The sequence below is a fragment of the Lissotriton vulgaris genome, chromosome 5 (assembly GCF_964263255.1).
Source record: "Lissotriton vulgaris chromosome 5, aLisVul1.2, whole genome shotgun sequence".
Classification (NCBI taxonomy): Eukaryota; Metazoa; Chordata; class Amphibia; order Caudata; family Salamandridae; genus Lissotriton; species Lissotriton vulgaris.
The window spans coordinates 1,177,317,989-1,178,384,646 of NC_141693.1; the positions used below are offsets into that span (position 1 = coordinate 1,177,317,989).

General features: G+C 46.1%; 2 protein-coding genes across 12 annotated transcripts; both read right to left on the reverse strand.

Moving 5' to 3' along the window:
• Window positions 1-53,423: 53,423 nt before the first annotated feature.
• Window positions 53,424-152,542, reverse strand: FGFR2 (fibroblast growth factor receptor 2). 7 transcript variants are annotated; one of them, XM_086922943.1, is made up of 18 exons: window positions 152,063-152,542; window positions 114,262-114,509; window positions 98,515-98,784; window positions 92,738-92,812; window positions 90,228-90,397; window positions 89,485-89,608; window positions 80,284-80,474; window positions 78,896-79,046; window positions 72,858-73,051; window positions 67,881-68,032; window positions 64,629-64,750; window positions 63,249-63,359; window positions 62,581-62,771; window positions 60,454-60,576; window positions 58,961-59,031; window positions 57,316-57,453; window positions 54,481-54,586; window positions 53,424-53,740 (listed from the first exon to the last, which is right to left on the reverse strand). In XM_086922943.1, exons 2-18 carry the CDS (start codon window positions 114,425-114,427, stop codon window positions 53,576-53,578), a joined length of 2,520 nt encoding a protein of 839 aa, XP_086779069.1. In that variant the 5' UTR covers window positions 114,428-114,509; window positions 152,063-152,542; the 3' UTR covers window positions 53,424-53,575. The 7 variants fall into 7 exon arrangements, with proteins under 7 accessions (XP_086779069.1, XP_086779068.1, XP_086779071.1 ...); XM_086922942.1 differs by having other exon boundaries at window positions 67,881-68,031; window positions 72,851-73,051; XM_086922945.1 differs by lacking the exon at window positions 78,896-79,046 and adding an exon at window positions 76,951-77,095 and having other exon boundaries at window positions 152,063-152,525.
• A 272,232-nt stretch (window positions 152,543-424,774) lies between these two features.
• On the reverse strand, window positions 424,775-938,634 carry ATE1 (arginyltransferase 1). 5 transcript variants are annotated; one of them, XM_086922954.1, is made up of 13 exons: window positions 910,633-910,785; window positions 894,143-894,206; window positions 891,121-891,183; window positions 868,607-868,710; window positions 763,263-763,523; window positions 740,748-740,995; window positions 670,945-671,073; window positions 669,672-669,800; window positions 602,269-602,301; window positions 561,567-561,748; window positions 527,693-527,792; window positions 443,230-443,350; window positions 424,775-425,194 (listed from the first exon to the last, which is right to left on the reverse strand). In XM_086922954.1, exons 1-13 carry the CDS (start codon window positions 910,736-910,738, stop codon window positions 425,016-425,018), a joined length of 1,719 nt encoding a protein of 572 aa, XP_086779080.1. In that variant the 5' UTR covers window positions 910,739-910,785; the 3' UTR covers window positions 424,775-425,015. The 5 variants fall into 5 exon arrangements, with proteins under 5 accessions (XP_086779080.1, XP_086779078.1, XP_086779079.1 ...); XM_086922952.1 differs by lacking the exons at window positions 669,672-669,800; window positions 910,633-910,785 and adding an exon at window positions 938,517-938,634; XM_086922953.1 differs by lacking the exons at window positions 670,945-671,073; window positions 910,633-910,785 and adding an exon at window positions 938,517-938,619.
• Between the last annotated feature and the right edge of the window lie 128,024 nt (window positions 938,635-1,066,658).

Below are 1,066,658 nucleotides of genomic sequence, written 5' to 3' on the forward strand. Positions count from 1 at the left end.
CAGAAGTTAGGAGTCCTAACTTTAGGACTCATAAATGCCTTCTGTGAATATCGAAAGTCTTAAAATTAGGATTTTTCTCAGTTTACTAGTAGTAAAGTTAGGAGTCCTAACTTTAGGACTCCTAAAGGCCTACTGTGAATACCGAAAGTCTTAAAATTAGGATTTTTTTCAGTTTAGGAGTAGTAAAGTTAGGACTCCTAGCTTTAGGACTCCTAAATGCCTTCTGTGAATTCCTAAAGTCGTTAAGTTAGGATTTTTCTCAGTTTAGGAGTCCTAAAGTTAGGACTTCAAACTTTACTACTACTAAATGGAGAAAAATCCAAATTTTAAGACTTTCGGTATTCCCAGAAGGCATTTAGGAGTCCTAAAGTTAGGAGTCCTAACTTTACTACTCCTTAATGGAAAAAATCCTAAATGTAAGACTTTCTGTATTCACAGATGGCATTTAGGGGTCCTAAAGTTAGGAGTCCTAACTTTACTACTGCTAAACGGAGAAAAATCCTAATTTTAAGACTTTCGGTATTACTAAACTGAGAAAAATCCTAATATTAGGACTTTCGGTATTCACAGAAGGCATTTAGGAGTCCTAAAGTTAGGACTCCTAGCTTAAGGACTCCTAAATGCCTTCTGTGAATTCCTAAAGTCGCAAAGTTAGGACTTTTCTCAGTTTAGGAGTCCTAAAGTTAGGACTCCTAACTTTACTACTACTAAACGAACAAAAATCCTAATTTTAAGACTTTTGGTATTCCCAGAAGGCATTTAGGAGTCCTAAAGTTAGGAGTCCTAACTTTACTACTCCTAAACGGAGAAAAATCCTAATTTTAAGACTTTCGGTATTCACAGATGGCATTTAGGGGTCCTAAAGTTAGGAGTCCTAACTTTACTACTACTAAACTGAGAAAAATCCTAATTTTAGGACTTTCGGTGTTCACAGAAGGCATTTAGGAGTCCTAAAATTAGGACTCCTAACTTCTGTGAATACCAAAATGAGTAAGTGTCTTCTGTGAATACCAAAATGAGTAAGTGCCTTCTGTGAATACTAACATGGTAGTAAGTTTAGGATTTTGTCTCAAGTTAGTTCTGTGAATTGGGCCCTAAGTTCATATCTCTCTCATAAAATAGTGACCATTCCAGTCGACCAGTAACACGCTTCATTGCTGATCCAACTGGTAGCAAATACATTTTGGACATACAATGAAATGCTATGAAGACAATTCCTGTTAATTCTCGAAGTTTCTTAAATCAGTCAAGGTTGTACAGCATACTCACTCAGCCCAAGCATACACAGACGCCTCAAAGTACTACATCGGTTTCATACCCATCTTTTACCAGTTGGGTTTCCCCTGTTTCTTCTGTTGTATACATGTAGACCAGTCTCTATTCAGTGATCCTCATATAGCGCAGATCTATCCGAAAGGCAGCAGAGAGATCTGCACAGTTAACAGAAGTCGACTGCTACTGCATCGTGCTGTGTGCTTCAAAGGGCCCATTCACTGAGAGATGTCACAACAATAGATCTCAAAACCCAAGCAGACGTCATCCAACAAAGCAACGCCCAGGGATGCCTATTGTCAGTGACTGTTAGAGATGCAAGACTGAGTAAAGAAAATTTCTTTTTAGGTCGAGCCTGTGCAGCGCATTCTCTGCTCTGCGCGGCATGCTGTATTCAGGTAGGAACTTGAAGCTCCGCCCACTCTCTGCCCACATTTTTCATTGGCTTGTGTCATTGTCCACTGTAAACTGTGGCTGTTCATTGGTCAATGGGCTTAGTAGTCCCTCCTTAGTACTGCTTTGCCTTATATTGTAACCTACCATGGCGACACCCGCTGTTACGTATGTTACTCAAATAATCTTTGCCGGGCCTGCTATTGCAGGCAGGACACGCTCTCTCCTAACGCTTTTTAAAATAAATTGTAGCACGGGCACCAAACGTACTTGCAATGCAATAGGTCTCGCATTTGCAAGAGTTTAAGCTATTGGCACTGTAAACAACAATGCCTTTTATTTATCTGTTTTAAAAATAAAACACAAATAAAAGGCATTGTCATTTACAATGCCAATAGCTCAAACTCTAGTAAATGCAAAACCTATTGCCTTGCAAATGCTTGTTTTCTTTTCATCTGGATTGCCCCTTTGAGCATGTGTCTTTTGAGCTCTCTTCTAAAATTTAGCAGATTTGGGGCTGTTCAGATGAGCAGGATTTTGTGTTCCCTTCATGTTCAGAGACAAATGTTCAGGTGTCTAGTCAAATTATTCAGAGTTAGTCTGGTATAATGCTGGAGCGCAGGAGTTGTATAAGTGGCCCTTATTGCCCTGAATGCACACTCCTCCTTAAGATCCTGCACTCAATGTTGTTGCAAAATGGTATTAAACATTCAATATTGTGGTAGAACACTTTCCTTTCCAAAGTCTTCCTCCATCTCCACCCTCTGCCCGGTCTCCCAGGAAGTCTTGTTTTTTTCATGCCTCCTGTCCTACAAGGTACAAAAATAGCATATTGACAGGGCCCTTGGAATTAGGCCATTTTGCAACTGTAGCATTTGCTGCATACTTATGGATTTACCACATTTGCCACATATTCTGCCATCTGCTGCATGATTTTCAGTTTCTACACAAAACAATTCTATCTAAAATGTATCAAAGGCTACTTAAAACTGCAGTAGATGATGCTGCACATCAGCAGACCATTTTCCAAGGTTAACTGTCACCTTAAAGTTCCTGGTTGCTGCTTTTAGGTGTTCAATTTGTAGTGAAATTAAACCTTTGCTCAGACAATATTAATGGGTGTTAAAAAGGACAAAATCATAAAATATTGTTGCCATAGAATGTGCCGCATCAGGCTGCATTATGCTGCATAATTTATATTTTCTTGATGCATAAGTTAGCTCATCCTGCTGCATAATTTGGTATTCCGTTGCTGCCTGATGGCAGTGGTACTACCTATGAGTGAATGAGGTACACATACTTGGAGTGTGCACACATTCTGGGGCAGATTTACAAGCCCCTTGCGCCCCTTTTACGCCACCGTTGCATCACTTTTGTGACGCAGCGCAGGCGCAAAAGATGCACCATGGTGCGGGGTTCTTACAACGTGATGCATCTGGGAGATGCATCACGTTGTAAAGCCCTGCGCCAGAAGGAGGCGTTCCTGCGCGGGGGGGGGGGCGTTCCGGCGCAGGAACGCCTCCTAAAAGAGCCTGAGTGAAATCTACAAGATTTCACTCAGTCACTTTGGGACCCATGCTGCGTCAAAACCCTGAGCCTGCTTGAAGCAGGCGTAAGGACTGACGCAGCATTAACAAGATAGGGCCCCCAGAGCCTTGCTGAAGCTGCGTCGCGCTTGCGACGCAACTCCAGAAATGCGCCGCCTTTACGGCACAGATGCGTCACGCATATGTGCTGTTTTTGCCCATTGGTGTGCCGCATTGTAAATGCGGCGCATCAATGGTGGCGGAGGCATGGCGCACAATAAGTGGCGCATCCCTGCTAATATGGAGGGATGCGCCACTTATTGTAAATCTGCCCCTCTCTGTTTAAGTGAGGGCTCAACTTCTGTGGTCTAGCTCATTGTTAATATTGTATCTGAACTGTGATGGTCTTTCACTTGTGGGAGACCTCTTCACATAGAATGCATATTTATGAAGAATTTACAAATAATTGAAACACATGAAAGTGCACGTTCCCTATATTAGCATTTTCCTAACCTTAATTTTCAACCTTTTATTTCAACACTGTTATTTTCAGAATTATTTCTAAATGTTCACCTTCACACCTGATTTTTCACAGCTATTGCTTTCTATTTACAACTCTTTAAACAATTGTCATTTGACTTAATATCCCTATGGTAATTATTCCCCTATTTTTACACAGGCTGCACCAACAATGGTGAAAACTAAAGACTTTCAACTATAGTGAGCGTTTTATGCACTGCATTTACCGCAATCTATTAGGGTAACCTGTGTGCTGGTATGCCAGGCAGGGTGCTCCTGCCCTGTTTTGTGAAAGGGTGACATGAACACCATAGCTGGAAGCAATCGTCATAGGGAAATAGGCCGACAGTCCTTCAAACAGGCAGGTAATACGAGTGGTACAGTGAGATATGAACAGTTGAACATGCAAACACAATCACAGATAACAGAGTTAGAGAAGAACCAGACATTGGAAAGAGAAGACGCCAACACTAGAAGACAAACACTGAGGGCTTCATTTGCAAGCCCATTGCACTGCAGGTGAGTCCGTCTTTTAGACGCACCGGCGGCGCAGTGTGCCTGCCCATATTTAGAAGGCCACGTAAAGTCACCCTGAGCTACTTTTCATGGCCTTGTAAATATCAGCCCCTTTCACTGATTACTCTACATGAAAGGAGCGCTCCATGGGTGTTGCTGTGGGTGTTCCCCTGCATCATCCATGGAACCAAACACATTCCAGATTTACAAGGTTTTGTAAAGCTAGGAAAGCGTCAGAATCCTACGCCTACTGAGGAGAGGCACAGGAGTGGCGCAATGAGGAGAAATACCTTTATTTCTCCTTGTTTTTTGCTCTTTTTCTGTGTGCTGCATTGTGCAGCACACATAGAAGGACCAAATCACCTTTAATGATTGTTTATGTGCAGGAAGGTGTCCCTTCCTGCACATAAACAACTACCTCTGCAACGCAGGCACCCATGCACCATGGCGCAAGGGTGTCTGCGTTGGCGCATGGCTGCTGTTTGTGCGCCGGAACAGGGGAGAAGGACAGGAATGCGCTGTATCTTGTAGATGCAGTGCATTCCTGCCTTTTTATTCTGACGCAAGCCAGCGCAGAATGAAGGCTTGCTGCCCTGCCGTGCGTTAAAATATTGTGAATGAGGCCCCGTGTGTATGAGTGTAAGTACAGCCATTGATGCAGGGAGACAGAGACACTGGGGCAGGGAGACACATACACAAGGACAGGGAGCAAAGTGCAACACAACAAGAAGGCTCTGACAGGAGGACAAAGAGACATAGGCACGGAAACTAGGACCAGGAGACACATGGACACTGAGAGAGGGAGAGACTGACATGCACAGCTAGACAGGTGCACAGAGCAGTCCACACTGGGACAAGGAGACACTGCTAAGCACAAAGTGACACTCACAGTAGGAGAGCAAAACACTGAAAGGCATACTTGGACAGGGATGCACCGGCCTGCACAAGTGGACTGGAAGACACTCTGACATGCATAGGGACAAAGACACTTTTATAGGGAGATACAGACATCATGACTAGAACCTCTTCCCGCTTCCAATGAAAATTACTATTCTGCCTGACATCACCAGGCCCCTGCCATCTCCAGTTGAGCCAGACTCGAATGTATGAGTGTTGCGATATGGTGTGTCTATCCCAAGCGCTATGTGGTAATACCAATGGAAGAAATGGTCAATATGTGCTGTCCAAAAAACATATAACATAGCTTTATATAACCACATACCAATGCTGGATGGGAAGACATCATTTGCCACCCATCGACGCAATTGCCACCCATTTAGGTAAAGCTCTACAGTATAAAAGGTATGGCAGAGAATGGTAGGTCATTTGCACTACAGCAGAGTTGTATTGGCTACCAGTCGTCAACTTTGGACTTCTTTCCGGTTTACAGAAAATAATAACCATAGAGAACCTCGAGCTGTGATTTTCCATGTTCATTCTCTTCTCTGCCACACACCACGCACACTCTTCCATCTCTACACCTCTCTGCTCACACCCTCATGTATACTTGACTGCACATGCGGTCTTTTTCCACCCATTGTATGCTCATGCATAGTTAACAATTCTGTACACTGGTTTTCCGTCATATTTAAAGAAAAGCGCATGCAAACTAAAAGATGTGGGGGCATATTAGCCAGGGCGATATCGCCGCTTTAGCAGGACTTTTTCCGGCTAAAGCGGTGATAAATTTATCGCCCTATTAGCAAGCTGTCGCTAACAGCAGTTACCGACAGCTTTTAGGCGATAGCTACATGTTTGGGACCCGCTTTGCATGTCAGCGATATTTATCACTAATGACATGCAAAGTGGGCTTACACAAACTGTTAGCAACTGAAAACAGTCGCTAACACAGCTATCGCCTGGGGAACAACCATAATAACGCAACTTTTACGACGCAGTACCATCACAACACAACCATTACAACGCAGGTGCCATTACAACGCATGCCATTACAACGCAGGTGCTATTACAACGCATGCCATTACAACGTAAGTATAGATAAGTATTTAATTTTATTAATATTAATTTAATTTTAATTTCTTTTAATTTTAATATTTTATAATACAAATTTTTACCCCTACACTATCCAACACTTACCCTCCTATTACCCCCCCCCCCTTTGAGTTAGAATAGTAATTTTTACCCCTACACTATCCGACACTTACCCTACTATTACACCTCCCTGGAGATAGAATAGTAATTTTAACTCCTACACTATCCAACACGTACCCTACTATTACACCCCCTGGAGTTAGAATAGTAATGTTAACCCCTGCACTATCCAACACTTACCCTACTATTACAGCCCCCTGGAGTTAGAATAGTAATTTTATCCCCTATACTATCCAACACTTACCCTACTATTACACCCCCTAGAGTTAGAATAGTAAATTTAACCCCTACACTATCCAACACTTACCCTAATATTACACCCGCCTGGAGTTATAATAGTAATTTTAACCCCTACACTATCCAACAATTACCCTACTATTACACCACCCTGGAGTTAGAATAGTAATTTTAATCCCTACACTATCCAACATTAACCCTACTATTATACACCCAAGGAGATAGAATTGTAAATTTAAATATATTTTAAAAAATTAAAAATTAATTAAGATAATTTAATAAACAATTTTTGTAATTTAATTTAAATTAAAAAAATATTAATAAAATGTAATACTTACCTATACTTACGTTGTAATGGCATGCGTTGTAATAGCACCTGCATTGTAATGGCATGCGTTGTAATGGCATGCGTTGTAATGGCACCTGCGTTGTAATGGTTGCGTTGTGATGGCATGCGTTGTGAATGTTTGCATTGTAACGTCATACATCCCTATCGCCTATTAGCAAGGCAGGCGAAGCGATAAAAAAAATTGTGCTAAGCGCGATTATCGCTAGAATCTAACACCTGCTAAAAAGTTGACTTACCTGTATAGTCAATGGGGGTGGATTATCAGATTAAGCCCCCATTGGCTTTAATGCGAAATATCGCTGGATTTCCAGCGATATTCTCGCATTTCGCCGATATAGCTGGATATTTTAGCACAATGGAGAAAAACATTGCTAATAGCATGTTTCCTCCGCTAAAATATCTAGCGATAGGCAGCGATAAAAATAATTTGCTAAGTGCATTTGGCGATAAATATCGCTATTTGTTGCTAATATGCCCCATGCTTTTCTTTTGATTTTCTCCTCCACACATTATTATTATTATTATTGCATTTATTGAGCGCACAGCTACCCGGAGGTTTCCCGGCGCTTGCATTGGGAACCCGTCCTGGCTTTTCCCTGTGAGATAGCCCCTACAGGGCATCCCCAAGGTGAAAGCCAGGCATCCCGCCGCAGGGGGGCCGTTGTGGAGATTAAGCAAGCTTAATGCCCAGAGTTGCAGAGTGAGAACCCATGATTAGAGCAGGCACCGAAGCGAGAATTATCGAGTCCTTGGACATTTGAGCTCAAGACCCTGCCGCGTCGGGAATTGAACCCTGGTCCCGGGTCTGACCTCAGCTTCCGGGTCTGCCTGCTCTACACCATGAGCCACACTTCTCCACACCATGAGCCACACTTCTCCACTAGTAAGTTGAGTTGGCGGATGATCACCGCAACTCACCTTATTGGAAGTGCACATAAATGTGCGCATGTGTTTCACTTGTAGTTACTTTTGTTGTCTTTCATATCCCTGAGAGGATGTGGTGTTATGGCCAAAGCTGCCGAATTTAGGGCTGGGGAACCAGGTTTGAGTTTCAGCATCGATACAACATTTTCTCAGATTTTTGGCAAAACACAAATTTTCCCTTGCCTAAAAAAAATGATCACGGAAGTGTCCCCTGGAATATTAAAGGTTCATGCTTGGATTACTCACCGGTAATCTTCTGTACTCCGAGATGTAGTTTTTCTCATCCAGTCCTTACTAAGGAGGATTGCGTCTCCAAAGTAGACCATCTGAAACAATAGAAAAGAAAAATACAACCTTACTCCCTTCACAGAGAGACCTTCCCCTTTAATGATATTAACATAAAAGAAGGACAAGCCCTTCCTCATATCTTTTTATATCAAGCACAACTCAATTAGAACTGTATCAAAATATGGGAAGGAGCGAATGTAGGACTCTGACAAGGAAGACTACGATTCGGAGTAATGAAGATTTATTTGCGGGTTTGTAAAGCGCTTGAATCACTCCTACCGGAGTATCTCTACGCCCATAACACCAGAAGCAAATTCAAGCAGTCAGTGGATAGTAGGTTAGTTTTGAAAAAGGAAAGTTTTAAGCTTCTTTCTGAAGCTTAGATGTTCAGGGCATTGCCTCAGTTCAAGGGGAAGCTTATTCCATAGAGTAGGACCAACTACAGATAAAGCTTTTCCTCCTTGTCTGGCCTTTCTAGCAACAGGCACTCTCAGAAGAAGTTTATTGCTGGACCTGAGGGACCACACCGGGTTGTAGGGAATGAATTTATCTCTCCAGTGCGATGTCCCTAGTCCGTTTAGGCTCTTATGTATTAAACAATAGATCTTACATTTTACCCTATTGCGGACTGAGAGCATATGCAGTTTGTCCAAGAGAGGTTTAGACGGTGTTCTAGGTGGGGCATTTAATACCAGCCTGGCAGCAGTATTTTGAAGCATCTGCAATTTGGCTAGCACTCCATCATTGGTTGACAGCAAAAGGCTGTTACAATAGTCAAAACGACTAAGTATCAGAGCTTGCACCAAGGTCTTCCTGGTGAAGTCTGGTAGCAAAGGAAAGACCTTTCGCAACAGTCCAATGACATGGAAGCAAGAACCCACCGTGATATTACAATGCTGTTTGAAAGAAAGTTTGCGATCTAAACGCACTCCTAGATTCTTCACAACCAATTTAGGGTCTGGGATCGGGCCAAGATCTTGCGGCCACCAGTCCGGTGTCCATAAAAACTTTGCTTCCCCAAAAAGTAAAACCTCCGTTTTACCTACGTTGCACTGTAGGCAATTAGAGGACATCCAATTTGCTGCAGCTTTCATATCACTGCAAAAAGAATTTTTCACTTTGTCGGTAAGGGTTTTAAAAGGAAACAGGAGCAGGGTGTCATCCGCGTATGACACGTATGATTACCGGTAAGTAATCCACACATTTACTCCTCAACTGTCTTCCTCATCCAAGTCCTTACTAATGAGGATATACCAAAGCCATCCTCCCTTATACGGTCAAACCAAGAAGAAATACTACTAGAGCCATATCATATGCCACACTCAGTGTATTTATTCAAGTTACATGTCAATCCAACACTTTAAAAAAAAAACGGACCCAAAAGCAGTGGAACTAAACCCCCCCTAACTGGAGACTATAGTGTGATGCAAATGTATTTGGAGAGGCCCAAACAGCTGAATTGCAAATATCCTTAAGTGACACACCTGTGTGTGCTTCCCATGCTGTTGCCATGGACTTGTAGGTTTTCGCTTAACAGGCCCTAAAGGGGCGGTACCAAAGGAATGATAAGCCAGCAACACTGTTTGCTTAACCCACCTATTCAAAGTGAAAGAGTATGGGTGAAGGCCCCTGTTACCAGTTATAAAAGTTACCAAAAGAAATTGAACCTTTCTATATTTAGCTGAACAAACCTTGTAAATAGATGAAGCCCTATGAACATCTAACAGATGCAAATCTCTTCGTCTGAACAAAAAAGGCAAAACAATATCGTTGTTTAAATAGAAAGATGAAGCCACTTTCAAAGAAAAACTGGTCAGTTCTGAGCACTACCCTGTCTGGAAAGAACTTGAAGTATGATTCATCTACCAGAAAAATCCCAATCTCACCCGGCTGTCTACCATATATTATATATAATAGCCACTAGAAAAAATACTTTAAGAGTCAAAATGTTCGAAGGAACCAAGTGCAGTGGCTCAAAAGTGGAACCCTTAAGAACTCTGAGGAATTCCCAGCCTGGAATGGGAAAGTGAATTAACAGCCTCTAATTTGCAAAACATTTGAGTAATCTACACAACCAGGCTTTCAATCTCCAGAACCTCCAGGCCCCTAAAAGCCCTATGGCAGCCCATTGACTATGTAAGATGGACACACCAAATGGGGAGGAGACAGAAGACAATCCCTTTGAATTACACCATACTCCACAATTCTTCCAGCTCCTGGAATAACTTGTGAGCATAGAAGACTTTCTGGACTGCTGAATTGCAGAAACCTTTTTTACTGAACAACCCAAACTAGTTGGTTTCGACCTTTCAAGTTCCAGGCCGCTAGTCTGAGGTTGACCAGCAATGCTTCTGGAAGTAGTAGAACCCGTAATGGAGAAGTATAGTTGGAAATATCCAAGGATCCTCCACTGCTCGCTTAAGGAGGATGGGCAACCACGGCCATTAAGGCCAATGAGATGCAACAAAAAGAACATGAGCCCTCGCCAGAATGATCTTCCTGAGAACCTCGGAAATTAAAGGACAGGAGGGAAGGCATACATCAGGGAATTCGGCCACTGGACTGAGAGAGCATCTTGACCCCAAGCTTTCTGTGAAGAACTCAAGGTGCAGAATCTGGGAAGCTGAGAATTCTATCCTGTGACAAACATGTCAATCCAAGGGACACTGTCAATATTAAAACCACCAGCTAAAAGAAGGCGGATTAAAAATGCATTCTCTGGGCTTCGCAGAAGGCTTTGCTTCTTCAAAAAACAGGCAGGTCAAGGATAATGTGAGGAAATACTGCGGAGACAGTGTCCGTTGTTTCTCTGCACATTATCCCCACCTTTTACTCCAAAACACCTCAAATTTTGGAGCACTAAAATCACATCTTCGGCTTGACTGAAATTATAAGGAAAAAATGTGAACCCAAACTGTATTTTTTCCTCATTCTTCATTGAGCTTACTGCAAAAAAATGAAAGTATAAATTAGAGTGTCGGTGTTATCAAAATCTTCAAGCATGATGAAGCCTGCCTTCCTCTCCCATCAAGGCTCTACCCCTGCCTTCTCAGTGCATAAAGTACTCCAAATCACCCCACCCACCCTTTTTAATTAATGAAAAAGTCTTCCAACACACCCGTTCATGCTTGCAGCACAATAGAAAGTGTGTATTTGGCATAGTAAATCAGACGGATATTGCCAAAGTAAATACCTCCGCCTTATAGAAATACAGTAATTAAAACTGTACACTTCAGCGAAACCCTTATTGTTAAGAATTCCATATGAGTGAGGCAGACGTTGCCTCCCTTTTAGATCTTGCCTACAGACAGCTTTAGCTGTCCGCGGATGAAGATCAGGGCACAGATTTACCAAAGGCTTGTGTCAGCATGCATCACGCAAGGCGACGCAAAGCAATGCAAGTCCTCAAGTCAGATTTACTAACCACTCACAGCCACCTTGCGTGGTTTTATTAATCCGGTGTAACGCAAGGTAGAGCAAGATGGGCAGGCATTCCATGGGTGGAGCACGGGTGTTCCCACACATAGACCCATGGTTTTTGGCACATTCCCAGATGTACTAAGACTATAAAACCTGGGAATGTGTCAAAATGGAATGCCATCCCAACAGAGGCATAACAAGGAGAAATATCTTTATTTCCCCTCATTATTTCCTCTTTCTATGTGGGCAACATTCTGCAACACACATAGAAAGAGGAAAACGCCTCTGAGAATTGTTTTTGTGCAGACAATTCTGCCTGTCACGCAGGCACCCTTGCATCATGGCGCACGGTACTCCTGTGTTGGCGCTACAAGTAAATATGATGCATTTCTGCTCTCTCCATTTGACACAACACAGCAAATTGTCTTGCTGCGTTGCTCCAACTCTTAGTAAATCTGGGCCTTATTGTCTACAATAGAATATACATGTAATAGGCTTTGGGTCAGCCACTTGCTCATGATTGCATGGCTTTATTGTCTACCCCCAGCTCCCTGATCCTCATTGAAAGGCTTTCCTCCCTGTTCTTGTGTTTGCGCGTCACCTAGAGCATTGATATCTTTACGTTGTTACTGATTGGATGACTTGCATCCTTTCACTCCAAATGAAAGGATCGTCTTTCAGCACTTCATTGGAGTTCCTCAATTTTTTTTCTCCCTCCCGGTCCATTCACTATCACTCCCCATTGCCTCCCAGCTCATCTGTTGCTCTTCCACCCCTCCTGCTCCCACACCTGCCTCAATATTTTATATTTGTTTCACCATTTCCTTAATGAGGTCCTGGCAGCTGCACACTGCTTATGGCCCACTGGTTTCCCTACTCACTTCCAAATTCAGAGCTTCCCACATCTGCCCTTCCTGTCCCACGTAATGTATATTATTATTGTTATTATTTGTTTTTGTAATACATGCACGCTGCTTCACAACCACTTTCTTTTAGTTCTCAGACACATACGTTTTTGGTTTTTAATTTACCAACTGAAAATACGCTCAGCCACTTGGAACAATGCAATACCAAAAGGAGGTTATCTTAAAATATTTTTTCATTAAGAAAAGCATGCAAAGATGGCTACCAGTGTGTGAGCATATATGGTGATCAATGTTCCCTTTAATTTTATTTTCACGTGTGCAACATAACACTGTCTATGTGCGTACATCCCTTGTCTATCAGGGCACAAGTCGTAAAAAAAGAAGTGGGGGGACGCTGTCACCGGAAGTGACGTCATGACAGGAAGTTACGTCACGAAAGGAGCCGAGCTCCTCGTCCCAGAGAGGCCAAAGAGTTAAGTCCAGCTGTTTGGCAGGGGGGGGCGGTGTCCCCCCCCCCTAAAATAAGTGGGGAACGCCGCCCACCCGCATGGTAGCCCTGTTTTCTATGTACAAAACAGAGACGCAGCTTGTGTCTCTACGTCAGCAACTTACTCCATTCTGGAGAGGCTAAGTGTGGGGTTTGGAGCAAGATAAGAGGGGCAACTTGGAGCTGTTTTTCTACTTTGCACAAAGCTGCAATTTTGAAGTATTTTTACTTTGTCAAACCAGTCCATTTTTTAAACAAATAGCCTAACATATCATTAAAGAGCACTCAATTCCAAATGGTATGCCTTTTTGATTCTCGAACATTTTTTGAGGGCCTCACGTCCAAAATACAATTATGGTTTCTTTTTTAAAGTGCTTCAGCACTGTTCCCATCTACCATTTCCATGTGTGGTTTGCAGCTTGTCAGCAACCTACAATAATTACAGTGCTCTGACAATGCACCTGAGCCAGGGGATGCCTTCACTCTTCCTTCATGCTCCCCTGAGACTGCACATCAGTCACAGACCCGCCCTGGTCTGCATCCACACAGCTCTGCAGTTGCTCCTCATTACAGACCTGCCCCCTGTCGGGAGTCATACAACTTTAATCATGCAGCTGCCCTTGATCTGCATTCACACACTCAAGATCATGTACCTCAGTCACAGAAATGCCTCAGTCTGTGCTCAGATGATGCGCCTTCCTCATAGAACTGCCATCGGACTAGCCTCACTTCCTGCCACTTTGACACAGGACAATGGGGTTCGTTTATGAGCTTTGAGACTCAGTGCAAGGGCAGGAATGCCTTGTATTTAATGGAATACAGCGCAGTCCTGTCCTTTCCCATGCGCTGGCGTACAATGGTCTACCTAGCAGCAAAGCAGGCTCCCTTGCACCATGGTGCAAGGGTTCCTGTGTTGCATGCAGGATTGTTTTTGTGCAGGAAGGGACACCTTGACGCAATGCCAGGTTTACAAGTGCTTGTAAAACTGGGGATGCATCGAAATCTATTGGCATTGCATGGTAACACCCACGCAACACCCATGGGATGCTTTCCCAGGTCAAAGTAATGCAACACAGTGATTTGCGCTCCGTTGCGTTACTCCGGATTTTTGAACCCAATCGGAGTAACGCAAAGTGGCTTTAAAAATCTGATTTAAGGTTTGCGTCGCTCTTGCACCACAGGCGTAAATTAGCCCCGATGTACCGTGGTATATACCGTATACAAGGCTGGATTAGCTTCATTTGTGTGTGGGCCTTCACATCAGTACGTTTTAGGGGTTCGGGGTGCCTGTAGCCAGAGCATGCCTGGGGGTAGTCCTACGGTCACTCCTGGGTCACATTTCAAATCACTGCATTCATCGTGTGCATGGCTGCGGGTCGGCCCTCTAGCTCTCCTGAGTGCACTCTTTAGATGATGTACACAGGCGGCCTGTAACCAGAGCATGACTGCAGGTTTAGTCTTTGACGCTCCTGGATAAGCTCTAAAGAGCTATCCCATGATGTGTTCTTCCTATGCATGTCTGATGGTTGCACCTCTATCATGAAATATTTCAATCAATCAATCGGATTGGTAGAGCGCGGCTGCATCACTTGTGAGGGTCTCGAGGATGTGGAGAAAAAGTGGCCAGTTCTCTTATTGGTTGAACTAGCTGAATCAGCTAGTCTATTCTGATTGCCTGTAAACAGTGCATGAATATGGATTTATTTTGTCTTTCCTAGGTGGACTCCAAAGAGGCGGCTTTAAACAAGCACAACCATCAAATTAATGTAAACCACATGCGTTCTGTTACTCTTCCGCCTTCCACTATATATTTAGGTGCAGCGACCAGTGCAACTATCAGAGACCCACTGGGGTCAATCGTGCACAACGCCAAACCGCCTCACAAAAAACTCGCACTACAATTCAACACTCCACCAGCCTAGCGCTTTCTCAAGGTGTGGCATGCTAGCTGTCTGCTAATGCACCCCAGCTCCTACTAAGGGACATGAAACATATCATACATTCCATTATAGTATAAAGCACGTGACTGCTGACTTCTCCAAACTCTGAGATAAAGAATAGTGCTTTGCCAGTCTGGAGATCTGCATTGTGTGTTACATTCGTTCATTCCTCGGGTGCTGTCGTGGGGTAAATATACACGTTCTAAAGAAAGGGACATAAAGAGCACAAAGGAAGAGCATATGTTGTATGGTTTCCTCAGAGTTGGCTGAGCTGCCAGTGCTCTAACAAAGAATGGCTTGTAGTGTTGTTTCTATGGCACAGGCTTCTTCATGTGCATAATATAAGGCATGCACACTTATGCAATTGACTTGAAACATAATGACAACTTGAACTGGCCTGACTTGTAAAGTTTATAGAAGGTGAGAACATTCTAGGAGGACTGGCCTGGGCATGAATGTAAAGTCTGCAAAAGGAGATGGGATAGAAGAGCATTGACCTTTGCCCTTCCCCTCTTCCCTTCTGCCTTTATTAGTCATTCTACATCATAAAACCATGGGCCTCATTTATGAAAAGTGACGCATCGCTGCGTGAAAACAGCGATGCGTCACTTTTCACTGCGCACTCCTTGCGACACCAATGATGCGTCATATTTAATGTATGACGCATCATGTCGCAAGGACTTACAGATACTTCAGTGTTTCTGACGTATCTGTAAGCGCAAAAGTGACGCATTGCTGGAGTGTGTCACAAAAGTGACGCAACTCCAGCAATGTGTCCTTTCACATGGGGAAAGCCCCATGTGAAAGGGCTTGCGTCAGTCTTACGCCTGCTGTGAGGCAGGCGCAAGATTTTGACGCAACAGCATCCTAAAAGTGACGCAGTGAAATCCCATAGATTTCACTGCGTCACTATTACGAGGCTTTTTGCGGGGGAACGCCCCCTCTGCATACATTATACCTGACGCAGGTATAATGTGGCGCAGGGGTTTAAAAAGTGACGCATCTACCTAGATGCGTCACTTTTTAAATATGGCGCAACAGGGCGCATGTTTTACGCCGCTGATGCGTCACAAAAAGTGACGCACCGGCGGCGCAAAACTGACGCAAGGCCTCATAAATAAGGGCCCATGTATTTTATGTAGTGCTATATACCTCACTTTTGGCATTTCTAAACACCGTAATTAATATAAATTAACCGTACCCTTCTTATGGTACTTGTTTTGCTTATATGGGGCTGTTCCCGTCTTTAAAGGCACTGTTCTCAGCTTTATTACCAGCGCTGAATGCTGTTTTTGTCTTGTTTCTGGGCATAATACTAGTTGGAAAGGAAGGTATGCAATGTGAAAGGTGGAAAAATAGATTTTTTTATATTGTCCTTTCATCTGAGTGGATTCCTTCTGAAGAAAGTGAACTAAAGGACACCCCGATGTGTAAAAAGAAGGCATTGCCCACAAATTAAAGAGCAACATTTACTTTTCCACCCTTCTTCTCCCGCCTATTGGAAACTCCCTTCTCTCTTACTCTGTGCCCTCAATCTGGCCCACTCTTTTGTGTACTTGTTTGGGACTTCATTGACTCTGTCACTTACTGATGCACTGTCGTTGTCCACCAACACCTCAGGTGAACAGGAGCTGAGTAAAATTAAGAGCGCTTTGGGAAGAAAGGGTTCTTGCTGCCTGCCAGGACTCTGGCACGCTTGGGTTCTTGTATCCGGATGTCAAACTACACTCCTCTACCTCCCTCCCAGATAAGAGGAAAGGATTGCTAAATAAGAGAAAACTGATGTTTCCGCTGCTCCCCGCCTTCCCAAAACAGCAAGAATACTTTGTATGGTGTGGCTATGAGCTGTGTAGGGAGCACCTTGATTTGGAGTAGAAAAGATGAAAAGCACTATTTCAATTTGAAAGGTATCCCTGCAATTGATGATTACAGTGCCATTAGGCTAAATGTGTGTTAAAAAGGTCCTTTATCTTTCCCTGTCCTAGCGCTGCCACGGTGATTGGAAGGAGAAGGAGAGCCTGGGACACTTCAAAGGGAAACCAGACGCAGGACACTGAGCATTAATTAAACAGTCCTTCTTTTCACCTGAAGCAGTACATGGCCCAGTAACCAGTGAAACGAAGTCTATGCTGTTGTTTCACACTGACTTCATTAAATTAAGCATATGCATTTCTAGAGCTAAAATGCATGGAAGTGTTAAGGGAGCTGCACGGCAGCACAGGCACGCACATTAAAGGAAACATAAATGATGATGATCAACCAGCGGCCATTTTGGAATGGCTTCTCCGAAAAAGAATTGCAGAATGGCCTTGGGTGCATCTGCAAGTGGGGGCCATTTTGAAATTCTTTTAAAACTGAAGGTGATGCTAAGTCGAGCAAGCATTGGCAATTCCAAAAGCTCTGTGTCTGGTGCTAAATATATGACCCATCAGCTTTGCCAATGCTTGTTAAATCAGAAGTTAGCTGAAAAAAAGTTTGAAGTGACTTTATAGTTAGGTGAAAATGTCAGATAAAACATAACGTCTTAAATTTTGTTTTAAACATTGACATTCACCAGTGATAGTGAACTGAAGTTACTGTAACTCGTGCCCTGTCATGCACATTGATGTCATCAATTATATAATTTCTGGTGTAATTAGTGATGTTATAAACAATGCTATACAATGAGTGCTGTAATAGTTAAGGTCATAAGCACTGCATGGCGTCCCCAGCAAGAGCAGTGGTATAAAATGAGCGGTTACTCTGTTTAGTTCATCGCTTCTTTCTTTTAAAAAAAAATGTATGTTTATATTTGAGTATCCTGGTCACACCAGGGGGACACAACAACTTTAAAATGCTGGAGTCTGTAGGGTAAGCCCATCTCCCCTGTGGCCCCCCCAGCTCCAATGCCAACACACATGTTTGAGTGCCAGAGAGAACTAGCAATTTTCTTGGACTTTTTTTGGGTGGGTCCACAGGTTCCACCCGTGGTACCCACACCGCTTCCCAGGCAGCACCCTTCAAGGGTGCCGGTGGGAGCCGACTTTACTATTTTGCTCTTGTCTAGCTAGGAGCTGGTGTTTTGTCTTCGCCAGTGTGCAGTGGGGGTTGAACACAGGGCTGGACATCTGGTCAAGCCTTGCACCCAACCCCCTCTGGGCAGGGCCTTTGGCTGTGCGCAGCTGGGGTTGTTTGCAGACCCTGTGCCCACCTTTCCTGCATACAGCCAACCCCCTGCTGCGCATGCAGGGGTTGGCCTCCCGGCCAGACCACTAGCCAGGCACTGTACCCAACCACCCCCAGAGCTGTGCCTGGGGGGTTGGTGGCAGAGCCTAGGGTTCAGATTGCTAGTAATTTGCTTGAAAAAGACGCTCCAGGTTCACCCACCTGTCTAATTACGCAACACATTGAAGACAAACCATGAAGTTCATGATCTTTTTGATTGCAATTTTCAGTCAGTCTGTGCCTGTCTGCAATGGGCACAGTTCACATAGCAGCGTAATGTGTACAGCCTGTAAGCATTGGCTACACAATGGATATGACACAAGTGATGCAGTTTTACAAACTGTTCGCATCAGTGCAATACTTGCACCAAGCATGTGGTGCGAATAGTGCAGTGCTTCTAGGGGACGTGAAACGTGGCTGCATGAGAGATGTGGGACGAGTCCACTCGGACTGCACCAAGCACAGAGCACACATGGATGGTTTTTCGGCATCTCTTCTTGGGCGCTGCTCCTAGCTAAAGCCTCTTGATCTTCTGAGCGTCCCCTACTTGATGTCACCCATTTGGGTTCCTCCTACATCACTGCCTCTGTTCCAGGAGTCTTATATTGCAAAGCTGTTAAGACTTTGTTCTCTAAAGCCTTAATTTGCACCCCCGCCTTCGAATCTATAATGGGGGTTGCTCGATTCGTGCTGAACTCAGTCAGTCAAGCTCGGTTGCCCTGAAGTGAGGTGCAGGGCCCCTGTGTACTAACCCTTTCAGCTGAGAAATGTCAGCCTGGGCTTCTGGCTCAGGCAGATCCTATTCCCAGGTGGTTGCACCGGTTGGGGACAGGATGCTCTTTGTCTGCCGCCTTATGCAATATGCTCTCTTGCAAGTGCAGCACACTCCTCCTGACAGCGATCTTGAGGAGGCGGGGCATTGGGCGGGCGCTAGTCGGAGGCGGATTTCAGGATAGGATGGAGCGCACGTGTGTGGGCAAGGATCTGCAGGGCTGTTGGCAGCGAGCAGTTAAGCCGGAGATGTTGCTCATTTTTCACTGCAAAGCATTTAGGGCCTCATTTACAAGTTTTTGACGCAAGGCAGCGCAATAAGTCACTTTGCTTTGCTAGCCTGCGTCAAAAGGAAAGGCAGGAATGTGTTGTATTTATAATACAAGACGCAGTCCTGTGCTTTCTCACTGCGCAGGTGCTGTTTTGGTTGGTTTTTGCCAATGCAGGCACCAGTGCAAGGGTGTCTGCGTTGTAGAAATTATTGTTTTTGTGCAGGAAAGCAATCATTGGAGACATTTACCGCCTTCTATGTGTGCTACAAATGCAGCACACAAAGAAAGAGGAAAAAACGAGGAGAAATAAAGTTATTTCTCCTCGTTGCGCGTAGGCTTTCGACCTATTCCCAGGTTTACAGGTGCTTGTGAGTATGGGAATGAGTCAAAATCCATTGGTGTTGTGTAGGAACATCCACTGCAATGCCCACGGAACGCCTCTTTGACGCACAGTAAGGCAAGGCAGTAACTTGCGCGGCTTTGCCTTACTCCATATGTTCGAGGCCATGAAAAGCCACACAGGGTGGCCTTCCGTGACCTCGTAGATATGGGTCTGCAATTTGCGCAGCAGTGCTTTAAAAAAAAATGACGCACTGACGACATAATGGGCTTGTCAATAAGCCCCATAGTATTAAGCCTTTTTTAATGCACATATGTCACCAGTGGGCCTCAGGCTGCTAGAGCAGGCTGTGCTGAAGTTCCAACCTCTTGTGTATGTATACTCTCTGTACAACACAGCGCCTCGAAGTGTCACTTTCTTAGGTGACTGGCTATTGGTTTAGCATTTTTACGATGTGAAAGTGCTGAAAGTGTTAATAGTGAGCGTGTGCTGTGTATCAACAGCCTGTTTAGAATGCTGCTCTTTGTTTGTCCCACCAACGGTAATAATAACATGGATCATTCATAGAATGCCCAGCACAAAGTTGTCTTGTGGTGCCATATCAGGTGAACAGATTTTTGTCAGCAGCATGCACATTTTCAGGGTTATCATGTCCTGAATACAGGGAAATAGAGAAACGGACAGAGTTGCAGGGCATAGCTATTATTTAATTAAGTGCATGATGAATACCAATTGGGAACAGTGAGATGTCTACACACAGTGTAAGCACTGCACTATTTTTGTAGTAAAAGTCTATTGCGCACACGCGCAATATGAAAACACAGCATTACTCGAATCATATACTTACTAGTGAAGGTAGAACAACAGGAGACTGTACACATATCATTGTTCTCCTTAGGCACTTACTGTAGGCTTTTACAAATACTAGAAACACTGCATTGTTTGTAAAGTGGGATTAGTGTAGCAAGGAGCACAAACTGTAAACACCGCATGCTTTGTATTATGCACTTAGTATAAACGATCACACATAAAGAAATGCACATTGTGTATGCAGACAGAAAAGACTGCAAACAATACTCTATTCACATAGTAAACACAGCGTTCGCCTACACACTGCCAGACTGCAAAACCCATACTGTTTATATCATGCTTAATATATAGGAATTTGTGGATGATTTGTAAAAATTGTGTGCCATCACAAACTGCATTTTATAGTATGTTAAGTAGTACTACAATAGCAGTACTCACGTACTACAAAATACTATTCACAAACCCACAGGTGGAGGTTTCTGACTCCACCTCTCATCTTTTCGGTGTAGAGATCTCTGTGAACCAACACATAAGTTTTAGTAGCAAATGCGGGCAGGACGGGGGAGTGGCTGAAAAGTGGGAAATACTTATTACTAAATGGGTGGGGTTTAGGTAAGCTTTAGGAGGGGTTAAGGAAGGCCTAGGAGGTGTTTAGGGAGGTACATGCATCCACCGAAAAAAGAATACTCCCATTGCTATTCACAAACCCTACTACTATAGTTATGACAGTAAAAAAGAACCCAAAACATAAGTAAATGTACTCTAGTTCTGACCTGGAGTACATCCAGTCACATACATTTCCAACCAATGGTACTGCAACACCCTCCAATACAAAACAAATGGAGGGCAAGAATTAAAATAGAACCCCATAGGAACTAATGTCAAAATTAATAAATTTATTTAGACTTCTTGAAAAACGATATACATTTAAGTAAATGTTATGAAATGATATATAAACTAAAAATCATTATTTAATTTTCAATCATTTGAATAACCTTTTTTCAATTTAAAAATTAAGGTAACTTTATGTTTGTAATTAATTTAAATTAATTCTATACATAACATAACAATTCTGAAGATTATCCTTACATTTTTCATCACCTGCGGAATCTAGGGAAACATACCCATTACCTTCTTTCAATTCACTGGTTTGGCAGATGAAATCTATCATTTAGAAATATACGATGGGCTGTACGCATGCTCTAGATATTTATGAGTTTGAGGAGAGTTCTACTCAGCAATAAGTGCAAGAGTTGGAGACGTGTGAAGTAGCTCCCGGGACATGTACAAAAGGCCTTGAATGTGGGAGGTGTTGTGCACCCATGACAGGATGGTGTGTGGACTGGGACCAGGAACATGATTAAATTTAATGTGGCCTACCCTGTCACAGGCAGATGTAGCTAACACACATGCCTGAACCTTTCTTTTGCCTCCCCAGCCAGGCACGTCCCAATCACAGTGGACCTCTTCTTTTACATTACTGCCATATTCCTGCCAGAGTGTCAAAATCTGCTTGACTGGTCTGCTAGGATTTTACATTTTTTACATTTGCCTCACGTGGCACACTTCAAAGAGCGAGGACGGGATGTCAGAACTATTCTTGTGTATCCACTGTCTGGTTTCTGGAAAACTTAGCTTTGTTCCACCAGCCTGCTATCTCTGAGTTTCTTAGGGGTAGAGGGACTACCTCAAACTGGATTATGGTTTTAGATGACACTAGGATTACCATAGTACACACACCACTAGTGCTCAAAGCCCAGGTTTATTGTGGCTGAAGACTTTAATAATCTGGAAAAAAACAAAGTAGGTAGGGTTAGCCCTAGGAACCTTTACCCCATTGGTTAGAGCTTGTACAAGGGTCATTCCTATTCACAAGCACAATGTGTCATTTCCAGGGAACAACTTCAAAACACTCCTAGATCTGTGGAAGATCGGAAGAGGACTTGACCTGCTGTCTGAGAACCAAGAAGAGCCTAGAAGACTGCACCTGCTCTTCCTCTTGTACCAAAGACACCGGAGTGGACTCCAGGATCATAAGGCTGACCCCTTTTAAAGCTACAGAAACACAGCAAGCTACAATAGGTGTTTTCCAGCAACTGCCCAGTTAAGCAGTGGCAGCTGACCTGGACTGGACCCTCCTGTTGGACTCTTCCTGACACCTTGTGAGTCTCTAATTGCCTTCCCAGAGGACCTAGGGGATTTAGAAGTGTACGCCTGTGGTGGACTGGGACTTTAAAGACTAACTCAAAAGGTAAAATACTTTCCTGAAGATGAACATGATTGGTGTAACTAACCCACGCTCCATTGCAGTCAGCATCAACCTGCGCCTAGGTCCTGTTCTTCTGCGAACATTACCTATCATTGACACTTTGTGCATCTTGGTGCTATTTTTACTTAAAACCTTCAAAATTCATATCTCTGCTTCTCATTATTGGAGTTTTGTTATTTTGGTGACATTTTGTTTATTACATGTCTCTCTATTGTTCTAATTCCTTTTGGTATTTTAATTGCTTTGCGTTTTGACTTTCTGTTTTAGCGCTGCATAAATACTTTACACATTTCCTTTAAGGGATGCCTGTCTGCTCTGTGCCACAGCTACCAAGGGGTTGAGCTCAGGTTTATTTAGTGACTTTAGTGGTTCACACTGACAAAGAGTGTGATTATTGCATGAGATGTGCACTTATCCCCTCACCCAATAAACGAATTTGTTAAACAATCAACATGATACATTCTGATAAAACCATAGCCCCTGCTTAAACTCTACCCTTACTTTTTAATTTTCTTGTTGTCTGCCCTATATTTTACACAACAAAACCTCTGCCTCTAAGGGGGAAAAATGAACCAACTCGGCTGGCACAACTTTGGCTGTCTCTTGCAAGTAAGCGTGGCATCTAAAGCTTTAAACATATCAATATACTACTGCTGTGCCCTTTCATGCACCCCAGACTCTTTAGAAACATCCCTGCAGAAGAAAACAGTGGCCAGGCTTGACAAAACTATCGCACAATGTAACGCAGCACCCAAAGTTGCTGCGCTGCGTTGTGTGGTGAGAAGAGAGCAGGAAAGCACCATATATACTAAGATATGGCACAATCCAGCTCTCTTCTTAGCGTTGGCACCCAATTAGACTGCTGAATGCCATGCATACACCTTTGCCCCACAGTGGAACTGTCTTTGCATGAGTCTAACATAGGTTTTTGTACTCAAAGGATCAGTGCTTAATTTGAGCCTGTGGTTTCCGGTGCTGGGCGCCGGCACTTAATTCTCAACACTGGCACTTGTGACAGCTACCACAAGGTGACGCTGTCTGGCTAATTTGGAGATTACCGCAACAACAGGTAATTCATCTTTCAATAAACATTAGAAATCACTATTACCAACCGTCCAAGCCATTCTTATAGCTTTGGAGGCCTGAAATAGTCTTAATTGTCACACTTGTAGGAGTGTGATGACTAGTACTTGTGTTGTTATTATCGTTGGCAGCATGGCAGGGGCAATGTGCCGTGCAAACTGCAGTGACCTCCTGACGAGAGCCCTGGCACCTATTTTGTAACAAATTAAACACTGTAGGATACCCTTCCACTGCAAAATACTATGCCTAGACAAACTTAACACTGTCCTCACATTGAATGTGTTGCTCAATGCGGTACACATTCAAAGTGTGAAAGGTTAGGAGAAATATGATCATTCTTCTTTTTCACGCCTGCTTTCATGGTGTGTTATTTTTTGGTGCAAACTCCTGTCTACTCGTGTTGATAGATAGGGTTTTGCATCAAAAACTATGAGTGGTTGCATGGGAACACTCATATATCACCCACGAAACACCCCCTTAACGTAGAGTAATGCAAAGGGTGCTACTTTGCGATACTTTCAGGCAACATTCCAGCATGAAAGTACATTTTACACAGGTTGAAAATAAATCAAATGGCACATTAAATCACCCAGGCATGACAATGCATCCTAAAATAACCTCACCAGAAAACGTAGAGCATCAGAACCCTCGGAGGCTTCTTTGAAACCATTAACTTTCTAATTATTACACCACATACCTTTACCTGGACTCACTCACTTGGTCGTGGCTGTCGGCAAAGCTGCTACTGATCCCCTTTACATTGATATTCATTATACTGATCTCCTTTACTTTGATCTCTGTAGACTCATCTCCTTCATACTGATCTCTTGTATTCTCTTGCCTCTGTGCCGGGTGTTTGCACTGAAGATAAGGGAGAAATCTCGCACCCCTGTTTTGGTTTCAAAGGCTACATAAAAACGATTCTTTTGGATGGAGACAACATCATTTTCCCAACGTCAAATGTTGGCTTTCTAGAGCTAAGCCTAGGTAGATTTTCTGAAATATTGGTTTGAGGATAAGATCACCTTAAAGAGGTTGAAGTGACTCAGTAGAGACCAATGAAGTTCCATTTTTTTAAATTAATGACGAGTTGATTAAAGCTAATTACAATACATTCCTGCCAGATATTGGTAAAAAGAACCTATTGGCCATTACTATATATGGCCATGGCAGTCGATCTCACTGGATCTGTCCGCTGCTTTTGATGGGTTTTAAAATGATCTTTTGATTGACTTATGAAGATGCCATCAGGGACATCTGGCCCATTGTGAGGACACCAATGTACCACTTGTGAAATTTACTTGGTGCATTCCCTATGGCTTCCTGTGGTCACTGTTGTTTTTCAAAACATATGTCATGCGTCAGTCTAACAGGAGTAGGTGAAATATAGGCTCTTAAAGCCTGTTTAGTTTCTACTCAGGTTGCCAACTTTGGCTGAATTTCCACGCCTGCAGGACTCTCTGTCTTTGAAAAGGTGCTTGGACACTGCTCAAGTGGCAAGCTTTCATTCTTGCCAATTTGGCATCATTCTCATTTGATGGTATCTCTGCCTTGTTCATGTTGTCAAATACTTTACTGGGCTTTCTCTTATTACGCACCTGTTTGTGGACATGCACACAGGACCCGGCTGCCCCTTTCACTTTGTTGATGCTATGTACCTGCCTTTATATCCCCGTGTCCACACCCCCCAAACTGAAATACCAATACATCTAACAGAGACCATCTCATAGATTTGTGCCTCGTTCTGCTGTCGCTATCCCCCTTCGCCCTCTCACGTCTGTCCTCCTCTCAGACGTACAACACTGCACAGAGTGGTTGGCCAAATTGCTGCAGTCAGCATGGGACATCAACTTTAAGCATCCTAGAAACCATGAAACATAACCCAGGATCTGCTGAGTAAAAAAATATATAATTACAATTATAATGTACATACCTATCTCTCACACCTCTTTCGCCATTATACTTCTAGACACTCATCCCAAGTCCCAAGACAAGCACCGAAAATACCACGGGGCAGATTTGCAAGCCCCTTGCGCCTCTTTTACGCCGCCGTTGCGTCACTTATGTGGCGCAGCGGTTGCGCAAAAGACACACCATGGTGCAGGGTATTTACAACGTGACGCATCTGGGAGATGCGTCATGTTGTAAAGCCCTGGCCCGGAAATAGGCGCTCCGGCGCGAGGGGGGGGGCATTCCGGCGCAGGAACGCTTCCTAAAAGTGGCTGCAAGATTTCACTCAGTCACTTTTGAGCCCATGCTGCGTCAAAACCCTGCGCCTGCTTGAAGCAGGTGTAAGATTTGACGCAGCATGGCAAAGATAGGGCCCCCCAGAGCATTGCTGGAGCTGCGTCGCAACTCCAGTAATGCGCCGCCTTTACGGCACAGATGCGTCACGCATCTGTGCCATTTTTGCCCCATGGTGCGCCGCATTGTAAATGCTGCCCTTCCACGGTTGCGGAGCCCTGACGCACAATGCCAGGCGCATTCCTGCTGATATGCAGGGATGCGCCAGTTATTGTAAATCTGCCCCCACATATTTATGGCAGCTGAACTCTTCCTACATAGTTTCACAACAAGTAGCACTTTCCCAGCCGCCAACTCCCCCACTGTGTAAAGTGCTGCCCATCTGGTAATTTGCTTTAGAGCCCCACACAGGGACAACAGGGTATGATGCGCTATATAAATGCCATAATACAGCACAATATTGTAATATATTGTTTTTTACCTCATGAAAGAATGTTATTTGATAGCTGCAGTCAAATATTCACTAATAGTACTTGTTCTTACTGTTGTTTTCTTATGTATACATAAATAAAATTAAAAAAAATTGGACATAAAATCTGGGCACTATTCTTAATTTCTTTACTGACTTCAAGTGCATCTCTTGACCCTCGCTCCTACCAAACGGACTGTAAGTGTTTCTTTTGGAGCTGAATTTGTATATATGATTTCATCAGGCATTACATCACTCAACTTTGGCTGGAGACACTCCCATGTTATTACTAAAACCATATTATCCCTGTAAGGAAATGCCTCATTTTGCATGTTCACTGCCACATTTTTGGACAGATGCTGCTGGTTTATTGATTCTGAGAGTGCACCGAGGCGGGCTAACCAGACCTCAGTGCCAATGTTCTAAGCCATTACACAATGTATGTTGAATTGGCTACCCCCAATCGGCACAGACTGGCTTACTTATAAGTCCCTCGTATATGGCACACAGAATGTCCACTCAGGACTGCAGCACTGATTGTGCCACCATGTGTGAGACAAAGTCCAAAATGGCTTCCAGCCTGCCACTGCAGGCTGGAAGGGCAGAGGCAAAACTGCTAGTTCGACTTTGCAGTTCAAACTAAGTGCAAAGCCCCCACTTCCCTTAAAACTCTATGTAAGTCCCCCGTAAGGTAGGCCTATTGAGCCCTAAGGCAGGGAGCTGTTTATTATTAAGAAGGGCATGTATTTTTACATATGTCTTAACAGCAACACTCCTAAATTGTCATTTTGATGTGGAAGAGTTAGTAGCCCAACTGGTTAGCACATGGTTACTAGCTGACCCCTCAGCCCAGCTAACATGTAAATGGGGCTACCTAGCTGGGTACGATAAGGTATCAAATTAATTGTGGCATTAAATCCACATTGATGCCCAAGTCAAATTTAATGTCACTATCAAAAGAAATTAAACTTTTTGAAAGTTGCCACTCTCTGACCCAGTTTGTCCAGTGGCCTCACACGGTTTATATCTACCAGACACTTTCAGCTCTCTTGGGGAGTAGTGTGACTGTCCCCAGCTTAGGAACATTATCAGCCTGCTACAGGGCAAGGTTTCACCTCCCCTTTCCCAGGCAACTACTCTTTTCAAAGGTGAAGCCCTGTTTGGTGGTCAAATGTCGTTCACACTCCTGAGGGGCTAACCTTCGTTCAGGTAGATGGGCTGGCGATGGGGACAGAGAGGGGAGACCAGTGCCATAACCGCTTTTCTTGTGGGCGTGTAGCCCACAGGTAGCCACACCACTAGAATAGGCTAACATTCTCCTAACATCCGAGGAAGGGTCCTGACATCAAGAAAGTGGGCAGAATAGTTCACTCTGGGATTGCTAGATGCCACACATAGCCAGAAAGTCATCACCGATACGGAGGGGACCTGGTAGCTCATTGGCTAGTGACACATTATCCCTCAAGGGCACTTTCTGGGAATATAGCACCCCTGGCACCTTGCACCTCATATCACATCGGAGGTAAAACACCTTCACAACGCAACTTTCATTCCGCATACCTTCACTCCGCATACCATTACTCCGCAAAATATTACAACGCATGCCATTACATCTTATATGCTTTTACCACGCATGCTTTTACAACGAAATTCGTTGTAAAAGCATGAATGGTAAAAGCTTATGTTTTTAATATTTAAGTGTAAGGTAAGTATATGGTTTTAGTTTGGGGGTGTTGGGGTATATGTTTTAGGGGTTCAGGAGTATATTAAGGGTGTGTTTGGGGGTGTTGGGGTATATGTTTTAGGGGTTCAGGAGTATTTTAAGGGTTTTGGGGTACAGGGGTATTTTTAGGGTTCAGGGATAGGTTTGGGTTTTGGGGTACGGGTTTTTTTTAGGGTTCAGGGCTAGGTTTGGGTTTTGGGGTACAGGGGTATTTTTAGGGTTCAGGGATAGGTTTGGGTTTTGGGGTACAGGGGTATTTTTAGGGTTCAGGGATGGGTTTGGGTTTTGGGGTACAGGGTTTTTTTAAGGGTTCAGGGGTAGGTTTGGGTTTTGGGGTGCCGGGGTAATTTTAGGGTTCAGGGATAGGTTTGTGTTTTGGGGTACAGGGGTATTTTTAGGGTTCAGGGATAGGTTTGGGTTTTGGGGTACATGGTTGTTTTAAGGGTTCAGGGCTGGGTTTGGGTTTTAGGGTACAGGGGTATTTTTGGGTTCTGGGCTAGGTTTGGGTTTTGGGGTACAGGGGTATTTTTAGGGTTCAGGGATAGGTTTGGGTTTTGGGGTACAAGGGGTATTTTTAGGGTTCAGGGATAGGTTTGGGTTTTGGGGTACAGGGGTATTTTTAGCGTTCAGGGATAGGTTTGGGTTTTGGGGTACAGGGGTATTTTTAGGGTTCAGGGCTAGGTTTTGGTTTTGGGGTACAGGGGTATTTCTAGGGTCAGGAAGGGTTAGTGTTGAAGGGTGGTCGGGTATTTTAAGGGATCAGGGTGGAATTAGTTTTTAGGGTGAAAAGAGTGATTTAAAAAAATATATTATATATATATAAAAAATATTTCTTAAAAAAATAAATTAATAATATATATATATTTATATGCATATGCATTATTAAGGATATATATGTGTATGTATATATATATATATATATATATATATATGCTCCAAGTTTCCCAACCGGTAGAAGAGCACTCGAACTGCAGTTTAAGCAAACAGCTTTTTATTAGGTTTGAATTCGCCATAGTCCATTATTTTGTCACGCCCCCGTATATCAACGCAGCTCTAACAGTGGAAATTGCAGGTCAAAGGATGTGAACTAGCCCCGCTTGCCGAGGCCCATTTGAGGGCTTTGAACTTTTGCCGACACTTCTAAATAAACAGTGCACCCATAGAGGGAAGGTAACTCACCTGCCACTACATCACCCAGGATGCCTCACGAAGATTTCACCTCCATACTGGGGGCGTGACAAAATAATGGACTATTTTACATCCTGGTGAGTGTCAGGTCACGCACTACAGACTGACATCGCCTCTGAAGAGAAGGTTACTTCGAAACACGTCAGGCGTATTAATGAAGGTCACTTGTGAATGGATTCGGCAAGCATGGCGAATTCAAACCTAACAAAAAGCTGTTTGCTTAAACTGCAGTTCGAGTGCTCTTCTACCGGTTGGGAAACTTGGAGCAGATATATATATATTTATATATGGTAAGTACATTTAGTTAGTTTATAACTTCACCACACATGCCTTTACGTTGTAAAGGCATGCGTGGTAAAGTTATATGCGGGTAAAAGAATGTGGAGTGATGCTACTGAGGAGTAATGGCTCATGCGTTGTAATAAATGCGGAGTCATGGCATGCGGGAATAAAGTTTGCGGAATAACGTCATATATTCCACATCGGAACTGGAAAAAGAGCTGAAGACTGCCCTGCTCACTGCTGGACTGCACAAAGAGAGGCTCCACCGCCTGCTGGACTGCACCTGTTGCACCTTGGGCTAGCGGAGAGAGAACAGTGCCTGTGGCTCCTGTTAGTCCAGCTGCAGCTCACCTTCTACTGTCTCAAAGAGGACTTCGAGTGACCACGACCTCTGTAGCAAAAGTCACCCACCAGACGTGTAGACAGAGAAACAACCAGAAATGCACCCTCAACGACAGCACAGGACCCAGAGCATCACCCCAACACCCCCTCACCCTCACACACACCCTCACCCTCACACCCCCTCACCCTCACACCCCCTCACACCCTCACACACCCCCTCACCCTCACACCCTCACATCCCCTCACACCCCTTTACCCTCACACCCCCTCACCTTCACACCCCCTCACCTTCACACACCCTCACACACCCTCACCCTCACAACCCTCTCACCCTCACACACCCTCACCCTCACACACCCTCACTCACCACTCACCCTCACACCCTCACTCACCCTCACACCCTCACTCACCCTCACCCACCCTCACACCCCCTCACTCACCCTCACACCCCTCACCCTCACACCCTCACCCCTTCACCCTCACACACCCTCCCTCACCCTCACAGCCTCACAACCCACTCACCCTCAAACACTCACGCTCACACACCTTCACCCTCACACACCCTCACACACTCCAACCCTCACAAACCCTCACCCTATCTCACCCGCATCCCCTCACCCTCACACACCCACACCCTCAACCCTCACACCCCCTCACCCTCACACAACCCCTCACCCTCACACACCCTCACCCTGACACCCCCTCACCCTCACACCCCCTCACACACCCTCACCCTCACTCACCCTCACACACCCTCTCACCCTCACACACCATCTCACTCTCACACCCCCTCATCCTCACACCCCTCACCCTCACAACCCCTCACCCTCACACCCTCACCCTCACACCCCCTCACCCTCACACCTCTGCACACCCTCACCCTCACACACACCCTCACACACACTCTCGCCCTCAAACCCCCTCACCCTCACACCCCCTCACCCTCACCCTCACACCCCCTCACCCTCACCACACACCCTCACCCTCACCCTGTCACCCTCACCCCCATCACCCTCACCCTCACACCCCATCACCCTCACCCTCACACCCCTTCACTGTCACATCCTCACCCTCACACCCCCTCACCCTCACAACCCCACACCTTCACCCTCACACGCCCTCACCCTCACACCCACTCACCCTCACACACCCTCACACACCCTCACTCACCCTCACACCCTCACACCCCCTCACCCTCACACCCCCTCACCCTCACACCCTCACCATCACACCCCCTCACCCTCACCCACCCTCACACACCCTCACTGACCCTCACACCCTCACCCCCCCCAACCCTCTCACACACCCTCACCCTCACACCCCCACCCTCACACACCCCCTCACCCTCACACCCCCACACCCTCACTCACCCTCACACACCCTCACCAGCATAGCATAACAAAACATAGCATAGCATAACAAAACAACGCATAGCATAGCATATAAAAAAAGCATAGGATAGCAAAACATAGCATAGCATAACAAAACAAAGCATAGGATAGTAAAACAAAACATGGCATAACAAAACATAGCATAGCAAAACACAACAAAGCATAGCATAACAAAACACAACAAAACATAGCATAACAAAACAAAGCACAACAAAACATAACGAAGCATATCAAAACAAAACATAGCATAGTATAACAAAACATAGCATAGCATAACAAAACATAGCATAACAAAACAGCAAAACACAACAAAACATAGCATAGCATAACAAAACACAACAAAACATAGCATACATATAATAGCATAGCAAAGCTTAGCAAAACATAGCATAGCATAACAAAACAAAGCATAGGATAGCAAAACAAAACATGGCATAACAAAACATAGCATAGCAAAACACAACAAAGCATAGCATAACAAAACACAACAAAACATGGCATAGCATAACAAAACATAGCATAACAAAACAAAGCACAACAAAACATAACAAAGCATAGCAAAACAAAACATAGCATAGTATAACAAAACATAGCATAGCATAACAAAACATAGCATAACAAAACAGCAAAACACAACAAAACATAGCATAGCATAACAAAACACAACAAAACATAGCATACATATAATAGCATAGCAAAGCTTAGCAAAACATAGCATAGCATAACAAAACACAACAAAACATAGCATAGCATAACAAAACACAACATAGCATAGCATAACAAAACAAAGCTTAGCATAGCATAATAAAACACAACAAAACGTAGCATAGCATAACAAAACATAGCATAGCATAGCAAAACACAACAAAACATAGCATAGCATAACAAAACAAAACAAAACATAGCATAGCATAACAAAACAAAGGATAGGATAGCAAAACTAAACATAGCATAGCATACCAAAACAAAGCATAGGATAAAAAACATAGCATAGCATAACAAAACATAGCATAACATAACAAAACATAGCATAACAAAACACAACAACACATAGCATAACAAAACATAGCAAAACACAACATAACATAGCATAGCTTAACAAAACACAACAAAACATAGCATAGCAAAACAAAACATATAATAGCATAGCAAAACATAACATAGCATACCAAACACAACAAAACATAGCATAGCATAGCATAACATAACAAAACACAGCATAGCAAAACAAAGCATAGCATAATAAAACACAACAAAACATAGCTTATCATAACAAAACATAGTATAGCATAACAAAGCATAGCATAGCAAAATATAGCATAGCATAACAAAACATAGCATAGCATAACAAAACACAGCATAGCATAGCATAACAAATCAAAACATAGGATAGCAAAACACAACATAGCATAGCATACAGCATCACTCAGCACCACCACAGCATCACTCAGGGGCACCAGAACATCACTATGCGCTACCACAGCATCACTGAACGCCACAGCATCACTCGTTCGCCATTACAACATCACTTAGCGCCACCACAGCATCAATCTGTGCAACCATTCAACAACAACTGGTTCAAATATGTTCTCTCAATGTTTCAAGCTTTATTACAAATGTAACAAAAATATGTTCATATTTCACTTCTGTTCTTGGATTTTCGTCACAATAAAATACTTCTGAACAAAATCTTCACAAGTTATTTACAAAAGTTTAAGCTATTGCCATTATAAATTACAATAACTTTTATTTAAGTATTATTTATTTAAAAAAATAAAAGCCATTGTTATTTGTAATATCAATACATGTAAGTCATGTAAATACAACACATATTGCATTACAAATGCTGTAGGGGTCACATTTGTGAAAGTTATAACTATTGGCATTGTAAATGACAAAGCTATTCATTTTGCTATTTTCAAGAACAAAACATAAATAAAAAATGTGTCATTTACAATACCAATAGCTCAAACTTTCCCAATGCGAGACCTATTGCATTGCAAATGCTTGTTATATATTGGTGAGGATCCGGCATCTCCCACCAGTGTAATGTTAAGGATTTTCCTGGGGAAGATATAATTGGGGGACCCTTGGAAGGTTCAAAAACAATTCAGATGTATTTCCTGGGACCCCAAAAATTCTTAAGATGCAACGGACGAGAGAGACAGAGGCAAAGGTAGAGATAGACAGATAGGGAGAGAAGTTTAGATATAGAAATAGAAAAGACAGAAGTCAAAGAGAGCAAGTGCACTTTTCCAGGGGGCCCTTGCAAGGTGGGGAGCCTGGACAATTGCCCACCTTGCCCATGCCTTAAAAGTCTCTGCCTCACCTATAAAGTTTTACAAAAACTATTACAAACAAGCATTGACAAAGCTAAAAGATTTGCAGCTCACGTCACATCTATTAGTTTTGCCAACGGGTGCTTCTTTCTTTGCAGGACTGATGGGGCAACCGTGCTGTCTGCTGCGACGGCCCCCTACATTTAGATCACATAAGGCATCTTTTGTCTTTGCCATGAATATTTTAACTCTCATTATGTAGATGTGTGTCAGTATGAGTTCAGAAGCCCAGACCGTACACAATGTTTCAGGGCTTTTTTTCAGTTTTTAAAAATCCAATGCTCTAAAATGGAGTTTGGCAGAGCGGAAACTCTGCCGAGAATCAGCAGGGTGCTCATCCCACCATACTCACGCAGACCTCCATCTCAATTAGAGGTGGGGAACCACTAGGTTTCCAGTGTCAGAGCTGCAGCTTGCTTCATAATCAGAAACTCATGACCCAGTGGCCCATCCACTGTAGGACTGCTCTGTCAGTGATTGGGAAATCTACTGTATTGAGGGCGAGGCTTCCAGCACATCTTTCTCCTGCCCGGGGCTACCATGCGAGGCATTGCAGACCTGAGCGACAATGAACACCACACACACTTGTGCGTCTCTGGGCCATTAATTCGTTTGTATTTTCAAATCAAACCGCTGCTTTGTGGATTTGTTTGTGAAATTCCGAAATGTGCCAACCAGCTGCCAAGACAAGGTGGCGACTGGCATGTGTGGGCCCGATAAAAGTGCTCCCTCCACGTCTGTGGATTCACTACCACCAAAACAATCTCAGACAGGCCAGAGGGGATCTCTAGATCGGGGTGTGGTGGTCTGCTTGTCAGGAGGATGCAAGGGTCTTCAAGGCACTGGCGGACTGGCAGGTCATCAGCCAGTCAGTAAATGACTTAAGTAGGTACCATGTATATAATGCAAACTAAATCCCTCATACTGCGGATCTATAGTCACAAGGCAAGCCAAGAGATTTACGTTTCATCGAGAATATACAACTAGCAAAAGTGGAAGATATTTTTAAGTGACAGGTGGGAAGTAGAAAAATGATGGAAACTGTAAAAATGACAGGCAAAATGGATGAAGTGCTTCATCTTTTCCACGATGACTGCAGTGCTGGCCCAGACATAGGGTGAGTTATGCCCACCGTGCCCATCGCTGTGGCAACCCTATTTTCAAAGAGAAAACATGGTCTGGCTAGAAGTCCTCACTGAGCAAACAGAATGGCAGGTAATATGCACCCTGGAGAGTGAGGCTTCCAAATAGCCAGTTGTCTCTGGCTCTCAGTTCAGAGGCAGTAGCTTTCCAAATAATCCTGTCCCAAACTCCGCATAGCCGCTTTTGTAACTGGCTTTGCACCAGCCCTTCTGATCTTTCAGGGGGACATGTTTGTGTGGAAATCTCACAAGTTTTTTGTACCCCGACTAAGTCTAACCCTGCACTTCTGGAATTTTAATATCAGCACATTACATGGGCGTAGTTTCCGTTGGCGCACATGTGCAGTGGCACCGGGGACAAGTGGCCTGAGCTTCCCACTGAACACTGGTTATTTCTATATGTCACACTTCAAACAGCGGCCACTGGGACAATGTTCTTCCTTGCACTAGAGCCCATGACAAACTGGCTACTTTACTGGCTACCTTGTCTGTAAATGTTCTGAATTCCCTACATATCAGTCCAAAAATGCCCCCTTTCGTTCCTATTCTTCATTCGCATTGACACCTTTTTTCCTCAGAGACAGTATTTTCTGCGTCTCTTTGGCTGTCATCTATCACTCGCAGTTGTTAGAAGTTTTTTAGCTGCATATCAACATGGTCATTGTCAGACTGGGACAAAAAATAGGCCTGGGCACCAAAATAGGAGTGGTCCACATGAACAAAACATATAGTTTAGTGGTAAAAGTTGCGAAATCAACAGTAAACAACGGCCTACCTGGCAATAAAACTGTCCCAAAGCTTCTAAAAAACCAGCCCACACACTGATCTGTCATACCAGCCCATCGGGCACTGCCTGATTGCCCTTTAGGTCAATCTGACCCTGAATATGGCACATTGACTATACCCATATTGGTGTAACTTTGTCAGGTCACTATAGACTACACGTGTCAGTGTTGTGTTCTCTAAAGGCATATTTCAAGACTTGTTAGCATCTAATGGACGCACATGCAGATTTGGGATTACAGTCTTTTGTTGCTTGGAGGTTTGGTGTAGGTATGTCCATTCCACTCACTTCCTTTTTGGAATTTATTTATTTATAAAGTTTTGTATAGCGCGAACATGACCCCGAAGGGTATCAGAGCGCCTCACATTTTGGCAGAGAAGGAAATAGTACAGGGAAAATGGCAAAGGGGGTAACAGTGAATATCATATTTAGCTAATACCATAGTGTACTAGGAGGAGAACAAACATTACTTAAAAGGTCAGACAACCCTGAGCTTTACTGTTGTTAGACCAAAAAGAATCTAATCAGAGGGACATTGAGAAAACAGATGAGCCGTGACCATTTACTTCAAAAACTTGTTAATTAGGATTATTTTTACTTCATGTTTGAAGGCAGCCGTGGAGGGGATTCTGCGGACTTCCGGTTGGAGAGAGTTCCAGATCTTCAGGCTGAGCCAGAGAAAGCTCTGTGCCACGTTCTCATTTTGCAAAAAGTCAGAGGTTTCAAGAGGAGAGAATTTGCACTTCTTGGTGGTCTACCCCCTCCAGATAATTCTAGCTTTTGGCCCAGGTAATCCGTGGGTTTGAAATGGAGGGCTTTAAGAATCAAACAGGCAGTCTTTAGCTGTATTCTTGCTTCGTGGGGTAGCCAGTTTAGAGATCTTAGGGCTGGGGATATATGAGCATTTCTTTTTGCACCCGTAATCAATCTGGCATACCTTGGGGTATGTAGAGAATGCAAGTGCATTGTGAAAAAAGAGCATCACTTTTCTTTCAAACACGAGTGCCGTGTTCCTCTTGTCGATTCAGTGTTTTTTCACCCGCACACCAATCCTACTCTACCTGAAGCTCCCTGGACTCCAGGTGGTGTCTGTCATTGCTTGTACGTTGGACACACACCTCTCCCTGCATGGATAATGCTAGTCCAGGACCCTCAGGAAATTACTAAAACAGTACAAACCTTTCACTGAATTTTGGAAAAGATGTGCTGGAGCTCTCTAAAATACAATATCCGTGAGGCTACATTACCACATAAATGTGGCAAATCTTCCCATAACATCAGTATAAGCAGTGTCAAGGGATTACCGAGTCTGTGAGGTGCACATTATTTTTCATATAAATAAAAGGCAACGAAATGCACCAAAAATTCTTCAGAACGGTTGAAGCATGCCGCTCTTTGATCAAATGCAAAATTTCCACATACATGGCACTGAGAAGTTGATGTTCTTTTGTTCACATCCTCTCATAAATGTATCAGAGCACTTCCAGATCTCCCAGGAAATTGACCGAAATCTCCGTGAAACTGACACCTTGGTTGGCAATGGCAACTTCCTCTTGAGATGAATGAACAGTGCGGTTCAGTGACTAGCTCAAAGTTACCATAATTATGGCGAAACCAGGCCCTGGTCTCGAGATGCGCAAGGATCTGCCCACCCTACCCCCTGCCCTGCTGCATTCAACTTTCAGAACTCAACATTTACTCAATTTGACTTAAAATGTTCCGATTTCCTGCTCCCGCTCGCGCACAGGACGGATCTTTCGGAATATTTCCCCCATGTGGTTTCCATTTCCAGCACTGTAACAGGAGCCTGTGTGTGAGACCCCCTCCACCCCGCGCTGTCTGCCCCCACTGCGCGCTCAAGGAGAGGGCATACTTTCTCCCAAACTGAGCGGTTTTCTGTGATCCTTTGAAGTCGTGCAACAGGAAGGGTGCGTTGCCCGGGATAACGCGGGCACTGCTCGGCCCCTTCGCCGCCTTTCAGTACAGCCCCTTGAGCAGGAGATTTCACCCGGAAACAAAACTCAAGGAGGAGCGCGCGTGCAGGAGAACGCACACGAACTTCCTTTTCTGTTTACATTTTAATCAAGTATTGGTCATTCCTTAGATGATGCGCGCCTCTTAGTGGCACCTATGATTAACAGCAAAGTCTTGAACTGGAGCTTTGATTTAAAGAAGTTCAACAATCACAGACATGGTTTGCCCTGTTTAAGACTTATAAGCTCGAGACTACAGTACAGGCAGCAAAAAGTTGGAATCAGCTGCCCGATTACCTGCGGCTTGAGCCTAATCATTTACAGTTTAGAAAGCGGCTGAAGACCTTCCTGTTCTGCTGAGTGATTTGTCTGAGATGGGTCTAAAGCGCTGGGATGTCCACGGGTAGCCAGCGCCAGGCGCGCAACACCCATTGGGCTCACGGGGCTTCAGCCCCCCCCGTCGTGTGTGTCAGCCCGGGCTGACAAAGCTTCGCGGGCAGGGGCTGGCGAGCATCTAATTGCAGCCGCACCCGAGTAGTTAACAGGTCTTTAAAAGACCATTTACTTGCAAATGAGGCTTTTGAGAAAGAAAACCCGCCGCAGACCTGCTTACACATTGCAGCTCTCTGACAATTAGGAAATGACGTGGGCTAGGCACGCTCTGCCATAAAAGTGGACTTGTACATTTGGTGAGCTAAACGCACAGTGACGATTTCCTCCTTGAATATGCAGCACATCTTGGTAAATATTTGATGGCGCTTTGGTTTAACTATAGTAAAAGGGCTGACATAGTTTCCTTCGGTAACTGTTTTGTCTTTGGGGCATTTTAATTGGAAGACGTGGGGATAAGGTGTAAATAAATGACAGTTTAATCTGTGCTGTGCCTGCCAAAACATCACAGGAGCGCAGGAATGTAAAACTTGCAATCTTAGTAGCTGTACTAGATGAGGCAAAGCCTTTGCATTCATATTACATGTGAAGTGTTTGAAGTGTTAACCGTGACATAATATTGGGAGTAAGAAGAGCCTCTTGTTTGCAGACAGAGTGCTGCCACATGGGAATTATGGAATGTATTTCTGTATTTATTTTTCAATTTACTGAAGCATGAACCAGGCCCTGTTAGGCATCAGAGCTCTACTACCATTTACACAAGATGACATCATTGTGCCTTGGGGGCCTGTTTCTTGCTGTTGTTGTGCCCAGGCAGTTAAGTGTTCGAAAATAAAACTGCAACATCAAGGCCGCTTTTAGATGTCTGGGTCTAGATAGAACGTCACAGGCAGAAGCCGGTGAATTGCCATCAGCGTCACCATAAGTGACGCAACATATCTGAGGAGTGTCTGTAGCAGTGAGACATAATTCACTGAGATGATGGGAGTCCATGTCCTGTACCTCAGTCATGCACATCCAAGTTCATGAGGAGTGGACACAGTAGTAGTGGATAGTAACATTTCTGAGTCTTCCACGCAGTGCTCAAACATTTCCCGCTCTGACAAGACTGAGGGAATTCTCTTCTATAGCACACACTGCATATTAAGTCACATCCCGGCCATTCTTATTTGTATAATAAAATATTTAAGAAAACATTGGCTGAGAGAAGCAACGTATTGATCGGTTAAAGGTTTTCTAGTGCGCCCTGATGGGTTCGGCCTGGCTCGCTGACTGGTATGTGTGATGTATTAACAAGGCCCCGTGGCAGCAGAAGGAGCCTCGTATGCCACCTGAACATAATATAAGGACATTGGCATTGAAAGAGACCTCTCCCTGTAGGAGAAATTGACAAGTTAGCAGGGCTCATACATTGCCCTGCTTCTTCTCCCTATTGCTACGACTATCTACAGCACTCCAATGCCTTACTAAATCAATGCACAAAACAGAAGAGCTTTAAAATGAACTAAACAAGGATTTCATGATATGATGTTCTCCTTTCTCATAAGGGGTCAGGTCATTTCATATTGTGATTGAATGTGGTATCTCTCGCTGCTTGAATCCTGCCTACCTATCAGGCCACTCCTCACACATGCACTTCTACAAAGGGGACTCTTTGTGCGGGTCTTATGTGGGTCCGTAACACCAAAATATGTGTTTTTAGTGCCTTCTTAAAGCAAGTCAAGTTGGACGGATATCTCAGCAATTCGCGGAGAGAGTCCAGATCTTACTGACCGAGTTGATTGGCACTGTCACTCTCCTCAGAGCATCGCAACACTTCTTACTGAAGTAACTGTGAGCGCTTTATATATGGTCTCAATCAATCAATCAGATGGATGGGACTGGGGCAGAAAAAGCTCAGAAGCCTTAATTTTAAAGTTGACTTTTGGGACTTTCAAAAACAATTCATCCTGAGTTCTTAGATTTTTCATGTTACAGTAGAGTGAGATTCTGCTGGATAGATAGAGGAGGACCAAGTACATATATTCTTCTTACAGCAGTGTATACATGTATACATCCAGCAGTCAAGTTTGAATAGGATTCCATCTTCTAACTGGTAACCAGTGAAGGGATTTAGAGCTGCTACTGTACCATAATCGCTTCTACCCAACGCTGAGACAGGTGAGACATTCTGGGCCATCTGCAACCGATTGAGCCGTGAAGCTGGAGGGCCATTGTAGATGCAGTTATATTAATACAGTCTCAAGTTAATAACAGCCCGCCACTTCAGGCAGAAGAGAGTGAGTGCATGACATGTGTCACCTTTGCTTGTTGGTAGCAGCAACTCTTAATTACAAGCCCTTGCTTACCTAGAGGCATGATCTGCGTCACATTTTGTTCTTAGATACTGTCTCGGTCTTTTGCACACTGACTGTTTGGGGAAGTTGCGCGGAGGGTGGATCTCTCCTTGATTCCAATTAGGATTATAAATGTCTTGGGATAGATGGAGTTCACAAAGAATTCACAGCTTTAATGTTCCTTAGTACTAATATACTACATATTTAGGTGCTTTTATTACACATAATGCAGTAGTATACAAACCCATATTTCACAGGGATTGCCATTGAATATAGATTTCATCATCAAAATGATATCCCCCAAACCACTCTGCGGAGCTTTACATTGTGAAGAATATTGAGAGTATGTGGCTTGGAGGACCACATTATGCAGCAAGGTTATCTAATTTGTGTCTAAAAAATTGCCATTTAGGTGGCACATTATATATATATATATTTTTTTTTTAATTTTTAGAGTTTTATATAGCATAAACTAGACCCGAGACATCGAGTATCAGAGCGCTTTACATGAGCACCAGTTTTATTACAGATGTACACATTCATTTTTGTTAGGCACTGGGAGATTAAGTGATTTGCCCAGAATCACAGGATGTTGACCATCGTTGCTGAGACTTGAACCCGGTTCCCCAGGTCCAAGGTCCACCGCTCTAGCCGCAAGGCTACATCATCATTAGCTAGAAGCAATATTCTTTGTTAATTCTAAAGAATAGGTAGTAAAATGATATGGCAACTGTGGTAAATCTATAATTATGTGGTAAACCCTGCAGCCATTGTATTACATAAATCCGAGGTCCCTCACCATTGCCCACTGTTATATCAACAATTTATTCATGCAAGTATATAAAACCTAAACATTTTAAACAGGGTTTTCAAGCTAACTACCCAACACAAAGATGTAATATAAAACTACATAACACTAATGTGTAATATGTAGCCATCTCTGGGCTCTCTCCAGGCGTGCAACGCCCATTGGTCTCAAAGGGCTTCAGCTAGGGTGACCAACCGTCCGTAAATTTCACGGACAGTCCGTAATTTCGGCCGTCTGTCCGTTGTCCGTGAAGGAATCTTTAACGGACGCCATTTGTCCGTCATTTTAACAGGGCACCGGTTGCCTCCCCCTAAAGCCGGCACAGCTTGCACCCACCTCTTTTCTTCACTGCGATGCTGCACCAAAGCTCCTCAGATGCCCCGCAGCAGTGGAGAGGCACAGCGGGATGGCTACCCTCACACCTCCAGCCCTTGATGACCTGTTAAGATGTGCTTCGAAGGTGACTGAGAGGGAGGGGCTGCCGGTTCAGGAGCAGCGTCATCTATTCACATGCAAACAGCCCTGAATGTGTCATGTCTCTGCTATTTAGAGGGGGGCTCACACGTTCCATTTCTACCCAGGGCCCCAAACATCCGAGACTCAGCCAGATTACACCCCTGATTAGACGAGGCAGCACGTGGTTCTCTTCACAGAGCTTAATTACCGTCACTAAATTGTAAGCAAACTTCGGTTCTTCAAACATGCAGTCTATAATGTAAGAAAATAAAGAAATGGCACAATCGCACACACACTGATTAACAATGGATGGATGGATGGATGGATGGATGGATGGATGAGGGGAAGGATAAATGGATGGATGGATGGGTGAGGGGAAGGATGGATGAAAGGAAGAATGGATGAGGGGAAGGATGGATGGATGAGGGGAAGGATGGATTGATGAGGGGAAGGATGAATGGATGAGGGGGATGGAGGGATGAGGGGATGGATGGATGGATGGGTGAGGGGATGGATGGATGGATGAGGGGATGGATAGAGGGGAAGGATGGGTGGGTGAAAGGATGGATGATGAGGGGAAGGATGGATGATGAGGGGAAGGATGGATGATGAGGGGAAGGATGGATGGATGGATGATGAGGGGAAGGATGGATGGATGGATGGATGATGAGGGGATGGATGGATGATGAGGGGGTGGGCGAAAGGATGGATGATGAGGGGAAGGATGGATGGATGATGACGGGAAGGGTGAATGGATGGATGATGAGGGGGTGCGTGAAAGGATGGATGGATGGATGATTAGGGAATGGATGGATGATGAGGGGGGTGGGTAAAAGGATGGATGGATGATGAGGGGAAGGATGGATGGATGGATGATGAGGGGAAGTATGGATGGATGATGAGTGGGTGGGTAGAAGGATGGATGGATGATGAGGGAAAAGGATGGATGGATGATGAGGGAAAAGGATGGATGGATGATGAGGGGAAGGATGGATGGATGATGGGTGGGTGAAAGGATGGATGGAGAGTCGGTGGGTGAAAGGATGGATTGATGATGGGTGGGTGAAAGGATGGATGGATGATGAGTGGGTGGGTGAAAGGATGGATGGATGGATGGATGAGTGGGTGGGTGGGTGAAAGGATGGATGGATGAGTGGGTGGGTGGGTGGATAGTGGGTGGGTGAAAGGATGGATCAGTGGATTGGATGGTGGGTGGGTGAAAGGATGGATGAGTGGGTGGGTGGGTGGGTGGATGGTTGGGTGGATGATGGGGGGGTAGGTGGATGAGTGAAATGATGGATGGATGGATTGATGGATTGATAAGTGCATGGGTGAATGAATGGACGTATGAGTGAAAGGGTGGATGTAAGGATGGATGAGTGAGTGAAAGGGAGGGTAGATGGACAAAAGGATGAATAGATGTGTGAAGGAGTGAAATGATAGATGGATGAGTGATAGGATCAATGGATGGATTCATGAGTGGTTGAGTAGATGGATGGATGGATAGGTGGGTGGATGGATGGAAGGAAGGATGGCTAAGTGAAAGGGTCGATGGAGAGAGAAAGGGAGGATGGTTGGATGACTAAAATAGTGGATGGGTGGAAGGATTAGTAAGTGAAAGGATGGCTGGATTGGTGAAAGGGTAAATGGCTGAATGGATGAGTGAATGGATGGATGGGATAAAAAGTGGATGGATAAGTGTACAGATGGATAGAGTGAAATGGTGGATGGATGGATGGATAATGGAGATGAGTGAAAGGATGGATGAGGGGATGGATGAAGGGATGGATGAGTGAAATGATAGATGGAAGGATACATGATGGATAGGTTTGCAAACGGTTGAATATGTTTGGAAATGGCTGGGTTTACTTATATACTATTGCGCGACCTCTGATGTGTCTGTAAAACGTACCTATTGTCCTGAAGTTTTGTCCTGAATTTTGACCTCCTGTCCTGAATTTGTGTCCTGAATTTTGACCCTTTGTCCTGAATTTTAACACTCACCGTCCTGAATTTTCACCAATGCCAGTTGGTCACCCTAGCTTCAGCACCTCCCCCCTGTCGTGTGTGTCAGCCCCGCTGAGACAGCGTCCCGGGCACCAACACAGCCACACCTGAGTACTTCACAGGTCTTTAAAAGACCATTTGCTTGTTAATGAGGCTTTGTTGTTTTTTCACCCCTTTTTAGAGAGCCCCCGCAACTCCACTCTGCATACTGTTGGAAGAATTAGCCCCACCCGAAATTTTTTCTTAGCCCCCCCCGAAATTTGTCTCTAGTTGCGCCTCTGGCCAGCGCTATACAAATCTGTACTCATTCACTCATTCACTACTGGTGACAAGTGTTTAAAGGATGTTCCAGGTATGAACATTTTACTCCGGTTCTCCGATCACTTCTCTGGCTACCTATCCGCAGTCGAGACATCTTCAAGGCTATAACTATTTTACATAAAGCTATTTATTCCTGCAAGGCTTGTCTTTACATTTTCATGTTACGCCCTCACTCCCAGATATGTACGCTCAACAGATAATACTTTGCACATATTCACAAGTCTAAATGGGTCTCTTATGGAGACAGAGCCGTCTTAATCGCCGCAACCAGAATTTGGAACACGATGGCTTAGCATTTGTGTGCTAACTTTTGTCTTACCTCCTTTAAGAAAGATACGAGAAGAGAACCAGATTTTTATACCATAGTTATTTTATTTCATTGCTGCTCTAGGTACCTGCTGCTCTTTCTTACCCTAAGTTAAGAAATGTTACTCTACAGCGCCAAGAGGTGTATGTGTACATCATGCACTTATAAATACACTTAAAGAAAGACATTCTTTGAGCTGACCATTTAATAGGGAAAAGGTGCAGGTATACTCCATACTGGCTGGGGGTGGTCTGATGAAGGTGGGTTTTCATAAGCTTGAAGCTTGGAACAAAGTTACAGATTTTCTACTTGTACAGGCTGGCTAATAAATTATATTTCTACTGCAGGCACACTTGGAATCTTTGCAAAATAAAGAATCCACCTGCCCAGAAAGCATTTCCACCATGGGGTTGTGATGTTTGTCAGCCTTGCTGCCATTCATTTTGTTGAGAGTTTGGATTTTTTGACTAAGGGGTAGAGATTTTCACTCAACGGTGTGCACATGGAGTTATTTTTCACTTGCTTGTGCAGAAAGTACCTATTAAATATTCTCTTTGCTCTGCCCGGCAGAGACCACCCCTGCCCACCATTTCCTCAAGGGAGGAAGAAACGGGGCATTATATTAGTCTTTAAATTTTTCCACCCTTTGACTGGGTAGATCCATTTCATCATGTGCCCATCAAATGTTAGCATATGCTTGTTTTGTTAGACAGGATACTGGCTGCAGCCATTTTCCAGTGCTCACGAGTGTGGGTCCTAAATCAGGGCATTTGGAGTGTCTCCTCAGATTGCACTCTGTTCTGCAGGCATTCCTATTTAGGTCCTGGTTATGGTTGGCCCGATTAATTAGGATATGTGTGGTAACTCCCATTTCCGCACCTAGCACAATTACAAGTTGTGAGATATGCACCTCCACATTAATCTCGGAAGTCGCCCATGACGACATTTCCTGGGAGAAAAATGCATGATGAATAATGGAACCCGTGTTTTTTGGTGCAGTAAGCACCTAAATCCACATTTTATGCCCCCATTTTGAGGTCAATATTTGTAATCGGGTGCTAATTTTTGCACCAGAATCATCGTGATCCCTTCGATGTGGGGATGTATCTTTCAGGTGGGATAATAAGGAGTTTGTCACTTACTTTGTAAACATCTGTTTGAGCGTGAAATGCTATGCATACTCCTGTTATGCAGTGTTGGGCTTGTGCGCTGCAACTTGTTTTTCTAGATGAAGTCTTTTAATGATGACGTAACTTTAAGTCTCCTTCTCTTCGAGAGAATGCACTTGTTCAACGGCTCCATTGTTGGATTGTTCAGTTTTTCCTGCATATGGCAAGTGAGGATGGTGCTCGTGAAGATATTATAAAAGAATGAACATGTGTTCAATAAATGGAAAATATGTACATGTTTGTATATATGATGTATATAACACATGTAAATCTGACACCAGAAAATGTCAGGGAGGCTGGAGAAGGCATGTAAATCTGCATCACTACACGTTACGAATAGTTGCTTATACGGTAATACTCGTAGCATGTGTTGAGTGCAGATACACATGCTATGCATAGACTGTAAAGCAGTACTCCTCTTGCGGTGGCTCTAGGCATCAGATGGTGCAGATGTTTGAACTAGAGTCTATAGGACTGGTTGTCCCACAAGAGAATGCTGTCTTGCCTGAACATCCACCCAAACGTGTTTAGTGAGCATGTGTGAATTTGGTCCAAGTAGCTGCTTTACAAATATCAGGTAAAGGGATTTTGCCTATGAAAGCAATTTAAGCACATTTCTTAGTAGTAGAATGTGCGCTGGAACTGTTGGTAAAGTTAGTTTGGATTTAATATAACAAATTTGAATACATTTCATAATCCACCGTGCAATACCTGCTTTAGAAATAGTCTTTCATTTTCTTGGATTTGAGAAAACCACAAAAAGCAGTTGTGTTTATGTAGAACATGAATGACCTTTTAAGATCAAGTGCATGAAGAGATCTCTCTGACACAATTTCTGGCTTAAAAAAGAAAACAGATAAACCAATTGTTTGGTTTAAATGGAAAGGAGAGAGAGGACCTTCTGAAGAAATGTGGGGTTTGTCCATAGAAGGACTTTATCGTGAAAAACCTGAAAATAAGGTTCTATTGTAAGAGCATGAATTTTGCTATCTCTTCTTAGGGAAGAGATAGGAACTGTAGTGGGCATACATACAGTGGTGGGCATGGACATCAACCTGTAAGAGCAACATTTAAATTCCACGGAGGTACCGTTGGTGTACCTGGTGGAATTATTCTTTTCAACCCTTCCATGAAAGCCTTAATGACTAGTATACGAAAAAGTGACTGATGCTTGCGGTTCTTCAAGTAAGCTGCAATCGCCGCAGGGTGCAGCTGTATGGAAATATATGCTAGATGTGACTTTTATAGGTGTAACAAGTAGCATACTATCTGTTGTACAGTAGGAGTACAGGGTCTATGAGCTTGGCTATACAGTAATGTACTAAATGTTTCCACTTAACTGTATAACAAGCTCTTGTAGTTGGGAATATTGCCTCAATTACAATGTCCATACACTCTGGAGGCAAATAACAGTATCCAAACTCTACGACTTCAGGAGCCGAATTGCCAGGTTGAATTTCTTTGGGGTGTGGATGCCTGACCCTGCCCTTGATGTAAGTGAAAAGGTTTGTTATGTTGGGGAGCCTCTCGTGAGGTACTAGAGACAACTCTAAGGATGTCTTGTATCTGGGTTGCTGCAGCCAGGTGGGAACTACTAGAATTATCTAGAGAGATGTCTGTCAGAGTTTCCTGTCAAATTAGGGAATGAGTGGAAGAGGTGGAAAAGCGTATACAAATATCCCATACAAATTCTTCCAAAGAGCATTACCCATTGATAGTGGACGGTGGCACCTAGAGGAAAAATGTTTGGATTTTCTACGATGGTGATCAAATCCATGTTTGGTGTGCCCACCACTGGGAGTAGCAGTGGAGGATTCAGGAGTGGACATCCCACTCGTGGACTTTTTGCTGCGTCTTGCTTAGCAGGTGTGCCACCAAATTGTCCACTACCGGGAGATACTCTGCCAAGAGGTGATTTTGATGGCGATAGCCCAGTCCCAAATGTCTTGTGCCAGCTGGGACATCTGTATCGAGTGTGTTCCTCCTTGTTTTTGGTTGTTCTGAGAAGAATGGTCTTCCCGATTATATTGGGAAGGATGGCTTTTAGAGCCATCCGAATCGCTATGAGCTCCAGCACATTCATGTGTAGCACCAGCTGATGACCGTCCAAGAACCCTGACCCATCATGTCCTCCATAATCCCATTCCACCCTATGAGTGATGCATCTGTGGTGATCTTCACTTGCGGGATCAGGTCCAAAAAAGGTCTGCCCTGGAGCAGATTCTCTGTCCCCACCAGTGCAATGATTGATGGAACATGGGCAGAACCAACACCAGATCCTCTAACCTGTCCCCTGCTTGTGACAACTGAGATGCTAGACCCTCCTGTAAAGGCCCCATGTAGAGCCTGGCATGAGGAACTGTTGCTATACAGGAAGCGCATCGCTGTTGTGACTGGCACGTGACGATGTGGCTGAAAAAGAGACAGTTGGTTCCAGAGATTGAGAACTCTCTAGGCATTGGGGTATGGTGTGGCTCAGACAGAATTAAGGATTGCTCCCAGATAGGTCTTTATCTGAAGAGGCTGTAAATGTCATTTGATCGTATTATTCTTAACCCCAATTTGTGTAACATATTGATGGTGGCCTGTGTATCCGGCAGGCAGCTCTGTCTCCATAAACTCTTGATCAACCAAACATCGAGATACGAGAAGACATGAATATTGTGTCTTCTCAGATGGGCTGCCAATACTCCTAGGCATTTGGTAAACAATCTTGGGGATGTCATCACCCTAAATGGCAGAACTTAAAACTGGTACTGACGTCCACTTACCACAAATTTGTGGTACCCTTCAGGTCAAACTCTGTCATGAAGTCTCCTTCTTGCAGTAGTGGTTTTACATCCTGTAGTGTCACCATGTGAAAGTGTTCTGACAGAATGTAATAATTGAGAGGGCATAGATCCAGTATCGGCCTGAATGCCCCATCTTTCTTGGGTAATAAAAGCATAGGGAGTATAGCACCTAGTCATAATGACTGTGTGGTATGGTCTGTATGACACTTTTAACAAGAGATTTGCCTTCCTTCTGTAACTATCTCTTTTCCTCTCTCTCCTTTTGTCTTGCCCAGAGATGTTGTAGCAACTCTTCCAAGTTATCCCAAGTGGCCCTGTTATAGTGTGATAGCAAACCCACCTAGTTGGCTATGCGCCAAACATTTGTATGTCTCAATCAGACAAATTTCCTGCTGCATATATGCGTTTTCTCATGTATCGGGAGGAGGTGTGTCTCCAGTACTCTGGGAGGCTGCTCTCTTCCTTGCAGTTGTTACAAGCAGGCAGTCAGCTGTTGGATGTCCCCTGATATAAAGTGGATACGTAGGGGAAGATTTGCATTTCTGTTCAATGCATGGTGTTAGTACCTTAAATTTGATTGGGTGTTTGAATATCTCTGTTGAGACGTTCCGCATTGACCCTATCATTGGTAAGTATTGAACGAAGTGGTGCTCTGTCTTGGCGAATGTCCCGACTAAGAAGTTGGGTTTGTTCCTCTGTAGTATGCATCTGCACTTTATGGTATTCAGCAGCACACTGAATGACACCCGATAGGATGAAGTATCGTCAGGCGTTGAGACTGGCACCTCAATGTCTGGGTCTGGCGGCACAACATCATTCCTAAGGGTCTGGGCTTTGGGGAGGGCCTCCCTGTAAGTCTGTGTCATGAGTCTAATGACCAGGGCTCCCTGTGTCTGCATCGTCTGAATGGTGACATAGATTATGGAGGTGGTGTAATGTCAAGTGGCATAGGAGTAGTGGCCTTATGCTCCATACTCTTTCTTTGGAAGAGACTGTGATAGATCAGTGTCCAGCCTTTTCCGTTTGTGAGTCCCCTCAGGCAAATGTTCCTCTTCCAGAGAAAGTTTTTTAACCATTAGTACTTGAAGGTTTTCCAAAACATTTAACTCCATATCCGTTGTGGTTTTATTTTTGTAGGTTGTCACAACCTTATCAGCTTTCTTCATCCTGTGCTCTACTAGCATGTGGGATGTCGATGCTATCAATGCTGATGGTTTCTTCGGAGACAACGTATGGCTCGTCTGGGATGGTTTCTTCAGAGTCGACGTATGGCTCAGCTCCACTGGGGAATGCTATATCAATCCAGTACATTTGGTCAGCTCCAATGGCTTTTTTGATGCCAGAGGAGGGCAGGCGCCCAAGACTTTGTCGATGCCATAGACTGATCAAGCATTGATGGCTTTGTCGGTAGCGAGTGCTGCTGTGGTTGCAAGCGCTGTGTTTCCCCTACATGTCTGTCCTTGTGGCCTAGAGCTCTATTGGGGTTGAGCGCAGATTAGTCCTGTCTTAGCTCCAACGCACACTCAGAACCCAAAGGCTGTGGCGCATCAAGGCGATGGTGGAAGGGCGGTGAGGGTAGATTTTTAGTATATGTGAGGGTCTGGAGACCTTGGGTACTCACAGCCCTTGGCATTGTCTTCATCCTGGGCCTGATCCTGATGCCTTGTGGCCTTCCATAAGTTCCACAAGATATCAATGCCTTGTCCCAGTCTTCCCCATCATGTTGGCGGCAGTCATTGGAAGCAACATGGCACCACCCTCTACGGAAACGTCCTCTTCCTCCTTGTCATTGATCTCGAGCTGCTGCTATTCAGCTGCAGAGAATTCAGCCTCCGCCACAATCTCCATGGTATGAGCTAGGTGTCAGCCATATCATTTTCGTATTCTTGAACACAACACAGGCAGTGCAGACCTGCTCATTCTGCTCCTTTGACAAGAAGAGGTTGCAGACGTCATGTTGGTTAGAGTAGGTGTATTTTGGCTCGCATCAAGGGCACTTTCTGAAAAGTTTCTCTTTCTTACCTTCCATAACCCGAAGTCGGACATTCTCAGTGGATCTTGAAAGGAGCCTCTGGTGTTGAAGCCATCCCAAAAGGTACAAAGAATGGTCGCTGCAGTCAGTCTCCCTTGCATGCCTTGGCATTATTGTGATGGAAAGGGCTTTGGTTACTAATCAGATTAAATCCTAGCTACACTGGTGCCACACTCCACACATTCAGAGTACAATCCCTCACTGCCCACATATGCCACTTGTGCTGAACCAGCGGAGGCGATAAGCGGGACGTGATGTCAAAAAGTAAACAGACTGAGGCGAGAATATTCTTTCCATAGAAACAATTTTATTGCCAGTACAAAAGTTAACAGATTTTAATACTTTGTTGTTTTCATTTCCATAAAGCTGTCCTGAGCAGGGAGAAAGAGGGATACACGAGGGAGAAGGGGAGTTATATGGACCCGGGTAGGAGTGAGCTCCCTTTGGAATGCACGAGACAAACTAAGAATAGGAATGAGGGATACTCCATGGAAGTGCATAAGATCTGTGTAGGTGTAAGATGGGGGAGTGCAAGGGACCAATGATGAGGGAGGAGCTAAACTTTATGGAAGTGCATGGGAGTGGTGATGTGGGGGTGAGGCTTCATACGGGACAGTGATGATGGGGGAGCGAGGCTTCATGGGTGCACACAGAACCAGTGATGAGGGGGAGTGAGATGTCAAGGGAGTGCCTGGGAACAATGGTGAGAGTGAAAGAAGACTTCATCGGAGTGCACAAGACCAGAGCTTATGGGTAGGGGATGAGACTCAATCTGAGGGCACCAAACCAACGACCAGGGAGGAGTGAGACCACAGACCAGCAAAGAACGACCAAGCGACAGTCCTTGGAAGTAAAAGTGCTTCAATGGCCAAAGACTGCGTCAACCTTCATGGTCCTCTAAGAGGTTCCACTGAAGTGCGCATGGCGAGCGATGGGGACAGGGTCACTGGCTGTGGGATCAGCTGGCAGGTATGACCGCGTGCATCAGAGGCCGAACAGCCTATGTGTGAAATCAGATTCTGAGGGTGTAGTGCCTATTAAAGTTTAGCAGAGACAGCAAAGGCTGCCACATATAAAGCATAGCCTATTTCGAGACTGCCGCCCTGAACCACCAGCTAACCGTCCCTGATACACGGATACTAGCAAAGAGATGCTGAGGTGCCTGGGTGAAAAGTGGGTCACTCACAATCAACCGCAACTCTGTTACACAATGCTGCAGTTCATACTGATGTGTGGAAAATGACTTTTTTGGCAGTGATCGCGCTAGGCCAGCTTTTCATTACATTTGATTCCAGAGGTGTTGCAGCACTACACTAATTGCCGTATGGGTGAGTGAAATTGCTGGAATGGTCGCACTGGGATGAAACCTGTATAGGGGATTCCACACCCGGAAACGAAAAGGGCAGTCCCACCCAAGAAGGCGAATTCCCAATTCTTGCAAAAATCCCTCCCGAATGAAGTTACACTTATTTCAGAGATACAGCTCGCCTTGCTTACTAAAGAGGCATACATAGCTCTTTTATCAAGAAGTTCAACAATAGGAAGTTATTTTTTTCAACTTTAACAAATAATGCCAACATTTTTAAAATTTACAAATATCTTTCCCAAAATGTCGAGAAACAAGTGTTTTTGCAGTTAGAAAAGTAACATATAGCTTCAGCACAGACAATGCCAAGTTTTTCAAAAGATGCAAAAAACTATGTATAACTTTTAACAAACCAACCCCATGGATTTGAAGTTTGTAAATAACGTTTAAGCAAACAATTTCGACTTTTAAAAATCTCCTAAAAATTCTTTGAGAACTTTAAAAATAAGTCAGTAGGGGTTAGTTAAAAAGTACAACATTTGTTTTATAAACCTTTCCCATGATATATCAATCCTGCAGGAGACATGTAGTCTATGGATAATCACATTTTGTTGAACATGGATGGTCAACATTTCCCCTTCTCGCTTTTGGGTGGGAAATTCACCCCCCAGGCTGGTGCATACACTAAGTCATTCTTCACAGCTGCCACTGGCTTCCTAAAACCATGAGATGTGGCTCACATCACCTCCTGACTTCACAAGGAACAGGGCACATACATCTCTTAAAACAGTCAACAATGGCAGACCCTATCAGCCGGCGGTCCAACATTCTTATATGGTATGGGACATCATTCACTACATGAAGTACCCATGTACCATCAGTCAGAGCGATCTGTCAATCAGCGCAAGATGACATTTGTTAGACCATAGAGATGCCACTCCCCCAGAAGCATTTAAACTCTAGCCAACACAAGTCTAACAGAATAGGAGTTGTCAGCCCCCACCTACCACTATAGCACATGGAGTTGTTGATCACAATGAACATAGGCCTGTACTCCCTCTATACTCACTTATGATTTAAGCATTCCCTGTACCTAAAAAATGCCTTTCGGTTTTACCAGTTTTTGGTAGCTGAGTGTGTGTGCAAAATATCAACCACTGATTATTAACATCGAGTTTTCAAGTAAAGTGCCTCCTCCTAGTGTTGGGGTCAAAGGGCATCCGATGTCGTCTCTGCTACCCCTCTGATGAAATGACACTTCTTGCTTTATGTGCAACATGACAGTTTGAACACATTAGCAGGTTTCTTGGAAAGCAAAACAGTAAGTTAGGTTCACTGTCACCAGATATGCAGAAAATGTCTTTTCGAAAAACAAAAAAGTCACTGTTAATTGTACCATAATAAATTAATTTGATACCGTTTTCCCTGAAAGTAAAAGCTGCCATCTTTCCTTTCTTTCCAGAGGGGATGGGGGTAGGGGGGAAGGATGGTTTGGGTGTGCGTGGGGACATTTGCAGGGGTTTGAGGAAGAAAGGGCCTAAATATGCCCCTTCCACCCCATATGTACAATTTACACACTGGCTGTACTCCTCAAATGACTGTTAAAAAAAGAACAATCTCCGAGATGCATTTTCAAATATCACTTTCTTTTAAATCAATACAAAAAATAATTCATTGTAAATATATAATATATATATTTATACATATCTTGAGTATATTTACATACATCCAGCACCATACTGCGCCTGTGCTCTGTGAGTGTGTGCTGGTATAGAATATCTCCCAAATCTTACATAATTCACAAGAAAGTCCCAGTCCACGTCTGCCTCCAGTGCAGCAGGCCTGGGCGGGCGCCCCTCTGACCAAGCCTTAGGCCTTGGGGGCCAAGGCTGGAGCAGTCCATCCGCCTCTGAAGGGCATCAGTCACCACCTTTTGGTGACGTTTAAGAGCTTGAAACAGTGGGGAACAGCCCACCAGTGGACTCCGTCCTCGTCCCCCATCTGTACAATCCAAGTTGGGGGTCCGTGGCAGAGACTCCCACACTCCCCAGCTGCTGGAGGCACCGCCAGGAAGTAAGAAGTGCCATGTTAGTTTTCTGCTGTTTTATATTTTTTCCGTAAAAAAAATATATATGGTTCTTGGTGGGACGGGGCAGTCTATGCTGGTTGTGTGGCCTCATGTTTTAATGGTGCCATTTGTGTGTTGGGTTTTGGGAAGGCAGGGGTCATAGGGCATTGCATCCGGAGAGAAGACAGAGTCGTCCCCAGAAGAGCAGGAACTTCTGGTGTCCGGATAGCTGGGCGAGTACTGCTCCAGGGGGTTGTTGAGGTCCAAGTATTCCTGTTGAGGAGATAGAAAGAATGGGGACAAATTAATGATAATTGAAACTCCAATGAGATCAGTTTCTGCTTGCATAGTCTGTGCTTCAGTAGTGTGTGATGACCACAGAGAGGCAGGGAGATACAAAACAGAGGCCTAGTTACCTTTCAGTGATCTACTGAAACCTGTTGAACAAAGAAAGTTTCAGAAAACATTGAAAAGAAAGCAAGTCAGAGATTCATGGAATGGAGGCCGGAAGAGAGGTGCTGAGATCACAGAAAGTACTTGGGACTGGCCAATAGTGGTGTTCACCACTCTTGTTCCAGGAATGGCGTAGGACATGCATGTCATAGAGAATAGTATGTTCAACCTGTCACACACGAAAGGATGGTGTGTGTCACTCGGGGTTGAATAATTATGTGCTACTCATGTTAGGGTGTTGCTTTCGGGCAAGTGTGAATGCAAGGATGATGCATATGTCAACTGTGTCCACAGCATAATGTGCATCACTCGTGGATCACTAGTATCTCAGTGGCAGTGGATTTCACTCATGTTTTAGCTCAGACATGTGTATGCTATTGTCCAGTCATAGTTTATGTCTATCAAGGACCACGGATGCTCTGTGTCACTTTTGCCCCTTGTATTGAGAGTGTAACTTGAGTCTCACAAATTGTGTGTGTAGCTCTTGTCCCATAGATGATGTGTCCTTTACTGTTACTTCAGGGAGTGAGTCACTGGTGTCCCAAGGAATGAACTCTCACCTCATTGGTCGTTTGCGTGAGGATTCGGTCTAGATTCTCAACAAGCTGCTTGAAAGTGGGTCTTTGTGAGGGCACAGCACGCCAGCAGTCCGTCATCATCGTGTACCTGGAAGAGAAGAAGAGCACAGAGTGACCCTTGGCTTCCACTTAGAGTCAGCCTTCCTATGTTCTTCCCCGTGCACCCAGTAGTCTATCACTATAACATGGAAACGACACCTTTCTCCACATTGTTATCACATCGTCGGACAAAAACCCTCCTCATCTCAAACCTCTTCTTAACCAGCTACTTCCCCTTTCAAACTCCTGTCTGTCCATCCAATCCTTTCTTTCTGCCTCATTTTTCACATATAAAATCGATCACTTTTATCCTCACATTCTCCCACCCCTGCCCCCACCAATATCTGTAATCCAGTCCCCTGAAGCTGCCACCTCAGAAGTAGAGCTCTCTTCCTTCCTGAAAGAGACCGCCACCTCTACAACACCTATAGACTCCCTACTGCCTCTGTGATCTCCCGGGTATGTCATCTCTTTCTAACCCGTCTATGTCCATGATCCAGAATTTCCTGGTCCGCCTCCTCTGAGCAGCGCATACATGCTATTAATCTGCCTCCCCTCAAAAATGCTTCGTTCGGTCTCTCTGTCCCAGCTGAGTCTGACCTCCTTATCCTTTTTACCCCCTGACTAATCAACTATCATTGAGGCCAGGTTCTAAATCATGTCCTTTCCTCACTTTCCGATCTGCATTCCGTCGCACAGTCCATTATAAGTGCCTTCCTATTTATACCCAGTCCCTTGTCAAACTCGCCTCTTCCTGCACACCCCTATCAGCTGGACTTGACACTTATCCGAAGGTTATTCTCATAGAAACACAACTCTCAGGATGTCTCCATCTCTGCTCCCTGATAGCGAACCCCTTTAATCACTTCTACTCTGTGTCTTGGTCCGGTCAAACCTACCCATTGCTTCCCTTACTATTTGGTGTCCCTAGTACTTTGTTTCGAGTCCTTCGACTTTTCCTGGTACACCTCTTCTTGAGCTACCGTTGCCACAGCTTTGGGATCCCCCGCCACTTCTTGGCTGATGATTAACAGCTCTGTTTTTCCAGCTTTTCATGATTCATCTCGAGGTGTGTCTGATAAAATCCTAGATGTCTGCTTACTTCGTAGATCTAAACCCACATAAACCAGACAAGCTGTTCTTAAGCGCAAACATCTGCGACTTTCTGTCACTCTCTCACTGATCCATCCATCCACGACCAGAGATTGTAATGAGTTTTCATACATTCCTGGTCAACCACAGCCAACACCATCAATTTTGCACACTATTATAAAAATCCATCTCCTCTTTCCCTTTCATGCTACAAGACCCTCTTCTGCTTTGATTACTGCCCCTCCTCTCTCACTGGGACTTCCTACCAACTCCATGAATCCCCTCAGATCTAGTCTGCAATACAGACTTCTTTTTCTTCTCAAGCTCCCATTCCCTCCTGTATCTTAGTTTCTCTGATGTCATTTCATTTGCTCCACTTTCCCTATCAACAGCACTATTTCACCTGTATAATATAAAATTGTACTCAGGGCTTGGCTCTAACCTGACATTTCTGATAACCTTTGATGTCCACTCTCACCCAATTGGCTATGCATTCTAAATGCTGCCTGTAGACCCTCCAACACCATATGCCCTATTTCGGGTCCGTCACTGCTCCGGGAGCATGTACAAGCATGATGCCATCTATTGGCCTTTCTTCCCGCTAAGTCACTGTCACATGGCATCCTTCTTCCTCTCAGGGTAACAGATACCTGGAGGTCTACTTCCTTCTGCTTCACTTGCCTCTGGTGGCCTCCTTCCCTTTAGCACATCCGTAAAATGTGGCCCGTCCTCTCACAGGGCCACAGGGCCATAGAGAAGATGTATTGTTCATTCCTCTGTGCTACTAGTCTTATACTCTAAGGGTCAATGACACCTGACAGTCTTTCTAGCCACTCGACCATTGCTGACCTTCGCTCTCAGTCAAGGATATCTGGTCTCCCCTCCAAATCGGGGGCATCTTTTAGTCTTCCATACTTCTGGGTTACTACTTTTGGTCAGTGGCATCTGTTGTGAGGCATCAGGGTTCATCTCTGGGCCATAGCTTCGTATTTCACTTATTGCACCTCTGGATCAGTGATAACTTGGAGGCTTTCACCACCTTTGGTCACTGGCCTCGGGTTTCCTCTTCTTGTTGAGAGACAGGTTCCTCCTGGATCAGCACCACCTGATGGCCCTCTCCTCCCCAATTTGTCACCTACATTGGAATTCTGCCATTGGATCAGTAGCGGATGCCCCCCTCCCTGGTCTCCCTCAGTGAATCCTAGACTTCCCGAGTCAGAACAGTCTGGTCCCCCCTTAGGTCAGAGGCTCCTGATCTTCCCCACCCCTCACTCTTATTGGCAGCGACTTCCCCCAAAAGACAGTGGAAATTGTCCCTCCATTCACCCAGGTTAGAAGTATTTAGACTTCCTCCTCCCTTTGGGGATCACTGTTCATCTGGTTCTCCCCCTGAGTTAGTGGCACTGGGTCTCTCCAAGTGAGGGCCCCCTGGTCTCTCTGAGTCAGTAGCACCTGGTCTCTCTGAGTCTGTGGTTCCAGTCTGTCCGAGTCTGTAGCAACTGATCTCACACTGAGATAGTCTCTTGCAACTAGCCCACCACCACGGCAGCGCCAATGGCACCAGTCGCTCCTTGAGTGAATTACGGATGGTCTCTCTTAACTAAGAAAAACCAGGTCTCCCCAGACACTCTAGCAATGCCTGAGTAATGTACACCAGTTCAGCAAGCGCACAGCATGGATCCTTACAGCTCATTGGTGCAGTTGCCAGGTTTGTCCATTCGGTGGCCTTCCTTAAGGAGCTTGAAAAGTTCTTCAACAGGAATTCCAGGGTATGGGGACCCCCCCAGTGTGAAGATCTCCCACATGAGCACGCCGAAAGACCAGCTGCAGAGAGACAGAGAGGAAAGATACTGACATTAGATGCAGGCCTGTCGAGCACAGTGCGACCCTAGAGAACCAGACAAAACAAGCAAAAGGCACACAGCATCAAAAAGGCAGCTCTGGCTGAAAAAAACTGCCACACTCCAAAGCCTGAAAGGTACAAACCCCTTACCCCCCACTGCTAGAAACAAGGACATGTTGGTGAAAGGTGTTCACTCATCTATCAAAGCCGTCTGTGCTGCTATCACCTCCTCCAGTTCCAGGCCCAACTCTGCCGACCACGCCTTGCAACAGTGGCCACTCTCACCTCGCCATGGTCTTTCAGTGCAGTTCCTTGAACAATAAGATTTCTCCCAAATCTCACATCATTCATTAGAAAGTCCTATTCCAAACAACAAGGCCCCCATAATGTGCCACTACTCTTCTGAATAAGAAGCCAAAATATTGCCTTCAAGTGCCTGTGCTGAAGCTACTACCACTCGGCGGCACTTACACAGAGGAGGCGTCAGGGCCCATCTTGGTCCTCAATTAGGCCCACCCAAGCCCTGTTAGTTTGCTGTAATCGCTCTCTAAAGCATTGAAATAGTGTTTCATCCCCCCACCCAAATCTCCTTCCAAGGACATTCAGGGATGAGGCACATCTCTGCATAGACAGACTGAAATGAGTGAATAATGCTATGCATTCCCCCAAAACCCAAGCACAGGGTTCCCATTGCTAAAAGAGAACTCTAAAAAAGTTTGAAGCGTGAGGCTTCACTTCTTCCTTCACCTCACAGTCGCAGCACAAACAAGTACATTCAGAGATGCTTTCAGAGCTCAAACAGGTGATCAAATCACCCAATGCTTCAGAAGCTACCACCAACAGCTTTACTCTACAAGGACTTAAGCCTTAAGAGCCCCATTGCATACCTATCCCGCACCCAAGAGACGCTCAGCAAGGATGTAACAAAGCGCCATGACTTCTTCTTTTCTATGCGCCCCAGGAATCCCCCTCCCCAGCTATGCTGCTGCTCTCCAATGGTTCCCAGAGCAATGAAGAAAACTTCATCACCTCGTGGTTTCGTGACATGTAGTGGTTTCGAGCTTGCCAACAAAACCAAAACTGAGAGCACTCACGCACACAGACAACCCCCAGACAACCCCGTCCGTTAAAAATAGGCCCAGACACAGGAGAGCGCGCCCAGGGATTAGGTCTGCCGACCAGGAAGAAGGCCACAATCTGTCTGCGTAAGGCCTTTGGGAAGAGCGGTTCTGCATCCCCGCCGGTTGCATGGCAGGTCGTGGGGACTTCCGCTCGGACACAAGGGGTTTAGCGTTTGGGTCCCACTGATGCGCTTTGAAGTTGGGCAGATTAGTAACGGGGCATTAGGCAGCAGTCTAGCAGAAAATCATGGCCGTCTAAGCGCGGCACCCCCGGTGCGAGTGCGCAGTCCGTGCGGGCACCCTGTCATGTCTGCCCTGGTGCTTTTGTTCTTTCGGTCGGCGATTACAGAGGTAAGGAACTGCGTACACGTCACTCTGATGTGTGTAGACTCTGTCAAACAGCGCCTCGGGAGCCATCCACTTCACGGGGAGCCGGCCCTGCAGAGAAGGGAACAAAGCAGCGCTGTTTACCACAACTTCGACAAGTGCACCGAGGCTGCGCCTTCATGGAGCAGCTGAAGCAATGCGCTGCGCCATGGAAAGCACAACCAATCACAGCTGTTTGTCATACCGCGAGCCCGGGCAGAAGGGTGCACCTTTCAGAGAGTAGGGGACTACAACATGGACATCACAACACAATACAGCTGTATAGCACGACGCAAAGGGCACACGAAGCATGCGTCAGTGGCTGCAGCACCAAGAGACCAAGCAGTGAAGGCACCAACCCAACGTGTCTTTTTACCATACGTGCAACATGGGTGGCAGGTGCAACCATAACACAGCAGCCAGCACCAGAGACTCAACAACAGCACAGCAAAGTTCACCACAAGCTTGTTGGATTCGTTCACAAACGGTCAGAGTACAAATGGCTTCTTAACAAAACTCCAACAATCCTTCAGCAAGTCACTGAGACAAAATGCCACAGCCAGAAAGAGACACTATTTTGTTTCAATAACAACCGTGGGCTGAGGATTGCTGTGTTCACATGGCGGCTGAAGGAAGGGCAGACTATGCTTGCTACTTACAACAACACATTTAGGGCACCAGGCCAATGCCTCTAGAAAGCAGACAGGGAGGAAAAACTGCACCATGAACACAAAAGAAAAAAAAACTTCTCCTAACCCAATACCAGGCTTCAATAAATTAAGACGATGAGAAAAGCAACAACATGCCACTGTGTGCCACACCTCTAGAAATGGCAGGTACCAGACCATAGCCTTCATTGACATATTGAGGTGCATAACAACATAAAGAAGGCAACAGAGCACACAGCTCCTTGTAGCAGTTAGGGAAGGGACTCAGACCTGCAGCTTTCCCAGTGCAGCCGATTCAAGGTACAGTGGGAGGTGTCAAACTGGACAATAATGCCTGACCACATCCTTGACAGTGCAACAAAAACTTCAGTAAAGTTACAGGCATGCATTGAGACCAGCTCCTCTGAGACACAGGCATGTTCCACACCAGATCATGTAAAATGACATGTACATCAAGGCAACGAACTTGGTAGTTAAACGTTAGAGGCATCTCTTGATCTCGGAAGATAATAAAGGTGCAATTATCTTGGACACCAGAAGGGCTGCAGTCACCCACAAAGCTGCAGGTCAGTCACACCAGTGCTCTAAAATGGCATGTATGTTATTAAACGAGACTCCAGTACAGTTAAAAGCATAAAACGCAAGACGAAATGCAATAGTCTCCGGTGAAGCTGCAAATAGTTTGCAATATCCCAGATCTCTGAATGTGCATGTATGTCATGATAGCAGAGCATTGAGTGACTCTTGCTACAGCCATATCCCTTCAGCGCAGATTCACGAGAGAACCTAAATCCAAGTCAAACTTGTCACTCGAGATTTAACTCACATTGGTTGTCTTCTTGTAGTAGTCGATGTTGTTGATGTCTCTGGCCAAACCAAAATCTGCGATTTTCATGACATTGGTTTCCGTCACTAAGACATTCCGAGCCGCCAGGTCCCGATGGATGCACTGCAGAGGGAGAGAGCAAGGTGGACAGCGATGAAGAGGCGCAGCGAGAAATGGAAGTGTGAAATGCATTCTGGAGATACCATCCAGTAATGTCCTTGTAAAACCAGCAGACAGCTGGCATCTGAGACCGTGGAAGAGGCTAAAATCAACCATACTCACTTGTTTGATATTTCTGTTTTATAAACTAAATCTAGGCAAAAACACCAGCAGAACATAGCTGAGTGTCCCAAGTTAATCATTAGTGAATTTTAAGACCCCTAAAAGGCCAACCATGGTTGCAGTTATGGACGTCAATTAGGGGTAGCCAGTGGTGCAACTTGTAAAGCTGGCATCCCGCTTGGCACTTGCTACCACTACAGTGCCATGAAAGTGGCAATATTTTTGGGTTTAGAAACCCTGCTTATTTTCAGTAGGTTTTACTCCTTGCCAATCTGCTGGCCCCTGACAGCAACAAGAAGGCTGCTAATTGGCTCAATGTGGAGCACAAGTTCAAGCCTGTGATTTTGACTGTCAAAGGGTGCAGAATGTCACTTCCATCACCCTGCATTTTAGTGAATTGACGTCCATGTTTGATATGGTGGAGACATCCGCAGTCGAGGAGCAAGAATACAAGTCCTACAAGCACCTCAGTTTTTGCATTTGCACCTGGGATAACCAGAAGCTCCTGTGAATATTGGAAGATGTTATTGTGCCATAGTGCCTCGGGCTTCAGGCATGAGGTCCTACAATGCACAGGGAAAGATATGCTTCAGTATCCAGCCCTCTATGTCTGACTGCTTCAGACTAGGAATGGGTTCCATGGGACCTTATGGTCAGTCACTGGAAGGGACACAGCCAGAGGCCTAGCAAGGGTGCCCAGAATCCTAGTGCATGCAGGGAAATGGCCTCCTCACTGTTTGGACAGGAAAATACAACCATCATTCGGTGGTTGTAGGCTCTGCATACTTAGTAGACCACAGTTCATCTGTACCTGCTGCATTAAGCACAGCTGTGCCCCAGGGTGAAGGGATGTTCTCTGTGCTGTTGTACTTGTTTATTTCCCCAAATATTCTAGATCCCCTTGCCTTACCTCAAGTGGGAGTGGGATGGGTGCCTCCTTCTTCCTCTTAAACGATGGCAGGTGGGCTACTCTCTTGTATGTGAACTGTAGGGGTCTTTCGTGAGGAGGTTTAAGGAGCTGTCCTACAGCTGCTGAAGAGTTGTGGGTGGGAGAGTCAGATGTCTTGAGTAATTGAATTCCCTTCTATTATCCACTAAGGATGGCCCACAGTGCATGCTTCTTGGACACCTTACCTCAAGGAAGTATCTTTGAGGTGGTTGTACTCGGGTGGGTGTGCCCCAGCAGTTATGGCCTACAGAGAGCCTGATGGACCCCTGTCTAACAGACACCAATGTCACAGTGTTTGCAGGTCCACTATTGTCTACAGTCTATAGAATAGGGCCTAGAGACCCCCAGCATGGGGGCAGTCTAGTGTTTTCAGTGTTGAGGTTCCTAGGTCTCTCACTGGTTGCAGTGGGGGAAATATTTTACTGCAGCTAACGTACTTTGCTATTCTCAACCCACTTTCCAGCCCTCTATTTGACAGTAGTGATGTGCAGCCACATTCATATATCAGGATTTGTGAAATCAAATATTTACTCGTCAGTATTATTACTGATTGTATCACTTATTCAATTGTGTGTACCTTTCCCAACCCCGAGGCATATCCAGAGACATCTTGTGTGTGTGCAAGGGGGTATACATACTCCTTGAACCTGAAATGTTCAGGAGTGTATAAACACTTTGCACAAGTGGCTTCTTGGGAGTGAGGTCTATGCTCCGCCTGAGGGACTACACATTGGAACAAAAGGGTGTGTAGTCTTCCTACTCCAAGGCACTCCAGAATGTACATGTCCAGTATGTTAAATCCATATTCGAAAGGAAGGGAGCCGTCAGTTTAAGAGTCTGGCAAGTTCAATGCTGTCACACACACTCATAAAAGGGGACCATGGCTATCTCCTCACCTTCTGTGATGCCAGGTACTCCATGCCCCTGGCCAGTTGGTACGTGCAAGACACTAGGTCCTTGAAGGTCATCTGCTCTTCGGGAATTCTGTTGATGTCAAAGGAGTACTCCATGCCGGGTGGGCGGCGGGTGCGCAAGTACTCACGCAGATTCCCCTTGGAGGCATATTCGACTATCACATAGAGTGGGCCTAAGAAGCAATGAACACAGTTCTTGTTAACAATCTCAATATGGTGAATGAACCGCCCAGAAAAAACGCGCATTTTAGGGCCATGGCAGGTAGCGGACACAAGCACACATAGTTTGGTGCATGCAGGTGATTAGGCATGTTGCCATACAATCAGGCAATGCACAGACCAATGCATTTGAATATGACAGAAGCAAAGGCACGAGCAGTGAAAAGTAACTCTTGGAAGAACTGTGACACTGGCAGTGGCTCAAAGAAGACAGCTATAGATTGAATTGATATTCAGAATGATACCCCCTTTACCATAGATTTGTATTTCAAGATTTTGAAGCATACTATGCCATGGACCTCACCGCAATGACTTTCTACTGCAGCTAGATCAGTGGCTGCACCTGGCAGGCATGTCTGGCACATCAAGGTTTGCTATGAGTCTGGCCTTACGATTGGACAGCTAAACCCCACGGTGCGAGCCTGACTTACCATCTTGGGTGCATGCGCCTAGAAGATTGATGATATTTTTGTGCTTTCCGATCATCTTCATCATTTCCATCTCAGACACCAGATCAGAAAGATCCTTCTCCGTTGCATCGTCTGTGAAAGGAAAGGGAGAGGGTCGGTGATGAGATTCTGGACCAGAGGATGACCTTATCACTTACCAGCCACGAAGAGTGCATTGACAGGAAGCCAACGAGTCGCATAGGAGATCCCAAGCTCAGACACAAGTCTCTGTCGCCCCATAGTGGGCCTCAACATTCCTACCCAGCTATACAACTGGTCAGTATTAAATACTTTATTGTGGTTTAAAAGTGCGAGGTAGCCCTTCAGGCAAAAATGTTCTAGCAGGTTCTAATAAAACAACATCAGGCACACTTGTGTTTTTTTCAAACAAACTCAGTAAAAAAATTGACTTTTAAATAGAGAATGTTAGTCAAAGGAAGAGAGACAGAAGAGATGGGGACACTCTAACAAAGCGAGAAATAGAGAGACATATAGATTCCCTGAAAGTGGAAATCCAGCTGGTCACCTTAGCTGCAGGGCGACATAGGAGCCAGCACATTAAAGTTGCTACCCTGCTAGGATGGGCAGTGTGTCCTAGTAGGGCTACCGTAGCTACAGATCCTCTCCCTCTGTTTAAAGCCTCACAGCATCAAGAAGAGGCGGGGTGAAGGCCACAGGTGTATTATAAGGCAAGTGGCTCGGGGGTTGGTGGGGGCTTTTGCGGTCCGCATCTGGTGGTGATCAGGGTTTGGGCAGTGGTCGGATCAGAAATTTGGAGCACAAGGTGAGGTTTCATGGAGATGAGAGCCAGGGTCAGGCAAACTCCAGGCACCTAAGTGGTGGCCATTGTTCCTCCAGGTTCTGCCCCAGTGGTTGAGTCTCGAGGTGCAGCGTGTGCCTTTCAACCCCACCCGCATCCCTGAGCACAACTGTGCTCTTCCCTGTCAAAAGGGGGACTGGGGCTATTAGTGGCAGGGTGCACGTGTGGCGAAATAGCATGCCGAGGGGAGGGGGGGGGTTGGTGGGGTGGGGTGCTGGTGCCTGGAATGCATTACCAATCCAAGGGGCATGAGCAGATTTCCCCGCGCCACGAGGATTAGGGGTGGATAAGCAAGGTAGCCATGTTTGGAGCACAGAAAGGGGACGGTCTCTGGAAGAACCTTCCTGCAACGCTGCTGCACAAAAATAACAACTAAGCCAGGCTCCTACCATAAACGTCTGTCACGTCTGCCAGTCTGAGCCCTGGAACACATCACTGTCAAGATTGTTAATGTATGCATGTCAGCCGTGGAGGTCAGCTATGTGACCTCTGAACCCAGGGCATGTCGGGGGTCAGCTGGCAGCGACGGCCTGCCTCCATACCTTTCAGCATCTTCACTGCCACGGTCACTGCATCCTTGGGCCGGTCCTTGTCGATGCCCACCGCCTCCGCCATCACCACCTGCCCGAAGCAGCCTTCGCCCAGGGGCTTCCCCAGCGTGAGCCTGTGGAGAAAGAGTCTGGTGAGTCCTTTGGGAGAGAGAGGGGGCACAACAGCTTCGACTGAGGTGGAGGGCGTGGAAGCCATGGGGGCAGTCACGGAGGACACAAGCATCACTCTTGGGGGACACGGAGGGCGCCTCAGCCAGGGCAGGAAGAGAGAGAGCTTCGTGCATAGAAAAGAGAAGCCGCATCAGACATGGAGGACAGAGGGGTGCACAAGCAACGATGCAAGAGAACCACAGCTGAGAGAGAGGGGCAGGCAAGGCATGCTGGAGACAGGAGGTGCCTCAGGCACGGAAGGGAGAGTGTGGCATTGAAGAAAGCAGACGCATCAGACATAGAGGACAGAGGGGTGCACAAGCAACGATGCAAGAGAACCACAGCAGAGAGAGAGGGGCAGGCAAGGCATGCTGGAGACAGGAGGTGCCTCAGGCACGGAAGGGAGAGTGTGGCATTGAAGAAAGCAGACGCATCAGACATAGAGGACAGAGGGGTGCACAAGCAACGATGCAAGAGAACCACAGCAGAGAGAGAGGGGCAGGCAAGGCATGCTGGAGACAGGAGGTGCCTCAGGCACGGAAGGGAGAGTGTGGCATTGAAGAAAGCAGACGCATCAGACATAGAGGACAGAGGGGTGCACAAGCAACGATGCAAGAGTATCAAAGCAGAGAGAGAGGGGCAGACAAGTCATGCTGGAGACAGGAGGTGCGTCAGGCACGGAAGGGAGAGGGTGGCATTGAAGAAAGCAGACGCATCAGCCCTGACAGTCAGACTCTGCAGGAAGAGAGGACACACCAGACACACAGAAGGAGGGGGAGCATCACGCCCACTGCAGGAAAAAAAAAACTTTTTACCTATCATGGTTTGGAGATCGGCTCAATACCATTTATATCTGTATATGTGGTGCATCATTCAGCGATACTGAGACTGACTCTGCTAAGTACTGTGCTTGCTTTTTTCACAACTAAAAATGTGGGCATTAACCAAAGCCATGCCTCAAATGATGTTGACTTGATGCTTTCACTTATCACTTTGTTAAATGTTTTTCAGCAATGGCGAGCAGAGCGAGGCAAGTCAGGCACAAAAGGGAACTTCAGCTACTAAGAAAGGAAGGGGGACATCATGAGTTGCAGCTACTAACTAGAGGTGGAGGCTGGCAGTGAGGGCACATCAGCCACTGCTGAAAGAGAGGGCACGTCAGGCGTGGTGGGAAACACCAGCAGGCATCAGCCACCAGGAGCAGGGGGGCGCGTCAGCCATGATAGAAAACCTGGGTGCAGACAAGCCGTTGCAGATGGAGAGGACAAATCACCCATGATGGGAACATCACCCATTGCAGATACTGGAAGAGGGCACTGGGCATGGGGGAGGAAGGGCAAACGAGCAACTAGCTATTGCTGACAGGACGCACAAGCCATATTGGGCAATCACAGGAAATACCATTCACTGTGGAGGGAGAGGACATGTTGCAGACAATGTGGAATCTTACACCATTAAGGGAAAATCAGCTGTTAGAAGAAGAGAACAAGCGGGCATGGACGACCATGAAGTGAGTCAGAGTCGCCCAGGATGGGCACAGAGGGAGCATGGCATTGACCATGGTAGATGTCAGTGTCAGACCGCTATACTGAGCACAGACAAAGGCACATCAGAAAGAGAGGGCCATTGCGTCACTGAGGTCGGAGAGTATGCACAGGGCAGCAGCTACAGAGAGAGAGGGCACATGAGCCATGGAGGCAATAGCAGGTACTAGACAGAGTGGGGCATGTCACCCACCACAATCATAAAGCAAGCACACATAAGTCCCTATGGAGGAAGCAGGCAAGCATGTCCTCGCTGGGCACTGGACACAGATCTAAGGTAGGCACCTCCACCACCCAGGCACATTGAGAAGTTTTGCGATTGGATAGTTATGCACTGCCATCCAATTACAAAGTAGCTCACACTTGATGAACAGAAGTATATTCACCCCGAACTTTATGGCAGGTACTGGGGTCAGTGTACACCCTCCTTGGCACACATTTTGTTGTGTAGTTTCTGCTTTGGGTCTGGCTCCATCACAGGAATTTAGACCCTCAACCAACTTTCCAAAAGAAAACGACAAGTAGTCAGGCCCAAGACAGCAAACACCACACAAAATAATCGGAGCCGGAGTCTCAATAGCTATGGCACCTGGTCCATGGAAACTTTAGGGGCTCTCCATCCTCTGGTCCCCGGTGCCACTGCACCAACTGACTAATGATAACTCTCGTCTGCGCATTCGTGAAGTGTGTCCATCCTTCTTAGGCATACGTCTGGGGATCTAGCAATGTTTCAGGGGCACAAAGGTGGGTCCTGTCTGCCCGCCCTCCCTGATCAAAGGGTGTCTTCCCTTCATCGATAGTGACTCAGAATGTGCCCTTGATTGAAATGTGGTTGAGGTGTGTTTATCCTTACTGGAAAGAAGATGGGAAAGGACAATAATAGTACTAGTTCGTGCTTGGCACAGGCCCCTGATGCCCCTGATGTGCTACTCCTGTTTTAAAATAGGTCACAGATGAACCTGCCTTCCCTTGGCACAGATCTAGAACGCGACCCTCGAGAGAGAGACCCAAGGTGCACCAGTCCTCAATTGGTGGGCTTGTCATCCATTCAGCATCATCAGCAGATGTTTACCTAGGACAATCCACCATGTACCAACCACGCGCACCCAGCTGTTGGCCATTGATGCACATTATTGTGCCGAGCCCTCTCTTCCAAGGGCCTCCACCTCTGCTCCCCTTTGTCAAACGATGGTTCGCCATGGCCGGCTTCAGTGGCTTCAATGCTCACTATTCATCTGCTCTGCCCATCCCCCTCCCTGCCCAGGCACAGTGTGTCCATGTTACACACTTTCTACACTTGCTACATAACAATGAAGGTGAACTACCCTTTGACGGCATCCTCCAACCTCTCTGTAAATAAGGGCAGAAAGCAACAGACCTACACTAACCACCGTCTGCACCATTCACACCACACCGCAAGTAGGCATACCGCCCAGTCCAGTATCCGCATCACTCATTTGATGGTCAGCACCCACCCTCTGAAGCATGTACTTGAAGTGTCACAGATTATATTGGGTGTTACCTTCTCCCCACACGGTGCTATACTCACTTGTCCCTTGAGTACTCCCACTTGGGGTCCTCTGGCAGCTCATACTCGGAGACGCCGGCCAGCATGTGGGTGTCATTGTTGGAAGACAGTCGAGTGGTGATCCGGACCAGCGGAGTGTTGGAGTTCATAGAAGAGCTGGAGTCAGCAGACACCTGTTCACCAGGAGGAAAGAGCAGAAGAGGCAGATGTGATCACAGTCCCAGGCTCAAGCATGACTAGGATTGATCCAGAATGCCAGCCAGGGCCTTGGACCCAAGAAGAAAGGTGTGAAAGACTCCCATCTCATTTGACGTGTCCCCATCCTCAACTTTACCAAGGACTCAAATCCCTCTCACTGCCACATCAAAGTCACCATGGCCTACCATTACTACAAAAGACCTCAAACTGGCACTACCTTCAAAGCATCATTAGAACAATAATATATAAATCAGCAATTTGGGAATTTGGGGGTCACTAGAATGGGCAGTGTATTCAATGCATCTCAATGCTGGAGAATGCCTCAACGTGTTAAAAATATACATGCCCTTAAAACAAAAACCCTAAAGGATTGGACTCGAGAGGCACTAACCCCTATGGCTTCAGACCGCTGTGCACCCTAGAGTCAGCATTCTATGATGAAAGTGATGGAACCAGTGAGATCACTACATGCTAAAGAAATGTATTTAAGTATGTTAAAAAAAAAAAAAGCCACCAAAATTATGTGGACAATGCCCAAAACCAGATTAAACCCATGCGTATGATATTTTCACAGTGGCGTGCCTACATTGCACGTGCTCTATCACATTGGTGATTTCAAGTTTAGAAGTCTGCACCCTCGGAACAAGATATTTAAGACCCACCATGATGAGCTTTTTAGACCCTTATTTGATCCACTCTCATTAGATGACCCAGCACCTTTCACCCACATGCGATGAATGACTCAGTACCCGTCCCAAAAGAATCTGTTGCCTTACAGCACCATGAACTCTGAAGCAGGCCAGTGGTGGGACAAATGGTGATCGAGGAACATTTTAAAGTTGCCCACATGTCACAAAGGTGCTTATTGGTGGGTAGGTTCATGCTCCACTCAAAAGCTAAGAATATTAGGACCTCGACAGTCAGTAACTCACCAGAGGCACCTTTGGATCTGCATCCTTTTCAATTCAATGTGTCCATTAACATTGAGACTGCATGGGTCAGCTCTAGTGACATCCTCTGTGGATTGGTCAATCCCTGACCAGAGATTTCAAGTTGTGTGATGTCATGTGTTGTAGCACAGTAGCAAAATATAATTGTCAAAACATATCCTGACATAAATACTGTGTACTAAATATAATTTACAAAATATCGCCCCATTGAAGTTAATAATAGAAAATCAACACCCAATGAGATGATACTTCTGTAATTATTTTTAGGGCAAAATATAGTTACAAGTTTGAGAGGGATTACCTGCAATTACTTGCATACATAATTTCCTGATCTTTTCCACCTAAGCACCATGCTTCTACTGGGATTGCACCCTTCTTTTCCAAAGGTGAGGCTGGCCATGTATATCAGGCCACACGCACTAGAAACAATGGTTATCTCTGACTGACCCAATCTGATAGCCACCTCCCCCAGTCACTCTAAAAAGTTAGAAAAATCTCTACTGTCCCAGTTACCCTCTGACCCCTTGGGTAAATGATGGCACTCCCTTTGTTAATTTCTGGAATGGCACGCAGTGGTACCTCTATTCCCTCCCCCACCTCTCTGAGGCCAGTTGAGCCAGCGCTGGCATCCTCTCTCGCTGCTTCTGCTTTTCAATTCTGCCGCCTCTGGTACTCTTCTCTCGACTTGGAAGGCCAGCCCAGACCAGACAAGCCAGAATTATTATTCTGCCCTCTCTTCACAGCTCCCTCTCACTTAACCTTCTATCCCCTTGTCTGCTCCAGTGATGGCCAGATGAGAGAGCATTGGTGCCCTCGTCTCCCCTCCTTGTCAACTTCAAATTTTGCCCGATCCTTCCATTTCTGGGAAGGTGACCGTGATTCGGGCAGCTGTAGCAAATGTTTCAGAACCAAATTACTTACTTTTATAACAAAAAAGTAAAGTTGATTTCTGAAGCACAAATTTGAAAAATAGCAGTTGTGTTGTTTTTCATCCAACTGCTGCTGGTTTTGTGGAGCGCCAAGTATTTTTGAAGTGGATATTACCTCTGCTGACTCCTGGCCCGGGGCTCCGGAGACCAATACTGCGAGGGTCTGACAGGACCCCCAGGGCTCTCATTTCCATGGTAACTGCGGTCAAGCAGTGATTGCCGAGTTCATGGGAGGAAGGTCAATCACAGATTAAATGTAGTACAGATGCCACCAAGGTTTATCAAAGGTGATTAGCTAGCCAGAGGTATTAACTTAAAAAAAAGACATTTCTTGTCACATTCGAATTGTGGTAGAGCTAGAAGTAGACATTACAAGGAGCAAAGGAAGGGTCTGGGCCGAGGGGCTTAAATTTGTAATGTTTTCTTTGCTACAACTTGATTCCCCATGATTGTGTTTGAGTTTCTTGTGGCGCTCGAGCACCATCTAAGCTACAGCAAGGGTCAGGTCTGATCTGATACGTATAAAGAGTGTGTATCTCATCTTCCGACAGTCAGACATTGGGATTTTCAGCTGAATGTCATGGCTTAAGTTTCAAGCAAGAATCACAACAGGGACACTACAGCAGGCTTTTGAAGTACCATGGGGCAATAGCTCTGGACTGTGTCATTGCAGCAGAGTAGAGCATTTTTGGGGGTGCAAATTAAAAACACAAGGAAGGGACAAGGCCCAAAGTCCAATGTCATTGCTACGTGGCATAAGACTGATGCTATGGGGGATGGGTCATAACAGTGGCTTTCTCCAGTGTGGGTGTGCGACTATGGGTTAGAAGTCCCTTTGCTGTTTGTGTGTTAAGGGTGAACCCGCTTGGCTGAGTCAACACCATATCATTCACCTACCTGTGATGCTGCTGTTATCCAGCTAGTCCTGATATAAGGGCAGGTTCATGGATTTAAGGAGGGTAGTCAGACTAGTTCTTGTTGGGTTCAGTGTGGTATAGGGTGGCAGGAAAGGCAACTTATGTGGTCCAGTAGGAAGATTCTGCCTGGCTAGAACCAGTAGCAAGAAAGTAGGCACCTCCTTGCACAAAACGTTTTCCGGTACAGAGTCTAGCACTTCTGCTGTTTTGCAGAGAACTGTGATTGGTTCACAACTTGAATTGCTCTGACAACACAGGAAACAGTACATGTTCACAGGTAAACTGGCAGAAGTGGACTGGGCAGGAAGTGTGGGTATTTCAACCAACCACCCCAGAGAAAAAAACACTCAGCATATGGTCACTATTTGGCAGTGGCTCTGGAGAGCTAAAAAGAGAATCATATTAAAGTAGGACATAGGGTGACTTGTTCTTAACACTGCAGAGTCACTATGGTACACATACAGCATGCTATGTGTACGCCTCCAGCATGTTTTTCAACATTATTTTGGCAATTGTTAAAATAATGTAAGAAATCAAGTACTACTGCAGAGGCTGCTTTTCATGTTATACTTTATATATGTGTTCATGGTGTAGATGTGCTGGTATGCTGGCTTTAAAGTAGTAGAGTTCTCAACGCAGACGAGCCTTAGAGGCCTCTCTTCCTCTCCAATAGTCTCGAGTAGGCCTGGGCATGAAATTCCACTCTGCTTGCGGAGTTTGCAGAGTTTTTCCCTCTCTGCACAGCATGTGAAGTTCCGAAAAAACTGAGGCTTTTCCTCACTCGTGCTCACCACCATTAAGTTGGCGAGCACGAGCGAGGAAAATCTTACTCCAGACCACCTCCCGGCGAGATTTCTCAATGTGGGTGGTCGCGGATGGCCCCCTTCGCTCGGGTCGAGTAACCTTCAGTTCACGTTGAGAAAACTGCTGCTCAAGTAGACCATCTACTTGACAAACAGAAATAAGCAGTGCCCTCTTGTGCAGCACATGGTGTTGTTCGTACTGATTTTCCAGCGCGGGGCAAACACCCAGTGCTAAACATCTGCATGAATAGCACGACCTAACGCACTGCACAGCTTGCGGAACTCCATATACTGTTGCTGAGTTTTTTGGTCACTTCGTTGAATTCCACTAACTAGTTTCTAGACGGACGTGGTTTGTATTTGTGGAGGAAGGAGCCCTAGTACAGTGTTGTTTCATGTTCCAAAGCAGGGATGCAGCATTATGATTCAAAGACTCCATTCATTCGCCAAAAAATGGCTGCTGTACCGGTAAACGTCGTTTACAACGCAGTGTTTACACCGCACAACCTTTACCGCGCTGACTTGCGCTGGATGGCGCTGTTGGTTAAGGAATATTGTAATTTTATATTCCAACACCTTCCCTACTGTTACGTGGACTGGTGTTGGAATATAAATCCATATAATATTCCTCAATCCGCGCCCTCCAACGTAAGTTATAATGACTTGCGTTGTAATAACCGCGTTGTAAAGTACTGCGATCTAAAATATCGCGTTGTACTGACATACATCCGCTGTACCACTGCAACTACTTGGACACAAGGATTCTACTTCACAGCAGAAGTGGACAGAATAGCCCACAGGATTCTGGGTCATTTGAACAGTGATGCCTACTGCACCACAGCAGAGGACCAGACATGATGGTAGAGTGGTAGAGGGCACCCAGGGACATTACTGTGAAGCTTTCTGCGCCAGATCAGCGGATTGGACATGGCGACAGATGACCTCTTAGTTCAGTAATGCAGCGAGGATTTCTGTATCACAACAGGACATTTGACAGGTAATACACACATTTGTAAACCCAAGCACTTCTCTTTTACTCTAACATCTTCCTAATTCTATATTCACTGCAACCCCCAGGCTTCGAGGCACAATACATCCCAGAAGGGGTGCGCCCTTCGAGTAATCTTCCTGCAGAGATGAGAATGAAAGGCTGGCTGTTAGTAAGTAAGGGGTTTTGAACCCTCTATCTACTTTCTGTTACCTGTCTGCGCAGCGGGAGGCGCTTGCTCAGCTTGTGCACAGCGGGTTGACTGCTGAAGTCAGACTTCTTGCCTCTGCCCTTCATATGGCACACCATGATGGTGCCAACCATGCAGGCGATCAGGAAGCCTCCCACACAGTAGATGGCGATTTCCGTATACTCCGAGGATGATGAATCCACTTGCCGTTCTTCGTCTGCAGAGCAGGCATGAGGGATGAAGGGAGAGAGTCAGGGGTGCAGGTCATGCTGGTGTGTCGGAGAACATGAGAGCAGGATAGAGGCAAGGCAGACAGTTATGAGATGCAAACATACGCTAAGCACATGCCAGTTCATTCACACGCCAATCATATACAATGCAAATATGGTCGCTGCACCAGAAGCAATCTACTACCTTGGGAATCTCACATCTTACTTGAAGATAGTCTCACATTGTTTCTCATTCAACTAGTTTATCCAACCGCAAATTCACCTTTCATACCCAGGCAATATCAACATTTATCTCAAATCTTATCCCAAGACACATTCACACTTTATCTTTGGGCAGTTTCCCAGCTATTTTAGGGGATATTTCAGGACTCACAGTTTATCTACGGGCAATTTCACGTATTGTCTCAGGGCAGCATCACATCTTACATCAAGTAAGCCAACATTTTATCAGGGCATTTAATCTCAAGCTATTCTCACTTTTTTCGGTAGAATCTGAGTTATCTCAAAAGACTCTCACAATTTACCTTGCAGCAATGTCATCATTTATCTTGCTGCAATAGAACGTCTTATCTCAGAGCAATCATAGATCTTGTCTCGAGGCAATGGCACATCTGATCTAAGGGCAATTATGAATCTTATCTCACGGCAATGACACACCTGATCTCACAGCAATCATTCTTCTTATCTTGAGGCAATGGCATGACTAATCTTAGCAGGGCTCGAAAAATCCCCAAAATGGTACTAGTCCTGCAGGACTAGTACCTTGAAAAATCTCCTCGACCTAACTGCAACCTACTTGACCTCCGTCTCCGAAAGTGGAGCAAATGTGACAAGATAAGATTAAAAGGCATCTTTATTGCTCATTAACTTTGTGAGCAAAAAAAATGCCTTTATATCTTGTTATCTTGTCACATTTGCTCCGTTTTCACAGACAGGGGACAAAAGTTAGTTTGTTTTTCTAGAAAGGGCGGGTAGGACCTAAAAACAGCTCGCCTTCGTTAAATTTAGCTCGCAAATGCGAGCGGTCGAGTGGATTTTTCGAGCCCTGCTCAGGGCAATCATGCAACTTATCTCGGGGCAATGGCACATCTGATCTCTGGGCAATCATGGATCTTGTCTCGAGGCAATGGCACATCTGATCTCAGGGCAATCAAGCTTCTTATCTCAAGGCAATGACACACCTGATCTCAGGGCAATCATGCTTCTTATCGTGAGCAATGGCATGACTGATCTCAGGGCAATCATGCATCTTATCTCGGGGCAATGGCATCTCTGGGCAATCATGGAGCTTATCTCGAGGCAATGGCACATCTGATCTCTGGGCAATCATTGATCTTATCTCGTGGCAATGGCACATTTGATCTCAGGGCAATCATGCATCGTGTCTCCAAGCAATCGCATATCTTTTATGGTTGCCATCACATGTAATATCTCAGAAAAACTTTACATCTAACTTCATGGGACCATCACAGTTTAATTAAGTTTACCAAAAAATGGGACCATCGCTGTTTAATTTATGGCAGTTTTGCAGCCCATCTTCCAGAAGTCTCTCGTGTTATCTCTAGCCAAACTCACATCTTATTTCAGGCCACGCTCAAAGCTTAATCCGGGAGTTTTAAGGTGCAATCTCAAACTACATCTATGGTATTCTTATCTTATCTCTGGCATTCTCGAATTTTATCTGCACATTATTACATATCATATCCCAGTAGCATCACATTTCCTTTCCGGGCAATTTCACATCGCGCCAGAGACAATCTCACATTTTATTATTATTTCCAGCAGGCACATAATCCACCTCTGTACGCTCCAGTACACACAACGCTGCCAGTTAACAGAAGAAAGATGCGAAACATCTAGGACAGCAGCAAGGTAGAAATGTGAGCCATGACAGAGAGGCAAGAGACAGATACTGACATAGAACAGTCACAGAGACAGGATAAAGAGCCGCGATGATAAGACAGACAGCACGGAGATTTGCAGAAAAAAAGCAGAGAGGGCAACATCAGAATGACAAAGAGCAACAGCAGCAGAGGATACTTGAGAAAAAATATGGAGAGATTGGCAAGATTCTGAGGCGAGGGCAAGATGCACCAATCCACAGTGAAAATACATTAAAAAAAACAGAGCCAGTCGCAGCTATGTAGTAACCAGCTGCACAGACTAGACACAAAGAACAACACAGGAATTTGAGACTAGACTTGGATATCTTCAGAGGGAAGATTGTACTAGACACAGAAACAAATGGAGACTAAACATAAGACTTGACAAGAGACCAATATAACACACAGACCCAAATGGAGACAAGAAACAGATGGACACAGGGAAAAAAATAAAAATACTAATATACTAATGATAAAAAGATATGTATCGACATAGGTGAGATACTGAGGCAACACTCAGTTACAAAAACAGAGACAGTACATAGAGATCCACATAAAAAAGAAAAGATGCGTACCAAAAAAAGACAGGGATTCAGGCAGGTATCAATAGTCCCCATGAAGTAACATCCACCCTCCACAAACACTGAATATCATGCAACAGGAGACAATGCACTGTTTTATAGATAGGCAGAAAACACCAAGGTCTGGCATGGCATCCCAATGGCATGCTGTTTACGGCCCAAGAGCCCAGCATAGGATGCCATGGTCATGTTATAAATGGCTTTCCCTCATTGATCAAGTACTAAAATGCATCGAAGACCCATGACAAGAACCAAAAGAAATGCCGCAGACCAGCCGTCAAGCAAACCGGTCTTCAGGGAAACCTCAGTGAGTTAGAAGTCATGTTATAGCCTGTTCTGAATCTGGTAGTTTTACCCCAACAGCATGTTGCAGTGCATGTCTACGTGAAGAAGAGATGCCAGATATAGGGCGTGCCAACCTCTGGGAATGGGTGGCAGGCTCGAAGGGCTTATTCATAGTTGGGCATGATAAAGAACCGCCTTCTCTTCTTAATGGTGTGGGTACATGTTCTACCCTTCAAGAGAAGGGCTCTGCCTCTTAAGGGTGCAGCACACCACACAGATCTCTGGTGTTGCAGTGGAAACTCATACCTTTGCCTTCGCTAATGGTTTTGTGCAGTGTTGTGTCCGTTCCTATATTTTTGTCTGCTGTAATAGCTTTGTTCAGTGTTGCATCCACCCCCCTATGTTTGCACGTGGATCCGGTTGGCGGTCATGCTGGCCTGCTTTGGCTCTTGGGTCTTCGATGTGCTGCTTCTGCATCTCTCCGAAATCATCAAATTGAGATTTTCAGGGTTCCGTTTCTATAGTTGATCAGCAGGGCACAAGCTGTGAGGGCAGCACGGACATAGGATGCATGGTCAGAGGCACACACAGATTATGCTGCGTGATGCTGCCCAGATGATTGCCTGATGAAAAGGGGCTGCAGAATGTATCATTAGAGGGGGCACTGATACCATGCTTAGTTGGATCACAAATGTTATGGTTCTAGAGGGCATGGATTGCATGGTGATGAACGGCCCATATGGTCCGCCAGAGAGCACACAGTGACTGGAGCATGGGTTTTCAAGTGAGAAAGCGCACCTGCACCCTTGCAGCCCTCAGAAAGGGAATGGGTTATTTTGCTAGGGGACTGCATGGCCAGATTGATTTCATGCACCAGCAAGGGTGAAGGTTGTCTGGTGAAGGGTCAAGCTTGATCTTGAGCTTTGAACATTAAAAGTGAATTAGGAATCTCAATAACAGAATACCGCCTGCTGGCACTGCACTCGGAAGGACCAGTGATTACTGGAAGGATGCAGAAGCAGCATTGATTGTGATGGAGTGAACAGAGGAAGAGGAAGGGATTGGGAGTTAAGGGAGGCAATTGGAGGGTGTGAGGGGTAGAGGGTACTTGGGCTGAGAGAGACACAACATAAATACCTGGAAGAACGGTCAACCATGCAGTGTGATAGGAGATCCCGATAGAATTACCCGCCAAGCACGTATACTCCCCAGCATCCTCAAAAGAGACATTGCGCACATAGAGGACTTCGATCTCTTTGTCCGTGGTATTAACACCGGCCGCCTGGAAGGAAACAGGAGCGAGAAAAAAGAAAGTAGGCACCACAGTGGCAGAGGTTATGGACGGAGAACCACGAGCTCCACAAGGAAACGCCAGCTTACATCTAGACTGCTTGCAGGTTGTTTTTATGTCGCTTTTATGGGGTATTGAATGTGTATAATGCCAATTCAATGATGTGGATTGCTATGCTTTGAAACGTCTTTTCAATCCATTATGGGATGGTACCTCTGAAATTTAAATGAGCTGGGATGGGGCAGTGTCAGTCAAATATTACGTATAGATTGACATGATTGACTCAGCTCCAGCCCAACCGGCCTTTCAGATGCCCAGTATGTCAGGGAAGTCAGGTGATGTTGCTCTAGAGGCCCATCAGCTTCTGAGTAAGCCAGCGTTAGTACTCGGGTTCTTTGGCGTCCATAAATCCTTCCACCAAAAGACAGATTTCACCCAACAGGCTCCCTACTCACCACCCAAGAACAAGGTAAGGAGAATCTTAGCCCCATCACCAGCATGGAACATACCACCTCAATATACATGCAATCACAAGACGGAGATCATGGAAAACACCTCACGCTGCGCGTTCTATACCGGTCCACAGGAGAATATCAAGGACAGAAGATGGTAGACAAATATTCAAAGAAGTGACAGTAGATAGAAACTAGAGGGAATCAATGAGTAAAAACAGAATGAATCAGGGAACAGCCTCCAAGGGTTGGAAGACTGAAACTAGGAGTTCAGGGAAGCATTCTTAGGGTGAGAGAATCATCATCTGTGGCGGGGATAACAGCAGAGAGAATGGCACTGCTCGCTGAATTGTCATTGGACATGGTACAAAACGTAGTTGTATTTTTATGTGTTTTTTTTTTTTACCATTGAAGTAGTTTGAGTTATATAACAAAATGAAAAAAGTCATTATAAGTTTAAAATTGTATTTATCCCTTCTAGAAAAAAGTTTTTGTTAAAACACTGAACAATGCATTTGTGGCTTTAAAAATTGAGATGGTTTGCCTATCAAACATAGCTTAATAAAATGTATAATCATCAAATATTAGGACTCTTAGTTAAAACATTACACTGGATATTTAATCGCCTTTAAAATATTGGAGTTGTAAATTATAGTTATTCACAATTTTTAAACCATGGAATTGTTAAGTAGAGAGTTACCGGGTATTTTTTTTAAGTTGGGATTTAATATAATTGATTAATTTAATAAACGTTGGCATTGTTGATTAGAAATAAAGTAATAGTGACTCGAAATAATTTAGGGTCTCTAACTTACAGTAAAGCAAAACATTTTTTTGCAAATAGTGGATCTGGTTACTTATGGAATTAAATAAAAGTAATCACTGGTTGAAGAGCCACTCAAAACTAAAACCAACTGATTTTAAAAGCCATCTTCAAGAGAATAGTAATTCTAGCTGCCTTTAGGCCAGTCTACTGCTGCCATCTAGGTGTCCCATGGCTTTATTAGAGGGAGGTGTATGAAAAAGGTGCCTGAAAACATCTCAAATCTGCTGATGTTAGTGGAGAGGAGAGATAGAGCAAAGAGAGAGCTTAGGCAAAAAGAAGTTAAGGAGAGAGAGTAAGAGAGAGAGGTGGAGTACGGCAGAAGCACATCTGGCGTGGGCAGTGTTTTTCCATGGCGGCTGGCCACCCAGACCAACAGCAGTACCAAGAGGAGACCAGAATACCCTATTGACACCAGATGAGGCATAGGAATTGAAACTCTGCTACCAAGATGAGCCTTCAAACCACCGCAGCCTGCGGTGGGCGTGCCTGTGGACCACCGCACAGTGGCATTACCTTTCTCTGATGCAGGCAGCACCGTGAGCCAGGCAGACTGGTTGGCGTCCCCAATATAATTGGAGACTTTGCATGTGTACTGGCCCTCGTCCGCCTCAGTCACGTTATGCAGGGTCAAAACTTCGGCATTGGAGCTATTAATTCCAGAGCGCTAGAAACAGAGCAACACAGGACATGGTCACGGCAACCTGGTGGCAGCACATGTATCAACGGCCCCGTCACCAGATCACCAGCGCATGCGCAGGACATGCGGTGCCAGCAGGCGCCGCGTACTAGGGAAGGGACGAAGGATGATGAGTCCGATGCTGCATGAGAGCGACTGCTGCTGAAGAGAATGGCATACCTATTCGACAGGAGAACCACTGCTCTACCATGGTATATTGTCTCACAGATCATTGTGGTATTAAATAAACATAGGTCCAAAGCTCTCTGCGCATGCCACTGTCTCAGATGAATATAGTTAGAACTTTGATCCAGCCATTTCCAATGTTAAAGCCAGCTGGAGACCCATGTTTTAGCCCCATCACTTCTCACTCGCTCGCTTCTCCATTTTCTCTTAGCTTCAGCTTCTCTGTCAAGTTTTAGCTTTAAAGGTTACTTACGACTCACTTAGGGATTGCTGTCAGGGTTGAAGGTTTTGGATGTTACATTACATTTGTGACATTCCGGCAATGAATATAAAAAATCTATACCACTCTCTTGTCTTAGTGTCTCTGCCAATCAACAGTCGACTTGCAACCACTTTTAGAGATTGGCTCCAATAAACTTTAACTTTTCAAATTGAAAAGAAGTCTCAATTACTGTTCCTTTGCTGTGTTAAAGTGGGCCCCTTATTTACACGTGACCACTATACCACAAGATGTGATGCTTTCCACTCTGTCCACTACTCAGAGGAAATGATATATTCTTTTGGGCACTATTTTCCCTCTTTGTGAAAGATTACTTCAGCCAGATTGGCCAAGAGACATGTCCTAGGGGTTGCTGTGCCTTAAATGAACTTTAAATGAAGACTGAATTTAAACCTCACAATAGACTCCCATGTAAATGCCAGCTTCAGATATTTTTTATTCGTCCACAGGCCACTTTAGTGGGCCTTATTTTAAATAAACATGGGTTAATAAACTACTGACAAGATTCCTATTTTAGATGAACACTGGTCTATAAGTGACTCATAAAGTCCCTGTTTAGAAAAATATTGGACCATGGACTAATCTGGATGTCACTGTTCTGAACAATCATTTGTCAATTGAATTGGGACATATGTCGAGGATGCCTGAAGTGTTGCATTGGGAGGAAAGTGGTCAAACTGGACTTGCATAGTTCTGCGCTTAAATCTTCTAAGCGTTCAACGTTACTTTCTTTGTATCAGCACCAATACACGCTCTTACCTTCAGCACTTTCAGGTAGGGATGCCCGTCAGGTCCAATTTTACTGCCATTCAGCTCAATATGTCTAATCCATTGGATATGTGGCTGCGCGTCACTGTAAACTTTGCAGACAAACTCTGCATCACCCCCAACTTTTGTAGATGTGTTTGCCGGAAGCCCAGCTTGGAGTATTGGCCGGTGGGGTGACCGCTCTAGAAAGTGTGGAGGGATGGAGAGAATCAACTTTGGCACTTTATGTAGGTCACAATACAAACCAAACTGTTTCTTTGACATAAGATGTTATTAATCACGAACCTAATAGTACTTATTTTATCAACCGTAGAAGAATGAAAGACTATGCCAGTTCAACCTTGATTCGAACTTGTGTTGTGCAGGAGACACACAGATCAGTCCAGCCCATTGAACTTGGTTTTGAAATTTAAAAAAAAGAAGTCCTATTGCAGCCCAGCTTTCCATTGCCCTGGCACTTCATTTATCCATCAACGTACAGGAAACAAATGCCCTTAAGCAATCATAAACTTAAGGGTCGTAACTAGACCAATATCAAAAAGGTTCATGCTTACTAATGGTTTAACATCTGAAATTTTACCCAATCGAAAGATTTTTCCATCTACATTCATTTTTTTATTTGCAAGCGTTGTCCTTACAAAAGCATTGTGAACTGCTGTAAATCTTTATATTCAAAAGTGACTTTCCAGGGGGACAGGAAGTGAGGTTCAGAGATGTATCACAGAAGCAAATGTGAAAAGTACGCAGTTGCTTTCTTGTATTTTAACACCAACAACACAGTCATACATTAGTGATACTTTTCACTTTGCATCGTTGATGTGGAATGCATCTGCATCTAAGCTTCCTGTGACATCACTTCCAGTGACTGAGAGCAGTTCACAAAACGGAGAACAGCCCAATAAAGAAAAAAGTTACAAAAACGTAAAAAGCCATCCCGATAGCTTGAGAAATAAAAACATTGACGGTAAAGCACAACCTATTTGCTTTTTGTAAAAGCCGTATGCACTTTTAAACGCTCTAACTCCACTGCAAGTAGAACAGGTAGCCTGGATTGCTTTGACTTCACTTTTTCGCTGTTTGAATATCTGAGCAGTGCAAATCTTGCATGCTGGATTTAATGATATACAAAAACAAGGTAAATATAGTAAAATAACCATTCTTGTCCAAAAGTGGGAACTGAAACTCTCGGACAACCATCACTTTTTCAACTTCAACTTTTGAAATTTCTTTTAATAAGGAACAGAAATCGAACTAATATACACACACGTACAAAGACCGTACTGTGTGATGAAGGAACCTTGTAAAAATACAATGTCCCATGAAACCCGCTTCCTGCATATAATCGGTGCTTTTTAATAAATAACATTCAAACTCACAAAAACCTGGTTCTACTACAGGATAAACAGAAGAAGGCTCAACTATAAGCCAATTGGATTTCTCACATGACCGTGTCTCTGAAAGATGGCTAGGGTGGGAGAAGACCCAGTCACGTGTCACGTCGTTTTGGACTAGCCCCATTGCTTGTAGGATGCACCCCAATTCTTTTATATGCCCGTAAGCCTGCAGGCCAAAGGCTCTATGTTCTAATTCAAACTCAAGAGGTCCCAACGGCACCTGAGCTCTCCCTGGGAAGGCCCTGGCCTCATGACTAGTGATTTGATAAGGACTGGCTCCATTATATTGAAGTGGTTTCTCTTTCCACAGGCCTCGATTCCAATAAGGTGCCTAGGAGATAGGTTCTCTCCACTAGCGCCTTGTGCCTTGACACACTCTCTGCAGGCCCCTGTACTACAATCGGCTTTTACTGCGCATGTACAGTGTAATGACTGGCCTTTGCTAGACAGGCCCCATTTACACTTTCCCTCTGGCCAGTCCCTTTGCAGCTCTGGTGCCACAACAACTGAAGTCTTGCTGCCACAGTTTGCATTCTCTCCGCTTGTTCAGTGCCAGCATGCATTGTGCACTCGGGAGGCGCCAGTGTCTTGATGCTCCCTTTCCCACAGGCCCCTGTGCTGCGTGTTGCTTTCTGTGCTGCGTCTGGATGCCACTGCTCATTCTCTCAGTGCTAGTAGAGTGCTAAGGCGACACTTTCTCTACACAGGCCCCAGTATCACAGTGTGCACCCATGACATACTTTCTTTCCTTCAGCACACGGCTTTCATTTTCTGAAGACCATGTTACCGCGGCATGCGTTTTCTGCCACAGGGCCTGGTGTCATGGCCCATGTTTTCTCTGCACGTATGGTGCCACGCAGTGCTATCTCTCCGCCAGCCCCATTCTTTCTCTACGATTAGTGTGACATGAGGCTCTCACATGTCCAGGTACAACAGGCTCTTTCTCTCTGTAGACATGTGCCAAAATGTGCTTTCGCTGCAGAGGTTCAGTGCATGACGTGACTTCTTTGCACAGGGTGTGGTATCAAGGTACAATGTTTCTGTTCATGGAGTCATTCCAAACATGTTCTTTGAAGGTCCTGGTGCTGGTGCCAAAAGCCATTCTCTCCGTGCACATCACAGTGTCATGATATGCGTTACCTTCCCAAGCCCCGGGGCCAAAACAAAGTCTTTCTCTAGCACTAGGCAGACCTGATTCCAAGACGTGATTTCTCTGCTCGTGCCATTGGGGCCACGGCATACAACATCTGTGCAAAACCAGCTGTTACAACACGGTGTGCACTATGCAGGCCCCATGGCTGTGGCATAATAGGTTTATTAAGTCTAAGCAGATGATTCTCTGCAAATGGCTCAGTGCCACACAATGCTTTCTCTGTGCAGTTGCTGGTGCCACAGAACTGGTATACATTCTTCAAGGTTGTACATATATCACAGCTAGGGTGGCCAACTTTCCACTGCAACTTTGCGGGATACTTTTAGTGCTTGAAGGCACTTTGCGTATGCAGAGACATCAGAAAACATTTATTGGGGTTTTGGGGAGCTAAGAAGAGTGTAGCACATTTTTGGGGTTTCATTCTATAGCCCGCCTCTAAATCAGGCCATCTTAAAAGATATAGCTCAGCCAGACATTACGTTTATTGAATGCAATTAATATTTAATATTGTATCTGAGTTCCTAACAATTTACCTCCCTATGGAGTAACAGCCTACTACCACAAAACCAAATAAAAAAGGTCTTGCAATTTACTCCTGGCATTTTGTATTATATAAAAATATTGGGGGGGGGGGGCTAGAAACCTGATCAGTACAGGTAATGGGAGCTATAAAGAAGAGCATTGACAATATCACTAATAAGGTAGGTTGGTCATTGGAGAGGGCATAAAACAGAAGTCAATATGCTCCAATGGGTACCTTTTAACTTTGGAACTAGAACACTAGACATCTGATCTGAACTGGACCACTTCACCTACATTTGCTGGAAATAAACACTGCACTCTAAAGCTGGGCAGGACCCGCAACACAGTGACATTGCCTGGGAAGGGTAATCTGTTGGCCCTGTCATCAGAATCAGTTGTGGTCTAGTTGGATACTGTGGAGCCAGGAGACATGGTGACTCGCAACAGGATTTTGTGTCCATAGGCCCTATATTCGCCATCAACTTTCTTTATGCAGATCGAGGCATCACTATGCGCTTTCAGGTACAGCAAAATGTCCCATCTGCACAAGCCCGGGATCAATGACAGCCTTATTTACACACGCATGGTGCTACAATGTGCAGTATGTGCATAAGTAACAGTGCTGCAACATGATTTCTCTGAGCAGGCCGCAATGCTTCTCCATTATTTCTCTTCAGAAACCTTATGCGACAACACACTTTCTGTGCACAGCGTCCTGTGTCAGGAAGGAGGCACCCTGCCTAAATCCCTGTGTAGATCGTGCTCTTCCAGCGGAGGCAACGCGGCCTTGCCGTGCTCTCTTTTTCCCGCAGACGGGATGCGCGACTCGGTGCTGCTTTCCCGCAATCTCGCCGCCCCAACATGGCGCAGAGGCTCAGAGGGGAGCGTGGTGCGCGAGCCGCTCCGACCCGGGAACAATGAGCCCTTTCACTGCGCTTGGCAGCCCGGGACTCTGCAGGGACTCCAGGCCCCGGCATAGGCTGGCACCGGCTCTCCAAACAGACAGCCTGTTTAACTTGTGGTCGCAAAAGAACTCCTCGGCGCTGCACTCATTAAATTATTCCATTGCGGTGCGTGTTATTTCTAAACGCTGACATCACTATGCATTCGCGTTTTAAACTTTTTATTTTAAAAAAAACAACAATTTTTTTATGGTTAATGTAAACATCTTCCCTCAAATTCGTTTCAGAAGCGAGGCAGACACCTAGAGAAGGGTGTTTATTCGGCCCCTACGGATTGCAGAGGCCGCCTTTGAAGTGGGCTGTTTTTCCCTTGCGGTTCCTGACCCTACAAAGGTGCCTCTGACGGCCAGAAATTTCCACAGGGCACTGCCGCGATCCGGCTGAACGTCAAGCTGCTTTTTTTCTCACCTGCGCGTCTAAGGGGCGCGTGCCTCGGGTGGAAGGTTCCAGTGTTTTCCTATTACCCTTTTAACCACTTACAGGTGCTGCAAGACCGAAGGCAGAGCTAGAGGGTGAGGTACAAGCGACTTCCACACCAAAACCAAAAGAATGGACCAGACACAGGGTCAGACTGGCCTCTAGGGCAAGCAGGCAGTGCCCGATGGTCTGGTCTGATTGATCAGTGGGAGGGACGTTTTTTTTTAGAAGTTTGAGGGCCTGTTTTATGGCCTGGAGGGGCCGTATTTTTATTCATGATTTCCCTGACATTGGCTGCCGCAAGATCAAATCAATGCAGTCTCACGTACATTGCAAAACACGCATTTATACAGCAAGTATTTAGAAGTTCAAAACTGTCCCACATTGCCAATGTGGGCCATTTGTTTTACATAGCTGGTTCACTATTTTATTTTGGTGGCAGGGCCTATTTTTTGTCCCAGTCAGACCCTGACCAGACTGCACCACCTCCAGCAGAGCTCACCTGTGTGGGTAATATGGACCTGCGGTGTGTTTCTTTGTGTAGGCTGCAGGGCACCAGGTAGGGAGCTTTAAGATCGTATCCAGCCATTACGCTGTTCGGGAGACCAGGTCTCGACTGCTCGTCCTTCATGTGCATGTTAAGGGCTCCAAGGCCCTCTCGTGTATCACGGTGCATCTCTCTAGCTCAGGATACACAGAAGGGGCTTTACCAAAAGCCATGATTGGACTCTAGTCACGTTTCATTCTAGAATTGGCCCTGCTGTTTTCCAGGGAGGCACCTCAGTGGATAGTTTAATAATTTAGGGCCTTGTGAAGTAACAGTCCAGCTCAGGTGAGGGCTAGGTTCTTTACATGTTGAAGGGGCAAATGGACAGGACGACGTTGAGCCCACATGGATCTCATAGGCAGGTGGCTTAATTGGCATGATGAAAACAATCCACATAGCGGTCAATGCTTTCTGAAGTGAGCCCAGAAGCCCATGCCTGAGCTTTTTGTCTCCAAGGGTTGACTTATAATCCCCGGGTCCTCCTGAGAATAGAAGCTATATAGAGTCCTGTGATCGAGGACTCAACTGCATCTATACTGAGCTAGATCCACACGTGCACAGCAGCATTTCTAGAAGTGATTTTTGAAGGGGTGGCGGTGACACACTGTGTCACAGATAAAGCTGGTGTGGCCACTTGAAAAAAGCCAGCATATATATGTATTTCTGACTATATATATATATATATATATATATATATATATATATATATATATATATATATATATATATATATATATATATATATAGATATATATATATATTGGTTTAAATTTAACCATCTATGGATATCTACGCTGTCTTTGTGGTCGTTTGATAGGAACCCAAATGATATATATATCTGTCTCTTTCTTCCTGTCTCTCTTTTTTAAAGGCAAGAGGCTGGCAAAACAATTGGGTTTTCCTACGTCTGTGTTAGACAAGACCTTTACTTATAGAGGTTTTCAGCCACACGTCATCCATTCGTCTGTGGCTCTGCCATTCACATTTTTCTTCTATTGCAGGCAGGGGTGGCTCCTCCTTTGCGCGGAGGAGCATCGCCCCACCTCAAATTCCCTGCCCCTGAGATGAAAAATAAAGTGGTAATTTAGCACCATTTTATTTTCCAGCCCCCATCAGGACAGGGCGGGCTGCTGCCTACTGACAGCAGCGGAGAAGAGGGTTTAAAGATTGCATGTCTTTTTGGCCGGCCGTCTTGCGATGGCCAGAAACATGTGCACTTTAAACCTTTCAACCCACCTGTTTTAACACAGCTGGGTTGAGAGACAGTGTAGGCCTCCAGGGCACTGTGGATGGCTGCTGAGGCTGCTCCCACCAATGCTGGTGCTGCTCCTGCATGTGTGCAGCGCCAGGATTGGGCAAGGGAGTTCCGGCATCCGGTTCCAGTTTAAGAAGAGGCCCGGAGCGAGGATTTTGCATTAGGTAAGTTTGATTTTTTTTTTAAATAATTTCCTGCACGTGCACACCCCCCCATAGATGCCAGCTTTCAGTGTGCATGTCGGGTTGGCCGGCTGTCTTGCTACTGCCAGCCTGACATTCGCACTGTAGGCCCAGCAAACCCCGGATTGCGAAACAGCTGGGGCATTGCTGGCACAGGCCCCCAGACTCAAAATGAGCGCTGGGTTAGCCTGCTCCCACCAATCCTGGAGCTGCTCTCATGCCAAAAACAGCACGAAAGAAGCCCTAGGACTGGTTGGATTTGCGATCCACTGAGCAGGAAGGAAAACCTTCCATTATGTGCGGTCTTGGAGGTGGAGAAGCAAGCGCCTTCCAATTTTCTTCCCCTTTGATGGCACTTCAATTCCAAGGGCTGAGGCAGAGCGCACCTATCGGGATATACCAGGTCCTTGCTTCCTCTTTCCACGGGAAGAATAATTAGACAAAATAACAGATCCGTGCTGTTTGCAACTCCCTCCCCGTTTTTATTTGCACCGAACCTACACTGCCAGTTTCACCCCCGCCTGCTCCCACAATCTCCCATTTCCGCACCCCAAGACCTCCCCCAACCCCCGGCTTCTGGATTTACCCCAGTCCGGTCATATTCCACCCTCACCCTAGTTTGCTCTCTTGTGCCCATTACCTGGGTCTATTCTGACCTGGGCGAGGGCGCGCGCCCTGCCAGGTGAGCGCGCGAGTGCACTATCAGGCCTGTCAGTCAGCTCCTGTGGAGGGGAAAGAGCGAGTTCTCCTGAAGCAACACCCCGCCCTGGCTGGGGAGGCAGTCTCGTCTTGCCCCAGACCTTAATAAATCAAACCCACTCTTATTAATGCCACTAGTGGCTGGCAGGGACAGCCAGAGGGAGGGCCAGTGTGTTGAGGCGAGACGGTAGGGCCCAGACACAAAAGCACCTCACTCGCCCAGAAGTGCGCGGGACCGGCTTGTGGAAAAAAAGCGCGAGAATTGCATCTGAAAGCTGAGGTAACCACACGTGAGAGTGACTCAGTGCCCCGCCCACCCCCACCAGACCGAGCCGCGCGCTCGGTGGCGCCGGGCGCGGCCCCTGCGCACTTCTGACCTCTGCAGGGCATGCCCTCGGTGCAGCCCGTGAGAGTATTGTGTTTGGGAGGGAGGCGCTGTAGGTGTGTTCCAACCGAACAAAGAACACCCGGCTCCCGCCACATACAGGTGTTGTCGCTGCAAGCGGCGGCCATTCCAGCACATTCTCTCAGAGTGCAAAAGGCATTCCGAGCAGGAACCTTATGATGGGAATGCCTTGCCTAGTAGGGTAGCCAGTGTGTCACGGGCCCTAGAGCAAGGAAGGAAATGCCACTCATGTTTGAATTTCAGTAGCAAGCTCGGTCCAGTGGGGCCCTCAAGCCTCTGGCCCTGGTGCCACTGCACCTGCTGCTCCAACGGAAGCCGAGGCACAGACACTCCCCTATAATACATCCTGTGAATGGCATATTTTCTAGGCTATCGCAGGAACATACGAGTAGAAAAATTAGACACCCCTCTGAGGCAGAGTGCATGAAAAATAAGATATTCCGTTTTACGTGTTTATTTTGCACATCAATACAGATGTAAACAATCTGTTTCACATTCTTTTTACTTTTTTTTCAAATGGAAAAAACAGAAAGTTTATCCTCTTTGGAGTGTCTGTCCACGGTAAAAGCTATGCACATTGACAGTATAGGGAGTGAATGAAAAGGGAGGAGGCATCCTATTGAATCTCAATAGCTGCAGATACACGTGTATGCTAATGTTTTCAGATGAAGGTACAATACAAGGCTACTTCTCGCACTAAACCCATACTGACTCCAGGTGTGAGTTTACATTTTCAAAGTTAATTAAATGTGGAACAATACCAATCGGAACTTAATTCTTCCATTGAACAAAAATGTAATGTGCTTACATGCCAATAACATGAGGAAAACATAAATATGGATAAATTCAGACGGAAATGTAAACTCACAACTCCTTGCTATAAACACCTGGTATATTCTGGTGCCATCAATGAATATTCTTGCACAGTGATTTAGTATGCCTGCACAGAGCGAACATTCGGGCACAGTAGGGACATCGTTCCACAATAGCAGAATGTTATCATGCAGTGAAGATGAAATGTTGGCCCTTTGGGGGATATTCTGGCAGTGTGGGCGAAAAAGAATGTACTATGGCGGCTAAATAATTATTTATTTAATTTTTCCTCGTCATCGTTCGTTGAAATCCCCACCTACTGTTCTTACTTCGACTGGCTGCAGCTGCATTCAGGTACAATGTACAGATATTCCAGCACAGTGGCATGGGAATGCAGGCACAGTACTAGGAATGTTCACATACAGCGGCAAGGCATTTCTGGCAACAGTGATGGATGTTAGCAATGAAGCACTATACACCAAATGTGTGACTGACTCGGTCTCAGCCCCACCAGCCTGTTGGTGAAATTTCCTGATGTTTAACTGTGCTTAGGCCACTGGAGACGGTATTTTAAAATCGCTCATCAGCATTGTCCACCTGTCGACAAGGTTTTGCCTCCACACCAACAGGCACTAAGACAATGATGCTCCTGCGGCAAAGTCACCAACAACGCGCTCGCAGGAGGAGGCAACAGGGATGGAGATAGGACATAATACAAAAAGTGCAGCCGATGGGGGAACACCATCATCTGCAAATGATCACAGTATGAAAAACAAGCATGACTGAGCACAGAGCGCTATACAGAAGGAGTTTACACTGTTATGAAAGCAGCGGGTACTCACCAACGACATCCAGGTGGTAGGTGTGATTGATGGAGCCGTACTCGTTCTCCATGATACAGGTGTAGTTGCCCTCGTCAGAGGGAACCACGCTCTCCATGATCAGGCTCCAGTGTTGACTACGTACCTGGGGAGGGGATAGACTGAATGAGGTGTGCTCATCTCAAAAGCAGACTAACAATGGCACCATCGCAAGAGCTAGTGTTGCGAATTAAGTGCTGGTGCCAAGCACCGGAAACCACCAGCTCAAATTAAGTACTGGTAATAACCCATTTCATTGGGGAAAACTTTGGTTTGACGCAGTATGTCCACATTTTAGAGTTAACTAACACCATGGTATCATTACTTCTGGGTACAGAATTACTGATGCAGTGTTCCGACCTGCAACAGAATGTGGGCTTCAATCTATCAGTATATGCTGATCTCATGCTCAAATAATAGTATTATTTACTTATATTTAGTAGGCTTCTTAGCAGCAAGCCGTGCATCTGTGCACAGACACCCCCACCTCAGATATGCTTGGATGAGTCCATAGCACTTCACCAGATATACAGGTTACGAAATCCCACCAGCAGAGCCTGGATAGTGATAGCTTTGCCGGTTTCAACTGTTGCGCAAAACATGCGTTACCTTTGTTGACATGCAATGCACATGACCGCTCGCCATGCTGCAAACAACAAAGCATGCACCATAAAGGCTACATACACCTTTAAAAACATGGGCACACTACCACAGAACGTACTCACCTTGAAGCCGCCAATGCGGTGCTCTTGCTTAAACTCCTTGCCGTTCTTCAGCCACCTCATGGAGGGCGTAGGGTTGCCAGCGACTGGACAGCGGAACTTTACAGTGTTGGCAGCGGGCACAGCATGAAGTCTCTTTTCCAATTTTTCTGTGTGCGTCCAGTATGGAGCTCCTGTTGATTCAAGCAAAGAGACTTCCTGTTAGCAGAGAGCAAAATCCTCCATATAAAGACCATGTGAATATTAATGGAGTTTACTGAATGTGCAAAAAAGGACAAGCACGCATAACTTTGTCCTGGCGAGCAGCACTCATGTAGCATCTTACCCCTCTGCCAGGGGCACTGCCTCAATCTTAGCAAACTACAGAGGAAATAGGGCACCCAGTGTGCCAACAGGTACCTAGATGCACCACAGAGGGAGCAGCAGTGGTCCCAGTCTGCATTTTTAAGTGTGCTTGCAAAATTATTATATAAGCGTCTTTTCTAGTTCAGCATATTACTGCAAAATATGATGAAAGCATTTTAGAGGGAACATGTTTCCTAAGCAAGCGCTTAGTAAATGTTAATAAAGTACAAACCATAAAGGAAAACCGAAAAGCCTTTATTTCCACGTGTTGTAAATTATTTAAAAGATAACCAAAAATCCAGAAAAATTTAGCACAGTGCTCAGGTCCACTAGGCAAGGAGGTGAACAAAAATTAATCAATTATTCAACTGCATAGTATTCATAGTGATACAAATAGCAGGAAATGGGTATGTGTCGATGCTTCAACTCAATACGGAATTTTTGGGGTCATCATCAGAACAGAAATGATGTAAGGGAGCAGCCTTATCAAGATTTTTCAAAACAAAATGGTTTGTACACTAAATGCAACAAATATATAGTGGAATAGATACTCTGTAAAGCCACTTAAATATGAAGGGTCTTGTTCCAAGAGAGGTTTTTGCAGCCCCAAATCTGTACATAGTTTTGTAAGTGCATAAAGCACTACCGGAAGTTCCTTCTACATTCACTCCAACTAGCAGCACCTCCTCAAACCCTGAACCACAGCATCACCCACAACACTACTACAGCATCACCGTGATCCCTCCCAGCAGCACTCTGTTGATCTCAAACTAAAGAAGTATATCAACTGGCAACCAGCAGTACCACCACACCTCCCAGGAAGCAGCATATCAACATCATTATGCAGCACATCTCTACTGATATACTGCACACCAACTGATTCAGAACTGAGAGGCAAATGAAGTTCAGTCACTCCACCATAACACCTTGCTACAGCACCCAGTGCTATTCCAGTACTGAGACCCACACAAACCTGCTAAGGCTCCTCAAACCTGCCCAACAACATTCCAACTATTTCACTACTGAGATTTACCCACAACTGTCACAGGGCAATCTAACTTTCTAGCACCAAATGCTGTTCCAGTACTCAGATCCACACAAAACTCTACCGATTCACCTCCATCTGACATTCAGCTCCCCTTGTTATTATGGTCCAAGAGTTCACACACAACTCTGACACACTAAAATAATTCCCTTCTGGATCTGCTGTGCCAGTACTGGCAGTGAGTTACAGTGCAGGCTGTGCTCAAGCTAGCCTGCAGCACCACCTGCTTTCTGGTGAAGCACCGCAGCCTGCAGCGAGGAGCGTGCAGCTCCCCTGAGATCATAAAATGAGAGTTAGCTCCTCCTGCACTCGATGCAAGGGTGCACAGAACATCTCTCCTTGTTTTCCCTCCACCCGCCACTCCTCACGGTAGAGGAACAAAACCAGGTTCTTTCTTTTAAGAAGGGGGCTGACAGCCAGCCCGGCCAGCTTCAGCAACAATGGTCTCTTCCTGAAATAAATCTAATTAACATGGAATTTGAAAAAAAGAATGGCCAGGAGAGGGTAAAAATAATTCACTTTCTAAACCTCATTTCCTCCATTAACTGGATCCCCTATAAATACCAATACCCCTCCTCTCTCCACTTCTAGCCCTACACTCTTTAAAATATTTTTGTATTTATAGCCAGGCTCGAATTCTTGTAAAAATCTGAAATCCCTTCTCCTCGACTCTTTCCAAAAAATAATCACACAGCTGGGTGCATTCACTGGAACAGTATAAACTCTAGGTATCAACTTCGGCAAGAAAAAACCTGCACACAAAAGAATCACACTTTCTTCCTAAATAAACACCTACAGCTCAAAACACTGTACATCCCCAAAGTGTATATCCCACAAACATCTGCCCCCCCCCCCCAAATAACATAAGAGCAGCTTCTCCCTCCCGAAAACGCATAGGTCTTTAAAAAGCCCCCTCCTCATACCTAAAACAAATCACCTACAGGGAAGAAGGGGCAAAACCCCCGCTCACAAACCTTATGTATGTCCCACACATGAATGGTATGCAATCTCTAGATAACCTCAGACCTCCTGTGTGACAAAAAGAGTAGCTCTCCGAAGCATGCTTAAAACCTTTAATAGGCGCTAAAAGTAAACGTGCCAGGACTCTGCTCGAGTAACTTACTCATGTGGTTGTTGTCATTTGTGAAATCTTCAGAGCCGTCGTTGTCGTCTTCATCATCCCCTGAGGAGTTTGCATCTGTACCAAAAACAGTACGTGTCACCTTAAGAATAAGACTTTGTCAAAAACACCTTGTCATTATTTTACGGCCTTTGCACAGTCCCCAGTAGCACTGCACTAGTTAAAACCGGAGCTGCAGCACAGACAGCATCAATCCTCAACTGCAGCAACCATGTCAGAATTGAGAGCAGGGGCCTAGCACCAATGAACCTCACTCTTGATGGGTACCACTTCCATCATCCCACCCTGATGGAACTGCCCTTGCCTGATCACTCTATCTTCATAACCACCTGTATCATCTACAAAGCCATCACAACAGGCACCCCACCCATCGGCCCGACAAGCTATCGCCAATGGGCGTTGGCGTACCAGCAGCCAGGCCACCATCAGATGGAGACAAAGAAGTCCAAAAAATGGAAAGCGAAGGCAACAGGCCTTCGCCGTCCTGGGATCTGGAACAACACCTGGATATTAGTTGTGACTGCCCGAACCCTGCTGTAATTTAGGGAAGAGCTTAAGATATACTTGTTTATAGAACACTATGTCCTGATGCAGTATCAGTACACTGCTTCTGGTAACCAGCTACTCCTAAAATCCTACAGCCACAGGTTGACCGTGTCTTTGCCTTAACCCTGTACAGTGCTGGGCAGCCTTTTGGCTAGGTAGGTGCTATATAAATTTAAATTACATATAATATATACTACCACCTCTTGTTACTCCTGTACTGAAGCCCACCCACAGCACTGCCAATGCACCTCACGCTTGACCAGTATTACCACATGTATCTCTAGTACTGAGACCCAGGCACATTCACAGCTCTGCTAATGCACCTCGCTTCTGGCCAGTACAATCCCTTGTTGCTCCACTATGGAGACCCGGGTCACACACAGCTCTGCGTAAGCACCTGACACCAGGCCTGCATTGTTCCCTGACATTTCTTTTACCTGGGGCCTACACAAAGCAATGTCCATGCACCTCACTCATGGCCCACTGCCTCCCCTGCTTTGTATTCAACAATATGGTAATTTGCTCTATTACATTTGTCTCCTATCCTTAGTACACTCGGAAAAATCTATTTTTTTCAATTCTCACCTGTCCTTAAATGCTCAGAAAGCAAATGCCACATATTGCCTGTAACAAAATGCACTATCATCGTCACATTCAGGTGCTGCCTCCAACCCATTGATGACGTCACAATAGCGGCCCTGGTCGAGGGCTGCCCCATAGACACAGAGGACAGGCCGTACTGTCTGGAATTCCCAAAACATCCTGGACTTTAGTCAAGCCAATCAGCGAGCTGTTTAGATCACCCGCATCCTGTGAACTGACTGGCCTCTCTCCTCTGTCCCTTGTAGCATGATTCTACTCAAGGCGCCTGCCCCAGTTGCATGGCTGTGCACCTCTGTCAGCCTTCTCATTTAACAGGAAGTCCTCTGTCTATGGGGATCCTCCCTCTACTAGCAACAAATCCCAACTACATGTGGACATTCCCTGCTCACACAAGCCTTCATCTGCCCACCCATAGGATCTGGAACTGGCCCATGAAAATCTGCTCCATGTTCCAATCCTCCTCTTGAGTTACTGCTGAAAGCTCAGTGCTTCCTCAGTTATCTAGACCTACACTGACTGTTTTTTGCAAGATGGTGGCCGATTAGGATTTCACAGGTGAAATCTGAAATGGGAAGAGCCAAAAAAGGGCTTGTTAGACAATTCTGACCCCATTAGACATGGTCCTGATCCCAGTCTCTTCCCATGGGTCCCTGGAATTCCTCGTGCACTCTGAGGTTTTCTGGGCAAGGCAAACCCACTAGCAACTTCTCAGGGTCTACCTGAATCAATGACGCCACTGGGGGCTCTCTGGTTAGTAAATGCCAGTAGAATCCCTCCTCCACGCTCTGCCCAGCAGGAGTTAATCCATTAATCGAGCCCTTGCATACTGCTGGAGCTCAGTGAGTTGGGAATGCACATCAGGATCTGAAAGTGATCATGCTTGGGACACTGAGGAGACATAGGCTTCGGCCCAGTCACCATGCATATGGCAGCGGCCATGTTTTTCTGACTTGACTACGAGGAAGCATCACCATGCTCTGCGCACCCATATTGCGCCCTAACATTAAACCTTGGAGCCATCTCAGGTCAAGTAAGTTGCCCTCACACACCACCAAGTGGCCAGTGCAAGTATTGTTCTACTGGAATCGTGTTGAAAACTTGTGAAACCTTCGGATGGAAAGTGCTCATATGCAGAATGAAACTGTTCTTTTGCTTCATCCCTAGTAAAACAAATTCTTGTCTGAACTGCTCTTTTGCACTATACAACTGTTCTTATGTAAAACCTCGAGTGAAACTGTCCTTATGTTAAAACCTTGTGTGCTGTAGGAAACAATGCTTATGTAAGGAGTCTGACAACCATCAGGTCTTATAAAACGCTATATAAATATTTATGTAAATAGCCTCTATTCCACAGACAGGTCTAGTGGAGCGAGAGGACAACTGTACCCTAACAAGGATAGAGGGCTGTTTTCTCTTGAGTGTATTAGGGTGCATGGAACTACAGCTAAACCACTCCCTTTCTCCTTGCCTCCTGGGCGCCACCCTGCTGCTCGGTGTTAATCTCTACACTATGCTCCAAGGTGCACCTGGAGTATTCCATGTGCCAGAAATAATGCCGAAAGTAAATGAACAAATAAAAAGCCCCGTCAGTGCGCCTCATTTGGACCCTCTTTCCGCTAGACACCGATGCTCAGCTATGTCAAAGCATCTCAGACCACTGCCTGCCATTTCAGTACTGATGTCCATTCACAGGTCTATAAATGCATCTCCCCACCGCTCTGCTAAACAGACATAAACACAACTCCAGCAATGCACCCAACCTCTTACCTGCATCAACCTCTGCTCTTCCTGTACCTGGCACACTACTCTCATTGCTGCTCTGCATGATATTACTGGGACCCACACAGCTGCCTTTCCCCATTCCAGCAGAGACCTTGGCACTGCTCAACTAATGCAATCAGTCCTGTCCTTTCACCTAATTATTGTCCTATTCTGGTGTCCCAAGAAGCTCTGCTAATGCACTTCAATCACAAAATGTGAAGACCAGCAAAGTTTCTGTAGTTTGTCACTGAGGCTTACTTGTGACAGACCATACTCCGCTGAACCAATGGAGGAAGTCATCCACTGCCGGAGTAGATTTTACTCTGTCAGCATAAAACTTGCAGTCCACACAACTCAAAATCGGATGGGTGGACCTTGATTTTAACAATGGAGTACCTGTCTGCCAAACTCTCAATCCCCCCAGAGCCCCACCCAAATGCAGATCAGTACTGACCCTGCTCCTTAGGGGAACAGTCCATCCCAAAGATTGGTCACCTCACACATTCACCCTGGGGCCCACATTTTTAGGTGGGTAATTTGAGATTCACACCCACCCACCCAAATCTGACTAAGCTACAACCTGAGTCTACGGAGACGGTCACCTCCCTAGTACATTTGGACATTTCTCGAACTCAACTGTTGTTTCCCTTCTCTTACATGTTTCCTAGAGTCAATAAACACTGCTCATACTCACATGGGTATTACACTCCACAACACAATCTGTGCATTTTATAGACTGACACAGAATATTGCTTTTCTGACACCCCTGGCTTGTGCAGCCCTAGCAACTCATCACACCCATGCCAGACTCTGTGATTTGGCCAGCGGCAAGGTTGGCACACATGGCATCCACAAGATCAATTTTTACACGCCTGGGATTTCATCTGCCAACCTGATGCTCTCTGATATCAGGGGTCGGGTTTATTGAACCAACTGGACTAACACAACAAATGATGTTCATTTGTAAGGGAAATCCCGGGACTGGAAACAAGGAGCCCTATTCACAAAGGTACATTTACACATGCAGATTTACTGACATGTAAATTTACTATTTTGCTTAGGGGTAAGTCTACTCTTTTGGATATTCACCATTTAAATGTGTAGATTTACACGTAGGTTTGGACCTATATGTATCCCCTTCCAAAACTGGAGGGTGCAGACATCAAAGGATATATTTACAAATGTAAAATAACTACCAGCAGCTTTTCACATGTATTTGGAGAGCTACATCACCGGGGCGGAGATCACTCTATAGTAAAGTATAACAATAATCAATTAAATGTATACGTTTATTCGTTTAAAAAAATATATATTTTAACCTAGCGCTAATATGATAAAATATTACAGCACATTAACTAATCAATTAAACTTCTTTACATATTGATTTAATTCACATATATTAATTTACTTTATAAATAAAGTTTTTAATATTAAATGTAAAAAAATCCCACTTGCACTAGCGTATTATTATTTGATTAATATTTACAAAATTTACTTGAAAGTTAGTTGTCTAATTCATTTAAATTAATTATATTCTTTAAAAATAAAGATGGAAGGGTGTCTGTATTAGCATGTCTGTTCCTAAGTCCCTTCTTACCTTCCCCTAATACCCTCCTTACAGTAGTCCCCATTATCCAAACACTTCCCGTCCACCCTCCCAGTTACAACAAAATATGTGTACTTATGTGCTCGGAGATCTCTGCCACTGTGGCAGTGATTGCCTCATGGAAAAGTTATAAGAGGCAGAGGGGGGCTCTCCACCTGTAGGTTACTGAATAGCATTTTGTAGTATGGGAGGAATACTATTCTGTGCCGCAAAATCCAGCTTGTAAATAGGCCCACTGTGTCCCGGAGTCATAGAGCCTTATTAAGAGGTCTCTGTTGTGAGGCCCAGTAATGCTCCTTCCATGGAGTCCCGATACCAGAAGTATCCCCAGGGGGAGAGGTATCCCCAGGGGGAGAGGAGAAGAGTTAAAGGGGATTAACTGTGGGACCCCAGCAGTCCCCATAAATTGGGAATTAATAAGATTATCAGAAATTCCAGGTCCGATTCTGCTAGTGATTTTTCACTTCTCCCCAGTTTCATTTGTGAACTGCAGTTGCAAAAAGTAGCCGTAGTTCTTGGGTGATATACAACGGGTCTGTGGAGTGAAGACAGGCCGTGTAAATCTGACAAGACCCATTACTTTGTACTACTGGACTCATTGTAATTACCAGGGAAGGGGGATAGGATTTTTTTAATCTTACATTTGCATAGTGCAACTCTGCCTATGTCCTTAACATAGCTTTTCCTGGAAAATGGAGGTTTCTTGGACTTGACGCCGTGTGGTCTATACCCATTGACTTTATTTGTTTTCCTACTTTTCTCGTGGCCTGTGAGTTTTCAGATCCATGTCTGTGTACACCAAGTGGTTAGCCGTACCCTGGTCTTCCCAGTGTCTTCATGTGTCCAGTCACTGCCAGTCAGTTGGCTTGGTGTCTCCCTTTACCATGTCTTCACAAGCCTCCCCATGGCACCCAGTGTCCATCGCTCTCCAATGAACTGTCTGCTCATGCCTGCATATTTTCAGAGACACTAGCCTACGGAGAAAGATTCAGATTTCCCAACAATCCTGCACTCTTCAACTACATCAGTGAGAGCGACTTTTCTAACAGTAAGACCCTGTTAATCACCACAGGAAAGTTACCAAAAACCCAACTGTTCTATTAATCTACTCACTGCAATCTCTACTCGGTGTCAAGCTCCATCTTTGTTCTTAAGCTAGGGTTACTCATGTGTCTGTCCAGTTTCTTGATCTAGAATTGTGATTGGCCGATGTGGATGCCACCATTTTGTGCCTCTCACTCACCTGTGATGTTCACAATGAAGTAGCGGGTCTCTTGGTTTTGGAGCGGCCTGGTTGCACTGCAGGCGTAGAGGCCGGAATCCCGGGGAGCAGCTTCCCTAATCTGCAGGTAGGGCCCGATCAGCAAGGTGCGATTGTTGCTCACCAGTTGGGCACCATCCTTTGTCCAAGTGACCATAATGGCATCGCCCAGAAGGCAGCGCAGCTCAACCGACTCCCCGGGCAAAGCTGAATGAACGTCAGGCTGGGAAATCTGATATTTGGTTGGTGGTTCTGCAGAATGAGAAGCAAAGATAGGAAAGGAAGCACAGGAAGAATAGGGAAGCCAGAAATCAGACACGTAAGCAGGTAGAGACAGAGAAGAGGAAATTAGTAAAGTACCCAAAAAATAATGAGAGAGAGGTAAAGAGACCGTAAGAAGAGAAAAGGGAGCGAAGCACCAGGAAAGTTGAAGAGAAGGAAGAACCATGGCAGATTTAGGAATGGAGATAGGTACAGGGAAAGATGAACAGAGGGAGGACCAAAGGAGGAAATAGATGAGGAAAGGAGGCGAGGTATCAAGAAATGTGAAGAGAGGAAGGCACAGTGGGATAAGCAGAATTGGAAAGTGAATAATATACCCAGAAAGATGACGAGGAGGCATAGTAATAAAAAGATGTGAGGAAGGGTGAGAGGTGCAAAGAAAAGTGAATAGAAGGAAGAACAATAAGATAAAGAGATGAGCGAAAGGAGTGAGTTACAGAGAAAGATGGGAATTAGTAAAGAGATATCAAATGATAAAAAGTATGAAGTACAAGGAGGTAAAAAGAGTGGCATAGAAAGATGAGAAAAGTATGAGCAGAGAGATGAGGAGAGGAAGATAGAGAAAAGATAAGTTAAGTGAGAAGGATGGAAGATGTAGAATAAAGAATGGTGAAGTGAGAGGTGAGGAAGAGTGCACAAAGAGGGGATGAAGGTACAAAGGTGATGTGACAGATGCATACATACAGCAAGAAAATAGTTGGAAGAATGAAGTATACAGAGATAGAGAAAGAGAGAGAGAAGAGGGAAGTGCAGAGAGAGAGGAAAGGAAACAAAGTCAATAAAGTTGCCCTTGTACCACAGAGAGTTAGGTCAGCACACCGAGTAACAAACCCCCAAGAATTGCATTAGTGCATGCATCTGTTCTGCAGTCTGCTAAAGAGGTATTCACGACAATGAAAGAAGCTCCCAAATAAATCGAGATTGTTGGGTAGACACTAGACACTGGGGCAGAAAAAGGCAAATTGTCCCACTCTGCCTTTCATCGCTTCTCGTATTAAAGTGTTGCTACTAGACCTGTGCTATGTTGCAATTATAGCAGAAATGCAACTTATGCGATAGTTTTTTTTAATACAACTGCACCAGCTTTGTAAAACTGCCACAGTTTTAGAAAATGATGGATATAAAGGGGTTCTGCTTTTGCAGCAAGGACCTTCCCACTGCCCTAAGGACTGGGAGCTACAGTGGCTTAGTTTTTGATCAGTGGTGCCCAGTGTAAACCAGGGTATGGATTTTAAGAGTAGGAAAAGGAGACAATGAAGCTGAATGGCGGCCATTTTGTTTCACCAGCGTCACTCAGGTTATCATTGTCTCCTGTCCAGGATGGGCAGGACATCTGGCTGCATAGACAGGCAAAATTAAACTATGTGAGAGTCGGCGAAATTCTGAAACTTTTTCAACTACTGCGGAATAATTAAAATTTCACCCAGAAGCAACATAAAACTATACATAGTAAAAAGGAGGGGAATCACCCTTCCTCCCTTAAGGGCAGGAGAGGGTGTGATTCTGGATGGTGCAAAATGAATGTGGGAGAGAAAGAGAGAGAGAGGCAACTTGCTACTGGCCTTAAGACTGAGGAGCTGGAGGTACTGCTTGATACCTGATGATTTGCGCCTTGAAACAATGAGTCTTTGGATTATCATCTACATCTCTTTGGAGTTTACGTACTGTGGTCATCCTACACCTAGGCACTAGCTGAGCTCCAGAAAGGACAGTGGGCCTTCTCTTCTTCCGCTGACCTGTGCTGCTCCTAGTAACAGTGCCAAGTTCTGACCATGGCTCAAAGCAGGGATCAGGGCTAAAACGAAGGATGAGTTGATGAAGAAATACCACTTTGAAGAAAATACCGTTGAGATTTTTTTTCCAAAGTACTTTACAACTAACGTTAGATGGACTACAATAGCAAACCCTCTAAGAAGAAAACACATTTCCCCCACCCTAACGCTAAATGTAAGCCGAGTCTTATTCTAGCCCTAAAATCAACCTTTACCCTAATGCTAGTTCTAACGCTGTGTCAGCATCCCCAGCCCAATCTATGTTAGTAACCCTGACCCTACTGAACAGCATTAGCCCTTTATTCTTATTTCACATTCTACTAAAAAGTCTATTTTTCTGACTTTAAAATATGCTTGGTTCTGAATACTTTTCCTCACAAGTGGTAATTCATAGATGTATATCAGGGGGTGGGGGTGGGGGGGGACAGCATATGCTATGTTTTCTTGGTTGTCGCACGAGGAGGAAAACAGACCTGGCACCTCAACCAAGTTACCCCCAGATTTGCACAAAGCATGGCCTGGTCAGGGGCTCGTGATGTGGCAAGGTGAGGTCCACTCCAGGCCCACAGAGGGCAGCAGACCATGCTTGGTGGGTCAAGGGGAATTGCTCTATTCGATGAATTTGTCTTTTCCACCTTCTACCTGACAACCCCTCTTGACGGACACTCCTGGTGACTACTTAGGTTTCTATTAGATCCAGTGGCTACATATTGCTTTTTTTACATTCTAGCTGTCCAGTGGAAAAAACACATAGGGACATTCCTGTCCTTAAATAAAACCACAATCTGAGACTAACAGTTAACAGTTATCAATCTAACAGACAACAGGAACAAAATCAAGTAGAGCTGGGTACAATACGCCAAGTAGTGTCTGCAGAGCCAGGTACAATCATTGAAGTGGGGTCTGCAGATCAGGGTACAATACTTGTAATTGGATCTGCAGAGCTGTGTACTAAATGTAAAATAGGGATGGGTTCAATACTTCATATTGGACCTCTCAAGCTACGTGCAATATTTTCAAGAAGGCCCGAGAGCTGGGTACGGGACACTTTCAAGAGGATCAGCTGAGGTGACACCTCTAGGGCAGAATACAATACTTCAGACAAGACCCCCAGAGCTAGTCAAAAGATTCATTTAACATATGAAGAGCAGGATGCAGCAGTCTAGCTGTGGCGTCCAGCACTGTACACAAAATACCAGGTGTGGCCGGCAGAATGGAGCACAACACTCAAGATGAGGACACCCTCAATCTTACACATGGGGTGTTTACAAATAAAACACAGTGCTCCAGATGTGGCTTCAGAAGAGGACACAGTAATAAGAAAATGGCCTCCAACATTGGTCTAGATACTCCTGAAAGAGCACCTGAATCAGAAACAATGCAAAAGCTGTGTCATCCAGAACTTGACAAAATGGTTCCTACGCTGCCCTCGAACTGGGTGATATTTGATGAATGTGAAGGGATGCAGAACACATGAGGAGACCTCAGGAATTGAACCTGAATGCTCTACATACAACCCCCATACATGAGCACGACACTCCCAGCATGGCCACTCAAACAGGCAAAAACCCTTGAGATGTGGCCTTCCGGCTTGGATACGATGCTGCGAATGTGGCTTCCAGAACTGAACAAAATGCTCCATATGTAGTCACTTTTCTCCAGATGTGGCCTCCTGAACTGTCCATAATATCCTAGCTGTAACCTGCAGGACTGAACACAATGCCTCGTGAGTTACCTTCATGCTGGATACGATACAACACAATGGATGTGGCAACCAGCCCGGGACAGAAGGCACAGATATGGGCACAAGAACTTAACTCCATACTCCAGATGCAGCCGCCAGAGGTGAGCACTAATCTCTAGGTGTGGCCACCTCGACTGACCAGTTCTTTAGATGTGTCCTCCAGAACTGAAAACAATGTTCCAGATGAAGCCTCATTTCTAATGTGCACAGATGAAATAACGTGTTTGTTAAACCTCTATCTGTGCACTGCAACATGCCCCTTGCTAGCAACATACCATTGTTGCATTGTTTAGTTTCTCTTGCTCCTTCCAAATATTCACTCGTATCTCTGAACCAAGGAAGCACATCGAATATCTAAGTGGCTTTAACCCAAAATCTTCCTCATATTCAGAGGTACTGGCCTGCTGGGAAAATTCCCCTTTTCTCAATACACCAGCACCCTTTGGTTTACCTGTCAGTCATTCTAACCTAATTGTGCAAAGGGTGGCAATGTGTCTCTCCAAATTCCCTATCACTAAGAGTGTTCTGAAAACTGAGGGTCCATCAAGCTTGCCACCTCAAACACAGAAGCCTTTATTCAGCCGTGATGCGTGTGCATTTCCATAATTTAGCCTCTTTAAGTATTAGTGCACCCAACATTGCCACAGAGCCCTTTCAAGTAGTACTGTTAATATCACTACAACACAAATTACCATAGGGCCACTTGTTTTGATGCGTCAGGTGCGGCTTCTCTACTGATGTTTCTCCACTGAGCCCTTTCTGTCTGTGCCCTCACTGAGTTCTCTCAGTATAACTTAATCCACCATTGCCACTAAGCCCCTTGCTCATTGTGTCTGTGTCCATCTTCACCACTGAACACTTTAAATATTCGTGTGCTCACCACTGTCACTGTATCTTCTGCCTAGCTGTGCCCTACACATTGTGTTGATGCCCATTCACTAGGGCACCTCTGTCTCACTGGAGCATAGGTCCACTTTCAGCGGTGGGCCCTTTTAATACTACCTCATTCACCACTGACAAGAGCTGTCTTCTCTCATGGTACGCTGGGCCTGCTTTCGGCACTGAGCTATTTCAGAGCCAACATTGCCACCACACTCTTGTCTCAGTGTCCTGGGTCCACTTTCACCGATGAACCCTCGCAGGAGTTCTGCAGCTACCACTGACACTGAGCCCCTTATCCACGGAGACCCCGGCTGCACCCTCACCTGGCCCAGAAGGACACATGTTCCACTGCCTGCGGCCCTGCCTGCTGCTCTTCCGGTCTTTGAACCCTGCATGCTTTGGCTGCTCTTCTAGAAGATCCATCCAACAGGACAGCGGGCCTTGCATCAACGAGTCCCACTACCCATCCAACTCTGAACATTTTTCTGTGGATTAGGACAAACATTGATTTTTGTGCTTTTTGAAATTCCTTTTGCTTTTCATTCAAGTTATCCTTTCCGTTTGACTCCACGAAGGCAGAATCTCTTCTCCCATTTTACAGGTACTTGTCTTAACAAAGTGATTTTATACCAAATTATCGATCTGCCGGACACAGCGTGCTCTGGGTTTCCTATAGGCAAGCAGAAATCCGACAGGAAGCCCTCTGGTTATTTTAATGCTCATGTCTCACAGGCCATTAGTCTAAATCCTAGTGCCCGATTTTACAAACTGCTGTTTTATTACTTTCCAACAAAGTCATATAACATTCTGTACAAGGTCTCAGAATGATCCAATCAGGCACCAAGAACCGGCTTACCCTTGACATTGAGTAGGTTTCCTGCTTGCCTAACCCGAGGGACCCAACAGAATTCCTACGCAATTCACTATGAAACTGTCTGCAAAGAATGAAATCCAATATTTGTCATTGTATTTGACCTTGGGCCAGTTTATTGGAGCCTTATGCTCGCCATCTTGGAAAGTGAATCATTACGCAGGCTTGAGGGAACCTTTCTGTGACCAGCGGGAACTGCCACACCCTGTCTGTGGGTACCTTGGTGGGTGTGCTGGACTCTCAGTCCCTCCCGAACTTGTGTCCTTGGCAAAGGGCGATAACGGCGGGAGAGGCCTGTCCCTGTGTCAATATGCTCTCTTTCTCAGATATGAAACTACAGGGCTGAGAAAACAGTGCAAAGCTTGCAATAGTCACTGATGATAGAACAGCCACACAGGATAAAAAAAAATGAGCAGTGGGCTTCTGTGTGCACAATAATATACAGAGATTTTTTGAGAGGGAATGTTCACCCCGTTATACTGTTCTCGATGAGCATCACTGCAGGTAGCGATCAGTCTCAACACAAACAATATGTGTCTGGATCTGCTATCACAAAATTTAAAAACAGCAAAACAAGAACCCTGGACACTCTATTTGAAGGTTACAGCATCTCTAGGGTTAATATTACAGCTAAAGATGCTTTTCAAATCCCTAAATTTTAAGAATTACGCATATCCACCTCTAAGTGCATGTGAAAAAACAACCTACACCCACCCTGAATGAAAACCTAAAACAATTCAGAAGAAAGTATAAATACAGGGTATCAATTACCAACGTCAACTTCTTAAAGTACAAATAAAATCAGCAAAGTATCAGACAAAAACGTTAGCACTGTTTAAAGCCAAACTGCTGCTAAGTCTAAAGCTGACCTAATGCCTGGAGAATGCTGCTCAGAAACAGTAAACTCCGTTGAAAACAAGATCTGAACTACCTAAAAACGCAGTTGCCTCCATTTACTAATTCTGGCCCGATCACATGTGAGCCAGAATCGGAAACAGCTGAGCCTAAGAAAGGAGTACCTCCTTCAACCTCGACACCTCTCTATTCTCTCAACTATCCATTCAGTTACCCCCTTGAACATTTGTTACTAAAATGGCCAGTCAGTTCCTCTCTCCTCCGACTCTGGAGAAATATCTTCAACGCCTCCGTCGACCAGTGCCTTATTTATTCCGTTAACGAAAGCCAACCCAAGACCCATCCTCGAAAACCAGAAGAGCCCCAAAGCTGCCAAGACTGAAAGTTAGCAACTCAAGACTACCTTTCTTCGGTTAGATTATGGAAAAATGTGCAGTCAAACAACCAACCCAATATTATAAGAACGAAAATGGACAACTGATCAATTTTCATTGGCACATGACTGATCTGCTATGAAGGAATCATTTCAAATGCTGGACCAAGAGGAAGCATATTATCTGATCCTACTGGATGTGTCCGCGGCGTGTGATACAGAAGACCACCTTGTCCTGACATTTTAATATTGGGGAACAGAAGATTAACGAAACCTTTTCACAACTAGAAATCTTTAGATTTCTCGAGAAAGCTCAATCCTTGCACAACTCCTATTCAACCTGCAGCTGAATCATTTGGGGAGTTACTAAAACATTTTGCCCTTCATACCGTTAATAGGCGGATGGTACACAGATTCATATGAAAGTCAAGGAGAGTTTATTCACTAACCACATTAAAAACTACATATCTAGAATCCGAAACTGGGTATCCTCTCAACAGATCAAACTCATTCAGAATAAGGAAGAGTTTCTCATTATGATCCATGACGCAAGCAATAATATTCCAATTCACAGACAAACTTAACTACTTCAAGCTGGGTGTGTTTACAATGTGAAATCACTGGGTATCACATGCGACAACAAATGGCTTAGAAACGCATATAGCGAGAATATCAAAAGGTGCATGGCACAATCAAAAGCTACTGAAGCCAATCAAGAATTGAAGACCTGAAGCAGGGATTAGGGACATTAGTTATATACAGGGCAAATGGAATTATGCAGGCAGAGGAAGACCAAATTAGGCAGCAGCATTGACTAAATTATTCGGTGTGGGATGGTGAATTATGCTGTATAATGCACCACATTCTGTGGAAGGATTATTTCGCTATTTTTTCAGGTTGACACACACCAATACTTTCTGGGCCAGTAGGTTACTTTATTAATCCAGCAAGCAACAAGCATCACCCGATAAATGATCAGTTCACATTTGCAAAGAACCTAACACTGCATGGCAACTGGTGTAGCGCTTATGCTTTGGTAACTTTTGGTCTGTTTTGGGATTGAAACATTTGTCTTAGTTTGAATCTGCAAGTTATGAAGCAGTTGGTGGATTATGTTCCCAGCACGGAGACCCAAAATACTAGGTCAAACGCCACAGCTGCAGAATCGCATAATTCAGTGGCCCTGGTTCTATTACAACTGGAAATTGTTATAGACAAAGTGAAAGGCTTCCCTGCAATAAGGAAATCACTTATTGAAAACCATCACCAAAGCTGCAGGGAGAATGACTTGTGATTTATTAAAATATGAACACATTTTCCAGTCATAATTAAACTCAAGTAGCTCCCATTCCTTCTCCTCTGACATCTCTCAGGACAAATAATTTCCCCCTGGAAACTGAACGATTCAAAAGGCCCTCAATAGTATCCCACTCCTTCTCAGGTTTTACTCCCAAAATATGGACTAGCCTCCCTCTTAAAATAGGGCTGGATCGCTCCGTTACCTCCTTCACAACATGACTAACATGTGAAATGAGCAATATTTTAATTAGAATATGACTGTATACTGAAATAAATAGTCCTGTGTAACCAATGACTGCCTCTTGGCACTTTATGTACATCTATTCTGTTTCATTATAAAACTGTAATCCTAAAACTCCCCTCCTTTATGGATGTAGCCAACTGAATTAAAGTGCTCTAGCATCCATGTGGAAGCTCCTTGAAGCTGTGTGACGGTGGAGGGCTTCTATCAGCCTGCTTTAGACTCGGTAGAAGGCTGGCGTGTGGATCCGCATTAAAGTGGGAGGACCCTGGGGTGAGTGGTGGCAGTGGGCTTCTAAAGACGCTTCCTGACTCGTCGCCATGTTTGATTCTTCTTATGCACGACAAGTTTTGAGGGCTTCATTGGCTGTCGACATCCACACACACACTTTGCACGTTTGTCCCAGACTAGTGGACGACCTCGCTCGTGCTACAGCAGTGCACCGAGTAGGAGCAGGGATCTGCGCAAGCTGTAGTCTTCATTTTAATTCTTTATTCACGAAAGGTCACAGACCAAAAGTGCAAATAAAACAAAATGAATATGAAATAAATCCATTGCTCGCAGGAGCTGCTCCAATACAAGTTAGCTTCTTAGAGACAGATCAGGCACCAGGAAAAGACTTGAAAAGACTTGACGCACCTAGAAACCACATGTGCAACACCCTACCTGTCATGAGGCTGCCAAGAGACCAGCCATATGACCCTGGTACATCTGAAGACTCTACAAAAAGAGCCTTCCCTCGACTGCGTGAGCAAACGCATGCCACTTACCTTGCACTGGTGGAAAATTCCTCATGGTCTGGGACCCAAGATCCTGGTGCCTTGGCTTCCACAGGAGTTCTTTGGATGCAGACAATCAGCCGACAATGATACAGCCTCTGTGGTGAGGCAGTGATATACTGCAGATGTTTCCATTTCCATCACATCGGACCATTGGTTGCTTTACAAATGTTCTATAAGAAGCACATTGTCCCTTTGGATGCTTTGGGAGCTGCTTTCTCTGCATACTGTGTCCATTCTGGTGCTTCCAGGACTTTGTGCCTTCGGTGGTGTGAGGACTGCGTTAAAAGCAGCTGGCGGTTCTTTGGGTGCTCCAAGAACTATCTACTGTCCTGCTGTGTGTCCCTGTGGATGCTCTGAGGTTTGCTCTACTGGGTTTCCTCTTCTGTGCTTTAAGGTCTACCCTCAGACTCTCGTGCTGTCCCTTTGAGTGCTGCACACTCTCTCCACTGCCTTTCTCTGTGCCATTTGGGTGCTTCAAGGATGTCCTGCTTGGTGTCCCATTGGGTGCTCTGAGGAAGGTCCTGTGCTCTTCTGGGTGCTCCCATCCTTGAACCATTTGCTTCTTGAGTCCCTTTCCTGCCCCACTGTAGCATGTCCTCCTGTCCTACTTTGCACAGCGTCCTCCGGCTCCTCTCACTCTGTCCAGATTCCTGTGGTGCTGTGTGTGCCCACGCCTGAAGCTGCAAAGGAAAGGTGGCACCTGCAAGGTGATCACCCAATCAGAGTAGAGCTGCAGGCACAGGTCCGGGCTTGTCCTTACGCAAGGTTCTTTCACCTGCAGATTTCATCACCTCTCCTTATCAGAGCGCTAGGAGTGGCCCACACCCAAGGCAATGGTGTTTGCCTTTCGCAGTCTTCATGTTCCCGAGACCTAATGTAAAGTATGAGCAAGTCACATGTTGGTTGCCTGACTCAGTACTTGGGTGTGCCATAAATGCCCCGTCCTCTTGCAGCCGTCCCCTAGTGTCATGGCAACATGGGCAGTGCCAGCGCAGGAAAGGCTGGGTAGGCCAGCCCCATCAAGTTCTGTGTGCATTGCTCTATCTCTCTGAACTCGTCATAAAATGTCAGCACCATGAGCCACAACGTACTGCCAACCCCTAATTCATCAGAGACACATGACTCACTGGGACCCCATGCTGCCAGCCTTCGAAAGGCACCTGTCAGCTTATTCCTGGCGACAATCAGACATGCCCTAAACCACTGTTCCCTCCACGCCAGACACACAACTGATTCTGCTCCAGGTTTTTGCCCTCAGAGAGGCTCTAGTGACTCCCTGTGCTGGTTAATGAACTGGCTGTCATCAGCCCACTCACTCTTGCCAACATATGTATTCCACTGTCCACAATTCATAGTCCATCAGTGTGCGACAGCTTCTCTTCGGGTGGCCAAAGTGTTCATTTGATGTCCATGGCTTATTTACCGTCCTTTTGTGACCACTAACCATTCAGAAATAGTACAATAATGATAAGAAATTATATGTGATTGCAAAGCTCTAAAAAAAGTCACTTGGCAAAAATAACTTATGTTAAGGACATTATGGTTGAGAATGGATCAAGGTAAACTTGGAAAGACACTTAAAGTTGGACCAGTTGAGGTTATTGGTGCCACCAGAACCACAATTCAACCACTGTCACACTCAGATGAGAAGAACTTGTGACTTTGGAGTGTTTACCACCACTGGCCAATTTCAGTGGTTGTTAGACATTAAGCTGATCTCACCCAGAATATTTCTTAAAATGTTTCTTCCCCTCAGTGAATACATGTATATAACGCGGGTGTGTGTGTGTGAGAGAGAGAGAGTGAGTATGTGTGTGTGTGCGGGCACACACATGCTTAGCATAAGTCTGCCATCTAGTACCGGCCTCACACTTTTGCGAGCTGATTTTTTTCAAAGAAGTCTATCGAGTCACGAGATGTGGTGTGACTCCTCCTTAGTGTACATTGTGTCTGGGCACCAATTCTATGATAAGATTGTTTTTCCCACTGTAGGTGAGAGTATGTATGGAGTGGTCGACAAGCATGGTGAAGCAGTGCAATGTAGAGCAAATATACTGATTATGAGAAGATCTGCAAGAGGCACACACATCCCGGGATAAGGTCCATGCGACTCTACAGCATGACACGCTACAAACAGATGCTTGCAGTGTGGGAAGCATTTTGTGGTCACAGTATGTATTGCTGTAGATAGACATGCTTAGCAAAGTCTGTATAGCAGAACCCTCGAACTGTCCAACTAAGATTTCTTTGTCTACTTTACGGAAGTATAAAACCATGATTCACACAACTGAAATTCGCTATTATACTACTAGAATTTAAAACATATCCAATTTATCTGTATAACTTTAGTGCAGTAAATAAACTGACTACTTGTTTTCCTCCATGTATCAGATTACTGCCCCAGACAAACTGCGCAAACAGCTAGCAACACATTTTGTGGCTAAAATTGAACATATTTGGGCAAATATCTGTGGCGATGTAGCCTCAATTCCTACAAGACCCATGAGTTATGAACCTACTAATGCTAGTAATATTTGGCTTAGGTTTTAGAAGGTTTCTTTAAATGAAGATTATGAAAAGATTATTTCAGCTAATGCATCAGGTTCTCCTCAGAATGAGTACCCAGCACCTGTGATTAAACAGCTGGCTATGCAAACTCTTGCTGACTTGACCTTTTTGCTCAATAAACCATTTAAACAGAAAGAACAAGGACTCCTGGCAAGCATTGATAATCACGTCATTGTTGAAAAAAAACGCTGGACTCTGAGGATGTCTGTAGCTACTGTCCTATTTCACTTCTGCCATTCCTCACCAAAGTCCTGGAGAAATCAACTTTTACCCAGCTTCAAACTTTAAATACTAGACAAATACTGTGTCCATCCCAGGCTGGCCTTGGGAACGACATGAATACTGAATCAGTGACCACCACAGTCCTTGATGATATGCGTACGATGGCGGACCGCAGAGAGACTGGGGCTTTGATTTTGCTCGAAATATCGGCGAGGTTCAAAAGCATCAACCATTCATTTCTACTGGATAGATTGCGTTTGGATAACATCCTTTAACTATCAATTGACATGAATCATTCTTGAAGGAGAGGAAACAAGCAGTAGTGGCATCTCAGACATCCTTGGTCCTACATTCTGCTGTCCACTAGTGGGGGGTGGGCGCTCTTCAAGGATCCCCTACTTCTTAATTTGTATATAGCCCCTCGGGTTACTCCTTTATCAGACATGGGGATCTCTTTTTATACGTATGCGGATGACACTCGGCTATTTTTTAAACTTCACCCCAACATTAGTGGATATAATATCACGGCTAATACTCTCAGTTTTGACTGACTATTAACTATCTCACAGTGAATCCAGAAAAGATAGAGATACTTATAACTAAAAACTCTGCTGTAAAATGGGATACTTCCCCTGGCCTTCTCCCAACCTGGCATCTGTTTTTGTACCCGTTGTCAAAAACTTGGTAGAACCAATGGGGGCCAACTGTACTTTAACCCCACGGATAAAGAAGGTACCCAGCAGTTAAAGATTCTTAAGAAATCTTGCCTTTTATCCCTCTAAACTACCATAAAAAAGTTATTACGACCTTGGTCCACTTACGTCTTCATTGTGCCAATTCCTGCTACCTGGCCTTAAACCACGAGTCCATTAGAAGGCCCCGGCGGATTCAAGGCCCTGCAGCCCGGCTTATTGCCAAGTCTCCCATTAGAGATTCCACATCCCCCGTGCCTGGCTCCCAGTGACACACACGATCCTGTTCAAGTCCATGGTTATCGTTCATAGTAGTGTACACCCACATCTCCCTAGCCTAGCTAGAAGGTTTTATCAACAAATCCCCTTCTTCACATCTGTATTCATCTGGCAATATGTTACTTTCCATTTCTCTGATCCGCATACTTTCTAGTGGCGTCCACTTTTCCAACCATATCATGTCGCGTTTGGCAGCAAGCTCCAAACTTACTAAAGTGATTATTACAGGGAATGGAGAACGCTGCTGGACCAACACATAACTCAACTAATGAGATGTGGGAAAGATGGCGACGCCATTGTAGTAAGAGAAAGCAGATATTTCCCCACTCCGCAGGCGGGGACCACTAAAACCAGTTGTTCGTTTAATAAGCATTTTTAATGTAGGCAGTTTTAAACAGCACTTCACAGAAGTTCCGTAAACTGCTGTTTTTGACTGAAACTCCCTGAGTTCAGGCAGCAGGGGCCGAGCCGGCTCCCCGGAGCTGAGTGAACATGACTGAGCTGGTCTGACTGCTCCCAGCTGAAAGAAAACAGGAAAGGACACATTTTTGCAATACCTGACTTTAAAAAAAGTCTGAATTCTGCCAGTGTCTGGGGAAGGAGAGAACGTTGTAATAACAGAGCCCGGGCCCCAAAGGCTGGGAGGGAACATGAGCCTCGGTGGGGATGAAGGAAGGTCACTCATCACTCACTCCGCGCATGTGCCAGGGTTTGGGCTGGGGGGCATAGCCAACCCCCTCCAGTCACACCTCCCCTCCTCAGGGACGCCCCCTGCATAAACAAGGTCCTTCCTGAGCCAAGAGGTGGGTGACCTGCCTCAGCTCCAGGTGTTTCCTGTCCGGGGGAGGGGGAGATTCAAGCGTGGGCTGGGGGGAGTGACTGACTGCGGAGAGTGACTCACAGCACCGGGTTTGAGGGGCCGCTCAAGTAGTAGTGCCCTTGGGGGTCGGCCTCGTGCCCACTCGGGTCAGTCTCCTGCGTAACTTTCACATAGCCCCTCCCCTCCATATACATAGTTCCCACCTTCAGGAGGTCACCTCAGCCCTCCCCTCCCCTTCAGATCAGTCCAGCCCCGTACCTTTGAAACCGAGGCCGACGCCCTGTCAACCCCGGGCTCATAAGCAGGCGGTAGGACACGTCTTCCAACCCTTTGCGCACATATTTTCTTCAAATACCAGGGACAGATTTGTCGAAGCACTTCCGCTCACAAATATCGGGCTCCTGCTAAAGGAAACCATTCTCCTTTGGATAAGCGTGATACTTGAGGCACTGACAGCCCTGATGTAGGCTTTTTCTGGGCAAAATGAAAGTTTGTGATTCGGGCTCTCCCTTACATTCTCGTTCTTGATGATCATTAGTCCACTCTGGCGACCCCGTGTGGTGGGTGTGATGCAGCGGTCTACAGCAGCTTTAATGGAATGCTACATGAATTGTAGCGGACTTCCCACCCTCCATTTCTTCTGCACATGCGCCCTGAACTCCCTTTGGGTGTTAACTGCCACGTGCTGCCACGTGGAGCGGAGTAGAGTGGTAAGGAGCGTGCAAACACCTTCCATTGTTCGGTTTATACAGTGGGGCAAATGAACATGCTAAACTGGCCTCCTCTGTGACTGAAATGGAAAATGACGTAGGTGTGGCTAAACTGTGAGGACACTTTGGCATTTTCAACCTACACTAAACTGCAAAACATTCACTGCCTGGGCACAGATGAGCGCACCACCCCACCACGCGCTCTCCGACCTCTCCTTTTCAGCTCATTACACCCCTTTCCTTCTGCAGCTGATGGCACTGCACCCCACATGTCACTGATCTGGGACAACTGAAATCACCCTTCCTTTACAGGACTGAGTTTTGACAGTACAGCTGTCGCACAGACCTATTTCTAAAAACATACATGGGAGTAGGCTTTGGGTGTGACACTTTCAAACACCGGGTTTCTTCGACCAGTTTCTACCTGCATTTGGCTTGAGGCTGTGTCAATCACGCCTTAGTGCAGCCCGGTTGAGTGCTCATTTCTCATCTAATGCTATTTGCTGTTTGGATTTCCGCCTCCACTCAAGGGCTTGCATTGAACTGGATGAGGGACTGCTTTACTACTATAGCGCTTTCTGTCCACTCCTGCTGGTTCCCTCCCGTTGGAACTCACTGTAATGAGCACACTGAGACTTGACCTATTGACTTTGCCAATGCTTGTTATTACGTTCCTTTTAAGCCCACTTTCCTGACAGTGTCCATCTCCACTGACCTCCCATTGGCCCTCTCTCCCCCAGGCATAGCAGCACCTGTCACAAACCCCAGCCTCTACCCTGCATTTCATGCGCTCACACATGTGCATGAGCCTTCTGGGGCCTAGCGCAGGCTATTGGCTATAATTCAGCTTTTCTATAGAGCATTCTGGTACTTGTAGTCTTGGCTATATAGTGGGAAAGTTGCAACTAGAAGTCCAAAGAAAGTACAGAAAAAGTCAGGTTTGAATGGATTACTCACACCTGAACAGAACAGCCTGAAGTTTCTGCTCAGGAGGGGCCGGGACCAGCCAGTACTGGCCCACAGGCCACACAAGGCATACTCAAAAGCAGCCAGAGGACCGCGCTACAGACTGGAGCCAGAGATTATAACTACACAAGAAACATGGACTAGAAACACTTCAAACGCTGAGCTATCTCTGATTAGAGACCCCATGTCAACCAAGGGAGACATCGCAGGAGTGTAACACTTAATAATGTTTAGACCGAGCATGGCACGCAAAGTGTACATAGACAGTGATGTGTTTGAGACAGAAATGGACGAAGAGAGAGAAAGTACAAGGTAGTGTCTGACAGATTGTGCACTGACTGGCCCACACATCTGGCGCTAAGCTCACTCACCTTCTGGTTCCAGAGTAGTGTCTTCCGCAATGTTGTAGGTTGGTCTTGCTAGAGAAAGTGTTGCCGTGGCAACCATGACCAGGCCCATAAGATAACTCCAGCTGAACATCCTTTCAGAGCCACGTCCCGGTCCTGCCCTGCATTGCCATGTGGACTTTCTTCCCATCTGAATGCCTCTGCGCCAGCATGAGCTGCAACTAGGGTCTTTACCGCCACAAATCGGAGACCCTCTGGAGCGTGCACCACCTCTGTGTGGGAGAAGAGAAAGAAGAGGAGTTAAAAACCAAGTAGAACAGGAACAGTATGGAGCATTAAAGCATTTAACCATATAAACAATATGTTATACCAAACGCGCTATGGAAACGTCATGGGCCATTTGAGACATAATATGAAGAAATAAAAAATATAAAAAGTAGAACAGAGACCGTAGTGAACCTCGGACCGAGAGTCTGAACCACAGAGAACCTCAGAATCATCCTGTGAACTGGATGAATGAGAACATGAGATGATCTAACCAAGGTAACCATGGACTATATCACACATCAAACCAGTAGAATGTAAAATATGCGGAGCATCAAAACAAATTATCAAAACCAAACACAAATACTGACCAATCTTTCCACTTCTAGACTGACTCTGATAGGTAAGGAATTGTATTTGTTCAAAAAGGATACAGTGTAGCCCAGATATGAGTGCACATAATCTAGCAAGCTTCACATCTGTGATAAATGAAAAATGCAGATTCGTAAATAAAAAAATAGTATACGATATTGCAAGGAAGATATGTTTTGAGGAACCGTGAAACCGCGAGATGTACGTGTGGTTAGTGTATAAACAAACGGAGCAGATCAAAAATAAACTGGGGAATGAATATTTGAGTTGCCTCAAAGACGAAACATAGGTCCAATCCTCAGGCAGCAACTCCCCAGAAAGGGACCTCCGTGCTCCCAAAATTAAGCAACTCAAAATACATTTTAGACCAAGGGTCTCCAACCAGTAGCTCTTGGAAGGGTAGCCCAGCCCAGTGGGTCATATAGTAATCCTTTGGGTTCTGGAGTAGCATGTTACTCACCGAAAAGAGCTTCAACACCTCATCAGGGGTAATAAGTGGTAAATAAATACAATTATAATACAATGTAGAGGGCCTGGGCACATTGAAGGAGGTGGAGAAGCTCAGTTTTATACCTTCACAGTAACAGTCAGCCAAACCAAAGCCGGTCTCCACACTGACAGATAAGCACGCACTGTGTCTCCACGCTGAAAGATAAGCATGCGCCGTGTCTCCACAGTGACAGATAAGCACGCGCTGTGTCTCCACACCGACAGGTAAGCACGTACTGTGTCTCCACACCGACAGATAAGCACGCACCGTGTTTCCACACCGACAGATAAGCATGCACTGTGTCTCCACACTGACAGATAAGCATGCGCTGTCTCCACACCGACAAATAAGCATGCACTGTGTCTCCACACTGACAGATAAGCACGCACTGTGTCTCCACACCGACAGATAAACACGCACTGTGTCTCCACACTGACAGATAAGCACTCACTGTGCCTCCACACTGAAAGATAAGCATGCACTGTGTCGCCACACTGACAGATAAGCATGCACCGTGTCACCACACTGACAGACAAGCACGCACTGTGTCTCCACACTGACAGATAAGCACTCACTGTGTCTCCACACTGAAAGTTCAGCATGCACTGTGTCGCCACACTGACAGATAAGCCCGCACTGTGTCTCCACAGTGACAAATAAGCATGCACTGTGTCTCCACACTGACAGATAAACACGCTCTGTGCCTCCACACCAACAGATAAGTATGCACTGTGTCTCCACACTGACAGATAAGCACGTACTGTGTCTCCAAGCTGACAGATAAGCGCGCACTTTCTCCACACCGACAGATGAGCACGCACTGTGTCTCCACGCTGACAGATAACGCACTGGGTCTCCACACTGACAGATAAGCATGCACTGTGTCTCCAAACTGATAGCTGTGTCTCCACACTGACAGATAAGCACGCACTGTGTCTCCACACTGACAAATAAGCATGAACTGTGTCTCCACACTGACAGAAAAGCACACACTGTCTCCACACCGACAGATAAGCACGCACTGTGTCTCCACACTGACGGATTACGCACTGTGTCTCCACGCTGACCGATAAGCACGCACTGTGTCTCAACACTGACAGATAAACAAACACTGTGTCTCCACACCGACAGATACATAAACACTGTGTCTCCACACTGACAGATAAGCACACACTGTGCCTCCACACTAACAGATAAGCACACATTGTGACAGCCTGTGGTGGTGGGCAGCCCTTATCGTGACCATCTATCTGTGCTCGTACTCTAGCAAGGTTAGAGAGAGCCCTCACTTTACCAATCACACTGTGCAAATGATTCTCGGCCATGAAAGAAAGACAGAAGGAGCATGAGTAGAATGACTCGAGTGCTTCACTACAAGGGTGATCATTATCGGTAATCCTATTAGAATTGGAATCTATTGGACGCGATCCTATGGTAACAGTGATAATATTCATGAGTAGCTCTGAGTGATATTCACTGATCAGAAGTAGCTCCCATCATAGAAAAGGTTGTAGACACCTGTTTTCGACTAATACAAATATTGTGATCCTTGCAGATTTCTTTAGTTTTATTTGTTCTTAAAAAAACAATCAACCAATCAGCAACCTATACGTGAAATCAATAATCTGTAGAGTATTTAATGTGTACACTCTCAGCTACTATTCATGTCGGTAAGCATGCTTCGTAATTTCATAAGTATGCATTTTCATTTAATGGGATATTTGGAGTGCCTATTCTACTCACCAGTCTATCCACTATCTTAAAAGAAGTGTTTTTAAGTGATTCATTGCTTAAAGTTAGCACCATGGTGAGGAGAGTGGAATCTCTTTCTCATATTATGCTGCGTCAGTTTCGGCTCATTTATTGGTACAGTAATAATGATTTATGTGCACCTTGTTGGACAGTGTAAATAACATACTCTCATTTGGTTACATGAGTGGTATTACATAAGACACGTGTAGTAAGCAGACTGGCACATTGTGTGCAGAACAGAAGAAGCTACAGTGGTAATATTTATTAAAATGGCATAGGGCAATCTTTAAGTAACAGACGTGTTCGGTTACACTAAAAAAAGTTATTCTTAAAGAACTAGACAACTACTGAGAACTAAGAATTCTGCTAAAGAAATGTATCCATCCATAGTCAAATAGCACCGTTTCATGCCAGGACAAACTATTGTCCTAAATCATCTTTATTTCCTAATTATTTGAGTCTCACTAGTTCCAATCCATTTCTGAATACTGACCTCTAAATGATGCCATTCCTTTCACAAAGTTCATATTGAAAGTGTATGCTTGCAAGTCTCCCTTGTCATATGCGCCAATCAGATTGCAACTCTCCATTTATCAACTGTCCTAAAGAAGGCCTGTCACAATAATAAAAGCGTCCAAAACATTTGGGGTTTCATGTTTACAATGTAGGCTACAGACAACAATAGTCCAACTTCAGTACTGCATGTCTTCTTAGCTGTAAATGATGACGCTGTCATGTATTGGCTCTCAAACCCAGTTCATCCGACTGGCTATGAGTTGGACTCGACAAAACTCTGTTAACATAACATAGCCTGGAAACAAACTTAAGCTTCTTGCTTATAAAAAATAGTGCTAAAGAGGACACGCATTCAGCCGATTAGCCACAGAACTATCGAATGACTTTCCACACTCCCTCAAAGCTACTGACCGTCACCTTGCCTTTAGAAACTCGCTAAAAAAACTTTCTTCTATGACTAACTTAGCAAGCTGTCAATGATCACTGTCTCATTGTAGCTCAGAGCGCCACAACACCCTTCTGGATATCAGATTGTGCTCTACAAAACTCTGTAACATAACATAACACAATTTCTTCTTTAGCCTAAGAATATTAAATGAGACAAGCACAATATCTATCTCTAATACTTATTTATGAGATTTAGTGGCATTGAAAATGTATTTTTAGTGTGAACCCTTTTATTTGTACCTGGGCACAAGGTTCTAACAGAGAAGGGTTAGTATGTGTCTCATGGAGACTAAGAAGACCCTAATTGTTTTTTCCGGCAGTAGTTTGTGTTCTTCCAGTTATAAATTAACGGGGACCTTTTTATTTCATTTTCAAAGGGGAACCCTACAATCATGGTAGTGGCTTAGCACCTGAGCAGTTTTGCCCGGTGAGGTAAACTTCTGTGAACAGCAGACAGTGGTGGATTCTTCGTTCTCTCGTTGCCAGACGTCTCTGCGTCTCTTGGCACCGTGAACCAGGAAGCCATTGACTCGCCACAAACTACAAACTGCTCCGAAGATGGGTGGAGCCAAAACAAGGTTACTCAAATTATCAGTCTTAGAACAACGAATGACTGGGTTGGTCTCCCACGATATAAATGGTTATATTCAGATCTGTAAGTACGAATGTCTTTCACACGCGCACTGCTTCCCTTGATATATGTCTCCCTCGAAGTACAAATGACAACATAACATCAGGAGACAGTGACGTGGCCAGAGGAAGAAGCGGGCCAGCCTGCCTACCCAATAGCCAGGACCAGGACGTTTTCAAGCCTGCGTCAACCAAACGTACGTGCAGCGCTGCGTGATGACGCCACGCGCACACACGCTGCACTCAGTGATGCAAACGGTGCGTCCATAGGCATTTGACGTCAGGAACACTGAGAGGCCGCGAGCGTGAGAGATGGTGCAGTTAGGCTTGGCTTTGTGGCGCTACCCGAGGACCAGGCTTGCTTCATAACTCCCTTAATTGAAGTGATGAAGAGATGCACGGTGATCTCTAGACATTGACGCGTCAGAGAATGGACGGGAGAGACCTGAGGACAGACTTCAACCAAAGAGCTCCCAGCTCCTCTGTCTCTCAGTGTGATCCTGGCTTCACCCCTGGTCAATGTATGTTTTGTGTATTCAATCATTCAATAGGAAGAATGTAACTGGATGGACGGCCCTACTGCCTACTGGACTGTCAGATAGCTCTTCTGTCTGAGGGGTAAGTTGGTGAGACACCCTAGCTTTCTTTGACATACTCTTTTAAGCTTGGCGTCTAGCTGTGCTCTCTTTCGCCTCAGCCTCAGAGGGGCTCACCTCTGTTTTACCACAGACTGAAAGATAGCTAGTTTGCCAGCTAGACTCTGTCAGACGGAGGACAGCCTTGCCATTTGAAGCAAATGCCATGGAGAGATGACTAAACCAGCGTTTCCGGTTCTGTCCCTTAATTGATGCTTTTAGCACTCCTCGGGGACCTGCCGTCTAACTCTTGAGTGTCCTGGCATGCAGCTCTGGGAGACACATAGCAAGCCTCCATAGCCCTGGGGGCGCTTCTTCCCCATTATCTAATTCTAATCATGGTCACACATCTGCCTGAAACAAGCACTGACCATGCCAATACTTCTGACTTAAATATGCTGCAGCCTACGCGTTCACAAGCACATCACTCACCCTGGAGTGAGAACCAAGAAAGTGTGTTCCCCTGCTCCAGGTGTGATGGAACATGGGCACAAACCGTGCTTGAGAAGGGGAATCAAGCACGTGAGAGGGTACAGAGGGCTGAAGCCAAAAGCGATAGTACTCCGGGCAAGTGGCAGCAAGTGCCTTGTGCCTATGCAAAGAACCTCGATCCACAACTGCTTGTTCACTGGTAGCCTGTGAAGGAAGTCCAACTGGGGCTTAACAGAAGCATGCTGAGGTAAAGTAAGTAACAGACATGGCAGCTGCAATTGGCACAATCCGAATGCGACAGACAAGAACTTTAGATAAGACGAGCAAGACTGCATTCCTACATCCAAACAGGATGGATATCTGCCTGGACCAGCCTCCTACTTTCAAGTCAGAGGCAAGGAAGAATGTTCCTCAACCTCTTAAAAAGGAAGTCCTATGTAGCAGCCGTCTTGTATACATGTGGGCAGAAGGTAAGATCGGTGTTGATAATAACACAACATTTTGGGTCCTAGTACAAGGCATGGCGGCCAGGAGCCAGTGGCTACCAAACAGAGGTCCTGGGATGATTCCCTGGTGCTAACACCTCTGTTTTGTCTGCCTTCAACTTCAAAAAAGTTTTGTCATCAAACATGTGACTGAAACAAGACCTGTATAAAGTTTAAGAGAAATGTCAAGAGTTAATACCACGTAGCTGTATCAAAAACTCAATATCAAAAGCATAGTTCAGAAAACTAAAGCCAAAAGAATGAATTCAAGCAGATACATTGGCTGAATGAACATTACATAAGTCCACAAACTGCCCAATAATTCTTAAAACTAATGTTCAGTGTTTTACCTTTAGAAATAAGTTTTTCAATTTGCACACAACTAATTACTAAACATAAAATTGTTAATGTACTCAAGTCCAGTCTTGCACCACCTTAGCTAAATATTTGTGTCAGAAGATCTCATAGTGTTAAACAATGTATAGCCCAGGCTTCTCAAAGGAGCTGCTCGTTAGATGCTTGTTACTCTCTTGTGTGCAGCCCAGCCTACAAATTGTAACCTTTTTCAGGACAGAATGTATGTATATATTTACACCAAATTGAAAATTATGAACTCAAAATGAAAATGTGTGTATTTTTTAGAACTGATATGTTGATCTTTTGAGAAAAATGGTTGCATTTCCAAAATATATTTAAAGCTAATATTTGAATGATAAATCGTGTGGCACTGGGGGCTTATTTCTAATAATATCTTGGTACCAGTGGCAATGCTGCAAGGGTTGTTATGTATTACCCATGCAACAGCATTCCGAATTGGCAAAGCTTTGTGTTTTTTACATTATTTATGGCAACCCTGCTTGATGCACTGAGGTGATCACTTCTGGTAAACTTGTATGAGGCAGAGTATAATGTAATCGTGTCTAATGTAATCACTATTACACCACTGATAACATTAGTAGCTGAGGATAATTTTCCCTGAACATAAGTAGCTCTTGTACCAGAAAAGGCTGGAGAGCCCTGCCTAAGGCGTTTGCTCAGGGATTGACAATGTGAAGTGTTTCTTATTGCAGTTGCCCCAGGGTTCCTTATGTGCTCCTTCTGACACTGCCATTAGTGATGTTGGTGCCTATTCTCACACTGGGTATGATGGTGCACCTTCTCTCAGACATGGCGCAATGATGGTACCCACTGTCACCAGGAAGCAGTGTTTGGGCTGATGCTGGTGCCATCTCAGACCTCAGGTTTCAGGATTGCACCCACTGTCATCAAGTTTAGGGGGCTTGCACCCGCTCAGGCTGCAGTGAATGATGTTGGGTGGCACACTGATGCCCGCTACCACAGAGGAATGCCATGTTGGCTCCACATGTCACACAGCGTGAGGTTGTGCCTGATGTCGCCCAGAGAACAATTCCGGTACTCACCCTTGCTCAGGGTGCCATGTCAGTGCCCACTTTTTCTCAGACGCTTGTGGGCATTCCTCGACACTTTATGGCGACCAGAGTCTGTGAGGGAGGATTGTTCGAAGGGAAAACAGAAAATGTTCCACTACTTTGTGTTTTTGCAGCTGGGCCTGTAATTCCTGCCTCGCACCTCCGCCTGGAAAAACCAAAACCTGAATAATGTGTGTCATAGAGCGAAATATGGGCAGAGCGGCCTGCGGGCAGAGGGTTTACTTTGGAAGGAGTGCCCTGCGAGAAGAGATGTGAGGGCAGGAGAGAGGGAATGAGAAAGGAACAGAAGGAGTAGGTTAGATGTAGCATACCTGGGAGGGAAGGTGTGACAGAGAAAGAGTGAAGGGAAAGAGGTGTGAGGGGCCAGCAGAGATGGAGAGATAGAGAGGAGAGAGGCAAGGAGGGCAGAGGAGCAGCACCCAGGGCCCGGGTTTCATTTATTGAAGTGGGCTGAGCTGCGGGGTAGGAGGGGGCAGAGGGGTGGCAGAGGTCTGAGGAGCAGAGGAGGGAAGAGAGATGAGAGTGGAGATGTGTGAAGTAGAGCAGAAGAAAGTGGAGAGAAGGACAGAGGAAGAGGGAGAGAGAAGTAACATGTGAAAGGGAAGAAGTAGAGAGAGTGGTAGCAGCGTAATGTAAAATGATGCCCCCCTTCCCCACAGAATGGGATGAGGAGCCCCCAAGATACCCATGGCTCACTGATATTCACACACAGATTGAATACGCCCCCCCCCCCCCAGCACTTCAATGGCTGCAGACACTGCCATTTAAAAAATATAGGGGGCTTCAGCAAGACATGTTTTGTGGTCCCATGTCCAGAAATTTTTTTAAATCGGGCCCATTTCCTGCTATTTAGAGCCCTTGTGATGCTAAACTTTATTTATACATAAAAATTTCCAAAATGGGGGTAAGCAAATATTGTGGAAAGCTCCAGCGGCTGGCCTCCGCCAGCTCAATGGTACAAGAGCAAAGCTTCCCAAAGTATGAGTAAAACCATTTCTTTTTGCTAATTCATCTAGGGCTTTCTGTTTTGCAACAAAAACCCTTTTCCAAAAGAGGTGCCATGGAGCCCTTTGTAGATGTTCTGTGGGCATAGCAATAAAATAGGACATATGGAAATAGCCCTTAGACTTGCAGCTTTAATTTCTGGGTATTCGTAATGACAAATAAATCCTGTTTCACAACTGTACCCCTGCACCAACACTCAAGGGCAGCGCTGAGAACTACCCCCCAGCAGTAACACCTGATTGTCCTCTCCTTGGGTCTCTTCTCCTGTCCCTGGGTGTGCACATCTCCCACCGAGGCAGTGGCCAAAGAGAGGAGGCAGAGACAGGTAGAGGACAGAGGGGTAAAGTGAAGGGTGGGGTACAGTGGAAGGGAGGCAGCAGTGACATAGGTCAGATAGGGCCACACCCCGAGCCCGCAAGAGAGAGGCAGAAGAAGTGGTGGGTACTGAAAGATAGGGAGGTAGATGTACTATTTTAGAGACAGATCAAAGTAGAGCAGAAGGGGGCCACTGAGGGGTGATGTAGTGAGAGAGGTAAGGTAGAAAAGGGGAGGAGTTAGAGGTAGTAGGAAAGAGAAGCATTAATGGATGCAAGAGAGAGAGAGAGAGAGAGTACTGAGGTAGAAAGAGGGGCAAAAAGGAGCAGAGGGCAAGTAATGGAAGTAGGGAGGCCGAGAGAAAGAGAGAGGGGGTGATGGGTTCAAAGAGGTGTGGAGAGAGGAAGGAGGCGAGGGAGAGAAAGGGAGGTGAAGGTGGGACAAAGTGAGAGGGTGACGTAAAGAGAGAGCTGGTAGGTAGAAAGTTAGGGAGAGGTGAGCTGGATAAATTTATGATGAGAGCGAGGTAGTGAGTTATGAGATACAGGGGCTTATTTACAAGCCCATTGGGCAGCCAGGGCATCACTGTTTTTGATGCACCGGCGGTGCAGTGTACCTGCCCATATTTACAAGGCCACATAAAGTCAACCTGAGTGGCTTTTCATGGCCTTGTAAATATGGCCCCCTTTCATGCATTTCTCTGTGGGAAAGGGGCGTTCCATGGGTGTTGCTGTGGGTGTTCCCACGCAGTGTCCATGGAACATGACAGATTCACAGATTTACAAAGTGTTGTAAACCTGGGAATGTGTCAGAATCTTATGGGAGGCGTAGAAGTGGTGCAACGAGGAGAAATACATGTATTTCACCTCGTTTTTCCTTTTTAAGTGTCTGCTACATTCTGCAGCACACATAGAAAGAGGGAAACACCTCTTGTGAATGTTTTTGTGCAGGATCGAACGGAGAGAAGGGAGGAGTCAACGAGAGAGCAGCGCAAGATCACTGGGGCAGGGTTTGCTTGGGAAGGAGTGAGCTGGGACCCTCTTGGAGGGAGACATGGAATGAAAACTAGACAGGAGCTGTGGGGAAGCAGGGGTGAGAAGAGGAGCAAAAGTGAGAGGAAACGGTCTGAACAACAGGGTCCTGCTCCGAGAGAGGGGCCAGGAGAGAGGGGGGGGGAGCAGAAGGACAGGGGGAGAGAGGGAGGGGAAGGAAGCGTGGTTAGGGATTTTGATGATAGAATGAGGAGAGAGGGGGGGGGCTGTTTAGCTAGAAGAAGAAAACGCAGGGCTGAGAACGAAGAAGGGGGAGAAGCTGGAGGGCAATAATTCAGCAAGTGAGGAAGAGCAGTGACGTTGATACGGGCGAGAGAAAAGAGCGAGACGGGAAGAGAGACGGGGAAATACATATTATGGGTGGCGAGGAGGATTAACAGAGGAGGAGCCTGGGAATAATGGGGAATGAGAGAGAGAATTAGGGCGACAAACAGGCAGAGGAAGAAAGGGACACGAGCATGAAGTGGGAGTGATGGGTGAGAGGACGAGGAGGGAAGCGCGAAGAGGCACACGAGGCAGAGAAAACGAGACAGACAAGGAGATGGGGAAGAGAGGAGAAGCAGTAAGAGGAGAATATGAGAGTAAGAGACAGCAGAAAGCAACAAAGGATGACCAAATGTGCCCGCTTATGGTTTGCAGCTCTGTCACCCTGACGTGTTCACCGTGTACCTGCCGCAGGCAGAGGCACCACCTGGCGCCATGTTCTCACTTATCGGACGTTCCCATTTCTGGGCTTTTGTCTTTTTATTTTAAACAAATCGCCACCGTCGGGTTTGTTAATCCAATTGGTTTAATTAAAACACTGACTGTCCTGAAACATTACCTGTTCTGCGGCTTTAGGGTAGTGTTGGTTCAGTCGGCGTCTGTTTAATTTGCAACTTGTGCTTCAGTGCCAAGAAGCCATGTGTGCTGTGTACTGTGCTACACAAGTAATACAATCATAAAATCCTCCTCATGAAGTGAGAGGCAACTTTCTGCACCTCATTGACTTCATCTGCAGTGTTTGCCTTCACCAGCTCTGTGAGCCAGTGGCATCTGATGCCACAGAAACACCCAGAGCCCAGCGCCTCAGGACCAGAGAGGCTCTCCTTGGATCATCCCAATGACCGTAGCGCCTTGTAGTGTGAGGAGGCTGGGCCGCCCTCCTTGCAAGTAAACACCAATAAGATGCCGTGTCCCATCTTTATTCATCTAGGCTGGTCCCTGGGCTCCAAGCCTCCTAGTACTGCGTCCATGGGCTCCCGGGGCACGTCATCCTGCCCTCAAGGCCCTGCACTGGTCACCAGCCCCAAAAACAAGGCTCTCTGCATTGTCCGCAGTGCGCTCTAATGGACAGGATCTACCTGGCTTCCTACAATACACATTCTGCATGTTTCTGTAAAAACATGCAAGCTCTGCAACATATTTCCGAAGAGGATGAAGCTAATAAAGAAACACCTAAAACTCAGAGAGCAGTGCCGACCCAGCTGTTCACTGAAACTGGGTCTGAACTGGACTCAGGCCATGAGATGGACAGGTTTGCAAATTACCATCCAGTCTCCCACATTCTTTTGCACCGAACAGTGACCAATAATTCACTGCTCCTTACTTGCAACACACTTGCGAAACTCATGCACAACAACATCAACACCAACATACTCATAGACCACATCTTATCTTCCAATCATTCATAGCAAAGGGAGCAGCCACTTTATACCATGCCAACACTGCTTCGGGACATCGTTGGCCAAAGGAAGCTACTTTGCAAAGGCTACCACAATACAGTCCAATTCCCTATCGCTGTTGGGAAACAAACGTGCATCTTTATGGGGATGTTGATGTCCTTCTCCTACCCCCATGCATCACCCCCACATTAATCTGTAAGTGTACATGTATACGTTCTTGAGCTCCTCCTCATTGGATATGTGGTTTCAAGAAAGTACCATGTTGGTAGCATGCTTATGTCTGTCTTTTTGCAGATGCTGAATTAATATCTGAATAAAATGCTCCAGATGTGGCCTCCCGCATGGACCCAAAGTTCTAGTTGTGGCCTCCACGCCTGGACACAATGCTCTAGATGTGGCCGCCAGAACGGCAAACAATACCCCAGATAACACGTCCAGACAGATAGTCCTCCAGTGAAGACTCACACACCTGAGCACGGTGCTCCAAATGTAACTTCAGTCCTTACTTTGAGGCGCAGGTTGCAGGTGGGTCCCACCGGAACTCATTTTTGGGGATCAGCACTTATTCTTCCCCTTTGACCCAGAGCAAGAAAAAGTAAAACACAAAGGGGTGAAAGAATGAGGAAGAGGAAGATCGAAAAGCTGAGACAAAGAAAGACAGCAGGGATAAAGAAGAACCTGAAAAGAGAGAGAGAAAAAGTGGCAGGGAGTGTGTGGCGGTGGGTTAAAGATGCATGAGTGGAATCAAGACTACACAGCCCTGGTATTCAGCACTCCTGACATTCAAAAGCTTCCGCTGCAGACTCCTGAGCAAAAAAATGAGTCCCAGCACTCAGTATTTTACAAGTAAGCATTGGTAGCCTTAACAACTGGACACAGTGTCCAGATGAAGCCACAGCACTTGGACACGGGGATCCAAATGTGGCATCAAGAACTGGGAACATTACTCAAGATGCAAGATCCCGCCCAGGACAAAATGTACCTTTGCACGTCTTCTGTGGGCAACGAATCAAAAGTTTTTCACGATTCCAATTAGAGCACATCTCTTCTCCGCCTCGAGCTGTTTACTCTGTTTCCTGGTAAAAACTTTTGATCAGATTCGTCTGGCGTAACTTTCTATGTGTGAGTTCATAGGGCTGTGGGTGTGGTCATGCACTTTTAAGGTATTGCATACGGGGATACTCAGCAAATAAAGTTGACAGCTACTAGGACTGGGTTTATACAAAACAAAACCTTCACGTAAGAAAAGACCAGGAAACAAATATTATATTTATCATTAAAATATAATAAAAGAAGGAGGGAAAATGGACCAGAGTAAAACGTTCTGAAAAAAACCTGGGAAAGAAAGCAAAAAAAAAAAATTAACACTAAAAATAGTAAGCAAAGACAAAAAAACAGAAAAGAATAGTCAGTAGTACAGTACAGAATAGAAAATGAAGAGAAGAAAATGAGGGAAGGCTGGAGTACAGAAAAAAGTCAGAAAACCAAAGAAGTTAAGCAGAATTATAAACTCAGAGGTAGAGAAATAAAACATAAAACCAGAAGAGCAAAGCAGAAAAAACACAAAACCAGAAAGGAAAACAGGGGCGTAAAGATAGGAGAATAGAAAAGTCCAAAAAACAAGAAAATAGGCAAAAGTGAAAAGAAAGTTGGAAGATAAAACAGAAAATTAAAGAATGAAGGTGGGTGAAGACATTGAAAATGATCAGAGTACTATGCACTTTCTTTCCGTAAATATTAGACAAAAAAAGTTAAGACAGCCAAAAGAGTGTTTCTACAAATATACTTCAGCTTTGTGATGCTAAACAATATTGATGTATGCATTAAACTTTCCAAAATGGGGGCACGCAAAAATTGTCAAAAGCTAAAGCTGCCTGGCCCCCACCAGCCAAACTAATCAAGAAAAGCATCACAAAGCATTAAAAAAAAGTTATTTCTTTTAACCTTGTTATTTAAAAAAATCTACGTGGTATTCCGACTCTGTTTCAGCTAGGTCAAGATGCCATTTTAATTTAAATTGTAGAGTTGTTTTAGGAAAGAATCTCGGTTTGCCACAGTTCTTTGGAAAGTATTGAGGCACTTCCTTGCCCTGGCTGCTTGTCAGTATTTATGAATGAAAACAATTTTTTATAAGGTTTTTTTTACCTCCACCAAAACCAGTTGCAGGGGTGTAGGTTGGCCAATAAGACTTAGGGGTTCTGAGCTTCAGATTTCCCAACAATCACACTGGCGTATCTTGTTAAAATATATTATGAGAAGCAGGACACAAGCTTAAGAGGCAGTGGAAACAGAGAAGAGTGCGCATTGTTGGGGTACGCAACACACAATAGTTTTCAAACTAACCAAGTTTTATGGCAGAAACAAGAGAGTGTGTGTGCTTTTGTCAATGTAGGCATGTACAAATCCAGAGTGAAATCCAACAAATTGCTCACCATGCCCGACTGAAAGCACTGGTACCCAACTATTTACAACAGAATACATATTTTGAGGGGTGTAACACCCCCCAAACGCCCCCCCAAAGCTACGACCCTGACCAGTTGTAAAATCAATCATAATAAATCAGCAGTGTTCGAGGAGAACGTGCTTTCATATTTTTATATGAATAAATAAACATGGCAGAAGTTTAAAACAAGACGTCATTTGTATTACACATGTTCTGTTTATTGTTATAGCCCATCCGCTGTGAGGAGTGTAAGTAAGGCTCTTTGACTCAAATGAATTTACCATATGTCCTGTGTAGAGACACTGGTGACACCATTTGGCGGCATTAGGCAATTTGCTCAGAATCACACAGTTTGGTGAAACATAAAAGCAGGATTTAAGTCTAATTCCTTGAGCTGCACAACCCAGCAGCCACAAGGATACGGACAGCTCCCTCCCTCCCTCCCTTCCGGAGCCGTGCACGTGCACATCCTGCAGGAGGTCCTGAACCAGGAGCGCTCGTGTACACAGCGCTTGGCAGGGATCTGCTGGCAGGGAGCGTTCCCTAGGCAAGGCACAAAACTTGGAAGGACAGCGTACCGCAGGGTGCGTTCCCTAGGCAAGGCACAAAACTTGGAAGGACAGCGTTCCGCAGGGTGCGTTCCCTAGGCAAGGCACAAAACGTGGAAGGACGGCATACCTGCCAACTCACACAGAGCCATCGTGTGGCACACGATATCGGCTCCCATCACACGGCACCCCGGTGAGGAGCTGATATCACACGGTGGCAGGGAAAACAAGCTGAAAGCCGCTGTAAATAGTGGTTTTCCAGTTCGTTTTCCGAGGCTTTGAACGGCCGACGTCCATTAAGGGGTGTGAAAGCACCCCACAACATCGGCCTCAGCAAGCTTTTTTGTGGGGGGGAGAAGGGGCTTATGGGCAGGGTAAGGTTCAAACGTTCCTTGTAGGCACTTGTTGGCACGAGGCCCAACACCATTCAAGGCTCTGCCCCCTCATCACACGGTCGAGATTGTCTTTCAAGTTGGCAGGCATGGGGCAGGAGCCTTGTAATGCCAAATGCACACTTCAGTGATAGGGGCAACAGGGCGTCAGTGGCCTGCGGAGGGGGCGAGGACTTCTATGAGGGTTGAAGTGGAGAATAGATGCATGGTGGGATCGGCTGTAGGCTGGTTGGAGCAGCAGTGGTAAAGACCAAGGGAAAGCCAAGGTGGGGAGCCAGGGGAGGTGGTGGTAGAGAACAAGCAGCCAGGCGGGATGGAGAGCAAGGGAAGTAACATGGCAGCGTCAAAAGGAAGGCACAGGGTGGAAGCTGAGGGGAGGGATAGGATGGAGGGTACGGAGCGGGAGAATGTGTGGCCAAATCGGAGTGGAGAGGAAAGTGGAAGAAAACAAGGGGAAGGGAGGTGGAGGAGAGCATGTGAAAGCCAAGGACGAGGTGGAGGCGAAGGGAAGGCTTCAATGGTCAACCACCTGACAGGGGAGCTGCTTCTAGGGGTCCTGCGGGTGCTGCAGCACCCCCAGACCAGGAGGCAGTTCACAAAGGTCATGGACAGCAATGAGGTCTTTCTAGACTTTTCTTTCAAGCAGCATTGGCAGCTTGTACAAAGTCAGAGAAAGTTCAGTCGAAATTACGAAGGGCCCAGGGCACAGCGTTGAACATAGTTATGAGACGTTACATTATATGGCTCATGGAGAGGGCATTTGTTAACAAACCTTTGTCAGACTTGTGATTGGATCCGATGCAGAATGAAAGAATGAGGCAATTAAGGCACCGATGCAAAAAATAGTTCAGTTTTAAAGTCTACAAATATCTAAAATAGACTAATTTGAGCCTTTTAATTGTGAACTCTGGAGGCAGTCACGTTTCAAAGTAGGGTGAGGAAAACAAACCAATACACGTTTATTTTACCCTTGTATGCATGTATGACTAAAACCACTTTGACTTATAATAGTAGAACTCCTTTTTTTTAAATGAAAGTTGGCACAAATTCTCGATCAGTCTAAAAATACCGCATTATAATGCACATTAAACCACGTTTTCATTAGAAGTGTCTCAGGCCTTCCCTCCCGTTAGCTCCACTTTTAAGGTTTGCTGCTCCTCTGCTGCACTTCCTTGTTCACTAACAGTAGGATTTATTTAGAATCACTGTAATTTTAGCGCCGAAGCCCCTGGCCAGCACCCCCATCTGAATATTGCTCCAGCACCACTGAACCCACAAGGTACTTGGGAACAGTGAGGATTGAGCCCCAGGACTTCCCACAGCAGCACTCTCTTTACACACTGAACAACAGGGTATCAAACACCCTCTTAGACAGTGAGAGAAGAGGCCACACCCCGTGACCCTTCATTCTGAAGCCTCTCTGCTGCCATGAGGTGGGGAACTTTCCCTGAACCCTCAATTGACAACCCCAGTTCATTTAGCACAGTAACGTTCCCTATACATCTGGACTCCACGCAATGCCGATAAGGTCCAAGGTGAAGGCTTATGGCAGGTATCCTTGGTGGAAGACATGGGCTTCAATTGGGAAATCACTCTTTCCATGGTGGGTACTACAACCATCACAGAGATTTAAGCACAAGAGCGAATAGCTGTGAAAAAGCTGCAGATCTGTCCAGGGCTTGTCTGCTATCAGAGGGAATGCGTCCCCGGCGATCTGCAAAGGACCAAATATTTCCCCAACAAAACCTCAGTCAGTGATCTTCATTGACCACCAAATGAGTGAACTGAGAGCTTTTGCAGCACACGTCTTCCAAGGGATAGCGTTTTGGTCCATCTGTTGCATCTCTACACGGCACGCACATTCAGTGCATGCAGAGGGGTGCTCTGTTGAGTGTGGGCATCAGGAATGCTGCTGCTTACCTAATCATTTGATGCCAGTGTGAACTGCTTAGGTTTGCTAGACTATAGGAAGCTTCTGTATTGTTAAATGACCAATACATCTCAGCAAACATGGTCATAAAGGATTCAGGGCGAGATGGCACTTAATGTTGGGCTCTGCATCTGCCAACTGTCTGGACCTACGGTTCCTTGAGCATCAAAGAATTGCACAGAATCATCTCCGAAAGTCGACTTAAAACCACGCTGTGTCATCCAGCTTCGGCACCTGGAACTATGGGTGCAAACGTTTGGGCTCGAGTGATGCCAATAGATGGAAAGAGCACAGACATTCCACAACACAATTCAAAGACAACACACATTTGTGCCACACAGTATACCCATGCTGCATAAAAAGCAAATAAGGGCATATTATCAAATGTGCTACCCAGATTGAATTGGGGTACGCAGTCACTTAGTGCCAGCCTGGTCATGGCATACAAGTAGCCCAGAAACACATACAGGACCACATTTGTATAGAGAATCCATAGAGGCCTAAGAACAATTACAAAACACAAAGAGCACAGAGGGTACTTAAAGGTCTGCTGCCGTGCACAGCACCCTACCTGCCAGAAAGTATACAGAAGTATAGAGCGGCATATATTGCTTCACCTGGATACAGACTAGCTAGGAGTTTACAACTACACTAGGAGTACACATTCTACATAATATTGCACAGAGGCCTACTACCACGGAAAGTGCCCATTGCGCTGAGTACCCAGGATTCTACATTTGGCCCCTAAGAATCACACAAACATTAAATCACATCATGTAAACCATGAGGCACCCTATGCTTGGTCGCCATGTGCTCAAGGCGACTATATGCTTTGATGTCTTTATTCAAGAGAATATTTTCCCTTCTGCTAGGTTTACCAATAAAAAACTTTTCAGGTTTCTTATTTTAATGATTTTGTGGACATTTTCCTTAACTATGCTTTCCTTCACTTTGTGGACTGTCTTCGATCTTTAAAGGAGGAAGCGACATCAGACAAAGACCGGAAGTACACTCTATACATTTGTCGATGCACCAAAAGTATACAATAAATTGCTGCTTTTTCTTTTACATTCCACCCAACAAAGAGTCCAAACTGTTATTTTATACATTTAGTGTTGCAAGGAATTAACAGGCTAAATAAACGTATTGTTTTGCTGTGATGTCACTTTCTGGTACAAAGGGGGAAAAATGGGGATAGCTAGCAAAAGAGTATGGGAAATCAGGCAGACGTTAAAGCATCCGTAGCAAGGAATTTGAATGTATGTTTTTTTAAAGTGTACATCACCTTAACCATTAAACAATCACAATGTCTCCAAACACCATAGATTTTTCAGAGCGGAATGCTGAGCGCCAAAAATGTCCATTTATCATTGTGTTTTCTTCTGGCTGGATCCGCACTTAGCATAGAGCGTGGAGGTGGCCATGTTTGTTGACTCTCTTGGCCTTCCCTGAGCCTAGCTACCTGAGCTACCATTGCAGAGACCCCCGCAGAAGGCTCCAGCGTTGCACATCACGTTAGAACACAAGAGGCGAGCATGAGAGGACGGGTGAGCATGGGGGCAAATACCAACTGACAGATTCTGGTAAAAGCTCAGGGTGCCGCCCCTTCTCCTGCCTTCTTATGACCACACACTACTCGTCCACACCCTACTCTTAACTCGCCAACTTCTGGTCTGTGCCAAGCCCCTGCCGCCATGTAGCCTGGGAACGCGCCCCAGAACCCCGTGCTCCCGCCAACATTCCTTCATCATTGTTTTCATAGAAGTCGCCACATTCCGTTTACTTGGGAGCGCAGACACTCGTTAATTTTATCCGCTGATGTTAACTGCACTTTTAGTGCTCTAGCAACCCTTCACAAGATGAGTAATACCACAATTAAATATAAAAACTCTGTAAGTCAATAGTAGAAAAGAAATGGCCAGTGTGGTGGCTCCCATGTGTTCTAATGTGTGATCTTCTTCAACTCACCTTCATGTTCTACTTAGACAAAAAAAGTTTGGATCTCTGTCAGATACCCACCAGAGTAGGCTTGTGTGAATACCAGCAGACATCAAAATGTACCCTGGGCGTGGTCGCTAGGCTGGAGCGAACTGTTGAGGGACAGGGAACCACCATTACATCTCCTGTTATTGAGGGCTCGCACCCTATCAGTGAACAGTCATCTTCACCTGGTCCATGCTTCCATGTTTTAAGGGCCCAAGTAACCTGCTCCACCACTTCTTTTACCCATCTCTCTTAAATGATCTGTGGTAACGTGTCTTAGTCACATACTCAGTTGTGGTTACCAGATAGCACCAATTGAATCGAGATATGGCGTGCCCACTGGATGGTCTTGGTCATGGCATTAATACCCTACGAGGAGGCTCTGTGGTGTTTTCAAGGTCTAAGTTGCCCAGTGGCAGAGGGTGAATCCGGGGGTAGTGTACCAACCAAGCCCAGGGTCAGGTATCTGAGGGCAACTTAACCCCAGACCACTTGCCCCAAATTTGCCTAAGTGCCCATCAATTAACAGAGAAATTCAATCAAATAACGCCGATTTCTGCAGCTCTCGGCCAATAATCTGGCTCTTCCTATAATCTGTAAAGATATGGTTGGTTTTACTCTATTTTAAACCATAACCAATATGTGCAACTTTCTTCTCTCCCTGTCTGCGTTATTTTCTGGTTTCAAACGTTTGTGTGTGAATGAGTTCTGGTGGGTATGAGGTTGTGTCGGTGAGAAGTGGCTTGGTGGGTGACATCAGAAGAGCCTTTTGTAAACAAGCAACTGCACAATAGCTACACGTTAAAATAGTGCATCTATAAATACAACACCCTCTTTATCTAGTGAATGCAGGTGAAGGCATGTGACCCTTCCGAAAAATGTAAGAATTATTTACGTACCAAAATATCAGTTTTATAATATTTAAAGATTCAAATGTAAAGGGAAGAACTGCAAAATTCTCCATGTGAAAATGTGTGGCTCTTATGAGGGTGCTATTTTTCAAAAAGTTTTGAAATGCTTACATATTACGCTATACATGTTATGTCAGGGAATTTAAAACCATTCATGCTATAGTAGGAGTCCGTAAGGATGCTAACTAGAGTCATCATCCTTTAACAAAATCATCAATAGTTCCTGGTTTGTAAGCTCATGACCCTCCTCTACCCACCAATAGTTCATGGTTTGTAAGCACATGACCCTCCTCTACCCATCAATAGTTCATGGTTTGTAAGCTCATGACCCTCCTCTGCCCACCAATAGTTCATGGTTTGTAAGCTCATGACCCTCCTCTGCCCACCAATAGTTCATGGTTTGTAAGCTCATGACCCTCCTATGCCCATCAATAGTTCATGGTTTGTAAGCTCATGACCCTCCTCTACCCATCAATAGTTCATGGTTTGTAAGCTCATGACCCTCCTCTGCCCACCAATAGTTCATGGTTTGTAAGCTCATGACCCTCCTCTGCCCACCAATAGTTCATGGTTTGTAAGCTCATGACCCTCCTATGCCCATCAATAGTTCATGGTTTGTAAGCACATGACCCTCCTCTACCCATCAATAGTTCCTGGTTTGTAAGCTCATGACCCTCCTCTGCCCATCAATAGTTCATGGTTTTTAAGCTCATGACCCTCCTCTGCCCACCAATAGTTCATGGTTTGTAAGCTCATGACCCTCCTCTGCCCATCAATAGTTCCTGGTTTGTAAGCACATGATTCTCCTCTGCCCACCAATAGTTCATGGTTTGTAAGCTCATGACCCTCCTCTGCCCATCAATAGGTCCTGGTTTGTATCGTAAGTACACGATTCTCCTCTGCCCAATAATTGTTCGCGGTTTGTAAGCTCATGACCCTCCTCTGCCCACCAATAGTTCCTGGTTTGTATCGTAAGTACACGATTCTCCTCTGCCCAATAATTGTTCCCGGTTTTTAAGCTCATGACCCTCCTCTGCCCACCAATAGTTTATGGTTTGTAAGCTCATGACCCTCCTCTGCCCATCAATAGTTCCTGGTTTGTAAGCACATGATTCTCCTCAGCTCATCAATAATTCCTGGTTTGTAAGCACATGGCCCTCGTCAGCCCATGATTGTTCCTGGTTTGTAAGCACATGACCCTCCTCTACCCATCAATTGTTCCTGGTTTGTAAGCACATGATTCTCCTCTGCCCATCAATAGTTCCTGGTTTGTATTGTAAGTACACGATTCTCCTCTGCCCAATAATTGTTCCCGGTTTGAAAGCTCATGACCCTCCTCTGCCCATCAATAGTTCTTGGTTTGTAAGCACATGATTCTCCTCTGCCCACCAATAGTTCATGGTTTGTAAGCTCATGACCCTCCTCTGCCCATCAATAGTTCCTGGTTTGTAAGCACATGATTCTCCTCAGCTCATCAATAATTCCTGGATTGTAAGCACATGGCCCTCCTCAGCCCATGATTGTTCCTGGTTTGTAAGCACACAACCCTCCTCTACCCATCAATTGTTCCTGGTTTGTAAGCACATGATTCTCCTCTGCCCATCAACGTTTAGGTGACTACATATATTATTTATTCTTTTTTTATTTTTTGAGGTATATGCATGCAATATTTTTTTAACCCGTTCGAACCAGCTTGCCTGGCCAGACACACCATTATCGGTTAGCTTCTGCAACACCCTTGGGGCATCACCTCTGCAATAGTTCGACCGTGCCCTGGTTTAAAAGAACAGCGCTCTCTTTCACCAAACACTAGTTCCTGGCCTCTTCCCATCTCTGGATTCTGGTTTAAAGCACACCACAGCCTCTGCCCATCACAGGCTCCTGGCTTACAAATAAATAAAGTTCCTGGTTTATAGCACATCTCGCTCCCCTACCATCACCAGCTCCCGGTTCGCAGCACCCCTCGCTCTGCCCCCTGTGAGTTGTGTTCCCGGAGAGTGAGGTCTGTTCCCGGAGAGTGAGGTCTGTCCCTGGAGCGGGAGGGCGCTGTGGCCGAGCTCCGCTGACATCCACCCGCGCCTTTTCTCCCCGAGGGCCCATAAACCTTTCATTGATCCCACCGTGGCAGCCGCGGGGGCTCCGGGCGCTGCCTTCGCAGTGTGAGGACGAGCGCTGCCCCTCCCCGGAGCCCGGGCCCCTCTCCGGGGTCTGAGCTGATGCAATTAAAGTGGACACAAAACTAAAAGGTACGAGGCAGGGAAGGCGCACGTTTGTCGGCGCGCGCTGCCAATTCTGTTTACAACATCCGCCCACTCCGGCTGTAGCTGGATGTGTGCTCATTCCTACGCGGCAGTTGTGCATTACCTCACGTGCGTTGTTATTTCTAAACGGAGAGGGTACACATACAAAAAACAGACATTTCCACGCGTGTAGAGTTTGTGTTCTGCAAACGCCGCTTACTGCAGCGTGGGCGAACCCTTCTAGGAACTTAAAGGTGCCAGGACTTATTTATCACTGCTAAGGAGCACAACCCTGGCATTCAATGGCTGCAGAAGAATGACGGCACCATTTCAGTCATTCATTTAAATCTGCCTTCAGGGACAAACGAGGGCCACCATACCATACTGATGCGCCCCCTCCATCCTGGGCAGAAAGCGCCATCAAGAGGATGCAGCCCCTGCACCCACGAGCACCACTGTAGGGCAGTCTCGACTGTAGGGTTCCGTGACCACTAATCGGGGCACAGAGAATGTGACCATACCTGAAGGGGGCGTGGCCTCACCAACTGGGGCCATCTGTGTGACTCGACCTATCCGGGCCCAGCGCAGACCCGGGGTCATAAAGGTGAAGCAATAATAGCCGTGATCGTTTATCTAGCACGGACATTAAGCTTTTGACCTACGAATCTGACGCCTTTTACGATGTGAGCGGGCGCTGCACGCAAGATGTGGGCCCCTTTGCCAAGAACCGCTTCAAGCTGAATGGAATCCCTCGTGGACAGGTGCAACTAATCACAGTTACTTTTTACAAGCTGGCTCAGCTTTATTAGGGTGTTTTATTAGAAACACTAATTGGATTAAACGCAAACACTATGAGAGGTCAGTGGTCGAGGATCCACTGCAAAAATCAGTGTGAACCCAGGTGCTGGGTGCCCACCACGGCGGGGCTGCCTTAGCCTTCTACCTGCAAGGGGCGATAGCATGAAGACCATCAAATCAAGTTATAGATATAACTGGGATGAATTCTAAAACAAATGCTCCATAGTATGCATAATTGACAGCATTGCTCTCTACAATGGGTGTGGCCAAAACTTAGCCAAAAGTACAGGGACTCCTTCTTTGTTGAGATATGCAGGACTGCCATTTGGGCATCAGCCACTACCTATGTGTGGCTCCTACAAACTTTTGTGCGGGCGTTACGCCCCCCCCCCGTGTGATCTTGTGCGACATTCCAAACTTGGCAGCTTATCAGCGAGTGTTGCGAACCCCTGGCTGAAAGCATTTAAGATGAATCCCCGTTGTAGGGGCGCCTGCTGGTGCTCTACTAGAGTTAGTAGAATTACTGCCTCCAGACAAGGGACAGTCTGAGTAAGTGTCATGACAAGAATGAGCGTGGTCGCTGAGTAAGGGTGCGCAGTTCGACACATTCACAGGCGTCTGGTTGCTCATAACACAATTTGTATTGTATGCTTTTAATAACACCTTATTCTGTGGTCTAGAATACGACACGGTGTTTCTGTCTAATTTGCCATGTTTTGTCTTAAAGTTGAACAAATAATTGCCGAGGTCAGTCCTTTTCTGATTTTATTTTTGTAGTGTTATGAAGTACCACAATCTTTTAGCGTGCATGAATCTGTCTGCATCTTTCTTTCCACTAGCCATCTCACCGTTGCTAATAAGATTGGGGACCTAATAAGTGCTTAATTGGCAGCTCTCCTATAGCTCCATTCTTTCTGAGCAGGATTAAGAAGGCGCTATACAAAAACTGAGAAAATAGAACGTCACCCAGTCCTCTTCTAACTATATCACCCATAATCTGCCCTCTAGCAGAATTTGTGAAAATTCTCCATCTACATGGGGGGACTGTAGTATTTTATGAATTTCCTGTCATGTTATCAGAATCTGTATAGCCTCGTTCTGCTTGTGTGTCCTCAGCACCCAAAGGCCTTCTGGGATGTCTCATTGCCATACTCCTGGTGCGCGTGCATCATTCTCTTTTACATGGGCCTGTAAGGTGTATTGGTCGGTGTTTGTTCTGCATGGGCTGAACTTTGCCAGCGCTTGCATGCTGCCATTATGGGGCAAGTTGTGTTTAAGTGAGTAGGACTCTGCTAGTACTTTGGTTTCTGAAGGTTCATAGGCTGGCCGTTGGGGTTGGGTTTTGTTGTTAAGAGGGTATCATTGTAAGCAATTTGTCCATGGTGCCTTACTGTCTGCATGTGAGGCTGTGGAAAGTTGGTCTAGCATTTTATGTAGCTCTACACGTGGTTAGTTCGTTCGTTCTTTCTTTCTTTTCTCTTCGTCCATTTTCTTATGAAGTTCTTTTTCTTATGTGTCTGATTATCTTTTTTCTTTAATACTTTGAAAAACTATTGTCCATATTTCCCCATAAAAAACACTCTTGGTCTTTTCTCCTCATACCTGAGGCCTATCTGTGCTTTTTATTGACCCAAGATGGCGCCCTTGTGTGGAACCAGTAGTTCTTGCAATATCAACGTTACTGCTTTGGATATATTTGCTGGTGGACAGGAAAAATTGTTCTTACAAGACCGGGTGGGGGTGGTGGGCTAGTTTAGAGCTTCTATTCAGTTGTTTGCTTCTAAAGAGCCATTTAGCAGTCCTTTTAGTCTTGTGTAGTAGTTGTACCAAACGTTTCTCTGTGAATGTTGTGGGCATGGGTTGTCATGTGCCTATTCCTGGGTCTCCATGAGGCACCTCTTCTTGCATTGGTTTCTATAGTGCATTGTTCCTCTGGGTGAACGCGGTCACTGTAGGTTTTTGCCCCCTGGATGACCGTTGCTTTTGCACATTTTTCAAGGCCAGGCTCTCCATCTGCAGCTGATTTTGTCTAATAGGCAACAGATGCGCAGTACTAGAAAGAGACGCAACCCCAATTATTGGCACTTTCCCTGCCTTCCCCGACCCAGAAGGGCTCTATGGTGGTGGCAGTCGGTAGCTCTCATTAGACCAATGCTGGACACCAGGATTAATCAATCAATCAAGGATTTATAAAGCACATCATATCACCCGCGAAGACCTCGAGGCGCTTGAGTTGCGGACTGCTTCGTGGTGAACTGTTCATTCGAACAGCCAGGACTTGAGTCCTTTCCTGAAGTGCCGGAATGGCGAGGCAGGCCTGAGGTCCAGGGGGAGGTTGCTCCAAGCTTTGGCCACCTTTAATCCCTCTTCTTTTAGGGATCCTCGCCCCGTTTTAAGAAAATCTGACTACATTCTGGCCAAAAGTGCCATTCTGCACTTTCCCAGGATCACAGATCCCTCTCGCCCCAGGGTTCACAGATCCCTCTCGCCCCAGGGTTCACAGATCCCTCTCGCCCCATGGTTCACAGATCCCTCTCGCCCCATGGTTCACAGATCCCTCTCGTCCCAGGGTTCACAGATCCCTCTCTCCCCAGGGTTCACAGATCTCTCTCGCCCCATGGTTCACAGATCCCTCTCTCCCCCCAAGGTTGACAGATCCCTCTCTCCCCAAGGTTCACAGATCCCTCTCGCCCCATGGTTCACAGATCCCTCTCGCCCCAAGGTTCACAGATCCCTCTCGCCCCATGGTTCACAGATCCCTCTCTCCCCCCAAGGTTGAGAGATCCCTCTCGCCCCATGGTTCACAGATCCCTCTCGCCCCATGGTTCACAGATCCCTCTCGCCCCATGGTTCACAGATCCCTCTCTCCCCAAGGTTCACAGATCCCTCTCTCCCCAAGGTTTACAGATCCCTCTCTCCCCAAGGTTCACAGATCCCTCTCGCCCCAAGGTTCACAGATCCCTCTCGCCCCAAGGTTTACGGCCCCCTCTCGTCTCAAGGTTCACGGATCCCTCTCGCCCCAAGGTTCACGGACCCCTCTCGCCCCAAGGTTCACGGACCCCTCTCGCCCCAAGGTTCACGGACCCCTCTCGCCCCAAGGTTCACGGACCTCTCTCGCCCCAAGGTTCACAGATCCCTCTCTCGTTGGAGTCTCCGAAAGGAACCCCTTAAATGCTGGAGAGTAAGAGAAACCATTGTCAGTCCAGCAGACCCAACAATTTCAGACAGGCCCATGTGCTCATCACTACTCCCACATCAGCCCAAACTACAATGCTCCCACGTTAATCTACACTACTCCCATATTAGTATATTCTGCTCACACATCAATCTACACTATACCCTTCAATATTAATACGAACTATACTACACTACTCCCACACTACACTACTCCCATACCAATCTATACTGCTTCCACATCAATCCACACCACACTCTTCCATATTATTCAACACTATACTACACTATTCCCATACCAATCTATGCTGCTTCCACATCAATCCACACCACACTCTTCCATATTATTCAACACTATACTACACTACTCCCAGATCAGTTCAGACTGCATCACTCCCACAACGACCTACAATACACTGCCCAAATCAATTCTCACCTCACTGCTCCCACATCATCCCACAGTGCACTACACTACTCCTACTGCATTCCATTCCATGATACTTCACATCAATCCGCACTGCTCTTCACCCACACTACATTTTTCCAACATCAAACCACAGTACACTACACTCCTCCCATATCATTCTACGCAACTCACAGGCCAATCAACACTATAAGGCCCTCCATATCACCCATATCAGCACACACTACACCACTCCCACGTAAATCTCTGTCTCCCCTAAGTCATTGTGTACTACTCTCACGTTAACCCACACTATGCTATCCCACATTAATCAACACTAGACAACACAACTCCCACATCAGCTCACATTATACCACTCCCACGTCAACCTACAATATACTGCTCCAAATCAACCCGCAAAACAAGGCTTTGACATCACTACACTTTTACACTACATCTTTCTATGATACTCTCATATCAATTGACACTATACTGCACTCCACCCACGTCAATTCACACTATGCTACTCCCACATAAATCCACACGCTGCATTCATGCGCCCTCACCAGTGCTTTAAATGGACGGATGGGCACTTGGACAGTACCTATTCTGAGGGATAGTACTTCTCAGCAGCAAACAGGTACTCTGGAACAAAGAGTGCCTGAACATCTATAGGTCAATTTCAGGCACTGCACTACCAGCGGCAACTAGCATATTTAGGCCTCAGACCCCGACCTCGACAAAAATTCTGGAAAAACAAAGTCTCCATGACTTTCTGTACATCGAAAACTGAAGGCTGTCCATCAGAAATAAGAACATAACTACCGCAGCTAATACTTTGTTTTTGCAACCTACATTTACCTGCTGTGACTGCAACATGTCCAAAGTGAAACAGAACAAGAGCAGGAAGGTGCGGCCCCAAACATGGCCACAGTTTCAATCAAAAGCAGTGGACCCAGTCACAGCCCCTAGTTGTTTACCTTCTCTTCTGCCTACGTAAGCGCGTCTACGTCAGGAGTCGGAAGAGCCGATTGAAACTTGGTTCGCAGGGCCAGTTCCCATGACAATAAGCATCTCGTAGGGTTACTGTGTACACACGACCAAAGCAGACACAAAGAGAGGACTCACACTACCACAGTCAGAAGGGATTTGGATTATTGAATTACAAAGAGGCCTGGACCAAGATGCTGGATTGCATCCTCTTCTCATGTGACCTTTATAGTGATCGCATATTTCACTGCGGAGCTCTGGGTACCTCTTGTCACTTTCATCCTCCCAGTGGCGAGCTAACATTTCTGACTCCTTTCTGTCAGTTTCTGCCCTCTCTCCTATGGCCCTCCATTGCACTGTGGAAAGCGGGGCCGATATAAAAGCTGTTCCATGGCTGCTTAACCCCCTCCTTGTCTTTTCTGGTGTCATTTCAGACTTTCTTTTTGCTGCAAGCATTCTGGTATTCATGTTTGGCAATTAGTACATAGTTCACGTATTACTTGGGTCCACAAGGAATGCTATGTACTGGCTCTGCTGAGACTTGCATGCTATACAATTTGTACGTCTGTTTTATGTGCACCATAACGTTCAGCAGCGCGTGGCTACAGTGAAAGCATACATGGAAGCAAGGTTGTAACATGACTTGGTTGTGACACGACTTTCATTCATTGACACCACAGGCGTCAACATGCAATTCACACAACTTCCAACCCAGGCATTCAACCGTGTAACTTATTCAACAGCTGGACTTCTACGTGTCCACTATCGAAAGAGCACTCCTTTCATCACAATGTACGTAATATGATGACATATATAATTCCTGCACCACAATACTGCCACACCAGTACTGTCACACTACTCCCACGCCTACTCAGCCCCCTGTCGTCCCGTCCTTTCAACTCACTAGTGCAGACTCGGCTGTTACACACCTCCCCCCTGGTCGGCAACTTTCAGCGAAGTTTAGTGTTTCTCGGTTTCATGAAATAAACGCATGCCATCGCGTTGGCCACAGAAAGCACAACGGCCGTGGTGTGCTCTTAAAAGCGCGCAGCGCCAGAGAAAGCGCAATTAAGGCGCCTTCCATTTGTATTCCAAACCTGTTAATTCTGAGGCCTCTGTGGCGACAGTTTGCAGCCCTTTTGTTCCCAGGCGCATTGTGGGATTTCTCTGAATACCCCCGCAGGCCTGGGAGGCCGGGGCTTATCCCCCCGGCTTCCCATCCCAGGCCTTCAGCTATAGAGCAGGGATCAGGGGGGGAGGGGAGGCCTCGAAATCTACATTTAAATTGACATTCCAGGGAGCGGTGCAGGGGCTGCCAGGCTGCCCTCTATTCAAACCAGACAGGCTTTTCAGATGCCAGAGAGCAGAGATTGGGGGGGATTTGGAGAGTGCGGGCTCGGTACACAGCAGACAATAGTGGGTGTTAATTCCGCACAGCACAGAGAGACGAGGCCCCGCTTTCTGCAGCTCAGCCTTGACAAAGTGAGCCCCTGGCTTCCTTTCTCAAGCACTCCCCGATCAGGACTGGGCTACTGGCAGCCCTCTATACCCCCCTTTTTGGGGGCGAATAGGCAAGCAAAATAGCCCCCTCCCCTGCACCCCCACAAAGCATGAGGTCAAAGCTTTTGTTTTTACAGAAGCGGATCTGTGCCGAGTGTCAGCTACAGTTTGCGAGGGAACTGCTAGTGTGAGCACAAAGAAGACGATTAAAAATGTCTGAACCCTTTTTTGGGCGTCGTCAATTATATGGAGCAAAATGGGGGTTGCGAGTGATGTAATGGGACACAAAATACACGTTTATTTCCAGTGAAAATGTATACAAAGAGCCAAAACCACGAAAACGGAGAGCCGTGGAGTTTTGAAGGGAAAACTACACCCATAGCCTTTGACAAACGAGCAGCACTGGATTCGGAATGTATAAATCTCACTCCCTAAAGATACACGCATAATTTGTACCTAAACTCTTCGCACAACGCCAAACACATGCAATAATAATAATAAAACAAGCATAGGTGTCACTCGTAAGAGGGCAGGCTGGGTATGGGTGCGGCAGAGACTGAGGATTTATGCGTGCGTAGATTACGTGGGACGAGCTCCTTTAGGGCATATGCGTGCGTGCGTAGATTCGCGTGGGACGCGCGCGCGTAGATTTACGTGGGACGCGCGCCTTTCCCTCTGAGGCAAAGACCGTCCATGACCAAAATAAGGCCAGTCGAGTGTCGAGTGTGGGTGAAACGTAGACATTATGGAAACTCGTGGATGACTTACCGGGGTTCAGAATTCGTGCAGAAAGCATTCGCCCTCAGCCTGTTATTTCATACTAGTCCTCAGAAACCAGAGGAGGCGTTACGGGACCATAAACCACGTTGGCCCTCACTATTCTTACAAATAAATGTAACAGTTGGATCATTTTCCACGTAGATAAAAAAGCGCCGTCGCAACCGCACGACGTATCGGTCAGAGGAAGAAAGGCGCAATTGTGTTCTGACCGGACTCAGACCGGCACAAAGGGTTCTGGTGACAAACTTCTTTGTAACGGTTTGTTCGCGGCCGTCTTGTATTTCATGTTGTGCATTTCCTCATACATTCTGTACTTTATACGTTTCCTTGTTAAGCATCACAATTCGGTTCTGATGAACCTATGAAAGAAAGTGATTTCAGCGGCAGTGCAGATTGAAGAAAGGAGTGTCACTCCCGAGAGAACCACTTCCCCATCCTGGAGGTCACTGTCCCATTCCACCAGGGACACCCACACTTTTGTTCTTTAGGAAACAACTGAAACATTTATGTTGGGAGTTCGTCTTCGTTGCTTTTCCGTCTGACGTCTTCCCGGGGCGCTCGAGCTCCTTATAAGAAACCTGGTGATGAACTGTGCCTGTCCGGATACTCGGGGAGGTTTGGGGGTCGCCATGGTGAATTCTTCCATATTCACAGACTCACGAGGCAGAGGGGCCTCTTGCTTCGACATAGCGGATCTCCGAGGCTTTTGGGGGCCTCCTGACGACATGGAAATACAATCCTTCGGAAAGTAAGCCTACCTGAGGACTCCGACTCACAAAGGGGGCCACTGTTCCAGTCCCGGGTTTCATTTGATAAACTAATGGATTCTGGGAGTTGTAGTTTATAGTGACTTCATTTACACAGCTGAAAAAATGATTTGCAAGAGAAAATTCCAATGCTAGAACACTCTGCCCTTGGTGACTTGTGGAGCCATCACTAATGTCACAAGGAGGAAAGGCAGGCATGACACTCTGAGGCAGGCGGGGCGTCAGGCGCAAGCAAAGTTTCAATGAGGGTACAGTGCAACTAGTTTTCACAGGCTGAACCCTTACATCATGAAAGGACACTAGAAGACTCCATATCACCAACACGCAATGCTCCTGGGCAATAGTTTCATTTGACCTGTTGCATTGTGGGAGCTGTAGGCTGGGTTGCCTTCAATGGAACTAATTGACCCTGCATGCCTCAACTGCACCCTTCCTGCTCAGCTTACAGGACTAGCAAATGGCAGCCCCCCTTGAGCCAGTACTGCATGAGTCTATAAAATGAAATAAAAACAGCGCCCACGACTGTGATATGGAGTTATCTGGTAACCAGGGGCCCAGGCCTGTAAGGGGCCAATCTATTCCAGTAATATCTGTCATTTACTACTCAACCAGGAGGCAGCGGGGCCCAGGAGCCCCCAAGTTCCCTGTTAAAATAAGGCCTCGTGGCAAGCTAGCTGGTAGGCAATTGGGTGGTGAGCACCACTAGGGCAGGTTTTACAGTGCAAGCACCCCCTCTCTGAATCACACCGATCACAGATCTGACTATCAACTCCCTGGGTCCAGAACAGGCAACAGCAGAAATATCGGATACAAATATAGCTCCTTTTTGCTGTGGCATGTGACGCTAGAAGATGGGCCTCTGATTAAAGCAGGCCTGACTCTTAAATCTGCCCACCCTGCTAGCTCTCTGGCATCCCCATGGTGGTTCTCCACTCATTGACAGGGCACCCCCCCCCCCTTTCAGGGTGCATTTGGTATACTCCACACACGCAGTACGACCACCGTGCTACTCCCGAGGCCCCCTGGAAAAGCCGCAGCGCGAGCTCGATGGCCTACCGCTTTCTGGGGGTCTTTCTTCGATAACCTCCCCCTCTCAGTGGATGTTTTACTCACGTGTACATGTTTGACGTCACTTAACTTTGAAATCAACCTCCCCCCCCCCCCCCCAAAGAAAATGCTATCAACCTGCTCACCCGAAGCTGAATTCCAAAGAGGGGAAAGTAGGACGATAAACCCATTTTGGACACCCACATGGGGCGGATAAGGTAACTCAGAGTACCACGAGTTTGAAAAGAAGGCCAGTAACTCCAAGCCGAGCGTTGCCTCGAAACAGGCTTACACGACTATTCTTTCTGAGGTGCGGTCGGTGGAGACGTTTTATTTTTTCCTACAGACAAAACTTTCCATGAACCTAGAGCCCGATTTTCAAAGCCTCGCAAAATATTGCGTGTGGTCCGTGGAAACAGAAAACGGTTTTTATTATTATATTTGATTATTATGTGCTGCTGCCCAGACGTGCGGTGCGGTGGTTTCTGGGATCCGGGACACCGGTTCAGAGGCACCACCGAGAAACCATGGAGACCGGTTGACTGGCCAAGCGGAGGCCTGGCAGGCGAGCGAGGTACAGTCAGTGCTTCTGAAAAGCAAGATGGCCTGGCGCCGAGTCAGTCACCTGCAACAACAAGATGAAGGAATGCTTTAAATAATCTCAGCCACTGGCAATCGCTTCGGGCTACGTTCCATTCCATAGTTTTTCACCCACCATGCCACTCTAGACAAAGGCATGCCATATGCAAATCAGTATTAGCGGAAGAGAATGTGATCTAAGGGCCAGGGTGGTCGACCTGAAGCTGGGGAACCGGGTTCGAGTCTTGGCAGGGACGCTTAACATCTTGTGATTCTGGGCAAATCACTTAATCTCCCTGTGCCTAACAAAAAAGGAATGTGTCCCTGTGTAAAGTAACTGGTGCTAATGTGAAACACTCCGATACCTTCGAGGCTAGTTTGCACTTTATAAAACGCCCACTCCCCCCCCCCCAAAAAAAGTGTCAACCCTGCTCCTCATGAGAACAGCTCGTCCAGAACTTGCCAGATGAGACCCCTCAAGAACGTGGCACAAGCAACCTCAGACTAATTTAGACCTACTTATGTCTGTCTCATCAGTGAGGTATAGTTTGAGTCCAGAGGCACAGTGAGCAAGGGACCCACGTCTGGGCATACTCGTCGCACTTAGGACGTCATCTGCAACATCAGCAATGTGATGGATGGCATGCTTGCACACTCACACTGGTAGGCTAGTCCCTAAAGGTCCCGGGCACTGTGGCAGAGTTGCTGACCAGTCAGGCTGCTGGCCATTGCTTCTGAAAGGGAGTAGGGAGAAGCAGAGAGGGTCACATGCAACACCATTGCTTAGGAGAAGGATCGGGCTGGCCCTAGTACAGTCACGTGTCAGGGTCACCTCTCAAGGGACGCTCAGGCTATGCTAGAGACAGAGGGGCCAGAGCCAGGCGAGTGACTGACCAGCGTTTCTGAAGGCAGCCCTGCTGGCGCTGAGTCCGCACATGTCCGGCTGACCCATAACGCGGCCCAATGGACTTTAGATATTCAAGACTTTGTACAGGTTTGCATCACTTTTTGTAACTTTGCATCAAAACAAAGCTGTGCTTGATAAATCTGGCCGTGTGGCTACAGCAGACCTGGCAACAGGCCAGGACACTGCCCAGCACCTCTGAAGAGCATGCCAGGCTGGGTCACGGTCAGTCATGTGTAAGGTCACTAGATCAGTGCTTGTAAAGGAAAGCAGGGAGAGATATTGACACGTGTTAGTACAGCTAGGGAATCCTCCCCAGCCCCACCAGCCTGTGAGCGGTCCCAGCCTGCTGATGAATCCTTCCCACCACCCACCGACGTGCCCCCTCCCCAGTAAAGGGAGACTCGGCCTGCACCGTGCACTTTAAAGTATGGAACAATGGGCAATTGTGCACACATCAGCTGCAGATGTGTAGAATCAGTCCAGACTGGGAGGGGTGTTTATACAGGGCAAACACCACAGAGAACGCCGCCCCCACTCCGTGCTCTGCCAGGAGCCGAAGCCGTCCGTGCACGGAGACAGGGACGCACAGGCACAAAGGCTGGATTGTGAGGCTGTTCACCAGGGTCGGTCGGGGAGTTTTAAAACTGAAGATCGGAGTTTACAGTTCGTGTCACTGCCACGGTGTCAGCGAATAGCAAAACCGGCCCGACGCAGCCACGTGACAGAGACTACCATTGCCACGCTCAGCTTCTGTCCCAGGGACTCCCCCTTTCACATGCAGCTCTGTCCTGGGGACCCCCACGGTCACATGCAACTCTGTCTCATGGACTAACCTGTCACATGCAGCACTGTCCAAGGGACTACCACGTTACATGCAGCTCTGTCAAAGCCTGTCACATGCAGCTCTGTCCAAACGACTCCCCCCAGTCCATGCAGCTCTGTCAAAGCCTGTCACATGCAGCTCTGTCTAAGGGACTCTCCCTGTCACATGCAGCTGTCTCGTGGCCTAACCTGTCACATGCAGCTCTGTCCCAGCGACTCCCCCCCAGTTCATTCAGCTCTGTCAAAGCCTGTCACATGCAGCTCCGTCCAAGGGACTCCCCCGTCACATGCAGCTCTGTCCCAGCGACTCCCCCCAGTCCATGCAGCTCTGTCAAAGCCTGTCACATGGAGCTCTGTCTAAGGGACTCTCCCTGTCACATGCAGCTGTCTCATGGACTAACCTGTCACATGCAGCTCCGTCACAGGGACTAACCTGTCACATGCAGCTCTGTCCCAGCGACACTCGCTGTCACACACAGCTCTGACACAGGGACTAACCTGTCACCTGCAGCTCTGTCGAAGGGACTAACCTGTCACATGCACAGCGACTCCCGCTGTCACACGCAGCTCTGTCCGAGCGACTCCCCCTGTCACATGCAGGTCTGTCCCAGAGACTAACCTGTCACATGCAGCTCTATCCCAGCGACTCCCAAAGACTAACCTGTCACATGCAGCTCTATCCCAGCGACTCCCGCTGTCACATGCAGCTCCTTCCCAGGGACTAATCTGTCACATACAGCTCTGTCCCAGCGACACTCGCTGTCACATGCAGCTCTGTCTAAGGGACTAACCTGTCACATGCACAGCGACTCCCGCTGTCACACGCAGCTCTGTCCGAGCTACTCCCCTGTCACATGCAGGTCTGTCCCAGGGACTAACCTGTCACATGCAGCTCTGTCCCAGGGACTAACCTGTCACATGCAGCTCTATCCCAGGGACTAACCTGTGACATACAGCTCTGTCCCAGAGACTAACCTGTCACATGCAGCTCTGTCCCAGGGACTAACCTTTCACATGCAGCTCTGTCCCAGGGACTAACCTGTCACATGCAGCTCTTTACCAGAGACTAACCTGTGACATACAGCTCTGTCCCAGAGACTAACCTGTCACATGCAGCTCTGTCCCAGGGACTAACCTGTCACATGCAGCTCTGTCCCAGGGACTAACCTGTCACATGCAGCTCTGTCCCAGGGGCACACTCTGCCAAGTGCAGTTTTGTTCCTTGTTGCCCATCTCCCACATGAAGACCTGTGCCAAGTACAATCCTTGTAACATAAACATTTTTTCCAGGACCATGCTTACTGCCGCACCGTGCCACGTGCACCCGGAGCCATCGTGCCACACGCGGCCTGCTCTGGAGCACGCAACCGTCAGTCACACGGTGCACCCCCAGCCCATCCCGTCATGGCTCCCACGCGCCACGTGAAGCCCGTGGCGCGCGCAGTGCCCTGCGCCACGGGCAACCTCAGCCACGCGCACTCCTGTGCCGGGAGCATCCTTACCCACACCTGCCATGTACCGCGTACCAGGGACTACTTTCGGCACATGCGTCACGTACCAGGCTTACCCAACCAAACATGCAACTGTAGGTAGGATGGGTCGCATCCGTGTGGCATAGAGCCCCTAAACCGCCCTCTCTCAGGAGGGTCACCGTGTGGTGACAGTTTGATAGTCATCATGCAGTAAGTTCGTGACAATTTACCAAAAAGTGAAGAAAAAACGGTATTAATAAAGGATGTGCCTGCTAGTGCCCCCTCGGACTGCACCGCCTTCCGCACTCCCTGCTCCGCCAAGGATAGCGTGGGTACCACTGCCGAAGAGATGGCTTCAGGTCCAGCAACGGATAGAATAGTCCTTTCAAGTCCCCGTTTCCCCTCGGGACTCGTGAGGAAGGAACCGCGGAGAACCAGAGGGTAATAAAGCGCTGAGAAGATGAGGCTTCTCTGCGCAGCACCCCAGCACAGCTACAGTGACCCCAAGATCCTCTAGAAAAAACATAATTTGAACAGAAACAGGCCGAACTCCTTAAAATGGAGGACTCCCCCCCCACGCGCTGATCCCAGCCGCATGAAGAGACGACCCCTGAAGTGGAGGGGTCCCAGCCACGACCCCCTGAAGTGGAGGAGTCCCCCAAGCGCTGATCCCAGCCGCATGAAGAGACGACCCCCTGAAGTGGAGGGGTCCCCCGAGTGCTGATCCCAGCCACGACCCCCTTAAGTGGAGGGGACCTCATCAAGTATTTCGCACCTGCGTCTATATTTATGTGTGAGCCACACTGTCCTTAACATTGATGCGTGTATGGCTACTTTATCAAAGATGACCCAGTGAAACTGCAGAAAACTTAATTAAAAAGATTCGTGGAAGTAAGACAAATGCTAAGGAAGAGGAACTCATTTACATATCGAAGAATAAGGGCAAAAATATCTAAATTCACCCAACAGTTACATAGCATGATGTTGTAACTTGTACAGCATCACAAAGCTCGGTGTCACTCGCTGCCCCTGCTGCCTGCGCGCGCTCCATCGCCCCACATCTGGCACGTGGAGGCTCTGGGTTCTGTAAAGCATCTGATGATCACCTGCTGAAAGTTCCTCAGTATCCACTTCTTGGCGCTAAATCCGGGGCGACAGGCGCCTAACTCAACCCTCCAAACAACCCCACTCTGTGTTTCGTGCAAAGAAGAGTGCGTGGGTCAGACGCGTTTCTGTTTGTGCCAATGTCCCATAGAACGTAAACAGATACAGTGCTTAGAGATGCAGGCCAGGCTATGCAGCGCTATTCTTTGGAATAACGTATAGACCGAATGCTGGTATACTGCAGATCTTAGGGAAACCACAAACTCATTTCAGTTACACGTGCAGCACACACTGTGAACTTGGATACATCATAAGTCACAACACACAAGAACTGCATCGCACAGCACTCGGCACCCCCATCAATTTCAGTGTGCTTGAGAAAAGCGCACTTTCGTGTTTTGGTAAACGACATGTTTTTCTTTGAGTCTGGCTTGCAGCTCACAATCGTACACTACAAGTTCACATTCAACACAGCTCCAAACTCCGACAGAAGTAGTGTTTCGAAAAAAGGGTGCGTTAGCCTACAATATCCAACTCGTGCACGTTGTGCTTGTCTAACATCGCTTCCAGCACAGTGACACTGCCATTACATACTTCGGCTTGGAATGCAGGCGAGTTGTAGCAGCACGGCGCCCATTTTCGAACTTTGATGTCATTGTGTAGACACTTTCCAACTTCCAGCAAATAACGTGGATTCTCGATTCATCGTGATTGTCTAGAGACACTCAATTTCGAAATGAGGTAAGATGTGATCGGATAACGGTAGCGTCAATAAACCATGATCTCATAGCGCCTAAAGTAGAACTAGGTAGGATACGTTTCGACTGTAACTTGGAAGAAAAAAACCAATCGCAGTTGTATAGCCCAAAACATCACATTTATATCAATACTGCACAGCAGACAAGCTCAAACATTAACAAATAGTAACTCTACAGTGTACAACTTGAAAATTCAAGCTAGGTTGACATTGCATAGCTCCTAACTGGACAAATTACGAATTATGTAACGATAAATACGTTTTCAGGCGCACCGGGTTCATTCATTGGTTTATGTTTATCGGAAAATATAGGTTCATGTTTAATGTAAACTTGACTTTACTTCAAATGTTGCAAAATACGCGGCGACTATGTTTTTTTTCATCTCAACAAAACATTGTTAAAAAAACAAAGGTACAACTGTTCATGAGCTATTTTTAGGACAACGTTCACGAATTTGCGCAAACTTCGCTTTGCGCGCATTGTGCTGCGCCTGGAGTTGCGCGCACTTCACCCGGGCCCAGCCGCAGAGCCGGGCTCCCTTCGCACAGGCTCCCGTGAGCCCCTCGCCCCGCCGGCTCTGGCACACCTTGGAGACTCCAGCCAACCGGCTGCGGGCACAAGACGTAAGAAACACGAGAAATTCCTCAGCGCGCAGGGGAGCGTAAAGAAAGCGCCGCTGTCCCTCCTCCCAGCCACAGAACCGGTTCTCGGCCGGAGCTGGGCGCACCAGCGCACTGCAACCCACTGGCATAGCCTGGCACACTTACCTGGCGTGGAGGTGGACGAAGACCGGTGCTGGCCCCCACCTCTGGGGCGGCCGAGGTGCAGGACGTGCTTCTATCCAGAGTTAGGTGGGGGGCGCGCCCGACACCCCCCAAAACTGATGGAAAGGGAAAACACTGCTAATCCAAGAGCCTATTCCGCGGGAAACCGACAGGAATGCGGGATCCTCAGGTAGCCATGGCAAAGTGATGGGGTCCGGGGCTTAAAGCTCCAAGTCTGGGAGATGCAGAACTGCTGGTCCCTGGTTCCGAGGCCGCGTCTGCCAACAGCTGTCCAGATCCAGTGAGCAGGACACGCTTCAAACGTTGGGGCGGCAAGATCCCAGAAGAGATGGCAGCTTCAGAGCACTCCTGAAAAGTTTCCAAAAGTTCCTAAAGTTGCTGAAAAAGTTTCCAGCGGTGAGGCAGGCGCTCAGGGGACCATGGGGACCGGCTCTCTCCGAGGTCTGGGCCAAGTCTGGGACTAGAGGCCGAACCTCCACTCCCCCAGCCTGAAACCCGAGTAGAGGCACGCCTCTACCCCGCCGCCCAATCACGATCCAGCCCTCCGAGCCTCTTGTGTCCCAGGGCTTGGCAGCGGGCCCTACGCCGCATCCATGCAGGGGACAGGCCCTGCTCTACTTCTCACCGGGCGCCCCCAGGAGGCTGCGGAGGGAAGCGCCTGGTGAACCATAACTACCGCTTCCAAGCATTCGAGACTCGGGCTCGATACGCAATCACTGCGCATATTCGCAGACAGAGCGGGTGCAAAAATGTGTCATTCAAATTTATCAGCATTACTTAAACTCACTGCCGAGGCGAATTGCTATTCACCTCACGCCCGACTAAGACAGGAGCACAACTCGGGTGCTAAAATGCGTGTGTGCATGAGAGCGACTGATGCATACAACACACCTTCGTCAGGCATGCCCTAGGGGCCATCTCTCCCTACCATCCTGCGAGATGGAATAACGTCGCAACCTTGAGCCGGGTAATATTGTTACAAAGACTGATTCAAAGCCTTTAAGTTCTAGTGATGTGCCTAAGATCACACACCAAGTCTAGTGTTACAAGCAGTAGAGCTAGGATTTGCTCGTTCAGTTACACATATAATAACCGCTGGGACACAGTTTCAGAAGTTGGGAATGACATATGAATGACATACGATCCAGCAGTAAACGGCAAGACATCTAGCGCCAATCTCCAGATTCGCGCACGTTTCGAAGAGCTGCTGTTCCTTGGTAAAGAGCGTAACCGAAGCGCTAAACAATGTGCCCAGTATCACACAATGTGCAGAGCACCAAGCCGGTATTAAAGCACACGTTTCCCAATTCATCTGTCAGAGTCACTATCCGGCGTCGGCTTCCAGTGCCTACAGAGCGCCTAGTGAACCCCAGCAGTTTCACACTAGGCTCAGCACAGAAGCATTCACGCCCAAACTCCGCCCACCTCTCTTATACGTGCACAATCCACTCTGGGTCTGCAAAGTGCTCTAAATTTGAGGAAGCCGGCTTCATGTTAACGGAAAGAAGTCCCATAAACTATAAAATGATCTCTTCATACAGCCAAAAATGAACCTATTTTTCTCCCGAGGACGCCAAATTCAAGTGCCCCTGTATGACGCTCAAAGAGCTAACTGGTTAATGCCCTCCGAGGAAGTACTAACTGCGCACCTTGACACTGACCACTCCAAGCTGAAGAGGGCGCATAATATGGGGAAGGGCAATTAACAGTGGTTAACGCCCCGCAGAATGTGAACAATGAGGCTATCAAATCCTACCCCTACTCTCGCCCAAACACAGATGTAGAAACAGGGAAACTGTCCCATTCGCTCTATGTCCGACCTGCATGCTTTCAAGGAACAAACAAAAGTAGTGAGCGCCAGCATCCCGACGGTCCTGACTAATCACAGCCTTCGGTTCAGCGGCAGTGCCGAGGGTGTTGCTACCTACATCAATGCTTCTCGTTTAATCAACTTTTAAATAAAGAAAGACTAAGTTATCTGAGCGTGCTGATTATCATTACTAACCAGCTCAGTGGTACTCATTTCATCGTCCGGTGACTATAGACATCCGGTATCTACTCTGAGTGCTCAGGAGCATTGCTACTCAACTCACTGGTACTCGTTTTAGCAACAGGTAAATCAAAAATGCCGAGTCGATGCTGGTGACCGTTGTCTGCTAGCTCAATGGTCCTCATTTCATCAGCATGAAAATAAAGATTGAGCCGATTCTGCATGCCGATGAGCTTTAAACCCCGGCTCAATGGTCCTCATTTCACCAACATGTAAATAGAGGTTGAGCCGGTTCAGCATGCTTGTGACCGTTGTTAGCCAGCTCAATGGTCCTCATTTCATCAACCCGCAAATAAAGATTGAGCCGATTCAGCCTCATGATCCCGTGATTCTGGGGAAATTGTTTAATCTCATTCTACCCAAAAACGTGTAACAGAATTTAGTTGTCATGTAAAGCGCGCTAATGCCATTGTGCAAAGTTTGAGCTATATAAAACTGCAAAAAAATCATAATTATAAAAAGCAAATAAGGAAAGGCTGGTCTATTTAGCTGCTAATGGGAAGTACAGCCCTCCTCAGAGGCACTCATTTCATCAGTTAGTAAATAAAGAAAGGCTGAGTAGTTCAGTGGATGCAGATGGTGGACATTACTACCCAGCTCTGTGTCATGAGTTGCAGGGAGGCCAGCCTGCAACATGCGGGTCACGCGCAGCTCTCGTCAGTGGGAGCTCGGCACACCGAGCTTCTCACTGGCGCAACTGCACCTGTTCACGAACAACAAAAGACTGGGGGCTTATTTACAAGATCCTTTCGCTGCCGGCACGTCACCTTTTTCCCATATTAACTGTGACGCACAGGCGGCGCAAGGGGCTTGTAAATAAGCCCCCGGGTCTTCAAAATTACCCAATGCCATTTTTCAAACTATGTAAACATGCGGATGCAAACAGAGAAGCATCACTTCCCTCCACTGCTTGCATTCCATGCGTTAACAGAACATAAAGACTAGTTTACAAGTAGCGCACCACAGGCCCCATCCCAAATACGCCCCGGAGGTGCAGGGCCGTGCCAACAATAACACTCGGACACTTGGAGAACCCGCGGTAAAAGAGCCCAGCCCAGAGGTGCCCTGGGGGTGCGCGCGCCTCACACCGCAGGTTCGATTTACAGCCGCAGCAGCCTGGATCTAGGTCTGCAGTGCAGAGTCACAAACTCAAAGTGAGAACTTTCCAACCGCAAATTCCACTTCCAACCTTGGAAAACCAGTTGGGGGATGAGAAGGGGGGGGGGGGGATTTTTAGCAGTGGTAAGGTTCTCTTAAGGGAGGGGCTGTGGCTGGCCACAGCTCCGTGGGTGTTCCCACACACTCGCAATGACTTCACATGCCACCATTGAGTCTATGAATTTCAGGAAACGTCTAGAAACGCATCTGTTTCGCTGCCACATGAAAACCCACGGACTTATTTCTCCTGAGTACATACAGTATCTGCACATGAGCATCCCCCCAGAAGCATCTACCTGTTTAATGCTACAGTGCGGTCCTAGTCAGTTTTGTTTGCTTTTGGTTGCCACTTGTAACTTCAAGTAACCACAATGCCTCACGGGGAGGGAGCGTTTTATAGAGCTGAAAAACAAAGACACAATAATGTTAGGCCACAAACGGTGGCGGAAGTGTGCGAAAAGAGTGTGGAAACTTCGCTGACATGGGCGGGTATGTTCCCAAGGAAGGGTATCTGCCAAGCACACACCCGCCTAGAGGGCAGCGTAAAGCTGGACACCGCCTGGAGTCCGGAGACGCCGCACAAAATGGCGTCCTATGACTCTGGGAGAGGGGCTTCCATCACATGGAAAAATATTTTTCCCGCAGAGTTTAAAAATGAGAGGAAAAGTTATACACGAAACCGCACTCGAGTGGAACGTTTACTCCATCAAACTCTTGTCAGTGCAGATAATAATTGAAAGGAAGTCACAATGAGCCAGGAAATAAAGTGGTCCATTTCTAATGAGTGCTTTTAAGCTTCTGCAGCTCCCTCAAAACATGCAGGAATTGTTGGTAAATGTGCGACGCACAAATTTCATTTTTTTCTGAAACAGGCCGTGGATAAATTATAAATAATTTTACAGCCGTCTGAGATGCCTGCATGCTGAGCTTATCAAATACCCAGAAGACAAGTAAAAACACAAGGGAACATAAAAACAAGTCTATTATTAAAGTGCCTTGTAGCACTTCTTTCAGAGGCGCTTTCATGCACGGAGCCGCAGATGGATTACCCAGTACTGCTTTAATTGACTTCCGTAAAAATGAATGGCTGAATGAACTCTGCTGGATTCAACCCTGTGACTTGCAAGTCCCAGGGGATGCAAAAGAGATCGGATTGGAATGGATCACACCCAATGTCCAGTATTCCATTCACTCATGGTCACGAATGAAAACTGGTGGGCATGAATCTGAAGCTGCAGAGGGGCATTTTACATAAAGGAAGTCAAAAAGAAGAAAAAACAGAAATGAATCTGAGGCAGTTCTTTAAATGGGCAGAAACTGTCCAGTACGTAGTACCTACTACCTGCACTTCTTTAATTTGTAAGTGAGAGTGCCTGCACTTCCCAGCACTACTGCAATACATTTAATGGGCAGAGTACCAGCCCTTCTCAGGAGCAGCCAGGCACTCTAAATAGTGATTACCTGCACTTCTATATTTCCAAAATAAAGCCCTGATCTGAGGGCTGCTTTGCACTGCCACTGATACCTGAGATTCCTACACATGCATTTTTCATTGCATGGTCAAGCAATTCCAAAGCCTCACATTCCACGTCCAAACACAAGTGTGTTAAACAGAGGCAAGACCAAGCCCTGTGGCAAATACATGTGGTGCAAGTGGGCCCATCCATGGCCCCCATAGCCGAGGACATTTTAGAGTAGCCCTTAATTCACACAGAGCAGGCATGAACCCTTAACTATGATAATCTTGTGGTTCTATTGTGTGTGTATCTACTGCAACACAACACCGGCACCTACAGCAATGTGGCACAGAGGAGGGTGTGGATTCCGGCACCCACTAACCACCTCCTACCAGGTTCATATCATAATCCACACACTGGACACTGCACAAAATTACCCCAAACCATCATTCCATTTAAAATTAGAGGGAAATGTGACTTGGCAGTGGAATAGCTCCTCACAATTTCAAAAGCCCAAATCTTTGAAATATCCCCAAACAGAATGGAGAACTGAACTGACCACCGTCACTAGAGCAAGTCACAAAGTGCTGTTGCGAATTTACACATTTACCATTCACAAGGCATCACACAGTCCTGTGCTGCTTTGATACAAAGAAGGAAGATCCCACAGCCGCAAGCACCTAAGAGATGGACCACCCAGTAGAGAAGTATCGGAAATGACAAAAGGTCTGGGTTGCATTTTGAGTCCTGACTAAAATATTAAAAAAGAAGCCTACTGCAGTGACAAAGAAAGCAATGCATCTATTAGATAAATAAGTTAACATTTGATGAATTAGTGTACAATGAGATTTAAATCATCCCTTAGTCATTGCAATGCAAGTACGCCATAGAAGGTGGGATAATAAAGCAAACAGCTAATGGCATGAGGTGTAAGGTTAATACTCCTATGGGGTAGAGAGGTACAGCTTACTCTAAGTATATGTTAAAGAATTGATAACAATAGGTCATGCAGATTGGCTTACACTGCCAAGACAGAACTAAAATGTAACAGAAGACAGAGCAAAAAGGCTTTATGAAACAGCTATTAGCTCCCCCAGCTCACAAGCCTGGCCGAAATAAAACCCAACATTGATGAAATTTGCCTCCTAGTGTCAAACATTTGAAAACCCCATCAATAAATACATATTAAAGGAGCTTCTCGAAAACAGATCAGATATCTCGAAGGCTGGTTGCATCAGCCTAACAAGAAGAAGGCATGCAAGCAAAATCATTCCCTAATATTTAAAACACCCCAGAATTTGTAACCCCCTAAAATTGACCTCATACAGTTCACCCACTGGAAATAAATGCACAATAAGCATGATCCAAATAATCAATTTAGCAGAGTAGCAAAAACAACTAGCTGGGACCACTCAATAATTAGGTTCTAGATCAGTGAAAAATTAAAAGTGCTATTATTAAAATCTCAAAATCAAGTGATGTAGAATAAATGCTATAAAAGCTACATTTCAAAGTTATACAGAATAGTCAGACATCAGAAATCATGCCGAGTCCCAAATGAGCAGCAAAATAACTAAAGATTCAGCTAACATTCCCATGAGAATAGGAAAGTCTTCATTGCTCTTTTGGCTCACCCCCATATCCAAGGGTTCTTATACACAATTCTTGTGTAACAAATCAGTTAAAACAGCAAGTTCCTCATGGTTTGATCGTAAGTAACACTTCTTTAACCACTCAGAAATGTGAACCTCATTGCACTATCCATTTTAAGGAGACATTTTCTTCTGTGCTACTTCCATCTGGAGATGTTCAAACAAAATCTGACACATTATAACAATATCATTTCACACAAATGAATAGGACCTGTCTACATAGCAAGAATATGGTGGAAAGACCTTGAATGTTGCAACACATTGGGAACACTTGAAAACAAATTGAAAGCTTTGTATTCATAACTGTAGGAATAAATCATCAGATAAGCAGTCTACTCTCTGTGGAGCCTGTGCGGAGAGAAGTTGCACATTGGGGAGAATACAAGAACGATTTATAGAAATAGCATCCATTTTATCAAATATGGTATTTTTACATAAATGTGGCACACTTAAATGAAATTAATATACACACCCCCATCATCATATTTAATTTGTTGATAATCAAGTTAACTAATCATTTGCGTATTAGATACATCATAACAATTATTTCTGTTTATTATTACTTATTGCACAAAAATATACATTTGGAAAATGATCCCACGGTTCCCCCCTCTAATGATCTTATAAGCATTAAAACCAATTATTAACTCCATTGAGCAGTACATCCTTCAGTCTGCATCACTTTCTGCTTCTTTTTGGAATTCTCCTCTGCCATCTTTAGCTGATTGAAGACACAAACCTAGATATTCTCCATCTCATTCTCCACAGAAATTTTAATATTTATTGTTCAGTTAATTAAAACCATAACAATTTGATTTACATCACACAATTATTAAAATATTAAAAATTCTCATTAAAAAAGAAGGAAAAAAAACAATTTATAAAAACAGGGGTTTAAAACTAGATTATCCTTCTAATCAAGATCAACAGTCAGGCAAAGAGAAGTTCATTAACAGTTAAAATCTTCCAGTTTTATTTTTTGTTTAGACATTTCTCGAATACCTGCAAAAATTTAACCAACTTGCAATGTATTTGAGGGCAGTCGCATTCAGGCCTCCAATAATGGCGGATCTGCATGTTCGTAGTTTCTCAGTCCAAAAGATGTGCTTTAAAAAGTATATCTGTTCCTTAGTCATCATATTGCAATGACAAATTATGTGTATTAGATCTTCTTTGGGGCTACCACATAATCGGCGTGTGACGGCAGCATGCTGTTTCCAAGCAGGTTCCTCAGCCAAGGTAGGAAATTTACCAAATCTCAATGCCATCAGCCTTTTCTTAATAAAAATGGAATACGTTGTTTCCAGATAAGAAGCTAGCGTTAGTGATTTATAGCCATTGATCACAGCCCAAGAATGGGAACGATGGGAAAAAGTTTCTTTGTCCGTAACCAATGAGTGAAATTTGGCCACTTTATTTAGTGCCTGCTTTAATGCCGGAAATGGCAGATTTTTATCCCAAAGATCTATTGAGCAAGTGACCTCCAATGCGTAAGTAAGGAATTGATTTGCTTTTGATTTTTTTATGTGATTTCAACTCAAGTCAACACCGTCTCCTCTTCATGCTTTCACACCCTCCGCATGCTCCGCAAGATCTTCCGATGGATCCCGACCGAAACCAGGAAGACGGTCACCCAGGGCCTCGTCACCAGCCGACTGGACTACAGAAACACCCTCTACGCCGGAACCACAGCCAAGCTACAGAAAAGACTCCAACGCATCCAGAACGCCTCCGCCCGACTCATCCTGGACATCCCCCGATGCAACCACATCTCCGGCCACCCGAGGGACCTGCACTGGCTCCCCGTCAACAAGAGGATCACGTTCAGGCTCCTCACCCACGCACACAAGTCTCTCCACGACCTGGGCCCCAAGTACCTCAACGACCGCCTGACCTTCCACACGCCCACCCGCCAGCTACGGTCTGCCAGCCTCGCCCTCGCCGCCGTACCACGCATCCGAAGAGCCACCGCCGGAGGCAGATCCTTCTCCTACCTGGCGGCCAAGACATGGAACTCCCTCCCCGTCCACCTTCGGCTGACCCAGGACCATCTCGCCTTCAGGAGACAACTCAAAACCTGGCTGTTCGAGCAGTAGCGGACCCCTTCCCCAAGCGCCATGAGACCCTTCCGGGTGAGTAGCGCGCTATACAAGTGTCATGATTGATTGATTGATTGATTGCCGTAGATAGGTATTAAGATTATTGTCGATTGCTTTTTGCTTGATCTGGTACCACACCTTAATGTATGAATATAGTCTGCCTAGCTTCTAATTTTTTAAGCCAAATTCAAGTCTCATTTGCGCTTGTGAGGACATGATAGGTAGTCGAAGAACTTTTTTTTATAGATTTTAGTTATTAAGCTGTTTAATAAGTCCGCGTCCTTTCCCTGCATTGCCACACTTGCATATGTCAGGGTTGGAAGTACCTTGTTGGCCATCACTGTTAAAAGAGGTTTTAATGATGGACCTTCCAATTTCTTCGCCAGGGTACCTTGACCAAATATCAGTGCTCCTGCTCTTTGCATCAGATATTTTTTCTGGTCTATTAAATCAAGCTTGTCATCTATAAAAAAAAAGCCTAGATATTTGTAATTTGAAACTTTTTCCAACGGTTTACCATCTAACCAAATATCATGTTTTAACCCCTTCCAAGCTCATGACGAGCTGGGCTCGTCATGGCGTAGCCTCCTCGCACGCTGATGCCGAGCCCAGCTCGTCATGAAGCATGGGATTTTGAAAATCTGAGCACAGGAGGAGAATTCTCTGAGCGCGGATGCGGTTAAGGCACGACGTTTGGTTATCAGCATTGTTTTTGGTTTTTTGACGTTTAAGGCCAGTTTGTTTAATGACAGGAAAACCGAGAGTTCTTTTACTAATTTGGTTAGGCCCACCTTCGTTAGGCTCATGAGAACAATGTCATCAGCGTAAGCCAGGTGTGTGAGCTGTAGTTCATCTAGTTTCGGTGGATGTGCGTTATAAGCATTTAAATGGCCAGAAAGATCTGAAATGAAAAGATTAAATAAATGAGGCGCAAGGACACACCCTTGTTTAAGGCCAATCGATGGGAAGACTTTTCTCGACAGCCGTGAGCCATCCCCTATTTTGACTTGGGTCCAGGTATCAGAATAAAATAACAGCAAACCCCTCAGGATACTCTCTGGTATGTCCCATGTTCTCAGTTTCGTCCATAATAGGTTTCGATCTACACTATCGAAAGCGGCTTGAAGATCAATAAAGCACAGGTTCAGGTCCTGTTTGCTGCTCATGCACTTTTCCGCTATCATAATTATGGATAGGATATTTGATGTTGTGCCGATCCCCCTTCTGAACCCTGTGTGGTTAATAGGGATCAACTCTCTTTCCCCTGTCCAAGGAACCAGGTCTTTCAAAAGAACTGATGCAAAATATTTTGCATCAACGTCCTGCAACGCTATTAAACGATAGTTAGACGGATTTTATCTTTCGCCACCTTTATAGATTGGCATGAGAAGGATCCTTGCCAGCTTTCAGGTACTCTATTGCAAGTTAGCACATCAGTAAACAGATCGGCCAGACGTAAACAGATCGGCCAGACGTGGACCCCAGAATTCTGGTGCATATTTGTACGCCGCTTGAGGGATACCATTCGGGCCTGGCGCCCCATTAGATTTAGCTTTTCTGATTATTTTATTTATCCACAGATCGTTCTTCTTCAGATTACAGAAATTACTTCTGTTTTCACACTTTTTAAATATGTGCCTAGAAAATTTCAGAAAAGAAGGAGAATTGAGAAAATCATTATAATTAATACTGATGGTAAGATCATTCTTAATTTACTCCCATGAAAACTATATATTCGCTCACAAACCTTACTAAAACCCTTTCCTAACCCACTGAACATGGAATGTAGTTTCCCATAAGCCATGCTCTTTGAAAGATTGAAGTTCGCGTGAAATATAAGTAATATTAGTAAAACAAGTATTAATAACCCTACTTTTATCCAGAAAGTATGTGCAACAGGTGTTGGCCTTTATTACCTTGTAAGCTCCGCCTTCCTTCACCAGGAGAATATCCAATGCTAAGCAGTTCGGCATAACCATAGCCCTAATAGCCATCATCTCTGTATTTATCTGACTACCTGAAGTTTAGAAAAATGCTAAAAGCGACCTTGTTCTAATATAGTTTCTCCTGAAGCCCTATAGCACTTTGAGCGTGAAGATACCCTGATGGGGTGATTCGGGCGCTTTATAAATAGGACTCCCGGTTTTATGGTTTTTATTTTTTTAACATTTCCGTCTGTATTTATCCAATTTTTTTTGTCATTTTATCTGTATATGTCCGCATTTATTTTTGTCGCAAGCAAAAAAAGACGCTTCAACTAGTATTTTTCCACATTTTTATAACTAGGCAGTGTACACAGTTGTTATAGGTTTAACTATATGTATATATGCTCCAAATTAAGTAAACACAATACATTGTGTGAGAGTCCATTATAGACATTTGGAAGACCAATGTTGTGCATGTTTCATTCAACTTCCACAAATTTTTTTTTCTGTTAGATCAAAACAGGACCTCGCATATGTGAAGTGGGAGGGTGTCACAGAGATTACTTGCAGTAATATTAGTGTCAGCTGCTGCTGTGTTACAATATTGAAAACACTCTCACAGGCCATAATAAACACATTTAGAATTTAGATGAGTGCACATGTGCACTTTCAGTGACCTGGCCAAAGATAGCATGAAAGAGCTGTCTACGTTCTTCATATATTACAGATGTTGAATGCCTTGTTCTCCTTATTGTCCGTTCCATGCTTCTCTCTGTGGTGCGCGCTGACTATCCACAGCTGAGAGGGTAAACTACCGCCTCGGAAGCAGTGAGCTCTCATTTCAGAAATAAATTTCAATTTAAGGCCTGAAAGTATCCCAAAGCTAATGCAGCCTAATTTCCCTAATGTGTTTATGCCACCTGACTTTCTGACCTTTTTGGGTCACATTCATTTTCTGCCAGTCCTACATTTGCGCAAGGTACTCACGCTGCTAACACCATCCCCCATCCCCCGCCTCCTCAAAGTGCTGTAGAGGTGCAAACTGTGAAATACAAGTTCACCTCCACCCCCACCTTTTCACTTCTGTGCTGGCGCAGCGCTCGCTACAAAGCCAGAGCTCCGGAGATGATGAATGATCAACTGATTGGCTAAAAGGATGTTACAGGCACATCATCAGGGCTATGGTGGGCAGGTCAGAGGCAAGAGCTCCTAGGAAATGCTTTCTTGCGTCTACCAAAGATTAATGGCCCAGCAGCTGTTAAAGTGGGCAGGCATACATGGGCAATCAGGAAGAGGGGCATGGGGAGGCAACCACGGGTAAGCAACCCTGGGCTGGAGCACGGATCGAGCAAATCTCAGCATCCAATTTGGTCGTATTATTCTGTTTCTATGTATAGATACAGACGGAGGAAAACTATTTTTCTGTCTGTATTGATATGTAAAACTCAATTTAAACGGAAAACCGGGAGCCTTATTTATAAACAACTAAAATAAAATAATAAATAAATCTGTTTCAAGGTTCGGGCTGTATCTACTGCAAGTTTATTCACTAGAGAAGATAGACTCCTAATTTTTGCATAATTCAATGCCACACCTGCAGAATAAATCATAGCAACTGATATATCTAAAATTACTTGTCCAAAACTCTGCTTCACTCTTTTCACACCAATTTCACAATCCATTTCACTCATATGGTAGAATCTTAAAAACACTAAAGCCTGATAACAAGACCCAATCCAGTTATGCAGCAAATTTAAATAGGTTATCTTTCCACAAACATAATAGATTATTGTCTTTCCACTCAAAAAATGTTTCCCACTCACTTCATAGCTTCTTCACACTTTCTTCCTCCACATATTTAGCTTCACCACCTTTCAAAGGACTATTTCTCACCAAGCAAAATTCACCCTTTTGTTCTTGCTTCATCCTCAACCTAGGATGCAAATTCAGCAATCTAAATTCAACCATGAAAGGCATCCACTCAGGAGTCCCACGGACCCCTGCCCACCACACATCTTCCACAGAGCAGCCACTGCCATCACTCCAGAACTATGACACACTATCAATGCCACCTTCAAGACCGGTATCTTTCCCGACTACTGAATATGAGCAGAAGTCAGACCCCCTGCTCAAGAAGCTCTCTGCGGATCCCACGGACCTCAAGAACTACCGACCCATCACCCTCCTTCCCTTCACAGCCAAAGTCACTGAGAAGACCCTCAATGAACACCTAACAAAATTCATTGAAGAAAACCCCATTTTCGACCCCTCCCAATCCGGATTCCGCAGCAACCACAGCACCAAAACTGCTCTACTTGCTGCCACCGATGTCAACCGCACCCTCCTTGACCAAGGACACACCACAGCCCTTATCCTACTCCACCTCTCTGCAGCGTTTGACACTGTCTCCCACCACACAGTTAGCACCAGACTCCATGATGCCGGCATACAAGAAACCGCCCTCGAGTGGGTCTGCTCATTCCTCACCAGAAGAACTCAAAGAATCAGACTTCCACCCTTCTTCTCCGAACCCACGGAAATCAACCGCAGAGTACCCCATGGATCACTGCTCAGCCCCACGCTCTTCAACATCTACATAGCCCCCCCTCGCTGCCATCGTCAGACAGTACAGGCTCAGCATAGTACCCTATGCCGACGACACAAAGCTCATCCTCTCCCTCACCAAAGACCCTATCATTAGCAGGCTCAACTTCCAGGAAGGAATGAAGGACGTTGCATCCTGGATGGGCAGCAGCTGCCTGAAGCTCAACTCAGAGAAGACAGAGGTCCTCGTCCTCCGACCCTCCCCCTCTGCATGGGACAACACCTGGTGGCCCACCGCCCTCTGCAGCGCTCCCACCCACACGGAGCACGCCCGAAACCTCGGCATCGTAATCGACTCTTCCCTATCCATGACCTGACAGGTCAACACCGTCACCTCCAGCTGCTTCAACACCCTCTGCATCCTCCGAAAGACCTTCAAATAGTTCCCCCCCCCCCGAATCAAGGAATTCCTTCACCCACACACTCATCACTAGCAGGCTGGACTATGGAAACGCCCTCTACGCCGGGATCAACACATTTCTGCTCCACAAGCTCCAGACCATACAGAACGCCCCAGCCAGACACGTCCTCAGCGTCCCTCAACACAAACACATCAGCCAACACCTGCAGAACCTCTGCTGGCTCCCTGTTGAGGAGAGTCACTTTCAAGATATTCTCCCAAGCCTACAAATGCCTCCACAACACTGGACCCCAATACCTCAATGAGAGAATCTCCTTCTGCACACCCAAGAGAAACCTCTGATCTACCGACCTCGCCCTTGCCGAAACCCAACGCATCCACAGAGTCAGAACAGGTGGAAGAGCCTTCTCCTACATCACAGCCAAAACCTGGAACGAGCTTCCGATTGACCTCAGAGGTTCTCCCTCCCTGAACATCTTCAGGAAGACACTCAAGACTTGTCTTTTCGACTGAATGGAGCGGCTAACCCCCACCCCATCCCCCCTCCCCCCAGCGCCTTGAGACCCTCACTGGTGAGTAGTGCACTTACAATTCCCCTGATTGCTTGAACTTCCTCCTCTTCCTTTATTGGTCCATTATAGACATTTCCTCTTCCCAATCTCTTACTCCTCTCTCATTATATTTTCTAATGAAATTATGTTCTTCACTATTCACAACATATTCATAACCCTGTTTAGTAATTTTAATTTCATGCTTCTTTTGTGTAATTACCCTAAAAAGATATTATATATTTAACAGTTCTATTGGCTTCTTTTAAAGGTAAATCTTCTAAAGACACATTGAAATCCATTAGATAAAGAAATAGAAATTCATCAGTATTATGTATAGCAACATTCACATTACATGACAAGGCAAAGGAAATCGAACATACGTTAATCCCTCACCAGCAGAGGTAGGAAGAAAAGCACAAACAAAACACTCTTTAAATCGGCATAATATTTAGATATTCATGAATTATTTTATTATGTTATCTTGAAATTCACTAAGTTCTCTTTATGCTATAGTATATCATATTTTAATAAATTCCTAACAGTAGTTAATTCAACAGAGACATGTCCCACTGGAGTCAGTAAGCACAACAACCCAACCAAGACTAATAATATTGTTTTTATTATCACTAATCCTAAAAATTAACATAATCCATGTTCTATTTGAGACAAAAAAATTATCACGAGGCTCAAAAATACAAAGTCAACACAATTTTGGATTATAACAATAATAGATTTCTTCTTTTATTCTTATTTCTTTAAAACTACAATCAAAACAAATTCTAAATCATATTTTTGCTACTTTACCTCAAACGTTCAGTTCATTTCAGTCTATGATTTGTCTTTATTTTGTTCAACAACTTTTTCTTGATCTAATGTTGACTTCATAGTCTCTATCATTTTAAGGTGGCTCGTCTTCTGTCTCTGTTCTACTCACAGATTCCCTCTCAAATTTGTACTGACAGTGATTCACTGGAATGTAACTCTCTTACTCCAATTCTTCACCATTCAGGTAAAGCATATTTTCTATTTGGTACTCTCCTTCTCGTTGACCTTTTGGAAACAGGTGATTCACCCCACTGGTTTCAAAGTCCAATTATCTCTCAAGCTTTTCTGCCTCACAATACTTTCTTTTGCAAGTTCTTTTACATTGAATACCTTGTTTAGCTTTACTCTGTTTACCAGCAGGCTTTGTTAAGTTGTCTTTACTATCTGGAGAACTTAGACTTGAGCTTGAACTTGTTCTTGAGTCTTGCCAAGCCTTGTCTGAACAAATTACTGCAAACTCCTTTCGTCTTCCGAGGGGTCAAGTAACTTGAATTTTGAACCGCAGTTTCTCATTGTTTGGGACAGAGTCTAATTCTTCCTACTGCCACTCATGCTTTTGGCTCTTACACAGTAACAGCTCCTCACTCTGAATCTTGCTTTAAAACTGGACTTTTGGATTTCATCAAAACAAGAGAAAGTGAGTCCGACGACTTTAAACTAGTTGAAGCATGCATGTTGGGCAATTTGTTTCTGAGAGTTCCACTAGCCCTTCTCCACCACACCTCAAGATTGAAGATAAGTACAATTGAACTTTTGATTTATCTGGAATTCTGTGCATATTATTTGCAAAACACAATTTGTAAAATGAGTACCACAATCTGTCTTAATATTAGTTGGAGTTCCAAATCTGGGTATCAGCTTCATCAACAATAGTTTGCCAGCAGTAAGGCTATCTGATCTCCAGGTGGGGTAAGTCCCAACCCATTTAGAAACAGGTAGACAATGGCTATGGTGTATTTTAAACCATTGCATGCTGTCATCTCGATAAAGTGACCTTGGAGTCTTGTAAATGGGCCTTCTGGTCAATGGTGGTCAATGCCAGGATGGCTCTAGATTCCTTCTTCTCTCTCAAAGCTAGATTCTTAGAGCATAGTATCAAGAACATGTACCCCCACCTTCCTTTCGCACATTGTCAGCTCACTCCTCAGTGCATTCACCATGGTTAAGGAGGACTACTGAAGCACTCTAATCATGGTCCTACTCGTGGCCCTCCTAAAGTAGTCTCCCTCTAAATGACCAAATAATCATCTTTACAACTCATGTTCGTTCTAATGACAAAATGACTGACAGCGGTGAAAGCCAATGGAAGAATCTTACTTTGGTTTTCAAATCCATCGCCGTTCTGTCCACTCTCTTACCTAAATGGCTAACTTTCGGGCTACTCATCTGGCTTTCACTGTACTCAGTACACTCTTGCCTCCAGGCATCTCATGCAGACATAATCTCCCTCATGAGGAGCAGTGAAGACTAGACCAATTCCACCTCGTGAACCTACAAACCCAGCTATGCTTGCACAAAGCACCCTTCCACATTTCAAGTCACAACCCCTAACGCTCTGCATCGTAAATCCATTGGAGCAGGTTAAGCATCTCATTCTCGTTCTCTATTAGCTGCAGTTGACCATTACAGCCATTGTTTCTCGGTGTAGCCTTTCCTTTACAAATGTTCTGTTACTTTCATGCATAAATGCATACATTGAGCCTTTTTATAAGTACCACAAAAGCACTTCTATCCCAGGACATTATCTTCAGTTGTGTGCAAACTCATTTTAAAACGTTTTCCACAGTGACAGTTTCAGCACCTCGATGAAGCTTCTGTAAATCCAACTCTTCAACGGCTAAAAGATGAGGTGTTGAAATGTACCAATGGGTAAACAATTATTTCAAACCCATACCACAGACAGCAACGCTTCTTACTTGGGTTTTATTGTCAACACGGGGTCTTGCATCAGGCAACATGTCTACCCTGGGTTATACCGATTAGTGGGGTCAGGCATCAAGATGTCCACCATGTGCCCAGCTCCCTACCAGCCATGTTATCTTTCAAGTTGCACACTTAATAAAGGACTGTGGCTCAAGCAGCATCACTACCCCTGGTACTACAAAGACCATATAAGGCTCTGACAGCTGTTCCTCAGGTACAGAATAATCCACGCTCAGATGACAGCTATCTTCTGGGTGATAGCCAGTAAGTGACGAGGCATCAGCAGTGGTGCTGGAACAATTTTCAGACTGGGGGTTCTGCCCTCAATCTTAAATCACTGAACTCATAGTGATTCTGAATTGACACAATTGAGCCACGCCCATTCAGCAGGTGAGTGGTAAGGGTGTAGTATGTAGATGGTGTTGTATTTGAGAGCACACTGTTACAAATCAATCAATAAAGCATGGCGTGGTTCCACACTGTCATTTACCAACAGCACACTTTCCATTTAATAAACCACTACATTTGCACAGACTTAAAGTTTTACTACTGATAAAACTATATAGCACACAAATGATAATGTGTGGAAATTGGTTTGCAGCAAATATTTGTCATTTGTACATCACCAAGTAAAGTGTCCTGATTTGTTTTGATCCTATTAAAATCTGTTTCCAACAAACTTCTGAATTAGAAAAAAAACACTTCATTTGTGCTTTCCTGTTTATTTATTTTGAAATATTTGTGGTTAGTTTATATGTATTTAAATTGTGTTGTGTTTTAGAAGAAAACAACATCCTAAGCCTTTCCTTTCACACAAGCAAGATTGTCACATATTTCACTTTACACATTTCTCACACTTTATAGTAAGAGAAAGAAAGGTAAACACCAGTCTCCAAATTAAAAGAATACGCAGAAATGTATCAGATGACTAGGCAGACATTTGACCTTTGTCTTTGAGCACACAACAAATGTGATAAACAAAATGAAATGTGAATGAAATTTATAGAGTGCACTAATACCAAGGGGTGTCTAGGCGCTGGACTCGAAAGAAGATATCAAACTGAATTGGAGAGCGGTGAAAGCGGCAGCTACTGATTCAAAAGTCATGTTTTAAGGGCTTTTCTGAACACAAGCTGATCCGTTATCTTTTTCAGTTCAAAGGGGAGGGAGTTCCAGAGCCATGATGTGCTGCCCACAAACCTTCTTCCACCCCACGTCTTACATTTGGAGACAACGGGGTTGTGCGTACAGCAGAGCAAAGTGGTCTCGAAGGGATGTACCAGCGAAAGCTTTGCCTGAGATATGCAGGGCCACTACCGTAAAGTTGCTTAAGGCACTACAGAAGGCCTTAAAATCTATACACTTCTTGACGGGAAGCAATGGAGGTGGGTGAGTGCAGAGGAAATCAATTCACATTTGGGAATACCCAAAAGTAGCAGAGCAGCAGAATTTTTTCTGAATATTGACAAATAGGGCATTACAATAGTCAATTCTTGAAAGAATGAGAGATGATATCACGGTTTTCTGTAAGTCCATCGGGATGAAGGGGAAGATTTTCCTGAGAAGTTTGGTTGTAAATAAAGAAGCTGAGGTGATGGAATTGATGTGGCCCTCAAAGGACAGTTTGTTATCAAAAACAACCACTAGATTATGAATCTTTTTAGCTGGGAAAGGGGGTATACAGAGTTTCAGAGGCCACCATATCGGGTACCAAAAGGATGTGTTCCTTATAAAAAGCAGAACCTCTGTTTTATCGGATTTGAGCTTAAAAAAATGATGGGCCATCCATCTTTCAACCTGAAGTATGTATATGTGTCTAAGCGTGGGGGGGGTGTCTACCGGGTCACTGGCTACAGAAACCGCAATTTGGGTATCATCGGTATAGGATACTGCTGAGAACCAAAAAGACCTGATCACTTTGGCCAGTGGAGCATCATAAATATTAAAAAAGGTAGGGCTCAAAGAAGAGCTGTGGGAAATGCCACACGTTTGGGTGAAAAGGGATGAGTTGAAAGCTTCAAGAACAGCAAATTGTTTCCGATCAGTGAGGATGGATTTAAGGAGGGTAAGTGCTTGACCCTTGATGCCAATGGAAGAAGACCAAGGAGGATACCATGATTGACAGTGTTGAATGACGCAGAGTGGTCCAAAAGAATCAGGGCTGCATTACCTCCTCCGTCAATGATCTGTCTGACTTGCTTGGATGCACTGATGGCTTCTGAAGCCAAACTGAGAGGTGTCAGATTGACCCTGTTCCTCAAAAAAGGATGTCAGTTGAGAATTAATAGCGTTCTCAATGATTTTTGCGGGAAAAGGGAGGCGATTAAAAGGGCGGTAGTTATTGAGATTCAAGGTGACCAGATTTGGCTTCTTGAGAAGATGGGGGATGGATGCTAACTTCCACTTCATTGGGAAATATCCAGTGCTAGGCACCTGATTGAAGATGTTCATGAGATGCACGGAAATGATTTTGAGTGCAAGATGTATAATTTTAAGAGGGCAGGGATCCAAAGAGGTTTTTTTTTTAGGGTGAGGAGGGTCAAGACTGAGGAGAAGGAGGACAGCGTGACTGGATCCTTGCCCAAAATGGGGCGGAAGTAGTCCCTGATAGTGCAGAAGAGATGGAATGGAGCGTCCAGGGTAAACTAGCAAAACATCCACAGCAGAAACATGGGTAGGTCTGTTGTTATTTTAGAAAGAATTAAAGACTGCATTCACCTTATCTTGAAAAAGGGAGGCTAAATACTGGCCGAAGACTTCACTAATGTTGTTATCTATTCTATCTTGTTGGTGTAGTAGCTACTAGTTTTCTCCTTAATTATCATATTTTTATAGATTGCTAGAGAGCACTTATACCTTTTTTTTCCATTAGGCCATAGTTAAACCTCCATTTCCTTTCCAGCCTGTGACAGGCCTGTTTCTGGTGTCCCAGACTTTCCGTAAAGCAAGGTTCGGAAGATGAGGTTCTCTGACTTTTGTGGGACTTAAGTGTTGCTAGCTGAATTAGAATGGAGTCAATCCATTGATGATAGGAGGTGACTGCCATTAGACCATTAGAAGTTGCAAACGAAGTTAGGGCTAAGGTAATTGGTAATGAGTCAGTGTTGATAGTGTGCCAGGGGAAATAGGCCCTTGGAGGCAGTGGCCACACAATAGTAGGAATGTTTGAGGCAAGTTTAAGGCTAAACATGACCGCTGAATGGTCTGATCAGAGTGAGGGATGGAAGGAATTGGAGATGGGGACTGTCAGACTCACTATTGGAACTCCTGCATTCATTTCTTTTAGGGTTCTGTGACACCCACACACTCCTACTTCCAGCACCTATGGGCATCAGACAGCAGACCACAAAGCTAGAACACTGAGCTGTAAACATTTAATGGGAGTATACATTGGAGATGTTACTTGGGTTTTAGTGTCTCAGATAGCAGATCTACCCTTGGTGTTACACAAACCTCACAGGCAAGCCTCGGACAGGGCTCTTCATTAGGTCTAACACATAGGCTCATACAGAATTGCTCTGCCTTGAGCTACACAGGTCTTACAGGCATGGACTATAAAGCAATCACTCGTGTTACAGCCACATCTTGCAAACTGAGACATTCGACAGTAAAGCTATTTGTCAAGTTCCACAAATTGAACAGGGTTAGTCCTCTGCAAGAGTTTATACAGACAAGCATTGGCAAAGCGAGCTATTGGCTTTGCCAATGTTTTTGCCATGTTGCACAATAGTGAGGCTGCTGTACAGTTTGGCTAATTTTTTTTTTTTAAACAGAATGATGCAGCCCTTTTTTAAATTGCAGCAGGAAGAGCGAGGCAGGAGGCAGGGGGCATATTAGAGTGAAGTATAGTGTACAATACGGAGGGTGTATACGCCAACCACCCTGCCCTCCCACTAGCAATAATAACAAGCATTGGCATAGCCAATAGGTCTCGACTTTGGGACCTTATACGTTTTTAGCCATGCAACAGTTGATGTTATTGCACCAAGGATATTGTGCTGCATAACTAAATACTTATAAGGTCCCAAAAGCGAGACCTATTGGCTATGCCAATGCTTATTTCATCTTTTGCCCATGCTTCTTTCATTCCCTCTCCCCGCTCGCCATTTATTAATTTTCACAATGCCAAGCAGTCACTAAGTTCTTCTACACAGCTTGATTCATTGTGTGCACTTCACACACACATATGCATACACACAAACACACACACACAAACACGCATACACATTTTACATTTTAATATACCATTAGCTTGTACGAATCTGGAACCTGCATGCTTTGCTAAACTGTTGATTGAAATTGAACACAATGAATTCATGAATTTTGTAGCTATTTTAACCATAGAGTTGTACTAAATAAAATTGACTTTTCACAAATGTACAGGGTTAATTGAGTCTAGTTCTATCATTGTGGATTGATGGTCTGCCCTATTTATGACCGAGTAGTTGCCTAGGAACTCTTTATGAACGAGAGTCATCTGCAGTTCTACATTGGAGAAGATTTGTGTGTTTTTGCGGTGAGGTCAGTAAAAAAAATAAAAACACAGAAAGCTAGAAATAACAAAGCAAATAGGCGTGCCTAGCATGGAGTCTACACTAATTTGTTTTTAAAAGGCTGCAACAGCGAAAAAAACGGTTAGCTTTCTGTCAGTAATGCATCTAAGAAAAAACGTTTAATTTGTGATGCATCAGTGTACTTCTGAGATGCAAAATAGGCCCTTGTGTATTCATCGAAGAGGGGGGTCCGGTTGAGCTGTTTACAGAGTTACATTCATAATGTTAGCATATTACACGTCTTATGAGAGCATATATCACGCTGTTGCTGTTACATAAAAAATGTGATTTAAATCCCTGGAATGTACGAAATGTCGACAAGGGCATGCATATGTTTCCCATATGTGGTGCAGGTGTTCATGGACTGAAAATGTTTGTTTAGTTTTCAAGTTGGTCTTTACTGGCTTACTCTTAGCTGTGCTTATCTAGATGACGGTGGTTAAGAGAAAGGAGGGCACAACACTGGAAGTAACTACCCTTAGGAATGGTGTGAGCAATGAAAGGACACTGCACTTCATACTAAGGAAGGAAAAGAAGTAACGGAAGAAAATCAGTATGGAAAGGTAGGATACAACGTATACACCATTGGATACATTTAATGCATGATTTTTGGGGAAAGAGAGTATGATTTCCAGTTTAGTATGCGTATTATTTTAAGGTTGAATCCTGTAATCATTAATTCCAATTGTCACTCAAATGATGAGGTCGCTCCAGTTTTTAGAAAAAACAGAATTTTATTGGTGCAGAATTGAACATTGACAGCCGACACGTGTTTCGCCCTCTGTGGCGATTTGCGCCAGGGCTTTCTCAAGGCTGTAAAGACAAAATGTGTGTTTAACTGAGAGGCAGTAATTGAAAAAAGTGACCCCAACCAAGAGATGGTTAAGTGCAGGAAAAAACCCGAAAACCCAAAAGAAGTAATTAAGGGCTAGGACCAACAGAGCAAAGCCAGTTCGGTTTTAGTGATGATGTAAATTATACTAAAAGTCCAGAGATAAGTGCAAATTATGGCTAAGGGAGTGAAGTTTTAAAGGAGCAACAGTATTTATCAGAGTTCGTTTGCATATGGCCATGTCTAGTGTGCTAGTAGAAGTGCAGTATAAAAAAAAAGAACTCCAGGGAATACACTTGCAGCCCCACCTAAAATAAAACCTATAAGAACAAAAGGGGATGAATTGCAGTCGGCATTGTCCAAAAGCTGGAAGGTTACCAGGAAGAAGAAAGGGGCAGCTAAGTTCCTAATTGGATGAGGGGATCATATGGAACAAGAGTGTTTTAATTTTTTTTTATAGACAGGAGATTGATCAAAGAGATTGTGCCCCATTGATTAACAAATAAGCAGTGGAGATGGTGTGTGCTTCCACCTCATGTCTCACACTGACATAGTCACTCCATCTGCATCATGGCCAACTGAGTTTTGCGGCTGGGACGTTATCAAAGCTACCTAAAATAAGGGCACGACTTAAGACTTCCTCTGGTGCCCCTGAGTTTTAATTTACGCTGCAAAATTATAGATGGTATACAAAGAGCATAAAGGAGTGTTGGAAGTTGGTTTAGAGACTCGGAACACAGAGGAGAGTGCAGACTCTGGAAGTTATGCTTGTAGCTCCAGCATGCAGGAGCTGGGTAAGCACATTGGAGGATGCGACATAGGAGGTATTAGGGACAACCTCTTTTAGCGCAGGCTGAAAGGAAGGACAGAAGTCCACGGAGTGAACCCGTGCACTGCATGCACTGAGCACTGCGCCATCCACGTCACACTGGTCTGAATAAAACTCTTTTATCAGCTTTGTGTACTTTATTCATTTCCTTTCGAGAATTTGCAAACTGGTGGTCCAAGACGTTTAGTGGACAAATGCAATGTATGTGTAAATGTAGCAACATGTGACAGAAACAAGAACTGATATAGATTTTATATATATATATATATATATATATATATATATATATATATAATATATATATATATATATGTTCCACACCTCCTCCAAGGTTGCCGGGACTCCAAGACAGCGGTGCACCCCAGGGTCGGAGGTTGCCCTGTCTTTAAATTATCAGTTTCCCAAAGCATGATGCACTCCACTCCAAAGAAGTCTCACCACTCCAGGATTGTGTTTGCGGAAAAGCAGGTTTATTCAACACATGGTTTCAGCATGGTGTATCAAATGATGGAAAAACACCCAACACGTGAGCAAGACGAGCTCTTCGTCGAAACGCGTTGGGTGTTTTTCCATCATTTGATACACCATGCTGAAACCATGTGTTGAATAAACCCGCTTTTCCGCAAACACAATCCTGGAGTGGTGAGACTTCTTTGGAGTGGAGTGCATCAGCACAAACTCGTTTGTGCTTTGGGAAACTGATTATATATATATATTTATATATATATATTTATATATATATATATATATATATACATACATACATACATACACACACACACACACACACACACACACACACACACACACACACACACACACACACACACACACGCAAACAAACAAACACACATTCCTATACAGCCATGCCCTTCTCTTTGGGTCCCCCTTTTCTCTTACACATACCGCTGTTTTCTAGTTGAGCTACAAAGAGATGAAGCGAACACTTGCCAATTCGCCCGCAAAAACGTTGTGCGCCTCAACTCTGAGGTACAATACCCGCAAACAAATATGACCCTGCGATGTGCAGGGCCTTGTTTTCACGTGGGTGCCTGCATACCACCATTCTACCTCACTACACTCCTGGCACTCGGGGGTCTGGTTTTTAGAGCCGACTACTCAGAACAGTCTGAGGAAATGAAACTCAGTCCCATTACCCGACGAAACAGCGAGCAAATAGATAAGAGCTAAATGCAGATTTGGTGCACTACATACAATTTGCATATTTAAGGACCACGGAATTCTCCTGGATGTTAAAAATCTCCCCTGTGCTGCTCTTGAACCGAATTTCACGGATCCACCCAAACTAGGATCACATCCCGACATGCTTTGGACAATTGAGTGAAAAGACGTCATGGCCACAGTGCTAGGTCTGCTCTAGAGTACCTGCCAGAGCAAGGTATAGGTTTTACTCAAATGCAACAATAACCAATGCCCTCCCAGGCTGAATCATTTAGTTCTGTGACATTTTATACAACGCCCCCATGTGAAACTGCGAGGAGTGGATCATTATTGTAAAATGTGTGTTTACCTGGTTAAAATGTGTTCACCGTGGATGTCCATTAAAACAGATCAGTGTGTTAGGCGCCAACAGCACAGGTTGTGTGTAACTTGCTGGATTCCGATTCAAACACCAGCACAACCAACTCAACCTTTGACCCTCAAAGAAGGGATGAAATGAGTGCCGTTCTACTGGGACAGACTTAGTGTTAGAGCGTGAGGGTCGCCAGTGTCACACTATTGTGACACTGGAGGGGCTCCAGTGTCACACGTGTACACCAATGCTCCGCGCTTACCTTATGGGACGAGGAGCTGCCCACTGTGTGGAAGAGGCCCAGAGAGCTCCATGCAGGTCCCGGGCTGCAGCAGCCCTCATAGGTCGACTTGGGTGTCGGTTCTGCCATGAGGTAGTTGTCTTGTCTAGCACTGCACTGAGGCTGGTTTCCGGTCTTGTTCCCCAGTGCTGACGGATCTCGTCAGGATCTGCAGCGAAGTGGCTCTATTATCCAGCTCTGCATTGAAGCGGACTGCTTGCCTTCTTGTGCAGTGAGGGTGGTGTTTTTTATTATCGCCCAGTCATGGAAGTCCAGCCCTGCAGTGTGAAACCTCCTGCTCGTTCTTGACGCAGATGGATGTCTTGCAGGCCTGTGGTTTTCAGGTGGATCTTGCAGTGGTCCATAGCTTCGGCGGCTATCTTGCCGGTTCTGCTATAAGCGGATCTCCTATCCGGTTCTTCAGTGAACGACTCTGCAATTAAAGAGTATGATGGAGAAGGGAAAGAAAGACTGAAAGAAATAGAAGAAAGTGAGAACGTTTGAGATGGGGAGGAAGAGAAAAGGGTGTGTGGGTGTGTTTTAGTCTTATAGACAGAACAAGAAAGGTAGGGAAAAAAATACACTGCAGAGTCTGGGAAAGGAAAGAGGAAAAGTTGGAGCAGACGACGCATGAGAGACAAGCCCAGGAGTTGTATGCGCGCGCGCCGTAAAAAGTGCATCGCTCTATGGTACTCACGCGAGTGGTGTGCGCGCAGCATGATCGCGCTGGAAGGGAGGCAGAGGGAGGCAGATGGTGTGCATGCTCGCGAGCAACGCAAGCACTAGGCCGGCTGTGGCAGCACTTTGAAAACCTGTATACTAAAAGTCTCTCCGACTGCGCATGCACTAGCTCAGGCGAGACCTAAAAAGTGATATGACGATCAGAACTGGGTGCATCATAGCACTTATTTTTTTTGTTGTACTTTCAGCCACGCTGTGCAAAATGGCTAAAAACATTGACAAGGCCAATAGGTTGAATAGGTGAGACATTTTGGCTTTGACCATGCTGTTTTTTCTGGCGTGTCAGGAGGGGGCAAGCAACATAACTGGATGGAGCAAAAGGGGGGCAAACAACAGAGCAAGGTGAGGCAGGAGGGACAACAACAATGTAGGATGGGGCACGAGGGGGCAAGCAACAATACAGGAGAGGGCAAGCATCAACGTCTGATTGGGGAGAGACAGCAAGCAACTGGATGGAGAAGTACATCTGGGGCACACAACAGCACAAAGCAGAGCAGGAGGGGACAAGCAGCAATACAGAGAGGTGTGGAAGGGCGGGGGGCATGCAGCAAAACAGAGGGACAGAAGGGTGGGAGGGACCAAGCAATAACAGAGAAGGCAAGCAACAACACAGTGAAAGGCAGAGCGGGCAAGCAAAAACACAGAGAGGGACAGGAGGGTAGGAAGGGGTAGAAGCACATGAGGGAGGCAGCATGCAAGCATATCTTATGAAGTTGTTCAACTAAAAGAAAAAAAGGGGTCTCCGAAAGCACGGGCAGTGTAAGGACACAATTGCATGGCACATCTCCCAGTGGTGGGAAAAAACACATGAAAAGGAAGTGAAGCCGGCACGCTATGACTAAAGAGAAGCAAGCAATTGAGGGTGACAATGAAGCCGACTAATGGTGAGCAATGGGGGGCTCTAAGCCCACTGCGAGCGAACAAAATATCTCACAAGCGGCAACGCGTGGCCTGTCTCAGTTGAAATATAAAAAACCTTTTCCTTCAAGTTTCATAGACAGAGCTTAGAAGTTGAGACACATAGTCGTTCAGTGGAGTAACACTGGCCCACACTCTGGCCGAGACCTCCTCATTGATTTCGGAAGGGGCCCCCTCCACGTAACTTGCAGGGGGGCCCCTCAAGTTTTGTTACGCCAGTATAGTCTGTGCTACATAGACCTTACCAAAACACTTGCCAGTGCTGAGAACCTTATTTACAACTTCTTATTTATAGAAATAGTCAACATGAACATAACATGGAAACTTGCTTTATGAATTGCAACGTATCATTTTTAATTGCTTCTTTTTCAGGAAATTATTTAAGTTTTTACCATTTCTTGGTTTCGTGCTTGGAAATACAAAAAAGGTTATGTACATTTATATACAACAGTACACAATACAAATGAATATATACAACAAATTACACACGCTCTCGAATCCAAACACCGGCAAACCCGAATATTTGGCAGCCAAACTCAAAAAAGCCGGTCAGGTCAGGAACCTCAGAAGCTCAAACTCCCTCCTACTCATCCCGCCAAAAACTCGAAAAATCTGGAACTCTATTCCCCCTCACATCAGAACCATTCCCTCCTTTGTCAAATTCAAAAGCCAACTCATAATCCTGTTCCTCGACCGCTCCCCAGGGAGTCAATAGGATCAATCTGAGCGAGGAAACAGACCCCTCGCACTGCTCCAACTCCTTGTCCTGAAGACTACGAAGCCCCCAAACCGCATCCTGCAATGTTAATGTGTTCTTTTTGTTTGGTGAGTTGTAAATCTCTGTTGAGCCTTCTGACAAACACGGCACTACGGACATCAAAGCCCTTGCTGGGCTGAGGGGCTGACCTGCAAAGCAGCTCTTCGTTCCTGCATCGGAACGCCGGGGTGATAAGCCTGCCTCCCGCTGCCGCTGCCAAACACACCTGCGGCCGCCTGAGTGGAGAGCGGGATTGAAACAACTACAACTCCCGACAGCCCACGCGCCCTGCTAACTGCGACAGGTGGCGCATAAAATCACCGTCACCTCCTGCAGAGTTGAGGGAGCCTTCTGACAAACACGGCACTATGGACATCAAAGCCCTTGCTGGGCTGAGGGGCTGACCTGCGAAGCAGCTCTTCGTTCCTGCATCGGAACGCCGGGGTGATAAGCCTGCCTCCCGCTGCCGCTGCCAAACACACCCGCGGCCGCCGAGTGGAGAGCGGGATTGAAACAACTACAACTCCCGACAGCCCATGCGCCCTGCTAACTGCGACAGGTGGCGCATAAAATCACCGTCACCTCCTGCAGAGTTGGGGGAGCGTTCTGACAAACACGGCACTATGGACATCAAAGCCCTTGCTGGGCTGAGGGGCTGACCTGCGAAGCAGCTCTTCATTCCTGCATCGGAACGCCGGGGTGATAAGCCTGCCTCCCGCTGCCGCTGCCAAACACACCTGCGGCCGCCGAGGGGAGAGCGGGATTGAAGCAACTACAACTCCCGACAGCCCACGCGCCCTGCTAACTGTGACTGGTGGCGCATAAAATCACCGTCACCTCCTGCAGAATTGGGGGAGCCTTCTGACAAACACGGCACTACGGACATCAAAGCCCTTGCTGGGCTGAGCTGCGAAGCAGCTCTTCGTTCCTGCATAGGAACGCCGTGGTGATAAGCCTGCCTCCCGCTGCCGCTGCCAAACACACCTGCGGCCGCCGAGTAGAGAGCGGGATTGAAACAACTACAACTCCCGACAGCCCACGCGCCCTACTAACTGCGACAGGTGGCGCATAAAATCACTGTCACCTCCTGCAGAGTTGGGGGAGCCTTCTGACAAACAGCACTATGGACATCAAAGCCCTTGCTGGGCTGAGGGGCTGACCTGCGAAGCAGCTCTTCATTCCTGCATTGGAACGCCGGGGTGATAAGCCTGCCTCCCGCTGCCGCTGCCAAACACACCTGCGGCCGCCGAGTGGAGAGCGGGATTGAAACAACTACAACTCCCGACAGCCCACGCGGCCTGCTAACTGCGACAGGTGGCGCATAAAATCACTGTCACCTCCTGCAGAGTTGGGGGAGCCTTCTGACAAACACGGCACTATGGACATCAAAGCCCTTGCTGGGCTGAGGGGCTGACCTGCGAAGCAGCTCTTCGTTCCTGCATCGGAATGCCGGGGTGATAAGCCTGCCTCCCGCTGCCGCTGCCAAACACACCTGTGGCCGCCGAGTGGAGAGCGGGATTGAAACAACTACAACTCCCGACAGCCCACGCACCCTACTAACTGAGACAGGTGGCGCATAAAATCACCGTCACCTCCTGCAGAGTTGGGGGAGCCTTCTGACAAACAGCACTATGGACATCAAAGCCCTTGCTGGGCTGAGGGGCTGACCTGCGAAGCAGCTCTTCATTCCTGCATTGGAACGCCGAGGTGATGAGCCTGCCTCCCGCTGCCGCTGCCAAACACACCTGCGGCCGCCAAGTGGAGAGCGGGATTGAAACAACTACAACTCCCGACAGCCCACGCGCCCTGCTGAATGTCTGACAAATTATCGAAAATCAGAATATAGTCGTACACTAATATCGGAACAAAAATATCGACTACACTATTATCAACTTCCTATACTTAACGATAGATTTACAAATATATCGAATTCTTAATATCGACATACACAAACATCGTTTTCATTTATATCGACTACTTTTATATCGGTATACATAAATATCGATTTGTTAAAAATACATAGACAATAAATAAAATATCGACATCAAAAATATCGTGATCAAACATATCGGATTTTCAGATATATCGACAGTTTAAATACATATCTTTGCACATTTATTTAACATATTATAATTTTTAATCAAAATAAATACACACTACTTAATTTAACATTTTTATTTTTCCACTTAAATCTTCTAAACGATTCTATATTTTCTATTATATTACCTACACATATAAAAATATTCTCTGCTATTTTGATAATTATATAATTATTTTTCTTTTCCCTTCTATTACAAAATACTCACAACTGAAATTCAAAAATACTAACTAACCAATCACAACACTGATTTTTTAAATCAACCAATAGCAAACTAATTACTAATGACACTCCTCTATATAAACAATTAAACCCAAAACAAAAACTACTTGCTAAAAGTCTCGGAAGGAGATACATCTCTGTATGAATTGCAGCACACCAACAAGAACATCAAGACTATCAACATATAATGACATCTTCCAAGTAAGTAAATAAATTAAAAACTACATAAATAGCTGCTACTACATTACTTACCTGCTAAATACCCAGTGCTCCTTTTCTATTAGTACTACTGAACATGCTAATAAATTATATATACAAATATTTTTATAGATACTACAACTAGAGAATATTCTACACAAAACTACTGTGAACAAGAACATAGGAGTACAGATTATAATAACTAAGTAAATTGTCAGTTTTTATTTACTTGTTAATTATTCTAAACACACACAAAGTATGACATTTTTCCCACATATTTTATTTTTTCCTCCAGATTCTATTACTGAATTCAATTCAAAAATCTTTATTTCGATCTATGCGATCATAAAAGATATACAAACAACAACATCACAGTATTTAAGAGATGGTTTAAAACCATAACATGTTAAAAAATACCTTTTTAAAACACATTCAATCCCAATATTACAGATTAGTTCATAAATGTATTAAGAAAAATTTTATCACGACACAGTGCAGTCTCTTAAAAGTCTTGCGCGTACTCTCCACATAGCTGCTAAAAATTTAGCCATTACAAATACTGTCAGAGGTGAAAGATCAGTTTTGAGGACTCTATAGGCTGGGACATAATTTCGAAAGCCCATGTTCCTTAGATGTGGTTTTAGCCAAAGTTTCCTGATGTTGGAATAGGCTTTGCAGAATAGAACTACATGAACGTCGTTTTCCACTTTATAATTACAAGCTGGACATTTGGGTGAAGCATCCTTTTCGTCCCAATTTTTTGTGAGCGCCCTCAGGGGTAGAGAACCATATCTCCACTGCAAATAAATTTTCCTAACATGTACAGGGGACATTGCATCGAGGACATATTCAAAACTGTAGATGTCCTTTATTTTGATGAATGTATCAGTTAGCGAACCCTCTCGAGTTGAGGTGATAGTTCTCTGAAGCATAAAACCATAAAAAAGTTTGGAGAGTGCTTTCCTGGGAAGCCTTAGCGATGTTGCGTGTGGATCATTCCATAGCTCTGGGACTCCAAGAGTCAAACACATATCTCTAATGTACTTGAGCCATTGAATTTTGGATGCAGAAATTGATCTAAGAAGCTCTTGCAACTCAGATCTATAGTGGCTCAAATCTTGGCTGCTCCACAGACGTCTCCAGTAGGTCAATGGTTTGAGGCTCACTTCTTCGCTGATTGGGCGTATGGCCAGGTCCATTCTCAGGGGGAGTAGAGGTGTACTTAGTGGAAGAGCCGTCAGCTGCCTAATAAAGTTATTCTCCGCAACTTGAATGGAATGGAGGGGTGTGTGGCCCCAGAGTTCAGCCCCGTATATAATGCCACCCCGCGCTTGGGCCCTATAAATCTGTATTGCAGGGGCCAGTGGACGAAAGGGGGATTTGTTAGCGATTCTAGTGATAGCACCCGCCCTCTGGATTAGTTTAGTGGTTGCTTTTGTTTTATGCGGCGACCAAGTTAAATTGTGGTTAAGTGTTATGCCCAAATACTCAATCACATTAACTCGCTCCAGAGGTGTGTGCCCTAAACGTGGGTTTGGGCAGTTTTTATGTTTGCGGCTTAGAATCATGAATTTCGTTTTTGTTGGGTTTATTTCTAAGCCCCTTTTATTACAGAAATCCAAAAACCCATCCAAGATCCTTTGCAGGCCCATTCGCGTTTTGGACAACAGCAGGGTGTCATCTGCAAACATAATCGCAGGCACCCTGCTGTTGTTCAATAGTGGCGCGTCGATGTTGGCGATTTTGCAGAGATGCTCTATCACCCCATTTGTAAACAGGCAGAACAGGGTCGGCGCCAACACACACCCCTGTCTTACGCCACGTTGAACAGGAAACCTATCTGTAAGCCTCCCTCCCTTACCGTACCTTACCCGCGCATAGTTGTTGGAGTGGAGCCTAAGGGGAATCTGCAAGATATCCTCAGGGACGCCCATATCCTCCAACACCGCCCACAACCTGGTCCGAGGAACCAGGTCGAAGGCGGCGCGGAGATCCACGAAGACTGCATACAGTGACCCTCCTTCAATGTAAGCAGTCTTCCAGAATATAATGTTTAGTCTCAATATTTGGTCTACTGTAGAGACACCCTTCCTAAAGCCTGCCTGGAGAGGGCTCAAGATCTCATTCTGTTCCATCCAGCATTGGAGTCTGTCCAGAATCAGCCTTCCGAATAGTTTTTGACTGACATCAATGAGGCTGATTGGCCGATAGTTGGCGGGCAGCAGAGGCGAGCCCTTTTTATATATCGGTACCACCTCTGCTCCCAGCCAAGTATCCGGTAGCCTCATGCCATCCAAAACTGCATTAAACAAGACCATCAAATATGGGGCCCAGATCCCAGGTTCCTGCCTAAAGAGATCGCCAGGGATCCCATGTAATCCCGGGGCTTTTCCTGATGACAGACCCGCTATGGCCATCTCGACGTCTTTCAAGGTGAAGGGGAGTGAATTACATATATTGGAAGAGCTAGCTTCGGGTTGTTGTGGCTCCTCTGCCTCGGGGGCGTATAGCCCCTGATAGTGATCTTGCCAGACATTGGCTGCAATGTTTGGTTCTCTTGCCGACGGAAGGTCTGCGCAGCCATGATTAATGATTCTCCAGAATCTACGAGAATCCCTGCTAGCTAGAGACTCAGCCAAGTTCTCCCAGTGGTGTATGTCCCACTCCAATCTTGCGTTGACTAAGAGTAACTTGTAGGCACGTCTTTTAGATTGGATCTGCGCTAAACTACCTCCCTCTTTTATGGTCTTAATGAGGTCTCGTTTTGCTAGACGGCATGAACGATTGTACCAGGAATTATTAAACTGCCTTTGTGTTTTCGGGCGTACCTTGGTAAAGAAAGCTGGTTCAAGCTTCTGGGTCAAACGGAGGTGATTCTGGACTAAGACCTCGTTTCTTTCCCTATTAGATGGTAGACCCCCTAGTTCAAAAGCCTCCTCAAGAAAAGGGATGATCCCAGCGTAAAGGGAGGTAAGCCTATCTTCGCTGGAGGCGATAGTGTCCCATTTTATCCGCCTCCTTTTATTCTCTAGAAGGAGTCTCCCTATCGATTTCTCCTCGCCAAGTGCTTTCTCGCAAGGGATCATATACTCTAACTCCAAGGTGTTATGGTCGCTATCCTGTCTTGTTGCTATTTTGAAATCAACCACCCATTTCCATGATTTTAGCTGTACAAGGAAGTAGTCGGTCCTAGATTCCCTCCCTTGTCTATTAAAAGTACATTGAGAGGGGATGTCGGACCGAGTGCGACCGTTGCAAGCCCTCAGCCCATATGTCAGATTGAGGGTGTTAATCTGCACAGCCAATGTTGTCCATGCTCTGGGTGGAGGTGCTTCAGTCCGAGGAACTTGCCAACTTGAATCCTCCTCAAGGGAGGGTCCATCGAGAAGACCAGGTAGAGGCTCGAAATGGGAATTGAAATCGCCCCCAATTAAATAGGACAGTTTCTCTGGGATACTTTCCAAAGTACCAGAAAGGAGCTCTATAGTTTTAGAGGTGGACCCATTTTTGACAGGCCTTGAATAGATATTGATGACCATCAGCTTCAATTTGCCTGGCCATTCAAGGACCACAGCCAGTATATCTGGGGAGTCTACTGGGTATCTTGAGGCTCGGCATCCTATATCCGAAGCCACCCAGGTTTCTAATCCTCCAGATGGTCTACCTTTTCCGCCCCATACTGCCGGAGTTGAGAATATGTGGAAGCCCCGACAATGGGACTCCTCCCTTAGCCAAGTTTCTTGGAAGAGGCAGACACTTTTTGATTGGATTAATTCCACCCATTCATCTGTGTCAACTTTATTTGCCAAACCTGCAACATTCCATGAAAGAATGTTCATGGAATGCGACAGTTTTTGGGTAGGTAGATTCGTTGACATAGAGATTGTATTTCCAGGGGAGAGGGGTCTAGCTGTTTCCCTCTCATCTGCCCGCAGGGAATCTCTAGTGGTGTCCAATTGATGTTGGACTTCACCGTTTTCTATTGCTATTGCTCTTGAAGTGCTCATCTTCCGTTTGCCACCTGAGCTGGGCTGCCTCTTAGGGTTGATTCCTTCATCATATTTTCGGGGTGTGTTGGCCAGCTGTCAATCAACAAAATCGAGGGAATCGTAATGATTGTACAGCGGCAAAGGTGGTGGGTGATAGACTCCTTGGGACCATGGGACATCTCTCGCAAATCCACCCCCTCCCATCCTCCTTCTTGGGACAGTTTCCCATCCATAGGAGTCACTAAATATGTTTGGGCGGAAAGGGGGTATCTGTGGTTGAATAAAGGGGGTCCTCCTTCTTTCTTGGTTGCCCTGCCAATTCCCCCTAAAGTTCTGGTGGTTTCCTCTACTAGGCGGTTTGGCCATACGATCATTGGACGGATAGAAGAAGGATAGGGGAACAGGCTGGATGTTGCTGCCTTCGTCTTCCAATGATGGGTTACAGACAAAGGCGGCTGTTCCCGGGTCACCAAAGCTGACCAGTAGGCAATCTCCGCTGATTGTTTTTGGACTCTTGCCTACCCAAGAGACCCGTCTGACCATGCGAATATCGCTGGTCATGCCTCGAGGGAGTGGTCTATGCGTAGACAGCCAATTGATGACCTTGTTTTTCAAAGATTCTTCCGTTTCGTACGAATCTGCTTTTAATTCTGGTGCCCCAACTAGGATAACTGTATAGGGGGCAACCTCAGGTGGTAGATTTACAGTGACCGTTCTGGATACCTTTGACTTTTTATAATTGTCTTTATTCGGTATAACATTAGAGGAGGGCGTTAGGGAGATCATTGTTTGAGGGGTTGGAAGCGATTTGGTCTTGTCTGCATTTTGTGGTTGGCTTGTTGTATGCAACTGCTTAGGTAAGCTAGTAGTAGGATTTTTAGCTGATTTGAGGTTGGCTGGTGGCTGTTGGTTGGCGCCTGTATTTGTGTTATTTCCGCCGGTTGTGAGTGTGGTCGCTGATGCATTATGTGTTGCAAGATTGTGAGTGACAGGGGTATTATTATGTTGAATATCAGTGATAGTAGGAGTAGAGCCTAGGGCCCCAGGTTTCCAGGAATCCATAATCTGGATGGCAGTTTTTTCGATTTTTATTAGTCTTGCCTCCATTTTTATTAGACGTGCTTCTAGGGGGCCTATAATTGTCTTAAGGAGATGGCCAATGTCTGCTAGAGTTATATCCTCTTCTGGTAACTCCAGATTATGATCTACTATGGATGTTGTATGATCAGTTAGGATATTAGGCTGTAACAGCCGCGGGGAATGATCAATTACTAACACTGGTGAAAGGTTCTTCTGGTTATTAGTATTTAAGGTTGGTAAGATGGGAATGCTCCCTGTTTGTTGTATAGAATTTTTGGACTTTTTGCCCCTGTTTGAACGTTTCCCCTGTGCCCTTTTTTGAATGGCTCCTTCTCGTATTCCTCGATTAGTACTAGGTGACCCTGGAAGAATTGAATTGTTACTTGCTATGGTGTGTTCCTCCCTATTTGGTACTACAGTAGCCTCCCCCGGATTTATGTCGTAAGGCAATTGAGCAATTTCTTTTGTGGGCAATTGCAGAAGGCTCATGTCCTCTAAGTCCCCTAGTGTATCCTCAGTAAGATCTAAACCATCAAGTTGCTGTGCCCCCCCCTGGGAACCTTCTTGTTGGAAATTTCCGAGACGTCTGCCTTCAGGCGTTTTAGCCATAGCTATGGTACCCATCGAGGAGCGCTTGACCCACTCTATCTCCTGTGAGATGCGTCGTTCTAATAAGTGGATATCATCTATTAAGAGGGAGCCAGCTTTCAGGAAGTAATTGTCAATTGTGCCTTGAGATGAGGCAGTTGGTGTGTTGGCGATAGCTGCATGGTTGACTTTACTCCTCGTCTCCATGTGACTCATATTTGAAGTTAGGGCAGGAAAGAAGGATGAACAAGAATTTCAGCTATAGCTTGTTGAATATGGTCCCTACCTGGTATAAAGCGCTGCGGGAGAAGTAACTCCAGTTATAGGAAGGTTAGAGGGCGGTGGGCGGGCCGGCAGGGAGAGCGGACCGGAAGTTGACACGGTCTGTCAGGGACTCCTGGGAATTGGAGTCCCTGAACGCTCGCAGCCCTGCAGCCCTCCGCCGGCGCTGTTTCTATCTCACCAGGCTCTCCCAAAGTGCTCCTCCTCACGAAGGTCCGTCGAAGCGGCACCCGCGTAGCGGGTGTGGCGAGGCGTGGGTAGGATGTGTGCAGGCCACGGGGTGTCCCAAAAAGGTAAGCGCGTCCCAGCTAAGCGCTATAACAAGGTTCAAGTGCTGTCCCAAGAGATACTGGGCGGCGTGGGGTTTTTCAAATCACTCCGGTGGGCGGGGGCGGGCCGGCAGGGAGAGCGGACCGGAAGTTGACACGGTCTGTCAGGGACTCCTGGGAATTGGAGTCCCTGAACGCTCGCAGCCCTGCAGCCCTCCGCCGGCGCTGTTTCTATCTCACCAGGCTCTCCCAAAGTGCTCCTCCTCACGAAGGTCCGTCGAAGCGGCACCCGCGTAGCGGGTGTGGCGAGGCGTGGGTAGGATGTGTGCAGGCCACGGGGTGTCCCAAAAAGGTAAGCGCGTCCCAGCTAAGCGCTATAACAAGGTTCAAGTGCTGTCCCAAGAGATACTGGGCGGCGTGGGGTTTTTCAAATCACTCCGGTGGGCGGGGGCGGGCCGGCAGGGAGAGCGGACCGGAAGTTGACACGGTCTGTCAGGGACTCCTGGGAATTGGAGTCCCTGAACGCTCGCAGCCCTGCAGCCCTCCGCCGGCGCTGTTTCTATCTCACCAGGCTCTCCCAAAGTGCTCCTCCTCACGAAGGTCCGTCGAAGCGGCACCCGCGTAGCGGGTGTGGCGAGGCGTGGGTAGGATGTGTGCAGGCCACGGGGTGTCCCAAAAAGGTAAGCGCGTCCCAGCTAAGCGCTATAACAAGGTTCAAGTGCTGTCCCAAGAGATACTGGGCGGCGTGGGGTTTTTCAAATCACTCCGGTGGGCGGGGGCGGGCCGGCAGGGAGAGCGGACCGGAAGTTGACACGGTCTGTCAGGGACTCCTGGGAATTGGAGTCCCTGAACGCTCGCAGCCCTGCAGCCCTCCGCCGGCGCTGTTTCTATCTCACCAGGCTCTCCCAAAGTGCTCCTCCTCACGAAGGTCCGTCGAAGCGGCACCCGCGTAGCGGGTGTGGCGAGGCGTGGGTAGGATGTGTGCAGGCCACGGGGTGTCCCAAAAAGGTAAGCGCGTCCCAGCTAAGCGCTATAACAAGGTTCAAGTGCTGTTACTGAAAACTGCACTACAAATGAACTAAGAACATAATTCCTATTTCTACATTACATATTACTAAGTAAGTATGTGTAAACTAAAATCAATGTGCTAAAATCCGACAAACACTATCACTTGTTCTAATTAGTTGCTATTATCTATTTTTTTACACAGCTAACACTACAAATAAATATACTGAAATTATTAAGATCGCCAAAATCGGAATACCACAAATACAACTCACTAAGTAAGTATATTAAAGAACATAATTAACTGCTAATCTGTTGAAAACCTACAAACAATGTTCAATGTTCTAACACATATGTACCTTATTTTTTTTAAGATAACACTACAAACTACTCTCCAGAAAACGAACATACAACTATACTGGAAAACCCTACCAAAAATAACAAAGTAAGTATCTTGACAATGTAAATAAAAAACCTACACTTATTAGTATCCACTTTTGTAGTCGAAATTAGCTGTAACATTGTAAATATACACAAAATTGGGTAATAATATACTCTTTTTATGTTTTTCCTAACAGCTATAACAACATCACAAAACAGTATCCCCAACAAAAGAATAAAGCAGATCAAAAATTTGCACTGATTTATAAAACACGTAAGTATATACATTACTAGTAATCACTTACTTAGAATTATAAACACATTTTCCTTGACATTAACTATTATGTATATATTTTCTAGATATACAAACAACAAAATGACAGAAGGAGCAGAATTTGTTACCAGCCAGAAAGGAAAGCTATTACTGTGCTACATGGGTTACACTTATACACAAGAAAAGCAATATGGCATGAAAGGTAATTGGAAATGTTATAAATATTATTCTAACAAGTGTTATGGAAGAGCAACGACTAGAGAAGCTACTGTACTGTATACTAGGGACAATCATCCACCAAATGTTACTGAAATTGAAGTTAGAACAGCATTGGCAAATATAAAAGAGGCAAGTACAGGTTCCCAAAAACAAACCAACGTCATATTAAAAGAAGCAATTCCTAAAATCCCTAAAACTGCCACAACCCAAATGCCAAATATTCTTTCCCTAAAAAGAACTATAGCACAAACTAAAAAAGCTACTACTACCACACCACCTCCCAGAACATATCATGATATCAATTTAAATGCCAACCAAATTATAACTTTAAACAAACAACCATTTATAGTTTACGACAATGAAAACAATGACAAAAGACTTATTATATTTGGGACAAATATGAATCTAGTAAAACTTCAGCAAAGCCAATATTGGATGATGGATGGGACTTTTAACATCTGTCCCAAACCATTTTTCCAATTATACACAGTACATGACCTCTACCACAACTGCAACATACCACTACTATATGCACTATTACCAAACAAAAATAGTTCCACATATATGGAATTATTAAATATAATTAAACAAAAAACTAATGATTATTCTCCTGAAAAAATAATTCTAGATTTTGAGCAAACAATGCTTTCAACCATCCTAAAAATCCACCCCCATACCTGCATTCAAGGCTGCTACTATCATTTAAACCAGTGTTTATGGAGACATCTACATAAAACTACCTTAAGTGTAGAATATGCTACTAACTCATCTTTTGCATACCAAATAAAAAAACTCATAGCACTGGCTTATGTTCCAGAAACAGACGTAGCAGAACACTACAACATTCTTATAGACAGCCCCTTCTACAAACAAAATGAAGCTAAGTTGAGTCAATTTCTGGACTACTTTGAAGACACCTGGGTAGGCAGACTCCACAGATCTGGCCACAGAAGAAACCCCAAATTCCTAATACCCTGGTGGAACGTTTACAGAAGCACCTTAAATGGAGAATCTAAAACTAACAACGCAGTAGAAGGTTGGCACAATGCATTTGTACAATCAACTGGCAGAACAAAACCTACTCTAGAACATTTTATTAAATGCCTACAGAAAGAACAAAGCTACCAGGAATTCAGAATGGACCAATCCATAACTGAACTAGTCCCTAAAACATCAAAACAAAATAAGCAAATGCACAAATACCTAGAAGAGCAAGTAAAATTATACCCTAGTACAAAAAGGCATTGAATACTTAAACATCATTGCCAAAATCCTACTATGAATAATTAACAACAACAAAGCAATCCCTAAAACTATCACCTAAATATGCATAACATTTAAAAATTGATCTTTAAAAGTATTTAATGTATGCAATATATAGAGATATTAATCACATATATGCACACATTAAATAAAAATAAGAACTATAAAACAATGCCATATTAATAATCACATTACCCACCCACAAAAGATAAAACAGAAATGACTTACCAATCATGTTGTAAATCCAATGACGTCCTTCTCCACCAAAGTAATCCAGGTAGTGCAAATTTAACCCCCAAAAAAATGCAAAAATACAACTGTTGCAAAAAATCCAAATCCACGGTGTGAAGAGCCATCGAATAACCATAAAAAACCCGAAAAATAGTAAAAAGTTTAAGAAACGCTCCAGGAAAACCGAAAAGTTAAAAGAAGTGTTTGCAAAGCAGTGGCGAATAAAACCAACAAACACTTCCTTTAAAAAAAAAACGGAACTTCCGATTTAGCGAACACCTATAACAAAAACATAGAAAACAGACATTCCCACCCAGAATAACCAACACATAAATAATTACTAACAATATTAAAAACATAATTTTGGTAGTACATCTACTTTAAACCTACATAAAGTTACTCTGTAAACAATCCTATAACAAAGTAAAACTACGTTTATCTACCACACGGAAATAATCGTTTTCAAAATGTAAAACACAACTCCCTCACATATAAGAACACTAAATAGAAGCACACTACTCTCAAAAGATCATTAAAATATCAATAAAAATGTATGAAATAAACCTTACCTGAAGCGACGTGAAGTGTCTCCCAACCGCGAGCTGCTCTTCATCCAAATGACCCAAAACGACCTAACCCGGTTACAAAATAAAGAACCCAAAAGCAATAAAATAGTCCAAACTTAGAAATATAATATCAATACTTTAGACAATTGCCTGAAATCAGTTAAAAATTGCTAATATTTGCAAAAAAAGTTTTACTTTTTTACTACTTTGAGTTTATTTACAAATATGTATAAAAACTTGATAAATAAATATTATGAAAAAAATAATATTTATTAAAGCAATGTATAGAAATATTAAAAGAATGTCACACAATGTATAAATGTTAAAATGATGTTCACAAAATATTTCCCTTTTTGTAATAAACTTTAATGTTAAAAATTAAAGGTGAAAAAAATTATTATTAATATAATAATTATTAATAATATTTTTTTTAATTTACTATATAATATGTAATAGTATACAAAATAATATTACATATTAATTATAACAATTTAAAAAAATGTAAATCTTCAGTAAATTTGATTGTCATTGTGTTTTGAAATTATTATTTGTAAAATAAATGTTTCATAAAAGTGAATTTATTATGATTTAAATTGTTATCTCTGCTAAAAATACAAAACATAATAAATATTATTTTAAAATCATGTTGGACATTTTATATTATTTTATTACTATAATCTAACAATATTATGATTGTGAAAAACTCCAGTCTACATAAAATTGAAGTAGGTTTTGGACACTAAATAATTATTAATTAATATTCCAACTCCAGTCTACATTAAATTGGAGTAGGTGCAGGACACTAATTAATTAATAATTACTATTCCTACTCCAATCTACATAAAATTGAAGTAGGTGCTGGACACTAATTAATTATTAATTACTATTCCAACTCCAGTCTACATTAAATTGAAGTAGGTGCTGGACACTAATTAATTAATAATTACTATTCCAACTCCAGTCTACATTAAATTGGAGTAGTTGCTGGACACTAATTAATTAATAATTACTATTCCAACTCCAGTCTACATTACATTGGAGTAGGTGCTGGACACTAATTAATTAATAATTACTATTCCAACTCCAGTCTACATAAAATTGAAGTAGGTGCTGGACACTAATTTATTAATAATTACTATTCCTACTCCAATCTACCTTAAATTGGAGTAGGTGCTGGACACTACTTAATTAATAATTACTATCCCCACTCCAGTCTACATTAAATTGGAGTAGGTGCTGGACACTAATTAATTAATAATTACTATTCCAACTCCAGTCTACATTAAATTGGAGTAGGTGCTGGACACTAATTAATTAATAATTACTATTCCCACTCCAGTCTACATTAAATTGAAGTAGGTGCTGGACACTAATTAATTAATAATTACTATTCCTACTCCAATCTACATAAAATTGAAGTAGGTGCTGGACACTAATTAATTATTAATTACTATTCCAACTCCAGTCTACATTAAATTGAAGTAGGTGCTGGACACTAATTAATTAATAATTACTATTCCAACTCCAGTCTACATTAAATTGGAGTAGGTGCTGGACACTAATTAATTAATATTTGCTATTCCAACTCCAGTGTACATTAAATTGGAGTAGGTGCTGGACACTAATTAATAATTAGTATTCCCACTCCAGTCTACATTAAATTGAAGTAGGTGCTGGACACTAATTAATTAATAATTACTATTCCAACTCGAGTCTACAATAAATTGAAGTAGGTACTGGACACTAATTAATTAATAATTACTATTCCAACTCCAGTCTACATTAAATTGGAGTAGGTGCTGGTCACTAATTAATTAATATTCCTACTCCAATCTACATAAAATTGAAGTAGGTGCTGGACACTAATTAATTAATAATTACTATTCCAACTCCAGTCTACATTAAATTGGAGTAGGTGCTGGACACTACTTAATTAATAATTACCATTCCCACTCCAGTCTACATTAAATTGGAGTAGGTGCTGGACACTAATTAATTAATAATTACTATTCCAACTCCAGTCTACATTAAATTGGAGTAGGTGCTGGACACTAATTATTTAATAATTACTATTCCCACTCCAGTCTACATTAAATTGAAGTAAGTGCTGGACACTAATTAATTAATAATTACTATTCCTACTCCAATCTACATAAAATTGAAGTAGGTGCTGGACACTAATTAATTATTAATTACTATTCCAACTCCAGTCTACATTAAATTGAAGTAGGTGCTGGACACTAATTAATTAATAATTACTATTCCAACTCCAGTCTACATTAAATTGGAGTAGGTGCTGGACACTAATTAATTAATAATTACTATTCCAACCCCAGTGTACATTAAATTGGAGTAGGTGCTGGACACTAATTAATTAATAATTAGTATTCCCACTCCAGTCTACATTAAATTGAAGTAGGTGCTGGACACTAATTAATTAATAATTACTATTCCTACTCCAATCTACATAAAATTTAAGTAGGTGCTGGACACTAATTAATTAATAATTACTATTCCAACTCCAGTCTACATTAAATTGAAGTAGGTGCTGGACAGTAATTAATTAATATTTACTATTCCAACTCCAGTCTACATTAAATTGTAGTAGGTGCTGGACACTAATTAATTAATAATTACTATTCCTACTCCAATCTACATAAAATTTAAGTAGGTGCTGGACACAAATTAATTAATAATTACTATTCCAACTCCAGTCTACATTAAATTGAAGTAGGTGCTGGACACTAATTAATTAATAATAACTATTCCAACTCCAGTCTACATTAACTTGAAGTAGGTGCTGGACACTAATTAATTATTAATTACTATTCCTACTCCAATCTACATAAAATTGAAGTAGGTGCTGGACACTAATTAATTATTAATTACTATTCCTACTCCAATCTACATAACATTGAAGTAGGTGCTGGACACTAATTAATTAATAGTTACTATTCAAACTCCAGTATACATTAATTTTTTTATAATTTTTTTTTATAAAAATATATTTTAAAACACTTCCCACCCTTATCCCCTATTAACCCAATTACCCGCTCCTAAAACTAGATATGTTTTTGTATTAATATTTTAATTAATAAATATAATTAAATTAATTTCCTTTTTTTAAAATATTTTTTAACATATATGTTAATACACTCCCCACCCTTATCCCCTATAAACCCAAAAACCCGCTCCTAAAACTAGATATGTTTTTTTATCATGTATATTAATATTTTTTTAATTTTTTTTTTAGTATTTATAATTTTTATATTAACATTTTTTACTAATGTCATTAATTTTTTTACTACTTTTAATATTTTTTACAACTATGAAACGATAATTTTTATAGTCGATATTTTGTCAAACGATATACTTACTTGCAATATTTTATCATACTTACTCATTACGATATATTTGTATTCGATATTATTTATTTCTATATTAACGACCTTCGATATAAAAACTTCGATATTTTGTCTTGTCGATATTTTTTTTTCGATATTATGTCTGATCACCGCCCTGCTAACTGCGACAGGTGGCGCATATAATCACATTCACCTCCTGCAGAGTTGGGGGAGCCTTCTGACAAACACGGCACTACGGACATCAAAGCCCTTGCTGGGCTGAGGGGCTGACCTGCGAAGCAGCTCTTCGTTCCTGCATCGGAACGCCGGGGTGATAAGCCTGCCTCCCGCTGCCGCTGCCAAACATACCTGCGGCCGCCGAGTGGAGAGCGGGATTGAAACTACAACTCCCGACGGCCCATGCGCCCTGCTAACTGCGACAGGTGGCGCATAAAATCACTGTCACCTCCTGCAGAGTTGGGGGAGCCTTCTGACAAACACGGCACTACGGACATCAAAGCGCCTACTGGGCTGAGGGGCTGACCTGTGAAGCAGCTCTTCGCTCCTGCATCGGAACGCCGGGGTGATAAGCCTGCCTCCCGCTGCCGCTGCCAAACACACCTGCGGCCGCCGAGTGGAGAGCGGGATTGAAACAACTACAACTCCCGACAGCCCACGCGCCCTGCTAACTGCGACAGGTGGCGCATAAAATCACCATCACCTCCGCCTCGCGGGACGCGAGCGGGACGCCGGGCAAAGGGCGGGCCCTCTACGGCCCTCAGAGGCCAGAGGAGGCTGGGCTGGGCCACCCCCTAACTCTTAACCTTTGAGCTACTGCTATTCGGACAAACAACATACTATAAGGTACTATTAAGCCCTTTACGAATAGTGCACCCTGAGTTTTGTGCGTTGATACTGAGTGGCTTTTCACCATCTTACCCCTTGCAATTCAGGAAGAGAAATTTGTTAGGGGGGAGATAACTCATAAAAACTGCCAAGCACAGACCCTAGAAGTATGAGGAAGGTGACCAAAATTACCAGGATGCCCACGCTACGATCTAACACCAAAAAGAAGGCTGACACACCCCAGCCACTGCCTACACTAACAGCGATAGACAAGATGTTAACACAAACTATAGGGGTAGTAACCACAGCAATAGCCAACACAGAAAGGAGGCTCTCGTTACCACCGACCATAATTACCCAAGACGTAGGCGATGACCTCTCAGTGGTTACAATAGATGCAATAGATGTTCCGGATACAAGTTTTTGTTTTACCTCCTCCTACGCGGAGCTCCCGTGTGCACAGGCCCCTATTGAGACCACCAGAGGTACTTAGAGCATCCAGATAAACCCAAGTCCTGCGCCTGACATAGAAAAGGCAAGCTCAAGCAATATTGACTCAAAAGGGAGCCAAGGAAGCTCGAATATATAACAAAAAAAAGGGGAGAAGTCGTACGACAAACCATAATCTAGTGGCACCAATAACTAATTCCACACCAGGGATACCTTGCTGGGTGGCAAACATGGTAGCCGATTTAAAAGCAGACCTAGAAGAAACAATCATTTCCCACATCAAAACCCTTATGTCAAAGATTGACAGATTAACATCTTTATTAAATAATAGGGGGGTAGGAACCTCTAGGCAGGTGGGACATGACGGTATACCGGTCAAGGCTGGGCAAGAAGGGGGAATCCTTAATAACACACACAAGGATAAGGCAGTACCAGCTAATATTGAGGACACTGAAACTCCTGAGGTGGAAGCTGGGAGAAATGCTCGTGTGTTGTGAAACTGTATTTTTTTAAAACATTGTTCTTACCTGATCTTCTAATCTTTGCTGGGCACTTCTCCCCTAAAGCCCTGTTGGATATTCCCTCGCAGCGGACGCAAGCGCTGACGCGGGTAGGTGAAATTGATTGCCGCCATTACTCCCCAAGCCCTTAGGCCACGCCCACTCACGCGAGGCCACGCCCGTTTTTAGAAAACTTATAAAAGCGCGCTGTATACTAGCTCGTGCTAGAGGACATTGAAACTCCTGAGGCGGAAGCCGGGAGAAATGCTTGTGTGTTGTGAAACTGCATTTTTTTAAAAACATTATTCTTACCTGATGTTCTAATCTTTGCTGGGCACTTCTCCCCTAAAGTCCTGTTGGATATTCCCTCGCAGCGGATGCAAGCGCTGACGCGGGTAGGTGAAATTGATTGCCGCCATCACTCCACAAAGCCCTTAGGCCACGCCCACTCACGTGAGGCCACGCCCCTTTTTAGAAAACTGATAAAAGCGCGCTGAATACTAGCTCGCGCTAGAGGACACTGAAACTCCTGAGGCGGAAGCCGGGAGAAATGCTTGTGTGTTGTGAAACTGTATTTTTTTAAAACATTGTTCTTACCTGATCTTCTAATCTTTGCTGGGCACTTCTCCCCTAAAGCCCTGTTGGATATTCCCTTGCAGCGGACGCAAGCGCTGACGCGGGTAGGTGAAATTGATTGCCGCCATCACTCCCCAAGCCCTTAGGCCATGCCCACACATGCGAGGCCACGCCCCTCCTCTCACCTCATAACAATGTGCAACCCTTGGACGTTCAGCGGACGAGCGCAGTGGGCGCGCCGTTAGCGCGCCGAAGGTGCGCCTAAGGCAAGCCCGTCTGTGCCCGTCCGTGGCCGGACGGGGCCAGGGGCACAGCACTCTGTCCATTTGGTTTCCTATACCCCCGAAACACTGTGCGCATAGTAAGGCCCATGGGACTTGAAGCAAGCTGTACTGGACCCTATCGTAGAGGTCGGGATCTCAAGTCCTCTCCCTCACCCCTCCTTACCATCTAACCTACCCTCATTAGTTCGACCTCCCGCCCGCACCGACTCTCCTACCCCTCAAACAAGCGATACACCGATCATCTCTGCTTTCCTATTGAACACGCGGTCAGCAGTAAAACACCACCTTGATCTGTTTATCTTTCTGGACACTCAGAAACCTAAATTACTGTTCCTCACGGAAACCTGGTTATGCCAGGACTCTCTGCCTAACTTACTTGCGGCCTTGCCTTCCTCTTACTATGCGCTCCAGGCTGATCGACCTCCCGGCAAAGCAGGTGGGGGAGTGGCTTTGATTATTCGCTCTGATTTACACTTCAATTATTACCCCATCCTCCCATCCCAGCGGTGGACTATCTAGTCGCACGTTCTAATTCCTTTCAGACACCTATCACATGTGTTCTGATGTATCGCCCTCCCAATAATATGCCACATTTCCTTCCAGCCTTCCAGGACCTGCTTGCCACATTAGCCGTGAACAACTCAGCGGCCCTGGTACTTGGAGACTTCAACTTTTGGCCATCGGATCCGGCTGAAGATGCCCCCTCCATAGACTTTACGGAATCACTTCTTAGCCTACATTTCATTTCTCACATTCACACCCCAACCCACATTCAGGGTCATACTTTGGACCAAGTTTGGTCCCTTAACATCCCTATCCATGACCCTATTGTTACCCCTTGCCTGTGGTCCGACCACCACCTGATTTCCTTCTCATTGGATCTTAGTCTGACCACAAACCCCCCCCCCTGCCCAAGAACATCTGGGCTCGCAACTGGGGCAAAGTTGATACTCCGGCACTCTGCTCCTCCCTACTAGCATCTAGTCCACCCTTGGAGGAACTTACCACATTACTTCAGGCCGAAACTCTGAATACATGGCTGACTAACGCCTGTGACCAACTGGCCCCCTTAAGACGCATCAAGGTAAACGTGCCCACGACGTCAACAAATGGTTCAGCCCAGAACTTAAGGAGAAAAAACTGTCTGTCCGCCGCGCCGAACGTGCTTGGAGACCCACCTACTGCACTGCCTCTAAACTACTGTACTCCTCCGTCCAGGCAGAGTACAAAAAAGCCATCTTAGACGCCAAAACCTCCTATTTTTCGAATAAGATTCTCTGGGCCGAGAACCAACCCAGGGAAATTTTCGCAACAGTATTCGAACTGGCCTCCTCGGACAGGACCACATCCAAGCCAGCTCCCTCCCAGCTCTTGTGCGACTCGCTGAATAACTTTTTCATCAATAAAATTTCAGACATCAAGGCGGCAGGCATTGGAGGTTCTGCCTTGGCCTGGTTAAGATCATTCTTGAGCGATCGCCCACAGGCAGTCAATCTGGCGAACTGTTCCTCCCAGGCTCGCAAAGTTCAATGTGGTGTCCCCCAGGGATCTTCTCTCTCCCCCCTTCTTTTTAATTTATATATCTTTCCTCTCATCTTTACACTGCAGGGGATGGAGGTCACGGTGTTTAATTACGCCGATGACCTCCAGCTCATTTTTAACCTCTCTGATTCCCCTGACTCTATTTCTAATTTCCAATCAGTGATGGTCTTTGTCAGGGATTGGATGAGCTTTAACCATCTCAAGCTCAACCCTGACAAGACCGAGCTTCTTCTCACTGGCGGTAAACTTAACCCCTGGTCTCCTTCTTTCTGGCCCCCCTCCCTTGGTCCCTCCCCTTCCCCTTCTTCCTCTGTTAAGCCCTTAGGGATCACTCTTAACCATCAACTCACTTTACACTCCCAGATCAGCACGGTGGTTTCCTCTTGTTTTTTCACCTTGTGTACTATCCGGAAGGTCTCACGGTTTTTTTCTCTCTCAGCCCTCAAACTGATCATGATGGCTATGGTCCTCTCTCGTCTAGATTATGGGAATGTCCTGTACAATGGCGCCCCTGCATACTCCATCCGACGGCTTCAATTGGTGCAGAACCAAGCCGCCCGCCTGGTACATGGCTTACCCAAATCACATCACACCACTCCCCTCTTAAGATCCCTCCATTGGCTCCCTATTAGAGACAGGGCCCTTTTAAAAATGGGATGTATGACGTTCCAGGCCCTCGCGGGAACTGCGCCTTCTTTCATTATGTCCAAAATCGTACCCTATATCCCTAGTAGACAATTGCGTTCTTCTTCTTTGTCCCTTTTGGTGGTGCCCAGGTTCAAGAAGAGTAGAATGGGAGGCTCTAAGTTCTCCGCTCTGGCGCCGCAATTTTGGAACTCTCTACCTCTCTAAATGAGATCAACATCATCTTACCTGGAGTTCCGCAGCACCCTAAAAGCCCATTTGTTTTCGCAGGGCTTTAAAATCCAAATCCTCCCTTTCACTCAGGAATCATTCTTTCTCCTCAATAGCACCATGAAACCGCCTGGTGTACGAGCGCTCAATAAATATTTTTTAATTCAAATTCAAATGAATCTCCCCACAAATAAACTAAAGAAAGGCATTCAAACTAACACCCCAACAAACAATAAAGCCCCTATACCCCCGCACTACCACAAGTACAAACAAAGCAAGGAAAGGGAAATCTCTCAGTTTCAAATGGCAAAAGGGGCCCTAATCCGAAGGAGAGCAACATCACAAAAAACTTTCTGCCTAAAGAGCCACCTGAAAAATCAAGATCGGCTCGCTTCCATACAATTAACCTTCCACCGGAAGCTTTGCCTTTCGTCGTTGTACTGACAGGAGTTCCCCCCCTAAAAGAGGGGAAAAGAGAAACACACTTTGAGTTACAAAACAAATGTGTGCAATGGCTAAGGGCGAATAGACCTTTACCCCCAAATATCTCCGGCGAAATACTCACGGTCAGAAGAGAGGAGTGGATAGGGAAAGGAATAAAAACAATAGCTGGGGACATTATAACAATTAATTTTAGAGACACTGGTGCAGTGAAATTTATATGTAATGTACCCCTGAGTAGAACAGACACACAAATCTACCCTCTACACTTATCATATTTCTATCCGATCACACCTCAAAGACCCATGCAGATAAATAGTGCTCCTGCGAGTAGGGTCCACCACTTAGAACCCCAGCATAGATTTCACCAATGGCAAACACCCTGGCAGGGCACACCCATCTATGACCCTGTCATATCTCAGTATGCTCATTGGAACAGGTTCTGTGTACTGGACGAGGTGGACTGACTTGTACACGAGGAAATTAGTATCTCACAACCGGATACGAGATTATCTGGGGAAGGGCCCTCAGGGATGGGAAACCTCACACCTAGCACCCCAGAAGAAAGTGGCAGCAGGAGGGCTAGCATAAGGAATGCCCGAGAACAAAAAGGGGGTACAAAGCACATAGAACCAATAGTGATAGCCAAACAAGCAAGGAGGAACACGGAAAACACACTTGCACCTAACACTAACACCACAAGAGCGTGGGAAGACAAGAAAACGTGTTCACTAAGGGAACTGAAAGGAGCTATAACGTCGGATAGTCAGGATAGCCTTAGAATTATATCGTGGAATATTGCAGACCTGGCGGCCAAATATGACTGCCAGGAATGGCGGAAGTATATAAATAATTTCCAAATTATATGCCTGCAAGAGACCTGGGCGGTCGACCCTAACCAGTATAGTATGGAGGGGTTTAAATGTTTCTCTGTCCCCGCTGTAAGATCGTCATCGGGGAGAGCGATCGTAGGACTTCTAATATATGTAGACCTCCTCATTCAAGGGACTTGGTTAAACTACAACTGGGACTCACAAAATATGCAAGCGATAGGGTACCGCTCTAAAGGGACCAATTTCCTATTGCTAAATTGGTATAATGCGGTGGGTTTGATGGGAAGAGGAAACGTAACAAAAGAACTGGATTCCCGTCTAGATGGGCAGATATCATCAAATAAGACAACAAGCTTCCCCAGCATAATACTCACGGGGGATTTTAACGGTCATCTCTGTGAGAACTTGAGACCACTGAACAAGGACTGGTCGCGGTGCACTGTATCAAATGTCCCACACTTCGCACACACTACAGAGGGGTGGGAATTAGAGAAGGTAACAAAAAGGTACAATCTGGTCCATACTATGGACCTGATAGAGTTAGGCAGTAATGGAGATCGTAACCCAACATTTAAGGGCAGAGGCTGCCACTCGTATATAGATTTTGTTATGGTTTTGCCCACACTTAAAAGAAGTACTAGCAGCATGGCAATTGAAATAAGTATATTTAGTGATCACAACCCTCTGGTTTTGGAATTAAAAGGTATAAATTGTAAGAAACCATCATATAGAGCAGACACTATAGAAAAGGCAGTGGATCAGGGGAGGAGGATTAAGTGGGCTAGGATAGATGGAGACAAATTTTGTAGAAGCCTAATAACAGCAGGGCAAAATGCAATAAATATATGCCTCGATCCTAATATGGAGGGAGCAATGGTGGTTAGTGCATTCGAGGAAATAGCACGTCACGTAGACAGTCTATTAAAGACCCCCAAAGGCAGCAAAACAGTACTCACACCACGCTGGTTTGACCAAGACTGCACTAACGCACACAAAAATCTCAAACATTGCCTCAAGTTGCGCCCCAGGGACAACTCTAAAATAGCTCACTGCAGATCAGAATATAAAAAGGCCCTGAAATCCCGCAAAAAAAGTTTACAAATACAAGCGTGGGAGGACTTAAGGGAGGCGGCAGAAAAAGGAGATATGTCAGGGTTTTGGAAAGTTATAAATACCCCGTGTTTCCAGGATCCTGGCAGTCCCAAACTATTAAACTTCCAGAGTCTTTACAATTATACAGGGCAATTAACCCATGTTGAAGGCCTAAGGCCAAATCCGACCATGCGACTAGACTTTTCCCTGGCAGAAGTGGAACTGGCAATCTCAGGACTAAGTCAAAATAAAGCACCCGGTCCTAATGGCATACCCCCTGACCTTTACTTGAGCAACATAGAGTTGTGGGCTCCCATACTCATGAGGGTCCTGAGCGAGGCAGTTGTGGCAGGACTGCCTCGTTCCTGGTCAACGGCAACTATTGTTCCAATTTACAAAAAAGGGAACCGGGATGACCCACAATGTTATCGCCCTATATCCTTAATCGACGTGACGGCTAAGGTGCTAGGCAGTGCTATCATAAATCTTCTACAGGAATGGGCGGATGATAACCAAATCCTCACAGACGTCCAATATGGATTCAGGGAGGGCAGATCTACCACTGACCAATGCCTGAATCTATACCTCTTGACAGCTAAGTATACTATTGCCAGCAAGGGGGCTATATACATGGGGTTTATGGATCTCTCTGCGGCCTTCGACCGTGTAAACAGAGAAAAACTATGGGCATTGATGACAAACTTAGGAGTGGAACAAAAGCTAGTTGACCTCCTGAAGGCCCTACATTGGAACACCTCTGCAAAGGTCCGACACAATCAAGAGGGAAGTAAGACGGAACAATTTTTATGCACGAGTGGCGTGTGGCAGGGCTGCATTTTAGCGCCATTTTTGTTTTCTGTATATATTAACAATCTGGACAAAGAACTATCCAAACTGTGCGTGGATTCCACCCAAATAGGACACCGAGCGGTGCCCGTATTGCTCTATGCGGACGACGCAGTGCTGCTAGCTAGAACACCGTTAGGGCTCCAGAAGCTGATTGATGGATTCGTCAATTTCATGGCTAAACTCGATCAATCAGCCAACCTGGAAAAATCCTACGTCATGATAGCGGGAGGCAGAGCTAAAAGGAATTTTACATATAAGATTGGGTCACACAAAATAGGCCAGGTCAAGACTTTCTTGTATCTAGGCGTGCTATTTGACGAACAATTACATATTAAACCCCTGATGGAAAAACATGCAGCGAAACTGGTGGCGTCATCAGGGGCCATAAAGGGCTATGGGAGAAGACTTGGCAGATGGTCCCCGGAGCAAGTGTTGAATTTGTATAGATCATTTTGTTGCGCCAAAGTAGCCTATGGATCAGAAGTGTTGGGTTTCACAAACAATCATTTGCAGCAGATCCAGGTGGAGGAAAATAAGTTTCTCACAGAGTACTCCATCCTATATCATACATGAAGAACTGGGGGAGCCCTATATTGAAGACCGAATTAAAATCAGGCCACTTTTGACCTGGATTAAAATCTGGACTAACCCAGAAGCGGGTCTCACCAGGCAAATTCTCAAAGACTGCCTGAAGCGTGACAGAGGGGGCCACATTCCATGGATGAAATATGTAAAAGACTCTTTGGAGGCAATTGGATGCAAAAACTTTTACACTGCACCGAAATCTTTAAATATTCAGAATAAAACAATGGTCAAAAAACGTTTTACCAAATGGACACTTACGAACAAGGCCGATGTTGAAAAGTGCAAACCTACAGTCTTCTCCTATTGCTCATTGAAAAAGACATATGGAATGGAACCATACTTTGCCGTGATGCACAATGCACAGGAAAGATTTTACATGACTCGCTTCAGACTTAACATGTTACACCATCTACTCTCTGTCCCCTCCGGATTTACCTTATCATTGGAGGCGAAGGGTACCTGCGGCTGCGACAGTAGGTCTCCACAGGATACCCTTCACTTTGTATTGCTATGCCCTTTTTACTCTGTTCCGAGACGCACATTTTTAGTGGGGATCCTGAAAGAAGGTAAATTTAGACAAGCAAAAGCGGCCCTAAAGTTTCTGCAGGAAGCCCCAGATGCTCATATATTGTTCTGCACAGTAAGCTTCATTAAGGTGGCAATGAGGTTAAGGAACACAAGAGAAACAACCAATTGCATTGCCCCATAAACAGAGACTTATTTCGGCCCCCCCCCCCCCCGCCCGTGAACATAATGTTTTTTAGTCTTTTTAATCTTTTTAATGTTATGTTATGTTATATGGGTATTTGTTACGCGCACGACTACTCTTGAGTATCTTGAGTAATATGTTTTTTAAAGATTTTTAAAAAAAATGTAATTGTCTATGTACTTTTATGGTGTCTTTTTAAGTGCCGAATAAAGATTTGAATTGGAATTGGAAATCTCTGCATTGTATCTGCTGAAAAGCGCTCCGATACCCCGGGTCAGGCCGGCGCTATGTAAAACGTCTTAAATAAATAAATAAAATCTGTAATGGCTTCATTAAAGCTCTCTCTACCTGTCTGCTCTTGCCTCACATATTAAAAATATGCCTTACGGAACAACCTGGATATATCCATTGGCTACAATGTTTAAAAAAAATAATCAATGAAATGCTCTTTAGAAGGTTTAGATTAGCACTAACTAGCGTGCGTTGTGCCTTAAGCATCGTCTGTGTCTACCCCACTTTCTCTCCGCCAGCTGCAGGCGTTCAGAAGTTGCCAAAGCAGAGGTAAATGGCTAGCAATCCTGATAGCGACCCTAGTGCACCCCACACATTAAACAAACGAGTGCTGAGAGCTTGGTGAGAACACAGCGACCCCCGGGCCCCCTGCACATTCTCAGAGCCACCCCCCTTGTCTTGGACATTTTGAAGAGGCCTTGAATCCAGCAAACACTCAGAGCCCCGGAGATTCTCACATAAATTAGGCCTCAAACCCCCCTCTGTATCCTTTCTTTGAGATCTGCACACGTCGGGAGAGCGGACTGAAGCACACTTCAAGGCGCTACAGTGGACGAGGTGGGGAGAGAAAGAAGACTGAGAAGAGAACACCTGCGCTCACTGGCGCCGCCACCCGAGGGGGCCACTACAGTAAACTCCCTTTTGAAAGTTTTACCTTCGAGCCCCCACCTCCTGTATTTCACGCCACGCGCTCCTACCTTACCTTGATGGGAGAGGATACCTTTCACAGCATGCAGTTGCAAAGCGCTCCTTCATCCAAAGGGTATGTTGGCGCTACATGACAAATGTTTAGCAGTACCCAACTCAAGGATATTCGTTTTATCGATCTTAGACGGATGAAAGGCTGAGTGGACCCGCCAGGAATTGAACCCAGGGCCGCTTTCTCTCCCTCGACACACACCATAGCCAAGTGGACTAATGGCATGTCTGGGGCCTTCATTTACCTCCGAGTTTTTAGCCGAGCACAATTTGCATACTGGGAGTTTTAAACTCATACTTTAACATGTGGAAGGGTAACTACAAGTCCCAGAATGCAAAGTGTTGGATCAAATACAGGTCTGGATGGAGGTCAGGCCCGGCTCCAGGAATTTTTATTTGGGTGGGCCAAGGGTGCATTTGGGTGGGCCACTGCGGGCTCGATTGTCGCATATTTGTCCAGGCAGGTCTGCTTCAGGGCCCTCCTTTATCTCTTCTTAGTCTTACAAGGCCGAGTAAAACGCACTCTCTTCCAAATCCCTTTCTAAATATTATCACTCTTAAAAAGTGTTTTTTCCAAGTAATGTTCCTTTGATGGGAAGAGGAGGTTTCTGAGATGGGAGTATCAGGCAAGTGACACTTCTCGGGCTCCCTCTGTGCGAGCCTTCAGGGAGAATCACTCTTCATTACTACTCCACCTGACCACAGACTCCGCAACACACTCGCTTACAGGCTTGATTATCCACTTCTTCTCTCGAGTGCACCTTAACTCATAGCTGGCCTTGGGCCCCATATCAGGTACCATCGGGCTCCACTATAATTTTTCCCGGTAAAACAGTAGTAAAATCACCTTCAAACTTAAAACATTGAATATAGCAGTAAACATAATTAGCACGCACTTTAAAGTATGTTCCACAGTAACACTTATGACTCAACTGTTAATTAAATAAACAAAACAGAAAGGCAATGGCTGGGCCAGCTTCACCTCTGATGCGAAAGTCTTTTTTGGCGCTGCACCAATAACCTCTTTCTCCGTAAATACCTTTACTACCACCTTCCAACGGTGCCCCTCATTCCTCCATGCCCCCCCTATTGACCTCCTCCTCGGATTCCCTCCCTGCCACACATCACAAGTGCCCCTCATCTCCCCATAGCTCTTCCCCCTTATGATCTTATGACCTCTTCCTTGGATTCCCTCACTGCCACCCTTCACCAGTGCCCCTCATCTCACTGTAACCCCTCCCCCTCATGACCTCCTCCTCAGACTCCCTCACTACCACCCTCCACCAGTGCCCCTCATCCCTCCCTAGCTCCGCCCTGCCCCCTCCACCCATGACCTCCTCCTTGGATTCCCTCACTGCCACACACCACAAGTGCCCCTCATCTCCCCACAGCCCCTCCCCCTTATAACCTCCTCCTCGGGTTCCCTCACTGCCACCCTTCACCAGTGCCCCTCATCTCTCTGTAGCCCCTCCCCCTCATGACCTCCTCCTCAGAATCCCTCACTACCACCCTCCAACAGTGCCCTTCATCTCTCCATAGCTCCCCCCTCCACCCCATGACCTCCTCCTCGGATTCCCTCACTGCCACACACCACAAGTGCCCCTCATCTTCCCACAGCCCCTCCCCCTTATGACCTCCTCCTCGGATTCCCTCACTGCCACCCTCCACCAGTGCCCCTCATCTCTCCCTAGCTCCCCCTCCACCCCATGACCACCTCCTCGGATTCCCTCACTGCCACCCTCCAACAGTGCCCCTCATCACTCCATAGGCCCTCCCACTACCTCTTTCTCGGATTCCCTCACTGCCACCCTCCTCCAGCGCCCCTCATCTTTACGTTGCCCCTCTCTCATATGCTTTCATTTGTTGTATACCGCTACTCATATCTGTGTGGTGTGTGTCAGTACTTTACACCACGCACACATTATACAGAGACAATGAATCATACAAGTGTGTTAATCAGTCTACAGGGAATGTCACATAAGCCATTGAGGATTACATGGTGTAGGAATCACTTCATCCATCAAGGTGGGCAGTATATTTTAAGAGGGATTGGTCGGGAGAAACACAACCTTAGGATTTAAAGAGTATTCCGTGGGGGTCAGCTTTACTGATAAAAATGTATATCTGCCCAAACATACTCATTTTAGCAACATTTGAATAATTAAAGACTGGGGAAGGTATAACTATATCACAAAGAAAGCAAAGTTCTAACTATACCATTCATGTTTGTATGCAGCTCTTTGATGACAGTTCATTGGTCACTGTCCTATGTTAGGGTTGTAACTTCTAAACTGCAAGTGACACAAGGATCTCTTGTGACAAAGGCAGTAACCCACTGAGCTTCCCCATAAAATACAGGTCATCTGCATTTAAAAACTACTAACAGACAAATGATTGCTCTCCAGCAGGATCATTAATCACCAGCGTTATCTGGGCTTTTTGTATTGTCTTAATGTTGCCCTGTATTGGCCATGATAATGATAAACACTGTTTAAATTAAGCACACACGAAGTATATGTCCTGCTGGGCCTGTGCAGATTTTAAAAAGAAAAAAGTTTAGTAAAACATTCTCTTACCTACTCCATTAGTGAAACTTTGTGTCACAGCCTGATGTGATAAGCCACTGCAGGGGTCAGGAACGGTGAATAGTAATAAACAAACTTTTCTCCTGCACTGCATGGAAAACAAAATATCCACGCAGCAGTAGGCAAAGGTTACCTTTGTCAAAGAAAGGATTTGTCGCCTTTGCCATGTGGAGATGAAGGGGTTAAAAAATAAACAAAGCCTCATTCACATGTAAATGGTCTTTTAAAGACCTGTGAAGTACTCGGGTGCGGCTGCGATCATCACAAAAACTGTCTGTGTTTATTTGTGCGCCCGGGAAGCTGTCTCAGCCCGGGCGCACACACACACACAGACCGCCCTTTGATCCCAAAGGCGTTGGGGCCTGCCTTCAAGCCCTCACTGCGAGGGCCAAGGCTCCTGTTTGGGTGGGCCAAGCTCATGTTTGGGTGGGCCTGGCCCACCCGGCCCACCCGCTAGAACCGGGCCTGATGGAGGTGAGAGTTATACATGATACAGGGCCACGTCCTGTGCTGAGGCTCGCCACTCACTGTCTGGGAGCTGGGCTCAAGCACATGGGGAGCTGGGCACTCGGGGGAGAGGGCTCTCCTGCCATATTGGGGCTACAACAGAGACTGCCCACTCTGGTGGGGCTGAGCGCAAACCCCAAGTATTATTGGGGTGGGCGAGGGAGTGGGACTTGGGTACCAGCATCTTGGATCAGAAGACACCCGGCACCGCACTCGTAAGGAGAAAGAGTCCTGCCCTCTCAGTCCCGTGGTGGGTGCGGAGAATGCCAGAGGAAGAGCCGGTTCCGGGTTTCGGCTCCGTGGTGCAGGGCGGCCTCCAAAGCAAGGTTCTTGGTACCAAAGGAGCCTCTGTTTCCCTTACCATGCTCGTGATGTCACATCCTGCAGCTGCCGGCTACCACAGGGCCCGAATCTTTGTTCGGAACTGTTACAGATGATTCGCCAGGAAAAAGTCATCAGGGGCAGATGATCTTACATCAGGTGCCATCTCCGGGTTACATGTGCCACTTGCATATGGCCAGCGACGGTGACCTTGAGGAGGGAATGTGAGAAGTTGGCCTGGCATATGCTGTCCACTATTCTAGTGGGCACCTTGCACCAGCCCAAATGACCCTTATTGATGGTAGGTGTAAAGACAACCTAAATAGAAAGCTATCCTAGTGGTAGCTGTGGAGAGCAACCTTCAGGCTAAGTCCTGAAGGAATGTAAAGCAGCTTGTTTTACTGTTTTACCAGTCTATAACCTCATGGATTACCAAATGAAAGGAGGGCCACACCAGGTATATATATAAAATATATGTATTTATTCTAAACACATCCCTGTAGTCTCTTTATGAGGCTAGAGGCAAAAGGACATTCAGTAAACTTAATTAGCACACAGTAAATCAGCACAATATAAGTTGAGCCATAGGGGCGTACCGAACCATATATTAAGAAATTGGTATAAGAACCACATCTCACATAGAGACAAGGCCTAGAGCCTGTAGAACCGCTGGCGCCACCAGGAACCACCCAAGGTAGTGACACAGGGGACCCACGGGGGACGCGTGCAGTGTCTAAACACAGCCGCGAATCGCCATTAACTTCTATGGGGAAAGTCGCAGTTGGAATTTTAAGGATAAAGGACACTTAGAAGAGGACTTGGAGCAAACCCCTTTAGAACTAGGCAGGTCTAAAGTCAATACCCATAGAAGCACCAAAGTACTCGAGTTACCTCACCCAGGGAAGCCGGGTGCATAGGTGTCTTTTGGTGTCGGGTTTCGTCGTCGATTTCAATGGCGATCTGCTGCAAAGTGCTGCTGGCGTCCAAGTGGAAAGTGTCTGGAGGTATCCAATCCTGGGTCAAGGATGAGAAGAACATGAAAGCAGAGGGGACAGAGGCTGGGTCACTTGCACGTGACCAGGAAGGCGATGAGCGGATGTCCACTGATGTCAGGTGATTTAAGGTGGAGAAGGTAATGCTTGACTCTTTAGCCACGAGGACCAGGAGGCGTAGAGGACAACCAGGAGCTGGATATCAGCTGTCCCATGAAGGATGTTAGGTGCTGCGTGTCGGTTTCCGGATTGGAGCCAACAAGCCTTGGCAACAGAAACCCATGCAGAACGCTGAGATTGGCTTCGGCGCAGACCAGCAAGGTCTGAGGGACTCACCACTCGAAGGGGAGTCAGGGCATGTCTGGAGCAACCAGGGAAACCCAAAGGAAATTAGAGTTACCTTTGTGGGGACCCACCAGTCGACGGACCAGGGATCACGAAGGGGCCTTGAGCTGAAATGCTAGAAGCGAGCCCACGAAACACTCGTGGAGTGTAGGCCCACAATCTTCGGTGCAGATGGTACTCGGGGCTTGGACTACAATTAGACCAATGCACAACTTCAGGAAAGCTCGGGAAGTCAATGCACTAGCAAATGAGCATGGTGTCTATGAGTTCCGGTCCTACATCACTCGTTAGGGCTGCGGGTCTCAGCTTTGCTAGAATCTCGTGTCGGCCTCTGTGAAGTCTGGAAGTCCATGTCCTGAGTAGTTAATACTTCGGGGTCTGGCAGGAGCCTCGGAAATGCAGACCAGCAAGATGCTTCTTTGGTGCCTGCTAGAGCAGGGGAGTCACTCCTTGACCTCAAGGGAGATTCTTCAGTCCTCTAGTCATTAGTAGTGTGTCGAAGTTCCAGGATTCAGCTTCAGAGTTTCATCCAGGTATAATCTAAAGTCCTGTTGCCAGGGATCCCTTGCTTATACTGAAGAAAGGGGTTGGACATACTCTTGGGACCCACCTATGTTAGGGTCTAGGGAGAGGGGTGGTTACACCCCTTTCCCTTTGTCCAGTTTCCTGCCTGTCTAAAAAGCATTCTCTGAATGCACCCACCCAGCCCCAATACATTAAAGCCTGATTGCCCAGGCCTCCCCTGCCGGAGGTTCGTCCAGCAGCAGGAGGTCAGACGCATGTCTGTGGTATCCATTTTGTGATGCCAGGGCGTGTTTAAACTATTACCGGGCAGACCAGTGTGTACATGTCTTCTCCCTCTAGAAGGGTGGAATTCTACTTCCACCGGACTTACCTCCTGACCCATCTTCCGGGTGAAGAAATACATCACTTCCGGGATCAATGCTGCCTTAGTGTGCAAGCAAGACAGGTGGTGCCTGAGGGACCTAGCTCCAGTGGAAGCACAAACACAGACACACAACGTATGCCTGCCATGCACATGCATGTCTAAAACCCAGCGCATTGCTGCATATGCTGAATGATCGAAGAAAGAGGCGATGGAGGGTAGAACAGCAAACGATTATATCCTAAAAGGGCAGTAGCATAAAGGTTGTGCCTGCATGAGGGATTTACTGAGTACAAGAAAGCAGGTTCTGATCCATACAGTTTGGAGGGAAAGTTGGAATTGGCGAAGGTGCAAGGAAGCATAGAGTAGGGGGTACGACGCGTATAGTGCACGCATGCATACTTCATACAGTTTGTGGTTCGCTCACTAACCGCCGTGAGAAACACTCAGAGCATAAGAGAACCATGATGTGTGCGGTGGCCAGCTACCTCTGCTATTGATAAAAGGAGTACCACTGGGTGGAGAAAAAGGCCACACTTGTTATTTACAGCACAACAAAGCATCAAGATTTTAGCAACAAGTGCAACATTGGCTATTTTTATGAGACTCGAGTGAGACTGGTCCAAGAGCAAGAGCGCACAGTTTTACACATAAAATGGACTCAAGAAAACTGTGGACCCCCCAAAACCTCAGTTCAAATCCCATCTACCCAAATTGATTTAATTGTCTCTCATTGTGTTTCAGTACCCCGACCTGCCACATAGGTTAGGGATGAAAAACACGACAATGAATGCAAATGAAAACCCTGGCAGATGCTCTCTCTCCAACGAAGTAACTGTGAGAGCCCTTAGGGATATTGTGCTATGTACTAAAATCCGAATAAAGACACTATGGGGCAGATCTACGAGGAAGTGCCTCAGCGTGGCACCGCAAGCCCTTTGGTTGCGCCACGCAGCACTTCCGAAGGACAGGGATGCAACATATTTACTAGAATGTCACATATCTGTGCTTCCCCCAGCGCTGGCGCACAAACTGCAGCCATGCGCTGGCGCACAAACTGCAGCCATGCGCTGGCGCAGGCACCCTTGCACCATGGTGCACGGATGCCTGCGTCGTGGGGAGATTGTTTTTGCGCAAGAAGGGGCACCTTCCTGCACAAAAACAATCACTACAGGAATTTTCCTCTTCAGCACACATTGAAAGAGGAAAAAATTAGGAGAAATTAAAAAATTTCTCCCCGTTGCACCTCGCTACGCCACCTCTAGGGTGGCGTAGCATTCACACGCATCTCCAAATTTATGATTTCTTGTAAATCTGGAGATGTGTCTTTTTCCATGGGTGTATCGTGGGAACACCCACAGCAACACGCATGGAACGCCTCTTCAATGCAAAGAGCTGCGTGTGAAGGGACCTTATTTACAAGGAGAGGAAAAGTCACGCAGGGTGGTGTTTCCTCTCCTTGTAAATATGGAGGAGCCCCCTGCGCCACCAGTACGTCACGAAAAGTGACATACCGGTGTCGCAGGGGGCTTGTAAATCTGCCCCACTGTGCGGTGTTTACTTTCTAAAGACACAGCCTGCAACTCTATTGTGCCAGGCATGCGAACCCACACATCCCTGGTTTCTTTTGTGAGCTCTGGGACTTGTTGTCCTGGGTTTACAATGTGCAGAGCTAAACTACTGGTACCAGAATGGAAAGATGCTGCCCTCGCTGACCCCTGCCCTGAGCTGCCTGGTATCGTTCACATCGCGCTGCTAAGCTTCCTAGACGCTGCTGTTAACTTTCTCTGTTGCCTGCATAGCGCTGCTGCCCTCGCTTAGCGCTAGAACGTGCCTGCCTGCTTGTGATAAACTGTGCCTGCATTATTTGATTATTTAGAACTACCTTTGCTGTAACCTGCATTTGCTGACCATTTATCAGCGTTTTTCAGCTCATACCTCTGCTCCTTCCTCAAACCGGGTCAAAAATTGCGCTATAGCCGCCATTTGCTTCTGTTGTTGTTGTTCTGCCCTGAGACCGCCCCCTCCACCACGCAACCGCCTCCCATCTTATCCTCCCTCGCCCCTCCCCCTCCACAACCTCTTATGACAGTTGCTCCCGCGCGCAGCGGTCACGCGCAGCGATCGCGCCCAATTCGCGCCGAAGGTGCGCCAAAGGTAAGCCCGTCTACGCCCGTCCACGCCTGGACCGCGCCCAGCGCCAGACCCCCTGGCCCTCACATTTCCCAGCCCTCCCGCATTACCTACGATGCCACCACCCTCCTAGCCCTTAACCCCGGCCGCTCCCCCAACTGCGTCCAAGCCGCTCCTGGACACACCCATGGACCTTTCTCATGCTACTCCTGCAAATTCATCGGCACCGTCAACAACTCCGCTACGACCACACCACAGATTCCCGACCCCAACCACCTACAATGCATCTTGCTCAACACCCGATCGGTCCACAGGCACGCCATTGACCTATGGAATCTACTAGACACCATCTCTCCGGACGTCGCCTTCCTAACAGAAACATGGATGAACGCCTCTTCCGCCCCAGACATCACCATTGCCATCCCAGAAGATTATAAGATCATACGCAAGGACCGTACCAGCCACACAGGAGGAGGAATCGCCATCGTCCATAAGAAATCCATCCACATCTCAACCAGCTCTGACGTCAATCTCGCCAACTCTGAACACCTTCACTTCCAGATCCACATCGACCCCAAGACCACACTCAGAGGCACCCTCCTTTACAGGCCACCAGGACCCCGCGCACAATTCAGTGAGGACATCACGGACTTCATCACTCCACACGCGCTCCCCTCCAAAGATTACATCCTTCTGGGAGACCTCAATTTTCACCTTGAAAAGAATAACGACCACAACTCCACCACCCTTTTGGACAACCTCGCCAACCTCGGACTTAAACAACTGGTCACTTCCCCCACCCACATCGCAGGTCACACGCTCGACCCTATCTTCACCTCCAGCAATCATGTCTCCTTCAGCCACACTACGGCTCTCCTCTGGACTGACCACAGCTGCGTTTACTTTACCTACAACAAGCCCAAACCCAACAACCACCCCCAACCAACTCTGCAAAGAAACTGGAACAAAATCACCATCGACCAGATCTCCTCATCGCTTCTTCTAAACCCCCCAGCCCACTCCTCAAACCCCGACCAAGCCGCCACCAACCTCACCCTATGGTTATCCACCAGCGCCGACATCCTAGCACCACTGAAAAAACGACAAAGCAAACTTGGCAGCAAGAAGGCATCCTGGTTCAACGATGATCTTAAGAAATCCAAGAAACTCTGCCGCTCCCTTGAGAAGGCCTGGAAAAAAGACCCGACCACCAGCACCAAGGACGCCTTCAAAAACGCCACCCGCATACACCACCAACTGATCCGAAAGGCCAAGAAAACCGCCTTCAAGGACCGACTAGATAACAACGCCCACAACAGCAAGGAACTTTTCAACATCGTCAAGGAATTTACCAATACCTCGGCCAACTCCAACGACATCACCCCCTCTCAAGCCCTCTGCGACTCCCTAGCTTCATTCTTCCATAACAAAATTGCAGACATCCACAACAGCTTCGACAACCAACCCGGAGACCAACCCACCCTACCATCTGCTGGACCTTCACCCCCCTCTAACTTCCTTAATGACTGGAACCCAATCTCCACTGAGGACACCATCCGCCTGATGAACTCCATCCACTCAGGATCCCCCACAGACCCATGCCCTCACCACATCTTCAACAAAGCAGACTCCATCATAGCACCGCACCTCCGAGACGTCATCAACTGCTCCTTCTACTCCGCCACCTTCCCGGAAAGTTGGAAGCATGCCGAACTCTGCGCCCTCCTGAAGAAACCCACAGCTGACCCCACCGAACTCAAAAACTACCGCCCCATCTCGCTGCTTCCATTCCCGGCCAAAGTCATCGAAAAAGCTGTCAACAACCAGCTCGCCGCCTTCCTCGAAGCCAACAAATCCCTCGACTCCTCACAGTCCGGCTTCCGAGCAAAACACAGCACTGAGACCGCCCTCATCGCAGCAACAGACGACATTCGAACTCTACTGGACAATGGAGACACAGTCGCCCTCATCCTCCTCGACCTCTCCGCAGCCTTCGACACAGTCTGCCATAGCACCCTTCTACAGCGCCTCAGAAACATCCGAATCCAAGGAAAAGCACTAGAATGGATCACCTCGTTCCTCACCGGAAGAACCCAGAGAGTCCGCCTTCCACCATTCAAGTCAGAGGCCACTGAAGTCATCTGCGGCGTACCACAAGGATCTTCACTCAGCCCCACCCTTTTCAACGTATACATGAGCCCCCTCGCGGCCATCGCACGCCAACACAACCTCAACATCATCTCCTACGCGGATGACACTCAACTGATCCTATCACTCACCAATGACCCTAACACCGCCAAAACCAACCTACACGAAGGAATGAAAGAAGTAGCCGAATGGATGAAACACAGCCGCCTGAAACTGAACTCAGATAAAACAGAAGTCCTCATCTTAGGTACCTCCCCCTCCGCATGGGACGACTCTTGGTGGCCAGAAGCCCTTGGAAAAGCACCCATCCCGACAGACCACGCACGGAACCTGGGCGTCATCCCGGACTCCTCACTTTCAATGAACAGATAAGTCAACGCCGTCTCCTCATCCTGCTTCAACATTCTTCGCATGCTCAAAAAAACATTTCGTTGGATCCCCACGGAAACTAGGAAAACGGTCACCCACGCTCTGGTCACGAGCCGACTGGACTATGGAAACACCCTCTACGCCGGTACTACCGCTAAACTCCAGAAAAAACTCCAACGAATCCAAAACGCCTCAGCCAGGCTCATGTTAGACATCCCGCGTAAAGAACATATCTCTGGTCACCTGAAAAACCTCCACTGGCTTCCCGTCAATAAGAGGATCACCTTCCGGCTCCTAACCCACGCACACAAAGCACTCTACGATATCGGACCAGAATGCCTCAACACACGACTGTCCTTCTACACCCCCTCCCGCCAGCTACGATCATCCAACCAAGCCCTTGCCACTGTACCTCGCATCAACAAAACCACCATGGGAGGTAGATCCTTCTCCTACCTGGCAGCTAAAACCTGGAACTCACTTCCCACTTACCTTCGCCTTACCCAGAACCACCTAGCATTCAGAAAGCAACTTAAAACGTGGATATTTGACAAGTAATTCCCCACCCCTCCTCAAGCGCCTTGAGACCCTCTGGGTATGTAGTGCGCTATATAAATTCTCTGACTTGACTTGACTTCCCAACCTGCGGACTTTCACAGCAGAATGAGGCCGGTGTCTTGGAAGGTGTGCATGGCTCTTAATGGGTCCTCTTGGTGAAAGATGCCACAATATGTCTCAACCCCGAAGCCAACATCATCAAACAAGAGGGCCTCTAGATGCCTATTGTTGGTGATTGTCAGTGATGCAGGACTGGGGGAAGAGAACATTCTCTTCATTGGATGGCCTCCTAAAGGCAATGGAGGGAGAGGTGCATTTTCTAAGGGTGATGAACCTCTTCTGGGGTGAGATTATTGAAGTCTATAAAAGATTTATTGGGAGGCGGATTTTGATATTCACCAAATTGAGTTAATTTATTGATACTCAAGGGGTCATGAAATAGCTTGAGATGTCTTAACCACTAACCCCTGGCTTGGAAGAGCCAGAGGTCAGAGAAATGCACATCTGACTGAGACAATACAAGGTTTCTGAAGACTCACACCAGGCATAAGACAATGCAAGGTCTCTGCACACTCACACCTGACTGAGACAATACAAAGTCACTGAAGACTCACACCAGACATGGGACAATGCAAGGTCTCTGAAGACTCACACCTGACTGAGACAACACGCAGGGTCTCTAAAGACTCACTCCTGACTAAGACAATGTAAGGTGTCTGAACACTCATACCAGACTGAGACAATACAAGGTCTCTGAAGACTCACACCAGGCATAAGACAATGCAAGGTCTCTGCACACTCACACCTGACTGAGACAATACAAAGTCACTGAAGACTCACACCAGACATGGGACAATGCAAGGCCTCTGAAGACTCACACCTGACTGAGACGATGCAAGGTCTCTGAACACTCACACCTGACGTCAGACAGTGCAAGGTCTCTGAAGACTCACTCCTGACTAAGACAATGCAAGGTCTCTGAAGACTCACACTAGGCATGAGACAATGTAGGTTCTCCGAACACTTGCCCCACATTGAGACAATGCATGGTCTCCAAACACTCAAACCTGACACAAGACAATGCAAGGTCTCTGAACACCCACACCAGACGTGAGACAATGCAAGGTCTCTGAAGACTCACTCCTGACTGAGACAATACAAGGTCTCTGAAGACTCACACCAGGCATGAGACAATGCAAGGTCTCCGCACACTCAGACCTGACTGAGCCAACGCAAGGTCTCTGAAGACTCACTCCTGACTAAGACAATGCAAGGTCTCTGAAGACTCACTCCTGACTGAGACAATGCAAGGTCTCTGAAGGCTCACACCAGACATGGGACAATGCAAGGTGTCTGCACACTCACACCTGACTGAGACAATGCAAGGTCACTGAAGACTCACACCAGGCATGAGACAATGCAAGTTCTCTGAAGACTCACACCAGGCATGAGAAAATGCAAAGTCTCAACACTCACACCTGGCGTGAGATAATGCAAGGTCTCTGAACACTCACACCGTCCGTGAGACAATGCAAGGTCTCTGAAGACTCGCACCAGACTGAGACAATGCCATGTCTCTGAAGACTCACACCCGACTGAGACAATGCAAGGTCTTTGAACACTCACATCTGACGTGAGACAATGTAAGGTCTCTGAAGGCTCACACCAGATATGAGACAATGCAAGGTCTCTGAAGACTCGCCTCTGACGTGAGACAATGCAAGGTCTCTGAAGACACGCACCACACATGGGACAATGCAAGGTCTCTGAACACTCACATCTGACATTGAGGCAATGCAAGGCCTCTGAAGACTCGCACCAGACTGAAACAATGCAAGGTCTCTGAAGACTCGCACCAGACTGAGACAATGCCATGTCTCTGAAGACTCACACCTGACTGAGACAATGCAAGGTCTTTGAATACTCACCTCTGACGTGAGACAATGTAAGGTCTCTGAAGACTCAAACCAGGCATGAGACAATGCAAGATCTCTGAAGACTCGCACCAGACTGAGACAATGCAAGGTTTCTGAAGACTCACACCTGACGGAGACAATGCAAGGTCTTTGAACACTCACATCTGACGTGAGACAATGCAAGGTCTCTGAAGACTCACACCAGGCATGAGACAATGCAAGATCTCTGAAGACTCGCACCAAGCATGAGACAATGCAAGATCTCTGAAGACTCGCACCAGACTGAGACAGCGCAAGGTCTTTGAACACTCACATCTGACGTGAGACAATGTAAGGTCTCTGAAGACTCACACCAGATATGAGACAATGCAAGATCTCTGAAGACTCGCACCAGGCATGAGACAATGCAAGGTCTCTGAAGACTCACACCAGGCATGAGACAATGCAAGATCTCTGAAGACTCGCACCAGACTGAGACAATGCAAGGTCTTTGAACACTCACATCTGACGTGAGGCAATGCAAGGCCTCTGAAGACTCGCACCAGACTGAGACAATGCAAGGTCTCTGAAGACTCACACCAGGCATGAGACAATGCAAGGTCTTTGAACACTCACATCTGACGTGAGACAATGTAAGGTCTCTGAAGACTCACACCAGGCATGAGACAATGCAAGATCTCTGAAGACTGGCACTAGACTGAGACAATGCAAGGTCTTTGAACACTCACATCTGACGTGAGGCAATGCAAGGTCTCTGAAGACTCACACCTGACTAAGACAATGCAAGGTCTTTGAACACTAACATCTGACGTGAAACAATGTAAGGTCTCTGAAGACTCACACCAGGCATGAGACAATGCAAGGTCTCTGAAGAAAACCTTCATTACCGAAACCTGGATGAACGCCTCATCTGCCCCCGACATCGCCATAGCTATCCCGGACGCTTACAAGATCATCCGAAAGGACCGCACCAACCAAACAGGAGGAGGCATCGCCATCATCCATAAGAGCACCATCCGAATCACGACCAGCACCGACGATAACCTCGCGACCGCCGAACACCTTCACTTCCAGATCCACACTGACCCCAGGACCACACTCAGAGGCACCCTCATCTACAGACCACCAGGAACCCGCACACAATTCAACGAAGACATCACTGACTTCATCAACCCACATGCCCTCACCTCAGAGAACTACATCCTACTGGGAGACCTCAACTTCCACCTGGAAAAGAACAACGACAACAATACAACCACCCTTCTGGACAACCTGGCCAATCTAGGACTCAAACAACTTGTTGGCACCCCCACCCACGTAGCCGGACACACGCTCGACCCTATCTTCACCTCCAGCAAACACATCTCCTTCGATCACACCACAGCTCTCCATTGGACGGACCACAGCTGTGTTCACTTCAGCTACAAAAAAACCACGACCCACAAGCCCCCACAACCTATTCCTCGAAGAAACTGGAACAAAATCACCGCCGACCAAGTCCTCACATCGCTCAACCAAAACCCTCCCGCCCTATCATCGGACCCAAACCAAGCTGCCACCAAACTCACACAATGGATCACCCACAGCGCTGACGAATTAGCACCCTTGAAAAATCACCAGATCAAACAGGGTAGCAAAAAGGCCCCCTGGTTCAACGATGACCTTAAGAAATCCAAGAAGTTATGTCGTACCCTCGAGAAAACCTGGAGAAAAAACCCAACCACTGACAACCTGACCACCTTCAAGGACGCTACCCGCAAACACCACCAATTGATCGGATCCACCAAGAAATCAGCATTCAAGGATCGACTCGACAACAACACCCACAATAGCAAGGAACTATTCAACATAGTCAAAGAATTTACCAACCCCACCGCCGGCACCAACGACATCACCCCCTCCCAAGACCTCTGCGACTCCTTATCCTCTTTCTTCCACAACAAAATCGCCGACATACATAACCGCTTTGAAAACCAATCTGAAGAACAGTCCACTCCACCCAACTCCGAACCTAAACAGCACTCTCACAACCTTTACGCCTGGAACCCAATCACTACTGAAGACACCATCCGCCTGATGAACTCCATCCACTCAGGTTCACCAACCGACCCATGACCCCACCATATCTTCAACAAAGCAGACTCCATCATCGCACCCCACCTCCGCGATGTCATCAACTATTCCTTCAACTCCGCTACCTTCCCGGAAAGCTGGAAACATGCCGAACTCAGCGCCCTTCTGAAGAAACCCACAGCAGACCCCTCTGAACTTAAGAACTACCGCCCCATCTCACTCCTCCCATTCCCGGCCAAAGTCATTGAGAAAGCCGTCAATATTCAGCTCGCCGCCTTCCTCGAATCCAACAATTCCCTCAACCCCTCACAGTCCGGCTTCCGAGCCAAACACAGCACCGAAACCGCCCTCATCGCTGCTACAGACGACATCCGAACGCTACTGGATAACGGAGAAACAGTTGCCCTCATCCTACTTGGCCTCTCCGCTGCCTTCGACACAGTCTGTCATAGCACCCTCATACAACGCCTCAGCAACGTCGGAATACAAGGAAAAGCTTTGGACTGGATTACCTCGTTCCTCGCAGGAAGAACCCAGAGAGTCTGCCTCCCCCCATTCAAATCAGAGGCCACCGAAGTCATCTGCGGCGTACCACAAGGATCATCACTCAGTCCCACCCTCTTCAACGTTTACATGAGTCCCCTCGCATCCATCGCGCGTCAACACAACCTCAACATCATCTCCTACGCAGACGACACCCAGCTGATCCTCTCCCTCACCAAAGACCCAAATACAGCTAAAACCAATCTACACGAAGGAATGAAAGAAGTAGCCGAATGGATGAAGAACAGCCGTTTAAAACTAAATTCAGACAAAACGGAAGTCCTCATCTTAGGATCATCCCCGTCTGCCTGGGACGACTCATGGTGGCCACCGGCCCTGGGTACAGCACCCAGACCTACAGATCACGCACGTAACCTGGGCTTCATCCTAGACTCCTCCCTCTCGATGACCAAACAAGTCAACGCCGTCTCATCTTCATGCTTCAACATCCTACGCATGCTCAAAAAAATCTTCAGCTGGATCCCCACCGAAACAAGAAAGACAGTCACCCACGCACTGGTCACTAGCCGACTGGATTATGGAAATACCCTTTATGCCGGAACCACAGCCAAACTACAGAAAAAACTCCAACGCATCCAAAACGCCTCAGCCAGACTCATACTGGACATCCCCCGTCAAGCTCACATTTCTGGTCACCTAAAAGACCTCCACTGGCTCCCCGTCAACAAGAGAATAACGTTCCGTCTCCTCACCCACGCACACAAGGCCCTCTACGACCTAGAACCCGAATGCCTCAACACACGACTGTCCTTCTACACACCCACCCGCCAGCTTCGATCATCCGATCAAGCCCTCGCCGCAGTTCCGCGCATCCATAGATCCACCATGGGAGGAAGATCCTTCTCCTACTTAGCGGCCAGGACCTGGAATTCTCTCCCCACTTCCCTCCGCCACACACAGAACCACCTCTCCTTCAGAAAGCAGCTAAAAACCTGGCTATTCGATAAGTAATGCACCCACCCACCCCCAAGCGCCTTGAGACCCTCTGGGTGAGTAGTGCGCTATATAAATCCTTGAACTTGAACTTGAACTCACACCTTACAGAGACAATGCAAGGTCTTTGAACACTCACACCAGACTTGAGACAACGCAAGGTCTCTGACCAGTCACACCAAGCATGAGACAATGCAAGGTCTCGGAAGGATCACACCAGGCATTAGACAATGCAAGGTCTCTGAAGACTCACTCCTGACTGAGACAATGTAAGGTCTCTGAAGACTCACTTCTGACCTCAGACAATGCAAGGTGTCTGAACACTCAAACCTGACACAAGACAATGCAAGGTCTCCGAACACTCGCACCTGACTGAGTAAATGCAAGGTCTCTGGACTCTCGCCCCAGACATGAGACAATGCAAGGTCTCGGAAGACTCACTCCTGACTGAGACATTGCAAGGTCTCTGAACACTCAAACCTGACACAAGACAATGCAAGGTCTCTGAAGACTCACACCTGACACAAGACAATGCAAGGTCTCGTAAGACTCACACCAGGCATGAGACAATACAAGGTCTCTGAAGACTCACTCCTAACTAAGACAATGCAAGGTCTCCAAACACTCACAACTGACTCAGACAATGCAAGGTCTCTGAAAACTCAAACCTGACACAAGGCAATGCAAGGTCTCCGAACACCCGCACCTGACTGAGTAAATGCAAAGTCTCTAAAGACTCACTCCTGACTGAGACAATGCAGGGTCTCTGGACATTCGACCCAGACATGGGACAATGCAAGGTCTCTGAAGACCCGGACCAGACTGACCTAATGCAGGATGTCTGAACACTCACACCTGACACAAGACAATGCAAGATCTCTGAACACTCACACCAGACATGAGACAATGCAATCTTTCTGAAGACTCACTCCTGGCTGAGACAATGCAGGGTCTCTGGACAGTCGACCCATACATGAGACAATGCAGGGTCTCTGAACACTCACACCTGACATGAGACAATGCAAGGTCTGTGAAGACTCGGACCAGACTGAGACAATGCAAGGTCTCTGAAGACTCACACCAGACACAACACAATGCAAGGTCTCTGAACACTTACACCTGACGTGAGACAATGCAAGGCCTCTGAAGACTCGCACCAGACTGAGTAAATGCAAGTTGTCTGAAGACTCACTCCTGACCCAAGACAATGCAAGGTCTCGGAACACTCACTCCTGACACGAGACAATGCAAGGTCTGTGAACTCACACCAGACATGAGACAATGCAAGCCTTGGTTTCTGAACACTCGACCCAGACATGAAACAATGCAATCTTTCTGAAGACTCACTCCTGGCTGAGACAATAAAAGGGCTTTGAAAACTCACACCAGATATGAGACAATGCAATGTCTCTGAAGACTCACACCAGGCATGAGACAATGCAAGGTCTCTGAAGACTCGCACCAGGCATGAGACAATGTAAGGTCTCTGAAGACTCACACCAGGCATGAGACAATGTAAGGTCTCTGAAGGCTCACACCAAATATGAGACAATACAAGGTCTCTGAACAGTCACACCAAGCATGAGACAATGCAAGGTCTCGGAAGGATCACACCAGGCATTAGACAATGCAAGGTCCCTGAAGACTCACTCCTGACTGAGACAATGCAAGGTCTTTGAAGACTCACTCCTGACTGAGATAGTGCAAGGTGTTTCAAACACTCAAACCTGACACAAGACAATGCAAGGTCCTTGAACACTCACACCTGACGTGAGACAATGCAAGGTCTCTGAAGACTCACACCAGGCATGAGACAATGCAAGGTCTCTGAAGACTCGCTCCTGACGTGAGACAATGCAAGGTCTCTGAAGACTCACACCAGGCATGAGACAATGCAAGGTCTCTGAAGACTCGCTCCTGACGAAAGACAATGCAAAGTCTCTGAAGACTCACACCAGACATGGGTCAATGCAAGGTTTCTGAAGACTCGCACAAGACATGAGTTAGTTGCTGAGGTTTTATGTGACTCGAGGCAACTTGAGAACTTTTCACTAGTGCTCTTCTTAATATTTTTAAGGCAGTAAGGGGCATATTTACAAGCCCCTTGTGCCACTTTTCCCATGTTAAAAGCGACGAAAAAGTGGCGCAAGGGGCTTGTAAATCTGCTCCTAAATATTTTTTTACGCGAGCACAAACTTGCAAAAGCCCGATTTTTGCAGTAGGTGTACTATGCATAATTATCTATTTCCTTATGTAACACCGACCACATACCTTTCTCTCGCACGAGACCTTGTTTGAGTAGAAAGTACAAAACAGAAAGGTTGAAAAGTGGAGTGTGCTGCCACCTGATGCCAGGGCTGGCAATGTTCACCACGCGACATCCGTAAACAGGACTTGATTTACCCGTGAGAATGAGGGTGAAAATGGAGGATCTCCTGATAAAAAAATTACCTCAACAGTTATTTGCACACAGACGACGTCATTCTCATACTATGCACAAACTAGTAAATCTGCATGAGAGATAGACAATTTCGCCCCCTCGCAGGCATTCCTTGTCTGGCATAGGTAGCCTATTTAATCCAATTTGTTTCTTTGTATTGCTGTGCAAATTATTTACCATAGGTTTTTCAGAGTATAAAAACAGGACAGGATGTTCATTTTTATGTAAATTATTATGTTAACGCAATGATGCGATGTCCATGTGCCATCGTCAAAGTGTTTTTTTTATTATGTGATATTTTTATTGCATTGTATTAAATCTGCATATTTGTTCATGCCAGTCAAAATAAATGTGGCGCAATAACAATGTACTAATATAACACACATTCACTCATTTACTACTACAGTGACCACATTCTAAACTATTAGTACACTACAGTGTAGATAATGTGAGAAAACGCTGCTTACTGTCAGAATGCCTGATTCAAAGACTTGACTGAGGAAAACAAAGAGCTAATTGTCACAAGCTCTTCTGGGTCTTAATTTATTTATATGCATTGATTTAACCCCTAGCATTCGATTTCTGGTTAAATACCTTTCTCTAGTACTTCTTTAATTGACAAAAATCGTGCATCCATATATGCACTGGAGGCAACCTCTTGTGAGTCATGGCCTCCTGCACACACTCACTTACGGTAATAAATATTATATTGCACTCTTCACATCTTCCTGTATAGTAATATGTGCGCTATATGAATGGAACAATTAGAACAAGAGTATTCGGATGTATGGATCCTTTAATTTGATTGGGTAAGCCCCTCACAGACGAAGGGCAGTTTAGGATTCAAACCGGAAGTGGTGCCAGGCCCTAGGAGAGACATGAGGCCTTCCCAGCACCGTCTGAGCTGCAAATCCTGGATAAGGCCCAGCTTACCCGGAGGAAGGGGCTGTGGTTATCCGCTCATCCTCCTCTCAGCACCTGTAGAGGTGTGTAGGCCTCCCCCCTGGGAGCGGAGCGCGCCGGGTCTGTCCCAACACTCCCATTCCCACAGGGCACGCATTTCTGTCTTGACAAGTTGTTTTAGGAGAAAAAAAGAAAAAGAAGAGTGATTCTTTTTTTAACTTCTTGTTGAATTAAGTAAGCCCAGAGGCACCGAGGCTTGTAATAACGAGAAACACTGGGGCTTGTCATAGCGTGTTCTCCGGAGGCAACCTCGCCTCTGCCCGGGCCACTATCTGCAAGAAGGAAACACTGTTAGTGGTAAACATGGCGAGAATTTTTTTTGCGCGCGGGTGGTGGGGGGGGAGGGGGTCGGGTTTTCTGGGGTCAACACAGTTTTCGGGAGGCAAAAGGTAAATTTGGAGGAGATATTTAGTAGATTTCGCGAGGACACGATGGAGTTTCGTAGGGGCAAGATCAAGAGAATTACGGGTGTACAACTGCTTTTAGGTGTGCTAGTTAGATTCCAGTGATATCACTGAATTCTTGAAGTGATGTCAGGGAGATATTTGATGAGTTACCCAGGAGATGCACAGAGGATGTGTACGTTTTTCGGTTCACTTTCAGGACTTTAATATGTGAGGTAAGATTTTATTACCCCACCTAACTATAATATTACTTTAGCCTTTATTTTATTTCAGCGAATGTGTTTTAAAAAAAAATCACATTCAAACTTTGGCATACACCAAAATCTCTCATGTAGCCTACAGCAAAGGCCCTCGCCACGGACAGCTTTCAGCTGTACGCAATTGGGGGTTGCCATGGCCAGCCAGGCCCTCATTGCTCACGGCCCTCTGACATGTGCATCAGGGATAAGCCCGAGGTCCTGGCAGCAGGCCAAGCACAGAGCACAACTCTACCAGGGGCAGCCAACCCCTACTGCACACTTCCTTCATGTGTGTTGTTTGGACATGGAGACCAAGGGGCATATTATCAAGGTAGTTTATCTCCGCTTTTTTTGCTTTAAAAGCCAAGAAAGCAAAGATAAAATGATCTCCCTATTACCTAGCTGTCGCTAACACCAGTTAGCGACAGCTAGTAGGAGATAGCGACCATCTTGGGCCCCGCTTTGTATGTCAGTGATATTTATCACTAATGACATGCAAAGTGGGCGTGCCAAGATGTTAGCGACTGTAAACAGTCGCTAACATCGCTATCTCCTATTACCAACTTTTGGAGATATTCGCGCTAAGCGCGAATATCTCCAAAAGCTAACACCTGCCCCTGAGTGAGCAGTTCTTTGCCATGTTATCCAATGGTAGGTGGATAACATGGCTAAGAGCATTAGCTCGGTAATGCATGAATATCACTGTCTTTTCAGCGATATTCATGCATTTCAGCCGATTTTTATCGCTTAGGAGATAAACCTTGATGATAGCAAGGATTCTAAGCGATAAAAATCGCCGCAGCTCGGCGATAAATATATCGCCGCTAAACCGACATAGCGATAATTATCACTAGTTGTTGGTAATATGCCCCAAGTCCCCAACTCATCTAATGGTTGCCGCAGCATTTTCTTCAGAGTTGAGGCCAACTAATCAAATTTCTTGATGCAGAGGTACCGGTAGAGTGGAGCCAAAATATCAAACAGCAGAAAAAGCTTCTTCAACCAATCAGATGGGCCTATTTTATATAGAAAACAAGCATTGGCATAGACAATTGGTCTCACTTTTGGGACCTTATAAGTATTTAGTTATTCAGCACAATATCCTTGGTTCAACAACATCAACTGTTGCATGGCTAAACACTTATAAGGTCCCAAAGGCGAGAACTATTAGCTATGCCAATGCTTGTTAATTATTCTCGCAGTTTTACCCTTGCAAGTTTAGAGTTGTTGTCGATTTGTAAATATGTATTTTATGTATACCGCTTTTATGGTCCTAGTGACCAAAAAAAAGTTTTTTACTGACAATATTAGCACCGATATACAGTTATATAGCATCTATATGAAACAGAATTTATATATTACTTTTTTCAACACAAAAACTTATTTTGTTCAGTGCATTTTTAAATACCACTGCACATAATGCAAGAATCCCAAGCACTAAGAATATTAAACAAATTGCTATTAACAGGTTTGTTCTAACTTCATACAAACTTCTTTCCAAAGCAAACTGCTTCTGTTGTAGCACTGTCTCTGCCTATTAATCGCCTGTGGATGGAATCTTATGCTGTCCTTTACCGCAGTGCAGGGCACCCCGTTGTCTACTTGTGAGTGGAATGGCAGAGACACAGTTTTCTTCCCTGCTGGGATGTCACACCTGTCCCATAGACATTTTAAGCACTCCACAACAGTGGTCATTATGGTTATGCTGAAACAATTAAACAGGGGGTTCAGAGCAGCACCGGTCATGGAAAAGGTGAGAATGACAACACTTGTCTCCGAAAACAATAAAAAACAAGTGGTGGGGGATAGAGCTGGCCATTGTTCGTGATGCCCGGGGCATTATATTTGGAAGCCACAGCCTTTGGAACGGCGCAAGTGAAAAGTGAGACAGCGGAAAACGGCGCAGAAAAACCAATAATGGCAATATTTGCCCAAAAGCTTTCTCGATTCAGAGTAATTTGTAACAAAGATTGAAGGAGGTTGACAATTTGATGAACCACAGAGGTGCGCTCGATGGTCAATGACGTTTTGACCTGTAGTCAGTCCGGTCCAGTTTCAGGAGCAGGTTACAATTTTATACAAGCTATACACGGGCCAATAAGAAAGGCTGGAATACGGATAATGTAGGAAAGCCGACGGGGTCAAATTAGTTGAAGGAGAAGGTAGGTACCTGAATGGACGTGAATTCCAATATAGGGTAACGCCAATGCACCCAGAAATTGGTGTGTAGAGGCAGGGGGGAAGCACTGCCAGCCGAGGTGCCCAGGGTTGAATTTGTGGAAGGCATTGGATGGTGTTAGGCAAGGGAGGTGACATAATTTACAGGGATACAAGTGGGTATATAAAAACGCCAATGGTGGAGCCGTAATAATGAGACAAAACCGTGAGGCCTCTAAAGCGGTCTGTGAGTCATGGAACAAGTGGGGTATGGGGGAGACATGCACAATTCAGCAGATTATAGTGCATAGATAAACAAGGGAACCTATCATAATGATCGGAAGCAAGCAATACGCGGCAGCCGAGCGCTGGTGAATAACAAGACTCACTGGTGTGATTAGACCATGCGGAGCAATAGAACAATTTAAGGCGTCCTGTATTTCAAATGGAGGCTGATAGGAATCAATTAATAGCCGGCGTCGTATAGAGGTTATCCGGTATCCGTAAACCACGAGACTTTGGGATCCTGTGTCGTAAGGAGGACATCCGGGGACTGCAAGGGAAACACAAATGACAGTCTGGTATTGAACGAAGGACATGGAGCAAGTGGTATCAGGAAGGTGAGTAACTCTGGGAGGAGTCCAGTTTGGGAAGTAGAGGTCCACTGGGAGATATGGGATCCTCTGCGAGAGGGAACACAACATCGGTTTGAGGATGAGCCGGGGAAAGGGGTGCCGGAGGCAGGCCTGAAATATGAAGCCAGTCAGCAGGAATCGCGTCACAGCTTTGCACGTGCGTGAGAAAGGGGGTGGGACGGAATCATTAGAAAAAACTTTAGCCAGTCCGAGACAAAGCAGAGATTAAACAAGTAACCTGAGATGGGAATGCAGCCTGCCCTCGTCGCTGTTGTTTAAACAAGCCGCGCGGGCAGTCTTTATCTCGCTTTCACCGAAAGCAAAATAGCAGCAGGTAGGATAGGACTGGGAGCTATGTTTGTTTTTTAATAATGGATCAGCCGAGGTTCCTGTTGGCGGGACAAGGCGCTTCCTCAGAGCGCTGCATGAGTGACCTGGGGCTGTAATAACGGATCTACGCAACAAGTCGGGATTAAAGCTCATCGCGCTGTCTGCTGTCCTAGTTCTGCTACCACGAGGGAGCGTTGCCAGGCAATACAGATGCTTTGGCAGGATGTCTGCGCACGCGGTACATGCGGTATTGTGTCGGGCTATCGGCGTCATGAGCTCAGTTTACAAAACCCTAAATAAATAAGACAGCCTTGAGAGAGAGGGAGGAGAAATGCTTCTGCACAGATTGCCCGAAAATGTCGTGGCTGCGAAAGTGATCGCGATCAAAGACAGATGGCGGCTGTGCGCGTGCGGGCATGCTCGAGTGCATTTAAGATTGAGGCCACCAAAAGCCTGTGGTAATGTCTCGCAGAGCAGTGCGTGCGCTGGCTCAGGCGAGACCTAAAAATCAGTATGGCAGTACCCCCATGGGCTCAACCATCCAGATATGCTAATCTTTAAACCCCTTCATGCCCAACCCAAGTCTCTCTTTGAAACACAGAGGGGCATATTATCAAGGAACATAGTTAAAATTATCGCCGCTTTAGCGGTAGGAAACTGCCGCTAAAACGGCGATAATGGGCTTGATAATATGCCGTAGGGAATTCCAATAGAAGAGCATGTAAACACCAGAACAGGGGCTTCTATTGGAATTCTCAAGGGCATATTATCAAGCCCATTATCGCCGCCTTAGAGGCAGTTTCCTGACGCTAAAGCGACGATAATTTTAATGCTCAACAGATTTACACTAAACTGCAAAAAGCACACTTGCTAAGTAAAACTTTAACTCTCTTCCTAATTTGGTGTAATTCCATTCAGATTTTATCGTATTGAAGACCAAAGAGTCCTGTGGAAAATAACATGGGAAATCAACATTTTGGACCTCACCCCTTTTTTCTTGGCCCCTCCACGTCAGTCTATCTATCTTTCTATCTATCTATCTATCTATCTATCTATCTATCTATCTATCTATCTATCTATCTATCTATCTATCTATCTATTATCTATCTATCTATCTATCTATCTATCTATCTATCTATCTATCTATCCAGGGCTTTAAGTGGTCCGGGCCTCACCGGGTCTGAGCACCGGCAGTTTTTTTAAAGGGGGCCTCGAAACGGGTCTCTATCAGGTTCTGTTTTGTGCCCTGGCACAGGCGGTTCTTTTTTTCCGGACTGCAGTGACAGCAGTCTGCAAAAAAGTGCCAGGACGCAAAAGAGAGTCCAATAGAGACCTGTTTAGAGACAGCAGGTGCCTTGATGGGCGCCTGCTCACGCTGCTCACTTCTCACCAGTGGAGAAGTTACGGCATGACGTCATGCCAGGTGGGCCTTGTAGGAGAAGGGAAATCCTTTAAAGCGAGTCATATTCTCTCTGGATTTCCCTTCTCTTTTTGAAACTTAGGAGCCGCAACATTGTTGTGGTGTCACAGGGGCTTTAGGTGGAAGCTTTTTCAATATTATATACAAGCCATAGTTGCCGCTTATTTCTCTTATGCAACTAACAACCATTGACAAAGCCAATAGTACTGACTTATTGTAAGTATGATGTTACTTGTGTCATATATCTGGATGCAATGACAGAAACAGCAAAATACAAGTCGGGCGGCACACTATGCTATACACAGATTTTTAGTGTACGTGTTTTTAAGCCACACCCTTAATTACATTGGCCATGCCCCTTTTAGAGACCCCCAGTTTTTTCATCCCACTTAAAGCCCCGTATCTATCTATCTATCTATCTATCTATCTATCTATCTATCTATCTATCTATCTATCTATCTATCTATCTATCTATCTATCTATCTATCTATCTATCTATCTATATAGGGGTTTAAAGCACGCTACTCACCCGTGCCGCTGGGGGGTTGTGCTACTCCTGAAGGTGTGCAGAGTAGGGGAGTGTTTGATGTTGACTGGGAGCTCGTTCCAGGCTTTGGCTGCTATTTAGGAGAAAGCTCTTCCACTCGCTATGGGTCTGCGGATGCGTGGGCTTTCTGCCAGGGCAAGATCGGTGGAAGGCAGTGCAGTGCTTAATTTGTAAAATATTAAGTGCAGGTGCTCGGATGTTTTGGGGAGACCACACCCACTTTTTCAGCCCCGTCCACTTCCTCAAGAGGCTCCACCCACTTTCTTTATTGGTTCCACCCACATCCACAAGCCTCAACACATCATAGCCACCTCCTCACATCTTGAGTTCTGCAAGAAGCTGAAGACCTTGCTCGTCAAATAAGCACCTCAGGGACCTCCCACCTACACACTGTCCCAAGTGCCTGGATGCCCTCTTGGGTGATTAGTGTACTATACAATTCAATATTACAACATAACATAATGTAACATATGGGAAGACTATGACAACAACTTAAATGTGAACTCAAATTAGAGAATGTGTGCAAATCTCAAAATGCAGCTTTAGGAAAGGTCATTAGAGGATTTGAGGAGTTTTGAAAGCTAAAGAGAATGTGTGTGTACTGTACTGTTTAACAGAAAGGAAGGGTTGAAGGAAGGAATACATTTAAGAAGGCAGCAACACATGCAGGCCGGAAGGGAAGTGAGGAAATATATGAGTAATGGATGAAAGAAGGAGGAAATAAGAAAAGAATGTGAAAGGAAGAAATGAAGGAATAGAGAGAAAGCAAGTGAATGATGTGTGATGGGTGAATAGAAAGAGGAAAGGAGCAAGATAAGTATAAGGAATGTTGATAAGATAGGAAGAAATTAAAGAAGAGGTGAAGGAAGGAGCAGTAAAAAAGAAATTATGGAAAGAATGGAGGAAGAAGGATTAAATGCACAAATGGAGGAAGATTAGGGAACAAATGAGGGTTTAAGGAAGGAAGAATGAAATGAGGGTGTAAGGACTCAAGAAGCAAGAGGTAAAAGGAGGCATGGCTGAAGGTGATGAGGGAGAGAGAAAAGAAAAAGATGGGAAGAAGGAAAGAACGGAGGTCAGGGGAATGGATACGAGTATGAAAGGTACTGGGTCAAGGAGGGACAGGAAGAATAATGACTATGTAATATTGCAAAGAAATTTAAAAAAAATAGATTGAAATACATTTGTGTCCATAACATGTTTATTTGTAAAGCACATATTCGCTAAAGGAAACCTTGACAACAACTTTAAAATGTTGTGATCAAGCTCAACGGCACACATTTTATTGATCTCAGAAAGATGAAAGACTGAGTTACCACACCAAGATTTAAATTTATGACCATGATAACAAACACTGATTCCTGGAGTGGATATATTAAAATGTGCAAGAAGGAAAAACATAAAAGGGGGAGTGAGGAAGGAGGAGAGGTCTGAAGGCAAAGATAGATACGGTAGACAAAGAATGCGAAGAGATGTGAGGAAAGCAGAGATGGGTAGTGCAAGATTGGAGTGGAACAGGATGAGAATGAAAAAGGAAAGAGGAGAACGGGAAGAAGAGCAGACAGCAGGCAGTGCATGAAAAGAGAGTGGAAGGGAAAGATGAGAAGGTGAAAAATTAAAAGCAGTTAATGATGGGAGGTGGCGATTAAGAAGAAATGTGGACGTAGGACAGAAATTGAAAGAAGATATAGAGAAGCGAAGGAGTAAGGTGTGAAGGTTAGGAAGAAAAGCAAATACTGAGGAAGAGCAAGAGTACACATTTCTTATAAAGGAATTAATTATGTAAAGTTGAGGTGTGACAGGGCTATATCATTCTTGGCCTGTCTCATCAATGCATAGCTGCGCTGTCCAAGACACACAATAGAGATTTAGGACACGATATCACTGAGTGGCAAGCTTGGGTGCACACCATTTGCGCATGCACTGTGAAAGCATGTGCCAATGTTAGTTTTAAGGACTCGTTCTTTCAGAGTATATGTGAACATGTTGCTCCCCCCTCCACCTCCTCAAACTTTGTACACGCGCCGCCAAAAGAGATTGTTGCATCAGGCGTTTGGAGCGCTAAAGTCGGCGCTGCCTACACGTTCACTCATTAATTCATCCACTCACATTGACTTGAGTATTGAAAAATACATCACAAATTAACTAACTCCATGTGAAGATAGAAACAATGTCATATTTTTAAAGTACGGCTTCCTTTTACAATTTGTCCACTACAGGTTTGTTTGCACAGGTCTGCCTGTACTGTATCCTTAACATTCTACATTTTAACAAGTGTGCATCGAATCCTTTGCACAACATGAATGACTCTTTGGTCCTCAAGAGGCAACAGTGGTGGAAGAAAGAAAAAGTCATATATGACTCTTTCGATTTAGCTCCTAAATGATAAATCTTTTTTCAAAACAGTTAACCCTTTCCATTTCATAATAATCCAATTCCATACAGTGTAGTGGGTCAGTGGTGGCATTTTACCATAAGTGAATTTAATTAAGGAGACAGACAATGGTTTCCGCAGCATACTATTGCTCATTTTGCTATTGGACACTTTAATCAACCGGCATGCATGTTTGGATCAATCAGTTTCAGCTGTTGTGTTCATGCATCTAGTAATTGTATTTAGTGGAAATTAAATGAAAGGACACACTTGCAGAGACAATGCAGCAAGTATGTGAAATTCAAACACAGATACTTTTCTGCTATTAACTAACTTGCTTCAGCCCACTGCCAACCACATTTTAAATCACGGAGCGCATACACTTGTGATTCTGGATGAGGGTATAATTTTTATAAACTTTCTTTGTTTAGGGTTCTCATTAGCCAGTCTTTTTAATTTGGTAAAGTCAAAAGCAACGTGTAGATTAGAAACTGCCTTCTTTTCATGTATCTACTATTTCTTTACGCTATTTCTTCTAACAAATGTGTACTTCTTATATCCGACAGATGTGCGAGTGCTAAATATCTGTCGGAAAGAAAACACTACAAAAATGCACAAAATCATAATTTTCATGGCAAACACACACATGACAAAATCATCAAGGGCCCTCCCAGTGCCGAAAATTATTTGCTCCACTTACCTGATCTTTGAGGGGTGATGGGCCAGTCACATCGTGTTGCGTCACATTGCACTGACTAGGTTCAGCATGTCCTGCTATGCCTGATGCCCAGCTGCTCCCCGTAATGCTGCCACGACCTGTGCCACACAATTAGAGTCCTGGCAGCTTCTAAGTGCAGAGCAGCACGTGCACACCGTAGTTAGTGGTGGGCCATGAGTACTTCGAAAGCAGAATTGAAGACAGCTCCAGGTCAGTGCTGATGAAAATGCATGCTACTAGAATGCACTCTTTTTTAATCTCAGAAAGGCAGGGCAGCAAAATAAATCTACGAAGGATTTCATAGCATCCTGCTATGAAACAAACTATGTGACTCAAGCGCAGCCTCTGGCAACCATCGGTCGGATTTTACAAGACAATAAATCAGGCCCTTAGCACGAAAGACATGAGATTAATAGAATATGCCTTAATGTTGAATATGTACTTGTTTTTGGTGCCGCTCTTGTTGCTTTTATGAAGCAAGTAAATCCAATCTATTAAACTCATACCTGTACTGATCATGGGTGCTTGTTTACATTCACTTCTGCTGGACGTTTTACGTTTTTGTAAAACAGTTGAAATGCAGTGCTGCGCACTTCCAGCCTGCCTTGTCCCCAGTTCAGCCAAAAGCCCACCCTCAGCAGTTACCCAACAGAAATGAAACCATGTTCCTTGAGGAAAGCAGGCGCGACCTGCTGACGTGATATTATTAACGTGATGATGTCACTCTTTTAATATGCCTAGACCGGGGTGGGTCTTCCTATGAGGACATACCAGTCAGCAACAGAGGAAGAGCAGGAATTAATATTTAAAAATTACCGGGCCATCTGCAGGGAGGAGAAAGATCGCATAGACCCAGCCTGGTGACATAAGTGGCGGTGCCGAGCATCAGAAAGCACCGGTACAAATAAAACACTGGTGGAAGGAGACTCTTTTGTTGTGGTATTTGGGTCCGATGTTGTGGAGGGATTTGTAGACATGGCTGAGTAGCTTGAAGGTTACTCTCTTCTCAACGGGGAGCCAGTGGAGGTCTCACAGGTGCTGGGTGATGTGCTCATGCCATAGGATGTCAAGGACAAGTCTGGCTGCAGTGTTCTGGATGGTCTAGAGTTTGCGTAGCAGGGATTTGTTTATTCCAGCATAGAGGGCGTTTCCGTAGTCCAGTCTGATTGTTATGAGTGTGTGGGTGATGGTCTTTCTGGCTTTGGGGGGATACACTTGAAGGCCTTGCAGAAGATGCAAAGGTGGTTGAAGCAGGTGGAGGTGATGGCATTGATCTGTCGGGTCATGATGAGGGAGGAGTTGAGTATGATGCCGAGGTTCCGGGCGTGGTCCGAGGGGGTGGGGGTGCCGGGGACGGAGGGCCACCAGGAGTTGTCCCACACAGTGGGGGAGGTTCTGAGGACTAGGACTTCTGTTTTCTCCGAGCGACTCAATCTATCTATGTATCTATGTATCTATGTATCTATCCATCTATCTATCTATCTATCTATCTATCTATCTATCTATCTATCTATCTATCTATCTATCTATCTATCTATCACTCAGTGCCAGTCGCCACTGGGTAGTTATAGTTAGGTCATTGATTCCATAGTAACTTATTTTTTCTGTTGCAAAAAACTTTCACACCGTTTGACGAATCTTCACAAAACCTCCCCAAAAAGTTTTCTTTTTTGCCTTGTTTGTGCTTGAAAGCTTCGGGGTGATCTGTCAAGCAGGGGCAGAGAAAAAGGGGGTTCCCCAAACACAAAATCCCCATGCATTTTCCATAGAGTTCTTTAAGAAGCACTACCACATAAACTGGTAAACGGAATTACACCAAATTTGTCAGGAAGCTAGATCTTGGTCCGCAGATTGTGACTGGGTGTAAACCTGCTTAGTAGCTTTTGAGAAATTAAGGTTTACAAATATTTGTATATTTGGATGGCTGGACCCACAAGAAGCTTGAAAGAGCCTTGAGGAAACACCAATTTAAAAATAGAGCATTCTGATTGGCCCAGTGAGCCTTTTTCCCCTTGGGTCATCTCGCTCCCGCAGGCCAAATGTTGCTGCCAGCCATTATAGGACTCGGGGACTCAGTTTGATAGTAAGAAATTATATATGGAGACAGGGTAGAGATACCTCAACCGGGATTAAAATAATAAAAAATAAAAATAAAAAATCTGCACATTTTGCCCTAATCCAAAGGTAGTCCGGTGGGATTGTAGCAAAAAAATGAAGCATATATATATATATATATATTTATATATATATATATACATATATATATATTCTCAAGTAATTTTCAGCCCGGTTACTTCATCTTCCAGTCCCCAATGTTTTTATTAAGGGGAGAGGGATGATTGGCCCTCCGCCTGAGCCATTTCAGCACCGAGGACCCCCTCTCCTGGGCCCAATATATTTATTAAGGAGAGGGGGTGCACAGCCCCTCTCCTTGACCCATTTTTGACCCCAGGGATGCCATCCCCCTGTGTGCAGTGAATTTATTAAGAGGAGAGCGATCATGCTGCCCCCGTTCCCAAGCTTTTAGAAGGCCCTGGGGACCCCATACCTGTAATTTAAATTAAAAGGGAGGAGGGCCACGGAGCTCCCCTCCCAGAGACTTAAAAATGCCTGGAGGCCCCAGGGGTGTAAGTTAGGATAAAAAGGAGGGGGACTGCACTCCCCCCTTCGTGATCCTTTAATGGCCCCAGGGATCCCATCCCACAGTAGTTTCCATACTCAAACTACCAGAGAAGCATGTATTTGCTCCTGTCTGGTGGGAGCATTTTAAATCTCCTGCCAAACGGGAGCAAGCGATAAATCTTCTCCAGCCGGTGGGAGATCAAAAATCCTCCTGCTGACTGGGAGCAGAATTGTGTTCTATTTCCCTGCCCGCACTGATACGGGGAAGAAAAGCAAACACATATTGCTGCTGCCCAGAGGAAGTAGCATAAACAACTGCCTCCTCTGGGCGGGAGCAATGCAGGCTCCCCCAACGAGCGGGGAGCTGGTTGGGATCCGGGGGGCCTTGGGCCTCCTCCTGTGGCCTCCAACATTGTGTTTGGTGGCTGCTTTAAAGTAGCAAACAGCCCTGGGAGATAGTGTCCCTGTAGCCGAAGTAGGCTCGGGTAGAAGGGGCGCACAGCTCCCCTCCCACTTTTAATTGCAGTTTTCCCTGGGGGATGGGTTCGCCAGTCCTATTAGGACTCAGGGATGGGGGCTGCATGCCCCATCTCTTTAGAATTTGTTCCCTCGGAATGGGGTTGCCAGGCCCAAGAAGGCTCGGGAGAAGTGCTGTGCGGCTTCCCTTGCCTTTTTTATTTCATTTGACCCCATGTGATGGGGTTCCCAGGGCCTATTAAGGTTCAGGAGAAGGTCATTCCACCCCTTCCCTTGTTATTGGAACTGACCCTGGGATATAGGGTCTCTAGGGCCAATTAAGGCTCGGGGAGAGGGGCTGCACTCCCGCTCCTTAATATACATTTTTGGTCTCAGGAGATGTGGTCTGCAGGGCCCAATGTCTGACCCTACACCACGCACGCCAACAGTTGTGCGCGATCTGGGGTTGGCAGGCTGCTGGAGGTTTGAACACAGGGATTGGCAGTTGGCCAAGAACTGTGGCTAACCCCCCACAGCGCATGGCCAAAGACTGTGCGCAGCATGGGGTTGGCAGCCTGCTGGGGTCACAGGGCCTGGCAGTAGGCCATGTTTTGTGGCTAACCCCCGCTCTGCACTGCCAAAAGCACAAAATATTACTTTATGTTAAAAAAACCATAGAAATTCACTGAAAAAAACAAAGATAAAAGTAAAATTATAATTAAATGTAATAAAAATATCTGCTTTTGTTTAAAAAAAGTCCTTTCATAACTCTAATGCCATACCCGTTTCTAGAGCAGTGTTTACAAAAGAAGCTTGGATGATGTCATCAGTGATGTAATTTGAGATTTCATTAGTGATGTCGCAAATGATTCCATAGATCATGTCATGCGTGATGTAATATGTGAATGCGAGCTCCGAATGTGATCCACCGACTGGGGGATTCAAGCGGATTGCAGCTGGAACATAATCTCCCTCTATGTGGATGACGCTTTGGTATACCTAAGGGATGACACCATGAAACTCCCTGGACTTGTGGAGCTCTTACGTCAGTTTGGTGATGTTTCAGAGCTTTGGGTGAATTGGGACGAGTCACAATTATTCCCCCTGAGGCCCTTGGCTGAGGCAAAACAGCGAGTTTTACAGCATACCCTCCTCCCCTGAACTTGTGCATCCATAAAATTCCTGAGGAGTTGTATTTGTCATTCAGACAAAGACCTGGTGGACAGCTATGTAGGCAAAACCCTAATCGGGATGAGATCCTCCCTCCCATGTTGGTCATCCCTGCCGCTCTCACCGGCAGGCCGGATTGCCATCTCCAAGATGTTGATACTGCCCCGTTTGTTATATTTCTTTTCTGCCATCCCCATTCTACTACCTCATTGCCTGTTTTCGGAACTTCGCTCACTATTAATTTCAGTGATATGGGGTAAGGGCAGGAAACAAGTGACCCGTACCAAATTATATACTCCCATGGACAAAGGAGGTGTGGGTGCCCCAAATTACGAATATTATGATGCTGCAGCCCAGCTGCATGGCCCCCCTAGATGGCTGGCTGGACAGACTAGGTCTGAAATGGAGCACTGGTTCGGTGAATGCGCACCGGACCCAGTGCTACAATGGCTACCCGGCTCCAACAAGAATGTCCCAAAAGGTGGTGGGAACATATTAATGCACACAGTGAAAGCATGCTGGCTTGCATATACAGCCAAGCACCTTCCTCACCCTCCGTACGCACCGGAGTTTCCGTTATGGGTGCTCCCAGACTGCTCTGATCTTCGGATGTGGCCTGATGCAGTCGCATGGTCTGAGGCAGCCCTCGACACATAGGGCGATCTTTTCACAGACAACATCGTTAGTACGTTTGAGGACTTGGTGGATGACTAAGGCATACCACTACCCCACACTCACGCAACAATTGCACAAGACTTGGCGCAAAATGCATGACGAACCCGTGACCTCACTCTTCCTCCAGGCATTATTAATGCAGGAAGTGGACATCAGGCTGTCACATACCTTTATAGTTCCCTGTGCACTGATACCATGTCACTCACCACGTGAATACTGGGATCCTGCACTTAACACTACACTTACAAACAAACAATGGACAATGCGCTTAGAGCATTCTAAACTTGTTTCTACAAATGCTAGACTAAAATATACTCAATTTAACTATCTTAATCACACCTATCTCACCCCAAAGAGACTGGCGCGCATGTATACTGGGGTGCCCGACACCTACCAAGGCTACAAAATACAATGTTTCATGATTAGCAGAGCTCATGCCCTCATAAAGGTTAAAAAGCCTACAAAATGATTTTATTATCAGTATTCAAAATGATATGCTCACAAGACATATCCAGAAATATAGATAAAATACACAGCTCTAAAACAAACTAATGCAGTCAGCCACAACTGTCATAACCCATACGCAATCATAAATAGCACTTAATAAACAAAAGATGGAATTCAAAATTATTTATAAATCATTTTTATATAGATATACAAGTCCTAATCGGAAAGATACCCATTTCAACATAAATTCTTAAATGGATCAAGAATTGGCATATGACACAACTTTCAATAGCCAGGTATCATTGACAATTGATTAAAGTAATGTAGCTGGAGTAAAATTATATACCAGCAGTGGTTAACTTTAGTACTATAACAAGAATACAAGCCAAACGTGTTTCAGAGACCTGGGGGCATATTACCAATAGCGATAATTATCGCTATTGCTTGGTTAGAGACAAAAATTTATCACCGACCTGCGGCGATTTTTATCGAAGATAAACCTTGGTATTACCAAGGTTTATCGCAAATGCGATAAAAATCGTCCGCAATGCATGAATATCGCTGAAAAGTCAGCGATATTCATGCATTACCGAACTAATTCTCTTAGCCATGTTATCCACCTCCCATTGGATAACATGGCTAAGAACTGCTCAGGGCAGGTGTTAGCTTTTGGAGATATTCGCGCTTAGCGCGAATATCTCCAAAAGTTGGTAATAGGAGATAGCGACGTTAGCAGCTGTTTCCAGTCGCTAACATCTTGGCATGCCCACTTTGCATGTCATTAGTGATACATTTCTCTGACATGCAAAGCGGGGTCCAAGATGGTCGCTATGTCCTACTAGCTGTCGCTAACTGGTGTTAGCGACAGCTAGGTAATAGGGAGATAATTTTATCTCTGCTTTCTTTCTTGGCTTTTAAAGCCAAAAAAGCGGAGATAAACCCCCTTGATAATATGCCCCTCGTCTCCTTGATCACGGGTGTATAGTTTTGCCATTTTTTTCAAAATGAACTACTGCTGGTAAAACAGTTCTGAACACGGCCAGATTTCTAAGACCCTGGATCCTGGGTGGGCTTATTGAAGTACCATTGGTTGGATATTTTGAGGGGTTCGCTACCCCACTCAAGTCCGCCACACGGAAATGTCCAGGAAATCCTGCGATTCTTTTTGGACATGATATATACCAATCTCGGTGAAAATGACGAGCCACTTCAGATGAGATACAAAATCAAGGGCAGATTTGCAAGAAAGTGCTGCAGCGCTGCACCGCAAGCCCTTTGGCTGCGCCACGCTGCAGCACTTTCAGAGCACAGGAATGCGACATATCTACAATGATTTGTCGCATTCCTGTGCCCTCCCCTGCGCTGGCGCAGAAACAGCTGCCAAGCGCCGGCGCAGGCACACTTGCACCATGGTGCGAGGATGCCTGCGCCATGGGGAGATTGCTTTTGTGAAGGAAGGGGCCCCTTCCTGCACAAAAGCAATCACTCCAGGCATTTTCCTCTTTCAATGCGTGCTGTAGAATGCAGCACATATTGAAAGAGGAGAAAGAGGAGAAAACGAGGAGAAATGAAAGCATTTCTCCTCGTTTGGCTTGGCTACGCCACCCCTATGGTGGCGCAGCAAACTGACGCATTTCCAGGTTTATGATTTCTCTGGAAATGCATCAGTGGACATGGGTGTGCGTGGGAACACCCACAGCAGCACCCATGTCCCGCCCCTAACACCCAAAGTGTTGCATGAACGGGGGCAATATTAACAAGCACAGGCTAAGTCACGCAGGGTGCCTTTACCTGTGCTTGCAAATATCCCTTAGCAGGCTGCGCCACCGGTGCGTCATGCAATGTGATGCACCGGGGGTGCATGGGGCTTGTAAATCTGCCCCCAAGTGTTTATTCAGCAGTAAACAAGCAAGATGCGTTTCAACCTCACATGGGGTCTTGGTCACATGAACATCACTTCTTTTTTGAGTCATTTAAAAACAGCGTATCACACAGGACTCGACAATGAGAGAAATAGATAAATGACTATGCATTTGTAGTCCATTCACTGTTCAACATTTGCAGTCATTCTATTATCATTCCACAAAATTTAAATTCTGAGCAAAGCAGCATTTACACTTTCTGCACATACATCATTGTGCATCACCTAATCTAATCCACATGTCTGAATTTTATGTGTATGTCTCTCGTATGGTGGTTTAATAACTCACATGTAATATATATATATATATATATATATATATATATATATATATATATATATACATATATATAGAGATATATATATATATATATATATATATATATATATATATATATATATATATATCATAAGTATTTTAAATCTATATTTAAATATATACTTACCTTCAGAATAATGTTGTTCTTGATATACAGGTCTCAATATTTTAGCCTTACAATATTTTGTACTCTATAATCTAGTGCGATACTCACAGAGTCCTACTCGTCAGAAAGATTCCAAAATGCTACAGCTCTCACCAGAGCTCAAAAGTAGTAGAGCCCCATCCAGGTGGCAATTGATGGAGGTGCATGTGGGCAAAGGGACCTCAACATGACAAATGGGGTGCAAGATAATTGACCACAGATGATCCATCAGATGGTCTGGATCAAATCCCCACATCCATGAAATGTACACTCTGGACACCGCAAGTCAAATCTCTTCTCTCACCCCAACAAAAGACCCTGGGGTTGACATTTAAAAAATGTAAAAAGATGTGGTGGGGTGAAAATATGTGCAATAGTGATCAACGCGCTTACCGGTGTTCCCCAAGCGAAATGGTCAAAGAAGCAGATCTATCTAAACCCAACTCCTGGCATATAAGGTTCTGTTGCACTTGACATACAACCCCAGCTCACCATCCACCAGGTAATACTCCAGTAAAATGAACTGGATCAGGAAGGATGGGAGACGAGCTCACACCGCACCGGAAGTCACTTCTGAGCCGCTTCACTTTCCCCAGCACCCACTCAGTCTCTCAAATTCTAATAAGTACAATGAAAAGCAATAAATAGAAGGTTATGTGCTCGCGCTCTATTGTCAACAGTTATGGGTAGAACTTATTAGGGCTGCTACTAGGGATAACAATGACGTCTATCTATCGTCATAAATAATGTAGTAAAACCACATCAACAAATTGAATGCAATATATCCCGAGCAAAGTCAAACTATATACAAAACATCTATCAAATAAAGCATCATGTTCCAAAATAGGTGTCAGTCTTCTTCTTTAATGTTCATTACAGCATCTCTTTGATTGCTAGCCAAGATGTGTTTCGTCTAATTTTAGCAGTTTATGAATTTAGACTTCATCAGGGCAGCATATGTATTTACGAGACTGGCGACACCACTGGCTCTCTATTCCAAGTGGCGCAATGAGTTAGTAATTTTGAAGTTATCAAGTCGATTCAACGAAGAAGTAGCACCTCAATTTATAGAATAAACGAGACCCTCGTTAAGGCAAAGTCCGGTCACAACATCGAGTAAGTTTAATATTTTCACTACCGGTGGCAGTACGAGTAGCTTGAAAGCGGCAGGATGGGCTCTCGCATTTATGGTTTTCTGGCCCATTCCAGTGAAATGTCTTTAATTGGTTACGTAAAAATACGAAGCATTTACATAATTTGCAATGAAGGTCCCCAAATATTATCACCTTCTGTGTTATAAAGAGAAAACATGCCAGTGTATGTTGCCGTGACATTGTTGTGTGTTCAAAAGGGCCATGCTGCTAAAAACATGCAATGGGTCGTTTTGGAATGGCACCCTTCCATCAGTCAGCAAGCACTACATAGAATCGAACAGAGGTGGGTGCATCGTTTACAATTAGACACCCATGGACTTAATGATTCCGTCCCCTGGAATTTGTTAGCCAGATAACTCAACTGACTATCACCTATAGTTGAGGGTTTAGCGCACTACAGCATCATGAGCCTAGTAGACATAATGGGGTCGTATTTCTGAGCACGCAACCCCTTTCCAACATGGCGCGCCCCTATGGTGCTAAACCACATAGACTCCTTCACTTGCCTATTCCACTCGCATTAGGCATCCAATTGGCTGCGTCGCTCAACAACGTCTCCTGGGACACACCTCCACAATACGTACTCGAGGGTCTGGACCGTTCTTACTTAAATGGAGGCGGCCCTCCAAGAGCGCTACCAGCTGTTCTGCGTGCCTTGTCACGCCGGAGTGTGGGGGTAGGTTCCTAGAGGCATTGGCCTCGCGCTGACCAGGTAGGCCTGTGTGTTTGGATATGCAATTGTGTCTCCCTGTCCACGGACCTTCTAGCGAGGCCATTTGATTCTCGGTTCACCGCCATTCTGTGGTGACTGAAGACTGCCCTCATCTGGGGTAGGTGCGCTAGTGCGACCGGCGCGGTCCTCCACGTCACTTGCCACCCTCTGGCCTTTTGAGACACCACCATGTGGACGACCAGTTGCATCCCCGGAGGTGCCTGCCTACACTCCCGGAGGCACCATGAGGGGTTATACTGGACCGCCTCTGATCTCTATAAGTTCCGTTTGTTGGGGCTTGGGTCTCGGGCGAGACCTGCGGCGTCATTGCCGGCGCCGCTCCTTGATTCGAGAGGTATGTCTCACGGGCACCGACTGTTTGGTGGGACGAGACCTCAGACGGGTAGTTGGTCGGATCCTGACCCCCTCCTGTCCCCTGACTGGGTTAACTAACCCTGCTTTGTTCCTCGCTCCACCTTGCAGGTAATCACCTAGAAGCACAGGTCCCACAAGAACAGTCTGCGGGGATTTTTCTCATGGTTTTTCAGGGTAAGACACCTTACCTCTTACCGGCTTTAATGGCCCCTCATCTTCGCAATACTAACTGACTGAGCTTGCCATATGAATAAGATATAGACTAACAGTCCAGTTAGCCACAAGATGTTGATACACTTGTTTAACAATACGATGAACATCCTTAGTCTCTCACTCTTGTTCACATTACATGACCACACTGGGCGATAATCTACGCTCGTCTTGTGTGTCTAGATTTTACATGCAACAAATTAGCATGTACTCTTCTGCATTTAACTTTTTCTTTTCATTCCTCTAGGTTTGATTTTCACGCAGGACCACCGGCCTGCTCTGGTTACTGACCCACCAGGTTGTATACTGTATACACTGCAGCCCATTCCGGGCCCTTATAAGTTTATGAGCACAAATAGGTCCTGAAGAATTGCCTATAGGGCATGAAACATGTTGACCACCGGTGAGGGTTGAACGAGGCCAAACTACATTGATTTTGCGTCTCGGTACCCCTCCTTTCACCCTTTTAATAAGGCAGTTAGCCACATGAATAAAGTTGTCTTAGTGGACCAAACTAACCTTTTTTAACACACTTTCCCACGCTCACTACTTCACTTTCCCAGGCCCCTCACACGCACCCACCAACGGCAAGGAACAAAAGAACTCCATAAAAGTGTAGCACTTTGTGTTACCCGTCAGGCATTGCAGCGCTGGCTTGACGTTGGAGCAGGAAGCCGTTGATGAGGCAAGACAACCATCTTGCGGGATGAAAACAAGTCATCCAGCTAATTAGTTGTGAGAGGCTTCCTAGTTCCGACAAGGGACCCCTTTGGCTCCCTGACTATTGATTGCACCGTTATTCATAGAGAGAGAGACTACCTTGCTACACTAACATTATTTCTTGGGGAACTTTGTACATTACTAGGTTATATGGTTGTGTGCATCTCTGGCCATTGGAAATATTTCACAATCTAGAAGAGCTTGGATACCTGCTGTCAAAAACGATTGCTAGAGATTTATGTAGCTGAACTTCGACAATGCTCAAATCCAGAGGTCTGCAGAATAAGGTGAGAAAGAAGTGTGCCCTTTAGCTCCCTGATAGTAGTACTGAACAAACCCCAAAATCTTAATTCCGCCATAGACGCTGGTGCAGGTAGAACCGAAAAGTTCAGGCACAAAGACCCATAACAATGTTTTTTACTTCCAAACACTAAAAATAGAAATCGGAGAAAAAATGCCTCAAGCAGTCCTGTGGAATTTCTTTGTCAAAAATAGGAAAAAAAGGAGTTCTGACATTTATTTTGTTATTTATACTTGTTTTCTAAAAGGCAGACCTGGCTGGTGCAGGGCTGGGAGTGCTGTAGAACAGATCCGTTTTCATGAAGGGCAGAGATAACCTGTGCAGTTTGGGGAGTGACATGCAAATGATGGAAACCAGGAAAGATACACTGAAGCTTAAAAATACAGAAAAGGTGACGTCGAAGGTGAACCCTTCATTTAGGTCCTTGGTAAACATGCAGGTAGGAGCAAATGGCCAGAAGCACACAAAGGGTAGCATTAAAGGATCAGCATATATATGTTCCCTAGAAGGTGAATCATCGGTTAAGTCAATATTCCCAGTACTAGTAAGAACTAGTCATCTGAAATCAAACAGAAGTTGAATCGCACAAATGCAAAGGGTAAAGGTTGAATGATAAGAAAAATCGGCGGGAACCACATAGAATACACTGAGGTTTGAAAAGAAAGGGGTTGCAAGGAATGTGAACCACAGATTAGGTCCCCAGTGCAGGCATGAGCAAATGACGAGAAGCCCAATACATAACCATCAAAGTGTCAGCCCACAAAAATGTTGGACAACAAATGGATCAGTGGTTAACCATTTTTCCACGGACAAGTAAAACATATGATGCTGATCATCTGACATCAAATTGAACAGATGTACATGATGGCTGCTCAAATGTCATAAATGAAATGTAGCAGATTAGTGCCCAATGAGTGTTTAGTCGACCCTCTAGGTCGCCCAAACCAGTCATGCACACTTTCCTAGGCTTCTTTACAACCTGCATGGAGAACATGCCCACCTCCACAGCCCCTGGCTGAGTGCCATGTCACGGAGCTCAGGCCAATCACCAAGCTGCACTGCAGCATGGTGATTGGCCTAGGGGAGGGAGCCTGGCTGTCTGTTTCCTGTTCCTGGAAGCGGACTCAGGAGAGCAGGAGCACTAAGGGGCAGATTTATGAAGGCCTTGCGCCACCGGTGCGTCATTTTTAACATGGGAAAAAGTGACGCACCGGCGGCGCAAGGCCTTCATAAATCTGCCCCTAAATTTAATAAAAAAATAATAATCTAAACCTCGCTCCCCCATGCGCAACACCCACTGCGATCCTCCCCACAACACCCCCCTTAACTCCCGTGGCCAACGCACTCACCCCCACACCCGCGAGCCATGCTGGACGCTCCTGAATGTAGGTGTTGTTTGGATGTAGGTGATCCTTGTCTGGATGTAGAGGATTGCTGTTTCAACACAGGTGTCGTTTTCATGAAAAAGAAGGAATACTTCTACCCTTCCTGTTTGGATTACCTTTTCCTAGTTAAGGCGTTTGTTTCTGGCAGTAGACAAAACCCCTTCCCCAATTCTATCAAATTAAAATATGTATGGTATGTGAGTAAAATGAACTCCTATTTAAATATCTGGATACACCAATCAACAACTGAAGGGCGACCAGTTAACTTTTTCAAAGTGTTCGGTGCAATGTTACTCATTCTATGAATTAGAAGTTGTTAACCAGATACCCCTCCTTGCGTTCTCTCAGGTCTAGCATGTTGCTTCTGCTGACTGCACCTTACTTCACCACAGCCCAGACTGGGAGGTCGAGCTTTTGCTATTGTTCCACCCACCTTTTGGAATGCTCTTCCTCTCTCTCTCTTCATCAGCAAACAAACTTTCAACTGTTTAGAAAGCCTCTCAAGAGGGGGCGTGGCTTGGACGGCAATGCGGACGGTCGTCTAGGTCCGTCGGCTCCACATCCCTGAGGGGGAACTAACCAGCCAAACTAGCTAAAGCCAGCCAAAAAGAACGGAAATAGGTGGGTGAAGATCGGCGCAACCGAACAATGGAAGGAAGAAAGAGGAGAGTCGCCGAGACACAAGAAATCAGCCCTCAAACCCACTAAGGGCAAACAACAGCACGGAGCACAAGATGGCGCCTTGAGACAAGTGGAAGCCACCGGAAAGGAAAACCAACGGCAGAAACAGCAAGAGGGGGTTTTTCCACACTGAGCCAACACTCCCTGGTAAACGGGGGCCGGAGACCTCCCCCCCAACGCGGGAAAAATACGCCTACCAACCTGGATTCGTGATCCGAGAGAGAGAAGGGAGCCCAGAGCCGGCGGCCAGCACGAACACAGAGGAAAAGACAGACCGCAGTACAGGAGACAGTCCAGTGATCCATAGACCCGGCGACCAACCATTTGAGGCCCGTGAGAGGACGCAACGCCAAACCGGAAGGAGCCATCGCCAGCGACGCCATTGCCGGAAGTCTTCTCCGATCCTGGGAGGAAGGCGAAGCAGGGGACCGGAAGCGGAAGAACTAGCAACCGGAAGGCGACGCACGAACAGAGAGGTGTGCGGAGACCCGCGCCAGAGGCAAAGCGGTGAACTCCCCACGAGAAGGAAGCGAGCGGAAGAGGTACAAGCACCCGCAGCGCCCACCGGCAGACAAGAGAAGGCAGAGGAGTGCCGAAGCAGGGGACCCGGAAGGAGAAGCGCTACCAACCGGGAGGGGTACACGAACAGGGAGGTGCGCGGAGACCTGCACCGAAGGCAAAGCGGAAGGCAAAGCGGAGAACTCCCCATGAGCAGGAAGTACACAAACACCCGTAGCGCCTACCAGCAGAAGGGAGAAGGAAGAAGAGCGCTGGAGGCAGGAGCGGTGTAACAGGCTAACTGGAGGCGCAGGGTGAGCGCGAAGGGGCACGAAAACCAAGGCAGGAGAGGCGAGAGTAAGCGCCAGAGACAGACAAGAGGAGGGCATCTGCAGCTGGAGCCAAAGGGGGAGCCCTAAACAACATCGACATCATCAACAAGGGGGGCCAAGAGGGCTCTGACCCAGCACACAAGGACACAGCCACGGGTGCATGGTCACACAACATAAGAGCACAAAACAGAATCACGGCTATCACCCACACAGAGGAACTGTCAAGCACAACTTCTGCGCAGCACTAAACCCCCAGGTGGCCCCGGGAAAGCACGCCAGGCGCAAATAAAAGAACGGCACCAAACCTGAGCAGCAAGTAGTGAGCGTGTGGGGATATCAAAGATACACAACAGGCCAAAGAGGCACAGAACCAGACAAACAACACTCATGATAGGGGGTAAAAGAGCCAGAGATAAATAAAAGCACGTGAGTCTTGAGTAAAGAGGAAGCCCAACAAGGAGAACATATAGTGCCGCAAAGACAAACCATCAAACAATCGAGATACATAGACAAGGGCTTGGGAAGACTACTCGCCACACCAACAACAATAGCCCCCAGCACCTCCTGGCCGCACAGAGTCGCTGAATCTAGAACGAGACACAGCACACGCTGGCAGGACCAAAGGCAAAGACCAGGACAAGGCACATCAGAGAGCCCAGCAGGTACAGACATCAAGGGAACCTCGCGGTGGCAAGGGCTATAGGCATATCGAAGGAGGCTCAGGCAGCAAGACAGCTAAGCAGCATCCTTCCCAAAAGCGGAAGTGCAACAATGGCGGGCAACGGGGGGAAGAAAGGAGAGGAACAAAAAAGACCCAAGATAGACAATCAAGGATCACCCTCAAAAACCAAAGGCGAAACAGTCACCTTAGAGACAATCCTAAGTAGAATTAATGAGGGCAATGAAGTGGCGAAAGAGACTAAATTCAAGGTGGAGAACATGCAGCTTGAGCTGGCAGCCATAAGAGCAGACCTCCACAGAACGAACACAAGAATGGAAGCAGTGGAAGGCCGAATAAGCTCAGTGGAAGATGAGACTAGCGGAAACACGAAAGCCATAGCTGAACTACAGAAAGCCACGAAGGCCATACAAAAACAACTAGCGGAGAAGGACGACAGGGCAAGAAGGGGCAACATACAAATCCTGGGCATACCAGAAGGAGCAGAAGACAAAGCTGGCTCGTGTGCAGCCATGCTAGAGGAGATGATTCCACAACTTATGGGCATCACATTTGAGAGAAGGTTCGAGGTGCAAAAGGCCTATAGAATACCAGCGAGAAGAGCGATGACAGACAAGGGGCCAAGGGCGATAATTTGCAACCCACTCAGAATGAGCCAAACAGAAGCAATCTTTGCCTTTGCCAGGAAGAACCAGAATCTGTTGTGGGAGGGGAGCAAGATCGTGTTAACGCAAGACTACTCAAAGCAAACGGTAGAGTCAAGAAAAGGGTTCCTGGCCCTCAGAGAAACCCTACGCAAGAGAGGTGCCACTTTCAGCTTCGTAGGCCCATCCAGGTTCAAGGTAAGGGACAAATGGAAAACTAGGATTTTTGAATGCCCAGGTGAGCTAAGGAACTACCTACGAGGACCACCGGTGGAAGAGATGGAGGAGATAAAAAGCCCCGGGGCAGCAAAAAGAAGTGCATCACCAGACGTGAGCGGGCAATCTGAGTAAGACACACCACAAACTAAGGAAACTCAGGACATAAGTCAACAAATCTACCTCAAAACTACCTCAAGCTACCATGAACAGGCAAACAGGAACTGTAAACAATCAGCAGACACAATGAGACATAAGGCCGGACGATGGCAGCACCGAACAAGACAATGTTTTGATTTCCAACTACCTACAAACAAAGGAAGAACACAAAATCTACCTCAGGAATGATGCGGGCAGAGGAACTTTGTCGTCGCACACCCACTCAGCAAGTAAGGGAGGGAGGGGGGTGGGAGGGGAGGGGTGGGCGGGGGGGCCGAGAGGAACAGGAGGGAGCGGGGAGCGTATACATGGGCTTACTTTCTATCATCTCTTCTTCTTCTTCTGCTATCTTCACCTCTATATTTTCACGTCGTGGTCCAGCAAACGCAGGAATAAGTACCGAGGAATGCATACAACACAGACATCGCTAGCACGCAAGGGAAGGCCAAATAGACCGCAAAACACAAGCAACACAAAATGACAAACACCAACCAAAGCAGCATCGCAACAGACATTAAGATAGTGTCCCTAAATGTCAAGGGTCTCAACAGCCCGGTCAAAAGAAGGAAGGTGCTCGAGCACCTTAGGAAACTCAAAGGAGACATCTATGTGCTCCAAGAAACTAGATTAGAAGCAGCTGACATTGGGCGGCTAGGTGCAAACTGGATAAGTGAGGTGGTGGGCTCTCCGGCACAGAACAAGAAGAATGGGGTAGTAACAATTATCACCAAAAAATGCCAGCTAGCAGTGATAGGCACACAAGCCGACACACAAGGAAGGACACTGGTGACCACTCTTAGAAGGGCGGGAGAAACATTTCATGTAGCGAACATATATGGACCCAACGCCGAAGATAAAGCATTCTGGGAGGGGGTGGGATCACAACTACACACACTACCACTAGAAGACTTGCTGATAGTCGCCGGGGACATGAACCAAGTTCTAGACCCAGCCATCGACAAACACCCAAGCAGGCCAAGCCAAACAGCGAACAACCCCAACATTCTGAAGAATCTATGCGCCAAACTCAGACCGAGAGACCCATGGCGCCTAAGCAATCCAGATGCTAGAGAGTACACATTCTACTCCAACCCACACAACTCATACAGCAGAATAGATTATATCCTCATGTCAGATACACACACCCACCTCATAGACCACACGGAGATAGGACCCAGATCAGTATCAGACCACTCGCATGTAAGCCTAACCTTGGCGGGCCGGCACAACGAAAAGCCAACCCGCAGATGGCGATTCGACAACAGCTTACTCCACCACGCCTCAGCAAAAGCCGATATGGAGAAGGCGATAAACGAATACCTGCTAATTAATGATGCACCAGAGACAAACAGGGAGGTACTATGGGACGCACTAAAAGCCACAGTACGGGGAGTAGCTATGACAATCAAGGGCAGATTAAACAAAGGAAGGAACAAAAAAATTGAAGAGCTAGAAAATGAAATAAAAAAACTGGAGAATAGCCACATAGCCAGCTTGAAAGACAAGAACACACTTACGAACCTGACCAAACATAAGTACGAACTCAATAGAATATTAAGTGAGCGAGCAGGGACCTGGATTAACAAATATAAATCTATTAACCTCTGCACTGCAAACAAAGCAGGCAAGAACTTAGCATCCTACCTAAGAGGGAAACAGCGACAACACACGATAGGAGCCATCAAAGACAGACAGGGCAAGTCCATGACCGCAAGCAAAGACATACTAGAGGTCTTTAGAGATTTCTATGAGGGACTGTACACCAGGGATGAAACACTAAAGGAGGATGGGGGCAAAGAGCTGCTAGCAAGTATAACCACCCCCACAATCTCAGCCTGCGAAAGAGACATCCTTGAGCTAGATATAACGGAGGATGAGATAGCCAAGGCCACGGCAAGCCTCAAGGATAATAAAGCACCAGGGCCAGATTGCTTCACAGCTAGCTTCTACAAAAACTAAATGCACATCCTCAAACGCACATTGAAACAGGTATTTACAAGATGCGTACAGACAGGTCACATGACACCCTCGATGGCTGAGGCAAACATAATCGTCATACCAAAAGAGGGGAAGGACACAACTGAGGCAAAGAACTTCAGACCGATCTCCCTCATCAATGTAGATTGCAAGATATACGCTAAAGTACTTGCCAACAGACTCAATGCATACCTACCAAAACTCATACACAACTCTCAAGTTGGCTACCTCAAAAACCGCATGTCCCACGATAACACGAGACTACTATGCCACATAATCAACCACGCCTCCAGGAGCAACAATGCCGCAGTCATGATAGCCCTAGACGCGGAGAAAGCTTTCGACAGGGTCTCATGGCTCTTCCTAGAGCAATGTATGGCGAAATTTGGTTTAGGACCGAACTATAGGAAGATGGTGATGGCCCTATACAGCAACCCCAAAGCCAGGGTGGTGGTCAATGGAGGCACATCTAACATACTCAACCTAGGCAGAGGTACGAGACAAGGCTGCCCACTATCCCCAGCCCCAGGGGCGGTGGGTGACATTTGAAAGTGGTGGGGCGCAAAGTGATTTGCATACAGCACCGTAGCGAGCGAGCGCGCCCGAACCCCAAAAGGGGGGTTTGGGGGGGAAATTTTTGAAAAAAAAGAAAAATCATGCATTTTCAAGCAAATTTGAGAAAGCAGGAAGGTTAATAAAGCAATTGTGAAAGTGCAGTTATTACATTAATAGATGGCATAACATAGGTAGCTGCTTATTCAGTATAACCACAGAGCTTCATACATTCTGTCCGACCTATTATGCTCAGGTGCTGAATTCAGACTATAAGACTTTAAATAAATACCAGCTTGAAATACCATGTTTTATGCCGTCCTGAACAGTCCCGTCCTGCCGTCCTTAGCAGTGCCCACCACATATAGTGCCCAGTAACCACCTAATGTCCCAGGTCCAAAAGTAAAGGTCTCACTATCTACTACTGCCGTGTTCGAGTTGTATTGAAATATGTAGGCAGCTTCAAAATCAATATTGGTAGCATGCGCTATTAAAAAAATAAAACACTTTCACAAAATACCTAAGAAGGTGTACAATTCACAGGGACTGGGCAGACACAATCACTATGCGTGGCAATTTGGGCATATTTTTGTTGTCACTATTGTACAGTTATAAAATATGTTAGTGGGTCAGTGGGACTTTCTGTGAACAAAAGTAGCACTCATACAGAAAAACTTGGAGACCCTTCATCTAGAAGCTCTCATATCATGGGAATAGCTGTGTATAAAGGTAAGATTCAGAAGGCAAGGAAAGTTTACTTCTCTGAATGTGCTCCCTCTGACCCCAGTCCATCGAAAGAACTGTTAGATATGATCACAGAACTAGCCCCATTGATCCATGCACCTCGATTCCACCTTGTCGCCAGTCAATTTTAAGGGAAAGATCATAACAATTTGCAACAACTTTTTAAGGGAAAAAATCTCATTATCCATAAAATGGCAGCTTAGATCCATGAAAGTGATTTAACAGCCTTGACCCTTTGACCAAATTACGAAAACTCAGGTAATAGACATCTTTTTAACAAAGTTGTCCCTCTGGTTCCTCTTATGACCTATGACCTGCAGGCTGCATGAAACTGCTTTGGTGTTACATGAAAGAAGAGCTATTGTCTCTTTCTAATCGTGCACTCGGTCAGGTTTGTCTCAGATGCCTGGGAACAGGCCCTGGTGAAAGCCTGCCTTGCCCCAAGGGTTTCAGTAATGTTCAACCCTGCGCCTCTCTTTTACCGTAATTAGGTAAAGACTTTACCGTAAAGTGCTAGAAAAAGTTAGTAACCGAGATTTACAACCAGGACTCACTCGTCAAACTCACACGTGGTTGTGGAAAGGTCACACACCACAAGGCCCTACAGCCCACTGCCCCCTGTACTGTAACAAGTGTCAACGAGGAAACAGGAGACAGCCTATTGGTAAACTCATCTGTGACAATTGCATGTGGCGAATGCGGTGTTACACAAACCAAATAATATGCCTCCTAAAAAACAATTTAGCTTCAATGGTTGAGTGACCAAGATCTATCTCTCTCACATAGGCCACTGTATGGGTTTGCCGTGCCTAATACAAAAGTCCGTTTCCCACCCACACACTTGCACGCTCCACGTTTGGGGATATCGGCGTCTTTTTGAAGTTTCAGTTCCGCGTTGCTGGAAAGTCACACACACCGCATGAAGCCTAAACGCTGTGCAGACTCCACCAGAGAGCGAAAAACAGGTTAGTAAGAGGCTTCCTAGTGACACTGTTTGTGCATTTTTTCTCGAGTCTCTAGCAGGCAAACTGCATTGCAATGCCTGCCGATTTAACAGAAAACACTTCCTGCTGGCAGAGAGCGCACAGTGCACATGACAGCAGGCTCGGCGAAGCTCCATGACATGAGGCGAGGGCAGAGCAGCTACAGCGTCCTCAAACATGCTAAAACAATCAGAAATGTGGAAAAACCCTTCCGCGGCTCCCGATTCTCAAGATGGAGACGGCAAATATAAGTGGGGCGCGCGCGAGGGAATACCTCCTGAAGGAGTTTGTTCAACATCTTTTACCGTCATCATTAAAATCACAGAGGAGAGGGTTACCTTGGGAAACAGGACAGCATCAGCAACAGCACGGTAAGTGCTAGTGTGTGTGGCCACGACACCGGGGCTCTTGCCGGGGTCTGCTTGCTAGTTGCTTCTCCTCCTCCCCGGGGTCTCGCGCCACTGTGCCCCCTCCCACTCACCCACGCGCGGCAGCCAATCCTGGCGCAGCATGCTGCACCAGGATGGGCTAGGGGGCACACTCTGTACTCGCCCTGTGCAGCCTTTCAAACCCGGCCGGCTGAAGCCGCACTTCTGGCCCCTTCTCTATGTCTCAAGTGTTTTGCTGGCATCGGCGCATGCGCGGGCAAGTCTCAGCCCGGCAATCTCATGCGTACAGTGCTGGCCTGCTGCAGACTGTCACTCAAGCAGCTGCAGCAGACCAGCAGCCCCGCCCCCCCCACCTCCTGCGCACTCCGACCGTCCGCACCTTTACCATTGACGTCGCATGATGATCCGTGTCACTCCCGCTGTTGAATAGAATGACTGAATTAGTGGTAGCTTTAACTTAAGCTTAGCTGCAGTGCCACGGTGCGTCCAAGGCTTAGTGGGGCTACGCCCCTACGCCCCAATGGACGCACCGCGGCTGCCCAGCCCTATTCCTGTTAGCCATTGAACCACTCCTCACGATGATTAGGACAAATGAAGACATAGTAGGAATACCAATAGGGGGAGAAACTTTCAAGCTGGCGGCGTATGCGGACGATGTCCTAATAGTCGCAGAAGACCCCGAAAGATCCATTAGAGCACTGACTGACACTATTGACAAATACTCTCAAATCTCGGGGTACAAGCTCAACAGAGATAAATCGGAATGCAAACCCCTAAATATACACACAACAAGAGAGGTACTAGGGAACTCCGGATTAACATGGCAACAGAAGCCCATAAAATACTTAGGCATCCTTTTTGAGAGAGACCTAAAATCAGCACTGGAGCACAACGAACCGGCAATAATCAAGAAAATCAGAGAGAAAGTGGAGGGGTGGTCGCCCAAATTCACCACATGGTGGGGAAGGATAGAAGCAATTAAAATGATGCTAACACCTGTGGTCAACTACATGCTAACCATGCTCCCATTGATGAACACAGAAGATTTTCACAAGAAACTAGACAAGATACTTAACAACTTTCTGTGGAAAGAGAAAAAACCAAGATTAAGCCTACACAAGCTTAGACTCACAAAAGACCAGGGCGGTCTGAACATAACAAACTTCAAAAGATTCCAGGTAGCATGCATAGCCAGACAGGGACTACACTGGTTAGACCCAAGAAAGGAATATACCCCAGCATGGCTGATACTAGAGCGGGGACTACTAAAAGGCATGAACCCCATCACCCTCCTCACAGCCACCAGGCACCCAGCAATCAAGGAGAACCCCGTCCTAAAGAACACGAAAACAGCTCTCCTGAGCGTCGACAAACTATTGCCATCAAGCATAAAAGGCAGCCATCTAGAATCGATATGGCATAATCCAACCTTGAAATACAGGGATAAGGTCCTAGACATGCACGAATGGTATAGACATGGCATCTCCACGGCCCAGGACCTTCAGAAACAGGGCGTATACACTACTTTCGACACCATCAAAGGAACACACAACTTACCAAGCATAGAGCTCTACAACTTCCTGAAAATCAAAGTAGCCATCAGGAAGGCAAACCTCAATAACCGCACACCCCCGCTCATACAACTCGCAGCCAGTCTCAACACACTGGGACACCAAGTAGCACACCTATACAAAGCCCTCTGCCCCAAGAACTCCAAACTAAACGACAAGATCACAAATTTCTGGGGGCAGATAACAGGGAGGGAGCTGAGCGGGGCAGAGAAAGCAGAGTGTTAGACGGGGACCTGGAGGGTCGGCCGAGGACAAGGGGAGAGGCCTCCGGGGAGGGCCGTCTCCAGCGATCGTACAGACAAGTAACTTCCCCCCCACAGATGGACACCACACAAGGATAAGGTTAACGCTCTTTATATGCAGTTCTTGAAGCAAAGTATCACGGTACAGTGAGATCGGGACACGAGGGTCCTCTCAATTCTAGTCTCTGGAAGGGAAAGGGGGTAGCGGGACAGTCTTGGTACCGATCTGGTATTGAGGTGGTCTGATGGATAGCTCACAATCCTCGAGCTCAGAGTTCTGGAAGGTCGGGCAGCGGCAGTGCCAGCAGGCTCGGATGACAAGTCTCACTTGAGGAGGGCCGCGGCAGCGCCAGCAGGTCCCGACGATGACGGAGGTTGCAGCGGGCCGCGGCAGCGCCAGCAGGTCCCGATGGTGATGTAGGTTGCAGCGGGCCGCGGCAGCGCCAGCAGGTCCCGAGGACGATGTAAGTTGCAGAGGGCCGCGGCAGCGCCAGCAGGTCCCAACGAGGAGGAAGGTTGCAGAGGGCCGCGGCAGCGCCAGCAGGTCCCAACGAGGAGGAAGGTTGCAGAGGGCCGCGGCAGCGCCAGCAGGTCCCGACGAGGAGGAAGGTTGAAGAGTGCCTCGGCAGCGCCAGCAGGCAGGACGATGGTTCACAAGGCAGGGCTGCGGCAGCGCCAGCAGTCCGTCAAGGATGAGTTCTTCTAGGTGTCTCTCGACTCCAGGATACAACTGCCTTCCTGCTCTGGAGCTGCCCCAGTTATAGGTCTGGCCTCCTTTGATGTCCGGACCCTCGCTCTTGGAGGTCGGGAGGTCCGGGATGAGGGAGTCCAGACACCCAGCAGGGGGGTGGAGCCAGCGCCCGGGGAGGCTGGGGGCGATCGGCACCTGGCGGGGGAGAGCCATCGACACTCCTCTCTCCCATTGACCTGCCAAGTGGTCCGTTCACCTCCTGGGTGGATGGTGGTGCCGGGATGTCGGGGCCTGGCCAGGCCCAGGGTTGGGGTCGAGCTGAGGCCACGCGGCCTCGTGGTGCAGTGTCCAAGATGGCGGCTGGGCCGGGCAGTGGTGCTGACGGTGGCCCGGGCCAGTGATACAGAGATGTCCGGGAGCAGGCGTCCCGTAGGGGACGGGTTGCGGGTTGCTTCCGTGGGTCGTCGGGGTTGTTCTTCTGGTGGCACCGGGAGAGCCGGTGTCCGGGCTCTGTCATGCGGGGGGGGGAGCGAGCCCTTCACGAGGCCTGTCCAACACAGAGATGAGGAGATGCTCCACTAGGAAGAAAATAACGGCAGCGCTCAACCAGATCAAATACTGGCTAGTGCATAAGGCATACTGGACACCAGCCTGCCTGGCGGCTCTGGGGATCCGAGACAGCGAAACATGCTGGAATTGCCACAAAGCAAAGGGAGACCTAGAACACCTGATGCTCAGCTGCCCTAAGGTCAGGGCATTCTGGAACAGAATCGGAACACTCATCAATGAGATCACAGGAATAGACATACACATAGATTTTCCGAGCCTAGTCCTAGGCTTTACGTCCCCGTCAATCACAACGACAGAAGATCGTGACCTCATTGACCTATTGCTAACGGCGGCAGTCAAAACGGTCCTAAATAACTGGAAGGACACCTCAAAAGCCGCGCCCCAAGCATGGCTCAACTGGGTCACGTTCTTAAGGGGGGCAGACAACATCACAGCGAAACACTCACCGAAAACACACAGGCAAGCGAACATGTGGGGACCCCTGGACCGGTACCTAACATCACATAAACCCCCATAGGAGCAGAATCGCAGAATTCAGACACTGCAGAAGGGGAACACGTTCCTGCGTACCATGCGCTCTTTCTACGGACCTCGACCTCTACTTCCCCCCCCCTCCTCACTATTGTCCGGGGTTGGGGAAAGAAATATCAACGAACAACGAAGCGTCGCAAAGTAAGAGGCAGAAACAACGACCGACAGAACATGGACAATCAAACTTTTAACCTCCCCCCCCCCCCCCCCCCCCCCCGGCGCTCCTTTCTTTCCCTCTTTTCTCCCTTCTCCTTTCTCTGTTTTTTTCCGCTCACGTATATTCCATGCGCCATGTAAATAAATATTTTTTACTCAATAAAAAATTACAGAAATAAAAAAAAAGAAAGCCTCTCAAGACTCTTCCGTTCTGCCAAGATCACTTCTGACTTTCTTTGAGTATCTAGCCTCATGGAGCCCTAAAGACCCTGTATTGTGCTTCATAAGCACCTTCTTCATTCATTCATTGCTGCTTGGATGTGGACAGTTGATGTCTGGGTATAGAGATCGTTGCTCTAATGTATGTGATTTCTTCATGAACCAGCATATTCAGGGAATATGCTGCTTTCTCACAGATCTATACTTTCCTGTCAAAATGTCATTAGTGGTTTTTCGATGCACTTGCGGGGCAAACTGCAGTAAGGCATTCCTTTTAGAAGATTTATAGAGAGCGCATTAGTGTGGAGATAGAATGCTCCTCTTCTTTTAGGTTGTAAATGTTACTACATTCTGCAAGAGTGATTGACAGGCAAAGGGTAGAGCTCGATGTGCCGGAAGCCAATACTTGACTGGGATCCTGCTAGCAGCCTCCAAGAACTGCGGGCATATTACCAACAACTAGCGATGATTATGGCTATGTTGGTTTAGCGGCAATATTAATATCGCTGAGCTCCGCCGATTTTTATCGCTTAGGAGCCTTGCTATTATCAAGGTTCATCTCCTAAGCGATAAAAATCGGCCGAAATGCATGAATATCGCTGTAAAGTCAGCGATATTCATGCATTACCGAGCAAATGCTCTTAGCCATATTATCCACCTATCATTGGATAACATGGCTAAGAACAGCTCTGGGCAGGCGTTAGCTTTTGGAGATAATCGCGCTTAGCGCGATTATTTCCAAAAGTTGGTAATAGGAGATAGAGATGTTAGCGACTGTTTCCAGTTGCTAACATCTTGGCACGCCCATTTGTATGTCATTAGCGATAATTATCGCTGACATGCAAAGTGGGCACCTAAATGCCCGCTATCGCATACAAGCTGTCGCTAACTGGTGTTAGCGACAGCTAGGTAATAGGGCGATACAATTATCGCCGCTTTAGCTGGAAAAATTCCCGCTAAAGCGGCGATAAGGCCCTTGGTAATATGCCCCTGCGTTTGAAAGCATCAGTCACCTACGCTAAAGAAGTGATCCATTGCATCTGAGCAGCGATATTAAGATTACGTACTCCTAAAAGATATTTAAAGTTCATGAAGAAATCACATACATTAGAGTAACGATCTCTATACCCAGACATCAACTGTCCACATCCAAGCAGCAATGAATGAATGAAGAAGGTGCTTATGAAGCTCAATACAGGGTCTTTAGGGCTCCATGAGGCTAGATACTCAAAGGAAGTCAGAAGTTATATATATATATATATATATATATATATATATATATATATATATATATATATATATATATATATACACTCGCAGCCCGTCCCGACCTTGTCCGGGTGCAACAGGCTTCCCCGCCCGTCCCGACATTGTCCAGCAGCCCGGGCCCCCGCTGGCCCGGCCCGTCCCCCGCCTGCACCGACCCCCGCCTGTATTCTCTTTTCTGCTGCAGCCCGGGCACCCGCCCAGCCCGCCCCCGCCTGCCCCGACATGGGTCCCCTTACCTCAGCCGCTGCTCCTCCCGCCTGTCCGCTGCTCGCACCGCCGCTGGCCTGTCCACTGCTCCTCACGTCACCGCTCCTCCCCCGCGCCATGTCCGCCGCTCCCTTACCTCAGCCGCCACTCCTCCAGCCTGTCTGCTGCTCACACTGCCGCTGGCCTGTCCGCTGCTCCTCACGTCAACGCTCCTCCCCCGCGCCATGTCCGCCGCTCCTCGTCGCGCTCCTGGACGCCGCTTCTCCCCGCGCTCCTGACGTGAGAACGCAAGTCGCGGCCGGCGCTACTTCGGAGGGACTACCTTTTTTTTTACTTTCAATTTTTTAAATAACGTTTTTTTTTTTATTTATATAGCCTATAACCATCTACACACCCTGACGATTCCAACGGTGTACCGGGTGTGTGGATTGGCGCTGTGGTTCCCGAGTTTACCCGCCTCAAACGCTGGAAGTTCTTCCTTTATTATAGTAGTATATATCTATACTACTATTATAAAGGAAGAACTTTGAGGCTTTGAGGGGGGTAAACTCGGGAACCACAGCGCCAATCCACACACCCGATACATCATTGGAATCCTCAGGGTGTGCAGATGGACATAGGATATATAAATTTAAAAAATATGTTATATTTAAAAAATGTACATTTAAAAAAAATTAGTCTCCTCGAAGTAGCGCCGGCCGCGACCTGCGTGCTGATGTCGTCCAGGAGCACGAGGAACGCGATTAGGAGCGGCAGACATGGCGCGGGAGGAGCATTGACGAGCAGCACACAGGCAGTGAGCAGCAGCAGACCGGCGGAGCGGCGAGGTGCACTGAACTGAGGAGCGGCGGCTGAGCGGCGGACATGGCGTGGGGGAAAAGCACTGACGAGCGGCACACAGGCGGTGAGCAGCAACGGACCGGCGGAGCGGCGAGGAGCACTGAACTGAGGAGCGGCGGCTGAGGAAGGCTCCGGGGGACATAATTGTGCTCAAGCTCCCGATCCCCGCCGGCCGCGCCATACTCTGTGAACTCCTACTCTTATCCCTGCAACCTCTGCTCATCCTCGCCTCCCTGCAAACAGAGCGCCTGAGCCCCACTTACCCAGAAAACTCCCCAGTGCCTCAGGCGCTGCTGCTGGCCACCACTGCAACACTGGGCCTCTGGTATAATTGTGTGAGGTCAGCCTCCGGAAGACAATGTCAGGGCAAGCGGGGGTCGAGGCTGCCGGGGGACGGTGCGGACGGGGGCCCGGGCTGATGGCCAATGTCGGGGCAGGCGGGGGTCGTGGAAGCCTGATTGCTCCCGGATAAGGCCGGGACGGGCTGCTAGTATATATATATATAGGTTTGCAGCGTCCCTCCTTCTGCTTTCACTCGCAAAGAAAGGGAACGAACTCCTCTTGTAGGTACGCCAAATATGTTTATTCAAACGTTGTTTGCAGCCATAACGCGTTTCGGTAACAGCCGTTACCTTGATCACCTATATATATATATATATATATATATATATATATATATATATATATATATATATATATATATATATATATATATATTCCATATGAGATTGCCCATGCAATTGAAGACGCCACACCCAACATTCATTTTAACCTTTAATTACCAGCTGGCAGCAGCAACACAGGGGATGGGGTTCACAGCAGTTCAATCGCCATATCACCTTACGCGTTTCTGGATGTGTCTCCCCTTGTTAACAGGCTCGGCTTGTGGAGAAAGGAATGATTGCGCAATGACTTTGCAGGTGAGTTAAAGTTCTTGGTACCGCCCTTGTGGGCGTGTCTGCGCTGGGTAATCTGGATACCGTAGTTCACTGGTTTTCAGTAGTGCGAGCATTATTCCTTCACCTCCGTCAATATTATTCCCATCGGGTTGCTGATCATTCCCGGCCCTGTTTGCTGCTTGACTTGCGTCTAACTGAAAAGGTATGTTGCTCCTGATGTACATCTGGAGAGTCACAGATGCACGGACCCGCTCAACGATATATGCAGGAACACTCCAAAAGCCACTTCCAATCCCCACGGACCGGCGAAGCAGGAGACGGATCACAGGATCTGACCAAACGATTTCTTTAATGGTACAGGTAAACAGCAATGACACGTTTCGGGCTCGAGAGCCTTTGATCACATATATATACATATATATACGCACAATATAACTATCAAAGCATGCACATTAGTGATAGCACACAGAAATATAGCAGCATAAACAGTGCCTGGGTGGGGAAGGCCCAGGAGCAGCTGATAACCCCTAGTAACTGTGGTACAGGGTCACAAGTTACTATTGGGCACCAGACAACATGCTTCAGGGAAGCACATATCATGCTAAATGAACCTTTGCGAAAATGTGACTCTTTGCCCTCCTATGGCTAATACCCTATTTTCTCTGGCGATGGGAGATATTGATTCCAAACAGAAAATGTGCCATGGCAGCAGTTGCGGCGCCTGATGTTGGCTCTGGTTCCTGGAAAGGAGGCGTTGCTCCTCCCTCTATGTTTAATGCTTCCCGGTCATCAGCATTTTGTAGCGAAAACTCCCTTGCAGAGATCAATTCTTGGAACAGCCAGTTGGATGCCAGAGGATGCTGGCTTCCTCCTGGAGCTCAGGATCACGAGAAGCCAGACCACTGCGGGAACATTTGTGGTGTTGCTAAGGGAGGACCAGTGCCCAATCTGTAAATGTCCTGGTCCCTTCTTATGTCCCGTCACCAGTGAGGGCCACTGGCAGCAAAGACAAACACCACCCTCTCAGCCTGGGAAGAGCGACGTTGTCCCAGTTTACATTTCAAGTTTTACTTTGCTTTTTCCAGGATGTTGTGTTTCTGTTGTTGTCTTCAAGCAACATATTACTCATATTTAGTGTGCACTGTAAAAAGAGACGCCTCTCCGTGAGATCAGATTGTGGGTTGGCCATGATTGAGATCTGTTGTATTCAGACCTAACTCAGTCCAAATCTCTCGCAGTGCCCATTAGTGGATCATAAATGCTCCTACAATTATTAGCCCCTCTGCTGGACTCACAGAGCAGATGTGCCAATTATAATTGTGATCATATGCACAAGTGTGCGAAGGAGGTACACAGGTGTTGAAATATTGACAGGGTCAAAGGCAAAGACGATGCAGTGTGTACAGGTATTTGGGGTCGCTAGTTAGTGAAGTGAAAGAGATGCACGGAAGCATGTGGAGGAGGGAGTGAAAAGAGGGGGCCAAAGAGGAAATAGATGCAGTGTGATATATACTGAATGTTTCAGAATGATATGAAGAGAAAAAGAGCATAAGTGTCTAACCAACCAAGAGACAACAGAAGCGAGTGGTGTGAAGAGAAGAAAAGAGGGGATTGAAACACGCCAAAGACCACTACACCTTCCACAGACCTTAATAATGTGTAATTCCCAGTCTGTTTTATATATGCACTTATATGTATACACACACACACACACACACACACACACACACACACACGGGCACAATATTCATGATCACCCATTGTAGGTGGCCTCGCCAATGTTTACCTGTAGCCTCTTTTGTACCCACCTAAAAATCAGCCTCTGGAGATGGCATTGGGAATGTGTGTGCTATGTGTGGGTCGGAGCCCCATTTCACCCTGAAAGTGGCCATATTTGTATGCCTATCTACAGCCTTGCTGTCACGTCACAGCTGGAAGACAGGAGCTTGGAGGGCACAGGGGATTGTCAGTAACTTCTCTTCACATAACACGCACATCTGCTTCGTTACTGAGATACTGTGGCGTCACCCAGCTCCATTTATCCGACCCCCTGCGCCCCACCAGAACAAAAGAACTAAGGACAGAAGCTGTTGCCCCTGTCAAGAGAAAACAGAGCACTGTCAGCGTTGATTTGAGGCAATGCACAAACGTATGTTTGATTAACATGTTTAAATCTGACTTTGTATGTATGAGTCTAGGCATGCACCTATACATACATAGGCAAATATATATACACACATTAAAAGACAGTTTTATACATGTTAAGCATATATATATGTATGTATATTTATATGTACATATGTATATGTATATGTGCAACCATATATATCTACATACATATATATGTGTGTATATATACACACACACACGTTCGCAAGCTCCTTTCTACAATTGTCATGACATAGTTGACTAGAATCTGAAGACCCCCTGAGCAGCAGGGCGCGGGAGAAGGTGCCGTGTGGGCCGTCGTGGGCCGCCATGAAGCGGTCGTGTGCCGCCATTTGCCCCTCAGCAGGGCACGAACGGGTGAAGGCTGTTTTCGAAGAAGCTGGCGTGCTAACGGGGCCTCCAGCGCTGACATATACAACTCTTTCCATATGCTGGAGTCTATTTGAGATTTGTAAAGTAAATATTCCTGCGGCAGCGCCTGGCTGCGTCTCAATCCCACAGAAAGTGAGAAGGTTCTCTGGGAGGAAGCCCCGCCGCCAACCAGGCTCCGACTCTCGTGAGAGCGACATCCCGAGGCCGCGCTAGGCCACGGCGCTTTGATCTGGGAGAGGGGTTCAACATGCGGGGCTGGCACACGAGCCCCCTAAAAACCACAGGAACCCACCACCCACACACACAACTACTATTATATCTGCACTAAAGCACTGCCATCCCACGATATGTGAGCAGCCACAAACACCTATCAAAACACGGCCCTCCACAGACGCACATGGAAGCAAACACGCCATACAGCCAGGCAAGCAGGCCACCCCACACACGCAGAGCACGTCACTATGTATAGGCATAGACACCCACAAATACAGGTTTAAGTATATAAGGAACAGGCGGGCGCAAACATGTACACCTGCCCCTCCCCCCGCCAAACACACACACATGCATGCACACTGCCATTTTAAATATTCGGAAGAACATACAAAGACCCACCGAGCCCTTTCTACACCAGACAAATACAAGAGCACCGTGCATAGGTCCACACCGTTTTCCCACGGCATATGTGCAAACAGCCATGAGTACGCATAAGCACACAACAATGCTGCAAGAACGAGAACAGGCAAAAACTTCATTTGTATGCATGCATGTCAATTTATCTTCGACACACACTCCTCCCTCAGCACATAAACGAAGAATATACGTACAAAAGCCTGCACCACAAACCCTCTACATATGCAAGAGAGTAGCTAGAAAATTAAAATACCGCCCACTTTGAAACAAACCTCTGATGGGACCAAAGACTGAACCTCCCTTGAAGAGCTCAGTTGTCGCTTGCATTCAAGCATCTATACGATTCATGCCTTCGACCTTCCAACGGTCCGCTGATATCCACCAATTCATCTATACATTCTGTCATCAATTCATTCTTTCATCTGTCACTCAAACTTTCACCATTCCTTCAGTCCATAAACCAGTCCATCCATCCATCATTTCACACATCCATTATCTATGAATACATCCATCCATCCACCCATATATTCATCATTTGATTTACTTACCCAGTCATCAATAAAGTCTTCTATGGCTCAGCTGATCCACCTATCCATCCTCCCCCTCAGATTTCAAGTTACTCTGACATAATTTAACTGATCCATCCACCTATGAATTTACCAACCCCTTCACCCACCCATCCGTTCAACCACTCATCTATCCCTTCTTTCTCCCTTCCTTACTTTCACCTTTACCTCCTTTCAACCTTCCACTCTTCTTTCCCTTTTCAATCAACCCATCTTGTTTCTCTTTGATTGCGTTAATTATCAGGAACAAGAACATGAAGGGAAAATAGTGCAATGGCAGAAAGCAGAGATGAAAAATAGCCTGCAAGCGTAAAGGCCAGACTGGGAACCGAACCTGGCCCTGCCAAACTTCTTTGCCGGCCCCCGGGGCAAGGGGTGGGGGGTACAGCCGAGCTGTTTGCCAGGGTCGGTTTTGGACGATTTTGTTACAAGGGGCTGATATTGCAAAACCACCCCCCCCCGCCCCCCCCCCCCGGGGGGCCCAAAACTGGCCCCAACCGGGCAGCCCACAACACTCCAGGCTGTCCTGCCCTGTAAAGATGCAGGAAGTTTAGGGTGGTGAATGAAAGAAGCACAAGGTGGAATCACGCCTAAACAGCTCAGAATTCGACAACTCCACCGCACTGGCCTCAGGCTTTTAAGAATTTTTTTGGGCATGGGTATTTATTATTTTATAAATTATGCACGGCGTACAAGGGTCGAGTCCATAGTTATCACAGAGAAACTTCTGGACAGCCAACCACACTGATTTCAATTTCCCCATTTACACTAGTTTCCTTTTAAAATACGCACCGCACCACACATAACGATTTAAATGTGTCTCCCTGCCATAGGCACCCGTCACACCCAGACACAGAATATGTCACTAGCCATAGAAAAGCCAGCACCCTAGGGGAGGTAAGAGTACACTCATTCCATTCTGGTATACAACTTTGTCACTATATTCGGATGCCTAATTGCCCTCCAAAAGTCACCTCATACCACCTCCTCCTGCATAAATACACAATTAATCTCCATTTAACAGTTACAAAACACCCCCCTTGCACACATACATGCTCACAGATGTGAGCCACAGACAACAGATTCCTTCAAGCACAATGCCCCTATACGAAGGCTGCCTTAATGACTTATTTTTAACACGTAAAGGCCCTTAATACCTTTCCAGGTAACAACATAGCCCCCCATCCCTCAAAGTTCTCCCATCAGGCGCTTGTGTTTAATTGGCCTTCCAGCATATTCATTGTTAAAGGCCACACACAACATAGGGGCCAGAATTCACTCTCCTACCCAAAGTGGCTCATGCCCAGGGCCACTGGAATAATGTGATTGTGTATCAATGGCTTTTTTTTTTACAGAATTATAGATTTGTCACATTTGCTACATTATCCATCATCTGCTACACAATCGTCAGATTTTAACCACAAAATTGTGTTTCTAGTTTAAACGGTTCAAAAGTTACTAAAAACGCAGCAGAATCAACAGCATTTTACACAGAATTATAGATTTGTCGCATTTGCCACATAATCCATCAGATTGTAACCATAAAAAAGTGTTTCTAGTTTAAACGGTTCAAAAGATACTAAAATCGCAGCAATATGTTTTGCAATGCAGCAGAAGGATGTTTGCAAATGTTGACTGGTAAGCTTTTATGCTGCTTATTGCTATAATTGGGTGTTAAACTGGCACTAATGAGGTGCAACGGATGCCCAAAAAGTGTAACAAGTGTAAAAATGCCAAAATAATGAAAAAATACTGTCGAAAAGTTTGCCACATTACGCCGCATACTTTGCCTTTTCTTGCTGCATAATTTACTCAAGCCTTCTACATAATTTGGCCATCCACAGCTGCATAATTCCAGTGGCACTGCTCATACCCCAGTTAGGTAACAACAATGGCACTATGCACTTCACATAAATACGTGGAATTTAACATCTTCCTAACCACCAAGAGCTGCTGCAGCCTCGAACTTCAGTGGAGACCATCACGCCCAACTCTCCCCTCCACTATCCTATACACGTCTTCGCCACAGAAAAGCCGACTTCACCTCTAAAACAAGGTCACAACTTCCAGCGTTTAAAGACATAGGGGCCAGATGTGGGTGGCCAAATACCGGTCGGTAACGGCCGATTTCAGACGTTACCGACCGGTATTTGGAGTTTCAGATGTAGTGGGCCATAAAATTACTGATTCAGTAAATTTACAGATTCAGTAAATTTACAGATTCTGTAAATTACAGAATCTGTAAATTTACCGAATCAGTAATTTGTGATGTAGGTGGCACTGTAAACAGTGCCACAGACTCTTCAGAATTCGTTATTTACCATCAAATACTATTTGATGGTAAATAACGAATTCCTGTGTACATGCACATCTGTGCATGTACACCTGTTCCATGTGGCACACATACATGCCCTAAGGGCACATGGCACACAAGCCTGAATCAGGGGTGCAGCAGGGTGTCAAAGTGACACCCTGTCTCCCTTGTCAATTCGGTAATTTTACCGAATTGGTATTTACCGATTCGGTAATTGCCATTGGTTCCTATGTGTCAGGCTTAAGAAACTCTTTATTGTTTTACTACACAGGAACAGAGATGCTAGATCCCGAATCCCCCTAGGCAGCAACCCAGAGCTTGGTAGAACAAGTCTCTAGATTGTTACCTTGGGGGGAAAGAGGAAATTGGATAAAATAACAAAAAAAGAAGAGATTGTCCTGGTTGATTCCTCTTGTAGTCCGTCCTGCAGACTTCTAACAGTTGCCGAACCTAAAGGGAAGGAACACCATTAATAACTACTCATTCTACTCTAGCTCTATACTAAGTTTTATCTGAGTTTTACTCCCTTACCATTAACTTCCCAGAACTCTGCTACTCTTCTATCTTCTCACAAGTAAGTGTAGCGCTATCTGGTTCCAAACTAGTTTTCTTCTGCAATTCACAAACAAACCTTAATCACTGTTATAACTTCTCCTTATCTCTCTCCCTATTGAATTTTACTCACTTCACTAATTTGAAATCCTTCCTATTCTTTTCTTCTCTAACTCCGGTTCTTTCGGGATATCTCTTTTTGCCTGTATTTCTCCTGCTTCCTATAAATACATATAATTTGGTTAGACTTACTCTGTACTCTCCCTACCTCTAATTACTATGTTGTGTGTTCTGTCTCTTTACTTACTTTTCTACGTGGATTATCTGTCTTTTCATGTCTTTTCCTATTTCGTTTTCAGTTATTGCTCTATTCTCATTCTTCTTATTTATATTTACAGGGTGAACACTAGTAGGAGTATGGTTAATGCTCGTTTGCCCAACACTCGACTCTTCTACTACTTTTTCTCATTTCTCATTAACTATTGACAACTAATTAGAATTTTTTTTCAAAAACAGTTTGTTGTATTCATTTGTCACTCAGCTTAATTTTTTGCTGTTTTCTTCTGTCAGGTGCACCTGTGCTGGTCGCGACGGTCTCTAAGCTAACTGCGGGTGACTTGCAAGGTGAGTAGCTTCCGAGAAGTCGTTCTCGTCTTTTCTTTGGTTTGCACGCTCGCTCTATATGGTGTTACTATTTACTCTAACCTTGCTGACATTAAATTTGTGAGCTCCGACTCGAATGAACTCTTCGCAAAACCTTCGTCGACTCGCTCCTTAGATATGAATTATATTGTTTACTATGAGTATCCTGATGTGGGTTAAGATTCTCGGGGGAATTAAATCACTCAGGAATTCTCTAAAACGATGAAACTCTACGGTTCTGTCACAAAACGCTCCTTCTCCGGTCAAGACTCTGGTGAAGTGCGCAGTTCCTCACAATCGCGCGCCTTACCTGGATTCCTCTGTGATTGAAGTCAGCAAACTAGACCGCTAACCTCAACTCTGAATTGGCAGCCATCTTAAGGTGCCGTTTTCGAGTTAATTCAGTCCAGAGAATTCTCTCAGCTCGTTCTGCGCTGTAGCTTCCTCTTTTACGCGCGATTACCCCCACTTGGAGTCTTGGGGTTCTGACACTATGGGCCTCAAGGCCCATAGGAATCAATGGCAATTACCGAATCGGTAAATACTGATTCGGTAATTACCGAATGTTACAGATTCGTTAAATAATTCGTTAAACAAACCTACATAGCATTTACCGATTTGTAAATATCGAATCGGTAAAATTTGGTATTTACGAATCGGTAAATACTAATTACCTACATCGGACGCTAGGTGAACTAACTCAACAGCCCCTCTAGGCTGTACAGCACAGTTCAGTGGGCAGTGATCTATGTGTGCACTGAAAGCCACATATTACAGCACAAATAGGTGCCAAACAACATTTCATCCTTCTGAAGTCGATAAGTTGAACTACCTTTGGATTTAGTAAATACTAAAGCCCATTGTTTAAGAATTGAGAGAAAATATGGTTGTTAGTGTGAGTAGTGAAAATCATTAAACTACCCACAGCCAGTAGGTCTTCACTGCACACCAACACAATCCGCTCTTAAGAGGGGCATGTCGTGGTACCACTGCTCCATGTCATCAGGGACCATCTATCGCACGTCTGGGCTTCTCTATACACCTTTGTGGGGCTTTTAGTCGCGTTCGTTTCATAAGCACCAAATGGTCTAAGAAACTCACAAAACAATTGTTTACTTAAGGAAGATCCAGACCTAAGCCATATTCCTCCCAGGACGTGGAGCAAGACATTATCCTCGTGGCCTTGTTGTTATGAGTTGGTTATTATTAAAAGACGCGTTTTTTTCTTTACTGATTTCTACACATTAATACAGACAGCAAACATTGGTTTTCTTGTCTGAATTTATTTTTGAACTTGAAAATGCAGATAATTGGCCGCCTTTTAAGTGAATCTCAGTACTGTCAGTCATGACAGCAAGCCCATTGCTATGCATGACAGGTCCAAACGTTAAAACAATTGCTAACAAAGTCGATAGGCCTGGCTTTAATGTGCTGATGCATGCAAACTGGATTTGTTTTTACCTGTGAAAGAATATGTTACCGCATTAAAGCCAGGCCTATTAGCTTTGCCCAAGCTTCTTTTGTTTTAACCAACTGTATTCTGTACCCTTTCACACGTGTGTGGTAAAGGCAAATGTGTACATGTTTATGTGACTCATAAGAGATTCCTGACTAAAACATTAACAAAAGCCTACTGCAGGTAATAGTACTGATTTCTTATACAATGCACGTGCAAGGCATGTAATGATTCAGTATGCTTTTTTCTCTAACGTAGTCAGTGGCAGCTCCTCCGCTATGGCGGAGGAGCGTCGCCCCACTGGTGTTGAGCATTGAAGTAAATGAAATATAAAATGATAAATTTGACTTATTATCATTTTATGTTTCCTTTGCAGGCAGGTGGGCGGGGCTGCTCTGCTCTCGGAGCAGGGTAGGGGAGGAGTCGTTTGTCCACTCTTAAGTGCGCTATGATTGCTTGGTCAGCCCTCTCGGATTGCCCAAATCAGTCATGCACACCTTCCCCGTTCTCTATGCAGGCTGCATCACCGCCTGCATGGAAAACATACCCAGGCCCCCATTCCCTGGTTGAGCGTCGAACCAGGACGCTCAAAACCAATCACAATTTTGCATTGCAGCGTTGTGATTGGTTAGGGGAGCCTGGCAGTTCTTCCTGGCTTCCTGTTCCTCGAGACCCATGAGAAGAGCAGGAGTAGAGACACTGTACCTGGTGGCAAGGTAAGGGCAACCCCGTTAATTCCCCACGCCCAACAACCCTCCCCCATCCTGCACCCGCCTGCACCCTCGAGTCATGCCAGCTGAAACTGAACATAGTCCTCATGCATTTCAATTCAAGCACTCCATAGAAGGCAGAATGATGCACAAAATAGCCAATAGCATTATGAATGAAAAAAAATCATCCTCTGGATGGAGTGAAAGCCACCGCTAGGTATATTTTAAATAATTGCTAAGAATAGATCAGCAAACAGCTGTGCTGTTAAGTCAGGCCTAATAACAAGCATTGGAACTGCAATAGGTCTCGCATTAGGAAAGTTTGAGCTATTGGTCTTATGAATGACATTTTTTTTAATTTATGTGTTTGTTAAAATAGCTAAATTAATAGCTTTGTCATTTACAATGCCAATAGTTATAACTTTCACAAATGTGACACCTATAGCATTTGTAATGCAACATGTTTTTTATTTACGTGACTTAGATGTATTGATATTACAAATAACAATGGCTTTTATTTTTTTTGTTTAATTAATTGTCAAATAATTTAATTTTAATGGCAATAGCTTAAACTTTTGTAAATAACTTTTGTGAAGATTATATTCAGTGTTTTTTATTGTGACGAAAATCCAAGAACAGTAGTGAAATATTAACATCTTTTTTGTGATTTGTAATAAAGCTTGAAAGCTTGAAAACAGCTTGAAACATTGAAATAACATATTTGAACCAGTGATGCTGTAGTGGTGCTGAGTGATGCTGTGGTTGCGCTGAGTGATGCTGTGGTTGCGCTGAGTGATGCTGTGGTTGCGCTGAGTGATAATCTGGTGGTGCTGAGTGATGCTGGGGTAGCGCTGAGTGATGATGTGGTGATGCTGAGTGGTGCTGTGCTGATGCTGAGTGATGATGTGGTGATGGTGAGTGGTGCTGAGTGATGCTGGGGTGGTGCTGAGTGGTGCTGTGGTGGTTCTGTGGTGACGCTGAGTGGTGCTGTGGTTGTGCTGTGGTGGTGCTGAGTGGTGCTGTGGTGGTGCTGAGTGGTGCTGTGATGGTGCTGAGTGATGCTGTGGTGGTGCTGAGTGGTGGTTCTGTGGTGGCGCTGAGTGGTGCTGTGGTGGCGCTGAGTGGTGCTGTGGTGGTGCTGAGTGATGCTGTGGTGGTGCTGAGTGGTGCTGTGGTGGTGCTGAGTGATGCTGTGGTGGTGCTGAGTGTTGATGTGGTGGTGCTGAGTGATGCTGGGGTAGCGCTGAGTGATGCTGGGGTAGCGCTGAGTGATGATGTGGTGGTGCTGAGTGATGCTGGAGTGGCGCTGAGTGATGGGTGGCGTTGAGTGATGCTGTGGTGGTGCTGAGTGGTGCTGTGGTGGTGCAGAGTGATAATGTGGAACGGAAGGCAAGAAAGAAAGAACGAAAGAAAGAAGGAAGAAGGTAGGAAGGAAAGAAAGAAAGAAAGAAAGGAATGAAAGGATGGAACGGAAGGAAGGAAAGGAAGGAAAGAAAGGATGAAAGGAAAGAAAGAAAGGATTCTAATTGCAAGTGTCAGCATGAACAGGCTTGTTTTGAAGATGTTGTCCCCAAATTTGAGATTTCATGACAGAGAGGGGCTGTGAAGGACGGAGAGGCGACAGGCAGAGGCCACGCGCGGAGGACATCAAAGGAAGAATGGGAGGGGAAAAAATGCATTAGCGAGCGAGAAAAGCCATAAACACCAGGGGGCGGGGAAGCAGATTGCCTTCAAGCCTTTCAAGATAAATGATGGTGGTGCCTCTGATGTAATCACCAACACCCTTAAAGTACAAGACCACAGCGTGTTCATGAGGTGGACTTTGGAAAGATGAACATCTGAGCTGATCCTATTGCCAGCTGGATGCTCAGCTCTGTGTTTTATCTCGCCTACCAATACGATTAGAATATAAAAAGTGCAGCCAGTTTACAACCAACTCTGTCCTGCTTAGCATCACTGCTACTTGCTAGTAGGAAAGGTCATTTCATTAGCATATGTAAGGTCGTTTGCATAGTAAAATAGTTTTCTTCGGTACAATTGGCTGCTCGTGCTAACCCCCACGTGCATAAAACGAATGTGCAAAATAAGTAGTCGAGCGAGAACCGTAAAGCCTAATGGAAATTACATTTTCAACTGGCGCTGCTGATCAGTGCACGTTTGCATTTCTGGACTGACACAAGTGTAACAAAGCAGATAATGGTTACAAAATTGAAGGGTGAGCACTGCGCAAGTGCAGACCAAACTCCAGGCGTATTTAGAGAAACTGAAGCTTGCCCATCGAGACAGTTAACAAACAAAATGTGCCTTTAGTACTCTAGAAATTTTTCATTTTTAATTCATATTCAGATGGTCGAGGTCGATGTTTAATTTTGGGTTATGGGAGTCTGAAGATTAATATCCGATCATGGTTGTTCTCCAAGCTTAAAGCTCCTCTAGTGTAAATTTGTACTCGTTAGAGACGGACCTTGGTCTAACTAAGCTCGTGGGCACATCGCTGTCGCTGGCCTGTCAGCTAGTTGTATATTTTTGCTGGAATCGGGTTTGCTTTGCCACACAATGTGATCACATCATGTTTAAACTCGATTGAGAAGACAACATTCCTAAACCTAATGGAAATGACATTTTCAACTGGCGCTGCTGATCAGTGCACGTTTGCATTTCTGGACTGACACGAGTGTAACAAAGCAGATAATGGTTACAAAATCGAAGGGTGAGCACTGCGCATGTGCAGACCAAACTCCAGGCGTATTTAGAGAAACTGAAGCTTGCCCATTGAGACAGTTAACAAACAAAATGTGCCTTTTAGTACTCTAGAAATTTTTCATTTTTAATTCATATTCAGATGGTCGAGGTCGATGTTTAATTTTGGGTTATGGGAGTCTGAAAATTAATATCCGATCATGGTTGTTCTCCAAGCTTAAAGCTCCTCTAGTGTAAATTTGTACTCGTTAGAGACGGACCTTGGTCTAACTAAGCTCGTGAGCACATGGCTGTCGCTGGCCTGTCAGCTAGTTGTATATTTTTGCTGGAATCGGGTTTGCTTTGCCACACAATGTGATCACGTCATGTTTAAACTCGATTGAGAAGACAACATTCCTTACCTCTCTTAGCTTATTTATCTGTCAGAAGAATAACTTACCAGATAGCATCATAAGAGAGCAGTAACAACGGGAGGAGGGCGGGAAGAGGAGACGGACTGCAGAGGCATAAGCAAAAAAAAAACAAGATGGAGGACATTGCTGTGGGGAGGGGGGAGGAGAAATGTGACACGGCCGCAGCAGGGGGCGGAGCGGGGAGAGCGGCGATGAGGGAGAGACACGGCCTGGTGGCCGTGAATAGTGTGAAGCAGCAGGGGCCTTTGAAGTGAAGCTAAGCTTCACTTCAAAGGTGTGGGAGGAGTGCGGCTGAGGCAGAGCGCACGCTGGGGGAAGCTTGTGGGGCGGAGCAGGAAGAGCTGCTGGGGAACAGATGGCTGGCCATTTGATGCTGTGCACGCGCATTTTTGGTCAATGCGCTTGCGCATTGACCTAAAAGCGCACGGGCACAGCATCAAATCGCCAGTCTAGGTAAACCTCTGTTTAAGCCCCTATAGTCTCGCTCCGCTCAATGTGCATGCGCATTGAGAGGCGAGACCTAAAAAGGAGGAGAGTTAAAAAGCTGCAGATTTGCACATATATGAACTACAGTGCAAATATTTTCAGATTGTATATAGAGTATAGCGTACATACAGGGTATTGTATGTGGCTGCTTTTAGTGCTAGAGCTTATCCAATATATAAGTGCTAGCGTGCATTTGCTGATTAAATGAATGTAGGCATATATTAGTTGCAGATTCATTTCCTTCTCAAAATAAATATGGATGAGCACACAAAAAATATCCAAGAAATAAGGTCAAATGGAAATGTTAAAAAAAAGTCACATTAAAAAGGAGGACTTGATTATTTTTAAGGGAGTAAAGTTTAAGGTTTTCATGAAAACAGGGCGCATAAAGGTGAACTGCTGTAGTTATTGTGGTTTCATTTTTCATGATATACTCAAAACAATGGTTCACCTAGAAAGAATTCCTTCGAATTTCGTACATGAGCAAAGAAATATATGCCTTATTACTTTACGTTAAAAAGACTATAGATATTCACTGAGAAAAACAAAGGTTAATGTGACGTTATAGGTAAGCATTGTAATATTATGATACTTTACTTTTTTTTTAACTTAAAAATTCACTGAAAAAACAAAGGTTAAAGGGATACTATATTTAGGTGAAAATGTCAGTTAAAACCTATTGTTTTGAATGAGCATAACCCTGACATTCACCTGTTTTAGGTTATCTCAAGTAACTGTAACTTGTGCCCTAAATAACAATAACTCTCACCCTTACCATGCTCTACTAATTAACTTATGACAGGTTCAATGACATCATTGATAATGTCACTGCAACATCTGGAATTACATCATTTTGGTCAGGAAAACACCATGCATGGCGGAGGCACGAGTAACAGTTACTTGAGGCACACGTTATAGTTACCTTTTGCTGTGCAGTGCCCCCTTCAGGTTAGACTTAGAGACTGGCAGCCAAGGTGCACCCAACCCCTCGTTGCACACAGTCTAATAAATTCATTGAAATAAAACAGTAAAAAACAAAGTTATGGTTCTAGCGGAAACATCTAAACCACTGAAATTCACCAGTTATTGTTATGCGCACACACATCATGTGACATAACCACTGTGTAGTTATAGTTAGGTCAGAGTTCCATAGGAACAGTGCTTTATGTGTTGCTTATAACTTTAGTGCCGCTTGACGAATCTTCACGAAACTTTCCGCAAACAAACACCATCCACCTCAGCTCTTTCCCAGAATGTTTCAGGGTGATCTGTTAAGTGGGGACCAAGAAAAATGGGGTCTCAAAACATATTTTTCCCATGCAAGTTCCTATAGGACTCTTGGGAAGCAATACAGAAAAAACAGCTGAACAGAATTACACCAATTTTGAAAGAAAGCTAAATCATCACTCAGAAAGTGTGGTTTTTTGTGGTTTGTTGTAAATCTTTTCAACAGTTTTAGAGAACTTAAGCTTTAAAATACAGTGAGATCTGGACGATGGTCTAGTGGAAGTCCTCCGGTACTCCAGTGGTCCTTCAAATTCAAAAAATAGAGTGATCTGATTGGGAGAGAGCTTTTTTTTCCCAGTCAGACCTTTTGATCCCACACAACTAGTACTACCGGACTAAGGGACGTGAATGGCTGGCTATAACAGGAAGAGAAATATTACAGCTGCCTTGTCAGGGATCGGGACTCGGTTCCTGTTTCCTGTGTTTACAAAAAAAGGACATACAAGGAGGCAGCGTAGGGGTATTCTGACCAACTGCCCCTTTTGTGAATCAAAATTTTTAAAAACATGCCTAGAGTCCTGAGGTACTCCCGTGGCCATCGCATATGGTCCCACAGGAGTACCAAGGGGCAGCTTGAAACCATGCAAATGTTAAAAAGCAAAGCTTGCACTGTCCTGCAGTACCTTGGATTGCCACTAATATAGTAGTAAAACAGGAGTACTGTGGGAACATTTTGGGTGGGATGGGGCAGAAATGGGGTATTGACGGTTCGTGTGATGTTGGGTACAAGGACTGGCCCCTAGGGAAGACCCTACAGCCAACCCCATGCTGCGCATGCCGAAAGGCTGCGCACAGAGGACGGTTGATCATTCACAGGGGTGGGTCCAAACCGCCACTGCACATGGTCAAAAGGTATGCTCAGTGAGGAAGTTGGCCAAATATGATTAAAAACCCTAGAAACTCACTGAAAAAAACAAAAGTTAAAGTGACATTATAGTTTAGTATAGTAATAAGATTTCGCTTTAGGTGAAAGAAAATACTAGAAATTCACTGAAAAACAAAAGTTAAAGTGATGTTATTTTTTGTATGGTAATATTATCTTACTTTACATTACAAAAACTTTTAGATTTTAGCTTACATTTGAAAACAAACTAGGAACTCATTGAAAAAACGAATGTTAAATTGGTGGCATAGTTAGGACTTATAAAGATATGAAAATTAATGATAAAAAAAGATAAAACTCACCAATAATCGGGTTGTGAGCTAACTATAACTTGAGCCGCCGCAATGTACTGCTTATAGCCTCACATTCTGCATCACTCATGTCATGATAAATGACTTAATCAATTATATTTATATACATGTTGTGAGAAGTTGGCCCGATATGCAACGTTCGCTATTCTAGCGACCGCTATGTATCGTTCCAACGACCCTTATGGTGTTTGGTTGTAAGTCAACCTATAGACCAGCTATCCTAGTAGCGTGGATACGAGCAGTCTAAGGCTAAAGACTCGAGAGGGCGCGTTAAGCCAGCTGTTTACCACACATGTACCCCTTGAACACCCAGTGAAAGGACACCACACAAGTGTTATGAAAATAAACAGTATATTTATTAAGAATCACAACAGCCCTGTACTCTTTATGAGGACAGGGTACTAAGCACAAACCAAATCTCTTTAGCAAATACTTCAAGTGCACAGTTTAAAGACAAGTGTCCGAGGACACGGAAAGGTTAAGGCACGTCGGAAGCGAGGGACTCGGGACCCTAGAGTAAGGAGGCTATGCAGGCACCGAAATGCCGAGTTACCTAGCCACGAGGGCTGCGGCTGCACAAGTCTTACAGGCGTCGGGGTCTTCGCTGACGAGCCAGGAGCCGGAAGAAAAGGAGTTGCTGGCCGGCGACCAGTGGTGTATAGTTCGTAGAGATTGATGAAACCTGAAAGCAGAGGGGACCAAGTTCGTACTACTAGCCAGTAGTCAGAGGGTACCAGGAAGGCACCAGTTGGCCGTCACCTCGACCAGGTGAGTGGGCGACGCTAGGCTCTGCAGTCTCACGGACCAGGAGGCGTTGTCGGCGACCACGGTGGAGGTGCGAGCTGTCCCACGACGGATGTCGCTGTCGGCGTCTTGGGTGGACCAGGAGGGTCCGGGGTGCTTCTCAAAAGATGGAAGCAGGGGCCAGTCCGGAGCAACCAGACCGGCAGTGTTGATTCTTGGTCGTCGTCACAGAAGGGCACAAGCCAGCGGCTAGTGACCAGACAACGTGCTGAGCAGCGAGCAGAAGGGCCCCACGCAGATCGTGGAGATGCTGGGAGACTGCACTTCGGTGCTAGAGCGGCTCAGGGTCGGGGCTTCTCGGACCCCAGAGCACTCACCAGAGAGTTACCTCGATGGTCGTGCTGGTTTTTAAGAGCGTGCAGGTTCTGATGATGGCCGGTCCCTCGAGGTCTCGTCGCACCCACAGATCACAGCTGAGCTGATGACGTGGGTAGAGGTCAGAGGTGCCAGGGAAGCCGGTTTCTCGTCGAGCTGGGCCGTCGGATTCCTTGAGGAAGGACTTACAGCAAACCGCAGAGTTCTTAGATGGTGCCTGCTGATGCAGGGTGACTACTCCTTAGTCACAAGGGAGAAATCTTAAGAAGAGTCTTGAAGTCCTTACGTAGAAAGTATTCTTGATTCAAAGATGATCTGATTTGGAAGGGTCCCCGCTCCGGCCTTTATCCTAAAGAAAGGGGTGGGTACATGACTAGGTCCTGCCCTAAGGGTGGGACCAGGAAGGGGGGTAGTTACACCCCTCTCCCCTGCCGGACTTTCCCCAGGCCAGGGCTGTCGCCCCTGGAACTGGTTCTAACCGGCAGATGCGTAGTGAGCACCGGGGTGCCACTCCGCAGTCACCTTCTCGCAAAAGCCCTACCTACCCAGAATACACAAACCCTGTCTGGGACGGTGCGAACACCGCCCTCGACAGGAAACCCTTTGTCCAAGTGCTCCTCGCTGGAAGGACTCCCAGCAGCAGGAGGTCAGACTTGTGTCTGTGGTGGCAGCATCCATTTTGTGGAGCTGAGGCTTTCGTTAACTTTAACCGGGGTTCACAGTTACGTTCATGTCGTGTCCCTCTAGAAGGGCGGAATGCTAACCTCGTCGCCAGAGTTGGTGAGAGGGCAGCATCCCGATTCGTATGACACCTTACTCGACATGTCTTGATAACGCGACACCGAAGTTTACTGATATGGTACGCGTTATCATGGAACAGCCATTGGGTCTTGATTCCGCAAGCTGCAACCGGGCTCGGCTCGGGCCAGAGCTTAGTTCGCACGAGCCCATGCACTCTGCCTTCAGGATTGTCAAGGCCTGCCATAGGAGTGACTGATAGGAACTCGGGTGTCCATTGGAGGGTTAGATATAGAGCTACTATATCTAAAGCAAAGGGTGATTACACGACTTTGCCCCAGCTGTCATGCAGCCAGTTGTGTCAAATTTAGGAGGCCAGCCAGGGGTGGCACAATACATGCTGCAGCCCCTGGCGGCCCTGGGTACACCTACGCCCTGGGTTACAGGGTCTGATAAGGTGGCCCAGTACCAATTGGTAAATGCACCTAGGGTACATCTCGTAATTTAGAAAGAGAACAGCCAGGCTGTGGGTCTGAATGGCAGGCCCACAGCCAGAGAAAGTCGTAAACCAGTGAAACAAAAGCAAAAAATCTGGGTGATCATAGGATTGCAGACCCTACTCTCCTACATGACCCCCCCCCAAACGTCGGAACAACTAACTAACCTTGACCAGGTAAGTCTTCTTGTTCTAAGTGGAAATATCTGGAGAGCCCATCGGCATTGCCATGATCAGTACCAGGTCTATGTTCCACTGTGAAGTCCATCCCCTGTAGGGAAATGGACCACCTAAGCAGTTTGGGGTTTTCACCCTTCATCTGATTTAGCCACAAGAGGGGCTTATGGTCGGTCTGAATCTTGAAGTGAGTGCCAAACAAGTATGGCCTCAGCTTCTTCAGGGCCCAAACCACAGCAAAGGCCTCCCTCTCAATAGCTGACCAATTCTTCTCTCTAGGGGTCAGCCGTCTGCTTATAAAAGCAATGGGCTGGTCTTGACCATCAAAATTCAGTTGAGAAAGAACAGCTCCCACACCCAACTCAGAAGCATCTGTTTGGACAATGAATGGTTTGGAGTAGTCCGGACTCTTGAGGATAGGTGCCGTGCACATGGCCTGCTTTAGGTCATCGAATGCTTTTTGACAGCTCGCTGTCCACTGAACCTTTTTTGGCATTTTCTTACTTGTCAGTTCGTTTAATGGTGTCACGATGGAACCATAGTTCCTGACAAACTTCCTGTAGTAACCAGTCAGGCCCAAGAAAGCTCGAACCTGAGTCTGGGTGGTTGGAGGAGCCCAGTCCCTGATTGACTGTATCTTGCTCTCCAGTGGCTGAACCTGACCTCCACCGACAAGGTGGCCCAGGTATACAACCTGTGTCTGCCCTATCTGGCACTTGGTGGCCTTGATAGTGAGACCTGCTGCTTGCAGTGCCTCTAACGTCTTCCGCAGGTGGACCAGGTGATCCTCCCAGGTGGAGCTAAAGACAGCAATATCGTCAAGATATGCCGCACAGAAGTCATCCAGCCCAGTAAGGACATGATTCACCAACCGTTGGAAGGTGGCAGGTGCATTTTTCAGACCAAAGGGCATCACCACGAACTGGTAATGCCCACCAGGGGTTGAAAATGCTGTCTTAGGCTTGGCGTCCTCAGCTAACCTGATTTGCCAATACCCAGCTGTCAGGTCAAACGTACTTAAGTAGTTGGCCGAAGCCAATCTATCGATAAGCTCGTCTGCCCTTGGTATTGGGTGGGCGTCAGTCTTAGTGACTGCATTGAGACCCCTGTAGTCTACGCAAAACCTCATCTCTCTCTTACCACCCTGGGTGTGAGGTTTCGGCACTAGAACTACGGGACTAGCCCAAGGGCTATCCGAGGGTTCAATGACTCCCAGCTCCAACATTTTCTGCACTTCACTTTTGATGCAGTCTCTGACGTGATCAGGCTGCCTGTAGATTTTACTCTTTACGGGCAAGCTGTCACCAGTGTCGACCTCATGGGTGCACCAATCGGTCTGACTGGGTGTCAGAGAAAACAGATGTCGGAACGACTGAAGAACCTGTTTACAGTCGCTCTGCTGATGGTCGGAGAGGCTGCCGCAAAAGACAACACCATCTACCGAGCCATCGTCAGGATTCTGAGAGAGCAGGTCGGGGAGAGGGTCACTCTCCTCCTCCTGTCCTTCATCTATGGCCATGAGCAAACTCATGTCCTTCCTGTCGACATATGCTTTTAACCTGTTGACATGAAGCACCCTGTGGGGGCTCCGGGGAGTTCCCAGGTCGACCAGGTAGGTGACCTCTCCCTTTTTCTCCAGGATGGTGTGGGGCCCGGACCATTTGTCCTTGAGTGCTGCTGGGGCCACTGGCTCCAACACCCACACCTTCTGTCCGGGCTGGTAAACAGTCAAGACAGCCTTTTGGTCATGCCAAGCTTTTTGGAGTTCTTGGCTGGCCTTAAGGTTTTCGGATGCCTTTTCCATGTACTCAGCCATCCGCGAGCGGAGACCGAGCACATAGTCCACTATGTTGGTTGCCGGCTTTTTGAGAGGTCTCTCCCATCCTTCCTTCACCAAACACAGGGGTCCTCTTACAGGATGCCCGTACAAAAGTTCAAAAGGGCTGTAGCCAACCCCCTTTTGTGGGACTTCTCTGTAGGCGAACAAGAGGCAGGGGATCAGGACGTCCCATCTACGCCGAAGCTTTTCCGGTAGTCCATGAATCATCCCTTTTAGGGTCCTGTTGAATCTCTCAACAAGCCCATTGCATTGTGGATGATAGGGTGTAGTGAATTTGTAGTTGACACCACATTCCTTCCACATAGCAGTTAAGTAGCTCGACATAAAGTTTGCACCTCTGTCAGAGACGACCTCCTTAGGAAAGCCCACCCTGGAGAACACTCCAACTAGGGCTCTTGCCACGACAGGTGCTGTAGTGGTCCTAAGGGGAATAGCTTCAGGATACCTGGTGGCATGATCCACTACCACCAGTATAAACTTGTGCCCTGATGCTGTCGGTGGTTCCATGGGACCGACGATGTCGATCCCCACCCGTTCAAAGGGCACCCCCACCACAGGCATTGGTATAAGGGGGGCCTTTGTCGTGCCACCTGACTTACCACTGGCTTGGCAAGTGACACAGGAGCGGCAAAACTCCTTGGTATCTTCGTTCATGTGAGGCCAGTGAAAGTGCGAGACAAGCCTGTCCCACGTTTTCGTCTGGCCTAAGTGACCTGCTAAGGGAATCTCGTGGGCCAAGGTAAGTAGGAAACCACGCTGAGACAAGGGGACGACCAGCCTCCTGGTCATGCCAGGCTTGGGGTCTCTTGACTCAGTGTACAGGAGTCCATCTTCCCAGTATACCTTGTGGGTACCTGTGGCGTTCCCAGCAGCCTCAGCAGCAGCCTGCTGTCTGAGGGGTTCAAGAGAAGGGCAGTCTAACTGGTCCTTCCCCAGGTCTTCCCTTGAGGGTCCCCCTGAGCCCAAGAATTCAACTTGATCAAGTTCGAACTCCCTCGGCTCAGTTTCCCTCAATTCCTGTAGGTCAGCCTCCTCTGAGACTTGATCCTCGACCTGGGGCAAGGGGGAAGGCGCCGCCTTAACCCTACTGCTCTTTTTCTTGGTAGGTGTCTGGTCCGTTGTTCCAGGATCCAGCACCTGTTCAGTGGGGCATTTCCTGACCTGTGACCTAGTCACAGCGAACACATGTGCTGGCAACCCTAACATTTCCATGTGAGTCCGGTGCTCCACTTCTGACCATTGTGATGACTCCAAATCATTGCCCAACAAACAATCCACTGGGAGGTCTGGACTAACTACAACCTTCTTTTGGCCAGTTACCCCTCCCCAGGAGAAAGCTACAATTGCCATACTGTGATTGGTAGTGACATTGCTTGCATTGGTCACCAGGAATTCTGTACCTGGCATGATCTGTCCAGGGTCCACGAAGTTAGGCGTCACCATGGTGACGCTGGCACAAGTGTCCCTATAGGCCTGAGCCATCTTTCCATTGATAAAAGGCGTCTGTCGGTATTTGCCCAAAGTATTGGGGCTTACGTCAGGGGACACGTCCACGTCCCCTGTACTGACAAGGACAGCCTGAGTGAGTGTGCCAACTAAGTTGTCACGCCCCTCAGAACCCAGGGTTAACCCTACTAAACCCTTGGGAGGCGCACTACCACTGCTGACTGTACTAGGGGGCACAGGTGCCTTAGGGGCTGCAGTGGCAGGAGTCTGCCCTCCTCCTTTCTTGGTGCACTCACTAAACCAGTGAGATTTACTTTTACAGTACTGGCACCATCGTTTGGATTGGCCTTCTTTCTTCTTTTGGGGAGCCTGACCCCCACCCTCTTTGGGTTGTTGGGGACCTGTCGAAGACTTCTGGTCATTTTGTTCCCCCTTAGAATCTTTACCCTTCTGGTCTGCTTTCTTCTGACCACCTTGATTCTGGTCCTGGTTCTGTTTAACTCTCGTACGAACCCATTTGTCTGCCTTCTGCCCCAATTCTTGAGGAGAGGTCAGATCCGAGTCGACAAGATGCTGATGCAACAACTGGTTCTGACAATTGTTTAAAATTTGTTCTCTCATCATCAAATTATACAATCCTTTGTAATCAGTAACCTTACTGCCCAGCAACCAGCCCTCAAAAGCCTTAGTGGCACAATCGACAAAATCAGACCAATCTTGAGACTGCGTTTTCTGGGTATCCCTGAACAGCACCCTGTACTGCTCAGTGGTTAGGCCGAACCCTTCAACGAGTGTATTCTTCAAGACTTGGTAATTGTTAGCGTCCTCTACCCTTGTGGTGAGGAGCTTGTCTCTTCCTTTACCTTCAAAGGAGAGCCACAAGATAGCTGCCCACTGACTCTGGGGAACGCCTTGCACAGTGCAAGCCCTCTCCAAAGCAGTAATCCATTTGTGGATGTCATCCCCTTGTTTAAAGGGGGGCACTATCTTCCCAAGGTGCTTCGTATCGAAACTCTTTTCCCTATTACTAGGTACATTGCTGCCACCAGTGGGGACTGCCCCACTTAACTGTTGCTCTCTAGCAAAAGCAAGCTTTTCCTTGGCCAGGGCAAGTTCTTCCCTTTCGATCCGCAGATTAGCTGCCCTTTCCTTCGCTTCGTACACTCTCCTCTGAGGGGACGTCATCCCTCTTTGAGAAGAGTTGTGAGAGCCGTTGGTATGAAGGGATCTGCCAGAGCCTCTTGATAGAGATCTGGCTCGTCCATTCCCCATGTTAAGCGGAACCGATAGTAGCGCCGGGGTTCCCCCAGTACCATTATCGTGTCTGCTTAAGTTGGACCGTGTTAGTCTGACGACTTCTACCTGTCCCTTATCTGCCTCGTCCCCAGAGAGATCCTCATCCTCATCCTCCTCCACATCCCCGTTCTCGGTTGCGAGGTGAATGAGGTCAGGATCGTCCCGGGTTCCCTCGAGGGGAGGCATGTCTCCTTCTGGATTAGAAGGGCTAAGAAGCTTCTCAGCCTTCCTGGCATCATAAGTCTCTAGGAGACCAATCAGAAAGGAGGTGGTGGGGTTAGCCCCTTGCTTAATTTTCCTAGAGGTACATACTTGTCGTAACTCATGGAAGTTAAGCGCAGTATATCTTGACGGGATGACCTGTGGAGGGTCAACTGACACCAGGGGTGACTCGATGTTTCCTCCTGTGACCGACATACTGCTTCTAGTGTGGTGTAAGTGATGCACCTACCTACACTATGTGTTTACCTACTTTTCCCTTGCTAAGAGTTGTAGCCAAGGTGTGCTAAGCCTTGAGGAGCTACAACAGCTGGTTCAGTAGAACTCAGAGTATTCTAAGCTTTAGTTATGTGTACTAACAGTACTTGTGCGATCTTTCAACAAGATATTCTTAGGATACGTGTGGTAAAACAACAGCAAGCTCAAATCCCAACCGCTGCTCACCAATGTGAGAAGTTGGCCCGATATGCAACGTTCGCTATTCTAGCGACCGCTATGTATCGTTCCAACGACCCTTATGGTGTTTGGTTGTAAGTCAACCTATAGACCAGCTATCCTAGTAGCGTGGATACGAGCAGTCTAAGGCTAAAGACTCGAGAGGGCGCGTTAAGCCAGCTGTTTACCACACATGTACCCCTTGAACACCCAGTGAAAGGACACCACACAAGTGTTATGAAAATAAACAGTATATTTATTAAGAATCACAACAGCCCTGTACTCTTTATGAGGACAGGGTACTAAGCACAAACCAAATCTCTTTAGCAAATACTTCAAGTGCACAGTTTAAAGACAAGTGTCCGAGGACACGGAAAGGTTAAGGCACGTCGGAAGCGAGGGACTCGGGACCCTAGAGTAAGGAGGCTATGCAGGCACCGAAATGCCGAGTTACCTAGCCACGAGGGCTGCGGCTGCACAAGTCTTACAGGCGTCGGGGTCTTCGCTGACGAGCCAGGAGCCGGAAGAAAAGGAGTTGCTGGCCGGCGACCAGTGGTGTATAGTTCGTAGAGATTGATGAAACCTGAAAGCAGAGGGGACCAAGTTCGTACTACTAGCCAGTAGTCAGAGGGTACCAGGAAGGCACCAGTTGGCCGTCACCTCGACCAGGTGAGTGGGCGACGCTAGGCTCTGCAGTCTCACGGACCAGGAGGCGTTGTCGGCGACCACGGTGGAGGTGCGAGCTGTCCCACGACGGATGTCGCTGTCGGCGTCTTGGGTGGACCAGGAGGGTCCGGGGTGCTTCTCAAAAGATGGAAGCAGGGGCCAGTCCGGAGCAACCAGACCGGCAGTGTTGATTCTTGGTCGTCGTCACAGAAGGGCACAAGCCAGCGGCTAGTGACCAGACAACGTGCTGAGCAGCGAGCAGAAGGGCCCCACGCAGATCGTGGAGATGCTGGGAGACTGCACTTCGGTGCTAGAGCGGCTCAGGGTCGGGGCTTCTCGGACCCCAGAGCACTCACCAGAGAGTTACCTCGATGGTCGTGCTGGTTTTTAAGAGCGTGCAGGTTCTGATGATGGCCGGTCCCTCGAGGTCTCGTCGCACCCACAGATCACAGCTGAGCTGATGACGTGGGTAGAGGTCAGAGGTGCCAGGGAAGCCGGTTTCTCGTCGAGCTGGGCCGTCGGATTCCTTGAGGAAGGACTTACAGCAAACCGCAGAGTTCTTAGATGGTGCCTGCTGATGCAGGGTGACTACTCCTTAGTCACAAGGGAGAAATCTTAAGAAGAGTCTTGAAGTCCTTTCGTAGAAAGTATTCTTGATTCAAAGATGATCTGATTTGGAAGGGTCCCCGCTCCGGCCTTTATCCTAAAGAAAGGGGTGGGTACATGACTAGGTCCTGCCCTAAGGGTGGGACCAGGAAGGGGGGTAGTTACACCCCTCTCCCCTGCCGGACTTTCCCCAGGCCAGGGCTGTCGCCCCTGGAACTGGTTCTAACCGGCAGATGCGTAGTGAGCACCGGGGTGCCACTCCGCAGTCACCTTCTCGCAAAAGCCCTACCTACCCAGAATACACAAACCCTGTCTGGGACGGTGCGAACACCGCCCTCGACAGGAAACCCTTTGTCCAAGTGCTCCTCGCTGGAAGGACTCCCAGCAGCAGGAGGTCAGACTTGTGTCTGTGGTGGCAGCATCCATTTTGTGGAGCTGAGGCTTTCGTTAACTTTAACCGGGGTTCACAGTTACGTTCATGTCGTGTCCCTCTAGAAGGGCGGAATGCTAACCTCGTCGCCAGAGTTGGTGAGAGGGCAGCATCCCGATTCGTATGACACCTTACTCGACATGTCTTGATAACGCGACACCGAAGTTTACTGATATGGTACGCGTTATCATGGAACAGCCATTGGGTCTTGATTCCGCAAGCTGCAACCGGGCTCGGCTCGGGCCAGAGCTTAGTTCGCACGAGCCCATGCACTCTGCCTTCAGGATTGTCAAGGCCTGCCATAGGAGTGACTGATAGGAACTCGGGTGTCCATTGGAGGGTTAGATATAGAGCTACTATATCTAAAGCAAAGGGTGATTACACGACTTTGCCCCAGCTGTCATGCAGCCAGTTGTGTCAAATTTAGGAGGCCAGCCAGGGGTGGCACAATACATGCTGCAGCCCCTGGCGGCCCTGGGTACACCTACGCCCTGGGTTACAGGGTCTGATAAGGTGGCCCAGTACCAATTGGTAAATGCACCTAGGGTACATCTCGTAATTTAGAAAGAGAACAGCCAGGCTGTGGGTCTGAATGGCAGGCCCACAGCCAGAGAAAGTCGTAAACCAGTGAAACAAAAGCAAAAAATCTGGGTGATCATAGGATTGCAGACCCTACTCTCCTACACATGTATGTATGTATGTATGTATATATATATGTATGTATGTATGTGTGTGTATTTGTGTATATATATATATATATATATATATATATATATACATATATATACATATATATATATATATATATATATATATATATATATATATATATATATATATATATAGGTGTACACATATACATATTTATATACATATACACATGTATGTATATATTATTTACAGACAAAACCAAAGTTTAAAATATCGTTATAGTTTGGTGAATATTTCAGCAACAACATTAACACTTTGAACAGAAAGAAACACAGAAATTCACCAGTTATACTTAGGGAGCTAACTATAATTTGCGCCATCGCCATGCACTGCTTTTGACCTCACCTATTAAATCTCTCATGACATGTTCTATGACATCAGGATGACATCTCAATTGATATCACTGATGACATCACTAATGGCATCAACCAATGAGTATTTTTTTTGTTTTAAAGTTTACATAGTGGCAGGTAGGTACCATATGACGTTTTTAGATATTTTTTTACAGTCTGTCTCCAGCTAATGGGTATAAGTGTTTACAACATGCTCCCAATGCATCGTAGGTGAATAGAGGTATTAAACTTGTTATACATTTTTGGATTAAAGAGTAACTCTGTGTGCAGGTGACAGATGATGATTTGTGCGTTCATTATGTTTCACACAAGTTTTTTGGTATGGCACAAAAAGTTGTCAGCAGGACAAAGATTCTATGTACTACATACTAAGTATTGTAAACACCCTTGTGTTATTAGACAGCATCATCTCAACATGTCAATTTCTACTTAGCATAGAAGATTGTGTGTACTAGGTACTGACCTATGTACATGTGCTTCAGGGGATGGCCTATTTGTAAAATGTTCACCACAGTATAAAGGCGACGGATAGTATGATCTTTAGCACCATAAGACCTAGGTTATCTTAAGTGAATAGTCGCTCTTTAGACAAGTTTTGCATTGAGTGTACACTGTTCTCAGTAGATACTTTTTAGTACTCTGTGGTGAATTTCTCATGAGAGTTTGAGTGTCTGCAAACAGTGTGGAATACAGTAAACTCTCTACATAGTGTTAACAGTACCGGTTTCTACATACATCCACTTCTCTTCTCAATGTAGGTTCAGTTACTGTCAGGGGTTTGATACAGGTAAAGAATGTCCGTAGTAGAGCATTAGTTATGTAACAGGGCATTAGTATCTGGATAAATTGGTTTTCCCTGAACAGTTGTATACAGAGTGAACACCGTGTGCAAGATAGGTTACCCTTTCTTCTGTGGCTCATAGTCAACTCCGATAACCATGAAGTGTATGGTCGAGGCTCAATGTTGCACAAAACACAAGCTTGCTTTATGCATGGGGGCTGTATGTATGACAGCAGTGATGATGCTTCAAATTTTTCTGAGCTCGTTTTTCACTTACTTTCATAGCTTTAATGCTATATCCATTTTTAGAGCACTGTGTACAAAAGAAGCTTGGATGGTGACATCAACCATGCCATCAATGATGTTATGAAACAAGTCATTAGTGATGCAACATGTGAAGCCATAAGCAGTGAATGATGGGAAAGCACATTATGGTTAGCTCTGCTACCTATAACTGGTGAATTTCTGGGTTTTTCTTTAGTTCGAAACATTAATGTTGTCACTGACATATTCACCTAACAATGACATTTACTTTAACCTTTGTTTTTTTTCAAGAATTTCTATGGTGTTCTTTTCTAAATAAAAACAGATCTTTTTATCACACTAACTATAACATTACTTTACCTCAGTTTTTTTTAGTGGATTTCTAGGTTTGTTTTAATGTAAAGTATTATTTTATTACTATACGCAAAGCCAACTTCCCGCCGCGCTTGGGCTGGGCCTTCTGGTTTTTAAAGGGGGGAGAAGCCTTGTTAGGCACTGGTTAACCCATACCATAGGGCCTTTTTATTTAAAGGTGAGGGGGCACCAAGTGGCTCCCTTCCCTGACTTTATTAAGCCCTGCGGACCCCAACCCCCAGGTACATTTATTTTAAACGGGAGAGCGCCCACATGACCCCCATCTCTGAGCCTTATTTGGTCCTTGAGACCTCATCTCCAGGGCCTTATGTTTCTTAATGGTGAGGGGTACCAAGTAGACCCCTTCCTGATTCTTATTAGGCCCTGCGGATCCCATACCCCCCAGGTAATTTTTTTTAATTAAAGGGGAGGAAGGCCGCGTGGCCTCTTCCCCAAGCAGTATTACTTTCTGGGAACCCCATTCCCCAGGGCCTTTTTTAATGAAAGGGGATGTGTGCTGCTCGTCCCCCCTCCTCAAGCCTTATTAGGCCCTGGGGACCACATACCCCAGGGCTGTTTTTGTAAATAAAGGGCTGCACAGACCCCCTTTCTGAGTCTTGTTAGGCCTTGGAGACCCCATCCTCCAGGGTCATCACTAGAAATAAAGAGGAGGGGGGGTCACACAGCCCCCCTCCCCAAGCCCTCCAGGTACGTACATATATGTAAAAAAGCAATGTGGTGTGGCATCACCCCCCTCCAGAGTCTCTTTAGGCCCAGGAGATCCCCCAGGGCCTAGGTTAAAAGGGGAGAGGGGCCTCGCACCCACCCCCCCTCTTGAATCATGTTTGGGTCCAGGGACATTATTCCCTGAGGCCTGCATTTTTAAAAAGTGGGTGCCCTCCCAGGGTACCTGCCAAAACCTTGTTGGGAGGTGCAGGCTGAACCCTAAGGCCCCCACGGCCCCATCTGGCTCCCTACAATCAGGGGGAGCCTGCATTGCTTCCACCCAGAAGGAGACGCTACTAATGCTGCTTCCTCCGAGCAGGAGTTATATTTTGATTGTTTGCATGCCTGCATCAGTTTAAGCAGGGAAATAGATCAAATGTACACTCCCAGCAGGTGAGAGCATTATTTAAGCTCCCTCTGCTGGGAGCGAACTCAGTGTTTGTTCCCCCTAGGCAGAAGTTGGGATAATGCTGGCAAGGAAACCGCTATGTCCTGGTGGTTGGGTCCATGGGGCCAATAATGGCTAAGGGAGAGGGGGCCACTATATGGGCTCCCATAGCATACCTGTGTTTTTTTATATAATCTGTTATGCTATTGTTATGTATGGCTCTCATAGAGAGCCTCTATTGTTTATTTCAATTTCTGAATCTCATAACGCACTCCCATGACATAGCAAAAGTTGATTAAAAAAAGCATGTTACCCACTGTTGTGATGTCATAAGGTTTTCCAGACCAGGCTGGCACGGCTCTCCGAGAGCCTGTCAGTGCAGCTCTGCTTCTGTGCTTTGATTGTTAGCAGAAAGCATAGCTGCATGAGAGGGAAGAAAGGCAGGGAAGGTGGTGAGGGTTGGTCAAAGATGGCGGGTATTAATTTTAGGTTGAGCCTAGGCAGTAGATGCCCTGTCTCTTTTAGAGACATGCTGTATTCACTCTGTGGGCTTACAGCTCACCCATCGCTTTTGATTTGTTGCTTTGCATGTCATTTCGGATAGGCTTGCTTCTCAGTGGTCATTGGTTGCTATATGTCCCTCCTTTTGTGTTTGTCGATCGCTCCCATTGAGCATGACCCTATTACTTGTAGTCTTGCCCTTTTATGCATGTAGGTTTGTGTAAACGCACTATTTTTTTCTTTTGTTTCTGCCCATGTTTTCTAAATGTCAGCTTTTCTACATGTATGTGTTCATCCGACGGGAGCTCAGCAATCATTGCCGTAGTGCTAATAAACATATGTATTGGCATTCAGCATTTGACATATGTGTAAAGTTCGGAAATTTGTTTCCAATCGGCATGTTTTTTGGTTTCGTCATTGTTTTATTTTGCTTACGATTGGCATGTATCTGCATTCTTTTCGGAATGTTTTATAAATCGTATCAGCATTCAGCACCTGCCGTTTTTTTCCCATTCCGTATTTTGTTACTAATCTGCATTTTTTGGGGTTTCTGCATTGTGTTTTTATTTATTTATTTAGGCACAGATACACATTAAACAATTTTACATTCATTTGTATATTATTTTTGTTTAACCACAAGGTGATTAACTCAGATTCACAGGATGTTGAGCCAATGCAGAGACTCAAACCTGGCCGCCAGTGCAATCTTACAGTGTTTGGTACATTACACTGAATCAAGCCACCCAGCCTGTACTCTGTCATGGAATAAGTCACTGCTTCTCCCATAGTTCCTTCCTCATCGTTGTTGCATGAAGTCACCGCCATTCATTACTGTTAAGCTCTCTGCTTGAACGTGCAGTAGACATGGTGATTGATGCTATTTTTTCCATTTTTTAAATGTAGTATAACAAAATCATAGCGCATAGTCCTTTTTGTCAGCGCTCTTTCTCGATGTGTTCTCTTCCGATCTCTATCTTTGCTGTCTTTCATTTACTATGTTTTCACCTCTTTCCACCTGTCCCTCAGATGCTCTTATCCCTGTAATCCTATTTTTTTTAATTTACAGCTAAACAAAAAAAATGCTCATGCACTACGTTACCAGTCAATTTCAGATTGTGAATTGAAAAAGTGCACCCACTTCATACAAATGCATACTCTCAAATGATGTCCTTTTAAAAAATTATTTTTCGTATGCTGTACAGAGTGAATTAAAGTCATTGGCAGAGGCAATACATTGTAAAGGGGTGTGCTATTCATTGCAGCCACTAGCAGGGGAAATTGGTGGGGCAGCGTGGAGGACAAAAAGCATTGTGAGGGACAAAAAAAAAACTTACCTGCAGCCTGACATCCGCTGCCTCTTCAGCTCCAAAGATGCTCACACTGGTTCCCAGACTCCCCTGCACCATTTCAGATGCTACTCTCATGCTGGTATGACCCAGCATGAGAGAAGCGTAGGAATTAGGCAGAGCGAGCTGGTTCCGCGCTCCTGTAGGAACTGGGAGCCTGTGCTCCTAGCCCTGTTGATATTTCCAAGCAAAAGCCTGGAGATTTTCCAAACACTCACGCCCAGTCAAGATATCTGGGTAAAGCCCATTGTTCTTTTGCTCAGCCTTGACCCTGCTCCCCATGGGAACAGTCCAGCCCGAACTGCCCGTCCAGGTCCCCCGTTGACCAGAAACAAACATCCAGGGAATGGTTTCGGGGTATCACCCCTCATCAGCCAGGATAGCTTGAATCTAGTGCCACAGAGAGCAATGGGTCCACGTCTGGCCTGGCAGTTTGGGCTGGACTGTGACAATGTTCGGCATTTCAGCCATCATCTTTTTGTGTTGCTATAATAATTATTCAAGATCATCAGGGCAAGGCTCTCTGCAGAACAGAGCTGTCTCTATAAAGTGGGCCCTCGGGAGGATGGGGCCCTGAGCCACAATCCACTTTTCCCATGCCTTAAAACATATCTGTGCTCTCCTATTTGTTGTTGCTCAGAACCCCTCAGTCAAAAACATCTCGGCAATTCACTGTTACCCAGCTAGTTATGTACAGAATGTAACTCTGGTAACTCACTGCTATGATGTAGCAACAGTTGATAACAAAACCTGTTAGCCACTGTTGTCATAAACAGGGCTGGACTGGCCATAGCGGGCACCAGGCGTTTCCCGGGTAGGCTGCTAGGTTTGGGACCAGTTTTGGCCCCCTGGGGGACAGTTTTTGTTACTGGGCGTTTGGCAAATATTGGCCCCCTGTAACAAAATTGGCCAAAACCGGCCCTCTCAAACTGCTCAGCTGAACTCCCCCTCACCCCAGGGGGGGATGTGGGGGGGGGGGGCAGCTGAGCAGTTTGCCAGAGCCAGTTTCTGTTCAGGCTGGCAGGGATCTGAGAGAGCCTGACAATACAGCATTGCTTCTCTGCTTTGACTGACAGCAGAAAGCACAGCTGCAGGAGGGGGAAAGGAGGCAGGGACGGTAGGTGGGGGTTGGTTAAGACATTGTATTTTTTTCATATTTGGGACAGGAGGAGAGGCCATATTATTTTTTTTACTATATATATATATATATATATATATATATATATATATATATATATATATATATATATATATATATATATATATATATATATATATATCTATGTTAAATGTTAAATGTTACAGGATTTCTAGAGCGCATGACTGCCCGTGAGCGTCCCAGCGCTGAATGAGTACAGGCGGAGTCGTAAGGGGAGGCTCACGGGAACAACCAGGTTTTCTGGCCTTCCGTAGATCCCTGAAAACCTGGTTGTTCCCGTGAGCCTCCCCTTACGACTCCGCCTGTACTCATTCAGCGCTGGGACGCTCACGGGCAGCCATGCGCTCTAGAAATCCTGTAACATTTAACATTTAACATATATATATATATATATATATCTTTAGTGCACCTCACCCACATTAATCCTTTGGTTCAGCCTAGCAGTTATAAGCAGGTGATTTTGGGACAATTCTTACCAAAAAACTATAGCTGGGTAACTGTGAGATAGTGGGTTGTTTTTTTTATTTCGGGATTCTAAGTGATATCATCAGCTTCATCTTCACTCTCGTCTGTCTATTTGATGTATCTCAGAACTCCTTGGTGAAAAACATCCCGTAGCTCACAGCTACCCATCTATAATTCTGTGTGTTTGCATGTCCCTCATAGAGAGACATTAGCATAAATGGCTGGATTCTAAATGCAGTAATTCACTGCCGTGACGCAGGTCTCTGAAAGCCTGTCAAGGTGTCACGGGAAAGCAGGAAGCAAAGCTTTTGGAGGAGATGAAAGGGAAGGCACAGAGAGTGGTGGTGGATGGCAGGACGCCATGTATATATTTTTTTTAAATTTGGGATAGGGAGATGAAGCCATGTTTGTACGGCTCTCCAATTAGTCCTCGGGGTTCTGAATGACAGCATAGACAACTGGAGCAACGTCACTCAGGACCCTGAGGTGAAAAACAGCCCCATCATTTATTGTTACCCATCTACAGTCCTATATATAGTTGTACAGAGCTCCGAAGCGCGAACCATCATGGCCCAGAATGGATAAAAACAGCAATAATAAAGTAGAAAGTAAAAATAGTCAGAAAATAATCATGCTTGAAAGAGTCAGAGATAAAAAAATAGACTAAGCCAGAATAAAGTTACAGTAATCTTTCTCTCGTCGCCGCCATGTGTATCATTTGTGTTCCTATTGTGAAGCGCTCTGACGCCTTCGGGTAAAGTCCGCGCTATACAAAATTGCATAAATAAATAAATAAATTCGCTATGTGTGCTTCCCGTGGTTTAGAATACGCCGTCAAGCTGCAGCCTTAGGGCGCCATCTATCGGTGGCCTCAAATTACTGTTCAAGACCTGACATACCGCGTGTGGGTTCTGACAATCCTGCACCGTTACAGTGGAAGACCCAGCCTCACCGTTCATGCACCGCCTCCATGCAATGCAGCCCGTCTCTGCCCCTAACTGGAAGCAGCAAGACTAGGAGAAACGTTGGGGGACGAACACTGGAATTGAAAGTCGACTGAGTGAGATAGCTGATGAAGCAATAACAGGGGAAGAGGCCTGGCCAGGCCATGCTTAGGTCACAGCAGATATTTTGCACCGTTCTCCCAGGCTTGGGACAGGAATGCGATGATTTGTATTTAAAAGATATGAAAAGCACCTCTATAATTTCGCAAAGTCAGTATTTATTAAAAGTTCTAGGGGCAGATTTACAATTACTGGTGCATCCCTGCAAATCAGCAGGGATGCGCCAGTAATTGTGCACCGCAACTCCCCCACCCATGATGCGCCGCATTTACAATGCGGCGCACCATGGGGCTAAACGGCACAAATGCGTCACGCATCTGTGCCGTAAAAGCGGCGCATTGCTGGAGTTGCGTCGCAAGCGCGACGCAGCTCCAGCAATGCTCTGGGGGGGGGCTATTCTTTCAATGCTGCCTCAAGCCTTACGCCTGCTTCAAGCAGGCGCAGGGTTTTGATGCATCATTGGCCTAAAAGTGACTGAGTGAATTCTTGTAGATTTCACTCAGCCAGTTTTAGGAGGCGTTCCTGCGCAGGAACGCCCCCCCCTCGCAGGAACGCCTCCTTATAGCGCAGGGCTTTGCAACGTGACGCATCTCCCAGATGGGTCACGTTGTTAATACCCCGCACCATGGCGCATCTTTTGCGTCGCCGCTGCGTCACAAAAGTGACGCAACGGCAGCGCTAAAGAGGCGCGAGGGGCTTGTAAATCTGCCCCCTTGTGTTTTTTATAAAGCGCTACAAACCACAGAGATGGAACCTCAGAGAGTTATTCTCCCCGTTACTTACGCCACATCCTTTTGTACCCCTTCATTCCCTAATCCCTTAAGGGGCAGATTTATGTCCGACTTGCGGCACTTTTGCGCCTCTGTTGCGTCACTTCTGTGGTGCAGCGGCAGCGTAAACCCTGCGCCACGTTGCGACATACTTACATCGTGACGCATCTATGGAGATGCGTCACGGTGTAAGGCCCTGCGCCACATGAAACCTGCAGGGGGGGAGTTCCGTCGCAGGAACGCCCCTGAAAAGTGACTCAGTGAAATCTACACGATTTCACTGAGTCACTTTCCCAATGCTGATGCGTCAAAACCCTGCGCCTGCTTGGAGCAGGCGTAAGGCTTGACGCACCGCGTTAGAGATAGGGCAAGTTGGAATACTGCTGGAGTTGTGTGCCGCACGCAACACAACTTCAGCACTGCGCCAACTTCACGCCCTAGATGCGACACGCATCTGTTTATTCCTGCGCCATGGTGCGCCGCATTGTAAATGCAGCGCATCATGGGTGGCGCAAGGATAAACTTTCGTGCCGTATCTTTCCCGGCGCATCTCTGCCGATTTGCAGAGATGCGTCAAGCAACATAAATCTGCCCCTAGTATCTTGATCAGCCAGTCCAACCACCAAGAGTATGGAGAAATGCCTGGCCGGGCCGCTGCCCTGACGGACTCCTGCCTTTAATTAACGGCCCAACTCCTTACTGACGCATACAAGTCACTTTTTAGGCTATGGGCACCGTTTGACAAATTTCAAGCTCACACTCCACCCCCCACCTGTGCTTAACACACATCAGAGTCTTTTAGTAAATCACTTTTCCATGCCCCAACACAGCAAGCGCACCAGGAGAATCGCCACCCACCCTCCACCTCCAAAAAACGTTGGCTGTGTTGGAATGACGCATTTAAAAATATCTGCGTCATTTTAAGAAACGATCTTCGTTGTCATTTCTCGAGATTTATTCCTCAATTGTACAGTACCTTGTAAATAATATTTACTAATATTTGACGTGGTTTTCGGCCGTCATAACCGAAGACCCGCGTCTGGAATTTTCTTGCTGCGCCCTTGTAGACCACTATAGTCAGGTTGGGGGGCAGGCCGGCAAGGAAAAATAAATATTCCTCTGTGTACGTAATGCAGAACAAGCAGCCGCAGTGTGCTCCTCACATGAATAAAGCTACTCATAGGATTAACGTGTGAAGGATGGATTCAAATTCGCGCGTTCTTCCAGCACACACCGTCAGCACAATAAATATTTTCCTAAGAAACTGCCAATTTGTCCTTTAAACAAACACAATTTAAGGCGTAAGTGCTGGAAAGCTTTTTTTTTTTTAAATAAACCAATCCCTATTAAAACACATAATTAAAAATCCAACCAAGCAGTTTTTCTTTGCTTTCCGTCCTAATTAGCGGGGAGATGGTGCTTGCACCCAGTGCTGTAAAGGAATAAAGCTACTCTGGGAAACAACCAACGCCTATGAGAGAGGTCATGGCGCGCGGCTGATGCGTCAGGGTGACGGGCGGCGTGCGGCTGGGTACGCGAGATGTACTGCATAAACCCATGGTGTCATCACCATTATATGAGTACGGAAACACCTCCAGGCAGCTGCCGCACTTTTAAAGGGGCCACCCAGTGTAGAGGAAAAAAGAAATCTAATTTCATTCTCCAACAACTGCCCAATAACAAGCATTCTGGAATGTTACTATGGGGAAACATTCTTGGGTTTTGACACTTTTTGTGACCTCATTCGCAGGATGGACCAGTGTAATGTGTTATGATGGGACCCACCACAATAGAATCCGTTTTAAGAGACTTTAGTTAGGAATCAGTAAGGGACAGGTGAGAGCCAGGCAGCACAGCTTCCACTCCCAGACCTCCGGTAAATAGATGTCCTGCACTGGAATCTACATGCATTCTATGCCTCGCTACAAATAAAGAATACAATGACACAACACCCCCCCCCCCTCCCAAACACAATACAAATACGTGAATATTCATCTAAGCAGAAATAACTCAACTAGAACTGAGAAAAATAAATCACCCATCCTGGAAGAACCCTTTTCCTTTTCTCGCCATCCTTAACACGCTTTTCCACAACCATAGGGTCATTCATTCCAGATTGCACCTCTTCCGACACAACAGCTCCTTCCAAAACGTCCATGCTCCTCACCAGCCTCTCCTCAACAACCCCTTCCTCTCCAACACGATCAGACGCTAAACTGGATTTTTCAGCACTCCGTTCAAAAATATCTTCCGCCCACTCCGTGTCCTTCCACTCACTCCCTTGCAATGTTTCCCCTTGCCCCACAGCAAAATTCTGTCCTGGTCCCAAAGTAAAACTGTTTAGGTTCCAACCCCTACCATCTCTCAACCTCACAGCATTACGCAGAACCTCCACGACTTCGTGAGGTGCTCTAAACTGACTCTCCCCTTTAGGAACCTTACCCGGTTTCTTCACTCGTACCCAATCATCAACTCTCACCTGCACCTCCTTCACCCCATGGGTTTTGTCATAATGAACTATACTCTTATTATGCATTTCTTCCAATCTGTTTTTAACAGCTTTGGCTGAACATTGCTCCATCATACCGTCAGAAAGCCACGCCGGATTACACTTGCACCTGTGTTTCCTAACTCTCATAATGACAAAAGGAGACAAACCAGTGGCATCATGAGTGGTCACCCTATAGGCCCAAATAGCCTTTTGTAGTTCCTATTTCAAGTCTCTTTGTTTACACATAGCTGCCTGGATGACTCCCTTCAACATCCGGTTAAAGAGTTCCACTGTGCTATTACCACTAGTGTTATAAAGAGGTGCGGTCTTATGCTTGATTCCAATCCTCTCGAAATAACATTTAGCACTTCTGGATGTGAATTGCACCCCATTATCACTTAATAAACTGACCGGTAAGCCTTCCATCACAAACACATTGTCCAGAAACTTAAGAACAGCATTAGTATCCTCCTTCGCCACAATTTCCACAACTGGCCACTTAGAACATAAATCAATGGCAACTATACCATATTCATGCAATTCTCTTACTGGGCCAAAAATATCCACAGCAACAACTTCCCACAGTAAATCTGGGATTAACCCCTCGCTCATTGGTGGTCTTAAAGTCTTCAAGAACTTGTCCGCTGAAGAACATACATCACACACTCTCACAAACCTCTCCACAGCTTTGTCCACACCTGGCCACCAGAAAACACCCTTGACAATGGTCTTGGTTCTAACCACCTGAAAAAATGCCCTTCATGGCAAAGTTGTAAAACCTTGTTTCTCACACCCTCTGGTGGCACAACTCTGTCCCCTCTCATGACCAAATCCCTGCCCACAGATAACTCCATTCTGACATCCCAAAAATGCCTCTACTTTTCTGTCACACCATCCTTCTTAGGCCATCCTCTGCAAAAATATCCCAAAACCTCTTGTAAACTAGTGTCTTTCAGTTGTTCCTCCATCCACTCTTTTTTCTTGATTGTTGGCTCTCCAGAATCTTGAAAAACGCAATCTTGAAGTCCCCCTCACGAGTCATCCACATACTCCTTCATCGGAACAGGATTCCTGGACAAACAATCCGCAACAGCATTTTCTCTGCCAGGCACATATACTAACTTGTACACATACTCCTTCATCCTCATGGAAAGTCTTGCCAGCCTAGCAGACCCTGCTACTCTCCCATCTGCAGTCAACATTTTCAACAAAGGTCAGTGATCAGTACGTATGGTGACAGACTTGCCCAAGACAAAGGCACAGAAGTGTTCCAGAGCCCAAGCACAAGCCAACGCTTCCCTCTCAATAATTGGGTATTTACTTTCCATAGGTGACAACAACCTAGACGCAAACAGAATGATTTTCTCAAAACGATCCACACTTTTCTGCTATAGAACCGCTCCCAGTCCCTGGTCACTGGCATCGGTCATCAAATAACATTCCAAATCTGGTTCAAAAGTACTCAAAGCAGTCACTATTTCCAAATCTGATTTGACCTGATGAAACTCCACCTCACACTTAGTAGTCCACTCACATTTTGTATTCTTCAACAACAAACTTATATTATATACCTTACTGGCAAAATTTGAGATAAGCTTCGCACAATACTCTGCCATACCCAAAAAGGAACTCACTTCTTCCTTACTAGCGAGTGCAGGCGTACCAACAATAGTAATAACCAACGTAGGTTTAGGTTTTACACCTTCTTCACATTTTATGTGTCCCAAATAAGATACACTCCTGCTGTGCAGACTTGTACTTACTGAGCTCCACGATCAAATCAACCTCTTGCAACACACCCAAGACTTCCTTGAACTTGCAATCATGATTTTCATTGCATTTAGCAGCAACCAAAATGTCGTCTTGAAAGAAACTCACCCTGCTCATTTTCCCAAACAGCCTATGCGTCAACCGCTGAAACGCCGTAGCCGCTGATGCAAGGCCAAATGACATAGGTTTAAATTGGTAGCAACCATATGCGTTATAAATGCTGTACGTTTCCTTGATTCCGGCATAAGCATCACTTGGTGGTATGCGGTCGAAAGATCAATGGCGAAGAACCAAGTTGCTCCCTTGTGAGATGACACCATCTCATTGATCTTTGGTAACAAAAATCTTTCAATGACAATATTATTGTTCGAATGGCACAAGTTAATGCATAAACAGATTTTTCTGTTACTCTTGTGTGCCGCCACCATTGGAGAAATCCATTCAGAGCTTTCCACCTCTTCATTCACATCCTTTTCAATCAAGCCTTCCAACTCTTTTGCCACTTCATCTCTATTTAATATTGGAATCCCTCTCTCTTTATGCACTTTGGGTTCTGTAGCCTTATTCAGCTCAATAGTATGCTCGAACCCCTTCAGAACGCCCAAGTTGTTTTCAAAACTTTAGGAAAATCCTTAGTCATAGCATCTCCCAACCTACTACTGTCATCCACAATGAGAACCTTCTCCTCGCTATTGGGGTCCAGGATAATGTGCAGATTCTTATGGTCCACCCAACCTAAAACTGATGGACCCAGTTTGGCCACATATAGTTTCCCTCTTGCTGACCTTCCCTTAAATAAAAATGTTAACCACCTAAAAGCCAGCATATTAATTTTCTCACCCGTGAAACTCACAGGGTTAACATCAGTGGGGGTCAATTGCTCTCCAATTTTCCTTACAAATTTTTCTTTCCAAACTTCTTCACTTACTATTGTGAATGGTGATCCTGAGTCTGCAAACATTTTAACAGAGACACCCCCTATCGACATGTCACACACAGGCTTCCCTTTCACAGAGCCATCAGAGATGTTTATCACAAAATTTCCCTGCAAGCTCTTCACATACTCCCATTTTGAATTCTCAGTTTCAGCCTCACTAGCTAAAGGACTGGATTGTCGTCTTCCAACACACACTTAATATTACTTTTCCTCTTCCTACAAACTTTACTAAAATGTCCAAATGGCCACAAATACTGCATTTTTGTTTTGCCGCAGGACAATATTTGCTGAACGACAGGTGTTCTTTGCTGTTGCAACAATAACACCGTCTTTCCTCTGGTCTCTTTTCCTTCCAAGTATTTTTCTGTGGCTTGCTTTGAACTCTGCCCATGCTCTGTACTTTGAAAACACCCCCACTATCCTTGTCCGACATTTCAGCCTTCCTCACTATAGTAAAAACATCTTCCAAAGGTGCATCCCCATTGATCCACAATGGTTCCTGAATCGCCAAATTATTACTATGCATGACCAATTGATCACATATGAGGTCATGTAGACTCCCGAATTTGCAATCAATGGCCAGCCTTTTCAGTTCAAGAATGTACTCATCCACTAGTTCTCCTTTGTTTTGTCTCCTTTGAAAGAATTTGTAACGCACAACACCAAAGTAATTGTCCAGGTCTTCCAATGCCGCATCAAAAACACTTGCAATCATCTTTGGTATGCGAGTATAAGTTTTCAGTCCCACCGGCCCAAGTGAATGCAATAAAATTCTTTTAATTTGTTCCGCCTTCATCTTACCAGCCTCATCCACAACATTGATATAATTCACTAAGTAATCTTTCCACTCCAGCCATTTCATTGCTGGTTGTGGACCTGCCACCTAAAATGCATGTGGAGGGCTGATAGTGGAGTTCTGCTGGGCCATGTTCTCCTCAGCTACATGATCCCCTTATTCCATGCAATTCTTCAGAATCTCTATAATGAGCTCTCCTCAGGATAAGGTTAAGTAACCTGCAACACTATCTTAAATATATTATGAACCACTTGCTTCCCTACTTGGCACAGATAGCAATCAGATGTCCAAAAAGAACCTGCTCCCCTACTTTCTCACCTGTTTATAGTCCTTGTACTGACCAGCTCTTGTATTCCTCAACTTGTCCTCTTTCCCTTGCAGCCCGCGAGCATACGCTGAGCAGGTGACTTAACTACGAATGTTTCCCAGGACCGGAGAGTACTGTGGTGCCAAACGAAAAAAAAAAGAAAATCCAATATGGCTGTCATGCAAGGGCACGCTGCACGACCTCGCGTAGTGACGTGTGATGCTCAATCTTCTCCTGCATTCTCCATGTACATACCAGTAGACGTCATGGCCAGCTCCTGGATGTACACGATGCAGCACCTGCAGTACTGCCGCCAACGGCTTTCCAGAACCTCCACTGAGCCAGGTAACACAAATAAGCTTCTTCCACATGGTCCTTCACATGTTAATACCGTAGTAAAAACAGCAGTGAGACTCAATCCGCTTTAGATCTTCTCTAGAAATTACCTGATGTATTTTATCCAACTTTAATCAAAATAAAGAAAATTGGAGTTAATCATCCATTCCGCTTCCGCATAGTTCTTCACGTCGTCGCCAATTGTTATGAGGGAATCCACCTCGAAAGGATCAGTTTTAAGAGACTTTATTTAGGAATCAGTAAGGAACAGGTAAGAGCCATTCAGCACAGCTTCCACTCCAAGACCACCGGTAAACGAATGTCCTGGCCTGGAATCTGTAAATAGAATACTACATGCATTCTGTGCCCTGCTACATGCCTCACTCCAAATAAAGAATACAATGACACAACATTATGTTATGTTATCTAGATTTGTAGAGCTCGCTATCACCCGGAAGGGTATCTCAGCACTGAGTTGATGTGTCTAGACACACCTAGGGCCTATTGGGACTACTCAAAAAGCCAGGTCTTCAGCTTCTTGTGGAGTTCAAGAAGTGAGGAGGCTCTTATGTGTAGCAGCAGGCCGTTCCACACTTTAGGAACAATGTAGAAGAAGGCTTGACTGATGGATCTGGTTTTCAGTATGTGTGGAATTCTTGCAAGTGATAGTCCAGAAGACCGGAGGTGCCCAGGCTTGTGAAAGCAGAAGTGATTGTTGAGGAGTGCTGGGCCAGTGTAATGTAGTGTTTTGAAAGTGCGGGTGAATAGTTTTAAATGTGCTCGTTTGTGAATGAGGAACCAGTGGAATTCCTTCAGGTATGGTGTGAAGTGAGTGCGATGTGGGAGTTGAGAGGAATTCTGGCCACCAGGTCCTGAATAGTTGCAGCTGTGGTGAGTTTTTTGTTGATACCAGCATTGAAGGTGTTCCTCTAGTGCAGCTAGCTTGTAATCCGTGTCTGTGCGACTTTTACCCGGGTGCTGATTTGGAGTTATTTTAAAATCTTCCTTTGCATCTTCAGGGTATAGAAGCATGAGGCAGTGACGCCATTGACATGGGAGGTCATGTCAAATTTGCTGTCGATAAAGATGCTGAAGTTCTATGGGTTAGTGGGGGTGGGTGCCGGCTCTACCTCTTTTATGTTAGATTACCAGTGCTTCGCACCAGTACGGCCATTCTGGCAATGGGCAGTGCCAGAACGTATCCATGCTGACATACTATTGACAGGCAGTACCAGCAATCAGAAGAGCTGATGCACTTTTAGTGGAACAGCACCAACATCTCTTGAAAACACTGAAATATTATCAATGGCCAGTATCGGCATTTCACGAAGTAGGACTGTCTATCTTAAAATAGCCACAATTATCACTCCTAAGCAGAGCTGTTATTGCACTAGGAAAACACAGTACCAGCTCTTCTCAGCAGGGCTACCATAATATTACAAAGAACAGCACCAACCTCTGCTTTGCTGCTGTGTTGTAAAGGGAGGACACCGGCACATCTCTATATTGCTGTTATATTTTAAATGGGACAGAGCAAGCAGCTATCAGCAGAGCTGTTATACTAGTAGTAAAGAGTAAGTACTTTTCATGGGGGCTGTTATACTGGTAGTGGAGAATACCAGCACTTCTCAGTAGCGCTATTATACTTTTAACGGGACAGAGCTAGCAAGTCTCAACGGGCTGTGATACTAGTAGAGAGGAGTAGCATCATTTGTCAGTAGCGCTTTTGATATGATATGATATGATGATATGATAAAAGGGATTTATAAAGCGCTCGTTCACCAACGGTTTCTTGGCGCTGGGTGTAGAAAAGCGTGAACAGATTGAGAGTGTAAGTTATTGATCGTAGGCCTGGGAGAACAGCCATGTTTTGAGGACTTTCCTGAACATGGGGTAGGACTCAATTTGAAGTAATGTGGGCAGTAATGAGTTCCAAAACTGGGATGCTAGGAACGTGAATCAAAGCCCACCATGTTTCTTACGCTTGAAGGAGTGGGGAGTCAGGAGATTGGCATTGGCAGAACGAAGGGTGCGGCGAGGAATGTAGCGCTGGATTCTATTGGAAATGAAGACCGGCCCATGGGATGAGAGAGCTCTGTGGGTCAGGCAGCCTATCTTAAAGAGGCAGCGTTGGGCCACCGGTAGCCAGTGAAGGCTTTTGAGGAGGGGTTTTGCATGGTGCGACCTAGGTAGGCCGTGTACAAGTCTGGCCGCTTGGTTCTGAACCATTTGAAGCCGCTGCAACTGATACGCAGGGATCCCGGCGTATAAGGAGTTGAAATAGTCAATTTGTGACATAACTAAGGCCAGGATGACCTGAACCAGGGCCTCAAAGTAAAGAAATCTGATAATTTTTCGGATCCTGCGTAAGTGGAAAAAACAGGAGGAAACTTCAAAGTTGACCTGAGTCTTTAGGGTAAGGTCGCTACTAATTGTGACCCCAAGACTTTTGACCGCACCGACTGGGGTAGGTGGGTGGCCAAAAGCTATGGTTCCAGGGGTTAAGTGAGGGCCTAGTAAGTACCAGCTCGGTCTTGTCTGGGTTTAATTTTAGTTGGCTTGTGTTCATCCAGTTTCTGATGGACGTCATGGTGGACTGAAAGGTTTCGATTGCAGAGGCAGAGAGGTTGACGGTAAAGACGAGCTGGATGTCGTCGGCGTAGTTGAAAATAGCTACCTCCCTCCTCCGTAGATCTGATATTAGTGGCCGGATGTAGAGGTTGAATAGGAGTGGGGAAAGGGAAGAACCCTGGGGGACTATTAGTGGAGAGTACCAGTATTTCTCAGCAGTACTGTTATGCTTTTAATGGGACAGTGCAAAGAGGTTTCAGCAGGGCTGTTATGCTAGTACGGGAGACCACTAGTAATTTTCAGTTAAGCTATTATTCAAGTAGTAGTCTGTACCAGCAGTTCTCAGCAGGGCTGTTAAACCTTTAATCGGGCAGTGCAAGCATGTCTCAGCAGAACTATTGTATTAGAAGTGGAGAGTGCCCGTACTTCTCTAAGGAGCTCTTATGCTAGTGGGGGAGAGCACCCACACTTCCCAGGAGTGCTGTTATACTTTTAATGGGACAGTGCTGGAAGGTATCAGCAGTGCTTGTATACTAGTGGTGGAGAAGCAGTACTTCTCAATTGGGCTGCTATACCTTTAATGGGACAATGCAAGCAGGTCTCAGCAAAACTGTTATATTATTAGAGGAGAGTTCTGGTACTTCTCAGCAGGGCTGTTTTACTTTTAATGGGACAGTGCAAGGAGGTCTCAGCAGTGCTGTTATACTAATAGAGCATGGTACCAGTACTTCTCAGCAGAGCTGTTATACTTTTAATGGGACAGTGCAAGGAGGTCTCAGCAGTGCTGTTATACTAGTAGAGCATGGTACCAGTACTTCTCAGCAGAGCTGTTATACTTTTAATGGGACAGTGCAAGGAGGTCTCAGCAGTGCTGTTATACTAGTAGAGCATGGTACCAGTACTTCTCAGCAGAGCTGTTATACTTTTAATGGGACAGTGCAAGGAGGTCTCAGCAGTGCTGTTGTATTAAAAGTGAAGAATACCAGTACTACTCTAAGGGGCTCTTATGCTAGTAGGGGAGAGCACCCACACTTCTCAGGAGTGCTGTTATGCTATTAATGGGACAGTGCTGGAAGGTATCAGCAGGGCTTGTACACTAGTGGTGGAGAAGCAGTAATTCTCAGCAGGGCTGTTGTACTTTTAATGGAACAGTGGAAGCAGGGCTTTTATATTAGTAGAAGAGAGTACCAGTACTTTACTTTACTTTACTTTATTGAAGAGCACTAATATTTCTAACTTGGGCTGTTATACTAGAAGTGGAGCGTACCTGAACTTCCCAGCAGAGCTAATAGACTATGAATGGAGACGACTAGTGCGTCTCAGCAGGGATGTTATTCTAGTAGTGGACAGTACTAGTACGTCTCAGCAGGGATGTTATGCCAAATGTGAAGAGTATCAGTACTTCCCACAGGACTGTTATACTACCAATGAAGAGTACCAGTACTTCCTATCAGAACTGATGTACTCATAGGGGAGAGAATTCACAAACCAGGAGGTTTGGGGCTAATAACTGCCCTGCTGAACTCAACCCGCTGGGTTAACAAAACCCTGGAAAAACGACGCTAGTGCCAAAGTTTCATGAAACACTGTAACAATAAATGTTACAAACTGGTGGAGAGTCCAAAAAAAGGAAACATTATAACACTGGTTGAATTAATGAACAATTTCATCTATTTGTTGAACATCTCAATATAATATTAATTTCATTATTTCTTCATTTTCATTTTGCAAGTTCATATTGTCATGTAGGTAAATTTACTTCCAAAGTTCTGTGTTGCTTACTTAAGTGTTAATGATGTAATACAGTCAAACATTTTCAATAGAGTCACTTTCCATTCATATCAATTGCAATAATTGGTTTCTTTGATTTTGTACAGCCAACACGTGTTTCGCAGCTTTAAGGGAACTGCCGTTCTTCTGGGCTTTTAAGAATTAATATTTGTAAAACTCACATTAATTGATAAAATAAAAAAACACAATCTCAAAAATACATGACAATGTTCTCAAATTCACATACATTTCTTTACTTTGAGCAAAACGGATATCATGAAAGCAAAAAAGATCGAACTGCAAAGTAGTCATCCCAAATAAGCATTCACTCAATTACCATTTAGCTGAAGTAATCACCATTTTGTTAGGCTGTATTATTTTTTAAAATCCTTAAATTCTGGGTTTGGAGTACTCACATGTTCCCTGACTACTTTAAATATATCTGCTTGCCTTAATCAAATCTCCTCAAATAATTTATATGGGGAATCAAACTCCCTCCTCATTCAATCTGATGTGTTTTCTTGTGTGTAACCATTTCCCTATTTGCTAAAATGCATTACCACTAAGACAAAATGACTGTATTTAATTCACCAAATTTTGGGTTGAGATGCTGGTATATTTTCTGACCACTTTCAGTATATCAGTTTACCATCATCAGATCTCCTCACAAGCTAATATAATTGGAAAATTCTTTAAAACATTGCAAATGTTCTCTTATAGTTCTGCCATCACATTTATCCTTCCATAACGCACCGATTATAAAAAGACTATATATACTGGCAAAATAAAATAGAAAAGAAGCAAAGAGCCATAGCTCAAAAATATTAAAATGTCATTACTTATACATTTCTTCCTTATAGAAAGGGGGGGGCACTCACCCACTTTCAAGAGAATCCGATCATTTTTCAAATGAGGAGTCATTGTTGCCATTGGTTCACTCAAGTTCCTATTGGTGTATCTATAGCCGATTCTTAAACAGTGTTTGTATTGGTCCATTCTGAACTCGAAGGCAAGTATATAAAGGGTGAGGTAAAAGTGAGAACCTTATACATGAGCCGCTGGCGAGACAATTAACATGTGGTGGAGATCAGGAAGATCTTCTGAAGGATATTCCTATAGCATTAGCTTGTCAGTAGATTTGATTAAGGTAAGCCAATATACTGGAAGTGGTCATAAAATATGTCAGCATCTCAAACCCAACATTTGGTGACTTGGATACGGTAATTTAATGTTAGCAGAAATGCATTTGAGCAAATAGCGAAATGGTTAAACACAGGAAAGCACTTAAGACTGAATGAAGAGGGATTTGGTTCCCTATAAATCCAGGGATCTTTTTTAAAGAGATTTGATTAAGGCAAACAGATATATTTAGAATAGCCAGGGTACATGTGAGCATTCCAAACCCCAAATTTAGTGATAAAAAAAAAAATAACAAATTGTTGATTCCTTCAGCTAAATGGTGATTAAATGAATGCTTATTTGTAATGACGCCTTTGCTGTTCACATTTCTTTGCTTTTATTATCTCCATTTTATTTTTTAATATTAAGTGAATAAACGTGCATGAATTTGAGAACATTGCTACCTATTTTTAAGAAGGTGCTTTATTTTATTTGATCAATAAATGCAAGTTTTCTAATTAATATGCAAACATTTCTTTTGTAAATAATAATTCGTAACATGCACTTGACATGAATGGAAAGTGACTCTATTAAAAATGGAAAGTATTTGCCTGTACTAAATCTATAACATTTAAACAAGCAATTCTGAATTTTGGAAATAATGTTACGTACATGGAGATATGAACTTGCAAAATGAAAATGAAGAGCTAATGAAATTAATATTGTATTGAGATGTTCAACAAATAAATGTAATTGTTCTTGAATTCAAACAGTGTTATTATGTTTTCCTGTGTCTGGACTCACCAGCAATTTGTAACATGTATTATTACAGTAGTTCATTAAACTAGTAGCAGAGACCAACAGTTATATTTTTAGTGGTTCAAAGCCAGAAGCTCTCAGCAGGGGTGACAAAACATTGATGGGAAGTTACCAGCAATTAATTGCAGGAAGCATATATTATGGGGCAGATTTACAAGCCCGTATGCCACATTTGTGCCGCGGTTGCGTCACTTTTGTGATGCAGCGGCGGCGCAAAGCCAGCGCCATGCTGTGAAATATTTACAACGTGACGCATCTACAGAGATGAGTCACATTGTAAAGCCCTGCGCCACATGTGGGTGTCCCGGCGCAGGGGGGGTGGGGCGTTCCGGCGCAGGAATGCCTCCTAAACATGTCTGAGAGAAAATCTACAAGATTTCACTCAGTCACTTTTATAGCCATGCTGCGTCAAAACCCTGAGCCTGCTTTAAGCAGGCGTAAGGATTGACGCATCATGTCAGGCATAGGGGCACCCCGAGCCTTGCTGGAGCTGCGTCGTGCTTGCGACGCAACTCCAGCAATGCGTCCCCTTTATGGCAGCAGATGCGTCACACATCTGTCTATTCTTGCCCCATGGTGCGCCGCATTGTAAATGCAGCGCATCCATGGCGGAGCAAGAGGTGTCTGCCGTGACGCAAAATAACTGGCGCATCCCTGCTGATATGCAGGGATGCGCCAGTTATCGTAAATCTGCCCCTTAGTGCCTTGCATTAGTCTCTCATTTTTTATTTAGACAGAAAATTAACAAATATATGAAATAATATATTAAACAGAATGAATGAATGACTAAGGACTAGATGTAGGTAAATAGGTTTTACCGATTCTTAAATACCGAATTTTACCGATTCGGTATTTAAGAATCGGTAAAACCTATGTAGGTAAAAAATCGGTAAAAAATACCGATTCGGTAAGATTCGGTATTTACCGATTCGGTAAATACCGAATCGGTATTTGCTATTGAATCCTATGGGCCTTGAAGCCCATAGGATTCAATAGTAAATACCGATTCGGTATTTACCGAATCAGTAAAAATATCGAATTGCCAAGGGGGACAGGGTGTCACTTTGACACCCTGTTGCACCCCTGTTTGTGGCTTGTGTGCTATGTGGCACACATACATGCCCTAAGGGCATGTCTGTGTGCCACATGGCACAGGTGTACATGCACAGATGTGCATGTACACAAGAATTCGTTATTTACCATGCAATTGTATTGCATGGTAAATACCGAATCCTGAAAGCCCTGTAGCAGTGTTAAAAGTGCTACCTACATTGGAAACATACAGAATCGGTAATTTTACCGATCGGTATATTTACCGAATCGGTAAAATTACCGATTCTGTATGTTTTCAAGGGCCCTACATCTCGATAGCCCAATACCGGTCGGAAACGGCCGAAAATCGGTATTTTCGGCCGTTTCCGACCGGTATTGGGCTACCTACATCTGGCCCTAGGTCACTTGTGAAGCACCACAGCTACTTACATGATTTAAAGAATCACAACAGAAGATATGTATTACAGACAGCCCCTTCATACAACTACATTTATAAATGCATAGTTAATGCAGAGCTGGCATGTTACTGCTGCTGAACGAGCAAAATGAAACAAAGGAATATGAGTTGGAGTCCAGCCAGAAATAGTGGGTGGGGCTTAACCGGGGATTGTCAATCATTCCTCTGGCACAGAAGGTTCTGGATGAATGCTGTAAGCGTTCAGCTACAATAGATGCCTAATGGTTACATTATTGGAGCAACTCAAAAGACAAGTGAAATGCTTTTTATTATAACAAAGATTGCATAGATGTAGGATGGAATTTCTGATGCAGACCAACACCTACAGACTCAAGGGTATTAAACATTATATTAATGTAGTTAGTAGTAGCAGCAGTAGGGATGGAAAAAGGACAGGGGGCCTAAAAGGAGGCGTTGAAAAAGAGATGTAATTTGAAATCCTTTCCAAGGGGCCTGTCCTATGATATTAAGGGTGTGGCTTAAAACATGTAAGCACGAATCCATTTCTTCACACTTGCCTCCTGACCAGTATTTGGGTGCCTCTCTGTGAGATTTCTGTTATTGCAGCCAGACGTATAACACACCAATGGATGCATGCCTAAACAAGCCGGACCTATTGACTTTTCCAATGCTTGTTAATAGTATCAAGTAAGCTAATAACAATAAGCATTTTGTTGTGAATAATTAAAATTGAAAAGGTTTCATTTCCGAAAGTATGAGGCTATATAAAACATTATTAAGTTCTACGGGCCATATTTATGGCAAAGTCACTCTGAGCAGCAAGTTGCCTTGCTGCGCTCTGTGACGGGGAAAGGGCAGGAATGCGTTGTATTTAAAAGAATACAGCGCATTTCCGCATTTGTCCCTGTGCTGGCACCATTTTGGCTGCCTAGCGCCAACACAGACACCTTTGTAGGTGCCTGCCTTACAAGGAGGATTGTTATTATGCAGGCAGGGGCACATTCCTGCACATAAATAATCCCATGAGGCATTTTTCTCTTTCTGCGTGTGCAGCACGCGCAGAAAGAGGTAGTAACAAGGAGAAATAAAGATAATTCTCTTTTCCAAGCCTCACTTGGGAAGGCGTAGCATTTTGGCCCATTCCCAGGTCTATCAGCAATGGTAAATCTGGGAATGCATCAAAATCCAAGGGAGTTGTATGGGAACACACACGCAACGCCCATGGAATGCTTTCCCAGGCAGAGTCATGCAACCCAGTGATTTGCGCTGCGTTGTGTTACTCTGGAGTTATGAAGTCACTCAGGTCCACACAGAAGTCTTGTGTGGCTTCATAAATCTCCTTTTGGGCTTGCGTCACACATGCAAGTATGACGCAACCCCACTCATAAATATGCCTGTATGTGTGACAGTGTTCTTTGGAAGTCCCAATCTTTACTGATCTCCTCACACCACTTTCCTTTGTAGTCTCTCACTCTGTTAGGCACTTAAGACCTTTTTTATCTCCATAGCTTTCTGAAATCTTCCATCTGGATACCTCACCCATCATCTCCTTCCATTTCAGCAATGTCTTTTTATTCTTCTTATGTTCATGTACTTCCTTTTATTTCCTCAATTCACCATCATCCCGTCCACAGCCCACCTACTCACCTATAACCACTGCATTTTCCTATCCTTTGTTGGTGTACATATTTCGACAGCTGGGTACCTCCCACAAACATTTTCCCATGATTAAATTGGCACTTATGTGACCATCACAATCAATGCTCTGCAGAGAGGCCCAGGACTGGATGTGCATGTAAAACACACAAGATGATGGACGGAATGTTGCTCAATGGCAAAACATTCAAGCCCAGTCACAGATCTGGGTTTAATCCATCGTTATTTTGCTCACCAAGCCACTCCAGTTCAGACCAGGGGCGGCTCTAGGCTCATGGCTGCCCTGGGCAGGGAGCGTAGATAGGGGGCCCAGGAAGAGGGAGGCCGGACGGGGCGGAGCGCGGAGGCCAGTGAAGAGAGTAGAGTCAGGGTGTTTGGAAGTGGAACAGAGCCGGAGGCCACCAAATCCCTGCCAGGGGCCGCCACGCAAATATGTATCCATCCTCAGAGGATTATTATATTAAGGATATTGTTGGAAAGTAGGTTATTGGTAGGGGCAAATGTAGGTCTGCCACTGGCAATAAGGCCACTAATACTTGATAGGACTCAGCATAGGTCTTAGAAAAGTATTCCTTTGCTCAACCCTTGGTAACGTGGCTTCGAGCAGACAGGCTTAACTTCAAAGACAGGTATGTAAAGCATTTAAAAACACAATTTCAGTAAATAATTAAGACACCACACAAAATAAAAATCCAACACCAATTTATAAAAATAGGTAATATTTTTATCTTTTAAATGACACCAAAACGAAAATAATCCACTGTAGGGAACCAGAGATATGAATTTTTAAAGATTAGTCACTTTCGAGTGCTTAGAAACCAACAGTGCCCCTTTTAGGCATTTTGTTTTCTCTGTCAGGGACAGACCTTTATAAATTGTTCTGAAGAATTCCACCACTGTAGTGGGCCGCCTTCTTCAGCAAGCGGGGTCCAGTTAGAACACCTTCCTGGCGTTCTGCTTGCAGGTACCAAAGTATCCAACACACAATCCAAGGTTCTGGAATCTCCAAGAGGGTCCTTGAAAGTGGGAAACTTCAATTCCGCAATCCAGTTGAACAAAACCCTTACAAATCCACTGGTACTCCAGGCTTTGAATTCTTTGTGGGGCTGTTCAGGTGAGCTCTGTTAACCTGTAGCTTGCAGGGAGTTTCCACTCTTTTGGCAGCAAGGTAATCCACAGGGCTGTAGTTTTAGAGGGTGCAGTCTTCATAGGTCATGCCTTAGAGTTCCTTGCACACAGCAAAATCTTCAGCAGGGCACTTCTTGCTTCATTCAGTTTCAAGCAGCAGATCTGGAGGGCCCTGCCCCTCTCAGATACTTATTCAAAATTCTCTGGGTCAAGCACCAGGTCACTGCTGACCAATGAGAGCAGGGCAACTCCTCGTAGTTATGACCACATCCTGTGGAGTGTGGCATTAGTTTGTCCCAGAGTGCATCATCCTTCCAAATCCATAATGGCTGATTTTCCAGCAAGGAGGTAAGAGCTGGCTAAACACACCCCCTGGGATATCTCATTTCCATGGGCCATCCCCGTACCATCTGCATATACCTTTCTTAAGCCTAGTCCTGACTCTGGGTCACAACTGTCATAGTGGACTAAAACCCAGGCCTCCCCTCTTGCCTTTGAAGAGCGTAGTTTACGACGCCACCTCCTGGCCTGGCATTCTTATAGAACAGATCACTGCCCTCCCAGCAGCCTGGCTAATCCACTTAACTCTGACCAATCAGGGCAGACCACGGAAAGGCTGAATTTGGACTTACAAACAAGAAAGTCTCATAACTTATTGTATGTACACTTTAGGAGAAATTCAACAATATAACATCGTTGGATTTAATACTACCATTCTGGGAAGTCTTTGAATGGTCCGGCTAGTCCTCTCCTATCAATATTTATTAATCAATCACTTACTACCATGTTAACCTATGGGCCATGGGGTTTGCAATGGGGAATATGACCTGCACCACTTTTGTAGCACCAGGGCTTATAAAACCATATTTTATAAGTATTTCTCTAATTTCCACCAGACCCCCACCCCCTGTGCAACTAGGGGAGACTTCAGGGGTTCTGAATCTGCAGAAATATTGCAGATCACCCTTACCCAATTCTTCCAGCAGCAAAGTCGAATTTGAGCACCTCTTTAAGACAATGTGGGGAGTGAAATGTAAAATTTCACTTTACCCAGGCTTCTAAAAACTCATTTTATAAGGGCGCTCCTTGTAGATAACTGACCCCCCACCCCTGGAATACCTAGGGGTGACCCTGGGGGTCCCTAATATGCACAAACATGGTAGGTTTTTAATTTTTAAGGGCCCCTACCCCCAAAGTCGAGTTTGGGCACAATTTAAGGTTTAAAAACTGTCCTGGCCACCAGTGCAGCTTTTAAACTGACCTCAGGCTTCAGCACTGCACACATGCTGGTGCAGAGAATCTACTGGCCTCTAACCTGCCATGCCCCAGGATACTGGAGACTTCTAGGTAGTTTCAATCCCCTGCCCTATTACATACTAGGGGCTTAGGTGGTAGGTCATGCCAACTACAGGGGTACCCCACCATACTAAAATGTAATCTAGTGTAGGTTGGGTGTCTTAACTGTGTTCTAATGTGTTCCTCTTGGCTTGGCACTGGCACTGGGCCTGGTTAAACAGAGCCCAGAGTCAGTTACCACCAGTTCCAGTCAGCAAAAAGTTGGGGGATGCCTAGGGCACGGGATGACTTTGCAACAGATATATATTGGCGTGGTGGCCCCTGGGGTTTGGTGGCCCTGTGCAGGTGCACTGCTTGCACATGGCTAAGGCCGCCCCTGTTCAGACATGGCCATATGCAAATCAGTCTTGACCTCGTGCCTCATGGGAACAGTCCAGCCCGAACTGCCAAGCCATGTCTTTCCTGGACCGGAATCAAGCATCCTAGGACCGGTTTCTGGCTATCAGTCGTCTTCAGCCAGGATAGCTTGACTCCAGTGGCTTAGGGAGTACGGGATCCACGTCTGGGCATACCCTTCCCACATAGGGTGAACAGCAAAACACACAAGATAATGGACGGAATGTTGCACAATGGCAAAACATTCACCCCCAATCACAGATCTGGGTTTAATCCATCATTATTTTGTTTACCAAGCCACCCCAGTTCAGACATGTTCATATGCAAATCAGTCTTGACCCTTTGCCTCATAGGAACAGTCCAGACTGAACTGCAAAGCCATGTTTTCCCTGGACCGGAATCAAGCATCCTAGGACCGGTTTCTGGCTATTAGCCGTCTTCAGCCAGGATAGCTTGACTTCAATGGCGTAGTGAGCATGGGACCCACGTCTGGGCATACCCTTCCCACATAGAGTGAACAGCAAAACACACAAGATGATAGACGGAATGTTGCACAATGGCAAAACATTCACCCCCACTCACAGATCTGGGTTTAATCCATCGTTATTCTGCTCCCCAAGCCACCCCAGTTCAGACATGGCCATTTGCAAATCAGTCTTGACTCTGCGCCTCATGGGAACAGTCCAGACCGAACTGCCAAGCCATGTCTTCCCTGGACCGGAATCAAGCATCTCAGGACCTGTTTCTGGCTCTCAGCCGTCTTCAGCAAGCATAGCTTGACTCCAGTGGCGTAGTGAGCACGGGACTCACGTCTGGGCATACCCTTCCCACATAGGGTGAACTACAAAACACAAAAGATGATGGACAATGGCAAAACATTCACCCCCAGTCACAGATCTGGGTTTAATCCATCCTTATTTTGCTCAACAAGCCACCCCAGTTCAGACATGGCCATACGCAAATCAGTCTTGACCCTGTGCCTCATGGGAACAGTCCAGACCGAACTGCCAAGCCATGTCTTCCCTGGTCCGGAATAAAGCATACTATTACCGGTTTCTGGCTAGTTCGGGCTGGACTGTTCCCATGAGGCACAGGGTCAGACTGATTTGCATATGGCCATGTCTGAACTGGGGTGGCTGAGTGAGCTAAAGAATGGTGATGGATTAAACCCAGATCAGTTGACTGGGGGTGAGTGTTTGATTTGCTCAAACGCTCCGTCCATCATCCCCTTTTGTTTTGCTTTGTTCGCCCTAAGTTGGCAGGGTATGCTCAGACGTGAGTCCCTTGCTCACTTGGCCACTGGATTCAAGATAGCCTGGCTGATGAGGATAATGAATCCGAAACCGGTCCCAGGATGCTTGTTTCCAGTCCAGGGAAGACATGGCTTGGCAGTTCGGACTGGACTGTTCCCATGAGGCACAGGGTCAGACTGATTTGCATATGGCCATGTCTGAACTGGGGTGGCTGAGTGAGCTAAAGAATGGTGATGGATTAAACCCAGATCAGCTGACTGGGGGTGAGTGTTTGATTTGCTCAAAAGCTCCGTCCATCATCCCCTTTTGTTTTGCTTTGTTCGCCCTAAGTTGGCAGGGTATGCTCAGACGTGAGTCCCTTGCTCACTTGGCCACTGGATTCAAGATAGCCTGGCTGATGAGGATTATGAATCCGAAACTGGTCCTAGGATGCTTGTTTCCGGTCCAGGGAAGACATGGCTTGGCAGTTCGGGCTGGACTGTTCCCATGAGGCACAGGGTCAGACTGATTTGCATATGGCCATGTCTGAACTGGGGTGGCCGAGTGAGCTAAAGAATGGTGATGGATTAAACCCAGATCAGTTGACTGGGGGTGAGTGTTTGATTTGCTCAAACGCTCCGTCCATCATCCCCTTTTGTTTTGGTGTCTGGCTATCAGCCGTCTTCAGCCAGGAGAGCTTGACTCCAGTGGCGTAGTGAGCACGGGACCCACGTCTGGGCATACCCTGCCCACATAGGGTGAACAGCAAAACACATAAGATGATGGACCGAATGTTGCACAATGGCAAAACATTCACCCCCAGTCACAGATCTGGGTTTAATCCATCATTATTTTGCTCACCACGCCACCCCAGTTCAGACATGGCCATATGCAAATCAGTCTCGACCCTGTGCCTCATGGGAACAGTCCAGACCGAACCGCCAAGCCATGTCTTCCCTGGACCGGAATAAAGCATCCTAGGACCGGTTTCTGGCTATCAGCCGTCTTCAGCCAGGATAGCATGACTCCAGTGGCGTAGTGAGCACGGGACCCACGTCTGGGCATACCCCTCCCACATAGGGTGAACAGCAAAACACACAAGATGATGGACAGAATGTTGCACAATGGCAATACCTTCACCCACAGTCACAGATCTGGGTTTAATCCATTGTTATTCTCCTCACCAAGCCACCCCAGCTCAGACATGGCCATATGCAAATCAGTCTTGACCCTGTGCCTCAAGGGAACAGTCCAGACTGAACTGCCAAGCCATGTCTTCCCTGGACCGGAATAAAGCATCCTAGGACCGGTTTCTGGCTATCAGCCGTCTTCTGCCAGGATAGCATGACTCCAGTGGTGTAGTGAGCACGGGACCCACGTCTGGGCATACCCCTCCCACATAGGGTGAACAGCAAAACACACAAGATATAGGACAGAATGTTGCACAATGGCAAACCTTTCACCCACAGTCACAGATCTGGGTTTAATCCATTGTTATTCTCCTCGCCAAGCCACCCCAGTTCAGACATGGCCATATGCAAATCAGTCTTGACCCTGTGCCTAAAGGGAACAGTCCAGACCGAACTGCCAAGCCATGTCTTCCCTGGACCGGAATAAAGCATCCTAGGACCGGTTTCTGGCTATAATATATGGCATTCCCATGGGGCACAGGGTCAAGACTGATTTGCATATGGCTGGGTTCAAACTGGAATGGCATTGTGAGCAAAAAAAAACAATGATTTAGGCCCAGATCTCTGTACTGGGGTGAATGTATGACATTGTTCTGCATTCTGACCATCAACTGTTGTTGTTGCATCTGGATGTGCATGTAGCCTCACAAAAAGGCACTGTGAGAATTTCGTATTGCCTACAGTCTCAGCTCCAGAGCCATCAATCATGCCACGTCATAAGCACCAACCACAACCTGAACGCACCTTAACACCTGTAGGCAATTCATTTCACAGCATGCACTCCAATGGAATTATATGTTACATGAAAAAAACTACAGGAACAAACAGTATGTAAAAAGTAAATACTTTAACGGAATGCAAGATAAAGTAAAACATGAAATGTGCACTGCATCAGCGACATGGATTACTTTAAGGGTTTTTTCAGTAATTGTTGAGAAATTGATGCTTTTTTGCGTGTAAAATTAAAGTCATGGATATAGAGCCCTATACGGATCCATTTCCAAGTGTCTTTTTAATTACTGCTGGGCCTAAGACCGATAGGACCCACCTCACTTAAAGCTCTGATTGAAGTAGTTGCCTGCTGGTCGAAACCAAGGGCTAAGAATACTTCAGGTCCTGGACTCCTGAGGTCTCAATCCTACACCATATTTAAGTTCGTTGAAGGGGCTTTGTGAGGTCAGCTGAGAAGAAGCTGACAACAGGGTCCAGGCTGGTGTGTGATCAAGGTATCCAGGCCCTTTACACCAGTAAGCTTGAATGACGCAATAGAGCGCTTCGAGGACTGGCTTGACGTATTTTCGTCTGTGTAAATGTAGCACACTTTGGTTCTCTGGCCTAGCACTCTTTGAAATCTATTGCTAAGTTTTTTGGTTGGGCTGGGATAGACTGCAGCATAATAATCCTGGCGAGTGAAAGTGCATTTGCTCATATTTTGAACTGCTCCTATGAAATCTCAGAATACAGAAAATGAGAGTTTATTTCACGTTTGCACTGACTAGTTTACTGAAATCAACCTAAAATAAAATCTATCTCATTAATGCTATTAACTGCCAGCAGGTACTGCTTTGAACAGTGCAACTTACAGTGAAGCCCACGGTGAGCTCTCATTGTTTTGTGTGTGTGAGAAGGTCAGGTTTGAAGTGAAACTATTTATAATTCTTCAAAAAAAGGTTGTGTTTGCTGTAGGAAAGTGTCCCTTTCTGTATGGTCACCTCCCACATTTTGCTCCAAATGCTGATGGTTATGACGCTGATAGTGCACTGGAGTCTCCTGCCCAGACCCCAGTGCCTGTGCTCTCTCCTGAAACTGTCATGCTTGACTTGGTAATACCAAATTGGCAAAAGCTTTACTATAGCCTTATAACCCACTGGAGCGGGCTATACAGGCTATTAAAGGCCCTCTCTAGAGTTAAAGCCCCGAGCAGAAGGCGAGGGCCTTTAACAAGGGAGTGGGATTTTAATAGCTGGTATAGCCCAGCTACGAAGGGCTATAAGGCTATTAGAACATTCTGCCACTAGAGGGCAGAACATTCTAACAAATTAAACAAAGGCCTCTTGGAGCCCCCTCGGACTACGAGAGGCCTTTGTTTCAACAACATTGGAATGTTGCTCTGCGTAAAAGCTCGGAGCACTCCATTGTCTTTAATGGAGTGTTCCACATTCCAATGTTCTAATCCCTAGTATATGTTACCAGGGGTACCCAGGGCATTGGTTGTAAAGGGGTCCCCATGGCTGCAGTACAGCTTGTGCCACCCTGGGCAACCCATGCAAACCCCTGACAGCAGGCTTGCCATTGCAGACTGCAGAAGCAATGCAAACTGCTCAAACTCGACTGTCCACTCACAGTGTGTAGCACAGTCACCAACAAAGCCTTTAATGTCTGTAAGGCACCCCTAAGGTAGTCATTCTCATCCCAGGAGGCATGGTGCATTATATTAAAGGTCTGAACATATAAGTGCAAGCCTATATATCCTTACAGTGGCGTTACCCAATGGAAACTACTATATGTGTTAGCGGTCCATAGGATATCATGGTCTGTCAGGCTGGCACTCTGAAGATTATCAGCTCCATTATGGTACCACTAAAATAAGTTGTGTTTCGTATCAAATAACATGCATTCTCATCCCTGACATGATTCTCGTGCTCTGGGTAATATGGCATGCATCGTTACTTAGAAATTGCCCCTTGGTTACCCCAACTTTACTGTGCTCTGGCTGACCAGCCTGACCAGCCCACACTTGCCCACACCTGCTGACCTAAGACAGGATTCTGCCTTCCTGCCAGGCAGTGTGATCACTCCCAGGAGTCAGAAACAAAGGCTGGGCAAGAAGGAGGTCAAACCTCCCTCCTCCCTAGATGACTAGTGAAATGGCACATCAGAGCAGTAGGGTTCAAAGGCTACATTGCTTCTGATATTAATCTGGCCTGTCTCCCGAATGAAAAAGCAGCCCCCCTTGCCCCAGGCAGTGCTTGCACCCAGGCAAGGGGCAAAATTAGCTACGCAGGAGGTGTAAACCCCTAGGAAGGCTGACTACACCTCTAGGATGGGCTGCCTGCTCTGTACACCTACAATTTAACTCTGCCATCTTTAGGAGGGCAGTAATTTTGGGTTCTGGATCGAAAAGGTGACCTACACCACTGGATGTGGCCACCTCAGAGGCAGGTTAGCTGCAGGGACTAGCTGCCTATTGGCTACTAGCTCCCACACCCCTAACTCTCCTAAGTCTAGGATTTCAGGGACCCCCCTGTCATCAGAGCATCATATTTGAACAACTAGCTTCAAAGAAGGACCAAGAGGAGACCTGAGTCACTGACAACAGGACTTTGCACATCAGCAGAAAGCAAAAGAGGGATATTTTGACCCTGAGGCAACAAACTTGGAACTGAGTGAATGACCCTCGTCCTTGGCCAAAACACGACACTGCTGAAGAGAGACCCTTGTGGAAGGCAAAAGCACCCTGAGTCTCCCCTAGACCAGTGGCACTAGTCCCCTGTAAACTGCAGGTAAAAACACTCATCAAATCCACAGAATTGCTGGCCATCGGGCCCTCCAAGGGATCTCCCAAATCCAGGCGGTCCAGTGCATTGTTGGAGATGTAGTTTAACCTGCTTCAAAGTTTTATGCTGCTATGTTATTCCTCCGGGCCCAGTGAAGTTCCCAAAGCTTTTTGTTGTGCTTACTACTGCCAAAGCTTTTTGGTCACTGTTAGACCTGGCACCATTGGCGCGGGTCTCCCTTCCATTTTTGATGTTGCCTCATGTGCTTTTACTGGTATTAGATGCTTTGGGCACTGTGCCATTGCTATTCAGTGCCATAGTGCAAGTGCTCCCTATTGTAAATTGATGTATGGATTAGTGATTCCATGTTTGGCTATTTTGGTTTACTTGTCAGACTCTAGTCTAGTGCACCAAGTGTGCCAGGGCGTGTAATCCAAATGCTGCTGGTGGGCCTGCAGCACTGGTTGTGCCACCCACTGAAGCAGCCTTGTAAAATGTGTCTAAGGTCTGCCATTGCAGAGCCTGCATGCAGTCTGGTACTGTCATGCTGACTGGGCAAGTGCACCACTTCCCAGTCCCTAAACCTTCCCTTTTCTTCATATCAGTCACCCCTATGGTAGGCCCAAGGGCAGGGTGCATTGTGAGTATAAGGTAGGACAAGCCCTGGTGTGTTTGGCATGTCCTAATAGTGAATTACAGCCATTTTCGTTTTTCACTATTGCAAGGCTACCTGTTCTCCATAGGCCAGAATGGGCTGTTAGAATTATTACATTTTATAATCCTAACTGTCTCAGAGAACATGGTAGAAATTCGAGTTTAGTATGCCTGAACTCAGAATAATAAAATACATCTTTTAGTAAAGTTTATTTTAATATTCTGTGTTTGCAAATACCACTTTTATAAAGTAGATATTTGCTTGTCTAACCATTCAAACCTGCCTCTGCTAGGTTGTGTATTCCTATGTCTGGTTTTGTGAGTGACAGGGCTGGGGAAATCCAGGAGACAGGCTGAGTCACCCAGTGGTGAATAGAGAGATCTGCATCTAGATGGGAGGGAGGAGTGCACCTGAACTCTGAATAGGGCTGTGCCTGTCTTCCACAATGCTGGCTCCACCCCCTGGGGAGCTGCTCATGTCTCTGCCCTGCACACTGAAAGAAGAGAAGGAGTCCTGTAAACAAAGTGTTCCAGGACTGTACTTGCCTTCCAAAATGCTGGCTCCACCTCCTGTGGGGCGTCTGATGTGCCTTCCCTGCACTGTGAAAGGAAAGGAGAAGTCTGGTAAACAGAGTGCTTCAGAACTGGTTTGGACTGGGCAAAGGCCCCTCTCCCCTCAGAGAACAAAGGATTTCTGGGGCTAAAATATTGGGACCCTGATCCCATGAAAATAGATCACTTTGCACTACAAGAAGAAACCTTTAATGAGGAGCGGAACCTGAAGAAACTGAGGAGAGACTATTCCCAAGCTGAAGTGCTGCTTGGGGGATTGGCCTGCAGTGGTTGCCTTACTGCCAAAGGAAGGAGAAAGGAACTTTGTGTACTTTGCTTTCAACTTGTGAAGGATCTCCAAGGGCTAGGAAAAGAGCTTGCCTCCTGCTGAAGTCTCAGGGACAACAGACTTCACCCCCCCCCCCCCCCAGCTCTCCAGAATTCTTCTGGAAGTGCCTGCTGCTCTTTTGGGCCTTCTGAGGAACTGCGTGTCACAAGGAGGTGGAAGCGCGACTCAACGAGAAGAAGCCTGTCGCCATCGCTGTGCCTGCCGTCGCAACTCCGAAGGAGGGTTTCGCCGCTGGAACTATGGCACTGCACCGAATCGGAGAGAAGCGTGCCACAATGAAGAGTAAGCGTGTCGCCGTCGCTGCTGCTGCCGTCGCAACTCCGAAGAGGGAGGGTGCCGCCGCTGTAATTGTCGCACTGCACTGCATCAGGAGAAGAATCTCGCAACAAGGTCGGAGCGTGTCGCTGTCGCTGTGCCTGCGTCGCAACTCCGAAGCCGGAGGGTGTCACCGCTGGAACTGCCGCATTGCACCGCATCGTTCAAGAGCACCTTGCATCCCCGAGAAGCGCAACGCCGTCGGAGCTGCGACCATCGCATCTTGAATGTCGCCGCTGTAGTTGTCACATCGAGCAGAAGCTTCACGCATCGTGGAGAAGAGCGTCGCCGCTGGAGCTGTTGCAATCGCATCATAAGGGTGTCGCCGCTGCAGTCCACGCATCCAACCGAGAACTTCTCGCATTCCCGAGAAGCGTGCCACATCTGGAAGATCTTCACATCTTTATTTCATTGCACCTGACTTTGCTGCATTTCCCATCGCTGCAACATTACTTGTCGTGGAAGCGCAACGCAACCTAAGGTACATTGATGCAGAGTGTCGCATCTAAGAACTCAACTGAACTAAGCTTAAATCTACCATCTTTAAGTAATCATAGTGTGTATTTTTGTCGTTTATGGTCTTGTGGTAACTCTATATAAAGTCTACTTATTTTTTATGTAAAACCTGTGTGGTGTCCATTTGTAGTATTGTCACTGGGTTACTGTATGTCGTCACAACTGCTTAACTTACAAAGTCTCTGAAATAAGCCTTGACTGCTCGCGCCACGCAAACTAGAGGGTGAGCAGGGGTTATTTTAGGTGTGTAATCCCCTTGTCCTGACTAGAGGAGAGGGTCCCTACTTGTTACAAGTACCTACTTTTGCCAACTAGAGACCCCCAAATCTAACAGTCACCAATCCGGTACACAATCCCCGCACTTGATGCTGCATGTACAGAGAACACAGTGCAACCATCATCCGACATCAACAGTTGTGTACCTGTTGTGTTTTTGCATGTTGTTCCTTGCAGTACTGTGTAAGTTGTAAAACCAGCACCACCTATGGGTCTCGTTCAGCGCCAACGACAGCCAGAAAAACTCTGCACCCAGACTACACAGCCTAGGTAAAATTGATCTGACTTTGTGGCCCGGTCCAGGGGCCCAAATGACCTTAACCCTAGAAGGGTTGTAAGTAACTCGACCTGCAAGTGACCAATTGTCACTAGTGCATTTTGTCATTTCTCGCAATGTTATTTTGTCTATGTATTTCCCTGCACTGATTTAGTATTGCTTGAAAAATCTATAGCTCAGGTTATATGTTTGCTATTCCATTCATTTTGGTGTCTAAATTAGGATAACAATACACTCTATGTTTAACAATTGGTGTTTGATTTCTCTTGGTTCGTGTCAATTACTTATCGCCCATGGTGGTACTTTGAAATGCTTAACACATGTTCCTCTAGTAAAGCCTGACTGCTCTTTGCCACTCTACCAGGACTGATATAAGGATTTATTAGTGTGAATCTTTTGGGTATTATGATAATATTACATGGTAAGGCTTCCCAGCCATCCCACAAAAAATTCTGCTTTCCTACATGTACTCCATGCGGACTTAGGACATTCCCTGTGACACCAAGTGGCATCAGTGTAGGCACCATAGGGGGATCCTTTACCTCTCACACTTGTTCCAGTACCATCCCAGAAGAGAATTTGGGCCCATTCATGCCTGCCAACGTCCAGTATTTCAAAGTATTTCCAAATTTCTCTATTATGCTGGCCCACCCTCCTTTTGAAATAGGGAAGGCTCTGAATACTCAGCACTTGTGAAAAATGAATACAATCTTGGTGAACATTATCTGCGCCATCTTGCCCCTTTTCGAGCCCATTCGTGCGCGTAAGCGGCCGCCATTTTGAGCATCATGGTCTCCCGGCCCCTCGCTAATAGCCGGCGCGTCTCTCTCTCTCTCTCCTAACCTCGCAAACATTCCCCCGCACGCTGACAACCCCCGCTCTCTCATGCCTTGGGTCATAAACCCCCTTCAGCGCAGCTTCACCACTGAATCCCATCCTGTTCCCAGCGCGACACCTCCCCTCATTCCTTTCATGGCCTCAAACCCTTTCGATGCAAACCCCCTTTTTCCTGCGTCCCCGTTTGTCTTCCCTGTTCCCAAGCCGCCACCTGGCCCTGCGGATATTGTTTATTACCCGTACAGTAGGAAGCTTCCCCTCTCCATCAAAGATCCCCGAACCGATCAAAGCCCCCACCCCATGAGATCCGATCAAACCCCATGCATTCCGTGAATCGGCGGAATGCCCTGCTGTGCGACCACCACCACCTGTTGTGACCGGGGTGGGGAATCCAACTGTAAATGTATGTGGGAACGGGTCTGAAGGGGAGATTCCGAGGATGTCCTTTCAAGTACCAAAATATTACGAGAATGTGTTATGTGCAATAAAGGTTGTAAACTCTAGTATAAGAGGCCAGGCCTCAGAGATGTGGTTAGAGCACCTCGTGACGATACTTGCTGTCCGAATTGATGTGTTCTCCTCCGGAGAGAATAAAATCCTCGTTTCCCGCCTTCCAGTCTCCAGCGCCTGCTTCTTCATTGATTAATATTGGTGGGTCATAGAGGCGATACCGCCGGGCAACATAAAAGGGTCTTTGGTTACCGGTTGTCTTTGGAACCCTTTTTAACAATTGGCGTCCCAAACGTGGGGCCCATCAGCGACTCGTGGATCCAGTGGGAGAGGTCCTGACGACAGAGTGAACGACTGCAACGATCGGAAGGTACCCTGTCCGATAGACCCTCGTCTGACAGCCGATCATCCGAACTTCACTGGTTCCGAACAGACCTCTCTCGAGTGATCTGCGGTCCTGACTGGGAACCATCAGGAGTGCCACGAGAAGTACGAAGAGAAGAGGACGATCGGGCGCTGGATTCGGAAGACGAGAAACTGTCCATGCGGTCCGGGTAAGGTCGTGTAAACACGACGAATTGCGAAAGTGATAGATAATTGAAAGAAATTGATAATTGTTGTGAAAATAGTAGTATTACTCTTTGTTAATTTATTGGAGATTCACTGTCTACAAACGGAGAAACAACAGGCTCTCCCTTTATAAACAGCGAAGGATAGGTACGCACCCGTCGGACCTATTTTTCTCCCCCACTGAACAATTGCCCCTTTGCCCCATTGATTAACGGTTATAGATTGTTTTCTGGAGATTCTCTGTCTGAAAACAGGGAAGATTAGGTCCCCTCTTTACAGATAGTGAAAGGGTAGGTGACGCGAACCTTTGCGAGCCTACTTATTCTCCCCATTGACCATATTGATTTTTTATTTTTGACCTAACGTTGATTGATTGCTCAGAATTGGTTCATGAGGTATTCACTACGTGCAAACAACGTAGAATAGAAATATTCTGTCTAGTCTTTGCGCGCAGTGATAAGATAGGTAGTGCTGATTATTATCCCATTGTGATCCGTCATGCCTGTCTTCTCCCCACTGGTCAGTAGCCTGTTTAACCCGGACCGCTTATTAGAGATGAACCATCCGGCTCCGCTGGAAGGCACCCCTAATAAGGACATGTTCATGAAGCATGGATTAATTGCTATAGCCTATAGTGAGCTGTGGCATAATTATACAAAAAGGGATCGAGAAAGACAGTGGCCACTGAGAGGATCCTTTGATCTCGACAAAATAGAAACAGTAGAAATAGCCCTTCGTAGGAATGAAACAACACCTATTATGCTCGATAGCCTCGGTATGTGGCGCAAAGAAGCCACGCAACGAAGGGAAGGCGACGAATTCAGAAAAGGTGAGGGGACACGACGGATAACCCTCCAAACGTCTAGTAGGCAAAGGGAAGGGCCAGCGATGGCACTGCCCCGAGGAGTAGACATGAAAAGCGAACGGTGTAAAGGGATGTGCCGACAAACCAACCCCGGAACACAACGACCCGAAGGTAATCCCCCGACATTACGCACAGGACGGACAGATTTAAAACAAAACCAATGTGCTTTCTGTAAATGTCTTGGACACTGGAAAGCCCAATGCCCGACTCTGCAAAGCATAGGTAAGAATGGAGGGTTGACAGAAAGGACGGACCGACAGAAAGGAAAAAGACGTGAGATAAAAACCAATCAGACTAGTGCAGACAGAACAGACAGGACCACCCCGTTTGATTATGCTCGGTGGCACAGATTTCGTCAGGCCAATTTTAACGACATGTTAGAGTTCTGGGACTGATTGCTCTCTGTTGCTCCCCCACTCTGAAAAACAAACACAACTGCAGGTCAGTGTAAACAACCCCCCCCGTTAGAGAAAAGATTCAAGAAAGCCAAGCGTCAATTATATAACTTAAGATTTAATTACGGTAAAACACACAACCAACAGTAAATAGAATAACTAGTAGAACTCTCTAAAACAAACTTTACTGATAGGAAAAATACAAAACGTGTTATGCTCACTCCGGAAGTCCTCCAATGTAACAGTTCGATGGTCCCGCCCATCCGAAACACATAGCACGTGTGGGGCGGGGCCTGCCAGCAGCCATGAGCCAAAAGGAGATCGCTGGCGAGAAAGTCCTGGAGGCTCCGCCAAGCAGGCAATGAAATGGTCTTCCCATACCGCCCTTCCAGGGATGGCGTCCCCCGGGCCACAGGTAGGGAGGGGGCGGCTGCAAATGACCCCCTCCCTCGTATCTTCTGGTCCGGCCATCACGAATTCCTCCATCGAACGGATGCAGGGTGGGCAGGGAGGAAGAGGCGACGCGGACGAGCCTCTTCCACCTCCACAGGTAGGAGGCTTCCCTGCCCTGGCCCGACGCCGATGTCCTCCAGCCGGGCGACGGCCATATACCTACGCTGCACAGGAAATATAATGTCCGGCTGGTATATTTCCGTAACACAGGACATATAATGCCCGACTGGTATACTTTCTCAGTACAGGACATACAAGACCCGGCTGGTGTATTTGCATAGTACAGGACACACAATGTCCGACGGACATATTTGCGGAGCACCGGATGTACAGTGGTCCCCCAAGAGTCGGAATCAGGGGTGTAGGGTGGTCATCATGTGCGCCCCTGATTCCAAGAGACGGCGTAGGATGCACCGGGAGAGGAAGACGGCACGGTGAGCCTCCCTCACCTCCCCAGATGAAGGCTCCACTGCTGCACCCTGGCGCCCCGAACCAAAATGTCCTGCTCCAACCGCATGATGCTCTGTTTTTCGCCATCACAAGAAGTTTTCCTCCGCTCCTGATGGATACGGCAAAGGTTGCTGCAGGGCCTCAAAATGGCGTCTGGGCCCTTGAAAGGCGGGTCTAGGCCGCTGGAGTAACTTTGTCCGAAATTGCAACTCGGGCGCTTGCCCACCTGGGCGCAAGCCCCCACCATCGACAAAACATCCCCTCGACTTTGAAGATTCTACCAAAGTCCCAAGAGCCCTCGGCCCCTTCAGGCTTCCGGTGAGGAACAGCTGCATTGATCTCAAATGAAATAACCACGGCACAGCAACAAGATGGCGGTGCTCTCGTGTCTGCATCAGCTTCCGTCTGAACCACCCAGGAACATTATGGGCTAACGAACTCGAGCAAGTTCCGGCTGAACATCAACATGACCCGGTAAGAGAGACTTTACCCCCTCCCTCTCTTGATTGACGGTCCACACCACCAGCCCCTTTGTTAGCACAGTTTTCTTTTGGACTACCGAAAGGGACTCTGGTCCAACCGCCAATTGTCGGGGATATTTTGCCCCTGATGCTACTTCCGGACTAAACCGTCCTCGCCCAAAATGGCGCTGGTATCAATGGAACTTACGGGTGCCTCATGGTGTTCCTTAGCTAATGAAACTTGATGTACTAAGATATATATGTATATATATGAACCATTGCGCACTCAATGTTAAAGGGAGGAGGGTGCACTTGGCAAACATTTAAGAAGAGGTTCTGTAAAAATGTTGATTTCAATGAACAATTTATTTTTGATATTTGTTGTAACTGATACATAACGTCGCTCATGATGCACGCCCGCGGTTTGCATTTAGGAAATGTGATTACGATGAGCTTGACTGTGTTTCCATCTATGAACTGAAATGCCCCTGATTCCTTCGTCACGCAATGAAATGTTTTTGGTTACTTACAGATAATTAATTAGACCTTTTTACATGTTCTTGTACTACAAAATAACCCCCTACTGTATGTGCTTCCATCGACGACATGTCAGACCAAAATATGAATTGCGCTCTCACCTTTTACGTACTGAATAACTCTACAAATAAAAGTCTTAGAAGCTATGGATAGGCTCCGCGTACTTTTGTAAATACAGGTATCGGTGGGAGGGTTTTTCTGTGCACAACTGTTCTGCTCTCTTTTTAAGGTTATCCGAGAAATGGTTGTTCGGCCCTGGGTTGATGGTCAAAACGAAGGTATGATACGCTGCTTATGAAGAAGGACCTCGACTTCAGAGAATGGGTAAAGTAAAATGGTGTGATTGATAAATTGCTATAAGGATATGGTGGTCGAAGGTACTAAGGTACAGGGTTGAACAAAGAACTGGTATGCCTTAAGAACATCACAGCTTTGGGAATGATTTTGGGACCCCGATGACCGGATACATCTACAAAACCGGGTACCTCGCGCTAGGCACCTCTGATTCCTCTTTTTAGCGTTTTTCACTACACACGATCCTTAACGCCATCCTCGAACCTCCCCATGAACCACCTATCACATCGCCTGCCCCCATGACTTTAAGAAGCCAGAACCCTAAGGGATTATATCCCGAAGAGACAAGTACGATTATGTGGTAAGTAAAGGATTTTCGTGCCCTTACATTTGATGTGTTCGAATGTTGTCCCCCTACCTCCCCTTTTTCTCCCCCTTTTTCCCTCTGCAGGTTACATTAGAATCCCGATTAGAGTATCATAAGGAATCTGGAACCACGTCACGCCCGATGCATGAAGACGGACTAGCGCTACAAGATGGCACAACAAGGACGCTCTCACGACCTTTTTACCAATCTAACGCTTTTCTGTCCCAAAACTGCATGCTTCCCACCTCCTAACACAGACCCGAAACGTCTAACGTTGGGTAACGCACTGAATAGCCCAAACAATACACGGTCATTCTCTATGTCACACGTGTACTGTTCGGCCTATTGTCTCTCTCTCTCTCTCTCTCTCTCTCTCTCTCTCTCTCTCTCTTTCTCTCACTCACTCTTCCACCCCTCCACACTTTCCCTCTTCCTAGCAACTGGCACCTAATTGGCGAACCTGGTGCACCTCCTGATTGGCCCCAAATACCACAAGTATTTGTGCAAATCTGTCCTAAATAAAATTGTATTGGTACCACGTTACTACCTCTCCTTTTCTACTAAAATATGGATGAAATTTAAATTGGCCGATAGGAAAGGGACAGGTAAGACGACTAAGGTTCCCTAAATTTGACCCACTCTCAGGGAACTATTTGTCAGTGGCTCCTATGATAAAAATGTGTCTGTGGTGATATGACCATCCCCATTGAAAATTGTCTCCGTACCCCAAGCTGTAAGAAATGATCGAGACACCCCCATCTACCCAAAATGCCCCCAGTTTGGTATCCATCAGATCCCTCCTTCCCCGAGGATAAGTTTAATAATTATTGCAAACCACCCCTCCCGAGTTTTTGTAGTAACCAGGTTGCGAGGATTTATATAGAAAGTTAGAAGGATGTGTGCAAAGTTGAAAAATTAGATTGAAAAAAAACGAAAGAACTTGTTGCAGTAGGCATGGTTGAAAATAAGATGTTTTTTTTGTAATGCAGACTCGTTTAGCCTATGTTCATCCCTCAGAAGGATGCTTATCAGACTATGGTGAATAGCACGTTGCACTTTTTGTAAAATACATTTCCCTGAAGACTAGCCTAGCCTTGCAAGACTCGTACTAGGGAAATGGGTCTCAGCCAGAAGAACTGACATCTACTATAATAGACATATGACAAATGAACGTAATAATCATCAAAGCGTCAAAGAATTAGCCAACAAAAGGAAGTTGCAAGGAATCCAGCAAACCCATCATCAATTGTTTATACGTAAGCCGCAAAAATCTCAAATGTAGCGAGTGCTTACGCTAGTCGCTTGGTGTTGGGAAAGAAAATAGATTCATGTAATTACCTTTTTCTGCAAAATCTCTAAAGACTGTCTTTTCAACACTCATTTAAGGATATCACTGTCGGAGGAGAAAGAGACCGGATGTGGGAGCACGCGGCCTGACTGCGGATTGTGGAACGTCAGCAACGGAGGCCAAGGCGAGACCACGGCAGTAAGGAGTCGCAGGACGGGGCACTGTTTCAAACAAAGCTAAGGAAAGGGCTGACCTGAAGCCCCTGCTCTATGATCAACGTGTGCCAAAAAGCCCCCGCTCTCTGAACATGGTCTCGGACTCGCCTGACGCAAAACTCTCCGCCCCCCCCCCCTGATCTGTTCCCGACTTGGCCTTGCTCCATCCCCTCTTCCTCCGACCTACCATAAGGACTGTTCACACCCGCACCTTTCCACCCGAACTCCCAAGTTCCTCCAAATCCTACTGAGCTACCCAGAGAAGAGTACTCCCTACGTCAGAAGGGAGGGAGCTCCGACTAAGTAGACCACGAACTGTGTTAAATCCCAGAACGGTGACCTAGAACTCCACCAAGGGTCGCCCCCGAAGAAAAGATAAACAAAGTCTGTGGTTCTGCCCGCTACCAAGCACCTTGAAGATGATGGAAGCAACAGGAAATGCCCACCACAGAGACTCAAGAAACGAACAGATCTCACAATTCTGGAACAATCGCATTTTTTTTTGCAAATCTATGCTCTGCGCTACAAAAGAAAGTGCATCTGTTCCAAACCGTAACGCATTGCTCCTATGGGGTCTGGCGAATCAAAGCAAAAGGTACCCCTGCCCGCAGACCTCCAACGACTCAATCCACATGAACATTTCTGTTGCTAGGTAATCCAGGTGCTCGACAGCGCTGACAGAAGACGACAAAGGACAACGAGAACTTTGACATATTTACTGTATCTCCTTTTTCTCCCAATCACCATTTGACTGACTATGTACTCGCTGTATACAAGAAGGACTTACTTATATGATAACTCACCAGTTCTTATTCTATGATCTGTACCCAACGCCCTCGCTACGTGATTCTAGTCTGATATTGCATTACGATGACTTTTTCCTGCAACCAACTTAACAATGAACCCGCTTACTAGATGATGAGATTTTTCAATATGATGTTTATAAAATGATATATATGTGCAGTTCCTTTGTCTAGGCCCCCTCCCCCTTACTTATGATCGCTACATATAGGTATAGATAGGAAATAGGCCAGCAAGATGTCTTGGAAATGTTAAAGGGAGGACTGTGAAAAATGAATACAATCTTGGTGAACATTATCTGCGCCATCTTGCCCCTTTTCGAGCCCATTCGTGCGCGTAAGCGGCCGCCATTTTGAGCATCATGGTCTCCCGGCCCCTCGCTAATAGCCGGCGCGTCTCTCTCTCTCTCTCCTAACCTCGCAAACATTCCCCCGCACGCTGACAACCCCCGCTCTCTCATGCCTTGGGTCATAAACCCCCTTCAGCGCAGCTTCACCACTGAATCCCATCCTGTTCCCAGCGCGACACCTCCCCTCATTCCTTTCATGGCCTCAAACCCTTTCGATGCAAACCCCCTTTTTCCTGCGTCCCCGTTTGTCTTCCCTGTTCCCAAGCCGCCACCTGGCCCTGCGGATATTGTTTATTACCCGTACAGTAGGAAGCTTCCCCTCTCCATCAAAGATCCCCAAACCGATCAAAGCCCCCACCCCATGAGATCCGATCAAACCCCATGCATTCCGTGAATCGGCGGAATGCCCTGCTGTGCGACCACCACCACCTGTTGTGACCGGGGTGGGGAATCCAACTGTAAATGTATGTGGGAACGGGTCTGAAGGGGAGATTCCGAGGATGTCCTTTCAAGTACCAAAATATTACGAGAATGTGTTATGTGCAATAAAGGTTGTAAACTCTAGTATAAGAGGCCAGGCCTCAGAGATGTGGTTAGAGCACCTCGTGACGATACTTGCTGTCCGAATTGATGTGTTCTCCTCCGGAGAGAATAAAATCCTCGTTTCCCGCCTTCCAGTCTCCAGCGCCTGCTTCTTCATTGATTAATATTGGTGGGTCATAGAGGCGATACCGCCGGGCAACATAAAAGGGTCTTTGGTTACCGGTTGTCTTTGGAACCCTTTTTAACACACTCGCACCTACCACTCCATTTCAGGGTCTCCCCAAGAGCTGATATTATGTCATGCTAGTCTACTCCTGCAGCCTCATGGCTCCCTTGGACATCGTGATGAAATTCTTGCCTCTTCATGATCATCACCTCCAATCGCTTCCTCCTGTTCAACCTCTGCCCAGCTCAACCACCTTCTGCTCAAGCAAGACCACTGCAGCAGCCTCCTGCTAGGCCGCAGGCATTGCTATGTGTTGATAGAGCGCAAATTGCTCTGGCGGTTGTAGGGGTGCATCATAATCATGAGTAGTCATCACCCTCAAATAATCTTTTATTGTGTTAACATTTGTGCCATTATTAGATCATGTATTGCAATAACGTATAAAGTGAAATGATCTAAATATTTTTGTATAACGTGGAGAATCTGCATTACAATTACGTATGATTAGACTAAAACCTTGATGTGAAGAATTCTGCAAGTGACTAATGAACATTATAGTTTGAATGCCTACATAAAGTCTTGATTTAAATGTGCATAGTAACAATGTTCATGTATACATGTGCTTTATGAATTTACATGTTGCTCCGTATGTTGGCAGCATTCGGTAGGCCTAACGTGCATTTCTCCCTGAGAGCTCTCTAGTTGGGTTGTTAGTAGAATTCATGTATATGCAGAATTTGTTCTTTCTCACGTTTCTGTTTCAGGTGGAAAACGCATCCTTGTTAGTTAGAATAATGTCTCTGGTTTAGGAGTTAGGCTTAAGGAGGAGAAGATACATTGAACGGCGATGCTGGTAATGTGGGATGGTTTTCTTTCTCACAGGAGAAAGCCTGGTAATCAAGGTCATTGAGCCAAGGCCTGGAAGCATTGCTGCCGCATGGAAAGTTACCTACGAGGAGGTGTCTTGCGTGGATAGGGTGATACCACACTGCCCTCTGGGAGTTTGCATTCGATTCTTGTATTGGGGTTAGGGACAGAGTCAGGAGACTTCTGCCTTGCCTTGAGAGGAGAGAGCATCTTAGAACAAGCTCTATAGCTTTATGTGACTTGACCCATACACCGTGAATTGTCTTCCTAGGATGTCTTCATGCGCTGACAACTTTTCAGAATTTGCCTTTGGAAAATGCTAAGTAGGGACTAATGGTTTTAAATACAAACCTCCGATGAAGGGGACTTTGATGCAGGCGCGGTGATCTTTTGTGTCCTGATTCTCGAATTGGTTATTTTGTGCCTACTACACCACCTTAACTTCGTAGATTTGTCTTTTTATTAGTTCCAATGTATTTGAACACCCTCAACTGTTCTTGGCTTTGTTATAAATTAAGTAAACTGATTTGGGAGTCTGTAATTCTTCTGAGTCATGGGTTGTTGGAACTGTAAGGTGTAATTGGCTAATGGAAATTTTTATCCCCTCCACACTGCCAAGCAGACAAAACTCCACACTGTCAAGCAGGCAAAAAGAACCATCGGCCAGGGGTTCCAGAGTAAGCCTAGAACGTGGAACCTCGCTCCTTCAGTGTCATCCCCATAGAACCCCTCCCATACGCTAGACACAATTCAACAACCCCAGATACACCCCACCCACAGCCATCAGGCTGGTGCCCAGAGCTTCATGTGTCCTTTTACAAATTCCTCAGTCCAGTCTTCAGATCTGTCCTTACTCTCGCCAATTTACACCTTTTCAGAACTATCCCTTCGAGGTCTCCCCTTTAACATAAATGCAAACTTCAGTTAGTTCTGCTACAAAAACTAAAATAATAACGTTGGGGCGCTCAAAAGTAATTGCATTTTGTATATATTATAGAAGTTGGCGTTTGTGGTGCTCCCTACATTATTATTTTTGGTTGGAATTGCGGATAGTAGTGGGCAACTACCCTTTGGGGTGCCCTCTTTGCTGAACGGTATAGCCCTTTCCTTTGCCCTGCCTTTTTCCTACTATAGAACATTTAGCTGACTGGTTCAGCATCTCCAAACTCACACACCACCACCTTCAACTCAAGCCCCCTCTGCCCGGTCTCCTGCCCCAACGGGCAACGTCACGCTGACGCATTACCTGTTGGTCACCGCTGGATTTCAATGTATCAGGCTCATTGTACCTGAAGGATTTGTCCTGCAGTGCCTCACTCACCACCCTCACTCCTTCCTAAACACTGGCTTTCAGTTGCCATCCACCAAGTTCCTACGCAAACTGTTTAATGCATAAAAACATTATGCAAATAAATACACTGAAAACCCCTTTCAGTATCTGCTTGGCTCTGCTGTCAGTCCGACTGTGTCTCCATCCACCGACACGCAGAGTGCAGAAGGCGCGGACACGCCTACTTTTCGCTGTTCACCATTGAAAGCACTGAGGAGGTCTGTGGAAGAGGAGAACGCCAACAGTAAAGACTCGAGACACGGCGCCCTCCAAGAGTCTGGGCATCAGCAATGGGAGCCAGGGTCCCCTCTGGTGGGGCTGAAGTCACGTGAGCAGAACCATGGAGGCGAGATGAATGCACAGTGCTCCATGGAAAAGGCAGGAAAGGAAATAACTCACCTTGACTCAAGAACAATAAATAATCAACCTATTCATCCATTGTGTGTAGCACCAAGCCAGTGCTGGAGGCCCAAGCTTGCCATCCCTTGAACCCCAAAAGTAGAGACTGGGTCCCAGAAAAATAGGAAGGGAATAATTAGCTTAATCAATGCGCATTGACTTTATTTCATCATTGGCAGGGAAAGTCACAGCCGTTTCGAGCCCTACTTTAAAGTGATAGGAGAGGCAAAAACCTACCTTCGTGTATTATGAAGGGAGGCAAGTAAATATGAGATTTACAGAATATATTTTCGCATATAAATCATATGCAGGAAATTCAGAGGTTTATGATCATATTTAGTTTTTATTGATGCCCTGTGCAGGCCTCTTTTTTGAGCTCTAGTAAAAAAGAAAAGAGTCCCTAATCTCAAATGATAATGTAAAAAGAAAAGTTGTTATATTACCTATTGTAAGTCGCATGCGTATTTTCTACGTATTGAAGAGTTGAACTTATGAGTCAAAATTACATCTAATCAAACGGGAGCCTACTTCTTGGTGCATTGCTTTAAATTACATCCTTAATTATGTCTCTGACACCCCCACCCCAGTCCCTTTGGAAATGTTGTTTACTTTTTCATACCTTCTTTTTCAGAAATGAGGCACACTAGAATACATGACCCTGGTGTTCTTACTGTAGTCTACAAACGGGTTGTAGGCCTATGCTCTAGAGCATGGGTACTCATAAACTTTCTCTCGGGAGCGAAAATTACAGTGTGGTTTGTGGCCGGGGGGCCGCACCGATGGGGGCGGGGTCAGTGGTGGGGGCAGGGCTAAAGCAAAAAAAATCAAACCCGTTTCAAAACAGACAATGCGACAATGTTATATTTCAAAAGCAGATGTAACTACAAAGAGCACATTTTGATAATACATTTTTATTAGCAGACAATAGCAATCTTAAGAGGCATTGCATAGTTTCATACACACTTTGACCTCAATTCCCTCACAGTCAGTCAGTCTGTGTCTCTCTGTCTCTCTGTCTGTCTGTCTGTCTCTCTCTCTCTCTCTCTCTCTCTCTCTCTCAGCCAGTCAGTCTCTCTCTCAGTCAGTCTCTCTCTGTCACTCAGTCTCTCTCTGTCAGTCAGTCTCAGTCAGTCTCTCTCTCTCTCTGTCAGTCGGTCTCTCTCTGTCATTCAGTCTCTCTCTGTCAGTCGGTTTCTCTCTCTCAATCAGTCAGTGTCTCTCTGAGTCAGCCAGTCTCTCTTTCAGTCAGTCAGTCTCTCTCTCTCTGTCACTCAGTCTTTCTCTTCTAGTCAGTCAGTCTCTCTCAGTCAGTCAGTCAGTCTCCCTCTCTGTCAGTCTCGCTCTATCTCTCAGTCAGTCTCTCTCTGTCATTCAGTCTCTCTCTCTCAGTCTCTCTCTCAGTCAGTTTATCTTTATCAGTCAGTCTCTCTCTCAGTCAGTCTCTCTCTCAGTCACTCTCAGTTAGTCAGTCTCTCTCTCAGTCAGTCCCTCTCTTCTATTCAGTCAGTCTCTCTCTTTCTGTCAGGCAGTCTCTCTACCTCAGTCAGTCTCTCTCTCTCAGTCAGTCAGTCTCTCTCTCTCTCTCTCTCTCAGTCAGTCTCTTTCTTTCTGTTAGTTAGTCTTTCTCCTTCTCGGTCAGTCAGTCTCTCTCCCTCTCTGTCAGTCAGTGTATCCCCCTCTGTGTCTCTCTATCTCTGTCAGTGTCTCTCTCTCTCTCTCTCTCTCTCTCTCAGTCAGTCAGTCTCTTTCTTTCTGTTAGTTAGTCTTTCTCCTTCTCGGTCAGTCAGTCTCTCTCCCTCTCTGTCAGTCAGTGTATCCCCCTCTGTGTCTCTCTATCTCTGTCAGTGTCTCTCTCTCTCTCTCTCTCTCTCTCTCTCTCTCCCTCTCTCTCTCTCTCTCTTAGTCAGTCAGTCTCTCTCTCTTAGTCAGTCAGTCTCTCTCTCAGTCAGTCAGTCAGTCTCTCTTCAGTCAGTCAGTTTTTCTCTGTCACTCAGTCTCTCTCTGTCAGTAATTCAGTCTCTCTCTGTCAGTTGGTCTCTCTCTCGGTCATTCAGTCTCTCTCTCTCTCTCTGTCAGTCGGTTTCTCTCTCTGTTAGTCGGTTTCTCTCTCTGTCAGTCAGTCTCTCTCTCAGTCAGTCAGTCTCTCTTTCAGTCAGTCACTCTCTGTCACTCAGTCTCTCTCTTCTAGTCAGTCAGTCTCTCTCAGTCAGTCATTCAGTCTCTCTCTCAGTCAGTCTCTCTCTTAGTCAGTCTCTCCCTCTGTCAGTCTTGCTCTATCTCTCAGTCAGTCTCTCTCTGTCATTCAGTATCTCTCTCTCTCTCTCTGTGTCACTCTCTCTCAGTCAGTCCCTCTTTATCAGTCAGTCTCTCTCTCAGTCAGTCTCTCTCTCAGTCAGTCTCTCTCTCAGTCAGCCTCAGTTAGTCAGTCTCTCTCTCAGTCAGTCAGTCTCTCTCTCTTCTAGTCAGTCAGTCTCTCTCTTTCTGTCAGGCAGTCTCTCTACCTCAGTCAGTCAGTCTCTCTCTCTCTCTCTCTCTCTCTCTTTCTCAGTCAGTCAGTCTCTCTCTCTGTCAGCCTCTCTCTCAGTCTCTCTCTTAGTCAGTCAGCCAGTCTCTCTCTCTGTCAGTCTCTTTCTGTCAGTCAGTCTTTCTCCCTCTCTGTCAATCAGTCTCTCTCTCTCTCTCTCTCTGTCAGTCAATGTCTCTCTTTCACTCGGTCAGTGTCTCTCTCTCTCTGTCTCTCTCTGTCAGTCAATCTCTCTGTCAGTCAGTTTCTCTCTCTCTCTGTCAGTAATTCTCTCTCTCTCAGTCAGTCTCTCTCCCTCTGTCAGTCAGTCTCTCTCAATCAGTTTCTCTCTGTCAGTCAGTCTGTATCTTAGTTAGTCCGTCTCTCTCTCCATACTCTCTCCACTTTCCCTCTCCACTCTCTATACTCTTAACTCTCCACTCTCTACTCTCCCTCCCTCTCTCTCTCTCCACTCTCTCTCTCTCTAGGGCCGTGGGTATTGACCCCTGCCCTCACCTGTCCTAGCCCTTTGTTCCCCCTTGTTTATCCACCGGACTTTCTTATGTGAAGTTTTCCTCGTAAGTTGAGACCTAGCTATTTGACTGATGCACGATGGAGCTACCTTGTTTAGCTAAAGGGGAGACGGGCAGTGGATTCCCTCCTCGGACGTCACCTACCCAGTCGGTCTTTGGGCAGACTTCCCTTCGTCTCTCCTGCCGTCTCTTCCTTCATCCTCCCCCTTCACACTTCCCCCCTTCCCCCCTCCTCCTTTCTTCTCTCTCCTTTCTTTCCTCTTTTAATGTGTTGCTTATTTTTGACGTAATGTGTAATTGTTATCATTTTCTGTAAATGAACAAACTAGTTAGGTAACAGGGAAATAGGGCGCACAGCTAAGAGTATGGCTCAAGTGTAAAATTCAAAGGTATCTAAATTAATTGCTACTAGGCTGGAAAAGGGATGTTACCTGTATCCCTTAGGTATCCTGAACTTATCCAAGATAAGACTTTATAGATATTCCTGCCGAGCAATCAGAGTTATTATACGATATTTCTAAACAACATGTATATTATTTTTACAAATTTCATAAGGCAAGTGTGAAAGCAAGGGTTCAAAGTCTCATCCAATAAATTTCCAGATTCCCGGGGCTAGTAATACGCTGATCCGTATTTTAATTTCAACTCTCAAAGTTCAGTCCAAGTTCAAATTCATAGATCCAGAGTCACAATTCCATCCAAAATGCTAGGTGCAATGTTCAAAACAATATTTAAACTTCCAAGGAAAAACAATCACTGCAGCCAACACGTGTTTCGTAGGGCATTAATCTCATGCCACATAACTTCATCAGGGCTGCAAGCCAAAATGAAAAAGTAATAATGAATATACTGACAATAATCAAACTAGAAAAGTATCTAAGATCAGGTCACCACCTAAGTGCAAGGAAAACATAGTACCCTTAATCTTGTGACACATTAAAAATACAAAAAATACATTATGTGACAGTCCCGGTGTCTGATAAGTAAAGTCAACATTTTCTGTAACATTGTCTAACCGAATGTAAAGTGCTCTGATATCTACAAGTCTAGCCAGCGCTATATAAAACTCATTAAATAAATACAATGGATACATTACCTGAAAGGTCCGCGGGCTGCCAAGAAAGGCCTGCCGGGCCGCTAGCGGCCAGCCGGCCGTACTCTGAGTATCACGGCTCTAGAGTCTTACAACCTGGTGCCTGGGGCAAATGCTGCGATACCTGCATTAACATTTATTTGACATCATCTGAACTTCTTACTGCACCACAACTGGAAGTGAGGCGGGAGAGCTGGAGTCGTTATCCTCGGTGTCCCACTCTAACAGGGGCATAGGATAGATAGTTGTCTGCTGGTGTGCAGGTGTTAGCTGCTTCACTAACCACTGGAAAGAGGTCGCAGACAGCAGCCTCCTTGGCTCCACCCCACCCCCCCATCCCACCCAGGGCCCCCCACCGCCGTGTCCTCCATTCCCCAGCCAGCATCAGTTAAACGCTATCGGCAAGAAGAGGGATGGAGGGACAAGGCTCGTAAGGGCATCACGGTTTAGGGTATTTCTTGGAGAAGGGTAAAGTATATGCGCTAAGGCATCAAGGAAACTGAAATGTATGCATACTGGCCATTTTCTGCAGGTGGGGGCATTATGGTAAGAGCAATGAGTGTAGAATTGGGCACTGTGGAATCAGGCAAGGTTTAGTGCCAATATAGGCAACCTCCCTCCGCAAGAAGAACATAGCATGCAGAGCAATACAATAATGCACAAGACATGTTTGTTGGACAACATTTTGCTGCAGGATGATTTCATACAAGAAATATATGCCAACGTGGTGGCTTAACTTACGGGGGATCCAAGGGCAGCCAGTGGTGATTAATCTAAGCTGACCTGCCCGCCGGATGAGCCAACTGCACTGTGGCCAACCCAATTGGTGCTAGCATTTTGTGGGAATTATCTCCCTTAAATACCGTTGACCACCAGTCCATCCCTTTACTCATGCCTTTTTAGGGGCGGCGCCTGTCCAGGCAAGCCCCTGGTTGGTCTTGCTAACAACCACCTAAAGGACTAGCAAGGCACCGTTATTTTCCTCCAGGGTTCTGCCGTAAAGACTCCTGGGGTTGTTTGGCATCTGCACCCCTATTGTGCTCCTGAAGAGGGTACATTCAGCCTGAAGATCGCCCTGTAATTCCACCTGTAAAACAAGTTAACATGTTCGTTACCTGGCTATGCACCCCAGCCAGCATGCCGGGTATGCAGTAGGGAGGGAGATGGTGTATGGCGGGGGCAGGTAAAAGTACCTCACCCCAACCCTCCGATGCACCCAAAGTGATGCAAAATCTGCACCGGACTTTAGGGGCTCCCCAGGGTTCCCCACAACTAGACGTGAGGATGTGCTTAATGTGGTACTAAGGTGGTTGCCCTTTTGAGTGGGCACCCTGCGTGTGCTGCAGGCAGCCTCATATCACAGTGGCATTATGTAAACTGAGGCATCATGGACACCGTGTGCATGGGGCATTATGTGTAGACAGGGCATTATGAACAATAGAAATGGGCACTGTGGAAGCAGGCAGGCTTTATCAGTGCAGTGGCAAGTGTAAACTGACAATACATGTTAAATGGGATGCTTGGAAAACTTGGGTCGTGAGCATACTGGGGAAATATGGAAACTACTGCGATGTATATTCAGCGGTACTCTAAAAACATCAATGTGTGTACTCACAGGACTCTTGGGAAAAGGCAAAGCTGAACATCCAACACCACACAACCTAACACAGTGTGATAAACTGGCAACAATAAGGAAAAGAAGAAATGTGCGTAGACTAGGAACCTATGCGTGCACACTACGGGCACTTGGGGATGGCTGGGGTCGAAGTTTATTCTAATCAAGGGGAAAACTTTGTAAGAAATGATGCATTGCTAATCCTCATTGTCCTCAGGCCTTTCAGTACTGCACAAAGCACTCACTCGTGACGCCAGGCACTCAAGGTCAGTACATAAAACCTCACTCTCATACACTAAGCCGGTCATCATCCTTTGGGCTACCAGTGGCACACAATTTGTTGGCTCTTGTCATCGCACTTGAGGCAGTGTTGCCCATCCATGCTCTGACTCACAAGAAGCAAGCTGTCATTCGGGTGTGGCTGCCTGCACAGGCAGCACTGTCCTTTCACCATTCCATCATGGCCGCACTGTTTGCTCTCCAGTAGATTCTGATCAAACCATCACTGCAGCTAATAGGCCTGCGCCTTCCAGTTACGGGCTTCTTGTTTCTCCAATATACATGCAGTCTTGAAGCTGTGTTTCACTGCTTTGCAACACTTCAGCAGGCTCCCATGAACCACCATGTTCCTTGTTTCAAAGTCTTCCTACATCTTCTGTCCAGTCTCCGTGACCAAGAGCTTACTTAAACTTAATCTTCATTCAATAGAGCTGTTTTTTTTAAAGTTCACTATTTTAATTGCATACTTTTGCAATACCAAATTCTGCTTGCAGCGCAACACACATAGATGTATATGGTATTTGTGGTGAATGTGGGTGGAAAGTGCAGTGTTGGGGAAGTCCTGATGGATACAGGAATGTTTTTCTAAACCCTGCATACATAGATTGAAAAGTCCTGCAGCTTTGTTTTTTATTCTTGCACATATTGTCCTCCAATCTGATGGTGTCCTGGCTGCAGGTGTGCTGAGAGCCACTGGAGATGGTGTGCTCATTAGTCAAGTAGGCTGGTGTGCCGACTGTGATGGCTTTGTTGATGATACAAATGGTTTTGAAGATAGTGCTGGCCATCAAGGGAAGCCAGTGGAGTTCCATCAGGGAGGTAGTGATGTTGGTGTGTTTCTTTAGGCATTTGATGGGGCATGCTGTAGCGTGGAGGATGGCCTATGGGGAGGGGTGTCTGCAGGTCCCCAGGTCCCGATGTGGCATTGCCTCTATCTAGATGCCAGAATCCAGAAGCTTGAATGGCAATTCTAAAGTCACTTCTATAAGGAATGGTTTCACTTTCTTTAGTACACAAGTAACTCAGAGAATCTTCAAGCCCTTCAGCCCCTGCCTCTTCCTGGACAGACCATTGTCTAGTCCCCCTCAAATGGCAGTTGGGGAAGGGGAGTGATCCTGTACCTAGACGGTATTCAGTTGAACAGCTCTGGTCTAGGCTGCCAGTGGATAACTGGGCGGCTGAGTTAGCGAGAACCTGCCCTCCTTCGGTCTCTGACCCTATCACTGCTGATCAGCATGTGGGAAATTGGTTGATCAATTCCCTTGACTTATTAATTCCGGAAAAGAAAAGGCCCATTAGGGAAAGAAGAGCCGGCTCCGCTCCCTGGTACACCCCTGAACTTAGGGCTCTCAGAACACCCTGTAAAAGATTAGAAAGGGCATGGAGGAGAAAGCGGACGGAAGAAAGTCGAGAATACTACAAGGTATCGATGAGGAAGTATAAAGCTGCCTTGAAAGATGCCAAAAGAAGTTATTTCAGCGATAGGATTGATAGGGCGAGTAACTCATCAGGGGAATCCTTTAAGATTTTAAGGAACTGCTGAAGGCTCCGGTTCCTCCAGTCGTGCACGACAACCCCCATGAAAAATGTGAAGAGCTGGCAGACTTCTTTCATTCCAAAATAGAGAAGATTCTGTCTTCATTGCCTGCGAGATCTCAGAATCTGGAGATGGACTCTAGCCCAGGAATATGTCTTTTTGAGTTGTCCTCTTTTGGCCCTTTTTCAGAGGAGGAGGTCGTAAAAGTTCTGAAAGGGATGAAGAGTGGGTCTCCGAGCGACCCGGTGCCCATGAAATGGCTCAAACAAGTGGCAAACACTCTTTCTGCCCCGCTTACAGATCTTATCAACCTTTCCCTCTCCCAGGGCACGGTGCCGCAGAGATGGAAAAAAGCAGTTGTTAAAGCACTGCTGAAAAAACCTGGCTTAAATCCCTCGAATCTGGCCAATTTTAGTCCTATTTCTCTTTTGCCCGGTTTTTCAAAAATCGCAGAAAAGATGGTTAATCGCCAGCTCTCGTACCACCTAGAATCCCATCATTTGCTGGGAGACTCCCAGACGGGCTTTCGCCCTGGTCAGGGGACGGACACGGCCTTATTGGCAGTGGTGGAGGAAGCAAGGAGCATTCTTGATACAGGGGGGTCAGTGGCAGTGATCCTCCTGGACTTGAGTGCTGCCTTTGACACCGTGAGTCACCAGGTGCTCCTCCAACGACTATCAGAGGTGGGTGTCACGGGGATGGCCCTCAAATGGCTTGAGTCCTTCCTCTCTGACCGCTTCTATCAAGTCTGGGAAGGGGCAGAGCAGTCGACCCCGTTCCCTCTTCAATGTGGAGTCCCGCAGGGCTCATCATTGAGCCCTACCTTATTTAACGTATATATGACTCCACTTGAGTGGTCTCCCCTTCAGGAGTGAAGATCATCAGCTATGCTGATGATACTCAGCTGGTTGTAGGCCTTACCCAGCTGGCGGAACAACCAGAGGTTCTTCATGACTGCCTTGTCAACGTTCATCGCTGGATGTCCCACTCTGCCCTTAAGCTCAACGGAGAGAAAACTGAGCTTATGTTGCTAGGCAAATCTAGGCCTTCGCTCATTGCCAGTTGCTGGCCTCGGTCTCTGGGTGACCCACCATCTCCTAAGAAGGAGATTAAGAGCCTAGGAGTATGGTTGGAGGAAGACCTGTCCTTTAGGACACATGCTAGGAAGACCGCATGGGTGTGTTTTGGCCTGTTGCGGTCAGCGCGCAAGGTGCTACCACTGCTCCCCAATCCATCCAGGAAGCTTCTGATTCGTGGTTTAATCTTGTCGAGACTTGACTACGGGAACGCACTGTTCCTTGGCGCTCCGGAAGCGACCTTTAGGACCCTTCAACAGGTGCAGAATGCAGCCGCTAGACTGCTGATGGAGGTTCCTAGAAGACATTCAGCTGTTCCGGCCCTGAAAACGCTTCACTGGCTCCCGGTTAAGGAGCGGGTGAAATTTAAAGCGTTATGCACGGCCCTTAAAATCTTGCATGGTAGGGGCCCTTCTATCTTGTCCAAAATGGCACGCCCCTATAAACCCACACGGTCACTGCGATCGGACCAAGGACGTCTTCTGCAGTTAACCAGAGTAAAAAGAGCTCGCTCTGGGGGCCGGCGTTTCTCAGTGCAAGTGGCGGCACTGTGGAACTCCCTGCCCTTTAAGATTCGTTCGGAGCCTAACATTCTGCACTTTAGGAAACTGCTGAAGACGCATTTGTTTCCTGTGTAGTGACTGAGTCTGAGCTCTCCCTTCTTCGTTCTGTTCAGCGCCGGGATGCCCCTGGGTAACTGAGCGCGCTACAAATTTCATACAAAAAAATCTCTAATTCTTACAGCATACTTTTTTTACAACATAATTCCACTATTTGAGCACTGCTGGAGTATTTTAGCAATAATTTACTTATAGGAAATATCTTTGGAAGTACAATCGATCAATATCAAACATTCAATTCCCTATTACAAATCAACTGGGAGCTTAAAGTCGAATCACACGCCCTAGAATCAATGAAAAATAGAAGGTGAAATTAGACAAATATGCCAGCAGGTTTAGTTTGATATACAGAAATTATCTAGAATAACCAACATACATACTTTATTTATTTTACCTAATTACTTATGAGCTTTGTATAGGGCTGTGCAGTGCCAAGGTCACTTCAGAGTGTTAGAAAAGAAAGAAAAGGGAAAATCTCAAGCATACTAGGAACAAGGGAGCAAGCAGTGCTTCATTTATAAAATATGAAGTGCAGGTGCTCATATATTTTTAGGAGGCGATTCCCACTTCTCCGGCTCCGCTCACTTCCTCTAGTGGCTCCACCCATTTCCTTAATTGGCTCTGCCCACATCCACCAGCCTCAACACATCAGAGCCTCCTCCTCATTTCTTGAGTTCCGCAAAAAGCTGAAGACCTGGCTCTTCATAAAAGCACCTCAGGGAACTCACACCTAAACACCTGCCCAAGCACCTGGATACCCTCTTGGGTGATTAGTGAGCTATACAAAGCAATATAATATAACATATAGGAAGCCTCTGACAACAACTTAAAAGCGAACTTGAATTGGAGAATGTGTGTAAATCTCAAAATGCAGCTTTAGGAAAGGTCATTTGAGGACCTGAGGCAGCTTCGCAAACTAAAGAGAATGTGCTTGTACTATGCTGTTTAAAAGAGATGAAGGAAGGATACATTAAGCATTCAAGAAAGCAGCAATAAAGGCAGGCAGGAAGAAAAGGGGAGTACTGGAGTGAGGAAATAAATGAGTAATGGACGAAAGAAGGACGAAATAAGAAAATAATGTGAAAGGAAGAAATGAAGGAATAGAGGAAAAAAAAGGAAGTGAACGACGTGAGCTGAATGAATAGAAAGAAGGCAAGTTAGCCCCCAGCCAGATGTTTAGGAGGAGCTTAGATCATCTGAAATTCCTTTGACTATTCCCAAGACTTAGTTGAAAGTCTGTGTGAACATCCATTTTTTAGGAGTTTCCTGAACTGATTGTAACTAGCTTAAGGTTAGAGTTGGGGGTTAGTGCTGCTTCACAGATTCGGACACCAAGGATCTTCTGTCATACATCAGGCTTTTAATGGGGCAATGTTGGACCATGTGGGTCACAGAGGAAAGCAAGGTTCTGGCTGGTATATATTGGTGTGCCAGATTCTGAGGATAACCAGGACCTCCGTCCAAGTAAGCTTTGTGCAATATGTTGTGAATCCAACTGAGAGCCAGTGGAGAGTGTAATATGGCTACATCTTGTGAAGCTAACTGCCTAATTTCCCGCATTTTGCAATCGGAGGATTAATTTTTACAGATACTCAAGTAAACTACATTACTACATTAATATAGGGCAAATGTGTTAGTTCTATTGTGCGGTTGGTTTGGGGTGACGTGAGAATTTTCTAAAGGAGGTAAAGTTAGGACTTAGTTAATTTGATAAAAGCTATGATCTGTGAAGCAAAGTTGAGGTCGGAGTAAAAAAACGGTCATTAGAAGGGTCATTATCCTATGAGAGAGGACCACGGTTGGGTACTCATTCCAAGGAAGAAACCACAAGTCAAATCCTCCTACATTTCGGACATCAGTCTGTGTACAGTTCAAATAAAGGATACTTTCCTTATCCAGAGGTAATCACATACGAAGGACTCACAAAAGTAGTGTGCTTCCCTACAACCGTCTATAGGTGGGCGTTCACTTGGTAATATCTAGCGGGAACCATTGAGGAGGGTTTCAAGCTTCTTTCCTGAGCACCTGTGTATTGTCTGCAATCAACTGCAATTTTGCCTGAAGTTGGCCTAGTACCGTAGGCATTGGATGATTGTTGATATTGCGGCAGAGAGGGTACAGGCCGACTGGGAGAGCCTTGAGAACTTCGACAGTGCACTTTACGATGGGCTACAACACAAGACTGTGTATTTGTTGCCTCTGGTTGTTAAGAAATGATTAGATCCACTCGGGTGCATCCCCCAAACCTTTTCCATTCCATATGCCTGCTGAAGAGGATTGCTGACCGCGACGTAGGTGAACAAGAGGTAAAGGAGGATCAGGGCTGCTGGCTGATCTTCATGAAGGGCAACGAAGAAGTCCTCTTACATGTTTGTCAGAGCTGCTTCTGTCCCGCAAGAGGGTCTGAATCAGACTGGAGATTCTTCAGGCTAAGGTTTTCTTTTTTGTGCTCCTCTGGTTGAGTGACTGATTGAGACATTTGTACCACACTCAAACACCAGTATAGTCATCCTGGCACTAAGGACACGGCAAAAAAAAGAAAAAGAAAAGAGTAGAATTGCAAAGACACAAAAGCAAAGGCACAACACAAATCAAAGCTTTTAAAGCTTCCCCAAAAGCATGGTCAGAAGAGAATCTTTTAAAATGTAGATACAAATCCTTCAAAGCTTGGGGATGAGCAACAGCCCAAACGAGAACATTTTGCATGCCGAAGACAGAAAAGTAGATCTGCTGTGGAGCGATCTAGTGGCAACCTAGTGAACAACGAGTTGCAATTGGAGATGTCTCTGTTTCGTAGAAAGCATAACTCTGTATTTTACTGGAAGCCAATAAAACCCGATTTGGGATTATGTGACATGATCAAAAAATGTGAACACTTTGGCGTTTGGTCAATGAAGCCTCTGTGCATTCTAGATGTACGAATTTCCTATATTCTAGCCCGGAAACAAGACATAAAGAAACTACAATTGCATGCAAGTGGCTGGGTAATAATGTAAAGACCTGTCTCAGCGACTGTAACAAGTAAAAGCAAGATGAGACAGAGTTGGTTTGGGCTGACAGGGAGAGACCGCAATCGAGTCTGACTTCTAAGGATTTTTCTTTAGTTGCAGGACAAGGAGAATTACCAAGCAGTTAAGCATCAGAGGATGGTGCCAATAACCTCTGCGATTCACACAGTGTAAGAGCTTTGCTTTGTTGACATTAATCTTAAGAAAAATACAGTACATTGAAGCCTGGATGCTTTGCAAATAGGTCGTTAGGCGTGTAGCTGTGAGGGGAGAAGAATGATCTAAGCAGACAATCCGCTGAGTAACATCAGCGTACACAATGGCCGTACAGCAAGGTAACCTGATTAAGGAAAACAAAGGCTAGTTAAAAATGAACAGGAGATGGAGACAATTCTTGGGGGGCTCCAAATGTGATAGGACTGATAGGTCGAAGATTAAAAAGGATGAAGCATAAAAGAATGAGTGCGTGCCTCAAGAAGCAATAGATCCAGGCAGCCACTGAGCCTTTGATTCCAATGTCAGAAAGTCGATTTGAAAGTAGGGAGTGATTGATCATATCAAAGGCTGCCAATAAATTAAATTAATCAAAATAAGGGCACAAATAAGCCTGAGCTTGAGTGATGAGCCACGGCGTGCAAAAACCAAGGTGCCTAGAGTCTGTAAGGCTGTAATCTTCCAGATACTTGGATAGTTAGTTTACAATTACATGCTCAGGGAGTTTTTCCAAACAAAGCAGCAAGTTAAAGGATATATAGTTCTAGAAACCATTGCTATGAGTTTTCATTTTTCTTTTAAATAAAAGAATAACTACGCCAGCCTTCCAATCAGGGACTGTACCAGAAGAAATAGATTTCCGGCTGAAGTTATCAGAGGGCCCATGACATGAATGCAAGTATGAAGAAAGGAAACTGGGTGGATATCATCTGGTGAGCTAGACTTAGTCCGATGAAGCAGAGCGGTAGCTCCGCTAGATTGGTGAACCAAAATTGTCCCAAGAGCAAGATGGCATGCAAAAGGGGAATTGGGGAATTGGTGAAATTAAGGAGTGATTCACTTTCAAAGTCCTTGATAATTTAGTATATGTTTTCAATTTGTGATGTAAAAGAATTGGGCCACATCTTCACAAAATGCACAAGATGATGGGCCAGACACGTCGGCACAGGAAGGTTTGTACATGGAATTTAGAGTTTTGAATAGTATTTTTTGCAGAGTCAATAGCATGAAGAATTTAATTATGAAGGATTTTAGATTTGGAAGTAAAAAGTTGATTTTATACAGATGCCTAGTTGCTTACCTGTCCAAGAGTTTGCTTGGATGCGAGAGGGTTGAATTTAGTCGATAGCTGGAAGGAGTGGCGTGGACGAGCTTAAAGACATCTGCAGCCTATGGGAGTATCTAATCCCCTAGGTGATAATCATCGTAAATGCTGGAATTAACCTCAGCACAGGTGATATAAACCGCCACTGATAAGGGGAAGCTAAGGTTGCATCGAAAGGTTTGTCTATAGATGTGTTTGACCCCAGGGTTATTGCTCTGACAAGGTGACTAAGGTTGGGGTCCCCCTTCCCTGGATGGACCAGGAGACCTTCGGTCCAGCAGATGACAACAAAGGCTCTGGCGAAGTGGACTGACTTACAGATGTGCGACTTCCAAGGGTCCCTTGTGGAGCGGCACTGACGCAGGTAGAGGTGCTGCTGGAAGGCACTGGGAGGACTGAAGTCCCCTAGTGAGATGGTGAAACAATTCATGCCATTTTCCGAGAGTGTCACAACAAGGACTAGCTACCCTCTTCCCTTCCCTTCCCTTCCCCTCCCCATGTGACCCTCCCTTAGTTAGCTCCTATAATTCCTGCAAGCGTCTCAGATCTTTTCCCATTTATGGGGACAACCCCACCCTTGATAGATAGTTTTTTCTGCCTGTTGGCATCAGTCTAAATCCCTTTTCCAATCTTCAATCTTTGGAGCCCCGACAGCTCCCCATTGTCGCGCAATGTTTCTCTTTGCCAGTCCATCTGCCAACCTAAGTCATATTTTTGCATATTTTGGCCAGACCATCTCTCCCGTTACTCCCAATATATGCCATTGTGCGTCGACCGGGACCTTTAGGACCACTAATGTCGTCATCACTTGGGCAATCCCTCTCCAGGATTGTTGGATGGCTGGACAGGACCACAGAATATGGAAGGATGTGCCTGTCTCCCCACACCCTCTGACACATTCGCCCGAGTCGCAACAACCCATGTGCTGTTGCTGTGTCCTCGGGGCATATGATCAGTGTAGAATCCGAAGTTTGATCAATCAGAACAGCGCCTGAATAGCTATTTCTATGGGGGTCTGTATGGCTTCCTCCCAATCGTCATCTTCCAAGAGCCCTACATCCGATTCCCATGCCATCCTTATGGGGTCTAAAGAATCTGGGGAATTGTTCATGATTTTCCTACATGTTAGGGAGATAGCTTTGTCGATAATTGGGTCAAGTAATAGTCTGTCTTCTAGCGGGGAATATTCAGGAAACACTTCCCCCTCTGTCACATGGCAACTGAGGGCATGTATTCCATCTACAATTTTCTAAACTCGACCAGAGCCCCACCATGCCAGACATCTCCCAAACATTCTATCCCAATGAGCTCCGACTTGTTAAGTCCTCGCAGATGCCAACCCTCATCAGCAGATCGCAGTCCCAGAATGGGTTCACTCCATCGGCCCCGCATCCCACCCTAAGAATTTTGTGGCTTTTTTCCATGCCCTAACTGCCATTTGCGTATGCGTAGGGAGAGACTTTCTATGATTTGAATTGTAAAGCAAGGCCTGGTAACTACCTTTTTCCCATCGCTAGGCGGTCCATTCGGTATGAGGACTCAGAAATTGGAGTGAAACCCCAGTCATTGATGTTAATGAGATGTGACGCAAAATAGTAGTTCCTAATGTCCGGGACCGCCAGACCACCATTGTATACCCCTTGCTGCAGTTTGCGTAGCGCAATGCATGGGCTACCGCCCCCTCACAACACAGTATGCTGCTCAGTCTCAATCGCCCAGAAGAGAGCCTCCGGTATCTGTTACAGGGTATTTTACAGTACATATAGCAGGCTGGGAAGAGCCATCATTTGAACAAGACTTCCATGCCCATGAGGGATACCAGCAGGCGCCGCCAATGGGCCACATCCTACCTTACTTCTCTAACTGGGCAATCACATTTTATTTCAGAAATTCCTCTTTCGATGTAGTGATCCAAATACCTAGGTACTTCAACTCTTCTTTGTTGACCAAGGCTGCACATGCCGACATCAGGCAGGGCACCCCACTGGTCAGGGAGAAAACTAAGGACCTATCCCAGTTTATCCGGTAGCGCGAGTAACTACATAACAATTGGAAGATGTGGATAAGTCTGTGAAACTTTTGACGGGGTTTATGTGCATAAAGCAGGATGTCATCTGCGTGTAGGTATATGCGCTTCTCTCAGCCAGCCCCTACATCAATGCCGCACACGAGTGGATCTCTCCGCACCCATGTTCCAGAGGCTTAAGTGCCAGCGCAAAAACCAAAGGGGAGAGCGGACACTCTTGGCGCATGCCCATGTGCAGCTCAAATGGCCTGGCTACTACCCCATTTACCCGTACCCTTGCCAGCAGAGCACTATATAGGAGGTTTACCAAGGTACAGAATTGCCGCACAAAGTCCAGTCAATACTATTGAATGCCATTTGCGCATCGAGTGATAGCAATGCGGCTGTCTCATTCGGTTGACTCGCTACCATGTGCATAACTTTTATTTATTTATTTTATTTATTTAACACATTTGTAGAGCGCTCTGTTACCCGGAGGTGTCCTGGCGCTGGTTTGGTTGAGCTAGAGTGAGTGAGTAGGATTAATGAGTGAAGAGCCAGGCCTTAAGTTCTCTTCTAAAGGCCATCAGGTCATGAGATTGTCTGAGCACAAGAGGAAGTTTGTTCCAGGCCTCTGCCGCCCCAAGGGAGAAGCTCCTGCCTCCCCAGCGAGCTCTTTTAATTCTGGGGACAGTAACCAGAGCCAATTCCCCCGACCTCAGGGTTCGTGCTTGTTTATGCCAGCGAAAAAGCAGTTTCATGTATCCAGGGCCCATATCATGTAGGGCTTTAAAGACCATGCATAGTGCTTTAAAAGCAATTCTCTTACGAATTGGCAGCCAGTGTAGAGTCACCAAATCCTGCGCTACCGATGCAAATTTGGGAGTGTCGGTGATCAGGCGGGCGGCTGCATTCTGCAATAGTTGGAGTTTATTGAGAACACTCTGCTGGGCATTTAACATCAAGCTGTTACAATAGTCCAGGCGTGAAAGCACTAGACCTGTAACGATGGTTTTCCTGTGTTCCTTCTCCAAATATGGGAGAATTTTCCTGATGGTTTTAAGGGTATAGTGCAGAGAGGAAGAGAGTGCATTAATCTGGGGTTTGAAGGACAAGGAGTTGTCCACTAGTATGCCCAGGTTTTTTACTTTGTCCACCGGCAAGGGGAGGGGTCCCATTTCATCTGGCGACCATCTCGGGGACCAGAAGTTATCCCTAGCTCCAAAGAGCATAACCTCTGTCTTCGAGGAATTAAGTTTTAGGCAACTTTGTGCCATCCAGCAGCCCACCTCATGCATACAGTTTTTGAATCTATCAGCTGTGTTATCAGTATTGCCGGGTAAAAGTGACACCACTATCTGTGTGTCGTCCGCATAAGCCGTGAGGTGAAAGCCGAACGATCGAATCACCGGGGCGAGGGTCGACACATAAACATTAAAAAGGGTGGGACTAAGCGAAGACCCCTGGGGAACTCCACAGGGCAATGCAAATTAATGCGATTCATGGTCTCCTAGGGCCACTGATTGGGTTCTGTCGGACAGGAAGGCCTGTAAGATTTTTAGTGCCTTTCCCTGAATTCCACAGGCCCTCAACTGGTCCACCAACAAGTTGTGGTGGACCGTGTCGAAGGCCGCTGAAAGATCCAGCAGAATAAGGGCCGCTCTGCCTCCTGCATCCATCACCTGCCTGATGTCTTCCATTGATTTGATCAGGGCGGATTCCGTGCTGTGTTCCGCACGAAAGCCGTGTTGGGAAGGGTCAAGATGATCCCCTGTTTTTAAAAAGGCGCTTAGTTGTGCATTCAGGCTACCTTCCATTATTTTAGCGGGGAGGGGGAGTCGAGCGATCGGTCGATAATTATTCATCTCAGTGATGTCTAAATTAGGGTTTTTTTAGCAGGGGCAGGATGGAGGCTCGCTTCCATCTGGATGGATATTCCCCTTTCTCCAGCATCTGATTAAAAAGGGGAGTAAGTCCACTTGCAATGACATCTGGGGCTAGTTTGGCTATTGCGGTGGGACAGGGATCATGAGGGGAGCCTGATTTAATTTTTAATAGGCGCCTTACTACTTCCTTTTCCGTAATGGGCTGAAAGTGGTGGAGTGTTACCAAAGATCTGAATGGCTCCGGGCCCTCGCTCGAGGAGACGTCTTAACTAGGCTGTCTAGGGAAAAAAATATGTTTTCTACCTTTTCTCGAAAGAAGGTGGCCAAACTTTCACAGAGTGAAAGACTAGGGGGAATTTCTGTAGTTTTTGGGTTTGCTAAAGATGAGACCGTTTGGAATAGTTCTTTGGGGGTATTGCTGGCTTCTTCTATTTGTTTTGTAAGGAAAGCCTTTTTTGCTTGTAAGATTCTTTCTTTATACCGTCTTTGCTCTGAATTGAGGATTTGCTTGTCTGAATCACTATAATTCATACGCCAGATCCTCTCAAGCTTTTTACACCGTATTTTATGTTCCCTGATTTGTTCTGTAAACCAGGGAGCAGCGGGAGTTGCCCGAGTGGAGTAGGTGGTTTTGGGGGGAGCCAAGAGTAAGCAGGCATGGTCCAGCCAGGCTGTATAGGACATAGCTGCTTCCTCCACATTGTCAGAAAGAGGGGTCAGGGAGTTTTTTAGTATGTCTTCCAGCTTGTCCCCTTTAATGTTCTTCCATTTTCTAACCTGTCTCGGGGCGTTTCTGGTGCTAGGTGGTTTCTCTGGAGTAGTGAGGGAAATCGTAAAGTAAATCGCTGAGTGGTCTGACCAAGAGACTGGTAAAACCGATGTCACTTTTAGACTGGGATGATTCGTGAAAATCCCGTCTAGGGTATGTCCTGCTTTGTGAGTGGGGTCAGATACCTGTTGATTCATATCAATCCCCAGCAGTAGATCGATTAGCTCTCGAGTGTCTGTGTCTGCGTCACATTCCAGATGAAAATTAAAGTCACCCAGAAGAGTAAACATTTGGGTAGATGCTGCCGCTTCTAGTAGTCTGCTCAGTGCTACTAGAAATTGGGATTTCTCACCTGGGGGTCTATATACAAGGCAGCCACTAAAGGATAAGTGGTCTGAAAGAGTAAAGTTGAAAAGCAGTCATTCGTCAAGGCCAGCGGGACCGGATTGAAAGGAACCTCTGATGTTTTTATGATGGATAATGGCTAGGCCACCCCCTCTCCTCTTATTCCTGTTTTGGGTGTGGCAAACAAAATCCTGAGGGGTGGCTTTGACTATGTCTGGACCTGACGCTGCATCAGTCCATGACTCCGTAATAAAAGCTATTTTTATATCCTCATCCTGGATTAACTCTGCTACCTCTGAGCTGTGTTTGACTAAAGACCTCGTGTTAAGAAGAAGGCAATTAACCAGAGGGTCTTTTTTCCTGATCGGGATAGTGTATTGGTTTCCTTGGGGTGCAATAGGTAGCCAGAGAAGTTTAGGCAACATTTGTAGGCAGTTGGCGCAATAGGACGATTTCAGTCTGGTGCTTCTACGCGGCATAAACCCTGACTGATCAGGGTGGATAACGAAGGATATCACTGGACCCAGCCGGCTGGCCAACACCTTCGCCAGTACCATAACCTCAAAGTTGAGTAGGGATATGGGTCTATAGGAGCTGCACAGCTCAGGAGGCTTCCCTTTCTATAGAATAACTACAATGGTTGCCAACCTCAGGTCTGTTGGCAGCTGTCCGTCCATCCTTGCAGTGAGAAACATATTGAGAATGTGTTGGCCCACGCTATCTGCCACACACTTATATAGCTCAGCAGGGATCCCATTCGGGCCCGCTGCCTTCCCAGACTGCAAATCCCCCATGGCCCTGATTACTTCTTCTTTTGTCAGGTCATGGTCAAGTGCCTCCTCATCTTCCGCTGAGTACCGGCAGGTGAATCTCTCTAAGCAGTTCAGCAATATCTTTTCCAAACCTCCCATAGACCGGTCGATATAGGTCATCATAGTATGATGCGAAGGCCCCTGCTATCTCAGTGTTTGACCTCCGCAGGGGCTATCGGGAGTCCGCAGTTCCAGGACCCAGTTTCTACTTCTGTCTCTCTTTTCTAACCATGCTATCAGCTTGTTAGCTTTATCACTGAGGTCGTATACCCTTCTCTGCATGGCTACTGCGTGGCTTGTGCCTTGTTTTCTTCTAGATCTTTGAGTTCTCCTTGTTTGAGACTCAACCTATGTTTCAGAGTTGAGTCGGTTTTCTCCTCTGCCTCCAGCTCAACGTCCATATCTGCTATTTCTTGCTCCAGCATCTCACATCGTGAGCACCATTCCTTCCACTTAGCCATAGCCGCTGCCTGTACAAATCCCAGCTCTACAACTTTATACGCTTCCCAAAGCGTGCTATGTGAGTCTACTGAGCCTGTATTCTCATAAAAATATTGCTGCGCACGTTCCTAAACTGGTCTCTGAACTTATGGTCTGTAAAGCAGCAGGGGTCCATGTGTGTTGGCAAGGTGTAGTCTCGGGTAGTTCTCTGCAGGAGCCCTTCAACCTGGGAGTGATCTGATATGTCTCTCGCCCTGTGTCATACCTCCTGGAACTGGCCCGCATGTGCAGTGTGTGTGAGGATGTAATCCAGCTGAGATCAGCTACCATGTGCCGCCGAGATGTGTGTATAGTGCCCCACGGTTGGGTTATGTATCCTCCCTAAAACCACAAGTCCCAATGCTCCCGTGAAGGCTCTCAGTGGCTGCTGTCCTGTTGATCGGGGGTGGTGTGTCTCTGTCTAGTATTACTGACATAGTAGCATTCATGTCCCCCCAAGTATACGGGTACCTGTGGACATTTCTTATATCAGTTTGCTAACTTCTGGGAGAGTCTCTGCGTGCAGTCTCGGTGGCATATAAACGGAGCAGATGTTAAAGGTCCAACCTTCCCATAATCCGGTTATCAGCACATATCTACCCAGCGGATCATACCATGTGCGCTGAGGCATTAGGGGGACTGTATTTTTAACTAATATTGTGGTTCCTCTAGAGCCTGATGTGAACCCTGCATTTGCTAACAGAGTAAATCCGAATCGGTTGAGTGCTAGGCAGATGTCACCCTTCAAATGTGTCTCCTGGAGGAGTACTAAGTCAGGGGATTGCCTATGTAGGTATTGTAACTCCATGGTATGCTTAATTTTATCTCCCATGCCATTGATGTTCCACATCATGACCTTCATTACTGTTGTGTGTTGTGGAGTCAGGGTAGTAATGAATTAGAATGTCTCCTTTCCAGTTTCCTCCCCAGGACCCCCTCCTCCCCTTACCTCCGCCAGGCCATCATTCATCTAATGCAAGTATTAGTGTCCCTGAAGCTGAATTAGAATAGGTCTGTAACTTATCAAATACCCAACAATTTGGACCCATGCCCATATAATGCTCCCCCTCCCTGCTACCCTGCACCGTAGGTTTAAAACTACCCACATCCCCAATTTGCAGAGCACCTGTCACCCATATAAACAGTCAATGTGTGATGGGGTCGTCTAGCGCCGCTTTCTAAGGGCTGGGGTTGGCCCTCCCTCCACCCATTACCTTCAATGTTTTAATGTTCAGTGCATATCTGTCTCTTTAGGGCATGCTGCTCCAGAACTTACAGTGTTGCCAAGAATGTAGAATCTCTGTTGTTGTCTGCCTTAAGCAGCATTCTCGTTCCGCTTCAGGTTCAATACTGTACCTAGGCTGTATCAATTTTGTCCGCTGTCAGGAACGGGGCCAAGTGCTACAGCGCCTCCATCCTAACCATCGGTTCGAGTTCACTGAATTTTGGTTCTGGGACAGTCTCTGGTCCACTTCATCATCTTGTTGACCACTAGAGGCCCCCCTGCTCTGGTTTCGGTACCTTTGTCGATCTCGCCCGACTGATAATCCTGCCTGTTCACCCGTCCTCTCTCCAGCTAGTCCTACACCTCCTTGGGATCTGTGAAGTATCATGACTTGCTGTTATCCAGTACTCGGAGCTTTGCCGGAAAGAGCATCGTATATTTGAGGCCCTCTTCCCTTAGGGCCCACTTTACCTCATCGAATGTGCGACGCTGCACCAGGAGGGTAAAGTCTGAGAAAAACGGATGGCAGTGATCTCGTAGGGGAGGTCCCCCTTGAACCACGCAGCTTGCAGGATGGCATCCCAATCTCTATAATTACAATTTTTGGCTTTGATTGTCCTAGGTGGGGCTCCGGGCAGTGGCTGAGGTCCTGGAGCTCTGTGCGCTCTTTCAATTGTGAAAAGGTTTGATAATAGTTTCGGCTTAAGATGATTCAATATGACGTCTTCTAGGAACAGGTCCATGCTTGGCCCCTCAGCATCCTCCGGAACCCCCCCTACTGATATATTATTTCTGAGGGCCCTGCCCTCCTGATCTTCTAGTTTTACAGCCATAAGTTGGTGCTGACCATCTGCGGTACCCAATGTTTTAGGTACTACAGTCCCCAAAATCGGCAGGTGTCGCCGTCCCCAGCCAGGCCAACATGCCGGCACCACCTATTTGTACACCAGGGTTCATGTATCAGTGCTGCAATGTATTACTCTGATAATGCCGGTGCGCTTAAGTCCATCCGTACCCTACTGCGTCACTTGGCTCGATGGCTGGTGATGGTGTCTCAAAATTCCCCCCCACCCCTTCATTTCTCATCAACTTGTTTCGTGGCCTTGCCGATTGCCCAGTTGCTGTATGGCACTGCGCTAGCGCCATGGAGCTCTCTACCTGCCACGCCCCTCTCGGCCCGTTCAATACCCACATGTCTCTTTCGCTTGTGGGCTGGGTCTTTAGGCTGCAAGGTGCAGCTCGTTGTTATATGCGGATATAAAAAGGGGTGGGGCCCCTTCCCCAGTTGTATCCACAATTGCTGCCGCCCCATCTGAGTATGAACCTCCGGCCAGAGGCTTCTGCCCGCTCCTCACCTTCCCATCCACACCGCTCTTGCCTGTTCTTACTTCCTCAGCCGGCAGGGGCACACACCTGGGGATTTGCCGCCCACCCCACCTCTGTTCGGCTTCTCCCCTGGGCCAAAGGGGTGGGACAATGCTCATGGTTCTGCGATACAGGGTCCTTCTCTCTGGGCCGCTGCCTCTCTCGCTCCCGCTCACTGTCTGCTTTCCTTTGCAGTGAGTCACGTAACAGCCGCGACGGGCCGGTCCCGGCGATCGTTTCCTGTCAGAGCCGCAGGCCTGGTATTGGCTTCTTCAGCTTCTCTGGTGGACAAAAGGGAGGGGGGAAGGTCTTCCTCCCTCTGCGTCTGCCTCCCGGGTCTTCTTCTCAGGGGGTGATGCATTTGCCATCCGCTCCCACTCAGATCGCTCGGCACCAGTCCGGTCTCATCGCTCACTCCCAGGCGACGCCTTGGTCTAGGTTCTGGGGGAAGCAGCACTGCAGGATGGGTGCTTTGGTGCCCTGGACCGCACCAGTTACTGCAGATTAACACCGGATTTTAGGGATGGCAGGAGGGCCCCTCGTAGAGCTCTTGGTCTATGCTGCCATCCTGGCTGGCACCAAGCCACGCCCGAGAGATTATATACTAAGGTACAAATGTAGTGTAGTGATTGGGTTATGTTATGATATGTTGATTTGTATAGTGCACTAATCACCTGAGAGAGTATCCAGGCACTCGTGTAGGTGTGTGGTTGCAAGGTATTTATATGAAGAGCAAGGTCCTCAGCTTCTTGCGGAACTCAAGAACTGAGGAGGATGCTCTGGTGTCTTGACCATCCATTCTAGACTGTAATCTTAGCTTCTTCTTTGGCATCACCGTTTGATCCTGGACAGATCATTTCATCTCCATGTTTGTCTGTAAACATCTGTAGTGTTAAAAAATAGGATGCTATCAAGTATCATATACCCAACAAAGCATTTGTATTACTCATCAGCAATATCGGAGAAGCCAAGGACTGTAAGGGTTCTGACCTTCTCACCCATGCCCACCTTCTCAAACAGGAATGCTGTAGTGAAGCGATGGAATTAAGCTAACGGCACTTCTCAGGAGGTCAACTTTATATCAGATGACCAGACGGCTAAGCAGGCTAGGTCCTCGCATAGGCATTTGGTGTGACCTGTAGGTGACACGTTCAATTCTGAGGAAGGTAATCTCGATTGTTCATCCTTTAAACCTTGATAAAGTGAGTACTGTTAAAATGGGTAATAGTACCAAGGCCTAGTAATTACAGCAAACAAACTGGTAAAATACTGTGATAGGAATCCCCAATAATTATTATTTTGCATTAAAATGGACATTACTAGTACCTCTCTGCTGGATAGCTATACTTATGTGGCACAGGCATCTCTCCTCAGCAGACACGTTCACAAAGTCTCAGCAGGGTTATTTCTTATGCTTCGTAGGATCCTGTACTAGCACTTCTCAGAAGCCTAGAATAGCGCTTCTCAGAAGGGCTTGCATACGTCTAATGATGAGTTTTTGCAATTGATAGAACTCACTTATACCCAAAACAGGTGTTAGGGCCCGTTTACCTGCACTTTTTAGCAGTTACAAATAAATACATAATTTTCATGAGCTCCATACTGCACTTCTTCCATTTCCAAGGTATGTACATAACAGGTGTTAACCACTTTTAACCCTCAGAAGACTGGGTTAGCCTTGCTGGGATTCAAGCATGTAAACTGTGGGTCACTCTAAACGTCAGTGGTAGCCATCTTCTGGTAATATGGAATGTACAGGGGATTAAAATATTCCTGGGTTCTATAGCAATGAGTAGGGGTAGGAACAATATAAAGGTGCACCAGGAGTTTGTTACATCAGGGGTAATAAATGAACGTGTTGAGGCAAGCAAAGGATGCCCCTCACACCTAAACATTTTTTAATCTAATGAATATTTCATGACTCATTTTGTTTCTATTGTTGATAATGCAACAGCAAGCATAAAGGGGCTGCGTTCTGGAACATGCTGTCACACCAACAATGTACATTTATAGGTGCAACCATTCATTAAAGGACCCAGTAGTAATTTCAGAGTTGTTGGCCCTTTTTTGGATGCATCAAGCTCAATTATCCACACGCTTACTCTTTTTAGGTCGTAGCGTACCAGACAGCGACTACAGCGGTATGGGCTGTATTTCTGTCAGTTGTAGCAGGTCTGTAAACGAGTACTGTCATGGTCAGGTGGGAGATATGGTGATCAAACTGCAGGGTTTCCTTTAAAATTTGGTGGCCACTGTTGTCTGAAAGTGAATTGGTGGAAAAGCATACGCAAACATCTTGCACCATCCACTCGAAAGAGTTGCCGATTAGCATTTTTTTATTGTCATTCAAAGTAAAAGGTTTGTCTGTGGTTTCCCCTACACAATGAATATTTATTACACGACAGTGTTCTTCAACAACTAGTTGTGGCCTTCTTTCAGTCTTCTGCTGAGGTAGCCTTCTTTGTTTATCCCTGGAAGCTTTTCTGAAATTAGAGCAATTCAGTGATAAATTACCCAATGCCATGGAGCTTCTGTTGATAGGACCTGAGAGCGTATTGCGCCGTTTGTTTATTCAGAACATTGTGAAGTGGTGATTGTTTGGACCAACACCTCTGAATTCTGCACATGAGGGTGAAAAAATTGCAGTGTTCTCCTGACCACCGTTCCCTCTAGGGCGCGCGCACACCGCTCCTGACCTCAGCGCGCACCACCTAACGTGGAGCGCGCACACAGTCAGGATGTTGCGCCACCTGCCGCTTTGAAAGAAGCGAGCGGCGCAAATGCGGCAGAGCGGTCGTGAAGAGTGCAGGTAAGGAGGCGGGGGAGGGCTTGTGGCGCTTGCGGCTATGTGGGAGCGTGGGGCAGACTCTGGGCTTTTGTTTAAGTATTGCTGTTAATCAGAGCCCCTTCACGGGCTCCGATTAACAGCAATACTTAAACAAAAGGTCAGAGTCTGCCCCGCGCTTTCCTAACAAAAGCGTAGACAGTTTCCAAACAGAGCATGTTTGGAAACGGTCTCTACGCTTTTGTTAGGAAAGCGCGGGCAGACTCTGGCCTTTTGTTTAAGTATTGCTGTTAATCGGAGCCCGTGAAGGGGCTCTGATTAACAGCAATACTTACATAAAACGCCAGAGTCTGCGCCGCGTCCTCACAGCACACAAGAGCTGTGACACAAAAGGGCACAAAAATGGGGAAAACAAATTAAACAGAGTGCAGAAGGGCACAAAAAAAGGGGGAAACGAGTGAAACAGAGAGCACAAAAAAGAAGGGGAAAGCGAGTGAAACAGGGCAGAAGGGCACAAAAAAGGGGAAAACGAGTGAAACAGAGTGCAGAAGGGCACAAAAACAAGGGAAAAACGAGTGGAACAGAGGGCAGAAAGGCACAAAAACAAGTAGAACAGAGGGCAGAAGGGCACAAAAAATGAGTGGAACAGAGGGCAGAAGAGCAAAAAAAACAAGGGAAAAACGAGTGGACAAAGGGCAGAAAGGCACAAAAAACTATTGGAAAAGAGGACAGAAGGGCACAAAAAATGAGGAAAAAACGAGTGGAACAGAGGGCAGTAAGGCACAAAAACGAGTGGAACAGAGGGCAGAAAGGCACAAAAAACGAGTGAAACAGAGCGCAAAAGGGCAAAAAAACAAGTGGGACAGAGGGCAGAAGGGCACAAAAACGAGTGGAACAGAGGGCAGAAAGGCACAAAAACGAGTGGAACAGCGGGTCGAAGGGCACAAAAACCAGTGGGACAGAGGGCAGAAGGGCACAAAAACGAGGGCACCACCTCACGTGGAGCGCGCACACAGTCAGGATGTTGCGCCGCCTGCCGCTTTGAAAGACGCGAGCGGCGCGAATGCGGCGGAGCAGTCGTGAAGAGTGCAGGTAAGGAGGCGGGAGAGGGCTTGTGGCGCTTGCGGCTATGTGGGAGCGTGGGGCACACTCTGGCCTTTTGTTTAAGTATTGCTGTTAATCAGAGCCCCTTCACGGGCTCCGATTAACAGCAATACTTAAACAAAAGGTCAGAGTCTGCCCCTTGCTTTTCTAACAAAAGCGTAGACAGTTTCCAAACAGAGCATGTGCTAAAGTACACGCTGTGTTTGGAAACTGTCTCTACGCTTTTGTTAGGAAAGCGGGGGGCCTTTTGTTTAAGTATTGCTGTTAACCGGAGCCCGTGAAGGGGCTCTGATTAACAGCAATACTTACACAAAAGGCCAGAGTCTGCCCCGGGTCCTCACAGCACACAAGAGCTGTGACACAGAAGGGCACAAATAAGGGGAAAACAAATTAAACAGAGGGCAGAAGGGCACAAAAAAGGGGGAAACAAGTGAAACAGAGAGCACAAAAAAGAAGGGGAAAACGAGTGAAACAGGGCAGAAGGGCACAAAAAGGGGAAAACGAGTGGAACAGAGGGCAGAAGGGCACAAAAACAAGGGAAAAACGAGTGGAACAGAGGGCAGAAAGGCACAAAAACAAGTAGAACAGAGGGCAGAAGGGCACAAAAACGAGTGGAACAGAGGGCAGAAGAGCAAAAAAAAACAAGGGAAAAACGAGTGGACAAAGGGCAGAAAGGCACAAAAAACTATTGGAAAAGAGGACAGAAGGGCACAAAACATGAGGGAAAAATGAGTGGAACAGAGGGCAGTAAGGCACAAAAACGAGTGGAACAGAGGGCAGAAAGGCACAAAAACGAGTGGAACAGAGGGCAGAAAGGCACAAAAAACGAGTGAAACAGAGCGCAAAAGGGCACAAAAACAAGTGGGACAGAGGGCAGAAGGGCACAAACACGAGAGGAACTGAGTGCAGCAAGGCACAAAAAACGAGTGGGACAGAGGGCAGAAGGGCACAAAAACGAGTGGCACAGAGGGCAGAAAGGCACAAAAAACGAGTGGGACAGAGGGCAGAAGGGTACAAAAACGAGTTGAACTGAGGGCAGAAAGGCACAAAAACGAGTGGAACAGAGGGTCGAAGGGCACAAAAACCAGTGGGACAGAGGGCAGAAGGGCACAAAAACTAGCGCACCACCTCACGTGGAGCGCGCACACAGTCAGGATGTTGCGCCGCCTGCCGCTTTGAAAGAAGCAAGCAGCACGAATGCGGCGGAGCAGTCGTGAAGAGTGCAGGTAAGGAGGCGGGAGAGGGCTTGTGGCGCTTGCGGCTATGTGGGAGCATGGGGCACACTCTGGCCTTTTGTTTAAGTATTGCTGTTAATCAGAGCCCCTTCACAGGCTCCGATTAACAGCAATACTTAAACAAAAGGTCAGAGTCTGCCCCGCGCTTTTCTAACAAAAGCGTAGACAGTTTCCAAACAGAGCATGTGCTAAAGTACACGCTGTGTTTGGAAACTGTCTCTACGCTTTTGTTAAGAAAGCGCGGGCCTTTTGTTTAAGTATTGCTGTTAACCGGAGCCCGTGAAGGGGCTCTGATTAACAGCAATACTTACACAAAAGGCCAGAGTCTGCCCCGGGTCCTCACAGCACACAAGAGCTGTGACACAGAAGGGCACAAATAAGGGGAAAACAAATTAAACAGAGGGCAGAAGGGCACAAAAAAGGGGGAAACAAGTGAAACAGAGAGCACAAAAAAGAAGGGGAAAACGAGTGAAACAGGGCAGAAGGGCACAAAAAAAAGGGGAAAATGAGTGAAACAGAGGGCAGAAGGGCCCAAAAACAAGTAGAACAGAGGGCAGAAGGGCACAAAAAACGAGTGGAACAGAGGGCAGAAGAGCACAAAAAACACGGGAAAAACGAGTGGAACAGAGGGCAGAAAGGCACAAAAACAAGTAGAACAGAGGGCAGAAGAGCACAAAAAACACGGGAAAAACGAGTGGAACAGAGGGCAGAAAGGCACAAAAACAAGTAGAACAGAGGGCAGAAGGGCACAAAAAACGAGTGGAACAGAGGGCAGAAGAGCACAAAAAACTCGGGAAAAACGAGTGGAACAGAGGGCAGAAAGGCACAAAAACAAGTAGAACAAAGGGCAGAAAGGCACAAAAAACTATTGGAAAAGAGGACAGAAGGGCAAAAAAAATGAGGGAAAACGAGTGGAACAAAGGGCAGAAAGGCATTAAAAACGAGTGGAACAGAGGGCAGAAGGGCACAAAAACGAGTGGAGCAAAGGGCAGAATGGCACAAAAAACGAGTGGAACAGAGGGCAGAAGGGCACAAAAACGAATGGAACAGAGGGCCGAAGGGCACAAAAACGAGTGGGACAGAGGGCAGAAGGGCACAAAAACAAATGGATCAGAGGGCAGAAGGGCACAAAAACGAGTGGAGCAGAAGGCACAAAAACGAGTGGAACAGAGGGCAGAAGGGCACAAAAACGACTGGGACAGAAGGCAGAAGGGCACAAAAACGAGTGGAACTGAGGGCAGAAAGGCACGAAAAACGAGTGGGGCAGAAGGGCACAAAAACGAGTGGGACAGAGGGCAGAAGGGCACAAAAACAAGTGGGGCAGAAGGGCACAAAAATGAGTGGAACAGAGGGCAGCAGGGCACAAAAACAAATGGAACAGAGTGCAGAAAGGCACAAAAAACGAGTGGGACAGAGGGCAGAAGGGCACAAAAACGAGTGGGGCACAAAAACGAGTGGGACAGAGGGCAGAAGGGCACAAAAATGAGTGGGGCAGAAGGGCACAAAAATGAGTGGAACAGAGGGCAGAAAGGCACAAAAAACGAGTGAGACATAGGGCAGAAGGGCACAAAAACGAGTGGGACAGAGGGCAGAAAGGCACAAAAACGAGTGGGGCAGAAGGGCGCAAAAACGAGTGGAACAGAGGGCAGAAGGGCACAAAAATGAGTGGGACAGAGGGCAGAAGGGCACAAAAACGAGTGGAACAGAGGGCAGAAAGGCACAAAAACGAGTGGAACAGAGGGCAGAAGGGCACAAAAACGAGTGGGACAGAAGGGCACAAAAACGAGTGGGACAGAGGGCAGTAAGGCACAAAAACGAGTGAAAGAGAGGGCAGAAAGGCACAAAAAAGAGTGGAACAGAGGGCAGAAAGGCACAAAAAACGAGCGAAACAGAGCGCAAAAAGGCACAAAAACAAGTGGGACAGAGGGCAGAAGGGCACAAAAATGAGTGGAACTGAGGGCAGAAAGGCACAAAAGCGAGTGGGGCAGAGAGCACACAAACGAGTGGAACAGAGGGCTTAAAGGCACAAAAAACGAGTGGGACAGAGGGCAGAAGGGCACAAAAACGAGTTGAACTGAGGGCAGAAAGGCACAAAAACGAGTGGAACAGAGGGTCTAAGGGCACAAAAACCAGTGGGACAGAGGGCAGAAGGGCACAAAAACCAGTCGGACAGAGGGCAGAAGGACACAAAAACGAGTGGAACAGAGGGCAGTAAGGCGCAAAAACGAGTGGAACAGAGGGCAGAAAGGCACAAAAACAAGTGGGGCGGAGGGCAGAAGGGCACAAAAATTAGTGGAACCGAGGGCAGGAAGGCACAAAAACGAGTGGGGCAGAGAGCACAAAAACGAGTGGAACAGAGGGCAGAAAGGCAAAAAAAAAGAGGGAAAAACGAGTGGAACAGATGGCAAAAGGGGTACAAAAACGAGTGGCACAGACGGTAGACGGGCACAAAAAACTAATGGCACAGAGGCAAAATACAGAATACAGAAATATAGGGGCAGCTAAGAACATAAGGCAGAACGGGCAGAGAGGCACGGGGACAGCAAGCGGAACAGAAGGGAAAACTGGGCAGAGACACGGGCAGCGAGTGGTACAGAAGGAAAGACCGGGAAGAGAGAGCATGGGGACAGCGAGGGAAACAGAGGGAAGAAAAAGAGGCGCGGACCACGTACAGGCAGCGGGGAAGACAGACAACAGCAGTCACAGACACAACAATAAAAATACAGGCAATACAATAAATTTGCAAACTGCCCTTAAGACACTTATTGTGGCGCTATATGTGTGAAAATGCACCATCTTTTCACTTTTTAAAGTAAACGTTTTGAGTGCCATTTGGCACCGCAGACACGCACGGTTTGGTTCCTGGCCCACATAGCCATGGTTGGAGCGCACAGAGACCCTCCACTGCCACACACAGAGGAAAAAAATTAGAGGGAAAATTACTCCTAACCACTCTAAAATTGAGCTGATTTACATGTAGATGTCTTTCTTGTTGAGTTCAAAGTCCATTGGCTGAAAGCTCCACAACGTGAGTGCCCCATCCATCCATCAAATGTAAATCCATGAGATGGACATTTGCAGACCTTAGCACAGTGAACTTCATGTAGCGCCGCCTTCCCCTACCGCCGCAGTAATTTAAATATGCGACTCGTTTTCCATCAACAGCAATTTTCTAGATACTACCTCGACCACGGGTCATCTTGTAATTTCCTCCAGAAGCGTAGTACTCGTTCAAGGCAGCACCAGCTCCCAACTATTCTCACTTTCCCTTACCGCCTCCACCCATCATCCTATCTAGGATTGATGCTGGACAATTTTAAGTCTCAGGCATAATTTAAGTCCTGATGATGATCCCCATATTAATAAATGGGATCGAACCGTCAGACATACAGTACCAATACTATTGCAAATATAATTGTTTTACAAGTTCAATAGCATTGTTACAAAAAAAGTATGATAGAATCTTCGTAGCATTGTTTTATGTCACTTTTTTTTAAATGACTGAGTTGTAAAGTTTCCCCCTTGTTGCTTTTTTTCTTATGTTTCCCACTTTCCTTAAGTTATTCTGTTATGTGATTGAATAAACACTTAAATATTTTTCTTATTTAAAAGCTCTTGTTACATAGAACTTATGTATTTTCTATGCTCATTGATTTGTGTCATTCCATACCAAAGAGACCGCCTGATCCATCCACCAAGGCTTCTGAGATGACCACAAAGTGAGACTGAGGTTGAAGGATTGAGGGGGCTGAAACTGTACTCTCTGGTATTGTCCACCAGGTAAGTGTTTGTTACATGTTTGGAGCTGTGGCTTTGTTGTCTTTAAAACAGCCAGAGAACTGATCACAATGCTTTTGCAATTCATCCTGGATAGATCATACGTGCAGTCTGCAGGACTGTATTAACAATCTGCATGATGGCATCACACCCATATATTGCTTCAGTAGGCATACTTTCTCTTCTGTTTGTGTCAGTATTTGTCTTGCTAGGGCAGCTAGGGTTATTATACTTTGTTGATGGGTAAGCCTTTGTTTTCCTGGTGTCTATTATTGCTCCTAAGAAGTGGATGCTTCGAGACGGTGTAAGGGAAGATTTATTTTCATTGATTTCAAGTCTTAGTGACTGGAAGAGACTGATAGAGGTGGGTATTGATTTGTTTGTAGAGACTATAGATGAGTCTTTGGCCATTCAGTTGCCTAAGTCAGGGTAGACCTAATGCCTTGGATGCAAAAGGAAGGCTGCAACTTGTGCCATGCATTTGTTGACAATTCTGGGTGCAGAGCGAAGGCCAAAAAGAAGAACTCAAATTTGTAAATCAGAGATATTTGCTGTATTCTCTGTGAATTTGTATATGGAAATACGCATTGATGAAATGTAACCATACCATGGATTTGTTCCTCATTAGGAGCAGTAATACCTCTTGCAGTTTCACCATCCTTAACAATTGTCATTGAAAGATATTGTGTTGTTTTATGTACAGAATGGGCCTCCACACTTTCAAGGTTGTATGTACCTGGAATAGTATCCAACAATTTTGATGACGTTTTGGAACCATTTCTGGACAAAAGTGAAAGCCTACCGTGCTTGTTTACAGTAGCCTTGCTCCTCAAATGCTGTTGCTGTGTTGCCATCTCTCTAGGGACACTCAGCTTGAAAACACTCGACTTGCTAGCTGCAATGCTACATCCGCTATGCTTTGCCTCTAGACACGTTGATCCTTCGCAGACTGTGCTGACTCTGCCCCTCCTGATTCTGAAACTGACCAACGCAGTCACCACGCAGTCTCTTCTCTCTGTCTTATGATGTCTGCCCTGCCACCATTTACTTCAGACCTCACCCTCACACCCCCTCACTCAGCCCCCTCAACCTCACAACCCTCTCACCCACACCCCCCACACACCCTCGCCCTCACACCCCCTCACTCACCCTTTCACCCTCACACACCCTCACTCACCCTCACCCACCCTCACGCACCCCCTCACACACCACCTCACCCTCACACCCCCTCACTCTCACACCTCCTCCCCCTCACGCCCCCCTCACTCACACACCCTCACACCCTCACACACCCTCTCACCCTCACACAACCTCACACACCCTTACCCTCTCTCACCCTCACTCACACCCCCTCACCCTTACACACCCTCACTCACCCTCACCCCTCACTCCCTCAACCTCACAACCCTCTCACCCTCACTCACCCTCACCCTCCCCTCACCCTCACACCCTCCTCACCCTCACACCCTCCTCACCCTCACTCACCCCCCACACACCCTCACACCCCCTCACATACCACCTCACCCTCACACCCCCTCACTCACACCTCCTCCCCCTCACTCTCACACACCCTTACCCTCACACCCACCCTCTCACTCACACACCCTCCCCCTCCCCCTCACTCTCACACACCTTTACCCTTACACCCTCACACACTCTCACACCCTCACACACCCTCACACACTCACTCACACCCCCTCACCCCCCTCAATCCCCCTCATCACCACACCCTCACCCACCCACTCACCCTCACACCCACTCACCCACTCACACCCCCACACCCTCACCCTCACACATCCCCTCAAACCCCCTCACTCTCAAACCCCCTCACCCTCACACCCCCTCACACACCCTCTCACCCTCACACACCCTCTCACACCCTCACCCTCACACCCCCTCACCCTCACACCCCCTCACCCTCACCGTTCCTCACCCTCTCACACTCTCACACTCACACCCTCACCCTTCCTCACCCTCACACCCCCTCACCCCCACCACCCCAAACCCTTCCCCTCACACCCCCTCACCCCTCATCCACACACATTCACTCACTCTCACACACCCTCACTCTCACACCCCCTCACCCCCTCTCACACACCCTCATACCCCCTCACCCTCACAACCTCTCACTCACCCTCACCCTCTCACCCTCCCTCACCCTCACACACCCTTGCACCCCCTCTCACCCTCACCGTAACCCTTACACACCCTCACCCTCACACACACACCCCTCACACCCCCTCACACACACACACACACCCTCACCAGCATAGCATAACAAAACACAGCATAGCATAGCATAGCATAACAAAAAAAGCATAGGATAGCAAAACATAGCATAACAAAACAAAGCATAGGATAGCAAAAAAAACATAGCATAACAAAACACAACAAAGCATAGCATGACAAAAAAAACAGCATAGCATAGCATGACAAAAAAAAACAGCATAGCATAGCATACCAAAAAAAGCATAGGATAGCAAAACATAGCATAGGATAGCAAACCAAAATCTAGCATAACAAAAAACAATAACATAACAAAACAAAACATAGCATAACAATACAAAGCATATCATAACATACCAAAGCATAGCATAACATAAAGCATAGCAAAACAAAACATAGCATAGTATAACAAAACAGCATAACAAAACATAGCAGAACAAAACATAGCATAACATAACAAAACATAGCATAACATAAAACAAAGCATAGCATAACATAAAACATAGCATAACAAAACACAACAACACATAGCATAGCCTAACAAAACACAACACATAGCATATATAACAAAACATAGCATTGCAAAGCATAGCAAAACATAGCATAACACAACAAAACATAACATAGCATAACAAAACACAACATAGCATAGAATAACAAAACAAAGCTTAGCATAACAAAACATAGCATAACAAAACATAGCATAACAAAATGCGACATAGCAAAACAAAGCATAGGATAGCATAACAAAGCATAGCATAGCAAAACACAACAAAACATAGCATAACAAAACAAAGCATAGGATAGCAAAACTAAACATAGCATAACAGAACAAAGCATAGGATAGCAAAAGAAAACATAGCATAACAAAACATAGCATAACATAACAAAACATAGCATAACAAAACACAACACATAGCATAACAAAACATAGCATAGCTTAACAAAACATAGCATAGCTTAACAAAACACAACAAAACACAACAAAACAAAACATATAATAGCAAAACATAGTATAACAAACAACAAAACATAGCATACCAAACACAACAATACATAGCAAAGCAAAACAAAGCATAGCATAATAAAACACAACACAACATAGCATAACAAAACATAGCATAGCATAATAAAGCATAGCATAGCAAAGCATAGCATAGCAAAACATAGCATCGCATAACAAAACATAGCGTAGCATAACAAAACACAGCATAGCATAGCATAACAAATCAAAGCATAGGATAGCAAAACATAGCATAGCATATCAAAACATAGGATAGCAAAACAAAACATAGCATAGCATACAGAATCACTCCGCACCACCACAGCATCACTCAGGGGCACCACAACATCCCTATGCGCTACCACAGCATCACTGAACGCCACAACATCACTTGTTCGCCATCACATCACTCAGCGCCACCACAGCATCAATCTGTGCAACCGTTCAACAACACCTGGTTCAAATATGTTCTCTCAATGTTTCAAGCTTTATTACAAATGTTTTCTTGAGTTGACTTTTATGTAACTCCTTGTTTTGATTGACAGTATTCTGGAGGAGCTGGTCTGGTATACTCCTATGATTTAGTTCATTTTTCTGCTCCTGCACCAACTGAAGTGCTTTCTCCTTCGATTTTTCACTAAGTACTTCCTTCTTTCTTCTTGTTGGTGCCCCTTTGACTTCTCCTGATACATTCCTGGTTTTCTGGCTCTCGTTCTGGTAAGTCATTGCTGCTAACGGTACCTTGACAGCTCAGCCCTGCATGCGAAAGAGGAAGACAATTTGGTCCCAACAACATACCTTGATCAACTAACAAATGAAGAGCAGGTGGGTCTGGTATGAGGTTACATTCTGACCCCATAGATACCAGTGCCGACTGCTCCGCTTTAGAGATCCCTGAGGGTGTTACTATCAGATGAGCAAGCAAATTGACCATAAGATCTTTGTGAAAATGTAACTCTTTAATGGGGTTTTTAGAATGGATCCCCGGAATCTGAGCTGGAAATCCAGAGGCCTGGACGTTGGCCCTATTTGATGACTACTAGGCATGGAGGGGTGGAGGGTTGCATCAACACTAATTGCTAGAGTCGACCCTTGTAGTACACAGTTAGCAAGGCCATCAGGGATATTTTTTAATTTGTCGACAAGCCCCTCCGCCTTTGTCCTCAGTGTTTGGCTACATCTGTGCAGTAGATCATTTCAGAACTCTAGTCCCTTCTAGGTCCTTTAAATGGGCTCACATCATTCTAGAAAAAAGAAAAAACGTGGCTATATTCCTAACATGTCATAGTGAAGAGTGACATCATTTTTGTTGTTTCCCCAGTGCTTGATTTCTGATAAAACAGTGTAGATGCCTGAAGCTTCGCTCAGAAGCCGGCAGCCAGTGAAATTAGATGTCCGCGCACCTAATGTCTAGGCTGGTAATCTTTAACCCATTGCAAACACATGGAGATGATGGACGAAGCGCTGAAACTTTTCAGACACAGATCTGGGTTGAATCAATCGTCGTTCTTTCGCTCACTTTGCCACCCCAGTTCAGACCCAGCCATATGCAAATCTATTTTGACCCTGTTCCTCATGGGAACAGTCCAGCCCGAACTGCCAAGCCAGGCCTTCCCTGGACCAGACACAAGCATCCTAGGGGTGGTGAAGTGAGCTACAGAAAGATGATGTATTCAACCAAGATCTATGACTAGGGGTGAGTGTCCGAAAAGCTTCAGCACTTGGTCCATCATCTCCTGTGTTTGCTTCAATTTTTGATCTATCACCAGACATTCCTTGCCCTTTTTCTCCCTCTTGCAGGTTCCTGCATTTTTTCTTTGTATTGGTTTTGCAGTCTTTCCGATCTGTGTGTTTTTCCCTCTCTTGCACTTAGTAAATGTCTTATGAAGAAAAACAAGTATCTGTGGCCCCATCGTGGCAAATTAGGCACAGATTTCCCGTATTTTTCCTGTCTGATCTAGAACCCTGTGTACTTTACAGTAGTAAAGAGCCTGTGTTTCCACCACGAAACGTGTAGTCCAATTGGAACTCCCTGTCTAGCATATATAACTTCCCTTTAAGTCCATTGTGGATGGTGCCCATGATGCACCTATTGCATGGAAGGATAAAGGTCATACATGGGCTTCAGTGTGTATTTGCGCCACCCACCTTCATATGACAAAACTGCAGGTCAGCCTGGAGTGCTACTGATCTGGCTTGGCTGCAGTTTAAAGGCACTGCAGTAAGGCATGGCAAGGAAAGGTGCCTTCACCATATGAGAAACCCTATTTTTTCATATGAATAAGTCACCCCCAAAGTCCAAAGTGTATCTTGCAAGCTCTCAATGTAGGGTGCTTAATATATAAAAAGTGGCACACTCCATATTTAACAGGCATTGGGCAATTTAAAAGGTCTCACCTTCATAATGCGAGTGCCACGCTATTAACTTTGCCAATGTTCGTTTCTAAATGAAAAAATATTCAAAATTCCGGAGAAAAAGCAAACACATATCTCAAACCAGTACATTGAAGTCAATATGTTTAAATGTATAAATGACAATACATTTTCCAAATACTTTTCACCCAGGAAAATCTGAGCAGCATATAAAAAGAATAAGGAAATCTCGGAATTTAAAGAAAAACCCTTGTCGATACCCAATATACTTTCCAATTGAATCAGAACTCAAGTAAATGATTAGCCGTTTAGTCCACTGCAGTAGCTCCATGAGCAGAATTATGAGCCTCCAAGAGAAGCGAAATTTCCTTTCCAGTCATACTAAGTGCACCTTCTGTTTCAAACATCAGCGGAACCCTGCCCAGCATCATATAAGCGTTTTGAGTGCCAAGGCCTGGGCTTTCAAGCAATATGTAGAACGCAGAATATAAAATAAACAATGCTACAGGCTGTATTTTTTTATCATACCATGGCATAAAATGTACTTACTGCTGTGCTTCTACAGACAAGCTGGAAGGATATAAGTCATCCAATCAAAAGGATGGTAAGCTATGCTCCAGGGAAAAGACGAACAAAGAAAGAGGAAGGAAAGCCACCATCAACAATAATCAAGCAAATAAATGACAAGAAACCCCACCAATGGTAAGCAGTGAGCTGACGCAAAGCCTACTGTAAGTTTTTGGTATGGTCCACAAGAGGTCTTCTGACAACAGACCGTTAAATATTGTGTCCAGGCGGTGACTTAAGCCCTAAAAAACTTTTTCACTGTTTAGGTCCAGTTACATTTTTCGAAGCGATCAGCTGGACCTCGTCTCTTCAAGGTACTCAAAGGGTAGGAAGGTAAGGTGGCGGTGGGCAATCATACTCCTCAGCTTTCCTCTGGACAATGAAGGAGGGGGATAGGGTAACTGATGGCTCTGTCGGGAGCTCAAGCTGAGTATTTCCTGCCAGTCACAATCTTCCATGCAAGTGCACTTTCATGAAAAAAGAAGGATCTTAACACCAATTCTAAACAAGTAGACACACAGGCACACATATTTATGTGAAAAGTTTTATAAAGCGCGAACGTGACCCATACGGGTATCAGAGCGCTGTACAAAGGAACATACGTTGGTGTGAGGTAAAAGCATGAGTACAGTACAAAATGGAACATAAGAAGTACCTAAAAAATAACAGAATCATGGGGAAGCACGGGGAAGAGAAAAAAAAAAAGGTGATCCAAGGTATCGGCCCAAATATTGGGAGCTGTAAAGGTCCAGCAAAGCAGTATATCAAAAGGACAAGTGATGAGAAACATAACACATTCAGAACAAAAGGTAAAAAGACTATCAAACAGGAGATGGAAGTAGATTAAAAATGGCATTGGGGCTATTGCCGTTGATGGTCATTCAGGAGCAGCCATTTACCATGTTTTTTTAATGAAGCAGTCAATAGGTTGATCAGATCTCGGGAGGAAGAGTGTCCCAAATTCTTGGAGCAAGACCAGAGAAGGCACGGTTGTATGTTCTTTTCTTATTGAATTTAGGAGGTTTCAAAAGTAGAGTATTGGAACTTCTTGAGTTCCGACTTCAGCCACATAACACAAAGTTTTTGTGCCAGGTAGACGGAGGTGTTGTAATGAATAGCTTGAGCACCAGACACGCTTCCCCAGTATAGTTACAGTCCTTCAGCACTACGGGGTTGTACAATAGCCAACCTTTTTAAGATGGACAAGGTGGCAGGTCGCTGTGGGTGCCAAAGATGAGCCAAGCTGATCCCTGTGGCCTGACCAAACATACTGGCTGCATCTCCTATCAGAGTAAGAATATCAAGTGAGGTAGCAACCTCAAAGTAGTGACCTGGATCAAGGGGTGCTAGGACCCTGCACCCAAGCATGGGGAGGGGACAGGAACCGGACACCATTTTTGGTCAGGGAGTGGGGAGGGCATTACTAGACACGGGGCAGTGAGAACGGACATGCATGTGGGCATGGCCAAGAAGCAAATAAACAAGCCATAATCACTAACCTGTCTCAGCATGCATTCATTGAAGACACAACAACTGGCGACGAAGGTGGGTCAATAATAGCCACCAGAAGCGTGTGAGAAGAATGTGCCACGTTGAAACGGGGCCCGGAGCCCACCCTGGTCTGCCAACCCAGGAACCAAACAGTGACTTTGGGCGTTCGCCAAACTGCAGGAGAATGAAGCCAGGAGCCTACCCTGGTCAATCGGGTTCATCGGCAAGACACCGCAAAGTCGGGAGCCCAAACCAGTCGCGAGGGAAGCGAAGCCAGGAGCCCATCCTGGTCCGCATAGGAGACTGCCTCATTGAGTGCAAGATTGATGACATCGGCAGCCCACCCCAACTGCCTTAACACCTTCGATGCTCATGACGAGCTCAGCTCGTCATGAGGTACACCTCTCGTACACTCATGACGAGCTGAGCTCGTCATGGTCAATGGGAATAAATCGGGGCCAGCACAGGAGGGGAATACCATCAGCATTGATGGTGTTAAGCAGAGGTGAGGAGAAATACAGCAAAGCCCCAAGCGCGAAGCGAGCCGACCGCCGACTGCCTGGAGAACCCTGAGCATCCACGTGCGTAGATTGCAAACCAAAATCTCGCGAGAGCTCAGCGGCATTCTGGGTGTCAGGCGGGACAGCCAATGAGAGGCTGAAGAAGTCCCAGTGGCCATTTTGAGGTCAGGCAATACAAAGTATAGCAAATCTCAGCTGCCATCATAAGGTCAGGCGGGAGGGCCAGCAAGGAAGAGGAAGTGGCCATTTTGAGGTTAGGCGAACACCAAAAAGGCCCAAAAGAAGACAAAAGGGAGCAATAAAAGGAAAATACAACGAAAAAAAGGGAAATAATGCTATAAAAGGAAAATACAGAGGTACAAAAGGAAATAACACTAAATAAAGGTGCAAAGGCTATTGATTCAGATAAAGACTTCCAGTATTACAGGATACAATATATCTAGAGTCTCCTAGGCTTTGTTTGAATTCTATTTTAGTAAAGTGCGGCGACGCGTTTCGGTGTTTGAGCCCGCAGATATGGTCACACCTTCATCAGGACAATATGTATTCGCAATAGGGGGTTTCTTTTGTTTATGTACAATTTATTTGCAATCTATTGTATGATTATTTCTGACGATTTATAAAATGTATTTCTTCTTTTTTTAATATGTTGTACGGGTGTAATTTTACTATGTTGTTTTTAAAATAATTTTCTTATATTATGAGATGTTTTTATGCTAAATGTTTTCAGTAGAATCCAATTGAATCTATACTGAAATTTTAACAAATATATTCCTTAATAAAAAGACTGTAAACGTTATAATCTAGTTCGTGACCAGTGATTTGAGCAATAAATTCAGTGCATGCTGTGAGTGAATGAGATAGGAATACTGGAAGTTGGGTGTGAGTATTCCTATTCACTAACCTTTCGAGGGATAGCCCTTTGACTTTCTAGTATCTTAAGTACCCTGTTCCCTGGAACCTGTGGGGTCTTCTCTCATATTCTTTACTTATTTGATGTCAGATGCACCTACGGAAGACCGAAGGCCAGAGCACATTCATCTCGTGGAGAAGCATCAGATCAAGAAAACAGCAACAGTGGACATAGGAGTAGGCAAACACAATACACGTTTCATGCTTGATAGTGGGGCCACATGAAACATGTCGGAGTATGAGAAGATGAAAGTGAGACCGCCACTATCACCATCAACTGTTTATGTGTTCACCTGGGGCTCGAGGAAGCCTGTAGAAAACATGGAGAAATTCACAGAAACATTAACGTACAAGGACAGGTCATGCAGAGAGGAGATACATGTGCTATGGGGAGATATCCCAGCACCATGCCTGCTAAGCAACGTCACAGCGCAGGTGATGGGTCTCCTAGCGATGACATACCACATGTCAGAGAAACTGAATATTTTACATGAACATCCGGCCATATTACAAGGCCTAGGCAAATTAAAAGTAAAACAAATCACACTGCATATCAACGAGGCGAACAAACCTGTAGCTCAGCACCTCCGCTGAGTGCCCATACACCTACAGCCACAGGTCGAAGAGGAAATACAAAGTCTACTGGCACAGGACATCATTGAGCCTGCCGAAGGGCCGATGTCCTGGGTGTCTCCAATAGTGGCGGTTCCGAAAAAGAAGACCTCAAAGATTCGCATATGCGTGGACATGAGGGTAGGCACCCTGGGCCACACGTCAATGACATGATCAGCTGTCTCACTGGCGCATGCCGATTCTCGAAGCTGGACCTGTGCAAAGGGTACCATCAACTGGAACTTGACCAGCAGTCAAGGTGCATTACCACGTTCTCCACGCATGTGGGCCTGTTTCGAAACAAGCAACTGAGTTTTGGCATTTCATCAGCTTCGAAGATATTTCAGGAGACCATCAGACAGTTAATAAGGCCGGTGAAGAACAGTCTAAACAACAGTGACGACATCCTGGTGTTTCATCGGTCAGATGAAGAACATGACAGTGCCCTGCGTGACGTGTGCCTGCAACTGGAACAAGCAGGACTAACACTGAACGCAGACAAGTGTGAGCTGGGGAGAAGTGAACTGGTATTCTTCTGACACATCTTCTCTAAGAAAGGCATGAATACGGACCCCAGCAAGGTAGAGACCTTGAGAAAGGCGAGTCCACCAACATATGTAGCAGAAGTGAGGTCATTTATTGGGCTTGCTAGCTACTGTGCTCGCTACATAAAAGACTTCGGGTCAGAAGTTCATCTGGTCACTGGAAGGCAGACGTGCATTTGAGGACATCAGACATGCGGTGATGGCTGTGGATCATCTTACCTATTTCGATCCCTTGCTATGCACTGAGCTGACTGTGGACGCCAGCCCGGTTGGACTAGGAGCAATACTGGCACAACACGTGCCAGGTAGAGACTCACCGAGAAAAATTGTTGCATATGCAAGCAAAAGCCTGTCTGGCATTGAAAGGGCATACTCCCAACAAGGAAAGGAAAGCCTGGCAGTGGTATGGGTGTGAACACTATCACATGTTCATCTATGGGAAACCGTTCACCATCGTGACTGACCATCAGGTACTGGTGACAATACATGGCAATTCGACTGCAAAGATGCCGCCACGCATTGAGCGCTGGGGTATAAGATTGATGGACTACGACTTAAAGATCGTGCACAAGCCAGGCAAAGAACACAACCCAGCTCACTACATGTCACGGCACCCCTTACTGAAGGCACCAGAAAATACATCAATGGCAGAATATCTCAACTTTGTGCTAAGACAGAACACTCCAGCGCCAATAACAATAGTGGAACTAGAGCAGGAGACAGCGAGGGATGCCATAATGCAAGCGGCCAAAGTAACGAAAAGGCAGCAGAGATGGAGACATATCAATATCAACTGCACCATCGGAGAAGGAGTAAACAAGGAGGAGATGTTAGTGCTCAAAAACATACATAAAGAACTATCAGAGACTGAAAATGGAATAATAATGCAAGGAACAAGGATAGTAATACCAAGAGCACTACGTCGACAGACTGTTAATTTGGCAAATGAGTTGCAAAGAGGCATGGTAGCAACAAAAAAGATGTTTCGGGAGAAAGTATGGTTCCCTGGCCTAGATAGAATGGTGCAGGGCACCGTCCTAAATTGTCACTTCTGCCAAACAATGGATCAGCCAGCAAAGCCTGAACCGTTACAAATGTCGGAACTTCCAGGGGCAGTATAGAAAACATTGGCAGCAGACTTCTATGGGCCTTTGGACACGGGCAACTACTTGCTCGTGATCATTAATGAATACTCAAGATTTCCCATAGTGCGCAACACCTCATCGACATCAGCACCCACGACACTGCCAATACTGGATGACATATTGGCGGCCTGGGGCTCCCCAGAAACATTAAAGACAGACAACGGTCCTCCGTTCTCAGGGGAGGGGTTCCGCAAATTCATGACCTACCTAGGCGTTCATCACAGGAAGATAACGCCACAAGCAAATGGCATGGTGGAAAGGTTCATGGGGAACATAAAGAAGGCTGACCAAAGAGCGAAAATGGCACAGATGTCCATAGGACAAGCACTCGGTCAAGTACTACGAGATTATAGAAACACCACCCACAGCTCCACAGGGCAATGTCCCGCTGAATTAGTACTGGGGGGGACAAGCAGGATGAAGTTACCACAGTTGGAAGCAAAGATGCCACCAGAGCACAGCAGGATTGAGATCAAAGACCGAGAGGCAAAAGAGAAGAGGAAAGAGAATGCAGACACCAGGCGACATGCTACTCCGTCACACCTAAAGCAAGGGGACTCAGTGGTGGTGCGTCAGTGGCAACAAAGAAAGTCTGACAGCCCGTTTCTCAAAGGACCTGCTAATGAAAACAAATGTCAAGGAGTCAATGATAACGGCGGAGTCGGGCCACTACCGAATAACAATGAACACTCCATGAATGAAGACGGAGAGGACATGGCAGTAGAGAACATTGGCTCACAGGACAATAATGGAGCGATGGATAACAAAGGAAGAAGAATGGACAACGGTGAAGGACAAAAAGAGGGATCACAGACCGGAATGGAGGGGACTTGTCCAAGAAGAGTGAGCAAAAGGCCAAGAAGACTGATAGAAGAAATGTAGTGATGGGGATGCATACATACCTCTACATCTTCTTTCTGTTTCTCTCTTTCTTTCCTTCTCTATAAAGATCTCTCTCTCTTTCTTTCTCTACTCTTGTTGTTTCTTTCTTGAGACAAAGGGGGAGATGTAGTGACATGGGTCAAGGGCCACTAGGACCCTGCACCTGAGCATGGGGAGGGGACAGGAACCGGACACCACATCCGGTCAGGGAGGGGGAGGGCATTCCTAGACACGAGGGCAGCCGGAACGGACATGCATGTGGGCACAGCCAAGAAGCAAATAAACAAGCCATAATCACTAACCTGTCTAGGCGTGCATTCATCGATGACTCAACACTCTCCCTCATAGCTTTGTCAGTGAGTGGTGGGTTCACAAGCTGGGTCCAGCAACCTGCTTTATGCCTGTTTCTTCTGTTGCTGTTGTCGGAGTGGTTTACTTCTCATTTGACTACTACAGCATTCCCAGCTCTCCCAGAAAAAAGCCTACTCTCTTCCACCTGCAGCAGATGCACAGGAACTATCTTCATGGTGGCACTGCCTAAGCAGCTACCCCTGTTTGGACATGCCCTACTGGAGCATCTTTACTACACTTTGACTCTAGATAGATTCAAAGGGAGGCTATTGCCTGAGCTGAACGTTGAAGAGGTTTCGAAGAGCAGGAAGCGGTGACGGATTATTTATTAGGGTAGTAGATCAAGCTGACCTTCATGATGTGTGACTTTTATGAGGCTGACTAGTGAACATGTCTTTAGGAGCACATAGAAATTGCAGCTTTTAATAGTCAAATGTTTCCAGGCTTAAGTAACATACACTTATTGGCACAGTAAAACACTGCTCACCAAGGGGCACCTAAATCCGGAGCAGAAGGTGGGAGCATTAAGAAAGTTCTCAAAAAGCAATATAGGGCCACATTAATTCGCTAGACACTCATGAACTTAAAAGACAGGTATATGAGGGGAGTGGGGTGTGGTTCTGTCCGGAATAATTTTTTTTTAGAAGATTACAGAAAAACGGTACATGTGAAAGTAACCTGGGCGAGTAACCTTGGACAAAACTTTATAACAAGATTTTTATCTAACATAGGAGAACTTATTGGTTCTGTTCCCAGACAATGCTTTGAAATTAGCGCGTAACTGTGCCTGTAGCAATGATAATAACTTAACATGCAATGAGAATCACTCAAAAACATTCTCCCCTTTCTATGCTGGTTTCTCCTGAGTGTTTATTTTTTTCTTTTAAAACCTTTTTTTCTCTCATCTCCCTCCCTATCTCCCTATCCCTTCATCTTACACGTAATCCTTTTCTTCTCCTTATATTTGCCTTCACATTTTTCTCTTCTCTCTTCCCCTTTTATTGCCAGTTCGTTTTTTTTCTCTCTGTTTCTCCTGCTCTCATTTCTTCTTATTTTGCTACCTCCAATTTTACCATTCCTTCTACATTTCACCTTTCACTCTCTGCACTTTATTCCCGTTAACAATCCTCCTATTTCGCCTATATATGTATGTGTGTATATATATATTTTTCTCTACGTCTCTTTCACTTTCTCCACTATAGATTTTACTTTTTCTCTTTCTTGCCTTCCTCCTCTTTTTTCGACCCCTTCACTCCATTTCCATTCTTTTTCTAATTCTCTTTCTCTCTCTTCCACCGAATGCCTTTCATCAACTCTTGCCTTACTCGTCCCTGTAATGTAGGTGTAACTGTATCAGTCTCCTTGAAATGTACCGCTGAAGAAAGCTTTCATTCTTGAGGCTTGACCCATTTATGAATAAATGTATAACAAAGGAGGGAGGGAGAGGGAAAGTGGATTCGATCTCCCCTGAAAGATTACATAAACAAAATGGAATCCACTCTGGCAGTGGTAGTGGTCCCTACAAGGGTGGGGAGCACACAGTGTTGTTTTGAATACCCCTCACACACCAACAGGCCCCTTGGTGTCATGCTTCATCATTGGGGTCTTCGCACCCCTCTACGGGATGCGGCGTGCTGCGACTCACAACTGCGTAGGAGCACTTGAAGTGTACTATGTGTTGGTGTGTGGAGGGTGATTGAATGTGAGTGGTGAGGTGGTAAAATGTGATAGTTAAAAGATACCTGGCTCGTAGGATGAAAAATAAAAATGTATTAAGCCCTCGGCTGGTATTGTTAAAAGGGGTGCAGAGTGAGGTTGCTACTGTGTATTAAAATACATCAACCTCAGAAAGTGCGTTGACATGTTTCGGAGTGTAAAAACTCCTTCTTCAGGACGAGGATATGCACAATTCTCCTCACCCTGAGGAGAGTTGTGCATATCCTCGTCCTGAAGGAGTTTTTATATTTATTTTTTCTCTTTCTGAAATCTCTTAAATAGGTCTGTGTGTGACAAATTCGACTATCCAATCATTTATCTCCTCCTTATCTAGGAAAGGTGGTCAATGCTGCATCAGGTCGTGGGTGGGTAAAGATTTAACTATTCTGCCCTTTTTTGGGTCTCAACCGCTCTGGCAAGACATTTAATGAGTGGGCTTTTAAAAACACTACCACAGCTTTTTGTGTGGCATACTGCGTGTGGTTAGGCGCACAGGCATGAGCAGAGGCGCCATCTGGCTTTCCTCTCTCATTATGGCTCATTAAGCATGCGCTCACCATTCGCATGCTTGTCCCGGTTTCTTTCACTTTTAGCGCGAGGCGCACACGCACACACCACTCGTGTGCTTATTCCTGTTTCTTTCACTTGGGGGCGCGCCCACGCACGCACCAGTCACATGCTTGTTTTAATCTTATTGTTGGATACATTTTGCAAACAAAATTCGTGCTTGTTCCGGTTTCACACACACGCCTACTAATCACTCCACAACACCGGACCCCAATACCTCAACAAAAGAATCTTCTTCCATTTCTCCAAGAGAAACCTCTGCTCCCCTTAACTAGTCCTGGCCAAAATCCCCCACATCCACAGAGCCAGAACAGGAGGCAGATCCTACTCATACATCGTGGCCAAGACCTGCAACAAACTCCCCCTCAGCATCAGATCAAGCCGTACACTGCAAACCTTCAGAAAAGACCTGGCTCTTCGGATAGCCTTGGAGCTGCCTGACCCCCCCCCCTCCCCCCTCCCCCCCCCCCCCAGCACCTTCAGACCCCAACGGGTGAGTAGCACGCTCTAGAAATCCCTGATTGATTGATGAATATCTTGTACGTTTACTCTCTCACCAACTCACAGTTTTTAAATGTCCTACTTTTCCTGATTTGTGGGTTTTTTTCAATCCTTTTTGCACATATCCATATTGGTGGCTGGTTTCCTATCCATTTTTATTATAGTAAGCTTTCCATTTGTGAAGTGTTTGTACAAGTAGATATATGCTATTGTTGTATATATGCATGTCAACGTGCAAAAACATGTGAAGTCTCTAGGACAAAAGACTTGTGCCTGATGTATTAGAATTCCCTTTGTTTTTAATGGGCTGTTTTTTCACATTATGTATTATATCACAGTATACATTTTGTATTTATCGAGATATATTTTTTTAGTTTTATACTTATGTGTGTTCTTTGCATATTTGCAGCCCTGAGGAAGCTGTAACAAGGCGAAACCTGCTGGGTGCGTTTGTTTATACTTTCTGAAGAACACGATTGAAAAAGACAAACTTAAGCAAATGACCTCCTCGTCTTATTGTCTCCTGCTGTTTTCTTACCTCTTGACTGTGTCTAAACCTTTTATCAATTATTTAGTGATGTGATGATTGACCAGCTGCCACCTTGGGCCACAAATGGTGAGGCTCATTGGGCAAAGAAAATGCTCAAAAGACCTTTAATTAATACCTGCCCAGAGGCTAGTCACACCAATTGCCTGATTAAGATTACATTACCGTACCCTATATGACTTCAATACCACTCCTAAAAAGATTAGTTAATGGAAGCCTGCCTTACTAGCTCTTTAACCCAGATGCCAAATTCAGTCTGCAGGAGTACACATTTGCAAGCCACCATGAGACCAGCCCCTTTTAGGACTCAGTCTTTCTGCTGCAGCTGGCCATCCACGTAATCTAGGATAGTGATTGATTTATTCAAGATGGTGGGGGTAACAACGTATACTCAAATTGAATTCTTTTTTGCCATTCTCACTCCTCACCTGCAGCATGCATGTCACTGGAAAGATTCTGTATATCCGGGTATGACTGACTGCATGCAAGAATTTAATGATATATTTTCATTTGAACAACAGTACTATGCAACTAAAAAATTCAGAGGATTGGGGATTGTTTATTTTGAATGGCCTAGTAACTGGGAGACAGGAAAAATGCAGCTACCTCTTCAAACAACTGACAACGGTAGTTAATGGAGATGAGAGTTCGGTTTAAATGGCAATTTGAATTATTACCAGCTTCAGCCTACATTTGCACCTGGGTTGGATTTTGTTGCCTTAACAACAAAAGCCATCTTGTTTCAACTTGTGTTTTTGATATACTTTTTTGAATATATAACAGCTGCCACATTCAATCAAATATTAACTGAAGGACATCTTGATGTTCAATTATTTCGCTTATAACGTTCTTGGAAAGGCGGCTTTAAAATGTTACATTTGACACTTTTTTTCCACCAAAAAATGTTGAAATTAGGGAGAAGAGTAGGAAAGCTGCCCTATATAGTAGCAATACGATTTGTTTAAGGTGTCAACAACCGACTTCACTGCTGGGCGAGGTTGCAGCTCACTACGTAGGACTAGCGGTGAGCTGATTGGTCATTGGGGAGCCAGTCAGCCACCCAGTTGGTCGTAGGCAGTTTAGGGGGCTTGCCATGCCTACTTAAGGAGACGCAGGGTGCGTCTGCGCCGGTAATGCTAGTTCCCTATGTAACCCATTACATAAGGAACTATTTTAACAGGTTTTACATAGTACTTGCTCTTGGAGGACATTTAATTGTGTTTTTAACTTGAATCGGACTGTGGTGTATTCTTATCTGGGCTTACCCGACTTTTCTACTGGACGAGGTTGCAGCTCGCTACGCAGGACTAGCGGCGAGCTGATTGGTCATTGGGGAACCAATCAGCCACCCGGTTGGTCGTAGGCAATGGAGGGGGCTTGCACGCCTACTTAAGGAGAAGCATGGCATCTCCGGGCAGCAGGTGCGCTAAAGGCAAGCCAGTCTGCGTCCGTCTGCGGCCAGGGAGAGGGGACAGTCACTATACCCCTCATCACCGATGTTAAGAAAGATCTCCTGGCCCTCAACCAAGTGAAGCAAACCATTCCTTCCCCCCACAAAATGTTATTAAAGGAACTAGGTATATATGGATCCCATAAAGAACTGGCATACGAGAATGGTAGCCACCTCTGCACTCAACCGACCAATACCAGCACCAGTCCTACCACTATAACTAACGAGGTAGATCAGTCTGACGTCCGGGTGATAACCTTGAATACTCACTTCTTAGTGAAGCACCAGGATGAAATCTTTTACCTCCTGGAGTCTCAGTCCCCGGTAATATTATTATTAAAGGAGACATGGCTCACGGAGGAGTACTCTTCTGACATACTCTCGGCTCTTCCCAATCAGTTTTACATTCTGCAAACTAATAGGAAAACAGGGAAGAAGGGGGGCGTTGCAGCCATCATCAAGAAAGAGCTTCGATTTGCAAAGTTGACACCTCTAGACCTACCCTTGGTGGAGAACTTAGTAATCCATCTAGTGTCTTCAACCTCGTCCCTAAATTGTGTTTTCTTTTTTCAGACCCCTGAACTACATGCAGGAATTCTCTTCGGCCCTTGGAGAATCTATTGCGCCTCTAATTATAGATCACACCAATGTCCTTCTTATAGGAGATCTAAATTACTGGGCCAACGAGGAAAGAGGGGGACAGCAAGCTACTGATCTCACCACCACCATTAGCCACTTGAACATGGCCACTTGAACATGGAACAACTAGTAAACCTCCTGACTCATAATAAAGGTTACATTTTGGACCAGATCTGGACCACTAAATTTCCAGTGAGGAAGCCGAATATAGCCCCATGTGTGTGGTCAGATCATCACTTGATCTCCTTCTCAGTGTCGCTGCCTAGTGGGATATGTCCTGCTACTGGACCTGTCATCTCTAGGAACTTGGCCCAGGTCAACATCACAGCCTTCTGAAGGAAGTACATGCCTGTACCCAAGGAGAACATTGACGTTTATGAGCATGAAGTCACAAGCTGGCTGGGGAGGGGGAGGGGGGAGGTCAACGATGATCATGCACCACTCCATAGAACCAGTTCATCAAGAGGCCAATAAATGGTTCTCGGACGATCTGTATTTAGCCAAACTTAATCTTCAATGAGCAGAAAGGAAATTGTGGTCTAAGTACTCGACAAACCTTAAAATAAGGTGTATCCAACAACTTAAAACCTACAAATCTATTTAAAGGCAAACCAAAAGTGAGCCATTTCACAAGTAAAATCTTGAATGCCCCCAATAAATCCAAAAAGATATTTAAGATTGTCATATCCACTCAGAATCTGTGTGACTCTCTAAATGCTTTCTTTGTGAACAAGATTGAGGCTATTAAAAAGAGCATTCCCTCCTGCCCCTCTTATAATAATTCATCACTAGGCGATATGAACAGTCACATGATCTCCTGTTTCTCCAATATATTGCAAGAGGACCTAGCTAGATTACGGACTAAAGTTAAGTCAGGTTCACCTAATGATATCTGCCCCCTGAAGGTCCTGAGAGCAGCAGTGACCTCTTTCATCGACAACGCATTGTCACTGCTCAATCAATCCATTAATTCTGGGTTGGTTCCCAGATCCTTCAAAAAAGCGATTATTGTACCTCTTCTAAAGAAAGTGGGAGCAGATCCCACAGATATGAAATTTTTTTATTCCTGTCTCTCTCCTACCTTATTTGGCAAAAAGTTTGGAGGCACATGTAGACCAACAATACGGTAAGGAGGGTGTGTAAGGGGAATATTTAGTGACCTTGCATTGTTATAATCCCTACAGAATAATGAAAAACCACAAATAACAATGGGTCAGAAAAAAAAAGAAGAAGCTATCTGGAAAACTGTGTGCTATGGAAGGGATACAATCTATAAATCCACAGTGTTCATGGAGGAAAAATATATGTTCCCATCAGATACCCATCCTGTACCGCCCTACATCATTTGGGATCCTTCACCCGAAGGAAGTGGAAATGAATCCACTGTGGATTAGGTAGATTGCAGCCTAATCGTACTGAAGGATGCAGTGATGTGTAGAGGAAAATTATATAGTGGTATAAGGGGGTAAAGATAACTAGCAGTGCAGAGAGAAAGAATGCCATGTGTAGCATGTGACTGAGTGAATTAATATTGGGTTGTGGGAATGGAAGAAATAAATTTTAATAGAATCCTACCCGCACCCAAGGTTAAAAAACAGTGCAAAGTAGTGTTACAAATAACTACTTAGGTATAATCTAGGTCGACATGTTTCTGCAGAGGAATAGGCTCACAAGATACCCATCTGCTTCATCAGGACCTTAACAAAAATGTGCTACTGCTGGTAAGTGTATTTAAAGTGATTGTAATCATATCACCTGGTATCGCCAGTCAGGATGATCCAGATGGTCACCAACATGAAAAAAGGACGAGACAAACATACACATAAGAACACACAGAGTTATTAACGATAGCTTCAAACACAGAGAAATGTCTCGTGATGATGTACATTTGCCAAACCATATTGGTCTAGGGTTGCTTGTTAAGTCAACATGAGTATAAGGCGACAATGGCCTTGTGAACAAAAAGGTTAAAGTACTCCTTGTGATCACACACCCACGCTCTGGGGAATGAGCTCTCCACCTCACCCGGCTACAGCTCAGGTACAAATGGAGCCCCGCTCTATCAAAATGTAAAGGAAAGAAAAATAATGAAAGAGGAAAAGCTCAAAAAAGCCCATATGTCAGACACACCTTATTCAGAATGTTTTGTTTGTAGCAGTTTTGCTTCTCTTCTGTCTAGCGCAATGAATGTAGAAAAAGTTCTGTCTTTTGCGTTTTGGAAATGCAAATCGATTCCGAGTTTGTATGTACTGGATCGACTTCTAATAGACAGATGGGGCAACAGCCCAGACGGAGGCGAGGAGTACCGACGGAAAGGTAAGCGTATGGGGCACATAATACTAACGGAGAGTGCGCTAGCGTTTTCTATTGAGCCTCGGTGCATAGTAGCAGGAGTGCTGATAGACGTGCTCGGGAGCACTGATTAGAGCGCTCGGAGCCTGTTTCTTTTGGACTTGACACCCGGTATATACATAGACGGGCACTATTGGTATGGCGGTTGTCACTTAGACATGGCTTGATAAGCGCTGATAGTAAGGAACACCCATTACAACGCGCTCAGTTTCCTAGTCTAAACACCATTTATATACACACACGGGCATATTGCCCCATCTGTCTATTAGAAGTCGATCCAGTACATACAAACTCGGAATCGATTTGCATTTCCAAAACGCAAAAGACAGAACAGCTCATTCCCCAGAGCGTGGGTGAGTGATCACAAGGAGTACTTTAACCTTTTTGTTCACAAGGCCATTGTCGCCTTATACTCATGTTGACTTAACAAGCAACCCTAGACCAATATGGTTTGGCAAATGTACATCATCACGAGACATTTCTCTGTGTTTGAAGCTATCGTTAATAACTCTGTGTGTTCTTATGTGTATGTTTGTCTCGTCCTTTTTTCATGTTGGTGACCATCTGGATCATCCTGACTGGCGATATCAGGTGATATGATTACAATCACTTTAAATACACTTACCAGCAGTAGCACATTTTTGTTAAGGTCCTGATGAAGCAGATGGGTATCTTGTGAGCCTATTCCTCTGCAGAAACATGTCGACCTAGATTATACCTAAGTAGTTATTTGTAACACTACTTTGCACTGTTTTTTAACCTTGGGTGCGGGTAGGATTCTATTAAAATGTATTTCTTCCATTCCCACAACCCAATATTAATTCACTCAGTCACATGCTACACATGGCATTCTTTCTCTCTGCACTGCTAGTTATCTTTACCCCCTGATACCACTATATAATTTTCCTCTACACATCACTGCATCCTTCAGTACGATTAGGCTGCAATCTACCTAATCCACAGTGGATTCATTTCCACTTCCTTCGGGTGAAGGATCCCAAATGATGTAGGGCGGTACAGGACGGGTATCTGATGGGAACATATATTTTTTCTCCATGAACACTGTGGATTTATAGATTGTATCCCTTCCATAGCACACAGTTTTCTAGATAGCTTCTTCTTCTTTTTTCTGACCCATTGTTATTTGTGGTTTTTCATTATTCTGTAAGCACATGTAGACCACCATCTCTGCTCATTTGTAGAAGAGTCAGATTTCCTGGACCCCAGTCAAGAAGGAATACGGCCCGCACGCTCACCGAAACACTGATTATGTCAGTTGTTGACGACATGCATTAGGAAGTAGACAATGGCAACACCCCAGCTTTGGGGTTACTATACTTTGACACAGTTGACCACATCATTTTGACTGACCGGGTTAGAGCCGCAGGGCTGCGGGGTTCATTTTTGAGAAATAGATCCCAATCGGGTAGGTTACCTCCTCTTAATTCAGCAAAGGTTCAACTGAACTGTACGGTACCACAGGGCTCCTCTCTTTCTCCTCACCTCACCTCTTCAATATCTATATCCGTCCCTTGGTCAACTCCCTTAAAAACATGATAGTCAACATTTTTAACTATGCCGATGACCTGCAATTGTTATTCACGATCAACGACAGCTCCACATCTAGACAGCAATTCCAAGATACTATGCTGTTGATCCGAATTTGGGTGAACAGCAAACATTCGAAGCACATTTGAGATAATCATCACAAAGAAGATGGACCGCTGGAACCCCTCCCTCTAGTCCAGCAAGATGACCCCCTATGCCCCTTCGCTCAAAAAGGCAGTAAAGAGACTTGGTTTAATCATTGATGAGGAGCTATCATTCTGGCAGCAGGTTAGAGCAGTGACATTGGCTTGCTTCTGAAAATTGCGACGTATAAAAAAAAAAAAAAGAAATTCTTCACTAGGGAGGCTCTGACCCAAGTAATAATAGCCTTAGTAATGTACAGAATTGACTACGCTAATTCTCTTTATTTGGGTCTCCCCAAATTTCTTCTGCACAGGCTCCAGATAATTGAAAACCAGGCCGCCAAGCTAATATCCCACCTGCCCAGATATGGCCATATTTCTCAGGTGACCAAGGACCTCCACTGGTTGCCGGTGGCAGAGAGAACTAGGTTCAAGGTGTGCTGTACATTCTTTAAGGCCTTATATCTGTCCTGCCTTTGTAAAGTCTTGGATTATTAAATAATGCCCGACCAAAGAACTGAGATCCAGCCATCTACACCACCTAATCATCCTCTCTCACAAAAAAGAAAGGACTGGCGGGCATAGGTTCTCTGTCACTGTCCCTCGAGCACGGAAGACATTACCTTTAGATCTTAGGACTACTTCTAACTACACTAGATTCAGACAACTTCTGAAGACATGGTTCTTTAAACAGGCCTACCAGCAACTGGGGATTAAGGCCGTACTCCGCTATCTAGCGCCAAGAGACTCCAGAAGTCACAGGTGGATATTTTACACACCCCTTGTAAATTTAACTTAAATACCTTTTGTATACTGAGTTGTTGGTTCAATATGCTTTGAAAATGTACTGTTTGTCCAGCTTTTTGTGCAGTACATGAATCAAAAAAGACCAAAACGCATTTTGTGTTGTACAACTTATAGACATTGTACTGTGTTTCTCTAATATCAAGGGTAGACCTAGCTCCTCTAAGTGCTACATTTTAAATTCTTTATCAGTGAGAGCCCTTTCCATGCCCGCCCCCCAATATTATGCGCTTATCAGGGCACCTGGTTTTGCAACACATGTGTGCGTGTGTCTTTGTGTGAAGTTAAAGGGCTCAGTTTTGTTTTCTCAAATTACAGTTTTCCCCTGAAGGACCCTGTAGTTATTGCTTTGGGTGTGTAATATCCTGGGTAGAAGCTTCCTAATTGTTAGTTGAAGGTTCTCCAAAAGAACAAGTTACTTCACTTTGGTAACGCTTTTTCTGGTGGATACAGTATCTGCCTGTGGATTCCTCACCTTTTGAATCACCCCCATGTGCAGCATTCCACAGAAATATTTCTTCTCAGTTCTCCCACAATGATGTCACAATGGAACAGCTCCGCATGCGACTCCACATGAAGTCATCAGAGCCATAAGAAGACCTTGTCAGCGTGCTGATGTCAGTTCCATCCATTTTTTCTGTGCCTTCGAGGCGAACTGATAACATTTCCACAAGTATAGAAAACACTACCCAAACTGGAAATTCTAAATCATAGACATTTCCCTAATGTCAAGTATCGCATTATTTCACAATAAAATGCATATCAATTATTTTTTGGTATAAACGGGGAGGCCGGTGGGTCAGTGAGGAATCCACAGGCAGATACTGTATACATCAGAAAAAGCGTTACCGAAGGTAACTTGTTCTTCTGATGGATACATCTGCTTGTGGATTCCTCACCTTTTGAATTGAATCCCCAAGCAGTACCGCTCCTGGCGGAGGGTGCCTGCCTACCTATACCAACAAATCCTGATGCACAGAACATGCAAAATGGTCTTCCCTCCTCACCTCCAAGTCTTAGCAATAGTACTTCGCAAAAGTGTGGAGGGAGGCCAAGTTGCCGCATTGTAGATGTCTATAACAGGGACACCTCTAGCTAAAGAAGATGACTTAGCTCTGGTAGAATGAGTTTGAATACCTTCAGGAAGGCTCCTTCTTTACCAAGGCTGAGCACCTCTTGATAAAGAGGATGATTCACCTGGACTGCGTTCTTTTGTGTACAGCCTTGCCCTTCTTCTTGCCCACATATCCGATGAAGAGTTAGTTGTCCAACCTGAAGTCTTTAGTCCTGTCCAGGTAGAAGTTGACCGCCCTCATAGGGTCCAGGCGGTGAAGTCTCTCCTCCTCCTTAGAAGGGGGAGGGGGAGGATAGAAAGTGGGTAAAGTGATGGATTGCCTAGGTGGAAAGGAGTGATCACCTTAGGCAGGAAAGCAGCTCTTGTCCTAATAAACATCTTTTCCGCATGGAATGACGTAAATGGAGGCTTGGAGCTTAGAGCTTGCAGCTCATTCACCCTCCTAGTGGAGGTGCTTAAAATCAGAAATATTGGATTAAATGGCGGCAGTCGGCTGACTGCTGTGAACCTTAAGGGACAACTATGTGAGGCTTCAAAGGGAGAACTACATTTCAATCCTAAAAGGAATGATGAAGGGAGTGGGAGGAAACCTATTTGTGAGACCTTTAATTAATCTCATAACTATGAGAGATTTAAATAAAGAGGGTTGATCTGGTAAACAGAGAAAAGCCGACAATTCAGACAAGCAGCCTTTAACATTAGCTATTTGCTACGGCTGGCTGTGATAGGCAGAAAATAAACAATTCAAACAACTTATTGATTTGTATCTTAAGATGAGAAAAAGACATTATGTTGAAAAAAGAGCTATTTACATACAGAGATTGGAGCTCTTTACTAGAGATGTGATTTTGCCCCCTTACCCCCCCAAGCCCACCCCTACTCCCTCCCTGGGAAAACCCCGTACTCACCAACCGGAAAACTTCCGGAAGTAAGTGCCCCTAGCTCTTCCCTGTCTCGACACCTCGTGCCCCCGATATCTACAAAGTGGCTCACCGTGACATGGCTATCTAAGTCGTGTATTTGTGTTTGTTTTTAGTTCATTGTTTTTTTTTTTTTTCTTCCCTCTTTTTTTTTTTTGTTTTCTCTTTTTATTTACACACTTTTTTTCCTTATCCTTCCCCTTATCCCCTTTTTCCCATTTTTTTTTTCCTTTATACCCTTTTGTTTATTCCCTTTGACTTATTTCCCTTTTTTCTTTTCCTTTCGACCTGTAGCCATATTCCGCTAATTATGATTGTACTAGTGATAATTTCAACAAAACTTGTTATCACTCCCCTTGTTTCCTATTGCCAAAGGCTAACAGGAGTTCATCTGCTGCTTGTACTGATCTAATGTTGTGCATTTTGTTGTCTAACATGACTTTAAGGGATGCAGGGAACCCCATTTGTACTGTAGCGCCAAGCTTACGAAAAGCGTCCATCCTTTTACCGAGTTCCCATTCCTTATCCAAGGTGAAGTGGGACAAATCTGAGCGGATCTGAAAATTATAGCCTTTATATGTTTGCGTTTTAAGCTTAAGAGCTTGGTTCAAAATATGTTCTTTTAATGAATAGGTGTGAAAATTTACGAGGATTTTCCTAGGCTTGGTCCGCTGGATGTTACGCCTGAAAGGATCCCGGTGTATACGCTGAATATCTACTGCTAGCTCCTCAATGGATTGAGGGAGATTTAGAGTCACTTTCAGAAGAGTGGTTATGTAGCTCTTGATGTCCGCACCTTCAGACCCCTCAGGAATATTCAAAATGCGTATGTTACTCCGCCTCGCATTATTTTCTAAAATCTCCATTCTTTCGGAGAGGGCTTGATCTTCTTTCCTTAGTTTAACGATATCATCCGTGGTGCCCTCAGCTCTCATTGATATTTGACCCACCGTCTCTTCTAAGGCTTGTGTTCTTAACGTCAAATTACCTAATCTCTCATCCAGAGATTCACAAAAAGTCCTTATCTCTTTCTTATTAGAAGCTGACTCAGCGAAGCCTTGTTTAATTTCTGCTGACAAGGCCGCAAACATTTTTTGTACTGAGGCGACTGATATTGTGTCAGCACTAGAAACTACCTCATCACATGGATCTTGAGGAGTTCCTGAGGGGATTTCAGAAAATATACCAGCCTCAAAATTATCTTCGATGTTAGCGTTAGGGATCTCGAGAAGATTCCTACCATCTGCTGGAGAGATAGATGATATCAATCCACCCCCTACAATTCCATCGTCTATTGTCTCTTGGTGGTGAACAGAGCCCTCCGACTCAGACTCTCTCAGTACACTTGGCGTAGTTTCCTCTAGGTGTGGTATATGGGACAGATCCCTATTAGCAGCTTGGTTATCCTCTAACTCTTTATTTTCCATGGTCTCAGAACCAAACTTAGAAATGCTATTACAGGACTGGACTTGTTCTTTCCCTAGGTTCAAAATTTGAGGGATCGCCTTGAAATACGAGCGCAAAGAAGGGGTGACTCTAGGGGGAAGAGCTGTGGAGGGGTTCGCTCTAGAACGTTTCCTACCCCTTTTAGCTTTCACTTCAACAGAGAGGTATGAAGATGTTTCTCGATCTGTTTGTGGGCTTTTTCCTGATTGAAAAGCTTTTTTATCAGTCTCCTCCTTGATGGCTTGTAGTGCGCTCTTTACTCTCTTTTTTCGAGACGCGCTAGCCCCCACTAAGTTCTTTGCTGCACTCTTTCCCCTTAACTTTCTAGCAGACTCTGTAGCACTCATGTGTGCCAAATTTTGACTAAGGGGCGCGCTGTTAGCTTTGTAATTTATCACCACATTTATACACTTTATTGTATTCACAGTACTTACTGTGGGATTCTCAGAAAAAGCAAATGAACCGCTTTTTGGTATACCACTCGCGTGCAGGGTAGAAAAATCACCATGTATCTTTTTTCCTTCTGGAGTGCCGGGTGCAAATCTCAAATTATAATCAGCAGAGGCTCCGTTCACATAGTTGGCGCTTCCGACGCCGAGCAGACTCTGCACCCGTTTTATCTTTTAAACACCCCACACGAAGGGCGTTTACTTCCGCGTTCGCTGGAGCTGCCGAGGCTGCCGAGGCTGCCGCGCCCTTCCCGGATGCTGCTGTGAATGCTGAAAACTCGGCACATTGAGCAGAAAGGTATTTCCCTCGACGAGCATGTAAATAATGGTATCCAGAAAAGAATAGAAAAGAAATAGCCTTGCGATTTCTTGCAAGTTAGCAGCGACGGCGAGTCAATTTCTTTAGCTAACTGTCAGGCATCTGATGACGAGACGGAGCAGAGCACTGCCGCAGTCAGCCAACTGCCGCCATGTTGTCTTAACCTTACCATCTAATGAGTAAAATAAAAATATTGTCCTGGAACGTTAATGGTCTCCGCACGAAACCACGAGCTAATAAAATCATGCAGTATCTTCGAGATACCGATGCGGGAATCATTATCCTCCAGGAGACTCACCTAATCGAGAGTGAGATACTTGACTTGGTCCGTAGGAACAGATGGATAGAGTCATCAATTTCTACAACACAAGGTTCTAACACTCGGGGGGTCTCGATCTTTTTCAAAAAATCTGTCATATTCAAAATTAAACAGCAGAAAGTAGATACCGGAGGTAGATGGGTTATCGCGGCAATAGAATTGGGAGACACTAAGTTAACACTCGTGGGTTATTATGGTCCTAACATCGATGACCCCTCAACACTGGAAACTTTATTCAGTCACTTGCTTAGTTTCCCAGACCCGGTGATCATAGCAGGGGGTTTTAATATAACATTGAATCCACTCTTAGATAAAACCCCTAACAGTAGGCAGAAAATCACTTCTAAATCTAGGAACTGCCTGTTAGGTTTGATGCACCAATATGACTACTTAGATATTTGGCGGTCTAAAGAGGGTCAAAGGCAAGAATTTTCATTTAGAAATCAGAAATATAGACACAGGTCTAGAATTGATTTCATTCTCACAAGTAGAGCTTTAGCTGAAAACACTATCTCAATACAATACACCCCGATGCATCTCTCCGACCATTCTGCAATTGAACTAGTACTAAAATTGGCTACGACTCCTCCCACTAGAATATGGTCCTTCGATAGATCCTTCTCTCTTCAATAGAGGATATTGTATTTTTACAATCAGAGACAAGTCACTTTTTTAGTACTAATAAGGATACAGCTCCTATAGGGATAATTTGGGATGCGTTTAAGTGTACACTTAGAGGCCTTATTAAAAATAAAGTAGCCTACCGTAGTAGACAATATATAGATGAAGTCACCTCTATCGAAAGAAACATTTCGATAGTACAAAACGATATAGACACCATCGATCCCATCAATCCCATAGGAAATCCAACCCTTGCTGTTAAACATGCAGAATTGAATAGGTTGAAACTTTCATTGTCAGCAGTTTTGGAGGAGCGGGTCATGCAGAGGTGGGAGGCAAGCAAACTCTCGCATTTTCAATACGGGGAGGGGGCAGGTAAGCTACTTGCCTGGAAAATAAAATCTGATCGGGCACGTAATAACATCTGTTCAGTTACATCAGCGGCAGGTACTTGTTTCAGAGATGAGGAAATCAGAGCAGTTTTTAGAAAATTCTTTGAAACCATTTATCAAGACGATCTTAGGCCAAATCATTGTGACGTAACTAATTGGCTGGAGGGTATATCTCTTCCGTCCTTAACAACAGAACAGTCTTGCTACTTGGACGGGGAAATACCTATAGTGGAGGAGGTGGAGGCCATAAAGAAATCAAAAAATGGTAAGGCGGTTGGAACAGATGGGATGCCTAGCGAGATTTATAAAAAACTTATCTCTGAGGTCTCACCAGTGCTGGCCACACTGTTTAACCAAATTCTTAGAGAGGGCAAAACACCACCGGAGTCATGGAATAACGCTTCTATAACCCTAATTCTGAAACCTGGTAAGCCCGCCTCTGATTGTGGCTCATACAGGCCCATTTCTATACTAAATGCCGACTATAAAATTTTTACATCTATTCTAGTTAATCGGCTGGGTCGGGTTGCTCCGGATATTATAGCTCCGAATCAAAAGGGTTTTATAAAAGGGAGACAGCTCTGTGAACTCGCATACGAATTGATTGGTTCAATGGACATCGCTATAAAGGAAGAAATTCCACTGGTTGTTCTCACTCTAGACGCCACCAAGGCCTTCGATAGGGTAAACTGGCTGTACCTATCTGAGGCCTTGAAGAGGTTTGGCATTGGGGATAGATTTCGGAGGACGATAGAGCTTTTATATCGTAATCCTTCTGCTTCACTGCTAATTAATGGAGGTTTGACAGAACCTTTCAAGGTCATGAGAGGAACCAGACAGGGTTGCCCCCTGTCCCCCCTTCTTTTTGACATATATATAGAGCCATTTGCTCAGACTCTTAGGGACAACACACGTATTAAACCTTTTGTTTATGGTGGCTGGGATAAGAAGGTGGCACTTTATGCAGACGATATTATGATTTTTTCCACAGATTATGAAGAGGCATACCCAGAAATAATTGAACAGCTCCCATATATTTGGGAAAGTCTCAGGGTATGAAATCAATGCTCTCAAGACAGAGGCAATGTTCTGGAATTATAACAGTGTTAACAATAATGGGACATTAAAAAGCCAAATTCGTTATTTAGGTGTGAATATAGTTGGGGATATTAATGCAATTGCTTCTCTTAACTTTAATAAAGTAGCTGCAGAGTGTAGGAAACTCATGAGAGATTGGTCTCATCTCCCGCTTTCTGTTCTGGGTAAGCTTAATTTGGTGAAGATGAGTATTTTACCGAAAGTTTCTTTTTTATTTAATTCAATTCCACTTTATTTTGACCCAAAACTAATTTCTAAACTACAGAGTGCTATTACCAGCTTTATTTGGAATAATAAAAGTGCCAGAATCTCGTGGAAAAAAATTAGACGACGGAGGGAGAAGGGAGGGCTGGCTGGACCAGACCTTCAAATATACGCATGGGCGTTCCAGCTATCGCACATGCGTATGTTGCTTAAAACTCCGTTATCTATTGGGATGGGACCTCTTTTTTCTACTTTATTGGAATGTGAACGAGTTAATCATGCCGGTTTCTTGTTTAAGTTCAGTGACCCAAAATTCTTTAAAAAGATCAAATTGAAAGTTCTAAAAGGTTGTGTATCTACTTGGTACAAAGTTAGGCAAGCGATAAAGATTGGTTATTATTCAGCAAGGGCTCCGATATATGGAACTTACCTGCCCCTCCTTTATGGACAATAGACGCCCTTAATAACCCCTTAATAGAAGCTGGTATTTATTGTTGGGACGATTTGTTCATGGATGGGGCTTTACTTCCATGGGATTATCTTATTAACAAAGTCGGCCCTGAGCTGTCAAGATTTAAATATATTCAGATTTCCAGCTGGGCTCAGTCATATAACAGTCAGCCAATGCGACGTAACAAGCAACCTATAGGCGGCCTTAGTGACTTGGTAACCTCTTTATTAGACAGCCCAGTGGCAAAAAAAGAAATCTCGCGATGGTATAACAAAATACTAGACGAAATAGATGTTAGTTTTCAATTACCAACCAATTTGTGGGCAGAACTAATGCCAGGTCTTGATGTGGAAGAGCTCTGGATTACTTCCTGTTCATTGCTTTGGGATTTAGTTAAACCATCGTGGCTCCATCGGAACCATCTCTTTACCTTGCATAGGGCATACTATTCTCCTCACAGGCTAACAAAATTCTCATTAACAGGTCCAGTTTCATGTCCTAGATGCGGGTTAATTGCAGCCACGGATACACACATGCTTTTAGATTGTCCGAATTTATCAGAATATTGGGAAGCTATTAAAAATAAGTTGTCGCATTCTGTGGGTGAACACATTACCATAGACCTCGCTCTTGTGATCTTTGGTCTGAGAAATAATACCCACAACGCAGCAACAAGACTGATATTCTATTCCATCCTTGCGGCACGTAGGGAGATATGTAGACACTGGAAGGATGCTCTACCACCTACGGTGCACGAATGGCGAACATCACTCCTCCAAATTTCCAAACTTGATCTTGCCAGGGTAGGAAATCCGAATACTAGAGCATTCTGGGCAATGCTTGGTTAGTTGTGATCTCACCTGGGGTTTTTTTTTTTTTTTTTTTTCCCCAGGTCCTATGATTAATGTGAGCATTGCCTATCCTGGCTATCAAGACTAATAGTCTAGATTCCAACGGGGTCTCGATGATTCGGGCACTATCAACTGAGGTACCATCCTAAGCGAGTTCAAGATTGGTCACTGTATTTTGTGCTGAAGGGAACTGGCCTCGCCTCTCGTTAGACAAATCCCCTTACCAGCTATAAGCTGAGTTGGCTTAGTACATGACCAGTTGGCTCTTTGCTCTGTGGTGGTTTTCTTCTCGGTTTTGATAGATTGGAGCTATGCACACAAATGAGGATAAAAAAAAACAAAAAAAAAACCATTAGCTATTGCGCAACCCTGTTGAGCCAGGGAAACTCATAATATCAGACAAATGGGATTGATCGATCTCTCTCCACACCATTTAACAAACTTGGCCCAACTACCACAATAGACAGATTTGCTGGAGTGTCTCCTGGCCAATAAAATAACATTCACCAAAACCAGTGGGAGCGAGAAAGAGCTCAGGTTGCCCCAATCAATCTCCACGCATGAGGGTGCAGGCTCTGGAGGTGGGGGTGTAGGACCTGCCCCAGAGACTGCGAGAGGAGGTCTGCACTGAGAGGGAGATGGAGCGGAGGGTGCGATGAGAGGCAAAGGAGGTCTGAGTACCACACCCTTATTGGCCAATCCAGGGCCATCAATATGACTTGGGCCCCGTCTTGGTGAATCTTCCTCAGAACTAGAGGAATCAAAGGTTTGGGAAGAAAGATGTGTAGAATGTTTGAGCCCCAATCTAATTAAAAGGTGTCCCCCAAAGCTCCCCACATCGGATACTGGAGATGGCAGAATGATGGGCAGTGCGCATTCTCATGAGTGACAAACAGGTCCAACTGAGGAAACCCCCAAATCCTGAAAATGTGATGGACCACCTCTGGATGGAGACGCCACTAGTGATCGGCCGAGTATTGCTGACTGATGCTGCCTGCTCACACATTCAATTCTCCGGCCAGATGATTTGCAATCACACAAATCTGATGATCCTAAGCCCAGGACCAGAGTCGCACAGCCTCTCTGCAAAGAAGATACGACCCTACTCCTCCCTGTTTCTTGATGCACCACATCATGGTAGTTGTCTGTCAGGATCTGAACCGACTGACCATAATGAAAGGAAAGAAAGGTCTTGAGAGGTATCGCCCGCAATTCCAGAAGATTGATGTGAAACAATCTTTCTTCTGGAGATAAAAACCTTTGACCTCCTTATTCCCCAGATGAGCTCCCCACCCTAGAGTAAAGGCATCCGTTATCACTGTGGCCTCCAGAGAAGGGGGTTGAAACAGCTAGACAGATTTCCCAAAAGACTCTACCATAACGGAGCCGCTGCCGTGTCTATGGAGATCTTGAGCACCTCTTTGAGATCTCCGCTGTGTTGAAAACCACTACCTGCAGAGGCACCACTGGAGGGCCCTCATACCCCAGCATGCATGGTTGACCAACAGTATGCAGAAGGCAAAACGGACCGAACAGGCGCAAGACCTTCAGGACTGGAACAGCCACACCATTCTGACAAATTGTAATCATAGCCTGGATGTCTTGAATCCTCTGCAGAGGCGAAAAGGTACAACTCACAGTAGTGTTGAGTAATGCCCCTAAGAACAGGTTGCACTGCGATGGCACCAGGTGAGATTTGGGTACATTTATTGAAAACCCCAAGTCGAACAACCGCTGTATTGTTATCTGCAATTGATGCAGCACCATCTCTGGCGACTTTGCTTTGAGCAGCCAGTCGTCCAGATAGGGGAAACAGAAATCCCGACCTTCTGAGATGTTCTGCTAACACCGCAATCACCTTTGTGAAGACCAGAAGTACAGAAGTAAGACAGAATGGAAGGACCGCAAACTGGCAATTTTGAGACCCCACCATATATCAGAGATTCTTCAGATGCAACTTCAGGATGGGAATGTGAAAATACGCATCCTGTAAATCGATCAACACCATCCAGTCTCCCTCCTGCAGAGCCAGAAGAACCTGAGCCAGGGTCAGCATCTTGAATTTCTCCTGCTTGAGGTAAAAATTCAAGACACTGAGGTCTAGGATCGGCCTCAAACGACTGTCCTTTTTGGGAATCAGGAAGTACTGGGAGTAGCATCCCTGACCCCTTTCCTGCTACGGCACCACCTTGATCGCACCTTTTTGTAGTGAAGACAGAACTTTCTGCTGGAGATGCAGGAGATGCTTTTTTGAGCACCAACCAATTTGGGGGGGGGGGGGGGGACGACGACCCCCAGATGGGTACGCCATACCCATTCTCTACAAGGTTCAACACCCAGAGATCCGAAGTAACAGACCTCCAATTCTGTAGAAAATGGGACTCCCGTCCTCCCACAGGGCAAACATGCTCTAGGATGGAGGAGCTAGAGCTACTTTCCTGCCGCACAAGCTGGAGGGGCCAAAGAGGAGGAGGAGACTTGCTGCCGAGCTGAACCTCGCAGACGACCTCTGCACTTTCCCATCTATGATCTGTACAGGGGGATCACCTGCTGCTGCTGCTGTTGTGCCAGCTGCTAGGCACGAAAGGATGAGGTCCTGCCAAAACCCCAAAACTTGTGGTATCCGAAGCCCCTAAATTGAGACTGGAGACCCAACAATCTTGCTGTGGCTCAGCAGCCTTAAAGTGCTGTAGCACAGTCTCTGCTTTGGCCCCAATTAGACGAGAACCGTTGAAAGGCAGGTATAACAGGGTAGCTTGGACATCCAGTGAGAACCCTGACCCCTACAGCCAAGCATGCTTCCTGGTCGCAACAGAGGAACCCATTGCCCTGGCAACAGTCAGCAGTATCCAGACCCGATTGTATGACCTGGCAGGGTGCAGCTTGAGCGTCAGAAAGCACCTCAGAAAAATGGCCTTGATCGTCCTCCGGACCTTTCAGGAGCACTTCCCTTGCAGAGTCCATCAGAGCATGGATGTAGCGACCCAACAGACAAGTGGCATTAGTCGACTTGAGAGACACACTACCCGAACAGAACACCTTCTGTGCGGATTGCTCCAAATTTTTGGATTCCCTATCTGCAGGTGTAGATGGGAATGACGCTGGGAAGCCGTCTGGGACCGCTGGGTTTTGAAGCTCTCCCCCTGCGGTCCCATTGCACACTGGGGGCCCCGGGGGCACCCGAGAGTCATGGCTAGACTCCAGGGGATTTGGTCTCTGTGACAGAATCGGCCTGGAGAGGAGGGCCGCGTGGCTGCCCTCCCCATTGAGTTATGGCTGGGCTCCAGGGAATGGGGTCCTTGGGGCCACATGGCCCCCCTCGCACCTTAATGCATGTATTTGGCCCTAGGGAGGTGGAGGTCCGCGCACCGCCATAACAATTATTAAAAGAAAAGCACAGGGGTTGTGGTGGACCCCGGGGTGTCCGCCTGGAAACCCACAATCAAAAATAAATATAAGCCACTGAGAGGTGGCGGTCCCCGGAGCACACAAATGCCCTGCCCATGGAAGGGGCTCAGTGCGCCCCACTGCTTTAATTTGAAAAATAAATGGACATGCCCCAGGACCTGGGTCACGTGGGGCTTTTTTCTAAACAAGCGTGGGAGTTTGTTTTTTGGGGTTGTTTTTTGCTGCGAGACCCACACACTCACTCACAGACCCACTGAGATGCTCACGCATCTACTCAGAGACTCCCACACTCACTCACAGACCCGCTCAGAGTCTTATGCACTCACTCACAGACTCACGCACTCTCTCACAAACCCAGTGAGACATTCATGCACTCAGTCACACACTCCCTTTAAAAGGTTACAGTTAGGAGTGGGCAGTTCTGCCACTCCGCGCTATGCTTGGAACGGGGAGTTCGGCAAAAACGCTGTCAACCGGCCAGCAGAACTGAGTTTACCGGCACGCTCATCCCTAGTCAGCAATCCCACTGTGGGGGACTTGTGGCAACAATAGGGGTTCTTGGCCGCCAATGACCCTCAGCAGCCAAGGGGACTTCATCCCTCAACCAGTAGTGCACCAGGAGGCCAGAGTGGTTGAGAAAGTGGGAGGGGCCTCTGACGACTTCTCAGCAATCCCACTGTAGGGGACTTACTTCTGGCAGCAATACGGGTCCTTGACTCCCAATGACCCTCAGTAGCCAAGGGGACTTAATTAGGGGTGGCCAAGCAATACTCCGCCCACTCACGGAACCCAGTGGAATTTGACTGAGTTTTTCTGCAACTCCATGAGTTCCGCCCAGACCTAGTTACCGTCCGGAAACAAAATTTAAAAAACCTTATAAATTCACAGAAAAAAATAAAGGTTACAGGGACATTATAGTTAGGAAATAAAATTTAAAAAACCTTAGAAATTCACTGAAAAAAACAAAGGTTACAGGGACATTATACTTCGGCTTAGATTTCACTCGTACAAAACTAGTGAAAATCAGCAGTTATGGTTACCGGAGATAACTATAACTCATGCCCCTGCAATGCACTGCTTATGATCTCACATATTACATCACTCATGACATGGTCAGTGGCATCACTCCACCGGGAATCTCTCCTGCGCAATAATTTCTCCTTGCCTTTGGCCTCTTGCTGTTCCTTTGATAAAAGGAGTCATTTCCTTTGAATCCACCGCGTTAAGGCCACGCAAATAAATTTAACCTCAAATGACACTTAGGAGACGATCAATCAGTTTATTTTCTCCCAATCTGCAAAGTCACCATGGCACAGCCCAAAAACACATACAGGGTAGTATGTAGACCTCACTAGCTCCAAAGGCAAATCTGCTCCCTTGGTGTATGGTTGCAAGGCATGGTGGACTCCAAGCCAGAAATTTCCAGGATTCCTCCTGCTTCAAATGAGCTCACAAACATAAGTGAAAAATCCACACAAATGAATGCCCTTAAGGACGTCTTATGCTGTCCTCCTCCTCTCTGAGAACTAGATGTGTTGCCTCCCTTGTTCAGGGCACTTCTAAAACTCAGGCCCGGATTCCCTCAGAAGCCCACTACACGAGATACCCAAGGGGGCATGAGTGAGGGGGGGGGTGTCTCTGCTATGCTTTTATTGCTGTATTGGTAACTATTGTGGTGGTGTTTTGTGCCGTTCTGATGAGTTGTGTTTGTGTGATGTTTTTGGTGTGTGTTACTGTGCTGCAGTGTTGTTTTTCTATGTTGAGCTGTTTTGCTTTGTTGGTATTGTGGTATCCTGCAGAATTTTGTTAATTAGATACTGTCTTTTATTATGGATTTATGTTGCCTTTTGCTGGTGTTGAGCTATGTTGTCATGTTGTGCAGCCACACTCTGTTGTGTTGCGCTATTGCGATTGACCATCAGAGTAATGTTACTGAGGGCTAATAGGGTTAATTTTTAGTCTATCTTAAACACTGCTTGAAAGTTGGTGAAGCATAAAAAAATGTTGGTGCAAATTAAAAATCAGATACGGCCTGCTGCCCAATTAGCTGTCATTACGCACAACAGATTTTGTTGTAGTGCAGATCAAAAATAACTGTAATTTAGGGGGGGCGCTAGAGGGCGCCGGGCAAGATGGCCGCACTCGTGTGAGGCTCCGCCAAGACCATCGAAAATCCGCTCATTTATCCTGCTTTCCCCGGCGCCTTTGCCCTGCACTCCGGCTGAGCTTGCTCCGCTGACATCGGGGGCTCCCTGGGGCGCTCTGAGCCTTGGTTGAGGCTGTACTGCGGGCGCCTGGAGCTGGACGGTCCCGGGCCGGGACATTGAAGACTGCGGCCTCGGCGGGTGCGGAGCGGAGGTCCCGCCGCGGTCCGGGCCCTTGTCGCCGCTGCTGCCTGTGACAGTGGTGCTTTGGAGGCGGCGCTTTGTATCTGCGGAGGCGGTGTGGCGGAGGTGACGGCGGAATCTTCCTGGAGCGCAACCGGCGCATCGGACGGCCTGGACTTGGCCCTGCTGGTCTCGGTGAGTGGGGCGGGGGCGCTACGCAAGCCCGGGGCTGCGGAGGTGGTGCTGGGCCGCGATAGCCCGCGCCGCGCGAGCTGGGGCCGGGGGGCTGGGGAAAGGGTCGGCTGAGGGGCGGAGTGGCCGGAACAGACAAGTGCTTCAGTGGGGCCACGATCTGGACTGCCGAGGAGCGGTCTCTCCGCCACGCACATTTTTCTGGGAGGCCTACTGCGCTGGGAGCTGCTGACCTGCGGAGCGCCCGCCATTTTGGGGCCTCTTCTCTCCTGGCTGCTGAACATTGTGCTTGGGCGCTCGGCGCATATCCAGCGCTGCCTATCCTGACCATCGGTGCTACCGGGGAGGGGACCCGGACTCTGAGGCCTTCTCAAGGCGGCCACTCCGTTACTTTGGGGCCTGCACGTTCCTGTACATGATTACACTGTGTAGCTGCACAGGGATTGAATTGGCGCGCTTTACCCGCCGGGGTGGCTGAGCTGCTTGGGCTAGACTGAAGTGACTGTGGGGCCTGGGCCTGGGCCTAATCTACGGTGTGAGGCAACTGGTGGGTCCTCTGCTACAGTTTTGATAGCCTTCTCTGGAGTCCCTGCCCTACGTGGCTGTGCCTTGGACCGCGCTGAGATAGATCGCAGACATGGGCAGGCCCGAGAGAAACCAGCCTAAAATCAACTTCGAGGCGAAAAAGACTGCGCATACATCCTCCCAGGCGCCCGCGGACTTTGACCAGGCTGGGGCCGTTGGGGGTACGCCTAATTTGGAATCCACACTGGTGGCTGTGCAGAAGACTCTACAATCCATTGAAGGCACCATGGAGTCAGTAAATCACCGACTTGACCAAATGGCGACGCAATTTGACCGTCAAAACGAGCAGATAGGAGAGGTGGAACAGCGAGTTTCCGCCACGGAAGATGGCCTGGCCACGGTATCGTCCAAAGTGTTCAGTATGGAAAGAGTGCTGGCGGTCATACAAGCGAAGAATGAGGAGTTAGAAGGGAGGTCCAGGAGGAACAACGTTCGCGTCACGGGCTTGCCGGAGTCCACAAACGTGGGGCGCATGGAGGACTACATGGAACGCATGATTGTCGACATATTTGGGGCGGACCAGCTGTCTCGTGTCTTTATCGTGGAACGTGCACACCGGTCTCTGGCTAAGAAGCCTCTGCCGGGGGCGCCACCGCGACCTATCGTGGCTAGGATCCTGAACTACAGGGACCGGGACACTGTTCTCCGGCTTGCCAGGGAAAAGGGCTCCATAGAATACCAGGGTAACAAACTGGAGTTTTATCCCGACTTCACCATGGCGTTGCAGACTGCACGTAAAGAATTCGCTGCGGTGAAACAGTTATTGAGGGCCGAGACCATAGCTTATGCCATGTTGTACCCCGCGCGCCTTCGGATTGGGCCTCCTTCAGATAACAAGATCTTCTCTTCGCCAAAGGCAGCCATGGACTATGCTAAAAGACTGAAAAAACGTGCTAAAGAACCGACTGGGCGTCATGAAGGAGATGATGAAAGACTGGACGAGGAAGCCTGAACTGCATTGCACTGCTAGCTGCGGTGATGGGGGAACTGCGGAGGATTGCACTGGGTCGCCTCTGTTATTGCGCATTTATTCCTTGCTGAGAGCCGTCCGGGCGTTTTAGCACCTGGTCCACTTTGTACTGTTGCTCTACAGGATGCGGGAGGGGGAATGATCTGGCTGGCGCTGCCCTGCCAATGCCGATATGTTGCTTCAATGGGGCTTTCCTCCAGATTGACCTTGATTGAACGTGGCCCGATTGTGCTCTACGTGACTAAACGCTGGATGCGGTGGCCTTTCTTGGATTCAGGCGCTGCTCTATGGGGTATGGAAGCCTCCAGGGGCGCCCAGTGCAATGTACTGTTATATGATTACCAACATGTTTCATGCTTTGACCGTGGGTGTGGGTAGAGGGGTTGGGGTTGTTGTTAACGGCGATGGTCTGCGCTCTCGTCAGTTCTGGCGAGAGTGGTGCGCCACTACGCCCCCGGATATGGGAGATCCCCGAATATGGCTGTTTGCATTGTTGGGGGTTGCAAAGGGGGGGGACACGGGGAGGCTTTGGCAAATTGGGAGTGCTGAAGTGGGCGGCGGGTTGGGGGAAGGGGTGTTGGAATCTGTTGGGATGTTGTTGTTTTTCCTGGTCAAGGGGTGTGAGTCTAAGGAATCTACGGGCTGTGAATGGGGCTTCAGATGGGGATTTGTGACCTTAAACGGTGCCATTGGTGTTATCTCCGGGTTGGTGAGAACTGAGGGCTGGTCTAGCGGTTGGGGGCTGCCGAGGAAGAACTTCCTGTTGGGTTGCTTATACTTTTGGCGATATGGATAGGGGGGGTACTCTCACGTGTGTTACATGGAATGTGCGAGGACTTAATAAGCCGCAGAAAACTCGACAAATGCTTGCCTTTCTAAACAGACATGGTGTACAGGTGGCGTTTCTCCAGGAGACACATCTCAAGGGTAAAGCGGCCGAGATGGTGGGCAAACAATGGGCGGGGGCGAGGTGGGCCACGCATACTCTTCCTATGCCCGTGGGGTAATGATTCTGATAAAAAAGAATGTCCCGTTTGAGGTGCTGCACGAGGAGGTGGACCAGGATGGTAGATATATTGTCGTGCAGGGTAAATTGTGTGGCACGCTGATCACTCTTCTAAATGTCTATGGCCCTAATATAGATGACCCTGATTTCTTCATTGCACTCTGGAACAAGCTGTATAGCCTACCACCATCGGCTATCCTCTGTGGGGGGGGACTGGAATGTTACGTTAGATTCGGAGTTGGATAAGAGGCATGACCGGCCATATGAACGTAAGAGAGCGGCGGATGCGGTGTGCGAGGGTATGAATGGGCTGCAACTGTTGGATGTTTGGCGCTTGCGGAATCCTGGCAGGCGGGAGGGAACTTGCTACACATCAGCGCATGATACGTGGTCGAGATTAGATTATTGGTTGTTGACCCGAGATGTGAGTGGATGGGTGCTGAATACAGAACATCTGCCCCGTACGATTTCTGACCATGCCCCTGTTACATTGAAGCTGCAGATACCTACGCATGCCCCTGCTCCATTTACTTGGCGACTCTCCCCTGGAGTGTTAACTGATCAAGTGTTGTGTGAACGTCTGAGGCAGATAGTTGAGGAGTTCTTTGTGAACAATGTGGGCTCTGTCGACAGTATGATCACAGTGTGGGAGGCCTTTAAGGTCTCAGTGAGGGGTGCGTGTATTGGGTTGCGGTCCGGGGTTCTCACGTCCATCAGGGACTCTATGTCCAAACTAGAAAGGGAGTTGTTGGTTCTAGAGCGCCGACTGGAGGAGGGGGCGGAAGTCACGTTACTAGCGGATGTTAGGGCGAAGGTCACAGAATATAATGATTTGGCAGACCAGGAGGTGAAATTTCTGTCCAAACGTGCTACAGCCAGATATTATGGAGAAGGGGGTAGGCCGGGTAAGGGACTTGCTGATCGTATTAGAGAACCTTGGGCGAGACACTGCACGGTATTGGAAGTTGAAGGTCAGGGAGATGTGGTGACTACAACGGATGGTATACTTGCTTGTTTCTCGAGACATTATGCGCAGCTCTATGAGCACAGGGAAACGGCGGAAGAGGAAGAAATAACGCGATACTTGGAGGATGTGGCTCTGGTGTGGCTTTCCAGGGGTCAACAGGAATTCCTAATGCATCACGTTACTGAGGCGGAGTTTAGAGATGCAATAGCAGCTCTCCCGAATGGGAAGGCGGCTGGCACAGATGGCTTGCCCGCCGAATTCTGTAAAACATATGCAGATTTGCTAATTCCGCAGTTGGCAATGGTCCTGGAAGAGGCTTTTGAATGCGGACGGCTTCCGGGGACTATGAGGGAGGCGCTCTTGGTGGCGCTCCCTAAGCCGGGGAAGCCTCTGAATAGGTGCGATTCATACCGCCCCCTTTCACTCATGAACACTGATGTTAAAATAATTGCCAAAGTATTAGCCACTAGGCTGCGTCTCCTCCTGCCGGTTATGGTATTACCAGATCAATCGGGGTTTATCCCCCTCCGATCCACCACTCACAACCTGAGGACCCTATTTGCCGTCCTACATCTCCTTAAGCCAGAGCTAGCCGCGGTGGCGGTCATGCTTGATGCCGCCAAGGCCTTTGATTCAGTAGCATGGAAGTATATGTTGGCCGTTCTACATCGGATGGGGGTGCCTTTCTTTTTCACGTCACTAATTGCCCTGTTGTATACTGCACCCACGGCAAGAGTTAGGGTCAATGGACATGTCTCTTCCTCCTTTCCGATTCAGAGGGGGACGAGGCAGGGTTGCCCTCTCTCGCCCCTGCTTTTTGCCATCATGATGGAGCCGTTGGCCTGTGTCTTGCGGCAGAGGTATGCGGAAGCAGCTTTAAAGTTCCCTCTCAGATCGTTGGCTGTGTCCATGTACGCTGACGACATGGTCCTATATGTCAGGGACCCGGCGCTCCACCTAGAAAACATACTTCGAGAGTTCATTAAATTCGGCCGTCACTCGGGACTGACCATAAATTGGGACAAGTCTGTAGTGCTGCCCCTCACGGATGTCACTCATCGGGTTCCATTAGAGTTCCCGCTGGAATGGGCGACGGAGTCGGTTAGATACCTGGGCGTTTGGGTGCATAGGGATTGTCAAGAAGTCATACGGGCCAACTACGGCGTTGCCATTTCCAACTTAGAGGACCAGGTGGCGAGATGAACTCGTCTCCCACTGACCCTGACGGATCACGTGTCTTTGATCAAAATGGTAGTGCTACCGAAATTTCTTTATCTCTTTACAAACATTCCAGTCCCGCTGAGGTCACATTTCTTTGCGAGACTAAGGTCCCTATTGATATCGCTCACATGGGCCGGCAAGAAACCACGGGTAACTTGGGAGGTGCTGATCAAGCCATACGACCTGGGTGGGTTCGCCCTGCCGGATATGAGACTTTATTATCTGTGTGCACAGGCACACTTTGCGAGTTACTGGATAAACGCTCCACCATACACCCCGCACTGGAAGCGAGCGCGGTTCTGCCGTATCCATTAAGGGCTATGATCGTAAATAAGCACTCGGTGTTTGAGAAGGGGGAGATTGATACTGTGCGACTCACGGCGACTGCATGGGTCAGCCTGGGTACACGAGCTGGCAGATTACCGCTATACGCCCCGGCTATGCCACTGCTTTATCACTCGGATATCTCTGTGTCGGGCGAGCCTGAAGGGCTGCAGATCCTGCGGGAGGCTGGACTACAGACTATGGGGGACCTATTTCCGGGAGCATTGTTTCTCTCATCTCAGGAGATGACAACCCGCTCGACGAATGCTACTATGTCCACCTTTGTGTATGTCAGGCTTCGGGCTGCCGTGCGTGACTTATACCCAACGTATCCGGAGGAACCGCTGGCCCTAGGAGCCTTGCAGTTGCTATATTCGGCCAAGGACAGGACTAAATTGCTATCTAAACTATATAAGGCTGCGCAGGAAGATGAGGGTGGAGGGGCGACCCTGGCTAGAGCGAGGTGGGATAGGAGTCTCCCGGAACCGCTGAGTGATGACGATTGGAATGAATGCTGTGCTATGACCGGGGGGTATGTGATCAATGGCAATTTCCGCCTTCTGCATTATAAATTTCTACAACAGTGGTACTATACGCCGGCTCAACTGGTACGATATGGGCTCAGGTCCACTGCTCAATGTGTCCGGTGTGGAGCTGAGGACGCTGACTTTGTACACCTGGCCTGGGGGTGCTCACGCGTCTACGATTTTTGGAAGGAGGTGACTGAAAGGCTGACTGTCATGGCTTCGACTGAGGTAAAGCTGGATGTGCGCCTGTGTCTTTTGGGCATAGCTTCTGGCGTGGCTGCGTCATCGCGGCGGCTGGTGGTGTTGGCACTTCAATTGGCTAGAAGGAGGGTCGCTATGGTGTGGGGAGGGAGGAGAGCGCGGGAGGTGCAACTGTGGCTGAAGGATATGGCCTATTGCAGAGACCAATTGAACTGTTATTATGACGAATTACCTACGGCATCTCGCCCGAGGGATGTGTGGGCTCCGTTTACACTTTATATGTTGTCCTTAACTGACACCGACAGCGACGAGAGTGTGAATGCTGCTCTGTCAGACGGTGAGGATGGAGCTGCCTGAGATGTTACTATGATTGACCTGTATCTGGTGAAGGGTGACTGGGCGGGGGACATGACAGGGGGAATGTCGTGGTTTGCTAAGACTGGCATGGTATGAATCACTTCCTGAGCCTCACTACGGCCTCTGGTTAGTTACAAGAAGGGGGTAAGGGTTCCCTACCTTGGGGATGCACTGTTGGACATCTGATATATTGGCTGCCCTATAACACTATGCCTACCGGACTTGGGCTACTCACTGAAATCAGGATAAGAAGGGGGGGAGGGGTCGGGATTTGTTGATGTTACCTTTCTTTATGCAAAACCGAAAATTAGACCGAGATCACATGGGGGCGATACGGCCGCTCTCTAAGGGTGTGCTGTAAATATTTCATCTGGTTCAACTGTAGTGCCTTCGTGAGCTGTGACTTCTGGACTCCTGCACTTGTGTCACTGGCGTATGCTGTCAAGCTCGTATGATTTGTGTGGTACACTGATTGCGGCCGGCCCCAGCAGTGGGTTGTAGGCACACCGCTGTGTATATGTATAATGTGCAATAAAGGTCTTCCAAAAAAAAAAAAAAACTGTAATTTAGGACTGGAATAACTGTTTTTTGGCGTGCTTCAATATCACCTTGCAGTCCCCCAACCCCTTGCTCAACGCATGCAAAATTTGAAGCCTTGCAACGAACATTTGTAGAAAGGATCAAGTGACTGATAAAATATAAGCAGGTCCACCAATCTGCATTAAATATATTGGCGAGGACACATATATAGTACTAAGCCAAAGCTACACAAGACAAGCTGACAAAAGTTTTACCTTCAAGTCTAGTTTAATGTAATTCTGTTCAGCAGTTTTCACTATGGCTTAGAGCAACAAAATGACTATGGGACTTAAAATGACAAATCAAATGTGCAATCACCCCAATAACTTTAACCCTCCCAACCCTTTGATCAATGTGAACGAAATTTGAAACCAAGAACATGAGTTGAATGTACCAAGCATCTGCCAAATTTTGTGCAGATTCATGATGATCTGCAGATGTTACTAGCCACTCCAAAAAGTCCAGTTCCCATGTAAAGTGAAACTCAACCATTTCTGGAGAGGTTATGGCGTACACTTTCGGGTATGCTAATTGTAGTCTGCAATAGACTGAAACTTACGGTTTAGACGCTTAGAACATGTTTTTTTTAAATGTAATAATATTGGCCATGTTTGACAAATGTGCACGAAACTTGGCAGCAATTTGTCTCTTTCCATCTAGTAAGGACTTCCTTTAAAATGTACTGAATATTGGTCCGGGGAAGCAAAAGATATTGGAGCCTCTATGTAAGGGGCATTTTAATTTTAATTGTTTTTTCTATAAGCGACCACAAACACTGCTGAACAAATTTACATGAAACTTGGTATGAAGAGAGAAACTTACAATAGATCCCTTTTGTGGTCAGTGTAGATGCATTCAGCGTTTTTTAGATATTGCAATTCCAAAAAGGTACTGGGGGTAGAGAAATTCGTTTTTTGTTAATCTGAACCATTAGGTTCATGAAGCATTTGCAGAAGAGAAGCATCCAAATGGACGCAGTATCCGGTCTGGCTGATCAGAAATTCAAATTTTACTCTGTCCACCTATTTGTGTAGTCGCTTCATGTCCATGAACTGGTGAGAGGTCTGTGGGACTTGTTCTGGAAATACTTTTTTTTATCTAGCAGAGGAGTATGCAAAACCGTCCATTGACTATTTTAACATGAATCGAAGTTCAGATGCATTAACGTAGGTCATTAATTCAAATCAAAGCTCATATAACATTAATGTAGGTCTCTACCTTCTAACTAACATTCTAATAGGACTACGCAGTGCCAGTGGTAAGTGCAATCACTGAGATATTATATTTTTAATTGCTATCAAGTTTGGCCTTCTATGACGAATCTGCATGAAAGGGGGATCTCTAGTTGGCAACAGCTGGTGCCGAGGTCCAAATAGGGATAATTTTTCCTAAGTCAGAGTAAGGGGGCTACACCCTTTGATAATCCCTGCTCAACCCTGTGGTAAGGTAGCACGAGCAGACAGGCCTATCTCAGAGGCAGCGTGTGAAGCATTTATGACTATATACAATAACGCAGGGAAGACGCTACAAATTAACACCACAAGCAGTTATAGAAAAATAGTTATCTTTATATAGACAGAACACGAGGCTTAAAAGCGCTCAAGGAGCCACAATGCACATAATTACAGATTCACTACAAAAGCAATAAAGGCACTCAAAAAGAGTGTGGAACGAACTTAGCTTGAGGACGTGGTCCACGCGACACGGTGATGCACACTGTACCTGAGATTTAAAGGGGCACGGCACGCAGCCTCACAAGGAAGACGCTGTGTTGAAAGGCGGACTCGCAGCAGCCACAGCTCCCAGCTGTAGCGGTCCGCGGCATGCACTCCCGATAATCCTGGGATGGGGCTTTAAGGCGGGCACCCAGCGGCACACACAGGTGATAATAAGATCCTCGAAGTAGTGACTAGTGCGGGCACTCAGCGGCACAGCTCCTCAGCTGCAGCGGCCCACAATAGCGATGATTCTCGTAGGACGGCAAAAGCGACACTCAGCGGCAAAGTTCCTCAGCTGCAGAGGCCCACAATAGCGATAGCAATGATTCTCGTAGGACAGCAAATGAGGGCACTCAGCGGCACAGCTCCTCAGATGCAGCGGCCCACAATAGCGATAGCAATGATTCTCGTAGGACTGCAAATGCGGGCACTCAGCTGCACAGCTCCTCAGCTGCAGCGGCCCACAATAGCGATAGCAATGATTCTCATAGGACGGCAAATGCTGTGCCACGGAATGCCCGCATTTGCCGTCCTACGAGAATCATTGCTCACGCGGGTCGCTGCATCTGAGGAGCTGTGCCACGGAATGCCCGCTCCTCAGATGTAGCGGCACGCGTGAGCAATGATTCTCATAGGACAGCAAATGCGGGCACTCAGCGGCACAGATCCTCAGCTGCAGCGGCCCACAATAGCGATAGCAATGATTCTCGTAGGACGGCAAATGAGGGCACTCAGTGGCATAGCTCCTCAGCTGCAGCAGCCTGCGATATCGATGATTTTCGTAATACGGCAAATGCAGGCACTCAGAGGCACAGCTCCTCAGCTGCAGCGGCCCACAATAGCGATAACGATGACTTTGGTAACACAGGTAAATGCGGGCTCTCAGCGGCAACAGCTCCTGAGCTGCGGTGGCCCACACTAGCGATACGATGACTTTCAGCCCGCGTTCCCCGCAGTAGAACCATAGGCTCTGGAATTCTCGACAGAGGCCTCACCTGCGAGTAGAATCCCCCTCAAATAGGAATCCAGACGGCTGATGGGTGAAGTCTAATGTTCCTGAGACTTCAGCAGGAGGCAATCTCAAATCAGGCCCTTGGGTAGTTGCTTCAGCAAGATGGATGAAAGTTTCAAAGTCCTTTCGCTCTAGTTACATGTGTGGAAAGTAGCTGAAATGAGCTTTAGCATCAGCTGAAGCCATTTTGTTTTGTGGCAGACATTTTAGTTAGCCATGTGCTTTCTCCCTCTTCACTGTTGACTGCCCTTGTATTCTGTTTGTGACATGTGATATACTTAACTCCTTCACCACTGAGCCAGAGCCTTGCACATGCTCAGAAAGACCTGTAGCGGTCAATACCCTGTTCTAGTATGTAACTGTCAGGCTATTCTTACGGATGTAAGCAGTTTAGTCTCTCCTCCCACTCTGTTGACTAAGCAATTCTTATGTGTGTACACTTGTATAGCCTATTTTTGAGTCTTCCTGCATACTCAGCGGTAAATGGGGTATGTAAGACCTGTGATCTTGGTACGCCTTAGACTGCCTCCTACAGTGGCCTGAGGGTACCGTATTGACGCAGTCTCCATCATGTGAGGTTAATAAATTCATTATTTTGATATTACAGCTTCTGTGCCAATATCTTCTTTGTTGGCTGAAGGACCAGGTGCATCAGTGAACCCCTTAAAAGGTTTTTATTTCTACACACGGACAGAGGTTCATCTTGATATCCAGAAGTAACACACTGTGTAGGGGTTTTAGCACAGATCTTTATACCCCAAAAGTCTTTGTTCTCAAAAAGTCCCAAATCACTGAACCCAGCCAGAACCAGTTTATTGTTGTCCTGGAGCACTTTGTTTACAAGGTGGCATCCTGCCTTTCAGCAAGAGGGGGTCTGCCATCAGACGCACAACGGGAGGAGGAGCCATCATTCACCTTGCCAGGCACAGCCCTGCTTAGCTCAAAGGGTCACCCCTCCCCATACTGCAAAGCTTTCAATTCAATCCAGCTCGGGCTCAGCCTGCCCTGACCCTCCAAAACCAGACAGTCAATACAAATAACTGAAGAGCACACTGGAAGATTTAGGCAAGAAAATGCCTACTTCCTAAAAGTGGTATTTTCAATCACAGAATGTAAAAATAACCGTCACTAAAAGATGCACTTTAATATTCAGGAGCTCAGGCATACTAAATTCAACTTCCTATCATGTTCCTTGGGTCAATTAGGATTATACCAATTCATAAAGTCAATTTACAATAGGGAGCATTCTTGCTGTGGCACTAAACGGCAGTGGCACAGCGCCCAGAGCATCTAACACCAGCAAACACAGAGGAGACAAAAGCGAAAAATGGAAGGGAGACCCACGCCAATGGTGCCAGGTCTAACACGCGTCCCCTCCAGCTGAAATGTGGGGAGAACTACCCAGCCACTTGAGAGTTCTTATCACTAAGGCTGAAAAATCTGGACAGACCATCAGCATTGGCGTGTTCTGCACCAGGGCAGTGTTCCACCGTAAAGTCCATACCCTGTAGGGAAATCAATCAATCAATCAGAGCATTTATATAGCGCACTACTCACCCAGAGGGTCTCAAGGCGCTAGGGGGGGGGGTCCGCTACTGCTCGAACAGCCAGGTCTTGAGTTGCTTCCTGAAGGCAAGGTGGTCCTGGGTCAGGCGGAGGTGGGTCGGGAGGGAGTTCCATGTCTTGGCGGCGAGGTAGGAGAAGGACCGTCCCCCTGTGGTGGCTCTTCGGATGCGTGGGACGGCGGCGAGGGCGTGGCCGGTCGATCGAAGCTGGCGTTTGGGAGCGTAGAAGTTGAGGCGGCTGTTGAGGTATCCTAGGCCTTGGTTGTGTAAAGCTTTGTGTGTGTGGGTGAGGAGTCGGAAGGTGATTCTCTTGTTGACCGGGAGCCAGTGCATGTCTCTTAGGTGTGCGGAGATGTGGCTGTGTCGGGGGATGTCCAGGATGAGTTGTGCTGAGGCGTTCTGGATCCGCTGGAGTCTCTTCTGGAGTTTGGCGGTGGTTCCGGCGTAGAAGGCGTTGCCATAGTCCAGGCGGCTGGTGACGAGGGCCTGGGTGACCGTCTTCCTGGTCTCGGTGGGGATCCACCGGAAGATCTTTCGTAGCATACCCCAACAACTTTGGATTCTCTACCCTCATCTGCATCAACCATCTAAGGGGCCTGTGGTTTGTCTGTACCTGGAAGTGAGTCCCAAACAGGTATGGTCTCAGCTTCTTCAGTGCCTAGACCACAGCAAATGCCTCACGCTCAATTGCACTCCACCTCTGTTCCCATGGAAGTAACCTCCTACTAATGAAGGCTACAGGTTGGTCTAGGCCCTCCACATTGATCTGTGACAGAACGGCCCCTACACCATGCTTGGAAGCATCTGTCTGGGCAACAAATTCTTTTGAAAAGTTGGGTGCCTGAAGTAGCAGTGCCATCCACATGGCAGTCTTCAGGGTGTCAAAAGCTTTCTGACAGGTGTCAATCCAGTTCACAATCTTTGGCTGCTTCTTAGAAGTCAACTCAGTCAAGGGTGCAACAATGTTGCCATACCCCTTGACACACCGCCTGTAATAACCCGGGAGTCCTAAAAGGCCCTCATTCGTGTCTGGGTCTTTGGGGGCTCCCAAGCCAGGATGGTTTCAATCTTGGGCTGTAGGGACGCCACGTGGCTGCTCCCCTCCTGGTGTCCCAAGCACACCACAAAACCCTGCCCTATCTGGCACTTACTTGCCTTGATTGTGAGGCCTGCCTTTCGCAGTGCCATCAACACTTCCCAGAGGTGGTGCAGGGGGTCCTCCCATGAGGAAATAAACACTGCAATGTCATCCTGTTAGGCGGCACTGAAATCTTCCAGCCCAACCAACATCCTGTTGAACAACCACTGAAAGGTGGCAGGGGCATTCTTCATCCGAAAGGGCATCACTTGGAACTGGTAGTGCCCATCTGGTGTGGAGAACGTTGACCTCTCCTTAGCCCCATCAGTCAAGGCGATCTGCCAATACCCAGACGTCAAATCAAACGTGCCAAGGTACTGTGCAGCCCCTAGTCGATCTATGAGCTCATCAGCTCTGGGGATGAGGTGCGCGTCGGTCTTCGTTACTGAATTGAGACCTCGGTAGTCCACGCAGAACCGAAGTTCTGGGGTGGCACCAGGCACAGCAGCTTATGGTACCAGGACCACAGGGCTGGAAAAAGGGCTGCTAGAGGACACAATCACCCCTAAAGCAAACATTTTGGAGACCTCCTCCATAATGCATGCCCTGACCAGATCAGTCACTCGGTAAGCCTTGTGCTTAACAAGAGGACAGTCCCTAGTGTCATGGACGCACCAATCAGTGACATTAGGCACCAGGGAGAACAGATCTCTGAATTGCCACAACAGTTGGTGACAATCGCTCAGCTGCTCAGGGGTCAGTGTGGTGGAGAGGACCACACCCTCCACTGACCCATCTTGTTCCTCCGCACACAGGAGGTCACCATTCCAGCATCTGTGGCCAGAAGCATGCCCACTTCAAACCTCCCAAAGTGGGGCTTCAGGCGGTTAACATGCTGGACCCGCAAAGGGTTCCTGGGAGACCGCAAGTCCACCGTGTAGGTAACAGGAATCTTGCTCTCCACCACCTCAAACAGGCCGGTCCACTTATCCTGGAGCGCACAGGGCTCCACTTGGGCCATGACCCAAACCTTTTGACCAGGTTGAAACTCAATCAGAGGGCCATTCTGATCGTGCCAGCGTTTCATCTCTTCCTGGCTGGCTTCCAGATTTGCCTCCGCAAATTTTCTGAAAAGCAGTCTGCTTCCTGAAAGCCAGCATGTAACTAAACGCATCCTGGGGAGGTTTCCTGGGAGATTGCTCCCAGCCTTCTTTGACCAGACTCGGAGGTCCTCTTACCAGGTGACCATAGAGCAGTTCAAAGGAACTGAACCCTAAGGACTTCTGTGGCACCACACAGTAAGCAAACAGCAGGCATGGCAAGAGGACGTCCCACTTATGCCTCATGGGCTCCTCTAGGCCCATAATCATGCCCTTAAGGGTCCGGTTGAATCTCTCAACCATCCCATTACCTTGAGAGTGGTAAGGAGTCGTAAACTTGTATGTTACCCCACACTCCTCCCACAGGGACTTCATATATTTGGAAATTAAGTTAGTACCCCTATCAGACACCAGCTCTCTTTGGTACCCCACACAGGAGGAAATCCCCATCAGTGCACATCCCACTACACAGGGGCCGTCACTGTCCTGAGTGGGATGGCTTCTGGGTACCGGGTGGCATGGTCCACCAAGACCAGGATGAACCTGTTGCACATGGCTGTCTTGGGGTCCAGGGGCCCCACAATGTGAATGCCCACTCTCTCGAATGGGGTAATGACAATTGGAAAGGGCTGGAGTGGAGCCTTGATCTTCCCTCCACTCTTCCCACTTGCGTGGCAACTTTCACATGTCCTGCAGTGAGCATCTGAGCTCCTGCGCATCTGGGGCCTATGAAAGTGGGTGACCAGCCTCTCGAAGGTCTTAGTCTGCCCCAGATGTCCGGCCAATGGCACATCATGAGCCAACCCCAGTAGGAAGACTCTGAAGCACTGGGGTACCACCAGCACACGGGCTGACCCAGGCTCAGCAACCTTAGGCTCGCTGTAAAGGAGGTAATTCTCCCAATAGATCAGATGTGACCCTGATTGATTGCCTGGTGCCTGGGCTGCAGCCTGTCGTCGCAGCCCCTCAAGAGAAGGGCACGTTCTCTGTGGTTCACAAAATTCCTCCATGGAGGGCCCTCCTTCCTGCTGCCAATGGATCCGCCCAGGCAGGTCCCCCAGTTCGGCGACCTATTTCCCTGTAGGCTCCAGGGCATCCCCCTCAAGGTCTGCTCCCTTCTGGACCGTGGGAACCATGGGGGCCGGTTTCCCACGCCTGCTACCCCTTCTCTTTAAGGCAGGGGTCTGGGCCATACTTTCAGGCTCCAGGTCCTTCTGTACATCCTGACTGGCTGCAATGGACCGAGTGGTCGTGCATGCCCACTCAGGCAGACCCAACATTTCTAAGTGAGATTTCCTCCCCACCGTGGCCCACGGGGAGTTCTCTAAATCGTTGCCCAATAAACAGTCTACCGGCATGGCTGGCCTCACAGTTACTTGAAGAGTTCCTGAGACCTCCCCCCCCCCTCAAAGGGAACTTGAGACACCTCACACTGGCTCTCAGAGTTTCTGCTGACACTACTCGGCAGAATGCATGGGGGACAACCTGCTCTTTGGACACCAACCGGGAGCTGAAAGCAGTTACACTAGCTCCTATGTCCCTCAGAGCCTCCACCCTATAGCCTTTGATGGTCACCCACTGCCTGTAACTTCTTAGTTTTATAAGGCAGTGTGGGGTTAAGGACCTTCTCAAAGTCTCCTAGCGAGACAAGGGTCAATTCCATGGGATCGCACCCACCTTGGGAACCCATATCCTCCCCTCCCAGGGCTACACTGGCAATCTGGCGGGGGAGCACAGGGGGTGCGCTGGAGTCCCTCTGGGGACACTGGGGATCGTAATACCGGTGGCCCACTTGACCACACATAAAACAAGTGAGAGGCCCCCTCTGAACAGGCCAACATGTCGAGGGCACTGGCGTCTTCTCAGGAGGAGGCTGGGGCACCACTCCTTGGTACCATTGGGAATTACTTTGGGGCCCTCTCTGGAACTCCCTCTGTTTACCCCTTTTTGATACTCCTCCCACTTCTCTGCTGGGGACCCTGCCCACCTTTGGCGAAGTCACCCACAGGACTCTTGCGAACCTGTGTGCTCACCGAGCGGTCCGCCTCCACAGTAAGCTTCCTAGAGTTAGTTAGCTTGCTCTCAAGAAGGTGCTGGCGTAGCTCTGGAAAACAGTTGCTAGATAAATGCTCCCATGCAAACAAATCTTACATTTGCTCAAAAGTTTCCACTTTGCTACCCATTCGCCAGCGATCGATTGCTCTGCAAAAAAAGACACATATTCAACCCAAGTGGTACCCTCTAAATTCTTACAGGTACTAAATCTCTGCCTGTTCATTTCTGGGGTCAACCCCTATTGCGTCATCAAGGCCTCTTTCATATGGGCATAGACCATCCTGCTCTCTTCAGGCAGATCCAACAGGGTATCCCTCCCATCACTCCCAAAGCGTCCCCACAACCCCGCTCCCCAATCCTTCTCAGGGACCTGGTGGGACACCATGGCTATCTCATATGCGGCCTCATATGCGGCAAACCATTACCCAATATCTTCACTCTTATGGAAATCCTTGATGACATCCTTGGGTATGTAAACTCTACTCTTGGTAGGTACTAAAAGTATGCTGCCACCAGAGGGGGAAATCTCTAGACTCTTAGCCTTGATTTCCAACTCCCTCTATACTCTCTGATGCTCAAGTTTCATTTTCTCAAGTTCAAATGCCAACCTGTTATTCTCAATATCCAACTTTTTACTCTCTGGGTCCTTCTGACTTTCCAATTTGGCCATCTCCAATCTATGCCTCCTATCTTTCTCTCTGACCTCCTCTGGAGACAGACCCTTTGAGGACACACTAGTACCGGGATAGGAAAGTGCTTTACCTCCCACTAAATCCACTTCGTCATCCTGTTGCCATCCAGCATTCTCGCCCTCTTTCCTAGCGGACTCTCTCGCTTCTAACCAGGCCTTAAGAGCCTTTTGATACTCCTCCTTCCTAGAAAGACCCGCAACAGGGACTGTGAATTGCTTGCAAAAAGACTTTAGCTGTTTGGCAGTGTAGATTTCTAACCTGTCTTCCTCAAAGACGAGATCCTCTGAAGCATTGGACGTTGGCCTACCCATTGTAGACATAACTGGCAATTACAATCAACAATAGATCAAAATAAAACCGTATGTGGTTGCGCCTAAGCCTACACTCACTAGTAGCGTACGCCTGTTATTGTATGTGGATCATAAATGCAAGTCCTGATCCTAACCTCTGACCACCAATGTTAGAAATGGGGATCTCTAGTTGGCAGCGGCTCGGCCCAAGGTCCAAAGAGGGATCCTTCTTCCTAAGTCAGAGTAAGGGGGCTACACCCTTTGATAACCCCTGCTCAACCCTGTGGTAACTTAGCACGAGCAGACAGACCAATCTCGGAGGCAGTGTGTGAAGCATTTCCAACCATACACAATAACGCAGGGAAGACGCTACAAACGGACACCACAAGCAGTTCTAGTAAAATAGTTATGTTTATATAGACTGAACATGAGGCTTAAAAGCGCTCAAGGAGCCACAATGCACATAATTACAGAGGCACTTCAAAAGCAATAAAGGCACTTAAAAAGTGTGTGGAACGAACTTGGTTGGAGGCCGGGGTCCACGCTACCCGGCAATGCGCAATGTACCTGAGATTTAAAGGGGAATAGCAAGCAGCCTCACGAGAAAGCCTGGTGATGACAGGTGGATTCGCAGCGGCCACAGCTCGCAGCTTTAGCGGTCCGCGGCGTGCACTCACGATAATCCTGGGATGGGGCTTGAAGGCGGGCACCCAGCTGCACATGCAGGCGATAACAAGCTCCTCGAAGTGGTGACTAGTGCGGGCACTCAGCAGCACAGCTCCTCAGCTGCAGTGGCCCACAATAGCGATAGCAATGATTCTTGTAGGACAGCAAATTCGGGCACTCAGCGGCACAGCTCCTCAGCTGTAGCGGCCCACTATAGCGATAGCAATGATTCTCATATGATGGCGAATGCGGGCACTCATCGGCACAGCTCCTCAGCTGCAGCGGCCCACAATAGCGATCATTTTCGTAATACTGTAAATGCGGGCACTCCGCGGCACAGCTCCAGCGGCCCACAATAGCGATAATTTTCGTAATACGGCAAATGCGGGCACTCAGCGGCAAAGCTCCTCAGCTCAGCGGCCCCCAATAGCGATAAGGATGATTTTAGTAACACAGGCAAATGCGGGCTCTCAGCGGCAACAGCTCCTCAGCTGCTGCGGCCCACACTAGCGATAATTTCCGTAATATGGTAAACGGGGGCACTCAGCGGCACAGCTCCTCAGCTGCAGCTTCCCACAATATTGATAATTTTCGTAATACGGACAATGCGGGCACTCAGCAGCACAGCTCCTCAGCTGCAGCGGCCCTCAATAGCGATAAAGATGATTTTAGTAACACAGGCAAATGCGGTCTCTCAGTGGCAACAGCTCCTCAGCTGCTGCGGCCCACACTAGCGTTACGATGACTTTCATCCCGCCTTCCCCGCAGGCTCTGGAAATCTCGACACAAGCCTCACGTGTGAGTAGAATCCCCCTCAAATAGGAATCCAGACGGCTGATGGGTGAAGTCTAATGTCCCTGAGACTTAAGTAAGAGGCAAGCGCAAATCAGGCCCTTGGGTAGTTGCTTCAGCAAGATGGATGAAAGTTTGAAAGTCATTTCTCTCTAGTTACACGGACAGAGGTTCATCTTAACATCCAGAAGTAACACACCGTGTAGGGGTTTTAGCACAGATCTTTATACCCCAAAAATCTTTGATCTCAAAGTCATATATCTCTGAACCCAGCCAGATCCAGTTTGGTGTCGTTCTGGAGCACTTTGTTTACAAGGTGTTATCCTGCCTTTCAGGAAGAGGGGATCTGCCATGAGAGACACAGTGGGAGGTGGAGCCATCATTCACCTTGCCAAGCACAGCCCAGCTTAGATCAAAGGGTCACCCCTTCCCATACTCCAACTGCAGATCTCTCTATTCAATGCAGGTCGGGCTCAGCAAGCCCTGGCCCTCCAAAACCAGACAGTCAATACACAACAGCAGAGCACACTGGAAGATTTAGACAAGAAAAATCCTACTTCCTAAAAGTGGTATTTTCAATCACAGAATATAAAAATAATTGTCACTAAAAGATGCACTTTAATATTTGGAGGTCAGGCATACTAAATTAGACTTTACTATCATGTTCCTTGGGTCAATTAGGGTTATACCAATTCATACATTCAATTTACAATAGGGAGCATTCACGTTGTGGCACTGAATGGCAGTGGCACAGCGCCCAGAGCATCTAACACCAGCAAAGACAAAGGAGACAAAAGCGAAAAATGGAAGGCAAACCCACGCCAATTGTGCCAGGTCTAACAAAAGGCTTCAAAACAACGATATATGCATTTTATATGTTTGGACTGTGTGCAGATTGGTAAAGGTGCAGTTATAATGAGTGCTCCAAAAGTTGCATTTGCCATTGAAGTAACAGAAGAGAATTATGAACAAGCTAGAATATAAAAACTGTGGATTGAATACTATGCTGAATTGATACAGGGAGTGGGGGCAGTGGAACAATTGAAGGCCACCGCATGTAGCCAGGGCCAGCTGGACTCACCCGCGAACAGTCGGACTAGGGGGATCAGGCTATTAGAAAAAAGGAAGGGAAACCATGGCGTGTGCTCAAGGAATATTCTGTTAATTTGGATTGCTTAATACTTTGCTAAGGACTTCCCACATTCCATCTGACATGTTACATATGACGTAACAAAATACATCATCTGTGACATCACTGGCTCTATCACTTTACCGCTGATGTTACCGAGGCCGCTAAACAGGCTTTGGAGAGGAGTACAGGGCCTGCTGATGGTCACACACTTTGCCCATAAGTTACTGCACAAAGACCAAGAAAATAATGAGTAGTCTCCAGGGGAGACTGTTATGAGTGCAGTACTTGCATCCACATTCTACTACACAAAAGTCACACACCAAATACAGTGGGCTCCTGCCGTTATCTGCTAAGGGCTGCATAACTGTGGCTAAAATGATGATGCTTCTCCGCCTCCAATACAATTTTGCTTAATATTCCAGTAATCCCCGTAGACTGACATTGCGACACCTGGATAAATTACTAGAAGATCTAATACGGCATAAATGGCGGTGGCGGGTACCGCTAAAGAAATTTCAGCTCCCTTCGAATGCAAGAGTCTTTAGTGCCCCGATTTTTTGCTAAATTTCCTAGCGGCCCAGCTGCAATGGCTCACTCTGTGGTTAGCGGGGCAGGGACTAGAGGAAATGGGAATATCTACATCCTCTTTGAGGTGGACGAAAATACAATTGCCAACAGCACCAGGGGTGCATCTATCACAAGGGCTCATCAGCATGATGGGAGTAGCCTTACAGTGCCAAATTAGGGGATGCTAACAGACCCGGAATTCCTCTACCTATGCACCTTCTGTACCAGTGTTTGGCCATCCCAAGGGCGCAGGCTTCCTTACCAGACAAGACCTCACCTGCAATTATTGGATGGAGTGGGAACTCAGAACTCTTGGCCACCTGTTCCAGAATGGACAACTGCAAGCGTTTGAAGAGTTGCAAACCCAACATGACTTACAAAAGGATGAAGAAATACAAAACCGCCTTGCGTTTTATTGATCTGGCCCATATATTTGCAAAGCGGGGAATCACGCTGAAGTGGAAGAATGTTACACCTCCTAGCAGTGCAGCATGGAGCGGTAAAAACGATGGGCAGAGGCAAAATCCCTGCACAGAGAGGAGGCTAGGGGCCCTTACCATCACGAGAGGAGGATGGCACAAGGCCGCTCCCCTCCCCTCTACAGAGACCTGAGTAGGCCGTGCACGATCAGTGGACAGAGTGCATTATTACTGTGGTCATCCACACAACATAAACAAACACTCATGCACCCATTTAGTACAGTTATATTCTTCACATCCTTTGAGGAGGACACGCTCACACGCATTATAGACAAGACAATCTAATAGTGGGAACCCTCCCTCCATAGTCCCCCAAGGTGCATTTACCACAAAGTTTAATCTTGGAGGGAATATCCAAAGACCCGACCACATCTCAAAATCCAGTAATGTAGATTTCGCTCACAAAATGCATTTTTACAGGTACAAAAAAAATTAAAAGTTTTCTCAAAATAAAAGGGTGTTAGTGCAATGTTTAGTCTAGATTTAGGCAAGGCAACGACCAGTGGGTGCTGAGTGCAAACCAAAAGGCAGGCCTTGCCCTAGAGCTCAAGGGGCACTTAGGAAGACTGTCCTCAGAGGGCTCTTGGGGTAGGAACAATTAGAGTAGGGGCCGACTGAAGTTTACTCAATTTTCTTTTTTTTTTTAAACACATACACACACACACATCTATGTGTACATTATGACAAGTATTCTTTAAGTGTAGTGGAATAATCTTGACAAAAAAACATTTTACACTATGTATATTGTATGGTCCAGTTGCTCATTGCTTGCTTTAAATGGCTATATTACATTGTGGATCAACCCCACCACGCTTGCATATTAGACTTATGTTGGGTGCAATGTTTTGGAAAATAGTATTTTCTGAAAAGATTAAGCCATATAAGGATTGCTACTTTGTTTGCTTGAATCATCGTCCCTCCTTCAGAAACAGGTTTCTATCCTATAGTTTGAAGCACGGCATCGAAAAACTTGTGTGATGCAATGTCTGCCTGTGAATGGCCAATAAAATAAATAGAAGCTGCTCCAGAGAAACCCAGTGCCACGCATGCAAAAAAAATAGACAAGATTACCGTGAATTTTCTTGACAGTAAATTCTATTATTGTTTTGCGTGGTTTACAACCTCGCGGGTCAGCCCCATAGTATAACAAGCTACAGGAAGGCGCTCACCGTGATGCTGAAATCAATGACAACCTATTACAGATGCATTATGATGGAGCGTCTTCCTGCCGAGCCAGGACTGCTTCCCAGCAGTGAAGCGAGAGCAAAAGTTGGCTCCTGGCACTAGAATGTTGGGGGAGTAAGGCACATTCTAATACATTTACAAACTGTTGGTTAGTATAAAACACCGCTTTACATTGTATCGCCCACCAGAAAGCCTTGTTAAGCACTTCAGTGACATCAGCCATTTTTGGAGCATTGCAAATCACATAACGCATACACTTGGATCTCATGGGATTCTTCATTTATTTGAGCATGTCCAGTAAATAAATATTTTGGGAGCCTTATAAATGTTCAGTGTAGTTCTGCTTTACAAGATGTGTGCGAGGACCCATTGGGTGCCACTGTGCACAACTCAGTTGCCCTGTCGTGTTGAGAAGCTGTGGTTGGCCGCGCCTCTTATTTCCACAATGACTCCTCCCCACCCGTGGCTATGCTGGACTTCATAAAAACGGGTCTGGCGTGTCTTCAGCTTCGATAAAGCACCATCCGCTCGGCACATGTCTGCCCCACAAGCGTGGCATATTGCTGCACCGCCGCCTCGTCATTCGGGCCTTTGCGCCTCTTCTTGTACATACCATAGGGCATCACTGCGCGTTTGTGCAGTACACGCACACGGCTAAGCTCTTTCAGGTGGTTTACATCCACTACAGGAGAGAAACAGGAAAAAGCTCACAGTCATGTCATACACTTTCAAACCAGAATCATTGTGCTGCCTTCTATTTCGATACATATAATTTTATTTTCATTTATTCCTAATAGCTAAGTGACACTGCCCTAGTTCAAAATCAGTGGTGCGCTTTAAATAAATGTAAGCACATTACATATATAACACTGTACAGTTCAAAAACTTTCACGGTTAAAGGTTTGCATATGTAAGCAATCTTACTTTTCACATGTTGCACAGATCAAAGTGGAGCACGTTTTAAATAATGCCCACTTTGATCCTCCCTAACCTTTTAACGTTTGTATTACAAAATGACCATTTTAGTGCAGCTTCATTTGCAAACTAATCAAAATAGGCATGGCCAGTTATAGTTGGAAAAAAAGAGCACCAAAAGGAGCAATAAACAAAAGAGGCTCCACACAAAGAAACTACAACAACTCAGAAGGAAGAACTGTGCCAACTGTAGCAATGATTAGACAAACCAGTCAAGGGAATATTTGGCATCTCCTTCAATTAAATTAAACCCGGGCCTTACAACACAGCCCTCCCAAGCAATATTAGAACCGCCCCAACCTTTGTGTGAGAAAAGAAATCTAGGATGATAATAATAACCTCGAGACCTCCCAATAACCCTCACCAGTCTCTTCCATGACAGAGACTTCCCTGTTGAGTTTTCAACCCCTTACAGTAGTTATAGAGAAGCTCTGAAGATTATATCACACCCTGCACTGTGGCTAAAAAAGCTGCTACCAACGATGGAACCAGACTTCCAAGAATGTCCCTAAAACACTGCTCGCCAGCGGTCAATTCTGCGTCGCAAGAAACGGGCAAGACTTACTCCACTGAGAAGAAACCCAGAGATGATCTTGAGCTTCAAAGCAACTAACTGCCATTAACTAATGTCACAAGACAATGCATCTGCCTCTGTTCCACGACTGCCAAACTGGGCTTCAGGCGCCCTATAGGGCCCAAAACTGATTCCAAACTGTTGAGAAGTGTCCTATCCACCACGATTCACCACAACCTCTGTCCATGCTGTTCTGTTACAAAAAAATGGTTCTGTCGGGTGAACAAACAAATTACTTTTGGGAACAGGCTAAGTTAACTCACAGCACAGTCTCACATTTACAGTTCAATAAAATTGCACAAAACCTCTCTGAACACAGATGTATTTCAAAGTTTTGTATATAGAAAAACAGCGTCACATTTACAGAGCAACGGAATTACTTCATTCCTATTTAATTTATAAAAATTCTAAAAATAGTGACTGTTGGTGAGCAAAGTGAATAGTGCAGTACATTGAGTGACATATATTTACAACGATATACAATATTGTACATGGGGAGGAAAGGGGAACATTTTGATTTTAGTGGTCAGAGTTCTAAGTTAATACTCCGAGAAGACAGATGTTTACTGTGTCCGTTCCTGGAGATTTCTTGACCAATGAAGTGCGTCGACGTTTCGACCCTAGTGTGCCCCGATTGGTGGTCACGGCGGGTCTTTATCAAGACAGTGGGGGGAGGGCGGGGGGGACCTGAAAAACAAGAAGTGTGTATCAGAGAGGTGGGGGGCATTGCTTTAGGCAGGAAAAGTCAGGTGGGTAAGATATACTCACAGGAGAATTAAGGGATCACAGGAGGCAAAAGTCACACCCTGTTCGGAGGCCGGAAGTCAATCTGGGAAAAAGGTTAACTTGGATGAGTCCCATATCAAAAAGCATAAACACTTAGCCAGTGCTCTGGGGGTGTCATCATGCAACACCTACTGATAGCAAGTGAGATCTGGGTGAGTAGTGAGACTTATGAGACTTATGACTTATTTTTGAGAAATCAATCATGCAGGGGCAGCCTGTGGCTGAATGCCACTAGGCTAGGGCTGCCGTTATTGAGTTTAAAAGTGCCACTACGGGTCACAAGGCATGTCTGGTGATTAGACAGAGTGCTCCCAAAGTGAATGAGAATGCCCCACCTACAGATAGCAGGTGGTATCTGGGTGAGTAGTGAAACTTATAAAATAGTTAAACAATCATGCAGGGCGGGTGGAGCATGTGGCTGGGCGCCACTAGGATTGGGTTGCCGACATTGAGTATAAAAGTGACACTAAGGGTCACTGAGAATTGCACCTAGCAAGCTGAGTGTGGATAACGCCTGCATAGGGAACGTGCTAGGTAAGCTACCGAAATTAAAGGTAACTGGGCAAGTCCGGTTGCTAAGAACATTTTGTGTTCCTGAAGTGGGATCTAAGTTTAGAAAAGGAGGTGCCTGTATATCATGGAGAACGCGCTCGGTCGTTCACGGTGCCTCATAAAACCTTACCCCGAGTGAAGCAAAATTGCTGCGTCCTCTAGAAGATGCGAGCGCCGTCTGTCATCATTTGCAGAAGCTCGATCAATGGGGAAGACTGGGCGTGAGGACGTCATACACGTCGGTCGCCTAGCAACGCCGTGGAGTCCTGAGACTACGTGAGGGTGTCGGCGTAGTGCTGGGTCCCGATTAGTCTAACAGGGCGAGCTCTCAAGTGATAAAGCAACGCAACGCTGGAGAGTGGATCAGGGGACGGCTTGCACGCACAGCGTGGTGCGCTACGGAGAAGAAAACCATTATTTCAACTCAGCGTACACTTGAGCCTGGTTAAGCGTATAATAAAGAGCATTGAGCTGACCAGGTTACAATTGGTGCATATATCTAGTTTCTTTTGGTCCTGCAGGATATACACAATTCACAAGTGCAGTACAACATATTGTTTGAGTAACCCCATACACAATTAATCGTTTAGAAGCTTTTTTGAAATGCAGATGTTACAGTTATGTGAAGCTAAACACCATGAATAAGTAGTCACAGGGCCTAGTAAAGCATATGACTCTCTAGCAGATTGTTATGGTATATATTGAAACATTTAGTCCAGCGCAGCCTAGATGGCCCTAGTGCACCCTGTGTTTCAGAGGGAAGAATTAGTAAAGTATTAAACAATCAATCCAGGATTCCATAGAAAGTCATAATGTAACCTTAAGTACACTCGCAGCATACCCGATTAGGAAAGGTTAAAGCCATGACTCATGTTCCTAATAGGCCCATTTGTTTAGAGATCTCTTCATGTTCATTTAGCCCCTGACTTACAGAGTTCAAAGTATGGATCCATTTGCACTCTTTTCTGTTGAGTGCAGAAGTTAGGGAGCCACCACGTGGGTTTGTATTAATTTTCTCCAGTATGCGCCAGCATATACTGTTGGGATCGTGATTCTGGTTTACAAAGTGCTCAACCAAGGGGGCTCCCTGGACCTTACAGCGAATTCTGCTCATGTGCTGTAATATGCGTACTTTAACTTTGTGTGTTGTTTGTCCCACATACGGTTTTTCACACGGGCACAGGATGATGTATATGACATTTGAGGTGTTACAATTTGTCAAAGAAGGTAGTGTGTATGTTTTATTGTTGTAGGAGAAGGATGGTCCATCAATGCAGAATGGGCACGCCTTACATGTGCTGCATTTAAAATGTCCTTTCACTGGAGGCAGGCCCAGATGGTCACGGAGGGTGACTGGTTTCGGGAGTTCAAGGAATGCTTTGACCACATTGTCATTTATGTTCCGCCCTCTTTTGAAGGCAAATAGTGGACTTTCATTAGTATTGAGCTCAGAGGCCACAAGGTTCCAGTATTTCTTTACAGTTTTCTTCAAGATGTTGCTCCTGGAATGAAAAGTGGTGACACAGACAAGATTGGGGCACTCATCTTTCTTCTCTTTTGGGGCAAGTAACTCCTCTCTTGGACAGTACCAGGCTCTTTTTTTGGCACGTTTGAGTAACCCCATTGGGTAGCCTCGTTCACGTAGGCGGTCGGTGAGTGTTTCACACTCCTTGAAGAAGTCTGTTTTTTTGGTACAGTTGCGTCTCAACCGTAAGTACTGCCCAAAGGGCAAGTTATCACGTAGATTACGCGGTGGTTAGAGTCATATTTTAAGAGGGTGTTTCTCTGAGTAGGCTTTCTGTAAAGATCACAGATGATTAGTCCGTCTTCCACTTTGAATAATAGATCAAGGAAGGAAATGCCGGTTTTATCATAGCTAATCGTGAACTGAATATCGTTGCATCTGGAATTCAACCAAAGGAAGAAGTCTTTCAATTCAGCTTCTGTGCCTGTCCATATCATCACCACGTCATCAATATATCTTTTCCATATTGATATTGAATTGATATATGGGTTTCCCTATGAGTACAGATGTTGCTCCTCATACTGGTCCATGTATAGATTAGCTAGGCTGGGGGCATAGGTCGCACCCATAGCTACTCCTTTACATTGGGTGTAGAATTGCTGTTGGAATACAAAGTAATTGCGTTTCATTGCAATCTCCAGGAGGTTGATGAGGAATTCCGTTGGTATCCAGTGTGGCGACGGCCGTCTATCCAGCACATCATGTATGATGTTGATTGCCTCATCTTGGGGTATGGATGTGTATAACGAAGCAGCATCCAGTGTCACCATGAATTGGGTGGCTTCATTATAGGGTTGACCTTCCAAGTAGTTGGATGATATGCATCGAGTCTCTCACATAGGATTTGGTTTCTGCTACCAAAGGCTGAAGAAAATGGTCAATAAATTGATTCACTGGTTCCAATATTGACCCACAACCGGAGATGATTGGTCTTCCAGGTGGGTTATTCAAACCCTTGTGTACCTTTGGCAAGGTGTAGATTGTGGGAATCCGAGGTTCCTTCTTGATTAAGAAGTCTCTTTCAGGGTGACTCAGGAAACCTTTGTTGACGCCATCATTTGTCAAAGTTTCGATCAAGGTTATGATGCTTGATGTCGGATCTCTTGTTGTTGGTTGGTAGCTTTCTTTTGCGTCAAGCTGTCGTTTAACTTCGGCCACATAATCTTCAGTGTTTGTATTACCACTGCTCCGCCTTTGTCAGCTGCCTTGACAATGATAGAGGTATTACTGCCGAGATCTTGGAGTGCAAGGTTCTCTTCCTTCGTAATATTATATCTGATGTAGTATCTTTCTTCCAAACTTGTCATTACCTCGTGCATGACTATTTGCTCAAACGCCAGTATTCGTTGGCTCATGCAGTGGGCACCAGGGGTGAAGGTTGAGGGTGGCTTGAATGGCGTGGCAGCTGATTTTGGAGTATAGTCATTTTTGCCAAAGTAGTATTTCAGTCTAATCTTTCGGAAGAATTTCTGTAATTCCAACTTAGTCGTGAAGGTATCTGGTCTGCTGGTGGGATAACTCAAACCAGAGAAGAAAATATCATCCACGCAGATATGGAAAAGGCATCAACTGGGGAAAGAGATGAATTGTACCTCCCAGAGATACTCCCAATGGTAATTGGAGAAGAATCAACTGCGGCGGCCACTGAACTACCGGATGTGTGGGGAGAAGTCGCTCAAACCATTGGAGAAAGCAATGGGTTGGATATTCCAGAGATACACCGGAATCGGAGGCGGACCAACTGCAGCGACTGCAGCGGCTGCTGTACTACCTGCTGTGAGGGATGAAGTCGCCCAAACCAACACTCTCACCCATGATCCCATCATCAACCTATCCAATCACTCCATGACGGTGGCTGAGAGAAGTGTTCTAAGTAAAGGATTGCCTTTTGTCCCCACCAGCAGACCAGATACCTTCACAACTAAGTTGGAATTACAGAAATTCTTCCGAAAGATTAGACTGAAATACTACTTTGGCAAAAATGACTATACTCCAAAATCAGCTGCCACGCCATTCAAGCCACTCTCAACCTTCACCCCTGGTGCCCACTGCATGAGCCAACGAATACTGGCGTTTGAGCAAATAGTCATGCACGAGGTAATGACAAGTTTGGAAGAAAGATACTACATCAGATATAATATTACGAAGGAAGAGAACCTTGCACTCAAAGATCTCGGCAGTAATACCTCTATCATTGTCAAGGCAGCCGACAAAGGCGGAGCAGTGGTAATACAAACACTGAAGATTATGTGGCCGAAGTTAAACAACAGCTTGACGCAAAAGAAAGCTACCAACCAACAACAAGAGATCCGACATCAAGCATCAGAACCTTGATCAAAACTTTGACAAATGATGGCCTCAACAAAGGTTTCCCGAGTCACCCTGAAAGAGACTTCTTAATCAAGAAGGAACCTCGGATTCCCACAATCTACACCTTGCCAAAGGTACACAAGGGTTTGAATAACCCACCTGGAAGACCAATCATCTCCGGTTGTGGGTCAATATTGGAACCAGTGAATCAATTTATTGACCATTTTCTTCAGCCTTTGGTAGCAGAAACCAAATCCTATGTGAGAGACTCGATGCATATCATCCAACTACTGGAAGGTCAACCCTATAATGAAGCCACCCAATTCATGGTGACACTGGATGTTGCTTCGTTATACACATCCATACCCCAAGATGAGGCAATCAACATCATACATGATGTGCTGGATAGACGGCCGTCGCCACACTGGATACCAACGGAATTCCTCATCAATCTCCTGGAGATTGCAATGAAACACAATTACTTTGTATTCCAACAGCAATTCTACACCCAATGTAAAGGAGTAGCTATGGGTGCGACCTATGCCCCCAGCCTAGCTAATCTATACATGGACCAGTATGAGGAGCAACATCTGTACTCAGAGGGAAACCCATATATCAATTCAATATCAATATGGAAAAGATATATTGATGACGTGGTGATGATATGGACAGGCACAGAAGCTGAATTGAAAGACTTCTTCCTTTGGTTGAATTCCAGATGCAACGATATTCAGTTCACGATTAGCTATGATAAAACCAGCATTTCCTTCCTTGATCTATTATTCAAAGTGGAAGACGGAAAAATCATCTGTGATCTTTACAGAAAGCCTACTGAGAGAAACACCCTCTTAAAATATGACTCTAACCACTTGCGTAATCTACGTAATAACTTGCCCTTTGGGCAGTACTTACGGTTGAGACGCAACTGTACCAAAAAAACAGACTTCTTCAAGGAGTGTGAAACACTCACCGACCGCCTACGTGAATGAGGCTACCCAATGGGGTTACTCAAACGTGCCAAAAAAAGAGCCTGGTACTGTCCAAGAGAGGAGTTACTTGCCCCAAAAGAGAAGAAAGATGAGTGCCCCAATCTTGTCTGTGTCACCACTTTTCATTCCAGGAGCAACATCTTGAAGAAAACTGTAAAGAAATACTGGAACCTTGTGGCCTCTGAGCTCAATACTAATGAAAGTCCACTATTTGCCTTCAAAAGAGGGCGGAACATAAAGGACAATGTGGTCAAAGCATTCCTTGAACCCCCGAAACCAGTCACCCTCCGTGACCATCTGGGCCTGCCTCCAGTGAAAGGACATTTTAAATGCAGCACATGTAAGGCGTGCCCATTCTGCATTGACGGACCATCTTTCTCCTACAACAATAAAACATACACACTACCTTCCTTGACAAATTGTAACACCTCAAATGTCATATACATCATCCTGTGCCCGTGTGAAAAACCGTATGTGGGACAAACAACACACAAAGTTAAAGTACGCATATTACAGCACATGAGCAGAATTCGCTGTAAGGTCCAGGGAGCCCCCTTGGTTGAGCACTTTGTAAACCAGAATCACGATCCCAACAGTATATGCTGGCGCATACTGGAGAAAATTAATACAAACCCACGTGGTGGGTCCCTAACTTCTGCACTCAACAGAAAAGAGTGCAAATGGATCCATACTTTGAACTCTGTAAGTCAGGGGCTAAATGAACATGAAGAGATCTCTAAACAAATGGGCCTATTAGGAACATGAGTCATGGCTTTAACCTTTCCTAATCGGGTATGCTGCGAGTGTACTTAAGGTTACATTATGACTTTCTATGGATTCCAGGATTGATTGTTTAATACTTTACTAATTCTTCCCTCTGAAACACAGGTTGCACTAGGGCCATCTAGGCTGCGCTGGACTAAATGTTTCAATATATACCATAACAATCTGCGAGAGAGTCATATGCTTTACTAGGCCCTGTGACTACTTATTCATGGTGTTTAGCTTCACATAACTGTAACATCTGCATTTCAAAAAAGCTTCTAAACGATTAATTGTGTATGGGGTTACTCAAACAATATGTTGTACTGCACTTGTGAATTGTGCATATCCTGCAGGACCAAAAGAAACTAGATATATGCACCAATTGTAACCTGGTCAGCTCAATGCTCTTTATTATACGCTTAACCAGGCTCAAGTGTACGCTGAGTTGAAATAATGGTTTTCTTCTCCGTAGCGCACCACGCTGTGCGTGCAAGCCGTCCCCTGTTCCACTCTCCAGCGTTGCGTTGCTTAATCACTTGAGGGCTCGCCCCGTTAGACTAATCAGGACCCAGCACTACGCCGACACCCTCACGTAGTCTCAGGACTCCACGGCGTTGCTAGGCGACCGACGTGTATAACGTCCTCGCGCCTAGTCTTCCCCATTGATCGAGCTTCTGCAAATGATGACAGACAGCGCTCGCATCTTCTAGAGGACGTAGCGATTTTGCTTCACTCGGGGTAAGGTTTTATGAGGCACCGTGAACGACCGAGCGCGTTCTCCATGATATACAGGCACCTCCTTTTCTAAACTTAGATCCCACTTCAGGAACACAAAATGTTCTTAGCAACCGGACTTGCCCAGTTACCTTTAATTTCGGTAGCTTACCTAGCACGTTCCCTATGCAGGCGTTATCCACACTCTGCTTGCTAGGTGCAATTCTCAGTGACCCTTAGTGTCAATTTTATACTCAATGTCGGCAGCCCAATCCTAGTGGCGCCCAGCCACATGCTCCACCCGCCCTGCATGATTGTTTAACTATTTTATAAGTTTCACTACTCACCCATATACCACCTGCTATCTGTAGGTGGGGCATTCTCATTCACTTTGGGAGCACTCTGTCTAATCACCAGACATGCCTTGTGACCCGTAGTGGCACTTTTAAACTCAATAACGGCAGCCCTAGCCTAGTGGCATTCAGCCACAGGCTGCCCCTGCATGATTGATTTCTCAAAAATAAGTTATAAGTCTCATAAGTCTCACTACTCACCCAGATCTCACTTGCTATCAGTAGGTGTTGCATGATGACACCCCCAGAGCACTGGTTAAGTGTTTATGCTTTTTGATATGGGACTCATCCAAGTTAACCTTTTTCCCAGATTGACTTCCGGCCTTCGAACAGGGTGTGACTTTTGCCTCCTGTGATCCCATAATCCTCCTGTGAGTATATCTTACCCACCTGACTTTTCCTGGCTAAAGCAATGCCCCCCACCTCTCTGATACACACTTCTTGTTTTCCAGGTCCCCCCCGCCCTCTCCCCACTGTCTTGATAAAGACCCGCCGTGACCACCAATCGGGGCACACTAGGGTCGAAACGTCGACGCACTTCATTGGTCAAGAAATCTCCAGGAACGGACACAGTAAACATCTGTCTTCTCGGAGTATTAACTTAGAACTCTGACCACTAAAATCAAAATGTTCCCCTTTCCTCCCCATGTACAATATTGTATATAGTTGTAAATATATGTCACTCAATGTACTGCACTATTCACTTTGCTCACCAACAGTCACTATTTTTAGAATTTTTATAAATTAAATAGGAATGAAGTAATTCCGTTGCTCTGTAAATGTGACGCTGTTTTTCTATATACAAAACTTTGAAATACATCTGTGTTCAGAGAGGTTTTGTGCAATTTAATTGAACTGTAAATGTGAGACTGTGCTGTGAGTTAACTTAGCCTGTTCCCAAAAGTAATTTGTTTGTTCACCCGATAGAACCATTGTTTCTTTAATCATACGCACCCAGGTTCTGAGGGACACAGGGTTACCCCTTTTTTGTTGAAACGTTCGGATACAAAAGGCTTAAGAAATGGCAGGAATTTCAAGAGCCAACTTCAAATGGATTATAACATGTCTTAGTAAATGTAATCAGACATCAGAAAAAGAGGGTGAGGGGTCTAGAAATCATTCACTCGGAGGATCCTATATGGCATACTGCATGGACTGGGATTAAACTCCTTTACTCTACCTGCACATATAATAACATAACATAACATACACACACACACACACACACATGTATCTTTGCCCAGGCAGGGGTAATCATGCTAATATAAAAAAGTGCCTGATTCACATCTACTATTAGACGAAGGAGAGCCCTTACACAGATTAGAAGAGCTAGATCAGGTTCTTGTTTGTATAATTGTTTATTACTGATATGTTTGTCACAAACTGGAATTCTGCTAAATGGTTTGGCTTGGAAATCAACATTAAAACTTGTGGTTGCCAACTGCTAGTACCCTATCTACAGTTACTTGCAGGACATCTATAGAGTACTTCTACAGAGTGCCCAAAACACAGTGTTTTTCCTCTAGCCACATGCTAATAATCACAAAACAAACAAGAGTGAACCAAGAGTCAATGAGAGGGAGGCATACAGCCAGCAGCAAATTAGCGCCAAGCTTTCTTATTTACAAGAAAGTCTAAATGGGAGCTATGTAAGTGTGAGTTCTCCAGAGACTAATTCTGATTAGCGATAGGCAACTCTTGGTTGGCCTGTAAAAATACTGTAAAAAGGGCCCTAGTCTCAGTGAAAAAGGGCTCGATAAATTCCAAGTGTAACCACATAATCGTAATTCTAAAATGGCGTGGAAGACCAACAACGGAAGATACTAGAATCCTTCATTTAGACCAAGAGACGAGAAAATGGTGAAGTTTCCAAATGCATCAAAGAGTCAAGAGGGTGAGTTGCCAGTGAGCACACAGGACGTGTTGGAACCTGGTGCAGAATCCGGGCTTGAGTCAGAGCTGGCCCTTATGGACCTTTAAGGCCATGAGAAGACATGAACTTAAGAAAAGTATTTAAAAGCTGAATCTCAGCAGCAGCAGAGAGCAGTAGAACTGTGGGGAAAAAAACTATATACCAACATTTTTTCAAAAGCTGAAGGGGTAGCCTAGGTTAAGCCGAAAATGGCAGCCTGGGCCAGCATCTGTGATGTGTGCATTATGGCTGCACGATTGGGTTTAAGACCCAGAAGTTAGGATGTGCAATGAATACCTGAAATATGCACTGGTACCCACAGAAACAGTTCTGCCTTGGAACACTAGTAGAAATTTATCAGGATCCTAATGCCACAGGTTCCATCATCAGGCACGATGTAATATACAACTTTGAAGAGGTTTTGGTCACAGGGCCTCATGCACTGATCTGTTAAATGGTAAAACCATATTTTGTTTAGGCCCACTACTGCATACAACAAGGGGCAAGTCCACTTTACCCATTGGCTCCATTCAACGATGTGCACAAATCCCGTGCACATCGTTCACTTCTGCATAGTTTTTTTTCTTCAGTGACAAAACCTGCTTAAAGTATGCTTTTTATTTTATTTGCTTTGTATCTAACTATAAACACCAGCTATTTATTTTGCCTGCACTTTGGGTGTCCAGTTAGATGCCGATTTTCTGTCTTGTTTTCAAGTTATAACGTGTTTAACTAACATTGTAGCTGCCTGCGATTTGAGTGCTTGATAATGTGGTGATTTACTCTTGTCACCATCGCAAATAATGATAATATGCATGGCACAATAAAAGAAGAGTTATTTTTTTAAATGACAATAAAATACTCATTTCAGTGCATGATTTCCAAATGTTAAAAATTACTATCAAAACTTGCGGCAGCCACATATCGGTTTTATACTTTTCCTTTTTGTGACATATGCTTGCAATAAAAAAATAATCACACAGCTTGTCAAGGTCAGATATGCTGGTTTTTCCAATACCTGTTTACCAATGGCAATTTTAATGCAATGAGCTTGAAAAATGGGGTCTACGCCATCACAGTGCTTCTGCGCTAAGCAAATACTTTTCAAATAACACCAATAATGTGACACAAAAAAATCCTAGACAAACAGCATGGTGAACTAGAAAATGCCTTTTCGAAGCGTGAAGCTGTTTTCAGTTAGCCGCCGACACTGGTGCAGGCCACTACCCAGGGCTGCAGGTCACTTCCTTGGGGAGAACCAGTCTTTGTGCTTGGGCTCTCCCAAACACGGCCTGTCATCAGCACCTCAGGGAAGCCAGGAAGCTGGGAAGAGTTAAACAAGGCGGAGGTGAGAATCCCGGCTCCATGCCTTATGAGAGGACGGCAAGCATTCATGGTGTAGATTTAGAAGTGCACATAATTGAACATGAGCCCTGCTAAGCTCGACACAGAGGCTGGTCCAGGTGTTGCTGCCGGTGATGAGATCCAGAAGGGACACAGACCGACGGGCAGCGACGAGAACCCCGTTTCATAGTTTTTCACTTGGTCTCAGGCTTACAAAGCGAACAATTCAAAACACAAAGAATCTGGCAGCTACTGGGGGCGCAGATCAATTCTCACGAGCAATAATCAATTCTGGAAGTTCCTTTTTTTTCAGCATTTCTTTATTTACTTAACAAACAGTAAATAGGAGAGGTGGGTGAGCCAATAAATTTGCAGAGACCGCCGCTGTAAGCTGAATACGGCGAGCAGCGTCTAAAGAAAGGGGCGCGGCCACCATTAAAGTGGTCTCCATTTGCGATACTTTGAGCTATTGCCAATATAAATTGACAATGCATTTTATTTATGTGTTCGTTTTCAAAACACATAAATATAAGGCGTTGTCATTTACAATGCCAATAGCTTAAACTCTTGTAAATGTGAGACCTATTGCATTGTTGGACTGATGTCCCAGTGTCTCGATAACTGTCTCTAAAGTAAAAGCATGTCTCGGTTTTTTTCACTAGAAATGCTGCTCATTAGTCAGACCCTCTTCTGTGATTAGTCGTAAAGTGCGTTTGAAAGAAAGGCAACTCTTTTCCCAAAACAAGTGCTCCGTTCGATCCACTTCATTCAGGGAGAAGAGGTTGCTGCAGAGCTGTACATGTGACATGCCACACAGCACGCCTTAGTTTTGGGGCATGTGCACCATTTTAAAAGCAATTTGCAAAAGCGGCCTTTTGTGATCTGCACATTTGGTGTTACTATAAGAGAAGTAAAACAGCACTACCCTGTCATGACTCACTCACTGCCATGTTTTTACACCGTAAATGCGCATTTACTATGGATAAAACATTAGCATTTCAGGTCCTCTGCCAATGTCTGTCTAATGTTATGAAACGAGTGTCAGTATTAGTATAATCGTCACATGTATGTAAAATTGTTTCTAGCTTGTGATATTGTAGAAAAAGGCCTGATTGTACGTTGCATTGTACTGGGGTAAAGATAAAATCACAAGAAAAATCTCATGCAAGTCGTGCAATTACGAGGAAAACCCATTGGGATTTTATTGCATAGATTTACAACCTGCTCTGAGCAAGTGGTAAAGGTATGTGCGGGCCTGGCAGTGTGGTTGAGGAAGAAGTTGAGGGGAGTCTGGGAGAGAAAGGGAAGCCATTTTCTAGCAACAAAAGGTGTAATGAGACTTGGCTGCTGCATCCAGTGTCATGCATTTTTTCTGGCTGTGTTACCAACCAGAAACATCGTATTTGGTTCCCTCTAACCCAGTAAAACTGGTTGGGTGAAAGGAAAAAACTTATAATCAGGTGGAGCCAAATAAAAGCATGGGGTCATTTCACTCAACCTAATTTATACTCCGAGCCTATGTGGAAAAGGAGTATAAATATAGTCCTACATCTATGTCGATGGAACGACCTGGTATTTGGTTTCTAAAACGTGGCCACCCTGCAGACAGGGGACATGGCAATACATTCATAGCAGAGCAAAAAAGCATGCTGTCCCGGGCAATGGGGGCAAACCGCAGCCAGTAGTATGTCGAAGTCTCAGGGGTTGGAGCAGGGCTGGACTGTGAACTTAAAACAGCCCGGCAAAAATGATCAATTTAGCCCCCATGTGCAGACATGCTAATAATGCGTATTAGAAATAGAGCAACGTTTTCAAGTTGCCGCTGGGATCGCGTAACGTGCGCCACCACGCCTGGAAGCCAAAACCGACCTCCAAGTGTCAAAACCGGCCTCCTGGGCAAGGTTGGATTGGTAAGGCGGGCACTTGGGCGAAGGAACGGTATCCGAGATCCAGCTGTGGACCGCTTTTTTGGCCAGGGTGGTGGCAGATATGGGCTGTCTCTGTGCAGTTCGGATGCTGCCACCAGATCCCACCAGCGGCCCAGTGTGGACCTGAGTGGTCTTTCCGGAGGCAGATGGGCTTCTATTTGTTCCCTTTTACCAGCGGGTGGAGGCGTTGTTCCCGGGTTCTTGCTATATGCAGATTGAGCAGGGGCCCTGAGCTGCAGTGGCCTTACTTATGTTAAGGTGTGCTTCACCATTGTGAATCAATCTGTCAACAAAAAGACATGGTATAATTTGCATTTTTGTTACCTTAGTGAATTTAAGAAAACATGCCTCTTTTATAGAAACGCCTCTCCTCCTTTTTATAACACTTAAAAAGATGCAATCCGCAAATGTAGGCCATTTTTTTAGGGTGCCTTGGTCAATTTTTGATCCCAATCCAACCCTGCACCTGGGGGTCCAGCCTCCAGGGGTTTTGACCGCTTGCCCGGCTGGCCAGTCCGACCATGGGTGGAGTGGAGGAGAAAATCAGCGGGCGGGTTCAAACCAGGCGCGCTGTGAATTCTGTCAGTTCCAAATGATTCTTGCGAATCCCGTTCCACTGTTACAAGTCAATCAATCCCTAAAGGTGCCTAACAAAGCCCCAATACACTAAACACGCCGCATTGACCCAAATAAATACCCATAGGCGCTAAACAAATGTGAATCTAACGGGAGTCTGTTAATCTCGCCAGCTTTACTTCAGGGTTACACAGCGGGTAGGGAGGGGACCGGTTCCTGCCTAAAGCCTCCGTCGCCACGCCTGCCTGGGATGGTGCGAAAGCCGGGGTTTATGTGTTTCTCCTCTGAAGCGAGAGGGTTTTTAAGGGATCAAATGAAAAATGAAAACAGACTGCGGCTCTGCGGCAGTTTAAGGCCGGGGCTCTAACCTCAGAAGCTGACTGAGCCCTGGGCCATGTGGCGTGCAGCTGGGGGCGAGAGGCAGGATGGGGGGTAATGGGTGGGGGGGCATGACTGACATTTTATCAAACAGCGGGGGAGGCTGCCACCCCTACGCCTAAACAGAGAAAGCCACAGCATTCCTTGGGCAGGCCCCGCCTCGAGAGCCTGCCTTTTCGTTTCCTGACGTGCGCCTTTTGATTCTACTTTCTAGCAAGGCTGGTGCGTGTCCCCCGCAGGACGAGCTAGAGCGCTCGCTAGTGGCGCGCTTCTGTGCGCTCGACGCCGCAGGCAGAGAATGTGGCTCGGTGTGGTGCGGCCGGGCATCTATCAGTCGTTCCATAACACTTCCAATAGCGTCTAGAAGCCAACATGCACGCAGTGGAATCAAAAAAGACACTCTGAGGTACTTACCGCAGTGAGTTTTAGGAATGTCAGTTAGTGACTCAGACTTACCATGATTTACAGAAAATGACTGCACAGGACTCACCAGGCAGACTAGGTCTGCCTATTCACCCATACAAGAGGACCACCCGAGTCTCCAGCTCCGTTTTGCATGCCCCCATCCTTCCCTACCTTTGGAACCGGCTTTGTAGGGGTGAAATCCACAAGCACATCTCCAGCCAGAGGCCTGGACTTTCCATCACTCTCCCCTACTGGCTCAGGCAGAGTGAGATTCATGGACTTTTATGGTTGATGAATACTTAAGAATGAAACAGCATCTGTTCTGTGCCACAATTGAGTTGTGACAGACGGATGCCAGCGTGAGACCAGCTTGACAAGGATACTGCCAAGGGGTGGTGATATATGGGGCAGCTGGCTTCTAGGAGCAGGAGTGTACTGGTACTGCGTCGTGTTAGAGTGGTGTTTAAAGAAGGTGTGCTTTTCTTAATTGGGGCTGAGATCCTTGGTGACTGGTACCAGTCACTGGTATGTGCGGGCACCCAGGTGAGATCCAGGAACAACAAGTGCCATATTAAAAAAAGCCTGTGCTCCAGGCACGACCTAGACTGAGGCCTCCCAGTCTGGAACCGGCTTGAGCTTATTATCCATTTTGAGCTATTTCAAGTCGACGAGGAACAAAACCGTATTCTTTACATGTTAAACGTACAGAAGTGGGCACACAGAACAGCCGACATGCTCAAGCTATAGTGGCGTCCAGCAAAACAGTACCAAAGACAGAGTGAACAAGCATTGACAAAACCTTTTTTTTGCCTTTATGTACATAGCACTTGAAACTATAGCTTTCATTTCCAGAGCTTCGTAATCGCAAATCTTCAGAACTGGCATTCTCGTTGCAATAGTGACAATCAAAGGCCTGCTCCGAGGGGCGTCTGCATCCCATAAAGTGAAATAAGGTTAATTTCCTCCATTTGTGCATTTGTTGGGCTAGACAGCGAACCCTGGCTCTAATGAGTCCGAGAAATGGGAGGAGACACACCGAGAAGTAACAAGCAGGGTGTAGCAAGGGAGGTGAAGTAAAGGTAGAATGAGAAATGTGATGTCCGCAGAATAATCAGAGTGGTAGAAGTGCGAGGTACAAAGAAAGTGGAAAGAGTGAGGAGGCAATAATACATTAAGAGAAAGAGCAGTAGTAAGAAAGGAGTGAGCCAGGAGAGGGCTGAGGTAAATGAACCAGAGAACCAAGACCAGCGGTGGAAGGAGCAGGGAAGGTAGGTTAAGTAACAAATGAATGGTAAGGTAAACGGAGAGGTTACGTAGTTAGAGAGAGAGATGGAAGAGATGAGGTAGCAAGAGAGATTTGAGGTAGAGAGAGAAATGAGGTAAAGAGAGGTATTGAGAAATGTACAGACATGTGGAAAGAGAGAGGGAGGTGAAGTAAAGACAAGATGTTGAAAGACAGGTGAAGCAGATGGACGGGAGCTACAAGAAGGGGATATGGAAACAGAGAATGAGGTGCAGGAAGTCAGGTGAGTTAGAGAGACAGCTGAGCTACAGAGAGAGAGGTATAGTGAGACAGATCCGATGGAAAGGTCCAGAAAGTGGGAGACACAGTGTCATCCTTACCAGGGGCTACTGACCACTTTGACTATCTCTTAAAACGTCTCTGGGGCAACAATGAAGGGATAATGCACAATGAGTCAGAGGGAATGGGGGTGCAGTGAGCCAAAGCAAATCAAGTCCAACATGTGTGGGGGAACCAGACTGCAGTTCCACCATTCCTCGAAAGGGATGATCGGCAGTGTGCACCGGAAGCATGCAACTACTAAAGGAATGGGGAGAACAGAGATCCTAGCCCCCGAACAAACATCAGAAGAGCGCGGAGCTACAAAGAAAGTGTGAAACTTAACTCACTTTCAAAAATATATATATTTTTGCCGGTAAAAAAAACAAAGTACCCCGGATCGCGAATGTACTGACAGGCAACAACTGTGTTGTGCAGGAAGAGGCCTGGCCAGAGAAGTATTAGTACAATTACTGTCATTGTGTCACAGAAAATATTTTGATTTACGTAACGGCTGGAAAAAAGTTACATCAGATTGTTGACAAAGAAAGCTAGCGAAGAGGCTAAATCCCCGTAAAGGAGGCAGAGTATTGTTTATTAATAAATAATACAGTCCAGTAAGGACCATGCAACATGACCTCCTGCACCTGAATGTAGAAAGGGGCTGACTGGGTGAAGACCCTGAGAGTGCTGCGTCCACTGTCCGTGGTCCCAAACATTGCTATTCTACCTCTTCTGGCCGCAGTGCCTTGAGGAGCTCCATGGACTCGCTTTCCACAGAGTACAAGGTTGAAACGTATCGTTAATGAAGTGATTTGGTGTTGCAATGATCACCATCATGTCTGGGGTCACCACCCTATGGTACTGACACAGTTCCTTCTAAAGCACGGAGCACAATAGAGTAATGACAGTCCTAGGTTGGATATCAAGTCTGAGCTCCTGAACTGTGGTGGCAAATTGAAGTCCAGGTTGGCAGTAGTACTAAACATTTCTCCTCACACTATCCAAAGCCAGACTCTACCTTCTAAGTACAGGTGGCACTTGTGGGATAGGGCCCCTTCCAGACATACCTGCTTTGGGATTCTGGTTAAGGCGGGCATACTTGGATTGCTCCAGCGTAGGCAGGCACTTTTCAATATCCACCCAGGTATAGGTGTCTGGGCACAGCAGATCAGACGGGCGGTACTGTCCCTAGGAGAGAAAGGAGCACTGTGTAAGCACAAGGGAAGATTAAAGAGCATTGACGGAAATCAGATATGGCATTAATGCCTCAGAAGCTAAGGCCTGTTCAACAATTCACACAAAATTATATGTGCTTTTATGACAGATAGATTAGTCAGTAGACATCAAAGGCATTATATAAGTTGTAGAAGTGGACTTTGGGTTGCGTATGATCTGTACAAGCATACTATAACATCACATATATATGAAAACATCAAGTAAACCTTAACAGAAACAAAAACACTCAAAGAAAATTATATTTGTGCAAACTAATTTGAAAACTAACTTTGAACTTACGTCAGACATTACATTTGAATGCCACACAGTTATTTGGAAATATTTAATGTAGTACATATTTCTTTTTGGAGGGTAAGTAGTTTCTTCGACTCTATTTGTCATTATGGAACTGGGAGAACCGCTGCTTGCTCGACTCTCAGCTTTTCACTAAGCCTCTGTAGTTTTTCTTACTCTGAGTGGCAGAGGCAACACTGCATGACCTGGTCTTAGGGAAGAGGAAGTATCAGCTTAGGTTCCCACCGCCTTCTAGGTCATTACGGATACTCTGTATAAAGTTCTAGACTTTCAAGTGATGGCCTAAAGCATTTTGGATGTTGAAGTCTTGTTTTGCTTTAATTTAATTAATTAGAATAACGTACTTGGAACAATGATTTGTTCAGGACTGGAGAATGTGGGCCTGATTCACAACTTTTAGTATGACTGTCTATACCCCCCATCTAGTTGTTAATATTTTTGCTACTCATTATTTCTGAGAGGAAATTTACACCTACATGTAGACACGAGAGTCTCTACCGGCACAAATGAGAGTGTGGACACTCCTACGACAGAACTTAAAAAGAGTAAAATTACCATTAGTAACCTTCCAACCAGGGTTGAGATCCCCTTATAGGAAAATGTAGGGGAGTTTAATAAATTATATTATTTTAATAAAGACATTAAAATAGTTTTAAGCACAATACAAATGTAGGACTAGTAAAAGAAATATATAAAATATACTATCTCCTATAATTAACTTTGTACTAAATTGCATTAAATTGTAAATCCTTTTAAATATATTTTTTTAAGTAAGTAAGTAAGTAATCTTTATTTAGCATAGTTACTTAAAACCATTGCAATATAAAAATGAGTTAAGAGCAGAATGGATAAAACTACAGTTTTAAAAGACACAAAATTTAAAATTTAAAATGTTCACATTTCCTTATGACCGATGTGCTTGTATTTGGACTTAATGTTTGTAATTTGTTGCTCAGTGGCCGCATGAGCTCATAAAGTCAGTGAAACCGTCAGAGAAGTGATGTCAAGTCGGTTGAATTAAGGCAGTTATGGATTGAGTTTTTTGGCATCTTTTTTTCAACTGCCTTCAGGAATTTTACAAAGCTGCAGTTCAAGCCAGGGTCATTAGGATGAAAACATGCAAGGACCGCCGCCCGTCTAGTGCGGATCCCTTGCCGATTGAAGTGGTGTTTTAGCCAGCGTTATCGTTCGTCCCGTAGTTTTTCACAAGAGCATATCAAATGCAGCATGTCCTCTTCTGCCAAACCGCATAGCCGACAGAGGGGGTCAGTTTTGATTTTGAGCCAGCGTGGGAGATTTTGAGTACAAGGTAGCAGGCCCAACCTGTGCCTTAGAAAGCACATCTTGACACTCTTGGAATACCCCTCGGCTAGATAGCGCTGTTGTGCTTTTGTTTTGTACGAGTTCAGAGTCAACCAGCCATGTGTTCTCTTCGAGAGGGTTTCCTTGTCTTGCAACCATGATTGTAATTTGATTGATTTTTTTACCAGTTTTTTGAAATTTGTATGACTTGTTGGAGTGTTCCAGAGCTGTTCTAGACCTGTATTCGTCAGACTGCCAGTGAGGTACTTAGCTGCTGCTGAGGAAGGATGCTGTTCTAACTCCTTCCACAGGTGTTCATTCAGGGTTCCTTGTTTGGATTTCCTCACTTTGTCCCAGGCTATCACGTAGGCTCCATGCCTTGCCAGGAGCTGTTGGTCGATGCCAAATTCAAGCCTGATTTGAGCGGGTGAGGTTTGCTTGGGTAGACTGAAAATAATTCTGTAAGCTGTTGTTATAGTATTGTCAAGGATCTTAGCATCCCTTCCTCTGAGTGCCTCACTCCCATAAGTAATTGTTGGAAGAAGTTTGGCACGAATTACTTGCGTCAGGGGTAACAGGGATGGGCCGGAGAGCTTATGATTTAGTGCCTTCAGCGAAATCGCTAACGAAAGACCTTTCCCTCGTATGCTTGTTCTCTGAGCCGAGAACTGCCCACCATTGTCGATCTTCACTCCTAGATATTTGTATGTTGGAGTTTCTTCGATTTTTGTCGTGTTCCAATGCCATGATGTTGGTTTCCTTTTTTTCCTGCTGATGGTCATTGTTTGAGTTTTCCCCAGATTTATTGTAAGATCGTTCTTACTTGAGTACCTATGTGTTGCGTCTAAAAGATGTTGAAGTCCTACCTTAGTGTGGCTTATTAAGACGATATCGTCTGCGTATAGTAGACAAGGTAGCTGGAGCCCTCCTAGTTTAGGGGCGTGGGAATTGCAGTCATTTAGTATTGGGACAAGGTCGCCTAGGAATAGGTTAAAGAGCGTGGGGGCCAGGACGCAGCCTTGCTTTAGGCCCTTGTTGGTCTGTATGGGCCTTGACAAGGCGGATCCGTCCCCTATTTTTATCTGTACCCAAGTTTCTGTGTGCAGGTTGATGAGCAGATCCAGCAGGGGTCTCGAGATCCCCCAGTCGTTCAATTTAGACCACAGAAGCTTCCGATATACGTTATCAAAAGCGGCCTTGTAGTCGAAGCAGAAATGGATAGGCATTTTGTTAGATTCTGCTTTGTCTATGAGCATACCCATGCTCAGGATGTTCGTCATCGTGCCTACTGACTTGGCAAAGCCTGTCTGATTGGCAGGGATTAAGGATCTCTCTGTTGCCCAGGCTGTCAGCTCTTCAAGTAGGGTACCTGCAAAGTATTTTGCCTCGTTATCAATTAAGGCCACCAGTCGGTAGTTATGTGGGGAAGCCTTATCTCCTGCCTTATAGATTGGGGAGATGATGGAGCCCCTCCAGGACCTTGGAATGGTGTTGAATTGTTGTATTTCCAGAAAGAGGGGTTCCAGGGCTGCCGCCCAGCCTGGCACATCTTGTTTGTAGATAATAGGAGGTATGCCGTTTGGCCCTGGCGCTCCCTCCTTTCTTCCTTTTTTGATTTGGCGCTGGATGGTGCTTTGTAAGTTCGGCAAGTTCATAATATCTTTTGGAGAAAAGCCTTCTGTGGGCCTTGTGTCAGTAATTGTATAATTTTTGTAAGTGACAGGCTCGTAATGTTGGTTGTTCCCTTCAGACTGACTAAAATGGGTGCCGAGAAAGCTTGCCCAGGTTTCCTCTGAGATGTTTGAAGAAACCCCGTGATGCGCGGGTCTTATGAATGCATTTATTGATTTCCAGAATCTTGCTCCGTCGTTCCGTTTGATATCGGAGTGAAGTCTCTCCCATAAATAGTCCTCAGCTGATTTGTTTGCTTCCCATTTTAGTTTTTTTAGTGTTGATTTTAGTTCTCGTAGATGGTTTTGCTTTACGGTATCCATGGGTTTCCTTTGGAGTTCTCTCGTTTTACGGTTGATTAGGGTTTTTATGTCTTTAATTTTCCCTTGGTCTTCTCGAGAGAATTTGCAGAAACTTGCGTCCCCCAATTGTGTCTGAAACTTGGGTCTTGTAGCATACATAAACATGCTACTTGTATAATGTTCCCATTTTGTTATTTCACTATCCCCAGAGCGACTCTCGAAGTGCTGTTTTGCCCTTTCCACTAGCGTTCCGTCCAACGCTGATGAGTATTTGATTTTTTTGAAGTTGATGGTTTGGACTGACTCTTTAGGCGCTGTTGATCGTTCGAAATTCGGCTTTATAATCTTGATGATAATTTCTTGGGGGCAATGATCACTTTCCCCGCTGCAGCCAATCCGGTATGATATTAAGGACTGGAAAAAGGGTAATGATATAAAAGTATAGTCTAGGATACTGCTTGTTTTTGTTGAATGGAAGGTTGCGACTGGGGGATTATCTCCAGAGGTCCTACCGTTGAGGGCCCTAATGTTAAAGTTTTCCAGATCTTCTAGTGTCCTGTTACCTAGTTTATTTTTTTTGGATAACTGTGAGGTTGCTTGTGTTGGGATGTCCCAAATTGCGTTTTGTATTAGTTGTTCATCTTCCTGCGTCTCGCCCATGAGATTAAGGTTAAAGTCCCAGGTAAGAACAACATTTAGTGTGGGTCTTTCCCTTATATGTGTCTCCATGAGGCTACAGAGGTCTTTAGTTGCTTTCCCTTTCCTTCTTGGATTAATGTAGGCATTTATTAGGAGGAAATCGGTTTCAGTATTGCCTTGTTTGAGTTGTGGCAAGCGGATTTTAACAGCCAGGGCGGCTGTAGAGGATGGTCCATCTTCTATTGCTGTCAGTACGCTTGTAACCAGTATATAGGTTACTAGGCCGCCTTTAGAGTGACCATATTTAGCCGTCCTACTTGCAGCTGCGAAAAAACGTAAGTAGCCATGGAGGTTGGGGGGGTCTGTGAGCCATGTCTCTTGGAGTGCCACTATATCAAATTTTCTGATGTAATTCATAAAATCTGAGTCAGTTATTTTGGAAGCCAGGCCATTGATGTTCCATGAGCATATTTTTAATGAGCCGTAAACGTCCTCCTTTGGCTTGTTGCCAATTTGTCATTCGTTGTTATTTAATGTTCTAGCAATCCATCCTGAGTCATACATTTGTGTGAGTTCATCTGTAGTGGCTCCGGTGCTATTGATGTGTGGATCAATTTTGTTGGCCTCTGGCCCTACCGCTCCTCTGAGGACCGAATTTTTTTGAGTATTCATGATAGCTGGAGCTGCCGCTTTTTCCACCGGGACAAGAATGTCAGGGTACCTTGGTTTGACATAAGGTTCTATTGTGATCCCCCAGCTTCCAAAGATGTCAGCCTCGGCGATTATTTTTTGTGAAATTGCCAGGGTTCTCCAGGTTGCTTTTGTTTTTTCTTTGCCTGTAGCCTCGTCGGCTACAAATTCAATGGATTCCAGGTCAGAGCTTTTTAATTCTGTCAAGGATGGAATATGGGATAGCAGCCTTAAGATATTACCTCTTTTGAGAGAGTCATGTCTTCCTTGCGATGTATAGTCCGGATTAAACCAGACAACGCCTGTTGAGTTTTTCCGTTCTCCCGCTGATGCACTCTTTATTATTGGTTGACTAGGTCCCATAAATTCTACTCGTCGTGTTGAAGTTGTTTCCAGTTGGCTGGCAGTGGGTACAATGACTCTTAACCGTCGGCCGAGAATGTGTTCATTTGGTGTTGACGGTTTTTCATATGATCGTTCGACTGGCCGTCCCTTAACCTCTACTAATCGCGCTACAGTGGTTTTGACGTCATTTGAGTTACTTGTAGTTATTCTTAGTACTTGGCCAGAGGTATGATGGTTCCTTATTACTGGACCGTTTAGATGGGGAATTTCACAAGGTCTAGAGATATTGCACATAGGGCCCGATGTCCCCATAATAGCTGAGTCAGCTTCTCTTCTTGTAGCCAGTACACCTTCCATAGTCATAGCTGGAAAGCATTCTAGCAGCTGATTGCCTGTCTCAGTAGTAGCCGGACCTGGATTGATCCCAAACTGTGTTCCCTTAGTCGGTCCATGGTTTTTTATTTGCAGGCCGGCCGAGCTAGGCTGCATACTGCTTGTTTGTGCTTGTGTCGCCCAGGAGGCAGGGGTTATGTTGCTAGTTCCATTGAGTTGGGGGCATGGATTTTGTGGTCCTCTTCCGGGTTCTTTTTTAGTGCAGATGCTATGTAGTTCCAGAATAGTGCTTGTTTTGTTGTTGCTCCCCAGCTCTTTGGTGGTTGTTGCCTTGATGGGGGACTCAGGTGTGCCGATGACTTCGTCAGCTTCTAGTGGGTACGTGGCACCCTCAGGGTGTGCCATGCTTTGTTCCTTGTTCGGTATGTTCCCAAAAAGTTGTTGGAATCCGTTACGTTGCAGATCAATTTTATGTTTCCTGCCTTTGCATTTTTTTGCTCGTCTTTGTTTGGCGTTCATTTTTAAGTTTGTTGTTTCTTCCTCCGTATTTTCGGGGAATTGAGGTTCTGAGTTTCCTATATCATTGACCACTGGACTTGGTGGTTTTGTGGGTGTGGGGGCCCTTGGAATAGGGTTGATTTGACCCTTGCTCCCCAGCGCTTCTTTGGTCATTGGATGGTTTGTCGCCGCCGCGACTGGGCTGGTACAGGGGATACTTTGCCTGCACTTGGGTGTTCTTCTAAGTTCTGTACACAAATCGCTCATTATTGTTGGTAGACTCGACAACTTGTCGATTATTGGGCCGCATCCGCATCCTTCATTATAAGGCCCAGATGCCTGGTCCGACGATGACGATTTATTCTGAAGAAGCGTGTTAAGCGTGCCCAGCTTCCCGTCAATAGCCACCACAAATACAGCCAATGTATCAAGTAGCGATAGTTGGATGTCCATTTTGTCAGATTGGTAGTTGAGGGCATCTACCAGGAGTTGTGTTGTTTTGAGCAGGCTCTTCCACGCGTTTCCCTGATTTGTTTGATTCGCGGTGTTGACCTGATTATCCTCAGACAAGGGGCTTTTTTGGGCCACCTCTGGTGTCCCCATGTCCATTACTGGGTGATCCAATGAGGCATCGTTTATAACAATCGGTAAGGACGTGTTCATACTTGTTTCACTGCTGCTTTTGTCTTGGGTGTATGCTGCTACGAGGTCTTCCCACTCTTCCTTGCCCAGGTATGAGGATATTTCTATCACATCTAGGGGCGAGGTTGGTGGCCTGTGTGAATTTACTATATCCTTCCCTGGTCTCATCGTGCTTGCTGTTGTGGTCAGTTGTACGTTCGGAATGTTTTAAAGTTGAATTCCCAAGAGTTGAGGCATTCTCTTCCCAACACTCCTTTGCGTCTTTTTCACTTGCCCCGTTGTGGTTTGTGGGGTCTTTGTTTGGTGCTTGGATTTTTGACGTCCAGTTTGTTATGCGATGGGGAGGTTTGTCGGCATCGCTGCTCTTGCCAGATGCCGTCCTCTCACTTAGTTTAATGCTAGCAGTTTTGCCGGGGTCTGTAAGGCATTTGGGTGACAAATGTGCATGCCGGCTCATATTATTGTCGTTTGCTCTGTGCACTTGAATAAGGTTTGGTTCTAAAACGATTTTCGTACTGCATATTGGCCCTTTAGTTGTGGCAGCCATTGTGAGATTGTTTTTCTCGCCCCGAGGGGTTGATGTCACTTGCAGTGATTCTCCGGCAGTAGAGATAGGGCTTCTCTGACTTTTGTCGTTGGTTTCTGAACCTGTGTTGTGCACAGACACTAACTGACAAGTCTGGGGAGGTTCAATAGGTTCCTGAAGGCCTGAAGATTCATTGGTGTTGGAGGGCGATCTGTCCCCCATGTTTTTTAGGAAATGAAATTTTGTGAACATTTTTGGTTGGAGCATTGCGAAGTTAGATTTTGTTGTTTTACTGCTCTTCTCTCTATTTGCCGGTTGTTCACTGTTTGCACAGATAAAGTCAAGTTTGTCGGTTGCTGAGTCAATTAATGAGCCTTCACTCGGAGTTAATTGTCTAGATTTTCTTGTTTGATCTTTCCTTTCCGCCTCGCCTGCCTTCGGCGATCTTTTTCGTTTGTTTGACCGATTGTTTGTCCCTCCTTTACCAGTGGGGCATCCACGGACTCGCCCTGATCTCATGTCGCCTTGCCTTGTCTTACCCTGCGGCCCGCACTAACTCCACGCCAGCTCCTCAGCGTACTCCCAAGCCCGTCTACCCCTCACAGGAAGGGCGGCTGCCGTCAGGGAGGGTGCGGAGCGGTATCGAAGAGTAAGATATTATCCAAAACTTCGGTAGGTACAGGTTCTGGCTAGGGCAGGATCCAGGGCGGCGCAGCTTCCACTCTAGGTAGTTCTATAGTACTGGGCCGGCCTCCTGTACTTCAGTGCTCTAGCCCTGGTCAGAGCTATCTCAGCCCCTTTCCTGCTGAAGTCTCAGACCCCTGTGAGAGTGGGGGTGTCTTGCCGCCCAATGCACAGTGCTTGACCTTGGTATGAGCTGCTGACTGTGGGGCGGGCAGGGCGGGGCCGGCTGTAACAATGACTTGGTCGCCCCCTAGGCACCCTTGCTGGTTTCACTCACCGTTGATTGCTTTGCCGCTTACTGCTTACTGCTTACAGCTTACTGTTCACGTCTCCAAATGAGCCCAAGTACATCCATCGCTTTTACCTTTCCCTTTGCCTAGCAGCTTTGGTGGCTTGGTGGCTTTTAAGCGTGATGGTGTAGCTGCGGATTGATGGTGAAATAACAAATTTCTCAGCTTTCGCGCCGAAATGCTGCTTCTCCCTGCTCAGGCGCTGGCTCTCCAATAGTTGCTCCACCTCTTACAGGCAAGCAGGCAAGCAGTATCTCTATCTCTGTGGAGTCTCTGTGGAGTTTGCAGAGTTTTATTTTATTTTCGGGACCCGCTCCCGCTGTCCCAGCCGCCTGTTTCCTGAAATGAGCTTTGCAGAAGGGAAGCTCTGAAGCTCTGCGGCGATTCCCGCCGCTACCGGGCGGCGCCCGCTTTTCTCCCGCTTTTCCCCCGGTGCAGCTGTGAGCACCAGAGCTCTGGTTTTCTGATGGTCTCCCGCTCACTCCCCTCCGCGTCTCAACACCTCCCTATGCAGGGGGTGGGGGGGGGGGGGGGGGGGCAGGTTTCAGCAGGTTCGGCCGGTGGAGACGGTAAGGACGCTTTCCCCTCCTTCGGTGCTCCGTGCTCTGCTCTGCGTTTCTGCGTTCTGCGCTCCGCCCTGCGTTCTGTATTCACTGTGGAGTGATATATTGATATGCTTTAAATATATTAATTTAAAATATATTTTTAAAACTACTTTAATATTAAAATTACCCATCCTCACAACTATTTGGAAGTTTTTTTTAATTTGCAACAAACTTGGTTATAATGTATGATTTTAATTATTTATAATGTTTAAACATTTTAAACTAAATTAACATTTGAACTGAAATTACTTCCAATGTTAGCATGTTATTACATTTAAAAAGTAATACAATTGATCAATTATCGTTACGTTTTTTGACTTACAAAACTGTATGTTACTATATAATACATTTAGAATTAATTTATTTTACATTATTTCCTATCGGGTTTTAGTGTTATAGCTTGCCTCCAGCACTTTCTATGGGAGTTTGTTGCAATATCAGTGGGTGGCCATGTGTGGTGTTTGACTTACTCCAAGGCTAGGATAGAGCACATTTGCGGCTATTTTACTGCTACTAGGGCTGCAGTAGAATTGAAGGAGTTACTCGTCTTCGGTAACACTTTTTCTGGTGTAGACTCTAACTGCAAATTGTTCTTCTGATAGAGACTTCTAGTGAAACAATTCTCACCTTAGAATAGATACCCAAGCAATACCTCTCTGGAGGTGGGTCTGCACACAGGCTCAAATCAGTAAATCCTGGAGAACCGAATGGGCAAAATGCCCATCTCAAAGGACCAGACTGTCCAAGCAGTAGTGCTTCATGAACGAATGGAGTCATGCCCACAGAGCAGCTTTTTAGGTGGCCAGGACAAGTACTCTGCATGCTAACGCAGTAGTAGATGCCTAGGCCCTAGGGAATGGCCTCGCAAGCCCGCAGGTGGCTGCATCTTACTTACTGTTACATATCTTGATGCAAAGTAGAATCCATACAGAGATGGTTCCCTTTTGCACAGCCCTGCCTTTTTTTTGCTCGTATGGAAACGATCAACACCTGATCGTCCACACGGTGGTCTTTGGTACGATCAATGTAAAAACAAAAGCTCTTTTTGGATCCAACCGGTGAAGCCTCGCCTTTTCCTTGGATGGGGTGGAATGAAAAATGTCAGCAACGTAATGTAGAATGGAGTCCACCACCTTTAGCAGGAAGGAGCATGGGTCCAAGGAAATCAGTTTGTTTGGGTATAAGCTGGTGAATGAATGATTAACTGAAAGAGCTTGAAGCTCACTGAACCTCCTGGCCAATGTAATAGCCACTAAGAAGACAGTTTGAAGAGTCAGAAGTTTTAGAGACCAGCCATTAAGATGATTTGGGCCTGGTTGGTCTTGATCCATTTGAGAGCCCGGGGAAGGAGTGATTTTGGCAGTAAAACGTACAGAGGTCTTTGGCACCATTCTAAGTAGAACACGTCTCCGAGCGAGAGTTGCTTTGGAAACTCCAATGCCCAGAAGCTCTGACATTGTGTGTTATTGGCCGTGGTGAATAGATCAAGCCAAAGTTCTCCTCATTCTTGGAAGACAGCCTGCACCACCTCTGGAGGTAAACGACATTCATGACCTGAAAGTCATCGACGGCTGAGTGAAATGGACTGCCTGAAATGCCTTCAGAGATCCCGCTAGGTGTTGCATGACCAGGAAGATGTCCTTGCACTCGACGAAATTCCTCGAGGTACAGGGTTCTCCTGACACAGGGTCCAACCCCCACCCCGCCTATTCTGTTGCAATGCAACATGGCAGTGGTGTTGTCACTGGTTAGAGGCGGCAGACCCGAGAGCAGAGGACGGCCCGGGACCAGGGTTCGATTCCCGGCGCGGCAGGTTTCTGGACCAGGGTCAGCGGACTCGATAATTCTCTCGCCTCGGTGCCCACTCTGATCAGCGATCACACTCGGCAACTCTGGGCATTAGCTTGCCTCATCTTCACTAACGGCCCCACCAGACCGCCGGGGATGCCTGGTCTCACCCTGGAGATACCCATTAAGGGGCCATCTCTCAGGGAAGCCAGGAAGGGTTTCGCAGCGGTCGAAGCGCCTTGGGACCCTACGGGTAAGTAGTGCGCTATATAAATGCCAATACATTTACATTTACATTTGTCTCTGTACTTGAACAAGCCTTCCCTTGATTGACGTGAGGGTGTCCTTCAATAGCTCGCAGCTGTAGGAGATTGATATAGAGCTGGGATTCCGCCAAACACCAGAGTCCTCTGATCTCTACCTCTTCCAACCCTGAAGCGATGCATCGGCCATCACTGTCAGCTCTGGATGGGAAGGTAGAGTGGTTTGCCGCTGATACAATGACGATTCGTCAGTCACCACTGCAGATCTTCTGAAGTCTACCTCGAAGTCTAGACCACATCAGAGCGATCCCCCCTGGTAGTGTGCCCACTGGGACTTCAGATCCCACTGCAGCGTCAACATATGCGATCGAGCATGCTTCACCAGAAGCATGCAGGCCAGAAGACCCAGTAGCTTCAGAGTCAGTCTCACAGAAATCCAGGACTGAGGTGGAAACATAGGGATCAGCGTTTGAATGTCCTCGACTCTCCACTCCGGAGGGTAGGTGTGGAACTTCAGTGTCAGGAATGGCTATGGTGAAAGAGTGTCTGAAAAGAGAAGGAGTCAGGTGTGACGTGGGCATGCTGATGCTAAACTCCAGAGATTGCAGAAAGTTTGTCTTAGTCTGGAGGGGAGTGAAGCCTGCCCTAGGCATGCCCACTTTCAACAGCCATTCATTGTGGGAGGGGGAAGACTGGGTTCCCTGATCTCCGCCGGAGTACTGAAACTACCGCCATCACTTTCGGGAACACCGAGGGACACTGGTGAGGCTAGAGAGGAGCGCAGTGAAGTGGAAATATTCATGGCTTACCGTGGACCACAGGAAATGCCTGTGGGCCTGCAGGAACGGAATGTGAAAATACTTGTCCTGAAGGTCTAGCGCTATTATCCAGTCTCCAGGATTCAATACAGATACAACCTGAGCCAAGGTGAGCATTCTGAATTTCTCTTTCTGCAGAAACGGCAGTGCTCTAGTATGGGGCAGAGGTTTCCGTACTTTTTTGCCACCAGCAAGTAGCAGGATCAACAACCACATCCTACTTCTGATGCTGGCACCCTCTCAGTGGCGCCTTTGAAAAGCAGAGCCTGCACTTCCTGATAGAGCAAAAAAGAGATGGCCCTCTGTCAGCTGTTCTGCAGATGGTGGCAAGCTAGGCAGGGTTTCCAAAAATGAAAGGTCATAACTCTGCTGCACGATTTGGAGCACCCACTTGTCAGAGGTTATCACTTGCCAACAGGATGGGTGTGATGTGTTGAAGACAAAGTAAAAAGGTTTGTTGTTATTGTCGGGAACCAGCAGTGACTCAACTCTCCTGAAAGCCTTCGAGCACCGTGTCTGCCTTATAGCTGAATAGATGGGATCCCTCAAAAGGCATGTCTATCAGGGAAGACTGGACACCCACTGAAAACCCTGTTATCCTCAGCCAGGCATTCCGGTGGTGTGTTACCATTGAGGGAATGGCCCTTTCTAGTGAGTCGGTGATGTCCAGTCCATAGTGAATGGTGAACTTTACTGCATCCCAGCCATCTATCAGTGCCTGGTTCAAGATGGCCCAGCCCTCTTCGGGAAGCATGAGCAGCAGCTGCGCAACCGAGTCCCACAATGCGTGGGGATATCAGCCCAAAAGGCTTGCGTTGTTTACTGGTTTTCTGTGTGATGTTTATTTATATATATTTTCTTTTCACTTCATTTTTTCACACTTTTTTCAACTTTGGGACTTTATTGGCAAGCCATCTGATGTACATCACTCCACAATCTCGGGGCACTCTATTATTTTTTATCTCTAGTTACTTTCGATTTTTTTCGTATTTTTTCCAGAATATTTTTTTTCATACCGCTTTAGACGTATCGTTTTGAATACTTTGGCATGACACGCTGTTTTTTTCAAAACAATCATTATACAAATGCTCTTTGCTATCTTATAGTGAAGACACGTAGGCTGTTTTGCCTGTTCCAACATGGCCGCCATGTGGGAACGGCCGATCCTAAACTTATGAGACACTAAAAACCTTAGACCTTTATACACGCACTGGGGTTCACCGCGATTATCACGTTGGAGAAATCTTTGCCGAATATTCGGCTTTCGGGCTATACGGTAAGATCATTTGTTGGCTCACAACTTTACTCTCCATTTCGCACTACGTTTTAGTTTATGACACTATCGGCACCGCGTTCACGAGCACTGAGCACCTCTGTGTTTGTTACATTGGCCTGTACTTCTCTCTTCCAAGCTTGTTACTTTTTGACAACCGGGCACTTGTTTCTTTCACGCTGTTCCTCACCAACCATAGGTTTTTACCTTTCAGGTTTAGATGTTTAAGTTTGAACTTTTAGCTTGGATACTTTAAAAACACCGTTTGATTCTATATCACGAATTTCATCAGCACTGTTTCGCTTTCACTAAGAAAACAATCACATGTTTATGATGTACTTTTTTATCCTTTGATGTGGGTCCTCATGCATACAAATTTTCTTTATCAGATTCCCCTGATGAAGTGCCTTACGGGTACGAAATGCATTGGGACCATGTTAAACTAAAACACAGTTCCGTCAGGGATTAGGAATGATGAAAGAACACTGTTTATGCCAATGACAACATTTATCGGAGTTCTTTAATACAAGTGGAACAAAGTCATTTGTACAGACAATTGATACAATGGATTTTTTCTTTCAAGAACCTTCAAATTTTGGTTTTAACCTTAGGTTTTACTTTGTTTAAATCGCATTGGCGATTCATAGAAGCAGCGCCCAGAGGGTCGCCTCCTAAATTTAGAGGACGCAATTCCTTTTTTTGATCAATTCTTGACACCTACAGGACAACTAGGTGATACCTCGTGGCACGCAACAACTTTTGTAGTTTGAAGTAGCCTGTGCGCAGTCATCCACATTTATTTACCGTTACTGGCAGTAATGCCAGGCTTGTGGAAGAGAAAAGCTCTTCCCAAAATGATCCAGTCCCTTTCATTCCCTATCCAAGGGGTTGGTAGAGAATGTGATAAGGTAACGTCTGGCTATCGAGGCCTGCACCACCAGGCTTACAGGACAGAGATGTTGTGTGAGGAGGCCAGGTCTTCAGGGGCACAGCAGGGATGACAAGCAATGATCTGTGCACGGGAGCCAACGTGCAGGGTTTAGCCAAGGCCCTCATGAGACCCTAATTGAGTGCTCATCAAATGGAAGTTGGGGCAAGGCAGACTTGACCCCCAGCTAAAGCACCTACGTGAAGAAGTTGGTCTTGAGCTTGATAGAGGGCAGCAGTAGGTCAAGGACCTCTGCTGCTCTGCACATTACCATGGGAAGGTGGGGCTGCCCAAGGTTGGCACATCTAGGGCGGTTGACGCAGCAGGGGAGGCGCCTATGTCACCATCGAGCAATGTGAAGGCAGCAATGCCTCCGAGTCTGAGAAGACATTAGGGTCCTCCTCAAATAGCGTCAGTGGTGCTGGAAATGGCACAGAGTGGACTGGGACTAGCGCAGGTGTAGTTGCCGGCATCAGTTCTGATGCGGGGGCGGATCCAGAGGGCCCGGCTGGTGTCGGGGTGAATCCACTGGTGGTAACCGAACAGAGACACCTCTTGGCGCCATGGGCCTGAAGGCCCACCAAAGGGAGTCAGTCGCTTAAAGATGGAGTGTATGGCATCATAGAAGTCCTTGAGAAGGGCAGTCGTAGATCTATCTCCAGGGAACTTGGGAAAGCATGGAGGGGACCCAGCCACTGGTGGTGGAGAGCTGGGCCTGAAAGCACGGGTCTAACTAGGAGAGGCCATAGAGCACTTTGACTTCTTATTCTTGTACTTCTTTGACTTACCCCACTTCGACAACTTAAGAGTGGGATGGCGATCATTCACGCCTGAGATCTCTCTCGGGATCAGGGCTGAGATCTGCACAGAGCCTTCTGCTGCGCCGCCAAGAGCTTGTAAATCCCTTTGGGGTACATCAACTTGTAGTCGGCACAGGCCTTGGAGTTGTGGCTCGACCTCAGGCAAACTAAGTGTGGATCAGAGACAGATATCGGTCTCCAACATTTCTGACATGGTTAAAATCCCATGAGTTTTTAGGGGACATATCCCTCCGATACTAGGAGCAGAAACCTTAAAAAGAAATTTTTGAGTAAAGGGTCGAAAAAGATAGCTCTCTGGATCTATAGAAAGAAACGGATGCCAGCGCGGCAGGGTGGCGCCTATATAGGCACCACGCATGTCACTTGCGACGCGGACCCAATCTGCACCACCTACCAGCACATAGAGGTACTGCTCAAGATTTTCTGGATCTCGTCTAACGACTAGAAAATATTCTAAGGTGAGAAATCTGCGATTAAAAGTCTCTATCAGAAAGAAGTGTATTTTCTAAAAAGATATCGTCTTACTCCTGTGTGACCTCACCCATTTTCTAATTCCTACTCTTAATTTTCCCACTATTTCATATTGTCCCTCCAACATTTCCTACGAAATCCTACAGTCAATTGCGTGCAGAGCTACACCACAGGGGCGGAAATCTCTGTACACAAATGATAGGAGAGGTGAGGTCTCTGGACGCAGCTGTGTTAATTGCATTTTGTAAATAAATACTGCTATGGGAGTACTATTTACACAGCTCAAAATGCCTTTAGGGAAATGGGCCCAGAGTTCGTTATAACCTGTAGTTAGGTGGTCACCCGATGTACATGCAAAAGGTGCACCTCTGTTGTATCAAAGGCAATCCCATCTGTCAATCAGATTTCTCATAGAGGCAGCCACAAGTCATACAGGAAAACCCAGAATACGCCTTCTGCCATACTGAATTCTCCTGTTTCCACTCAGATTATGTTGCATACTCACAAACAATATTATCGCTTCAAATGAAAAATTATACCATGCCATATATTTAAAGATCAATTAAGGGGCATCATTAAATACCTATTATCAGTGTACAGTGGGTTTACAGCCCATCTGCTGCTTACCATTGGTTGGCTTTTGTCACTCATGTGCCTACATTTAATTCATTACCTTGTGTGGGCTTTCCTTCCTCTTTTAAAAAAAAAAAAATATGTTTATTGGCATTTAGTTAATCTCACTTACAAAGAGAAATCAGAACGTTTCCAAGAATTTCAATCCGTCAAAGGAGTACAGGTACAGAGCAAATAGAGGTAGACACAGGTTACACATATCAACATATATACTTTCCATGTATTTCCTTCAAGTGACTGTGATTTGTGTGACAAGGTGTTTTCCTGTAGCAAAATCTGCTTGCTATCCCCCTTCCATGTGAGTATCAAATTGGTATGGGAAATGGTCCTGGAGTAGTCCCGTGTTGTGGGTCTCAAATGACTTTGGAGTAAGGCCAAGGGAGGAGGGGGAACTGGGATGAAAAATAAAGCTTATCAACAGAGTTGGGGGGTGGGTGAAGATCCTAGTCCATAGGGAATATGTCATGGATTGTGTGGACAGGTGGTAATTATCACTTTGTGCGCGTCTCGTGGTGTCTAGAGAATAAACTTCTAAGACCAATAGTGGAGGGAGGCAGCAAAGTATGCACTGTGCGCAAATCAGCATAGGTCGTGTATGGCATGGTGTACAGTGTGGAATAACCCGACCCACGAATCACACATTCCCCTTAGGGAATCTCCCCACTTATCTCTTTGTCTGAATCAGTTCTCCGGTCCCTTTCCTCGCAGTTGCACGGGTAAACCATTCTGAGTCTGTCTATCCTTCCAGGTGCTTCCAGCTCGCCAAGACTTCTGCTTGCCGTAGAACCCCCCTGGCGTCTTCTCGGTGGAGGGCTCTTTCCTCTGCCTCAGCCCATGTTGTAACGTCTCTCACCCAGGTCTCTAGCCCTGGACCCCTTCCCGACTTCCATGCCATTGCAACTCTACGTTTAGCCAAGGCAAGACCCAGGTCTATAAATCTAGTCCCTTCTCTGTGTGCCTAGAGTCTTATCAACCCTCCCAGGAGACAGGAGTCAATTGTACAAGGAAGAGTGCCTCCTAGTATGACATGGAGTCTGTGAAGAACCGCAATCCAGAAAACATGGAGTTTGGGGCACCTCCATGTCATATGACAAAAGTCCACATCGGGAAACCGACATGTTGACTATTCCAGGGGCTTTCCATCATATATGACCTGTAGTCTATTGGGGGTAAGGTATGTCATGTGCAGATAGTTAAACTATATATATATTTTAGTCTCGTATTGTGAGATCTTTTTAGGGTAAACCAACTTCCTATTCCTTTATCTGTGATTTCCTGGCCCAAGATCCCAACCCATCTAGTTCTGAGGGCCCCCAATGGTCTCTGCCCCATATTGCTCAAGGAATGGTAGAACCACGTCACCAGGTGTCGTGCAGAGCCCACGGAGAGTAGGAGTTGTAGCACTGCATGAGGCGACGGTTCCTCTCGCCCCTCGTCTCATAAATCTGCAAAAGTCTGCACCAATGCCTCGTAGTTCAGAAACTGACCTCAGGGCAGGGTCTATTGCTCCATTAAGTCTTCCAGGGGTATGAGAGTGCACACTGTGAAGCAGTCCCCCACCGTCTTAAGGTTAGCCTCTGTCCAGTCGGTGTTGAGCGGCAGTGAAACAGGGTATAGGGTTTTCATTGGCAGGCCCACCAGCAGTAAAGATGGGGTGCATAATGGGGTTCTTCAGGTGCTTACCAGACATCAGCACCAGCATCGGAGGGCCACCCGCAGCAATACACTGGGCTATGGAATGGCTACCTCAGAGCATAGCAGTCAGCTCAAAAGAAGGCCATGGTGGGTGCTAGGTCCATAAGGCCCAATCCGCTTCTTTGACTTTCATCAAACGATCTGGCCACCCATTGCAGTTACACCACCAAAAAATACAGCTCGCAGTCCGGTGCCCCTAGGCCTCCATCGTTCGGTGGGCGTCCCAGGAACTTGAGGGACATTCTATGGCGGCCACCATCCCAAATTAGTTAGCAGAGCAGGGCATCCACCTGTTTGAACCACGCTACAGAAATCTTAAACATGAGATTTGTAAAAAAGTACAATAAACGGGGGAGCATCACCATTTTGCAAATTTATACTCGGGCCATAAGTGGTAGCCGCAAGGATCTCTAAAAGGGGACACAGCCCCTGAGGGAGCAGAATTCTCTCTATAGGTTTTCTTCCTGCAAATCATCTAGATCATGGTACATGTTAATGTCTAGATAGTTAAAGGTTGTGGGTGACCATATTAGTCCCCGGGGAGAGGCCCAGAGGTTGGGAAGCCCCCCGGGTACAGGGAAATAAACACGTTTTGGTTTGGTTTACTCTCAAGCCTGATAAATTTCCAAATTCCTCAAGGAAACGGATCGCATCCTGTGCGCCAATGGGGCCCTTCGATATGTATAGAAGAAAGTCATCTACATAGAGCGAGAAAATATGCTCATGGTCATCTATTGTTATACAGTTACCTCTAGCCTCCTTCCAAAATAGTTCTGGCAAGGGCTCAATAGCCAGGGTGAAAAGCAGGGGAGATAGCGGGCAGCCCTGTCTAGTTCCCCTGACTATGTCATTTGTGGCGGAGATCATGGAACCAGTCTTTACTTGGGCCTTCAGGTCAGAACATAGTAGGGTAACCCATTTAACCCAGCAGTCACCCAGTCCCATCCTTCCTCTAACTAGGACGTCCCACCGTATTGAGTCGAAGGCCTTCGCGAAGTACATAGACACAAGTAAGGCCTCCGGCATGGCCTCTACTACTGGGTGGTAAAGGATATGGTACAGTCGCCTGAGGTTAAGGGGGGTGCTACGTTTTGGTATGAAACTGTTTTGGTCTCTAAGGACCAGAACCGGCATATGAGGGAGTAGTCTAAAGGCCAACACTTAACTCAGGATCTTCAAGTCCATGTTTAACTCCTATGTGGTTGTGCCAGAGACTTTGGTCTTGGGGAGGGTTGTCACAGTGGTGCTCCTCGTGGAATCTAGTAGACGGCCTGCCTCCATAGATTCAGCATATAGGGTCTCTAGTTTTAGGGCTAGAGATCCTATGAATGTGGAGGAAAAATCCGGCAGGAGGCCGTTGGGGCCTGGAGTCTTGCCAGTGGCCATTTCCTTAATAGTATTTCATATTTCCTAGATATCACCGGTCCCCCAAGAGTCTTGCGAGCCCTGAGTGGTAGTGTCGAGAAAGTCAGACAGTCCAGGAACCTATCTTGTAGGCTTTCCAACAGTGTCTCAGGGCAGCAATAGAGTGCTTCATAGTGTTTGCTGGCTCATCATTGAACGCCTCTTGGGAATAGATGTGTGCCCCAGTAGCGGAGGTTAGATCTGTAATGGGAAAATCTCAGTTCAGGGCAAATGAGCCATGCAAGTAGTCTCCCAGATTTTTCCTCCTCGCTGTGGGGTTTAGGTACGTAGTGTTTGTAGTCGTGGCATCTTAATCTCTCTAGGACAGTATTGTAGTATTCTTTCGTTTCCAATCGCCTTCAATGGCTATCGGGGTCTACTCCCAGGTTGTTGTCCAATGTATTATCTAGTGTGCATAAGTCTTCATTGGGTTCCCTACAGATGCCTACAGATTGGCCCATGCAGTGGCCCCCAAATTACAACATTGAAGGTTTTGCATTTGATCAGGACAGATGATGCTGAGCCTTAATTGTCTGTGAAACACTCTGTGACAACATTGTGAAGTGATCCCCTAAAGCAGGCGGGCTATAATGCAGCTGGTTGGAGCCACAACATAGGGATTACATGACTATCAACTATCAGCCTAAACCCCAGGAGTAGGGGACTGTTGTCAGAGATGGTTTGTCCCAAGTATTCAGTAAATGTTCATATTAGTTCAACCTCTCTGAGCACAGAAAGCTGTCCAGTCTAGTTTGGAGAGCATAAATGTGTGAATAATAAAAGAGTAATCTATTTCAATTCCATGTGGAGTATGCCACAGGTGTGTCAGTTTTCAGTTGTGTGTCCACTCTCTGAAGTCTGTCGCTCGTCTATGAGGTGGTTCTCTGGGCCGGCAGGGTGTAAAGCGGTTGGGAAGGACGCAATTGAAGTCCCCTCCCATGATCAAATAACCCCACACTAATTACCCCATAAGAGCGGATACTGAATGGAAGAATGCCAAATGGCTCTGGTTGGGCACGTAAATGGTCCCCAATGTCACTTCCTTCCCCAGTAACCTGCCCTTCACCAGGACACACCGACCCCCTTTATCAATTAGTAATTGTATAAGCTCAAAAAGGTTTCCAGCTCTGACCCATATCAATGCCCCCTCGCATAAGCAGAGAACAAGGTGGCTTATAATTGGCCACGCAATCTACGGCGTAGGCGTTCCACCTCTATCCCTGTAAGATGTCTTTCTTGTAGTATGGCGATGTATACTCCCCTGCATCTAAGGTATCTATGAATGTTGTGGCACTTACCTGCCGATCCCATTCCCCAGACATTCCAGGTCATACAGGTAAGGCCCGGTTTTCTATTAGGCGTTTAGTCATTGTTGTTCTTGCTGATGACCATACACTTCCAAGCCAACCACAAAGTCCTGCCTTCCAGCACACCATATCTTGTTCCCCCTTCCCCCCAAAGTGCCCCCCCCCCTAGACAAAAAATAGCACATGCCCCAACAGCGAACTCCCCATTCTCAGGACAGAGCAGCAACGGGTGTCCGTCCAAAATTATCATAATCAACAAACAAAGTCATTAGAAAGGCTCCACCAGACTCCTGGAAGGGGTCAAGTGGTAGAGCTAAGGCAAATGCGGTCCAGTGTTCCTGTGACAGCTCCGGCCCCCGCTTAGCATGCGTTCCGGAGTTAAGTTTGGGCTGCCACCACAATCTACAGGAAGTCTGCATTCCAATTGCCCACATTACGTAAAACTAAACAGTTACCTCACCTTTCCTGTGCAGCATCGTGGATCATTCACAGTTATTTCTCAGATGGTGGATAGTGACCGTGGTTGTCTCCTGCACCTGCCTAGCCATCAGACGGCAGCGAAGCAGAAGACAAGGACAAAGACAGCACTGTGAGGTTGGTGTCTGTGAATCAAAACAACTCATCCACAGACTGTGGGGTCACCATAGGGAGGCCCCCCACACTGTCCTGAACTCAGTTTCTAAATCTGTTGATTGTTTCGTCGATAGGGAGCCGCTCTCAGATTCCGATCCCATCTGTGCAGCAATTTCCGATGCAACCTGAGGTGCCACAGCTCTCTCCTGCTCAGTCTAAGTCTTAGTTGTCTTCCTCAGTGCACTTCTACTGCTGGGCTTCCAAAGTCTTTTCCTGGGCCTGTCTCTGTTTTCACATATCCCCTGCAGATGGGTCACCGGGGTCGAACTCTTCTTGTAAGCCTCCAGGCAATCCCATGCCTCTTGAGGTTCCTCACATTAGTGGGTTTTTCCGTCCAGTAGGATCTTAAGTTTGGCTGGGAACATTCGAGAATATTGCAGTCCTTCTCTCAGAGCTTTTTTCACCTCTATAAAAGAAGCTCTCTTAGTATGCACGACAGCAGTGTAATCTGGAAACAGTGTAATCTTTCAGCTTCCAATAAGGCATGGGCGATCCACAGGAGCCCTCTGCAGCAGGATATCTGTCTCTAAAGTGGAGGAGCCAGACCACCACTGGACAGGGTGGCCTGGCTGGGACTCTGTGTACACGCTCCAGGGAGAAGAAGGGTATCAGGTGGTTTGAGGTGACCTCAGTCCGAAACCAAATTTTCGAGATAGGCCACTAGGTCTCTTCCCTCTGGGAGGCTTACAACACAAACATTATTCAGTCGGTTGTGGCCCTCTGCAACTTGGCCTCTGTATTCCAATGTGTGTACTTTATCAGTCAATGCTGCGACCTGCCTGGTTAGGTCCAGTTGCGCAGGGCACAATTCCTCAATCCCCGACTCCACTTCCTTCACCCTGTCCACTAACTTGTGGTGGTCTACTCTCAACAGCCCCAGTCCCACTGAGACAGCACTGATGTCCTGCTGGAATGTGGATTTGGCATCTGCGATTGCTGCCAGTGTCTTATCAAATTGCAATTGCATGGCGAGTAGCATAGCCTCTGGCTCTTCTTTTTCCCCAGTCGTCGTCGCCGGCTCAGACGCCCTGTCTCTGCGCTGGATTGCCTGATTCTTGGCTTTTCCATGTCCCCCCGGCGTGTCGGTGGTGTGTATAAAATCCACAAGTGAGTCGGTCGAGAGTGGACAGTTCCTTAGAAGGTGCCGGATGCGAGTCAAGAAAACACACAAGGCGATGAACGGAATGTTGCACATTGGCAAAACATTCACCCCCAGTCACAGATCTGGGTTTAATCCATCCTTATTTTGCTCACCACACCACCACAGTTCAGACATGGCCATATGCAAATCAGTCTTGACCCTGTGCCTCATGGGCACAGTCCAGACCGAACTGACAAGCCATGTCTTCCCTGGACCAGAATCAAGCATCCTAGGACCGGTTTCTGGCTATCAGCCGTCTTCAGCCAGGATAGCTTGACTCCAGTGGCGCAGTGTGCACAGGATCCACGTCTGGGCATATCCTTCCCACATGGGGTGAACAACAAAACACACAAGGTGATGGACGGAATGTTACACATTGGCAAAACATTCACTCCCAGTCACAGATCTAGGTTTAATCCATAGTTATTTTGCTCACCACGCCACCCCAGTTCAGTCAAGGGCACATTCCCGCCTTCAGGTAGGTACTGGCCAGGCATCGACGTATGGGCGGGAGGGGCTGAATCAACATCTAAGTGTCTTTAGTCAGTTTACTCAGCTTCGTTATGCTCTCCTCCTGTACCATGTGTCGTGTGTGGGCCTTTGGTCCATGGGACAGCCAGTCCCCCAAGTTCCATACAGGACTGTATGTCACCCCATCTGCTCACCACTCAAGCGCAAGCACGTACAGGCTCCATTTACTACTTTTTGGTTTTTGTTTAAGCATGTGTTTTCCAACCGTCTCCTTCGCATTCTTCTATTCCCTCCTTCACCATGCTCTGTGATGCTCCTTCCGCGATGTGCTATTCCCTTGCCCCCTCTAGGTTGTGTTTGCCCATCTGTGCTTCTCCACCTGCTTTGCTTTTGCACTCATGCTCATCCACTTGCCTACAAAATCTCGCCGCCATATCACTGCACATTTTGATTTTATTAACCTTTTAGCCATGCTGTAAGGCATTGCCAAAATTCAGAAGTTCCACATAGGGAGACCTACTAGCTATGCCAGTGCTTGTTTTAATCGCATTTGCTGCTTCCGTCGAAAAAGCCCCCTTACACTCAGCTAAATATATTGTAATCAGCGAAGTTACAACACAAAAATCACTCTCTCTTAAAAGAACATGCTTGATATGCTTTCTATGACTAATTTATGGCTCACAGAACATTCTTGTCCTGTTTGCATGATTCTGGTACCTACTGACAACAAATAGACATGCATAACAGTCCCTTCAAATGGCGATTTTCAAATTATAGTTCTCCATGCTTATGCTACTGTCTGTTGAATGTTCTCTAAATCTTCAAGTGACTTTTTGCTTGTACAGAGCACTACCATTCTAAGGAACACCACCAATATTTTGGGGGGTCATTACCTCTCACCTTTGGATGTATTCCACGAAATTTCCTGTGCAGTGCAATTTGAATTCCTGGTGCGAGGATTCTATCTCTCAACACAAAAGATTATTTTGACATCTGAAGTTCTTAACTTGTTCACTTGTAAAGATTTTGTTGAGGAAAGAAATCACAATCCAAGAGGCAATTTTTACAGCTCATTATGTAATCTTGTTTTGAACCTAGCAACTCTCCTAGCAGTTCAATACACTACTCCAGCATTCCTCAATGTGAGTGAAAATAATGGTTATAACAGTTCGGCACTGTTCAAACCCAGGAATGAGAACCGACTATTTAATCATCTGCTTTAAACGACCTTTGCTTGCACATTAATTATGGAAGTGTCGCTACCATTTGTCTTCCTTTTAGTTTCTCTGTAGTTTTTGCCACATGTGACAATAAGCCTAGAGCGATTCACTGAGAAGGTGTTAAAGATCTTGCTTTTCCTGGATTGCACATACACTCCCTCGCCACTGTCGGTCTACTACTTAGATCGCTCACCCTGAGCATGACAAAAATGTACTAACTTACAAGATCCATGGGACATCAGCGTTCGTTTCTTTTTTTTAAATATATAAATGTACGCTTGTTCCAACTAGATCAAATTGGTTTCAAGTTTTATATGGAATATGCTACTTACCAGTATGCATCTGTTCTTGGCATAGAGGGCTGCAGAGTGGTACATTATGAATAGATCGCCATCTGGTGTTGGGCTCGGATGATTGCACTTTGTTTTTCTCTTGGAGAGTCTTTTGTCTCTTGGTGACTCCTCCCTTGGTTGGTAGTGCGCATGGGCATCGGCTCCATCCTTAGATTGTTTTGCCATAGTTGGGTTAGATGGAGTAGTATAGTAGAATACAGATAAGAGTGCCCATGTAAGTGTATCTAAATAAGATAGTGTTGGAACAGACACAGGTTTCCGGGGAGGCTGGGAGGGCATGTACCACTCTGCAGCCCTCTATGCCAAGAACAGATGCATACTGGTAAGTAGCATATTCCGTTCGAGGCATATGGGCTGCAGATGGTACATTATGAATAGACTATATAGCAGTTCTCTCCCTAGCGGTGGTCACCCGTGTCTGTTGCAACTGTCTGAAACAATGTTTTTAATACTGCTTGTCCCACTCTAGCTTGTTGTGTTGTGTGCACATCTACACAATAGTGTTTTGTGAAGGTGTGCGGTGTAACCCAGGTAGCCGCTTTGCATATGTCATCTAGTGGAATGTTTCCCAGAAATGCCATAGATGCTCCTAGTTTACGTGTAGAGTGAGCTCTAGGAGGAACAGTTAATGTTCTCTTTGCCTTTAAGTAGCATATTTGAATGCATTTTACAATCCATCTGGCAATGCCCGCTTTGGAGATGGGATTGCCTTTATGTGTGGGAGAAAACGCAACAAATAGCTGTTTTGTCTTTCTGAAAGTTTGTGTTCTTTCTATGTAGTACAATATGGCCCTTCTAACATCCAGTGTATGTAGGGCTCTTTCAGCTACTGTTTGTGGTTTTGGAAAGAAAACCGGTAATTCCACTGACTGATTGATGTGGAATGCTGAAATAACCTTCGGTAGGAATTTTGGGTTTGTTCTAAGAACCACTTTATTTTGGTGTAGCTGCATAAATGGTTCTTGAATCGTAAAAGCCTGCAGTTCACTTACTCTTCTAAGTGACGTGATAGCTATGAGGAAGGCTACCTTCCATGTGAGGAATTGTATTTCACACCTATGCATAGGTTCAAATGGAGGCCCCATTAGACTGGTAAGCACTATGTTGAGATTCCAGACTGGGGAAGGTGGTCTTCTTGGTGGAATGACTCTTTTGAGTCCTTCCATGAAAGCTTTAATTGCTGGTACTTTGAACAATGACAGATGTTGTCTGTTTTGTAGGTATGCTGCTATGGCTGCTAGATGAACTCTGATAGAGGTATATGCTAGGTTACATTGCTGTAAGTGTAACAAATAGCAAATGATTTGTTTAGTAGATGCGTCCAGAGGGTTGATGTGCTTACTGTTACAGTGTATAGCAAACCTCTTCCATTTTGCTGCATAGCATGCTCTGGTGGTAGGACGTCTTGCTTGTTTAATGATTTCCATGCATTCTGGTGGTAAATCTAAATACCCAAACTCTATGACTTCAGGAGCCAGATCGCTAGGTTCAGTTGTTTGGGATCTGGGTGCATTATTTCTCCATGGTTCTGGGTAAGATGCATGGGTAATAACCTTAGCTTTTGATGTGGTACTTGTGAGAGTTGTAGCAGCGTGGTGAACCACGGCTGTCTTGCCCACGTGGGTGCCACTAGTATCATTGTCATTGAATGTTGCTGCAGTTTCCGAACCAGTAATGGAATTAGTGGTAGAGGAGGGAACGCGTACGCAAATCTGTTGGACCAATTTATCCACAGTGCATTGCCCTGGGACCTTTGGTGTGGGTACCTGGATGCGAATTCTTTGCATTTTGCGTTCTGATGATTGGCAAACAGATCTATCTCTGGTTGCCCCCATTTTTGGAAGAATGGCTGTAGTATTTGGTCGTGCAGCTCCCATTCGTGCACTTGTTCTGACTGTCTGCTTAGGATGTCTGCTATTTGGTTTTGAACTCCTGGTAGGTGTTCCGCTAACAGGTAGATCTTTTGAGGAATGGCCCATCTCCATATGTCCTGTGCTAGTCTGGACAGTTGGAGAGAGTGTGTCCCCCCCTGTTTTTGAATATAATACATTGCAGTCATGTTGTCTGTTCTGATCAGGACTGCTTTGCCTATTATTTGCATTTGGAAGGCTTTTAGTGCTAGAAATATTGCTAATAGTTCTAGGTAGTTGATGTGCAGTTTCTTTTGCTGCACACTCCACTTCCCCTGTACTGTGTATTTGTCCATATGCGCTCCCCATCCGGAGAGCGATGCGTCCGCTGTTATTATTACTTGTGGAATTGGCTCTAGGAACGACCGTCCCTTGGAAATGTTTTCTGTGTTCCACCACTTCAGAGAGCGATGCGTCCGGTCGTCCACCAACACCAGGTCTGTAATCTGCCCTTGAGCCTGATTCCACTGTGTCGCTAGACACTCTTGTAGTGGGCGCATTTGTAGTCTGGCATGTGGTATTAGCAGTATGCAGGAGGACATCATGCCTAATAGTTGCATAAACACTCGTGCTGGTAGTGAGTGTTGTGGTTGAAATCTTTGTATTAACCCGACCATTGTCTGTACTCTGACTGGGTTGGGGTATGCTATTGCCTTTTCTGTGTCTACTGTAGCCCCCAGGTATTGCTGAATCTGGTTTGGTTGCAGGTGTGATTTTTTGTAGTTCACCGTGAACCCTAGGTGGTGCAGCAATTGAATTGTCTTCTGTGTGTTGTGAAGACATTCTTCCTTTGACTTGGCCTTTATTAGCCAATCGTCCAAGTATGGGAAGACATGTATTTGTTGTCTTCTTAGGTGTGCTGCCACCACAGCTAGGCATTTTGTGAAAACTCTCGGTGCTGTTGTGACACCGAATGGAAGGACTTTGAACTGATAGTGTTGTCCTTCTAACACAAACCTTAGGTATTTTCTGTGGGCTTTGTGAATTGGGATATGAAAGTAAGCGTCTTTTAGATCCAGTGTAGAAAGAAAGTCCCCTTTCTTCAGTAAAGGGAGTACTTGTTGGAGCGTGACCATGTGGAAGTGCTCCGAATTTATGTAAGCATTGAGAGGTCTGAGGTCTAATATTGGTCTTAGGGACCCGTCCTTTTTGGGGATCAGGAAGTATAGAGAGTATACTCCTGTGCCCTGTTGATCTTTTGGGACCTTCTCTATTGCATGCTTTTGTAGAAGTGCTAGCACTTCTTCTCTTAACAATGTTAGATGATCCTGACTCATTGGACGCTGTTTGGGGGGGATGTTTGGCGGGGTATCTGTGAGTTCTAGGCAATAACCATGTTGGATAATTTGTCTCACCCACTTGTCTGACGTGATGTTTTCCCAGACAGGTAGGAACTGTGATAGACGTCCCCCAACCGGTGTTATGTGGTCTGGGGGGAGTTCTATGAAGTCACTGTTTTGGTGTTGAGGCGTTGCGGTTATTATTATTTCCGCGGCCTCTTCCTTTATTGTTGTTACCTCTGTAACTGCCTCTTGAATTACCTCTGGGTGATGTAGGTGTGAAAGATGTGGATTGCTGATTCGTTCCTGTATTCTTTGAGCCCCCTCTATAGGTGGATCTACGAAAGGAACCTCTGTGTGTTGGCTGTTGCAATGCTCCCATTGACTTAGCCGTTTCCGTATCTTTCTTCATTTTCTCTAATGTCTCGTCTGTGCTCGAACCAAACAATGTCTTCTGATCAAATGGTTTGTTCAGTAGGGCTGTCTGTACCTCTTGTTTGAATCCTGAGATTCTAAGCCATGCGTGCCTTCTTAGCATGATACTAGTGTTAATAGACCTTGCTGCAGTGTCTGCTGCGTCTAATGCACACTTAATGGAAGTATTTGTTATTATTTTACCTTCCTGTATTAATTGGTCTGCCTTCTTCTGATGTTCCTTTGGGAGATGTGTAAGAAGTTTTTCTAGCTCATCGTAATGTGCCCTGTCATAACGTGCGAGTAGTGCTTGTGTATTGGCTATACGCCAGCTATTCGCTGCCTGTGATGCTACTCTTTTACCTGATGCATCTATTAACTTTGACTCTTTATCTGGTGGGGGAGCCTCTCCTGTAGATAACGAGTTTGCTCTCTTACGAGCGTTTGAGACCACCAGCGAGTCTAGCGGTACATGCCCTCTAATAAATATTGGGTCCTTTGGAGCCGCTTTGTATTTTTTATCAATTCTTGGGTTTAACACCCTGGCTCTCACTGGGTTTTCGAATATCTCATCTGTGTGAGTAAGAAGACCCTTCAACATAGGGAGAGTACCTGATGTTCTCTGTGCATTAGGTAGAGTCTCTAACAAGAAATCCTCTATTTGAGGTTCTGTATGTATATCTACTTTATGGTATTTCGCTGCCCTATTAATGAGCTGCACAAAACCTGTGTTATCATCAGGTGGTGAAGGCTTTGAGGGATATAGCTCTGGGTCGTTGTCTTCATCTGACCCTACATCATAATTTTCCCATGGATCCTCCTCATCTGGGATAGTTTCGTCATCCCCTTGAGGTTCTCCCTCCCCCAGATCACTGTCTACATCTGACTGAGGTGTAGCTGGTCTTGGTGTGGAAGGTGTAGTAATATTTGGTCTATTGTGAGGAATAGGAGAAGAGGGTGTTTAGTCTAGGACGAGGAGAAGCAGGAGGAGTTATATTCGTCCCCATTGTTCTCTTTTTTGAAGGAAGAGGTTTATCTTCTTTTTATTTTGTTTGGGATCTGTCTGTTGCTCCTGAATCGGTACCGAGGGTCCTGGTTCCGAGAGGTGCTTTTGTTTTCGATCGTCAGATCTTGTTGTTTTCGAAAACGAATGTTTGCTCGATTCCGACTTTCTTGGTATCGAGTATCTCTTGGGCGATAAGTCATATTTATGTTTCGACATGGAATGTTTCGATCCCGAGCTGTCCTTTGTATGTAGCCTCGGTGCCGAAGTCGATGTCGCCCTTTTCTCGGATCCGACATGGTGGGAGTCCGAGTGTTTCGGTTTCAGTTTCGGTTTCGTTGCCGGGCCCGAAGGCGGGGCGTCGGAAACTTTTTTCAGCGGTTTGACCGGGCCCGAGGGCGGGGTCGTTACCGCACGGGGTCGGTTTTTCGGTAAGGGGACGTCGTCACTCACGGTTTGTAGCTCGATGAGTTCTTCAGCCTCCGACTGGTCCCCTTCCGACCCCGACTGGTCCTCTTCTTCCTCGATTTGTTAGTCTCCGAACAGCTCCGGGATCGCTTCTGCCTGCATTCTGGAAACCTCGTGTCTTCGAGCTCGACGATTTCTAATCGTTAGCTTGGAGGAGAATGCTGCGCAGGCTTCGCAGTCCCTGGATTCGTGTTCAGGCGATAGACAGAGGTTGCACACCTCGTGTAGGTCCTTGTGTGGGAACTTAGCACCACACGTTGGACATTTTTTGAATGGAGTCCTTTCCATGGACTCCGGGCTTGACTGCGTCGAGAAAGGCCTCCTTTTCTTCGACGTAGTTCCAAGTTTTTCTCTTCTATTTTGAATTTGTAACGCGTCGGAATGGAAATGAACGCGTTCGAATAACAATACCGTCGAATTGGAAAGGGAATACGCGCCGAAAATCACTTTCTTGCAAAGTTGATCTGGAGCGTCTCGATCTTCATCCGAACCCGATGGCGGAAAAAAACAATCTAAGGATGGAGCCGATGCCCATGCGCACTACCAACCAAGGGAGGAGTCACCAAGAGACAAAAGACTCTCCAAGAGAAAAACAAAGTGCAATCATCCGAGCCCAACACCAGATGGCGATCTATTCATAATGTACCATCTGCAGCCCATATGCCTTGAACGCATGCAGATGACACTAAAATTATCCTGTACATGTACAAAGGGGTAGGTGCCACAGGTGCCAACTTACAGAGTTGGTTAATTGCCATTAATTCCTGGATGTGTTTTTACAAGTTAAAACTCAATGACAGCAAAACAGAAATCCCTCCTCCCCTTTCCAGAAGACTCTTCTCTGGTAACCAAAGGCCTGGTCCATTTGGCTAGGTCAACTTTCCAACCCAGAGCAGTTTGCAAAATCTCAAATGAAAGTGTTCAAGAGCAATTTTTCTGCAGTTTAGGAAACTAAAGTAATAATCTGTCGTTGATTACACCACCAACTGAACACTACGAATATATAGAGGTCCTCATGTATGTATTAGTGTAATGAAACATACTTTACCCTGCCCAAAAAAATGGTGCAAAAATTTCAGTTAAATCAACTAAGTACGAATGTAGCATCTACAGAGCCTGAAAAAGTAGCAGAGAGGGCATATCAAAGTAGCATTAGCTTTGCTTCACTGGGGAAAGAGCATTAATTATTTCACAAAATGAGAAAAAAAATCTTGTACAAATACCGTCCAACCCAGTCTCAAAATGACTCTGAAGGAAAACAGTCAGGAACAGACATTAATGTAGCAAAACACTCCAAGCTAGGTCCTTAGCCTAAACGGAAAAAAACCCATGTTTTTCTAAACAAATCCACGTTGACTCAGACCACAAAAGACAAGATCCTCCAAAGAAGATAACTTCAGAATACTAATCTGAGGGGTTTGCAAAATCATACAGCTGCTAAAGAGAGATGGGATTATAGTGGCTGCTCAAGCCCTCCACTCTCAATTGCATGGACATTTGAGAAACATGAAGATATAGATCCAACCTCTTCTTTACATGACAAAGGAACCAATTTACCTCAGTGTCTCTTGTTCCATCCTCCTCCAGCCTAGAGAAGTGAACAAGGCGAGGGCGTCAAATGTCACAGTGATGCCCAACTAATACAAGCACAGCAGGCAAGAGTTATGCGAAGACCATCTTTGAAAGCAATAAATACTGACTTAGTACCATGGCGGGAATGGAAGCCTACCTGGTGAGGGTCAAGAATGGAGGGGAATTCAATGAAGGCAGATAGCTGTGTTTTCACTGCCGCTGCTGTAATTTTCGAAAACCGTGGCAACAAAGACTGGACAATAGTTTGTAGGTGTGAGCGGTTCTCTGCTCCCCTTTTTGAAAGCAGAGTAACTATGGCCTTTTTACAGGAGCATAGTATCAGGGCCGTGGAAGGGGGAATACTGCATATTTTGGTGACCACAGCCACAAAGAAACGTAAGGCACAAAACCTAAGCGAAACACGTAACGCAAAATCCAACTCTGATGGAAATCCAACTCTGATGGAATCAGGCAACCCTGTCACTATCCGGACCTGAATAAAACCAGCACCCTCTCTAGAACAAACCCAGAAGTAAACTGATAACTTGAATGAAACGAGCAACCCTGTCAAGAACAAACCCATAAGGAAACTAACAGCCTGCTAAGAAGTAATCCTAAAGAAAGAAAGAAGCACAGTTATGAACCAGGTCTGAAGATGGAAAGACTTCAAGTCTTTAGTTTTTTCAGTTTATTACATTTCGTATTACTTTTTCTTAGAATTCATATAAATATAAAACATACTAAAATAAGCAACATACACATAGGAAATAAACCCAAAGACGTACACAGTTCAATTAAATAAAATCTATGTTACAAATGCCTAAATATTACTGCTCACACTTAGTTGACAATGTGGACATATAAACACAAATTATACAAGACTTCTAGCCAAGTCCCAACCCATAAAAAACTAACAAGCTTGCCAAAAAACAAATCCAAGAAACGAGAAATTCAGGCTTGAGATATGTCCGAAGAAAACAAATCACCAACGATTCAACAAGTCAGAGAGCAAGCAAATTACCCCTCATAAAGGAAACAAGTAGCCCAACAACCATTCCTTAAGAAAGTAAGCAAATCTAGCCATGTCGTAAAGTGCGACAAGTACAATATGGCATCAATACATGCAGCTTCGACCCGAGCACGAAGCACATTGGGGCTGCTTCTATGTCATACAAGACTTTAATACAGTTGGATGGCACCAAAAAAACCCCAGATGGGCAGGATTCCACTCTGCTTTCTGTATCAAAAGCGTTTGCTACTGCAGATGGTAAAGCATACAATATTGGAAGGAATTAAAGGCCAGCAGGGGTAGGCACAACCAGGTGGATCTTCAAGACTTAACCAAGACTGTTTCCAATACCACAAAGGACTGTTTTGTCCATAGGTCATTGCCATTCTGCCATTGCTAAAACAGGGCTTGTCAAGGTACTGTCTGAAGGCTATTCTGCCACCCTTCTAATCTTCAGCTCTCCATGTGACCATGCAAATGCTGCCTAGACAGATATGTGCCGAATCATTCAGAGATACGCCAATCTTAGCACAGAGAAGACGAGATGGGGTGAGGAATGAGGGGCAAGGCAACCTCTGACAACCAGTAGTATAGTTCAGGAGAAGCGTACACTCTCCAACCTACCATAAGGCAACTCCAGATGGCTTACCAAGTAGTGGAGGCTAAGAATTGTAGGGAACAAGTTGGTGGAATAAACATTGCAACGGTGTCGCAAAACTCCCACCATAATATACAGCAGAAGATAGAGCCATACATAAAACCCTAACCTACTCTACAGAAGTCTGTGAATGTGCACATACTACATAACAATATAATGTATAGTAATGTATGTGCACACCCTACACCAACCTAACCTACAGCAGTGTATGTGCCTATAGCATACCGAATACGGCAAACATTGAATACCGCCTATATAACACCTTTACAATGCCAAAGTTAGTTATACTGCAGACACACTAACGTTGTGTACTAGTGGCAGTGTGAAGCACAGACGTGGGTGTGTGGTGCTCCCAGTGCCCCCTGGTATAAGAAACTACGGTTTATAATGAGAACATAGGAATCTGCTAAGAATGTTCCAGTCCTTTCATTTCCTGCCTTCCAGCTGAAGTCCCCAGATAGGAGCAGAACTGACTTCACCCTGGGTTAATGAGATGCTTTCAGTTTCCTCCGTGCTAATATTGACTAGTAAAACAAACAGTGTAAGCTGCAATTAGTTGTCCATTCCAGGGAAAGAGTATGAAGTTCACAGCAGCAGTGGGAAATAATTAATAAAAGGAAGGACAGGGGGCCAAGGAACGTCAGCTTAACCCCTTGGATTTGACGTTTTCCTTTATGAGGAAGCTTATCCTCAACACAGCAGGGTAACGTTGGTTATGGTCAAACCATTAATCAAACCTATAGCCATGATCCGTTTATTATGCTAAAGATAGTTGGACTGACATATTTATAGTGAAAAGCATATGTTACGTCAGTAATGTTGAAGAGCATCAAAGCCTGGAAACTCAGATAACTGTAGTTGCAGAGAGTTTTGGCGTTGGTTACCCCCTCTGTTAAACCTCGGAATAGAAGATTTGCAATGTGATAAATCCTCTTACAAGAGATAGAATTTAGTTTTGTCAACTTTAATTGTGTATAGATTTAGAATATATTTAATAAACCATATTGTATTCATTTTACAAAGTTCAACATAAACAGTACCGTGCAAAACATAGCACCAGATTTGAACAGAACATATTGTTACCAGAACACTACAACGTTATGCAAGTCCATAAAAGGCCCACCATTTGCCCCATTTTTTGTTAAGTTTTTAGGGGCAGCCACTCGCCTAGTAAGTCAATTCCTCATGTTTGGCACACCATCCTTGCTGCCACGCATATATTTATAATTTTATGGCTGTATGCCTGCTGTTAACGGTGGTGGAGGTTATTGGGGGCCAGGCCATTTACGGATAAGGCACTGGCTCCATCAACACCAACTCTCTCATCCCCCCACCAGTGACACCAGTAGGCAAGCGGGCAACCCTTTCTCTGCAAGAGTTTGACTGCATTGAAAGATAATCCACTGCAAATTGAAGATCAGACACAAGTACTGCCTGCTTTTCACACTGAAGTAAACATGTATAATTGAGACCTCTATAAGTGAGTAGCTTTAGAGTTGTAACCATCTTAGATACTCATGTAAACGTCACAACTAATCACTACCTTATGTGCTACTACTCCTAGTTTCTGTTAACCAGATTACTCTGTTCTCTGTACTGACCCACAGCCACCAAAATCAACTTTCACAGCGAGATGAAGGCCATTGCAACATGGATGAAAGACCGCTGCCTCAAGCTCAACTCTGACAAGACCAAAGTACTCATCCCGGGACCCGCCCTCACAGCCTGGAACGACTGCTGGTGGCCCGCTGCACTAGGAACCCTTCACACCCCCTCAGACCCCACACGCAACCTCAGCATCATAGTTGACTCCTCGCTTACACTGAACCACCAGATCAACATCGTATCCTCATCCTGCTTCCACAAGCTCTGCCTGTTCCGAAAGATATTCAGATGGATCCCCATAGAACTCAGAAAGACGGTCACCAACGCACTCCTGACCAGCAGACTCTGCAACGGCAACGCACTCTACGCAGGCGTCACCCAGAAACAGCTCAGAAAAATATAGAACGTTCAAAACGCCGCAGCCAGACAGGTCCTCGGCATCCACGCGGCAGCCACAGAACACAACAACTCCGACAACTCCACTGGCTCCCAGTCAACAAGAGAATCACATTCAAGCTCCTCACACATGACTACAAAGCTCTCCATGATGCAGGACCAGCATTTCTGAACCACCGCCTCTCATTCCACCTACCCGCCAGAAACCTTCGCTCTGCCCAAGGACTAATGCCAGTTAAGCTTTGATCAGACAAGTACCAAAAGTCATTATCCAGGGTCCTTAACAGGAGATGCATTGATATTACTGGATATCTCAGGTAGATCAACGTATCATTGGAATAAAGAGACAAGCATTTGCAATGCAATAGGTCTCGCATTATGAAAGTTTGAGCTATTGGTATAGTAAATGACAATTTTTTTATTTATGTGTTGGTTTTCAAAATAGCAAAATTAATAGCTTCGTCATTTACAATGCCAATAGTTTTAACTTTCGCAAATGTGACGCCTATAGCATTTGTAATGTAATATGTGTTGTATTTATGTGACTTAGATGTATTGATATTACACATAAAAATGGCTTCTTTTTTTAATAATTAATACTTAAATAAAAGTTATTGTAATTTATAATGGCAAATGTTTTTGTAAATAACTTTTGTGAAGATTATGTTCATTGTGACGAAAATCCAAGAACAGAAGTGAAATATTAACATATTTTTGTGACATTTGTAATACAGCTTGAAACATTGATAGAACATATTTGAACCAGTTGTTGTTGAATAGTTGCACAGAGTGATGCTGTGGTGGCGCTGACTGATGTTGTGGTGGCGACGAGTGATGCTGTGCCGTTCAGTGATGCTGTGGTAGCGCATAGGGATGTTGTGGTGCCCCTGAGAGATGCTGTGGTGGTGCTGAGTGATGCTACGGTGATGCGTTAGATAGAGTGAGGGCGATAGATAGAGGGAGGGCGACAGATATAGAGTGTTAAGTGGCACTGAGTGGTATTTGGAGTGTATGTTCCATTGCAGAGTGTGTGAGGGTGCGCAGAGTGTGTGAGGGTGTGCAGTGTGTGTGAGGGTGCAATGTGTGTGAGGGGTGCAGTGTGTGCAGTGTGTGTGATGGTGCAGTGTGTAAGGGTGCAGTGTGTGTGATGATTCAGTGTGTGCGAGGGTGCAGTGTGTGTGAGGGTGCAGAGTGTGAGGGTGCGGTGTGTGCAGTGTGTGTGTGAGGGTGCAGTGTGTGTGAGGGTGCAGTGTGTGAGGGTGCAGTGTGTGAGGGTGCAGTGTGTGCAGTGTGTGAGGGTGCAGTGTGGGCAGTGTGTGTGAGGGTGCAGTGTGTGTGAGGGTGCAGTGTGTGAGGGTGCAGTGTGCGCAGTGTGTGAGGGTGCAGTGTGAGGGTGAAGTGTGTGTGAGGGTGCAGTGTGTTTGAGGGTGCAGTGTGTGTGTGGGTGCAGTGTGTGTGAGGGTGCAGTGTGTGCAAGGGTGCAGTGTGTACAGTGTGTGTGAGGGTGCAGTGTGTGTGAGGGTGCCGTGTGTGCAGTGTGTGTGAGGGTGCAAACAAATGAGAAAGGGGTGTAGAGAAATGAAAAGAAGGAGGGTGAAAGAGAGGGGAGCTATGACAGAAGAGAATAAAGGATCTAAGAGGTGTGAAGACGAAAAAGGAGATGAAAGAGAAAGAGGGAGCCACAGGTGGGGCTGTGGACGGTGGGAGAGATAAAAGCCATAAGGAGAAACGAGTAAAAGTTAGGGGTTTGAACTGGAATTAGAGAAAGAACTAGGCGAGAATGGAGACAGCGAAATGGCGGCACAAGAGAGTGGGGGTATAATCGAGTAGAGATCGGTGAAATAAAGTCTGACAGAAGAGAGCGGCGGCAAACCTCTCCCTGCACCTTCAGCGTGTTGCATAACATTAACCCCGCAGTTTATAAATTGACTGTGCACCCATGCTGTTAATCTAAAAGTGTGAAATGCGAGCGTCTGCATGTAATTTAAATAAAGATGCAAGACGAGCGCGGCGCGTTGTGAAAGTTAAATAAAAGTTGTACATACACAATGCCCCTTGCAGCATACCGCTTCTGAGCCTTTGTAAGAGTTGTGATGCAGAGTACCAAAAGCAACTACGCCTGCAACCAGTTAGGCAACACAAAAATCCACTAAACCTGATCTGCTCTCAACCATATCCATTCCCCCAACTTGCGATGTTGATGTTAAAAAATATGAAAGCATGGGGACCAGATCGACAGAGAACCAAATGCAAACACCCCCTCCCCCATCTAATCAGTTTAAACCTTAAAAACCAAGTGGGGTGGTTGCAGCGGCAAACCTCTCCCTGCACCTTTAGAATGTTGCATAACATTAACCCCGCAGTTTATAAATTAACTGTGCGCCCATGCTGTTAATCTAAAAGTGTGAAATGCACGCGTCTGCATGTAATTTAAATAAAGACGCAAGACGAGAGCGCCGCGTTGTGAAAGTTAAATAAAAGTTGTACACAATGGCCCTTGCAGCATACCGCTTCTGAGCCTTTGTAAGAGTTGAAAGAACAGGAAACATGCGCTTTCGAAATTGGGGGGAAGGGGAAGGGCTGAAGCAAGCAGAGGCTCCAGAGTGGGTATAACAAGGAGTCCACAAACAACAAAAATGTATGGGTGCTGCACACCTAATGTATTGACTGAATGCCCTGCAAGAGTAAACATCATCAGTTGTTTTCCAAAAGACAGCATATTGTTGCCCTTCTAGATTAACGACACGGGCGCACAGTGAACAGTGGTGGCGACAGCCCCCTCCGGCCACGCTTTAATGAAAGTTTAAAAATTGACTGTGTGCCCGTAATGGCGATATGCGTGTGTTTGCAGGTAATTTAAATACAAATGCAAGAAGAGAAAAAGCCGTGTTGTGAAAGTTAAATAAAAGTTGTACTTACACAATGGCCCCTTGCAGCTCGACCTAAACAATGACAGTTTAAAAATTGACTGTGTGCCCAATACAAATGCAAGAAGAGACCAGACAAATCCTACTAAAAACGAGTGAGCAACAAGCCACAAAAATGAGGCATAAGTATTATTTTTTCCACAATGAAACCAAAAAGTTACTCGTTTTTGGGAAAATGACAATACAAATTGAATAAGGAATTCAAAACTATAATTAAGCACTGAGGGAGCCTACCCCTCGTGTGTCCCCCCCGCATCACCGCCGCAGCCCGGGACAAACATAACATCGCCGCCGGCCTGCGACCAGGAAGTCAGGCAGGCCGGGCGGGACAACCGGAAGTAGGAGGGCGGGAGCCTACCCCGCCTCCCACGGAAGAGCCGCAGCTGTTTCGAGCACCGGAGCAGGCAGGAGCCTACCTTGCGCCCTGGTGCACTCGCCCTGAGATGGAGGGAGGAAGAGTCCTGCTGCCGGCGCCTTCCACGAGGCTCCCAGGAGTGAGGGAGAGCCATAGAGGAGCCCTGCAGCTGCCGAGGAGAGCCGCCGCACCAAGGAAGCCGGTGAGTGGGGCTTCGCCTTGTTGCTGAGCTGCGAGGGCGGGGGGCGTGTGTGTGTGTGTGTGTGTGTGTGTGTGTGTGCGTGTGTGTGTGCGTGTGTGTGCGTGTGTGTGTGTGCGTGTGTGTGTGTGTGTGTGTGCGCGCGTGCGGCGGTGGGGGGCTCTGTATGTGTGTGAGTGTGTGTATGTGTTCTTGGAGTCTGTGTGTATGCGTGTGTGTATGCGTGTGTGTGTTTAAAAGAGGCCGATGACTGTGGGGGAGGGGGGGGGGGGTGCGCGAGCAAGTGTCTGTGTGTGTGTGTGTGTGTATGCCCACGCATGTGAGCGAGCGTCTGTCTGTGTATGCGCACGCATGTTGCTGCAAATGTAGACGGAGCCGACGTGCGCGTGCACGAGGTCAAATCCAGAGGAAAAGCGCGTGGCACCCTCTTGTCCGTCATTCCCCCGAAGTCGATAACTATAGTTGTCGATCTGGACTGCATCCTATGGATGCTTACCAGCTCGACCTAAAAAAGCAGTATTGCCCTGCACGCAGTTCCAGCAGTTTATGCGCAATACTATTCAAGACAGACTTTCATTAGATTGGCATCATGCGGTATTGGCTGGACATAGCCACTCTAAATACTGATGAAATATCTAATTTATAGGCACTAGGGTACACTAAACTCATCCGCTTTGTTCATTCGAAATATGGTTTATATTCGGTCGGCCCTTTTCAATAGCCCTGCAAGAATTCTGCCTGTCATTGGTGTGCAGGTGCCTCCTTCTCTAAACATGCTATTTTGTCTTCACTTAATGTCACATCTTTCTCTCAAAAATTTAATCTATGTTCTCAGCCTTTGTCTGGGCTAAAAAGACACCTCGAATCGCCATTAATACTCTATACGAAGAAAAAGAACAAGGCGGTCTCGGTCTCCCAAACCTTAGAGATTACTATTTTGCTTATTTTGCACAGTATCTCTCGAGATTTAAACATTCAATGTCGAGTAAGGTACTATTTTCAAATTTTTTCTTTGAAATAATATGTAAAGAAGCCAAAATCTCTTCTCCATTGTCCATACCAAAGTCTCCTAAACTAGTCAGATATAAGGTTTTGAATTGGTTTTTTAAAAAACGTGACGCTATGCTGTTCCCATGAGGCACAGGGTCAGACTGATTTGCATATAGCCATGTCTGAACTGGGGTCGCAGAGTGGGCTAAAGAACGGTGATGGATTAAACCCAGATCTTTTGACTGGGTGGGAGTATTTGATTGGTTCAGATGCTCCGTCCATTACCACCCCCTTTGTACCAGTTTTGGCCGCCATAAGTGTGGCAGGGTATGCTCAGACGTGAGTCCCTTGCTCATTTTGCCACTGGATTCAAGCAAGCCAGGCTGAAGACGGCAGGAATGCTAGAAACCGGTCCTCGGAAGCTTGTTTCCGGTCCAGGGAAAGCATGGCTTGGCAGTTTGGGCTGGACTGTTCCCATGAGGCACAGGGTCAGACTGATTTGCATATAGCCATGTCTGAACTGGGGTGGCAGAGTGGGCTAAAGAACGGTGATGGATTAAACCCAGATCTTTTGACTGGGTGTGAGTGTTTGATTGGTTCAGATGCTCCGTCCATTACCACCCCCTTTTGTGCCGCATTTGGCCGCCATAAGTGTGGCAGGGTATGCTCAGACGTGGGTCTCTTGCTCACTTTGCCACTGGATTCAAGCAAGCCGGGCTGAAGATGGCTGGAATGCCAGAAACCGGTCCTCGGAAGCTTGTTTCCGGTCCAGGGAAGGCATGGCTTGGCAGTTCGGGCTGGATTGTTCCCATGAGGCACAGGGTCAGACTGATTTGCATACAGCCATGTCTGAACTGGGGTGGCAGAGTGGGTTAAAGAACGGTGATGGATTAAACCCAGATCTTTTGACTGGGTGTGAGTGTTTGTTTGGTTCAGATGCTCCATCCATTACCACCCCCTTTTGTACTGCTTCTTCATGCAGAAGGCTTACATCAAGTTAAAGAAATTGGTTAATTATCTACTCAAGTAGGCAGCCCCGGCACATAGATCATATAGGTTAGGGTAACAAAAACATAGTGAATTCGGCTATGGAAGCTATGTGGAAAAAGCACTTTCATGAGGGTGCTGCTGAAGGTAAACATCAACCAAATTCACTCTCTCATCACTTAGAGAGAGTAGAAAAAGTCAGAAATTTGGGTATCATTTTTTATACCAAACTGAACTTTGACCCACAGATAAATAGTCTGACCTCATCGTGCAGCTAACTTTCAAAAATGTTGAGGAAAATATTCCCGTATATTCCAAAAGACCTTCAAAAGACTGTGATGGTCGCTCTCTAAATTGGACTACTGCAATGCCCTGTTCCTGGGAATTGACAAGTACCAGCTGCAAAAACTGCAGACGTTGCAAAATGCGGCAGCAAGACTCTTATTGTGTATTCCTGGAGATCAGCCAATTTCGGCCGGCATAAAAACTTTACACTAGTTGCCTATCAAACAGCGTATCGAGTTCAACGCTTTAACTGCAGTACATAAAGCAATTTATGGTGGCGGTGCCGAGGATCTCCAAGCTCTTTTTACACTATACACCCCCGCCCGCCACCTCAGATCAGCCAATCAGGGCGTCATCAATACTACAAAGGTAAGACGGGCGAGATGGGGTGGCAGAGCAATCACGCACTATGCATCCAAACTCTGGAACAAGATGCCGCTCCTTCTGAAGAGCCAACCCAGTCTTCAGCTTTTCAGAAGCAGCCTAAAGACTTGGCTGTTTACAGCCATATAAGATCTCATCTCCTTTAGCCATCCATTCCACACATCACAGCGCCAAGACGCCTCGGCATTCGAGCGCTTTAAAAGCATATAAAACATAAAAACAAACATAAACTTGTAGCATTGTAGCAATTCTAGACTTTGCATAAAGCTGAGGTAAGCGGGGAGTAGAGAAACCTGCCACACTCCTTCAAAATGCATTTCAGATCAAGGGGACATCAAAGTATAGAGTCTGCATCTGCAACCGCCATAACAATTTTTTTTAAGTAACATAAACCACATTTGGTGCATACACATTCAAGAGAAAGATTTGTACTATTGGGATCCTTAAAGGGTCATCAGGGACCACCCATATTGCCAGTATTGTATACAAAGTACGATGATCAGAACCAATGGCCCCTTAGACACCTAAATGTGCTGGCACACATCCTATCTGGTAGGAATACCAATTGGACCTACTGGGGCCTCAATGATGGAACTGCCATGTATCTTTTTGGAAAACTGTTAAGTTCCCGAATACTACAGGACAGTAGTAGTATTTGACCCTCCTCATGTATTCACCTATGACCTTCATTGTATATCCTAATCTCGTAAGGACCCTCACAATTGCGTGATAGAGGTCGACTTCATTGGATGTTTATATTCCAGCAGCAAAGAAAATCCAGATCCTGTCACTGCAAAATAAGCAATGACAATCAGTAAAGAAAAAAAAACAGGAGGCGATGAGCCATCCAAACACGGACACAGTAAAATTGCCCCCCAGGGAACCTTGACATCCAATTAACTCCTGCTAGGACACACCAGTAGAGACTAACCCAACAGCTCCTCATCCTGCCACTACGGTTCAACATATTCCACCACAAAAACATGCATAGTGAGCCACACTATGATAATATGGCATGACCTATCAACATAGATCTCAACTTTCAATTTGTGTGGCATAATAGTTATCCAGCCCAGTCTCTCAGAACATGCCAAATGGCTGTACACAGAGATTGTAAAAGCTAGTTGACATCCAGTTCACCTAGGTACTGGCTGCCAAATCAAGAAGATACATCTGGGACAGTCCAACTAAATAGGCTGCAGAGAAAGGTGGCACTTAGTATTTCAAGGCTAACCCTTGTCACCACCAGCCAGACTTCCAAGAACAAGGAGTAAGGAAAGTAAGTGAAACTAGATCAGATCCTAGATGGCAAAAACCGTAGGTAAAGATTTCAGCTTCTACAAGATAATCAAACTCTTCTATCTCTATGTGTACACTCTTTCTACTTGGGACAACAAAGAACGTTTTTAGCATTTTATAAACAACTCAGCTAGCATCGGAGAGGACACACAATGGACCCTACACTCTGGGGTATGGAGGTACCAATGATTCAGAACTGCTAAAAGCAAAGAAAAGCTGGAATACTGACACGTGTTACAAATAGGGGTGGTGTTGGGATAAGGAGACAGCAGTATTTGATAGAAGTACAAATGTGGCTACAAACCACAATCTTTAGCTCTAGAATCCTGAACAGACCTACAGAGATCTAACACATCAAGCAATACCAATATAGCTGAGAGCTCAAAAGATTTGAAATGTAGCAAATTTGAAAAAATTCAACACCATCCCCACAATATATAACGTATATTTAGGAATAACTATTGGCATCCCCTAAGCTGCTATTTGCAACACCTGCCGACTGCTTTGTAACTGCTGTGATTTAACTAATTCGGTCTCAAAACTTTGAAAAGTAAAAATGCAATTTGATTTGGATAGTGGTAGAAGTAAGGTGTTTGTGTCTGTTTCAATCTCTGATCATCAAGATTCTTGAGAGCTACTATTTCAATAAAGATTGCTTAAAAAGAGGTACAATTCCCTGCCTTCTCGAACAAATATCGTGTCATATCTCATCATGTGACGTCACTGTGTGATTTCACTTTCCTTTTTCCTATGATTATGCAAAAAATCTAGAGTGTAGGTAGCAAAGAGCTCAAGTGCCCAGAATCACACAGAGGGAGGAAGCCAAGATTAAAACGTCGGTCTCCTTGTTCCATAGCAGATGTCCTAACCAAAAGACCATCCAGACATTGGCTCACTCCCGATTGTGGTGCAGCAGAGCTTTTTGTGTTCAATGCAAACCTAGTTATATGCACTGTGTTACATTTAGCAGCCATAATATAGATGTCTATGTCAATGTATTTCAACACACTTGTGTCATAAACAAAACATGTTATGTATGGCTCTCATAGAGAGCCTCTATCTTTTACACTAGATTCTAATTCTGGTAACTCAGTGCTATGAAAAAACAAACCACCTCATTTTGTTTATTTCTAAAGGAAATTCTTTACGTTTCACAGCCTTCATTCCATCAAACTGGCCTCAGGTAAGCCAGAGTTTTGTCATCAATGCAGAATATTAGTGCTCCAGTTGCTCGTTAGAACACTGTTGGAAGCTGCAGTAGAACACTGGGGAAACAGGTGGCTGATGGATGTACAGGTCTACTCAGATTAGTAGACTTTTTCCTCACATGGCTGTGGAAGACATTATGAACTAGTACAAAATGTGCTCTCATGTTAGCTACAGGAGCATCTTTCATAACCTCTGAGAAAATCATGAGAGAAACGGGTTTCTTTCAAAATGGTTCAACAAATCACTGCAGAGGGTCAGCATTTTTCACAGAGTAAAATCACATTAGAACACACCACAATGCCTAAAATGAGTATGATACCACCAAAAAAGGATTTCTTTTGTGATTACATCTGTCATCCTCATGTATATGCGCTTCTTTTTGTGACCCTCAAAACATGGCATTCACTTAAATGCATTTAAATGGGGACCATGTTCCCGGGTACTGTAATGGCTACCACAACTTGATGTCAAAGTTGTGGCAAGTCAATCAAGGGGAGTCCCTCGAGGCAAGGGTGAGCTCACTTTGCCCACTTACATTGTTTTAATTTATTTTAAGAACGCGGGGGCCAAGTCCCCGAGTCCTGTAATGGCTGCCACAATATACTGTTCAGGTTGTGGCCAGCCACTCAGGATTGACTAGTTCCCCTTAAAATGGCCAATCAGAGCATATCTGGACACCAACAATCAAGGTATACCTAACTTTTTAACTCCTTCAAGACGATCTCAAGCATCTCTTTAAACGTAAATTTCTCACAAGAGGCTGAATGGATTCACACCAATAAACGAGAAGCATGCTTTCTGAGTAAAATTCTAACTTTTGTCATATTTTGTTCAGTTGTTTTTATCTGTTTTAGTTCCCAAAACTTCCTGTGGGAATTAGCATGGGAAATCAGAGTTCTGGGACCTCCCATTTTCTTGGCCCCACCCTGACAGAACGGCACAAACCTTTCCAGGAAGATACTGTGGTTGAATCTTTTGGGAAACCTTCGAGAATTTTTTTTTTTAAATGGCACCAAAGTTATTAATGAAACAAAAAACACTCTTCCTAGGGAATTTCTGATCCAATTAGAACTACACAGCGGCGACAGTGGATAGCACTGGCTAATCCTAAGCTTAAAGACTTTGCTGCAGAAATGGCAAAAGGCTTTGTTGGTTTTTTAGTTCGGCGTAGATAACACCGTGCCAATCCTATGGCTAAAAACTCTTTTAGAAAAACAGACATTTGAGGATAGCAGATTTAGAGTGTTGCTGGCATTGTAGATGGCACAAAAAGAACAGCTCCCCATCTAAATTTGGGAACTAACCACAGTTCCTAGACTTGTTGTGTGTAATTTAAGCAGCACTCTATGCTCATGAGACTTTGTTTTTGACCTATACTGGGTGTCCATTGTGTACAGACAGAACTATACTTCTCTGACGCGCTCTAATGAGAGCGAAAAGTGTGTCAGGAGTAGCTTTTAATAATTCCAGGTGGTCTTGGATAGTATTTTACTAATTCCAAGCTGTAATCTCCTTAGAAGGGTAAAATACTTATGTCTTTTTTCAGCTCAGCATGGACAGCACTGGGTAGTCCTATGCTTGAAGACTTTGCTGAAAAAAAATGGCAAACTGCTTTGTTGCTTTTTAGGGCTTGCCTATTATATCCCGCAGGGATTAATAGGCGAGTTTATAGCAGTTGAAACAAACTCTTGACCAAGGGCTTTGGCAGGCGGATTACTCACAGTGCATGTTCCCGTGCACGCGCTTGCCATTTGCTCCCCCCCAGCCGCCTCGCATCATCGCATCAGACCCGCCACAGCAATACAGAGAGCTTCAGACTTCAAAGGAATGCTCTACCCGCCCCCCCTCTGCCACTTCACGCGCTCCGGAGAATCAGCCCTCCTCCCAGCGCTGCCTGTCCTTCAAAAGCAATTCACTGCAACTTGGTTTGATGTCCGTTGATTGCCGTCTACGATCATACAGGCTCCTTTGTCAGCTTCAAAATGGGGGATTCTGAGTCACTCTTTCCGGTTTGTGCAGAGGTAGAAAATGATCCTTGTCACAGAGAGCTAATGTCAGAGAGTGCGCACATTTTACAAGTACAAGAGAAAACACATGACTGTTTTTTTTAGTTCTATCTTTTATCCAACAGTTAATTCATTCCCACAGTCCTCTTTTATCAGAATCTCATTTCATAGGATGCTTGCATTCCACCTTTATTCGCTCTCCCCCTTCATCATCTCATTAATTCCCTCTTTTGTCCACTTTTAATTCCTAATCATTTTGCATTAATTTGTCTACTTTATTTGTATGCTTATTGTCTTTTTCTTTTACCTTCTTTTTGTTACACCTTTTCCTCTATTATTGCATTGCATGCTAATTGAAATAGCAACCCTTTTAATCCACTTTTATTCCTTCTTGCTTTCTCCCTCTTCTCTATAGCCATTTAGATTAATTCATATGATCCCCTGCTCCCCAGCATTCGTGCCTCGTGCATGTGTATGTATTCCTTTTAAAATCTTTACTTTGAACTCCTGACTGTACCACAAACCCCCTGTCAATCCTGCATTCTCTCTTTTTCTATCATCCTTCCTCTCCCCCTCTTTCTCCCCGCATTCTCTTTTCAATATCCTCGGCTTTTTCCTTTTCTTACTCTCATTCCCTCTCTTTTTCTCTCTCCCCTTTCGCTCTCTGTCCTTCTTTTCCTCTCTCTCTTTAACCTCAGCTCCCCTCTCTCTCTATCTCTCTCTTTGCCTAGATCGCCCAGACTCAATTACGAACGCCTCTAATAGTGCTCCAGAGCCTCGCAGCAGAGAAGGCGCTAATTACACGGCACCAATGCATGCCCCCCACGGCTCAGACCCATTCCGGCCAGTCTCCCAGCCACTCCGGTGTGGCCAGCGCCCCTCCCAATAAGCCCCTGCCCCCCAGCTCCTTTTGGCACTCTCTCTTGCTGTTTTCCATCTGCCCACTGACCCAATTTCCATATAAAAGGATTCCTTTGAGGAGGTGATGCTGCCCTCGCGAGCCCTTTGATTCCCAAGCCTTCAATGAGGCCCGAAGTCATTGCATTGGGACGGCATGAATATGTTAAACAATTGACAGACCTGGGTGGGGTAAGGCCCCCATACACCACGTCCCGCACCCCTAGCCCCAAACAAGCTCTAGAGACCGAGCCCTGCTATATCTCTCAGGCTACAGGTGATAAAAAAAACTCTAGAACTTGCTCAAAAGTGAATTCAAAGCATCAACAAACTTTATTTGTTTTCGAGACATTATTGTTTTTTTTTTAGAGGGTGTCAATTGTTTCCAGTATCTGATGCCATTCCAGCTCCATTGACCACCTGGGGCCCTTTTAGAGGGTTGAGTATGAGGGCAAAACACACCTGAGCTGGGGCCTCGGGGGGAAATTGTGTGGATGCCAGAGTGTGTGCTTTTAAGCTAATCTACCACAATGAAACTGGAGCAAATGTATAGAATGATTTTCTTGGGAGCACATAACTAACCCCAAATAGCAAGCAATAATTATTAACAACTAGATTAAGCAGTAGACCCGGGTTCCAGAGTAGCGTGCTACTCGGTGTAAATGAATTCAATAGATCGATCAAGAGTAGTAAACACTATATAAATCCACCCTCCAACTCCAACTCCGCCCTCCAACTCCACCCTCCAAAACACCACCACATCACTCGGGGACACCACCAAATCACTCGGGACACCACCAAATCACTCGGGCACACCACCACATCACTCGGGGAAACCACCAAATTACTCGGGCACACCACCACATCACTCTGGGACACCAGCACATCACTCTAATACACTACCACATCACTATAATACACCACCACATCACTCAGCCCAACCACATCATGAGTCAGCACCACAACAGCACTGTCCTTGCTTGCTACCAACAAGCATTGCCAAAGCCAATAGGACTCGCATTAGGAAAGTGTAAACTATTGGCTTTGTGAATAACGATGCTATTAATTTATATATTTTAAAAGCCAACACACATTAAAAAAATGTGTCATTTACAATACCAATAGCTCACACTTTCCTAATGCGAGACCTATTGCATTGCAAATGCTTGTTTAGCATGGTGCTAATCATGTGCTTAAAACCTTTGCTAGCAAACCGGAAATTTGAGGTGGAGATATATATACACATATATATATATATATATATATATATATATATATATATATATATATATATACACACATATATATATATACACACACACACACACACACACACACACACACACACACACATACATTTATAGTGAAACGCTAGAAATCCCAGTCACCAATGGCCTCTTGAAACATACTTCATCCTTGAGTTAGATATCAAAGAAACTAATGTTTTAATGTGGATGAGGAATTATTAATGGTCTTTAGTAATCCTTGCACCACAAGAAGCGCAGTTGTTTGTAGAGCATGAAAAATATAAGAATTAGGACAGCAAAGAGCACAGTAAAAGCACTTTATATTTATTAGGGAAAACATACTATTAACTTTTGATAGAGATTTTAGCTAATTTTTGCCTTGCGCTGGGTAACTTAAGAGAAACGAATTAGATGTAGGGACCATAAAGGCAGAGTAACTATTAAGAAGCCTCATTAACTAAACCGTTACTTAAAGGAGATCCGACCAGTACAGGCAGAAGCAAAAGGCTATAATCTAGGGTATTGGTTGCACTTTAATGAAACTTAAGCACTTTAAATTAGCACAAATCACTTTATAATCACTATAGCACTTTAGCAAGCTTTAACCTCCTTTTTTCCCTAAAAAAGAAGCTTATAACAATTGGCAGCCATGAATTGTGAGGCACTTGCCTTGAAACATGATTGTAAAGTATTGGATAGAGAAATACAAAGGAACATTTAAACTTTTTTATATATTTTTAACTAAATTGATATAAGGGTTTTTGTTGGAAATTATAAAAAGCACAAATTGACCTTTTGAGTAAATGTTTCAAGATGATACTGATTGCATTTTAAGAAAACGTAAGCACTTTATACTAGCACAAATCACGTTAGAACAATAAGTGCACTTTAGCAAAAATTTTGCACACTTTGAAAATGCTATAAATAACTTTTTTCCGGAAAAGAAGAAGTTTAAAACAATTGGCAGGCAGGAATTATTAGGCACTTGCCTTAAAAACATTGATTACAATGTATTGAATAGAGGAATACAAAGAAACATTGAAGCTTTTATATATATTTTTAACAAAATTGATATACGGTCTTTTTTAGAAAACGTGAAGCTGTAAAATGACCTATTAAAGTTATGATCCAAGATGGCGCCATTGTTTGCTCAGCAATATGTGCAATTGACAGAAGCTGTTCCCTTTCTATGTTTGTAGAAATGTAAAAGCATATTAAAATTTAAAGATGTTCGATGTTCACCATCGTGAACAAGGCTGCGTCCAACAGCCGAAATGCTTGGATGTTTGTGTCGCTCACAGTTCAATAAATCACAGTGAAAGATCCACAGGAGTGCTGATTCAATTTTTTGAAGAAATGAGGTGAAAATATATATATATATATATATATATATATATATTATTTACCTACTGGCGGTCGCCAGTAGGTAGTTCTAGTTAGGACCTAGTTTCCATAGGAAATCCACAACATTCTATTTGGAATAACTTTTGCGCTGGTGGACGAATCTTCGCGAAATTCTCCAAGAAAATGTCCTGCTTCGCTCCTTCCCTGAAAGTTTGGGGGTGATTCCTCAAGTGGGGGCCGAGAAAAAAGGGGGTCACAAAATGTGTTTTCCCCATGCAATTTTCAATAGGACCTTTAGCCAGGGCTACAGCCCGAACGACTGAACGGAATTACACCAAATTTGGCAATAAGGCAGAGTTCGGTTCGCAGATTGTGCTTTTTGTTAAATGGTGTAAATCCGTTCAGTAGTTCCTGAGAAAATCAAAAGTAAAATCATAGTGATATCTAGAGAGGAAGTACAGTACTCTGTACCTTCCCGAGCACGAGCTGCATGGTCATTGGCTGTCATCTGTCTGTCAACAAACCAGGAAGTGTTGGTAGCCATCTTGTGCGCTCGGTAGGACCAAGGCACAAGAAAGCAGTGAAACAAACGTGCAAAACACGCAAAGGGGGCAGGGTAGAAACACCCAGCTCCCCTAGGCCTGCTTAGGGGGTCCCACAAGAACCCCCAAGGCCCAAAACATATATATTTTTTTGAAATCGCGGGGCACGAAGTACCGTACTCTGTACCTTCCCGAGCACATATTGGAGGTGCCTGGTGGGCTAGTTGGCCCCCAGGGACCTCCAGTATGCAAGGGGAATTAGTTCCCCCTCTGCAAATGCGCCAGGGGGCTGCATTGCAGAGAGGTGTAAAAAGGGGCATAGCCTCATTACACCTCTCTGCATGGCAGCCCCCTGGCGCATACTGGAGGTTCCTGGTGAGCTAGTTGGCCCGCAGGGACCTCCAGTATGCAAGGGGAATTAGTTCCCCCTCTGCAAACGCGCCAGGGGGCTACGTTGCAGAGAGGTGTAATGAGGCCACGCCCCTTTTTACACCTCTCTGCAACGCAGCCCCCTGGCGCATACTGGAGGTTCCTGGTGGGCTAGACGGCCCCCAGGGACCCCCAGTTGGCAAAGGGGCCTTAATCCCCCAACTTAGAACACGCTACAGGGCGCGTTTGCACAGTGGTGAAGGTAGGGGGCAGGGCTTTAGGTGATGTGAGTGCAAACATGCCCTGTGGCGCGTTTTAAGTTTGGGAATTAATTCCTCTTCAATCCAGAGGTCCCCTAGGGGGCAACTAGTCCAACAGGTATCTCCAGTAAGCGCCATTGAGCTGTGTTGCAGTGTTGTAAAAAGGGGGCGTGCAACACAGCTGCCTGGCGCATACTGGAGGTACCTGGTGGGCTAGTTGGCTCACAGGGGACCACAGGATCTAAAACCCACCACAGGGCATGTTTGCACACATGTTACCTCAGGCCCGCCCTCTTCCTTCACTATTGAGCAAAATATTCCTGTAAAATCAGCCGAACTACGAATTCCGATTTGCTCACCTGTTATCACAAGCAACGTCAGTGCTGCATCTTTGAGCGCTCTACTGATCCTGAAAAGTAAATCTAACCAGACTTACAGTAACTTGAATTTCCTTCCATAGGTTAACATTGACTGGTTTCACTTGGAAATTTTTCTAAGTGTGGAGTTTTGGAACTTAAAAAAATTCCTCTAAAATCAGCCTAACTACGAATTCCGATTTACTCACCTGTTATCAGGAGAGACCTCAGTGCTGCATCTTTCAGCCCACTACTGATCCTGAAAAGTAATTCTAATCGTAGTTACAGTAACTTGAATTTCCTTCCATAGGATATCATTGCCTGCTATATAAAATATCTATAAATTAAAAAAATATTAAATAAAAAAAATAAGTATTAGAATTTCAATATTTTTAAAAACATTTTTTTCCAATTTATATTAAAAATATGTAAAGTAATTTAAAAAATAAAAGATCTAAAAATAAATACTTTAGAACAATGTAGTAAATTAGTATAAAAAAAATATACCAATTAATACATTTAAAAACTATCATTTACAAAACCTTTGAAATTCACTAAAAAAACAATAGGTTTCAGCCACGTTATAGTTCGGAATTAGCATTTAAAAAACCTTTGAAATTCACTGAAAAAAAACATAGGTTTCACACATGTTATAGTTAGCTGGACATTTCACTCATACAAAACCATTGAAATTCCCCCCTTATAGTTAGTTCAGCTAACTATAACTCGTGCGCCCACAATGCACTGCTGATGACGTCACATATTACATCACTCACATCTGGTAGATGGTGGCATGTGTGCAGTGTTGAGATGTATGATCTGATGACTTATGTGATACAAGTCAGAGGTGGTTTAATACTGCTTGTTGGTGTGTCTATATCTGTGTGATAGTGTGCCTCTAATGAATTAAAGGTCTCATACTGGAAGGTCTTCAATGATGGCGATCAAGGATATAAACCTCTATATAAACCTCTCCATTGCTTATTGGTCTCCCTCAGGAAGACAGCCACTGTCAAGCGCACGTTCAAGTAACTTCCACCTTTTTTCTGGAGTTTTGTGTGTAACAGGCACCTGTTGCTCCAACATTACAGGGCATTCATTATGTAAAGCAAATCACCACGCTGCAATGCTATACACTGCAATGACAGCACTTTGCCTGGCAGCTACAGAGATTTGGCACAGGCTTGTCACTTTTGCTCCTCCTGGTCCCTACTTCTGCCAACATCCTGGCACTCTTTCGTGGCTGCGCCACTAGATCTAAAGTTCATAGAAATTGACATTTACACGTTGTTGTCCCACAAAGAAACTGAACGCGAGGACATGCAGCAGGCTGAGATGTGGAATAATTAGAGCTCAGCCCCCACTGAACTCTTGCCCTGCCCGCGGAGGCCAAAATATTCCGAAAAACAATATTCGCAGGGATATGGAGTGAGATCGAGCCGACGGAAAGCAGGAGCGTTTATTTTTACAGTTTAACTTAAATTGAAAACCGAACACGCATGGAAAGCGCGGGGTGGAGGAGATGGGGGGAGAACAAAGAGAGAGGGGGAAACGGGCAGCAGGAGGAAAGGGAGGAGAATTAAGGGCGAGCTTTCTAAACACACGAAGAGAAGAGGGAATTAATGAAAGCTCTTTCCCAACACAAGCGGCGGAGGAATGTGGAGACCACGTCCTTTTCACCAGACCAGGTATTCATCTGAGCGTCAGCACAATGAGGCCTGTTGATCTTTTATTAAAAGTGAATTAAGGGCGCCTTCCTTCTTAAGACCCCCCCACCCTCAAAACCCCAAACAAATACATGCTGCCCCCACTTGCCAAGAAGCCAATTGAAGGCAGAGTTTGGGGGGGCTTGTGTAAGCAGACACCGGCGTAACCCAGCAGGCCTTGAGACGCCCAGCAATATTACCCAAACACTTCAGTGTTATTCTCAGGACACGGCGCTTTCAGGAGCGCCTGGAAGGCAACTGTGCTGGGCAGAGTCTCCAGATGCCATGTGCATCACAACATAAAGATGTGAAACGCGCACTTATACCTAGATCTCAGAGGCGGTGCGTCTATAGGGGCGTAGCCCCCCCGCCCGCAGCCGCCCGCAGGAGACACCGACGGAGAACTGACAATGCATGCCAGTCAGCATGACGTCGGGAGGAGTCATGTTGATTGACATGATTGTCACCAGGCAGGCAGCAACACAAGTGCGCATGCGTGGGGACAGAGGGTACATTTTTTACCCGTGCCCACGCATGCACACTTGTGTTTGTGCTTTTTTGCGCATGCCATTAGGAGCCCTTCGGTCTCCTAATGGGCGTGCTGTGGGCGTAGAGTAACCTGTGCCCCTGCAGCGCCAGGATTGGCTGCAAGAGGCTGCCAGTGCCATTTGACGACGTGAAGGCACCAAGGGGTTGAGGAGAAGAGGAGGTGCAGACTCGGGCCGGCGGTGATGTAAGTTTTATTATATATTTAATCCCCCCCCCGCGCGACATCGCATTACAGGCAAGGTGAAGGAAGTGCCCCAAATACTTGCAAAAGCCTTTTGCCTGGTCACTCGCTCCAATAATGACCCATTAACAGGATGCTCCTCGAAGTATTTCAGATCACCATTCACCGTGTGAGGGAACAATAGTGGATCTTATTAACCCCTTCCGTGCGGCCAAGATTCCCCCCGTGTGCGGCCGCCGAACGAACAGGGCGGGGCCGTGACGAACCCCAGCCGTCATCAGCGCACGAGCACCGTGGAGCGTGACGGCTGGGGTTCGTCACCAGCATGGAAGGGGTTAAACCAGACATAGCAAGCTTTCTCTGGAGCCCTGCAAGGGCTGTCTTCTGCTCTGTTTGCTATCTTATGTGCCTCTAAATGACTCATTCACTTAAGGTTCCTGGCAGTTCTAACCCAGATTCACGAGCAGCGGGCCTTAAAAACCACAGAGGTCATTGGGGTTATTCCTTAACTTTGCTGTCGGCCATTAATGCTGCCACTGTGTTTGTCAAGCAGTGCCAACTGTCTTGCAGGTCTTAGATAATGTCAGCAACAATGAGCGTGTGATGCGCATCAGTTGCCGTCCCTCAATCCCCGCACTGAAGCGCCTATGGTCACATAAGTATTTAAAGTGGGTGTGAGCCCTACGTCATACTGTTGAATTAACCCCTTCCGTGCGTCCGCGAGTTTCCCCGTGTGCGGCCGCCGGACGAACAGGGGCGGGCCGTGACGAACCCCAGCCATCATCAGCACACGAGCACCGTAGTGCATGACGGCTGGGGTTCGTCACCAGCATGGAAGGGGTTAATAGCTTTTCCGTGCCAGCAGTATGTTTTGCCATTGAATCGATATAGATAATGTAAACTGTGGCTTTTGTTCAGTAGGAAGGTTTTATTACTTGGCAGGGAGCAATTCCTACATTGAAAGCAAATCTTCAGCCACTTAATAGCATAATACCTTTGCTTTAAAATTCACCATTTGCCTATCTTTTTCCAATTTTCTCTTGGGAGGAGGATCCAACCAGTACCCACTTTTGTTAGCTTCGCTTGCTCTCTTTGCTTGCGGCTTAAAAGTCATGCCCAACTTTTACGCCCCACTGCTTTCAAATGTCACCGGCCGCCCCTGCTAGATCTACACGTTTGCTCATGTCACCCTTTGCTTGTGCCCAAGAAGTGTGTGCTCCTACGCCTGTACTGGGAAAATAAATCGATAAGTGGCTTACTGGATATCAAAGACAATGTACCTTCATATGCGTCATAAAAGAGAGGGGGAACTTGCTGAGCTGAAAAGGATATCTTTATAAAAGCGGAACACACTATACAAATATTCAACTCTTCAGTAAAGATTCTTGGTGCAGGGTTTCAAGTCGGATGAAAAAACTGGGGAGTCTCTCAAAGGGGCGTGACCGATGTAATTAAGGGCGTGGCTTAAACAAATTTAAGCTAAAAATCTGTGCTTAGCATAGTGTGCTGCCTGATTGATATTTTGCTGCTTCTGTCATTGCATCCAGATATATAATACAGCAAGTAACATTACACATATAACAATCAAGGACTATTGGCTTTGCCAATGCTTGGGGAGAGGATGTAGCCTAACAGTTAGGGTGGTGGACTTCAAATTTGTGGAAACGGGTTCGAGTCTTGCAACAACGCTCAACTATTTTGGGCAAATCACTTAATCTCCCCGTGCCTAACAAAAATGAATGTGTCCCCTTGCAACGCAAAGGATGCTCACGTAAAGCGCTCCAATGTCTGATTTTGCGCTATATAAAACTTCGAGAGTAAAAAAAGATAAATAAGCAACAACTACGGCTTTACTGTACATAAAAAAAAATGATAAAGTGATGGATGGAATGTTTGAATTATTCTCAGCTACTGATAATTACTCGGACCGCATCCCAGTCCATTATTATTTTGCACACCATGCACCTCAGTTCGAACCCAGCCATATCCAAATCAGTCCTGACCCCGCTCTAATGGGAACAGTCCAGCTTGAACTGCCAGGCATGGTCCTCCCTGATTTGTAATACAAGTAACCTAGGTATGGTTTCGCCCTAGTTGGGGCTCATCAGCCAGGTATAGCTTGGTTTCATGCTATTTATGGACGCGTATAAGCTATACCATGTACCTTTTGACTTTATCCGAAAATGGTCTGGGAGGAAGCCACAGGTTACACTAAGAGCAAAGATTAATATAGTACTTCGTGTTCAGACTAGGATTCTGGCACACAAAACTTAATTAATGTTACTCGGTCAGGATGGACCCAAAGAAAAAAATACCCTCAAAGATAAAGTGGCACAGCCAACAAGTACATTTTGATTGGCAACCTCTCACTTATAAAAAAAAAAAGTATGGCGGAGAGGAAAGGTCTATGTCTTCTCTGCCCAATACCATCCTCAGACTCAGCTTTGATCCTTTGCATGGAATTACTGACTGCTTGGCAAACACATAAGTAAACATTCTGTCACCCTTAGAAAGAACACACTGGTTTGTCCAGGCTGGTAGAAACAACGTAGCAGAGGCAGCAGAGTCCGGAAAATACCTGAAGCTTCCAGAATAAGAACAACAGCGTGGAAGCCTGGGGTTCGAAAGGTCCAGGAAGAAAGACTTGTTGACACACATTTAAAGCAGCTCTAAACTCACCAGCAACCTTTAGATCTGTTTGACGCGCTGAACAAACACGGGTATGCATGTGTACAATCTAATATTTGCATTCTTCGGAAATTTTAAAGGATAAAGGAAAAAAATACGTTTCTTAAAACTTCCAGATTATTAAAAATCTCACTTAAAAATTGGGAAAACGGTCGCGGGGAGGGATAGGGGACATTGGGGAGAGAATCAACACAAAGTTACTGTATAGTTGTTTTGTGTATAAAATCAATAAACCTAATAAAAAAATGCATTTAAATTATTAAAAATCTAGTAAGAATGTATACAGCCAATGTGCTTACAAAACCAAGGCGTTCAGCTGACGTGTTTTACACAAATAGCTTTTCAGGGTGCTAATTCAGAACTTCATGTTTAATAAAAATGAAGATTCATAATTAAAGGAATTCAAACACGACTTGACACATTTGAAAAGTAACAGTATTTATAGTCCAGTTCTAATCACTAGGTAGATATTGGGGTACCACTCTTCAAAGGATGGTCTAAATCCTGTAACATCCAGTGGCAGTCACGTCACATCACAGTTACCCCTCAAAAAGTCACTCTTCAAAAGAGCATTACTCTAATTAAGATTTAAAAAAGTAATCAGAGATGATGACAGGGTTTGCTACATCAAGTGGTCCTCGACACCCAGGATACTAAGACACTGCAATGGCTCAATCTACATCCACAACACTGAAATCGGTGACGAGTTGAGAGCTGCAACAATATTCAATGAAGACCCAGGCTTGGATAAACATGTGAAATAGGGACTTCAACCGAGTATGTCAACATGTGGGCCTCTTAACAGCGAGTCATTGTCTGCATGTGCAGCTATGAGGGAAGTTAGGCATGGTTCAATCTGCTCCAAATGCTGCCAAACTACAGCTCTTAACTCTTCGGGCTATAGTCTCCTTGGACAAGAAATAGTCCTGGAGAAACCCATTCTCCAATTCTGGAGGGCATCTTGGGCCAGACATTGCACTGGAGTAACTAAACCATAAACAGCTTTTGAAACAACCGGCTATGTTCCACGTGCTGCTTTCTTGAGAATAACAGCACTCCTGGACATTTCTCATAGTTTTAGTAGAACGTTTATTAGGTTCACAGAATAGCAACACAAAACGGACCCTTCCCATGCAGGTTCCTTCCCAACTGAGCACTTCAACCAGTTCCAATATGTAAATGTGTGTCTTGTAAAGCGCACTGAAGAAAACATGAAGATTTAAGATGACAAAGATGAAAATCCATTCTGGAACTAGGAAACAATAGCGTGTACAAACCTAAACACAACATATCCCGCTCCAAACACATGGAAAAACACACAATTGAGATTACCTGGTTCACCACATAACAAATCACATAACTCCTCAGTAACACCACCATCCAAATTCCAATGCTTGTCACATCTCACCAACCATGACATACTGCACCGTACACCAAAATGAATTTTCACCACATTGAACTTAACCTCCAATATCACAAAAGGACCAAAGAACTTGCTCATTTCCTCTGCAAAAAAAATTTTTTTTTGTATCCTCACTTTGTCTCCAACCTTCCAACTCCACATTTTTTACTCTATGGTTCTGGTCAAACCTGTCCTAAGACTCTTTTTGGTACTCCATTATTGTATTCTGTGTTTCCTCAGTCAAACATGAATCACCTTTTTTTACATCTACTCAACCATCTGCGATGCATTTTAGTCCCTAAATGATTTGCCTTTGAGCACCTGAAACAGAGTTAAATTGGTGACTACATTGGGGGTAGTTCTGTGTGCCCACAATTTCTCGCTGAGTAAATCTCCAAGAGAAGCCGCACTTTGTATGGCTTGCTGTGCATCAGTCTTAATCAATTTATGCTTTTCGCCAAATCACTTGCTTGTTCAGGATACAGTGTAGTTCTCATATGATTCACCCCCATAACCCAGAGGAATTCTCTTATTTCAGTAGACAAAAACTGCATTCCATTATCTGTAACAATTATCTTTGGGAATGCTCCTTTGGCAAACTGACCTTTGAGAAAATCAATCACAATTAGATAAGTGACTGTATTAACACATTCTGCAATAAGTTGAATAGTCCAGCAATAACTAGACCCAATTTGCTCCAAGGTCTACATGACACACTCACTGGTGACAAAAGTGCTTCTCTTGCCAACTTGCTCTGGTCGCAATCCACACACTGCATACACCTTTCACAATTTGCTTAATTATATGACCCATCACTGGCCACCAATAACATTCATGTACCTGGGCTTTAGTCCAGTTCATCACCAAATGCCCTTCTTGGGCCAAGTTTGCAATCTTCCCTCTTAGTCCTACAGACGGAACTAATCTCACCTCTCTGCAAAGAAATATCACATCCACGGATAACTCATTTCTCATCTCTCTAAATGTGTTCCCATCTCCTCACAGCCCTTTCCCTTCAGGCCATCTGTAGTAAATAGCTGGAGACCACAGGTGCAGCAATAGAGGTTTATTGCAGGAAAACAGAATGAAGTAACCTCAACACAAGCTGGCCAGGCACAAACTGTCACCAGCTAGAACACTAGAAGGAGACAGAGCCATGTACATTCTGGAATGGGTGACACAGGTAAGAACTATGGTGGAGTAAAGGAAATAGAAGAAAGATAAATATACAACAAATCTCCTCTCGTAGAATAAAACAAAAAGAAGTGAAAAATTTAACACGAAAAGGTAAGTATGTCATGGAAAGGAAACTTAACACAAGACTAAAGAAGAATTTCTGAAGTAAAGACAAAATGGAAAACATCATAGAATAATAAGCATTGAAAAACATCATATAATTAATAAGCATTGAAAGGGACACACGTCACCCCTCTAAAAGGACTAATCGCAACAGAAATCATTCAAATAAGCAGGAGGTCTGTGGCACCTTTGAGGTCTGGTGGCAGGCAAAGAAGAACTTGAAGTAGCAATGGAGTTGGAATTAGGATCAGCAAAGGAATTGGGAACAGGATCAGCAATGGAATTGGGAACAGACACAACGGGATCAGGAGCATCCCCTCCACCATCACCCCTAGCCAAGACATTAACAGGAGCAGGAACCACAAGACCCGAATCCTGAGAAGGAACAAGCATGAACCCTGAGGAGGGAAGATCTTGGACAGGAGCAGGAAGGGGAGCAGGACCAGGACCAACAACGGGACTAACACTAGCTTTCTGATAGAGAGCAACCCTCCTTAAGTTCCATTTTTCCCCATTGGAGAGGACAACATAGTGAGGATAGACCATCTTAACAAGAAATGGACCAAGGAACTTGGACAAGCCGCCAGAAACACGACCAGACTTTACCTTGACAAGGTCAACTTTCGCAATTTTACCAGCAACAACTTTAGCAGATGACCCAACACCTACAAGAGGTTTGCTAGAGGAAACTTTAGAAGGCAGACCTACAGAACTACAACTAGAAGCACACTTACCAGGCGAACCCACAGGGCCCTTACGAGAAAGCCTGGGGGCCACTCTAGAGACATCACCTAAAAGGGACTGACAGACCAAGTCCTTGAGCCAAGAGGGAATGAGTTTGGTGCTGGGAGATCTACCCCTCATCATCTCAAAAGGGGATCTGGAGTGGGAACCATGAAGGGTGGTACAGTACGCATAAACCATTTCACTAACAAGGGAAGGGACAGAAGAACCACTGGAGAGGGCCATTTGAACGGTGCCTTTCACCAACCTATTAAGGCGTTCACAGAGGCCATTCCCCTGAGGGTTGTAGAGGGAGGTCCTATGGTGGGAAATACCACAATCAGACAAAAAGGCTTGCATCTCATGCGAAACCAACTGTGTGCCATTGTCAGTTATAAGAACACTAGGGAAACCTTCTCTAAAAAACAGAGACTTAAGATGATTAATGGTAGTAGCCGTAGTAATGTCCTTGAGAAACTCCACAGACAACCACTTAGAATGGCAGTCGACAATGACAACAGCAAATCTCTGAGAAAGAGGTAGTTCGGCAATGGGACCTATAAAATCTAAGCAGATGGTGTGCCACGGAATTTCGGGGAACTGCAACGCACCCATCTCAGACCCCACAGAAACCTTAAGTCTCTTCTCACCCACCTTGCAGGTAGAACAGTCCTCAACCCATGAGGAGACCATGGAGTCCATACCGGGCCACCAGAAGTTCAGCTTGAGACGCTGTTGCGTCAGGGTTTGGCCAAGGTGACCCTCATGTGCTAAGGAGATGAGCTTTGGTCTCAAGTCAGCAGGAGGCACAAATTTGTCACCACGCATTATGACGTTGTCATTGCAAACAGACAAATCATCAATGACTTTAAGGAAAGGACGGACAGAGACATGGAGACAGCTCTCCCTGCGGGAACCCAACTTGATAAGCTGGATAACTTCCTGTAACACACTATCCCTAGACATGGCATCAACCCACTCAGAACGAGAAAACGAGCTCTCAGAAAGTAGAAGAACATCGTCGATCCAGGCAACATTCTCGTCATAACCCTCCAGACTGAAACCAACATCAGAACCAGACGGAACAGCCAACCTAGACAGACAGTCAGCCTGGAAGTTCCTCCACCCAGAGATGTGAGAAATGTCAAAGTGGTATTCCTGGAGTTTAGAGGCCAACCTTGCCAACCTTGGAGAACCAAATGCCCCACCCCCGGGAGAAAGAATGCGGATGAGGGGTTTATGGTCAGTCTTAAGGTTGAAGCGGGTGCCCCATAGGTATGGTCGAAAGTGATGAGCACCCCACGCAGCAGCCAAAGCCTCTTTCTCGATAACAGAATAGTTCTGTTCACATTTTGAAAGGGTACGTGAGGCAAAGGCAACCGGCCTGTCGCCATCCTTGTGGGACTGAAGCAAAACTGCACCGAGGCCACAGGCACTGGCATCCACCAGCAAAGTGGAGGACTTGGCAGTATCAAAGGGTGCCAGAACCTTAGCATTGCAGATAGCCTCCTTAATCTCATTGAAGCAAGCTTCCATTTCAGGACCCCAAGAGAACTTGCAACCCTTCTTCAGCAAGGTTCTCAGAGGCAAGGTCTTCTCTGAGAATTTCTCCACAAATTTGGAGTAGTATTCGATCAAGCCCATGAATGACCGCAACTGGTCTTTGTCAGACGGGCAAGGGGCTAAGCGAATTGCATCAAGAAGATTCTTCTTGGGTCTGACGCCATTGACTGAAATTTCATGTCCCAAGTACTTAATGTTCTCCACAAGAAAAGAACACTTCTCCCTACGTAATGTAAGGCCAGTGTCCCAGATTCTGTGTAGAACGTTCCTGAGAACAAGGTTGTGATCAGCCACAGACTCTCCAAAGACCAAGATGTCATCTTGAAAGAATACCACATTTTTGAGTCCCTTAAAGATTTCGCTGACCAACCTTTGGAAGACACTCGCCGCCGAAATCAACCCAAAGGGAAGACGAGTAAATTGAAAGATCCCCTCTGGAGTGATGAAGGCGGTAAGATGCTTCGAGGACTCATGGAGCTTAACCTGATGGTAGGCGCTCTTCAGGTCGAGTTTTGAGAAATATCTCGCCCCCTGAAGAGTGGAAACCATCTCCGTAATGTTGGGTAAAGGAAAGGTGTCCGCAACGACACACTTGTTTAGGGACCTGAGGTCCACACAGAATCTCAATTTTCCGTCTGATTTTTTAGAAATCACAACGGGCGAAACCCATGCCGATGCTTCTGTAGGCTCAATTACACCAGACTGGAGCATCTCTTCAATTAAGAGTTTTACCTCACTACGGATTGAGATGGGAATCCTCCTTACACGATGTTGCACAGGCAAACTTCCCTTCTTCAACTTAATAAGGTGGGCATACCCCCGAAGTTCACCCAACTCCTCCCTGAACACAGACCCAAATTCAGACAAAATGAACTCAATAGAGTCATCATCAACCACCATTATTTGGTTCTTTGCCCTAGGATTGATGACGATGTAGAGGTCATATTGATGTACCCACCCTAGAATGGGCGGACCATCAATGGAAACATAAATTTTCCCAAAAATAGACCTTTTCTCAAATGCAATCTCAGATTCAAAGAAACCAAGAATTTAAATTTTCTGGCCATTGAAACCCTTAGGGGAAATATCACTGCGGTGTAGATTCACCCCTTCCCAAAAGGCATCGAAAGTAGACTTGGGTATAATGGTATGTCGAGAACCAGTGTCAACCATCAACAACACCTCGTGGGAGTCAATCTTGAACATGGCTTTGGGTCTGGTCTGTCTCGGATCATCACAGATGACATCAACATCGTCAATGACCAGAAGCCTATCGGGTTCAACTCCTGAATCATCAGCGTAGTCATCAACAATATTCACTCTCTGTCTAGCTTTGGCCTTGCACATCTTGGAGAAATGTCCAACTTTCCCACACTTCAAACACTCTTTGTTTGAGGCAAAGCAAAACCTGGCGTCGGAAGAGTGACTGCTACTGCCACACCTGTGGCAGACTTTGCTTACTGAGGTTTTCTTGACAATGGGTCTGGGTCTGTTTTTTACTACAGCAACATTGTCTCCAGAACAGTGCTCACACCCCGCAACGCCACCTTTGTCGGTAACCACAGAAACTTCTTGATGTGGAGTAGATTTGTGCGAATCAAGGACCTTCATGCACTTACTAGACTCCTCAATTACTTTGGCCAGATCAATTGCGTCTTTCAAGGTAGGGTTCTTGGCTGCCCATAGCCTCTCTTGGATTTTCTTACTTGAGCACTGGACGACTAATTGATCTCTTATGAGCTCGTCGTTCATAGAACCGAACTTACACTTTAGAGAAAGCTCTCTGAGTCTGGCCACGAAATCATCTATGGTTTCTGACTCTTTTTGGCGTTGTGTATAGAATTTATAGCGGTTCATAATCAGATTCTCCTCCTTTGCAAATCTGATCTCCAAGCGATCAACCGCTTCCTTAAACTCATCAATGTCATGTCCGCTAGCTCCAAGTGTGATAGGTAGAAATCTAAAAACCCTCTGCCCTTCCTTGCCCAGAGTGATCAAAAGGATAGCTTTTTTTCTTTTAGGTGAAAATTCCTGTCCATCAAGTGCTTCCAGGTAATTGTCAAACATGATGTACCAGTCTTCCCAAGGTATCTCAGGGACACCAGGTTCAGGTAAGAACTGAGGAGGCAAAGTTACCACAAATTGTTGTGCCATGTTCGCTGATTGTAGAGTGAAAACAATATAACCACAGGTTTTGCACAACAGAACAAAGTTTGAGATTATAGTAACATACCTCTTACCATTTACAAAGTGTCCAAAACGATACTATAGCACTGCGACAGGGCCAGGCAGAAGTTTGAAGGCGAAACGAGGAAATTCCGCTTTAAAACCACCAAAAACGGCTGCCAGACGAAGTCGAGACTTGGGATGTAAACACTTGAAGGCAAAGATGGCCGCCGCTGAAAACGAGGCTTGGATTGCAGTTGAAATGAGGCTTGAAGGGCAAACACCTGAAGATAAGATGGCCGCCGCCGAAAACGAGGCTGAAAGTGCCCTCGAACGAGGCTTGGAACGCACAAGGAGCGTCTCTCTGCTAACGCCAGGCAAACGCGCTGCGCTCGCCTCCGCTGACTCACGCGCTGACTCTCTGACGTCAGCGCTGGTGCGTCTCCAGGACAACAGACAACAGTGTCTCGAGCGTGGCTCACACACCGGTCAGACACGTGCTGCGCTCGCTCCGCTGTCACTCACCGGTCAGATACGCGCTGCGCTCGCTCCGCTGTATGGATGACGTCAGCGCTGGTTGAGCTCGAGCTCCGCTCCGCTTTTCAGTCCAAATGCCAAATAATATAATTACCCCAGATGGGCGTCTTCACTGGGAACCGAAGCGGACCAAAAGGACATTGACGAGGTAAGCACGCCGTAGATTCGTTTCTTGTTGAGGAAACTCCGTTAAAAACTGCTTTCCGCTGAAAATCTTGAAACCAGGCATCAAGATGAGGTCTTCAGTGATACTGGCCAGCAGGTAACGTCGCCAAAATTGTAGTAAATAGCTGGAGACCACAGGTGCAGCAATAGAGGTTTATTGCAGGAAAACAGAATGAAGTAACCTCAACACAAGCTGGCCAGGCACAAACTGTCACCAGCTAGAACACTAAAAGGAGACAGAGCCATGTACATTCTGGAATGGGTGACACAGGTAAGAACTATGGTGGAGTAAAGGAAATAGAAGAAAGATAAATATACAACACCATCCTTCGACCACATATCCACGCACTGAAGCTAAATGTTAATCGTCTTTGCTGCTTCCTCCCACTCCTTGGAAACTGCATGTACTTGTACCCAAAACTCACTTTTCCAGTCACTGCCACAGAGGCAACCTCCTCTTGCTGCCAACAGCCATGATAGGTCACCCTTGGATGAGCAACTACCAGGCAGCTGCACTCCCTTGCGTGGAGGCAGGCTTGTGCAGGCTGAAATATGTCTCACTGCTGTCTATCCAATAAAAAGATCTTGAACACGCTAGACCCACAACCATATCCAGTAGTGATGCACACATTTCCCCCCTCATAGCTGAATAGTTGAAACTCCTATAAAAGAAGAAAGATTGCAGTTCATGCACATTGTACCATTTTCGACAGGCTGTCCCATCTACACATATTTCTGGATTCATCCATGCAATGTCTGATAGGTCGCAGGCTTCCACCAGGGAGCACAACTAGCCCCATCTACAGCAGTATAGACATGGAGAGCCTACCCTCCTGTCTGAGCGCCAGACTAGATCTGATCATGGTTTCATAATCCCACAGAGGCTGAAGACCATGTCCCACAAATAGACAGTCTGTAGTTCATTCCACCCAGTCATGCACTAACTACTTTGTGTCCCACAATCCGGGACAGGCTACACCCCCATGCTGTATAATCCCAGAATGCTGCATGACATATACTTTAATTCTAATCTGCAGTCAGAGGTAGGGAGAGCCGCTGCCACAAACTAAATTCATGTTCTACAGTCACATGGAAACTGTATCATGGACACACAACATTCTATGTTGTGAAGTCCTGAAAGGCGCTGGGGCACCACAGGCTACCACCCCTGCCTCTGGTTGCATGGAGTTTAAAAGCCATGAATGGTTCTTTGTTTGGGCTGGACACGTCCTGACGCCAGACCACCTCCATCCTCCAGCAGAGGCATGATGGGCCACGCTTACTTTGGCCTTCACCCAAGTCTAGAGAAGGTCTGCATTCAAACACATTCTCAGGACCCCTGAGAGGGATTGCGGTGGAGGTAACCACGGTTCAACCTAGCCCACAATTATCATTGCAGAGTAGTATCACAGGTCAGCAGTACTGTTACACAGCATCAGAGTCCACTGTTATTATGAGAGAAAACCACAGGCTTCAACTCACATCACAGACTATCACAGCCCGCGAAGCTGAGAATGCCCCAGCCAAAATTTTAGAGCAGATAGTATTGTAGCCCTCACTCACAGACTTGAGAGCTCCAAAGTCTAGTGCTCACATCACACAACACAGCCAAAACCACTATTCACAGAGCTGAGAGTACTACAGAAACATTGATCCAAACTGACAGCATTCTAACTCGGTACTCACACAAATAAACTGATTACAAAGCTGGCAGTAACACAACCCAAAGCACCTAGTATTGCAGTCCGTTACTCACATTAAATATATGCGAGGTCAGTACTGAACTCGAGAGTACTCCAGGAAACCACTAGGACCACAGAAAAGCTCAGCCTGAGCCTTCTGCTCCCATAGTAGCCCCGCACAGGGCTCACAGCAAGGTATCACTACCCCATCAACTATTCACATCAGAGTAACCCAACCTATTGCAGGAGATGGTCCTCTTGTATCCTAGCATGCGGTCTTACCCCTCTCACCAACCAGGCACCCTTGGTGCAAATGGAGTAAGGTGGGAGGCTAGGCATGCCCTACCTACTCTGTCACAGGATCGGTTTCTGAAAGACAGTTCCAAAGGTAAAGTTTAGTTTGTGGTAGAAGAGCAGCTCTGGGTGCAGAAGTAACTTGCTTTTTACAGTTTTTGAATTATAATCATTATAAAGGAAATTAACATATGAAAATGACAGATAAAAATTATTTCCATAAAACCAGCTGCTTTAACATGGAATATTACTAAGCAGTGCGCAAGGAAGGCGCCTATTACCGTCTACCTCATTCTAACCTGTTACAAATTATAATAAACCTATCAAACAAACGTTCTGCCAAGACAGTAAAAGCATTTATTAAAATTGCTTGCTTAAGTCCGACACATCTACATGCTTACTAAAGTGAGCAGTTGGTGTCTAGTTAAGGAACTCGGCATATCATATTCTGCACTTCTCCAGGCTCTCCTCACTCTAATAACTGTGCTCCCACAGATAAGATGCACAGTGAGAGGCACTGCATCAAATGTTATCATCACAAGTTAAGTGAATGAATGAATGGGCTGGATCTCGATGGCTGCAACCCAAAAATGCACATAAACCCATAAGAAATGCAGAGAGAGGAAAAAAAACATTTGTTGCAGTACACACAAAATAATAATTGCGGCCTGAACTATGAAAAAATAATAGTTTTCATTAATAAGAAATGAGATGCTTTTCAAGGCCATTCATCTATAAAAGAAAAACTGAAAATAAAAACAATGCCAAAATGCGACACAGCTGCATAATAAAGCCCTACATTGTAGTAGAACATTATGAACATGTACGAATACTAAAGAAAATAAATAAGGAGCTAAACTAAAGGGCGCACAAAAAATGAGGAGGTGAACCGCAGGTATAAAAACACAACAAGCCTGTAACTCAAAGGAGAAGAGTATTTGGGTTACCGCTCTGTCCCGAATTTAAACCACCAGACAATTCAGTATCCTCACAAACCACTGACCTAACAGATTGGAAAGTATGCCAACCCACACCTCTCAAGGAGAAGAGTTCTTCTCCCCACTACTTAGATCACAGTGTATTGCAGTCCATCATTTACATCGGGGAATCACAAGCGACCCACCACTCACCTCACCAGGGGCTATCCCAATCCACCAGGGGTGTGACATAAGAGCTTGCAGCATAAGAGGGACCCGGATCTATCAGTAGGGCCCATTCGGCCCACGGCCAATGAATATCTGTGAGGTAAGGGAGACTCTGGGGCCCTATCATATTGCATGGCACCACTGCAGCCCACAGCTATCAAGCTCAGAAGAGGATTGCATCCCACAGTCCATTACCGTAACTCCAGTGCTGTACCCAGCAATTCCATTCTATTCGTACAATATTAAGAAAAGGATGCTAAAGAAATGTAATCCTGGGAGAGCGGGCGATGAACTAGATACTTTCTAACAAAGATGCAGCGCGCATTATATTTAAATATATGAAAGCACAGAAGTTGAAAAGTTGAAAAGATTTATTCTTGATGAATCTGTTTGCAAGTGCTTCTTAATTCTGAGGATCTTTAACTCTTGAATTTCCAACAAGGATAAGCAAGACAAAATCCCAGGTTTAATGTGATAGCGTAAGCACATTTAAGCCTAACAGAGAAACAAAAGTGGTTCTCTCCGGAAGTCTCCATTCCCATTGATACAATCCTTTTTAGGTCTCGGCTAGCATAGGCTGCGCATATGCGCAGTCTCGCTGGCGAGATTTTATGTTTCTTAGTAGTGAGGGTGAACCACGCCCCTCTTCTCCATTGGCTGGCTTCCTAAACGGCGGCCAGCCATTGGAGAAGAGGTTTCAGTGATTTTTTCCATCTAAGCTCCATCTTTTTCGGATTGAGGGGCGTGTTTTTTCGTTTCTTTCTCATTCTACTCCATTGGCTGAAATGTAACAACAGTCAAAAAGACGCCCGTTGTTTACATTCCAGCCAATGGAGAAGAGGGGAGAAAGAAAAAAACAAGCTCCCCAATCACAAAAGGACGGGGCGAACAGACATGGCAAGCGGCAACTAAAATCGGGTAAATTGGAGCTTGTATTGACAGAGATGAAAAACAGACCCGTTTCAAATTTATGTACTCAGCAGAAGTCCCCGCTAATCCAAGTAAAGCCCCGGCGCTCGCACAGCGCGCCAAGCCTGAGAGCCTGGCTGCAAGTCCCGGCGTGCCTCCTGTCTCCCGGTCTGCTCCTGTGCCAAAGAGTCTCTCCACAGTCCCCCTTCAAACCTGCGGGGGCCTAAGGCGCCCCCAGACTCACAGGAGGTACGCCATTTCACATATTCTATATGCAAGTTCGCGTGTCCGTCCTGTGAAAACATACAATTGAAGCTGGCGGAGGGGAGTTTGACGTTGCTTCATACACATTAGACGAGCAGAGGCCCAGTCCAGGGACGGGCGGTAGAGGGTCCGACACGAGAAGCACGGTAACACTTTCAAAGAGCTTAAATATATCAACAGCCCTTCTGCACCATTTCAAAGAGGGCTAATGGTCTGCAGAAACTGTTCGCTGTCTCTCCTTCTGCGCATGGTAATCCCCGATTTATTTTTGTTTATGCTGCAGCTTGTCACCGGTTTTCACAAGCAACTTATTTATTTATTTTGGGGAGGGGGTGGGGCAGTGTCAAGTAAATCAGACCTTGCTTTGGCATATCTGGGGGGGAAAAAAATCAGACTTTTGAAAAATGGAGACTGAAAAAACAAATACAATACATTGTTTAAATCGTGCTTGTATTCTCAGCTTTCCAGACACTACAGCGCAAGACGTCTGTGTTCACTAACTCAGTGGTACACAGCTCATCTTTCCCTCATCCACTCCATCACCCCGTCCCTCCCTGAACCCCTCCACTGTCCAGCTTCTTTCACTGCCACGTGCAAATACCCCGCCCCCGTCTTCACCCTTCTCGTTCTACCTATCTCTATATCATCCTGTTCTGTCACTCATTTTCTAGTTCGCCATCTTTCTCTCTTCTGACCCGTTTCTCCACATTACTTGAGTCTCCCCCCCACGCCTCCCTTAGTCCCTTTTGCCCTGCATCGCCCCTGAACGTTTCTTAACAGCCCACTCAGTTGTTCTCTCTAGCAACATTCTCAGCCGATAGCAGATACAGATTGGATGATAACTGGCACCCCCTGGTGATGGCGGGCATGTAGCGCGCTGCTGTTCGATTGTACGTACCCCATCGCTTATTTTTATGGGATTGGGCAGAGTGGAATTTGGATCTCCGTATGGTACTTGGGGTGGACTGGGTGTGGTAAAACATTGGGAAGCTGCTGACGCCATGGGGGTCCCATGCAAAGTGGAGGTGACGGACGCCACGGGGGCCCATGCAGTGTAGAGGTGACAGACGCCATGAGGGGCCCATGCAGTGTGGAGGTGACAGAAGCCATGGGGGCCCCATGAGTGTGGAGGTGACAGACACCATGGGGGCCCGGGAGCCTGCCCCGGCCGCTGTGGGGCCGAGAGCTGGGGCAGAGCCACGGAACCAGTCTCCCAAGCTTGGTGGGTGAGGCAGTTGTGTGTGTGTGTGTGTGTGTTTGTGTGGCTCTGTGTGTGTGATTGTGTGGCTCTGTGTGTGTGGTGTGGCTCTGTGTGTGTGTGGCTTTGTGTGTGTGTGTGTTTGTGTGGGGGGCTCGGTGGCTGTGTGTGTGTGTGTGTGTGGCTCTCTGTGTGTGCAAATGCAATAGGTCTTGCATTTGTGAGAGATTAAGCTATTGGCATTGTAAATGACAATGCCATTTATTTATCTGTTTTCAAAACCAACACATAAATAAAAAGTTTGCCATTTACAATGCCAATAGCTCAAACTTTTGCAAAGGCGAGACCGTTGCATAGTAAATGCTTGTTTTAGGTCTCGCCTGGCGTTAGTAGCGCGCATGCACTGCTCTCCCCTTTCGAGGGTCTTTTGGAATCAATAAGGATTCCAGATGTGCACGCCCTTCTCTTCGCTCCTCCCCTCCTCCTTTCTCAGGTCGCTGCCAGCCTGCCTACTCTTTTTTTTTGCTGAGTCTCTCGTTTTTATCGCCATCTGCCTCCTATTTCTCCTCTTTTCTGTCATCATCGTCTTTCTGTCTCCATATCCCCGTATCTCTCACTGTTTTCTTTCCAGTTTCCAGCGTCTCCTTTCAGTCTCATTGTCCTCTCCCTCCCCCTTCTACGTCTCCCTTCTCAACCTCTTTCCTCTCCCCCTTCATTTCTTTCAATCTCCAAATCTCTCTCCTCCTCACCTCCATCTCCTCTGTTTTATTCATCCTCCCTCTCTTGCACAAACAGGCGTGCGCAGAAGTTCTACTCCGTTTTATTTTACACTTTTGCCGAGTACTAATTCAGTTCGCAAAAATATTTGTTTTAACGCCACAAAGAGAAAAAGCAAACTTTGGGTGTGTTACTGCTCCGGCCGTTTCGTTCAGCATGGCCACGGGAGGGCCTTTCGAGTCAGTTTAAAGCAATAGTCTGTTTTTAAGATTCATTGTTGAGCACTGACCCCCCCTGCCCCCCTGCTGTGAGAAATCCTGCAGCTGATGCAAGTTATTATCCCTTCTGGGCCAAAGTAGGTGTGCACGCGCGCTAATACACACACAAGCCACCGGATATCCATCGCAGGAGTCAAGTAGTACACAGAAGCAAGAATACTCGCAAGAGGAGCTTTGGATATACAGGGGGGAACTGTTCACACTCCATGTGTTTTTTTTTAGCTTTTTCTCTCAAATCATCCACTTCCATCTTCCCTATTAGGGACGGTGTGGGGTGGGATGGGGAGGATGGGGGTGGAGGGTGATGCAAGCCTTCCCCTTTATGACGAAAAGCATCCTTTGTAGCTTGAACCGTATCTTGCCACCCCTAGAATCATGCAACGTCAGTAGGGTGCATTCTGTTATTCACATGCGTGCAGACTAGTCATAGCTGAGCAGAACCTAAATGGGTTCTTCAACCGTACAATGTGCTGAGGCTGGGGGTCTGAGAGGCAGTGACATGCAAGCATGGCAAATATAGCGTGTTTTCTGAGAGTTGTCACGAGATGCAGTTCACAATGGCTGTGGTAGCGTTTTTTTCTTCGCTTTTTTTTTTGCATTCCTGTATATCGCTAACTGGACCCATAGATATTGGAGCCTTTACATGAGCACCAGAGCATTACACAAGGACACATTAATTTTTTTGTAGAGATGGGAGATCAATTGATTTGCCCAGAATCACAGGATGTTAAGCCACTGCGAACCTCGGAACCAGAGATAGATTTACTGCCAAAGCACTCGAGCGTAAGAGGCTGTGCAGTGCTAGCCAGTAAGATCGTATGTTTGCATGCTTTATCTCCCTGGTACGTAGACCCGGAATTAACATGCACTAGTTTTGCACTTACATTGTGTTTTGAGCAGAGCACTGCTCGACGACTGCACCCGATTTCAAAGAAGGACTTTAGATTTGTGATATACCTTTATCGCACTCTCTCAACCACAAAGCGGGGCCGACCCGCTCGAGGGCTGCGATCACACAACCACCCTCTCTTCAGCCAATCACGTGGCCGCCTAGAGAGCCAGGCAAGGGGATTTGTGAGCTGGAGGACGGCGCGTGGGACACCTGCGCAAACGGTTTGAGCTCAAGACGAAATTCGGGAAGAGGGAACAACGTTTTTGCAGGAGCGTTTGAGAAGTATGCAAGTTCGTGCTGCATTGTAAAGAATTTTCGGCGCTCATTCCTAACTTTTTACATTGCCGTGATGCGCTCGTCTGCGATACTCTTTAGCAAAGCAGAATGTGCAAACATCGTGGTCAGTTATTTAATGTGGTAACTACCTTTCAAGACTAAGAACGCACAGCCTTGGCATCCACACACCAGACGCCACTATGTTCTGTGATTTAAACATCATTGCAACCAATAGATTATTTTATTAACCCCTTTGATGCTCATATGAGGCACAGTGGAGCTGTGCTCATGACGAGCTGAGCTCGTCATGAACAATGGGATTTCCAACAAGACCAGCACCGGAGGAAAATACCATCAGCATCGATGGTGTTAAGTGGTAAGCCACCACAGTCACGTTTCACATGTTGGAGTCTGTCTAAACCACGCATTTGGGAACTGAGACTGGTGAGATTTAAACAACAAGCATTAAACATGCAATCTGTCTCGCCTTTCATTAAGTTAAAACCATGTGCTTTGCTATACAATACCATTAGCAAAGCAAATTGCTTTAACTTAATCAAAGGCGAGACCTACTGCATTTTCAATGCTTGTTGTTTCTATAGCGAACACAGGTTAGCTGTCAAGGGAGCTTTCATTATAATCTTTCTTTTTCTGTCACAGAAGCTGAAGTAGTACTACAATGAAGGCTCCCTTGTCACCAGATTAAACACAGAAACAAAGAGAGAACTGAAGTGACTGCAAAGGTGTATTCAATGTAGACTGCCTTTCTAGGGAATTAAGATCCCCAGTCCAAGTACTACTGCTGAGAAATAGGTGGCAGGGAAGGACGAGCAAGGGGAAAGAAAGGGGGCGGTGGCTGGAGATAACGAGGAACACACAGTGGGAGAGAAGAGTGAGACGGGTGGAGGAACAGTAAAACAGACTAAAAAGGGAGCCAGAACGATGCAACACATTTCAAGCACTGCCTTGGAGACAGAAAAAGACAATCCGAGAACCAACAGCATTAGGAGAGATAAATACTCCTCTGGGCTAAGCTAAAATGTGAGTGACCAAGTCTTAAGGCAATGGCTAAAAGAAGGATGGCTGAAAAGAAGCCAGTAAGTTAAGGTGCAGAATTATTTTAAGCATATTGAAAGCACAAGGTCATCTAAAACGAAAATGGGAAGTAAAACACATTGACATGTCTAATAGACTCGTACGACGCAATATGCCTGTTCCTAACTTTTTGATTTTTATGCCAAATGAAAAAAAGTTTTGCTTACATAGCTTGTTTTGTAGTTCTAAATGAAGATTTCTTTTTATATACATTGGTGAAAGTTGTAGTCATACGATAGGGTAAGGATTTAATAAGATTTACTAAAACTTAAAGAAACAAAGATATATAAGTAAACTACATGGACACCTGAGTAGATAATATCAGTCACTTGCCTAAATGATTTCTATTATAACCTTTTGACTGCACAGGCCCTCTTCCTTCTGGGAACATCAGGTTTCCAATTATTTTTCTAAAAATATACCAGCATACAGTTCCCATCACACACTACCCCATGCCATGATTCACATCACAAAGGATCACAGCCATCGTGCTTACATCACGTAGAGAATCCTAGCCAGAACTCATAGGGCAGTCCAGCATAGCCTGCGCAAACAGTAAAGTTACTCATCTGATCACTGCGAATATTCCAGCGCACCACTCTCGGATCACTCACGGTAGAGTATCCTAATACACAGTTGCAAAGAAAAGGTTAACAGAGTATGCCACTCACAAGGAGCACAGGAACCTCTACCCACCAATAACAGGGCTGAGAAGATCACAAGCACTGCTCAGAAGGTCTGAGGGAATTTCAAGGCTTCACTCATAAAGCTCAGAGTATCTCACACAATATTTCTTTTACTACTGTAGTTCAAATGATAGTCCCGTGCATAAAAGTTGAAGTTGTGCTTCACACTCATGGACAAGATGTCTAGCAGCGATCAATGTAATAGAAACATTGCTACTTAAGAGTTGAATGACGTCTTGGAGTTGCGAGCCCAAGCTGCCATTAGAAGAGTGCCCACGTTCTGTCCTTTGTTGCCTACTCGCTGTTGGGTCCAATACCTTTTGCTTCAAGGTCTTACCTTACAAGGAACAGTTGAAAGTGACTGGTGCCAATGCATAGACCCAATGTCCATTACTGTGTTGTGGGTTATGCTCTCTTTCAGAAATGGGATGTTGGGATGTGAAATTGGAGAGTGGTAATAATCTAACATTGTTGAAGGTTCTGCAAGTGCAGTTGGAGCTTGATGGGGAAAAGGTTGACTGCTCTTGATGTAGCTGTGAAGAAAAAGTAACTTCTTTCGTCAAACTACACACATTGTGGAGTTATTAATCTTAGCACCCTACATGACTCTGTCTGATCAGTGCTCCTAGAAACAAACAGCTTTTTTTGGAAGCTACAAAGTGCTGTGCTTACTCATGAAGGAATGACTGAACCGGAAACCACCCAGAAACTGTGCAAGAGCACTTACCAAGGCACCACCTTCATCAGACAAGGAGGTGGATGTTCAAGTCTTCCCTTGTCCACATCCTTACCCCCAAATCCAGCATTTTACCTTGGCATGAAGGTAATATGTTTGAGTTCACGGAAAGCCTTAAAGTTCAGTCATTCCCAGTCCTTTCAAGGAGAAGAGACATACAATGTGCAAAAAGGTTACCAGCTGCCACAACAAATGAAGCAAGCATAAACGCAGTGTTTTTCATATCACCATAAATCCAAACTATTTTGGAAAGTGAAGAAATTAATAAAAGCAGCATACATCAACTACAGCAGTAAAGACGAAAGTAAGATATTTGCCTTCTGGGAATCAAAAAGTAGATTGCTTCATGATCAGGTGGTGTTCTTGCTTCAAGTATTCTGGTTTTCTGTTGGCATCAGACAATACAGCTGTTCACAACGGTGGGCTTTTAAAAAAAATGTTTCAACAGCTTTTAGGAACTGTCTAAAATCAACTCACTAAGTGGTGGAGTTATGCAAAGCTTGTGGATCACTAAAAGAACCATGCTGCAACCAGATAAACTGGAGTGGCGAAGAGGTGATAGCAGTGCTCCAACAGCTGAAAGAGAGTAAGAGGAAGACCAATGCAGAAGAGCCTGTCAGTTAAGATTATGGAGCACTGTGATGTTTACGAGTAACCTCTAACATGTGCCATGCTGGAGAAATAGCAATTTAAATAAATGGAGTGACCCAGAAAAACGTCAGAGGACTTGGGAATTGATAAGTACAAAAAACAATTGGCCCTAAACACTATTATTAAACATTAGAATCAATATTGATAATTTGTCTTCCAAAAATGAATACATCCTGTAATAGAAAAGAAGAACACAGCCAAAATACATTACTTGTTAAAGAGCCAGTACTAACTGATGCAGTTATGAAAAAAACATTAATTTATTCGTAGTTAGTCATCCTTATTTCACTTCGAAACATACAATAGGCTCTAAAAGAAGGGTGTTACTGCCAAGGGGTGGAAAGAATAGTTAAAGGTTGGTGCTCACGTGAAAGAAGAGAATCAGAAAAAATTAAAAGTAATTTTCTTAAACAATGTATATGATCTGCTAAGGCAAAAAATCCTTATGTTAACAGGTTTGCCCCTAATAAAATTCAAGTCTTAGTCGTAATTTATTCTTAAAGAATGAAAAAGAAAGGACTCCAAATCAGAAAAGAAGAGAAGGAAGAATAAGAAGAAATAACGACTAAGATTGAATATTATTAGGGGCAGGCCTGTTAACATAAGGATTATTGGCCTGAGCAGCTCCTATACATTGTTTAACAAAATTACTTTTCATTTTGTATTTTGGCTGTGTTCTGCTTTTCTATTACAGGATTTATTCATTTTTAGAAGATAAATTATCAATATTGATTCTAATGTTTTATAATAGTGTCTAGGACCAATTGTTTTTGTACCAATCAATGCTGGAGAAATAGGACACAGCCCATTTCATTTTAATGAGGCATGTTTGGTCTAGAATATTCATGAGGTCTTTCGAGCGCACCAGTGAAAAAACTAAACGCTATCTGGACAGGATTCCACATATATTCCCATTTACAGAATAGTCAAAAAGTGAAACACCACAACTCCCTAAACCAGACCATCCACCTAAAACAGGTTGTGCGTTCTAAACCCTGGACAACGTACATAAAAAAGCAATATCATGACGCTTCACTCTCACAAAGGCAACACCAACTAATACATAACCACTCACTATACACAGAACAGCACAACCACTACCAAAGGACAACACAAAGCAGAACTTCCTTCCGCCTTTCCTACGAAACAACACGCTATGCCACACTATTAGTCACCAAATAAATATACCTCATCAGAAATGCAACAGAAACCGTGACATTCAGTTCCACTTTTATTTTTACCCACCCATACCTCTGGAAAAATTAGAATGTGCTACAGTTGCAATTTCCGCATCAATACCATGTTGTTGTAGTGGCCACATAGCCTACAATTTTAACAAAAAGTATCTGTAGCACAAACATAACAAAAGTTATTAAAACTGCTCCACAGAGGGTGCAGAGCTGTGCAAGAGCTATAAGATTGTTAACTGGTCCCCTTTTAGATGTTGATGACTTTAATTATCAATTTAAAGACATAACAGTATGACCCGGATAGTGAAAACATCCCCACTTAACAGACTGGGGAAGAGTTTTTGTCTCCAACAAGAAAGAAAATCCGTAAATACTTAAAAGTAATTCAAATATGGTGGCTAGTATCGTTTAATTACTTGCACGTTTACTGTTTTAATTTCATTAATAACAGGTATTCATATTCAAACCACAGACACTGTTTTCAAAACTGCAGTAATTTCACCATGGCACTCGGGCTCTAGAAATGCTACAAATATGATGCACCTCTTTTTTTAAGCCATTAAGTGCGCCCGTCGTCCAACGGCCATCGCAAGCACTACCTCGGTAGTGCTGTGCACGTCCGTTGGCCGCTGCGGCCCCTCACGCGCAATCGAACGCCCGCACTGCGGCGGAATTGCCGCTGCGGTAAACAGGTTAAAAGTCTTGTATACTAAAGTAATATAGAAAGTACTAAATAGTTCTGAAGAACTGTTTTCAAACGAAATAACTAACATAATTGCTGCATAATTTGCCACATAATTTGGTACACCAGTCACATAAATTGGTCCTTTTCCCCCATCGATATATAATTCCAATGTCCCCAACTATATTACACACTACAGTACATAAAGAACACAGTAAAAATGGAAACCACAATCCAGGTATCTAGAGAGAAATACACACAATGGAGGCAAACACAAATCCATCATTCCATGGGTATCCTTACAACTAAATGGATTCACTTTCTTATGACCTGTATTTCCACACGTTTTTAATCTTGAACATCTCAGAAGAAGAGCACACTGCCAGGAAATTTGAACCAGAAAATGTACATGCATTGCAGCAATGTGATTGGCCCAGAGGAGCCTGGGTGCTCCCTGTTCCGGATGTCACGAGGAGGACACTGCGAGGAGGTAAGTGACATTTTGTTTATATATACACCCTTCCACCCCCGATCCGTGCCAGCCGCCACTGACTACATGTGCTCCATTGCAATGGTTACAGAGTACCCTGTCCACCAAACTGTCGGTTTGCCCACATCATTTAAAGGCAGGCAAAAGTGTGTGAACCATGGAGCCTACGCTCGTCTCGTTGCCAACATTCTCCTCCAAAGGCCAGACATAGGTTAGCCATCCGCTCACTCCTCCAATTTAGAGTGGGCGGTCGTAAGTCTTTACATTTTGCTGGCAGTGAGGGACAGAAATAAATAAATACCCCCACACCATGACAGAAAACGCCCATGGTCTCAGGGTCATTAGTTTTTCGTTTTTCAAAAACAAACTCCCCTTTGGGTCTTTCTTTTTGAAAAATTAAAAACTGTGTTAAAGTTTGACGGACGGCAGTCGTGTTTGACAGAGCCATATATCAAACTTTAACACTGATAGGAACTGCCGTTATGGCAGTTCCTAATTTCCCACCAAAACATCTTTAAAGAAGAAGCCAAGCAAGAAGGCTTAATTTCCCATCATCCATGTGCACAGGAAGTGACATCACTGGATTTACCATCATCCATGTGTAAAGGAATTGACATCACTAATTTCCTGACCACTGCCGCCTACACTCCTCCCCCGCCCCCCCTCCCCTTCCCAGGACATACTTAATGGTGGTTGCAGCACGGGCGCGAGCAGTGGGTGAAAAGGTAAACCGTTCTACCCGTCAATGTGTGCACCACACCCAGCGCCAGAAACCCTTCTTCTCCTCCTACCCACCACTACTCTGTTGCGCTCCTCTGTGTTCTCAACTCCGGCCACCAGTCGCCTCAATGATGTGACACAGCACCACACTAGCAGGTGTGTTCTCATGCACCACCTGCAAGTTCTCATGCACTCTCCCACAGCCTACAACAACCACTCTCGCACCATCAGAACCCAGCAACCCACTCACTCACACAAGCCCACCATCTGTTTACCCAGAACAAACACCACCCACACAACATGCCACATATGTGCTCCTCAACATCCGCTCGCTCAAACATGCCACAGAGATATGAGACATACTACACAACTACTACCTACTACACAACTCTTCATCACAGAAATCCTATCTCTGCACCGGACGTCGCTACAGCCAACCCCGCCGGCTACAACATAACCAAACAAGAACATCAGCACAAGCCCGGAAATGGAGTTGCTATCACATTCAAAGCCATCAGCTGCACCACCTACACGGATACCCACACCAGCTACATGGAACACCTGGCATTCAAGATACCCATGACAGTCAACTTTTCCCTCGACAGAACCCTCATGTACAAGCCAGTACCATGCCCCAATTTCGCCATTGATACCAAGGACTTTGTCGCACCCCTCACCGTGAACGCCAGCACCTTCATCCTCCTCGAAGACCTTACCTTTCCCCTAGAAGACCATAGCAAAACAAATTCTATGGCCCTTCTAGAAAACTTCACTAACTCTTCACTCAGCAAGTTACAGAACGCACCCTATCGGACCAGATTTTTTCCTCAATCTGCAACATCATAATTGATAAGACAGAAATAATTTTGACTTGGACAGACCATGGCCTCACCAGTTTCAGCATATCCATCTTGTACTGCCACAGACCTACCACCATCGGAAACGCTCACTGCAGCTGAAAGGAGAGGAATGGGCTTGCACCCTCTCTGATCCCAGGCCCGAGCACACCAGCAACGTGCTGAAAGCAATCAAGAATCTCAACAGCTGCATCATTGCAGGCGTTAACACCCTGGCTCCCCTCAAGTGCAGTCCACAGCAAGAGCCTGTCGCTTGACCAACCGGTATGCAGAGAAACATAGGTTGATTAAACGCCACTGCAAGCAACTAGAGCACAAATGGAGAACGCAAGACCTCTTCAAATCAGCCTTAAGTTGCAGATACGGAACACCATGCGCACAGTTCTTGCATATCACATCAACACAGGCACTAACAGCAAGGAAATCTTCGCCATCAAAGATTTTACTGTGCCTCCTGCTGCCTCCAGTAACATTACTCCCTAACTAGACCTTTACAAAAGGCTCTCAGAATTCTTCTGTTACAAAATCACCTCCATATACGGCAACATTGACCCTCGACCGCACCCAGTCAATGTAGCAACTCAATTTCCCATCACAGCAGAAGAACAAATCCTGACCTCATGACCCACCAGCACCACTGTCAAAATCTCTGCTACCATGTAGATCATACACTCGGGGGCTCCATCTGACCATTGTCGCTACCAAGCCTTCACCAGAGGACTCCTACAGATAAGTGAAGCACTAACACCAATATTCAATGCATTTATTGACAAAGCCACATTTCTGGACACCTGGAAACAAGCCACGCCCCTGCTCAAGAAACTTTCCGCTGACCCAGAAACTCTTTCCAACTACAGACCCATCTCCTTCCTAACATACCAGCAAAGGTCTTAGAAAACGAATCAACGGACGCCTCAGTGACCACCTTAGTAACCACAAGCTCCTTGACGCCACGCAGTCTGGATTCAAGTCCAACAATAGTACAGAAACAGCACTCATCACACCCACAAACGACATCCACATGATCTTTGACAAAGGACACAAGCAGCACTCATTCTATTGGACGGACATCACTGCAGCATTAGATAGGGTCTCATACACCATCCTTATCAGGCGCCTCCGCTAGATTGATATCCCAGAATTTGCTCTACACTGGAGCTGTTCCTTCTTAACAGGTAGAACACAAGCTGTGAGCCTGGTACCCTACTCCCCAGAAGTCCACTAACTAATTTGTGGAGTACCTCCAGGTTCATCGCTCTGCCCTACCACCTTCAAGGCATACATGATACCGCTGGCCAACATCTTCCAAGCACATACCAACATCCTCGCCTATGCTGACGACAAGCAACTCACATTCTCACTCATGGACAGATCCCCCAACATGAGAAACCAGTTCACTGCCTGCGTGACTGAAGTTGCAAACAGGATGATAGCCAACTATCTCAAGCTCAACACAGACAAGACAGAAGTAGAGATCTTGGGCAAGAACACATCACCATAGGACTCCAACTGGTGGCTGGCTGAACTCTGACCCACACCCATGCTAAGAACTTCGGCATAATCACCAACAGTAAACTGGACATGACTGCACAAGTCAATGTTACTGCATCCTGCTTCGAGGCCCAGAAGTTCCTAGGCAAGATTTTCTAAGTGGCTCCCAAGCAACACTAGAAAAACTGTCACTCACGCCCTAATCACTGAACTAAGGGAACATCCTCTATGACAGGATTACCAAGTAACTCACTACTAGACTGCAAACCACCCAGAACCCGGCAGCCAGACTCTTCCTTAACCTCCCACGCAGAACTCCCATCACACATCAGGGAGTTCCACTGGCTTCCGATACACAAACAAACTCATATCAAACCCCTTACATATACATTTAAGGTGTTACACACTTAGGGTCCACCTACTTGGATAGCTGCATCTCCTTCCATCAACCACTCAGACATCTCTGGTCTGCAAGACTCCTACTCCCACACATAACAGAACCAGATCAGGAGGGTGGGCGCTCTCTTACATCGCTACTAAAGCATGGAACTTCCTCCCACACCACATCAGAGCCTCCTCCTCTCTTCCACAAAAAGCTGAAGATCTGGCTTTTCAATTAACAAACGTACCATAGGGCTGCGATTGTAACACGCCTGCTCAGAGCCAGGAAACCCTTGCGGGTGATAGTGCACTGTATAAGTACACATAACATGCCATTCTACTCACTTGTCTACAATCCTGCCCGTCCTTTTTTAGGTCTCGCTGATCCAGCGTGCATGCGCTGTCAGCGAGACATATAGTAAGCCGCTTTTGGAAGTGCTTCCAAAGCGGCGACCAGCTTACCTGCACGCGCACAAGCACGCGCGGGACGTGTACTTGCGTTTTTTTTTTATTGTTTAATTTCGCGGCCGGCCATGCGCCCAATGCTTGTTTTGTAAATGTATGCCCTCGGGCGCCGCTTTCCCTCCCACAGCACCTACGCACGCATCCATGCTTGGGGCCGCTGAGAAGAATTCCCTCCCACATCTCCCCCGCTGCTTCCTGCATCATTTTCCACAAGCCGACCGTAACAGATTCCTAGCCCGCCACTAACCGATGTTCCGGAGCGGAAGCGCTGCAGAGCTCTAGGCGCTATGCACCTGTTGGCACTTGCAGACCCTGAGCTAAACAATGTATGTCCCCATAATGCAGGTATCGTCTGCATACCCCATGGATATGGCTCAACCAGAAGTGAGTTTCTAGGCGCTTACTTGGCAACCCATGTAAAACATGCAGGTCTTTTGTGCTATTAATGGCGAGGAGTGAACTGAAGGTTGCTTAACAGGTCGAGTCGGTGCTCTCAGCTGTGCCAGCCTTTCATATAGGCAGTGTGTGGCCTTATACTGCGCCCGTGCTCCCAGAGACTGCCAGCACTGCCACGGCTCAGTATGCTGCTCCCCAAGCTCCGAGCACACACGCATCCATGCTTGGGGTCGGTGGAAGGAATTCCCTCCCACCTCCCCCGCTGCTTCCTGCATCATTTCCCACAAGCCGACCGTAACAGATTCCTAACCGAATTGTACCAGCTGCGCTGACAACCCGGGCACCCTGTGACATTCGCATCTCAGCGGCAGTGTAAAGCCTTGTTGGTTCTAGTAAGTGTTTTTAAACATATGTTACTATTTTAATGGATGTTACCAATGCAAACATGTTTTCAAATGTAATTGCTTGATGTTGAAGTACTTCGAACCCTATTTGGGCATAGTCCTCATCATGGAATAAAACTTTTACCATGATATTTAGGTAGGCATTTAGTACACAATCAAATCCTCATAACTCTATTTGTCTAGGAGAACTAATTTTTATAAGGTCGAGCCTATACAGCGCTTGTTTTTGTGTAGTCATGGGTAGATTAACTAATTTAGGCCTATGCTGCGACGCCAACCTGGCCCCCCCAGTTCCAGAGTTGACCGCTCTGGTCGTTATGCCACATCCTCTTCAACTGTTTGCTGTTGGGCTCCTGTAATTTTAGGCAGGTCAAAGGTATTTCGGGCCTGCCCACAGTAAAGGGGATTTCTATGAAAAATTGGAGCGCTCTTAGGGGGGTCGCAGCAGGCACCGAGCGAAGGGTCTCTATGTCTCTGGGCTTGAAGCTCCCTTAGAGGCATGCAGAAATAAAGAGGTGGAATGCTGTCACTCACTCTGCCTGACTGAGAAAGACACCTACATGTTTTAACTCGATGCATATTTTATTCATTTATTTATAAATCCCACTCCCAACCGCCATAAATAATATCCTTTACCAAATAACTTTGTATTAATGTATTTATGTTTGTATTTATTTTGTATGTGTGTGATGCATGTATTTGTGTGATGCATGTATTTTTGGTATAAGATTTGTTTTTGTTTTCTGTGTAAAATTTTCAGTAGTTATTACACTTTTTTGTTCTAATTTTGCATTTTAGTCCTTTTTAGGTCTCGCTGAGCCAACCCCCCACACACACACACACACACAACCCCCCACACACACACAACTCCACATACACACACCCCCACACACAACCACACAACAACCCCACACAACCCCCCACACACACATACCCAGACCCCACACACACACCCAGACCCCCCCACACACACACCCACAACTCCACACATACAACCCAGACACCCACACAACCCCCCCACACACACAACCCTTCATCCATCCATCCATCCATCTATCTCGCCCTCACTCTATCGCCCTCCCTCTATCTATCGCCCTTCTATCGCCCTCCCTCTATCTATCGCCCTCCCTCTATCTATCGCCCTCCCTCTATCTATCGCCCTTCTATCGCCCTCCCTCTATCTATCGCCCTCCCTCTATCTATCGCCCTCCCTCTATCTATCGCCCTCCCTCTATCTATCGCCCTCCCTCTAACTATCGCCCTCCCTCTATCGCCCCTCTCTATCTATATATCGTCCTCCTATCGCCCTCCCTCTATTTATCTATCGCCCTCCCTCCATCGCACTCCCTCCATCGCACTCCCTCCATCGCACTCCCTCCATCGCACTCCCTCCATCGCACTCCCTCCATCGCACTCCCTCCATCGCACTCCCTCCATCGCACTCCCTCCATCGCACTCCCTCCATCGCACTCCCTCCATCGCACTCCCTCCATCGCACTCCCTCCATCGCACTCCCTCCATCGCACTCCCTCTATCGATCGCACTCACTCTATCGATCGCACTCACTCTATCGATCGCACTCACTCTATCGATCGCACTCACTCTATCGATCGCACTCACTCTATCGATCGCACTCACTCTATCGATCGCACTCACTCTATCGATCGCACTCACTCTATCTATCGCACTCACTCTATCTATCGCACTCACTCTATCGCACTCACTCTATCGCACTCACTCTATCTATCGCACTCACTCTATCTATCGCACTCACTCTATCTATCGCACTCACTCTATCTATCGCACTCACTCTATCGCACTCACTCTATCGCACTCACTCTATCTATCGCACTCACTCTATCTATCGCACTCACTCTATCTATCGCACTCACTATCACACTCACTCTATCTATCGCACTCTATCTATCGCACTCACTCTATCTATCGCACTCACTCTATCGCACTCACTCTATCGCACTCACTCTATCTATCGCACTCACTCTATCTATCGCACTCACTCTATCTATCGCACTCACTCTATCGCACTCACTCTATCTATCGCACTCACTCTATGCATCGCACTCACTCTATCGCATCACCACAGCATCACTCAGGGGCACCACAACATCACTATGCGCTACCACAGCATTACTGAATGCCACAGCATCACTCGTCGCCACCACATCACTCAGCGCCACCACAGCATCAATCTGTGCAACCATTCAACAACAACTGGTTCAAATATGTTCTCTCAATGTTTGAAGCTTTATTACAAATGTCACAAAAAGATGTTATTATTTCACTTCTGTTCTTGGATTTTCGTCACAATAAAATACCCTGAACATAATCTTCACAAAAGTTATTTACAAAAGTTTAAGCTATTGCCATTATAAATTACAATAACTTTTACTTAAGTATTAATTATAAAAAAAAATAAAAGCCATTGTTATTTGTAATATCAATACATCTAAGTCACGTAAGTACAACACATATTGCATTACAAATGTTATCGGTGTCACATTTGCAAAAGTTATAACTATTGGCATTGTAAATGACAAAGCTATTCATTTCACTATTTTCAAAACCAACACAAATAAAATATTTGTCATTTACAATAACAATAGCTCAAACTTTCCTAATGCGAGACCTATTGCATTGCAAATGCTTGTTTCCAATCCTGCCAAGAAGCCCAAAGCAGATATCGAACTGCAGATTTGAAGGAAGGTCCACAACCAGGCAATCATATGGCCACACACATCAGGCTCTGTAGAGGTTTTGCAAAGCAACATCACTCTGCACCTGATCTTACAGAGATCTTCTGCCGCTCAAGGCTATAAAATTGCATAAGTACTTGTGGGCCTTCAGATAGCTTTCATCTTGTCTTATATCTTTTTTTGTTAGTTTGATATTTGTGCGGTTTATGAATGTCGTCTCATGCATTATATGACTAAGTTTATGAAGGTGTTTTTTTTTTTGTAGAAGTAAATCCATAATCTGACAATGGTCATGGCGTTCTCTGCTTCGTCACTATAAACATCTAACCTAACACTCACACTCAACATCAGCCCCACTTAGAGCACCCAAGGAAACAATACATTCTAGGCAGAGTGTGAAGCTATACATAAAGCCAACAATGGAGAGACATACCATACAAAATTCCACAAAATGTCCAGCAACAAACACGGGTTGTGCAAAGGGTCTTAAAGGGTGCTCCCAGATGCAGCCATCGAGGGTAGTTAAAAACAGCCTATGGCATGCCTTTGTACTATAACACCTGTCTAGTGTACGCTTCACAGTCTTGCATTACATCAGTATTTGGGACAGATTAACCATTTCCAGGCACAGTATGAGAACTAGGACCAATGTTGTGGACTACCACTAAGAAGGATGAAGCGGAATCCTTACCTTGTACCTCATCTTGGGGCAGGAATGGATGTAGAAGCCCATGTAGTAGTAGCAGAGTGCAGGGGCAGTCTCATGCAGCCGTCTGGTGAAAGCGATTTCGCTGGAAATAGAAAGAGCAAAACATATTAGGATTTCAAACCCATTCTGGAGCACATAAAGGCAGAAGTGGCAGATTTAGCATTACCAAATGAAAGGGAATGAAGGCATGCTCTCAGAGCCTGGTGTGGAGGAGTAAGAGTAGAATATGACATATGAAAGAAGCAAAGGGAAGAGAGACACCAGTAAAAAGAAAGGAAGGAGGATGAGAAGAATAGGCACAGGGAATCACAGTGAGTAGGAGCTAGGTGTGGAAGGGAGGTGAAAGTAGGTAATAAGAGCCAGACAAAGAAATACAGAGAGGGCAAAGTATTAGTTCTAGATGAGGAGTCTGAGTGTAAGGTCCTATTAACCCTTTCGATGCTGATGACGAGCTCAGCTCGTCATCACCCACGGGTGTCGTGTGCTGATGACAAGCTGAGCTCGTCATGGTGCCACTAAAATGGCATTTTCCAGCACAGGGGGGGGAAAACGCCCAGCAGCCATGTGGTTAAAGGATTGTAAGGAGTTGGTGGGGGGTGGGCGCACACTGCCTCACACTCCAGCACTCAGTTTGCCCCGATGCATCACAATAAATGCAGTGCATGATAACACTTTCTTCAATGTCAGGCTTTAGTTTTTCACCCTTGTTGGTGCAGCCAGTGCTGTGTATCTCTAGACACGTGTTTCAGGATATTTGTCCTTCTTCAGTAGAGAGCAACACTTTTTTGGGGGTGCTGGAGATGCTGCCCAAAGCTGGGAGGTGAAGCAGTGTGCTTCCACCCCCTTCTGATTGTAAGGAGTCATCGAGTGCTTGGTATAAGAACAGGAGAGGGTATTTTGGCTGGATCTCGACACTATAGGAGCAATAGGAGAAGTGGTGCACGCTAAGGGGGTCAGGAAGCATCTTCTGTTTAGGGAGAATGGCAAGAGCAGCAAGTTGGTTTGTGGTGGGGCTTTGATTTGGGAGGGGTTTACTGAAAGTACCAACATATACAACAGTCCTTGATGCTGTGTCAAAAGTGGCTCTTGTGCTTAAGAAGTAATGTAAGGCAGCTAAAGCCTGTCTGCCTTTCTTTCGTGGGGGCGAAGAGGAGTCTTGGGCTAAAGAGACACGAGAAAATTCTTGAGTATGAGACCCAGAGACTGTCTTGCCACTAAGTGGGGGTTCACATAGAAAATGGAAGAGACATGGAGCTCAAGTTGCTACCTTCATGTCCTTTCTTAGAAGAGTTCGGGGAAAAATACCAAACTCTAAGAAGTGTTTTCACTCAAGATATCTTCACTTTTCAGAGAAACACGTTTCGTCCCACTCCTGTAAGCACAAATATATGGATAGTTTTTGTGCCACTCCCTTGAGTTAGGCAACTTCCTTTGCAAGAGCAACCAAATGGGACCATAGGTCAAGAGAATCACAAGCAGTAATCTAAGAGTGACCCTCCATCTTCTCTGAGGAGCACTGTGTGGTAATAAAGACACAAGTCCAACGTGATTGTTGAGTTTTTAATATGATCCAAGAAGGAAAATAGAGGACGCACGGCCGACGTTGCAGATAAGAGCCTCATTCAAATCCAACTGTCACCATTTGAAAACCCCACATTCACATTCTAAAGTTGCTAGTAGTAACAACACAAGCTCAAAACTTAACATAAAGCTAACAGAATAGTAAGACAACATGTCAATTTACAACCCTAATGTATGGAGGTACTATTCCTATAGCAGAAAGAAGACGGAAGAAGTAGTGGTGGACGAATCCAAGGGGATTCTTAGGATAATTTCTTGATACCCTCACACATCTAAAAGGATGTCATGCTTCATCATAGGGCATGCTCCTCGTAGGGGCAACGCTTCAATGCCCTATGGCGAAGGGCCACTTTATCGGAGATCTTTTTATTTTAAGCCATAATGAAGTATGCATATGTAAGGGAGTGGAACATGTGGGGTGGAGTGAGTGTGTGAAGTGAACCTAAAACTGTCTAAGGAATACCAAATTACATTTTAATGCGCTGCTTCCCTTGGCAGGGTTATAATAGATGAAGGGTGGCTATTGTAAGGGCTCATTGTACGTGAATAGCCTAAATGCGTTGGTGTGGTCAGGTCAACATGTTTCGCGCCTTATGGTCAAGCCAGATTCTCTGAGCTTCCTCAGGACCTAGAAAAGATCCCTACCCCACACGTAGGAAGTGATATATAGTGTTGAGTACTCCCCTATAGGAAAATACCTTTATGAAATAGTCATCTAACCAAAATTAAACAAGAATTATAAGTAAACATTAGACAAACCAGTCGCCATATTACAAGTTCAGGTGCTTCTCAAGTTTCTCACAATATTTTATTGTGTCTCCTGATGGTAGACATGCTCATGCTATTATTGGCGCTGACAAGTCGCGCACGCACATACGCACACACACACACACACACACACACACACACACACACACACACACAAGCCTATAGACAAATGGGCCGATGAGAAAGGTTAAGGGTGTGATCTCATGGTGAGATGCAAATCTGGTAAGCACATATTCCTCTAGGGCAGTGGTTCCCAAACTTGTTTGACCCGTGGCTCCCTTGACCCATTGGCCATTGCCCGTGGCTCCCCACTTTTTTTTGGAGGGTAGGGGGGAGGGGGGGAATGTAAGCCCGCCCTCGGGAGTGCTTTCATTTTTCTCCCTGAAAATAATTGGGATGAAGCTGAGGAAGGTATTATAATCATATACGCAGGGTGTTTCGTATTACTAAAGCGGCACCTCTAATAAAATATTCCTAGTTGGACTTCTTTGCCCATGCCTTTTTTTTTAAGAGTACACAAACTTTTTTATCCCACTTACAGTGCTAGATAGCACCCCTATGTATGTAGGTCCCATGCCCAAAGTGATTCTGCGCCTGAAAAATATGTGCATGTACATCCATTTCTACCCGTGTCACACGTGTCAACACACCTGTCTCAGCAGGGTGACTCACGATTTTTAAAACACATTCAGCATTATTTTTGCTGTCTCCTCACTAAAATTGCCTCCAAATCAATGCAAGCCAAATAAATTCCTCTGACTTTTTTTTAAACAGCCCTCTTTCTTGCTTCTAAATGTTGGCATTATGCCATATATGGTGTTTTACTTCCCCTGTGCTCAAGGAGAGAGCAGGCCTGTCTGGAAATGTGTGTGTGCACTGAAAGAAATGTGTACTGGAAGTTCCTATGGTTCAAGTAAAAATTTCAATACTTAATAATACTTAGTGTGTTTAATTGACAGAACAACTGTACTTTCCTGATAACTTGCATTGGTGAAAAATGCATTTGGGAAAAAACAAAACTACTAATGATTCTAACAAAATAAATCGGGCATCTTCCGCTTACTTTGGGAGTGTTAGAAAGTGGGGATCCAGTGAAATGGGGAGGTCATCTCTCTCTACATGCCATTAATTAAGCACTACCTTTACAGCTTTAGGCAAGTCACTTACAAATCATCTGCACCTTGTGTTTAAGTCTAATTAGTGTAACTGAAGCCAACAGACCCTTCAACATTAAATGCATTAAAGTGCTTGGTGCGTGACTCCCCTGGCTAGGTTTGACGGCTACCCAGGAAGCCACAGCACACAGTTTGGGAACCACTGCTCTAGGGATATTTAGTTAACTGTGGATCAGAGTATGGTCCAAGAAGGGGTTGGGAAATCCAATTTGTTGCATCACTTGTAACAGAATTCTGACATGACTGGGGTATAGGTGGATAGTCGCATTTGGAACCACAAAATGTCATTGTTCAGAGCTCTTGTATTGGCAGAGAGGCAGAAGATCCACTGTTATTCTTTTCTAAACCGTCACCTTATTCCACAGTTTATTTGCCTAAAAAATTATTCACCTCAGGTCATCTGGTGAGTGATTAGAGTAGCAAAAGTGGATACACATTTTAGTGGTGTTGTGTCTGCAGAGGATGTTGCTCCGGTGTTCCATTATCCTCGCTTTTGCAGGTCTAATGGTCAACTGCACGTAATGAAGGCTGCGGGAAATTAGGTAGACACAGTTCTTCGTATTGCAATTTGTGTGAATCTTATGTGCCAAATACGGCCCGGACCTAATGAGACTTTTTTGGTGTGTTTGGTTAAAAGCCGAACCCACAGGGATAGTGTCCCATGACTTGTGGTAGGGTCCAGAGGGTGTTCAGCTTTGGTGTCTGCTTAATGTAAGGTCTGGTATACACTGGGAGATCCTTCAGGTACTAGATACGACAGGGTCCCTGAATGTAGGATACCCCAATGTGTCATGATACCGCATTGGATCCAATTAGAATTCGGAGTAAAGAAGGTGAGCACACAGGTTAGGACATTTCTAGTGGGTAAGTATGTTGGTCTCAAGGAGAGCTTCCCGGAGGCTGCTCCATGCTTTGTTTTGGGTCCGTTTGAAGATTCTGGGAGGATAGTTAAGAAACGGGAGAGTCCTGCTGAGTTTTTCAGCTTGAACATCATAATCTTTCAACGTGATGGAGTTTCGCCAAAGGTGCAGAAACTGTCCATGCAGTAGATTGTCCAGTAGGGCTTTGGAATGGTGGCTATTGAAAAGGAGCAGGCTGTTTCAGTCAGTGGTTTTCTTATAGGTTTTGGTAGACAAACTCCCTTCATTGATGGAAATCAGTGAATCCAGAAATAGGATCTCCTTTTCTGAGACGGACTGGGTGAATTTCAGGAATGGGTTGAGCGAATTGATCCAAAGACAAAATTCTCAGCACTTATTGATGGGACATTTCCAGAAGATAAGAATATCATCTGTGTACCATTGCCATGAAAGGAATGGTTCCTTTAAAGGAGTTGACTTAGGCAATTATATATTGTTCTTCAAAGGTGGCCATGTACAGACAGGCCAGGCTGGGGGCAAATGCGCTCCCCATTGAAGTCCCTTGGGTCTGATGGTAGATCTGGGTTTTGAACTTGAAAAAGTTATTCTTCAGTGTGATGGTAGTGCATTCAACAATGAAGTCTATGGGGTTGTTGCAGTCCAGGTCTGTGCTCAAAGGCTAGTCTCAACAACCTCAATGGTTGCATGCTGGGGGATGTTGGTGTACAAAGCCTCTACAACCGGGGTGACTAGGAGGTCGAATTCTTGTTGGTGGTCAGTTCCTGCAATTAGATTCAGCACATCCCTAGTGTCTTTCAAGAAGGAAGGGGTCTTTGAGACCAAAGGTTGGAGACGGTGATCACAGAACTTACTCAATGGTTCCAATAAGGATCCAATACCAGAGACAACTGGTCTCCCAGATGGAGGGAGAGTCCCAGCATCCAGGACCGGTTTCGGGGTTTCACCCCTAATCAACTAGGCTAGCTTGACTCCAGTGGCATGGAGAGCACGGGTCCCACGTCTGGGCATACCCGTCCCACTAGGGATGACAAATGCAAAAAGAACAACTGATGGACAAAATGCTGAACAATGTAATACATTCACCCCAGTACAGACTTCTGGGCCTGAATACGTCATTTTTTTGCTCACTATGCCATTCCAGTTTAGACCCAGCCATATGGAAATCCGCCTTGACACTGATCCCCATGGGAACAGTCCAGCCCAAATTGCCAGGCCGGGTCCTCCCTGGACTGAAAACAAGCATCCTAGGACGGTCCCATTCTCACTTTGCCACCAAGCTAGTCTGGCTGATGAGGGGTGTTTCCGGTCCAGGGAAGACCTTGCTTGGCAGTTCGGGCTGGATTGTTCCCAAAAGGAACAGGGTTTAGACTGATTTGCTTATGGCTGTGTCTGAACAGGGGTGGCAAAGTGAGCTAAAGAAAGATGATGGATTAAACCCAGATCTGTGACTGGGGGGGGAGTGTCTGAAAAGTTTCAGTGCTCCATCCATCATGTTCCTGTGTTTGCGTAGCACAGTTTGACCCAGAGGAAAACTCATTGGGGTAAGTCTTTTTTTGAACCACCTAAGCTTTGTTTTCACCAGTGACTGAGACCAACAGTTCCCTGGTTCTATCAACAAGGTGCTTCCTGGATCTATTAATATATGTGCAAAGGATATACCCTGGATCCAACCATTGCAGTCTCACCTCCTCTAAAGATGACTGTAGTAGAGAAAAGAATGATTGACTGCCCCATATGAAAAGGAAACACTATGTTCAGGAAACATTGTCCCGCTAACGTCCCTCCTTGTTGCTTACAGGAGAAAGGACAGACAAGTCCTAACCACCAATGTATCTGCAAAGTAGGCAGTATGCGGAGACTAAACTGACAAAGCCTACAATTTGCGGATATGAGACACAGAGGATACTGCAATAAGAAATACAGTCTTCAAGGTCAAGAGCCTCAGAAAACAACAATGGAAGAGGTTCAAAAGGGGTACACATCAAGAATTTTAGAACCAAAATGAGGTCCCGATAAAATGAAAGAAGCAGAGGGATACATATATAAAGACCTTTTAAGAACTGCATCACAAATGAGACTGAAATAACGAGGACTGATTAGTCAAATAAAGGAAGGTTTAAAGTGCCATAATCAACACTAAACAATGCCCACAGGAAAGCCTTGCTGGGCCACAGATGGTATTTATAGAAGAACATAAGATATACAAACCTGTAGAGGGTCAACCTGTTTTTCCTCACAAAAGGTGATAAACCTCGATCAGCAACCGGAATAATTAAATTAGGTGGAAGGGCAACGAACAGCCAAAATGGTAACCGTCTCTTCCAACGGAAGATCAAAACCTCTCAGCTGGTTCTGGTCATTTGCCACAGTTGAAGATCAGATTGTAGAGGTTAGGATGTAGCACCCTCTCTTGGTGATCATCCCAAAGACGAAGCCAAAGTCGGGTGAGGTGGGACCAAGGGAGGGGAAAACACTCAGGGTCAGCAGTTTGGAGTACAAGACCCAAATTGGGGTTGTTAGAATAAGCAGTGCTCGGTCAAGCCTGATTTTGTTCACGACTTACAAGATTAGCAGCAGAGGTGGAAGCCAGAATCTCAATGAAGGCCAAACACCCCTTTTAATGACCTATGAAGAGGAAACGCTAGAGTGCAATTGGCTGGATACGGAGTGCTTTCAGGGATAGTAAGTAGGTCTACAGAGGGTGCGCCCTGCTGAGCAAAGCTACCTTACCTCGCCTCTGGTTACAGATGTCACTTGTAATTTGCAAGATGACATCTGCTGAGCCAGTCACCCTGATGTTGAGGGATCCTACCAGGTCTATGTACTGGTAGTAACATCATTGGAAACACCAGCCAATGCCAAAGCTTCAGAGCTTCCACATAAAGTGCATCAAACCCCGTTCTACCTTGTTTGTTGCAGTACCCCAAGGCAATTGTGTTGTCTGTCAGCACTTGAATCGACTTACTTTAGGTAGACTTGGATTGACCTACTCTTGGCAGAAAAGCCTTTAGGGAGAGCTTTATGTCTCACAGTGCCAGAAGATGTATATGATGACGCTGCCCAACCCGGGGTCAGAATTCTCTGATCTTAACTCATCAAAATTACCTCACCAGCATAGAGACTATGCATCTTTCACAACTGTGAATTATGAATAGGTAAAGGAGAATGGCCTGAGGCACATCTGACTTGTATCTGTCATCCAGCACCAAAGGTCTTAAGCCACCTCATCGGACACACACATCTTTCCCGAAAGACCTTCCTGGTGCTAAGAACACTACAGCCGCAGATTTAATTGATGAGCATTAATGTGCCAATGGGCACAGAGCACCAGGAGGATTCATAATGCCACAAGCCTAGGAAGCATCATAATCATCAAGGCAAGGGCCACTGCTGCTGCCTGAAACATCAAGATTGTAATCTGAATGTCCAGTGCAGGATCCTGACCCCCTACCAGCCTCAACAGATAGGTGGAGGGCAGACTACTGTTGTTGACTTTGTCTGTTGGCACCACCACCGCCACTGTCACCATGAAAAGTCTGCATTGATTGCTACACACGCTGAGAGGACCCCTTGAGCATTCTTCCAATTTTCAGTACTGCTCATGGAACTGGTATGCAGGGGAAAGTAACTCCAGTGAGATTTACTGTATGTAAACCTCCCTAAATATGCATCAGCCTTCCGCCAAAAAGTCTACATGCATCAAGGGATCTGTATCCACTTTAAATATATGCAGCATGGCCTCTTTGACCGTCTCAACATGCAGGACGAGTTCTTAAGAGTTTGTGGTTCGAGTCTGGCATATGAGGAGATTTACAAGATGAGGAATCTGCGGTTAAACATTTCCATCTGAAAAGACAAAGCATTGCACCCCTTGTGTTAAAATAGAGGAACTGATGGGGGGAACCCAAAGGTCTACCACAAAGCAATAGGTGGTGGTGGTTGCAGTAAGAACCAACATTTGCTTGTTATTCCCCCAAACCTCGTATCTGAGTGCTATTTATCACTAAAGATAAATTCCGACTAAGTGGAGTTGGATGTTATCATTTAGCGGGCCACTCGCAATGAGGGACTTATTCCATAGGCTCTTTGCCATAAACGATGTGTCTAGTACCACCTAGTGACTGGGACAGAAACTGCTTCTATAGTTCCCGGATACATCTTAGTGGGCCTGGTACTATGCACCTAGGTGCATGTCAAGCCCTTGCTCACATGCAGCTCTGCATTCTTGATCATCTTTGGGACTACGAGTAGGTCAAGTTTCCTGATTAGATCAAATTGAATAAATTCATTCGTTTGGTTGGCTAGTAACATGCTTTCTGAACATCCCTCAAAAAGTCAAGTGTTGCAAGCAATATTTTATTGCATGATGGTTTTGATGAATAACAGTGAAGTACAAGCACCAGGTTGGCTCCACACCTTATTACTGGTTACTCCTTTTGGCTTTTGGCCGATAGAGAAATTGATTCTCCATGCTTTGGGGGTCAGTGAAAATAAAAGGCAACGCTCCTAGCAAGCAGTCACAGCAGCTTCATAGTGGTACACCTTTACAAGCAGCCCTGTGTCAGCAGGACATGGTGAAAATGTTCATTTAACAGCAGTGTTCTACAGATCAGAGAATATAGATAAAAGTCAGGAAAACAGAGGAATCCCAGGAGGCGCATCAAATGGCAGGAGAATCTGCGTACTTATATCCTATTAATTTTACTCCTGAAGGGGATGTGGGTTAAACTAATGAGCACTGACCAGGGAGGAGATCAAGCACAGCAGCAATTTAAAAGAACTCTGGATCTAGCCCTGAAATAAATCCTATTGAGAGAAAAAAGTTACCGATTATATATGGTTCTTCACAAGAGCAAAACATGTTGCCAGTCTCTCATCTAAATTAATCTGGTGATGAACAAAAATGCCTCCTGCCATGGCCTCGGACATTATCAACTCTGTCATTGCCCTTCACCTCTAACTAGCATCATTTCTTAACTGTTGTCTAGGAATTCTCAAGGTGCTGTTCTACCTGTGAAACTTGTAAGGAAGTAAATTTAGCGAGGCTCTGTATGCTACATATGACTGGGTTTTATAGAATTAACTATTCTCAAAGGCACCGGGTTAACCTAAAATCTGAGGTGTTAATCTGGTAATATTTGATTTTGTGACCCTCAGCTGCAACCATTCTTGAGTGAATGCATTGTTTAAATGAGCAGTCTAATCCTAGAAGAATTTACCCAGTAAGTCTATTAGGCACTTCTTCTTTGAGGCTTTGCCTAATTCCTTAAGCTTCGTATGTATCTTGTAGCCAACTTGTAGCTTTGGGTTATCTTGATCAAACTCTCCACAGCGTAGGGAAGGGAGGGGGGGAGCATAGGGAAGGGGGGGGCCTAGGGAAGGGGGGGAGCGTAGGGAAGGGGGGGGGGTGGGGGGGGGGAGTGTGGGGGGAGGCGTGGGGGGGCGTGGGGGGGGGGAGGGGTTGAGTGGGGTATGGTGGAACATTGATCTAGTCTATACTCTACTCAGGTAGTAAAACATAGGTGCAAAAGAGAGGCAAATCTTAGCTAAACTTGGAAGGGAAAAGTTGTAAAGTTGTGTCAATGCGTGAGAGATTTTCAGAGTTTGGATACTGGAAGAGAAACACGCCTGAAGACTAATTGATGACAACGCTTCCCCACTGAATTTAAAGGGTGGTGGTGCAGGTAGGAGGAAATCCTGAAATCCAAACAAACTGAAGTGAACTGTACAATAAAACATGATTAATGAAATCTCTAGTTCAAAAACGGAGCACCATCTGAACAACAAGCTCCACAGATATGGAGGTACAAAGGTCATTTTTACGGGAAGACAGAAGACAGGACACTGAATTACATGAGCAAGGAGTTAAGGGTTGCTCAGATCACTTATGGTTTTTCCGGGCTCAGAAAACAGATTCTGGATAGACCTTCACCATTTGAACTGAAAGCTAAAGGTTTTTCCCCCAACTAATTGAAAGCAAAGGTTTTTCACATAAATTCTGATGGTTAATTTGTCATAAAGAGCAGAAGGCTTAAGATAGCCTCCTCGGTAAGGCACCTGAGATCCAATAGTCTACGCCTACTGATCGTTCCTCGATTTAGACTCTCTCGCACTGGTGGCAAAACTTTTACCGTTACGGCCGCCAAGCTATGGAACAGCCTACCTTTGGACCTCAGGTTCTCCGAATCTGAACTTGTCTTTCGTCGTAAACTGAAAACATGGCTGTTTTCCAAGCACTAGCTAGCAAATTCTGGTGCAGACTTGCTCTTGTGACAGATAGTCATGAACTAGGTAACCCCCTCTCTGATTAACAAGTAGTCTTAGCGCCGGGACACCCCCGCTGGAGGTAGCCGTGCGCTCTATAAGCTTCTTAAATAAATAAATAAATAAATAAAACAAAGACTACGGTAATAGACATAGAAGGTGAACATGTTAGACAATCTGAGTGACAAACCATTATAAGCCAGAGAGCTCTTCTAATCACAGTCCAACAGTTGATGTCAGTGGGAATAGCAATCCCATGGGACATCTCATGGAAGGATAATGAAGGACGAGGTGAAAGATAATTTTCACCATTCAGCATGTTCAATAAAAATTGAGGGAAACAAAAGTAATTACTGGCAGCTCTATAAGCCAGACTCATCTTGTGTCTGTATCTGTATCAACTGGCATGAGGGGTCTATGAGAACTAACAGAGAGACAAGCACTGCATGATTAAGCAGTCTTGCTTCTGCAAGTTTACAGGAATATAACTTCTATCACCACTTTGCCAAACGTTGAAGGGTTGGTAAAGGATAAGCAAGAGAAGAATTAGCAAACTTCAAAACAGTTTAAGCAAGATTTGTGGGGAAAAATGCAAAATCAGGCAAAAAGCAGCTGAATATTGTGAGTTAATGAGTTTAATGGTCCTCATCATCTAAAGAGCAAACAAAGAACTGCTGAGAAAAGAGACTTTATCCATCGCCAGTGGCAATGGGATTTAAAGATGTGAATACACATACTAGGCAACCCCATGCTTCTCAGACACTTCATTAAATTGTATTTTCTTGAGAGAGTGCGTTTTGCAGAAGGGCGCCGTTGGACTCTCGATATTGGAAGTATAGGCAATGACTACACAAGCAGGGGCTTTGCATGGGAAGGATCTTAGCTGAAACACTGACGGTGGCAAACAAACAACAATATAATACAAAGCAGCTCACAAGAACATGACAACTACTGCAAAACCTTCAAACCATAGCCTTTCAAAGAATCCACTGCCAGAAAAATATTGCTTTTGCATAAAGCTAATTAATTTCATAATGTGTTAAATATTCCCTCTCAGAAGACACCTCCTCCTTTTGTGCCCAAACATTATAAAAAAAAGTTCTTAAGATCAAATGAAAACTACAGGGATGTGTGTTAGCATCCATTTGGAATTACGTGTCAGTTCATGATTGTGAGAAGTTGGCCTGGTAAATGATGTCCACTATTCTAGTGGGCACCTTGCACCAGTCCAAACAACCCTTATGGTGATGGTTGTAAAGTCAACCTTATAGACCAGCTATCCTAGTGGTAGCATGGACAAAGCAGTCTCAGGCTAAAACTTCAGAGAGCATGTGAAGCCAGCTGTTTTACCAGTAACAGTCCCTTGAATATCAAATGAAAGGACACCACACAAGGTATATATCAAATATATATGTATTTATTACTAACACAACCCCTCTGCACTCTTTATGAGGTCAGAGTTCGAGATACAGCACAAGTTACTCAATAAGCAAGTAAACAAGTTACTCAATAAGCATACTATACGATACGGTGGATCATGGTAGGCTCCTACAACGGCTGGCAGAGATAGGGCTAAAGGACCAAGCACTGGGATGGGTTCAGTCGTACCTGTCACAAAGAACACAGAAGGTGGCATTGGGTCATATTGTGTCTAAACCCACCAAGATAAAATGCGGTGTTCCCCAGGGGTCGGCTCTGAGCCCGCTACTATTTAATGTTTACTTGGCACCTCTGTTTACACTCATTGCAAACTGGGGGGGTCAAGGCAATATCCTATGCTGACGACACCCAGCTGGTGTTCCCATACTCGGAGGGGAAAACCAGTTAAACTAGGACACTTGGATAGTTATTACCCACGAGAGCACCGGAGTACTCGAGTTACCTCACCCAGGGAAGCCGGGTGCATAGGTGTTCTTTCGTGTCGGGTTTCGTTGATTAATCCTATGGAGAGCTGCAAGAAAATGCTGCAAGCGACCAGGAAGAAAGTGTCCGGATGGATCCAAGGGTGGATCGGAGCAGTGAAGAACCTGAAAGCAGAGGGGACAGAGTCTGGGTCACTAGCCAGTGACCAGGAAGGAACCAGGAAGAAACCAGGCGATGTCGAGATGCAATCAGGTGAAGAGGTGAAGCTGGTCTCCGCAGCCACGAGGTCCAGGAGGCGTCGACGACGACCAGGAGCTGGAGTCGAGCTGTCCCACGACGGATCTAGCTGTTGGCGGCGTCGGTATCCGGATTGGACCCAACAAACCTTGGCAAATGCAATCCACGCAGGATTCGAAGATTGGCTTCTGTTTAGACCAGCAAGGTCTGGGGCGCTTCTCCTTTGCAGGGAAGCAGGAGCAAGCTCGAAGCAACCAGGCAAGAGGTGTTGTTTCAAAAGGATGTCTTCATAGGGGCAACTAGCCAACAGGCTAGCAACCGCGAAGATGCGTTGAGCTCAAATGCAGGCGCAGGCCCCACGCGGCACTCGTGGAGTGTGGAGGGCTGTGCTTCGGTGCGGATGCTGCTCAGGTCTGGGGCTTCTCAAACCCCAATGGACAACTTCGAGGGTGCCTCAGAAGCTTCAAAGGGAGCAAGATGCAGGTAGTCTAGGATGTCCGGTCCCAAGTCTCTCGTGTCCGCCACGGGTCTCCGCTTTGCTGTGGATGTGGGTCGGAGTCAGAGAAGTCTGGAAGTCTAGATTCTGCGTCGCTAAGTCTTCGGGTTCCGGCGGGAGCGTCGACAAAGCAAACCGGCAAGTTACTGATGGTGCCTGCTTGCACAGGGTGTTCACTTCTTGACCACAAGGGAGATGTCTTCAGTCTAAATGGAACATCCAAGGTCCAAGAGTTTATTTCAGAGTTTCTTTCCAGGATAATCTAATGTCTCTAGACACAGCTCCTAACTTTATACCAAACTAAGGGGCTGGATTACCTGCTAGGTCCCTCCTATGGGTGGAACCTGAGGAGGGGGTGGTTACACCCCTTTCCAATTGTCCAGTTTCGCGCCAGAGTTGGGGCTTGAGTGCCCCAGCAACTGGTTTGAACCGGGCTATGCATGGAGCACCTTGTGTGCCCCAGGCAGTGTCTGGAAACAGCAGTTACCATTGAACTCACCCTGCCCCAATCCACTACAGGCTGTCTGGGGAGGTGCCAGCCCCTCCCTTGACAGGAAACCTATTGTCCAGGCCTCCCCTGTCGGAGTTGGGTCCAGCAGCAGGAGGTCAGACTCATGTCTGTGGCAGCAGCATCTATTTTGTGCTGTTGAGGCTCTGATTAACTTTAACCGGGTAAAGCAGTAACTACATGTCTTCTCCCTCTAGAAGGGTGGAATGCTACCCCCGCCGCCAGGACTGGCGGGGGGGGGGGGGGGGGGGGGGGGGAGTATTCCAAAGCGTTTGACACCTTACACAACATGTGTTGATAAAGCCAAACCAAAGTTAGCATTAACCGCGAGGATTATAATGCACTTAAGAGTATATGGTATGGCTATATCATAGAACAGCTATAAGGACATGGTTCCGAAAGCTGCAAACAGGCTCAGCTCATGCTAGAGCACCATCTCACATAAAACCAAGCACTCTGCCTTTAGGATTGTCAAGGCTTGCCATAGGAGTGACTTATAGGTATATATGTGTCTATATATAAGGGTAGATATAGGAATACTATATCTAAGCAAGGGGTGATTACACCACCTTGCCCAAGCTGAGTGTTCAGCCTGTGGTGTCAGTTTGGATGGCCAGCCAGGGGTGGCATAATACATGCTGCAGCCCCTGGTAGGCCTTGGATGCACCTATGCCCTGGGTACCTATGGTGAACTATACAGGGGCTCACAGAGGTGACCCAATACCCAATTAGGTATGTACTTAGAGAGAGAACAGCTGGGCTGTGGGTCTGATTAGCAGGCCCACAGCCACACCACACTAAAGTAGAAAAAACAGATATCACAGCAAAAAGTGGGGGTTACCATAGGAAGCAGACCCTACTCTCCTACAATGATTTTTTGGTTTAAATGATTTCCTGAGTGGCTCTGGGAATACGTTTTGATTTAAACTACCTCCCCTCCCCCACACACACACTGAGGTATTGTGTTGAGAAGGAGGTTGGATACTAACTCACAAGCACTGGCAGATAAAACAGGTGTTAAGACTCTGTAATATCACACAATGGGGAATTTTTTTCATTTGAAATGGAAATATTACGTTTTTTAGACAAAAATCCACTCACATGAAGCAAAATATAGCTAGCATTAATGGGTTTGAAAGAACTGTGATCCACTAGTTATGGACAGATGTTTCACTTATTTGTTCTCAAAGAAGATTATTAAATGGCTGTGACCCAGTGGAGATTGAGAAACCCCCTCATCCATCTCACACAAGAAGGACATCTGCTACTTTCCTAAAGCGGTTACCAAGATATAGTTAAAAAATCTCTGACTCCAACATCTCTTGTATACAGTTGGATGTTGATATGTAAAGTAACAGCAAGGCAACTGAGAAATGTCTGTAGCTATATGGAATCAAGACAGAGCACAAGAGAGAAATCTGTGAATCACAGCCAACAGTAACTTAAAAATCCAATAAACAAGTCACAACACTAGTTAAATTTAGTAACATTCAGCTTACTATATTGTAGCAATTCTGGTCTTTAATTTCACAAGAAAATTGGTTCAGAGACGTTGCAGCTAATCAGTTGAATCAACTAAGGGAAATTCAACCCATTACCTTTCACTGCACAGATCACATGTAAAACTATTGCAAGTGCAAAAATATTAACTGTTTGCTCTCTTCTGCAATATTTATTTAGCTAAATCATCTTCTCTCATCCTCTTCTCTACAGCCCACACCAAATTTCAATCCTACCTCCTGATCTCTTGAGTCCTTTATCACCTCCCTCTTCGTGTGCCTTGTTGCTGTTTTGAGGCTTACATAATAGTATTAGTAGCAGGGTTGCTTACTTTTGTTCTACAAATTATGCTATGCTTTGTGTTGTTCTGTTGTACAGTGCATTGATACCCACTGAGTTGAGGGCACTCTATAAGAATGCAAAAATAAAGAAATAACAATATTTAAAATATCACCAGCCAATACTCAAAATGAACCAACTTTACTAGGTGACAAGCTTTGTTACCTGTCACGCTATTCAGGATTTTGGGAATCGCTACAATCAATGAATTGAGAAACCGATCTAGTATGGAGAAAATGGTAATTGCACTTGAGTGCTTTCCCGTCCATGGTTTATTTTGCTCACCATGCATGTGCTGGCAGAGACCAACCTTACATAAATCAGTATTGTTCAAGCTCCAAGATGATAATCCAGTGCATCACAAAAGGATGGATCATGCCCCTTCTGTATGGGAACAAAAGCAATCCCAGACATATTTTGGAACTGTCGGGCCTCATCAGTGGTGTGAACCTCGAGTTCTATGGCACAGTGACCCAGGAGATCAATGTCTGACTATTAAAGTGCAATACAATTTGATTCAATACACTTTACTTGCTAATGGAGACTGAGACTTTTCTAAAAAGGCCATGGTAGTTAGTCAGTTGGGGGGGAGGGTTTTCTGGTGCCCTTGTGGTGCAGCAAAATCGTGGCCAGGACCGAAGATGCTGAGTAAGCTTAACAAGTGATTATCGCGGAACTGATAAGTTGATGTGAGTCCCAATGTTTTGGAAGCCTTACCTGTCAGAGAGGAAAAGTAAGATGTAAAGTTTTTGCTAACAGTCATGTTTTTCTTTCGCTACCAAGTTTTTGTTTGCCTGAAACACTTTGTTCATAGGATTCAGGGGTTCGAAGGGTAAGGGGCAATGGAGATCCACTAAGGAGGCTGTCAAAGTTAATGAACTCAATTTAGTAATTGACTACTTGTTGCAGGACTTTGGCATGATGATGGGCAGAGACCAGCAGGGGAACCATGGGTCTCCGTACATTTACAGAGCACACCGAAGCAAAATGTAACAGTGTGTAACAGGTGCAGGAGATACTTACATAAGAATGATCAAGTCACCTGAAGGCATCTGTACTTCTTGCTCCATCTATTTCAAGGTTTATGTGGATCATGCTATCAAGAGTAATGCCAAACTCACACCCATGTTGCATAAGATGCTGGGTGCCTTAGAAGTGTCTCATTTTTAGCAAAGTCTTTTAAAGAAGGAACTGTCATGCAAGGCTCAGAACTGTCAAGGTACATCTTTACAAACAAACCTCAAGGTTCACTTGGGAAATTGTATGGGGACCCTATTTTATTAGGCCTAGATCTCAATGGTTAGCCAAAGCATATCTGGATGGTAAAGCCATGTGCGCCCAACTGGAGAATCCATTTGAGGTTCCAGCCGGGATCGACCTTCACATCAAGACACTGAAACACATCGGTGCTCTTGGAGAGGCTATGCTATAGGTACACCACGTAGGAAGGCGTCTTGTTAGGGATGATGGCCTTTACCTGAAATTCATTCTCCACTGCAAAGAGACAGCAATTGTCGGTCTGTGAGATACTGCTAAAGCACAAGCTTAAGCAAGTAGGGTGAAGCTTAGCACATAAGGCTGCCTCCAGCAAATGAAATGTGCACTGTCTGCATTTTTCATCCCAGCTTGCTTATCCCTAAAGTCCCTACCACCATGCCAACCAATATATCAGACACGGAGTTCATGACAGTTTTACTACTCAGCAAGAGCTAGTATTGCAAGGCTTTTAGCCCCACCTTAAACCATGGCAGTGTGGACTGTGCACCATTGAGCAGGCCGACTACAATCAATAACGGATATGTTTACGTGACACACATAGAAGACTCCTGTACAGAAACAACATACTGAGCTTCAACATAACCCATCTCACAGCAAGCACTAGAACACAGACAGGCATACCTTAATTTCTAAAAACGAATCAGAGACAGGACTCTCGAGGTTATGAGTAGCCTCTCAATTACGAGACCACCATAATAGTAATGCATTTAGAAAGGACAAATGACCTTTGAACTTTTCTGTCGCAGGATATCCTTGCTCTTCTGATATGATGAAGTAACAATCCTCAAATGCCTTTCCCAGTAAGACACACGGAAAAGAGTAGCTACATTTACATCCACCTCATCCTGCCCTAGCACCTTTAACCAACACTTATATCAGCTCGACTAAAAGGTCTTCTTATTTTCAGGGTGATCCGTTTCCTTGTCTATAAAGAAGGTCTTCTATTCCAATTTCAGTCTAGAAGATTTAAATATGAGCTAAGATAATAGGATGCCACAGGCCAAGACTTCATCAACTCTGACTCTATGTACCCTAAGAGTTAATCATGGGAAAGATTAGCATAACAGTGCTGGGACCATTCATTGCACACAGTAAGTCGTTCACAGGAAAATGGAAATGGAAATAAATGACCTTGCAGCCACAACATCACCAGCCCTAAAAATTTCTGAAGCACTTGAGAAAGATGTCAAAGCACAAGTATGTAGGTTGGTATGATGCCTAAGACAAGTATGTTTTGGGAGATACTTGATAGTGGGTGTCCTTGGCAAGCTCCATCCTTACCTGTGGCTTACATTGCCCAATACGTCACTGGGTTTTGCAAAGCTCTAACCTACTACTTGCTATTCTTTATGTGTACTCTCCTCAGAGCACTCTAAGGTCACCAGAAGGTGGTTAACACTTCTGTACATAAAAACATCAATAGAAGTTATTTTAAAAGCTTTTGTAATGCACAACGGAGATTTGTTTTTTCTGATTATTACAGAGAAGGTGCCAAACTGACTTAGCAAGACTTAGGAAAGGATTCAAGCCAAAGTGTGCTTGGGAGAAAAACAATCTTATCTGGTCTATACTGAAGTAGGAAACCAGCACATTAGAGTCAGATGAGAGAAAAGCTGCAACAACAGGCGTTAGACTGCAATGTTATGATCGTTTTCTTTTAATGCATTCAGCGAAATAGTATCTCTATGGGTGGAAAGTTTTAAATACATACAGGTGCTAGATCAAAATCAACACACTTCGATGATATAACTTTCTAATACTTTAAGATGTTCAACTGCAAGTTGATAATGACTTGTTTTTGGAACAGTGGAAGACGAGGCCTATACACTAGAGCTGGACATGTTCAACGGTCTGTCTTTTTTGGGACTTTTTTTGGTTTCCATATATCTCCATCTCTAACTCCAGCCATGCATGTTGTACTGAGGCGCTGATGAAGTGCAATGCGATTGAATGGCTGGGAAGGCAAACCAAAACCTACTGTTGCATGGCTCTTGGTTGAGTCGATAAGGCTGCAGAGATCCAAAGCCAGAGACCTTATAGGCATGTTTATGTTGGGAGACATTTGGAATGGACGTCACATGTAGTCATATTGTACTGCCAGAGTAATTCTAGCTCTAGAGACCTCAATTTTGTATGTACTAGCAGCTAAGACATGCCCTAGAGCAAATACTGCATGTGTTGAACAACCTCGGGGTCCACCCTGATGACCGAATGCCATCATGGTGTGCTACGACACCTGAACTACAGTGGAGCTGGATTGTGAGTGAAGAACTGCAAAAAAGGGTGTGTTAAAAATTGTCCTGGTTTAACTTAATAAAACATTGTTTATTTGTAAGTAACTGGACAATGTTAAAAAGAAGTGTGGAGATACTTTGAGGGTAATTATGACCAAGAGTATCTCTGGAAGTGGTCTGGTCTACATGTTTCAACCTATGTGTGGAAGTTACAGGTTTTCGTCAGGACCAGGGGTGGAGAAAGTAGACGGTATAAACCCTCTAAAAGGTGTACCCAGTCCTAAATTCTCGTGACCAGATAAGCAAAAAAGTCTGCTATCGGTTTGAGCTCCTGCCAAAATCGGCGGGCCTAAAGACACCTAGTAAGAGTCTTTTTATTACAAGCCCGCCGATTTTGGCAGGAGCTCAAACCGATCCACGGTCCACTTTCTCCACCCTTGGTCCTGACGAAAACCTGGTAACTTCCACACATAGGTTGAAACATGTAGACCAGACCACTTCCAGAGATACTCTTGGTCATAATTACCCTCAAAGTATCTCCACACTTCTTTTTAACATTGTCCAGTTACTTACAAATAAACAATTTTTTATTAAGTTAAACCAGGACAATTTTTAACACACCCTTTTTTCACTTTTTCACTCACAATCCAGCTCCACTGTAGTTCAGGTGTCGTAGCACACCCTGATGGCATTCGGTCATCAAGGTGGACCAAGATGATGAAGCATGTCACTAGGCTGGTGAGTGAGGGGTTTTTTACAAAAGGAAAAATTCTTTCATTTTCCCAGAACACATCCCATTAATAATCTAAGATTCTCTCTGGTGATACTGCTTTTTTTGTTAAGTATTATACCTTACCCAGGGGAACAGGAGCAATCCCCATTCACCTTGTGTGAATACAATCCCTTATTCTCCCATTTGTTGTTACATGTGTTGAACAACCTCCAGGAATTCAATACAAAGAGGGGAATGTGGTTATTACCGCCTGGGGCTGGAAAAGCATTTCTCATATGCACACACTTTGATGGTGAATGCACCAGATTTATTCAATTGCCGGAGGAATTGCAGGGAACAGAATGTGACACAGATGGAGGAAGAGGAATGGAGGGAAGCCAAGATGGCACCTCAGGAATTGGCAATCTCAACTTGACTGCACCTGATTCCAGTTAAATTCCAGCGCCAACCATAATATACCCCTGATAGACTATGGAAAATGCACAAATGACAGTCCCCAAGCAAATAACCTTATTAAGTGGTCTAAGGCACACATCGGTGAACTAAAGGGTCTGGTATCAAAACGTATGGAGAGCGGCACCTCTGTATAACATACTGTATGACAAAGTTTGGGAGGAAAAGGCTTCCCGTTTATAAAGTATTCTGGATGTGCCGCTATATGTGAAGTGGCACCTAGTACACTTGTATAAAGAACATGTCTTTGCATAAAGAGTTTTAATAAATTGTTACATGAGAAGCTTCATTTCTGCGCACAATGTCTTATGAGACAAAGATGAAGAGAAAGCATCATCTTAGTGTATAGAGAGCTTAAGTTCGAACAACTGTGGGGGAAGTGTGTATAATGTGCTATGTGACAAAGCTCTCTAGGAAGCTTCACTTTAGTGCATACAGCAGGCTTTATGGGAAGATGTACCGCTGTGTCAAAGAGCTCTGGGCAACAGCAGTCCAGGAATCTGCATTTTTAGTATAAATTTCTCTATGGACCATTGCTATGGGAAGTTGCACTAGGCAGAGCGGTATGAGATTTTACACTTTTGTGCTAAGCGCTCGCAGAAGAAAACAAGTTACTTACCTGTAACTTCAGTTATCCAGTATTGGTATCTTTCATAGATTCACATGCTTAGAATCATCTCCGCCGACGAGGTGGGAGTCTCGCGATACAATAAAATATATACATTATAGTCATAATAACATCATACCATAGGCTATAGTAGATAGCAAAGTCACTACATTAGCCTATCTTAGTCCTTTTGCAAAAAGAACCAAACTTGGAAACCAGCCAATCAGGCAGCAGCCCCTCCTAGAACCTGCCACAGAGAGGCAAACCCTCAGATTTTCGTAGCACAAGTGACCATAAGTATGCCACAATTATAAGGTAAGCCTCTCCGGGGAGGAGGGATGGCCTGCCTTACAATGGCAGAATTGAATAGCGGATGCAATCCACTTCAAGATAGTAGCTTTTGATACAGCTGAGCCTGGCTTAGGACCACCATACGAGAGAAAAAACTGATCAGATCTTCTGATGGACTTAGTCCGAGATATGTAGAATTTCAAGCATCTTTTGACATTCAAGGTATGCAATGACTTCTCCGCTGCGGAAGTCTGATTAGGAAAGAATTCCGCAATATCACGGGTTCATTAAGATGAAATGAAGTAGGAAGTTTAGGTATAAATGTGGGATTAGTCCGCAGGAGGACAATCATTAGCAAATTTAAAATATGGTTGCCTTATAGTAAACGCCTGTATTTCACTCACTCGTCGGGAAGAGGTGAGTGCCAACAGTAGAGCTGTCTTCCATGAGAGATACTTGATATCTGCTTTATGAATGGGTTCAAATGGATGTTTCATCAGTTGTTGTAGAACCAGATTAAGTCTCCACTCCGGAGGAGGAGCTCTAATAGGTGGGAAAGTTCTGAAAAGTCCCTTCAGGAACTGCTTAATAAGACGATTGGAACAAAGTGATGCCATCCCAGAAGATCTTCTGTATGTTGAAATAGCAGCCAAATGCAATTTAACCGATGCGAACGTTAGACCAGACTTTGAAAGCGACAATAGATAAGGCAGAACCTTATCGGGAGAACATTCCAGGGGATGTAAGCTGTTGTTAGAGCACCAGCAACAGAATCTCTTCCATTTTAAGGCATAGGTCCGTAATGTAGAAGGGGCTCTTGCTTTATTCAGTATGTCCCTGCATTCTTGAGGTAAGTCTACATCCCTGAAATCTGTGAGTCCAGGAACCAAGCATGGAGTTGCAGTTGAGCTGGGAAAGGATGAAGAATCTGGCCTTTGCTCATTGTTAGCAGATCCGGAAGTATTGGAAGGCGGAATGGCTTGCACTTGGAGAGAAGGAGAAGCTCTGTGAACCAGTGCTGACGTGGCCATTTCGGGGCAATCAGAATCATGCAGCATGGTTCCTTCTTCATCTTGTGTAGAAGCCTCAGGATCAGAGGAAAGGGAGGGAATGCGTTGGCAAAGAATCCCGTTCATCCCATCATGAAAGCGTTCCCCCAGGAACCTTTTTCCGGCTCCCAACTTGCGAAGAAAAGACTCTTCCGACTGTCTTTCGTGGCAAAGAGATCCAGATTTGGCTTGCCCCACTTCTGAAAGATATTGTCCAGTATTTTTGAATCCAGCTCCCATTCGTGACACGATTTCGTTGCCCTGCTGAGGGAATCTGCCCAGGTATTCTGGACCCTTGGAAGATGTTCACTCTTGATTGTGATATTGTGCCGGAGAAGCCACTTCCAGATGTTTTGAGCTTCCTGGGACAGAATGTGAGACCTTGTACCACCCTGCTTGTTTAGGTAATGCAAGCAAGTGGTGTTGTCGGTTCTGATGAGAACTGTAGATCCTCGGAGACGAGGTAGAAAAGACTGCAGAGCCAGTGAAATTGCTTGAAGCTCCAAAAAGTTTATGTGCATTTTCGCCATTGCTGAAGGCCACTTCCCTCTTACGCTTAGGTCTTGAAGATGCGCACCCCAACCTCCCATGGAAGCATCTGTGTTGATAATAAAATCCAGAACTGAAGGCCGAAAGGTGAGCCCTACTGAGACATTCTTTGAACACCTCCACCAAGAAAGCGTTTCTTTCATAACTGAAGTTACTTGAACCATGTCGTCCAATGAACCTGAGATCTGGAGCCACTGATTGTCTAGCTCCTCTTGAATTGGCCTCATCTTTAGTCGTGCTTGAGGCATTAGCAGAATTGCTGACAACAAAATCCCCAGAAAAGATTTGATCATTCTCACTGAAGCGAACTTTCTTTTTAGAAGGTCTGATGCCAGAGAGAGAAGGCAAGATATTCTGTCTGCGGACAAGAATGCTTTGTCTTGAATAGTGTCTAATCTTGCTCCCAGAAATTGTATCACTTGAGAAGGATAAAGGCTTGATATTTGGGCGTTTAACGAGAGGCCTAGAGAATGAAACATTTACAGGCATTTGGTTGTTGCAAGAGAAGCCTGGCGAAAGGATGGAGCCTTTATTAGCCAGTTGTCCAGATATGGGAAGAGTTGGAAGCCTTGCAGTCTGAGATAAGCTGCTACCGGAGCTAGAAATTTGGTAAAGACTCTTGGAGCCGAGCGCAGGCCAAATGGAAGGACTTTGAATTGGAAATGTGCACCTGCCACAGTGAATCTCAGAAACTTTCGATGTTTGGGATGAATAGGGATATGAAAATATGCATCCAAGGTTGTCATGAAATCGGCATGGTATAGAACTTGAAGAATTTCCTGAAGTTTTACCATGCAAAAGGATTTCTTCTGAAGGTACTTGTTCAGCATTCGCAAGTCTAAGATCGGCCTCCAATCCCCAGACTTTTTCTTTACCAGGAAAAAACAAGAATAGAATCCGTTTCCTGTTTGAGAGTGAGGAACTCTTTCTATCGCCCCTTTTAACAACATAGATTTTACCTCTTTCCTGAGTAGAGAAAGATGCAGTGGGTTTTTCTTTGGAGGTGGCTGAGGAGGGGGAAATTTGGTGAACTCCATGGTGTGTCCAAATTTTATGATATCTAATACCCCCTTGTCCTTGGTTATTTTCATCCAATTGTTGAAATGTTGGGAAATATTTTGAATTTTGAATGCTTGAGGCATGTCTGGTGCAGGTGTAATAGGAATGTCACTGCCTTCTGGTAGAATCTCTGCCTTGAGGTTGACGCCTCTTGCCTTCTTGCCTATAGGCGGCCGTCAGAGGGTTCCTGTAGGCTTGCTGTTGTTGTTGGTACGAATATCCGTATCGACCCTGGTTACCTGCTGTTGGTATTTCTGGTAACCCCCACGAAAGAAGTAGGAACCTCTGCCTCTTGAAAAGGTGTCTTCCAATATTGCAAGGTACCCAATGATCTTGCAGTATCTGTGTCCTTTTTTATATCCTGTAGTGCGTCATCGATATGTTTGCCAAACAAAAGATCGCCATCAAAAGGCATGTCCAGGATTTTAGTCTGGATTTCAGGGCGAAAATGTGTGGCTTTAAGCCAGCCCTGTCTTCTAAGTGTAGCCGCTCATGCTAGTTGACGGAATCCAAGGGACGCTATATCCATAGAGTTATCTATGATTTCGGAAGCGGCTCTTTCACCCTCCGTGAGAATTTTTCTTGCCTCCAATTTCTTATCATCAGGCAGATCTATATAGGGCGAGATGTCTGACCACAATTGACGATCATATCATCCTAAGATGGGTAAACATTTCGTAGCCCGAACAGTAGCGCCTGCAATCGTGGTAAAACGTTTGCCTATGTTGTCCAGGCGCCTTCCATCCTTGTAGGGATGGGCGGTTATTGGAGTTGAAGAGTTCCGAGATTTTCTTTGCGCTGCCTGAGAATTAACGGAGTCTGCTTTAGGGTGACCCGAAAGGCAGGCAGGTGCATCATCCGGCGCATTGTAGTTTTTGTCAATCCTAGGGAGGATTGCAGGAATGGAGAATGGAGTTTATGAGCTTTACTCCCTCTTTCCATATATGATCAATTATGGGAATAGAACGTGCAGACTTCCTGTTTAGGTCTTTAAAATCATATAAGAAACACTCAGTCTTCTGTACTGGCATGTTTAGGTGAAACCTAGCAGATGCCCTTTCCATAATGGCATGGAAACCTCCTATGTCCTCAGGAGGAGAGTCTGCAGCTGGAGAAATCAGTGAGGCTGGAGTCTGAATTAAATATTCATCCCATTCGTCTACGATAGTGGGTGAATTAGGAATTTCTCCATCCTCAGCTACTGTGTCCCCGTCATCATCTTGTAGCAGCTGCGAAGGCAACGTCACCTGGGGGTCAGAAAGTGATGTTGCAGGTGTCACAGGTTGCATCTGGATTAGTTACTTACCTGTAATCCTAGTTCTCTTCCAGGGGTATCCTCATCAAAGTCATAAGCATTAGAATATTCCCGCCCATGCGCGGGATCCCGGAAACACTATATTATATGTGCCCCACATATATATACATATATATATATATATATAAATAGTATATATATAAAAACAAGCAATAGCAGCCAAATCACATTAGAGCTGAAATATGCTGTGAAGAATTTCCACCATACATGTATAATAAGCATTAGAAACATGAGAAACAACACCAAAGATTGTTTAGAAATTGTTTTAATGCTCAAAAAGCAGTAGAAATTCTCATAACTCACTGGAAGCATAGGAAGCTCCCAGGCTGCATTGCAAACACACAGTCTAAAAAGACTGAAAAGCTAACCTGTAGCTGAATAGCAATAAACTGACACCGTGACTTTAAGGCACTCATGACCCCCAGTATCCCATCATGCCCCAGGGGTGACAGGTCAGTTGTTCTTTTCGGAGACTGAAAACAAACCCAATAACACATAGGTTAACAATATCTCCTTATTAAAGAGTATCCTTTGCCCGGGGAGGGGGGAGGGTTGCTTATGACTGTGATGAGGATACCCCTGGAAGAGAACTAGGATTACAGGTAAGTAACTAATCCTTCTCTTCCAGGGGATCCTCATCAATAGTCATAAGCATTAGAATAGAGTAGCGAGCCTCTCCTCATCCCTGCGGGCAAAGGAAAGATAAGACAGTAATCTCATCAATAAGTCTGAGTAGACGATAGGCTACCCAAACAGATTCCTCAAGGAGGCTTGCCCTACTTGAGTATCAGCCCTGGAATCAGATTTGAGACAGTAATGCCTCGTAAAGGTATGAACTGATTTCCAGGTTGCCGCATTGCATATTTCCGACATAGGGATGTCATGCAAGAAAGCTACTGTAGCGGCCTTCCCTCTAGTGGAATGCGCCTTTGGAGACATCAACAAAGGTATGCCTGCTAGCTGATAGGCCAACTTAATGCAAGAGACAATCCATCTGGAGATGGACCTCTTGGCCGCTGGAAAACCTGTTCTCATCGAGCCATAGTTTACAAACAGTTGGTCCGTTTTCCTAATCCCTTTAGTCTTTTCCAAATAAAACTTAAGCACTCTCTTAAGATCTAAGGAGTGAAGTGACCGCTCGGCTGGGGTCGCAGGATTTGGAAAAAAAGAAGGGAGGGAAATAGACTGATTTATATGAAAATCAGAGATGACCTTAGGCAAGAAAGATGGGTGAGCCCTTAGGACTACTCTGTTGTGGTGGAATATAGTGTATGGTTCCTTCGCACAGAGCGCTTGTATCTCACTTACTCTGCGCGCAGAGGTAATCGCCACCAAAAAACCTGCCTTCCAAGAAAAGTGTTGTAAGGAAGCTTTGTGGATGGGTTCGAAAGGCGGAGACATTAACCTTGATAGAACTAGGTTCAATTCCCACGGGGGAGAAGGATTTCGCACAGGGGGATACACTTTCTTTAACCCCTGGAGGAAGTCCTTGACCACTGGAACCTGAAAGAAAGACATCTGATCAGGTGATTTTCTGTACGCTACAATAGCTGACAAATGCACTTTAATTGAAGTGTACTTTAAACCAGCAGTTGCGAGGGAAAGGAGGTATGGTAAGATGACGTCCTCCTGCCCCTTAGTCGGATCCAGATGATGATCTCTACACCACAAGTAAAACCTTTTCCACTTGAAAGCATAGGACGCTCTCGTGGACGGTCTCTTAGCCTCCTTTAAAATGTTCATGCATTCGGGAGGCAAGTTCAAATGTCCATATTGCAGGACTTCAGGAGCCATGCTGTTAGGTTCAATGATGGGAGGTTGGGATGCATTATCCTCCCGTTCATCTTGCTCAACAGGTCCGGCCTGCAAGGGAGCCGTTTGTGTGGACACACAGACAGATGTAGAAGGTCCGGATACCACCACTGCCGAGGCCAATCGGGAGCAATCAGGATCATTTCCATGTTCGACCTGAGGAGCTTGGAAACTACTCTCGGAATCAGCGCTAGGGGAGGAAACGCGTATGCGAACATCCCTGCCCAATCCAACAGTAGAGCGTTCCCCTGCGTCCCTGGCCTGTGGAACCTGGACGCGAAGGCGTGGCATTTGGTGTTTTCGTCGTCTGCAAACAAGTCTATGGATGGACGACCCCAGCAACGAAAAAGCTCTTCTACTACTTCGTCGCTTAGCACCCAGTCTAGCTGATCTTCGAAGTGCCTGCTGAGTGCATCTGCCTTGACGTTCAACTCGCCTGGAAGGTGCACTGCCACTACTGTGAGACCTCGAGCGAGGAGCCAATGCCAGATTGCATGAGCCTCTCGAGATAGTGGGCGAGATCTTGTGCCTCCTTGTTTGTTCAGATAGAACATGGTGGTCGTGTTGTCCGTCTGAACCAGGACTGAGTTGGATGTGATCGCTGGCAGGAAAGCTTTGAGAGCCAGGAAAACCGCTCTGAGTTCCAGCATGTTGATGTGGTATGTCTGCTCCTGCGCAGACCACTGGCCTTGAATCTGAAGTGGACCCATGTGCGCTCCCCAGCCTTGCAGGGAGGCATCCGTCACTATAGACTGGGAAGGAATGGGTTGGTGAAACGGTACCCCCACCATCACATTCTTTCTCCGAGTCCACCATCTGATAGTCTCTTTTGTCGCCTGGGAAAGATTGATTCGATCTTCCCAGTGTCCTGTCGCTTGGTCCCACTGATCCTCCAGAGCCTGTTGTAGAGGACGCATTCTCAGCCTGGCGTTTGGGATGAGAAAAATGCAGGACGCCATTGAACCCAGTAGAGATGCTACTTGTCGGGCTGTTGGAAGCCGAGACTGTAGCAGAATTCCACATTTCTGTTTCATGGAAAAAAGTCTCTCCCCCGAAGGAAACGCTTTTCCCAAGCTTGTGTCCAGAACGGAGCCTAGGTAGTGGATGGACTGTGTAGGCCGCAGGACTGACTTCTCCAGGTTCACATGGAGGCCGAGTCTGTGTAGCTGGTGCAGACACAGTTGCAGATCGTGCGTTACTTGTTCCGGAGATGGACCTTTTAGGAGCCAGTCGTCCAGGTATGGGTAAATGAAGAGACCCTTCTTGTGGAGAAAAGCCGCCACCACTGCCATGCATTTGGTGAAGACTCGTGGTGCAGACTTGAGACCGAAGGGTAACACCTTGTACTGGTAGTGTTTGTTCCCTACGACAAACCTTAGGTACTTGCGATGTTGTTGCGCAATCGGGATGTGAAAGTACGCATCTTGCAGATCCACCGAACACATCCAATCTCCGGCTTGAAGATGTGGACATATTTGGTGAAGCGCTAACATGCGGAACTTTTCCTTGACGATGACTTTGTTTAATAGTCGTAGGTCGAGTATTGGTCAGAAATTGTCCTCCTGATCCTTTTTGGGGGCAAGGAAATATCTGGAGTAAACTCCTTTTCCTCTTAGAGCGAGAGGAACCTCTTCTATCGCTCTTTTTTGCAGCAGGATTTTCACCTCTCGTCGGAGCAAGCTTAGCTGGTGAGGGCAAGAGCTCTTTGGAGGGATGCTCTTTGGAAGAGCACGGAAACGTATCCTGTATCCATTGCACAGTATATTCAGCACCCACTGATCTTTTGTGATGCTGACCCACTCTGCCAGGTGTTGTGAAGCACTTCCTCCCACGGAGTGGGCAACGGCGTCAGAGGAAGCCTCTGTTCAGGCCTTTCCTCCTCTTGTGGTGTTGGAGGACTGTTGGTGACCTCCTCTACCTCTGCTGGGCTTGCCACGGAACTGGGGTTTCCTTTGAGTTTTGTTTTGGGACCACTGAGGGGTTTGAACCCTCTGTTGAGCCCCTCTCCCCCTGTTGGTCTTGAAGCGGCGCTTGAATTCCTTTTTCTTCTCCAAGCCCACCGCCTTCACCGTATCCAGCTCAGTCTTCATTCGGGTCATTTCTTCGTCCGCATGTTCTCCGAAGAGAGCGGAACCCGAAAAGGGAAGATTCAGAATCTGATGCTGAGCATCCGGTTTCAGACCTGTAAGGCGCAACCAGGCCGATCTTCTGGCACAAACTCCATGGGAATAGGAATGAGCCGAAAGCACCGGCCCATCCGCGGCCGTGCTTATCATCTGATTCGCCACCAGACACCCCTCTGTAACCGTTTCTTCAAAGTCCTGCTGGTCCTCTTTTGGCAGCTTGGCTTTGGATCTTTCCATCGAGTCCCATAAGGCTCTGTCATATCGTCCCAGAAGCGCAGCTGCACTAGCGACTTTAAGAGTTGAAGCAGCCGAGTTGCAAACCTTTCGACCCCAGGAGTCTTGAGTTTTGCTGTCCTTATCTGGCGGGACTGAAGAGGAACCAGCAACCGCATGTGTCTTCCTCGCCGCTGCCACAATCACAGAGTCAGCTGGAGGGTCAGATTTTACAAACACCGGGTCAGAGGCCGCCGGTTTGTACTTCTTCTGAATGCGGGCCGGTACTGCTCTGATTGCTGCTGGGGTTAGGAAAACCTCCTTGACAGGGTCCATAATCCCCGGGACTAAAGGCAGCAGAGGTCTGGAGATTGCCTTCTTGTGTAAAGTCTCAAAAATGACTGTCGTTGTTACTTGAGGGACAGACATCTCGATGTTCAGTTTAAGTGCACCTCTTTGCAGCACATCCAGATACGTGCCAATGTCATCCACTGGGGAGGACCTGGACGTAGGACTGTCCGTCAACGTCGGGGAGTAGTCTCTCTTTGACGATCTGGTAGAAGAGGTCGAAGAGGTAGACGGAGTACGTCGACGTCTACGGTGAGCACTGGGTCTCCGCTCCCGTGACCTTCTTGACCGCTCCTCCCGTCTAGGGGAGCGAGATCTGATCCGATCTTCCGTCCGAGGTTCCTTTCTAGGAGATCGGGATGTTTTGGGAGATCTGGCTGGTGATCTCACGGGCGATTTGCCCCTAGGAGAGCGAGACCTTATCCGACCTTCCATTCGAGGTTCCACTCTAGGAGATCTGGATCTTCTGGGTGCTTTGGTGGGTAGTCTCACAGGGGATTTGCGCCTGGGAGGGCTACGCCTGTCCATCTCCTCCACCAGATCTTGGAGAGGAGACCTGTGGTGTGGGCTGGCATATTCCTGCATACGCTTGGTAGCCCCATTATCTCGCCAATGGTCCAAAGATCTGTACCATCTAGGTGACAGTCTGATTCATTCGGCCGATGGATCTGGTCGACGCTCAGGAGTTCTGTGTATAGGGCTTCTGGACCTTGAACGTTCAGTTGAGGAGCCAGAGGACCGATAAGATGAATGATGAGACGCAGATTCCGTCACCATGAATGCATCTGAATGCCTCGACGTCGAGCGTTCTTTTCTCGCCGTCGAACGCCTTCGGGGGGTCGGAGGATCATACAATCTCGACCCCGAATGTCCATGAGAGGATCTGCAGTCTCTCGACGTCGAGCAGCGATGAGTAGCCGTCGACGGAGCCCTCTGCCTCGACGTCGAACGGCGATGACCGGCCGTCGACGGAGCTCTCTGCCTCGACGTCGAATGACGATGTCCAGTCGTCGACGGAAGCTTCTCTCTCGACGTCGAACGATGTTGTCCTGTCGTCGACGGAGATCTCTGCCTCGACGTCGAATGCCTGTGCGACGACGGCGGAGGGGTATTGGGCACCCTCGACGCCAATCGCTGATGCTGCATTGACGGAGACTGCGTCCTCGACGCCGATCGACGAGCTACTGTCGACGGCGGAGGGGTCTTGGTCCTCGACGCCGATCGCCGCTTCTTGGACGACGGCGGAGGGGTCACACTTCTTGACGCCGGTCGTCGCCTGGTTGACGACGGCGGAGGGGTAATGGATCTCGACGCCGACCGTCGCCCAGTTGACGGCGGCGGAGTAGCCTTCCTCGACGCCGATCGTCGCCCGGTTGACGACGGCGGAGGGGATTTCGACGACGGAGCTGGATCTTTCGACGTTGTCGACGTACCTGGTCTTCTCCTCGACGGCGAACCTGCCGTCAACGGTAGTTTTGAAGAGGAAAACTCCTCCTATGGTTTTCCTTTCTGCGCCGAGCCCGACGCCGAAGTTGAAGGGTATGAAGACTTCTTTCTTGAAGATGTATGAGTTTTCTTGGAGCCCTTCTTCACTGGAGATCTTCCTCTTGAAGCCATGTGAGCCAGGCCATAAATTCGAATTCTTTCCCTGTCTTTGAGAGTTCATCCTGACAGGTTCTAACAATGTGGACAGGTGCCTGGATCATGTTCTTCAGGCAGACAAAGGATACAGACGTCGTGGTTGTCTGATTTTGCCTTCTTGTTGCCACAAGAAGGACATTTATCAAAGAGTGAATGCATTCTCAGAGGAAAATGTTCACTAAACTGCTGAAAACAAGCAGTATCTTACTTGACTAGATGTTAAATGTCGAAGTAAGAGTAAAAGTTGTCAAAAAAGAAGTATTTTTCTGTCAAAAACCAGAAAAATAGTGGAGCTGTGTAACCAGGGCCCTTCACTGAAGGAGCCGGAAAGAACAACTGACCTAACTGTCACCCCTGGGGCATGATGGGATACTGGGGGTCATGAGTGCCTTAAAGGCACGGTGTCAGTTTATTGCTATTCAGCTACAGGTTAGCTTTTCAGTCTTTTTAGACTGTGTGTTTGCAATGCAGCCTGGGAGCTTCCTATGCTTCCAGTGAGTTATGAGAATTTCTACTGCTTTTTGAGCATTAAAACAATTTCTAAACAATCTTTGGTGTTGTTTCTCATGTTTCTAATGCTTATTATACATGTATGGTGGAAATTCTTCACAGCATATTTCAGCTCTAATGTGATTTGGCTGCTATTGCTTGTTTTTATATATATATTTTTTATATATATATATATGTATATATATGTGGGGCACATATAATATAGTGTTTCCGGGGTCCTGCGCATGGGCGGGAATATTCTAATGCTTATGACTTTGATGAGGATCCCCTGGAAGAGAACTATAGGTGCAGAAGGTTGTTGTGGAGGTGGAACTGGAGGAAAACGGCTATTATAGTCTTTTAACATTGCCGTAAGGTCCTGAAGCAAGGAGGCAGGCTCTTGATGGAATACTTCTTGAGGCCCTCTTAGAGACTTACATGGTTCATAGTACTCCTCTTCTTCATCATCATCCTCTTGATATTTCATCCTGAGTTGTGAAGGGTCATGTGTCTGTCCATAGGGGTCATCATCATCTTCAGATTCCTCCAAGTAATGGCTAGGAGGTAGAGGAAGACGACAATTTAGAGCTCAAAATAGGTGTAAATTGTAAAGGCCTAGGTGTTTTATGCCTCAAAGTGGCAGAAATATATGTTGATGGTGATTCATATTCTGCGGAAATGGCTGTAACAGACAGCATCGCCGATGTAGTGATCATAGCTGTCGTCGACGGAAAAGAAATAGTCGATGATGTGGTTGTCGACATCATAGTTGAAGTTGTCGTCGACGGTGGACTAGCCGTCGAGGGTATAATCATAGTCGACGGTGAGATAGTCGACGGTATCGTCGTCGACGGTGGGCTCGTCAACGGTAACGTCGTCGACGGCGGGCTTGTCGACGGAACATGATGCATCTTCGACGAAGCCGGCGTCGACATGATACGAGTCGTCGACGGCGTAGGGACACTCGTCATTGATGCCGTCGGCGGGAGCTCGTCGACGGTATACTTTTCTTCAACGCTGAAGATCCACTAACCTTCTGTGGTGATTTTCTCGTCGACGAAGATGTTTTACTCATCAACGGAGGGTCCTGAAGAGATTTTGAGGTAGTTTTCTGAGTAACCTTCAACTTATCTCTAGATTTTACCTCAGAAGAGACTTTCTCTTTTTTTGAGGAAGAGTGACCCACCTCAGAAGAGGATGTTTTCAAGGTCTTACTCAGCTTCTCAGGAGGATCTCCAGATCTATCCCTCTTCTTGGATATGGGGGTGGACACTTGAGGACTAATACTGCCCTCACCTTCAGAGACCACTTTAGATGATGCCTTCAACTTCTCCAACCAAACCAGCAGGCATCCTTCTCTATCCTTCAAGGTCTTGGCAGGAAAGGTTCTACAGATCCTGCAGTCCTTAACCTTTTGTGCTGGGTAGAGGCAATAAATACACTCCTTATGTGGGTCCTCAAAGTGTAGTCTCTTCTATCCACATGAAGAACGGGCCAAAAACAAACTCTTCTTGGAATCAGACATATTTCTTCACAGAAAGTAAGGCTTAAGGAAAAAACTGAGCAGAGCTCAGTGAGACTCCCTAACACACGAGGTGCGGTAGAAAATCTGAGGGTTTGCCTCTTTGTGGGGAAGGTTCTAGGAGGGGCTGCTGGTTTCCAAGTTTGGTTCTTTTTGCAAAAGGACTAAGATAGGCTAGTGTAGTTACTTTGCTACCTACTATTGCCTATGGTATGATGTTAATATGACTATAATGTATATATTTTATTATACCGCGAGATTTCCACGTCGGCGGGGGTGATTCTAAGCATGTGAATCTATGAAAGATACCCCAATACTGGATAAGCATGTTTATATAAAAAGTGGCCTCTGAGACACAAAGCTGGAAGTGTAGGTGCACCTCTATGTGTGATGTTGTCTGGGGAGTGGAAGTCTATAGGAAGCTGCAGTACAGTTTCAGAAGGACAAATGACATGCCGAGCTAGAGGAGTGGTTAGCCTCATCTAGACAAACACATGTGAAGAGTAGACCTATTCCACCTCTTACCGCAGTGCAGAGTACACTCCAAGAGACAGAAAGGAGTAATCAGGATCATAGTACAGGTACACCGAGGACACACAGCTGGGCAGTATATCGAGGACTCCAACTGCAATAATCTTCCCATCAAGCCAGTACTGCTGGTGAAAGGAGCCGTAGCCACAGTCGGGTCCGTCAGGGCGTATTTCTGCCTATATGGAGAAAAAAACACTGCATTCAACAGAAAAAGATGACTGATCCATAGTAGAGGCAAAATGTTCTGATCTGTACAAAACAGGGTCTGATACATTTGAAATTTTAAGTTAGGGGGGCCCCCTCTGGGCCAGCTACTGGCATGATGATGAAGGAAGGGGGTCTTGTTCACTATATGATAAATAAGGAAGGCCTCATTTTCTATGTGATGCTGAACGAAAGGGCCTCAGTTTCTATTATCATGGTGAAATAAAGGGTCTTAGTCTTCATAAGATGATGAAGTATGGGTTTCTTTGTCTCTATGTGAGGAAAAGAGGGGGTCTTAGTTCTCACATGATAATAGATAGAAGTTGGTCTTAGTCTTTATATGATGATGAAAAAAACGGGTCTTAATCGTCATAAGATGATGGGGGACATTGCCTTCTATGACTACAAAGCGAGGAAATCACACTCTACATAATAATGAAGGAAGGCAATCTTAGGGCCTAATTTAGAGTACAACAGACGGGCTATTCCGTCACAAACATAATGGATATCCTGACTAAGGTTTTACATGTGCATTATATCCTGTGGTACTTGTAATAAGGTGGTGATGAAATATACCCATCTGCCAAACTCTAAATCAAGCCTTATATGAGGAGGGCTCGTGGGAGGTCATGGTTTTCATACAGTGATGAAGGAAGGGAGCCTGTTCAAGTGTCTACATGAGAATGAAGAACATTTTTAAGACGATAGAAGAGGGAGACCTTAGCTTTAATTGAGAAAGGAAAACCCTTGGCAAAATAAGAGTCTGACACTGGTGACAATGATGATTCAGGTGAACTGTCAGGAACCAAACTATGCAGTCTTTGAGGGCCTTTCTGCTCTAGTTTAGCTCAGTGCCTTACTTCCCACATTGCACATCAGCAGAGTAAGGTCAAAACCAAGAAATTCTAAATGCTTATTCATGCGCAATATCAGTGCAATAATCAAATAATTCATTCACACTATTCCTCTTACAGCATTAGTGCGATACAAACAATGGAAGGCAACTACGTGTGGAATTTAATGAAGAGGAAAGCTAGAAGTAACCAAATCAACAATTGTACTGCTAACAAGCAAGCTAGGGCAAGGACCTAGGCAACTACATAGAGATTCAGTTCTGAGGAGCAAATAACTTTAGAGAGTATGCTACGCAGGCCCAACCATGGCATGAGTTGTGTAGTTCTCAATGTGTCATTTAAAGAACAGGTGGGAATGTTTTTTGTGGAAATCCTGCAGATCAACAATAGTGATCTGTAAAGGAAAAGATAGGAAGAACTCTTCTCATATACCCTCTTTTCATATTGTGTAAATTAGAAGTGGAAGTTCACTTTAGGACTCCAGCCTACTCACTCTCCATCAACAACATGTAAAACATGTGGGAGCCTCCTTAAAAGATACCCAGCAACATCATCACTTGTAACATGTAAATCAAGGTAGGAAAGAGTTCTCCTTGTGAACCTCCCATCTTCTCATCCCCTCCCCCAATAGTATAGGCAGAATAGGTGTCTGCTCTTTTTTGTGAAACCAGCCTTCAACCTCTCTTCACTCACCCTACTGCACCCTGTATCCTAGAAGTAAGATGACCACCTCCTCACAGATTATTATGGGCACTTTTTCCAGACCTAGTCTTTTGCATGATCACTTAATGCATCTGGGGGTTGTAGTTTTACTGTATTTCCTTGGAACTAATAAGACTCACAAACATAAAACAACGATTTGCAAGGGAAAACTTCAAGATGGAACAGTGTCGTAACGAGAAGTCACTGAAACTAGGCGTGTCACTTTCCTTTCTGTATCACATTCACTGACATTTGTTAAACAGAGGAAGGAATTAAGCAGAGGTGGGAGTTATCTTTACTCTACCCCCACACTCACACATAACAAGCAAAGCATAGGTGAGAGCACTCTGATGTGAACCCCGTAACATGTAAATCAGAAAGGAAGTTTTCATTGTGCATTTCAACTGCACCTCATAACAACTTACAACTCTATTGGTGGATCCAACTTTACCCACCCTAATATGTATGGCAAAGGCAGCAAGTCCTCTATTGCTCCATCTCCCCTTCTGTACTATGCAGGCAGGGTTGGAACTTATCTGTGCAAGACCACCCACCCTCGAAATCTAAGGTGAAGACTCTCTTTAGACCCTCCCTCTCTGAAAAGAATCAGTTTTGCTTCTGTCAGTTTTCATGATGTTATGGTGTGCTAATCTACAGCTTTGACCACACCTAGTGTAATTCATTTTAACGGCCCAGTCATCAAAAGGTGCAAGTAAGAAAATAACCAACAACACTTAGGGCTGGGGGTTGTCAATCCTCGGGCTGTTTGCAGTACAGCAGGACATCACAGGTACTATGGATCTTTCTGGTTAAAATAAAGAATGAAATCCTCCTTTTCGAGAATGCTGAATATTTATCAGACTACCTGGAAATATTTAGGGAATTAGGTCTGGCCTGTGAGATCAGATCATATACAAACCTGCCCCACTAACCTAGATTTAAACAAAACCTATGAGGTGGAGGAAGCATGGTGTACATTTGGCATCCCCCAAAGGACTGGCTAATCCAATCAGAGGGTCTGCTACTTTTGAAACTTTCGTGGTAGGCAACAAGCTGAAGAACATGTTTTTGGTATGACCTAGATGATGGTCCATGCTAGGTAGGTGGAGGTTGGCACAGCCAAGTATTCGCTCTGTCGTCTGAGCATGGTTAGGGTCACAGGGGATCACCACATCCTCCTTCTTTGCCCTGTTCAAACAGATGATCCTTCCGCTCCAAAGGTTTGTATTGCATCAACACGTAGAACAGTGCCTTAAGAAACACTTCAACAAACATCCAACAACATTCAACACACTACAACAGATGAGAGCAAGACAACTGATGAGAACACGACAAAGGCTTAGATCTGAGGAGCAAGAAAGGAAAAGAACATGTAGGGGGAACAAAAAGAGGTTAACACCTTCTGCTTAATGTCCCCTCCCATCTTCTCCATAGTGTAGATTACAGATTCAGCTCCTCCATTTATTGCACGGCACAGAACACTGCTGCTCCACAGTATAAGGCCTGTGGTTATGAGCAGCACCAACAGCCACTGCGCATAATCAGTTCTACAGCACTAAGCATTCCTTTATTTGGGATGTTCACCCCCCTAAAACGGCAATGGCTAATATGGTTCCAGAACATAGTACAGTTCAGTAAACAGTCATGGCTGGCTGAAGGTTCCATTCTGCCTGTTAACTCTCAGTAATTCTAAGGATCATTTTCTGTTCAGCCCCACACCATCCTTCTATTCTTCTCAGTCTTTCCTGACTCATTCTCCTCCACTCCTAAAACTGTCTCACTCATGTACTCTAATCACCACTAAGCAGGCAAGTTAGGCACTCTCTTCGACCATCAGAAACGTCAGCTGAAGCTCCTCTCATGGCTGACTCAGCCCTCCTCCAGAAGGAGCAGCATTAAACTGGGGTGACTGTAACACCAGTTATTCTCACTACTACATCAAATGGCAGCATTGTACTACATACTAAGGAAGTATTTCACATAATGACCCTCCTCATCCACCCGTCGTGTTCCTATTCTCCTAAGGCTTTCCTTCTGCAATCATCTTTCGTACCAAAGACTTTTTTCCACCACCTCAGTCATGTTAGTTCCTTAACTTGTGTAGCCCTAACACCTCTTCACGTCTTTATTACTTGTGTTCTGCTCAATCTGGCTGTACCAGTGCTGGGAGCGGGCCACCCAAGAGATGGAAGTTAAAGGTGCACCACAAAGAAATATTGTGTGCACCAGAACTATTTTCATTTTCTTCATCAAATTAGGCCCTGGTTCCACCAACCTAAACAGGACACCAGTGCCATTGTCCCTCACTAGAACTTTCCTAAATCACTGACTGACTGTATTTATCATACACTCTACCAATAAGATCTCTTGACACAGGACTGAAAGTATTGCCTCATACCTTACCATAAATACATTCTCAAATATTTTTTTTTAAGTGAATTGTTCTTGGGTCCAATAGAATAAAAGGGGACTTGGGAGTAGAATGATCTTCCATCTAACCATTGGGTCTGGAATTTGGTGTCAGCCTTTTGGCTTTGTCAATGCTTGTTTTATTTTGCCATGGGATTTGCAAAACTTTATTGTTGGGGAAATTGCTGTCCTCCTCAATCTTTATTTAAAAAAAACTAAAAGCAAAATGTACTTTATAGGCAAAATTATGATCTCAAAAAGCACCCCTTGCCATAGTGTGCCCTAGCCTCAAGGGAACTATTTTGTATGTTGATGCACTCCTTGTGAAAAAGAAAAATGGCATAACTCATCACAGTGAAAGTAGCCAATGGCTGTAGTGGGCTGACCCAATGTTGTATGCTGTAGTGGGCAGAAGAAAAATGTAAATGACACAATAAGAGACCAATGGATGAAGCCAGCTGACTGACTGAAAGGTCCTAACCGCATTTTCAACTACTTATTTTAGAAAAATCAAAAGGCCTTTGCTAACACCAGACCTAAAGGGGTGAGACTAAAATGGTCCTGTTGGCTGATCCAAGATGTGACTGACAAAGCGTTCAGCCAGTGGCTGAAAGTCCTGGAGCAAAACAAAGTTAATGGCTGGAGAAGGCTGGTCCAAAGGCTCCTATAAGCTTAGAATACAATATGTTTGTCACGGATGATGCAAGCTCCATACATGTTAAATCTAAAAATTATAATTAGGCACCCATGTAAGAAACAAAGCTGCAACACAGAACAGATCTCTCTTCAATCCTATCTTTAAGGACACATTCTGCAATTTTGTAGGCTTAATATTACCCACCTTTTAATTAGTAAGAAAAGCATTTCCATGCATGACTAGGATGCTTTTTTGTCTGCAATCTTAATACCTACACAACTGACCAACTTTAAACTTAGGTGAAAACCACCTTTGGTTTCCTAGGACTTCGTTTTACGTACTTCTGTGACACCTCACAGACTGCTGCAAATGGTATACAAGGTCAACTGTTTCGCCAAATGTTACATCAGAAAAAGTTACTTTCCTTCGGTAACCCAGTTTCTGGAGGATACTTTATCTAACCACAGATTCTTCAACCTTCGAATATCCCCATGTGCCAGAACTGGTCTGGAAAATAATTCAGCAAAGCTCCCAATTGTCAATAAGTGGAGCTGTGTGGCTTTGTGGTGACTCCATACCATCCCGGAAGTGACAGGAGGGGAACTGCATGTAAGCACTACACCTGTGCACTGACATCAGTTTCTTACATCTTTCTTCTTCAGCGCACTGAAATTGTTTGAGACAGTGTGCAGGTTTATCGTGGGTCATTTTAAGGTGTTAAAAATACCACACCACAGATCAGGAAGGAAAAAGCAGCACCGAAGGTAAGTAGCTTGTTCTTCTGACAGATAGTTCTAACCCCAAATTACTCGCCTCAAGAATAGACACCATAGCAATGCATCCCAAAGGTGGATGGTCTGGGGAGTGGACTTAGAACAAAAGGTTCTGCAGAACTGTCTTTGCCACAGGATCCGACAATCAAGGCAGTCGTGTTTCATGAATGTATGCACCGACCCCACCTCACAACCTGGAAGAGGACTAGAACAGGAACTCTTTGTCAAAGCTGTTTTAGCAGCCTTGACCCTGGGGCAATGGGCCCACAGGTATTCAGGGCAACGCTCTTGGCCTAAGTGTTGCAGATTTTGATGCACATGATAATCCACCTCGACAGGGTCCTCTTTTGCATCAACTTACCTGTATTTGGACCAGAAAACCTTACTAAGAACTCATCATCCGCACACTGTCCATTTATGCTGATGATGTAAAAGCTCAGCACCCCTTTTTGGGTCGAAGCAATGGTTTCTCTCGTCCTCTTTCAAAGTGTGAAGCAAGGCAAAACACACTTGAAGACCAAAAGGGAAGAAAGTCACCATCTTTCGTACGAAGCCCATCTATGTCCTCTATATCAATTTGTCTGTAAAGAAGGTGGTGTAGGGCGGTTGCACCATAAACAGCTGCAGTTCAATCGTGTGGCGTGCTGATGCAATCCAAATGAGAAAGACTGCTTTCAGAGTCAAAAATCTTAAGGAATAGATGTGCTTAATAAGCTCAAAGACCTTGCACACGAGAAATGTCAAGACCAAGTTCAGATCCCATTGGAGCACAATAGTTTGGTGGAGAAACATGAGAGTCAACCTTTATTAAAACGCTTCACAATTGGGGACTGAAAAACATAGATGGTTGGCCAATTAAATACAGAAAGATCAAAGGGGCCGACAAATAACCTATTACTGAGCCTAATTGAAAAAATTGCTAGTTGAATATACTAACAAACAAAATAAAATCAGAAAGTCTTGTAAACTGTCAATCATTAGGGTACCACCCCAAGCAACAAATTTGTCCCAGCACTCAGCATAGATCGACTTTGTGAAAGGGCGCCTCACTGCCAGGATGACATCAACAACCTCAGTTGGCAAGTGAAACTCATTTAGCTGCTGGTGCTCATTCGCAACATATTGAGGAGTAGGTGGTGAAGACTCCGATGGAGGATCCTATGCTGTTGCTGAGACAGAAGGTCCTCCAAGTCTGATCAGAGGACAAATGCTCAGACTCAGGACCTCTGGCTATTACACCCTCCTGGCCAAGTCCGACGTGGCAATAAGAATTAATTGGGCCCATACTCTCTTGATCTTCATCAGAATTCAAGGCAGGTAGCAGTGGAAATGTGTACAGGAGTACTTCCTTCCTTTCCAGCCAGAATGCGCCACCTGATTAGTGCCCTGAAGGAAACTACGCAAAACCAAAGGGGATGATGGACTGAGTGTTGAACATTGCAAGCACTCACTCCCAGTCAAATGATATGGGTTTAATCCATCATCATTCTTTAGCTCACTCCGCCATCCCAGTTCAGACATGGCCATATGCAAATCAGTCTGACCCTGTGCCTCACGGGAACAGTCCAGCCTGAACTGCCAAGCCACGTCTTCCCTGGACCAGAAACAAGCATCCTGGGGCCGGTTTCTGGCTAATCAGACGTCATCAGCCAGGCTAGCTTGAATCCAGTGGCAAAGTGAGCAAGGGACCCACGTCTGGGCATACCCTGCCAACTTAAGGCGAACAAATCAAAACCAAAGGGGATGATAGACGGAGTGTTGAACATTGCAAGCACTCCGTCTATCATCCCCTTTGGCTTTGCTTTGTTCGCTCTAAGTTGGCAGGGTATGCCCAGACGTGGGTCCCTTGCTCACTTTGCCCCTGAATTCAAGATAGCCTGGCTGATGAGGGTTATCCCAGGATGCTTGTTTCTGGTCCAGGCAAGACATGTCTTGGTAGTTCGGGCTGGACTGTTCCTATGAGGCACAGGGTCAGACTGATTTGCATATGGCCATGTCTGAACTGGGGTGGCGGAGTGACCTTAAGAATGATGATCGATTAAACCCAGATCAGTTGACGGGGGTGAGTCCTTGCATTGTTCCACAATCCGTCCATCATTCCCTTTTGGTTTTGCTCTGAAGGAAAGTACAGCACACAATTGTTGACACTGCACGCACTGAGCAGTAGCGCACAGACCTAGCTAAGACCTATTCCAAGGCCTGAAGATGTCCTGTGCCACCTTGGGATGAAACGTACCCATGGTCCACTAGGAAAATACTCCGTTGCTCAGATTTAGCATTTAGAGACCCCACCAGGTGGCTGGTGACCAAGAAGACGTTCCGCGAGTCCAGCATTCCCTCTCCAGAGGTGCAGCACCCGCAACACAATATTCAAGTCACTTACTCCACCCTGCTTGCTGCAGTACCATGTGGCTGTCATGTTGTCTGTGAGGATCTGCATCAGCCTCCCATTTAATGGATGGAAGCCAGGCTTTTAAGGCCCAGATCGCTTGAAGCTTTAGAAGTTTGAAAGGGAATTTTCCTTCTGCCTGAGACCAGAATCTTCTATCTTCCACCTTACCCAGGGTTCCCCCTCCCAACCCAACAGTAATACATCCGTCGCCACCGTGCACTCTGGATGGGGGATGGAGACAGGGTGCTTTTTCTGCTGGAGGTTCAGGTGGTGAGTCTAGCTCTACTTCAGTAGATGTGCCTAGCCCATCAGCCTTTTGTATGTCTATATACAATAAATTCTCTGTATAACGATGGGGAAGAAACCTGACCTATGCTTCAACACCATCTTTGCTATGTTGCTATGTTGAGGGGCAGTAGGATCTTCTTGCACAGGGTCAAATCAAAATCAAAAAGGGTGCTACCGCTCTCCTAGGACCGGCCTTGGGGCAGAGGTAATAGACTGTGAAAGGACTGTGTAACCACTAGTTGTGCTTTTGTAATTTCATAGCATGAAGTACGCCTGGATTCGGTTGAAACTGGTCCAGAGTTAAAGAGCACCGTCTGGATCGTATCATAAATCAGTACCAGTGGAGAAAGAATTGGCTTGGATCTTGAAAGTGAAGTAAAAGTCGATGTGTGGACAATGGCCCAGTAACAGGTCTGGTGTGGGCAGAAGGCATCAAGAGTAGTCTTGCCAGCAGAAATCTAACTGGAGACTCTTGCAGCTATGTGGAGTCCAAAGGTGAGCCAAAGGGAGCAGGCGTTGCACTGAAGATCTGCAGCATGGCCTCTCAGGGGTCCGCAATTTGCTGGTGGTTGGCTAAGGCTGAAGAAATTTGGGGTATGCCAGGACCAATTGCAGGATCGATTCTGAAGGCATTGTGGGAGTGTAATCTTTGTCTTGTGACCATCACAATGGACTTTTAGGGGTTGGATGGGACCAAGTGCTGCTTGGCTTTATTGTGCTTGCGTTGAAACTTCGACTTGGACTTACAGGTAGATTTCGACTGAGAGTGGATTTTAATGGGAGTGGCTTTGAGAGCAGAACTGTAACTTGGCCTGCAAGTTGGAGATGGACCTTTGCTTCGGTTATTGTATTTTGGGCCTGAATCATCAAGGGGTGTATGAGGGCACACTTGCTGCCTGCCATTAGAAACGTTCCCAGAGCCCTAGCACCACAAAAGTAACACCTTTGGGTCCATGGCCGACATCTTCCTGCAGTCTTAGCATAGCTTGAACACTGCTGTTTTTTGAGTGGGGACATCGTTTAGCAGCACAATGACTAAAGATTTAGAAATTGTCAGAAAACGGACGGCATTGGGAACATCTCTGGATCCACGTCGAAGAAGAAAGAAGGGAACTCACTTTCACATGGTGAGGTGGTGCTTGCCTGTGTCTTCGCTCTGTAAGAATACTACTTGAAACAAAAATATTTTTCCTTTTGTGCTGCGACTTTACTGAAGCATAAAGCTGCTAATAATCAAGGATGACAAGATGCACTAATCAGTTACCTAAAATGTGAAGAATGCCTAAATCCTGACAGTTATTCACAATTCTCAAGAATTACAAGTTTTACTGCATGTATAAAATACATCCAATTTTGTATATATTGCTATCAATCAAAACATATCCCTTTTTCCTTTGTGTACAAATGATTAAAGTATTAAATAAATAAAAATCATATTTAATACAAAATCCACATCACTTATTAATTCATTAAAAGATATTCCTATTGTAACACAATTTTTACAACACATTGTTTATCACATAAACACATGAAAAAGATTTCCTGTTATAAACACACATTAAATACAATTAACATTTTTTTTTTTGCATTTTCTGTCGACGTAGCATTTCGGTGGTACATATAGTGGTTAACCCCACTTTCTTTAGGACACATTAATACATATTGAAAAATATCTTCCAAATTTGTCGTAAGACTATGTCGATGTTCTTTGTTATCCCAAAGTATTCCCACAGGTTTCAGATCCTAATTTCTTTAGACAACTTGAAGTATAATGCCCAAGTTTGTGCCACTAAATCGCTAGAAAATTGGGGAATTAATCATGTGTGCTCTATTTCGTCTCTTTATATAGGGTCACCGCGTACTCCGTATATTGCCATACGATAGTTTTAGTGGAAACTCAAATCTGCACAGTTCCGATTTGACTTACAGAATATGAAGATTTGAGTTTCAATTGAAATCTGGACTGCAAAGGACAGGAATACTTCTTTTAATTCCATTAAAAATATTGAGTGGCAATAACCAGAGTTTGCATTAACTCTATATTTTTTATTTAAATTATGCTAATAGACTCCGACAAGGAAAAATCTGTGTTAACTCAACTATCTTCATACTTTTGCTTGTTATCTGCTCCACTTATGCCCTACGAAGTGCCTGTAGCCTTTTTTGTGCATAGTGCTGCCAATACTATACTAATCTAACTTTGTCTTGGCCACACTGTTTCGATTAAACAAAACCGCCATCATGTTCTAATAACAAACTAGTGCATGAGGTCATCCAGTACATTAAGACTTTCTCAAATTGCTTCATAAACCGACTTTTGCCTACAGTGCCCTCCAGATCACAATGTATTATCAGCCATGGTTCTTGATAACAAAGTATCACGATTTCGGCCTGGGTATCACTGTGTTTGTGCAACCTGATTACGGTTTCCTGACTTTTGTTAGTCATGGGCGGATAACTTTGAACCCACGCAAACACAGATGTATGTTTCATATTCCAGTCTTACTTTTTTAACACCCTTAGAAAAGCTTTTTGGCTCAAGGAGTCAAAGAGGAACCCATGCTGGCTGAAAAATCTTGCACTATATCCTCATTAATAATTTGTTCAGACTGTATGCTTTCTTCGGAAAAACAAGAAAATGCTTATAAAAAAAATTGTTCAGAATAGAACAAGAGTAAAAGCGCCCAAAAAAAAGTTTGACTCTGGGACGTATCTCCTTATTAGACATACTTCCATTCATTTTCCACACAGTATTTTGCTAAAACACCCAAATTCAATTGGAAAGCAGAGTTTTGAATACTCTTTAGCCTTCAGACACCTTCCTTCCTGCCAAACCTCCTCACAGGAGACCTCAACTACAACAATTCACCCAACTGTGATATATTGCACAGTGACTATGCAAGAAAGTGGGTATGGCTATTCCTGGGCAATCTTGTTTTTAGTTCCTTCAAGTTTGTAAGGAATGTTATGTTTTTGTTTCTAAACAAGACGCCAGCCCTCTATGTTTTCCCCTCGGCGTCTCGCAACATAAACACACACACATGTGTATCCGTGTATGCTCAAGAGCTAGAGAAATACTGCATGTGAGAAAGCACAGAAGTGAGATGGTGTGTGAATGAGTCTCTCCTCTGTTCAAACCCAGATGCCTGGAGATAAAGCTCAACTCAGAAGCGCCTCTTTTCAAAGGCCCATGGCTCAGATGTGGGCCCAGCCAGAGTGTAGAGATGCAGGTGGATTGAAGCCTTTCAGAGGCAGTGCTGTGCTCAGAGCTTCCTTGTGTCGGTCCGCAGCCACATGCCTCTAGGCTCTCACAGGAGATGGTCATGGTCTGTAGGCAGTGAATGAACATTTATAGAAGCGGAGGGGATGAATTTGACTGCAACATATAGTCCGGGTGCACTGGCAAGGCGGAGGCAAGGAAATAAGAGGGCAGTATAGTGAAAATGCTGTACCCCAGTACCCTACCTTGGCTTGACACAGCAGTTCCTTTCCATACGGTGCCACCCAGGCTTCCAACATTTATTATGCCGCATTACCATAAGTAATCCATAAGAGGCACTGATTTCTCAGTACAAGCCGCCAAGCTCTGGAACTCACTAACAGGCAACGTTAGACGCACCCAAGAGCAGGCACACTTACGAAGACAGTTGAAAACATGGCTATTACCTAGATAACTGCACCACCTACATACCAGCAACAGAACCCAGAAAACAGTTGCACCCTCAAGCACAATCCTCAGCTTACAACCTATGAATTGTAAACAAGTGTAAAACGGTGTCCGGGCGGGAGGAGGAGGTGCTACCTTCAAAAGAATGGTGGGTTGTTGACTCGGCTTCTCCCCCCTCTCTTCAATCACCCCAGAATGAATGGTGGACAGACCCACATCCCCCCTTTAAGCCGCTAGAAGAGGACACGGAAGACGGTGCCTTTAACTGGGCTTATCTGGAGGACGAAGCCCCGCCCCGTCTGACGTAGGAACTACAGGACTGGCCAAGAGAACGGAAGAACAGTACTCGGCGTGTGAAGACACCGAGGAGGGAGACGGAGTTGGATTCCCGAAGCAAGACGAAGGAGGCTGTGGTCGTAACGAGGAGAGAAGACGCGCACTCCAGGAAGAAGCAGATAAGCCAGGAGGCCATCGTCCCCACGAAGCGCCGTGCCACACTCCCGAGGGAGGAGTGTGGCTGAAGCAGGTACGGAGCCCGGTTCGCCGGTTGGGTAGGAGGCGGGGAGGCTTCCCATCTTAAAAACGCTTAACGTCTGGCTACCAGCCTCTTGTACATAACGACTCATCCCTTACCCGAATTTTTCCTATACCCCTTCCCTCACCCTTCCCTCACTTATACAACCCACACACCCTTGAAATAGAGTCTTGACAAAGCACTTGTGCAGCGGTGACCCCAACACCCCCCGGTTCCCCTTGAGCATTTGGACCAAAAGGCAATGTCCTGATAGCCTCTTCTCTGTGTTCCCTTTTCGTATGGCTGGTGAGAGCAATTCAGGTCCACGGCGAGGGGAGTAAAAGCAGGAAGAACAAGGCCACTGAATCTGCACCCTGTAAGAGGGAAACCGCAAACACGGATCCAGGAGACGTCGCACGAGAGAGACTTACATCGCGCTATAAAAGAACTTTCTTAAAAATAAAACCTTACTTGCCCCAAACGAGTTTCCGGTCCCTTCATTCAACCCCACCACAACAACTTAACCAGCAAACTGCTTTAAATATGCAGGTAACCTTAGAAGGGCTGACCTATGTTCCACCATAGCATTATATAGTTATTTACTTGCATATATAACAGTTACGGTCCACAATAATACTAAAACCATGATACGCAGCTATCAACAACAAATTATAACTTGTAAGTCTTAAACTCACAAAAGACATATCTGCAATCAGGGTTGTCAGTCACCAGCACAGTAGAGCCAAACACAGCCATCACCAAATGAACAGGCATGGAATAATGGAAGAGATCTGTCACACATTGCTGGACAATTTGGAGGACATTAATACAGTCCACCACTGCAGCTCCCAAATATCTACCCAACATGACCGCTTCTTTACATCTCACAAAGACACTCAGATACAGAATGATAAAAAAAATGCCCATCCAACCAAGACTTTCCACTTCTCTTTCCCTCTAACCATTACAGTTCAGGACAACAATTACACACAAAATCTCAGATTGGACAACCCAGTGCAGCAACCAACTAAGCAGAATATATCGTACCATAAAGGGACATGCAGAGCTCTTCAAAGCTACCAGCATACTGAAACCATAAAACTGTGCCTCTCTCTCACACTTTATCATTCAACACACTGCTACGTGCTGTGTCCCATATCACTATATAACTGTGTCTTAGTGGACATCAAGCATGGCATAGAAAAACTTCCCTCAAAGGTTCAAAACAAAGACAATTTTTTATTCAACCACACACCCTACAGGGTGGAGTGTGCTACTCATGTAGGCAAGTGCTTCAGCACTCCATATAGGGGCATTTGCGCTATATAATGACTGAAATACAGCACAATAACACAAAATAAAACAAAGTGTAGCACAGCCTAATGGAGGCAGCGTGAGTTCAGGTAGGTAGAACAGCCAATTTGTTTCAACGGCTTCACTCGCCCGCCAATGAAAGACCACGACCGCGGAGCTGGGAATTTTACTCTGGCATCCTGTTCTACATCTGGTCCAAACGGAGTCCTTATGTTTATGGGTGGGTAGGATGATGTGGCTAGCTCTCAGTGCTATGCATTGAGCCAAGAATGGCTTTACAGATGGCACATAAAGGAAGAAACAACTTCCTAGGCTTGCCACCTAGTCAGTTTTTCACCAGAATCTCAGGTACCTATTACTTCACGGCTGGTGGGAATACATTCGCCTGGCAATTGTTTATTCCATTATCGTGTGTACTCTGGGGTTACAGAGCATGCAATTGCGCCTCCTGTATGAAAACATTGGTATTAAGAAAGCAATGAAGTGCTGCTGCACAGTATGGGTGGTGTTGAAAGCTATCAAGCGAATACTTTTTATCTTCGAATTACAGGCGGGTTGTCCAGGATCACACACTTTTATATTCAGTGTAGAGGTGCCATTCTAACCCATGCCACAGGCTCAAAGTTCGCAACTTTCCCAATACACAAGAAGTCTAGTTATGTAGGCTTAACCTTTTACATCAGTAGAAGCAGGAAAACCAATTTTGAAAGCCTTGTGCTACCTCCAGCTTATCAGTATTCTACTAACTAAACTGTTGCAGTCGATTGAACCTCAAGCATCACAATGCTGACTTGTTCCAAGCCTTCGAGTTATGTTATGTTATGTTACGACTATTTATTGTGCGCACAGATACTCCAGCCAAGGAGCCTCCTGGCGCAGAGACAAGGTAGCACGTAACACAACGAGAGGCTAAAAACAGAAACTAAGAAACAGCTAAAACAAGAAGGTTTTTATAGCCCTCCGAAAGGTCAGAAGGTCCTCCAGCAAGCGGATTTCAACAGGCAAGGAGTTCCATGCTGACGCAGCCATTACCCTAAACGAGCGGCCTCCCATGCGGCTAAGCCTGAATCTGGGAACCACCGCAAGGGCCAGACCCTGAGAGCGGAGGCTACGGGCAGGGACATAAAAAGACAGACAACTCAACAGGATTTCCGGGCCTGTACCTCTCAAGATTTTAAAAGCAAGGCACAAAACCTTGAAGAGGATGCGCTTCCTAACCGGAAGCCAGTGTAGGGAGCGAAGGACACCTGTCACTGAGCAGAATCTGGGCAAGCCAACAATCGCCCTCGCCGCAGCATTCTGAACCCGTTGTAAACGGGTTAGTTCAGCCTGGTTAGCCCCAGCCAGGAGAGAGCTGGCGTAATCCAGGCGGGAGATGATAGTAGCCTGGATCACCAGCTGCCTGGTCGGGGCATCAAAGAACTTGAGAACAGGTCTCAAGCCCCTCAGGAGACCAAAACAACAGGCCGCGGTTCTTTTAGTATGGCCTACAAAGGAGAGGCCCGCATCCAGCCATACCCCCAGATTTTTCACTTCCGATACCGGGATCGGAGTAGGTCCCAACTCTGATGGCCACCAGTGGTCACCCCACAACTCCACTCCCTTCCCGACGACCATCACCTCTGTTTTAGTGGCGTTTAGCTGAAGGCAGTTGCCTGTCAGCCAGCTAGCCACCGCCTTCAGTCCGGACTGAAACCTGGGGGCCTCAATCTCCGCATCCCCGCTGAGAGTAACCGCCAGCTGAGTGTCGTCGGCATATGAGACCAAAGTAAGGCCCCACTGCCTAGCGACATCAGCCAGCGGTCTCACGTAAAGATTGAACAACGTGGGACTCAGCGAGGACCCTTGCGGAACCCCCATGGCCAGTGGTTGGTAGTTGGACTTGAAGGGAGGGATGGCAACACAGAAGGAGCGGTCATCTAAAAAGGAGCGGAACCATTGCAACACCTGACCGCCAATGCCAGTCTCCTCGAGCCGACGCAGGAGGATGCTGTGGTCTACCGTATCAAAGGCGGCGCTAAGATCTAACAAAATAAGCGCCGCCGTTTGACCAGCATCCAACCTTGCCCGGAGATGTTCCACCATCACAAGTAACGCAGTTTCCGTACTGTGCCCAGCACGGAATCCGTTTTGTGTGGGGTCGAGGGCATTGGTCCGAGTCAGATGTTCAGACAGGGCCAGGTTGACGTGGGCCTCAGTGATCTTGGCTGGCCAGGGTAACAACGAGATGGGGCGATAGCTTTCAGGCTTGGAAGGGTCCAGGGTGGGCTTTTTAATGATCGGGGACACCACAGCTTGTTTCCACTTAGATGGAACAGTTCCCGTTTCCAAGGAGAGGTTGACGAGGGAGCATACGGCTGTACGCCCCATAAAAGCTTGGTCTCGGAAGAGAGCAGGCCTTACTGGATCGGATGGAGACCCAGATTTGACTTGCAGCGCAAGTTTGTCAAAACCATCCAAGGTGAGGGGGGGGGGGGGAAAACAAGCAGTGTAGTCTGATGGTGGACCCCATTAATACTTTCCTCAGTGAACCCTATGCTAGGGAATGTCCTATATATAGCTTGGACCTTCCCCAAAAAGTAAGATGCAAGGGATTCACAATGGGAAAGGGAGCTTACGGTCGTAGAGGTAGTCCGCTTCGCCGTGAGATCTTTTACGGCCTTAAAGATAGCTTTTGACGGATTCGGACTGTTCCGGAATTCGGTGGCATAAAAAGCCGCACGAGCTCGGCAGATAGCTCGATGGTAGAGCTTAACGGACTTGGCGTATGCAGCTTTTAGATCAGCCCCATAGGTTTTCCTCCAAGCCCTCTCTGCTCGTCTACAGGCACCCTTTAGGGCCCGGAGAGTGCCATCGTACCAGGGACTCGACTCTCTGGGATTGATTTTAGTAGAAACGATAGGTATCAGAGAGTCCAAGGCCCTAGTTATCCATGAACAGAAGAGGTCATACCCCCTTTCCACATCCGTCAAAGGGCCCAGCGGCTCCTCTAATAGAAGACGATGAAAGTCCTCTAACCTAAGCTTTTTCCAAGCCCTCTTCTGAACCCGTCTAGCCGTAGAGATGGAAGGAGTGGCCGAAACAGGGCAGAGGATGGACACCAAGAAGTGGTCTGTCCATTCCACCGGGGAGACAGAGGTAATTTGAATCCCCAACAGATTGGTAAACAGGGGATCCAGAATATGCCCCCCCAGATGGGTAGGCTGGAAAACCATCTGGGGAAGTTGAAAGGCCTCCAGGTCAGAAGAGATGGAACGCACTGTCAGGCCGGAGAGGGTGTCGAAATGTAGGTTTAGGTCACCCATGATAGAAAAGTTGGCACAGTCGGCGACCAAAGGGCCAACAATATCAGGGAAAGAATTTCTGAACGCCACATCGCTGCCGGGTGGGCGATAGACGACCATCCCGGACAGGGTAAACTCAGGGCTGACAGAGACCTTGAACATGGCACTTTCACATCCGGAGATGTTTAGGGCACTCCAGACGCAAGGGTAGATAGATTTTACCACTAACGCGATACCCCCACCCCTAGACAGCCTATTCAAGGTGTACATAGAATAGCCGGGAGGGCAGGCTAGATTGGTAATAGCGGTATCAGCGTCCTGTAGCCATGTTTCCGTCATGGCAAATACGTCTGGAGCTTCCTCCTCAATGAGGTCATAGATGTGCTGATAGTGTTTCAGCGCAGACCTGACGTTTAAATTCAGGATCTTCAGAGTAGTAGGAGTGTCTGTAGTACGGCGGAAATAATCCTTGGGAGGAAATAATCCTTGGGAGAGGATGCGGAGAGTCAAGAGCCCACCCATTACAAGGGCAATGATATGGGCCACGCAATGGGTGTACCGGTGGAAGGGTACAACAGCGGCTTACCTGACCGATGGCAAACAGGCAATCCCGCGAGTACGTCAGCATGGTGGACCCAGGATGGTATGATAGTCCTTAAACAGAGTACCGCGACGTCCAGCGCGTCCTTAGCGCGGACGGGCGCAGACGGGCAGGACTCTGGCACTACTCCGGCCACGCGAGGACACGCCCGCTGCGCGATCCCGCTGCGCTAGGGGAGGAGCTTTAAGTAGGTGTTCCCAGGCTGCTCCTGCGCACTGAAGCGCTGGAGGGTAGAGACACCTCTATCCACACACCCCACTCCAAAATGGCGGCCAAAACGGACAGGTCACCCACCCCAGAGCCAAATCCGCCAAAACGGCAGTGCGGGGGCCAATTATGGTGCAAGTAAGGGGCGCTGTCTAAAAACAGGTACACAGACAAATTACACACAAAAGTTGTTAAAAATCACGAAGGTGAGAGCAAATGCGCGCTGAGCGCTCACGCAGCTACCTTGTCAGGCTGTGACTAGTCGGTGTGACTAGAAATGGGAGGTTAACTAGTACAATCCTGAATGAAAGGTAAACGACGAGCTTATGTTACTGATTGTGAAAGAACGGGTTAAGTGTTTCTTCATTTAATAATGCTCTAGTTGTACGTGGGGCCCTGTGCTCGTTCAGTGTTGAAGTTTACAGGCACCCGTGCGCACTCCAGTGGCAAGAGAAATACATCCCCTGCACTTAATGCATGACTGAGGATTGATACATTGGGTATTGCTGGTATATTTTTCCCCAGTGGTGGTAATCGTACATGTGTGTATCGATAGACTAGGCCTCTCAGATCGAGCAGAAGCACTTCTCTAGATTGGAGGTGAAAAGTGTTCTGACTGCTTGCACAAGTGCCACTGGTGAGCTTTACACTGACACAGTTGTTCCAATCATCGAGCTGCATTTTAATCCACACAGGGTCTGGGCTGGTTAGAGCTTGATTCGTTTGCTTTCCGCAGTATCTTATTAGACCCAATGAGCTCGTTTTATTTATTATCAGCTGTATTCTCGGACTACTTCCCGCGCTTTGACGTGGGTAGCGTGATATAATTTCCTGTGATATCATTGTTAGGTCACTGGTTATATATTACTAATGGAGTCATTTCAATGCTAATTACCACTTTCACAGAATTTTTGTTGGCGAGCGTGGGTACAGTCCACAGCAACGACGACCCCCTCCCCCGCCCCCCACATTCAGGTCCGACCCTCCCGGAGCTGTGGGGAGCCTCACACCGGCACGTGCCCGCCTCCTGCAGGAGCTCGCGCGGCCGGCATGACTTCTTTTTACAAAACAGCGTCTCTCCGTTCCTCCCGCCGGTTATGTGTACACCCCTTTACTCCTAACTGTATTTTAATCGAAGACATATGCCAGTGCAGGCAAAGAAAATGTAATTCAGGCCTCGAAGAATGCCCATAAAACGCGAGCGGCGGGGGCAGAGAAGGGCTGGCAGCCTGACCCCGCACAGAAGAGCCTGTGTGAGCCCTCAGCAGGCCTGATGAGGTGATAAAAGCCCTTTTCCTATAAATTGTAATAAGTACTGGTGTTCCAATGCGGAGGAATGCAAGGAAAGCGGCCCACCGCAGCGCTTTCACGGGCTTTCTGCACACAGCAGCTTTGGCACAACTCTCGCCTCAAAAAGTCAGGCATTTAAAAGGCTGATCCCAATAAGGTCAATGGGAAATGAACATTATTGGAGGAGGGTACAGGTTGAAAAGCGGGTGACTGTTTAGTTTGTCAGGAGGATGAATGGAAGTAAATCGCTGCTTACTTGACAGCGCGCACTTTGACTGCTATTCAGTAGGCCCCATGGCTTCCATCCCAAGCACCTGAGCGTGCCAGGTATTCGGCACTCGATTCCTTCAGTGCCCCATGCGAGGCACCTGGACGAACAAACCGAGTGCAGATTCAGGCGATTAAATGCAATATTGAATCAAAGCGAGGAAAGGTCTAACAAAGTGAGTGCAGCTGAAGGGACTGAGGCACAGGAAAAGGTGGTCTAGAATGTGGCCAAAGAGGAACGAACAACGCGAACAAAAGGGCGCATGGGGTACAAAGGTAATGCAAATGGCAGAATCACGAAAGGAGTGATGGGAAATGAGCGGCTAAAGGAATGGTGCACTGAGGGTGTGTTGTGGAATGGGAGGAGGAGTTGTCATTATGGGAAAGTGGGAATGAGGATAAACTATGTAAAGAATCAAAAGTGAAGAATAGGAGAAACACACACTAGAAAGCTGAACACAGACGAGTAAGGTGGGTAACTAGGAAAGCAGAAAGGGGAGAGGAGAGAGGGGGAGTAATTTAAAGAAAGGGAAAGAAATCTGAAGGGGCGAGATGGATTGAGTTTTCAAGAACAGCAAATAAATGATACACCTTGAGAGTGGATAGAAAAACGTCCTTAACATTTTCAAAGTTCAACAAGCAATGAGCCTTTGGAAATACATAGATCACACATCATCAGCTATGCTCCATTCAACAAACAATCCCATTATCAATCCATGGAAGGATTTAGTGGTACAAAAGCTGTGCTATCATTATCATGTATCTCATTTTTTCGTTGTTTTACATAAAGCCGCATCATTTTTTTTTTTATCCCTTTTTAGAATTTTTAGTTTCGTTTTATACTGTCTTCTCAGTTTATAAATGTTCTTTTTCTTTTTACTTTAGAAGATATTGATTGCTTTTTTAAAAAAAAGTTTTTTAAAATGATGTACTTTTTATGGTTGCAAACCAGTGGTAACCGAATAAAAGATTATGAAACGTATCTCATTTCAAGAAAAAAAAGATGCAACAGCGAACACCAGTAGATGTATCCAAAAACCCTAATACAACACAGCCCAAGGGGCATACTACTAGCGATAATGAAAACGTCACTGTTATCATTTCATAAGTTCCCTCCTTTGTCCTGTTGTGTTGTTGATATTTCGTTGAAATAATGGTTAACATGCAGTAGTCACTTTTTAATTAGGCCATACTGAAGCATTGACCAGAAGCTCTTGCCTCCCAGCAAGACAGGCCTTTGAGAAGTGATTTTCAAAACTCGCTGTTTACAAAGACTTGTGCTATTGTCAAACCTCATATTTATATACCTGAAGGACACACAACCTCCCAATTTCACTGTCTCTCATTATCTCATTCCTGCACCTCCTGCTTGGATTATCTAAAACTTTACCCATGTGACTTGATTCTGGAAATGTCTGAAAATTGACTCTGGTAGCTCCTTTCTTGGCAAGGACCAGTGGACCACTGCCCCACAAAGAGAAGATTATGCATCTGATTTACGTTGGTGCGATCTATATAAAAGCTTAGTGCCCTCTTGCATCCAAACAATGGAGTCTCGCTCCTTCAGCGGAAATTGTGGAGCTAAGAATGCCAGAAGGAGGTCAGCAGCCCGATGTATTGTATTGTATTGTAATTGCATTTATATAGCGCTTACTACACCCTGACGAGGCGTCGTAGCGCTTGTCCGGCGAGTAGCATGCTACTCCGGGACCCTTAGAGGATTAGTGTTGAATTAGTATAGTGAAACATGCAAGTACATTTTAAGTGGTGGATAGGTTAGTCAGTTATTTGGATTTGGAATGATAGCAGAAGGATAGAGGAGGACAAAGGTTTGTATTTATATAGCGCTTGTTGACGAATGCTATTCAGGAAGCCTACAAAGGATTAGTGGTGAATTAATATGGTGAAATATGAAGTTATTTCAGTGGTGGATATTAGTCAGTTACTTGGAGTGAGAAGGATAGCGGAGGGATAAAAGGGGAAGAAAGATTTGCATTCATATAGCACTTGTTACCCCTGAATCGCTTTTCTGGTGAGTAGCACGCCACTCCGGAACCCATAAAGAATTACTGTTGAAAATTAGTATAGTAAACATAAATAAAAAAATATCAAGTAATTTGAGTAGTGGATATGGTATTCAGTTATTTGGGTAGTATATTAGTATAGTTTAATATGGAATTTGAGAAGTGAACATGTTAGTCTGTTAATTTCGATTGAAAAGGATAGTGGAGGGATAAAAGAGTGAAATATATATATTTTTTTTAGGTCTTAGCAATTGGAGGTGGCTATTGGATGAGAAAAATGAGTTTTGGAGGGGAGGACTCAGAGGAAAGAGTTTGGAAAGGTTTGTTTTAGGGGATCGGTATAGTAAAAGAGGTGTCAGATGATGCAAGGAGGGGTAGAGTAGGAGAGAGTCTAGAAAGGGTTATTTTGGCAATCATAGTAGTGGTATGAGGTTTTGGATAAATGAGAGAGTGGATGTAGAGGATATATTGATAGATGTATAGGATGAGAGACAGGGTAGTGCATTGGAAGGAGTAGTAGAAGAAGTTTAAGATGAGCCAGAAGGTTGGGCTAGAAGATATATTGAGCTAAGTATAGGCTGAGAAATTTGGTAGTGCTTTGGAAATGCTAAATTAGAAGAAAGTGATAAATGTATAGATCCATAATTACATTGAAAGTATATAGATACATAAAGGAGGTAAGTATATGTAGATTAAATATATTGATAGAGGCACAGGATGAGAAATAGGGTAGTGCATTGGATATGCTTTTTCAGGAGAAAAGTAACCGACACACAGATCCAAGTACATGGAAGGTACATAGATGCACAATGGAAGTATGTACATGTAGACCGAAGAGGATTTTTATTTATTTATTATTTTTTCTCTCAACAACATAATTATTTAACATGTTTATACAAAGTAATACACACAGATAGGTACATATCTATAGTGAAAAAAAATGCTTGTATACAGAGGGATATGCTGTAAATTTCATTTTGCGTATGGTGCTTATGCGGGGAAGAGCCAAATCTGGAGTAGTTTTCTGAAGATAAGGTGGTTGTCGGTGGACCATATGTTGGGGGGTAAAGAGTTCCATAGTTTGGCTGCTTAAACAGAAAAGGATGTGCCACCCATGGTTTTTTTCCTGTATGGTGGGATTTTGAGGTGAGATGCTCCTTTAGAGCGGAGGTTCCTTTGTTGAATGTGTTTGGTGATTATATTCCTGATGAAGAGCGGTCCCATTCCATGTATTGCTTTGTGGGTGATACAAAGTAGCTTGAACGTGGATCTTCTGGCAACCGGTAACCAATGCATGGCTTTCAAGGCAGGGGAGATGTGGTCTCGCGGTTTGATATGCAAGAGTAGTCTGGCAGCCGAGTTCTAAATCCGTTGTAGTCTTTTCATGGTCGTTAAAGGTGATCCGTGGTAGAGGCTATTGGCGTAATCGAGTTTGGGCAGAACAAGGGAGATGGTAGCTTGGACCTTGTGTGGAAATCCCAAATGAGGGAAAATTCTTCGCAGCGTTTTTATAGTAGTAAAGCTTGATCTTGCTAGTTTATCCACTTGGGCATTCATCGAGAGCTTGGAGTCTATGGTCATTCCGAGGTTTCTTACTTCCTTCGATACTTTAGGCAGTGATCCCAGTTCATCAGCCATGCGGCAAGCGGGTTGTAATGTTTCCAATCGCCACACATGAGTATTTCAGTTTTTGAAGCATTCAATTTGAGATGGCTCCAGGTCGTCCACTTATCCACGGCTCTGAGACAGCTGAAAATTGGTGATTTTCCAATGTCTTTGGGGCATTCCAGTTGAAGGAGTATTTACGTGTCATCTGCATCGTTATAGCACGTGAGGTGAAATTTATTGATCAGTACTGGTAATGACTTCATGTAATGTTGAAAAGCATGGGCGAGATGATAGAACCTTGAGGGACCCCCTGCTTTTGTGGAGTATGGTTTGGACGAGAAAGGTGGGGTATGGATGACATTAGTTCTGTTTCAAAGGTAGGACGCTATCCAGTCTAAAGCAGTTCCCTCTATGCCGGCTTCATAGAGTCTTTGTTTCAGAGTGTCATGGTCAACCGCGTCAAAGGCAGCTGAGAGGTCCAAGAGGAGTAGCGCAGCAACCCCATTGCGGTCAACTGTATTCTTTAGGTCATCCCAGATGGCAAGGAGGGCAGATCCTGTTTGGAAGTCTGAAAGTATGTTATTCTATTCAATGAATTGTGACATCTGGGTGAACGCTGCTCTTTCCATCAGTTTGACCAGGAATGGTCCATTTGTAATGGGACTGTAGTTGTCAGAGTTCAGCGGGTCTAAGTTTGTTTTCTTCAGTAAAGGGCGTATGTAGGACTTTTTTGAGTTCTTCTGGAAATATTCCAGTAATCAAGGAATCATGGATGATTCTTCTTACTGGAGTGGCAGCAGAGGTTGTTAAGAGAATTGTCTTGAAAGTTTGTGGCGGACAGGGGTCAGAAGGGCTGCCGGCAGACCTGCTTGCTTTGACCAGGTCCATAAATTCATTGTGTGAGATGTGTCGGAAGGAACGGAGAGGCTTGATTAGAGCATTCTTGGATTGTTGTTTTGTACAAGGGTTAGTGGTGGTGCTTTGTTTCTGTTTTAAGTATGATTCCAATGTGTCTGCTTTGTCTGTGTAATGATTTGCCAGTTTGTCTGTGAAATCTTGAGTAACAGGATGAGTTCCTTCTAGGCAATTTGGTTTGCGAAATTCATTGAGTATTTTATAGAATTCTTTATTTGCACATTTAGCATTTTGAATTCTGTCTGAAAAGTCCTTTTTCCTAGCTTTTTTGTTGAATGAATGAATGAATGAATATAAAACTTATAAAGCGTGAACTTAGTCCGAAGGCATCAAGGCGCTGCAGACAGGATCAGTGTATCAAAGTTCACAGGTTACTAAATCATAAAGATTACGGGAGATGAGGACTGGAACAAGAGAAAAACCGTGTCTTCAAGGATTTCCTGAAGGCAGAATGTAGTTCCAAAGTGGAGATTGAGGGAGGAAGCAGATTCCACAAATTGGCGCCCGGCAGCGAGAAAGCCCCCCCCCCCCAATCTGGCTTTCCTAAACCTGGAAACTGTTACCCAATTCCTACTAGCCGATCTCAGGTTCTTGCTAGGGATGTATCTGTGAAACAGTTTATTAATGCCTTCAGCACCCCTGTTGTGCAAGGCCTTGTGTACAATACATAGGGCTTTAAACACAATTCTCCTCCCAAGCGGGAGCCAATGAAGGCTCCTAATGGTGGATGAAACCACATGAAATTTAGGAAGACCCATCACCAGCCTAGCCGCTGCATTCTGGACCAGTTGGAGACGATGCAGGAGTCCCTTATTTATTCCTAAATAAAGTGCATTGCATTAATCCAACCTGGATACCACAAGGGCGACCACTGCCTGTTTCCGAGCTGTAAGGGAGAGAAGACGAAAGATCTTTCTAAGAGTCCTTATCATCCCAAAACAAGTTGCAACCGTTCTATTTATTTGTGATTTTAATGACAAAGAGGAGTCTACAATAATGCCTAGGTTCTTGGCACTTAGACAGGGCACAGGGCAGGCTCCTAGAGAAACAGGCCACCAGGCCTCTGACCAAATATCCTGCTTGTCTCCAAAAATTATAACCTCAGTTTTATCCCCTTTGAGTCGAAGATAATTCTCCACCATCCATGCAGCAACCGCTTGCATGCAATTATTAAAATTTGCCGCTGAGACACTCTCTGTGATGTAAATCAGAATCTGAGTGTCATCAGCGTAGGATAGGACTTCTAAACCAAAAGACCTAACCACAGCAGCAAGCGGGGCTACATAGATATTGACGAGAGTAGGACTCAATGAGGATCCCCGAGGTACTCCACAAAACAATTTCTTGGGGGAAGACCAAAATTGACCCATCTTAACTATCTGTGACCGATCCATAAGGAAAGATGAAAAAAGGCTAAGTGCAGATTCCTCTATCCCTATTTCCTGGAGCCTACCAACCAGCCTACTTGGGGAAATCATATCGAAGGCTGCTGTCAGGTCAAGGAGGATCAGCAAGGTGGTATGACCAGCATCAACCTGTTGCCGAATGTTGTTAAAGACAACGGTTAATGCCGATTCTGTGCTGTGATCCCTCCTGAACCCATGCTGCGAACCATCGAGCAGTTGATATTCCTCCAAGTAGCAACTGAGATGGCGGTTAAGATGTTTTTCCAGGATTTTGGCAGAGACCGACAACAAAGAGATGGGCCTATAGTTGTTAGATTCGGTTCGATCAAGGGAGGCCTTCTTGAGCAGGGGTTTTACCACTGCAGTTTTCCATGCGGTGGGAAAATGGCCAGCAGAGATGGCGGAATTGATGATAGTCATTAGAGGAGATGTAACTACCTCTTTCCCCAGTTTCAGGATCGTAAGAGGACACAATTCCAATGGGGACCCAGACCTAATCCCACTTAACAGCGATTCAGTTTCTTCTAGACGAATAGGTGGAAAAGATTGCAGGTGACCGTTCCCCATAGGAACTTTCACTGGATCAAGAAGAAGAGATGTTTTACCCTTCCCAAGATTTGAATTCTCTAGGGAGGTATAAATGTCCTTTATTTTGGTATAAAAAAAGTCTGCCATTTTTTCGCAGAAATCCTGGGAAGCCTCTGTGCTGGAACTAGACGCAGGGACTAAGAGGGAGTTGATAATAGAGAAAAGTTCCCTAGAAGATCTAGTAGCTTCGGTCATGGCTAAAAAACAGGAAACCTTTTCCTCTCTAATAGCTTCCTTATATTCCCTTAGCCGGCTTTTATGCCGTTCCCTTTCTACTCTACAAAAGTCCGCCCGCCATTTTCTTTCCGGCTGTCGGCAGGCCTGCCTGTGTTTCCTCAATCTCTCGGTAAACCAGGGGGCAGAAGGACGTTTTCTTGCCTCATAATGCTTTTTAAGGGGGGCAAGAGAGTCCAAGGCTGTTATCAGCCAGCTGATAAACTCCTTGTACATTGCGAAATTCATTGAGTATTTTATAGTATTCTTTATTTGCACATTTAGCGTTTTGAATTCTGTCTGAAAAGTCCCTTTTCTTAGCTTTCTTGATAGCAGACTTGTATAATCTGTTAATCTTCTGTAGGTGAAGTTTGTCTTGTTTGGCGTTTGTTTTGAGCCAGGTACGTTGCAGATTTCTAATTTGTTGTTTTATGTCTTATTTCTATGTTTCTCCAAGGCGCTTTTTTTCTTTTGTTCTGTTGTGTGGTTTTGAGTGGTATCAGGATGTCAAAAGCTTCTTGTAGCCACTCGTATAGATTTTAAACAGAATTTAGGCTTTCCAGATTTGTACTGGATGCTAGTTGTGTTTCCAAGTGTTCCAAATTGAGTTTGTTCCACTGCCGATAAGTGGATGGATGTAAGGTAGTTTTAGGTGAGTCGCTTAGCGTTGTTTTATGTTGGAAGGCAAGCAAGTGGTGGTCTGACCATGTGACTGGAGTTATAGTTTGAAAAGTAACTAGTTCAGTATTAGCAAAAATGACATCTATGATATGTCCAGCGGTGTGTGTCGGATTGTGGACAATCTGATGCAGGTTCAATGCGTCTAGGCTGGTGATTATAGTTTTTGGATGGGTCATATTGGGTTTATCAAACCAAATGTTAAGGTCACCCAGAACGCATAGGTTGGAGTGTATTGTTATCAGGTTTGAAACTGTGTCTAGAAGTGCATCTGGGAATGTTGCCTTGCTAGGTGGAGGTCTGTAAAGGAGTAGGAAGTTACAGGAGGAAGACGGTGTAGGATTGCATCTTGTTAGAAGAGCTTCACAATTCTTTATGGAGATGTTGTCCATTTTAGTGATATGTATTGTTTGCCTGAATACAACAGCTAGACCACCTCTTTTTTTGGCTATACCATTTTGGGTGATTATTTGATAGCCTAGAGGAATGGCTTCATGCAGGACTTGAGCCAATCTTCTCCCAACCATGATTCGGTTATGAATAGTTTGTCTGGTTTTGCATCGGTGAGAAGGTTGTAGATGTGATGCTTGTTTTTAGAGAGGGATTGAGCATTTATTAGTAGACAGTTTAGTGAGTGGCCTTTGGTGATAGTGAAACTTTGTTTGGTAGAAGAGTGATCAGTATTGTATGGTTTTGTAGCAGGTGTGTTTTTAGTGCTGGTATTGGCTGTATTAGGATAGCAATCGTGTAGCTGTTCTGTATCCTGTTCCTCATCCAGCATGCTAAGAAGGCATTTTGATGAGTCTGCATGTGTATGTGCTGGAGATGGTGTTTGAGAGTGAGTTTGAGTGCTGTGTTGCTTTTGTGGTGTAACATTGTCGTGAAGTAGACATGGGGAAGCAAAGTTGTGAAGTGTGGTATGTTGCTTATATTTTTTGTGTGTGTTTAAGGCGGAAGGTGTATGAGTCAGGGGAGGTGGTGCATCATGTGGGTCATGTAGTAATGTTCTAAATTGTCCAATGGATGAGAGGCGGTTAGAAGAGAGGTGCTGTATTGCTGTATCTGTGTTAGGTGTGGTGGAAGAGTGAAAGCCTGGCATTGGAGTTTGTTCCTTTGTGTGGTTTGAAAGGTGGGTATATGTTTGTATTTTGTGACAATAAGTATTATGAGGTGTTGCGCTTTGAAGATCTTGTTATGCTGGTGTGTATGATATGTTTTGCTTTTGAGGAGTAGTGAAAAAGGGTGCTGATGTGTATGTTTCATGCAATGGATTTGGTTCTGTAGTATTGTTTGTGAGAGGAGGATGTGACGTAGAGGGGGTGGTGATGTGTTTATGAGTAGAGTGTATGTTGTGTGTAGGAGGGAACAAAGTAGAGGTGAGAGTGTTTATCTTAGACTGGTTTGTTGCAAGAGTTACAAAGTGTGGTGGTGTGCAGTGTGTGTGTGTTGTGCGTTAGTGTTATTATGGTAGAAGGGAGAGGAGGGTGTTTGTTGGACAACTGATGGAAGGATGATTATACGTTTGTTAGTGATAAAAGGTGGTCTGTTAGGTGTAATTACAGCAGCAGGGAGTGTGTCTCTGAATGGGATGTAGTTATGTATGGTGTTGATTGGCGTTTTGTTAGTGATGAGTGTATTGGTTAGTGGTATAAGATAGAGTTGTGTACTGTTTGTAGGTGATGGTGGATATATGTGGTAGTTGGGATAGTAGGGTGTGTAGATGTGGTTTGGTTAGGTTTGTAGTGCAGGCTGGTACATTAATCTGTGCAGTGTTGTGCGTGGTGTACATTTGGTGTGAGTGTGTTGCTCTATTTGTGGATGGAGTGGGCTGGTTATTGCTAAATGAGAAAAAGGGCAGCATTTCTGGTACTAGTCCCGACCAGTCTCGAACAGGCTCAAACAGGAAACTGCCCTTGTCCTCTCTGCCCTTAACAGGCTCAAACAGGAAACTGCCCTTGTCCTCTCTGCCCTTAACAGGCTCAAACAGGAAACTGCCCTTGTCCTCTCTGCCCTTAGCCTCGACGCCCGGGCTGAGACGCCCTAAGCCTGGCCTTTTTTATAGCCCTAGTAATCAGGTGACCTCTTCAGCCAATGGGAACCCTAGTCCTAACACTATCCAATCACAACACTAGCCCTAAAATCTAGAACCAATAGGAGACCAGGACCTTACAGCCAATCTTAGCCCTAGTCCAAGCACCCAATCAGTTCAAAAACCCTGATCTCTATGTCCAATAAAGGCCCTAGCCCTACCAGTAGTCCCAAAACAAGTCCATGCAACCAATGGCACAGGTAGCCCTAGTCCCTACTTCCAATAGAAAGCCTAACCCTACTCTAAGTCCGACATCTAGTCCAGCAACCAATCACACCAGAAGCCCTAATCGCTACTTCCAATTAAAGGTCTTACCCTAGCCCCACCCTACTCCCAACAACCAATAACCTAGGAAGCCCTAGTCCCTACTTCCAATGAAAATCCTAACCCTAGCCCCAACCCTACAATGATTGAATCACAGAACCAGAAACCAATCAGAACCCTCAAATACCCAACCAATGAGGACATTAACCCTAATCCAATAGAAACATCAGATACAACCACCAATCAGTGTAGACATGTACCAACCACTAGCAGACCATATAAGGTCCCAGCAACCTCAGACAAGGTTTACTGGCCAGGGAGTTGGAAGCTGCTTCTCCTGTTCAGAATCTTCTAGGAGACAGACAGGCTCAATCCAAACTTTGGACTTCAGCGGGTAAGGGCGTCACTAAATTGAAATCTAACAATACTGTTTGAATAAAACTTTACTCCCCCTGCTGGAAAAAAACCGAATTGCACAGGCCCTAGTAAAACACAGTTTAAACAGCTCACAGAAGCACCCTCTAATGTAGAAAAAATCCCTGTTGCTGGGAGGGTGGGGGGCAGGGGGCTGGTTTCACTGGCTTGTGGACACACAATGGTGGGTGGGAGTGCACTGCTTTAACATACAGGTCTTAGCATAGAGCAAAGGAGAAATTTGGAGGGAAAACAGAATTGACACCAAGGAATGAGAGGGCCAAACTACAGAGGTTGGACTGCAAATCCCACAATTCAACACACTAAATGGAGGCAATCATGGGTACGGAAAACCACAAATTTAAGACACAACACAGGTGATAAAATATGCAATTACAGCCAGGCTAAAACTACAAAAAAATTGTTTTATTCTTTTTATTAAACAAATGTATCAGCAAGAATCACAATACAGAGGTCACTGTCACATTGTGAATAATATAGCAGGGGTTACAAGGATAAATGAATCACAAATGAAAGAGAACTTTCACGGGGAGGGGGGGCGGGGGGGTCATCCAACACAGCATGCCTAGGTGGCATACAAATGTCTCCTCTGTAGCTATTCCAGGGTCCGCACACCAGTGACCATTTGTGAGGGCGTCCCCTTGCAAGGTATGTAGTTTTTTCCCTGAACATACACCAATCTAAATCATTTTCCCACACTTCCAGGGTGGGAGGTTGTTCGGGTCCCCATAGCTGGGCAATGTTTCTTTTCGCTAGCATGAAACCCAACGTGGACCATTGCGTCTGTGAGGTATTCAGGTCAGTAGGTTCCCATATGCTTAAGAGGCATCTCCTCGCCTCCTGTATCAAGGAGACCCCCAACACCCTGCGCACAGTGTCGTGTATTTTGCGCCAGTAGGAGGTGATGTGTTCGCATTTCCAGATGATTTGTAGAAATGTGCCTGTAAGGCCACCCTTCCGCCTACATAGTCCATTATAAGACAGTCCCATGTGTACAAGTCGAGGTCCCGTGATATAAACCCTGTGCAATATCTTAAGCTGAACCTGCCTTAGTCGAGCTGGGATAGCGACCTCTCTTGGGGAAGAGACAGCCTTCTGCCAGTCCTCGTCGTCAAGTTCTATTCCATCTTGCACCCACGTTTCTCTCAGTGTCCCAAGGGGATCAGCTCTGTGATTAATTAGCTTCTTGTAGATCAAGGAGATCGTTTTTTCGGGGAGGTGACCGTCAAAAATCCTATCCTCCAAAGGTGAGGCCTCGGGGGGATCGGCATCCCCAGGCAGTGCTGCGTGAATCGAATGCCGGACTTGTGCATAGCGGAAATATTCTGTGTTAGTTAGTGCGTATTCCGCCTGCATTTCTTCAAATGATTTAATCCTCCCCTTGCCCCAGATATCTTAAATGGTGGAGATTCCAATAAGGTCCCACTTATCGACCCCCTTTGTCATCCACAGCTTACCTAACCTTTCTGAGTCCCAGAGCGGGGTAGCCTCGGTCAATTTATCTCTTCAACCCAGGGAACTCGTAGCATCGTGCCAGATACGAACAGTGTGTTTGGTCGGCCCCGTCAAATCCAATTTTGTCTGCTTTGAGTACAAGGCTCTGCTATACCCACCCCCGGGAAGAAGCCATTTATTCATAGCATATCCCGGTTCACCAATCGGGCCATATTGCCATGGTTGATCGCAGCCAGCTGGGAAGCCCAATAATATTGCTTGATGTCAGGGAGGGCGATGCCCCGTCGTGCCAGGGAAGCGTTAGCTTGTTTAGAGCAATACAGGGTCTGCCTTCCCACAGGAGACTACGCTGCTGCAAACTTTCGACCTCATGAAAGTAACTAGCAGGCATAGCGTCAAGAGTATTCTGAAGGGCATACAGGAAGCAGGGCAACGCCATCATTTTAAAGAGGGATGCTCGGCCCAATAACGAAAGCGGGAGCCTCCTCTAGTTAGCAATATCACTCCTGAGCCTCTGCAATGGGGGGAAGGAGATTTTGGGCATGTCTGACCTTTGGGTCAAGAGAAATAAAAACTCCCAAGTATTTGAAACCTTTCCTATTGACTTGTATGGGACAGTCTGCACTCAATACAAATAAAACTGATTTCCCCCAGTTGATTGAGGTCCCGAATTTCTCCGAAAGGAGGCCAGGACATCGAAGACCACACCAAGGGACTTTCGGGGAGAGGTCAGGTGGACAGAATATCATCTGCATATAAAGATACGCGATCCTCCCATTCTGGGGACCACCGAATGCCCTGAATGGATAGCTTCTAACGCAACCCTTTTCTACAGCAGAAGCCTTAACGAACAACTATGGAGAAGCTCAGAAGGGGTGCACATCAAAAAAGAGAGAACTCAAATTCAAGTCCAACTGTGGCATCACAAAGGATTTTGGCAGAAACAAGTGCTGCAAACATTTTCACAAATCAAATAACACATGATTTTTATAAAGTAGGCTGGCCAGACAACCATAAAACAAAACGCCAAGAGCCAACAAAAAGCCTTCAACAGTGCCCAAATCAAGTCCTTGCTGGACAAGAGATAAAAACAACAAAACTGTAGACAACTTGGCTGCAATGCATCAATTTGACAGGTGCCGCAACAAGATGCAAAGTTGTCCGACGGGTTTATACAGATTTCATACAGGTACGTCTCACCACCAAGATGATATCAGTGACCTCAGAAGTAGGGTCAAATGCAGTCCGCTACCGTCGCTCAATCTCTACGCAAGAGATGCATATGGTGCAGGCTTGGGTGCAGCTGAAGATCCTCCAGAAGCAGCAGCTTCATCAAAGGACAGATGCTTATACCCAGGAGCTCCTTGTATCACACACTCCTGGTCCAATATGTGCCATTAGGGTGACTTGGGCGTGGCCATTCCTGATTTTCTTCAAAACTCTGGGTGGAAGAGGCAGCAGAAGGAAGGCATACAGGAGGCCAGAGCACCACTTTGGAAGGAATGGAAACAGAAAGTCTCTCCTTGGGAACTCCAACATACAAAAGTGCTGACATTGCACTTTCTCCACAGTGGATTGAGTCAGAGATTTCCCCATTAATGGTAGATGCGCTGGGTCTAACTGCCGCTCATAGTCAGGCTAGGAGTCGACAGCTGAGTTGGTCCACCCTGGTGTTTATAGATTTCTCCAGGTTGTTCATTACCAGAAAATATCCTGGCTCACCCAAGACTCCGTACTGCTTGTTGCAGTACCAAGTGGCGGTGGCATTGTCCATGAGCCCCTGCACCAGCCATCATCTGATAGTGTGCGGTAGAGCATTCAATGTCAAGGGAATAGCCCGCAACCCCAACAAGCCGATGAGGAGTCCAGCTTCTGCTGGAAACAAGAGGCATCTGATCTTCACCTCTCTCAGATGGCGTCCATAACCCAGAAGCAATGTATCTGTCACCTCTGTGAAATCTGGGTGAGTTAGGGAGAGGGGTCTGCCACTGACCCAATCGTGGTCCAGCAGTCACCTCTGCAGATCTTTTGCCGTCTCCTCCAAAATCTGGATACAGGATTCCCATGAGCTCTGCCCATGGAACTTTAGGTCCCAGTGCACAGCCTGCATAGGCAATCTGATATAATTCAACAGCTGAATGCAGGGGGCCAGCAATCCCAGCAACCTTTCAGTCATCCAGACTGAAATGTGGGACAAGGCCTGAAACATCGGGATTGTGGTCCAAATTAATAAATTACTTACCTTGGGTAACCCTCTTTCTGGTAGAAACCTGTTAAATATTCCCCAGGCGTCACAATAGAGCCGAAAACATTTCCATAGTAACTCTGTGCACCAGAGCGTGGTGCTGAGTGGCTCCACGCAGGCACCATTTTGCTCCCGAAGTGACGTCAGTTGTTTTCGAGATTGTCCGCACCACCATTGTGGAGCTCCAAAAGCAAACTGATAGACCAGTGTACAGATTTCTAGACTTGGGATCTTATTAATGAATAACGTCCAATCACAGAATAGGGAGGACAGGAGGATCTGTGAGAAATCGGAGGCTAGATCAAGTCTCCACCAGAAAGAGAGTTATTGAAGGTAGGTAACTTATTTCTTCTGCTAGGGACTTTTAGCCTCCTATTCCTCACCTTTTGAATAGATACCAAAGCACTAACTAATTGGAAGGGGAATGTGAATGGACTCAACCAAAAAGTCCTTGGCTGTCCAGACAATAGTGCTTTCTGAACTTATGGAGGGACGCCCACATGCTTGGCATATGTCTAGGACAGGGACTCTGAGCGCTAGCGCAGTGGTATCAGCTTTGGCCCAGGCAGAATGAGCATGCAGCTCTTCCAGAGGCTGCTTTTTAGCCAGCGCATAGCAGATCTTAATGCTAAGCACAGCACAGCCTTGTATTTTTTCACTCTGGCGAACCCACAAAGAGATGGTAGTCTACCCGGTGGTCCTTGGTACAATCAATGTAGAAGCTGAGCACTTTTTTGGGGTCCAAGCGATGGAGTCTCCCCTCCTCTTTAGAGGGGTGAGACGGAACATAGAACGCCAGCAGGGTTATGGTTTGATCGACGTAGGAGGGCATTACAACTTTTGATAGAAAGAATGGCCTAGTTCGCAAAACCAGCTTATCAAAGAATAGGGTGCTGTATGGTGGATGAACACTCAGAACCTGAAGCTCACTTACACGCCATGCTGAGGTAATGGCAACCAGGAACATGGTTTTGATGTTGAGGAGCCATAGGGAACAGCTGTGGAGCAGCTGCAATGGAGTATACATCAAATAAGTAGGGACAAGATTGAGGTCCCATTGGGGCATCACAAAAGGGGAAAGGGGAAACAAACTGCAACTCTTTCAAAAACCTCATCACAACTGGTGATTTAAATAATGAAGATTGATCAGGTAATCGCAGGAAGGCCAAAAGATAACCTTTAAAACATGCCAAAAGCAAGACCTTGCCGGGTGAGGGCACCTAGCGGATCATGAGTGGTGGTTACACCTGGAGGTAGAGCAAGGTCTTTTCTGCAAATGGGGAAACACGTGGCTCAATCTGTTCACCACTGCTGAAAACACGCAATGTCAGAACTTCTTCCTCTGAAATCTAAGACAGAGGCTGAAGGATCAGGATTATAACCTGAATGCACTGGACTCTCTTTCCGGGGAAAAGGCACAAAACCGAACCAGGTTCAGATCGGCTCCAATTGATAGGAGTGTCTTAGAAGGAGTCAGGTGTAAACTCCAAGGATGCCAGGTAGTTCCACGGATGCCAGGTAGTTTGGAGGAGGTTGGATCTGTCTGGTGCGAGTCCACCGCTTCAACAGCCAGTCGTCGAGCTAGGAGAAGGCTGTGACCTCTAACGGTGTGCTGCCACAACCACCATTATTTTCATTAACACCAGAGGGGCGCTGGTGAGACCAAAGGGAGCACAGAGAACAGAAACTGATCCTGTCCTACCAAGAACCGCAGGTAGCACCGAAAGTGCGGAACGAAGAGTATACGGAAATAAACGACATCCAGGTCCAATGTCAGCATGCAGTGTCCAGGGTCAAGGGCAGACAAGACTTGAGTGAGGGTGAGCATTTTGAATTTCTCCTTCATCAATAGGCTGAAAACCTGTCCTTCTAGGGCACCAGAAAGTGGTGGGAAATCAGAACCATGTCTTACTTCTGGCAGTGGCATCCTCTCAACAATCCTTTGGTAAAAAGGGCATGCACTTCCTGCCACAAAATGAAGATATGACCTTCAGTCATTTGCCGGGTGGACGGTGAAAAGTGCTGCGGGGATGAAATGAAGGGTAAGGCATAGCCTTTGCAGACAATCTGAAGGACCCACAAGCCAGACTTGATCTCTTTCCAACCTGGATAGAATTGGTGGATTCTGCCTCCTACCAGGTGGCTCTATCCCTGAAAGGGCACACTAGAGAGGTTTGGCAGATGTGGCTAAGGCGGATGGAGGGGGCAGAGGGCTAAACTGCATGTTGACCTTGGCCACGGGTGCAGTGGGCACCTCTGCCTCAAAACTTCTAGGTTCCCAGCGGAGGTGGGCCAGGCTGGCAGCAAGCGATGCCTAAGCCAAAACCATGAAAAAACCAGTGAAATTATTGTGAGTGGCGAGGCTGGGCAAAGAGACCTCGAGAGTGAGTGGTAGCCCTACTCTCCTTGAAGCGGTCAGCCTTGTTCCCAGTTAGGCATGTCCAATCAAATAGCATGTCCATCAGGGAGGGCTGGGCATAGCCCAAGAACTCAGTAGATCGCAGCCACACACGGCAATGAATGGCAACTCTGGTGCCTATAGATGCCAGCTGAGTCAATGGTGACCAAGCCACAACACATTGTGAACTTGTCTGTATCACAGCCATCTTAAATCACATGCAAAAGAACAGGGCAATGGTCTTCCAGTACCCAGGAAGGATATGTGCCACAGAATCCCAAAGGGCATGAGTGTTACGGCCCAAAAAACAGTAGGCATTTATCGGTCATATGGAAAAATTTCCAGATGAGGTGGTATTTTCCAAAATTCTCCACTCGCTTTAATTCCCGGAGGTTCAGCTGGTGGAACCCTACATGACGAGGCTCTCTGGAGAAGGGTGCTGTGTCAAAACAGCTGGGCTGCCTGGAGCAGGTTGATGGCGCCTGGCAATTTGTCTGTTAACTGGAGTGCCAATACAAGGTTTGGCCAAAACCCCTGGAACGGTTTCCGTCAGGGCCTCATTGAAAGGGAGAAGAGGCTCAGAAGTAGTCTACCCAGTTGTAGGGCCTTAGTCAGCATGTTTGTTTCACCTCCATGGTGGGGGCTGGAGATCAAGGATTTCAGCTGCCCTACGCATATTTAGAGTATGGGGTAGATTTTTCTGTGCCTGGGCAAGGAGGCGAGAAAATAGACTTTGGAGAGTTATCTAGCCCGCTAGCCTCCTGCAAGTCCTAGTACTAATTATCCTCGGCATAGGCTTAGCAAACTCATCTCCATGGTCATAGTTGCTGTCAGAGTCAGTGCCGAGGGAATGCAATGAATGTTGCCTACCGTGCCGAAGTTCAAGTGTAGGGCCTGGTGCCTCAGTCAGATTCGGGCGCAGCATCGCCTGAAATAGGCCTGGCATTGAGGTGGCAATGGAAGAGACATTCGGAACCGCCTCGTCAGAAGGCGACGTCTGCATCGTCGTACCCAAACATGACTTCGGTTTGAGTGCCAAGGGCGGCTTCAGAACAGGAACTGAGGGCGGAAGTGGCTCAGTGGGTCCAGCTGATGCTGAGGGCGAGCCTAGTGGTGGTAGTCCAATTGGAAGGCCTCTTGGTTCTGTGGGACCTGAAAGCAAGCCAAAGGAAGCCGGTAGAGAAACGAAGAGCCAGAGCATAGCAGGGAGGAACACTTCAATTAGGTGCAGCATGGCTAAAGGCCCTGGAAACTCAGCTTGTGCCAGAACCAGACGCAGGATCGGCTCTAAAGTCGGCTGACTTTGACAGTGAGACAGTTGGTGCTACCCATGCACTCCTGCTCGACTTGTGTTTTCTGTACTTACCTGAGGATTTGGAGCTCGACAAAGACCAGCCTTTAGGGCAGCTCCTTCGACTCCGGGAACAGGAGTGTTACTGGAATAGCGCCTTTGAGTTCAGTGACTTTCAGTCTCTGCAGCTCTAGGAGTCAAGGCCTGACTCCAGACACCACTGGCATACCTGGAGGGTCTCTGTCATAGACATCTGCTTGTGACAGTTCTTAGGGGGTGACATCCATAGCACGCTGAAACACATTTGTGAGAAGAATAAAAATCGAGTTAAGGGTCTCTGAGAGTTAAAAAGCAGCTCTGTACTTGTGTCCAGTGGGTGTGAAAAGAAAGGAACTGACGTAGGCGCACAGGAGTGGCACCTATATAGGCAAAGCATGTCAATTCTGGAGCAGAACGGCTTCAGTGCGGAGCCACACAGCACCACCGTCCAGCGCGCAGAGGCACTAAGGAAATGTTTCCGGATTCAGTCTGACACCTGGGGAATATTCAAAAGGTGTGGAATCTACGGCTAGAACTCTCTATCAGAAATTCTGGGCTCTCCATTCAGAGTCAGATTTGATTGCAGATTTTAACCCCAACGATATTAGGAAGTTCGATGTCCTGTGGGTGGTTGCCAGCTGCTTGGGGCAAGCTCAACATAAATTCAGCGGCAGAAGATAACTTCCATCATAATAGGTACAATAATTTGGTTTGAGCCACGTAAGTTAGAAAGGAGTGCGAAGTCCATGCCAACATTCTGAATAGGGCCCCAAGCTCCTCTATAAAGAATGGAAAGAAGCACCTAACTTGGATGTGGTTTCCCCTTCAACCACATCCTCAGAGGATTCTCTCTCCAGGAAGAGGTAGACCCAGCTTCTTCTGTTCTCTAGCATCACACATAGGTAACATCACTGAATAATCCAGTCAGAATACAAGAGTTTGCATAGTCTATGAATTGGATTCCTATTCCAGAATACCTGCTACGGTTGCTCAAGCAAGAGCATCTTTTTTCTGCTCAGGGTAGTGAAAACCACACATGACTGGGACCAAAGGCGGCTGTGCAAAACAAAACACGCACCCCTTTTTTGCTAGGGTGAAAGTGTGTTTTGCCATATTTCAGTGGGAAATTCAATGATGGCAATCTGAAGAAAAACTAAAGACCTCTAGAGTACCCCAGTGCTGGAGTCCGAGCCTACTCCTTGGTCAAGAAGTTTTCATTGACTTGAAAACCAGGCAAATCACAGAGTCACTTATCAGGGCACAGAGGAAGTGAATCAAAGTCTGTGAGGTCTTCTCCACGCATTCTTCGAAACTCACATAAGAGTCATGGTCTTGCCTCTCTGGGAGGCTAAATCCATATCCAGGAACTTAGCCTTTAGGGGTGAGGAATTAAAAGTTTGTCATTGCTCACCGGGCTCAGGGCTTGGTGAGTAGCCAGAATGCCAGGGATGGGGGTAGAGTAGTTGAAGACAATGGAGTGGGGACGAAAGTTATCAAACCAGAACCAGTACCAGACCTGGCAGAAGTTGGTTTGTAGCTAGTGAAATAACTTGAGATGGGACTAGGTGCAGAATCTTGGAAAACAATTCAGTAAAATAAAAGCCCAGAAGAGTACTATAGTACTATTAATGAAGACATATGGAGCAGCAGGTCAGCATTCCCCAGATTACAGGTCCTGGCAAATGCACAAGGAGTGATTTACTAGGGCCGGGCAATATATTAGCTGGGGGAAGTACACATTAGCTAGGCAGAAGTTCAATGTTTGCCAGGGAATGTGTTAGCTATGGAGAATAGTTTCTTTGCCCTCCGGCAAAAGCATCAGACAAGTGACGTATTGAAAAAGGCAGCGGGAAATATGCTATCCATTGAGAATAGCAGGATAAGCAAGGGAAGTAATGCGAATGTCAAGGAGGATACCTCGATGTCACTTGTCTACACATGTGGAAAAGGGGAAATTTCAGCTTCTTCGGTGATACGTTGAGACTGTAGTATAAACAAAGTGATTACTTGCTTCTAGGGACCACAATGAATAGAATGGAAATGTCAATTGGAAGACTTCATGTAGCATAATGCACTGGGTCACATATGTGCGGACAAACATGAATGAATGAATGAATGAATGAATGAATTACGTTTTTGTATAGCGCAACTGCCACCCTACGGGTATTCTGGCGCTCAGACTTAAATAGACCAACCTAAACACAGACCGGGATAACAGCGGGGACAGGGCTAAGGATCGATCCTAGGAAAGAGCCAAATTTTCAGGCTCTTTCTGAACTCGGCCAGAGAGCTGGCTTGTCTGATATTCTGGGCAGCTCGTTCCATAAGTGAGCGGCTGCCACACTGAAAGCCCTTCCCCCGTCCTAGAGCACCTAAATCTGGTGGTCATCAGCAAATTTGCGCTAGAGGAGCAGAGCTGCCTTTTGGGATTGTACCAGGTAAACTTCTCTTGCAGTGGGACAGGACCCAAGTCGTGTACTGCTCTGTAGACAATGCAGAGTGATTTAAGATGAACCCTTTCTTTAATAGGCAACCAATGAAGGTCTCTCAAAGCCAACATTGTGGAGGACCTATGTTGCCTGTTTAACACCATCTTTGCCGCCATAGACTGGACTCTCTGCAACCCCTGGAAGATGTATTGCAGTGCTCCCAAATTCAGGGAGTTGCAGTAGTCCTGCCTACTCAGACCTATATTCCTCACTACAAGGGAGCGCGAGTCTTTAGGGAGTAGCGGAAGGATCTGTTGTAGCATGTGCATTAAAGAAAGGCACACGCTAACAGTTTTGTTAGCCTGCGACTCCATTTGGAGGTTACCGTCCACCAGAACTCCCAGATTGCGCACCGTTTTGACGGTGTAAGCCTGAACTCCAGAGGTAAATGTTGGGACAAACTGACCGTGGGGCAGTATACCACCTCCGTTTCCCCCCGTTGAATTGTAGAGAATTTCTCCTAAGCCATCCAGCAGTCTGACACATGCACTCCTGGAACGTATCCATGGATACTGCTGGCTTCCCCTCAAGGGAAAACAAAAGTTGAGTGTCGTCAGCGTAGTTAACCAGGTCAATACCAAAGGATTTGATATTGGGGAACAGGGGCTGTAAGTAGATATTAAAAAGAATGGGACTAATCGCAGAGCCCTGCGGTACCCCATGATGCACTGGAGACTTAATGGAGGTGAAAGGTGTCATAGTCACCATCTGTTGTCTTCCTGATAGGTAGGACCGTAGCCATTGTAAGGCACACCCTGACACCCCTATCCTCTCCAGCCTTTACACCAGTATTGCGTGGCTCACCATATCGAATGCGGCTGACATATCGAGTAATACTAGAATGGTGTCATTGTGACATGACTTGTTTGAGTGCTGTTATGTGAAAATGCAACTGACCAATTAAAAAAGATTAGGAATTCCATGATGACCAGTGGAATACTATGACAGCCAGATGTTTACCAATTTAGCCAGACCAACAAACCATATTTATTTAAAGGATTATGATATTTGGTGATTTTTTAATTTCATTGACCATTCTGGATTTGCTTTTGATTCATATGATCAGTCAGTCTGTCTGTCGTTCTTTAGCATGTAAATTACACTGTGGTGATCCAAAAAGGTGGAAACTATTTCAAGGCCAATGTGTCATTCTTACCTCCAGGGGTGAATCGCAGAGGAAGCGTGTGAACTGAAGTGCCAGCAGTGAGTTGAAATGTTCCCAGGACATGCAAAAGAAAGAAGTAAAACAAGACAAAAAGAAAACACATTAATATCACAAGACTGAAATATACATATATGCAAATATATACAGCCAGGTGAATGTTTTCAAGTAACGAGCCAACAAACAGCCCTATTAGCCAAACCATTTGTCAGGGAAATGGACAGAGCCACATTTTCAAGACTTTACACCAATGCACAGACACTTCTGTCTCCTATCCCGATCCTTATTAAAACAACAGTTTAACAGTCCACTGCTCCTTGTGTAAGCACATAAGACATCACTCCAGATGCTGGTACTCCTGGTGTCAGTGCTATCCCATATTGTGCACTGCGCCTTCAAATTTATGCCCCAACATTCTTTTAGAGTTCAAATATTTTTGGGGACATTTTTGATGACAGTATTACAAATTATGTATAAAAAGACTAACTACCCCAGTTTTGAAATGGGGGAACAAAACAAAAAAGATAGAATAGAGAATACAAAATGACTTCTTTGCACTTCTTGCAATAGTAGATTTACTATTAAAAAGCTCTACTGACTTGTGCCACTTAAATACTGGACCTTTGAATAGCGGAGGCTATAGTCAAGCTATATTAACATTGAGGTGGGGTTGTGGGTGTGTTCACTGTAGTATGTGAGTGTATACAGTATCTTCTGAGTGATATATTGTTTGAATTTGTTATACAAAGGGCTCACTTTAGAAATATTCACTCTACTTGTACAAATTTGAATAAACCCTTCATAAGGTGCATACAATTAATCAATGAAGGTGTCTAACATCTATGATTTAATTTGCAGGGGAGTGCAAAATATTATCGAGGAAACAAGCAAATAGGTTTTTAAGGTTAAAAAAATCCACTGATGTGCCAAGGTACCAACACAATTAAATAATCGAACACATATTAACAATTATTGAATTGAATACTAATTTAAAGGGACTGCAGATAGGAAGGAATCTTTTTTTTGCAGTTCAAGCTAGGTATAATAAAACTAGGACTCTGAGATAAGAACAGACTCGGCATTAGAAAAGTCAAGGCACAATAAGCTTTGTAACGCGGTGGCAAAGAAAGATGCAAGATGCTTATTGTTTCGAATCATAATTGAAAGAAAGGAAGAAAAACTCCAACCTCTGAACACTGGAAGGAGTCAGTCACCTCACGTGAAGCAGTCAAAGGAAGGTACGGCTACCTCACCTCTTTAAGATACACGAGTTTGCTAAGGTTAGAGTTAGGAATTCAGCAAAATCCAAACTAAATTACACCAAATGGAAACAAAGTGTCCTAAAAACTGACAGCTGGCAGTGTTTTACTGGAACAGGCGAGCACGTTTTAGTAAACTCCCAACATGCTGCTTAGACAAAACAGAAATATATATATATATATATATATATATATATATATATATATATATATATATTTAAAAAATGTTTTTTAAAAAGTCAAACATAGAAAAAGGAAACGGGAAAAAGAATAAATCACAGTTTAAAGAAAACGCGACCTCAAACATTAAATTAGCCATCAGACTTTAAAAATAACCAAACTATGGTTAAAAAAATGGAGGCAATTTAAATATCCACAGATCCACCAGGAATACTACAAAGAGGAACCACTGTCATTCTCAGATGAGCAGCTTTCCGACATCATAATTGCCAAACAAAATGAAAACAACTTTTAGATTTGGACATTTTCTTTATAAATGTTGGCGAACCTTCTCTGTTTTAGGGAAAGATTTTAAGCACATGGATGTATAGTGGAGAGTGACTGAGATTTGACTTTCACCCATCCAGCAGTACATCGGTTACCCATTGCTCACCGCACTGTAGCAGGTAAGAAGGGAGAGAGGAAGCAAGGCATTGCTGGGATGCAGGCTTCAGACACCTTCCTCGTGTACCTGTAATTCAAGGGGCTTGTTTACGGCCCAGTTACCCTTTAAGTGCTGGCTTTTCAAAGAGGGTTTCTACCTCTTTCCAGCATGGTTCTCACCCTGCTGGAATTGGAAAGAGTGGCTAATAATTCCCATGTAGTTTTGTGGCCATTGAAGAGGTTAGCCATGCCTTTTTAGGCAGTTTGGGCTGGACTGTTCCCATGAGGCACAGGGTCAAGACTGATTTGCATATAGCTGTGTCTGAACTGGGGTGGTAAAGTGAGCTAAAGAACGATGATGGATTCAACCCAGATCTGTGACTGGGGGAGAGTGTCTGAACGTTTCAGCGCTCCGTCCATCAACTCCTTGTGTTTGCTTTGTTCGCCCTAAGTTGGCAGGGTATACCCAGACAAGGGTCCCTTGCTCACTTTGCCACTGAATTCAAGCTAGCCTGGCTGATGAGGGGTGTTCCCCCTAAACTGGTCCCAGGATGCTTGTTTCCGGTCCAGGGAGGACATGGCTTGGCAGTTCGGGTTTGACTGATCCCATGAGGCACAGGGTCAAGACTGATTTGCATATAGCTGTGTCTGAACTGGGGTGGCAAAGTGAGCTAATGAACGATGATGGATTCAACCCAGATATGTGACTGGGGATGAGTGTCTGAAAAGTTTTAGCACTCCGTCCACCATCTCCTTGTGTTAACTTTGTTCCTTAGGCTTAGCCACTTCTAAAGGAGCATCAATTGAAAGCAGATCATTCACTTTGACAAATTATGTATAATCATTCACTGGAACTGCTGTCCAATCACATTACTGCTTTGAAAGACCTTGGTAACTAGGTCTTAGTGACTAAATGAACATTTTAAATTTTAACCATTTAATTCAGATTTTTTGTTGTTAACATAACAATTTTATGCATTGTTTAACCCGTTGGTCGCGGCGGGAATTCCGCAGCGGTGTGGGTGATTTATGACTGGGCATGGTTAGGATGGCCCCGGCCGTCCTCCACACATGCCTACCATGACGTCAGACGGCCGGGAGCCGGATAATAGAGTGATATCCAGTCCTATCAAATCTACGAGGAATGCCATCAGAATTAGAGCTCTAATAGAACATCAACCTGTTAAACATGTTATACCCCCTTCACTGGCCTATCATCTCTTGTTCAGTACGCATAGAGAACATACTAGCAGGACTGGTTGGTAATCACCTTGCAGGAGGTGCTATGATTTGGTCAATGAAAGGGTGACATCAGGCAGAATCCAAACCTCTGGCGGCATCCCAACAAGAGCCTCTGGATTATCGTTCAACCCCACAGAAAAGGCTAAAGAGCAATCACTATTGGGTCAACTAACAGGTCTAAGGACAGGGCAACCACTGAAGCCAGGAGGAAGGCTCTGAAGAAGCAACAAGAAAACACACAACCTAATTAACTTTAAGTGTCTCGTCAGTTACCTGCTAAGTTTCCCTCTGAGTAAAGTGTCAAAGAGCCTGCTTAAAGGGTCTTTGGTGAGGGAAACAACCACAAAGGATTTCTGTAATATTTGAAAATACGTCAAGATTAGGGGACGTTTCAAGCTCATCCTCATAATGCTACTTCTTCCTCAGAATGGTCTAATAAAAAGACCTGTGTGCAAGAGAGTCTTGCCATCTAAGACTCTTCATACTAGCTTCGATGTCATGGAAATTGAAGTCTATCAGCATCAGTCAATGCGTGCACCACACTATATGCCGAGGAATGTGGCCTACAGTGCATAGTTTCAATAAAGGATATCTGGCACACATCTTAGCAGTCTTGTTCAAAAATGCACAGTTTTGTTTGTCAATATGCTCATTTACAATTATCACTGAGACAGTCTTGGCCAGGTTCAGGAGCATTTGTCTCCAATGGAGAACTCTGGGCAACACAGACTGCCCGGTCCCCGACATTGCCTGATAGCGTAGGAGACCTTACTCTCTAGGCAGTCACAGAATAATGTCTCAGTCGTAATAATTGTGCAGGCAAGCAATAATTGGACATGGTGGCACTCCAAAGATCGATGAGCAGGCTATATCCCAAACATAATGGTGAGGTTGCCCTGGCCAAACATTTCCATCATCATATTTTCCATAAAGATCTCTGGTTTGGCTAAGTGCGTAGAGGCGCCAGGCCTAAAATCCTTATATTTTTGTCGTGAAATCACACTATAAGATCTTAATTTATTGCTGTGTCTGCTGTCAGTGCTTTCATCAGCACTTTTAACTTAGTGGCCTGACCAACATTGTCATCCCCCAGATCAAAGATACAGTGTTCTATGCCATCCAAGCGCAAATTATGCCTATCCAGATCATCCAAGTGAGTTGACATGTCACTCATTTGCACACTGATTGTTGATAAACATGGCTTGAGTTTAAGAAGCAGTGATTTCGTTTTGTGCTCAAATCCCTGGGACATCACATTGTCTGCGTTGGGCTAAACCGCTTGTTCTCTTGTTCTTCTGTATTGTTCACATGATAGTTCAGACTGCTTTTAAGCAGTTTTCCCTATGTTTATTTAGCTTTAGGTATTGTGAATGTGGAAAACTGCTGTATAATCTGATCATATAGCATAGCACAAGAATCTAACAGCACCACTGTTGATGCACTTGAGGCTTAGTGATCATAGTGGCAAAGCGATGAATAGGTATATAGTTACATAGCCATTATGCCAGTGGTGTCGTCTTAGGTCATGTAGTAAGTATCGGACGAGGCCCAATAAATGAGCATCTGCCAAAACATAGAGGGTAAATCAGACAGGACATCATCCACCATATATAAAGGGTAGAATTGGTTTGCAATTTGTGTGTATGCCTAGGTACCTGTAATTGGGCCAAAGCTTAGCAGGGGAAGTGTATCAGCATGGTGGCAGCACAGTCGCTATCTCCTTTGATGTTCAAATATGAGAGGGGAATGACAGTGAATGGAACAGGCGACTGTAGACAGCAGCCACACCACCAGCCTGCACCTGTGACCGTGTCGCCATTGCAACAAGACTGTGGCTCCAGACCTCCTGAACTCTGCATCGAGCGAAGGTATCATGGGAGAGAACAGTCTGCCAGGAACCATGGCACCACCTGTTCAGCTGATCCTACGGATCAATTGGCTGTGCACAGACCGTCAAATATGAAAAGGCATGTCTCTAATGGTCTGTAGGGAGCGGGGCTGCAAGATGCTGGGAGACCTGTACCAAAGAACTATTCCTGACATTTGAGGAGGTTAGGGAGGCCTTCGGAAGTGCGTTCGGACAATTGCTGCAATTTGCAAAACTGGGTTGCACTGCCAGGGAAATCTGGGCTGGCTTGCAAGACACACCGCCTACTACGGGGACCCTGATCTCCTAGTGGGGAGAGGGAAGGAGAGGATTAGTGTTGGAACTGTACAAGATGTTGAAGGAGGATAAACCGCCCTGATGCACTGGGTCCGTGCAGCTTGGGGTACGCCACCTACAGTCCCCACTAACTGATAAAGAATGTTAACATACTTGCACACAGGTCCAAGAGATGGCCACCAAAGCTAGATTTAAGCTGCTTCACTTCCACTTTCTACACTGGACATATATGACTCCAGGACGATTACCCAAAATCCACCCTAACGGGCCATCGATATGTCCCAGGTGCATGAAGCGAGACACTGCTTTCTTACATATGACATGGACATGTGGTGGAATGGATGGCCTACTGGGAAGAGGTGCTGCCACGATTAAAGAGTAACACGGGTCCTGAGCCAGAGATCAATTGGACCATGTCTACAGAGTATACTCCCTAAACCCAAATGTGGGGCGATCCTATATAAATAAATGTGGGTCTATTCCCAGCAAAACACCACACTTCAAATCATTGGCTGACATTGAGGGGGACCCACTGTACAGAAATGGATGGCAGAATTCAGGAAGGGGCACTGGCAGAAGAGATTAGACTGAGAAGTGTCAGGACTGATGAACTAGTGGAGGAGGATTAGAGGGACGGGCAGACAGGATGGCACAATTAGAGAAGAGCCCACCTGAAGAGGATACCGGACTGTCCTGGAACACTGATATATGGCCTTCCTATGCAGAGTCCTACCTGTGCATACAGGCGAATGGTACGAGTGGTGTGACACCCAGGGCAGATGGGGCAGGGTCACAAGATGTCATCAATTATGTAGTTTGAGATGTTATCAGTGATGTCAAAAAACATGTCATGAGTGCTAGAATATGTGAGGTCAAAAGCAGTGCATGGCAGGGGCATGAGTTCTAGTTAGCTCTTCTAACTAAAACTGGTGAATTTCTCTGTTTTTTATAGTTCAAACCGTTAATGTTATTACTGACATATCCACCTAATTTAAGCTTTGTTTATGTCGGGGAAAGAAAGAAAATTATATAATTCCGCGCAGATAGAAATAGAAACAGATAAACAAAAACACGCGGCTGAGCCCTTTCCACAAACCATTAAAGGCCCATGCTGACCTGCTGCTGTGAAACCTCATGCAAGGCCATAAAATTTAACAACAGCCACTAAAAACAGCAACAGAAAATGAAGCTATCAGCGCTTAGCTCTGACACACCAGGCCATAAACAGCACACGAGAGCTGAAATAAACCCTTTTTACACACCAAGACTCTCCAGCCACTCCGTCCCCTCCCGGCCTCCCCCTCTACCTCTGTTAACTCACCCGTGACAAATAAATCAACACGCGGGATTAGCGGAGACTGGAGGCGTGGGCGAGAGCCCTGCCCTCGGTGTCGGTTCAAACAGGAACAATAAGCGAGCTGTCAAAGCCGGGTGCATGGGAAGGTGTGTCCGACGGCGGCCGGCTGGGCTCAGCTGGGAGAGGTGAACAGCTCTGACCAGCAGCACCGCCCGAGGCGGCGGCGGCCACAGGGGCTGAGAGGTGCACAGAGAAGCGCGGGGAGCTGACAGAGTAAATATGTGCCAGAAGCCGGGTGCATGGGAAGCCGTGTCTGACGGCGGCCTGCTGGGCTCGGCTGGGAGAGGTGAACAGCTCTGACCAGCAGCACCGCGCGAGGAGGCGGCGGCGGCCACAGGGGCTGAGAGATGCACAAGCGCGGGAAGCTCAAGCTGACGGAGATAATAACTGCGCGGGAATGTCCTGTGCAGAAATATCGCCTGGCATAAATACTGTGTGCCAAAGACCCTTTACTACAATGTTGTCCCATTTCTATTATTCTTTCCAAAGTGGTGACATGTAAACGATACCAATACTACCAACTTCGATGGGAGAGATAAAGTACAGCAAATGCTAAGGAAACAAATGAGACGATCAGATCAGCGACTGAGAGGCAGGAGCAGATATCACAGGACAGACCAGGGCATGGGCAGAGGGTGCCAAGGTTCGCAGAAAGGGTCCAGGACATTGAGGGATAGCAGCAGCGGGATGGACCATGAAAGGTACAAGAAGCATGTCAGTGACAATGAGTGACGAGGGCAGCGGGAAGGGGCAGGAGGTCTAGGACTGGGAGGGGCAGCAGGTCTATCAACAAAAAGTACAGAAGAAAATTATCTAGGATAGTGAGGGGCAGGGGATCCAGGATTGGGAGGAGCAGAAGGTCTATCAACAACAAGCATTTGCAATGCAATAGGTCTCGCATTAATTAAGTTTGAGTTTTTGGCATTGCTAAATAATGCAATGTTTTCAAAATGAGTATGTTTTTATAATTTTCTTTGTTATGTTGAATAATAACTATACTTATTATATGCAAAGCAATCTATTAATATTTATTTTAAATGCCAAAACATATGATAGGTTATGCATGTACATCTCTCTCTGTGCATCACTGTCTATGTGTGTCTCTCTGTCTGTGCACCACTGTTCGTGAGTGCATCTTTGTCTATGCCTCTTAGTGTCTGTCTCGATATGTGCATTACTGTTCCTGTGTACGTCGTCTCTGTGTGTGCATCTCTGTTTCTACTGTGCATCTTTGTCTCTGTACTTGCCTCTATGTCTTTGTGTGTGCGTCTCTGTAAGTATATATGTGTGCATCACTGTTTCTGTGTGTACATCACGGTGTCTGTGAGTGCGTCACTGTGTGTACGCCTCTCTGTGTGTGTTTGTCTCTGTCTCTATTCGTACATCTCTAAGTGAACGTCTCTGTGTGAGTCTTTGTCTATGCGTTTACATCATCAAAAGGAGATAGCCTGATATACAGCCTCTGCATTGTCATGGTGATGGCATTAACGCTTTAAATTATAATACTAGCCCCGTGTATTCCATGCAGCAGTGAGGCAGCCATGTTTGCTGTAGACACTGCGCAGTATGATAAAACAGTGATTCAGGGGTGTTCTTCCTCCGGTGTCAGGAAGCAGTGAGGCAGCTTTTTATATTAGTCTAAAGGTCAGATAGAAGTAATTCTGAATTTGTGACCGGCACAGCATGTGTGTCCTCGTGACACGCTCTGATAGATATGGAAAAACTCCTTGCACAAGAACCTATTTTTAATCGGACGTGTCTGGGGGGCCCAGCCGAGGAAATCCCACGGTTTAATAGCGGTGCAAGCTTTTTTTATTAAAAATTATCACTCCCAAAGAATGAATAACTGCTTCTATATATCATTGTTTCTAAATATATTATATTAATTCTATTGCAGCGTTTCTGGTTCCAGTGCGTCCCGGTTTTGTTCCATTTCGTGGTTACTGGGCTTGATGGGTTTGAAAATGAAACTCAAAAGCATCTGAAGTCCAGAGCTCACCATAAACCTTGAACTGCAGCACCATGTTATCGCCCATCTAGTATGTAACAAGGCAATGATTCACGAAATGTCTGTCTTACAGATCACTGCATTAGTGGTGTTATGGTTCGAATGTGCGTTGTATTCTAAATCAGAGCAACTGAAGAATGCGCTTCTGCGATTGGAGCAACTTCCATCTGATCATGGCTCGGACGCTTTAGCCACATAATACACCACAGGCTGTATAATCAGCAGCTCTTCTAAATCAACAAAGTGTAAATCAAAAGATCCAAACGTAACCAGGAATGCTGCATAGGAAATGTAACAGCACTCTGGATACTTTGCCGAATCTAACAAGTCACCTTTCACCAATTGTGTGGTGTAATCCGGCATTAAAGAGGTAAAATGGGTGTTGTGCTCTGTCTCCCGATGCACTGGCTGAAGTGATTTCGGGCTAGAGTTATAATGTGGCAGGTAAGATGCATGTGACAAATGTGGCGGGATACTCTGTCTGCTGCAGTGACACTCTGCTCGCCCTATTTAAAAAGTCAGGCAGATGACAGCAGGAGCTCCGCCGGCTTTGCCGTTGGAACTCTACCATAACAGCCCGGAGTTGGGGGCCTCAATGTAGGTACATCAGACGTCTGCCCTACTTTGTGCAGATGGTCTGCTGTACTTTGTTACTATTCAGGGCACAATAACAGAAAAAATAGATAACTAGGAGTTGGAAAGGGCACTGTATTTAAAAGTGCAATCCTGCCCGCCTTTGCCCAATTGCGTGCCTTTTTTTGTAAAAAAAAAAAACACACGAAAGTCAAAGCCTGACGACGAAAGCTGATCACACGCACAATCGTGTGGTCAGCTTTCAAAACCTCATACAAAAGGGCTCTCGCTGTGCGAGGAGTGCTGCGCACTGCAGCACAAACGCGAGCCCTAAAAAGTACAGAAGAAGATCTAGGACAGTGAGGGGCAAGGGGCCCAGGATTGGGAGGGGCAGGGGCAGCAGGTCCATCAACGAGAAGTACAGAACATGATGTAGGTCATGATGTGGTTCAAAGTATTCAAGAACTACGACAACACCTCTGGAAGCTGTGTCAATAGTGTGAATACATTATTGTTGGGTGTGTGATGCACAAGCGCGGTGACTTCCTTATTGCTGTCACGCTCATGATCACACATCTTATTTGTTTGCTTATTTCTGAATATATATATATATATAAAATATTGCCAGCGACAGATAATGGCATTCCTAACATGGATGCTGACCTGCGCTCTGTACTCCCGTGTCATAAAATAAAGAAGAGTCTTAGAGAAAACCACAGGAGCATAACCCATAAACCTCTTGAGATCTGGGTGAATATATGATAATTAACAACAATATCTCAAAAGGTAACAGTAGGGGTCAGTTACATCAGTATGTAAAATATATTACAAGCAAAGGAGACTGCGGGAGACTCACGTAAAGTTTTTCAAAAGTGCACATGGCATCATATATTTTGAACAAGGTTTAGAAATGGTACAGTTGTAACAGCACTGTAAGCATGAAATGCATAGGCAGCCCAACTTGGACTTGGTGCACAAATGTGCTCGTGACACAAACTTGGCGACGCAAGTGACAAGGTGAGGACAGCAGAACGGCGCGTGGTGACAATGAGTGAATAATGTATACAAGTGACTGTGTGGTTCAGCACAGATAGGTTGACAGAGGTTGCGTAAAGAACGATGGAAGCGATTTTGGTAGAACCACACAGAGTAAGCGCGCCTTCAGTTGCGCTGTGGGGTTGACGACGTTTCGATCCATAGGAACTCAGGATCATCTTCAGGATGAGGGCTGCTGTGGTAGGAGGTGCTGTATGATAGATATCTGAGGTGCGGAGAGGTCGACGCGCTAATGGGCTGTGCCGCGAGGCATGGAACAATCCACAGTGGGGGTCAAAGGTCTCTTGGTGGGGGGCAGTGGAACGGGAGCACTGGCTGGACCAAGGAGCGTCACAGGAGAGTGGGAAGGAAATCCGTGGTCGGAGCCCGGCGTGGGGAGATGAGCGTTTATTTAACAGAAGTGGAGCTGCCGGTTCTCAAGGCGGGGCGAGAAGTGGAGTTAAGCCAGGCGGAGAGGGGGCGGCGCGTATGTCAGCCGTAGACCGCCACATTCGTGTCCAGCAGCTCCACCCCTGTTAAACGCTCATCTCCCCACGCCGGCCTCCGACCACAGATTTCCTGCCCACGCTCCCGTGACGCTCCTTGGTCCAGCCAGTGCTCCCTTTCAACTGACCCCCACCAAGAGACCTTTGGCACCCACTGTGGATTGTTCCATGCCTCGCCACACAGCCCATTAGCGCGTCGGCCTCTCCGCACCTTGGATATCTATCATACAGCACTTCCTACCACAGCAGCCCCCGTCCTGATGATGATCCTGAGTTCCTAAGGATCGAAACGTCGTCGACCCCACAGCGCAACTGAAGGCGCGTCTACTCCGTGTGATTCTAGCAAAATCACTTCCATCGCTCTTTACGCAACCTCTGTCAACCTATCTGTGCTGGACCACACAGTCACTTGTATACATTATTCACTCGTTGTCACCACGCGCCGTTCCGCTGTTCTCACCTTGTCACTTGCGTCGCCACGTTTGTGTCACAAGCACATTTGTGCACCAAGTCGGGCTGTCTATGCATTTCATGCTTACAGTGCTGTTACAACTGTACCATTTCTAAACCTTTTTCCAAATATATGATGCCATGTGCACTTTTGAAAAACTTTACGTGAGTCTCCCACAGTCTCCTTTGCTTGTAATGTATTTTACATACTGATGTAATGGACTCGCCTATGGTTACCTTTTGAGATATTGTTGTTAATTATCATAAAATAAAGAAGAACATAATCGTACCTATTCTGTGTGGCCCGTCTCTTTGTTCTGCACCAGGAAAGCTTCCTTTACAATTATCTCTTCTGACCCTGCAGGTTTGGATGCGGGGTGAGTAGGGGCACTATGAATGTTAAGGAAGGGTTGAGGGTGATGCTTGCTCACCCTTTATAATCTTTGTAGATGATGAGGCAGGACCTAAATCCAGATGTTGTCCTTGATTTTCCTGCACAGTAGGTCTTGAGTTACCTTGTGTCTCTCCTTACTAGTCTTAGACAACCAAGATGTCAATTCCAGTGTCAACCTTCCTAACAATCAGGCCACTCCTCAACACAGGCGGAAACCAGCTCTCTGGCACACCTAATTCCTTCTCCTCTTCCCACGTTGCAGCATCTAGGTGACGCTCTAGGCTTTCCCAGACTTAAATTCGACTCTAGGGTAAGGGTAGCACTATGGCAAGATTCTAACCCTGGTCCTGCAATATTCTCTAACAAGTGAGGGTTTTGGCCTCCTCGGTGCTGAGTCAATGATGTTCAAAGTACTGGCTGACTGGTCCAGTAATTCTTGTGATGTAGACTGTGACCGGCCCTCTGCCAGAACCAACCAGAGGGCCTACCTCTTTCAAATATTTGTCAGCTCCTTCAGTCCTGGAAAAGTATTCTGTTAACGGATAATCATTGAAGGCTTCCTGCCCAGTTGGCACACGGAGGATAATTCTGCGATGAGTCTCTCTGCCTGGGGGCTCCCTCTGCAGCATAGCCAAGGGAGATGGAAGAAGCGCAGGATACAAGAGATGGGTGACTTCACCTAGCAGGCGGAAGCCTACATGTAGGAGGACAAAGGAAACAGGGCGGATACTTCCCAAGCGGCAAACCAATGTCAGGGAGAGAGACTAGACGTGTAGGCTAGGATGTCCAAGATGGACATTACCAGCCCAACAGAAAAGAAACCACAATTATGTATACATGTACCCACATACACAATTTAAAAAACATATTCCCAACAGATATCTTTCTTACATGTGCCAGGTATGATGAGGACAAAAGACTCGAATAATGGACATTGATCTGACATTTTACAGAAGAGCTGCGACTCCCTACAAAAATTCTGCTGCTACCGCTAATAATAACGGCACAATTTGGGTTCAGATGGCAGTGGTCCCTCTCTCTCATAGCAACTCTGATGCCATCAACCTCAAAAAACACAGGGAGGACGTCCAGCGGGCTCGCATAATTCTCCAGCTCACTGGGGAACAGAGGGCTGTCCAGAAAACAAGCGGCATGGCATTACAATGAGGTGTAGAGAGCACTTGCTCCAAAGGCAGGAGCAGCAGACCCAAGCAATGAAGGACAAAGGGCAGTAGATCGAGGAAAAGAAGTCTGCGACACCTACTACAGGACGGTGACAGGGAAGGCCCAGGCATCAGTGCAGTATAGGAAGAGAAAGCCATGGGTAGATGACTGACCCAAGATTGGCTCTATGGCTTCCACCCATCTCCAGGGTTGCCGTTTCATTCCAGTTAAGGTTTTTCTCCACTTCATGGTGGCTTATTGGACACCACATTGAGTAAACAATATTCATTCTTTCCTTATTAAACAATAATTGTGGTGCCAAGCATTATAAAACAAAACCAAAACACTTATTCAAATGTCTATAATTGGAACAAGCCATGATTTCACACTCTTTGACACTGCATCGCGGTTGCTGGTTTGGTGACAGAATGGACCCACGTGTCTTCATACATTCATACCAGGGCCACCGAAACTATGCGGTTGTGCGGTGGCGGTGTTTTTCGCATAATTATAGATTTGCTGCATTTGCCACATAACCCTTCGTCTGCTGCATAATATGCAGATTTTAACAAAAAATGGTTTGCATTCAGCTTAAACGGATAAAAATTTACTAAAAATGCAGCAACACGCCTTGGTGCGCAGTGGAAGGGCCTTTGCAAAGGATGAATGGTCACCTTTATTTTGTTTATAGCTCCATTTTGGTCCAAACTGGTGCTAATGAGGAGCAACCAATGTCCAGACCGTGTTTACAAGTGTAAAAACAGCAACATAACGAAGAACTGTCACAAAATGTGCTGCATTACGCATCATTTCGCTTTTCTTGATGCATAATTTACTCATTCCATGCTGCATAATTTGACCCTCCCCTGCTGCACAATTCCAATGGCCCTGATTCATAAGTAGCTCTCGTGTCGATATCCTAGAATTTAAAGTGTTTTTAGGGCTCGCCTGCTGATGCGCTTCTGCGCATAGCTGGCGAAGCTCTAGTATGGCTTATCCAGTGTTTAACCACCCATGGTGATTCCACTGGCGATTTCTTGCAGTGCATGTGCTTTTTAGGTCATTGCGCAAGCGCACGCCCTAAAAAGCGCGTGCACAATGCCACCAGCCGCCCACCTGCCTGCCTCGCATTACCACATCAAAGGCAGCCCTCCCAGCGCATTTCGCACCCCCTAATTATTCACGGCTGGCCGTACTTTCAGTTTTGTCTTCTTTTAAAACTTGTTTAAACATTGTGGTCTTTTTTTTATAATGCCCGCGCATCTATTGAAAATGCGTGTCTCGCATTGACACACACGCGTCTACTTTTTAAAATGAGGGCTTATCCGACTTGCACCGCTCATAAACCTTGTTAATTTAACAAAAACAAATATAGATATTGTTGGACCCGGCCCTTTAGGCAGGTTCGCCCCTAGACTTTTTGCTTTTTCCTACCCTGTTTATGGAACCTGGTGTTGGTGATTTTAGGCCTCTGCGCACTTTCACTGTGGTACAGTGTAAAGTGCTTGAGCTCTCTGTGAATGAGTGGTGAGTGACCTGCCCTCCCATAGGAATGAATGGGGAATATGTATGCCCATGGTAGTTCCTGATGTGTGGGGAGTGCAGGGTCGAGTTTGATATGTACGAACTCGTGAGACTGAATGCTGCAAAATGGTATATGCGACATGAGTGTGTCTAGTCTAGAAGTACCACTTTTGGAAGTTAGCATATTTGTGTAAGTTGTTGCTGGCGTGTGATTGGCTGGTGAGCCTGGCCCAGAGTGCCTGGGCCCGGTTGTGGATTGACTGCCTGGGTTAAGGATGACAGGGGCTGCAGAGCCTCCAAGGGGTTAGCCCGTGGATGAAAGGCCGCATCTGCTGCCTGGGGAGTAGGAGGAGATTGCCTCCGATAGTGCAGGGCTGTGCCTGCCTGACCACCCTGCTGGCTCCCCCTCCTACGGGCCAACTGTCACCTCGGACCCTGATACTGACAGGAAGAAGAAACCAGAAACATTCCAGTGCTCAGGGCCCCCTTGCACAAAGACTTGAAAGGACTTCAAAGACTTTTCTGTGTATAAGAAGGGGCTGTCTCCCCTTCCAAAATGTTCTTGTTTCTGACTTGAATCTACCAGGGGCGGGCTCTGCCCAGCCCCTGGATGCCTGGAGGACTTCTGGGGGACCCCTCTGCCTTGCCTGGGCTGATGGGGGGACTTTGCTTTGCCCTGGGATCCTTGGGGACCTTCTTCTTATCCCCCCAGGACTTTGCTGAATCTCCTGAAGGACTTTGCCTGGACTTTGCTGGCTTCCAGTGCCTGGAAGCGCTGCACCTTGACCAGTAGCGCTTGAGAGCGCTTTGTTTTGCACCCGTAGCGAGCGTGTCGCTATCACGCATTTTGCGTGAGGTTTTGCAGGTGCCACCCTGCTTTATGCCCGGTTATTTGCTTATTTTTGCGAGTGCCCACCTCGCGTCTTTGTTTTATATTTTAACTTGAGGGAGCCCACTCCTCGGTTAACTCAGCCCCCGCCTGCCTGCCTAAGGAGAAGGGCCGCTGCTCTGCCCGCAGCGACCCGGAAGTGGTTGGCCGGCCGGCCAATCCCAGCGCGGCCGTCCGGAAGTCCCGCCCCCGCCCGGGGACGCGTGGAGCTGCTGCGCCGTGTGGGGGAGAGACCGGAGTGGCGGCGAGGAAGAAGATGGCGGGTGAACAGGGCTCCCGTGTGTCGAGGGAGCCCTGCCACGAGAGGAGAGAGAGCGGAGGGGGCGCGGCGCACATTGTCGGTGTCTGCCCCCACCGCCGGTGAAGCCGCCGAAGAGCGACAGGAGCGGCATGTGGCGACGAGCGGAGGGGGCACGAGGCACATTGTCGGTGCCTGCCCCCACCGTGAGCGAAGGAGAGCCGCCGCCCGGAGGAGCCCGCCCCTGAGAGCCCGGTGAGTCGGCAGGGCTGGGGGGGCTCTGTGTGGCCGCTGTCGGTGCCGGAGAGCGGCACCTCGGCGGGAATGGCGGTAGGGCGGCCCCAGCTGGCAGTGGGCCGCCCCAACGTTTCAACTGAGCCTGAGGCTCCAATGGCCACATGTGTTTAGAGAGCCAATGAGAGGTTCTGGGGGCATTTTTTTGAAGTTAGAGTCCCCCGTAGGGGACTCCACCGGGAATGCAGAGTCAGGGCGGCCCCGATTGGCAGCGGGTCGCCCCAACGTTCTAGAGCCCCGAGAGGCTCCCTGGGGGGCCATTTTAATTGGAGGGGGGCGCCGGCGCACATTGTCGGTGCCCGCCCCCTCCTACCAGGGAGCACATTGGTTTAAGAGCCTGTGTGGCTCCAACATTTGGCTATTTGCAGTAGCAGAGCCTCTGTGGCTCCAACGTCTGGGGCATGTGCGATATGCCCAGAGCCTGTGTGGCTCCAGCAGTGGCGCAGTTGGCGCCTAAGGGCCAGTGAGGGCCCTGGCGCAGTTTTGTTGTTCCCCAGCTGCCCAGCATTTTGTGGGCAGCTGCCACGTTTAGGCTTTTTGTACTTTGAGACTGGCGCTGCATGGCAGCGCACCCTGACCTTGAGACTCAGGGCGTCTGAGCCCCACCAAGGCCAGTTGGCCTATGGACTGCCACAGGTAGTGGCTTATGTGAGTCTTTGCGCAATTATATGGTTATTGCACCTCTGAATGTGTTCTCTTGCATCATGTGTTATTCCTGCACCTCTGAATGTTTTTAGAAATCATGTGATTCTTGCGCTATTGTATGGCTCTGGCACCTCTGAATGTTTTTATGCATTATGTGTCTTTCTTTTCATGCGCAGCACCTCTGAATGTTTTAGGCCTCATGTGTCTTATTGCGCTGCACCCCTGAATGTATTTTATTGCATCATGTGCTTTACTCTTGACACCTCTGAATGTTTTTATGCATTATGTGTCTTTCTTTTCCTGCGCTGCACCTCTGAATGTTTTAGTCATCATGAGTCTTCTTGCGCTGCACCCCTGAATGTATTTTATTGCATCATGTGCTCTGTTCCTAAACACCGCTGAATGTGTAGGTTTATGCGTCATGTGTTTCCCTTTACTACTCCTCTGAATGTATATTTATGCATCATGGGTAATGTGTTCTTTCCTAGAACCCTAAATGCTGTGTGATACTTAGGTGGTTGTTCGATTTAGTACAGGTGGTCCTAGTGAGGTACTGGTTTCCTGCGTGACATGCTCCTAAGGTGTTTAGGGTTTTGTAGTGTGCACTTACCTGTTCCCAGTAGATACTGGGTGTGATTTCTAACTGTTACTTTGTGCTACAGTGACTTTATATTATTTTATTCTAATTTCTGACAGTATTTCATTTCTACTAAGTGCTGATTATGACAGTGGCCCATGTGGCCCTGTCTTGTGAATAATCCCATGTGAATATTGCCCGTGCCAGTTGGCACAATGTATATGTGTGATTTTATCTGATGTGTTTTTACAATACAAAAGTTATTTTTATAATAACCTTGTGTGGAGTCTATTTTTTGGTGTGCCTAGTATGTTGTTGCTGTTGTGCGCTGGCGCAAATGCTTTACACATTGCCTCCGAGTTTAGCCTTACTGCTTGTGCCAAGCTACCAAGGGGGTGAGCAGGGGTTATCTTGGCGTGCGACTTCCTTGCCCTGACTAGAATGGTGGTTTCTGCCTGGCTTTGGCATCAGCCTTAGCCTATCAGAAATAGCCAGTTCTAACAGATATGTTTTATTTTGCAGTGCGGCACGCTTTAAGATTAGCATCCACGTGCCTTGCAGAAATAGCCAGTTCTAACATTGGTGGCAGCGGTGGGATTTCGACTTGTGTTTGCGCAGTGCCATAGCGACAACTGGCTACATTACAAAACTCTGCAATTTTTTTTCAGATAGTCACATGTTTGGGATTATTGTTTTGGATTTTTGTTTTTCCTCAAGAGTGTCATTTTCAAATGTGTTCCTGCGCTTTATGTTTAGTGGTAGCTGAGAGAAAGTGACAGGGCGGGCCGCCAGTAGAGGGGGAGGTTCCCATAGATTAGGAATCCCTTGCTGGGTCCAGTGTCCAATCCCAAATCCTGTCCCCATGTGTGTGTGTGTGGGTAGATAGTAGAGAGAAGGAGCGAGAGGAGAAATGACTAGCTCAGGAGGGTGGTTATCGCCTGAGTGTAGTGTGTATGTGTCTGGATTCCCCAGTATGGTAGGATCCAGTGGTGGCAGCTTAAATGTGTCCAGTGCATGTGAAGTCCCATTCCCAGCTCCCAGAGTTTGGTACCTGTGTCACGTGTGGTCAGGTTGAGGAATCAGGGGTGGTAGAAACTGCCTTACCAGTCCGAGGGGGAGGGGGGGGGGGGGGTTGTGTGTGAATGAGTGGTGTGTTGAACTGGAGGAGTTGGTGTGAGTTTTTTTTAAGGAACTTGCGCGGGAGGTGTACCTCTGGTGGTGTGCAGGAGGTCCTGCAAAGGAACTGGACAAGAAGGTGGATGTCTGGCGGTGTGCTAGATGTCTGGCAGAGGCATTAGGGAGTGATACTAAAAGGAGTGGCTTGAGTATCTGATGATCCTGTGTAGGAGAAGAGGTTACTGTGTAGCCCAGTTAGATCCCAGTAGAAAGGGTAGGGTGTAGGGGCTCACGTCCTGTCTCAGTGGAGGCGGAGTGATTGTGGGACGGTGTGTCCCACGTTGGCCTGAAACCCTATCTCGGGGCCTGGAGGGTTCCCTAAGGGAGTGCCAGGTCAGGGGCCTAAGCTGTACATAGGTCATTTGAGGAGGATCTTCCTGTGTCTAGAGGACGGGGATTGTCTGTAATCAGAACTCCGGCGGTCCTAGTGTTGGGCAGTACCACTCCTAAGTGGAGGGTGCAGAAGTCCTGGCTCACTGAGCATTTGACCGTCTAGACTACTTGACCATTTGTGGGGCCTCTGGAGGTCGTTCCCCGAGGAGGGGGGAAAGCCAGGTTGGGGTGTGGCCTGACCTGGAAGGAGTACTGAGGGAAAGTGTGTCACTGATACGCCGCTGGCGTGTGCTCTGTCTAGCCTGGGACATACTGAGAATTACCCTGTGATAGGGTGTACTGGAGGAAAGTGTGTCGCTGATACGCCGCTGGCGTGTGCTCTGTCTAGCCTGCGACATACTGGGCCTGTAGTCATGGAACTGGAAGGGGGTGCAGAGGGACGGTGTCCTTGCTTCTGAGCCCGGTGCAACCTGAGGGTTTAGATCTTAGGTTGGGAGATTAGGAAACTTCTAGGTCAAAAGGAATCTCTGCCAAAGTGAATCAGCTGAAGAGACTGAGGGGGCTGCCCTTGCTGTGTGTTCTGGGGTTCACCTGCAGTTTGTTGTTTCCACTAAGGTAGAGGAAAGGGGACTTTGCTGTGTGCTGTGGCCCCCCACCCGCTTGAAGAGGGACTGTGCTGTGTGCTTTGTACCTCTGAAGTGAAAGTTTCCAGGTGGTAGACCAGTGATGGAGTGAGGTTCTGATCTGGTAGGAGAATTGTGTTCTGGTGAGTGCTTCTCTGTGAGGGTGCGGAAACCCAGAAGTAGAGGTAGGATGGGGCATTCTTGCCCGTGACCTCTGGTCAGCTTGGGGGTGTGGACCCTAGGTTGTTGGATCAGTGGTAGTCGTAGCTACACTGAGAGAGAGAGTGGAGAATGGCTATTGTGTGCCAGGGGTTACTACCCCCCGCTCTGTGGATTGGTTAGGACCTGTGATATTTGGATGGTCTTGGCTATGGATGACTAGGGAGTACCAGTGTGGCATCCTAGTTGTGTCACAGAGTTATTGTTTGGAGGTAACCAGGTGGGTTCAGAGTGGCGTAAAACCGGAAGGTGTCTTTGCTGTGCGGGTCCGTGTCCGTGTTTTGTCGCCCAAAGCAGTGGTAGGGGGTTGTGTTGGACCCGGCCCTTTAGGCAGGTTCGCCCCTAGACATTTTGCTTTTTCCTAGCCTGTTTATGGAACCTGGTGTTGGTGATTTTAGGCCTCTGCGCACTTTTTCACTGTGGTACAGTGTAAAGTGCTTGAGCTCTCTGTGAATGAGTGGTGAGTGACCTGCCCTCCCATAGGAATGAATGGGGAATATGTATGCCCATGGTAGTTCCTGATGTGTGGGGAGTGCAGGGTCGAGTTTGATATGTACGAACTTGTGAGACTGAATGCTGCAAAATGGTATATGCGGCATGAGTGTGTCTAGTCTAGAAGTACTACTTTTGGAAGTTAGCATATTTGTGTAAGTTGTTGCTGGCGTGTGATTGGCTGGTGAGCCTGGCCCAGAGTGCCTGGGCCCGGTTGTGGATTGACTGCCTGGGTTAAGGATGACAGGGGCTGCAGAGCCTCCAAGGGGTTAGCCCGTGGATGAAAGGCCGCATCTGCTGCCGGGGGAGTAGGAGGAGATCGCCTCTGATAGTGCAGGGCTGTGCCTGCCTGACCACCCTGCTGGCTCCCCCTCCTACGGGCCAACTGTCACCTCGGACCCTGATACTGACAGGAAGAAGAAACCAGAAACATTCCAGTGCTTAGGGCCCCCTTGCACAAAGACTTCAAAGGACTTCAAAGACTTTTCTGTGTATAAGAAGGGGCTGTCTCCCCTTCCAAAATGTTCTTGTTTCTGACTTGAATCTACCAGGGGCGGGCGCTGCCCAGCCCCTGGATGCCTGGAGGACTTCTGGGAGACCCCTCTGCCTTGCCTGGGCAGATGGGGGGACTTTGCTTTGTCCTGGGATCCTTGGGGACCTTCTTCTTATCCCCCCAGGACTTTGCTGAATCTCCTGAAGGACTTTGCCTGGACTTTGCTGGCTTCCAGTGCCTGGAAGCGCTGCACCTTGACCAGTAGCGCTTGAGAGCGCTTTGTTTTGCACCCGTAGCGAGCGTGTCGCTATCACGCATTTTGCGTGAGGTTTTGCAGGTGCCACCCTGCTTTATGCCCGGTTATTTGCTTATTTTTGCGAGTGCCCACCTCGCGTCTTTGTTTTATATTTTAACTCGAGGGAGCCCACTCCTCGGTTAACTCAGCCCCCGCCTGCCTGCCTAAGGAGACGAGCCGCTGCGCTGCCCGCAGCGACCCGGAAATGGTTGGCCGGCCGGCCAATCCCAGCGCGGCCGGCCGAAGTCCCGCCCCCACCCGGGGTCGCATGGAGCTGCTGCGCCGTGTGGGGGAGAGACCGGAGTGGCGGCGAGGAAGAAGATGGCGGGTGAACAGGGCTCCCGTGTGTCGAGGGAGCCCTGCCACGAGAGGAGAGAGAGCGGAGGGGGCGCGGGGCACATTGTCGGTGCCCGCCCCCACCGCCGGTGAAGCCGCTGAAGAGCGAGAGGAGCGGCATGAGGCGACGAGCGGAGGGGGAACGAGGCACATTGTCGGTGCCTGCCCCCACCGCCCGGAGGAGCCCGCCCCTGAGAGCCCGGTGAGTCGGCAGGGCTGGGGGGGCTCCGTGTGGCCGCTGTCGGTGCCGGAGAGCGGCACCTCGGCGGGAATGGCGGTAGGGCGGTCCCAGCTGGCAGTGGGCCACCCCAACGTTTCAACTGAGCCTGAGGCTCCAATGGCCACATGTGGTTAGAGAGCCCATGAGAGGTTCTGGGGGCATTTTTGTGAAGTTAGAGTCCCCCGTAGGGGACTCCACCGGGAATGCAGAGTCAGGGCGGCCCCGATTGGCAGCGGGTCACCCCAACGTTCTAGAGCCCCGAGAGGCTCCCTGGGGGGCCATTTTAATTGGAGGGGGCGCCGGGGCACATTGTCGGTGCCCGCCCCCTCCTACCAGGGAGCACATTGGTTTAAGAGCCTGTGTGGCTCCAATGTTTGGCTATTTGCAGTAGCAGAGCCTCGGTGGCTCCAACGTCTGGGGCATGTGCGATATGCCCAGAGCTTGTGTGGCTCCAGCAGTGGCGCAGTTGGCGCCTAAGGGCCAGTGAGGGCCCTGGCGCAGTTTTGTTGTTCCCCAGCTGCCCAGCACTTTGTGGGCAGCTGCCACGTTTAGGCTTTTTGTACTTTGAGACTGGCGCTGCATGGCAGCGCACCCTGACATTGAGACTCAGGGCGTCTGAACCCCACCAAGGCCAGTTGGCCTAGGGACTGCCACAGGTAGTGGCTTATGTGAGTCTTTGCGCAATTATATGGTTATTGCACCTCTGAATGTGTTCTCTTGCATCATGTGTTATTCCTGCACCTCTGAATGTTTTTAGAAATCATGTGATTCTTGCGCTATTGTATGGCTCCGGCACCTCTGAATGTTTTTATGCATTATGTGTCTTTCTTTTCATGCGCTGCACCTCTGAATGTTTTAGGCCTCATGTGTCTTCTTGCGCTGCACCCCTGAATGTATTTTATTGCATCATGTGCTCTGTTCCTAAACACCGCTGAATGTGTAGGTTTATGTGTCATGTGTTTCCCTTTACTACTCCTCTGAATGTATATTTATGCATCATGGGTAATGTGTTCTTTCCTAGACCCCTAAATGCTGTGTGATACTTAGGTGGTTGTTCTATTTAGTACAGGTGGTCCTAGTGAGGTCCTGGTTCCCTGCGTGACATGCTCCTAAGGTGTTTAGGGTTGCGTAGTGTGCACTTACCTGTTCCCAGTAGATACTGGGTGTGATTTCTAACTGTTACTTTGTGCTACAGTGATTTTATATTCTTTTATTCTAATTTCTGACAGTATTTCATTTCTACTAAGTGCTGATTATGACAGTGGCCCATGTGGCCCTGTCTGGTGAATAATCCCATGTGAATATTGCCCGTGCCAGTTGGCACAATGTATATGTGTGATTTTATCTGATGTGTTTTTACAATACAAAAGTTATTTTTATAATAACCTTGTGTGGAGTCTCTTTTGTGGTGTGCCTAGTATGTTGTTGCTGTTGTGCGCTGGCGCAAATGCTTTACACATTGCCTCCGAGTTTAGCCTTACTGCTTGTGCCAAGCTACCAAGGGGGTGAGCAGGGGATATCTTGGCGTGTGACTTCCTTGCCCTGACTAAAATGGTGGTTTCTGCCTGGCTTTGGCGTCAGCCTTAGCCTATCAGAAATAGCCAGTTCTAACAGATATGTTTTATTTTGCAGTGCGGCACGCTTTAAGATTAGCATCCACGTGCCTTGCTTTTGTTCGGTGTAAGCAAGGACCAGTCCCTCGCCACAGCTTGAGGAGGAGTCCTTAAAACACACACTAGGATCCCACTCTCCTCCAAGGCAGCCGACGTTGCCTCACAGCCCCCCCATGCCGATTCTACAACTGTAGGGCGTGAGGCACAGGATGGAGCTCGCGTGGCTCGAGCAAGCCCTCCCCCTCAAACGCGATTCACCCGTTAGAAGCTCGTGGGGACAACGGCATGCTTTGTAAAAGGATGCTAATCACAAACTCAATGAAGATCCCGATGGCAAGCCATACAAGGTTGCAGAAACTACACCAGGTTATTAGTATCATTGTCATTTTAGGGCACAGCAATTCCAAATAATTGTAGTTTATGTCCGAAATATTATTGCTTTCTTTTTCACTGGTGTAGTATATTCACTGCAGCAAGCATCTTAGTGAGCGCAAAATGTCAGCATTTTTGCAGCATATTTTTAGACAATACCGTTATTTCCACGGCAACCTACATGCTCTTGTGGGCTAGTCTTCGTACCAATCTGCCCACCATCACACAAACTCTCGTTATTTTGTGTGCGCACTATTTGTTTATATAGAGCATGTGCACTAATTACTTGCCCCCTTAGTGCGCTTATGCCAGTGTAGGTATGCTCTGAAGCATCGTCCATCAGTTTGTCCTTGGACCCACCATGTCCAAAAGATAAAAGTGGTATTGTATTGGACTTTAAGATTTCCCTTTGATTAAGTTTCAAATGGTGGGTGCGCCATTGTGACCTTAGCCAAAGCCGTGTGGGGCTAGAGTATTTTCAGTGTTGTTTCTCCATAATGTATGCAGTGGGGTGCATGTCCTTTGTTCCTTCAGCTAACCTATATAGTTGTGACACTTTGTCTGTTTGAAGTCTTGGTAGATCACGTGATCTATGGGGCATGACTACTTTCTGCGCAAGTGGGTGTACCAGGTTCGTGTTGCTAATTATTTCGCTGAGAATGTTTTACTCAATTCCGATTTTGGCTCCTAAATTGGTGACGCGTAATCCTAAAATCATAGAGTTTGGATTTTAGTTTGCTCTCTAGGTCGGTTGAAACTTTTATGTCTCTCTTCAGACGGAATTTCCTCAGGGCAGAACTGTCCTAGTAATCTACCTTGCCCGGTGTCTCCCGATCCCTTTGATTCTTGCCATTATGCATTTTTCCCTACGGTGTTTCGAACCACAGCTGGAGCACAAGGGGATAAATCCCTGCAATAAACTACTATTAATTAAACCCGGGGTCTCCAACCAGTCGATCGCGAGCTACCGGTAGCTCGCGGAGACCCCGGGAGTAGCTCGCCTAGCCCTTCGCTCTGATTGGAGCAAATCCGTGGATGGGGCGGGCGAAGGGGATGATTTGACGCGATGACGCTCCTCTCCATTGTCTACTCAAAACGCGCTGGCATCGCACTGTCGCCATTGTGCGACGGGTGCCAGCACGGAGCAGTAGGAGACGTGACTTCTCCGCCTCAAGCAGCCTGGAGACGAGCCTTCCACAGCAGGTAAGCAGCGTTATTCCCCTGATCCTTCCGTCGCTCCCATCCACCCTCTCTGCTTCCAGCAGCAGCATGCCATGACCCCAGCCGCCCCCGCAGATGCCACCAGGACACCGAAAACTGCTCTGACTCACTCGCGCTTTCCCGGTCCTGCAGAAAGAGGTGACTCTCCCTACCCTCTCCTCAACCCCACCCGAGGGGCCCCCCTCCGCCCAGCGGAGAAGCGGCTGAACTCTAAAGAACACGCGGATGAAAGTCACCTTTTATTTTTCTGCACCAAGCCCAAATAAAGTCCTGCTTGGTGAAGATGCAGAGGGCAGAAAACAGCAGTCTGTCTGACACCTCGTGGCACCGTGAGAACCCCACATTTCCCAAACACAGTCTTCTGACTCGGAGGTCACACCCTGGAATCCTAGCATCAGCACCGTGACGTGAAGTGCACTATGTTCTTTCATTTCCAAGAGGCTTTGTATGCACCTTGCAGCTGCTCCTAATTCACATTTACTCCTGGTTTACTGTTTCAGCACTGTAAATGACCCCCAAAAACAACTTCCATAGGCAGTGCTAGGCTAGTTACCTGGCGCTCCAGCCACTGCGTCCATAACTGATGACACAGCAGGCCCTCTGGGCCCTGAATGGTGCTCTTTCATATGTTACACATCGACACCAATCAGAATGGGAGCTATTTTTGCCTCTTGTTTAACAGCTGTACTTATTCCAAACAGTCAACTTTTACAAGTGTAACTCAGTTGAAACGCCACCATAGTCAGAGTGCAGATTCAGAGTGAAGAGTGCAGAGTCAGAGTGCAGATTCAGAGTGAAGAGTGCAGAGTCAGAGTGCAGATTCAGAGTGAAGAGTGCAGAGTCAGAGTGCAGATTCAGAGTGAAGAGTGCAGAGTCAGAGTGCAGATTCAGAGTGAAGAGTGCAGATTCAGAGTGCAGATTCAGAGTGCAGATTCAGAGTGCAGAATCAGAGTGCAGAATCAGAGTGCAGAATCAGAGTGCAGAATCAGAGTGCAGAATCAGAGTGCAGAATCAGAGTGCAGAATCAGAGTGCAGAATCAGAGTGCAGAGTCAAAGTGCAGATTCAGAGTGCAGATTCAGAGTGCAGATTCAGAGTGCAGATTCAGAGTGCAGATTCAGAGTGCAGATTCAGAGTGCAGATTCAGAGTGCAGATTCAGAGTGCAGATTCAGAGTGCAAAGTGCAGATTCAGAGTGCAGATTCAGAGTGCAAAGTGCAGATTCAGAGTGCAGAGTGCAGAATCAGAGTGCAGAGTGCAGAATCAGAGTGCAGAGTCAGAGTGCAGAGTCAAAGTCAGAGTGCAGAGTCAGAGTCAGAGTGCAGAGTCAGAGTCAGAGTGCAGAGTCAGAGTGCAGATTCAGAGTGAAGAGTGCAGAGTCAGAGTGCAGATTCAGAGTGAAGAGTGCAGATTCAGAGTGAAGAGTGCAGATTCAGAGTGCAGATTCAGAGTGCAGATTCAGAGTGCAGAATCAGAGTGCAGAATCAGAGTGCAGAATCAGAGTGCAGAATCAGAGTGCAGAATCAGAGTGCAGAATCAGAGTGCAGAATCAGAGTGCAGAATCAGAGTGCAGAATCAGAGTGCAGAATCAGAGTGCAGAATCAGAGTGCAGAATCAGAGTGCAGAATCAGAGTGCAGAGTCAGAGTGCAGAGTCAGAGTGCAGAGTCAGAGTGCAGAGTCAGAGTGCAGAGTCAGTGCAGAGTGCAGATTCAGAGTGCAGTGTGCAGATTCAGAGTGCAGATTCAGAGTGCAAAGTGCTGATTCAGAGTGCAGAGTCAGAGTGCAGAGTCAGAGTGCAGAGTCAGAGTGCAGAGTCAGAGTGCAGAGTCAGAGTGCAGAGTCAGAGTGCAGAGTCAGAGTGCAGAGTCAGAGTGCAGAGTCAGAGTGCAGAGTCAGTGCAGAGTGCAGATTCAGAGTGCAGATTCAGAGTGCAGATTCAGAGTGCAGATTCAGAGTGCAGATTCAGAGTGCAGATTCAGAGTGCAGATTCAGAGTGCAGATTCAGAGTGCAGTGTGCAGATTCAGAGTGCAAAGTGCTGATTCAGAGTGCAGATTCAGAGTGCAAAGTGCAGATTCAGAGTGCAGATTCAGAGTGCAAAGTGCAGATTCAGAGTGCAGATTCAGAGTGCAAAGTGCAGATTCAGAGTGCAGAGTGCAGAATCAGAGTGCAGAGTCAGAGTGCAGAGTCAAAGTCAGAGTGCAGAGTCAGAGTGCAGAGTCAGAGTGCAGAGTCAGAGTGCAGAGTCAGAGTGCAGATTCAGAGTGAAGAGTGCAGAATCAGAGTGCAGAATCAGAGTGCAGAATCAGAGTGCAGAATCAGAGTGCAGAATCAGAGTGCAGAATCAGAGTGCAGAATCAGAGTGCAGAATCAGAGTGCAGAATCAGAGTGCAGAATCAGAGTGCAGAATCAGAGTGCAGAATCAGAGTGCAGAATCAGAGTGCAGAATCAGAGTGCAGAATCAGAGTGCAGAATCAGAGTGCAGAATCAGAGTGCAGAATCAGAGTGCAGAATCAGAGTGCAGAATCAGAGTGCAGAGTCAGAGTGCAGAGTCAGAGTGCAGAGTCAGAGTGCAGAGTCAGAGTGCAGAGTCAGAGTGCAGAGTCAGAGTGCAGAGTCAGAGTGCAGAGTCAGAGTGCAGAGTCAGAGTGCAGAGTCAGAGTGCAGAGTCAGAGTGCAGAGTCAGAGTGCAGAGTCAGTGCAGAGTCAGTGCAGAGTCAGTGCAGAGTGCAGATTCAGAGTGCAGATTCAGAGTGCAGTGTGCAGATTCAGAGTGCAGATTCAGAGTGCAAAGTGCTGATTCAGAGTGCAGATTCAGAGTGCAGAGTCAGAGTGCAGTGTGCAGATTCAGAGTGCAAAGTGCTGATTCAGAGTGCAGATTCAGAGTGCAGAGTCAGTGCAGAGTCAGTGCAGAGTCAGTGCAGAGTGCAGATTCAGAGTGCAGATTCAGAGTGCAGTGTGCAGATTCAGAGTGCAGATTCAGAGTGCAAAGTGCTGATTCAGAGTGCAGATTCAGAGTGCAGATTCAGAGTGCAGTGTGCAGATTCAGAGTGCAAAGTGCTGATTCAGAGTGCAGATTCAGAGTGCAAAGTGCAGATTCAGAGTGCAGATTCAGAGTGCAAAGTGCAGATTCAGAGTGCAGATTCAGAGTGCAAAGTGCAGATTCAGAGTGCAGAGTGCAGAATCAGAGTGCAGAGTCAGAGTGCAGAGTCAAAGTCAGAGTGCAGAGTCAGAGTGCAGAGTCAGAGTGCAGAGTCAGAGTGCAGATTCAGAGTGAAGAGTGCAGAGTCAGAGTGCAGAGTCAGAGTGCAGATTCAGAGTGAAGAGTGCAGAATCAGAGTGCAGAATCAGAGTGCAGAATCAGAGTGCAGAATCAGAGTGCAGAATCAGAGTGCAGAATCAGAGTGCAGAATCAGAGTGCAGAATCAGAGTGCAGAATCAGAGTGCAGAATCAGAGTGCAGAATCAGAGTGCAGAATCAGAGTGCAGAATCAGAGTGCAGAATCAGAGTGCAGAATCAGAGTGCAGAATCAGAGTGCAGAATCAGAGTGCAGAATCAGAGTGCAGAGTCAGAGTGCAGAGTCAGAGTGCAGAGTCAGAGTGCAGAGTCAGAGTGCAGAGTCAGAGTGCAGAGTCAGAGTGCAGAGTCAGAGTGCAGAGTCAGAGTGCAGAGTCAGAGTGCAGAGTCAGAGTGCAGAGTCAGAGTGCAGAGTCAGAGTGCAGAGTCAGTGCAGAGTCAGTGCAGAGTCAGTGCAGAGTGCAGATTCAGAGTGCAGATTCAGAGTGCAGTGTGCAGATTCAGAGTGCAGATTCAGAGTGCAAAGTGCTGATTCAGAGTGCAGATTCAGAGTGCAGAGTCAGAGTGCAGTGTGCAGATTCAGAGTGCAAAGTGCTGATTCAGAGTGCAGATTCAGAGTGCAGAGTCAGTGCAGAGTGCAGAGTCAGAGTGCAGATTCAGAGTGCAGATTCAGAGTGCAGATTCAGAGTGCAGATTCAGAGTGCAGATTCAGAGTGCAGATTCAGAGTGCAGATTCAGAGTGCAGATTCAGAGTGCAGTGTGCAGATTCAGAGTGCAAAGTGCTGATTCAGAGTGCAGATTCAGAGTGCAGTGTGCAGATTCAGAGTGCAGATTCAGAGTGCAGTGTGCAGATTCAGAGTGCAAAGTGCTGATTCAGAGTGCAGATTCAGAGTGCAGTGTGCAGATTCAGAGTGCAGATTCAGAGTGCAAAGTGCAGATTCAGAGTGCAGATTCAGAGTGCAGTGTGCAGATTCAGAGTGCAGATTCAGAGTGCAAAGTGCTGATTCAGAGTGCAGATTCAGAGTGCAGAGTCAGAGTGCAGAGTCAGAGTGCAGAGTCAGTGCAGAGTGCAGATTCAGAGTGCAGATTCAGAGTGCAGATTCAGAGTGCAGATTCAGAGTGCAGTGTGCAGATTCAGAGTGCAGTGTGCAGATTCAGAGTGCAAAGTGCTGATTCAGAGTGCAGATTCAGAGTGCAGTGTGCAGATTCAGAGTGCAGATTCAGAGTGCAAAGTGCAGATTCAGAGTGCAGATTCAGAGTGCAAAGTGCAGATTCAGAGTGCAGATTCAGAGTGCAAAGTGCAGATTCAGAGTGCAGATTCAGAGTGCAAAGTGCAGATTCAGAGTGCAAAGTGCAGATTCAGAGTGCAAAGTGCAGATTCAGAGTGCAAAGTGCAGATTCAGAGTGCAGATTCAGAGTGCAAAGTGCAGATTCAGAGTGCAGATTCAGAGTGCAGATTCAGAGTGCAAAGTGCAGATTCAGAGTGCAGATTCAGAGTGCAGATTCAGAGTGCAGATTCAGAGTGCAGATTCAGAGTGCAGATTCAGAGTGCAGATTCAGAGTGCAGATTCAGAGTGCAGATTCAGAGTGCAGATTCAGAGTGCAGATTCAGAGTGCAGATTCAGAGTGCAAAGTGCAGATTCAGAGTGCAGATTCAGAGTGCAAAGTGCAGATTCAGAGTGCAGATTCAGAGAGCAAAGTGCAGATTCAGAGTGCAGATTCAGAGTGCAAAGTGCAGATTCAGAGTGCAGATTCAGAGTGCAAAGTGCAGATTCAGAGTGCAAAGTGCAGATTCAGAGTGCAGATTCAGAATGCAGATTCAGAATGCAGATTCAGCCTGATGAAATTAGGCTTAAAGCCAATGAAACTGGGCGTGGTGGGGTCTCTCGGAAAAATACGTGAGTTTATTCGGGTTCAGTAGCTCACGGCGATTTTCACTGACCAGAAGTAGCTCTGACTACAAAAAAGGTTGGAGACCCCTGAATTAAACGGACTATTGCAATGCTAGTGAAAATAAAACCTGCTACTCCACACCTTTATTCATATGACATTACATTCACAAGTTTATTATTGTAGGTGAAAGTTTAGTATCTCCTGCATCATAGATTGCGTGGTACATACGATCACTGTATATCAGTGCTTTGAATGGGCAGGAACTGAGTTCCCGCACTTCTTTATTTTATGAGGGGGCGTACCTGCACTTCTCAGCAGAGGTCCAATGCTTGTATTTGGAGAGTGCAAGTGCTTATCAGCATCAAGAAAGTACTCTGGTATAGAGGCCAGCACTTCTATTTTTCCATTTCAAGCACTGCTGTACATGGCAAAAAGACTGGTCCCATAAGTGTGATGTATGCACAGATTTACCCATTTAGTTCTTGTTCTGATTTGTATTGCATATGCACGTGAAAATAAGCATTGCACAAACCACATATATAAATATGCCAAGAGTAAAGGGTTTCATTTTAAAGTGCTGTTAGTTCCCAATCGAATGGTAGTTAATTTTTGACCTCAGAAAGATACAGGTCTGTGTCGTCGGAGCCAGTATTTGAAATTTTGACATGCAGCTCACAAAAGATATCGGCAGTGAATGGTTCACTTACTAAACCAAGATGAATTTACATATTGCTCATCAGTCCACGTGTTATTTCTTTCTGCCTATCATTTTTGTTAGCTTTGCATTCTGTAACTTATTTTATGGAAATGCACTTCAATATCCTTAAAAAGCTTTACCAATTAAAGTCCCACTGTGCAGGCAAATCGGTACAGTAGTTTAGTAGGCGGTGTTATAAGGATGCTATATTTTTCTGTTAATTTTCATATTTTTCTATTCTATGTTGAACAAATGTGAGTATCGGACCACAGTGACGTATCTAGTTAACTTTAAATCAAAGCAAACCAACGACCAGGCCTGAGAAATTATTGTCTACATGGATTCTCAATACCACATAAATACTGTCCACATACTTTTACTTCACACCATGCCTCATAAGTCCACTGTACACATCCACTCCAACCACCCTATTCCATGCCACACAATTCCACAACTAACAGTTACAATCCAATCCACATAATTCCAGTAAACACCACATACATATCAAATAAATACACTTAATAACACATGCATAAAACACATTGTCATTTCCAACGCCAATAGCTCTAACTCAGGCAAATGCGAGACCTATTGCATTAGAATAAATACAAAACATGTTGCATTACAAATGCTATAGGTGTCACATTTGCGAAAGTTATAACTATTGGCATTGTAAATGACAAAGCTATTAATTTAGAGATTTTAAAAAATAACACATAAATAAAAAAAATGTCATTTATATGACCAATAGCTCATAATTTCCTAATGCGAGCCCTATTACATTTCCAATGCTTGTTTTCTTTTAACTTTTGTCTTTATGAGGTGTGGGTGGTCAGTGGGGGAAGAAGGGATATTCATAGAGGAACCGAGAAGCAGGACAGCACTATGATGTTAGAAGAGCCTACAAAAGTAGGTGAAATGAAAGGGGGGGGTCGTGCTGCTCCTTGAAACAATAAGCATGTGGGTGCTCATTTGCTGCCTCCACGCTATGGTCACCCAGGTCACGTGAAACCCAGACCTGGATTGATTCCAAGAGGGCATTCGCTGCAGTGAGAATGACTTGATACAATACAATGGATCCCTAGTGACTCAATCTGACAACAGTCTGCAGTCGCTCGCACTCTGAAGATGAGAGAGGGCTCAACAATATCAAACACCCTCAATGCTTTCAGAAGGACGCAGTTCCCGATTTCTCAAGGGAGTGCCAACTGGATCTGCAACACAAACACTGGGAACAAGATGCTTCCTCAAGTCCTGCAGCCAAAGATCAGTAATATCCTTCAAGATGGGACGGGGGTATGGCGTCTATCACAGTGGTGTGGCCAGGCGTTACCCAAAAGCATGAACGATTGAATAGTTTGAAGTCAGAGAAGAAGCACAGATGGCATGCAGAGGCTTGCACTGAGCGCCTGTAGCATCCCCCACAAGGACTGCAGTCCAAGTGGTGGCCAACAAAGACCTGGAAGACAAAGGCATACACAGGAGGCAGATCCTTCACCCTTTTGGCATCCCTGCGAAGTAACAGACCTGGCAGCGTTTATAGAGCAGTGGATAACAACTCAACCTAACCTGCAATCACCTATGAAGCGAAGATGGTTCAAAGGGCCAGAGGTGCTCCTACATAAGCATACAGAGGCCTCTGTTGGCCAGGATTATGCTCAAAGGCTGCTAAGAAACTCTTGCTGATAGAATTTAAGGACCATAACAGATTTTACTCATTTATTTAATTCAAAACAAAAGTGCTCTGCAAAAGTCCTCCAAATAAAAAACAGGGAAGGGCAGAGGGCCGAATTGGCCCGTACATATGTCCATTATTAAAGTAAATAGGTTTGTGGTGTAACGGAATTACATAATTAGGTTAAGGTGGGGCTCCTCGGTGAAAGAGCACAAGTAGACATTGCCTATCACCAGTAGTTACTAGATCCACTGGTGTGCACCACTTTCAGTTAAGTAATCGACCTGGGAGGTGAGGGGCAACACATAGAGCTGGGAGACATGTTTACTCTGTACAGAACCAACATTCTATCCAAAGAGTGTGGAGACGAACCAAATCCGGAGGGACAGTCTCGTGGCAGGCTCCTCGTGCATACTCCTCACATTCAACCCAGAGGGCGGGACAAGAAACCAGAACTGGTGGGAGTCAGCAGGAACACGAACTCACAATGCACACATCAAAGAACTGTAGTTGCAGCAGGACTCGCCCTACACAAAAGTCACAGCAGTGGACGGGTTCAAGTGTGCAAAACTGTCACCGCTGGAGGACAGGTTCACACACGGCAACTCATTATCGGTGACACCTTCTCATCATTCACAACTGGGGAAGATTCCCACAGCCCAACACTCACAACTGTGAAGAGGTTCGACAGCAGACAAATCACAGCTGGAGAGACGTTCTCACTGCCCAGCACACATAGCTGGTGAAGATTACCACTATCCAACACTCACAGCTGCCGAAAGCTTCACACAGTCCAACACTTACATCTGGGAAAAGGTTCCCACTGCCAACCCCCCACATCTGAGGAAACGTTTCCACTGCCCAGCACTCACAGATGTGGAGAGGTACAAACAGCACAACAATCACAGCTGGGGAAAGGTTCCCACTGTATACCACTCACCTGGGGAAAGGTTCCCACTGTATACCACTCACCTGGGGAAAGGTTCCCACTGCCTACCACTCACATCTGAGGAAACTTTTCCACTGCCCAGCACTCACAGATGTGGAGAGGTACAAACAGCCCAACAATCACAGCTGGGGAAAGGTTCCCACTGCCTACCAGTCACATCTGGGGAAAGGTTACCAATGCCAAACACTCACAGCTGTGAAAAGGTTCACATGGTCCAGCACTCACATCTGGGGTAAGGTTCCCGCAGCCCAACATTCACAGCTGTGGAGAGGTTCGCACAGCCCAACAATCACAGCTGGAGAGAGGTTCACACTGCCTACCACTCACATCTGGGGAAAGGTTACCACTGCCAGAACTCGCAGCTGTGGAGAGGTTCACACAGCCCAAAACACACAGCTGGGGAAAGATTCCTACTGCCCAAAACTCAGCTGCGGACAGGTTCCCACTGCCCAACAATCACAGCTGGGGAAAGCTTTCCGCAGCCTATCACTCATAGCTGGGGAAAGGGCCCCACTGCACCACTCACAGCTGGGGAGAAATGCACTTTGCCCCTCACTCACAGCTGGGGAAAGGTTCCCACTGCCCATCACACACAGTTGGGGAGAGGTTCACACTGCCCATCACACACAGTTGGGGAGAGGTTCACACTGCCCAGCAATCACACCTGGGGAGAGCTTCTCACTTCTTGACACTTTCATCCCTGCCCTAGCGCGAGACAGGGTTCACCCTCGTGCTTGTTGACTCCCAGCTCGCAGGGCGATCAGAGAGACGGAATGGAAAACCTATTTCTGCCCTACTGAGTAATAGATTTTTATATTCTTTTACACCTTTTTAGACGCGGCTTCTCGGAGGCTTACAGGCCCGGAGCCGCCAAAACTAATATTTAGCTACGGGCACCGCAAGGGGCCGCGCGGATACATTTCCACTGGAAAGTCCAGGCCTTACGTTCACTTTTCCATAAACTTGTCACTCTCCACGACCAGAATAGACAGAAGTGAAGAGCCATGCGTGACTGGTTGCTCCAAATCACTATACTCCGCCTCTGTGCCCTGCCCCCTACTCCCCCACACCCCGTGTTGGAAGCCATGTTGAACTACCAACACTTTCTCGAGGGGGGGCACCAGAAGGGCATGCAGCACACGCCCTTTCTGCAGGGTTTTTGATAACATCGCAGGCTTCCACATATGGAGAAATGCACAAAGCAAGAAACTAAAGAGCAACTTGAAAAGAAAACCGCATTTCATGAGATGTCTCCACAAACCTCTGTTGCTGTAAGGAAATAGACGAAGACTCTTACTGACAAAAAACACAGAAAAGCTGGACAACCCCAAGAAAGTACACTTGACCATTTAAATGCCCCATTGCCAGCATATGGGTTTTTGAGCATTTTGGGGAGCAGCACAAGGATGAGTGCATGGGTGCGTTTAAAACACAAAAACAAGAGAAATTATGTAGGTGAAACAGACGTACTCACAGATTATATTTATATTACTAAGTGAACTGGTCAGATTTTGTGCATAACCCTTCAGTAGATAGCCAAAAAGCAGCTTTCATCAACTGCAACCGGCAAAAAACCATTCGTAACTGGTTAAATGGAATATGAACTATGACCAGCGCTAGGCAGACAGGAACCTTCATCAAGCGACGTCACATGCTTTGCCTCTGCACTTGCAAGATAAAGGCCAGAGGCACTTAATATCAGAACGTATGCACCGAGTGTGTGAGGGAACGTGAGAGGGTGCGAGAAAGCGACTGCGTCTCTCTAGTGTATGGGGGGGCAGTACTAGTGTTGAATGCAGGACTGAAAGCACTGCAGCCCTTCACAACTGTGAAGTTTTCACTGCTTGCTAAGCCAATTACAACGTTCAGCAACGTTGAAAGTGACCCTTTTTGAGTGGGCTTCTCCTATGTCAATTTTTTGGGGGATTGAACTGCTGGTAATCTTGAACTAGTGGGTGGGGTGGGAGGGGAGAGAGAGGTAGAGAGAGAGAGAGGTGGGGAGAGAGAGGTAGAGAGGTGGAGAGAGAGAGCTCTGACCCTGAAAACATGTTGAAATAGACTTAAAACCAGATAGGCACATTTAATTTTCTTATAAAGCCAGATAATTTGATGTAGAAATACACCCATCGTAGGGATAGGAAAATGCCACTTGTGGACTGGTATGCGTGTCCACATTTGGACCACACACGAATCCAGTCCAAAAAAATCATTCGGAACAACTGGCACCTGGTGGAGGAAATTATCCCAGATATAGGCAAGCCTCTGTTCGCATTGAAAAAAAACCGAAGTATTGGGCAGCAAATCTCATCGACCAGGGGTGCCATCAAGAAAGTGACACAAAGTACATTATTCAATATGGGCCCAGTGAAGGGCCACCATAAATGTGGAACTTGTTCGGTCTGTGGCTTGACGATTGAAGGTACTCATTTCACCGATGGAACCAAACACTGGCGCCATGAGGATTTCACAAATTGCAAAACGAAATATGCAGTGTATGCTATAACTTGTCCATGTGGCAAAATTTATATAGGGAAGACGACACAAGAAGTGCGCCAGCGGATAATCCAACACAAATCCCGCATCAACAACAAAGTGCTCACTGCGCCACTGGTGTCGCATTTTCTGAAAAAAGATCACACCGTGAATGATCTCAAATGGACCATTTTGGCAAGCATAAAGAATGTTCCTGGTTCCGGAGGGGACCCTGATGTAAGACTGGCACAGAAAGAGGCGTACCTCATATTGAAATTCAATACTGCAGTGTCAGGTCTGAACGATCTGAATGAACTTGGCAATCTATGAATTTCCTGTCTGTCCGCTCTGCAAGTCTGCCTAAGCCGTTGCTACTCACGTGACCGTTCTGTACCAAAATAGTGGAATCGTGTGATTTACCCATATACAAATCCCTTGTAGAAGATCTACTATCCATGTGCTGTGCACTTTCCGTTACATTTGTCCAAAAAACTCCAAATCCCATAATGCACCGGGCCCACAGGTCGTTTAAATACAAGGAGACACGCCCCCTTCAGCAACAAGCTGTCTCTCAGGAGTCATTGTGTGCCGGACCGTTGCAGCTCGCACCTAGCGCTGAAAAGTAAGTCGCCCGCTTGGGACACGTATCCCTTCGTTGAACGATCGTTCAAACATCAATCTAAACGCGTGCCCTCTTTTTCTTTGACAGCACGCCAGCCCGTGCGGCGGCCGCCGCCTCCCACGCGCTTAACTTGAATAATCCACCACGCTAAAAGGTAGGATTACCTTCAACTACTCCATACGTTTCAAGTGTAGTACTTTGGTAATAATAGAAATACTAAGCCCCAACCCTCTCCCCAGATTTGAGACCAACACAGAGAGATTTAGCCTACGGCCGGCACCACGTTCTTGTTCAGCGGCGAATCCGCCTACTGTCAAGGTACGCTTTGATCTTTTGTCACAACGTTTTCACAGCACATCTCAAACAGAGGTAGACTGTATCTAATGTAAATCTCATAATTTATTCCTCCTGCAGGGAGTGATCCCCCGTTTCACAAATAAGGTACTTTTTTGATTTGAAAGTGGATGAGTCCACGTGATGAGCTTTCTTCTTTTTTAAAAAAATTCCTCGCTTACACAATGTCTTAATTGTTTCACAGTGACAACGACCCCCCAGTCCCTGTCCTGAGGAGAACCCGTTGAATGACATTGGGTTCGAAACGCGTCGACGTTTTCACCTCCGAGACACAAAATTATTAGGGCATGCTAGGATTTAACAAAAAATCATTCAGGAATTGTTTTACTGTTCCTATGTTTTTCCTAGCCTAAGCACCTGATGTGATATCTTTTTTGTGTGTCCCGTGATGGTTGTAACAAGGAGGTTTCTTTTTTGAAACACAATATTCCCCTTGTCCATTTGAAATTCAGGATTGGAGCCTCTGTAAAGTGATTAATTTGAGGCCTTTTCACAGTTGTCTATGTTATTAATGATGACAATTTCTTTGTTTCTTGCACTGTTTTGATTCTCTTTTGTTCAGTTCACAGAATTTGTTGTTTGTAAATTTATGTAATGTTGTGGTGTAACTTTTGATGCCCAAAAAAATTTTCGTGCAAAAAAATATTTTATATAAAAATAAGTCAATCAATACAAATGGTTGTCCAACCCAGTGATTCATTACACTAGGTTTGTGTACTCTGACGCTAAATGAATACTGTCCGGCCATCGTTTTGTTGTTCAAATTAATAGTGGCCTAGGCCGGTCAGTGACAGGGCCCAAGCCTCCCCCAGTTTCTCCTTACTTGTGGACTGCAGCACTTATTATGCAATCCATCAAGGTGGCAGTGAAAACATGGATTCAAGTCTACCCTGTGTCGACTGATAGCAGCACCTTGAACCCTTCCGCCCGACCTGTCAAAATCACCCTTTTGACAGGTAGGAGAACCCAATTAGAAATAATAAATAACTCACTTAAGTGCCCCCAGCTGCCCACAAGGTAGGGCGCATAATATTTAAGATTAAAACATATGTAACATTAAAAATGGCATGTTCCCCAAGTGACTAGACACAATACAACATTATCCCTGGTAGGGTTTTGCTGTCACATAGGAAAAGTCAAAGTATTGATTAAACACTTTATACTCACTCCAATGTTTGACCCGTACCAGCTTCAGACTCTATTTAAAGACTTTTTTAATATTGAACGATAAACCAAACTAATGACAAAGTCAGATTTTTATTAAATATATGGGAAATGTAACATTTATAAAGTTACCTTTACTCTGCATGAAGATGCTGGAGACTAGTTTGTGTTAGCTCTCTGGCAGCTGCCCAGGCAGTACTTGGCCTACATTAGGTGTGAAAGACATGTAAAAACTGCTCCCAGAGCAGAGACACTGGCCTGGGAACGGGGGTTGGCCCAGAAACGTCTCTAACATAAGTAAATGTAAGGTGACACTAGGAAAGCCCCCATCTTTTATCCCCCTAGTCATGTAGTCAGTCTAGCAAAAACCAAGCGGGGGGAAAGTTACCACAGAACAGGTTTTGATTGACCACAGAGGAGGGTATTGCTCAACATCCTGGCCATACCTTTGGGGTGGTACACAGTTTTCGCACATAGGGAGAAGGTTTTCTTCATTTTGGATTTGGGGAATAGGGGGCAGTGTGGGATCGTTTGCAGTAAGGCAAACAGGGAACTACAGAAACAAGCATTTGCAATGCAATAGGTCTTGCATTAGGAAACTTTGAGCTATTGGTATTGTAATTTTTTTTTTTTTAATTTATGTGTTGGTTTTGAAAATAGCGAAATTAATAGCTTTGTCATTTACAATGCCAATACTTTTAACTTTCGCAAATGTGACATCCATAGCATTTGTATTGCAATATGTGTTGTATTTACGTGACTTAGATGTATTGATATTACAAATATCAATTGCTTTTAATTTTTTTTAAATAATTAATACTTAACCCCTTCCATGCTCATGACGAGCTCAGCTCGTCATGAGGCACAGTTGAGCTGTGCTGATGACGAGCTGAGCTCGTCATGAATATAGGGGAGCAAGAATTTCCAGCACAGGGGAAAAATAACCACAGCAGCGATGTGGTTAAATAAGTTATTGTAATTTATAATGGTAATAGCTTAAACTTTTTTAAAATAACTTTTGTGAAGATTATGTTCAGTGTATTTTATTGTGACGAAAATCCAAGAACAGAAGTGAAATATTAGCTTTTTTTGTGACATTTGTAATAAAGCTTGAAACATTGAGAGAATATATTTTAACCGGTGATGCTGTGGTGATGCTGTGGTTCCGCTAAGTGATGCTGTGGTTGCGCTGAGTGATGCTGTGGTTGCGCTGAGTGATCCTGTTGTGGTGCTGAGTGATCCTGTTGTGGTGCTGAGTGATGCTGTTGTGGTGCTGAGTGGTGCTGTTGTGGTGCTGAGTGGTGCTGCTGAGTGATGCTGTGGTGGTTCTGAGTGATGCTGTGGTGGTGCTGAGTGATGCTGTTGTGGTGCTGAGTGATGCTGTTGTGGTGCTGAGTGGTGCTGCTGCTGAGTGATGTGGTGGTGCTGAGTGGTATGGTGGTGCTGTGGTGGTGGTGCTGAGTGGTGCTGTGGTGGTGCTGAGTGATAATGTGGTGGTGCTGAGTGGTGCTGTGGTGGTGCTGAGTAATGCTGTGGTGGTGCTGGGTGGTGCTGTGGTGGTGCTGAGTGATGCTGTGGTGGTGCTGAGTGATGCTGTGGTGGTGCTGAGTGATGCTGTGGTGGTGCCGAGTGATGCTGTGGTGCTGCTGAGTGGTGCTGGTGTGTTGTGGTGCTGTGGTGGTGGTGCTGAGTGGTGCTGTGGTGGTGCTGAGTGATAATGTGGTGGTGCTGAGTGGTGCTGTGGTGGTGCTGAGTGATGCTGGGGTAGCGCTGAGTGATGATGTCGTGATGCAGAGGGTAGAAAGGCACAAAAACGAGTCTAACAGAGGGCAGAAGGGCAGAAAAACAAGGGAAAAACGAGTCTAACAGGGGGAAGAAGGGCACAAAAAACGAGTCTAACAGGGGGCAGAAAGGAACAAAAAACGAGTCTAACAGAGGGCAGAAAGGCACAAAAACCGAGTCTAACAGAGGCCACAAAGGCACAAAAAACGAGTCTAACAGAGAGCATAAGGGCAGTAAAAAAAGGGAAAAACAAGTCTAACCGAGGGCAGAAAGGCACAAAAAAATGAGCCTAACAGAGGGCATTAGGTCACAAAAACATGGGAAAAAAAACGAGTGTAACAGAGGGCAGAAAGGCACAAAAAAAGTACGGCCGTGGGCAGCAACAGCTGGGGTGAATAATTAGGGGGGGGGGGGAGAGAAATGCGAGACACGGCCTGGCGGCCGTGAAAGTACGGCCGTGGGCAGCAACAGCAGGGCTGCATAATTAGGGGGGGGGGGAGGAGAAATGCCTGAGGCCGAGCACACGCTGGGGGAAGCTTCAGATGCCTGTGGGAGGGAGGCTGATGGCTTTGATGTGGTGTTTTTCTTTAACCCCTCCCACGCTTGTGACGGAACCGCTCCGTCACGGCGCTCGGGTGAGCTGCGCTTGTGACGGAACTGTTCAGTCACGGCCCGCTCGACGCGCCTGCGAGGCGCGTTTCATTGAGCGGGCGGGGCCGAGATGGAACAGTTCCGTCACAAGCGCAGCTCACTCGAGCGCCGTGACAGAGCGGTTCCGTCGTAAGCGTGGGCCAGCGCGCAGCCCACCCACCCTCTAGCACTGCGGCGGAATAGCCGCCGCAGTGAAGGGGTTAAACCCTGCCACAAAGAAATAGGAAACAAGGTGAAACATGGCATTAAATCGGTTCTGCTTAATTGGTTGCAATGTCTGTATTTTAAAATATCTTAAGGGGTTAAAGGACCTGCTGCAGATATCTTTGTGTGCCAGCTAAATCTCAGGGAATAATAATAATGGTAAGATAACTTTGTATGATAACATTTTCTCGAGAGATCTGTTTTGCCTAGTCCTCGTTTTGAATCAAAGTAGCATAGAGAGGTTAATATGTTTCTGCAAAGCACTAATCCACCGAATATAGCACAGTGAGGTATGAAAGGCATGTGGCTCCTACACCCTGTAATCCTCACTGTCCTATGTAAAAAATCCTTTATATTGATGTACACATATATAATTTATTGTCAATGTATAATCTGCACATGTTATGTAAAGCGCTGTGACACCCTGCATTTTGATAAGTAGTGCTAAAGCACAATAAAAGAAACATAAATAAATAGGGATATTTAAATTATTTGTGTAAGCACTAGGGCGACCAACCCCAAGCCAGGATACTCCAACAAAAAGGAGGACTAATGGCCCATTAACTCTGCTTTTGTTATGGGCGAAGCTGGAATCTGATGAACCCTATCCCCACCTGCAAGTTGCTGCTCAGAACAAAAGCAGACAATGTGCAGGCCCTGCGGAAAGTGCCCCTGTGTCAAAAAATTACGCCTGGACGAGTTCAGCATACCGCGTCTACTCTCGACTCAAGCCTTTGCTGTGGGAGTTCACTGATATAGAAGGCAGATATCTGTCGTGGGGGCTAAAGATTGATTGTTTGGGCTGAAGAGTTGTATCAAATGTAACTGTAGTACTTGAAGGGGTGTACAACCTTTGTGATGCAGGAAGGCTGTAGCCAGCTGTCGTTCGTGAAAGCTGCCTTAAACTATTGTTGGAAAGGACAGATACCAGCTCCGCAAAGTGGTCGGGTGCAGCTCCGCAGAGTGGTCGGGTGCAGCTCCCCACCCCTTGTTCCCCGGGCTACGGTCACATGTACATCGCCGGCTGTCTCCGCTAGGCAGGGCCTGAGCCCCTCCTCGCTATGACACTTTCAAGATCCGGAGGTATAACAGCTGTAGTGTTATAGACGGAACACCCGCTCAGGAAAGGGAATCTCCGCTCACATCATGCTGCCCGGCGGATGTCATTTACTGCAGAGGCTTACCCCTGTAGCAACCACTACCCGGCACGCCGCCATGCTGGATCGGCAACAGGGCGGATCTATTTTTCGCCAGTCTCATATCATTGAGCAGTAACCCAGCAAGGACACACAACACTGTTTTTAGCAGCCATGATGGATTAAGAAATGTGGAGCTAGTTATGACATTGTGCCGTGGGAAGACGAAGTGAGACAGGTAGCAAAACAAACAATGGACAACAACAATGCCTAAAATGCTACACTATAGAAAAGACAAACATAAGCATCGTAATCTTGAAGAACTTTAACGTGTTTTATTTTAATAAAAAGGCAAGTAACTGTTAAGTTATGTGCAACGTATTAACGGAATACTTTTCACAATTGAAGCGTTTTAGTGTAGCAAAGTGCTCGACAGCTTATTAAACTAGGAAGCACCAAGGACATCGGAACTGGAGACTCACGTGACCGTACGTCAATGCACCTGCGCAGTTCCAGCCTCAAGCGCCGCCCTCCTGTGACTGCTGCTGAGACTACTATGTAACAACGATAAGGGCAGAAGGCACGTAAGAGGAGCAGAGGCCGCCGATGCAAGAGGGAAGCCCCGCGTGACGGAGCCTGTAGCCCGGTGAGTGGAGTGGGAGGGCGGGTGGGGCTTAGTTGTAGGGGGGGAAGGGGGTGTGCGTGTGTGTGTGTGTGCAAGCGTGAGTGTGGCTGTGTGTGTGTGCGCGCGCGATTGTGCCTGCGTGTGTGTGTGCATGCATGCTTGCGTGTGTGTGTGTGTGTGCGCGCGCATGTGTGTGTCTGTGTGTGTGCATGCATGAGTGTGGCTGTGTGAGTGCGCGCGCGATTGCGAGTAAATGTGGGACAGGAGATGTGCACGGCTCCGGGCTGCACGTGCGCGTCCACGGTCCCAAATCGCCGCGCGTGCTCTTGAGTTTCTCTAAAAACCCATTTATCATGCCCTTCAGGGTTTTGTTGAATCTCTAAACAAGACCATTTGCTTGTGGGTGATAGGTGGTGGTGAACTTGTAGTTAACACTACACTCATCCCACATAGCAGTCAGATAGCTGGACAGGAAGTTCGTGCCCCAATCTGACACCATCTCTTTTGGAAAACCCATACCAAGCAGTGCTCTAGCCACCGCAGGAGAATTAATGGTTCCAAGAGGTATGGCTTCAGGGTAGCTAGTGGCATGGTGAACTACCACTAAGACATACCTATTCCCTGATGCAGTGGGTGGGTCCATGGGACCAATAATGTCCATCCCCACCCTTTCAAAAGGAACTTCAGCCACTGGCAGTGATAAAAGGGGAGCCTTTGTCGTGCCCCACTGGCCTGACAGGTGACACAGGAGCTGAAAAACTTTACCCTTTCAGACATATGGGGCAAGTAGAAATGGTTCACCAATCGGTTCCATGTATTTGTCTGTCCCAAATGTCCTGCCAAGGGGATATCAGTACCCAAAGTCAGGATGAACTCTCTGTACTTCAGGTGCACCACCAACCTCCGGGTGTCCCCCTCCTTGAGGTTTCCGGCCTCAATATAAAGCAGTCCATCTTCGCAGTAGAGTTTGTGAAACCCACTGTCATCCCCCTTCTCTTGCTTAGAAGCAATCCGCCTCAAGCTCTCAAGGGTGGGATAGTCACGCTGTCCCTGACTGAACTCCTATCTGGAGGGTCCATGTGCTACTGTCAGTTCTGCCAAATCTGACAGCTCTGGCAGGGATGGAGTCCCTCCATCGGAGGCCAGATCCCCCTATCAGGATTAGATTCTTCCTTTAACTCTGGATTTCCCTGGGCTAGCTCACAAGGCCCAGTGCCCTTGTCCTTGGATGCCTGTTCCAGGGTCCAAGTGTCCAGCCCCTCCCTTCTGGCTAGTCTGTGACCCAGTCACAGCACATACCCACTCCGGGAGCTCCAATATTTTCATATGGAGTCCTCTCTCCACCTCTGACCACACAGAGGCTTCAAGATCATTGCCCAGTAAACAATGGACTGGGAGCACCTATGAGCCAGCTACCTTAATAGGGCCTTTCGCACCTCCCCATTCCAAATTCACCACAGCCATAAGATGAAGTTTGGTAGTCCTGTCTGCATAAGTCACCTGGTAAAACTCACCAGGTAACAACCTCTCTGGATTCACCAGCTCATCCAGGACCATAGTTACACTAGCCCCAGTGTCTCTGATATCCTCAACCTCAATCCCATTCACTTTAAGCCTCTGCCTGTACTTGTCCATGTTTGGAGGTAAGGCAGTAAGGGTGGCAATATTCACCCCATCCAGGGACACTAAGGTTGCTTCCACCATCTGACTACCCCTCTCTGGGGCACCACTCTCACCCCTACCCGGACACTGGCAATCCCTGTGGATGGCCCCTTAGTGGGGAGCTTCTTGGCGCAGACAGCATCTCCCTGCTTATGCCCTGGCTGGGTACAGTCAAAGCACTTACCCACCTTTGAGGGATGAAACAACCTACCAGGTTTTCTCTGAAACATCCCTCCCTTTTAATTTGAGTTAGCGCAAATGCCCCCCACTCCTTTGCAGGTTTTTGTGGGTCTTTGGAGGACTAGTTAGGTTTTTGACCTTCATTTCCCTGGGCTTTTCCTTGGGAAGGGACCTGTCCTGCTTCCTTCTGGTCACCCCCCTGGTGCTCAATGGAAACCCGGGTTCTCACCCACTCATCAGCTGATCCCCCCCAACCCTCTGAGGTCTGTCAGCTTAGAGTCCACTAGATACTGGTGTAACTTCTCTTCTGCAATATGAGTCAAAATATGTTCCTTCAAAAAATTATACAATCCCTCATATGTCTCAACGTTGTTACCAAACAACTGAAACGTCCACAAAGTCTACCCAAGACTTTAAACTCAATTTCTGGGTGCCTTTAAACTTCACTCTGTACTGTTCTGGAGTAAGACCAAATCTCTTGACTAAGCATGCCTTCATCCGCTGGTATGATTCTGCATCCTCTCCCTTCAGGGTCAGGAGCTTATCCCTCCCTGCTATTGGAATTAACTCCCAGAGGAGTGCACCCCAATACATAGAGTGGACCCTACTCATTTTAAGGGCCGTCTCAAAAGCTGCTAGCCACCTGCCAATGTCATCCCCCTCTGTGTACTTGGGCACTATGCCCTTGGGAAGTTTAGGTTCAAATCTACCACCCCTAGACATCTCAACATCATCTTCACTTTAGCTGCCACCATTCCTCTTCTCCTCCACCTTCTCCCATCTTCTCTTAGCCAATTCTAATTGCTCCTTCTCCAAGGCACTCAACTCTAATTGAGCTTGAAGCAGTCTGTCTGCAAGGGACGGTAGGGGTTCCTGAGTAAGGGACCTTTCCCCACTCCCACCACCGCCTTGATTCACCTGGCTAACACTAGTCACAATGGAAAAGGTCTCATCCTCACCCCCCTCTTGAGTGAGGTTTAGGTGAACATCTTCCCACACTCCTGGGTTCTGCTCATTTGCCCTGGCCCAGGCCTGTTGGTACTTAAGCAACGCTGCCTTCATCATCTTCTTAGCAGCAGGAAGCCCCATAAGCCTACACTCTAAGATCAGCAAGATTGAACTGGGACCGTTTAGCCAGGTCCAGCTCCATGGTTCCCTTGTTTTGGGTCACAAAAAATAGGCACAACAGATTAAAAACAGTTTGGTCCAAATTTCAAAAATCAAACTCAAATCTTAAATCATTCACTGAAAAGTGTACTTTTAACCCCTTCCATGCTCATGACGAGCGCAGCTCGTCATGCAGTACAGTGCTCCTGTGCTCATGACGAGCTGAGCTCGTCATGAACAATGGGATTTAAGGGACACCCAGCACCGGGGGGGAATTGCTATAGCATTGAAGGTGTTAAAACAAAAGACCTCATCGACACCGCTGAGCACCAATTGATGGAAAGTGGGTTATTGGTAGGGGCAAATGTAGGTCTGCCCCTGGCAATAAGGCCACAAACACATGGTAGGACTCATCGTAGGTCTTAGAAAATTATTCCTATGCTTAACCCTTGGTAACGTGGCTGCAAGCAGACAGGCTTAACTTCAAAGACAGGTATGTTAAGAATTTAAAAACACCAATTCAGTAAATAATTCAGACCCCACACATAATAAAAATCCAACACCAATTTATAAAAATAGGAAATATTTGTATCTTTAAAATGACACCAAAACGACAGAAATCCAATGTAGGGAACCTGAGATATGAATTTCCAAAGATTTAATAAAATATAGCACTAAGAAGATTATAGCACCATATTGTTATACCTGCTCGCGATAGACAGGGCCAAAGTCAAAGTTTGAGTCCGGGGGCGATGGAGCCCTGAACGTCTACAGCTGGAGTTAGGTCCCAGTCTCAGTTTCTACCTTCACACTTACACACTTTTCTGGAGCTTTTCTCCCTGAGGCCCCTCGAAGCTCCCAGCCAGTCCGGATTCGGTGAGGGTTCGCAGGATTGAATTGTGACGAGGTCCGGGTCAACTTCCCTGGAGCGGAGTTGGAAATTTTTTAAAGATCGCATCAGCGGGGCATCCCAGGCCGGCACGCGATGTAAGGCAGGCGGCTTGGAGTTTGCGGTTGCTCCCAGTCACCTTTTTACGAGCAGGCTTTCTGGAGCTTTTTCTCGTGGGGTCTCTCGATGCTCTTCATGTAGCCGTATCGGGTGAGGGGTCGCCGGCTTCAGATTTTTTTTTGTCCCGGTCAATCTCTGGAAGTTGGAGCGATGGAGCTTTTAGCGGGATGAACCTGGTTGGCTTGGCCGGCTCGCGGTTGAAGGCAAGAGGCCTGGCTGGCCAGGCTGAGTCGGTCCCCCTATGGAGCTTTTTTTCAAAGTTGCTCTAAAGTTCTCCAAACTTCTTAAACTTCTTCCTGAAGTTACTCAAGGGGTCCAAAAGTGTCTCAATCTCACTCCAAGGGTTTGGAAGCTCCAAGATAGTCCTTGAAAGTTGAGGACTTCAGTTCCCACAATCCACTGGTACAAAACCCTTACAAATTCACTGGTGGTTCTCCAAGGTGCGGATTTAGTTGGTGATGTTCCAGATTAGCTCTTTTAACCTGTAGCTTTCAGGGAGTCCACTCTTTGGTTCTTTTTCAGCAAAATAATCCACAGGGATGTAGTTTCAGATGGTGTAGTTTTCAGAGGTCAGGCCTTAGAAATCTTTGCACAGGAACACTTATCAGCTTGGCAATGTCTTTCTTCAGTACATTTCAAGCAGTAGATCTGGAGGGCTCTGCCCCTCTCAGATACTTATTCCAAGTGCTCTGGGTCAGCCAGGAGGTCACTCCTGACCAATGGGGGCATTATTTTGTCTCAGAATTCATCAAATCTTCCAAATCCATAATGGCTGATTTTTCAGCAAGGAGATAAGAGCTGGCTAAACGCACCCATGGGATGGCTAATTTACTTAGACTCTCCCCCTGCATCTGCTCATACCTTCCTTAATCCTGCCATCTGCCTAAGGTGGGAAGTTCAGAGTTGTAATTGACACTGTTCTCTGCTCTCCTCTTTGAAGAACATAGTTTACGACTCTTCCCCCTGACCTGGCATTCCTATGGAACAGCACACTGCCCTGCCAGCAGAGCTGGTCAACCCCATGGGCTCTTTATCACCTCTTCAAGGCAGCATGGCTAATCCACTTAACTCTGACCAATCAGGGCAGACCACTTGAAGGCTGAATTTGGACTTACAAACAAGAAAGTCTTATAACTTCTTGTATGTACAATTTAGGAGAAATTCAACAATAAGATATTGTTGGACTTATTAATACCATTCTGGGAAGTCTTTAAATGGTATTTCTAGCCCTCTCCTATCAAGAGTTATTAATCAATAACTCCTTACCATGTTAACCTATGTAGTAGGGAATTTGCAATGGGAAAAATGACTCGGGCCATTTTACCAGCGCCAGGACTTACAAAAACATCTTTTATAAGTACTTGTCTTAAATCTATAGGAACCCCACCCCAGGTGCAACTAGGGGAGACGTTAGGGGTTCTGTACCCGTCGAAATATTACAGATCCTCCCTCCACAGTGCTCCTAGCATCAAAGGCGAATTTGAGCAGCACTTTACCAAATTGTGGGGGGTGAAATGTGAAATTTCACTTTACCCAGGCATACAGAAACTAATTATATAAGGGTGTACCTTATAAATACCTGACCCCCCAACCTTGGGACACCCAGGGGAGACCCAGGGAGTTCCCAATATGCCAAAACATTGTAGGTAATCCATTTTTAAGTGCCCCAACCCGTAAAGTCGAGTTTGGGCACAATTTACTATTTAAAAGCAGTCCTGGCACCCAGTGCTGCTTTTAAACTGACCCCAGGCTTCAGCAGTGCACACATGCAAGCGCAAATAGAGCTTCTGGCCTCTAAACTGACATGCCCTAGGGCAGAGCTTTCCAAACTGTGTGTCCCGACACAGTACTGGGTCACCTGCAAATGCTGGGTGTGTCGCGGGATGACACCAGTATTACTGGCACTTCGCACATAACTGCTGCTAATTAAGAGGCATTCCTTTGAAAGAGTGTTCCGGAGTCCGCAGCAGCAGCGCGGACTCCAAGACACTCTGCGCTATGGGGGCTGGGCAATTCACAACAAAGCCTCATCAACAAGTAAACGGTCTTTTAAAGACCTGCAAAGTACTCTGGTGCGGCTGTGCTGTGTGTGTGCCCGGGAAGCTGGGGTGAGGTGACAAAGGGTGTAAGGCAGAGGGAGAGAGAGAGAGGGAGACAGAGGGGCGGAGACAGAGGTGCGGAGACAGAGGGGCGGAGACAGAGGGACGGAGACAGAGGGGCGGAGACAGAGGGACGGAGACAGAGGGACGGAGACAGAGGGACAGTGATAGAGCGAGCTTTAGAAAATATTTTATTCTAGCTCGTGATGTCATACTCTCATAATTTGAAATAATATATTAATGAGTGTTTGCATGATTTGTTTATTAATCTAACCTAGATTAAGTTTGCACCACACATATACACGCAGGAAACTAATTACATGTGCTCTTGTTGCATTTGCAAGTCTGTTTTTGTAACACATTATTAATATTGTCCTGTTTGTTATGTCTGTCCTATTGTCTTTGTCACTATTAATATGCAGCTGATCATTCATGGCATGTGCTTTTATATGTGCTTATATGTATGTCCTATGTTGTGTTTGTCTGTCTGTGTATCATTTAATCATCTTTTTACTCTTTCAGAAACATAAAGCTGGATTACATGAAGAATGGTAGTTATTATATGTGTTGCTTTATTTGTTTGCTTATGCTAAATGTCTTTTATTAGTGGGTTAATTAATAATTAGCAAGGGCTGGGTGGTACAGAAGGGTTTGTTTTACCTGAATTAATTATTCTTTTGTGTTTGTTTAAATAATAGTTTTCTGAAAAAGTGACAAGCTGAAAGTGGCGCAGTGACGCAATCAGAAGCAGCGCAGAAAAGGCCTGCTGTTGTTGAAAGCCACATGAGACAACTTTATTTTGAAGTGGAAGAAAAGCCTTTTATTATGAAAGCTTCAAAAAATGAACTGCTAAAGTCAACTCTGTGGAGTGGGTTTGGATGTGCCACGGAAAGCTCAGAACGGTCAGGCTCAAGGCTGAAAGGAAGAGACGTGACAAGATTTTGTATTGCTTGAACATTTTTGCTACAAAATGTAGCAGATTAAGGAACTGTCGCCAGGATTCTGTGCATGAACAATGGCTCGGTGTAAAGCCTGATCTCGTGGTGGAAGATGTCACAGTTTACTGTGGCGTGAGGTGGTTCAGCCAATGGAGAGCCAGAATTCAGCTGTTGGAATGTGAAAAATAGTTAGCTCAGCTTAATTTAGGGTATAAGAATAGGCTTTAGCTGCAAACGTTTGGCTTACGCTCTTGATTCCAGAAGGACGTGTTCTGCTGTCCGATGATTACACGTAAGAAATGTAACTTTTTAAGACTTTGTTTTCAGGCGATGAGGGTAGTGACAGAGAGTTAGTTAGGTTTTGGAAATGCTCTTCTTTTTCACTTATTTCTGCTTATGAATAAATTATCTTGAATTAAGCTCTCTTTATAAGATGCTGAATAAAACTTATATGACTTTTTCTAATGCTTGCTTAATAAAGTTCCAAACATAAGTTTCCTTAAATATGTTTTAATAAACTTTAAAAAATGACAAGCTGGTCTTGTTTATTGTAGATAGTTTATTGCTAAAAGTTATACAACATATAGTATCCATTCACCTCACTCTCTATGTTTATGGGCCTGGTATTGATTGGTAAGTGTGATAGTGGATTGTGTCATCATTTATAAAGAATTTTAGTTTTTAGGCTTCATCAACGGAGACAGAGGGACGGAGACAGAGGGACGGAGGAGGGAGACCGAGGGAGGGAAAGAGAGAGAGAGGGAGGGAGACAGAGAGAGGGAAGGAGACAGAGAGAGGGAGGGAGACAGACAGACAGACATAGAGACAGGGACAGACAGACGGAGAGGGAGACAGACAGAGGGAGACAGGGACAGACAGAGGGAGACAGGGACAGACCGATAGAGGCAGGGACAGACAGAGACAGAGAGGCAGAGAGGGAGACGGAGAGGGAGACAGAGATAGAGAGAGGGAGACAGAGGGAGGGAGACAGACAGAGGGAGGAAGGCGACAGAGGGAGGGAGCCAGAGGGGGCAAGACAGACAGAGACATACATGAGGGAGGTAGACAGACAGAGAGAGACAGAGAGGGAGACAGAGAGAGCGAGAGAGGGAGGGCGACAGAGGTAGAGAAAGGGAGGGAGACCGAGAATGAGAGAGAGAGACAGACAGAGTGAGTAAGAACCCCCCCAAACTCCCCTTAGGTGGTTCGGGCTCGCTCACTACACTGCCTTATTGTGTCCCAAAATGATGCATCACCAAAAAGTGTGTCACCAACATGAAAAGTTTCGAAAGCTGTGCCCTAGGGTACTAGGGACTTCTAGGTTGTTTCAATCCCCTGCCCTATAATATACATGGGGTCTGTAGGGCAGGCCATGCCAATCACAGGGGTACCGTACCATACCATTGTGTACCCTAGTGTATGTATATGTTTTAACTGTATTCTAATGTATCTCTTTCAGCATAGCACTGGTCGTGGCCTTGTTAGGCAGAGCCCAGGGTCAGTCAGTCAGTTACCACAAGTACCATTCAGCAAAAAGTTGGGGGGGTGCCCAGGGCACAGGCATCATTTGGTGAGGTGTGAGAAGTAGTGGTGGTGTGCTTTTCGGAGTTGATGGAGTAGGTTATGGAGCTGATGCAGCTTTCAATGCCAAATTGGAGATTGGGGGCTGTGATGATTTCAGAGCCAATGTAGCCAGTGTCAGAGTCGAAAGCAGGGTGTGGCCAACGTGGGTGGGAGGCTTGGCACCCTCTGTTGGCGTCCGTAAGACCCTGTCAAGGGAGGTGGCTCATCCCTGGTTTAGTCTTTACACAATATGCGAACGGGCTTGATGTTTTACTCCCAAGGGAGAGGTTCTCCGTCTCAGCATGGAGGGCCCTCCTGTGTTTTTCATGAGCTGTACTCGCAGTTCTTGGAGTGGTCTTCATCTGAAGGCCGGACTTCAATGGTAGAGCTACCTCTTGCTTATGTTAAGATATACTGGGTAGCACAGTTGAGATCTAGCCTCATCCTCCTTGTGGATTCTGCAGATCTCTTCCTCTTCCCTCAAGATGTCTTTTCGTTCTGAGATGTCTTCCAGCTGCACTGTGCATGCCCACTGATGAGTCTTCAGTATCAAGGAATCTTCTCCGATCTGAATATCTGGCATGCTGGGCAGCTGACATAGTTGTGATCTGGTGAAACGCCGAGATTGCAGACCTGGTGGTGAACGGTCCAGGGGTCCTTATCATATCATTGGGGCAGTATTGGAACAGTGATTGTTCTATCACCCATGCTCTTTCTTAGGATTACATTATTCATTGCCTGGTTGGGCAGCTTATGCAAATAAGGGAGAGTAATATTAGTTTCCCAGACTTCACAGATATCAACCACAGATACCCTTTTCCTTAAGTACTCTAAATCGTGTTCCTTCCCAACCTCATTTTAAATTAATTCTTTGATAGGGTGGTAGAGTAAGCAATGCTATTGGTTGTCATTTCGAATAGCTCTGCCATATCTACCAAAATATTTTTAACCTTTCTAACCCAACCTAATTCAATTTTCATTATCTCATCTCTACACAGAGAGGCTACTTTTTGGTGCTCAGTTTACATTAATTTATCCCAGATTCTGAGCGAATGAACCAGAGCACCCACTGACCATGGTTCTAATCCAGTCTCCATCCTGATCTCCTGGGCCATGGCGCATTTTGGTAGGGAGAGCAATTTCTTTAGAAATAACCCCTCCATCTTTGCCCAATCTAGAAACCCGCTCTAACCCAATACCTCCGCACCATGTAAAAACTGTGAAAGGAACCATAGTCCTAAACGCAGCGAGGACTGGATGAAATGAAGAGCCACAATAGTCACTATAAACATTTTCTAAAGCCACGAATGGTTAAGCAAGCTTTTTATTTCAGCATATCGAAGTGCACATTCCAGGAAAGAGATTTAGTAAAAATCCTTCCTAGATATTTACATTGTAACACTTCCTTAACTGGGATATTGCCAATAACCGACCCATTCCCCATGCCAAATGTCATAGTTTTAGTCTTATACAAATTCACTACTAAATTATTATTATTTTTTTTTACAATAGTAGCAAAATTCCTTGAATTTCCTTTTCAGGCCAATCGGTGAAGACAACAGTGCAGAGTTTAAGATGTTGGGCAAATCTGCTAAATACAACACAAAGAGGGTCGGAGCCAACACACATTCCTGGCACAACCATTTCCATATTTGTTTTTATGAGAGGGTTCCCACTTTATCCACTATTGCTCTCGCCCAGTTATTAGTATGGAGTTCTCTTAGGATCCTCAATATATCTTCTGGAATACCAATAATTTTTAATATTGTCCATAGGATTTCACAATTTACTGAATCAAACGCTGACCTAAATTCAACAAAACAAAGGGCTCTTCCCACTTCTATTGACTTATGAGCAATCGCCCAAAGACTAAAACAGTGATCAGTGGTTGAATGACCTTCCTTTGAATCCACCCTGTTCTAGCCCCCACACCCATGAGGTTAATGCTCCTATAATTATTCAGGACCATTGGAATCTTTTTTTTTGTAAATGGGTCGAATAATGTCCCCTTTCTAGTTCACGGGAAACACTCCAGCGGCTGTAAATGTTTATATGATTCAGAGAAGAATTTTGCTCACCAATCCTATTTGGATTTTATTACTATTGCTGGAAGAATGTCAGGTCCTTCTCCTCGAGTGAGCCAAAATCTAGAGATTATATCTTTTATAAAAGACTCGATCAATGAAGCCAAGGTCTCATTGGCTACAGGGTCAAAGGTCTGGGTGGCGAAATCACCCTTTCCCTTATAAGGTCCAGTTATGAACTCAATCCACAAATCTTCTAGTACCATGTTAATTTCGCCATCCCCATTCCTCTGGGTGCCATGTTTTAATGATTTCCAAAATTTCTGGACATCTTTCCCTACAATGGTCGAAATCGTTTCCACCCAGTTCTCCTTATCAAAGATTGCCTTATTGTACCTTATCCTATTTTCATATACATTTGATCTCGCTCTTCAGATAAATGAAAGTGTAGGTCGATATTATTTTATAGTTTCACTAGCACCTAGTTATGTTGAGCACTTCTCAGTGGGTATATGAGTAAGGAGGTTCTTAGCCTCATTATCTTTTTCTCTTGGGGATGCTGCTATAAGAATCAGTGTCAGATGCATAACAAGTCTTGAAATGTAGAGATTTCTGTGTTTGAAATCTTTGGTGTCTCCATTAAGTACTCTTCAGACCGCTTACTTGCCGTTTAGAGGATGAACTCATTAATTGGGCCTGCAATAGACTTTGATAAAACCAGTGCTGAACGCGTCACCTCAGTTGCCGAAGTCCACAGCACAAACAAGCTGGTGCATTCTCGAGGTCAAGCATGACTCGGTAGGCAGAGGTGTGGTGCAATAAGGGAGTCAATAGGCACCGAGGGTGCAGATAGACCAATGGTATCTGGAGAGGAAACCATCTTTAAATTATGGCAAACATTTGCTTTGCACGAGGCAGTGTACGAAGATAAGCATTCCTTTAAATAAGGCAAACACTTAGGTTATTTCCCAAGATTTTTAGTACAAGCCTGTTCTGGGAATTGCAGCCATTCAAGTAATTCAGTAAATAAGAATACCTATTAAGCACGTTTAGAAATTCTGTGTTTGAGAATTTGAATAATGGGCTGCAACACTACTACATCTGAGGCATACCTGCTCTCAATAGCATCATTTAATGGCACATGATGTCCGTGAATAAGAGTTGGAGGACACAAGAGAACATATGGGTATACAAAAGTGGTCTACTTTAAATATTGTTTGCATTGCACATTTGGGCCAGGAGCATGAGATTAGAATATGAGTGCTTGCTCATGCATTCAATGAGTTCCTCCATCCTTCAAATTGGATGAAAACAAGTTACTTACCAGTAACTTTGGTTCCCCAGAACTGGTAACTTTCATAGATTCCCATGCTTTGTATCATTCCCCATCGTCAGCCTGGGAGCCTCGGTAAATAGAAAAATACCATTGCAGTATGTACAAAAGATAAAGTAAGGCCTAGGTCTCATCTCCTTTTGTAGCCTATCTCCCTCTTTTTGTAAAAGAGACCAAAACTTTGCAACAACCAATCAGATTAGCCTCACGCCACAAAACCCTCAGGAGAGAGCCTCAGATTTTCGCAGCCGTTGTGTAACAGTAGCCACTTTTGCTGAAGGCTGAGCTTTCCCCGGGGAGGAGGGTGGGCGCAAGGGAATCTATGAAAGTTATCAATACTGGGGAACCAAAGTTACAGGTAAGTAACTTGTTTTCTTGCCCCAGTATTGGAACTTTCATAGATTCCCATGCTTTGTATCAGAGTAGCTAGCAGTAAATCACCGATGCACATTTTGTTACAATCGTTTCCCAACATTTCAGCATAAACATTCTCCTATAAGCATAAATACCTTGTAACAATACATGCGGAAAACGTATGCGATACAAAATGTGCAATCATAGGAAGGAGGGATAGAAGGGAAAGCTCACCTTTCACTGGAAAAGATTCCTCAGTACTGCTTGTCCTACTGCCGCTTCGCTCCTCATGAAAGAGTCCAGGCAGTAATGTTTTGTGAAGGTATGGGCACTGCTCCATGTGGCTGCTCTACAAATATCTTTTATAGGGACTCCAGCAAAGAGAGCTGCTGAAGATGAAACTGATCTTGTAGAGTGAGCTTGTACCTGTCTCTCCAGTGCTTTTCCTGCCGTCTTGTGGCAGTAATTAATCGCGCTTGTAATCCAGCATGAAATCCCTTGCTTTGAGAGAGGAAGTCCTTTCCGAGGTGCACTAAAAGCCACAAAAAGTTGAGAAGATTTTCTAAAATCCTTCGTTCTTTCAAGATAAAATTTGAGACATCTCTGGACATCCAAGGAATGAAGCGATCGTTCTGCAGGCATCTTAGGACGAGGAAAAAATTATTTTAGAACCACTGGTTTCTTCAAATGGAAATCCGAAGGGACCTTTGGGATAGATTTCGGATTGGTCCTTAAAAACATAGAATCCTTCTTGAACTGTAGAAAAGGTTCCAGAATGGAGAGAGCTTGCAATTCTCCCACTCTCCTAGCTGAGGTAAGAGCCAGAAGGAGAGCTAATTTCCAAGATAAGAATTTCAAGTCCGCTCTGTGAATTGGCTCAAACGGATGTCTCATCAGATGAGCCAGAACTAGATTAAGATTCCAGGTCGGAGGTGGCAGCCGTACTGGTGGAAAAACCCTGAAAAGACCTTTCAGAAATTGCTTGATAACTCTAGCTGACCAAAGAGATGGACCCAAAGTTGACCATCTGTACCTTAAAATAGCCGCCAGATGAACATTGATGGAAGAATGAGAAAGGCCCGATTTACCCAGTGATAAAATGTGAGGCAGTATCTGATGAGGAGCTGAAGAGAATGGATGGATGTGCTCCCGATGACCCCACAGGCAGAAACGTTTCCATTTGGCACGGTAAATCTTTTTCGTACTTGGTGCGCGAGCTTGAGATAAAATCTCTCTACATTCCTGAGGAATATCTAGAGAGTGGAATTCTCTGTGCTCAGGAGCCAGGCTTTCAAATGGAGAGAGCTTGGATCTGAATGAACCACCTGTCCCTGGGACATTGTCAACAGAGATGGGATGGGACAAAGGTGATATGGATGATCCTCGGAAAGTAGGAGGAGTTCCGTGAACCAGCATGGGCGAGGCCACGCTGGTGCTATTAGGATCATCCTGCAAGGTTCCATCTTGATTTTCCTGAGAAGCCGGGGAATTGGCGGAAAGGCGGAAACAAATGCGCCTAACCAGGACATCGAAAGAGCATTCCCCAGCGACCCTCTATGGCGATCCCTGCTTGCATAGAGTTGGCATTTCCTGTTTTCTGGAGTCGCAAACAGGTCTATTGCTGGAGTACCCAAACGCCAAAAAACTTCCTCCAGAGTGTCTTGATCTAATTCCCACTTGTGACAGGAAGATGTTAGACGACTCAGGGTGTCTGCTGTTGTGTTGAGAGTGCCTGGTAGGTGCTCTTCTGAAAGCACTACATTGTGGAGAATCGCCCATTCCCATAACATCTGGGCTTCTTTTGAGAGCGGAAGGGATCTTGTACCACCCTGCTTTTTTATGTAACGCGTGGCCGTTGTGTTGTCCGTCCTGACCAGCGCAGTTGTTTTTTGAACCCTCGGTTTGAAAGCCTGCAAGGCTAGGCGAATCGCTCTGAGTTCCAAGAGAGTGATATGAAGGCAACGCTCTTCTGCCTTCCAGTGATTGCTTACTTGGAGATCTTGTAAGGCTGCGCCCCAGCCTTCCATTGATGCGTCTGTGATTAGAACCAGAGGGGATGGAATAATTCTGAAAGAGAGACCTTTCGAGATATTCTTCTTGACAGCCCACCAACCTGCTGCTTTCCGAATAAGAGGAGTGCCCTTTATCTTGTCCTCGAAAGAGCCTTCCACATGGCGCCATTGCATGTCTAGCTGTTCTTGTAAGGGGCGCATTCGTAGTCTGCAATGCGGAACTAATGGTATGCAAGATGATATCAATCCTAGAAAAGACTTCTAAAGACCAACTGACAGGGATCTTCTTCCTTATAACCCGATTGCTGAGGAGATTAACTTTTTCTGCCTCTCTTCTGAAGGAAAAGCTTTGCAATTCTTTGTATCCAGAATGGAGCCCAGGAACTTGACCCTTCTGGATGGAACAACGACTGACTTGACCATGTTGAGACGCAGACCCAGGCATCTGAAAAGTTGGATGCAATTCTCGACTGCCTTTGACGTTGTCTGAGAAGACAGTGCCTTTATCAACCAATCGTCTAGGTAAGGGAAAACTTCGAGCGATTGTTTCCTTAAGAATGCCGCTACCGGAGCTAATACCTTTGTGAAATTCCGCAGAGCGGATCTGAGCCCGAAGGGCAGGACCTTGAACTGAAAGTGGCTCTTTGCTACTGTGAAGCGTAAGAATTTCCTGTGAGCTGGGTGGATCGGAACGTGGAAATAAGCGTCCTGGAGATCCAGAGTTGCCATATAATCCCCTGGGTTTAGAAGACGTTAGACGTCTTGAAGAGAGATCATTCGAAAGGAGAGTTTTATGAGAAAGGTGTTTAGCTCCCTCAGATCTAAGATTGGGCGCCACTTTTCTTCCATCTTCTGAATGAGAAAAAATCTGGAATAGAATCCTTTTCCTCTTTGCGAGAGTGGCACTGGTTCTATCGTTCCCTTGGTGAGTAAATGAGAGACTTCGAGACGGAGAAAGTGCAGATAATTTGATTCTGTGGCGCGAGGGGCTCTTGGAGGTGGTAGGTTTTGAAATTCTAATGTATGGCCAAATTGAATGATCTGTAGGACCCACTGATCTGTTGTTATGATCTTCCAGCAATCGAGAACGTTTGTAATCCTTCCCCATATCTTTGGAAGAAGAGGTGAAGGACCAGTAGGCAGAGCCAGGAAGCCGCTATTGGCGTTTAGAGGTATCTCTACCCTTACGCCCCTGTCTACCTCTGGAAGATTGGTGAGAGAAAGGCGCCGATTGATTTTGCCGCTGAGAGTACTGAGGCTTGAATGATTGAGAGTATTGCAAATAGGAGTATTGTTGCTGATAGCCTCCCCTATAAGTAGAGAATCCTTTGCCTCTTGCGCCCCAGAAAGGCACCTTTCGGTATTGAAGCGTGCCCAAGGATTTTGCCGTTTCGGTGTCCTTTTTAATGTCCTGCAAAGTGTCATCTACATGCTTGCCAAACAGCATGTTTCCATCAAACGGCAGATCCAGGATTTTATTCTGTACCTCTTGGCGAAACCAGGTACATCTCAGCCAACCTTGACGCCTCAGGACCGCTGATCCCGCTAAGGCACGAAAAGCCATTGTAGCAATGTCCATTGTACAATCTATAATTTCCGATGAAGATCTTTCCCCTTCCTCTAGAATCTTTGTCGCTTTCGTCTTGGCACTCTCTGGAAGCTGTTCAATGAAAGGAGAGAGATCGCACCACATGTGGAGATCATATCATCCCAAAATTGCGAGTGCGTTCAAGGCCCTAACCAGAAGGCTAGACATAGAAGAGAAGCTCTTCCCTACATTATCCAAGCGCCTGCCTTCTCTGTCTGGCGGTGCTGCCAGGGGTGCCGTCGGGTTCCTTGATTTTCTTTGGGCCGCCTGGGAAATAACAGAGTCCGGTTTAGGCTGACCAATAAGACCTGCAGGACTGTCATCTGGGGCCTTATATTTCTTCTCCTGCCGCGGTAGAACCGGAGTTACGGTAGCTGGAGACTGCATCACTTTCTTTCCCTCATTCCAAACATGTTCTACTATTGGTATGGAACAGATCGATTTCTTGTAGGGCTCTTTGAAATCGTAGAGGGAACCGTCTGACTGTAAGACAGGAACAGGAAGGCCAAATCGTTTAGAAGCCCTTTCCATAAGGTTATGGAAGCCCTCTCTGTCCACTGGAGGCGAATCAACAGGATCCGGAGTTGGTGATGCTAGGTCTGGGATAACAATCATCCCATTCTGTGTCAGGATTTTGAACATGTTCTCTATCTTGGTCCTCATCTGAAGAGTCATCATCAACATCAGGCACTGTAATCACATCATGTCCAGGCTGCTCACTTTGCCTCTGAGAGGTTGATGCCACAGGAGTAGGTGAAGCTTGCGGAGGCAGAGGAGGCTGAATGGTTTCAGAAGTCAGAGATGAGAACCTCTTCTTATAATCTAATAACATCAACTGCAGGTCGTTTATTAATGAAGACAGCATGGCCACCATACCGTGGCCAGGTGTTTGCTGATGTGAGACCTGAGGAGAGAGTTGAGATTCTGGATGATGTTGATCCAGGAAATAATCATCTGAATCCGAGTCCTGATACTTCACTTGAAGTTGAGAAGGACTATATGCATCCCCATATGGATTTTCCTCATCATCAGAATATTCCTCCTCCAGCAGAAGAGGTGGAGGCAATGGTGTTACCCTACGGGGTGATGTCATTTCCGGTGTTATTAGTCTTTTCCTGATGGAAATTTTTACTTTTTGGATCATCAACTGTGTCGTCGACGGTGTCGTAGACAAGGGAATCATCGCCACTGGAAGCGTAGTCGACGGCGAAGTAATCGTCGACAGAGGGCTGATCGTCGACGAGGTCGAAGTCAGGATAATCGTTGCAGTAGCCATCGACGTAGTCGTTCTCGTTGCCGTCGACACTATCGTCGGCGACATGACCGTCGACGTTGTCAGTCTCGTCGACGCAGGAAGTAACGTCGACGCAGTCATCGTCGATGATGTCGCCGGCGAAGCTCTCGACGACGGGCCCGTCGACGGAGCAGAAATCGAAACCACTTGTGCCTCTGACGTCGTCGTCGACGTACCTAAGGAGATTGTTGTCGACGGACGAATTTTCTTTTCTCGTTTCGCTTCCTGAGGTGAACTCAAAGTTTTCTTAAAGATCTTCTCCTTTTCTGATGGCGAAGAGGCAATAGAAAGGCCTTGACTTGCCTTTTTTCCATTTGATACCTCAGGAAGATGTCCCTCTTTCTCCTTTGGGTGGTGAGGAGATTTTCTGGGACTAAGCCTTTTAGTCCTTTCAGAGGTCTTTTGAGAGGCTTTAGCAGGAGGTTCGGCTGAAGTAGAAGGGGAAGACCTACCCTTTTTTGTAGACCTTCTCAAAGATGTTGCTGAAGAGGAATCCTCACCATCACTCGACAGAACCTCTTTATGAGACTTCATTTTCTGTAGCCAAGTCAGAAGTCTTCCTTCCCGGTCTCTCAGAGTCTTAGTTGAGAAGGTCCTGCAGATTTTGCACTCAGTGGCTTTGTGGTCTGGGTATAAGTAATAAATACAATCTTTATGGTTATCCTCCACATAAAGTCTCTTCTTTGAGTTGCAGCACAGGCTTTGAATAAAGCTTTCTTTTCAGACATCCTGAAGATAAAAAAGGGTGTCAAAATCCAATTGAAGAGAAAACTGAGCAGAGCTCAGTGGAGACTCCCTTAGCACAATGTGTGGTAGAAAATCTGAGGCTCTCTCCTGAGGGTTCTATGGGGTGAGGCTAATCTGATTGATTGTTGCAAAGGTTTGGTCTCTTTTACAAAAAGAGGGAGATAGGCTACAAAAGGAGATGAGGCCTAGACCTTACTTTCTCTTTCATACATACTGCTATGGTATTTTTTTATTTACCGTTTAGTTTCGATGGCCCTGGTGTGAATGTATGAAGACACGTGGGTCCATTCTGTCACCAAACCAGCAACCGCGATGCAGTGTCAAAGAGTGTGAAATCATGACTTGTTCCAATTATAGACATTTGAATAAATGCTTTGGTTTTGTTTTATAATGCTTAGCATCACAATTATTATCCCAGACTTTGTATTGACTACAGAAGCCTGTAAAAGTCTGGGATGTTTTGCAGAAAGGTGAGACCTTGGGCAAGATTTGCTGTTTGGGGCAAGCTCACCATAACGTATCCTTGAAAGTTAAGCCTGAAGAGACAAAAATATGTTAAGCTCCAAACTGTTGATGTGTTGATGCTTCTGTATCTGAGACCACTTTCCCTGGATTTGCAAATCCTACAGAAGACCTCCCCATCCTTCCATGGAGGCGTCTGTTTGGGACCACCATACGTGCAGTTATTTGGATAACGTCCTCAAAAGATCCAAATGCTTGTTGCCATTGTTTCTGTAACTCTTCTTGAAGAGGTCTCATCTTGAGCCGCGCTAAAGGGATCAAGTTGATTGCCGAAGAGCACATTCCTGGGACCGATTTGAATATCCGAACAAAAACTGACTTTTTTAAATGGTTGTCGCCAATTTTTGAAGGCTCACTTGATCAATACTTCTTTGCGCAATATGTGAAGACGAGGGGGAGGAGGACCCCTGGGAGGAGTGGTAGGTGGTTTTTGGACAAATTCCAGTGTGTGACCATTGGTGAGTAGGTCTAGTACCCAGCGGTCTGAAGTGATCTACCATCGCGGTGCACAAGCAGAAATGTCCGCACCCACGGGTAGGGAGGTCAAGTTGACTGGCACCCCGAGAAGCTCATTGTTTCCTGGCAGAGTCACAGCCTTGTTGCTGTGTTCGCTTACGGCCTCCCTGGTGCTAGAAACCAGCCGAAGAAGACTGACGGTAAGAATGGCGATATTGAGGTTGGTATTGACTATACTGTTGATTCGACTGATAGCCACCCCGATATGTAGTGAATCCTCACCCTCTGGCTCCTCGGCAAGGTATAAGTCTATATTGTAGAGCACCTAAAGATTTTGCGGTGTCCGTGTCATTTTTAATTGCTAAAAGTGCATCATCAATAGGTTTCCCGAACAGTAAATCCCCATTGTTCGCCATGTCCAGGATCTTCGTCGGAACCTCAGGTCTGTAAGTGGTCGCTTTAAGCCAACCCTGACGTCGATGAACTGGTGCCCCAGCTAATTGCCGAAATCTTGTGTTGGCGATGTCCAACGCACAATCAATTGTTTCGGTGGCAGCTCGCTCACCCTCCAATAACATATTCCGGGCCTCGATAAGATCGATCAATCCCGCTATATCGGACCACATTTGGCGGTGATACCGGCCAATGATTGCCAAAGCATTAGCAGCTCTAATTGATGCCGCTGCCATAGAAGAGAATTTCTTCCCCATAAGGTCCATATGAAGCCCCCCTTTGTCTGGAGGCGTGGTAATAGGTATTGCAGGGCTTTTCGAACGCCTCTGTGCAGCCTGTGATATGACCGAATCTGGCCTCGGGTGACCTATGAGGCACGATGGACTGTTCTCTTGGGGCCCAGTATTTTTTCTCTATAGGAGGTAGCACTGCCTGTATGGATGCTGGCATCTTCATGATTTTTACACCCTCCTGCCAGATGTAATCAATGATAGGAACAAAGCGTATGCTCTTTCTAGTATCCTCTTTAAAATCATGCAAAAAGCAGTCTGTTTGTTTGACAGTAATAGGGAGCTAGATCCTAGTGGCTGCTCTCTGCATCAAATTATGAAATCCTCTGATGTCTTCAGGAGGAGAATCAGAGGGTAAGTGCGGAGGGGAAGATGGTGTTTTGATTATATAATCATCCCAAGGATCTGGAGCATTTGCCTTATTAGGCAACTCGCCTTCCTCAACTTCTTCATCCGAGGAGGAAGTGTCTTGGTGTCTAGTGTCAGGTGGACCCTGTGGAGGAGGCGGTGTACCAGGTAAAGTAGGCCCTGGTACTGGAAGAGGAACCTCTACTTGCGGAAGTGGGTTCTCTGTCGGAATTTGCTGAGGCGGAAATCTTTGACGATGACCCGCCGACATAGCCTGTAGGTTTTGAAAAAGTGCTGGAGGAAGATGAGCCATTTCTCTAGGACGAGATTCCTGCCTGTGATGGAACTGATAGGTATGACGTGGAGACATATATTGTTCACGATAATAATGCTCTTCCTGGTAGTTATCGTCCTCATCAATGTCTTGGCATTTAACGTTGAGCTCAGATGGACTATGAGCCACTCTGTATGGACCCTCATCATCATAATCCTCATCTTCTACGAATCCCTCTAAAAGGTGGGATGGTAGTAGAGGAGAGACTGATAATGCTGTTGAAAAGGCCTCTGAAATGTCTTTCAATGAGAGACTGGGGCATGGACGGTGCAGAAATAAGTATCGCAGGAAGGTCTCTCGTCGACGGTCCTGTCGTCGACAGTGGTAGCATAACAGGCGCACTCATAGACGATGTCGTCTGCGGGCTCGTCGTCGAGGGTTCGTCGTCAGAGGTGACGTCATCAATGTCTCTCCGGTCGATGGTGTCGTCGTCGGTAATTTGCAATGCAATAGGTCTCGCAGTTGTTAGAGTTTGAGCTATTATCATTGTAAATGGCAATGCCTTTTATTTATGTGTTAGTTTTTAAAACAAATAAAAGCAATTGACCTTTACAATGCCAACATGTTAAACTCTCGCCAATGCGAGACCTATTGCAAGGCAAATGCTTGTTTGGTGTCTCTTACCTCTTGTGTAAGGCTCTAAACGCCACTCCATCTTCAAGTGGGACTTATTAAAGAACATATTTAAGCCCCTACTGACTATGGATCTTCTGCGACACTGGAAATGGTCAAACATTCATCAACTGAGCATTCTGTTTTCAAAGCATGTTCACAGACCCCCAGAACAACCAGACCAGCCAGCACAAGATGTCCAAAGGTCTGTCTATACATCTTGAAAAACAACCAATGACAAACTGCACTAGTTTCAGTATCTCCTCACATGACCATTATGGTCATCATATTAGCCACTTGTGCACTGTACTGCTCGTTTTGGCTCTACAGAGATTACAGCCACCAAATCTTTGGGAAACTGCATAACCCAAGCCTGCTTTTACACGTTAAATCATACTTGATTTAAATCTTATACTAGTTGCACATTTAACCAACTTGTGTTCAACAAAAAAAAGCTACTTATCTTTGACAATGCCTTTCTGGTAGAGACTCTACCTGACTGCAGAGTTCTCACCTTGTCAATACCCCCAAGTGCCAGACTACATTCATAGACTTTTCCCAAAGCAATTCCCTTGCACACGGGTATATAGCATTGTGCAGCTCCAAGTCAGATCCGTCCCGCTCCACATGCAATATAGCTGCACTACCTCCGCACGCTGAACCCAGCTCCTTTCCTTCTGCATCTTCTGACGCAGATCCCGCAGTCCATCTCTCCTGTCAGTTTTAACAGACTTATTTTCTTTCAAATTCTTTTCAGTGTGCTACTATCTTCCCTCCTAAAACAACGGTTTTAAACCATGCAGGTAGTGTCATCACGAGATGACAGTGATGGACACCCATGATGTCGGTCTCTGGTGTCTCGGCTCCAAACACGGCTCGGCGTCCTAGGACTGCTGTGCGAAAATAAAACGAAAGTCCATCTGCTGCCGCAAAGCCAAACTCTGTATCGTTAGTATCAGTCACGCAGTCAAAATGTACTACGTTGCCAAGGTCTTCTGTACCAAAAACAAATTTATTTAATTTTTATCTGGTTTTTAGATTTATCAAAACGCATGGGCAAACCAAAGACTGTCACGACAGTGAATACATGAATACAGTATTTACATTTATACACACATACCAATATACATTATTTACAAGGTGAAAGAAACACAATTGAATAAAGACAGTTGTAAAAGACACACCAAAAAAAAGCAATAACGTTAATCAATATTCAAACATTAATTGCATTTATATACAGTGAGAAAATTCCTACAAAAAGCAAGGGTACAACCAGTCCATGGGGATGTGAAACCAAAGGACAGGCGGGGACAGATGGAGTAGTGCGCCTGCCTGCCTGACAACACTGTGGTTGATATTTATATTGGGTTGCACCACTAGGGTCCCAGGTGGTATTTACTTTCTCTTCCTAGGTGCACCCTTTTGAATGACCACAGGGTGGGTATGTCGACGCGTTTCGAACCGGATTGATGACGGTTCTCTTCAGGACGGGGACTGGGAACAATGAGTCTGTAAAAATATACAGAGTGGGTGTCAGGGTTAAATATCATAGTTGTGTGAAAAAACTTTTAGCAATGACTCCACACCATGAGAAGACTTTTACCTGCACGTGGCAAAGAATGTGCCTTGGTGTCGGTAAATCGCCGGGGAAGGGGTTGATTCTGTGAAAACATATAAAATTGGAGCTTAGCACCCTGGTCCGCGGTGGAACTTTCGGGCTATACTGATACATATCACCTAGTGCCATCAAGGACAAGAGCTCGTACCTGTGGTTAGCCGGTTCGGGTTCTTTAAGGTTCGGTTGTCCGCCACGCGGTACACACACGAGAGTGGGACTGCTTACATATTGGCTATGTTTCGATGTGCAAGCTGAAAATGACACACAGAAATCGGCGCGCGAGATTAGACAAGTACTTCAGTGTGAGACAAAATGTGTAAGTTGCGGAGCCGAGTAACAATTCCTACCTGAATGAGTAGCTTGTGCAACGTGTAGCATCTGATGTCAAAAATCACGTCAGGGCTGGAACCTGCAATCCAGTTCCCTGCTAAAACGCGCTATGCGCCACATCGCCATGACCCCCCGCCCCACGGGAAAGCTTGGTTTAATTACCCTTGCCTTCTTGTAACGCAGGTCCCGGCTCATTTATATACCAGCCCTGACGTGATTCTTTGCCACGTGCAGGTAAAAGTCTTCTCATGGTGTGGAGTCATTGCTAAAAGTTTTTTCACACAACTATGATATTTAACCCTGACACCCACTCTGTATATTGTTACAGACTCATTGTTCCCAGTCCCCGTCCTGAAGAGAACCGTCATCAATCCGGTTCGAAACGCGTCGACATACCCACCCTGTGGTCATTCAAAAGGGTGCACCTAGGAAGAGAAAGTAAATACCACCTGGGACCCTAGTGGTGCAACCCAATATAAATATCAACCACAGTGTTGTCAGGCAGGCAGGCGCACTACTCCATCTGTCCCCGCCTGTCCTTTGGTTTCACATCCCCATGGACTGGTTGTACCCTTGCTTTTTGTAGGAATTTTCTCACTGTATATAAATGCAATTAATGTTTGAATATTGATTAACGTTATTGCTTTTTTTTGGGGTGTCTTTTACAACTGTCTTTATTCAATTGTGTTTCTTTCACCTTGTAAATAATGTATATTGGTATGTGTGTATAAATGTAAATACTGTATTCATGTATTCACTGTCGTGACAGTCTTTGGTTTGCCCATGCGTTTTGATAAATCTAAAAACCAGATAAAAATTAAATAAATTTGTTTTTGGTACAGAAGACCTTGGCAACGTAGTACATTTTGACTGCGTGACTGATACTAACGATACAAACTTTTCTTATCCAGCCATTCTGTTCTGTTTACTCTGTTGTTGAGATCCGGGCTGGGTAGACGTAGGATCCAAAACCTTTGTTGTTCTACAGCAAAGCCAAACTCGCCTGCGTGGAACTCCGAACAAAGTAAAAAAAAGACTGAGTCACTTTCAAGGTCGAGGACACAAACGCACTTTCGATCACAAGGCCGGTCTCATGATGGATGGTTATCGAAGTAATGAAGCTCAGGTAAGTCGAAACAAAGTTAAAATATGACATCCAATCATGGCTCTCTTTCTTCCTTCTACTCTCACAGTTAGGAGTTATGGGATGCCCCAGTTACTTCCACTTCGCAGTCTCATTCTTCAGCTTTGAAACGGATTCCAACCTTGCCCCCCATTGCGTAACCATTTTCCCAGGCCTTCGGCGATGCACAACAGCTCCATTCGCTGAGGTTGGCCCTGGATCCAATCTTTGGTATAATACTCACAAGAAGTAACCTGATGGTATGCCAACAAAACCCAATGTAAGATGAAAACAAGGTTGAAAAATTGGTTGAGAAATTGGGAAAACAATTATTTTTGTAAAGACGAGAACCCTCACTCACCCAGAGGTGACATGCTTCATCATTGGGTTCCCTCTTACACACTGCAACCTCAAGGTACACAGTGTGGGCTACAACACTCCCACAGGAGAGGATGTTGAGGTGTTTTTTATCATCGAATGTTGAAACGAGTGAGGGGCAGAGTGCAAAAATTAAATCAAACTAATGAGTTAAAAATATTGCCTCAGAGCACAAATACATTTGAATGGTTTTCCCCAGCCGATTGAGCTAAAAGACAGTGTGAGGAATAAGGATATGGATATTCCCTATAAGACTAGGTCAACATGTTTCTGCCTTGATGACCAGACGTTTGTGGCATTCTTCAGGACCGACATAATGTCACTCTGCTGTCAATGTTTGGTACCCATCCAAATCTCTCTGAAACGTCCTTGGGCCCTAAGGATTCAAGGTGACCTTCAGACAGATTACCACCATCGGATCTATTCCCAAATGCGCCTCTCGATGTGAACAAGTAGGTGATCGGAGCCTAAGATCATAGGACAGCTGCAGTCCATTCATCCTAACAGTGACAGCCGTGACATAAACAGTACACTCCTTGAAGTCGGGAAAAAGCATGAAAGTAGGAATTAAGGTTATGGTATACAATTTGTTGCACACTTACCAGTGCATAACATTTAAAAGCTTCCTATGGCATATAATTCCAGTCCTCATCCATCAGCTTCAAACAGGAATTGAAGGTGAGAGTGGCCAGCATTATTGTAGTGTGAATCCAATAATCTCAGAAGAAAGTTTAAAACATAACTCAAAGGCTGCAAATATGAAGGGCTTTGAAGTAACAATTAAAAAGCATATTCTCCCAACTAGATCGATTTAGAACCACTAACACCACCATTATGTTGAGAACCAGAGAAAATAATAAGGTATGCCAATACTACAGGGTATAGCACACACCACCACTATCATCATCATGAAACAAGCAACATTACTCAAACTGTTGTTTGCCACAGATGTGGTCTTTACCGCCCCTACACCATCAAACTTAACCATGCAAAATGAGCTAAGTCGTGAGATTTTTTAATATGGCACTCGCCCAGATTCAATCACAAGCACTCTTTCTGAACTGAGCCAGAGTGAACTTTAGAGGCAACAGCAACATTCTGCCTCATTCATCCTCAATGCAATTCAGACCTCAGAACACAAAACATTGTAAAAGAAGAGAAGAGCATGCATGCTGCATTTGGGAAGCATACCTCTATATCGTTGCACTCTTGTGGTGCATCCTTATGAATGGCCATCTGATACTTGGCATAGAGCGCTGCAGACTGGCAGAAGGTTGATGAGAATTCTGGGTCATCCATGGAGACAGGTACTAACCTCACCTTCAGAGCAAGGGAAATTCAAGCAGAGGGTGGTGAAATAAATATTATTTCTGGCACCAAGATGCTTCTGAAGGGAAGGCAAGTGAAAGGTCTCCTCGGGCCGGTCTCCAAAGCTCAGCCACGTGTGTCCAGAATCAACCAACAAGTACTCAACAGCAGAAAGAGCCAAGGTCACCCACCTTTACTTACTAACTGATTGCACAAAAGCTCTGCAGACAGACTCCTTTGTGTCCATTCTTGGCCAATGGGATAGAAGCACTGCACTCCCCAAGAGACCTGCAACTGGAGAGCGTCCTTCAATACCAAGAGCAGGAGAGGCACATACTATCTCTGGAATTGGCTGGATAAAGTCTGCAATATCCAAAGCTATAGGCAGGTATGCCAGCTGCTATTGGACAGAGGCCTACGACACCTGCAGCAGGATTCATTCCTGAGATTCCTGTGGATGGCTCAAAGTGGACATAGAATCTGCCTAACAGTGACTCTTGAGCCTTCGCAGTGGAAGACAGTTTGGCCTCTTAAGGGTCATGGTCTGAAAGTCCTATATCAATCCATACATTTGGAACACTTTTAATTGTTCACTTCACTACTTTTTTAGCCTCAGCAAATGTCCGGCTTGCATGAATGAGGAAAAGTAATTCAGTTACTGGCTGTGTGTTGGAATTTTTAACAGGAATATTGGATGGACTGAGTAGAACATGTTGGAGCGGAGGGTAGCAGGCTAGGACCTTGCCTAAATAATTACTTCTATAGACAGAGGAATGCCTTTCCTATGGGGTGGGACATTCCTGAGCAGTGGAGATGCACGTTCAAACTCTGGAGAGAATTCCAAAGGAATAAGGAGAGGGTACACTGTGGCTACGGCGAGAGCAGCAGTAGATAGTTCTTATAGGCCCGCGTCCCAGGAGAAAGATGATTAGATTATTGAAGAGCTTCATTCATTGGCTCTCCACATAGAATCAAACACTTCTGTCTGTCGGAAAAAAATAAAGCTCTACTTATTGTTTTCTTCCCCACACACTCACTTTCCTATCATTTAACAGTACATTAACAGAGCGATTCACAAACAGAACCTACACTAAGTATTTGGGAAACCAAAGGGTTCACTTGATGCACGGAACGGACACCTATCGAAGGCTCTGACCTGGCTGACGGTCGGCTTATCAGGCGGATCCCCATGCACTGTCATCTGGTAGCGCTTGTACAACTGGTGAGACTCCTGGAACGTGGCTTTGAATTGGGAACTGGCGGGAGAGGACTGCACCAGCCTCACCTTCAGAAGGAGTGAAAGACAGAGGCATTACTCAACTATCATAGCCGAAAAAAGCAAGATTTTACACGATGGTACTGAGCATGCAACAAACATGGATGGAGCCTGTTTTCCATCGTTGACACTTTTTTTTAAAACAAACTTTATTGCTTTTACATATACAGTTAGATGTTATATCTGGCAAAAATGAAGCATTGCATTAGTGTGTCATTTCCATCATTAACACTTCATGAGTCTGACGGCAGCAATAGTAGAAATTTAGGAATTATCAATTTCACCAATCAAAAAGTTGCCTCGTAAATGTGCAGCACAAACTTAGATGTACAGGAAAGTCAGTCATACATCAGTAAACCCTGGTGCACAACCACGCATTACTGGGCTTAAGCGTAGACATTAGTTATGAGGACCCTTAGAAGTCCAAGACCATGCCAGGAGGGAAGAACAACATGATCTAAAGACTCAAAGGCACGGCTTTCGGGGTCGCATTGAGACTCCTTTATGCAGTCATCTAGGCTCCCAATACGTTAAGCATTAGCATTAATTTCAGGTAGATTATGCCTATTGGTTATTATATTGTATTGCAACATTTATTTTGCGATTACTACCCCCAATGAGGTGCTGAAGCACTTACCTACATGGGTAGCATGCTATGCCATGTACGGTGTGTAGATGGAAGGATGTAGCCTTTGTTTTGAACCTATGTGGGAAGTATTACCATGTTGTGTGTGATGACCGCCGAGGTGCGGTTATCAGGTTATGGGAAGTAGCGCACAGCTGCGCGATGGAAGAAGAAGTGTGAGAGAAAGGCGATCAGATTAAGTTTTTCAGCAAGCTGGCAGCTTTTCTATTGGTCTGCATTTGAGCCACCTGTGAATACTTCCACACACTTTTGGAGATTGCTGCAGAGATGTGGGAGTTGGCATCACTTGAATCTAGTACTAAGGTGCAAATCTACTACGAAAGGCAAGTAACTCTACTGCATTTTGCAATGTGTGCATGATCCCAAGCTATGCAAAGACTACAAAGTTGCATCCTTGCTCTACCAGTGAAAGAGGGACTGACTGTAGAGGTGACCTAATTCCATTTTTAAGTGTGGGTGTCCTCATTTAAGAGTGAACAAATGAAAATAAAACCTTGCACAAGTATGGACTGAGCTCCGTGCTGTAGCTCTACATATTTCTTGTACAGGAAGACTTCCCAAGAAGTCATCAACTGTAGATACTCTACTTCAGGAACACGCTCCTGATCTTCAATACGGCTACTTTGTAGTTTATCTATAATGTAGCTGTAGACATTTTACTACACATTTGCCAGTCTCTAACTTTGAAAGTGCTGTATCCGTGTGATAGCGTGTAAAAGAAAGCAATATAATTTACTCTGATATATTAGGTTTTATGTATCTAAAATAGTAACTATATCCTGACTTCTATTTAACTATGAACACCTCTAGATTGCTCTCTACTAGTCACTGAAAAATATTTAATTCATGACAAAAGCAAAATGCTTAGCTATAAATCTTGGCTATCTGCAAACAATGACCTAACTGCTATGAGACCCTATAAAGTCCTCTTTAACATGGAGGTGTTACAATTCACTAACACTTCTCAATTCAGAGATTTGTAACAAGATTTAAAACATCACTTTCTGAGACCCTTCTCCAAGGGTACATTTAAGTATGAGTTCAAAAGGTGAGCTCGAGTTGACATCACTGCCTAAATAAGTCTGTCTAAAAGCTCTATAGAGAGATCCATTTTGTTCTGACTTGTAACACAAAAAAGCCTCAAAATGTGCTTTTACTGACTAGTACAACAGACCCCTGTCAGGCAAATGCAGCAGAATGTATGTCACTACCTATTCTAACACTATAAAACAAATTGCCCCAACTTAACTGAATAATGTGCCCTTACAATAGGGCTTCTTGTTTCTCCAAGAACTTGCATGCATTTTAGTGATCCTAGAAGAAGTCAAACAAAAGGAGCCAGGCTACTAAATTGGACGCTGCGACCCCGGCGGCAAGCAGTTTCCTAATCAATGTATCTGTGCAAAACGTAACTTCTTGTACAGGACAATAGATGTCCCCCATGAGATGCGAATACCATGACTGGCTCACCAACCAGTGTGGGTGTCATTATTGCCATATTCACTGGAGATCTTCCTGCAGGCATGATGTATCAGTGGAATTGAAGTGGTAACAGTAACAAATATTCTATACCAATAAATACTGTATTGTCCAAGGAGTCCTGCTGTTGAAATTTCACAGCAAATCTTTGTTTTTTTTAAATTTATTGTGAATAGGTCTATTCCGGTATTCCCGCCTGCATAACAGTTAGGCTGCCCTACTATCGATATTTATATTTTGTGAATTTAAGTGGTGTTTTCTCAATATTTGTCAAACCTTTGGAACTCTGTGCTTATGAGTGTTTATTCAGCTGACTAACCCCTAAAATAGACAAAAACATTTTTTTTTTACTATTTACATAACAAGTTTTTTTAATAAGAAAATGTTTATTGGTTTTAATTACAACAATAGTTGCTTTCACAAGGTAAAAACAATGTGCACATGGATACCCTCGTGTTGTATATATTTTATCTTCCATCTTCGGGCATACCTTTCTTCCAAGCTACAATGGCAGGAGCAGTAGGGGAGTTCCATATTTTGGCTATATCCCTTTTGGCCAGCAATGTGCCCAGCCCCACCAGCGTCCTGACACCCCCCACGGTCCCCACATGTCCTCCAAAATGCAGAGTATAGCGTGTCTAGGGTTTGCGTAGATGTGTAGTCTCACTAGACGGGAAAAATGTAGAGAATATTTTACCAATATGCAGCATGACAGGGCAGGCCCATACCGTATGGTAAAAATCCCCTCTGGGCTCCGGGATCCTAATGCATGTAGAGGAGGGGTGGACCTGGGCCTTCCAGGGACAGTAGGGTGTGAAGTAAACTTGATGGGAGATATTTCAACGGTATGAGCCTAAGCCGTGGAGAGATTGCCAGAGTGCAGGGTGCCATACAGGCATCCCTCCAGTCCACCTCATCCCAGGGGCCTACCCACTCCTCCTACCTCGCCTTCAGTGGTCCCAGCAGGTCATGGGAATGTGTAACGAAGGTTTTATGGAATTTTGAAATCACCCCTTTTTCCAGGGAACCCATAAGTACCTTCCACTCGAGTGGGCTGTATTCCGCTCGATTGGGCTGTATTCCGGGACCTCCCCCAGCTAGTCCTTGTACTCGGAAAGAGCATGCTTAAGTTGTAAGTATCGAAACCACTGGGATTTATGCATATGCAACTTAGACTGAAGATTCTGAAAGGATTTAATATGGTTTCTGTCCAATACATCTCCCAATCGCGATATCCCAATGTGGTCCCACCAATGGAATCCTACGAGGGTCATCATGAACACCACCCAAAGGCCCACCCACAGGGGTATCTCCAGCCTGAGCCTGCAGTCCCATTCCGTCCACTGCAACGTCGCAATCCACACTTGGTACACCATCCCGGGTCGGTTCCAGGATCAGCGCTCCATAAAAGATACTCCTTGTTTTCCGGTTTTATTATAGCTAACTCTCCTCGGTATGCTGGGTCCTCCCAGCCCTTGTGTAATCAGTCATTCACTATCATGGTGTGTGCCAACAGTAGTATGAATGGATATCAGACATGGAAAGTCCCCAGTCGTATACGACGCAGATGCATTAATCAAATGCGTCTCCCGAGGCTTATTTACCCATATGAACCGCCTAACGAGCTCAGCGCACTAATCCATACCTTTCTTCCAAGCTACGATGGCAGGAGCAGTAGGGCAGTTCCATATTTTGGCTATATCCTGGTATGAACCAGGTCTGCAGAATGTGGAGGGGAAAGTTCTGGAGAGAATAGAGCAGCCCCGGGAGAATCATCTGCTTAAAGAGGGCTATCCTGCCCATGAGATTAAGGGGCAGCTTGTCCCATCGGGTGCCCTCCCAGGCTCTATGTGGCATGGGGCGGAGGTTGACGCTCCAGGTGAGTTCCTGCTCCCAGGATATATGCACTGCCAGGTAAAGAAATCTAAGACAGCGTATGGGGATCCTTGGATGCCAGGTCTCATCTTATTGGGATTTATCCTAGTTGACCCGCAGGCCAAAATCCAAGCCAAAGGTGTTCTGGATGCGAATCAAGCAAGGGCACATCTCTGCTGGCCGGTAAAGGAAGAGCAGTTCGTCGTCCGTGTATAGGGCGATCCTGTCCTCCTTCCCCAGCCCCCAGTGAAAGTCCCATATCTGTGCACCGCAAAGCACCCAGGCCACCAGTGGCTGAACGGTTCGTGCAAAAAGGAGGAGAGGGGACATCCCTGCCTAGTGCCCCGTCTGATGGGAAATCTACGGGATAAGGATCCATTTATTCTCACTTGTGCCTGCGGGGCCGCATACATGACCCTGATGTAGGCCCGGCATTGTGGACCAAAGCCCATCTGGCTAAGGGTTTCATCCAAAAACGACCAATGCAGGGTATCTTATGTTTTATCAAAATCAATAAGCAGAAATGCTGCTGGGCCTCCTAGTGACTGAATGAGAGCTAGAGCCTGGAGAACCCTTCTGATACAGTGTCTTGTGCTACGGTGTGGGATGAAACCACACTGGTCCGGGTGGTTCCTACAGAGGCGGGTAGATAATCATTTTGACCACCGTGTTGATAAGGCAGTTTGGGCAGTATGAGTCACACTGGTCTGGTAGGCAGCCCGATTTTAGCAGGACCTAAGTCCCAGTCCGGTAGCCCAGTCAGACAGTATCCCCCGTGCTCTGTGATGCATCAGAGGGGATGTACCAGTCTTATTCAGTCATGATATCATTGAAATCTCACCCTACAATCGCCACGCCTTGTGGTAGGGCAATTATAAGCTTTCCGAGGCTCACCACCAAAGTAGACCGAGCCATGACAGGTTGGTGGGGGAGGGGGGATTGCGCACACATATCAAATTGTAGGGGTTACCCTCCATGGAACTTTCCACATGCATCTCTGGACACCCCGGAGATCACTAGGGGCAAGGTTTTGTGAAGGAGTATGACCATCCCTCTTTAACCTTGGGAACAACAAGCATGGAACACTCAGTCGTATCCACAGCAGGCCAGGAACGGGCAGCTGGTACCTTGTTGGTGAGTCTCTTGTAGCATTAGGATTGCCAGAGTAAGTTGGCGCACAAACTGTACCGCCCTCTCTTAATCCAGTCCAGAAGCCCATTAATGTTTCAAATCATTACCATGAAGGCAAGTATTGCAGCGGTGATGGCCGGGAGTGGAATGGGACATTGTAGGATGCAAACGGTCCTCTGGTGCCGAAAAGATGATATAAATAGGGACCGTAGTGGGGATTACCAAGTTTGTAATGAGAGTTTGTGAAGTGCAAGTTTAGTACTAGGAGCGGCTGAGCAACAATAAAATACAAAGCAACCAAACAACCAAAGAAAACCCCGACCCCTCAAGTCACCCCACTTTAAACTTCCCTCCATGTTTTTCATCATCAGTCACCCGAGCCTCTAAATCAAACAGAACTAACTCGGGCCCAGCCCAGGAGCAAGAGCGCACACCTCACTCCCCTCCCACCCCCGACCCCCACCTTTGCAGTCAGACTCAAAGCGGCACCTCAGCAGGCGAGCCTCTCAGCGATGCCCCCAGTTCACTCCGCCTCCGATCGGGGTGGTATGCGGGTGCCGGTCTCCTCCCCTTATGTGTTAATGAGGTGGGCCTACCCGGTTGGAACTGCTTGGTCAGTCTGCACTCCTGGAGGATCTTCATACCAGCACTCGGGGACAACAAGCACCACCAGGCCACATAGTGCACACAGGACCTGATCCTCAGTACCGGTCTGCCATCTCGTCAGTGCGGTCCTCTGTCACCACGCTCGGGAACAATGTTTCTCCTGGTTCCTCGGTCCCAAACGACTCACCCTGTCCTTCCAAAACTCAGTGGATTCTCAGAGCCAGGCATCAACCCAACCTGAAGATCACTACACCACAGGAGCTGGATGGGAGCTCCGAAGAATACATTAGCCATCTTGGCCGTCCAGGCCCCGTTACCACAAAACATGTTTTTTTAAAGTGATTGTTATAAAACACACATGTATTTTAGGGAGAAGTAGGCTGTATTTTTATGCTATGTTACCTGCAATTGATATAGCGCATAAACAAATCATTGCCCAAAGGAATATCTCAGTGCTAGGCTAATACAAGTAAGCACTACCAACTGAGCTTAACCAATCGACTAGAATATCCATGTTTTTAAAAGGTTTCTTTAACTTTTCAAACTCCGAGCATAGTATTATATGTAGAGGTAGTTTGTTCCAATGGAAGGGAGTGAGATAGGAGAATGCTCTTGTGCCATATCTTGCAGTGCAGATAAGCGGAATTTGAAAAAAACGCTTTGTCTATAGATCTTAACAGTCTAGTTGGGTTATGCTGTCTGAGCCTGATTTGTAGGTAGGATGGGCCATTCCATTTAGTGACTTATGTGTAAAACAGCATATCTTAAAGATGAGCCATTTCCTGATGGGTAACCAGTGCAAAGAGCTTAGAATCGGGACAGAAGTTGGTCCAGGTGGAAGATTTCAAACCAGTCTGGCTGCCATGTTCTGTACCACTTATAATTTGGGCAACAAAGTCTTGTTTGCAGCAGCCAGTAAAGCATTGCTGCAGTCTAAACGACTTGTGATTAAAGCATGCACTAGAGATTTCCTGGAAGCTGGAGGGAGCCAAAGGAAAGCTCTTTTTAGTAATTGCATGGCTGCCAAGCAGCTTCAACAAATCATGGATCTGTGCTCTTTCATAGAGAGGTTGAGATCCAAATTTATGCCCAGGTTTTTTGTTACTTCGTTTAGGGACAGGACTGACCGCCTGCTCGGGATCTTAGACCTAAGGATGACCTCCTGTTTTCCAAGCCCAGGTTTCACTGCACATCGAAGAGTGGACGCTATTTTGTGTATCGATTTAGATTACGTATGCATTTTATGATTCATGCCCTTATATAGGAATAATTTCACATTGCCGTTATATAGGCATAGAAATCCAGTCCTTATTTAGGCACAGTCCATGCTACCCAAATACAGGCATGGCTACTTATATCGTTCATCTACATCACATAAAGTTCCTGGAAAACCAGACTCTTAAGCCTTCTGCTTGGATATTGATTTCTCCAAGAACTAATTTATTATGCATGAACATCTATTCCTTAGGGGTTAATTCATGACATTCATATGCCTGACTTTTACGTCAATACTGGCATTCCTAAACACATTCAAGGTATAAATATACCTTCACTTGCTATGGCAAAGCACAGTGTGGTTCGGTGCAGTTCGACTACCTACTTGCATAACTCAGCTCGCCACAGCAAGTGCCGAAGAAAGCCAACTCCCCAGCTGACGAGCTGACCAGAAGCTGTCATCCTCCTGCCGAGAATCCAGCGCCAGTGTTTCTGACTCCCCTTGCGGGGTTTTGGGAAGTCGAGTCCCGAGAAAGAGATACCAACCTCTCTCATTCCAAGGTATGGAGCTGATTAGAACCTAGAGAAACCTTCAGCAATTCTTGGCGAAAACTAAACTATAGCAGAAACAACACCTACTTCTCCCCTGGTACTAGACCTAGGTTAGGTACATTGGGGTAGGCGTATTTTAGAAGCACCAGTTGAGTATTTTAGCCTGCATTATTTATGTATGTATTTTTATATGTCATAGCAACAGACAATGCATTTACAGTTTTATTTTAGATTACTGTTTAGGCTGTACGCATTATACTTCACATTCTGTCTAACTATTGTAGCAGTTCACCTCTCTTGCATGAGAAAGAAGCCTGTTCAATAAACCCTTTTTATTGAAACGCCCGTCTCTCTATTTTTATGCAACTCTGTAGAAATGAAGCATGCACGACTGAGTGAGTGACTAGGGGGGTGAAATAGTTATCTATTGTTTCCACGACTCTGAAGATATTGTTCCGGTTCTAGGGGAAACAAAGTTGTCATGTTTATGCGGTTGTCAGAGACTAATCCCTTCTAGTTTATTCAAGAAAGTTTCTAGTGACCTCGGAGTTAGCTGGCACACACAATTAAGTTTACTATACTCGATAGAGACATACTGACCTCAGTCAGATCTCTAATGAACTACAGTTTAGTTAACAACTGAAGATGTGGCTGTTTAGTAAATGAGCTAGGTGTAAAAAGCTTATCTATGCTTTTAGCGCCGAGCAGCCTAGTTGGGCAGCTGTGTGCTTTACAAATCCCACTGTATTGAACTGTATAAGTAATGTAGGGTATGAACTGTCTTTCCATTGACATTGTGCCCAATGTACTTATGTTAGACAGTTTTAAGCATAGAAAGTCTGTGTATTGCACTTTCAAACATCTCTAACTCACACTCTCACTCTGTCAGGACTCTGTCTGGTTTATAGGACTATTAAAAGATTATAAATGTAAGATCCCTCTATTCAAATGTTTTAATAAACACAATTGTGAACAGAGTTGGGCATCACTGACCTATTCCTTACGGAGGTGGGGTGGTCAACCCAGCCAACAGCATGGTACCTTGTGAAACCTTTACAATTTTGAATTACACCAGATTCAGTGGTTGTCCTGCTGTCTAAGGTACATGAAACTTGATACTTTAAGCATGTGTGACGCTGCTTTTCTGCACTCTTCACCTGACTACATTAATGTGGTGCTGCTGTTGTACGCAAAAAGAACATTCATAGCTGCCAAGTGCTCCCTTAGCAAATGTCTCAGTTTGTCAGTGCTAACATCTTAACAGACATCACATTGTATTCTGGGACTTGAAATGATTCTGTCAACATTGTAACTATGGTCTCAAAACCCCCAGCAATAAAGTGCATTTGGGTAAAAAGCCAGGATTATCTAAAGGTATCACATATACCAAGGGGACACATTACAGATACAGATTTTATTGCCAAATGGGAAGTCTTGTTTCATGTTCTCAGCACTATGCCATGTGCATAAGGACAGCACACACCTTGCATTGAATGTTTAAAGCCAGGGGTGTTTGTCGGGTGACCTGCTATCAATATTGACTTGTGAGAAAAGGATTTTACCCAGTCTGTGGGTAAATGTGACAGTACATATTAGCCAAGATTTTTATGATGCAGTCACTTAACCAATGAAATAATAAACACTTCCAAAAGATCACATATGATTTCATTATTTTCAGATTATCTACAGTGTTTAAACCAAGCAAATTTAATCTAAGCACACAAAAACAGAGGAAACAAAAGGAAGAAGAAACAATTATTAGTGACATACCTAAACAAAACTCAAACAAAACTCAAGCAAAACAATCTTAGACTAGTCTTTCATGCTGCTTCATTGTATAACAAAGGTCCATTGTGTTGCTCTATTCCGAAAGAAATAAAAAGGACTCCCTCTCTTTCAGTTTTATTTCTCTGAATGGCAATTTTAGTTTGTGGTTGAACAGGTTCTTATCAGTGTTTATCTTTTTAAACTGATGAGCCGTTTCCCTTTTAGTGGAGATTTACCTGTTATTATAGGGTAAACCTAAAACAGAATAGCTTAAAAATAGTTAGTCATACTGATGTTTAGTTCTGATACATCATGTGCCTCCCTTCATAACTCGAAGCCCACAATTATGTAAGAAATGGATTTTACCCTCTCAGTCCTGACCTATACTACTGTACCTTGTTCCGGTTTATTTAGTCTTAGAAGTCACATAGTTATGGCTAAGTTCATCTCTTAGTAATTTACCTTTTCTGAAAGTAATTTGTGGGTTATCATTAAGGTATTTTTTTATATGTGTATCCGTCTGAAGGACATGCCAATGTTTTTGAAAAATCTTGCGAACATTGTGTGCTTGTTCCGAAAAAGTAGTGATAAATCTAACTTTATCAGTTTCTTCTGTTTTATTGCGAGGATTCAGTAATTCCTCTCTATTTTTCAGAGCTACTCCATCTTTGGCAGTATTGATTACTTTCTGATTGTATCCTCTACTCCGGAATCTTTCACACATAACTTTTTGAAAGATGTGACTTCTAAGACTAATTCCAACAAGAGCGATGTGGGCTTCAAGTGCTGTCGCAAATGCAAAGCTTGCAAGTTCAGCAAAGACTGTAAAACTCTAACTGTCCCAAACAGTAAAAGAACGTTCACAATCCGCAAACGATTGACATGTAACACCCCATATAGCATATATATCTTAATCTGTCCGTGCAACAAATGGTATGTAGGCAGTACCAAACATACTGCAAAGAAAAGGGTACTGGAACACCTACGAGCCATACACAACAACAATAAACAATATCCTGTTGCCAGGCATTTTTCGGATATGCATATGCAAAATGAGCAATTGGTGCAATTGGTTGTAATAGACAGTGTGGATTTGGGAATAAGAGGAGGCAATTTAGAACTGTCCCTCAGGAAACTCGAGTCCAAATACAATTTGGATTTTGAATGTCTGACACCGAAAGGTTTAAATGTGACTGAAGAATTGGCAATCCATCTATATGATTAAGTATTGTTATGAACTGTTATCCGCGGTTTTCTTGATTTTAATGTAATTTATTTTATTTTCAGAATTTCACACATCACGTGGTGGCGGCACTACATGGAATCTGATTCCAATGATCTGCACTCAGACTCAACTAATATAAGCATAATAGGTGGACAATTTATCCTGTATTGGATTTATGAACGAATTTAGACCATATGTTGAAAGCTCACTCAATATGTCAAGAATATTTTATGAAGTGAATTTTACGCAAGAACGGAGTTACTTTGCCCACTGGGGCACAATGGTTTAAATAACAATAGTAGTCTATTTTGCCCACTGGGGCGCTACTGCTTGGCAACTGATAGACGCTTTGCAACATTGCTGTAGTTAGAACACGTGATATGTTTCTATAGCAACATGACCACTATTGTTGAGTCAAACGAAATGCAAGTCTGAATAATATGGTGTTCTCTCATCTAATCGGGTCTTGTATAGCTACAGATATTATGTTGGCTTTAACACTATATCATTTTGCCCTAAGATTGTTGTGATCGCGCTAGTATAATGAGACATAAACAAAGAGTGACGTAAATACGCAACTACCAATCACGGGACAGCCTGTAGTTTACATGAAACAAGCAATACTGCTGCTCCGCGCATTAGTACATTGACTGTAGCGGAGCGAGGCTAAATGATATTGTGCAAATACGATAATGCTCAATACTGTGCAACACATTGTAAATATTATGTTTTATACTTGGCATCGCATTGCAAATAATTTTGAGTAATCTGTTACTATGGCAGAATAATACTTGACTTTGACAATCTATGTCTTACGACCCAATAGATGTATTAAATATGTATTTCGTGAGGTAGAACACCATTTACTGCACAGTTGGAAAGTTATTTTACCTGTTACAAGATGGCCGCCATTATGCTTACGTGATGTTATTGTATGCACTAGGGTGTGGCGTTTAAATAATGGAGTTTTACGCCACGAGACGAGCGTGACCAAGCGTAATGGCGAAACGCGTCGTGGAACTTTTCTCATCTGCTAAATAAACCTCTGTATAACTGCAGCCCTGGGTGTCCTGTCTTCATCATAATTTTTGATGCGTTGTGGAGTTAATTTACACAGCCAGCTGGTGGCTGCAACAGGACCGCCCACGTCAGCTTATCTCCTAACCAGCGGTGGTGGGAATATATATATATATATACACACACTGAAAAAACCATAGGTTTGACACCAGTTATAGTTAGCTGGAAATTTTACTGACATAAAACCATTGAAATTCCCACGTTATAGTTAGTTGGACTCACTATATCTTGCGCGCCTGCAATGCACTGCTGATGACGTCACATATTACATCACTCATGACATGGTCAGTGACATCATTCATGACATCACTGATGACACCATCCAGTGAATGTGTGTCTTTCTGAAAAATAAATATGTTTTATATATGTATATGTAAAGGTCGATGGAAGAATAAATGTTTAAATAAGTGTCTAAATGGATGTTTTTTTTTTAAACAATTGATTGGTTAACTGGCTTATTATGTGTATCTTAGTGAATACATATATTAGCGAGTAATGTTTAAATATTTAAATATATGTATCAGTGTTTCACTTTGTGTATAAGTGGCTCCATGGGTTGGTGAGTAGCTACATGTGTGTGTATATGGGTTATTAGATTTTTTTTTAGTATCAGTATGAGTGTCTGTATGGTTTGGTGGGGGTATTACTTAGCACATAGATGCATCAATGGCGGACTCACTGTTTGTATGTGTTTTGAAGACAGCATATGTGCAGGACTGTATGGGTGGATGAGTGTGTATATGTGTGTTAGTGAGTGAATGACTGTCTCACTAGTGTCTTTATCAGTAACTACATATGTTTGAATCTAGTATATGTGAGTATTGATGTATATAAGTGAGTATATGTGAGAGTGAGAGATTGTAAGAGTTCCTGTTAAAATAAGTGTTTCTATAAGTGATTGTTTAAGAGAGTAAGTATGTGTAAGGTTCCTTAGAAGTAAGGTGGTAGTGTGTGTGTGTATAGCTGTATATGCAAATAAATGGATGTTCAATAGTTTATTTGCATGTGTGAGTATGTGTGTGAGTAACTTTTGGATGACTGTCGGTGTGTAACAGGATGTATAGGTGTATCACTACATATGATGAGTGAGTATATGTATGAGTGACTATATAGAACTGTTGGTGAATGAGTGGATGTGTATATAGATGGTGGAATTACTGAATTGGTTGTTGTAACTAGTATGGGTATCTCCATTTTTTTGAAAATTTTAGTTTCTATTTTTGAATATGTGTTTCAAGGGTTACATTACACTGAAAGGAGGTCTGTCACTCTGTCACAAGGATGGTGTCATCAGTGATGTCATGAGTTATGTCACTGACCATGTCATGAGTGATGTAATATGTGACGTCATCAGCAGTGCATTGCAGGCGCGCAAGTTATAGTGAGTCCAACTAACTATAACGTGGGAATTTCAATGGTTTTATGTCAGTAAAATTTCCAGCTAACTATAACGTGTCAAACCTATGGTTTTTTCAGTGAATTTAACAGGTTTTTTAAATGCTAATTCCTAACTATAACTGGTGTGAAACCTATGGTATTTTCAGTGAATTTCATAGGTTTTGTAAATGCTAATTCCTAACTATATATAGGGCCTCAAACCTATGTTTTTTTCAGTGAATTTCAAAGGTTTTTTAATAGCAAATTTCTATAGCTATGAAATATAATATTTTTTATAATGAATCCTATATTGTATATTTATGTAATACTATTTTTTTTATGTATATTGTTCATGTTTTTTTTTTTGCCCTGGAGCGCTCCTGGTGCGCGTACCGGTGAGCGTCCCGTTAGCGCTATTGCCGCGAACGAAAACATCATCGGGACGTATCGCGTAGCCGCGTGATGAGTCTTACGACGCACGGCGTAAGCGCACCCGGAAGCGCCCGAGCGCATACGATCACGCTACGTAAGCGGCCCCGGGGCGCGTAGCGTAAGTGCGTCGGGTCATGTGACCTGAAAATAACACTTTTCATTGGTTCAGAACAGTTTTTTTTTCCAAATGATGAAAGCCCCCACCTTTTTTCCTCATTCTCACTTTGTACTTTGACTGAGGAAGACCTGTTTGCAGACCTGTTTGTAGTAAGTGAGAAATGGCTACAGTACCAGCAGGAGCATCTCAACCACCACCACCACCACCACCAGGACCACCACAACACCACAGTGGTGGTGAAGAAGAAGAAGAGGAGGAGGAGGAGGAGGAGAGGCAGTTCCTGCCAGAAGATAATATCCCCTATAAACCCAAGGAGCACTTTGTGTGGGAGTTTTTTAAAATCCCAAGGGGACAAAAGAAAGTAAATGCTCCAAAAGTCACATGTCTCATCTGTGGCACTGTACTTTCCAGGGGGAACCCAGCAAAAAAGTATTCATTTGGCAACAATACAATGATTCGCCATATGCAACGCAAGCACCCAAACAACTATGCTGCGGCAGAGGTCAGAGAACTGACAAGAAACCCTCCCCAATCTTCTCCCAGCACCTCCAAAAGAAAACAACCCACTCCATCGGGTCCAGAGACAAGGGAGATGGTCCCAAATATCCAACCCCAGTTTGGAGATTATAAAATACTTTGTAAATTTTGCGGGACTACAATTTGCTATGGAGAGCAAAGTATCAAACTGATCATAAGGGAGCAGGGTAGACTACCCATGATCCCCTAGGCCTTCTCAGGGAGTGCCTAAAGGATCTGTTTCTGCTTTCCTGACAGACTATGGTATGGATTCCATATACCACAATAACTTCTGTAACAACATGCAAGATATCTACAGAGGAGACGGTGTACATTGAATTTAAGACTCTGCATTGGTACCTACATGTTGGTACTTAAATCACCCACACAACACAACAACTCTATTCAGAGCTACCCTACCTCTAAGCACTTTAAATTATTATTTTACTGTTTCACTGGGTTTTCCCCATGGTACGCTCCCCGGTACGTATACCGGGCGCTCCCCCCTCGAAAATCGGAAAAAAATAAAATAATGTTTGCCCCACGGGGCCCTTTTATGGCCCCCTCATCAAACCTAGGGGGTCAGGGGGGTCTACCCTGCCCCCTTTTGGTCATTTCCCCTTTGTTTTTGCCACCTCTTGTGTCTCGATCCTACCGAGACACAAGATGGCGGCCGCTCCAGACTGTTTGGAATGTTGACAGACACCCGAGAGCCAATCAGCTTTCCGCTCGCGAACTCGCGTAGCGCGCTGGAGCGCGCCCCGGGGCGCGTACCAGGGCGCGCAAATAGATATTTATATTTTTTTAACCTAAATTACTCAAAATCCACTGGAGCACATATCTTGAGACATAGCAAAGGCACATCTGGCTACCAGTCCCTACAATTTTGCCAAGTTTGGTGGAAATTCATTCAGCCGTTCGGGCTAAAAGTGAGTCCAACCGCCCTATGGAAATTAACATGGGGAAAACACATTTTGGGACCCCCCTTTTATCTCGGCCCCCGCTTAACGAATCCCCCCCAAACTTTCAGGGAAGGAGCGGAGCGGAGCTGGCCATTTTCTTGGAGAAAGTCAGCCAATTCCGTCCATCAACGCCAAAGTTATTCCCAATAGAATGTTGCGGATTACCTATGGAAAACGATCCTAACTATAACTACCTACTGGCGACCGCCAGTAGGTAATATACATATATATATATACATTTTTTTTTTGTTGCTGCTTTGCAAGTTTGTGGTCAGAAATAAAGACTCAAACGGCCCCCGCAAGTGCTTTTTTCTTTTGGATGCAAGTCCTGGTGAAAGGAGAGTGAAGCGGTAATTGATATGCGGGAGTACCCCCGCATTGGAGCACCCGCCTGAGAGTGCACCACTCTGGTTTTGTCGTAGCTGATATATATATGTGTATATATACATATATATACATATTCCTTCTCCTCTTTTAAAAAGGGTACCTCTTTAAAACTTTAAAAGCTATTAAAACATCAACCACATAATATATGTAAAATCCAGAACTATAATTCTTAGAGTAATAGTCGCAGATCATTTATCTATTACTAATTTTTGCCAACCAAGCTCATAATCACAATTTGCTCCACAAGATACTTTTAGCACTTTTGGTCCTCTTCCACCAAGCAAATAACAATCTTGAGAGTGCAAAGACCAACCATCTGGTTGTGTCAGACCTAAAAATTCTCATTGCATCTGCTGGCCGTCGGCATGACAGCAAACGGCAAATTGGCGCAATCCAATTTCTGCGATGGTCTGCATAAGCTGTACAATAGAAAATAAAATGGTCGCTGGTCTCTGGAGCAGAGTGACACATAGGGCAAAGCGATAAAGATGGTTTGTTTCCCCAGTTGCTCTTGACTGAGTTGAGAGGCAAGGTGCCATACCTGAATTGTAAGAACAAAACTCTAGCTTGAGGTGGTTCAACATCATCCAAGAGTAGTTCAAAACTATAGCTAGATTTAATATTTAAGAAAGCTAAAGTTAAAATACCACGTGAATCCATGTTTATGTTACATTGATCCTGATAGTGCCAAAACCTTTTTTCAATATAGGTATCATCTCCTTTTTAATCCGATCCGGGTTATCCCAAAGTGATCCCATCTTAAATTTAATAAACCAATCTCTAATCCCACTTAGCCATTTAATACGCCCATTCGGTTTATGCAGGCTAATTAACTCAGCTAGTCCATTTCTTAGAGGTACTTGAGTATTACTAACCCAGATCCTGATCCAAAAAAACAGAACTCTAAGAATAGCAAAATGACCAATAGATCTAAGATCAAGATCTAATCTCAGGGCTAGTAAGAGAGTATTTATTAGGCGATTTAAAATTGCCCTAATGAATCTATTTTCAGCTAAGACTAGACCCCTTAGGTTTTCCAGGCCCTAAAGTTCTGCCCCTTATAACGCTGCACCTAGCCGTTTTGCTCTGTGTAGTTCTAACGCCGCACCTAGCCCTTTTGCTCTGTGTAGTTCGATCAGTTGAGATATTGGTCTATATGAGGAACCTCTAACTTTCTGGTTTATCGCACAGTCCACATGCTGGAGAGTTAGAGTGCTCTTTTGGATTTGACTGGACCAAGCAAGGCTCTCACTAATTCGCACCCCTAAGTAATCAAATGCTTTCACCCGTTCTAAGCTTTGGGAATTAGGGACCATCTTTCCATTATGGTGTTTATAGCGGTTAAAAACTATATATTTTGTCTTGTTACAATTTATTACAAGCCCCCTAGCATGACATGTCCCCTCGAACCTATTAAGAAGATTCTTCATTCCCCTTGGGGTTCTTGCAATTAGTAGAGTGTCGTCCGCAAATAGCAGGCAGGGAATAGTACTGCCTGCCAATTTGGGAGGATCTCCACCACAGTCAAAAAGTTCCTCTATAATTCCATTAACAAAGATTGTAAATAGGGTAGGGGCCAGGGTACACCCTTGTCGAACTCATTTTTGGATTGGTATGTTAGGCCACCATCAGAGTTCCATCCAACCGTTGCAAAGTTGTTAGAATGCAGGCGAACCAAGATGTTAAGTAAATATGATGGTAGACCCATGTCTCTCAAAGCGGACCACAGTTGAGTTCTATTAATAGAATCGAAAGCTGTTTTGAGGTCCATGAACACAACGTAAAGGTTATTGATGGTGACTTCTTTCCAAATTAACATTAGGAATCTGAGGACCTGGTCCGTTGTGCTCGTGGACTCTCTGAAGCCCGCCTGGAGTTCGGAGAGTACATTATTATCCTCAATCCACTGCTGGATTCTGGCTAATATAACTTTACCAAAAAAATTTTGTGAGACGTCTATGAGACTGATCGGTCTATAATTTTCTGGGGAACCCTTATCACCCTTCTTTAAAACGGGGATAATCTCAGCACCCGTCCAGGACATTGGAACCTCACTCCCCTCTAGAATAGCGTTGAAGACCTTAGTGAGTATTGCCCCCCATATTTCCGGCTCATCCCTGTACAGGTCTGCTGGCAGTTTATCCAACCCCGGGGTCTTCCCTTTCTGAGTTGAAGTTATAGCCAAGATGGTCTCCCTAACCGTATTGGCACAATTTTCTCTTGGAGGCATAGTGGGGGACATTATCAAATTATCTATTTCGACCTCTCCACTCTGCACTGCATAAAGATTTCCAAAATATTTCTCCCAAATTTGGGGCTGCAAATAAAAACGAATTTCCGCTTTTGGGTCCATAGACCCCTTGGCCAATAGCTGCCAGAATGCTTGGTTATTTCTCTGTTTAGAGGCTTCCACAAGCACCCTCCATTTCTCATCCTCCCAATCTCTTCTAGCGTTCTTTTGTGCTAATAGGTAACATTTCCTGCGTACTCAGATATCGCCAGGGGATTTGGCTTTTACCGCTACCATTAAATTTGCCCTAGCTTGTTTGCATGATTGATTGTGCCATGCGTTAGTACGCTTGCAGATGGGAATATTGCCTTTTACTTTACAAAAAAATGGTCTAAGAGCATGATTTAGTTGATTAAAAATAGTCAGGGTGTCAACAGTATCCTCGTTTGTTGGGGCCAATTCCGTCAAGGCTAACTCTACCCTTTTGTAGATCTTTGGGAGGGCCATTTGGTCTGACAGAATCATTGGCCACTTTACCCTCCTCTCGTTGTTACTGGTGATTACTGGTACACTCTTTAATGTCGTGGGGGCCGTACCAGTCTATCATATTAGTCATTGATAATGCTAGGGCATTATGGTCGCTATCCCTCCTATCCAGGACCACCATGTCTTTTATGTTTGCCTAAATTTCAATATCGACTAGGATATAGTCGATTCTAGTTTTACTTGCCCCTCTCTTGAAGGTAACCCCAGCTGTCCTATCAGAGTCAGTTCTGCCATTACAGGCTCGTCGTCCGTGATCAATAGTCAAGGAATGAACTTGTTGCGCCACCCTTGTGCACTATTTAATAAATAGAATTTCTAACTTCGGTATTCCTCTTGCTTCATCCCCCTCTCCAGTGAGTTCCTGAATGTAATCTACAGGCTCAAAGGTGACATTTGAATCGCCAGCAATTATCAACCGTTGTCTCCCCATTTATAAATCAAGATATTTCCCAAGAATGGTGAGTGTCTCAGATGGCCTATGTGGACTACCAAACCAGTTATATACATTCAGGATCCTCAGTGGGGAACTCCCTACAGCCATACATAATTCCAGCCCCAGTATATCTTCAGAACCAAGGCTGAGCTTTTTCATTTTTCCTACCAACAATTTTTTGACCAATATCAGGAGGCCCCCTACCGAACGTCCCAATGATCCCTTCTTTGCCTCAATACTTAAAAGTGGTGAAGTCTATTTTATACACTTTCTCCGTAGCCCAAGTCTCCTCCAAAAAAGCATATGTGATATATATCAATAAACCTACACCAGTCCGGATCGGTGAGCTTTGAATTGATACCTGCCACATTCCAAGACAGAATTTCTAGATCCCTATCTTTTAGTGTATACAATTGGGCGCCACTAGTGTTGTTTTCCCACATTATGTAGGCCTATAGTGGACTGGGTGTTTGGGGAGATACAATTGTTGTTCTCTCTTGGCAATTCAGCTAATTGTCCCCCATCTATTTTTATCAACCCTTCAGTTAACCTTGTATCATGCTCGGGGCTCTATTTAGTCAGTCTAGGTCATCTAGGTTTGAATGTGGCTGGTATCTATTTCTTAACTCAGTAGACGGATGATCCCTATGGGTGATTTCTTTAAAAGACCGATACCTACCCATCCCAAAGGCTCCCGCATTAGGTGCTAGATTTCTATAAAAGTAGGCCAGCTGCAATATGTCGAGGCCGTATCCTGGTCTTTGATTTACCAGTCGCAGACCCCGATCAACCAGCCAGTTGACTAATGATTGGGACCTGCAGTTTACCACAATACAGTCCCCCTTCGACATCTTATCCATTGGACCAATCCAGCTCACACTCCTTATGAGCAAAATGTCTCGGAAGTAGATATTTGAGAAATCCACATTTTGAGACAACCAGTGGCATACCTTATTTTTAAGCCCCGAATATGATTCCTTGTACTTTTCTGCAAGTGGTGGTACATTTGTTAAAACTACTACATACGGAGAACATTAAGGTGGGAGATGCAGTGTGATTTTATCCTCTCTTTCAACCATACCAACTCTAACATCAGGTGTTGGGGATTTCCCTAAGGTTGCAGTGCTAAATCCACTCTCTCCTGCGCTGACAGAATTATCATTTTTTCTCCTTTCCCTTGTTGAACTGTCGATTCTAGTTTCAATTTCTAGAATTTCCCTCACTGCTGGTTCAATTTCTACTCTAACGGGGGCACCGGTAATCCGTTCCGGTGACCGCCTATTTTTGTCCCTTACTCCTTTCTCCCCTTCCGGGTCACCAAGCTGTATGGGTGAACCAACCTCCTCACCAAACCTCCTCCCAACCCTGACATTCCACTCCCCCTCCACTTTTCTTCCTGTCTTATTTCCCTCAACAGAGTTTAACAACAGTTCTAAATTTGTCTCTAGTTTTTCCAGTATCAGACTCTTTTTTATAGTCTGCATTTTACTTTTTAATGGAGCAGGTAGCAAGACGTCCAACTGCTCCGAAATCTCGTGTCCATGTATTGACTCTGGGTCCAGAAGGGATATATTGCAGGATTCGCTGTTAGTGACAGTCTTAGTTATATCAACAGAACCTGTTTCCCCTTGTGTACTGTCTCTCACACTTCCCCCTCCAACCGATAACCTTCTTTCTGCCGTTTCAATTTCTTTTTCTATCCCCTTTGATGCCCTAAGTAAATAACCATTGAGCGTTGAACTCACCAATGCCTTTAGTGTATTGGGCTTGTCCCCCGCCCCCGATTTCCGTAATTTCGCCATTGGCCAGCTCACTATAGGGCTTTAGCCGTCTCGAAATTCAAGGGGTATGGCCCTGTCCTGTCTCTTCCTGGCTCTGAGGGGCGCAGATGGGCCCGCCCTTGGCCCGGGCTTCTCCCGCGCTGCATGAATCTGCGCTGTTCGTAAAGCGCCTCCAGGCGCTGTAGCAGGTGGCGCGTTGGCTGGGCGTCAAACAGGGAGGCAGTGCAGGCTGGGCGCTGTAGTCCTCCACAGGACTAGCGTGGTAGAGCAAGATTCAGGAAAAAGCAGGACCCACAGATGCGCTAACCCGCGCTGTTTTTAAAGCGCCTCCAGGCGCTGTAGCAGGTGACGCGTTGGCTGGGCGTCAAACAGGGAGGCAGTGCAGGCTGGGTGCTGTAGTCCTCCCCAGGACTAGCGCGGTAGAACAAGATGCAGAAAAAAGCAGGACCCACAGATGCGTGAATCCGCGCTGTTTTTAAAGTACCTTCAGGTGCTGTAGCAGGTGACGCGTTGGCTGGGCGTCAAACAGGGAGGCAGGGCAGGCTGGGCGCTGTAGTCCTCCCAAGGACTAGCTCGGTAGAGCAAGATGCAGGAAAAAGCGGGACCCACAGATGCGGGAACCCGCGCTGTTTTTAAAGCGCCTCCAGGCGCTGTAGCAGGTGACGCGTTGGCTGGGCGTCATACAGGGAGCCTGGGCGCTGTAGTCCTCCCCAGGACTAGCACGGTAGAGCAAGATGCAGGAAAAAGCGGGAGTTTATGGTGTTAGAAGTCAATATTCCTCAGTGTTCCAAAGTGACTCAGTTGGACAACATAGTGCCTCAAAATCATCTTTTATAAATAAATCTGCATAAGCATAATTAAGATCCGCCTTGTGGCACCAGGGCGAATATGTGTGATCTCCATTACACTAGGGAAGTATCTTTTTTAAATGGGCACCTCTATGCCTGAGAAGGCCTTTCCTCTTGATAAAATGTGTACATTAAAATAACACAAGCATTTCACAAACGTCATTGTTTTAGACACTTGCTTCCCCGGATACCCAAAGCGTGTAGTCACTTTCTATCCAACCACTAGCAACTTGATCAGTTCCCTTCATTTAGTCCTTCATAACTTTAATAACGTTAATGCATGCTCAAACATATTTAAAAAAGAGCACGTTGGGATGTTTTGGAATACTGTATCCTGCTTGCTGGTGTAGCATAGTTTGTGTCCTTTGGTGAATTAGCTATATTCTCATTTTACATATTAAATTCGATGACAAGGGATTTGTACTTATGGTTCAATCAAATTTTACATACAAAAACCTTTTTTTGCAAGTTAACTTTACGGCCGTCTGACTAATCTGTATCAAATTTTACACACCATTAGAAAAAGTGGGTATGGTTTGGCATGCACCATTTTGTGCAGATCTGTGAAGGAGTAAACAACTAAGGGGGCACCGAAAACATGCATTTCTCCCATTGAGTTTTCAGAAAAATGCTGCATTCAGCACCAGGTGTTGAAAGTTAGAGGTATTTCTGCCGTTTAAAGTCATGAGTTGAAAACTCACTAGCTCTTTCAACCACATTTGAATTATTACTAATTGGCTGATGAACGGCTGCTATTTTTTTCCGCCAACCTGAAATGCAGGAATTTACAAAATCTCACGAATTTAGCACCATAGGGAAACAAGCATTTGCAATGCAATAGGTCTCGCATTAGGAAAGTTTGAGTTATTGTCATTGTAAATGACACATTTTTTATTTATGTGTTTGTTTTGAAAATAGCTACATTAGTAACTTTGTAATTTACAATGTCAATAGTTTTAACTTTCGTAAATGTGACACCTATAGCATTTGTAATGTAATATGTGTTGTATTTACATGACTTAGATGTATTGATATTACAAATAACAATGGCTTTTTTATTTTTAATAATACTTAAATAAAAGTTATTGTAATTTATAATGGCAATATTTAATAATTTCAACATCAAAAAAAAAAAACTCAGTACAAACTGGGTAGAACATGGTACATATGTCTATATGGAGGGAAACTGACCTCTTGTCCCCTTCAACAGGACCGGATTCCTACAAGCAGTCACAGGGCACTGATAATTCATGCACTACAACCTTTTAGTCATTCTCAAGTATGGGAGAGGCTGTGCTGCTACCTTCCGAGTCCTGGTGCTTCGTGTTCCCTCGATGCAGTGCTTTTATAAAGTTCATTGCTTGTTGTGGGTTTTGAAAGATGGGCCGCTTTGACTTGTGGGTGATGGTTCAGCATGCTGGATACAGCATTACATACTAAATGCCTGCTCGCTGCAGTTTCATTTTGACTGGCAAAATTTCCAATCACACTGCACCAAATTGACCATATGCAGCTCCACATCGGACCATCCCACTGAAGAACCAATGAATCACCTACTCCATCACTGAACAGACCCCTCCAGGTCCAGGTAACGTCACGGTATTAACCACCACTTAAGACCCCACTGGCCAGTCCATCAAAAAATAAAATAGGGGTGGGGACATGGGATTAAGATGATGGATATTGGAATTTGCAAACTGTAGGTGGGAAGGGGATCTAGAACAGGGTCCAAGGATACAAACAGGGATGGGGGCATAGGATATATGGAATGACAGAAACTGAGAAGTGCCAAGTAGAATATTGCTCAGTACTACATAATGAAGAGAGTACACTAACCAAGCTAGAGAATCCCCAAGTTGCAAATCTAAGGCAAGATCAGCTCATGCTATGTCTATAACAGACTGAGGCTCTGCTGAAGAACAACTACACTAGTTAGTAGCATCTCAAACTACAGCTTGACCTCAAGCACAAAATTATCTGACGAACAGTAACCAGCCAATGGAGTACCAGGGTCCATCAAGACTCCAAGCACCAGATTATACACTTCATAGTGAATTTGAGTTAAGATAGAGGATCTGAAGATCCACTGCAATGCGCCCAGCAGAGACAGCCCAAAGGTATACAAATTCCACGCAGATCTGCATGGCTGCTCGAAAAGCTGCATTTAACTGGCCCATCCACAAGGGAAACCACCATCTAACTCCACTTACTCACTGGGCCAAAGCAGGTCTAATTACACTCTCACAATGTCGTGAGTGACAATGGCATTTTTAGACAACATTCCATTAATGGGTGTATGAAGCAGCAATATGGTCCTTCGTCCTCATATTCACAAAACATTACTGCATTTATATACACCGTCAAAGAGAAGCTCAAGTTGTACAAACTGTTTCTAAGACAATATTCACTACCAAGTGATCAAGACTGGGTTCCCCCAGTCGAAACGCGTCATGCTGCCAGTAAAGGAGGAATAAAGCACCATTTATCCTGAATTTTATTTTGTGTGGTCTGTACATGCTGTTCGTGATTTTCAGCAGTGCAGTGCTGGCGAGTGGCAGGAGAGGCGAAGCAGAGAACAAACAGTCCAAGGAGCCCGAGGAGTTTGAAGCATGTGCCTGTGCGGTGCCTGAGTGGAGCAGCAGCAGCAGCGACGCCCAGGCACCCGGGATCCAGCACCTAGTATGGCAGCAGTGGCTGAAGGAAGAGGAGGCGGGCGGGGGGGTGTGCGGAGATAGTGCGGCTGGCAGGAGGGAGTTCCGTTGGAGGGTGGCAGACTAGCTCTGCACAAAAGCGCCAAGAAATAAACTATTTGGCATACATGAGCAAAATAAAAATAGTACAACAAAACATTAAAAAACTATTCAGTAGAGTAGACATGAATGTTACAATTCAAACGCCAACATTTGTTCAAATCCCTAGTTCTGGTTAGATACACAGTCCAATTATTCTGTTTATAAAAGCCGAAATCAGAAATTACACTGATGATATTGCTAACCTAGTAATATATTAGATTACATGTAGAAGAAAGGTAGCTGTGTTTAACTGGTGTAACCTGCGCATAAATTATTGGTAAAAATAGTGCACTTAAATATCTCTTATTTAGACTTTTTATTTGTACGTGTATGTTAGTTTGTACATATAGAGATTGAATATACAATGGTAACATTACATTTCTCCATTTCTGTAGATTATCCAAGTTCCAGCGTTCATCACTGGGAACAAGCATGAATCTTTGTATATCCCATTATTTCTTTTATAGATCTCAGTAAGTCTGCCAGTCCCCAGATTGTATCCCCTTTTAGTGCACCCCCTGCTCTTATATATCGTACACTCTGCTTGCCAACACCAGTCCAAGTCGTTTTCCCATTCTTTCAGTGTCGGAACTGCAGCCACTCACCATCTCTTTGCCACTTTCCGTTTAGCCACTACTGCCGCTACATGCCTCGGATGCACTTAAATATTTAGCAGGGAGTTCTCCTCAATGACATTTTGGAAAATATCATATTTAACAGTGTAATGCAAAACAGTGTGCCAATACATACTTACAAAGTACAGATTTGCGCAGTTTCGACTTGCACCCTTTGGCGAGGCTTAACTACCCAATATGAAGCAAGGCACAAACAAGCAGAGGGCAGCAATGTCAATAAGCCGTTTATTACCTTCAGGCAGAGCTTAAGCAGTGAAGTGCATCTTCCTATGTGCACTCCCGAGGCAAAGCTTAAGCAGTGAAGTGCATCTTCCTATGTGCACTCCCGACGCTTACAAGCAGACTCCAGCTTGAAGGTGAAACAACAACTGGCAATTTGCAAAGAGGGCAAAGCTATCATTGTACTGTGTATGTTGTGCACAGATTTCATGTTCGCGTTAGTACTAGAGGTCAGAATATATGGCGCATGTGTGAACACCATAGTTATGATGGTAGTTTCCAAAGATGTAGTTTACAAACGCTCACCAGTGTGCAGATAAAGCTTTAACACAACAGTAGCACGGTGGTAGGTGCTAACAGGGCTGACTATCTAGCAAAACAGAAATCCCACAAATTATTAATAGAAAAAGCATTAGAGAAATTAAGCCACTCATCTCTGTACCTGCAAAGTAATAAACAAGCGCAGGGTAGTCACAAGACTATATTTTATTGGCTTGGCCCGCATTTTTATGTTAAAAGCAGTAAAAAAAAAAATTCAATAACTTAATGAGCATTGGAAATCACCGCCGCAGCCCTGCTCCGTGTAAACCGGAAGTCAGGCACTTTTGGCCGAGACGGGGGCGGGGCCTGCAATCCAGCAGGAAGTTCCGCCCGCCGCCGCCGAGGAAGCAGTGAAGCCGGCCGACTCCGACCAGCGCTGCAGAGGAGACACGAAACACGCCGAAAGAGCCCGGTGAGTGGGGGGGGGGGGGGGGGGGGGGGGGGGGGGGGGACGGGGGGGGGGGGGTTCGACGGGGGGGGGGGGGGGACGGGGGGGGGGGGACGGGGGGACGGGGGGGGGGGGGGGGGGGGACGGGGGGGGGGGGGGGGGGGGGGGTCCAGGGCTAATGTGAAGGCCTGTGTGTATGCGTGTGTGCGTGCGTGTGTGTGTGTGTGTGTGCATGTGTGCATGTGTGTGCGCATGCGTGACTGTGTGTGATTGAGAGAATGCGAGGCAGGGGATAGTGTGCCTGCGTGTGCATGCGCAAGCCTGTGTGTGTGTGCGTTCATGCAGAGGGGTGGGGGCTGCCTGTGTCTGTGTGTGAGCGAGGGCTTGCGCCTGTGTGTGTGCGTGCGTGCATGCAGAGGGGTGGGGGCTGCCTGTGTCTGTGTGAGAGCCAGGGCTTGCACTGCGCATGCGCAGGTATCAGACGCGCGCTCCCGCGAGGAAAAACGCTCGTAACAGATTGGTGTCCTCATTCCCAACTCATTCCCCATACGGGCTACAAAAGGTCTGAAGCAGACACTCTCAATGCTCACGCATTGAGAGTAAGGTCTGCTCGACCTAAAAACGAAGAAAATGGGAAACCTGGTCACTAGTTATAAGCCACAAAGTAGAGTAAACAGGTACCCAGGTGCATAAAAAATGACTAAAATTGAATTAGTGGAGAGCTCATAAATTTGCAATCATTTACAAGCATATTGCCACCATTTTGTCATCAGCTAGGAGTGCCATTTCTCAAACTACCGGATTTCCAAATAAGAATAATAGTCATATAAAGCACCACTGAAAGCAAGACTGAGGGACAGACATAGTAAATGTTCAGCTGTTGTCACTCGGACCCGTTATATGTATTGATTTTTTTAAGTAGCAGCCGTTAACTAGTAGATAGATCACTGTTATATGGAGCAGCTCTGCCACAGCCTACGTAATTATGCTCAAGACAGGTGAACAAGCACCATCTTCTTCAAAAAGGTTTTGAATGTGCAAGTCCAAAGCCTGTGCAATCCCCTACTTGTAGCTGCACGGAGCAGAAAAAGAGGGGGATACTGGTGGATCCCGGTTCCGGTGACTATTTCGGAGCCAGAAAGGAGATCTGGTTGACCCAGTGAAATATATATGAATTTGTCCTGGTGCCATTCTCAGACAATGGGACACATTTCAGGAGCGCCTGCCTGTTGTCTGCTTTCTGTTAGAGCAACAACCTGTAGGCGACGAGAAGGCTCTCTTATTTTTTAGGGCTCGGGCCTACCGTCCCACTGCGTCAGCAGTGGGCGTGGCTAAGAGTCCTTTTCTCAGGGCTCCCGAAAACGTACCCAACGAATTCCAGGCTACTCGTGGTTTTTCGTGTTTTTTTTTTGCTAGCTGCATTTCTATTGGCCTTCGTGTGCGTGTGCTTTAGAAACAGAACACGCAATAGGCCATAGGCGGTCGAGTAGCTCCGCCTATGGCCTACTGGTGTCTGTTATGCGCACCAGAAGGCCATATGTTTTGAATTATAGAGGCTTGACGGCCGCGATAATTCAAAACATATGCCTGCAGCAGATTTTTTTTTTTTACAATTGGATCGCTTTCGCGATCCATTGAAGTGCCGCTTGTTAGCTTTTACACCCTGCCATTCCCCAGAGCCCAAACCCAAGTAAAATTTCCCCGAGACAGCGCCTACTGACGTTCTATATATCCAGACTCAATTATTGTCCTATAGTCTCTGCAACGTGAAACTTTCTCTCTTGTACTCTGCTGGGCGCCCTTCATGGCCAGCAAGTTTAGTAATCCACAATCCGTGCTTAATTCCCGCATTATGCCTTTAGTCCTTATTCACGATCTAGTGCCATCCACACGACATGCGGTGCTCTGCATGTAATATCTCTTCTTAATTCCGTTCATTTTGTATAGACGCCCGTCCTGCACCCAATCACCCTTTGTCCCCTTCCGAGCACTCCCTCCCTCCAAACAGCGCCCCCAACCCTCGCACCCCACAAACTGATGCGCACCTCGCAACACCTTTCCCGCAAACCTGACCCACTCCGTGTCCTGCATGTCCACTTGAATGCCAACTAAAACAATTGGCTAGCCTCACTCCACCCCCACCTCATTGTCCTTGAGCCACCCCCCAGGCGCAACAGCAACCCAGCCTGCACCTTGACAGACCACACTCATACTTCTTGTCCACCCCTCTGCCCCGGCCTTACTCCCCCAGGCTGCGCAGTGCGCCCCTCGTTGACGTCTCGTGCTCTCTGAGCCCCCTGGTCTGGGCTGCTGAGAAGGGGCAGAGCGCCGAGCGGGAGCAGCGGGGGATCCCCAGAGATGCCTTCGGAGCTATGCCTCGGCCTCGCAGGGTCGGACGGGGTATATTTCCACACAATGAAGATCGGTTACTCTGGCTCAAGCATCGCTTAGTTTAACTTTAATATTTTAATGGCGTTGCGTATTACCGACCCCTAAGCAGTCGAGGGATCACTCGCTAATGAGGCCGGGCTCAGGGATATGTCTCTTTAGCAGAAAGTAATGCAGAGCCTGTTATTCCACTAGAAGTTCTCTTCCATTCTGAGACCGTTTTAAATCCCATTTGCCCGTTTCTATTGCTTTTCTATCACACGCATTAAATTCACATTGACTATTTGCGCATATATCTTCTTAATTTTAATCTCTACCATACGCATTTGCCACCCGAGTGCAGAGTGCTGTGTGAGTGCAGAGTGCTGTGCGAGTGCAGAGTGCTGTGCGAGTGCAGAGTGCTGTGCGAGTGCAGAGTGCTGTGTGAGTGCAGAGTGAGAGTGAGTGCTGCAGAGTGAGTGCAGAGTGAGAGTGAGTGCAGAGTGAGAGTGAGAGTGAGTGCAGAGTGAGAGTGAGAGTGAGTGCAGAGTGAGAGTGAGTGCAGAGTGAGAGTGTGTGCAGAGTGAGAGTGTGTGCAGAGTGAGAGTGTGTGCAGAGTGAGAGTGTGTGCAGAGTGAGTGTGTGCAGAGTGAGAGTGTGTGCAGAGTGAGAGTGTGTGCAGAGTGAGAGTGAGTGCAGAGTGAGAGTGAGTGCAGAGTGAGAGCAGAGTGAGTGCAGAGTGAGAGTGAGTGCAGAGTGTGTGCAGAGAGCGTGTGCAGAGTGAGAGCGTGTGCAGAGTGAGAGCGAGTGCAGAGTGATAGTGAGTGCTGCAGAGTGAGAGTGAGTGCATAGTGAGTGCAGAGTGCTGCACAGTGAGTGTGTGCAGTGAGTCCTGCAGAGAGAGTGTGTGCAGATTGAGAGTGTGTGCAGATTGAGAGTGTGTGCAGAGTGAGAGTGAGTGCGTGCAGAGTGAGAGTGAGTGCGTGCAGAGTGAGAGTGAGTGCGTTCAGAGTGAGAGTGAGTGCTGCAGAGTGAGAGTGAGTGCTGCAGAGTGAGAGGGAGTGCTGCAGAGTGAGAGTGAGTGCTGCAGCGTGAGTGCAGAGTGCGTGCAGAGTGCGAGGGAGTGCAGAGTGCGAGGGAGTGCAGAGTGAGTGTGCAGAGTGAGAGTGAGAGTGCAGAGTGAGAGTGAGAGTGCAGAGTGAGAGTGAGAGTGCAGAGTGAGAGTGAGAGTGAGAGTGAGAGTGAGAGTGTGTGCAGAGTGAGAGTGTGTGCAGAGTGAGAGTGTGTGCAGAGTGAGAGTGTGTGCAGAGTGAGAGTGTGTGCAGAGTGAGAGTGTGCAGAGTGAGTGTGCAGAGTGAGAGTGTGCAGAGTGAAAGTGTGCAGAGTGAAAGTGTGCAGAGTGAGAGTGTGCAGAGTGAGAGTGTGTGCTGTCGTGTCCTGTAGTAGGATGCCTCGTAAACACCACGGAGTTGAAGCTCTGTCCACACCTCCCCTACACCGGTTCACTCTACACCAAGGATATATATATACTGGTGAAAGAGATGATGCCAATGCAGGGAAAGCAGGGGAACAAAACAAGGAAAGGTTGGGGAGACACAGGAATCGGAAATCCAGGATGCGTAGAGAACTGGACAGCACTCACTATGGTCTTCAGGATCTTCTCCTATGAATAATAATATTGATTAATAGAAATGTTCAGTATATCTGTATATGTGTATCTGAATAACAGGAATACTTAGTACCTGGACAATGTGGGCAATGCTTCTACCTAGACGTGACTTTACTTCTGTTATCTTCACAGAAAAGTAGGTCGTGATATGCAAAGGAAAGAGCACTCCTATAAGTAAGGGATATAAGTTAGCTCTAACTGCGTACCTTGAATGTATCTGTATATAATGAGTGATATATATAAAGGTACCAAATATGTGGCGTGCCGTACGAAGAATGTCTCCCTGTTTCTCCACAAGAAGTCAGCTGGTCCTCTACTAGTGATTCCCTAAAACATAAATGAGCTAATTAGTATCTCCGTAGAAAGTCATGTGTAGCCAGTGACCCTTTAGGGAATTGGTAATACCTGTCTTGTGTCTTTGGCAAAAGCTCAGAAGAATTCTTGGAGCTCAATTGCAATATCTGAGAGGCTCCTGATCACAACTTAAATCACCCCTGTCTGTACATGTAACTCAAATACAAACTCCGTAATAAGGTATAACAACAATCCAAAAACAAAATCCCAGCGCCAAGCATGCCCTGGTTGTAACTCAAAACCGAATTACGACAGCTCAAAAGAACACCTGTACTTAGCTTGGTACGACGAGTGATCACGATCGGGAGGACGAAGAGAAACTGCTGAGAACTCCCGACGATGTCCGGACGCCACCAACGTAACCCGGAAGCGATGCGCAAATCCCGAAAGGAACGCAAAGCGTCGTACCAGCAGAAAGAAAGGACTATATAGTCTAATCACGCATGCGCTAGTCCTTGCGTATGCTCTCATCAGTACCTAGCGGCACTCGCCAACCAAGCCTTTGCCAACCACGTCATTACGGAATCAGCAGGCATGACAGTGCAGAGTGAGAGTGTGTGCAGAGTGAGAGTGTGTGCAGATTGAGAGTGTGTGCAGAGTGAGAGTGTGTGCAGAGTGAGTGCAGAGTGAGTGCAGAGTGAGTGCAGAGTGAGAGTGAGTGCAGAGTGAGTGTGTGTGCAGAGTGTGAGTGTGTGCAGAGTGAGAGTGTGTGCAGAGTGAGAGTGTGTGCAGAGTGAGAGTGTGTGCAGAGTGAGAGTGTGTGCAGAGTGAGAGTGTGTGCAGAGTGAGAGTGTGTGCAGAGTGAGAGTGTGTGCAGAGTGAGAGTGTGTGCAGAGTGAGAGTGAGTGCAGCGTGAGAGTGAGTGCAGCGTGAGAGTGAGTGCAGCGTGAGAGTGAGTGCAGCGTGAGAGTGAGTGCAGCGTGAGAGTGAGTGTGTGCAGAGTGAGAGTGAGTGCAGCGTGAGTGTGTGCAGAGAGAGTGCAGAGTGAGAGCAGCAGAGTGTGAGTGAGTGCTGCAGAGTGAGAGTGTGTGCAGAGTGAGAGTGTGTGCATAGTGAGAGTGTGCAGAGTGTGTGTGCAGAGTGAGAGTGTGCAGAGTGAGAGTGTGCAGAGTGAGTGTGCAGAGTGAGAGTGTGCAGAGTGAGAGTGTGCAGAGTGAGAGTGTGCAGAGTGAGAGTTTGCAGAGTGAGAGTGTGTGCAGAGTGAGAGTGTGTGCAGAGTGAGAGTGTGTGCAGAGTGAGAGTGTGTGCAGAGTGAGAGTGTGTGCAGAGTGAGAGTGTGTGCAGAGTGAGAGTGTGTGCAGAGTGAGAGTGAGTGCAGCAGAGTGTGAGTGTGTGCAGTGAGAGTGTGTGCAGAGTGAGAGTGTGTGCAGAGTGAGAGTGTGTGCAGAGTGAGAGTGTGTGCAGAGTGAGAGTGTGTGCAGAGTGAGAGTGTGTGCAGAGTGAGAGTGTGTGCAGAGTGAGAGTGAGTGCAGCGTGAGAGTGAGTGCAGCGTGAGAGTGAGTGCAGCGTGAGAGTGAGTGCAGCGTGAGTGAGTGTGTGCAGAGTGAGTGCAGCGTGAGTGTGTGCAGAGTGAGTGCTGCAGAGTGAGAGTGTGTGCAGAGTGAGAGTGAGTGCTGCAGAGTGAGTGTGTGTGCAGAGTGAGTGTGTGTGCAGAGTGAGTGTGTGCAGAGTGAGTGTTGCAGAGTGAGTGTTGCAGAGTGAGTGTGTGCAGAGTGAGTGTGTGCAGAGTGAGTGTGTGCAGAGTGAGTGTGTGCAGAGTGAGTGTGTGTGCAGAGTGAGTGTGTGTGCAGAGTGAGTGTGTGTGCAGAGTGAGTGTTGCAGAGTGAGTGTGTGCAGAGTGAGTGTGTGCAGAGTGAGTGTGTGCAGAGTGAGTGTGTGCCGAGTGAGAGTGTGTGCCGAGTGAGAGTGTGTGCAGAGTGAGAGTGTGTGCAGAGTGAGAGTGTGTGCAGAGTGAGAGTGTGTGCAGAGTGTGTGCAGAGTGAGTGCAGAGTGAGAGTGAGTGCAGAGTGAGAGTGAGTGCAGCAGAGTGTGAGTGTGTGCAGTGAGAGTGTGTGCAGAGTGAGAGTGTGTGCAGAGTGAGAGTGTGTGCAGAGTGAGAGTGTGTGCAGAGAGTGTGTGCAGAGAGTGTGTGCAGAGAGTGTGTGCAGAGAGTGTGTGCAGAGAGTGTGTGCAGAGTGAGAGTGAGTGCAGCGTGAGAGTGAGTGCAGCGTGAGAGTGAGTGCAGCGTGAGAGTGAGTGCAGCGTGAGTGTGAGTGCAGCGTGAGTGTGTGCAGAGTGAGTGTGTGCAGAGTGAGTGCTGCAGAGTGAGAGTGTGTGCAGGGTGAGAGTGAGTGCTGCAGAGTGAGTGTGTGTGCAGAGTGAGTGTGTGCAGAGTGAGTGTGTGCAGAGTGAGTGTGTGCAGAGTGAGTGTTGCAGAGTGAGAGTGAGTGCAGAGGAGTGAGTGCAGAGGAGTGAGTGCAGAGGAGTGAGTGCAGAGGAGTGAGTGCAGAGTGAGTGCAGAGTGAGTGCAGAGTGAGAGCAGAGTGAGAGCAGAGTGAGAGCAGAGTGAGAGCAGAGTGAGAGAAGAGTGAGAGGGAGTGCAGAGTGAGAGGGAGTGCAGAGTGAGAGGGAGTGCAGAGTGAGAGGGAGTGCAGAGTGAGAGGGAGTGCAGAGTGAGAGGGAGTGCAGAGTGAGAGGGAGTGCAGAGTGAGAGGGAGTGCAGAGTGAGAGGGAGTGCAGAGTGAGAGGGAGTGCAGAGTGAGAGGGAGTGCAGAGTGAGAGGGAGTGCAGAGTGAGAGGGAGTGCAGAGTGAGTGCTGCAGAGTGAGAGTGAGTGCTGCAGAGTGAGAGTGGGTGCAGAGTGTGTGCAGAGTGAGAGTGAGTGCAGAGAGTATGTGCAGAGTGAGAGTGTGTGCAGAGTGAGTGCAGCAGAGTGTGAGTGAATGCTGCAGAGTGTGAGTGAGTGCTGCAGAGTGTGAGTGAGTGCTGCAGAGTGTGAGTGAGTGCTGCAGAGTGTGAGTGAGTGCTGCAGAGTTTGAGTGAGTGCTGCAGAGTGAGAGTGTGTGCAGAGTGAGTGCTGCAGAGTGAGAGTGTGTGCAGAGTGAGTGCTGCAGAGTGAGAGTGTGTGCAGAGTGAGAGCAGAGTGAGTGCAGAGTGAGTGCAGTGTGAGAGTGAGTGCAGTGTGAGAGTGAGAGTGAGTGCAGTGTGAGAATGAGAGTGAGTGCAGTGTGAGAGTGAGAGTGAGTGCAGTTTGTGAGTGCTGCAGAGTGAGTGCAGAGTGAGTGCAGAGTGAGTGCAGAGTGCAGAGTGAGTGAGTGCAGAGTGAGTGAGTGCAGAGTGAGTGAGTGCAGAGTGAGTGAGTGCAGAGTGAGTGAGTGCAGAGTGAGTGAGTGCAGAGTGAGTGAGTGCAGAGTGAGTGAGTGCAGAGTGAGTGAGTGCAGACTGAGTGCAGAATGACTGCAGAGTAAGAGTGAATGCGCAGGAAAAGACCACACACACAAGACCACACACATAAGACCACACACATAAGACCACACACACACCACTCACCACCACACACACACACCACCACACACACCACACACTCACCACCCCACACACACAACCACACACACAACCAGCCGTCACCGCACACTTTCACCGGGCACAAACACCAGACATCAGTCCACGCTTTCACCAGGCACACACACCTCCAGCCGTCTGTGCACGCTTTTACCAGGCACACACACCACCAGCCATCAGTGCACGCTTCCACGAAGCACACACACCTCCTGTCGGCAGTGCACGCTTCCACCAAGCACACACACCACCAGCCATCAGTGCACAATTTCTACAGGCACACACACCACCAGCCATCAGTGCACACATCAATTGTTAACGCATCCACAATTAACTATTGTAGCAATCGCAATATGGTGCACTTTACTTTTAAACATATTCATCTAAAGCGCAGCATGCCACTATTGCTACAATTCCAATCCAACCCACAAAATTCCACTACACACCACATGCATACACTCCATAACACATGGCTAAAAGACATTGCCATTTACAATGCCATTAGCTCTAACTCAAATAAATCCGAGACCTATTGCATTTCTAATGCTTGTTTCTCTTGCAGCTGGGACTAAAAAAGGGTGATCAGCCCTTCTTCTTTTCGAGTATTATCCTGGATAGGAGCTACCAGGAGCCTGACACCCAGATTCCAAGGAAACAAACGCACACAGCATATCACTTCACAAGTACTTAGGAGAAAGTACGTTTCGAAGGCAGGTTTAACTTTGTTCAACGCCCCATGTAAGACATGTGATTGCATTCTAATAATGCCAGATGTATAGGAGTAATGACAGAATAAAGATTTAATTGGAATAGAATGTATTTTTAATTCTTTTAGAGCACTACTCATCCCAATGAAAAAGATCGGAGTGTTTACTTCACACATTGAGAGACAATAAATAAAACAAGCACATAAATCAATGTACAGAAAATATTACGTAAAACAATGAGGGCTTTAAGGTGTAAAAGTCACATATAGTTCATACTTCTAGACATTATATGTGCAGCGTATGGTCCAAAGAAACAAAGTCAGGAGACAAAATGGTGTTCTCTACTAACAAGACCTTATTACTACCCAAAGGAACCCTTTGTTGCAGACTCAGAATAATATCAGATTGAGAAAAAAGTAATACCGATCTAAACCCAGGACTTGCATTTCAAATGCAGATATTTGATGCCAGTTAATACCACACTGTGATATTAAAAGAACCTATAAACTGAAAGTGACAAAAGGATCTATGTATCAAACGCAGTACCCATTTCCCTGTCTACATAAAATACACATCTGTTCTGCATTTTACCCAAAGTGCTTTGCAGCAGGCACTTTAACTCTCTATGCTACTATGAGTCAAAACGTTAACTACACAAAACACAGATCTCTCCAGCAAGTCTGTTAACCACCAGAGTTAACTTGCCATTCTTATTATCCACGGACATTTGTCAGCATCCTGCTGACAGGAACACAAATATATCTACAGCAGATGACTTACCCTGTAAGATATATTAAAATAGAACCTCTTTGTGGCCAACAATGGTCCATGGTGCCAATTTCTTTTTTTTTTTTTATGTATGTGGTGAATGTCTGACTCTGCTTTTCTCTACTCCCCCCTCGTGAGCCCACTCCCTTTTCTCTGCCACACCTCGACCACAAAATTTACGGGTTTCCAGAGTTATTTGTTTTGCAATTCGGGGACCGAGAGTACAAAATGGTGAGGGCCGCCTCTGTGCATTCTCATTAACTTTAGAAATATATTTCTCATACGTCTGCCTCACCAAGTCGTTAAGCCTTTCATGGTGGTTTGGCGCCCTCAACCGTTGAACTGCAGTAGAAAAATCTCCATTAGAAGGCAGTACTGTTAGGTTTATTTGACCCACGGTGTCCATCCATTCATGCCAATGTGCTGCAACTGCATACCCCGGGACTGCACGCGCCTCAGTTCTAGATTGCACCTTTCCATGAAACGTTACAAGAAATCCGATCTATAAGCGCACTCTAGGATACCAGTGCACGCACCACAGTGGCTGGTATACTGTATTTACTGTTTGCACCAACATCAAGACAGGATCTGCCCTGCACAGTATACACTGCGCGCGGCACCGCCTGTACCGTACCCTCAGCATGTATATAACACTGGTTCCCGCCCTCTACCTCTTTACTGCGCACGCCCCGTGTACTTCCCTCCCTCCATGAAAGCACGGAAAATACAGTCTACAATACTTTATCAAAGGCTGACTCCAGCAAGAGCGAAATTTGTCGTTCCAATTTCACTGTGAGCAAAAATCCGAGCCTGCCCCTCTCCGTGCCCTTCCGGAGCTCCCCCACAAATAATAACCCCCTTCGCAGAACACCCACACACAGCCAGGGCCTGCCACGGGCCTGGAATAGTAGCCAAGCTGGCCCCGGATCCGCTCCGTGAATACCGCGAACACTAACACTGCGGCGCGGCCCATCGCAGGACAGCTGGCAGCCATTAACAGGCAAGCAAGAAACACACAATCCGCACTTTTTAAAACAATAAACAGGAATCGAAACATAACATGGAAGGAGATGTTTAGAAGCAGATGAAGTGCGGTGTGTGGCGGTGGCACTAGGAGGCCGAGAGGCACCAGCTCTGCCCCATGGGCCTCTCAAATAAACCACGTTTCCGCACAGGCTGCCAGCGCACAGACTCCATGTCACTTCACGCACGATAAACCGGGGAAATCAATTCAACACAGAATAAACAAGACCCTGAAACCTCCATGTGTGAAAGGATCGGTCAAAGAAGATACGATCACAGTTACCAGAGGGACTACTTATCTGGTGATCTTACATTAAAACGATAGATCAATTAATCAAGGGTTTAGAAAGCTAATCACCGGAAATGGTCTTAAGGCGCTTTCAGGCCCCGGGGCTCATTCGAACAGCCATGCCTTGAGGGCCCTTCGGAATACCGCAAGTGAGGTGATGGTCCGGAGGTGCCTGGGACTGGGGTGGCTGTTCCAGGTCTTTGCTGTGATATGGGAGCAGGAACGTCCTCCACTTCTGCTTTGGCAGATGCGGGGATTATGGGCAGAGATAGGAAGGTGGAGCGTAGTTTTCTCGACAGTTGGTGGAAGTTCAGGCGGTGGTTGATGTAGGCGGGTCCTTGGTTGCATAGAGCCTTGAGTGCGTGGGTTAGCAGATTGAATTGGCATCTCTTCTGTACTGGGAGCCAGTGGAGGTGGGGTGTGATGTGTTTTTTTTTGGGGAAGGATGAGTCTGGCTGCGGCATTCTGCGTGGTCAGGAGTCTCTGTAGGAGGTGTGAGGCGATTCCTTTGCAGAGAGCACAGCCGTACTCCAGTCATCTGGTGACGAGGGCCTATGTCATGTGCGTGTCGTGCGCAGGGGAAGCCACTTAAGTACCATGCGCAGAGTGTGAAATCAGGCGGAAGAGACAGTGTTGATTTATTTCATGGCGAGCTTTTTGTCAATGATGACTCTAAGATTTGTGGTGTGGTCGGAGGGAGTGGGTCCTAGGTCTGATGGCCACCAGGAGTCGTTCAATGTGTTGCTGCTGTTGCCGAAGATCAGTACTTCCATCTTGTCTGTGTTCAGCTGTAGGTAGTTTTTCTGTATCCAGTCGGCAATGCTTGCCATGCACCTGTAGAAGTTGGTTCTGGTGGAGGTGAGACATCAGTGAGTGAGAGGATGAGATGGGTGTCATCTGCGTAGGAAATTATGTTGAGACCGTGGGATCGGACAATGTTAGCCAACCGTGTCATATATGCATTGAAAAGCGTGGGGCTAATGGATGAGCCAGGGCGACACCGCAGGCAATATCTTTGGGTTCGGAGGTGAACGGTGGGAGGTGGGTCCTCTGAGTTCTTCCAGTGAGGAAGGAGGTGATCTATCTGAGCCCATCCCTTTGATACCGATGTAGTAGTCTTTCGATCAGTATGTTGTGAGATACAGTGTTGAATGCCGCGGAGGAGGTGATCTATCTGAGCCCATCCCTTTGATACCGATGTAGTAGTCTTTCGATCAGTATGTTGTGAGATACAGTGTTGAATGCCGCGGAGAGGTCGAGGAGGATCAGAGCTGCTGTTTCTTCTCAGTCGAGGAGGTTTCGGATGTTGTCGATGGTTGCCATCAGTGCAGTCTCTGTGCTTAGATTGCTGCGGAAGCCGCATTGGGAGGAGTCGTGTAGCTGGTTCTGTTCCAGGTTTATTATGAGTTGCTAATTGATTATTTTTTCCAGTACCTTCGCTGGGAATTGGAGAAGGGAGACTGGTCAGTGGTTTTTGAGTTTGCTGTGTTCGGTGGAAGGTTTTTTTGAGTAGTGGTCTGACTTTAGCATCTTTCCAGGCGTCGGGAAAAGTTGCTGCAGTGATAGTAGTGTTGAGCAGGGTGGTGAGTTCCTGGCCGATCTTTTGGTTTCTGAGAATGAAGATGTGGTGCGGGCATGAGCCTGTGGGGCCTACCAAGTAAATAGATTTCATGGTGGGGGAGGTTCGTGGGTGCAGAGGACGGTCCATGTGTTCAGTCTGTGGTTTCTGTAGGTTTCAGTGGTAGCACATCTGTCAAAGAAGACCGTAAGTGTGGGCTGGGATTAGAAGTTTTTGTATATAGTTGAGATCTCGTTGTGGAAGAAGTGGCTAGATTGTCGCACAGCTCCTCGGAAGGTGTGATGTTGTTTTCGCTGGCAGAACGGGTGGAGAATTTCTTAACGATGTTGAAAAGTTCCTTGGTGTATTTGGCACTGATTTCAATGCGTGCAACATGGGCGGTCTTCTCGGTAACCCTCAGTAGGTGGTGGTAGAGGTTGAAGGAGGTCTTGAAGGCTGCTCTGCCGGAAGTATCCATTCTGGCGTGCCATCGTCTCCCAGTTGTCTGCTGTCAAGTTTCGCTGCAGAGTTCTTGGGTGTACCAGCTGGCCTTTATAGACTATTTTCTCTGGGTGTTGCTCGTGACGGGTATGATGCTGTCGGCACAATTGGTGATCCAGGCTTTGAAGTTCTTAACTCCATGTTCAAGGTTGGTGGCAGTAGTGGGGTTGGAGGTGTCGAGGGTGTCCGTCCAGCAGGTTTCTATAATTTTGTTCCACCTCCGGCGTGGGGGCGCTAGTTATTTTGGGGTGGTGCTGAATGGGGTGGAGATGTTGAAGTGGACAATGGAGTAAACAGTTCATGTGTGTTCTGTGATGCGGCTACATACTCATTAGGATAAGATCATAATGCCTACAATAATTTAAAGGGGGCTTGTGATGGAAAACTATATGCACACACTAAAGCATCTTTTTATGGATCGACAACCAATAGCATCTGAATGGGTGCCCCACTAAAAAAAACAACTCAAGACTTCATAGCTTACACACACACACACACACACACAAGCACCACCTTGAACAGAACAGCTGCTGATGCTATCAGAATGAGTCAACGCACTGAAAAGACAAGAGTTAATGGTACAAAAGCAATGCGTCATCATGGGTAGTAAGTGCAATATAAATGCAACTTAAATGCATAAGGTGAGGACCTCAACATGTGCCATCACATTTCCCAAGGACAACCATTCATGGAGCATCAGCTGAAGATATCTCAATGTGTGTGCTCATGCACCAAAAGGTGCAGCCTTCAAGGGAATGACAACTGATGACATAAAAATATGTGCACAAGACAGAACACCTTCAGTGAAACGACCAATGATAATATTACTATATGTTCCGTCATTAACTCAGCCAGTGAATGGGTCAAGTTCGCACTATATACAACTTTATAAATAACATAAATAAATAAATAAATAAAAGAAAAAAAGAAAGAAATGCAGGTAGATTGAAAGGCTGCCTGCCTAGTGTAGATGCACAATGTGACTTCTCATCTCAAAATGTTCTTTACTTGTGGGGGCACATTGTGATGTCATTAGCTGCCTTTCCAGAAGATTGCGCTTCCTGTGTTGGCACACATTGTATTGTATTGTAATTGCATTTATATAGGGCTTACTACCCCTGACGAGTCGTCTTAGAGCTTTTTCGGCAGGTAGCACGCTACTCCGGGACCCATAGAGGATTCGGTGTTGAATTAGTATAGTGAAGCATGCAAGTACATTTTGAGTGGTCCTTATAGATTGTTCTTTTGGTGTCGGCACACACCTGTCCTCCTTAAGGTTATTTTAATGTTGGTGCACATTATGTCATCAGCTATTGTTCCCTTAAAAGATGTTTGTTTAGTGAACTGTAGGTGAACATTGTGATATCATGAGCCAACATGCTCTTATAAGTTGTCCTTTTAGAGTGCGCACTTTGAGTTGCCATCAGCTGTTCCTGTAAATCTAAGTGTTGAGATCTGTAGAGTACAAACCTAGATGAAGAGCATGGAGCACTGAACAGGGGGCACGGCCCACAAGAAGATACAATTATTGGGGGAAGGTCAAGGGTACATTATTGGGTAGTGCTCAGTGAAGAGGAGTCTTCAACGTTTTTCGACTTTTTCTGAAGTGTAGGAGTTTTCGTGCCCATATTGATACGGATGCTGTTCCAGCTCCTTTGAGCACGAACACAGATGGCTGCCATTTTGTTTTTTAACAGCTCTCAATGTTTGTCTCCATTCTGGTGATATCTAGGCTCCTGTGCTGGTATTGTCCCTTAGTCATGGCTAGTTTATTTGCCTTGAACGCTGATGTTTTGTTGAGGGCTTTATAAGTGATGCAACTCATTTTAAGGATGATTCAGGATTGAAGGGGAAACCAATACAGGTCTTTTAACATGGGGGTTTGACAGAGGGGAATGTGACTACATTTTTGTTGAACCGTTGATGAACTGTGCTGCTGCACTTAGGATACCTTTCAGGGGTGCCAGGATGTTACGAGGGAGATTGCTTAAGCAAGGTGTTTGCATCCACATGGAGAAGATGAAGGCTTATACAGTTGAGGGCGAATCCTGGCAGGTTTAAGTTGGAGGGCCAGTACAGAAGGAATAACATCTTTCTGGGTTTAGCTTCAGGAAGTTAGTCGATATCCAAGAAAGGAAGGGGTTTAAGGCAAGATTTGAGACTCTGTATTTCGTCGTGTGAGGGCATTTTTGGGGAATGATGGGCAGCATCTGTATATTGATACACTTTGATACTGGAACAATGGTGGGTCCTTTAGGTTCAATGTAGAGGGTAAAGAATATGGGAGAAAGAATAAAACCCTAGGGTACAGCACAAGAGGTGGGGAGTGTCCCTGATTTTGTGAAACCTATTTGCATGACCTGCCTCAGTTGGTGAGGAAGGATGTGAGCAGTTTGAAGATAGTGCCAGAAAATCCCATGTAAGTTTTTAGGGTATTGATCAGAGCTGGATGGTCGACTTTGTTGAAGTCTGCAGAGAGGTCAAACAGGACAAGGAGGCAGGGGTCATGACTGTTGTAGAGGGCTTGCTTTACTACATGAAGCATGACTTTCTCAGTGCTGTAGTGTGGTCTGAGACCTGATTGGTAGTCCTGTAGAAGATTATTCTTGCTAATGTGCTTCTATAGCTTGATAACAACCCCTTTCTCGATTAATTTTCCTATGAATGAAGGGTAGGAAATGGTGAGGTCTGCTAGGTCCATGCATTTTTCTATAGTTTGAAAATGACCTGTCCTTTAAGGGATTCTGGGGAATTTTCTTAGGTGCTGGGAGGTGGTGATGATGTGGAGAAGGGGTGTGTGCGTCCCTCCTTGGAGCGATTTCATAATGGGAGAAGGAGGGTTGTAATTTCATAGGAGGTTGCCTTGAGAGAGTTCAGAATATTGATGGCGATTGTTAGAGATGCACGACTGTGCAAAGAGAATAGCTTTTTTTCTTTACTCTGGACGGTGCCTTTATAGTAATCACCACCATTGACAGCACGGTCATTTACACTCTGAGTTTTCTCCGGACTCTCCCACATTTACCAACCTACTCTGCATCAAATAGGACACCTAAAGCAACCAGTATATGATTCTTTCTTTCGATATAATTCTTCCACAAGTCTTAAAAACTCCACATTTCTAGTATTTCTTTTACATTTGGGATTTTTACTCAACTTTATTAAACCAACTGGAATAACTACAGTGAAAAACAAGCGTAAAAAAAAAAGGTCTGTCCTTATCAAGCTGGCGGGATGATTAACATTTTTAAATCAAGTAAATACCATCACAAACTGCCTAAATGTGATGACCATACGTTTAAAGAAATGTTAAGTTAAAACAAAATAACAATTTCTTATTATTCTAATAGAACAGAACAGAACAGGTGCCTTCTCACAGGCCGTTAAACTTAGAACATTTTTATTTTAATGAAAATCACAATAAAATAGGTGTCTTACTGGTTAAAAAGAATATGTCCTATTGGGCTTGAATTGCTGTGACCTTTGGATTTAGTTTAAACACAACAGGATAACTAAAAATGATAATTGGAAATAATAAAAAGCATTGATAAAGTATTGGCCGCCAGCCCTAGCACTCAGTAGTTCAATTATGTTATGAGGAAAAAAGGCCAGGAAGTAAGCCAGTGGATGAATTGGGCTTGCTCACTGCCCAATGCTGATATATATATATATATATATATATATACATATATTCATCTCTCAACAAAGTTGCCCTTGTGAAGACGCCAAACACACAGGAGAGTTTTACCCTTCTTTATTGAGGATCTCAGGTAAGTGGCAAGTGCTTTCTCACACCAAGAAAGCCCGACGCGTTTCGAACGGAAATCGTTCTTGTTCACAGGCACCATTATCCCTCCACCTGCACACATGCTGTTTAAATGTCCGCACCACAATGATAACTCCGCCTCAGTGGGCGTCGGCACACGAGTGCCGCTGGTACTTGCCGTTTTAAACTAATCTCCTCAAGTGAGTGTTGCAGATGAAGGTAATGACAAGTATTATCTAAGTGGGTTTGGGATGGGGCAACACGGAGCAACTTCCTGCTTTTACAAGTCCACAAGTTCGGACTCCCTTGTTCCATAAGCGTGACCCTTGTGGGTCACTGCTGGATCCGCCGCAGCAGTGGGGCCTCTTCGTGACCGGGGCCAGCTGCCAAAATTCATCTCTCAAGAAAGTTGCCCTTCTGAAGACGCCAAACACACAGAAGCACTTGCCACTTACCTGCGATCCTCAATAAAGAAGGGTAAAACTCTCCTTTGTGTTTGGCGTCTTCACAAGGGCAACTTTGTTGATATATATATATATATATATCCTGAACTCCGTTTTCTCACAAGCTCGCGCTGCTCCCTCAGCCAGCAAGTAGACACCGGACACGGACCTCGAGGTGCTTTACAGATTTATTTGGCAGAAAGAGTAACAGACGTTTCGGCTCAGCGGAGCCTTGATCACACATATATATATATATATACACTCTGCCCTGTTGTCCTCCCCGGCCTCCACGACGCGGGCGCGCGAGGCGTGGAGCGCTGACCTGGGTCTGAATATTTTGGCGCCGTTTGGCTCTATTGTTGTAATCAAACTACAAAACTTTCCCCAAATTACCAGCTCCGCTTGATCCATTTCAAGTTCTTACACAGGTTCTATCGCACTCCACGACACTTTCACCGTTTAGGGCTCATACCTGATGACTCCTGCGCTCGGTGCTCTGCCCCTTCCGCGAATTTCGCTCACTTGGCATGGCTCTGCCCCCGGGTGCAGGTGTTCTGGCAGGAGGTCTGCTCCGCGATCTCCGAGATGGCTGGCGCTGTCGTCACCCCGGACCCCCTTCTCTGTCTTCTCGGTTTTGTCAAGCCCTGTCCAGATGTTTCACGCCAGCTGACTTCGATGCTCCTGGTGCTGGCTAGACACCGGATGGCCATGTGTTGGGGCCGCCGGCCTGCCCCCTTGGTGTCAGCCTGGCTGGAGGATGCGTCCCGCTGCCAAACACTGCTATCGGAATTTTGGGATCTGCTGCCGGCTAGGTCGCGCCCGGTCGACATCTGGGGTCCCTTGGTCGCTTACCTTCAATCCCGCTCCTCTCCTGGTGAGCCTGCGTCCCCTGTCCCTTCCTCTGCCCGTGCGCCCGTGGCTGCCGCCGCTTTGGTGGATGTGTAGGTGTGACTGGTCATGGCTTTACACCCAGGTCCACTTTCATTCTGTCCTATTGGGAGCTGAGTGGCCTCCAATTGCTGCCCTTTTCCCCCTCTGGTCCTGCCGCAGCCTCTCCCGCGCCCCCCGCTGGCCTTGGGCCAGCGGCGGCCGCAAGTGCTGACTGTTGGCGATCCCCTGTTTGCCGCCTCCTTGATAAAGGTTTATTGTTCTGTGCCAATGGCACTGTATTGCTGAAGACTGACTTTTATGCACTGGTATTGATCTGTATTTTGCCACTCTGTACTGAACCTCTACATGATGCTTTTTTTATCTGATTGTATTGTTGTTCTGCACTTGCATTAATAAAAAGTAAAAAAAAAAAATCTATATATATATATATATATATATATATATATATATACACACACACACACACACACACACACCTCCCCCCCACCCCCCCCCAAAAAACAAAGGTTGCAGGAACGTTATAGTTAGGTTCAGAATTTACATACACAAAACCATATAAATTTGTCTGTTATAGTTATAGTTATGTCAAGAAACTATAACTCGTGCCCTAAAGTCACTATAACTCGCGCCTACGCCATGCACAGTTCTCTCATCAATACATTTATAGCAAATGTTGCACAGATATTATCAATGATGTCATAGAAGATATCACGAGTGATGCAATATGTGGGGTAACTAGCAGTGCATGGTGAGTGCACGAGTTATTGTTCCGTTAGGGCACAAGTTATAGTTTCTTGACATAAATCTAACTAGAACTGCTGCATTGCTATGGTTTTGTGTGTAAATTCGGAACCTAACTATAACGTCCCTGTAACATTTGATTTTTTCAGTGAATTTCTAGTTTAAAAAAAAATGTTTTTAAAGTTAAGTAATGAACAAGTTACTTACCTTCGGTAACGCTTTCTCTGGTAGATACTATATCTGCCTGTGGATTCCTCACCTTGTGAATATCCCCCTTGCGTCAGCAACATTCGGAAATTCTTTTTTCGTAGCCTCGCGCCGACGTGGATAGGACGTCACAGAGACACGGCTCCGCTCGCGACTCCGCTGACGTCACCGACGCCTATAACAGGCCCACGCCGGCGTGATGACATCAGTTCCGCCTTTTTTCCGTGCCATCGAGGCACACGGACGGACCAATGACAGTAGGTATATACAAAGCATACACAGTATACAATAGTCAAGGCAAAACACACAGTGTAAAGCAAATGCAGGAAGCAAATGAAACATTTCCTTGACATCAAAACAAATATACATTACAGTACAAAAACTCTGGCATAGAAGAGTGGACAACGGGGAGGCGGGTGGGTCAGTGAGGAATCCACAGGCAGATATAGTATCTACCAGAAAAAGCGTTACCGAAGGTAAGTAACTTGTTCTTCTGATAGATACATCTGCCGTGTGGATTCCTCACCTTGTGAATAGAGTCCCACAGCAGTCCCCACTCCCGGAGGAGGGTGTCCACTCTTCTAAACCAGGAAATCCTGAAGGACAGAGCGCGCAAAGTGGCCGTCCCTCCTGACTTCCGTATCCAAGCAGTAATGCTTCGCGAAAGTATGGAGGGAAGACCAGGTTGCCGCCCTACAAATGTCCTCCACAGGAACACCTCTAGCCAAAGCAGAGGTAGATGACTTAGCTCTAGTGGAATGAGCTCTAATACCCTCCGGAGGCTCCTTACCGGCCAAAGAGTAGCAGATCTTTATGCACAGAACGATCCATCTTGATAAAGTCCTTTTATGGACCGCTCTTCCCTTCTTGCAGCCAGCAAAGCCAATGAAGAGTTGATCGTCCAAGCGACAGTCTCTAGTTCTGTCCAAATAAAAAGACACCGCCCTCTTAGGGTCCAGACGGTGCAACCTCTCCTCCTCCTTGGAAGGGTGTGGGGGAGGATAAAAGGTAGGGAGGGTAATGGATTGACCAAGGTGGAAAGGAGTCACCACCTTAGGAAGAAAAGCAGCCCTGGTCCTTAGAACCATCCGATCAGCATGTATGGTCAGGAACGGGGGCTTGGAACTAAGAGCTTGAAGCTCACTCACCCTCCTTGCCGAGGTAATTGCAACTAGGAAAACTGCCTTAAAGGTTAAAAGCCTCATAGGACATTTATGAAGAGGCTCAAAAGGAGAGCCCATCAGAAAAGTCAGAACAAGATTCAAGTCCCACTGAGGTACAATAAAAGGGGTAGGAGGAAACTTATTTACAAGACCCTTCAAAAATCTCAAGACAACAGGTGACTTAAAAAGAGAGGGCTGATCAGGCAAACAAATAAAAGCTGACAGTGCCGAAAGATAGCCCTTAACTGTGGCAACTGCCAGCCCCTGTTGAGCCAAAGAGAGAGCAAACCGGAGCACATCTGATAAATGGGCTCTCAACGGGTCAATATCATTCTCACCACACCAAACAACAAACCTAGACCATCTATAAGAATAGACAGTCTTAGTGGAGTCACGTCTAGCAGACAAAATGACATCCACTACATCAGGTGTGAGAGAATAGGAAATCAGGTTGCCCCGTTCAATCTCCAGGCATGAAGGTGCAATGTCTGGAGGTGGGGGTGTAGAACCTGCCCCTCCATCTGAGAGAGGAGGTCTGCCCTGAGAGGGAGACGGAGCGGCGGGTGAGAGGAGAGGTGGAGTAGATCTGTATACCACACCCTTCTTGGCCAATCCGGGGCGACCAATATAACTTGGGCCCGGTCTTGGCGAATTTTCCTCAGAACCCGAGGAATCAAGGGTATGGGAGGAAACGCGTAAAGGAGTTGACTTCCCCAACTCAACTGAAACGCATCCCCCAAGGCTCCTTGCATCGGATACTGGAGACTGCAGAATAACGGGCAGTGGGCATTCTCGCGAGTGGCAAACAGGTCCACCCGAGGGGTCCCCCACGTCCGAAAGACGTGACGAACCACCTCTGGATGAAGCCTCCACTCGTGGTCGGCAGAGAACTGACGGCTGAGACTGTCCGCACGTACGTTCAGAACTCCGGCCAGATGATTTGCCATCAGGCAAATCTGGTGGTCCTGAACCCAGGACCAGAGACGCAGAGCCTCTCTGCAGAGACACTGCGACCCCACTCCACCCTGCTTGTTGATGTACCACATCGCGGTCGTGTTGTCCGTCAGGACTTGGATCGGCCGACCGCGAAGGGAAGGGAGGAAGGCCTTGAGCGCCAAACGTATCGCCCGCAACTCTAGAAGGTTGATGTGAAGCAACCTTTCCTCTGGAGACCAAAGACCCTTGACCTCCAGATCCCCCAGATGAGCACCCCACCCTAGAGTGGATGCATCCGAAATCACCGTGGCCACCGATGGAGGTAGATGGAAAGGCTTCCCCTGCGACAGGTTGCCTTCCACGCTCCACCAAGACAGATCCGCTGCAGTTTCTCTGGAGATCTTCACTGACTCCCCGAGATCTCCGTTGTGCTGATACCACTGCCTGCGGAGACACCACTGGAGTGCCCTCATGTGCCAGCGTGCATGGTTGACCAGGAGAATGCAAGAAGCCATCAGACCGAGCAGGCGAAGAACCTTCAGGACTGGAACGACCGCTCCAGGGTAAAACAAAGGAATCATTTCCTGTATGTCGCGAATCCTTTGAGGAGGAGGGAATGCGCGACAAACAGTAGTGTCCAGTACGGCACCTATGAACAGGTTGCGCTGGGAGGGCACCAGGTGAGACTTGGGTACATTTATCGAAAAACCCAACCTGAACAACAACTGAGTTGTCTCCTGCAGATGATGGAGCACCTTCTCCGACGACTCCGCTTTGATCAGCCAGTCGTCTAGATACGGAAACACAGGTATCCCCGATCTCCTGAGATGCGCTGCCACCACCGCCATCACCTTGGTGAAGACTCGAGGCGCAGTAGTAAGACCAAACGGAAGGACCGCAAACTGGTAGTGCTGCGACCCAACCGTGAAACGGAGATACTTCCTGTGCGACTTCAGGATTGGGATGTGGAAATACGCATCCTGCAAGTCGAGCGACACCATCCAGTCTCCTTCCATCAACGCTTGAAGAACCTGAACAAGGGTGAGCATCTTGAATTTCTCCTGCTTCAGATAGAGATTCAAGATCCTGAGGTCCAGGATAGGACGAAGCCTGCCATCCTTCTTGGGGATCAGGAAATACCGGGAGTAGCATCCCTGACCCCTTTCCTGCTCTGGGACCACCTCTATCGCACCCTTTCGTAACAGAGTTAGAACTTCCTCCTGCAGAAGAGACAGATGTTCCTGGGTGCAAAAACCTTGACAAGGAGGGTAAACAGGGGGGAATTCCCGAAAGGGAAGGGCATACCCATTTTCTACAAGATTGAGAACCCAAAGATCTGACGTAACCGATTCCCAATCCTGTAGAAAATGGGTAAGCCGACCCCCAACCGGACCCACATGATCCTGAATAGCGGATCTAGGGCTGCTTTTCTGCGGCAGGTGGGTTGGAAGAGGTGGAGGAAGAGGAGGGCTGACGTCCACGAGGACGCGCTCTTTGCTTTCCCCTGTACGATCTGTACATAGAATTTTGCTGCTGCTGCTGCTGCTGTTGGCCTTGCCGGAAATTCCGAAAGGAGCGACCAAAGCCCCTGAACCTTCTGCCGGAAGAAGCGCCCCTGATCTGGAGGCCCAAGGACTTCGCTGTTGCCCTGCAATCCTTGAACCGCTCAAGAGCAGCATCCGCCTTTTTACCAAAGAGACCTGAGCCATCAAAAGGGAGATCAAGCAGAGTCGCCTGAACATCAGCCGAAAAGTCTGATGACTTCAACCAGGCAGATCTCCTTGTCGCAACAGCAGTGCCCATAATTCGAGCCACAGAGTCAGCAGTGTCCAGACCACTTTGAATTACCTGGCGGGCAGCCGCCTGAGTGTCATTAATCACCTCCTCAAAATCCTTTCGGTTTGCGTCAGGAATTTTAGGGGCCAGGATACGTAAGGAGTCCATCAGAGCATGAACATACCTCCCCATTAGGCATGTGGCATTAGTTGACTTTAAGGCCATACTAGCCGATGAAAAGGTCTTTTTTGCCACCTGGTCCTGTTTCTTTGCCTCCTTCTCACAAGGAACCTGCGGAAAGGCACTAAGACTCTTCTTTGAACAGGCAGCCTGAATGACCAGGCTCTCCGGCGAAGGATGTGAAGAGAGAAAAGCCGGGTCCTCAGGGGCAGCCCTGTACCTCCTTGCAACACTCTTTGATACCGCAGGAGCAGACAAAGGTTTCTTCCAAACTTCCATAATAGGATCAGTCAAGGCATCATTGAATGGAAGTAAAGGCTCAACCACCGAATTTGGAGAATGCAAGACTTCTGTGAGGAGGTTAGACTTGAACTCCACTGTAGGCAGAGTCAATTGAAGGAGCTCAGCAGCTTTTCTCATAACCAGATGGTAAGGCTGGATATCCTTAGATGGAGCACCTGAGCCTGAGGGCAACTCCCACTCTGGAGAGAAATCAAGGGTCCCAGAGTCCGCCAATTCCTCAAAACAGCTCTCCTCTAGCTCACCTTCTTCAACGTCAGACTGAGAGCCCATATAACTCTGCTCCTCCAGAAGGCGTTGTGCTTCTCTTCTGGATCTCTCCTTAACACGCCTCGCAGCCGGATCCACCAGCGGCTTCGACGAATTCGGGGCCGGCGCCGGTACCGAAACCGACGGCACAGAAGAATGCCCTCGAGGATGATCAGGAGCAGGCGACGCCGGAATCGGCGTCGACGACTTCGGCGGAGCCGGGAAATGCCAATGCGGCGTCGGAGCCGGCATGTAGGGCATAAACGGAGCCGGAGGATAGGAGTGAGGAACTCCCAGGCTGAATGCCAATGGACCCGTGGGACCCGAAGGCGCACCAGAGGGGTACCATGCCCTTGAGAAGACACCATACATTGCGTTAAGAAACGCAGAAGGGTCCTGGCCTGGAGCAGGAAAGGGCGGCTGAAAACCATCAGGCCGGTCCTGAAGAGGGATCGGATTCGGCTCTTCGACAGGCGCGGAATCCACATCGTCCCGGGCCTCTTCCTCTTCACGGGCCGGGGACGGCGCCGGAGACGGATTCGGAGCCGGAGAGGGTACCGGAGCCGGAGATCGCCCACGCGACTCAGAAGGCGAGGCCTCACCTTCATGCTCGGAGACTTCGAGGGTAACCACCTTCGAACGTACCTTCTTCGGTGACCTCGACCTCGACCCCGAGCCCGACTCCTTACCGGACCGACGCCGAGACTCATGTCTCCTCTTCTTGTGCCTTTTCTTCGACTTCGAAACATGATCCGCCGACTTCGAAGATGACCTCTCTCGAGAAGCAGATCTCGACCTCGCCCTGGACTTCGACCTCGCCCTTCGAGAACGAGACCTCGACGACTTCTCCTTTCCAGCTTTCACCTTCGCAACCAGAAGTTTGGCTTCTCTCTCCCTCAGGGCCTTCGGATTCATCTTCCGACATGAAGAACAATCCTCCACATCATGGTCGGAACTTAAGCACCAGATGCAGTCTTCATGGGGGTCGGTAATGGACATCATTTTACCGCACTCCCTGCAGGGCTTGAAGCCGGTCTTCTTAGATGACATTATCGAAGAAACAGGATACAGAGAAGCAGAAATAACCACCAAAATGGCAACAATGTACCAGTAGGCTACAGAGATTCCCGATAACCGTTAGCGTCGACGACGCGGAAAAAAGGGAACTGATGTCATCACGCCGGCGTGGGCCTGTTATAGGCGTCGGTGACGTCAGCGGAGTCGCGAGCGGAGCCGTGTCTCTGTGACGTCCTATCCACGTCGGCGCGAGGCTACGAAAAAAGAATTTCCGAATGTTGCTGACGCAAGGGGGATATTCACAAGGTGAGGAATCCACACGGCAGATGTATCTATCAGAAAATTAATTACCTTACATTATTCCAACCCCAGCCCGGCATTTCCAGGCCCTGGAAACAAACTCTCCACAGACACCAGTCCTGCATAGCCTTAAGCCATGCACATCAGTGGGTGGGGTCAAGTGGGCTTTGAGGCCAACTCCCCGCAGGCACCCAACCTTGTGCCACACACTGCCTTTGGCTATGTTCAGCGGGGGGTTGGCCAAGGGCCAGGCCTGTGGCCAGGCCGTTTGGCGAACCTCCCCACATGCAGATAATCCAGGAGAGAGGCACGCGGTTCCCTTCCCCAGTCCAATGATGGCCTCGGGGACCCTATCCCCTGGGCTCATCTGTATAGTAATTGGGGAGTGGGGCAAGCAGCCCCACTCCCCAGCCTGATTTTGGCCCTGGGGCCCAGAGATATTCTAAATGGGGGGAGGGGGGGCACGCAGCCCCCCTATTTGGACCGATATTGGCCCTGGGGACCCCAACTCCCAAGCCATCAAAAATGTGGGAACATGTGGCCCACTCCTCCCCAGGTCAATTTGGCCTCTGGGCTCTGTGCCTCTATAAACTGGGAGGGGAGCACGAAGCCCCCCATCCCTGGGACAATATTGGCCACATGAACCCCTTCTACAGTGCCTGGCCAATAAAAAATAACAGGGTTGGGGGGCTGCATGGCCCCCCTCCCCGGGTCTATTTTGGCTCCGGGGACCCCGTTTCCCGGCTAATGAATGCAAGGGGAAGGGAGGGCGGCACGGCCCCTGGTGACGATTTTTCCCTGGGGTCCCCATCGACTGGGGCCCGGCCATTTAATGGTGGGTGCCTAGCCTCACCCAGTGTATGTATGTTGGGGGCAAAAAATGCTGCTCCCTGTGTGCTGGAGCAATTTTTTCATCTGTTTCCCTGCCCACTATACAGCGGGCATCCTCTCCATCCTCAGATTGTTTTTCGCCATTGTGGCAGAGATGGAGTGTGATACAGTAAGATGTCCATGCAAGAAAGTAAGAGTAAGAATGAATGCTACAGCTGCGACAGGCATCGGGGAGGAGGGTGGGCGATATGAATGTCAGCAGCCCTACATGCCAAGAACAGATGCATACTGGTAAGTAGCATATTCCGTTCGACGCATGTGGGCTGCTGAATTCGTATCTGTGCATAGAATGTAGAGCAGTCTCTCCCTTAGTGGTGGCTACCTGTGCCAGCTGCAGCCTGTCCCACAGCTGCTTGGAGTGTACATCTACACAGTATTGTTTGGTAAATGTATGTATGGTTGTCCATGTGGCTGCTCTACATATTTCCTCTAGAGGAATGTTCCCTAGGAAAGCCATGGATGCTCCCATTTTGCGTGTGGAATGCGCTCTTGGGGGCACTGTTAAAGTATGTTTAGCTTTAATGTAACATATTTGGATGCATTTAACTATCCATCTAGCTAAACCATTTTTTGAAATAGGGTTGCCTTTGTGTTGTGGTGAATAGGCAACGAACAACTGTTTCGTCTTCCTGAAATCTTTTGTCCTGTCTATGTAATATAGGAGAGCTCTCTTAACATCCAGTGTGTGCAGGGCTCTTTCAGGTACTGTCTGTGGATTTGGGAAGAACACTGGCAGTTCTATTGTTTGATTGATGTGGAAGTGTGATACCACTTTGGGCATGAATTAAGGCTCTTGAATAGTTAGGGCTTGCAGCACGCTAACTCTTCTAAGCGAAGTAATGGCCACGAGAAAAGCCACCTTCCATGTTAAAAATTGTATCTCTCAGGAGTGTAATGGCTCAAAAGGTGGTCCCACCAGTCTGGTTAAAACAACGTTTAGGTTCCAGACAGGTGAAGGTGGGTGTCTTGGGGGAATCACTCGTTTGAGGCCCTCCATGAATGCCTTAATTGCAGGCACTCTGAACAATCAAAGGTGCTGCCTGTTTTGAAGGTAAGCGGCTATGGCCGCTAGGTGTATTCGTATGGACGTATATGCTAGATTGCTGCGGTGTAAGTGCAAAAGATAGCATATGATATTTTGAATGGACGCGTCTAGTGGGTTTATGTCGTTGTTGTTACAATAAATGACAAAACGTTTCCACTTTGACGCATAGCAAGCTCTTGTTGTAGGCTTTCTTGCCTCCCTGATAATGTTCATGCAGTCAGGAGGTAAGTTGAGGTAGCCGAACTCTAGGACCTCAGGAGCCAGATTGCAAGGTTCAGCTGCTGCGGATCTGGGTGCTGAATGTCTCCATGGCTCTGCGTTAAGAGACTGGGTGTTAGTCGTAGTCTTTGATGAGGCACCACGGAACGTTCTAGGAACGTGGAGTACCACAGTTGCCTCGCCCATGTTGGAGAAACTAGGATTAGCGTCATGGAGTGCTGGCGCAATTTGCGTGCCACCAGCGGTATCAACGGTGCTGGTAGAAAAGCGTAGGCAAATTTGCCTGACCAGTTCATCCATATCACATTGCCCTGAGACTGCGGGTGTGGGAACCTTGCGGCGAAGGACCGGCATTTTGCGTTTTCCTTTGTGGCGAACAGATCTATTTCTGGTTGTCCCCACTGTTGAAAGTATGGTTGAAGCACTGAGGGGTTAATCTCCCACTCGTGCACTTGCTGGCTGTGTCTGCTGAGCAGATCCGCTATCTGATTGTCCTTGCCTGGGAGGTGTTCCGCCATGAGAAACATGTTTCTCTGGATGGCCCACTTCCACACTCTTTAAGCTAGATGCGACAGCTGTGGAGAGTGTGTTCCTCCCTGTTTCTGTAGGTAGTACATTGCAGTCATGTTGTCCGTCCGGATCAACACGGTTTTGTTGCACAGATGTACCTTGAAAGCTTTGATTGCCATAAAAATTGCCATCAGCTCTAGCAGGTTGATGTGCAGTTTCTTCTGCTGCGTGGTCCATAGGCCCTGTACTGTGTGGTGGAGGACATGGGCTCCCCACCCTATCAGGGATGCGTCCGTTGTTAGCACAATTTGTGGTACAGGCTCCTGGAACAGTCGTCCCTTGCAAAGGTTTTGTGGTTTCCACCAATGCAGAGAGTTGTATGCACGACTGGTCACCAACACTAGGTCCTTTAATTGCCCCGGAGCCTGGTTCCATTGCCGTGCTAGGCACTCCTGCAGCGGACGCATGTGAAGTCTTGCGCGAGGGACTATGAAGATGCACACGGCCATCATGCCTATCAGTTGCATAAACACTCGGGCTGGGAGTGAGTGTTGTGGCCTGAACTTCTGGATGAGCGTTTGAATGCGGTTTATTCTGGCAGAATTTGGTTGTGCTTTTTCTGCCAGAGTGTCTATTGTTGCTCCCATATACTGCTGCACGTGGGCAGGCTGGAGATGGGATTTGTTGTAGTTCAGCGAGAAACCTAGACTGTGCAGGAGGTGACTAGTGGGCGACATGTGGCTGGCACATTGCTGGGCTGACTGTGCTTGTATTAACCAGTCGTCCAGATATGGATAGACATGTATATGCTGTCTTCTGAGGTGTGCAGCTACTGTCGCAAGGCACTTGGTGAACACCCTTTGGGCTGTCGTCACCCCAAAAGGGAGGACCGTGAATTGGTAGTACTGGTTTAGAATTGTAAACCGGAGATATTTCCTGTGTGCCGGGTGTATAGGTATATGGAAATATGCGTCCTTGAGGTCCAATGTTGCGAGGAAGTCTCCTTGACGCAACAGTGGCAACACCTGCTGCAGAGTGATCATGTGGAAATGCTCTGATAAGATGTATTGGTTTAGGGGCCTGAGGTCTAAAATTGGTCTGAGAGACCCGTCCTTTTCGGGGATTAGAAAATACAGAGAGTACACCCCTGTGCCTTGGTGTTCAAAGGGTACTAGATCTATGGCCCCCTTTTGTAGCATGCTGATGACTTCCTGCTGTGTAGGTGTTCTGCGGACATAGGACGTTGTCTTGGGGGTATGTTGGGCGGTGTGGAGATTAACTCTAGGCAATAGCCATGCTGTATAATTTGTCTCACCCACCTGTCTGTAGTTATGGTTTTCCAGACTGGTAGGAACTGCTGTAGTCTTCCCCGACCAGTGTTAAATGGTCTGGGGGCAGTGACAAGAAGTCACTGTTTGATGTTGGTGGAGGATCTGGAGCTGTTATTTCCTCGTCCTCTACCCTTGGTGTTATTGCCACAGTATCCACCTCTACTGTTCTTGTTGTAGGTGTTTTGCGTGTTGCCTTTATTGTAAGAGGTTTGCTGTGTTGAGGTTCCTCTAACAGCTCCTCTGTTGCTGGAGCAACGAAAGGAACTGCCTCTATACTGCTGTGACTGCAAGGCACCCATAGACTTGGCTGTCTCGGTGTCCTTTTTCATTTTGTCCCGTATGGTGTCCACATCAGGACCAAATAAGTAGTCAGGATTAACAGGTTGATTAAGCAGAGTGGTTTGAACTTCATTTTTAAACCCTGAGATGCGTAGCCACGCATGCCTTCTGAGCATGACACTGGTGTTGATAGCCCTGGCTGCTGTGTCTGCTGCATCTAAGGCACATTTGATGGATGCGTTAGATATGAGCTTTCCCTCTTGTATCAGGAATTCTGCCTGTTCCTTATAAAAGGTCTGGAAGATTTGCTCCAGTGTGTCATAGTGCGCCCTGTCATACCTGGCTAACAGGGCCTGCGTGTTTACAATTCGCCAAATGTTAGCTGCTTGAGCAGCCACCCTTTTGCCAGAGGCCTCCAGAATTTTGGACTCTTTGTGTGGAGGTGGCGCTTCGCCAGAGGTCTGAGAATTAGCACGTTTACGTGCATTGGAGAAGACTAAAGAGTCCAAAGGCAGTTGTCCCTTAATGTATGTAGGGTCATCTGGGGCTGGCCTGTATTTTCTCTCTATCCTAGGGTTAATGACCCTCGCCCTGGTTGTGTCTTTAAATATGTTCCCTGCATTTTAAGCACCCCTTTTAGCATTGGCAATGTTTTGACGTTTTTCTCAGAGGTGCTGAAAGTGTCAAAGAGGAAGTTTTCATCAATGGGATCTGCATGCATGCCCACATGGTGATTATATGCTGCCCTTTCTATTAGTGCGTTGAAGGCAGCTGTATCCTCTGTAGGCGATGTTTTAACAGGGTATGCAGTATTGTCAGGAATTGCCTGAGAGTCTCCAGGATCTACAGGGTCAGTCCATGGCTGAGTTTGTGTGTCCTGGTTATTATCCGTCGCATAATTATACTAGTCATTGTCCTCATACTCCACATAGTCATCTGTGCGAGTGGGCGAGTACATATAATACTCTTGCACATATGGTGTGATAGTCTCAAAGAGAACTGGTGATGTTGGAGGTGTCTCTTTTCCTCTTTAGAGGTATTTTGTAGGACTCAACGTTAGTTTCAGGCCTGATTTTTCTTTTTAATAGGGTAACCTTCCCAGTATCGGGGTCAACATACAGTTTGGACTGCTCTTCAGCTGACGGATCCTGTTCTTCAGGTACTTTAGCTCTTTCCCCAAATCTTGGCCTCTTTTGCTGGGTCGGTTCGAATCCGCTATCTTGTTCGACCACTCTCGGATTGACGTGCGGAGGAAGTCCGAATTTTATCGGTCCGAGAGACTTTGGTTGTTGGACCGTCTTAGTGGACTGTATGTTCTTTTTCGGAGCCGTGGTAATCGATCCGACTGTTTTTGGTTGTTCGATAACCATCCTTTGGCCTGGTGTCGACTTCGGAGCTTGCTGCTTCGGAGCGATGTTTTGTTCCCTCGGTTCGACGGAGCTCTTCGGCTCGAGTCTTGATTTTTGCTTTAGTGTCTTCGTGTGCACTTGTTTTGGTTGTTCGACTCGTAGTTTGGGATCGACAACCGTTGTCCGCTCGAGTCCTTTTCATGCAGTGCTAGGCGTTGACGTTGATGTCGTCGGCTAGACGGCCTTCAGCTTAATCGCGGACATAGGAGTAGTGGTTCTGGCCTCGACAACCTTTGCATGCGACCTCGACGGGTCGACGACCTGTTTTTGTTTGGTCGGCTTCGACGGATCCGCCATTTTCAGTCCGAAGAATGAGATGTCGATCAGTTTCGGTTTCTGTTTGGTTGCCATCACTTTCGGTTTCGATTTTTCCAAAGTTTGGTAATGTCGCACCGATGGCTCTAGTATTATATTCTTAGCCGGGCTTAACCGCGGGGCTATAGAATTTGCGTCCTGATCTTGGCTATGCCCTTCCGGCGATGCCTCGACCTGAACCTCTGGATCTGAACCTGCGAATATGTTGGGCTCCGTACTCACGGTCGGCCCAGTGTCCTCGCCAGAGTCGTCCTCGACGGCTCCTATGCCTGGTTCGTCGTCCCCTACCTCGATGATGTCTTCCTCGACGCAGTAGTTTGAGTCGTGTTCAGACCCCTGCTCCGACTGCTGATCCGAGTCTTCAGGCTTGACGACCTCTTCGTCGTCTTCAAAGATGTTCTGTGGCTCGGGCACTGACTTCTGCATTGTCTGTCTCGCCGCACGTCAAACCCGAAGAGTCTTTTTTTGACCTAAACTGAGCACAGGCTAAGCAGTCGGCTTCGTTGTGTTCAGGAGATAAACACTTATTACAGACTGGGTGTTTATCAATGTGTGGGTATTTAGAGTTACAGTTGGGGCATCGCTTGAAAGGCCCTGGTGTCGAGAAGGCCACGCGGCCCGATTCGACGTCCTGAGTAGAAACAGGAATACGTTGTTGGTACCGATCGAAGATACAATACCGACGCCCGAAGGCCTTTTGGCCTTTAGAAAGTTAGAAATCTATTTCTGAACTCCGAGTAACGAAAGTACATCCGAACCCAATGGCGGAAAAAAACAATCTGAGGATGGAGAGGATGCCTATGCGCACTGTAGTCCAGAGGAGGAGCCACCTATCTCGTGATACTTCGAAGTCTCTTCCAGGACAACAATGTGCAATCATCTGGACCCAACACTAGGCGGCGATCTATGCACAATATCAGCAGCCCACATGCCTCGAACACAATGTAACAACTGTGTGTTTAAAGTTACAACAGACCCTAAAGGCTCCCATATGGCCCCAGGTTCCACCCATATCAGTATATGTAACCTTAATTGCAGGTCACGGGTAAAACACCATGCGGGCATCTTCGATCTTCTCATGGATTCGGCCCCAGACATACTGTTTTTGACAGAAACCTGGCTAACCACAGATTCCACTACAATACCAGCATTAGCCTTACCCGCAGGCTGTAGGCTGCTCACTCAGAACAGGTCTAGCGGAAGAGGGGGCGGTCTTGCAGTCATATTCAAAAGTGCCTTTCACTGCTCACTGTCCTCACATACTATTCCAGGCTGCGAAAGAGCCCTGTTTAAAATCTCCTTGTCACATAACTTTACCTTCACAGGCATTCTTATTTATCGCCCACCAGGCCCAGCAAGGGCTTTCCAAGAGGCCCTGGTCCACTCTGCTTCAACCCTTGCCTTAGAATCAGCTAATTTCAACATCATAGGCAATCTTATCCTACTCCTGGAACGCTGGGATACCCAGTAGATCTGCAACTTCCTGGGCGATTTGGAGGCCTGCCAACTTATCCAGCTGGTGGTAGGACCTTCTCACCTATTGGATCCAATCTTTTCGAATCTCTTAAACCTAATAGCTAATACCCCTCTCCCTTTGATTTGAACTGACCACTTTCTGATCTCCCTGCGTCTTGAAATGGCAGGCCCTATCCGGAGGCCCCCTAGCCAATCCCTTATGAAGCGCCCGTCGCACAAATTGGATGAAACTACCTTCCTATCTGCCTTAAATACTTCCCGTCCAGACTGGCCTGCGGACTTGGAGGCAGCTGCTAGAGCCTTTAGGGGCTGGATTAATAATTCACCCGACCAGTGAATCCCGCTGAAACGGACAGGAACTAAGCGCCCGCATACGCATGCATGGTACAATGAATCCCTACGGGCGGAATTTTTTTTTTTTTTATTCTGGAACAGGCCTGAAGACCTACTTATGATTCTGTTGCTAAAATATCTATAGGATGGGCATAAAAACCTTCCAGAAATCAGTTCAAATGGCTAAAGCCTTGTTCCATATCAACTTGATCTCATCTACCTCCAACCCCTCCAAAACTATCTTCTTCCTTAAGAAAGATATGTCTACATCTCCCACAGGAACCAACACCACCATATCTTCCAACACTCATTGTGACTCACTGGCAAGGTACTTTATTAACAAAGTGGAATGTATATACAACACGCTAGAAATGAGGCGGAGTTCCACTGAAGCCATGGTGCCCCCCTCTTGAGCATTCCCACACACCTTACAAACTTTGCCACCCATGTCTCTCGAAGACCTAGCCACCCTAGCAGCTAAAGTCAAATCAGGCTCCCCTGATGATCCCATAAAACCGGATATCACGCCAAAGTCGTCCCACTGCTGAAAAACCCACACTTGACACATCTTTGCCGGAGAACTTTCAACCTATCTCCCTGCTTCCCTACCTGGCCATAATTATGGAGTCCCATGTCAACATCACTCTGACCAAATATCTGGAGTCCAACCAGATCTTAGATAGCTCTCAGAATGGATTTCGTCCCAGGCACAGCACAGAATCAGCCATTTTGGCGGTCACTGAGCAGCTGAGGGACATGCTAGACGAGGGCAATACCTCTGCACTATTTTTACTTGACCTTAGTGCAGCATTGACACGGCTTGAAAAGATCGGGGTCAAGGGCAGGGCTCAGGCCTGGTTTGCCTCTTTTCTATCAGAATGCTCCTTTCAGGTACATGCCCCCCCCTACCAGTCTAGTAATTACCCACTTAGCTGTGGTGTCCCACAGGGTTCTGCCTTTAGCCCCACACGGTTCAACATGTATGTCCGCCCTCTGGCCCTCCTGGCTAAAGAGCGCAACATCAAAATGGTATCTTGCGCGGACGATACCCATCTGGAAATTCACCTTTTCCAACAACCCTGCTTTGGAAAAACTAAAATTCCGGGCCGATGTTCGGGCCATTGCAGACTGGATGGAAACCAACTATCTACAGCTTATTTTAGCAAAGAGGGAGGAGCTCGTGGTTGGCCTGGACAGTGGTTGGCCGGGACACTCACAAGTGGGACTACCAATGGTGGCCCACTGCCTTGGACACTCCTCCCACACAGAAAAACGCGGTTAAAGATTTAGGGGTCCTGATTAACACCGCCCTCTCATTCGAGCCTCATGCAAAAAAAGTGGCCGGTACCTGCTTCGGTCTTCTGCGTGGCTTAAAACCTATTTTAGGATTCTTTGACGCCGCCACCCCCCAACTGATAGTCCTATCAGTCCTCCAAGCAGTTTCCCAATCAGTTGTCCAGTCACGCCCGATTTACTGTAATTGTCTTCTGCTTGGCGTAAATAAAACAGTTACTGCAAGACTCCAACGGGTACAGAATGCAGCAGCACACACTCTCTCTCCCTAGGAAATGTCATACCTCCAATCTTCTTCACCAACTACACTGGCTGCCAATCAAACAGGGTCCAGTTTAGAACCCTCTGCATCACACATGGGATTGTACATGGGCAGGACCCCAAATCCAGCAGGGACTTTGTACCCTTTATGTTCCTCTGCGTATATTGCGTTCCACTGATCTTCATCTGCTGTGCATCCCACGGGTCCGCCGGTGTAGAGCCGGGGGTCGCTCCTTCAAATCTCTGGCCCACGTATTATGGAATTCCATCCTACTGATTGCCTGCAGCACCCAGGATCACTGGGCTTTCAGGAAACTGATCAACACCTGGCTTTTCACTTCCATCTAGCCACATCTCTCCTGGTCACCTGTCCGCTAGAGCTGGGAGGCCCTGTTGCTGGGGCAGCCATGCGCTCTATAAATGTCCCTAACATAACATAACAAACAGATGCTTATAGTGTAAGTAACAATCCATTTGATGGCATGTGTGGCTGAAGATACACATGCTTTGCATAGAATGTAAAGAAGTCCCTCCTAAGAAGCGATGGCTAGCATGTGGGAGATGCAGTAAATAAATGTGCGTAGAGCTGCCTGGCCTACATTGGCGTGTTGGCGTGCTAACAGATCTACAAGTGGTGTTTAGTAAATTTATGTGGTGTAGCTCATGTAGCTGCTTTACAAAATTCAGCTATGGGGATATGACCTAAAAATATAATTGTCACTCCCTTCTTACGAGTAGAGTGTGCTCTGGGAGTGACAGGTGAAGGTCTTTTAGCTATAATGTAGCCAAGTTTCAATGTATTTTACTAACAAGCTGGGTATGTCGGATTTGGATATAGGGTTACCTTTATGTGGTGGCGAAAAAGCTACTAGTTGTTTTGTTTTCCTGATATTTTTAGTTCTATCTGTGTGGAACAAGAGTGCTCTTTTTACATCTAAAAGTGTGAACAGCTCTTTGTGCTACAGAAACAAGATTAGGGAAAAAGACCGGTAGTTCAATGGATTGATTTAGATGAAATTGAGAAACTACCTTTGATATGCATTTTGATTAGTCTGAAGTACTAATTTTTGTTTATGTGTTTGAAAAAATTATTCTTTGAAAGTCTGGACCTCACTAACACGCCTGAGTGATTTTGGCAACTAAAACAAAAGCCACTTTCCATGATAGAAATTGAAGTGGGCATGAGTGTAATAGCTCAAAAGGAGGAACCATGAGCCTAGTAAGCACAATGTTTAGGTTCAAAGATGGTGCTGTAGGCACACGGGGTGGAATGACTCATTTGATTCCTTCCGTGAATGGTTTAATGACAGGAATTCTGAAGAGTGATAGATGCTGTCTATTTTGGAGATAGGCAGTTACTGCTGCAAGATGTAATTGAAGTTCATGCCAACTTGGAATTTTGCAAATGAAGTAAATAGCACTTAATGTCCTGCTCAGTGGCTTTGAAAGGATTAAAGAGTTAGGTTGGCAATAGCAAACAAAATGCTTCCATTTTGCAGTGTCACAGACTTTAGTTGTGGGCCTGCATGCCTGTTTAAGAATATCCATGCACTCTTATGGTAAGTTTAAATAACTAAACTGTAAGACTTCAGGAGCCAAATTGCTAGGTTGAGCATCTTGGGGTCTGGGTGCCTGATTTGACCTTGATCCAGAGTCAGAAAGTCCAGCCTTTTTGGGAGCTTCTTGTGTGGGACTAATGAGAGATGCAGGAGTGCTGTGAACCAGGGTTGACATGCCCAAGTGAGAGCTACTCGGATCCTGGTGAGAGATGTTTGCCTGAGTTTCTGAAACAGAAATGGAATGAGAGGGATAGGTGGAAAAGCATAGATAAAGATCCGTGACCAATTCATCCATAGTGTATTGCCCTTGAATAGGAGGTCAAGGAACCTAGAAGCGAAGTCTGGGGTTTTTGTGTTTTCTTTTGTGGCAAACAGGTCTATGTGAGGAGGCAAGATGGTTGTCCATCCCCGGCAGATATTCTGCCAACAAATGAACGTGATGGTGAAGAGCCAAGATCCATATGGTCTGACAAAGGTGAGACAACTGTGAAGACCTTGACCCCCCCCCCCATCCCCTTTTTTTTTTTTAGAAAATACGTGGCTGTCATATTGTTCATTCGGACTAGGACAACCTTGTGAGATAGAGGGGGGAAAGGAACGCTTTCAGTGCAAGGAATACTGCCTGAAGTTTCAAGTAGTTGATGTGTAGGGACTGAGGTTTGGCATCTCACAGACCTTGTATTGTGTGGTTGTTGAGTTGTGCACCACAACCAGGCTCTGAAGCTACTGTAATTCGAGTGTATGAGGAAAAGGGTCCAGAAAAGGTCACCCCTTCTACAAATTTTTGGGGTGCCACCATGGCAGAGAACGGTGAGTCTGGCGGTCTATCAACATTAGATCATGCTGGTGACCCTGTGACTGAGACCGATGACGAGAAAGAGATTGCTGTAGTGGGCGCATGTTTAGTCTTGCATTGGGAACTATGGCAATGCAAGATGACACCATACCTAGTAGATGCATAACAGTCGGAACTGTGAGTGTACTCTTTGTCTGAAATGGAGGTAAAAGTGCCTGAAAGTTTTGCATCCAAGTTGGATTGGGACAAGCTAGTCCTGTGTGTCGAGTATTGGTCCCAAGTATGGTTGAATTTGAAGAGGTTGAAGGTGGGACTCATGGACATTAATGGGGAACCCTAATTTGTGCAGCTGGTCTATTGTCATTTGTATGTGTCAACACGGTAGATGGGTGTTGGCCTTGATTGGGCAATCATCCAAGTATGGGAATACATGAATGTTTTGTCGACGTAGGTGTGCTGCTACTACTGCTAGGCACTTTGTAAAAACCCTTGGTGCAGTAGTGACACCGAAGGGGAGAACCCTGAACTGGTAATGTTTTCCTGCTATGACAAACCTGAGGTATTTGCAATGAGCAATAAGAATGGGTATATGGAAGCAGGCGTCCTTTAGATCTAAAGTGGCCATAAAGTCGCCCATCTGTAGAAGTGCAATGGCATCCTGTAGAATGACCATTTGAAAGTGTTTGTAAAGGTCATAGCAGTTGAGAGTTCTGAGATTAATCTCAGTGACCCATCTTTCTTTAGTATTAGAAAGAAAAGGGAATACAACTGTGTGCCTTGTTGATGAAGGGGAACTCGTTCTATAGCCCCTTTGAGAAGAAGGGCTGGATCTCGTTTTAGAAGACTTAATTGATCTTGTGATAGTCTGTGATTGTGAGGTAGAATGTTGGGTGGAGTGGTAATGAGTTCCAGACAGTAGCCATGTTGGCTAATGGCTAGGACCCATTGTTCGGTACCTATTAGTTGATGGTTTCCCAGATCGGGTAAAATGACTGCAGTCTTCCCCCGACAGGTGTTACGTGATCAGGAGGGAAGGGTAGGGCAGTCACTTCTTGGGGCGGAGGCTGCACCATGTATGTGTTAAAGCACCCCTACCTCTTCCTCTATTATTTCCTCTATAGGAGCCTTTGTAAAATCCTTCAATCTAAGTGGATGCCCCTGCTTTTGCTGGGAAGTGTAGACATCTGTGGCAAAGGATTTGTATTTGTCCTTGTGCGGTGTCAGTGTCTTTTTTCATTTTGTCTACAGTGGAGCCACTTGAGAGCCAAATGAATGCCCCTTCTCAAAAGGCATGTTCAAAACCGCCTGTTGAACCTCTGGTTTAACCCGTTAAAAGCGCTGCAAATACATCCCCAGTGCGGACGTTCCATTGCGCGGGCGGGATCGGAACGTTCAGCGGACGTGCGCAGCACTAGCGAGGTAGTGCACGCGACGTCCGCCGAACGTTCGCAGCACTTAACGGGTTAAAGGCTGAGCCAGGCATGCCTTTTGAGCAATATAATGGTGTGGATGCCCCTAGCAGCGGTGTCTGCTGAATGTAAGGCATATTAGATTGAATTATTGGAGATGGCCTGAACTTTGCTAACTAGTTGTTGACCCCTTTTTGAGTGTTCTTCTGGAAGATATTGCAGCAGTTCTTCCATTTAATCTCAGTGGGTCCTATCGTAGCATGCAAGTAGGGTTTGTGAGTTAGCACTATACCAATGATTGGCTGCTTGAGCTGCAACACGTTTACCAGCAGGATCAAGGCGCTTTCTCTCTTTCTCAGGAGGTGGGGTGTCTCCCCTTGCCTGACTATTTGCCAGTTTATGAGCTGTGATAGCCACAATGGAGTACGGTGTGTGTAGGAAGGTGGATACCTGACTATGGTTACCCCCAACTTTTTGCCTGGTGTTTTGCTGGTTTTTCGACTTAGTTGACCTGGGACCCTGCTATTCAGGGCCCCAGGCCCACTGCTCTCTCTGTAAAATGGATTCCATGTACCTTAGGTACATATCTAATTGGATACTGAGTCACCTTATCAGTCCCTGTACAGTGTACCTTAGGTACCCAGGGCATAGGTGTACCCAGGGGCTGCAGCATGTATTATGCCACCCCTGGCTGGCCATCCAAATCTGACACAACTGGCTGCACGACAGCTGGGGCAAGGTGGTGTAATCACCCTTTGCTTTAAATATAGTATTCCTATATCTAACCCTAAAATGGACACATGTATTCCTATCAGTCACTCCTATGGCAGGCCTTAACAATCCTGAAGGCAGAGTGCTTGGAATGATGTGAGATGGTGCTCTGGCATGAGCTGAGCCCGTCTGCAGCTTGCGGAACCAAGTCCTAATGGCTGTTCTATGATAACGCGTACCATATACTCTTAAGTGCATTATAATCCTCGCGGTTACTTGCTATCTTTGGTATCGCTTTATCAAAACATGTCGAGTAAGGTGTCATACGAATTGGAATACTAACCCCTCACCAATTCTGGCGACGGGGTTAGCATTCCAAGACACGACATGTATGTAACTGTGAACCCCGGTTAAAGCTAACTCGAGCCTCAGCATCACAAAATGGATGCAGCCACCACAGACACAAGTCTGACCTCCTGCTGCTGGGAGTCCTTCCAGCGAGGAGAGCTTGGACAAAGGGTTTCCTGTCAGGGGCGGTGCTAGCACCATCCCAGACAGGGTTTTGTGTATCCCAGGTAGGAAGGGCTGAGGAGGAAGGTGACTGCAAGTGGCACCCCTGTGCTCACTATGCATCTGCCGGTTTGAACCAGTTCCAGGGGCACACCAGCCCCTGAGCTGGGGAAAGTCCGGACAAGGGAGAGGGGTGTAACCACCCCCCTCCTGGTCCCACCCATGGGCAGGACCTAGTCGCGTGCCAGCCCCTTTCTGTAGTATAAAGGTAGGAGCGGGCCCCCTTCCCAAATTAGATCATTCTGAATCTTGATGACTTTCCACGAAAGAACTCTTGAACCTTTCTGAAGAGTCTCCCTTGTGGCTAAGGAGTAGCCACCCTGCACCAGCGGGCACCATCTAAGCGCATGTGGTTTGCTGCAAGTCCATCCTCCGGATCAAGACTGCCCAGCTCGACGAAACCCGGATTCCCTGGCACCTCTGACCTCTACCTACATCATCAGCCCAGCTGAGATTCGTGGGTGTGACGAGACCTCGAGGGACCGGCCATCTTCAGAACTGCACAACGCTTATCCAGCACGACCGCTGAGGGATCCTCGAGTGCGTGCTTTGGGGTTTGAGAAGCCCTAACCCTGAGCAGCTCCAGCACCGAAGTCCAGCCCCCCAGCATCCACGAGATCTGCGTGGGGCCCTTCTGCTCTTTGCTGCTCACCGCGTTGTCCGGCTACTTGCCTGCTGGCTTGTGGCCCTCCTGACGACGAACCACGACACTTCCATCGCTGGTCTGGTTGCTCCAGACTGGCCCTTGCTCCCCTCCAACAGAGGAGCACCCTGGACCCTCCTGGTCCACTCAAGACGCCATCTTGAGTCCACTGCGTGGGCTTGACTTTGCCAAGGCTTGTTGCTCCAATCCTGGTTTCAGCAGCGCCGACAGCAGACACCTTCGTGGGACAGCTCGCACCTCGATCCTGGTCGCCGACAACGCCTCCTGGTCCGAGAGACTGCAGAGCCCAGCGTCGCCCCCTCACCTGGTCGAGGTGACTTCATCCGGTGCCATCCTGGTGCCCATCTGATCACTGGCTAGTGATTAAGAACCGAGTCCCCTCTGCTTTCAGGTCGTCTCCATCTTCGATCCAGGCTTGGATCACATCAAACTTCATCACTGGTCGCCTGCCAGCAACTTCTTCTTTCAGGCTCCATAGACTGTAACGAGGATTCCCAACGTCTTTTGAACCCTATGCAGCCGCAGCCCCTGGGCTAGGTAACTTGAGCATTTCAGTGCTCCAACGTAGGTTCAATATCTAAGTGTCCAGATCCTTTTTCGTTTTCAGCCTAACTAGTCAGATTCGTTCGATAACACTAACTTTACGAAATCTAGCATCCATAGACTTTGTTCCACATCCCGCGTGAGAGTGCACACTCTGCACCCGATCTCCCTAGGCCTCCTGCTCCTAACCTGAAGGTTCAGTAGTGTAGTCCTAGCAATCCTAAAGCCTCTGGATCGAGATACTTACCTTCTAGTATTTCGCATTCCACTTTTGTAGTATATGGTTTTTCGTGCCCCTCGGGCATTTGTGTAAATTGTGCAACTTGAAGTATTTTCTTAAGAGTTTTGTTGTGTGCTTAGCTCCCTGACTCATAAAGAGATCAGGGTAGACTTATTATAAATAAATATCCTTTTATTTTCATAACAACTTGTGTGGTGTCCTTTCACTTGGTGTTCAAGGGGTATATGTGATGGTATAACAGCTGGCTTAACACGTTCTCTAGAGTTTAGCCTAAAGACTGCTCTTGGCAGCGATTGGGAACAGATGAGCTCCTCAAAATCTCCCAGTGGGCCAAAGAGGAAATTACAAAGAGCGACCTACCCTGGGCAAAAGAGGCTAGAGCATCAATAAGGAATGCATACAGGGTGCTCGATCTGAAGGTCTGCCCACTACAAGATCATATAACAATAGGAAAGAGAGAGCTAAGGCTCCAAGGCACGGATATGTCCCGCACTTATGACCGGGAGTACCTCTCACAAAAAAGCTCAGTAGTCCACATGACATCTGCCTGGGAGCTTGACCAACACTTTCCGTATGTGGACCGGTTACCAAGTCATAACTTAAGGCGGGAAGTCCTAAAAATGAGAATCGGAATAAACCCATGCTACGCGAATAATGGAGCCCGAAATCAAATGATAAGTTGTAATGGGATCTGCACTTGCACTTTAGGTACTACCTGTAATATTATACACATTTTATTAGATTGTATGTGGTTTTTAGATTTACGAAAGGAGATTTTACGTCCGATTTTTAAAAATTATAATATTGTAAATACGATGCAAGCTGCTAAATTGTTGATGGAAATGGAGAACTTAGATATAGCCTGTGCCTTGGGGAAATATATGAAAAAAGTTAAGGTATTCCTCAGCTGCACAGAGTAAGATCTAATAATATAAGCCCTTGACATCAAATAAACGTGAAACAATTAGTGATTAAAATAGTGCTGTATGATTAAGAAGATGATGTATAGATATGAATTGAGCGTCTCATTTAAATTAATTGTGATAACATTCCGGTTTTAAAAACGATAGTCAAAGTATATGTATATTAAGATGTAATATGTTTATTGATACCGCCGTGCTATGTATTTACTGTTGTTTTTATTTTCCCTGTTTTAGTAAGATAAGAGGTAAATTGTACTTTTATGGTTGTAACAAACCAAAATAAAGTTTGTTTTTTTGACTGCTCTTGTCCATGCTACTAGGATAGCTGGTCTATAAGGTTGACTTACAACCAATCATCAATAAGGGTCGTTTGGAATGATACACAGTGATCACTAGAATAGTGAGCACTACATATCAGGCCAACTTCTCACAGTGTGCCCCGGCTACGTGTAAAAAAAGGGGGCCTTGGGAGCCACTTTATATTTATCAACCCGTGGGGCTTTGACTTGGGTATGTACGTATGTCATCAGTGTGCAGTAACATGCGTGGAAGCATGCGCAGAAACTGAGTTTCCTTATGGGTGGGTGACAACATGTCAAATAGGAGTCCTATTCTACGGATTCCCTATGAATTCGACCTCCATGCTAGGTTACTCAATCAGCCGTCCTGGCTGTTTTTTGTAACAGGTTTTGTATCCTAGTTCTTTTGCACCCGTCTTTAGCACTGACCCGCATTGACCAGGGCGTCCTGCTGAAGCACCTGCACCAGGGCTTAGAGGCACAATGCTCAATCTGTACTGCTCTTTCCTCTGTTTGAATAGTACTCATAATGTTGTGATGTCTCGTCTTTCTTCTAGGGTCAAGCCTTTGACCGGTAACATTCCACAAGACTCCTATTGGTGGAGTGGAGAAGTGTGGCTCAATGGTTAGAGCGGCAGACCCTGATGCAGAGGTCTGGCCCGGTACCAGGGTTCAATTCCCCGCCTCGGCGGGTCTTGGGCTCAAAATTCCACAGACCTGATAATTCTTGCCTCGGTGCCTATTCCAATCATGGAGTCCCACTCTGCAACTCTGGGCAATAGCTTGCTTAATCTCCACAACGGCCCCCACAACGCTAAAGATGCCTGGCCTCCACCTTGGGGGTGCCCAGGAGTGGACGCCTCACAGGGAAAGCCAGGATGGGTTCCACAGCGGTATTCGTACAAGCGCCTTGAGACCCTTGCGGGTGAGTAGTGTGCTATACAAGTATCAATTTACAAGTATACAAGTATAAATTTACATTGGTTATGTAGCCGTTTAATGATTCTAAAGTGTACATTCATCCTCTTTGTGCATTCAACCCAGTCACAAGATTTTAGCTTTTATCTGCACACTGATGATAACCAGGGCCTTTTCTACTTGGGTGAGACCATGGGCCTAGAAGACACAAGATTCATATGTGTATGTTGTATATATGTGGCTCGGCAGCAAGTAAATGGCTCAAATTTAATTCTGAGAAGGCAGATCATGGTTGTGGGTGCCACAGAAGACCTCTCAGCCTGACGTTTTGTGTCCTAGCATGGTGTCTCTTCCTCTCTCAGGAAGAAAAGAATATTGGGGTCACAGGAAACTCATCCCTCTGCCGTAATGGCCACGTTGGTGGTATCTTCTGCCGGTTTCATCCATCTCCAGATTATTGGAAATCCGATCATGCATGACACCATGGCATCTGTGGTCTCCAAAGTGACCTAGTTCTAAATTTCCTGGTTCTGAACCAGCTCTGAGCATTTGTGTGCGGTACCATAAGGATGGCATGCCTAGGATATTCGTCAAGTACGTAACTTGTTAAAGCCCTTACAACGGCTGACCTCCGTCCATGGGTATTTCAAGGGCTTACCTTGTAAAACTCATGCAATAGCTGACCTCCCTCCATGGCTTCTGCTATTGAAGGTTACAAAATATTTATTATGTCTGTTCGGCGCAGCCTCGGGCAGCTTCCAGCCTAAACTCTCATCCTAATACTAGCCTTGCGATAAAATGATTGTGCCATCCAACGAAACAAGTTATGTACTACGAAAGGGATTGGGGGTCCACGCTACCTCTGAACATCAGAGTTCCCGGCACAGTCATAAGGAAAGTGTCAAAGATCGTCAAGCATGCCAGGAAAATGTTCACTGCAACCACCAACCTAGAGGCAATAAATATTGACAAACCGGGTCAGGCACCAATGTCTCAATCTCCAGATTGGGTCTGATCACTAAGAATTCTACTGGTGTACTGCTTTTATCCAGCTCGAACTTTAGAGCATTTTACAATGCAGAGCAAATTACAGTGCAGTACTGCAGACACATACAATGGGTCACATGACACTTTGTCAATGTCCACTGCTGAATTAGCATGGTCTTCATTAGGAAAGTGATATGTTATAAGTCACTACAAAAATGTCAGTTTTAAGTGGCTTCAAGTTATGGGCCCAAGAAAAAGGCATCAGCACCCAGAGGAATGAACTGAGTCAGAATGAGAAGAAGGAGGACAGTGCGAAATTATCAATTACTATCACTGTGTCAGGCTTACACATCTATTTAAAGAGCAATCTGAATTCTTATACAGTTGATATCACACACCTACCTCCAGTACATGTGCAGGCTTCTCCAGTGATGCCTCTGTAAGGAAGTCTTCAATAGACTTGGCCATACCACCATCAGACTTTGCTGGACCGCCGTCAGTCTTACTTGGTGAGCTTGCAGCTGCCTCTTTCACTGCAGGCTGTGTATCACCGGTCCCCGCCTGCTTCTGCAGCAGCTTTTGCAATTTGCGCTCCCTACGGAGGTCTTTAGCTTTCCGGCAAGGCGGACGGCTGGTATCAGCCCCTTTGCCTAAGGAGACAAATGTGTGTTATACTTAAGATGGCAAAAACATTCAACCTACAAATCTGCAGAAAATCAAATACTCAAAATACCTCCCCAACATCTTCCTGCATGTTTTGAACATCCAACTGTAGATTGCTGAGCACTGAAGCTAAACAGGGGGCATGTTCACCCCCATACTGATGCCAAGTCAACTGGAAATTGGTGACATGAATCGTGGAACCATCAAGTGGTTCCAGGTGTGTCTTCTAGGGAGGATGTATAGGCAGCCCACCATGATATCAAAGACCACCACATTTTTATAAGTCTGCAGTACTGAAATGTAAGAATGGCATCTAAAAGCTCACTTTAAATATAAGGAGTGGACCCTACAACACATCAAACCACTCATGCCGGTTTTAGAAGGCTACAGCACTCTTTATTTAAGATGCCTTGGGGTGGAGAGCATTGGTTGAAACAAACTAAAGACAAAGCAACAATATAATCAGATCTAGATCCCCTTCTGAGCGCCCCATCCCCTTTTTGTTAACAGTTTGGCACAGCAGTGATCAGATTGAAGGCCTTCTTAGAGGTTATTGTGTAGATGGTTGGTGAGTAACTGGTTTACCAACAATTAGCAATGAGGAAGATACAAATCAATAGTGTTTACTTTTTCAGAAACAGTTTCTCAAAAGCGCAAACATTGTTTTATATGCTTCTAGTACAAAGCCATGCCATCCAACAACAGTGACTAGACAAATATTTTACATGGCCCCCTGGCTTTCAAGGATGAAGCACCTGTAAGAGGTTGGCTTAGTATATGGTGATCACTTATGTAAGTGTAGCACCCTGCACTCATCCAGACAACTCTTATGGTGATTTTACTGGTCTTAGACAACCTTAGAAAGCTCTCTGAGTGATAGCTGTGGAGAGCAACCTCCAGGCTTAGTATAGAAGAAGTGGAAAGCAGCTTGTTTTACAAGTACTTAATCTTATGGTATAGGTTAAGAGAAAAAGAACCACACAGTGTAGTTATAACAATATGTATTTATTATTAACACTCACACAATATATTATCTCCTACTCGGAGATATAAACACAATACTCACAATACAGGGGAGTGACTCCTTCACTCCAAGGGAGATTCCTTCCGGTGTCTTGGATGTCCACAGGCCTTGTGAAGCACCTATTTGGAGCACAGGCACAGACATTGCAGCAAACTTCCAGGACGACGTGATCAGGAGCAGCAGGGGCCTTTTCCCAGGTGCTGTCTCGGTTCCCAACGTGAAGTCCTGCGAGGTCCAGAGTGCCCACACGGTTAAAGTGGTATTTGATCTGAATCTTGTTCCACGACTAATCTAGTGACCCACCCATAGGTGAGCCCTTAAGTACCCCAAGGAAAGGATTGGGCGGTTCAGAAGTCCCTTCCAGAGGAAGATATATGAGGAAAGGGTCTCAGTGAACCATTTAGACATTAGTCATGTTTATTTACAACGACAATAATAAAGACATTAAAGCAAAATCTACAATACATGAAATACGATAACAGTGCCCCAAGACAGGAGGGAAAGAGGGAAAATAGCGTGATGCTGTGAGAAAGAAAGAAAGAAAGTAGTAAGAAATGAAAATAGTTGTGACAAGGAATTATTTCAAAATCATTAAACATTTACAAACTAGGTTGGCTTCAGATCCCTGAGCCAAAACATGGAATCACAGATTTCCAAACATTCGTCAAGAATCATGTATTTGACGCTGGCATTCTATATCCAAAGAATAGGGGCGGCGTCAACTGAGATGAAAGGGAGTAGCCGTCGACGTTTCGACCCTACGCTACAAATGTAGGTGTACTTAAGGCCTTACATCGGGGTCTTCATCAGGACAAGAAGCGTAAAACCAAGGGTACACTATGAATTCATGGTGCGTGTAGAAATTAATTTCACACGGTGGTAAATTTCTTTCTTTTCCCAATCGTCAATATCTGGAAAAGGTAGAACGTAAGTGCGTATAATCTTATAGTAGTTATGGAGCTGCGGTCTATCACGAACACAAGACCTAATCGGGCGTGTTGCCGCGTCGTGCTCGGTCACATTCCAAAACGGGTGGTTTCCTGGTAGAATCTGATGCGACTACAGAGTGCTTTCTCCCGTGATTGAGAGCGGATCCCGAATTAGGTGGAATACTTCTACCAGGAAACCACCCGTTTTGGAATGTGACCGAGCACGACGCGGCAACCCGCCCTGATTAGGTCTTGTGTCGTGATAGACCCCAGCTCCATAACTACTATAAGATTATACGCACTTACGTTTTACCTTTTCCAGATATTGACGATTGGGAAAAGAAAGAAATCATTCCAATAATTTACCACCGTGTGAAATTAATTTCTCCACGCACCATGAATTCATAGTGTACCCTTGGTTTTACGCTTCTTGTCCTGATGAAGACCCCGATGCAAGGCCTTAAGTATGCCTACATTTGTAGCGTGGGGTCGAAACGACGACGGCTACTCCCTTTCATCTCAGTTGACGCCGCCCCTATTCTTTGGATATAGAATGCCAGCGTCAAATACATGATTCTTGACGAATGTTTGGAAATCTGTGATTCCATGTTTTGGCTCAGGGATCTGAAGCCAACCTAGTTTGTAAATGTTTAATGATTTTGAAATAATTCCTTGTCACAACTATTATCTTTCTTATTTCTTTCTCACAGCATCACGCTATTTTCCCTCTTTCCCTCCTGTCTTGGGGCACTGTTATCGTATTTCATGTATTGTAGATTTTGCTTTAATGTCTTTATTATTGTCGTTGTAAATAAACATGACTAATGTCTAAACGGTTCACTGGGACCCTTTCCTCATATATCAAATAGCACCCAGGTCCCCAGTGACTTATTTGGGTAAACCCCCCTCTTCATTTATCCTTCCAGAGGAAGGGCTGGACAGTGGGGAGGATACTCTCATGTCCTTTGTCCAGTTTCACACCAGAGCAAGAGCCAACAGCTCCCTGAACTGGTTTAAACTGGAGTATGCAAGGAGGGCACCAAATGTGCCCTTCAAGGAGTCTCAGTGGCGCTGGCAAGCGCCCCCCTCCCTGGCCCAATACACAAGGTCCTGTCTGGGAAGTGGTCACACTTTTCTGTGACAGGAAACCTATAGTTTGCTGTCCGGGTCTAGTAGACTGGTACCGGGAGCACTGAGGGCCTCCCGGAGTAGATTTGCAGTGCATGCAATCATAAACCGTTTACAGTGTGGGGGTATGATTCCAACATGTTTGATACCAAACACGACAGGTTTCGGTTACAGCCAGTATAGAGATAGCCATTGCGTAATGACGCATGGCAACTCTATGCATCTTAATGGCTGATGCACTAACAACCCGTGAGAATGGTCTGCGAAGGTTGTAGGGGTGTCCTGCTCATGCAGGGGCACCCTCACACTTTGAAGCAAGCACCCTGCCTTCAGGATTGAAAGGTCTGCCTTAAGGGTGACTTATAGGTTTTAAGAACAGTGACCTCCGATATAAGGAAACGTATTTCTGTCGTAAGTGGGCTAGCACCAGCTTACACAGGCTGCAATGGCAGGCCTGTAGTCACAATTTGAGTGGTCTCTCATGGGTGGCATAATACATGCTGCAGCCCATGGGAGACCGCTGGTGTACCTATGCCCTGGGGTACCTTAGTACCATATACTAGGGACTTATCAGGGTACACCAGTAGCTAATCTGGAGTGTACCCAAGTACTCACCAAGTCCAATTTAGAAAAGAATCACAGATAATGGGGTCCATATTAGCCGGATCCCAGTCAGACTAGTTAGTAAAACATAATGACACCAGCAAAAAGTGGGAGTGACAATGAAAGCAGTTCCTACTTTTCTACAGCACCTATACTTGGTGATTATTTGTTGTGTCATCAAATGCAGTCCTATATGTGGAGTGCTGAGTGCCGTTTTCCTCAATGCAAAAGTGCCCTGTCATGAACTATGGTAAAGGACATTGACAGCCGGGAACCAAGAAGCATTAATCTTCTCAGCCAATGTGTTTGAATCAGGGCTGATGCACAGTTTGGCTGATCTGAGGTGCCTTTAGAATTTGTTTGGTGCAATGTTTTTGCTGATGCTTCCATGGACCGCTCTTGTGAGGCGGCTGTAGGCCAGGCATCGGATTTTGATGTAGATTCTTCTTCTACCTGGCAGTAAGTGAATGTTTAAAGGATGGAGAGTGCAACGTCCCTTTCATTAAGGCTGGCAAGGAGTCTGGCACCCTTGTGTGTTGTACTTTTTAACATTTGGTAGATTTGATAGTCCGATTCTGATGAATACAAATTGTAGACCTAATCACAATTTGTGACTAGAATGACAGCTACAGTATCAGAAAGGTCGAGAAAATAAGAGATATTCCGAGCTTGCATACGTGTGGCAGATCTGTCATACATGGGACAAGCTTTACCAACAGAGAATTTGGAAGATGATTGGCAGCAAACACTTTAACCTCACCAAACCTCCTGGCTTATGAATAGTAGTACTGCAGCGTTTCACTTAGACCCTAAAAGCCTACAGCTATTTAGACTTAAAGTTCTCAGGAGCATGGCATGCATTCTTATAAATACTGGTTAGAGTCCTCTACGAAGTTGTAGTTCTCCATGTTTGTTACATGATGTTGCTTGAGAAATGAAGGGAGAAAGTTTATGAATAATTATTCCCGACATAGAATTCATGACTGGTCGAGAAGGAAGGGGGTCACAATGGCCTCCCTCTCACAGCACATCACTCTTGGCAGGTCTTCATACAGTAAGGGAGTTGGCTACTTGCTAAGCAAAGGCCAAAGTTCAAAATACTTATTTTAGTTGACGAAGGCACCAGGTGCTTTGACCATTCCTATCTCACCCAGTCATCACAATCCCTGCCTGCTCAATCACTACAATTGACCATTATGGAACTTAATGCAAGTCTTGATCAGATCTACTTGCAACACCTTTAAAGAAAGATCACGTTCTTACTCGAACATGGACCACTGTTTTGTAAATATGGCGGACACAGATTTAGCTAACGTGTGGTTGTATGTGGTAAAACTGCTGTCCACAACGTAAATGTCTCCATTAAGGCCCAACTATCCTCACCGAAGAATCCCCATTTCTACTAACTATTTGTAAATGCTCAAATACACATACTACGGTCATTGCTCTGCTGAAAGGCCTGGTCAACAAATCAATACATAGCGAATGAAAGTAATGGATATGTATAATTGGTTGCTTTTCATGCAAAGACAATACAGCTAAAGCCATGTAACAAGAACTAAAGCATTATGGGTTACATCAGTGCAGTGATGTAACATCTTAGCCCTGCGAGTCTGGGCCCAGCTGTTTTCTCCTGTAAAATCCTGGTACCATGGAATCTATGAAGTAGTGATTTTTTATGCTAATTATACTGGTGTGAGAAAATGGAACTTGACGTTTGCACTGCAGCCATAAACCTGTGAATGTACATTTATGAGTCAATTTGACCTAATAACAGGTTTTATTGGTTACAGCCAACATTATTACATCTAAAAAAAAAAAGGAAAAGGAAAAGAAATTCAAAAGTGAAGCTTTTAAAGCAACCCTCCCTCAACATCGATTACTGATGTGTTATCTTTATTGTGTTATATTGATTACTCATTGTGCAACCATGTTATTTAATGTTTTATGATTTTCAAAGGTAGATTGTATTTTTGGTTTTCATGTCAGAATGCAGTGTTTGTGATATCATCAAGCTTTTAGCTTGCAAATTGGTCGGCTTTTGTACGTTTGGTGAATGTCTTTTAATGTTATATTTTACGACAGTGAGTGCTGAGTTTAGCAGAGTTTTGTAAAAGTGGTCACTTTCTTAATATTTTGTCATGGTTTTGTGATAGTTTACCTCCTTAACGTCTTTTCAGGTCACTTTTGTGTTGTTTGTTTTAAAGGAATGGGCGTGTTGGTGTAGACTAATAGAGTATGGAGTATTTATCTGTCCCTGAATATTTTTTTCTCCTTACTGCCACTATTAAAGGGCGACTTTAAGTTATATTGGTACTGAAGACAGGGAAGTGGAAGAAAGAAAAATACAGGCAACCAGATTTCTCCATCCATATATGGAAGGAGAACCACAGCCCAGTACCTATCAGGAAGGTCCTTCTCCTTCTTCAATTTGAGAAGCGCTAGAGACACACCCCGCTGAAGACACCCATAGTGGCACAGTGAAGAGTCCATCTTCCCAAACCCTCCGACTGTGTCTATGCCTTCAACTCTGTACAACGCACTGTTGCCTTCCGCCATGATACAGACACCACATATGTAACATGCATAAGCTAACTTGTTTTGCCCCTTTTAGTTTCTGGGACGAAAGTTTGTGTCGTTGTTAATAAAGGTTTAAACACAAGTGCAAAAAGTGGGGACAGATCTGCATTCGGTACGTGTGGAACAGTGAAACCTGTGTGTATTGAGTCTGTGTGGAACTCTGGGGTGTATGTAAGATTGTATGAAGGCTTAGCACACAGAGGGGTTTGCATGTTTTAATGTCTGAACATCCATGGAAATGTGTTTCTTTGGTGTGTTCATTTGATGATGGATGTGTAGAGCATTCTATGTTTGGATGCAATAAAGATGTGTTTAGGTTTGTGTCTTATTTATTTATTTATTTTATGATTTATAGAGCGCCTGGTGACCCGTTGGCATCCCCGCGCTATAGACTTGTGAGAACCAGGAGGAGAAGGACCGGGAGAACTATTTGGGAAATAGGAAGGTTTTTAGTTTTTTCCGGAAGAGGGCGTGACAGGGTTCCAGACGCAGATTGCGAGGAAGTGCGTTCCATCCTGCAGAGGCTTTGACAGAGAAGCGACGGCCACCGGTACGAGCCTTCTTAAATTTTGGAACAATGGCCAGATGTTCGTCGTCAGAGCGAAGTGTTCTGGGGGCTTTGTAGGGGGCGACCAGGTCTTTCAGGGCGGCTGGGCCGGCACCATTGATGAGTTTGTGGCTGGTGCACAGGGCTTTAAACTCTACTCGCTGGCGGACAGGAAGCCAGTGCAGAGCCTTGAGGGCCGGTTTGGCAGAGGCTCTGGGAGGGAGGTTCATAATGAGCCTCGCCGCGGCGTTTTGTGCCCGTTGGAGTTTGGCCAAGGTGAATTCCGGTGCGCCGAGGTAGACGGCGTTACGGAAGTCAAGCCGGGCTAAGATGAGCCCTTGAACCAGAAGTTTCCTGGAGAGGGGGGGGAGGAGAGGGAGAATTTTGCGAATTGACCGCAGGAGGCCAAAACATGTTCCAGCGGTCTTGGTTGCCTGGGTCTTTATGGTGAGGTTCGGTTCCAGCCAGACTCCTAGCGTTTTGATTTCTGTCTTTGGTGTGGGTATCTCACCAAAGGCGTCCTTGATTCCGCTTACGGTAGCTTTGATTAGGGGCACGCTTCTAAAAGTCATGCAGAAGTGCATCACACACTGGAAGAAGTGTTTGACACTCGTCTCTGTGAGCGGTCTACATTGACAACGGTTCGGACGCAACATACATGTGTATACAGGGGTATATTCAGTGTGTTAAATTTGGTTAAGAGTGATTGTGCACACAACAGGCACAAGTGTTATCCAGGAGGACAGCCTCTTACCCAATGCTGCATGCATGTTTGTTCTGTGTTTTCTTTACAGGCACGTGAAAGCACAGCTTAGTGGAAGGCGCCTACCTTTCTTTTCAGCTTAACCCGGCGCACAAGCCGCACTTAAAAAAGCAATCAGCCTTATTCAATCGTCTTAGCTGGGAGCAGTTGGCGCTTCAGAGCTAAAACGTATTAAATACTTGGGTGCAAAACCAGGCAGTAACTTTGGTGAGCCTTATTTCAGTTTGTCTGTGCAGCCTAATATATGGTTTTAATGCATGTCCTTTAGTCCAATGTTTTATTTCATTTTAAATGTGCCTGCCTGTACAGCAGGCTTTCCATTCCATAATGGACGCATGAGTCTTGGATTTTCACTATACCTCGAGCACAGTGTAGGAGAGTAGGGTCTGCAATCCTATGGTCACCCCAGACTTTTGCTTTTTGCTTCACTGGTTTACAACTTTCCCTGGCTGTGGGCCTGCTAATCACAGACGGAAGAGACTGGGACACAGAAGGACTGGCTGCTCGTTATAAACAAACCTCATCATCTCCCACCTGCCACAGGAAAATATAGATTTAAATCAGGATTCCTAATGACTCATCTTCTACAGGATCCTTACTTTGTCCACATATTTCTATCATAAGCAGATCATTACGGGCGCAGAATACGAGCACTAGAAATCACCAGGAAGGTTACATCTACCTTTTTAAATCGGGAACAACATAGAATGTCCTTTACAGTCATCTGATCAATATCAATGTGTTAGAGATAGCAAATACAGAATTCCTGAGGAAGGCTAACCGCCGAAACGTGTTGAAGAGGAATTGGTAATGTATTTCACCAAAAGATTGATCAACTCATTGAGATTTATCTGTGTTTGTGATTTATTGATTTGTGTATATGGTCATTGGTAACAGGATGCTTTGTGTATAGTCACAAAATATGTAAAGTTTTTATAAAAAATATAGATACAAATATGTGAACAAACTTTTTTGATACAACTCAATAAAATTAAACAAAAAATAGTTTATATAAAAATTCACTAGTACCTGAATCTTCTTTCAGCGTCTTAACTGGGTGATTTAAATCCTTGCACATAACCCGGTGCAAATTCCTTTTTTCCTAAAAGTATAGTTTCCCTGCTAGGCTTTATCCTGTAAGGTAGGGGCCCCCTATTTTCATACCAGGCCTGCTAATCAGACCCACAGCCTAGCTGTTCTCTCTCTAAATTGACATCCATGTACTTTGGGTGCACTTACCAATTGGTATTGGGTCACTCTTGTAAGTCCTTGTACAGTGTACCATAGGTACACAGGGCATAGGTGCACCCAAGGCCTACCAGGGGCTGCAGCATGTATTGTGCCACCCCTGGCTGGCAATCTAAACAGACACAACTGGCTGGTAACACAGCTGGGCAAGGTGGTGTAATCACCCTTTCCTATAGATATAGTATACCTATATCTAACCCTAAATGGACACATATACTCCTATAAGTCACTCCTATGGCAGGCCATAACAATCCTGGAGGCAGAGTGCTTGGAATTATGTGAGATGGTGCTCTAGCATGAGCTGAGCCTGTCTGCAGCTTTCGGAACCAAGTCCTTTAGCTGTTTCCATGATAACGCTATACTATATACTCTTAAGTGCATTATAATCCTCGCGGGTATTGCTAACTTTGGCATAGCATTATCAAAACATGTCGAGTAAGGTGTCATACGAATTGCAATACTATCCCCTCGCCAGTTCTGGCGACGGGGGTAGCATTCCACTCTTTTAGAGGAACACGACATATATGTAACTGTGAACCCCGGTTAAAGTTAACTCGAGTCTCAGCATCACAAAAGGAATGCTGCCACCACAGACACAAGTCTGACCTCCTGCTGCTAGGAGTCCTTCCAGCGAGGGAGGCTCGGACAAAGGGTTTCCTGCCTTGGGAGGTGCTAGCACCACCCCAGACAGGATTTTGTGTATTGAGATAGAACAGGCTGAAAGGAATGAGACATGCATGGGGCACACAAGGTATCCCTGTGCATACCCCGGTTCAAACCAGTTGCTGGGGCACTCCAGCCCCAGCTCTGGCGCGAAACCGGACAAAGGATAGGGGGTGTAACCACCCCCCTTCCTGGTCCCACCCATAGGAGGGACCTAGTCATAGTACAGCCCCCTTTAGGAGAATAAAGGTAGGAGCTGGTCCCATTCCAAATTAGATTAATCCTGATTTGAAACTACAAAGAAGGAAACTCTGGACTTCGACGTTCTGTTCCACAGAAGACTGAAGAAATCTCCCTTGTGGCCAAGGAGTGACCACCCTGCATCTGCAGGCACCATCAAGCGTCCTAGCGGTTCACTTTGTCGTCCTTCCTACCGGAACCAGACTTCAGAGCCCGACGAGATCCGGACTTCCAGACCTCTCCGACCTCTACCTACATCTGCAGCACAGCTGAGTTCCGTGGGTGCGACGAGACACGTGGGACCAGCCATCTTGGAGAAACTGCACTTCGCTTCCAGCACGACTTCAGAGGCATCCTCGAGAAAGTGCTTTGGGGATTGAGAAGTCCAAGCCCCGAGCAGCTCCTGCACAGAAGATCAGCCCTCCAGCATCCACGAGATCTGCGTGTGGCCTTTTTGCTGGATTGCTGCTCGACACGTTGTCTGATCACTTGCCGGCTGGCTAGTGGCCTCCTAGACGACGATCCCTGAAATCCACACCGCTGGTCTGGTTGCTCCAGACTGGCCCTTGCTTCCCTGCAAAGGAGAAGCACCCCGGACCCTCCTGGTCCGCACTAGACGTCTTTTCAACTCACCGCGTGGGTTGATGCCGAATCCGGAACCAACACCGCCGACAGCGAGAGCCTGCATGGGACAGCTCGTGCCTCCATCCTGGTCGTCGAAAACACCACCTGGTCCACGTCGCTGCAGAGTCAAGCGTCCACTCTTCACCTGATCGCGACAACAGCATCTGGTTCCTTCTTGGGTCCACTCCGGTCACTGGCTAGTGACTTTGAACATTGTCCCCTCTGCTTTCAGTTCTTCATCTTCCTCGATCCACCCTTGGATCGCTCCGGACAGCTTCCTCCTGGTCGCCTGCAGCATCTTTCTTCAAGGCTCCATAGACTTCAACGAGGAAACCCGATACACTTTCACACCTATGCACCCGCAGCCCGTGGGTGAGGTAACGAGAGCATTTCGGTGCTCAAGGGTAGATTGACTCTCCTAGTGTCCAGGTATCCAGTCGTTTTAGTCCTAGCTAGTCGGAACTGTCTTTTACTTACCTTTTCGTAATTTGTACTGTCCATTGACTTTGTCCCGCATCTCGCGTGTGAGTTCACACTCTGAACACGCATCCCGTGGGCCTCCTGCTACTTACCTAAAGTTAGGGTAGTGTAGTCCCAGCGATCCTACAGCCTCTGGACAGCTCCATTCCTTCTATCGATTTCCTTATACCATTTACTTAGTACATGGTTTGTCGTGACCCTAGGGCACCATTGTAATTTGTGCAACTTAACATATTTTTCTTAAGAATCTTGTCATGTGCTTAGCCCTATGATCTCATAAAGAGTTTAGAGGTGTTTTGTTAGTAATAAATATCTTGTTTATTTTCATAACAACCTGTGTCGTGTCCTTTCATGTGTGGTAAAACAGCTGGCTTGACATGCCAAAAGAGTTTAGCCTAAGACTGCTTTGTCCATGCTACCATTAGGATAGCTGGTCTATAAGGTTGACTTACACCCAATCACCATAAGGGTTGTTTGGACTGATACAAGAGAAGTGGAGAAGTGTGGCTCAGGGGTTAGAGGCGGCAGACCCGGAATCTGAGATCGGTCCTGGACCAGGGTTCAATTCCCCGCCTCGACGGGGCTTGGGCTAAAAATTCCACGGACTCGATAATTCTCGTCCCGGTGCCTCCTCGACTCATGGGTTCACACTCTGCGACTCTGGGCAATAGCTTGCTTAATCTCCACAACGGCCCCTCGCGGTGGGATGCCTGACTTTCACCCTGTGGACACCCTGTCGGGGCTTCTCACAGGGGAATACCAGGGCGGGTTCCCTAGGCAAGCGCCAGGATGCCCTTTGTGGTGACAGGTTGCGCTATATAAGTATACCTACATTTACATTTACATTTACAAGGTGATCACTAGAACTAGTGAGCATCATATATCAGGCCAATTTCTCACATTGGTGTGCAGCGGTTGGGATTTGAGCTTGCTGTTGTTTTTACCAAATATAATCTTGAGATATCATTTGGAAGATCACATAGGTACCATAGGTACATATAACAAAGCTTAGAAATACTCTTGAGTTCTACTGAACCAGCTGTTGTAGTAGAAAGGGAGTAGCACACCCTGACTACAACTCTTAGCAAGGAATCAGTAAGAAAACCCATAGTGTAGGTAAGTGCACCACTTAAACCTCACTAGAAAGCATGTCTATCACAGGAGAGAACGCAGTGGCTCCACCTGTGATTAGTGACCCTCCACAGGTCCTTTCCAGATATGCAGCACTCAACTTCCAGGAGATGAGACAATTGTGTACCTCCAGGAAATTGAAACAGGGTTCTAACCCTACCCTTCCTTTTCTGTTAGGTCTCTTAGAGACATATGATGCTAGAAGGGCTTCTAACCCAGGCCCCTCTAATTCAGCAGATGGAAGCATGCCCCCTTAGAAGGTGACCCTGAATCTAACCTCCCTGAAACAGAAGATGTAGATGGTGAGGAAGATGGGAACTCCTCTGATGGAGAGGTAGACAATGGCCAAGCTATAGTCAGCAGACTTACCAGGGCCAACGTAAGCCTACATGGGGATGGAACTGGGGGAGCCCAAGACCTATCCACAAGCAGGCCTAACCTTGGGAATAGACAAGTTAGGTCTCACTCCAGAGGCTCTAACAGATCTATTCACTCCCATGTCTCTCATGCATCTTCTCAGAGAGGGATAACATCCCCTCAGAGAAGAGAACATGAAGCAAAGATGAAGGAAGTGAGTCTGAGGATCCAAAGGGAAGAACTTGCCCTTGCCAAAGAGAAACTTGCCTTTGCCAGAGAGCAGAAAGTGAGTGGGTTAGGACCCACTGGTGGCATCATTATTCCTAGAGATAAAGACAGGAGTTTTGATACTAGACACCTGAACAAAATAGTGCCCTCCTATAAAGTAGGAGATGACATCCACAAATGGATGACTGCTCTGGAGAGGGCCTGCACAGTACAGCAGGTACCCCAGAGTCAGTGGGCAGCTATCTTGTGGCTCTCCTTTGAAGGTAAAGGTAGAGATAAGCTCCTCACTGTTAGAGCTGACGATGCTAATGATTACCAAGTCCTGAAAATGCACTGATTGATGGGTTTGGCTTAACAACTGAACAGTACAGGTGGATGTTCAGAGACACCCAGAAAACAGTCTCAGGATTGGACTGACTGTGTTGATTGTGCCACTAAGGCTTTGGAAGGCTGGGTACTGGGAAGTAAAGTTACTGATTGCACAGGATTGTATAATCTAATTATGAGAGAGCAAATCTTAAATAATTGTCAGAAACAGTTGTTGCATCAGCACTTGATTGACTCAGATCTGACCTCTCCCCAAGAATTGGGAAAGAAGGCAGACAGATGGGTCAGGACAAGGGTCAAGCAGCAGAACCAGAACCAGGGTGGTGGCCAGAAGAAAGCAGACCAAAAGGGTAATCAGAATCAGCAAAATGACCAGAAGTCTTCAACAGGGCCCCAACAATCTAAGGAGGGTGGGTCCCAGAATTCCCAAAAGAAGAAGACTGATGTTCCAAGAAAACCATGGCGTCAATACTGTAAAAGTAAGACTCACTGGTTTAGTGAGTGCACAGCGAAAGGCACAGCTCCTACCACTACTGCCCCTAAGGCACCTGCACCCCCTAGTACAGTTAGTAGTGGTAGTGCACCCCACAAGGCCATGGTTGGGTTAACCCTGGGAACTGAGGTGGATTCGGACTTAGTCAGAATACCTACTCAGGCTGTTCTTGTTTGTAGTGGGGACATGGATATGACCCCTACTGTAAGTCCCAGTACTCTGGGCAAATACAGACAGACTCCTTTAATCAATGGAAAAATGGCTCAGGCCTACAGGGACACTTTTGTCAGTGTCACTATGGTGACACCAAACTTTGTGGACCCTGATCAGGTAATACTAGGTTCAGACTACCTAGTGACCAATGCTAGCAATGTCACTACCAATCACAGTATGGCAGTTGTTAACTTCTCCTGGGGAGGGGTAACTGGCCTCAAAAGGGTTGTAGTTAGTTCAGACCTCCCAGTGGACTGTCTTTTGGGCAATGATTTGGAATCCTCCTTATGGTCAGAAGTGGAGTATAGGACTCATGTGGAAATGTTAGGTTTGTCAACATATGTCCTTGCTGTGACTAGGTCACAGGCCAAGAAATGCCCAGCTGAACAAGTGCTGGATCCTGGAACAATGGACCAGACACTACCCAAGAGAAAGAGCAGTAAGGTTAAGGCAGTGCCTTCCCCCCTGCCTCAAGGTGAGGATCAGCCCTCTCAGGAGGCTGACCCAAAGACCCCAGAAGGAACTGTCCTAGAGGAGCTTGAACCTGATCAGGTTGAGTTTCTTGGGTCAGGGGGACCTTCCAGGGGAGACTTGAGGCAGGCACAGTTAGACTGTTCCTCTCTTGATCCCCTAAGACAGCAGGCTGCTGCTGAGGCTGCAGGGAATGCTACAGGTACTCACAAGGTGTACTGGGATGATGGACTCCTATACTCTGAGGCAAGAGACCCCAAGCCTGGTGCTACCAGGAGGCTGTTCATCCCCTTGTCTCTGAGAGGTTTCCTTCTTACCTTAGCCCATGAGATTCCCCTTGCAGGTCACTTAGGCCAGAACAAGACTTGGGACAGGCTTGTCCCTCACTTTCACTGGCCTCATATGTCTGAAGACACCAAAGAGTTTTGTCGCTCATGTGTCACCTGTCAAGCCAGTGGCAAATCAGGTGGCACAACAAAGGCCCCCCTCATACCACTACCTGTGGTGGGGGTACCGTTTTGAAAGAGTGGGGATAGACATTGTTGGACCAATGGACCCCCCCAACAGCATCTGGGCCCCCCTCATACCACTACCTGTGGTGGGGGTACCGTTTTGAAAGAGTGGGGATAGACATTGTTGGACCAATGGACCCCCCCCCCCCCCCAACAGCATCTGGGCACAGATTTATACTGGTGGTAGTGGATCATGCCATCAGGTATCCAGAAGCTATTCCCCTTAAGACCACTACAGCTCCTGTGGTGGCCAGGGCCCAACTTGGAGTTTTCTCCAGAGTGGGGTTTCCTAAGGAGCTTGTCTCTGACAGAGGTGCAAACTTCATGTCAGGATACTTGACTGCAATGTGGAAGGAGTGTGGTGTACATTACAAATTCACCACCCCCTATCATCCACAGTGCAATGGGCTTGTGGAGAGATTCAACAAGACCCTAAAAGGGATGATAAAAGGGTTACCTGAAAAGCTTAGGCGAAGATTGGACATCCTTTTACCCTGCCTTCTGTTTGCTTACAGAGAGGTCCCACAGAAGGGGGTTGGCTACAGCCCTTTTGAGCTTCTATTTGGGCATCCTGTAAGAGGACCCCTATGTCTTGTGAAGGAAGGATGGGAGTTACCTCTCAAAACGCCTAAGCTTGACATAGTGGACTATGTACTTGGTCTCCGCTCCAGGATAGCAGAGTACATGGATAAGGCATCCAAAAACCTTGAGGCCAGCCAAGAACTTCAAAAAGCTTGGCATGACCAAAAGGATGTCCTTATCGTTTACCAGCCTGGGCAGAAGGTGTGGGTGTTGGAGCCAGTGGACCCAGCAGCTCTCCAAGACAAACGGTCTGGACCCAATACCATCATTGAACAGAAGGGAGAGGTCACCTACCTGGTGGACCTTGGAACTCCCAGGAGCCCTCACAGAGTACTTCATGTGAACAGGCTCAAGGCATTTGTTGACTGGGAGGACATGGGCTTGCTCATGGCCACAGATGAGGGACAGGAGGAAGAGAGTGACCCTCTCCCAAACCTGCTCACTCAGAACCCTGATGATGGATCAGTAGATGGTGTGGTCTTTTCTGACGGCCTCTCTGAGCATCAGCAAAAGGATTGCAAACAGGTTCTTCAATCCTTTAGACACATGTTCTCTCTGACAGCCAGTTAGACAAACTGGTGCACCCATGAGATGGACACTGGTAACAGTCTGCCTATAAAGAGTAAAATCTACAGGCAACCTGACCACGTCAGGGACTGCATAAAGAAAGAAGTACAAAAGACGTTGGAATTGGGAGTCATTCAACCCTCAGAGAGCCCTTGGGCTAGTCCTGTAGTTCTAGTGCCAAACCCTCACACCCAGGATGGTAAGAGAGAGATGAGGTTTTTCGTGTAGACTACAGGGGTCTCAATGCTGTCACTAAGACAGATGCCCATCCAATACTAGGGCAGATGAACTCATAGATAAATTGGCTTCTGCCAAATTCTTGAGTACATTTGACATGACAGCTGGTTATTGGCAAATCAGGTTAGCTGAGGATGCCAAGGCCAAAAAAGCATTTTCCACCCTGTGGTGGAGGCCAGGTTCAACCATTGGACAGCAAGATACAGGCCATAAAGGACTGGGCTCCTCCAATCACCCTGACACAGGTCAGAGCTTTCTTGGGCCTGTCTGGTTACTAAATGAAATTTGTCAGAAATTATGAGACCATTGGGACCCCACTCAATGACCTGACAAGCAAGAAAATGCCAAAGAAAGTTCAGTGGACAGTTAGCTGTCAGAAGGCATTTGATGGCCTGAAGCAGGCCATGTGTACTGCACCTATTCTCAAGAGTCTAGACTACTCCATAACTTTCATTGTCCAAACAGATGCTTCTGAGTTGGGTGTGGGAGCTGTTCTATCTCAACTGAATAATGATGGTCATGACCAGCCCATTGCTTTTATAAGCAGAAGGCTGACCCCTAGAGAGAAACGTTGGTCAGCTATTCAGAGGGAGGCCTTCGCTGTGGTTTGGGCCCTGAAGAAGTTGAGGCCATACTTGTTTGGAACTCACTTCAAGATTCAGACAGACCATAAGCCCCTCTTGTGGCTAAATCAAATGAAGGGTGAAAACCCCAAACTTCTTTGGTGGTCCATTTCCCTACAGGGGATGGACTTTACAGTGGAGCACAGACCAGGGACTGACCATGACAATGCAGATGGTCTCTCCAGGTATTTCCAATTATAACAAGAAGACTCACCTGGTCAAGGTTAGTTTAATGCCCCTAAGTTTGGGGGGGGGGGGTATGTAGGAGAGTAGGGTCTGCAATCCTATGGTCAACCCAGATATTTGCTTTTTGCTTCACTGGTTTATGACTTTCCCTGGCTGTGGGCCTGCTAATCAGACCCACAGCCTAGCTGTTCTCTCTCTAAATTGACATCCATGTACTTTAGGTGCATTTACCAATTGGTATTGGGTTACTCTTGTAAGTCCTTGTACAGTGTACCATAGGTATCCAGGGCATAGGTGCACCCAAGGCCTACCAGGGCCTGCAGCATGTATTGTGCCACCCCTGACTGGCCATCTAAACAGACACAACTGGCTGGTAACACAGCTGGGGCAAGGTGGTGTAATCACCCTTTGCTATAGATATAGTATACCTATATCTAACCCTAAAATGGACACATATACTCCTATAAGTAATTCCTATGGCAGGCCTCAACAATCCTGGAGGCAGAGTGCTTGGAATTATGTGAGATGGTGCTCTAGCATGAGCTGAGCCTGTCTGCAGCTTTCGGAACCAAGTCCTTTAGCTGTTTCCATGATAACGCTATGCCATATACTCTTAATTGCATTATGATCCTCGCAGGTATTGCTAACTTTGGCATAGCATTATCAAAACATGTCGAGTAAGGTGCCATACGAATTGGAATACTACCCCCTCGCCAGTTCTGGCGACGGGGTAGAATTCCACCCTTTTAGACGTACACAACATGTATGTAACTGTGAACCCCGGTTAAAATTAAATCAAGTCTCAGCATCACAAAATGGATGCTGCCACAACAGACACAAGTCTGACCTCCTGCTGCTAGGAGTCCTTCCAGCGAGGGAGGCTCGGACAAAGGGTTTCCTGCCTTGGGAGGTGCTAGCACCACCCCAGACAGGATTTTGTGTATTGAGGTAGGACAGGCTGAAACGAATGAGACATGCCTGGGGCACACAAGGTGTCCCTGCGCATACCCCGGTTCAAACCAGTTGCTGGGGCACTCCAGCCCCAGCTCTGGCGCGAAACCGGACAAAGGATAGGGGGTGTTCCTGGTCCCACCCATAGGAGGGACCTAGTCATAGTACAGCCCCCTTTAGGAGAATAAAGGTAGGAGCTGGTCCCATTCCAAATTAGATTAATCCTGATTTGAAACTACAAAGAAGAAACTCTGGACTTTGACGTTCTGCTCCACAGAAGACTGAAGAAATCTCCCTTGTGGCCAAGGAGTGACCACCCTGCATCTGCAGGCACCATCAAGTGTCCTAGCGGTTCACTTTGTCGTCCTTCCTACCGGAACCAGACTTCAGAGCCCGACGAGATCCGGACTTCCAGACCTCTCCGACCTCTACCTACATCTGCAGCATAGCTGAGTTCCGTGGGTGCGACGAGACACGTGGGACCGGTCATCTTGGAGAAACTGCACTTCGCTTCCAGCACGACTTCAGAGGCATCCTCGAGAAAGTGCTTTGGGGATTGAGAAGACCCAGCCCCAAGCAGCTCCTGCACAGAAGATCAGCCCTCCAGCATCCACGAAATCTGCGTGGGTCCCTTTTGCTCGATTGCTGCTCGACACGTTGTCTGGTCACTTGCCGGCTGGCTAGTGGCCTCCTAGACGACGATCCTTGAAATCCACACAGCTGGTCTGGTTGCTCCAGACTGGCCCTTGCTTCCCTGCAAAGGAGAAGCACCCCGGACCCTCCTGGTCCGCACCAGACGCCTTTTCCACTCACCACGTGGGTTGCCTTTGCCAAGGCCTGTTGACGCCGAATCCGGAACCAACACCGCCGACAGCGAGAGCCTGTGTGGGACAGCTCCTGCCTCCACCCTGGTCGTCAAACACACCACCTGGTCCACGTGGCTGCAGAGTCAAGCATCCACTCTTCACCTGATCGCGACGACAGCATCTGGTTCCTTCCTGGTTCCACTCCGGTCACTGGCTAGTGACTTTGAACATTGTCCCCTGCTTTCAGGTCTTCATCTTCCTCGATCCACCCTTGGATCGCTCCGGACAGCTTCCTCCTGGTCACCTGCAGCATCTTTCTTCAAGGCTCCATAGACTTCAACGAGGAAACCCGACACACTTTCACACCTATGCACCCGCAGCCCGTGGGTGAGGTAACGAGAGCATTTCGGTGCTCAAGGGTAGATTGACTCTCCTAGTGTCCAGGTATCCAGTCGTTTTAGTCCTAGCTAGTCGGAACTGTCTTTTACTTACCTTTTCGTAATTTGTACTGTCCATTGACTTTGTCCCGCATCTCGCGTGTGAGTTCACACTCTGCACACGCGTCCCGTGGGCCTCCTGCTACTTACCTAAAGTTAGGGTAGTGTAGTCCCAGCGATCCTACAGCCTCTGGACAGCTCCATTCCTTCTATCCATTTCCTTATACCATTTACTTAGTATATGGTTTGTTGTGCCCCTAGGGCACCATTGTAATTTGTGCAACTTAACGTATTTTTCTTAAGAGTCTTGTCATGTGCTTAGCCCTCTGATCTCATAAAGAGTTCAGAGGTGTTTTGTTAGTAATAAATATCTTGTTTATTTTCATAACAACCTGTGTGGTGTCCTTTCATTTGGTATTCAAGGGGTTATATGTGGTAAAACAGCTGGCTTCACATGCCAAGGGGTTTAGTCTAAGACTGCTTTGTCCATGCTACCATTAGGATAGCTGGTCTATAAGGTTGACTTACAACCAATCACCATAAGGGTTATTTGGACTGATACAAGGTGATCACTAGAACTAGTGAGCATCATATATCAGGCCAACTTCTCACACACAGTGTATGGCATAGGTGTATGTTCACTACTACACCAGCACAACCCTTTTTTCTGAGTAAATTGTACGTGACATTGAGTATATAATCATACTGTATTTCTTCCGTTTCCACATACAGGGTACCTACCTGATTACATGGTATGTAGACTCGTCACTTATGTTGTGTAGATAGTTATTCATGGTCCTGATGAAGTGCTGTTGATCCTTCTGACACTAGGATCACGAAACATGTTGACCTCTATAGAGTAGAGCATACATAGCTAGAAACCTTATATCTAGTTCACTGCCACTCTTTCTGATTTTACTCAGGCAGTTTACCTTCCAGAATAAATCATCACTAGGACTAACTGGCCTGTTTTAAATACACTCACTCCACATCTACACACACTAGGCCCCTCACCCCCACTGCACCCATCGGCAGGAACAAAAGACCACCGCCAAAGAGCCCCATACTGGGTGCCCATCCAGTGTTGCAGCGCCGACCTGACGAGTGGCAGTCTCATATGATGAAGCATGACACCAAGCTCTCACTCACCTAGCAAGCCCTAGTTCTGACAGGGGAATTCTCCCTTCCCTTTTTTCCCCTTCAAGGTGAGACGACCACCCAGTGGCGATCTCCCAGCCTGTAACCTCACTTGATTTACTCAGACCTCAAGGAACTTCATACCCTCTCTGCCCACTGTCTTTTTAGGGCATGTATGCTGGACCTCATTAAACTTGCCCCTCTGTCCCTCCCGTTTGTCTCGTAAAAATTAAAATAACATATAAGGAGATTGGGTATGGGTTTGACATTTGTCATGCACCAGTGGAACAAAAGAGCATAATATTTACTTATTGTGTGTGATTTCACAGATATACCTCATATTCTGCTTGATGCAAAAGGATACGCTATTAATACTACGAATGTTATGGAAAACTGGGTCTAAGTGTACCTTGCGCAAAACATTCCAATATGATAAGCTAACAGTCAAATGTCATATCCATTGGATGATGTCATCGTGATGCTATTTAACATGTCATGAGCAGTACATGGTGGTGACCCAATTTAAAGTTAGCTCAGTAAATTACAACTGGTGACATGAATTTCAGAGGTTTTCTGTTTTACCCTTATTGCTACACTTAACTGTAACATTACTTTAATCTTTGTGGGGGGTGGAAATATAGGTTACCACCAACAGCAGATTTAGACAGAAAGGTGGCAACAATAATGGAAATATCCCCAATGCTGAAAAGGCTGTGTTCAACAACTAGAGCTTCACCACAGACATTAATACAAATGGCTGCTGAGATTTTTATTTTAGTATTCATCCGATCACTTTTCAAGGTTGTTCCATAAAAGGTGAATGACTCCTTCAAATAACCTTATTGGCAGAGTAAACGCTCTAATCTTGTGTGAACATTTCCCACTTTAAAAAATAATGGATTTTGAAAATCATAAATAAAAACCCTTGGTCAGTCTCTTGATATGCAATCATAGAGAGAGGTAGACTCCTGCAGAAGTGCTACTAACATGTTTATTGGATACATGTATATTCCATGGAAAAAGAACCTCAGCCTAAAAGAGGCTTTTCTAAAACATGTTGTCTTTTCACCATCCACTGACATATTTCAGATGGGTAATGGACTCCAGGAGATCTCTGGCTTACATGCAACGCTCATATAAATGCTAAAGCATCTGGGCGCACATGGGAGTTCGGTGTTGCTGGGTTGAGGAGCAAGGTATCCTCTTCCCTCTATGACAACAGCTCCCTTCTCTAGGTGCATGATCAGGTAGGAAGGAGGGCTGGAGTGCTTGAACCTCTCTATTTGCGTGCACAAAATGTGAATTAAAGGAAAGCATAAGTCACTGGTACAAGAAAAAGAAACAATATTTTAATAAGACCCTATCCTAGGGAGCACCGACACAAAAATGTAAACCAATGGCCAGGTAATTGAGTCAACATGGTGAAAAAGGGGCGTCCTATCAACCAAGCATTATCGGATGTTCTCTGAAATGTGCAAAGAAGCATGTGAGTTTCATCTGCCAAGCTGAGCAGGTCCAACAAAAAGATTATTTTTTCCGCACATAGCTACTAAAATAATGCTTTGTTCAAGAATCTAAGCAGAGACCTGCTACCTGTAATAATTCCTGCTCTCTTCAATACCTTCAGTCTTACAACTATAGGTGGACTCGGCCATTTGGGCAGAATGCACATACATACTTTGCACCGAGACATGATAAAAATAACATAGATCCAAAACCTGCATTCAAATACACACCTAACTTCCACAACATTGACAATGTTCAGGAAGTTTGTGGCAAGAAGCTTCAGGGATGTTACCCCAAGTAAGAATCACCTGCCTAGCACACCAGTACTCTTCTTCCAGCCTATATCTTACAGACTGCAGTGCCGTAGACGTCACTCGTAATTAACCTGGCTTTACGACAGTGAGTGAGATTCAAGCAGGGAGAAAGAAGTACAACTGCAATGTCATCGTCTCATGCAGCGTGGTCACTTCAGAGAGAAACAAGGCCATGGATCTACCAACTGTCCAGCTTCAGGACAGTATGGGTGCTCGGGGTGGGGAAAGGTGTGCTTCAGATAAGTGTGTGAGCTTTGTGCAGGGTGAATGGAATGCAGCAGCAACTCATCATGGATGGGTCATGTTAAAACTTTACATATGGGAAAATAAACACAGCCGCCACTCACCTGGTTTGGGCCCGGAATGGGTACTTGGAGCTGTACTGGATGGTACCCCGCAATCGGTGTCAGCCGTCGATGGGTGTGGCTCTGTGCTCTTTTCTGATGCCTGGCTTTCCTTGCCCGTTTCATTCTCCAGCAGCTCATTTTCCAGACCTTCCTTCAGCTCAGACACTAACAATCTCTGCTTACACTCCGACTCTTCCAATCTGACCTCCTTGATGAAGGTGCAAGGGTTGGGATCACCAATCTGGGACTCCATTGGCTCTCCTGGGAGGAAAATAGGATGCAGTTGTTTAAATGTTAGCATGCCAATTGACTACAAACTACAAAAACAGCATGTCGAACGTTCACTAATTAGAAGATATTCTTTAGGAACATTATCGGCTCCACTTAAGCAGCTTAGTCTCACTTTAGACTAACGCATTGGTTTATTTTTCGTTTCAAAGACTTTTATTTCGGCCACCAGGACCATAAAAAGTAAGCACAGGATAGCAGACATTATTAAAAATACAATATGTCAATTAGAAAAAGAACACTCCATTTATAATACAAATCCCAATTTAGAAACGGGTGCAATAGGTTTTACCAGTTAGTCATGGACACTGCGGAAAAAAAATTATATCAATTGGTGTGATGCAGTCAGCCATCAGGTAAAGAAAATAGCAGCAATAGTTCAATAAATAATTTAAAATGGCAAGAAAAATTAATACCATTCACTTTTTTAATTTTTTTTTTATTGCAACTCAGAAAAAACATGTACAAAAAGGCCATAAAATAAACAAAAATAAAACAGCGAAACTAGAATGAACATTACATAGATAACAATATGGAAGTAATTCCAAAACAGTATACAAAATAAATATATATGGCGTGTGACACTGCAGGTAAACATAAACAGAAAAACAAACTGCTTTCAACCTATCGAACCTCATTAATGATTTAGTGCCCCTAGGTTTAGCTAGCGGGGATTCCATACCGTGTAATTCGTTAAGCAAAGACCACCATTCCATGATTAGCGGGGGATTTTGAGAAATCCAGGCGCAGGCAATTGTAAGTCTAGCGTAGGATAGCATAATAGTAATTATAGCCTTTTGTGAGGTGTTAATGGTGTTGATATCAAGTAGAACTGAAGAAGCTGTGAGCAGGAGAGTGCAAGTCAGTTTTTGTTTAATTATCTTGTCCACAGCTCTCCATAATTCTGCTAGGATAGGGCCCGAGAACAGCATGTGTACCAAATCTGCCACTACTAACGCGCACTTGGGGCATTTAGTTCGATCATTATATGAGGGGTTCGCAGCCCACTTAGATACTCTTTCGGGAGTATGATAGAGCATACATGTCGTTCTGAATTGTTGAAGTCTTACACTAGACGAAAAGACAGCTTTATTAATGTTACGCAGCGATGTGTTAATCATCGCAGGGGTAATATTACTATCCAACATTTTGCTCCATTTTTCCGCAAGTTTATTGCAATCGCTAATTTTATAGGTACTGAAGCACTTATAGCCTGCACTAATTAACCCCTTGTTTTTATGTAAATACACACAGTCCCAGATATCCGAATTTAAAATACTAGAAAGTTTCATCTTTCGGAAGAGGAAATTGTGTATCTGTATATATTTATATCTCATGGGGTCGGTTACTTTGTATAGTGTTTTTAATGTATCAAAACTCAAAAATCCTTGTGCTCCATAAAGGTCCCCAAGTGTCCTTATGCCGTGTACCAGCCAAGTGCTTGATGCGCCATTGCTGAAAATTTCCGGGAGTCCCGGATTGCCCCACAGTGGTAATTTAGGGTGAAAAAATGAGGTATGCCAAAAATCCAAGATATTCCGCCATATTTTAACTAAATCCCTGGCGGTCTTAAACCTAACCCTTTTAAAATAATTAGGGTTTTTAACCCTCCACAGAAACATACTGGAATCCATATCTAACATGAAGGTAAAGAAATAAAATTGGTTGTCTGCAGTGAGCATATTAATTAGGCGTCGTAGACGTCCTAAAAAAGTTGCCCAGAAATATAGCTTGAAGTCCGGGAAGTTTAACCCGCCCACGTCTGGAGACCCTTTTAACAAGGCCATTGAACGACGGGCTTTACGGTACCCCCATATGAAGCTGCTAAATATGCCATCCAGTTTTTAAAAAAAAGCAATTGTTAAGAGCCAGAGGGATAGAGCGAAATAGATATAAGAATTTAGGCAGTATAATCATTCGGATCAAATTAATTCTACCAATGATATTTAAGGGAATTTTGTGCCACTTTTTTAATAATAAACCCATAGTTTTGACTAGGGCATCATAGTTTATTTTAATTATGTTCTTCATTTTGGCAGAGATTTGAATCCCTAAATAGGTGGCAGTCTGGCATAACCCTTTGGTTGGCAATAAGGGTTTATAATTCGTGATAATTTGGGTTTTATTTAGATTCAATTTATACCCAGAGATATCTCCAAATCGATTGGCCTCCTCTATGATACCCTTCAGGGCTTTTGTTATGTTAGTCGAATAGATAGCTATATCATCGGCATAAGCTGAGATTTTTAATGAATGGGGGCAAACTTAAAAGGAAGAATACAGGGTTGGGACTGCAAAGCATGAAGAAATGGTTCCATTGATAAGGCAAACAATAAAGGGGAGACGGGGCATCCCTGATGGGTGCCCCGAGCTATGGAAAACGGTATTGATGCCATATCTGCGTAACTAACTTTAGCTGTAGGGTTGTCATATAACGATTGGGCCCACTTCAAAAATTTACAGCTAAAGCCAAAATTAGTCATCACCTGCCAAAGGTAATCCCACCCCACTCGGTCAAAGGCCTTTTCTGCGTCAAGCAGGATCATACCAAGTGAGGTGGATTACTTGTCTGCGATACCAAAGGCAGTTATAGCCATATTGATATGTGCCGTAGTATCCCTTCCCATTACAAAGCCATGTTGATGCGGGCTGACTATTTATGGTATATACGGGGCCAGGCGAGTGGCCAACACTTTGGCGAATATTTTGGCATCAGCGTTAACCAACGAAATAGGCACAATTGTCCGGTGGTTTCCCTTTTTTCAGAAAAAAACACAAGTTTTACCCTATTTCATGAGCAAGGGGCTTTCCCATGGTCACCGATATAATTAATAACTTGTTGGAAAAGCACAATCAATTCGTCCAGGCATATTTTATAGACGCACTCTTCTCTGGTAGTCATATTTTATAGATCTCAATAGGTATTACGTCTTCCCCAGAAGCTTTTTCAGATGGTAAGGAAGAGATCGCTTGTCTGTTCTCCTGGTGACTGATATAATTAGACAGCTGTTCCAGCTCAAGAGAATCGGGTGTTCCTATAAGATGGTCCAAATACTTTTGAATAGCAGCTGAAGTGGGGTATGGTACGGGAGTGTACAGTTTTTCATAAAACATTGTAAATTGCTCCAAGATTTGAGATGGTTGATCATAAATCATGTTGTTAGGACCACTAATATATTTAATCAAAGTATTAGCTTTTTCATCCGCTATTTTGTAGGCTAACAGTTTCCCGACCTTGTCACCACTCTCATACTGAGAGAGGCGTGATTTGTGTAGATTTATACAGCTCTTTTCCCAGAAAATAGTTTTTAATCTAGCCTTCAGGCAACCTAGTTGTAACCCCAGTGCCATCACATTTTTGGGGCACGAGCATAGAGCATCAGCCAATTGCAGTTCAACATCCAAGATATCATTAACCAGTATTTTGTCTCTCCTGCGTAGCTCAGCATTTTGTTGGTAAAGAAATTGCTGCGTGAACCCCCGAATGCTTGCCTTGCATGCGTCCCAGACCATGAGGCAGGTAGTGGAGTTAAGTTTAAGTTCGATAAAATCCACTATATGCAGTTTAAGCTTAGAGATAAATAGGGTGTTTGTAAGCAGGTGCCTAGGAAACGAAAAGGCTCGGGGTATAGTGCAATTCTGTTAGATGTCAAAAGAAAATAAAATGGGATTGTGGTCGAAGTTAATTCTTGGGCGAAGTTCTAAGGTACTGTTGCTCGCCAGATTGTCAGGTGCCCAGACCATATCAATCCGTAAGCAAAGCTTATGAGGAGCAGAGTAGTATGTATAGCCAGGCACATTGGGGAAGGCACTGCGCCAAACATCCTTGATGTTATGGATGCGGCCTAACTCTAGTATGGCTGCACGGGTTCTACGCATGCGTTGAAAGGCGTTGCGCCTTGTGGTGTCAATCTGGTAATTCATTTTGCAGTTGAAGTCACCCATAATAACTAATTCCCCTTCCCACAATAACAGTTCCATATTTAATTGATCAAAAAGAAATGCTTCGTCAAAGTTTGACCCATAAACCACACAAAAAACAAATTAGCATTTTTCAATTAGTAATTGCACTGCAGCCCATCTACCGTTCTTGTCACAAGCAGTTCTGCAAATCTCTATCTTGAAGCGTTTGTCCTTAAGAATGGCGACCGCTCTTATTGAGGAGTTAAAAGTAGAGCAAACAATCACATCATAGCCCAATTGACCAAGTATCTTCCTGTCTTTATAAGCTATATGAGTCTCAGACAAAAAAAAATGTGAATTATAAAGGGCTAATTCTTCCCGGACCAGCCTTCTCTTTCTTTTGCTATTTAAACCTGCAACATTCCATGCTAAACATTTTAAACGCACCATTTAGAAAGAGAAATCAAATAAATCTTATCATTCTGTAAGGCTGAAACAAAAAGTAAAATACTCTTGAAATAAGACCAGAGCTCCACGTTGCTTTTCCCAAAAGGTACCTCCCCCAGCCACCCTCCCAAAGCCCCCTCTCCTCCAACCCCCTCCCCCCTCTCGGGAAGGAGCCCCCCCCCTGAACACTTGCTGCCGCTGGAATGGCAGCTATCCTGAGGAGCAGCCAGTGGTTCCCCCCCTGATCCCCACCCGAACTAAAAAAAAATCTAAATTTGTCCGATAGAGAAATACAAGATACGAAAAAGAGAAAAGAAAAGGAGAGAAGGGGGCGTAAAAATGAGTGAGAGATTAAGTATAAAGTATGTTATTACAGATCAGTTTCGGTTCTCTTCAAGTTTGAGAGAATGAGGCTAGTAGGCTCTCGGCTTCCCTTACGTCTGTAAAAAAGTGAGTGTGCCCTCCCTTAATAACCTTTAGGCGAAAAGGTTCCTGTAGGAAAACTTTATTTTATTTATTTATTTATTTTATTCAAAGTTTTATATAGCGCGAACAAGATCCTTACAGATATCAGAGCGCTTCACAATGGCAGGGTAGGGGCAGTAGGAAAGAACAGAGGTAATGGGAGCAATGTAGTAGTCACTAACATGAAAGGATAATAATAAAATAAAATACATAAAACCTATCAATATACAGTCAGGTGAACAGGTAATAAAACGGCACAAGTCATGGATCCCATTACATAGGTGTTCAGGTACACCTTGGGTGTGTGGCAGGCTTATACCAGTGTTTTAGTATAGAGAGCGCACTGAGTGAGGGCATCGGGAGGGTGAATCAGTGACCCAATGTGTCTCATATATTGGTCGGTAGGACGAAAGAAGCGTAGTAGTGTCACCATCAAGTAGAGGTATAATGCCAAAGGACAAGGTGAGCATTGATACAAGGCAATGTAGAGTCTCTGATCCACTACCTATAAGGTTCAGGAGATCTTGGCCAGAAGGATGGTTTTCACCTCTTTCTTGAAGAGTGCAGCGGAGGAGATACGCCTAGTTTCAGGCGGGAGCGCATTCCAGATCCTGGGTGCCATTCCTGAGAAGGAGCGCTTGTAGGTTTTCTCTTTCCTGAATCTACGGGGTTTCAGGAGTAGATTTTTTGAGCTTCTATTGGACCTCGAACCTCCTGATATGGACAATTTTGAGCGAGGTAGTTGGGTGCATTGTGGTGCACGGCCGCGTGTGTCATAACTGCAATTTTTAGTTGTATTCTGGCTTCAAACGGCAGCCATTTTAGGGACTTTAAATCTGGGGAAATATGCGAATGTTTTCTTGAGCCAGTAATGAGTCTTGCGGCAGCGTTCAGGGAGGCTCTTAAGGGTGCTGTTGTGGATAGCGGGAGTCCGCTGAGGGTCACAATTCCGTAGTCGATTCGAGGGATGACTAACGCTTGTACAGCAGTTCGGAAGTCTTCAGTCGGAAGGAAGGGTTTGATTTTCCTCAGTGTGTTTATTTGGAAATTAGCTGCTTTTGTGGCTTTGCTGATGTGTTGCTGCATGTTGAGCTTGGCGTCCAGTGTGATGCCTAGGGATTTCGCTGAGTCCACGATGGTGGGTTGGACATTGAGTGCTGTTAGGTTGTTGAGCCATGTTTGGGTGGTGGAAATTTTCGCCGGGGGTGAGATGAGAAGGAACTCAGTTTTCAGAGCATTTAGTTTGAGGTGATTATCGGTTAGCCAAGATTGAGTGTTAATAAGCGTGGAGTTCAGATGTTTGATATCTTCCGGAGATTGAAGCTTTAGGTACAGTTGTGTGTCGTCGGCGTACATATGGAATTGGACATTAGAAGCTTGGAGCAAGGTGGCGAGCGGTTCCATGACGAGGTTGAACAAAGTGGGGGAGAGGGAGGATCCTTGTGGAACACCTAGATCCGCAGGCACAGGTGAAGATAGCACATTATCGATCTTGAACTTCTGAGATCGGTTGTGTAGGAAGGACGAAAAACATTTGAGAACCGTTCCCGATAGACCCATTCTAGTGCTTAGCAGTTCCAGCAGGTTCTCATGTTTGACCGTGTCAAATGCTGACGAGAGGTCAAGAAGGATGAGGAGACAGGACTCATTGCGATCAAGAATTTGGAGGGCGTCATCAATTATGTGTGTCATAGCTGTTTCCGTGCTATGTTTCGCTCGGAATCCTGATTGATGAGAATTGAGGAGGTCAAATTGGTCAATGTGTCTTGTTAGTTGGAGTTGGACACATTTCTCCAGCAGTTTGGCCAGGGTGGGGATATTGGTGATGGGTCGGTAATTGTTTAGGTCAGTCGGATCAGCTGTAGGTTTCTTGAGTATAGGTGTGACTTGCCCCACCTTGAGGGAGTCCGGAATGAGGCCTTGTTGCAGGGAGCAGTTGATGATTTTGGTCCAGAGAGGGAGGAGCAAGGGGATGAAGTCTTTTACAGCATTAGCAGGTAGAGGGTCTGTGTGGTGGTTAGAGGGCTTCAGGGTGCAGAGCAGTTTGTGTATTGTTTCTTCCGAGTAGGTATCGAAGTACTGCCAGGAAGCCATGTTTTTAGGTTGAGTGTTAGCCATTCTTGTGTGGTTGGGGAATCGGCTTACATCCATGATGAGGTCATTTCTTATGTTGTCAGTCTTTAGCTTAAAGAAAGCAGAGAAGTCTTCACAGTGTGGGGTGTCGCTTGTTGTGCTACTTGATTGTAGGGGTTGTGCCTTTGTTTGGGTTTTGATTAGTTCGAAGAGTTTTCTTGGCCTGTTTTTTGCTTGGTCCAATTGGCGGCTGAAGAAGTCCAATTTTGTGCGCTTTATTTTCCTGAAGTAGGCATTTCTCTTGTTTTTGAGCCTTTTGAGGTGCAGTGCTGAGGGGTCCGCTCTCCAAGTGCGCTCTGCCATTCGCATCGAACGCCTGTCGTCATTGAGTCTGTCGTCATACCAGGGGTGAGAAGTTTTGGTGGAGACTCTCTTCAGTTGCAGTGGGGCGACTTCATTGACTAATGTATTCATAGAATTAAGGTAGTGGTCAGTCAGTGATTGAACATCCGTGGCACCTGAAGGGGGAAGGAGAAGATTGCCGATGTGGGGAGGCAGAGTAGAGGCGTTGAGATTCTTCATGTCCCTTTTCCATGTTTTGGATTTGATTGGTTGAGTCGGGTTAGGTTTAACTTTTTCATTGATAAAGAAGGTGATAATGTGGTGATCTGACCAGTCGCAGGGTAGAATCGTCTCCAGTTGTGTAGAATTCTCTTTGGCAATGATGAGATCAAGTATCGCGCCTTTGTCGTGTGTTGGTCTATCGCATATTTGGGTGAGGTCAAGTGCATTAAGGAAAGTTTTGAGACTGTTTACCACTGTGTCTTTCTGGTCGTTCCAGTCGAGATTGAAGTCACCCAGGTAGACTTGGGTGGTCTGCCGACCGGCATTGGAAGTGATCATGTCCATGAGTTGTTGGGTGAATATGAGATTGTCACCAGGCGGGTGATAGATGAAATGTAGAGCACAAACTTGTTTGCCCTCGCTGGTAATGTCGAGGCAGAGGAGTTCACAGGAGGAGAGAGAGGGGGAGGTGACTTTACTAACGGAGAGGTTGCTTTTAAAAATGCATGCAATTCCCCCACCCGTCTTGTCTGAAGACCTGTCTAACCTAATGATGTGATAGTTGGGGGGGGACTAGTATGTCCATAATCGGAGTAGAGGCTTCAGTGAGCCAAGTTTCTGTTAGAATGGCTAGGTCCAGATCCCTATCTGAGACGAGATCTGCGATGTCGGAGGAGTGTCTCTGGGCCGATCTGCAGTTGAGTAGGATGCATTTGAGTTTGGGAGAAAGAGGGGTGGTCGAGCTTTCTAGAGTGAGGGGAACTTTTCTGAGGTTGTTAGGGACGGAACCTCTGTTGTTGAGTGTTGGGAGCCTCAGAGGGTTTGTAACAATAGTGGGTATGGGGATGTGTGTGCTGGGTATGTGTTTTACCGGACCCGAGCCATAAGAGCGTAGTAGTGAGCATAGGTCGCGGTCCGACAGTGGGTTGGGGACACGGCGGGGGCGGTGGGAGTTGTTGCGAACGGGGATAGTCAGCCAGCGCGGGTGTCGTTGGAGGCGAGGGTATGTAGGGCGGGTGTGTCCTTTGTAGGGTAGAGGGATGATGGGAGGAGGACTGGGCTGTGATGAGAGCAGGTCTTTGATTGCGCAGACATCTTTTTTGATTTGTAGAATATCCTCTTTGACTTGTTGGAGGGTGGGTAAAGTCTGGTCAGGGGGAGCATTGGGGATGGCGAAGGTGGTGTGTAGTGAACTAGAAAGCGGGCAGGGAATCGAAGGGGGGGATATAATGGCGTTGTTGGCGGGGGGTGTGAGTGAAGCAGGCGGTGATGGCGGTGGGTGGGAGGCATAGGTAGTGCTGCCAGTGGGAGAGGGAGCCGGTGGGTGGAAGAGTGAGTGAAGGCCGAAGACAGTGGGGGAGACCGGAGGGTAGTGAGGGCTGAGAGTAGGCGGTGGGAGAGAGGGGGATGCTAAGGTAGGAGAGGTGGTATGTTCTGTGTGTGTTGTTGGAAGGGTGTGAGTGTCGTGGGTGGGAGTAGGGAGGGGGCTGGGGGGCGAAAGGTGTTCGCCGTAGGGGGTATGGGAGGGGGGGGTGGATAGGCTTCGAGTGGTGATGTTATCAGATGGTGGCGTGTTGTGGGTGAGAGTTATTTTGTCAGGTGTGGGAGTGTCGCGGGTGAGAGTGGGGAGGGAGCTGGGGAGGGGGGGGCGTCTGTCGTGGGGGGGATGGGAGGGGAGGGTGGATAAACTCCGAGCGGTGGTGTGTACAGGTGGCGTGTTGCGGGTGTGGGATGTTATGTCAGGGAGGAGAGGGATAGAGGGGATGTGAGTGGGGGTAAAAGGGATCACGTTAGAGGGGCGGTTAGTATAAGAGGTGGCGGCGTTTGTGTTAGACACAGCAAGTGGGCCATTTACTGGGGTGCTGGGGGAGTCTGTCGTTGGGGAATGTGGGGTGTTAACAGCGGGTGGGCTATTTACTGGGGTGCTGGGGGTAGAGGTGTTGTAGGTGGGGGCTGCGATGTCAGGGGTGATGGTGCTGGTGGAGATCAGGGTGGGGGTCCGCGGATTGGAGAGGTGCTCTTTGAACTTGGGGAATAGGTTGTCTAGTAGTTCCAGGTTCTTGTCCGTGGATTGAATAAGGACAATCCCGTTGTTATAGATAGTAATGGTAGTCCTGCCAGGGAAGAGGTGGGAAGGTGTGATAGAGAGAGTTAGGCCATGAGTTGTTTTCCTGGTGGAGGAGACGGTAAGTAGGGTTAGGAACGCTTTTTTCCATTGGGCTCTGCGTGAGGTGTGGAAGATGATATCTGTTTTCATGGCTCCATTGCCCGGTGAAAAGTAGGTGTCGGCAAAGGGTGTTTCAGGGTGCGACCTCATGAAGTTATGTTTAAAACGTTTAATGGCTTTTTTGGTGAGGGTGGAGGGGTAGTTAATTCTAAAAGTGTGCTTGCCGCTGCGCTCCATTTTAGAGGCTGTAGAGTTGGGTGTAGGAGCTAGGGCGTTATAAGTGACACTAGAGAGCATCCAAAAGGGATATGAGGTAGCGTCTAAGAAAAGATATGAGGTAGCATGTATCTAAGTCTAAATCACTGTATCTAAATACAATAATCACTATCAGATTCAGCAGTCGTTGTAAACATGGTCAAAATCAAAATCTAAAGACAATAAACACAATCAGACTCAAAATACAACGAAAACAGGAAGTAGGAGGTGTTAATTGGTGCAGTCCAAGGAGCGGAGTGGAATGGGTTCACCTTACCGCACAGGATGGAGACAGAAATATGCGAAGGGAGACGATGTAGCATAGATATAAACACACTAATAGTAATAATAATATGTGAAGGGAGACGACGTAGCATAGATATAAACACACTAATAGTAAAAATACAAGTATGAGGTAGCATAGTAATAGTAATGATAAGAGTATGAGGTAGCAGTCGGTGCAGTACTGGGATAGAGGAAGAAGGGTACAGCTTATAACAGTGGATAGTCTAGAGGTGTAATATTAGTGCTACACTGGAACAAGATACACGTATACAGAGTGAGGAGAAATGTAGTTTTTTTTTGTTTTTTTTAGAGATATGAGGTAGTTAACAGTGCAATACTATATTGAAAGTGCGAGGGGTGTAATATATATAAAGGAGTATAATATTAATGATATACTAGGTCAGAGTATATATACATAATAGATGTGCAAAGGAAAAGCAGCAGGAGTCAGAGAAGCCCCTAGTGAGCAGCCAGAAGTATATGAGGTATCCGTTAGTGCATTAAGTACATGTGGAGGTATAATACTGCAATAAACGGTAGCTACTCGGTAATTGAGATTAGGAGAGATGGGAGATAGGGTCAGACCACTCCAAAATGGCCGCCAAAGTAGAGGAGATAGCTACGGCAGTCCTCTGTTAGTTTCTGTTGCTTTAGGCACAAGGAGGGTGGAGTCAGATTCTAGACTCTGTTTGAGCCAGACCAGATCCTCTCTTGCTGGGAGGGAGTCTTATCTGTAATATGGTATGTGTGGGGGAGTCAGAGTCAGACCTGGGAGCCTCGTGGGCCTCTTCGCTACATGAGTCGATTTATTGCTGCCCTTTTATGGCCACAGCCATTTTGAAAAAGGCACAAAGGAAAGAGGGGAAATGTGTGCAGGGTCACAAAATACCTTCTTACAGTTCTGTCCATAAAGACCCACGATGTTGCCAGCGGAGTGGTGCCAAGTGACGCCTTTTTTCTGGTCTAGAAATGGGGAAGGGACACACACCGCTGTTGCACCGCCTTCTGGTTGATGTGTGTGCGCAGCGTGTGTTTTCCCTACTGCCCCAGGTCTCAGGAGACAGCCATCTCCTCCGTCAGTGGTGGGAACAATAACTCTGCTTCACTTCACCTCAGCTCCCCGTGCAGAGGGGTAGGCTCTGGTCGGGCCGTTTTCCGATATTTCCCACTGACCCGCGTGCATCATAGCTCCATTCCTGCAGCTCTCACCTCCGGTCACCTTCGGCTCCTGTCGCAGGGGCAGCACAGGCTCCCGCTATGCGTCGCTGCTCGTCCGGATCCCATCCCTTGTCCACCAAGAGATTTAAACAGATCTATGAGTTTACGTAATTGCCACTGTCTGTCCATGGTAGCCTTACTGAGATCAGATTTAACGAAAAAAGACAGATTTCCTACTGTAACTGGTAGATTAGGCCTGGCTTTTAATGATACTGCCTGCCTTAACAAATAGTTTCCAAAATGAATAAGAAATGGAGTGGGAATTTATTTTGTTTGTTCGTCTGAACAAGTGGTAGCCTGTAGACTCTCTGAAGTTGGGAATCCCAGTCCCAATCAGAGAGATCAGTAAAAGCTTTCTGAAGTAGGCCTACCATGAAAGCCCTCGGATCATCCCCTTTGATTCCCCTTGGAATACCAAAGAGCCTGAGATTGGATCGCCGTTGGCGATTCTCCAAATCTTCAACTTTCAGTTGTAGAGCTAAAAGTTGGGAATCGTGTTGAGTAACCAGAGCATCAGTTCTAGCTGAACCCTCCTCTACCTGAACCACTCGCTGCTGCAAGTCCTTGATTTCCTGGGTCATCCCCCCATCTTAGATGTGATCTCTTGTAGAGCACTCTGAAGCTTAGTATTGTCATCTCGCAGCTGCAAGAAGTGTTCTTGCGATTCTTTCCGATGGCCAGTTAGAGTCTGCAAGATAATATTCAATGGCGAGTCAAAAGATCCCAGCTCTATAGTTCCGGCAGGGTTATTTATGCGTTGAGGAGCCACAGAAGCTGGTGGAGGGAGAATCGCTGGTGATTTTACCCTGACAGGAGAACTATTAACAGCAGTGATATTAACAATAGGAGTGTCGTTGGGAGAAACTTAGTTAGTTGGGGTGTCCCATGTGGAGCCTCTATCTCCTGGAACCAAATCCTGGAGTCCTGCCATATTAGATACAGCCGATGATCCAGCTAGGGGTGGCTGTGCTATGTCTACCATGCTTACAGGATCCTCTGGGTATATTGTAGAGGGATCAGTGCCATCATGATCAGACAAGCTTGTACCGGAGAGCCTGAGTGTCATACTCTTCACCAACCCCTTGGCCTGGATCCATTTTCTGAGGGGGCTTTTCTCAGCCAAAAGGTTTTTCCTTACCGGAGGGTTTGCGTTTACTACTAGCCCCAGTGCTTTTCCCTTTTTGCACTTAGCTTTAGATTTGGACTAAGCCTTGTCCCTCCTATTCAACAGGTATTTAGCTTTATCTGAAGGGGTATCCACCTCTGTTAAATCCTCAAATTAGTCGTTCGAGATTTCACCCTCAGCTGTGCCCTCTACCGCCGCCTCCTCCTCTGTGTATAATCTTCCATTCGGAGAGCCAGTTACCTCTGCGCCTGCAACAGCTGACTCTCCCGCCGGGGAGAGATCCTCACTAGAACATTCAACAGAGCGGACTAACAGGGTAGATTCTGCTTCTGCTTCTACTATAGAATCCCCATACAGTGAGAACTCTGGCGTAACGTCAGTGAGGGCGCCTATGTTGTTTGAATTAGTCTCCAGCTCCATCTCACACTCTCCCCCTTTCAGGGGTTTAACATTATTTGTGTCAGTTTTAGCATTGCTATTATTTGCGGAAACGGGAACTGATGGAGGCAAAGGTGCGAGAAAAACCGGAGGTCTCAGAACTTGCTTACCAGATACAGTAGAAGCTGTAGGAGGGGCCGTTGTAACAGTTCCCCCCCAGAAGATGAAACGGGTTCACCTGCCATAGCAGTTCTCGATGCGAGTGCCCCTTCTTTGAATTTTCCGAAGAACATGGAACATTGTACTGCATTTGTTGCTGGTGTGGCTGTAACCGCTAGTGCAGCCTCAGTGTTGGGTTTGTTTGCTCTCGTAGCTCTGGGCAAGTTCTTTGGAGCCATCTGTAAACCACCGTCCAGTGCAGGGTCTGCACTCAGCTGCAATCCAGGTCGAATCCCAAGACCCGACCAGCCGAAAACTGGCCCGCCGATCAGCCGCGGGATAAGGTGCCGGGCAAGCAGTAAGTACGAGCGTAGCAGCCTCTGCATCTGTCTACCGTTTGAAAATGTAGTTATGCTCCCTGCTATTTTAGAAGAAAGTTTGCAAGCTCGCAAGTCTCTGGGTCCAACCGCGAGTTCACCGGCAGGTTTACCGGCCCGAATACGGTCACAATATATCTCACATGTTCCCTCGCAGCCGCGTTTTGGCAGCCCTCCTCGATTTCCTCCGCCTTTCGCTTGTCGTCTTCTTTTGTTAGCTCGCCGGCTGCAATCGCCTTACATAGATACAAAGTAACTGCTAACTCCAACAGTTACATGTGAACAAATGTTTTCAATGGTCTCAAGTGCTCTCGGAGTCCCGGACTGGCAGCAGCACCATAGTATATCTTGTAAGCCAAATCACGCCATTTCGGGTGGGATCGGGGAGCTCCCACTAGCCACTACTGCTCAGCGGCGTCCTCAGTCCGCCATGTTGACCGGAAAACAATTAATACCATTTACTATTTACAATATTTTTGCTTTCCCAGAATGTGCTCTGCCTGCAGAGGAAGCTGGTTCCCAGAAACCAGAGCCTCTTAGACCCCTCCAATATCTGCAGAGAGTATGGCCAACTTGCTATAGGTAAGTTGTTCACTGTAGTGGCGGAGGTTATCTGCTAAACTGGTCAAAATGATAGAAGACAAAACATTTTACTAGCCGGAGTTTAAATGACTAACATATATCCTCTTTTACTGAAGCCACAATGTAGGCGTGCAGAACAGTGTACATGTCCCGGGGATAAAGTACAATTTCACTCATTCAAGTTGCCCTGTTTGAAAGTCAATTTATCCATCAGAGTGGCTGCCAAGAGAGAGTTTTTCAGACAAAACTGGCACTATATATTTGATATTCCAGCTCTTCTTCGGAGCAAGCCATGTCCAGGGCTCCTTCCAAAATAACCTGAAAATCACTTTTTTCACAGGATGACATTCAGCATTTATGAAGTAGAAGACATGAATATTGAGGGACACGGACATGAAGACACTGATGCTTTTTTACTTTCTGTTTCTTCTTTCTCTTTCCTTTCCGTACTTGGGTCCAGACTGAAGTATGCAAGCACAGTCCATGACAGAGGCGGGTATCTATGTGTGTGTTCTGGTTAACATGGAGGACCTGGTGCCGCAAAAGTGATAGCACATCCATGAAGGCTTAATTTGGTATGGATTTTATTATACAAGATATGAGCCTAGAGTGGCTCGCTGAAACATTTCCCCAGACTTTACAAAATCATAGTTATAAATACATATAAGAACAGTCATCCCATTTGGATTACTACAGCTTCTCTGGGCATAAATAAAATACGACCTCAACCTTGCCATTGGCTGGACTACTTCGGAAACTGCATTTGCACAATATTGATCCAGAAGTAAGATGTAACGCACACACACCAAGACTTTTATGAAGGCAGAGAGGAAATGATGAGCCCTAACTATGGCAAAACCGGTTCTGGGTTGCTTGTGTTCGGTTTTAGTTTGGGTTGGACTGTTCTCATTAGACCAGGGTCAAGACTGATTTGAATATGGCTGAGTCCAAACTGAGGTGGCATGGTGTGCAAAATAATGTTGGACCGGTATGCTATTCAGAGTAAATACCAGCAGCTGAGATTAATTCCAGAGTCCCATTCATAACTTTTTGCATACTTTAGAGAAGAGAGTATCCCACTGAGATAGGCAAAAGCAAAATTGATTATGTTCTAGGGCGGCTGCACGTGATAAACAGGACTCAAATACAACCCTTTTCTTTATACAAGTCAATCGCTTCCAGGCAGATCTATGGGAAGCTGCCCCTCTCACTGCCCAAACTGAACATGATGAAACACATTAAGAACACGGCCTAAAGTGCATCCCCTAACCTTAGACCTCTGAACAAAATCAAACCCTATATTCCAACAAAGGATCTCAAACTGGCCACACAATTTCTGGTACCGTCAAGACTGGACTATGGAAACGCAGTCCTAACAGGAATTCCTAAATCGCATCTGGCACCGATCAAAACAACATTACATGCGGCAGCCAGAATGATCACCGGCATCAAAAAATCTGATCATATCTCCCCTGCATTTAAAGAACTCAAATGGCTTCCAGTAGAAATGCGAAGTAACTTCAGAACGACCTGCCTAACCCACAAAGCCCTCCATACAGGCAAACCTGAATACCTGGCAAATAAACTCAAAAAGGCAGGTCAAGCCAGAAATCTGAGAAGCTCTATCTCCCTTCTACTCATCCCACCTAAAACTAGAAGGAAAAGAACAGCGGACTGCTCTTTCTCTGGAAACGCCCCCAACATTTGGAATTCCATCCCTCCGCACATCAGAACCATACCCTCCTTTATGGAATTCAAAAGTCAACTCAAATCCCTATTCCTTACCCGTTCCCTTGGTTGAAGACAACACGGGACAGACAGCAATCATAGAGCTATGTGACCCCTAAGAACCTTGAAACCAAAGAAGCTCTAAATGACAATTATGCCGCTCTATACTATGTCACTCGTTTATTGTATATAACTCACTTGTCATGTTTCTGTTGATTATATACTATGCCCCAACTGTAAAGCGCTCTGATACCTTTGGGTCTTGACAGCGCTATAGAAAACTTCTAAAATAAAAGAAATAACAATATATGCAGCGAATGAGAACAGTGAGGCATTTTTTCTAGTTTATTCCCACACACAGGGCCTTCTGATAATGGGTGGGTGTTGGACTTGGCCTTTTCCCCCAAAATTTTTCGCTTTTTGCCCCCCTAAATTGAATGTCTCCCCCATGGTATTAAACATATAAGGACCATGTGTGGTAAGAGTTACCATGATGTAAAATTACATGTTGTTAAATGGTGTACAGAAAATATCCCCCATTTTGAAAATGTACCCGACTAAAATGTACTGTGATTTTAAAATAGATGCCATGGCCCTGGGTAGTGCCACCTGACTGCGTTAGGTTGGCGGTCTAGTTAATATTACCCAGCTACCCCTAGCTTTTGGAGGGAAAGCCTGGCACCCAGGGTGCTCACCCCCTCCCCTAGAACCAGTTTAGGACAGATTTGCCAACATTCCGGAAGGTGCTGGCTCTGTGAGGGAGGAGGGTATAAATAGGGAGAAGTGTCACCAGAAGTCAGTCAGCGCTGGGACCAGGAAGGGAGGGGACCTGCTGTGAGGTGCTACCGCCACATGGGCCTGTGAGCTGGGCCCTGCACCCCTATAAACCCCCCCGCTGCTGTCCCCATGGGCCCCTGACAAGGGAGGGCCCCTACCCAGGTCACTGACGTTGTTTGGACCGGGTACCACGCCAGCACTGCGTGAAGAAGCGCCCAGGAGGTGAGGAGTGTGCCCCTGAGGAGGACTGTGGGACTGTTCACCCCCCCCCCTGTGAGGTGTGCTGCCAGGTGCTGTGCTGCAATAGCGCTGTTTTGGGGAGGTTGATGCCCCCAAGGAAGCTGTGGGCTGTGAGGTACCTATGGTGAAGGGCTGTGGACAGCTGACTGGCGTAAACTGCAGTATCGCCCCCTAAGCGCTGGGAGTCCAAAGACTGATACTGCCTGTGGAGCTGCCTGGGGAGGATTGTGCCCCCAAGGGACTGTGCCCTGTGATTGGTGTGGCCCCCGAAGTGCTGTTGGCCCTGAGGACTGTGTGGGCAGAGGGAGGAGTAGTGCGCTGTGAATAGCGCCATTCTCCTGAGGAGAATCACGCTGGAGGAGCCTACCCTCGTGTCAGCGCGCTGTCTGCCATATTATTAATTAATTAAGAAGGGAGCCTACCCCTTATCGCAGCCGGAGATCACCGTCGCAGCCCGGGCGCTGAGGAAACTGTGAGGAGAAATAGCGCTGAGGATGCCTATCCTCGTGTCAGCGCGCTGTCTGCCGTAATATTAATTAATTACAAGGGAGCCTACCCCTTATCGCTGCTGGAAATCACCGCCGCAGCCCGGCGCGACTGTGGAGGGGCCCCCCCCACTGTGTCTAACGTCGCGGCGACCCCCGGTACCAGGAGGGGGCCGCCGATGAGGAGGTGAAGCCAGAAAGGGCCGGCATCACATGACGGGGGCCCGACCGCGTCATCGGCCCGCCCCCGCCGCGCACTGATTGGCCTGCGCGGCCGTGACCTGTGAAGGCCGCGCAGGGATTGGCTGACGGCCGGGAAGGCCAGAAGAAGGGGAGTAAAAGCCCCGGGTCCCCGTGAGGGAGGGAGGACCCGGGTGAAGCTCGGTGCAGGGCCCCCGTGGTCAGGAGGGAGCCCTGTGAAGAACGACCGGAGCGGTAGTCCACCCCGCCGGTCTGCGGCCCTGAATGAGGAGGCCGCGAGGAGCGACACCAAGCCCTGGGTCCCCGTGAGGGAGGGAGGACCCAGGCGAAGCACCGTTGCGGGGTCCCCGTGTCAAGGAGGGAGCCCCGAGATAAGCGACCGGAGCGGGAGGCCACCCCGCCGGTCTGTGCCCCACGCGAGGGGCCGGTAAGGTAGGCGGGCCGGGGTACACTGCCGGTACCAGCCCGCCTCCCGACCTGAAAGGGACCAGAGAAGGAAGCCCGCTGGGGCCGCACAGAGGTGCAGTGACCCCCCCATGGGCCCCTGAGAGGAGGAGAGAGGCCCGAGTGATGCCACAGGGAGGGAGGGGCCTCGAGGCACATTGCCGGTGCCTGCCCCTTCCCCTGGAAAAGAGCTCAGTCTCCTGTTGTGGAGAGCCCCGGGTCCCTGAGTACGGAGAGGAGCCCGGCGGAGGGCCCAAGACAGGAGGAGTTGTGTAGTGGGGCCCCCAAAGTGAAGAGGGAGCCCCGGTTGCAACGCTGAGGCCTGGGTGAGGCCTGGTGGGCCCGAGTGACCACGCAGATCACCGGAGGGTCCCGCGACTCGAGGCACATTGTCGGTGCCTGGTTTCCCCCCCCCCCTGCAGAGGAGACGCCAAAGGAGCCATCGAGGAGAGCCCGGTGAGTGGGGCCTACGCTTAACTGTGTGGGGGACATAGAGGGCAATGGGGTACATTGTCGGTGCCCGCCCCGGGGACTGTGTTGCCTTGTCAGGTGCCCCGTTTTGCGGAGGGCACCTGTGACTTGGGCTCCAGATTTGTTGAACTGCCCTAACTTTCCTGCAACAAACTGCCCTAACAGACAACTCAGGAGCAAGCCGGTTGCCCTTATGGCATACTCTGGGGTAGAGAGTCTTATTCCCCCTCATCGCAAATTTAGGTACCTACCTTATGGGTTGTCCTGAGGTCCCCAGTTAGAGAGGAAGTCTGGGCGAGGAAATGTCTACGGGAGTCTAGAGGTAATGAGGGTTGGCTGTTGTGTACACCCCGATGTTGATACCCCTAGTTTGATGGTAGAGGGAGCCTAGCTATTTCCTTACAGGTGTTCCTGATATACGAGGAGAGCTCCTACCTGATACCTATGCTGGGCGATGTAAGTTCCGCCTAGGTTGGTCAATGGGTTGGCTTGAGGTGCTATTCCAGGCCCCTGTCTATGCCCCAGATTTATGAGCTGTTGAACTGATTTATTCCAGGTGTTCCTGTAAGTTGTATACTGTGATAACCTGTTGTTATTCCCTTACAGGGGTGGGGTTTGGCGTTCTAACGCCTGAGGTGTATTCATGCATAATGTTGGATTTTGCAATTACAGCCTACCCCCGAGGATGAGAGCCTGAGTTGGCCCCGCCAGATTGGCCCCAGGTCTAATGTTCATTTAACCAACCATTTTTATTTCAGCTATGGACTTTGGACTCAACCCTTTTTGTCCCATGTAAATAATCCCCCACTGAAGTACTTGGCTTGGGTGCCAGTTGGCGCCTTGTTGTGATTACCAGTGTATTTTTCCTTTTTACCTTACAGGTTGGAGATATCACTAAACTTCTTCTTTTCCAACCAAAGGTGGAGTTGCGTCTCTTTTGTAGTGTGCCTGGTGTGTCGTGTGTGGGTACTGCGTGAATGCTTCACATGTCCTCGAAGTTTGGCCTGCCCGCTTGATGCCATGCTACCCCCTTGGAGATTTGGGTAACCCCCATTTCTTACATTGGTGGCAAGCGGTGGGATAGGACTTGTGTTTGCGCAGTACCACAGCGGCCACGGGTTACACTGCAAATAGAGCTTTGGATGTAATCCGAGCCTTGTTGTGGGGATTATTGTTGTTTGCTAAATTGCTTCCTCCTGAAAGTGTTTGACAACTGTGTCCCCTTGGTCCACTGTGGGTGTGTCCCGGGTGTACCTCGCCACGATGGGGTTGATTTACCAGGAAGTGGAACTGATGGAGTACACCGAAAAGGAGGTGATAGACTTCCTCCTGGAGAGAGGGATACCCCCAGTAGGGAACATTAGGAGGAATTTGTTTCTCTATGAGGCCCTCAAGAGGGGAGAGCCCTTAGAGATTGATGGGGACTTGTCTGACTACCCCCCGAGGTTTTAAAGGGTCAGTGGGTTAGAGACCAGAGAGAGGGCTCCCCATCCAGAACACCGGGAGGTAATTACTCCGATGAGGAGGAGGAAGAATTTGAGAGGGCGGAGATGCCAGTAGCTGTGGAGGACACCGAAGATAGGGCGTCTCGCACTGGGTCCAGTCCCGGGGGCACTGCCCCATCCCTTTCCCTGTCCCCAGAAGAGTGGGTAGATAGGAGAGAAGAGAGGGAGTATCAGCTGGCGCTGGCAAAGCTCAGGCATGCCGAGGGCTTAGCGCAGCTGAGGGTAGAAGAACAGCGACTAGAGACTGAAAAAGTCCTAGCGCTGGAGAGGATGGCGGAGGCGGAGAGGGCCTTTGCAAGAGAGAGATCAGCTCAGGTGGGTAGGTTGTCCCCTGAGAGTGGTTTTAGGAGTCTGGATTCACCGAGGAGGGTGGGATCCAGTGGTGGCAGCGAGTGTAGGTCCAGTGCAAGGAGTCCCACTCCCGAAGCCCAGGAGACTGTGCCGGATTCCCCAGAAGAGGAGGACGGGTTAGTGTTCAGGGGTAGGGGAAAGCTGTCCCATCAGTCCTGGGGAGAATTTGAGGAGGAGTGTTGGACTGTACTGGAGGATTGGGTGGTGAGGAGAGCAGTGGAGGATTGGGAAGGGCTGTGCCATGCCGTTATCCGGGAGCACATGCTGAGGAGTTGTTTCCCAAGACTGCGTCACCATCTGTTGCAGTGCGGGTTCTCAGACCCCAGGGAACTTGCACGGGAGGCAGACCTCTGGGTAAGTGCCAGAGCGTCTGGGAAGGCTGAGGGAAGTGATCCTGAAGGGAGTGAGACGGGGAGGTGTCCCAAAGTGCCCCAGCTGCGGCCACCGGGCCTGGAGTGTTCTTTAAGAGAACCCCAGCTTGGGAGGCTAGGCTGCCCCGATGTGTCATCCAGAGGGAGGGATCCCCTTATGTCAGGAGAACCCGGAGCATCAATAATCAGAGCTCCAGTGGTTCGGGGGTCTGACCAGTCACAGGGTCTAGATCCTGGACTGGGGTTCCAGGTTCAGGGGTTGCCTGACCTGGAAGGTGGGGTTCCTGTAATGCAGGTCCCTACCAAATTGACTCCCAGGGGTACTACTCCAGTCAGGAGGGTGCGGAACTCTGGGGGGGGGTGCAGAGGGAGGAAGGTCTCTTCTCTGTCACCGGCTCAGCCACAGGGCATAGATCCCGGGTTGGGTGGCCAGGGACAGGAGTTGCCTGCCCTGGTGGGAGGGACATCTGTAACCAGAGTCCCCCCGGAAGTGACTCCCAGGGGTACTACTCCAGTCAGGAGGGTGCGGAACTCTGGGAGTGGGTGCAGAGGGAGGAAGGTCTCTTCTCTGTCACCAGCTCAGCCACAGGGCATAGATCCCGGGTTGGGTGGCCAGGGACAGGAGTTGCCTGCCCTGGTGGGAGGGACATCTGTAACCAGAGTCCCCCCGGAAGTGACTCCCAGGGGTACTTCTCCGGGTACGAGGGTGCGGAACTCTGGGAGGGGGTGCAGGGAGAGGGAGGACTCGCCCCTGTCACCGGTTCAGCCTGGGGGTTTCGACTCCAGGTTGGGGAGAGAGTTGTGTGAGGGTGTCCCCAGGCGTAGGAGATGGAGGAACCCTAGGAAGAGAAGTAGGGGGAGGGGAGCCTCGCCCCTAAGGGCTGGTCAGTCTGAGGGTGTAGACCCCAGGTGGGTGGACCAGTGGAAATTTGGAGAGAGGAGAGTGGTTCAAGAGAATTCCAAGCCTGAGGCTAGAGCCTCCCACTCTAGGAAGGAGAAACATCCCACTAGGGAACACCCGTGGGGTGGTTTTGTTAGTGAAGGGAGGGTTGCGAGAGAGAACCATTGGGTTCCAGAGTGGAGGAGAAACTGCAGGTGCTCCTGTAGTTGCAGGCCTGCGTCCACCTTTTTCCGCCCCAAGCAGGGAAGTCCATCAAGGCAATGATTGGCCTACCCTGGCTTTTGGCTGGGGGGGAGTTGTGTTGGACTTGGCCTTTTTCCCCAAAATTTTTCGCTTTTTGCCCCCCTAAATTGAATGTCTCCCCCATGGTATTAAACATATAAGGACCATGTGTGGTAAGAGTTACCATGATGTAAAATTACATGTTGTTAAATGGTGTGCAGAAAATATCCCCCATTTTGAAAATGTACCTGACTAAAATGTACTGTGATTTTAAAATGGATGCCATGGCCCTGGGTAGTGCCACCTGACTGCGTTAGGTTGGCGGTCTAGTTAATATTACCCAGCTACCCCTAGCTTTTGGAGGGAAAGCCTGGCACCCAGGGTGCTCACCCCCTCCTCTAGAACCAGTTTAGGCCAGATTTGCCAACATTCCGGAAGGTGCTGGCTCTGTGAGGGAGGAGGGTATAAATAGGGAGAAGTGTCACCAGAAGTCAGTCAGCGCTGGGACCAGGAAGGGAGGGGACCTGCTGTGAGGTGCTACCGCCACATGGGACTGTCAGCTGGGCCCTGCACCCCTATAAACCCCCCCGCGCTGCTGTCCCCATGGGCCCCTGACAAGGGAGGGCCCCTACCCAGGTCACTGAAGTTGTTTGGACCGGGTACCACGCCAGCACTGCGTGAAGAAGCGCCCAGGAGGTGAGGAGTGTGCCCCTGAGGAGGACTGTGGGACTGTTCACCCCCCCCCCCTGTGAGGTGTGCTGCCAGGTGCTGTGCTGCAATAGCGCTGTTTTGGGGAGGTTGATGCCCCCAAGGAAGCTGTGGGCTGTGAGGTACCTATGGTGAAGGGCTGTGGACAGCTGACTGGCGTAAACTGCAGTATCGCCCCCTAAGCGCTGGGAGTCCAAAGACTGATACTGCCTGTGGAGCTGCCTGGGGAGGATTGTGCCCCCAAGGGACTGTGCCCTGTGATTGGTGTGGCCCCCGACGTGCTGTTGGCCCTGAGGACTGTGTGGGCAGAGGGAGGAGTAGTGCGCTGTGAATAGCGCCATTCTCCTGAGGAGAATCACGCTGGAGGAGCCTACCCTCGTGCCAGCGCGCTGTCTGCCATATTATTAATTAATTAAGAAGGGAGCCTACCCCTTATCGCAGCCGGAGATCACCGTCGCAGCCCGGGCGCTGAGGAAACTGTGAGGAGAAATAGCGCTGAGGAGCCTACCCTCGTGTCAGCGCGCTGTCTGCCGTAATATTAATTAATTACAAGGGAGCCTACCCCTTATCGCCGCTGGAAATCACCGCCGCAGCCCGGCGCGACTGTGGAGGGGCCCCCGCCGCTGTGTCTAACGTTGCGGCGACCCCCGGTACCAGGAGGGGGCCGCCGATGAGGAGGTGAAGCCAGAAAGGGCCGGCATCACATGACGGGGGCCCGACCGCGTCATCGGCCCGCCCCCGCTGCGCACTGATTGGCCTGCGCGGCCGTGACCTGTGAAGGCCGCGCAGGGATTGGCTGACGGCCGGGAAGGCCAGAAGAAGGGGAATAAAAGCCCTGGGTCCCCGTGAGGGAGGGAGGACCCGGGTGAAGCTCGGTGCAGGGCCCCCGTGGTCAGGAGGGAGCCCTGTGAAGAACGACCAGAGCGGGAGTCCACCCGGGCGGTCTGCGGCCCGGATTGAGGAGGCCGCGAGGAGCGACACCAAGCCCTGGGTCCCCGTGAGGGAGGGAGGACCCAGGCGAAGCACCGTTGCGGGCCCCCGTGTCAAGAAGGGAGCCCCGAGAGAAGCGCCCGGAGCGGGAGGCCACCCCGCCGGTCTGTGCCCCACGCGAGGGGCCGGTAAGGTAGGCGGGGCCGGGGTACACTGCCGGTACCAGCCCGCCTCCCGACCTGAAAGGGACCAGAGAAGGAAGCCCGCTGGGGCCGCACAGAGGTGCAGTGGACCCCCCCATGGGCCCCTGAGAGGAGGAGAGAGGCCCGAGTGATGCCACATGGAGGGAGGGGCCTCGAGGCACATTGCCGGTGCCTGCCCCTTCCCCTGGAAAAGAGCTCAGTCTCCTGTTGTGGAGAGCCCCGGGTCCCTGAGTACGGAGAGGAGCCCGGCGGAGGGCCCAAGACAGGAGGAGTTGTGTAGTGGGGCCCCCAAAGTGAAGAGGGAGCCCCGGTTGCAACGCTGAGGCCTGGGTGAGGCCTGGTGGGCCCGAGTGACCACGCAGATCACCGGAGGGTCCCGCGACTCGAGGCACATTGTCGGTGCCTGGTTCCCCCCCCCTGCAGAGGAGACCCCAAAGGAACCCCGCAGTAGCCATCAAGGAGAGCCCGGTGAGTGGGGCCTACGCTTAACTGTGTGGGGGACATAGAGGGCAACGGGGTACATTGTCGGTGCCCGCCCCAGGGACTGTGTTGCCTTGTCAGGTGCCCCGTTTTGCGGAGGGCACCTGTGACTTGGGCTCCAGATTTGTTGAACTGCCCTAACTTTCCTGCCACAAACTGCCCTAACAGACAACTCAGGAGCAAGCCGGTTGCCCTTATGGCATACTCTGGGGTAGAGAGTCTTATTCCCCCTCATCGCAAATTTAGGTACCTACCTTATGGGTTGTCCTGAGGTCCCCAGTTAGAGAGGAAGTCTGGGCCAGGAAATGTCTAAGGGAGTCTAGAGGTAATGAGGGTTGGCTGTTGTGTACACCCCGATGTTGATACCCCTAGTTTGATGGTAGAGGGAGCCTAGCTATTTCCTTACAGGTGTTCCTGATATATGAGGAGAGCTCCTACCTGATACCTATGCTGGGCGATGTAAGTTCCGCCTAGGTTGGTCAATGGGTTGGCTTGAGGTGCTATTCCAGGCCCCTGTCTATGCCCCAGATTTATGAGCTGTTGAACTGATTTATTCCAGGTGTTCCTGTAAGTTGTATACTGTGATAACCTGTTGTTATTCCCTTACAGGGGTGGGGTTTGGCGTTCTAACGCCTGAGGTGTATTAATGCATAATGTTGGATTTTGCAATTACAGCCTACCCCCGAGGATGAGAGCCTGAGTTGGCCCCGCCAGATTGGCCCCAGGTCTAATGTTCATTTAACCAACCATTTTTATTTCAGCTATGGACTTTGGACTCAACCCTTTTTGTCCCATGTAAATAATCCCCCACTGAAGTACTTGGCTTGGGTGCCAGTTGGCGCCTTGTTGTGATTACCAGTGTATTTTTCCTTTTTACCTTACAGGTTGGAGATATCACTAAACTTCTTCTTTTCCAACCAAAGGTGGAGTTGCGTCTCTTTTGTAGTGTGCCTGGTGTGTCGTGTGTGGGTACTGCGTGAATGCTTCACATGTCCTCGAAGTTTGGCCTGCCCGCTTGATGCCATGCTACCCCCTTGGAGATTTGGGTAACCCCCATTTCTTACAGTGGGGATTTCAACACAATTTGGATTATGTTGCATCCAGCAGAGGACAGACTGGGCTCTCAGAGCAGATACAATAACCTCCTGCAATCCACAATACAAGGTTTGACAGATAAAAATGTGGTAGACAGAAGGCATTATGCCCACCCGAATGTCAGGAGCTACACATTCCACTCCAACATAGAAAGAGCATCGTCAAGAATAGAATATCTGTTTATAGAAAAGACGGTTACACACAATCTCATCTGTAAAATTGAGACACAGACCCATTCTGACCATGCTTCGGTAGTCCCAACATTCTATGATGCAACATTTAATATGCAGGCTTTTCTCAGGCAAAGGCAAAAGCCAATGTATGAGATAGCATGCCAGGCCCCAGTAATCTACCACTCGATTAGATTAACAACTATACATTATTATCAAGGGAATGCGGAGGGCGAGTTTACGTGGGACACATTATGGGGAGCAGCCAAAGCGGTCATCCAAGGGGGACTTATTTACCATACCTCTACTTTTTTCCATTTGAACAAAACTGAAAAGAGAGACCTAGAATATAAATAATGGAACTCAAGCTTCAACATGAATGCTCAGCATCTAGATGTACTTCTATAGAAACAAACTGAAGCAAATCATGCTGTGGGAAACAGCTTGTAAAATATTTCAAATGGACCAACAATATTATTTAAAAAAGATATTAAACGGACCAGTTTCTGGCCATGAACTGAAAATGCCTTCGTCACACAATAACATCAGATGGGTCATAAATTCTTTAGGGAATACAGTAGTATCTCCTGAAGATACTGCCCAGAGATTTTACGACTGTTACTAAGCCCTATATAAAGAGGAAGAAGATCCCAATTCAATACAATTTATAAAGCTACAGGATATTATCTACCCGTCGCTAGAACAAGAGATAGTGGACTTAATTAACAAATGCATTTCATCTGACGAGGTTAGACAAGCTAAAACAGGCCTGCCTAATAACAAAGCACCTGCCCTAGTTGGCTTCCCAGCCACATTGTATAAGACTTTTAAAGACACACTCTGTGGACCGTTAGAAAACTTATTTCATCACTTCTTGCATCCCAAACTCTCAATAAAACTTTGATGGAATCTGAAACAATCTTTATATTAAAACCCAATATAAACCCAAAGGAATATGGGTCATATTAACCTACGGCATTACTCAACATTGATGCTAAAATACATACTACAATTTGAGCGCACCGTTTGGAAGATCTTTGGTCTGCCTTGATTCATTTGGCTCAATAGTGCTTTATTGAAAAAAAACAGGCAATGGATAATGTCCACTTAGCTCTTGATCTGGGTCAAGTGGTGACTAGGACAAGGTTCCAGATCCTCCTTTTCTCACATAGCCCAAACAATCTCATCCCCATGGAACTTCATAACTTTGGTAGGGCCTCAGGGGTCATTCTCAACTGCTCATAGTCCATAGGTCTGGATACCTCAATGGTCGCAGACAAGACAATAGTTCTGACACATATTCTTCCTCTCCTTTACAATACTTGGGACTTACAAACACAGTTTCTGCAGATCACCCATATGAAGGTAACATACCCTCACTTTTAGAAACTCTTTTCAAAGACATCAACTGTTCAGATAAAATGGAAATCTCATGCTTTGTATTGTAACCAAAATAAGAGATTTCCACAATTATTAGTTGTGTGCTAGACTCTCCCACTCATAGTACCAACCGCCACTTTGAAAAACATTCAAGACAAACTGATTGCATTTACATGGGGTAATACGTCTCTCAGGATATAAAAAAATATTATTATAATCTAATCACCAATGTGGCTTATCCTTTACCCCTCCTAGGAACCTATGTTCAGGCAACACAGCTTCAGCCCCTACCAGACATTACATAGCCCGACATTAGGAAACTTTAGGCCATAGCAGAAAATAGGTCCTCAGAGTTCCCTATTCATTCTCTGCCGTGGCTAACACCAAAATATCGAGGCATGGAAAGTCTCATTCTCTACAAAAATCTCCATGAGACACTAACTGGTGTTAAGGAGGTGTGCAGGGGTGACTGCATTATGATTGCCTCAGTCTTCAATTCTCACCCATCCTGACTTTCTTACCGGTGTGCACGGCCGGGACTTTAGAGGCGGGCTTTTAGCTCGTTGTGCCACTGGATTCAAGCTAGCCTGGCTGATGAGGGGTGTTTACCCGAAACCAGTCCCAGGATGCTTGTTTCTGTCAGGGAGGACCAGCCTTGTCAGTTCGGGCTGGACTGTTCCCACAAGGAGTAGGGTCAAGACAGATTTGCATATGGCTGCGTCCAAACTAAGGTGGTGTAGTGAGCAAAAGATCAATGGATTTACCCCAGTTCTCTTTACTGGAGGTGAATGTTTGAATCATTTAGCAGCACGGCTTTTGCCCCATAGAAGCTCTTAGTAACTGATGCAACTGAAGCCAGATTAGATCACTGGTATCATGGCATAAATGTTGGCATCTCCCTAGAATCAATCCCTTCAGATGTGCACTATTAGCACACTGGGCTCACCAGTAAAAACAGAAAGCAGCAGCACTGAGGTACCCCAAGAGTCTCACCCCCCACCCAAACCACTCGAGCCTCTTCTGAAAAGCAGATTAACAACGAGGAGGATTTCAAACATATATACATATATGCTGCTGAACAATCAATAACAATAATTGCTTCCCGTTTGCTAAACCGAGTTGGGTGTATAAAGAACGGAGAACTCATGGTTCTGTGCAGCAAAGGCGTTTATTTGCGCACAACATAAAGAGAATGGTTATAAAATTATCTTAGAATTATATTTCACGCCAACGCAGCACCATGCAATGTTTGACTCGTCAGAGGCATGGTGGAGAAACTGCAGGAAGTGGGAAACAATGGCTCATATATGGTGGACCTGAGGGCAGGTTCAAATATTCGGGAAAAAGGTTGTGGAACAAATTGGATTTATAGTTTACAGACTTACCCATTAACCCCTGATGCTACTCTAGGTGACGGGTGATGAACCGGAACACTCCTTGACTATCCACACAGGCAAACTCCTCACACACTTCTTGTTTGCTGCCCACTTCAAAAAAGCCTAAATATAGAAGCAACCAAACCTGCTCCTTAAACATGTGCTAGTCATAACTTTGGCATATTTACACAATGGAAAATCTGTTGGCAATAGTAAAAGCCAAATTAACAAATTTGAGAAAATTTGGGCCCCTTTTTGTACATTTACGAAAAATGCAGGCTGGCACAGGAGGGGTTCGGGCCACATGTGAATGGTTCATCATCAGGTGTCTCCCACAAGTCGATAGCGAGCTACCAGTAGCTCACAGAAACCTTCAGAGTAGTTCCCAGCTGTAATTCATTTTTAACTAAGAACTGCAATAAATAAATGTTGGGTTTTCCTTAAAAAAGGAAAAAAACGGCAATGTTTATTTTACATTATTATTAGGCTGCAGATAGCAGAGCCTGATAATGAGCAGTGCTCCACTCAGATTTAGACAAGTTTAGACTGCAATATTGAGGTATTTCACTCAAATATAAGTCGTTCTCAATTCAATATTGGATCATGGAAACACAAGGATATTTCTGAAAGCTTTTGAATGAGTGAAAATGTAACTGAAGAGCTAATTTAATTATTATTTTTTATTAAGTTAACAATTCATAAAATATTTTACCTTTTCAAAGTGTCATATTTACTAACAGCAGGCATCTTGCTCCCAGTGGCTGGTAGGCACCGTGCCATATTTATAACTGAAAAATTCAGTCATTTTATTTTACATGGGAGTAATTTAAAGTGAAGAAAAAAGTTACTGTGAAACATGGTCTTAATGTTTTTCTCTACTTTAAATGAAGTCCTAATGTTTTCTGAAGCAGGTTTCTTTACTTTTAATTCCTCACATTTAAACAAATGAGTGTATTTTCCTGTTCAAATCAGGCACCATGTCTACAGGCCACTGGGAGAAATATACCTGCTGTTTGTTAAGACACTTTGACATGGGAAAAAATTAAAATGATGAGTTTTGTATAATGCATATAAATAAAGTTAACTGTTCAGTTGAAATTCCTCCCAGTTCAAAGCGTTGTATTTACACACAGCAAGCATCTTGCTCCCAGTGGCTGGAACACACGCTGCCATTTTTCTAACAAAAAAAGAAGACAATTTTTTTAAATGGGAAAAATTCAAAGTGCAGAAAAATGTTCAAACGAGGGCAGAAAAATGTTCCTTAATTATGAATATTTCTGTAGAAAATGTTTCTGCACTTTACATTTCTCCAATTTAAAAAGAAAAATGGATGTATGTCTGTGTGGTACAGTGCCAAATATGGCAAAAGGAATGTCCTGTGCCACAAGTACATATGTGTCAGGCTCTCAGTCACCCATATACATATATCTTATTAATTCCCACACATCCCCACAGACCATGCACTCACTGACACACATGGCAGCCATATCAAAGTATCTCTAGTCACAGTACTTTTTCAAACCATAGTATTGGGACCATGGGCATTTGGTTTAAAGTCAATAAAGCTGGGCGAGGGGGTGTCATGTAACAATGCGCAAGTTACATGGCCTTCAGTAGCTCACAAAGATTTTACTGATCAGAAGTAGCTCTCATTACAGAAAGGTTGGAGACCCCTGTTCTATATGGATGAGAAATGTGTCGTCCTGGCTTATTATCATCTAATGAGGAAGATTACCCAATCGTTGTCCTAGCTAGTCATCATCATCCGGAGAGAGAAAAAGATGACCCAATAGACTTTACATAGTAGGCCCTGCTTTTAATGTGAAAACACAATAAAAGCATCCGTACGAGATCCTATGAGTCTTATTTTTATGAGGGTTGAATACCAATGCAATATTTTTGCCAACATGATACGCCTATATCTATATCATATAACAGAATGTCTGATGATCCGAACCTGAACATTTTGTCAAAGCTACAATTCTGGAGTGATACATTTCCCGTAACAAATACACTTTAAATAAAGTTTGGGGAAAAAAATTGCGTCTATTTTGAGCGGGTTTACTTAGCAATGCCTCTGTTAGAGCAATGCTTTATCTAGAAGCTGTATTAGTACGGGACTGCAGCAGCTGATTCACTTTGTTTTTTCTTCAGTGGTGCACACACCCCCAGTGGTAGTGGGCTCCGCTAACTTTGCTTTGTACTGCATGAGTGTGAGGGGTGTTTGCAGAAGAGGTCCCCACCAACAAGCACAGATGGCATAATATGCACAATTCTGGCAATGGAACAGTTCATCTACAGGCACCTCTAAGGAACTTGTCCATCTTGTGACTGGCTTCATTATCAGAAGTCAGCATAGATTCCATCCAAGACACTTCTCCAAACCAAGATCACCTAACATCGACTGATCGCTCCTGAACAACTAAAAACCCCAGATGTTATACATTTTCTTTTAGGGGTGGGGGGAGGGGAATATCATCTTTATCACTTCCTAAGCTACCCATGTTAAGTAATGAAGTAGTACAGTAAACAGGAGGGAAATATATACATTTTAGGACGCATATTATGCTTTTCACTTTTTACCCAAATCTGACGCTGTTCAGAAAAAACAGGAACATTCTGCCTGAATGCATTAATACACGCACACTTGCTTTCTAATTCAAGCCTTTTTCAAAGCAGCACGGACATTAAAAATACAGCAGAATATACTGAAAGTGAACAGACTGTATTTTGAGGTCTATGAGTAAATACTTAATCAAATCAAAGAGTGATGAATAGACTTAGAGTTTTTTTTTATTGTTATTGGTTCAAAAGTTCTTCATAGACCGTGCATCCTGTTAAAAATGTCTGCATTTGCATTTACCTAGAACTTATCTTTGGGCCTTGATGAAGCGACATGTTGTCGTTAAACATATGTTGGCCTATAAAGAACTTTTGAATCAATAACAATAATAACCCTTTGATCTATTCATCAATTTTTGATTGAGTATTTACTTATTAAATCTCATAGACCTCAAAATACAGTCTGGGTTTACTAAAACTGCATACAGGACTGGTGTTTACTAAAATTGCATATAGGACTGGGGGCTTTGTCCTGTAATCTTTTTTGAGGTCGTTGTCAAACCCTTAAGGGAGACTATACTGAAAGTAAATGTGTTATCTTAACTTTAGAGAGGCAACTAATGTGAAACGTTACTTACACTTAGGTGCTTATAACCCATAAAGGGTTAATACCCTCAACAGCCCCAGTTGAAAGACAGTCTTTGACATAATAGGAGTTGTCGAGTCCTCCATTTTTTCACAGAATGCATTGGTTGAAGTGCAGTGTTCTAAAGCAGTCTGAAGTAGCCAGAGAAAGCGGAGGAACATGACACATAGCCACTCGTTATGAAATGCACTGTTGGAGGCGTTTGGACACCATTTCACAATTTCAAATTCAGGTCTGTCAAAGGTTTCACACTCTTGTGAGTTTCACAAAAGGCAACAATAACTATGCCCGATCCACAGTAAATCTTCTTCATCAAAGTGGTCAAAGTGCATGAAACAAAACGTATGGGAACTGTGGTGCTGCATGCAAATTGGGCAGGTGAGTAAGAATGTGGGCAGGGTCAAACGTGTTGCTAAAAAAACTAACTATTCTATAACTTTTTTGTTTTTTACCTTAAGGTAACTACTTATAAAATAATGCTCAGTTTAAATGAAAATTAAATGCAAGTTATGCTAATCAGTGGGAAATGCACTAACGTATATTAAGAAACCTCTATTAGTTAATGCACTGCAGACGTTTGTGTCTGATACCAGAGAGCCACAGAATTGAGTCTTAGTTGGTGCAGCGGAGAATAGTGACTTGTGCATTTTTAGTGCTACGATGTCCCAGTCTGTGACAAAGCATTGCAAATATGCAAGTCATTATTTTTAAATTGCATTACACACAGTATAAGATAGGCTGCTAGAAAATGAGCAAAAAGGTTTAAGAAAAAAAGTGCTTCTAAATTATAGATTTTAGTAATAGCTAGATTATACATAGTGCACTTTTTTATAACTGTCCTTTAAAAGCACATACTTCACAGCTCAGATGGTAACTCCCTTGCAATACCATTCTAAAAGAATAAATCTGTCAACAGGAAGCTTCAAGTGATCCCATTAATTAAAGCCAATACCCACGTCCAAGAACACTTTACTTTTCAGGTTGACCAGTTGTGAACACTTACGTTTCTTTCAGGCAATCAGGCACCATGGCAAGAAGGCTTGTTCACCTGTCTGCCCCTTCTCAGTTTCACATCACAGGAGACTACCTACATTACACTTCAGCTGAAGCATTTCAACTCTCGGAATGAACCGTGCCGAGCTGGTGGTCTTTTCACAAAACAATAGGGGAATGGTTTTACTTCACTTAAAAAAGTATGGACTTTTCGTGCCTCTCAGATCCCATCTACTTTGACCAATGCTACATAACACAGTGGAACGAGAACAACGACTGGTGTCACAGACTATGAACAACAATGGTTTCAAAAGGTGTCTTTGTAGTTTGCCATTCTTGGCTTACCAAGAACTTATGTTATTCAGATTTGTAGGGCGTACCATCACCTGGGAGGGTATCCAGCACTGTTCAGGTGTGCACCTAGCCAAACAAAAGGACTAGTTGGACTATTCAAAATGCTGGCTCTTCAGCATCTTGCAGAATTCAAGAAGTGGGAAGGAGGTTCTTATTTGTAGCAGCAGGTCATCCACACTTTAGGAGCGACGTAAGAGAAGGCTCGACTGACTGATCCGGTTTTTCCATATGCACGGAGGAGTCTGAAAGGTTTGTGAAAACAGATGCGATTGTCATGGTATGCTGGGCCAGTGTACAGCATTGGAGGTTGAGTGTGATTCTGCTTGCCGAGTTCTGAAAGAACTGTAGCCTTTGGATGAGTTTTTTGTGGATTCCAGCATAGAGGGAATTTCCCTAGCCCGGCCTGCTTGTGACAAGTTTACGGGTTCTGATTGGGAGCCATTTCAAAATATACCACAGTAGCTTCAGAGTAAGGAAGCATGAAGCGTGACTGCACTAATTAGGTGCTTATGTCAAGTTTTCTTGCTGTTGACCCCGAGGTTCTTGACAGGGGTGGTTGAGGAGGGTGTCATTCCTAGCTCTGTTGGTTACCGGATGGGGTACCAGAGTGAAGTGCTCTTCTTGAAGATCACGATTTCATTCTTGTCAGTGTTCAGCTTCAGACAGTTGGTGTTCATCCAGTGGGCTATTTCATTCATGCAGGCATTAAAATTGATCCAGTTACTACGCGTCTTGATCTTGAGGGAGAGAATGAGCTGTGTGTCATTGGCATAGGGGAGGATATACATGTCGTGAGAGCAGATGATGGTGGCTACAGGGACTATGTATGCATTGAGATTCGTGCTCAGAGAGGATTCTTGTGGAACTTCGTAGACGAGGTCATGTAATTCCTTAGTGTACGGTGCCAGGCCAACGGATGGGATCCTTCCAGTCAGAAGGAGCAAACCATCTCTGTGTGCATGTCTCTGGATTCTGATGTGATGAAGGCGTTGGATGAGGATGGGGTAGGCGACCGTGTCAAATGGTGCGGAAATGTCCAGAAGGATGAGGACCGCAGTGTCTCCTCCATCCAGAGTCTTGCAGATGTCATCTATGGTGTTAATGAGGGCAGTTTCCATGCTGTGGTTGGATCTGAAACCAGACTGAGTGGTGTCAAAGAGTTGGTGGTCTTTGAGGTATTCAGTGAGGCATCTGTGGATGATTTAGTCCAACACATTGTCCGGGAATGGTAGCAGGAAGATCAGTCCGGAGTTGGCAAGCACTGAAGGGTCCACAGAGGGTTTCTTTGGACAGTTGCGCGTTTCCAAACATGTGGGAAGGTCGCAAAAAAGGTAGAGGGATTTAGAATGGGTGTAAGCATGGCACTGATGGGTTGACGTTCTCTAAAGTTGGCGTAGTGGGGATTCAATGGGGTCCATGAGTAGATGGACTTCGTGTTAGCGAGTGATTCTTCTGGGGTGATAACGGGTCATGCGGTTAAGATTGGCTCTTTGCATAAGGTCAGGGTTCTCTGTTGAAGACAGGGGCTATGAGCCAACGGCTTTACTATTTATTGGCTTTATTCCTAACTTGTGTTCTTCCACTGCTTACATCTAGGGAACTCATTTTAGCTTTTTGGTTAAGCATTCCATCAGAGTGCATCTTTTTTCCGGTTCTCTCCCTCTTGTTTTTTTTCCCCTCCTCAATACCTGCCACCATGCCATCGTTTTCTCTCTCTTCCGTGCAGCTCTCCCCTGAACTCTGTTGCTGTCTGCCTCGTGTGTTTCTCCACCACCACCTTACTGCTGTCTCCATCTTGTGCTTTTTGCCCCTGCTATCTACCCCTTGTGACCCCCACCCACTCCACGTTGCTTTCCCCAACCTGCTCCTCAGATGCCTCCAAGCAATGTTTATTTAATAGTTTTTTTGGGGGGAACGAAACACAGCAACTTGCTACCTGACCTCTACAAAAGCACTTTTGTGCAAATTCATGTTTTACTGAGCAATGTAAGTGGTGCCCACCATCGCAGATCGGTCAATTAAAAATAAAAGAAAATGGCACCTGTGTTATTCTGCAGCAAACGTCTACCAAATGACGCGCTGGGTCATTGTGGCATTTAGTTTTTTACGATGGAGAACAGCACCAGCAAAAGCCATTGCTTTTTACAAATAATGTTCAGCATCACCGAAAAGCAATGTTTTAGCAACTTGCATGCAGACCGAAACAGAACTGAAATGAAATTTAAGTGGGTTAGGAGACAGGCACGCATACCTGAAAAAGGCACTAAGAAAGCCACTATGTCCCAAAGGCAAAAACTATTGGCTTTGCCAATGCGTGTTTTAACTTCCTGTATAGCTATTGGTCTTTAATCAAACCTTAGGGAGATTACGTTGAGACATCAACTGTTTTGCTACCATCTCTGCAAGTCAGGGTGAGCCTCCACAATTGTGAGGAAAGCAAGACTTGCCTGGTATATTATAAGACTACAATAATATTTCATTAGTGTTTCTTCAAACCCGCTCTATGTTCAACCAATTTAGGTAATGATGCATTTAGCCTGTTTTTCATTTAAAAATATTCTATAGGGTGAACCTTGCAACACTTTTAAAGGGGGAGGTTGGGAGGCCGCTCTTTTTGTCTGTGCCCCCCCAAACATTGGAATGGGCCATCTTTACATTTAAGCCAGAAAACAAGTCACTTTGCCTTTAGGACATCATTAAAGACCTTGCTTTTTAGCACATAATGCAAGCACATTTAACTAGCAAATTCTCTCGGATCAAATATCTAGCACTTGGGAGTAAAAGTTTGAGTTTTTATACAACAGTAAATTAAGCATCCATCAAAATCCCAGGCTTACATGAAAAGTCCAGTCGGAGTCAGGTGTTTAAGTACCATCACGTTCAATGATTTTCAGGTCACATTGTTTTCTGACATGCAGAGACATACCACGACTTGAGTACAAAGGTGCCAATCCTTAAAATAACTTAGAAGGGAGAAACTGATAGCTCAGAGAAGCAAACCAGAGTAGTTGCACAAATAATTACATTCAGTAGTCACATGGCCAGACCCACTGCCACCACAGACCCCAGAAGCCCAAGGCTCTCCAGCTGCACGACAGCAAGAAAACAGAGGTGAGAAGCGCAAATGCCCATCTAGGAGCACAGTCCTTTAGACATACATACAAATATGGTGTGTGTCAGCACAAGTATCAGAGTCAGCATGGAGCATATGCATCAGAGCGCAGCATATGCATCAGAGCGCACTGAGGCATGCCCTCCAAGAGCTAAATGTAGACGGGGGACATTTAAGTACCACAAATGGGAATACCGGGGACTTCCACAGAATGGCTGTCCGAATAGTTATTTCACCCACTAACCCAAATGTATAAGAATAAGTCCATCCGTAACGGTCTGATGTGGCAGAATACACCTGCTAGTTTATTTTTAACCCTCTACTCACTGCCCATCTGAGAAAGGTTTACCACCGCCCATGTTCTGGGCAGGCATTTAAACATTATTAAAGCTACACGAGAAACTAACTGTTGCCTCCTACACATTAACCCAAAACATTCTCCCTCCTGAAAATTGAATAAAAGTTTCAGAGAGGATAGTCAGGAATCATCTTATAGCTACAACCTGAATTATGTGCAATTGGATTGCATCCAGGATCGACAAGCGTAAGAAAAGCCAATAGGTCTCACCTTTTCAACTGTTGGCTTTGACCATTCTTTTGACTAACGATCTACAGCAGCAGAAAAGAAAATGTAAAGTCAATGCAGGGGTGAGAGCATTGCAAAGTGGCGGAGGAGCAAGGCAGGAGCTTGAGGAGCTTGAGGTGGGGGCAGTGGAGGAAATAAATGGTCGAGTTGAAGGAGGATATGGAAAGGGCATCGCTGGCAGTAGAACACAGGTTGCACGCTAGTGAAATACGCAAAGCGAAAAGTTAGTCCGTAAATTGCGCTAAGCGTCGCTAATTCTAAGCATCCATAAAGTTGTTGTATTCGGTCACGGTACAGTTGCAATTGGCCGGGTATGTGCATTACCACATGATTGGCAGCCAGTGCGTAACAGAAGCAGAAGAATCAGGACGCCTGCTCCCAACGCTAATATTAAGGGGAACCCTCCAAATGCGCTGGAAAAAAAGAATGAATAAAGGCCGGTATTACTCCAAAGATCGTCTGAAAAGAAGTCACAAGGCCGGAACCCACAAGTTAAAAAAAATAAGCAAGGCCTTCTGTGTCAGACGCATTAAATATTTGATGTATTAGTGCCCCAAAATGAAGTGGGAGATTTGTGTTGAGCAGTGACTGAATCTCACTAGAAGTTCTAGCCACCTGCAATTCGAAGGTCTCTCGAGCTGAAGTGAGAGGCACTTCTTGTTGAAACAAAAGCACTTTGAGTCTGCTTACCTTATTGAACTAGCTACATTCCTATGTGGTGTGGAAAAAGCACATTGCTACAACAAGTAACACGTTGTGAAACTGTTACAATGTATGGGATTCCTGCTCGTAAGCCACAGCAGTCGTGGTTATTCAAAATAAGATAACTGCTGTTAGAAAGCAACATGAGAGCGGGAATTATTGCTGGGACGGGCTTTCCTTTTAAAAAACAAGTGAGATTAGGCGCGGACACATTACAAGCGCTGTGCAACTTAACATGTTTGCATACTAGGGAATGTCCTACCATAGAATCGCAGTCCTCCCCTGTCAGGAAAACTTCGGTACCCTCGCGTTGACATCCGTAGGTAAAAGCCATGGACCACAACTCATGAACAAATGTACTACCCAGGGGTTCAAAGCGGCCAATTGGGAGATGTTTCATGCAGGATTTAAATTGAAATATCGAACATGGCAGAGAAATAACGCCATGAATTAACAACACTGCTGAATCTGTCTCGGCCACAGAAAATGGCAAATGTTCTAATTGTTCAATGTGTGACAGCGTGTACTTAGAGTCTTTCATGCACATGAATCTCTGTTTATCAGTTAAATTAAACATTAAAAAGCAATCGGAAGTGTTCAAATAATTCCATTGTACTTTTCCCATTTTGAGTGTCTGCAAAGTCCATGCAAACTGCATTACAGATCGTAATTGATTTTGACCATGGTATAACACGGATACATTAATTTGAACAATATCAATAACAGATGAAACAATATTATCCAAAGTATAATTACGTGAGGACAATGTATTTATGCTATTGTCGACTACTGTAAGAACTTTCTCCAAATTAGCTTTGTAAATTTGGCGAAAACGGAATGCAGCTTCCATTTGTGGAAATTGCCATACTTCAATGTAAGCTACATAGATTTATCTTTTGGCTCTAGTAGTTCTAGAACCTAAAATAAAATCAGCAAAATTAATGTTGCTAAATAAGAGTGACAGGTGTTGTTTCATGGACGACAGAGTGGAGTGTTTCAACCACTGTTGACACAATTTTCACACTGAATATGTGGTGACTGAATGTGAATGGGGGTAACGGGGATAAGGTCTGGATTGTGTGAAGATGGTCATGGCATTATAAAAACGAAGTTGACAAGCATTAGAATTGGTTTGCCACAAAAACCAACATGATGGGTCAACATCAGTGATATTTAAACTGTCATTTAGAATCAAAGCTTGTAGCATATCAATGATATAATTGGTGTAAGTATGCCAATTGTACTTTTCCAGTGCTCATAGACTTGTGAAGCCAAATCTGTTCTAAATGAATTTGAATATATCTATTTAGTGTGTGCCAGAATACATTTTGATTGAGAATTATTTTTCAATGTAAAGAAATAGGACCCAGGATTGGACGCATTATAGTCAGTGAAATATGTGAACTTATCTCCAAGTGTTTTCGAACTCCCCTTTAAGGGAGCTGGATAATGTTCCCACTGTGTGTAATTAAATACAGGTCTTAACATAATGGTTTATGAAAGAAATGATGCCCATAATGTTGATAACAGAATAAATCAGTATAATTGGTGGAATTTAAATACAAATCTTCAGCATCAAAAGCATCATAATACTATAAATCAGAAAACAATGAATGGACAGCATGTACTTTCCAATCATCCGATTGTATGTTCTTTGTCACCACATCTCCTAAGTAAACGCAAAACATGTATGGTCTCTTGAGGACTTCCGTCGGACCATGGATTTCGAATGCAACTTTAGCCCAAACAATGCAATCAGCAACAGGATTGGCCAAAATGTTCACAAGGGCTTGATCATGTTTCATGATCTGGGAGAATGTATGGGGAGCCAGAATTCCATCAACCAACTTAACAGCAGAGCGCTCTGGCAAATAATGATCATTGATGAGCAAGAAGAACACAGTTACAAATCCAATCGACATGAAGAGGAAAATCACGATAAGCACCAATCAGATGTAGGTGCAGGGTGGGACCAGGCAAGTCTTTTTGAACCAAGAAAGGAAAATGCTTGTTCTTGTTGGTCGCAGACACTCCAGCATGTGTAGAAGCCATGCCTTCATGTGCAGCTATGATCAAGGCAAGTCTGCGATCCATGTTGGGAATGAGCCGATCCCCAACTTACTGAATTGTGGCATAAGGAACTTGGTTGGGAGATAAATTATAAGAATATTTTGAAGGGAAGCCCTGTGGGTAAGCATTCCCGTCCTTCGTAGTAGCTATTGCCACTAGAATATCATTATCTATCTAGTCATGGACCTTGTAACTGCTACAATGGAACACATGGCTACTGCAGATTTAGGTGCCTCGTCAGCCAAATAATTACCAACAGCAGGTGTTCACACACGCTGAAAGCCAAGAGTATGTACAACATGCGTGAGTGGTAAACCTTTCTTAAGTTCCGCCACTCGAACCCAAAGCGTTTTATTCTTTATTGTGCTGCCTTTGGAATCCCGAAGATCATTCTGAGACCAGGAGAATAGGCTGTCATTAAAAGACTGGGCACAGTATTAAGAATCACACACAATGAGAGTAGTCACAGTAGGATCTGTAAACTCAAGAGCTAGAATAAGAGCACGCAGCTCTGCCAATTTCGCCGTACAGTCCCCAAGTGCTTGGGTATGCACAATGGAAGACTTAAATTCATCATTCACAATAGTGCAAGCTGCTGAATAAGCATGTTTGGACCCGTTGGCCGAGCAGTCGGTGTAAATGATACATTTGTACTGATCCAAAGGAAGCAACGACAATGGAAGAGGATGAACATGTTCATACTGTATAAACTCCTGTCTCTGACGAGCAGGATCAAAGATAAATGTGACATTAGCCAATGTCAAAGAAGTAGCCCATTGTATCCAACGAGGATGTAAAGCTTTTGAGCTTGGTACACTCACCTTTGTCACCGCTTCTAAAACAGGAATAGGCAAAACCATTAGAATGAGTTTCCCCTGCGCCAGTGAGTGCTCTTTCAGAGCCATTTGGACCGCAGTCAAAACATTTTCAACTTTCGAAATTAGCATTTCCGCTGCTGTGTACTAATATGAATTGTATGCTATAGGTACTGTGTTACCTTCGTCGAACGTCAAGTATGTGAAACCCACAGTTCCCGGGAAAAATCTTATGACCAGGTTCGTTTAATTATAACGCGTCAACAAATAGGTAGTCGTTAGCAGATCTGACTGCAAAGACTGTAAGAATAGAGGTATGTTATGGAAGCCAGCAGGCAGAAGAAAACGTAGGTTGTATCAACGCATAAAGCAGTTTGATACGCTGGGCATAATCCAGGATGTATGTCCTCCCGAAGTGTAAAAATCCCGGCAAAGACTGAAGCTTCTTTGGCGTAGTTGGAGGGTGCAATTATGCACACTTCTCCAGAAAGTGGGGGGCTAACCCCCAACCTAAAATATTGAGCTTGTAGCCCAACAAGAGCACCGCAAAGGAAGGGATGAATGATTTGGCAAAATTAAATTTGTATCCATAGTCGGCGAACAACAGAATAATTTGGTCGACACGAACAAGATGCGGTATCAGTTCTTCGACCATTAGATACATATCATCTACATACCAGAACACATCTGGGTCTATGCTGTGTAACAAAGGCACAACACCTGCAGCAAAAGCCTCGGGCTTTTCTTATACCCCATAGGCAAACGGGTAAACTTTTTTGATTTCCGACAGCGGCAAATGCTGTCAGGTCACGGCTCTCAGGAGCCAAGTTGTGACTATAGAAACCGTTGGGTATATCCAGTGTGGTTTTGTATTTTTTACGAACAATGCTGTGCACTAGCACAGAGCTGTGGGTGTTCTGTGCCGCAAATGTACGACAATGGCTATTCAAATTTTGATAATCAAATGCAATGCTATATGAACGGTCCAGTTTTGATACCGGAAAAAGAGGATCATTCATCAGCGATACACAGGATACAATTACACCCGGATATTCCAATTGAGTCAGAGTGTCACAAATGGGAACTTTCGACTCACGTCTGATTGGATATTCCGGTTGTGGCTGCCGCTTAGACCGTAATGGAAACTCATGTGCTTGCGAATCTTTATCCCAGCACACTTGATTCCGATACACAGTCGGAGCCAGGGCCAATGCCCACTTTGATGCATAAGCCTTTTTAGCTTCTTCAGGGACGAGATGCAAAAAACTCCGAAGTATCATGTCCGTCTCTCTAGAAGCGGCGAGAACGAATGGTGTAGGCCAATCTGCCTTCGCCAACACGATGTCATACGAGTAAGTGAGATTTTCCCAGAAAACTCCTGTAATTGTACGCTGTATATCACCTTCAATTTGTAAGACAATTTCCTAAAGTCTTTCTTGAGGGAGGGGGGGCAACTCTGGTATCTGCTGTTTCTACTGTAATAAATATATCCGTTGCTCTCGCCTCCAGACAGGGGCACAGTGCCTCCCGCACTATGGTAACCTCCGCCACGCTGTCGAGCAGAGTCACTGCCCATGTCCAGTCTAGGAGTAGCATTATCACCGTCTGAGGAATACTTCACTGGTAAAGCGGCAACTTTCTTCTTTTGATAGGGAGGGTCAAAAATAAGGCAGACCCTCTTGTTTGGCCTTTACGTCAATCTGTTGTGGTTGACCCCTTCCTCATTGAGTGGTCATACTCTTTCCACGATCCTGTTGCTCCCCCCCACAGACTTGAGAGTCCGATGTGTCCTGTAAAGAACGAGGAGAGCGCTTATAAGGGAATCTGAATCTATCAGGAGTCTTAATTTTCATGCGATCGCACAAATAAAAAATGCGCTCAGAAGAATCAGGTGTCGTGATCCAGCACACGAACCTTGCTTCTGTTGTTGCTGCCCCTGTTTTTCATTTCTCCAGATCTTTTTAGGAAAGAATGGGCGCCCATCCTCATCTGTCTGGGCTTTCTGTTGATTTTGTGTTTGAGGTTGTGTAAAAGGCTTAATTCCCAGACTATTGCGCCCTAATATTTTATAAACTTTAGCAATAATCTTTGGTAATTTGCGCTGTTTGTCTAGGTCAGCAACAGCCTGCAAGCCTTGCACCACTTGTAATCTAACTGCTTCACCTACCACATTAGCATGGATCAGGTCGGAAATAATGTTGAACACTCCCACCAGTCTCATTCCCAACTCCAGGGCCGCTTCGGCCCCATGTTCCCCTTGAACACGTTTAATCAAGGCAAGGTGATTGAGGGGGTGCCGAAACACATCGAATATATCACTGCAAACACTCTACCCTAAGTGTTACAATCAGCTAACTCAGGAACAAGGCCTTTTGGTAAGCTCATGGTAAGAATCCTGTGTTTCTCCACATGTGTGGTATTAGGAAAAACAGCTTTGAGTTGCCCAAATTTTTCAGCAAGCCAATAAGGAAGCTCGTCCTTATTCTGCAGACGTTTGCCCATCACTGAAATAATCATGACAGGACCATAACTATACCACTGGGTCCCGGTGGTTATGCAGGAACTCCAGGTGGTCCCTCCTGTACGTTGCGCAACATGAACTGTATAACAGCTCTATGTATACGTATGTAATAAGCATAACTCTGCGACAGAAACATTAAGATAATTTGGATGCGGGCTATATCCAGCCAAAACGGGTCACGTGGCCCGTCAATTGATAAGGGGCCTAAACGGACCGCTGGTATAGGGGGTGGAAGGGCGCCATTAAACCATATGGTGTGTTGACAAACCGTTAATGGAACTTCAAGAAATACACAAGGTCGATAATTCTGCGGAAGCGCAGTGGCAGTATATTCGTGAAAGAAATTATCATTTCCATCCACTGCCGGAAAGGTGACCCTAGAATAAAATACATCATAGCGATGGGCAGCAAACGCTTCAAAAACAAAGATTATATCAGCACCTGCATTAGGGACTCCATGTTGAGTCAAATGTGCAGTAAGTAACTGGAGAGCGGTTAGGACCTACAATGGCAAACGCCATAATCAACAGATAGTAAAAGACAATCTTATTTGCGGCAGCACAATAATGGGTAAGGAGAAAGAAAAATACCTTTTAAAATTCAAGCTTGAAAAACCTATAATATCTCAAAATAGGAGGCTACACAGTCACAAATGTCTCCGGAAACAGAAGTGAGAGGATTGTGGACAAGCACTACTCAGGTGTCTCGCAGAGAAGTACCAGACCAAACGTTGGTGGCAACATGTTGCAATGATTCTGCACATACACAGAACCATGCGCAGGAAAACCGGACCTTGGTGTGTAGGGGTCAAGCCTTCCTACCGCCTCAGCAGCCAAAATCCCAGGACCGACTAGCTACAGTGTCTTATTCGTTCTCCTACATAATATTGAAGCTACAAATGATTAGACAATCCAGAACACAACACTCCCAACTCTCTCCGGAATCGTGGTAGCAAGAAGCCCCCCTTCGCTCACTCACTCGTACTTGTTCACAATAATAATTGACAGTCACTGTTATAGTTCAAAATGTTTATTTTAACTATAGTGCTCTATAATGCAGTGTACAGGCCACTACCAGCAGCAAAACGCATAAACATAAGACAGTTAGCATTGCAACAAGTCCATAGATTACAAAGGGGGATGTCATTGTATACAGACAGTGGATACAGGGCAATAAGGCCTAACCACCCTCCCCTAGGTAAGAAGACGTTTTATTATATAAATGAAGATCTCTGGGCTTTGTCAGCAGACCCCATACCTTAGTGCCTAGATGGTATTTCTACATTATAGGAACAGCATAGCTCTTGTCCCTGGAAAGGTCCCTCTCCAAGTGTGTGTGAAAATAACATGCCTTCCCGTAATATCAAAACATGAGTCTTCAGCAAATGCAGTTGTGTTATCGTGTTTTGTCTATGTGCTAGGAACTGAGCAAAACAGAATAACATGGGGCATTCTTTATCAACCTTGCACAGCATGTTCAGAATAAACTCCAGAAACAGGCAGAGAACGCAGACGGTTCTCATGTGAAAGGCACAAACAGAGTCTTCCAAAAATAAAGACATGTAGTAACATCAGCAAAAGCAGCATCATGGCAGCAGAGCTCATGCTAACTTAGCAATGTCGACAATGACCCTAACGGCCATACTACAGGATGTGAGGTCAATTGTGTGGCGTCAACAGTGTGCAGTTAGACGTGGCAACAAGGAATGATGAGAGAACATACAGATCAAGTAGTGAAAATGTATCTGTTAAACTATTTGCCATCCAGCACTGCACCAATTACAGACAGTAAGGGGGGTTTAAACACCTAAATTGGGCTGTAATATTTCAAAAGGCTTGCTGCTGTCCAAGGATTCAATGCTAAACCAAACTAAACATTCACTTTCTGTGAGATTAAACATACAAAAACAATTAGCAACCCACATATACACACTTAGAGCATGGCGCGAAACCGGATATTCCTATGTCCTCAAATAAAAAGGAATTGCAGCTTCATATCTCCTTAGCAAGGGGCAGAAAGGGGACAAGAATCCTGAGAAAAGTGTCCAGGTGGTACTCTTGTAACCAGACACAGGCCCCAGAAGACACAGAAAAGAGTAACCAAACTCTAAAAAGTCAACAGCAAACATGCATGAGAAAACAAACCTCTAATATCAGCTGCGCATCTCTGTGGACTGGGACTTTGTGCAGTGCACTTTTATTACACTTTAAGAAGGTAAAGGTACATGTAGCCTGAATAGAAATAAAAAAAAGAACGCAAGCCAGACGGAGTCATTTCATAACTGGCTTTCCATGTCGTGCTAGTGGATATGCCACTGCAGCATGTGATCTTAGCTGAGCTGATGTTATCCCTTCCCAAAAAAGCACAGCAAACGGCGCACCTCTGGTTCTCTCTTTCAAAAGTAAGAGGGATATGCAGCTGATACTTTAAGAAGTCGGAGAGTCAGGGTAGAGGTTAGGTTACCCGCAAATGAGGACATTAGAAGTGTTTAAGTATTTGATAATAGAAGGATAATGTAGATGCTTAGAAACTGAATCTGTGATGTGCTTCATCTCTGTAAACAAGCTTGGGGAGAGCAAAATGAGAGGTGTGGGATGTGAATATGAGAAACGGAGCACAGCAGACAGCAAGAAAACACATGCACTACAAAGGAGTACTTGAACAATAAGAAAAAAAGTCGTTCACTAAAAGTGAGTAGTAGAAGTATACAAATCAGTCAATCAAAAGAATGGTGAAGAGGCTATGCTCCAGGGCAAGGACAATACCAAGAAGAGATGGCAAGCCATCTGAACAAGAAACATGTAAATGAGAGTGACAAAGCCAATGAATGGTAAGCAGTGTGAGGGTAGTACGTTCACAATACGCCTTTCACAACCTCACAGCTTGCGCTCCCCGGTAGACTGAACTAAAAATAAGAATTGACAAATTAAATAGGTCACGCCTTTGGCACTATTGGCTTTAACAATGCCTTTTAGCTATGCTGTACTGCATCTGAAAAATTCTGTGCAGTATGGAGAAAAGTTTTATAGTAAAAGAAATATGAAAAAAGGCGCAATGATGTAGTTGCAGTACATGTGGCCTACAAAATTATGCGGTGCCGTTTCTTTTTTTACTGATCCAAGATTTACAAAGGGACTATTAAAATGGACAAGCCGGAAGCAATTTGCTGCCTGGTCCACGCCCCAAAAATAAATAAATAAAAATAGACAGAAGGAGGATGAGAGGGGACAGTAACGGGCAACTGAAGAGTTACGGGGAAAAGCAGCACTCGCGGGAGAAGTACTGGAGTGAGAAAGCAACACAAGGGGGACGAGCACATCAGGATGAGCAAAAACGTAGGCGCAGCAAGGGAGACGCACACATGTGGGACAGCAACATGGAGCACGGTGTGGGGGGGGGGGGAAGATGTACATAAGGGAGAAGGGAGAAAAACACATGCACTCTTTCGGTGTGCTCAACCAAACAGAAAAATGTAGTTCCCGAAAAGTAAGCAGCGGAAGGATACAAGCAAATAGAAAATCATCCAGGGGAGGGACAAACAGAAGAGGAAGCCTACACACAAGGCAACAATGAAAAGTAAGTTAATGCAATTTACAATAATGTCAACCAATTATTAGCAAAGGGCGGGCTCTAAGACCAGTGTAAGCTCATACTAGATCTTTCAAAACCCAGTAGATATCCAATTAGGGTCATGGGCTGCAATTAGCCTTCAGTTGAGCCAATTCTGTCCTTGGAAAGTATTGCAATCAGCACTTACAGCAGTGTTCTGTTCATGCAGAGACAAAACAGGTGCAGAGGTAAACGTGACCTTTCAAGAGTAGACTTTTCAATTACTTCTTAGTAGTAAAAAGTGCTCTACATTACTGAAATTATTAGTTATTATTGGATTTTAAATAGCTGTGACGTTCTTCAAATCGTTACTAGTCTAGTTTTAATATTATAAGCACAAAATAAGATGTTCCTATTGTTGTATCACCTCTTTATTGTTGCTAGGACATTTTGAGAAATACTTGCTACTGTAAAAGAAATCATTAGTGTAAAATAAAGTAAAATTTAATTTAAAATAGCACAATCGGGGGCGTGGCCAAGATGGCGGGGTGAGCGGACGCTTCCTCCCGTAGCTCCTCCGGCCCAGCTCAGCCTGAGCCCTGATTTCTGCGCTTCTCTCCCCCCGCGGCTGCACCGCGGGTGAGAGGACTGTGCCGGAGCTCGAGGGGCACATTTTGGTGCCACTTTGACTTCTGTGGCCCCGGGGGAAGTTCCCGAAAAGTTTATTCGGAGATCGCTCCGAGGAGTAGAGCCCGGGTCGCCCCGAGGAGAAGAGCCTGGAGGCGGAGCGTAGTGCGGCGCTGTCCGCGCGCCTCGGCTGGCCCGAGTGCTGAAATGCGGAAAGCCGGAGATCCCGAGGGAGCGGACTAGACGGACTCCGCGGAGTGCGGTGGCTTCCTGGCCGGTGCCCTGGTGGCGGGCACCATTGCTGGGCGACGGACCTTAGCCCTGCACCGGCGGTCTCCCTCCTCCCGGGGTCTCGAAGGGTGACGTCTTGTGAACTCCGCGCCTGGAGGCGCTGGATGGCGGAGTTCGAGCGATGCCCGAGCCGGGCAAATCAACTGGTGGTGGAGGGAGGCATCGGTTTCATACTTTCCGGACTCGTTACCATTTGAGAGTCGCCCACGGACTTGCTGGCCCGGGCTGCCTTCTTGGGTCCCACCCTCCCGCCATCTTGTCTTTGTGTGGCTGAGCCCAGTGACCCCGACCAGCGCCCTTCTCACACGGGAGCCTCGGCTCGTCCTGGCACCAACTCATCTGCTGCCCTCCCTGGGAGCACGAGGCGGGAGGCCCACTTCGGACGTTGCTGCCTGCCCTACTGGCCCGGGGGCTGTCTTGCCCAGGCTCGGACCGCCATTTTGTCGCCTGTGACGCACTACCCTTGTCCTCGGCGAGGGCCTCACATCTGGTGCCCGCGAGCGGCGGCGCTCGCCTATAGCAACTGACCCTGGGCTTTGCCGGGCCCCAAGATGACTGGAAGACGTGGCGCGGCACGAGGAGATCGCACTTTGCCGGAAATGCTCGGCAGGTCCCAGCAACTACGCGACAGGACGCAGCCGTCCCCGGGGGCCTCCCGGGCATCAACGGACGCGACTGTGGGCGAGCCGCCGGTCACACGGTCCTTCATGGAGGACTTATTCAGCTCCCTCAAGGAGGAATTTCAAACTCTTAAGACCGAAGTGGCTGGAGAGGTCCGGGAGGTGCGCAGGGAAGTCGAGGGCCTGGGCGAGCGGGTCGATACTGTGGAGACGGCGGCTCAACGTCGCGATGAGGAGATAACCCATCTCCAGCAGGACGTCCTCCGCCTCCGGGAGCAATGTGTCGAGCTCCAGGCCCACTCGGAGGACCTCGAGAACAGGTCCAGGCGGAACAACATCCGGGTGCGGGGTGTTCCATCTGCGGATGAAGGTGCGGACCTAGTGGCTTATCTGCAGGACCTGTTCCGCGAAATCTTGGGGGAAGGAGCGGATTTCCCAATCCGCATTGACAGAGCACACAGGGTGGGCCGCCAACGCCAGTCATCTGCACCCCCGCCTGATATCCTGGCATTCTTGCCGGATTTCCCCCTAAAGGAGCGCATCATGACGGAGGCCCGCAGGAAACAACCACTGACCTTCCGAGAAAGACCTGTGGCGCTCTATCAAGACCTGTCCGCCATCACACTGCAGAAGCGCAGGTCTTTCCGCATCGCTACGGACTTTCTGCGAGAGCACGAGACAGCCTATTCCTGGGGTCACCCCTTCCGTCTTATCTTTAGATGGAATGGGGTGCTGCATCAGCTGCGCTCCTTACAAGATGTCTGCGGAGTGCTGGGCCTTACTGCTACGGAGGAGGAAGGGGCTACACCCGCATGGCGGCGCCCCGAGCGGCGGGGTCGACGGAGGTCGAGAAGGCGCCCATCGTCAGCGCCAGCGAGTCGTCCAGACTCGCCCACCATCAGAGCTGAAATGGCGGAGGCCCTGAGGACTGTGGCCAGAAACTTGCCTGAATCTACTGGGGTGGCCTTAACGGCCTAACTTTTCTCCGGGGGGGAGAGGCTCTTAGCTTTAACAATGCTGGGCTGGGGGCTGGGGGGGCGAGGGGGGTGGTGTGTGGCTGGACGTCCACTTGACTGTTTTCTGCAGACTCGCCCATTTGGGCTAGACTGAGACTATGGGGTGTTGTTTTCTGCTTTTTGTTTTGGCTGGTTGCCATAAGTGGGTTTTGGGGGGGTTTCACTGTTGGTTTGTTGTGGGGGGGGTCCCGTCCGAAGTTGTCCGAACGTGTACGATGCCGCTTCTGGCCTTCCCTGCGCCCCTGCCCCGCGCGCCCCCTCCGCTGATCCCCCGCCTGCTGCATAGCGCGTTGTTTCCCTGGAGGCGATGCCACCCCTGAAAGTAGTGACCCTTAATGTTAAGGGTCTGAATAACCCCGTGAAGCGTAGGGCGATCCTCTCCCTGTTGGAGGGGTCGCAGGCGGATATCTGCCTCCTGCAGGAGACCCATTTACTTCCCAGAGATTGCCATAGGTTGCGCTCTGCCAAGTTCCCCACGCAACTCTTTTCCTCTGCTGCGACTAAGACCGCTGGGGTGGCCATTCTTCTAGCCAGCTCCTTTAGGGGGGAGGTGTTGTATAAACATGCTGAGCAGAAGGGGAGGCTTTTAGTGTATCGCATGCGCCTCGGAGGTGTGGCCTTTACGGTTGGTTCGGTTTACAGCCCCAACGACCACCAGGATCGTTTCCTGGAATCAGTGTTGGTGGACGTCACTGCCTCGCCCGATCGCCATATTATCTTGGGGGGAGACCTGAATATGGTCTTCGACTCCACTCTAGATAGGTCTGCCCAGCGCTTTCCGCAGACGGGGGAGCTTTCTAAGGCGGTACAGGACCAGATTGCGGAGATGGACCTGCATGACCTCTGGCGCACCATGCATCCCACCGTTAGGGACTACTCATATTTTTCCCACGCACACCGCACTTATTCGCGGCTAGATTATCTTTTGGTGAGCGGCCCGCTTCGCTCGGCCGCCACGGCGGCGGACATCGGGGTCTTGTCCCTGTCCGATCATGCGCCGGTTTCCGGGGTCTTTGCTTGGCCGGCGGCCCCCCCCTCCAGAGGGATGTGGCGGCTTCGGGACACGCTTCTCCATAAGAAATCGGTAGTGAAGCGAGTGGAGGAAGTCATCCAGGACTACCTGACCCACAATAACAACTCTGATACGTCCCTGGCTACGCAGTGGGCGGCTTTGAAAACAGTCGTCAGGGGAGAGTTTATCTCCATTTCCTCGGCGGAAAACAAGGAACGCCAGCGCAAGAGGGAGGAACTGACGGCGCAGGTTAGGGAGCTTGAACAGGTCCACCGCCGAACGGGGGCTCCTCGTGTTTGGAAGCAACTGAAGGCGGCACGGAAACTCCTCTCTGCGTTGGATCTGGATCGGGCGGAGTACGCAGCGCTGCGCCTGAAACATGCCTTTTACACCGGCGGAGACAGGTGCGGTAAGCTCCTGGCCCATAGGCTCAGGGCTGCGCAACAACGCAATGTGGTGAAGGAGCTGGTGGGAGTGGATGGGATCCCGGTTTCCGGTGACGCGGAGGTGGCAGATACCTTCCGTTCCTTTTACGAGGCACTGTACGCTTCAGAACCTTCCCCACCGGGAGAGGCTGAGGCCTATTTGGAATCCGTGACCCTCCCGGCCTTGGACCCCTCCCAGGCGGACCACCTAGAGAGGGACATTCACGTGGAGGAGGTCATCTCCGCGATCGCACGACTGAAGCATGGTAAAGCCCCGGGCCCGGATGGCTACACGGCCCTGTTCTACAAGACCTTCTGTCCCACTGTCGCTCCTCTCCTGGCTCGCTTGTTCGAATCCTTCTCCGAACCGGGTGCCATCCCACCGGACCTCCTCTCGGCGACTGTGTCGGTTATCCCCAAGCCGGGGAAGGACCGGACCTTGTGCGGCTCGTACCGGCCCATTTCGCTCCTAAATGTGGACCTCAAGCTCTACACCGGAATCTTGGCGGCCAGACTGGGTCTCCACTTACCAGGTTTGGTGGAGGCGGATCAGGCCGGTTTTGTACCCGGTAGGCAGACGGTCGACAACACGAAGAGGGTGACGCACGTGCTGGAAAAGGCCTCACGCGTCCCGGGGGAGCGGATGCTGCTATCGGTCGACGCGGAGAAGGCCTTTGATAGGGTTCATTGGCCATACCTCGAGCTGGTTCTTGGGAAACTGGGGATCGGCGAGAAGTTCCGCACTATGGTCTTTAACTGCTATAGGAGACCGTCGGCGTCAGTACGTGTCAATGGACACAGCTCCAGCAGCTTCGCCATTGAGCGCGGCACGAGACAGGGTTGCCCCCTCTCGCCGCTCCTCTTTGCCCTTTATATGGAGCCGTTTGCGCAGAGGATCCGCGACAACCCGGACGCTATTGGGGTGAAGATGGGGCAATACACACATACTGTCAGCGGACGATGTCTTGTTGACCCTAGATGACCCCAGGCGGTCACTCCCTGCCTGCGTCCAGGAACTGAACGCTTTTGCCCGCGTCGCGGGCTTTAAAATGAACATGGCTAAGTCGGCTGCACTGGATGTGTCGCTCTCTGCCGACGCCAGGCGGGACCTTCAAAGTCTCTTCCCTTTGCAGTGGTCCTCCTCCACGGTGCCTTACCTGGGCATTTTGCTTGCTCCCTCCCTGCCTGCCATGGTCGCAGCTAACTATTCCTCTCTGGGCAAAAAGATCAAAGAGGAACTCGGCCGATGGAACAAGGGCCTACTCTCGTGGCTTGGCCGTATCGCAGCGGTGAAGATGACGATACTGCCCCAGATCCTGTATCTTTTTCGCGCTCTACCTCTTCAGCCCCCCGTGGGTTGGATACGGCAGACGCAGGCAGACATCTCCCGCTTTGTGTGGCAGGGCCGTAAGACTCGGATGAAGCGGGTCCTCTCCATGCTTGCCCCGGAGGCGGGAGGTCTCGGAGTCCCGGACCTCCGGAAGTACTTTCAGGCGGCGCAGCTCCGGTACCTGGTGGAGTGGAGCCGGTGGGAATCGGACAAACACTGGCTCTTTCAAGACCAGGCAGTTGCGGGCCGTACCCTCCAGGAGGTCCCGTTCCTGCGGCGCATTCATCGCCCGCCTAATCTCTACGCCTCCTTTATCACCCGGGTCCCGCTAAGAGTGTGGGACGCGGTGTGTGAGCTTCGGGAGATCACCACTTTTCCATCGCCGTTCACTCCCATTGCTGGCAACCCGGACTTCACTCCGGGTCTAGAGCCGGGGGCCTTTTCCCACTGGGTGAGTGCGGGATGCAGAGCGCTTTTCCAGATCTACGGGCCGGAGGGCGTGCTCCCCTTCCAGCAGCTCCGACAGGAGTTTGGCCTGACGGAAGGGGACAGACTGCGTTACATGCAAGTCCGCCACTGGGCTCTTCAACCCCCAGTGCGTGACGTCGCCGCCCGTTCGATTACGCCCTATGAGCGATGCTTGGTAACCCGGGCCTCGGACGCCAAACTCATCACTGATTTGTATAAGTTTCTCCAACCCCCGCCGTTTCATTACCACAACCCAGGGAGGGAGCGCTGGCACAGGGAACTGGGCAGGACCCTGAGCCACAAGGAGTGGGACAAGATCGCATATCGGGCGAGGCACTCTGCGTACCACACTGGGCTGACGGAAACCTTCACTAAAGTATCCACCTATTGGTACTACACCCCGGAGCGGCTCTACGAGATGCGCAAAATAGGCGATAAGGGTTGCTGGCGCGGCTGCGGACAGGAGGGCACCCTCACGCACATTCTCTGGGAGTGCCCGGTGCTGTCGGCCTACTGGAAGGAAGTCCTAGATGAGGTGGATAGGCATTTTGAGATCGAGCTCCCGCGCTTCCCCGCGTATGTCTTGCTTGGCCTCCCCAATGACCTGATGTACCCGCTGAAATCCCGCAGGGGCAGGCAGATTGCGATTGCGCTAGGCTCCGCCGTTCAGAACATACTTGTACTTTGGCGCACCCCCACTGCCCCCTCTATCACTGGTTGGTTGCATAGGCTCTGGCAGGTACTGGGCATGGAGAAGATGTCGCTAACGGTGGCTGGGAATGTTGACCAGTTTGAGGAGCTCTGGCATCCCTTTTTGGCACTGCTGTCCACGGAATTTCGCGAGCTTACGTGTCCACGGTACTTGCGCCTCCTTAGGCTGACGCCGCCGGCGCCAGCGGCGGAGTGAATGTGCGGATTGGGGGCCGAGGGTCGGGGGTGGGAAGTGGAGTTATATGCTTCTAATGCTGACTTTCGGACGGGGATGTTGGGGTATTGTTTTCTTTCCTCTCCTTCTTTGCTTTTCTTTCTCCTTCTTTTCTGGGGTCGAGGGGCTGGTGGAACGGTATGCTTCTCTTTTACTGTGTCGCGGAGTCCTATTCTGGTTTGGCCTTGCCTAGGGAGTGGGGGCCTACAGGGGGGTCGTTCGCAATGCCTTATCGCCTTATGTCTTTGCCTTGTTACCCTCTGGGGCATCCTGCCTCCCTCTTTTTCTTCTGACTCGCTGCAACATTTTGCTTCTTGTACTGTATGTTTACCTGCCTTCCTGATCCCCTCCCCGTGTTTTTCCTTTTATATGCCTTAATAAAATACTTTAAACCTAAAATAGCACAATCAGAATTGCAAAGGGTGCAGTGTTACCCATGTAAATTACTTTTCTAAAATACATTTTTAACACAAGTCCATTTGAATGCAGCTAAATAAAAGCCTTCTTTTTACCCCATGCAAAAACAGAACTTTCCGTTATGCTTTAAGAAAATCGCTATAAATAAAAACATTATTCGGCGTTCTTGCAGCAGTAAATTATCCATATGGATCACACTTTACATTACAATCAAATTGGCTCTTGTTGTTACCGTATTCCATGGTCTGAATGGTGCTGAACACATGGGACGCTCATCATGCAAGCCAACCATGGCTTATGAGATTTCACTTCAAAGACACGATAGTTCCCAGTTTGCCCAAATGCTTCCTGGTAACAGAAAATCTGCCATCACCCAGAAGCAATGTTCAGCTCCGGCTCGACAAATCACTATTTAGGCAAATGAGTGTTGCTCAGGTCCAAGCACCAGAAACATTAACAGTGTTATGTGCTGTCAATTTACACCACTCTAGCTTAGTTCAGAAGAATGCTGAAGCTGTGAACTTTGCAGCTCTGCATCTCAGAGCACTAAACTTTTTCTTTGAATTCTCTTACTTGTAGTTCTACCTATCGCACTGTAAACTAATCTAACCCAATAATTATGATCTGCCAAAGTATTGCTCTTCCATTTGTCATTGGCCTATTTGTGCATCCAATGAACAGGAAGCGGGGGCATTCCAATCATCCCATCCAGATACAGGCGTTTTAAATTTGACTAAATTCAGTGGTGTTTATCTTTACAGGAATATTGTTGTTCTGATGATCCCAGTGACCGATCACCCGAGTACAACAACAGGCAACTAGGTGGGCTGATGAAGGTACCTTTGCAGGTAGAAGCCTATGGCCTTGACCTGGGAGCAGAAGGCAAGGTGAGTGGAGAAAAAAGTGTGTGGTGGAAGTACTGATTTTAGGAGGTGAAAGCCCAAAATGACTTGGTCTTGGAGCCACAGTGTTTGAGGTTGCTCAAATTCATTCATTGCTCAATTGAGTGCAACCAGTCAGCTTTGTGAGAGACATCAATGTTGAGAAAGGAACCCGAGAAAAGATAGGGAGTTATCAAGGTATATGAGAATATAAGGCCTAGGCTCTCTGTGAGATTAAGTCAACTAAAGAGGACAGGAGAGAACAAGAACTTTGCCAGAACACACACAGGTCATGGATATGACTGAGATGGGGGTAACACCTGACACTGACCTGAGCACCGAGAGCCGTGAGGGGAACGGCGGCGCTGCTGAACGCGCCAGAGAAACGCGGACCACAATCCCCAGCAGCCCCTGGGGCGGGTGCACGCCAGTGACGACCAAGGAGCGCCCGGAGGCGCCTGTAAAAGGCTGACCCCCCGGGAGCCCAGTGGGGGAACACCTGACACTGACCTGAGCACCGAGAGCCGTGAGGGGAACGGCGGCGCTGCTGAACGCGCCAGAGAAACGCGGACCACAATCCCCAGCAGCCCCTGGGGCGGGTGCACGCCAGTGACGACCAAGGAGCGCCCGGAGGCGCCTGTAAAAGGCTGACCCCCCGGGAGCCCAGTGGGGGAACACCTGACACTGACCTGAGCACCGAGAGCCGTGAGGGGAACGGCGGCGCTGCTGAACGCGCCAGAGAAACGCGGACCACAATCCCCAGCAGCCCCTGGGGCGGGTGCACGCCAGTGACGACCAAGGAGCGCCCGGAGGCGCCTGTAAAAGGCTGACCCCCCGGGAGCCCAGTGGGGGAACACCTGACACTGACCTGAGCACCGAGAGCCGTGAGGGGAACGGCGGCGCTGCTGAACGCGCCAGAGAAACGCGGACCACAATCCCCAGCAGCCCCTGGGGCGGGTGCACGCCAGTGACGACCAAGGAGCGCCCGGAGGCGCCTGTAAAAGGCTGACACCCCCTCTCGCCCCGCGAGTCGCGCGCGGGAGCGACCGGGAGAAGCCCGGGACAAGGGCGGGACCGTCTGTGGCCGTCAGTGGACAACAGTGGTCGGGCGGGCCACCCCCCTTGACTCTTCTATACTTTATTTCATGAGTACTGTTTTGAATTTAATTAGATTTTAATTTGTTACTTGCTTACACAAGCCCCTCAGTCATTGGGATAATGCCGCCAAAGGAAAGCAAAGGGAAGAGTGATACCGTTGCCTTTACAGGAGCTATGGACCAATTCCTTAAAAGAATGAACTCTGTGGTGGATGAAAGCATAACATCATGGAAAGGAGGGTCTCACAGGAACTGGACATCGCGAGAAGATCCTCTCTTGGGCCATTGGCACATGTACAAACACCTATCACCAAAGATAGAACTGAGATAGTTGGGAGTTCTGATGATACTCAATGTAATGGCACTAATGTGGATACAAATACTGCCAATGATATACTAAATCTCACAGAGAGTAGTTCCCTAACTATCTCCGACTCTATTTTGCAATCTCCTAACAATTTACCTACTGCTCGTACTGTACCGGTAGTTGTTGAACAAGCTAAAGTTTACAATACCAGACAGCAAAAGGGGGTGAATGCAGGGGCTATTCCAAAGAACAAACAAGGGCCTGCAAACAATATTAGCGGTAAGAGAAAGAAGGGCCCTAAGCATCCTGTCTCACCTAACACTAGCCGGGAAGGGGCTGTCGGTACAAACAAGGATTTAACAGGGATTGGGGCAGAGGGGGTGGACTGTGCTACCACTGTTATACTTGAAGCACTACGTTACATGCTCCACCCATTAGAGGAGAGATTAAGCAAAATAGAGGCATTTCTGAAACGTATAGAGAGGGACATAAAGGAGAGAATAGATATACAACAGAGAAAGCCTAGTTCTAACTCGCAACCAACATTGACAACAGCTATCCCTGTAAAACCCTTAGATGCTACAGATGCGCAAAAGGAAAATTTAGCATCTAAATCAAACATGGGGGGACCTATGACAGCCAGTGATGTACCCAATGGCCAGTCTCAAAAGCAAAGCACCCCAATCCTAACTGGTAACAAAGAGGTATTAGATGTAAACAAAACTAGTAAAGATCATGTAAAGGATGTACTTAATCTTCCACCAGAGGTTTGCCCCTTTGTGGTCATCCTGACTGGAGTCCCAGAGCTAGGAGAACAAGAGTTGGAAAGTACATCCTACCTCTGGAAAAGGGTGACTCAATGGTTGAATACCAACAGGCCATTGCCACCTGGCCTGAGGGGCAACATCTTGAGTATTAGGCGAGTATCATGGGTGGGGCGCATGAAGAAAGACATACAAGGTGACAGTATAGTTATCAACTTTGACAATCCAAGAATAGTTAACTATATCTGCAATTGGAAGTATCCTAATCCAGATCCAGCCACTACCATACACCCATTCAAATTAACACATTTTTATCCACCCAGTCACTTTCATTCTAGAACAGATGGGTGGACCACGGTAAGGCACCGAGGGAACAGACACCAAGGAGTAGGCTGGTTAGGACAAACCCATCATCCCTTTAACTTCCTCTCCTATAACCGATTCGATTGCCTAGAGTCAGTTGATTGACTTCAGGCATCATCTAAGGTTACTATATTAAATGAACCCTCATCATTAGATAATATGATCCCCATACTTAACGTTATATCGCCTAGGGGAAACGGGGAAGTGAATATACCAACTAATCACGAGGAGATTGGCAGTGAAAATCCTTGCAACTGCAATAATCTGATAGAGTCTGACCATGAAGTATGTACAAGACCCCGTGATATAATGGGAGGAGATAGTGATATTAGTAGGTTATCGGTGGACAAGCAGTTAAATATCTGTATCAACATTGATGATAATCTACTCCCCACTGTTAAAGCTAGCACACATTGTGTAAAAGAGAGATCGTCATTATTAAACTTAGTCTCTTGGAATGTTGCGGGTGTTGGTGCAAAATTGTGTGATCCTGACTGGAATAGTTATATTAATTCATTTGATATCTGTGTGCTACAAGAAACATGGGCCACGGATCAGATCCATAGAATAGGATACAGAACCTACCAAGTGGCGGCTGTGCCCTCAGCAAGAGGGAGAGCCTCGGGAGGGTTGGTAATATGGATCAGTACAACTATCGATGTGGGGATAAAGATGTTAAACACCGATTCCTTAGATATACTAGGATTGAAACTAACCACAAGTGACAAGAGGATAATAAATCTCATAAATGTGTATAATAGACCATGTCCGACTAACAGGGAATCACCATGCATAGAGAAATTGGAAATGCTCATGGGCACTTTGGATCATGATGAAAGTATTGTTTTATGCGGTGACCTAAATTGCAATTTTGAGCCGATTGTGGGGATGACCAAATTGTATGAGGATGAGGATGTTGCACATGGGATACCAGTACTAAACAGTGGAACTGTTCGTGGAACTACACTAGCCCTCCAGATCACAGGGTTATTCACAAGTTATGGTCTAAGAGCCTGTAATGGCCGTATGCCATCAGACTCCCCGAGAGCATTTACCTTTAGTAGGGGGAATTGTAGTAGCAAGATTGACTATGTTTCTGTTTCTTTTAAACTGTGGCCATACACATATGATTTAAATGTTGGAGAACGGTTTGAGAGTGACCACTACCCGTTAGAAATGAGTTTCTTGTCAAGTATCCTGAAAGAACCTGTAACTACTGGGGGTACCCAAGGTCCAGAACTACCATTAATCTGTGATAATGTTGTATTAAGTAATAACCGAAGGGCCATTAAATGGGCATATATTCTAGAAAGAAAGGATCTATTGGCTAATATCTATTCTGCATTTGTTAACTCATTCGAGCTTTATAATATGGACGATTGTAATCCGGGTGAATTTATTGGTCTGCATAAATCCTTTTGTAAAAAACTGATTGATCTTATTACAAAAAAACCAAGGAACGGGAATGGATCGGTAAACACTAAACTAGTAGGCAAACCATGGTTTAACAGGGAATGCCGAGATGCCAAAACCGACCTGATCAATGCGGTAAAAACAAAAAATCCCGAAGATCTTAAAATAAAAAGGAAAATTTATAACAAAACACTAGCCACCGCAAAGTCATCCTGGGACGAGGACCTATGGTCCAGCATGTTATTAGCTGCGAAAATCAAAGATCACAGGCAGTTCTGGGAGTTAGTAGCCAAAGGGAACAAACCAGATAGAGGCTCGAGGGAGGTATTCCTAAATGAAGCCACATGGGTTGCTCACTTTACATCATTATATGCAGCCCAAATTACAGAGGAAAAGCCTACGGTAGATCCAAATGGAATAGTAACCCAGATAGAGGATGCTGAAAACCTATTGGTAATCTTTGATCTACAAGAGACTGAAACAGCAATTGCTTCTGTGAAGCAAGGAAAGGCCCCGGGCCTGGATAAGATTCCTGGTGATCTTTATAAACATAATGTGGAGATCTGGGCACCTTATCTAAATCATTTATTTAATGTCATCGCAGCAGGAGACCAAATCCCTGACACATGGGATGGGGCAGAAATTATTACCATTTTTAAAAAGGGGGATAGAGGGGACCCTGCGAACTATCGCCCCATTAGCCTTTTAGACATAACACAGAAAATTTATGCCAGACATATTCTCAACCGCGTAAATACGTGGCTAGAGGAAAACCTGATTTTATCCAAGTATCAGGCAGGGTTTAGGGAAAAGACTGGGACCATCGACCAGGTATTAAGGCTGTGCTGCTTGTACTGGAAATATGTTATTATTCGCAGAGGTAACTTATATGTTACCTTTGTAGATTTACGAGCAGCTTTTGACCTCATCCCCCGTGACCTACTGTGGAAATCATTGAAAAAGCAGGGGTTCCCAAAAGATCTTTTGAAACTAGTGATCAGGTTACACCAGAATAACTATGCCAGGGTAAGATGGGGTCCTAATGGCGAACTAACAAGTGAAATCCCTATTAAGAGGGGAGTACGCCAAGGGTGCGTGCTGGCACCTACACTTTTTTCCCTTTATGTTAACGATATTGCAGCCCATATGGAGAATTGTGACAATGATTCACCTCGCCTGGGGGGGGATCGAGTTTCGGCCCTCCTCTTCGCGGATGACACAATTCTCATTTCACAAACTCCCAGAGGCCTGCAGACTTTACTAGACAGGTTCCAGCAGTATTGTATTACAAAAGGGTTAGAAGTTAATGTGAAAAAGACTAAATATATGGCACTTAATCCTCACAAAGGTTTTAGGAAAAACCTAACACTAAATGGAGAAAAACTTGACTATGAATCAAGTTTTACTTATTTGGGGGTACTATTAGATTCAGCCCTAAGTTGGAAACCCCAACTAGAAAAGTCTAAAATTGTCTTCAAGCAAAACTGCCTACCAATACTGAAAAGACACAATAACTGTGTTAATAAAGCAGTTACCCCAGCATTAGAATTGTTTAAATGCAAGGTTCAGTCGGCGGTTCTTTATGGGGCAGAACTCTGGGGACCCGTGTGCAGAAAGACTTTTGAAATCATGGAAAATAGGTTTCTAAGGGGACTACTAATGGTTCCTAGTAGTACTCCATTATTACCCTTACTCCTTGATATGAACATACGACGCACTGACCTACATGCAATATTAAGACCATTATTGTTATGGGTCAGGCTGTGGATTACCCCAGAGCTGTCTGAATATAAAAAAGGGTTGGGTGAAGTTCAGGAACTGGACACATGTAACAAGATCTTTTGGTTTAAACATGTTAAAATTTGGTTAACAAAAATGGGTTTATCCCACTTTTGGACTCAACCTGAACTACTGACTGTGTCTTCAAAGAAAATAGTAAAACTCTCTTTTTGGGCTCTAGTGAGCCATGATGCTGTATATGTTGGAGCACATGGCCCCCTAACCGAAAGATTTTTATTGGTGAAAAATGCAGCCAAGTTTGAAATGTTTCTTGATGAGATTCAACCACCTTTAGCGAAAACCTTGTATATAAAGTATAGGTACGGTATACTAAGAACTCGGGAAACCGAGTCTAAATGGGGGAAAACCAGTAATGACAAATGCACTTTATGTACAAATAATGCAAGAGAAGACATTTTTCATATCTTGTTTTTCTGTCCAAGTTATGTAGAAACTAGGAAAAAATGGATAGTGCCATTGTGCCGTAATATTGGAACAACTTCATATAAGGAAGCAGGAAGAATATTACTTACGGACACTAGTCAAGTAATAGTGTTTGGTATCAGTAGATTCCTTTTGGCAGTAAAATTCATTAGGCAAAAATCATCACTGGCATTTTAAGTGTCTGGCTGTTATACATCAATTTAATGTTTTTTTAACCTTGTAAATATTTTAACCATCTTTTTAACTATATTTATTGATGATTGTTTTAAAGCTCACTCTCGTGATTTAACTAAGAAGCCCAGGGATAATATTTTGGTCATGCACTAGCACTTTCTGAATTATATATCATGTAAATTTGCTGATGATATTGTGGCCATGTATAACTATGTGTATTATGTATTTTTTTTTTTTTTTTTGTATATCTTTTATGATGCAATTGCAACGAAATAAAGATTATTGAATGAATTGAATGACTGAGATGTGTGTGTTATTTTTTTTGTTTGCTAGAGGTGAAGGGAGGTAAGTGTCTGTGTATGGTATATTTGCCGTGAGAGACATGGAATGGAACGGAACTGGTTAAGGACTCAAATTGGTGTACCTTCATTTATAGACAAGAGTTGAGCTACATGCTGTAGGGGGCTGTCCCAAAAACGAATTGGTTATTTTCTACACTTTACCATATTCTTTCTCTATTTGTTAAGGTGAGACAGACTATTTTATATTGTAGTGTATCAAAAGCCCTCAAAAGTAACCGGTGTAAGGAAGTGAATGTGAAGTTTTCAAACAATATATGGCAGTTTCTGAAAGATGCAGACAGAAGTACTAGAGTTTTCACTAGAAAAACTCATTCTTCTATTTTTGTTTTTATAGTGAGCTATTGTATACTTGGGACGCACTGTGGCCAAGGCCTATGTGATCACTATCAAGTCATGAAGTGATGAGGCTTTAGGAGCAGCATGGGTAATAAAGCCTCATCATCATCCTAGGAACTACAGGGAACAATGCCCTCATGTCCTTCAATCTCTATTAAACATGGGAGGGATAACCATTTTTTATTACCGCGCATTCATCTTTATGATGAAGGGGTCTACGAAGTAGCAACATGCTTAGACTCACATGAGGTTTTATTTCCAAGATGTGCCAAAGCCCCTGCCTTTTATTAGAGTATTTACATTCCACCTTCAATCTAGAAATCAACATTCATGCTGATGATATGGATTCTCAGGCTTGCAGTGTCAATGGTGGAATTGTATCGGAGAACGTTTGTGGTATGCATAGATTGGGGTATGGGGGTGGGGGGTTTCATCTCTTGACAAAAGATAAGGAGAACTTGACTAATCTGAGGGTCTTTTTCAAATATGTAACACAACACTAAAGTGCTCGAAGAGTTTGTAGAGGCAACTTAAAGTCAGAGGCACTGCCCTGACTGAGATTTCAAAGCATTGACCTGGTTACATGTCTAGGGGAACAAAGTCCTCCTTTACCCTTCACATCCTTTTTCTTAAACTGGGTAAGGTTTTCAAATTGAGGGCTTTAAGCAGAGCGGTCTCATCATCTGTAGCGCAGGCATGAGCGAAATTTAAATTATGCTGGAGTAATTCACATACTTTTGGGAATCTGGACAATTTTGTTTTATGGCTGTTACACAAAATTCCCAAAATGATGTAACTATTTTATAATTACATGGCAGTGGTGGTAAAAATGTACTGCAAATGCATCATTCGTGGTAAAAATTAACTGCAAGTGCCCAGGAAAACCAGAGGGCAAGTGGTTGATTGCGGTGCTTTTGTTTTTGGGCACTTTTTTTTAGCGTGAAATGCCTCTTCAAAAGAAATCAGAGCATAGACTGGTCCTAGGCTTGACTTTGAAAGTGGTACATCATTTTATGAAGGCCTCCTAAAACAAGCATTGGCAAAGCCAATAGGACTTCACAATGCCCGTGCTATTGGCAATGTGAATATCTTTCAGATAGTCACCTGTGCTAGAGGTTGAAGTTGTACTGCAGAACTTGGAGACAGATAGTACATTTGATGCTACTCTCTGGAGACCCTTAGCAACATAATTGTCAAGTGTGAAGTGTGAAACTAGAGAGATTTTAGACACAATTTACAAAGGATTTTCCGAATGCAGATCAGCCTTATGCCTCGAGAAAGATGTGATAGATGCATGTGGAAGACAAGTATGATTCATAGAGATTTCGATAAGCATAAGTGAGTAAAATAAGAGAAATGTATGGGATGCATAACATATACATGTGTCCTATACACTCCCACCTGCTTTTTTTAGAGTAATATCTTCTAACTGTTTCAATAGAAAGGTTCTCGGTTTCTATAGTTGTGCGAAGATGCTACTCATGTATAATGTACGTTACACTTATTTTTGTAAATCATGTATGTCTGGACTGTATTTATAACATCACCTTCTAAATATCGACTATTATGTGGATGTATGTTATTTAGTGCCACCACTTCCTTTGAAACACAGATAAATGCAATTCGCCCTACAAAGACTTTCAGCTGTTTAGAAACTACATTTTGTTACAGATAAGAGGCTCAAGGTTGAAGTGATATTGTAACGTGGATCAGAATATATACGCACATCTCAAATGTTTTGTTTTTCAGATTAATCAGAATATCATAAAATACACAAATATCTAGAGGTGAAAACAAAAATACACATTAAAACAACTATTACAGAAACCTTTAAAAAATAAATTTACGGATTTAAATGATGCATGTAAAGTGTGTCAGAAAATACATCCAAATATTATACAAATTGATTCAGCAGGTAGTTTACATAAGGAACAATCAAATGCAACAGTTACAAAACCAGTCCTTTGGCTCAGCTCACATAATTCTGCATTTGAGGGATGAGATCAGCAGCGCAGATTATTTCAATGATAAAGCAACAGTTAGTTGTTACCGGCATATTGCACAGAAGGATAGCTCAGAGCAAAGCCATTGCTTCCTCATATGACAATAGAATGAAGGCAGGATGAAAGGATAGATTTACTTTTAACTATAGAATTGTTTGACACAAAGATCCGCTCTGCTTTTATTGTATCAAGTGATTAGCCAGCAGGAGAACTAAAAATTCATGTTTAACATATAACGCTTCGAGGCGAGCTGAATATACAAACAGTATCGTAAAGAGATTATATGCATCAATGTGAAATTATGATAGAATAAATACAAAATATTAAATGTTTATACTTCTAGTTTATGTTTTAAGATATTGTATGAAAGTTAATATTAAGGTAAATTAACTTTGCAGTGGGCAAAATAGCCACCGTGGAAATGATTACTTCTGCAGCACCATCAAGAGATAAATAAACAGTACAGTGTCGGAAAGTTCGGTTTCGGATGCACTCTAGTCCCTTGGGCAAATGTATTCTTAATATATATATTTAATTCATAGAATGTATTCACCATCATTTTAGCATATAAAAAAAAATCTCACAACCGCATGCGTTTACGTACTAGATAGGGCGTTTACTGCAAGTGTAAAAAAAATACTATTTAGAATGCAGTTGTAAACAGAGGTGTCGGGTCTGGATGCAAACTAGGTATCAGTTGTGTTACATGCATAGTTTTCACAAAGGAAAATGCAAAGTGCTCAGTGCCACAATTTGGCCACTAGATGTCTATATAGGACAAGCTACTCAACAGATCTAAACTCGACGGGAAAGTTCTCCACGTTGAACACTTCTGCATTCTCGCTAGCCAAAAACGAATCAAATCATTGTTTATCAGACACCTTTGTTAAATGAGCCTTATTTTGTTGGTACAACCTAATTTTACCCTCATTTTTAGAAAAGAAAAAAGTGTAGATACCTACAGCGAGGCTTTAAAATGTTTCCATTCAGTGGAATGGAAACACTACTACCTAATAGCCGTTTTCACACTGCTACTAGTTAAACCAGGCAGCAGCATGGAATAAAACAAGCATTTGCAATGCAATAGGTCTCGCATTAGGAAAGTTTGAGCTGTTGGTCTTGTAAATGACAATATTTTTATTTATGTGTTGGTTTTGAAAATAGCTAAATTAATAGCTTTGTCATTTACAATGCCAATAGTTATAACTTTCGCAAATGTGACACCTATAGCATTTGTAATGCAACATGTTTTGTATTTATGTGACTTGGATGTATTGATATTACAAATAACAATGGCTTTTATTATTTTTTTTAAATTAATTAATACTTAAATAAAAGTGATTGTAATTTATAATGGCAATAGCTTAAACTTTTATAAATAACTTTTGTGAAGATTATGTTCAGTGTATTTTATTGTGACGAAAATCTAAGAACAGAGTGAAATATTAACATCTTTTTGAGGAATTTGTAATAAATCTTGAAACATTGAGAGAACATATTTGAATCAGTTGTTGAATGGTTGCACAGAATAATGCTGCAATGGCGCTGAGTGATGCTGTGGTGTAGCTGAGTGATGCTGGGGTGGCGCTGAGTGGTGCTGTGGTGGTGCTGAGTGGTGCTGTGGTGGTGCTGAGTGGTGCTGTGGTGGTGCTGAGTGGTGCTATGGTTGCGCTGAGTGGTGCTGTGGTTGCGCTGAGTGGTGCTGTGGTTGCGCTGAGTGGTGCTGTGGTTGCGCTGAGTGGTGCTGAGGTTGTGCTGAGTGGTGCTGTGGTTGTGCTGAGTGGTGCTGCTGTGGTGGTGCTGAGTGGTGCTGTGGTGGTGCTGAGTGATGCTGTGGTGGTGCTGAGTGTTGCTGTGGTAGTGCTGAGTGATGCTGTGGTTGCGCTGAGTGATGCTGTGGTGCTGCTGAGTGTTGCTGTAGTAGTGCTGAGTGATGCTGTGGTTGCGCTGAGTGATGCTGTGGTTGCGCTGAGTGATGCTGTGGTTGCGCTGAGTGATGCTGTGGTTGCGCTGAGTGATGCTGTGGTTGCGCTGAGTGATGCTGTGGTTGCGCTGAGTGATGCTGTGGTTGCGCTGAGTGATGCTGTGGTTGCGCTGAGTGATGCTGTGGTTGCGCTGAGTGATGCTGTGGTTGCGCTGAGTGATGCTGTGGTTGCGCTGAGTGATGCTGTGGTTGCGCTGAGTGATGCTGTGGTTGCGCTGAGTGATGCTGTGGTGGCGCTGAGTGGTGCTGTGGTGGCGCTGAGTGATGCTGTGGTGGTGCTGAGTGATGCTGTGGTGGTGCTGAGTGGTGCTGTGTTGGTGCTGTGGTGGTGCTGAGTGGTGCTGTGGTGGTCCTGCTGAGTGATGTTGTGGTGGCGCTGAGTGGTGCTGTGGTGGTGCTGGGTGGTGCTGTGGTGGTGCTGAGTGATGCTGAGTGGTGGTGCTGAGTGCTGTGGTGGTGGTGTTGAGTGATAATGTGGTGGTGCGGAGTGATAATGTGGTGGTGCGGAGTGATAATGTTGTGGTGCTGAGTGATAATGTGGTGGTGCTGAGTGTTGCTGTGGTGGTGCTGAGTGGTGCTGTGGTTGCTCTGAGTGATGCTGTGGTTGCGCTGAGTGGTACTGTGGTTGCGCTGAGTGATGCTGTGGTTGCGCTGAGTGATGTTGTGGTTGCGCTGAGTGATGCTGTGGTTGCGCTGAGTGATGCTGTGGTTGCGCTGAGTGATGCTGTGGTTGCGCTGAGTGATGCTGTGGTTGCGCTGAGTGATGCTGTGGTTGCGCTGAGTGATGCTGTGGTTGCGCTGAGTGATGCTGTGGTTGCGCTGAGTGGTGCAGTGGTGGCGCTGAGTGGTGCTGTGGTGGCGCTGAGTGATGCTGTGGTGGTGCTGAGTGATGCTGTGGTGGTGCTGAGTGATGCTGTGGTGGTGCTGAGTGATGCTGTGGTGGTGCTGAGTGGTGCTGTGGTGGTGCTGTGGTGGTGCTGAGTGATGCTGTGGTTGCGCTGAGTGATGCTGTGGTGCTGCTGAGTGGTGCTGCTGAGTGATGTTGTGGTGGTGTTGAGTGATAATGTGGTGGTGTTGAGTGATAATGTGGTGGTGCGGAGTGATAATGTGGTGGTGCGGAGTGATAATGTTGTGGTGCTGAGTGATAATGTGGTGGTGCTGAGTGTTGCTGTGGTGGTGCTGAGTGGTGCTGTGGTGGTGCTGAGTGGTGCTGTGGTTGCTCTGAGTGATGCTGTGGTTGCGCTGAGTGGTACTGTGGTTGCGCTGAGTGATGCTGTGGTTGCGCTGAGTGATGTTGTGGTTGCGCTGAGTGATGCTGCGGTTGCGCTGAGTGATGCTGTGGTTGCGCTGAGTGATGCTGTGGTTGCGCTGAGTGATGCTGTGGTTGCGCTGAGTGATGCTGTGGTTGCGCTGAGTGATGCTGTGGTTGCGCTGAGTGATGCTGTGGTTGCGCTGAGTGGTGCAGTGGTGGCGCTGAGTGGTGCTGTGGTGGTGCTGAGTGATGCTGTGGTGGTGCTGAGTGATGCTGTGGTGGTGCTGAGTGATGCTGTGGTGGTGCTGAGTGATGCTGTGGTGGTGCTGAGTGGTGCTGTGGTGGTGCTGTGGTGGTGCTGAGTGATGCTGTGGTGGTGCTGAGTGATGCTGTTGTGGTGCTGAGTGATGCTGTGGTGCTGCTGAGTGGTGCTGTGGTGGTCCTGCTGAGTGATGTTGTGGTGGCGCTGAGTGGTGCTGTGGCTGCTGAGTGATAATGTGGTGGTGCTGAGTGATAATGTGGTGGTGCTGGGTGGTGCTGTGGTGGTGCTGAGTGATGGTGCTGAGTGCTGTGGTGGTGGTGCTGAGTGATAATGTGGTGGTGCTGAGTGATAATGTGGTGGTGCTGAGTGATAATGTGGTGGTGCTGAGTGTTGCTGTGGTGGTGCTGAGTGGTGCTGTAGTTGCTCTGAGTGATGCTGTGGTTGCGCTGAGTGATGCTGTGGTTGCGCTGAGTGATGCTGTGGTGCTGCTGAGTGGTGCTGCTGAGTGATGTTGTGGTGGTGCTGAGTGGTGCTGAGTGGTGGTGGTGCTGAGTGATAATGTGGTGGTGCTGAGTGATAATGTGGTGGTGCTGAGTGATAATGTGGTGGTGCCGAGTGATAATGTGGTGGTGCTGAGTGATGCTGGGGTAGCGCTGAGTGATGATGTGGTGATGCAGAGGGCAGAAAGGCACAAAAAATGAGTCTAACAGAGGGCATAAGGGCAGAAAAAAAGGGAAACATACATGAATAGGAAACGAAGCTCAGCTTTGTAGAGTGAATCGGAATCCGATTTTTCTATTATCTGGTGTTGCAGCTGACACATCATAGATTGAAATATTTTTTTAATGTTATCTATTGGTAATTGTCGCCTTTTAGCAGATAGCTGCAAGGGACTTCACAAAACCGAATCAGACTTTAGTCTGTAAAAAAAAAAAAGTTTGGTAGGGGACTGGCGAATGGCGCTGCGATGCCCTGCCAATGGCAGATTACGCGCTATATAAATGCTAATTGACAGTAACAACTTAACTATACATTTAGTAAAACAAAATATAAGAATCCAACATAAAGACACGTCTTTTAAATGAATAGCACATTGGATGAAATTAGTGATGGTCATTCTAGAGGCACATTTGTGCCAAGGTACCTGTGCCTTAGGCAGTGTATGAAGTATTGTAAACGTGTCTAAACAGACCTGTGCGGTTTTTGGGTTCTCGCGCGGACGCTTACGTTTATTATTGGTATTATCCGGCTTTGTTCCAGTACTACACACAGCAGCCGTGCAGGGTCATGTTTAATATGCTTTAAGTGTGGGGCTGGGAGTCTGCAAATGCTGCTGTGCAGCTCAATAGATTCCAACAAACCTGAACTTTTTCAACGCGAGTGTCTGTGGGAAGGGGGCGGGAGCCGGATTAAATTCGGATTTTAACCGCACATTGTAAACTAGCAACCATAGACCTCTAGCGCTGCGAGGCCGCTGAGCTCCAGGATTTAAAACTGCGCAATGTTAACGAACAACCATAGACCTCTAGTGCCGCGAAGCCACTGAGCTCCAGGATTTAAAACTGAGCAATGTAAACCGGAAGCCACTGACATCTAGCACTGCCAGGCATTTGAGCCCTATGATATAAAATAGTGCAATGTAAACAAGCAACCACAACCTCTAGTGCTGAGAGGCCGCTGAGCCCCCAACAGCCTCTAGTGCTGCGAGGCCGCTGAGCCCTGGATTTAAACCTGGGCAATGTAAACCAGCAACCACAGAACCTTTAGCGCTGCGAGGTCGTTGAGCTCCAAGATGTTAAACAGCACAATGTAAACCGGCAACCTCAGACCTCTAGCGCTGCGAGGCAATTGGCCTCTTGAAACATCTAGGTCCTCTTTCTATGCAGACCACAGGGGCCGGAGGAGGAAGAGTGGGAGAACGGCAAATCAGGAGGGAGGGAAGCCTGAATAGGTATAAGTCAGAGTGGGGCGGGGGAGAGGAGAGGAGGCGGGGAGAGCTCTTCGAAATGTGAAGCTCTCAGCGAGGGGGGGGGGAGGAGAAGTGAGCGGATCCCTTTGAAAGCACGCACTGCCTCGCGGCCGTGAAAGAAGTGTGAACAAGCAACAAATGACTTTCATGTGGTGATGCGAGGCAGGCGGCTCACCTCCCTTCCAAGACCTTTGACCATATGTAATTACACTGTGTCCATAAAACGGGTTCCGTGCATTAACATTGCCCTAAAACAAGCATTGGCACAGCTAACACGTTTGACGTTGATTTGCTAATGTGTTCAGCATTTCTGTAAGCCAGTGTTTATTTACGAAGTAATTTTATTTATTAAATAGCGAGACCCGTTGGCCATCTCTGAACTCTTTTATAAAAACTTTGTTAGCCATTGGAAGCCTTGTTAACATGAACATTGGCCAAGACCAGTTGCCATTGCCAATGCTTGATATATAGTGCTCCTGGGAGTGTAGGCGAAGGTGACTTGCATGTCGGAGACAGTCACTCCACCTCAGTGATTGGGCTGGTCCTTTTACTGCAATTGAGCTACGATAGTGCTGCATCACAGACTCACAGACCTTCAAAGCACTTCGTCACCAAGGAGCACATTCCGGTGCGTGCGCACGCGTGTGTGCACGAGACAAAGGTGCCGTGAGAAGGCCGAGTGTCTTATTTGGTGAAGGATAGATGTGCCAATTATGTGAAATGATCGGACGTCTGTCGGGACGTCAACAGGATGCATTTAGAAAGAAATGTATCCTGCAAGCGAGTGACTGGATGAGCCGTGAGTGACTGTGTGTGTGTGTGTGCGTGCGACTGATGTAGTGTCCCAAAGCACGTGCCTTTAGGCATGTAGCTGGAAATGTGAGTGAGTGTCCGATTATGAGTGAGTGAGCACAGGAATGTGATGCGTCTGGGTCGGTGAGTGCCACTGCGAATGAGTGTATGAATGAGTGAGTGGGAAAGGTGCCACGTGATGGAGGGAAAAGTTAATTCGGATAATGACTCCTCCTTTTACCCTTCTGAGGCTAACACAATGAATAGCATTAAAGAGGTCCGTAGTAACACCTGTGATATGCAGCGCTCTAAAATCTGTGGTAAGAGGAGCTATATGAAAACCGAGTATTTCTTATTGAAATTAAAAGGATACATACCCTTCAAGATACTAGTGCATACCGGCCAACATCTGGGAATGCCTAAGAGGGATATTCGTAGAAAACGAGCATTGGCAAAGCCAGCAGGTCTGGAGTGCTGCTAACGCATGTAGCATAAACATATGAAAGCCAGACAAATGTAAGAAATGAAAGGTTGTCTCTTTTGAAGGCTCCCTCGCCTCAGTACAGTCCTGTCCTCAGTGCTATGCTGCATTACGGTTGGATGGGAGGGGAGACTTCGTGATAGCTGAGTGTCCCAAAGCACGTGCCTTTGGGCATGTAGCTGGAAATGTGAGTGAGTGTCCGATTGTGAGTGAGTGAGCACATGAATGTGATGCGTCTGGGTCGGTGAGTGCCACTGCGATTGAGTGTATGAATGAGTGAGTGGGAAAGGTGCCACGTGATGGAGGGAAAAGTTAATTCGGATAATGACTCCTCCTTTTACCCTTCTGAGGCTAACACAATGAATAGCATTAAAGAGGTCCGTAGTAACACCTGTGATATGCAGCGCTCTAAAATCTGCGGTAAGAGGAGCTATATGAAAACCGAGTATTTCTTATTGAAATTAAAAGGATACATACCCTCCAAGATACTAGTGCATACCGGCCAACATCTGGGAACGCCTAAGAGGGATATTCGTAGAAAACGAGCATTGGCAAAGCCAGCAGGTCTGGAGTGCTCCTAACACATGTAGCATAAACATATGAAAGCCAGACAAATGTAAGAAATGAAAGGTTGTCTCTTTTGAAGGCTCCCTCGCCTCAGTACAGTCCTGTCCTCAGTGCTATGCTGCATTACGGTTGGATGGGAGGGGAGACTTCGTGATAGCTGAGTGTCCCAAAGCACGTGCCTTTGGGCATGTAGCTGGAAATGTGAGTGAGTGTCCGATTGTGAGTGAGTGAGCACATGAATGTGATGGGTCTGGGTGGGTGAGTGCCACTGCGAATGAGTGTATGAATGAGTGAGTGTGAAAGGTGCCACGTGATGGAGAGGGGAAAGTTAATTCGGATAATGACTCCTCCTTTTACCCTTCTGAGGCTAACACAATGAATAGCATTCAAGAGGTCCGTTCTTTAGTTTCCATGCCGTGGAAAGCGACAAGGGTTGCAATGAAGGCTCCCCTGTCGCAACAAGGCCTTCATTTGACATAGAATCTGAAAGAGGGGGGGTTGGAAGGCAAGGCAGCCCTCGATGCAGACACCCTTTCATTTCTTGGCCAGTCGCAGCGGATCGGATGAGAAGCAGCTGGCAGGGACGGGCAGGCTGAGGCGGGGAGAACTAGCAGGACATGCAGCATCTGATGGGGAGGGGGGAGTGTGAGAGGACCTAGAGCTGATGGAGGGGGGTCAACTTCACGAGCAGACAAGGCACAGGAAAAGGGGCGGAAGGGAGGAACAGGAGGGGTGGTTGAGAGGGCATGGGAAAGAGGTACGGTGAGGAGAAGGCAGGAGGGCCAGACACAAAGGGTTACACTGAATGAGAAGCGGCCGTGAAGCAGGGGGGGGGGCATCGAAACCCCTTGATGTAGCTCACGGCCTAGCGGCCGTGAAAGGGCAAGCAATTAGGGGGGAGGAGAAGTGAGGCCTGCGCGCACTGCGCACGCTGGGGAAGCCTGTGGGAGGGAGGCTGAGGTCTTTGATGTGGGGAAATGCGCATGCTTGTGGTCACGTGATTTCACGTGAACTGTTGGAAATCCGCACTTTTAACTTTCTGGTTTCTCCGCAATAGGTCTCTCTGCGAGACCTGAAAACACCACTCGTCGAAATTAAAACACCGGTACTCCTAACGTGGGAGGTGGGGTCACACATTTCCAAATATAAAAGAGTAGTCCCAAAACAAAAGAATAAAATGTCTGCGGCATATGCTTAACAGTGGTTGGCCGGTGCTCTCAGGGCGGTTCAACACCCAAAGAGAACTGACATATGCATGTCCTTGACAAATGGGGAGATTGAAATTGGGAGCAACGATGGTGCCAGCAAATGGGAATCCTATAGGCGTAAACCCGCAAAGTAGATACAGCACGTCTCTGTTCATACATGCGCACCATCTAGAGACAAGACCTAAACAAGCACTGGCATAGCCAATTGCTCTCTCCTTTGGGACCTTATAAGTGTTTAGCCAGAACTATTGGCTAACAGTGTGGCTGCTGTGCACCATGTTGAAAAGTTACAATAAAAAGTGTTTTAAGCATTTTTGTTTATATTATATATATATATGCCAATAAACGAATTTCACACGGACCCTGGAGTGCGAGCCGTTTGTGTTTCCTCCGATCTATCGAGTGGGGAACCCTTTCAGACATTATATATATATATATATATATATATATATATATATATATATATATATATATATATATACACATATATACACACACATATATACGAAGAAGAAATTATGTACAAGTGAACAAATGTATTAAAAATAAAAATGAACATAAAAAATTGCTGGAAACTTCTTGCCTGTTCTAATGCTTGTTTATTTAATAGCTTTTTTTTGGTTATGCAGGTGCGGTGGGGGTGGGTGGAGCACAAACAGTGGGAGGATGAAGGTTGGGAACTAGTACCTGAATTACAACATGAGCAGCAAATGGACAATAGGGGAAAATTAACAGATGCCAGATTCCGAGGGCAGACTGAGGTGGTGCTGAGTGAGGCTGAGGTGGTGGTGCTGTGCTGGTGCTGAGCTGGTGCTGAGCTGGTGCTGAGCTGGTGCTGAGCTGGTGCTGAGCTCGCGCAGAGTAATACTGAGTTTGTGCTAAGGTGATGCTGAAGTGGTGCTGCATTGGTGGTGGTGTGCTGCCCTGATGCTATGGTTGTGCTGCACTGATGCTGTGGTAGGGCTGTACTGGTGCTGTGCTGGTGCAGTGATGCAGAAGTGGCGCTATGTTGTTGCGTAAGTGGTCTGTGAAAAGAGACCTTAAATTCCAGTTGGAGTGGGAGCTTAGTGGGTTATATCAGAAAACCAAACACACTGAAGCTTATAACAGTGATTCCAGAGAGGGAGTTCGAAAGAGTTTATGAATAAAACGAGCAGAAGAGTAGAAATAAAGGAAGCTATAAATGAAGAGCTGAAAGGTAAGAAACAAGAACTTTGCAATACTTTTTAGTGGTATTAAAAGACAGATTTGTATTTTGAGGTACAAATATACAGCATTTCTTACAGACATCCCATCGCTTTTAGTAGTATATGAAAAATAACAAATAGGATATTTATTTGCAGACTGTTACTTTCTGAAGATAGAACACCTCCAGCTATTCCAAACATTTTGCTTTATAGTAGGTTGCAATCTCGGACTTGATTTTTCACTTTTACGGCTGAATGTATCATACATAACATGGGGCACTTGGCACTATGCAAGCTATCAATGTTTCACAAACAGAAACTGAATGAGATATTCAAGGCATGTCAATATTAGTCAAACTCCCTTCTAAACCTGCTGTCTTCAGCATACGCAACCCAGCTGCATCTGGTATCCCAGTAATTACAGAATGATAATCTGCCAGTAAGAATTTTGAAGGTACGTATATGAAAATGTTCTTTAAAACAATATGCCAAAGGACACTCGTGTGGGTGTTTTAAACATTTCCTACCTGCTCTTCCCTGACTGCTGGTTCCTGCTGGTTCCTTCTGTCTCCCTCCCGCCGCAGCAGTATCCCAGCCTTGCGGCCGCCGTGTGGGGGGGGAACTACATCCCCCTGACTCCTTTGCCGCCATTTCCGCCCCCGGAGGCGCTTGATAAGGGAGGGCAGCCCCGGTGGAACGGGCGCTGCTACGACACTCGTGTGGGTGTTTTAAACATTTCCTACCTGCTCTTCCCTGACTGCTGGTTCCCGCTGGTTCCCTCTGTCTCCCTCCCGCCGCCGCAGTATCCCAGCCTTGCGGCCGCCGTGTGGGGGGGAAACTACATCCCCCAGACTCCTTTGCCGCCATTTCCGCGCCCAGAGATGCTTGATAAGAGAGGGCAGCCCCTGCGTCGCTGGACCGCCTGCGGGCTAAGCCCGGGCGTAGGGCGGGCCGTCTGTGGCCGTCCGGGGCAGTACGAGGCAGGGCCACCAATCTAACATCTAGCCATTGGGGATATCTGGGACCAGGTACACGGACATTATAAAAACGTTGTAATGGTCAGTGTCTTTTGATTTTCCAACAGCGTGTATGTGAATATTGCTGCTAAATTGTGGTTGTCTATATATTTGAGTATGTTTACTCGTAAAGAAAGAGGGGGCCAAGGGGTAGTGGGCACCCTTGATGCCTTCCTCATTAGAGCAGAGTTGGTCCTAATAAAGGAAATTGAACTGAAGCAGGGAAGACTCTCCCTAGAACCGCGTAGACTCTCTATAGAACCACGCAGGAACTCTATAGAACCCAATACAGCGGGAGGTTACCTTATCAATATTAATACTAACCCTCAAAAAGATAGGCCTAACAATTCTGGTTCGATTATTGTCCCACAAGTGCCACTAGAACCTTTGATAACTGTTATAGAACACCCAGCTATACCGCATGGCATTGCTATAACATCGTCACCAACACCACCACCCTCCCCAGTCGTAGCTAGAGTTACACGACAGACACAGCACAAAGTCAAGGGTGGTATGGCTCAGGTAGCAGTAAGGAAAAGAAAGGCTGGGAAGGCACCGCTTACAACACATCAAACCCGCAAAATGGACAAAACAACGGGCAACACACTTGTCAAAGAGGGCCGGGAAATACAAGTGGTAGTTCACAGCCCCATCTCTATTCCCATAAATACATCGACAAACTTTAGTGAACAATGCTCAGCTGAGTCGGAAGATATAATCGTGGCAAAAATAGAGGGGAGGCTAAACGTATTGCTTAAACCACTATTAGACAAACTTGTGGCTATTGAAAACCGCCTGAATGCTGTAGATCAAAAAATGTTGCTGCCCACCAGGCAAGTAATAAATAATGGGCCTTCAACTCTGAGTAGACAAACAGCACACTTGGCCGCAGAGGTTAAAATTATCACAGCATCTGGTAATATCACAATAGTAGAGAACTCGCAGGCCCACAAAACCCACAAAACCAATAAGGACAACGCACAGTCGATAGCTACTAGCTCTACTCGGGCAGGGTGGAAATTAAGAGGAAATAATGGTTTGAAGGGACAAGACAGGGGAGAAACAATCATCGAGAACAGGAAGGGACAGTTTAGCCTACCACCAGAATCCACACCCTACACTGTCGTGCTTTCGAATGTCCCAACGATTGAACCTAATTCGGAGGAACATTGGTTTTCTTTAAAAAATAAAGCACTACACTTAGTAAATATTAGAACTGGACTAAGCAACCACCTGTTTGAAGATTTCAAAATGGTGCGCAGGGTGTTGTGGATAGGAAGCTCAAATAAACATGTAAAAGGTGACTGCATAGTTCTGAATTTTGGCTCTCCCGAGCTAGTGAGAACTATCTTAGAAAGGGCAGGGACGACGCACATGGGAAGGAAGAGATTCATATCTTACCTTTGGGTTTCTTTTATCGTAACCCACAGACAATACCTGCCCACAGGCGTAACAACCAATCCACTACACAACATTTTGGGAGATACCACTATAATGTCCCGACTTTTAACCGTTTTGAACAGGCGTTTTCCAACTTGGATGACCAAGATTGACTCCCGACTAAGCTGCTCAGTGCAAGATGCCAAGAGGGACGACCGATAGTGAAAACTCCACACCATGTACAAATAAGCTCAGGAGAGGGTAATGTGGCGGAGGAAGACATTATGACACGCCCTGTAACGCAGCCTATTGATCGCTCTGTTGTAGTGGCCAATCCACGGCTAACAGAATCTATTATAAATAACAAGTCAGCAAATGGCTGTAACACAAAGGAATTAAGTAAAAGTCAAGACCTTTAAGATTTTAAGCTGGAATGTCGCCGGCCTGGAATCAAGACTGGCTGACACGGATTGGTTACACACATTGTGTAGCATAGACATAATAATGCTTCAGGAAACATGGGCCACAGTCGACCTACACAAAGAAGAGTACCATTGCATTAGTGTGACAGCACCTAAACCCGATTTTGGTCGTGCATCTGGCGGATTATTAACTGGTGTCAGGATAACCGCCGGAGGAAGTATTAAGGCAATACCGACTACCAGTTTAAATATCCAAATAACAGAATATAAGAGACGGGTACCATTATATTTGATTCACTTTTATAATAATGATTTATTTTCGGTTCCTAATAAGAACTTTGTTGAACTATTTAAAACTATATCAGACCTAGCCCAACAGCATGCCATGGGAGATGACATAGGGATCCTCCTTGGAGGAGATTTTAATGCAAAAATATTAGGGGCATCTCAAGGCATGGACAAATTCCAAGTCGACTCAGCAACACGAAGGGGCTTAGAATTAAAGTGTTAATGAACATATTCTCACTAATGTAATGGACTTGCATCATATCCGGGAAGAACAACAGATACCAACCTATAGAGGTAGAGATTGCTCATCAACCATCGACTATATCTTTATGTCCCCAAGCTTAGTTGATCGGCTCATAGAGGCTAAAGTTCTCACCACAAGCTTTGGAGATCACAATCCGCTATTATCAGCCTTATGTGTAGGTACTAGGCCTGCGTATGCAACTGCTCATGGGGCAAGAGACATTACTCCCTCAACGAATAACTTAAGGTTAAAATGGAGGGGAGTAGATAGAGGTGGTATATTAGAAACCGTGCTAGCAGAACATGGGCATTTAATTAATTCCTGCATATCAATAGATGGGAGTCATACAAGGAAAATTGATGAGTTCGCCAAATTATGTTCTGTAATAAAATCTCTTCTGTCAGTGCCATCACACAAGGCAGAGAAAGAACCTAGATGGTTTGATCATAGTTGTTCAGAGGCAAATGGGCCCTACGTAAGGCTCTGTCCTCCAAACCTAGGTGCCCAGTGGAGATAAGAGCGACAAGAAAGACAGATAAAACCAAGATGGGTGAACGAAAGGCAACTCTATTGATGGAGCACTGGGAGGCTTTAGTTGATTCCGCAGGTGGGAAGAATGGAAAATCCTTTTGGCCCGCAGTTAAGAATATGCGGAATACGGGCCAACATCTGACAACAATTAGCTGCGCCATTTCGAGTGATATATGGGAGAACCATCTTTCTAAATATAATCCTGTTATACACCAGGACAATTATGTTGTTTACAAATCACGCTACACGAGGTAGAAGCAGACATTAAACAGAGCCTTGGTAACAAGGCGCCTGGTCCTGATGGTCTCCCAATAGACATTATTAAGTGGAAGCCGGATCTCTGGGCCCCAATTTTATTAAATGTTTTTAACAGTGTGCCCTTAGCTTCCATGCCCGACACCTGGTCAACTAGCATTATCGTGCCGATATATAAAAAGGGAGATAGATCTGACCCGATCAATTATAGGCCGATTTCGCTGTTGGACAACACGCTGAAGATTCTGGGGAGGGTACTATATAATAGGGTCTTGGAATGGACGGAGGAAAGTGGGATATTGGATCCCTGGCAGATGGGATTTAGAAGTAAGGTCTGCACGGTCGCGCAGTGTTTATATCTTAAATTAGTAATTGGTAAATATAATATTGCTTGATCCTCACCGATCTACCTAGCTTTCATGGACTTATCGTCCGCATTTGATTTAGTTAATCGAGCGAAACTCTGGACCATTCTCCTGGACTATGGATTAGTCAAATCCCTGGTACACTTCCTGGCATTTTTACATCCCGATCTTAATGCACAAGTAAGGATTGGACTGAGTGGGGAAACTTCGGGCGCAATTAAGGTGGGACGAGGCGTTAGACAGGGGTGCGTCTTAGCACCTCAACTATTTTATTTTTACATTAATGGGCTGAGTAATTCACAAAGGCAGGCAACCTCAGATGTACCAAGAATTAAAGGGAAATTACTCCCGGCATTACTTTACGCAGATAATGCGGTCCTTATAGGCCGCACCCCTAACTCCCTGCAATACCCTGGTTAAAACCTTCATTGAATATATATGGATGACTTGGACCTACGCGTACATTTTAAAAAATCTTTTATCATGTCGTGTGGGCCTTGGAAGCGACAGCTCAACTCCATTTGAGTGGGGGGCAATAGATTACACTCTACCAGCCAATTCCCATATTTAGGGATGGTCTTTGCTGCGAACGGCTCGTGGACTGGGCATTTGGCCCACTCCACGAGCAAGTTCTCAAAGGCCATCAACTCAATCCTCAGTTTACCAAGCCCGAGGAAAATAGGCGCCACTAAGGCCATTTAAAACATTTTTTAAATTGCAATGTGCCCCAGTAGTTACATATGGGGCAGAGATATGGGGCTGGCAAAAAACCATTGCATCCAATTAGAAGAAACCCGATTTTGTAGGAAAATCTTGGGTGCACAGTTTCTACCTCTGAGTATATATCTGCCAGAGGGAACTTAATCTGCATTTTTTTTGTGATTTTATTGGGACAAGACCGGCTCTATTTTGGCTCTCCATTTGGAGGAATAATTCAGCCACCTTAACGCAAGAAATTATAAGTGACTGTCTCAGTTGTGATAAAGGTATGGAGATCCCCTGGCTCTCAGGAGTCTATAAAAGCTATGTAGCGTGGGCAAAGGCTATCTTTTCTTGGATACCACTAAAATTGTGCCCAGTGATAAGAGAGAGCTACAACTTGCATTATATGCACTCTACAATTTAGAGAGGACAAATAAGGCACTTAGTAAATCTACAGTGGCAGCATATATGAATAAGGAAATCCATAGGTATCCCTTACCTCTTTACCTCACTCTACCTATGACTAATTGGGAAAAATCGCGTTTGTTTCGTCTAAGGGCTGGAAACGTAAGAGTTTTGTTATGTTTTCCCAAAAACGCGCTGTAAACCCTGTCCCTGTGATGGAGTGAGTACACAAAATGACTTGCACTTCTTCTTCTGTAAATTTTATTTCAAATATGTTAAATGGTTTTTAACTCCATACTTTAGAAAACACAGACCCCTTTCCATGGGAGAATCATATTTGTTGTTGCTCTCTTTGGATATTGAAGAACTAGTTTTTCGCACTAGCACTTTCCAGAGACTTATCATCTGCACTCGTAAAATGATGGAAAACCCATAAATTGTTAGTTTGTCTCAATTGTCACACTAATCTGCTGTAAATTTTGAAGAATTTGTATAAAGTTTTTTTAAATGGGATTTTATGATACCCTGTCACGTTATGACTTTTATGAATGTTTTAAATTCGAATAAAGAATCTTTGAATTGAATTGAATTGATATGCCCTAGGAATAGGACTTGGAGCCTATCTGCATAATTCAAACTTAGTTATACTTCATGGAACAACATTCCCAGTTGCAGAGTGCCCAAGCAGCGCCACCACATTTTAAGTCACAAGTACCTAGTCATTGAGTTTCTTTGCATTCTGGTTTGTGCAGTTATAAACTTATAAGCAGAACTGCAACTGCTAGAATGCAAAGTATTTTAGTTGCAGTTTCAACTTGACTCGTTTGAGCGCAATTTTGAAATGATGGTTCTGTTTAATTTTTAAAGCGAGTCATCTAAGTCACAGAAACCCAACTATCAACGAAGATGTTTTTGAAAATTTGTTTGCGCGCACAGAAGAAAAGAGGAGATTTTTCTAGTGATAATTAAAACTGCATTTTGAAGCAGAGTTTATGTATTCTATTTAGGAACATTTACTCTTCAATTGTTGTCTTTCACAATTTAAGTGCATTCTGCTTGAGCTGCTTAATTGCATACAGCAGACTCATGTGTTCCTCTCTCGTGCCCCCTGGTCTCTCACTAGTACCCGTGAATTAAAGGCTTTCAGCAACACAGACACAAAAAGACCGAATCTTTATTTGTCGTCCTGCTGTTCCTGCACAATCTGCTTCAGGCAGTTGGATTTATCACTGCTTTGAAGATTCACCATGGCTCTGTTGGGGGAGGGCGGCATGGTGATTAAGGGCGAAAAGTGGGGGACGGAGAAGGTGAAAGGCCTGCCTGAGACTAACCAGACGTGGTAACATTCATAGAAACTGCAAAAGCAAACAAGCATTGGCATAGCCAATAGGTCTTGACCTTTGGGACCTTATAAGTGTTTATGCCATGCAACACTTGATGTTTTTGCACCAAGGATATTGTGCTGGATAATGGAACACTTCTAATGTCCCAAAGGCGGGACCTATTGGCTATGCCACTGCTTGTATCTATGGTGTTCACCTTAATCATGGTGCTGGATCACTGTACAGGAATGGAGACTGAGAAAATACACAGAGTATACCGAAGATGGGCAGTCGTTTTAAAGTTTCTGCAATCATGCTTTATACTAACAGGAGCCGTTCAGGTCAAGCATGCTAAATGTAATACAGACTAGAAGTTAGCTTATAATACTTTCAACTTGCCTTGAACTCTTGTAGGGACACGAACAAGCATTTTTGTTTTGATTGAATACTCCAGGTTTTTGGGACATTGCTCGAGTGCTTCATAGTAGAGAAGTTCTTGTACTTGTAAATTTTGAGTACTGGGGGCATTTTATCTAGTGCCCAAAAAAAGTCTACAACTTACTCAGAAGTCAGCTGCCCACATACTACTGGAATTGACGGGGGGTAGGTAACAACAACCCGGTTGTGAATGCCTTACACTCACTATCAGTGCAAGAGCATAGGATGCACAAGCATTATGCCTAGTTCAATATGTTTTTTTCGAGCCTGTCATTCTACAGACATTACTAAGCATTATTACGATACACAGAAGGAGAGGGAGGTAGAGGGTATGTCAACTAGGTCCGCCCTCCTTAATTTATGCTGAAAAAGAAAACCAGAGGTCACGGGTTTGAGGACCTAGTCGAAGGAAGAGGCTCCCAATCGATATGATCAGAGATTGCCTTCAGGAAAGAAACATTTCTTTCTTGAGTCTCCTCACTCACCAGGGTTTCCCCACGTGACATGCTTCATCATTGGGCCATCCCACTTCTCTACGAACTGGGGCGTGCTATGACTTGCGGAGAATACGTAGGAACACTTATAGTGGAAGACTATGTGTAGTGCACAGTGTGGGGGAGTGGGTGAAAGTGATTAAAAATAGCTTGTTAGTGGGCTTAAATACTTTATTATCGCTCCTAGGTTGGTATATCTAAAAAAGGGGGTGTTACACGGAAAAACCGAACTGTAATGGGTAGGAGTTCAGTGTAAGATCAACATGTTTCGAGCCTACCCCTAGCTCTTCATCAGCACCACACAGGGACCAGTCCTCAAACCCGTGACCTCTGGTTTTCTTTTTAAGCATTATTAAGGTCAGCCTATGTGGTTCTACAAAACAAGAACCCTAGTAGTTTCCATCACTAGCAAAGTTCACCTGGCTAGAAGAACTATCCCCACTCACGCAGCAAGACTCTTCTAGAATGCCCCCTCTGCAGAGCTGCGGAACCAGTCAAATCACACAGCGTTTTAGGATGACGCGGATGAGCTGGGATTATCTACTCTGTTTTAAAATCTTAGCTACAAATCTGTCTATTTTCTCTGTAATGACGAAGGCAGATGTTACACTTTGCCAGCGAATGAAAAGATCTATAATGCAGTCAACCTAAGTGACAACAATGAAGGTCTGAGGGGCGTCCATAAAGGACTTGAGAACAGGCTGAACAGCTCTGAATATAAATTTTATGGTCAAGTTGTGTTCCCTAGCGCGTACCCCACCGTCTCCATGTACCAGCTTAAAGTGCATGTAACTTCCCTCCTGTGTCAGCTATGAAGACGCAAATACATTTGCGTCCAACGTTAACGTTAACATGTCCTCTTTCAGATCCACCCTGAATGGATTAAATAGCCCGTTCCTAAGTATGCTATGCCAACGTCTTTTTGTAGTGTACCTTACATGTTTTTCTGCTCTGGCAAGGTAGGCCCTGAATTTCCGCCATCAAGCCTATTTTCTGGCTTCTGACTCTGACAGCCTCAGCCCAGGCTGCCTCTGTACCCGTGAACTCTGACTTACTTCCAGCGTGGCCCACCGCGCTCAGCTCAGCCTGCTGCCTGCCAAGACTGACTATAACCTTCGAGTTATCTGTTCCGCTCCTCGAAAATGCATTCCTGCCTACTAGCTTCAGTAAACATCCCCCTCTGCTACAGGGCCAAAGGGCCGACCTGTCTCAGTGCAAGTAATTCATAGCCTCTGTTACCATGCTCCCATGGAAGGCCCATGCCCCCACGCTTCTCATGCAGACACTTAGGCGCTTATACACGCATCCACAGTTAGTATAGAATAGCTTCTGCCCCAGAGACCTTTCCGTCCAGATAATATGGTTCCCAAACATCAGATATCAGATATGATAGAAGTACAAGTTGATCTGACATGCCAGACTTCTGTCTCTTTCCGTCAGTGTAAATGTCAAGTCCCCTGCACCCTCCAGTTTCACGTCTATCACACGTCATGCAGCTGCGCGCGCATCCAAGCTTCCGATTTCTGCTGACATTGCAACATTCCTGTTTAGTGCCACCCCCTTGTGACACCTACCTGTGACGTTTCTAGCACACACCTCCAGTTCACGCCTAGTCCACGCCTTCTGATTACGTACTAGTAACACGTGTATACTGTTATCTTGTCTTCTCTCAGCTGTTACGCCTACTGTACTGTTTTCTATGACATGAATTAAGTATATAAGCTATGTACTGTCAATAAAATGTAGCGCTCTATCCCTTCTTCCACCCCTGCGGTGGGAAGAACATGATATTTCTGGTCTTGACCATTCCTTTTTGAGGAATAAAACCCCTAAGAACTCTAACACCACGGACTCTGGTTCTTTCTTTCCGATTTGAGTTATTATTGATTAAGTACTTACCTGCATAGAAATTAAGACGGTAAATTATATATTTACATCATTTTGGCGCCCGAACAGGGACCCCTCCCCCACCTCACGCGCCGGTTGGTGCGTTGCAAGCTCTGTCCCCTGCCATCAGTTAGAAGGAAACTACGCGTACCGGCAGGATTTCCTGCATCTCCCTCTGGCCCACGGAGGTGACGAAGACTGCGATCAGTACCCAGACGAGGCGGTGAGGAGTGCGGAGGATCCCGACCAGAGCCTAGCCGAAAGAAGCAAGGTCCGAGGTGTCAAGAGGCCCACCAGTTTTCCGAAGTTTTCCGAAGTCGAGCCGAGTCGAGTCCAGTCCAGTCGAGTTTTCCGAGGCCTTCTGTTTCCGTGCTTCCCGGTGAGTACCATTGCTGGGACGTATCTAGACGGGTTTGGGTACACAAGTCCGGTCTGCACTGTTTTTAGACAGTGTATCTGTACTGTTTAGCAGTACATCCAGTATAGGGGGTAGTCATATATGTTTCAAAATGTCTTTTTATGTGATTAATGTCGTGAGATGAATGTGACCGTTTCTTTTTATGTGCCTTATTGTGTTCTTGTATAGCTAGTTGTATTCAGTATTAAGCAGTAAGGATTGAGCATTCAGTATTAAGTAAACAAGATGCCGTTTTTCGACAAATTAAAGCAGATAGGAACTAGGAAAGGGATACTAGAGGAAGCAATTCCTATCCCCCCTAGGGACACTCCAGGAAACTTCATGTACCACAAGCATGGCATAGATGCCATATTATTCCTAGAGTTATGGGCCGACTATACCAAGCTCCTAGACGAAAGACACAGATGGCCTGTTAACGGAACATGGGATGCTGAGTGCATCATGAAGGTGGAGGAAGTACTATGGAAAAAGAAAGCCAGACAATCTCAGAAAGACGCCATAGAGTTTTGGCGTAAGGAATCGCATAGGCGTGCTGAAAAAGCACTACGTAGAGAAGACAGACTGAAAGAATCAGAAAAGGCCCAAGAAAACAAGTTAGTTACCGAGGGGATCCGAGTAAAAACAGAGCAAGTAGACCGCGCACGAAATAACCTCGTGAACGGTATGTATCTCGCGGCTGAGGGTTCGCCTGAGGCCATTTCTGAAATACCGAAAAACCTACCGCCACCATTAGTTCCAACTTTAAGTAATGCATAAGGCTTCTAAAGACATATTCCTGAATTCCTATCTAGAGGATGTGGCACCCGCTTACACCAATCTGCCTGTCCGCGCCCTGCCTAACGACCGGGACGGGGGTGGTAATCCGCCCCAAGATCGAACCCCGCCAGTACCACAACAGAAAGCTCCTGTTCCTCCACCTCCACCACTTCCCGCACTTAAAGTTGATCTACCGAAACCACTTCTACCTGATCCAACTAAAAGACAAGTTCAAGTTCAGATACAGACTCCGCCGAGAGATGATACCCAAGCCTCCGCCTCAGGGGGTGCGGAAGGGGGTCTACACACCCCACCATTGACACGCAGGTTACAGCTCAGGGACTTTCGGAGTCCTTTTACGTTCAAGTCCCCCAGCCTTGATGTATTCAAGGAAAACCTTTCAGTTTGCAGATATGATCCAGTACCCGGTAAAGACAATGTAATGATGATGGCATCACTACGGTTAAGATCTGCTACTGATTTCCTGCTATGCTATGCAGGAATGAGGGAGCGCCTAGATAGAATATATGAGTTTGTTCAGACAGGGAAAGACCCTGACAGTATTCAGGAGGCCATGGAACGACAGAAAGTTGACGTTCAAGCACAGATACTACGTTTTTTCATAAATTGCCTAATAAGAGAACGAGACAGGCCTGGGACAGATCAGAGTGAATTAGATGCACTAAACAAGTGGGGTCAAAATATATCTGAAGGAAAACACGATAGAGGAAATTGTATAGCCAGTATGTACAAGAAAATTAGAAAGGCAGTAATAGATGTACACCAAAAAGAGAAAGAAAAGGCTTCCTCCTCCGAGGAAGAAGAACTTGAAGAACCAGAAAAGACTACAGACACTATAGCGTATGTAGGTAAGGGAACTCACCTTAGGAAAGGTATCCGTCCGGAAAGCAAGAGAGTTTTCCTCTCTGCCTTAACAAACCCGAATTCTTCTGAACACCAGTTCCAGGAGACTGATAAAAGACTCCGAGACCGAGTGGGGTACCACATACTCAATTCGATGGATGAACAAGAACTAGCCCGGTCAGCCATATTATGGGCTGAAAATCCGGATATGTATAATGATGATACATTAGCGCAGACATTCCTGAACCTCTCCCCAGACGAACAGAAACTAGCAGGTGTATACATGATTCAGCACCTCCTCACGAAATACAGAAACCAATATTCTGATCCAGGTCCCTTACACGAAACATTAGAAGCACTACTCATGGATAGATGGAGAGGTTTAAGTACCAAGTTAATACAAATAATTCTAGAACAGCGACATAGATATAACACTTTCATAAGCTCTGAATATGTTCCTGCTCCGCTCCCAGAAAGGAAAACGTATCACATGCAATGCCTGAGTGGCATTGAAAGTCAGAACCCCTTACGAGAAGTACACCCAGTTATGGGTGAGGATCATCTCTTGAAACGTGTATATGTACACACGCCACTGACTAAGTTAGAACTGTTAGAAATGAAGAAACTAGTCCCGAGCCATGATAAAGACCCTGCAGGTTTTCACAGAGAGCTTAAAGACATGTTACTGATGGGGGATTACACATATGATGATATCATGAAAATGTTAAAGGTACTGCTGCCCACGGGCATCTACGAGAAACTAAAGGAAAAGGAATGGGAGGTGGGAGAGAAAAAGATTGTATGGGCAGAAATAGAAGACGAAGAGAATAAACGTGTCCCAGGGGTAGGCCTTGGGGACAAAACTAAAGCATTACCAGGTTTAATAGTACAGGTTCTGCCAAGATTATTGGTAACTAGAAAAGAAGACTGGGATGCAATCTCAGCATGTAAACAGAAACCCGACGAAGATACTAGTGACTTTTATTCAAGATTCGAGAAATGTTTTATTATTAATAGTGGTCTTAAACCAAGTAGCGAATCGTACCCGCATCTTTTTGTATCCAAGTTAGTTGATAACTCCCTGTTAGCAGTCAAGAATCGTGTGTACAAGGTTGAGAGTACATGGCAAGCAAATACGCCATCCCAGATGTTACAAATGTTACAATACCATCAGAATAGAATTAGAGAAGAACAGGATCAAGAACAGAAACGTATGAAAGACACGAAAATGAAAATGTTGGTAGCCCAGTCGGTCCATACCGACGGAAACAGAAAGGGTACGAACCAGACAGGTCACGTCGCAGGTCCCGTTAAAGGGACGTGCAATTATTGCAAGCAGCCAGGTCACTACGTACATGAATGTCCAGTTCTGAAACATAACATAGCAACAGGTAAAACTAAAGAGAGACCGCATCCACCTAGACAAGATCAGGTTCAGCAACAGACTTCACAGACTGTACAGCCCATGCAGAATACACAGCCTATGCATGCCTCATCTCACACAGCACAGACAGTAGCGGTACCACAGCCCACTGCCACGACTCAACAAGTTTCCCAACAGATGTACCAGTATGCCCAATCTGCTTACCCGGAGTACCAACGATACACATGAAACAGCCTAGAGAGGGAATTTGGCTTGCCTCTTATTGAAATTCCTGTAGATCAAGAAGGTCCTTATGTACACAGTCAAGTATTGGGAAAAGACAGAAAGTTTTTAATTGACACAGGGGCAAGCCGCACCACAATCAGCCATAATGAAGTCCCAGGGGCACCCCTCTCAGGCTCACAGAATGTTTCCCTTGGTTTTTCAGGACAGCCTATTGTAAATGAAGTATCGGAACCAGTACCCTTGGCTGTGGGTCCATTATCACGAGTTACAGACTTGTTACTTACGAACTCATGCCCAGAAAATCTGTTAGGAATTAAAACATTGAAGGCTCTAGGAGCTATAATCTGCTGTTCCCCGGAGGGAGTTAGACTCTTTCTACGGGATTTCAAGGGTCACTATGTGTTGCGAGAATTCGATGTCAGATTGAAAAAATGTACCAGATCACCTGTGGGCAAAAGGCCCAACTGATGTAGGTTGTATGCATATCACACCATACCGTGTTACACTCAAGACAGGAGTTGTTCTACCACGAATCAGACAATACAAGTTACCACCCGATGCTGTAGTGGCTTTACTGGAAATCATTGAAGAGCTTATAGCACAAGGAGTGGTCGTAGAGACTGACTCCAATATCTGTAATTCACCTATCATTCCAATTCTTAAACGTACTGACCCCAATGCACCGCCAGTATATCGGCTGGTGATTGATCTTCGAGAACTGAACAAATGTATTGTACCACAGTACCCTGTGGTCCCCGATATCTCTTCCCTATTGACTGCTATTGATTCAGAAGCAGCGTTCTTTACTGTAATTGATCTCAAGAACGCTTTCTTCAGTGTTCCTATTGATCCGGAGAGCCAATATCTCTTCGGATTCAGTTTAAATGGACGAAGCTTCAAATTTTCCCGCGCACCTCAAGGATTCACAGAAAGCCCCAGCATCTATAGTCAAGCACTGAAAAGACAACTAGATTGTATCCAAATGCCAGTTAACACCGCTTTACTGCAATACGTCGATGATCTGCTGATCACCGCACGAAGTGAGCCCGAATGTGAACAAGCATCACTGACAGTTCTACATTTTCTGGCAGACAAGGGACACAAGGTGTCTCCTTCGAAGCTGCAATTCTGTGTTCAGCAAGTTGTGTACTTGGGTCACTTGCTGTCCAAAGTGGGGAGACAGCTCACTCCCGATCGCATTCAGTTAATTGTAAATATGCCACAACCACAGACACAAAAGGAAGTGCGGGCCTTTATAGGCCTCACCTCGTACTGCAGACAATGGATTCCTCAATATGCATTTCTAGCTAAACCACTCATTCAGTTAACGACGCAGGAGGCAGCAACTTCGACTGCCCTCCCTTGGACACAGGAACATACACAAGCCTTTGAGGAATTAAAGAAAGCATTATGTCAAGCACCAGTTTTAGCGACACCATGTTACAGCAAACCGTTTACACTTTTTGTTACAGAACGTGATGGTACAGCATTGTCTGTCCTCACTCAAGATCAAGCAGGTTCACATAAGCCTTGCGCTTATTTTTCAAGTACATTGGATTCAGTAGCCCAGGCACTCCCTGCGTGCTTAAAGTCAGTAGCAGCAACAGCGTTAGCAATAAGACAGAGCGACTCAATTGTTTTAGGCCATCAGTTAACAGTACAAGTTCCACATTCTGTAGAGGTTCTGTTAAATAGAACCCAGACTCAGCACTTGACTATAGCACGACTGACAGGTTACGAATTAACGCTATTCCAGCCACACATAGAGATCAGACGCTGCAGCATTCTGAACCCCGCAACACTGTTACCTACAATTATGACAGATCCAGCCCCACATGATTGCATAGAGATCATTAATGCAGTAACAAAGCCCCGACGAGACTTAACAGATGTTCCATTGACAAATCCGGACCTGACACTATGTGGATGGTTCATGTATGCGAACAAGTACAGGAGAATTAGTGGCCGCATATGCAGTGACCACTGAAACCGAAGTAAAAGAAACACATCGTATTGATACACTGTCCGCTCAAGCAGCAGAGCTTATTGCTCTGACCCGAGCCTGTATTCTAGCCAAGAACAGAAATGTCAACATATATACTGATTCCCGTTATGCGTTCGGAGTTGTACACGACTTCGGTATGTTATGGCAAGAACGAGGTTTTCTGACCTCTCACGGTGCCAAGATCCAACATGGTCCCCTCATTCAAGCACTGTTAGAAGCAATACATCTGCCTTCAGGAATATCCGTCATGAAGTGTAAAGCACATACTAAGGTCACAGATTCTGTTTCCCAGGGTAACGACCTGGCAGACCAGACAGCAAAACATACAGCACTGACTCACACTCAGACAACTGACATGACAAAGACAACAGGACCGACACACTGTATGACAGTTAGGGATCCCACACTAGATGTTATCGATATTCAGACACATGCTACCCCAGAAGAAATAAAGAAATGGATTGAACTAGGAGGGATCCAGACAGATCAAGGTTGGATGACGAAGGGAAAATCTACATGGTTTCTCCCTGACTCTATGGTTCAAGTCATGATTAATACAGCACATAGTCCAGCACATCTAGGAGAAAAAGCGATGTTAGATAGTTTACAAAATCTTTGGAACAATAAACACTTACGAGCAGCAGCAAAACAGAAAGTGCGTACTTGCATGATCTGTTGTCAGTTCAATCCAGGTAAAAGCGTCCCTGTAGAGCAAGGTGGATTTCATCCTCCCGATCACCCTTTTGAAGTCCTCCAGATGGATTATATCCAGATGGACCGTTGTCGAGGATTTAAATATGTTCTCGTAGTTGTTTGTGCTCTGTCCCGTTGGACCGAAGCATACCCAGTCCCAGATTACACTGCTCCGACCACTGCCAGGCAGTTGGTTCGTGAATTCTTCCCACGGTACGGCTTGCCTCGTGTCGTGTACTCAGATAACGGTCAGCCATTCTCATCCGAATTAATGAAAGAAGTTTCTTTATTGCTAGGATACCAGTGGAAATTCCATTGTGTCCGACATCCCGAAGCCGCAGGCCTTGTAGAGAGGCATAATCAGACATTAAAAACACGACTTGCTAAAATATGTAAAGAGAAAGGGGTCGACTGGATAGTCGCCCTGCCAGTGGCACTGTTCTATATGAGGATGGTTGCCCATTCGAGATCAGGACTATCCCCGTACGAAGTGGTCTTTGGTAGACCACCGAATATGTGGGGGACGCCCATTCCGAAAAAAATTACTGATGTTGATTGCAATATGTTGACAGATTACCTTGCCTCCTTGATGTCTGCACTCCAATCATGTCGTTCACAGGTTGCCGCAGCCTTCCCTGACAACACTGATGTAAAGCCACATGATGTCCGTCCAGGGGATCTGATCCTGATAAGGAACTTCGACCGGAAAAGTCCGTTGGAGCCCCGCTGGAAATCGCCGAAGACCGTTCTACTTACCACGAGGACAGCGGTGAAGGTTGAGGGCAGGAAGGGGTGGGTCCACATGAGCCATGTTAAGCTGTGTAATGAACTGAAATCCGACCCAGGCTCATCCACCCCTTCCAAAGACTGTATCGAGCCCAGTGACTTTAAACCTTCCGAACGAGAGAAAACTCCCCAAGAGGAGTACAGACTTAAACTCCGATCTAGCAAGTCAGACAGTTTAATTGTTTAAGTCCTCCCCTAGGTGAATCGGTTAAATAGTTTCTGACATGTATCCCCTAGATCGAGATAGAGAGAGAGAATTCAAGAAACGTACATACTGTAAATCACTGCGTAGTCACTGTATAGTGACATTGTTAATAATGTTTTTTCTAAGTCTTCTGATCATAGTTGCCAGTATACTTCTCCCTATCTACTACCCTATTTTCAGGCGTGAACAATCTGTTTACAATGTCTCTGCTGAACACACTTTTAGCGAGTTACCTCCACACGAACTCTCCTACAGACTTGCGCTGCGCAACAACACATTCATTAGTATGCTACACCATTCCCATCAAACTAACAATGCTACAGACTGCTGGATATGTGGCCGACTCCCTCCCTACCAGAATTACAAGGGAGCTCTGCCCCTCTTTCCGTACCCGTTCACTCACAATGGCTCCTGTGGTGCATGGTTTAAAATAATTAATTCCTTAGATCCTGATATTGCTGTTTTCGACGGGGGCTGGGTTTGGGGAAACCTGAACTTGGTCCTGCTCGATGTCTGTTACCCTGACAAGGAGGGACTCCCCACTAGAATAGGAACTGATCTAGAAAATGAAGTATATGGATTGGGTAATTACACAATTAGCCTTATGATTCTTACTGTTGAATCCGAAGCCGCACCAGTTCTACCCGTTATGTCAGTATTACCAGTCACTGGTGAATTATGTATCAGGAAGAAAGGTTCAGTACACTTAGGTCATAGTAAATGCACTACTGTGATCGAATTCAGTGATCATGGTAAATCGTCCTTTAAAGCTATTCGTCATTCTTATTTTGTTTGTGGTCATACCGCATACATACGCCTACCTCCAGATTGGGATGGTACCTGTTACATTGCATTCCTTCTGCCACCTGTTTTCCTAGCTCCTCCTGATTACCATAGAAATACAAATCTAGTAAAGAATAGACCCAGAAGAGATATTCCACTTGTCGACTACACAGAAACGGCATGGGAACAGTACACCGATTTTAATAAAGGATTCTTTTTCTTTTTAGGACCTGTTCAAAATAGTAAACTAATACGCAGATTAACTAGAACTCTTGAAGCAGTAGTGAATGAAACTGCCTCCGCCCTAGGTAACTTAACAGAAGAACAGTCCGCCATGCGGGTTGTTGTCCTTCAGAATCGTCTTGTTATTGACGTCATCTTGGCAGATAGAGGTGGAGCTTGTAAGGTCATCGGGTCAAGTTGCTGTGTTTTCATTCCACAAAACGCACCATCTGTATATCAAGCTATTACACGTCTCCATAAAATTGCAAATCAGATACATCAGAATCCAGGCACCTGGACTTGGTCCGGTTGGTTCTGGACAACGTTAACCGCTTGGGGATGGAAGATGAGGAAATATAAATTTTATGGTCAAGTTGTGTTCCCTAGCGCGTACCCCACCGTCTCCATGTACCAGCTTAAAGTGCATTTAACTTCCCTCCTGTGTCAGCTATGAAGACGCAAATACATTTGCGTCCAACGTTAAACGTTAACATGTCCTCTTTCAGATCCACCCTGAATGGATTAAATAGCCCGTTCCTAAGTATGCTATGCCAACGTCTTTTTGTAGTGTACCTTACATGTTTTTCTGCTCTGGCAAGGTAGGCCCTGAATTTCCGCCATCAAGCCTATTTTCTGGCTTCTGACTCTGACAGCCTCAGCCCAGGCTGCCTCTGTACCCGTGAACTCTGACTTACTTCCAGCGCGGCCCACCGCGCTCAGCTCAGCCTGCTGCCTGCCAAGACTGACTATAACCTTCGAGTTATCTGTTCCGCTCCTCGAAAATGCATTCCTGCCTACTAGCTTCAGTAAACATCCCCCTCTGCTACAGGGCCAAAGGGCCGACCTGTCTCAGTGCAAGTAATTCATAGCCTCTGTTACCATGCTCCCATGGAAGGCCCATGCCCCCACGCTTCTCATGCAGACACTTAGGCGCTTATACACGCATCCACAGTTAGTATAGAATAGCTTCTGCCCCAGAGACCTTTCCGTCCAGATAATATGGTTCCCAAACATCAGATATCAGATATGATAGAAGTACAAGTTGATCTGACATGCCAGACTTCTGTCTCTTTCCGTCAGTGTAAATGTCAAGTCCCCTGCACCCTCCAGTTTCACGTCTATCACACGTCATGCAGCTGCGCGCGCATCCAAGCTTCCGATTTCTGCTGACATTGCAACATTCCTGTTTAGTGCCACCCCCTTGTGACACCTACCTGTGACGTTTCTAGCACACACCTCCAGTTCACGCCTAGTCCACGCCTTCTGATTACGTACTAGTAACACGTGTATACTGTTATCTTGTCTTCTCTCAGCTGTTACGCCTACTGTACTGTTTTCTATGACATGAATTAAGTATATAAGCTATGTACTGTCAATAAAATGTAGCGCTCTATCCCTTCTTTCACCCCTGCGGTGGGAAGAACATGATATTTCTGGTCTTGACCATTCCTTTTTGAGGAATAAAACCCCTAAGAACTCTAACACCACGGACTCTGGTTCTTTCTTTCCGATTTGAGTTATTATTGATTAAGTACTTACCTGCATAGAAATTAAGACGGTAAATTATATATTTACATCAGTTTCTGCAATCATGCTTTATATTAACAGGAGCCGTTCAGGTCAAGCATGCTAAATGTAATACAGACTAGAAGTTAGCTTATAATACTTTCAACTTGCCTTGAACTCTTGTAGGGACACGAACAAGCATTTTTGTTTTGATTGAATACTCCAGGTTTTTGGGACATTGCTCGAGTGCTTCATAGTAGAGAAGTTCTTGTACTTGTAAATTTTGAGTACTGGGGGCATTTTATCTAGTGCCCAAAAAAAGGCTACAACTTACTCAGAAGTCAGCTGCCCACATACTACTGGAATTGACGGGGGGTAGGTAACAACAACCCGGTTGTGAATGCCTTACACTCACTATCAGTGCAAGAGCATAGGATGCACAAGCATTATGCCTAGTTCAATATGTTTTTTTCGAGCCTGTCATTCTACAGACATTACTAAGCATTATTACGATACACAGAAGGAGAGGGAGGTAGAGGGTATGTCAACTAGGTCCGCCCTCCTTAATTTATGCTGAAAAAGAAAACCAGAGGTCACGGGTTTGAGGACCTAGTCGAAGGAAGAGGCTCCCAATCGATATGATCAGAGATTGCCTTCAGGAAAGAAACATTTCTTTCTTGAGTCTCCTCACTCACCAGGGTTTCCCCACGTGACATGCTTCATCATTGGGCCATCCCACTTCTCTACGAACTGGGGCGTGCTATGACTTGCGGAGAATACGTAGGAACACTTATAGTGGAAGACTATGTGTAGTGCACAGTGTGGGGGAGTGGGTGAAAGTGATTAAAAATACCTTGTTAGTGGGCTTAAATACTTTATTATCGCTCCTAGGTTGGTATATCTAAAAAAGGGGGTGTTACACGGAAAAACCGAACTGTAATGGGTAGGAGTTCAGTGTAAGATCAACATGTTTCGAGCCTACCCCTAGCTCTTCATCAGCACCACACAGGGACCAGTCCTCAAACCCGTGACCTCTGGTTTTCTTTTTAAGCATTATTAAGGTCAGCCTATGTGGTTCTACAAAACAAGAACCCTAGTAGTTTCCATCACTAGCAAAGTTCACCTGGCTAGAAGAACTATCCCCACTCACGCAGCAAGACTCTTCTAGAATGCCCCCTGTTGGACAGGCCACATGAAGGGCCGCTCTCCCCCGGCCCAAACCGGCCCGAGCCCGGTCACCCAGGTACCACACACCACCATTGCACGTCCTCCGTCCCCTCAAGGACCCCTGCCTTCGAACATATCGACCTCGTGGACCCGATCCACTGCTGGCCCGCGCGCCCATCCTGGGCGCCATCTTGGACACTCCACCACGAGGCCGCCTGGCCCCCGATCGACCTCAACCCTGGGCCTGGCCAGGCCTCAGACATCCCGGCACCACCATCCACCCAGGAGGTGAGCGGGCTACTTGGCAAGTCAATGGGAGAAAGAGGTGTCGATGGCTCTCCCCGCCAAGTGCCGCTCGCCCATCGCCTCCCCGGGCGCTGGCCCCACCCCCTGCTGGGTGTCTGGACTCCCCCATCCCGGACCTCCCGACCTCCAAGTGCGAGGGTCCGGACATCAAAGAACACCAGCCCTATAACTGGGGCAGCTCCAGAGCAGGAAGGCAGTTGTATCTTGGAGTCGAGAGACGTAAAGAAGAACTCATCCTTGACGGACTACTGGCGCTGCCATAGCTCTGCCTTGTGCACCATCACCCTGCCTGCTGGTGCTGCCGCAACCTCCGTAACCTTCGTATCCTTCATCGTCGTCGGGACCTGCTGGCGTGGCCGCGGACCGTTTACAACCATCATCTTCATCGGGACCTGCTGGCTCCGCCGCGGACCGTCGCTTCCTTCGTCCATCTCGGGACCTGCTGGCTCCGCCGCGGCCCGATCATCTAGAACGCCGAGCTCGAGGATTGAGAGCTATTTCCATCTTTTGGTAACCAAGACTGTCCCGCTACCCTTTCCCCAAACCAGAGACCAGAATCGAGGGGACCCCTGAGTCCAGACCTCCTTGTACCATCTTATCGTACTTTAAGAATCGCCTATAAAATCTCGTTGAACCTTACCCTTGTGTGGTGTCCGTCTGTGGGGGGGAAGTTACTTGTCTGTACGGTCACTGGAGTCGGCTCTCCCTGGAGACCGCTCCCCTTATCCTCGGCCGACCCTCCCGGTCCGTCTAACACCCCCTCTGCAGAGCTGCGGAACCAGTCAAATCACACAGCGTTTTAGGATGACGCGGATGAGCTGGGATTATCTACTCTGTTTTAAAATCTTAGCTACAAATCTGTCTATTTTCTCTGTAATGACGAAGGCAGATGTTACACTTTGCCAGCGAATGAAAAGATCTATAATGCAGTCAACCTAAGTGACAACAATGAAGGTCTGAGGGGCGTCCATAAAGGACTTGAGAACAGGCTGAACAGCTCTGAGGTGGGAGCTTGGCAGCTAAACCATCTGAGCCATGAGGGAGTGTGTTGTAGTACCCAGAGTTCATATTGAGGACCCATAGGATATCACAAGGACTAATGGTCTTCAACACACAAGTGATACCACACGGCAGCTGGAAGGTGGGGCCCATATGCACCTCACAAAAAGAAAGGTCACATGGTTGGTATTGAACCAATGGTGCAATATGAAAAAAATGATGTGCGATTCACATAAGAGGGGACTTTGGTCTAGAAGAAGGAAGAGAAGGTTCAATGGAGACAAATGCAGAGTCACAAGGCAAAGAGAAGTATTTGTGGTCACAGAGTCGGAGACTGGGGGGTATTGACAACCACCTCAAATTCCAGCACACGTCGAAAACACGGCTCTTACCACTCATATACCTTTTCAAAGTAGGTATGTGAATGTGCGACTGCAACTATTCAAACACTAACATCTCATGCTTTAACCACAGCTACCAGTTTCCCACATATTTGGAGCACATCTCTAAAAATGTACGCACCTCATTCATCACCACACATATACGCCAAACTGTAACCATATCAACCCCAAATGCGGAAAGTGGTGCGTAACGCACCAATGTCAATCGGAGGGCTTTGCGCTTCATCAGGGGCACGATACATGTATTATACAGGCCTATACAATGCACATGGCAATAAACTGGGTGGGAAATGTGACATGGCCACGAAGACAGCAAGAGGAATGACTAATATGAAGGGAGCAAGAGCTACTAGGGAAAGGCTCAGTGAGCAAATATCTGGGAAGCTGCCGCTCCCTCTGTGCACAGGGTTGTGATGCCACCCGCAGAGCAATGGCCTGCCCTAACTATAGAAGCTCTTCCTGGGGTTCTGTGCGACTGATGAGACCCAAATCAGCATTCATCCGGGCGGGGGTGGCTTGTGCTTCCTTCCGGAGGGGGACCGGGCTCTCCTGGCAGTTCGGGATCTGTACTTTCCCGAGGAGGGGCAGGGTGAGTACTGATTTGCATAAGGCAGGCCGCTGTCCAGAGTTGCCCAGTGGGTGAAAAACGATAGACTAGAATGTGGTCTTAGCAACAGCCCATTGCTGCCATTAGTTCTTCACTCCATCCATCACCTTCTTCTTGTGCTGAACTACACCGCGGGTAGCAAATGAAGAACATGTTCTGGTCATTGGCAGAGACAAAAACTGGAGACCCAGAGGCAGGGCTATGGAGCAGGGTTGATACACAGGTGCCAGAGGACTGGCCGGGACAATCATGAAGTGCACTGTAGAACGGCTCCTGTTCGTGGCATTGCGTCATGGGCGGAAGCTTCTCCTGTCAGATGCGCACACGCTTTCAAGTGCTGGCACGGATGGCTACAAGGGGGCGCACACGACCTCTCCCTTGGACAGCACCAACAACGCTTCACCCGCTCACTAGTGTGACTTGCCCGATGTTTGCGAAGCTCTGTTTACTTGGCCACCCAAGCGGCATCTCCATCCGGGAAACATTTTATTTCATTGTTACAGATAAGGAAACAGCAGAGACCTTCGCACAGACAGAGCTCGTGCCTCGCAGGCCCCACCGTACTTTTTAAAATCTGAGCAGAGGAAAAATGGCACCACGGCAGACATATTAAAATAGCTCCAGGTATGTAAATGCAGGCGAACAAGTGAAAAGCTTCAAGAAGATGTGCGGCTCTTGCCAAAGGGTCAGGCATGGACACACGTAAACTCAGGAAAAGCACATTTTTATTTTATTTTCACAGGCGCGGCTGTCAATAAGTGGCACTGCCTTCTTGAAGGGCTGATGGTCGGAATCAGTGCCAGATATTTGCACCGGCGCTCATTTTTGGGGCTTATTGTTCATGATTAGACTTTGACAAGCAGTAGAAAGGCAGAAAAGGGAGAAATGAGGAGGAGAAAATATGGAAAAGTGACAAAAGGGAAGGCATAGATAAACAAGCATTTACAATGCAACGGTTTCGCCTTGGCAAAAGTTAGAGCTATTGGCATTGTAAATGACAACATTTTTATTTATGTGTTGGTTTTGAAAACAGATAAATAAATGACATTGTCATTTACATTGCCAATAGCTTAATCTCTCGCAAATGTGAGACCTATTGTACCCTACTGGACGAGCTCAGCAGACAGCAATTACTACCACACACACACACCCAGAGCCACAGACACCCAGAGCCACACACACACAGCCAGCCACACACACCCAGAGCCAAACACACACACACACCCAAAGCCACACACACACACACACACACACCCAAAGCCACACACACACACACACCCAAAGCCACACACACACACACACATCCAGAGCCACACACACACACCCAGAGCCACACACACACACACACACACCCAGAGCCACACACACACACACACACACCCAGAGCCACAGAGCCACACACACCCAGAGCCACACACACACACACAGAGCCAGACACACTCACACACCCAGAGCCACACACACTCACACAAACCCAGAGCCACACACACCCACCCAGAGCCACACACACCCACCCAGAGCCACACACACCCACCCAGAGCCACACACACCCACCCAGGAGAGCAAGCACAGCGAGGGGGCAGGGAAGCAAGCACAGCGAGGGGGCAGGGAAGCAAGCACAGCGAGGGGGCAGGGAAGCAAGCACAGCATGGGGGCAGGGAAGCAAGCACAGCATGGGGGCAGGGAAGCAAACCAGGGGGCAGGGAAGCAAACCAGGGGGCAGGGAAGCAAACCAGGGGGCAGGGAAGCAAGCACAGGCAGGTTGCAGGGGAGCAAGCACAGCCAGGGGCAGGGGAACCAGGGGGCGGGGGAGCAGCACAGCCAGGGAAGCAAGCACAGGCAGGTTGCAGGGGAGCAAGCACAGCCAGGGGCAGGGGAACCAGGGGGCGGGGAAGCAAGCACAGCCAGGGGGCGGGGAAGCAAGCACGGGCGGTGAAGCAAGCACGGGCAGGGAAGCAAGCACAGCAAGGGGGCAGGGAAGCAAGCACACTAGTAGGTTTCAAAAGAGATCCTGGGCTGCACAATTTTGAGATCAAGTATTTGTGCAACAGCTGGCCGGAGATCCCTACTGGAATACTGGGAGAGGGCATGAACCCTCTGCCTACTCAGAAACGCAGATAAGGAGCAAGATTACACTTTCAAGCAGGATGAAACAGAAAGCATGATGATCAACGCATAACCAGTGCTGCTGCCACAGCCAGAGTTAAAAAGGTAGAATAAGGTACGAACAATTAACATCACTTTTTTACTGCTTATAAATAAAAATCACCTGGCTTTAAAACACACTGTACTCTAATACAACGATCATTAAACCATGTTTCCTCATGTAAGTAATGAGGAGTGCTTTTCATAATGAGGTTTACTGAGTTACTGAAGGGCACGTAGGTAAGCAGCCATTCATACTCTGTAGCACGCAAAATGTATTTAATTACTTTCATTCAAGTTAAGAGGGATTCAGCATAAGCGAGTGCGTGCCAAACTCACGTTTTGATTCACGCGTTTAGTTTTTGTACCTTCCACAATGCCTCCTATTTGTTCATCCTTTTTCACAATAGTAAGCGGTTTTTACAGCACGTGTCCCATACAAATACTTAACAATGATATACCTTACACTGATCCCCACGCCCAGAATTCTTATATTTTCGCCTTGCCTGATAAGTATTATATGAGACACCCCAAACATTTTCTCCATTTTCTTAGTTAGTAGATTAATCCCCTCAACTGATTAAGAGCTACTACTGTAGTTCTTATTGGATGCATTCATAGTGGTGCAATTGATGCCAATGAATGCGTGTTTACAGCCTTCTCCCCATAGTGGGAATCTCAGGGTGTTGGTGCTGTATTTGTTACCAAGCGTATACTTGGCAGTAGGAAGTAAGCTACTGCTTGCCGAGTGCGCCAACCTTTGGGTGTATCATGCCACCTGGGTAGCTCCCGTTTAGTGCATCATAGGATACTCTTGATCAAGTTGCCCGTCTCTAATTACGTGCAAATGTAGATAGTTACTAATAGAGTCCCTTACTGTTCACGCTCATTGATTGCCCTCCATATGGATGGGAACTGTAGAGCGAGCAGACCAACCTCTCGCTCACTACACTCAATCTCCCACGATATTCACAAGGCGCATCCTATATGCTACAAAACATTGATTGCTCGAGGCATATAGGCTGGAGGTTCCTGTTGTACTATTTTTTCCTGAGATGGGGGGACACCATGCGTAGGACACACACACCATGATGCTCAGATGGGGTACCATGCCCATGTCGGGTGTGGTCTCTCTAAACCTGCTGTCAGCTGCTTCCCCTCCTGGTTTCATTGCAAAATATGAAGTTTCCTTACTCTCCTTACCTCACTGTCCACTACTTCATGATAGGCCGGTGGAGGGTCGAAGCCTCCGCGCCCGCTGCGACTGCCCTCGCCACTGTCCCCACGAGGGCCGCTGCTATCCATGGGCTCATACCCGCCGTAGTCCAAGCCCGGCCGCTCGTTTGTGAGCAGCGCCACCGCTTCATTGATGTCATTTTTTGCCAGACGCAATGCTTTCCGGATGGCACCAGGGTCAGCGAATCCCATGCACAGCAGGGTCGTGGTATGCTGCTCTTCTTCGCTCTCCATGTCACCCGTGCGCACAATCTCCTGGCCACTCACTGAGCTCTGCACCCGACACTTACGCTCCTGCGCGCCGCCATCTTCCCGGCCCTCCCACTTCCTCCCACTACCTCCCTTTCGGTGAACAGAACGAAGCCACTGGAGCTGCCAATCTCTTGTCACGTGACCCGACAAAAACTGATGGAGAGCAGGGAGTAACATCGTGATGAGAGACATAGAAGTAGGACACAAAATAAGCACGTTACCCAAGGGCTCAGAGACTGGAAAATGCACCCCGAGGCAAATGCTGTGCTTTGGAAACTTAACTACGGATAGAAAAATAGGATATTCTATTTTTTTAAATGATGTGACCAGACACTGTTCGTGTTAAATTAATGTACATTTTTATCCGAAGAAACATCCCACTTCTTACTCATACCCTGCGGAGGACAGCCGGGTGGGGAAGGATGGGAGCGAGAGCACGAGACGGGGCAGGCAAGGTAGGACAGGAGAGATGAGAGAGAGGGACAGGGAAGTTAGAGAGGCGGGAGAAGCGAAGAGGTCCCGGGCCGCGCTGTGATTGGCTGACGTCACGGGGGTGTCCCGGGCCGGCAGCCAATCACAGCGCGGCCCGGGAATGACGTCACGGGGGTGTCCCGGGCAGGCAGCCAATCGCAGCGCGGCCTGGGACAAAGGGGCGGGGCTTAAAAAAGCACCAGAAACGCCCCCGAATCGCGTTTTCAAGAGAAAGCGCGATTGACAGCCTCTGTCTCCCAATGGCTAGCCTCCATTTATGGAGCTAGCCAATTGGAAACAGAGGCGGTCTGAAGATCCCTACTGAAAACAAAAGTTTTCAAACTGGGAGGGGCACTTCGTGCCCCCCGCCAGGTCGAAACCTAAAAATGGGCGGATACTGCACACCGAACCCTTGGGGAAAGTACCTGAAACTATGTGTGGAAAAGCTGGAGCTGGAATCAGTCTGGAAATTAGGGACAGATAAAGTAAGCCTAAGTAAATTAGCCAATGCGGCAGTAAAAAGGAAATCCTTTTTGGAGGATAAAGAGACATTGGCAAAACGTCGGCATGGCTGGACTATCATGAACTCGTATACAAACTCAAAACCACTCGCTTACCTATTATCTCACTTTAGTGGCCATTTAAAAAAGGCTTTTATTGATTATCGGATGGGGATGCACATTTCAAAAGACTTATTACCGTCCTGGAAACCCTCCGACCAGAAGGAGCAATGTCGCCTCTGTGGGTATAAAACTGAAACCCTTGCCCACTTTCTTTGTGTTTGTCCTGCGCTGATAGGACAGAGACGACTGTTATTGAAACCTATTTTTAACGCGCTAAACATACGCTCTTGTAGACACGCTGTTACAAGCTGGCTTGGAGGTTCCTCCATAATCCTGGCATGCCGCGGAGTTAAATTCCTGGCTGAAGTAAGAAATCGCCTTGGACAAATTGAAAAGGGGGATCACCAGGTTGGTGGGTTATCAGAAACTTTTTTAACATGATGATCGTTCACGTTTTGACCCCAATTTTAATAGAAGCAGAGAGTTTATAACTCTAGTAGTTTTAATCCATTTTGTATCGCTATTTTATTATGCGAATTTTGTAATAATTTTAACCAATTATGCAAATAAAACTTTGATTTGATTTGAGTAGTTTCTGCTCAGTTTTATTTAGTAAGATCTGTGTAGGTCAGCGGTGTAATTGACTGTGTCATCGTGAGACAGACTAGGCCAAGAGTGAAAGGGATTGGTCCCAAGGGACAAAGAACAGAAGTGCAGCAAAACTGTAGAGACATCTTTAAAAGCGATGGATCGGCTCCAAATAAACTATCAAGATAAGTCGAAGAGGAATGTTTAACCTTCCTCCAGGGACCTGTAACCAGTGCATTAGTGGATTGCACATGATGACTCTCTTCCTGGTTTGACTGCCAATGTCCTTCAAGGTCACGGCGTCGTCCAATCACTGCAAACATATGCAAATGCTAATGGAGATGGGGTTACCCAGGGTCAGCCAGTAGAAGCACAGGAAGTGTGCAGTAAACTTGACACCACAAGCTTCGTTCATTCGCATTTTCAGGACTCAGTGGTGAATATCTGGAAGGGAGAGATTAAGAAAGATAGTGGAAAATACCAAGAGAGAGAGAGAGGGGGTTGGAAAAAAGTGTCATCCAATCGTTCGGTGATTTCAGAGTCTTTATTTAAAGGAGCCAATCACAAAAGGAGGGAGGGAGCACACTGACCCCACTCGCCCGGGTGCATTGTGGTAAATGCAGTGCCTGATAACCCTCACTTTAGCTGAACGTTTTTAGTATCACTCAGACTCTTACATATATGTATGTGTTGGTTAAGGAACAGAACAGCAGGCCTGACGTCATCCTGCAACAGTGTAATGGTATTTTAAGACCCGTCCACCGATGGACACGCCTTTTTACCCCGCCTCCCCCCTCACCTTACCACTGCCCCCGCGCGTTTCCACTTCTCTCTATACTTTCTCTGCTTTTCCTGTTTTCACCCTCTGCCCCCGCTCCTCCTTTCAACCGTTTTGTTTTCCTTCCGTCTCTGCTAGTCTCCCCTGCTGGCCTTTCCTGCTAGCAGCCTTTTCTGCCTCCACCTGGATGCGCTCATCCGTACCTGCTGTCTGACATACATCGTTTTTATCAATGTACCGTATCTATTTTTTTTCTTTTGTAAAGCGCTCCGATGCCCTCGGGCCTGGTTCATGCTATAGAAAACGGCATCTGTAAATACATACATTAATAAATAAACAAACTCTTGCAGCCTGGGGGGCTTTTCACACCCCCTGGCTGAATCCCCTTTATCTCTGAGAATGTCACAGAAAGGGGGCGGAGGAGGGGTTGGAGACAGGGGGCGCCGTGTGTGTGTGTGTGTGTGGGGGGGGGGGGGGGGGGAGGGGGCTTCTCTTAGCTCTCACATGCAGAGGGCGCTGCCTGCCTGTCACCGCCCTTTATCCTCATGAGGTCGGTAGATTTCAAATGGGTTGAGGCGAGGGAGCGGCTGTTATGCTTTAACTCTGGTTAAACAACAAAAACTAAGTTATTACTCCTAAAATATACACCCAGACAGCACCTAATATTGGCTTTGTGAAAACTGTCGTTTTTAAATCTCAAAAGGTTGACCCGTTTGTTGTCAGTCTGAGGTATCTCTCTTTCCAATTAGCTTTTTATTTATGGAAAAGAAGCCTGTAACTTATGATACGTAAAACAAAATCTAAAACTTTTATTTAACTTTTCTATGATTGGTTGTGTATATTTGTCGATTTGGACGATGCTCGTGTAGTAGTAAAACCACTTCAAGGCGCTAATAAAACCACGTGGTCACAGACTTCATGCACTATCCTATGAATGTGTCACAAACAAAGCATGCATTCTTCTCGGAGTTTGTAAATTTGTGACGTCACTTCCTGTGATGTTGTAGTGCACTGCGTACCGTAATTAGTCCCCCATCACTTTGTTTAAGGATCTGCTCGCCAATCATTGAGAACGGTGCCACAGACACTCCCTGCCTCTCTCTTACCACAGCTGCCTCTCTAGAGGGGGGCTACAGCACTTCTCAGAGTGGGGGGGGGGGGGGGGGGGCGGGCTGTTTCAACCTCGCTGCACTCACCCAAAAGGGCTGTGCATAACCCGAGGGCCTCATTTATGGGATCTGGCGGCGGGCAGTGTGTTATACTTGCCGCTCAGCCAGTGAGTGTTGTGTAGCATGTCTGTGCATGGCGGCGCTGCGGAATGTTGCATGAGTGAGGCTGGGAGTGCTGTGCTTTGGAAACTTAACTACGGATAGAAAAATAGGATATTCTATTTTTTTAAATGATGTGACCAGACACTGTTCGTGTTAAATTAATGTACATTTTTATCCGAAGAAACATCCCACTTCTTACTCATACCCTGCGGAGGACAGCCGGGTGGGGAAGGATGGGAGCAAGAGCACGAGACGGGGCAGGCAAGGTAGGACAGGAGAGATGAGAGAGAGGGACAGGGAAGCCAGAGAGGCGGGAGAAGCGAAGAGGTCCCGGGCCGCGCTGTGATTGGCTGACGTCACGGGGGTGTCCCGGGCCGGCAGCCAATCACAGCGCGGCCCGGGAATGACGTCACGGGGGTGTCCCGGGCCGGCAGCCAATCGCAGCACGGCCCAGGACAAAGGGGCGGGGCTTAAAAAAAGCACCAGAAACGCCCCCGAATCGCGTTTTCAAGAGAAAGCGCGATTGACAGCCTCTGTCTCCCAATGGCTAGCCTCCATTTATGGAGCTAGCCAATGATAGACAGAGGCGGTCCAAACATCCCTACTGTAGACAATAGTTTTCGATCTGGGAGGGGCTTTGCCCCTCGCCAGGTCGAAACCTAAAAAAAACTTCAACAGTGAGATAAAAAGCGCAGCCGTCATGGGACGGACAGAAGATGTGCACGCGGGGACATCCTTTACTGGCGGCGGACAAAAAAAAGTCCCCAGTGTATCACACCGCCAGTAAAGCATCCAATCCCCGCGTGCACATCTTCTGTCTCCCTGCGTGCACGCTTTGGAATCCGTATCGATTCCAAAAGGTCCTAGTCATGGCGAGAGCAGCGCATGCGCGCTGCTAATGCCAGACGAGACCCAAAAACCTGCAAGATACAAATCCACTAATACAATGCTTTGAACAAATGATAAAGAATTGTGAAAAGGAGATGTTTATTTCTTGCTGTCGGTTGTTTGCGTGTAAGTTAAGACAATGTGCGAAAACTTCTTTTTTTATTTTTAGCAAGTACTTTGGCAACAAAAGAAACTACAAGTGCGGCAGGGTGACGTCATATATAGAGGAGGATAGCAGCTGAGGCAGAACTCCACATAAATCATCCGACAGAGAGAAGTAGGGTACTGCAAATCACTGGGCAATGGCAAGACTGGGTGGCTGACTGTTCAGCCGGGGGAGATTAACATCAGACATGGCAGCTGTTGTAAGCATAGACTGACGAGGAGAGAGGTGGCTGGGGGATGGGGCTCTCACTTGTCCGGGGATTTATTTTGAAACATACATTTTGTTCAGTAAGTGTGACTCCTCATGAGACCTCACTCTATGTGAGGGGCCAGACAACTCTGCTTCAGCTGGATAGGGATGCGTGGGAGTTGGGCGCGATGGACCAGGAAAAGCAGCCACAACTTTGAGGTTTTAGAGGAGGGTGAGACCAGGAAACGCAAGCCGAAGCCAAAGAATAAGTAGTGCAGCAAACCTATTTATATGGCCAGAATGGAATGGCTCTAAGTAAAAGAGCCAGTCGCTAGGGACAGAACCACCCACTGAAAGGAGGGACAAGTGTGAAAACTGGCCATAGAAAAGAAGGGAATTTAGACAGGCGCACTAAGTAACCAATTGGGAGCGAGGGGTGTGATCAATGCCAATAGAGAGATTATCCCATGCCTCGCAAAGCAGCGCATGTGCTGCTAGGCTCGACCTAAAAAGGCATCAAAAGACTACCACATGTAGTCACTAGATGGCAAAAGAAGCAAGAAAGTTCTATACTGAGAAAATATGAAGATTGAGAATCGCTGAGGAGCTCGCAGACTTTATATTCAATCAACAGCAGCCCTTACATCGCTAGACCACAAGTGGAACACAGTGAGGCAATAGTGCATCTATTTGGTCACTCTCTCCAGTGCGGCCTAAAGAAATAACTCACCGTCATGTAGGGGTTTTGCAGCAGAGTCCTTGCTCAGGTACTTTAGCATCTTCTTCAAAACTTTCTTGTGGGACTTGTGAGGTTGAAAGTGCAAACAGGAACATCTTTAGAATAGAACAAACATGTTGAACTGTGAATTTTAACAGAGAAGTTGACCATTGCAAATAGTTATTACAATAAATCACAGTTACTTTAAAGTAAATAAAGATACTCAAATGAAAAATAAATCCTTATTCTTATGGGGAATGGGCAGAGGGAGTCATGAAAGAAATAGGCATTGGCAAAGTCAATAGGTCTCTCCTTTAGGAATCAATTGCTTTTGGTGTTGCTATACAGCATTGGAATGATGTGCAGGACTGTCAAAATAAAAAATGTAAATTAAAAAAAGTGCAATGGTGGTTGCCTTATTCCGATGCATCAAAACAGGTGTAGGCGATGCAGGCTCCATTTCCTTTTACTTTTTATTTACCAATCCTACTCGGCGGACTGGGGAAAGGATTGGGAAAAGCAGAACTTAGAGGGTGAGTAGCACAAGAGGGAGAATACACCAACGGAAGCAAATACAAGGACAGGGCAACACGGAGCAAGGGGTGGGAGGATAGAAGCACACGGATGATAGGGAGCAGCCAGGGAGAAAGAAACACACAGACAAGAGAGCGCAACAACAAGCAGGAGGGTTAAAAAAAAAGGCATATAATGGAGACAGCTAGAAAACACGTGCATTTGAGGAGTGTATAAGCAATAAGAAACAAGAGAGCAGAGAAAAGTGAGAAAAGCAGACGGACGAGAGACAGAAACATTTTGGGAGAAATTAAAAAGCAGGAAAATGGCAACTTTCTAAAAGTGGCATTTTCAAAACTGCAATAAAACCAAACTTTACCATAAAATAGTATTTTTAATACAATTTCAAAGATACCCAACATGAACTGATTACCTGTTCCCATTTTGAAGTTATTTCTTATTAAATGTAATATGGTAACTCCAATGTTACCATTGGTAACATTGGTAAACAATTCCTCTTGATCGCAACCAATCAACGATCATCCGCGAGTGGATGGAACACCTAACGGCACTAGACAGTCAACCTCTCATCATCGATTCTGCTAAATCTCTGGGAATAACCCTAGACGAAAAACTAAACATGCTGAAACACATCAGCGCTGCAACAAAGGGTGCAAATTTTCAGATTAACACACTAAGAAAACTGAAACCCTTCATTCCCACAAATGACTTCAAACAGGCAGTTCAATCTCTAGTAATTCCCAGAGTTGACTATGGGAGTGTCGCACTCTGGTCCACCCAAATCAACAACCGCTCCTCTCAGAGCCTCTATCAATACAGCAGCTAGACTCGTCACAGGCACCAAACGCAACTGCCATATCTCCCTTGACCTTCAGGCCCTCAACTGGCTCCCTTTTGAGGCAGGAATCCAGTTAAAAATAGCCTTTATGACACATAAGGCACTTCATCACAAACCCCCGAGATACCTAGCGGAGAAACTAGTTCTTTCAGGCGGCAACAGGACTACCAGGAGCTCTAACAATCTTCTTCTGAAACCTAAACGCTTCTCCAAGAAAAAAACATACAATCGTACTTTCTCAGGAATGGCACCCAGGATTTGGAAACCTCTACCCCTGGAAACGAGATTTAACTCTTCTACGGCCCATTTAAAAAAAGAAGTGAAATCAATTCAAATGGCCAAATTCACTTGAACTTGCCGAGACATTACTGCAGCTATGTACTAATCTTTAACTGTTCCTAGGTCTTACTGTCATATATGTATCTGTATGTATCACTGTATCTAAATTTATATGTGTTTATATGGCATTACCTATACTTGATCTGTAAAGCGCTCTGATACCCGGAAGGGTCTTGTTCGCGCTATACAAAACTGACAAAATAAAAAAATAAAATAAATAAATAGTGAAAACGAATGTAATCGTTTTTCAAAATCAGGACATGCAAACCTTAAAAGTACATTCCTTACTGACAAAATATTCTACACACTACCATCTGGGCTGTCCAGGGTCTACCTTAGGGGTGACTTTTATGTATTAAAAAGGAAGGCTTGGGCCTGGGCAAAATGTTTGTCAGGCCAAAATGGCAGTTTAAAACTACACACACAGGCTGCAATGAAATGCCCGAGACATGTTTGATAGGGCTAACTAAGTGTGGCAAGGTCAGTGCTGCAGGCCTACTAGAAGCATTGTATTACAGGCCCTGGGTTCACATAGTACCACATTACCAGGGGCTTATAAGTAAATGAAATATGCCAATTGAGGATAAGCCAATGTTGCTATGTTTTAATTCAGCACTGGCTAGCAGCGGTAAAGTGCACATAGTCTTGAGGCCAGCAAACAAAAGAGATCAGCAAAAATGGAGGAGGGAGGCAAAAGGTTTGGGTGAAGAGCACCCTAAGGCTGACAGCTGTAACACATACCAAAATGGAATGTGTGAATTTGAGATGAAAATGTGTGCATTTTCAAAACTCATAAGTTGATGTTTAGAGAAAAATGACTAAATTCCCCAAATATATTTAAAGCTGTTATAGAAGTGATAAAGTATGTAGTATTGGACAGAATAATTGCTAATACTATTAGCTTCGTACCAGGAGCTTTGCAGCTATGGCTGTTTTGTATTACCCATGAAGAGCCATCCACAATCACAAACCCTTCTTTCAATCACTGCTGGCAACCATGTCTGCTGAACTGATCACTGCTAGGAAGGCTTGGGCCTGGGCAAAAGGTTTGTCAGGCCAAAATGGCAGTTTAAAACTACACACACAGGCTGCAATGAAATGCCTGAGACATGTTTGATAGGGCTAACTAAGTGTGGCAAGGTCAGTGCTGCAGGCCTACCAGAAGCATTGTATTACAGGCCCTGGGTACACATAGTACCACTTTACCAGATGCTTATAAGTAAATGAAATATGCCAATTGGGGATAAGCCAATGTTGCTATGTTTTAATTCAGCACTGGCTAGCAACGGTAAAGTGCACATAGTCTTGAGGCCAGCAAACAAAAGAGATCATCAGCAAAAATGGAGGAGGGAGGCAAAAGGTTTGGGGGAAGAGCACCCTAAGGCTGACAGCTGTAACACATACCAAAATGGAATGTGTGAATTTGAGATGAAAATGTGTCCATTTTCAGAACTCATAAGTTGATGTTTGGAGAAAAATGACTAAATTCCCCAAATATATTTAAAGCTGTTATTGAAGTGATAAAGTATGTAGTATTGGACAGAATAATTGCTAATACTATTAGCTTCGTACCAGGAGCTTTGCAGCTATGGCTGTTTTGTATTACCCATGAAGAGCCATCCACAATCACAAACTCTTCTTTCAATCACTGCTGGCAACCATGTCTGCTGAACTGATCACTGCTAGGAAGGCTTGGGCCTGGGCAAAAGGTTTGTCAGGCCAAAATGGCAGTTTAAAACTACACACACAGGCTGCAATGAAATGCCTGAGACATGTTTGATAGGGCTAACTAAGTGTGGCAAGGTCAGTGCTGCAGGCCTACCAGAAGCATTGTATTACAGGCCCTGGGTACACATAGTACCACTTTACCAGATGCTTATAAGTAAATGAAATATGCCAATTGGGGATAAGCCAATGTTGCTATGTTTTAATTCAGCACTGGCTAGCAACGGTAAAGTGCACATAGTCTTGAGGCCAGCAAACAAAAGAGATCATCAGCAAAAATGGAGGAGGGAGGCAAAAGGTTTGGGGGAAGAGCACCCTAAGGCTGACAGCTGTAACACATACCAAAATGGAATGTGTGAATTTGAGATGAAAATGTGTCCATTTTCAGAACTCATAAGTTGATGTTTGGAGAAAAATGACTAAATTCCCCAAATATATTTAAAGCTGTTATTGAAGTGATAAAGTATGTAGTATTGGACAGAATAATTGCTAATACTATTAGCTTCGTACCAGGAGCTTTGCAGCTATGGCTGTTTTGTATTACCCATGAAGAGCCATCCACAATCACAAACTCTTCTTTCAATCACTGCTGGCAACCATGTCTGCTGAACTGATCACTGCTAGTAGTCCTGCATATTGTGGCCACTATTGTAATCAAGTCTTAAGTAGTCACTATTAGAAAGCTAATAATATTTATATGTCAGGATGATTTCCATTCAATACAAGTAACTCATTATACAGAAAAGGTTGGAGACTCCTGGTCTAGATGCAATGAATGAAAGAGGAGGACTGGTAATTTCATACTGGATGCCAACAAGAAAAGGTGTGAAGACCACATTGCCCCAATTTCTAAGCATCAGCACTCCCTGTGTCCTATAGTGATATATATTCACACTACATTATCACATAATCTCCTGCTCTAGAGCAGAAATGTCGAATGTAGAGCAGAAAGATCCAGATCAATGGCAGGTTTTCATGATATCCACATAAGATAAATACTAATACCAGTTAGTCTAAATGTTACTCGATTACATAGTCTGACACTACGCTGAAACTTTGGCATGGATCTTGCCTTGCTGAACCTAGACTAGATACTCCGTTCTAGAGCCATGCCTGCAGGGGATATCCTCACCTCCTCCACGCTCTATATAAAAACTAATTTCATTTCAGAGGAACATGAAATTCTCTACCATACCTCGCCTTCTCCTTCAGACTAAACAGATGCATATAGAAACATGTTTCCATCTTTCGGATCCTACTTTCTTTCATCCTGTTAAAGGCTCAGTGACTATTAGTGTTACAATCTACCTCTCTGCTATGGGAAGGCTAAAGTAAGTGGGGAGTATCTTAGGAGTTGAACAGACAAGTTTCCAGGCGCTTCAGCAAAATAAAATGCATAGACAGAGGCAAGGAGTTCCAGTGATTCATTGGTAGGAAACAGAAAGCTCTCCATCCTGTGATTTCCTAATACGGCTTACAGCAAGAAGAAAAGTGGTTTAGTAAAGAAAAGAAGAGGTTGGGGACATCTTTTTGAGGTAAGGGAGTTACAGCCCTTAACGGCCAGGTGGTTCAAACAGACGGATTTGAACATGGAACGCTTACCAATCAGAAGACAATGCAGCTAGCGAAGATCGGGGATAACCGAGGGGAAAATGCAAGAATAAGGCAAACAGCTGCATTCTGCACCACTTGCCGGCAGCAAATTAGACAGAGGGACGCCCAGACAGAGGGCACTGCAGTAGTGCAGGCAGGGCATAATGATCACATTAATCATCATTTTTCTAGCAGACAAAGAAGGATTTTTCTAGGCATACAAAACTTTAAGAAGTAGGAAGAAGCAGTGCATTCAATTTGCTTAGACAAGGAGAGTAAGCGAGGAGTCAAAAATGAGTCCTAGGTTCCTTGCAGTGAGGACTTGGTTTGGGGAGGTGGATGCGGGTGGCGGTCTGTAACTCCTGGGGCCACCAATAGGAGGATGAGATAGAGGGAGAGGATTAGAAAATACTGACCTCCATTTTGCGATTATTGAGCTTGATACTCAATTGGACACATCCAAAGACAAACTTGGCTTGGGTTGTGGAAAAAATGACATTGATCAATACAATAATCGGGGTAACATCAGCGAAAGGCAAAATCTGAAAGCCATAAGAACGATTAAGTCAGATGAGAGGAGTGATCTAGATATTAAAAAGGCAAGAGGTTCAAGAAGGAACCCTGCAGATCACTACAAGTCACAGGAAGGAGGCAGACAGGAATGGAGGAAGATTAACTCTTTGTGTGCGATTTGTCAGAAAACTGCCATCGAAGCAAACCCTTGTTTATATATTCCACAATCAAAATGCTGGTCAATAAAAAACGTTGTGAGAGGCCACATCCAAAGCTGTGGACAGATCATGTAGGATCTAGGTGGCAAACTCTCCCTATTCACAATGGTACAGATATCGCAGTTTCTGGACCATGACTTGAATGGAACCATGACTGGGCCTCTTCCAGGAGATTGCTTACTTCGAAGAAGGAGGAGAGTTGGGAATACATTATTTGTCCAATGGTTTTAACAGGGAAGTACATCAAAGAGACCAGTAGTTGCTAAGCACTGTAGGAACTACCTTAACTTTTTAGTAGAGGAGTGTCTAGATTACAGAGTTCAGCCAGCAGAGGTGCTGTAAAATCCTCTGCAAGGGCAAAAACAGACTCAATAGGTATATTGGTAAAGGCCAGTAAAGCGGCAGCATTAGGAAGACTCAGAGAGTAGGAAGAGAGGAGGGATATGATAGATCCCAAAGAGAGATCAGGAGCGAAAGCACAATATTTAACAATCTTAATTTGAAAACAGAAAGCTAGCTCTGATCAGAGCTTTTAGGAAGGTGGAATAAACGACTTTTAAAGGCAAAGGGGTCACACAAATCTTTTAAAATAGCAGAGACTTCACAACAACATTTGTCAACATTGAAAGAGATTGGCCTGCTTCAAAAGGATTTTGCATTGCTTAATGGGCAGGGAGTAGTTCGTTTTCAGGATGAGATCAGAATCTACCCTCCAATTACATTTCAAGGCCGTGCAATTACTTTTAGAAATCCTAAACTCATTACACCAGAGGCTGAGGAGGATTAGCAATGAGGCAGGCAAAGTTTGAGAGGAATAACGGTGTTGAAAGCTGAGGTGATGCAGATGCTCAAATTGCTGCATTGAGATTCAAGATCGTGGATGAGAGCTACCAATACAGATGGCTGCACACTGCATGGTGCTCAACCCCAACAATACAGAAATTATTTGTTTCTCTTCATCCACTTTTGAAGCCAATCCTTCTCTCAACTCCCTACTGAATGTAGGCACCATTCCACCTCTGCATAGACCCCTAGGATTGTGTTCAACACAAAAACAAGATTTTAGACCATCACGAGGACAACTACTATCTGCCAGCAGCCATATGCTTGAAATCTGTAAAATCCACACCTTCCTCTCCGTCACGAACCTTATTAATCCTGTAGTCATGAGCTATTACAATCTGTAGGCAGACCGGTGCACACAGAGAGGTATGTTACTGAACAAAGTCCTTCAAAGCGTACGACAAGACAACAACATACAGGACTCCTGCAGAGACATGAAAGCTAATCTCTTCTGATCAACTTGCAACTCTTAATAAATGCAACCTAACTCTGCAGTACACTTCTTGTAGGAACATAGATCGACCCCAGTCTGATATCGTCACTCAGCCTCTTTACAGCTGGTTAGTGGCTGCCTTGGTGTCATCCAAGTCTACTTTTAATCACACTCCCTGCCCTTGATGAAGTACTGAAAACAACTTCAGCATGGCAGCTGACTTGGTGCTCCTCAGGATGTACTTCCACACTTACTTCAGTAGCACTCCGAGTACTCTAAAACATCTCATAATGCAAAATATAACACAATGTGTGTATATATGTATGTATGTGGTAGTTCTATATAGCGGACCTAGCCAAAAGGCAGTGGATCACTGTAAATGGTCAAAGGCAAACTTTAAGTCAGCCAGTAATATGAGAGGAAGCAGAGTTGTAGACAGAAAATGCAGTGTGATGTAGTGTTCTTTAAAGAGGGGAGTTTTAAACTCTTTCCTAAATTGGAGCAGCGTTGGGATGATCCAGAGATGTAGTTCCAGATCCTGGGTGCATTGATGGAAAAGGACTGTTTTTGTTTTTTTCTTGTTTTACACTTTTCAGTCTACAGTTTGGCTGTATCATGACTGAGTGTGCTCAAAACCACCAGGGATGGTGAGCTTTCCTGCAAGATAAGCAAGATTGCTGGTTGTGATTCTCTGAATATGATGCAGCTGGTTTTGAAAATGGTGCGGGTTGGCAAGGGGAGCCAATAGAGTTCCATCATGGTGGGGGTGATGTGATGATAATTCTTCAGGTCATGGATGAGGCGTGCAGTAGCTGACACTTGTGCCAGTGTGGAGTCTGGGAGGCTATGGAGCAGTGCATTACCACCATCCAGATGAAAGAATACAAGGGCTTGGATAGCAGTTCTGACTTTGTTTCTGGAAGAAACTATTTGACGAGAGAACTGGTACCAGACCGTCTTCGCATTTTTGGCAATGGGTTCCTTGAGGTTGAGACTTGTGTCCAATGTGAATCCAAGTGATCTGGCAAACGGTGAGAGTTGGGGTTTGAAGTGATCAAGGTTTAGGTCACTGAGCCAGGTTTGCACTGAGTCATGTTTGCTGGCTACTTGTAAAGTGCACAGGTATCTTGGCAGTGAATAACAAAGGTTTATTGTTACCCAAGTAATGTGTGCCCATTTAATCAACTTCAGAGGGGTGATGGGCATAGTGCACCCTTTGAAATTTACACTTGCGACCTTAAGGCCAAAACAGATTCCTGAAGTGGCAACATTAGTCCATTGAGCCACCACACCCAGACCAGCTAGGGTGTGTTCAGGCAAATATATGAAATGATGCTTAGCAAGCTGGATAACCGAAAGTCCTCCACTCCAGTGTCAACTTAATACCTTTTCAACCTCCTGAAAATCCTCTGTTTTTTCACCTCCTTTAATATTCACACGTATACATACTGCGCCTTCACCTACAGACATCAGCCAGGCTTGTTCATTGTACTATTAGCTCCTATACAAGTGCCTCATTCTAGAATTTGAACAGAACTCCATGAGCAGGGTCTGTCCCTCTAATTTGCACAGGCCATCTCCTTCTACATCCAGAGAGCTGACAAAGCTTAGAACCACCCTAAGCCCTCTGCCACCACCCATAAACTGTAGGTAATTTACTGGCACCTGGAACATTTCCTACCCATTCTGAAGGCGGTTATGTGCCACTTCTTTGAACATCGTTAAAATAACCCTTAAACACAACTTCTGTCAACATGAAGTCACATCTCTCCCACTTCCACATGGTAGACACCACGTCCGCCGATTACATTAATCACTTTTCTCTGATGTGTGAAATTCACTCTCACTCAGGTCAGGTCAAAAAGGCTTTATTTCGACATATAAAAATATCTTAAAAAGCATGCATACAATAAAATTCATTTCAATACATTTAAAGGTAAAAAACCACAGAATTAAATATACCCTGATTAAAAAAGCGATTAAACAATTTGCCTAAGTCTTTTTGACCGAATTCGCCATGCCCACCCAAGGTACTTTGAGGTGGCACAAGCGTAAAAAGTGCGAGTGTCTGAGAGTAGGATCCTTAGGGCCACGTTACAATGCCTAGTACCCAGGGTACGACACATGGGTTTTAGCCATTTTGACCGTGGGACTCTATATGCAGGACACTCAAATAAAAGGTGGGGGACGGATTCTTGACGCTGTGGGCAGAAAGGACACCACGGGGCAGTCTGGTATGGAATTTTCCAATGACTAGTAAATTCCATTACGGGGAGGAGGCCAATTCTAAATTTAAAATACAAGGACCTTTCCCAAGGGGCTGAGATTATGTCCAAATACAGTTCTCTAAAAGGAGTATCTTTGGACTCCATGAAGTTTTTTGTCGACTTACAAATCGAGGTGGAAGAATTCCTTCTATTTGACACCCAGTTCCAATAGAGCTGTTTTATTGTTGATTTTGGCGGAGCTGACTGTTGGTGCCATGCTTCTTCCAACCCCAAATTGCTGAGTAAAGCTTTGACATCCGTTAGCCACTTTATTTTCGCCCACCCTGTTGATCTTAATATCTCACGTAGACCATCCGCATAACTTGAGAGTTCAGGGACTCTCCAGATGCGGGCCCACAGGAGCAAAGGGCGTAACTTCGCTAGATCTTCAATAGCCCGACAGCCCATATCCAATTGCAGAGGCAGGATGGGGACAGAAGGGCCAAGGGACATCAGGCTTCTCAAGAAGAAGTTCTCAGCTCGAGTAAGGTCTTTCAAGTTCGTCATTCCCCATAGTTCCGCTCCGTACAAAGCGGCACTTACTCCTCTAGCCGTGTAGATGTCCAAAACTGCAGCTATGGGTTTAATTGAGGCTGCTCTCTGCTCTTTTAGCAGGATCCCGGTTACTCTTTTTAAGTTTAACAGCATTTTGAGCAAATGTTGGTCCCATTTCATGGAATCCACCAACCTGATACCCAGATAATCAAAGGTTTTAGTCCTGTCCAATGCCACGGAGCCCAGTGTTGGCGGAGGACCAAGTTTTTGCGGAGGGTTCAAAATGAGGTACTTTGTCTTATCTGTATTTATACTGAGTCCTCTTTGTTTACAAAAATCGTCAAAGCCTAGAAGAAGCTGTTGTAGGCCCATTGGCGATTTTGATAAGAGCAAAGTATCATCCGCAAAAAGCAGGGTGGGGATAGAACGACCTGCCAGACGAGGGGCATCTGCTGGAATCCTCGACAAGTGGTCCACCACCCCATTAACGTAGAGCGAAAAGAGTGTTGGGGCTAGGACACACCCTTGCCGCACTCCTCTGTTCACATCTATTCTTCGTGTCTTTTGGCCATTGGGACCCCAGCGGATTTGGGCATAGTTGTTTTCATGAAATTTCATGACCAAATGGAGCAGGTAAGGTGGCAGACCAAGATCACTAAGGACCTTCCATAAGTTATTTCTTGGGACCAAATCGAAGGCCGTCCGGAGGTCGATGAAAGCAAGATATAATGTGCCCTTCCCAATCGTGACGACCTTCCAGTAAATCATGAGGAGCCTTAATGATTGCTCAATTGTTCCGGTTCCAGCTCGGAACCCTGCCTGGAGATCCGAGAGGATCCTGTTCTCATCTGCCCATTGCTGTATTCTAGTTAGGAGAACCTTGCCTGCAACTTTCTGTGAGCAGTCAATCAGACTAATTGGCCTGTAATTCCCTGGATCTTCTCTTAAACCTTTTTTGTGCAGGGGGACCACTTCAGCGGCCATCCAGGAGGCAGGCAGAGGTGCACCCGCCAAAGCTGCATTCAAAACGGATGAAATCAGCGTACTCCAATCCTCTAGGTCAGCTCGGAGCAGGTCACCCGGAAGACCATCGGGGCCAGCCGCCTTGCGCGGGACGAGGGATTTTATTGCGCCTTCCGCTTCTTTCTTGGTAAACAGACTTTCATCGGGACTTTCCCCCACTCCAGAGGACTGCGGTAGAGCGAAATCCAATACTTCTACATCAGTTGCCGTGTACAATTTCGAGAAATGTGTAAACCATTGATCCTCGGTTATGTTACACGTGATGACTGTGTCGAGGGGTCTGTTTTTCTTGTGTACTAAGTCCCAAAAACCTTTTGCGTTTTTTCCCACGCTGGCAGTTCGGAGATCCTGCCAATACTTGTCTTCCCAGTCTCTCTTTGCTGTTTTGAGCTCCATTTTATAACCCTTCCGTTTGGTGGCTATTAGGGCGGCATCTCCGCTTTTCACTGCCAATATCAGAGCTCTCTTCATGGCACGACACTCCTTTGAGTACCATCCTGGCTTACCCTGCCGATTATCACGATTTGGGTTTCCCTTTTTTACTTTGGCCTTGAAAAGGTCCCCAATTGACAATGAAACCTCGCAGAACAATGCTGTGATCTGATTTGGGCAAATAGGCTGACTTTTTAAAATGGCACAGGCTGTAGAGGTAACAGCTCTAATGCATGCCATTTTCTCCTCATCTGTTGCCACTTTGTCCCATTTCAGACGTCTTAGGCAGTTTGATGGAACCACCTCTCCCAGTTGCCCTGTCGCTAGTGCGTCATGATTTCCGCTTCCTGTGATATTCTCTTTCCACCAGATTGATAGGGTCAAAGAAAGTGCATTATGGTCACTATCCAAAGAGGGTAGGACCATCATATCCTTCATATGTACCCACAAAGAAAAGTTTAAAAGAATGTAATCAATCCGGGAAGAGTGGCCGATCCTGTTGTATGTGTGAGCCCCCACTAAATCTGATGGAGTCCTCCCATTGGCTGCCCGTAAGCCGTGCTCTAGAGTGAGGGAATTTAACTGAATGATTCTGGGGGTCCAACTATTTATGATAGGAAGATCGAGTGACGGGACACCTCTCCTAGAATCTTCTTCATATAAATCTAGGGATTCATCGGGCAACAAGGGCTCGAATGTACAATTGAAATCCCCCATAACCAAAATTAAGGAATCATTACTACACTCACCCAGGGCTGCCTCCAGGTCCGAGAGCGTTGGTGACAAAGCTCTCCCGGAGGTCCCTCGTGTATAGATGTTAATAATCTCCAGTTTTTCTGCACTCCTGTTACAAGTTACAGTAAGATGCATCAGATCTGGAGATTTTTGGGGGTGGTGGTGTACCCTCCATCCCAACGTGATGTTTACCCAAACCAAGAGACCTCCATATGGGCGACCTCTTCCCGAAGCTGGGATTTCTGCCGGGACAAAAAAAGTGGCATAACCTACTCGGTGCCTTGGTTCTACGCACCACGTCTCTTGGAATGCACAAACTGAGTGAGGTTCGACGAGCGCCACCCAGTCTGGAACATCTTGCTTGCTACTTAAGCCTGCCACATTCCAACTAATGATTTTCAAATGTGCATAGTGCTGAGGCTCATTACAGCCGCTGTTCCCACCCTGAGGGCCCCGTGTTTGAGGTCCGTCCACTAATTCAATATTTTCTGGCCCCTCGCCTGAAAGAGTGGGTAAAATTGGGGAAGGCGGGGGCTGGTGCACGACAATATTGGTCAAGGGTACCTCCCCTACTGTACAAGTTGTTTTAATCCTCGGGGCGGATACATTATTTGCCACTGAGTCTTTAAGTCACCAGCCCCAACCCTGTGGGTTGGGTGGTTGGGTAGGAGTCCATACCCTTGCTCTAGGATCCAAAGTTGGATAATGAGGGAACCATACGCCTCTACCCCCATCTTGGGAAATTTTATTAAGCCCCATTAATGGGGGCGGATGATAAAAATACCCCAAGTCCCTAGTTTGTATGTCGCAGAAATTATGATGCGACTGTTGGCTACAAATCATGCCGGCTGCTCTAGGGTCATTGAAATTGATCAGCACACAGTCCCCGGTAATAGCCTTGCGTCTATTACCAATCCAACCCACGCGTCGGACGAGGGCTATTCTACCGTCAATGTGCCCTGGGAGGGGTCTATTAGCTTTTAGCCAGGAGAGCGTCTTGTGTTTGAGTTCAGAGTAAGACTCACAAGAACCCTCTTCAAGCTCGGGTACCCCTGTTAGAATAACCACATAAGGCTTGCAGCCAGGGGGAAGGCTAGCATTTGGCGTACGCCGTTTTACCCTGTCCTTGGCCGGGGATTTTACTGTGGTTATTGCTGGAGATTTGGGCACAGCTTGTGTAACAGGAGTGGGAGGAGATGGGGTTGTGACACCCTTACTTCCGGTCACTGTATCTCCGGTTACCTTGGTGTTAGGGACAATAGGCTTTGGATTGGCCGCAAATTTAACCTTAAGTACCTTGGGTGCCTGGGTACTGGGTTTATTCAATGGACAGACCACACTAGACTCAGGAGTAGGAGTAGATGGAGGGGGAATGGTACCTGTTTTGGTTTGTTGGGATTGAGGAGCCTTAACCACGGCGGGCTTTTTTTGAGAAGATAAGGGCTCAGGGAGGGCTGTAGAAATAGGGAGAACTAGTGGAACAGCACCACTCCTTAGGCCACTGTTTTCTTCAGCATAGGATTTAGCGTGAAATTTGACTAACGATTTCACTGCATAAAAGTTGTCCAGCATTGTCTGCTCAAGTGAGGCTAGTTTGCGTGTGAGGCCATCAAGCTTATCTACAAGAGGCATCACCACAGACTTAATAATGCTCTCGACTTGGGGGAAAATGCTAGCATCTATAGGGGCCATTTGACCAGGATTGCCCTCAAAGGCGGAATCTCCGGTATGAGGTGTTTGGGGTTTTAAGTGAGGAACCTGGTTCGGGGTAATGCCCCCTTTTGATATAACGTTCCTACTAACTTTGCTGTGGGGTTTTAGAGAGCCACCCCTGCGGGGACTAGCGGGGCGCTTTCTCTTTTTTTGGGAGATTATGCCTAGGGCTGGCTTCCCTACAGGTGCAGTTTGTGGGGCTGCTACTCTAGGAGTGTTAATGTTGGAATGGCCTGCAGTTAGTGGGGAATTCATAGCTTCACTAACAAGCACAGGGGGACTCGAGGCATCAAGTATTTCGGAATTATAATCTGGGATCTGGCCTCCAGGTGATGAGATACTAGGAAGAGAAGAAGAGGAGTGTGTTGGGTCAAGCACAATACTTGGTGCTGTAGTGGTTACCCTTTCTAAGCTAGCCCTAATGCGACTCACTCTCTCGTCAATAGTAGGCGACTCAATTATCAACAGAGGAGTTGGGGGAATTTGACCAGGGCTATCAGCTAGGGCAATGGCGCCCAGAGAGGAGCGCTTGTTAGACATACTCAAAGAATCCCGTGATAACCTTCGCTCTGCCAAGATTATCTCCTTCTCAACTATGGAAACTGCACGGGTAATGAACTGGTCCATAGTACCTAGCACAACGTCTCCAGCAGATTTCTTTGTCTTACAGGATCGAGTACCTGAAGCCATTGTCCTGGTGGCTTGTCGTCCGCTTCACGAAACCAAGGGATGTGGCCCAGCCCGGCCTCCTCCGGCCCCGGACGGCCACAGACGGTCCCGCCCTTGTCCCGGGCTTCTCCCGGCGCGCTCCCGCTCGCTCCCGCGTAGCGGGTACGACTCCCTCCTTTTGTGTCTACAACTGATAGGATTTGATAGGCGGGGGCGTGGCCAGCGGGGAGAGCAGCCCAGGTGTTGCAGGTTTGGGCGCGCAGGGGCTCCTGGATGCTGGAGTCCCTGCCTGTGCTCGCAGCCCCGCTGGTCAACTCGCCTCTCCCCGCGCTCTTCTCCACCGACCAGCAGTCACCGGCAGCAGATGGCACGCTGCGGGACCCGCGAAGCGGGTCCGGCGAGGTGTCGGTCGGGAGGCGCTGAGGGTCCGTTCTCCACAAGGAACAGCAGGGAATCCACGCACTTCCAAAATCCAGGTGAGATTTGGGCAAAAGAAACAGCTTTCAAGGGTCCCACAGGGGCGAGAGTGAAGCCCGTTTTTCACTCAGTTGGCGGGGGCGTGGCCAGCGGGGAGAGCAGCCCAGGTGTTGCAGGTTTGGGCGCGCAGGGGCTCCTGGATGCTGGAGTCCCTGCCTGTGCTCGCAGCCCCGCTGGTCAACTCGCCTCTCCCCGCGCTCTTCTCCACCGACCAGCAGTCACCGGCAGCAGATGGCACGCTGCGGGACCCGCGAAGCGGGTCCGGCGAGGTGTCGGTCGGGAGGCGCTGAGGGTCCGTTCTCCACAAGGAACAGCAGGGAATCCACGCACTTCCAAAATCCAGGTGAGATTTGGGCAAAAGAAACAGCTTTCAAGGGTCCCACAGGGGCGAGAGTGAAGCCCGTTTTTCACTCAGTTGGCGGGGGGCGTGGCCAGCGGGGAGAGCAGCCCAGGTGTTGCAGGTTTGGGCGCGCAGGGGCTCCTGGATGCTGGAGTCCCTGCCTGTGCTCGCAGCCCCGCTGGTCAACTCGCCTCTCCCCGCGCTCTTCTCCACCGACCAGCAGTCACCGGCAGCAGATGGCACGCTGCGGGACCCGCGAAGCGGGTCCGGCGAGGTGTCGGTCGGGAGGCGCTGAGGGTCCGTTCTCCACAAGGAACAGCAGGGAATCCACGCACTTCCAAAATCCAGGTGAGATTTGGGCAAAAGAAACAGCTTTCAAGGGTCCCACAGGGGCGAGAGTGAAGCCCGTTTTTCACTCAGTTGGCGGGGGGCGTGGCCAGCGGGGAGAGCAGCCCAGGTGTTGCAGGTTTGGGCGCGCAGGGGCTCCTGGATGCTGGAGTCCCTGCCTGTGCTCGCAGCCCCGCTGGTCAACTCGCCTCTCCCCGCGCTCTTCTCCACCGACCAGCAGTCACCGGCAGCAGATGGCACGCTGCGGGACCCGCGAAGCGGGTCCGGCGAGGTGTCGGTCGGGAGGCGCTGAGGGTCCGTTCTCCACAAGGAACAGCAGGGAATCCACGCACTTCCAAAATCCAGGTGAGATTTGGGCAAAAGAAACAGCTTTCAAGGGTCCCACAGGGGCGAGAGTGAAGCCCGTTTTTCACTCAGTTGGCGGGGGGCGTGGCCAGCGGGGAGAGCAGCCCAGGTGTTGCAGGTTTGGGCGCGCAGGGGCTCCTGGATGCTGGAGTCCCTGCCTGTGCTCGCAGCCCCGCTGGTCAACTCGCCTCTCCCCGCGCTCTTCTCCACCGACCAGCAGTCACCGGCAGCAGATGGCACGCTGCGGGACCCGCGAAGCGGGTCCGGCGAGGTGTCGGTCGGGAGGCGCTGAGGGTCCGTTCTCCACAAGGAACAGCAGGGAATCCACGCACTTCCAAAATCCAGGTGAGATTTGGGCAAAAGAAACAGCTTTCAAGGGTCCCACAGGGGCGAGAGTGAAGCCCGTTTTTCACTCAGTTGGCGGGGGCGTGGCCAGCGGGGAGAGCAGCCCAGGTGTTGCAGGTTTGGGCGCGCAGGGGCTCCTGGATGCTGGAGTCCCTGCCTGTGCTCGCAGCCCCGCTGGTCAACTCGCCTCTCCCCGCGCTCTTCTCCACCGACCAGCAGTCACCGGCAGCAGATGGCACGCTGCGGGACCCGCGAAGCGGGTCCGGCGAGGTGTCGGTCGGGAGGCGCTGAGGGTCCGTTCTCCACAAGGAACAGCAGGGAATCCACGCACTTCCAAAATCCAGGTGAGATTTGGGCAAAAGAAACAGCTTTCAAGGGTCCCACAGGGGCGAGAGTGAAGCCCGTTTTTCACTCAGTTGGCGGGGGGCGTGGCCAGCGGGGAGAGCAGCCCAGGTGTTGCAGGTTTGGGCGCGCAGGGGCTCCTGGATGCTGGAGTCCCTGCCTGTGCTCGCAGCCCCGCTGGTCAACTCGCCTCTCCCCGCGCTCTTCTCCACCGACCAGCAGTCACCGGCAGCAGATGGCACGCTGCGGGACCCGCGAAGCGGGTCCGGCGAGGTGTCGGTCGGGAGGCGCTGAGGGTCCGTTCTCCACAAGGAACAGCAGGGAATCCACGCACTTCCAAAATCCAGGTGAGATTTGGGCAAAAGAAACAGCTTTCAAGGGTCCCACAGGGGCGAGAGTGAAGCCCGTTTTTCACTCAGTTGGCGGGGGGCGTGGCCAGCGGGGAGAGCAGCCCAGGTGTTGCAGGTTTGGGCGCGCAGGGGCTCCTGGATGCTGGAGTCCCTGCCTGTGCTCGCAGCCCCGCTGGTCAACTCGCCTCTCCCCGCGCTCTTCTCCACCGACCAGCAGTCACCGGCAGCAGATGGCACGCTGCGGGACCCGCGAAGCGGGTCCGGCGAGGTGTCGGTCGGGAGGCGCTGAGGGTCCGTTCTCCACAAGGAACAGCAGGGAATCCACGCACTTCCAAAATCCAGGTGAGATTTGGGCAAAAGAAACAGCTTTCAAGGGTCACTCTCACTGATGTAATGGAACTTGTATCACCACATTTAACACTTCTCTTAAGTAATTTATTTTGTTACCACGCCACTATGGTGCTATGCACTGTAAAATGCGACAAATTTACAAAGTCTGTTTAACAAGTGCAGTGGTTAAATAAATACTAATGCATAAGACTTATGATAGGGAACTAGCCCCTTCCTGCAAATTCCATTGTGAGCTGTCTCCAATCCAGCTACATCGTGTTAGAGATGTAACTTCCAGAACTGCACACAACACTCAAAACTACATCTCCAACAACGAAGAGCATGTAAAGTCTCTTGGCAATGGTTTAATAATAAGTCCTGCTTAATCAAACAAGTTCATCTGCAACTTTTGCCTTGAAGGCAGCAACAGCAGTTGAGAGCCTTATGTTGAGGCATTTCATACCGAGTGCGCCTATATGGAAAACAAATGAATGCTCAGCCACCTCAGATACTAAGACACAATCTAGAAACTACTAATACTGACCTCTCTTTACTTTGTAGATTGCTACTTGGAGATCATTTTGTTATCTGGAGGAAAGGTTCGGAGTTTTCTGATGTTTAAGGAATTTGAAAGCAAAGCATGCTACCATAAAGGAGATGCAGTTGGGAACTGGGAGCCAGGGTAGTGCTCTGTGAGCCACGGACCCATGTTCAATCTAATAATATACATACAACTTACCAAAGTCAGCACCTCACTGTGTCACAGTAATTCTTCAGCCTTTTCTGAAATAATGTCTAGAATCGATAATTCTAAATTTGCCTACAGAAATTATAAACAGCATTGAAATAGTGGGCCACTTTGTTTTCTAACAAAAGTATCTCAATGTATTAATTGCAGCGAAATTTATATATAACAAGTAACCTCTCCTGAGGTGCCACCTGGCATTCAGTAAACAAACAAAACATACAGTTGTTCATGTTGAGTCATTCGTTTTTATACAAATGCGGTGAGATTTTAGGCAAAAACAACAATTTGGTCGTCAATGATGTATGCACTCAATTTGCCAGACCACCACCTTGCTATGAATTAGCAACTTATTTATGTGTATTGTGAAGAAAGATCTCAGGTGAATGAACTTTAGTTCTCAGAAGGAAGTTTTAAATGTAGCTCTGGCATTAAGCAAACATGTTTGTTTTCTTCATAAGACGATGATTTGACAATTAAAATAATTTATGCATTTCTCGATTTTTGATGGGCTCTGCGTCTTGGATGTACAGTGTGCATGTCGAGAGGGACTGTGTGATGCTGTGAGTGTTACCTGATTCATGTGAGTTGTTGTACTTCTCTGATCCTCTGCTTTTTGACATTGCTCAAACTTATCAAAAGTAATGAAGCTGATGTTGATTCATTCTACTTGGTGCACAATTTCTAGGCAGACGTGGAGTGTCAGATGTATTTAGACATTTCGGTCTCATGTTGATTTCAGCCAAGACAATGCATGATGTAAAATCATGACCACATTATCCCATGTTTACGCCATCTGTTTTACCTCCTCGGACTTATAAGTGACCTAGCTGGTATTATATTTCAGGGTGGGCTTTTTGACACATGCGTAGTTGCATGTGATTCATCTCTCATATCGTAATATTTTTGTGGGATTCTTCAGCACCTTACCTCAACATTTAGTCTAAGCTTCCTCTATAATCACACCCTGCAGGAAAGAAACTGCTGATTGCACTACTAGAAATTCTAATATTTTACCAGTGGAGATTTATACCAGTTATTACCCCCTCACTTAAAAACAGGGCAGGGATGCTCCAACAAATGCGGTCTTTGTCCAGGCAAAGGCTCAACCAAATTATTAAAGAGGGGTCACAATGCCATCTTAATTACTTTTGGACGGAGTAAACTAGATGACCGAAGTTACACAACCAAAGAATTACATCAGAAATGCAGGGCCTGATTTTCCATCAGTCCAAATATGCTGCCTTGGATTCTCTGATCATAATTCTTCAAGATGTTCCACCTCTTAATTTCATACAATTCCATTAATTTATCCGCCACGAGGTTTGGTTTTCAGAACTCCAATTTCCAATTTTCCCTATGCTTCCTCTTTTGTGAAGGTCCTTTCTGAGAGCTGCAAGGCAAGCAGGAGTTGTAGGGTCCAACCGTGAGGGTTCAGCCTTTTCCTCCCGATGTACCAGAGCCCGACCATCTAAGGGTCCTGAGCAAATGGGTGAAGTAACCCTTCAGCACGTGACTCTCAGTGATAGCACAGGCCGAGCAGTTCAAGAATTCCATAGGGAGGGGGGATGGTAGGAGGTGAACACAGGCTCACTACACAAAATACGTTCAAGAGCATCAATAAATGATTGTCAAGTCAAATACTTTCTTTATGACAAATGGAGTATTTATATACGTACATAAAGTAAATATGACATGCATAAACAATGCACATACACCTTAAGGTCAAGGCTCTAGTGTTCAATAGGCAGGTCCCAGATACCCACTTCCCTTTCTCTAGCGGTAGTGGTTATTTCCCATTCACTAAAGGTGACATTCAGGTTAGGCCCCCACTAGTAGTCAGTCTCTCCGGAGTCCCATCCCAACTCTCAGCAACGTCTAAAGTGTCCAAGCGCCTGAAGCACTATGTAGCAGAACAAGTTACCTCTGGGGCCTTCCAGATCTGCAATCAGCCTTACCTGCTCCGGCAAGGTTAGCGGGACCAGTGTCTCAGCAGGGAGCTGCAGCAGCTACAGGTGGTAAGTAGCACTCATCGCTTTGCAGGGACAGTGCCTGGGCGTCCACAGCACTTCCTTCAGTGACAATTTAGTTCCTCTGAACTGTCCGATAGGTGAAGGGTAGGTTGCTTTGGTTCCGGGCCTCAGGTCTCACAGGTCATCTCCTCGTGGCAACATCTTGAACTAGGCAATGGTCCCTGTTATTTACGGTGGCCTCACCTGGTATACAGTGTCAAAGTCCTTAATCCATGCATGGCCAATGGCCTGGTCAGCATGGCAGTAATATTAATGGCATCCCCACCTGGTAAACAGGTCTGCAGGCTTCCTTCCGCACCGGCTATAGCTCAATCAGAATGGCAGTGATATTGACCACCTAACTTCATACCAGTTCCCTCTGGCGCACGAGTTGCAAACTAAAACCTACACACGGGCGACAATACGATCGGTTGGCCAGCAGTCTCCTCAAACTCAGAAATCTTGCAGAGCTTCTCCACGCACAGCCCGACTGGCTGCTTGACAGTTGACAAACTTGGGAGCCTAGAGCTCCCCTTCTTATAAACCATTCTAGACACCAAATGTGATATAGGGTCTCAGCATGGCAGTGATATTGACCACCTAACTTCATACCAGTTCCCTCTAGCACACAGGTTGCAAACTAAAAACCCACAAACGGGCGACAATCCGATCGGTTGGGCAGCAGTCTCCTCAAACTCAGAAATCCTGCAGAGCTTCTCCACGCACAGCCCGACTGGCTGCTGGACAGTTGACAAATTTGGGAGCCTATAGCTCCCCTTCTTATAAACCATTCTAGACACCAAATGTGATATAGGGTCTGAGTCTTTGAAGTTTTTGTTTAGGGTCTGCTTTCTTTTGTAGTGACCACTCCTTTGACCTGACCTTCTCCAGAAAGCAGTATGTCACATCAGAAGCAAATCCAAAACACAGGCCATGGGAGTGACTATACATTCAGACCTGGATGTCAGCCACAGTGATATGTGCATGAAAAGGTTACCCCAGGGCCCCAACCTACTCTATATGATCCTCTTATCAGCCACATCTCCTACCTGCGTTGTGTTCAGACCCCTTACCAGTGACCTCTCCCTTAACCAAAGGGCAACCTCTGAAGTGTACGGTGGTGTCTCTCTCTTCTTCCTGTAGTGTGTGTGTGTGTCCCACTCAGCTCACAAGTATGCAGCAATCCACAAATCTGCCTGAGGGCATTCCTCTATCTCCTCATGCTCGTCCAGTCAGCCCTGGGTCTCCGAAATCAGAATCTAGAATATTTTATGTATTGTACCATTCACAGGCACCTGTACACCCAGCACATCCATACAACACACCTGCACTGCACAGCAACATACACTAATTTGATGTAGACCAAGAGTGAGTTAAACACACAGCAGTAGACCTTTACATGGGTGAGTTTGTAGGCCTCACTCCAATGACATAAATAAAAAGCCTTCTACTTAATTGTTGACAAAGGCAGTAGCCTTTCGCTACTATGAAGGCATCGCTTGGGCACCCCGCCTGGTCCAACAAGACAGCAATCCTGGAGACATCACTTTGTCTTGGTGCACACGCATGATTCGTTTTAGCCCATGACAACAAAAATCCCCACCAGGGGTCCAAGCATCATTGCAGTTAGGGCATTTAGAGCAGTGTTAAACGTTTGTCACTATGCGAGGGACTTTTCATCCCAACACACACTATAAACTTTTTTTTTCTCCAGCTGCATAAAATTGCTCTCCAAAATCCAATAAATAGTTTAGCAGTGATTCTCTATATACCCTCCTCAGCTCCCTCAGGAAGGATTCAAACTGATCTGTAACCCTACCAAACTTTAGTTGATAGAGGAAAACTCTTCCCTTAATAAATGAGATTCTATACACATCGGTGCTTCTAAAGTAGCACTATGGATGCAAAAGTGTTTCCATGGAGTATTTTTCGCAAAGGAATGTCACCCATATTTCATTCTGCTTTTTTTTTCAGGACCTCAACACCCTCTTCATGATAACTTCACATTTGCTTTATTACTACTACCAATGAATTCAAACAAGGAGTATCTGGGAAGTTAGGTTATGTGTATTTGTAAACCGCACGATCACCCGCAAGGTTAGCCTGGCCCTGAGCAGCTGAGTGCCTAGCCCTGCCTACGGTAGGTTAGTCAGATGTTTGATTGCCTGGGGTTTCCTTCCTCTAAGCATATATGGCTTTCCTTTATCACTTTTTTATCTGCCTTTTGCTGGTGTCACTTCTACTTATTGACAGACAACAGTTTTACTCATACCACTTCTGCCACAAAATGTGAGCACCGAAGCACATCTATTCACCTTTATAATTGTTAGAGTAAATATAATAATTTAAGATCTACATCAGAGAAGAAGAAAAGTTCAAGAATTTTCTCATATATGCATGTATAACCCATTCAAGTTAAATGGTACACAATCGGCAACAGTACAAGCTTCATATGCAGCCGAGATACTGCCCAGGCAAGCTTCCCAAGGACAATACACCCATGCACACAAAGCACCCCTTACCTTATAGTGTACTGCGGACAACATGTTCGGTTCATCAGCGGTTTGTACACATACTTTCCACTCCTGCAATGGTAATAAAGAGTGCCATGGTATCAATCACAAACACAAGTCAATAACATTTGCATTTTATTTGTGCCAAGTGTTTCTCTTTTGTGAAATAAAGTGATTATGTTCCATCGGTGTGAATAAATTAGCAACTTAAACAGCTAAGCAATCTCAAGAGTATCACGTTCAATACTAAGTATAGCTCAGTTCATGTTATGCCTAAAATAGTGTATGCCTTCTAAACAGGCTAGTCACTGGACTGAGACGCCTTATGTACACGTGGGCACAACCAGGGGCTAGGAAGTTCTTCGAGCATTACAGATCTACACGCCTACCCCAGTCTATGACATTGGGGAGGTGAAAATGGAGTGCCTTCGAGAGGTTTAAAACTTGCAAGTAAGAGGTTTAAAAAGCAGCATGACTTGCTCAGTACTTGCTTATTTACTTCCCTTCAGAAGTAAATAAAAGCAGAACTATTCCATTAGGTTTTAACCCATTTAGAGCGTCCAACGTTCAGCGCCCAGTGCTGAACATTCGAATAACGGGTTGGGCCACGTCGGCCAACGGACGTGCGCAGCAATACCAAGGTAGTGCACGCGACGACCGTTGGCCGACGGCAGCGCTTAAGGGGTTAATAACAATTACTCCGGCTCCAAAAGACATTTCATTTTTTGATGTGTGCTCCATACGGAATGTATATACATAATATAAGAATGTATATACATAATATAAGAAAATGGACATTACACACTGTACATCTCTGGAATCAGAAGATCTCCATGTTTAAATAGACTGAGGTCACAAGTCAAGCCTAGGACTGGTCCATAGACATACACCATGTACCAGAAAAGTGGAATCTAAATTTCTTGTAAAAACCTCAAATACACAACTTTTCTTGTCAAAATGCCTAGAAGCCACAATCTAAGGTTTTCATTAATCTACTGTTATGTAACAGTCAAAATTGCACCTCTGCTACTACTAAACTAAATTGGCAACATAAACAGATATGATAGTAGCATCCACCCTATGATTATTTTCAAGGTACATGAATCTCATGGGAGCAATCCTGTTGATACTGGAGAGATATTTATCCTACCTGCATACGACGATACAGTGACCTTCACCTCACAGCGAAGGAGTTCATAATAAATAGTATTGGATATGTGTTAGGATCCAGGATATAGTTAAAGCAGTCTCAGTATAAACCCAAAGGAATTTCCTTTATTGAGAGGGGACACAAGGCAGGGTTAAAAAAAATACTTGATGAGAATCTAGGTCTCAATCATCCTCTGGTTGTTTGTGTGCCAACATGTTTCCGCATGGTTTCGGACCTTCATCAGGCAAACTGGATGCCTACTATCTATGCTACCCCTTGGTACGTGCAATAAGGTAAGAGTAAGTCTTACCTATAGACTACTTCTTTGTTTATTAATATCCACCATAACATCAAGGGTTTAATGACCTAATGGTCTCAGGGGGACTCCTGTAGTCAAAAATTCTTCAAAGGATTTTGCAAGCAACACCCTGAAGCGCCTCTAGATAGGCGCAGTCATTGGACTTCCTGTAGTCCTTGTTATACAATTCGTCTGCTACACCCTCTCCTGTAGAGAACTCGTTTCTGTGTTAATGGCAAGCATTTATTCATGATGTACGGGCTTTGCTCGGATTGTCTACTTTAAAAATGTGCAAAATGCTAATAAAAAAAAAAAGATTTAAACAAAAAGAATTTTGCAAGCAACAGCATATACACAGTCTCCGGCGAGACCTAAAGATGTGGCACGTCGGAAGAAACAAAATTCTGGGTTATCCTTGCCCAGAATAAGACTCAGCAAAGGTCTTTGTAGTACACACAGACTGCTGAGGCTTCAAAGCCAAACTATAGAATTGCACGTCAAATTCACTCAAAGTGACAATACACAGCCCACTAGAACGGTGTACATTCCTAAACGCAAATCATGACAATAGAGAGCTTCAACGGCAGATCTGTTGAGATCTTACCAGAGTTTGTGCTGATCCACTCCATCTTAGAATTTTCTGCAAGACTAGGGTCACATAGCTTTTCCGTCCTTTAAACTGTCTGTAATCATAGCCACAGAGAGGACCATCCAGCATTACAACTGTTTTGGTTTACAGTTAGACAAGTCTGAAGACAGGAACCAGAGGTTGCCACTTTGCGGATCAGATGCTAAGGCTTACAAAGCATTTGCTAGTCTTATCAGAAGCCAACTACCTATCAATTTCATTCAGCTTTACTGATGCTCCAATCCATCTTTGCAAATGTGCCCCACCCCACATTCCTGCTAAAGGGTCATGCTTGGCATGCATAACACTTTAGAAACCACTATTAAATAAACAGGCCAAATTGCAAGAAGGTGCTTATTACCATTGTTGAGTGTGGAAAGTGGCCATAAGTCACAAGAGGAAAGGTTTTGCCTGGGTCCAGATGTAATTCCCATGAAATAAATCAAATGGCAATAAAAATATATAATTCTTTGCAGACCTGCATACATGATTTATACCATTCTAGATGTCTTTTGATTATTTTTTTGCACAGCTGCTTAGCTTTTGTTAAGGTTAAAAATAAAAGCACTTACCAAAACATAAGGGCTACAAGGAAGGTAAATCCATACAGTGGGATCAAATCATACTGACTGGGCCTTTTATTAGCACAGTAATTTCCAACTCTAAAGTAACTGTAATATGCAAAATATTAGGCTGTAATGAATATGTCATTAGCTTACTTACGCTGTAGTAATAACTTGGAATTTGACCATTGAATTGTACTGGTAAATAAATAAATGTACATTTATCACTACAATTTTCTGAATGCAATTATTTATTGGTCCACTTTTATTAACATTGGTATGGAAAAAATATATTTATAGGATTTCATAACCTATGAATAATATGTGCTATTTTTCCAAACACTGCATGAGTAGACAGGCTTTCTTTCTCCAACAGCTGCATTCTTCCTTACCGTCGCCAGCCACGGTCTACGAGATCCTGATAATCCTGAACAGTCAATGAATGGGCCCACATACCTAGGAGGCAAAAGAGAGGAGTGAGCATCCCTTCAAGGAACATTCCAGAAAACATTGAAACAGACGATCAGATTAGTGAGCTAATTTTTGTTGATCCCTTTCAAAGATCTCACAGTAGAAATCAGGGCAAAATTACAGTCAAGCTGTTGCTATAATAATAACTCTAGACCATTTACTGGCGATTGTTTTCCTTCAAGAAGCATGTTGCTGTAAATTAGCGCTTTAAAGTCTAAACATGCCAGTCTAAGACTGTATTCATATTATGCCCAAGCCTGTCTAGACCATGGTCTACCACATGTTTTCTATCACAAAGTGACGGAGGGACTGCTTGAAATAATCTCAGCAACTGTCCACCATTTATACCCACAGTGCCACTCGAAACGGTGACTAAATGAGGGCAAATCAGTTTTCGCTCTTGGCCCGCTTCAATAGGAACCGTCTAGCCTGAACTCCCAGGATAGGTGCCATTGAGATAGGAACACAAGCAGCTCAGACCAGTCTCAGTCTACCTAGACATCATCAGTGAGGCATAGCTGGACTCCTGTGGTACAGTGAGATAAGGACCACGTCTGGGGATACCAGTCACACTTAAGGTGTCAAATACAACAATAACAAAGTGAAGCAAGGAATTCTTGGATTAGTCTCAGCCACTGGCAATCTCTGGAGACGCATTTTAGTCCTTTGTCCCCCACTGACTTCACATACATGAAACAGGTGGGGTCAGGTTTGTGCCCCAGACTAACTGCGACACATGGCTCAAGCCATACGCCACCAGTCAGGTCTAACTAGGCCAATATCGGTCAGGGGTTTGCTTGCGTTGCCGCAGAGAGATGACCTCGCTTTGAAGTTCAAGCTGGAATGTTCTGATTTGAGAAGGCTGATTTGTGTAGGCTGGATCCTGTTTGATGGAGAAAAAAAATTACCGACTGTGATAATTCAAAATTCCACCCATCAGTTTTTGCACTGCCTGAAACAAAGAGCAAGTACTTGCAACTACATCGCTCTTACTAAACCAGCTGCGATTTCTTGCACATGCTAAATGAAGAAAGAATAGTGTTCCTTGATCCAGAAGTTGCAAACTTCATGGTTTAAAAGGTAGTTCAGAAAAAGAGGGTGAAGCAGATAAGAGCAAAGGAACCGTCGGCAGGTATGCAAGTCTCCGGATTTCTGCTCGAGTTCAATGCACCGTTTTCCTGACATTTCACTGGATCTTAAATGCACATAGAGGTACTGTCGGCGATGAAAACTTACCCTTCAATGAACTGAAGCAATTTTGTGTTCAACGAGTTGTAGTGTTCCACGTTTTTTTACCTTCAGCAGAACTATCAGGGCAGCACTTAGCATTGAAAAGTACAACATTGAAACATTTATTTTTAAAACATCCCTGGAATCTATAACTTTCTGCAAAATATTTCAAGACTAGACTTAGAATAGTAAATATGCCTTCTGGTCCAATTCAGGGGAAATTTACACTTTTCCCAAACATTCTCGCACTGCAGTTGAAACAATAAAATTGCCTTTAAAATGTCTACGAAACCCTCTGCAGCCCAGCAGAAAGAAATCACAGAAGTCTGAGCTTATTTGCATGTAGTATACAAAAAAGTGATCGGTGGGATTGTAATTACTCTGGCTGCATCTCAGCCACTGGTAATTACTTGGGCTGCATCGCAGTACATTGTTATTTTGTACACCATGCCACTTCAGTTTGTACACAGGTATATGCAAATTAGTCTTGATCCTGCTCCAGTGGGAACAGTCCATCTCAAACTGTCAAGCCAGGTCCTCTCTGAACCAGAACACAAGCAACTCAGGACAGGTTTTGCCCCAGTAAGGGTGGACTGGGTTACGGCCCGAGCGATTGCCAGTGACTAAGATTAATACAAGCATTCCACCATTCACCTTGTTGTTGTTGTTGCAGATGGCGCCCCAAGAGCAATGGGTATGCCCAGATGTGGATCCCATGCTCACTGTACCACTGGAGCCAGGCTATAACTGCCTGATGAATCCTACTCAGGGAGAAACCAGTCCTAGGTTGCTTGTATTCCGGCTCAGGGAGGACCCGGCCTGGCAGTTCGGGATGGACGGTTCCCATTGGAGCAGGGTTTAGACCTATTTGCACATAGCTGGGTCCAAACTGAGGTGGGATTGTGGATGAAAAACTATGGGCTGGTATGCGGGCCTACCGATTGCCAGTGGCTGAGATTAATTCAAGCATTCCATCCATCATCTTCTTGTTATTGCAGTGATTGTCTGCTTTGTCACCTTATAAAAGGTATGGCAAAGCAAACCTACGGGACCTACACCAACCACCACAGCACTGTCGACATTCTGGGAAGCGGTTTGATCAAGAAACACTGGTAATTCACCAAGGTGAAATACTTGGAAATCCCCTTTAATATTCTGTACGGATTTGTCTATTGGCATCACTCAACGAAATAACGTTTTCTAACTTGAAAGGCTGAAGTGAATTGAGCATCATGATCTACTTAAACACTAGAAGGTGTACTACGCCAATACATTTCATCCTAAATAGAAAACATATTAAGTGAAACTTTTAAATATGTTTTGCTGCCTTATTTAATAAGACTTCATTTTCTTTAGTGGAGGGTAAACTCTCCCATTTGTATATGGCGGGTCAGGAAACAGTCACCTCCATTGTTATGGAACTCGACTGTCTCTCCTTGTGAGCCAGCACCATCTTCTAAACCAGCTGCATCTTTTACAAAGCCATCCCAACAAGCACCCAAACTAATTTTGCAGGCAAGCTCACCTTTTTTGGTGTTCTGGCACACCTGTCGAAGGGCACTATCATGGTAACTAATAGGTGTTTAAAAAGAAAAAGCAAGGCGGCAGGCCTTTCAGACTGATTCGGAGGGTCACAAAAAGAAGCATACAGAAGTGGGGATATCACATTTACTCACAATATTAATCATTTGTTGGCAATACCATACTACTGTTAGGAATACTGGTGAGTTCTGAGGTGACTGTCGCCTGCAAAAAAGCTGATCCTCTGCTGGGATCTGATACATCATGTTTGACAGAAGAGGTTTTCTCTCGTGATTTTTCTAATAGAGGTTACAGAAGGTGCGCTAGAAGCTACCAAAGAGAATACATTTTCTGTAAATCAACAAATATCCTCCTCCAGCAAGAGAAAAAGGTTTGCCATATTGAGTAAAATTTACTTCCAACAGCATTGGTTCATTCCACATTCTTTTGCTGCTGCTTCGCCATACAGCTGTAATAAATACTAACATTTCATATCCATGACATATGCGAGACATGACTGAACGCCTTTTCCAGGGCAAACGAGCTGTTGAGTTTAAAGCCTTTCCTACTGAGTAGGCTGAAGTACACAAAATGAGGGGCTTCTTTCCATCATACAAATTAGGATAGGTGATCTAGAAAGCTAAAATGAGGACACAATTCCTATAAATTCTTAAATGTCTTCCACATCCATGTCAGATAATACGTCTGTATGATGAGTGAAACGTAATCCAAAACCAGTAGCAATCTGTTAGTTGCCTCTCCATTGATGTACAGTAGCTTCACCATAGAGTTCCAATAAACAACTAGAAAGCTAACATTTTTTATTCAAGATAAAAGTGAGACACTTTTGAACACCATTTTGTTGGAGTTGTTGAAATTAAAGTCGATCCTGGGAGCAGGTTGAATTACATTTTCAAACAGTAACATTCTGGCAGACATCAAATATTTGAATCTTACATTTAAATATATGCGAGTAGATTTTTTGAGGTGAAGGAGGCTATTTACAGACATCTCTTATTTAAAATAAATAGATTTGTGCTCCAATGGTTAGTGTGACTCACCGAAATAGTTGCTGTTTTGACATTTATTTTGTCTTTTCACTTTTTCATAATTCCTAGTCAGTAGTTACATCTCTCTGCATGTGTGTACTAGCATAAAAAAAAATGTATTGCGAAAAAATATAAGGAAATTATTAAACAGATTTAAAACAATATATATATTCTTGGTCTGTTGAAAACGTCTTCTTTAGACCTTATAAAATGCTAAATTGAAGAATACAGAATACGGGTGAAGGGAGGCCGGTTTCAGCCTCCACTCACTCTCTCCATTTATACTTCTTATTCGTGGTAACCTTTATTGACCCTCCGCGACAGCCATCAGTGATGCATTGCATACAAGGAGGCTGCGCAGCTGTTTTGCTGACTTTTCCGAAAACTCTTTCCATGTTGCTGCTCAGACTGCACACCTGGGCAAAAAAAGCTACCCCTGCCTCTCACCCCATCAACAGAGTGGCAGTGCTCCGAGCACAAAACGGTGTCCTAGCAGTGCCTCTGACTGCAGAACCAGGGCTCAGAGACGAAAGTGTCTAGAGCCGATTCATCTCTGGGGTACATGCTGCTGCAGACAGCAGGTGAGGGAAGAGCCATGCTGCACTGGTAAGCAGAAAATAATTAGCTAATTGATGTAACAGACTGACTGCCTGGTGGCTGGTGTGTTAGGTGGGAAAGCTAACAAAGCATTCTTGAAAATTACATTAAATAAAAACCATCTGAAACACCCACTGTACCAGAATCATGCTTTATGTGTCAAAATGGACAAGTTATGTAGTTTTTGGAAACGTGCGATTTCGTTATTTTTGTTATCTGATAACAAAGGCCCTATAAAAGCTTTTTAAGTGATTGGAGATTTGTTTAATGCGGCAATGTGTCACTCTTATATGAAAAGGTTTACACAGGTACCCCAAATTATATACCTATAGAGAAAAGAACTATGAAAGGCTTTTACGATGTTGATTATTGTTGACTCAGTAGAAGTCTCTAACATCATCTGCACGACAGCTCCTTCCACCCAGTCGCCCACTCACAGGTCCTTCAGAGATGATTTTCAGAGTGTCAAGCTTCTTGCAGCATCACGGCTGCACATAATGTTTACAATTACAAGATAGCAATTGGGTTACATTTATTATGGCATCACAAATTATTCTAGACTGATCGGCTAAAAAAAAAAAAAAAAAACCAATAGGGTAGTGAGCGACCTAGCACGAAAACTTCAATCATGTGCATAGCAGCCGTTTTAAGGCACTTTTCAAACTATCACATTGCACACATTATGTGAACTCTACCTTATTAGAAGTTTTTAACTGTTTCTTTTACTTACGATAAAGTGTCACACGTGGCAGTCAAAAGTCACATCTGCACTCATGAGCGTACTGAATACTTGGCAGCTATAAAAAGGTACTAACTACAAATTTCCTGGGTAAAAATTGACACACTAAATAATCAAAATGCATAATTTTTAGTAGCGTACAGCTGTTTTGCAATACCCTTTAGAACAAGGGTACTAATAACCTAAGTGCTTAATTAGCAATGCAATAAAAGCAGGTGCCCAACATTTTTCTCAGAAACCTGCGTCAGTACTGCCAAATGTTGTGGTTGCTGTCAGCACTTTTTCCATCAAAAGAGACGAGAGCTCTAATCACAACTATAGAATTTGCTCAGAAAATAAACAGAGAAAAATCAATTTGAGACAAGGTTCAAAATACAAACTATGAAGGTTTGTTTCAAATTAAAGAATCATTACAGAAGGAAAAAAGATATATGGTTAGTCCATTAAATTAAAAATATGTAAAATGCAAACATATGCAAATCTGACTAGCAGCAGAATTTCAGCCCAAACGTAGTCAACAACTAGAAATAAATACATTCTAGAGAACAAGGTAAATGAGAGAAAAGGAACCTTGGTTATAAGAAGTGTTCAGTACACACAGGATGGGACAAGAAATGTATTCTAAGGATTGCTCGATAAACAGACTAGCACGGAGAGGGCCAGAGGAAGACATGTCTCAATTCCCAAATGGTTAGTTTTTATATCCCTTCAGATAGAAATACGGGACAGTCATTGTAGTTAGATGAATAAAGTTACATTACTAAACCCAATAGCAAAACAGAAAATACCTAACGTGGTATAATACATTTAAAAAGCGTTACAGTGCAAGCAAAATCACAGAGCAAACTGAATTTTGTACATTTAATACAACAATGAAAGTCACAGCTGAGGCTCCCTGATTCGTAGACAGGGAGGGAGAAAACAAGTTCGTGTTAGGCACTGCTCCTCACAAGCATTTTAAAGGTGCAAGTTTGAAAACACAACTTGGCCAAGCTCATGTCACCCTATAAGCTATGGTATATTAATCACAATAAAAACATTACATCTACCTCTCCCTAATATTAATTATAGTACAAAAGTATCTACTGTGGGATCTGCAGTTCCTCTCTCCAATTATAAATTATCTCAAAATCACACTACCAAACCATTCCATAATTGACACACTGCTTTTTCCGTCTTGAATTCTGCAGTGCATGCAAGCCATCACATATTTCAGCCTTGATATCTTTCAACTCGTATTCAGCCCATGTTTCTCTTCTTAGTCAATATCATTTCTACTTTTATATGCCCACAATTTGACCCTCTTCTACCATTTATTACTCCAAAGAACTTAAGAATAAGTATCAAGCCTATTACACACAATACGATTAGGATTTACTTCACATGACACTACTTAAATTTCCAAACCATTCACCAACCTTTGACATTCCATCTCTTTTCACAGTTAGCCATGACTAACTGCTTCCCTTGCACCAATCTCTTCAACAGCCTCTGCCTCACACAAAACATCTGTTATATTATATATTTATCGCTTATTAAGCCCAGTAGGAGTATGAACACAACAATACCTCAATTTCAACACTATGCAATCACAGCCTTCTTTTGCAAGAAGAATATCCTCATCAATCCAATCAATCGGTTTGCAATCATTCCTCGTTAATCTTGGTTAGTGCCCCAGCAGTATTTGATGCAAGACGATCAACCAAAGTAGACAACAGCAAATCTTCACATTAGTCAAAGCAACCAAAAGGCGGAATCAACACACCAAAAATATCCATAAGTACTTGTCCAGATCCACGTTTCACTCTTTTGAGTCCTCGTTCACTCATCTCAATCACATGGTACACTGTAGGAAACACTAAAATTAGATAGCAGCTAACCACCTAATTTCGTGGTAGGTTAAATTAAGACATTTTCCCTCTCTATATGGATTCTTCACTTTAAAATTTCATAATCAACCACAATATTATAATTACATTCACTCTTTTAAACAATAGCCTATGACTCTAAACAATCAGATTACTTACACATAATTCCTTTTCTCTCTCGTTCAATTCTAAGCCTAGAATGTATCTTTGAACGTCTAAATCTCTCGTCAGCCTCTTCATGCAATTAAAACTCTCCTGCTGCATCCAAATTACTACTAAGTTTCACTCTTCTCTCATGAAATTCTCTAATAAAATTCAATATCATTGTTTTCAATGCATATTAGTAATACTAACAGGTTTAATTACCCCTAAGTGTTCTGCAAACAACCGGAGGCTCCAAAAATAGGTAATATCTGTAACTGAAGATAAACATCTTCATCACTAATTTCAAGGACAACTTGATCAAGCAGAGTTAACGTCAAAATGGTGCAGGAAAATGCATATGAAAACGGCAGTTGATTGTAGGTCACAACCCCAGCAACAGAAAAAGGCATGTACATGCAAACATAACAGTTCACCACATTCATAATAGTTTAATACTCATTCAACGAGCTGGCATAAGTATTCTCATTAAATTAATTTACAGGCACATGATATTCAAGCCTCTTAACTCTTGAACTATTAGTACCAATATGCGATTCAATTTTATATTAGGCATACGAACTGAAGAGTGACGGCTGACCAGAATACCCACGAAGATTATCAATAAAAATACTACAGAAAATATCTTTAATGCTAAATAAATGTTAGTCTTAATTTTGACAATTACCACGGGTGCAAACTTAGAACTCTCAAATCCTTCAAAATCTCAATATTTTATCAGTGATACGCTCCATTCATGAAATGTTCACCTACTATCTTCGACTGGATACCTAAGCTAGGTGCAAAAATGAATCTTCTTTCAAAAACAGAATCAGACTTCGATTGAGAAATAGTGTTAGCACTTTTGAAAAATTCGAAACACAAAAAATGCAATATTGAGTTCTTCATAAATGTTATCAGCATTGATTTTCTCCATCTTTCTTCCCCCATAAGTTCATGTTGGTTCTTCAAAAATGAAACGATAGACTCTTAGGTTATGTTGCTTTGCTCAGGTTTGATTTTGAAATGATCCGGCCTTTCAGATGCTGTATACTACTTATCCAACACTCTTGCAGCTCTTAACCATTTGTTGTTCTGGCTCTTTGTCACTCAAATCTGATTCTGACTGCACTGTTTCCAGTTCAATCTCTCCTCCAAACGCTTCGAGTCTGTAACTTTTTTTGACGCCCTCAGGCAAACCTTCTCGTAGCCAGTTTTCATCTTTGGACCCACATGGTAGGTCTTCATCTTCACTTGCCATTTGATCTACACAGTTTTTGGCTGAAACAGCTTGACCTGCTCTGAGGGTTTTTGAAATTCACACTTTTGCCTGCACTTCTCCTGACTCACTTTGCTCATCTTGCTGTTGTGCACCGTTTACTTCTATTTGTTTTATTTTCTTGTCCCATCGCCCCTCCACTCCGCCCCACACTCCTGGATCCCCATAGCGAACTCGCGTTTGTGAATTTGCGCTGGGTGCCACTACTTCTCTTCGTGTGAGATGCATGGATCCTCTGAGACAAACCTACTTCCTTCACAGCAGTGTTCCTCACAAGGACCACTTGGTGAGGTTCATACCACAGTGCGTTTAGGCAGCTTTTCCGCACATGCTTCTTCAGCAGGACCCCATCAACAGGTACAAGGTCATGGCAGGGCAGGGCTCCTCACTTGATGATCTTGTATTCAACTTTGTCTTGTCAGAGACAGAGCATACCACATCAGCCAAGCTCTTGATCATACAAGGTCAACAGAAATATTTACAAGTGCAGCAAAATAATTTATCAAAATGTCATGGGCAGGTGATCCTTAAAGTGGAAACTTGATCTCCCCCTTGAGCTTAAGAAAGCAGTAATCTTAGCAATTGTCATCTCTAAAATATATGAGTGCAATGCATTATTTATGCGATCTCAAACAAGAGTCCTCCATTAACTTTAGACGCTCCTTAATTCAGTAGCCATAGTTCTTCTTAAATCTTCCAAAATTCTGCTCGGTCACTACGTTTATAAAGAGTTACAATGGCTCCCTATCGGATCACATATTCAATTTAAAGCACTCTGCTGGGTCCACAAAGAGGGCGCATTCTTTCTTTAGGACATTTCCAAGTGGCACACACCCTGCGAACCATATGCTCTAGCACTGCTAAGAAGGTGAAAGTACCCAGAATTTAAAAAATCCATTGAGGAGGGTGAAGGTTCTCCCACTCAACCTCCAAATAGTGGAACCTGTTCCCAGACCACCTGAGAATCCAAGATAATCTATTGAAATTCAGGAAAGATCTAAAAACTTGGCTCTTTAAATCTACCCAAATTGTATATTTTAACAATCTTAATCCACTGTTTAGTCATATGTCAGCGGCTTACCACTATATCTCATGTCTTCAATGCTGATCTGGTGACTCAACGATGTAAGGATGCTAGCGCCAAGATGCCTTTTTAGGTCAAGCAGCGTCTGCTCGAGACCTATTGTTGCCCGTATTTGGGAATGTAGACACGAGAGTGGCACGAGCGCAGATTTGACCTCGTGGGCGCGCACGGCGCTGTGCCACTCTCGTGCCTCATATTCCCGTGCGCACGCAGCCAGACCCCACACCCCTGCACACAGACCACACAGGCACACGTACACAGGCTGCCGCCCCCCACCACACACACACATACAGACACGCACACACACGCCGCCGCCCCCTACCCCCCCCCTGCACGCACAGACACCCCCCCCCGCCCCATGCATTGGGAGATCTGCCCTACCCCCGAATCTCGGTACTTACTAGTTAGGCGCCGGAGTGGTCAGCGGAATCACCACCTCTTCCTCCTTGTACTCCGGCCCGTCTAGAGTCAGGCTCCTCTGCAGCTCCGGAGGCTCCGGGTGGAGGAGGCAGTGGTGGGAAGGCGGGCCCGGCTTCAGGGGAAGGACCGAGAGTGGCTGCAAAACCGGCAGCTTCCCCCAGACCGGGGGCGCATCCCCGCCAGCCTCCGCCAACATCGCAGGGAGCGGCGGTTGCAGGCCCCCAGCGTAGGAAACAGGCCCCCGCAGTGCGCACACTGGGAAGAGCAAAAGGGGACGAGATCCACGGCGCGCGACACGGCACAGGGAGGCGGTGCGCGCCACGCCTCCGTCGCTGCCTGGAACGTGTGCGCGTGCTCCCCAGCCTGTCGCGAGCACGCCTCCTTCTGGCTACTAGCGTGTCCCAACCGCCGCGGTCACAGAGCAAAAGTGGTGGCAGCATCTTTTCAGAAGTGAGTACTAGGCACACACATACTCTCGCGCTTTAGCTCACGAGTGTGTAAAAGGACATCTTGAGGAAGAATCTACCGAGCATATGTCTATACTTAACACTCAAACGCAAATACATTGTGACTGGTATGGAATTCTGAAGTTTTATTTTACATACCTGGGGACCAGGCTGCAGTATTACGGCACTAGGCAACAACTCCAGCGGCGGCCACCCACGAGTCTGCCAGGGGTTGGTAGCTTTGTAGTAAGTGTTCATTACCACGCTGGGAGCCCCGGCAGCAGCGCAGCACAACACAGTCGGAGCGGCAGCAGAGTCGGGCTCCCGGCTGCGTGCTCTGGCTTCAAAAGTTTAAACTATGCCTGCCCTAGCTCTCCCACAGCCTATATGTGCACGGGATTCACAGACAACGTGTGTCTTGGCAGGATGACTCAACAGTATTGATTTGGGAATAACTTACTCAACTCACGAAGGCTTCCTGAGAGAATATGCTGTAGCTCCGGGATCACGCGACGTAGGAATGTTTTTACAGTGGCCGCAATGACTCGTCCATCGGCGACAAACCGCGCCACCCGAGCATGATTCTTCAGGCCCTCAGTCCAGGCCTCGTGGTATCATGATGTTGAATAATTTTAAATTTGACCCGTGACTCAAGTCGAGTCCCCGGCCCCGCTCAGCTTCTGACCGACCTTGCCTGTTCCAGGTCTCGTGAGGTCACATCCGATCACCTGCCCCCCAGGCGGGGCCACAGCCTGTAATGCAAAGACTGCTAAGGTCAGGCCCCGCCCGGGTCTCCGTAATTGGGCAGTCAATAGGCAGTGCCTCACTGTACTAGCCATTGTTCTTTGTAATATCAATAAATCTAAGTCATGTAAATATAACACATATTGCATTACAAATGCTAAAGATGTCACATTTGCAAAAGTTAAAACTATTGGCATAAATGACAAAGCTATTCATTTCGCTATTCTCAAAACCAACATATAAATAAAAGATTTGTCATTTACAATACTAATAGCTCAAACTTTCCTAATGCAAGACCTATTGCATTGCAAATGCTTGTTGGTATTAGTGCGCTCTATAAAATCCCCCATAACATAACATCTCCCTCACAAGCAACAGCTACAAACGTTTTGAGAATGGCACCCATTGTCAAACTAGGTTAACCAATCGCAATTAACCAATCACAATTCAATTTCAAAATGAGACTTGAAATACAAAGCAACACATTTTAAAACAAGAAAACGTTGTCTGTCTACCAGAATACAGGAAGGGAAATCAAATTCACGTCTAACAGGGGAAATTCTAAACAACTTCCGTCTCACTAACAAATCTTCCACCAGGAATAAATCTACCTCTGGGTCTGCGCACCTATTTCCAGTGCACAAAGAAATGAACAACATAACCATGATTAGTTAAATGCAACTAGACCATTTAGGACTCATAAGAGAAAAACCTTTGACATCTCTATGCACGCCTTCAGTAGACAACCAACTTAAATATTTTTATCATGAAATCTTGGATTACTTTGAATCCGATAACCCTGAAATCAAAACATAAACTTTTAATACAAACAATTTAAAACATATTCAGCATTTCATGTGAAACCTATACAATGCAATGCAGATTTCAACTTCAACATGATTAATGCACAAGAAAATGTGAAGCATGAAACCACTGATAAGACAAAGGTTGCTTCGCCACTAAACTATTAGTCACTAAAAGTCACACATGCCGCACAACAGTCCACATAACACAACATGTGTAATACAAGTCACTTCATAAAGCTCTCTTCAGAATAATGTAATGGAATTGCCCGATTAGATCAGAACAACAGTGTTGGAACTGGGGTAGCCTGGCCTAGGGCAAGACTAACATTTCAGAGGCACAGTGTAAAGGTTGCAGACCACCCAACAGTAAAGCCACGCAATATCACACAAAAATAACGCTACACCAAAATTGTGGGAAAATAAGTACTGCTTTATAAAAATAAATCTTTGCTCTTTGGATTCAAAATCTTACAATTTAGGCATTACAATTCTGTCTTGAAAACAATTACTATACTCTTGAACTCCTATCACACTTTTGCAATCAGTATATACAGTTCTATATATTTAGTCACACACCATAACCCTGTCTGGCATGTAACGCTTACTCTTCCATAAGCTTGTTTAAATATGGCCTGTACTCTACACTTGGTTTTATAAATATTAATAACTCTTTTAAACTGTTGCACCAGTTGTCAATTAATTACAATAGTTCATTATATATAAACATGCACCATAACTATGGCTGGTAGGAAACCCTTCTACTTTCCTAGGACAGATTAACTGTGCATTGTGCTTTGTTTTGCTTCTCAGAAACCCTTCTATCAGAGAGGGGCCAAGCTGTCACCAACTGTCAAGAACCAGGGGTCTATGGAGATTTCTTGTTATTCCTTGCACCCCACAGGTAACTAGGCTTCTGAAATCAGTCAGTTTGTACAAGTTCGGCCACTCGTTTTCCAGGCCCTCCTCCCTCTTCCTCTCACTCAGTTCTGCACCGTGTGTGGAGGAAACCAGACGATCAGGAGACCTTACCGGCACTCCCTCGCCACCCCTCGCTCTCCCCGGCTTACTTGTATAGGCGGCCGGCAGGCAGTTCCTCCGCTTACCCCCTGAGCTCTCAGACGCGTCACCTCCGGTGATCGGCCCCCTCGCTCCCTCGCAGAGGAGCGGAGGCCCTCTCAGCTGCAATCCGGGCCGCTATCACACTGAATCCGCCACACGAGCGGCGGCACCTCACCAGGAAGGATCTGTCCCACGGCGTGCAGAGCGGTCTTCAGACGCTCCACGAAGACGCTTCCTCTCGGCTCCCCTCAGCGGCGAAGGTCGTCGTTTTCTCCACACGGGGGCTCTTCCGCGCATGCGCGGAGTTACAGTGTCTCCGCACTGGGCCTGCTCGGTCCTAGGCCCCTCCTGCGAGGCCGTCCCCCAGTCAGTGAGGAAACAGCGCGCTGGCGCCGGGCATGAACACAACGCCCACACTTCTTCTGAGTCCACCGGTGCGCTGATACAGAGCGCGCTAGGCACCCCCGGGGTCCCGATTACGGTGAAAGCCTGCAGGACGTCCCAGAACAGGTGGGACCTTTCTCCGCTCTCCACCACCTTAAAAGTTAAGAGAGGGTCGGCTCACTACCAGTCCTGACACAGGTAAGAGGTGCCCAATGCCTTCCAGGCCAACAGGTTACTTCTTGCCCTCAAAAGGGAGGGGGGATCAAAGGGCTTCCTTAGTATAAAGTCACTGTGCACTTTTCCAGCACTAGAACGCCAGCCCTCCTTACTGGACAGAAAACAGGCTCAGGAGTCCTCTTTAGTTCAGATCCTTCCACTAGGCAGAGGACTGCGCTCCGCAGCGCCGCAGTCTCCTTCTCCTGTCTACACCCCTCTATTCTAAAACTAGGGGTCAGTCAGGCGCCCAGGGTCTCCCTTAAACTTACACAGCGGGGACAAGACAAGAATCCCAAAGGGGGGTAGGGGAGTGGATTAACTAGGCTGCTTCCCTTCACAGGAGATCAACCCTCTCACTAGCCTTTCCCCACCTTCCGAGATAGCCTATCCTCCAGCTGACTCTCACAGGTAGACAAAATGGCTGCCCCGCATTCCGCCTTATATAGGCTGACCCTCAGTGGTCCAGAATGGACCAGAAGGTTCTAGAATGCCCTATGCTAGGCTATGGCCAAGTTCTGAGTGTGACAGTTAGGGCAGTTGGTAGCCACCATTTTGTGTGGTGCCAACTTTCCTGTCAGAACAGGCCTCTGGGCCTGAGGTGAAAAACTATGAGGGGGGAAAAGAACACCTATCCCCCTGGCCAACACCTATAAAAAGTCAGTAGACAAAAATTATCAAGGGTATGAGGGGCAAAAAGGGGACAAAATAAATAATAATGAGGAGGGACTACGTCAAAAAGCCAGACAGGTCTAACAAACAGGATACCGTGGAGCTGGGACATGGGAGAGTTCCTTACCACCAATTCCGAAGAAGGTGCAAATTTAAATTGCAAAACTGCACTTGAACCAATTGCGAAAACATCTAGATTGCCGAAACCATTCCCGTTTGCTGAAAACATACTCTGCTAACAAAAACTGTTGGTGCCTTTTACATCAAAAGGGTCAATTGATGGATCAGGGGTATTTGAGAGTCTCTAAGAGACATATATACACAATTATAGAATTTACCCAGAAAATAAAAACAGAGGAGAATCCACTTGAGACAAGGTTTAAAGGAAAAAACATGAAAAAATATTTTATATTAAAGAATCGTTATAAAAACGGCAAAAATATATAATTTTAGTCAATTCAAAATATGCTAAATGCAAATATATGCAAATCTTACTAGCTGTGGAAGCGGAGTCCAAATGTAGTCAATAGCCAAACCCAAATACTATAAGGCCAATTAGAATACAGGAGCATATGTCATCAGGACTGCTCAGTATAGGGAGGACAGAACATAAAAATGATTCTAAGAATTGCTTGATAGACCCAAATGCAGTCTCCTTTCCAAGATGGCTAATTTCCATAATGGTGAGTTTTTATTCACTTTCAGGCAGAGAAACTGTGTAGTCACTGTGGTTCGATTAAGAAAGGTACATTCCAAAGCTCAATAACAAAACAGTAAACACATCCCATTATATAATGACTTTTACTCCATATGTATTCAATAAACCTGTGTTATACTCTACACAGAAAACCATACATCATTCAAAATATAAATAGCACATCCATTTGGCTGGAGAAGGTGGCCTTCAATTGTATAAAGTTAAAATCAGTTCTCTAAAGTAACACGATGAACAGAAATTAATAAATTTTAAAAATGTCACAGTGCAAGCAAGACAGTAAAGTGAATTGAAGTTTTTACATTCAATACAACAATGAAGGTCACAGATGAGTTCCCTCAGTATACAGGCAGAGAAAGAGAAAACATTAGTTGCAAGCAATGCTCCTCACACACATTTTAAAAGCATAAGTCTGAAATCATGAATTGGCCAAACTCATGTCAACCGATAAGCTAAGTTATCATATATTCCAACAGACCCAATTGAGGCAGGAGACTTGCGATTTGTTAAGCCTCAAGTGACTTTATTTTATGTGTCTCCGGCCTAAAATCTCCTCCTCTTCAATTTAAGTCAATGGAGAAAATAAAAAACCATGACTCCAAATTCTCCCTCTTACAACGTTCAAAATATTGGCATAGATGCATTATATTAAATACAGGAAAAAATGCGCTCAAGTCTCTCTAATTTTAATAAAAACACAAAATGATCTACTGTAGAATATGCTCCCACATTGCCGAAAATCCGAGCAGTTTAGTCTTGATTCCACCCTATGCCTCCTTATTCTACGCTTTATGTGCCTTTATCTAACGCTTGTAGGTTCTTGTTAACACCTACTTTCTCTCGTCACAGTTTTTTCATCCCCCGTTTATATCTTACTCTTATGCTAGATCAAAGTCTGATAATGAAAACGAAGTCCCAGGGCCCAAAAATAAGTGTGAGTTAATCCCACCTGCAGGCACCGACTCAAATTAAGCACTGCTGCAGAGGAGAACAGGTGATAGATCACCTATAGAACAAACAATAAAAGTTTACCAGTCTTATGTGGGGCCAACAAGATTGCTAAAAAGCGGACAGGATTGGTCTAGCAAATAATCGTGGAGGGGGAAGGTGATTTATTAACAGTTAACATGGAAAGGATACGATATTGATACATTTGTAGGGCGGGGCTAAGGTTTTGGTGTCACTGGGTTTTCAACATGCACAGCTTACTTCTGAGTGAGTGTTAAAACAAAATATCAATGTGTTACTACAAGCGGAACTTGTAAAATTGCAAGGGGGTGGGAAGTTTCAAAGTGACTTGTAAGTGGAGATGGATCATTCTCTATAGTTAGTACCTGCACCTCTGCTCAAGAAGGGTCACTTTCGCTTTACTTTTTCATGTGCCAGTTCCTAGATGGTATAGGAGAGCATCCCAATACCCACTCTATCTCTTCCCTCCTATTACCGTGGGACATGTTCCCCGTCTCACATCGGCAGTATCCACAACGGTAGCCATCCTCTCCCCCGAAGTATTCCAGGATACTGGGGCCCGAGCCCCCTTGCCCGGCCATGACAGACGGGCGGTGTCTCTCAGCTGTAGCTTCTACACCCAATGGGGGCTAACACCCTCTGCGCATGTGCGAGAAACCCGGCTCCCAAATCGCTTGCGGGCATTCACTGATTACACTAAACTCATCTAGAAAAGTCAGACTTCCCTTCTAGCTATTGACCTCAGCAGGCTGGCGCACGGGCAAAATTCATATTCCCGACAATATTAGTATTAACGTCGTGGCAGCATCCATCCTGGGTTACAATTTCCAATACAATGTATAGATACGTTTTGTATTGTTTATCGTGCGCAACACATAGGAAGCCTTTCTTCTTTTTATTGAGCTATGTGTGGGTTCTGAGTGCTGGCTGGCGGCCATGTCAGAATAGTGTGTGCGTTCAACGAGCCTTTGAACCACACACCATTCTGACATGGCCGCCAGTCTTTCACGAGATGAGGCTATTGCTGCATCCGGTTTTCACGAAACAGCGCTAATGTATTTATAGACATAGAAAACAGACTGTGTATACTGTGCCAGTTCTCAGATGACCACATCCTTGGAAAAACTAGACTATGTCCCCTACCTAGAAATGTAGCTGTAGATGAAAGCCTGCAAGCGATAACCTAGATCTCTTGATTTTATATTTGTTTAGGTCTAGCTTTACTCGAAACCTTTTTTAATGATGTAATTACGACCATATGATTTTAGCAAAAGCATTTGTATGATAAATTTACTTTTATGGGATTTCACCCAGTTCTCTTAATCTATTGGTCTTTTTGTGTCATTCACATGTTTTTCACCACTGCAGGGTGCAGCATTGGTCATTAAGTCAGCTCACTTCCACTGTTGGCTTGTTTCACTTCAAATGATGTAAACTGCCCTGCCAACTTTCCCAGGTCCATGCGTGATTTTTTTATTTTATTTATTTTATGCGTTTTTATATTGCGCAGACTTTACCCGAAGGTGTCAGAGCGCTTCACAATAGGAACAGAAATGATACATGAGGAGAAAATTACAAGTGAACAAATTACAAAAGCAAACGTTAAGTTACATGAGGCAAAAGTGACAATTGTGAGCAAACAAAATACAAGAGGTAGCAAAAGTACATTACAGGAGGAAAAAGTGACGTGTGCAAGTTACAAAAGCGTAAAAAGTACAAGTAGAGGTATAATACTGCAATAAATGGCAGACACTAAAGCACAAGAACAAACGTTACGTAGGCAATGGTGGCACTTGTGCAAGTATCTTAAGCAAACAAAATGTAAGAGGTAGCAAACAGTGTGTTACAAGAGAAAAGTGACGGGTGCATGTTACAAAAGAGTACCAAACACAGGTAGAAGGATAGATGTCCGGGCAGCTGCAGGGTTCGCTGACGGTCCTCTAGTAGTAAGGGCACACAGGGAGGGCGCAGCACAGATCACAGTGCCATCGGATAGGTGGGGGGGGGGGAGAGGGGCGCTATACAGGGTGCAATCCTAGAAAGGGCGGAGGTAGTTTTCTCGGGTGAGGCAGACAGTCACCTTTGGGATAGATAGAGATCCCTTGTGGGACACATGGAGATGAGAATGCTTGCAGTCCGGGGAGGCTAGGAGGCAAAAGTAACAGCGCATGAAAGTAGGTGGGGTCTGGGTACTCTTGGGTGAAGGGTGTTCTACATCTGAGCTGAGCGGCAGGGCGCGGTTGCACACCCCTGCTTAGCCCAGGTACCACCTGGTGGGCCTCGCAGCAGCGCGCATTGAGGACTGCCCCCTGCGTAAAGTCATTTGGCAGCAGTAGTGAAACAAGGTGTGGGAAAGAGCACATCCAGGAGTGGTGGAGAGTGAGAGTTGCAGTGCTTGCCACAAACATGGGGCTTGGGTGGCCAACGGGGGGGGTCGGAGTAGGCACAGAGAGGTGGGTTACGGAGGCCAGGCACGGTAAAAGCGGTAAAAGCGCATCAACAGCGGGGTCGGGTGCCTACGGAACAGGAAGCAAGTGGTCTAATTACAAAGTTGGGGGGGGTATCAGCTTGCCTAGAAGGAGGATCTCGACATGGATCAACATCCAGTGATCCTGGGCAGATTAATAAATCTCGTGGGAGTAACAAACAAAGGATATTGTCCTGGTGTGCGCAATGGGTGCTCCTGTAAAAGTGCATCTAAATCGGATTATGGGAGAGTCAAAGGTGTGCGAGGGCAGGGGGCCGTCAGTTCGACAGCCTAAGAGAGAGGCAGCAACGGGTCTAATTACAAAGTAAAGGGAGGACCCAGGAGAAAGAATTTAAGATAAGGAGGACGGGGCATGCCATGGATCCATTGGGCGTTCTCTCACATTTAGTAGGGGAGCATGAAACGCCCGTGAGGCTCTTTGTGCTCACTCCATTGGAAGAAACCAGAACTCCTCGTCCCGCAACATGTCTAAAACAACAGTATTTATTTTATTTTATTTATTTTATTTAATGCATTTTTATAAAGCGCAGACTTTACCCGAAGGTGTCAGAGCACTGTACAATAGAACCAGTTACGTTACATGATAGAACTGTTACAGGAATGGAACAAAAAAAAATAGCATGCCATAGAATCAAAGCGACGCAGGCATAAGGCACACAATCTCAAGCACAGCAAGCACAGACCGTACAAGCAAAAATATGAATATAAATGACAAAATTTTACAATGACTAAAGAACTTCCTGGCAAAAAGTAGCAGGCCATAGAATCAAAACAACGCAGGCAAACGGAACACAAAATCAAACGCAGCAAGCACAGGATGTACAAACAAAAATATAAATATATGTGACACATTTACAATGACTAAAGAACTTCCTGGTGGGGTCTGAGAAGGGGGAATTAGTTCTGAAAGTGTCTTTGGAATAAAAGAGATTTGAGGTCTGCTTTGAAGATCTGGATGGAGGTGATGGCACGGAGCGAAGGAGGAAGCGAGTTCCAGATTCTCACCGCATTACCTGAGAACGATTGTGCCATCATTTTTTCCCTTTTGAAGGAGGGGGGCTCAAGAAGGAACTTTTCTGCATTCCGAGACAGTCTTGAGCCTCCAGGCAATTTCACTTTATTCGCCAGGTAGCACTGGGAGGAAGAGTGCAAAGCTTTGTGGGTGATGCACGCCATTTTGTAGATAGCTCTAGCCTCGATGGGAAGCCATCGGAGAGAAGACAGGATAGGAGTGATGTGGTCACTTCGTTTGGACCGTGAAATGAAGTGAGCTGCTGAATGGAGGACAGATTTGAGGGGAGAGAGGTGAGATTTGGGAAGGTCAGTCAGAAGAGAATTACAATAGTCCAATCTAGAGAGAACTAGCGATTGGACCAAGAATTTTAGGTCATTCTCCGGGAAGAACCGGCGAATCCCCCATAAAAGGCGCAGCTGATAACATGCGCTCTTAGCCATGGAACTGATGTGTGAGATTAGGTTGAGTCTTTTGTCAAGTATGACACCTAAGGATTTAGCGCAGTCCACAATGATTGGTTTGCTGTTGAGTAGATTCAACTGATCCAACCAGGGTTGAACAGGAGGCGGGGAGAGAGAGCTAGATAAGAGGAGGAATTCAGTTTTGGAGGGATTGAGAATAAGTTGGTGCACTAACATCAAGTTGTGAATAGCGTTGAGAGTAGAGCTGAGTAGTGAGAGATCATGAGGGGAAGACACCTTGAGGTATATTTGGGTATACATGCCAATGTTAATGTTAATTTTGTTAATGTTAATTTTGGCTCTTTTATAGCGCACGGCTACTCCATGGAGTGTCCCGGCGCTTTGACAAAGACCCGAGGAGAGAAAAAAAACCAGGGCAGATGCAGAAGGCAGAAAAACATTTACTGGGTAAAAAGCCAAGTCTTCAGTTCTTTCCTGAAAATCAGTAGATTACTGATTTTCCTAAGGGAGACGGGCAGGGAGTTCCAACATCGTGGTGCCAAGTATCGGAAGGAGCGACCTCCAATTCTAGCCCGTCTAATAGGAGGAACCGAAGCCATGGCCAAAGAAGCCGACCTCAAAGTTCTGGAGGGCAAATAGAAGGTAAGACGCCTTCTGATGTATCTGGCCCCACCAAGATGGAGCGCCTTAAAGGCGAGAGTCAGCGCCTTAAAAGCAATCCGTCTCGTGACAGGGAGCCAGTGAAGTCTTTTAAGCAGCTCCAATGCACTCGCTCTTCGGTGAAGGCCAAAAATGGCCCTTGCAGCGGAATTCTGCACTAGCTGAAGGCGTGCAAGAAGAAATTTTGGCAATCCCAGATAGAGCACATTCGCATAATCTAGGCGAGATCCAATCAACGCGTGTACTGTGATCTTTCTATGCTCAATGGACAAGATCGGAAGAAATTTCCTTAGTATTTTTAGAATGCTAAAGCATTTCCCTGTGAGGTCGCGAATCTGCGGCCCAAAGGAAAGGCCATCATCAATCTGGACGCCAAGATTCTTCGACTTGGAAGAGACATCTGCCGGAGGGTACATGTCAGGAGGCCACCAGGCCTTCCATCTCGGATCCAGCGAGCAGCCAAAGAAAAGCCATTCCGATTTATCGGAATTACATTCAGACTGTGCTGTTTAAACCAGTCGAAGACCGCTCCCAGACAATCCCTGATCCGCATACCATCAAAGTCAGAGCCCTTGGTACAGGTGAAAAGAAGCTGGGTGTCATCAGCGTAGGATACGATCTGGGCACCGTACGACTCCGCCACTGCCGCCAGAGGGGCCATGTAGATGTTAAAAAGGGTGGGGCTCAGGATAGGGCCCTGAGGCACCCCCACCTCCAATGGCGGCATATCAGCGGAGAAAGGTGGCGCCCAGAACGTTTGCCGGCGGCCGGCCAAGAACGATTCGAACCACTTCAACACCAGTCCACGCAATCCGATCTCCGAGAGTCTTAAAAAGAGACCGTCATGGGGAACGGTGTCGAAGGCCGCCGACAAATCCAGCATAACTAAAATGGCCATTCCACCTAAATCCAAAACTTCCCGGATGGCATCAGTGACTTCAAGGAGAGCGGTCTCCGTACTCATGTTGGTACGAAAACCCGACTGAGTATCATGGAGGATGTCATTTCTCTCAATGTAGTCAGAGAGGGAGATATGCACATGCTTCTCAACCACCTTAGCCAGGGCCGGGAGAAGGTAGATCGGCCTATAGTTAGCGTGGATTAGATGGTCTAGATTGGGCTTCTTGACAAGCGGCAGGATCAAAGCATGCTTCCAAGCCTGAGGAACCACCCCTGTGCTGAACGACATGTTGAGCACCGAGTTAAACAAGGGGTTCAAGGCAGGTACAACTTTTCCGAGGCATTTAGCAGGACAGGGATCCTGCGGAGAGCCAGACTTGAGCTGGGTGAGAAGGTCAAGGGAAACAGGTAGGGACAGAGGAGGAAACTCACAAAGAGAGGGGCCTTCCACTACCAAGGCTGGGGGCCGAGAGAGCCTGTGCTCAGATACAGATAATGAACTCAGAGAGGGAAAGGAATCTTGAATAGCTTTAATTTTAGAGGTGAAAAAAATAGCAAGTTGATGAACCCATACTTCCGTGTGGGAGTGGGATGGTAATATCGAGGTGGGAGAAATAAAGTCTTTTACAATGCGAAAAATGTCTTTACTTTTATTGGTCGCGTCCTCAATTCTTTTGTCATAATAAGCTTTTTTCTCAGCTATAATGTGGCGATGATAGATCTTCGTGAGTTCCCTATATTTATTTTTGTCACTGGGATCATACATACGGCGCCAGAGTAGAGTAGAATATGCAGGCGGGAGACTCCCGATTTTTCAAGGCGAAAAAGGCTTTAATTTGACTGTCTCCCATCTGAAATTGCCTCTACTTGAATAAAAGTCTTTTTTTTTTTATATATCTTTTTTATTGAATAGAGCAAAAGGTGAGCCAAAGGTACAAAACATGGCAAATTTTGGAATTCAAAAATCACAAATTTCCACTAAATTTCGAACAAAATCCTCAAATAACAAACAAGAGATAAAAAAGTTAAAAAGTTGGAAGCAATATGCGGAGATAAAAGGAGGGTTCATCGTGATAGAAAAAGTTAGCCTATTACAGAGTTAAACATTTCCCCCCCCCCCAGGACATTAAGTGCAAAATATGCAATTTATAAAGTGCATCAGCAAAAACGTACATAGTTGCAATAAAGTGCAAATGCAAAAGTACCAAAAGTACAAAAGAGTACTATCTTTAAAAGTGCAACGTGCAATCTGATATGGAAAAAGGTGCTAGTACATGTAAATGTCCTGGAAATCAGATAATAGGCTGTAAATGAGGAAACATCCCCTCACAATTCTCTTCACGAATCAACCTCCCTTTATTGCTTCTAGAGCCTCAAAATATTTCCAGTTCCTCTCAAATCTCCCAACAGCTCCCACTCTACCCGCATAAGCCTTTTCAAAATAACATGTTCTCCTCATTTTGATGAACCATTTTAAGTGTAACGGAATCTCGCAGGACTTCCAGTTTTGAAGAATTAAGGAGCGAGCAACTGCGCAGGAAATAAGTATAAATACCTCTTCTGCTTTATTAAACCTACTCCTATCTTTGGATATACCGAATAAGGCTACATCTGCTGTTGGTAAAAGAGATTTCCCAATAGCCTGTTCGATATCCGCAAATATTCCCTTCCAGAAAGTTTCTAACTGGTGGCAAGAAAAAAAAATATGATGCCATCCTCCCTGGCTACTAGCCATACATCTGAAGCATTTATTCTCAGTTCCGGGAAACATCCTTTCCAAAGCCTCCGGTGTATAATATGCTAACCAGCGAGACAGAAAGCACATCCTTTTATAGTTGGCAGCTCGCAATGATCTATTCCCCAACTCACAAATGACCTCCCAATCCTTTATGGAAAAGTTACATTGTGTAGCTAGATTTATTTTCTCAAGATGACTGTCTACTAAAACATTTTGATTTGAGCAATGAAGCATCTTATACCAGTATCCGATACCTACACTCATTCTATCATACAAGGCTATTAATATGCTATTAGGGGGATTAAACAGGCCACTTATCTCTTTTCTAATAAAATTACCAATCTGCATATATTCAAAAAAAGTCGGATGTAATGAACCATTTATTCTAGCGGTTACCTCCTGCCAACTAATTACCCTGTTTTGGATTACAAAATGTCTTAGCTCTCGGAAGCCACAAAGTTCCCAAGATTTAATACGATTCAGGCTTAGAGGGAGGCCTATTTGAATACATTCTTTCAAGCTTAGATAATGAGAGCTATTAGTGCCATGTTTTCTGAAAAGGAGTGACATTCTTAAGGCATATTCTCTTAAAGTTTTGTATCTAGACCTCTTTGGGAGCCTTGCGATTTTAAAAAAAACTGGAATTTGAGAGTCTATCTCTTGTAGCATTCTTGTAAGAAAAAAATTATCTCTTGTTTGATTATTCCTCAATAATCCTGCCACTATATCAAGAAATGCAGCTTCATAGTAGGTCCTTAAATGAGGTAGAGCTAAGCCTCCTTGTTCAGCTGGAAGTTGTAATACTGGAAGTTTAACTCTTGAAGTTTTCTTTCCCCATATAAAGCCTCTCAGCATTGTTTCGAGTTCTTTAAAAAATGTTAAATTAATTTTAATGGGCACGTTACTGAACAAAAAGATAAGTAAAGGCAACACCGACATCTTGATCAAGGAGACCCTACCTATAATTGATAGTGGGAGAAGAAGCCAGTGATCTAAAAGGCTCTGGATTTTGTTCTTCATCCTGATATAATTCATAGAATAGAGCATATCATATTCAGTGGTGACATATATGCCCAGATATCTAATTGGATCATTTCTTACAGCTTGGGCCTGCAGATCATCAGGGAGAAAAAGAGGATCAGTATTTAATGCAAGAATCTCTGTTTTTTATGGATTTACTTTATACCCCCCTATCTTTTCATAATTATTGAACTCTCTCATCAAATTTTCAATATTTTCTTTTATGGGTGATAGATATAAAATAATATCGTCAGCAAACAACTTTAATTTGGACATGCCAACTAATGGGGGCTGAATAGCCACATTGTCCCTAATCCTAATCACTAAAGGTTCGATAAAAAAAGTAAAAAGCAACGGGGACAACGGGCAGCCCTGCCTTGTGCCCCTATTTACCTTGATCTTACCAGCCTGTTTCATATTGATTATTACTTGGGCTGATGCTCCCTTATAGATGTTATAAAGCATCTTAATAATTGAGGCTGGAAAACCAAATTGACCGAGAGAGTAGAATAATGCAGCCCAATTCACTAAGTCAAACGCTTTTTCCGCGTCCATCATCAATATACAGGCTGGGGTCGAATTAATATTAAAGTAGTCTAATGCCTGTATTAGGAACTCAGTGTTTGCTGCCATATAGCGACCTGCAATAAACCCAGACTGGTCCTGATGAATGACCTCCTGAGCAGCAAAGACAAATCTCTCAGCCCATATCTTCATAAGGATTTTATAATCCGAATTTAGTAAACTAATCGGTCTGTATGAATTAACATCATACACATTTTTATCTTTTTTAAGAAAGCATATAATTGTAGATTCCTTAAACTCGGAAGGGACGTACCCGCCTAGCCTAATATAATTATATAACTTTTTCAAGGGAGTTGCTAATTCTCCAAAAAAACCTTATAAAATTCTATTGGAAATCCATCCTGGCCGGAAGCTTTTCCCCCTGAGGTTGCCTTTATGCAATTTTGAATTTCAGTGGTATTTATTTCCCGACTAATTTGATTAATCCGACTTTCGGAGATTTTGGGGATTTGTATATCTGCAAAATAGTCCTGAATCATTATATCCTCTACCTGATATTCCGTAGAGTAGATTTTCTCAAAATGATCCAGGAAGATTTTTGAGATCTTGTCTCTATCCTCCTCCTCCAGCCCACTCTGGGGATCGCGAATTTTCCCTATCAGTGAAGACTCCTGCTTTTTTCTGGTAGAGTTAGCTAATAGTTTCCCTACCAACTGGCTGTCTTCATAGACCTTTTGTTGAAAGGCTTTCGAGCTGTTAATTTCTTCCGCGACAAAATAATCCCGAAGAAGAGTTTTAGCCTGCTCTAGCTTGCTTGAATGATGTTGAAGCTGCAATGCATATTCCCTCTCTACATCTGCTTGAAGCATAGCTATTTTTAACTTTCTTTCGTTTGCCTTAGCGCTAGTGTATGCAATAATCTGGGCGCGTGCTGAAGCTTTGAATCCGCCCCAAACAGAAAAGGGTTCAGCTGTATTATCATTTATTACAAAGTATTGTATAATCCAATCTCTGAATTGTGAAACCCAGTCCTGATTCTGTAAGAGGGTGCGGTCCAGCTGCCACCTGGGGCACGTCTCATCCACTCCTCCCAATTCTAATTCTAATTCAATTCTAGCGTGGTCTGAAAATAGATTGCATCCAATCACAGCTCTTAAGATCAAAAAAGATCTAGATATTAAAAAAAAATCTATTCTGGATGCAGTGCGGAACCGGTTGGAATAGCATGTGAAAGATTCAATTTCAGGATTTCTATAATGCCACGGATCCCTTAATTGATATTCACGTAAGAGTGCTTCAAAAAAACATTTTGTTTTGGGTTTTAGCTGTTTCTTTTTCTTGTTAGAAGTATCTCTTGACAGGTCTTGGATAAAATTAAAATCTCCTCCTAGAATTATCTGTCCTGGAACGCCCCTCAAAGATTCATAAATTTCTGACAGACCGGTAATATCGTCGTGGATGGGGCCATAATAGTTGACAAAATTTATAATTTTATTTTGCAGTTTGGCAGCCACCCAGATCCACCTGCCCTTAACGTCTCTATGGACCTGGAGAATTTCCCAGGCAAGATCCCTTGAGAGGTAGATAGCAACCCCTCTCTGGGCCACCCCTGCGGATGAGAAAAATACTTTAGAAAAGTAACTAGGAATAAACAACTTCGGACTATTAGACTTCAAATGAGTCTCCTGAAAGAAGACCACCTGAGGTCTAATAAAAATTATCCATTTCAGCAATGCCCCATACTTCTGTTTGTTTAACATTCCATTACATTGATTGACAGGATATTACAAGTGTTACTTTTCATCTGAAAGAATATTTTATCACAGCTGCGTACCTATTAGAAAAACTAAGATTAGAGAAGTAACCAATGCTCATATTCTTTTTTACTGCATTTACCCCCCCTCCCCCACCCTCCCCAGGAATGTGGAAGACCCCCTCCCTTCCATGCTGGCCACATTCCTCCCACTCCTTCTGATCTGGGTGTCCTTTTGTTACACCCTTAGTAACCCAGGGATCCGTTACCGCCCCATGTAGATAGTATACATTATTCATGCAAGTGAAAAAAAAAAAATAAGCAAAATTAGGCCCAAGTTAAATTTTCCCCTTTTCCGACCTAGTTCCTGAAGAAATCTCCTCCAGAAAAGAGTGAGCTTCATCTATGTCCGTAAACAAATAGAATTTTCCTTTAACCAGGACCTTCAATTTTGACTGCTGCGCGATTGAGGCTTGAGCGCCATTTGCCTTGAATAAGTGTAAGATTTTCACAAATTCTTTTCTTCTTTTTGCCGCTGCTGCAGTCATGTCAGAGAAGATCCTGCATTTTACAGTTTCTGATACTGCAAATTGACGATGTTGGAAAGCTTTTGATAGGATCTTCTCCTTGATCCTATAATCAGCAAAGTTCAATAGAATAGTTCTTGGAAATGGAGAATTAGGGAAGCGCTGAGCCGGGACACGATGGGCTCTTGTTATTGTCAGATCTCCCTCGAATTCAGGTAGGACTGTCTGGTGAATAAAAGAATCAACCCACTGAACGGGATTGGAGCCCTCTGTTCCTTCCGGAACCCCTACGATCCTTAGGTTAGACTTTCTAGAATGATTTTCAAGCTCCTCCAACTTGTTTTCAAGGGCATTCTTCTTCTTCGCTGCCTCCTTTGACTCTCCGGCAACCAGGTTCATTTGATCTTTGAGTGTAGAGATCCTTGTCTCTGCCTCCTGCAGTCTTTTTGGGATTCCCAGCATGGATTCCTCGAATTTATCCATTCTTAGTTGAAGGGCAGCTATCTCCACTTGCTGGTTATGTTTGATTTCTCGAATTTCATCTAGAATCAAGTTCAACATTTCGCGGATACCCAGCTGATATCTTGCCTCTGAACTCTCTTCTAAGCTTACAAAATTATCTCCCCCTACTAAAGGATTTATTGTTGCACCTGAATTATTCTCGCCAGAACACAACTGTACTTTATCCCCCTCTGTATTTGGGGCTCCCAGTACCTCGCTTTGTTTAGCTGAAGACGGGGAACAGATTTGCGTGTGACCCGCCCCATTCAGAGACTCTAGTGTATTTCTAGAAGGTTGTAAAGCACTTAAAAGAAGAGGCACAGGCATCTTGTCATGACAATTTACTTTGGACGAGTCATTAGATAGTTCATTAGATTGTGCAATGTTGGCTGATAAAGCTGATAAAGGTATTGTGGTTGATGAAGTGGCTGGAGCTACGGCAACGGAGGGCTGCGTAGAGAGAGACTTTGGAGTGTTTTTTTTTCGCAAAAAGAGGATAGTCTTTAACCTCCTTTCCTCCTTTACCATTTTTATTTTTTACCTCTCTTACTTGAGGCGACATTTCCGGAGCTGATTCTACAGTGCCGGCCAGTAATTCTACTTCCAGCTCAGGCTCTGGCTCTGGCTCTAGCTCAAGTTCTTGATCTGACTGTACCACTAAGTCATAGCTCTCTTGCAAGTCTATCCTAGCCTTTTTTATCTCTTTGGGGTTAGGAGGAGTAGGCAATTCATCCTCTGAAGATTCCGGTAGCGTATCCCCGGCTGAGCTTTCCCCTCCAGCTTTACCTTTGCCTCGATCATTCCCCTTGGCTGCCTTGCGAGAGGACTTTTTAGCTTGGGCTAGGCGCGTTCTCGCTTTCTGACGGGCAGCCAGTTCGGCTTTGCTGGTCTTCACAACCTCCTCGCCTTCCCTTTGAGGTCTGCCCATTTTCACGGATATATATATATATATATAATTTTTCCATCAGTTTTCTTGTCCAAAAAAGCAAAAAAAAAACAAACAAAAAAAACCCTGTGCAGGCTTCTTTCCCCACCAGACCCGTTTCTGCTCCTGGCGCTGCGGGTTCGATTCTCTTAACCAGCCACTTAACAAGCCAGTGCTAGAGGAAAAGATTTTCTCCAGAATCCTTTTTTTTTTTTTTTTTTTCAGCCAGGGGGTGTCTTTTTTTTTCTTCCCTTAAAAGGCTCAAAAGGCTCAGAACGATAGATTCAGGGATGCTGCCAGCATAGGCCCAGTAGCTGTAGCTGCAGACCCGATTTACAATCAGCAGGGCAGCGCAGAGCAATGATTCAATACATCACTCGGCAGGCATCAGTCTATAGAAAAAACCCCCGATGAAATCTACCCCTAGATACCTGGAGCCGTGTGCCGTGAGCCGTGAGCCGTCAGCCTCGAGCCTCGAGCAAGCAACCTCGAGCAGGTGAGCAGATGAGCAAATGAGTAACGAGGAAGGAGGCAGTGTCCGAGGCAGTGACCGAGACAGGCAGGCAGTTTGGAGCAACCTGAGGGAGGCAGCAATGCCGGCTGCAGTGCCGGGATCCAGGACCTAGGACCCCGGGGAGCATCAAGCATCGAGCAGCATCGAGCAGCAACTTGCAAAAAGAAAAAATATACTGCGGCACACACGGCGGTTTGTAGCAGGCGTCTCACAACCTTAAACGATATGCTGTGATCTTTTGTTTCAGCTCGCACAAAAGACGCCAGAGCAGCGGCATCCCCCCGTCGTGGCCGCGGCGTTTCAACACAGCGATCTTGCAGTCCACCATTCGAGGGGCGGGGTTACAGTCCCTGGGTCACGGGAGGCAAAGTGGAGGCGTGGAACTCCGCAGCCTCCATCCGCGCCTTCTCCCTACTTCAATAAAAGTCAATGGGAGAAAAACATCCTACCAATTATTTTTTTTAATTTTCCACTTTTCCTCTTCTATAATTTTAGCATGCATGGTGATGTGCTGCTCCAGGACAGATTATTGCTTTGAATTCTGGGACTTGTAGTCTTTTTTATACCATTATAAACCAGGACTACAAGTTTAAGTATTCAAAGGGAAAAAAACCTAGACTGGAGTAGCACAACATACAGGAAACTGTGAAACTTGGCGGCAATGCATCATTCTGTCCTTTCACAAGGAACACATTCATACAAAAGTACTTTTATGCCTCAACAGCGGTAGTCAGTGGCGGCCAGCACAGTTTAGAGCGATGGGATGAGGCAGGGTGAAGGTGACAGACGACGCGATAGGTGAAATTAAATAAAAAAAGAAATACAACCTTTTACTTGCACTCTGCGATGCGGCGAGCGCAAGGTAAGTGGTTTTATTTATTTATTTTATTTGACCTATTCTGTTGTCTGTTGACTTCCCACCTCCTTCCCACCCCACTGTTCTTACTTGTGCTGGCCGTCACTTGGGGTTGTAAGGGCAAGGGTGCCCCAGCCGGGCTATGCGCTGCCCTCTGGCTTCTGGCCACCCACCTTCCTTCGCTCCTGAATAATGAACCAACAGCTGGGTGGTGATATAAGTCAGCAGTTTTATGAGCAGTACACTTTATACGTGGGTCATAAATCATGACAACAGTAATCAATCATTGATATGTGCCATAAATCATGTACTGATGACAACTGTAGAATCACTCGAAAGATTAGCTATCGTTCAGTGGTACCTTAGATGCACCAGACTGTAAATGCCATAAATCACTCAATAAAAGCACCATCCTGCCCAGGTTCATGTCCGTGCTCTATGTGTGAAAGCCTATTCCGATTCGAGACACAGTTTCTAAGCTTCCCTTGCTACCCATGTGTGGCATCCGCAGCCTTCTCAGGCTGTGCCCAGGCTGCAAGTGCCATGTCTGCTCTGCAACTGTCCCCTTAAGCTCTTTAGTTGCCCCTCAGTATCCATGCTGGGAGGCATCCCAAGGACTACCATTCTGGCAACTCTATACCATCTACCGGCCTACAGAAAACACTAATGAGTTTCTGGTGCAGGTTAAATGGTGCTGCACTTGCCCCTCCTTGCCCCTTATACCCGCAGCTGCAACGCCTGCTAGGCCACGCGGTGTGGGTGTGTGGTTGGGACAAAATCACGGTTCGCAGATGCCGCTTAGCTGCCAGCCTCTCAAATTGAACCTGGGAGGTCCATACCTGCCCTTTCTCCATTGGCTCCTTTAAAACATTTTCATACAACAATGCATGGAGGTTTTACTACGTATGGAAACCCCAAGAGTGTTTCTGGGTGTGCCTGGCAGATCTAGCGCTAGTCAGAACCTTTGTGATCTACATTGGCTCCCGGTTGAGCAGCGGGTTTTGCTTAAGGCTCTCACACTTGTTCATGGCGCCCTCTATTAAACAGGGCCTCACTATCTTAGGAGATGTTTTTCATTCTACGTAGCAACTAGACAGCTGCGATCTACAGGCCAATGCCTTGTGTTGTTCCTAGGTATCGCCTGATCAGATTAGGCGGCAGCTCCCTGTCGGTTAAGGCGGCCATGGCTTGGAATGCCTTGCCTTTTAGACATTGTAATACTGAGAGCCTTAGGCTGTTTAAAAAGCAGTTAAAAACTCTGCTATTTAAGTAATCCTTCATTAGGCCATCCTTCCTCTCCTTGTTCACTATTTGGCATCCGCGCCGGGACACTTCCGAGTAGCTGTGAGGGTTATAAATGGAGCCTAACATAACATAACATAAAAATTGAGGAAGGTGGGAGGCACAAAAAGCCCTCGACTCCCCATACAATGTAACCAGAGGTATAGGGTGCCCTCGGGGTGCATTAGTCAGACACCACCGCAATCCGGCTGTTCCTTCTCAGCCCCCCATTTACATAACCGAGATTTGGTACAATTTGATACACAGAGTAGCTCCCTTCGGTGCCAGGGACTAATATGGCAATGCATGCTTTATGACTACAAAAACTATATTTTATTCAGCATGACAATGGTGGACTACTTTTTTGTGTACATAGTACAAGAATAGAATGCTGTCACTCACAGAGAGGTATGCAATGGCTGAAGTGAGCTAACTCTATGCCACTTGCTGTATGCTATAGCGGGTGGATTAAAATTGGGAGTGACACATTTATAGACCAATGCATGAAGAGTGCTGGCTAAAATGCCCTACATGCAAACAAATAAATATATATATCTATATCTATATATATATATATATATATCTATATCATCACCAAATGTTGCCTGTTGTAGGAAAGCCCACCACTCAGTAAGTTTCTGCCAAACCTTTCTTTATTTGAAGGAAGTGAAGCTGCATGTCAGCACAGTCCAACAGTAATCTGCCCAACGCGTTTCATGATGTTAATCACTTCATCAGGGGCTTCCAATTTGAAAACTGCAATTAACCGCACCGCAGATAAATGTTCCTCCCCGTCCCTACTGGTGTGGCCACCCCAGCGGCCCCTGGGAGTTGTGGTGCCGCTGTTAAAACTCCAGTGAGATGCAGTTCTGTAAATTCAAAATTGCTCCTTCATTATATCCCAGTGGATTGTGGTACGGGGTTGATTGATCGTTCCACTTGCTCGCTCCTTCAATAGCTGGCACCAAAGGTCCTTAATGGTTTCGCCGCTTGACGCTGCCACAGGACTGCCGAGAACGGCAGCCGGGCTTCTATCCTGCGGCTCAGGCAAGCCGCCAAACATCATTTCCAAATGTTGCCTGTTGTAAACAAGCATTAGAAATGCAATAGGTCTCGCAGCATTAGAGTTAGTGCTTTTAGAATTGTTTATGGGTTTTTTTGTAAATCTTTAGCATGAGGTTGAGGGTGAGTGAGGGTGAGTGAGGGTGAGGGGTTGAGGGTGAGTGAGGGTGAGGCTGAGGGGTTGAGGGTGAGTGAGGGTGAGTGAGGGGTTGAGGGTGAGGGGTTGAGGGTGAGTGAGGGTGAGGGGTTGAGGGTGGGTGAGGGGTTGAGGGTGAGTGAGGGTGAGGGGTTGAGGGTGAGTGAGGGTGAGGGTGAGTGAGGGTGAGTGAGGGTGAGGGTGAGTGAGGGTGGGTGAGTGTGAGTGTGAGTGGGGGTGAGTGTGGGTGAGTGTGGGTGAGGGATTGAGGGTGAGGGGTTGAGGGTGAGTGAGGGTGAGGGGTTGAGGGTGGGTGAGGGAGGGTGAGGGGTTGAGGGTGAGTGGGGGTGAGTGAGGGTGAGGGGTTGAGGGTGAGTGAGGGTGAAGGTGAGTGAGGGTGAGGGTGAGTGAGGGTGGGTGAGTGTGAGTGAGGGTGAGTGAGAGTGAGGGTGAGTGAGAGTGAGGGTGAGTGAGAGTGAGGGTGAGTGAGGGTGAGTGAGAGTGAGGGTGAGTGAGAGTGAGTGAGGGTGAGTGAGGGTGAGTGGGTGAGGGTGAGGGTGAGTGAGGGTGAGTGAGAGTGAGGGTGAGTGAGGGTGAGTGAGAGTGAGGGTGAGTGAGAGTGAGGGTGAGTGAGAGTGAGGGTGAGAGAGAGTGAGGGTGAGAGAGAGTGAGGGTGACTGAGAGTGAGGGTGAGTGAGAGTGAGGGTGAGTGAGGGTGAGGGTGAGTGAGGGTGAGGGTGAGTGAGGGTGAGTGAGGGTGAGTGAGGGTGAGTGAGAGTGAATGAGGGTGAGTGAGAGTGAGTGAGGGTGAGGGTGGGTGAGGGTGAGTGAGGGTGAGTGAGGGAGGGTGAGGGTGAGTGAGGGTGAGGGTGAGTGAGGGGTTGATGTTGAGGGGTTGAGGGTGAGTGAGGGTGAGTGAGGGGTTGAGGGTGAGTGAGATGGCCGCAGCTCTGTAGAGCTCTGTGTTGCTTGGGAGCTTCACGACTAAATGTCGGGACCCACGCTTCTATCATCTGACTTGGCAGATGACCCACTGCATTGGAACACAGCACCTTTCAAAACATGCCCGCATTGTCCGTTTTGAAGAAATGCTGACTGCGGGACAGCTGGAAGTCTGACTGACCATTGTGAGGCTGCCATCTTAAAAGCATTCCAAACAGCCTGAGGAGAGCGCATCCATAGCGCTTGCCACCTCCAAAACACGTGATTCAATTCTCAATGATTGAGGGAATCAGCGGAACAGTCGGCGCTGCGAGGGATATACCCCAGTGGTGAGGATTGCCGTGAATCAGACTCCAGACTGGTGGCCGCCGTGGAATCAAGATGGCGTCGGAGAGGGCGTAGGTGGAGGGCCCGTTGCCGGGGCGACGCGGAGGACCTGCTGCAGCATCGGGAGGGTGGCGGAGAACTGCAAGCCCCCAGGGAGCCAAGACACTGTGTTGGAGGTGAGCCTGGCAAGGGTCCTCTACCTGACATCACTGCACTGAAGTGGCAGCGGAGACTCAGAGCGAAGGGGAAGACCGGTGAGCCACACAATCTCCCGTGTGTCCCTCCAGTAACAGTGGAGAGTGCCGGGGAACACAGGGGGTGATTGATGGAGATGGCAGGCACATTCAACAACGTAGTCAGGAGGCCTGCGCCCGAGGCCCTGAAAGCTCCTGAACGTTCCCTGAACCGGTGAGTGAAGAGCGGAAGCGGCTCATCGCGGTGAGCGGGTCACTGGGGGCGCCTTGACTGCCTTATCTTTGGGGGCCTCTCTTTATCTAAAATTAAACTTCGGCACCACTAACCTCTAAATGGTGACCCGAGAGAAGCCCTTTACCCTCAAATGGTTATATTAGGGATCGGAGGGGCACCTTTACACACACAAGATACGTGTGACGCTGTGCTCTGCAGCTGGAGGACGGGCGGCACCGAGGGAGCTGCGACCGGCCTGTGGGAATGACTGGCAGGATCAGTGTGCCTGCAGCCCGGTAGATGAGCATGGCTCGCGGCGGACTGAGACGTAGTCTTGCTGTAGGCTGCGACACGGCGGGAAGGGGAGGGGGCGGAGCGGGTGAGCTGCGCGAGGGACGCAAACCGCGTGGAGTCTTACCGGGGGAGGGGGGGGTGGGCTTGGAGGATGGAGGGTTAGCCTTAGTGTTAGGAAAGACGAGTGATGTGACCGTTGCGGCGATGTTACACGGAAGGAAGTTAGACGGCGTTAGACGGAAGGAAGAGAGGGGAGGGGGAGGAGAAATGCGACACGGCGGGAGGGGGCGGAGCGGGTAAACAAAGACGGACGCGCACGCGCTTTTAAGGTCAATGCGCATGCACATAAGCTCAATGCGCATGCGCATTGACCTTAAAAGTCACGGGCACTGCAAGGAATCGCCACGATTCCTTGCAGTGTAGATAAAGAGTGGATAAGTCGCAATACTCTCGCTTGCTCGATGCGCATGCGCATCGACAGGCGAGACCTAAAAAGCCCACCACTCGGTAAGTTTCTGCCAAACCTTTCTTTATTTGAAGGAAGTGAAGCTGCATGTCAGCACAGTCCAACAGTAATCTGCCCAACGCGTTTCATGATGTTAATCACTTCATCAGGGGCTTCCAATTTGAAAACTGCAATTAACCGGCACCGCAGATAAATGTTCCTCCCCGCCCCGATGGGCCGTTCTCGGCAGTCCTGTGGGAGCGTCAAGCGGCGAAACCATTAAGGACATTTGGTGCCAGCTATTGAAGGAGCGAGCAAGTGGAGCGATCAATCAGCCCCGTACCACAATCGTGTCTTGTGCAGTTAGTTGTTTCTAGGGCTGAGTGCCCTTGTCACCAGCTCTCTCCCCAATGTTCCGGCGTGTCTCACTTCAGAGTACCGTGCACGGAGGTTTTAGTTACTTTCAGCCCATCATTTGTGTGTGTGCATGTGTATGATCTCTCAAGCCCTTCTCTAACCCTATGTTTCCTGGCCTGGCTGTGCAGCTCACTCCCTCTACATTGCTGCAGGTTTGAATGCAGTTTACATGGTCCCCGACATCAAGTTATGTCTTGTGGGTGTTCGTGAATACACGTGTCAATATGGGGGTCTGTGTGTGCTTTGAAAAGTTACTGAGTGGAGTGCCATCATCATTCTTTGAAATATTGCGGCTAATATTTAACGGGACACTGCCCTGGTCCCGACAGTGGCACCAGCTAATAAGAGTTCCCCCTGTGACAGGACAAGTTGTGGAGAAATATACACATATACATACACACACACACACACACATATACATACACACACACACACACACACACACACACACACACACACACACACACACACACACACACACACACACACACACACACACACACACACACACACACACACTATTAAAATCAAAATGTCGCTAGTGCAATTTTATAGCCCAGAAATAGCCTTAAAACATATGTAATACTCCATAAGTAAATATATACGGTCAATAACCTATATCTGGTTGATAACATAATTGTCCTTCTTACATTCTGGGACCTGGGAGCCTATTCTTTAACTTATACTTGTAGACCCAAAAGAGAGAGCGAGAGGAAAAATCATGATCACTATACATCGTCCACAAACTTCAAAAACAACACAAAAGTTATGGTGCAGAAGCTCAGAAAGTGGTGTGGCAAGGGAATGTTGGTCCACAATGCAGGTAAGTATAACGAACGGACACCCTAGCAATGAGCTGGATAATAAATTACAGTGATAGATGGAATATAGTTAGCCCCTGAGCCTTTTTGGCTCCAGTGCCACTGCATCTGCGACACTATTGATAGCTACATCCTTCAGCGAGGATAAACTAAAATAGGTTTGTAGAACTCAGCACTCGGTAGCCTCTCAGTCTTTCCTGCTTCTTATATGATTTCACTTCACCCACTTCACAGAAGTGCAGGGAGCTCACCTGCAGGCCAATGCCTGTGAAGCAGAGAGACAGTTCACTTGAGCATCCAAAGACCAGGCATGGGTCCACTGAATAAGTCCTCTTCTCTCACTAAGTCTCCAGGATTGTGAAAGAATGTAGTTCAAACATCTGTCTGCACTCATAACCGCCACTGTTTCCTCTAATTTCCAATATTAGCCCACATACCAAAATATGACTAAGGAAACATGGAGGACCTTACAGAAACCATGTAGCACGAACAAAACAACACCAGAGCTGAAAAATGGTTAGCCATGAGTATCAGTAAACAACTGCATACAATGTCCAAATGTGTACACCACTATGCCCCCTCTAAAGTTTTTTCTATTTTACTTATGGTGTTTCAATACACTGAATTCTTGATAATGCTAAAAATGCATTTTTGTCAGGTCATAGGAAATAGAACTTCTAAGTATCTCCTTTGGCTTCGTATGTGATGTTAGTAATACTGCTTTAAATTAAACAAACATTACGTATATATTTAGATTAAAAGCTGAATGTAGATTCAGAGCACTGTCTATGAAAAAGACTGGTACGGTACTTACATCTGCTTACCAGTAACCCTCTGCCTCACTGACTAATTGGGTGCGAGGTCACGAGTAAGCAGTTTCAGATAGGCAGCCAGGGCCTGAGCCAGCTCACTCTCACTGTGATGGCACATGGCTCACACTAAAAGGCTTTTCCTTTTTCTACACGGATACCCATCCACTTCTCCTCCTTCCATTTGCTTCAGTTTAGGAGCTCACTGTCACCCTTCAGTGGGTTGGCAGAGTCTTAATGTCTGCTGCGGTCAGAGGTCTGGTGTTTGCAGTTTCAGACTGGCAGCTAGGACCTGAGCCAGCAGTGCTACATTTTTAAAACAATAACTGGCAGGGCCCTCTTCAGGAGGCATCTGCAGCTTGCACCACCCATTGCCTGTGCCAGCCTGCCAATGACAGTACCAACATAACTACTAACCATCATACGCCTATAACCCCCCACCACCACTACCACCCCCTAAAAAGCTATAAAATGGCTTGGCCGGAAGGTATTACTAATTGTTAATATGTATTGTATTAAGTCGTGCTCATCTCTAAATTAGACGAACAGTGCCACCATGTGGCAGACGGTCATAAGTGCTGGTATTGACAATTAGGTGCTAGTGCCGAGCTCCGGAAACCTCTGGCTCAAATTAAGCCCTGGCAAGCTTACTCTCACTGTAGTCTGTGGCATCAGATTGCACACACTAAAAGTTATTTTCTCATTGCATGTCCACGCCCAGCCCATCCTCTTCCTTTCTCTTACTTTCAATGTATGAGTTTTCTGTCACTAAATCCACAATCTCCTCTCTGCAGCTTCCAAGAATGTTCTCTAGACAGCTACAGTGAGTCGATGGTATTGTCTGTTGCCACAATGTTGAACTATGAGCCTAATAGAGTACTCCTGACGTGCCGCAGGAGCTGTCAGCTGATATCAAAAGAGAGGCGAGTCCACGGGTAGGTGGCAAGCACAAGGTAATCGCAACAGGCAATTCACTGTGGAGAAAGTGGTGGGAAGAGAAGGGTGTAACCAACCTGATGTCACGGAGAATTCTGGAGTCACAAAGGTCCTAGAGCTAAAGCAATGCTGAGTGTGGGCCTCATAGTGGCAGGTTACCTTTTCACAGGGCACTTGGCTGGGTATGTTCTTTGCAGGATGTGAAATAGTATTTCCACATAACATCAAGGGAATAGCCATAAAATAAATATCCAACACTTTAAATCATATTGCTCTCTATGAGTGAGAGAAGCATGTGATCCAAACCTTTTCTATGAAGGCACGCTTGAAATGTCCCCCAAACAAGTTTTTCGTCCTCCTTACTTTCTTGCATTATCCCTTCACTTTTATACATTTCTATTCTTTCTTTCTATTGTTTTATTCCTTCCAGATGTCATTTTACCCTGCTTATTTTTTTCTTCTTTGCATTTTCCTTTCTTGCACACTCATTGCATTTGCCTCTCATTTATTTTATTTTATTTGCTTTTTTATCACTTCTGTTGGAAAATTTCCTTTCTGAGTGGCCACCCAGTATTTTTCGCCTGTTGCTGGACCCTTTATTTTTGCCAGCTTTAGAAACTCTGTGCACTTTAACCCTGTTAACCAGTGGTAAAGTAGCCTGTGCATCCACTTTCAACAGTCGTATTGGCATGTTCCTAAATAGCATATTTAGCTTACATATAGTATACGGTACAACATGTACCGGGGTCTGCAAGTTAAATGTCACTAGTGGCATGCAGCACCTATTGAGCCATCCACTGCAGTGATAGTGCAAGGTATCCTGACGGTAATCGGGTCTGGTGGCATAGTGGACTAATGGGTCTACTTTGGGGGCCTGTTTTCGACCTCATGGTCACATGTTTAAATCCCGGTGGGTCCACTTAGCCTTTCATCCTTCTAAGGTCAATAAAATGAGTACCACTGAGGTTGGTAACAATAAACATCTGTCATTCAGCACCAAGATGCCCTTGAGTGAACGTGTGCTTGTTATGTTCTGTTATCAGTGTATTAACTGGAATTCAATTTGTTAAAATTAACCTTTTTGACAGATTTATGCCTCTCTTTTAAGGATTAATATGTTTCCCCTATGTTGGCCTTTGTGCCCACAAGTTAGAGTGCATGTTTTTTAAAAGTAGGACATGCAGAAATGTTAAGACATGTACAAATGTAATGTCCTTACAGTTACTCGCACCCAAAAGCTATTTTTCACTATGAGGCCTAACTGCCCTAGGTAGAAACTAAGGTTAGAATGCTAATACTGTATGTCATGAATGTGATTAGCTAGAAAAGTAATTAAACAACTATTTTTAATTGTTATTAAAAATAAAATTCAGTGGTGGTAGGAGGGTTTTTAATAAATATTAAGGGACGGTAACTTTGCTCTCCCACTTCTGCCAGCCAGTAACTAGCATCTGAAGGAGTGTGAAAAGGTGTGAGGTGCCTCCCAAAAGCAACCAAAAGGCTGACCTAAATGGGCAGAGATGACTCCTCTGAAGCAGACAGACTATGCAGGGTGGGTCTGTGAGCATCATTGTTGGCATTTATGACATTACAGTGTTAAATCCTGCTTGACTGTCAAATCCTGCTTGAAAAGTATACTGAGTTTTGCATATAACAATGAGGCTGCACATGAAAGGAAGGGAAACAAGAAAACAAAACAATTATTGTGTATCCATTGTTTGATCTCTGAAGAACCTGCTTTCTCCTACCAGTCATGTGCCTCTGAGTTTTTACATGTAACCCTGGCCACCACTGAAAAGAAGGTAAACAGAATGTAAACACAAATATTGTGCATCCATGGTCTGGTTGCTGAAGGACCTGCTTTGTCCTACCAGGCTTCAGCCTGTGGCTTTTTACATATAAACCTTGGGGCATCCTTGAGAATAAGGGAATTGGGATGCCAAAATGTTTTAGTGTATTGATTGTCTGATTGCTGGAAACCCTATGTTGTTCTAGCAGACTCCTGTTTCTGGGTTTAATGTGGGTACAGTGGATGCCCCAAACAGGATATTAGTGTTAGATGTGGGACGGCACCACGAGTACCATAGGACACTTCCAGCACACTCTTCCAGCCCCCAGAGCACATGTTGAGCATGGCCGAAGACATCCGTCACCTTGAAAATGCCCAAAGTGGGTAGAGTTGCCCCCAGAAACGTTTACCTGTTGGTTAGGGCATATCATGAGTCATTCCTACCCACTACTAGCTTATGGCAGGCATACATGTGGCATCTACAGGCACTCACTTCAGAACACTCCTGGACCTGTTGAACGTCAGAAGAGGACTGAGTCTGCTGTCTTAGACCTGAGAAGAGGCTAGAAGAGTAGACTTGCTCTCCCTTTTGTAGCCAGGACAAAGAAGTAGACACTGAGGGTCAAAAAGGCTAACTACTAAAGCTACATGGACATAACAAGCTATAAGAGGGCTTTTCCTGCAACAGCCGATCAGACAAGTGATACTGGACCTGGAAAGTACCCTACTGTTGGCCTCTAACTGCCACTGTGTGAGCCTCTAAGTGCCCCTTTGAGGTCATGGGGAGCCTAGAAGTGTACTCCTGTGACGGATTGGGACGAAACGGACTAAAGTCACAATCCAAAATCTTTGACGAAGATGAACCTGATTGGTGCATCCGACCAACGCTCCACTGCAGTCAGCGCTATGTCCCAGTCTACCATGACCATCAACTATCATTGTCACTTTATGCTTTTTTTGCGATATTCCTGCTTAAAACTTTTTTTAAATCATATTTCCGGTTCTCCTTATTGGTTTTTTGTCATTTTGTATATTAAATATTACTCTATTTTTTCACATTTGGAATTTTTATTGTGTTGCGCTTAGACTTTATTACTGTTTTGGTACTGCATAAATACTTTAAATAGTACCGTAACTTAAGCGTGTCTGCTCTGTGGCATAGCTACCAGGGTTTGAGTTAAGGTTAATTTAGTGACCTTGATGGTTCAGCTGACAAGGCTTGTGATTGTTCCTTGAGGTGAGTAGCCACCCACTCTAAATAACAGTCCAATTTCTTTCAACTTATCTTTCGCTACCCATGTTTTTTTCCATTGCCACCTCTTTCCTCCACCCCACAGCTGTAGTGCAGCATCTTCTTTCATGCTGTGTTATTTATTAGCTTTTGCTTCAGTCTTGTGACCTGCAAGTCACAAGTTAAAACTAAATATTGCCATGGTAACCGTTTAATTTGTCTAATGACACCCCTCTGAAACTAGTATAGTGAGTGTTTGCTAAACAGCATTTCTCTCCAGTGCATGTGCACTGCAGTGTTCTAAAAGGGTTTAGTACTGGTAATGCTGGTGCGAGGAGGTGTGACCTGTGATGTGCATCAGAAGAGACCTGGTTTCCCTTCGGAGGAAAGGATGACGGTAAGGAGTTGCATTATAGGGGCTAGGCTTGTGGTGTTGTAGTGAGGGTCAGATCATACTTTGTTGGCCAACCAGGGACATGGTGTAACTCATAGGGAGCATGAAGCTCTGCTAGTGGTAGTGGGCACAGCATGTGTGAATAAAAGGCAGATCCAGATTTCCATTTGAAAGGCCATGCATGCACCATGGCATAGGAATGATGGCCTATTCCACAGTAGAAAAACATCAGAATATAGCAAGCAATTTGGTTAAGTGGCACATTCCAAACTGCAGGTGTGATGCCCAGTAACCCATATTTTGCTCAAATATGCCATGAAGAGCTTCCCACACAATCATGAGAGGAAGTTTGCATTAATTGCAGTAGTATATATGCAACACTAGAGGAGTAGAGTTGAAATGAAGAAGTGGTGGCATAAACAGAAGCACAGTTCAAGGTTGAATATCTCACTGGAAGGAACTTGATATTATAATAAGAGATTAAAGAAGGAGTGAGGGTAAGCAGTAACTTTATGATTAAAGCTCCCTGTTATCAGTTTTTACTGATTTTTACAAAAAAATACAGACAGAAAACATTTATTTTCTTGTCTGTATTTATTTTTAAATGTGGATAAAAACCGAAATGGGGTTGCTTTTTGAGTAATTGTAAATACTGTCTGCCAGGCCAATAGCTGTGTGAATTAACAGGTGAGGGGGTTAAAAAAGAAAGGACTTTTAATATAGACGCTGTAACACCAGAAGATATGCACAAGGTTGATATTGAAATGTGCATATTTTCATTTAAGTGCATTGATTTATCTTCTGCAGGTGGTCTTGTCACTAAAATCTGACAGGCATTCAAGCAGGAGTGCATATTTATTGGTTAAATAAACATAGACACGTACTACTTTCAGCTGCATTTTGCCACAAAACCCAAAATAAATATGGATAATTACAGATAAAATTAGCAAAAAATAAATATGGATAAATACAGACGGAAATGTCAAAAAAATAAATACCATAAACCGGGGGCCCTATTTATGATATGTTAGTGTGTGATTTGATTTGCTGCATATAGAGTGCAGTTACCGAAAGGACGACGGCTGCATGGATTACTCCCGAGGTGGAGAAGGTGGAGACATAACAGTAAGTTCAAAAATTGTATGAGACAGAAAGGGTAAGAGAGGTAATAAGAGACTAACTGTAAAAATGTAGTCTACATGGGGGCACAGCAAAGAGAAAGAAATAAAAGTCTGGATGGGTCAGGCAAAACGAATCTGTCATTAGATGGCATACATACAGAGAGACCAAGCAATTTATAGGGTGATGTAGTATATTCAAGTTAGAAACAAGAACTATTGGTTAAAGCTGTAAGTATCCCTTTTTTCCTATGTATGCTGTAAAATGTTGCTAGTTTCAGCATTTTGCCTGAGAGGAGTGCATTCTTTAAATACCCTATTTGAGGCCAAAGTGGGAAGGCTTTGTTTTTTGTGGATTGCTACCTACTAAGCAATAAAGGCAGCATTTTGATTCAATTTGTGGACAAACTTACAGAAATCAGTTTGTTTGGGAAGTAACAAAAAATTCTAAAACGCTTTTAACAATATTGCACTATGCAGCTGAATGGGTATGTATCGTGCAATGGCTACCTGCACTTTATCTTTGAGATTGAAGTGAATGACCGCACCTGCAAAGTTACAAGACTTGATTTCTCTGTTATGTATCTTGCAGCAATGACTTGGAGCACATATAATACTGCTATCTACAGGCAGCATGGCTCAGTGTTCAGAGGTTGACCACACTTCTGAAACTGATAATGGCCATTGTTAATCATTATTCTTCCTTTTCTTTGACATTTTAAGAAGTTGTGATTAAAATGTCACATATGAATCAAAAAATGATTTCTATGTGTATTCTATGAAACTGTTCTCCTGTTTGATGTAGCGTATGTGGTTCTGTGTGTGTCTACGAATTAGGTTATAAATGTGGTTAGCATGTGGTGGGGATTCATATCGGTCCTGAAGACCATTGAATCTATTTTAGTTCAGTTTTTAGGCTATTTATTACATTGCACAAAGAGGGCTACTTTGTAAAATGTCTCCTGCCACATGGCCATAACTCCTTTTTTTCTATTCGAGATAAAATGGCACTTAGTATGATGGTTCACTGGCTAAAAACATGAAATGTCACACACAAGCATTCCGAAAACGTGAGAGTTATGTCAAAGTGCCACACGTAGACACACTGTAAATATGTTTTGAATGGTGAGAAAAGTATTCAGTATGGTGATCCCTATTATGTCCCTTGGAGACATTTTGCTTGTTTATAGGATGAAAACAAAACCCAAGGATAATGGCACCCTCTAAATGCGGGCGATTGGACAGGTGAAACTTTCTTTTGAAGCAAACAGAAGACACTGTGGAGCATGTGATAGTTACACGCACCATTAGGTAGGCCACTTGGCTGTTTTTTTTACCGTCACGACCAGCATTTTAATGTCCCAGTGGGTACAAAAATTAGGAAAATCCCCCAAGCAATCCCCTTCATCAGTACCTATTTAAAACAGTAAAAATATGAAAAAAGCACTTTGAACCTATGCACAATCGTAAAACGTCAACAAATGGCTAATATTTTTCTCTGGAAAAAGTGACCCCATACAAATGCAACTTTGAAAAAAAACTGGAGGAACGATTTGCCAAGGACTCCTTCTAGCCAGCAGTTGAAACAGAAAATAAAAGGCGCAGGTACGCACTAGCTCACCGTTTTTTGCTACTGAGAAGTGTCAGTACTGTCTCATTAAAGTACTGCGCACTACATGAGAAGTGCTGATACGCTCCCTTTCAAATGAAAGAACATGTTTTCAGTACTTTGAGTACCTTCCCAATTTGAAGCACTACTAGCACAATCCTAGAACATAGTTATGGATCACGTTGTTTGATTAGACATCTCTCATTTGAAACACGATCACGTTGCCGTGCAACAGAGCAAGGGACACCCGGAAGTAAACAGATGACACAAGCACGCAGAGGGCAGCGTCAGCCGTGCGCCGTGACTGGTGATGGTCTGTTCTGCTGTACTTGCTGCGGAAGACCGTTGTCTGTCTGCGGGGTTGTTATAGCAGTTAGCGGTCACGCAGGCAGGAATGCGGCCCATGCGCCTACCTTCAGGACAGGATCCCTGCGATTGCGTAAACAATGCGAAACGGACTGAGATCGGCGCTTCAGTGAACTATATGCCGCCATACCGTATTTCACCTTGCCCTCGGTGGCGCCGCAGTATCCACAGCGGCCGCACTCCCGCAATCCTCTGTACTCCGCCAGAGAGGGCATGGCTCCTGTACTGCTCTGTGGAAGGGCGGCTCTTGTTGCCCCTCCTATAACGAGGGCGGGGATGGGTGAGCGCAGGGTAGAGTGCTGCTTTTCAATTCTGGGTGCACAGAAGGGGTTCTGGGTTCTATCCCTTTGGAAACAGCTTATTTTATATTGCACTAAATTTGACAAGTTGCTGCAAATAACAGGTGTACTAACAGGTATTATGTAGTATAATTCATCCAGTTTATCAATATGGAAGATACAGGTTGAGTTTGAACTCTTTGGGTTAGAATGTATGATTTGTTCTGCAAGTAAACCTTGTGCTAATGTCAACAGCAAGCACTAACTTGCATAACGGTGAAGTAGCATACCAGCAAAGTACAGATGGAGGGAACACTTAAGCGGGAAGGTGGTGTAGAGACATGAACACTAAGAGAAGTGAAAGCACCAACAGGCCATACAGGGGCGCAACTAGGTCTTAAGTTGGGGGGGGGGGGGGGGGGGCTAACATGGCATACAAAGGGGCGTGGTTAACATGTTAATCAATGGGGGCGGGGCTAAAATGGCAGACAATCAGGATCGGGTAATGCTCAGGCCAAGCTAAGAAAAAGAAATGGCAAATTCTGCATTCCAAACTAGACAACAATCAGTTTTATGAGAATTCAATTGGAGAACAGAGGGTAATGTGAACCATTTATATAACAGACAAGGGATGTGTTCATCTTGCAATAAAGTGTCACTCAAATACATTAAATTGTCTCACAACGATATTATGTAGATGGTTAAAATTACAGCCTTTGTTCTAATGGAATGCCCATGAAACTGGGTCAAAAGAGCCCAGAACAACATGCTACGCTCTCACAGATATAATTCACACAAAAAGGGGACTCTGTCCACCCCGCAAAGACAGAGAAGGGATTTGAGATTTTGCAATGTGTCCATTTGAAGTGTTGTTACAAACTATAGCACCAACAAACATTAATTTATTGGCAGCACAGACATTAAAGCGTGGTGCTTTAATGTATAGGCAGTGGAAGTAGTGGCGGGTGGGATGCTGTGCAGCAGCACCCCCATCATCACCATGCTGGAATTCAGAGGGTGCATGAGAAATAATAAAGCATTTACATTTTGATAATATCATGTTACATTTGCTGTTCTTCAAAAGACAGGTCAATTGCCAGGCTGTTGATACTGCAAAAACACAGAACTTGGTAATTGCATCCCTGTCACAAAGTTCCAGTCCTCACCTCTTCGGCTGGCGCAGCTCCTATTATAATTGCATTTATATAGCGCTCACTAACCCTGATGAGGCGATTAAGAGCTTTTTCAGAGAGTAGCACGCTACTCTGGGACCCATAGAGGATCAGTGGTGAATTAATATAATGAAATATGAAAGTAATTTGAGCACTGGACATGTTAGTCTGTTATTTGGATTGAGAAGCATAGCGCAGGGATAGAAGAGGGAAAAGGTTTCATTTATATAGCACTTACTACCCCATATGAGGTGTTGAAGCGCTTTTTGGTGGGTAGCACGCTACTCTGGAACCCAAACAGAATTAGTGGGGACTGATATAGGGAAATATGAAATTAATCTGAGTGGTTTAAATCTTAGTCTTTTATTTGTATTGAAAAGGAATAGTGGAGGGATAGAAAAAGGAAGGTCTAGAATGTGTTTTTTAGGGGAGTTCATAGCAGTAGGAAGGGCTTTGGGATGGAGGTGGAAGAGTCAGAGGGAAGGGTTTAGAAAGGCTTGCTTGGGAGATCTGAATAGTAAAAGAGGTTTGAGATGATAGAAGGAGGGGTAGAGGAGAGAAGAGTATTGGGTTTAGGATGAATGAAAGAGTGTAGGTAGAGAATATACTGATAGAGGTATAGGGTTAGAAATAGGGCAGTGCATTGGAGAGAGTAGTAGAGAGAGGTTTGAGATGAGTCAGAGTGGAGGTAGGGAATATATTGCGAGAGATATATGGTGAGATCTAGGGTAGTGCAAAGTAATCAATATAAAGATACGTAAGTACATGAAAGGTATCTAAATGCATAAGGAAGGGAATCTATGTAGAATAAAGTTGCATTTAATAAACTAAGACTTTCAAATGGTGTTGTACTTGTGTGTTTGTGTAAGGTGTTAGATTATTCTGTACCATTACCGACCACTATCCCGCCTGAAATAAAGAAAAAAGCAAAAAACCTGTATTTTCACTCTATAATTCTTTCCACCAAGCTGAATCTGTTATCAGTTTCATATCTATAGCACCAAGAGGCTCCATGCGTACATGTTTAACAAATGGCCAAATAATACTGAAGAATGAAGAAAATAACAAAATGAGACCACACACAAGCCAAATTGTCTAGTAAACAAAATATGAAATGAAACTAAGAAAAAGTAATTATCCTAGTCTAGACTTATGGGCTGGGAACAAGCCTGGTGTTATATATCAGCTTAACAAATTGGGCCTGGCTTCAGATGGAGGAAATTCTTACAAAGAACCAGTAGAGGTCAGTGGTGGGAGTGCTACCGGGCGGTGACATGGGGTGGAAAGGGGCAGGGTGGGGGGTAGTAAACTATGAAATACAGCCAAATACAGGCAAGTAAACATAAAAATAAATAAAATGAATTTTGTTGCGTGCACTGCATCGCCAAATGCAATGCAGTGCGCACAACAAAATTTGTTTTATTTGAGGGGGGCGTGGCTGGCGGCCGAACATGGCGGCAGCATAGAGGACTAGCTCCGGCAGGCAAGCGGCCTCTCCATCTATCCGCACGATAATCCGTGACTAATTGTTACCTGCAGCACCGAATGCCCGAGACCGGGCGGGACTGGCGGCAGGTTCCCGGACGAAAATCGTGAATTGGACGACGGAGTTATCGTCGAGTGCAGATCCGACCGGAGCACAGGCCCACCTCCGGGCACTCGAGTGAGAACTGAGACCGACCGGAAGTGCAGCCTGCTCGGCTACTACAGACAGGAAGTGGTCGGTGCTGGAGGACCACACCCAGTGACGGCCCTGCCCAGTAACACTCTACTCGCTATACCCAGCGGAGGTTCATAGGAAGGGTGGCCGTACTTTATCAAGACTACCATCCGAACTTCGCACGACAGTCTGCCCTGCGGGGACCATCGAAGCGTCTCTCTCATCGTAACGGAAGCCCTCTTCATCTTAAACTGAGGTCCGCATCGTGACTGTGCTTTCTCTTGATATCCCACCGGACCGACAAACTGTATTCTCTCCGCGACCGAACGATGGCCGGGAATGGTGTGAAAGGCGGCACAACCCAGACTCGTATTGACCGCTTCACAAACGATAGAACCGCTTCCCCTCCGGCGAATCCCCCCGTAAAACCAGGCGAGCCTGGGGGAACGAAGAAGGCGACGCTGGATGACGTTATGAAGGCACTTTCGCAGGTCCAGACGACGGTGGGCTCTATCTCGACCGAAATCACCCTTATCCGAGCGGACTTTCACAAGATGGCCGAAAAAGTAGGCTCCCTAGAGCTTGTCACGAAATCGCTGGTGGAGGATGTTTCGGAACTGCAGACGGCTATGGAAGCGGTCATGGCGGAAAACAAGCTCCTTAAAGACAAACTCGACGATCAGGAGGGCCGTTCCAGGCGGAACAATGTGCGCATTCTTGGCGTTCCGGAGACTGAAGGTGTGAGGGCGATGGATTTATACGTGGAGGATCTCATCAAAACTCATCTTCAACCTAAAGGCCTGTCGGCCTTCTTTTCCGTGGAGCGAGCCCACAGGGTCCCGGGGGGTCAACCGAAACCAGGGGCCGCGCCTAGGCCGATCCTAGCAAGACTGTTTAACTACCGCGACCGGGACGTCATCCTCCAGGCGGCACGTGTCTCGCCACCGGTGAAAATCCTCAACTCAACAGTGGCATTTTTCCCGGACTACACGGTGGAGGTGGCCAGGCGGCGGAAAACATTCTTGGATGTTAAAAAGGAACTTAGGAAACGTGAACTCCCTTACTCCATGATCTTCCCGGCCAGGCTTCGGGTGGTGGCGGATAACAGAACCTGGTTTTTTGACAACCCTGGCACTGCACGAGACTGGCTGGACGGCTGACGTCCTACCTCCCACTCTCGCCGCCCTGGACGGACTAAGAATGGCTCGCATCAATCTGACCGTGGCGATGTCGGAGACGCAGGTACGAACAGTGGCAGAAGCTCACCGGTACGAGACGAGGCTAACCTAAGTCAGGAGGTGGACCCTTGAACACATGTACGTAACATTGATGTTTGGGACCGCGGCTGGAACCGCCAAGGACACTGGGCCGAGGGCATCCGTGGAGGGTACGAGGGATCGCTAATTCCGGAGTGCTCCTCACCCCCAACGAGCAAGTAACTGTGTGTTTTCTTTGGGGTGGGTTTAAGCACTCAGCTAAATTGGGGTGGCGGGCAGTTTGGAGTCCGTGTAGCAGGGAAGCAGGGTGGGTGGGGATGTTGGGAACGGGGGGGTTATGTTGGTTTGTTGGTTTGAACTGTTCGGCTCTATTCCTCATTTTGAAACTGCTAGTGGTCACATATGACCGTATTCCTGACACCCGGTGTGTCGCCTCTGATCCTCGAACACTGAAATGGAGCAAACACATGATTAATTGCACAGGAATGGGGAATTCTTTAATTGATATGGCTCCATCCTACCCTCTGGGATACCCAATTGCACGCACGATCACAAAATGGCGGATCTCTCACAACCTACTGTAGTAACGCATGACACTGGGGTAGGGGCTGTACCACCGCTACAGGTGATGTCTTGGAATGTTCGGGGGTTAGGAGATAAAGTGAAGAGGGGGCTAGTCTTACAATGTATTAAGAGACTGAATTGTGATATCGCCCTCCTTCAGGAAACGCACTTAGTGGGGGCAGCCACCAAAGCCCTGGATAGGAGAGGATATCGCATGTTGATGCATTCAGACTTCACTTCAGGGTCCCGGGGGCCGGGTGTCTGGGTGAGAAGAACGTCACGCTTCATACATCACTCCACGAAAGCGGACAAGCATGGCCGCTTTACGGCGGTGTGTGGGCAGTGGGAGGGCGTGCCCATTAACGTGGTGTCTGCGTACATCCCACCAGCGCTACATTCATCGGCACTTCCGGACTTGGGTAAATTTCTTTTGGAACTCCCGGAAGGAGACCTGTTGGTGGGCGGAGACTTCAATGCACTGGCTAACACTGACATGGACAGATTTCCGGCTCGCTCCCTCCTCACTGGCCCAACGAAATTCAGGGACTTCTTGGAGGCACAGGGTCTGGTAGACATTTGGAGACAGCTTCACCCTACTGATCGCCACTATTCATACTATTCATCCACCCACAATTGCCTGTCTCGCATTGACTATTTTCTCACACTGGGGGGTGGCAGACTCACTTTTGACAATGTACAAATTGCGCCACGGGGTATATCAGACCACTCCCCCTTGATCGCTACATTGTCCTGCTCGGCCACGGCTTGCAAGCGTCTCTATCCCATTTACCCTGGTTATCTTAAAATTCCTCCGATCCGAAAGTCCCTCAAAACCGCCACTAAGCATTACTTCCAGGAGAACTCCGGATCGGTGTCCTCACCGACGATTCTCTGGGAAGCATACAAGACAGTACTGAGGGGCCAGGCCATTGCGACCATAACCGATCATAAGCGTAAACAAAAACAAGAACTGGTAGAACTGGAACTGCAGTTGGAACAGGCTAATGTGACTCATATGACCACACCGACAGAAGACACTCGCCACGCGCTGACTCTCTGTCAACAAAAACATGACGACCTTCTCCGTCGACGGGTATTAGAGCGTATAGAATCGACAGCATGCAGAGTTTATGATGTGGGCGACAAAGCCAACAAATTGCTGGCTTGGTTGGACAAAAACCGGGACGGAGGCAGGCACATTCTGCAGTTACGGGACCAAGAGGGGACGTGTCACACGCACCCTCCTAAAATCGTCGACCTCCTAGCAGACCATTTCCAAGGGGTGTACACCCCAGAGGTGGTGGTCACGGCAGAAACGGCAGAACTAGCACTCCAGGATGTAGAAGTGGAGATATTGACACCGGAGGCGCGGACCGAGTTGGAAGCGGACCTCACGGTAGAGGAACTCCGTATGGCGATAGGTGCACTGCACACAGGCAGAGCACTGGGCCCCAATGGGATACCAATCGAATGGTTCCAAACGATGTCAGACACACTGGGCCCGCCATTGCTGGCCATGTTTGAGAACTGCCGTGAGACCGGGACACTGCCTTTAGACCAGCGCTTGGCGACGATAGTAGCTATCCCAAAACCTGGTAAACCTCCAGAGTGCTGTTCGTCCTATCGCCCGATCTCGCTCATCAATGCAGAGGCAAAGATCCTAGCGAAGGTGATTGCTAATAGACTGACTCCACACCTCTCCCAACTGATCCACCCCGACCAGTCCGGCTTTATGCCGCACAGGAGTACAGCGTTAAATCTCCGTAGAGTGCACGGCGCATTGGCACGAGCACATTCCCTGAAAGAGCCGGCGGCCATCTTGTCACTGGACGCCAGGATGGCTTTTGACATGGTAGAGTGGCAATACCTGTTCGCAGTTCTGAATCGGATGGGCTTCGGACCGAAGTTTCTATCATGGGTCCGACTACTCTACACAGGCCCGGTAGCCCACGTGGCGGCCAATGGCCATATCTCACGAGCGAGCTCTCTAGCGCGTGGGACTCGCCAGGGCTGCCCCCTATCCCCGTTATTGTTCGCATTGGTCCTTGAACCTCTCGCGATTGTTATCAGAAAGACATCACTATTGAAGGGCATCAGTTGGACGGAGACCTGGGAAGATAGAGTATCATTGTATGCCGATGATATGTTGGTCTACGTGTCTGCCCCCGAATCAAGTGTTCCGATTCTATTGGCTCTCTGCGATAGATAAACACGGCGCGGCCTCTGGCTACACAATCAATTGGACGAAATCGGTCCTTTATGTTCTGAAGGGCCCCTGGCCAGTCCTCCCTGAACACTGTCCCTTGGTGTTGACCGATGTCTCCTTCAAGTATTTGGGCATCCATGTCACCAGCGATACGGCCGTATTCAACGACCGGAACTTGGCACCCCCCCTCCTCCGTCTGAAGGCAGACGTGCGACATTGGTCGTCCCTGCCGCTCACACTTCTGGGCCGCGCTGCCCTGTTTAAAATGATGGCGCTCCCGCGCCTCCTGTACATCTTTGAAAATACTCCAGATGTAATCCCGCCCTCCTACTTCCAGAGGATCACCGCAGTTGTCACCACCCTGCTATGGGGTGAGCGTCCTCCGAGAACAGCTCACCTCAAACTTAACCGCGGTTGGTACGATGGTGGGATAGCACTACCGAATGTGCAGCTATACTACTGGGCATCTCAAATCAAGGTGCTCAACCAGTGGATCCATGCATCGCACAATGACCCGGCATATCTGGCAGACAGGGCCCAACTGGGAACACAAAGTCTGTTGGCCCCCCTATATAACCCAAGCCTCCTCAAGGACCTGATTGGCCCTACTAAACACACAGTCACCTTATGGTATAAGGCGCTCACCAGGCTACAATGGAAGGGAATCATCACGAAGCTTACCCCGCTTTGGGATGCCAAGAAACTGGGCTGCCTCAGGACCAGTAAAGGGTTCACCCAGTGGGATAATATAGGCATCTCTACGGTGGGAGATCTCTGGTCGTGCACAGGGGTGATCCCGTTCGAGCAACTTCAACAGCAATATGCCCTAGGCCCCACAGAAACATACAGATATATCCAAATCAGGCACGCTCTCCTGGCAGTGTTGGAACCAGGAACTACAGTCCCAGAGTCCTCACCCCTGGAAGACCGGCTTCTTACGGATTTTATGCAATCACGGGCCACCTCGCTCACATACCGCAAACTGCTAAATAATCTCCCAGACCCCCTACAGAAACTGCGAGAAAAATGGGAGGATGAGTTGGGTGCTATGGATGAGACGGACTGGAATGCTGCTATGGCGTCTCCGAGAGAGTCTGGGGTATCGGCCAGGTTCAGGCTCATACAGTTAAAAGTACTGCACAGAACGTACTCTACAAGGACCACCCTACACAAAATGCACAGGGCTGACTCCCCTCACTGTCTCAGGGGATGTGGGGAGGACGGCACATTATTACACACACTGTGGGGTTGCTCTCTCATCGCCAGATATTGGCAACAGGTCATGCGCACAATCTCACAGGCCCTTGATACCTCCCTCACACCAGAGCCACGCCTTTGTCTCCTAAATATATGGGAGGGCACCGATCTTAACCTCCGACAACAGCAATGGGTGACAATTGGCACAATGGTGGCAAAGCGTGATGTGGCGCAGAGATGGGGGGTGGCGGAGTTACCTACTTTGGCGTTATGGTGTAAGAACATGGACAAATTGATGATAACTGAAAGAACTGTATATAAACTCAGAGCGAACCCAAAGAAATGGAATAGGGTATGGGAGGCTTGGAATAGGTACAGAGGGGACCTGTGTGACCCGCTGCAGGAGGACGAAGACGAGGACTCGGATGATGAGGAGGAAATGATTGATTAACCTGTAGGATGCTGTGGGGTGGGATTAGAAATGTACTCTTGTCATTGGGAATTCGGCTCACGCTGTGCTTGGGGGTGATGAGGGATGGCCGGGGGTTGGGGGTCGGCGTGTTCTACTAGTAACTCTTTTTCCATACTGCTTTATGTCTATTTATTACAAATGAGCCACTACGTTTGGTTTGGTTTTTATTTTTCATAAAAGGAACAAAACAAAAATGAACCTTAAAAGTAAAACTTCATGGCTCTGAAATTTACATCCTGATGGTCTGCCATATCATCCTCATCCTGTGCTGCCGGACCGGAGGGTTGTCGGCTGAATAGCTGTGTAAAAGTACGTAACGTTTTTTTTGTCTTATACCATGATTACTGTATAAATGTACTGCTGTTCCATGGATGATAACTGTCAATAAAAGTTTTACACCAAAAAAAAAAAAAAAAAAAAAAAATTGTTTTTTTTATTTTTATGTTCTTAAGTTGTGTATTATGATGATGTAAAAATTGAATTACTGCACAGTGAATGTTTAAGATTTGCAGGTATTATCGGTCTTTATTGAGATAGAGGGTGAATCGAAGAAAAACGTGAAAATATACAAAAAATCCACAAATAAACTTACGAACCTGATTACAATACACATACCACCAATCCAAACCAAGGACATGGTAGATATATTTGGCCATCATCTGTTGTTACAGTACTGCGGACTACTTTAGAAAGGCCAACCTACCCCTTGACTGGATGTATTAGAAATGGGCCCCATATGCTTCAAACAACATCCCAGGGACCCCCCCCCCCACACCTGTGGCGCCACTGGTCGGGCCACTCAGCAGATAAGGGGACTTGTTCTGCTTCACATCAGCATCTCATCTCTTCCAAGGACATGCCAGGGGCACCACCGCCTCAAGGCCACTTGCTGAAAATGAGGCTACAATCTGCTTTGCAACAGCATCACTTGCAAGTACCGCCCTTCCATGGTACCACTGTCCAGCGCACTCAGCAGACATGGGGGCAGGTATCTGAGGCATCACTGCCCCAAGCCCACACAGCTGAACTGAGGCCTAGCACGCGTTCCTGACCACCACCTTCATTACACTTTTGGTGTAAGGGGAGGACACACCAGGTGTCGCACAACTTCACAGCCATCATTCTCAACGCAGGATCTCTGCTCTCACTTCACCATGTGACCCTACAGCCCACACAGGAGTGCAAAAACCGAATCCAAGCACCTACATCCATCGATGCACAAACATTGTGGGGTACCAGGCCCCAACATGTTATTTCCAACCAAGTAACGCCCTCCAGTGGCAAGATTTGTTAAAAATAATAAAATCGGATTGATTATAGAACGGACCAGTCAAGCATTAAATTAGAGTTGCTTTCTGCTCAGCTGGTAGCGCCTTCCTATTGGAAGTTGGGCCACTGTTGCCAGCATCTGGCGACAGCGCAACCCCAGGTACCAACTGTAGGTGCTTCCATGCACCCTACTTCAATGTGCCGCTTTCATAGCCAGCACAAGCACTGTCACCAGTGCCAAAACCCACTAGGTGCTATATCCGTGCTTACGCACATTCACAGCTCCTCTCCACCACAACAATGACTTCCAACCAATGAAGGGACCATAGGATGCAATGAGCAGCACTATCGTGCACCCCTATTCACTGTGTTCAGTCGGGAAACCTGCGTGTAAACCTGGGATGTACTTTGCCCACAGCGTTGGGGCACATGAAAAATGCCTGTACAGGACCCACAGGACGCAAGTGTGGTGCTCTTAACACAGTCCTCTAACATTTACCACTGCAATGTGTCTCCTCTCCTCGTGCAGATCTGCGGGTTGGGCAACCCTCCAAGTACAGACTGGATACAAGTAAGGACAGCTCCTGAGAAAAAAAATCAGTTGAGGTGTTCCTCGAACAAGCTGTGTCCAAAATGCGCAGGGCAGGAGGGGCCTCACTTTAGAGGTGAGTCATGAAACACAAGCTCACACAGCAGGACTCTTGGAGCAGAGAGTGCGAAGATGTGCACAGCAGGGGGAAAGGGATGGCCAGTGCAGGTGACGCTTTTCCTTTGTAAAGGAATTCCTGCTGGCGTCGCACCCCCCTGCTGTGCACATCTTCACACTCCATGCTGCACCGCACATCAAACGTGCTTAGGTGAAATCCCTGCTTCAGGCAAGGAAATCACCTCGGTGGCACCCCTCTGAAAGAAAACAAAAGGTAGGGGGCAGGGAGGGTTGTTGAAAGCGTCAGAGGATGGCTGCCTCCGGCTGGTTCTGGGCCTCTCTGCAGGGGTCACTAAAAATACAATCTCGGATTCTAAAGCCTCCGAGAATAAAAGAGGAGGCTTAATACAAATGAAAGTGGGGAAACGGTTTTCATACTTTCATTATTTTACATAATAAATCAGGAAAGCGTGTCGGGCTGTCATCTGAACCTTGGCAGCCCGGGCTGAAGATGACGACGGGGGGGGCTGAAGCCCGGTCAGCCCAATGGGTGTTGCGCGCCTGAGGCCATATAGCACACAAAGAAAGAGTTTTCCAAGGGGACAGTCTAGGACTACGATAGGGTGGGCAACAGGGTACACATCTGGGAAGTAAAAGAGGAATTGGATATTAGTTGTACTTCGATGCCGACGTGACATTGTCACTGTGAGCATAAGAACACAGGGAATAGGTGGAAGCTATGGCATCATAGAATGTAACACGCATTGACAAAGCCAACCGGTCCCAGCAATTGCCTGAGCTGTTCGCTTTGTCACTGTGAATGTCTTTTAGCCATGTTGTCCTGCAGCACATCTGCTGTTCAGCATGGTGAAAGTCCAGAATTGCAGGCTGTTGACTTGAGCCGACGTCGAGTCCTGCCCCCTATGTTGAGTTTATTGTTCTGCCCCTCCCAACATAAAAAAGCGATATCACATGGCCTGTGCTGGGCACATCATAGAGTTTTTTTCCAGTGATTTTCAGCCATGCTGAAAAGCAAATATGCTGCCAGACAACATGGCTAAAATACATTCATATTGAAAAGGCCATTAGCTCGGGCATTGCTGAGATCTATTGGCTTTGCCAATGCTTGTTCAGTGTTGATGGTGTCTTTCTGAACAAATGTGAAAGTGATAGTGAGAAACAGTTGAGGAGCATTGAAGTGAAGCAAGGATGTTTTATGGCCAGATCTGCCTACACAGGAACTGGGAAACCAGTTCCAAATTACGTGATCGACTGAACAGTTTGTGATTCTGAGCAAATCACTTGTGCTTCCCCCTGCGTATGACAATGAGTGTGTCATTGTTTAATGTAACTGGTGAGCACTTAAGGTGCTCTAATATCATCGGCTGGTGTTAGCACTATGGCGAGATGGAGGACAGAACAATTGCTCCAGTACCATCAGAACATGTTTAAAAATAAAAGCACCTGCAAGAAGCGAGGTAGTGGGGAAACAGGTCAAGCAAGGAGACAGGAGGGGATGGGAGATGGGTAAGCAATGATGGAAGAGGGCAGGAGGAAGCAACAATAAAGGGGGGAAAATACTTTAATTAAAGTAGGATCTGTTACAAAAATAAATGTGTCAAGGTGGAATGCAACTGGTGAGCATTTAAAGCCCTCCAGTACCACTGGCTTGTGTTCACAGTTTGGCAAGACTGAGCAATCACTCCAATACTATCTGACTGTTCAAAAAAAAGTGCTATACATGTTTTATCAACTTTTTAAAGAAATGCATTAGTTTATGTACACTTATGCATTTTAGTGGTTTGTGTACAAGGGAGCCCACGGCAAGACGTAGGGATGGAATGAGAGCTCCAAAACAGGTTGTGCAAAAAAATAAAAGCAGCAACAAGGCGGGCAGTGGGGGGACAGGTTAAGCAGGGGACATGGGCAAGAAACAACAGGAAAGGGTAGGAGGAAGCAACAATGAGGGGGTAAAAATATACCTTAATTGAAGCAGGATCAGCGACAAAAATTAATGTGTCATTGTGGAATGTAACTGGTGAACACTTAAAGGGCCCCCATATCAATAGCTCATGTTCGCATATGGCAAGACGGAGTAAGATCTTCAATACCATGGGGCCGTGCAAATAAATAAACAAGTTCTGTTTGTGTTTTAACAACTTTTGTAAGAATGCATTTGTTTATGTAGAAACACAAGCATTTTAGTGGTATGTGTACAAGGGAGACGGCCTGAAAACAATCCTATGGAGTGCTTGAAAACAAAGGAAAAAATAGCTCCAATAACCGGAAGCAGTGTAAGGAGACATGTACTTGGTCCATGTGCTATGGAAGGGCTAAACACAAGAAGAGGGCATGATGCCCGCTTGCCTTGATGAATGGCATCAAAGAACATGAGAGTGACGCTAAAGTTTACCAGTATTAGGAGGTGGGCGGCCTGTAAACCCACAGATAAAACATAACACGTCTCATTGAGATAACGCACGTGCTGTGTATCTGATATCTAAAAACAATAGCTATAGTACCGGTGAAACATACTGGCTTTGCCAATGCTTGTATTCAGAAACGGGGAGATTTGAGTGATTAAGCCGTAATCTCAAAATGTGTAACTGAGGTCGAGGCTAGGGAGATGATATGATGTACTTTCAGGAGGAGATGTGGCTTGAAGGCCAGAGCTGCCGACTTTGGAACTTGGAAACCGGGTTTGAGTTTCGGCATTAGCTTAACATCCTTGATTTTGGGCAAATCACTTAATTTTGCGGTGCCGACAGAAATGATTGTGTCAAGTAAATGGTGCTGATGTAAAGCGCTCCAATATCTTTGGATGGTGTTGGCGCTATATAAAACTTCACAAAAAAAATGTGAAAAGCAGATTCTGTGCAACAGAGTTCAGCGGGCAAGCAGGTACGGACGGGAGGTGGACGGGTAACCTACAGCAAATGTGGCCTGCCACATAGAGATTAAGTGATTTGGCCATAATCACAAAATGTGGATCTGAGGCTAGGGAGAGGATGTGGCGTCCTCTTGAGAGAGGATGAGGTGTAAGGGCCCCTGCTGCTTACCACGGATCTATGAAATGGAGTTTCAGTGTCTGCTTAACATCCTTGATTCTTGGCAAATCATTTAATCTCCCCATGCTCACAATAATGAATGTATCCTTGTGTAAAGTAACTGGTGCTAATGTAAAGCGCTCCAATACATTTGGGTGGTGTTTGGTGCCATATAAAACTGCACAAAAAAGTAACTTGTGATTATGTAGAGCGCTCTAATTCCTTTGGTGGTGTTGGTGCTACAAAAAACTGCAACAAAAAGCAAATGTGAGAATCTGAGTCGGGAGAGGAGGGGATCTGGAGGAGGAGGGGATCTGGAGGAGGAGGGGATCTTTGCAATGACTGTTCAGCATAGGCAAGCAGCGACAGGCGGGAGGTGGGTTTAATTTAATTTTTAATATAAAATATATTTTTATTTTTTTAACATGTATATTTATATTTGTTTACTATGTTTTCGAAATAATTTTATTGTGTTGAGAATTTGTTTGGTTTCTAATGTTGCATTGACTGCAGTGGGAATAGTACATTTTACCTACTGTTGCACTCATTGGGGTGGGAATAGTTAATTTTATCCCTCCGCAATCCAACACTTTCCCTACTGTTGAACTGACTGTAGTGGGAATAGTACAATTTACCCTTCCGCAATCCAACACTTTCTCTTGTGTCGCACTGATTGGATGGGGAATAGTACATTTTAGCCCTCCACAATGCAACACTTTCCCTACTGTTACACTGACTGGAGTGGGTATAGTAAATTTTACCCCTCCGCAGTCCAACACTTTCCCTACTATTGCACTGACTGGACTGGGAATAGTACATTTTGTCCCTCCACAATCCATCATTTTCCCTACTGTTGAACTGAGTGGAATGGGAATAGTTTATCTTACCTCTCTGCAATCCAACATTCTCTCTACTGCTGCATTGAGTGTAGTGGGGATTGTACATTTTACACCTCCCGAGTTTGACATTTTGTCTACTCTTGTATAAATTGTAGTGGGAATAGTATACTCATTTTAAAGTTTTGTAGTTTACTTTATATTGTTTACATTTATATTAAAAAGTTTCTGTTTATTTAAAATTATAATATGTATAATTTTTAAGGTTTTTAAGATTGTATTTGTTTTTAGTAAATTCAACATTTTTATTTTGTTTCATTTTGTTTGTGTAATTAAAATGGTTTGTTTGAAAAAGTTTGTTATTGGATATATGTATTTCTATATATATATATATATATATATATATATATATATATATATATATATATATATATAAAGCAAAATCTGTTCGCCGGTTGAGACCACAGAAGGTAAGGACCACCATACGACTTCGCGAGTGTTAAAACGAGCTTTTATTATCCATTTTGGCAGTTTCAGCAGGCATGACGCGTTTCGGGCAGGGACTGCCCTTGATCACATAACGGAAATGCAGTTGTGGTCACTTTAAATAAAGCACCCACTCAATTTTTTTCTTTTCGTGATACCACCACGTGTTCTAACCATAGACATAGAAAATAGATTGTTCGTGTACGGTGATAGAAACAAACAATTGGTAGCTTTCTAAGGATGTCTTTAGACTGTTGTCAGCATATTCACTCTTGCACCATAAAGTAAGATATTCAATCAGGTTCTATTTACAACAAACAAAATATAACAGCATAAATGCGTTTTTTAGCTTGTGCAAAGTTAGAACTAGCAGCATGATAAGAATGACACTGCAACTAGTACAGACATATATATACACATTAATATAGTATTCCAATACCAAACTCCATTGCAACAAATAAATAACATATAAATATGTTAAAATTTTTTTTGTAAAAGACCATGTATAAAAAGAAGGGTCAATTCATGATTTGCATCAATTAATAAATATTATGCTAAAAATCAGTGTGCAAATGGCAATTTTTCAAAGAAATAACTATATTTCTAGTGTAACTAGCTATAATTATGTCCTCATGCGCTGTCTAAAATATCACATCCAGACGTCATGTTGTTATGTCTGTGACCATACTATCAATAAAGTGCTAGTGCTATGCTGATTATCACGAGGTCAGACAACCAGGTGTAATGAAAGCATAAAATCCAAATGTAAGTGTGTTGAGTGATTAAAGTGCAACCAAGGAATTTAAAGGTTAAAAAAGTGATAAAGGTGGAGAGAGATACAATTGCAAGTTTTATAGTAGTCGCATAGTGGATACTTCTTAAGTAGTTATTTAAATCGTGCATTCTGATATATGACATTCACTGGTGGTAGAATGGACCCAAGTAACCTATATAACAACATACCGAGATGGGATACAGGATAGGTAGCATTTACTCAGATTTACAGGAAAGTGTGCATATCCTCCCTGTCATTAAGGCCATTTGGATGCTTGCTGTTGAGATTCAGAATATATCTGGTCTCTAACTGCCTTAACGCTTTATCCCTATCTCCACCTCGCTTCAAAATCGGTGCCTGATCGATGACAAAATAAGTCAGACAATTTACATCTTTTTTGTGACTTATTTTAAAATGTCTGGCAACCGGGTAGGCTGGGTCACTATTGATAATTGCACGAATGTGCTGCAGGATACGCATGTACACTGGATTTTTTGTACTGCCCACATAGCGTAGGCCGCATGTGCAGGTGAGAACTTATATAGCGTACTCAGTGCGGCAGTCATATTTTCCCCTGATTGGTAGTTCTTTGGTTTTAAATGGGGTGCTATATGTGGCAGTGTTGGCTCCAAAGTTGCAAGCCCTACAAGTTGCACATTTACGAAAGCCATTACTTGTGGGCATCCAGGTTTGTATACTAGTGGACCCAATGGGAATCTCTTTGGATAAGAGATTGGCTACGTTCTTAGATTTTTTGAATGTCACATTCGGACGTTCTGATAACGTAGTTTTCAAGATTGGGTCAGTAAGAACTATGGGCCAATTTTTGTTCAGGATGTGCCGTATTTTGCGTTCCTGTCTACAGTAGGTGGTGATAAGTCTTGGAGAGCTATTTTCTTCTGCTGTGTTAACGTTCAGTTCATTGGTGCAGGGTAACAAGGCAGTTCTAGGTCTCTCATTGGTCTTAGTCATGGCTTTCTCTAGAATCTCTTCGCTATACCCTCTCTGTCGCATACGTTCCAAACATGATTGACTGCAGACATTAAATTGCTCTGTTGTGCTGCAAATCCGTTTGAGACGTAACAGTTCCCCGTAGGGTATGCTAGCTATTAAATGACGTGGATGAGCGCTTGATGCATGCAATCATATATATTTTGTTGAAATTATATTTACATTTTTGTAATATATATATTAAAAATATTAATACAGATATATGTAAATACATATATATTAATCTATATTTGTTTTAATTTTTGAAAATTATACTAATTGTTATATTTTTCAAAAACATTATTGAATATATTTTATTTCTATTACATTAGTATTATTTAATTTAATTCATGTTTACTACTTACATTTCTATATATTTAAAAAATCGATACTTTAGACAACTATATTAGCGACAACTGTATTTTTTCCCGATATTTTTGTAAGTTTTTATTACAAGTATAGGAAGTCAATATTTTTGACTTCGATATTTTTGTATCTAGATATTTTGATAGTCGATATTTTGTCAGTGAACCAGGCAAATCACGTAATCTCATGGTGCCTACAAAAATGATTGTGTAAAGTAACTGGTGCTAATGTACAGCGCTCTAATACTTTGGGTGATGTTGGTGCTATATAAAACTGCACAAAAAACATAAAGTGTCACAGTGTTAAGCTGGTTTATAGTAGTGAACATGAGGAAATACATTGCATTGGCAAGTACATTAAATGGACTGCTTTTTCCATGGACCTTTGAAGAGAATTGAAATTAAGCACAATGGCGCACGGAAACCCTTAATCAGTGAACGCGTAATAAGTAAGAAAGTGTCCAGATGAGAGAAACAGGGGCGTAACTTGGTCAGAAAGATAAGGTGGGGTATGAGCTTCAGGGTTTCCAAAATCCATGCTGGCATATCATGTTAGAATACATTATAAGAGAAGCAGTGCAGAAGGGGCGTTTGAGACGGTGGAAAGGAAGCAGGGTGCAGATTTTAATGGATACTTAAAACAATACTTTGTAAAATGACCAACATTTTTTAAGACATTCAAAACAGAGACAGTGTGTGTGTGTGTTTTGCTGTCTGTGTGTGCATGTAAAAAATTTCAGGAGAAATCGGACAGACTCCTCACCATGCCAGACTGAAAAAACCTGTACCGAAATATTTTCTAGAGAATAGATGTATTGGGGTGTAACACCCCCCCTGAAGCTACGCCCCTGAGAAGAAATTTGTAGAAACTGAGTCCCACCCGATGAAATGAGAAGCAACAAGATGCAACACTAACAGTTCAATCATTTCACATACAAGAAACACAGCAAAAGACAAAAGTTCTTTAGAAGCTATTACATGCCCTGGGATAACGCATACCTGATTCACTTTAGGTCTTGAAGTACATTAGTCCATGCTCTGGGGGAGGTCTAAACGCAAGATGAGGCATGACTATGCATGCCAGGGACAAATGGTGACAAAGAATATGAGACAGACAATGGAGAGAGAAAATGGGAAGGCTGTGGGCGAACTGAAGCCCACAGGTAAACACAACATGTCTCTTCGAGGCAGCACATGCGCTGTCTAGCCGAGACCTAAAAAAAAGATTTTGCAGGACGTGGTTTCAATCGGGCTGCAGTAGAGATTGAAGAGAGTGTACGGTTAAAAGGGGTAGACAGGAAGTACAAGTGTGGCACAGGTGCCCACGCCTACAAATCCCTCAACAACATCGGACCCAAATAACTCAACGAGAGAGTCTCCTTCCACATACACAGAAGGAACCTCCGCTCCGCTGACCTCTCCACATCCGCAGAAACAGAGCAGGCAGAAGAGCTTTCTCCTACACTGCAGCCAAGACCTGGAATGAGCTCCCTGTGCACATCAGACGCTTCCTGACTCTGCACACATTCAGGAAGGATCTCAAGACCTGGCTCTTCAACTGATCTGGAGCTGCTCCCCCTCCCCTCCCACCCCAGTGCTTTGAGACCCTCACGGGTGAGTAGCGCATGTTATAGACCCCCTGATTGATTGACTGATTGAAATTAACCTTGTAAGAACAAAAATGGATGCTCAAATAGAGTACAAAATGTGTGAAGAAATAGAGGACATTTCATTGGTTCAGATCTGGGATACGATTAATGGACATTGTATGGATACAAGTAAAGGACATTGAAGAAGGGAGTTCCAAATAGGTTACAATAGCGTGCTAGTAACGAGCACTTGTACAGATGTTTGTAGAATGTTTATGAAAGCATTCATAAACTATTGCTATCTGTATTTGTACAGCAGGTTATCACTTGTCAAGGTTTCCTAGTGGTCGCAGTTGTGAGAGGTTAGTCCCCGGAGGGGAACTTACCGGAAGAATCAGGTCTTCAGCTACTAGCGAAAGTCAAGAGAGGAGGAAGAAATTCTGATGTGGAGTGTGAGGTTGTAAAAGAAGGCTCAACCTCCAGATCTGCTTTGGTAGATGTGTGTTAGTAAGAGTCCGGCTGAACAGAGAGGGTTGGTGAAAATGTATGCGTCTATTCAGATAGGCTGGTCCTGAGTTGTTAAGTTATTATTATTATTATTATTAAAAAAATGTATAAAGCGCATAGTCACCCGTGAGTATCCCAGCGCTAAGATCAGTACAACTGCGGGTCAGTGTGGGCAGGGGGGGGCGAGGTCAGGGTTTAAGGAAAGAGATGGGTTTTCAGCCGCTTTCCGAATCGTAGATAGCTAGGTTCTGTTCTAAGGTCGCGGGGTAGGGCGTTCCAAAGGCGAGCAGTGTGGACCGAGAAGTGCCTTCCACCTGTGCGAACCTTCTTAACTCTGGGAGTAATGATGAGATATTCCTGATCGGATCGTAGGGATCTTGGGGCTTTATAAGGTTTAATGAATTTTCTTAAAATTGGGGGGCCTTTGTTTTGAAGCAGTCTGTGTGCCAGGCAGAGGGCCTTGAACTTCACACGTTCTCTTACCGGGAGCCAATGGAGAAGCTTCAAGGCTGGTTTGGCCGAGGCTCTGGCAGGAGTGTTGGTGAGGATCCGGGCGGCTGCGTTTTGGATCCTTTGTAGTTTGTTCAAGGTTGCCTCAGGAGCGCCTAGGTAAATGGAGTTACTGTAGTCGAGCCTAGATAGTATCAGGCCTTGGATCAACAGTTTTTGCGAGTTAGGAGGGAGTAGGGGCAGGATCTTACGAGTCGACTTGAGGAGCCCAAAGCACGTCCCGGCTACCTTTTTTGCTTGTGTTGAGAATGATAGATCTTTTTCGAGCCAGACACCCAGGCTTTTGACCTCTGGTTTCGGGTCAGGGTGCGGGCCCAGACAAGGTGGCCAGATGTTCTGTAGAAGAGAGAGCCCCTTCTGACCAAGGAGGAGAATGTCAGTCTTTGAGCCGTTAAGTTTCAAAGATGAACTGTTCATCCATCCTTGTATCTGCGTCAGACAGTTGTAAAGGTCCGCAGGTTGTTGGCTTGGGTGAGAAAGGGACACCACTAATTGTGTATCGTCAGCATAGCTGACGATATTCACTCCGAACGGGATGACAACCTCCTCCAATGGGGACATGTAGATATTGAATAATGTGGGGCTCAGGGAAGAGCCCTGAGGCACGCCACATTGGAGGGGTGTTTCGGAGGAGCGGGTGTTATTCTCCCAGATCTGAAAGGAGCGTTGATCCAGAAAAGACGACAGCAAGGACAGTGCGGTCCCTTCAACACCAACACTCCTGAGTCGGTGGATAAGGAGTTGGTGGTTGACGGTGTCGAAGGCCGCACTGAGGTCGAGGAGGATCACTGCCACTGATCCTCCCGCGTCTAGAAGTGCTCTGGCCTCCTCCACTGCCACAAGGAGGGCGATGTCGGTGCCCTGCCCTGGGCGGAATCCCGTCTGCGAGTTTTTAAGCCGATTATTGATCTCCAAGAATTGTGAAAGTTTTCTATTCACAATCTTTTCGGCAATCTTGCTAGTTCCCGGGAGAAGAGAGATTGGCCTGTAATTGGCCAGGTCGGCAGGGTCCAGGGAAGGTTTTTTTAGTAATGCCTTGACGACTGCCGCCTTCCAGCTGGAGGGGACGACTCCCTGTAGAAATGAGGCATTGATAAGATGGGTAAGGGGGGGAACAATCGTGGGTGCTACTCTCTTGAGGATGCGTAGCGGGGCAGGGTCCCTGGGAGATCCGCTTTTGATGGTATTAAGCGTGCTTTCGACATCTTCGGCAGTCACTTGTCCCCAAGAGGTGAGACATGGGGGGGTAGGAATATTGTTGATCACTTTTTCCTCGCTCGAGTTTGTGGTTGGGATAGAGTCGAGGATTTTCTGGATTTTCTCCTGGAAGAAATTAGCTAATTTATAGCATTTTTAATGATCTGCCTTGGGGTCAGGTGGGTTTTTAGGCCCGGGGTCTGGGACTTTAAGGAGTTCTTTTAAAATCGTAAAAGATTCTGTCATATGGTTACTACGTTTCTATATATTGTGTTAAGTTAGCATGAGCTTATTAAATGTTTAAACGCAATATTTTATTTCAGCTTGAGTTTGCACACACCTACTTGTTATTGTAGCTTTCAACCTAGACAAAAGATGTTATTTATTTGAGAATAATATGTTATTGCTCTAGTATCAGCCGTGCTTGGTACACTTGGTACAACTGTCTGCACACCGAGAACTGCACACTCTAAGAATAACCTAACACAAGGTTGCTGAAGGCCTGATCCTCGTACCACGTTAGACATAACACAAATAATGTTGCTGCCAACATTGGGCTCTACGCGGGTTTAAGATAGAGTTACAGGGAATGAATCGACACACTTGATGCTTCGCATGCAGAGAGCTGGTAGCTGTTGATGTGATCTACTCCTACTGAGAATTAGAGGTATAGGCCCGCCCAGCTAGAACCCAAAAGAGACCTTCTAAGATATAAAATAATATACTGAATAGGGTGCGCGAAATATAGGTGATACAGAATTCTATAGATTTTTGCATCATAACATGCTATCACCTTTTGCTTATTATGGATTAGTGACTATGCTGCTAACTCTGATTTTTATAATATGTATGTTGGTATTATACAAGATACTGCGTTTGAGAACTTTGCATTGAAAAATAAACATTTCAAACTTGCACGTGTGTTCTTTGCCTCCCAGTTTCGGTTTGTAATGATTATATAACGAAAGAGTGTTCATGTGTTCCACGATATCTGAGGTACCCTAAGTTCATGTTCTGGATTGTCTAAGTCATTGGGAAGTAATTACTACCGATGAGACACTGTAGCTAGCTTGGTAAGGGGATTTCTGAAACAAAGGTGAGGTTTGGGTCACCCTAACTCACCCGGGTTCTAGATCGCTGTGCACAGTTCTGTGGGAGAACGGAAACCCTGCTACATGGCGCCCATACGTTGATTGGCCTTATATCATGACGCTCGAGTAGTATATCATTCAAACCTTAACACCTTCATTCCCGTTTCCGGAAAACGGCAGTGTCGGAAAAACCTACCTATTTTTGAAATAGGTCTTTTTCAAGCTTGAATCTATCTGTAAACGGTTTCTTTTGAATTGCTACCCAGTCATGCTACAAAGTAATTTTCTTTTTTTCACTTTCCTGTGCTGACATGGCACAAGCCGTGGACATCCCGCAGCATAGTCGCATTGCGGTGCGTGACCATTTGCGGGCTTATGATGTTCCAGTGGAAGGCTTGGCTGTTCTGGTAGTGAGTGCGGAACATGCTTACCCGTACGAACTGTTTTATTCGTGGGTGACCTTTCCGCCGGTGGACGCTAATTCTGGTGTGTTCCATTCGTACACTGCTTCAGCTGTACCGGTTGTTTAACCGCTCCGAGGTTAGGTCCTTTGTCCATTCCGGGCACACCTTGGCCCGCTTTGGCTGGATTCACTCCTCACCCTAATCGCGCCACTTGTAATGTGGGAGATCTGCGCCGACTTCATGAAGTCGCGGTGGAAGTGATTAGAGCGCTTGTTCATTACACTAGCCGTAATGTTCAAGACGCAGCCCCTAGGGGTGCACAGCTTCGTGCAGAACAGGCTGGTTTGAAAATCAATCCTGTCATGGTGAATTCCGTGATGGGCAAAAAGCCACAGGACAAGGATGATTTTCCGCTTGCGGAGAAATTCGGCCAGCTGGAAGCTGTGTTTCCTAATACGAATCCCGGTGATAAACACCGGATTCTTACACTAAGTTTACCGAAAGATTTGGCACCTGAGCTTGTTGACTGTGAGACCTGGGGTAAGACTTTTGCAGCGGTCTATTCGAGGTGCTACGGCACCCCGTCTGTGACCAATCTGGGTGCGGTCCTTAAACGTGTTCAGGATGAACACGGACCGGAGTCGGCGGTCGAATTGGGTATGCGCCTGTGTGGCTCCTTTGATGTAGTTTGCGATCTAATCCTTGCAAATGTCAAGGGAGATGCAGTGAACTTTCAGGTTGCTAATGCTTTAGCGTTGATTCCCGAGGCCGAGAGACCCCGTCAGTTGGCAAGGATCATTGTGGCTGCTTATAAAACGGTTGGCCGCAATGCGAAGGGGCTTAAGGCTTTTCCTGATAAAGAGAAAAAGCAGCCCCAGGGTCAGACATCGGAAACTAGTGGTCAACAAAAGTCCAAGAAACAAAATTGGCCTAAAAAGCAGAATCAGGGTAAGCAACAACAACAACAACAAACACAGGTTTCTGCTCCTGCGTCTCCGTTGCCTGCGCAGTCGGATCGTGTTTATGATTTGCGCGACCGCGCGATGATTAAATCTCCTGAAAGGTTTCAGGCTTCTGACCAACGCTCTCCTCGTTCCTTTCAGGACTCATCGGCTCCGTCAACCGGTGGTGGAGGGGGCGGCAGGGGCCGGGGTGGCCAGCAAGGACGTGGTCAGCCCCGCCCGCGTGCCGGTGGAGATCAGCAGGAAAGCTCTACGCCCAAGAGACCACAGTTTGCTACGAAGAAAGTCGCCGCCCTGACAGCGCATCGTTATGCCCCAGATAGTGAGAACGCGGCTTCGGAATCTGACGTGGGCTCTGACCTTGCTGGACAGCGCGGCGGAGATTACCATAGTGAGAGAGGCCCTCCGTCCACTGTTGAAGGTGACAGCGACTGACACTTATGTTGTAATTGAAACTGCTGATACGCATGTTGCTCCCCCTGAACGTCTTTTTGAAATTGTCCTGTTAATTGAAGGTGACATGCAGCGAACTGTAAAAGGGGTATTTTGGGAAAATCTCTCGTCTACGTATGACATTTTGCTTTCGGAGGCTGACTGGCCCCCACCTTTTGTTCTCGCAGCTCCGCGAGGGGAGGAGGTAATCCTGCCCAGTTTCGCGCACACTGTACCGAGAGTGGAAGCGCTGCATTTTGCAGAAGAGTGGGCTCTGGCGCTTGCGCCGGCTGTGTACCGCAATCAGTGTGGCTGGGATAAATTGTCACCGAGCCACGAGATTCCTTTACGGTCTCAACCGCAGCCTCAACCTCAATATCCCATATGGCGTGAAGCCAAAGCTTCAGTCGCGGCTATCCTTGAACAATTGGAATATCAAGGTGTAATTGAAACGTGTGTGTCACCGATGAATAACCCCCTTTTTACTGTAAACAAGCCGGACGGCTCATGTCGTTTGGTTTTGGATTATAGGCATTTGAACTCGCATTGCCGTAACTGCGCAGTACAGAATACTCATGGCTCTGCGTTAGTGAATAGTCTTGAGCGTAAACGGTTCAAAACCACGCTTGACATTTCCAATGGTTTTTATGCCCATAGATTAGACGGTCTAAGTTCCCAATGGACCAGTTTTACATGCGGCGGTGTGCAAAAAATGTTTCGGCGTCTTCCAATGGGCTATAAGAACAGTCCTGAAGTATTCTCCGCCCGCATTGTCTCTCTTCTAGAGGGCATCGACCCAGTTGCTTGTTCGTATGTGGATGACATTTATCTCACAGACGACGATCTTTGGGAGCATCTGTGTCGAGTAAATAGCATAATTTGTAACTTTGCAGACATTGGTTACAAGTTTAACTTTGCAAAGTCGCACATTGCAGAGTACACAGTGTTGTTTCTCGGTTACGAGCTTAACAACGAGGGAAAAGGGTTAGCCCCTCACTTCCTGGAGAAATGCGCACAATTGCGCTCTCTGACAACACTGAAAAAATTACAGTCTTTGCTGGGATTTTTGAATTTCGGGAGAACTTACATTCCGGAATATGCCCAGCGTATCAAGCCTTTGTATGCTTTGATACAACCATCTGTCTCCAAATCATGCTGGCTGCCTGAGCATTCGGCCATTTTGCAGTCTTTGCAGGCTGATTTGCTCGCTTCTGAATACTTACAGACTCGTGATAACCAGACCAACCTGGTGATAAGAATTATCCCTGGGGCGGTGGGTTTCACGTACCTGACTTTTAATGAAGGAGATACAGTACCTATTGCTTACAAGTCACACTTGTACACTTCGGCTGAATTGCGCTTTTCCACTGTTGAGAAAGTTTTAACGGCTGTGCAGATGGCAATTCTTAAGGAACGTGCCCTGTCACAAGGAAAACGCATGTTGGTTGTTGCCCCGTGTCCTGCCTTAGAGGCAGTTACGAAAGCCAGTGTACCTAATTCCAAAGCTTTGCACCCTCGGTGGATTCAATGGGCAGCATCCTTGACATCCCAGGATGTCACGTTTATTTTTGACACCACTTTACACTCGCAGGAGTATTTACAGTATGAATTTGTTCATCCTGCTCCTTTAGCAATGCGGCCGTTGGAGGATTTCCATTGCATCATTTACACTGATGGTTCGGCGCAGGTTGCGCATGGCTCTAAACATGCCTACGTTTCCGCTTGCGCCATTGTGGTCGGTGCCATGGTGAACGATGAGTTCAAGTCCAGTGTCGTGCACACGCAGATGCTTGGGGACTGCACCGCACAATTAGCAGAGCTTCGTGCTCTGATGCTTGCATTGGAGTACGCAGATCCTAGTGTGACGACATTGATCGTAAGTGACTCTTACTACTGTGTCCAGTCTTACAATGAGAACTTGTTCTTTTGGATTCAGAATGAGTTTTGTGATTCCAAAGGTAGCACGATAAAACATAAAATGATCTGGGTCCGAGTGGCGGAACTTAAAGAGAAGTTGCCACTCGTGTTTGTGATTCATACTCTCGGTCATCAGCGCGTGGGGGTTCACGCTGTTGGCAATTCGCTTGCGGATGAAGCAGCGAAGTCAGCGGTATCAAAATACTTAGTTGCAGCGGTCACGAGGTCCAAAAGCAAGATAGATGATGACATATTGGCAGCAGTTGCTGCAACAGAGAAGGGAAGTAAATATCCTGCGGGGTTCCCTTCTAAATACACATACCACTTAAGTCCCGATAAGGTTCCTTATGTGAAAATCCCTGATGTTGGCGAACGTCTAGTTCCCAACTCGGATCGCAGGGCTACTTTGATTACAGCGGCTCATGAAGGTGTGGCGTCTGCGCATGCGGGCGTCTCAGCCACTGTAACTCAGCTACAACAGAGGTTCTGGTGGCGGGGACTGTACAAACAGACGCGCGATTATGTCCTTCAATGTGACATTTGCCAGCAGATTAAGCCTTCGACTGCTGCGCGTCCGCCTCAGACACAGTTGTACATCTCGAATAAACCGCTTGGATGCGTTTATTTGGATCACTGCGGTCCCTTTTCTTCTGATACTGCGTACAAGTACATCTTAGTAGCAGTTGATTCATGCACACGCTTTGTGTGGGTATGGCCACATCGGAGCGCTGATTCACGTACTGTCATTAAGGATTTGCGAGTCTTTGTGGGAATTTTTGCCTGTGGTACTTTCCATTCGGATCAGGGTCCGGCTTTCGCCTCTAAGGCGTATAAGGATGCTATGGTTTCGTTGGGGGTCCAAGTCAAATTTTCGAGTCCCTACAGACCCGAGGGCAATAGTGTAGTTGAACGAATGAACCGCGACTTAAAGCAATCTTTGACAGCTCGAGTTATAGGCACTGGCAGAAACTGGTTAGCCCACCTCATAGGCGTGTAGCGTGCGCTTAATAATCTCCCTAGAAGGTCTCTGGGTGGGCGGACCCCGTACGAAATGCTCTTTGGTATCAAGACCTGACCTCGATGGGCTGGACTACAAGGCCCAGGCCACGGCCTTTGACGTAGATGAACATTGCAATGTTTTACAGAATCTACAAAAGACCAGAGACAGTCTTGCAAAGGAACATTTGCCCTCCACATCGGATGACGCGCTGCAGATCCCGGTAGTTGGCTGGCTACCCCAAGTTGGAGAACTGGTTCGAGAGAAGATCGATAACAAGAAAGAGTTTGGTCCCTCATATCGTGCACCGGTTCGAGTTCTTGGAGTGAAGGGCACAAGAACAGTCATTTTGCCACCACTTCCAGGTCGTAAGGAAAACAGATTTATTTCTATTGACAATGTCAAGACACACAGGGTGGCCGATTCTTCATAGCATGACACCGGCTGCTTCCTGTCCTTCCATGGTGAGGCACTCTGTGCTGGCTATTACATCTGGTGCAGAACATGAGGTGTCCCTCGAGATGCCTGCCATATCCAGTCCTTTATTAAATACTATTCCTGTAACTGACATTGATGAGTTAAACTACACCTATCCTGCTGATTTATCGATGCCTGATTTGCATACCCGTTTGTCCGACCAGTCCAGATTCTCTTTTGACTCTGTTTCGAAACCTTCAAAGAAACCCTCAACTATTGCAAGATATGCCACGTTGTTTAAAAAACATTTTTTAATTCCCCCTTGGACATACATTTGGTTGATCCTATTTTCATTTTATCTTTTTATGTCAATTGGTTTTGTGTTTTATTTTTTCCGCCTGATTGATGGTCACTACGTTAAAGAAAGAACAGGAATTCGATACCTTAATGGAACATTGGCCCCTCTTTCCTCTTCACATTCAGCGCACAGACTGAAACGAAACTTAAATACAGTTAACATTACTGTTTGGCCTGTCCTTGATGGGATTGTGTGGGATGCGGTTAAGTTTCTGATACATGGGCCCACGGAAGTGATTAATGTTCTAAATGTGCTTAGAGTGAACATGGGAGATGTGATTAAACAAAATATACGTTCTGATGATTGGGATATTCAGGTCGTAGAAGCATTATTCTCTGATTTGAAATATTATGCTGCCTTCGATGCTGAGGATCTGTATTTAGATTCTATTAATTATGGTGATTTGTTTTGTTTTCAACACTATGGTAATCATTTTTTGCATAAGACAAATTCAAGGAGGGTTGCTGTAAATTATACACAATGGGAACATTGCCCTGCTCCATTAGGTGGCATCTCCAATACGTTTCTGAAAAAATACACTTATTTCACAGACTTTAATCAAACTAATCCCGAGTCATTTTATTTTAAAATGACACAAAAGTCCATGTCCAAAGTTAGACTTACCGATACAAAATTGCTGTATTCGAAGTCCTTTCTAGACAGGTTGGCTGTAGATGACTACGAGTTTTGGAAAGGAACAATTGACCTTAAATCGGTTTGGGGTACCAAGGATTGGCAGGTACAAGGCACTGAGGCTTTGCACCGTGCATGTCTCATCCCGAATCACATGTTGTTTTTAAATTCATCCATTTTCCAAACAACATGCTTTGGATTGGCTACTTCTAAAAAATTAAATACACCAACCATCCCAGATTTAGAGGAATATTCAGGTTGGGGTAACTTTACTGAATTGTCCATTCATGAGTTGCAAGCTCTATTGCACAATTCATCCTTTAACATTTCCAGTTTGGATTCCAAGGGTTGGCTGATGTGGCATAGGAGTGCTGATTCTTGCCAACGTCGTTTTCTAGGTTTGGCTGAAGGGTTCACAGAAGTCAGACCCGATCCCCGTTTTGAAGAAGATTATACTGTCACGACTTATTCTGTGGGGAAGCTGTGTGAGAATTGGTTGCAACATTCCACATTAGCTGCAGTTAAACTACATCTGTCTCAATTGAATGATAATGTGGATTTAAATGATTTTATAAAAGGCCCAGCTAAAGGTAGATCTAAATGGTGGCTTTATGCTATTTACAATGAAATTTGGAAAGTTTCCCAAATTGAGGCTGCTAAGCGCCTGAGGGCTATTGATCAAGCAAATTTAGAAAAAGTGCTTGCAGTCGTCGATAACAGTATTAACACGCTTTCTTCCCGAATTTACACGTTGAACAATATTGTGTCTTCTGTAGTTGACATTGTACATGATGAAGTGTCCGTGTTATATCATGGTCAAAATCAATTGCGTTCTGTGATGCAGTTTGCTTGGACACTACAGACTCTGAAGTCTGGTCGAGTACCATGGAATTTTATGAACGTCTCATCACTATTTGCCCCATTTAATTTGACTGAAAAACAACGCATGCTTTCAATGAGAGATGCATCATTTTCCATGTTACACATTGAAAAATTAGAATACTTGCCCTTTTCGGTGGCTGAGGTGACTGCTGCTACATGGCTTATCCATGGTGTTATTACCTTGCCTTTTGCTCTGTATAAATTTACAAATTGTATGAAGTATATGGCTATAGGGCGATATGAACCATTAGGCAGTACTTTCCTCCATGAGACATGGTCTTTACCATACACTTACAGATGCCTAAAGGAGGGGAGTGAAGTGAATCTGAATGGTGAAGAATGTACACAGTCGCCTGACCGCTCATTAATATGCAGACACATCCAGTTGCATGGTTCTTGTAATCAGGACAAGCCTAATTTGGCCTGTGTTTTGAAGGGGACACCGGTTCCTGCAATAGTTCCCACGTTCACGTTATTGTCCAACGGTAGTTATTTACTTTTGAATAACGAACTGTGTTGTGGGTTACAGGTCGGTATCGCTTATGTGGTTACCGTTTCAGAGAGGGTGGTTTGTTGCAAGAATGTGTTATATCCGCCCACGCATGGGAATTCAGATGTTTCAATTTGGCCACGAATACCAACTTTGAAGGCCGAGTTCAATGGTTTAAGCCGTATAAGAGCCCTATTGTCTCAGAAGCCAGTGGCCCTGAGCTCTGCCCGCGAAACTTATGTCCTTCACATAGCTAACACACGCACAGAAGTGCAGGCGCTTTTAAATACTGATTTGCCTTTTCATTTCTCCGAGCTAGTTCATCAAATCTGCAATGCCTCCTCCACAACAGGTCTGGCACATTTTTTTAAATTGGTTAGCAGTGGTCTTGTGACTACATTTGAAAAAGTTCTTTCATTCTATATTCGCAAGCCTGTTTGGCGGATTTCCTGTTTTGCTGGCTTTGGCTGCAGGCGTTCTGGTGATATTTTGCTTTCTAAAACATGGATGCCCATCCTGCGCAAGAAAACGCTCAGCCCCTACTGATGCAGTTTCGCAACCGGATGCTTGATTACTATGGCTCCTTGCCGCTTGCGACTTTAAGCACGGCTTTTGGATTATCGTTCAGATTTTCCTATTTCACATGTGTCCAGCCTGTGTTTCATTGCCTGAGCTGTGATTTCGACTGGGCCATTGATTTGTGTCTCTGCTTACCGACTTCTCCTGACGTCGACTTTGATCAGCTGATGAGCCCCGTAGTTGCGCACGAGTTGGTTTGTTCTGGCGAAAGGGTTATGGCTGTGGCAGCGATGCATGGACTAATGGGTCAGTGGGACATATTTGCAGCGGCGCATGACTTTCTGGCACATAGCATTCTCGAGAACCCACTGAGTTGTCCTCTGATGTTGCTAGAGGAATCGGGGTTGGAGGAGCACGTATGTTCTTTCCCATTGCTTAATTGGATGGCTGAACTGTTTTCGGATGATGACAGTGATTTCATGTTGGAAGCTGTAGCTACCTATTTTGCATATTCATTCAACCCATGAGTGACTTTGAAGACTTTCATTATTAAGGCACGTGACTTTTTAGTAATTCTGAATGGTGCCCTTTTTTAATACGAACATTCGACTTTCATATGTTCTGGGCCTATGACCTGGGAGTAGGCCTTAAGTTCGATTTTTTATATTTTTGTGTGGCCACTGTAGGCATTCATACATATTTTTGATATTAAACTTTTATGTACATTTACATACATTTAGCTTGGCTCAATATCATTGAACTCTGCTTTCATGTTTTGCCTCTCATAGAGTATTGGCTTATATTTCTCCTTTTTAACCGTTCTCGGATCATTGGGGGGGTGTCATATGGTTACTACGTTTCTATATATTGTGTTAAGTTAGCATGAGCTTATTAAATGTTTAAACGCAATATTTTATTTCAGCTTGAGTTTGCACACGACACCTACTTGTTATTGTAGCTTTCAACCTAGACAAAAGATGTGATTTATTTGAGAATAATATGTTATTGCTCTAGTATCAGCCGTGCTTGGTACACTTGGTACAACTGTCTGCACACCGAGAACTGCACACTCTAAGAATAACCTAACACAAGGTTGCTGAAGGCCTGATCCTCGTACCACGTTAGACATAACACAAATAATGTTGCTGCCAACATTGGGCTCTACGCGGGTTTAAGATAGAGTTACAGGGAATGAATCGACACACTTGATGCTTCGCATGCAGAGAGCTGGTAGCTGTTGATGTGATCTACTCCTACTGAGAATTAGAGGTATGGGCCCGCCCAGCTAGAACCCAAAAGAGACCTTCTTAGATATAATATAATATACTGAATAGGGTGCGCGAAATATAGGTGATACAGAATTCTGTAGATTTTTGCATCATAACATGCTATCACCTTTTGCTTATTATGGATTAGTGACTATGCTGCTAATTCTGATTTTTATAATATGTATGTTGGTATTATACAAGATACTGCGTTTGAGAACTTTGCATTGAAAAATAAACATTTCAAACTTGCACGTGTGTTCTTTGCCTCCCAGTTTCGGTTTGTAATGATTATATAACGAAAGAGTGTTCATGTGTTCCACGATATCTGAGGTACCCTAAGTTCATGTTCTGGATTGTCTAAGTCATTGGGAAGTAATTACTACCGATGAGACACTGTAGCTAGCTTGGTAAGGGGATTTCTGAAACAAAGGTGAGGTTTGGGTCCCCCTAACTCACCCGGGTTCTAGATCTCTGTGCACAGTTCTGTGGGAGAACGGAAACCCTGCTACAATTCCTTACTGGAGCAGGCAGAGTTTTCTATTCTTTCTTGGAAGAATAGACTTTTGGTCTTGCGGAGGGCGGCTTTGTAAATTTGTAATGCGGTATGGTAGGCGTCCTTCTTTACATTAGACTTATCCTTCCTCCTGGAACGTTCTGATCTATTGCATTCCTGTCGCAGAGATTTAAGCGCCGGAGTGTACCAGGGAGCGGGGTTCACTCGTTTGGTGTGTTTGAGAGTGGTAGTATTGGGGAGGAGTTTATCCAATGAGGATGTGAGCCAGGAATTAAACTGTTCATCGGCAGTGACCGGATCAATAGAAAGGGCGGGTATAGAATCTGAAAGAATACTGGCCCATTCATCCGGTACAAGCTTGTGCCAACGTCGGCCTGTGACTCGGATTTTGGAGGGTTGGGGGGGTGCTATAGATAGATGCCAGGAGATCGGAATTAGGAAGTGGTCTGTCCAAGGAAGGGGAGTGGGGGGCCTGTGGTGATATCCGCGATGTTGGTAAGGACGGGATCCAGGAGGTGTCCCTTGTCGTGGGTGGGTCCGTTATTGACCAACCGGATGTTAAATGACATAAGGTCCTGAAGGAGATCAGATGCTGTAGAATCTGTGGGGTCTGTAATGTGAAGATTGAGGTCGCCCACGAGGAGAAAGTTCGGGGTGGAGGAAGCTGATTGTGACACCGTATCAGTAAGGGCGTTGAGGAATTTCCCTGGATTACCCGGAGGGCGGTAAATCAGCAGACCTGAGAGGGAGTGTGCTGGGGAAATTTGGAGGGCGAAGTGGCAGCTTTCGCAATCTTCAATGTTGGCACTGCTGGTTCTGCAGACAAGGTGTTCTCTATGGATTATTGCCAGCCCCCCTCCTCTCCCTTTAGGTCTATGCAGGGTTTGAATAAGGTAGCCTGGGGGTAGGGCATTGACAATATCAGAGTCCGTGCTGGCAGAGAGCCAGGTTTCTGTGAGAAACAGTACGTCTAGGCCTTGGTCCTGTATCAGCAGGTTGGTTTCATGCGCATGCTTGGGGAGGGAACGGCAGTTAAGGAGGCCAATCTGTAGTCCAGGCTTTCCCGAGATCTGTTCGACTGGGTTACAGCGTGCGCAGTTGATAAAGGGTTTCCCTTCAGCGTGGATATGATGACACTCCGGATTTTTTTCCTGGTGAAGAGCGCGAAGCATGTCGCTTGTGTACACCAAACGGTCATGAGTCATAAGTGCTTTGTATAAGTGGGTAAAGAGATTGAGTTGTACATGCTTGTGTATTGGGATCCAGGAAAGCATCCTCAGGTGTGGTGTGATGTGAGTCTAGTGTAGGAGGTTTAGGACAACTGTGGCCGCTGCATTCTGGATAGTCTATAGTCTCTTCAAGAGTAGCTTGTTGATTCTTGCGTAGAGGGAGTTCCCATAGTCTATCCAGGTTGATATGAGTGTTTTTTTCTGGTGCTGTTTAGTGGCCACTTGTACATCTTTATCAGCATCCTCAGGGTATGAAAACAGATTATGGTGACTGCGTTGTCCTGGACAGACATGTTCACTTTGTTGTCAATGACAATACCAAGGTTTCTTGCTTGGGGTGTGAATGAGATCTGTAGTCTGCCAGGTGGAGTCCCATGGCAAGTCGTCTTTTCCGAAGATCACCACCTCTGTCTTGTGTTCAGTTTGAGAAAGTTCAACTTCATCCAGTTGGCCACTTTGGTCATGCAGGTGGTGAAGTTGTTCCCTGTGCTGGGAGATTTGTCCAAGAGGGACTGTATCAGTTGTGTGTCATCGACGTAGGATTGGATATTGATGTTGTATGCACGGATTACATCAGCCAATGGTGTTATGTAGATGTTGAAGAGAATAGGGCTGAGAGAGGAGCCTTGAGGTACTCTGCAGATGATTTCTCAGGCTTTTGAAATTACTGTTTTTGAAAGAGCTATAAATGAGCACTTTTACAGATTTTGATTGGGTTGCTAGTGGGTTTTTCTTGATATTAGTATATATTTTTTTCCAGACCGCTTCTATTGATATAAGGGAAATGTTTAGAACTTCCCCTAGATGATGGACTGCAAAACGTATTAGGGCTTCTTGAACAACTTCAATTATTGATAACATGAAGTTTGGATGTTTGATCGATGGATTACTAACCATGAAGAAACATTATACTGAAATCACGAAAATCATGCACCAATAAAATAATTATTGGAATAACCAATTAATCTTATGCCATACGATAACTGTGGATACTGAATGCACATTACATATAAACAATTGCAGATTCTAGTAGTCTACCCTGGGGATTGTAGTGTCTTTAGGACATATAGCATATATACTTAATGTAGAGAAGTCCCATTCACCATGTCCAGTAACACCGGTACAATAGCTCTTACATTTTCCTTATAGATACACACCACACCAACAGCTATGCCATCCATAGTTATTTAATTAGCATCCAAGAAATTACGATCAAATAGACATAAAACAATGATGGGAAGATGGTTAATGTACAGCCAAGAAGCCTTTGATTGCACTATATATAGGCATATCATATCATTGGCAAAACACACTTCTAAAATCTATACTACTATTATAAAGAGAGAACACAAACCTTTGAGCCAGGTAAACTCTGGAACCACAGCGCCAATCCACACACCCGATACATCGTTGAAAATGTCAGGGTGTGCAGATGGACATAGGCTATATAAAATAAAAATTAAACGTAAATTAAAAAATGTTACTTAAAAAAAAGTAGTCCCCTGGAAGTAGTGCCGGCCATGACGTAGCGCTGGCTGCGACAGAGCACTGGCCGCGACATGCGTGATGACGAGGGGGAGTGGCGGACATGAGCGGCGGACAGGCGGGGGGGGAGAGCGGTGACGAGCGGCGAGGAGCGCCGGTGAAGTCAGGAGCGCCGGCTCAGGGAAGGCAAAGGGACACGTAAAATGTTGGGGCGGGTGGGGGCCGGGGGCGGGAGGTGGCTCCGGGACACGGACAATGTCAGGGCGGGCGGGGGCCTAGGCGGGCGGTTGGCCCTGAAGCCTCATTGCCCCCGGACAACGTCGGGGCGGGCGGGGAGGAGCGGTGACGAATGGCAAGGAGCGGCGGTGAAGTCAGGAGCGCCGGCTCAGGTAAGGCAAAGGGACACGTAAAATGTCGGGGCGGGAGGTGGCTCCGGGACACGGACAATGTCAGGGCGGGCGGGAGTCTTGGCGGGCGGTTGGCCCTGAAGCCTCATTGACCCCGGACAACGTCGGGCGGGCTGCTAGTACTCTATAAAGGGCATAGAGGTGTGAACTGTGCAGATTTACAGTGGGGCAGTAATCACGTGTGACAACATAGCTCATCCCATTTCCAAGTGACACCTGAGTCTTTTATGTTTTCCCCTTCTGTTGACCTTTTATACAGTGCACAGACCCCTGTTTAAGTTTATTCCCTTCTGTCCTCCAACAAACAGTTATTTGTTTCATACGTGTTTTCTTGGACTGTGATTCCTATGTTCTTATGTGACAGTATGGTATTTCTATGTACTATGTAAGGCAAAAAGCTTCAGCAGAACACAGGCACACTCTTCCTTCACAGCATACCCAGGTACCACATACTTCCCTTCACACAAAATGACACATAGTCCGCATCCATGCATAGTAACAGTACTCACAATTGCAATCAATAGACAACCATCCATATTATTCATTCACCAAAATGCATGATACATCAAGTACTGGACTAACACTGCTAACAGTCACTAACTTTAAAGCACAAACTCAGGATTGGGTGCTCTATTGCCCAGCTTGAAACAACACAATGCACAGTTGCAGATTCCCCACATACACAACTCAAACCACAAACGTTTGCTCACCTTGAAGCACATATCCCAGCATGAGGACTCCATACTCCTCCCTGTAACAGTAAACACCCAAATCAAACACAATGCACAGTTGTAAGCTCCTCACGTGTGCAACCCAAATCACTAAGACTCGCTCACCTTGAGACACATACCCAGCACAAGAACTTCATATTCCTACCTTTAACAATAAATACCAGACACTTCACAATGCACAATTGTAGATCCCCACTTGTTCAACCCAAACAACCAAGGCTTGCTCACCTTGAAGCACCATGCTCACCTTGAAGCACATACCCCAGCATGAGGACTCCATATTTCTGCCGGTAACAAACAAAAACAGACAGCTGCACAATGCACAGTTGTGGTATGGTTCATATTAATTCAGTAAGAATATAAGTTTGGGCAACATAAGCGTCAAACCTATGAGGACTGAGTCCTCTCATACCATCAGAATATGTTGACCTAGTTTCTGGCTTGGTCACAGTGGCCATCTGAGCCCATAAACCTTACAGGTTAACTGATGGTATCTGCAACCTCAGAACATGACAACGCTAATTCCTCCAAGGACATCTTGAAAACTAATCTACCCTTTCGTTGTTAACTCGTACATGCCCAAAGGGGAGAAACAAGAAATACCCAAATTGGCATTTCCAACATTTATTCACTCAATTGGATTCTTTTGTTAAATATGTGTATTGCAATTATGAGTAGAGGAAAACAAAGCATAGTAACCAGCATTACAAAAATGTTGAAGATTCAACCATTAACATTGTTGCATTGATTATATGAATACATTTAATTGTACTCCTACCTAGCACTGCCTGTCCTAGAGGGCATAGGGTGGATGCTTTTCTGCCAGATACCTTAGAGTGGTCTAACTCTCCATGTACCTGCCTTCGTGTGTCATCTGGAAGCCAGTCTTGGCGTGGAACAGGCCGCCATCCCTCTCATGTTAGTGATTAAATTCAGCTGGGCTAGAATTCAGGCACGGGCGACCACAACAATCCATTTAAATGCTCCTCTGCCAAACAAAGACTTGGTGCAGTTTATATAATAAAACTGAACCCGTTTGTTCTGTGCCTAAGGTCTGGCTGTCATTGTTGATTGTACTTAGCCAGAGTTGTCGCCAAACAGACAACAACAAACAAGGCCAATTTGCGCAGAGTACCATATCTCATAAGGGCACGCAAGCACATGTATGCTAAAAGTCTGAATTTAAAAGGATGTTAACTTTAAACGTGAACATGCAAAATGGAAGTGTTGATGCACAGGGCCTATTAACCTCACAACACAGTTTCAGGCTCCACAGTACTGGAACCCTAAAGCTCATGTTGAGGCACAAATGCTGACTAGGGACTCCCAGGCCAGTTGACATAAACTGCGAAATCTTAAGCAAGCGACTCCATTCCACCATATGCCACATCACTGCAACATTGTTATAAACCACAGGAGAAACCCATTGTCCCAGTTGAGACCTGGGTAAATGTAGTTTCAAACTACATCTCAGTGGGAATCAATAGGAGGATATGATTTTAAGGGTAAATTAATTCTTGAAGTTGGGACTATGTGTTATTATTTCTTTTGTAATTAATTTACCCTTAAAATCATATCCTCCAATTGATTCCCAATGAAATATAGTTGTTTGATACATCACCACAACAGTCATCACAGTTTTAGAGGGGACTCAGTTTTCTGATCGTTAAAGCAACAATTCACTGACAATATCACTTTCAAATAATTCTGCTGTGACTCATGTTACACGTCATTATAAAACAAGCATTTGCAATGCAATAGGTCTCGCATTAGGAAAGTTTGAGCTATTAGTATTGTAAATGACAATTTTTTATTGATGTGTTGGTTTTGAAAATAGCAAAATTTATAGTTTTGTCATTTAGAATGGCAATAGTTATAACTTTCGCAAATGTGACACCTATAGCATTTGTAATGCAATATGTGTTGTATTTACGTGACTTAGATGTATTGATATTACAAATAACAATGGATTTTCATTTTTTTAATAATTAATACTTAAATAAAATGTATTGGAATTTATAATGGCAATAGCTTAAACTTTTGTAAATAACTTTTGTGAAGATTATGTTTAGTGTATTTTATTGTGAGGAGTGAAGGCAGCATCCTGGTGCGGGCTTGTGGCACCCACACCGATTCCCTTCTTGGAGACAGAAAATGTCTAGTCTCCAGAGTAATCTGCAAGCTATGTTAGAAGAGAGGACATTATACCAAGTGCTGTCAGAGTGGGATTGTTAGGAGGAGCCAGAGTGACGTATATAGTGATAATGAGGCCTCTGTATTTCAGGTTGGCGAACAGACAACCCAATAACAGTATAGAGATTAATGGATTGAGTGTAGAAAGGTTATTTGACTTGGGCACTTGGTTGACTAATACAGTGGAACTTTCTTCAAAGAAAATGTTAAAATGTGATATTGAAGCCCACAGATATCTTGCCTCTTGGTTATGGTGGTGAACACATCAAACATAAAGGTTGCTTTGATGCATAATTCGCATATGTGAAGAGGAGTATCAAGGTCAACCTCTTTTTCAGCATGAACCCTGGAAGCCTCATGCGCGGGGTCCACCTCCAAAATGGTCACTTCTGCAGTGCTCTCGACTCCGGGTGGCACCTGATTCCCTGATGTGGGATGCCCAAGGGTCTTCACATAAGTCGTGACACCGGGAGCTATCCGGTACCCAGATATGGATGCCTCTATACAATGCATTACAGGCAACACAGCAGATATCCACAGCGCCAACAGGACCCACATCAACTCCATTACTAAATAGGCAGCTTCGACCGTTGCTAGGAACTCTCGTTGCTGGCAACGACCTTGTCCGTCTTCTATGTCGGAGTTGGACTGAGGAAGCTACCATTTGTGTCCGTCTTCTCTGTCAAGAGGAACCCAGTGCACGGAAAATATTTTTGTGTGGCGTAATTACCGGTCTGCATCTTCAGTTGTTGAGTGACAGCGGACTTAAGGCTGACAAGATAGAAAATCACAAAAGTAAAGAGATCTATGTTTGAATGGTAATGAAAGCGAGATTACCGTGCAGTGGTCGAAGTGTATTTAAAACCAGAGGAAACGCTGTGCCCGCCTCCCTGCTCGGGGCCGCGCTGCCATTGGCGGACCCCTAAGGCAGGAAGCCAGGCAACGGGAGAGAAGACGTAGGCCGGGCCAGAAGAAAGAAGGAAGTCCCTCCTGCTGCTGGGCTATGATTGGCCACCCGCCGGGATGGAGCAAAGAAGCCGAGTCCTCCCGCGGCCCGGGGCTCCCGTGAGCTACGGAGAGCCCCGGGGCCGCCCCAGAGAAGAGAAATCCTGCGTAGCCGGTGAGTGGGGTCCGGTGCTGGTGTGTGTGTGTGTGTGTGTATGTGTATGTGTATGTGTACGATTGCGGCGGCGGCGGGGGGAAGGGGGTCTTAGTATGTGTGCATGCGTGTGTGTAGGTGCGCTGGTGTGTGTGTGGGGGGTCTCTGTGTGTGCGTGTAGGTGCGCTAGTGTGTGTGTAGGGGCGGGGGGGGTGTGCCTGTGTATGCGTGTGGCTGTGTATGCGTGTGGCTGTGATGTGCGCATGCGCGAGTGTGGGTGCGCGTGCACGCAGCTGAATCCAGCCGGAGAGAAGCGCGTGGCACTTTCTTGTCCTTATTCCCCCGTGTCAGCTAGCTATAGTTCTCCACCTGGACCGCATCCTTCGGATGCGTATTCCCAGGCTCGACCTAAAAACTACAAACTCTAAGGTGGTGCTGCATAAGCATTGCCACTCGTACAAACAATGTGATTTCACTTTACAGTACTACCAAGCACCACACCACTACTCATTCTGTGCACCCAATTAATGAACACATTAATCTCGACTATAGCAGTATTCCTCACTAAGAGCAATGTCCTCACACACTAGTGCACTACATTGCATCATAATATCCTCTGCAGGTACCATATTCACCACATAACTAAATTATATTATGTATACCACCTACACTGCACCAAAGTCTCAACACTAAAATGACCTATAGCATCCTCCAACTAGCAACACGTGATAACAGTTACTGGACAAACTTTATTTCTTATAAAGAACACCAGTGGACCGGAAAGCAGAGCTTCAAGTGGCATATCAAGCAAACCAGCATACACCATGATGAGCAAAAAACATTTGTAAATAAAATGTTAGACTTTAAACAGCACATACACTGTTTGGTTTATCTAAGAACTTTGATGTCCCAGTAAATAATCATACTCACACGTTCTTAAACTGTGCAAACCTGTGCAACCCGCAAAACACATCTGAACAAGCATTGGCAAATCTAATTGGTCTGGCTTTTGCTGCAAGCCTTTTGTTTTTGCCATTGCTTTTTTTGCTATAGCTTTTGTGAAACTTTATTAGAAAACGTGTTTTTTTTCCATCAATTCGTCTTGCCTATTTTTGTGTAATCAAAAAGCACACTTTGAGCCTGTAGTCTGTGCACTAAAAAGGCTACATTTTCTATGTAAATGTACATTGTGAAAAAGCCGAATGGCATCATTCACACTGAAGTTAGTCAATAGGCAAAATATGCTGCTCCGCTTCTCCATTCTGTACTGTAGTGGATGAAAGAAAAATCTTAATAACATAACAATAGACTGATGGATGAAGAGAGCTGATTGAAAGTTCCTATAAATAAGTGTAAGAAACTATATTATTAATTTAGGGTTGCCGACTGCCCATTTCATGGAATAATCAAAGCCCATGTCAGGGTTGAACCTCCAACTCATTAAATAAACCCGAGTTCAACTTCCTGGTAGCTATGGTACAGAGCAGACACGCTCAACTAATGGCAATGTGTAAAGAATTTATGGAGTACCAGTAATGAAGTCAAAATGGTAAACAATAAAAATTCCTAACCTAATTTGAAAAGTAGAGTAAAATTTAATAACCAACTTATAAAAAAATGACAAAAGGTGAACAAGAGATATGAACATTTGAAGTTTTCGGTAGAAATAGCCCCAAAAAGCACAAAGTGTGAATAATTGTTTATGGTTGTGGTAGACTGGGACCTAGGCACAATTTGAGACAGACCACAATGAAGCATGGGTCGTATACAAAAACCAGGTTAGTCATGCTCAAAGATTTTACCTTCTGACTTAGTCCTTTAAGTCCCAATCCACCACAGGAATACTCTTCTAAAGTCCCCATGAACTCAGAGGAAGCACTGAAAGACTCACAGGTTGTCAGACAGAGGCCAACAACAGGGTCTTACCATGTCCAGTTGCCACTGGTCAGATGAGTACTTCCATGAAAAGATCTTCTGTAGATTGATTTATCCCTGTAGCCTGAACAGGAGGTCAGTCAACTAACCTTTAGAGTCCACGTCTTTGTCCTGGGTATAAGTGGAAGGAAGTCCAGTTCTTCAGGACTCCTCTTAATTCACAGATGGCAGGTTCAGTCCTCGTCTGATCTTTCGCAGGTCCAGGCAGTGTCCTGAAGTGGGTGCTTGGAGGTACCAGATTTATGTATAGCAACACAGTTAAGCAACTGCATACCTGTTTTGATATGTCAAAAATTTAGTACAGATGCATATGCTGAACCTGCAAGCGCCCCTGGCCCCTCCTCCTTTGAGATGCATGGTACCATATTTTTGACTGTCACTAGCTAGTAGATAGGAATGATTCCTGGGCATGCCATAACCAATGAGGTAAAAGTTCCTGGGGCCAACCCAGACCACATTGGGCATTTTCAAGATGGTGAAATTATTCGGCCATGCTAAACTTGGGCTGTGACGGTTGGGGTGTGTATGTGGGGAGTGTACTATGGTAATACTAGTCCCCTTCCACATTTATCACTAAAATCCAGTTTGAGGCAGCCACTGTACCCACAATAAACCCAGCGGTAGGAGTCTGGTTGGACAAAAGCAGCTTACTTTACATCCAGTTAGCTCCCCTTTGAAGTGAACCCCAAGTGTTATATGTGAGCCCAGCAGACCCGTCAGGCAGGATTTGACACTGTAGTGTTAAAAAGGATTCCCGCAGCCCCCACCTTACATATTCAGAGGAGTCATTGTTGCCTATTCAGGTCAGTCATTGTTTGCTTCTGGGTGACATTTCACACCTTGTCACACCTATTCAAAGTTCACTATTTACTGGTTGGGCAAAACTAGAGAGTTGATGCAAATTAGCCTGCAGGAACTTCAAGCAGGGAAAACGTTTCTTTTTCTAAAAGTTATTTTTCCTTAATATTTATTAAAAAATCAAGCTTCGACATCTAATTGGATTTTTAACAACTAATAAAAATAGTTGTTATTTTTCTAGCTGGTTAAACTCCTGAAATACAGTATTAGTATTTTAATCTGTACTATGGTTTTCTGCACTGGACAAATTGGCTTGCCACAGTGGCAATACGTTTGGGTGCATTATACTGTAAAGACATGCTAACATTACATTTCTACATTGCCTATTTTTAATTACCATGCAACCTGTCTTGTGGGCAATAAGGCTTACATAGGGGTGACTTATAAATATTTAAACTGCCATTTATCGGAGGCACCAGGAAATAGATTTGGAAGGGAGCATTCATTGATGTGTACAAATGATTTCACAGAGAAATACAAGCAAAAGAGATTTTGAAGGAGAAACAATGGGTGCGGGCTCACAGGCCTCAGGTTTTCACTAACACGGATACATGTATTCCAACATTCAGCCCTGATAGCGGTTCTGCAACTGTTCAAGACTTGCAAGGTGTTAGCAGGCAGGTGAGATGAAGCAGGGAGTCTCCTATTTTGGAAAACAGTAAACAAGGGTGCAAAATAGAGGAAGGCTATGATAGATAATCTTTCAGGTGCACAATAGGGCAGGGGAACTCCCTAAACTTCAAAATGGTCATCTGTCTCCTCTCCTCAACAGTTAAAAACCTGACTCATTAAAGCAGGTCCCTGGAATGTCCCGGAGGAGCCCTGCTGCTCACATCTGCGGCAACCCTGCCAAGTTTCCCACGTCCATGTGTGAGAAGCTATTCCAGTCCAGGATTTAGGATAGGCATAGGACCTGGTGGCAGGGGATTAGCAAACCAATTTAAAAAGTGGAAGAGGCAGTAAATGACTCTTTCTGGCAGTGACAGGTAAAAAGGCCTACTTTGCCTCTACAAATGTTTATCATTGTCAGTCCTTTACAGCCTGGTGACCTGACTTAGTCATACTCAATTAGGAGGGTACACATGGTGCGCCCTTCCAGACCACAGAGTTCTGCTCCGGGTCTCAATGCACAAGTTAATTACCTTCGGTAACAATATATCTGTAAGAAACATTAGTAGTGATAGATTCCTTACCTTAGAATTACCCCCAGGCATTAGACTGGATCTGGAAAGATTTTCGTCAGCAGTAACCCTGCCCGCTGGTAGGCATCATTGTGCGGCTCCGCGTTTGTCGTTGGCGCTGTGATGACGTCGTCAGAGCTTCTTTGACGCACCCAGGCGCGCTTACATCAGTTCTGTACACAACTTTCCGCGCCAGGAACGCAGAGCCATGCAAGATCCTGACCACTGGTGCCATGATACTAGGGCCCTGAAAGGGATGTCCTTAACCCTAGAAATCAGTTCGCAGAACGGGGCGGATGGGTGGGGCGGTAAGGAATCTATCACTACTAATGTTTCTTACAGATATATCGTTACCGAAGGTATTTAACTTGTGCATCTGAAAGAAACACGTAGTGATAGATTCCTTACCTTAGAATAGATACCCCAGCAATACCAAACCCGGTGGTGGTTCTGTGAACCAAGATCACACCAGAAAGTCCTGGAGAACAGAACGGCCAAAGAAGCCGTCTCTCTGGACTTGGTTGTCCAGGCAGTAGTGCTTAGCAAACATGTGCAGCGAGGCCCACGTAGCTGTCTGACAAATGTCCTGCAAGTGAACGCCACGTCCCAGAGCAGTAGTGGCTGCCGTCGCCCTGGTAGAATGGGCACGCAACCCGATCGGAGGCTCCTTTTTAGCCAAGGAGTCACAAGCCTTTATGCACAGAACGACCCACCGAGAGATGGTCTGCTTGTGCACAGCCCGATCTTTTTTGGCATCCAAGTAGCCAACAAAGAGCTGGTCATCCACCCGGAACTGTTGTGTGCGACTCAGATAGAAAGAGAGCGCACATTTTGGGTCCAGACGGTGGAGCCTCTCTTCTTCTTTAGAGGGATGCGGAGGCGGAAAGAAGGTGGACAAAGTGATGGTCTGTCCAGTGTGAAAGTCGGTGACAACCTTTGGCAGAAAAGAAGGACGAGTCCTCAGAAAAACTTTGTCCGGAAGGACAGAGAGAAAAGAAGGTTTAGAAGAAAGAGCCTGGAGCTCACTCACTCTTCTGGCAGAGGTGATGGCAACCAGGAAAGCAGTCTTTAGAGTCAGAAGATGAAGAGGGCAATTATGAAGTGGCTCAAAGGGAGCGCACTTAAGAAAAGTAAGAACCAGGTTCTAGTCCCATTGAGGAACAGGAGGAAAACTGTGCATGATGCCTTTCAAGAATCTATTTACAACCGGGGACTTGAAAAGGGAAGGCTGATCTGGGAGCCTTAGAAAGGCGAAAATGGACGAGAGATAGCCATTGATAGTCCCCAGAGCAGAGTCCTGCTGGGCCAAAGAGAAAGAAAAAGAAGGACATATGAAAGAGGGGCAGAAAGGGTGTCCACAGCCTTTGCTGTGCACCATGCCACAAATTTATTCCACCGACAGGCGTATACCGTTTTTGTGGAGGGATGCCTGGCTGCCAAGATAACATCACAGACTTCGGGAGGCAGGTCGAAAGACGTCAACTGCCGCTGCTCAATCTCCACGCAAGGAGGTGGAGGCTGGACAGGTTCAGGTGGGGGACTGTCCCCTGCTGCTGTGCCAGAAGGTCCTCCCAAAGAGGCAGATGGATCGGGGATCGATGCTCATACTGAGTAGCTCTGGATACCATACTCTTCGAGCCCAGTCCAGAGCCACAAGGATGACTTGGGCCCCGTCGCGCCTGATCTGCTTCAGCACTCTGGGCAGAAGTGGTATAGGCGGAAAGGCATACAACAGACTGCAACTCCACTCACGACGAAAAGCGTTGCCGAGTGAGTGCCGCCTTGGAAATTCCAACACGCAGAAATGATGACATTGCGCATTCTCTTCAGTGGCGAACAGATCTAACCAAGGGTCTCCCCACTGCTGAAAGAGACCTTGCGCCACGTCCGAGTGCAGATGCCATTCGTGATCCAACATGCACCAACGGCTGAGTTCGTCCACCCTGGCGTTCACAGAACTTGCCAGGTGTTGAATAACCAGGGACATGCCCTAATGTTCCAGCCAAGCACAGAGACGCAGAGCCTCCTGGCATTGGGTCCACAACCCCACCCCGCCCTGTTTGTTGCAGTACCACATGGCGGTGGTGTTGTCCGTGAACACCTGCACTACACTTCCCCGGACAGACGGAAGGAATGCCTTTAGTGCCAGTCGGATCGCCCGAAGCACCAACAGGTTGATGTGGAGCTGGGACTCCGCCGGAGGCCAGAGGCCTCTGATCTCCGCCTGTCCCATGTGGCTGCCACATCCCAGAAGGGACGCGTCCGTCCCCACTGTGTGCTCCGGTTGGGGAAGGGAGAGGGATCTGCCATTGACCCAATCGCGATTCGGAGCCACCACTGCAATTGTCGTGCAGGGCCCTCCGAGATCTGGACGTGATCGGACAGGTTGCCCTGATGTTGCCCCCACTGGAACTTCAGGTCCCACTTCAGAGCCTGCATATGCCATCTGGCATGATCCACAAGCAGGATGCAGGAGGCCATCAAGCACAGCAGTCGAAGAGTCATCCTGACCGAAACCCGGGACAGAGGCTGAAAGAACGGAATCATAGCCTGAAGGTCCCAGACTCTCTGTTCAGGAGGATAAACCCAAAACCGCGCCGAGCCCAGAACCGCTTCAATGAAAAGGAGCTTCTGCAAGGGAATCAGGTGCGACTTCGGTACATTGATGGAGAACCCCAGCAAATGCAGGAGGTCTGCCGTCGCCTGGAGGTGGGAGACAACAAACTGGGGGGAGCCCACCTTCAACAACCAGTCGTCGAGATAGGGGAAGACTGTAACCCCTGATCTGTGCAGATGAGCTGCGACCACCGCCATCACTTTCGTGAACACCCAAGGGGCACTGGTAAGGCCAAAGGGGAGCACGGTGAACTGAAAATGCTCATGGCCTACCGTGAATCGCAGGTAGTGCCTGTGGGCAGGCAGGACGGGGACACGGAAATAGGCATCCTGCAAGTCCAACACCACCATCCAGCCTTGCGGGTCTAGGGCAGACAAGACCTGAGCCAGCGTGAGCATCTTGATCCTTTCCTTCCGGAGGAAGCGATTTATGTCCCGAAGGTCCAAGATAGAATGCAGGCCCCATTTGTCCTTCTTTGGAACCAGAAAGTAGTGGGAATATCAACCACGACCTACTTCTGGCGTCGGAACGCGCTCTATGGCCCCCTTGGCCAAGAGGGCCGCCACTTCCTGCTGGAGAAGCGCCAAGTGATCCACCGACATGCGGTGGTCCCGAGGTGGCATGGCTGGAGGGGTTGCCGGGGGCGTGGCTTGGACGCCGATCGGGATGGCGGCGTGAGCTTGCAGCTCCGCGCATGGTCCCGCTATTTCTCCTGAAAACTACACCCTTGGCGTTCCCTGAACGGCGATATCCTTATGCGAAGTGTTGAGGAAACATCGGAGAGCAGCTGAGGGCTCTCGGGAGACCGACTATAACGCTGAGACCCGAAAGTGGAGGCCTGAGGTGCTGCGCCGAGAGGGAGGAAAATGGCGGCGTAGAGGGAAGGCGGTCTCTGCGCAAGGGGCGAGGCGGACCAGAATCGAACCGAAGTGTGAGCCTCCTTCAGTTGGGCTGGTGAAGCTAGGGCCCACCTGAACGGGTCTGGGGAGTGGACTAGGAGGTGCGGAGGCCCACGTTGGACTGGGGTACGTCTTACACGACAATCGCCTCTACCCTCCCCTCCCCCCCAACCCCGGCCTTGGTGATTGCGAGACGGGCGGCCCCGGCATCCAGTAGCTGTTGACACCGTCGGAGAGGGCCACGGCTCGGCAGACCAGTTGGGGTGTTTGCACTAGGACCGACAATAGAGAGCACGGCTCCCGAGACGGGGATCACGAGTCCAGGAGGAAGGCCTGCGGCGGCCATATGATGACGCCCGAAGCAACTAAGATGGCGGCTGCTGGCGGGGCCGTCGTGGAACAGGGCCGGGACGACTCGACTGCGCTGACCCGAGATGGTGAGGCCCGGGCTTCCTTGTTGATTACGGAGCAGGAACAGAGGCTGAACCAGCGATTGGACAACATTTTGGAAGCAATACCTGCGACTAAGGAGGCTTTGCATCAGGACATTGCACAGGTCGCCACTGGGCTGGGTCTCCTGAGAGCAGATCATGCCAAGCTATCGGACAAAGTAAAAGACCATGAACAATTGCTTCAAGAGCTGAAGCCGGCGGTGGTGACCGCGGAACATAAACTAATGGATATCCTCAACCGCCTAGACACACTAGAGAGACGAGCAGAGGATGCGGAAAGTCGTAATCGGAGGAACAACGTGAGGGTTGTAGGCCTTCCGTAGAAAATCGAAGGGGATGACGCAGTGGCCTATATGGAGAACTGGCTCAAGACGGTGGTGGCGCCAGAGGGCCTATCTCCCTTCTTCTCCCTGGAACGGGCACACAGGGTACCAGCTCGCCCACCGATGCTAGGCCGACCACCTAGGCCGATGGTGGTGAAACTCCTGCACTATAAAGATCGGGACCTGTTAATACAGAGAGCTCGCACATTGGGCCCCTTTCAGGTGGACAATAGTCGGGTTACGATCTTCCCGGACTATACACAGGAAGTCCAAAAGAGCAGAGCGTCCTTCCTAGCGGTGAAAAAGGAGCTGAGGGAGGAAGGCATTCAATACTCCTTGCTCTTCCCGGCTAAGCTACGTGTTATCCTGGATGGGAACACCCAATTTTTCCAGACCCCTGATGAAGCGTGGTCGTGGCTTGAGTTGTATCGAGCCGGCACGGACCGGACTGGTAAAAGCCAACGGGAGAGACCTAAACCGCTCCAGATCCGAAAATCGCAACAAATCCGTTCACGAAACAAGCTCAAGAGAGCAGAGCGGGAGGGTCAGATGGCCGCGGATAAGAAGGGGGCGCTGGCTGCAACAGCGAATATCACGAGGTCGCAACAGGAGAGGGAACTGGTTGAATCGGACTCTGGTGAGGACGGAGGCAGAACTGGAGAAGAACTATCGGAGGCGGAGAGTTCGAAGGGCCCTGCGGTTACCCCACAGACATCAGATGGACTCTTTAATGAGTGACTATTGATTGGGGCTGCCGATATCGTTATTGCTACGGGGGCAGACACTACTAGTGATTGAAGGGCTGGCAGGTATGGTGGTGCATAAGCAATGTGGGATGGGAAGCGCGGGGCGGGGGCTCCGCCTGCCCTGGGTCAGCGATAACTCACCCCCTTGTGGCCCTTAAGGCCTTCTGTGGTGGCAACCACAGATTAGTCTGATGTGTGTTGTGTTACAGGTTTGGAACGGGGCTGAAACTGGGTTATTAGGCTCTGTCCTGGGGAGTGGGGTTTGGGGAGTTTTTCAACAGTTATACTGGGGGGAAGCAACTGCAATGATGTGGGCAGCAACTGGTTGCAACTGAATTGGTACAGTAATGATTACCATGGGGAGGTTACCTAATTTGAAATGCCTAACATGGAATGTCCGGGGACTGCGAACATTGGTCAAACGCCACAAAGTGCATGCTTTTCTGGTGAGGCGGGGTGTCCAGATTGCAATGTTACAGGAAACTCACTTAACTAAACAAGAATGCACTGCACTACAGAAGAGGTGGCGGGGTCAGGTATTTGGCACCACTTATTCAGCATTTGCTAGAGGGGTGCTGATATGGGTAAGGGCTGGCATACCGTTCCAGGTTACGAACCAGTTGGTGGACCTTGAGGGTAGATATGTGGTGGTGGAGGGGAGGTTATATGGCAGAGATGTGGTTTGATGCAGTGTATACGCCCCAAAGGTTGATCAGGCTCACTTTTTTGATGGCCTTACGTGCTCACTGGCCTCTTTCCTGGCAGGCCCCGTGATCCTAGGAGGGGACTTCAATTCGATTGCTAATGTGGCACTTGATAGGTCGCACCCACCGCTGGCTGATTCCCCGGTACGCAGGTTAGCCGCACATAGGAAGGATTGGCAAGAGAGGTGGGGATTGCTAGATGTGTGGAGGGAGCAACATCCTGATAGTAGAGATTATCCTTTTTTTTCGGCTCTCCATGCGTTACACGTTAGGATCGATTCGGTCTTATGTAGTGGCTCCCTAGCTGCCATGGTCACCCACACAGAATACCGGACCAGGACCATCTCAGATCATAATCCCTTGTTGGTATTAGTGCAGTGGCAACGTGCGAGATCAGCGGTTCCAACATGGCGGCTTCGGCCTGACACCTTAGAAGATACGGTGTTTAGTGACACGGTTCAGCGGGGCATAGAACACTACTTTGAGGAAAACGAGGGTTCAGCCAATACCAGGTCCACAGAATGGGATGCGATGAAAGTGGTGGTGAGAGGAGTATGCATGGGCAGGTTCTCGAATGCACGAACGTCAGTTTTGAATGCACTTGCAAAAGCGGAGGAGGTATTAAGGGACTTGGAACGGCGTAGGCCTGAACGACCGGACTTACAAGCCCGGTTATTAGAGGCCAAAGAGGTGGTGGCGACTGAAACGGAACGGCTGCAGAGTTATGATTATAAGCAATACGCCATTAAAGCGCATGCCGAGAGGGATAAAGTAGGTACGCTACTTGCCAGGATTGCTAATCCGGAAATTAGAGGCTGCCCAATTATGAGCATAAAAACTGAGTCAGGGGAGATGGTTTATTCGCAGGCAGCGGTGATGGAGCGTTTTCGGTCTTATTACGCGAAGTTGTATGAATGCCACTTAGAGGTGGAGGCCGCGGAAATCAGGGCTTACCTGGAATCGGTACCGCTCCCAGTGCTGGATGACGACGACGCGAAGGAGTTGGGAGGGCCTATAACGCTAACCGAAATTAGGGTGGCCATTAAACAAATGGCAAGGAACAAAACGCCTGGGGTAGATGGCCTGCCGATCGAATTGGATCAGAAATACGTGGATATTTTGGCACCCAGACTATTGGTGGTGTATGCGGAGGCTGGAAGATTGGGGTACCTGCCCAGATCAATGAGGGAGGCACTGGTAGTACCGCTGCTGAAACCCGGTAGAGAGGCATCTGATGTAACGTCCTATAGGCCTCTGTCCATGCTGACTGTGGACTATAAGATATTGAGCCGTATCCTGGCCACCAGATTGGCTCCACACATGACTAGACTGGTGCACGGGGACCAAGCAGGGTTCATTCCTACTAGGAACACGACGCTAAACATACGCCGACTAATTAGGATATTGGACGGTGCCGCGGACACGGACGGTATACCGGCGGTCTTATCAGTTGATATTGAAAAAGCTTTTGATAGCCTGGAATGGGCTTACTTAGAAGAGGTACTGGGGAAGTTTGGTATTGGCGAGGGGTTTGGTAGGTGGACGAGAGTGTTGTACTCATCGGCAACGGCAAGGGTGCGCCTGGGCGCAATTGTATCTTCGGATTATCCGGTCCATAGAGGGACGAGACAGGGGTGTTCGTTGTCCCCGTAGCTGTTTGCACTATCAGTGGAACCATTGGCGGCGCGGGCCAGGTCGGGAGCCATGTATCAGGGGATCGAACAGGGTGAGCAATCACACTACATATCCCTGTATGCGGACGATTCGCTGTTATACCTGGCAGATGTGGGACAGGCTCTAGTGGGGGCGATGGGCATGTTGTCTAGGTTTGGTCAGTTGTCGGGACTTAAGGTGAATTGGAATAAAACTTGTATCTTTCCACTTAGGGCGGACACACAGTGTCCCCCTCGTGATTTGGGTGTGATCTGGGAGCCATCTTGCTTCACATATTTGGGGGTCCGCATCTACCATGAGGTCGCGAATCTGTTGGAGGGCAACATAGGGCGTTGTATACGTGCATTGAGAGGTTGTATATCCTTCTGGGCCTCTCTCCCTTTGTCAGTGTTGGGCCGAGTGGCACTACTGAAAATGGTGGCGCTCCCGAGGTTGCTCTATTACTTCCGCACACTGCCCATTTGGATCCCTCAGCGGATCTTTAAAGAACTAAGGATGTTGACAACGGACTTCCTCTGGGGTCACGGACGACGCAGAGTAGCATTGAATACTTTGCTTAGACCCAAGCTCGAAGGGGGGATGGCAGTCCCCGATTTTGAGCTGTACTATTTGGCGGCGCAGCTTCAAATATTCACGTAGCACGTGGCCAGGGAATTTAGAGGGCCGGAACACGAACGAGGGACTGGTATACAACGTCACGTCCTGGCTTACATAGTTATGCAACAGAAACTAGAGTTAAGGGGCCTTACTATAGAAGAAAAGACGCTCAGGTTGTGTTGGCTCAGGAGTTTGAAGAGGGCAAGGAAGTCCCGGCCTTATGCCCCAGAGATACCACTGGGAATGTTGACTGCGCTGCCACATGAAGGTGATTGGTCTCCGCTGTCGGAATGGGAGGAGTTAGGTTTACAGATGGTGGGAGATCTGTATGTGGATGGAATGTTGGTCCCCTTTCAGACGTTGCAGGAACAGTTTGGTCTACCGGACGGGGCCTTCCTTTTGCATGCGGCAGTGGTGGCGGCGATACAGAAACACTGGAAAGGAGGGCTCCTCGAGCCAGAAACGACCATGGCCTGCCAGTACGTAGTGATGGCCGCGGGTACGTTTAAAGCGGTGACCTGCCTACATAACAGGATGTTACATGTGGGGTTGGACCCGCTTCTGGGACTGAAATCGAAATGGGAGGATAGTATAGGTAGGCCCATTCCAGACACGGTGTGGGGACATATTCTGAAGCGCACATGGAAGGGGACAAGGAATGCACGCTTTCAACAGGTACACTTTTACATCCTACATAGGGCTTACCTGACCTCGGAAAAGATCAAAAGGTACTTCCGGGTGCATGAAGCGCTGTGCCCGAGGTGCCTGGCACCAGAGGTTGACATAGATCACCTGTTGTGGGGCTGTCCAAAGCTGGAGACGTATTGGTTAGAAGTGGGGGAACTCCTGAATGTGGTGACTGATCGGGAGGTGGATTTTGACATGGCGGCGTGTCTATTGCTCTGGTTTCCGCACACAAAGAACACAAAAGTAACGAGCAAATTCATTGATCTGGGGCTTATATTGGCGCAAAGAGAAATTACTTGGCACTGGAAGTCTAAGGAGGGACCATCGGTGAGGAGATGGGTGAATGAACTGCTGAAATGGTCCGAATGTGAGAGTGTGCTCCGGATGAGACAGGCGGTCAGGATTGATAATCAAAAGAGCTTGGAAATGTCAAGGGCGTGGGAGACGATAGTCCAAGCGTTACGTGACTACATGGTGGAGGACGAAGAATAGACTAATTGTATACCTGGGGCTCCATGAGGCTTGAAAGAGCAAAGGCATCACTCGATCTGTAGCGAGCTCCACAGCAATGTTAGCAAGACCAGGCCCACATCAGCAGCGGTTGCAGGGGGGGGAGGGAGAGGGCGTTGTTTGGGGAAGTGTTAGGCACCGAGCCCATGATCAGAGAAGCACTGCAGTTGAACCTAGGGTTAGATATGTTTCCAAGAGTACCGAGAGGGCCCAGACAGGCTGCGAGGGCGTTGTGGAGACACCCTAGGTCGACACGATAGGCGTCCATTGGTAGGTGGGTATGGGACCAGGATTACAAGTGTGAAGTTGCTCAGTTGGATCGCTAGAGAATGCTGGCTGGTGTAGGGGGAGGGTTGGGAGTTTAGGGGGGTAAAATGCAGATACAGTATGATGCCATTGGCCAGATATCCCTATGGGATGATCACTGTGATGTTCTTGCTGGAAGTACGAATTGATGCGCCGCCCGGCCTTCGGGTTGTGGGCTAAATGGCTGTGTACGATATCCTGCTTACTTTATCTATGCAATGGGACACCATGAGTGTACTGGTTAATCTATTATGTGTACTGGTTTCTAATTCTGCAATAAAAACAAATTAAAAAACAAATAAAATAAAAAAATAAAAAATGGCTGGAGGGGTTGCCTCGAAGGGGAGGGAGTAGCCCCTTCAGACAATTTGCAGCACCCACTTGTCCGAAGTGATGTCGCGCCAGTGGCGGCGATGATGGCGTATTCGTCCACCCACTGGCGTCTGATGGCCCTGAAAGGTCAGACTAGGAAGGCTTTGAAGTAGATGCTGCGGGGGTGGAGGTTGACTGTCCCGCCCGCTGGCCCCCAGAACCTCCTTGACGGTTCCCACGTCCACGGCCACGTGGAGGTTGTTGCTGCTGTGGCCTGTAGCTTTGCGAACAATGTGGGGCGCCCCTTCCGTGGTCACGAAAAGAGCGAAAAGCAGAAGTCGGAGGAGGCCGAGCGGCCGACAGGCCCAAGGACTTGACCGTAGCCCGGGAGACTTTGAAGTGTTCCAACGCACAGTCTGCTTTGTTGCCAAAAAGGCAAATGTCATCAAAGGGCACGTCCATCAAGGTGTTCTGGACATCCCCGGAGAAGCCAGTTGTCCTCAATCAGGCATGGCGCCAAAGCGCCACCGTTGTGGAAATCGACCTGCCCAGTGAGTCGGCGGTATCCATAGCTGCATTTCTCCCGGCCACAATCGCCTGGGAGAGAACTGCCTAGTCTTCCTCCTTGCAGTTGGGCAGCACCTGCGCAACCATGTCCCACAGAGAGTGGGTATGACGGCCCAAGAGGCATGCAGTGTTCACCGACGACAGCCCTAAGCTGGCAGATGAAAACAGTTTCTTGCCAAACTCATCCAGCTTCTTGGATTCCCTATCCAGAGGTGTGGTAGGGAATGCTCTTTGGGAAGCTGAGGCTTGGACCACCAAGCTCTCGGGGGTGGGATGTTGGGTGGGGAAGAGGGTGTCGTCCAGAGCCGAGCTATGGCGCCGGCCACGTTCCTATCCACAGGAGCCCCTGTGGTGGGCCTAGACCAGGTGCCCAAAATAACATCAGTCAGTGCTTCATTAAAAGGCAGCAAGGGCTCCGAAAAGGTAGCCGCCGGTTGGAGCTGTCTGTCAGGAGGTTAGTCCTGATGACCACCGTAGGGAGTTTGAGGTGGAGGGCTTCTGCTGCCCTACGCAACACCACTGCATAACCATCTCCCTCCTCCATAGCTACGGAAGGAGGAGACAGCATGCCAAGGTCAGGTGAGGTGTTAAGACGACTGGCCTCCCCCAATTCCTCTGCCCAGTCCTGACCATAAGCACAGTCTTGTGCTAGAGGGTCCTCAGACCCCGCCCAGTCCTCCCCTTCCTCCGAAGTCTGTGGAACCGGCTCAAAAGAAGGAGGACGGACATAGGGCATAAAAGGCCCCATCGGCATCGGTCGACGCCGATCCGGTGCCTTGTCCGAGTCGGGGCTGAAGCTGGGGACGACGTCGTCCTGATGAGGGGGCGACGTCGGAAGCAGTGCCGGGGAGACTGGCGCCAGTAGAGGTGTCACGAGGTCAACCGGCGTCGACCTGGGTCCGATCCCAGATCCCTGGGGCATCTGTGGCACCGGGGCCGGATCCGGCGGCGACACCAGGGCCGGAGCCGCTGGAGATGGTAAGGCAGGACCCCCCGTCGGGCCCACAGGACCCGTAGGCACACCGGCTGGGCCAGGCAGCCCAAAGAGTCGAGCCATGGCAGCAAGAAACTCTTGCACCTGGGCAGGCGTTGCCCCCGCACCCGGGAAAGGGGGGTAGACTGGGGGCGACTTTGCAGGCTCCGCCGGAGCTGTGTGGGTGGCACCGCACGCACCCTCAGCCTCGTCGGGCGAGGGGAAGCCGGAGAGCGACGATGCTTCTTCGACTTCTTCTTGGAATGCTTCGACTTATTAGACCCTGAGTGCAAAGACTTAGATCCAGAGGAGTGGTGATGACGACTCTGTGACCGGTCCCTCGACCTTCCACAGGACCGGGACCTTGAGCGGCGCGGAGCCAACTGCCGGGCTTCAAGCAACTTTCGGGACCGCTCCAGCAAAGTCTTTGGCGCCATGGTCTGGCAGTCGGGGCACAACTTAGAATTGTGTTTGAGCCCCAGGCAGTAGAGACACACACGGTGGGGGTCCGTCATCGACATCATGCGATGACAGTCCCCACAGTTCTTGAAACCGGGCATCCCTACGACACCAGGAGTCGATCGACTCGAAAAGATGAGGTAAAAGGCCTAAAAAAAGTCAGTCAAAAATTGACTGGGGCTACTTGCTCTTCCAGGATCTGCGCTTGCTGTCGCGGAAAAAGAAAGAACTGACGTCAGCGCGCGTGGGCGCGTCTAAGTAGCTCCTATGACATCATCACGGCGCCAACGATGAACGCAGACCTCACGACGCGAGGGGTCCTGCTGACGAAAAACTTTCCGGATCCAGTCTGACGCCTGGGGGTAATTCTAAGGTAAGGTATCTATCACTACATGTTTCTTTCAGATCGGTGTCACAAAATGTCTTCAGCACACATGAATGGTTATGCTGAGGAGAACGTCCAAAAAATCCACAGAGCGACCATGATGAATTTTAGGCAGATGTGCATACCTCCGGAGCCATGTGGGATAAGTATCTCCAACCCAAGACCCATAGATTTACAAAGCATTACTGGCATCACATTTCTTTTTCATTTTAAAGGCTTGAAAAGGTAAATTATAGAAGGCAGTAGGTAAGAATCATAACAAATTGAGCTGCCCAGCATCAGAGGCATGGCCACAGAGAGTGCATCCCCACAAAATAATCTCCATTAATGAAGGGTCCATACATTCCATAGAAAGAAGAAACAGCCATAGTAAAGGAGAATGCATCACGATTCAAAGATTCTCGAAGCTTTTGCATTGCAGCATGCACCTCCTGCATCTGTTCCAGGTTGGTTGCATATCGCTGGGATGCTGCATGGTTTATCGCTAGAGTAGAATAAAATTGAAGATGATGGTAGCTGATGAGAACACATTAAAGCAGATTATCAAGCAGGACTAACTAGGTTGTGAAAGGAGACTCAATGTGTACGTATGTGGGCAAACCATTTGTTTGGTCATGAAGCCCTCACCCACCAACCTAGTTGGTGGCATGCTTCATCATCGGGCCCACCACAGTGACACCAAATGTGTCCATGGTGTGCTTCGACTCCAGATTACTGAGGAGCTGGTATACTTGCTGAGTGTGCAGTGTTGGTGAGTGTGAAAGGTGATGGTTAAAAGCTATACAGTGGGTCCCAGTACCCGAGGGTAAATGGATACACTTTAACCATCACCTTTCACACTCACCAACACTGCAAATTCAGCAAGTATACCAGCTCCTCAGTAATCTGGAGTCGAAGCACACCATGGACACATTCGGTGTCACTGTGGAGGGCCCGATGATGAAGCATGCCACCAACTAGGTTGGTGGGTGAGGGCTTCATGACCAAACCAAATGGTTTGCCCACATACGTACCCATTGAGTCTCCTTTCACAACCTAGCTAGTCCTCCTTGATAATCTACATATAAACTAGGGGATCCGGACTAGCTTATCTAGTCCTCTCTCTCTGTTTTGATTTGATAACACATTAAAGCAGCCATGCTAGGATAGGGCCAAGGTTCCCTCTGCAGCAGTGCCTGCTTTCATACTGCCTCTCAAAGGTGGCTCTGCTCTGAACACAAAGATGAGAAGGCAGAAGCAGTGTCAAGCACACCAAGCAATTAAAATGGAAAAATGCTATTTGTCACCATGCCTCGTGATATCCACACAGAACCGTGTTGTGTTCTTTTAGTCTGCACTGAAGGAAACACTGTCCGAAACACAGCCTTACTGGTACTGATAAGATTTTGTTAGACTGATTAGATTTTTATTAATATGTGTAAAAGGAGTATTAAACCAAGGAGGAGCTTTAGTTTCCACAGTCTGATATTTCATAAAGGGAATAAGACTCAAGAAAATCATGATACCTTCAAACAGTTCTTAACACATTATCTCAGTCTGGACAATGTGAAGCCACCTACTTTGAAAATACTGTCTGTGGTCTACAACCTCATCCTGGTGGCCTGGCACCTACATTCAGTAACATAATATCCCCACCACTTATACTCACCACTCAACATTTACTCTCAGCCAAGAACTTTGCATTACATTTTTCCTTCCAGATCATCACTATTAGGGACACTCTCACTTAAGAAAAGTTGGAGAATTTTCAGCTACCCTGTACCTCAGTACTAGTTCAAATAATGAAGACCTGCTGGTGGCATCAAAGACAAAAATGATTGTAAGTTGGAAACAGTTGCACTCCTGAACCTTCTTGCTGACAATGATTACATGGCATCACCCACAAAGATGCAGTATTGTAAAAGATAAGTGGTTTATTGTGTCATCACGTGAGAATGAGGCAAGGAAAGGGACCAGAGAATGTGTTCCTCCTGCAGCCTTGAATATGACTCCTCCAACTACCCAGAGGAAAGAAAGGATGTTTCAGGGAACAGTTGGTTACTGTCTTGAGTGGGTTTCAAACTTGTCCCTGTTTGCAAAGTCTTTATTGAGACTTACTCACAGTGACATCAAGGATCCAGTAACACTTGAAGGCCAATGCATGACCCACTCGCGTAATGCCTGATTATGCGAAGGACTTTTTCTTATTCTGCCATGAAAAAGACAAATGTTGTAAGAAAACTAGGCTAATAACTCTACAGGATGTGAGGCCTGAGTTAGTAATCGGTCCAAAATTACCCCCTCACCTGGGGAACCAAGCACCCCATTGTAGTATTTGACTCTCTTGGAGTAGTGAAGCAGAACAGTACAAGACCTACTTAGGGGAGGTGGTAAGAGCTAATAATCCCTATTCACTGGCACACAATAATAACCCTCAATGAATGATTGTGATGTCTGTGCTTTCTCTTTAGAAAAGGAAACATAGATTTATTACACACTACTTAATACTACACAGTAATTTACATTAGGCTGGTGAAAATACCTTTGATAACATTACATTTGACCCCTAAAAATTCATAACCCCCAAAATCACCATACCCTGCTTTCAAACCATATAGCACATTGACATATAGGAGGACGTCACTTCAAATCGCACAGGTCTATTGGCATTATCAAGGTTATCACATTTACAGACCAAGTACCACATGGAATAATACATCATTCTATCACCAACTTCAGGAACCATAAGTCATCTGCAATCATTATAATTAATAACATTGCAACCATCTGCAATCTTTATATTAATGAAGCATTGCAACTTTTCTTGAAAAATCATTACTGTCAACAATAGCAACACATTTGAATAAAGCATTGTAAAATTATATTAAAAGTCTGTGTCTTTCTTTAACCAACTTAGGCCACAATACGGATAACCTTCAAATAAACCATTAAAGACCATTGCACTCTCAGGCTGTGGAACAAGTTTCAGCCATGGAAGCATTCAACCTTAGGTTGAAAAGCCAGGGGGGGCGCCGAACGTACTAGGGAAATTGATATCAGATCTGGGGAACCGGGTTCGAGTCTCAGGAATGACGCTCAACATCCTGTGATTCTGGGCAAAGGAGAAGATTATCTATGATTATTGATCGTCTTGCTTCTAATATTGCTGGTGCATTAACCCAGATCAATAACAAATTCATTGCTATGCGTGCAATGAGTATGCATAACTGCCTTGCACTAGACATCCTACTTGCAAAGGCGGTCACAGTCTGTATGGTTGTGAAGGCGAGAGAATGCTGTTCCTTCATCCAAGGTAACAGTAAAATTATTAATGCATATGTTAGCAACATTACTAATGTTTCTTGTGAAGTCAAAGCTTTTGATGAGTATGGCTTGTGGGAACAGTTGTTTCCTGGTTTGGTGAGATTGGAAAGGGCATTTACAGGTTGGTGAGTGGGTTGACAATTTGGGAGGGGGCATGCTGAAGGTTATACTAATTCCTGTAATCATTGTGTTAATTTGTGCAATCATTCTATTTCTTTTGTATAAATTCTTTGAATTATTCATTAATAATATGGGTCTACCGATGAAGAGACAGCGTCTAAGAGAAAAAGATGAGAGGGCATATGCATGGGATCGAGTCTATGAATGACTCAAGATGTTGGAAAAATCGAGTCACAAGAGACAAAAAGTGATGCAAACTGTAGTGTAAATGTAAATCCATACTAATATAATAAAGAGAGAGCCCAAAACTTTGAGGCGGGTAATCTCAGGAACCACAGCACCCAATACAGCGTTGGAAAGAGCAGTTGCAGCAGAAGGACATAGGCTATGCTGACGCCCACCATATGCATGTAAAAGGTAAAAGAACCGTGCCAGCAAAGAAGTCCCTTGTGGGCGTGTCTGCATTGTGCTGTGGGCGTGTGCTGGGGGCGTGACAAACGCTGGGGGCGTGTAGTACGTTCCGCCCTTCATGCCATGTCTCACATCATGTGCTAATCCCACCCTGCTCCCTTTAAATACCCCTGCACCCCATAATGAGAAACCCACCCCTACTCCTTAAAATACCCCAACACCCTTAAACACTAACTCATCTTAACCCTATAAGTATACCCTGTACCCCAAAACCCAAACCTATCCCTAAACCCAAACAATGCCCCTGTACCCCAAAACCCAAACCTAGCGCTGAACCCTAAAAATACCACTGTACCCCCAAAACCCAAACTTATCCCTGAACCCTAAAATACCCCTGTACCCCAAAACCCAAACCTAGCCCTGAACCCTTAAAATACCCCTGGACCCCAAAATCCAAACCTAGCCCTGAACCCTAAAAATACCCCTGTACCTCAAAACCCAAACCTAGCCCTGAACCCTAAAAAGAACCCTGTACCCCACAACCCAAACCCACCCCTGAACCCCAAAAATACCCCTGTACCCCAAAACCCAAACCTAGCCCTGAACCCTAAAAATACCCCTGTACCCCATAACCCAAAACTATACCTTAAGCCTTAAAATACCCAAACACCCCAAAACATATACCTCAGTACCCCAAAACATATACCCCTATACCCATACTTACATTATCCAAACATCAAAAAAAACCATGCTTTTACCATTCATGCATTTACAACGAATTTCGTTGTAAATGTATGCGTGGTAAAAGCATATAAAATGTAATGCCATGCGTTATAATGGCATTGCGGAGTCATGGTACTTTCGTAATGAAAGTATGCGGAGTGATGGTATGCGGAAAGAAAGTTGCGGAATAATGAGTGTTTACCCTCCCCAGGTAAGTACATTGGTGGCACGGCGGCCCACATCTCCACCAACATACTCATATTTTTTCACCACCCATTTGAAAAATGCACAGGTCTCTCATTGATGGCCAGCACCGACATACACTTTTATACACACCTCCCGCCACAAGTTCTAGAATTGCGAACTTTAGAGCTGGGGAGCTGCGTTCAAATCTCGGCATCAGCTCAACATCCTGTGATTCCAGGCAAATCGCTATGTCTCCCCGTGCCTACCACAAATGAATGTGTTCTTCTGTAATGTAAATTGTGCTCATGCCATGTTGTCGAGCTCGCGCTATATATATATATGTACTAGCAGCCCGTCCCAACGTTGTCCGGGTATGAATTGCAGCCGGCCAGTAGTATATTGTTTTGTAGGATTTCGTTTAGGTAGTATTTCTTATCTGTGACAGGCCTGTGAAACACTCCGATTCACAGTGCACTGCTGATGCACTTAAGAGTGCGCGTTCAGTAGTGTGTGAACTCGACTTTCCCTACTTTATTTTTCCTTGCAATATTATATAGCGCGAACTCGACAACATGGCATGAGCACAATTTACATTACAGAAGAACACATTCATTTGTGGTAGGCACGGGGAGACAAAGCGATTTGCCTGGAATCCCAGGATGTTGAGCTGATGCCGAGATTTGAACGTAGCTCCCCAGCTCTAAAGTTCGCAATTCTAGAGCTTGTGGCGGGAGGTGTGTATAAAAGTGTATGTCGGTGCTGGCTGTGCATTTTTCAAATGGGTGGTGAAAAAATATGAGTATGTTGCTGGAGATGTGGACCGCCGTGCCACCAATGTACTTACCGGGGGAGGGTAAACACCCATTATTCCGCAACTTTCTTTCCGCATATCATCACTCCGCATACTTTCATTACGAAAGTACCATGATTCCGCAATGCCATTATAACGCATGGCATTACATTTTATATGCTTTTACCACGCATACATTTACAACGAAATTCGTTGTAAATGCATGAATGGTAAAAGCATGTTTTTTTTTTAATGTTTGGATAAGGTAAGTATGGGTATAGGGGTATATGTTTTGGGGTACTGAGGTATATGTTTTGGGGCGTTTGGGTGTTTTAAGGGTTCAGATATAGTTTTGGATTATGGGGTACAGGGGGAGTTTTAGGGTTTAGGGATAGGCATGGGTTTTGGGGTACAGGTGTATTTTTAGGGTTCAGGGCTAGGTTTGGGTTTTGGGATATAGGGGTATTTTTAGGGTTCAGGGCTAGGTTTGGGTTTTGGGGTACAGGGGTATTTTTAGGGTTCAGGGCTAGATTTGGGATACAGGGGTATTTTAGGGTTCAGGCGTAGGTTTGGGTTTTGGGGTACAGGGTTCTTTTTAGGGTTCAGGGCTAGGATTGGGTTTTGGGGTACAGGGGTATTTTTAGGGTTCAGGGGTAGGTTTGGGTTTTGAGGTACAGTGGTATTTTAAGGGCTCAGGGCTAGGTTTGGGTTTTGGGGTACAGGGGTATTTTAGAGTTCAGGGGTAGGTTTGGGTTTTGGGGTACAGTGGTATTTTTAGGGTTCAGGGCTAGGTTTGGGTTTTGAGGTACAGGGGTATGTTTAGGGTTCAGGGCTAGGTTTGGGTTTTGGGGTACAGGGGTATTTTTTGGGTTTAGGGATAGGTTTGGGTTTTGGGGTACAGGGTATTCTTATAGGGTTAAGATGGGTTAGTGTTTAAGGGTGTTGGGGTATTTTAAGGAGTAGGGGTGGGTTATGATTATGGGGTGCAGGGGTATTTAAAGGGAGCAGGGTGGGATTAGTACATGATATGAGACATGGCATGAAGGGCGGAACGTACCACACGCCCCCAGCACACGCCCACAGCACAACGCAGACACGCCCACAAGGGACTTCTTTGCTGGCACGGTTCTTTTACCTTTTACATGTATATGGTGGGCGTCTGCATAGCCTATGTCCTTCTGCTGCAACTGCCCTTTCCAACGCTGTATTGGGTGTTGTGATTGGTGCTGTGGTTCCTGAGATTACCCGCCTCAAAGGTTTGGTCTCTCTCTTTATTATATTAGTATGGATTTGCATCTTGCTACATCTGCATTGTACTTTTGAATTTTGTAATACACTTTCATGGTTTTTCTAGATTTTGTTCTAGAACTCAATGTTTGGTTCAGTTCTTTTCTTTTTGAATGTATTTTGAAATGTTGTTTTGAACCTTGTGTCTGGTACATACGGCCTTGTGACTTGATGTTAACACAGGCCCGATCCACCCATGATTCTGAGTGCGCTATTTTGGTGCAGATTTTCAAGCGGTAATGTGCACACACAGAATGGAGGCCTAGCTCCCTAATTTGGTGCTTCCTGTAGAATAAGTATAGCTGTTCCGGAAAGTTGTGCTAGCATTTTTCACTAAAGTGAAGATACGTGCTATACAGTTGATTACAAATATAGCTGCGTTGATATGAAGTCTGGTACTGCCCATTACTAGTATAGCAAATCTCCTGAGTAGTGATGGTTCTTCTGTATAATGAGTGGCGGAGAATTACTGCACTACGGAGTCAATGTCCACTTGCAATTTTGCTGGGAAAAACATTACGAAACCTACACAGGAACAAGGTGGCCAAATGGGCAAAATATACAATAATCAGTGCACAAACTCTGATACCACATATTATGATTTATTCCAGTCGCTCCAGCTTGTTATTTATAAGGACTGTTCCCAACCCTGCTCCAGTTTAGGAAAGAGCTAGACACACATCTACAAAGCGCCCCACATCACCATGCAGCAACAGTCTCCTCTTGCCCTCAGAAACCAGCTATGGCTTTAATCACTCACCGACTGTATCTTTATTTATTTATTTATTTATAAAGTGTTATGCCTTTGACCGTGTACAGCGCCCCACTGGCTTTCAGCTGTGCAAATACCATTTATTTGCATACAATTCCATGTTCACAAAGCACAGCATTTTAGCAGCCCAGGATTTGTAGTCCTAAATTTATAATGGGATACACTGAACAGCAGGTACCAGACTGCAGATCAGGGACACTTGAGACCTCTGTGATGATCTTCTCTCTAGTCAAGCCTGTTCTAAATGACCCAACTAGCAGGCATAGTGTAAATACATAAGCCTGGTGTATACTAGTACTATGATGAGACTAAGCTGATTGATTTCTTTGTATTTTAGGAGTGACTGTTGACGCAACAAGAGGCCTTGGCGGTATTAGTGTGCTTTACCAGTACTTCCAATCAAGATCGAGCTATACCTCATGCAGGAGCAATCATGTGTTCCTCCGAGCACTCAAACAATAGAAAAAAGTCTTATATGTAGTTTTCCCTGATCGTTTTAATGTCCAATCTTCCAAGATATTCACATCACAGTTCCACCAATTCTTATGACGCAGCCAACACGTGTTTCGTCAAGTCTGTAAGACCAATGACTTCTTCAGGGCAATATAATTAGAACTGATGTCCTATATGTTCCACTGGGTCAATATATGTAATTCTCAAAAATCCAGATGTCCAAAACAGAGTTTAATTTGTATCTGGTCAAATCGTGCATGTAGTTCTGCCACTCTACACTCGTGGACTCGCTGTTGCGACACGTACTCGTGGTGGATGATAGGAAGACTTACTGGATAAATGGGTTGATGGAACTTCGACCACTGTGACAAATTACGAGGAAAACTACATGCACGATTTGACCAGATACAAATTAAACTCTGTTTTGGACATCTGGATTTTTGAGAATTACATATATTGACCCGGTGGAACATATAGGACATCAGTTCTAATTATATTGCCCTGAAGAAGTCATTGGTCTTACAGACTTGACGAAACACGTGTTGGCTGCGTCATAAGAATTGGTGGAACTAGGATGTGAATATCTTGGAAGATTGGACATTAAAACGATCAGTGAAAACTACATATAAGACTTTTTTTCTATTGATTGAGTGCTCGGAGGAACACATGATTGCTTGAAGTACCACTTAGTGGTTAACCTTTGAGGGCTGTGGTAACCAGCCCCCCCTTTCTTCCTGAGCACCACTTTGACTTGTTTGTGGATATACATTTACCTCGACTGTGCTGTGCGCTCCGATTAACTGTTACCAGCTTCTGTCTAACCTCATGCAGGAGAAAGGATTGGGAGAGGGCATCAAGTAGTGAACTAGTTATAGTTAGGCTCAAATTTCACTCGTACAAAACCATTGAAATTCAGCAGTAATAGTTACCAGAGCTCAAAATAACTGTTGCGCTGCTTATGACCACACATATTACATCACTTTTAACATGGTCAGTGACATCACGGTTGACATCATCCATAGAATGTCATGAGTTATGTAGTATGTGAGGTCATAAGCACTGCATTGCGGGCGTAAGATTTAGTTTACTTCGGTAACTAAAGCTGTTGTATTTCAATGGTTTTGTACAAGTGAAATTTGAATCTCACTGTAACGTCCCTGTAACATTTGTTTTTTCACAGAATTTCTAAGGTTTTTTAAAATTTATATTTTCTACCTATAACAGCACTGTAACCTTTGTTTTTTCCCTGTGAAAAAGAATATACATATATATTTACACACATATATGTGTGTGTGCGTATATATATATACGCCGGTCACCCAGGCCCTCGTCACCAGCCGACTGGACTACGGCAACGCCCTCTACGCCGGAACCACCGCCAAGCTCCAGAAGAGACTCCAGCGGATCCAGAACGCCTCAGCCAGACTCATCCTCGACATCCCACGACACAGCCACATCTCCGGACATCTGAAAGACCTGCATTGGCTCCCCGTCAACAAAAGAATCACCTTCCGTCTCCTCACCCACGCACACAAAGCCCTACACGATCAAGGCCCAAGCTACCTCAACAACCGCATCAACTTCTACACTCCCAAACGTCATCTCCGATCAGCTCGCCACGTCCCCCGCATCCGAAGAACGACAACAGGAGGAAGGTCCTTCTCCTACCTGGCCGCCAAGACCTGGAACTCCCTCCCGACCGACCTGCGCCTGACCCAAGACCACCTCTCCTTCAGGAAGAAGCTCAAGACCTGGCTATTCGAGCAGTAGCAGCCCCCCCCCCCCCCCGCCCCCCCCCCAAGCGCCTTGAGACCCTCCGGGTAAGTAGTGCGCTCTATAAATGTCTGTGATTGATTGATTGTGATTGATTCGTGTCTGCTTGTTTTCTGCTTGCTGGAGTTCCACGTGGGAAGCGGTTATCCTGAGCAGTTTTCCGTATATATATGTATATATGTATGTATGTATATATATATATATATATATATATATATATATATATATATATATATTAACATATATATGTGGTGTATTTAACATTGCCAGCACTGGGGAGGAGCCTAGCCTGCAGCCGAGATGGCCGCCTAGCTCTTCGGCTCCGCCGACCCTAGCACCTTTCGTCGAGATCCTGGCATGTATCCTGCACCTCCAAGCCCCACGCTTACCTGTGCAATGCTCCTGACCGCGCTTCTGTGACTCCAGTCGAGAACGGAGCTGCCCCGGCGGTGTTGAGCCCCTGTTTCCCTTCCGGCCTTCCGAGTGGTCGCAGCCGGGCCATTGCTTTGTGGGGACGGCCGGCGGCGACAACAACAGCAGCGGCCGCTGCGGAGAAGGAGGAGCCGGTTCACTGGACCTGGAGAGTGGCGCTGGGATTTTCACAGAAGCCTTTTTCCTCGCTCGGCAGCCCAGCGCGCCCCGCTCGCAACATTGTATCCGGCTCCCGCACATTGTATCCCGGCCTAGCTGGGAGAGGGCCGGGATCGCTTCTTTGTTGCAGCCCCCCGCAGCGGACGCCATTTTCCGCATTGGAAACCCTGGACTTGCCGGTGGGTTTCCCTGCTCCGCCGATTCCCCTGTACTTGGAGCCTCTCTACGACCGGCTGCTTCCACGTTTTCTGCACCACCTGGGCCCCGCAGAGAGCTCATAAATTCCCGGATACCGATGGCTGGCGAGGGGGACTTGCTTTCCGGGGCGCTCGATGGTTGCTCGCCTAAGATGGAGGACGCAGCTGCACCCTCCATTCTGGATCCACCGCTGGGGCTTCGAGACATCCTGGCTGCACTGGTAGACCTGCGGTTGGCCTTTCGCGACTCTGCCACTGGTTTGGGGGATCGGCGTGCTGGGACTTTTCCAGCCGGCCATGATGGTTCTTCAGTGCTGCATATTACGCCACATCTTCAGTCGATTGACGGTGGATCACCCGAGCTGGAGTATGCGGCAGCGACGGAGGGACGCGCCTCAGTGCCCGCTGCGGTACTCTTCGGCTCTGCCCTGGGGGAGTCTGGCAATACTGATCCTTTGTTATGGCCGGAGCTTGTGTCTCAGACGCCGTGTTGCCCATCTCCTTTGTCCTTTGGTGACATGTTTCTAGGCGTCCTCCTGGACTTGCTGTCTGTGCATCGGCCGGCCGCTACTCTGGAACTCACGCATCGTCCTGCTCTCTGTTGTGCTCTTCATGGAATGGCATTGGCGATTTCTCTTGTCCTTTGCTATCGAGCTTCACTCCAGTTTGACTCGTCCCAAACACCTCGACTTCTGCAACGGACTCCATGGTGGCCCGTCCCGTCCAGGTTGGCTGTACTGCAAGTGGATTCTGTTGGCATGCGGGTTCGACAGGGCTGAGAAAGGGGTTTTTCTCGCTGCAGACTGATACGTATATGGCTGGGACTGTGAATTGTAACTGTTGGAGGTACATGTTGGACGGGTGCTAGGTCGGGGCCTGGGGTTGGGTGGCCGCGGGTAACGATATTGCTTGCTTTGATTATATCCTTGGCCCTCCTCCGATCAACCGTGACTTTTCCTTTTCTTTTTCTTCTCTTTTTCTTTCTTCTACATTTCGGGTACTCTTCTGGGGCGACAGACACACTGCTAGGGGGGGGGTAGGCCGTAGCCTCTGCATGCGTGTAGGGTGGGGGGATTATTTCCTTGATGGTTTCATTTCTATGGGCCTCTTTTTTCTCCCTTTCTTCTCTTTATTACCTTTATCTATTGTTCTTTCCTTTCTTATTTCCTTGGGTCGATGGGAGGATTGGGAACTTGTGGGTAGTGCTTGGGGGTCATCATGTGATGTGTTTATTTTCTATCCTGACTTCATTGATTACAACCGATTGCCTTGCGGATAATGCTTGCTGACTTTTCTGATGATCGTTGCCCACTACAGTCCTAATTGCATTGCTTTGATTCGGATCCTTCTTGACCTGTTGCTATGGACTTATTTCAAAACTTTAAAAATTAAACCTCATCATCCTGCCTCTTGGCGGCACAATTGTGTATAATGTAACCTGGACTATTCGTGTCTGCTCTGATATGCTGCTGAGTTGTCTAATTGCTTGCTGATGTGCCTTTTATTGTCGAGGCCGGCCTGTGGGTTGTAGGCCCGTATTTGTCTGCACATACTGTCAAATAAAGGTTTTCCAAAAAAAAAAACAAAAAAAAAAACATTGCCAGCACTCTCATTAAACCAGTGTTTCGTTGCTGGTTTTTAACCCATTGTAGTCCTGTTGCTTTCTTCACATTTTTAGGTCTCGCCTGCTAATGCGCTTGCGCATTGCTGGCGAGAGATATTGGGGCTTAACCAGAGCTTAACCATCGGGCGAATCCATGCAGTGCCCGTGAAAAGCGCGTGCACATCAAAGCCATCTGCCTCCCTCCCACAGGCATCCCCCAGCATGCGCTCTGCCTCAGGCATTTCTCCTCCCCTAATTATTCACTGCCCACGGCCAGCCGGCCGGCCGTACTTTCACGGCCGCCAGGCCGTGCAACAGAGACACTCTTATCAAAATTTAACTTAAGTTCGGCATCCTGCTGCTACTGCGCTCCTTCATTCCCGCAGCACTCCAGGCTTGTTTAATAGGAGTCCTTTTGTTTCTAACAATCCCCATTCTTTCACCGGAGTTTAATTAGACATTGTTCGGCTTTTTATAGTCACGGCCGCCAGGCCGTGCGACAGAGACGCTCTTATCAAAATGTAACTTAAGTTCGGCATCCTGCTGCTATTGCGCTCCTTCATTCCCGCAGCACTCCAGACTTGTTTAATAGGAGTCCTTTTGTTTCTAACCATCCCCATTTTTTCAGCGGAGTTTAATTAGACAATGTTCGGCTTTTTATAGTACGTTGTTCCTGGTTTCCGTGGAACCATGAGGCATCTCAGCCCCTCCCACTCCCCCTTGTTCCCGCCGGTGCTCCTGCCCTGTTCCTCACCCCTCCCGCCACATTACTTGCTTGGTGGGAGCCCCCCGAGCTGGATTCAGGAGTGTGCAGCCACTCACATGCGTACAATAAACATAAAGCAAACATGTTTGCTCATTTTTACAGCGTGCAGCACAGTAGTACTTCTGCTAGTGAACAGACACACAAAGCAAACTCGTGCTGTCTTGGCGCCTTACACAATTCCCCACGGCAGCGCTTGCAGACATGTCTGCTTCATGGGTTACAACCAGCGGCCTGCAGGTTTACTACAGATCTCTGCAGTAATGCCCGCTTCCTGTGACCGCTGTAACAGAGCGTCCCATGCAGCTTCAGTGCAGCCAAGTAGTTTATTCCTGTGTGCCTTTATGCCTCTGTGTTTTGCATGTGTCGAGACTGTGAGCCTGCCACTTTTGTCCCCAAGTGCTTGGAGAAGGTCTTCAGAAATGCACTCTCCTTCACATGGTATTTGCCCTATGCTTACATGACTATCTGTGAAAACTCACAAGAACTTTTCGCTATACAAACGTCAGGCTTGTACATCTTCCTCCTGATGATCTGACACGTCAGCAGCATAGATGTCTAATCCTTAATGGAGTTTCCTAACGGAAGAGGTGAGAGTTCCTGCTGCCAGTTCCTGTGGTGAAGCCAGCGCAAGAGCCTGCTACAACAGCAGTGATGGGTTTTCTGGGCTTCGGTTTAAGCTATCTTGGTGACGTCTTAGGATTTGATGACGCTGAAGCTACACTGATTATAGGTCACTTAGATATTTCAGGATAGAGGTCAATCGAGACTACATCTGTCATGTTAGTCGAAGGCACATTTTGTGGTTCGGTCTGATGGCTGAGTTTTTTTAAAATCAAAGACTCGTTTTTTGTGCCTTTGTGCCCTCTGTTAGACTCGGTTTTTGTGCCTTTGTGCCCTCTGTTAGACTCGTTTTTTGTGCCTTTCTGCCCTCTGGTAGACTCGTTTTTTGTACCTTTCTGCCCCCTGTTAGACTCGTTTTTTGTGCCCTTATGCCCTCTGTTAGACTCGTTTTTCCGTTGTTTTTCTGCCCTTTTGCCCTCGGTTATACTAGTTTTGTGTACCTTTCTGCCCTCTGCATCACCACATCACCACTCAGCGCTACCCCAGCATCACTCAGCACCACCACATTATCACTCAGCACCACCACATTATCACTCAGCACCACCACATTATCACTCAGCACCACTCAGCACCACCACAGCACCACTCAGCACCAACACAACACCACTCAGCACCACCACATTATCACTCAGCACCACCACATTATCACTCAGCACCACCACTCAGCACCACCACAGCACCACTCGGCGCAACCCCAGGTTATCGGTGTCACATTTGCAAAAGTTATAACTATCGGCATTGTAAATGACAAAGCTATTAATTTAGCTATTTTCCAGTTTTTTAACGTCTATTTTCAAAACCAACACATAAATACAAAAATTGTCATTTACAAGAACAATAGCACAAACTTTCCTAATGCGAGACCTATTGCATTGCAAATGTTTGTTGCCCTGCAAGCCTCTTGAATTTTTTTTGTGTGAGGTATTCCAACCGGCCCCTTTTCGGCATGTTTCATCAGCATTCCTAACTGCAGCACCCATATCCTTTAACTGATTGACAAGCAATTATGGTGCGTTTCCTTGGCTTTTGTTTATATATATTATTGCTGTTTGCATTCATCACAACGCTTTAGCTCCACTGCTTGTGTTCCACATCTGCCGGACTTAGGGTTCTGTAGTGGTTTATTACCAGCTAACCTACTACGGTCCAGGTACATTTATTAAGCCTATGTAGTTTTGCGCCCATGTAGACTACAAGTTAAGGCAAATTACGCTATTTTGTTTTCCCTCCCGTAACCGCCCCAATGGTGCTTTTTCAAACCATGATGACGCTTTAGCTGATGAGCTAGCATTGCACTGTTGCTCGACTCATGGCCCACAATGGTCTCTTTATCACGTTATTAGATTGTAACCATCTTCTCATGCTGCTCTCATTTACTATTGTTTATAAAGAATTAAAAAAATTAACATATGTCAATCTTTTAAATATTTGCTCTATATGGCAACATTTAAAACATCCCAGTACCAGAGAGACTTATTTTCCTTCATTCTACTCTCGCCTATATTCTTACTACAGGTAAGAGTGCATCCTGAGCTCCTGCCACAGTTCCTGAGTTTAGACACCTCACCCAACGACTGTGGGTAAGCCCAATTTTGTTCAGAGTTTTTGAATGGATGCCTGGGGCTGTATAGTACATGCCTCTGGAGTACAACAGAAATTTGTGCCTGCTTTGCGCACCCCCGGGGGCATTTTGGTATCACAGAAGGGGCCACAGATGCTTGAGCAGCCCCTTCTGCAAAACAGATAGCGCTGGCGCACATATAGCGCCAACACTATCCTCAGAGGGCGTTCACTCATTTGCATGGGAGTATGGCCCCATGCAAACCAGGGTATCTTTTTACCTTTGCACCCATGCCGTATTATTGACACTGGTGCTAAATGTTGGCGCAATGTCAGTGCCCACATTGATGACAGCCCTCTGAAGGGCAAGAAGGGGTTCCTATGGACCCCTAGACATTCCCTTGAAAACGGGAACAGTCACTCACGGCACCCCCTGCAAGATGATCTCTCACCTCTCTTCAAAGCTGCTTTGTATTTCACTTGAATGCTCTGCCCCCAGGGCAGCACAAGTTTGTGGCAGTGCAATCAATTTAAAACAGCACACTCTCCTTGTTAGCACCGATCACATCTTTTGAAAGGTGTGACCAGCGCTAACAAAGGAAATGCGCCGCATTGTACAATAAGCCTCTGGATGTGATTGATTTTTAAACACTTGCATCAGGTTGCCAGAAATTCACCTGGTGTTGGGTGAACTGTGTATGAACACAAAGACTGCTTTGGCCCACCAAATGTATTGAGGTGATCGTTGGCAAAACTTGAGTACTGTCACATTTACCTGAACTAACGCCTAGCTGTTTTTAACTACTCAACAGGCTGACTGACAGTGGATCCCTTCTGGATTTGACTATGGACACGGTTTGGTTTAACGCTTTCCTCAACCCGTTGCATGCTTGTGACGGAACCGCTCCATCACAAGCCACGGGTGAGCTGTGCTTGTGACGGAACGGTTCCGTCACGGCCCGCTCGCCGCCCCTGCGCGGCGCGAATTCCGCGCCTGCGCTGACTAATTAATGGGCGGGCGGGTTCGTGACGGAACCGTTCCGTCACAAGCACAGCTCACCCGCGAGCCGTGACGGAGCAGTTCCGTCACAAGCACGGGACCGCCGCGCGACCGCCCCCGCCCCCCCCCCCCCCCCCCTTTAGCGCTGCGGTGGAATAGCCGCCGCAGCGAAGGGGTTAAGCAGTACCACTTCGCTCACAAGTCCTGAAGAATGCCAATAAACCTATGTACATGTTGACCTTCTGTTGTGACACATTGAAGCAGGATTAATTAAAGTCTTGCCGTGTCCTGTTTTAAACCCTGACGTACACTAATAAAGTTACTCGCATACTTTGTAGTCAGTTTTAACCACCATCACTGGCCCATTTCTTACCACACCACGTGTTAGCTCACTATAAGGACTTACCGTTGCTCTTTAAAACATACGCTGAGCTCCTCCCTCACAGTGAGGGGTTGTAGCCCACACCGTGATCAGCTGTCACAGTACGAGATTCTGTATGAGGAATCTCTCTTTTGTGGCAGAGGGAAATTGTCTTCAAAAAGGAACATTCACCTTTCAGCTTGGTATATTTCTCAGTGCTCTTCTTTTTTCTCTCTCATTTAAAGCCCAGGTGTTTATTTTATGAAAGATACATTCCCACCACACATGAATGAGAAGCAAAAACTGTAGGTTGGAACCTGGAGGCAGAACATAGACTTCTCCAGCTATTATCCCCAATTGGAAATATGCTGATGGTGGGTTCCAAAATGGGAAACTTGCTGCTCTATGCAAAACCCAAATGACACGGTGTAGTGTCTGATCGTGGACTGCAGATTCCTGTGGGGGAATCAGGAATGGGGGTTTGAGACTTTCGCTGTTCAAGAATTGGACAAACGTAGACTGTTTTGGGTAGAGTCCAAGACATAATAAAGATATATAAGGATGATGGTTGCAAGGCAGTCTTTTATGAGGAGCTGTCGGGGGACTGGATGGAGATTTTGAGATTCAATATGTTGCTGTAGAGAAAATCTTGCAGTAAGTGTGCCTATTATAAGTATATTTATATATGCCGATTTTGTTTAGGATAAATCTCCCAGGGACTGCATGCAGAGATGAAGACTGTGGGCAAAATAATACAATCAGAGAAGAGTGTAAACTTAAATAAAGGGGTTTGAAGTAGGGAGGCAGAGTCGGGAGAGTTGTGAAATGAATAAAACTAATCATTTGAAGACAGTCTTTGGATATTCAGGCAGTCTGTGATATTGTTGACAAACAAAGAGCGGGTCACCATGCCAGAGGTACGTGGTCTAGGAGAACTAGCAGGTATACGTGATCAATATCTAATATAAGAAGTGTATCTAAATAATTTTTATGGCAATTGCTGGATTACCACAATGAGGCCCAAAGCCAGTTTGATAATTTGGGAGCAGACTGTATGTACACAGTTTACTTTAGGTTGATTGCCCAGGGATGAGTTAAAAGAAGATACTGGAAGGCCCATGGGTGAGATGTGGAGGCGTATGGTTGGGTCTTCTATTGAGGGGTGGGCTGGTTATGGAAAATTGACTTCACCCTGCTGTTGGGCTTTGCTGTGTGCCCAGGACTTTGCTGCACTGGGGCAGGGAACCACAACTCCCGAAAGTCCTAGCGTGTGGACACGCCACAAAAGGAGGAAGTTGGCCCGCTGCTCTTTGTAGCTGCACCCTGTTGTTGGGCTTTGCTGTGTGCCCAGGACTTTGCTGCACTCGCACAGGGGACCACAAATCCTGGAAGCCCTAGCACGTGGACACACCACAAAAGGAGGACGCCGGCCCGCGGCGCGGCCCGTCAGAGCCCTGAAGAGGCTGGGCTGGGCCCACCCTCTAACATCTGCGTCGGAGTCAAGGTACTGTTTTACCTAGTTGTAACTATGGTGAAAACAAAAGGGTATTGGTGGAAAAGATTGGAGGAGGGGGGGGAGCCAGCTTAGACTCGTTCTTGGTTAGAGTGACAAGTGTCCTCTCCTATGAAATAGAGTTGACTGAAAGGCACCTATCTATGGAGCCACTCCTTTTTTCCCTGGGGTCGACTTCAGATAGATCAAACAAGTCCTTACCAGTTACTCAGGCATCATTACTGACAACATCATTGAATCTCGCGCTGGGTCAATGTGGCCCTTCCCCTCTGTGACATGGGGGACCCGGACGAGGGACCCCCTGGTATGCCTATTAATGTCTCTACTCTTTTTACGCAGCATACAGAGGCCTGGAACACTCCGGATGTCATACGACGGCGGCCCGATGGGGAGAACCGGCAGCCTTACACCTTTAAGGGGGCGGATCTGGAATGGCGGCACGCCCTCCCCGAAGAGGTAAAACCCATCCCGGAGTCGAACCAGGTGTGCGAGACACCCGGAGGCGGAGTAGGAGAGTGGTGGCGTGAGTGGAGAGACAGCGGAGCGGAGTGGACGGAAGAGGACGAGGATCGGAGGACGGAGGAGGACGAGGATCGGAGGACGGAGGAGGACGAGGATCGGAGGACGGAGGACGAAGAGGAAGGAGAGCGTAGCACGGAGGCGGAGGACGTGGAAGAACATCGCAGGAAAGACGAGGGAAACGGAGCGCGACCTCGGAGGAGGACGGGGAGAGAACATCAGGCGGAGCGGAGTTACGAGGAGGTCCCAGGGGAGAAGGCGGCGCCAGGACCGGAGGACGACGCGGAGGGCGACTACTGCTTTAAGCCAGGAGGCTCTGTGGATCGCGCTTCGCCCAGCCACACTAACAAGGAAGTGTGGCTCGACCAGGTACGGTCCAAGTTCACAGGGTGGGCAGGCATTAGACGAGGCAAGCCCCATTGAATGCACGAAACCCCTTTCTGCACACCCTTGTTAATAATCACATTACAAGGGGTCACGTCACTGAGCAGGGATAAGGGTTTGCACGTGTGTTCCCCACCCCCTTTTCCCTACAAGAAGTGTCGTACAGAACACTATAACTAAGACGGTTTTCCTTTCTTTTGGTATACCGGCCCAACGAGGACATCGAGACGGCGGGGAAAAGGCCTACAACTCCCAGGAGACCTTGGGATCGACGCTCGGGAGGAGGAAGATCCACCACGGAGGAGGCAGAACAACCCCTACCGTTTTACCGTGTGCCTGTACAGAAACGCAGACTGTATAAAATAATTAAACCTGCACTACCCAAACAACCTGTGTCAGCGAATCTATTTGAGACCCCCCCTGAAATCCCACAAGTGGTGGAGAATGCGGGCAATCAGCCAGTGGTAGACATCGAGGACACAACGATGGACGCAATCCTGCAGGCCCTCGTGAAGGGCCAAGAACAACTAGCATGGGCGGTAGAGCAGCAACTCGCCGCCGCCCAACTAGACAGAGACACGTTTCGGAACACAGTGGTCAAGCAACTAGAGGGAATGAGGGGTGCCGGCGACCCAGCCAGTCTCCCAGTCCGGGAGAACCGGGCTCACCCTACCCCCGCAGGTATTTCACTACAGAAATACGTCAGTGGGGAGGACCCCGACGCCTTCCTGACCAACTTCGAAAGGGTGGCTCTGGCATGTGGCTGGCCTTTGGACAAGTGGCCATTTTTCTTGGCACCCTTATTGAACGGAGAGGCACAGGCAGCATATCAGGTAGCCAACAGCAGTGCCACAACACTATATGCCCAGATCAAGACAATAATCCTAGATCACCTAGGCTTGGACTCTGAAGCCTACAGGGTGCGGTTCCGAAAGGAGAGGGGGCAAGTCGGCGACAATCCCAAAACATTGTTTTTTAGATTGAAAACCGCAGCGGACAAATGGCTTACCCCGACCACGAGCTCCAAAGAACAGATCATGGACAAAATATACCTGGAGCAATACCTGGAAGCCCTCCCCTATGGAACACAACGGTGGCTGCGCCAACATTCCAACTTGACCACAGCCCAGGCCATGGAGATGGCCTCCACCTATGCCAGAGCCCAGCCACGACTACACAATGTGGAACCCGATAGACCAGCAAAGGGACCGACCAGACCCGAACGCAGAGTGAGGGCTCCCCCTGGACCACTCCCTCCCCCTCCACGACCATCGGTTGCAGATCATCCCCCGTTCCGGGGTCCGCAGTGCTTTGACTGTGGACAGTGGGGCCATATAGCTCGCTTATGCCCCCAGAAACGAACCCAGGAAGAACCGATGGATATCAACTATCTTCCCAAGGCGGTGTTATATTCAGCAGAACTAGGAGGCTCTTTCCACGTGAGTGTTGCTGTCAATGGGGTGGTGGTCAGGGCTCTCCTTGATTCCGGCTGTCGACAGTCGGTCATACAAGGGTCTTATGTGCATCCTATGCAACTGGTGCCTGACACCAGTGTGTTTATAAAGTGTGTACACGGGGATGTAAAGGAATACCCGGTCGCACACCTCCCCATTGGGGTGGAGGGGATGGAAAGGATGGTAGTAAAAGTGGGAGTACTGGACGCCCTGCCTGAGCCATTGATCCTGGGTACGGATAATCCCCATTTCCTGAACCTATTCAAAGACCGCTTATGCCAGGACAGTGACAAGGAGGTAGCGGTACCTAACCTCTTGTCTACGGGTCCCTGGGAAGGAGACAGGTCTTTTCGCTTCGCACAAGCCAACGATGACACCCTCATCAACGCTTGGGAACAGGCACACATCGGACTATCCAACCTTTCCCCCAGTTACCCCCGTTTTCTGATCAAGGAAGATCTACTGTACCGACAGGCCTCTCGTGATGACCCCATGCAATTGTTGGTACCCTTCTGCTTTCGCGAGCAGATTATGTTCTATGCGCATACACACCTGTTGGCTGGACATATAGGGAGTGAGAAAACCACACAAAATGTACTCAGGAACTTCTACTGGCCGGGTATCTATAGTGATATAAAAAAGTACTGCCAAACCTGTGATCTTTGCCAAAAGAAAAATACCCAGAGACCTCCTGCGGTGCCTTTGCAACCTCTTCCAGTCATCGGAACCCCCTTTGAGAGGGTGGGAATGGACCTAATAGGGCCATTAACGCCCACAAAAAAAAGCTTCAGATACGCGCTCGTCATTGTGGACTACGCCACCAGGTTCCCCGAGGCGTTTCCTCTAAAAGCCCCCACCTCCCGGAATATAGCCGACAAATTTCTTGAACTGTTCTCTCGAGTGGGGTTCCCTAAAGAGATCCTCACGGACCAAGGGACCCCATTCATGTCCAAGGTTATGCAGGAAGTGTGCCAGTTATTAGGATTACACCAGATTAAAACTTCCGTATACCACCCGCAAACCGACGGATTAGTGGAGCGGTATAACAGGACATTAAAGACGGTCCTAAAGAAAATGGTTGATGTGAATCATGCAGATTGGGACTCCTTGTTACCGCTGGCCCTATATGTGATCCGGGGCCAGAGACAAAGCAGTCTTGGTTGTTCATCATTCGAGATGCTCTATGGTAGACAACCCAGAAGCCTGCTGGACATGACAAAGGAAATGTGGGAAACAGAACAAGCAGGAGAGACCAGATCTCTTCTCGAATACAGCACAAACCTAAGGAATAAGTTGGGAAAAATCAGGGAACTTGCCTTTACCCACTTGGAAGATAGTCAGAAACAACAACAGATACACTATAACAAAGGAAAAAAATGGAGATCCCTAAACATTGGAGACTGGGCCCTGGTACTACTGCCATCGACGGCTAAGAAGTTCCATAATGAATGGCAGGGCCCTTATGAAGTCATCGAGACGATAGGCAAGACGACGTATCGACTGCGCCTCACAGCAAAAAAATCCCAGATTTTCCACATAAACTTGCTGAAGAAATGGCTGGGAACGAATCCAGTGGCAGCCCATCTAGCAACGACCACCAAGACGGAACAATCAACCACCATGGACGATTTGGTTGTCAATGAGGAGATGTATAAAGACGAACAGGACGGACTCCGACAAGTTTTGAAGAAGTATGCGCCTATATTTTCCGATATTCCAGGAAGAACCAGCCTCGCAGAGCACAGGATCGATACGCCTGTTGGTACCACAGTCAAACATAGTCCATACAGGATCCCCGCTGCCAAAAGGGAAGCCATCGCCAAAGAGGTTGCAGAAATGCTCAAGTTAGGCGTGATACAGCCATCCAGGAGTGAGTGGTCGTCACCCATTGTCATGGTACCCAAACCTGATGGCAGTAGCCGTTTTTGTATGGACTTCCGTGCTCTAAACGCAGTATCGGCGTTCGATTCCTACCCGATTCACAGGATCGATGAGCTCATCGAGAAACTCGGGGACGCAAAATACATAAGTACGCTAGACCTGACCAAGGGGTATTGGCAGGTACCCCTTCGTGAAGAAGACAGAAAAAAAACAGCATTCGCCACCTCTGAGGGACTGTTCGAATTTACAGTCCTACCCTTTGGCCTGCACGGAGCCCCCGCCACTTTTCAGAGGCTCATGAATACGGTCTTACGGGGACATCAGCGGTATTGCTCAGCATACCTAGATGACATTATCATTTTTAGTCCCTCATGGGAGGACCACCTACACCATCTCGATGTTGTACTACACCTGCTTAAAACCGCTGGACTACACGTAAACTCCAAGAAGTCCAGGATAGGATACCATAAGGTCAAATATTTGGGATACCTTCTGGGTCATGGTGCCATTGAACCGCAAATCGAAAAAGTGAGGGCCATCGCAGACACCCCTTTCCCGAAAAACTTAAAGGACATGCGTGCCTTTTTAGGCCTGGTAGGCTACTACCGGAGGTTCATACCAGCTTTTTCGGAGGTGGCGGCGCCCCTGACCGATACCCTCAGAAAAACAAAGACCGGCCCGGACTTCCACAACCCTACACCGGCCATGTGGAAAGCTTTCCAAACCCTTAAGAAGGCTATCACCACCAGTCCGGTGTTAACCTCTCCCGATTTCACCAAGCCCTTCATCTTGAACACGGATGCTTCGGACTTCGGCATCGGGGCGGTGTTGTCCCAGGACACTGGGGAGGGGGGCGTTCAGCCCATCCTATACATCAGCAGGAAGCTATTCCCTCGAGAGGTCAGGTATCCTACAATCGAGAAGGAGTGCCTTGCCATCCGGTGGGCGGTGGACAAGCTGCGCTACTATTTGGAGGGGCGTTCCTTCCTGCTATACACTGACCATGCCCCTCTTTTGTGGATGGCGAGGAACATTTCAAATAACCCTCGTGTGATGCGCTGGTTCCTGGCCTTGCAGCCCTTCAGGTTCCAGGTCCGGCACCAGAAGGGGTCCGAGAATGTCAATGCTGACTTCCTGTCTCGGTACCCTCTCCCCGATCGGGAGATTCCTAGGGGGGAGGTGTGTGACATGGGGGACCCGGACGAGGGACCCCCTGGTATGCCTATTAATGTCTCTACTCTTTTTACGCAGCATACAGAGGCCTGGAACACTCCGGATGTCATACGACGGCGGCCCGATGGGGAGAACCGGCAGCCTTACACCTTTAAGGGGGCGGATCTGGAATGGCGGCACGCCCTCCCCGAAGAGGTAAAACCCATCCCGGAGTCGAACCAGGTGTGCGAGACACCCGGAGGCGGAGTAGGAGAGTGGTGGCGTGAGTGGAGAGACAGCGGAGCGGAGTGGACGGAAGAGGACGAGGATCGGAGGACGGAGGAGGACGAGGATCGGAGGACGGAGGAGGACGAGGATCGGAGGACGGAGGACGAAGAGGAAGGAGAGCGTAGCACGGAGGCGGAGGACGCGGAAGAACATCGCAGGAAAGACGAGGGAAACGGAGCGCGACCTCGGAGGAGGACGGGGAGAGAACATCAGGCGGAGCGGAGTTACGAGGAGGTCCCAGGGGAGAAGGCGGCGCCAGGACCGGAGGACGACGCGGAGGGCGACTACTGCTTAAAGCCAGGAGGCTCTGTGGATCGCGCTTCGCCCAGCCACACTAACAAGGAAGTGTGGCTCGACCAGGTACGGTCCAAGTTCACAGGGTGGGCGGGCATTAGACGAGGCAAGCCCCATTGAATGCACGAAACCCCTTTCTGCACACCCTTGTTAATAATCACATTACAAGGGGTCACGTCACTGAGCAGGGATAAGGGTTTGCACGTGTGTTCCCCACCCCCTTTTCCCTACAAGAAGTGTCGTACAGAACACTATAACTAAGACGGTTTTCCTTTCTTTTGGTATACCGGCCCAACGAGGACATCGAGACGGCGGGGAAAAGGCCTACAACTCCCAGGAGACCTTGGGATCGACGCTCGGGAGGAGGAAGATCCACCACGGAGGAGGCAGAACAACCCCTACCGTTTTACCGTGTGCCTGTACAGAAACGCAGACTGTATAAAATAATTAAACCTGCACTACCCAAACAACCTGTGTCAGCGAATCTATTTGAGACCCCCCCTGAAATCCCACACCCTCCCAATTTAACTATTTTGGCTACACCAAGGAGGGGGCTGGACCTTTCTCCCCCTAATATTGCCCCAGAGGATCCCATGCCTAATCCACCCACCAAAAGCAAAAGAGTAGGGGGACCTTTAAAGACAAAACAATCCAAAACAACCCGTGCCCCTAAACCTTAAGGCCCCCAAACCAGGGCGACTACAGTAAATCCTAAAACATCAGCTCCTCCAGTGTCTGCTAATATTGTATCACTAAAATCAGCTCTGAATGATGCCATATGGACAGAAGTGACTAAAAGGTTAAACACTATAATGCACCCTATTTTAATTAAACTGACTCAAATTGAACACAGGTTGGCCAACTTAGAGACACAGAACCATCTACTACTATCTCGAGCGATGCCCCCAAGAGACCCCCTTCCAGAAGTACCCACAAGTAGAAACTCAGTTCAACTAAATGAGGCTTGTGGACTATCTATTTTACAGACATCGTCAACTATACTGGTTGCCACCACCAGCGTCCTAGCACAGCCTTTAACTGGTACACCTAACTCAAACACAACACGGGAGGCTCGGAACACCCAAGACAAGAGCACAAGGGATGCATTCCGGCAGGTACCAAAAGACCAGGAGGAATTAAGAGGAGCCAATCAGTCAGCAGGAACACATGAGAATGATACTGAAACAAAAGACAATCACCTGCAACAATCTCTCCAACTCCCACCAGCAGCCTCCCCACTGGTACTGGCAAATGTTCCCCCCTCCGAGAAAACCAGAGAGAATCTACAGGACAGTTAATGGACAAATGCCTTCATTGGCTATTAGATAACCTTAAGGATTCAGGAATGGGGAGTTATCAATTGGCCAATATAATTATCATGCCCAGGAGAGTGGGTTGGGTGGGCAGCACAAGAAAATCCTAAACTGTTGACTGCGTGGTCACTAATTTTAATAATGCCTCTACGGGACCTTCCCTTTAGACAATCTTTATAGATTTTTTTTCTAAGAACTCGCAGATTATCCCCTTACCATTGGATCATTTTTACAAGCAGGGTATAATGCCACGCAGGGATCATAGGGTCAGAAGAATGCAGATATACCCTGTTTTGAGTTGTAACAAGGATTTCAATACTAGTTCCGGGATAAGGTTACAAAACAGACTCACAGCTCTTTCAGATCTGGAATCTTGCGACTGACTAACTCCGTCAGCCCCCTTACTAACAGGAAGGGTAATTACTCTGGTTCCTCCAGTGCTTAGTTTACAGGTGACCTCATCAACCCCACTAGGTCTAGAGAGGGCCCCCATATCTGTAACTCCTGTCCCTAGTATCAAGAGAGTGCCTTGAGTATTTTACCTCCTCCGACTGTCACAGAGGAAATTAGGACCCCTCTGGCATCCTGGAATGTGGCAGGAATAGCCTCCAAGATAGGAAACCCCGAGTGCCAAATTCGGTGGCAATCAGTGGAGATTATATTCTTCCAGGAGTCTTGGGCCAAAGACCCAGTCTCTTTTCCTGGGTTTCGTACTTTTTACCCCCGCAATCCCATTGTCCTCTGGAAGGGCGAAGGGGGGATTAATAACCCTAATTTCTAACACCATACCTTTTCAAGTTAGGTAGGTTGGCTCTTTAAACAGCCATTTCCAGCGTTTCCAAATTGATTATAGGAAAGAAGAACCCTGGTTAATTATTAACTACTATAATAACGAATTTGGGAGGAATATGAAGGCAGTGGCAGATGCCCTAGCAAACGAGATAGATAAATTTACTATAGCCATAAATAGGGACAGTGTAAATCTCATATGGGTGGGGGATTTTAACATTTACCTTTGTAAATTTAATGGGACTATGGTGTGCGCAGTAGAAGACCCCCATGGTAACCCTCTTCAACACTTCATACATAATGAGTATGGTGAAACTTTAACCAGTTTGTTGCTTCGAACGTTCTGCGCCAGTGCTGAACATTCGAAGAAACGGGTGCGGTCGCGTCGGCCAACGGACGTGCACAGCACTGGCAAGGTAGTGCTCGCGACGACCGTAGGCCGACGGCAGCACTAAAGGGGTTAAATAGATTACTACATAAGTCAAATCTGGGCATAATAAATGAAGTAAAAGAGGGTGAGATAGGGATAATATTTAGAAGAGGAAACCAATAGTCATCGATTGACTTTATTTTAGCATCTGCATCATTAGATGGGAAAGTGGTCCATACGGGCACTCTATTTTCCTGGTATAGTGATCACGCCATCCTATTCATTCATCTAAGTATCCTGTCCAAGGCAAAAGTTCACTAACAGGTAATGGATAGTGACCCTAAATAGAAAAACGGTTACCAAGTGAAATGGCCACAGGCCCATAAGTTAAATTTGGTCCCCAAAACGTTAGCTCAAGCTAAGAAAGAAATCATACATTGCCTGGAAGAGAATTCACAGCCCACATTCTTGGTCACCCAGTTAAGTGCCCTTTTGATGAAACTAAAAGAAGCACTCACTCGTTCAAAGGGGACAAATGCTACCTCCACCACCCGTTGGTTTGATACATTATGCTCTACCACAAAAAAAAGCCCTTGTTAATGCCTTAAAAACGTACCCAAGAGATCCTATTAAGATACGAGCACTACGCAACGATTACAAACAAGCGAGAAGGAAAAGAGAGAAGGGCCTGAGGGAGCAGGCTTGGGAAGATCTCGAACAAGCAGCTATTTCGGTAGTAGCAGGGACTTTTGGGAAATTGTGAATGCACCTTACTTTAAAGATTCTTAAGACCTCTCCTTAAACTCACATGTAGACGAAGATGCATGGGTCGGACATTTTGAAAATATTTTTAGCTCCACGACATCTTTAATATTGCCACCCGCCGGTTCAGATCTGTCATCCCAAGGCGGTCTAATTTTCTCTTTATTGGAGGTTAGAAAGGGGCTGGAAGCCTGTGCCCCAGAAAGGGTCCGGGGCCTGATGGAGTCCCAATTGATCTCTTCCAGGAGAACTACTACATGTGGGTCCCTCTACTAACAAAGGTTTTTAACACCATTCAGCTAGAAGGCCCTCCCATCCTGGAATCAGAGTGTAATAGTGCCCATATACAAAAAAGGTGATAGAGGGTCCCCAAAGAATTATCGCCCAATTTCCCTTCTCGATACCATTGCCAAGCTTATGGGACGGCTCTTACTAGCCAGATTGGAGGATTGTCCTGAAAACCCATAGCATTTTTATGAAGGCACAATATGGTTTCCGGTGGGGAATGGGGACGGTGGATCAATGCCTAAACCTCTCTTTATCCATAGATAAATATACTAAGGCAATAAGGGAGAAGAGCTATATGGCCTTAATGGATTTCACCGCAGCCTTTGACTGTGTCTCTCACCAGTGGCTGTGGTCTATGATGGAGGGGATGGGCATTGATCCGCCGTTAATATATTTTATTCGTCAGTTGTACGCCAATGCCACTGCCTGTGTCTGGTACGCAGCAATGGGGGGTGCACACGTTTCTTTAAGATCGAAAAGGGGGTGAGGCAGGGGTGTGTCCTCGCCCCATTTCGCTTCTTCATCAATACAAAACGGGGTAAAAACTGCCCTGTCTACCTTACCTTTTGATGTGCCTAAATTCGATCATACCCCTCTTCCGATATTGGCGTATGCCGACGACGCAGTATTAATGGCTACAACTGGGGTAGCCATACACTGCCCAACAACAGCATATTCCACATTCATGGCCTCATTAGACTTAAAACGAAACCATTCCAAATCCTTCATAATCGTAGCAGAATCACCCAGAGGAGAGGCACATCCCTACTTCCATTTTTCATACTTAGGAGTCCTCTTTGATAAAACTCACTACTGGTCTAACTTGGTGGCAGCAAGAGCACAGGGTATGGAAAGGAGCCTCCAAGTTATTAAAAGTTTTATGAAGAAGCTAGGAGCTAGTCCCCTGAACAAGATTAAAAATATCTACTGCGCAAAAACCAAGGCCACTACAACACATAGGGGCAGGAGTCTGGGGGATGGCTTCGTGAACAAGGGACGCTGTTCCCGAAACGCGTCGAGTAGGACTGTGATTAAAAACCAGTTTTGAACGCAATCGCTGGCCTGGACATTGTTCTTTCAAAGGTGAACGAGTGTGGTGGAATAATTGGGATTGGCGATCCCGTCCGAGCCCGCCGCTGCAAGTGGCCATCAGAGCTTCACGCCGAGCTCGTTGTTGGATATATATATATATATATATATATATATATATATTCAAACACTTTTCCACTCCCAATCCGGGCTGAAAGATGACAAGCACACAGGTATCCGTTTCCAAGTTGTTTTATTACAAACCCCTCACCCCGAACAGACGCGTTTCGCTAAAAAGCTTCATCAGTGTCAGTTTGTGTGCACATAGTGACGCCATTTAAAACCACGATATGTTGTACATTCATCAACATAGAAAATGGTGCTCAGTGCCTAGATTACATTCGCAGCGGCCATCTTATAGTGTGTTACTACTAATACAATTCATGTGGTTAATAAGGCGTGTTTCAAATAAAGTGCTCTAGTGCTAACCATTTAAAAACATGTGACAACAGACTGAAAATTTTCAGTGTATACTGGCTTTGAACAAAACAAGGGATAACTAGCAAAAACATAATGCATAGTACTAGTATATATCTGATAGATTATTCCCATTTCTTTTCTCCCATAATATGATTTAGTACATTACTTATCCCTTTCTCTTTTCCTGATGCTTTTGTGGCCCTAAATGGGCGTATCCCTTTTGTTTTTGAGTTAGTTTTGTAGCCCTGAATGGGCCTAATCCTTCATCAGTCTCGGTGGTTACAGGCTGTCATTCGCTTTCAAGAGTTCATTTATGAGTGTTTAGGGTGCATATTCCTCTTATTTGAATTCCTCTCTCAGTAGCCTATCAGTCGGGTTCTTTCATGATCAAAAGGTTCAAAATTTACAAATGGACCCACATTTCTTCATCATTATTGAGCCCCCAAGGTGCCATGGTTTTGAGATCAAAAGCCATTAGTGCTTCTCATCAGAGGCCAATGTCAGTAGGCTGTTTCAGATGTAACCACCGTTCTGCTGTGTGCTTTTCTTGCTTCTTTAAGCCTCAGGTGTTCCTCGTTTTATTTGACATTTATGCTGATGCACGCTGGGAGTGGTAGTTCATTTGCATCAATTTCATACCCTCCTACTGCATCTTTTTATGGGACAAAGTTTTTCAGCCCTCCATTGGGCTTCTGGATAGAACTTTGCATGCCAGCAATCAAAGAATCCTTACTCCGCCTTTACACGAGTGCAAAGTTCACTCTTGCAGGTCTGATTGGCTTTACAGTGGTGCGTCGTCTCATGATCCACATAAAAGTAGGTCTACCCAAACAGAGCCTAGGGTAGCCAGGCATGGGGTGGGCTGTGCAGAGAAAGTTGAGAGAAGATATGGAGTAGGGACTCTCCCGACCATAAATCTACCCCCAGTCTCACTCCCTTACGTTATTATATTGACTGAAGTACCTGAGATCAAAACTGGCCAAAAGGAAACGCAGTTGGACCTAAGGAACAAATACCTTTTCTGGCTGGCTAGGCACCGGCAGTTTCCTTATGATAGTGCAGAAGAGCTCTTAATGGTCCGCAGGGTTGGATGTGTGGGCAGGAGACCAAAGCTAATACTAGGGGACTGCATAGTCATTCATTTTAGTAATCCCCTGACTGTTCACACCTTAGAAGACCAGACCTCCTACCACTATGCACTACATGCAGGGGTTGGGGCTTATATCTTGGACTATTGTTACTCCTGTAGCAGCACTGCAGCCAGAACCCCTAACAGCAGTGCCCCAGCGAATCGTACCTTGGAGAATTGTACAGTGGAGCACCTGAATACTTTGTCTAATGATATGCAGTGTACGGTACTTACTTTTTCACCTACTCTTAAAATTGCTTTTATTAATGTCTAGTCTCATCCTGTAAGTGTTTGTCATGAATCACCGACCATCGACCAACTGAGCACTTTCCTCAACACTCTCTCCCCGAACACTGGGCTGGTCATAGGGGGAGATTTTAATTGTCAATTTGACCCGTTCCCACTGATGCCCTCTCTAGCGATGAGTATCGACACTGGTTAAATTGTGATAAAGGCTTGGAACCCACTAGCACTTCAGATCAATGCAGTAACATTAACCCACTTCCTGAGAGCATGCAATGGCCACACCAAGTCAGACAGACCAGGTAAGCTAACTTTCAGTAGAATCGGCCAAGCCTCCCTTCTGGATTAGACCCTGGTAGAAATAATTCTATGGCACTGGGTAGTTGATTTTGCTGTCCTGACGAGACACAACAGCGACCATAACGCCCTGACCATGGAGCTGGAGCTCCCAGAATGTCATAATCCCACGACCAGTGGTACCCCTGTAGATTGCAATCTAACACTCACCAATAATATAAGGAGTATTAGGTGGGACATAATTAAACAGTCAGTCACCAGAAAAGGTTGCCGCACTATTTTCTCTAACTATTTCTCCACTAAAGGAACTGGAGGAAGAAGTCTTGGTACTGGCTGCCCCCAAACTATTGCTAGAATAGCGACAGTCATGCTGGTAGTCAGTTCTTCATGCACAAACATATTTAGCCCCTTGACACACTCCAATGTGAAAAAGGATGTTAAACAAACCTGGTTCAACGACACCTGCCGCAAGGCCAAGGGAGCCCTCTTAGCTGCTATTAAAACATTCATTGGCAATGTAATAGGTCTTGCATTTATACAAGTTTGAGCTATTGACATTGCAAATGACAACGCCTTTTATTTTGTTTTTTAAAACAAAAACAAAAGGCATTGTCATTCGCAATGTCAATAGCTCAAACTCGAATAAATGCCAGATCTATTGTATTGAAAATGCTGGTTCTCTCTTTTGCTGAGGGTCAAACCCTGTGGACCAGGTAAATATGCGCTGGGGCCTCAAAGGGCCACTGGTGCCAGAGAGGGGTCAGGGCAGAGAGCAGGGAGGAAAGGAAGCAGAAACCCAGGGCATCGTGAAGGAGAATGAGACAGAAAGTGCAGGAGGCAGAGAGCACGTGAAGGGACAGTGCACAGTGAACCCAGAGAGTATAAAGGGTAAAGACAGAGAGCCGCGGGGCAGAGAGGAGAGGTGAAAGAGACCCCACAAGTAGAACAGGCAAGGAGTACAGGGGGAGGGCAGTTTTCTTAGTTGTAATTACTAGTTCCACCACTTTGTTCCCAATACGTGATAGTTCATCAAACGTGATCTTGGCCACAGACAGCGCCAGCAAAGATCTTCGTAACATATTGGGAACATAGCGGCGGAACTAGAAATTACAACTAAGAAAACTATACAGTGGTGTTACAGTGAAAATTCGGGATATTGGATGTCTTTTAAACCCCAAACAAGATACGATATGTTCATGTGGGAATCAAATATTTTTATCCTGAAGAAGGTTTGGCTCTTTATATACTTGCCCACCGAAACGCATTGATGAACATTTGAGTGAAAATACGCTAAGTCTGTGAAGCAACAACTATGACCACAAAGTGATATACGTGTCAGAGCTGATTACTGTTTTACTACTGTATTTCCTTCACTCTAATAGGAACTATTTTTCCTTATTTTGTTTCCCATCTTCGTGTTTTAATCGTGTATGCCGAATGTATTTGTATATTTATTTGTGTATTATTTCTATTGATTAATAGTTTATTGATGATAGGGCATACTGTGTTTTTAATACTTATCTGAATAAATTGTATATTTTTATGAAGTTACTTTTACATTTCCTCTTTGTTCACCTTGTTTGTTGCGAATTTAGCGCTGTGAATATAAGTATGGGTGGTATATAACTCTACCCAAAGGCGAATCCCTGTTTTGACACTTGTCTTCTTTGGTACCCTACCCCTTTGGTTGTTGGGTCCCTCTCTTTTATTAGAGTGAGTGATGCCCACACAAAGTAAGAGTTGTTCTTTGACCCGGAAGAGACCGTGCCACTTCCGTCAGTGTATTGCCTCTTTAGTGACCTTGTGCAGAATTCAGGAATATATCAGGTAAGTTCAAACACATATTATCCAAGGTCTGATCCCACCTACGCAGCAGGGTTCCTTTGGGGCGTGTGGAAAGGGGCTGAGTAGAGTAAAATGCTTCTGCTGGTGAGAAATCAGGGCATGAAACGAGGGAAGCCTGGCCGGCCTGTGCAGCTGCAGGTGACCTCTAGGAACCGAGGCCCGGAGTCATCATAGCTTCAGGGGAAAGGCGAGACCCGCAGGCGAACTATGTGTCTCGGTGTAACACTGAAAGGGGATCTCATGCTGGAGCCAGCTTCTGAGGGTACATCCGATCATCAGGAAGCTCGTGTGAAAGAGAGATGGCGTCACGTGCACTCACGGCAGCTTCGCTCCTCAGTACTAGCTGCTGCTGCGACCTGGATTTTTCTGAATGGCGGAGGTGTAAGATGTCTCGTGACTTCAGCGTCACTCAGTCTCTGGAGGTGTCATTGAAACATGCGCCTCTTATGAAGCCTATGAAACGGAGGGAAGCGTTTAAAGGGGTTGTCTTTTGGCTACGCACGGTTTCCTAGTATAAATACTCTGTGCCCGAAGTTTTACAGTGTGCTTATGTTTTATTACATTTCACCCTCTGCAGACTTCTAATACTCCAATAGAATTGCCCACTGCAATGGGAAAAACACACACATTTACCTTCATTGTGTAATTTATACAGAACTTTGACCAGAGCTCAAGAGGTTACATCCCCGCAGCAAGATTAAATCTTGTGATGCAAACTTGCTAGTGGTTTGCTGGCATGTTAAGATAGGCCCAGCAGTGACCACGAGAGCGCTAGGAGTATAGGTCTGCTCAGGATTTCCCGAGCAGCCTTTAGATGACTGCAGGAGGAGTCCAGACATGTGTGCACACATGCACCCATTCATTCATTCGTGGCCCAGGGGTTGACAGTGAGTGATGCCATGACCTTTCACTGGCCCTGGGGGTTTGAATTTCCGACCTGAGCGGCTCCAGAGTTCAAATTGTCTCCATTATGGAGCGAAATGACCCAGGTACGGAAACTGGTATCAGACAAACTGCACATTGCGCAATGTTTTTCATTTCGTGCACAGCCTTTGTTCCACGTTAATAGTGTGAAAAGCGAATACTGTTTATTGATGAACAGACAAAATAGCGGTCAAGTAGGCAATAATAACATGGGCGTCTCACGTGCAGGTGATGAATGCCTCAGCTAAAGTGTTGCTCCAACAGGACGTGACCAACGGTTAAAAAACAAGCAGTGGCCGCGCGGCCGTGAAAGTGACGAGGCCGGGAAAGTAAAAGAAAACAAGCACGCGAGTGGTGCGTGCCCATAAAAAAGTAAAAAGAAAAAAAAAGGAAGGAAGTGGTGCACGCGCAATGGCAAAAGTGAAAGCAGGCTGGCAATAGGTGTGCCATGTGTGCGCACCATGATGAGAGAGGAAAGCCAGATGGCACCTCTGCTTGTCATTGTGCGCGTAACCGCACACTCTATGCCAGCCAAAAAGCTGTGGTAGCATTTTCTGAAGCCCACTTACTAAAAGTCTCGCTTGTGCAGCGCATACGCTGGCTCAGGCGAGACCTAAAAAAGGACAGACTCTTGATTAAACAAAGGCGGCACTCTATCAAGACACTATCAACCAAGCAAAGAAGAACTGGAGTCAGAGAGATGGGACGATATTAGAACAGCACTATCTAATAGGGATATGAAGGAATTCTGGGCCCTAGTCCGCACAGATAGCAGCAAAGGGAAACCAGCCCTAGAGCCCAATATTGCTGCAGATGCATGGAAGCTTCATTTCCAGGCCTTATATTCCACAGTGGAAGCAACAGACCCAAATGATGAAACAACCCAATAATTCCTGGGATTCTCCTAGAAGAGGCCCATGTGTTTACCTTACCAGAAGTCCTAAATGCAATTAGGAAGCTCCTTTTTGGCAAAGCCCTGGGACTAGACAAGATTCCCAGGGACCTATTTCGGGCAGAGCGACAAATATGGGGACCCTACCTCTGGGCAATTTTTTATGCTATCCTGAGAGGTATTTGCAAACAAAACAGGTGATGGACAGAATGTGGATCAATGTCACACATTCACCCCAGTCCAAAGATCTGGGCCCAAATCCATCGTTTTTTTGCACTCCACACCACCCTGGGTTAGACAATGGCGATATGCAAATCAGCTCTGACCCTGTGCCCCATGGGAACAGTCCAGTCCGAACTACAAAAGCCATGTCCTTCCCAGAACGGAATCAAGCATCCGAGGACCGGACCGGTTTCGAGGTAACACCTCATCAGCCCGGCTAGCTTGACTCCAGTGGTGTGGAATGCCTGGGACCCACGTCTGAGCATCCCCAGCGCACTTATGGCGGCAATTGCAAACAAAACAGGTGATGGACAGAATGTGGATCAATGTCACACATTCACCCCAGTCCAAAGATCTGGGCCCAAATCCATCGTTTTTTTGCACTCCACACCACCCTGGGTTAGACATTGGCGATATGCAAATCAGCTCTGACCCTGTGCCCCATGGGAACAGTCCAGTCCGAACTACAAAAGCCATGTCCTTCCCAGAACGGAATCAAGCATCCGAGGACCGGACCGGTTTCGAGGTAACACCTCTCATCAGCCCGGCTAGCTTGACTCCAGTGGTGTGGAGTGCCTGGGACCCACGTCTGAGCATCCCCAGCGCACTTATGGTGGCAATTGCAAACAAAACAGGTGATGGACAGAATGTGGATCAATGTCACACATTCACCCCAGTCTAAAGATCTGGGCCCAAATCCATCGTTTTTTTGCACTCCACACCACCCTGGGTTAGACAATGGCGATATGCAAATCAGCTCTGACCCTGTGAGGTATGGCAGTCCCAGACACCTGGTTAGAGGCTGAAATCTACCCAATCTTCAAACAAGCATTTACTATGCAATAGGTCTCGGGTTAATTAAGTTTGAGCTATTGGCATTGCTTAATATTGCAACACTAATTGCACCAAAAGTCTATAAATTGTAAGCCAAAAAAAATGTGTATGTATTTTTTCAGCAGTGGTGGCATGCTGCGCTTTAGATGAATATGTTTGAAAGTAAAGTGCGCCATACTGCGATTGCTACAATAGTTATTTGTGGATGCGTTAACAATTGATGTGTGCACCAATGGCTGGTGGTGTGTGTGCCTGTAGAAATTGTGCACTGGTGGTGTGTATGCCTGGTGGAAGTGTGCACTGCCGGCTGGTGGTGTGTGTGCCTGGTGGAAGCATGTACTGACGGTTGGTGGTGTGTGTACCTGGTTAGTGTGCACTGACGGCTGGTGGTGTGTGTCTGATGAAAGCGTGCACTGACAGCTGGAGGTGTTTGGGCCCGGTGAAAACGTGCACTGACGACTGATGGTGCCTGTGCCTGGTGTAAGTGTGCACTGACAGTGTGGTTGTGGTTGTGTGTGTGTGTGTGGTGGTGCGTGTGGTGGTGTGTGTGTGTGTTGTTGTCTGTGTGTGTGTGTTTGTGTGTGGCTGGGTGTGTGTGTGTGTGTGTGTGTGTGTGGCTGGGTGTGTGTGTGTGTGTGTGTGTGTGTGTGTGGCTGTGTGTGTGAAGAAAGGAAGGGATGAATGAAGGAATACATTGAAGAAGGCAGCAACAAATGCAGGCGTGTAGGAGAGTACTGGAGTGAGGAAACAAATAAGTAATGGATGAAAGAAGGAGAAAATAAGAAAAGAAAGTGAAAGGAAGACATTAAGGAATAGTGTGATAAAAGAAGTGAACAATGTGTAATGGATGAATACAAAGAAGAAAGAAAAGGAGGAAAAACAGCAGAAGGAAGAGTTGCGGATAAGAAAGGAAGAAATTAATGAAGGAGTAGGTGAAAAAAAGAAAGTAAGGAATAAACGGAGGAAAAAATGCACCAAGGGAGAAAGGATAGGGAATGAATGAGGATATATGGAAGCAAGAATGGAAAGAAAAAGGAGTTATGGCTGGAGGTGCGGAGGAAAAAGATGGGACGAACGAAAGGAGGTCAAGGGAATGGATGCGAGTTTGAAAGGTACTGGATGAAGCAACGACAGAGGGAATGATGACAGTGCAATATAGCAAATAAATTGGAAAACAAAAGATTAAAATACATTTCTGTGTCCTTAACACGCCATGTATGTTGGTAAAGCACTTATTCAGCAGAGGGGGCCTTGACACCAAATAAAAAATGTTGCTATTCAGCTCAATGGCAATCATTTTATCGACCCCAGAAAGATGAAAGACTGGATGGCCACACCAAGATTTTAATGTATGACCCTGAAATCAAAACGATTCCTGGAGTGGATATAAAGATATGTACAAGAAGGAAAAACATAAAAGGGAAAGGGAGGAAGAAGGAGAGGTCTGAAAGCAAGGATAGATGCAAAGATACAAAGGTAGACAAAATATGTGAAGAGAAGTGGGGAAAGCAGAGATTGGAGTGAAACATGAAGAGAAAGTAAAGTGGAAAGAGGAGAAAGGCAAAGGAAGAAGAGCAGACAGCGGGGAGCGCATGAAAGGAGTGTGGAGATGAAAGCTAAAAAATTAAAAGCAGTTAATGAGGGGAGGCGGAGATTAAGAGTAAACGCGGATGTAGGGCAGAAAGTGAAGGAAGAATGGAGAGAAGCAAAGGAGTGAGGTGTGAATGGGGGAAGAAAAGCAAAAACCGAGGGAGATCCCTCTTTCCCCTGCCCCTCCACATTTCTGGGGTAGCTTTCCTGTGACTCTGCTCCGATCACTAGGAGTGGACTAAGTGGATATGAAGTTATGTGCTGCTCCCTTTTTGCACTGAACCTTAAAGAAGGAGCACAGAGAGGCTGATCTTTATAGTTAGTTGGTTCCTTTCCTCCAGAAATCCCGAGAGTTATAATTATCACCAGTCCAATTGGGTGGGGGCAGATACCAAACCCTGCGGGGTCAGAGATGGAAGCGCTTTAAGCTTTCCCTTTCTGAGTGTATCTTCCTGTGTTCCGCAAATATTTTGATAAGAAGGGGGGGAGCTGCGTTGGCTCTACCCAACTCAAGACCCAAGGCTTTCTTGTGGGACACCACCAGCACATATTAAGCACTCGAAAGGATGCAAGTAAATTGGCAGGGCTCTTGGGAGGGGCAGACACAAGACGGAAAAGGAAAACCATTGAATAAGTAGCAGGCAAAAGAGAATGGCAGGAAAGCCAACCAATGGAAATCAATGGGAGGGCTCTAGGTTCCTGTATGTTCTTAGAAGGCCCACAATATGCCTCACAACAGCATGTGCTCTGTTTTGAATGCTCTACCTACAACGGACAAGGATACAGAACTGGAGACATAGAACCATACAATGAAACTGATGCATGGCCTTATAGATAAGAAGACAGGCTAACCTATATACAGAGAGGCCACTGGATGTACAGAGAGGTAATATGGGCCCTTAATGGTTTATACCTTGGAATTTATTATTTTAAAGCAACACTGAAAGAATGACAGGCCAGCCAAGTTAGTCAAGAGTGTGATGGAGTTCAATTACAGACGTCTTGACTTCACAATTATAAACCGTGGTCCTTCTGGCAACCTCTGCTCTCATTAATTAAGTGAAATGCATTAATTTAGTGTTACTTGCTGATTCTCTAAAAAGCGCATTCTCTCTGGTGTGCCACGCTACAAAGGATCTCATATGCAATTGCTGAGTGATGCCCAAAAGAAGAGTGGTGTAACATCAAATGATGCCCCCACTCCACCCCTCGCAGAAAGTAAAGAGGGGGCTCTGAGTCACACACACATCGTGTGTATATATATATATATATATATATATATCAACAAGCAAATGTCCCAAGATGAGAGGAGCAACCGTAGCTGGTGCCGGCGGCAAGGTTCAGGACACCCTCGCGGTAATTACTTTCAGCAATAACTTCTCAAAAGAGAAAAACGCTGCACACTACTTCGTTAGTTGAATTGTTGGTTTATTTTCTGTAGGTTCCCCACCTACGCGTTTTGGACATGAATCTGTCCCTGATCACGGTAACAAACAATAGTCTATCATTACTGTTTACATTAAATACCTGTAGACACCACATGGCTGTTAGGATGCATTGTGGGCTCAGTAGTTTATGGATCAGTGTGATTCCAAACAATGCGCTGTGAGTTCCTGGATCGCGGCATTTACACGACACAATTAGAGCTCTTAAGTGATTTTAGGGAGTGATTGCCAATTAAAGTACCTATCTCAGTGTCTTTTTTGAGCACATTCCAATATTTTGTTAGAATTTGTCGGATTTTATAACTTTCCTTGGAATAGGTTAAAATTAGTCGTGGTTGGTCTTCTTCCGTGCTGTTCGCTGTGGATTTTTGCCTTGATACCAATGTTTCAGCTCTTGACTTGGCTCGTGCTTTTTGTTCTCCTTTTATTATGTCTGCGTGTTTGTATCCACGTTTGGAAAAACGATCTTTGGTTTCTTTGAACTTGTTTTCCATTTCATTCTCTTCTGAGCAGTTCCTTTTCATTCTTAAAAATTCCCCATAAGGGATACTTTACTTAGGGGGAGATCGTGTAACCAGACTGAGAAGGCTTGAATCAAAGCTAATAATAAGATTCAAAACCAGGAGCCCGTGGGGCCTCAACGCCGATGAGGAACTTCATGTACACTTATAATTTTGACAATCAGAACATTTTTGAGAAATATACCTATTATAATCAGTAAATCTTTGTTTCTAAAAACAGGCAATTTAAATTCAATGCATGTGACATTTATAAAAAGAAAAATGTTTTAATTATCTTTGCACTATGACTACTGTTGATCAAAGCATGATACGACACAATGGAACTCGTCGGCACTCAGCCACTAATGATAACATGGACACTCAGTCCGTTACTCCCTCAGCAGTGATAATTTGCGCTACACATCGTGAGCGAAATCAGCCACATGATTATAATAGTCCCTTGGACAAACATTCTGCGCATTGGCAATCACTCCCTAAAATCACTTAAGAGCTCTAATTGTGTCGTGTAAATGCCGCGATCCGGGAACTCACAGCGCATTGTTTGGAATCACACTGATCCATAAACTACTGAGCCCACAATGCATCATAACAGCCATGTGGTGTCTACAGGTATTTAATGTAAACAGTAATGATGGACTATTGTTTGTTACCGTGATCAGGGACAGATTCGTGTCCGAAACGCGTAGGTGGGGAACCTACAGAAAATAAACCAACAATTCAACTAACGAAGTAGTGTGCAGCGTTTTTCTCTTTTGAGAAGTTATTGCTGAAAGTAATATATATGTTGATCTAAAAGGTTAGGAGCTCTACCGCGCCGCAGGGGGGGGGGGGCACGCGTCATACCCGGGGGAGGGCAGGAATAGGTGAAATGCGAGGACTTCAGGATCTACTGGGACAGGATGCAAGGAGTGACAGCAGGGAGTGCTGAGAGAGAAGCCCCAGGCAATGGAGAAAATGCAGAAGGCAGTGGGTGAAGGTGACAGAACTGCTGACAAAGGAGGAAACAAGAGGAATCCTAAGAGCAGGCAGTGCCCAGCGCATAGCGACTGACCATTGGCTCAGCAGGTGCAGTGGCACCGGGGCCAGGAGCCTGGCTGAGGGCCCAATGAGTCCACCCTGATACTGTTTGGTTTTACTCCCACAATAGCTGTCAAAGGGCCGTTTTTCTCGCTTGCACCAGGGCCACCCATCCTTACCAGGAGTCCCCTGGGTGGAGCTCACCTCCAGGGGCATCGAGGCGCTCCTGTGGAGAGAGAGAGAGAGAGAGAGAGAGAGTGCTGCAGCCAGGGCCACGGGTAGGGCTGAGGTGAATGTCCCCTCGTGTTCCGCCCGGGCTTCATGACTAACCAGGGAAGGCAGCGTGCATGGAAAATTCCTCCTGGAAGAGATGACCTGTTTAATCACGCACACAACCCCGCATGCAGTGTAAATGAAAGAGGGGTGTCTGTGGAGCACAGCAGCGTGGAAGAACCAGGCACAGAGCAGGGGTCCAGGAACAATTACAGAGGGAGGGACAGAACCAGGAACAACAAAAGGGAGGAGCATACAGGAGAACCAGGCATAGAGCAGGGGATAGGAACAAATACAGGGGGGGGCGAGGCCGGGGTTGCCTGATTTTGTGCTAGATAAACTATTGCTTGTCTGAAATCTCTCACCTCCGCTCCAACTGCCCTGACCTTTTACACAGCGCTCGTTTGCTCACAGGACTTAGGGGATTCAGGACGGTTTCCTCTGCCACTTGCTTTGTGTCCTCTTGTTGAACTCAGCTGCTCCTGCTGCATTCGGAAAGATTCCTTCGCGCCACTGCCGGGGGCTTGGATGGGGACACGGGACACCCAATCAGCACTCATGCTGCCTGGAGTGCCCCGGAAGTCAATTCGCGCCAAGACCTGCCTGTTCAAATCGCACTGAAGGCTTACTATTCCATCCGCACGAAGGTTTGCCTCTCCCTGCGAGCCTTGAATCTGCCTCGAACCACAGGCCCGCTCGCCGCTTCACTCCTTGCGCGAGCACTGGCACGCGCTCCCATCGAGAAGCTCCAGTTACAGGGCGAGGAGAGCGCGCACGTACGGCCGCGTGAGAGGCAGGGGCGGCACGCGACTGAGGCAAGCCTGGTGTGTTCGGTTGAGAGAGGGTGCCCCTCCTTAGGCGCTTGGTGACTTGTTGGGGCCTGTAGACGACTGTGCACCTGCCCGTCCTTGTGCAAGACAGTCTGCCCAGTGCTCACCCTCATTTGGCGAACGTCGCCATACTTAAACAAGGGAGCACGAAGACACGCCGAGACGAGGTAGGAAGGGGGGGGGGGGTGTCTCTGTGCGTGCGTGTGTGTATGCGCGGCAGCGGGGGGGGGGGGGGTTCTGTGTGTGTGTGTGTATGCGCGGCGAGGGGGGGGTCTGTATGTGCGTGCGTGTGAGTCTGCTTCCAAGGAGCCATGGGAGACAGGAAGCGCACGCGACCTGATCCCAGTTCCAAGGTTGCGCGTGCACCTCACTTGTCTCCTGTCTCCCTTGACTCTTTGAAAGCAGGAATGATTGCAATAGAGTCTCGGAACGACAGATCGCTTCGCGATCTGTTCGTAGTTCCGAGACCTAAAAAGGAACACTTCTCTTGCCGACCAACTATAGGCCAATCAGCTTGATAGATGTCACTCAGCAGCTGTTTGCAAGGATACTCCTTGACCACCTTCATGGATGGATGTAGGAGTCTGAAATTCTGAGTGCCTATTAAGCTGGTTTTTGAAAAAACATTTCTACCATCTACCCAATCTTTATGCTCCAATTATTATATTGTAAGACAGTCTCAATAGAGGGTGGCTGCCTATATTTGATATCAGTCGATCTGAAATCAGCCTTTGACTTGGTTCCCAGATACAAACTATGCGACATTGATCATGAGATTACACGCTGGCAACTTTGCTCAAGTAAGGTTCGGGAAACTTGGGGAATTAACTCCCCGCTTCCCAGTTAATAGAGGGGTAAGGAAGGGTGTGTGCTTGCGCCTACCCGGTTCTGGCTTTTCGTTAATGCTCCGATTGCCCAATTAAATGAGATTTAAGACAACAATACGCCAAAGTTGGTGCAAAGTATGGTACCAGCAATGATGTTCGCAGATGACACCTTGCTGCTATCCAAGTCCCCTATCGGCATTCAGAGGATTCTCAACAGTTTTGCTACATTTTGTAAATACAGGGGGCTTGATATCAACACATTAAAGAGCAAATTTATGGTCTTTAATCGAGCCAAAACCTCCCACCCCAAACCCAACTTTAAACTGCACCTTGCCGGAGAGGGTGACAATGTCGGCATGACGTTAACCGAGTCATTTGAGTGGGGCCCGCAACCAGCTAATGCAAACCTCAAGCTTGCCCAGATGGTAGGGGAAATAACTAGAATACACAGGAATTCCGCCCATACACTGGTCGCCCCGGTGGCTGAGATCTATAAAGTGCAAGCAAGGAGTGCGGCAATGTATGGGGCCGAACTATGGGGCCAATGTCCTTCTGGTGGACTGTCCAAAACAGAGAATAATTTCATGCGACAGCTGCTGGGTCTTCCGCCAAGTACCCCCTTCATCCCCCTACGCTTGGACCTAGGACTCAGACCCATTATTGAGGAGACGGGACTTAGACCGATAACCTTTTGGCGCAGACTATGGGTGACCCCAAAACTAGCAGCTTACTAGACAGTGCTAAAGGAGATCTTGGGCCTTTCGGGTGTGGACAAATTACCAAGGTTCAAATATATTAGGGAGGTATACTACAGGTTAGGCATCCCAAACCTATTGAGTAACCCTGAGGCAGTCTGCCTGACAATTTCACGTCTAGAACAAATTAGAGCCTATAGATACCTCAAACTAGCTAACATTCAGGGGAACGCTAAACTTGGCCATCTAGCAGCCGACTTTTTAAACATAAACGCTGTGTACTACATTGAGCCTTTTCTGGATAATATCCAACCTACTATGGCAAGAAAGTTATACATCCAGTAAGAGTGGGGCCATTGCTGCTAAGTGCCTTCACTAACAAGTGGTCAAATCCTCCCGCTTGGGTGCCCTACTTGCAATTGTGTAGAAGAGTCTGATATTTATGTTTTTATCTTCTGACCTGGCTAAAAAACAGCCAGACGACGTTGGCTTGTCCCAATCTGCAGAAATGTGGTGTTTAGGCAGTGTATGGAGGCATACAGAATATTAAGAACGGACACTCACCCACTCATTGTCTTCGCTGTGTCACGATATTTGAACTCCATGTGGAATAGTCGTAGGATGCTGTTCAACTTATTACCGCAAGTATTTAGCTCTGTGTTTAGCTTTTTAAAACTATGTTAGCTCAATTTTAACCCTTTTTTGATTTCATATAACTAGAGGTTTTAACTTAATTAAATGAAATTGGACAGTATCCAAAGGATATATGGCAACTTCCTTATTCCTATGTATTGCTTGTGTTTTGTGATTTTATGGTCTTTGCTTGTATTATTCACTTTTTATGGTCTATACTGACCGAAATAAAGTTTACTAAAGAAAAGGAATAGGTTAAGAGGCAGAAAGTGGCACAGAGCATGTTCTAGTTCCTAAAGGCTCAAGACATTGATAGACCTAAGGGGGGGTTTGAGTCTGCAACGTGATTCAGATTAAGTCTTGAACAGGGAAATGGAAATGTGGATGTAATGGCAATTTATTCAGGCGTTTAATAGTAACCTGGTTGCCATCTTGGGGAAATTACACATCAACTCGTTTGTACAGAGAAATAGTGAGAGGGAAAAACACAATAGTCACAGATTGCAGCAGTGTGAGATGAAATTAATGACCCGCATTATTCTATTGCAAGAGTAGTTTCAGGTAAACGGTTTCTTGGAGCAACAGTTTTAAAAGGTTTCCTGAAAAAAAGGTAATGGGGTTCAGCTCGAATTTCCAAATGCTGGATTTTCCAGTTTAGAGCCAAATATTCCCAATGACTTTGCACCATGTTTTTGACATTTATTTTGTCATATTGGGATCTGGTGTTGCAAGGCGTAGCAGACACTCCTGATGACGGATGTAGCGTGGAGCCCATTTTGTACATTTATTGGACTTTTATTCCAGTAGGTCATAAGCATTATTTAATGTGTTCTGAACTTAACTGTTCCTTCCACTAAGAGACAATGGAGTGTTTTCAAAGCTGGCTTGACATGGTCATAACTTAAGTCAAAGATCTTAGCAACTTTGTTTTGGACTCTTTAAAGTCGTGCGACAGTAGTTTCAGGGCCCACGATCAGGGATCTTTTTTTTGTTCAATCCGAAGAGACATTTGAAAACAAGCATTTACAATGCAATGGTTTTGCCTTTGTAAAAGTTAGAGCTATTGGCATTACTCATGACATTTTTAAATATGTTTTTTTTTTAACATAAATAAATGGCATTGCCATTTACAATGCCAATAGCAGGGCAGGAGACCAAGCACAAGCAACGAGGGGGCAGGACAGCAAGCACAAGCAATGAGGAGGGGGGGGGGGGGCAGCAAGCACGAGCAACGGGGGGCAGGGGAGCAAGCACAAGCAACAATAGGACAGCAAGGGGGGCAGGACAGCGAGCACAAGCAACGGGGGACAGGGGAACAAGCACAGAGGGGGGAGGACAGCAATCACGAGCAACGGGATGGGTGCAAGGTCACAAAGGGAATGACGGCTTACCAGATCAAAAATTCTTAAAATGGACAGCGGGAGAGGGGGTGGGAACGGGAACAGGGGCCGGAGACACGGACAGCGGGAGAGGCCAAACCTAAAAAGGCACAGATATTTATGACTATGGACTTTTGGTAGCAGTGCCACGGACTGATTTGAATCACATGCACATCACCAGCAAGATTTCCTTTAAAACGACAAACAAAATTCGTTTTTTTGTAGATTTAAGTCTCCAGCTAAGACAGTCGAGGGCCATTTTATTCAGCCTTTCAATGTTGAAACTTCCCAGAGGGGCATTGGAGCAAAAAGGTGAGTGGAGAATGGGTTCCATTTGAGAAAAGTAGACGGAGAGGAAGATGGTGATTTTCAAAGGGGTGGTGGAGAGAACAGGATGGTGGCTAATATTTGACAGTTCTTGGCAGTTTTCAAGTTCAAGAATTCTGCTAAATTGTTTATCAACACTGAGCTGACCAGGGGTCGAGCTTGGGGGCTATAAGGAAAGGCAGATCATTTGCCTCAACTGATTTGCACTTTCATTCCTTAGTAGAAGGTAAGCACCACATGAACTATGGTTATTTGTCTTAATTTACAGAGTGTAAAATCCGATGCATCTTCTCTTTGCAGCAGCTCTGCACGTCTAAGCAGATGGGCTAAAGAGCCAGTGGCGTCACTAGGGTTGGTGTCACCCGGTGCTGGTAACTCATGGTGTCACCCCCTCAGGACTTACCGCATGGACCTCCACTCCGAGTCCGCCAAGAAGGTAGGCCGACACAGTCATGCGTCAGATCTTCCAAATACACAGTGCTAACTTGAGCCCACCATCTTTTTTTCATTCTATATCTGATTTGTCCAAGGGGATTCCCTAAGCAGAAGAAAAACTGGAGCACATACAACAATAGATTAGATACAAGGCTAGGTGATGCTCCCGACACAGATGCTTCATATAGCGATAGCGGACACCAGGCAGCTCTGAAGTTCAGCGGTGCCTCGTGCATAGCTGCCAAGGTTTCAGGTTGCCCACGTGTGACATTTTCATAATTTCAGTGAAATTATGAGTGACATTCAATGACTATGAGTGACGCTATCGCACGAGCAAAATCGAGAAATGAAGACGAGGGAAAAACATAAGAAATTGCACCCATATTAGCAGTAGATTATGAATTAGTAACCAGCTATGAAGGAACAGCATGCTTTTTTTCAAAGCAGGGACAAAGGATTTTCAACATCTGTTTCAATGTCTAGTGCATTCACGCTGGTTAAGCATTACTCTGCTTGTTTGGACCTGAAGAATTATGGAGATTGGTACACAGCCCCATTTATGCAGTGTTTCTTTACTGTTCAACATTTTTTTTACATCTGCCTAACAGTACAACTTCTGATCTCACTCAGTCAGACTGATCTCATTTTCTAATAACTATAGTAAGCGGATTACAGCTCCTTTAGGCCTCTGTAATAGGAAGCAATGGTGTTAACTGGGAATGTATTATGATCACTTAGGAGAATCTTCGTTATCGATTGTTTTTTTAAACCAGAGCCCCATTTTATAAGAGACTGTAATAAATCAATGCAGGATCAATCATTTCAACTTCGAATGCCTCTTCATTTAGGCAAATTTACACAAGTGATGGGAAGCACTGCATTATAGCGCTACATTTTAGCACTTTATCTCCAAAAAGTGATGATTAATCAAACGTGGAATACTCACCACCTTTGAAAAGGGCATGACGCGCAGTCTTCAAAGCATGTAGACCCTATCAAGACACAACCGCAAAATAAAGAATCGCGCCCCATACCCGACTGCCATGTGTCCTGTGCTCTACCCAATGCCTGGACCTCATGCTTGCCAGTCTGGGCCACTGAAGTTATTTGAGTGTGCTAAAGTTTACTGGCCCACTTTCACCCACTCTTTGCAATATCCAGGCATAAAAATGTGAGTGGCTTTCCCAGATCTTGTTATTATCGTCAAAGGATGAATTCGGGATAGGCTTGTCTTTTGCTGGGAACAAAATCCTTACATATTTAAATGCAATTTATAGTGAAAAAAAGGAGTCCATCTTTCACAAATGAAAACGTTACAACTTTTGTCTTCGCTTCTCATTGAAATTCCTGATTGCATCATAGACAATGTTCAATGCATCAGTTGTTTCGAACGGATCCTGCGCGTGTCATATCTTTTTATATCCAATGTCTTGAATTTCAAATTGTCTTCTAGTGAGACACATGCATAATAAATAAGTAATTAATGTACAGTTCCGCTCTGCAGAATTGTTTCTTATTGGACATAGGTGTGCTCAGTGGCCTCAGTGGGGGGCAAAGAATAAAGCCCTATTTGGGGACAAGCTCTTTTGTGCAGATAAAGAGGGCCGCCTCTTTTATTAAAAGATGGGTGTGCATGCTGGGTCTTCTGTTATGTTTAACAGAAACTGTTGGTGGTAGAAAAAGCATTGTTAATATCGTAGCATCCTTGTGCTTTGTGCCTTGTGCAAGTTAAAATAATTAATGTTTGGGGAATGCTGTTTTGAATTAACGTGCTGAATATGTATAGTTTTCCATCTTAGGCAACCTTTTTTCTACAGTGCCGAGGAACATTCAGCATCAGTGAAATTTACAAAGTGAAAATAATGATGTCACAGGAAGTGACGTGTATTTTAATTGTCATCAATAATAGGCAGCAGAATGATCATAATTAGTAATAGCTAGCACCATGAACACATCAGACCTAATGACAACGTTTCATAATTATATAATATTTCATGGCAGTAGGTGTCATGATTACATTAATTGATAGGGGAAGACTTAACGGTATCACAATTAATAATTAATAGGCAGACCACGAACACACAGAACGCTGAATTTCTCATGAGTAACGACCGAAAGTGCCATGATTACGTCATGACTAATGACAGAAAGTGGTCTTATTACATCAGAATTAATGACAGAATGTACTATGGTTGATTACTTAAGAAAGGAAGTGCACTAGTGCAACGTAAGCAATGCCAACAGGTGAATGCCTTCGAAGAGAACTGAATGAAAAGCCAGCGAGCTTGCAAATCTTTTGGAAGCAACTCTGTCTCACCGTTACTGAACACAGCCCCCAAACACAAGCTTGGGAAGGCAGCATGTGCCGAGGCGGGCACTCTTTTCCCTTTAATTTACGGCCGCAGCAATTCTAGATGGCCTGGGCTGGCTGTAGCAGGCATTTGAAATTGAAAACCTCCTGGCACGACATATCAAAGAGCAGAGGTGAGGCTGCACTGTCTGTCTGCACTGCAGCGCACAGCTGTAGCTGTGTTTGTGTCACAGCGAGCCAGCGTAAACAAATTGGTGTCACCCCATGATGGGGTGACACCCGGTGCGGTCCGCACTCCCCGCACCCCCGTAGTGACAGCTCCTTCCCAAATGGAAAGGCGCAGAATAACTAACTACCTGCTGTTAAATCGTTCAAAACACCCCACTTATTTTATGACTTTGTTCGTTGTGTAGACCTTCCCTTTAGTACCACCTCGGCCAGTATTTCATCGCAGACGGAGTTTGCCCAGCACAATACCTGCGAGACCCTTTCGGAGAAGAACTTAATCCTCTGCCTGGGTCCAGCTGTTGAAAACTCATTTTACGCCATGACGAAGGGGAGGTAGGAAACTGCAAAACCATTGAAAAGCAAACTGAAAAATCAGGAAACTAAGGCTCCGAAGCTGTCCCTAACCAGCGCCACGGACGGACTGTGGGATTCGGCCCGGAGTGGGAACCAGAAAATGAGATTAACAGGGCCTGGAACTGTTTACAAGCTGCGAGGAAAATATGAACACGGGATTAACCACCTCGTGCAGGGGCACCGCGCCAGGACTGAGCCCTGGCACCACGCTGCGTTTACTGCCGGCGGGAAAAGCACAGGATTTGGAAGAAATGCAGGAATGGGAGGCTTGGATCGGTAGGGGAAACGTTTCTGCGCTCCACCCACTCAAAATAAGTCCTTCCTGAGCCCCACGGCGCAGGCTTTCCGGAGAAAATGTGAAACCTTTTGGGGCTTATCGAAAGTCCAAACAAGCATTTACGAGTGGGACACGGACAGCGGGAGGGGGGGAATGGGCACAACAATGACGGACAGCGTGGGGTAGGCGAGAACGGGCACACACAGACAGCGGGAAGGGGGGGCGGGAACACACGGACAGTGGGAGGGGGAGGGAACATTTACAATGCAACGGAGGGGGGCGGAAAGGCATGGAGAGCGGGAGGGGGGCGGGAACGGCCACACTCTGACAGAGGGAGGGGGGGCGGGAACAGACACACACGGACATAAAGCAACAAACAAAAAAACAAAGCACTCACCTGGACTTCTTCCGGCGGCCGTGGTCGGCATGGAAGAGGGGTGGGAGAGGAGGCGGGAAAGGCGACCACGCCCACTCGAGCAGGAAGGCTCAATGCCGGACCGGATTCGGGGGCGTTGACGAGAACAGGCTTTCGGCTGACGTAGCCAAAAGAGAAAAATTCTCGGGAACGCCCCTGAATCTGGTCCGGGATTGACGGACAGAGCCCTCTCCCAATTGCTAGCCTCCATTTATGGAGGTAGCCAATGGGAGGAGGGGGCAGATACCCGACCCCACAGAGAAAAACATAAGGTTTTCCTAGCACATGCGTACTTCGTACTTCGTACGCATTTGCTAGGCAAAACCTAAAAAACTAAGAATGTTCTGCCCATGAGAGTTGTAAGTTGACATCTTTAATCAGGACATTGATTGGGGCAAAGGAGGTCAGATTAGACAATGATCCTCAAGTTTTTAGTTTTCAGAATAGTGGCGGGTGCAAGTCCTAGGCTAATCGGCAAACTGAAGGAGAGAGAAGCAGAGCACTGTCCTACAAGAATTAACTTTAACCTTTAGGGTCAGGTAGCATTCCATTATTTAGATAAATGCAGCCTAGCCAGTTGGTAATATTAGACAAACACTTGAGTTATTTTCTAGATGAATAAAGATTAGAGATATATATATATATATATATACACATACACATACACACACACACACACACCCCTTCCCCCTTTACAAAGCACCTCAGTTCCCACTGAGTAATTATAGGCATAGCTCCTGATCACAAGATACAGCAAAAGGCCGGACCCGGTGAGGAATTGGTCTAGTTACGTATGGTACTAAATTACTACTTTATGTTAAAAAAAACAGATCTCTACAAATTCACCAAAAAAAAGGTTAAAGTATCGGTATGGTAATCATATATCGGACTTAGCATTAAAAAAAACCTCAGAAATTCAGTCAGAAAAAAAGTGTTAAAGTGATGTTTTAGATGAAAATGTCAGTAAAAAAAAAAGCTACAGACATGTTCTATGAGATCAATGATCACACCACTGCATGACGGGGATGTGTCCTATTTTTTTTTTTAAATCTCTTTATTTGCATCAGATTGGTCCATTTAAGCATACAATCACATGGCGTGTAAATGACATTAGAAACTTCATGAGCAATAATACAAAACAAGCATCTGCAAGACGTGACCAATAATATGACGAACGGTGTTACGCATTCTAGAAACCTCATTTTCCGTTTTCCAGTTCTGTCAGTGAGACGCACACATACGAGGATGATGCAAAGAGATAAACATGATTCAAAACACATCAAAAAGAAAAATGCCAACGAGAGAGAGAGAGCGACAAACAACACATCAATCATGGCAAGGTGGTAATAGCAGTTGCATAGGCGATCGTAGGACGCCGGTGTGACAAGTGAATAAATGCAAGTAAAACAATCCTGACATCCGGAGACTAGTAAGCAAAGAGACAGGGAACCACACACCCCGTCGCCAGGCATCCTCAACAATGGAATCTGTAGTACCCGTCCACATCTCTGCCACAGCGCAGAAGAACAACAGAACAATCCCGACTCAGCAAACAATACACCCATGCCGGGTGAACAGTATCTATCCCACCCCTTCCGGGACAATAGAACTCGCAGCCTGAGACTGTGCAGCCTGTGTTAACTTGCTGATGTACCGTCTGTATGGGCCCCAGATATGACAGGGCGCGAGGCCGTCGGGATCTGCGCAGAGTATTCAACACTGTTAACATTACAATGGGCCAGGGTGCGAAGCCATGCCTTGGAGGTGGGAAGTCGTCTGGAACCCCAAAGTATCGCAATCTCCCGTTTCGCGAGTAAAAAGCCAATAGCAGCGAGTTTCCGTGTGGAGCGGGGAAATTCAACAACATATCCAAGCAGCGCAATCTCAGGTATGGGTCGTAGGACACATTCTAGAATGTCACCCAATATGCGGTGCACCTGCAGCCAGTAGTCATGTAGTTTGGGACACGTCCAGGTAAGGTGTACAAAGTCGGCATGTGGGGCCCTGCATTTGGGGCAGCAATGTGGTCTCGCTGGGTCGAGCTTGTGAGCCAAGGCCGGTGTGAAATACAGCTGCCGCAAGAACTTGAAATGTATTAATTTATGCCTGCTATTGACAGAGACGTCTTTGGTGGCCTGGCAGCAAGCGGACCATTGATCATCTGTTATAGTGCCGCCCAGATCAGCCTCCCATGCTGCTCGAACTCTTGCGTCCGAAGCAGGAAGAGCCGCTACACAGAGTCTGTACAGCCTAGAGACAACATGCGCACCACTCGAGGACTGTATCAAGAAAGTCAGGGCCTCCATCTCGTCCGGGGGAAGCGGGAAAGAGGGGAACTGTGCTATGAGCATGGATCGCAACCGGGTCAAGACGAATGAGTCCATTAACGTCCGATCGGTAAATCGGTGGTCGTCCGATACCGAAAAGACGTGTCCCTCCGGGAACAAATCCCCTATTGTGATAAGTTGGTATTTGGACAAAGTGTTACAAACCACCTTTTCAGCAGTGATAGGGAGCCAGTGGGGGTTCGGTAGTGGGAGAGCTGGTGAATATAGTACGTCTCGCTGGAGCAGTCTACGCAGCTGCATCCAAGCCCAAGACGTAGTGGAGACGGTCTGAATATCCTGAGGGGCACGGGGTAAGCCCTTAGGTAGCAATGTCCATAGGGTAATAGGCCATGCCAAGTCCGCCTCTGGTCTCAGATGAGGGATCCGAGCGTCAGGGTGGAACCAGGGGTGTGCGTAAGCGCACTGAGCAACGAGGTAGTAAAGATAAAAATCAGGCACACCAAAGCCACCTCGCTCATAAGGCAGAGGAAACTTGCGGGTTCTTGTCCCCCCACACCAACCGCAGCAGTAGCGAGCGCAGCTGAGTGAAGAAGACCTTGGTGAGCGGGATCGGCATATTGTTAAACAAATATAGGAAACGGGGAAGCACTATCATTTTTATGATAGCGATGCGGCCAGCCATTGAAAGAGGGAGACGAAGCCAATGGGCGAGGTTATCCTCCAGAAACTCTAACGCCCGGCCGTAGTTCAGACGAACCATGGAGACTGTATCTAAGTGAATGTGTATACCTAGATATTTCACCGAGTCTGCATTCCATTCAAGTGCGAATGGACAGTCCCAGCGTACTGTGGAGGGCGTGAGCGGGAAAATATCGGACTTGCGCCGTTAATACAAAGGCCCGAGTATTCCCCAAACCGGGCTATCTCCAGAAGGAGGGGTTCCAGATTGGTCTCAGGGGACCGGACATAGAGAATGGTATCGTCCACGTATAGAGAGATTAGGAGCGGGCCCGTGCGAAACTGGATGCCCCGGTGCATATGATTCTCCTGGAAGTGCCGAACCAATGGGTCCATGGCTAGAATATACAGCAGTGGGGAAAGAGGGCATCCCTGTCGGGTGCCCCTCGAGAGCGGGAAACTATCAGAAACGGTGCCATTAAGGCGCAGCCGCGCCCTAGGTGCGGAGTAGAGAAGTTCTACAGTGGCGACGAACATCGTGGGCATTCCCATTCGTCGCATGACGGACAGAAAGAAAGGCCACTCTAAAGAGTCAAACGCCTTCTCGGCGTCCAAAAACACCGCTGCCGCCGGGGTGTCCGGGTCTATTCTGTGTATGACAGAAAACAGTGTCCTGAGATTAAAGGAGGTGGAACGGTGGGGGACAAATCCGGACTGGGCCGGAGAAATAATCTGCTCCACTAGCAGCGATAACCGGATTGCGAGAACCTTGGCCAAGATCTTGTAGTCAAGATTGAGTAGCGAAAGGGGCCTGTAAGAGCCACAGAGGGAAGGGTCGCAACCAGGCTTGGGAAGTAGCACAATCACCGCCTCTCAAAGTGTGGGCGGCAAAACCCCAGTCTCCAGTGCCTCCGCGTACACTTCCATCAGGCAGGGCACCAATTTGTCTTTGTACTCCTTATAAAAGTCGGCCGAGAAGCCGTCAAGACCCAGAGCCGAAGAGCCCTTCAGTGCGTCAATGGCCTCAATAACATACTTGGGGGTGATAGGATCGGCCAGGAAATCCTGCATGCCTTTCTCCAGGTATACCATAGCTATCTCATTGATGTAGGGGCCAGGGTCACGACGATCTGCGGGCAGGGAGGAGGTGTATAGTGTTTTGTAATAAGATAGAAAGGCATCACATATGGCAGGGGTGGTCTGGTGGCGAACGCCAGAGTCATCAACTATGTCAGAGATATATGAAGCCTGACGGGGCGGACGCAGTAGCTGTGCAAGGAGCCTACCGGGTCTGTCACCTTCTCCGTGCTGCCTAGCCGAGTGTTGTGTGTGCAAATAATTCAATTCCCTGTCCGCGGCGTCCCTGAATTCCTGCAACAATCCCAGCCGTTTCGCCTCTGAAGCGCTATCGGAGTCAGGGGGCATGTCCCTGTCCAACACTGCAATGTCATTCTCGATACGTGTCATAGTGGCACGGATCTCACGTAAGGTTCCAACATATTTTGTGATGCACACCCCTCGAATAGTGGCCTTGAAGCCCTCCCATAATGTGGCCCAAGTGTCAACCGTGCCCGTGTTGAGTTGAAAGTAGTCCTCTATCGCCGTACGAATGCCCTCTTTGAAGACCGGATCAGCTAACGCTTTGCCAGGGAAGCGCCACTGTCTCTCGTACCCAACCAGCCTAGGGACCAGTAGAGTCAGGAGTATAGGAGAGTGATCTGACAATGTGCGAGGGAGTGTTGAATGTGTATCCACCCAACCAGCCACCCCCGGGGAAAGGAGCCAATAGTCGATCCTGGTACTAGTATTATGATACCCAGAGTGATGTGTATAAGCGGGCGAGTGAGGGTGAAGACGAGCCTCGATATCAATAAGGGGGTAGTGTGCGCACATGTCTGCAATCACTGCGCGAGAGCGAGGTTTGCAATCTGGGGATGTAGAAGTGCTGTCCCGGGTCCATCAACAGATTAAAATCCCCACCCATCACCAACATATCAGTGTCAATGCGCAGTAAGACGTCATGGAGACCTTGGAACAAGGCGGGGGAATCAATATTGGGACCGTACACCCCAACAAATGTTATCTTAAAGCCAAGGAGTACCCCAGTACCGACCACATACCTACCCTCCTCATCAAGTACGCTGTCCGAGAACACAAAGGGGACCCGCCTGTGTACCAAAACTGCCACCCCACGGGCATATCTACTGTAGTTAGAGAAATACCTATGCGTGCCCCAGCCCTTGGCAACCGAGGTGGAATCAGCCCGCCCCAAGTGTGTCTCCTGGAGGAACAACACATCAACCCCGTGTCGCGCTGCATAATTCAGGACCTGTCTCCTCTTCCTAGTGTCATTTAGTCCCCGAACATTCCACGACAGCAGAGTCAGTCTGGAAAGACTGGACTGTTGACCTATCTTAGCCATTCAAAACCGCATAAAACATAGGTAAACAAGCGTGTGTGCATCCGTCGCCACCCTCCCGCAAAATAGGCATCTCTCAAAACGAAAAACATTGCATGTTCATGAACATTAGAACTGTTGTATGAAACAAACCCCAAAAACCCACCCACCACCCAGCCTCTCGTTAGCTCCCAGTAGGCACCACCCAACCCAAAATACAACACCAATATTAGCAAACAAGGGCAATTGTCCAATGCAATTCTTGAAAAAGAAAAGTATTCTTAGGAAAAGGCACCAAGCGGCTCGTGCCATGGGGGGAGGCAACGCTCCGCCATGCAGACGTCCCAGCCAGGACGACATTCAAATCGTATCAACTATAAGAGCACTGCAAGTAGATCCATATCTTTAGCTGCATAATGCTAAAGCGAGCGGCCTAGAGGAAAGGAGACCCGAGTCAGCCCTGTCCGCTCTCAGCAAAAAGGTCAGCGCTAGCTTGTGAGTCTATGGGCGGTGGGGACAGCTGCTCCTTTCCCGAGGCCCGCGGCGACCCTTTGTTCTTATAGGCTTGGCAGAATTCTTGCGCCTCAGTGGGAGAGTCAAATATGCGGAACCTGCCATCTACGTCTACTCTCAATCTGGCAGGGTACAGCATTCCGTAGCGCAACCCCAATTTACGCAGGGCATCCTGCACCATCACCGTGAAGTCAGGAAAGAAAGATAACACCCCGCCTTGCCATTTTACTTCGCCCGCTTCACGAGCCGCTTTCAGAGCAGCGTCCCTGTCCCTAAAGTTCATGAGTCAGGCAATGATTGGTCGGGGCGGCAACCCCGGGGGGGGGGCCGAGGTCCCAAGGATCGGTGCGCTCGTTCCACCACGAAGCCAGCTGTGAAAGTGTCCCTGCCGAATAACTCAATCAGGAGCTGTTCCACAAACGTGTCAAAGCGGCCAGTGGCCGTCGTTTCCGCCACACCAATTATGCGAATGTTATTGCGCCTACTGCGCGCTTCCAAATCCTCGTTCGTAATAGCCACATCCTTGTGGATCTTCTCCACCCGTTCCAGCCTTTTCAGCGTGGATGCAGCGCCACCCTCCAAATCGGAGACTCGGGATTCAGCAACATCAAGGCGCCTATCATGTGTTTGGATTTTCGCGCCCATATCGGCCATTTTCTGATCAAGGGCGTCAAAGCGGGAATCGATGGCCTTGAACCCCGCTCGCATCTCGCCCAGCATTTCAGCCACCATACCCGCCATATCTCCCGATGGCGCAGGGCTGACCGATGCCACGGGCTGGGCAGGCAGGCCTTCAGTCGTGCGGAGGGAAGCCTTTTCAAAGCTAAGCTTCTTCTGCGCAGGATCTCTCCTTCTCATGGTGGAAGGCAGGCCCATACAGTATGTAGCTGGCCGTGGAGGCGAAGGACAGATATTGGCACACACGTTGTGGGCAAATCCGGGGACAGGCGTACGCTGAGAGTGTAATACAGAGGTGGGGGCAAGGATGTAGTGCCCCCACCCGACGCAGAGATGCGGGGCCGCCTAGAAGACCCCCGAGAGCCCCCCCCGGCGCTCCCCCCGAGCACACCCAGGATCGGCCGCCCACCGTCCCCGCCCGCCACCACCCATCCCAGGCAGGCTCGAAAATCGAGGCCCCGGCTCCCGAGGCCAGACCACGCCCTAAAGGCCGGATCAGCTCCGGGGGGCAAAACCCCCACCAACCGAGCCCACTGGGGACAAGCAACGGACCGGGGAGGGCCCAACAGCCGCCCAAATGCCAAGGGGGGGACGCAGGGGCCCCGAAGAGGACTCACCAGGCGCTCCAGCGCAACAGGGCACACGTCCGGCGAGACCCGATAGGCCTCACCACCCCTCCGCAATCTCGACGTCCACGCCGTCCCCTGGCCTCAAACTGCAGCCATCGTCTCCCTGTGGTCTCCGGGGACGGAGGCAGGCATCTTCGGGCACCAGGCAGTGTCGGATCTCCTGGGAATGCCTCCGGTCGTAGCCCGCACGGCGGAGCTCTACATTCAGGCGGCCATTGCGTTCGCCTGCGTAGCCACGCCCCCGGGATGTGTCCTATAGTAATTTGAAATAAATATATCAGATACATTTCATTGTTTTATTTTTTTGTTTAAAATGTTAAGTTGGAACTGACATTTTCACTTAACTATAACATCACCTTAACCTTAGTTTTTTCAGTGAATAGATATATACATGCAGTAGAACTCTTCAGCTTTGCAATCCCTTTCCCGTAGGGCACAAACAAAGAGCACGGACCACAAAAGTGCAAATCCTTCAATTTATTTTTGCTGCGGTTTTACTCCATAGTACAGCTAGATGGGGCAGCCATTACGCGTTTCATCCCAAGCGTGGGACTTGATCACATGATGATATATATATCTCTCATCTACTGGCAGTCAGTAGGTAGTTCTATTTAGGCCCTAGTTTCCATAGGAAAAGTGTTTTTTTTGTTTTGCTAATAACCTTTGCGCCGTTTGACGAATCTTCACGAAAGTTTCAAAACTACTTTGCCACTCATGTCAGCTGATGTCAAAAAAGTTTTGCTGTGATTAATCAGGCACAGCCTGGAGAAAAAGGGTGGGGGAAAACAGGTTTTCCCTTTGCAATTTCCTGTAGGAATTTTAGACACTATTCTAGCCTTAACGGAATTACACAAAACTTGGCAGAAAGGTAGATCTTGGTCCAGAAAGATCTTTTTATAATGTGGTGTAAATCAGTAAAGTAATTTTTAAGTACAAAAAAAAAGTTTTATGTACAACTAGGGTTGTGAAGGGTCAGTGGATCCGAAAGATCTACTCAGATCTGATTGGCTGCCACCACTTCAACCAGGAAGTAGTGGTAGCCATCTTCGGACTCGCCCAAGTCCCAAGAAAAACACAAGGGGGAAGATAGAAAAACTCTGATCCCTAAACCTGGTGGTGAGTTCCCACAGGAACCCAGCTGAGGGTCAAAAACATAAATTCATCCCTCCTTATTTAAAAAGGTGCTGGGAACCGGCCCAGGGAGTGGCTGCTTGCTTGCCCCTCATCCATAAATATATCCTCCTTCCACATAAAATGGCCAGGCCCTGGGAGATGTAGTCCCTGGGGCTGAAATAGGTCTGAGGAAGGAGACTGTGTGCCCCTCTCCCCATTACATATAGTGCCAGGGGATGGGGTCCCCGGGGCTGAAATTGGCATGGGGAGGGGAGCATTGTGCCCTCTGGAAATATGTTGCCAGGCTCCAGTGGATGGGGTCAGAAGCGGCTCTGGGAGACAGACCCCGTGTCCCTTCCCACTAAAAATACCCAGGCCCTGAGGGTTGGGATCTCTGGGGCCAAAAGCAGCCCAGAGAAGGAGCCAATGTGTTGGTTGCCTTTGGGGGTTGGCCAACTCCTCCGCGCACCCCCCCCCCCATTGGTTGGATGTATGCAGGGGGTTGGATGTAAGCATGGGGGTTAGGATGTATGCTTGGGGTTTGTACGTATGCGTGGGGCGTGGGTGGGTGGGGTTCGTATGTATGAAGGGGGATAGGATGCTGTGGCCAACAACTGTGTGGCTGCATGGGGGCCCCTCACCATGCACTGTTAATTACCCCACATATAACATCACTCACACCATCTTCCTGCTTTAAAATTGATTTTTTTAAACTGCATGGCGGGGGCGCGAGTTCTATTTACCTCAGGCATGAGTTATAGTTACTTGAGATAACTAGAACCGCTGAATTTCTATTATTGTGTGTGTAAAATATGAAGCTAACTAGAACGACCCAGTAACCTGTGTTATTTTAGTGAATATACATATATAGATCTCCCCATCTGTAGATGGTTTTGTACTACACATAGAGAAGCAGGGAACAATGAATCAGGGGTTTGAATAACGTGGATAATCACCAGTTTGGTGTCTCAAGGCGCTGAGGGGCAGGTGGGGGGTGGGGGGGGGGCTGCTGATCAGTCTGGGTGTAGAGGTTCAGTCGAAGAGCCAGGTCTTGAAGTCCTTCCTGAACTGTGTCAACGACACAGATTACCGGAGGTGGAGGGGCAGGTTGTTTCAGGTCTTGCCTGCAAGGTAGGAGAAGGATCTTCCTCTAGTTCTGGTCTCGTGGGACGGATGCCAGGACGAATTGGGGGGGAGCGGGGATGTCTGGCGGGTGTGTGGAAGGTGAGGCGGTGGTTCAGATAATCTGGTCCTGCGTCATGGAGAGCTTTGTAGGCATATGTAAGGAGCTGGAATGGGATTCTCTTGTTGAAAGGGAGCCCGTGGAGTTGTCAGAGGTGTTGTGTCATGTGGTTGTGACAGGGGATGTCGAGGGCCAGTCTGGCTGCAGCATTTCGTTCAGCTGTTTCTTGGCGACACTGGTGATGAATGCATTGCCGTAGCCCAGTCTACTGGTGATGAGTGCGTGGGTGTTCTTATTTCTGGATTATGTGGGGAGCCATCTGAAGGTCTTTTGTAGTAGACAGCGTGTGAAAACAGGATGAGGATACTGCGTTGATTTGGAGATTTATTGAGAGAGGAGTCCAGAATGATGGCAAGGTTGCCTGCTTGACCAGTGGGAGTGGTTCCTAGTGTGGTGGCCACCATGAGTCGTCCCAGGCTGAGGGGTTGGGTCCCAGGATGAGTACTTCGGTTTTGTCAGAGTTGAACTTGAGGCAGCTGTCTTGCAGTCAGGTGGTGTAATGGCTGACTTTTTCTGGCTCCTTTAGAGGGAGAATGATGGAGAGTGACTCCAGTCTATCAGCCTTATAGCGGAGGGATTAGGATTATAGACAGGAGCTCTTTCTGAAACATAGTAGGGTATTTTCGTGCCCTTTTCCTTAGAGTAGGGCTTATGAATTCAAGCTAGGGGATAAATATATAAGTATTAGTCATGATCCGTCCTTTTGTTAGCGTGTTAGGATATTTTCCATGGAGTTATGCGTATTGTGGGCCCTGTAGGCCTTAAACGGGACAGACTCCATCTTGCCCTTTGCCTGGTAGCTCGAGAGGCCTTCTAGGTCAAGTGTAATGTTTTAGTTTCAAGCTGTTGTTCGCTTGGAGAGAACCGGCTCAGGCTGGCCCTTATCGAAGGAATGTATTTTTCTCCACTCCGAAGACACAACTTCAGGCCGGCCGGCTGGGAACGTGTCCTTGGTACGGGGAGGTACAAGAATTTGGTGGGCGGCAGGTTACTGGCCGTAGCTTTCCATGAAGGAACAGGCTTTTGATATTAGCGAAGGTGTTAGACAGTCGAGAGTCAGTTCGTAGGCAGCAGCTAGCCGTTAGCATCTCTGCCATTAATTATTCCATGGCGGACAGTCGCCATCTTTGAAGTCCGAGAAAGATTTAAGACCGAGACTCTCTGAGGAAGACTGAAGGAGACTTAGCGCGGAGCGCACTGAAACAGAGAGAGAGAGAGAGATACGGTATCTATTAACCAGCAAGGTTCCAGTGACTTGGAGGGAAGCAGACGAGATTGAGCCTAGCGGTGCAGACGTGTACTTGTGACGGCTGGGGTGTGACTGCGAGACGAGCCAAGCAGGGAACCTAGATGACTGCCGAGTCCCGACTTCATATTAACAAGGTGATCTCCGCCCTTTCTTTAATGAGCGCGCATCCTAACCTTTATCTTTTCTTTGCAGAAACTATGTTGCATAGTATTGTGTTATATGTTTATTGTCAATAAATACCCTAGTTCTTAGTGAACTGACATGTGCCGTGTATTCTTGTTCAATCCCGGTAAATGGCGCTCCTAATTGAAAGTTGTTTGCATGAACGGATGTGAAATCCCGATCAGGTAAGTAGTGATCAAATAAATAGGGAGCGAGTGGACCTTTGATGCCAAGAATAGAAGGTACATCATACCATTTGGAAACCGTATTAATTTTCATCATCATAGTTTTATCCCAAGTAGACAAATGAGAAATTGTTTCCATAGGTGTTCATAGGAAAGTGGTCGTCGTTGATATACGGCGTTAATGAGAACGCTGGGGAGGATACCAGCGTGGAGGTTCGCCGGATTGTGAACCGTGTGTAAGTGAGAGCGCTGGGGGGGATTACCAGCGTGGAGGTTCGCCGGATTGTGGACCGTGTGTAAAAGAGAGCATTGGGTTCTGCAGGCCCGTGTGTAGACACGCCGGATTGTGTGTCACATCTGCCCTGGGGTAGATCAGTCTGGGTCTGAGTGGCCGCGAGACTAACCGATGTGAATAAGATATGGTAGAAAACCTAGGCATGTATATTGCTATTTCCCCATCCTTGGGTACGACCTGTACATCTATATACCTATGCCCATTGTAAATACGTTCTAAGGAGGGAGGTGATTACGTTCTGGCTGGGTTAGAGGGGCCCCTAGGGGCTGATTCCACCTAAGCAGAAAATCCGGCCATTACATCTGGCGTCACGAACTGTTTACGAAGCCTGTGTGCGCTGTATTGTTTTGATCTTGTTGGTTTGCGCTCGGCTCGTACGTATACATTTTTGTGTATAATTGTGTATATAATTTTTGTGTGTCAACATGTTTGCGAAAAAATCGACATCTGTTTTCAAGTTGCCTATTCAGATTCCCGGCTGGGAGTCTACGCCTTATGAGGCCTTGGCCCGTGAGTGGGCCGTTTCTACTGGTCTGAATGAAAATTGGTCTTCCTGTTTGGAACAGGCGGAGCCTGCTGATGTGGTTTCATGCTTGCAGAAAGCACCAGTAGTGAAGGGTGATGAGCTTCCTATTTTAGGACGCAGAGGTTGGATTGTGCTCAATGCATACAGAATTCTTCATGAGAGGTTTGTTCAGCTGCTAAAGCAGTTTAAGGATATGGAAGGACAGTGTGTTGAATTGCAAAATGCGCATACTCTTTTGCGCTGTCAGAATAAATTGCTTGCCGACAAACTTGAGACTTATCAGACCATTGCCGAAAGGGCTGCGGTTCGCATTGCACGACAAATACAAACATCGTCGTGGTCGTGTGTCTACACGGAAAGTGCGTCTGGTCGTAGCAAAGGCCGGAATGGATTGGAACCCTGATGAGTGGGATGGTAATATCTGGGATTCAAATGCTTCGGACTCCTCGGCTGAGGAGGGTGATAAGCGCGAATCTTCCCGCTCCGGACGTGATTGTAAATCTGCTTCTTGTACCGATAATGTTGTTCCCGGCGACCGTGGTCGCTCTTCCCATTCAGGTGACGTATCTTGCCCCGATTGTTCTACTAAATCTAAGATGCGGGCTTCCTCGGAAGCTCTTCCTGAGGTTTCTGCTCATCCTGTGTTTCGTCGCAAATTACAACAAGCCCCTGGTAATCCAGCTGGTATTGCTTTGGATTGTATTGAGGATTTTACTCAACAGGAGGTTAGTGACATTTTACAACGATTTCGTCAACGGCCTGGTGAGGCCCTGCTTACATGGATGGTGCGCCTTTATGAACTTGGCGCCGCCGGTATTATGCTTGATGCTGTTGATTGCTTACGATTTTGCTCTTTGAGTTCTGATTCTACTATTCAAGATCATTTTCGGAACTATAATAGTGCGGGTCAAATTACTTTGCTCCAGCTTGCGTCTGACGGCTGTAATCATAAATATCCTACTGAATCTGATTGGCCTGTTAATGACAAGCCATGGTACACTTTGCGCGATGCGTCGCAACGTTTGAAAGAGGAAGTGATGAAAACTGCGATTTTTCTCAGTACTTCTGATAGATTGTTGGATGGTCTTTTAACATCTTCTGTGCGTGATCGCATTATCTGTTCTTCGCCTGTTGCTTATAAGCAGGTTATGATGACTTTGTTGATCAATCAAACTGGCAATTCTTTGTCTGCAGTGCTTGAATCCGTTCGTCAGCTTGGTGAGTTGGGTGAGTGGTTTAAACCTGAGAGACAATCTCGACCTGAGGGTCGTACTGCTGGGGACTATAAGTTCTCTAGACGTGACATGTTTCTTGCTCTTATTGCTGATGGTGTCAAAAGGGAGGACATTGACGGTGAGCCTAATAATCGCTTATGGGATATTTTTCGTAAGCGTGGTTTGGATCGGAAGGAGGGTGCCCGTCGTGTGCGGAAGAATGAGTATGATTGTGGTTCTGATGACAGTGGTGATGAGACGGCGTGTGGATTCTGACCGCCGTGATGATCGGCGTTATGAACGTGATGTGTCCCCTCATCGTGACTATGAGAGAGGGAGAGAGGGGGAAAAAGAAAGGGGGAGAGATGATCGTGTTTCCAACCGAAATAGAGAGGAGAGAAATTATTCCCCTGATACGAGGAGAAGGGAGGATCGTAACAGGCTTTCTGACCGTAACTCACAGTACTTTGAAAATGACAAAAATCCATTTCGTAATGGAGATGGATATGAACAAGACATTTTAATACCCAAGAAAACGGAGAGCATTTACCCTGATTTGTCTTGGTTGACAGAACGCAGGAAAAATGACTAGGAAATAGGTCAAGCACCAGTGCACAAGTGGGCTCACAGAGACAACAGACCCTATGTAGATATTGAGATTTTTTGGAAACATCGTAATATCCAAAGGGCCCGAGCACTAGTAGATACAGGAGCGGAGGCCACTTTAATTCATGGAAAATCAAAGAAATTTAAAGGACAGTTTTTCACAATTACTGGTTTAGGTGGAAAAGAAACCCCCGCAGTACAAACTACACTTGAAATTAAAATTGGTAGGATTCCCCGTAGGGAATATTCTGTGCTAGTTGTGCCACTTTTGGAGTATATAATTGGAATTGATATTCTAAAAGGAATGACTTTGCATTTGGATGATGGTTGTTATCAATTTGGAACTAGACCTTATATTTCGACCAGACCCGTACGGGTTGGCCGTTTACGGATGCCCCCCATTAAAATTCCTTTAGCCACGAAAGTGGTTTCTCAGAAACAATATCGTATTCCAGGTGGTCATGAAGAAATTAATGCTACAATTCAGGATTTGGTTGATGCTGGAGTTATAACTCCGGTCACGTCTGCTTGGAATAACCCCGTCTGGCCCTTGCGCAAAAGTGATAATTCTTGGCGCATGACTGTTGATTATCGAGAATTGAATAAACACACACCTAAATTGGCTGTTGCTGTACCAGACATTGTCACTTTGATTCAGAGAATTCAGAAGCATCCAGGCACATGGTATGCGTCTATTGATATTGCTAATGCTTTCTTTTCAATTCCAATTGCCCCCGAGTGTCAAGAACAATTCAGTTTTACATGGAATGGACGTCAAATGACGTTTCGGAGTCTTCCTCAAGGTTATGTACATAGTCCCACGATCTGTCACCGGCTGGTGGCGGAGCATTTGTCTGAGGTGCCCGTGAATCCACAAATACAGGTGTGTCATTATATTGATGACATTTTGATTCAAGGGGAGACGCAAGATCAGGTACAGTCCCATTTAGATCAGATCCTTGATTGTTTGCGAGCAAAAGGTTGGGAAATTAATCCTGATAAATTACAAGGTCCGTCCCAAAATGTAAAATTTTTAGGAATTAATTGGCATGAAGGTCACAGAGAAGTGATCCCACAGGTGAAGCGAAAAATCCTAGATTTTGCAGTTCCAAAGAATAGGAAAGAGGCTCAGAGTTTCATTGGTTTGTTTGGCTTTTGGCGTCAGCATATTCCCCATTTGAGTCAGATTTTGGCTCCGTTATATCGAGTCACTCGCAAAAAGAATGCGTTTGAATGGGGTGAACCACAACAGAATGCTTTTAATTTGGCGAAAGAAGCAATTCAGTACGCTTTGGATTTGTGGCCGGTGGGCGAAGGTGATGTGGATTTGAATGTGTCCGTGGAAGGTCTGTATGCAAACTGGAGTCTGTGGCAAAAGCAGGGCAGACAAAAAGTACCATTAGGTTTTTGAACTAAAAAGTTACCTGAGGCTGGTGAGCGTTATACACCTTTTGAAAAAAAATTACTTGCATGTTATTGGGCTCTGGTGGATACCGAGCAATTGACCCTAGGTCATGCTGTGATTTTGAGACCTGAAATTCCTATTATGCAGTGGGTTTTGAGTTCGCCGAAATCCCATCGAATTGGACATGCTCAAGAGGCGAGTGTGATTAAATGGAAATGGTACATTCAGGACAGGGCACGTGTGGGTCCGAAAGGTGTGGCAGTTTTGCATGAGCGAGTGGCGCAGGCGCCCTCGAACGAGACTGGAAGTGATTGTTCCGTACCCGTAGTGCAGGAATCTCCCGTCAAGTGGGTTAAATCATTTGATGATCTGTCCGCGGAGGATAGAAAACATGTGTGGTTTACAGATGGTTCAGCGAGGTTCATTGGTGAGAAACGGCATTGGAAGGCTGTGTCCTATAACCCGATCACACAGAAATTATTGAGTACCACTGGTGATGGTAAGAGTAGTCAATATGCTGAACTCTATGCAGTTTACCAGGTTTTGAAACAGGAATTGCCTGGCACATGTCATATTTTCACTGATTCCTGGTCCACTGCTAATGGACTGGCGGTATGGCTACCAACATGGCATTCTCATAATTGGGAATTGCATTCAAAAGAACTGTGGGGAAAAGAATTATGGCAAGAAATTTGGGAGTTACTCCCACAGAGTACTGTGACAATCTTTCACGTGGATGCTCACACTCCGATAGACTCCCTTGATAAATTCTTTCATAACATTGCAGATGAGAAATCTAAAATTGCTGAGGCAGTGGTGGACATGCAAGATTCTGATTTGGCGGGATTGGCGAAATGGGCCCACCAGAAAGCAGGACATTTTGGAGAGAAAGCCACTAGCAGGTGGGCTGCCGATCGAGGAATTTATATTCCTTTTTCTTTGATTAAAGATGTCATTCTGCATTGTCCCATTTGCCAGCATTCTAGAAAGAAACAAGTGCCTCATATTGTTCGAGGCCAGTTGCATCGAGGAAAATTGCCCGCTCAAATTTGGCAGATTGATTATATTGGCCCGCTCCCTATGAGCAAAAACTGTCAGTATGTCTGTACAGTTGTTGATACTTATAGTGGCCTTTTGGTCGCTTTCCCTTGCAAGAACGCTACCCAAGTGAATACCATTAAGACCCTGGAGTTGCTTATTTTGTATTATGGTGTTCCATTCTAAATTCAATCTGATAATGCATCCCATTTTCGTGGAAGATTGGTGCAGGAATTCTGTGTGGAAAATAACATCGAATTGGTGTTTCACATTCCATATTATCCACAGGCTTCGGGACTGATTGAGAGAATGAATGGTTTGCTAAAGGAACAATTGCGTAAATTGACAGATGGACATTACAAAAATTGGAGAGACTTTTTGTTTCAGGCATTGTTGATTTTAAATAATCGCCCTTTGTTACATGCTGAATCCCCTTTGATGCGTTTGTTTCCTCCAAATGTTGATGTAAAGCCTAATTCCATGTCTAAAACTGTTATGTATTGGGAGATTACCCCCGGAGCTTTGGCTCCATGTAGAGCGACCCCAGGTTCCGCAGGCTTAGACCTGCATGCTGTAAATGATGCAAATTTGAAAGGAGGAGATCGAATCATTGTTGAAACTGGCGTGGGTATCTGTATACCTGCCGGTAGTTTTGGATTAATTGCCCCCAGATCAGGCCTTGCCCTGAAAGGAATTCAAGTACTCGGAGGAGTAATTGACAGTGATTATCAGGGAGAGATTAAAGTTCTCTTGCTTAATAGCAGTGAGACTGACCTATTGATTAAAAAGTCTGACCGTGTTGCCCAGTTGCTGATTATGCCGGTCTTCAGTGGTGAGATTAAGAAAGGTTCTGCCCCAACTTTGCTAACTGTGCGAGGACAAAAAGGCTTCGGATCATCTGATCTTCCTGGAGCTAAAATATGGGTGCAATCGCCTAAACATCCCCCTGAACAGGCTGATATTATTGCGACCGGTCATGACAACACCTTTCTGGTGATGAGGCCAGGGAAAGATAGCTGGGAAGCTGTCCCAGCTGATAAATGTTACTTACGAGAATGATTAAGGCCTGTGTTTGTATTTTTTCAGATCATTCTCTGGACTGCTGCTGCAGGATGTGTCGGCGTTGGACTCCTTTTGGCCTGCTACGCCGGGAGAGGAGAGAACCCACCGACTTCGGTTGATTGGAGAACCCGAGTTCCGCGTTCCTTTGCTGCATGGGACTCTTCCGCTAATTTTTGGATAACGCTTGCTAAGAGAGTGACAAACTCTCCACATTTCTGTCTCACTCCCATGAGGTCTGTGACTGACATTTTAGCGACCTGTTTGGTTGCTGTCCCAGCATCTACTGAGACTTTGCGGCATATTTTTAATATTTCAAGTGCCCGACCCAATATTATTCTGGGCGATTTCGCGGCCCATGAATTTTGGCCCTTATGTACTGTTCTTTCTGACCTCGATACCCATATTCATTCCCAAATCACAACCTACAATATAACCCCAGGTGACTTATGTTTTATTTTGACTTGTGATCCCAAGGCTATCACCGAATGCCTTAAGTTGAAACTTCAGGCTGCTACTTCCTTTTCAGCTCATCAACGATTGCTGTGTTTAAAGAGACTTCCAAATTCATGTGTTTCCGTGAAAAATAATATGACATGTAAACGTCTATTAGTTGCCCCTAGTTATTATCGTTCGATGTTATTACCTTCTGGCTGGCTCTTTTCGTGTGGGAACTCATCTTGGCCCTATATTCCCGCAAATATTTCCGGAGGTCCATGTGCTATCACTAGATTAAGTTTGTTAATGTTTTCTTCACATCCTAGTTCCCATTCCCGTATGGTGCGAGATTCGATGTCATTACATGAAGACTGCGATTCCTCTGTTCACCTCTATTCCAAATCGGAATACCTTGGTTTAGCTTTTTCTATTATTGGAGTCCCAGCATTGGCCGTTTATAATGCCAAAACAATCGGCAAGATGGCTTGCTGGATGGTTAAATCCATTAATCAAACTTCTACTGTATTATCTGACCTGTTATTAGATGCCCAGGGTGAACGTCGAGCTATTTTGCAGAATTGCGCAGCGATTGATTACCTTTTGTTGAAACATGGACATGAGTGTTCTGATTTTGAGGGCCTATGTTGTTTTAATTTGTCCGATCATTTTAAATCAATCCAAGCCCATATTGACAAACTCCACGACTTGACTGCAGAAATTAGACAGCATATTGATCAGGGCTTATTTGACTGGCTCTTTAATTGGTTACCTGATTTGCATTCTTTACGACAGATTTTAGGGGGGATTATTGTTGCCATTTGTATCTTAATAGCTATCTGTTGCTTTATTCAATGCATTCCTTCCCTACTCCAGTTTTGTAGCTTTAGCAAAAGACATAGATCAGTTAATTTTGTTTCCTATTATTCTTCTACTGATGTGAGTTCCATATAGAATATAGTTAATAGACTGGAGTCAAGGGGTGTAATGTAATGGCTGACTTTTTCTGGCTCCTTTAGAGGGAGAATGATGGAGAGTGACTCCAGTCTATCAGCCTTATAGCGTAGGGATTAGGATTATAGACAGGAGCTCTTTCTGAAACATAGTAGGGTATTTTCGTGCCCCTTTCCTTAGAGTAGGGCTTATGAATTCAAGCTAGGGGATAAATATATAAGTATTAGTCATGATCCGTCCTTTTGTTAGCGTGTTAGGATATTTTCCATGGAGTTATGCGTATTGTGGGCCCTGTAGGCCTTAAACGGGACAGACTCCATCTTGCCCTTTGCCTGGTAGCTCGAGAGGCCTTCTAGGTCAAGTGTAATGTTTTAGTTTCAAGCTGTTGTTCGCTTGGAGAGAACCGGCTCAGGCTGGCCCTTATCGAAGGAATGTATTTTTCTCCACTCCGAAGACAACTTCAGGCCGGCCGGCTGGGAACGTGTCCTTGGTACGGGGAGGTACAAGAATTTGGTGGGCGGCAGGTTACTGGCCGTAGCTTTCCATGAAGGAACAGGCTTTTGATATTAGCGAAGGTGTTAGACAGTCGAGAGTTAGTTCGTAGGCGGCAGCTAGCCGTTAGCATCTCTGCCATTAATTATTCCATGGCGGACAGTCGCCATCTTTGAAGTCCGAGAAAAATTTAAGACCGAGACTCTCTGAGGAAGACTGAAGGAGAATTAGCGCGGAGCGCACTGAAACAGAGAGAGAGAGAGAGATACGGTAGCTATTAACCAGCAAGGTTCCAGTGACTTGGAGGGAAGCAGACGAGATTGAGCCTAGCGGTGCAGACGTGTACTTGTGACGGCTGGGGTGTGACTGCAAGACGAGCCAAGCAGGGAACCTAGATGACTGCTGAGTCCCGACTTCATATTAAGAAGGTGATCTCCGCCCTTTCTTTAATGAGCGCGCATCCTAACCTTTATCTTTTCTTTGCAGAAACTATGTTGCATAGTATTGTGTTATATGTTTATTGTCAATAAATACCCTAGTTCTTAGTGAACTGACATGTGCCGTGTATTCTTGTTCAATCCTGGTAAATGGCGCTCCTAGTTGAAAGTTGTTTGCATGAACGGATGTGAAATCCCGATCAGGTAAGTAGTGATCAAATAAATAGGGAGCGAGTGGACCTTTGATGCCAAGAATAGAAGGTACATCATACCATTTGGAAACCGTATTAATTTTCATCATCATAGTTTTATCCCAAGTAGACAAATGAGAAATTGTTTCCATAGGTGTTCATAGGAAAGTGGTCGTCGTTGATATACGGCGTTAATGAGAACGCTGGGGAGGATACCAGCGTGGAGGTTCGCCGGATTGTGAACCGTGTGTAAGTGAGAGCGCTGGGGGGGATTACCAGCGTGGAGGTTCGCCGGATTGTGGACCATGTGTAAAAGAGAGCATTGGGTTCTGCAGGCCCGTGTGTAGACACGCCGGATTGTGTGTCACATCTGCCCTGGGGTAGATCAGTCTGGGTCTGAGTGGCCGCGAGACTAACCGATGTGAATAAGATATGGTAGAAAACCTAGGCATGTATATTGCTATTTCCCCATCCTTGGGTACGACCTGTACATCTATATACCTATACCCATTGTAAATACGTTCTAAGGAGGGAGGTGATTACGTTCTGGCTGGGTTAGAGGGGCCCCTAGGGGCTGATTCCACCTAAGCAGAAAATCCGGCCTTTACAGGTGGCGACTGCCTTCATTCCGTTGTGAAAGTTGGTTCTGGCGGTACTCCGCAGCTGATCTCTGTAGTTTCTGAGAGGAATTGGGATAGTCTGACTCGCTGAGTTAGGCCGGTCAGAAAGGAGTGGATCCAGTCCAGAGCCTTGTCGTGGATGCCGGCGTCTTGGAGTCTCATGATTAGGGTGCGGTGGGAGACTGTGTCAAAAGCAGCAGAGAGGTCCAGTAGGATAAGGGCTGCGGTTCCTTCTCAGTCGAGGAGGAAGCGGATGTAGTCGGTGGCAGTGAGGAAAGCGGTCTCGGTGCTGTAGTTGCAACAGAAGCCCGATTGAGAGGTGTCCAGGACGTGGCTCTCTAAGATGAACTCGGAGAGTTGGGCATTGTTGGCCTTCTCAATAACCTTGGGCGGGAAGGGGAGGAGGGAAGGGAGATGGGTCTGAAGTTCTTGAGGTCTATCAGGTCGGCAGATGGTTTCTTCAACAGGAGATTGATCTTAGGGTGTTTCCAGTTATATGGGTAGGTGGCAATTTCAAATAGAGCAGTTGATGGTAAGGGGGATGGAGGCGGCTGCTCTGTGGAAGATGTGGTATGGGCAGAGATCCGATGGGGTTCCTGAATGGATGGTCTTCATGGTCTTGAGTGGGTCATCTGTGGTGAGCATGTCCAGTTGAGCACAATCTATTGGGATGCGGCATGGTTGCGTGCGGTGGTGGTGGGCATGGTGGCGGGGTCTTGAGTGTTGAAGCTGTTGTAGATCTGCCTGATCTGGTGGAAGAAGATGTTGAGTTTGTGCAGAGGTCTTGGGAGGGTGGGGCATCTGGTGTCACTGTTGGGTCTGGTGAACTTATTGACAATGGCTAAGAGTTCTTTGCTGTTGTGAGCGTTGGTGTGGATTCGGTCTTGGAAGGCCGTTTTCAACGAGACGTTTTTCGTGTTTTTGTTCGAAGCGCAAGGGGGTGGGGGTGGGGTGGGTCGAGGGCAGTGGTATCCAATGGGCATGCCAAGATGCATGCAGTGGTGGTTAGTCCAGAAGGATAGTGCAAACAAGTATGCAGTTAACGAGGAAAGAAGGCACCCTTTTAAATCAATTCTGGAAATCCTTAAGGATTCTTTTAAGTTTGGTCAGGAGAATATTGCGATCAGCGGTGTCATGGACTACAGCGAGGTGAAGGAGAATCAGAGCAGCATGCTGGCCTTCATTGAGACTAATAGAAAGTACCCCTTAAACTTTGAGGGGCTCTGTTTCGCTACCGGGTCGGAACACTTACTGCCCGTGCAGCAGGTGTGCGAAGTTGAGATGGCGGAGTATGTTTTTTACTTTGATTGGTCACAGCCAGCTCGAAAAGGGAAGAATAGGACACAGTGTGATCTGAAACCATTAGGATGGCTTGTTCTGCGCTCACTGCACACAGCAGGCATCTGGATTGTTGTGCCTTCATGGCGCATAGGTATGCCTTGCTTCAAATTACTTTTACAGCTTGCCTCTAGCACAGCCACAAGCTTTGTTTGTTTGCCTTCTTCATGATTTCCCAAAGACTGAAAACACGGAGATCATTGAAATGAGGATGTAGTCTCATGTGGCTCCTCTAATTCTACCCTACTGAGGGAAAATACATTTTTAGGACTCGCTAGAGCCAACGCATGCGCTGGTCTGGCGAGACATTTAGTAACTGGCTTTTTGAAGTGCTACCAAAGGCTTTCTCCGGCCACCAGCGAGCTGTTACGCCTGCAGGCACACGCTTACGAGCACAGGCGCCATCTCGCGGGCACCCTTACAGCCGCGATTACTTTCACTTTCGCGGCGGCGCCGTCTGCTTTTCCTCGCTCCACTTCTTGCACACCACAGAATGCGTCCCCTTTCACAGCCGCACGGCCAATGCTTGTTCAAACAGTAGCGTGTTAATCTTTCCATTTTAATTTAATTTTTCGTATCAACTTGGTTTCTTTAGGTTTACACCTCACCTTCCTTTACTTGGTTCGAGCTTAAATGAAATGCATAACATATTAGGAATGTTTCTTAGCTTACCTGCATACACCCTGCTCAATTGCCCAGTGTATAAAGAAAGATGCTCTTTTTACAACAATCCTAGCACCTATATGGTGCAAATATTTACCGTGCCACCTTCTCTGCGCGGAGGTCCCGAGGCTTGGCGCGCTCCCCTTTCCTGGTCTCGCCAGGTTCGTGCAGCCTCAGCAGAGGCGCACGCATGGCAGTCCCGCCTGTTCCACTCTCACTGCAATGAAGAGGACCGCCTGGATCACCTTCCAAGAATTTCCCAGAATCCACCACGCCTGGAGCAGCAGTGGAGCTGCCCGAGTGGAGTCACGCATTGGGTGTGTGTGCGTGTTGCCACGTTCCTGCCACAGGCTGACAGAGGGGCAGGAGCAGTGATGCTGCCTATCAACGCACTGGTGTGTCTTTTCATTTGCATTCAACACCTCTTGCTGGTCAGTCTCCGACAGCTGCCTCGCCCTGAAGCCGGAACTATTCAGGTCTACAATATACCCTCATCCACCCACCCACCCACCTACACATTCATGCATATGTGCACACACTCCATCATCCATGGCTTTATCTTACCATTCGTCTTCATTCACTTGCTTAACCAGTCGTGCATTCACCCACACACCTGTATTCATGCTCCTATCCACCTACTGACTCATTCCCTTATCCCCCCCTCTCACCTCCACACAAGCGCGCACAGATAGAGACACACAATTGTTTTGTTTTGAGACTGCAGGCAGACAACACTCGCTGCAGGCATATGCAGAGGTTAGGTGGGACGCACATTTATTTTTAAACTGGAGTGATGTGTAGTTCAAAGTAAGTGTTCAACAGGCCGGATCAAGCGCTGTAATTAAAGGTGTCACTTTGTTAATTTTTTATCACATTTATATGTTGCATGTAAAGATGAAACTTACTAATGGAGACAGAAAGAAAGGAAGACAAAGACCAATGACCTGGTCCCAAAAGCTAGACCTATTGGCTATGCCAATGCTTGTTAAGGCTTTATGTTTAAACTATAAGGCCATGCATGAAAACAATTAGAGCTGACTAGTCAAAAAACAAATCTGGAAACACACTGTGCAGTGGGATCATCTTGTTGGAAACCAAGACATTCATAAAAATTGAACAAAAACGTATTCCAGCTGTGCATTCAAAATATGGAACTCAGTCCTGCAGAAAAACCCTCAGACCTAAGGCATGTGAAAAGAAAGCAAAAAAACAGATGGATGGAAAAACCATTGTTGAAATTTACTCTGTAAAATTAAATTCTGGTACGTACTGATAGAATTTTTAAAGTGTGTAAAATCAGTTTGGCGTAATAATGTGTGTTATCACAAATGTGTACAGTTCTCTGAAGTGACAGGATCTTTGCCCAACAAAACAATCAAACTAATGACGTACTAGCATCGGTGGCTCCTCTGCTATGACAAAGGAGCACCGCGGCCCCCCTCACGCCCCCACGTCCCGCACTCTCCAAAACATGAAAAAGTAAAACAAGTTTAAAACCTGTTTTACTATAATTTTACTTTTCTTTTAAGTGACTGTGTGCAGAGTCTTGGGTGCAGGGCTAGGGAGGTGAAAGTACTGGAGGGAGAGTTGTAGACACTATTATCAGTGTGCATAACAGTTTGGCCCGCCATCTCAGTAAGTCATGTGCACTGAAACTCCCTCCAACCAGAGTTGCGTTGCTGGGTTGGAGA

What these genes read in the sequence shown, in the direction of transcription:
- FGFR2 (XM_086922942.1), bottom strand. Translation starts at nt 114,427, where the DNA reads ATGGGAAGAAAGTCCACATGGCAATGCAGGGCAGGACCGGGACGTGGC. An exon ending in TACACACATCAGAGTGACGT is followed by an intron (nt 57,454 to 58,960) that starts GTACGCAGTTCC and finishes GTCTCTCTGCAG; the next exon opens with CTGGTCTTTCGGCGTGCTCA. An exon ending in GGCAACTGCACCAATGAGCT is followed by an intron (nt 54,587 to 57,315) that starts GTAAGGATCCAT and finishes CTTCTCTTCCAG; the next exon opens with GTACACGATGATGACGGACT.
- ATE1 (XM_086922954.1), bottom strand. Translation starts at nt 910,738, where the DNA reads ATGGCCGGGCAAGGGGGCTCGGGCCCCAGTATCCTGGAATACTTCGGG. An exon ending in GGAGTGTACTCTGCACTGCG is followed by an intron (nt 527,793 to 561,566) that starts GTAAGAGGTGGA and finishes TTCTATTTCCAG; the next exon opens with CGAAATCGCTTTCACCAGAC. An exon ending in TAACCAGAATCCCAAAGCAG is followed by an intron (nt 425,195 to 443,229) that starts GTATGTCTGGAA and finishes TCTCTCCTGTAG; the next exon opens with TGGATGTAAACCACCTGAAA.